Source organism: Bactrocera oleae, chromosome 5, assembly GCF_042242935.1.
Source record: "Bactrocera oleae isolate idBacOlea1 chromosome 5, idBacOlea1, whole genome shotgun sequence".
In the NCBI taxonomy this organism is placed as follows: domain Eukaryota; kingdom Metazoa; phylum Arthropoda; class Insecta; order Diptera; family Tephritidae; genus Bactrocera; species Bactrocera oleae.
The window spans coordinates 39,817,368-40,970,800 of NC_091539.1; the positions used below are offsets into that span (position 1 = coordinate 39,817,368).

The window sequence follows — 1,153,433 nt, forward strand, 5'->3', positions numbered from 1 at the left end:
GCCTCCAACTAAACCTGAATCACTGCTCAGCAGCTCAAGCACTACTGACAAAAACTGCATCAGATCTCAACACAGACGTACTACTACTCAGCGAACAGTACAAAACCCCAGGTAGTGACAGTAATTGGACCGAAGATAAAAGCTCAAAATCCGCGATATGGGTTTTTAGCAATATACCGTTTGAAGAAGCACCCAAAAGTCAAGATAATGGCTTTGTATATGCAAGGATAAAAGGCATACATTTTTATAGCTGCTACGCTGCTCCCAGCCTATCACTTACGCAATTTCAGGACATGCTCTTCAAGCTCACAACGCACGCGAGGGGTAAGGTACCGCTAGTGGTAGCCGGCGATTTTAATGCGTGGGCGGTCGAATGGGGAAGTAGCTTTACAAATGCGAGGGGTACAGCCCTACTATCATCATTCGCAAATCTCGACTTAGTACTTCTTAACAATGGACGCAAACCAACTTTTATTAAAGGCAGGGCGTCGTCTTACATTGACCTTACCTTTGTAAGTTCATCCATAGTTTCACAGATATCATGGCAAGTCTCCGAAGTATATACTCATAGTGACCACCAAGCCATAACGTTCGATATAAATCCGCGACATAGGCAAAGCCCCAGTAGTACGATGCCCAAAAATATGACAAAACGTTGGAAGATAAAAGCTTGCGATCTGGAAATGCTTGAATATGCCACTGGCCAAATCAATGAAGACACACGAGGTGATGCGCAGAGCCAAACGCAGAACATAACGAAATCCCTTACAATGGTCTGCAATGCCGCAATGCCACGAAAGAAAAACAGGGTAAACAAAGCACCCTCGTACTGGTGGTCCGAAGAAATCGCTAATCTGAGAACTGAATGCTTCAGGTTTAGACGTAGGCAACAACGGGCGAGAGGAAGACATGACTTTGGAGAACTCCTTATCAACTTCCGAAAAAAGCGGAAAGAACTACATAAAGCAATAGTGAAGAATAAGAAAAACGCTTTCAATCTGCTCCTGTCACAAGTAGAAAATGACCCCTGGGGAAAAGCTTACCAGATAGTGATGAGGAAACTGGGAAGATCAAGAAGACCCCCTATATCGCCCATCATCCTGCGCGAGATAGTTAGTGCCCTGTTTCCAAGATGTGAACCCATGCGAGTGCCAGTTTTTCGTATAAACACGGATGAAATCCCGGAAGTGTCCCATGAGGAATTGAAACATGCTGTGACAAGAATAAAGGTAGGAAAAGCACCTGGCCTGGACGGAATACCCAATTTCGTTATCAAGTACGTCTCAAAAAGAAAACCCGAACTGTTTCGTCAAGCGTATACAAGTTGTTTGAGGGAAGGGATTTTTCCCCAAGACTGGAAGCGGCAACGGCTAGTTCTTCTCCCAAAGGGTGACAAACCTCCGGGAGAACCCTCATCATATCGCCCTCTCTGCATGCTCAATACGGCAGGAAAGGTTCTGGAAACCATAATACGTAAACGGCTTGAAAAATACACCGAAGGAGACTGTGGATTGAACCCAATGCAGTTTGGCTTCCGGAAAGGACGAAGCACCGTGGATGCCATAGACACTGTGACAAAACTAGCAAAAAAAGCACTGGAAGGGAGTAGATGGCGGTGGGGTGATAAGCAATACTGCGTTGTCATTACCCTCGACATAAAGAACGCCTTCAACTCGGCCAAATGGACGCTAATTATAAGGGCCCTGAAAGAGCTAAAGGTACCGGATTACCTTTGTCGAATTGTTACGAGCTATTTCGAAAATAGAGTTCTGGTTTACGATACCGAACACGGTCCCGAAGCATACAAAGTTACTGGCGGTGTCCCACAGGGGTCAGTTCTTGGTCCTATCTTGTGGAACATAATGTATGACGGAGTTCTAAGAGTAGCGGTGCCGAACACAGTAAAAATAGTAGGATACGCGGACGATATTGCGGTCGTAGTCGTAGCGAAAACTCTAAATGAGGCGAAGAATAACTGTAGTGAAGCCATAAGCCATATTAAAAACTGGCTGGAGAACGCCGGTTTAGAACTAGCAACACACAAAACTGAGGTGGTGCTAATGAGTAGTCGAAAGAAAGTTGAAACCATTGAGATCAGCATTGATGGGCATACCATAAAATCGAGCCCTTACCTCAAATATTTGGGAGTGATCCTGGACCACAGACTCTCATTCAAACAGCACCTAATCGCCACCCATAACAAAGCGGCGCGGTCTGTATCGGCAATCGCTAGGATAATGCCCAATACGCGGGGCCCCAGACAGCAGGTGAGAAAGCTACTGACATGTGTCAGTAACTCAATAATTCTGTATGCGGCACCAATTTGGCTACCAGCAACCAAATATAGTTCCTATATGAGAGGATTGGTCTCAACACACAGACTAGCATCACTAAGAACGTGCTGTGCGTTTAGAACGGTATCAGATGATGCAATAAGTGTTATATCAGGTAGACTACCCATAGACATTGCAGCTTTGCGTTGCTCATTAGTGCGTGATATTCGACACGTTAAAACATCCAACCAGTATGCTCAAGAACTTGGAAAAATCGAAGAGAAGTGCCTCACTCAATGGCAGAAAAGGTGGAATACGTCAAGTAAGGGAAGGTGGACCCACTCCTTGATACCCAATATCCAAGAGTGGACTATGCGCGAACATGGCGAGGTGAACTATTACCTCACACAGTTTTTATCTGGCCACGGCTGCTTCAGAGCATATCTATATAAATTCAAGCACGTTGAAACACCATACTGTACATACTGCGAAAACTACACTGAAACGGCAGATCACCTCGTGGTAAAATGTGTCCGTTTCCAAAATGAAAGACGAATACTATCCGATAAATTAGGGAAATCCCTACCAATATGTTCCACTGATGTGGTGCGTCATATGCTATCCTCCCAAAATGGCTGGGATACAGTAAGCGGTATAATATCGTATATCATGCAAAAGGCCCGCGAAGACGAAGTAGCTGAAAGACCGAGGGTGCAGTCCCGAGATGCATTACAAAACTAAGACGACCCCATAAGGAAATAGAAATAAAGAAGCATTACTGTGTATAATACCTGCCCTGCGAAGGAAAGCCTAACGGTAGTTCCGCAGGGAAGTACAGGTCTGAGAGCAAGGGGGTGATTTAGCACGTATGCGCTGTACACTTTATATTGTACAGTGAATCGGGCATAATTGATGGTACGGGCCATCAATATCTTTCGAAGATTTACACCCACCTTTGGCGTATCCATAAAAAAAAAAAAAAAAAAAAAAAAAAAAAAAACATTCGCAGAATATTGCTTTGCTCAGCTTACAGCTGTAAACATGTATGTGTGTTCTGCATGTATGAATATATATATCTTTGTGCAAGTGTGCCTTGCATGACTAGCATCTTCATGCGTTAGGGCTTAGCTTTCTCTGCACCTTTTGCAATCTAGCTTTTTCTCTATGCTCCATCCTCCCGCACTTTGCCATCCCTCCCCTCTCTGTTTCGCTTGGCTGTGTCTGTTTGACATCTGTCTGCAGCTTTCCTTCATTTCTGCTGCGTACATTATATTTTTAGGATTTCCTTGCATTTCATTTGCAACAAGCTTTACAAGCTTCTAGCTCCCTTTTGCCTTACTTTTTGAACTGCTTTCTTTACCAGCTGCCTTTGGCGTTTGTATAAAGTCCTGTGCCCCTTTCTTAACTTCACCTCTTTTCCGCAGCGCTGGCAACATTTTGGCACCCGCATCAATGCTTCTCGCAATTGCAATTTTTGCAAAAACAGAAACAAAAGCACAAATAAAATTTTGCACCAAATTTAAAATCCTCAAATATTATTCTGGTTTTTCACGTACTTTTTGTCATTTTTGCTGGAATAAAATACACAATTTTATCGCTGCTCATGTCTTTAACTCGTTTGCCATTCGCATTGTACATTCCATTTATTTAATAATCCCACTGCTTGAAAGTGTATTTGGTGCTAAGCGGATGAAATCTTCAAATTTGCTGTTGCATTTTCCATCAATATAAGGAAAATACAGCACTTAACATTGCAAATGATATCAAAACCGCAAGCTTTTCTCATATGTACATAGGTATGTACGAGTATGTATTTGTCGGTGATTCAATATACATAAATAAAATAATCTATTAATATGCTAGTTCCTTAGTTAAGAAAATGTAAAGTAATATTAAATTTATTTCATATGAAAATTATTCAAACATTAGATACACTACGGTACATACTAAGCAGATAGATACAATCGATACTTAAGAACAGAATTATTATAGCATCACACGTCTCAGCGACACGAACAAATTATGTAACCAGAGGAATTTTTCACGGAGGTGCTTCTGTGAGTGTTGCAAATACGAAATACTACTTCAACTCAACGGAGGAGGACGGAAAGCAGTAGCATACGCAGACGATATAATGTTATTGGTATTAGGGCTGTTTCCTTCCACAATCACTGAGATTATGGAAAGAGCCATACGAAGGTTATATCTATGAGCCGCGAATCACGGGCTAGGCGTTAACGGTAGTAAGACAGGCCTGCATCTGATTGAATTTTCGTCTTTTCGAACATATGCAAAACCAAGATTCGCATCAGCTGTTTACTATTGAGACAAAACTTGCAAATAAATAAATTTGGAAACGATTGATAGGTTTGAAGTATCGAAAAAAGGCTGCTAAAGTTTACAATGAGTTCTGCAATTTAGCGTTTATTTTATTGGAAGAAAAAAGCTACGATGAAATTAAAAAGAATATATTAAAAGATCACAGTAATCCACTTGATGTACCAGGGGAATCACATGTGAAACTTGGGTTGCATTTACTTGTATGCTTGTATACATGCTTACTTTACAGATTTATATCACATTATCGACTGAATAAAGACGCATTTGGGTTTTAAATTACGATTATAACGTTTGTAAATCCTCTTAACACATTTGTTTTTTCCATAAACTCAATACTTATGACATTTTGTGTTTTATTCTTATGTTTTCCCCTATAAAAATAAAGATATATTAAATCGCAACAATAATATAAATTAATTTCTTAGCTGACATTTAAAATCCATCAGCGACTATCCTCTTGCTTTGTTTCTGATAACAAAACCGACAAAATTGATTTCCGTGACCCTCAAAACCGATACAATTTCTGTTTCAAACGTCAAATCAATAATATCTGAATTCATGACACCTACTACATTTTCAATTCTGATTCCGACAACTATCAGATTCTACAACACCCCTGATTATGGTTGCGTTCAGAAATTTAATTTGTGACGAAACTTAAGATTTCTCAATCTACATAAAAGTAAGCTGAATGATAGTTAACAACTTTCATATTTATTCACGTTCGTCTTCCTCAACAAAAATAAAATTCGTTTTTTGTTTATCCTCCTTATTATTTTTAAATAGTAGACCCGATTCTACCGCATCGAAAGACGAATGTCAAATGTTAAACAGGAAAACAGTTTATATAGAGAAATTAAAGTGTTTTTTTTATTACTTTCCTGGCAATTTTTTTATATTTTCTCACCGTTTAAACCTTCCCTGGACTTTCATAAATAATTTAAAACCAAAATTAGTCAAATCAGCCCAACCGTTCTTGAGTTTCAGCAAGACTAATAAACAGCAATTGATTTTTATTTATAGAGATATACAAGTATATGGGAACTAAAGGAATTATTGACGTGATTCACCACATTTTTTACAAAAAGGCATACTATTATTAGGAAAGGATTCTCTTCTAATAATATATCTGACAGGTTAGCCGATATTTTCGAAAAAACTGTCAGACATATGCACGGGGGTCCACATATTCGGAATGAGGTGGCTTGAACAATTTTGTTACAATTTTTGGACATAAGGCACTATTTGTACAAAGTTTTATCCGGATACATTTATTGCCTCATGATTTGTGTACTAGAAAGTGAAAGAATCAGATTGAATTTAAAGTTGTGTTATATGGGAAACAGGCGTGGTTGTAGTCCGATTTCTAACATTATCGCACTGTAGCATAGGAAAGTAAGGATAGAGTTACCAACTAAATATGTTTGAAGTTGGTCAAGTGGGTAAGGAGATATGTGATTTAACCTAAATGTGGGCGGGGTCACCTGCTTCTATAAAATCCATTGTACCATCCATCATTAATGCCTTTGACGCATTTAATTATTGATTTATCAAACTTTTAGTAGTTTTTAACAAAATCGTTATATGGGGAGTGGGCGGGTTTATCATCCGATTTCACTTTCGAGGTGTCAAAAACAAATTTGGGTAATATATACATTAAATACACCATATATATAAACTAGAGTCTACAGCCAGCGTAGTATTATTATTATAGGATTAGAGAACACATACTCGTATTTATCTGTACATATATTAGCGACATTTTAGTGATCCCACAACTCTTTCGTCAAGATCAAAATAGATTATGAGGACCTGAAATGTAAAGTGATGAGGGTACATATGCTGACTATTTTTCAGCTACACATTCATAAAAACCACCACACGAGAAGAATTAATGTCCAATTACCAGTATGAGCCTTTTATTATTCACAGCCATTCTTCTGCTTTTTGTTTTGTTATTATATCCTTTCGAAACATTTTTGTTCTTAAACGTTCCAGTTTGTCGACAAAATAAACTTGTCTAAACGCACAAAGTAGGGCATAAGGTTTCACTGTTGTTCTTCTTGTTGTTTTGCATGTCAATGGCACATTTGCTCGTTAAAGCCACTCGGGCGTATGAGTGATTTGCAATGGAGCAGATAGTAGTGCAATCTATTGTGGAGCAAAGCAAAGATAGACAGAAAGACAAACGCGCAAACACATATATATCAACTATAAATATACACACATACTTACATTTAAATAAAAACAAACACACCGACAGACAGACAGAAAGAGCGGCAACCGCAGACAACTTTTGCACAGCGTTTGACGCACAAGGTTAGTGGAGCAGCATGCAATCTTTCGGAATGCAATGCGTGCAACATCAGCAGAATCCTCGTCGCTGAAATAATAACAAAAACCGTGCAGCAAATAAGCGTAATCGTGCTCGCAAGCGCCACTATCATAAATATACATCCATATATATAAGTGTATATACATATATATTTGTGTACAACGTATGCTTGCTTATGGGTAAGCAAACATTTTTAAAATACATCATAAATATATACATATTGCATGTGTGTATATATGCATTTTCCTTGCAGGATATCCACCTTTGTGCTGAATGCTTTACAGCTCCCCTTTACAGCTCGACTGCAGCTTATCACTTAGCAATAGCTGCTTCTATCTTGCTGTCTCGCTATTTTGCTCCCGCATTTATGCTTCTCGTGCATTATTTTCATTTTGTTCAACTGTGCAGTAAATGGTAGAATATTCAGCAAATACATGCGCTTAAATATATATATAAGTAGATGTGCATTTATGTATGTGTGTATAAGTAATCACTTTTATTTCCTGTAGTCGTTTAAATGTTGAAGGTCACAGATGTCATTGTTAATTGTAATTATTCTAATAAAATGATACAGCTATGAAATGGTTAAGTTTCCATACAAAAATTTGTAATTTTATTTATTTCTTGTAAAATTTAAGATAATTCAGAATTTATATATCTTAAATAAGTAATTAAATATTTGCTTAATTATTTATGGAAACCACAAGTAAAACCGAAGCACCGAAGCTATCATACCATTAACAAGCACAGGGTTTGTATTCAACGGAAAACTTTTCGCTTGTTTTTTCAACAACACATTGTTTGATATAAATAATATTCAAGTCGAATTCAGTCTACTTACTAAGAAAACAAAATCTTTATCTCGAATTTGAATGGCAGTTATTACTAAAGTGGTGCGATCTTAAAAATTCGCTAGGAGATTATGGCGTAGCTTTGAAAATAATATACAAATCTAGAAGAGTTTCCTATTAAAAAATAAATTTAATTTTTAATTCTGATTGTTTAAATGTCTACCCATTTGGGAGCACACCAAATTTTCTTTTCATAACTCGAACTCAAAAACGGTATAAAGGAAAACGCCCGTGTACTTGGTTGTAGGAGTTATTATTACTTTTTATTTCAGGTGGGTCTCAGGTTACCGAATGGTTGCGCAAAATATACGGCCGATCGATGTACGTAAAGTGATGTCCAGGTTTCTTGTCTGATCGAGTAAACGTTTTTTTTCCACTGTTTTAATCGAAGGTCGTCCTTTTTGTTAGTGAGGTGGTTTTGTGTTGAAAATATTACTTTTTGATTTAAATGAATTCGAAAAAATGTTAATTCTAAAATAACATCTTTCTTTAATTCTTAATTATATGCTTAAGATTTTATTTTTATTTTTCAATCCAGCCAAAGTTAATTAAATTAGCCCATCTCTTTCTCTGTCCTCAATATAGCCTGTATAATAATTTGCGTCTTTCCACCTGATAAACCGTGTGATACCTTAATAAGTTTAAATAAACAAGTTTTCTTAAAAATTGTGTCGGAATATGATTAAAATTGGTCTGAAGCTTGGTCCAAAACTTATATCCCTATTATAGTGAATCGTAATCCTCTGGTTGACGTTTTCACATCAACTCATTATATTAAATTTAGCTTCTTCAGTTGAGTTTATATTCCATATATCTCATTTGAAGATAATTTTATCTGACGCGTAGTAAAATATAGTAATAAAACTAGGTGAGTATATGTCATAATAATATAACTGACAAAAATACAAATTTGATTGTAATCCATTGACGATTTCGTCGAATAATGAATGTTGAATTGTTTCTCAACTTTATTTAGTATTATTTAGTCTAAAACCTGAGGGTATTCTCTTTGCTTTGATCCTTACAAGTTACAAGAGTATAAAATGTTCGGTTACACCCGAACTTAGCTCTTCCTTACTTGTTTTTTATTAAAGTTTGCTTTTGTAGAAATTTTTTAAAACAAAAGAAAATTGTAAGAGCTAAAAATAAAAATTCCAGTGGTTTTCAACGTCTTGAATCAAAATTTGAGCACGAAAACGGAAACCAAAAACAAGAACATTTTCTATACCGGTGTTATAATAGCGGTTGATTTTAAAGCATGGTCTCGGGCGGCTTATTCTATAATTTCAGAACCAAACGAATCTCACAATAATGAAACACTCACTTAAAGAATATAAAGGGTCTATAACATAATGTTCGAAAATGACTCGCTTAGCTGGTACATTAAGTGGACAGTGTCAGGCATGCACACAAATAATGATGATAGAACTATTGGCCATAGCAAAGAAAGTCAAAAACAACAAAACGCCTGGAGTGGATGGCATACCTAACAGAGCTCTGAAGGAAGCTATAATCTTAAAACCTTACCTATTTGCTAAAATCTATAACGCTTGTATCAAAGAAGAGATATTCCCCGACCCGTGGAAAGTATAGAATTTGGTTCTCCTCCCAAAACTAAAGAAACTACCAGATGAATCCTCATCGTACCGACCTCTGTGTATGCTCGACACAATAGATAAAGTGTATGAAAATATAATACGAAACCGCTTGGAATTAGTGATACTGCGCGCTGATTACCCTAGATGACCTCATAATAATTCATAAATTTTATTAGAAGCTATTTTTAAAACAGAAAGTTGATTTTCGATACTGACGAAGGCACCCAGAACCACTGTATGTCGAATAGAGTACCACAAGGCTCAGTCTTAGGCACCCTCTTTTGGCTGGCTGCTAACACAAGAAGACAGCAACCAACAGATGTGAAACTGATAGCATATGAGAACAACTTTATAGTGGCAGCAGTCGCTAAAAAACAAGATGACCTAAGAAACAAATGCAATGAGTGTATATATGGTATACGCCAATGGTCCTCTTCCATGAGTTTGGAACTGGCTGAGCACAAAACAGAACTTTTGCCAGAGAACTTGCACCAGAAAGCTAGAAGTATGAATAGTGTTCACCATAAGGGCGTGCGATGTTACTTCATAGCCACCACTGAAATATTTGGGCGTAATATTAGAAGTATGACAAACACAGGCAGTATGCTACCCATTGACATCCAGGACGCTGGACCTACAGACTGAAACCGGACATCCAATCGTGGATAGACCGAAGACATGGGGACCTGGATTTCCAACTGACCCAAATACAATACTTATCGAACATGGATGCTTTAGAAGCTACCTTTATAGATTCCACAATGACATTAGTCTGAACTGTCCGACGCATAATGAGTGTATAGAGGACGCAAAACATATCATATCTTTCATTGCACTCGCTTTTTAGTAGGTAGTTTAGGTAGTTTTACTGTGAAAAATGTGGCGACACTCATGTGTCAGTCCACTGAGAAATAGAAAGTTGTCAGCGAAGCATCAAATACCATAATGGCAAAAGTGAGGCTTTTAGAACAAATTTGGCACCCGTCAGTCCACACATTTATTTATATATGTACATATACAGCGGGATGTATAATTTCACTTTAAAAATTGCAAAATTTTTGGTTCAATTATTCGATACTCGTTTAATTAAAAAATACTGCTTAATTAGGCAACTATTCAATTACAAAACAAAATACATATTGTACATATGTGAATTTAAATATTTATTTAGTTTTTAGTTATAATATTTAAATAATATTTTTTACTTTTAACTTAAAAAATATGATGAACAAAAACAGGAAAATGCACTTATGTATATATATCATGGTTATAAAAAAATATTTAAAAATATACTAAGAACAAACAAATTCATTATATTGTATATATACAGCCCTTGCATTGAAATATAATATTAAGAGATTCTTTCTTACATTGTTAAAATGTTAATTGACGAAGCAAGTAATTTTTGTATATTGTTTAATCTACGTGAGATAACATGCGATCCCAAATTCCCTAATTCACACAAAAACTGATTTTCTTAATAAAATATATTTGAAGTTCTTGTATGTATTTTAAAACTTCGAGAAATGACGGAGGCCTTATATGCGGCATACTAGATTATTTTTTTAACCAAGACAATTAACCGGCGGAATTAGAGATATATTTTTTTCAATAATACATATTTTTAACCAATTATGTGGAGAAACGAATTAACCGGATTCAATTTTGCGGTACTATATACTGTATATATACTGTACACTTTTTTTCTTAAAAAATACTGCAAAATTATAATATTCCTTAACTTACCTGAACTTTTTTATATTTCCTTTAGTCGACAGCGGTTTACTCGGTGATCTTTTTCATGCATTAATTCACAACATATTGATTAACACGTACCACACTTTCTTCACTGCACAACTATATATTTAATTTTAACAAATTAAAATATAGTATATTTTTTACTAATTTAGTCGACAGTTTTTTCAGTACTGAATTTGTATTTATCAGCAATATTCATTCATGCAATTGAGTTTTTACTGTTCGACATCTTTAAATACCTATGCAAATGTGTTATTTCAATATTTTCCACTAATTTCACAGCAAACTTTTACAAGATTTTATACTATTTATATACAATGAAATTATTTTCCACAATTTTAGTAAATTTTTCAATTTATTCTAATGCTGATGCATATTTTTCTTTAATATGGAACTGGTTTATGCGTGCACAACATAAGTAACGGCGTGCACTCAATGCATTTGTATGCATTGTCATTCATTATGAATGAGCGGTATTCTCCTTCTCTTGTGTGTTTGCTCACGTTTTATTTGTTGCAGTTCTAACTTCTCTGTTTTTTGTGCCTTTGGATAATAAGAAAGCTGCTTAATTTAGCACTGGTTTTCAGTATCATTTAAGCAAAGAGTGCAATTCTATGCAAAGAGTGTAAACAATAAATACATACTACATATGTATTTACATACAAGTATATATGGTATATGTTAATTGCATTGAATTCGTCTTTTAAGGCTTGACTTAACCAGAGCAATTTGAGAGAGCATGTTGTAAACGATGATGTAAATGTGTAAATTTTGTGCATTTATATATGTATGAACAATTCCAGCACATTTAAAAGCTAATTCTATACATACTTGTATATTAAAAAAAATTTAAAAAATATTAATTCAAATTATAAATTTGGTACAATTATTTTTGCCAATACCAATTACATACATACATATATAAATCATAAGCACCAACCTGTATTATATAAAATGTTTTTAATTACTACTTGTTTATTATATATTATAACTAAAAAACAAGGTACAACCAGCTAAGAGTATCGATTTTATTGTATCGCACATTTTATACATACATATGTACAATTATTGGTATAAGTTATTAATTTAAAAAATGCAACAATAAAATACAACGTCTCCCAATAGAGATTTCGTGATTGTGACACCTCGTGGCGGTCATGTTTGTTTACAGACTTGTGTCAACAAATAAAACTATCGCTATTGGGGGAGTCAAATCCTCGTATGGTTCTGGAAACGCAATAGCGTCAACAGATATGTGCCATCATCGGCGCTTATTTCTTTTGAAATGAAGCAATAAACCAGTGGAGATATGCAAACGGAGCCACGGCCGTTATTTGGCCGACATTTTGCTCAAATCAGATATGGCATAATATTATCTGCGGAGCAAAATAAAAACAAAATCAATTTTCCAAAATTGAGTATTTTATTTCATTTCACCATCACGTCGTTCTTGTTGGTAGACCCTGTATGTACTTTATAGAGTATCCGCTGTTTTCTACTGGGCGTTAAAAACGCATTCTGTGTTTGGAAGTAGAAATACATGGCACTTACTTATGCCTATGTGATACATCAGCTATGGTTTAGGAGTGATGTCTTCATATGTTTCCTGAAAAAAATATCTAATATTAGTGAAGCAACATTATACGAGTATACATTCATTGCAAGGCTTCTGCCCTCATTAAGAAATATCACTACTAGCTCGAAATTTGTTTTTCTCAAGTTTCTACAGCTGTCGTAAGAACACACGCAAAAGTACAAGTCATTCTGTCAATTAATTCTTTGTTTACAAGCCATTTGAAGTTGACGTGAAGGACAACCAAAAATCGCAACCACACCAGACATCATTGAGCAAGTTCATAACATTATTAGTGAAGATCCAAGTTTGAAATTGTTAACAATTCAACTAAAACTGGATCGAAAACAAATTTTTTTAAAAATAAATTAAAACCTATTTCTTGCGTCGTTTTATAACTATGGATGAGACTTGGATCTACCACCATGGTCCTTAATTGAAACGAGAACGTTTACAGTGGACTGAAGCTGGTTGTTCAGCTCCAAAGCAGGTGAAGTAACAACGATTAGCAAAGAAGGTTATGACAACAGGTTTTTAGGATGCAGGAGGAATTTTGTTGATTGATTATCTGCAGAAAGGTAAAAAAATCAACTCTGAATATTATTGCAGATTTTTCAATCAGTTGGATGAAAAAAAATCGTGAGAAAAGACCTGGTTTGCAGCACAATAAAATCATTTTTCATCGAAACAATGTACCTGCTTACAAAGGTGTTTTAACAATGATAAAATTCAACGAGTTAAAGTATTCACCACATTTGGCTTCCAGCGACTACTACTTCTTCAGAAACCTGAAACAATTCCTACGTGGGAAGCGTTTTTCGTCGAATAAAGATGCTACAACAGCCGTAGACGGGTATTTTGCAGAGCTTTCGGAAAGTCATTATAGTGACGGCATAAAATTATTGGAGAAACCTTGGAATAAGTGTGTTAAAATTTAGGAAGATTATATTGAATAAAAAAATATATTTCGTACCATAAACAGTATTTTTTCATTTCGAGCGCAGACAGTTTTCAACCAAGCTGTATTTGTATCCTTTTAAGTATACAAAAACTTAAATTTTTGTTATGAAATTCGTAAAGTGACACAAACTGATTTAAAGCTTTAAAATCCTACTGTGGGAATTTGGTTATTGCATCTAAAATGGGTTAAGAGATATGTACATTAAACTTATACGAGGCTGGGCCACTCTCATTTTTTCAACTGATTCAAGTAATTTAGTGCTTAGTTCTAGCCTTTTATAGGTTTTCGTTTAATGGTGTTTTGTGAGCGTGACATATATAACGCTTTATCTACCTGGATGGATTTTATGTGATACAAACAACCGTTAAGTCAACAAAACTGTTATACTCTGTAGCAACATGTTGTAAGAGTATAAAAACGAGTTTATAGAGGTTTTATATTAATCCACCGTTATACAATCAGCCCTACATTATTATTAATATAATTCCAGAAAGGAAACATTTTATATTTTATAAGCCAATATATTTTTTCTTCTATTTTGTATGAATCTCTAAGTGATTCAAAATTTTACTAACTTCATACTAGGTGCAAACAAGAAGATGAGTGGTGAAAAGAGCAGAAAGTCTTTATAGCCTGAGTTTTCCTCACCTGTTCTTCATAGGTACTCAATATTCTCGCATTTATGCCAAGTCGTCTATCTTTAAACCTACACAAAAATGTACAACCCAAAAATTTTTAGAAAATCTGTAAAATATAACCGAATTTATTGCAGTTACATCAGTACTATTGGTATGCTAAACATTCCACTTGCTTCAATCACCAGAACTATTATTTACATTTGTATGCCACCCACTTAACAGCAAATTGTGATGCTACTTAGGTGTTGATCCGAAACTTACAATAATACCATAAAACACGCCTATAGTTTGGCAAATAAAGCGACTAACTACGCGCAACATAGAATTACTTGCGAGTCTTCAATTGATTTCCACTCAACAAACTGCACTGCTGGCTGCTGCCACACGCCCAACATTGAAAGTCAACCAACCGGCAATTATCGACAGCCAAGTACCGACCACTTTGCGCACGTCTCAAACCGCCGCAGCCGTCCTACCACACTGTCATACTGCCTTCAACCAAATTACCAGTTAAACACACATACACACACAGGCGCAGAGCATAGACAGGAATACATTGCGCACCATTTCACACCGGTGCAGCGGCGGTGAATCCCAATTGCGAATTTCAATAGAGCTTCAAATTTCAATTGCGCTGGTACGCACGCGATATTGCGCCTACTAAATCAGTTGGGCATACCGAATTTGCTGCAACAATTCACAAACACACATGCATATTTGCATGAAGGCGTAGCTGTAAAGATATTACGCATACACTGGCATACAAGTTAAATGCTTACATGTATTTACATGCACATTACTGCAACTGCGCCCGTAATTATGCTGTACGTCACAGTGGCAGTCGCAGTCACACCTCAGTAACCAACATTAGCAATTCTCAACGCTTATGCCATTGCTCTCATTTAATTGCATTCGTTACTGCATTCAATTCAGGTGGCATTGTGTAGCTGCTGCTAATCATGACGGTTAATCCTGTTGGGTATCGATTGTGGGTATAGGGTTTTAAATTACGAACTTGAGATGAAGTAAAGTTGTTATATATACCAATTTATAATGTAAACGTATATATGTACATATGTATGTATAAAAGCAGTATACTAATTAAATGAAACTCGCAAAATAAATTTAAAAAATGTCATACTTCGTTAAAAAGCCGAAGAAGCATATTGCTTCTTTTCACACACATTTGGCAAGTCAAGTACTTCCCCAATTTTCAATACGCTTATCATTCCATTACCAGTTAGTTATTCCCATAATTAATTAACTGGACTATAGACTTCAGTGACTTCAGCGAATTTTGTTTTTTTCTGTTTCGGCACATTTTTCGAGCGTCTTTTGCTGAATTGTTGGACGGTTTCGACGTCATATTCATAATCCCAGGTCTCGTCACCAGTATATATACGTATAGATGTGTGTGATGAATGCAGGATCCTCAACTACATTCTTAAGCATCTCTTTTGCGATCTCTTCTCGACATCGTTTTTGTAAAAGATTCAGATCTTTTGATACGAGTCTGGCATTGACACGCCTCATACTCAAAAGCAAAATGTGTCGAGTTGATCCATACGATTTGATGAGATCCTCTATATTTCTCTGATGCTAACACGAGAATTTTGAAAGAATTTTTTTTCACTTTTTGGATGGAACAATGACTCGCATGAGGCAAGTTTTCGAATACTTCACGACCTTCATTAAATGATTTGTACCACTCAAATACTCATATTCGAGAGGGAGTAGACTCACTAAAACACTTCTGAAACATTTTAAATGATTCCCTAAACGGTATTCCATTCGAAACACAAAATTTTAGGCAAATTCGTTGTTCAATTTTTTTTCATGGTAAAAATCGCCAGACTAAACTTTCGTATCGTAAACAAACATCTGCTATACATACTCTTAATAACATATGAAGACCAAACTAAGAAAAAATTATCAACTCGGTTTGCAAGCGCAGTTTAAATAGACCAGTCCGTTTCAAATTTGATCAGATGGTAAATTAGTAAGAGAGAAAATTGCTTCTCAACTTACTGCTTGGCTGAGCGATTCATGCAAACGGCTCTACTTTATCTCTCTCAAATATCATCCAAGGCCCCATAATGATACTCAATCGATTGTTTTTATATTTCGCCCGAAGTTATAGATATTCAACAAACTACTTGTAGAACAAATCGGTATTAAATACAGTCACATAAAATAAGAAACAAATAAATTTAGATTTCACCTAAAAACTAGTTTGTGAAAAAGAATCAGAAAACATGACGCTTTGAAAATCCCACTGTACACATTTCATAGGCGCTTAGGCACAACTTTTGCAAATATGTTTATCGATGGAGTGACGGTGTTGAAGTGCAATACGTCCCCGTTGCTAACCCAACACAGAAAATAGAAAATTCTTTACACTAATAAAAGCAACAACATTTGCCGATAAACGCATTTGCATACATTTATTACATTTCAATTTGCATTTGTAAGTTCGAACCTCGGCACTTAAAATGCCGAATGCAGCGCCGAAAGGAAAATTACTATACTTTTGCTACCTGAACAATTTGGGCATGGCGAGGGTGACGTTGGAACGAATGCCAAAACCTAACTAATGGCACACTATTAAAGCTGAATAACTGTAAGAGTGCTCAGCTAACGGTGTCTGGCTTGAATTTAACCCGAATGTCGGTGGAAGTCTTGTAAGTCCTTGTTATTCGCACGCAAATTTTTCATTTACACCTCAAAAAATTTCGACTGATTAATTCTAAACGTCTATCGTTTCCGAAACGTATAAAACAAACTAACACGTTGAGAATTTATTACTGTGATTTCGGTAGCTTCTTTCTTCATCACGAAGATGTCAGGTACCAAAGGGGAGTCGAAATTTAGTTTTAAATTTATTGAGCTGCGCCAATACAACTTTAATAAAAACAAGTAAGGAGGGGCTAAGTTCGGGGGTAACTAAACCTTTTATACTCTCGCAATTCTCCCAGATCAAAGTCGGGACATATTTTCTGATAATCAACCGGAAGTGTGAAAATTTTTACATTAGGTATAAGAGGTATAGTTTCCGACCCGGTTTTACTCATCTTTGACACAAAGGCACCCAAGAAGCGGTGTTTTTTTCGAGATATAGAACTTTAAGTTGGCATTACTGTTCAAGATGGCGACCGATTTAACACCTGTCAAGTGATTTATTCTCAGTTTGGTTGGCCAATTCAAATTCCCACGCCCATTGTATAAGCCTACAAGTAGCCAAAGAATCAGCTGTTTTCCTATGTGTGTGAAACAGCCGTGATCACCTGAACGAACATGCCTTTTTTTGACACAGAGTTTTAAATAAAAAGATGTAGTTTAACAATTTGCACTTAAAATGCAAATATCTCGAAAACTATAAGTTTCCGGCGGCATTAATTATATATATTCGTGATCTAGAGAATCTCCTCTATCCAACCATACCGCTCTTAACCCTGAAATCGTGGGATGCTAAACTAAATTTTTCCCATAGCTTTTCCTCACCACCTCTGAGGTTGCAATATAGGCGCGTTACCGATCTTCTTTGGGTGTTTGGTTCCCCAGGACTGAATGAAGAATTTAAATATTCAACAGACAAAGAATTTTCACTCACAAAAACATAAAGATGTAAGTTAAAAAAGATAAAATTGGAAACATATAATAATATTTCAATACAATAAATAATAATTTAAATAATACTATGTAAATTTAATCTTTAGGAACTAAACAACCGAAAAATATTTGAATATGGAATAAACACATTCTTAAAGTTATAAATTTTAAAACATAACACGGCAACACACTATAGCAGATTTCTGTCATTTGGACGTTTTAGTAGTAGAATATTGGTTGGCAACCCGTACAAAGTGTGACTTTAGTAGCAGAATATCAAGTGTGATTTTAGTAGTAGAATTTTCGAGGCAACCCGTACCAAGTGGGATATTTTTGCGTGTGTATTAGTCAAAATCTTAGGATTGGTTACTTGTAGATTTATACAATGCTCACGCCTGAACAATGCTTACAAATAGTGCAATTTTATTTCGAAAATAATGGTTCTGTGCGGAAAACGTATTTATCGTATGATGCGATGAAGCGCACTTCTGGTTGAATGGCTACGTCAACAAACAAAACTGCCGCATTTGGAGTGTATGTGGAAACACCGTTACATCCAGAAAAACTGACTGTTTGGTGCGCTTTATGGGCTGGTGGAATCATTGGTCCGTACTTCTTCAAAAACGATGATGGCCAAAACGTTGCAGTCAATGGTGATTGATATAGAGTCAAAATTACTAACTTTTTCATTCCTGAATTGAACAATCATGATGTCCAGGAGCTGTGGTTCCAACAAGACGGCGCAACAAGTCACACAGCTCGCGCCACCATCGATTTATTGAAAGAGACGTTTGGCGACCGCCTAATTTAACGTTTTGGACCTGTGAATTGGCCTCCAAGATCTTGTGATTTAACACCGCTAGACTACTTTCTGTGGGGTTATGTCTAGTCATTGGTCTATGCGCATAAGCCACAAACGCTTAAGCATTTGGAAGACAACATTCGCCGTGTTATTGCCGATATTCGGCCACAAATGTTGGAAAAAGTCATCGAAAATTGGACGTCCAGATTGGACTACATCCGAGCCAGCCGTGGCGGTCATATACCAGAAATCATATTTAAATATAATGCCACAAGATTATTTTTCGGATAAATAAAATTCATGTCAATCGACTAATCCATCGTTGTTTTATTGCAATTTAAAGTTCTATACCTCTAAAAAAAACACCCAATGTAGCTGAAGTCAACGTTTTCTCTTGTTTAATATAACCCAGTTTCATGAACACTAAGGTCAACGTGCCAATACAGAAAGAAGATACTTTATATTATTCCAAAAATATACTTTTTAATAGTATAATAGTTTTGTTCACCTAACGGATGTTTGTATCAGCTAAAAATAATCGAGTTAGATATAGGTACGGTTATGGGTATATAGATGATCAAGATGACGAGATGTGCTGAAATCAGAGTGACTCTCCGTGCAAGCGATCACTTCAGTAAAAATTGAGATGTCTTGATGAAACTTGGTACACGTATTTCTTGGCGCAAAAGTGAGGACGAGTTCGTAGGTGGGCGTTATCGGATATGGTCAGAATTGGAAAATGGGCGTGGCACCGCCTATATTAGCTGAAATCACATATCTCCAAACCTACTATACGAATTTCAACCAAATTTGGTACATAAGATTATTTTGACATTCCCATGTAACAGGGTTAAAATGGGCAAAACCGGATAGTAACCTCTTCTACTTCCAATATAACAGAACTTTAAATTCCATCCGATTTTTCCAGTATACAATAGATATATAATATATATATTAAGCACTAATTAATATATTAGGATACAAATTTACACGAATATGTCCTTTAAGATATTCCATCTCAGGTCTAAACATTGTCAAAATCAGACTATAACATTCAAGCTACCAGATACCGAAAATGTGGACTCCAGAGCCTAGGGCTGCCCTTTTGCCAAAAATATCAGTCCATCTGTTAGATCTAGTATTGAAATTCGAGGAAAATATTTTTTGATATTAATATAGCCTTGATAAAAACCTTTTGCCAAAAATATCAGTCAATCTGTTAGATCTAGTATTGAAATTCGAGGAAAATATTTTTTGATATTAATATAGCCTTGGTAAAAGTAGATGGAATCTGATCAATACTTACCTTAGCCCCCATATTCCTAATAGATATAAAGATTTTCGAACTTCAAATTGACTTTATACCAATGGGTAAAATCGGGCGGAAACTTACCTTAGTCCCCATATAACTGATATGCACTATTTTGAAACATCCGGCTAACTTACTCCACATACATATACAAGTATACCTGAACAATGTCAATAATTCCATTTCTATGCCCCCAATGATTTTAGTATAATTTTCGATGACGATGACTCAAACTTAACCATTCCTCACTTATTTGCGGTACTTTCATGGACCAAGTGCAGAATCTTCTAATTAATAGAAAGGCTTAGATCAAAATAGAAAACTTCGGAAAATAACCGCAATCAATAGACGCCAAAGTAAATAGAAAGATTTTTTGAAAACTCTTTATATACCGCATATTCCTGCTATAAAGTAAGAACTATCCAAAGTAGACGATATCGAGCTATATCTTCCAATTCCACGGTACTATAACAAATACAAAGATGTAAATTTTGAGACTGACTTAGCAAATTCAAATAACAAAGAATATATTTTAATGAAACTAGTTGCCGACAAAGCTACAGGCTACCTCTCCTTCACAACAACAATCATATTTTTGTTGACACTTCTCAAATGTTTTAAACTCTTAACAAATTTCCCTTTATTGAAAACATATTTACAAATTACGGTCCTATCAATACCTCATCAACTTCATGAAAAGCATATCTATCGCAGATCACTTCGTCGGAAGTTATTGCACAAGTCAATAGGTCACTCAACGACAGTTTTCTATGTAAAAGGAATTCAATACTGGTCTCAAGCTGCAATTTCATCACTTGAGGTGTGCTTAGAGACATATTTGTAAAACAATCATAATGTTTATTATTTAATTAAATGACAGCTTGAACATGCATTTTCAATTTGTAGCACTAAACTCGAAGCAATATCAATGAGTACTTCTATACATATGTTTATATGTAAAAGCATAGGTATTAATGCACACATACAAGTATGCAAATATTTTATTAATTACAACGTAATACATTTATGCTACAGTAAACAATTCATACTCGTATGTAGGAGTTAGTAGAACGCTGAGATAATATTCATATATACATATATTATTCATACATGTATAACGAATATGAAAGCATTTAAGCTATTCACATTAATAACAAACTTTCGCATTGCCGGAAGCAGAAATTTATTTCAGAGGTAAGGAATAAAGAAAGAAGGGTAGTAACGATCGGTGATGCAATTTCTTAAATGGTGACCGCCATAAATTGGTCAAAGTGGTCACCGTCGGATTTCGACGAACCATGCTCATATACTTCGAAGATCTTTCTTCGAAAATCTACCGACGATCGAAGGTAGAGACCGAAAAACTTCTTGGTCGTACGAGTATCCTTACTCGTATTTCCTTAAATAGGTAAGCATGAGAAAACCCCATGTGCGCTGGATGCCATGTTCGTTCGCTCCCCGAAACCCCTGCATAACGAAACAGTTTCTGTGTATTTTTGTGACCGTCGGCGAGACATAAATTTAATACACATAATACCAAGGAACAGGCCGGAAAGAACTTGAACTCTTTGGTTGACAAGGTGTGGCCTACATAGACTAACTGGAGAGGAGCGAAATAGTCATAGAACTCTCCTAAGCTTAATTATTGGGCCAATTCGACGTCGAATTGCAGAAAGAATGGACTCATTGGCGAAGAAAAAATATCTCTTCGACCATTTAATGTACCGGCTCAGACGTTTGGCCTCGCCTAGTCCAAATTGATCAAACTGATCTACGAACTGCAACCTCACCCATCCTACCCTCCAGATTTAGTTCCATTTTTGGTTTCCAAACGTAAAAAAGTCAATCGCCAACCAGAAAGACTCACTCACCACCACAGAAACCTTCTTTGCAGACCTCCAGAAAACGAGAGACGAGCTAAGGAAGTTGGAGCAACACCGGTAATGTAAATGCCTACCGGTCAATCAAGTATTAATAATTTTTGCCTGTTGGTGCCTCCTATATCTACCCGGAGATCCCTGATTTTTCTACACAATTTATGGAATTTCTTTAACTAGTCATCGATGCTAAGCCTACTAGGGTCACATTATAGCTAAACATAGGAAACCGCCAATATTTTTTAGTTCAATTATTAAGCGCAAGATCGTGAGAAAACAGTAGTTATTAACTATTTACTTTCCTAATTTTTCGGATTTGGGTGATGTCATTCTCATGAAACTTTCGCCTTCACTTATGTTGATCAATAAAACATCTTTCAGGCAGAAATAAAAGTTCATTTAGAAAGATTTGGATCAAATAATCGAATAAGTTACTTCTTAAGTTAAATAAATTAATATATAATATGACATCTAAGTCGGAATGAGATTTTGACATCATTAAACCAAATACCAATACATGAAATAGTCACCCCTAATAACTACGTATCTGCCTTCGGTCATATAAATATATGAAAAGTGAGCAGATAAATATATTATAAGTTCGACATATTTACATAGACCTATATATATTTGTGTGGTAGATCAACTTAATTATTGATTAAAACCAAAATGGCCCTAAGTGATGCCAAAAACGAGACTGTAAACAACAACAGCAACAGTTAGTTGAGAGAGCGTTATACGCAAGCGCACATGCATCCACAGGTTTTCGATATTTGTTTATGCACTTAACCGTGTGTGTGCTTGTTTTCTGGTGTAGCTGGTGAATGTAAATTTAATCAAATCATTACAAATGAAAATACACGCGTCCAATACAAATCAGCATCGAACTCACGCTTGAGGTTATATTATTCGCACATAATATCCATTTAAACCGAATTACATCTAGATGCATGTGTCTGTATGCATATATGTATGTGCATACAGATTATTTTGAGCTGCTTGTAAATATTCAAATGCTCTGCAGCAAACAGCTGCTGAAGCCCAGTGCAGCTTATGGCTTAGCTGAGATTTAGCTCCTGCACTGGTAAGCACATTTAGTTATTTATGAAGAGGCTGACATATGCTTCACTTATCACTCGCTGGTTAAATGGTTAAATAGCACAAACTAAATTTTTGACGGAAAAAATACAAGTTTTGAATTTTAGACTGCCTGGAACTAAGTGTAACGTTAGCGCTTTCATCGAAGCTATCTAGATAGCTACCAAATTCTCAAACGCTTTTTCATACAATAAGCAAAGTCAAGCTGCATTTTTCGATTTTCATGCGGTCAAAAATATCTCAATATTCTACTTTTAATACTGCTGATAGTAATTATATAATAATTAATAATAAGAAGAAGAATTACTTCTGTTGGTTACAGTGAACTCCTTTCGATCCCAACAGCAGAACTCTTCATAAGTTGCTAGTCAAAACTTAATTTCATCATCATTTATCACAAAATATCAAATCACACTCTTTATGAATTGAAGAGATTTCAGTATACATTCAAAAAACGCGTCATGAGTCCATTGACTCAATATATAAAATTTGCCAGACTAACCTTTCTAATTTTCCTTTTTGACATATGGAGATCAAACTTTACAGGAGCTTAAAAAAAGGTTGTACCAAACTGTGAAAAAGTTTTTAACGACTCGGCTTGAGCGCATAGTTTATATGGACCCATCCGAGTTAAGTTTGATATTTAGTGTAAGTGAAAAGACTGGAGAAGTGATTAAAACGAAACAAAATTAAGAAAGACAACTTGACCATAAATGTTTTACCATGTATTACGCTGCCGGAAGACTACGACAAGAGAGAATTTATTGTTCTTTATACGCATTCTTTCTGTGTCGTCATAACTGAGTGATTTTGTGTGTGTATAATACACAAGCATTATTTTTCCGAACTTTTTTTTTAATCTCTGTCGATAGAACCCTGCTAAGACATTTTAAGATACTACAAACTGATATTGGTAAAAATAACTCTTCAAAACAGTCAGTACTTTTTATCTCATGATAGAATTTGAGAACTGAATTCCTGCTCAAAAGCATTTTGAGCTATTTACTCTCTTGTTTTCCATAGTAATTTCTTAGCAATCACAGTTCTTAGATGAGATAGAGGCTCATCGGCTTATATACCTTTTGATTGTATTTTAAGATAAGTAGGTGATTGGCTTTCTGCATTCGAACCGTCCCGGGGCTGCCGGTATTGCCTGGCATGGCGTAAGAGTTTCCTCCCCGCTGATAATAAGGTTATAGCGGTTTTGTGTGGTCGTCAGATCCTCGTTCGCAGTGAACAGAGCGTAAAGTTGATGTTTGCAAGAGAGAAGCTGTGTTTTCGCATCACCAACCACATTTGTCAATTTTAGATGTTTGCTAATGGGCCCGCCCCAAAAAAAACACTCTCTGTCTTTGACAATCTCTAATTTTCTCTTTCTCTAATTCACCTTATTCGTATTTCATAACGTTTTTCTCTGAGATTAAAAAGTTTTCTTCAGTATCTAAAGTTCTATACCACTGACTAGGTTAAATTATTATAAAATATCAGTTAAGGCATAAATCGCACTCGTTTTCTCTCACTCCATCTGTATTTCAGAATATTTATATCCTGATTATGGTGTATTAAGTTTGCCACGATTGTTGTAACACCCAGAAGGAAACATCGAAGGCTCTATAATATATATATAAATGATCAGCTTGACGTCTGAGTCAATTTTGCCATGTCCGTCTGTATATACGCGGGCTGTATATAAGCTGAGGATCTAGAGCTTTTGAGTTATCAATCTGAAATTTTACGCATGTCCTTTTCTCTTCCAGAATCAGCTCGGAACCGTCGATACCAGACCACTGTAGCCAAAGCTTTGGCTGTCATACAAACTGATCAACCAATTTTTTTATTTGACAAAATATCTTCACGAAATTTTGACAGATTATTGCCCAAGAAAACACTGCAATCAGCGAACTTATTTTTCAGATCGAGCCACCACAGCATTAACTGCTATGCAAACTGACCGATCAGTACCAAGTTAGAGATCTTTTTATATCCTTTTATGCTATAAGAAATGCAACTGTGAAGAGTATTAGCTTCTCTGCAACCGAAGTTAACATTTTTTCTTTTTTTTCTGAGGTTTGAAAGAAAACCCAACGCTTTGCAAATTTAGTAACTAGAATTCTAGATTCAGATTACTTTGTTATGAAATATCGATTAAGTTATAAATCGCACTCTTTTTCTCTCACTCTCTCTATATTTCATACTCTTGTTGATATAATTCACTACTTTTCGAACCACCCTCATACCATGTTGTAGTAAAACTTTTACTCATGATGTGGTCATTTGTCACATTTGTAATGAATTCCAAATGCATGAAACTAGGAAATTCATGTTTAACTTTTGCGCAGGCATATTGAGGAAATCCACATGCTGTCATACACACATATGTGTATGTATAAATGTGCATAGCTGGCAGCGCTACAAATTTGTACTTTTGTGTTTGGCAAATATAAATATTTTATTTAAATATGTATATGTGTAATTATAATATTGATTGCTGCTAACTATTGAGATGAATTAGTAAATTTTCAATAAAATAGAAACCGTTGCAGAAGCAACAAGAATGTTTTTGATTTAAATGAGCAACACTGGATAGAAATATGTGCGATACACTATATGGGATTATTTACTTACAGAAACACGTAACTAATTTCCTTTATGTGCATAAAAAGTTAGCTTAGTTGAGCATTAAAATTGCATTCAAAGTTTGAATTAAATTTTGCATATTTTATGTGAATAGCAAAAATTAACGCCAACACTAATACATTAACACCTTGCTGCCTCTAAGCACACACATAAATACCAATTTATAAACATAAATAATTCAGAATTTTGCTAAGAAGCCACAACGTGTTGAAGCTGCGCCACAAACTATGCTACAAATCATTGCAGCAAATTAATAATATTATATAAAAGAGCCCACAGCTGACTTGAAAGTCATTATTCGCTTGCTATTTAATCTTCGAGCACTTTAATTGGCCTTAATAGCTTAATTGCAGCAAAATATGTGTATTTTGATTGTTGCTAAATACCAACGGATTTTACTAAAGATTTAATATGATTTTACAGACAGCTAATGAAAGATTGTTGCCGAGCTTAACGCGCACTGCTGCGGATTTTTGCTAAAAGTTTTGTTATTGCAAAATGTTGATGTTTGTTAACTCAACTCAACAGCGGCAGATATTTATTCAAGCATATTTTAGCATATCTTTTCAAGGAGAAGATGAAACTGTGTCTTCTGAATTTTTATTTTTCAATTTTAGCCTACTTTTAGGTGTTAGATTTTGACACAACCTCAGTGACACCTCCCAGCCTTCATCGAGTTTGCGTATTCTAGTTTGAAAACACCAAACACGAATTGAGTTTCATCCCTTACTACTTTAGAAAGTGGATTTTCTAAAAGTAAGTAGCAAACACTTTATACGAGATCTTAAATATATTTTGAGTGTTTAGTTTATATCAAATGATTTAATTGATGACAATTCACTAACTTTTGTTATCTTTATGCAGTTTTCTTCCGGTAAAAAATGCTCGATTTAACTCAAGCCGAATTTATCATTTGTATTATTAATATTTTTCTTGGAGATCATGCAAATTCTTATTGATTCTACTCAAACTAAAAATTTTAGTCTCACGGTGAGACTCTTAAAATACCGGCTGCCTACTGAAAAAGTGTCCTAAACCAAATGTCCAGCCTCGCCTTAGATACATATATTTTTCTGGAAACCCAAATTGAGTTTTTTGGACATATTTTTCTAACCCCGCCAGGCAATTTCGTTAGCTGTTAAATGTTACGAAGCTTAGCCTCGAGAAAATAACTATCACCGCAATTTTTTTAATTCTAGTAGATCTTTTATACTTTTCATCATCATAAAGGAGTCGTTCTGATTCTGTGCTTTTGTAAAGAACCGTGAAGTAGTATAAGCTGGAATTTAAAGATAAAAAATTCCATATTTTAATAGGTCCATAACCAACTCAGGTATTTCCGCTCATCCATGTAAGGACTCACAAGACGTGGCATTGGCATTGCGGCGTGGTTACTAATATTTTTTTCTCTCCATGCTTTCAAAAAGAGAGATTTAATTCAAAACAAGTTAAAAATTCCTTCTAAAAAAATTTACAATTTGAAAGATCCTTCCGTTGAAGCCCCACAACAATCTAAAATTAATGTATACAATACTCATAAGCGGGATCACAAGAACTCAAACCTACAGTTGCAAAATACTCGTGTGCTTAACACATCGGCGACAGCGCCACGCCAGTGCACGGATACAATATCTTTAATCTGGTCTGCGGTCTTTTGGCTCATTTGCGCCATCTCCGATATCATCAACAACTCCAGCTTGATCTAGGCAGCCAAGAGTCGCGCGTAGTCACGTCTACAACGCATGCCAGCAGGTTCATCAACGAGAGAGCACAGTAACCAGAGCACGAGGCGTTGAATGAAAAAAAACGCAAATTCCATATGAGTAGCCATGTGTCGCAAAACGGCCCAGCGCTTGTGTGGGTAAACTGGAAGTAAGGTCAGCTAAGCGGATAAATGTGGTGCAGATATGCAACATGTAACGTCCAAAACGCTACGCACAACATGTTCAAACTCGATGTGATGGAAAATTGAAATACCTCGTGGTGCTTAATTACGTCGGCGGAGCCACTAACGATATCCAGCAGCATAAGCGAATACGAGTGAGTATGTAGCAAGTAGGAGGTCAATAAGGATTTGCAAACGCTGGACGATAAATGGAATGTATATATAGCTGCCGAAAATTTCCGCTGAAATAACAAATGACTTTTGCATGCAAAAACTTTCATTAACCCGTTCAGAAGCGTCCACTTATGGGTGCGTTTGTATTCACAGAGTTTTCACAAAATTCTCTATTAGATTTTTTAATGTCATGGATGGTTTTACAATTCTTACTATGAGCTCAGCACAAGCTTAATATCTCCTTGTTCAGATTAGGTTAGATTAGGTAAATAATCTGATTTCTTGTAAGGCCACGATTAATCCCACTTGGACAGCGAAAGACGTCTGTCCGTTGTGATACCCAGAACTTCTAAGTATGAATCAAAAATAACGTTGCATATCGACAAAACGCTTTAAGTCTACCACAAACTTATTTAGGCTGCTAACATTAATTCCAGCCGATTCGCCGGGTTCGGTTGATGCCACTGTTAGTGAGGTTTTGCACTCCTTGAATAGCTTTGAGCACACTGTCAGCTGTCAGAAGATTTCCCTCCAACTTTCCCTTTGAGCTGCGATCTATCCGTGAAAATCAGTGGTATGTGCGGAGAACATGTTCAAAATTTCAGATCAATATCTCAAAAACTGATAGACCATTTCATCTATATACAGACTGACAGACAGAAATGGCTAAATGAACTCAGCTCCTCACGCTGATCATTTATACTTGTATATATACTTTATATGATCTCCGACGTTTCCTTCTGAGTTTTACGAACTTTGTTGTGAACCTAATACACCCTGTTCAGTCTACAAATACTGTATTTTTATAACTAAATATTTGGGCTCTAGGTTCAAAGTTTTCAGAAAAAGACTTACATGCGGCCAAAATATCGAAAAACACGAAAACATGTTTTCTTAAATAGCTGTTCCTTATTTATTTTCGGTTTCTACTACAACTGAGTTTAAAGCTGATATCAGCCTTCGACAATATTTTGCTCCATACTGACCTCAATTACTCTTCATGATTTTTTTTTTAACTCAATGGCTCACTAGAGCTCGAACTAGTCTTACTAAATTATTTCAGAAAGTGCAACGAAACAAGTTCAAGTCTTAAATAGTGCACTGAAGAAAGTTTTGGGAATAAGTTATACTCAGAATAAATAAGTAGTTTAATAGAAATTAAATGGTAAATAACCCATGCTAGCCTCACAAGTCAACTGATTGTCTTTCTATAGAATCTGCATTAGTCTCAAAATTCAGAATGTTCATTTGTCCCATAAGTGAAAAAACATAGTCTAAAACGTCTCCTTTTATAAAAATCTGAGTGGTCATTTGGTTTAACAACTTCATGATTTCCAAAAATATATAGTATTAAGTTAAAGGTTACCAGACATCATATTCGAATATTACGCAAATCTCATACCGACAATAAAAATAAAAAAAATACCCTTTATATGGAAGGTATGTGCCTATGTAACACCTGTAGCAGTACCAAATTTATGGTTGTTGACAATGTCAGCGCGGTCTCTCAAGGCAAACGCTGACAATTTGCCATGCGCTAAACAACGCCTATATGTATTGTATGTATGTATATGTAGTAGCAACAAAAACATTTTCGGCTTACATTAGCAAAACATCATTGTTTAGTCGAACGGTCAACGCAACCGTCGGTATAGTAGCACCAATAATGGCAACAGCAACATCACTGGTTATAATGACAACAACAACAGCCTCCAACGCAGCGCAAAAGTAATAGTGAGAATACATCGCATATTCGCTTGGTACAGCAACTGCAACAACGCACACGCGCCACACCCATACGCACATGCACACCCACACATAGCCAGCTTCACTAACTACAACTCGATTGACTGATTTTATTGGTTTATGCAAATTTCTGCGATCGCCAGCAAGTCGCTGCCAAATGAACGAAATGATGGCAGTAGATGCAATAACATGATTGTGTCCAGGTCCATATCCATCTCGTCCACCACACTAACAAATTGACTGTCATATTGTCGAACGGCGAATTCAATACCATCTAGCTTGTGTATGGCTGTGTGTTTGTGTATATGTCTATATGGTTACCAAATTCAAGGTGATGGCGAACGTGAGACTATGAATTTGTACGACAAACCTGGTCGAAGGTAAAATAGTATTGCATAATATTGCACGAACAGTGGGCCTTTGAGAGTCCATATTCATAAATAGTTTAGATAATAACAACGTGCCACCGTACTCATCACCTGTACTTGAAGTGTGAAGTTATTTACACTGCAACACGTGTACCTCTATGTTGATCGATTCATTGCAACTTTTTTGATTAACCAGCCTTTTACTCTGTATTGGCACAATTCGTTTAAATCATACTCATAATATTATGAATATGAAATTAAGACAAGATCTAGATGACGAGCTTCAATTTCAGGCAACAAATAGTCGGTTGTCATGGCGCCATAACGGTCGCCATTGACGGTTACGTTCTCACCGGCATAGTTTTCCCGACCCATAAACCACAGCAGGCCGTTGTTTTTTCTGGATGAAATGGCAGCTCTTGAACCTCTCCGTCCCAAATGCGACAATTTTACTTGTTTACATACCCATTGAGCCAGAAATGGGCCTCATCGCTAAACCAAATTTTTCTCGAAAACGTCGTATCTTCTTGGAACTTTTTAAGAGCGAAGCAATGTCGCTTGGGAAGGTCGAGCGGCTTCAGTTCTTGCACAAGCTGTATTTTGTTCGCTTTCAATTTCAGATTTCGACGTAAAATGCGCCAAGTCGTTCCATAGGTCAGTAGGAGTTGCTGCGATCGGCGCCGGATCGACTCTCCACGGTCTTCGTGTACACTCTCAGCTACGGATGCTTCGAAACATATAATCTCTGGGTTTCATTAAGGTACCTCACATACCATCAGCAATATATAAGGAGTAAAGTCAAACGAACGTTTAAAAATCCTGATATTAGTTATATGGGGACTCGGGCAAGTTTTCAACCGATTTCATCCATTTTAGGCACAAAGATGCATCGTTAAAAGAAAAACACGCTCTTTTAATTTATTAAGATAACTGAGATATTGGCCGATATACCCCATATGTGTAAAGTCAGCTGGAAGTTCGGAAATCTTTCTATTAGTTATATGGGGGCTAAGGAAATATTGACCCAATTCCACACATTTTTAACATACTTTTATCAGGAATGGAGTCACTACTAATTTCAATTCTATGTCTCACACATTGACCGATTTTTTGGGTAAAAAGTCAGACATATGCTCTCAGGTCCACATATCCGGTATCTGAGGGCTTGAATAATTATGGTCCGATTTTAACAATTTTTAGACCTGAGATGACATATTATACTTCAACGGCACTATTCGCGCACAATTTTATCTCAATATATTAATTCGTGCTTGATTTGACTACTGGAAATTGCCAAAATCTGATGGAATTTAAAGTTGTGTTTTATGGAAATATCAAAATAATCCCATGCATCAAATTTCATTGAAGTTGCTGGAATAGTTCGGAGTTATGTAATTTCTCCTAGATGTGGGCGGTACCACGCCCATTGTCCAAACTTGACACTGGCTTCTACAAAGCCTTCTTGTTCCATCCTGAATGTAAACTTCAAGGTCTCTGACGCATTTGGTTATTGATTTATCGAACTTTTAGTAGTTTTTAACAAAACCGTTATATGAAGAGTGGACGTGGTTATCATCCGATTTCACCTATTTGCACGCTGTGGCAAGAGATGTCGAAATGATATAGCTTGAATGGCTTGGAAGATATATACATTAAACTTATTAGGAGAGAGGTTATGCCTGCTTTTAAAAAAAAATTTTGGACCACAGGATTTATAGGTTTTCGATTAACGGTGTTTTGTGGGCGTGGCAGTGGCCCGATCACGTCCATCTACGAACTTGTCCTTCCGACTCGACCCAGAAATACGTGTGCAAAGTTTGATGACAATTTTTCAACTTTTACTCAAGTTACAGCTGGCACTGGCAGAAGGACAAATGGATTTCAAGTCATCTCTTCATCCTGATCATTTTGTATATACATAAACCTATATTTATCTCGATTAGTTTTAAGTAATACCAAGAACCGTTAGGTGAACATAACTATTATAATATGTAGCAACATGTTCTTCTAAAAGTAAAATAATAAGGAAACAAAATTAATGTTCTCACCTTCGTGAACTACGAGCCGTAACGGGTAGATGACGAACTTACTAGACAAAATGAAACTATGTCCTCAACAACTGTGTATACCTCTGTGTAAAGTTCTCTCTACTAGAAGGACATGGCATTGGTTCCAGCGTACCGTTCTACAATAAAATTCCGACAGATGTGCCTCAACTGATGGAAAAGAAATCAAGGAAATTTGTTACGTCAGGCCAGAACTTATTGGTGGAGCTTGAGTTTCATAAATAACCCAAACGTCCGAGGATTTAAAATAACCAAAACTTCGAGTATACTTATACATTTAAGGACTAAGCAAATAGGTATAAGCAAAAACACATTTCTCCAAATATACTACAATGGTGATATTTAAGTAGTCACTAAAAATATTCAACAAAATAGAAAAAATAAAACAGTTTTTTCTACTCTCTTGAACACTGTTCATTACAGTACACAACGTTTCTCCTACATCAATCACCTGTACAGGTTAAGTAAACATATGCAAGAATAACGAAAAGGTCATTTGTGATTTTACACAACCGCGAATAAGAAATTTGCATTCACTATCTGTATTCCTGACTTTTTTGTTGAATTTTTAATTGGAACAGAATTATCAAACGAACTGCTTGATTAGACTTTAACTTCAAAAAAAAAACATGCAACAATAATAATAAAAAAACAGAGGAAACCTTTACCTCGGTGGAAATGCATAAAATTACCGAGTAGAATAGAGTATGTAAATTTTGTACAAATATTACCACCATAATTCCGTACATATGTTTTCACCTGGTAGTTTCTCAGAGCACACAGTTCAACTCGATTTGACGCATTTACTGGGTAATACGAAGCATTCACGTAACTAACTTTACTTACCGCTCATTTGCTTTGGTAGTGTTTGAAAAGAACAGGATTGCCAACTACATTTAAGAAAAATTCTCCTAAAATTTTGGCAAGCTTAACAATAATGTAAAAAGTACTTACTCTGTTTAAAGGGCAAGCGTATAATAAATCTCTCAACTTTATGTACAAATTTATGGTCTCATCTACTACAATTCTCTGAATGAAAACAAAAATACTTTAACATTGTTTAATGAACATTCAAGGGAAGAAAACTTTCTAACTAAATGTAGTTTCCCGTTTTATATACCCTCCGTCAACTCAGCAGTTAGGCTCTGGCTAGAGCTAATGAATAAGCCGCAGGTTTTAAAATATAAGAGGGTGAATTTAATAGCCTTATGCTGCCGACTGAAAGGAGGGTGTGGCGCATCATTCAACTACAACCGATGTTATTTGCTATATATTTTTTTGACTTCTAAGCTTTCAAACAGCCGTTGTAAGGATGGCTGTGATAAAGATTTACTCAGCCAATAAATAATTAAAACGGTTAAAACTTATGTGCCAAGCTAAATAGCGGGCACATTGAGCTATAGAGTGAAGTGGAAGTAATTAAATTATTTTTTAGCTATTTATTCTTTATGGGGACTTCAAAGATATAAGTATAAAATTTATAATTTCTATTAAATTTTAAAATGTTTTTAGTGTTATACATCCCAATTTGCCGGTTCAAATATTTTCTCGGAACAAAATATTTAAAGAGTAATCTCAACAAAAGGAAATAGTTAAGAACCATAATGTGGCAACCCTCTTTAAGTTACAAATGTTTCTTGCTTGTATTTGCGCAGAATTTCCTTTCGGTCGCATGTTTGCATGTTCACAAGCAACTTGCTTTAATCAATGTAAGCGCAGTCACCATCTTGGCTACTGCATAGTACAAAAATCGCATACATAATTGCCAATTAAGTACAGTTAAAAGGTCGAAAAGGTGAAGAAGCAAAATTTGCCACAACAGCAAAAATGCAGGGTTAGCTGTCCGCAATAGTGCAACAATATATACAAAATTACATACGAGTATATACGTTAAGTTTAACTATGGTCCAATGGCGCAAATGCATCGTCCTTGCTTGCACCATCATCACTAATGCAGTGAATTCATTATAGAGTTTCTTTGATTATCTAGAAATAAGCTAATAAGCTAAGCTCCTCTCTACTCTTTATGTTTTCAAACTAGAGAAGATCCATGTATAAACATCTTCAAATAGAAACACGCTTTTGAATGACTGTCTAATATTCTGTTTAAAGCAAAACTTGACATTACCATCTTATGTAACATATGAAAGCACGCAAAATTAAAAACAAGTTCGGAGTGCAAACAGTGCTTCGACAAGAATCCGTGAAGTTAACGATATATTTCTATACTGACTATTTAATGCCTAGGAGCTATGCGGAACAGATATATGGGACAATATATAAACATAAGGAGATTTTCCTGAAGCAATTCATTGAGCGTTTCCAACCTTTATCAGGGCAAAATATAACTATATTTCATATATATCAGTAGGACTAAATATCTCAACTTAGCTGCTACAGCGAGAGCAATTAAATCGTTAATATTGTGTTAGAAGGAAAATCATCCTGTGGATTTCCAATATATATTTTAATGTCCTATAGACATATGTAGATACCATCGCAAAAATTTACTCGCATTTCTACTGTCTTAAATAAATATGTATACAGAAGGCGAAACAGAGAAATTAACAGGTTTAAAAAATCTAACCAACGCTTTCAGTCTGCAGGTTTCAACATATATTTCTATAAAGCTCGTCACAAGAAATCAATTAGTTTTTATTTTTCATCTCCTGCTTGTTGTAAAGCCTTATATAATCCTCTGCATAGATTTTTTAGATCTCTTCTGTGTCAATCAAGACTACATCTTCGACTTGAAAGCGGAATTTCCAATTGTGATAACAACAACAGCAAAAATAACAACTGAAATAGTCCGCCCAGCTTTCTAAGTCAGAGCTTGAGTTGATGGGTTCGTGTACACTTCAATGCATATGTATGTGCGAGTGTGTGTCTGGTATTCATTCCAATTTCGAAATGCAATGAAGTCATTTACAATTTACATGCCAAATTGAAAGTGAATGGCTACATAATGGAAAAGAGCAGCATTTCATTGACATTTAACATACCAATGCATTGTGGCCATTCAGCAGCGAGCCGTAGGGAATAATAGAGAGAGAGGTAAACGTAAGCAAATACTAACAGCTGGTTTGAGTTAAAAGCAGTCGGGAAATCTACGCCAGGACGAATTCACGTTGCACAAGATAATTGCCTTGCAGGCAAACAAATAAACGCACATAACATACACACATTCACCCACGCCAAGGTCAGCTACGGTTAGCGCTCGACTCGTTAGCGCCAATTAATTGCTGCCGGCGACGAGCACGCTAGCAGAGCACCACAGCAATAGTCACATTTAGCGCTCACAATAATTTAATAACATTTTTTGCTTTTGCTTGACCACAACTTTACACACTGACATGTCTATGTATGTAAATTTAGCCACAAACTTTCAATTTAATTATATATTACTAGGAGAAAATGTCACTGTTTACATTAAATAAATTCGAATAATTTATATAAATAAATTGTTATACCCACGTGTTGTTTACTGTACAACTATCATATATTATTAGCCGTCTTCGATTCGCCATTTCTGTGCTCATTTTTTAAAGGCTGTTTTACAATGAATTGAAAGTGTTATAACCGCTTCTTTCAATGCTACGAAGTTATAGATCTTAGACTAGTTATACTAGTCTGTAACTCTCGATATATGACTAAGGAGTAATACGAGTATATATAATATATAATATATATGGTCACAATGACGAGACGAATTGAAATCCGGTTGACTGTCCATCCGTTCGTCTGTGCAAGCGATACTTGAGTAAAAACTAAGATATCTTGATAAAAAGATTTTTGGCACCTTGAGAAAGTTGGTATTTTAGATGGGAGGAATCGGACTTCAAACTGCAATTACTTCATTCCATATAACAGATCATAACCACACCTACTTCCGAATTTGTAATATCCAACTAATTCTTAAACTTCACAGGTCACAAATCAAGCACCAATGAATATCACGAAATACAACTTTGGCATAAAGAGTGCCCTGAAGGCATAGCTTTTAACCTCAAAAAATTGTCAAACCGGCTGGTAACTTTTCAAACCTCGGGTCAATACTACCCTAGCCCTCATATACCTAATATAAGAATTTCAAACTTTCGGCTGGTTTTATACAGTCCATGTATATCGATAAATATGTAAAATATCTTAGCAAATTAAATGAACGTGTAATATTGGTCACACCATAGTTTAATACCGAAAATGTGTGAAATGGGTCAAAAAATTACCCCAAACTTCCATATACATACCTCATATACTTATTGCGAGAGTATGAAATGTACGGTATCACACGAGCCTAGTCTTCTTTACGTGTTAATTCATTGGTTTGAAATGAGATACAAAAAATTTTATCAAGACTTTAAAAACTGAACACTTGAAATAAAATATATTATTTTATAGAAACCTGGACTCTCTAAAAAATCAAAAGGGTTACTAAAATTTTGTTTGGGTCTAAAAAAAATATGGTTTTCTAAACAGAGAAACGTACTTAGACATTTCCTTGCAATTTCTCTCAGTCTAGTTGAACAACTCGTATACAAAAGCCCTTTCAAGAGTTCTTGTTATATAACAACTATTTATGTATCCATCTAATGGGGGAATGTAACGGTAGCTAACAGACAATACTTTTTCTTATGGTGACCAAGCTTCTACAAAAAGTAAATTTATCCGTCCTGTCTACAATGGTTTCTAATCAAAGATGCTTTTGGAGCTTCGTGTAAAAATGCTGGCATGTGAAAAAGACCCAGGTTAAAGGTTCCTTTAAATAGGTGCCCAACAAGTTATCGAGTCATCCTCAAACACTTCCATCCTTCCACCCACACGCTAATAACTACTGGAACTATTGTGATCCACAGAGTATTACGAGGCGTACTGTTTAACTATTTTCATAATATGAGAAATTTGAAAAAATACCACTCGGCTTTATTTTGAATGCACTTTATGGAAAAATTATTAATTTTGAGCTTACAAAATCTCTCAAAGTTTTTAAGCGTAATAAGATTTTATATTCGTTTTCAGAATAATACTGACTTAAAAAGAAAATTTCTAGAAAAAAGTAGCTCAATCTTTGAAAACATAAACACTAACAAAATCTATTTTTATTTCGATTTCTTTGAAAAACATCCTTGACAATGCAATTTAATTTTGCTCGAGCTTAGACTACCTTATATATTTGTACATTCTTTCTTTTGAAGCAATTAAATATGCTTGTGTTACTTTTGTTTTTTTTTCGGAAAATTTATCAAATATTTTCAGTATTTATTAGATAAGCTACAAACATATTTTTTTTCACAGCCACCTTTGCAAATCAGAAACCAAATAAGAGTAATTAAATAAATAATAGTTGACCTCTGGCAAATTTAATATTAATTAACATACAATATGTAAACAAATTAATTAGCCTACATTAGTGAGTAATTAAAATTGCTAACGACTTGTTGACAAAAACTAATAAGCATAGCTTTTACATAACTGTATTTGTTTGTACCTAGAGTCATAGAGGTTACTATAAATATATTTGTAACCGCAAAACGTATTTCCTGCAGTGACATTAATGCAATTTTTGTTTGTAATTACAAATATTATTAATTAAGTATTACAATAATAGAGATTGCGTACACATTTTTTGGAAAACATTGTTTGCTATTCCAATTAGATATTGGTATAATTGATATTAGTTTGAGATATTGAGCTTTCATGTTCTACTTGTTTCCAACATCAGATTTTTCTTCAAATTATAAACCCCTTAATTTAGCAAATCGTCATTCAGCTCTTTCTCTCTTTTATTTATAGGTATTTTACACACAAATAAATATCATAAGTAAGATTTAATAACTTTTAATCTTCTAAGAGCACTAGGAGTCATAAACATTTTAGTTTTCATTAAGTAATTAACTTTTATGAATATTGTTTGGCTACTTCCGCATAGATAAACATAAAAGACATGCGGAATATTACGAAAAGCTTTGAGTGGAATTTATACCACTGCATTCAAATAACTAAATATGCATTAATACATATCTGAATATATATATATATATATACAATGTGTGTACAATAAAGCCGTGTTTATGGAGCAAGCAATGCCGATAAGATCAACAATTTTCTATCAAAACTAGATAAAGATTACGCACATGCTCAAGTAAATACCCTGCAGAAAATCTAAATCCACTAGTATACCACTCTGGAGGCGACTTCGCTTCTAAAGTACGTAAGAAATGTGCATACTTCTATGGAATTTAACACTGAGTTGTAAATATTAAAGAGTGTAATAGTACACAGTTCTATCCAGATTGGCAGACTATAATTGGTTTACATACAATCTTTCCTCGTTTAGTTTGACAATGCATACTTTGCCTACGAAGCGAAGAAAGCAAAGGGTATGTCAGAATGAACATTTTTCTTTCCATGTTTGTCTCAAATAAAAATGAAGCCTGTTGCTTGGCAAAACACATTTTGCTTCGCCTTGCTTTGCTTCATCTCAACGTGAACAAACTTATACAAAAGCATGCATCGAACATATCTGTCAAAGCAAATGTCTGACGCAAAGAGAAGAAACATTTTTATATGAATCAACCATAAAAAGAAGTAACAGTGTGGCTAAAACTGCCAAATAGCTGCGCGCAAATTACTCAATATGTGTTTTGTGTTCCTTGATTTTGATGAACCCTCTAAACTCAACTTATCGGTGAATATATGTGTGTATGTGCGAAACTTCTTTCTGTCAGGGGAAAATTTGACTTGCTCAGATTTGGTCGAGGAGCTACTATCATTGCAAAATATTTTCAGAATATTCGAAAAAAAATTTTCCAGTCAGAAAATCCCGTTTTTCGTAACCTTTTTGAAGAAGTATTTTACCTATTAAATAAATAAAAATAATTTGAATTCACATAATTTAATGTATTTTATTAATAGGCGGTTTATTTTAAAAAAACTTCGATTCCCTTCACCCCGTAGCTGATCTACAAGAGGACCTCCGAAAAAAGATGAATACAGATGAATGATTATTTTCAACAAAATTGCGGATTCCCAAAAAAAAGTAATTTTTTATGAAAAAATGTACACTTTAGAGTGGCTAAAAAAATCGATATTAGTGTCACGATTCTTATTATTTCTGCCATTAACTGAAAAAAAATATCTAAGAAAGTCGTGAGAAAATTTCAACTCGATCGGTCTAGCCGTTTTGGATTTCCTCAACAAATCTGTTTCGAGAAGAACGAGTTTAAAGTTTTGGGAGTCGATTACACAATGTTAAAAATACGCTCATATCTCCGAAACAATACGCCGCATCAACTTCAAACTTTCGAAGAATACTCTTAAATATACGTGCATTCGATATATTTGGAAAAACTGGAGCATTTTTTGATCCAATATTCTATATTCGGGGACATTTTTGGAGAAAAGAATAGAGATTAATGAAAAGAGAGTAGAAAAGAGTTCAATATTATCAGAAGCATACTACTAAAATACTAAAACAATGATGATACCTCTTTAGACGAAATCAAGAGTCGTTGATTTTCCATTATTAGTAATACTCAATTGAGAAAAGAATACAAAATGAATAATTGATCAGTTTTTAATCGAAATTTTTTTCACAAAATTTTTAAATTGAAAGCTTGACTCATACAAAAAACTGCGAATTATGAAAATAAACGAGGCGTTCAGGTACACAAAAACATAAGAAATATAAATCTTTCTAATTCAAACCTAAACATCTTCATAACCTAAACAGGGTATATTAAGTTTACCACAAGGTTTGTAACAACCAGAAAAAAACGTCGGAGACCCTATAAAACGTATATACAAGTATAAATGATTAGAACGATGAGCTTAGTCGATTTATCCCGCATTCTTGAGGTATAAATCTGAAATTTTGAACACGTCCTTTACTCCCAAAGTGGCTGCTTATTTTTCGGACCTACTGATATGGCACCACAATAGGATCTAGCTGACAAACAAACTGAGCAATCTCAATCAAGTGTATGGAAAAGTTTTTCATTTGACAAGATATCTTTACGAAATTTGGCACGGATCATTGCCTAAGGCAATAATGCAATATCTTCACAAAGCTCGGAATGAATCATTACCTAAGGCAATAATGCAATATCCGAAGAAATTGTTCAGATCCACTACAGCATATAGCTGCCATACAAAGTGATCGATCGTAATCAAGTTCTTGTAAAGAATATTTTGTATTTGTGCTTCGGTGCAACCGAGTTAAAAGTATTTTTTCGTTTTTGCTAATTTCCGTGTTTCCTAATGGGCATGCATAAACATAGGAATCCGATATGCTGTATAGAGCCTATATTTGTGCTTACTTTTATTTTTCTACATTACTCCACATTGCTTAACAAGAACATAACTTTACCTTATCTGTTGTATTTCTCACTACGATTCTTTTGATTTGTTTTCCATGTACCTATGTAGGTGTATTTATTTTTGTATTATGCGGAAATTTTCATTGCAGTGAACATTAATATATCCATTCAAGAATCTACATAAGATTTACATTGGAAGATGCGCAAAGGCAAGCATGTTGCAAGCAACAGCCTCAAGTAAGGCAAGATAAAATAATGTAAAAAACAGGACTCGCAGTAACCTAGACGTCGATCGACTTAATGTATGCGTATAAATATGAAAGTATGTAGTGTGTATTTGTGTGTTTCAGGAGTATGCGTGTAAATATTCGCTTCACCTGCCTGTCAGGATATTAACTATGCAAAAAGTGAAATGGAAATGTCTTCTTTCGTTGATGCATTCGGTTTGCAACAACAAATCACCACTGCATTGCTGTCGAAAGTGAAATGCGAAAGACATTTGTGAAAGGAAATACAAAAACAACAAACTGAGTGAGTTTGCGAAAAACCAAAATTTATTCTTTTTAAAGTTAAGTGGCAGCATGGCAGCGCACAAGGTCGACCTGCAACCCAATGCGTTTGGTGTGAATTGCAAAAAACTGCGCATAAATCAAAGTCTTTAACTAAGATGGCTGCAACAAGGTGTTGACACAGTATATATTCACATACACCTATGTATATTTATATCTCGCATGCTTAACTTAACTAGGCTTGGCTTATGCAAAAGCAGCAACCATGTATTTGTGCTGTTGTAAGTGCATAGTTTCAAATATTTGGCAACACTGCGTACCTGCCAGTAATTGACAAACACATTAGCATTGGATTTTTCGAAGAAAATTTACTTAGCTGAATTCACGCCCGCTTTCCGAAGTGTCAAGTGTGCTTAGTCGTCAATGATTGATGACGGTGTCGAACTGTTGTTGAAGGCTTCGCTACAATTATGTAATTGGGAGAACGAAATCAGCTGGAATCCGGAATAAGTTTATTAAAATTTAATCGAAACACTTCAACAGTACATATGCGAAGCTTACGGTATATGAAACAAAATTTTTGGTCGAGAGTAAAGTCGGTTTAATAAAAAATACGATCAAATTATATGTTTTACACGTTTGAGGTTCTCCAAATATATATATAGAGAGATGTTAGCATGGTTAGTTATAATACATAAACGTAATGAATAAATTATATGCTGTTTTCGACTGATGTGGATTTTTTTAAAACTGGCACGCCCAATCCGACTAAAAACTGGTAAAAAAAATATTATTGTTAATTGTACCAATTAATTAAGGCTTTATGTTTAAAGGAGCTCGATATATGGTTTAGATTATTGGCTTCTTATGAGATCACCGCGCGAATAAATCTGTTTGGTGTCGAACTGGAAAACGGTTATGGTTTAACCACAGCGGGGAAGGGAAAAATAATGCGAAAATTCATTAACAAGGTCATACATACAAACATTTTCCAGAATGGCGCTTGAAATCACGAATCGGTAACCACCCGCGTTAATAAGACGTTGTCAAATAAGATGGACTTAAAAGCAACGGTACTGGCTGAAATGATTTGATGTGTACAGATCCTTTCGAAATGTAAATAGAATAGTTTTGTCTCTGAGTCAGCGCAGGAGTCAATGAAATATTGAGTAGCTGAAACCATTGAATGCACAATTTGCATACAATAAAGCAGAAAATCTTTGTGGAAGATGTTTCCATTGAGATACCTCTTATAGGCGTTGACAATTCCTAGCATAGCTACGTAAATTGACAGTTTAAAAAAATCTCGAAAGCATTCAATAAAAGAATTGACAGGAATAAAAATGTTAACCTAACAGTTTCAGGTCACTAATGAAGGGAAAGAACTACGCTGCTTCGTTAACAATCGTTTCCCAACAAAAAGTCACTGAGTTATCAAATTCCTCTCATATTAATACATATCACATTCGCTCCTATAATGTGCGGACAAATATTTACTTATTTGCTGATGCCTTTGTTTTCGCAGACATAAACTACCAGCGGCAAAAGTGGCACATGTGACAAATAATAGAATTGTCAGGCTATTATTGAGTGTCTGCGTATTTTTGCAAGGGATTGTATTTGTCGCTATGTCAGTCTACATAACAGCAAGCAAATTTTGCGGTTATTTATATTATGAGTAGAAGTATGTTGGCAATTTTAGAGCATATTGACAAAGTCAAATTCATATTAAATGCTCGCTCTTAGTCAAATATATTAATATATATGTGCACTAGGGTAGTTCCTAAATGTATGAAAAGATTTTCTACGTTAAAATTTCTAATCTTCAACTTCTAGGTTGATGGCAAACATAAAATTATGGTATATTACACCAGCATGATTCTTTAATGTAGAAAGAAAATTTGGAATTAGGTTTATAAGGTGAGGTGTTTACCTCTCAGCAGGCTTCAGTTAATGCAATGCGGAACAAACTGGGATATTTTGGACAGTTTAAAAAAAAAGGATTTTTATTTGACCCCTGAAACGAACCGTCAACCAAAAATTAAATTAAATTTCATATGGAATACCTGCTACGTTATTAATATGAATTTTATAATTAAAATGAAAAATAAGTTTTATTTAATTTTTTAAGAATCTCCCTAATGTATTTGTAATATACTTCTTACACTGAGTTTATTGACACCTGTTAACAAGCACACGCACTTTTCCACACATGCAGACACAAAACTGCATCAATATCACTCATACGCCCTGGCTTCACTTTAAATACTCTGAGGCCATTAATTTTCCATTTTCGGCAAATCACATTAGTAATTCCAAAAACTAAACGCAACTTCTTAATGATCACATACATATGAATTAGACGCAGTGAAGTTGAAGTTGATTGTGTTAAAGTTAATGAATTTTCGGTTATTAGTTAGCATGAAGTTGAACTACATCATAAAAACTTACATCGTAAGTTAGCTATCAGGGTCCTGCCTTGGTTGGACTGCACAATTATTTAGCTCGAAGCTGGAATTCAAACTCCTATTTCAGCTCAATGATAGTTAGAATTATGTGCGTATGCAAAAACTAGTCAAATGGCATAGATGTTAATTTGTGTGTGTGTGTGGGTGTTGGCGTCCAGTTGTCATTGATAAGAGATGAGAGCTATGAACCAAATTAAGTGCCAACTATGTATTTTTACTCACATGCAAATCCACTTAGTTTAGGCCAACGAGTCTAACGAGTTGTGGTCATTTGAAAGATGAGGTACTCTAAAAAATAAATGCTTACGCTGCACAGTGTCTCATTAATGATGAAAAAATAATAAAAATGAAAAAAATAGGAATGAAGAGCAGTTTCTTTCGGTTAAATCGTTTAAATAAAGGTTTGGAGTGTATTTCATGCATTGACGATATTGAGAGCATTATCTGGGCGTGTGCCTAGTATTCAGCTAATTGAGGAAGAATATGTTCGCAAACACTCTTATAATGAAAAAATACTGCTTGTTAAGAGTAACAGATGAAACAATGATAAAGATGAAAATGATTGGCCGTAAGGTAGTTGCTTAAGAATTTATATGAAATCCAATAACCATATCAACTTACTCATACAATTTTGATTTTGTAGCCATGTCAACATATCCTCTTTCACAGCACAATTTCTATATTACCGGAGTTGACAGGGACTTTATCTGGCCAAGAGCTGCTGTTTCGAAGATGTAACCCTTTTTGGATCAGTAATTAATAAATCAACTTTTTTATCACCAAAGCAGATCTGTAAAGACACAAACAAAATCTTCCATAAATATAGCATTTCTGTATACATTCGTATTAAAAAGTTTTGTTTAGTGATAATCATTAATAATTTGACGAAAGCGAACTGATTTTGTACAAATAATCTATTGAGTCCCAGACTAACCTCGCCCGGACTAATTCAATAAATTTTTTGGAACAATCAAAATGTTTCTTTTTTTATACCGATATATTTCAAGATCGTCAATTTGTTCTTAAATAGCTAATGGAACTGTTCATAAAAATGGCCTGGACCGAAAACAGTCCATATATTGGCTATCTTTTTCTATTGGATTCGATTGTCCTCGACCCAACTCGACCTTTGTCTTGTTTAAACCACAAGTCACTCTGTATAGAAGATATAGCAATACACTATTCATTACACTAGCCTAGTTATATTAACACTTTCTTCATTTCAAATAATCTTAGATGGGATAGATTGAAGTCATGCCGAGAAACACTTGATAGAAGCACATCACAAATAAGATGGGTATAGATAAGATAGGTTTTCCCGATAAAGTTGAAAATGAAAAATGTCAAAGTAAAGAAATGAAAGCAGACAGACAAAATACATACTTCTGCAATCCGCACCTCACTGCACGCACTCATCTCTGACACGAACATAAGTGAAGCAACAACATCCAAACCACATGGCCAGTACTTGAATTTCCACTTAGAGACCAAACAAATAATAGCAACGAGAGCAACACTGCCCTCAATTTTCAACAGCAAGCGATTTGTTAGTATCCATCACCACCCAAGGCCGCAGAAATCGTTTCAAATTCCAAATCCACCGCACACAGCAACCGTCAACACCTACCGAATGCTCCATAGCCAAGACAAAAGGACAATCGAATCCAATAGAATATATATGTAATATCTTAGTATGCGTGTGTGTGTTGGTATAAATTTTTTCGCACAATTATCTTATCAGCAGCCGACAAAATTGCTCAACACCGACAACTTGCATAGAAATATTTACATTTCACCCAAATGGAATGAATTCAATTTAGATCGACTCAAATTACAAGGATACCGTGCAGTGTTGAACGGCGACGACGAAATAATATAAAGACAACTGCACATCTGTCACAAGAAGGTCATCGCAGCAAGTTTCTTGAGAAATATTCCTAAGTAATGTGGAGAACGAGTCTGTGTAAATCAGTGTTGGTATTATGTTTAAATGTCACCAAAATGTCCAAATATTATCATTTGTAGATGTGTATATTAATATAATATTAATTGTCATTTTCTGTACATTGGTAAATTCATCATCTTTTCGAAGATTTATCAACGCAACTTTTGTTACCAGTGAAAGATTATAATTACCAAAATGAACGACGTCCGGTATGGTAATGTGTAATTTTTTGTTATATTAGCGACCCAATCTCATAAATCATGTCTGATGTCAGGAACCTTCATTAATGGCCTCACTCGCCTCCAGCAACTGATAACCCCAGTTTAACAAAAATATCTGCCTATCTTAGAAAATGTCCATTTCAAGTGTCCAAATCACGAATTTATTGATGAAAGTATTGAACGTGTTCTAGTTTTTTTGATATTTGTATTGCTTATATTTTGATTAATTAACGGCTTATTAGTGATAACATTTGTTGATCCAGTCATATTTATGGTTCTGCGCCTCTTTTTCACGCATACAAACCTCACATCATAGTCGTCACTCTAAGGCTCTTTACCGAAAATATGCGAAAAACTATGAGTTTTTAAGGTTTAATAAAAATCAATCCAGTTTAACTCAATAAAAATCTCCTTTTGCGTTTCAGAAGTAATTCGCTTGCGCTCAAAAACAATGATGACAATAAAAATAAACGAGAGCAAATCTTACAAAAGGGTGGACAGTGTCATGAATATATATACAAATATATCTAAAACCGATTTTATATCCAGTGCAAAAAAAAACATTGTAGACCAGTGTAATCTCCACATAATATTAAGATGAACTTCATAAAGCATTATAATAATAATTATTGTTTCAAAATGTATACACCCAAAGTATTAAATATATTGTTATACCCTTCACGTATGAAATGAAACATAGTAGATATTTAGCCTAAAAGGATTATTGTTGTTTCAGCAACAACAAATATTTCTCAATAGTTTTAAGCTTACATGCCGCTATGAACTCTGAGTTATTTTCGGTTCTCTGAATATGACTGTTTTGGAACAGACCCTATATAACACCTATAAATTAAATCTAATTAGAGTCACCACGGCAAGCAACTCTCGTCCGACTAATATTGATTCCGTATAATTGTGAGTTTATAACTATATTTGTGTGATTTTTCAAGATATGGCGTAGCTTGATTATTCTTTCATTGTTCTAATATACCGAACATTCGTTGGGAAGCGACTGTTCTTGAAATTCATCGTATTCAAGATATAAACGTGGTATTTTCGCTAACGAAGAACCTGCAGAGCGGCCAAAAAAGTTTGTAGATGAGCTCGATGAAGATTGTGGCCAAATACAATAAAAGCTCGCCAAATCTTTGGAAGTCACTCAAGCAACCATTTTAAAACGTTTAAAAGCAACCGGACACATTCAAAGCATTGAAATTGGGTGTCCTATAAATAGAGGTGAACACTGCCACCCATGGTCTACTGTGCTCTCCCCTCACTCACATCACCTCTAAATGCGTTAAGGAAGCTTAAAAACGCGCTTATGGTAATGGAAGCTTTGCTCTTACTGTTTGCAATCGCTGGGCTTTCCCGTGTTTCCAAAGTTACAGAAGTAACAATTTTCTGCCGACCTAAATTATATTTTTTGCAGTGACAATGGCCCTGAATGAAAATACAAAATGAACATGATTCCTCGTTCGCATACTGTAAAAATGTTCTATGACCTATAGTACTACTGCTGATCTGATTTACTGTGATGAAATTGCCTAAAGTGTTGTTTCAAAACTGTGTCATCCCAAGTTATTTTCCTTATACAAATCTATGGTATTTTTCCCCTCTAAAACTTGTCTCCTTCCAAATATAATTTCTTTTTTACTAAACTCCTCAGTCCCTTGAATTATTGAACTTAAAGCGAAAACGAAATCAGCACAACCATTGAAAACCACGCAGAAACAGATAAGGATGAACAAGCAAATGCAACATGAAAAGCGAATAAATTTCCGCATAAACGCTTCGCGCTCGAAAATCAAATATTTTGTTGCTGCTGCAAATTTCAAACGTGAGACTTTGTGTGAGAAAATAATGCAAGTACATGTATGCACAATGTGTGAACAAATATAAGCTGAATACAGTTCGTGCTCAATTATTGGAAGAACCTATATTTTATTTAAAATTGTTTTAAAATTGTTCAGAGGCGACTTATAAGTTGTATCAGTAATGAGCGAGTCGCAATGAGTGGGTATATGGAAAATAAAATCAATCAGTATCAACCCTGATTATTTCCTATCAAATGTGTACTACCTAACCGCAAGTATACAAAAAGTTCTTGATCTTGGGTTGGCTTAGGGAACTGATTCCTACAAAAAATTCAAGAAGAATTTTACTTTAACCGCTTAAAAGTTCGGTCCTTTGTGATGCCATTTCCAAATATAAATCATAAAAGTCCTTCGAGTTATCGATAAAGCGCTTTGAGCTTGTCCCAAATTTGTTGAAGGCTAAGCTTTTAAGTCCAATCAATTCACCTGATTCGCCGAAAGTAGGACTACCGAGATGTTTTACCGCATGTATGTTAGATATATTTGACAATCTATAGTAAGAACTCATTCAATTGCAGAAAGATTACTTTACTTTACATTACTTAGTAGCTCAATGAACATCCTACATTCCACTCTGAACCAAACATCGCACAGTCACACTGGTGCTGGTTATTGACCACTGGTTATTGACCAAATTTTACTGAGCTCACGCGAGATCCATAGATCTAAGAGCGCAACGTACCAAGCTTTGAGCTTACAGTCAGCGAGCTCGAGGCCAGTATTACAAGTCCACTATACTCATCTCCCTGAAAAAGATTGCTCTTCGGAGCTGTGTATCTACTGCTACCTTAATGGCGTAAAACCTCTGATTGTAAAACACTGCTGTGGTCTGGTAGCTTAAAACTATATTTGACGGAGTGTTCCTTCCAGAAAACTTATTATCCAACTTTCCCACTGATGATTATATTCATCTATTTTCTAGCAAAATATTTCTTGCAGGTATGTATGTAAATATTAAAGGCTTTCACTTTTATTAAAGGAATATCATAACATACAAAAATAGTATATTGTGTTGCGGAAAAAACATGCTATTTTGTTGTGAATCAAATTAAGAAATAGTTACACGATGATATCTTTCTCCCACACATTCCTTAATTGTACTTGTATATTCGAGTAAATAGTGTAATAAATATTATAAGATGTTAACGAAAAAATTAAATCTTTTTTATTTTATAAATTGAAGTCGTTTCTTTTAGAACATAGACCCAATTGACTTGGATTATACCTCAAGGGAGACTTCAGATCTCAAAAGAGGTATCCACACGCATCCAAAAAAGTTATGAATTTCTATTTATAAAATGCATGTCTGATTACATGTACGTAGCTGTACCCACTCTCTCATACAAATGTGTGTTTGGTTATTTGTGTCAGTGTTGAAAATGCTGATTGTCGGTTTGCGATAGTTGTTAGCATTGATTTGAGCATAGCTGCTAGTTTAGTATTAACTTTATTCTCCTATACAAAGCGCATTAGATTCCGAATTGAGTTTAACTCGAACTCGAATAATCCGAAATTATCTGCGTTTGCGATATGGCGCGTTTGCAGCAGCAGCTGAGCTGTAGGATTTGCCAAATTGAAACGTTAAGTACGCCGAAATTTAAGCGCGCAGCAAGGGCTCGCGTCTATGATAAAATCCTAAACCTAAGTATGTGTAACTACGTATACATGTGTGTGTATTGAATTTTCATTAGCATTTTTCAGGCGTGTTTTTGTAGCAAATGACGAAATTTATTGCTTCCTTATTTAATGCGATTCTCATGTTCAGCTGTGAAACTGAATACCGAATACACGCATACATAGATAAATATTTTCGTATATATGGTATTTTTGGATGCATATATACATGTATGTGGATACATGTATGTATGTATATATATGCATGCTCAACATCTAGTTGTAATCATATTTTGCTGGCTGCTTTAAATTGAAATGCATAAATTCGCACCTAATTTAGCTTTGCAATTCGCAGCGCATTTTCTTTCGCTTTCCTGCTTTGGATTCTGACTCAAATGCAAATGTTTTGTTATTATTCCAGCTATAGTTTGTTTTCTCTTTTGCCAGTTTCAGAAATTGCCTTTTGGCATTCGTTAATGAAGTGCGCTTTATTGAGCTTTCAATAGCTTTTTTTCTTTCTACTTTCTCATTGTTTAATTATTATTCTCTCTAAGTAAGATTTTTTTGCTGCTGGACGTTATATGTTTAAAATTACTTTTAAAAAAATGTTACATTTTTATACCCTGAACAGAGTATATCAGGTTTGTCGTTCAGTTTGTTACACACCGAAAGAAACTTCGGAGACCCTACAAAATAAATGATTAGCTCATCAGCTGAGTCCAGTTAACCAGCATGTCCGTCTCTCTGTCCGTCTGTCTGTTTGTATATAAACAAACTAGTCTCTCAGTTTTTGAGATATCTGAAGTTTCGGTCTCATCTCTTTCTCGTTAAGAAGTTGCTCATTTGTCGGAACCGCCGATATCAAACCACTATAGCACATAGCTGCCATACATTATTGATCAAAGTAACGGTAAAATCTCCGAAGAAATTGTTCAGATCGAAACACGATAGTATATAGCTGAGATACTAACTAATCGGGAAACCCAGTCTTTGTAGCATGTAGAAAGCATCAGGAAAGTCACTCTGTAGTTTCCAACAGTAGTCTGCCATCATTAACACACTCCATCTTCGATAGAATCTCTTTCCCATTTCTTTAATATCTTAGTGAAACCATCCACCTTGCTTTTCACTTACATCTCCTAAATTTTCTAGAAAGTTATCGAAGTGGGAATGGACAAAATGTAGTTTTAGACTCCTAAGGCTTGAAATGCTTTTAACATTCCACGATTTGTTTGTAGTTAGGGTCTTTGTTATTGCCTAAAAATTTCTATATCACCTCTTTAAAGGCCATCCACTTTCTCTCTTTGAAGTTCCGTCATGGTTGTGATGAACTGTGGATCAGCCGTCGACTATCAGGTCCAACTAAACCATCTTCCTTTGCCTCCAAGAGACCGAGAAACTTTGACACTCAGTATTTGAAGCAATTTCCATCTCTTAGACATGACTTTACAACTTTTTTCAACAATCCCAGCATTATGTCAAGGTGGTAGAAGAACTTTATGAGGAGACACCAAAGTTTCATGTACGACGTTCTTTTCGCCAACTTTAAGCTCCCTTTGAGTCCAACACTCTTTTGCCCAGTGATTTGCTTGGTCTCTACTATCATATAAACACAAATACCTAAAAAATTTGGTAAGCCCAGATTGTTATCCGAGCAACTTACTTAATCCTTTTAAATCAGCGCACATTGACAATTTCAAGTTATTATAGATTTCGTTGAGGTGTACGGAATGACCAACAGGAATGGATGCATAGAAGCCGCCATTGTAAAGCAGAACAGTTTAAAGACTTCTTTTTGAATAATGTCTGGAAATCCGCCACTGTGCTAGGTCGTATAAGATTTTAAATGTATCCATCCTCTTGAACAAAGTAGAAAGTGAACTGCTTGTCACTATATCTAAACCAGGAGGAAGACACTCCCGACAAAAGTAAGTTCCTTGATCTAAGAAACTTAGCTGCGTTTTTGGAATAATTCAAACCTCTCCTCTATAATCTTCAAATTCAAAAACTTACTTGTCATCGGGTTCATGTACAGCACATCTTCGTCAGAGCTTGGAATATTTTCCTAAGTAACAGGGGCTTTTGGCACTAATATTTCGGTTCCATGAGGAATGGAATGAATAGCTAGATAATAGATAGCAGATTGGAGTATGAAATTGGCTGCTTGCGTAAATTATATCCTTACACTAACAAAAGTAACAATCATCATTATGGTTCGTTTGATCTCGCCATACCATAGGAATCGCATAGTGGAAAGCTAATAATAAACAAATATAAAAGAAACTGTCAGACGAATTCACACACTTCCGCACAGCCGGCATTGTACTAAATTGATCCAAGATCTATAAAACTGTGACGAGTTTACAAGTAATTGTACCACTCCACCTTCAACACTACCGTAGAAGGCCTGCGCCTACTTCAGTCGACTGGGATAACATTTTCAATTGAATATGCTTTTTCTGCGGCAAGCACTTTAAAATAAAATTAGCTTACATTGTATTTTCCAAAATTATTAAGTACCGTTAACCTCAGTGCAAGAACACCCATAAATTTTCGACAAAGAATTATATGATATAGCATCCTTACTTTTTTTCAATTTCTGCCAGTTTTTGTGCTCCTACACCACATACAATTCAGAGCCAATAGAAATTCTCACCGCATTTGCAATTCGGCAAATATTTTTGCCATTTCACACACACATTTAGTTTTTGTTTTCTGGTATTTCCTAGAAAAACTCTTTACTCTTTATTTTTAGTTTTCATATAATGTTATTTAAATTTTTTCCGCAAATAACATAGTAACCGGGTTTTCTCAGCTTTATCACACCGACCGGCACGGTTTTTATTTCATTTGAAACTTTTAATTAGAAAGATTTTTTCGCATGAATTTAATTAGCTCCAAATATTTGTTGCTGCTGGCATGCATAAACCCAAAATGCAAAACACAACACTTTGTGGCATTGCCGCAGTGTTAGTGATGCAAACTGTGCTAACTGTATCTGAGCAAATTAAAAGTGATATAGTAAAAAAAGGTTCAGATGTTTATTATTGTTATAACCGTACACTGTAGATTAAGTCTGGTAAAGTCTTAAATAATTGAGCATTTCAGAAATTTAAGTCTTCATTTCAGAAACTGTGATTTGTATGAAACTTCGGTAATACAATTGAAAAGGTTGCAATCTCTCCGAAGAATAATGTTTTCAATAGCCTTTCACCTATTTTTTTAGATCACTTTCGTATTTCGTGGTTAGGTAAACTATTATTTTTAATACAAATACAGTTTCTTCATAGTTTACTTGGTCATACCTAAGGATAAGAAAAAGTCGATGTTTTCATACTACATTCCGATAACAATTTTCTGCCGTCGATTGGATCCCAAAATCAAATTTGCTGAATCCCGAAGACCAAAAATTGTATTGAGTTATATAAAAATATGGAAAATAATTCAATAGGAAATGAATATCTAAATATTTCAGGTAAATTTAATAAAAATGAGAGATATACATGCTATAGATGAAAACCCCAACTGTACTGTCACCCCAGCGAACAATGGTGGACATGTATATGTATCGAACTCGTTTTTCCAGGCTATAGGACTTTAGAATAAAACAAATTAAAGATAAATGCAAGTTATATCGCAAGTAATTTGGATTTTTAATAATTCAGTTTGATATTGGAGCATAGGGAGCAGGCTGAAACAAATCGACTGACTTTACATTGACTCGCACACCACTCAAAATTTTACCAGACTTAGAAATAGTAAGAATAATACCCAAAATAAAAAGTTCGATCCAGTTGATCCACTGCTCCGGAGCGCAGCCTACTTTAGGAAGTAACTAACCGCTTCGATAGCAGAGCGGCAATACTAGTATTGAGCTTAATTTGTGTGCACTCGAAGCTGGTTAAGGAGTACCTAACCTCACTATCGGCATCGAGTTACTTCTGAATAAAACTAGTTTGGGTACCAGGCCATACCTGGGAAGTTGGCAAGGAAGGGCCGCTCAGCATTGCTGTTGATGGAGTGGTAACGGGTCAGTACTCCGGTGTCCGCTTTGCGGAAGCTTGGTGAGCGCAGAGCAAATATCAGTACTCTTGCGGTCGCAAGATCTTTCTGCCACAAGGTCAATCGCAAAAGAATTAGCGTTCTTTTCGCTCTCAGCAAATTTAAGCTTTCCCTAATTGTAGGATTATAACTGGACATTGTCATATTGGTGTTAGGTAAGGTCAAAATTTTGATCAATACCATTTTAGGAAACTGCGTAGCGGAAGACGAGATAGTAGAAACGTCTCAAAAATTTCTTCTTAATTTCCCCGCATTTTCGAGATGAAGGCCAAAACATCTTGGATTCCACAGGCCTAGACATCCAGCTGAGCTGGCGGGAATACAAATTAGACCCTAATAATTTTTGTAATGGGTAACCGGCGTTTTGTCGATACTTATATTATATCTACTGAATCTATCTCTTTTTCTTTCTTCACAAAGAACTGGCCATAATTAATCCAAGTGTGTTCTCTTTCTGGGAGCCTTTTTGGAGCCATATAACTTAATCTAACCTAGACTACCAAGCTATTATACCAGGTTAATTAGGTATAATTTATATATATATAAATTAAATTTAGTAACTCTGTGGCTATTTTCAATTCTAAATTAATTGAACAAGTGAGCAGAGTATAGACATAGCTAGCGGAGCTCTGGTGAATTGAATAGGAATAATATTCTTTTCTAACATCAGTTGATGTATAATACATTATATTATATTATAGTAGATTTACATATATCAAGAATATAAACTTTCATGCTAAGGATAAATTGCACTTATAGCCAATTACAAGCAAAAATTTTTGTATTTATAGATCTATAGTCTAGAGTTACTATTTTAATAGCTTAAAGACTGCAAAAATCAAGCTAGCAGCCACCAGTAAAACCATATAATTAATATCAATTATTGCCAATTCGTGCAACCAATTCCAATTAGACTTGCAATTACGCCTCATTATGTTGCAGAAAACAATTAACAAAGCACATGTAAACAAATCGTAAGTCACCAAGCAAGTCTTTACTCTTAATTTCATCATTATCGATGAAAAGAACTGTAGACAAAGCTACCTCTCGATATACTTACTTGGTCTCATAGGTACGATTATATGCTGGTGTAGTTAAATATAGAAGCATTACCTGTGCAAGCGTTCATTGGTAATCAATAAAGAATTATGATTAGTTTGATAGCTGACAAACTACGTTATTGAAACGCAAACTGTTTTAAAAAATTAATAAAAAAAAAACTAAAATAAAGGTTCGAAGTTTTATAGAAAATTAAAACAAAAAAACTTAAATTAAATAATAAGCTGTGTCAGGTTTAACATTATGTCTGATTACTGAATACTTAATTGTTTAGCGATTAATCACTTGCATGCAAATAGCTACATAGCCGCAACGCCTTTAATTCGACGCTGACTCGTATTCGTGTGAGCATGAATACGCTGAATCGCAGGCTGACCGACTAACAAACTACCGGTTTGGTTTTTTCACACGATTATTGTTGATTGCAGAAACCCTGTTTATAATAAAATAATGCCGAAATGCTTCTGTTATTGGTTTTAATTTTTAATATTTAAATCATGTTAACTAGAGGAAGTTTTTGAAGTCGAGATGAAAACTTTTTACTAATTTCAATTATATACCTACATGTACAGATTGGATTTTACCAATTACTCAAGAAATACTAAATTACTGCTGAAAACTTTACTTTTAGAATATCCCAAAAGAAAAGCTATAAGCTACGAAATTTTCTGTCATCTCTTTTGAATATAATTTTTTCTCAAAAAGGCTACAGATTGAAATGTTAGTTTAGTCGATCCGAAAATATGGTGAAACTAACCAAAATTCCTGAGTCCTGGGTGAACCGTATACTTATAATAAAACGACAGAAATCAATAAACAGTCAATGGATAAGTTAGCTCTGATTAAATGTGTGACTTTACTATCTTCCATTATCGTAACAAAAATAAAATCAACAAGAGCTAGCAATAATCCAAACCTCTGAATAGATTAGCGGTGTACACAAATGCTTATCCATATCAAGTTCCTTTATGACCCGGTTTGTAAACAATGCGCTGAAAATATAATTGAATTAACATTTAAATTAATTTTTTTGCATGTTTTATCAATTAATAATTCCGTTTTTCTAAGCTTTAATCCAAATGTTTTTACTAATAAAATTCCCAACACCGTTTGTGAATAAGTTAATCCAAAGAATGAGTGACCTCACCATTTTTAGAAGCCGAAAACAGCACTTGGTGCAAAAAAGTTAACAACACAAAAACGAATTAAAACTGGCACCTGCCAAACACCTGCGTACATATTCATAGGTAAATATACATATCTACGTATGTATGTCTACTTGTTAATAACTTTTGCTGTATCTCATCGTCATCGTTGACAAAATAAATATTCATTTCATCGCTCGATCAAAGCACAAAAATCGACAAACACTAAATCTCTATTCAAATTTATTAACAGACATACATACTTGTATATAATATATAGATACACTCTATGTATATTTATACTCTAACAACACGTTGCTACAGGGTATAATAGTTTTGTTCACCTAACGGTTGTTTATATTACCTAAAACTAATCGAAATAGATATGGTTATATATATATATAAATACTATATATATATACAATATATATATATACTTGTATATGATCAGGATGACGAGTTGAATTCCGAGTGACTGTCTGTCTGTCCGTCCGTCCGTGCAAGCTGTAACTTGAGTAAAATTGAGATATCATAATGAAACTTGGTATTCTGCAAAAAAGTGAGAATACTTTCGTAAATTTAATTTAATACGTAAGCATAGACTGTAAATTTAACATCCGAGATGGTACGAGGCGGCCGAGGTCAATCAGTACGATGGGCGTGACTCCGCCCACATTTAGGTGAAAACTCATATCTCAGGAGCTACTTGGCCGAAATCAACCAAATTTGACACTCTTATGTTTTAGTGTGGATATAAGCGAAATCGGACTACACCCACGCCTACTTTTTTTTAAATTCCATCTGATTCTTTCACTTTCTAGTATGCAAATCAAGCAAAAGAGATTGTATGTTTAAAGTAGCCCACCTTATGACCAATAATTTCTTAATCTTGTTTACAAAAGTTCATACCATCAGATACTGAATATGTGGACAGCAGTTCTTACAACGAACATTTTATCGAAAATATCGGTCAATATGTGAGATATGTTATTGACATTCGGAGCAAATCCTTTTCTGATAACAGTATGCCTTTATGTCAAAAACGCTTTGAATCGGATGAGGGCTTATCTTAGCCGCTATATACCTAGAACAAAAATTTTCGAACTTCCGGTTTTTTTTATACCTCATATATCGCCCAATATATGAGTAATCTTAGTGAAAACGAGAGAATGTATTTAACTAATAACAATGTATCTTTGTGCTTAAAGTAGATAAAATCGGGGGAAAACTTAGGGGTAGGGCCATATAATTAATGTCACGATTTTCGAATATCCGGTTGGCTTTAATCTATAAACATATCATATATTGATGATGGTAAGTGTACCTTATTGAAACTCAGGGATCATAATATTAGTATTAGGCATGTTAATAGTATGTGGTATTGCCAAAAGTAGTTAATATGGGTCAATACATCCCTTATAATACATACAATGATTTTCGTTTTTCTAACAAACCTAATGCCGAACATGTCCTTCAATGGGTCAGTTATATATTTATAACATTACTGAAAATATAATATTTCTCAAGCATACTACCTGAGCAATATGCAAATTAATGTAATCAGCCCGTCTCTTTCTCTGCCCCCATTATAACATATATTATATTATGATTTCTGACTTTGAAACTGACTTTGAACCGCACAGATTCATCAAAATGTGTGATATTTTAATGAAATAAAAGGTTCAAATATCCGTGAAAATTATATGGTTTACGACTGAATATGAATGGAATTGGTCTAGACCTTGGTCTAAGCCTCATATCCCTAATATAAAGAATTTTGATCCTCTGGTTGACGTCTTCCATATCAATTCAATGTATTAAATTCAGCCTCTTGGGTTGAATTTATAACATATATTTCTCATTTAACGAGGATTTTAAAATAACTTTCGTTGACGCGATTAAAATATATTTATAAAACTAAGTTAGTATATGATCTTCAATATAAGTTAATAAGATATCAAATTTGATTGTTATCCAATCACGATTTCATCGAACAATGAATGCTGAATTCTTTCGCATCATTTTTATACTCTCGCAACTTGTTGCTACAGAGTATAATAGTTTTGTTCACCTAACGGTTGTTTGTATCACCTAAAACTAATCGAGTTAGATATAGGGTTATGTATATATAAATGATCAGGATGAAGAGACGAGTTGAAATCCGGGTGACTGTCTGTCTGTCCGCCCGTGCAAGCTCTAACTTGAGTAAAAATTGAGATATCTTTATGAAACTTAGTAGACATGTTTCCTAGTACTGTGAGACGGTTGGTATTGCAGATGGGCGTAATCGGACCACTGCCACTCCCACAAAAAGCCATTAATCAAAAACAAATAAATTGCCATAACTAAGCTCCGCAATAAGATACAAGACTGTTATTTGGTACACAGGATCACATTAGGGAGCGGCATCTGCAGTTAAAATTATTTTTTAAAAGTGGGCGTGGTCCCACGCCTAATAGGCTTAATGTGCATATCTCCTAAACCGCTAAAGCTATAATAACCAAATTCACTGGGAGCAAATGTTTTTAGAACCTCTACCTACAGTGTAAAAATAGTTGAAATCAGGTGGCAACTCCGCCCACTCCCCATATAACGGTACTGTTAAAAACTACTAAAGCGCGATAAATCAAGCACGACATTAGACATTAAATTTTATCTCTGGGATGGTATGAGATGACTTTATAGGAACCGCGTTCATAATTATACAGTGGGCGTGGCACCGCCCACTTTTAGGTGAAAACCCATATCTTGGGATCTACTGAACCGATTTCAACCATATTCGGTGCATAACGTTATTTTCATATTTCTATGTTATAGTGCGAAAATGGGCGAAATCGGACTACAACCACGCCTATTTCTCATATAACACCATTTTCAATTCAATCTGTTTCTTTCACTTTCCACTATGCATATCAAGCAATAATGATTGTATCGGGGTAAAACTTTGCGTGAATAATACATTTAAAGTATTCCACCTTGTGACTAAAAATTGTCTAAATCGAACCAAATCTGTTCAAGCCCCTAAGTACTAAATATGTGGACCCAGTGCCTATAGTTGACCTTCTACCGAAAATATCAGTCAATCCACAAAGAAATCTCAAACGAGTATACCACTTGACTTTGCGAGAGTATAAAATGGTCGGTTACATCCGAACTTAGCCCTTGCTTACTTGTTTAATATAAAGTTTTGCCAACACTGAAGGCATTTCTCCGGATTTGATCCTTGCAAGTTGTAAGAGTATAAAATATTCGGTTGCTCCCGAAATTAGCCCTTCCTTACTTGTTTTATTTTATGTTGTCCATTTGCAATCAAAATTACTGTTAGTTTATTTAACATGACAAGTGTGGGCATACATATCATCCGCAAAAGACAGCATTTGATATATTGTGGGCAACCGACCACATTTTTGAATTACATACTTGTATTATATTATATGTTGTTGAAACAGTTAACTTATGGAGAAATGAAGTAACACTTTTTACCCACGGTTACGAAATTCTGAGTTTTGTAAGATTTCGTCTTAATCTAGTCAAAGGCAAGAATAGTGAACAATATTATGGCTTAAAAGTTTCTATAAATTATTCTGTTAAAATAACATAAAGGACCTTCAACCCAATTTCCATGCCCCTCCATATCCCACAGTTTACATGATTCCCATTACGAAATACGGGAAATTCAATGAATTTCCTATCTTTCCATTTATTATTTTTATATTGTTTGGAGTGTAATGAGTGCGAAAAATGGTTCGTTTATAACTATTATGAAAATTTGATAGTTCGTTTAATTTATGGCGTTGCTAGTCTCATCTTTTCCACTATTATACTTGAGAGAAACTACACGGGTAACGATGATACATTCGTATCATTAAAATTGTCAAGTATATTTTATCATAATCGTACGATACGTAAAATGCACGTGTGTGGCACACATAGAATCGAAGGGATGGTCCAAGGGTGGAACTAGTTTGCGTATATACAGTCAGACAGACGGAGATGGACATGGGTAAATTAACTCACCTTGGTAGGCTGATTATTTACATATACAATTTATTAGTGTGTCTGACGTTTCCTTCTGGTTATTACAAACTTCTTGGCAAACTTAATATACCCTGTTCAGGGTATGAAAAGAAAATATCTCGGATTGTCATTCCAATCGATGTTGATATTGACTTAAAGTTTTGACGATTGTCAGTACCCTAATTAAGATTACAACATCAGCTTATAAATTTACTTCAGTTTGAACATACCACTTAATAAATTAGTGATCTTTACGATACCAGTTATATGTGATCTTGCTGTAAGATTCTTTAAGTATGTAACTTCATTTAATAAAACTTTCCATACTAATTGTAACGTCGCCCAGTGTAATTAAAGCAAAAATTCTTTTTTGCGCTTTTTTGCAGTGTTTTGACATTTTATGTCTCACTTAATTTTTACATTCATATAGTAGAAACAAACTTAAGTGTTATGTTAATTTGTGCACATTATTTCTTATTACATCACGTTTACGACTGATAATTTAAAAAAATATGTTTATTTATATTATGTGGCAAGCCCTTAATGCTTGTAACTAATGAAATAGGAGTAAATTGCATGCGAAACAAAGAAAATGTGTAAATACGTTGCCTTTTAATTAAAATATATTATATATATATATATTGTATAAGTATTTTTACAAAAATGCAGTGACTGTCAACTTCTGGTTGTAACTTAATAAATCTTCTTCACTTATAAATATTCATACACGATTGTGCAACTTTACGAACAACATGTGCAGTTAGCTACAAATTGCTGTGCTTGGCATATATATATTTATGCTAATACTATTTGAAGACATTTAAAAAGCATAAACAAAGCATATTTCTTGAGCAAATTAACCACTATTTACTATTTTGAATTAATGAATGCGAATGAGACACCACACCAAGCAGTTTATAATTGCATAATCATTAAGTTTTTTAGAAAGAAAGATTACGTAGAATAGTAACCATAAGCTTGGGTTTCACTCATAGGAATGCCTTATTATGAACTTTCTTTTATAGAATAATTCGCGGACACAATTGTAGACCTTAATCAGCTTTCACAAATTTACGGTTCTTAAGCTTCTTTTTCACCTCGTTTAGTCATTGTACTGACGTCACGAAATTCGTTGCTGCGGTTTGAAATATTATTCTTTCCTCCTCTTTGAAAACCTACATACTTGTATAATATTATATATAAACATATAACCGCTCAGTCTATAAATTCACAAGCTAAATCTAGGTTAATGTTCGCTTAAGTGTCTGTTTAGTGCCAGAAAGGTAGATCAAATAAATTTGAGCTGTTTTGTGTTGTTCCCAAAACGTGTTCTGTTTAATAAAAATCAGCTTATGCTTATAAAATTCGGGAATTGAAAATGTCTCTCGTGAATCTCAAAAATTCAACTCATGCCAGTTTATTAAAGTATATTGGAATTACAAGGCGAACCTTTTAAAGGTGAGAGCTATGTTTTAAAAATAATCAATAATATATGCGTTAAGCATTACTACCTCCACTGGGTCAAGCCAAATAATTGCAATATATAGAGAACTTTTGCAATTCTTAGAGTAATATAAAAAGCTTTTGATTGCGAGGACGTGTAAGGATTTGTCGTATCCGAGTGAACACTACCAATCATTTAATGGAGGATTAAAATCACGGTTGTCATCAAAATTTAATATTGTAGAAAATCATGTTTAGGTATTTATCGTCTCTCAACAGACATAGAGGATCACCAAGAAAAAATGAGCACAAAATCAATCAGTGAAATAGACTTAAAAGTTGCAGAACTAAAAAAATACACAAAAGCATAAGTAAATTTGGAATGTCATGAAGAGACTATCTATTTTGAGCCATCACCAAATGAGTAATATTGATTATATTATCTGTTGTAAGTAGCTATTGTTAGTATCTGATGAAGTCGAAGTTATCAACTGAACAACTCTAAATTTTTTCCTTTTTTCATTCAAGTCAGCCGAAAAATCTCGTCTCATTGAATAAAATAGTCAGAACCCTCGCCGACTATCGCTAACATACAAGTATATGCTACAGTGGTTCGATATTGGCGGTTCCGACAAAGAAATAGCTTCATAGGGAGAAACGGACGTGTGCAAAATTTCAGATCAATAGTTCAAAAACTTAGGCACTAGTTTACGTATATACAGACAAACGGACACGGCTAAATCAACTCAGTTCGTCACGATGATCAATTTTATTTATATATGTATATACTTTCTAAGGTCTTCGATGTTTCTTTCTAAGTGTTACAAACTACGTGGCAATATTCAGAGTATAAAAAGGTAGACGTTAAAGTATTTTATGTTATAAAGGCACAGCAATCAGAGTTAAATATGTGAAATATGTGTTGAAAATTTATTGATCAGCGCACACCATTCGCTCTAAGCGAAACTAATTTAACTATTTTCACGCAATGAATTACTTCCTTATTTTTTCACATTTTTATCAAAACTTGGCATTTTGAATCAGAACTACAATTTATTTTTTAAGAGGATTCAATAATTTTGCAGCTCGATCGATTCAACAAATAATTAGGTATTTATTACTAAGAGTATATTTAATAAAGCTGAACGCAAAACCATGCAGAGCCAGAAAATTTAGAAAAATCAACGTTATTATTGTTAGGTATATACTTATAGAAGTTCTGGGATGTATTTTTTTTTATTAAAAGCAATCATACCGATATACACATGGTAATTAAGTGTTGATGTGTGTGTCATACTTGTATAAACATAACATATACTTAGCGCCATAGTTGCAAACAAAATAACTTTAATGAGCTATATGATACGCGTCCGCTGCCAATCGCAGCCGCAATCAAACGTCTGTTGAATAACGATGATTAGACCGTTGCGAACTAAACAATAACAACAACAAATGGTTAATAGTATTAACCGCATCTTTGCTTTATTCAAATGATGCTGACCACAGTCACCCACCGCTGCCAGCCGTCAGCTGTTGGCGAATTAATCTTACTAAAAATACTATAAAATCAATGAATCTCCATCAGTCGCGTTTTATTTGCGGCTTAGAACGGTACGAAATTTAGAATTGTGAATGTATTGAAAATAATTTTAAGAAAAGTTTAAAACATTTTTTACGAAAATGTTTCATAAACTTTTGTTACGCGCGTACTTAACGCTACTAATTGCAGAGTTGTCGCTGGTAAAATTAGCAGTGGCGGACACAGCACTGACAACCACAGAGGAAACAGCAGCAACAACAAAAGCAATAACCATACCAGCGACAACAATTGCTAGTGTAGAGTTACATAGTCGACTTACAACCGAATCACCTACAAATCCCAATACTGCCACAAGCCAATCCAGCGCTGACAGTAATACCACAAACACCAGCGGCACTTACACAACCAACAACAATATTCCAAATGCGCCTACAAACGTCACAGCAGGATCTGATGACATATCCAGCAACATCTATTGCATGCCATCACTTTGTGAGCTCTACAATGGCAGTCATGTGTTGCAAGTGCCTCATATAGGCTGCAATAACGGTGGCGCTTTTGCGCCCGCTTGTGGCGCCGAACCGCATTTGTTGTATATGAGCCAACGGCGGCGCCAGTTTATTTTGGATATGCATAATCTCGCCCGTGAGCGAATTGCCTCCGGCCAGCTGGAGGGTTATCGCTCCGCCGCGCATATGCCAATGCTCAAGTGGGACGATGAACTTGAATATATGGCTTCGTTGCATGTGAAGCGCTGTCAATTTGCGCACGATCAGTGTCGCAATACGCCGCGTTATCAGTTCAGCGGTCAGAATATTGGTTACTTTTGGATTGGTCGTGAATTTAAATCGCATGCGAAGCGTTTTAAATCATTTATTTTGGATTGGTTTCGGGAGTATCGACTTGCTAATCAATCATTCGTTGATCAATACAGACCCCATCCGGAAGGGTGAGTATCATTGTGCGATGAGTTACCGATAAGAGTTAAGATGTTTGAAAATTGGACTAAGTAAAAAAGAACTTTATTACCATACTCGGAAGTATTTTTGAAAAGGTTCTTTAAACTGCTAATTTACAGTCAAATATTAGTGTCATGTTAAGCTTGAGCTGCGTTTCTGTATCTTTCATAATATGTATAACCTAAATCATTTTGATCACCTAACGCCTTACTTTGAGATCGACACCCAATTGATCGAACGCACATTCCTATTGTTTCACCATGTTCAAGGTAACCGATAAAAATAATTGCATGTGCATCCCCGAAAAAAGAACTGCTAAAATCTTGTCATCCGAGTGTTGCTTTTTTTCAAACGCTTTGGACGCCTTTTATCGAGCAACAACAGACTGCCGGTCAGACGTGTAATGCTGTATCCATGTTTGATCCATTATCACATATCGACGCAGCAACTCGTTCTCATTGCGTTTGATGAGTGACAGATTGTCAAAAACTCGGCAAACATGGTGCGCAGTACTTTTTTATTTGTAAAAAAAATCGTTTCTTATTAACAGACTGGACATGAAATCTACTATTTTTCCTTTGTAACAAAAAAACAGAGATAGTGGCACCTTGAAATGTCATAACACTATATTATATTACTACAATATTCTAGTCAGGGTTTCTGCTAAAAAGATAGAAGTAAGTGGACATATACAATAGACAATAATAGACAATTTTCCCATATAGTGTATCAGAAAGACAATGCATTTTGACTATTCGAAGTATTATGGAAGTCTTGTCTGTTGTAATTTTTTTGGGCAGCCTCATACCAAATAAGTAAGCCATCAGTGATTCGATGCAAGAATCCAAATTTATCTCTTTGGATTATTTTATCTCTTTTCCAATACTCTGTCGATTTTTACTGTCTATACTTCTAGAATACTGTACCTATATAATATAGCAATTAATTTCTAATAACTTATTTATCAGCAAAAAAATTGGTCACTTCACCATGCTGGTAGCTGATCGTGCGCATCGTGTTGGCTGTGCCGCTATACGTTATCGCGATCCCAGTGATATTAACTATATGAAATTGCTGATGACATGCAATTATGATTATACAAATATACTAGGAGAACCCGTCTATCAGAGTGGTCTTGCGGCGAGCAAATGTATATATAAGATAAGCGAGAAATATCCCTCGTTGTGTGACTGGAAGGATGCTGTTTACGATTATAGCAGCGAGGAGAGTATAGAGGAAGACAATGGCAATGAGCTGGATAGCAACTTTATAAACTAAATTTAACTGTTTTTACTTTTTGCTTATTTTTGTACATACAATCATGTTTAAGTTGAAATTAAATTATACGAATTTATAGTTTTAGATATAATGTTACAGTGAATCAGTATCAATTTATTGTGCTTCTTTTTTGTAAAAATTCGCGATTCCATTTTGCTTTGTCGTTGTAATGGTTGTCCAAATTCTGTTTTAAAATGAGGATGAGTGTTGTTATTGGTAGTCCAGAAAACCAATACTGAGTTTTTCCCCAAGGAATAGGATGTGAGATAAATAAGTTTTAACGTGTCTTTATAAAGTCTTCTTACGTGCTGGACCAATACTTTTTATGTCAGTAGTTAGTCTGGATTAGTAGCAATTCAACTGATGTCTTAAGCTCACTTATGCAACACGCGAACAAGCACTTTTCCACCATCTCATACAGTGAAGATTAGCTTTGGGTATAATTAACTTATATTTCGTCTTAGGAATAGTGAATAAGTCTTCTTTGTTTTACTCAACATTTTTTGTCATATTAAGGTTTAGTAAGCAAAACTTTATTGCTCTAATTGGGAAAAGTATCATAAACTTAGAGTTATTAATGAAGCCCAATAATACTCGTATAATGTTGCTTCACTAATACATTTTTTACAGGAAATATACGAAGACATGATTCTTATACCAAAGCAGTATAAGCATAAGCAAGTACCATGTAAAGCTTACAGCATAAAGTAAAATTAATTCTTTTGCATTATTTTGTTTTAGAATACCATAATAGAGACCTATCAAATGTTGTCCATCAATCAGATTTCTGAACTTTACTCTACTAAAATTATGACAGATATATGCAGACTGTTCTACATAGTGTTTTTACATATGTTTTAGACATGTGCTTTTTAAAAATAAGAGCTTGTCATTATATTTCAAAAATGATTTTAGGCAAATGTCCGCCGCGTCTGGCGTGTATAAATTCTAGCTGTGACGATATTGTCTTATCCGAAGAGCTAGAAGATTCTTCGACTGTTGTGCTTTCTTCGGTTGTTGATGACGATATTGTACCAGCTAAAGAGCTAGAAGATTCATCGCCTATTTCGTTTTCTTCAGTTGTTGAAAAAGATATTTTACCAGCCGCGTCTGGCTCGTATAAATTCTAGCCGTGAGGCCCAATTTTCGACCACTTTTTGCAGCAATTGCGGCCGTATGTCAACAATAACTCTCCGAAAATTCTCTTCCAAAGCGCCAATGGGTTCGGGCTCATCTGTGTAGACAAGAGACAATCCCTTAATCCCACAAAAAATAGTCAAGCGGTGTTAAATCGCACGATCTTGGAGACCAAGTCACAGACCCACGACGTGAAATAATGCGCTCACCAGAGGTTCCCTAAAGAAATTTATGGTTTCGTTGGCTGTATTGCATGCAACACCGTCTTGTTGGAAGCAAAGATCGTCCACATCAACATCATCCAATTCATTCCCCATTCACTGTAACATAATAGCCGGCTTCATTTTTGAAGAAATATGGACCAATGATTCTCTGTCCATAGAGCACACCAAACAGCTTTCTTGAAGATGTAGCGGCGTCTCAACAATGTCTCTTGGATCATCACTCCAATTGCCACAATTTGGTTTTTTAAGCTACACATTCATGCGAAAGTGAGCTGAACAAAATTTTCTTATTAAAATTAGCTGTGCGATGACCATCTCGTTTTGTATCCTTTCACCGAACGTGCAACGAGTTTGATTGGATTTTTGGATTGGAAATTTTCCATAAAGGGGATGGGTACAGCTCCAATTGTTGCGCGCGATGGAGGATGGACTCATTCAGGTGTTCTTCGATACTCTGCTCTACAGCAGCAAAGTCGTCTTTGAGGATGCGCATTATCCGCAAGAGTAAACGTTCATTATTTTGGTAATAAATTTGCATGATTTGCAAACGATGTTCCGGAGTATTCTATTTATTTTGAAATGGTAAACCAAACTAAGTATGTCAAAAAGACCCAATCCGAAAAAAGTATTGCCACATTAAAAATATGCTATGTTACGACTACAGACTGTACAGGACATTTCAAACTTAGTTGTTCCGTTATAAAAAGTCCCTAACCTTGCACAAACACCCATCGTATTTCTCAAGTTAGTTAGACAAGTTTCTAAAAAGATAAAACTACTGTAGCTAAGTTATAAATGTACCTCAAACAGCCCGTTTTTTTACTAGGAATAATATTTATATTGATTAAATAGAACTTGACTGATAAAACCAAGTACAGTCAGACTAATTTATCTATGAAATGTGTCATAATCCAATCAACCAGACCAACTGAACTTCTGCTCATTGCAATCCAATTGAATGTGATAAGCTTCAAAGCACTCAATAAGCAAGTCTCTTTATTGAAGATGTTTAATTAAACGTACAAGCTAAGACCCAAAACAACATTTATTTGTACCATTTATCCAAAAATATGAAATTGTTTAACTTTGCACACTTTCGCTTTTTACACACCTTTAATGAAGACCCACAAAATTTACTTATACTATGTATAAAATGTGCAATAGTCACAAACCTTATTTATATCTCGTAAAAGCTATGAAGCAATAAATTAGTATTTTGTAATTTTATTCTGATAATAAATGTTTATAATTATGCATCAAGATAATTAAACTTTATTAATTTAATTATATATTGTTCAAACCTTTTGTAACGACCGATAAAAGTTGATCAGTGAAGCAAAAGATAGCTGTGACGATCCAAAAATTCTAGGAAAAACGAAAATAAAAACTTATAACAACAAACGAATACTGAAATAATTGCTACAGATAAAATGTGAAGATGTGTCAATTTGAACCTGAAAGTTTGTATATTCATTTAAAGAGGGGGCCTGCGCTATGTATATATACCATATATACAGTCAACCCTCCTATAACGCGGTGAGTGCATACCGCGTTATATGGAAACCGCGCTATAAGAAACTCGGATTTATCCGTATAAACCAGGAAAATTCGTAGCTCGTTCTATGGAAACCGTCTACCGCTTTGTAAATGATCAGTTTCAATGAAATGGAGTTCAAATTCTTTAGCCAAATTTAGACCTTTTTTCACATCTTGTAAATCGACATTTGTCACCCATTCGTATTTCTTATTTACGTTTACTAATAGATTTGAGGTGGGTGCATCAATTAAATCCATAGGTTCATCCTCATCTAAAGTTTCTTCCCCGAGTACGAGTTCTATTACATCCTAATGGCTTGTTGTAAATTCTTCATCGCTTAAACGAGAAGCAATGATTACTATTTCTGTAACTGGGAGTGAAATTGTAGAATCATCTTGTATTGCTTGAACCATTCCAGGTAAAAGGGGTTTCCAACACACATTAAACGTTGATGGTTTAATTTCCGCGCAAGCCGATGACACGGTTCTAATACAATCTAAAATAGAAAATGTCATCCAAACTTGAGTAAGGGTTTTATTTTCACTACATTTTAATCTGTCGAAAATGGTTTGGAAAACTTGGCGTGTGTAATACATTTTTAAAGTTTGAATGACTCCTTGGTCCAAAGGTTATATTAATGACGTGCAGTTAGGAGGAAGGTAGACAATTTTTACATGTGGATGATCCAGTTGTTTGCTGTGGCAACCAGGGTTATAAAGAACCAATAAAACTTTGAAATACAATTTTTTTTCCATCGTATATAAAACCAATCCTTTATAAATTAAACAAGCACAAATTAAACAGCAAATGCTGAACGAACAGACGGTGCAGAAAAAATTTTAGAAAGACTTGGTCACCAACAAAACGTGTGCACTGTGAAAGGGCTCTAAAAAGACTAAACTGATGTCGCTATGAGATAAGCTGGAGATAATGTTTATGTAAAAATATCTAGTTACTATGTCGCGATCCCACTGCCTGGACCTACATGGCGGCATCTGTTCCCTTATAATTCAAAACATTCATAATTTAAACATTCTTAGCCTACGCGGAAGGAACTTATGGGATGCTGTTGACGGAAACCTTGTTCTGAGAGTCCCGCGTTATAGAATGGCTGTCGCATTTTCAGCTCCGCGTTATATGGAAACCACGTTCTGGGAGTACCGCGTTATAGGAGGGTTGACTGTATTCGAAAGCCCGAAGCGGTTTTGTAAATTTCAGTGCGTGTTTCGCAAACAAAGTGAAATATTGAATTGTTTTAAGATAACTGCTAATAAAAATAAAGGGAAAATACCGCTGTTATCTATTTGCTAGTAGGGTTACGAATACTAATTGTATATAAAGCACTCACTACATTTGGCACCAACCAAATCAATTCGCGTGTAAAATAAGGAGTTTGTGTAGACGGGAAAGTAAAATGCTATTAAAATACTTGGGAGTTTTGGCGCTACTCTGCGCGGCAGCTGTTGTCGACGCTGGCCTCAGTGATGTAGACTACTGTAGTCCGGCCTATATGTGCAGTGGACGTAGTCAAAAACATGTTTTGGCTTGCAATCATACCGGAGTAAGTATGGAAATTGAAAAAACCTAAAATTTCAGAATATTTATTGAAGATACATATTAATACCAAATCTCCACAGGCTTTCGATGCGCGCTGTCCACCGAATGCCGAAATGCTGCCAATGACTGAAGAGTTTAAAAAACTCTTCTTAGGTGAGCACAATAAATATCGTAACGAGATAGCGAAGGGTTTGACATTCGAGCCGGCTGCAGCCATGGCCACTTTGGAATGGGACGACGAGCTTGCCTATTTTGCCGAATTCAATGTAAAGCAATGTGGTATCATTTATGAGGATCAGAAATGTTTCACCACTGCTCGCTACAATACGCTCGATCAAAATATCGGTTGGCTCTTCAATATCAAATCGAAATTCAATCGTTCCAATATTTTCAATGAAATTAAAGAACATATAAGGGTTTATTGGTATGAGCAATATCACGATTGTACACAGACCGAAATCGATTCGTATCATCCACCACAATTGTAAGTAAATTAAAGAAATATATTTTGTAATAATATTTATTCTTATTTTTGACTATTTCTTTCCTATTCTCTTCAGAAAATTAATTTTACATTTTGGCAAAATGGTTATGGATCGCAATAATCGCGTTGGCTGTGCTGCTTCACTTTACGAAACTGAATATGGCATTAATGTGCTCTTCACTTGTAATTATGCCCGTCGCTTATTCTGCTATAAGCCCATATACCGTTCTGGCGCTTATCCAGGCTCCCACTGTAGAACTGGTATGAATCCACGTTATCCATTTTTGTGCTCGACGAAAGAGAATTTCAATCCAAATGATTATAAGGTGTAATTACTGAGGAAATGGAGCAAACTTAATTCTAGAATCGAACTAAACTAAAATAAAAAGTATTGCCAAGAATAAAAAAATATAGTATTTAAATCTAATTAAACTAACCAGGAACATAAATAATTTAGTACTTTATTTCTGGAGACACCATTATACTGGATAAAAAATAATTGTTCCGGAAAATATACTCCGAATTTAGTAATATTCAGTTCATCAGTAAGATTCATTCATTAGTATACTCATTTCCCATAGACACCACAACTTAGAGACCATCGACTATGGTATAATCTGACGGAATCGATGTTTGTGTATATTTAGGTCGGTTAGGGTTTTTTTTAGTATTTTAATGCCGATAAATCGCTTAACCTTCAAAACAGGTATGTTTTTGACGGCGATGTGGTCCACTCTATGAAGACGTCAATTAAGCCGATAACCGAAGAATTTTATATTTAGATACTTAACTTTAATAATCAAACAAAATAATTTAAATTTCAAATAATAACTAAAAAAATAAAAATGAACTACTGTTCACAAATATTAATATTGCGGCACATCAAAAAACCGAAAAATCTAAGATTGTAGTGGAAATAAGCCCGCTTATATGGTTCATCTGTATACTACTATTTTAGCACTGTCAAATGAACAAATATATCGCAATCTGTGCCATGCAACACTGACTTATAAGTAGCGCTAGACGAAAGAGTCGCAGTTGAAGTTCCTATAGAACTAGTAACCTCGGTTGTCCTTTCTATCCTTGATAATGCAGTAAAGCTCTCTTCCGTGTTAAAAACCACTCCCAGTGTAGCGTCGCTTTCATTTGTTTCTCTAGTAGTGCTGGTAATGTCATCTGCTAAGAGGCTGGCAGATTCATCCACAACTGTGCTCATCCAAGCTCTTGATGAAGAAATTGTGCCTTCTACAAATCTATCAGAAATTTCAAAAATTGAGCTTTCTTCAGTTTTAGCTCGACTCGTTGTTAAAAAATCGGCGGTTAAGCTAGTACTGTTATCTGCTAAAATAGTCGTCTTTTCAGCAGACATGGAAGAATCTTCAGCTACTCCACTACCATCCGAAGGGATAGAAGATTCGTCTGCAAATGTGATATCTTCAGCAGTTGATGAAGATGTTGTAATATCTGAAGAAGATTTGTCGACTAATGTGCTATCTTTGGTTGTTGATGACGATGTTGCGCCATCAGAAGTACTGGAAGATTCGTCGACTATTGTGTTTTCTTCGGTTGTTGACGACGATCTTGTAATATCTGAAGTGATAGAAAATTTATCGACTGTTGTGTTTTCTTCGGCTGCTGATGACGATATTATACCAGCTGAAGACCTAGAAGATTCTTCGACTATTTTGTCTTCTTCAGTTGTTGATGAAGATGTTGCACTATCTGAAGTACTGAAAGATTCGTCAAATATTGTGCTTTCTTCGGTTGTTGATGACGATATTATACCAGCTGAAGAGCTAAAAGATTTTTCGGCTATTTGGTTTTCTTCAGTTGTTGATGAAGATGTTGCACCATCTGAAGTGCTGAAAGATTTGTCGAAAATTGTGCTTTCTTCGGTTGTTGATGACGGTATTGTACCATCCGATAAGCTAAAAGATTCTTCTACTTTTGTGCTTTCTTTTTTTGTTGATGACGATATTGTACCAGCTGAAGAGCTAGAAGATATTTCGGCTATTTCGTTTTCTTCAGTTGTTGATATAGATGTTGCACCGTCTAAAGTGCTGAAAGATTCGTCAAATATTGTGCTTTCTTCGGTTGTTGATGACGATATTGTCTTATCCGAAGAGCTAGAAGATTCTTCGACTGTTGTGCTTTCTTCGGTTGTTGATGACGATATTGTACCAGCTGAAGAACCAAAAGATTCTTCAGCTATTTGGTTTTCTTCAGTTGTCGATGAAGATGTTGCACCAACTGAAGAGCCAGAAGATTCGTCTACAATTGTGCTCTCTTCAGTTGTTGATGAAGATGTTGCACCATCTGAAGTGCTGAAAGATTCGTCGAATATTGTGCTTTCTTCGGTTGTTGATGACGATATTGTACCAGCTGAAGAGCTAAAAGATTCTTCAGCTATTTGGTTTTCTTCAGTTGTTGATGAAGTTGTTGCACCATCTGAAGTGCTGAAAGTTTCGTCGAATATTGTGCTTTCTTCGGTTGTTGATGACGATATTGTACCAGCTGAAGAGCTAGAAGCTTCGTCGACTGTTGTGCTTTCTTCGGTTGTTGATGACGATATTGTATCAGCTGAAGAGCTAGAAGATTCTTCGGCTATTTTGTTTTCTACAGTTGTTGATGAAGATGTTGCACCATCTGAAGTGCTGAAAGATTCGTCAAATATTGTGCTTTCTTCGGTTGTTGATGACGATATTGTACCAGCTGAAGAGCTAGAAGATTTTTCGGTTATTTCGTTTTCTTCAGGTGTTGATGAAGAAGTTGCACCATCTGAAGTGCTGAAAGATTCGTCAAATATTGTGCTTTCTTCGGTTGTTGATGACGATATTGTACCAGCTGAAGAGCTAGAAAATAGGTCGTCTGTGGTGCTCTCTCCAGTAGTTGATGAAAATATTGTAACATCTGAAGGGCTAGAAGATTCTTCGGCTATTTTGTTTTCTTCAGTTTTTGATGAAGATGTTGCACCATCTGAAGTGCTGAAAGATTCGTCAAATATTGTGCTTTCTTCGGTTGTTGATGACGATATTATACCAGCTGAAGAGCTAAAAGATTCTTCGGCTATTTGGTTTTCTTCCGATGTTGATGAAGATGTTGCACCATCTGAAGTGCTGAAAGATTCGTCAAATATTGTGCTTTCTTCGGTTGTTGATGACGATAGTGTCTCATTCGAAGAGCTAGAAGATAGGTCGTCTGTGGTGCTCTCTCCAATAGTTGATGAAAATATTGTAACATCTGAAGGGCTAGAAGATTCTTCGGCTATTTTGTTTTCTTCAGTTTTTGATGAAGATGTTGCACCATCTGAAGTGCTGAAAGATTCGTCAAATATTGTGCTTTCTTCGGTTGTTAATGACGATATTGTACCAGCTGAAGAACTAGAAGCTTCACCGACTGTTTTGCTTTCTTCGGTTGTTGATGACGATATTGTACCAGCTGAAGAGCTAGAAGATTCGTCTACAATTGTGCTCTCTTCAGTTGTTGATGAAGATGTTGCACCATCTGAAGTGCTGAAAGATTCGTCAAATATTGAGCTTTCTTCGGTTGTTGATGACGATATTGTACCAGCAGAAGAGCTAGAAGATTCTTCGGCTATTTGGTTTTCTTCAGTTTTTGATGAAGATGTTGCACCATCTGAAGTGCTGAAAGATTCGTCAAATATTGTGCTTTCTTCGGTTGTTGATGACGATATTGTACCAGCTGAAGAGCTAGAAGATATTTCGGCTATTTCGTTTTCTTCAGTTGTTGATATAGATGTTGCACCGTCTAAAGTGCTGAAAGATTCGTCAAATATTGTGCTCTCTTCAGTTGTTGATGACGATATAGTCTTATCCAAAGAGCTAGAAGATTCTTCGACTGTTGTGGTTTCTTCGGTTGTTGATGACGATATTGTACCAGCTGAAGAACTAGAAGCTTCGTCGACTGTTGTGCTTTCTTCAGTTGTTGATGAAGATGTTGCACCATCTGAAGTACTGAAAGATTTATCGACTTTTTTGCTTTCTCCAAGCGCTGTTGTGCTTTCTTTAGTTGTTAATGGCGATTTTGCACCATCTGAAATGATGGTTGCTTCGTCAACTGTTGTACTGTCTGCTGTTGTTGATGAAGATGATGTGCCCTTTGAATAACTGGCAAAATCTCTTCTGTTTTCAGTTGTAGTATCCCTCATTTTTGAAGACACAGTGCTTTTAGTGTCATTTTCTGAGGTTTTCGTAATTTCTGAAGAGCTGGAAGGATCATCGTGTACTGTGATATCTTCAGTTATTGACGAAGAGGTTATTCCTTGCGAAAAGCTTGACTGAGATGTTGAAACATTCGCTAATGTTGAATAAGTGGTAGCTCTATGAAAGCCAGTGTAATGTGCGGATGTTGTTTCTGCTGAGATTGTCTCATTGCCACTTGAACTAAGTATATCGTTAAATTGTTGACTTTCTGTGGGTGTTGGTTTGAGTGTTACGGGTAACCCTGCAGTAGAACTTTGTGCGTAATTTGATAATGCACTGACATTTTTGGTGATTGGACCAGATGTTGTCGAATCTATAGAACGATCAGTTAGTTTTATGTTTTTAACTGCAATTGGCTTTTGTTTATTAGATGACTTTGATGTTCATTTCATACTTACATAGAAGACCTTGTGGGGACTTATTATCTATAATCAATGAGAAAGTGGCTGTTGATTTTCCATAAATATCGAATGGTTCAGTTAAGGTTGTTAACTGGTCAGCGGTACTCGCCTCGGTTAACTCGTTGAGTTTTTTTTTACAAATAGTGCGAAACTCTACAATAAAATTAAGGTTTCCAAATCCACTATGTAAGACGACGGTTTTGTTTATGGGCATATCGTTTCCAAGAACGATCAGGAGACAAAGCATAAATATATGTTTTTGCATTTTTGCTTTTATAAATCTTCGGTTTTTTGACTGACATCTATATATTGCATCCAACTGTTGTGATGTTCTGGGACTGTTGCCAGACCCTTGTTTAACCGAAGTGTGGTACACGTTACTGAAAATAAAGGAGGTTTTTCTACAATAAGTTGCACAGCATATAGTTGTTTGGTTCACCTAACGGTTGTTTGTGACACCAGAAATTTTGGAAATACTAAATATGGACTCATATATGTATATCGAAATGATCAAGATCGTCAGTCCGTGTAATAATCTAAGTTTAATAAGAGATATATTGATAACATTAGATGTCTACATGTATTTTTTGGTGCTCTGAGAAGATTGGTAGTGCACAGTATGATCTTGACGTCCGTACATAACAGCTTGAAAAGAAAGGAAATCGGGCTACAACCACGCTTGCTTCCCATATGTCACTGTCTTAAATTCCATCCCAACTTTTTAAGATTCCAAATAGTGTCTTTAATGTGATACCTCTTATCAAAAAATAATCGAAAGGAGGTTAAAGTCTTTCAGGCCACTAGATAGTGAATATTAGGATTTCAGCGCCTGTGGTTGACATTATGGCATACTGAAAATATCTGCAAGATATGTAGGTTATATTAAATGGACAGTCATTTTTGAACTCAGTAGATAATTTGGAACGCACAAAATATATGCCGAATAAATCTGTTAATATATGTATTATTTTATGGACCGATTATCTTAATTATACAGAATAACCATATACAAAAACTTCTGGTTGATTGTAATCGGTACATAATTTCTTCTAAAAACGATTGTTGAATTCATTCATCATAAAGTTTTGCTGACTCCTGGAAATGTGTCCACTCTTATAGTAGTTATGTACATATATAATATAATATTTGGATGTACCATTGTTAAGTTATCTGCCCTCAGGTAATATTAGTAAAATACGTTATTTGGCATTATCTAGACCAGAGAAACCAAAAAATTTAACTCCGGAGTCAAATGACCACAACAGCAATAAAAATTATAACATGATTCTCAGAATGACAAAAAAATGCTTGGACTCAAAACTATGGAACATGGTACATATTTTTTCTGAACTAACAATAAAGCTATAGCTAAGAGACAGCCAGCCAACGTCAGTCAGCAGTGAATGACTGCTTTCGAGCGAGCTACCGCGAGCCAGACAACTTTAGCGAAAGTCTTGTAATCATTTTGCATATTGTTCTTAAGAAATATGGTGTTTGCTGTTGATTGATGTTGTAGGAGTATAGTGAACTATAGAGCTTGAACTAGATGACATGTGTAAAATTTAGTGGTTTAGGAAATAGGAAATTTCATGTGAAAGTAGAATGTACCAAACTTTAAGTGTGGGCTGTTGTCAAGCTTTATAATATATTCCATATATATATATATATATTTCATGTATATCATTTATTTCACTTGGATCATTTGGCTTATGAGAGATGTACATTTTTTTAAATTTTTTGAAACAAATCCCTCACTTAATTGATTAAAAAATTATGTCACTAGCTCGTTGGCACATAAACGCTTGAGGATCTAAGATCTATAAAGGACACACTTGATAAAACTGATTTATTACGTTACGTTATTTAAATATTTTTACTTGTAATATAAATAAAAACATTTTATACTCTTGCAACCTGCAAGGATTAAAGCAGGGGAAATACCTTCAGACATATTTCCAGGTGGAAAGTCGGAAATAATTGTACAGACACTCACACATTGAACGACATGTTCGTCATAGGGTTTGTTTTAATATCGAATATCAATATGTAATATATGGGAGTTGGGGTAATTTGTAGACTTAATTCGCATATTTTCTGTATTAAACTTAAGTATATCCAATAGTATTCGTTAAACTATAGTATAACCTATATTAAACGTTCAGTTAATTTTGGTAAGATATCTAACATATTTACCGATATAATCGATATAAGACCAACTGGAAGTTTGAAAATCTTGTGTTAGGTATATGCTTTCTAAGTTTCATACTATCATATAAGGAATTGAATCAACCCGATATTTGGAAATCCTGATATTAGTTATATGGGTGCTAGAGCAGATTTTCACCCGATTTTATCCATTTTAGGCACACGGATGCACTGTTACGAGAAAAACACGCTCACTGAATTTAATTAAGACATGTAACTTACATACAAGTATTGGCCGATATATGGCGTATAAATTCAGCCGAAAGTTCGAAAATGTGTCTATTAGGTATATGGGGACTAAGGGAATTATTGATTCCATCCAATTTGGATACACGGACATACTATTATCGGAAAAGGGTTCTCCCCGAATTTCTATTTTATATTTCACAGATTGAGCGATATTTTTGGTAAAACGTTTGTATGGAATTTAAAATTGTGTTAAATGGGAAGTAGGCATGGTTGTAGTTCGATTTCGCCCATAGATCTTAGTCCAAACCTAATATTCTTAATGTAATGAGTTCCGATCCTAGTTAACGTAGCAACGTAGCCTCTGCAATTGAGTTTATGTCAGATGTGTCTTATTTGCGTATGATTTTAATATAATTTTCGCTGACAGAACGTGAAATAGAGTTAAAAAACTACTTTATAACCACTAATATAAGTTAAAAAGCTACCAATTCGATTGTAATCCATTCGCGATTTCGACGAACAATGAATGTTGAATTCGTTTTAAAACTTTTTTAAAATAAAATTGTTCCAACACCTGAAGATATTTTCCAGGCTTTGATCTTGGCAAGTTGCTAGAGTATGAAATGTTTAGTTACGCTCAAACTTAGCTCTTCCTTACTAGTTTATGGATATTTCAATAATGTACTTAATTATATTCTTGTTCCTATTTAACGGAACATTTTAAAACTCACTTAAAATTTGCGCTAAAAAAATTTAATAATACGCACAATTCTCCGATTATTGAAATAAATTAAAACACTAAATATCCTTTTTAATATTTAATACATTCAATTATTGGAGCTCTGTAGTTATTAAGTATTTATTGCACTTTTAGTCACTTCCATATAAACTATATAAGATAATATTATATATTAAAAAATATAATTAAAAAACTTTTTGGGCATCTTATATTTCCATTTTTTTTTAATTCTTCTATTAATTTAACTGTATTATACACACACAATGTTCAAAATGCGAAATGTTCTTTACTATTCACTGAAAAATAGCAAAGTTGTCTCCTCACTATATACTTTTGTGTAGTATTTTTATCCCACACATATTCAGGAAGCTTGGTTGACTTTATTTAAAACTAATGCATTTTATAACATCGTTTTTGTGTTTTTGGAAACTCCAATATCTACTTTGTTTTTTTTTCCTTTCTAAGTTAATTAAGAAAAATAGCTCACACACTTTTCTATTAAATGGACAATATTATATTATTATCCTTTTTTTCCAAACACTGGAAAATATTTTAATTTCATTAATATTATTTTTACTTAACAGTTATAAAATATTTATGAATATTACACTGGACAGTTAAAACAAAAACAGTATTTTCAATACCAACAACTTGTAACTACATATTTTAATTAAAATTTTATTTATCTATTTTTTTCTTTATATTTTTATTTCAAATAGCTTGAAATCCATAAGGATTTTTGGAACACTGACACAATCATTAGATTTTTATTTTTTGTTAAGTGAAATTTGAAATTTTTATAAACCTTCTTTAAAACAAATTTAAATATTTATTTGAATTGTATTTTTCTTACACTTCTTACACACTGAACACTTTTTCCATAACTTGCAGGTTCGTTGATACTGTTTTTTTGAATAAATCCTGTTTAATTATTTTTTTATTTTTTTACAAGGACACAAAGCAGAATGCACACCTTATATACTTTATTATTAATTTCTTACTATCTACTAATAGTCCACGTTTTAGCATCGACTCGTTTCGTACAACTGCAATGGAATTCTAATGTTTCACTAATTTATTGAGTTTTATGTTGCGCAATAATCATATAAAAATAATTTGGCACATATAGTTTTGCTCGCATTTAATCAAATCACGTGACGTATTTCGAGACATTTTCAATAGTTTGTTTCGGAACGTGATTGGGCGTCGTTCTTACTTCCACTCTGTCTAGACAGTCAGATTTGAAATACGCTAAACTAGGTTAGCTTTTTGTACATCAAGTGGTGACTACCAATATGTTGCTACAAAACTGAAGTCTAAGTTTTCAATTTCATTGTTAATTCTCTCAACGGAAATAAATTGTAAAATAATTTCACTTCAATCGGAAACAGACAGTATTTCCTGTTGAGTTAACCAATATATATTTCATAGGCTTGAAAAGCGGTAGGCATTTTGAAACGAGACTGAGGTTAGCAGTGCCCGAAAACGAGTTAAGCGCTTTGAAGGCCTCGCCTGAAACTCGGTAAGAGGAGTTCCATTAAAACCAAAGGAAAGCATGCCTTCAATGATTCCTTACCTTCTTAAACCTCATTGATGCTTGGCCATTGTAGAATTGCAGGAAAGTGCACGGCTGATGAGCTTGCTAGGTCAGATACTTCTGGTTGCAGAATGGGAAAACTGGCTTCTTGCGGTGCCTCATTCGAGCTCGGCAAGTGTTGGTCAGATACCAGCAACTTTGTGACCACACGGTTCTTCTGGCCCAGGAGTAATCGTAAGAGGTCTAATGATTTCCTCGCCTTCAGCAAAGTTCACCTTTCAACAGTTATAGAAGCTCTAACTGGACACTGCCCGCTCGGGATTTATGCGGTAAGATTGACAATTTTACCGGATGCCAACTGCTTGAATGAGCATGAGATTGAATCATCTCAACACTTTCTTTTCGAATGTCCCTTAACAGGTCAAGCCTAAAATACTTGGATCACACACCTTTAAACATCCAAGTGAAGTAGCGAAAATCGAAAAACTTACCGACCTTAAGATAACCAAAGACCGAAAAAATACCATTGCCACGCCCATGAAACGGTGATATTGATAATTACAAACTATTAAGATAGCTAATTAATAAATATTCACGTACTATGCAAAACTGAGGCAAATGTGAAATTTAAAAAATAAAAACGCTTTTTTCGAATTTGCTTACGTAATTAGTCTGAATGATCTGTAGATAGTTCTCCATACAATGACCTACCAGTTTTTTGATCTGATCAAAGATCGAATTTGGCAGGCCAAAAACCGACCAAAATTTTGGTTACATTCAACTTTTTTTAGCGCCACCATTTTGTCAATTTTAGATTTTTTTAGCCGATGAGAATTTTTAGGTTTCATCCATAGAGAAATCTGCTACAGTAGAGCTTCTTGTTTTTAACGCCGTCGGAGATCACGTTAACTCGAAAAATACCTAATTCGCTTCTTCAAAAATTTTACTGTGTATTCTTAAAATATATATAAATATCCCCTTAAAATTGTAAAACTATTGCTTTGGAACTTTTTTTGGGATTCGCCGAGCAAGTAACGGCCTATTTTCAATATTTTTTTTATATAAAAAATTAAATATTTTATTTAGAGCTTTTATTTTTCCAAAGATACATACTTTACAAAGATTTTGTGAAATTTTGAAAGGAAAAAAATTCAAAAATCGGCCATTACGACATCATTTATAATAGTCCCTCGGAAAAAAAGGTGCCTCCTCGTTGACAGCAAAACTTCTCACAGGATCATCTGAAGTAAAAAGAAAACAATTCCTTTTTTAATTAAGACCATAAACTAGGTATTGAACGAAGGAATGCAAAATACCGGTCTACGGCTGTAAATGCTTCTTCATTCGACGGGTGAATACGGTGAATGCTCAAGCAATTCGTACTTTAATTCGTTGAATTTTGTCATTGTTAAAACAACTTTGTAAGCAGGTGCATTGTCTTAATGAAATACGATTTTTTTGTGCTGCAAACCAGGTCTTTTCTCACGATTTCTTTCATCCAGCTGATCCAACAATCTGTAATAATATTCAGAGTTGATTTTTTTACCTTTCTGCAAATAATCAATCAACAAAACTCCATTTGCATCCCAAAAAACTGATGCCATAACCTTCTTTGCTGATTGTTGTGATTTCACCTGTTTGGAGCTAAATAACCAGGTCCAGTTCACTGTAAACGTTCTCGTTTCAATAAAGGACCATGGTGGTAGATCCAAGTCTCATCCATAGTTATAAAACGACGCAAGAAGTCGGGTTTATTCTGCTTAAAACGCTCCAAATTATGCTGAGAAGTTTGTTTTCGATCCAGTTTTTGTTGAATTATTAACTTGTGCGGCACTAACTTTCCAAACAGCTTTATCATATATAATTCTCCATGTAAAATATGAAGTACTCGTTCGTCTAAGATGCCTATGACATAAGCAATTTCACGTTTAGTTAAACTTGGATCTTCACTAACAATATTAAGAACTTGCTCAATGATTTCTGGTGTGGTTGTGGTTTTTGGTCGTCCTTCGCGTGAAACGGCTTCAAGCCGAGTACGACCACGTTTAAATTCACCAGCTCCAACTGCAAATGTTCGTTTTGGAGCTAGTAGTGCTATTTCTTGGTAAGCACTACTCACTTTTCAAGCAACCTGTACAACTAACTAAAAAGCTGTGAAACCCATGTAACCTAATAGATTTAAAATTTTGTTCACTCACATTCATATATATATATTTTGATTTTACTTTCATACACAGTATATGAACGAGTATATGCACAACTGTGTTCATAATGGTGTCTACAGGCATTTTTTTTTTTTTGTTTTATAGTAAGGGGAAGCTTCGAAAGCTGAAGTGTGGAACTTTAATCCGCTAAACCTAACCTGCTCCCATCTCATATCTTTCCCATGGAACCACCGGACTAAGTATTACTTCATGGTGTCTACAGACATATGTATTTACATACAAGTATGTAGCTTTGTTTATACATTGCTCAAGCAGATAATTTCTTAGCAGCGTTTAAATTAGCTTAGAATTGTTTAATGAACGACTTGAGCACGTTTTGCTGCTGTTTATATTACGGTTGTTAACCCCAAAAGTAGAGAAGCGATTTTTTTAAGGTCTAGACATGAGAAATTCGGCTTAAGTAAATACATATGTATGTATAATATATATATTCTTTGTGCACGCGGTAAATCTTTCATTCACTTATAAATTCTTATTACTTACAGTGCAATCAAACCAAATCATAATTAACTCAAATGTCAATTTTAACATATATTTTATTAAATTCATTTATTACAGACACATACGTCATAAGGGTTTTGAGATTACCACACTAGCTTATTGTATTCTAATAAATTGTTACGGCTATATTGAACGTACAGACTAACATACATACATACAAATGGATTTTATTTAATTTGTATTTCGTTACTTTCATGTACTCTCAATTCATTTCAATGTACTTTGAATTATTTGTAATATTGTTGATTTTGTACTAATTTAAGAATATGATTAGGTATATAATTTTAATTGGGTGATGAAAATAAATGTCACTTTTCAAGTCTAAAAATACAAAGATATACAGGGTCAAATATAGGGGTACATAGGTATTTGTATATATAAAGATTCTTATGTATATCGAGCCTTGACCGACAAAATAACAAGTCAATCTTACAGATGTCACTTTTGATTTTCATAAGGTGAGTCGCAGCGCACAAATCTGGGTTGCAAAATATTTGTTCATACCAATGCCAAAATTCTGAGCGTATTTCTACCAAAAACACATCGGCCTAAAACTTATAGGTCACTCAATTTGGAGGTTACTAACAAAGTTCAGACTCCAAATAAGTTGAAGTGTATAGGAAGCGAAGCTTAGTGACGTTAATGCTTTGAATACAAAGATGACTGCATGACAGCGAAATTTTCTCTTCGGCAAATGTCGTCTTGAAGCCAGCTTCTTGAACATTTTAAAGACGGCAGCGACCTTTCACTTCAATGAAATTTATTGAGTAAATAGGTCGACGTGTTTTAAATTATCAATATGACTAAATCGACGCAGCTCATCCCGCTGATCATTTAGATATATATTTTATAGATTCTCCGACGTTTCCTTCTGGGTGTTACAAACATAGTGGCAAACTTAATATACCCTGCTCAGGATATAAAATATATTTACATTTAAATCATGACTGGTTGTCGTCTACACTTGCTTCTAAACCTATAATACCCTTATTATTATTAGGCAAATTTGCTTACAAACATAACCTCAAAATTTCGCAAAAGTTATGTTTATCGTTGCCAAACTGTAAATGCATCGTAAAGTGAGTGATAATATTTTGTTGTGCACGTTATTTTGGCGGTTAAAGCTCGATAAATAAAAAATAAAATAAAAAAACCATAATAATGTTTATAGTGTTAACTTAATACCACTCAATGCCAAAAAAAAGTCAGTCACCAGGATCCACGCTTAAAATCCAGCAGCAGTATCAGTTTCGCAGTTGTTGTAAAGAATTAAATCCATTACGCTGCCGTGTATAGAATGTGCACCATCCCAAGTACAATTACCACAGTTCTGAAAATGCTTTTACTATGGAAAGAATGTCCAATTATTTAATATATTTAGCAATACTCACATCACATATATAAAAGTGTTCTTTAGAACGCAATATATGGGAGTTAATGCGGTTTAGCTTGATCGGCTTGCCACGATAGGTCGTTTTTGATTTCAAAATATCTGGGTTCACATTTACTAAAATTCGGTATGAAAATGTGTTTTAAGAAAATATAAACAGTAACACTATACTCGTATGTATATGTATACGTACATAAGTTAAATGTTCGCTCATATGGCGATACATTTCCGGCACTCAATTCCTTGACGTCATCTAAAGCCTGACCATAGCGCATAACCTGCAATTCATGCCTCAATGCCAAAATAAATTCATTGCTATTGCAATGTAGGCAGCGCGTAAATAGATTGTTCTCGTAGATTTTGATATCCAATAGGCGTAGTATATTCAACACTTGCTCTACGCTGGTATCATCCGGTATTAGGAGGCATTGTGTTTGTGGCAATATTTTGAGGAATAAATCATAACGCGTGTCCCGCGTGAGTACATAACGATTCTCTCTTTTGGCTATATTCACATAGTGACTCAAATTATCTTTAATTATTTCCATACAGTCAATGCCTAATTTGCGTAGTTCCTTCGAGAGGCCATATAACATTCTATCGCAGATGAATTTTGTGTTAATTGTGCTAAATCGTTAAATTAAATATAAAGAATTTAATATTAACAGGCTTATAAACATAAATATATACAATATGTATTAGTTTACCCAAGAACGTTTGCGCTGACAGCAGGAACTTTGGCTATATTGACTTTGGCTGGCACAGATGTGCTGCATTCATTGTTGTGTTCCGTGAAAGCGCGTTTCATGCGGAATAAGTAACCGGTTTTGCCAGTTGTGACCTCATTGACGACCTCGTCAAAATCCAGGCCTATACCTAAAAGAATCTCCACAATTACTTGGTACACTTGCAGCAAACAATGCGCATCCAAAGCTGCAATGGAGTAATCATACATTAAAAGTATACCAATACACTTGATTAAGCATGTGTTTTGAACATTTTGCAAGCAAATATTTCATTTATTTACCCGCATAAACAATTTGATCGTGACGCAGCGGTCGATTGGCCCAATTCGAGCACTGATTTGATTTGTCCAATTTTTTACCCAAACACAATTCAGTTAATGCACATAAACTGCCGCCGGAATTTGAGCCACAACCAAATGGAAATTTTACAATTTGTAGGTACTTGAGTCGTCGCCATAATTCACGCAAATCCAAGTAGCAGGTTTTCGCATTCAAATTTAATTGCAACGGCAATGATTTGTGTAGCATACGCAAATCTTGATGTAGAGAGAAACCTACTTTCAAAATCTCCAAATTGTTGAACACTCGTTGCCCGAGCTGTTGCCATAACTCCTCGCCAAGTTGTGGAGAAAGGCAATCTAATAGGTAAACGCGATGCGGTGTAGCTATTTGTAAGAGAGATATAACGTTTTCATTACAGACAGATGGCTTCCACTCAGAGTCAAATGCGATAAGTAATTGTCCTTCCAAGTATTCTAACATTTCATAAAATTTCGCACGATCATCAATTAATACAACACATTCAATGGGTAGTGCTAAAGTTAAATAATTATTAGGTATAGTTGCATTTGAACGTTTTGATTTGTTAGTAGCACCACCGATATTTACGGAACTTGTAGTTTCATTGCTGCTGATATTTAGCATCTGAATTTCATCGGTATTTTCTAAAGGCTGTTGCCGTTTCAAATTCTCGCGTATATCGTCTGCGATTTCCTCCAGTGGTATGTTAAAATAATTTATCCAATATTTCACTTCTTCATAATCACCATATGAGGCGACATTTGTTATCAAGTCCATTTGTAATGGCCTGGTGCTGGCGGCATCACGTGCCAATTCACGATATGCATCACAACTCATGCCGCCATCTCGATATTTGTGCCACAAAAAATGCATATATGAACAAGCCTTTGTGAAATTGAGGTTGGGTGTAAAATGGTTGTCAATTTTGTATGTCTTCGCCAACCGTGTGACTAGCTTGGACATTGGGCGATACGTTAAAACATTATGTTTGACATCTTTGTACTCATATTTTCTATTAAATAAAACAATTACTCGGTAATTTTTGTGAATAAAGCAATACTACACATATAAGCTTGAAACTTACGTTAATATTTCAACACAATGTTCAAATACAGTCTTTTGTTTATCCAGTAAGGAATCAAGGAATTGCACAGTGGGCAAAGCCAAATCCTTAGCATCATTAAGATACATCTCTGCCAGTGGCACTTTATCTTGTAAAATTAATGGGAATATTATGTCGAAAATGCCAAAAAGGTGAGTAATTTGCAAGTTCATCGTCCAATATGCAGCCTGTAAAAAGTTGCAATTAACTGTTTGTGTAAATACTTCAATTATATCTAAGAATATACATCTTTAAAATGCCCTTGTGTTATTAATTCCTTTATTTTAGGCACCAACAGTTCACATATCTTATTCAGTTCGTACGTGATCATCACAGATTTATATAGCGATACTATACCGCAAGTCTTCACAAAATTGAAAGCAACCATGCGCGTGTTGTCAGAACAATTAGCTGTTATTTCTGGATATTGTGTATGGAGGTCACAAATGGTTTCCAGTACTACATACATTTATAAGAATTTTATTAAGACATAGCGTAAATGTGATAAAGACAAGTCTTACTAAATAACGCCAAGTTTTTGTTTTTTAAATTATTACATCCTGGACAATTCGCAAACAATTTTAAGGCAAGCAACAGAGGATCCTGATGTCTCTTGAGCATCACTTTGAGATTGTGCTGAGCAGAAGGGGTACGTTTGTCTAGACAAATGATATATGTAGTTACGTAGTTTTTGTTATTGTAAATGTATATCTAATGCGTTATTACAATTATATTATTCTGAACACTTTAGTTTTTTTTTAAATATACTAACATGAATTCCATTGCTCTTTGTAGTTCTGAAACCAGTTGTCGACGTCGGCGCTGAGGGTGCGATCGAAGTTTTCGTTATTCAGCCCAGCAGCAATAGCAATGTCTGGTACGACGGTTATTTTCTGCACCATTTCAGAGAGACAACCAAAATCCGGGTCGTCTTCATATCCAGCTGGAATACCACGATAACTCATCCTTAACAATGTTTTGCAACGTAATTTTGTGTTATTTTTTTAATGATAAAATAAGTAATTCCAAATGTCGCTAATGTTGAGGTGCATCTCATAGCGCTGCCATCCTTTGCAATAAAGCACATTATCGAACTACCGCGCGATAAACGAAATGTTTTTTTCATTTTTTACCAATAATACAAAAATTATCATATCCATTTTTAAAGTTAAAGATTTAGCATAAACATATATAATTAAAATATTTAATCTACGTAAGTAAATATTTGTATTGAAGGCAAAAAGGTGCGTGAACACACTATGTATGTTAACAACGTATTTGAAATTAATTGGAATTTTTATCGATTATTTAAATGTCACCTCTATCATTCCTAATAACATTTTATAATTGTTTGTCAGAAAGCGTCAATTTTCATCTCGCGATATAAACCAAGGATAACGTGAATTTGCTGGAAACGTGATAAAAATATAGGCTTGAACCGTTTTATTCGGTGTAGCCAGTAAATAGATTATTAGAACAATGGAAACCACTGAAAACGGTAAGTGAATCGAATAGACGTATAGAGACGTGTAAGCTGTAAGTGAGGTTAAGTTCCTTTTCACAAAAGTTTTACGCATTTTCAATATTTTTTATAGAAGTTTCTAATGGAACTGTTGAACCCATTGTTAATGGCACTACCGCATTAACGCTTCCTGATAAGGTAATAGAATCCGATAATTGTATACCGAATCCGGATAATGGTGCAGATGACTCGGCCATAAAAACAACAAATGAAGAAAATCAAGAAAATAACCATAGCCCCAGTGTTATTGATAAGACTGCAGAGAACTCAACAAAATCACGCTCACCAAGCCCTCAGACACCAGCGTCTCCAACTAGACCAGATGCTATTAACGAAAAAGGAGATACTGAAAGTATAAATAAAAATAGCCCAAGAACAAAAAGTCGTAGTCGAAGCCCAAACGAAAATAATGTGCCAGCTGAAGTTATCACAGAAAGCAATAGAGTTGGCCGTAGCCGTAGTCGAAGTTTGAGTGCTGCATCTAAAGATGGTTCTGTAAAAGATACAGGAAGCAAATCAAAAAATAAGGACGGAAATGAAAGTTCTATAGATCGTTCCAGATCGCGGAGTGGATCGATTCGCTCTCGAAGTGGTTCAAGAAATAGAAGCCGAAGTGGATCAAGACATTCTCGTAGTGGATCTCGCCGTTCGCATAGTGGATCGATTCGTTCTCGCAGCCGCTCCAGAAAGTCAAGAAGTGGATCGCGTCCTTCGCCGACGGGTTCTCAGCGTTCTCGCAGTGGATCTGTGCGCTCTCGCAGTAATTCACGCCGTTCTCATAGCGGATCCGGCCGATCTCGGAGTGGATCTAGACGTTCCCGTAGTGGATCCGCCCGATCGCGCAGTGGTTCCAGACGTTCTCGAAGTGGTTCAATCCGATCACGTAGTGGTTCCAGACGTTCACGCAGCGGTTCGAGAAGATCACGAAGTGGTTCATATCGCTCACACAGTGGTTCAAGACGATCACGCAGTGGTTCTAGAAGGTCGCGAAGTGGCTCTCGCCGATCTCGTAGTGGATCCAGACGCTCGCGCAGTGGTTCACGTCGGTCTAGGAGTGGTACCCGTTCACGTAGTGGATCACGTCGTTCACGTAGTGGCTCAGTAAGATCCCGCAGCAGATCTGGTAGTCGTAGTAGCCGAAGTAAGAGTCGCAGCCATTCTAAGTCTAAATCTAGATCACGATCTGGCTCTGTTGCACGCTCCAAATCGAGATCACACAGTCGCTCCAGATCAGTATCTAGATCGCGCTCGAGGAGTAATTCACGTTCGCCATCCGTTGTGAAGAAGGGTAAAAAAAGAAATATTCTAAGTGATTCTGAAGGTAGGTCTAATTCGAGGTACTAGTATTATACGCTTTTGATTTCAATTCTTTTTTATATTGAAGATGAAAGTCCGTCGACTACAAAAAAGCGCGCAAAAATAACAGATACAGACAATGAGGACGAAGAGGAGGAGAAAGATAAAGTGGTTGCCGAAGGTAATGAAGGCGAGTCCGCGCAGAAAAAAGCGAATGAAAGTTCTGATGATGAAAATATACCAATCGACGATAGCCGAGAGTATATATCGAAATTACGATTTCCCTGTAAATTATGCATAATTACACATTTTAAAATTATTTTTAGGAATGATAACTTCGTCTCGGACTTTGATGCCATGTTACTACGTAAAAAGGAGGAAAAGCGGGTACGTCGTCGGAAGCGTGATATTAGTTTGATAAATGATAACGACGACCTAATCGATCAGTTGATTGTCGGCATGAAAAATGCAGCAGATGAAGACCGTCAATTGAACATGGAGGGCAGACCCGCAACGAAAAAAATTTCAATGCTTAAGATGGTTATGTCCCAGCTTATTAAGAAAGACTTACAATTGGCCTTTCTGGAACACAACATATTGAACGTGTTGACGGATTGGTTAGCACCACTACCGAACAGAAGTTTACCTTGTGTCCAAATACGTGACAACATTTTAAGATTACTAGCAGATGTAAGCTAGAATTGAGTAATATGTATTATAAAGCTAAAGTATTGTTTTATTTTTAGTTTCCCACTATTGATAGAACTTATTTAAAACAATCGGGAGTTGGAAAAGCTGTAATGTATTTATATAAGCATCCACAAGAGACAAAGCCAAATCGCGAACGTGCTGGCCGTCTAATATCGGAATGGGCACGACCGATTTTTAATTTGAGTTGCGATTTTAAGGCGATGTCAAAGGAAGAACGACAAGAGCGCGATTTAGCACAAATGCCACGTCGACAGAAGTCGCCAGAACCGCAACCAACAACATCCTCAAACAAGAAAAAGGGTTTAAACTCCGCCTTTGCAAATACTGACGAAAAGCCATTACGTCCAGGCGATCCTGGTTGGGTAGCTCGTGCACGTGTACCCCTGCCGTCAAATAAGGACTACGTTGTAAGGCCGAAATCAACTGTCGAAGGAGAAATTTCATCGGTATGTCAAAAATATAAATACTAGTGTAATAAATGATAATATTATATTAATTATTATTTTGCTTTATAGTCGACGAAGCGTAAACCAAATCGTTTCGAAAAGCATATGAAAAAATTTTTGGACGCCAAACGGTTGAAATCGTCAAGACGTGCTGTTGAGATCTCCATTGAAGGCAGGAAAATGGCACTATAAGCTATGTACGGCGTAGTGGTCGTAATTAATATTTCTAAAGTGATAGAAAATCTACTACAATAAATTGAATGTATTGTCTGTCCCATGTATATTCTAATGTAATTGTTCTACCACTCTTTATATGCCTAATGCTAACTGCTAGATATTGCTTACTGAAGAACCCATCAATAGGTATTACAACAAATATATATGTATGTGGAAATACATATGTATATCACACCGTTTGGGAGTATTTATGAATGAAATTTAAATAAATATAAATCTATTAAAATTATCTCAACATCTTTTCAATGACTAAATTTTATATGTTAAGGTTAACAGGTTAAATAAAAACCGAAAATGCTGTTGCAAATTTAATTAGCAAAAAATAATCGCTAGTAAGAGATTACAATGCATCTCCTGATGCTGAATACATAAATAGTAGATCTCAAAGGATCCGTTATTCTCTTGAAAATACTGCAAGAAAGCAAAGATATTTGCAAAGCATCATCAAATGACAGATTAATCGCACAACTTGCGATATTCATTTTTGTTGCGTAATAATTAGCTCTAAAAACATAAATATTTCAAAATTAACTTATTCGCCCAATATTTGTCCAGCATCGATAAACACGCGTGCACTCAACGTATGAGAAGTTGGTGTGTTGGTCACCGTATTTACATATGTATACTCCATTGTGAAACCCACTTTCACCAAATCACCAGCTTTCAACGATTCATCGGTTGTAAACGGCAGACGTATTGAGACCTTATTCGATTTACGCCAGATAATAAAGCTATAATAAATAAATTAAAAAAATGAGCATATGTTTTTGTCATTCGTTTGTACAAATGAATTACTCTGGTTCCTCACGCGGCGTTTGCACATCTTCGTCGAATTCGGTAGAATCGTCGCGTTGATTAAGCACAAAGTTTAACTCACTGTTTTTTAATTTGACATTTTCTTTTTGCTTAACAATGCGTGGATCTTCTATAAGTGATGTTTGTCTTGAAAGTGTGGTGCTCGTCAACGAAGGCGAGCTTGTTATTGATTTTAGCGATTCGGCAGCTGCGTTTGTTGCTGTGTTTTCCTTAATTTTACAAGCGAGTTTAAACTCTTCAATCATTCCCAATTCTTCAGCAAGCGTTGGTAATTCCTTTATTTTTATAGACATGTCATGCATTGTTGGGTTAGTGAATTTAAGTATAATCGAACCCGATTTGCCAGCATTCAAAACTTCTTCACTACGCACGAGTAAAACGTCAGGAACATGATAATTTGCGAACAGCTGTATGCGATACTTCACCGAAGTGGGATGGTACTCCGGTTTAATCACATTATGCTCACACTGACGGCAGCGCAAGGAGCGCTTAATCCATAAAATTCTGCGTTGAGGATACAACTTATTCACAGTAAATGGCTGATCGGATGGTTGACCATGGCGTTGCTGAATATTGCTTACTGTGAAAATGCACGAGTTTCTAAACTATATTACATGTGTGCTTTGAATTATAGTTATTTACCGTTACGCAAATTTATTGGCTGCGTGAAAACATCTGCGGGTAGATCTTCAAGCTCATCTGTGGCAACAGACGGCGTGATATTCACAGGCTTAGCCTTTTGAGTATTTTTATCAGGCCAACCGATTTGGCGACGTATCATCGAAACGGTTAAACCAGTGCGATCCTAAAATGAAAGCGTTGAGCATTGCAATTAAATTAAATATAATTATTAAATTGTTTACATACGGTCAAAGATGGAAATTTGTGTGCTTTTGGCGTTTTACGTCTTAAATATTCCTGCTTCTCTTGTTTGTCTTGCAAAACGACTGCCTGATAATATTCTAGCAATGCATTAAAACGCGTCTGATATGAGCATTCGTTTTCTGGCCATGCACCAGTTGCTATAAAGTAAATATTTATAAGCATAAAGTAATGTCAACCCATGTATGTATTTCTACTTACCAACATTCTGATCAGGTATGCCGACGTCGCGCGATGTCCAGCGGCAGCCCAAACAAGAAAGATAATACATTTTTTTTGTTACGGCCTTAACACTATCACCTTCTCCCTCCTTAGGTGAGTCGTCCGTTTTCCTGTTACAAACCCAACATATATAAGTTTTTGAACAATTAATGTTATATGGTACTCTAGCTTACTTCGGTACCACAACCATTGTGGCTCGCGCAGATAAAGTATGTTGACAACAGGGACAATTGAAACAATTGGTGCAGCAATTCTTTTTATGCTTTGCCTCCGATGAGGGTATGTTTTCCAAACAATTGGAACAGAAATGCGAGTCCACCTATTGAATACAATCATATATATATATATATATATATATATATGTATGGAGACAACAAGTCTGCCCATTTAGGCAACAAATTACTCACTTCATGGCAGACACAGAAACCACACCTCAGCTTCAAGCAGTGACGACAGAAAAATAATTTTGTTATTGGATTTACAAGGCCACAGGTGCAGGCATAATTCACTACACTATTTTGCATGAAATTCGCCATAGTTTTACGAAATGTTTACGATTTTCACTGTTCTAAAAAAGCAAATCCTCTTTAAGAGCCGATTATGTGGTGATGACTGCATTGAACAATTGTAGAGTTGCCAACCTGATTTTATTTACTAATGTTCAGCAGTCGTTGCCGAAAATATAGCGTATCTATTTCTAGGTACATGAAAAATTGGATTAAAAATATTAATAATATATGTATAATTAAAGAATACTATGCACCGCTTGATATTATTATCATATTTTGAACAGGTTATATTAAGTATGTACTACACAGAAGTAAACTATATATATAAATAATCAGCCTGACGAGTTGAGTCGATATAGTCATGTCCGTCTGTGTGTTTGTATATACGCACATATAACACAGCCTTTTCTCACCAACAAGCTGTTCATTTTTCCGAACCGCGAATATCGGACCAGCATAGCTCAAGGCTGCTATACAAACAGATCGATCCAAATTAAGTATGGTTGTATGGAAAACTTTTTAATTGGATAATATATCTCGAAATTAGGCATTTTGATACACCATCGTAAGGCCTTTATATCTTGACATCACGTTTCATTATTGTGTTCACACCATTTTGTGCCCTTAATGAAACTCCTTATCTCCCTTATGTTTTTTGCAGATAGACATTTAAGGTTTGGTATCTGATGGATTCCAAGAGTTCGAAATTTAGTTTGTAATAGAGCTGGGCACTTAGATAGGAAATGTAGAACCGTTAGAGACTTTATTAGGAATCTACCAACAAAAGCACAGAGTAAAGGATAGAGTACATTCAACGAGTTGGCGAAAATATTTATTCATATTTTCAGTTTAAAGGCATCTAAAATCTTCAAAATGAACTTTTAATATATAGACAAGCATGATGGCATGAAGATATACAAGGGGTACCGCTATGAAGTGAGCGTTACGATACAACTGTGTTGGTAAGGAACACTTGTTGTGAACGAGCATTAATTTTTTTTCTGTTGGGTTGGCATGATATCTGTCAAATATATTCAATAACCTTATATGGATGGAAACATTTTAAGAATCGATTATCGATTGCGATTTGAAGAATCGAATAGTCGAGCACAAGAATCGATTCTAATCTAAATGATCAACAATTTTTATAGTTAATAAATTTATTTATAGTATCGCAATGCCATGATCGGGTATTTCAAATTTATTAAATAATAAAGCACAAAAATAATTTATAACACCATCTTTCTCACTCGCGCGATGTAGTGAGATTATAATTAGCAACATTTAAATCTATTTTGTGTGTTTTATTTAGTAGGTCAATCTAACTTTTATTATAATTCAGCTGCTTCGTACATTTATTACACTAACATTAGATCCATTATTTACTTTTTTAAAATAAATCCGTCCGTGGTTTTAATAAAAATATTGAAAAATAATAATATTTAGTCGTAAATATATAAATAATAAGTAAATAAATAAATATATATTTGTATGACTTTCTATCACACGGTTTGTTATGATATTTAATGGTATGTAGAACTTGAAACTAACTATTTATAAGATAAGATAGGTTAATCTAACTTTTATTATAATTCAGCTGCTTCGTACATTTATTACACTAACATTAGATCCATTATTTACTTTTTTAAAATAAATCCGTCCGTGGTTTTAATAAAAATATTGAAAAATAATAATATTTAGTCGTAAATATATAAATAATAAGTAAATAAATAAATATATATTTGTATGACTTTCTATCACACGGTTTGTTATGATATTTAATGGTATGTAGAACTTGAAACTAACTATTTATAAGATAAGATAGGTTAATCTAACTTTTATTATAATTCAGCTGCTTCGTACATTTATTACACTAACATTAGATCCATTATTTACTTTTTTAAAATAAATCCGTCCGTGGTTTTAATAAAAATATTGAAAAATAATAATATTTAGTCGTAAATATATAAATAATAAGTAAATAAATAAACATATATTTGTATGACTTTCTATCACACGGTTTGTTATGATATTTAATGGTATGTAGAACTTGAAACTAACTATTTATAAGATAAGATAGGTTAATCTAACTTTTATTATAATTCAGCTGCTTCGTACATTTATTACACTAACATTAGATCCATTATTTACTTTCCTTAAATAAATCCGTCCGTGGTTTTAATAAAAATATTGAAAAATAATAATATTTAGTCGTAAATATATAAATAATAAGTAAATAAATAAATATATATTTGTATGACTTTCTATCACACGGTTTGTTATGATATTTAATGGTATGTAGAACTTGAAACTAACTATTTACCTAACCGTAAAATCGAATGTCAAGATTCTTGATCGATTTTGGAAGGTAAAGGTCGACTCCGAAAAATCGATTATTTTGTGGGAAAATTCGCTTCTCGAGTAGAATTGAAAACGAGTCTTTCACCCCTATAGCCTTACAGTCATTGAACAAGCGACATTGCATTTTTTCATTGTGTTAAAAATGTCAAATTTTGTACCGGAAAATGATGATTTGCGAAAAGCATTAATTTTTTGCTTTCATTTGAATAAAAGTGCTGCAGAGTCGCATCGAATGCTTATCGAGGCATATGGTGATCATGCTCTATCAGAAGCAACATGCAAAAGATGGTTTCAACGGTTCAGAGTTAATGATTTTGATGTGAGAAATGAAGAACGTGGAAGACCACCAAAAAAGTTTGAAGACGCCGAACTGAAAGCAATGCTGGATGAAGATGATACTTTGAGTCAAAAGCAAATGGCAGCCAAATTAAATGTTTCACAACAAACAATTTCAGACCGTTTGAAAGCTATGGGAAAGATCCACATGGGTGGAAAATGGGTAGATAAGTGAAATTTGGAAGGAGATCTTTATGAGGAATCTACCAACAAAAGGACATAGTAAAGGATAGAACTACATTCAACGAATTGGGATTTGTGAAAATATTTATTAATTTTTTTATTTGTAAGGCAATGTAATTCTGCTAAGTGAACTTTTAACAAATATACAAGAATTATTGCATGTGGTTATATAGTATACTTAGTTTCGAATTATAATAAATTTTTTAATAAAGCTAATTTTATTTAAAAATGCATATATTGGCAATGTACAAAATGTTATTCGAAAATGTCAACTCTGATCACAAAGTGTGGACTTCCAAAAGGCCAATCATCTTTAGCTATGAAACCAGTAATATTGCTTTTAAGCCACTGTTGGATGGTTTTTGTATGTGTGTGTTGGAGAAGAATATTGCTGGAACATTTATCAGTTGGAGGGTGACAATACGAGCCTAATTCGCTTTAGGCGCATAGTGACCAGTTGACCGACGGTAGGCTTTCAAGTGGAGATCATCTCGAATAAGTCTTGACATTGATCGGGTCGATATATCCATTTCTCTTGACATAGGTGATTTTCTAAGAGGATTTCACCGAATAAGTTCGCGAACAGTTTTCATGCAAAAATTTTAATTGCTTCGAGGACGACCACTTCTCATTCTGTCATGTTTAGAAAAAACGTTCAATAGTGCAGAAAAAAACATTCTCGAAATATTAGGTTTTTTAAGAATCTCATAAATTTTACTTGCTCATTCCACATTTGAGTAAAGCAACCACCACAATATCATTTTCATTCTACTGAATTGTTAATACGCGAAATCAACCACTGAACTAATTATTATATACGAGTAGATATACAAATTATAATTAAAAACAAGTAAGGAATGCCTGAGTTTGGATGCAACCGAACATTTCATAATCTCGCAACATGCAAGGCTCAAAGCTGGCTAAATATCTTCAGGTTTTGGTAATAATAACAAATGTAGGGAAAGCGGTCATTGTTGACGGAATCATGAATGGATAACAATAAAATTTGGTATCATATTAACTTAATTTAAAGGTCATAGGTAGCCTTAAGTTTATTACTATATTTTACTTCCCGTTAGCGAAAATTATACTAAAATTATCGTCAAATGAGATATACTATGTGCTGGAGTCCACATATGTAGCGTCTGAGTTCTTGAAAAGTTATTGTCCGATTTCGACAATTTTTGGGCGTAAGATGAAATACATTAAGAGAACTACTTTCACAAAGTTTTGTCCGAATACATTTATTGCCTCATGATTTGCTTAGTGGAAAGTAAAAGAATCAGATCGAATTTAAAATTGTGTTAGATGGGAAGTAGGCGTGGTTTTTGTATGATTTCGCTTATTTTCACACTGTAATGTAGGAATGCCAGAATAATATTACATACCGAATTTGGTTCAAATCGGTCGAGTAGACCCCAGAGATATGGATTTTCACCTAAATGTGAGCGATGCCATACCCATCGTCTAAATTTGACACTGGCTCCTATAAAGCCATCTCGTACCATATCGGGTGTAAAATTTTATGTCTTTGAGGCATTTAGTTATAAATTTATCGCACAGCTACAGCATGCACGAACAGACAGACGGACGGACAGACACTCACCTCGTCACGTCATCCTGATTTTGATTTCAACTAAATTCGGTACATAACATTCTTCTCGTATTTCTATGTTATAGTGCGAAAGTGGGCGAAATCGGATTACAACCAGGCCTATTTCTCATACAACACCATTTCAATTCCATCTGATTCTTTCACTTTCCACTATGCAAATCAAGCACCAATGATTGTACCGGAGTAAAACTTTGCGTGAATAATGCGTTTAAAGTGTGCCACCTTGTGACCGTCTCTAAATCCAAACAAAACTGTTCAAGCCCCTAGGTACTGAATATGTGAACCCCAGTGCCTATAGTTGACTTATTACCGAAAATATTGGTCAATGTGTAAAATATATAATTAAAATTCATATAATAAAATAATTAAATGAAACTCTCGATAATGGTATGTTTTGTGTCAAAAATGGATTGAATCGGACCAATAGTTTCTTTAATAACCTTCCTCCTTGCTAACACCTGAAGTAATTTCCCGGCATTGAACCTTATAGAATTTCCTTACTTGTTACTATCATACTCTGTAGCAACATATTGCAAAAGTATAATAACTGCACTTTTTTCTGCGTATTTGTCTTCGCTGTATGCATTGTAAGCTTTGTAACAGAATTTATGGAAAGACTGGGGATGTTCCGAGTTTCAATCACTGCGGCAGTATAGCAAGGCATCATATTCGACGCAAAAATGTTCCGTTCTCACGACAGTCGGGTCTATGTAACCGGATTTTTTTCCGGCCAAGGACTATCAACTTGGCAGAATTCTGCCGTTACAACAACAGCAACAACGCAAAAATGTTATAAGTATGAGCTGAGTATCTGGTGCAGTTATTTGCTTGCTCGACCATCCCCACTAATAAGGCTCCTATTACGGTTTTCAAGTCGACTGCATTTTGGTTGAAGTTTTGAAATTCGGCATTATGGTTTTCAAGTCAACTCGTAAAAAAATAAATTTCAGTTGAACTTCAACTTTTTTATGGTATTACGGTCTTCAACTTTGTGCCAGAGTATCAAAAAATTTCAACTGCTAACAAGCATATTGTTAAACATAAATTAATTTATATATGAAAAGTAAATTTCGAACATCAAGAGTCGATACAATCGACTACCCCCAAGAATATACTTTTTGAGTAAAACTAAAATTTTGAAGTGTTTTGCTCCTCTTCAGTCAATTGTGTTTTATCCACTGCGCACAAATATGTTTTATAATATTTAAAAGCAGGTTTTGTAACAACCATAGATATCATAAGTTGCTTCAGCGCAAAGTTAAAATCGCCTAAAATGCATTCAAGAAATATAACGTTACAAGTTCTTGAGCGATGTAAATAAAACTAATGTTTTTTTTTATAATATTTTAGCATTGTTTCTATCTTTAATTTATATCCGTTTATTACATTACATAATATGCAAATTAGTTCCTTTTTACTTTTTTATTTGTTATATTTCTCGTGTTGCGTGTATGTATCTTACTCATTCACTTTCCTCTTAATTTTTAGTTTATTTTGGATTTTTTATAAATAATGTAAAGCTACTTAAGTTTAATAATTTTGTAATTATAAATTTAATATATAATTTGTTGCTTTATACCATCATTATACAAATAATACAAATGCTCTAAATATTTATGTGTATATATACTTTGTTTTAGGTGCAGTTATGGACATACATTAGGTAGATGGTGAAAATTTTTGGATTAGCGGATGTGGAAAGGATACACGGGGGTTCTGTGCTCACGATTTACGTACTAATTAAATTTTATTATGCATTTTATTATATATGAATGTATATAAACCTACGTATGTACTACCAATTTTAATACAATTACAAACTAACTGGTCTCCCGTTTTTGTTTTCTGAAAGTTTTCCTTGCACATGTTAAGTGTCCGTACGTACAAATGTAAATATGTATGTGTATGTGTTTGTGTATGTTTATATATATATAAAGTCGGTCTAATTGTAATCGCCGCAATTCGACAGGTCGCCTATAATATCTTACATGCTGTCTGTATGTCCGCCAACTTGTCAATTTGGATTTTTACTTTAAGTTTTATTTACCACTAAGATATATCGAGTATGCATAAGTTCGAGTCTGCGATTTGTTATTATTTATGTATGTATGTTGACAAATTTAATGTATGCTTTTTCATAATTTTCCTCTCATATACATATCACCTGCTAATATTATATTTGTTTTTAAATATTTTATACAATAAAATTAAATTTTATACAGTTGCAAACGTCTACGAATTGCTTCGTAGAATATCGCTATTTTTTAAGAAAGATATTCAAAAGTCTTTATAATAGTTACATCCCTCTGCTGCATATACGTCACTTGCGTCATATTAACTTTACATCTTTAATACATATACATATATATTACTTTTGAATAAATATTGCGTATATATGGTATATACATACATATATACCAGGTTCGGCTTTATACAAGCTGCTACACATTAAATTATATCCAAGAATTAAAAGTAACTGTAGCTAAAGCAATCAAGTTTTGCACAAAATAAAAACACATTTACAAAAATATTAGCAAAATTTTGCAACTTTCAACCACCGTTTGTCAACTTTACATTTTATGTATAAGTTGTTATTTATCATCGACCCGATGCTGATGGCGACGGCGCTGTTTGCATACCACTAACACCTACATTCGGACCACCGTCTTCCTTCTTTGTGGGGTGATGGCCATCGACGGCAATCGGATGTGGCATGCCGCCAAGCGTCGAAGGCTTGCCGATGATCGTCGGTGGCGGTGGCACACTACCCGTTTGTTGATGATGTGGAGACTGTTGAATACGATGATGTGGTGGTGGCGGCGGTGGCCCTAAAGGACCGCCCACTGTCGGCGGCGGTATGGGGCTGGGCTCTTTACCGCGTAGATGTGCAGCTGACTGCGCCGCATACATACTTAAGGCGACTTTGTGTCGCTCCTCTTCGTGACGTAACGCCTCCATTATATTATAACGTAGCATTGGTGCATATGGATCACGGTAGGGATCCATTGGCCAACCGGGTGGACCGGGTGGGCCGAAATGTGTCATTGGTGGTCCGCCTAATGCTTGTGGCATCATTGAACGCGCGAGATGTGGCGGTGGTGGTGGTCCTACGGCATGTGGTCCATGTCGTCCGGCCATGAATGATGCATGATGAGCGGCAGCCGCCGCACTAGCTTGCGCCACCGCTATGGATTGATGATAACGTGCGTCGCCCGCCGCGGCTGCAGCTGCTGAAGCACGCATGAGTATTGCGTCTTGTTCTTCTTTGGTGCGCGGGTGTTCCTCTTTGATACGTATCTCGCCAACGCTGGGCCCGCCCAGCTGATCGTTGATGTTGCGATGTGGAGAACGATCACGTTGCGTTGTGTTCATAGCAGCAGCAGCAGCTGCGGCTTGCGATAGTTTGTTGCTCTCGTTTATGCGTTGTTGCTGCAACATGCGTTCACGTTCCAACTCTCGTCGTTCCAATTCACGGCGTTCACGTTCTTTACGCTCCCGTTCACGCTCTCGTTCGCGCTCACGTTCTTGCTGTTCACGTTTCATTTTCTCTTCCTTTTCTTTACGTTCGCGCTCTTCACGTTCACGACGTTGTCGTTCTCGTTCACGTTGTTCCCGGTCACGCATTTCGCGCTCACGTTCACGTTCCTCCGCCTCACGCCGTGCATTGTCCAGTGCCGGATCAGGTTTGAGTGGCCACATGGGAGAACTGGTAGCGCCAGGATGATAAGAGACAGTACGTTGCAGCCTATAATAGAAGTAAATATAATAATTTTCTTTTTTGGAAGCCTTACAATTACACAATTGTTTAAAAGTTTACTTACGGTCGCCACGTTTCACAGCCGAAATGCGATAAACCGAAACCAAAAGGTGCAGCATAACGTCCGTATGGTGAAACTGCAGTGCCTATCAAGCAAGAAGTAATAATATATAATATAAGTAATAGGTTGCTAATAAAATATGTTATGTTTGTTTAAACAAATTACCAATATGACTGGGTGGTGCTCCTATGAAACTCGTCGATAATGGCGATGTTTCAAATGGCGAACGTCCAGGCAAAGCGCCCGCATAGGCCGCCATAGCTCCGGGTGGCAAGTCACCAGGACGATGCAGCAAATGTGGTGAAGCGGAACTCAACGACAGCGCTGGCGATGTTTTAAGGCCGCTTAGCGTTACTGCTGATGAAGGCGATGGTCCAACAGTGCTGGCCGCACTTAAAGAAGAAGTAGCACCACCTTGTGCTACGCCCACTGGATTTCCCCCACCGAGCTGCGTATTGGCCAACTTATCAGGATTTTGCTTGTTTTGATTATAGTAAATTTCCCACGCGATACGCACATGCATGGCATTCCAACGACCAGTTTTCTGTTTAACAATATTAAGTGAGGTAATGAGTGAACTATGTAATTGCAATTATTTTCAAAGAATTTTTTTTGGTTTGTGTTTTCTCTATGTAATTGCATGTGAAGAAATGAAAATTGTAACATGGAAATTATTGGGAATACAAATTAGTGGCAGTTAAATGCGGCGATATGACGAATCTTCGATAGTCAGGATAATTAGGTACTGTAGCGATTTCATACCACTCTCTTAATATGAAATACTGTTTGGGAGAGAGTATAAATGCATGAACACCATAAAATTTTATCACACTGAAATCTCTTAAATAGGCCTCAAGGTTAAAATATAAATATTGCAAATATTAATTATCTTGACAACTAAATGTATTTGATGAAGTATCGAAACCTCAAACATAAAGAACCGTCAAGCATAGTACATATGTATTTCTGTTGAAAAAAAAAACTGATAAACCCTTTTTATCACACTTATTAGTATTAGCAAGTAGTCTATATTTAATTTATAATTCAATAAAGATAAAAATAATAAAAAAATAAGATTTAAAATTTTTTTAAATCATTTAACTAGCAGTAGTATTAAATAATATAATCTCTATGGCTTTATAAAAAATTTAGCGACTTTATTAAAAATTTATCAATTCGGTATTGCGAAGAAAATAGAAAAATTTGAGGATGCTCTCAAAAATTTTGTTTGAAGTTAATTTATTTTTATTATAGACTGAAGAGTACTTATTAAAAATATTAATGTTAGTTAAAATGGTTTTCTATATAATATATGGGCCGACTTAAAAAAAAATATTAATGACTGTAAGGGATTCAAAGATGGCAACAACTATGGCCATAATTTTGCAATAATTACAGCCTTAGTGAGGGTATGAAGAAGTTAACACAAATGATCTTAAATGCATACGGTATAATTTTGAAAATTGCTACAATGAAGGCTAAACTATATCATTACAAAAAACTTTTGTGATAAAAAAAATAGTTGCAGCTAGATAGAGCCATCCCAATATCAATTCCAATACGACACCGTTTAATTCAAAAATTTTACAAAATTATAGCATCTTGCAACATTAGTTAGGCTATTTAAGTCAATGTTAAGGTTTAAGTTTTGCTTTGCGATGTGCGGTTATAAATTTTTGGTTCGACATTTTTAATGCGAAACTCTCACACAGAAAATACGTTTATCTTAGGTAGTGATACGTAAGCTAATAGATTTTTACGAACCCCTTTTCGCTCCAAGTTTTTCTACATTACTTCAGGTTATTTTACTTCGTAGAATAAGCAGCTGTTTAGCCTTTCCTGTTTTAACCTTACTCTAATTAGTTATTATTGACGATCGTTTTTCTACGCTACACAAATACTTTTTACGCAATATTTTCTACAATTTCAAACTACTACGTAAGGTCTTCAGAAGAAAAAAAAAACATACCGTAAACCTCGCAGATTTAGAGGAATCAAGATTCGTTGGTGGATTGTTTGAGTTCGTGGCATTGGTGTTAGCGGAGGGCGACGATGGCGGTGGCGGCTAAATTTTTGGATTGTTTGGTTGGTGGGATACGAAACGTAACATGATGATGATTGTTAACATGAAAACGAGAAATAGTGTTAGAGGAATGCATGTTGATTGGTGGATAGTTGATTAGAGGGCAATTGATAGCTTGTGTATAATTGTATATGTGTAATTGCACGTTATATGCATACGACAAACTTGCAGTATAAATATTAGCTATTTATGCAATTCTGTACATACTTTGAATAATATGTAGAGTTTTACCTTTGGAGCGAATGAAGTTAAGTGACCAGGCGGCATAAAAGGCGTTGCTCCGCCTAGCCCTGGATGTAACAATCCTGAATTATATCCCGGATAGCCAGGTAAACCAATACCGGTGCGATAAAACGGCGTATCCACTGCCGCAATTTTTGGAATGTCTTTGAATAATTGCGGGAAGATAGGTGCCGGTGCTGGGGGCGGTGCAGCTGGTAGTGCGGCCGGCAAAGCGGCTGGGATAAGCTGTTGATGCTGATGTAGGTGTGTATGTTGGTGCTGATGATGGTGCAGCTCCTGACGCAAATACGTGGAAGGTGGTGGTTGTGCCGGCGGTTGTACAGCCAAACCAGAACGATCGAGAAACCTGCTGTCCAATTCACGCCTCAACAGATCGGCTTGATCATCTAGCGTAGGTTTCACAAGTGCGTGTTATATGATTCCAATGTTTTGGGATAGTAGGGGAATAAAAATTGAATAAAATGTGTATGTGTAGTAATATTTATAAAATATTAATTCTAAATTGTGAGTGTTTAATTACTTTTGCTAGTTTGAAATAGAGATTCAGCTGAGAAGGGATGCGGTGCCGATGTTGTTACTGGCGTACTGGTTGCTGTTGTCACAGTCGTTTGCGAAGCGGATACTGAAGATGATGATATTACAGCACCAATAGACGCTGCGCCAGGTGCAACTATCGTGCCAGCTCCCGAAGAGGCCGCCATCGTTGCAGATGGTGTTGTTGCGCTACTGCTCATCGCTGACGCAGACACTGTGGGTGGAGGAGGTGGCAATGGAGTAATGAAAAATGATGGCTGAAAGGTAGAAACGGCTCCAGAGGCAGAGTGCGATGTTTGGGGAGAAGCTGAATTTGCAGGCATAGAAGCAGCAGCAGCTGCCGCAGCATTTGAAGCCGCCGTCGCACTAACTACGTTCAGTGACGATTGCGGTTGCGCCGGCGGCGGTGTTGGCCGTGTTGCCAAACTTGATGTTGATGACGTGCTGATCGTCGCCGACGTTGATGGTGTTAATTGCAGCGATGAACTGAAGTTTTATTGTTATTAAAATCAAAAAGCGACTAACAATAATACACAAATCCTTTAGTGTTCACTTACCTGGGCCATAATGTGTTTTTTGGTGGATAGGGCAGACTAGGCGGTGTGGAAATATGTTGATGTGGCGATGCCATGGTGGTTGTTGGATGCGAATGCATTGTATGCAAAGCGGAAACCGTGTTACTACTATAGGGTACCGGCATGGCTGACCCTACACTACTGCTGCTAACTGCAGTTGTCATGTATGGTGGAGCACCTGTTGGTGTACTGTTGCTGGCGCTGCTGTGAGTATTGATAGATGACGCTGAGCGCGGTATACTGCAAATATCATTAAGATATTGTATACAAATGCGTTAAAAAATGTGTAAGAAATAGGTAGTAAAGAAATCTTGTTGTACCTGTACGCAATATCACGCTCTCTGCTGGGATTTTCACTTTTCGGGGAGATAACTCTCTGAATCACAGATGAAGAACTAGGACCACCAATTAACGGTAGAGCAGAATTATTACTGCTGTTCGTGTTGGCAGTACTGGGAGAAATGCCGCGCAACATTCCATGTTGTGGATGCATTAGCATATGTGGTATGGGGGGCATGTGCGGACCTCCCGCCACATGGCTGGGCGGCGGCGGTAGGTTGGGATGAGAAAGCATATGTGGCGGTGGAGGTGGTAGTAAATGGGAACTATCACCCCGTTGTAATTGCATTGTTGTATTTCCGCCGCCTATAGACACACCACTAGCACTAGAGTGACCACCGTTACTACTGTTGCCACTGTTATTACTGTTACTGCTTAAAGCCGTTGCATTTGCTACTGAAGCAGTTGTTGTAGTATTCGTGTTATTGCCGCTACTATGGGCACCACTACTGTAAATATGACTGTTATTTGGCGCTCCAATATTCATTGGGAATCCTGCACTACTTGGCACTGATTGTGGCGGTCCATGTGGATTTGCTCCATAAGGTATATGATGCAGTAGATGCGTAGTCTGCTGACCTGGTGGTAGACCAGGACCTGGAACTGAACCTGGTGGTAAACCCGACATTGGCATCTGAACCGACGATAAAGTAGCCGGCGGTGGCGGTGCGGCAATCGTTGTGCCGCCACTACAACTAACTGGCGCCGCCGAGGCCGCAGTTGAGCTGCTCACTGGAGTCACCGGACGCATGCCGGTTGAAATCACTTTAGGCGAAGGAGCTACCGATTGTATTTCTCTGCCCGTACGTGTATCAATTGTACGAGGAGATGCATTGGGTGATGGCACGGCCGGTGGCAGATAGGGACTGTGAGGCAGACCGCTGTATGGCGCATATAATGGATAACCCGGGTACGGCGTACGATACGGTGAATGTATCAGCATTGGTGCAATACCGTTAGGCACACCGCCCAACATTGGTGGTGCACCGGATAAAGCAATTGCTGGATTGGCTTGCACAAACATGCCATGATTGGGAGCTGCCGCACTACTTGACATTGTGCTTGCCGGTGCTGCGCTAACCACGTAAGGACCCTTTGGCATACTGGACATGGTTACAGGTGTCATTGATGCTGACGAGGATGCCACTGTAACTGGCAAAGACATTGTCACATTCGAATTCGTAACAGATCCTGGAATACCCGTTATAGGTGCAGTCGAAGTCGATGTTATGGGCACAACAGAGATAGGCGGCATACCGCTAGTTACTGGTGCCATATGACCCATGTGTGGTGAAATACGAACATTATTTTGCGTTGATGCATTACCTGGCATGAAAGCGGGTAGGAAGCCATTCATCACAGGTGGTGGTGCGGCAATACTTTTTGGTATTGGCACATCCGTTGTACCTGTCACGTCTATCGGTTTTACACCCACACTAGAACTAGTAGCTTGTACGGAAGAAAATCCACTTTGTAAATGGTGCATAGGTGGTGCAGGTCCTAGTCTGCTGTTAACTCCGAAGCCACCGATTGCCGACGCCGATGTCACCGTAGTAGTAATTGGTGCCGGCATCATTGAAATCGGTGCTACCGAAGATTGTACACCGTTACCTTGTGTGGGTGGTAAATTCTTTCCGTGAATTGAGGCATTGATTGGCGACGTAACCAGATGTGCGCCAACTGGATTTGTTGCTAGCTTTGAAGCAAATGGGCTGTCAATATGTTGGGCTGCAGGCGAGGATGGGACCAAATTTCTGGTTTCCGCAGATATCTATAATATAAATAGAAAACAAATTCATTGAGTAAAGCTTTTCATAAGCAGAATTAAAGATATTTTTTGTATTTTTACAGTTGAGTAAATAATAGCGATACTCATGTTAGCATACAAACAGCTGAGAAAACCACGCGAATTTAGGCTGATGTAAATTTAACTAATGAGAATTCATTAAATTTTTTTTGAAATAATTATATTATATAATCCTACTTGATACACTTTACTGTGAATTAACTCTATTCTAACCTACATTCATAAAGGGATATCACTAGTCCGATAGTGTTGAATTCAATCAAATAAATTAAATTTTTGAAAGACTCTTTCTAGCCCATTTGCGTCGAGCTGATGGAAAATTTGTGAATTTTTATAAATTTTGATCTGAATTTTAATTGGAATTCCGTAATTTTCCTTGGGGTTTTACAGCATATTTTAATTAAGTAAAATCTAAACAACAAAGCTACCAATTTCACGTATATGCTGTTTATTAACATTCCCTTACCTGGTGCGATGGAGTGGAGAAAGAAGGTGGCGGATTTGGCTGAAGTTGACCGCCTGCCACCGTTGGTTGCTGTTGTGGTGAATGCAATTGTTGATGTTGCTGCTGCTGTTGTTGCATTTGTTGTTGCGCACTTGAACCAGACGGTGTCTTTTCATTAGTAATTGTAACCGTATGTACAGGTGTTGGAGGCCCACTTGAACTTGCTGTCTGAACCATCGGTGAATGAACACCCGATCCAGGTGGCATTCCATCGACTGAATGAACAGTAGTTTGACTACTATTCTTTCCCAATGGAACACTTTCTTTATTCTGTTGCGCCATCGCAACTGGGGACATTCCTGGAACTCCGCTCCCGACTCCACCACCCACACCACCAATTGTCGGGCCCACCCCAGCCACCGCAGAGACCATTGGCGCTGGAAAACTCTCATTGTTTTCACCTTTGATGCTGACACCTGTCGCTTGCTGTGGATAATCTGATGATTTACGTGGAGTGGTTGGACTCGGTGTCGCATTTGCGATGTGCTGAGTAGGAGTTGATGGAAAAACTATAGGTCCCAACCTTTCAGAGCCCTGTAAAAGAAAAGGATGACAAAAATTACAAAATTACTGTATAATATTTAGAGTTTTAGAAAGTAATTTATGTATTACATATTGTATTATACATTATATATATGTATATAACGGTTTATTGCTAGGCGTAATCCCTGATCCCTAACCCTAAATCCGGATATATTGTAAGCTTCAATGGGATCGCGATTTTTTGCCACCTATGTGCGAACTCACCTTCGGTGAAATATTTTGTTCCAATGGTGAAAAATTTTGTTCTGTAGAACATATCGATGCACATGGCTGTATTTGTCTGGTTGTGGTATTAGCATTAGGTGGCGTTGGTATAGCTGTTGTTGTTGATGTGCTTGCGGTAACTGTTGTTGTTGTCGAAGTTTTTCCAGGGCTGGTCGGCTCCGCAGCAGTGCCATCCTGCGCGTTGCCTCCGGAAGACTCTACACGTACTATAATTGCTATTTTGTACGATGCGTATGATGTTCCGTGAGTTTTCGAATCGGTAGCGAAATCGAAAACACGGAATACAAACACGACAGCAACTACAATTACACCACCAAATGATCGATGTAATACAACGTAAATCGTATCGATTTACCTAAAATTGTTTGTTTATCGAACACATCACTTCATAGCACGAATTTTCACATTTCTTCTACGTAGATCATGAAACAATGTAGCGAATGGCTTATAACAACGTAAATAACCAAGCACATCCATTGTCATTTTTCTAATTAGACAAAATATTGCATCTTATTTAAGAATGATATCGTAGTTAATGCAGGTTCACAATCATTATTGCACATCTTTCGATAAACAAAAACAATCACTCGAGTCAGACGTTCGCGGTTTCATGTTTTTTATTTTATTTTTTTAAAAACATTTTTGGTATGTATAAATTTGTTTCTTTTTTGCTTTTTTAAAGTTTGTAATAACATTCTACATGTTTTATTTTAAGAAATTTTAGAAAACTAACAGAACGACATACGAAAATTACCGAAATCTCCAAGCCAAATGATCAGGGAGAAATACAATATAGGGAAAATAGAAATAAAATGCTAAAATTATGATGATTAACTGCAGATCTGTATAGCCTCAATAGCATTGAAGTTAGTGTATAACACTACGATCCGCTTTCATTTTGTTTGAAAAAGTATGGAATAGCTTATTTTATACATTCGAGTACAGTATCGAAATACGTTATAATAAAAATCTGATTTAAATAAACATCAAGTATAACCTCGAACATTCTCTAAAATATCGAATTTGGCAGAATTTGGACCGCTCTCTATATTCGTAATTTGAGCACACTGGTATTTCACAGTTAAACTCATATTTTCAGGCTCTCCCCAAAAATAAAAAGTAGTAAATCCTACAATGTAGCGCATATTGCAGCTAAGAGCGTCGCATATCGGTGCCACCAGCGACGTTGACGCAGTGAGCAGCTAGTTGATTTGATAGTGAGTAACCAATTTGTTGGGTGGCTGGGAGGAAGCCACAATGCGCTCGCTACGGTGAGCGCAAACCATAATGCAATGGCATGCACTGTTGTGAGCTGCGACACGACATGTTACTGCCGTTCACTCGTAGACTGCTCCTTTGCTTGCTCATACGAGTGCTAGAAAACTGGCTAGTTGGCTATTTGACGGGTTTGCTGCTGTTGTTTGCTGTTTACATTTTGTTGTTGTTGCTTTTTGAAGAACGAATATAAAACTATGCGAATCGGCAACGACAAAGGCAAAGGCAACGACTACAGAGACTACGATTGGGTGCGGCCACAAGTTATGGTTTGGTGTCGACGACCACCTTCACTTTAATACCTACAAATACACTATGCTTCGCCGCCAACCGTCAACACCGTAACCGTCAACCGCACACCGCACTAATTCACTATGTTCGCCACTACATCAATGTACACCACTTAACCACTTTGCTTTACTTCAACAATTTGCTTGGTTTGACGCCGAACGCCGACTGCTGTGCGTCTGTCTAGAAGCTTTGAAAATACTTAGTCAATTACGTTAGTTTGACGCAACCACAACCACGGTGTGCTTAATTAAAAGCAACTACACGAGTATACACGAGTAGTGTGCGATTTTTGCCCGGAGGACTAAAGCGACTGTTGGCCACCACCACAATCTTAGCTGACGTGCTACTTGACGTTTATGCTAATGACAACGACGAAGGGAGTTGCAGCTATTTTCTTTAGGTGCTTTTTTCAGTTGTTTAGTGTTAACGCTTCGTGAAGAACATTTTCGCACAAATTTTATTGAATTTATTAATAATTTTCGCTAACCAACACTCGGCGTAAAAATCGCAGTGGTGGTGTCTAGTGGGACCGACCGCAGGCGATTATGTTCTCGCTGCCACTGTAAACACATATTTACTGCTGCCAAAGAGTCAGCTCAGTCATTGCCGCTGTCGTCGGTATGTCGATAATTAACACCGTAATCCGCGCGATTATAAATTAAGTCTAATTGATTGAGTGCCGTAGCGGCATTTACATTTTGGCAGCAACCCGTCGAGATCCAACGACTCGGCCATTGAGTGCATGCAGTGCCTACAATGGCGATCCGAGTAAGCCAAGAAGACAGCGAGGGGATGGTTGGTGGGTCGCTTTGGCGTATGCTCTAGCCATAGTAACCGAAAGTACGAAAACACGTTGAAGCTATGTCAACGACGATAGCTAAGAGCAACAACTCGAAACAATTGTGTGAATGTGTTGACGGCAGCTTTTAAGACGGCCACTGACACCCCACCGACAAATGAACATCCTACAATAAACCCATGCAAACATATAATATTCGTAGAGCAAAAGAAAATGAAAATAAAATACGAAAAACTTGTAGAACAAAACAAAAGAAGGAATACAATTTATTCGCCAAACAAATTGTTTCATCACCATGCTTTGCCGCTGGGGTATTTTAGGCTACAATGTAAAGACCGTCTAATTCGAAAATGTTTCAAGTTGTAATGAACAAAAGTTGAAGAAAACGTCTACGTTGCGACAGGGTCTCTTTGAGGAACCACTTCAGTCGGGTTTATATAATAGGAATGGACAGATTATTGTAACGAGTTGCTAACTCGACGACTTTCCTCAAATAATTTTGTTTTTCAGTCGCTACAACAAAACATGCGGATTCTTTCATTTCAATGCCATCTGACTGTTACTGAAGAGTTTCAAACTAAGGACCGAAATATGTTTATGATATTCAATAAGAGATAAGATCCTTCTAGAGATTCTACTTTTAGACATAATTTGCACGCTCTGATATGAGTTCAGGAATGACCTATTTTAAAACGAGGATATGGATTAGGTCGTCTACCTTTAAAATTTATACACTTAGAACGTAAATTTAGGTACGCAACTCTACGTAAACTCCTGAACGGAGCTACTAGCTAGATCCGACTCTAATTTAGTCTTCAATCCTTAAATCTAAAATGTTATTAAACCAAAAAAAGTCCAAAACAATTATGTCAATCTTGAATCTATCCATAGGCACAACTTTCTCATACAATATTTATTTCATTAATGAAGATTTTTCGGTTAACCCCGCAATATGCGAGTGCATATAGCTACGCATATAAAAGAGAGGACGAAAACGAAATAGCAAAAACACCAGCGGCAATAAAAATAAATATACAAAACAAAAAAGTGCCAGCACCGCATTCAATGGCTAGATGTGCAGAATGAATGCGAATGGGGAGCAAAGAGATACAAAAACGACTGCAATAAAAACAGAAAAAATAACAAAAAACCAAAAATAAATAATAAAATTTCGCGAATACAATCGCTAACAAATAGATGTACATATATGTGTATATATCTGTAGTTATGACTACGGGCACGAAGACAACGAAAATGCCAACGATGCCACAAACTGAGAAACGGGTGGGACGGATAACCAGCCGCACAATTTCAGAGTTACTCACAAGAGACATAGTAAAACGCCATGTTAAAAGTCTGATACGCGTCCATGGGGGATGGGGCGAGACTATGATGTGGGAGCATTTGACAGTAACCAGATTTTTGTATACTTTTCAGGAGCATGCAGGAAACCGTAAACTCTTAGAGATTTCTGAAACACATCGCGCTTTTGCAACTAAATGTTTAGTTAAGCAGCATAGGATAAACTTTTTCTAACGGCTATTTTTTTAACTGACACATTCTGCTTGATTAGAAATAAAAGTTATTAGACACTTCCTACCAGGTTCGATACCCCACGGTTATTAGGACAAATTTAAGCTGCCTGCTTTTGATATAGTCAAATATTTCTCGAAACTTAACAAGTTTTGACATTTCGGTGGCGCGCTTTAAATTTTGATATGATTAATTTGCAAATAGTATCAAGATAGGCAGCATAGATCCGGGGAGAAATTAACTGTAGGTATTAAAAACTCATATATATATTTTTTTTAAGTTAAACTCAGACACCTTAGTATAGTCCAGCAAGACTGTCAAATTTTTAAGAGAAAACATTGAACCGACAATAATTGGCTCACTCAAATACGAAGTTGGGATTTTGAAACAAAATAGTTATTCCTTTTTGGGCGTTCGAATCAACGCCTTGGTCCACCGTTAGCCATATATTTTTAGTATTGAATTCCTGCTTCATTTCGCTGTTTCGGTATTCAAAACGTGTATTTATGCAAATTCGCAAAATGATTCCGTCGCCGATGAAAAGACAGACAGGCCGTTTCTGCTATCATTTAATTCACTTATGGTTGTTGTTAGCCGTTGCGAATACTGATGTAGTGTAGTGGCCGTAGTTTCCGCTATTTGTACCACTCGATTTGAATCCTTTTGTTGCTATTTTGCTATAGATATCCATATATGCAGCACATACTCGTATGCACATGCATAGGTACATATGTAATATCACTTTTACACATATATTGGTTGGTCAGATATTGCTGTAACACCAACAGTGCAGCCAATGATATTCACGAACCGATAACAAGGAAAATTGCAACGGCAGCAACATATCGAATACGGAATGCATTAACCAACCAGCCAGCCAGCGAGCAAGCAGCCACAGAGGCAGATTTGCAGCGAAACACATTAAAAGGCAAAGTAATAACAGCAACAATTATATAGGTATAAATGTATCCAAATGTATGTATGTGTGTGAGTTCTGCGGTAGCAGAAACTACAAAGAAGATGAAAGAAAGCATCGGCAAATAAAATAAAAAAGCGGATGAAAACACTTCACGGATGTGGGGAAAGCCTAGACACAAAGCAAAAACAACTAAATACACTGTTTCGACGGTATTACCGACTGTCCGACCGACGAAACGCGAGTTTGCTTAAGCGACACTACGTACGAACCGGAGTATGTAGCGGCAATGACGCGACGACGCCGCCACCAATGACGGCGCTGACGAAAGCTACGATGCCGATGCGTGGCAATGTGGTTGCAACGCTACGATTTGCAACGTCTTAAAGCGCTCCGACTCCGAGTTTGACTGACTGACCTATGCGCGACGAAGAGGCACTCGACACTCGACAACTTAACAAGGCAGTGCACAGTGCGCCAACATCAACGTTGTGCCACTCAAAGCATTTAAAACACACACACACCTATACACAAATGTATATAAACTCGCACACAGTGCCGCCGCGTCCAGTCTAGCACGCCAACAGAGTGCACTAAAGCGGAAGCGAAACTGAGAAGATACTGATTGAGGAGAGCAATCAATGAGCGAATATACATAGCGTAAGCAAAGCGCATAAAGCCGGTCGGACGCTTGGTTGTTCAGTTCAGTTCAGTTATTTCGCAGTTCCCCTTATGCTCACCAGAGTACCACTGCCTCTTTTACCTTTGTGTATCGACGTTGGAGTATGGCATGGTGTGGTTGAGCAATGTTGCTGCCGCTTTCTACCGAACACACAACGACCGATTACTACTACTACGGTCTGCGCCACTGGGCTGCTCTTGCACATTTGTTTACATGTAGACATGCCTTGCTACCAACTCTACCCATGGCGAGCTACCAACTTTTGTTGTGCTTTTCAACAACCAGCGCAATTGTAGTTGCATAGCATCGTTTGCCTCTTTACATGGCGTGTCGTCTCTTTGTGAGTACATACGAAACTCTGCTGTTCGTAGCGCTACTATCAATGGGGGGTTTCAAATCACAACCAAATCAGCAACAGCGCTACTAACCGTTTTATTGGATGTAAGGTTTGTGTATGTGCGTGTAAATTCTGTTATAAAAGTTTCCGGAATCGGCAGGAAAATCACTGCACTGGCAACGCGAGTAATATGCAAGCTTTTGATAGAGAATGCTTGCCACACTCTTGCTGAGGGTTTGAAAGAACTAAATTTTAATGCTTTTGAGAGTCTTGAGATATTCATAGGTATTTTTTGAACTTATTTCGTGCGAACCCCAAATGTTTCGGTTCCTAATTTCCTATTTAAAGTTAGGTTTCGTGTCCACACCACGCATATTGGAAATGCTGACACTCAACTCATTCTCATTAAGGCAAGTTAGACTCTAGTCACTGACTGATTTGAAAACAATGCAGTAAAACTTTTATTATGGTGAAAACGAGAAAGATTCCAAAAACATGACACAGCCTTAGATGTTTTGGGAATTGCAAAGATTGTTTGTATGAACCATTTTTACTTTCAAAAATATCAATATAATACCTATCAAATCACATATAAGAAATTTTGGGAACTTTTCAAACATATCGTGGGTTACTCATTACTGCAAACACAGCAGTTAATTCCCCACTTCCAAATCACGTTACTACTTTCTGTTTACTACCGTGGGCGAACTGAACCGTTTCCCCGACGATGGGTCTACGTAACCGGAAAGGTGAATTTAATGTAAAAAAGTCAGTTAACTAAGAGTTTATTTCAATTTTGAAAAATTTAACATAAATGAATACATGTACATTCATATGTATGTATGTACTCGGCTATAAGTAGAACTTTGAGAAATTCTTCGAAAAACCTGACGCAATTTACTTTTCCCTAAGCCCTTTCTAAAAGTCTGTGATTTGTCTTCCAAAATATTTGGCAGATATTCATATATTTAAGCTTGCTAACAATTATTAGTTCGTGTTTTTATAAGTTATCTACAGCCCTGATTGCAACCAAACTCATCTAAGGGCAGGTCCAGGAAACGCTATCTCGACGGGGTCGGACAGGGAATGGAGGTTATGTCAATTCCCGAGACAACCGTTTTTACTTTACCGGAATTGACGCGAATTTTATCCAGCCAAGAACTATCCATTCGGCGATCTAACTCTGTTTGGATCCGTAAGTAGTATTACTACCAAACGGATATATTTACAAAAAAAAAATATATATATACATATGTTTATGTTATTTTTTATTATTCGTGTTGGGATACTCATAAATTTGAATCCGTACTGATTACATTTACCCAACTTTCGTCGGAATATAAATACACAGCTCACATTATTCTACCACCTACTGCGCCTGAGTCACTTTTGGCTCAATATGCATCAGATATGCACCGATTCGGCCAAAGCCAACAAACTATAGTGTCGATTTTCACTACAGGTTATGCACACACTACGCTCCACACGTTCAGCACATGTATTCATTCAACCATACATAAATATGTACATGCATGTGCTATGTAACTATAGTCAACTCTCCGAAGGCATATCTGTGTTCTGTGTTGACAAACAGAGAGTACAAGGCAGAGATTTTTAATGGCCGTTTGTTGGTGAATGCAAAGCTATGAAATGGGCAGGCAGAGGACAGACAGACAAGCAGACTAAAATAGATTTGCAACTTGCAATTTGCAAATTGGCGTTCAATTGAATTGTTCGGTACCCATTCGAAGTGAATTATACTTGTACAAAGCACAAAGGCGAGTTAAGCGAGAAAGGAACAATAAGCGACCAGCAGCAAGCAAACATACATACATGCATACGTACATATCTATATTCAACCATACACGATAAGTAAGAAGCAACCACTTTGCTTTTATTACCTCGTTGAATGTCCCTTACTGCCGCTCGAAACATGGCTTTGCTATTCGTATGAACACCACCAACAACGTCAGGCTATAGCATATGCAATATGTACGTATGCCCGCCGGACAGGCCATACCTTCACAGAATTTATGATGCTCATAGCAACGCGTATCACGTTCACTGTATGTAAGCATTCGACACAAGTAGTTACGTGAGTTTATGTTCATCAACCACTTCGCATGCCACAGTCAAAACATCATTCTCGACTATGGCCGTACGACCCCCTCGACATGGGAATAAGACTAATCGTGTCTATCAAATCACTTACCAGTTGTACACACAAAGTTGTGAATTGACAAGTACTTACGAGAACACCCAGCCCCGATACCAACTTAACACGAGCATATGCACATACCTCTTTATACATAATCACATACTATAGTATGTAAGTATGTGACTATGCACATACATTTGTACTCATGGTGTGTACACTTGTAAATAGGTAAGTCGGTAGGTGAGTGTGTACTTGCTTTTTGTGGCAATTGAACTGAAATCCAGCTAAGCTTAACCAAGCCAACTCAATCTAAACATGCCCAACAACCAACTAGCAAACCATGCCATAGCACTACAAAACTTAAGGCAAATAAAAGTAGTGAAAAAAAAACTCGCAACCAAAACGTATTGAGCAAATTTGACATATTGGCATACGCACAGTGGGTCATTTATGTTAGAATTGGCAGTAAGTATTTTTATCAGATCTATTTTCAACTAAAAGATCAACGATCTGGAGTAGTTGTAAAACACATGCAGTGAAATACTATACAAAATTAAAGTCTTTCACTTCTAGATTTGTAATTTCAAAAATACTAGAAGCTGTAATACACATACAATATATTTTGGCTGTGAAAACAAAAACTAACTATAACTAAAAAGTAACGTAACTTTTTATAAAAAAAAGTACTCAAAACAAAGAAATTAATTTTGAAAATATTTCTCTTAAACAATTCTAAAACAATCACCAATAATTAACATGGTCAATATTCAAAGCTCAGGGAAAACATCATCACTTTTACTAAATACACTTCGAGACCGGCCAAAAACCAGAGAATATTTCACTGTCTCTATAAACGGAAATTGATCGATTGATTGCCTACCTACCGCAAGGACTCCGGGGTGCTTCTTTACATACGATTCACAAGTCCCCAAATCAAAAACGCCAATCGCCGTTTTTAAGTAATTTGAACGGACCCAGATATTTCTGACCAAGCTTTGCCAGCTCGATAAGTACTAGTCCAAAAGTATTTAGGAAACAACACCAGCGATTTATTCGTCAAAAGAATTAAAAACTGTCAGAAAACCGAACTATGGACTGTTGCTCGTTCACTATTCGGTTCCCACGACAGTCGCGTCTCGAAATTTTACCCGACCAAGGACTGTCAAATTAGCAGAATTCCTTAATTTTATGTGAGGAGTATTTTCTGCCATTACAACAACAACAACATTTGTATGATAATTGATGTGTTTGATTATCATCATATGGAAGTTTTCTTAAACTCTCGAAGTTCTGATAAAATTTTATTGATAAATAATTTTTAATTTAATTTATTTCTGGTTTTTTATACATATAAACACACTGTGCCACCGTTGATGGGGTCGAAGCAAAAACCTGAGTACTCAATTTGTAATCATTCGATTGAGTGCTCATAGCGGTTAGCAAAGCTGCTAATAGCTGCCGCTGTTGTAATAGTAATAATGCGCGTAATTCGATAAATCGTAAACGCTACTTGAATGAAACATGATTACGATTTATGATATGCCAATGGAATATTGGTATGTATTGTGCTATGGCTTGCTGTCGTTATTGTTGCCGATATTGTTGTTGGTTTTGCTGCTGGGGTTGGTATTATTGCGGCTAATGCTCGCACAGCAAGGAGGCAAATAACAACATTCATATACGAAGCTAAACGACGAGCGTCGGTATAATCAAATGGCGCGGCGACTAAGCGACCACCCGCCTGCCTGCATGCCTAACTGATATATAACAGTTAAACGGTACATAACAACCAACTCTGCCGACTAACAAACAGACCGACGATTTGCCGAAAGCTTAAATGAGCGAATATACGTATCCACCAAGAGCATTCTACAACGATGAGGATGGCCGACGACGACGATGCTGCTGCGGTTTTGTTCACAGGTACCAACAATATGTTGTAATTATTCTCAGTGTTGTCGTACTGGCTCCAATAAATTCGGAGTCAACAGTGGGATATGCGACGGCGAGAGCATTGAAACGGTGGTGGTTTAAATATTCAGGCGAATTTGTTAATATGTACAAGTATAAGTTTAATAGGGTAATCCTGACGAGAGAAAAAAGATGATGGATTTATTGACAAAATTTTCGCATTATAATTCAGAACATTTCAGTAAAGTTTATCAGAAAAAAGTGGTAGTAAGACATTCTTGACGGCTTCTTCACAAAAAAATTAACAAATAATAATAATATGATACGTCTTTATAGGATTATATGTATATACTCAAAAATTCAAAAACTGCGCGAAAGGGTCCTGGAAATGGTTCAAAAAATGCATTTTTCTCAAACTTTCTGAGAAGACACTCGCAGTTTCCAATCGATAGGGAACAGGTTATTCACCAAATCAAGAACTGTCAACTTGACAGTGTTTCTATAATTATGTGGAGAGCAACTACAACAGCAACAATATAACTAACAGTATTTACTAAATTGAATTTCAGATTTTCAAATGCTGTCTCCATATTGCTTTATTTTAGCTGTTAAAAATCTAAAATCTTGTTCTTGTTAGCAGAAGTTATTATTTTTAAGTTTTTAATTGTTTATACGATCAGTATGTTCGTTAATGAAGCTTTTTTCTTTTCAATTATCGCATGTATTTATTTAGTATGAAAGTTCGAAAAAAAATGTATTTATTTTGCACATTTCGATAGTCTTCACCTTAAAATATAATATAATATATTATACCTTAAATTTTAAATGGATGTTTCAAATTCTTTTTGAGTTACAGCTTTCCAAATTGTAGTCGCTCAAGCGCTAGAAAGTGAATTTTACTATTATTACGCTTTGGTTTTTTATGCTTATTTTGCTTATGTTTCTCCTTACAAGGACCTTCCAGTTTTTCGATTGTATGAAAATGTAGTTTTATTGGGAAAATTCTGTATTTTTTTTAGGTTTCAACAAACTTTAAATTTAAATTTTCCTTTAACAATCGTGGGTCACTGTATAGACAATACTTTACAGTTTAAAAAAAATTTTAATTTTTGTTTAGTATCTTGGAAAATAGCAATTAACTCGACATTTTTGACTTTTGATTTTTTGTGGGTATATTTTTTAACTCAATATAATAAATATCCTAAAAATTGTAAAACATTTAATGCAGTTTTCCCTGAAAAAAATATACCAGAAATACTCGTTTTCACGCGGTCTAATTAAAATCTGACTCAAATACTTCGTATTAGTAGTAGTATGTGAACCTTAAAATTAAAGCTTTAAAGCACAGTTAGATTACTTCTATACAGTGAATAAAACCCCGAGATATGAAGAGTTGAAGAAAAGTACATAAATGGATTGGATGAATTATGAATTAAAACTAATCATATCTTCAAATACAATAAAGTCAATCCATCACACCTGGGAATAGGGAGGACTTATATTTTGTTTTTACAAAATATAATTAAAAATACAGCTGTTTCAAAACAATAGCTTTGATACATGGAATTTTGACTCTACAAAAACTTTCTTCATTTCAATTTCTTCCTATATTAAGAGATATGAAATCATATTGCACATATTCTTACATATTTTAAAGGAAAATACGCAATGCAGATAATTGTATAGCGCGGACATGAAATATTAAAAAAAAAAAGACTAGTGTATATTCGGATGTTGTCTTTCGTTTCGGAGGATTTTAAGATTCTTTATTGAACGTAAAATGTAAGCAAACTAATCAATTTTTAACATCTAAATGTATCTAATGACCCCAGATGATTTAAAAACCACATATATCGAATAATCCAAGTATTTCATGTTAATTGATGTTGAGAATAGTTTCTGAATTTTACGTATGCAACGTAAATTACAAATGACATAAAAATAATACGGACAATTTGTTTTTTGCATTTTCGTTAAGGGTAATATACCAAAAATTTTTTCCCAATTGATTGATTTTAAATGAATCTCATAATGACTTATGATTCTCACCGCAAGGACCTTTTTTTTGGAACTGGGTCAACACAGAGAGTAAATTTTCGTAACTTCAAGTCAAAACATTGTATCATAATGCCATATTACTACTTTTGTAAAATAATATGATTTAATAGCAAAAATAAATTACCGAAAATTCTAATTTTTTCTGCCTCTGACTACCCCTAACCCCTTAAATCATTATACTCATATTTGCTTCAATGGATTATTAATTGATTGCTATTATATTTCATTCAGGAACGGATCCGGATTTTTATCCAGCCAAGAACTGTCAACTCAGCAGAATTCTGCCGCTTCAACAACAACAACAACATATTTGTGAGAAAATCTTCATGGCATTCTTCGTTTCCAAGCCTCATTCTAGTACCTTACTGATTTCTACTATAGGATAACTAAAGAAAATATTTAATTTTTCCTGACTTGTGCTTGAATTGAGCATTATGAACTATATTGATGCTAGCAGTTCGATTTACGTTTATTTCTGATATTAAAAATTGATATAATATAAAGATTAAACTTGTCAAAGAAATTTATGAATATTGTTGTTGTAGTAGTACGAAAATTTCAATTATAGTTCGAGAAAAATTGTTGAGGTGAAATCTTTGACCGGACATAATTCTGAACCGTTTCACTTATGTACACTTCACTGACGTAGGAACAATTATTGACAATTGTCGGCTTAGCTTGTATTTACAATTTTAAAAATAAATATTACGTAATAAAAGGTGTTAGGTTAATTTTATTTTCCTTGTAGGTAATAAAGCTCAGAAAACATTTCATTCATTTACAACCTGTTGTAAAACAATTAGCAGGAAATAAAATAATAAAAAAAAAAGATTGCTAGCAAAATTTTCGTGGTTTCGAGAGTTGAATAATATGTCAAACAGACTACACAATTACTCTAATTTTCCAAAGGATAGATAAAATGTACCTCGAAAATCTAGGCTTTGGAGTTAGCCATCTACCTCACGTATGTGAAAACAGTTTATAATATGTATGCGAATACAGATTATGGCACTTACCTTGTTTTCATCATTATCACACTGTAATAAAAAAAAAGTATGTTAGTACGTATGTTATTAACTGATTTAAGCAAATACTTACGATATTAAGCCCCATCCCAATACTTTTGCATGTGACGCCCGCCTGAAATAAGAGAAAATCGCACATGTTTATAATATGTTAATAAAAGCGTAAAATTTAACATTATATATATATATATATATATATAAAACTCGTTAAATAAAAAATTTTTCCATACGAGGACTTGGTTTTGATCGGCAGTTATATGCTATAGTGATCCGACAAAAGACCAGTCAGCTTCTTCGGGAGAAAAAGACAAATATTGCGCAAATTTTAACTTGTAATAATTAATAATACAACCCTTAATTTCGGTTGATTGTTCTTCCACAAAAACAAAATTTTTTCTTAAGGGGTATCGCTACTGAAGAATTTTCAAAAAAAAAACCGTGTTTTTTTTGCTTAAACTATGCTTTATAGTCATAAAGTTTCAAGTTGAGCTATAGTTGTATGTGAATCTTTAAACACGTTTTTCTCAAAACTACTTTTTTCCAATTGGCAAGATAAATAACTTTGACAATTTTTATCCGATCGCAATCAAATTTTGAGTTATCTTTAGAATTAGGTTTTTAAATTAATGACTAAAAATTTAAACTGTTTAAATAGTCAACAAAATTAACCGAAAAAAATTTTTCAGCAGCTTGATAAGTGTTTCATTAGTGTTGTGAATAAATGATTATATCACTAAAAAAAATTGATGAATATGCACATAATTTTACACCCGCTACAGTGGCCATAACCCTTAAACAAAATAAAAAGAAATTGATCATCATAAAAAATATTTAAAATTATTTAAGAATATCAAGGTTTGCTTCTGTAGTGCTAGTAGCTGCTAGCTATGAAGAAGAAGAATGCGAAAACGGCAGGTTAATCTCACAAAGAGCGAAATAAGGAGCAATTAAATAAACAGAAAACCCGCAGAAATTAGCATGGAAACATGGAAGTGTAAATAATGCCAACATATCAATCATAAAATTAATCTAGAAATTTTATTTTCACAGTTCAAAACTATTAAAATAAACATAATCAAAGCAAATACGTCAACTATCGCTTGTTTACACATGTGTTTCTTCATAAGGCAGTATATATTTTTTGCTTGCAGAATTTTCACTAGCAGAAACAAGCGGCTCTCTCTGCATCTTGCGCTCAAATTGTGCTGTCTTTTGCTAAATTTTTGGGTTAAGAAGCTCTTTTCTAGCATAAACTTGACTATCTAGTGATAGTTACTCGTTCAGAAACAAACCTAAGTGCTACTTTGGCACTGCCTGTTTCTGTAATGCGATTTGAAAACAATTCAATCACATACGGGTAAATGTATCGTAAGTTGTACACAGTGGTTATATAAACCCGAAGTGCATTTAAGTATTTAAACTTTTTAGAACCTTTTCTACACAACATTCAGCAGTACTTACGTCGCGTATGCGATCAAATACTTCATCTTTAGTTGGTGTTGGCTGAGCAATTTTCGGCACAGACTGCTGTGATGCTGCCGCAACCGTCGCAGATGCCGTCGCCGTTGAGCCTGATCCTCGCATATCTGTTGCCAAATCACCGCTACTGCTGTTGTTACTGTTCCCTAACTGTGTGGTGTTTGATACCTTTAAGTTTAAGAAATACTTAATTAAATGTGATAGGCCATATACATTAGCATTTATATCACTTACATTGGATGTCATACTTATAAAATGACTTGTAAGTTTTGAATTGGATCCACTGTTACTACCAAAAGCTACATCCATGGATGATTTATTCGCAGATGATGTGTTTGAACCAATCTTAACATTTTCTAAATGCATTGCATTGCGATAGCCATCACTTATTGGTGCTGGCGGTTCCGCTGGAATTACTTGTGTTGTACTGTTCGCCAACGCACTACTGCTGCTGCACTTCTCTAATAACGAAGTAGAAGCACTGGCTGTCACCAGAGATGCTGGTGGTGGCACTGAGAATGTAGAACTTGGCGACGATACTGATGTGACATTCGAGGCATCGGTAGTTACAGTACTTGTTCTGGAATTATTTGTATTGTTTTCTTTAGGTTTGGAAGCATTGTCGATTATAGGATTCACGGTCATTGTAGAGCTACCAGATGACGCTCCACTATCCATTGCAATCAAAACGCTTCGGCAATCATCTGTTGCATCAACTGATGTCATAACAGCATCCTCATCTGTATTGTTAATGTTGCTAGAGGTTGTTTCAGCAATACCACTACTACTACTACTACTACTACTTCCGGCGCCATCACTGTTATTATTGCTATTACTACTATTGTTGCCATTGTGGTTTAATATCATTGTTGTTGGTGGAGCAGTATTGATTTGTGTGTTGTTAATAATATTACCACTCACACTACTGCAATTGATAGTATTTTGATTTATATTAGTTATATGACTTCCAACGTTATTATTATTAGAATTTTGATATTGGCTTTTCCATGGTGGCGCAATAACATCTAACGGAGGATCTTGCACTGTCACAGCTGTGGATGATGTAACGGTTTGTGCTGGATGACAATTAGTGCTGTTCCCATTGCCGCTATGTAGACGAATATTATTACTTCCATCCTTTATATTATTCATTGGCAGGTTAAGGGCACCACTTCCGCGTATTGGATGAGGCTGACCTGTATCAATAATCTTTGGCATTTTGGTCTCCTCAATGCTATATGTGCAAGTTAGTTCCTCCAACGCTGATAATCGTTTCTCCTTTCGTTTTTGCCCCAACTTTATCGCGAACTAAAATTTCAATTTATTTATATTAGAATTACAATCAATAATAAAAATATGTTTACCTCTAGGTCTTCATAAGACTTGAATTCCAGTATTGCGAAACCATCAATTATTTCTTCTTCCAGGACAGGTGATCGAGGCAATTTTCGTCGAACCGGAGGTGGCGGCCTCGGTGGAGGCTTATCGCGGGGTAATAGTAAAGTGGAAGAAGATGAAGTTGAGAGTAAATCTTCGTCTAGTGATTCTCCTTCACTATCGCTTGGAGTAGCCATTAAACCAGAATTACATTCAGGCGAGTGCGGAGGATTGAGTAGTAACGACGCAATACTATCAGTTGGAGGCATTACGTTATTACTGCCGTTACTACTGCTCGTAAAGTTCCCGTTCGAGTTATTACTGTCCTCGCCCATGCTGCCTGCGCTACTGGCGTGGTACAATAGACCGCTATTTGGGATATTATTAACAGTATTGGCAAAACGATTTTCTCGTTCCGCCTGCAATCTTTGTGCTCTTTCGCGCCGTCGTTTTTGTTGTCTTTGTTGTTTGGCATTTACACTTAGGTTGTTAACTCCTGTGTTTGCCCCACTATTGTGCCCATTAGTTGCCGAGACATTGTGATTTTGTTCAGCTGCAGCTGCAGCCTTAGCTTTTGCCGACATGGTGGCTAAAGATTCTGTATCGGAATCACCATCAAGATTAGTATTATTTGGAGATGGCCGTTGTTGATGCGATGCAGCAACATTGCTATAGAAGATGTTAACATTGTTAGCACAACTACCAACAGATCCACTTGCAGAGGATACAGATGTTAATGATCCAATTGCACCATTAATTCCACTAGTTCCACTTGCTTGGGGTGATGGTGGAGGTAGATTTAGTTGCTCCCCACTTCCTCCTAATTGTTGCTGCTGACCGCTGGTCGCTGCATTAGTTGTGCTATTTGATAATAAACCCGGCCCTGGAGGCTTTAATTCATGCGGGTCCATATTGTGCTTTGAATGAAGGCTCAGCGCAGTACCCGCCTACGCCAACGCAAAGACTAATGCCTTGGATTGTGCTATGGTGCTTAAGACCCTTTATTGGATCCAAGACCATTTGCGAACACGCTCCAAATGCATTATTGGCGGCGGGTCCAACGCAAACTTTTATTGGACTATGTAATCGTATTGGAAAAATGAAAAAGCTGTTCAAAATCCTTTGATTGGCAAAATCGATGACACCAAAAACTCTTTCTTCTTTTTTACAACTTGTGTTGCTTGTAGCGCCCGTTGTAGAATCGATTATTCTTTAGATGCGCATGATAATTTTTTATATTCACAAATATTTTAACTGGACTTTCTGCTTCTTGTATTTTTATTGATTTTTTAAGAAATTTTATTGTGCAAATTTTTCACTTTTCACACTTTACTCCGTACTCTTATTCACATTTTGATGTGCCTTCATTTATTTGCTTTTCTCTGCCCTGTCCTGCTCTACACCACCGCGCACCTTGCTACACTTTCTACACACATTTGGGCCGAACACGACGAGTAACCTCCTCGAATCGCTTGTGACCAAATTGTCAAAATGTTCTGTTACTTCGTTTAGTTTATTGCCTTTAGCTTTAAATTTTCTCATATCTTCACATTTAATTAAACACAACGATCTTTTATCTTAAACACTTCCAATCATACCTAGTATATAAATAAATTTAACAAAATTATGTTATTTTAGCTTCAATATCACTACAAAAGACATTTGTTCAAATATATATGAAAATACATACAAAACTCAGAGGTTCATTCGTTTCATTGTCTCCTTTTATTTTATCTTTCTTGTTGGTTTTTTGGTTTCCTTTTCTTTGACTTGGTTCATCTTTGTTAATATTCTCTTAAATTTTCCTTCAACTCACACATACTTCTCGTCTCGTAGTTATCGGATCTCCCTTTCTTACTTGGCCCCTGTTTCGTTTACGCTCTTGGACAACTTCAATTCACACGTTTGCAAAATTATTCTTTAGTTGCACTATTTGTCCCTGTCGTATATTTCACTTCATAACATGCATTGGAGAAATAGTGCATAGACAAAAACAGCGAAGCCGGTGGAAAGTACAGATTTGGAAAATGCGACAACTGCAGACTTAAAAGGTTGCCATCCAGCGTACAACTAATATTTATGATTTATATATTATATCTGATTTGATCTCTACTTTAAAACTTTTACCAAAAATTACAAGTTTGTATTGGAAAGAAATGTTAAAATTCAATTTGCATTTTTTTCTTCAATGCCTGATTCGATCTATATTAATTTTTAAGCACTTAATACTTATATAATAGTTATTTTACCACCATTATCATGACACTAGTCAAAACAAAATTGGAGTGGGTTTTACTAATAATAATAGTTCTGATAGTTCAGCATTTAAGATATTTTTGTAGGCATCTTTTATTTTTGCAATTTTCTTTCCACACAATCCTACATTTTGCATTATCTACCGTCCGCTTGTATGTATTTAAGAATGAAACGACCAAGCAAACTACTTGATAAAACAAAGTTTAAGTAACTACGAGAAAAGGTGGCAGAGGACAAGCCTTTATATGTCACTGATATCAGTGACAACGAACTAAAATTTGTCATAAAATTAAATTAATTGTTTGCGATCGTAAGCATATTTGCAGTACTTTTTTCAATGGTTATTTTCTTAATTTTATTATTCATCCATTTTGTGTATTTCAATTCCACTTTGGCACCTTTTACGCACGCACGCACGCACATTTTTGCTATCCCGCTCACACCCACCACACGCACAGACGGAAATTTTATAGAACGACTGCACATAAAAGTAAACGCGAACTAGATGAAATTAAGAATTTTCAATATTCATTTACTCCTCAAAAACATACTTTTTTCACCGATCTTCAAATCGAAATCATGTAGAAACAATTATTTTGTATTTTAAATATCTTTTAATGTATTGAAAATAGTTTTAATTAAATATTTAACCAATTTTAACTTCTCCTATTGAATTTATTTCCACAGAGCAAACTCCCGATATACTTCTACAAAGCCTTGCCACACTATATTTTTACCCTTAAACTAGTCTCCAAAAATGGTCTCCACAAACCATATGTGAATATTATTATTTTTTAATTTGCAACTTTCGTTTTTGTTGTTAATAAAAAACGGAAAAAACTTTCAATTGGATATACTTTTAGGTTACAATTCAACACCAAGAGAATTACAATGATCATTTATAAATACCGCATAGAAAAGTACTACTATTCTAAAAAATTCGGGAATTACTGCTGCCGTTTTTAATAAATAAAAAAGAATATTTTTGAATAGAATCATTCAATAGCTTAGTAAACACAGTTTTATATATAATTTTGTCTACCTTCTAAATAAATGATTAATATTGGAATATGAAGAGTATGATTGTTTGAATTACTGCAATTGTTTTCAATAAATAAATAGAAAAAATAATATAATTCAATAGCTTAGAAAACAGAGCAGCTTTGATTCTTTTTTGTATACCTTCTAAATAAATTACTAATATTGTATATTAAAGAGATCGGAGAATGAATTAATCCTTTGAACCTATTACCTTCTGATTATTACGAATTAAAATTGATATATAAAACATATCGATATTCATTTGTTATATAAAGTTAAAATCGATATATGAGTGATGTAAAGTATCAGTTTGGATCTGTACCTTTCATCTCTGTAGCTTAAATTGCTTAAAAACATTCAAATTTACCATTTTGGGCAAATTCCGCGCTGAATAAAAATTCTAAATAGCGAATAGAAAATGTTTGGCAGCAATGAGGCCGGCTACACGTAAAGTAAATGGTGTTTTAATCTTTTAACTGAAATATTCATAAATTGTTTTAATATTATTATTTATAGCGTGCTTGGAATAATTCAGCATTTTCTTATCAATCAAAATTTGACTCAGTGCAAACCGAAAATGTTACTCAGAAGAAGGAAAGTAACATTGCTGATGATAAAAAAATAGTTGAAAACAAAACATCAAATAAAAGTCCGCAAACATCAAAAACTGTTTCTCCATCGTCAAGAAATAATTCCAATTGGATTGATAAATTTAAACCGAAAACATGTGAAGAGGTTGCTGTGCATCCGAAAAAATTGGCAGAATTGAAAGACTGGTTATTGCATTGCGAAGTCGTGCACAAACAACATCCTGCACAAATTTGTCTCCTTACCGGGCCATCAGGTTCGGGGAAAACCGCAGCTGTACGCGCATTGGCGCGTGCGCAAAAATTTGAACTACAAGAATGGATTAACCCGGTAGACTGTGACATGATTAACACGTTAGGTGATCAGACGAGTAGCTATACTGGTTCACAAATTGATTTTTTTAAATCGTTCCTATTTCGTTCGTCTCGCTATAAATCGTTACTAGGCAGCCAAAAGCGACTGGTGCTAGTGGAGGATTTTCCAAACATGATACTTTCTAGTGTCGACACATTTGAAGATATTTTAGAGTAAGTTGTTAGTTATTCATAATACAAACAAATATTTAAACATACAACTTGAATATTGTAGAGAATTTTCTAAGTATGGAAAGGCGCCACTTTTATTCATCGTAGCTGATTCAAAAAGTCGTTCCTTAAATATAAGTTATAATCTCTTTACCGAAGATTTAAAAAATAAGTACCATATTAATCATATTAGTTTCAATCCGATTGCGGTCACTTTGCTCCAAAAGGCGATGAAGCGATTTTGTGCGTTAATGAGAGAACAACAGTTCTCTGATACCTATAAAGTGCCTTCGGAGACCATAATAGACTCAATTGTATTTGCAGCCCAAGGCGATATACGCAACGCACTCATAAATCTACACTTTGCTTCCTTGAAAGGTAAACCAGTAAAAAAAAAACATAAAAATTTATGAAATAACCAATAACTCCATGATTTTTTATTTTTTTATTTAGGAGCAGGAGCTTTGCCTACCGAGCGTGTAGAATCTTGTGAAATTAAAGGAAAATCTAAAAAGAAATTATGCACATTAAAAACAATTTACCGCGATGAGTCTGTTACAATGCTGCACGCCTTAGGAAGAGTGTTTAATCCTAAACGTAATATAAGACTTCATATGTAGATTTTAAACAATTCTTACACTTGTATTTATTTTATAGGCTTGTCCAACGGCAATTTCACCCACAAACCAGAAGATATAAGCGACAGCTTTGCCTCCGAACCAAAACGATTTATTGATCTTATACACGCTAATTATTTGCCACATTTTAAGGAAATCGAACATGTAGTTGAGGCAGCCAATGCCTTGAGCATCGCCGACAACATTATCACCGAATATCGTGAAGAAGCCCTAGCACCAACTGCACTCAATTTAGCTGTGCGCAGCATTATGCAAGCAAATGAGAGTCCAGTTACTGCTTGGATGCCCATACGGGCAGCAAGACGTAGCCACCAAGATCTGTGTAAACCCCAAAAAATCTCCGGCATATCTAATAACTTATATGCAACAGACTATGGTAGCTATGTGCAAATTATTAAAGGCTCCAAAAAAATGTAAAAGTGAACTCCACCATCATTAAAGCAATAGAAATTTTAGTTTATTTAATTTGGTAAGAATCTTATTTATTTAAATCGTGGGGCATTAAGTTTCTTCTTAATAATGTATCAATGTATACTGTATGCTTTACTATTTGGTATTGGTTTGTGTTATGATTGAGCATTATTACATTTCCTTAATATATACACACATATATGTATGTACATATGTAGGGATAGCCTAGTGAAACAACATTAAATATAATACATTTCTATTTTTATTATGTATAAAACGCATATATTTATATGAACGCCAAAAATTAAATTCGAAAATGCTTTAAATACTTACATAGAGATAATGTAATCCTATAGTAGTTGAACAACAAATGCTTCGTTTGATGAAGATATATTTTAAATTAAATGTAACTAATTAAGCGAAATTCACAGTCGGTAAATGCATTTTTTATAATTTTCAAATTTCTTAATTGCTAGAAAATATAAGCGCTCACAACTTTAAATATCAAATAATTGTATCTATCAATATCCGTATTCAATTCTAGCACAAGCCATAATAAGATCGACTAGTCAAAATGGCACTTGAAATTATTGAGCAGAGAATATGTTTTGCATAACACTTAGATAATAATTATATAAAAAAATATAAAATGCCGAATCTGTGGTGGTGAAGGTAACTTATATACATAAATAAATACATATATTTAGCAGAGATCCCAAATTGTATACAATGGAATAGCATTTTGTACCATTACATCGAATAGATTAACATTTAATGCCACAGACAGCTGAAGATAACTGTCATATTTTTTTTTTTGTGTTTGCATTTCCAACGCTTCTACACTAGTGGATAATAAACTTAAACTAAGAAAGACAATTAGAAACTATAACCTTCACATCAATGGTATCAAAATAAGTATGTACCCACCAAATCAGTACCACAACTTAGCGTCGCTGGGGACCGCGGTCATAAAATAGTAAATAGGCTGGTACACTAAGCACTTCCTCTATTGAGACTTCACGCACAACAGTATCTGAGGTGTAGAACCAACTGAAAGATTGTAAATCAATGCATTAAACAAGGTAGTACTATTTAATCCGCACATAGTACTTACCGATGAGCATTCCTTAAAGCACCACGCCGATAAGTTACGAAATGACCACTACTTGCCTCACCCGAGTGAACCACCACAGCTAAAAGTCGGTAAAGGTTTTTGGGAAACATTGTACCAAATGCAGTTCCATATGAGTCATTAGCACTGCCGCCCAAACTATTCATGGGTAGACTTGAGGAGAAGAGGGACATGGTGGAACCCCATGGTGTGCCTGCCTATAATATTCATAATAGAAAAATATTATTTTTTCTAAAATTAACGTATGTCACACGCACTTGACTGTTCAAATGAGGCTGTACGAAACTATATGGTGCCATTGACAAACTCTCAGGAAAATGCACATAGTCTTGACGCTTACAAATTTGTCCAGTTGGTAGCCATACCGTTCGCGCAACATGAATGCAAAGACAACCGGGCAATTTGGCGAATGTCAAAGATTTTGTATGGTTGGATGTTTCGTTGCATGATTCACATTTTACATCGTTCAGTTCCTCAGATGTTATATATTCACTCAGCAAATGTCCCAAACTAAGACCAGAACGACGTTGAGATGGTAAATTTAACGTGATGCTATCGAATTTGTCGTATCGAACAGTGGACTAGAGACAAAAACAAAAAAGAAAAAACTCAAGTATAAATGTTACCGTTATATTTATATATTTGTAAATACTTTGAAGCCGCAACCGTTACAAACGATTTGTGTACCCATAGCGCCTTGAAAGGGTATTGCAACTTGAGCTGGCATTTGATCGGACCAAATCTAGGAGAGAATATTTTAAAAGGAATTTATTATTTTGTAAAGTGTACTTTCTATGTTTAGTGTTTACAGATACTCTCCCGGGACCACGACTAAGACGCTCCAATGATCGACAAGATGTAGAAACTCGTTTGTTTAGACCTTCTGGCCACCCATGTTTCGTTAATTGGATTTTACGTGATCGACTGGATCGTTCGCCACCCAATATTGGCGATGCTAATGGATCAAAGTCCATTATTTCTGTTGGCGATGTACCAGCTGCACCTCCTTCACCAGGACACATTTCACGTTCGCACACTGATGATGGCGAATCTGGTGTATGAGCCTCAGAACGCACCATGCGCATTAAATTAGTTGATTCATCGTAATCAGTATTTAAAAAGTCAGTTAACATAGCACTGGATGGTCTATCTGGTTGATCTCCTTCACCACCCGAAACTGTAAGTGGTAACGCATCTGAGAGACAACCAACTTTTTTTGGTCGCAAAGCCTCTTCTTCGAGAGATGCCAATAGTACGTGAAACAGCTCGTGTGCATCATGTTCCTCCTGTGGTATTACCCAACCTAAAGCATGAAGTGCCCGCATAACCGCACCTGGAGAGTATGGGTCACCCCGCAAAGTTGAATGTGTGCCATTTATAACTTCAAGTGTGCTCAAAAGTGATGATATCAGGCTCTTTCGATCGGAGTTAGCATTATTATATAGTTGAAGCCAGGCTATAAATTGAGGGCAGGCAGCCAATGCCTGCAGCAATGTATTTAAGAAGCATGTTTGACCAAAGTTATGTAGTCCAGCAATTTGTCCTCGCCGTTGTCGTAAACGTGACGAACCTATATTTAGTTTTGCGTCAAGGGAGAGGGTACGATAATATATATCAGCATTTTCGACGCTATATAAATTAAAGTTTACCTGAAGGACCCCAGAAAACAAATGCACCGACAACTGCTGCAACTGTTACACCTGCGGCCATCAAAATTTTCTCGCCTTCCATGGTAAATTTTGAATAAATTTTCTGGTTTATTTATATTTTCGACTTTTCACATTTTTCTTCTCGATATCTGACTGTGTCTCGATTAACACAGGCTTGCCCAATAACGAAAACAATTGGATATTTAATAGAAAAAAATCTGGCATCTCCTAAAATCAGCTGATCAACGAATTTTAAAAGAGATAAAATTTTTGAAGTAATATCATTATACTTAGTTGAATAAAATATATAATAATGAGCTTTTATTTAACAGTTAAACTCATAGGTCGTTAGATTAATTCACGTAGTTGGACCAATTACCCCAAACACCCCAGCTTTAATAAGTCAAGTTTGCACAAACCTTAAAGTATTTGGCATGCGCATATGCCTAACGTCTATCCATACTTAAAATAGATAAATAAACGTCAAATTGCCCTTGCCGCAGTATTCGTATTTTATGATTTCGTCGATTTCGTTGTTTCAATGTTTTTCGGAAAACGGCAAATATTTTTTACAGAGAAGTAACAACGGAAAACTGTTATGGACACTTTGAATTAAAAGACTGTTTTATTATAAGAATCAGAAGAAATTTGCACAACTTGATAACGTCTTAATACTGTGATTGACTGCCACCGCGACATACCAGAAAATGGTGAGTAACAAGCGTTATCAGCAGCATAGTTCTGTAGTAAAAGGGATCACTGTTCGTACAAATTCCGTCCAGCTATGTACAAATTATATCTCAAACGCATTAAATATTACCTATAAAATTGGTTCCTTGCAGTCTTCCTCTTTGGCTGTGGTAGAGACACTACTTCAAGAATTCCACCAACCAGCCACGCCTAATATACGTAAACGCGAAATTGAAACTGAACTAATCGCCTTCAGGGGACAAGCAAGTGCTTGGCAAATAAGCTTGCAGGTGGCTGCTTCTATTGAGACAAATCAGTATCTCTGGTTCTTTAGTACATCAACGCTAGAACACTGGATTTCACGTCGTTGGACACATTTAACTGCAAACGAAAGAACTTTATTGCGAGAAACATTATGGAATACCTACGCAAATTTATCTGTCGCGAGTGTGCCGCGACGACAACGTGATACCTTCGCACAATTGATTGCGCTCATTGGAAAGCGTGAATTCCCCGACGACCATCCCAGCTATATAATACACTGTTTAGAATTGATGCGTTCGGAAAAATTTGTACTTGGTGTTACTCTGCTGCGCATCACATCGGAAGAAGTCTTGAACAATCGTGACTGCGTAACAACTGAGCGTCAAAACTATTTTAATTCTTGGTAAGATAAATGTGGGTCAGGTACACTTCTGTTCTGCATTAGTTTAAAATATTTAAAAAGGATCATGTATGTATCTGTTTTATCTAGAATATAATATCTCAAACCTAAATTATGTTTTATGTTTGATATCTTAAAAAACGCAAATTTGGTTCATTATATGTTCTTGATTCATTTCTGTTCTGTGTTTAGCATATCCATGTGTATACCCGAAATACTGGACTTATTGACTAAGTATCTAATTATAACGGTATACCATATCAACGATAAAGACATCCATTCCTTACCTAATAACTTAGTGGACTATGCCCTAACCACGTCGCTGCCAAATGACAATCAACTCAGGTAACAAACTCCCAAATTAAATATATTCCTATTGTATCAATTTAAATTATTTGTTATCTGTGTAGTTCCTCTGTATTGGAGCTTCTAACATGTGTGCAACACCTCGTTTCATGGACACGAACTGAATTGATCTCAGAATATTTTCTTATGAGCATTTTAGACTTGGCACAATGGCGTGCCTCCCAGCCTGACATCTCCTTGGCGGCACTATCCGTGCTGAACGAGCTATTGTATCTACAGAAGCCACTGCCCCACGCCTTAACCATTATGTCGGGGGTAAATGGTCTTTTGGAGCAGCATAACACCACAAAACATCAAAGCGAAATGTACGCTGATAAATTTAGGGAACTACTGCGGTTATATACCGATCGATACTGGTCGAAAATGGTACAACAAAATGATTTATTAGAGTCATTCCTTAAATCGCTTTATTGTTGTACAATTTCAAGTAAGAAATATCATATGATTTTGAGTACCAGCTCTATTAAATTATATAAGATTTTATACAAATATTTTTTTCTAGAAAATGGTGCATTGGATTTTATGGAGAAGCTAGAAATATGGACTCCAATTATAAAGGGACTTATGTTGAGCTCAAAACAAAACCGCTACAATGATGTACTTTATCAACTAGTCGTGGAAATTATGCGTCGTATATTGTTTGAGTTCAATAAATCGGAGTTGGAGCTTTTAGACAATGAGTTGATTGAAGAAAGCGTACGTATCAAAATCTTTGAATTTCATAAAATATCAGTTAAATGTATAGTAGACATTACTTTGTTAGTCGACTGTTTTTTTTTTTTTTTATAAGAAAAAGTAATTTTCACGATTGATTTGTATTATTTTATTGAATATGTAATAGGTTACGTACGAAATTCCAGACTGCAAAGATTTTTCTCGGTAATTACTACAGAGGAAGAATAAATATTTTTGAGAGTGGTCGAAAAAATAGCCGAATTTTTATGTCAGTTTTGAACTGTTCCTGATACAAGTAATTTAGCTTAGCTTGAGCTAAAGGTTTTTAAAACCTTTTGAACTGGTCTAAAGCAATTGTAAAGCAATTTATTTAGTTAGAAATATAATGCAGCGTTAGCGGTTTTGTTAGAAAATTATGATCTTACTCTTTTGATATACGAAACTAGCTTTTCTATATACATACATATAAACTCAAGCTCTAATATAAAAACTTAACCATAATTTATAATCTCTACTCATGCTTGTGATTTGATTATATTTCATTTATCCCAGACGCAAACCGAGTGGCAGCAATTCTTGTCGCAGTGCATTGAATGTATAGCTCTGGTAGGCGAGTCTCGGCCGAATGCTGTTTTTGCACAAGTTTCAGCGCATTGGTCGCGACCTCACGTCTACCTACTGTCTCTAGAAAGCGATCTCGATAGTGGCAAACTATATGAACTAAGCAGAAAACTAAAATCACAAAGTTTTAACGAGCATCTGCGTGATTTATCAACCGTATGCCAGGCGGTGGTACGTTTGTCACCGCTGTTGGATATCAATTCGCCCGAAGTTGGTGCAGAAGTAACCAGTCAATTAAAATTGCTTACCGAAAATCTATTGACATTGCTCAAATTCTTCACTGGCAACAAAATAGCAACACTAAATCTAGACAAATCGACGTTTCAGACTGATTTTGATTACTTGTGAGTACTTACCAATGTATAACCAATGGATGATTTGCTTGATAAACTTTTTACTATTACCGTTTTTTGCAGATATGCTCAAATACTAATGGCGATACGAAGCATATTACCGATGTCGATTAACCTAAAATACGATGAAGTTATACAAAGTCTCTTTGATGCACTTGGCGCTATTTTACTGCCGAATAATGTGACGGTAGCGCCCATTGTTGCAATATCCGCAAGTATGTCTTATATTGCAGTCAATTTTTTAATAACAAAAAAATTAAAATCAATTTTACAATTTTTTTGTTTACATTTTTAGGCCAACTGCTGCTATGTATTTCGACTGTGATAAGACCGAAACGTTTACTGGAGACATTATTCGTTATGCAGCTGATGCAAGCTGGTCCAAAATTGACGCATTTACCGCGTCAAGCCATTATCAATATTTATATTAGCCTTATAGGCTATTTAGTATTGCCGTGGAAAAGTATGGAAGAGCAGCAGCAGGATTACACAAGCCGCTGTAATCATGTAAGTGATAGTGCGTCGTCAGACATCCACCCTAACTACCTACCTAAATCATTAGGCTGAAATTTGTCAAATTTATTCTAAATTTTCATTCATTTATATTATAGCTCTGCGAATATGCGAAATGCCAAGCACAAAATTTCCTAGAACTGGATTCACAAGCGTCCGTTTCGAAAATTTCCTCAGTGATGCCGAATATTTTGGGTATTTTTAGTGAAGTCATTGAATACTTCAAGGACTCCTGCAACACGACAAAAGACATGTTGGCTCTGGCATTCAGGGTAAGAGAAGTTAAAAAAAAAGCTTAAAAACTTATGTGTGTGTATATTTGCGCCCTTGGCCTACTTATTCCTTCTGTTTGCTACAACAACAACGTTAATGGAACGAAAAGAAATTTTTATTCATTCAACAATTATCCACGTTAGTCATTACAGCAACATCAAATAAACACGTTTTTAAAGACAACGTTAAAAACAACTAATTTTAATTTTCGAAACAATATTATTTCGAATATGACTACGACCCTTAGAATTTTTACTAATTTTCTTTTTAAACAAAGCTCCCATATAAGTAGTAAAAATAGCAAATCTTTTATATATTTTTTTACCCCGAAGAGGGTATATTAAGTTTGCCACGGATTTTGTAACACACAGAAGGAAAATTCAAAGACCCTAAAAATATAATATATAGTTGATTTAATCATGTCCGTCTGTCTGTCGCTTAGTTTTTGTGATATCGCTCTGAAATTTTGCACACGTCCTTTTCTACCCTGCTCATTTTTTGGAACCACCGATATCGGACCATTATAGCTTATACATACAAACTGAATCGAAATTAAGTACTTGTATGAAAACCTTTTTTATTTCACAAGATTTGTTCACGATATATGGCACAGATTATTTTCTCAAGCAACGCTAAAAGATCTGAAGAAATTTTCTAAATCGGTGCACTATTGCATTCTTGTATGAAACACTTTTTTATTTGACGAGATATCTTCACGATAGGCTAGCTTCGATGCAACCGAAGTTAACGTTCTTTTTTGTTATATTATTGTAAATAAATATAATATATAAAAAATTTGCTACTAAAGATATGAATATGAAACTGTTTCCTACAAACTTGTTTCAAAACTAAAACCAAAAACAAAAATTTTAAATTTGAAATTGATTTTTTTTATACCTTAAATTTTTTTAATTTAAAAATACTTAAAAATTCGAGAATAATTTTGTTTTCGAAACTGTATTTATGTATATTAGCTTGTTTTTTTTATATATTATTATTTTTTTTTTAATTTAACAATTTTTAATTGTACTTTTAAATTTTTATTTATTAAATATTATTAAAATTAAAATTTTGAAAAACTTTTCAAAACCCAAAATGTTTTGAAAGTTTCCTTTATTAAATTAAAAAAATTTGAATTTCACTTTTATTTTTTGAATACATATGTATATTTTTCAAAACACAAGAAAAAACTTTGAAGATTAAATATTTATATTTAAAGTTGCTGTTTTTAATTTTTTTTCAATTTAAAAATTGTTTCTCTACATTTACTATAAGATTTATTTAATTATTTTATGCCATATTTTTCAAATTAAACAACTTTTTCTTTAATATTCTCAAAATTATTTATTTTCAACTATATAAACTGATTCCGCAAAAATAAAATGAGCTATTTCAACTGTTCTTCATATTTAGCCTATCATTACAAAAGCTTTAATGCTTTTCAACGATTTCGGTATAAGCAATAATGCGATTTCGATTTCCGCAGCAGAATTAAGCCTTAGCGTATTGCGTAGCTTATTGAATCAATTCGGTGCGCAATTCATCAAAGACATGATTACACTCTACATAACGGTCAGCAGCAGGTTGGTGCTTATTTTTCTCGTATTTTATAAGAATAACGGTTATATTTTACCATACTTTTATTCTCGTTTGCAGAGAACAGTTGAGTCTCAATCAGCTGACAGTTTTGGAGAAAATATTGCAAATGTTTCAGTTAGTTGTGCAACAGCCGGGTAACACTTGGACCACTATGCTGCCTTCCATTCTAAATTTCACAATCGAGCAAGTGCTGCCGCTACTACAACAACACGACTCTAGTTTGGTTGACGGCACCGATTTGAGTAGCATGGTATATGCGCTTTTTGATAGGTGTGTAAGCAATATATACTTATATTCTGCAATTTTTATGATTCTCGGCATAAATTATACCATTTGTTGTTGTTGCAGCATTTTGCTACATAAATGGCAGTATTTCTATAAACCGCATGTGCAGTACAATGGCTCACTCTTGCACACGAGCAGTGATAATTTGCATCCCGAGCACTTCATGGCCATATTAAATGCTTACGGACAGGTGCTAGTGTCCGGCAATGATCCGAACCTCGTTCGCAAGGTATTGCTATCGATGCAAGCCGTGAACGAGCGTTGGCGTTTGTTTCAGCGTGCACTGTTTCAGGACAGTTTGCTCACCTCATTTCAGCGTGCGCTCATCAATCGGCTGTTGTCGGGTGAGGGTTCGCTGCATTTCGACCAATTGGCGAACGTGCTGTACGCCATGGGTCAAGTCGATAATTTGAAGTTGCGTGAGAGTTTCGTGACGGCTGGATTTCCAGTCAATCCGAAATATTTGGATGTGATCTGCTTATCAACTGTGAGTAAATAATCAAAACAAACAAAAACGCTGCTATTGTGTTTTTGAACATATGTATTAATTTTTCATCTTTATTTTCAACAGGACATTCCAACATTTTCACAAAAGTTATCCCAACTGATACAGGATGCGCATAGTGTACATTTAACGCAGACATAAAAAACGTACTATTTGTTAGGTATTTGTTCGTGACATTTTCATATTACAACACTCAGCGTGTATAGAACAAAAATAATATTTATGTATAAGTATATATGTAATAAATTTATGTATATGTATGCATTTCATGTAAGACAAGAAATTCACAGTTGATAAATGACTGCTTTATAATAATTTGTATTTGTAACGTATTTAAGAGTATTTAACGAAATCAATCACACATACATACATAATTAGTGTATATTATTACAATTACGTTTAACTATTCTCATTTATTATTATAATTTGCACAGCTGACATTAAGGTACATCGTACGTTATATTTTTTGCCTTCACATCTAAGTTTAGTTGTGTGTCTCTTTGTAAATTATTCATTTTTTGTGTTTACACTTTATACTACAAATTTATTACCATATGCTATTTACCATGTCATACATACATATATTATGTTATACCTTTTTGTGTGCTTTTTATATTTGGTTCCATTTGTTTTTCTTGCAAAGTTCTGCATACCACGAGTAAGGTATGTAGACTCGTGGTACTTTGTCAACGCAGTTAATTTTTTTTCGTATTTTAGTACATCCCTCTACATTAAGACAAAAAACTTGATTATGATAGTTTATATAATGTAATAAAATTAAATTTCAAAAATAAATCAATTTGTATTTTTTAAATAACGCAGGTCTAACTACATAGGTGTGTCAAATATAAAAAGGGTTGTAAAAATATGTATTTGTGTGTAAAATAACGCGAAAACTGCAAAATGCGCTTTGGAACGGGATATAAATACTGAGTAGCGAGATGCGAATAAACGAAAAAGTTAGTATTTTGTTGTTGGCAAATTCGCAATCATTTTCCCATTTTATATAAACGGTCTAAACGTTCCATTTATTTATTCTTTGATTCATTCTAATTTCCAAAATCTTTTAACAATTTTTTTTATCATTTACCAAAGTAAAGATTTTGTAAGTAAATGATTTTTATATTCAAAAATTATATCCAAACTGATGATCAAAAATTACATCGCAAAGATATATAATATATTCTTCTTTTGTAATTGGTTTTGTTAAAACTCGTAATACTTAAATATCTCGTAATTTTGAATTAATTATGAAAGTTAATGCTAAAACACTTTTAGATTTTTAAATGAGAACGCAGGACCTTCAAACCCCCATTATAGCAGCTTAAAGTAAACCTTTAACCGTTAACTTATTATTTCTTGCTATGAAATATAAAATGTTAAAACAATTAGTTAATATACTTCAAGGAATGCGGAAATGAGGTGTTTTGATTTTAAGAAGTATTTCAACTATAATTTTTATCTTTTTCATAACAGCTTAAATGTCGAATCTGTTTCAAGCTTCGCTTAGCTTATCAAACATGGACTTTCTGTTAAAAATATGCTCTTGTAGTGTAGGTGATCTAAGAAAGATGCATCAGGTTACATTTTGACTAGCAGTCTTTCATAAATTCATGTATTTTTTTTATCCTTTGATGCGCATGACTTGTAGGGACAAATTTTTATATTTATGGTTTTTTGGCGACCACCGATTGGAAAAGACTAACAAACATGGCGTTTAAAAGTCAATATAAAATTGGTTACCAACTCCAGTAACTTAGAAACTCTCCATTGTTCCGCTAGGTTTAAGATAAGAAAAAACGCGGTCTTAGTTTCGGGCAAGTCGTTTTATTATTTCTGCCATTTGCATTCCGACTCATATGTCTCATAATTTCGCAAAAGCGTCTATTTATATCTGTGGTGTAATGATAGAGTAGCTTAGGTCGATGAGCAATTTTTTCAATTCTTAGAGTTTAAATTCTACAAAATTTCTTTCTAACGGAACAAATTAAATTACAACATTAGACAGTCATATTCGAAATGAGCTAACTTTCTACTTTTACAATGGTTTTCATGTGAATTGGGTAATTTGTGATTATTCTTTTTATTTTTTAGGACATTTAATTAAGAGAGTTTGTTTGAAATATTGTTAATTTCTGTGAACACAATCACTTTTCCTGTGTTGATTTCTATAATGGCTATGTGGATATTCCTATATAGCCAAACGTATACAAAAATTATCTTTTAAAGATAATAGCTAATGTCAAATTCGAATGTCAGATTATACCTATTTTTTAACATATTTCTAAAATCGTGTTTGCGGTTGCATCATAGTTGACAAAAGGAAAATATGTCAGGATATCGGTAAGTTCTTATTATTGCTGCAACGTTTTTGACGCCAACTGTTGGCGAAAGTTATCATCTGTGGCGCTGTATACAAAACATAGCATACCATAAATCTGGCTATAGTCAACTTAAAAATGTTGCAGATCTACTAAAAGGTTTGTACTCTTTTTATGAACCTTTACAATCTTGTTGGATAACACTTTACAATTCTTAAATTCCTTTTTCTTTTTCTAAAATCCTCTTTACTTTATAAATATTTTCAATAAAACTTTTCCTTTCCCATTGTATTTTGTACTGTTTAAATAAGTATTAATTTTGTATAATTTTGTTAGAAGACTGTCGCAGATTCATAACTGTAAATCGTACTTCAACGCTTTTTATATTTTAATTGAAAAGTACTTTCAAACAACTTTTTTATGTTAAATTTTTTCAACTCATGGGTTGTGGTAATGGTTAGTATAAAATCATCAGTTATTAGCCCTCTTTGATTCGTCACTGTTTTGATCGCTTTTTGTGTTTTACGCTCTTGTCAAAAAAAATTTGCATGCGAAAGCAGCAAAAAGTTTTCCAATTAAATTCAATACATGAGGGTGTGTAGGTACCTCAATAAAGTCTTATCAATTTCTTCTAAACTGTTTCTCTTTTATTATACCAGTCTATGTGACTTATGCCAGTTACGTGTTCGATTCGCTATTTTCCAAGATTTGGCAATTTATCTCTTAGGGTAAAAAAAACATTTTCTATCACATTGAGAAAATCTTTTGGTCAAATTTTAGGTATAGACTACACGTATGTTTCAACACTTTTCACAAAGAGTGTTTATCAATTACAATATTTTTTTTTTAATCATCACTTACTTAAAAGTGACGTTTATTTTTTCAAATGTTGAGTTGCCAGACAGTGCAAGAGCATTTAAATTTTCACTTTAATACCAAAGTAAAACATTGCAAAACAAACACAAGTACATGCATACAAATTTACTTCTTACTCGTTGTTTTGTGCTACATTGAGTGCCTTAAATCACACTCTTTGTTGTAATAATACCAATCAAACTTAAGTTTGTTTATATCCATTTCTTTCTTTATTTTCCATTACTTATACATTTAATATGTTAACATTAAATCTGGCCAGGACTTTTTCATTTGTTTACTTTTTTCTAATTGATTTCAATTTGAACGCTCCATTAAAAACACATTTAAATTTTATTTTACTATTTTCAGTTTGCTTTCATAACAAGTGACATGTCACGTTTATTTTCTTTTCTTCTGGTTTACTGTATTTATTCACTGCTAGTTGCAGCAGAAATTTTGTACATTTGTTGCTTGTTTTGTTTTTGCATTTTCATTTTATATAGATTATTACTATTTGAAGCGTATACAAAGTATGCACCAAGTCAACAAGAAAACGTCGCACACCACATTCAATATTACTAACATTTACCATTGTGTGTGTGTATATGCACATAAAATTTAGAGAGAAAAATGTCTGTTCATTACAAATGAAAATTTAGACGCAAAAGATTCATAGTTTGTATAGACTATAGTGAAATGAGAAAATACAAATATTCAAGTGTCCATTTTTCGAAAACAGAATGAATGATTTCCACTCCAGTCTGGTTAAGATTTACAAATCATGTTTGAAAAATAATAAAATCGCTATTTATAGTTACGTTAACATTGAAAAATTAATTTGTCAATAAAAAACCATTTTAAAAAATGTCTACATGCTAGAAATTTATAAAAAAAATATAAAAATAAATATATGTATATAAAAAAAAATATTAAAAAATATAAAAGAAAAAATATAAAAGAAATAATATAAAAAAATATAGAAGAAAAAATATAAAACAAGCTATAAAAAGGATTATAAAAAATTGTTATACAAAACAATGATATATTTTTGGTAATTTTTTTTTTAATTCCTCGTTTTACATTTGTATTTTTAATCCAGTCTGGTCCTACAATATTTGAGTCATTTATATCAAATTATTTTGAATAATTTTATTACCAAGTATGTCAAGCCTCGCTTAAAAACATAATTAATTTCCGTTTACATTTTCTTGTTTACTGGTTTGTAATTATTATGTTGCATCAATTTACTGCTATCTCCAAAACTATTACAGCTTTAATTTACGTCTCTTTTTAGTCTCATCTAAACTTTCATTGGTCATAAATGACATTTTTCTTTCCTTTAAACTAATTTATGTGCGTACATGAAGTTGCAGTTGTTTTTCTCCTTAGAAGCGTGAAAAATAGCATGGGTTGCAATAAAACAATGCTCAATTATGTATATACATATATATATATGTATATGCATACAATATTCCATATTGTATACATACACGCATAAGCGCACGTATATGTATGTGTATATTAAAAATTCTCTCTTACGACTAATTACATTTAAATACATATACATATAATAATATTAATTATAATAATAATAATAATAATAACATACAATTAGCGCATGCGAACACATCCAATTGCATTGAATGTGCAACAACATATTTAACATTAATATATATTTATTTATATATGGTATATAGTGTTTTGTTATTTTTTTCAGTTTTGGTTGTAATAATTAAGATGTATAAAATAAAAATAAAAAAAATAGTTTTATTTCACATTTGAAATGTTTTAAACTAAAAGTGAGTTTTTAGATAAATCTGTGGGTTTGACCAATTGCAGTGATTTATGTATTGTAAATGCGCGTTATTTTATCGTCTGCTTTGAGAGGCGGTGGTTAGTCAATGACATTTGCGCTTGGACTCATATTTTAATTTATTAGATTCATTAAGAATTTGGCTCTCGTTTCATTCGTTCTTTTTTTATATCACATAGATGTTTTCTTTAAAAAAATATATTGTATATTATTTTTTTCTTTGTTGGTGCCCTTAAAGTGTGATAAAAAAGAATTAAAAATTGTTGCTAAATGAAAATGAACTACTATAATTTACCTTACATACATTTACATTAAAAATTCTTTTTCTAACTTTAGCTTATAACACTAAATCAACATTTAAGAAATTCTTCTCTGAGCTTACATCATATTAGTATTGAATATCAAAAAGCATACATATGTCATATATGCACTTTCACACATAAATTAATTTAATATAAATATATGTATATATACAAATACTTTGTAAAGTGTTACATGTTGTACATATGCAGTTACATACATATATATGTGTTTATATTTAAAATATATTTAAACGTATATCTAATATACATATACGCGTTTACAATTTTACTACTACATACATACATATATGCCTAGAAAAGCTTTTGTTTTTAGTTTTTTCCCCTTTCATAGGCTTAGCAATGAATGAATTACGTGGTCGGGAGTGGTTGACTCCACTTAATATCAAACGCCCAACAAATACAACTGCTACACATAAATGCTGTGACGGGCTTCCCTTCAGCGCGTTGGTTTGTGTTTTTTGTTTCAACATAACCGCAGCTCATGAGTCAAGTGGGAATAGATAATAAAATCATGAAACCGAAACAGCATCTTACACTTTCCGTAGACAATAAACGAGTCTCTACAGACGTCTGTGTAACCAAATCCGTTGTCCGCTTGGTTGATAAATATGTATATCGATTAACGGCGGATTATATAATAAAAAATTGCAACATTAGCAACATTAAGTGCATATGTGCAAGTCAATCAAGTCAAAAGTCGTTCGAGCTCCACGGCTGAAATTTATTTGGCTTCATCTTGATCCATTGGTTCCTCTGAGTCATCACGTGATAAAGTTCTAAAAAAAATTAATAAACGTTTAGACAGGCACATTTTGGAAAATCTTTGTATTGATAAAGCATACCTGTTCATCGATTGCATCGAAAGTCCCGCCATAGCCGTAATGGTTTCCGATTCGTCATGTTCAATTTTCAATGCTTCAAGGGCAGATAAACCGACGGTATGGGCCAAACGGCGTACACATGGCCAATGTTGTGACTGCAATAACGGTTTATAGATATTAAATTATGATATAAGATATCAGCATATAATAGGTGGTGTTTTCCAAACCATTTTGCATTATAAAAATTAGTATACCCTGAACACGCAATTTAGTCATGTCCGTCGGTATATACGCGAAATTTTGCACACGCTCTTTTCCCACAAAAAATCACCTCATTTGGAATTCAATTTCGGTATCACCAATATCGGACCACTATAGAATAAAGCTGTCGTACAAACTCACAAAGCTATGAAAACTTTTTATTTTGACAAAATATCTTCACGAAATTTGGATACCAACCGTTTGCCGGTTAAGTTTTCATATTTAGTAATACATATAGCAATACATCTGTAGAGGATGCAGCCGAATGGAACGTTTTTTTTTGTCATCGTTCTGCCTCTCACCTGTATGGCAATCGTCTTCTGCAGCGTATCTATCGCATTCTGACAAGGCGGCCTATTCAACTCACTCTCCGCGATCGCAGATAACGGATCGCCAAGCAACGCGCGTACGCACTCCTGCGCAGAATCACAAATGGCGGGTAGATCGTAGCCACCCTCTAGAGCCAACACCACTTTGCCATCAGCCAATTGCATTAGTTCACGCGTCATGAAACCAAAACAAGCCGGTGATACTAAGTAACCGCCTAAAGGTGGGGGATGACCAACAGCTGCGTCGAAACCAGCCGACACCAAAATAATATCTGGATTAAAACATTTTGCGATGGGCATCACAATTGTACGGAATGCAGCAATATATTCGGCATCGCCCAGTGGTGGATCCAAAGAACCCGACCAGGAGATGTTTACATTAAAACCAGCGCCGGCGCTAATACCGCACTACAGAAGCAAAGGAAAAGAAGGTAAGAACAAATTTAACAAATAGTATAAGGTCCTTACCTCAGTGGAGCCACCAGTGCCGGGGAAAAAGTTACCATCGTCGTGCCTGTGTATGGACAAATACAGCACATCGGGACTATCGTAGAATGCCTGTTGTGTACCATTGCCATGATGCACGTCCTAAATAATAGAAAAATTCTTTTAAATTATGAGTAAAAGTAGGTCTTGACGTCAACTTACCCAATCTACGATCAGCACACGCTTCATTTCGGGCACACGCTGACGCAGTAATTTGGCGGCAATCGCAACAGAATTGAAGAAGCAAAAACCCATAGCCAAATTGGCTTCGGCATGGTGGCCAGGTGGACGCACAACCGCAAAACCATTCTTAATGTCACCTTTGGCTGTTTTAAAAGCCAAATCAATGACACATCCCGCAGCCATGCGTGCAGCGGCGGCAGTGTGATCCTTATTCCAAGTGGTATCCAAGTCCACACCGTAACCACCACAGGAGAGGCGCACAAAGCCCAAAGCCGGCGGACTATCCAACTTTTGCCGATTCAATTGACACGAACTCGAAGCGAAGAGCATTGTATGGGCTTCTGTGTGTACCGTTTGTAACTCTTCTAACGTGGCTTTACGTGAACGCAGACGATCGCAGCGTTTGGCCAGATCAGTTTCAATAAGGCGCGCCCATATACTCTGCAAACGACCACTGTGCTCCGGATGTACGGAATTATCACCACAAGTGCAGGCATGCTTCTGCATCAGATTATCATAAGCGAGACCAGTGGTTGTTTTGTGCGTAGGAAACTCATTTATCAGTTTGCCACTGGTTGCACCAGCAACAGCGATGGCCGGCTGTATGGCAGGTAAGGATGAGAATGCACTTGATGCGGCCATCCCAGTTGGCGAATGCTCGAGCACTCGACGCCGATGAGGGACTGTGAGATTAACTGGCGGTATATGATCTGCTGATGAGGAAGTTATTATAGGTGGAGCATATTGCCCAGTATCTGGCAGCTGACTAATACCATTCGGACCCATATGCACCAATGGACTAGATAACGTACGCGACAGTGGGCGTATTAAGCCTCGTGCGATTGAGTCATCCATCTAAGGAAAGGAAGAGCTTCAGTATACATACGTATAGACTTTATGCTGATTTGTTGCCTAAAGCAAAAAATTACCTGCAACGCTTGTCTATATAACAGCTCCCTTTGTTGTTGCAGGTACTCCTGATCGCGCAATTTACTAGGTGTATTGGGCATGCAGGCGCCCATTGGTACATTGGTGGTCTCTGGCAGATTTTGTGAAGAACTCGTGGGTACAATACTTGTAATGACGGTCTTTGGCGGCTTCTTTTTGTCCGTCAAATCGATCACTTCAGCCGCATCTTCTTCCTCCTTGAGTTGGGGTTCACGATTGACACTGCTGCGATTGATCAGTGTTTGCCGTATCTTTTGTGTTACCAACATATGCGCCTGCTGTTCCGCCTGGAAGGGAAGAAAAGAATTTGGGAACGTGTCAATGTGTCTTTACTTGTTTATATCTATATGCTTAAGTGGTAACAGAAAAAAAATTTCATCGCCGCCCTCTAGAAATTCTTCTACAACGTTAAATTGAAAAGAGCTTGCACAGGGAGTTTTGTAGCTGTCAGTTCTACATGTTTCCCAGGTTTATAGTAAACAAACCATAAGAGTTGACGCCTAAGTATTTTGGAACATAAAAGATATTGGATTTTTGTCGAAATTTAAACTTTTCAAAAACTAAATTTTGAAATTTATTAAATTTAACGCACTGCCATCTCAATTTTAACCACTAGGTGTGTTGTCTTACTAGGTTAAATTGGAAAAAAAAATCGCACTAAAAAGTTTTGGAGCTCTCTGATTTACATTTTTCCCAGATGTGTGGCGTTTATAGTAAACAAACTAAAGGGGTTGACGCCTCAGTATTTTAATCCATAAATTAAAAAACGGCTAAAATTGCTAAAATTAATTTAGTCGAAGAATCACATTACTGTTCTCATACAATTTTATTTAAAGCTGTATATTTGAAATAAATTTTTTTCGAAATCGAATTTGGAAATGATATTTGCTAAAAATAAATTTTAAACTGATTTTCTTATTTGAAATTGAGTTTTAACGAAATTGTAACCACTGTTAGCAATTTAAATTAAGCACTCACATCACTGTTCTCATAATGCGTCTGTCCTACGCCAATCTGACCGGTGCCGGTTAGCATTGGATGACCCAATGGTAGCGGAGCTGACTGAGTACGTCCCAGCGGACGGTGTCCTTGCTTATTGAGGTGGGCATGAGCCACTTGGGCATCGGTTATGGGCTGACCATACATCGAAGGCGAAACACCAACCATGGGTGTGACGGGATGCAAAGTACCAGAGCCCAACACGTTGTGATTGTGTGCGCCAGCGCTACCGGCTGGTAAAAGTGTTGAAGCAGCATGCGCAATAGGTGGTAAAACATCACTGGCCAAGGAGGCTTGCGACGATGAGGTGGACGTTGCCGATGCCGAGCGTACAACTGGCGATGGCGTAGGTGGCAGAACACCAGCTGCAGCGACCGCTATCGATGCGGCATGCGAAGGCGGCTGTGGCGGCGGGTGTGGTTGATGGCGTGCGAATGGTATCGCCAACGGACTGTAGTATGTGGGTGCCGCCAAAGTTGGTACATGTTGCCGCAGTGCTGCAAGCATATTATAATTACTGACATTAGCTTGAGCATGTGCATGACTGGCCAAGTGTGGACCGCCAAGCGGTATATTCGGCATGGATGGTGAACTAAAGAGTGAGAGATCATTTATGCTGCTACGCTGGCCCGACTGATATGGTCCGCTCTCTTCGTTCTCCTCTTGGATAGGTGCACTAGTCGGTGAACCACGACTGCCCACCACACTGGTGGAGAGGGTGGATGAGGGCGGTGAGTTGGGCCCCGAATCCGGTGTGCTGCTGCAATCTGTTGATTACAAAATAATTAATTTATCTGCTCGAAATTTGCATGTACGATAATACTATGTAATGATATAGAAGCAGTACTTATATTTATATTTACTTGTAATTTCAATTATTTGTATATAATATGTTCTTTAATGGGTTATTAATTCAATTAGTAATACGAAAATCAAACAGTAATCTTAATTGAAGCATTAAAGACATTCAAAGCATTACAAAACAAATTAGCAAGCATTCGTGTTATGTTTTAAGGACGAAACGTGTAAGCCTTTCCGGCAAATCGTATGCACGTATGTACATCGTATGCACATACATATTTACATTGTTAAAGTCACAAACCAGAATCCACTGCGTCGTAATAACCGTAATTTATTTGCCGTGTACAATTACAGTTGAAATTTTATAACTGTACAGTTATTTATAAACATTGGAGAAAAGTAGTTTTAAATTACTACTTGCTAACATCGTAATAATTCTTTGTACTTACTTTTCCACATAACTTATTATTTTTATTGAAAAGCAATTTATGTGTAATTTCTTGATTTACATTACAATTATTCTTTGTATCCGCTTGTTTTGTTCTGTTTTGCTTTTCGTCTTTAAATACATACACACATACACACTTACATTACATAACATAACAAATACTTGTAGTATTAAAGCTTGGCGTAATACGTACTTGTTAAAGCGGAATTTTGCTTCTGCTGTCTTCGCTGCAGTATGCGCTCATGCCGACGTAGCACAGCTGGACCGCTGATTCTCTGCTTGCGCTCAATGACGCTTTGCTTTAGACGTAGCTTCAGCAAATTTGGTTCGGATGCTGTATGTGAATATTATTTGCCAATGGTTATTTTTAGTTTCGAAACTTGTGTATAATTTACTGTTTACTTTTTATGCTATACAAATTTTCATATAATTATATTCAAAAAATAACAGGTGCTGCATGTAAAGTGGCTAGTGCTACTAAACCTAACATTATTTTATGTAATTAACAAAAAAAATATGGTCGCATATATACGCAAAATACAATATTTTTAGATTTATTTATGTTTTTCCGCAGTCTGAGTTGAAGAGCTTTCTATCATTATCATAATCTCCCATACTATCATACCGGGAGTTTTTAAAAACTTTTAAAATTGCATCTACAAATTAAATTACAAGTATATTATATCTTTTTCAATAGCATAACAACTCTGATTTTGTAGCGTATGCTATCTTACATGACTCATATTTCATCTAACGTAGAAAATAGTGAACTTTCAATTATTTTTTTTTTTTTTGACGACCCGATCATTTGTCATCCTTCAAACATACTTTTCTTGTGCAAATTTATAAATAATTTTTAACATGTATGCAAGTTACTCATACGCCATGCTGCACCAATATCTGCTATTGCCATTTTCTATTAATCCAAATTATTTCTAATAACACCTGACTTATGAAGAGTTGTCTCTGAATAATTCTATTTACATATTTATTTATATTTTTGCTTATTTAATGCCAAAAACTACCAGACGGAACGAAAAATCTTTAGCTTAATAAGTTGTCCCAAGTTTGATCTCGACGTCCAAACGATGCACAACAATTTTGTTTATTGATTATTGTAACATGTTTGAGGGAGTCGATGAAAATACTTCCATGTGGAATCCAAAAAATAAAAGCTAAAATCTTGTCGACCGACTGTTAGGTTTTCGAGCGCTTTTGTCATATTTTGTCTTTTTGAACGATGTTCTATAAATAAAACGCAGCAGTCATCGCACTCAAAGCTTTTTCATTCTTAAGAATTCCTGAATGAAAGAACCTACTCAATTGCATTTTACGGTCACCCAACACAATTTAATGAATTTTCGTGATGTTTTCTGACGTTACTGCCGCTTGGGACTTTAATGAATGATGAGCCTTATTTGTTTTGTGACGGCTACGAATCCACCTTGAATATGCTGGTTAGGATTTGTTTTAACACTTATCAAGCCATTGCTTTGAACAACCTTGTTTTTTCGCTCTAGGAAATAATTATTTAACAATTCACTAAATTAACTTCCTTTCATTGTAAACGAAAATAACGTCGCTTTGAGAGCAACAACTTGAGAACGATATCATGAAACTTTTACAGTAATCTACTTATTGTTGGTACTCTATATAAAGTCAAAGATTTTTCAGTCCAAGTAGTAGTTGATTCTCAATTAAGCTTTATAATTATTATTGTAAGAATTAAGAAGCAATATAGTAGTTGTAGTAATAGTAACTACGAACACCATCTTTTGAAAACACCATTTTATAGCTCCGTTTATACTCTATATATTGACCTGAGATCAAATCAAAAATGATGGACGTCTTAATGATTTTAATAATCTTACAAAGATTAGATGATTACTTATAACTATGTACCCTTTCAAATCCCTTTCTTTAGACTAAAATTAATTAATATTAATAGTATATAACAAAACAACAACAACGCATAATTTAGTTTTATTAGGTACCATCGATGCACCTGTATTTTTATACATAAACATACATATACATACAGCCTCACATGAAAAGTATAGATCTAGTCTATCCGCAAGGAATATACTTTCCAAACATACCAAAGCTTGATTTCAATACAAAATATGAAAAAAAAAATTAAATTTTTTTAATGAGCCACTAACGGGTATGTATGCAATCTTTTCGACAAGTAGAAAAAATATTCTACATTAAAAATTTTAAATTGCTTTCTCAAGAAGTTCGAAGTATTTCTTCAAGCTGCTTTGGGAATATTTCCAGCTATAACCAAATTGATAGACGCATACAATTTGTTTCTATGTATTTACCAACATGATTACGGAAACATAATCCAATATATCCTAATATTTTTTGGTGGAAAAATTAGATAATATGTAATTTGCACTTTCAGATTTTCTTTTCAACACAAATTTTACAATAAAAGATTCAAAATTGAGGAATATAAGGCAAATTTGACAAAAAATTACACTGCGTGTGTGAAAAGGCATGATTCATGACAGGGTTTTGGTCATATTCGGTTTTTAATAACACTTTGTTATATTAGAACTTAATATAAAAGACAACTTTCAGATATACAAATAACTATGCGTTGAATACCGTTTCGATCAAATTATATAAAATTTGATTTGTTCTGGATTTTAATAAAGGAAAATGGTTATTGGTTTCGAAACTCTTAATTCAGTGCTTAAAGTATTAGACATTGTATTTATTTACTTTTAAATCGAATTTAATTTAGAACTGGCTTAGAGCGGATATAATTTACGGCAATTATTCTACATTGATCACATATGAATTACACTTTCATAATTTTTTTATTTTAATGAATAAAGCTCCTGGCATTATCTGTGGGTATGTATGCATATTAATATATATGTATATAAACACTGTGCTTGTTTTCGTTATTTTAGCATTATTTATGTTATTATAATATTTAAAAACAACAGAAAAATAGTAACTCATTTAAAAACAAAAATAAAATATAAGGCGGGTACTTAGTTCCAACAAAAAACATTCGAAATTCCATGCGTGGTAGTACCTGTTTTAATCGTTTTGTTAAATTTTAACATTGTTCTTGAAAAAACTGTTCAATAACTAAAAAAAAATACATACATATCGTAGTATTTTGTATAAGCGAGCTGTTGTGAAATTGAAAATTAACAATGACTTGCCTGTTTTTCGAAGTGGAAAGTCAGATTCATATTTCAGAAACGATGATGGCGGTTGTGGTATTTTATATGGATGTGAACTTGTTAAGGAACCGGCTGGCAAAGATTCGCCGGACGAGCTTTTCACTACTCCTCTACTGGCGCCGAGAAAGTAAATACAGAAAAAAGGAAGAAAAAAAGTTTTCATTAGAACATAGGTGTATTAGTGACATATTCGGCTTAATTATGTATTGTTTGTTTATAAACAATGTACCTATTTCTGTAAGGTGACGTCGTCGTTATGCCATTGGAGGAGGCAGCCTGTTTGCGGTTAATTAGAAAGTTCTGCAAAGCGAAAATAAACACACAAAAAAAAAATATAGTCATTGAATCATTTTTGTCACCGCTATTTATACATGTGCACACACACACACACAAAAGCACTGCATGTAAGTATGTGTGTTTAGTACATAAAATGCAAATGATCGAATAGTTTGGCTTACTTACATTTAATATTTGCTTGACTTCGGGGCTGGCATTGGCACTGCAGTTTTCCTTTCGTTTAATTACCTCACGCTCACGTCGCTCGCGCTGCTGCTGCTCCTCTGCGGCGGCGGCGGAAAGTCTTTGTTCTCGTAGTTCCTGGAAAGCGCCATGTGAATGCACCGCATACTAAATGATTACAATAAGTTCGAAACAGTTTTGGTTTTCGTTTTGATTTTGCAGTTTTTGAATTTCAATCATGCGTTTACATTGTATGGAAAATTCAATTAAATTTCTTAATATCAAATATTTTGTATTTTATGTTGTCTAGCAACTAAGTTAGTACAAATTGTTCATAATTCTATTCACATAATACATTTTCATACATTTACATACATTCCTACACACATTTCGAAATACATATCGAACGGAGATAGGGCACGTTTGTACTAAAGAATGGTGTTGTAATATATACAATATATAATATAGTCTTACATATTAGGTGCGCAATTAAGTTCTCGCTGTTTTTTTTAATGAAAATGCAATTTTATTTTAAGGAAATGGTTACAAATGAATTATTTGAAGTATTGCCTATCACTAGACACAACTTTTTTCTATCTTTCTACTAAAACTGTTCATCTTGTGATGCTAGCTAAGAATCAAGCCATTTTCCGATGTTGTCTTGTGAGTGGAACTGCTTCTGAGCCAGACCATGTGCCATCGAACGGAACAAATAATAATCGGACGGTGCAATATCTGGAGAATATGTCGGGTGGAGTAGGACTTCCCATTTTAGCGTTTCTAGGTAGGTTTAACGGATTTGACAAGTTGAAGCCGAACGTTGTCATGCAGCAAAATTACTTTTTTTTTTCCAGCGCAACTACAGCTTTAGAAATGGCTTGGCGGGTGACTTCCAATGCTGACGCAAGCTCTTCTTGCGTTTGATATGAATTCTCATCGATAAATGTCTCCAATTCAGCGTCTTCGAAAGTTTTTGGCTTTCCATCACGCGAACGAGCATTAATATCGAAATCGCCGTCTTTGAAGCGACGAAACAAAGCACATTGTTACTCTCGGGGTAGCACCTCCACATTTTTGGAGTTCCCGATGTGCTTCAGCGGCCGATTTCTTTTACTGAAAGAAGAAAATCAACACTTCCCGCAAATGATGATTATTTGGCAAAAAATCGGACATACAAGTATTCGCACAACCAAAGAATACGACACATAAACAAAGTCACTAATGTGGAAACGCAGTTTCTTTTTCAAATGTCCAGGTTAAGTTTATCACGTTTTGGATATATCAAAATCGATCACCACTAACTGCTGGAGCTCCTATCCTGCACAGTGACTTATATAACAGCAGTTATTGATTAAGTAGTATGGTAAGTAGACCAAGTAGTTTCCAGAAATTGGTTGTATGGAGGAAAAGTTATGACGGAAGACAAAAAGCTTTCCCGAACAAATATTTGTAACTGAACAAAAATAAAAATTATTACTATAGGCTGATTAAAAATCTTTGTTTTTAATCAAAAACTCTAACAATTAATGTATTTAAGCACTTTATAGCTCCTTTGCTCGATAACTACAGTACATAATTTAAAATTTATTTATTGACCTTTTTAAAAATCAATAGTACACTGTAATTGGAAACAAAGTTTTATCAATAACGTTAATTAAAAGTCTTCAAGAGATAGCATTGATTATAAGAGGTGCTTGTAGCAACAATTACAAACAGTTATAAGCGATCAGTAAATTTTATTGACGCCAACCAAGCCTAATTTTAGGTGCTACGCATAGGAGCGCTTTTTTAAGGGCGTAGTAGAAACGGTTCACTATTGAATTTTAATAAAAAAAGTTTAAAAAAAGCGGCTTCTATTTATACGCATGTGTATATGTGTGTATGAAAAGATTCATGCTAATTTATTAATTACAATTAGAAGAATAAAATTAAGTTCGTCTAGCAACTCACCTGGTACTTTTGCTCCAGTTGCATTTGGTGTCGCAATTCTAGCTCCTTTGTCTGTTCATGAAATGTATGGAGAAGCATCTGTTTTTGTAATTCCTGCTTCTTTTTCAGCTAACATGCAAATAAATTAATTATGGAAAGTAAAGAATTTTAAAATATTGTCTATATTTCTTGTCTTAATTGTATACAAATAAATACAAGTATTTTTAGAAAATAAATATATACAAATACATAAATAAATATATGTACATATGTATGTATGTATATTACCTTACCACTATTAATAAAATATTATATATTTTTACAAAAAATGTATTATACCTAAAATATTTTACTCACACATGTATACTTAGATTTCTTCATCTCTTTGTACGTAAGATTTAATCATTTCATTTTATCAAAATCTAAAAATAAGTTGGCAACAAATTCTTTCATCGCACTACTATGTTTCCATGACCTTAAATCTATACTCATAGAAAAACTACACACATGCACACAGAGATGTGTGGCTGTTCCACGGGTAGCGCGTGGCAAAGCCGCAAAAATATTTTCGGATTGTCGGGTATTTTTTTTATAGCCGCACAGTGTAAGTATGAGTGAAGAGCGAAACACCCCTATTTCGGAAGGATAGTGGATTATAGTTGTCGTTCTGCTTGTTGGATACTGAAACAGGATTGCTATTTGCGGAAGGCTACAGAGGCCAGTCTCCTTGAAAACGCAGATAACAACTCTGAGTTAAATTTTTTGGGAAGCATTTAGAAAGTACACCTGTTGACACGCACAACTTGCCATTCAAAAATTTCAAGTGTTACTCATATTTGGTAACACTTTAAAGCGGTACTTTTTGCGATATCGAGTTCTTTTATTTAAGTGACATTGTTATGGATCAAAACAAAACACATTCAGTTGTAGATTAAACTCAAAGTTAGTGAGGCTTATAAAATGAGCTCGCGTGTCAGTGGCGATGGAAAATTGATAATATTTTTTTTTTTTAATTTAATTTAACTTATACTATAAATAAAATTAATGTTTTCTTTAATTTTTTTAAATTGAAGTACAAAGTTTAGTCACGTTATTAATAAAAAAAAAAACAATAATAAATTTTGAGTAAGCAAAGAAAAGCCGTTTTGTGTTTTATTCATTAAACGAAATAAATTAAAAACTACAACTATAATAAGGTAATATAATATAATTTATTTAAAACCCTATAAAAAAATTTAAGAAAATACGGAAAGAACGAAATAATCCAAAAAAAAATTAAGTGTTAATAGTGATAAGTTCCGCGTGGTCGCAGTCGAAAAATGACACATAAAGCAATGGAAAACAATGACGTTCATTGAAATTTAAAATAGTTTTTTTTTTATATCTATACAATAATTAAAAAATTGTAAAAATATTTCTGAAATTTACATCAAATATATTTATTATTGGAATAAACGAAAACCAACCAATAATCTGCTTTTAGAGTCATCTGTTAGGATAAAATATTTATCTCTTTTCTGAATTTACGGAATCTCTGGAAGTCGTCTCGTATTCGATATGACCCTATATGATCATTATATCCTAAAAAGTTCTGCATTTCTTTAGTTTAGCTTGACTCCATTACTAATTTTTGAAAACTAGTTGCGTATAGTATGGTATGTTTATGTCTGATCAAATACTTTTGAAATTATTTCATTTAGTCAACTTGCGGAAAAATCGAACTAGTTACAGAATGTTTTAATTTTATCTACACATATTTTTCACTTAAAAAAAGAGGTCAAACCTGAGAACATCACTAAATGTGAAGAATTATGACTAATTTTTTATGTAGGTTTATTTCAAAAATCTTGCTATGTGTTATTATGACTTTGGATAGAGACATCTCGAAATACATCGCTAAGTACAAGAATATACGTTGGCTAATTTAATTAGAGATGTGCAATATCGTTGTTTTGAAACTATATTTGAAAGAGTTTCTCATGAAATCCCTCAGCTGTTTGATGGTCACAATTCAACTGTGTGACCCTTTATTTGTCCTATCAAGGTACACATCACACACACATCAGAAGATCGGCGAAAGAATACAGCAGAGTCGCATGAGTCTATTATATGTATGTACATATATTTCTATAGAAGAAAACAGTCTGCCGACTAATTGGACTAGCAGTGTATACTAGTTGTAAACTAGTTAATAACTAGTTCAATTCAGCACTTTATCTCTTATGTATTATGTACGAGTTGTACGAATTTTAACTGTGATTCGAGTTGTCCGAATGAGTCTTTCAGAATATTTGGATATGCTTACTCATGTAAGTGAATACATACATACATATATATGTATATCAGTTATGCTGTTAGTCGTGTTTGCAATAACTCTTCATGTGGTTTTTGACTGAGCATGATTGTCTTCTTAGAACCACAGACCGCTTCAGCGGCTTCGGCTGATTAAACAAAATGAAAGAAACAAATAAAAAACTCCCGAGATAGTAATGTTTACACGCATGCACTAGTTGTTCAATTGTTGTTCACATAATGGGGGAATCACCCGATGACTTTCTGTGGGGCTACATAAATACATATACAAGTATGTATGTTATATGAGTGCGCACGTATGTGGAAGATTCGGTTGACTTTCCATTTGACTTTCCGAAACTAATTATTTTAAGCTATTAGTTGAAGTTTTTAATTAGAGAAGCATTTTTTTGGTAAATTTACTTTGTTGGTACTCCCACTATCGGGTGTGTAGCGGCATATTTTGGTTTTTAGAGATTTCAACAATTATTTGAGTGGGTGGAAAAGGAAATCCATTAATACATACAAATGTATGTGCATAAGTAAGCATGAACGCGAAAATACTAAATATACTTGTATGATATATATAATATCTACAAATGTAAGATGTTGAAGTATTACTTTGTATATTGAAATTTGTATGTATGCGTGAAGATTTTGCTTTTAGCGTTATCACATTTGGCACAAGAAATTCTTTATGATTTCACTCATCAGCAGCTACTTCTTCAAATTAATAATATCTATATACATATATAAGTAAAATATATATTCAAATTTATGTAAAGGGTGCTTTTTGCATTCACCGAAATTTTATTTTAAATGAAGCATGGAACAATTGATGATATTGCCAATGGCGTTGAGTATTGCTTTAAAACGAGTCAGTCGAAGCTGATAACTCAACATTAGATCAGACTTAAGTGGTTACATCCACTTTTGAACTACAAAAACTGATACTTTTGCTAATATATGTATATTGTACATTCGATGTAGAATTTTTGGGAAGAAGAGCGTATTTGCAAAAATTTTTAAATTTAATAATCGGCTCCCAAAACTTTAAGCTCGTTTTTCTTGAAATGCTCTGCTTAGTGTCGGTGAGGAAACACTCCGAGACACCTAATACGATCGACTTGATATTTTTATGATCGAAGGAATACAATTTTTGATAATAATTTCGAGTTTTAGGTGAGACTTTTGTGTAATTACAAAAAAACAAAACTTTTTTTGGAAAGCCGCAATTTTGTAAAAAATTTCATCTACACATACTTGTAATAATAATACATTTATTTCGTTTTTGGATTACAGGTAATTTTATACAGAAAAATCTTTCTCACCACGAGAGAAATCTCCTCCTGGAGATCGTCAACGGGATCGAGAGAATCCAAAATTTTTCAAAAGTCAACCAATCAAATGAATGAATAAAGTATATTAAGTTCTACAAAACATACATTTATTTATTTTTTTATTAAATAACAAATAAGGAAGGGCTAAGTTCGAGTGTAACCAAACATTTTATACTCTTGCAACTTGCAAGAATCAAAACACGGGAAATTCCTTCAGGTGCTAGCGAAACTTTATATTAAAACATGTGTCGAAAGAATTTAACATTTATTATTCGATTAAATCGTGAATAAATTACAATCAATTTGGTATCTTCTTGACTTATATTGAAGGCCATAAATTTAGACTTAGTTTTAGTTCGCCTCAGCTAAAATTATACTAAAAACAACTTCAAGTGTGATATATATGTATGCGATATCAACTCTACCAAAAAGGCTAAATTTAATATATTGAGTTGACGTGGAAAACGTCAACCAGAGAATTGGAATTCATTATATTTAGGATATGAGGTTTAGACCAAGTTATAGACCGATTCCATTCTAGTTCAGCGCTAAACCATATAATATTTAAGAAAACTTGTCCATTGAATTAAAACTTGTCATTAAAATATCACACATTTCGACCAACCTGGCTTAAATGCAGGCGGACAGACGGAAGTCATTTTATGGGGTATATTGAGGATAGAGAAAGGGCATTCATTTTGACATTGCTCAGGTATACTCGAGAACATATTTAATTCTATAAATATGTAACTGATACACTGATCGACATATTCGCCGTCAAATTTGTTAGAAAAACGAAAATCATTATATGTAGTATATGGGAGTTGAGGGTAGTACATACTATTGCTAAGTACTAATAGAATGCTCCCTGGGTTTCATTAAGGTACCTCACATACCATCACCAATCATATGGAGTAAAGTTAGACGAATGTTCGAAAATTCTGATATTAGTTATATAGGGTTAGGCAAATTTCCATCCAATTTTATCAATTACTGTTATTAGAAAAATACGCTTTCTTATTTTTATTAAGACAACTGACATATTGGCCGATATATGCGATATAAAGTCCGTCCGTCCGGGCAAGCTCTAACTTGAGTAAAAATTGAGATATCTTTATGAAACTTGGTAGACATGTTTCTTGGTACCGTGAGACGGTTGGTATTGCAGATGGGCATAACCGGACCACTGCCACGCCCACAAAAATCAAAAACAAATAAATTGGCATAACTAAGCTCCGCAATAAGATACAAGACTGTTATTTGGTACACAGGATCACATTAGGGAGGGGCATCTGCAGTTAAATTTTTTTTTTTAAGTGGGCGTGGTCCCGCCTCTAATAGGTTTAATGTGCATATCTCCTAAACCGCTAATGCTATAATAACAAAATTCACTGGAAGCAAATGTTTTTAGCACCTCTATTGACGGTGTGAATGGGTGAGTGGGGGGGTGGTTTGAAATCGGGTGACAAGCCCGCCCACTCCCCATATAACGGTACTGTTAAAAAATACTAAAAGCGCGATAAACCAAGCACTACACACGCCAGAGACATTAAATTTTATCTCTGGGATGGTATGAGATGACTTTATAGGAACCGCGTTCAAAATTAGTCAGTGGGCGGTGCACCGATTTCAACCAAATTCGGTACATAACGTTCTTTTCATATTTCTATGGTATAGTGCGAAAATGGGCGAAATCGGAGTACAACCACGCCTATTTCCCATTTTCAATTCAGTCTGTTTCTTTCACTTTCCACTATGCATATCAAGCAACAATGATTATATCGGGGTAAAACTTTGCGTGAATAATACGTTTAAAGTATGCCACCTTGTGACCAAAAATTGTCTAAATCGAATCAAAACTATTCAAGCCCTAAGTACTAAATATGTGGACACCAGGGCCTATAGTTGACCTTCTGCCAAAAATATCGGTCAATCCACAAAGAAATCTCAAACGAGTTTCCATTTGACTTTGCGAGAGTATAAAATGTTCGGTTACAGCCAAACTTAGCCCTTCCTTACTTGTTTAACTTTGTTTCGGTGCACCATAAGCATTTACCTAGCAAATTACCAAAGTATAATGACTATAAATGTCAAACAGATATGTTTTTTTGGTAGCTTCTTTGATAGCTAACCCGCTCGGAAATTCTATGCCTCTTAATAAATACCCTATACTACCTTACTTATGCGCCGCTAGATTGGTTTGAATGACAAAAGCATATATTATATACAAACTCTTATTCATTATGTACATACGTCTGTACATAGTCGAGTACATACAGTATATACTTATTTGTTTACCATATTTCGGTTCATAGTTTTGTTCGACTATTAGTCCAGTGTTTTCCCATAAGAAAGAGAAATTGATTGATACACATATATATAAGTCTGTACTCTCATATATATATATATGTTTATATGCACAAATGTATTATTGAAGTGGTCGAATTACTTTATGTAAACATATTTATTTCTGTTTTTCGAAATTTCCTATATGTACATATATACATATGTGCCACAAACGTAGGATAAATCTGTTGTGTAGAATTTATTAAATAATTACATATAACAATAAAAAGTATTAATAAGAAATGTTCTTATTGAGTGAATTTAATTTTCTCAATATATCTCAATTACTGATATGCGATTAAATGGATATTATTTTTTATGTAAAATATTAGATATTATTATATCCTACCTTTTTGTGGTTTTAAATATTTAGTTCCACGTATTGAGGAAAATGTATACGTATACTTATACTGAGGCATGTTTGTGCGTATGTATACGGTCCAAATGTCAATCGTGTAGGTCTTTTATGATATAAACATAAACATATGAACAAATATGAGTCAGTCAAATAATGCACAGCTTTTACTAATGAATCATGTATTACTGTCGTTTCCAAAAATGTTTTTGGAATTAAACGCTGATGCGTTATGAACGCTCATATTTACATATACTCATCATTCACATACATCCATTTAATACCTATACGAGGCAGATCCAATAAGTACTTAACCTATGAAAGGCGAAAATTTTGAGAAATTGGGACTTATTTTTCAACATAGTATCAATTTAAATCGATAAATTATAAATTTAAGCCAGCGATGCTCAATCTGCCTCAGCACTTCTAAAAATACATTTTAGGAGATCGAAAAAGTAAGCTTCTTTAGCAACGATAACATTCTCAGCCAAAGTATACGGCATTCGCATTCGCAATCAGTCAAAACAAAAATATCCGATTTCGATTCGGCGGAAATTTGACAGCGATGAGGTTAAATACTTAACGGGCCGCTCTCAAATAGGATCGCACGTATATATTTATATAAATAAATAAATATATATATATACATAAATTAAAACAGCAAAATGTGTTGAATAAATCATATTCGAATGTTTTTTGATTAGATTAATCAAATTTGCAATAAGCCAAAGTTCATAGAGGTTCTGAGCTATTTACACAGTTTAAAAAACAATTATGACATTGTCTTCTTACTTTAATAGACCGCTAATCGCTCTTATCTCATTCAAATGTTAAAAAAATTAAGGTGTAAAGTGTTTATCGGCAGAGCTTCACAACCGCTGATGGAACAACTTATCAAAGTGGTTTTGTATGGGAAAGACTCTATTTACCTTGGAAAGAAAATATTGGGATCTTTTCGACAGCTTTCGACAAGTCTAAATACTTGTTAAACAAAAAACTAAATACAGTACAAACTGTTTAAGAATTGGGAAGAACATTTTCAAATAAATCTATCAACCGTTCGGAATCTTGGAACCCTCGGTTAATGTCGAGACACACACCGAAAGCAATGGAAAATGTTCATCTGAGCACCTTAAAAGGTGTGACCGTTTGTCACTGTTGTAGCCAAATTTGATAGTGTGAATAACGCCCTTATTGCGGTAAACTTGCTTTGGATACTATAACAACACTGTAATTTGTGGATGGCTACTGAATTCAGTATACTAGAAAACAACCCAGAGTTTACAATTTTGGGAGGCAAACGTATTGGGCAGAATTGCTCAAATTTGTTTTGATTTAAAGAAATTTAATGTGTTTGAACTTCAAAATTCGTAAAATAGTGTAGGCAATTGCCCAAAAATCAGTTTGCATATCTCCATACTATAGCAAGGGTGGATAGTAATCAATAATATATATGTACGAAATGGCGACTGCCGACTCAGTTGCCTTCGATAGGTGGTCAATATCTTTCCGTAATGTAATGTTCAACAGAAGTCGTCTTCAGGGTGGCAATGGCTATTCATCTGTCTGATAACAGAAAGATTCACACTTGAGAACATCAGCAGAAGGAGTTCGTCTAAACACATAGCAATGGTCAATCATAGGCCTGTTTCTTATTATGTCTTATTAAAAGACTGTTTAGTATTACATTTTCACAAAAAACCGCCCATTTTATATCGGTACACCTGGCAAGTAAATAAGTATATTTTCAGAGCAAATCCATTCGGCTAATAGGTAATGAGCTCGCTCATTAAGTCCATGCTATTTTGAGATTGAAGTCGGGCTAATCACTGCACTAACCGAAGGACGTCAACAGGTACATGCAATCTAATGTGATAATAATGAAGCAAAACGTGCAGTGCAGAAGCCACAAATTCAATTTATAGCGTTCACACTGGCTCACTGATGATGTGTGTATTCTTGGAAGTACATCAACGTTGTAAAACATGTGCAATATTACACAAACACAAAAAAACATATACATATACATATATATATTTATGGTACATCTATAGGTATATATAGATGGTGTATAAATACAAATCAGTCCCGTATCCGTGCCGAGCCCTAACTTACTATATTCGCCTGTTCGTTCGCCAGGCGGCAGGCAGCAGCATGTTCTGACCGTGCACCGATACTGGCGCGCATATATAGCATCCGACCGAACTTTATTTTTAGCTCTTTCGCCGTTTTATTTAGAAATGCGCAAAATACACATTTTCGTAGAGACAATAAATAGACTCATTAAGTTGTACATATTTATATTTAGATTCTCTGCGAGAGAGATAGGTTGGTGGAGAGCTGATTTCTGAGCCAAAAATAATACGACCGTTGTCGACGAAGCCTTTGCTTTGCTTTTAACATCGCTATTGCCTGTGCCTGTGACCCTACTGCTGGTGATGGCTTTGTCGATGTTGATGCTATTTATTGTTGGTACTAGTGGTGCTGGTGCTGATGCAATTGCCTTGGAGGCAGTGGCTCCGGCTAATGTAAATGGCTCAGCTATAGCTCAACACCAACGCATTTGCCATACACATTGTATTTTGCACGCTGTTTCACATGCAATGGAATTGAATTAATGATGAAGTTTGCACCTCTATCAGTCGGTGTGTGAACTATTTTTATCAAAATTTATTTTTAGCGATCATGAAAATATTTGTTGGATTTAGAAAGGTTTTTCTTTAAATATTAATTTTGATTTAGTCGCCTAATGGATATTGCATTTCTTAAGAAGGTATTAGTATTGGATTAGATTAGATCAACCACACCGACAACATATACATATTTTTAAACAGCGATTTAAATATCTATGCTAACAAGTATTTCTAATATTCGAGGATAAGGTTAACGATGAATGCCTTCTGAAGCTGCCAGTTGAGCTCGAGGGATCGACCATATAAGCATTATATGTTTTAGAGAAAAAGTTAGAATGTAGTGCCGGTTAGAGGTAGTATCAAAACTCAGTGCATATTTCAGATTTCGCTCAGAAGAGTCTACTGAACCCTTTCGGTAGGACAGTTTGAATATTGAGCCACAAATTGGAGGAGATAAAAGTATCCGGTTCAAAAGTTTTCTATAGTACATGTTTTAGTTTTGATAACATTTGATGAAATTTATTTAAGAATATTTACTCTTACTTACTTTTTAGGGATTTTTTCGAAGACAAATTATCAAAATGGCCCGTACCGTACCCGTAGAAGGTTCCGGAAAAATTCATTATAGGTTCATGAAGACAAAATCCAGCAATAAACCAGTTTCCTAATAAATATTTATACTCTCGTAACATGTTGCACATACAATAACAGATTTTGTTCACATAACGGTTCTATTAAACACAGTAATATAATCGAGAAGATACTGAGTTGTGTAATATTATATATCGAAATTAATTGAGTTAACCTTAATGGGACCTTCTAGAAATCCAACTTGCTTAGGTTTTTATTGCAAATTTCTGAGGTGTCTAAGAACCTATTTTTCATGTTCCTATGTTTCTTTTTTCGTAGCGGTACTTTTCGTGGACTTTTTATTCTGTGACAATCGCCTACAAAGAGTTTCAGTATTAACTGATAAATTTAGTTCATCGCTGACGCTTCTGACCGACGCAAAGGGATGAATTTTGCCGTAGTGTCATATAAGGTATTGGGATCGTCAACAATGGATGTTTGGCACTTTTGCCCATCTGTTTCATTTATATTCCTATAAATTATGGCATTTGCTACCAGCTGGACAAAATATCGTTCTATTTATTGAAGAATGTTCTTCTTTGGTACGTTCGGATTACGTCGTGCAATTCGCCCATTGAGGGAGTTTTTCTGCAATCTACGGCGGACTATCTATGCTGATACACGTACACCTTGTTTATGCTCCATTTGGGCTCTAATTTCACGTGAGGTCAAAAAAGGATTCCCCTGGCTCATCCGTACTATTTGCCTATCGTCATTAAATGTTGTATTTCTCGTTTTTTTATGGGTAAAATTTTCAATGATCTGATTTTTCCTAAAATATTGCATATTTCTCTTAACCTTTCCCATATGATTTTTTTTCACACGGAGCTGAGCTCTTATTTTCGACTATTATTTATAAAACTTTCAAAAAACGTATTTAAATTAGTGAAGACAATACACTTTTCACTTTCTTAATATTTTTTTTTTCGTAGATCGTTGCAATAACGGCTTTTGTTACAATGACTTAATTATGTGAGCACACGCGACTAGACCAACTGAGAAACAATTTAAATTTTTTCGCCAACCACATTACTAATTTCTCTGAATTTTTTCTTAGCAATTTCAAAACAGATAACTGAAACTTTTTCCATACCATTATACAAATGCAAAGCTACTTCGAGGACTTTATATTGTGAAACGTTAGTTTGCCATGCAGTGACATTTTGTATATATAATATATAAAAAAGAATAAAAACAAGTAAGGAAGGGCTAAGTTCGGATGTAACCGAACATTTTATACTCTCGCAAAGTCAAATGGTATACTCGTTTGAGATTTCTTTGTGGATTGGCTGATATTTTCGGTAGAAGGTCAACTATAGGCACTGGGGTCCACATATTTAGTACTTAGGGGCTTAAACAGTTTTGGTTCGATTTAGACAATTTTAGGTCACAAGGTGGCATACATTAAACGTATTATTCACGCAAAGTTTTACCCCGATGTAATCATTGTTGCTTGATATGCATAGTGGAAAGTGAAAGAATCAGATGGAATTGAAAATGGTGTTATATGGGAAATAGGCGTGGTTGTAGTCCGATTTAGCCCATTTTCGCACTATAACATAGAAATATGAAAAGAACGTTATACACCGAATTTGGTTGAAATCGGTTAAGCAGATCTCAAGATATGGGTTTTCACCTAAAAGTGGACTGTGCCACGCCCACTGTCTAATTTTGAACGCGGTTCCTATAAAGTCATCTTATACCATCTCAGAGATAAAATTTAATGTCTCTGGCGTGTTTAGTGCTTGATTTATCGCGTTTTTAGTAGTTGTTAACAGTACCGTTATATGGGGAGTGGGCGGAGTTGCCACCCGATTTCAGCTATTTTCACACTGTAGGTAGAAGGTTCTAAAAACATTTGCTTTCAGTGAGTTTTGTTATTATATCATTAGCGGTTTAGGAGATATGCACATTAAACCTATTAGAGGCGGGACCACGCCCACTTTTAAAAAAAAGTTTTAACTGCAGATGTTCTTCCCTAATGTGATCCTGTGTACCAAATAACAGTCTTGTATCTTATTGCGCAGCTTAGTAACCGTCTCACGGTACCAAGAAACATGTCTACCAAGTTTCATAAAGATATCTCAATTTTTACTCAAGTTAGAGCTTGCACGGACGGACGGACGGACGGACGGACGGACGGACAGACAGTCACCCGGATTTCAACTCGTCTCTTCATCCTGATCATTTATATATATATAACCCTATATCTAAATCGATTAGTTTCAGGTGATACAAACAACCGTTAGATGAACAATACTATTATACTCTGTAGCAACAGGTTGCGAGAGTATAAAAATCGAGTTATTTTTCCTTATTCCCAAAATAAATTGTTAAAGTTAGGCCATTTTTAAGGTCAATCTAGAGACCCAACCCCTTAATATAATATAATTTGTTATAAAATGGGTACGTGCCAATTCGGACCAGACTTTCCACTCCTTAAATTCTTAAAAAATACAACTCGCGAACTTAGAACTCTTTCAATAGGTTATGTCTTGTTTTCCAACTTAAAACCGTTGAAAAATTAATTATATCTTTCAAAACTGGGCGTATTATCAAATGATATTATTTGAGATTAGTTTCAATCAGCACCGAACAATTTCTTTACATAGTGTTTTGTGTTTTGTTTTAGCGTTTGAAACGTACATAAATAACTGTTAAATACACACCTCCAATATCTGTTGATCTAAATCGGTTGCGTTTGGTTGCATTTGCTTGTATTCAAGTGAAATTGTTCCCGACGTTATATGCAAATGTTCATCATTTCCGGCTTCACGCGCAATATCTGCAATGAAAAAGGCAAAAATATGTACATACAATAAAACCACCGAATTCAGAGAGCTAAATGTGAATCATATTATTGCCAACAACAACAATAGTAGTGAAATAAATGTTTATGATTTACAGTATAAACAGACGAATGGATGAATGAGTTGAACGTAGCGAATTAATAATTTCTGCACATATACATACATGTGTACACATGTATATACAAGTATGTATGTTTGTATGCGTATGCACATACCTATGCAATATTATATTGCCTTTGGTGGTGTTTGTGTTTTAAAAGCTAAAAACTAAAATACGAATATATACGAGTATATTTAGCTAATTAGACTTATATAAAGAACAAATTCAAAGGAATATATTTTTTTTATTTATTTCCCAAATAATATTTAGTTATATTCGGATTTTTTATTACGAAATCATTGAACTTCGTACAGACACATACACACATACATACATATAAACGTACATATTTATGTATATTCTCAGAGTGGAATTGGATTTGGAATTGGGTGAAATAAAATAATTCTGGAAGTGTGCTCTCCGGTTTTGTGTGAGCGTTATCGAATTATAATTTTTAAATTCAGTAAGCATAATTTATACTAAAATATAATTTATGTATGTATGTATGTATATATGTATCTAGAATAACTTTGACTTCCAATAAAAGTAAAGATTTCCTGAAAAAAAGCCCATTATAATTGAATAATTAATTTATTTACATAGACTTATACATATATTGATATATATATACATAAGATTATTACACAGATGTATAAATATATTTGTTTATTGAAATAAAATAATTTTTTCTTAGAATTGGAAACAATAAATTGCGTAGCCGCCATCTACGACTTAAAATTTTTTGAGAGGTGTTGTGGGGTGTGACTAAAAATAGTAGACATACGCAATTTTAGTTTTGTTTTTTGAGTTAAAATTTTAATTTTTAGCTAAAAATTAGCATTTTATTCACTATCATTTTTTAGAAAAAAAGATTTACGATTTGTTTGTTTTCACGACATTCTCTTGTAAGTACTCCCACTTAAGATGAGGTTATTTACAGTAAATATTGAAAAATTAGCCGTCTACTGAGTCTCTAACAATTCATTATACAAATGAAATATAGAAATTTTAAAATATATACTTATATATGTAGCCTTGGACTAGAAAATTAAAAAAAAAATTTCATCAATAGACTTAAAGTATCTCGTTGCAAAAGCTAAAATTTCATGAGCAATTAAAATTTTGGTATTGCCTTTGAATAAAATATATTTCCCGGGTATAGAAATATCTTCACCTTGATTTTGATCGGTCGTTTGTATGGCAGTTATATCCTTTCGTAGTCCAATCTGAATTATATTCTCGGAGATTATAAAGTTGCAGTAATATATGTCAAATTTCTTTTGATTTTGAGTGATCAGTTTATATGGCAGCTATATTTTGCAGTGGTCAGATATCGGCTGTTCCGTCAAATGAGCAGCTCTCAAACTGAGGGACTAGTGCGGACATGGAGATTTATATAAATATGTATGTATGTATGTGCACGAGGTGTAGAAAATGAAATATTGCAATAATATAGTGATTAAAGCAACATATTGTCCCATGCTTGTATATTATCACAGTAATTGTATTGGAGAAATGGAAGAAACCCATAGTTTTTGTCACTTCCAGTGAATTTTTTACTAGTGATTACTTGGAACTTCGTGGGGAAAAATATACAATCCCAAGTTTAAGGGCCGATGCTTGTTGGTAATGCGGTGCATTATCAATCTATTCGTCTTATGTACTTGACAAAAAGATTTACTTTTGGCTTGCCCACTTGCATAGTCTAATACACCTAGATTAAAAAAAAAATTCAGAACGTCAAAATAATAAATGGGCGATATTTAAAACATTTGGTGGAAATTTTGCGACGGCCGCGAATTAAATAATTCTTAAAAAAAAAATAATATGTTTTAATTAAATAAAATGTTTCCTATTTACTCAAGCAGTTCGTACAAAAACAAACACTATACAATATCACTTTTTGTATATATAATTATTTAAGTGAATTACTATAAATATCTTTTATGTATGCTGGGCATATAACGTTCCGTTATTTTATGAAATTTTTCAAAATTTATGGAGCACGCATTTCACATAGACTCTTATAAATATAAATTTATATGTTTTAATTAAATATTTTTTATAAATTAGAACATAATCTATGCGTGTGTGTATATATAGCTATAAAGCTATTATCCACCGGAATGTGAGGAAAAATTTATAAATAACTCAAATATAGGTATGTATTTTGCTTAAAGCCCGCAAGAAGTCTATGGCAAAATAAAAACACACAAATACTTTATCATTTATACTCGAAGATGGTATGTGTATGTACACACATACATACAACATTTATAAATTATAGATAAAACCAACAACTAATAATTTTCTGATTGACTTATCAATAGGTTTAAGAAAATGAAGCAATAATGAATTTAAAACTAGATTACTTGTCAATTGATATCTCTAAAATAACTCTGGAATAAATATGTATGTATGTGTGTTATAAACATGTATGTGTGCATATGCGTAACAAATTCTATTTTTGAAATGCGAGCAAAGCATCGACACGTGTCTAGTTTGATTTATTAGTAAAATTGAATGAAGGGTAGACAAATACAACAAAAAAAAAACACATAACAATAACATAAAACTAGAAAAAAAATGTAAAAACATCGATAAGGTAGTGTCGACGACGACCACAATAGCAATGAAATCCAAACTGACGGAGAGTATTTAAAAGTTTCAAAAAACTGATGTACATATAAGTACATATCCACTAACATGTATGTACATATTTATGTATGTGTGTAATTAGTTAGCTTTATTAATAAACTACCTAACTGAAAAGCTTATAAAAATAATTCAGCGACTAGACTTCTCTGTCAATAATAACAACAAACATATTTTTTTAAGTTTCTTTTATTTACTATGTGAAACGCAAAATATTGATATTTGAGCAAAAGCTTACAACAAGCGGTATTTGTTTTTATAGTTATTTAAATTGAATTTACAATTTGGTGGCGTAATTATCTTCGTGAAACGTGTCACGAAAATAGAAATTAAAATTTTTTTTAGTATGAATTGTTTTAAATAATTGGCTTAAAGGACTGTTCAAAGGACAATCATTAAATTTGTACATATAATTTATTCGGAAAGTATAGCGTTCCCTTTTACAATAACACCTGCCAAATTTCGTGAGGATAATTTGTTTAATTGTCTTCTTTTAAAGTTTTCCATACAAAGACTTGATTTTGATTGATTTCTTATATACGCTATATGCTGTAGTGGTCCGATCTGAACTACATATATGTATTTTCAGAGATTATAAAGTTTTCCGTACAAGGACCTAATTTTGAGCGATCAGTTTATATGACAACTATATTCAACAGTGATCAAATACCGGCGGTTCCGACAAATGAGTAGCTTATTGGAAAGTAAAAGACAGATCGATATCTCAAACTGAGAAACTAGTTCGCGAATATACCGACAGACAGACATACGGACATGGAGATTTACTTAGCCCCGCCTTACATGTTTTTTTTTTATATTAAGCACAGAGCTGGTGGCCAAATATTCTTTATCTGAGGAGTCCATGTTTTCTATTTTCACTTGCGTAAGTGCAAATAAAATTACCATATTTAAAAAGAAAAGTAAACATGTACGAGTATAATGCCAAAGTACGCGTGGAAATCAACCCACAATCTCGCATCCACTCTGCGGTGCCGAATATTGATCAGCACTGATCAAAATCAGCTTTACGCTCGCCTTCGCTTCGAGCGTCCACTCTGCAGGCACCCTATATGCCTAGATGCGTCGTCCTACCTAAGTGGGCAACGTAATATAATAATGCAAAATTTACTTAGATATCTGTTTCTAAACAAGACTCTTAATCCATAATCTGAATATAATATATTGGGTCGTTCACCAAGTAATTTCTCTTAATAACGACAGCTGATCTTAATAATATTTTAGTAGCTGATATAGTAAGGCTTGTTTGTACAAAAATATCTGAAATATTTTTGGGATAGTTTATGTTTGGTGACCTATCGAAGATGGAAGATCGAAAACAGCATTTTCAGCATATTTCATTTTTTTACTATCAAAAATATAAACATGCAGTTCAATCAAGGCGAAATTACGTGATGCGTACGGAAAAGATGTGTTGACCGAACAGCAATGCCAAAATTGGTCCGCGTCCTGGAAGGCATCTTGAAGCCGATGTGGATAAAATAAAGTCTTTGGTCGATGCAAATCGTCGAAGAAATTGCTAAAAGATTAAATTTGTGTAACACGTAATTCTGAAGTGTATTCTGATCAGCTGGACAAATTGTGTGATGCCCTCAAACAGAAAAGGCCATAATATAATATACAAGTATGGTCAATAGAAAAAGTGTACTGTTCTACCAGGATAATGCAAGGCCTCAATGACTCGCCAGAAGCTTTTGCAGCTTCCATGGGATGTACTACCACAAAAAAATTGTGTTTAAATTGCACTAAAAAACGAAATTACGATTATAATACTAACAGTAAATTCCAAGTAATAGGTTTACCTTATTAAAATATATGGTATGTCTTATGCATGCTTCTATGCACTTGATATACCATGTATATACATATGTACATACATATATAAGTATGTATATAATTAGTTATTAATATAAATTCAATTGTTTACATACGCACACACACTCTTATAATTATATTTTCTTGTTTGTTTATACTGTCACTTTTGTGTTTGATATCTATTATTATGTATATACGTATGTACAAAAGTATATATACAAGTTTATGCATTAAATAAATAAAATCACATTACAATTTCTATTTTTTCTCTAATTAACTTTGAAAAGCTTATACACGGTAATTGTTTTCTAAAAATAGAATAGATTGTACACACGCATACACACATACATGTGTGTAAACATACTTAATATTTATTGTATTTTCGAGGTTTTCTTACGTATTTATACATACATACATTCACGCATATATAATCAGAATAATCGTCATGTCATACTTACGCCGAATAGTTATGCACAATAAGGGTCTTTTCAATCAAAATCAACGTAAGTCAATATATGTTTGTGTGTAGGTATGTACCTGTATAACATGGTAATGCCGCCATTAGCACCTCAACAAGATTTTAATTAAATGCAAACATTGTTTAGACACGTTCTCAAGGGGAATCTATGTATGTATCAACAATGTCGTAGTCTTCAGTATAACTTCACCGTTACGTAGGTATGTAAATATGGAGGTGCTTGAAAGCCCAATTTGATAACAAATTACGAATATTTGCACTGAATTATGACACTTTTATGTTTTTGTTTTTGGTTTTTATGTAAGTTTTAAGGGTTTTGCTCAGACGATTTTTCACTATTCTCAAGGAAAGAACAAAATTGAACATGTGCTGATAATCACAAAGGCAAACGAGCACATAAAAATAGAATAGTAGAAGCCTCGCTTTTCTGGCACGAGTATTTTTTATTTGAGATTTTATGTTATGGAATTTTTTTTTTGAATTCTTCACTAAGCTTGATTACTGATAATATTGTACGTATTTTGAGCTCGGCTAACACCCGTTTTTGGTATATTATATGAATTTACATAACATAAACATAGGCATGCATGTATGATTTTAGCTTTTATAATTTTATTAAAATTGTGTTTGTTTATTTATTTCACACCACTTTTCAAAATGTATGCTTTATTATTGTTATGTTTTTATATTTTCCATTTACCGTATATAAATTCCGAATAACCGACAAACGACAAGCTTGCCCGCCAACTAAATATGATTGACTGTTCTGAGCGCGAGCTAAAAGACGAATAAAACCAATGTGCTTTATCAATCTCATTGGACAGCGAGAATACCCAGTTCGCCCGACGCTCGTATATACATTCGTATACATACATACATACATACATGTACACTTATTAATGTACGCACAGTCGACGAAATAAGTATAGTGTACAAACTAAGAAAGGGAATTTATGGAAGTAGACATGCGATTTTTGAGAATTAATACATATAAGCAATTGCGACGTACTTGTTCGTTTTTGGTAATGACCTTTTAGTAGTCTTCCAAGCGAAGCGGTAAATAAAGTTTTTGGCAGTCAATAAAAACAAAAATTAGGCTGCAACTAAATGTGCCTGTGCGTCGAGCTCAGCAGATTTTAAAAGAGAATAGTAACGTCCAGGATGTCAAACGAGCGTCTCAACCTAAGTTGCTACCTCGACACACAACTGCAAGGATGCAATATGATCAAAGACACTTGTTGTGGGATGGACGAGAGAAAAAAAGCTGCGTCGGCAATGACAAATCTTGGAAAGATATTCGACGACCACTTGAAATAAGTCATTCGAGAAATTGCCAGGGAGGATCTCTCATGGTATGGGGAGTTTTCCTGTATAATGATGCAACCCCGATTTGTTTTATAACGCATAAAATCAAACCGATGAATTATGTTAAACTATTAGACAGCGTCTTAATAGACTTTCCGGAAGGGTTTTGTGAGGAGCCATGGATTTTCTGAGGATCTCTGAGGAATACTTTCACATCAAGTTTATTCCGCTGTTTAACAATTTAATTATGTTAGAGAGCTAAGGAAGTGTATTGAAGCTGAATGGAAAAAATACTGCTTTCCACCTTTCGCTCTCTTATTGAATCCATGCTGAGACGTATAAATTCCATTATTTTAGCTAACGGTAACCTTATAAATTCCTAATATTTTAAGTATGTTTGATTTTATATAAAATATTTGTTTTTTTTTCTCTTTAAGTAATAATTTTTGTTTTTAAACATTGTGGTAATAAACATCTGAGTTAATTCTATTAATAAAGAACATAAAAAAGATTTTTATGAAATATAACGGTTAATAGAAGAGATTTTTAGCTTGTATGCTATACTTATTTCGTGGACTGTGTATGCTATGTAAATACTAAGATTCAGATGTATAGTAAAACAAAATATTCGCGTAAATGCTTCGGTTGTTGTGGTTGTTATTGGCCACACGCGTTCACATTTGGCTCTCACCAACTATCTGGCGCATGTGCGTGTTTATGTGCGCGAATTGGAAGGAGTCGCTCGTGAGTACCCGCATTCATACATACTTCTATAGACTTATGGTATGTACATATGTACGTATACAAACTTTGGCCTGACATTCATTTTCAATCGCACTTTTTCTGACCATTCTGCATTTCACCTTTTTGTCGGTACCGTTTCTTCTATTACAAATATATGCACATATATATGTATGTATGTTTGCATTCCATTGCCAAATCAAATTTTCCAACCTGCGCCACTAACTTCGACTTGACTAACAGTATGTATAGTACAAATTGAAAATCCTACTTGTCAATACTTGTATAGTATTTACATACTTACATATGTATGCATAACATATAAACATTTGGTCAAATTAGGGTAATCCGGTATACGAGTCTTTAAGTAAAATCAAAAATTGTTTTTTTTTTGTTACATATTTTAACTTAAAAACAAAAAATTATAAAATTAAAAAAATATATATATATAAAAAATATTATTTTATAATTTTAACATCCAATGCAGTGTATGAATATTTGTTTATAGTAATGTTTAAATGATTTTCGCAATTTTTTCCCAATAAATTGTCATTGTTCTTATATGAAGCAGGAATGTACATATACATGTACATACATATGTACATATATACATATAATGTGAATGTATATTAATTTAAATTTAGATTCCGATTCAGAAATAAACTTCTGTGTCATAAAAACTTCGGCGAAATAGATGTCTGTCTATTTGAATTGTGGCTATTAAACCGGTATTGAAATCGGGTTTTTAGTCAATAGAGATCATGTTTATTTCGTTGTTTCTCCATTTTTATGGTTGTAACGAATTGTCATTTGAACAAACTAACAGTTCGGAAAGATTTTGGACAATTTTAGTTAGTTGGTAACGCGGCGATCAGCTGTGTCAAATTGTTTTTATTTTTAAGTTAATTGTTTCGAGAAAAGCGTAAGTAAAACGCGTTAATTGTTGGTTTTTGTTTCAACAATCTTATTTTCAGCGGATTCTCGAAAGAAGATGCTCTGGAAATGGTTGGGTAGGAGAAACAACTTAATTCTAATGAAGCAGAACTTGACACAGTATTTGACCTTAGTAAATAGTGTTTTCAAAATAGTTTTTCGTTTTGACTTGTAAGTTTAATGAAATAGCGACTACAAAAAACTACCAAACTAGCAACTGGAGTTGATTTGTTTTCACTCCGACAGCAACCCCTCCAGTAAATTTTATATAAGACGAAAACCCCCGAAACAAACAAATAATTGATGCTTATGTACGTACAATATTTATTCGCGTCAAGCTTCTTTTCAATATTGTCGTAAGATTGTTCCTTGGAGGAACCTATAACTTTCAGCCGACTCAGAACGTTGAAAGATTCTCATGAGAAGCTTTAAACATACACTCGAAAGTTCCCTACCTACCTATGTACATCGTTAACTTCGGCTGCACCGAAGCTAATACTCTTCACAGGTGCATTTCTTATTGCAAAAAGGATATATGAAAATCTTTATCTTGATTTTGAACAGTCAGTTTGTATGCCGGCTATATGCTATGACCCGCTCTGAACAATATATTCGGGGATTGTAGCGTTATCTTAAATAATAGTCCATGCAATATTTCATGAAGGTACTCGTATGTATCTTGTCAAATAAAAGAAGTTTTCCATATAGTTGATTTTGATCGGTCAGGTATGACAGATAAGTGCTATAGTAGTCCGATATCGGCAATTTCGACAAATGAGCAGTCACTTGACAAGTTCGTGTTTATACAGACATTCGGCCATGGCTAAATCAGCACAGCTCCTCACCCTGATCATTTATATTATATATGTATGTACATGTATATATTTCCTTTCCGGAGTTACAAACTTCTTTGTTATTGATTGTTGCCATGGTTCCAAAACTGAGATCAAACCCTGATCTTGCATGTTAGTAACCACTGTAAATACTACAAAACGGTTTTGTTTTTAGTAAGAACACAAGTAGGTTCCATTAATTTTAGTATGTTTCTGAATGTAATTTGCTAAGTGTCGATCAGAAAATTAAGTTTTTTGAAGTTCGTGAAAAACGGTAATTTTTAACGATTTTTCTAAGTTGCCGCTAAGTGTATATGGTATACACTTTTTTATATCTTTTAAAAATGACAAAGTGAAAAAACACTTTGGTGTTTTAAACAGTGGATATCTTTATATGTATATATTATACATGTGTTCAAATCATACATATGTATGTACCTATGTACATAGATGGAGTGTATATACGATATATAAGTATCTATGGTATAGATATCAGTTTGTAGTGATTTGTGTAGTTATTTCACATTAATTGAGAGATTCTTGGAATATTGGCTCATTAATGATGCATACTTCATACATATTTATATTTATATATTTTACATATACATACATATATGCACATAGTTTGTAAAAATGAAAATACCTTTGAGGGCTCTGAACTTATTTATTTCCTTATGCCATTGGTTGACTCTACAAGAAAACATCTGCGATTTATGTGAACAATTTTAGCTCTCACATTATAAATATTTATTTCTATTTTACTTATCAGCTTTACAGTCTCTGGCTGTGCAAAATGAAATTGAATTAAGTCGAAGAGCAAATAAATGTAAAAAAAGCAGTATTCGATATACTATGTAAGTATATTTGTATTTATCTGCGTACTTATGTATGTATGTATGTGCAAGTACATACATAGCTCGTTGGGTGTTTGAATAGGCCGTGACCTGCCGTTCTATTTTTAGATTCGTTTATAAATCGTGCATAGCTGCGGATTGTATATTTAGAAACAGAAACAAGTAATTAAAACAACAAAAAGCAAAACACTACCGCTGCCGTCTATACACATGCATTCATACATACATATGTATATACAAAGTGTTATACGCGATTGCTTATGTAGAGATATAGTAAGTATTTACTTAGTTATAACCATATATACAAAGTATTTTATATTACAGCATTTACTCGGAGCGCATTTGAAGAGAGCAAAAATATGGAGAATTTCCGAGAGGCACACACATTTTTATTGCAAAACAAACTGGGTGAAAGAGAGCGGATAAAGAGTGGGTGGCGTGCCAACTTAACGTCAAGCCGATATATCAACAAACGAACAGAATGACAAAAGGCATATGTATATATATATATATATATATATTTGTATGTATGTGTGGTATATACATAGTATGTACATATGTAATGTATAAACAAGTGAGATATATGGCATTATCAGCGTATTTGTGGGGGTTAATATTTCAGTGGAGATGCACTCACTCCTCAGCTCAGCTCCTCAGGGTATCTAAGCTATTTGCAAAATAAAAACAAAATACGACAGACGAAAATAGAAACAAAAACAAAATACGAAGAAACGCTAAGGAAAGAAGAACGCTCAAATCACATTCAAAATACACTTGATTAACATATACATATATACATATGTGCTCATGAGTACATGCATATATATGTACACCTGTGTGTATTTTATGGATCGTTTACTTTAATTGGAAAAAACAACGATTATTATTGTTACAAATTTTGGCACTAACACATTACATTAAATAATTATTTATTAAAATGCTGCATATTAAAAAAAATATTAAGTGTGGTTTTTCAATTGATTGATTATGCCCGAGCACAACTTGTTGCTTAAGAGTATTATGTTATCATAGTCAGGGAGTCAGGCAAATATTGCATTATAAAGATAATTAAATAAACTTTTCAAATAAATAGTTTATACCCGCAACAGTGTATATTAAGTTTGCCACGATGTTTGTAACACCCAAAAGGCGAACTGACGAACTGAGTCGATTTAGACATGCCCGTCTGTGTATGTATGGTATATGTGAGCTAGTCCCTCAGTTTTTAAGATATCGATCTGAAATTTTACATCCGACGATTCCTCACCAAGAAGCTGCTCATTTGTCGGAACGGCCGATATCGAACCACTATGGCATATATTGTAGCTGCTATACGAGCGATCGGAATCAAGTGCTTGTATAGGAAACTTTTTTATTTGGCGAGATATCTGGAGATTTAGTTGGAATAGATGTTAGCTGTAAGGGTTATATTCATTTGTTGATTTCAAAAAATCTAATTGTTTTTGCATATAGTAATGTACATAAATCGAATGTATGTACACATATTTGATCCGGCAAATAGATATGAGCGTATTTGTAAAATTGGTCAACTTAGTATAATCGGCTCCCAAAACTTTAAACGCGGTTTTTCTCGAAATGCTGTTTTTAGAGTCGTTGTAATTTTCTTCACAAAAACGCTTTGTGTTTGAGAAGCTGCCACTTTGTCAAAAATCAAAATGACTAGTCCCACGATCATTATCTGTATTCATTTATAGTTCAGTTTTTGGATTTGAAATACTGTTAAGCAGAAAAATGTTCCTCACTGCCAGACACCTTTTTTCAGATGTCTACCTGGAGATCGAATATGGGTACAAGGGAATCCAAAATTTGTAAAATGAATTAATATAATATAAAAATTTACCCTTTTGCATTTTTTCTAACTTTCAAGTGGATATACATACATACATATGTATATTAATGTAACGTCAAGATAGCGTTCAAAAACATCAATAAAAATGCAAAAGAAGCATGTAATTCAAAGACATTTTGGGAAACGTATTTTTTGTGTTTTTTCGGCATTATTTTGTGAGAGTCGTTAAATTCACTACAGGAATAAGTTTTCATTTTCACTATACCATAATTTGTTCAAAAGCAGTAAACATCCAAAGAAAATAAGAAAATATTCCTGTGTTATTTATATAGGAAATCAAGAATCACAAAACACCACCTGTTAATATTAATCTTAACAGCTCAAACTTTAACAGAATTTTTTTCGACATTTCAGACGTTGTCTTCACGGCATACCATGTATGTATTCGTATATGGGGTGTTTTTAAGTGGTATTGAATGGGATAACCATCAAAACGGTTTGAAAACAAAAAATTATTTTGAAATTTATGATCAGTATAGTTTGCAAATTTCGGTACAAAGAGTTGCCACACAGTAATGTCTAAAAATTCCAATATCATGTCAAAACTTACAGAGTGCTTCGCACATTTCAACTTCATCATTTCAACAGGTCTCCTTTATTAGGAAGAGTTTTGGTGACCTAATTATTTCAAGTAATGGTCCTGGCAACCGAAATAGTTAGAAATCAATACTCGCCGCGTTATTGGCGATATACAGATTAGAAAAATTGATGCAGCATTATTTACAACCTAGCCACATTCACCTATAGTTTAAAATTCCTCACATTATTCCGTTTGAACTTTGACTTTCCTTACATGTAATATATGTATTTGTGTGTGTGTATGCATATAGATACATATATGTTTGTACATACACATTACCTTGTCCTGCCTTAATTCATTTAACCTTGCCGTGCTGTATTGGTGCCTTTCTCCAGTTTGCTTGTTATAATATCCTAATATTTTACCTAATGTCGAGGCTTTTCCACTTGTGTATGCACATTCTACGTATTTACTCCTCCTTTTCATATATCAAACTCGAAGCTATTTTAACCAGTGGAGCCTTCAATATGAAGGTAAAAGCAGTGGCACCGCACCTATACAGGTGTGCAAGTGTGCAGCAACGAGCCGTGAGCCTACGAGACGGTGGTAGGAGCTATTAGCTTTGTCACACATATTTATTTACATACAAATTTTATATATATACATTAAAAAATATATATACTTGTACATATGTATATAGAAGCTATTGGAGTTAGCCGGCGCGTGGAAAAGGACTTGTTTTTTATTTTTCATTTCTTGTTTCGTAAAGTTGCAGAATATTTATTTCGTGATTAACTGCTGTGAAGGCAAGTAATTTCTAAAAATAACTAAAATCAATAAACGTGGGTTTTCTTCGGTATTTCTCTGATTCCTTTTCAGCTTTATATTCAATAAAAATTATTTTTCTCCTTTTGTGCGCGAATTAACATATATATATTTATTGTGTACATACAAACATACATATATATATATACTATATATTATATATGTCGTTACCTACATAGGGAATTATCGATGAGCATAAAAAGAATTGTGAGCGCAGCTTATCAATAAAAGAATAAAAGAATAAACCGTTCCCACGACGGTCGGGTCTACGTAACCGGAACGGACCCGGATTTATTCCGGCCAAGGTCTGTCAACTTGGCAAAATTCTGCGGCTACAACAACAACAACAACAATTAGAGAATAAAAGTCAACAGTGGTTGAACCCGATATTTTGCTGTTTTAGCGACATAAAACATTCCCCAACAAATTTGTTGCCGAGTTGACAGTCTTGGCCACATACACATATGTACATATATCAAAGTCCGTTCTGGTTACTTAATCTCTGGGTCTCTCATACCCACTCTAAACCCCCCTTTTATTGCAAAATGCTAAACCATCGGGTACAAATTCAAATATATATAAATGTTTATAAGGTATTATTTTCATAAAACATCTTAATAGTTATACATTAACTTACCATGGTTTGTTAATCTATTTTCTGGACTAGTCATCGTGATGAGTCTGTGGAAGAAAAGATTTTGGTTTAACGCGATATGCATATTATGTGTACAAGTATGTTTATGTATAAAATATGAGTTTGTTTTATTTTGGACAATAACTATGTACGTATATTTTATATATCCCAAATTAATTTGTTGTACTTTAAAATATACGCTTTTTTTCTAATATAAAATATGTATATACAAACGTACATATGTACATAGTAATTATTAAATATCTACATTCTAAAAGTATACATTGATGTACACACCTATGCATATGCACATACATACCTTAATAATTTCCAAGTTTTGGTATTACATTATCGTTTTCAGAAACGAGTTGTTTATTATGTTTTCTTATAAAAATAATTTTTTTTTAAGGTAAACTTGCGAGTTTTCGTTTGTATTTTTAATAGAGGATATGGATATGCGCGTTTTTGTAAGGATTTATCAGCACTTTTATAAACTCTTATTTAGAAAACTCAAATTGTTACGGCAATTTTCAATATTCAGATGCGCAAAACACTTGCCAATTGGTTATTTTGACTAATTTCATCCATTTGCATTTATACAAATCATTATTTTATATCAAAATTCATTAGATTTGTTTGGGTTTAACGTCTTTTTATATTTTTTAATGTAAACTTTATTCGTATTTATTGTTGTTTTACGATGTCTCGGCATATGTATGCATTCAATTTTAATTATTTAACTATATACATGTGTAAAACAGAATATTTAATGCACAATGCAATAACAATATAACACAACAACACACTTGTTACATAAACCGACAAACGACCGAACAACAATCAATTGCGCAAAATAATGGAGTTGAACAGCAGACCACAAAGAGATGTATCCCAGATGGGTGCAGAACTCGTAAAGAGCGCAAGATTGATGTATCATTAGCAACTACGGCAGCCGAATGTTGATACAGCGTTATTATAGTAGAAAAACGCGAGAGGCGGAAGTGGCATGAAGGGTTTTATATAGTTAGTTAGAACTGGAGCGAAGTAGCACTGAGCGCATAATTTGTATTACATACATGATGTATAGAGTAAATAGTTTAGTATAAATTTTTAAGGACACTTGTTTGAGGGTGTCACTCTCTACAAATAATATTTCCATTACCAGTATGGTTTGTTACAAAAACATCACATAGTATGAATGCACATACATAAATGAAGAACGTAAATACCAAAATCGGACTGGCATAGAGAAACAAAAACTTTTAGAAAATTAATAAAATAAGCTTTTGATGCTAAAGCCACAATTAATTTTTACATAAATACGTGTACATGGTTATTAGAGTTATGTTTTCATATTAACTCCTTTGTGATAACCTCTGAAACACTGGCAATGCTAAATACATATCGAATTATTTATGTATTTAAGTACACGTCTGACATGTCTATCCTCACCTACTCTATGTAACTTTGTGTTCGGTTGCTCACTAGTTCGTCACTTTTTTAATTGGAAACGAAGTCTCGGGAATCTCTCGAAACCTAATTAAGCACCAATTGTAACCTTAATTTTGTTGTTGCCACTTTGCATTTGCACACTTATTAATCACGACCTTTGATTTGTCAAGATATTTTCATATATTTGTTTTGGAACAATCCAAATGGTTTTATTTCACGGTCAATGTTTTCACTACCACATTTTAATCCAATCAGAACTTATTTACCAACTTTTGCTTTCGCCTTATGGAATTTTTTCACTTGGACTGATTTGATTTTCGATTTCAATCTCTTTTTTACACTTAATATCCTTCCACATTTATTTTTCTCTATGTGTCACACGTTCCATTGGTGTTACCAGATAAAATGTTTTATAACATATTTCGTCTTAAGATTTTAAGGTTGTACAATTACTCATATTATCCATACATTTAGAAAAATGCTTTCTCAACGTTTATAAAAAAATCGAAAGCAATATTTCGAATTATTTTTCTAAAACGTAAATATTCTAAATTGTTGCATATACAAATATGTATGTACAAGTTTGATTTTAAACAATATAAGTTCAACTAATAAGTTCTTTAATTTTTCTTAAAAAAAGAGTAAGTGTGAAACAATTTTCTAAAAACAAAATCCTAATGATTTAACACATTATTTTTATATTGGAATAGAAAATGCAACTCTGTATATGTGTGCATTTGGGGATTTGACATTGGAGTGATTCTTGTCTCCTCTTCTTTATGTTTACTTTGTTGTTGCACTAATTGCGTTTATCAGCATCTGTAGTAGAATTCCGAGATTTACTTTGAAAATTTTTTGTATTATTTAACAAAATTATCGGTGATAAACGAAAACTTACGTTGACAAAGTGAGTATTGGTCTTTTGAAAGTCTAATTAGAACATTGTTTTATGACCAGAATCCTAAAGTTCAGGAGGTAATAAACAACACTCAATATACGTATCAATATATACATTTAAGGTAGGTAATAGACAGACAAAGAGATGGACAGAGGACAAAGGTGTTATATGTAGGTTGATCAGTTGCTATATCGTTATGCTATTTCGTCAGTTACGAATCACAATAAACATACTTCAATATAAAATGTCATTAAGTAATTAGATAAGATTATTATTTAACCTTTTTACAGCTCGACAATAGAACGTCAACAAGATGGATATAAGCGACAGCTTTGATCATCAACAGCAACAACCGCAACAATCTGATAATCTACAACAGCAACATCAACATCAGTTGCAAATGCAATGTGAACCTACTTTTCAAGCACAAATGATCAATCCCGCAGCCACGCCCATGCCGGTGCCATTTGCTGCACCAGCTACAAATGGATTTGAATCCACAACGATAAATCCATCATCCTCGCCTCCTTTCTTGTCTTCTGGCCAAGCCATTCCTTTACCGCCACCACCGCAAATGAAATCACCTCTAATACCCCAACTGCAACAACAACCGCAAGGCTTAGAGCAACAACATTACTTATTACAGCAACAGCAACGTTTAGGTAATGAAGTCGATATTGACTCATTACTACTCCAACAATTTAGCTGTTTAGGTACAACTGATCATGAGGATTTGGTTAGACAATTCCAAAGCCTCATGAATAATCAAGTAGATCAAGATGCGGCAAAATTTTATTTGGAAATGAGTAATTGGTAAGAATTATAAAAGAAATAAATTCAAACAAAATCATTGGTCTCATATGTTTTGCTATTTTGAAGGAATTTACAAACAGCTGTCGGTTGCTATTTGGATATTCATACTTTTCAAACGCTGCCTTCGATGAAAATTCTTAACCAATCACGACCAAGTGAACATCAACAGGCGTTTAGACTACAAAACGATGGTACCATCGACTGGCCAAACGGATGCTACTTAACAGCACCTAGTCAAAAGCGGCGCATTGAAGTGCCTGCTTTAAAGCCAGGAGAAACTTGTGATATTTTAGCTGATATTCCTCCAACTCAACCGGCGATTATGTGGAGATTATGCACACCTAATGGTTGGAATGTAGGAGGTAATCAAAGTGACCTAATTTATGTATATAAGTGTACAACTACTTTATATTGTATAGATACAATATTTGTAAATTGTAATCTTTATGTTCTTATTTTATATATAGAACCCATTTGGATGGTTCCGCCAGGCATGGCAGATTCACAGGCTGAACTCAGTGACCGCATGTCACAGTTATTGATGTCGACAGATGCGTCCAATAGCGAAAGTTGTCCACAAGTGAATGTTGTGATATCAGTAAATATGGAATGAAAAAAAATATATTGAGCGAATGCAGCGTGCGGGAGAGTGTTTATTTAAATAATATCTATACAATTTGTTTGTTTTACATTTTTAAACGAAATTCTTTGTAATGATCGTTAATTTTTTCTTTTTTCCTAATTCGCATGCATATGCATACATATAAATGCGTATACTTACATTTCTTTTACTATTTGTGTTTCAAAAAATCTAAAAAAAAATGCATTGGTACTAATAAATTTAGAAATGGTTTAACAATTTTATTATACCATAGAAGAGTAAGAACAATATTGTACCCTTTAAACATACATATTAACAAATAGGTATATTTTATACATATATTGGCGTTCATCTATTTACGTCTGTATATATATGTAAAATATGTTTTTTTTTTTGCTTGTGTATATGCAATTGTACGAGTACCTACATAAGTAAATGCAAACAAATTATTTTACACGCTCAATAGGTATAAGTATGCTTATTTAGTTTGAAATATAATAAAAAGTGAAGTTCATGGAGCTAAGAAAAAGTATTTGATTTGAAACTAAAATTTGATATTGTTTTAGCGGCATAAACTATTCACGAAGAGATGTAAGAAATTGATGCCGAGTTCGCTAAGCTAGGCCTGGTCCATTGCGTTTACGTAGACGGATTTGTTGTAGGGATTATCGAAAACCCACCCTTCACGACTGTTAAAAGTGCAAGTACATTTTAAAATATAGATGCAATAAATAATTAGCGTTCTTATTATATTACACAATCAATCCTACGTAATTTAACGTTTTAAAATGAAAAATAAAAAATTGACACATACTAGACCTAGTTAAAAAATGTGTTTGTTGAATTCAACTCAAAAGTCATTTTAATTCCTAACGTTTGATTTGAAGCGTTGCGTTGTGACGGATAACTTGTCAATTGGTATGCAGTTATTTTGGGATTGCGGCTTTATTTACATTTTCTTTGACGTTTTGTCTAAAAAAGTAGTTTTCAAGTGTTTGTTGGAATCGGCATATTGTATTGTGCCATGAATAGCGACGAATATTCTTGTTTTTAGTTTTGTTTTATAACTTTTTTTTTTGCTTTCCTGACAGAGGTTAGTTAAAAATTGATAAGAATCGAAATTATTATCAAATTACTTAACCGTGCCCATAACACTGTGGAAAGGTATTCGAGTGTCAGCAATAAAGTGGGACTACTCAGTTAAAGTGTTTGATTGTGATTCGATTGCTATAGGGGATTCATTATGTAAAGTGGGATTGTGTTAAATTGTAAGTGAAAGTTGCTAAATGTAATTAGAAAAAGTGCATTATTAATTAGCATACTTGTCTGCCAGCAATGATAACGATAAAGATTTAGTCTTTACTTGGATACTAAAAACTAAAAAATACCATTTGTATGTTCACAGTTATTAATGGTATGTGCACACCATTAGACGTAATCGTAATCAAAATATTTGATCAGATCGGGTCACATGCAAAATATCACACAATCAATGCCAATTTATTATACCCTTTTTGTATATGATTTGCTATATTTAAACCGTGAAGCAGAACAAACAAACTATGATAAGAAGAAAACAATTTTAAATAGGATTAAAGGGGCCTGTTCAAATTGATTGTGAAAGGCATATTATTGCTGTGGAAAAGAAAATAGATAAATATCTATGACCTTAATATTTATATATGAAAAGCAGTGTACTTTGAACTTCTCAAATCATTTTTTTTTATCATTTTATTATAAGTACATTTAATATTTTTATTTAAAAATGCAGTGCACTATGAACTTCTCAAATAAATTATTTAAATTTTTTTGCTATGAAGTTAGACTTATGCTTCCACAACATATTACATCTTTGGTGACTATTTTATGAATTTCTGTTAGACAAATGCTTACATGAATGTACATATTAAAATAATTTATTTTTAAGAGATATTTGCATTATAAAATAATTCAAAATTGGGAATCGTCACCATCACAATTTTTCATCAAATTATTAGAAAAAAATGTGTAACGGCATATTGATCATATTATAAATGTTTTTAAATGTATTACTTTTTCCCTACAGAAATCAAGACTTAAAAAAGTAAAAGCAAAAGCCTTATAATGCAAAGTCAAACACAAAGTAATTCGGCAGGCGAACCGCCGTCGCCTCCACCGACGCCACCAACAGGGCCTGCAACAAGAAATCAGTTACGTCCCGTCAAGTATGATTATGCAGATTCATTTGCTTGTACTTATGTAGTGTCCGTTGTAGCTGCTTCCGTAGCAGAATTAACTACGTATCCACTGGATCTCACCAAAACTCGTTTACAAATACAAGGCGAAGCAGCTAGTAGCACCTTAAAAACCGACCTAGGCGTTAAACCAAAGGTGACTATAAAAATGTAACAAAATATTTTAGTTGTTTAACAACATGCATCCATACATGTCTTATTATCTCAAGTGTGAAGTATTTTTTTATTTTACAATTAATCTTGCACACATTTGCATAAGTACCCTCTTAAAGTCTCCTCAGTAAAGATTATTGTTTATACATACATACATACAATATGTTTTATAATTACATCAGTATAGAAATTTAAAGTTGCATATGTATATCTTCAGCGAAGTGTTCGTAATTTAGTTTCAATAAATCCTGCATCCTAATAATTCGGACACTGCATCATAACCATAACATCGTATACCCTTTTTCCATTATTCATCCAAGACCATAAGTAAGCAAATGTTTTATCCATTAGTCTGTTCGTTAACTCTAATTGTCGACTGGGGCGTAGTGCATTCATTCTACTCCTCTCACTTTCCTTCTCTCTCCCTGATTTTATGGTGATGTCATTGGGCGAATCAGTATCGTGGCATGTTAGCGACAGCTTTTGGCATTGTCCGGGAAGAGGGTACAATGAAGTTGTGGCAAGGTGTCACACCAGCACTTTATCGCCATGTCGTTTACAGGTAAATATAATGTAATTTTATTCGGTGAAATTTAAAAAACTAACCTCTTTTAACATTTTGTATTCTACAGCGGGGTGCGCATATGCAGCTATGACTTTCTGCGCCGTAAATTGGGTACCGATGAGAACGGTATAATTACATTGCCACTGTGGAAATCGGCGCTTTGTGGTGTTTCAGCAGGGGCAGTTGCACAATGGTTGGCTTCACCAGCCGACTTAGTTAAGGTACAAATTCAAATGGAAGGCAAACGTCGTTTAATGGGCGAAGCAGCACGTGTCCATGGCGCCGCACATGCTTTTAAAGAAATTGTTCGCCGTGGCGGTATAGCGGGTCTTTGGAAAGGCAGCGTTCCGAATGTACAGCGTGCTGCACTTGTCAATCTTGGCGATCTAACAACATACGACACCATCAAGCGTATGATTATGATAAAATTGAATATGCCCGACTGCCATACTGTGCATGTACTTTCCTCCATATGTGCTGGGTTTGTAGCTGCCATTATGGGAACGCCGGCAGACGTGGTGAAGACACGTATAATGAATCAGCCGACAAATGATAAGGGCAGGTAAGAGTCGTTTAAAATGGAAATCAAAATGAGCCTCAATTACTCTTACCACCATTTATATACATACGTATATGCGTAATTTTTAGGGGTCTTCTGTATAAAGGCTCCATCGATTGTCTGCGTCAGACAGTGAATAAGGAAGGTTTCGCTGCACTTTATAAAGGTTTCTTGCCTTGTTGGATACGTATGGCACCGTGGTCACTAACTTTCTGGCTGTCGTTTGAACAAATTCGTAGCATGATCGGTGCTTCTGGTTATTAGTTTCTTTTGTGGAACCTTAGTGTACTCATATTAAGTGTTTTATAGGCGTCGCCGGTGTTGTTGCAAGCATACTTGCGTTTCTCAAGTGATCGGAATAGTAAAACGTTCTTACAAAGTTCAATACGTTTGCAAAACATACAATACATAAGTACGAAAAAATATTTTTGATTTATTTCACATTGAATATTATGCATTATTCGACTGCTAACAATATTACATCTATTTTGTCTTATATGCATGCTATCAACTGGAAAATTATAATGTTTTTTAAAGAAAAAAACGAGAAAAATCATTACAAATGACGGTCAAGAGTAGCGAGTAGCAACTGATAAACCCGTTCAGGCAGCGTGATTAATTTAGCACTTATTTTTTACGGTTTATGCGGATGTATTAAAGTGCGAGTATCGGCAAAAATGCTCTTCAATATACATATGTATGTAATAATGCCGTAAGAAATTTCAATATTTATTATTTACTAAACATACATACATACATACTTAAATATATAAAGATTGTATTGTAATAAATTATTTGAAGCCTTATATGCTGCACTGCAGAATTATCTTTAAGTAATTAAGGTGACAATATAATATTGTACAATGTAAATAAAGAATAAATAAGTTTTTTACGTACATATTAATACTAAATGAAGTATATTTTACTTAATAATCCACTGAAGTATTTCCCTAAAAAAATTAATTTTTTTCTAGGCAGTTCAGTTTTTATACGTGTACCGTAGCGTTCCAGTCTAGTATATGACGATATGACCCTAACTGAACTACATGCTAATACTCCATTACTACAATACACTAACGAGTTTTTGTTGTGGTATTAATTAATTTATTTTGCTGTGATTTATTTTGACTAGGAGAATTTTATTCTAAGCCCAATGCCCAATTAATGCCTTGTACAATGAAGAAAATAAGTGGTTGCCAAGCCACCAGCCATCTAATCCAATCTAATAAACGTCCATAAAGTACATGCGGTCTTTCCCAACTGTAATTAAATTACAAATTAACATCAATAAACTATCTTTCTCCTCAATTTGACTTACGGATTGCAAAACATCTTTTTCAGATCAACCTTTTCCTTACAGTAAGGACACGTCTGTTTTTTACCCACAATGCACCAGCCACGAATACAGAATTCGTGAAATATGTGATTGCAGGACAACTTATATGTATTTTCAAATATACCCTCTTCCTTCACGCCAACCAACAGTTGGTTCCCGCAAATTGCGCAGACGTTGTTGTCCAGATGGCGAGTCGGTATGCCTTGCGGTGTGTAATACTAAAGATACAAATTATTGTTATTCTATACACATAAATTATTAATAATAATTAAAAATTCACGTGCTTACCCCTATGTGTACCGCCATTTTCTCAGAACAAATTTCCGATATGTCGCGACCTAATACACCAATATAGAGACCGTAAAATACAAGCATCAACCCGGCGTCCATCCAAACATTAGGACCTTGATTAAATATAAAATTGAAGCCTACAAATGTAGCCATCATCACAATATAGCCTCCAATACCCAAAAAATAACTAATCTGATAAATTAGTAAAAACCATTTGTACACTAATCTGCAAATATTGAAAATAATGTATTAAGTGTCAAACTTCCAAGGATCAAAATTCTGTTACCTTGGAGTTGTGCGCTGTATTGGTTTGCTAACTGCTTTCTTGATAACAAATGCTGTTAACAGTGAAAACAATGTCCAAATGATAACAAATCGTATGAAATTGTAACAGATCGATATCACTAACGGTATAATCCACATGGCAAGCAGTGTAATGGCCTATAATGAAATGACGGATATTTTTCATATGTTTACTTAAGTATATAGCAAATATATAAAATACCGAGTAGGATTTGTAATGACGTTTTTTCCATTCCACCAAAATAACCTGTGCCACAATTAGAGTAATGAAAAGAATAAGCACCATCTCTGAATGCATAGCCTCATGCCCTTTGTGCTTTTCATGCATCAATTGATGTTCGGCACGCATTCTCTCCTCCGGGGACATTTCCTCCAAAGACTACAAATAATTAAGTACAAATATTTAAGTAAAAAAGTTACCGCTTGCAACGATCTATTTACTTGCCTTATTAAAGTCCACAGGTGCATGCAATGCCGACACATCCATTTCAACTAAACTATTTTACTACTCTCAAATAACTTAGATATCCCCTAACTTTAATGTTAATTTCTATACATTTATAATACTTTTTATTATAAACTAATTTTTAGTGTGTCACAGAGTACAAAGTGGATAACATTCTAATGTTATTCACAACTTGCGAAAAATTTATAAGTTCACAATAGTGTCCATTATTTACTAAGCTTTTTATTGTATGTGTTCAACCACGTATTCAAAAAATTTTTTGGTAAATGTATAGTTTAGGTCCCTCAACTAAGGGGGCCTCAAAAATTAAATTTTTTTTTAATCGTCTTATTTTTACGCGTAGATTACAAATCCGTGGGCGGAAAGTGAATTTATTCAATATTTCTATTTTTTTTAAATTTTTTCAAAAAAAAAATTAACCAAAAAAGTCGTTTTTTTTTATTTTTTTTTTAAATATGCATTAAAAATAAAAAATTGTGATACATTTAAATTAATTGTTTTATTTTTTTTCTTTGAAAAATCACATATTGTTCAAGTTTTTTGGGGTATTTACTCCTCTTCTTCATAAACGTTTCTGAAACTTTATATTATAATATCAATGTTAGTGCACTTTTATTGTGATATTAATAATTACACATACTCTGCATCGTGATGAAAACACCCCGGTTTTGGACCGACCAGGGTTATTTTTTTGAAGTGCCGCCGAAGGCCGCCAGTTCGGAAAGAAGTTCGACGATCTCCGATATTCGTCCATAACATCAAATCGCGGCGCAAAAGAAATTGCGACTGTCACATTTCTTCAGTATATTTTTTTCATAAGAAAATGTTTAACACGCTGAACTGGTAATTACAGCTAATTTATCTGAATTCTACAGAATTTTTGCCGCTACAACAACAACCACTAAGTGACTTGAATATGTGATATGTGCAGTGTGTTAAATAAATTTTGAAAAATATACATAAATTATTGAAATAATTCACTTTCCGCTCACGGATTTGTAATCTACGCGTAAAAATAAGACGATTTAAAAACAAAATTTTAATTTTTGAGGCCTCCTTAGTTGGGGGACCTAAGTTATACATTTACCTTCTTTTTTTTTTTATATAAATGACTGTATTTATTATTTGAAAACCAATGATAAAAAAATTAACGGAGTGATGAAAATTATCAACACCAATATACACACAACAATTCCCAAAAATATGTACACATAAAAAAACATAAGTACGTGTTTGCTGTGTTATTAATTTCATTCTTAACATTTATTTCTTATTAAACTCTTATTTAATTTTTTTTTTAAATTAACAGGATTCATAATTCTTTACATTTTTACAAACTTTTAGCAAATAATTTAGTTTTAAGCATATATGTATATATACATGTACTGGTATGTACTGTATACATTACAAACTAAATTTTCTTCCTTACAATAATTTTTTAAATATTTAAGTAATTATTTTAAATTAGATTTCAAATATAAGCATTTATACATAGTGTATACAAACTGAAATTTCCTTCTTTAAATTTTTTTATTTACCACATTATCATTGTTTTTGTTAAAAACCTTATATATATTTTATAGATAGTAAATATTGATTGTTAAACTTTATAGTTTACAATAATAGTAACATTAATTTACTAATTGTTAATATTTGCACATTAGGTACATATGTACATACATGTACCCTAATTAAATAATATATAATTTAGTACTTAATACTAATAGGAAATAAATTTTGTAATATAAAAACTAAAATTGCAATATTGAAGATCAGCTTGAGAACTTTCCATCGCAATGTGTAGATATCTAAAATGAATATAAAAGAAATAACAATTATTTTCTTTTGTATTTGTTAAAATAAAGTATCTACATTATATTTTAAAAATAAATGCATGCAAGTTTGTACACAATTTATATAAAAAGTTGAGGGCTACAATATTTAACATGGTACTTAACATAGATACCATATGTTATCTACGGTGGTTACCTTGGCTACACGTTAAGAAACGTCAAAAATTTTACTAAATTTTTACATTGTTTAGTAACCAAACAAATGATTAAAAATTAAAGTAAGCCTATGTAAAGGTAACCAAACAAAAGATTTTAGATTAATATGAAAATACCTCCCACTTTCAATTTTATTCAACAAAGAAATTGGCCAGTTACAATTAAATTATTAATACTTATACATATATTATTATAATGCCGATATATGGCATCAATTATATACATACATATAACATCTAGATTAATTATACCATTTAATTACTTGTATTCAGTAAGCTGTCATTACCACACACAAGGCCAAAGCACGATAGTTTATGTACAAGCCGTAGAACTTCAGCACAGCATTCATTTCCTTCTCAACCGATAGAATAAAATATGAATATGAGGTTTGCACTGCGACCTAGGGTCTATTGTGCCCTCTCCTCCATCACATGCATTCCCAAAGTGCCAGCACCCTGAAAAACTCCAACAACTTGCTGGGTGCTATTAAGGCAATGTGATCCCTGTTCACATAAATGGAACCGAGGGCCTTGAGCCTGCGTCTATAATCAGATGTTCTGGTGTTTCCGGTCCTATGTCGCAGAATCGGCAGTTGCCCCAAGAAGCTAAGCTCATGTTTGACAGGTGTTTCTTGAGCCTACAGTGCCCAGTGTAGAGCGCGACAAGGAGTCGGAGTTTGTCTTTGGGGAGGTTTATCATTGTTCTGAGCCTGGCTAGGTTGAACCCTTCCAGTAGCAGTTTAGCATGACGCATCCCTGCTGCCTGTTGCCAGTGACTGTCTCTGCTCACTCTCTCCTTCGTACGGAGCAGCTCCTTTATTGTATGGGGCCCCGCCGCAATGCATGGTTCTGGCCCCATCATTCTGGAAGCAGCAGCAGAGCGGGCGAGTTCATCTGCCAGCTCGTTACCGGCTACCCCTTTATACCCCGGCACCCAGATCAGGTGTACCCGGTTGCAAGCTGATAGACAGTTAAGCCTTGTTATGCACTTCTCCACTAATAGCGATCGAATCTCGAAGGCCGATATCGCTTTTAGCGCCGCTTGGCTAGCGCTGAGTATTGCAATACTCTTATTAAGGTAGTTGCGTTGGAGATTTATTACTGCACACTGACTTATGGCAAATACTTCTGGCTGAAAAATGCTCGGTAAACAACCCATGGGAATGGAAAGCTTGGTATGCGGTCCCGCAATGCCAGCTCCTATTCCTTCGGAGTGTACCACTGAATAGTGCTGCCTCTCAGCAATTGGTCGAGTGTGCAATCGCTCCAGCCCGCCTTGCTGCCGAGAGTAACTTTAAACTTTTTCGTAAAGTTTACTCTCTTCGTTACGCCGTCTCTTGGAAGAAGGGCCAGTGGCGTGTTATCCTCTAAGGCCCTCATTTGTTGAGACGAGATTAACTTCCCTTTTCCATACCCCTCTGATGTCATAAGCAGCATGGTATGCTTCGCAGTCTTTCTCAACCGCAGTCTTTCTCAACCGATGTACGCATAGCCGCTATGTCCAGCACTTGGAATATTTTCATTCGAAACGCAGCAACCAATCGGGCATTTCATAATAGACATTTTCAAATACTTGATCCTCTGAGATAACAATCCTCTGCGTACAAATAGCAGTGTTGGCAATTCCCACAACAGCCGGTTCTGCGATACCGCAATTGACCCGGATTTTATCCGGCCAAGGGCTGTTATTTCGGCGATCTAACCCTGTTTGGAAAGGTAAGTTTTAGATTTAGTTTGTCGTCATTGGAGCAACGCCTAGCAGCAGGGTTGCTCCGTATCCTCCTGACCTGTGCTGGCATCGAGTCCAACCCGGGCCCCGAGGAATTCTACTGCTGCGTTTGCGCTAAAAGGCTCCATCCAAACTCCACCTCGGTTAGGTGCAATACATGCAATGGATGGAGCCATCTTAAGACCTGTTCAGGACTTAATACACATAGGGAGTGGACCACGAGTTAAGTGGCCCATGCTGTCAACGCAATAATGCGACATCTGCCTCAACGGCTGTGCAACCTGCACCATGTTCGCGCACTGCGCAGTCGCTCCAGTCGAGTAGCCAAGATAGGACCTCCACGGCCCTAAGGAGCTCACACAGACAGCATGACTCCCAGTCTGACCAACCTCCCCCCCCCCAACCTTCATCCAGCTCCAATCCTCGTGCGAGAACCACCCAGCAACTCCTGGTTCCTCGCACAGTCTGTTCCGTGTGTCAGACCGTAATACGCCGGAATGTCACATCAGTCAAGTGCAATTCTTGTACTGGCTGGTGTCACTTTCTGTCGTGTTCCGGTCTGCGCACCACACGAGAGTGGAGTGCGTCGTATGTTGCCCCATGCTGTAGGAGTCTGCCCCCGAAATCACATACAGTGGCGTCGCCAATCAACACCACAGTGCGACAACCGCCCATGCGGATAGTACAGCTGCAACAACCACCACCAACACGCACCCCACTCACCCCTAGGATCACGACTGGACACCCGCGACAAACGCGACTCCTACAATTCAACTGCAACGGACTCCAGAGTAAGATCGAGGAGATAATTGCATTCATGAGCGGGGAGCGCGTAACGATAGCTGCGGTCTAAGAAACCAAGCTAAACAGCCGCTCAGATCTTCTGAGTTGTGCAGGTTTCAACGTTTTACGTAAGGATCGCGAGCGAGATAATGGAGGTGGAGGCCTAGCCTTCATATTGCACAACACCGTGCAATATCGTCTAATCGATGTTGACATCGACCGCAGGGACACTACCCTAGAATGTCAGGGTATAGCTGTCCGGTCAGGCGATGTCGAGCTCGAAATATTTAGTATATACATCCCCCCAGTTACATGTTGCCCAACAGGATATCACCCGAACATAGATGCGCTACTTTGTGGTGAAAACCGTTTGGTGCTAGGCGACTTTAACGCGCATCACGATCTTTGGCATTCCTGCCTGTCAAATGATCGTAGAGGGATGGAGCTGGCGGAACAGATTGACGATTCGACATTCTGCACAATGAATGACGAAGCCCCCACCAGAATTATGGGCACCTGTAATAGCTCGCCCGATATTACCATCGCTAGCGGTGGTCTGATAAATAGCATAACCTGGCGACCTATGCTAACTCTCGCATCAGACCATCTGCCCATAATTATCTCGATCGAGAAACCTCCTGACTTTATTTCTGTGGACAACCACACTTATGTTAACTTTAACAAAGCTAACTGGGTCGGCTTCACAGAATTTACTGAGAGCACCTTCAACGCACTACCCATTCCTACGGACGTCATCGTTGGCGAGCGTCAATTCCGCAAGGTGATCGCTGCTGCTACCGCTCGCTTCATACCAGCTGATAGAATCGCGGGACTCCGCCCAAATTTCCCAGCCGAAGCAGCTGTACTAGCAAACGAGCGCGACACCTTACGCCATGCCGTTCTCTGTGATCCCCGAATAAGGGATCTCAATTTGGAGATTCGGCAAATGGTAAACCAACATAAGCGGACAAAATGGGTGGAGCACCTGAAGTCCTGAATCTCTCCACCGGTGTAGGTAAGCTTTGGAATACTGTCAAGGCCTTGTCTAATCCGAGGAGACATGACGACCGAGTTGAAATTCAATTCGATGGCCATGCCTCCTCGGACCCGAAGAAGTGCGCTATTTTAGCCGGCAGTTTACACTGCACCCTTCGAACGACAAGGCCAAACGATGTGTTACCCGACGGCTGCGCAAAATGCCAAAAGACTGCCAACAAAGGGGAGTCTTATCGCCCGATAACTCTCCTTTCCCCAGTAGTGAAGACACTTGAGACCTTGTTACTCCCGTCATTCACTCACCACCCCACCTGAGCCTAGCAGATCATCAGCATGGCTTCCGAAAAGTGCACAGTACCCCCACAGCACTTAGCGTCATAAACGCCCAGATAGTTCATGGACTGAACCAGAAGCCACCCTGCGAGAGGACGATCCTCGTAGCGTTGGACTTGTCAAACTTTTGATACAGTCAATCACACAACGCTACTTGAGGACCTAGAACAATCAACGCTCCCTCCAGGGCTGAAGCGGTGGACTATGAACTACCTGAGCGGTCGGCATCGTACTGTTCCGAGGTCAAAACTCCAAACTTTTCCTCTCCCCACTACTGTTTAATTTCTATATTTCGAAACTTCCCCAGCCACCAGGGGGAATTTCAGTGACCTCGTACGCTGATGACTGTACGATATTGACGTCGGGAAATGGAATCGATGGCATGTGTTCAAAAGTAAACAGCTACCTCACCGATCTTTCTCGCTTCTTCTCTGCAAGGAGCCTAACACTCTCCCCCTCTAAATCCAAGGCGACTATATTCACAAATTGGACGAAGGAGTACAGACTGGACCTGAACATATTCAAAAATTCATTCAAAATACCTTTCAAAAAGGAAACAAAGGCTCCATAATCGATCTCATGTTTGCAAACGATGCTCTAAGCAGGCACATTAAGTGGACGGTGTCGGATATATTCACAAATAGTGACCACATGGCTATTATTGCTGATGTTTCGTTTTCCGGAGAGACGGAACTCCGCAGCAAGGGCACCTGCCTAAAACGAAGCTGGGAACAAAAGGAGTTTGATGCCGATCTTTTTGAGATAGTCTGGAGCTCTGCAAATACACCAGGCGAGGACGCCACCGACTTGGTGTCTGCAGTGCGGAAAGAACTGGTCACAGCATGCGATGCAACTATGCGCAGAACAGTACACCACAACAAACGAAAGTCCGTCTATTGGTGGAATGAAGAAATAGCAACGCTCAGAAAGCTCTGTAATGCAGCAAGACGCCGTCTACAGCGTAATCAAGGCGGGGGAAATTCAAACGCCGTCAGGGAAATTTTTAAAAGGCAAAAGAAGCATCTAAAGTCGTCCATTGCCCGCAGCAAAAGGAACAGTTTTGAAAATATCTGTGAGGAAGCAAACGTCGACCCTTGGGGTACGGCGTACAAAATATGCATGTCAAAATTCAAGAATAAGACACAAAAACCCAAAAGCGCATCTTTTATGAAGAATATCGTGGAAACATTATTCCCTAAACATCATCCGATTACCTATGGTATACCACGAACCGAAGTTGTAGAGCCACCGCTACTAGTTAGTGAAGAAGAAGTATTGGCCATAGCGGGAAAAATTAAAATCAGCAAGGCGCCTGGTATAGACGGCATACCAAATAGAGCCTTAAAGGAAGCCATAAGTTTAAAACCAAATGTGTTCGTAAAAATGTACAATGCATGCTTAAAAGAAGAAATATTCCCCGACCCATGGAAAGTTCAGCGATTGTTTCTACTACCTAAACCAAATCAGCCTCCGGAGGAAGCCTCATCATATCGACCTCTGTGCATGCTTGACACGATTGGCAAAGTGTACGAAAGCATAGTAAGAAACCGCTTGGAGTTAGCAATCCAGAAAGCCGGCGGATTATCAGAAAGACAATACGGCTTTATAAAAAAGAGGTCCACTATTGACGCACTAAACAATGTCGTTGGCACCGCGAAATGCGCAGTAAGTGGAAAAAGATGGAAAGGCGGGACTAAAAAATACTGCGCCCTGATCACCCTGGATATGAAGAATGCCTTCAACTCAGCAAAATGGGCAAACATAATCAAAGCTCTGCATGAGATACGCGCTCCTCAATATCTGGTAAACATTATTACAAGTTATTTTGAAAACAGGCAACTAATATTTGGAAAAACTTAAAACTTCACTCGGTGGTAGTTTAATGGTGGAAAACTTGACGACACTTATGTGTCAGTCCAGTGAGAATTGGAAAGCTGTCAGCGAAGCGGCAGCCTCAATCATGACAAAACTAAGACATATGGAACAGATTAGGCGTTCGTCAGTCCGTACTATAGAGGAGACATAAATGTCTTATCACTCCCACGAAGTAATATTTAATCAGGTGGTTCCGTGGGAGAGTCTTGAGTTGGGAGTAGGTTAGGTTTAGCGGATTAAAGTTCCGCACTTCGGCTTTCGATGCTTCCCCCTACTTAAACAAAAAAAAAAAAAAAAAAACCTGAACATTTCAGTCGATGGCACAAAAATTCCGACAGTAAATATCCCTAAAATTTTAGGCGTCACATTGGTCTGTTCTCTTTCACCCTCACACGACCGCGATAACTGCCAAAGTACAGAGCCGCAACAAAATCCTCAAATCGCTTGCCGGCCGCTCTTGGGGAAAAGACAAAGAAACGTTGTTGGTAACATACAAGGCAATCGGCCGGCCGGTCCTAAATTATGCAGCCCCAATATGGTCGCCTGGATCCAGTGACACGCAAAAGAAGAAGCTTCAGACCTGTCAGAACACTGCACTCCGGACTATCACGGGATCTCTCTTGATGTCTTAAATCGAACACCTACATAGTGAGGCCCGTATGCTTCCGGTTAAGGAACACAACGAACTCCTCTCCAAGTAGTTTCTGCTGGGGTGTTTTCGTAGAAACCACCCCTGTAGTCACCTGCTTGTAGCGGAGCCGCCTCCTAGGAACATCAAGAGGTCTTTCCTTGATTACGTCGACGACATTAGGCAGTACGTCTACCGGACTTCGGACGCTACGAACTTCAGACAGGCACTGACCGCCATTCACAGTGGAGCCATCAACACCTTCACCGACTCCCTATCAGTGAATGGCGTAATACGAGTCAAACCACCACCCATAGCAGACGTAGAGCTCGAGTTGCCTCGCGAAACCAGAGTGACCGTCGCGCAACTTCGTTCTGGATACTGTAGCAGGTTAAACTCCTACTTATCCAGAATAGACCCCGACATACTAAACACATGTCCTGCGTGCAATAAGTCTCCGCATGACACTAACCACCTCTTTGCATGCCCAACAAACCCCACTCATCTAACACCCTTCGACCCCGTCGAAACAGCTCGTTTCCTGGGCCTCCCGTTAGATGACCTCGACGACAACGAATCTGGAATTTATCACCCAAATGGGGACTAGGTAACCGTTACAACAACAACAACAACAGCAGTGTTGGCCCTTACCTTTCGCAAGGTGGTCTGCTCCAAAGGACACAGCACATATTCATGATTTTCTTTAGATGCTGAATGTGATCTAAAAATATTTCAAAAATGCACAAGGTAAATTAATAAGTTCATTTAAGCATTGTGCAGCCATGCTTATCTGTGTAGTATGTTCACCCAAACTCTGCGCGACCAGAGCAACCACTAGTTTCGAACTCCTCCACTACATAATTCGCGCAAAGCGAGCCCCCCAAACACTGAAACAGTAGTGACGGTCGTTATTCTCAGAAACATCTCATACAACGCTTCACGATCGCCACACAATTTGTCCCATTCGAATTCGGGGCCCACTCAGTTCGGGCAACGCATTGCCGGTCTCGCTTAACTCTTTGATTACGCATCGAACGTTCATTGGACCAAGCGAATTTGAACCTCTTGTCAAATGCTTTATTAGATAATTTGACAATTGGTAAATTTTGAAACTCCACGGATTCACAAGCCAAACCGTCCTCCCCGTAACACAACTGAATCATCTGGCCCACCGATAGAGGTTGTGGTTCTGTGAATTTGTACTACCATCAATAACCCACACACTTTGCCAAGTTTCTCTTACACATATTCGTACATAGGCATTTACTTCTTTTGATTATATGCTAAAAGGCAATTAAACACTTTATTTAATGTAATAATTGCACATATTTCTTTGGCGTTGCGATTTGGTGGTATGGATACTGAAGTTTCTCCAGATTAAGAAATACAAATACATAACATACCAGTTTTACCTGGAATTTCTGTACGATTTCAAATAGTTCAATTGAACTCCAATTAAATCAACTTGGAATAAGTCCAAAAAACCTAAAGCAATTCATAAAATATAGGGTGGCGGACGAATCAACTACAAAAACAAACCATAACTTTTTTTTAATCTGTGCATAACATTTATTTTTTTATTGTATTGCAAATTTTATTTTATTTTATATAATTATTTTAAAAAATTATGGTCCGTAAATGACCTCCATGCTTAGCTACGCATATGCGACACATAATTAGAAAATTATTCATTGCAACCTGAAAGGTTGAAGTCGGGATTGCCTCAATTATCGATTTCCTTTGGACGGAAATGACGGACTGCAAAGCATGGTACCGCTGCACTATCCAAACACTCTCTTCGGTATCCCAAGCATTCATTTTTAAAAAATTTATATAACCTGTCAAATAAAAAAAAGCAAGTTGATTACACACACAAGAAGAAAGGTATTACGGGTTGTTTTTGTAGCACGATTCGTGCTCCACCCGGTATAGGTGGTTGAATATAATATGCAAGATATTATATTATAAAATTTTAATATAACCATAATTACCAATTGGTTTCTTACTATTAACTTTTCCTATATAATAAGTTCTTGTTGCTTAATATTGTATTGTGCTGCCAGAATGGTTTTCGTTTACTTGTTTCCTGTTTTGAAAATGGTTTAATTTAAAAAACATTTATGAAAATTAACAAATAACCAAAATTCACAACTTACCTGACGCTCTTAAAATTTTTCTTCAAATGGCAGATTCAATTGCGGCAATTTTCGACGGATTCATTGTCTATGCATCTTTCTTATACATTCAACGATGTGTATGATATGTAGTGGTGTAAGTGGGCTTTTACACACAGACTCTTTTGTAACCCAAACCGATTTATTGTGAGCAAGGGGACGACGAGGAAAGACGAAGAGACCGTGCCACTAGTGTTCGGGTGGCACGTTTTGTGTTCTTGTTCGTAACAGCTCGCTGCTACCCTTTTCAGCATTCCTTTTCACTTTCAAATTCTTTGAACGGTTGCAAGAGCGCCCGGTTTCAAATGAATCCGTTCACAAATTTGAATTCTGTTATCTATTTTTTGTATGTAGTATGCAAATATGTATGCATAGAATAATAGAAATAATTTGAAAAATTGTAAATAAGGAGAAAATTAAGATACTCAAAATTCAATTTACATTTTTATAACACATAGCGGTATTAAATGTAATAATGTACCAGTATACATAAAAGAATTCTAATCAAAATGGTAACTTTACTTTTTTATATTAACATAAAAAATTAAGATGCTTTCATATATATTTCTTTTAACCGCAAAGGTTGGTTCGAATATTATTTTATTTTAAATGAGAATTGTAATTAGTTCAAGGATGTTTTATAATAAATAGACAAAATATGGAGAAAAGAAATTATGAATTTTAAATACTTAAAGATTAGGAAATTCCTGTTATAAATTTGGTCTTGAAAATATTAGTAGCGGGTATTCAATACATTCTGGTGGATTAGGGAACTCCCGTCTAAGTATACATGCTAATTCATTGCAAGTAAAATGTGGGACCACCATCCCAACACACAAATTAACTATGTAACACACTCTAAGTGTCGCGTAGCCAAACCGCACAAACATTTTCGAAAATTTTATGAAAAGGAATGACAGAAAACTCGATTCGAGTTGCTGGACTCTTTTTGCTAGTGTGAATGCACAGAGTGACACCAAAAGAGAATTAGCCAAAAATGAGGGTCAAAAGAGTCCCAATGTAAAAGCCCACTAAGGGTGTTTGTTGTGTTATTAATTTTATTCTTAACATTCATTTTTACTTAAATATAAAACAAAAATATAATAATTCCCATAAAAACTGTACAAAACTGTTAAAAAATTATTAGGAGTAATGAACAAATTATTAAAAAAAACTATTGTGAACGACTTAATTACAAGAAGGGAAAGAACGTCATTTGTTTTGTTATTATTCTGTTGTTTAATAGTAGTTATATATTGAAGCGAGTGAAACAAATAAATTAAAAAGTTATTTAAACATGCCGCGACAACTTTGGGGTAAAATGAAAGAAACATCGGTAAGGGAAAATGAAACCGAAAAAATGGTGCCTGTAGCAGCAAAACGCACAAAACTCGAAGAAATGCAGGAGAAATTACCGTCCATCACAAACAAAAGGTACAACTCATTGTTTTTATTTATCATTATTGCAAAAATTCTTGTTTTTAGTGTGGAACTGCAGGTGAAAAATCCCTTAGTTACACAAACAATAGAAGTTATGAAGCAAACAGAAATGTTGCAATCGCTTATTGACACCTATTCCAACAAATCGGTAATATCATACATGTATACCTTGTATTATGGATTTTAACTTGAGTTTACAGGGCACATCGAATTATTTGCTAAATCCTTGTCAAATGATACCTGAGGTTGACTTCCCACCTGAAAATGCTGCAGATTTTATCAATGATGATAAATTTGCTAAGCCAATATGGTTTATACCGCCAATTGAAAGCAATTTTGCGCGCGGTGTGCCACAGGAATATCCTCAAATAAACCCCAAAATATGCCGTACTGCTTTACGAAAGGCAGTTTGTGGACAACTTCGTGTATGTGGTTTCACAGATATTTCTGAATCGGCCTTAGTGCTATTCGCTGATGCAGCGCAAGAATTTATGCGTAACTTTATGCAACGGATACGCGAAGTACACGCTAATAATCCACAAATTGAAATGGAGAATGAGGTTGAAGTGAAAAGCCTAGAAAAGGCTTACTATTCTTTGACAAATGCGTCGTTAACAAATGTGCATAATTATTTTAAACATCAATTGGTCGCACGAAATCGTAGTGAAATTGCAGAATTCAATGGTGTACTTCAAGAGTATGATAAACTAATGAAGGAGAGTCAAAGTATGCAAAAGGAAGAATTTCAAGAAGGCGATTTCCTAAATATACTTGAAATGCCGGCATCTAATGATCATAATGTCGGCGTTTTGAGTAGCGGCATGCAGGACATCTCCAATTCTGGAGGTGTTAGTGCACAAAGTGGTGTTGGAGTACTAAGCATGCTAGAGGGTCAGTCACACATGTCTGTACAGCACACAGGATATACCGGTAGCACAATGGATTTGTAAATAACTATTAAGTAAATACTTAGGCATTTAGTAATTAGTCTTTTAAAGTTTATTTCTCCTAATTAAAGAAGATAGATATAAATTATACTAATCTTAAATTTCTTTTTTGTTTTATCTTTGTTTCATTCCACTTATTTTTATTACGCAGCTTTGTAAATTCACTTCCAACTGGTTTGAAATGGAGAGTACCAACGGCATCACTTTTATAGTGAAAATATTTTTCCGTTCGTTCGGGCTTTGACGCCCAACCGGATATCAGTTTTCCACTGGTGATGTCTTCAGCAGTTACTGATGCCAAGTTAAAGAGTTCTTCTGAAGAGTATTCGTTTTCTTCACCGTCCACTTTTCGTCTCTTTATCGTAGGCCGCTGTGTTGGGCCTTGCGTTTCGAATTCAAATTCTTCATAGGGCTTGACATAACAATCTGTTCCTGCGAGTAGTGTAACACGGTTTCTGCTCGTTCTTTGAATTTTTGACGGAGTTTCAATATTAAAGAACTCAAAATTTTTCGCTATCAGTTCCGAAAGTTTCTTTCCGAGAAATTTCCGTGTTGATTCAGTTGCGATGAAGTCTACATTAGCTTCCAAGTTATCCTCTAGCAAATAGCGGTTCGTCTTAGGACCTACAAGTGCAAACGTCTGTAAAATATGCCCGTATATGTTGATTTACAGTAAGTAACCTTTTTGTTCTAAAACTAATTGATGCAGTTTTTCAGTATCCAAAATCATTGTATTTTGTTTTTCGGTTTGCTGAAACATAGTGTTCGTAAACAAAGTGCTGTCCGCTGCTTCCAAGAACTGACGCATTTGTTCATCATCTCCATCATCGGAATCGCTCGAAGCCGTGCCAATAGTTTTTGATATCATAATTTTATTTTTATTTAATTTATCAGCCACTTTTGCCTCAACTTTATGTTTATTACAATGATCACAACAAAGCACAAAAATTCACAATTGATTGTACCTAGTCAGCTGTTTTGCTAAAATTCATAACTTGTATAAATAAATATTTAAACAGAAAAATTCATTTATATATTTAGGAACTATGTGTCATTTCAAACACTAAAATTCTACTTTTAATTATTATGGATTTATTTTTAAATTACTAATTGAACAATACTTATAACTTATTCCACTGGTAAGCGGTGTACACTCTGAAAAAGCGGCTTTGCCGACTGCAAACGAATGTCAACGCAAAATAAAATAGCACAAAAACAAAATTTGTAAATTACATATATGAATTGCATTTCTTTGGCGAAAATATAATTTATGTACAGAAATAATAAATTATAAACTACAAAAACGAATAAATTGTATAAAGTATACATATTAAATTATAAGAATGATGGAGGTAAGTGGCTACGCATAGTTGGATCATATAGAACACTAATATCTTGTGTCTACAGGACGAATTGGTACCCCGCTTACCAGTTGACAGCGAAACAATTGACTTTCAGAATTGGCACATAAGCTACCTCAAATCACATATACTTAAAAGTATCTGCAAAAAGGGTCAAGATAGCAATTGCATACAACATGAAGATGACTGCTGTGAGTTATGTACTTATCGCTATGCACTTGAACTGCCACACCTGCCCGATATGGTGTTCCACAAAAATAAGTTGTCACTAAAACACAAAGATGGCGCTCTTTTAGAATTTCTGCCTATGGACTCATTACGCTTGGTTGAAAATGGAAAACAGCCACTGCAAGTTGCCTGCGCTCAAGAGTGGAAAGAGAGCAGACCTGATTGTCATATGGAAGAAAAGTTTAAACCGTTCGATTGGACTTTTACTACCGACTACCAAGGTACCTTGAATGAAAAATTTCGAGTAGAAAATTCCGATATGTCACTGAATAAATTCAAGCTGATGCAACGCGAGAAAATACTATTTTATCATGATCTCACCTTGTTTGAAGACGAACTGCATGACAATGGGATTTCATCATGTTCAGTGAAAATTGTAAGTGACCGATTGGGTTTGAAAGGCAACTATATTGAACTTGATTTGTTCTTTTTTCAGCGCGTTATGCCGTCGGGTTTCTTCATATTACTTAGACATTTCCTACGCGTCGATAACGTGCTCCTCAAAATTCACGATACGCGATTTCATTACGAGATCGAAAATAATTATATATTTAAGGAGTATACGAAGCGTGAAGCCACATACAGTGAGCTGAAAAATGTTAGTGCTCAAATCAATATATTTAAAATATGTACAAACACTAATTATATTGTTTTGCAGGTACCACCGCCATTTTTCACAGTACCCAATGAAATTGAGAACTACCTACCGATTAAGGAAAAGAAAGCTTATAAATTGTATTTCAAATAAAGAGTTTAAAATCTAAAAATACTATTATAAGCAATTTTAAAAATAAAGATACAAAACCACCCAGTTTAAAAGAAGATCCATAATTTATTCAATTAATAATTAAGCATCAAAAATATATAACTTTTAAAAAAAATTAAACAAATTTTCACTTTGATACATGTTCAAAACTACAGATCGATTTAGTAAAAACTGTTATTTTGATGGAAACGAAAAATGGGATGTTTTTTATTTTTTTAAATAAATTAAAACACATTACGTGATAGCAATCGCTGTTTAATGTTACGGACTTCTAAGCTCCACCAAGAAGTGCCGTCAAGGCCTTTTTGTAGTCGCCAGAGGTCTCCGACTGCAAATGATTTGATTTAATTAAAAAAGATTGATCATCCTTTGCATTTGTAAATTAAAATGAAAATTCAGTTTTTGAATATTTTTTCTAACATTTACTTACCACAACAGCACTGTACAATGTACGATTGTAAATACGTTCGAATTCATCTTTTATATTCGCCAAGTCGATTTCAGAACGACTTACAATTATTCGAATTAGAGTGTCATCATTTGTTCCCATGCCTTTCATGGCATTGTAAAGTCGATTGGCGAAAAAGGCAGCTTGTGACTGAACGCATTCAACTGCATAAACACAAGTATATACAAATGTATTTGGTTATAATTAGCAAATAACATAATTATATAAAAATAGGTACATATATGAATCATCATCTATGTAGATTATTTAGAAATTTCACACTTACCAATGGCCAACATGGCATCATGTAAAGCTCCACTCATCTCATGCTTGATTGCTTGCTCAATAGTCTGTCCGGATAATTCTTTGTATTCATCGAAGATCAGGCGCAATTGTGCGAAACTACTGTGCGACATAATACGGTTGAAGACAGCTTCATCTGTACCCAGTTTGGCTTCCCCAGCCGCATATAAAGCTTCGGCATCTTCGTGTGCTGCAATTGCGTCGACGGTGCCTGTGGGATCGCGTACTCCTGTGACAATGAGTGTCAACAAACGACGGAAAAAGCCAGAGGTTTCACTACACATTTGCTCCGCCAGCGGCCGATCATATTTCGCCTCATAAGCAGCAACAATTTCCTGCATTTCTTCATTCGTTTTTGTACATAGTATTTCGACGAGTGTTTCCTCATCGGTGCCCATGCCAGCCATGGCATTATGCAACTGTTTACACAAATATTCCACTGGCGGTGTCATTAAAGCTAAAATTACATCCTCAAATTTTCCACCCAATTCACTTTTCAAGTCTTTGATTAAGTCACGGCCAAACTCTGTCTCGAATTGTGCTTTGATTTGCTGTCTCTGGGCATTTGTACGAGCGGTAAGAATGTTAATGATTTCGTCCTCGTCCGTACCGAAACCTTTCATCGCGGCGCGTAATGCCTGTGCATCTGCTGAGGCGTCAAAAGGGGCTGCGGGAACAACTGTGGGCGTTGGCTAATTAGAGTAATAAGTACAAGTAATGTAAATGCGTTGTTAATCCATTCACTGTGCATTTTATGTTTATTTACTCACTATGTAAACCATTTTAATACTTTTAATGTCGTTGATTAGCTCAAATTATTGCAATTTTATAACGATTGAAATATTCTGACGATTCAGTAAAATGTGTATGTATGTAAAATGTTTCTTTCGTTTCTTGTTTTCTCTGAAAATTCATTAGCAAACTAAAAACCTGCTACTTTCACTTAACTGCTCGCACGGTGAATGGAAGCTCTCGCATATTAAAAAGGTATGTGTGACCACAATACATGTGTATGTAATTAAATGCATATGTATTGTTGTTTAAAGTGCATTGCAAATGAAATGATAATCGGCTGTTGGAGCTTTTTATATTTTCTCTTTTTGATGGGAATTAACAATTACACTAGTCAACAAAATTCATATTTCCTTTTATACTCATTGCACTAAATGGAAAATCTCAGTTTTGGTTCTTAGGCAAAACAAGAGTATTAAGGTATCCTTTTGGATGACAGGGCTTGACGCTAATTTCAAGAGGGGCCTCCAAATGTTTAAAACGTTGTCTTACCAATACGGGACAAGTGCACAAAAAATTCTCCAGTGTTTCTTTGGTGCCTTGCCTGAAGGATCTTCTTTCTCTTTAATAAAATTAAGAGAGAAATTTTTATTTTAGTATAATGTGGCTAAATATATTGAATATACAAATTTCAGTTATTTCGGTTGAGTTTAATGTAGTAATCTCAGGTATTTTAATTTAACATAGTTCGTATGTGACCAACAGCCCAAGTTAATTTTATACCCAAAACGATTACAATTGGTTTATAATTTCACCAAATAATGAATTCTGATTTTACGGTTTCCTTTTTTGCAAATGAAATATTTCTCAGGACTTTATTTTTTTTAGGAACTCTCTTAGTTTTTAATGTTCGTCTAAACTCGTACTGAGCGGTTAACTTACCTTACGTGCACTCGTATATGTATACATTCGTAATTACTATATCCTCATTATCTAAACCCCAAAACAAATTATTACCATTATTACGTTGGTTCGTTAAAAATTAACAATTTGTAAAAAAAACAATTTTTTAGAATTTTCTGTCAAAACTGTGTTCAACTCCAGCTGAGAATTCAACGAATTCCAATTTTATACTTTTCAACAATTTTGTAGGTTTTATGCCAAGCACTCGGTTAGGCACTAGCTGTTATTAATATAATCAGTTGAATGTTAAAGCTCTCAGCCCTTTATCTCGTTAATTGAGAAGTCTACATATATTTAATTGAAAATTGGTGTAAAACCTAACTACATACATACATAGATATACTATGCATGTATCTATATAGACCAGACTTTTTGAACCTTTTTTTTTCACCGGCACACTTTTAGTTTCAGTAAACTTTCACGGCACACCAATAAAAAATTCGGTAGGCGTAGGTATAAGGCCTCTAGCCTTGATTCATGTTATGCTACCGAATTAGGTTAAGCCTGTTAAGGTAATGTACTGAGATAAATAAATAAAATGTTTTCGAGAAAATAAAGTTTTAATAATATTATTATTAATTACATTAATAAGTTTTAAATAACATGATATAATCAATTAATGCGATATTTGAGCCTGGCGTGTGGAGCAAAGGCTTTTTATTCTTTAGCGAATTGTCGACAAACATACTCGAAGCTCTTCTTCAACAGATAGCAGACGTTCGCGATTTTTACTTTTTATATTTTTCCATGCTGAAAACCCTTGTTCGCATAGGTAAGATGTCGAAAACGGCAAAAGGGCAATGAGAGCTTTTTTACTTAATTCTGGATATTCTGCTGAAACGTGTAACCAGAACTTATTTACATTCAACTCCTGTAATTTTAATAGCAAAGTGCGGTCATTTTTTAACTCACAAAGCTGTTCTTTTTCTTCCAATTGAAAACCAACCAAACTACTGAGTGAAACAATGAACGGGTCTCTCACCCAATCAAAATTTTCAATCTCTATATTGGGAAAGTATTTGTTTATATTTTTTTCTAACAACTCTAATGAATCCCTTATCAATGATCTCATTCTAGAATCCACATTTCTTGACGCTGTATGCGGGAACATGGACAGAGTGCCCTGACAAATATGATTTTTCCATAGCGTTAATTTTTCTGCGAAACCTTTTATTTTATCAGATGACGTCAGAATATTCTCATTTCGTCCCTGCATACCCGCATTTAATTTGTTAAGATGTTCGAATAAATCTGCCAAGTACGCCAATTTTGTGCACCATGTATCGTCGCTGAATAAATTAACAAACTCTGATGACTCCAATGTGAGAAATATTAATAACTCCTCCTTAAGTTCATGCACGTGGGACAAAATACGTCCTCTTGAGAGCCATCTTACCTCGGTGTGAAGAAGCAACGTTTAGTGGGCTGCATCCATGTCTTGGCAGATTTGTTTAAATAATCTAGATTTCAACGGACGACTCTTAATGAAATTTATAACCCTTACTACATCTTCCAAAACAGTTTTGAAATCATTCGGTAGAGTTTTTGATACCAATGCTTCCCTATGAATAAAGCAGTGGGTCAGTACAATATTTGGATTTCTTTCTTGCACCAAAGTAACAAACCCTTTTACAGAACCAGTCATTGAAGGTGCTCCGTCGGTACATATTCCAATACAATCGGTCCATGATAAATCAGAGGATTTCAAATATGCATCCAAAACATTAAATATGTCTTCGCCTCTTGTTGTTTCGGGAAGTTCTTTGCAACAAAAAAAGTTTTCAATAAAGTCATCTTCAACGACCGTACGTATAAATGCCAGCAGCTGGGCCTTTCCACTTATGTCAGTTGATTCATCAACTTGTAAGGCGAATGTACGAACAATTCGTAGTTTTTCTATTACTTGTGCTTCAATATCTTCTAACAAGTGTTCTATGCGCCTGCTGATGGTGTTATCTGACAGAGGAATTTTCAACACCTCCTTTTCAGCTTCAACCCCAAATAAAGTCTTCACAATCTGACGACAAGCTGGCAAAACTAAATTTTCTGCTATGGTTTAATTTTTTTTGCTATAAGCTCCGCCACGTGATAGCTTGCCTCTTGACACTTGTCAGATATAGTCATTGTCTTGGTAAGACTTGTACATTGCTGGACTTGAGATTTCCGCAAACGTTGAAAGTACTGTAAGTCCTTGTCCAAGAGATGAGAATGTTTTGTAGAGAGGTGTATCTTTAATTTGCTAGGGACCATTGCTTCATTGGATAATTTTTGGCCGCAAACAAGACAAGAAGGGTTTGGTTCGTCTTTGTCTCCTGTCCAAGTAAACCCCAACTTTAAATAGTCTTCATGGTATTGCCGTTTAGTATTCATAACTTTTTGTTTTTTAACGACGGGTTGACTCGATGACGGTTGATCATCAGTTGACGTATGGGTTACGAATTTATCCATGTTGATGGTCTCGTTAGAACCCAAATATACACACACTAAACACAGCGAGTTTGATATAATGCAGCGAGACCAACAAAGAACAAGTGACACGAGTACAAGACTGCGCGAAAGCACGACAAGTGGACGAATGAATGAAACAAAACAAGGACAATCAGCGGCCGGCCGGCGGACGCCGCTTCACCCGCCCGGTAGGTAGCTAAATAATTAATACAAGTCATTTTGAATGAGTATTATATTGAAAAGTATCTTCCTGGAGTATTACCCCAGACCTTATATACACATATTTTGACTGATTTTGAAGAAGTCAGAACTAGTCAGATCTTATCAGACAAATTCTAACCAATGCTTTATATTATTTGATCAAATTTGGCTGATTTGTCTATAAAATTAAACTATAATATTAAAATTTCTTGAATTGAAAATAAATTTTTAATCCCAAATACTGGATTGAAAAACTCAAAAAAAAGTTTAATTAGAAGCTTGTAATTAAAAATTAAAAAATTTTTTTTTTGAATTTACATTTTTCTGCGTTGCCTAGTTCGTGTTCTACCATTTTGGTCATCCTTTGAAATAGAAAGGTTATCTTTTTAAAAATATCAACATAGTTCTTCTCTTTTTATCTTATTTACATTTAATTGCTTTTTTAGTGTTTCCGTTAGAAATATGTAAATATTCCTTTTTTTATCCATTTTTATTCCAGCTTTTAATTAAAAAAAAATTTCGTTCTACAATTTTTAATTTAAAATGTATTTTCTTCCTCCATGATGTTTGGGGATTTAAAATTTTTCAATTCATTTTGTTGAAAGCTGTTTCATTTCAATCACTAAAATATATTTATTTATTTTGCTAATGCCAACATATAGATATTATATTTTAGAATTCTTGGTGTTTACAATAACTACAATAACAATTGTTCTTTCAAATATATATTCAGGGTTTATTTATAAGAGTAGTTATTATTGCACCTTAAGCTCCACCCAGAAGCGCAGCCAAGGCATTTTTGTAGTCACCCGATGTTTCCGCCTAATAAAAAATTAAATTTTTAAATGTAAATGTTTTAAAATAGTATGTAATACATAAATATGTGCACAGTATAACAAAATTTCCCAAAAAAAAAAATATGGTTTAGAAAATTTACAAAAAGATATTCGCATAGAATGTTAGCAATATTTTATAAACTATATTTGATGCATTCAAGGGTTAAGCATTGCATTCAAACCTGTATTTTATTAATGCTTTAATTATTTTCGAAAATTTTATTTAGTTTAATAATTACTAAGTTAAACGAATATATGTGTGTATGTAGGCATTTTTGTTATTAAAAACAATTTTTTTGTATGAAAAGAAAATCAAATGAGGTTAGAATATATTGCTTTAGTTATAATCGTTTTTGTTAAGTCACATATATAGAAAATAAAGTCAATATTCAATTTATTAATAATTTGTGCAATTCGAATACTTACTTCCTACATGACGGTACATTCATCAAACAACACAACAACAAAAATATGAAAAACGAAAGGAAAGGAAACACATTTATGTATTTTTGTTATTAAAGCTAATTACATAAGGCACACCATTACATGTATCTAGTTCCAGAATAGTGCTAGTAGATTACAGGACCGCTAGGTAAATAGTTAGAAATGAAATACGCCGATTTGGGTGGTGTAGCGGTTACAAATGTATACCACTAATACCTAAATACAGCAACCTCTTTTTGGACTAACCTTAAAATATTTTTTTTCAATGACCAGAATAACAGCATATTTCGGTTATAAAAAAGTTAATATCATTTATATTCTTCTGAGTCCGACTAAAACTTTTAGGCCATGAGAGGCAAATTTTGGTGTAGAAAACGTGATAAGCCTGCGCAGGCGTATATTAATTATTGGGCAGAACTTAAGTAGAATTCCCCTTGAAATACATATCAATTCAGTATTTAATTAACTAATTTTCTTCAACAATATTGTTTTGATCGGACTATAGCATATAGCTGCCATACAAACTGAACGATCGGAATCCAGTGCTTGTATTTCCATACATACTCTTTCATTTGACGAGGTATCTTCACGAAGTTTGGCACAGAATATTATTTAAAGCAATAGTGCAAGCTCCGAAGAAATTTTACAGATCGGATGACTATAACATATAGCTGCCATAATAACTGAACGAGCGGAGTAAAGTGCTTGCATGGAAAACTTTTTCATTTGACGAGGTATCTTCACGAAATTTGGCATGAGTTATTTTCTAAAGCAAGAATATAATCTCCGAAAAAATTGTTTAGATCGGATCGCTATGTCATATAGCTATCATATAAACTGAACAATCGGAGTAAAGTGCCTGCATGGAAAAAAATTTAATTTTTTATTGCCGACTCACGAAATTAGATCTGAATCAAGTTATTGGAAGGAACCTTTGTATCTGTGAAGGGTATTATAGCTTCGGTTCAACCGAAGTTAACGTTTTTTCTTGTTTTCTTTACTTTTTTCTTATTTTTATAGGTATTTGCTTAATCTCAAAACTACGTCAAAGCAATTAAAAGTTTTTTCTTTAAAACACATAACTTCACTTTTTATCAAATAAGATTACAGTAAATTGTTCCAAATATTTGCATAATAAAGGGTTGACAAGACAATCAAACCAGAGAACGTAAATGGACGTTCTTCTAAGTTCTCTGATTAAATAACATTAATTGGTAGCCACATTTTAGTAACTTCAACAGTTTGAGTGTCACTGCTTATTTGCTAAGAAGTTTCTAGAGTGGAGTTTGTTAAGCCCAATAAAAAAGCATAGAACATGACCATTTTCACAAAAGCTTGAAAGATTTACCGTTCAAGTTGAGAAAGAAGCGCAGAAAGCTTAAAGCACAACAAACTAAAGTTTTTTTGCTCACATTTGGCAAAGGAGTCTCATATACATACATAATTCGAAATTCAGCAAATCAAATGTGTAATTTCTGATTGAGTAGCACTTACTGAATGCTATATTGAACTAGTTTGCTTTAGATGCGATTATCGCAACGGCAGTTCCGTTGCCGTTTCTGTGAAGTCAGTCAAACTTGCTTTTGAGCTTTCGTAGGAGGCTGGTAGCAGCCATATACTACACTTGAACACTTGGCAAATAAACCAAAGCTTAACACTGCATTCATATTTATATCACTTATTTGAACATAGGCCCACATATATTTTCTATATTCATATTAAAAACTATTATCTTTGCATACAATTAACAATTTCCTTCAATTGCAACACACGTGCCGCGAAAGCATATTCGGAACTGATTAAATGGAGCCGGAACTTTTTGTCACAGTGTTGCACCTTATTCGCGAAAGTGGATGCTGTGGCCTGCATTGTAATTACCTAATACATAGATAATTGTCATACCTAATTATTTATATAAGATATTCATATAACTTATCTTAACTTTAAATCTAATTATTCTTGCTAATTATAAAATAACTTATTGTTAAAATTTATCAAGCTGATAGAAAATTATTTAAGTTATATTTGTACTGGTTCAGTTTTTTGAATAAAAAGTATTATACTTTTAAATATTGTATACGAAATTTAAGTGTAAGTTTATTATTTATAACAAAAATTGTGAAATATTTAACAAAATAATATTTTCATCAACTGCTTTTGAATAAGATTTATGCGCAAAAAATGTAACCCTGCGTATTTTAAAAGTTCCGGCGCCAAAAGTTCTGCGCTGGTCAGTTCCGAACGTTTACTCGCTTCGCGTATATTGTGATTCGCTAAATGTGCGAATATTGTGTAAAATATATATTATATTTTGGGGCAAAATCTTCATTGGTGTTACTTCTAATATGCCGTTAAGTGAAATACAACTCGCAGCAAACAAAAACCGAATGCGTTTATGGTAAAGGAAAGTCAGCAATATGTCAAAAAAGGTACTTCATTTATAAGAAAAATATTATTATGTAGAAATCATATGAAGAAAATTATTTATGTGCTGCCATTTTATTGTTGTGGCTTATCTGCCAGGCTCCCAATTTAAGTTTTTGTTAAAAAGTTCCATAGTTTTAGCTTCTAAGCTTTATTTACGAATTGCAGCTATTATGTCCTATTGGAAAATACCATAATTGACTTCCACATTTTTTATGAAATAGCTGGCATATTTTAAGCCGAAACTTTTTGTTGTAATATTTGCAGTTTTATGTTGTTTGTTTATGTCGCTTGCACTGTGCGGAAGTGGTTGCAAATGATTGACATGCTTAAAGCAATAAGCAATAATAAAACAATAGCGAATATAATTAACACAATATCGAATATGCATAAAATAAGTTATGGAAATATATTTTTTAAAGAAATTCAATTTAGTTAGTGATTTACAATATATTAGGAACGCCCTCAGCACACATTTTTTATAATATGAGGCTAACTTTTTGTTTAAGTTTGCCACGAAGTTTGTAGCACCCAAAAGGAAACCTGTAGCCAGCATGAGGAGCTATGTCGATTTAGCCATATTCGTCTATTTGTCTGTCTGTATATACGTGAACTAGTGCTTTAGTTTTGAGAAATCGATCTGAAATTTTGCACACGTCATTTTCGCCCCAAGAAGCTGCTCCTTTGTCGTAACCGCCGATATCGGACCACTATAGCATATAGCTGCCATACAAATTGCACGATCGGAATCTATTGCTTGTATGGATAACTTTTGTATTTGACAAGATTTCTTCACGAAATTTTGCATTGGTTATTGTCTAAGGCAAAGGTGAAATCTCCAAAGATCGGATTACTATAGCATATGGTTGCCATACAAACTGACCGATCAAAATCAAGTTCTTGTAAGACGTTTTTTGTATTTGTTGTAAGGGTATTATAGCTTGCAACCGTAACCTTTTTTTTTATTCTATAGCGTCAATATTTGTATTTTTTGGGTAAAAAAATGGGTACAAGCAGGGATGTAAATAATACTTAAAAAAAAGAATTGTATTATCACTGGAATAACATTTTTTAAAATTTATTTTGTAGTCCCAAAAAAATTGAAAAATTAAACCAATATTTTAATCCCACATAACGTATTAAAGAAAATAAAATTTAATTTTAAACCGGGTTAAAAATGTATTTTTAAGTTGTAGCACCTATCTTAACATCGGAACTAAAAAATAAAAATTTAATTTTTAAACAAAAATTGTTTAATTAAAACACTAGTGTACCTAGTGGTTGAGCAGCAGGTTTTGAAATGATGTATTTAAAAGACAATTGAATTTACATTCAAAATTTTTTTTTTATTTTCTAAATTCAAAAATTTTTATCAAAAATAATTTTCAAATTTCTAATCTTAAATACCGCATTAAAAAATTAAAAGTAAATGTTCAAAAAATTGGACTAAAAATTAAAAAATATCATTTTAATCTTAAATACCGGATTGAAAAAAAATTTAATCCCATGTTCACAATAAAAAATAAAAATAAAATCGTGCTTTTGAAAACGTTCGCGTATGCGTACTTCGTGGTCTACCATTTTGGCTATCTTTTGACTTTTCGTCTAATTTATATTTCATTACTTTTAATTATATTTCTTTACAAAGAAATGTGTAAATCTTTCCGTTTAATTCTTTTTCATTCCAGCTTTTGATATAAAAAATTATGTTTTTATTTGTTACACCAACTCTTGAATCAAAACATATTTTATCAATCTTTAATACGGACTTTGGGATTAAAAATAAAATTTCTAGTTTTTAGTTCTGATATTTTATCCAAATTTTTCAATTAAAAAATTCGCAAGTCAAGTACCAAATTTTAATCTGTGTGTGATTATTTCTACCTGCCAAAATTTACATTTCCTCACCCACTTTGTGGTCTAAAGCTATATCTTCTGAAACTAGACAAGTATAATGGTGTCGAATTCGTTTCGTCGAGTTTACTTACCACAATTGCACTAAACAAGGTACGATCGTAGATGCGTTCGAATTCATCTTTAATAGTACCCAAATCGATTTCCGAACGACTGACAATTAAACGTATGAGCGCAGCATCATTTGTTCCGGCTCCATTCATTGCTTTGTAGAGGCGATTGGCAAAAAAGGCGGCCGGTGACTGAACGCACTCGACTGCATAAGCACATATGTATGAAAAAAGTTAAACCGGAAGTCAAGAAATTAATAGATACAACTATATATACATATATGTATGTAAATACATAACGGAAGTGCGTAAATATCTATTATTATTTGAACAATTTTCTGCCACAGTTTGTAATATCGCGATGAAAGTTTATGTTTTGAACTCGTTTCAGTTTTCATAGGATATTCCGAACACAAACACTTCTCTTAAATAATTAATCACTACGAATTGCGAACAAAACTCATATGCAATACCTTCGCTTTTCACATTATTAACACTTACTAGCTGTTAAGGACCACCCTTATATATTTACATACATACATACTGTATATAATTTGAAATAAAAATGTGAATCATTAATGAAAACTGCAAGCAAAATGCTTCCACTTACCAATAGCAATCATTGCATCGTGTAACGCGCCATCCATCTCATGCTTGATTGCCTGCTCAATAGTCTGTCCGGAAAGCTCTTTGTATTCATCGAAGATGAGCCGCAATTGCGCGAAACTGCTGTGCGACATAATGCGATTGAATACTTCTTCATCGGTGCCGAGCTTGGCTTCACCAGCCGCATATAGAGCTTCGGCATCTTCGTGCGCTTTTGTGGCATCAACAGTTCCAATGGGATCGCGTACGCCTGTTACAATCAAGGTCAACAGACGTCGAAAATGTCCCGAAGTTTCACTACACATTTGCTCCGCCAGCGGCCGATCATATTTCGCCTCATAAGCTCTGACAATTTCCTGCATTTCTTCATTCGTTTTAGTACACAGTATTTCGACAAGTGTCTCCTCGTCGGTGCCCATGCCGGCCATAGCTTCGTGCAATTGCTTGCATAAATACTCCACGGGCGGTGTCATTAAAGCCACAATCACATCTTCAAATTTACCACCCAATTCGCTCTTCAAGTCATCGACTAAGTCACGCCCGAATTCCGTTTCGAATTGCGCCTTAATTTGTTGCCGTTGTGCATTGGAGCGCGCAGTGAGCAGGTTGATGATTTCCTCCTCGTCCGTACCGAAACCTTTCATGGCGGCACGCAGTGCCTGTGCATCCGCAGCGGCGTCAAATGAGGCGGCGGGCACCACAGTGGGAGTTGGCTAATAAGAGCGTTGTAATTTTTGATGACGCATCGCGCGGAATGTACGAATAGATTTGGGTATAAAATCAATATGCCAAACGAACGGTGTCTACAAATATTTTCATATTACTTACTTTGTAATCCATTTTATTGCTGGAATGCCTTTTAATTGCTCTAATTTATATCAAATTTGAATAATATGAGGTTTCAACAGAATTATACTTTCTTTAAACTCTTGACACTTGTTTACTTCTCAAAAGCCATTAAACGACTGAATATCAGCTACACTCATTTAACTGGTCGTACGTTGAATGGAAGCTCGAGCTCAGTGACATGTATGCATGTAAGTATGTATGTACTCTAGTGTATATTGTTGTTAGGAATGCAATAATTACGCCTCACCTCTAAGATAGTCGACTCATCACGCTTGCTTTATTTGTGGCCCCCCGTATGGCATGTAAGTATGTACGAAAGTTTTTGTATTAATTTGGGTTGAGCGCTTATTTCATAAATATACTACGAGTATATTAACATTTTCTGTATTTAATCGCCGCTGGCACGCAACGAAGAATACCAATGACTTTAAGTTAGATAATATTTTACTTCCAATTCGAATAACTGCAACTGGATAAAGTTTTCTATGTCCAAAATACACTCGAGGCTGGACCTTAACTTCTTTTGCTTTATTATCTTATTAAAACATATGTATATTTGGCAAAGCTTTTCATTTTCATCAAACGAATTTACGGTTTACTATCTAGTCAGAGAACGATATTCTCACAGAATGTAAGAATCTCTATAGAAACCCATTTTTTTATAATTTGCTTTGAATCCAATGAACCAAAGGGTGTCACAAAATGGTCTGAACTTGGTATGGACTAGGGCAGCAACCGGTAAAGGGGAGCTGTTCCATACAAATTCGTAATTATGAGCTCGTTTCGGGTCCTCTATAACCTAGATATATGATAGTCTCACACATAATGATGGTAATACTAACTCTGATACTAACTGATTGTGGCCTGTACCAAGGACAGCATGGAATAATGTGAATCTCTTCTTAATCCGTTAGGGTTATATTTGGAATTACCTAACCTAAACAATATTGTTAAATACTAGTAAGGAGACAACAATATTTCTGTTTCTAAACTTAACCACTTTTTAAACTTGGTTTCCGAGATCCTTTAACATATGTTATAATGAAATCGCTCCTGAAATTAATATGCAACAAAAGTCCTAGAGCGAGATTATCGAATTTCCATGTAAGAGTAGACGCTGAATGTGACTTTTGTCTCTATTAAGTTTAAAATAGTTTAAAAATAACATTCTGATTTAATAATAATAACCCAACGATTACCTTCCTCCCGCCCAACCGACGCGAGGGGCGCAATCCGCATACGTGCGGAATTAGCCGAGTCAGAAAAGGCAAGAGAGTTTTTTAAGTGTTGAGATCTAAAACTGCTCAGCTACAGAAACAAAAATTTCAACAGCTAAGATCTAAAGTTACAATATAATAAATTGTTACATTTTCATTTATTAAGAGAAAACAATAAAGTCAAAATTTGATCTACAGGATTTTAGCAGTAAAGGTCTAAACTGCCTCGAAAGGCGAACCGGGATATTAAATTTAATTTCAGACAGGAGAAAAGAACTGCAAACAGTTCCATTCAAAAGTTTCACTAGGAATATTATGCCAAGCATTTCCCTACGACTAGAAAGTGTAGGTAGATTAATAAGTTTTAAACGACTAGTTTATGGAGGTAGACTTACCCTAGCATCCCATCGGAAATGCGCTAAGGCGAAAAGTAAAAATTGTTTTTGAACCGACTCTAACTTGTCAGAATGGATTTGGTAGCTAGGGTTCCATACCACAGAGCCATATTCCAATATAGGTCTAACCAAAGTTGTATAAAGTGTTTAGTAATATACGGATCTCTAAATTCTTTAGACCAACGTTTAACAAAACTGAGGACAGCTTTTGCTTTCTAGACCATGGTGTCGATATGAAGACAAAAATTAAGCTTAGGGTCCATACTAACTCCCAAATCAACATAGTTAAAAACTTGCTCCAGAATATGGTGTTTTATTACATTAGAAGAGCAGGGTGCACAGATCTACGGGAAATGCACATCGTCTTACATTTATTGAGATTCAATGGCAAATCATTTCTATCACACCATGCAACCAAATTGTTTAAGTCTGTTTGCAACAGACACCTTTCCTCAGTTGAAGTGTATGATTTAAAAAGCTTTACGTCGTCAGCGTATAATAAAATTTTTGATAATTCTATTACTGAAGAGATATCGTTAATAGACAACAAGAACAGAATCGGACCAAGATGACTACCTTGCGGAACACCTGAAGAAACATTAATTGTATCTGAAGGTGTATCCTCAAATATCACTCGTTGTGTTCTATTATAAAGATAGGAAGATACCCATTGAAGGAATCTTGGCTGAAAGCCCAGCAGATCAAGTTTATGTATGAGAATCGAGATATTTACTTTATCGAAAGCTTTGCTAAAGTCTGTGTATATAACATCCGTATGCTTATGTTCCCTAAAACCCAATGATACATGGTTTACAAATTCAAGTAAGTTTGTTATAGTCGAATTCCCTTTACGAAGACCATGCTGAGATGAGGAAATTAACGGAGAAATCGAAAAGGTTATATGGTCAGTGATGATAGCTTCAAAAAGTTTAGGTATAACTGATAGTTTGGCGATACCAATATAGTTTTCAATGTTAGATCTAAATTTACTTTTATGCAAAGGAATAATATGACTGTTTCCATATTGAAGGAAATATACCGTGTTTAAGAGAGGAATTAAATATCCTTGTCAAAGGCAAGTAAATATATTTGGCACTATTTTTTAGGAAGCATGAGGGTATCATGTCTGGGCCATAACTTAAAGATGGTTTTAACTTATTTAAATTAAATAGGACGTCTTCTTCAGAAATAATTGGAGCGTTAATTAAAGTATTCGAAGCACTTGCTGATAAGAAAAAGTTTTGGAAGAATTATTATAGTAGTTTGACTTGAAAAATTCTGCAAACATATTGGATATAATATCATTGTCACTTGAAATGATAGATTTGTATTTCATTGCGGACGGAAATTTGGAAATCCTGCGTTTGGAGTTGACGAAAATATAAAACGATTTTGGATTACTTACAATATTTTTTTTTACTTTATTTAAGTAATTATTATAACATTTTTTGCTTAGGTCAAAACATTGTCGACGCAATAGAGAATATTTAGAATAGTCGACAAGTGAACCGGTTTTTTTAAAATGTTTAAAGGCTCGAGTTTTTCTGTTTTTCAATTTATATAACTCTTTCGAAAACCACGGACTTATACTTTTGCTTTTATTAACAATTACTATTGGAACATACTTTTCAAATAATTTCATAATAATGTTATTAAAATGAGAGACACTCAATTCAATGTCACCATTATAATTAGGCCATATTATTGTAGAAAGTTCTGTATTTAATTTTTTTAAATTAACTTTTGCAAAGTTAAACCGAGTACAGAAGCACGAAGTTTGATGATTATTATCCCGGACAATGCCTGAGATTTCGACAGATATTTCCAAAGCAGGATGATATGAGTCCTCTGGTAGAACAAGAGGATTACTCTGAATAACGGAACACTTTGCAGAGGTATCGACGTATACTAAATCTAATCATTTACCAAATTTATTCGGAATCAAATTAATTTGGTTCAGACCCAACTCGGACATTTTTTCGAAAAACTCATTAAAACATGACCGATTGCAAATCGGCACGATATAGTCATCGAAAGGTTTCCACGAAGCACACGGTAAATTGAAATCACCTAATACAATTATTGAATCTGCATTATTTGCCATCGAGGTAGCACTATTTATTAAAGAAGCATGCTGCATGTATACAGATAAGTCCGAATGGGGTGGTATATAAGATAGGGTTAAATAAATAAAGCAACTATTAACGTATACTCTAATACATTTAAATTCAAATGAGTCGGTCCCTGGAACAAGAATATTTTCAGATGGGATAGAGGAATGCACGGCAAATAGAACACCTCCACCGATTCTGTTCAGTCGATCACATCTAAAAATTTGAAATTCGCTGTTTAAAATCTCATTATCAAAAATGTGAGGTTTTAACCAAGTTTCTGTAAATCCAATTATATGGAAATTAAAATTGGAACTGTTCGGTTAATTTTGTATTAAGACCTCTAACATTTTAATATTAAATGCTTAGCGAATTTCTACCAATCAGTTTTTTATATCGGTGCTTGCTTTTGGTAATTTAACAATGTTTTCCTCAGTTTGACTTCTAAGTTTAGGTTTAAATTCGCGTACAAAAGCCCCAGGTGGCCAGAATGAACTATCTAAGATCTTTTTGAATGTTTCAAGAGATACGTCTATTTTAAACGATGATATACTTCTATCATAATTGAAGTTAAATTTACGTATATTGATATCATCGATTTTTAAAAGTGACGAAATGTAAAATTTAATGTCCTCCACCAAGGTATCTTTGGCAAGTCTCGAAATAAATATAGACTTTTTAGGTGGAATAACTATCAAATTATTAACTGATGCTACTAAGTTAATAGGGGGAGCCTCTGGAATTGTGAGACACTTATTACTATTAGATAGAGCTTTTGGGGAATTGAACTCTTTGGAGGTTGACGGCTTATCACCTTGAGGGCAAGGAGAAGAGAGATTTATTAGGTCATTGGAAGGCGACGTTCTTTTCTGAACAGAAGAACTAAGTGTTACTTCATCGGAAGGACGTTTACGCTTAGGAGCAGGTTTAGAGGATTCGTGAGAATCATTCAGGCACTTAAAAGATTTGAACAATTTTCAAATCGATATCTCAAATAGTTTTTGAGTTACAGCCATTTAAAAGGTGGCCGCTCAGTTTAATCTGCGCAATCAGTTAGTCTTTAAACACGTTTTTCGAATTTGCTGCAGGGAAATCTCGAAGACAAATAATCCGATCATCATGTTTGCTTCTGTCTGTTCTGTATACAATATAATTCTATCGGTTTTTTGTTCTGACCAATTTTGGCAAGCCAAAAATTATCAAAATTTGGGGTAAAATAATTTTTCTTTTTTAAACGCCGCCAATTTGTCATTCCTGAGTAGCCCAAAAGCACTGCAGCAGTGGAGGGTCTTTTTATTCAGCGCCGTCGGAGATCTCGTATAATGTTTAATTGTTTGTTTTTTCGAAAATTTCACTGCATATTCTTGAAAAATGTATAAATATTCCCTGAACATTTAAAAACAATCACTAGAGTAGTTTTTAGGCTGTCACATTAGGTGTGCCCATAATTATTTTTCGAATATTGTCAAATACCAGTTTTAATTAAAGCGGAAAAAAAATCAAAACCGTGTATCAAGTCATAGGAAATCATGACGAGAGTGAAATTTAACCTCTATTTCATATTTAATTTAAAATTTAACCACCATTGCGTATCTATTGTAACACGTTATAGTTGCCATTCGACAAGCGTATACCAAAATATGCATTTCGAGTGCATATCAACTACTTACCGCATATTGAGTCGCCAGTCCCCATTTAGTACGCAGAAATGTCAAAAAAATGAAACTAATCTGGCACAATTGTCTACACTGTTTTATTTATTTAGAAACGTTCCTAACTGATGAATTTAATTAAATTGATCTTCAAGAAAAGGTTGCTTTTTAAACACCTTATGCATTTTTCAGGCATTACATTATCAGTTGATGCATTAATATAATAACCCAACGATTACCCTCCTCCCGCCCAACCGACGCCAGGGGCGCAATCCGCATACGTGCGGAATTAGCCGAGTCAGAAAAGGCAAGCGAGTTTTTTAAGTGTTGAGATCTAAAACTGCTCAGTCGAATTAATATTTGTATATTACAATAAATAATTATAATAATTGTTTTTCATTCCTATAAATTGGTTGTTAGTAAATAAATATTAAACTTTAAAAAATTCAATATTATTCAAAATGAAATCAGAGTCAACGCATAGTAATTTAGTAATTTCAGCGCCGACGTAGAAATTATTTCAAGTCTACTAAATCTAACTTTTTAAAATTTTAATGAATGTCAGTATTTTCCATTTCTTTATGTTTCATTATATGATTTCTGTCACAAATTTGAGCAATGCTGCCAAATACTGTAAACGGTGTTTCCCAAAAATCTAAACTCAGAAAACTATAAACTATCTGCGTTTTCAATAGCCATCCCTAAAGCAAAATTCTGTTATAATATTCAACGCAAATTTACCAGCAACTATATTCCAGTAGACCATCGCATGATTGCTTAATAAGCCGATTTCTATTCAGTGGACAGTGGTCTTAAGCTTAATCCGTAAGAACATCTTTAAAGCATAGTTGGATCGACACTTGATTGTTTGAGGTGTGGACTTGAGCATGAGATGTGAGAGAATATATTCTAAAAATATTTCTAAGCCGTAGAGGTATAGTGGTGTGTCATACATTAGATTTTCATATTAGGCTTAAGACTTGCCGGACCGCTCTCCTGCTAATGGGAGGAGACGCTCGAATGAGTATAAGTTTAGGTTCATTAAATAAATGAAGTTTAGCTTTAATTGGGTAATTCCCACAACCACAGTTTTGCCGCAATTCCCACAGCGGATCAGCTAGTTCTTCGCTTTGAAAATTAAAATCAATATCGAACAGACAGTTCTTTTTTGGAAGAAATTTTTTTTGCTTTCACCAGATGTTCCACCTTTGGCTCTATCTGCTGAGCTGTACTTAAAGCTTCATTTTTCAACTCAAAATAATCGGCTGAGACTTCTTTAGCCAAAAATGTGACTACTACAGACCACTATAACCACGGCTTATAACTACTATAACCACGGATAATATTTCTTAAATAATAGGCAAGGAAGTAAGGACTGGATAACAACCACTGGCATATGGAGAAAAACCCAAGACATCTAGGATATATAAGTAAAGTATGACTCTTGTAGATGAGTTAAAAAAGTGTCAAATCAGCCAGCGCACCAAACTACGTGGGCGGCATTCTCCTAATTCATATGTACAGATAATGATTTTGTAAGTAGTTGACCTCAGACAAGGCTACAAACAAATATTTGGCAAAAGTGATAGAGAACATAGCACAGCCATCAACTCTATTTTTGCGAATTGGACAGTGGATGTTTGAACACCGATGACCAGATATACTGTATAACATGAAGTACCCACTATGTATATTTTGAATTCGTAACTTGATTTGGTTGACAGACCAATCGGAATTAAGTCCGATGAATGAAAAATTTGTAATTTAACGAGATAAAATATGGCATGGATTATTCTCCGAAGTATTGGTATAATCTCCGTAGAAATTGTTCAGATCGGACCACTATATCGTATATCTGCTATACAAACTAATCGGCAACAATCAAGTTCTTGTATGGACTTTTTTTTTATTTGTGAAGGGTATTAGAACTTCGGTACAAGTTTTGAAAACCAAATAGTTAGGTTAAACTATTAAATAGGATTAGATGTAGTTTTTTTGCAACATCCTTAGGTCAATCAGTTTTACACTAAACAGATCGGACCACTATATCGTATATCTGCTATACAAACTAATCGGCAACAATCAAGTTCTTGTATGGACTTTTTTTTATTTGTGAAGGGTATTAGAACTTCGGTACAAGTTTTGAAAACCAAATAGTTAGGTTAAACTATTAAATAGGATTAGATGTAGTTTTTTTGCAACATCCTTAGGTCAATCAGTTTTACACTAAACGCTTATACTTTAGTTTTAAGGCATAAATCATATCATTTAGTAGCAATGTATCCTGACAATTCATTTATCGGTTGTGTCAGAACTGATTTCAAATTTGTTAGATATTTCTCTCTCATTGGAGAGCATTGAAGTGCATCCATGATCAATAGGCATAGGCATAGCTGATGGTGTAAACCCATTGACTGCCTTAGGATACAAACCACCTTTAAATGTAGCATAAAGCACTGATTCGTAGATGGGTAGGTCAGCATATGTCAAAATCCACGCACCATTCTAATCTTAATTTGGAATCATTTCCCATTGTTTTTTTTTTGGTTAAAAAAAATTGACATGTATAACTCGCGTTAGGTGATTTCAACGTCAAAACTTACTGAATATTCTGATTAGGAATAAGTACTCGCAACAACAAAAAATAGGAGTGGAGTAAATAAAATCATTAATTTTCGGCATAAATTTTCTTGATTTATATTTATATATAGTTTTTCAATAAATCTTTATACTTTGTATATACGTAAATATTCATATTAGTTTTACTTTAGTATTTATTTGCGCTCACTTTCTTAAGCTGCCTATAAAACATTCTCTCTTTCCTGCTTTTAGTTCAGTATTGTTTTGAAAACGAAGAATTTTTAATTAAATAAATACATATAAAACGCTGCATAAAATTTTGAAAAAATTTATAAGTGGATAATACTACTAAAGAACAATTTTATTGAAAAATAATAAGAAAATTTAAATTAATTAATACTTAATACTCAAGCACTTCTTACTTAAAAACAAGCGCGAGCATTTTACATTAAAAAAGCATTAAATGTTTTTAATTTTTTTTTGTTTGTAAAAATCTTTTAACTTAGTGTTGTATGTAGATACAGAGGAATAGATACAAATTATATGTGCACAATTCATTAAATGAATTTTTCAAGACCTTTCCTTTGACAACACAGATAATATTTCTGTTGTTTCACATACATATTAAGTCGCCATAATAGTAAGGTATCAATTAAGTCTTTTTTTAATCAATATATTTAGCATAATTCCACGCAATTGTGAATGCATTTTTTGTTTTGCTTTGTTTTGACTTAAACATCATCGCTTTGATTCATTTTGAGCTCATTGAGTGTCGCATTGAAACGCGACCATTCATCACGTGACGGCTGCGCCAAATGGTCAGTGACATCGTAAACATACAGTTTGCCTGTATCATCGCCGATGGTCACATGCAGCCCAGACGGTGTCCACGATACACGATTAAGTGCTGGCGCACCACCAACCATAACAGATGCTGTGGGTACTTCAGTATCTTGATTTAGATTCCATAAATCAAGACGACCGCTACCATCGACAGCAGCAAACAGTGCGGGATGAATGGGCGACCATGCGACATCCATGACATAGTCTGAATTATCCTCGAATGAGTATAAGGGTTTAGTGTCCTGAAAATTAAAAGGTGTTCATGCTATTATTTTTAGAAAGAAAGGGATAATATTGCATCAGACCTTCATAGACCAGAGTTTAATAGTCCAATCGATGGAGGAAGTTAGGAAGAGATGTCCAAAGTCAGGCGACGATTGGTTGTAGTGCGTGGAGATTCCTGTTACCGGCCCCAGGTGTTTTTCGAAGACTTCATTTACGCCAGTGCGCGAACCATGACGACAAGCTGGTGGGGAAGAAGAAAATTAGAAACATTTAAAGTAAAAAACAAATTATAAAAATACTAAAATATTTCTGTGCATACTGGATGACGACAGCATTATCAAAAACTAATTGGGGAACTGTTTCATGACATTGGGGTCTGCGTGACCAGAATGAAACCGGTTTTACCACCAGATTTAGCAACCAAAGACTGACACCATTAGCAGTATTCCAGAACACTTTCAGAAATATTTTGTGTTGTATCAAGGACAGCTATTTTGGTATTTTTTTATGCTACAACAACAAAAAAGTGAATTAGACTGGGTTTACACACGGATTCATTGCGTTCACACGTGCAACTCGAGTCGGACAATTTTCTACATTCCCTTTCATATCAATACTCAAATTCTCATAAACTTCATGTACGGTTTTCTCCAAATAAGTGCTCTGAAAATTATTATAACAAAAAATCTTATAGAATTTACTGACAAGAGCAAGCTTTCATAATTCAAATTTGTCAGCCATTTTCGGGAGACCTAGAACATGGGGAATTCTCCATATCTGAATAAAAGCAAAAATCTTAAATCCTTAAAATCTGTAAGATTAGATGCAATAATAAAAATATCATCTTTCTCACCTGAGTACACATAACCATCCTCACTGCCCATCACCAAATTGTTAATCTCATTCGCCGGAAATGCCATACAAGTGACTGCAATCGATTTCGACGGACGTTGCTGTTGCAACTCCAAAGTGTCCTGTGGATGCGATAACATATCCAAACTCCAAGAGCACAGCTTGCCATCCGAAGAGATAGAGATGACATTGTGAGCATTTTGTGTGCCAACAACCTGCAGACAATAGACTGGATGTGTATGTGCGGCGGCGCTTAGTGGTGTTCGTTGCATGGGTGTGCGTTTTTGCACACGATTATCCCAAAGCACTATCTGACCCGAGTATGTACCGCCTAATATTAAATTGGGATTGAATTTAGCAAAACATGTTGACATCACAGCGCTTTGACAGTGGAAAATATCTTCAGGTGTATGCTTCTTGTATTTTGTATTCCACACCATAACAACACCGTCGGGTTCGTTGGGGCTCTCCTCGTTGTTGTGATACGAGGCGGCTACCAATTCAGGGAAGTGTGTTGACCAATCCATGCAGGTGATGCAACGATTCTTCGACCAACGTTCGTCGTAGAAAACCCGATTCAATGACAATCGTGCGTGTGTTTTTTCGTCGTTCGTATCCTCATTGTCGCCGGCGCCAATGTAATCCGTGTAAATGTCAACACTTTCGGAGAGTGCGCGCTCAACGATGCGTCCGGCGCGTAGCATGAAATGTTGGAATTCATCGGTAAGTATGATCATCTGCTTTTGCTCCTCAGAAAGTTCCTTAACTGTAAAGCATATATAAATATGAAATAACTTTATAGTGCTTTTATAGGCATCTCTACTCACTCTCCTTTTTCTCCTCCTGCTCTTTCTTTTGCTCCAGCGGTGTTATGGCCGGTGCTACATCTTTCACCGTTGGCAGACCGTGCGTCAAATAGCCGGGTGGCAACTTCGAAGTGAAACCGTGCTCCAGATGTGGTAGAGAACTCTCTTCGTCATCTCCTTGGGCATCAAATGCAAGCACTGTTTAATGTACAAAACTAACACAGCTAGAGGAACATGACAATCGACAGAACAGGAACAATTCTACTTTCTTGCTTATTTGTAGCACAATTCTTTATTGGCTTTGTTTCGTTTTCATTTCTTTTAGACGCGCCTTATTTGTTATATGCAAAAAGATTTAGTGCGTTTAAGTTTTCTCACTTTCAAATTGATATATATGTATACAATTGGCTTTTCTGCACAGCATGAATTTTAGTGTTTTTTTTGGTTTTACAATTTTGCAAGTAATTTTGGCTGATTTTGCTTGACTGTGTGTAGAAAATAGCAATTTGGTGCGCATTGTGAGTTTGTGTTATAGACATACATATTATATTACATAAGTGGATTAGATTATTTACATTTATTCCTCAATTCTATTTTATTTGAAATACTGAAACGCTGTGTTATTTGAAGTAGTGGCATGACCTCAACATATTTCTTTCGAACTATTTAGAACTATAGTATCGCCTTGCAATAATGGTGAATGGAAAGTTAAAAAAAAAATTATATATTTTGAAAATATGGCAAGGAAAGTGCTTACTAAAAAAAAGGAAATCATAAAAAATTCAAAAATTTGTATTTGGAATGTTGAGACATTTTAAATGATGTTATACTTTTATACTTTCGCCGGTGTATAGAAGTATTTTTTAAAAATATATATGAGATTATTTTTCTAACCTCCAAAAGTGTGCATTGAATAGTCATTTCTGTATAATATTAAGACTTGTAATACGCTCTAAATTTTTTTTTGTTTTGTAGTTACACAAAATTATTTGACTTGATTTTATGTGAAACAAGAGTCATGTTATTGTTATTAAAAATTAAAATAATTTTATTACGAATCAAATTACAATGCAATTATTAGAAAAATATAGCGAATTAAAATATACATAATTGACTTTTTTGTTTTTAATTGGTCGATGAAGTAGCTGTCGAATTAGTCGAAGTACCAGAGTGAATTTGGATAACGAATATGAATTGAACTATGACATAGTAAAATTTTTAATTTATGGTGCTTCTGGTGGAAAAAACTAAAGTTCTAAGCGAAAGCTGATTTGCAGCTAAATTTATAAGTATATCCAAATTTGTCTAACTTTATTCAATATTTTTAAAAATGCTTAGAAAATGTCTTAACTGATGAAAGGAGTTGGGGAGCAATAAAAATGCATATTAGGTTCGGTGAAAATCATAAGTGTAATCATGCTAATGAGCAACGGAAGTTTTAAAATACATATATTCGAAGATTGCAAGTGATTGATACATGCAGAGACTAATAGAAACAAAAAATTTTCTATAATGAGTGGAACTTAATGCAAAGTAGTAGCTGAGTTGTTGACTGCAAGAAAAATAAAACGGAATTTACGTTTTTAAGTGGAAGGTGTCGGCAACCGGATTTCAATTTTAGAACTCTCAAAAATGTAAGTATTTAAAATTGGAAGAATGATATAAACTCCATATTCATTAAGAATATAAGTAATATTCGCTTCCTTTCTATAAAACGAATTCAAAAAGATTATTAAAAATTTCAATAAGTTATAACCTCAAAATCACTTGTCAAAACCTAAATACATTAAAAATATGCTTGAAAAACACACAAGAATGATGCATCATAGCGGTATTTTCGAAAAAGTGGTTTACAAATTTTCTGGAAACATAGAAAACTATTAAAGTACTTAACCATTCAGCGAAAATATATTACTTTCATTCGAAATACGATGGGCGTTGAGATTACTTTTGAATTATTTGATAGTTTTGTGATTTATACGAAATAATTTAAGTTCAGTAAATCATAACATAAAAAAACTGAACTAGAAAGAATATTTGGGACAAAATTATTTAATATAGAATTTAAGTACTTAACTCTGGTTACTATCGCTATTTGATTTTATATATTTGTTTTCGATTCGTCACTTTTTAAGTTTATATACATTTATATATATAAGTATGATTCATTATCATTAAAAATTAAAGAAAATTCTCATTAATTAATTTATATATTTTAAGTCAACTAGCAAAAATGATTAAATTTTCTTGAGTTTTAATATTTTTTCTAGAATATGCAGCAATATTTGCATTTATTGTAATCAGAATTCCTTTGTCGGCATAAAATGATGTTGATGGCGGGCAGACGGCTTAGCGTGCAAGGTGAGTGAAAAATATAAACAGAAAAAATATATAAAGCTTGTTAAAGGTAATATTGTACATATGTATGTATGTATGTATGTTATAAGTGAGGCCAATGAATGGTAAACGTCACAGAACAAAAAAAAAATATGTAAAACTTGGTGCATACACTTCCATATATGTACATACATATAACATATAAAAATTTTATAAGAAATATTTATTTTTTTTTCAATATTTTAAAAAAATATTTATTTCTTTTTCTTTTATTTTTTTAAAATAGTTTTGTTATTTTTTTCTTTTTTTTTTTATAAATATTTTTTGTTCAATTAAAAAAAACAAAGTTTTTTCACCTTAAAAAAAATGTTTTTTTCTTCAATTAAAAAAATTAAAATATTTTTTCTATAATTTTTTAATATTTATTTTTTCGTCAATTCTATATGAAGCTCGAATGTTACACCCTATAATAATAAAACACCCAATTTTTTAAATAATTAAATTTGGTAAAAACTCAATTAAATGCTGATAAAAACGGTATTTCTTCAAATTATTGTGTTATTTTGTAACAAGTGTTAGGTGTTACCACTGTGTGCTGAGGTGTAAGTTGTAGTAAGTCTGCGCAAAAATGCTTTGAGATTAGATACACTGTACATAATATTATTATGATTTTGCTGTTGTAAATATTACATAAACAATTTTACTTAATACATACAATATAAAAATATATTTAAAATTATCGGATGTTTACACTTCTAATTTTTGCTGTGAAAATGTAAAGAAAAAACTCTGCGCAGCAAAGCTTTGCTGTTTGTATGTGTTTGTTGTTAAATATAATATAATGTACACAAGAGCCAATTAGACATATGTAATTGTAATAGCGTGTATAAATTAAAGAAATATTTTTTCATATAATATTTAAAATATAATTATTTTTCTTATCATATTCACGTTTCTCCACCCAATTTATATTTCAAATATCTGTATACAACCTAAATAAAAGATTTTGAAATGCCATTTTTTGTTTTTAAATATATGTAGTATATAGTGATGTATATTCAAAAAATGCAGTGCATTACCTAAAACGGGATATTTAAAGTGGAAGAGAGACCAAATAAAGCGTCTGATGAAGGAAAATATTTGTATATTTGTTTTGGAATTCACTTTGCTTTACAACGTTTGAGGCATGTGGGTGTGAAAAGCACGATGAATGGCCAAAGATATAGATTGTGGTTATTTATTAAATTATGTCTGTTAAAAGCGTGAGCGTATTTGCGTTTGTATAGACAAATCACCAGATGAAAAAAGTTTTTTTTTTAAGTATTTAAAACAAAAAGTTGTTTTAGGTATTTTTTAGTGAAAAATTTTTTGTCATAAATATCTGCGCGAAACTGACTAAAATTGCATTGTTCTACAACACAACTACTTTTACAAACAGTTATAATTTTAATAATAAATATGAAATATAGGAAATATTTATTTCTTTATATTCTTGGATTTATGTATAAAAAATGTCTCATAAATATTTTTATAAATAGAAAAAATGTATTCCGGCAAAAAATATTGACCTCTTCACGTTAATTTTCATATATTTCGCGAAATTATTATGAAAAATATTGGAATTATACATTTTTGACATAAACTAAAAATGTAGAGAAATTGGAATTTGTTTTCATACTAAGACAGCAATTTGCTTAATAAAAATATGTTTTCACATATAACAATAAAGAACTATGCTTGTGTTATGCAAAAAAAAAAAAGACTTAAAAACCAAACCTGATCCATTTACTAAAAAAATTTGTTTATTAATAATTAAAAAATATAATTAATTTTTTTTTATTATTTGATTAAAAAGGTACAATGCTATTTTTTGTATTAATTAACTAAAAAAGTTTAAACTTTTTTTATTTGGTTAATTAAAAAAAATGTAATTAAAATTTTTTGTATATTAATTTTTATTTATTAATCTTTTTTTAAATTATATTATAAATAAAAAATTAAAATGAATAAGATAACAAACTTCTTCAATTTTGGACTGTTACATTTATTTATTTGAATAAAAAAATATTCGATATTTCTCAATTTGTGGAGTAAAAAATTACACTCTGAAAGTTTTCTCTATTCTAACAAGTTATCTCTATTTAAACAAAAAAAAAATGTTTTTTAAAAAATATATTTTATAAAAAAAAGTATACTTCTTTATTTAATATTTTTTTGGAGGAAAAATAGTTCTTTATGAAAAAACTTACTATATTTTCTTTAAAACAGTTTATTAACAATAATAGCCCAAAAAAAAACTATATACCATAGTATTAATATTAATTATGAACCTCATTCTATAAATTTTAAGATCGAATTAATTTTTTTCATTATAATAAATTTGTTTATACAAAACTATTCATGCATGCGCGTTACATAACTATTTAGTGTGCTCTCAAATCCTAATAAATGTTTTAAAATTTTTGTATTGAAAAATTTTTATTTTTCAATACAAAAATTTTATACCTATTTTTCCTCTAAGGTTTTAGATTAAAATTTCAATTTCTTTGTTAAGTATATTCGTAAGTATTAATGTTAAAATGCGAGTGTGTAGTGACTGCATGAAGAATATACATATTAATGACAAAGAGTATTTTCGGCGTTAATGATTCATATACAGGATGCATTTGGTGGTTTGGGGACAAAACGAGGGGAGAGCGAGGCGTAAAAGGAATTTTAGTTTGCACATTTATACATAATTGTTTCTCAGAAGCAGTTAAGATGTGTTAAGGCGACTAAATAGTTTCTTTAGTTTTTTAATTGCGTTTTAAATTATATAATCTTTCTTCAACTCGCAATTCAGCAGCTGCCTAAAGCCAATACTTAAATCTTATAAAACAAAACTTATTACTTATTTTAATAACGGACTTAATAAATTTTTGCCATTTAAATGCTTAGTTTGCATTATGCTAAAACTTTAATTTGCTTCATTCGGTTTTTTTTAGTTTCTCAAATTGAATTTTAGTTTTTTGTAGAAAATTTGTCACGTTCCTATTTTGCTTCATGTCGATCCGCTACTGTTATAAAATATTGGAGCAGATGTTACCTACCTGTGAATTCATCCTCCCACTCTAAACCCGGATTTAGATTGTATTCGTCTTGAAAAATATACAGAATAAAGATGATTGAAGTAAATTTTTGATATTTTTCGCAAGATTTTTTGTTTAAAGTTTTTGTTTTTTTTTTAGGTAACAAAAAAAAAAATCATTATGTCGGGATGCAAATTAAGTAAACTATGAAATCCCCAAATTCTTAGGAGACATAACTCATACCATATTTTAGTTGTGAAAAATATTTATTTAAATATATTTATATTGCATATAAAGGCATAATACACTGAATTAGATTGTTTGAAGCAAACAGAACGTGTTGATCGTCCGCTAACTAAAAAAATCATAACTAACTTTTACAGTTTAAGAGCGTAGTAATTATTTAACTCATACTCTATATATATATATATTTACGATATTAGCATGCAAGAGATTTTTTTTAAATTTATTATTATGTACACTTGTGATTTAATGCACACAAAAACAATGAGTAATCAACGCCCTTCCAGCAAATGTTAACAATTTTGTTTATAATGAACATATTTGTATGACTGGGTATTCGTGGGGAGCATCGAATTATATAATGAACTAAAAACTAGGCTTGAGGCACAATTGTATGCCAAAATAATATTACAATTTCTATTCCAATATTATTATTGTATATGTAAAAATTACTTTTAAAACTTAATGCATTCTTTTTCCGTTTACTAACTGAAAAGTTACTTACAAAATTCAATTCAATATTTACTAAGCTACTTTTTTTCAACTTATAAACAACGAATATTTTGTCGATTTACCAAATCGAAATCATAAAATGGGTGGAGAAAAAAAAGTATAATGTGAATCGATTATACAGGCGAAAACTTAAAAATACGTACGTTTTAATGGGTTAAGATGACCCACGTGAACTATCAATTTTTGCACAAAAAAGAGTAAAAAAAAACGAAACAAAAAATATTTAGCTACAACTACTGCTTAGTTATTCACTTGAGAGGGAAAAATCGTTTATTTGAAAGAAAGTATATAACTGCATAAAATTGTATAATTATAGATAGATATGTACTGAGTAAAATACAAAATTATAATCATGACTATACACGCGCAGAGACACATTCAGAGTTCGTGCACACTTGTAGATATATACATGATATATGTTATAAATATTTCTTTATAAAAGTTATTTAGATTACAAAGTAAGTAAACAAAACTCACCGTAATAATCCGTAGCATGAGCTAGAATCGAAATGAATAAAAAATAAGATACGACACATTATTAGATAAGTGTTTTTAAAATGCCGCAGATTATATTAAATTAAAAAAAAAAACAGTTATAAATAAAGAATATAAAGCAGTTGAAATTATGTTGTAGATTGGCAAAGAATATTGACATAACAACTAAACAAGAATGGTAAAGAAAAACTTGTAAATACAAAAAAGTGCTAAATGGCTGCGCAAGTGCACATAATTTGAAGTGAATAGCCAAATGCGTGTGACAAATAAAATTACAAAGCAATCTCGAAAATGTATTTTTTTAATAAAATAATTTGGTTTTTTGGTTATTTTTTTCCTTTCAATTTGGAGTTTGCTGAAATAATAAATACCAGTACCTTTGCGTGGTCTCCACCAATCCTCCATGTATCCTGATAGAGGTGAGGAGTGGCAAGAAAGAACTGTATTTGTTATTTTATTTCATTATGATTTTCTGTTTAAGTTCTGCATACAAGTTATTTGTAGGGGTAACTCAATGTTTACGGGTTATATAGCCGAATGAAAATGCATGTGTTTACATATTGATTATATAGCACTGCAATGCGTGATAGTTGAAGCGCATATTGTGTTCTCTATATGTGCTTATTAAATGAGTTTCATAAAAAATTACATGCGTAGAATATATATGTATATTATTACTTAAGTAGGCAAAACATGCACCGATATACATTTACAATTTGTTTATATATGTAATATAATTGTGTATATTATGTAAGCGAATTTCAATATATATTTTTGATAGTGCATGTTGTTCGAAATTCGTGAGAAAATTATGATATGGTTCATAAATAACAAGAGAACATATAACTATATAGAAGTGATATATTTAAGGTGAAGACAATATTTTAGAGGCTGATATGGCAAAATAATAATTTTTTAAATATTATGAAATTTGTAGGATTATGAAAATTCTTATATTTTCGCTTCTACCAAAATATGTGTTATTCCACCATAACATGCCTTATTCAGAGAACTTTAAGCTATTCAACATATTTGAGTAGTAACGAACAAATACTACTGAGTTATGGCTTTCATAATGTGTTTGGGAATACTAATTTTTATAAAAATTTGCATACTTTATGCTAAAAGTTTAAGCAATATATAAAATATATCAACTTTTTCGCTTAAATAGTAACATTTAACAACAAAAAGAAACAATAGCAATTACATATTTGTAGTACCCACCATCACGTTCATGTCCACCGGTGCTAGTAGTTTGTGTTTGCTTCGAGTAGACCAGTGTTTCTTTTGGTGGAATGTTGGTGGCTTGTACGTTGTAAACACTCAAATTCAAAGGCTGCTTTTTGCCACCGCTGCATTACAAAAATTATATTATAAACAATATTTATGTTAATTTTTGTCAATTACTTATTATGGATAAGTACTAACCCGACACCATTCATATTTGCTTGTAGACTTGCGTCCGGCGTTTGGGTGTTAGAGTTGTCCGATGTTAGAGAGTTAACGGATGACAAAGAAGATAATACTTCCGAAACGGGCGCAACTCCCAAAGAGGACAGCATTTCATCCAAATCTCTTAACAAAATAAATAACATCACGGTTTTTTTTTTTTGTTACAAAAAATCAATTTTAAGCGTTTAACTTACTTCCTCTGATCCTTGTCAATGCCGACACCACCACCTATGCGGCCAGCCGCTTCTTCCATATCCTTCATCTCTTTTTCACGCCTACGGCGATCTTTCTCCTCTCGTAGGGCGGCCAATTTGGCCTTTTTACGTTCTAGTTCAGCTTTGCGATCCATGCTGCAAGTGGTTGCTTTTGTTGTTTGAGTATAACTGCAATTGTGTATGTTTTTTCGATTTTAACTATATAAATTTAGACATAAAATCGGCAGCAAGGAATATATAAGTGTAATATGTGGTTGTAGAGAATGCCAATAAGTTACTGGTTTGATGATGTCATTTGAAATGCAAATATTTTCTCCATATTAGACTATACAAAATGTATTCATTCTACCCAAACTTTAGTTAGCCGAACGGTATTTATAAATTTCTTTACACGTAAGCAAATGGAATGATTTTTGGATTAAAATATTTGATTTTAATAAGTATTTTCACTTCGGGCAAGGTTAGATAAATCACCGAATTTCTACGAGTCGTAGAAAATCAATAATACTTTTAATTGCAATTTGCCATTTCTGATTTCTAGATTCATCACACGTAAACATGTCAAATATGCCAACAACTAAATACCTTATTTCGACAGTTGTTATAAATTTATATATATATTTTAGTAATTTAAGTACTTAAATTAACATTTTTCACTAAAATCTTTTCCCGATTTTCTCCATCTGAAAATTACTCACATAAGTGGTGTTACCAGCGTTGAAATAAAATGTTGGAAGTAGGAAGAGGCAAACAAGTCAGTGTTAAGAAACGTCCAACAAAAACTGTCTTCGTCCATCTGCTATGTTCACTTTTAAAAATGTATATGCTAATATATATAAAAATTCTATAATTTTCTGAAAACAATTGTAAAATTGTAGTTGATACGGTGATTATTACCTTAAAAATATAAACAGTCGGCAGTGTTGTATTGTCAGGTTACCGTAGTTACAATAAATGTTAACACACAGCTATCAGATTATATGGTATTTATGTACCGTGAAAATTATTCGATAATAACAACTTCTAACTTTCCATTTAAATATAATAGAATAAAAGCATATAATATATAATGTATTAAAATAAAATTAAAAACTTTATTTGTCTGTTTTGCGTTGTTTTTATGATTAAAATTAAATTTTTTTACAAAAATTCCACTCAATATAAATGTGTTTTTTGAGTAGTTACTAAATTCATGATAAAAACCATAAAAAGTTCCTTTGTCATTATATAAATGAATACGGTAATAAAATTTGTTCGCACATTCGGTGAATACCCTCTATTTACAGCTGCGAATAAAGATAGACAACAAACAGGAACGTCAGTCCAAAGGAAACATGGGGAAAAACAAAAGAATATGAGGCATTTTCCAATTGGAGTGTTATTTGTCTTACTGCAATCAAAGCCAACTTCATGCTGATTGGAATGTGGAACGCCCAGTTATGTGGATAACGTTCATACCAAAAGTTGAACGGTTTTGGCCGTATTAGTTGTGTTGACGCCGTCGTGAAAAAACGTTTAGTTGACGCGGTGTTGTTGGAAGTTAAGAAAAAAGCAAAAAAGTGGTTAGAGAGCAAAATTAAATAAAAAAATAAGTGTATAAAGAACAAAAAGTACAATATAAACAACGGTTGCGGGCAAAGCTTACAACACATAAAATGTAATTCAGCACAAATCCAAATTAGTAAATTTAAAATATAACGTATATACATACATACTTCCAGAAATATTATATTAAACTTATTTTGAATGCATGGTGATGGTGTGAATTGCAAAACACAATAAGAACAAAATAAGAATTTTTAATTGAATAAAAACTGAGCTCTCGAATTCGTGTGTGTTACACCACGGTAACAACAGGAAAAGCAGTAGCAGTAGCAGTAGCAACCACCGTCGCCATCGTCGACGTCGTACCTTGACGTGCAGCGTTGCGTCGCTGCTGCTAATGTACGGCTGTTTTTACTATATTTGTATATAATGCGGGGGGTAGGATCCATAACTTCCAGCGAGAAGATAGTGAACACGTTTATTGAAGTTTAGAAAAGTACAAAACAATATATTAAACAAGGTTTAAACTTATTGATAACTCATTTGTTAAAAATAAATATTTTATTATTATTTGCCAACTTAACAGCTAGATATAAAATATATCGTGAAAATTAAAAGAAGCCTTAAGTCATAACTGAACTTGCTTGCTTTTGATGATTTTTCTATTTTTAATGTGCTCAACTACCGACATTTCTACTGCTTTTGCTTGCGCAGTCGTCGCCTCTGTTGCAGTGACTGCCACTTATGTTAGCAGATTATTGTTGTTGTTGTCATTCATTGATTTTTCAACGTTCTTTGCCGTGTGAAGGCACACTTTAGCAACACGCTACGCATTAAAAACAATTTAATATTTAAAAATATTATGAATGCACTATGTAATCTTGATGTTTAAAACGGCAAAGGGATAAATCTAATTGTACAAATGCAATGGAAGAAATGAGCTGTTGAGAATCCCCTGTTATTCCAATGACATAAACTGTGCCTTTGCTAATATGCAGGTGTGTGCGACTACGTAACGTTGGTGTGTTTATGTGCCGGAAAATTGTGCTTTTTTTATTCGAAAATTTCATTCATATTAAATTTGAGTTTTGATTCTGTGAATGGTTTCGCACACATTTTGTGGAAAATTGCAGAAATTTATGAATTCGTGTCGGGAAATTAAACACCCTTCAAAAATCCGTACTTGATTGCCGCAAAATTGTAATTTATAATTCTAATCAAAAAACTATATCACATCGCAAATAAGTAATTTTAATGCTTTTAACTTGCAATAAACGTGTGCACTTCTCCTCGCCTACAGTTTTTGCCTTTGTGTCGCGTTGGTACACATGTTCAAAAGTACGAACATACGTATTTATCTGTGTACTCACGTCCATATATTTAACAACTGATATTAAATATGTATATACTAGCACTTGTACATACCTGTGTTTATATGTGTGTAAATTTAGTTAATTTATTTGTACGGGTAAAAAGTAGATAATACAAGTCAGAGAATAACTCTTGTCAGCAGTTCGCCTTCTTATTGCACTTAAATATATGTATACATATGTATATCTACATATGAATATTTCATATACATATGTATATGTATGCGTTCATAAGCTCAAAAGAGAAATATTATTTTTATAATAATATGTGATATTTTATCAAGTGTTGAGGTACAGAGGCTCTCACGGTTATAATAAAACTATAACAGTGTGGGATTGAAAAAAAGCAATAAACTGAGTTTTTTTTATAAATGTAGATAAAATGTTATTTTGTGTTAACCGGCATTTCATTAAATATGCTATGTATATATGTGTTAATTGATATATGTGCATAATAATTATATATGTACATATTAAATATTATGAATTTATATATACTTTTGAGTAAAGGTGTGTTATTATAAGCGGCACTTGTAAAGTTAAAATATATAATAATAAATATAAAAGATGAATACATGAAGTTTTTAGTTCCGCAGCTAAATAATATTACAAATAAACATTTTTTATCAAAAATATTTAAAAAGAACGTTGCATACAATACACCATGCATTTAAAATAATATATTACCTGAATTAAATCTATATACATATGTACATACATGTCTATAATAAATATAGCTATGTCTAATTTAAAATCTTAATGTTGTATTGTTTTATAAATGATTCATTCTAATGAAAATAAATTAAACAACTCGTGCTTAGAGTTATTAAAAAAATGTTTTATAAATAATTTATTATAGTTGAAAATAAATTAAACCAATCGTGCTTAAAGTTATGGCATTTAAATGAAATATTTTCAATTGCATACTACGTTTATAAATTAAATATAAATAGCTATATAAGCTAATTACTTTTATTTGAAAATTAGTAAAGGATCACAATTTAATAATTTAATAAAATTCAATCCTAAATTTAATATAGTATTAAGTTTGAAATCTGAAATAAAAGTTTTCCAAAGTTTTTTGAGAAGTTGTAATTTTTAGTTTAAAATATTGTTTTGGAAATTAAGTGGTTAGTTAGAAATTAAAAACTAGCTTAAGGCTAATTTTTTAGATGAACATTTTTTTGTATAAAATAACACATGCTTTCAAAGAATTATTTTTGACTAAACTTCCAATTAGGTCCGATTTTCTTCAATATTTATACAGAGGTTTCTCTTGTGTTTAAAACAATTTCGCATGTGTCTGTTTTGTGAGGAATTTAAAAAAGTGAGAATTTCAATACCCCACGAGCCGTTTTTTTTAATATTTTTCCAAAATATATTTCTCAAAAAAATTTTTCTTTTTCAAAAAAAAAATTGAAATATACATAATTTTATTATTTTTGTTAGCATGTCCTTAGTTATTTTACAAGCAATTCGTTTCTGCATTTGACCGGCGAAAAAAGATATCGTTTAAAAGTTTGTCCAGATTAAAGATCCTTTGCCTCGGTTTAATTATTATAGTTGTAGGATAAAAAAATATATTTCTTTAACAGAAAAGTTGTTTTTAAATGAAGAAAACTTTTTCCGACTTTTTTAATTTTCGCTAAAAAAGACATATGGGTTCTTGTCTTTAATAATAATAACAAATTAAATTATAAAAATATAAAAAAAAAACTTACGCATGTTTGTTTGTGTACTTACATATATTGATGTGCTTTACATTACTTTCTGTTTATTTACTGACATTTTGTAATACGCTTTAAATAAGCGAACATAAAACTTGAGATATTTGGCCTACATTTCACTGCCTACCTTTTTTGTTGTTTTGAAATTCTAGAACATATTGTAAATACCAATTAGTAATACATTTGTGCATAGACACTTTTATATACGTATGTATGTATTTGCATATAAATGCATTGGAGAAATATAGAAGCCATATGCTGTGGCGCTCATTTCGGAAGCAAATACATACATATTTATATAAATAATTAGTTTACAAAATAACTAAAAGAAAATAAATGGAGACAAAATTTTGAAACACAATAATTAATCCAAACTTTCATGCTATAGATAATAAAAATAAAAACAAAAAAATAAAAATTAAAAATAAATAATTTAATAATAGTTTTAAATGTTTATAAAAAAAAAATAAATAGATAAAAAATATTAATAAAAATTTATTAAAAAAGAAAAATAATTAATTAAAAATACTATTAAAAAAATTTGCACAAATAAATACAAAAGTATTTGTTGCATATAACTTGCATTTTGTTAAAATACAATAACTTGTCTGTTTATATAACTTCTATGTGTCCCGAAATAATTTTATATATTTGTTTATATTTCTTTTCAGCACCCTGTGTGATAATGTCTTTGACCGGCTGTCCTTATAATCACTTAATTTGTGTGCATCAAAAAATCCTTTGAATGAAAACATAACAACATACATAATTAGTGTTTAAAATATTGTGCTAATATTAAGTAAAACCCAAACTAACCTAACAATTTCGAAACGTGTTTAAAAACGCAACAACAAAAATTTAAAGCATCCATATATTAAAAAATCTTGTATATATATCTTTAAAATATTTTAAATTCTTTACATATACATACATACCTACTTAAATAAAAGGTACTTAACGTTAATCCCTCCCATTACATAAGCAACTAACCAGTAACTAACTAGCTTGCTGCTTGAAACAGATTCAATGTGCTTGTATTTAAAAATTCAAGTATTACATAAAATCACTAAATTTTAATATAATAAAAATAAATAAAAGGTTCAAAATTGTAAAAATATATGCAAATCGATATATCTTTGCACAACGACCTACATAATAAATACTAAATATATTTATAATAATAAACGCAATTACTTAATCGCAACATTTAAATGTGCTATTAGTGCTTGCAAATAAATTAGTCCAACATATGCGTACTAAAAACGCTCCCACCACTTAATATCAAATCACTTAATCAATCAATCAACGCTTAATTAACTAACGCTGACAGCTTAAGCGTGTTACATACATACATATTACATAATTTCTGTAAAGTTCTGTAAAAAAAAAGAAATCACGAAAAAAACAGCTCAAATCTAATTTTCGTTTAAAGTGTCTATCGAAATCAAATCTCTGTTGTACGTCCTTGCATCCATCCAGCTATCAAACCCCTTGCATTTCAAATGTATTTATGTAATAATATGTAACATATGTTGTGCATTATGTGTGACCCAAATAAATTCAAATTGAAAAGTGTAACCTAATTCCAATTTTATTATTTAGTGTGTCACAAAAAAATTAAAAATTAAAATAAAAAAAAAAATTATTTAATTCAAATATTCGATATATTTGGATTTGTGCAATATCGGTATTTCTGTGCTTAAAATACTCAAACAAAAATTTTGTGTGTGTGTCGTGTAAACTAAATCAAACTGTTCTAAATACTAAATTAATAATAAAACTGACAAAATGGCGGACATAATACGTCCGCCGTTTAGTGATATTAAGCGGCCAGACGAGATCGTCAGGATGACCACCGCCGACAATTTGAAGTTCGCCGTACTCATCGGCCTGATCGAGGTTGGTCAGGTGACCAATCGGGAGGTCGTCAACACTGTTCTACATTTGGTAAGTGTATGCTGTATTTTTTGGTTAATTAGAATTAAGAGATTTTCTGAAAAATTTAAATTATTAATGTTGGAAAATTTAGAAAAGAACAAATAATAATTATCTCAGTCAGGCTTCTGTGATATTTTATAAATTAGCTTGATTTTTTAAAGTTTATGTGTAATATATGTCTTTCAAAAATATCATTACGAGTATATTACAAGTTGATTTGAAGATATTTTGTGTTCAAAAAAAGGCCGTAGACAACAATAGACTTAAGCAACGAACTAGATTTTATTTTTAATTAAAAACAAGCAAAAACGTCCACTTCAACTGCAACGAAACTATACTACCCTTCACAGGTGTATTTCTTATAGTATGAAGGAGTATATAAAGATCTTTAGATTATACGAAGGCTTGATTTGTATGGTAGCTATATGCTACAGTGTTCTGATCTGAACAAGTTGTTCGGATACTATAGCGCTGCCTTGGATTATAATCTGTGCCAGATTTCGTACAGATATCTAGTCCAATAGAAAAGTTTTCTTTTGAAAGACTAGATTATTGGCGATTGATGGACTTGTACGCATATATACAGACAGACCGGACGATATACAGACAAACCGACTCAACTCGTCACGCTGATCGTCTAATCTAAAACCTATGAAAAAGCTTTACACAAAAGTAAATTTTTATTTCATTTAAGTAATATTTTCTAATCGGATATTAGGTTTAGGTGCTATTGAAGCGTTTACTGTAAGTGTTTTGTTGAAATTTTAAAATATATATATACTTACTTCTAATTTTATTAGATTGCTTATTTTTTGAAATCAAAATACAGTCTCTCAGAATAGCACTAAGACCTTTCACCCATAATTTCTTGGCTCAAAATAAAATTATCTACGTACTCGATAAGATTCTTTGAACATTGCCACTGTATTTGATCTGCTCCTTGGTAAAAAGTTTAAGCCTAAAAAAATAATTTCGTTTCGGGTCGAGTTCAAGAATGTGTATGTTCTGAAGTAATCTCTCATACGTTCAGAGGTGGTTTAAAACTGTATAACAGTGCTGCCAGAAATGAAGATTTTCTGTTAAAATTAATATATATATATTCAAAAGTATTGATAAAAGTAATTTGGGAAGCTGAAGACAGCTCCCGTAGATTTTCTAAAATACAACATGGTGTCTGTTTGAAAATCTTCTGCTGTTTTTCTACTATCTTGTCGAATGAATTCTTCCCTATTATGTCTCTATTTGACTTAAGAGGGTTTTCTAGTCTAGTAATAAAATAAATCAATTTTTTTTATATTTTGGAAGTTTAAATATTCAGGAATATATCTAAAAGAGGATATAGGTAATTTGGTGACCCCGCATTTAAACTGTTTCGGCCGGAATTGAAACCTCAAACGCGTTTTTCTTGAAACTTTTTTTTCAAAACGATACCCACGATTTCTCAGGTTGTACTTGATATATTGAACTGACATTTTAGGAGAGTCTTTTTAAAGATCTATCTATGTCTGGAATTTTCCAAATCGCCAAGTTTTTAATATTCTTAAAAAATTTTAAAAATTCAAAAAAAGAGAAGGAAGAAAAATTCAAACATTTTTTTTTGTTCAGGCAGCCGCTGTTTCGTGAAAAAAACTTTTTTCCAAATTTTCCGTAGTTCCAGACATTGCAAGGAGTGTTGAAATCGTGCATATGGCCAGCCAATTTTTTGAGACCCTCCACTTCATTAGCTGCTAATTTTGAAACTTTTTTATTTTGTGATTTTTTCCTGTAGTCTTGTAATTTCAATAAATAACTGTTAAAAAATGGATAGTTAAAGGCAAATAATAGCCTTTTTTACGACACTTCCAAAATTACCCGAAATTCATGGCTCTAGACTAGAATACACCCTTAAGAGGTTATATCCACTTGCAAGTCGGCAAAACGCGTGTTTTGTGCATTTTTTGAAGAGATTTTTTTATCTAATATATAAATATAAAAATGTACATTTGCGGAATTTAATAGACTTTATTGATTAAAATTTTATTTTTCAAAAATTTTGGGATTTCGTTGTTCCCGTAGGAGAACTCCAGTAGAACATACGATGAAAGGTGTCTGGCGTTGAAGAAAATTTTTCTGCTTAAAAATATCTCAAGTCCGAAATATATATATATATTATCACTATAATGACTACATGTAATGATCGTAGGACTAGTCATAATTTTGACTTTTGACAAAATGGTGGCTTTAAAAATAGTAATTTTTTTTGACAAAATTTACATTTCAGAGTGGCTTGAAAATCGAAAATATTCTTATAAATACGCTCATGTCTCCGAAACTATTTGCGGGATCACATCAAATTTTCGGAGAATATTCTCAAATAATAAATCAATTTTAACAAATAAGGCATCATAAGGAAATTAAAAATGTAAAATATGTATTTTATAACCTTCTACTATTTGAAGCCACATTTAGTTAAGCAGAAATGCCAATTATATGTTATTGTGACTGAAACTAAAATCTACATTAAATGTCCGCGACGAATCCTGCTGCTAAACTAGTTTTGTGGACAAGTGTATTTTTGCCATTCCGTCGAGCCAAAAACTCATTATTTGTTTTATCGTAAGTATGGATGTATGTATTTACATTTGCGTGGATATTTACGCAGCCAAAAGGGATGTACTTGTGCAAATGCCAGTTTCACTTTCAATTAAATTGAAAAACTCGATCGGCAAACAAGTTTAACAACGAAATTCCAGAGTCAGCCAGACAAACAAGTACGTGCACAACCTGAGGGAACCAGTTACATACACGCGTATGTATCACATGTACTAAGCACGAATAGGAATTGTGGTTGAAATACACTTGCATATTTAATGTTTTTAAGTACCATATATAAATATGTACATACATACTCAAATAAAAAAAATATAAATTAATATATTATACCAATATGAACGGCGTTGAAAAGTATTTACTTTTTTACTTTCAAGTAAATTTTTGCCCGTATGCCTGTTTTGGATTTGCCAAACTTTAAATAGTGGCGGAAAGAACAAACTGCTATAAATGAAATAGACTTGCATAATCAAAATGAGTTCAAATAGCAAGCGGTTATAGCATTTTTATGAGGTATCCATCTCTATTCCATTGATTGTAACTGGATAATTTTGTTGCTGCTTTAAAATAGAACTTCTTTAATAGAGAAAGGAGCTCAAAAAAGTTTAACAGTTATATTTTTTCAGTTTCATTTTGGTATAAACCCTTATTTATAAATATGAAAAAATCTGGACTCATTCGAACAGTTTTGCCTTCTTGCATGTATATACTGCATAGTTTTGTAAACCTAGATCAGCTGTCAAAAAATCAAAAAACTCAGTCATATTTCTTTACTAATTTGTACTGTTATAATTATTAAAGAAAAAAAAATTACAATGTTCAATAAAAAGTCACTTTTCGCAGAGTAAGTAAAAAAAAATAATAAAGTGTCTAAATATTTCCCTCATTACCATAAAACTACCGCATTTGCATATATGGTTTTATACCATATGCACGTGATCATTTCATATTGTGTATATACTATAATCGATACGCATATATTTATATTCAGCAGTGCACTGGATTTTTCGACATTTATAGAAAATCTATTTTTATAACATTTTGCACATTAGCCTATAAATAAGCGCATAAATTTGCACTATAAGTTCTTCCAAATAAAAATGAGAAACATTACTATGAAATAAATATGAAATAAATATGCTGCAATTTATAGTTTAAAAATAGTATTGGCAAGTAAACACAAGAAAAAAACGGTTACTTCGGTAGCACCTAAGCTAGAACACCCTTCATAAATAAAAAAAATGTTCATACAAGAACTGGACTCCGATTGATCAGTTTGTATGACAGCTATATACCTACAATAGTGTTCCGCTCAGAACAATTTTTCGAAGATTGTATTGTTGCCTTAGACAATAGTCCATGCCAAATTTCGTGTAGATATCTAGTGCAATGAAAAAGTTTTTCATACAAATACTTGATTCCGATCGTTCCGTTTGTATGACAGCTGTATGCTATAGTGGTCAGATATCGGCGGTTCTGACAAATAAGCAGCTTTTTAGGGAGAAAAGGACGTGTGAAAAACTACAGTTTGATATCTTAAAAATTGCGGGACTAGTTCGCGTATATACAGACAGATAGACTTTTTTTCTGGTTGTTATAAACTTCGTGACAAACTTAATATATCCTGTTCAGGGTATAAAGAGCTAAGTTGTACGGGAAGTTGAACATATGTTTTTTAGCCCGTACACAATCAGAGGGAATATGTAGTACTATTATATAATTAATATATAGAATTATTCAAGTTAACCGGCAAAAGTGTCGCTTCAAATATTAGATGTCACTTAAAGCTTACATTGAAAATGACTTCAAAGTAAAAATTAAACAATTGTTAAGTGACACCTCTCAAAGGCAGCTAAGTATGCCTAATTGAGATTAGATGTCTCTGATAGTCAAATTAGAGCCTACAATGTTAATACTAAATAATGTTTCAAAATCATAGACAGTTTTCGTGTCAAAATTTTTTTCTAAAGTTGAGTATTTCTGGTCGAGCAGCAAACGTTAAAATAAAATAGTTTTAAAACATTATTTCTGTATTGATTTCAAAACATCACCCAAGAAGTTGTAGTCACGAACTCAATTTTCAATTTCCACGACAACAGATAGGAAAATATTTTTTCAATTATTAATTTTTTATTAGTGTTTAACAGAAGTTGCGTTTCTTTGTAAGCGAGTGCGGAAAGAAGGTTGAACTTGATTGAATTTTTTCTGGAGGTATTTAACAACACTGAAAATGTTTTATCTATCAATTTCATTTGTAGTATTTTTGTTGAAGCTTTTGTATAAATTATTGAACGATTTTTTTATAAAAACCCAATTAAGCAAATTGTTAAGGAATAAATAAGTTGTTAGTTGTGTGAAATATCTATATATATTTCAGGGGTGATGTCCATACAGATTACGGATAACCGAAGTATTTTAAGGAGTTATATCCGCTTCTGAATTTTATTTGTCTATGTATCGAATACGCATATTGTATTTAAGAATATTATTGACAAAATTGAGAATTTTTTATCTTCTCTCGAAACTCTGTTTTCAGAGTCGGTGAAGGAAAATTCTCCGAAACAGTTTGACCGATCAGCTTGAAAATTTCACATGGTCGAAATAAGATTTGTGATAATAAATTCTAGTTTTAAGTCATTCTGAAATGTACATTTTTTCACAAACAAACACTTTTTTTAGAAAGCCGCCATTTTGTTAAAGGTTTCAATTTTGACTACTCTGTCGATCATTATCTGTATTAATCTATTGTAAAAATATATTTTTTTTGGATTCGAGATAATTTTAAGCAGAAAAATCTTGCTTGCTCCTATTTTCGAAGGTCGTTCTGAACATCGGCTACGGGTTTCAGCAGATTCAAGAGAATCCTCAAATTCAAAATGAATTGTCGTTTATTAAAATACATTAATTTCTGTAAATTTACAGTATTTGTTTTTATTTAAACGAAAACGAAGTATATACGATATATTCCAAGTACTTTTTTAAACCTGTAAAACTGTAAGAATGTTTTGCTTTGTTGTTTTTATTTTATTAATCTTGACCGCTATTCTTTAAGTTAGAGTTAGGTGCGATTTTGTGTTCTTTTTTAAAAGTACACTTTAGGATCTTAAAAATATTATCCAATTTGAAAATTAGTGAAATGCCCTTTATAGTTCTCTATGGTGTCGAAGCGTTTGAGTCAGTCAGCTTCAGCACGTAAAACTGAAATGCGATTTCAACAACACGTCATTGGAAAATTTAATTGTGGCTTCAGTAGCATTCTCTAGAAAATAATTTTAATAAAAAAAAAAACAATTATAGTTTTTTATTTATAAATAATTCACTTCCTGTTCTTTACAAGTTCGTCATTGTGCAAAAAATGTATGGAAGCCTAAAACGCACTTTTTTATTTGAAAGTTTAATGGAGATTACGTTCTCATCTTTTATTATGTCTCAGATAGCACGAGTGGCTAGGGTCACAATCGCCCATGCGGAGCTTTTTGAAAAATCCGACACCGAAGATTACCCCAGTAACCGTCACTTTGTATACACATGTCAATTAAAAAAAAAATTTTAAGAGCCCGAATATATGTATATTTAATAAAGCCTGAAAGAAAGGAATTGTGGGCATTTTTCCTACGCCCGAAATAAATTTAAAAAGTTAGGTCTTAGGGCTCGATACAAATGCCTTAAGGGGTTACATGGGTTTCGTCAAGCAAAAAACGCCCTATTTTGAATAATTTTTTTTCATATTTTATTCAAACCTTTTATTATTCTTTTTTATTATTTGATAAAGATTTTGTGAAATTTTCAAAGGAAAATATTCAAAACTCGGTCATTACATCATTTACGGCAGTCTCTCGGAAGAAAGGTGCTTCCGTGTTGACAGCAGAACTTCTGACAGGATCATCAAAAGTAAAAAAAAAACAAATCGTGTTTGAACTAAGACCATTAAGTAGGTATTGGACGGAGAAAAAACAAATAAAATGACAATTGTATTTTTGGCAGACGTTTTTACAAAACAATGAAAATTTTGGTGAAAACTTCTCGATGTTTTTTGTTTTTTAAATAGTTGTAATTGAACAAAAAAAATCCTTCGTTCAAGATCTTGTAAATAACAGCTCAAAGACCTGTGTAAAATTTCATTAATATCGGTTTAGTAGTTCGCAAGAAATCTTGACAACCGACTTTGAAATCTTGAGATTATTTTGCTTAAAAATTTGATATCGTATGCAAAAAGCTGTAAGAACTTGAACTTGGAAGATACTCGAATGCCAGCGACTCTAAAAGTTCTCACTTACTTTATAAATATTTATTGTTTATACATTTTTTCCTTCTATCAATTTTGTGTTTTATCTCTGGCTACACTCTTTCTATATTTACATACATCCGACGTCTTCTTTATGGCTATCTGTGTTTTGTGCATAAACTGCAAGGTAATCATATTTTTTAAATCCACATGCTTGCACTTGCCTCTGTAAATATATGTATGTATGTACGAGTATATTCAATTTGACATACATGAAAACAAAATATGGTGAAAAAATCACTTTGCTGTGTTTGCCTATCCAAGTGAAATACGACGTCAAATTCTTTGTTGGCCGCTTCCATCATCAGCACTCGTTTATGTTATCATTCTTTGACATTACGCTTTGATTTGGATATTCTCCCCACATGTTTGTTATCAGCATTCCACACATACTATATATGCATGTAGCTATATAGACCGGCCGGTTTTTATATATCTTTCTGTCTTCATGTGGTTTTGGTATTTCCCTTACCTTCTCCCTTCTTTTGCCCCTTTGCTGCATCAGCTTTTTGCCGCAGCGCCTTGCGTGTTTATTGTAGCGTGATCGGTCACCACCGCGTTTTTTCTTGTTTTTGTGTGTTTTTCATATACTCGTATTCGCCGATATTTCTCTGCATATTCATTTTGGCGGCATATCCATATTCGTATGCGTAATCGCTTACGTTGCTTTATCGCGCATTATTTGCTTAACCATTTCTATGGAAAAAAGAGCGTTTATGTGTATTCTGTAGTGTTGTCAGGTGCTAATGAAGTCATAGCAGTTTACATATAATATGTAGGCATTAAGATAGTTTTGTGACGAATACTATTCTTCGTGTGGCCTATCTAACCTTTTGATATGCTCATTGTAGATCAAAAAACGTGTAACAGTAGATATCCTAATTCACAATCTTGTTTAAAATTTCAATAAAACCAAAACTCTCTAAGGGTTTAAAGAGCCGTAAGTAACGCGTTTGAGATATATAGTTCCATTCAGGAGTCAAAACTTATAAATACCATATTTTCACTACTTGAGTACATTGTATTAAATATATTACCGGATAATCCTCAAATTTTATAGTCCACCAAAGCCTGCTTTCTCAAACAAGAGTAATTCTACTTTGTACCAAGTGGGTTAATTGGTCTCGGTTTTAGGCTGTTTTAGTTAACAGTGTTTTAACAGGCAACACATAATCCTTGGTTTTCGTCAGACCTATTAACTTCTTTTTTTTGAACAAAGCACAACAAAAACATTAACTTCGGTTGCACCGAAGCTAGAATATATGCACCCTTCACAAATTCACAGTTTCCGTACAAGGACTTGATTATGATCGGTTAGTATGAGTAATATCGGCGGTTGTGACAAATGAGAAGCTTCTTGGGAAGATAAGTACATGTGCACTATTTCAGATCAATATCTCAAAAACTGAGGGACTAGTTCATGAATAGAGACAGACAGATGGAGATTGGCTCAGCTCACGCTGCTCATTTATATAAATATTTTATAGGGTCTCGAAGTTTTCTTCTGGGTGTTACAAACTTCGAGGCAAACTTAATATATCCTTTTCATGGTATAAAAATTAACAGCTTGGAGCTTAAATACAAGCTAAGCTGGTAAGAAGGTTCATATCCCGAATTTATCAATTCTACCAGCTTAGCTTCATTTAAAGAGTTCATATACTTAGTTTCTGAATCTAAGTTTTTGTCAAGTGGAGCTCATTTACCAGCTTAGCTTGATTAAAAAGTCCATGTACTGAATTTGATTTTTTGTTAAGTGAAGTTCAGATACCAGCTTAGTACGGTTTGGAGATTCATAACCTGAAATTTTGCCTACAATATGAACTAGTACAACTGCATACAACACTCTACTAATAAATCTTAACCAATAATGATTTTTAATCCGTATTTAGCCAAAGATTTACTTTTCTCTAAAGTTTTTCCCCTCTTGAAATGTTTTCAAATCACCTATATGTGGAACACCCCATTTAAAAGAATTGACTTTAAAAGAATATAATAATATACTCGTTCATACATGCACACATATGTATCTACATTGATACATTTTTACATTCGTTTATACTGTATTTGCACATTTCCAACCCTCCGTTCTCCGTTCTCGGTTCTCGAGGGGCGTGTGTCGGCTGTTTCGTTGCTTTTAGCTGCGGTTGACGTGAAACACAAAAGTACAATTTTCAATTAAGCTTACTCTTCACCATCATAAGTAAATATGACGCTGAAGTGGTGAAGTAAAGGTAGAAAATTATCTGAACAGCAACAGATAAGAGGAAAAGAGATTCGCTGTAAGAGCAGCAATGTATGGATGTCAGTTACTTCAAATGAACGGAAGTGATGTTAAGACTTTATATAAACATGATAAATTGTTCCGACAGAATATTACTCGATTTTTTTATTTCGAATAAAAACACAGTGATTGTAGGTTAGGTTTGTTGGTTTTAAGGGGTATAGGTTGGGAATAAACGCTACAAATATATTTAATTATGCCCCAACCTATATTCGAGTAAAATCAAAAGTTGTAGAAATTATGTTTTTATTTTACTTTATCATCCTTTAAACAATCGCAATAATTAATATTTTAATTTTTGTTTTTAAAGACATGAACATGGACAGGTTACATGGGTTACCTCGAGTAAAAAACGGCCTATTTTCAATTTTTTTTTTCATAAAATATGGCAAACGTTTTTAGGACGTCCGAAAAAAAATGACTGTCAATGAGGAAGATTTTTCCAAAAAAAATTATGATACTATAAATGAATCTAGGTAAAGATCGAAGACAAAAAAATTTGATTTTTGATAAAATGGGAACTTCCTAAAAAAGTTTACAATTTAGAGCGTCTTAAAAGTCAAAAACATTACAAATCTTATAATTTTGATTGTTACCTGACAACTGTATCTAAGAAGGTCGTGTGCAAATTTCAAGTTGATCGGTTCAGTTATTTAGGAGAAATCTTCTTCCCGAATCTGAAAACTGCGATTCGACAAAAACGCGTTTAAAATTTAGACAGCCTATTTCACTAAGTTAAAACATTCTGACAAGTATGCCATATCTCCGAAACTATTTTTCCAGATCAACTTCAAATTTTCAGCGAATATTCTCAATTATAGTATGTACTCGCATATTCGATATAAACATGCAAAACAAAACATCAAAACATGGATATATAAGTTCAGTAGTTTTGTAACAGCTATTTTGCCGAAGGTTTCAGAGGTATTAATGATCCTGTACGGTTTTTTCAGTATGTCATTAATCATCAATCTTATTAGAACAACTCGTTAATGCCTCAACCTTCTAAAATATGTATGGCGGAAAACATTTAAGAGGTGATGACACGATCCGTCTAAAAATGCATTATAATACGGAAGAAATCAACAAAATGCGTCCTCATACCAAAGGCCTATCTCTTAACTACCCTAAATATGAGCATACATATGTATACCTCTCTCACTATCAACCACGTGGTTACGGTCACCACTTGAAACTAAAATTTATTTTTCGCTCTCAACATGATACTTGGCACGTGTCTGTTCCATACATTGATGACATTTTAAATCACTTCTCGGCGAACAAAAAAAAAAGCACGAATTCGATACGAACAGAAATAGTAACAGAAAAAGGCAAGGTTGAAAGAATGGATGAATAAAGTATGAGATCAAAATAGAACACGAACAAAATATTTTTCATTTATGCTTGTGTGAACGTACAAATGTACTCGTATGTATGTGTGTATGTATATTTGTGTGAACGCGTACGCTTGCGATAAAATAATGCAATAGCAAAGGAAAATCGAAACGGGGAAAATGTGGCGGAAAAACGGAAGCGGAAAAAGTGGCATGTTACGGTGGGCCGTCTGTATGTGTGTGTGCATGTGCAACGCAGGAATCGAGTACCCAGCAACTGAACTCCAGGCATAAAGAAATCAATAAAATATACTATGTAAAAGGAAAATGCCAATGGCTGGGTTATGATATGCCAGCGACGATGTTGTGGGGATGAGGAGAATTTCCATTATTATTACTATATTACAAATATTCGACGCGTATACACGTACATGTGTATGTATGTGCGGTTGTGTGTATGTGCGTTAGCTTGATGATAATGACGTTGGAAATACAAATCTGCGAAAAATTAGAACACGAAGGATAACGCACATAAATACAAAAGTGAAATGAGAACAAAGACGCCGAAGCACAGAAATACGCACACATACATACATACCTACATATATATACGTTTGTAAGTGGCACTTATTAGGGGTAGGTGGGCCTGGTGTAGTGGGGTAGCTAGAGTAGCGGGGTGGTTTACATAGCTAGGTTTCTGGCAGCGAATTGCTAAATGTCATTAATAGAAACCAGAGAAACGTGTTTTAACTAAACAAAAAGAAAAAAAGCAACAAAAACAAAATAAGTTCTGTAGTTTAACATCTGGTGAATGGATTGCAGGCTAGCATAGATAGTGAAAAAAATGCGCTCAACTTGAGCAAGGGATGAGTGAGGAGGCGTTGTACTCGTGCGCCGCCGAAGGTTGCAGCGGTGTTCTGCAACGGCAAACGTGTTAACATGCACACGGGAAATTTGATGTGTAATTTAGCTAAAATGCTTATTACTTAATAATAATGGGTTTCCCACTAACTGCTGCCACTTTGAAATATAGAACGCTGCACTTTTACAGTTTTTGTGTTTTTTAGTTTTAAAACTTTTTAATGCAATTTACGAAATCCGATTATTTGATATGAATACTTTGTAGTGCAGAACCGATTATAATAATATCTTGATAAACAACTTATGGTAGTTTTCAAAGTTAATTCTTTCTTACCGGAAGTCGGAAGCACAGGCTGTTTGGAGTAAAAAGGCAGCCATAGGCACTGGGGTCTTGAAAAGTTATGGTCCGGTTTCGACAATTTACCTTTCACGGATGGCCGGTTGGACAAACAGTCAACCGGCATTCAACTTGTCTCGTTATTCTGATCATGTATATGGTATATGTATGTATATATGTGTATAACTTAATTTCTATCTCGATTAATTGTAGATGTTACAAACAACCGTTAGGTGAACAAAACTATAATAATGGTAGCAACATGTCGCGAAGATATAATTATTAATAAAGATTTGTCCTCTACATGCGCCTCCAGTTGTATTGCCTAAATTCCTGCCTTATCTACAGACGATTTTTCGGATTTAGCTTATATCATAAATCATCGTCTAATCCACTAATTTTTTATAAGTCACATTAACATGTTTTGTATTAAACATTATTGTATACACATTATAAAACAGCAATCGCAGTTTGTTAATATCCATAATTTTGCCTCGCGTCCACATGAAAAACGCAGTAAATTCAATCTAACCACAAAAATATATAAGCAAAAAGAGACAGAAAAGGAAAGTCGACTGCATGGTGTAACGAAATGTATGACGTAGTTCCTCTAAAAGCGCCAGAAGTGAAAACCCACTCACGCTACTTAAGGCCTCATATTGTAAGCTTTATTCGATGCAATCAACGGACGCACAAAGTTACGCACGGGGCATGGCATTAGGCTAGACAGATTAAGAAGTGTGGCAAGGGTCGAAGGCATGTCATGGAGACAGCAAGAACAAAAATCACTAAATTTATGTATGCACACACATACCGTTACATATTCATATATTAATGTATGTACTACAATTACAACAAAAAGTAGGTGAGCGCTTGCACTGCATGGGAGTGAAATTTAGTTGCATGTGGGGGAAGGGTAGCTTTAGTCCTTTGTACTTGTACGTGTATGTATGTATATATGTATGTCAATCTCTGCACTTGAATTGTTTTTGCTGCGGCGTTGCGCCTCTGATTGGGACTAACGCACAAAGAAAGCTCATTGCGAGGTGCCTTAGTTTTGTTCGTTCTTTCGCCTCAGCGTTCATAACTGTATAAGTACATATGTATGTATATATATTCTTGGAAATATGTAGGTTATTCAAAGGTCAAACATACGTACATACAAAATAAATTCATAGCTTTTTCAATTTTCCATTTCATTTCTTTTACTTGAAGATATTTTTCAGCTTTTCGCATTTCCCTTCGATCCGTCTGTGTTCTACATTTCTGTTTTCAATTATTGAATTCCTATTCGAACACATATCTATAAATGCAAATGTGTTTTTTTTTGCTGCATATTTGTGTGTATGTATGCATGTATGTATTTTGTGCGTTTTGTTTTGACCTTTTGCAGTGCAAAATTTTCTTTTATTTCTGTGTTCTTGCTGTTATGGAATGAGATTCTATTGTCTGCGCAACAATGATGTCACTAGCCTTTTAAGACTAGGTCATTTTCGAATTTACTTTCGTTTGAAATTGCCCTTTTCGAAAATTCTGCCAATAAATGAAATTCGTATGTCAGAATATTATGTAACATTTGCATACGAATACTATTGTAGTTTTTTATTTTATTTAGAAATGACAGTTGTACTAAAATGATTAATGCTTTTGTACACAGGAATTTAAACAATTTTTTATACTTTATTAATTTGTATGTTTTAAATTTTTTTTAACTCTGAGGTTAAGAAAATTTTTACAATAAAATATTCACCAAGGCATAGATTAAAATATACCGTTTGGTATCAAATGCACATCTATTATAATTTTGTGAACTTTTCATGATGTATTTAATTATTTAAATCACTATAATAAAGGGTCTATCAACAAGAGCGACGTGTATTAAAATGAAAAAAAACATTCAAATTTGGTAAAAATGGGTTGTGTTTTTTGGTTATTCAAAAAAATGTCGGCCAAATTGCCACCACGACTTCTTTTGCATATCTCCACTCGCTTACGCCAGTTTTCGATGACCCGGATGGAATTTCGGCTATAGTGCGCTGAATATTGTTATGAGCTCCTCGAGCGTTGTTGGTTGATTGTCCTAAATCCTTGATTTAACATACCCCTAGAGAAAATAAGTTAGAGGCGTTAAATCACATGACTTTGGTGGCCATTTGACTGGGCCATTTCTTGAAATTAACGAGTAGCCAAACTTTCCATGTAATGTGTCCATGTTTAGACGTGAAAGATGAGAAGGCGCACCATCTTTTTGGTAATAGTGACCAGAAATGTGCCTTATCTGATAATTATAAATGGTGGATTTTTCAGAGAACGTAAATTTGCGTAATAATCAATGATGAAATGACATACCTTACTGAACACACATGGCCGCCATGAGCTGTCAAAATCACGTTATCCTTATTTGTAGATGCTATAAAAAACAACTACTTTACATTAAAAAAGCTCTTAAAAACTAAATTATCGAAGAATTATCGTTTTCTCCTTGGAATTTTAACAAACGACACTTCAAGTTATAGGCATAAACACGCCCACATTGCTCATTATAAAAATACTACACTTAGGCTGACTTCCCTGGTCGACCAGAAAGAGTGAAAATACTATTCTTGAAAACGGAACTTTATTTATTTTTAGAAATATATTTGGGGAACTTTGAACTTTCCAAAGTAAAGTAAAAGCTTTCGAATTATGGTTCCATTAATATCTCTTTTTAAATAAAGCTGCAGTGCTTCACAATTACTGGCGTTGTTACAGTAGTTAATAAGCCTTGCTATTTTAGGGAAATTCGATGTTTTACCACTTTGTAAGGAACTGAAGTTCTGAAGAAACTATTTATTTAATAGAGTTGCCTCAAGCCTGGACTCTCTTATTAGTTCAGGTTCAGTTTATTTCGGGTTATACTGGGGACATAATAGCTCTGAGTATAGGTTCGTTCTACTATTAGCTTTCGTTATTTTAATTAGGTGGAGGTTCCATAAAAATTTTATTAGTAAAAAACATTTTTTTTGTAAATGTAAAAAGAAGAATTATAGCTATAGTAAATCATGCGCGACTTAAGAACAAGTGGAACTAATGTTTTAGGCACACACCTAGTGTGAAATTAAGGAAGGAACATTCTTTTTAATATTTTGATAAATTATAACTTTAAAAATAACATGCTTAAATTTCAAATCGATATCTGAAATAGTTTTGAAGTTACAGCCTTTTAAAGTGTAGCCGCTTAGTTCAATCAGTTCTCCCACTATATCTTTAAACGCGTTTTTCTCGAAACAGCATTTTTTGAATTTGCTTGCATTATCACTTGGATATCAAATTGTTTCTGTATATTCTGTACATTGTTCTCCATACCATGATTTACAAGTTTTTTGGTATGATTCGATTAAAATTTTAGGTTAGATTACAGTTATTTCAAAATGCCGCCATTTTGTCAGTTTTTGATTTTTTCGACCGTATTTCATTGTACGAACAATATCTTCTAACAGAGAAGTTTTTTTTAGATTTCATCTACCTTGTTTTTTAGCATCGTCGGAGATCGAAAAATACTTAAACTATTTCTTTAAAAATTTTACTGTATATTCTTAAAATGTGTCTAAATATACCCATATACCCTCTTCTTTTTAATTCTAAAAAGTTGCCTTTTAAAGGTTGACACAGTAAGAATTCCCATAAATTTTCCTAGTTGCAGACTAAAAAATTTTTTGCTATAAATAGCAAATGTGTGAATTGTTCTGAAGTGTTTCTCAAGTTAATTAACGCCTGCAAAGGGTAAGAGAGAGAGACTGAGATAGGAATGAGAGGTGTAAGACCGAATAGTGGTAGACACGCGCATCAAGAGGTAAGAGAAAACTATTTTTGTGAGTGTTCCGCCTTTTAAATAAATTAGATGATTGCATAGTTGAATGGTTTGATTGGTTAGTTAGTTGGATGGCTCCTTTGTTTGCTGATTTTCTGGATAATTTGACATTTGTTCACATCTGTAAAGAATTGTTCGACTTTTCAGTATTTATCATATGGCCTTGGAATACGCAAATCGTTGTTAATTATTTTGTATCTAACTCTGCTGGTAATAAAAATTAAAATTCTCAGTATCTAAGCTGTAAATTTGGTAAGAACAAAAATAGTTTTAATAAACCATATAAAGATAACATTTTTTTGTGATTTTTCGCATGGAGACTTTCTAAATTCAAGTAAAAACGAGCTTTCTTTTTGCGATATTATTTGATGATTCTTATAACAACTACTGCTAGTTGGAAAAATTATCTAATCTCTCACTGAGATCTAGAGCTCTCCTATAATTTCAAATCTAAACTGTTGATCAACAATACAGGAAATACCTGTTATCTGAAAAAGAATGTTCTTAAAAAAATACAGGGTAATTAAGTGTTTTAATCTTTAGTTCCTTTAAGTGAACCCAAACCATTTCTAACTGTCTTGCATAATTTGTGTTTTCCTGTCAAAAAGCGCGGCATCTGGCCAAATCAATTGAATTGGAATTGTCGTATTTTTGTGCCGTTTGTATGTCGTTTTTCTGTTTTGCTTTATAGCACTCTTGATAAGCCGAGCAACATTTCGTTAAGTGATAAGTGTTAATTGAGTCGTTTTGTATACCTGTATAATGATACGAAAATTATTGACATAGTCAAACGTTAACATGTACAAATCTTTGCTTAGACATAAATATATTTAAGACATACATACAAAGGTTTTTGTAATCGCACGTTTATCTATTGTTACTACAATAAAATGTTTGAAACTAGCAGCGCGCAAACTCCAAAGTTTTCCCGTAGAAAAGGCGCGAAAGCATTGAAACCACAGCACTTGAAAAATTAATCGATGTGCTAGACCTACTTACTTGTTTAGTATCAATAACGAAAGTACAACTGCATATATGAATGTGTATGAGATGAATGAAGTGTGATTGACAGAGTCAAATTAATCTTTGCGAGGGTAATAAACTCAAAGCCAGTAGGATAACGGAATAAAATGTGGTAAAACTTTGTAGACTGCACTATAACACATGCATATTCCACACACATTTGTAGAGAAGCTCGATGAAATATTCTCCGTTTTCCGTTGGTGTAGATAATAGAGATTCTAGCAGAAGGTCTCTTTTATACAATCTATAAATGAAACTTAAACGATATTTAATGATATTCGCTTTATGATTTTTTGATCTTTATGATTGTTTGCAAAAATTAAAATTATTAAAATTACGTCTTACTGCTACAGGTAATCTTGATCTACTCGTATGTAATGAGTGTTTTAGACATGTGGTTTTCATTGAGGCAATACTGTTTTCGAAGTTGGTACATAACTTAATTTGGTTTATAAAGAATAGACAAAACGACCATCAAATGCGTCTCACGTTTCGTAAATGGGCCCAAATTGAAATGCCCATGAATTCCGATTTTTACAATAAATTTTGTTCAGAGATAAAGTTCACTTTTGGTTAAATGGGTACGTTAATAAACACAATTGCCGCATTTGGAGTGACGATAATCTAAAAGCTATTCTTTAAACGCCGTTACATCCTTAAAAAATTACTGCTTGGTGTGTTCTATAGGCAGACGGAATCATTGGTGCTTATTTCTTAAAAAATGAAGATGGCCATAATGGCATAGCCAATGGGAGACGCTATAGAGCTTATTTAATCACAGAATTGAAGGATGTAGATGTGGACCCACTTTAGTTCCAACAAGATGGCGTTACATGCCATACAGCCAACGAAACAATAAATTCATTGAAGGAAACCTTTGGTGAGCGCATTATCTCGTGTTGTGGGCCTGTGGCATGGCCTTCAAAATCGGGCGATTTAACACCGCTGGACTAGTTGGATGTGACACCTTGGAAGATAATATTCGGCGCGTTATTGCTGATATACGGACCCGATTGAGAGACAGAAAAGGGGTAATAACATAAAAATACCACTGAGATGAACGACTATGGCAATTAAATGCCAGTAAATTTATTAATTTTGCATAAACAATATTCTTCCACACTACATCAACTTCCTAATGGTTCATTTAAATTTGGGTTTGAAAATGTTTCCTATTCTTACAATATTTTTAAATTTGACAATTGTGCCACGAACATTGTGAAAATTCACCTGAAGCACCATCAAAAGGCACAATATTTATTTAAAAACAACTTGACATTGTGAATTTTTGTCTTGTTGCTTTTGTTGTTGTAGTCGCACTAATAGCTTAGAGCGTAACGTGTTGAAAATTTGCCCTTTCCCTCGTATACACACACTCACACAAACAGTTAAATTGCGAATAAATATTTGCATAGCGCTTAGGTGTATTTGCAAGTATATGTAGTTGTAGCAGGCCTATGTACACGTAAATTGGCCAAAATATACTTACACACATACATTAAAATTTAAGCTTATGAAAATTGCGTCTGTGTGTGCGTCTTTATCGGCCCGTGAGGGGAGTCCAGGGGCGGCTGAGAGTAAAGTGTTGCGTGGCGCAGCGAATTGGGTATAAACACGCGAGAAAAACAAACAAACACACACCAGCGTACTTACTACAAGTAAATATGTAATAATAAAAATCGATAAGGCAAGTTTAAACATCAGATATGGCAGCGCTGTGTCGTGTGTGTAAGTGTCCATTATATACTTAAAACTATTTGTATACATATACATACATATATATGTATATATATATATAAGCATGTGTATCTGCACTTAACTCACTTTAAGCTTCGCTGTTTGTCTACACTGCTAACTGGTCTATTACCACCTGTCTGCTAAATTTAACATATATAGAGCGAGCACGTCTGTGTACTCTCGTATAAAAGTCATGCAAATAAATACGTTAATCTGTTTATGTGATCACATTTAATGTCTGTTGAGAACAACACGTTTTACACACCGATATAATATTATAATAGTTACATCTGTATGTATGTCCGGTTGAGCAGTGTTTCCCAAACTACTTTTTGCGGTTAATATGTGTGCTTAGCTTTACCATTTATTACTTGGATTATTATGGTTTTAAATAGAATGGAAGGAAAGCTGGAAAATAGACCTAAGCTAGTAGGAATATCATATATTAAAACTTTATGATGGATGGAGGTCCATATATTTGCTATGTAGGACGTTGACTTGACTTTGACCCTCTCTCTGCAATAAATATACCAACCTCTCTTCATATGGATCCAAATTTTTCAGGTTTATTTGAAATGGATGGAAATAAATTAATATGTTTGTTAAGTGGAATAGATCCATTATCTTGCATGGTTTATAACATAAGTCTGTGCTAATACTGGTAATATACAATTACCAAGCTTCACCAAGGAATTCAATATTTTGTTAAAAATTAGAAGGGCAGGTCAACTTTTAAATGACAGTTATATAGTTCATCGGCCTAGTTTTATTAGGATTATTTTTGATTAGATAGAAAATAAAATTATCATCCGGTACTGTTTTATGAACAAAAGCTCTTTCGAGGTCGCATTCGAAGCTTAAGTAGGTAATATTTGTATACTCTGCCTCCATTCATTCCAAAAGCAACTATGCCTTGGATTATAGCCGGAGGGTATAATTATTTGAATCATATAGTCCTATATGGTAGTTACTTCGGTATATCTGGGGGAACTTTGAACCGCTTGCAGAATAGTTTTTGAAACGAGTGTCTTATCAGAAAACATTTCCATATTCTTCTAAATTTATTATTATTAACTTTCTCCGCAAAGCATGCATTTGTGAAACGCTGCACTAGACAGTAGTTGGATGTTCTCACTAAAATTTGTACTCATTTGCTACTGATGCAAAAACACACACGTTGGCTATAAACAATCGCGCACAGAAATACGACTGCAATAAAAGTAAAAAGCTATCAGTTTAAATGGATTAGCAACAAATGCTTTTAATTATTTTAACGCTGCAGTGCAAAAAACTCAATGAAAATAAAAACAGTAAATGCAAAAACAAAAAATACAAAATGCCATTCGATGATAGTTGAATTGAACGTTTACGTTGCCATTTGCTTAAACGCCGCGCAGCTGGCTGTTTCGACCACGTCACTGATAGGTTTCTCTCGCACGCCGGCTGCAAGCTCTCAGCTGTCTGCTATGGACTGCTATCAGTCGCAGTGTTGTGGTTTATTTACAGTTGTTTGCCACATTTGCTTTGCCGTTTGGTTTATTTTCCTTCCTTTTTTGCTGTCGGTAATTGAGTTTTGAAATACTAAACCGAGCCAACGGTAGCTCGTAACTCGCATTCATTCATCAGTTTAGTCGCTGTAATGCACACATATGTTTCTACGTTTCTACGTATGTTTGTATGTCGACTTTAACGCGTATTTGGTCAGCTGTGGTGTTCATTGAGGCTGTTAGAAAATACTAAAAAGTATTACCATATGCTATGGTAAATGAAAATGTCACAAAGCTAATGAACCGATTCAATGTACATATGTTATATGGTGCTCAGGTGTGTTTAATCGATAATGGTATATACGTATGTATTAGAAGGGCTAAAATAAATATATTTACAGAAAAAGTTTAATTTTTCTCTTAATCAATTTTTAATTAAGTAATTAAAATCATATTGGGATATTTTTGTTTTTCTTCTTGATTGGCTCGGTTACCATCTTACTTCAATTTTGGTAGAACTCTTCATAGTGAGCGATCTATTACTCATTTGCCGTCAATTTCAAGTTTAAGTTCTAAATCGAAGATCCCATTAACTTCCTGTCTCATTTGTAACGAGGTACTGGAGAGTTTTGCATCCACTCATAAGACCAATTCTGTTCAACGTAGTCACTGTTTTTTATTTCTCTGAACCATGCGAATGTTGTTAGAAAGTTGGTACAGATTATCATTCTATCTTATGCGATACATAGCGTTTCAAAGCATAAAAATCGATAAATTTGTCACAGAATTGTTTTCTGAAATATTATATTACTCCGTGGAAAATTGTTTTCACGTCCTGTACATTTATAAGCACAGTCACAATGAGAGACCTACAAAATCGAGAAAGATTCTTACATTTAAATTATACACTTACTCTCAAGTATTACTTTTTGACAATGATTCTACGCATTTAAGGCTGACATTGGTTCGAAGATAAACGCCCACATTTTCGATATTGATGGAACGAGAGTCGAAAACTCCAACGACAGCGGCTTTCTAATTGAAACTAGGAAACTGTACAACAAAAATTCTTGTACAAACGTCAATTAACCTCTATAAATTTTGTTCTTAAATATACAATTCTTCAAACTTTTCTCGCACTATTAATATCTCCGCATTATAAAACTCTGCTGGACCCAGTGAAATAGCACTATGTCTCTGAAAGTTTATTGCTTCAAAGCATATCTAAGCCTTTTTGGAAAGCTATGTAACCGGTAAACTATATTTTGTCTTAACTGAGATTGAACTTAAGCTATTTTTACTAAATTACAAGCTACATCAAGAGCTCTTTACTGACACTGACGGTGTGGCTCATAAATCGACAAAACGGCTGACGCGTGTTTTAAAGAATTTTACAGTAGCGACGGTCAGTTCAATTTACCCGTCAATTATGACACAATCGCGATGATTGCCTATTTTTCTCCAAGACAGTCCTTGCCTCGTTGTAATCGCTATATTCTTTAAGAAATATGTAATTCAAGATAATGTATTTAACCATAATCAAAGTCTTGAGGTCAGATCATTTTGAGGATCCGTCGGAAGTTGTTGTAGAACAACATCTGAAAGCTTCACTTGTAGGTTCATTAGATCTTTCATCTCATAACAACATAGCTCACTCTTTAATGAACGGCTCACGACAATCCTGGGATTTATCAAAATGTTGAATAATATCACAACAGAGCTATACAGTACAATTATACTTGACGAAAAAAGAGTGGCAGAACGATAAAAGAATGCCAAAACATAGCATGTTATTATAAAATCTTAAAGCAAGGCAGGGCAGAACTAATTAAGCAAAACGTAACATGACAAAAAAAATAATAATAATAGTAATGTTATTGGCGATATCGTTTATTGTAGTGAGACTTTTTATGAATCACCTCAAATTTTACACCTAATCTGAGGTTTAAAACAAATTCGATTTAAAATAACGTACTAAATTCTTAAATCGATATCTCAAATAGTTTTTGAGATACACCCTTTTGAAGTGTTTATATTTGAACGAATTTTTTTTAAAACTACATTTTTCGAATTTGCTTGAGTCAGATCAAAAATCGAATTAAATACATAGCATAGAAAAACATGGCCCTACATAATATTATGAGGTTTTTTTAAAAAATGCGTTAAGTTACCGATCTTAACTCAGAGAGAATAATAAAATGATTTGAAATTACGACTTAACATAACAAAGCAAAACATAACGTAGCATTACATAATATTATTTATCTGATGTCTGAACAATAATTATATCTCTCTATTAAATATATATAGAATTACATTACATAACATAACAGAACTTAACAAACCAAACGTCTTGCTCATGTCTGTGGCATTAATTCAGATCTATTCCGTTATTAAATATAAAAAAGAAAAATTTCGTTTGAAATATCCTAGAAGTGAATTGAAATCGCTCATACCATTCCACTATTTGATGGCTTCAGACTAATTGAAGTTCTTCAATTGCCAATGATAAAGGAGGAAAAGAACTTATGTATAATATTACAACCTTTTACAAATCGTAAACACTTTATTTGTGAAATCTTATGACGTGAAAAGGGCGGCGCCAATGAGCATTACTGCTTCTATGTAATCCCATAAAAATTATATGGTTTTCCCTGCTGGTAAGGCGTTGACCTAAGAAGGATAAAGAAAATAATTTGTATACATATGTATATATATAATAAAAATGTTTTCTATATATGTTTTTTTGCTACCAACACCTTCTACCTTCTAAATAGATAAGCATATGTGTGACATTTCGCTATGAAACGCTTGCAGCTAAATTATATAAGAGTGTATCCACTAATGTGACACGAAAGTGGATATAAAGAAGACTAACTAAAGGGTACGATCACGCCCCTTAAACGCCCACAACATGTTTTTGGCGTAATAACTGTAAGAAAAACGCAAACCAAAATCATTAAAAGGAAAATATTAGTTGGTGCGCCTAAAAGCGGGCTATAATGTATATATGCATATGTATGTGTTTGTAGGGTCAGTCACTATATCCTAACAGTTATATATTTTCGTACATATCTCCTAATCAACGCTATTAATTTACCACCACAGCAAACGATTTACGTACGGGTGTTTTTGTGCTGAAGTCTGCCCGTCGCCTACGCGATTGCCTTTTTTCTACAATTACCCTTGGCACCAAAAACGCACACACTTTCATAAATATAGCCATAAGTGTGTTTGTGCTTTCATGCACATTAGCATATCCATGCTTGTGAGTATATAATACATACATAAAAACACAATTGTCGGCCACTCATTGCGCGACGAGCCTTATTTTGTTCTACTCTCTATTTGTGTCGTCCTCAAGAGTTGCCAGTTTGCGGATGTGTCAGACGGATATGTTAAATGCCGCTTTGAGCAAATGTTTTCCCTTTCGGTCCTCGTTTTTCCTTTTTCGTGCAACCCCTTTTTGTATCGTCTCGCTTTTATTGTGTAGAATTATTATTTTCCTAAATCGACGCATATGCGCGTTTGTTGTTGTTGCGTGTGTCAGCTGTATATATACTCGTGCATACAAGTTTGGGTTCATTATTGTTATCGCATCTGTGCTTGTAGTGGTTGGAGCGAAACATTTTTGCGGCAGATATTTTTTAGTTTTTTCCCCCGAAACGTTTTCTTTTTATTCTATGATTTTTTTCTGATTAAAAATATAAATATCTTTTTCTGACATGCCCTCTACTTCGCATATGTCAAAAGTAAGCTTATTTAATTAAAATATAATAAATGTTGCTAACAGCCCATCATCAACAGCAATGCTAAAATAGAGTCCTTCTCAATATAGACAATTCAATGGCAAAGAACTCATTATTTTAGTTTTAATTTTGATAGTTGAAGTCATGCGGAAACTTTGAAGTGTGGTGCTCAGTTGGTTGGATTTGTGAAGGATGTGCTTTCACTACAATCTAGTACCATAAATTTATATACATAACCTAATGAGTTTTTTGCGTTTTAATAGTTCATTCTTTTTTCAGCGATGACCCCTATTACTGGCTGACCTCTGTTGAACTTTTAGTCCTTCCCTACATACATACAAACTCTATTTTGTGCTGGGGACATTCACTTTCATTAAGAATTATGAGTCACTTTTTATCAACCAAGAGAAACCTGAACTATTGTAAATTACGTGTTTGTCATGACCGAATCTGTTGTTTTTGTTGATTTCCGGCAGAAATTCTACACTTTTATAGGGATAGTAACTTTTCCTATAAGTTTGAAATATTTTCTCTGATACTTAAAAAAAAAATTTGACAGCTTTTGATTGACCTGGTAAAATATCTTATCTATTAAAGACAACTTTTATATTAGTGCCTTAAGGGGGTATTCTAGTCTAGAGACATGAATTTTACGTAATTTTTAAGGTGTCGTAAAAAAAAGCAATCAACATTTTTACTATCGATTTTTGGCAAAAAACTCGGAGAGCCAATTTTCACAGGCCTCTCTTGAGGCCAATTTCTCACCATTAAGCGCGTTCGCCATGGACAGGAAAAGATGGTCATCACTTGGTGCCAGGTCCGGACTATAAGGTGGGCGCATTAGGACCTCCCATCCGAGCTCCCGGAGCTTCTGTCGCGTCACCAAAGACGTGTGTGGCCTGGCGTTGTCCTGATGGAACGCAATTCGTCCTCTATTGATCAAAGATGGCCTGATCTTCTGGATGAGTGCTGCCTTCAAGCGGTCCAGTTGTTGGCAGTAGAGGGCCGAATTGAGCGTTTGGCCATAGGGGAGCAGCTCGTAGTAGATGATTACTTGCCAATCCCATCAAACGCACAGCAAAACCTTCCTGGCCGTCATCTTTAACTTCGTTTACAGTATCGGGCCCATAAACTAAATTAATCTTTTCAGCCGCTTTGGCTGCTTTTTCGCTTTGATCGAAGAAAAATTTTAAAATATAGCGAATTTTCTCTTTGCTGGTGTCCATCTTTGACGAGCGCTCACAACGTACTGAGTCAATCAATCGAAAAACTGTCAAAGACAAACTATGACATGATGCGACACGCAATACTAGTACTATGGACAATAACGCCATCTCTTAGATAGAAACCGAACGAAATTTAGTTTCGAAAATATGAGCGTATTTGTGATAATTTTTTATCATAGTGTAGTGTGCTCCCAAATATCAAACTCGTTGAGGAAAATTTCTCTGAAACGGCTAAGTTGAAATTTTTATACGACCTTCATATATAATGATGGATTTAAGATAATATTCTGTTTTTAAGCCGCTTTGAGGTGTAAATTTTTTCACAAAAACGACCTCTTTTTGGGGAGCCCTCATTTGGTCAAAAATAAAAATTTTGATCAGTCCTGCGATGATTACTCGTATTCGTCAATAGTAAATAATAACAAATTTTTTGGGTTTTTGGATTTTATATAATTTAAGCAGGAAAATCTTCCTTACTCCCATCACCTTTTTCATAAGTTCTCCTGGAAATCAGCTACGGGATCAGGGGAATCCAAAGAGTTTTAAAATGAATCCCCTATCATTAAACTATTGTACATTAAAGTTTGTAAATGTTTATTTTTTTTTAGTGTATCAGAACCAACCCTCAAGCAACTTTGAACCCATGAAGATTTTATAGTATGTGTTTTCGCTTTTCCTTAGGATATATTTCAAAAGTTAGCGCTTGATTTTATATTTTGTCGCCAAGTTTTTAAGGATTCTTTGTTTGGATGCTCTGATATTGGTCAGCATTTGGTTGATCCGGATTATACCTGGTCAGAATTTGGTCTTGTCAGGATAATATCTTTAGATATAATGTCCGACAGTGGTTTAGCTGCTGCGGTTGAAAAGTCTTCGCGAATAGAGAGCCGATAGGAAATTGGATTATATCATTCAATATAATTTTGTAATTCGCCATAGGAACTCTCTTTATGTTATGTTTCTACATATTTAGATACTATATTCTTTTGGACGAAGCAACAGTATGAAAACTTTTTAGCCCATTGGCTCAACTTTACTTTGACTCCTGAAGCCTTGAGCTTTAGCACGCTACATACCTGCTGACTCATTACATAATTTGCCTCGCCTACTTGCTTCTTCACTTTTTTACTTTATTTGCAGTTTAATTCAACAAAAGCCACCAAGTTACAATAATAGAGACAACAACTATTACAAAAATAGCTACCAGAGTAAAAGTTTCTGCCGCTTGTTGTCGCAATTTTGTTTCACCGATTTTATTTATTGCCTTTTTCCCATTTCCGTTTGCATTCTCCTATACCCATTGTGTTGTGTTGACAGTTGCGGTCCAAGTTGTCGAACTTACTCCCTCAAGTGCTCGTACTTTGCGCTGCAAGTACTTACCAACTACGATGCTCTCCATTCTTCACGACTCTCCGCGCACTTAAAACCTACTACTTCTCTTATGGTTTTATTTGCTTAGCAATTGTTCTTGTAGTTTTTGCCAATTTTCTTTTTCTACTCCCATCCATCCATTCAGCGAGTGGCAAGTTCTTGCCAATTGTTACACTCATTTATATTTGCTTAAATAGTTGACAGTGATGAATTAAACTCGACTTGACTTGAAAATCAATTAAGAGCGCACAAGAGCCCACAGAGACGACATTACTTCCATTTGCGCATTGTTTGCTGTACTCCTCGTACACTTTCTTTGTTCTTTCTCATTTTTGAGGTTATGTGACGAGTGTTGGCGGTGTGTGTCTTGGCTGGCTGACTGGTTACATTGCGGTAACGGTTAACACAACAACCGCGCGCAGAAGTTTTCCAAAGTTGCGATTGTTAAGTTGTTTTCGTAATGCCGTGGCGAGCTTATCGAAAAGATAATGATGTGTTCGGTGAAATGGCGACGAGAATAGGTTAAGTTTTTCGAAGTTGCTGCAAAATGTTCTGGTGAACATTACTTTAATTTGTTGAGCACTTTTTCGTTAAAAACGTTAGCATAGAAATTAGTTGGCTTTTTACGACCATTTTCAGATAAGGAAAGCTTTAAGGGGTCAGTCAGAAGAAAACGCTTTTTTTGCTAAGTTTCTTTTTTTGAAAATTGAATGAGCTTCAATAATATGTGATTCATTAAAAAAAAAACTTTTAATCCTTTGAATCCGGAACCGATCTCCAGGATCCAGGAGGACGGGAAAAAGATGTCTGATGTTGAGGAAGATTTTGCTGCTTAAATTTTCCTTAAATTAAAAAAATCACCGAAGCTATAATAACTTTTACAAATACAAAGGGTTCTTACAAGAACTTGATTCCGATGATTCAATTTTTATGGCAGCTATATGATATGTATAGTGATTTGATTTGAACAATTTCTTCGGAGAATACTTGGTTGCTTATACAATAATTCGGACCTAATTTCATGAAGATATCTCGTTAATGAAAAAAATTTTCCATCAAAACACTTTACTCCGATCGTTCAGTTAATATAGCAGATATATGCTATAATCATCCGATCTATACAATTTGTTCGGTGATTTCAATATTGCCTTAAATAATAATCCATGCCAAATTTCGTGAAGATACCTCGCCAAATATCCGAGTTTTCCATACAAGCAAGGTGTTACAAACTTCATGGCAAACTTAATATTCTCTGTTTCGGGTATAAAAATGATCGAAGAACTGGTCAAATAGTTGATCGGTCAAGCTTTTTCGAAGAAAATTTCTTCATCGATCCTGAAAACAGTGTTTTGAGAAAAACGTGTGTTAAGTTTTGGTAGCTGATTACACTGAGTTGCAGAATTCTTGCGCCAATGTCTCCGAAATTATTCGCCGGATCAGCTTCAAAATTGCGGAGATTCTTTAGAAATATGTGTGCATTCGAATATAGCAAAAAATTTGATTTTTGGAAATTCATAATAACTCCTTATTTCGGGGAACGTTTTTACAATGTTTTTGGGTACGATAATTATTATAATTTTTCTTTCCCAAAACAAAGTCTAGCGATTACCCCAAGTGTATATATGACATGAAAAGCTTCAGAAAATCTGAAGGACTCCGCATTTGTCGGGTAACATCAAGTCGGGCATCGCAATTAATAGAAGAACATTTGTCAAACCCTCTTGAGCTTTCTCTAGAGCTCAAGAAGTCGAACCAAATATGGCAGTTGAGGAAACTAAAAGTAAATGCGAAAATATAGGCCCAAGGTATACGAAGTTCCTCTGGCTCCTCTATGGGCCAAAAAATGTATACATTATATAATGCCTCACCGGTCATAAATCCGCAAACTTGAAATTAAATTGAGATTCAAGATATACCAAACTTTTAATACATTTTCTATTGTACAATAAATGTTTCAAAACACTTTCCTTCTTTAGATTTAAGGTTTTGGAGGTAAATCTTGATGAAAAAAAAAATAATAAGAGCACAGATGACCTTACATAATTCTTAAGAATATACTAAGTAGGATAAAACTTTCGTTCAGTAAATCTTTTACAACTCGCTGGCTTTATGAATAAAAGTGGAAACTTTTTCCGTCTTAACTTACCGCAAACCATGTGCTACCACTCGGATAAATTAACAAAGTAATATTTATCTTGAAATATATGCATTTCGCTCTGTCTACGTGAGTACGCCACGAAATGACTCTGAACACTTAATGCACTAATTACGAATTCATAGGCCACATCTGTCCACGCAAATTTCTTAGCTGGAGCTTATGTGATAGAGAGTGAGCGAGCGATAGAATGAGAGAGAGAAAGAGAGTAGACTTATTGCAGTTGTCACCCAAAAAAAAATGTAGGTAATTTGCATAAAATTTAAGGTTAAGCGATTTTGGAAACACAACGCTGAAATTTATGCTTAATGGTAAATAATTTGCGGCAGCAAAAGCCGGAGAGCAAGCATTGGGTGATGCGATAGGCATTCACAAAGCTTTTACATATAATTATTATTTAATTTCAAAAGCAAATAACGGTGAATCAAAAACAAAAGCAACAAAAATAAAGCTGTTATTAATACGTGACTTAGATACACACAGTTACACACACATACTTTATGTATTGTAGTCCTGGAATATATTTATATATACATATAGATATATATATATCCAAACACGACTACCGGAGCTAGAGAGTTTGCGACAGCAAACTTTCACCAAACAAAGTAATAAAAATTGTGCGAAGCTTCCGCAGGAAGCCTCTCGACCTGCCGGCGGCTCAGCAGTAAATAAATCAATGCCGATGCTGGGCGAGCTGACTGACGGGGTTTGGTCGGGTTGGCTGACTGCCTGCCTGGTGGCGTCCCACTGACCTGGCTAACGGCGAAAAGCAATTCTAAGGATGTTGGAAATCTAAGAAAATAAATGTGTACACATACGGATGCCGAAGGAACTTGCGGGCATCTGTTACTACATACATACAAATTCATTCAAATATTGATTTGAAGTTTACAGAAAATAAATTCAATGAGAATGAAATTGAGTTTTATTCTCGTCAACTTTTGCGCTGCTCTTCAATGCTTCCGCTCCACTCATCCACTTATTCAAGTATATTTGTGAATATGTGAATAAATATATATTGTATTTATGAGATTTACTTGTTCAAATTTGATATTTTTGTTGATAACATTAGTATGTAAGTTTTAAGTGCACGGGGAGAGGTAGTTAAGAAATTTAAATATTCACTTAAAGAATTTGTAAAGTCCCTACTACAGCACATGATTTGACTAAAATTTATTATTTCTATTCGAGCATAACAGTATACTTTTCAAGAACTGTACAGCTGTTAGTTCAATAAAATAATCTTCTACTTTTAAGTTTTCTTATAAATTAAATATACTTAAAAGGTGAAATTATTTACTTTTATGTCACATTTGATGAGTTAGTCAATATAAGTTCAATTAAGAGAATTTCGCAGTGTCTGTAATTAAGAAACCATTATCTACCACTGGGCGATTAGCTTTTCTTAGTTGACTAGTATGTTACGTTTGCTTCCCTGCAAAATATTCTTCGATTAGTCTTTAAATAGAGTATATCTGAAGTAGTCCCTATATGATATAATTGGGATTGTATATATTTCGAATTCATACATTTAGGAAGCAATTAGTGATTAATTAGTATCACGAATAGCTCTAGGATAAAATTGAACTATTTTGATATGTAAAAACCAATGTTGATATCCATGGCCCTGAAGTACGATACAATTTTCAGCTGTACTCCTTGTCTTCTTTGTTTGTATTGAATTTCTTGAATTTCGCTTTATATTATAATATTTTATTTTAAAAAACGAATATTTCCGTTATTGTTTGAACGCACATCGTATGCTGTAGTGGTCCGATCTGAACAATTTGTTTGGATATTGTAGCATTGTCTTGTATAATGGTCGGGATCAAATTTCGTCAAATAAAAAAGATTTCCACACACGGAATAGATTCTAATCGCTCATTTTGTATGTCAGCTCTAGGCTATAGCGATCCGATAGTGGCGGACTCGACAAATGAGCAGCTTCTTGGGGAGAAATGGAAGAACAGACAGACAGGCATGGCTAAATCGACTCTGCTCGTCATGCTGTTCATATCTGTATATAAATTAAGGGTTTTCGACATTTTCGTTTGGGGGCTACAAATTTGGCGCCAAACTTAGGATATATTATGTTAGGTTGAGGCTGTAATGATAGGGGTATAAAAGCTGACTAGTAAATAAAAGCTAGAAAGAATTCTCCTTTTGTAGCCTTCCCGGTATAATAGAGTATACCTAATTAGTGTCTGCATAGACCTGCTCGACTAAAATAGATTTTGAACTCATATAAAAAGATGAAAATTGCAATTAGTAACATGTTTCTTCGCCTTTAATTATACATCCAATTTGGTCACTTAGATTACGCCCATAAAACATTATACCTCTTTAATATTTACCTGACACGCAATTCAATTCCAAAGTTGCTCTAAAATTAAAATCGTTAACGAAACTACGAAATGGGCCTTGCAATGGATTAGGGATATGTGTTTGGGTAGTTATAAAAAAAACACCAAGGGTCAAACGCCTTCGATTGTCCAAACTATTATTCCCTCGAAATTTAGTATATACATTTTTTTATTGAAAAGTAACCTTAAGTAAATTGGCCCACCCTAATGCAGTATGATGAAATGATTTTTTGAATACGCCGACTTTCACTCATCACATATCACCCGCAGACGTTTTTAACATATCAACAACAGGAATAGTATTGCTATGCATAGGTTATACATATTTAAGTACATCAGAATATATGAAAATTTTTATGTACTTATGTGTAAGATTTTGAAGTAACTATATATTCGTCTATAGAGTTTTGATTAATGTTGAAATATTTTGATAGATGTACATGGTGACAGTTCTCAGTTTGTATGTACAAGTATGAACTTCAAGGAAAATAATTGCAGCGCCACTTGCAAACAAGCTGCAAGCATTGCTTCCCTGTAGGAAAATAACTAGCAGATATTTCATTAGGTAACTTAATTTAATACAAATTATAGAAGCATAGTGTTGGTATAGAGAAAAATTCTTTATTAATGTAAATAATATGTGGTATAGGGTTGCCATATCTTCGGAATTTTTTTTTTTGTTAATTGAATACGATATCATTAAAATGTAAATACTTTTAAACTTATTATAACTACTCGAAAATTAATACCAACGGTGTTGCCATATAGTATTTATAAACAGTTTATAATGTAATTGATTGGAAGCTACAATTCATGTAGAAGTAGTTTATGCAAGTTTTATAAAATGTTAAATGAAATAATTTTATTTTAATAAATTTTTATCGTATAGTTGCCACAAAATTTTTTCAAATTTTTTTGTGAATGCTAAAATGCGCATAAAACTATATGTTTGTGAAAAACAACAATGCAGTCTAATATTTTTGTAACAAATATAGAATTTTACTTGCTTATATTATATATAAGGGCCATTTTTTGTAAAATTAAAATCTTGAATATAGAAACATAATCGCGGATTAAAAATTGCCAGATAAGTAACTTTCGTTTGGTCTTTAAACATTATAAAATGTAATGGGTTTGGTAACGCTATGATTCCCCACCTTGATAGGAATATATGTATATAAAGTGTTTTAAAAATATTTTGTAATATATTTTTTTCAATCAGTGTTAAGAAACTATTAAGATTATGTATAATTTTATCTAACTATTTTTCTAAAAAATATCACCTTGCTTTATGTTTGCCTTATAATTTAATGTGATTCCTAAATTTAATTTATTAATTTTTAATTTCATTTAGTATTTGACATTTTTAGAAAGCGCAATATAATTTGTGTGTTTGGTATTTTAGTCGATAATGTAATTAGGGTTGCCAACAAAAAATATTTCTTTGATTATTTTGTTACTTTCCCTACTGCTATTGTCTTAACTTAAGAAGAAGATTATGCATTGGAACTTAATCGGAACAGGGTTACCAACTATTTTAAAAATATTCCTTACACTTTTTTTTAAAATTAATGTCTTTAAATCATAACGATTAGGTGTAGTTTTGAGTATTCTTCTTAAAAATATCAAGTATAGCTTGCTTAAGGGTTGCCATATAAGTTAATTATCATAAATATTAATGATTAAATTTTTTAATATTTTTATAAAAAACAATATGTATTGTGTGTTTGCGATTTATTCGATAATGTGATTAGGGTTGCCACCATTAAAGTGGAATTTATTTCTGTGTTTTTTCCTACAACTATATATATTTATAACAATTTTTTATGCATTTGTACATAATTATCTTAATTGCAACCAGTGTTGCCAAGTTACATTTTGCTTTGTACAAATTTAATAATGTACCTGTTAAATAAATGTGGATTTAAGCTAGATAAATCTACACGAGATTTATAATAGTTGTGCATCGTTGAAAGGAGCATGCTTGACATGTTGCATGCCACAATCAAAGCATAACACATACTCAGCATACAAGCACACACAATTTCATGCCACATATGCGCTCCATAAAATAACTCCAAGTCATATAATAAACTCCTCTAGCTCTCAAGTCAGCCTATGTGCACCTGCACCTGCACAGTTGTAAGTCTTCCCATTTTTACATATATACTTATCAGCTTGTATGTGTGTAAATGAAGTCTCTCCGACTTGCAACTTCACTTGCTCTTAATTAGATGCTACTTTAGTAATTTTTCATCGTTCTTCCTTCCCATAATTTTCTTACACAAAAGTTGTCCTTAACGTTTTTTGTTTACCTTGTCTTTATTGCTTTTCGCTGCCATCATCGCTTAAGTTGATTTGCTGCTCCTGCTGTGAAGTGTGAATGATAAATTGTATTACTTACCATTTGACACGCTTCAAATTTTCATTCATTTTATTTTCCATTTTAAGCAAATTTGGTCGCTCACTTCACCTTCACTTTGCCCGCCATTCCCTTGCTACTTGTACTTTTCAGTTTAAAGAATTATAGCGTTAAGTAAATTTATACGCTTTTTTGCAATCGTTGTTGTCCATTAAATCAACGCTCATTTTATCGCCTTTTCGCTATACTAAATGTTTACTGAACGCCACTTGATTAACGGCGTATGAAGTGTGGAAAGGCGATTTTTCATAAATTAAAAAAAAATCTTGCCACATATTTAAAATTATGAAACTGAATTAATATTAATACTTTAAATTCACGACGAGAGGGTTTTATGTAAGTAAGTACACTAGCATAAATCAAATTGTATATATTAGATAAACAATGAGAGGGATTAAGGTAAAGTTTCATAAAATTTAAATTTCGGTATAAGCTAAAACAGTGTTGCCACCTGCACAACATTTCTAGAAATTTGCCAATTTTAAAAATTTATGCAAAGTGCCATAGATGTTTGAAATTACACTAAATATTGTATAAGAATAGTTTGAAAAATATTGCTTTAATGCGTTGCCATCTGATTTTAAATATAACAAGTAAGGAAGGGCTAAGTTCGGATGTAACCGAACATTTTATACTCTCGCAAAGTCAAATGGTATACTCGTTTGAGATTTCTTTGTGGATTGACTGATATTTTCGGTAGAAGGTCAACTATAGGCACTGGGGTCCACATATTTAGTACTTAGGGGTTTGAACAGTTTTGGTTCGATTTAGACAATTTTTGGCCGCAAGGTGGCATACTTTAATTGCATTATTTACACAAAGTTTTACCCCGATATAATCATTGTTACCCGATTTGCATAGTGGAAAGTGAAAGAATCAGATGGAATTGAAAATGGTGTTACAAGGGAAGTAAGCGTGGTTGTAGTCCGATTTCGCCCATTTGCGCTATGACATAGAAACATGAAAAGAACGTTATGCACCGAATTTGGTTGAAATCGGTTGAGCAGATCTCAAGATATGGGTTTTCACCTAAAAGTGGGCTGTGCCACGCCCACTGTCTAATTTGGAACGCGGTTCCTATATAGCCAATTTAGACCATCTCAGAGATAAAATTTAATGTCTCTGGCGTGTTTAGTGCTTGATTTATCGCGCTTTTAGTAGTTTTTAACAGTACCGTTATATGGGGAGTGGGCGGAGTTGCCACCCGATTTCAACTATTTTCACACCGTCAATAGAAGTGCTAAAAACATTTGCTTCTAGTGAATTTTGTTGTTATAGCATTAGCGGTTTAGGAGATATGCACATTAAAACTATTAGAGGCGGGACCACGCCCACTTTTTAAAAAAAAGTTCTAACTGCAGATGCCCCTCCCTAATGTGATCCTGTGTACCAAATAACAGTCTTGTATCTTATTGCGGAGCTTAGTTATGGCAAGTTATTTGTTTTTGATTAATGGCGTTTTGTGGGCGTGGCAGTGGTCCGATTACGCCCATCTGCAATACCAACCGTCTCACGGTACCAAGAAACATGTCTACCAAGTTTCATAAAGATATCTCAATTTTTACTCAAGTTAGAGCTTGCACGGACGGACGGACAGACAGTCACCCGGATTTCAACTCGTCTCTTCATCCTGATCATTTATATATATATAACCCTATATCTAACTCGATTAGTTTTAGGTGATACAAACAACCGTTAGGTGAACAAAACTATTATACTCTGTAGCAACAGGTTGCGATAGTATAAAAATAAAACTAATATAATATATGTCATATTTTTGAAAAAATTATTCACGAATAATGCTTTCATAAATGTGAAATGACTGTAATTTCGATATTCGTCAGCTCCTAATTGTAATATTAAAAGGAAAATTCCATTTTAACATAGAATACTGCTGTTTGTAGATTTCTTTGCACATATTCCAACCGTCTATCTAATCAGTAGTGTACCGAATATTGTCTCGAAAATCTAATGTGCTTTTGAAGTCCTCCTGACCTTTCTGTCATGATCAATAAACGGTGACTATTTTCAGTGCGTCGACGCAAAGTATAATCTATAGTCTTACAATGCAGACTAGGGTAGATTACTTTAGAAAACAAAACAAAAATTATAGTAGTAATAAAAAGATCCACAACTTTTGTTTTGGCACATTTTTCACATAACCTTAAAATTTATGTGAAAAATTGAAATATCCAAGTTTTTGATTTTTTTCTTATGACCCACAAAATTTTTGGGTTTATTTAAAATATTAAGGAGAAAACCTTATTTCGACTTATAATTGAAAAAACCCCAATTTTCAACAAAAATTCTCACATCAAAATATTGGATTTGTTTAAAAAGTTAGGTAAAGTAGGCTTTATGTTCGTTGACATATGTTTTTTCTGATGGTATAAAAAATATATACGTTACCGTAAATTTTCTCAGAAAATGCAAAAAAGAACCCCACTATACCATTTTAATTTTAGACAATTCCAAGTTCCCGCTTTCAGTGTTACTCCATTTTCCTTTCATTCACAAGCATTTAGAAATAGCGATGATTACATTGTTTTTATTTTATTAATTACACATATTGTTTAAGTGACAAAAACAAAAAGATGAGGATGAAATCATGATATTTACATAAACGGGTCCAAGACGAATTTGGAACTTGAGACGTGTGTATTCTCTGAACAGCTGAAATTTTCTACTCTTTCGCTCTACTTATATTGCTACATTGTATCTCTCAAACTGAAGTACTAAGTATTCCAGTGGTCTGAACATATTATTCTTAAAAAAATATTCAAGTTAATCAATATTTTGACCAAATGTGACATTAGAAGAACAGTTAAGCTGCAATGGCACTGTTTTGACAAAGAGAGAGAAACATAGAGATAAAGAGATAGATCGACATTAGTAGAGAGCCCAAAAGAGATAGCTGTAGAAAGCGATAAAGGAAAAAATAATAATGAGAGTGTGAAGGATAGATATATTCATTGCTTACATGAGTACCCAGATGGCGCCACTACACACTGGTGGAATGTAGTCTGAATATGGTAATAATTAAACTTATAAAAAATAACAGTTTATTAACGGTTTTATTCAACCGTTATTCACTACTACGCATGTAGGTTAAAAACTAGCAATTTGAACCCCAAAATGCAATAGGACTGATAAAATATGCCAAATGCGAAACAAAGAAATATGAAGTAGACATTATAGGAACCTAATACATATATACGGCATATATAAATATATACATAACTAACCAGTCAACCATTTTAAAAGCGCACATTAATTTTCGTTTAAAGAATAAGCAATTTTGTCGCGCAATTTTCCGGCTTCTCTGTCATTATGTCAAATTAGACGCAAATGGCAGTCAAAGAAAGCAACAAAAGTCAACAATATGCGTAGAATAAAAAAATCGCACACATAAATACTTGTATATAATGTGCTAATTTCCATTTCATATGCGCCATTTTGCACTAATCTGGCATAGAATGAAGCGGAAAAGATACAGATAAAGCGAAATGAAAACTAAACAATTTTCCATGAGCGGAATTCTGCGAAAAATAACGGCAAATTACCAGCGGAAAACTACTGAACCACAACCGAAAATGTGAAAATAGCTAAGCAACAACAACAAAATTAGAAAAAATGCGCACAATAAGGATGACATGAAAATAGAAGGCTGGCGGAATGGGGGAATGTGAAAAAATCACGGCAAAATGCAGTGGCGGCAAAAGTGTAATTGCGTGTGCTGCCACTGGTGGCACAACCGAATCGGCCCGAGCAACAACCAAGCAGGCAAGTAAGCCAGCAGACTCGCAAGCCTTCGCGACGACACGACGACATATATGTATGTATGTATATGTGTAGCAGCGCACGCGGGAAGTGAAAAGGATACACGTATGTGTGTGTGTTTGCGAAATAGCGCGCAAGGCAACATATAAATTCGCCCGAAACACAAATATACTGAAATGTTTGAGTAGTTGTCGTACAACAATAATAACAACAACACAAAGAATTGAAAGCTGAAAAATAAAAATGGAAAGGAAAACAGCAATTGAATGCGTTGTGGCAGCAGAAATGTTATGCCGCATCATAATGATGGCACTGCTGCAGACGCAATGGCGCGACAAAAAGTCGCTAAAGCGACGCGCTATGAAGCTGTGGTAGGGACGCGCGCACCGCGGGGCGTATGAGTGACAAAACGGTAACTAAAGTGGGAATAACGCACAATGCGCTATATTGCCATGTCACCAAGCGCCTGGCAACACACATACATGTGCGCTCCGCACTTTACCCACATATGTGTATGTGTGTGTGTGCGCCTGTGGGAAATGTTTCAATGGCGCCGCTTGCCGTATAAAAACGTTGGCGCGCGCTGGCGGAGGCCGGTGCTAACGCGAAGGGAGTCTTCAAAATAAATGCTAATTGTGCTTTGCGTTAAGTGTTTGGCAGTGATTAAATATGGCATGAGCTTGGCGCACCATTGACAGACACAACACACTCACCCACACTCACCCACACTCACACATATGCAACGAGAAGTGTTGCGCACAAACGGCTATGTAATTGAGGTGTAGTGATGCAGAAGTAGAAGTAGTGAACTGAGAACATATTAACAAGCGCGTCACGGGAATCAAAACTAACGGCATATATTATATATACATTTATGCATATGTTATGTAATATGATGACACGTATGGTATGTGCAGCGTATTTGAAAATCAGCAATGAGCGCTGACGAAGGTGTGTGCGCCGATTTTTGTGCTCGATTGAAGGCAAATTTTTAATATTCCATACATACAGATGTCTAGAGGTTAATTTCAAGACTAGCTTTTCGTATAATTGAAATATTTTTGCAGAATTTTTAAACTAAGTAATTTATTTTTGTTTCGAAATAATAGGTTAGGAAAATTAACTTAGGGCGAGTAGTTGTCAGACAAAATATGACATCACAATTCCACTCAATGTAAGCGATAATTAATCTAGAAGTGAATTGTTATTTTAAATTTTCGGAAGAACGTTCCAAAAGTGAGAACGTATAGCAATTTTCTTAATTTTTTTTGATAGTTTAAGAGGTGGTTTTCGAAAAATCTTTCCTCGTTCAGTTCTGAAAACACTGAAAAAACCTTAGCAGTTAACCTATGTGAATTAGATTGTGTTTGTAGGGCGAATTTACGGTTGCTAGATTTCGAACTCAACTCAGACGGAGCTTAATTTTACGGAACCCTAGGAAACATGTTTTTATACTCTGAGTAGGGTATATTAAGTTTGCCACAAAGATTGTAATACCCAAAAGAAAACGTCGGATACCTTCAAAAATATTTATAAAAATGGCCAGCATAACGAGTTGAGTCGATTTAGCTTTGTTCGTCTGTCCAACCGTCTATCTGTATATACGCGAACTAGTCCCTAAATTTTTGAAATATCGATCTGAAACTTTCTACACGTGCTTTTCTCCCAAAGAAGCTGTTCATTTGTCGGTACCGCCGATATCGGTTCATTATAGCATATAGCTGCCATACAAATTGAACGATGGAATCAGGTACTAGTATGGTAAGCTTCTGCACTTCACGAGATATCTTCAGGAATTTTTGGCATCGTCTATTCATCAATCTCTCCAAACATTTTTCAGATCGGATCACTAGAGCATATAGCTACCATACAAAAAGACCGGTCGAAATCAAGTTATTTAAGGAACCTATTGTATTTGTGAAGGGTGCAATCGAAGTTAACGTTTTTTCTTGTTTTTTTCTCCTTGTTACTCCTCTTTGGAGTATAGTGTTTCTACTAGGTTGTTAAGTCTCACATGATTGAGAGCTGTGGCTTTTGCACCGTGCTGGGTGATTTCGGCATCGACTAATTCGCGCAGTACCGATCTTTTCCATGTTAATTATGACAGGGCTTTGCTTTCTTGCAGATACCAGTCAAGCCCATTCAACGCCATTTTCTGGACTTTATTTGCTTCAAACTCCATAGCGTTTGATGGTTTATAGTTTTGGATCACTCGTAGGCTGTTGTTAAATAATGCTTGGAGTTTCGAAGCGATGGAGTTTGAGACCAGCTATTTTTCATTTCCTTGCAAAAGCGTCGACCTCATGCATGCTGCCTACATCCCGACCTTTGTACTTCTGGAGGGTTGCGAGCTCGCCAATATCGATTGCAGCCGTCCAAATTCCGCTTTTGATTTGTTTGGGTCTTTACGTACATATATACAAAATTACTAATTATATTCTACGGAGCTGGCTATCCGATTTCATATGAAGAGTTTTAAGTTTGAGACAAAATTCTTAGGGGAATCCCTCAAAAAACAGTTTACATAAAATTGTGCTATTAATATGCAAAACTTTGCACGCAGGTATCAGATAATCACTAAAATTGTCTCATACTTTCAGACCGATATCAATTTATTTATATACATATATTCGAACAAATTCCATTCACAATCAATTCTGAAAGAAAAAATAACCACCAATTGAGATCAACAGTAAAAAGTGCGTTAGTGTTTTCAGCAATAATAAATGTATACAGGAGTATATACAAAAATTATTTATGCTGGTGAAGCATTTGTTAATAAACGTTGTCTACTTTTTGGGGCGCTTGCGAAATTGAAGGCTTAATTAATTACTATTATTTTTTATTATTGCAGAAATTTATTATGATATGAAACAGTATTGCCACTCTTTTAAATATCTTTATAGATATTTTATTGAATAAAAAAATATTAAAACGTGTCTGCTTATATATACAGAGCTATTTAAGAATTGTGTTTTCCAAAATGTTAACTGACGCTGCCACTTGATTTAAACAAAAAGTTTTTAAAAGAATTATTAGTTTGAGGCTTGAACTTATATTTAATTTGTTATGGGCTTATAAAAATAATTATGCATCTAAAATTTTATATTTCGAAAGTAGAATATTCTCTGTTATTACCAAAATTTTATTTATGATAACAGAACCTGAGGATAACACAACCAACTTAGGTTTGTTTGTGAGAATTTCGTTATATGCCCTTCTATCAATGTGTTAGAGCACAAAATTTAATGAATATTTTTGAAATATTTCACCGTTACGGATTTATGAAACTCGAAACACAGCAAATTATTTATGTTTTAGTTTATAGCAAACGCAATAAGTTGCTTTATGCGACATAAAATAATGATGGGTGGCAATAAATTATTAAAACTGCCTGGAAAAATGCAAAAAAAAAAACTGCTAAGAGTAAGTAGAAAAAATATCAAATATCAATAACTGTCGCAAGTTTAAAATTAAATGACATCAGCGTGTGCTGGAAAGTCGAGATTTCCTTAAAATGCAAAAAAATTAATATATTTTGTTTTTGTGCACTTTCGCGCTGCCAACAAAATCTGTGACACTGCTGTGGTTTGTTGTCAGAAAATTTATTTTCATTTGCTTTTTTCGAGACACACATTTTTCACAACTTATTTGCGTGGCTTTTGAATGCGTACACTACATTCCCCGCACGCCGCACGAGTGCTGCCAACACAGCGAAACTTCATGTGACCTGATCGCCTTACGTAAGGTTCTGTGGCGCCTCATTTGTGCTACATTGGTGTTTGCGGCTTTAGTTTTGTCTTTTCTCCATGCTTTTCTGTATGTGTGTGTTTATTAATATGCGCGTCGCTGTATGTAATGTGCGTAATTCGCTGTTGTGTTTGCATTCGGGGTTTGTTCGTGTGCTCACGCTTTCACTGTCATTGCAATTTGTATGAATTATTCATGGGTATTATGCTGCATGATAAATGGGCCAAGCTGAGTGGTCAGATATGAGTGTACAAGCGCGGCGAAATGGACAAAAGTGCATGCAACATGCGCGGTAAAAACGCATATACAAACATACATAAATGCTTACAAACCATACACACACATACATCTGTATATACAGGGCTTACAATGCTTGCATTCATAAACTGCCCTGCAAAAGTTTCCATTCTTCGCTGGCATTAATGAAAAGTGCAACAGCCAACCAACAACCAACAACCACAAAAACAATAACAGTTGCAAGCCGCGCGATAACAACGAACCACGAGACAGCAGTGCAAACAAACACCGAGTAACCAACCGCTGGCTGTGTCCACCAGCAGCAACAACCAACCAAAACTCGAAAAAAAAGAAGAAAAATTACACAATTGTAACAACAACAAACAAAATAAATAGTAATATTTGCTTATTTGCATTTTGGCCATAGTCCATTGCTGATATCTTCGTTGGTGCAATTCGCCCTCCCCTCGCGCCATTTTCGGTACATCGTGCTGTTATGCGCCGAAAAGTATGCTTGCAAGCGCCCAACATTGTCCGCATTGCTGTCAGAAGGGCAACATTTTCACCGCTATCGCTGTTGCGTTTTAAGCCTGACACACGCATGCACACACACACTTACTTGTGGGATTTCGCGCCCCCTCCTCTAACACTTCGCCCATAGTTGTCGCCGAATTCCGCTCCGCGTCGCCAGTTTTGTTTTGTGGCATTGCAAAAAAAATTTGCGCAACGAAATGCAATAAATATTTGCTCGTGCTCGCGCGTGGAACTGAAATTTTTATTAAAAATATTTAAATGGAATACGCAAATATTCGTTTACTTATTGGTATTGTTGCTCTACTGAGTTTTCGGTTCACTTTCTTGTGGTTCAATTTAGTGCTAAATTGTATACTAACATAATGCCTTGCAACTTTTTCGATTGAAACTAATATTATTGTATCTTCTCTCACTCTCTTTGCAGGTAAGTTAACTGATGAACTCAATAAATACATTTGTGTAGAGTAAAGGCAATAACGGAAAATGGTAAAGATTAGTTTAATTTGTTTTAAAAAAAATTGTTAATTAATATTTTTTTGTTATTATTATTATTTTTTTTTAACTGAAAACTTGATTCTTATCGTTCAGTTTGTAAGGCAGTTATATGCTATAGTAATCCATGTCACAAAATTTTCTAATTTTGTTTGTTATAAAAATAGTTTTATTAACTATTATATCTTTTTTTAATCAGAAAAATATGTTGCCAAAAAATTTGATAAGAAAGATAAGGAAAAAAAAAATAAAAACTAATACAATAAATTAAAAATATGTGGGTCAAAAACTTTTAACTTGAATATTGATTAAAATATTTTTTTTCCGAAAATAATTTTGTTTTTACGTTTAGCTTTAAAATTGTTTTACATTTTTTATACTGACACTTTGCTTTAATGTAACTAATAAAGTAATAATTTTCCTCAATGTGATGCGTACATATAAACATAAATATTATATTATATATATCTTATTTAATTCTATAATATCTCTAGAGTATTGTCCGAAATTCTAAAGTTGATACCAGTAATATTTTTGGAGATACGGCTTTGAAAAGTTGCGTGCTCGAGGTCAGCTATATAGTCACTTTAAAGTTTGATCGCGTTTTTTCGAAACGGTGTTTTTAAAGTCGGTTGTCAAGATTTCGCACGAACTACTCAACCAATCTTAATGCAATTTTAAACAGGTCTTTAAGATATTATTAACAAGATCCGCGGAGGATTTTTGTTTTTGTTCAATTACAACTATTTAAATACAAAAAACTTCGAGAAATTTTAACCAAATTGTGCATGGTTTTGTAAAAAGTCTGCCAAAAATACAATTTTCACTTTATTTGTTTTTTCTCATCCCAATACCTAGTTAATGGTCTTAGTTCAAACAAGAAATTCTGCTGTCAACGTTGAAGCACCTTTTTTTCGAGGGACTAACTTGACATAACATGCGTGGCTGAACTTAACGTAGTGACAGTTCGACTTCGATTGTGCCATGTAAATGAGGATTGTATAACAAATTTGAATTAACTTTAGTTTATTTAAATTTACTTGACTTAACTTAACTTAATTTAGCTTACCTTGACTTAATTTAACTTAACTTAAAACAGCGTAACTTAAGTAATGTGAGCATAACTTAACTTCATAAAAATTACTTACATAGTGTGAAATAATTTAATATACTTGTAACTTAACATTCGTATTATTTACATATACCCACAAGTTGTCACTTAATGAAAAAAGCCCCCAATATTTGTTTAATACTGCTGAAGCAATGGCTCACAACAGGATATAATTTTCGTTGAAAATTCATCGAAAAATTTAACGTTATCAACATGAAATTGTCAAATAAATTGTTGGGAAATCTTAGCATAAATCCGTCAACGTCCCAGAATAAATTTTCTCACAAAAAATATATAATTTACATAAGCCTCTACAAAATCCGCCCCACCCACTTGAACGCAGTAATACTTGCCACATTGTGAAAGCACAAGCCTTGATACAATTCTACCCACTTTGCTACCTTGCAGATTCATTGATTAATGGCTGAGATAAAAATGCTAGTGCTGTGAGTACGTTCCGACCTTCAAACAGCTCTTTGGATATTTTAAGGCACATAATCGTATAAAAAATTCATGCATACATATTTATTTGTGCCAGCTTGTTTAAGCTGATTTTTTCGCTGCGTTTAATATGCTGACTTTGGAAGAACTTCTGCACTTTTGAAAAATAACACTGCTTCCTCTCACTGTTATTTTATGTTGGCTGCTTTAAGAGCTTCTACGAAAAGTTTGCTTTGCGCTTTGACTGGCGTTGCCTGCTTCCTGCTGGTCGGACAGTTTGGCGTGTAGGCTAGTTTACTCGCAGTTTTGGTTGATTTTGTTAGTTTTGCTTGTCCGGATTTTGCTCAACTTTGCTCGAGTGTTAAGGAAATCGCAGAGCATCGCAGATTATGAATACTAAAAAGAAGGTTAATGCGATAGTGTCAAAATTAGCGCAAAATATAGAAGTATGGCTTGGCAATGCAGAGAAATGAAGTTGTTAGTAATTTTTGTTTCTTAATTGAAGTGGAGAAATAGTTAGCAGAAAACTTAAACCTAACATAACTTAAAGAATTATTTTCGTCAGTGTTGGCATTACCGATATCTGCAAATTTAAATTTGTAAGTAACTATTCTTCTCTGAAAATTACCAGCGGACATATTTGACTTTCGGTTGAGAAAATCTTCCATTTCTAAGCTCCATGTAATCACTAAAAATTATAGCGGTCATTCTGGAATCCCACTTCCCCACTTTGAGTCTCAGTAGCAAAAAAAATCGAACCACTTACCTAATTGATTAAAATTAGAAAGAACCGTTCGCTAATAAATTTTTGCGTCATCTGTAACGGTGTTTGGGCCTAACGATCGTTGCAATACAATTGTATTAATCTCTTTTTTTGATGTAACTTTTTTCTGCTAAGAGATATCATAACTTATTAACGCAGAATGTTTGTTGGCCCAGTAAACAGACCTCCATTATTTTTCTTTTTTTTATCTTTATGGTTTTATAGTCGCTTTGTATGCATGCGATCGGTTAACACTATATGGTTTTAGAAAGATAATATCTCAAATCTCACATATCTCTCAGTATTTGGTTTTATCGATTCCATTAGGCAATTTTGTTGCAAAAGATGAAAGGCTATTTGTCGAAAATGTCGATCAAAAAATTGAAAGTTGAGTCCAACCTTCTGTTAGCACTGTTTCAAATGAAGCTAAACATTGCTCATAAAATCACTTAAATAAGATTGGATACAAAAAGAAGCTCGATGTATGGGTCCAATAGGAGTTAATGCAAAAAAAACTCATGAACTTGCTGAATCGCAACAAAATCGATCCATTTCTGAAGGAGATGGTTAATGGTGGTACAAAGTGGGTCACTTACGACAACGTGAAGCGAAAATGTTTTGGTCGAATCGCGGTGAGCCGGCGCAAACGGTGGCTAAGCCAAGATTGACAATCAGAAAAGCTTTGCTATGTGATTGGGTACTGTCGGGTAAGCACTGTTACGATTGTTCAGAAGCTAAACATGGCGCAAAAAACCATTTAAATAAGACTGGATATAAAAAGAAGCCTGATGGATCTATTTCTAAAGCGGATGATTATTGGTGCTGAAAAGTGGATGACTTACGACAAAGTCAAGCGAAAACGGTCGTAGTCGAATCGAGGTGAGCCAGTTTTGCTATGTGTTTGGTGGGATTGGCAGGTCCAAACTCTTAATTCGGACCTGTTCTGTCAACAATTAAACCATCCTAAGGAAGCAATCGCCCAGAAGCGGCCATAGTTAGATAATAGGAGAGTAGATGTGTTCCACCCTGACAACGCAAGACACACGCGTCGATAACGAGTCGTCAAAAGTTCTGGAAGTTTGGTTGTGAGGTTTATACGCATTCAATTTATAGTTCGGATTTGATAAAGTGATTACTGCCAATTCCTGTCCACACTGAATAATTTTAGTGGTAAAAAAATTCGCTTCAAGCGAAGCTTGGGAAAATTGACTATTCCAGTTTTTTTCCAATGGAGACGAACGTTTCCTTGAGAGTGGTATTATGGATTCAGTTTCAAAATGACAACAAGTTATCGAACAAAACGGTGTCCTTAAGCGGATTATTCTACCTACGCAAAAGTAATGGATTAATATTATTAATAATTAATTAAATTTCTATACTTTGTCTATATCTCATACCTAACCCAATTAGTAGTGCTAAGCCTTAGCTTCCCCTTATTAAACCTAAATAATTACTTGATGACCTGAAATACTAGGTTGGGCGAGCCTTATATAGATGAAAAGAACACTGTGTATTTCTTCCGATAAAAGAAAAACTTAAATTCACCTTTGTTTGCTTGTTTTTGATAATTTATGAATTGCAAATGTTAAATAAATATTAAAACTGAGTTGTAATTAAATTAAGTGATTTAAATCTTATCATTCGAATAAATTAAATACATGCATAACACCACAGTATATACGTATGCATTAATATTTAAATATGTATATAATGATGTTTACATTATAATTTTAATCGCAAGCATGTACAATCCGCACTGAACACCCCCACTGGTAGTGAGCACTTCATAAAGCGCAGAAATATAAAAAATAAAATTTATATATGTGTATGTGTGTGTGTATTGGAAAAAATAAAGCAAACAATCGACATCATTAGTACCGCATTTAAACTGCAATGTGTTTGCGGTAAATACTTCGAACGCAGGAAAAATGCCTCAGGCCAGCATATTGTGGTGAAGTTGAGAGGTGGCAAATCGAAGTACAAATAATTTAATCCCATAAAAATATGTATGCGTTTGTAATTGGTTAATTCAAAATGATGGTTTCAGGATATACCATACGTTTGCAGTTCAATAAATATGCGCAGGGTATATGGCTATGGCTCTCTTTCACTCATATTACATAAAGCCCCCAGCCAACTTAAACTTTTAATAGGACGTCTTTCTTCTTTCTACCACTCTGCAACACGGTTTGGGAAAGAACGATTACAATCCTTCGGTTTTTTAGTTTTCGCTGCTTTGTTAAGACTATTTGACGTTTTGAAGAATTTATGACATATGGGCTTGGATCTACATAGCCGCCGTTTAATTTTTGTTAAATTATATAAATAAATTTAATTATAAATTCTTTTTTTTATGTGGGAATTTTTAACTCTAGCTTTTAAATTATTCGAAGTCTTAACCCTAATAAACAAGGATTAAAAATATATATTATAAACACATATTCGTCGAAAACTTTCACTATATGTCTTCGCAGACCGAATCTTATGGAAAATTCTAATATCTACGAATCATTTTAACCCTTAGCTTCAATGAGTGGTCATTTTGATTTCACTAGCATTAAAATGAGTTAAAGGTGTAGTTGATTCAAGGATATATCAGACTTTTTTTGGAAAAAGCAGATATTTTGATTGAAAAATTGGGGTTTCTTCTTAGTGCTTAGTGCGTTTGGGACAGAAGAAGGCTAGTTTACCCTAAATCTCTGGAAAAAAACTTTTGTAAAAGATAAAAATAAAAAAACAAAAACTTGATTTTTTGAATTTTTCACAAAAAATTTTGAGGTTATGCGAATAAGTATTGACACAAATATTATAAATCTTTTCACTACTTACAACTTTGCATATAACTTTTATAATGGAACTTGCAGTTTTTACATAAATCACGATAACCGTTTTTAACCCTTAAAAAATCTACCACACTCCTCCGCTTTCTTTTGCTGAACTTAGATCACACTTAAATTAACTTTCGGCCAATTTTTGTTATTTTCTATTTCTTTCTATGATGTTTTTTGCTACTAAGAAGTATATATCCTGGTCTATTAATAATAAAAAAGATATACAATTCATTACTCTTTTTCCTAACTAACTCTAAGTCCGTATCAACAATTTATGTGCCCTAAATTTTCTATTTATATATTATTTCTTGCTAGCATCAAGTTCGCTACAATGCTGTTCACCATACGATAATTCTCTCCAACTTTTACATCGAATGCATAGATTTGAAAAGAAAGTCATAACATCTATCCTTAAGCTCTAAGTCCATCTCTACATTTTGTGTTTATTAAATTTCATAGTTTTTTTATTATTTCTTGCTAATCTAAAAAACTTGAAAATTCAAATGAAATTCATAAATTTCCTCCGCTTCATTGAAATCTATAAGTTTCTTCTTCCATTGTAGTTATTTTGCTCTTTTTAGTAGTTGAGCTACATTCGCTTTTCATATTGTGCTACATATCTACAGGCGCGCGGGTAGAAGTGTGTTGCTGCTCATTTGCATGCAACACAATTTATGACTTTTAAAGCTGCTGTTGCAATATGCATACTCGTATTTTTACGCTACTTCTCTTCTCATTTTCTTCATATCATTTACCTTGTCCATTTTATAGCAGCGATGATGAGTAGTGCCATAAAATTTGGAACTGTTGTAGAGAGAACAAATTTGCTGCATGGAACATTTAGTTTCAACAATATATGAAGTTAAATTCGAGAAGAAAAGGGAGGCCATTTGGTCCCACGCTCCTGTCGTTCAAAACTTGCACTGATCACGATGCATTAAGCACGCTAGTATAAAGCACTTATTGTTCCTGCAACAGCTTTCTTGCATTTGTTCCGCTCATTCAATATTCCATTAAAATGTACGGATACAAAACTCGGGCTACCGTATCAAGCTTCAGATTTTCGAAATTTAATTTTCCCATCTCTTTTTATTATTCTCCAAAACGTAACTAATACCAAGGAAGTGACATTTTTTAATTACATTATAAAAAAGCACAGCTCGAAAAGCACAAAGCCGTGGGAACTAGCCGCTGTCAACGCCAACTTTAATAAACCAAAAAAGGTTCCTATAATAAAATTAACCTAAATGAGAAATAACAAAAGCTTTGGCTATACTCTGGCAAATACTAATGGCAAACAAAGTCAACAACACAATAAACATTAATTAAGTCGCTCAGCCGTCACGTCAACGTAGACGACCAAACAGCCAAGATCCAAATAGAGGGATGACAAGCAACTTATTGTCAACGGCGCCTAAATATAGGCAAGAATAGCGGCAGTTAAGCGACGTGCGCCAAGTTGTTACGACAGCGGGCGAATGGGAGGTCAGCTGTATGGAGACACAAAAGTTGTTGATGAACTAAAAACCCATAGATATATATTCAACGAAAAATTGTTAATACAGTGCGCCTAATAGTATGCTAGGTCGGTATGTACTTGTCAGAAAACTGATGCTACAATATGAGAACTAATTGTAGATTCTGAAGAGTCTACAATATAGGTTTAGTTGTTATACAACCGCAATTATTTGGAGCGCTCACTGAAAACAAAAACCTCGAAGACCACAGACCACACCAAAATAAATGAACAGGTGTTCGTTATGTGGCTACTCTGTAGTTTCGTCACTGCCCCATTTTTCCCACGGACGTTATAACTGTGGATATGCACTCTATTAGTTTGCTGGATTTTTATTAAGTTAAAGTTTTCGAATGATATTTAGTCAAGATAATATCGTGTAATTACTCGTATCGGCAGTCAATTTAATGAAAATGGCAAACAGTGTTAGTGTTATTGATTTATTGTTGTGAAAATTTGTTGTATGCTATTTACATGCTTCAAACTGCATAACCTCCGTTCTAATTGAATTTGTTTTGTCGCCAAAATCTGGACAGTTTACATTGTGCACGATTGGTTATACTATATCTTCGTCTATGAGGATACAGTGGTGGGCACATAATTGGCATACAGATGATTGAAGGTACAGTAAATTTTATTTTACTTTACCCGACTAATTAAGGACTCACGATGTTTTAAAGCTTTTTAAAGAAAAGATTTCAGCTTTTGTATTTGGGAAGGGTATTATAGCTTCGTTGTAACCGGAGTTAAGTCTTTTTCTTGTTTTTAGTTATTTTTAATTTTTGTGAGGAGTTTTCTGATCTAAAATGAATTTTGAGATCTTGTATACTAAAGGGCAAAGGTTTAAAAAACTTCCAAAAATAAAGTTTTCTAAAAGCATTAACGTTGCACAAGTTTAAGCAAATTTCATTAAAAAAAATTAAATATTTAAAACTTCTTAAGTTTTGAGAATTTAATTGCGCAAGTATGCAATTTATATGCTCACCACTGTATCAGCTTTTGCATATGCCTAAGGCGTAAATAGCTGGGAAAGCAAGTTATAATGAAATTAATATGCTCACAAGTAACAGACACAACAATACAACCAACAATATATGCAGGTAGCAGTTATTTACTAAAATTATGTCCAATTAGTGTTCAATTTCATGACTTTGAACGTATATAGCATATACAAGCAGAGTGGCTGATATAACATGTAATTAATTTTATTTCTTGTTCATACGGTTATTTACACTTAAATGTTCAAATATTTTCTACTCTACTAACTTTAACTCACAAAAGTGTGTTGTAAATAATTCCTGTCGACCTGGCAGGTCCTTTAAATATCCTGTCTCTTGAAACATAAGTTGTTTGTTTAAAAAATGTTTTTTTTTTGTTTTTTTTACAAAGTTTATATATGTATATTTCTCATCGCATGCATTCTCCTGCTGGCATGCAGTGACCAGCTTGTCAGCTAATATTCTCATCGGCTACACTTAAAGCTATAAATATATTTTGCAGACACGTGTCAGCGGCAAAGCTTCACATGTGAAAATATTTATTTAGTTTACTCGTGCGAGTACTTTTTATGTCTATATATATTTTTGTAAACATCAGGAGACATTTACATTAAAGTATAAACATATGCATATAGTATACATATATATGTAGGTATTTACAAATAAGCCACGACACTAGCAATAACTGTCATGCCTAAACGAACACATACGCTCGCGTGCGATTTGATAAAATCTGTAATTTCACCGAATATTTCATATATTCATTTTATTTCATTCTCCACCTTCTCTAAGTTTGACCATTCTCTTTGGTTGCCCCGATTGTGCTGAGCTTAAGCTTATGAGCATATTTGAATTGTGTTTTTGTTGGTCGGTAGTTATTTTCTACCAGATATATTTCTTTATGGTTACATTTGAATTGCATATTTGCTTTTTCATGCTTCTTCGGAAGGCTATTGTGTAACAAAATGAATTGAAATTTAAATTTCACAAGTTATTGAGAAGAGATTTGGGTTTTTATTGGTTATAAAAGATTAAAATTTAAGTAGAATTGTATTCGTATTAACTTGATTGGCAAAACGGTACAATATACGACATTGGGTTTTGATTTTTTTTTAATTTTCTTTTATTTGGGCTAATAGATAATAATATTTTTAACCATATAGAAGGCAAACATGATGAATCGATAATTTATTAAATATTACAAAAAATATATTATAGTTATTCAATAAATTTTTGATCACATTTTCGTTGAAAAGTATCTACATCGATATACCGATAAATATTGAAAAATTGAAAATATAAAAAAACTAGCTCTACTAGAGACATCGAAAAAATAAATTGGAATCTCAATAAAAATACTCCTATATCGATAAATTTTATACGTTTGCGCTTTCTTAAACGATTTATGAAAAAGCAAGAGTTATTGTTGTGTTATCGCCACAGGCTCTCCCTCAAAAAACATTGATGTATTGATAAATATCAATATAAAAAAAAAATTTTGGATATATTATACTTATCCCACGAAGTTTTGCTTACAATTTAAATAAAGCAACTTCTACATATATAGATATATTGTTTAATATCGATATTTTAAAGTAATTGCTGGAAAACACAAGGACGGTGCGAAAACGAGCTAAAGCCAGGAGTTATTGTTGTATTACTTACAAGCTCGCCGATCGTCCGTATTTAAAATTGATTGATTAACCATTTTACTGGTGTGCCTATTAATTTTTTGGACAACCATAACCAATGCTTTTTTACAATGTTTTTTCTGATTTTCATTCTACATTTGACAAGCTTAGGTGTGATTATTATTTTGCAAAAATACCTATTCGATGAGGGTACACGGTTTAAAAATGATCTAAGAAGTATTAATCATCTGTTTTCAAACCTGTTTTCTTTAGGAATCTTATGCGGAATAGGAGCAATAAATTTGTAGTAGTAATTTTTGAACCCAATATGCATTTAAATTATGTTATTTTCTTTTCACTAGACTTCTCCAAATGTACAGCAACTGACGTAAAAAAGAGGAAATCTGGCATTATGTTTTATAAACTATACCAAATTTAATGTACCTGATGCGTCTTAATAGAGGTTGAAAGTAGAATGGGAGTATAAGACCTTTAAAAACCCATACAATATATGTATCTTTCCAATTTTTCGGAGACAGGGACTTATAAAACAAGCTCCCTCAAAATACTCTAAGAATTTCTATGACAAATAAGACAATGGAAACGTGAATGTATCTATATCTTCGTAGCTAATTGGTTGGTACTCCAACAGTCAGTGTCGAATCCCGAGCGAATTTTTCATATAAAAGAGGTTCTTAGGAAAATCTATAAGTCCTTGCAACCATGAAAGTTTTAAACCTTATCATTTTGGGGAGAATAACATATTGCTAGAAAGAGCGCTTACAGTAGAAGTTGTTATTTGCACGATTTATCAATCTATTGAAATCAAGGATATCTAACTAGCTTTGTGTTACAAAATATGAGCAGGTTATTTGCAAACGGCAGTGTAGCCACAAATTTTCACACCTGTAACAAGTGTGCAAGTTGTAAAAATCATCATCTGGAGTCATAAATAACTTTGGCATTGTCATTTCAGCGCTTTTCGATATTTTACTTCCACATTTGTTGACTTACGAATACACATACACACCTTTAATATATACTATAATATATACTATGAGTGTGTTAGTACATAACACTTGCTAGCTGCCTGTTTTCCCATAGCTTTACGGTTATTTCACTCATATCTGTTGATTTCCCTCTCAATTCATGCGAAATCTACATCCTTCCTTCGAAGGACATCCGATTCAACTAGCAGTTGCTGTCTTATTTCCGTTTTCTTTGTCATTTATATGCAAATCGCTTTTTCGGTTATTTTACTCCAATAATTTTTGAAATCTTATTTATATCACCGAAGCACATACATACACAAACACCACATGCATTCATACCCACATATATACATATATGCATGCTCTTGCTCTAGTAAACGCCCTTGGAGCTTTGGAGTGTGTAAACTGCCACCTCTTTTTCTGCTGATTCACGCATATTTGTGTGTTTGTTCATTCGTAGATTCGTCTATCATTCCACTGTTTTACAATTATTCTCATTTTTATGTTTGCTTTGTTGTTTTATTTTTGTTGTTTTAAGTCCTTTCCTTACTTCGTCCTATCATTTATTTACGAGCTGCCAGGCAGCCGTAGCTTTGTCATTTGTTGGCTGTCGCTTTTACTATGACCGTTCGTTTGTTTGCCTTTCAACGTATGTGTTTGCGTGTGTGTGTGTGTTTGCTCGTTTGTCTCGCTTTTAGTTTACTCAAATATTTGCAAATATCTTAACACCCATCTAAATTTGCATGCGTGTGAGCGCAATTTTTGACACTCTCGCTGCAGCTAACTTACAAGTATGAATGCGCGCGTATGCGTGTGTATGTGTGTGCGCTTTGTAGCTTTATGGCTCAACGGCGTTTGTTTGCATAAATATTTGCTTCGAAAGTCAATAGATCATATTGATTTTAAATGAGATTTTTCTGTATTATCTGCATTCAAATGTTGATTTTTACTCGGCCAAACTTTATTTCTCGCACGCGAGTTTTATTCGTTCTCTTAAACGTTGTTGCTTTTGTTTTTATGTGGTAATTACGCACAGAATTTAATTTGAAGTTAAATATATTAGTCTTTTATAGATAAATAACAAGCTTATGTCTTTAAAAAGGGTGAAAAAGGGGCCATAAAATCACTTGAGGAAGAAGACTGACATTTAGTTGCTTAAAAAAAATATATTATAGGTATACGCAACCATAATATTGCTATTTTCGGGTATGTCATTATGGTTATGGTTTTCTTTGTTATTTTTGTTGCAATGTGCAAACAGTGCTCAAATACTTTCAGGAATGGAATTCTATCTGTAAGAGCCTAAGCTAGTCCTGCCTTCGCAGACACAGACAAGTGAAATTTAATTGCAGTTTAAATTAAATCCATTCTTTTTCAGGACTTGTATCTGCTACGCTTGCATTAAGCTCAGTATTCCCTCAAAAAAGTGTTCGATTCTTTTGAAATAACTATCTGCCTTTTAATTGATAAAAGTTGTGAGATTAATATTTTTCAGTTCCAGTTGGTAGCCTGTAGGTCAACATTCAGCATGAAATAACTTCGTCCACTCCTCAGTAGCATATCTGAAAGACCCAAGACAAAATGCTGACAGAAATTTCAACACTTTAGAATGGATGCCTGAATTCTTCTTCTTGCTAAAACTGTACTGGAAATTTTAGATGCCGTGGAGTGGTTATTCACCTCGCAGCCCTTCACATTGTTAACAAAACTCGTCCTAGTCTGAAAATCTTCGTTAACTGTCAGAATTCAATTCCTTTAGTTCCTATGTTGCCTTTTGTCATGGAACTCGGTTGGCTCAAAATGACTAATGGAATCGTAATAATAATCGACTGTATTTTTTTATTGTCCATTAAACATAGGCTTGCTTTTTAGAAACACTTATTTCCTCAGCAAAATACCATTTAGGTTGGATACACCCTCACCTTTATTTCAAGACTTGTCTCCCATATTTTTGGATTTCTGAATTGTGAATACTTACTCACAAAAATGGTAGTCTCTGAAACTTTCGCCAACTCATTAGGTAAGGTTAGGTTAGTCTGGTAGGCTAATAAGCCATGCATAGACTAGTTTTGGTCCTTTGCGATACCACTGGCGTGCTGTTACGAACTTCACGACGAGTAATCATCCTTTATGATGCCTGCGCTTTACGCGAACTTAAACAGACACTGTGGCTTCACTAACGATAGCTCTTCCAGTGACTCATTCCGTGGGGCGTCCAAATGATTCAAGCGTTGCCTTGCCAAAGCGGGACAAGTACACAAGAGATGCTCAACTGTTTCCCTGATGCCTTGCTCTTAACATTTCCTGTAGTCTACTCGATCTGTCAGCTCCATTCTGCAGGCATGTGCCGCCATCAGACTGTGACCTGATGTCAGTTTTTCATACAATATATTATTTATCCCTTCTAATTCTCATCCGGTTTATAATTATTTTATTTAAGCATAAAGTTTGCTAAAGGTCTACTACCGAGCTAAAAGTAAAAGGTCTCTTTTTTCTGTCGATAGTGTGATCGAAATTTTCTAAATACCAGATAAAAGGTAATTAAAAAGGTTGTACTTTTCGTATCAGTACTCAATTACCAACGATAGTCTAGAACCACGCTAATGAAATGCCACCAAGACCGTTGATATTGCCACATATGTATTGTTTGTTACAACTACTTTTTGCAGCAAATCTTTCTCATACTATGAAATTTGCTAAGACTTTTATCAGGCTTATGGAAATATATGAAGGTATGACTCAAAGTCAAAATCACATATTAAAAGTCGATACCCGATCGATAATTACAATTCGATAAAAGTTATGCACACAATTATACGAAATATTTTCGAGAATGATGTGAAAATTACATACCTTCTGCTAATAGAAACGGACTCTATAAGTTTATACGTAAAATACGAAGGCTTTGATTCTGAGTGTAAATACCCAATAATTACTCGGTAACGCTTAATACATTATCATTTACCGTAATCACTAGAAAGAAAAACTGTAAATGAGAAAGGTTGCACGAAAGTAGCTGCTACGCACACTAACGGTGCGGCGAACGATGGCAAAAAAGCAAAAGTCGAAGCTGTTACAAGCTCATTTATCACCTGGACAAGCGGTGCTCGGCTATGCTGTTACACGACTTCGCGGACATTTCTACAGCACAAGTGCGGCGATGCTATGTAATCAAGAATTTGCACTCTCTTTTTATTTATTTTTTGTTTTCTTTTTATTTTCAGTAAATTATAATAAATTACGTTAATGAGGCTTTAAGTGAAAAGCACTCGCATAGAAAGGGAGAGAGTCGTAAAAGAGAGATAATGTGTAAGAAAAAGTAACAGCGAATGGCTGAGACGCAAGGAGAGAGAAAGAGAGAGAGGGAAAATATGTATGCAGTGACATCTAGAACAGATTGCGTCAATGGTAGCGTCCGGAATATAGCCAAGCTTAATCCTTGTCAGACTGGATGCTATGGCGTCTACATAATTTCGCTTCTAGTTCGAAGTGATTCTTCGCACGAAATGTTCGCGGCAATTGCAGCGTTAAATGTGAAAGATGAACTGGTCTGTTGGGAGATAGATTTTTTCGCTTGCCGACGTGGGTCGCACGAGGTGGTATTAAGTTTTATTGAGTAGCGCTTGTGTTGTGTTCATCTGTTATGCGTAGCAAACATTTAGGCGCAAACCATCTGGTGGCGTTGTTTCTAGTGAAATTGCTTCTTAATTGGATTATTAGTATAATTTTTTCACTTTGATTGATATTGAGGTTGAGGTATTGAATAATTAAAGATTGGAGTCCGCGAAATGCTCAGTAGATATCATTAAGAAAAAAAATATATTTTTCAAAACAAAAAAATAGTAAACATTTATTCATATATAAATGGCTTAGTGCTTGATTTCTAGTCAAAACGGATAGCATTCCTTATTTGTATAAGCTTTCTCATTTGCTCCAAATATATTATAATACTAATATAATATAAATGTCACATGTAAAATATTTTCGAATTCTTCTGCCATATTTATGCAAATTTTTGAGTAGAGTTGCCAACTATTGACAAAAGAAAAAATGTTTAATAATACGGAGTTCGTGCTAAAACTCCGTTTAAGAAGCATTTGAATTAGTTTGCCAAAAATTTAAATTTGGATATATGTAGGTTGCAATGGAGTTGCCACCTGTTTAAATAGCAAAAGTGGAAATTTTATAGAAGTGCAGCAAATGCAGCAACATTTTAAAGCTTACATGCGTATCCTGTTAGAGAAATATTTTTTAATAATTTTCAAAAAATTGAAATTTGGAAAAATTTTGAAACTGATCAAAATATTAAAATATATATACCAAAAACAAGGACTTAAGGGCTAAGTTCGAGTGTACCGGAACATTTTTATATTTTTGCAACTTGCAAATACCTTCAGGGTTCTTGATTTGTATACTTAAAAGTGAAAGACTCAGATGGAATTTAAAATTGTGTTATACGGGAAGCTTTTTACCTGATTTCGACATTCTTGCACTGTAGTGTAAGAATGTCAGGAAATAGTACTTACCGTATTTGGTTGAAATTGATGAAGTAGGTCCGGAGATTTTGTTCGTTAAAAATACTTGATATAAGCGAATTTGGTTTATTATAGCTTTACTGGTTTAGGAGATATGTGCAATAAACCTATTAGAAAACCGATTCCGTCCATCTGCAATAAAAATCCTCCTTGGGTACCAAGAAACATTTGTACCAAGTTGCATCAAGATATCTCAATTTTTACTCAAGTTATCGCTTGCACGGACGGACAGACCTTCAAAATTCAACTCCTCTTTTCATCCTGTTCATTTATATATTTATAACCCTATATCTAACTCGATTAGTTTTAGGTGATACACACATCGGTTAGGTGAACAAAACTATGTAACAACATATTGCAAGATTATAACAAGATTAAGAAAACCTTTCTAAAAATTTTCAACCGAACTTGAAATTAAAAGCATTTTGTTATAGAGCTGCGACTTATTGAGTAGAGAAAACCTTAGAAATTTATTGATAAACATGTGTTAAAGGTAGAGTAATCAAAAAAACCAAAATTTCCAAGAAGTACACTATCATTCTACGGGTTACTACTTTTAAGCAAAAATAAAAATTGAATAGTATTTTCGAATAAAAACAATACTTTGCTTTCAACCAAATATATTCATATATTCATTTAAGGTGTAATTGCGAGATAAAATCGAATTACAGGTATTTAACTTCGACTGCGAAAGAGGGTATAAGAAGCTTCTCCAGCCTTCTTCCGTACTTTTTAACACTCAGCTCCATTTTGTTCTTTTTTTAGAGCTTCTGCTGACGCAATATTGCGTTTTAATACATGTAAATATTTTCATATCTTTGTATTACGTTTCATGCTAGGTGGCTACTCTTTCATAGATAACTTGATCCTTTTCCACTGGCGCTCAGACCTCAATTATTATATTTCTTCACTAAACTTTAAATTATGAGTAACTCACTCTGTAAGCATCTCATATCACACTAAAATATTTTTTTTTTTCATAGAAGCAAAAGCACAAAAAAATAGTTTACAGTGTTATTCTCATTGCATTACAAAGTGGCCACTTTGCTCAACTTTGCACAATTTGTGCGCTCGCGGAGAGTTTGATTGATGATGATGCATCACGTGTTGTACTGTGTGGGAGGAAATAGAAATTAAAATATTGTGTGTCAACAAAGTTTGCTCTCACGTTCTGTAATATTGCCACTTGTTCTACATTTTTTGTTATTGTATTTTTTGACGTTTCGAAAATTGCCAAATGCTGTGCGTCCTTGAATGTGAAAGCGAAATCTGTGATTGCTATCAAATAACTATGTTTCATATTGATTAAATGTTTTCACTTACACCAAACACATAAACCAGCATAGATTTATACACACATGTACATACATATGTATGTGTCTAAATTTTAACTTCCGTTACACATATTTCACTATTCCCAGCGATAGATTACACATTGTCATATCGATAATGGATGAGATTGACCCGCTTCCTACGGCTGAGCTCTACAGTGTTTGCTCAATAAATTGGTTACACTTCACTTTCCCTAACTTTACACTGACTTTGTTGGTAAGAACACCCAAATGCTTAGGTATATATGTATATGTATGCATTGCATCCATTCTTTTTCTTAGCAAATCACTTGACTCACTGGTTCAGTGGTTTGATTGATTATGCGAAAATAAATTGATTTACATTTTTATTATCGCTGTGTTTGACATAATTTAGAGCTATTGCTCACAGTTTTTGTTTCACCTAATTTTTTCGTAAATAGACTTTGATTGACGTTCCAATTTAATATTTCAGTATTGGATTACTATTGTTTAATAATCGATTAAAGAAACTAGTTTATGTTTTTTCAAACAGTTATTTTTTTAGATATAGCCTTTCACTCACAGCTAATGACCCAATTTTTTACACGACTTCGTAACGCGCAGTTTAAAGGATGTCGTGAAAAGAGTGCAACTCGCAATATAAGATTATTGTTTAAGGGGTTGCCAGTCAGATAAAATTAATCTAATTAATTTAATTAATAAAATGTAAATTTTTTGTGAAAATGATATACTAATTTTGAAACCGATTCAGTAAAAAAATGTATTCAAAGTGTTGCTTTTTATACATTTTGATCACCTTTCTGGCAATTTGTGGATACCATGCCAATAGAAATGTTCGTCTTTTGAAGCAAACCAATCCCAATTTTCGACTTCTGCGTAGGAATCAAAGTGCTGCTCAGCCAATGCTTGTCCCATCAATGAAAACAAATGGTAAGCGGAAAAGGCCAATTCTGGTGATTACGGCAGATGGGGTAGCAGCTCGCAGCCAATTACTTTGGTTGTATCCTGAACCGATTTTGCTTTGTGTGCAGGTGCCTTGTCGTGTGAAATTACTTTGCGTATCTTCTGGCCCATTCTGGTCGTTTGAACCTTTGTTGTTTGTAGCGATTAGTATAACAGTTTCACCAGGTTTTAGAAGCTCATGATATACCACCCCCTTCGGATCCCACCTAGCACAGAGTATTGCCTTCCTACCAAATCGATCTGTTTTTTGCCGCATTAACCTATGATTTTCCTCGTTTAGGATTCTTAAAATAAATCCATTTTTCACCGCCAGTGACAGTTCGATGCAAAACTGATTTTCTTGAAGCGAAATTTCACAAATGTTTTTACGGTTTTCCATTTGACTTTCATTGATTTGTGGCACCCATTTTTTACAATTTTGGATCTTTCCCATAGCTTTCAAACGGTCTGAAATTCACTGATTCACAACATTTAATTTGGCTGTAAATTGCTTTTGACTATAAGTATCATCTTCATACATTTTTGCTTACAATTCGGCGTCTTCAAACTTTTTAGGTGATCTTTTACGTTCTTCATTTCTCACATCAAAATCATTCTTTCTGAGCCAACGCTGACATCATACCGGTACACCTGGTATTTTATTTAATAAATTAAATTCATTTATTAATGTACTTTAATAATCGGCGATTCATTTTGAAAATTTTTTGATTATCTTGATCCCGTATCCGACCTCCCGGAGGATCTCCTTAAGAAGGTGTATGGCGATGAGGAAAATTTTTCTGCTTAAAATTAACTTGAATCTAAAAACCAAAAAATTTAGAATCACTATAGATGAATACAGAAGTATTAGTAAAAATTTTGAATTTTGAAAAAATGGCGGATTCCCAAAAAAAAAGGTTGTGTGCTGTAAAAAAAGTTACCCTTCAGAGCTGTTTAAAAAATCGAAATTATTATCAAAAATCTTATTATTTCGATCATTACCTGACAAATATATCTAAGAAGGTCGTATGAAAATTTTTAGTTGGTCGAAAAATTTTTCCTCAGCGACTCTGAAAACAGTGTTTCGAAAAAAACTCGTTTAAAGTTTTTGGGGCCGATTAACAAATTAAGTACAAAAACTTTTTATAAAAATAAATAATTTTTTTTGGATTTTACTAGTGGTTATAATCACAACCCCTTAACATCAGGAATCGAATGTCTGTTGTGAAAGATTACCTATTTTTTAGGGGTTAATATACTTTAAAAAAATTCTCTTCTTCAGGTACTGTTGTATTTTCAATTATGTTACGACCCCAGTGCCATCTAATCCAATATTCCGTTTCAATCCAATAAATTAGAGTATGAAGGAAAATTAATAAAAAGTTGATTGTGGCCAAAAATACATATTATGCTTATCGAAACTACGCAGTATCCAACTTATTGTAAGTTTACAAAATATTAATACTTGCATACATCTTGTAGAGATAACCTAAAATGGTATCAAAAACTTTGCAGACCTATTTTAATTGATTTTTTTTTGCGTAATTGGAATTTTAGAATCCTATACTATGTAGAACTGTGTTGAAACTTAAGAGTATTTACTTTTTACTAACCATTATTGCAAAAGTCAACACAACTTAGCAAAGACACGTATCAAAGGTCATTATCGCACTTTAAAGCCAAGCCATTAGGCTGTTGTTTTAGAGTGTCGTCCTAAAGTTGGTTCTGAAATTTCCAAGTGTTAAAGCAAGTTAAAAACCCGTAGCCAACATCATCCAAATTTGGGTTGTAAGTAACTGAGGCATATTTATAACCTGCTTCGTATATATGGTAAGATTTTTCAATTGTAAAAAAGATGAATAACTGACTTAAAGTAGAACTTTATTTAAATCACAATTTCGGATATATGATTAAAAGCTCTTAACTCAGGGTTGTGAATTTCTACTCAGTAGCCTTGACTTAATACGCCTTATTTCCTCGATTCGTTTCTTCTTAGGATGTCAGGTAGCTGACCTTCTTTGCCTCTCTTTTTCGGTTTGGTGAATTGGTGCCAATTTCGAACTCGATGTGAAGTAAAACCTTAGCAACATTTTTGAAATAACACTTTAACTTCTTGACAGCGCTTGGTCGGATATAAATTCGGATTCTTTTCATTTACATATATCCGATTGTGGTGAAAAGAAGGTAGATTATTCTGCAAATAACTTATGAAGCTTCCAAAAGTTGAAATGGGGTTTCATTTGTAGACAATAATGTTGGGCCACTATCTCCTTGTGTTAAAATATTCTCTTTGCTAATACTGAACGAATTTTTAAACTATCTCATTATTTCACCCCCCAGAAATTTAATATTGCACTAGATTCATATTTGCCTTCACTCATATGTGTTATATGAGCTTCTTCATGTATGTGGTTGCCAATTAATTAGTAAATCACAAAATTTATTAATTAAACCGAACAAAGTAAGCAATATTGCCAAGCATAAAGATTGCCTCGTTCACTTGAAAACTGAGATATTGCAGCTCAGCGTGGGCTAGCAAGCCCACAAGCCATCTTAAACAATCAAACATACACACACAAAGGGTATGGGTACTCCCTCACACACATTCAACTAGCCAGCGCTAACAAACCCAGCCAATCACTCACTGATTCGCTCACTTCCTGGCGGCAGCTATAACATCTTATGTTGTTGTATTAAAATGTTGTTGTTCTGTTGTAGTTATTGTTTTGTGTCTTGTTTACTTCTAACATTTGGCTCGGCTATCATGTTGCATGTTGCCGATAGTGTTGCTTGATTTTGTTACTTGTTGTTGTTGCTCTTCTTCGGTTTTACTTTTGCTTTTGCTCATTCCCCACTCGTTGCTCGCTTGTGCAACAACTACAGCGACAACAACAAAAACTAAAAACACTGAGGTATAGCAATAATAATAACAACATATAACCCAAGCAATTTAGACAAAGTAGACTCAAGAGAGTATCCTTCGCTTTAACTCTCACTCACTACTCACCGACTCGCACCGCCTGCCCGGATGCAACGCACGAGCTGCTCCATGGTGTTATGTTACTTTGGCAACAGACAACACCAAACATGGGCGTGTGGGCTGTGTACCACCTACAACAACAGTGAATGACAAAATCTCTGGCTGTCTGGTCCGTAGGTGTTGAAAAATAAAGTCATATTTACTTGTGTTACACACGTATTTTGGTGGATATAAAATAAGAATGGAAACTGAAGAGATTTAATGGCTCTGTCCATATGGAGTCCTTGGAGGATAGTTATGCTACACACGTGGGTTTGTATGTGTGTGTTTGTGGTTTGGAAGAAAGCGTAATTGAAGCTTCTTGTTAAATATTTTGCTTGAACTTATTTAGAAAAACAATCGCACGGCTGTGTGTGTGCGTGTGTGAGTGTATAGTGCGGTCTCTTATGTGGAATGAGTTAGAAATTTATACTGTATCGGCGCTTGTGTTTCAATTCTCCAGGCGTTTATACATGCATGCATTGCAGCGTAAAGAAACGTGAATGAAGTATCCGTGACGCCAGGTTGAGTGAGCCTTAGAGTTTGCTGAAGACTATTAAGATATTTACAGACACATTTGCAAATGGAAGGCAATTAAACTCTATTGTTTTAATGATAGTTGTTAGAGGTAGGTAGAAAATTTCATAATAAGCTTTAAAAATTCAATGGATTTATCGAAAATTTCGATATTTAACTATAAGAAAATTTTATAACCACGACAAAGCTTAATGAGTAGAAATCGTCTTGATCATCATACATCGATTAATTTTTTAAATTCGATAAAAAAATTTCTACTTTATTTTGCAAAATTTTTGAGTTGTAAAATAAATCGATTATGTAATCGTTTCTGCCGTTTGTTAATCTGTGCATGTCACAACTCGTTAAAGAATAAACCGAACCGAGGAATAAACGATAAGAACTCATTAAAAGCGGTTACGACTATTCAACTGATTCTTCAAAAGTTTTAGCATTGTCGTTAAATTGAATCGATTATAACCATAAGGGGCTTCTTAAGGTGGCATTGTCATCAAATCTTTTGCTACCAGCAGGGGAACGATAGGAGATTGGCATTAACCTCCTCTAATATTATTCAAGGTACTGTAACAGCGATTCCGATCTGGTAATTAGCTGGGCCACTCTCTGCCAAGAAAGCCAATTGTCAAAGGCATATAACTGTTTTGATTGCCAATGGGATAGGCATATCACAAAAATCAGCCTTTATTTATATGAGGATGGATGCAAAAACCAGTTCGTGCCACAAGAGTTAACGCAAATTAACCTCATGAAACAAATTTCCATTTGCGAACTGCATCAAAATCGATCCATTTTTGAAGCGGTTGCTTACTGGTGATAAAAAGTAAGTTACTTACAACAACGATGCGAAAACGTTGTAGTCGAATCTCGGTACGCCGATGCAAATGATTTGACGGTCAGGAAGGGTTTGCTATGTGTTTGGTGAGACTGACTGGAAATTATATACTATAAGCTGCTCTTCTACGGCAAACACTTAATTCGGATTCGCACTGTCAACAATTGGTACGTCTGAAGTTAACAATCGTTCGAAAGCGGCTAGTTTTTGCCAATAGGAAAGAAATTGTGTTCCATTATACTGACTCGCTAGAAGCTCAGGGAGCTCCAAGTTATTACTATCTATTCCACTTTCTACAAAACTGTATGCCACCATATGCGCCGAACTTACTTAATGTAGTCTGGTTCAAACAGGAAAACATGCTTAGGCATCTTCAGAGATGCACTTTTCTATAGGCGAATTTTTGTTGAGTTCTATTTATATTTGTATTTTTACATTGGCGTTGCTTCGACCGCAAATCACAATATATAGAGTTATAACAAAGAAAGGGTTAATTAGATAATTTACATATCTAGTCTCAATAACGAATCTATTGCTTTTCGTCTGCCTATCTGGAACGTTAAGCGAGATAAAAACACTTCATTACACCTTTAACTTCATAAAAATTCTTTACTTTATTAAAATCCTTATCTTCAGCGTATTGACTTTGCTTAGCGCTGGCAAATATGCTCTACACTTATATCCAGCAAATTGGCTTATGTTCGCACCTACTCAATAATAAATTGGAAGATGTAATTCTTTAATACAGCAAAACTTGACAGACATCAAAATGCCAATTCATAAGCTCCCAACAGGCGTTTGATTGAAAACCTTGTTGCACCAACCCATCGAAGTTCTTATATTCAAATCATTCCTGCACTTTTGAGTACTCCAGGGAAATTTGCTCGCATGTACGAAACTCTTGTTGCCCATAGTAAGATAGACAAATAGACCGGAATACATTCACTCACAAGAGACAACATTACAAACGTGCAGCAACCCTGGAATAGCTGTATCCACACAATGAGCCATAAGTTAAGTAGAAAGACACTAGCTCTAATGTACTCGTGTGCATATATAATGGAACAACAACTACAGCTGTGGATATGTTGTTGCAGGCACATAGACGACAAAGTGAGACGTGTTGCGAGGAAACTAATAAACCGTAAAATAGCATTGAATAGCAACAGCCGGAGCACAATACGAGCAGATAGTGCCATAATCCATAGAAATGTCGTACTCCAAGCAGGGCAAATATAGCATGACTCCACCTTGTGGCGCTGGAAGCATTTACAGCGCCTGGGGGGGAGGGGGGATTCGTACTGGCAGACAGGCAGCAAGTTGCAGCTACCATTGCCACCAGCGCCATGAATGGAGACAAAGGGTATAAAATATCCATTGAATTTCAATTTGATAGTAACTGTAAAGGATATACCTGTAGAAAGATCGATGTGTGTGTAGAGGTATATATGAAATAAAGGCGACTCCTGTTGATTCCCAGCGCTGGCCAAATGCTTTGCCGAAGACTTTATTTAAAGCCAATTGAGGATACCGTACAGGCCAAATGTAGACAATAAGACCGAAATCGAAATGAGATGACTCCGGCTATAGCAAAATGAAATGTCTGAGTGCCACATAATGGTACAAAGCGAACATATACACATGTATGCATGTATCTGTTTCCAAGTGCTTGCAAGTTGCACGAAATTGGCTCAAAATATATGACGCTTTCAAAGCAAGAGTTCTTAAGGCGATATAACGGAAGCCAAGATATGAATTTCTTTGGAACACAATGTAACTTGTTTTCAGCGGAAGACATTTGTGATTACGAGGCCCAGCAGTATGGTTCATAAATATTTGTACAATGGAAGAAAGGATATCACGAGTTGCATGCGCTTCTCAGCCGTGCTACGTTTAGTTGCAATAAATCTGTGGACATGGGCTGAAATTTTCGAGGTTAGAGTTGAAATTGTTAACCATATATTTGGCCGAGTTTCTTCTCCAATTTGTCGTATGCAATTTGATTTTATTCAGCAAAAGGTAAGACTTAAAACTTTTTGGCTGCCTCCGAACAGCTGTTGAAATTTATTCCAAGCTTACTTTTATCACTAAAACACGCTCGAAGATTTTAACTACTTCCAGAGGGGCAACTACGTTTATATATATTTTTTCATTTTAGGAATCAAATGGAATATAATCCAATAAGCTTGTCACTGTTTGGATCTTGATAATTTATGTGCTATTTTCCAATTTGTTTGTCTTCTCCAAATATTCACTGTATCTTCGAGTTAGACGGACGATCTTTTCAATCCAAGCTGAGACAAATATTTCAAAAACAAACTGTCAAAACAAGTGCCAAAAATTAGTCTCGAAAAAATCCATTGTAGGTTGACGAAGAGGCCTTAGATCTCAGAGAAGATCTCTAGTATTTAATTAAAGGTGATATCGGTATCAGGTCAAGGCGAAATAGCGGCATTACTCCGCTTTCGGTTGGATTCTATCCGATCTTATTTTTTACACCAAGGAAAATCATCTCTTAACTTGACTTCGGCTTTGAGGATTTTTCTTTTTCGAGAAGTAACCGACGTTGAAAGAATAAATAATTTTTAAAACAGAATATTTCGTGAATTTGTTGGAACCCAAGTTTTAAACCTGGATAAGATCTTTGTTTTTTCCAATACTACAATAGGATTGTTAAAGTATAAAGAGGCTCGATAAAAAGCGACCTTAGTACTGAGCTCCGTCGATGAAGGGCTGATTAATCGAAAGCTTATTTTCTTATTTATTAGGTTTCATCTGGCTCATGTGAAGGAGTAGGGATAAACGGTGAAGGTAAATCTTCTCTCTGGACTATTTAAGGGTTCGCTAGAAATATTCTGGGATATTTTTCTGCATAATTGAATGTTCCTAAATGAAATGTAGCTATTGACGGTCTTTGGTTATATTGTTCAAATGGTCTCAAGCTCAAGTTTCGACCACTTGGAGCTGTCAATGTCAATTTTTATAAATGATTAAAGATAAAATGGACCCCTGATTTAACAAGCTGTCCTCGTATTACTAGTTTACGAAAAGTGAACAACAAACAAGTTAATAATATTGCGAGGAAAATACACAATTGTGTGAGGATCGAGTGAATTTATTTCACCAAAATTTTTTTTGTGTATTTGCTTGCAATAGGTTATTTTATTTTATGTTGCCGAAAAATATTCTAACGTCATAATAAACCTATTATATAAGCATGTTTGAAAATGTGCAGTCGGAATAAAAGAGAATGGAACAGTGAGGGGCGAATAAAAATATGAAATTATTCAATACTTTTTTTTGCAAGGCTGTTAAAAGACCTGCCAAAGAAGTCGGTCTTACTCTGCTTTTAGTGTACTCGAACATACAAATATACGATTATCGTTAAATATGTATCTACATACACCTTATGTATATTACAAGATACACAAATCAGACATCAAAAGCGGCAAAATGCTTGCGCAAGTTTCCTATTTGAGAAGAACTTCAATTTCTTTACTACACAACATAACTATGCAAGTACACACGTTTCTACGATAGACCGTTATGCGAAAATATATGTGGTAGTTACATAAAATATTTAAATAGCAATCGCGTAACACAAACACCAACTTACATAAGTGTGGCAAAGTGGTAAGTAAACGTTGCTGTTTCGCAACCAACTCACATGTGGTGAATTTGAGAGCTAGCAGGGGGTTAAGAAATTCAGGCACGTCAACTCTAAAACATAAAAGGGCAAGCAAATTTTGTTTCAAATAAAATATTACGTCAGAGCAACGCAATTCGCAAAAGTTAATGGTTTCGCCTAGCGGTAGGCTTTTGCAAAAGGCAACATAAAGTTTTTTGTTGGTACCGTGCCTAGTCGGTAAAGTGCTTCTTTTCGCTATGAAATCAAGCTTTAATAGCCTAAAAACTGTATTTTTTTTTATAAAATATTGAGATAGCATCTTTTCAGTTCTTTATGTTGGTTGTTTTCAGTGCTCCCAAATGTAGGCAACAGTTTTTAGTTGTGGTGATACTAAACCATTTTTATTTCCTAAGCCTTTTTTAAATTTAAATTTTTTTATCTATAATGAGTAGGGGGTGTGTACGTGCACCAAAAATTCGAGTGTATTTCCTTAATGACAAAACTTTTTATAAAATCAATCATTTGTCCTGAGGGAACTTAGAACTTATTCTAGTATCTGTTAAAGTGCCGATTATTTGATATGCAAATAGAAACATACAAATATTGCCGAGATATGCCTTTCGACCAACTGATTATGATCTGGTAATGATTGTTAAACGGGGGTTCTATCTGGTGAATGATGCTTTGAAACAGAGATAGATTGTTTGATAGAACAATCATAAGAACTTTTTCAATTGTCAAGTGGTGTTGTATTAAGGCTTCCTTGGACTTCTTTTTCAAAATACATACTAATAGTCTCTTTTTAAGTTCAACACCTTAGCAGCAGTTACGCTTACTTAACCAAAGTAAAGCCCATAGACTATCCTTCGATTGATACGAAAATACTTGGCGTTGCACAGAAAGACTTGGTGTGATATAATAAGGTTTTCTAGCGGAAATGCGGAATAATATGTCAGTTGATTTTCCCTAGAGTTGTTGTGGTGATCAAATGAAACCCGGTTTCGTTTCATTTACGTAGACCGAACAGTCATGGATTTTTGAAACATTTCCTCAGAAGTAAATTGAGAATCCATTCAGAATACATTGATAATGACTTTAATATATATCGGTTCTATAAACTCAATGAGGATAATTCTAAGAGTAAGTCAACTTTTAACTTGTTCTACCATCCTAAGAGATTAGAAAACGGTCACGAAAGCAACGCCACCATAAACTCTGAAGAAGGAGAGTATTTTCTAACACAGCCTTCAACCTGATGATATTTGTGCATATCTTATCATCATCGTTCATGAAAATATAAATAAATTAAAATCTTTAATCATTTTAAAGCGGTGGTCATATTTCAATAGTGTTACCAACGCTACAAGGTATAATCTTAACCTCAAAGGAAAACCGAAGCTATCTTGCTATCTCCTATGTGTGTAAAAAATACACAAGCATATTAAAAAATGTATACCGTTTGAATAAAATATGAACACAAAGGAATTTTATTAAAACCACCCGCAATCTTTCGCGCTACATCCACAACACAGCTTAACCGCAAGACTTTGCAAAGTGCAAAAAAAAAGAAGAAATAACAGTAAACTACAAAAGTAAAAGGAAAATAGCGGAGAAATTTAGATGATGTTTATGTGTGTGTGTGAACCCAACAAGCTAGGCAACAAAGCAAACGTGCAATAACGTAAACACAACTAATCGCCACAGTTGCCGTATAATCCACCCTCGCAAATGGCGAACTTAACCGCAACAGCAACTCAATAAACATACATATATGTATATAAATACAGTATACCTATAATATGTTTAAGCATATATAGAAATGACGGGTGGGGTAGTTAAAGTTCGTAGTTTAGGCTGCTGTTAGGTCAGAAAGTCATATTCTTTAAAGAAAAAAAATTGTGTTACAAGCGACCAACATCACTTGTGTATGATGGATACCAGTACAATAGTCGAAAAAATTCCATAAGGAAGAGGTCATAACGAATTACTTATAAGCTATGGTCCGCAGCTCGAGGAATACACAGCAGCCTCTTAAATAGTTTCGAAACAATGAACTTCTCATCATTGGTTTCCGAGTCTCAAGTCTGATCCACTCGGTTCCCATGAATCTACATAACCGGAACGGGTCCAGATTTATTGATAGTCAGGACTATCCTCATCTGTCTCAATCATCTACAAATTCCAACATGAATCATATAAAGATAGGTTATGTGACTCGACCAATTCACCATTTGGCTTGATGTTTGTTTCACAGTGACGGTGGAACTTGTTGTCTTCCAGATTAATTAACTATTTCTCTATTACACCAGTTACCAGCCTTAGTATAGTCGGACAGCTTTACGTCTAGGATGATGATGATATTTAGTTACCAAAACCCGTACGTCTAAATATTGGCGAAGTTCCAAGGTTCATCTTCAATGATATTTTTGTTTCCGTCGCTTTCAGAACTATTCTTTAAACTTAAAACTCGGAGGTGTGTTGACAGATGCCGCTTCAGTGATCTAGGACCAACTTATCTAGCGAATTATAGTTCGTATTCGCAATATGTCTATATGAAAGGAAGTATTTATTACAAGGACTGAATGGAATACAAAGATTTTTTTATCTGAGTTCCCTATGTGAGCCAAATTTGATGGTATTGTAGCTGGGTAGGTATTTCAAGCCAGAGGGATATAATAATCGTTAGAGTTCGGTGTTTCAGTTTGCTACAATTCCATTAAGGGCTTATTAATTTTTCTTAGTTTTATCATTTCTCAGCATCTCGTTATTAACAGCCAGTATAAGTAACGAGTCGGTTAACTTATAAGTATCTATAGTTTATACCATTAATGTAAATGTGGTTGGTTTAGTATATGTGAATATGTTATATCACGTTTATCAATCCCTTGAGCTCTTATCGCCATAGGTTTATAACTTATTTATATTTCACAAAATGATATAATTACATACCTATCTGCCTTCCCCAGGGTACGTTAAGCGAACAAAGATTGGAAATTGTTGTGCCATAGTTAACTAACCACGAAAATAAATATTGGCAAGGTTACGTGAACAGTTCATATACAGTTATGTCTGTATAAAAAAATGTGCTTTTTACGCAATTTCACAGTTATCAGCTACATTTGTCTCCCTTATTTATTTGTATTATTTCTTTTCATACAATATAATTCTTTTTTACTATTCTTGTGACAGTTTTGTGCCGTCAGCGTTACGGTCGCTTTAAAAAAGCCTAGATGTAACGTTTTTCTCTTTACACCAATATGTAATTTTTTATACGCCTTTGAGACTACTTATCGCTTAAAAATAGCCCAATACTGGTCAACCAGCCGCTCAAATGTGTAATAAAGCTTTTGCTCTCAATTTGGTGAGAGTGTGGGGAAGAGAGATTTAGAAAGTAAAATCTATAAAAATGGGCAAGATATTTGCTCTGTTCTACTGTGTGGTCAGCATAAAATAACTCCCACGCAGAGTGTTTGGCAATTTTATTACTTTTTTATTTACGCTTCAAGTGTTTTGAGAAACTTTTCTCATTGCTTTATTTTCTTTCTAATTTATTTTATTTTACTTTTTTATTGTTGGTGTCTTTATTGCCTGTGATCGCCGTAGGCTGCGAATTTTCGGGAGCTTAAACTTGAATGTCCCTCACGTCGTAGTTTCAAGTATTCATTAAGGATGTTGGAAAATGGAAAAATATGGCGCACATACAATGCGGAAATGGAAAAAATTATACAGATACCTCGTAGACTTGTAAAACATAGAGACATTTCAAAATAGCACGATATATTCGCAAAATACCTTTTGGATTTTCTACAGTTTATCTTTACTGATATCAGACCGACCAAAAATTCATAAATAAAACTCATATTAGTATACAGAGTGTGATATTCAAATTGTTTTTCCAATATTTTTATAATATCTGCCATACAAATTTAGGTAAGTGATACTCCACAACCTCATGTGTACTCATTTACCACTCACAATCTGTTTGAGAGTAGGCAGTAAGAGGTACACCAAATTGTTCTTTGCTTGCAGCGACTATTACGGGCAACAAACTCAACAAAGTTTCAACTCTTTAACTGAAGGAAATGTATTGAAAACGCTTTGAAGTTATATTCGCTGACAATTTACTATAACTAAATACTAGAACCCAAAAGAAACAGTCAAATGTTTTACTTGTAGCGACAAAAATGTTTCTAAAATAATTCCTTTGCCTCTTGCACTGAGACTCTTTCAAGTCGTTTACAGATATGTTTTACGAGAAAAATCCCAGTAGTTGTCATACAATGTCTGAATAATTTTTATGCGGTTGTCAGTATATGATATCCTGAAAAAACACTTATCAAGATTTAGGCCGACTATGTCATCTTTTTCCTTGATAAGTTTTGGTGTTCAAGGGTGTAAAAGATATTCATTCGATAATCTTATTGAAAACATAAACTCGAATAGAATAGAAAATAATATAATAGGATCTGGGCGACATTGAGGCAAAGTGATCTCTATTCGAATATATGGATCCAAAGCCTTATTTCCGAGTCTTTAGATCGCTACGTAATTTAGGCTTAGGTGCTCCGGAATTTCCGACTCTTACTAGCAGAACTGGCAGTTTGCAATAGGAGCTATACTCATCTTAAACCTTGGGCAGCTAAAGCCTTGTAGTAACAGCTTATGCCTGTAGATAGTTGCTAGTATCTATACCTATCTTTTCTCTCCCCTTTACGTAATAAATCCTTTATGGTATGGTAACCGCGGTGAAAGATTCCTGCCCCAGCATCGTAGAAGCAGCTGCGAAGCAAGCAAGTTTGTCAGCCAGTCGACAGATATCGTTGGAACAGTTTCCGCAGCAGTTGTAATACTTGAAATATTTTCTTGATATATGGATTTATTTATTATTACATCACCCAAATAAATTTTGCGAAGCTTTTCAACTTTTCGGTTTCTTCTATATCCTTCGGCTTTGTGTTTTCTGGTATTGTTGAAAGTTTCATAATATATTTTCTTCGAATAAGTTTGCTATTCCATTTGTCAGTTAGTTAACCACAATAGCACCGTCTGTTGTTGATATTTTCAAAGCAGAAATATTTAAATTTTTTTATTATTCGCATATCACGTGATATCGGCAACCGGAAACACCAATTTACAGTTGTTTTTAGTTATTCAATAACACAACTAGCAATTGGTCCCCTTCAGCAAACTTTCGTGCTTTTAACAAATTTTTGCTTTTATTGTTGTAATTGACTTTTACTATTTGCCAAGTGGCCCACTTGTTTTTTTATAGTTGTTTTATTTGCTTATGGATTTATACTCGCATTTCAATTACCTGCATTTTCATTATTTTACTGCTCCTTTTGCACGAACATGCCTAGAAACATATATACAAGTATGTATATAAAACCGAGTATTTGTAAAAATGTTTGCTGTTTTCGCTTTTCAATTTACAGAATTTCTATTTCAAACCAAAATATGATTTTGCCTTTTCACAAGAGTTTCTATGTTCTTTTTTTATTGTTGGCTTTTCGAAGTTGCATTCGATACATTGTAGTGCAAGGATATGTTACACGTGCTACTCTTACCATATATGGATATATATGTATTAGTGTTCCTATTTTTAGCGCAATTGTGTGTAAAATTGTGTTAGCAAGTATCGATGCACTTCTGGGAATATTTTTGGTTTCCTGTTCATTGTGGCAAGATAAATTACACTTGTGAGCTTAATTAACTGCTTTTCAAAGGTAGATTTTTCTTGAATTCCAAACAAAACTTGAACTATTAAAAAACAAAAACTTGAAATTTATTATAAAAGTTTGAAAAACAATTTTTTTTCTGCATTATTAATCTGTAAACACTAGACATATGAAAAACAGTGTTGCTTCTGCATAGAAAATGTTCAGGGTATAAAACAGCTTAACTGAATTATAGAATCTCAGAATACATTAGTAAATTCCCAAATTTATAAAGCTGTAGGAAGATACTATGAAATAGTATAAAATAAGTAGTAAAATTGCTGAGGCAAATTTAATTTAAATTGCATTTAACATTTGCACTTTTAACATTGTTATTATGGATAAGCTCAATTTAACATATTTCGCTATGTCTTGTCAGGACAGGGTTATATTTTTAAATATGAATTTTCGATAGACAGATCTATTTTTCAAACAGATTACTTGCTATGCCAGATTCTATGTAAATATTTATATGAAATTTTCAGATTTTGTTAAGTGGCATCCCTTTCCTTCCTTTAAAGTTAGTAAGGTAACAGCTCGATAAAATTTGCTCCCAATTTTATTTATATTAGGTAAAGTAAAAGGTTCGTTCGGTTTTTTATTGATTTTTCAAAAGATGATAACTTTGTGTGCATTTGTCCGATTTAAGTCAAATATATGCCGTTTTGTTCATAAACTTGTTGCCAACGAGATGCCAACTTCATTATACCCCTCTCGTAGAAGGCTGCGTCTCTATTGGCAAAAACCTCGGAGAGCCAATTTTCACAGGCCTCTCTTGAGGCCAACTTCTCACCATTAAGCGCGTTCACCATGGACAGGAAAATATGGTAATCACTTGGTGCCACAGGTCCGGACTATAAGGAGGGTGCATTAGGACCTCCCATCCGAGCTCCCGGAGCTTATGGCGCGTCACCAAAGACGTGTGTGACCTGGCGTTGTCCTGATGGAACACAATTCGGCCTCTATTGATCAAAGATGGCCTCTTCTGGATGACTGCTGCCTTCAAGCGGTCCAGTTGTTGGCAGTAGAGGGCCGAATTGAGCGTTTGGCCATAGGGGAGCAGCTCGTAGTAGATGATTCCTTGCCTATCCCACCAAACACACAGTAAAACCTTCCTGGCCGTCAATCCGGCCTTGGCCACCATCTGGGCCGCTTCCCCGAGCTTTGACCACGACCGTTTGCGCTCGATGTTGTCGTAAGTGACCCATTTTTCATCGCCAGTCACAATCCGCTTCAGAAACGGGTCGATTTTGTTGCGATTCAGCAGCGATTCGCAGATGGAAACTCGGTCCATCATGTTTTTTGCGTTAGTTCGTGTGACACCCAAACATCGAGCTCCTTTTTGAATCCAAGGTTATGCAAATGGTTCCAAACGGTTTTCTGGCTTATCTTTAGTTTCTCAGCAATTAAATAAGTGCTCACGTGACGGTCTGTTTTCACTATTTCCATGATATTATCGCAATTTTCGACGACAGGCCTCCCGACGTGTCGTGCATCTGTGACATCGAAATTACCGGAACGGGCCCATAAACTAAATTAATTTTTTCAGTCGCTTTGGCTGCTTTTTCGCCTTGATCGCAGAAAAATTGTAAAATATAGCGAATTTTCTCGCGCTCACAACGTACTGAGTCAATCAATCGAAAAACTGTCAAAGACAAACTTTTAGCGCGAATAAACAGGTTTTCAGCGCCGTATAGTATGACATGATGCGATACGTAACACTACTTACCTTTTACTAATATTACAGAATGTTGGAAGTAATAATTTTGCAAATTTTTATTTTATGAAAAATTATCTGTAATAAATAATATCAGACATCATTGGAACGATTCATATTTTTCGGTCTTAGTTCGTTATAGAAATCTAATAAAATTAAATTTTCCGTAGTTGGTAACTCTGTAGTAGTTGCGCTCGGATGGTTAGTACCACAGTTTTTTTGCTGCGTAAATTATGCCATTTTCTGCTTCATATATGTATGTATATAAGTTTATAAATTTCAATATGATATAAGTTAGGGAAGAGTTCTTGAGACTACTATCGGATATTCACTTCCCGGTCAGCTTAGAGAACCATGCTGCTGAGTACACACAAGACACGAGAGTAGATATAGATCCCATTCCTTTGCATATAGTTCAGACAGTAAAGGGCACCGGAAAATAGGCAATTTCACGACCTTCAAATCGCCAGGACCTGCCAGTATTTTCCATTCCATAACCATTCTCAAATAGGCGGTGCAGTTAAATTATATTCCCTCGCTATGGTGGAAAGTCAAGGTAATATATATGTATATGAAAGGCTGGTACAAACCATATAAGACCAAAAGATTGGTCCACACCAATCATGGTTTGTATCTTTTTAGCAAAATTAGATACCAAAATCACCTCTCATCTACCTGCACTGCAGTGCCTATTAAGCGGAGATCACAGCAATTAAAGAAAGCCTTTATGTTCTGACAAGGAGTGTGCTCACAACTAGGAATATATTTATATACATATACAGGCTTTAAAATCATTAAATGTACTAGCCAGAGCAGGCACCACCCTACAATTAAACTCCGAGAAAGAGAGAATTTATATGCCTCTGGCTACTTGTAGATATTGAAACGACAAACATGTTGTAGATGAGCGAGTTTTGGTGGAGACAAAATCTGGTTTGCTTAACAAGTAGACAAGTTTGGCATAAATGGAATATAGGCCGCACATGCCGGCTATAGAAATTCAAAAGGAATAACATAAGAACTATGGTAGGGGTGCTAACAGGTTACTGTTTAATTGGCAGACATGCCAGCAGGCTGGAAATACCATAAAACGATTATTGTAGAAGGTGCTATGTGGTAGAAGGTATCTTCTTCTTCCAGAACATATTCTACGTGAATACAAGACTTTGTATAGGAAATTAATCGCAACTATTGGTCGAGGGTTTCTTGCCGATATCCCGGAAGTTGCACATACAAAACTTTTAGCAATGTTGAACTTCATCAGGAGCATAGGGTGGTTCAGGAAGGATATAATAGAGTGCCCCCACTGACTCATCGTCAGACATCCACTCTACATACCTACCTATACTATCTAGGTGGCGGCTCTGTTGCAAAAGTAATTTAATATAACGAGTTCAATACATTTAAATACGAGTATATTTATATATAGTTAAACTAGGTATAAGTTAATACTATTTATACCATAGTTATACCCTGAACACTGAACAAAGTATATTAAGGTTGCCTCGAAGTTTATAACACCCAGAGGGAAATTTGGTGACCCTATAAATTAAAGATATAAATGATAAATGTAACATGCTGAGTCGACTTATCTATGTTCGTCTGTCTGTATATCAGACGATCGGAATCAAGTGCTTGCATGAAAAACTGTTCCATTTGCAGAGATATCTTCCCGAAATTTGGCAAGGTTTATTGTCTAAAGCAATACTGCAATCTCCGAAGAAACTGTATTGATCGCATCACTATAGCATATAGCTGTCATACAAACTCAACAATCAGAATCAAGTTTTATAAGGAATCTATTGTATTTATGAACGGTATTATAGGCTCGGTGCAACCGAAGTTAACGTTTTTTTTGTTTATTATATTTTTGAACAAGTACAATTATTGTTCGGTTGTATGGCAACACTATTTATACTATTTCACCTTAATCATTCACGGTAGTTCGAACAAACTGTCGAATGCGTTGCGAATATGCAGACTCGAAGGAACACGATGTCAATTTTATATTTCAAATATATACACCGATATTTATGCTTTGCGTACTCAATCGAAATCATTTATTTACCTTATGGATACTTTTATACTTATAGTTTTAATATGTTAAGTGCTTTGCGCGGAAAGTATAAGTTTCTAAAATTTTGCATAGTGAGTGACAATACAACTGCATATTCATTGTTTCGGTTGCTTATATATAAATGCATATAGATATATATATTATATAAAATGTTTATTTATCTATGTACATATATGTATATAACAAAAGACGGAAAGCTCAAAAAATGGATTCAAATGCAATTAAATTCGACGGAATTGCAGCGCTTCCTAAGGCCGACAGCGATCTGAGCAAGCAACTGTAAACACTTGGCACAATGCTGCCACACTTACGTATAAAAATAATATAGAAATTTTATGTGTGTGTGTAAGTACTCGTATAACAATATAGCTATCATTCACGCTACAACAAAGCAATCTGCAGCGATGAAAAAGACATTCAGTAAAGGGACACAGTGCCGTTGAGGGCTAAGTGCAAGGAGCGGTGGCATGGATAATGTTGCCAAAAGCAGGAACACTCAATTCATTTAGCTTGCTAAGCTGTAAACCAACAACAGAAGTGAAAGAAAAAGCAAAAGACCACCATCGTTTCCGCTTTGCCGCCACTTCGCGAGCTTGCCAAAGCTGCTGTGAATATTTATGCAAGCGCTCGTGTGTAACTGCCAAATGATGTGTGTGTGAGTGTGTCTGTGAAAGCGTGAGTGTGTGCATCAGCCATTACTTATCCTTTTCACGATTTACAATTGTAAAGAAAATGTCATTAAGGATTTTCTATTATGTAACAAAGCAAAGGAAAGCTGAAAAAACAACAACAAACACAGTGTCAAGAAGTCGGTGAAGCCAGGCGCACAGTGCCACCAGCAGCATCAGCAACAATATGAACGCCTACAACAACAATAACAAGAGCCAAACAGACTTTAACCGCTTGACATACAGCAACAACAATCATTCAAGGCAGTTGGGTGATGATTGCAAAGTACATATAACATTTGTATTTTATTTGTGTGTGTGTGTGTCCGTTGAGCGCTGCGCTTCCTGCCACAAGAACCTTGCAGTTATCGCTGCGCTAAAGGGAAGCATAACAAGGGAAACTTTGAGACGCTTGTAGCGTAAAATCAAAGTCGAGAGCTGAAAACGTTAAAAAAGCAACACTAATAACAACAATAGTAATAGTTAAAGCTGTGCCGCTTGTAGCATTAAAGGCAATACTAAGCGTCGTGAGAAGCCTATACATTTATACCTTGAACGGGGTATATTAAGTTTGCTAAAAAGTTTGTAACACCTAGAAGAGTCGGAGACTATAAAAAAAAATTATATATTATATATATATATGTATATATAAATGAAAAGGCGCTTTAAGTCGATTTAGTCATGTTCGTCTCTTTGTCGAACTAGTCCCTCAGTTTTGTAATATCTGCGTACAAATTGTTCAGATCGTACTAATATAGCATATAGCTACCATATAAACTGAATGCTCAAAATCAAGTTTTGTATGGAAATTTTTCTTAGTGTGAATGGTGTCATAGCTTCGGTGAAGCCGAAGTCAACATTTCTTGTTAAACTAAAACACACACACTTATACATTTGCATTAACAGTTATAACTCCGCATATGAGTAAATATACTCGAGTTTCTATGCAGGCAGACAAGAAAAACGTCACATCAAGTGTTGAAATGTGCTTAAAAAATAAAGTCACACACACATATATACAAATATATAAACACACATACACAGACGAAACTTATGCTCACGTACATGCAAACGTGCACATGCTGCAAGCAGCGCAGGCTTTGCCGCACAACTGACGTGCCCTTTTGGCATCAAGTCTGCCCAAAGACAGGATATGAATGGCGAATTGCATTTTAGACTTTAAAGGAAATGCTAAATACAAACAACAAGAAAGAAAAAAAGGAAAAATGAGCAGAACAAGAATGAAAACTTCCACAGTCAATATGAATTGCGCTTTTGTCCTTTGCCATGTCATTTGTACATTTTGACATGTATGTTTACAAATATATTTACAGTTACATGCTCACCGACACATAAGAGCACAAACAAGGTGGTGCATATGGAATTTTTCTTTTTTAGAAATACACTTAGAAAAAAAAGCTGGCCTAACTCTCGGATGATTTGCTAAATGTTGGCCTTAAGGCTGTGTATCAATAAAGGATTTTTCGCATAAGGTTGTTGTCTTTCAGTGCAGAGTGGGATGCCCTCCAGAAAGTTCTAATTGCTTGAAAAACTCAACTCTGTGACGTGACGTTCAACTAACATCTTCGAGGAAACATTACCGAAAGGATTATCGATCGATTGTATTAACAGTTGGGAAGTTAGTTTTTCTTTTCCGGTCACCACGAACAGTTACTATACTTCTATATCGCCCCTTGCTGTCCGCAAAGAAATTTGCCGCAGCGTTTTCAGAGAAAACTGAGTGCCAGTTGAAACTACTACCAAAGAGTAGTTTTCTGAGAGTATTTTTGTACTTCTCGGCCATCTCAAGCGGTCAGGTTTCCAAGTCAGCCAGATTTAGCCAATCAAATCGTTGTCCAGTTGAAAACGCTGCATGGTTAAAACTGAGCACCAAACTCTCAGTTTGTTAGGAGGTTTTAGATAGAGATATGTAAACAGTAATTCTCCGAGAAGATTCTAGTTTCCTGGAGATCACGTGAGTTCGGGTACTCCCGATACTCATAAGTTAACCATTTTGAGTTATTGTTAATTTTGAACCGTTTGAGTGCACAGACCGAAGACCATTAATGAAGAGGATGGTTTCGAATCTTCAATTGCCGTTTCAATTGGCTCCTGTAAGTACTTATTATGAGGTCTACTCTTTAAGCCTATTAATGACATATAGATTTTTTGATCTCGACGTCGATTCCAATATTGATGAACCTTCGGCTTTGACATTTATAAGCTCGTTGAAACCTACCAAACGACTGTCGCACTGTGAGTTTTATTCACCAGCATGTCAATCCCAGGACTTTTTAGTGATGAATTTCGTTTCGTTGTTGACCTCCTCCTCAGATCTCTAGCGAAAAAGAACTTTTACTACAAAAATAATAAAATATTTAGAAAGAAATACCATATAAACTACCCTTTAAGAGTCAGCTCCGTTTATGTGAGTGTCGCTGAAGATGCGCTTTTCCAGATTTTGTTTGGAAATCTTTTCTCCACTACTCCCATCAGACCCTTCATTGCTTTATTTACTTTCTCTTGCTTTCGCTGCTTCCTTACATGACGTTTTTTTATAGCTGATAGCTGCGGCTTAACTCACACATACTGAGATATACATATGTACGTATGATTCTCCTCGCTCGAATTCTGACTTTCGCTGCAATATTTGTGTTGAAGTCGCAATACTTGCACAAACAACTTTTTTTCCGCATGACACAAAAGAAGCGCTTGACATGCTGTGTGTAGCATAGGGCTTGGAGGCATAAATACTTGCAAATCGAATTTCAATCAGCTGCGCCAATTTACAAAAATGTGCTATTCACTTTTGGTGAAATCGCGTCAAAAGCGACAGAGCAAGTGTGCTTGCTGAGGAAGATTGATGAATTCAGCTATTCAATGAAGATTATAAATATATGTATGAGCAAAGTAAGAATTTATACGAGATAATAGATGATATGTATTTAAGCAGAGCAAAGCGATTTAGAATTTATAATCTCATAGAGATGAAAGAAATAAGTAATGCTTTGAAGTCTTGAGCAAATCAATGATTTAAGAAAGTTTTCAATATTTTTCAGTGCGATAAATATGGGAGTTTAATTCTTAACACCGTCTTGGTACTATTTTTTCTTTAATTCGTTATGTACGTTGGGTGAAGTGAAAAACCCGACAGTACTAGGCCATATTTCAATAAATCGACGTTCCAATCAGGTCTGTTGGGTTTGAGTGTTGTCAGAAGGTCGTGTCTTGTATTCAAACAGAACTATACTGGCATTTCAGTGTCCTAGAGCCAGCCATGCTATTTATATCGGAATATGCTCCCATAGGTATATACATACAATGGGTGATGACAATTTCATATCTTAATTAAATTTTCATTGTAAATTCTCAATCCTTCTATTTTGATTTTGTACTTAAATTATCAGTGGAATTCTCTAACACTCGCTTATGGCCAGCAGAGAAAAATAACGAGTGGTTCGGTCATCCTACTTAGCTGCATCTAATCATATTTGGGTATTTGTGCTCGCTCCACACATTCAGCGCTGGTCAGTTATGACCTACTGATACTTTCAATTCCCAATTGCTGAATGCATGCACATATGGTTTTTGTACATAGTAAAGCCCTAATGGTCTCTGGTTAATTTTGGTAACTGGCGAGAAAGAGCAATGTAGAGCTTGGAGAACTGCCTCCTACGTCATAGTTAATTTTCGTATAGATTTCAGTAATAATCTTGATGTGTTCAGTACCTCTTGCCGAATTGCCTCTAACGAGAAGCATCATCCGAAAAAATTTATAGAAGTTCGAGTCTTCGAACTGTACTATTTCCTATATAATTTGACTTCGTGTTTAGCAGTGAGAACTTATCCGGTAGTCTGCTGTAACGGACGTTGTTTGAAGATTTTCGTATAACAAAAAATGTGTATGACATTAGGTTGCCCCGCTCCACAGAATTAAGGAGATTATTGCCCAACATTTATCGTCGAGATTTTATGATAAACATATAAACATTTTTGGACGTATGATTTTCAATGAAGCAGTTCTTTTTACGGAGTTGGATTATTAGCCAGCAGAGTCGGTAATGTGAGCAACCATCGGTTTCGCGTTTCTTATAGTGGATAATGCGCTCATAGATTGCGTACAGTGCGCACCAAACACGCTATTGCTTCTGTTAAACAGAGTATTGAAGAATACACGAATAAGTCCATCCGCCAACGTGCGTAATATTTGGAGCTATGCCTAACCCCTTTTTATGGAAAATTTTCCAGGAAGAATCCTCAAAATGTCTCTTTTTAGTATGGTCAATGGGCAAAGGGAATCATTGGTCCATATTGCTTCATAATGTTACACGCAATGGGGAATAGAGCCATGATTAATGAATTTTTCATGCCTGAAATGGAAGATGTTGATATGGATGTCATACAAGCAACGAAACAATCGATTTGTTAAAGAAAACTTTCGGTGAGCGCATTATCCCGCGTTGTGGTCTCGTGCGATTTAACACCACTGGACTATTTTTTTTTTGTGTGGGGTTATATGAAGACGATTGTCTACGCAGATAACCCCGAGACTCGAGACAGCAGCGGCGGTAACTTGCCCGAAATAATTTTAAAAACCTAATAGCCAACTCCTATCTTTATAAGGAAATGAGAGTCGTAGCCATAGCATAAAAATATGAAGTGGGCGAAAACTTTAGCTGGGCAAGCTTTAAAATTTTGAAAAACGCAATAATTTACAAAAGTTTGAGCGAACGTGCCACATTTTTCACCCCATTTGGCCTACAAACATAAATGAGCTCAATTTGTTAGCAATCAATATACATTGCTGCCCTTTGACACCTGCACACATACACACACATGCTCATACTAAAGCATTTAAATAAAGGATGCAACAGTGGCAAATACGCAGCGCACTTCGTAGACAAATTTAAGCACATATTTATGTACATGTGTGTATGTATGTCTTTGAACACCGAAGTACATATGCATGTATTTGCATAATCACGCATACACATCCGTAGCTCTGCCAATATAAATGAGGTCAATAACAGGTGAATTACATAGAGTATTGAAGCTCTCTCTCAGTCATTTCATGCATAATAGCTGTTGTAGTAGTCATTTAATAGACACACATACATATATACATTCACAAATTAGTGTGCATGTATGCCTTTATGTGCAACATTTATAAATACTTGTTTCTGCCACATGAGCATAATATAATTTCTACGCAACTTAGCACACAGCTATACACACGCACACAGTCGCAGTCGTCAGCAGCATAATCACGCTCAGCGCCTGCATCATTATCATCAATATCAAATAACTTGCTGATCTCACGTGTGTGGCACCGATGTGTGTCAGTGCAACACCAATCGCTGCCCACAAGCGCCTGCCACATTCATTGCCAAAAGCCGTGCCCCGTGAAACTGCTCTGCCAACGAACGTGTTTCTTTAGAAAGCGAGGAATTTTTTTAGCAAGCAGCCACACACATTCTTTCCTTATACAATTATATGTACATATGTGTATTTGTTGTGGTACAGGTGTATTTTTTTTTTTTTGCTTCATATTGCAATTGCGCCGGAAACGCTCGAACACTTGTCGTCGGTGTTCATCGTTTGTCGTCCCACGTCCGCCCGTTTACTCATTTGCTCGTTTGTTCACTCAACCGCTCATTGTAGTGCTGGCTGGCTGGCTGGTTGACAGAGGCATTGAAATGGAAATAATTACGTGTAGTTTAATTCAATTAGTCACTGCGCTCATTAGTTGCTTCGTTGTGTGTTTATGTGCATGTGTGTGTGTGTGCCTGTGTGGGTTTGCGCTTGTTCGGCATATGTGCTGCCATTCCCCATTAGTCAACATTTAATTGCCGATCCGTGCTGAAGAGAAATGTCCTTGAGTCCATTTTTACTACACTTCGGTTCCCACACATACACACAAATTAATTATCGTTTAATTAGTGATGTTGAATGTTTTTTTTGTTGATCGATCTTGGAATTGTGTTGCAGAAATAATGTTCGACATGGCTCATTTCTGCTTTTTGGAAGTGCTTGGGCATATAAATAATTCTATGAATGCCTCTCATCCGTTTAGAGATGGGATGTTCCCACAGTACCTAGTTGACCCAAGTATGTTAGATCACTGGCGAAAAAATAGTTACTTTAAGAATGATGAGCTGTTAAATAAAATACTTAAATTAACTTATAAGAACCTATTCATTTCTGCGGGTCATTTAATTAAAATTTGTAATGGCTGAAAACTTGACACAAATTTTATTTTGAACTGATTTGATGCAGAATTAAAAATCTTTCAAATCAACTGTTATGAAAATTTGCAGACGATGCGCAACACCCAGATTTAATAGTTGAGGTCGCCTGATGAGGTGAGATTGTGCATATATCCTTAAAGAAAGAACAGCAAGAGTTGCAGTTTCCATTTCAATTTTGAATTTATCACTAAAGTAAGAATTTTCTTTAATTTTTTTATATAAAAAAATAAATTTAAGAACTCTTTTATTGTATTAGAGTGAAGAAATGCTCTAAAATGTAAAAACTTTAATTTTGTAAAAGAGCTCAAAGCGACACAAAATCAATTTGTGCCGTTATATGAACCTCTCAGTGCCTTTGAAGTACAGCGTTTACTAATAGACATGACGTGATTTTGACAGTTCGTGGCGGTCATATTTGTTTACGGAGTTGCGTCAAATTTTGTCAGTGTGTTCAGTAGGGCTTGCCATTTCATTATGTCATGTTTCAGCTTGGTATAATGCTTGGAAATTGTCCAAAATTATACGCAAGTTCACGTTCTCCGTAAAATTCACAAATTCACGTTCATCGAAATTTCAAACTTATTGGCTTCGTCAACAAACGAAATTGTCGCTATTAGAGTGAGCCAAATCCTCATGTGGTTCAGGAAATGCAATTGCATAAATAAAATTGACCGTTTGGTTAATATTGTTGTCATCGGGCTTTATTTCTTTCCAAATGAGGCAGGAAATGTCGCTACCATCAGTATAGAGCGTTATAACACGATGATGACCGACTTTTTTCCCCCGGAATTTTATGAAATCAACACCGACGATCTCGATTTACAACAGGATGGTGCGCCGCTCGATGTTTCATTTCTAAACATCGACACATTGCGCGCAAAAATTGTCGACTCGCTAATTTCGAGAAATTTCCTAGTTAAATGGCTTACGCCAATCGCCCAGCAATGCGGGAGGAGTTCGAAAGCAACATTCTGCGCACTAAAGGCGAAATGCTGCACCGGGTCATCGAAAATTGACGTAAACGAGTGGTCATCTGGCCGACATTTTGTTCAAATCATAAATAACACAAAAATAGAACCCACTTTGACCAATTGTTGGTAGGTCCTTTTTATTGTTGCATCAAAAACGCGCCGACGTTGCATATCATCTAATGAGAGGGGTTAGTAGCTAGCTACCATAAGAGTCTTAGCGTTGTAATTTATACCTTCACAGAGTTGAGTCAGTCTCATCTGGAAAAAAATTTAATCAAAGAGATCGGCATGGTTCTTCCATTACATTTCCAAAATGTCAAAGCAATTCCTCGACAATTATTTTGTTTTAATTCGAAATGTCTAGATCTTCAAAACAATAGCAATCTATTTAAAAGACATTTAAGCTGACTTTTGAAATACCATAAAGGTACCATAAGGTAAATTAGGTATGAGCCTTTGATAATATACGCCTATATGTAGGCAATAATTTACTTATTTTTGTGAATGAATACGACGAATTTTGAATAAATAGAAAAATATAATAATTTGAGAAATAATAAAAGACATTACATATGGTACTTCACGATACTACTTTTTATTAAATGGGCATAAGTCATTCTACTTCATTTGGAATATTTCTAGGTAACATCTGGATTATTAACAAATTACTTTTATGTTTTGTTTTTTTAAAACAATCGCACCTACATATATAATTTACTAACTCCTATTTTTCTTTCTCCTTTCAGGTAAGTGTAAACGCATCAGAAGAGTTACTGAGAATGTGAATCTCAGCAAATTGAGTAGACACCGTAATAAATCTTGTAGCTTTGGAGTGCACAATGCGGAAGAGCTTTGCAGTACCGAGCAGAAATCACAAAGAAAGATTTTGTCTTATCAGTTACATTCTTTCTCCTTAACTCTCTATACAACAGTTAGAGTTGTTTGCTTTTGTTTTTATACCTTTTTCTGTTTGTCGGAAAAAGTTTCACTGCAATTGTATTCATCCCTGTAAATCGGTTATCTCTTATCTTGTTATAATTGTACGGTCAGCGTGTTTTGAGGATCGTTGCAAGCGTTTATTCTGGATTTTCTTTTGCCTTTCACGCGTTTTCTATCCTTTTTTCCTCGACATCAGTTGTTTTTCTGGTTAATCTCAAGCCATGTGTAAGCCTAAACACAGCGACAATTTGACAGCTTAGCTTTCATTTTTATTTGCCGCTTTTGGGACAATCTACAGTGCAACAACAATAAAAGAAAATCCTGCCCAAATCATTAACAAATCTTTGAAGTTCTACAAACATAGGCTCACGTAGCTGTACATACATCTGTATGTGTGTGTATGTATATGTTTATATGTACTTTTATATACACTTATACAGAATCACATTTTATTTGTATCCTTTTTTGCGTTACAAGCAGCAAAGCTCGCAATGTCTCTGCCATCGCGTGTCACGTGGGCGTGGGTCTACTTGCCTTTACGTGTGTTTACGGCGGGCATTAGCAACAGGATTGTGTAAGGATTTAGCATTTTTCGCTTCGCATGAAGGGTAAATGAATGTTAGTCAGCCGTTGTGGCATTGTGACACGGTTAAGCCACGGCGGTGGGATCTTAAGGCTACACACTCAATCATGATAAATTTGTTGTTGCTGTGATTTTCTTATTCTTTAACGTGTAAGCACATATCGGCATAAGAATAAATAAATACATAGATGTAAATACATATGCATGTACATACAGTGACTTCATATATAAATGTTGCCGTTTATCGATTTGCCGTTTACAGCTGGTCATTGCCGTTATTCATATTTATTATTGGCGTTGACATTTTTATTACTGTTATTATTGCATTTTCTTACATTTAATTTCCGTACCGAATAATCTCGATAAGCATGCCTACACAGCGATATTTCTTACACATTTGATTTGGATAACGGTAGAAAAATAGGGAAGAAGTTTGCCACGAAGTTTGTAGCACCCAGATCTGTAAATACATGAACTAGTTCCTCAGTTTATGAGATTACGAGTTAAAATTTTGCTCTCATCCCTCTCTCTACAAGAAGTTGTGCATTTGTTGAAATCGCTGATATCGAATCACTATAGCATATAGTTGCCATGGAAATTGACCGACCAAAATCCAAAATCGTACGACGCCGAAATGCAAGAAAATCTCAGATCCAAAGACTTTTCGACTTCGTTGAGATGAAGTATTAATTATAAGACTACGTGATCCATAAGATCTCGCAACTGCAGCAAGTTGAGGCTGGATTAGGAAGTAGGTCTCGGACTAAGATATTTTCGAATAAAGAAAATTAATTTATTATCATTAAACTCATGGTATCTAGATCAAGGAAATCGTTGCATCAGAGAAGGATCCAGAAAGTGTTATGCATGAAAGTGACTCCAACAAATATAATATTTATCTCGGCTCGCTCTTTGAAGAACAACTTTCATATGCTCTTGGAAGATACGCTTCATATGAGAAGCTCACATGCAGATATTAGTAGGTACTTTTTCTCTTTGTAACAGTGCATCTCCTTTCGAAATCACTAATGCATTTTTCATACATAGTTAATCACCGCTTAGTTTTTACAGTGCCGTTGATTACCTTCCGTTAGTTATAAAGCCTAACATTCGGAATAATATACTCTTTCTGTGTATTCGGTATTGACGAAAGAGTTGTTAAGACACGCAGTATCATCCCCTTAAGAATAGTGTTTCCGCTTGTGACATATTCTACCAACAAACCAATTGGAAAGTGTGCATCTTTTGCAGCTTTCTCTAAAAGTTTTGTAATTCCCAGCTAACTATCTTACATAGATAAGAAATCAACTTTATTACCAAACCTATCCCCGAAATTGACTTCCAGGGACGCAAATAACACTCAATGTACAATAGATTAAGAGCCGAGCATAGTTCCTTTGAATATTCTATACCTGTTTTCCTAACCGTTTCCTGGATCCATTATTGATAACTAATTCTAGCTTCTTACCTTAAAAGAAGAAGTTGTAGCGGCTACAACAGTGAACCCGATTCCGAAAATTATTAAGAGTAATAAATAATAATAGCTTTAAGTTGTATTCGGGTCCGGGTTATATTGTAATTAGGATTTGGAAATATCTGAAAGATATCCAGCTTCTCAAGAACTCTAACAGTTGAGCCAGATAGAAGGCTGGGACAAATATTAAAACAAGGGTTGCTTAAAGTTTTCCCTGACTGCAGTCAATGTAGGTGGTATGTCTGAGACTTGCAGCGATAACTAAGCACTAAGCAGAAATCTACGGCATTCATTATTTACATAACCAGTTACCGTTATTTGCAAAATAACCTAAAAATAAATCAATTCATTTGACCGCGCTTAATGATGTTGCAAGTGAACCAAAGCACATGGGTCAGCTGACAGACGGTTGACAGGTCGTAGGACGTTAAGGATTCGGTTTGCCTCAGACACACACACACACAAACACCCTTAAATATATATTTTTGTATTTGTAAGCTAACAGTTGCGCAAACATGCCGGCGGTCATAGGCGTGAGGCGAAAGTCGGCAGAAAGGGTGCCACCTACTATTTTCTGCTACATTAACAAAAATTATCGACTAAACGCAGCGGAGAAGAGAGGCGCATTCTTCGTAACCACTTGACAGTGCCACTTTAATATACTCCTCATTGGTCATTGTTGTTGTTACCTTTGTTTTGCACAATACGCACACTTTGTATGCCAGCGAGCTATTCAACCACTCGAATAATCATTTCCTATATATATGTATGTGTATAATATAGGGGGAGCTAATAGGAATTCTAAACACAAATGACCGCTACTTACATCAGCAGTTTGCAAGTATTTCCAAGTATTTACTTATATACACACTTATGTAAGCACTTCGAGTTGAGTGTTCACTTTTTATTGCCAAATTATTGGTGGTAACTTCGGTTGTGTGCGTTAGAGAATAAGGTGGAGTTCACAAAAGAAAAAAACGTGACAAGGAAAAATAAATGATCTTGGTGTGGCCAGTGGTCACGAAAGTGAGTAAAATAAAATTAATCAATTGGAAACCTTTAGACCAGCTATAAGTGTATGCACCAGTAGCAAGAAGTGAGACATTGCGGCTTGAAATTTGTTTCTGCTATTTCTTAAAGTAAGAAAGTAGTAGGTTTTCTACCATGAGCTAGAAACTGTATTTTTTAAAAGCTTGCCACCCTAAAAGGTGAATTTATAGCTACCTCATCGTACTATCATTTCCAACGCTAAGTTGAGGAACAATTTATATAAGAATCTCTAAAAGAAGGAGCTTAAACAGTTCTACTATAGGTTTCTACAGCTCTTTCTCCAATGTTTATTATCCTAATAGGTAAACATGCTTTTCCGGAAAGAGTCTGAGGTGGTATTGTCTAAGCTTTCTGTATTAAACAGTTCTACTTTAGGTATTGGCTAGATTACAGCTTTGCTAGATGTTTAGCTGAGGTATCGCTTGTTTCCGCTTTGATTTCTAATGTTGATAACAAATAAAAAGGTCAAAACCCAGATGATAAAATTTTCAATCAGAGAGATGTATATTTGGAAGCTTGAGGCCACTACAAAGAGATTTTTGGATTCCATTAGATCTTGTCTAAGCACTAATTGGATTTTTTTACTTCTTATAATGACGGTCATATACTCAGCGTATTTTTTTTAATATGACTGACGAAAAACCTTAGAAAATACGTTACTGTTAAAACCATAGTCCTAAAATAAACCATTACCGCTTTTCGTTCTCATAAAGCATCAGTCCATTAAGAACATTGAAAAATGTGTAGGATATCATCAGCTGACTTCGCTTCGCAAAGCGTTAGAGAGTAGCGATTTGAACAAACGGCTAGTATTTACTGTCCAACATTTCGCTAACATGTACTTTGACATTAATTTGTCATTTCCGCGATTCACAAGATTTGTATGAAATCTGAAAAACGAATTTGGTAACATTAGAGAAAGCGCTTATACCACTCTAATGAGGTATTCGTATTCTCCCTTTAATTGTCTGCAATACACTAATTTTGCTCTTACGTGTCAAGTTCTTAACTAGAGGGTAGCGTGGCAAAGATTGTGAACAGAAAATTTACGGAAAAATATTAAATTTATTTAAGAATAAAATGATAAATATTAAATAAGAGTTAGAATATTATAATAATTAACTACAACAACAGGCAATCTAAAAAAATCGCATCGTTTCTTTTACACAGTCGAAAACAGTTGGAACCACTTTATTGTTAAAATAATGAGTGCCCTTCCTTCGTAACCGACTCCTCAACGGTAATTATATCCCCTCTTTGTAATAGTTCATTAAACTTCTGTTATCCCACTATCTGCAGTTTTGTCGTATCGCATTCGCCCATTTCGGAGTTAAGAGGCAAAAATTTTGTGCGTAGCAAGAATATCAAAGGTTTCGTACTTCAATTTGTCGTTCAAAGTTGAAGATGTAGCCATAGCAACTTTAGAAGTATGCAGCGACTCTCATTGGGTTGTTGTAATCATTCCCATCTAGAATTTTCACAATGACAAAATAAAAATTACCAAAAGCGAAATATAAAGTAAATTATAGCTGTAAACTAATTAAATGTGAAAGTCAAAAACAAATTAGAGAAAGATTTAAAATCAAAATTAATTTCTATAAAATATTATATAATATATTATTCTTTATTATATTGCGTATGTATATATATAAAAAACATAGTACTTACCTATGTAGTATGTAAACTATTTTCCATAAACACACACGCACACCTAAATACAGTTTAATTAGCCTCGACTCATGACCCAGAGTTAAGTGTGGTAAATTATTGCGCGTTGTCTCAAAGGTAAATCGATATAATTAATTTTCTACGTTCACGCAATTTGAAACCTCTTCCCTCCGCGCCTACAATGCAGTTGCTACGCGATTTCGCCGAGGAAATTTTAATTGAAATAAATGCAAACCTTACACTCTTTGGAGACATATCAAAGAAATTTAAAGGGCATCTAGGGTTATAATAGTTAGTACTTGAATATTGAATAGAACGCTTATTCAGAATAAATTGAATATGCTGTAATAAGTAACTCGATATATCACTTTGCTTGAGCGCGTGGTAGGCTTAGTGTAATGTGACAGTTTACCTGGCGTGTGACAAATGAGATGACAGTGCTTTCAATAGAGAATGTCTTCTTGTCAAATATAATATTATTTAATTTTATTGGTTACTCTGTTTAGTAATACTCCAAGTTTCTGCTAATCGAACTGTTGACTGATATTGGTGCACTCAAACGAGTAGGTGGCTCCAATGCATTTTCTTAATCTACGATTGTTTTTTTTAATCATAATACAAAGTATTGTGTGTCAAAGGCGACTTGTATTAAAATATTTTAGAAAGGGTGTTATTTGAGGCTACAAGTATTTTGTAAATACATAGGATTACGCCTGACATATTATAGTTAGTATGTTCTTCAAGAGAAGTACTTCTGAGATAGTTCCTTAAATTAAGTCCTGTTTAAGGGGAAAGTTAAATAAAGAGAACAGATGAAGTTGAATTCAAGTTTACAATAAAAATAACATATCATCTAAATATGCTGACTACCGATTTACTGCTACCTATGGCGAATAAGCATTACGACTCTGCTGCTTTTTCGCTTATTAAGAACTGTAATTCTTTAATAAGTTATTCTCAAGTAAATGTCAAGGATGTCCGGTAGAAGTCGATTAGGAAAACCGATTATATTGGTGATAAATAATAAGGAAACAAGAGAAACCGTTAACTTCGGTTGCACATAGGTTTATTATAGCTCACAAATACAAAAGATTTCATACAAGACCTTGATTTTGATTGATCAGTTTGTACGCTAGCTATATGCTATAGTGATTCAATATCAGCAGTTCGGACAAGTACCCAGGTTCTTGAGCAAAAAAGGACTTGTTCAAAATTTCAGATGGATATCTCAAAAACTAAGGACTAGTTTGCGTATATACATACCAGTTATCAGTTATATACACATTTTTTAGGGTCTCTGACGTTTACTTCTGACCAAACTTAATATACCCAGTTTAGGATCAGAATATAAATATCAGTACAAGATCTTATAGCACTCACTTCAATAGAGAATAACATCTAAACTTTAAATTATAAATAAATATTTAGGAAAATACAAGTATGTTGCAATAAGTAGAGGAATTTGAAAATTGACGATCTCTTCTTCGCTCGACCAATCCACCTCTCATGAAATTTCACTATTTCACTTCACTTCACAATTTTTTTTAAATTTTTGGTGTGCTCATTCGAAGAATTTCTCTCAAATTTTTTAATTGAGTGAATTCAAGACCTCAGTTATTATGGTCATTTCTGTTGTTTAGTTCATCAGGGGTTCATCTTTCATTTAGGTAGTTGTAGGCAAGACCTTATAGTGTCGGTAAAGTATCATACAAATCAAACTCCATCTACTTAACAAAAAGTTATTCTTAAGTTGCCTTTCTTTACTTCCTAGAAGAAGCAACATTTTATACAACCTCGTTAAATATTTAATCGCTACACTATGGTAACGAATGACTCTGGTACTCGCATAATAAACACAAACAACAACTGCGCTCTTCTTTGCACATACACCTCACTTTTAAGTTTTCTATTAACAGAAGTTGCCAGCAATTTCCTTTGACCTTCTGCCAGACGCACCCACGTACCAGTTTTTGCTTCTTAACTGAGCGAATTAGCGCACAGCTTATGTAAGAGAGCCAGAAAGAGAGATAGAGAGCGCAGCAACACGAAGGGCATGAAAATTACTGTCTTACGCGTGTGTGCTTATTTCATTTACTTAGAACATTTTGCCAACACCAAGCTGCCTCATCTTAGTGTGTTTCTTTGGCTTTGCAAAGAAGGAAATTAATTAAAACTCCATAAAACTTCCTGCATTCATTCATTAATTTGCCGCTCATTCATGTACCGTTATAGAGCGTTTGAGACAGAGAGAGAGAGAGAGTGAGTGTGGAGGATTTGAGTTTAAGCAAGTGATGAATAACATTAAAATTAAAGAAAAAAGGGTAGGCACGAAAAGTTGGTCACAGATAAAGTTGGTGAGAATTCCAGACTGTAGCATCGAAATAAAAAACTAAACAGTATGGTACATGGGCAGGTATATAGATATGTATATTTTAAGGTAGAAAAGATATAGCGGCAGCTGGAATTACTCGTATGTAGCGGGTGTTTTTTTTAGAGGTATAGAACTTTAAATTGCAGTAAAACAACGACGGATTATTCGATTGACATAAATTTTATTTATCCGAAAGATTATCTTCCAAATGGTGAAGCATTTGTGGTTTATGCGCATAGACCAATGACTTGTTTCGACATACACTTGAGGATTAGCTTCACTCCAAATGCGGCAGTTTTGTTTGTTGACGTGGCCATTCAACCAGAAGTGCGCTTCATCGCTAGAAAACATTGTCGACAATAAAATGAACGTAGTGCGCGATACGTATTCCGCAACAAAAGCATTATTTTCGAAATAAAATTGAACTATTTGCAAGCGTTGTTCAGGCGTGAGTCTATTCATGATTATTGCCAAACCAAACTGAGAATAAATCACCAATAAATAAATGACAGCTGTTAAATCTGTCGCCATCTTGAAAAGTAATGCCAGCTTAAAGTTCTATACCTCGAAAAAAACACCCGATATATTTGGAACCACTTAAAGTAAGCAAAATCAGGAGAGGCGTGTCTTTATCGTGATTTACCGTCTATCGTCTTGTGAGTGTAATAGTCTTTTCTTCTTAGTTAAGCTATGTGCTCACTATCTCTTATTATATCTTGCTCTCCTTCCCATAATTTGACTGCACAAGTTGTCTTAGCATCTGCTACTCGCAATTTCGTCAACGCTCGCTAAATTCGACCTGCTTGTTTGCGTGGCTAGAAAAGTTCATTGGGCATTCAGTTTGCTGCGGGTGCTATACAAATGCGTTTGCGGTGCCTAAACCCAAAACAATTTAACGGTTTCAACGACTTCCCGCCTTTAATTGAAAGCTTTTGTTGCAGCTATTAGTGGACGCCACATCTCGCCGACACCGCCTGCTGCAAGTGCCATCAACAAATCGCATGCCATTGTGCGTGGCTGCTTGTTGTACAGCTATTAAAATATTTGAAACCTGGGCAATTGCAAAAGCAACCATTAGTGCCACAGCTCTCCGCTGCACATTAAAGTCTTTTATTCTTCTAGTTTGTTGGCGCGCTTCTTCGTAATTTCTGCAATCAATGCTTGCATGCTTGTTGCGGATTTGTGGGGAGCTGGCGCTCTGTTTTGGCGGGATTTTACGATGCCACATTTTTCGTTTGCTCTACCTTATTATTTAAGAAATATCTCTTGGTGTATTTGTAAAGGGCATGGCCAGAGAAGACAATTCACGACTCTATTTGTTTTTGTAATTAAATTTTTACAATTTTTATTTTTAATTTTTCCCTCGAACCAAGTTTTTTTATTGTGAATGATTACCACTTTCCAACCTACTGTTAAAAATGGCTTCAAATATCCAAGATCTGTTTATATATTCTTTCTTAATTAGAAGATTTTACGTTCTTGTTGAATGTTTTCGAGGCTCCGGATTATCGCTCAAGTTCCGCTATTATGTCAATGCTTAATTGTCGGATCATAATCTCCAAAAAACTTTCCTGCAAATATTTTTCTATGCATAAGGCGCACTATCGGTCTAAGCGCGAAGCTTATGTCTACAGGCAACGCATTGTTTAGACCCTAAAATATTTTCTTTCTGATCTGATACTAATTTATAACTAACTGTAATGTACATATGCGGAAAACAGTCCCAACTTACATCCTAAAAAACACATTCATGATCCTTACGAAGTTTTATCGGCTAAAAAGAAGTTTTCTTCCTTCACTTCTTTTTGGTGCGGTGTCCGGTAGGAATTCTCGATAATCGGATATATAAGTAGAGAAGTAAAAAATTTGTTGCTTACCAAAAACGCTTCTTCAAAAAAAGGTATTCTTTTATATTGACGTCAGGTTACTGAAATGGTTATAATCGCACTATTGATTCAGAATAGGTCTTCTATCGTGTCATCCTTTTAGGGTTTCCTAGTTCCAGTAGACATTTTCGATAGTCGAATATGCACTACATTCTTATATTTTGATATCTGGTTACAAAGATAATCCAAATAATATAGTGAAGTATTCTTATAATATTTCATAACTTGCTTCTTCTTCAAAAGTGGATGAAACGCTATTTAAAATCTTAAAAGCCGTTCTATCCGTTCATCTCTCTAATGGCGAAGTGAAACTAATCTCAATTATATTCGAAAATATCCCATTCAGATCCGCCGATTTCTCATTTTGAAAGCCATATGATAAGATTTTGGATTAAAGTTGTCCAAAGGGGGCTGACGGGTTACGTAAAGGCTAATAGCGGTCTCTCAATTACTCCACTACCGGCCTTATTCCTAAAAAATAAATTGATCTAATCTTTATAATCGACTATGTTTTCCGTTGAGGAGGTTATGTTAGAGGTCTATATGAGCCTCAGTGAACTCAATACTGTGTTTTGCCTGTTAATATATCTTATCAGTAATATCTTCTTAATTAAAAAAAAAAATAATTATTATTCCTCAGGCCAAAGGTATAATTATATTCTCATTATCCAGCTGAAAATGTGCGACCTCTCAGACTAAACAAAACAAAAATGTAAATCAAAGAGGCGTCACGAAAATATGCCGACAGTCACGACAATGAGAAATCCAATAAAGCAGGGAAACTCATTTAGTTAACCCATTTCAAAGTAGTCAAAAGCTAAGAAAACGCTAAACCACTCAAAGTGATGGAGTCGAACGGTACACAACTAAAGCAATCACCTGTCGTTTTGTTTGCACAAATCAGCCCGACGCATAGCGCACACCTGACAACCGAGATAATATTGCCTTTTTTGCTTATCAAAGACATTGGCATTCCACTGCGCAATCCTTTAACCGACGCTGTGGTCGCCTTCTATACATACGTATGTACAACTATCGAGAAGCGACTTGTAAAAAAAAGCCACGGCAAGCGACGTACGAAGCAACTAACGGTGGAATGCTTGTATGTATGAGCTTACAACAAAAAAGGGGAAAAATCAAAGCGCCACCGACCACAAATATTCCAACCACTTGAATGCGTCTTTGTCAGTGTCTCAAAGCGGCTGCACGTCACCCGCACTCCGAAGTACATGCTCAGAGACCTACCCATCTATCCTTCCATTCAAAGCGTTGTCATTTTGACATGCCGTCTGTCAGTGTTTTGGCTTTTCAAAAGAGCGCGAAATATTCAAATTATGCCATCACCAATCTGCTGGTTTGGGGAAATTAACGAAAACCTGCCATTGCTTTGGCTGTCAATAGCAGTTTGGGTGTTGTTACATTCTTTTAGGAGGACGGACGCGCCTTTGTGCCGGCGCAACAGTTGTATGCGCGAGTGCTAACGACAGCAGACCGAGCGAGTGGAGCACGAATTGTACGCTGAAATTGTTGTAAATGGAATTTTCGTTTGGAATTTCTTCTGACAGTGTGTTTTGGGCTGCAGGTATTCTCAGGCCTCATAAAAGAAGACATCTAATGACAGAGTAAGCATGTTTACTTTAAACGAAATTTTAAGTCATAACTCTTGTTCGTGTGCTTTTTATGTACTCTCAAGTTGTTAAGGTTACTAGTTTCTTTTTCAGGGTCACAGCAAGTCAAATGCTTGCTCACCGTATGTATCAAGCGCTGAGTGATGGTTAAAAGGCAACGAATTGTACTACACAATTGGAGTTTTAATTAAGGCAGCTATTAAATTGGCATTGGAGTCTGTGTAACTTTAAGTAGCTTTCGCTGAATTTCTTACATAAGTATAAACATGAAAGTATATGACAAATACTCATTAAAGAGTTTGATTGGGGTCGAATTTGAGTAAAAGTTAGTTTTAAGACTTATTTAGCAATTGTAAATTAATATGTAAGGAACCGTCATGTTCACGCAGAATATAAAAATCATTAGCTCTTGGAGATTTCGGCACAGATAAAAGTAGTAGCGATATAATAAGAGTACCGGAAATAGTATTCTTCTGTTCCGTAGATGTACTTAAGACAATAGTGAACATAATCTCTGAAACCTCTGTAGAAATTCATTGTATTTTAAAGGGTGATTTGGCTTGGAAGAAAAATAACGTCCTGGACGGACAAAAGACTTTGATCGAGTATTGTTGTTGAACACAAGAAGAGCTCGCAAAATCTTTGTGAGTCACTCAAGCAGCCATTTCAAAATTATTAAAACTGCTGGATACAAGGAAATCGGGTGTCGGATGAATTGAAGCCAAGAGACGTTGGAATACGATTTTGGTGATCGAATGCCACAAAAAGAAGTCGGTTTACAGTGGACCGTGACTAGTAGTGAAAAATGAATCCATTACGATAGCCCTAAATGGTGGTGAGATCAAAAGAACACGATGTGTTATGAGTTTCTAAGCCCGGATGAAACCATTAATAAGGAACGCCGACAACAACTAATCAAATTAAAGCGAGGGATTACCGAAAAATGCCCGGAATTTGTGGCTCGACACGAGGCAATATTTTCAATCATGACATAGCTCAATCGCATGTTGCAAGAGCGGTTAAAAACTATTTGGAAAATAGCGGAGGCGAAGTTTTGCCTCAGTCGTATTATAGGCCAGACCTTGGCCCTTTTTGACTTCCATTTGTTTCGGTGGAAACAGAACGCCTCCAAGCCGGTGCAGTTCTTTCTGAATGGAATCCACAAATTACCAGAAAGAATGGAAAATATGAGTACTACTTTGAATAGTACTATTGTACAGGGTTTTCTTAAATAAACGTTAAAATGTTTAAAAGGAGTACATCGCACGAATAAAGTTAAAGATCGAAGTACTAATCTGACAAATTCTAAGAGTCACCTGATTTGGTTGAGATGCTTAACTAATTATAAGAAGGAAATGGAAAGGCAGACGAGCTGGCCCGCTCGGGGCCCTCAAGTAATGTTTGAAACAATGAACCCTAGAGGAACATCTCAAGTTTTGGAACACGAGCAACACAGGGCATAGCTATTTTGAAGGTTCTTTTAATTCAGCATCAACCTTTTACTTCACGTTACAGTTATGTGTTTCTTTCTCTCTCTCTCTCTGTATGTATGGTATTATCTAATTTTTAATGGGGTTCTAATCTAGTTTTGCTCTCAGGGAAGTTTTGAAATAAGAAAATGAATTTTGAAAAAAAAAATATGTTTCCTACATCCGAAATATTACAACAAAAAAAAATTATTAAAAGCGAAATATTAGAAAAAATACTAACCAAACTGAAAACTAAATATTGACATTTATTGACTTTTATGCTCTCAGTATGACTTAAAAGTTAACCCTTCAACTTTAAAATACTTTTTAACCTTTTGGAGCTCTAATAAACAACAAAGCTTTAGACCTTGTTTATGACTTTTATATATTTATATAAGAACTAATTTTTTTATTTGTATATATTTATATAAGAATATTTGCGCATATGATGAAACTAATTATTTACAATGCTCTTTGTGAGCATATTTTTGATATTTCAAGTGTTGGTACTTTTGCACAAACAACAAACAAAAATTGTGTATTGCACCATGTCGCTTTCAAGCCATTCTACACAAGTTTTTCGGGACTGCCATAAATTCATTTATTATTTACTTTATAAATTGCAAACAAACGCCAAGAGTGCTTGACTAGACATAAGAGATAAGCAATAAATTTAATAAGTTTGTTGAAGTCAGACAGAAGAAATGTTAGAAAGTTGCCACCTGCTTAAAGTTTGAATAAAGTTAAAATGGTAAAATACAAAAATAAAAGCGACTACATGCCAAGTTGAAAGCGACTAAAAAATCTTGCAGTGAATAATAGTTTTTGAAGACAGTTGCCATATGCATAAAAAAATTAATTTATTGTTTTTGATTTTATTAAATTTGGCAAGTTAAACGAGTAATTACAATATGAGCTGCGCGGCCTATAGCTGAAATTATTATTATAAGGCCATCCGTTTAAATGTTTTTCCGCATTAAATTGACAATATACAAAATAAATTATTAAATTACAATAGGTAAGTTTAAGAAGCATTGCCACTTGAATTCAAATTTTTTTAAAATAAAATCATTAATACTTAATATTTTGAGATAAATGTTAAAGTGGTTGCCAGCTTCTTCATAATTTTAAGCGAATTGTTTTTTTCGGTAAGTGAATTGTTATAGATTATGCCAACTGCTTAAAAAAACTAATTGAAAAAAAAAATTTGTGTAAATTTTTTATTTAGTGCGGTTGTCAACTGATAGGGTTACTGAAAACAAATATTTTTCTTACGGTTTTTTTGAGAAGGTTCCGAATTGTTTCAAAAATTGATAGAAAACAATTTATTTTAGAATTATTTTTGAGAGAGGTAGAAAACTGCTTAAAAAATTTAACTTAAACATGTATTTCGGTTAGAGTTATAATTGCATGGGGTTGCCAGCAGTTTGAAGAGATTTATGCAAAGAAATGTATAATAAAATTTGTTAATGCACTCCTGTTATCAAAGGAAAATAGCTTTTATTGAATATTAAAATATATTCAATTGAGCGCGGTTCATTAGTGTCTTCGAGCAATTTTTAAACACAAAACTAAAATTTTCGTAAAGCCCTGCTTTTATTTCTGCTGAATAAGCGTTGTTGCACTTTTTGATAACTCCGATTACTATGGTTGCCTTCGGTCACTAAAAAATAATTGAATAATTGAATGAGATATAACTAGAGTTAGGGTGGTAGAACTGGAGGGGTGAATTTCTATGGAAAGCTTGTCAAATTCCAAACTGAACCAAACAAATTGGTGTTAAAGCTTAAAGTTCATTAATTTATGTAATGAATTAGGAAAGTTAATTTGCAGTTTAATATTTTTTTACCTAAAATAATGTTATTTCCACCTGTTTTACGCAATTTGAACAGTGAAGTTCAGAAAATTAAATTTCCAGATGTCATATATTTTTCCCCAAAAAAATGCAGTAATCCAATACTAGTTGCAACAAGGTAGACAGAATACAATAAAAATGATTATGTAACTCAAGTAAACAGTGTTGCAAAATATATTTTTTCGTTCATATCCACAAAGCAGTTCATTAGCATTTATAATTGCCGGTCATTAAGAATAAATTGAAAAATAATAATAATGAGCGACATATGCTACCAAGCAAAGTGATATAAAAATATTTAATTTTTTAGTTGTTGTTAACGGTTTTTTTTATGATTTGTCACAAAAAAAGTGAATAAACCGTAATTAATTTCATTTAATGATTACTGCCGCTGTTGCCAATCGCCATAGCTGTGGGTTCCGAGCGTGTGCAAATATTAATTTTACCGACAACTTACACATACACACACACATCACATTTCATGTACAAATTTTTGTGTATGAGTTTGTTGGCCGCGCAATCAGCGCTTGTTGATTTTTCCACATTTTGATAATGAAATGTTTTTTGTACGCTCTTGTTTGCCTACAGCAGCGCATGTATATTAAATTAACGGCAAATGCAAATAAATTGTTGCAAGTCAATATTAAAATATTTTCAATAAATTATTAAGAAATTCGCCAAACATGGTGTTAAAGCGAAATGCAAAAGTGTAGCATACTTTAAGGCGCTGCAGAGGAGTAAAGTTTTGAAAGTAAACATTTTTTGCTACTCATACTATCTCGGTTATTTTTTATTGGTTTATTTTTCTAATTTATATTTTATCATTTTTCTTGTATCAGATGATGGGCTGCCTTTAGATATGTTTTTGGATAAACATATTGTATGTACCCCAGATATCTGAATTTGGTTTTAGAGGAACTTAGAAGTAAATCTCTCTACAAAGCGTAGACAAAATAGTACAATATGAAATATATGAATGTTGCCACCTAATAAAAAAAAAGAAGTTATGAAATATACACCAATAAGGCTATAAGTAGTTTAATAAAGCCTTGCGTAAAGTATCCGGTATGTCTTAAACTTAGTTTTAGAATAAAGTTGCCAGCTATCTAAAAATCAAAACTAAAAGCTGACTTAACAAAATTATTGCCAAGCGGTTTGAGAACGCTTTACGCATTGTTTTGATTTATACATAGTTGGCTATAGGGTTGCCCACAGTTTTCAATAAATTTGCCACTTTGACTTAAAATTAATTTTTTTTTCTTTTATAAAATGTTAACCGAGAATAGTAGGTCTACCGTAAGGTTATTGAAAATTCTTTTATTTGGATATGTTTTTGAATAGAGTTGCCATTTGACAAGAACTAATTTAGCTGAATATAACCAACTCAAGGTATTAAAAGAATTCTTTCGGAAGTTTTTGGTGCAAATGTAATTTAAGCGTATTTTAGAAAAGAGTTGCCACATAACGAAAAAATTATTAATAAATCAGAAAAGGTATGTTCAAAGTTATGATTTTCAAGGAACCGTTGCAAAAAGTATGTGGAAAGTATTTAATTGGGTTGCTGATTAAATATTATGCTTGAAAATTCTTTGATGAAGACCTCCTCCAACTAAATAAAAGATTCGGTGGTCTAGCCCACAATTACCTTCTTTTCACAATTCCATCAAAGAACTGGTATGCGACAAGGTTACATTTACGTGAGAATCTGATCCCAATACTGAGTGAAAAACAGTGGCACTTATAAAGCAAAAGACCTTCTCTAATTAAGAAAACATTTCTTCCTTTACAACAGCGGTTTAATTAAAACTTTTTTCTCAGTGATGTCCGCTTGACCACACAAGTTTAAGATTAACTTTTCCACCGACAGGATTTATTCTCCCAAAACGAAAATCTTGCTGATATTGTTTCTCTTTCTTTGTCCACACGAAAGTCACGACCCATCAAGCTCTTTATTTCCGCATTTATATATTAAGGCTATAAAATGAAATCTGTACGAGCACAATGCTAATAGTACTTTTATCGCTGTTGTTATTGCATTTTGTTATCCTGTTCGGAATTTTCCGGCATTTACCCTTCGGAAAAGCGGGTGAAAAATATAAACTCATAATATTATACTACATTCACCTGAATGCTCGTAAATGCATTGAAAGTGCATATGTCAATACATTATTAACTATGAAGGTATATATTGGAGTAAGCTTTTCAGAAGCTGAGTGCTTTCCTTCTTGCTGCCGCCGTTATATGGTCCAGCTTTTACGATCGTTCAGTGTGTCGTGCTCTTCTGAAAGCTTTAAAGCATAAGAGCAAAAATAAATGTGCAAATATGCGCCTTTAATGTAGTTTCCATTAAATTTGAAGAGGAAGGGATGTAAGAGAGAGAGAGAGAATAAGGACAGAATAAAAGCATATATCAACAAGGTAGTCCAAATTTGTTTAAAACTTTAGGTTTAAAATTTTGTACTTTATTCAACATTTTTGAACCAGAGTAGCACATCAATTACTAGATTTATTAACTCTTAACTTTTCTAGTGTTATTTGAGAGCTTTTAAGCAATAAAGGGTCCATAAATAGAGTAACTTTTGTATTGATTAAAGAAGCTATTTACATGTTGCAATATGGGTGTCCATGTAGAGGTATTTTGTAAAGCTTTACTTTAAACTATTTTTAAGGGAGTTGCCACCTGTTTTGGAATTTTGCTAAAAAGTATTAAAATACTATAAGATTGTTATTTAAGAATGTATTAGAACTACACAAAACTGCATGACGTTGCCACCTGAGTGAAGTTATATAAACAAAATATTTCCTTGAAATTTTGGGTTAAAATTTGGCAACAAAAAGCTATTTGATTGCATTTGAAATCTGTGAATTTGAAAAATAGTATTGCCACCTGATATAAAATTAATATTCTTATAAAGTTAATTGAAATCAGTTTTCAAAGCCAAAAGTTTTGTGTTGGATTATATATTGCTTCGAAGCACTGACAATTTACTCTAATTTACTACAGTTACTTATTTCTCCTTGTAAACAAAATTTTAAGGACACCCCTAATGTTAGCTGCCTCATCCTTGAATGCATTTGTACATGCATTTGCCACCGTCTACTGCTTTACGACTTTGTAATGACGTACACCTTTTGTAGTTTACGTATTTATTATGCACCTCTGCTGTCACTTAGTATATATGTACGAACACACATACATACCTACTTACATATTATATGTGCACGCCTTCTTTTATGATTTCGCCTTCTGCTGATGATCTTTATTTTACACTTATTGTTGTTGAATTTGCCACACGGTTCAATTCCCTTGACTATATAAGTTGATGAATTGCTTTCCCCACTCACTCCCTCTGCGTCCTTATTCACACACATGTATGTTGTTGTTTGTTTTATGGCGCTACCTTTATTGTTGTTGAACAACATGTTGGCTTAAGTCATAAAAACCGGAAACCAATAGCCGGATAAAAACACATGCCGCGTCAGGAGATTACGCCACTTTCTACGCATGTGCACATGTGTGTGTGTGTGGCCGGTCTTTGGGGTCTTCTGTGTCGCTCAAATACCAAATTAAATACAACACTTTAATTGCAATTACGTTCACAATGTGTTGCTGCGCGCTGAAGGAAAGTTAGTAGTAGCTGCTGATGATTCTGACCGGTAGCCGGCTTTGGGAGCGAATGTCTATCTTATATTTGGTTTTATACACTGTATTGAAAGAGGAAGCTCTGGCTACTGTTAACATACATGTTAGGGTTATCATTGTTGTAATAAGTAATGGATCCTTTTTCGGGTTTCGCGGTATTTGACTGATTACGCTGAATATTCAAAATAGGTTTTGAACATATCATTTGTTACATATTGAAAGAGTTCTTCAAAGTGATCGCTGATAAAAAAGTCAGTGAGTAAAAATTGTTTATATTTTCTTACATCTTTTTGTTCTGATCTAGTTTCTTGGGCCGCAACTTGTCTCTTCTCTTTCATTCAACTCATAGAAAAACCATTCACTGATTTATAACTTGAATCAATAATTTAGCAAAAATGAGGCGAAGCCGAAAAAAAAAAAATTCGCTGAAGGTGATAGTAAATATTTGTATTACAATACGTGAAAATGTGTTAAGTTATTTGTAGCCCGGGTCAAATTTGATCAGTTAACTTACGGTACACTTTTTAGAGTCGTCGGCTTGTTTTCATTTTTTTCAATCGACTTGAGGTGATATTCCCTCTAAAGAAATTGTAGAGAGAACAGAGAAAGTCAGGGAATAAGCTGACTAGCTACGACGTTTGCTTGTGTTTGGTTGAGAAATATTTATTTGTAATCTCTATTAGATCTTACGTTGCCAAAGATTTTGATCTTTTTATATTAGTCTGGTATCGACACATTTCATACCTAAATTAAAAAAGAGCATATGTTAAGTGGGAGCATAAGAAATACTGTGAGCTCTCTTTAAATGTGACCCGTATAACTCGATGATTAATAGACAACTCAAATACTTGTATTCTCGGGAAATGGAAAATCGCATATACCGTTTATACCGGTCAGTTCGGGTCAAACTCAATCAGGTGAAACATTTTAATTGTTCCTCTTCAAAGATTTTAACTAACGATATTTGGCTCGAAGTAGTCGCAATTCTATTTTCATTAGGTACACAGCCTAATGTCGATAAGTACTTATTTATACTTACATATAGTGCTACCTTAAAAATTTCATCGAACATTTAGCGATTTTTCTTACAATTTTTATCGCTTTTCTCTTTTTCACCTATATTTTCTCCAGCTTGTTTTAGGGGATAACGTACGTGTTAACGCATACCAAATACTTTTGCTTCCGGCTTTATTTTATTGCCCATAGAACACTACTTATTTGCTTTGCTCACCTTTTCGCATCCTCCATTAATCCCTCCCCTCTATAGAGGTATACACTTCGTTCGTCTTTTATTCTTTCCACATTCTTTAAAATTTTTCATTAAAACTTCTTATTTTCATTTGGTGTGATTTATTTTCAAGTTTGTTGGAAAATTCGACCAATTTGTTACACATGCGTGTTGTTCGGAACATATTTCGGCGGTATGTCCCGCCATGTGCTTTTAAAAGCCAGTTAACGAATGGCAAATATATAGTGTGTTTAAATGTATGTACATATCTACTCACTTTTATGTACCAACGCACGCTTTAATTGCTATTACGTAAGTGCTTTTGCTCGGACCTTACATCCTCGTACCTCCCACTTCTTCGCGGAAGTGGCAATTAATAGTTGGTATTGAATTAAATTGTTTCGCTTTTCTCCGCACTCTCACATAACGGTGTTTGTTTACGGCAATTTTTTTTAATGAAAGCAATTAGACTTCTTAAATCGATGCTGCCGCAAAATTAATGGAATTTACTTTTTTAAGCACAAAAAAAAAAAAAAATAAATAAATAAATATTGGAATATGTTTCAATTTGGTTTTATATAAAAAATTTATAAAAGTTAATAGGTAAATATCATTTGCTAAATGCTTTTAATTTGCGGTTTTCGTAGTTCCGCATTTTTATTTGTGGTTGCATTCGCGATGAAATGAAAATCATATTGTTTTTTTACCTTTATTTCTTGCCACGAGACGATGGTATGCAGTTTTGAGTACAACAAAATTCTTCTTTAAAAAAATAAGCGGAAAAGATCAGTTTAAAAGAAAAAGTAAGTTGATAAACTTCAGGGAAAATGGTAAGTTCAAAACACTTCGCCGACCTACAAGTATGAGGACCTGGTGATCCACTTTTACAAGTTTATGGATAACATAAAGGACAAATATCTGTCCAACTGAGTTCCATCGGTTTTGGATCAACCCTATGACCTAACCCAACCTCCACACATTTATTCTATCGGATGACTATTTTTCGTATACTCTACAAAATAATGCTCTCAACTGTGAAAGATTGTGGATCTTGTACAACGTCATGTGTGCTTTAGTTGAATTTTGCTCTCTCCTCTATCTCTTCTCTCGCTCTTTCTTCTCTATATTTTATTTCCTTCTTTGCTCTCGCTCTTAATAAAAACAACAACATACAGGATACAACGATTGGCCATCACCAAAAGACGTGAAGTTTATGTAGACACCATAAATAAAGGGGGGAAGATAATTCTATTATCTCAAGAAACGTTTAATTTCAGGAGATACAAATTTTGAAAGTCCTCGACTGTTTAGAATCTGATGGGATTTATACCTAGAAAAAGACACTCTCATGAAAAAAGTTATTGGCTTTTGAAAGTAGGTAATAAAATGATTAAAAAATATCTGTTATGCAAGTACTCTCTGAATGAAATATGAAATAAAACAGCGTAATTTAATGCTCTCTGCTTCTTAAATTATAAATTGTAAAATTTTGCAAATGCTTATAAAGGGTGTTTTTTAGAGGTATAGAATTTTAAATTGCAATAAAACAACGATGGATTATTCGATTGCATTTTAAATATGATTTCTAGCATATGATCGCCACGGCTGGCTCGGATGTAGTCCAATCTGGACGTCCAATTTTCGATGACTTTTTCCAACATTTGTGGCCGTATATCGGCATGAACACGGCAAATGTTGTCTTCTAAATGGTTAAGCGTTTGTGTCTTATACGCATAGACCAATGACTTTACATAACCCCACAGAAAGTAGTCTAGCGGTGTTAAATCACAAGATCTTGGAGGCCAATTCACAGGTGACATGAGGCGGTCACCAAACGTGTCTTTCAATAAATCGAGCATGTGTGACATGTTGCGCCGTCTTGTTGGAACCACAGCTCCTGGACATCATGGTTGTTCAATTCAGGAATGAAAAAGTTAGTAATCATGGCTCTATACCGATCTTCATTGATTGTAACGTTCTGGCCATCATCGTTTTTGAAAGAGTCGGACCAATGATTCCACCAGCCCATAAAGCGCACCAAACAGTCAGTTTTTCTGGATATAACGGTGTTTCGACATACACTTGATGATTAGCTTCACTCCAAATGCGGCAGTTTTGTTTGTTGACGTAGCCATTCAACCAGAAGTGCGCTTTATCGTTAAAAAAAATTGTCGACGGTAAAATGAACGTAGTGCGCGATACGTATTCCGCACAGAACCGTTATATTCAAAATAAAATTGCACTATTTGCAAGCTTTGTTCAGGCGTGAGTCTATAAAATATGAATTGCCAAACCAAACTGAGGAAAAATCACTCGACAGCTGTTAAATCGGTCGCCATCTTGAAAAGTAATGCCAACTTAAAGTTCTGTACCTCGAAAAAAAAACCCAATATAACCGTAAATCCTGTATTCTGCACTAATTGCGCTGTGGCGTTGCTTCATTATTAGAATTATTGCGAGTAAAATGCAAATGCGGAAATGTAAATGAGCTAATGATATAATCCGAAATTATCAGAGAGAATTGTTGCGAAGAATTATAGCTGAAAGTGCATACCGAATGCATGCAGCTAAATATGTAAATTAATATGTGTGGTTATGTGTTTGTATCAAAGGGATAATGAATGCAACGTTGCTCGGTAGGAACAATTTAACCATTTCATGGAACTATCTTTCGAGTCTCAATTAGAGAAATTGGTAGAAAAGTAGTAAAACAGAACCCTCTATTAATAAACCAAATAATCATAGCTAGAAACTATTTGTGATAATAAAACCAAAAAAAAAAAAAAAAGTTAACTTCGGTTGCATTCTTTCAAGAACTTTGACTGTTCAGTTCGTATGGTAGCTATATGCTATAGTTACTCGATCTTAATAATTTTTTCGGAGATTACACTATTGCCAAATTACTTGAAGATAGGTCGTCAAATGAAAAATCTTTCCACACAAGCACTTGCTTTGTGTTACAATTGTTCCATATTGGCGGTTTGGACAAATGAGCAGCTACTTGGGGAGAAAAGGACGTGTACAAAATCTCAGATCGACACTTCAAGGATTGTGGGACTAGTTCGCGTCGCAAACGTGCAGACAGAAATACGAAGATGGCTCAATCTACTCAGCTCGTCTCGATAATTATTTATATATATATTCACAAGAGAGCGTCTCCGACGTCTCTTTTTGGGTACTTCACACTTCGTGGCAAACTTAATAAAAAGTGTACATTCAGGGTAAAAATATCAATTGCGTGACTAATTGGTCTTAAATGAGGTGTAAAGTAATGTATAATTAGCTAATTTCCCTACAGGGTACATACCATTTCATATCTTTGTGTGCTTAAAATTATGTTTTCACAGATAATGAACGCTTGTCGCAGGCAAATGTAAATGCATGCCGTTATACAAGTAATGGTCGGTAAAGAGCATAACTGCATATATTATGTGTGCTCTAAATAACTGGACTTAACTGTCATGTGGTCGGATTGTAGGCGTGGCACACTCAAGTGTTATTTGTAATATTATTTCAATCATATCATGGCGAAGCAGGTCATTTTGCCTTCAGATGTACTCTGATAATTACCGTTATTCATCTTTAAAGTAGAAGTACGAGTATGTGAGCTAGAAGACACTGCGACAATAGAGCTTCACTTTTGAGAACACATGCCACATTTAGTTGTAACAAGCTATTAGAAATTTATAATGCCGTTACAGTAGCACACTACATTTGACAAATTCCCACACCTTTATGTGTGCGCTTGCTTTAATTCTAATTCTCTTCAGCAGTAGTCATATATTTTCTACACTGCTCTCCAATTTATTATTTATGAAGTTCATTTGTAGTTCGTCAGATGTTCGTATGCTCTGTGTTGCATAACAAATGTGAAACAATGATAAATGAATAGGGACACTTTGGATGAATGTTTGCGAAGCAGTAGAATAGAGAGAGAAAAAGTGAGAGAGAGAGGGGTAGTGAGTAGGCGAACACAAACATTTAAGGTGTGCAAACCGCTGCTAAAGAGTTGTGCAAATATTTAGTTATTTGTATGGATTACAGGCCAACACAGACAAATGCGCACACCTACAAATACACACACACTCAAAAAGCTATATGCACCCTCATAAACATATGTGCTTGTATTTATTGGAAGGCATCTGTTTGTTTTCCATGTCGTCAGCGCAGCGTAGGTCAAGTAGACCACGAATACTGTGCTGGTTTCTACGTCGTGTATGAGTAACTAAACACATTTTAAGTGACGATTTCACTAGTGAAGATATAGAAAATTGCAGTTTATGCGATATAAAACAATACTACTTGAGTTATCTAATTTAGATCTAAGCTGTTAAATGGCTTAAAAGCTTGCCACTATGAAGTTAAAGAGATGTTTAAATTGCCACTTCGATTTCCCTTATACAGATAAAAATTTTGAAATCTAAAATGAAAATAAGAGCGCGAGTTCTCATCATTTCAAGGCTTTTTTAAATTCTATATTCCTCGTCAGCGCTGATAGAGTCACTTAATTGGGTACGTTATGCTTTGGATCTTCAGGGGTTTTCTAGTCTAGAGGCATGCATTTTCAGGCAACCGTCTTCCCACAGCACACACATTACATCTACTGCCTCCCTGCTTCTACGGATATTCTTCGCCGACATGCGATGTGAAATTATTGCTTTAATTGTCGTTTGGCCATTGACGTATATATTGATGTTCTTTATTCACTGCAACGGTTTTCTGCATGAGATTTTGCTGGCAGCGGTCCAGCATATCAAATCACCGTAAGGCAAGATTGGCTTGACTAACGCTGTGTAACACCAATGCAAGGTCATGTGGTAAACTACATGTAGACCCTAGCATAATCTTATATGTGTTAAGGGTATTACTTGCCTTTTTCACTGGCATCTTTCTACAATAATGCCTATTTTGTATATTCACAGTTTTCTTTGCTTTTACACGCGCATTTTCGTAATTGTATTGACATTTAAAAGTCACACTTAAGTTGCACCCTAATGCACATTTTTACCCATTACGATGTTACACACAATTTGCAGAATTATACATATGTGTGTTATTCAGTCAATGTGGTCAATTTAATATGTTATTATAAATAAAACGCCGAACAACAATTATCGAAGCATTGTGGGCTCACCCTAATATCTTTTCAACATACATCTGCTCATATAACACAAATTCAAATTTATATGTCATCATACACTTTTGTATTTGACTGACAATTACAAGTGTCACAACAGTGTCATGTCAGTAATTTGCATTAGTGTCGGCGGACAGCTTGATTTGCTCATCGCAGAAGCTTAAATAACGCTTTGATAGCTACTTAGCCGCAGTGAGTGAGACGCGGCTTACGCCTGATGCTCTACATATCTGCTGTAGCCATATACACACACTTGCATTTAGAAATTAACTGTCTGTGCACCGTCGGCGCCGCCACTTCCTCTTGTCTTTGAGGGCAAAGTAAACAGCAACTTCCTGCTGTTGATGCGATTGATGCGCAGTCAATCGGTACAGTTCCAGATTAGCATTTGGCGATTTGCAACAATTTATGTATGATCCAATTAAATTTGTGTGCTTGTGCATGTGTCTGTGGTTATTTGAGCTGCTAATACAATATTTACAGTTAATTAGCTGCAATTACCTGACCTCAAGACAAGTCAAAGTGACGAGTGAGATTTCCACGTCTACAGATGCATATCAAATGTAAGAAAGTAAGACTGAAATTTCGAATATTTACTTCGATACTTGCTTATGAATTTGGAATAAGTTTTCATATATCAAGTTGACATCCATTTGACAGCTGTCATCTGACGTACATCTATCATTCATTTGACATCTGCGATTTGATATGCATCTTTCATATATCTTGCAATATTCACCTTGCCCTAGACCGACTATTAGTCATTCAGGGCTACAATGACATAGACGTCGTGTGAGGCTCTCAGGAACTTATATTAGATTGCAGGAGTACAAGATTACTCCCACTGCGGCCCTAGCAAAAGGAAGGTGTCATTTTTTGCACGTTCAACGATGAGCAATACTTTGTGAAGGACATGATCTAGTATGGAACAATTATAATTATAACAATAAAAGTGAGATAATTGACGGAAAACCAATATTCCTTGACGAAATTACGAACTAGCAGGAAGAAGCGAAGATAAAATCCGTCCATATTACTTTTAAAGAGTGAAGAAGATGAAAATATGATGAAATAAGAGTGAACTGACTGAAAATAAATCCCAGGACAGTAGTTCCTTAGGCTAGGTTAGGTCGTACGACTACTCCTCGCACCAAAGGTGTGGCAAAGTCTCACGTGGACAGCTATGAACGCTAGTCCTTTCTCCACAAACTTGTTAAGGCGGTCGATATCAATCCTATCCTCAAGTCAGGTTGGCCGACATGATGTGTTGCCTCATTGCGTGTGAGACAGTTGTACAGTGTGCAGTCAGAACTCCTGTCATGGCGAGATAAACCTTGCTAAAACTATTAGTAGGGTAAAGGACCTCTTGCGCTCCACTTTGAGACAGGAGGTTCCTGCAGCGACACAAGTTTTAGTTGTTGACTAATGCTTGCCCAGCTCACTGGAGATCTATAGATCCAACGCTAAAGCGCAAGAGGATAGCGGAGTACCGACCTGTTGCAAATCTCATGATGATGCTACATCGGCTTTGTAGTTTCCAGTGATTCCGCTGTGAATTCAACATTACATATACTGCTGCCTTGACAGCAGCCAGCTCCGCTTGAAAGACACTATATTAGTCTGGTAGCATGAATCTGGAGTTGATACAAAGCTCCCGACAGAAGACTCTTCCATCTTTTTCTAAGCTTCGATTCATTCGTGAACAATTTCACTGCACCTCTTCTTTAGGGGCTTTTTGTCCCGTTGGTGGGACAGGTTTCAGAGAGTATTAATCTGCTTACTCTTATAAAAAAGTTACCGATTTTTAGTCCTTTCCTCATGATAGTTTAAAGTTGAACCGCTTTAAGGCCGAGAAGTAAGGCGGCAAGATATTAAAAACAAGTATGCAAGTTAAAAATTTAATTGAATTTAGATTACAGTCCGATTTACACCAAGGTTGTTATTCCTGGATACCACAAATAAATACCATATTTTAATATCTGCCAGGAACACTTCCCCTTTACTTTTTTTTTGACAGTTATTTATACAAGCAGGCGCAGGGAAAAGATAGGGCAATGGAGAAAGGAATTTTAAATATACGTTTGTATTTTCCTAAAGTTATGGCAAATAAACCAAAATTTTTAAAAAATATCATTTGAAAAATTGAAAAAGTGGCAACTCCTTAGTAATAGTTTCTAATAAAAACAGAATTGAATGATGGAACATTCTCTGCAGTTTGTATTTATTTTCGATTATTATTTCGCACATAGGTGACAACCTTATTTTGAAAGTTCTGCTTATAGAATAAAGGTAATATAAAGCGATTGTCTGAGAAATTATCATGCATTATGCATACTTGATTTTATGAGAAAACTACAGCCACATATATATTATATTATATATGTACGCAGGTTGTTTATTTTGTACTCAAACAATAACGATTTTGGAAGTTTTCAGTTATTTATTGATGCATATTTCTACTCAACTTGAATATATTCCGTTTACTTATAAAAAGTAAAACTTTTATTGCATACTTTTTGGCTATTTGTCTTTTTTTCGAAATTTGTCTGGAACACTTGGCAACGGGTGACCAATTGCGTTTTCATTTAATAAATTTCACTTCGCAAAAATGTGCTCCATACATTTCTTTGTCTGTGTGCAGTCGTGCTGCAGCTGCACACAGTTGAAATCAGAGATTCTATATTGACACTGCTCTAGAAAGTATGCAACGCAAAGACATTTGCCTGGTTTTTACGAGTGCGCATGTATTTTTTTTTTAGGAAATTTATTAAGCTTTTACAACGCTTTGTGCGCTCAATCTTGCAATCTTGCTCTAGTGAGTTTTACAATTTTGTCGCAGCTGCTTAGATGTCATCATTTATCTTCTGCTGCTTTAGTTGACGTCGAGAGGGGCGCTCAGAGCATGTCTGAGACAAAATAAACTTTTTTTTTTTAATTTTTTCATCGTTTTTTGTGTGTTAAGCTCGTTATCGCACAACGAATTCGTCAACGTCGTATAACTTCGAGTTTTCTGCGGAGCTTTGTCTTTTTCTCTCCTGAGCTCAAGTGGTAGGTGTCCCGCCGGGCTGGTTTTGCTTTGAAATACAAGTTTTTTTAACGTTTCCGATATTATTTTTCTGTTTTATAACTCGCTTTGTTTTTGTATTTGTATTTTTAAGTTTAGTTTTCCTCGCAATTTGTTTCTAACTTCTATTGGATTTCTTCGCATTTGTCTTCTTGTCTTTCTTTGTCATTTTGCTAAGCTCCTCTAGACACGCACTGCTGCTCTATTATTTGTGTGCATGTATGTTTTTTGTGTTATTCTAGATTTCAAATGTCTTTCTCTATGCAGTGACATGGTTGTAGCGCCTTGAAGTATGCTTTGTATTGGCGTCAAAGTGAGTTTTGTTAATTCCATTTTGTAGCTTTTCTCGGTTATCGTTTGTCATTTGAGCACAGCTGGAGTTTTTCTACTCATTTCGTTTTTATACAACATTGATTGTTGTTGTTGTTGTCTGTTGGTGTGCGTTTTTTGTATACTTTTCTATTGCAAAAAATGTCGTAAAGATTTTGTTCGGTGATTTCAAAATGATTTTCCACTTGATTTCACTCAGCTGGACCTATCAGCAGTTGGTATTCTGCCTTCGCTATTGTCGTACGCACACACAGACACTTATACACAAACACCGCGGGGGTTATTTGAAGAGCAAACGGTGACATATTAGGGGCATGTGAAGGAGTGTGAGATTTAAATGAAAAATGGAGACCATCAAAATTTCTCGAAATTAATTGTGAAATGCTAATGTTTAGAGGTTTCTTTCAAATCTTGTATATGTGGAGAAATGCCCGTAATTTATGTGTCATAAAAGTTTAAACAAAAGGGGTTAGCTCCCCTTTCCTGGCAGTTATGTATATATAAAGATCTTCTATTGAAACATGAAAGAATATGGAAAAAGCAATGGTAAACTTTTTTATTTGGGAAGATGTCCACGCGAAATTTAGCACAGATTATTATCCAATCAACAATTAACAATCTCCGAAGAAATTGTTTAGGTAGAACCGCTATAGCATATATCTCCTATACAAACGAACCAATCAAAATCAAGTTTTTATATGGAAATTTTTTTTATCCGCGAAGGATATTATAGCTTCGACGACCTCAAGGTTAACGTTTTTTTGTTATACTTATTTTTGGAGGTTGCCAACTTTTCGGGAAAACTTCTTTGGAAAACACTTCTTACAAGAACAATTTATATTGTGTATTTTATTTTATTTTTTTAATCTTTGAAGTAAAATCTTTGAGTTTTTTATATTTATTGAAGGGCAATGGCAACTTCCTTCAACTTCCTGTACATACACTTATTCATATAATATATGGTTTCGAAGAGAGTTACCATATGACTAACATATAAGAAATTAAAACTTTGTGTAAATTAAAGAAAAAGTTTATAAAATACGTATTAAAATTATGTTTTGTACTTTCATTAGATATACTATCAGTTTCTTCAGATATGTTTACCAAGTAGGGTTGCCACCTACCCATCACATAAACATTAATTCAATTTTAAAATGTTTGATCATTCATTAATCATGTAGTAAGGTCCACACAAGCCCAAATCCAATTAATTTTTCAAACATTGTTGCATATACCTTAAAAATTTCAGGTAATGGGGTAAATTAGTTCCGCAAAGCAGATAATTTTACCACAAAATTTAATATGTCCAGAATTTAATAAGAACTTTACCATATCTAGTAGCGAATATTTTGTAAGATTGCTGGAAACTGTTCTTTTCGTATATGTTTCTGGTAGGGTTGCCATTCGCTTCAAAAGTATGTACATAAGATTTATATATATTTTAAATAAGGTTGCCACCAAATGAAATGATCAGGAAGGTTTCGTAGAGCTGCAATCTTACGGAATATTTCGTGGTTCGTTAAATAAATCAAAGTTGCCTTTGAGCGCATTTTGAAGAAGTATTTGTATTTTAATTCGGAAATGTTGTGGAATAGAGTTACTTCTGCAATATGTTAATATGAACTTAAATTATCGAAATACGAAAAAGATACAATATCTAAATATCATTCTTCCCAAATCTTATAAAAGTTTTACTACACCAAATCTCAATGTTTCCTGTTATATTAAATTCACAGGTCTTTGACCTCGCGCGAATATTTTGAAGTGAATCTACTTTTCTGCTTCTATTCTTTAGAGCAACTTTGTTTTTCAAATTTTCACACCATTGTAGTGCTGCAACTGTGTACTTTGCCAATTTCACCAGTATTGTCACTCTCTTTTTGCTAACTCCCAGCTGAGAAAATGTATCCAATCGACATTAATAGTTTTTGTGCTGTGTTATGTCAAAAAGCAGGCGATCAAAAAAATATCCCTTCGACAATGCCAGTTGATTGTCTCGCCTTCCGTGCAATTTCACATTCTCGCAGCATGTTACATTGTTAGTCCCGCTCGTTGTGTGCGTGTAAAAAGTGCGATTTATAGCTAATTGCGAATGTTAAAATAGATGAATGACTATCACCCTGACTCTGCTCTCTGGCTTTCAACTGCCAGCTGTATCCGTTGTCGCTTGCTGCTGGTGCATAGATGAAATATTGCGTGCCGCTTGTAGTGAGCTTTCGAAGGGATCGACTTGTACTTCTTAAGTACTCTCTTTCCCAAGTTTTTTTTACACGGACTTCTTGCTGTCTCTTGCTTGGTACATACTAAGCAATAAGGCATCCAGTCCTACAAAATAATGCTGGAACTGATGCACTGAGACTTTTGAAACCACAGCTAGAGTGGACCGTGGGTATACTCCGCATCGGCTATGGTCTAATGGGAAAGTTGTACCAGTCTCTCCTCTGGTTTTCGTGAGTCAACGATTTTGTAAAAAATGTTATATTTCAGTTTTATTCCCGAGTTTGTAGTGGTTTAGTTAACCTAGCAAATCAGTGGTGACACGATGTAGAGAAACTGAAAGACCCACAAGCAAAAAACGAGAGCTCATTTTACACATTCATCTCCTTTGCGGAATAAAGACTTTACTAATAGGACTACATATTTCGTCTTTTGAGATGTCAGTTATAACTTCAACGGGAATAATACTACTTGTCTTTATAAAAAATGCTTGACCTTCCATGGCTCCTTTATGTCATCTCGAAAAGCGATATAATTCTCGTTATTTATGAAAGTATCCGATCTTCCATCCTGTAGAAATTTACGAAACCTGCTGTTGCATTTTACTTTATGATACCATAAAAATGAGTATCAACCGTTGCAGCAGCAACAATTCTTATCTTTAATTTGGTTTGCTCATGTTGCAGCGCTTTTTACAAGCTTTTCATTCTCCACATGTTTATCTCCCAGCTTATTGAGCGTAAAGTGCCAACTTGACTGTGGTTGTAATGTCGCTGCTGTGGGTCAATTATTGCCTCCATACATTGGTGCCTCTTATATACGAGAAAAAGGCGGATAACTTTTCTTTACCGCCTTGTGTTTTTCTGGAACTTGTTGTGCAGTAATAAACATTTTTGCTGCTCGATTTTTTCGGTACCATTGGATTGGTGGATTTACTGGTACTTTGGTTCCAAGTGTAATTTGCTTAATTGATTTTTTTTATCTGTTTTCTCTCTTAAATTTTTCGGAACGGAAAGTAAAACGCATGCAATTTTCCGGTTTTAATTCAGAAAGTCGTATATAATATTGTCACTAATTTCGTAAACGCAGATACAGTACCGCGAAATGACGGTGGATTGATAATGAAATAAAAAAAAATTGTGGTTCTAGGCTGATTTTATACAGACTAATTTGTGGGATTGTGTTCCAAGACTCTATCTTATTTTTCTTTACAGTTTGTTTCAAAGGCACCATCGCCCTTATCATGGAGACCAGAGTGCTGTGAGAAATAGAGCTTTTTAACTTGTTTGATAGTAGACTTAGAGGAAAATCCATTTAATTGACTTAGATATACTTATTGATTGAATGTTGTCTTATACTTGTAGTATTCAATCTATATAAAGATATTTTTGGTATATGATCTATAACTAACAAAAGTGTTCGTTCTTAGCTTTTTTACGGACTAAGTTTAGTCGAAATTTGGCTGATTAAATTTTTTGGTTAGCAAATACGAGGCGACTTTATAATATATAGGTATATACATAAAAGAAATAATTAAACCAATTGGAGTTATTTTTCGGTACATAATGAATTTTCACATGACGTTCTTTAAATCTCAATTTCTTAGATTAAGATTTGCTTGCGTACTTTTGACTTCTCCTCCTCTTTTGGTGTTATATGCGAGGCCTTTCTTTCAAAACTTTCATTTGAAGACAATCGACGAACTGTTATTTTTTTTAAATTTCAGGCACATTCGTGCAACAGTTGCAGCAAATTGTGCGAAGCATGCATCACATCTGGGTTCATACAAAACTTCCATAAACGAACTGAGCAAATTTGTGCTTCTTAAGGCGAGTCACGTTCTGTCTAGTGAACAACATAAAGCTCCCTGCATCACTGTCACTTCTTCCACCCACACATTGAGAACATGGCACACAACTGAGCGGCACGCACTTTTATGCCACAAACGAAAATACTAAACAATAAATTTAATGCCTTTCAATACCTTTCATTTTCTTACGAAGCTAGCGGAAGCTGAAGCCATCGTTAATAAATTTAATTCGTTTTCCACACCTTTGATTCATACAAGTAACTGTAATTCTTTTGTATCCCATAGCTTGCGACGACCTCCCAACGTTTCGCTAGGCCGCACGAGCCGCAGGTGAAGCGTAAATGATCTACGACTGTTAAGGGTAGGCACGAAAATGAATAAGTACAGTTACGCAAATAAGTATAAAACATATTTCTTTGTGGCACCAACGGAAATCGAAGTGGTGGTCCTGTGACTTTTGATTGCGTCTGATTTTCACGCATGAAAAAAAGGCACTGGCGGTGCTTTGCACCAAAAGGGATCGTCAAAGTGGAAGAAGTAGAAAGAGCCGGGTAAAAATGCAAAAAATTCATAGTGAAATAAGTGGAGGAGCGCGAAAAATGGAACAGATAAATGTTGCGGACTATGGTTAAGTCAAATGTACTCGCTGAACGGCAGGTAGACAGTTGAGTTATTGTAAATATGTTTAATGCGACGGTGTTGAGCAGACGAATGCAAAAATGACAGCGACAAAAAGCTGTCTGCAAGCTACTGGCAGCTCATATTTGTCCAATGGAGTTTATATTGTTGCAAGGAAATATGTATAAAAAGTAAATGTTGTGATAAGAGGCGCTTTTGAACCAAAAAGTTTTGAATGTATAGGAGTGTGTGTTGGTAATTTAAGTGTTATCAATTAAGAGTGCGAAGAATTTGCATTTCAAGGTGATACAAGCGATTTAATTTATATTTAAAAGTGTCACATAGCAAAGAATTTTATTGCGATGAACTTTAGTCATTCAAAAGTCAGATCTTGTATCAGATAGGATACAAGTTGGGACTCCTTCCTCTTAATATCACTCCTCTGTCTTTACTTATTTGATGGTATCTTTCCTTACCGACGTTTCACTGGTAGATTTTCAACTATACTTTGATTCTCTGATTTTCTATTTTCACGAAACTATTTAGAAATATTCGAACAAGCTAATTATATAAAGTCATTTAAACTTGACAGCTGGCAAGTTTCCTTCAACAATAAATATCTTTAGAGTTCTATCTTTTCATATGCTGGAGATCAACTCTAAATTGTGAAACTTGGTAAATACGTAGGTTTATTACTTCATACTGAGATTTTCTGAGAGATTTTACTTTTTTTTTATATATATTTTTTGTTGTTATAAATTACATGTAACGAGAGGCTTTTTAGCAATCGGTTTTATGATCTTACGTAGGGTATATAATCTTAACGGGAAGATCATTATGGCATTGTCAGTCTGTTGAAACTGCAGTCAGTGTGAGTAGAAGTTTCAAATTTAGAAAGTTTTTCAGATCACAAACAGAGATTAGTGGTTCGACTTTATCTAACGAGGTACTTTACGATCGTATATTGAATTAAAACTTTTGACTTTATAGTCGCGGGCACTGAAACCCATAATGTTATTCCGGCTGCTAGTCAAATACTCCAACAATTCGTTCTGATGGTTCATTAAGGACACAACATCTAAATTGTTCATTGATTAATTGAAGATTTTAAGATTTCGCAAAATGCTTCACATCGACATTGAGCTCCTTCATCAGAATAATCAACATTTTACGATTAGAGTACCTTCCAATACTCCAATATAGTTTTCTGAAGGGGTTACATGGGTTTCTTTGAGCAAAAAACGGCCTATTTTATTGCTGTTGCATATAAAAAATGACAAATTTTATTCAATCTTATTACTATTGCAAAGATACATATTTTACAAAGATTTAATGAAATTTTCAAAGGAAAATATTCAAATTCGGGCATTACTATGTCATTTCTGGCAGTCCTTTGGAAAAAAGTTGCCTCCGCGTTGACAGCAGAACCTCTGACAGGATTATCTGAAGTAAAAAGAAAACAAATTTATTGGAAAAAAGGAAAAAAAACTGAAAGTTCTTTTTTTGGCAGACGTTTCTAGAAAAAAAATGCAAATTTTGGTTTTTTTGTTTAAATAGTTGTAATTGAAAAAAATTTCATTAAAGATCTTGTAAATTATATCTCGAAACCTGTGAACAATTTTATTAAGATCGGTTAAGTAAATCTTGACAGCCGATGTTTGAAAACACGGTTTCCAGAAAAATGCGTTTAAAATTTTTGGTGACTATATAGCGGACCTCGAGCGCGCAAGTTTTCAAGGCTGTATCTCAAAAACTATTACTCAGATCGACGTATGTATTAAAGATAATATTTTAGAGAAGTTATATATATGAATAAGTCAGTAAAAAATTGATTTTTCGAAGCCATGAAACCCATGTAACTCCTCAATTACATATTAATGGTTCTTTGAAAGATGATTTGAGAGTACCAAATCAGTTCTCGGCAAGACTTGGATAGTGACTCAGATCAGTTAAGAGTTTTAGAAACAGACTTTGAGTGCGCCTCAGTGAAATCTCAGTAGAGATTTATATAGGTGAAAATTTCAGTAGTGGGTTGGCACGATTTTGGGTACTGATGAAACATTTTAAAACTAAATTCTTTTGGTAAATGTGGCCATGACTTTAAGAATAATTCTCAAGTGTTATCGAAGAAAAAGTCAGTGGTCTGAATTGATGCTAGATTTCAATATCTAATAATTGTCATAAATTCTAAAATGAAAACTCTAAAAGTGATGTAGTGTTAATATTTTCAAGCCTGAATGCGAGCAGTGGTGGCTTAATTTTGGGAAAGATATGAATTTGGGTTTGAACTTTCTTTACTGGTGTATGTATAGGGTTGCCATAGCATTTAGGAGAACATAGAATCGTGAATATGGTTATACTGTGATATTTGGATAGATTTGCCGTATTAATGTATATGAACAGGGTTGCCATATGCTTTTTTTGTTTATGTGTGAAATGCTTGTTCAATCAAAAAGCGCTTCGAGAATATGAAAAGACATAAAAAAGAAGCAAATTCATGCAACTAAATATATGTAGTTAGTTAAAAAAAATTAAGTACCGGCCTTCATCAACTCCCTTGGTGCATTACTTGAACTTTTTATAATATCTCTCGCATACCTCGCTTTCCATTTACCTTTATCCGCTTACCCGCTTACATTTATGGGCTGCTATATGCATTTGCAAAACTTTTGCAGCGACCGACTGGCTGTTGCGCAATTTTCACTCATTAAAATTCAAATCACACCATAGTGTTGCAAAAAGAAGCATTTGAAAATTCGCCAAAATTGGGGCGAAAACGTAAAAGTAAAAATGCAGCGACGATAGTTTAAGCACCTTTACAACATTGCTAAGCTGCGTCATGCTGAGGTGACTCGCTACCTCGATGGCTGCCTGGCTAGCTGTCTGTTTGTCTGTCAGATTGGCTTCGCTGTCGTGCTTTTACGTAACTGCTGACTACAGCTTGGCTGTCGCGCCCATTGGCAGGCAGGTTTCCCGAGTCAACCAAACGCGTCATTGAGGTGTAATCGAACTAAAATTGATGTCTCACGCTCACAAGCACATACATACACTTATGTATGAATACTAGTATTATGCGCGTCAGTGTGTGTGTGTTGATAAAATGTCAAGCTTGCGCTAAGCTGAAGCGAATCTTCTTAAACGTCAGTCAAGTTAGATAGCATGGTCTATGAGCGAATATAAAACGTGTTGAGTGGGGAAGAGGTGAGTGTGGTAAAAGCAAACACTGAAATGTGAAAGCAAAGTGATGATTTTGTGGTTCAAAGGAATTTAGTCTCATTCTTGAAAGCTTAAAGCAACATATACATTTGCAAATAAAAGTGTGTGTGTGCTTGTGTCGTACATAGCTGCGTGTAGCGCTGCCATATTGAGTGAAATTCGATTAAAAAACGCAAATGTGCAAAATCTGACATTCCATGACTGGCGAAAGCTAGATAGAATCTTCCATGTGAACGACTATGCATAAAGATGAAATCAGCATGAGAGGGTATGAGTAAGTGAGAGCGAAAGTGAGGGGTGGATGCCGCAAGAAAGTTGTGATTGAGCAGTGAACGTAATATAAATTGCATCCGACGCAGCGGTGATGAGTCGAATAGTTTAAGTGGAATTTGATTTTGATAAATGTGGATAATTTAGAGTGTGTCATAGGAGATGCTGATATTGCCGTGATTACTGATTTACGGTGAAATTGGTGGTTGTTTGATGGAAACGCAGCAATTTGCTGACATAAAAGGGATCTTTGTTTCAAAGAAAAATCAGAAAACGGGCCAAATATTTAAGAGCTCGCTCGAAAATGTTAAAAACGGTAAGAATAAAATATTTTAAGTTTAATGTCATGAAGAGCAAGCCCTCTGCCTCGCTGTTACAAACTTCGAGGCAAACTTAATATACTCTGTTTAGGGACGGGTAAAATAACAAAAATGAAAAGAAAAATATTTTACGGCGATTTGAAGTCGGTAAGAGGTAGACAAGGATCGTGGTTGAATTTATAAAGGTTAAAAATGGTTTATCTCGATTTTCGGAAAAAGTACGACTCTTATAGAGAAAAGTTATATGGTAAAGTTCTAGGCAATAAAAAGTAGTAGAAGGAAAATAAATTTGTTGTAAACTTAATTTTTTGTGTCCCAAGCACACTGTTTGATTTTTATTTTTTTAAATATTTATCTTTTAATCATTTTGACTTAATTTCTTAATTTTCAATCGAAAATTCTCACGTCAAAATATCTGTTTTTTTAAGTCGGTAAAGTCCGTAAAATCCTTACATTCTGATGGTACAAAAATATATAAATTGCTATGGTAAGCTTTCTTAGGATTATATTTGTGTTTATAAAAAATTAGTGGTTAACCATATGGAGCACATTTTTGGTATAGCTTAAAATATTGCTTTACATTTTTTTTAATGCATATCCAAGTTGTTTATAATGTTTGTGGTCGGTTGTGTACGCATGAATGAATTGAACACGTGGCAACTCCATCATTTTGTTTTAATAAATAAGGCTTTTTAAGTTTACACCTTATTCATATGGTGATAATAGTAGTTAATATTCTCAAATACATAGTATTTTAATACATTTAAACCTCTGGTGGCAACCCTATTAAAGATATAGTACATTTCGTTCTTGACACTGTTCATTTTACGCTTGTTAGGTTTTAACTACATAATTTGTTTTACTTTTTCCAAAGATCAGTTGCCAATTCTGTCTCAAACGACTTTTATTTTGCCCTAGAGAACTTTGTTTATTTCTGAGTAACTTTAGAAAAAAAAATTATATATATTATTAAAAGCGTGACAACTCTTTCCATACAAAATACATGCGTACTTTTAATTTTGTGCGACCATTTAATGGTTCCCTCTTCCTCCCCCGCACATATTCCTCGCTTAAGCGAATCAGCATATTGCTCACCGCAATTATTTGCAGCATGTTGCAACACGCTTTGCGGCCGAAAGTAATAATTTCATTTGCAATTCGCCAACGTATTGCCGCACTTCATTTAATTTAACATTGTTTGGACAACAACAGCAACCACAACTATTTTCTAAATATTAACATTTGTGGCCGAAATTCGCTGTTATCCCGAATTATTCAGGAGAACCGTGTAATATTTATGCACCAGCAAGTCAATTTGGGAAATACCAATATACACGACAAAAAACTAAAACAACAAATACAAGAAATTATAAGTTAGAAGCTAAACAACGACAACAATAGTAACAAGTAAGGAAGGGCTAAGTTCGGATGTAACCGAACATTTTATACTCTCGCAAAGTCAAATAGTATACTCGTTTGAGATTTCTTTGTGGATTGGCTGATATTTTCGGTAGAAGGTCAACTATAGGCACTGGGGTCCACATATTTAGTACTTAGGGGCTTAAACAGTTTTGGTTCGATTTAGACAATTTTTGGCCACAAGGTGGCATACTTTAATCGCATTATTCACGCAAAGTTTTATCCCGATACAGTCATTGTTGCCTGATTTGCATAGTGGAAAGTGAAATAATCAGATGGAATTTAAAATGGTGTTATATGGAAAGTAGGCGTGGTTGTAGTCCGATTTCGCCCATTTTTGCACTGTGACATAGAAACATGAGAAGAACGTTATGCACCGAATTTGGTTGAAATCGGTTAAGCAGATCTCAAGATATGGGTTTTCACCTAAAAGTGGGCTGTGCCACGCCCACTGTCTAATTTTGAACGCGGTTCCTATAAAGTCATCTCATACCATCCCAGAGATAAAATTTAATGACTCTGGCGTGTTTAGTGCTTGATTTATCGCGCTTTTAGTAGTTTTTAACAGTACCGTTATATGGGGAGTGGGCGGAGTTGCCACCCGATTTCAACTATTTTCACACCGTCAATAGAAGTGCTAAAAATATTTGCTTCCAGTGAATTTTGTTGTTATAGTATTAGCGGTTTAGGAGATATGCACATTAAACCTATTAGAGGCGGGACCACGCCCACTTTTTTAAAAAAAATTTTAACTGCAGATGCCCCTCCCTAATGTGATCCTGTGTACCAAATAACAGTCTTGTATCTTATTGCGGAGCTTAGTTATGGCAAGTTATTTGTTTTTGATTAATGGCGTTTTGTGGGCGTGGCAGTGGTCCGATTACGCCCATCTGCAATACCAACCGTCTCACGGTACCATGAAACATGTCTACCAAGTTTCATAAAGATATCTCAATTTTTACTCAAGTTAGAGCTTGCACGGACGGACGGACAGACGGACAGACGGACGGACAGACGGACGGACGGACAGACAGTCACCCGGATTTCAACTCGTCTCTTCATCCTGATCATTTATATATATATAACCCTATATCTAACTCGATTAGTTTTAGGTGATACAAACAACCGTTAGGTGAACAAAACTATTATACTCTGTAGCAACAGGTTGCGAGAGTATAAAAATATTTTATAAAAGTCAGCGCGCGGTAGCGCATCTGCATGTTCCCAGTAGTTTGTGGAGTTGTCGCTGATGTGCGCCTGTGCATATGCAATGAAATTTACGAAATTAATTTTAAATCCCCCACAACTACATTGAAGTGGTGGCTAATGTTATTTTTTATAGTTGTGTAATCGTATGTATTTAAATGTATGTATCAAATGTATAATATATATATAATATTGAGCTTAGTTTAGTGCAAGAATTTGACTTATGCAACTCAGCAGGACATTTGTACTATTATAGAAGCCAATACGAATGTGAATGTAGGTATAAGTATATGGTTGGAGGTTTTCTTCTCAAATTAATTTCTCGAGCTTACTTATCTAAAAAGTTTTTATACCAATAACAGTTTCTGAACAGAAATCCAAAGTTTTGCAAAATTTTGCTCTCTGCCGATCTTCCATCCATTCCTGTAACCATTTATGGGAATCAGCAAAGTATTGTATTTTTTTGTCTTACGACAAAAATACGTTGAAAATAGAAAAAGATTTGAGCCTTGTTTTATTCTTTTTAGATCAGAAGCGTTTACGTCAAAATCACCTCGCGGCATTATTGATCATCAAATTATTCGCATTTTATCTGCCAACGTGGCTTACTTGCCACCGATGTTGAACTTCTCATATATTGGTGCTCCTAGCAATGCTGTAGTCACCCAATATTGCTCGGATAAAGTGTTGTAAAGAAACCTTATACGATTGGCAATTAGCGATTCGGCGTTCAGATTGCATATTGTTTTTCTGCCGCGTCCAGTCAGAGGTTTGGAGAGGGAAGTTTGATAAGCTAAGGTTGATATGAAGGTCAGTCACGAAGGTTATCACGATGTTATCTCAGTTTGGAAATTTGCGTTAAATGCTGCTAGCCACACCACACCTACCTTGGAATAGCATTGAGAGGATATTGAAGCACAACTTTGGTTGTCTATGTATATTAAATTTTACAATCGGGCCAAAGACGGTCAGGGAACTCTTCTGCGCTGACACATATTTAATATGCATATGTATAGATTTTAGTATCAAGTTTCCTGCTAGGGTTGCATAAAATACATGCGTATACATAGTAGTGCATGTTGCATGCCACCAACCGTGTTTGCTGTGCCATACAACTTTCGCTTATGCAACTAATTGTTAAATTTATAAAGGTTATATGGTGCAATGGTAGCAACTGATGCGCATATGTGGGCGCGCATGTCGAAATGTTGCTGTCACAATTTGCAATTAAGCTACTTTTGTTGCTATTTTATGTTGCGGCTTAATGCCGCGTGAAATGAAAAAGTATGTGCGCATTAAAAGTGTTGGCGCATAGTTTGCGCCATTTTCTGGCTCCCAACCGACGCAGCATGCCTAACGCCGAAAAGTATACCTCGAAATCTGCTTATTTTTCGTTATATATATATATTTTTTTTTTTTTACCGAGAGCGCTTTAGAAAACCAATAAATATGCAGCGTTCACGTGCGACAGTACTCAGTCCCGCAGCAGCGCTGTTTGGCGAACATTTCGAAAAGAATTCCGCCGAAAAGTATGCAACCACGTTTGTCACGCGCTTGTCAAAACTCGTGTTATTGTTTGTTATGCTCCGCCTGCGAGCGTTTGCATAACTGTGTTTACTCTCGCTCTCCATTTTCTTGCGCATATTTGCATTTTTAGTTTTCACCACTGCGTTTACTTCTGGCCTGGCGCCAATGCAATATGTGCCGTTCGGGCATGCGACAGTGAAATATGCGAACGCATGAGCGAAAAATTAAAAAAAGAAGTTTGCCTGTGTGTGTGTATTTTTCACGTTTTATCTTTGAAATAGTAGCATAGTTATAGGCGCTAGTGGAATTGGCGCAAAATATGCGTGTTGAATATGTGCTATTGCAAATGGAGGCCATAAAAGCCTGCACTCCAGCCAAAAATTTCGATAATATTTTCTTTTCAGCGAAAAGAATTTCGAAATTGGTCCACACTCTTTAAACCTTGCTCCAGCTTTAGACCATTCAAAATACTTTTAGCATAGAAATTCAAAATATTTCGCTTTGCTTTCACTTATGCACCATTGCTGTAAGCAATCAGCGTTCAAGGTACCTTCGTTCTACATACATAACTATCCCCTCATTTAGTGTCCTTATTTCTATTTCTATAATTATTAATCCCTCCATTGTGTCTAAAATTCGTGTCTTCTGTTAGCGAAAATTGTTTATTCCAATTCATTGCACGCAACGCTTCGTTACATGCTTCGCTGGCAGCTGTTCCTTTGGGATTTTTTTTGGGAAGTAAAAAGGATTTTTTGACGCATATGGTGCTTCGTAGAGCGTTAATTATTTTGTTAAAGAAAATGAAGAAAATCATTCGTTTTGGTATGGAGAACACGAATGTGTTCTTACGTTGCCAGACTAACGGCTAACCAAATTGGGCTTAGAAAAAATTGTTTCCGAACTGAGGGGTAAGCTCTTGTCTTCGTGAAGTAAAAAATTTAATGCTCAGTGTAAAAAACGTTTCGAAGCAGCCTTTCTAATGAAGAATCCTAAAGGTCCCAAATGGAATATTAAAAAAACTTCAAAGTTTTTAAATATGAGTTGTACATTTATGTAGAGGTGGTCTGACCATTATGGAGAAACTGGAAACGTAGACGACAAGCAGGAAGAGGGTGGAATCACATAACAGCTAAAAGTGACGACAAAGCTATTGTTGTCCATTTTGAGAAGAAACCACTGCTTAGCCTCAGAGAAGCTAAACAATTTTGTTTAAACAGATATATCTATAAATATAATACGGAACAGACTATAATGCATTGGAAGCAGCGAAAACATCAGCCATAATTGGAGCAATGTAATATTTACAGATGAGACAACTTTTAATTTTGTTCAACCCTTTAAGGCATGTTAGGCCAAGAAAAAGACAAATATTTATTCTAAGGAGTGATATACACCCCCTAAACGTGCATGTTTATGGATGCTTCTCTGCTCATGGATTTGAGGTTTTGAGGTGCTTCACAGAAACCCTGAACGCCGTTAGAATAAAAAATATTATAAAAAGGTCAGCTGAAATGCTTTACACCATAAATAACTATGATTGGATACTGCAAGGAGACAATGATCCGAAACATAAGAGCATACTCTTTACTCAATAGAAACAAGAAAATCACACTGTCACTTAAGACCGGCCATCTCGGTCACCAGCAGCCAATCCAATAGAAAATGTCTGAGCTTTAATGAAAGCCAAAATATCAAGAAAATATTTAACGCTAACAATATATTTCATTTGGCTACTCCAACATATCTGGAGGTCGCTTTCTGTGGAATATGCGCGAAATTTAATTACTAATTGCTATCAAAGGTGCCAGGCTGTAATAGATAAACCAAGAGATTGGTGCAAGTATTGAATAAACGTCAGTTATAAGAAAACAATGTATTTTCCATAATAAAAAAACTTTTTCCAATAAACGCTACACTACTACTACTTTATATTTACTACTTTATATTTTGAACGCACTGTTTCTCAAATTATTTCCTCTTTTTTATGCTTAATTTTTTATATTTTAAATCTGTCACTATTTTGTTATTTTTTTATATATTTTTTATTTGTTATTTTGAATTTTTTTGTTTTGTTTGGTATATTTTTATTACGTATTTTATGTCTATATGTTTGATGATTAATGATCTATAATGTATACGTTGTGTTTTATGCTTTATATTTTGTGTTTAATGCATAGTATTTTAGGTATCATATTTCGTTTTTTTGTGCTATATATTATGATTAATGTTTTATATTTTATATCCTTTGTTCTAAATTTGTCGATCAGTATATTTATTTTGAAGGTTTTATATTCTATTTTTATATTTTATGTTCCATGATCTATGTTTTATGCCTAAATCTTTATAATTTTTTATATATTAATTTCAATCAAAATAATATAAGAAGAATAGAAAAAAACATAGAAGAAGAATTTTATGGAAGCAATTTCTAGACCGCTATATTATTATAAGTTCAACTCTCTAGGCTATATCTCGGATTAAGTTCAACATTCCGAATTGCTCCTTTTCCTATTTGCCTTGCTGATATCTCTGCCATGTTCCAAATCATCATACTAAATAATCACAAGTTTTCCCCCGTTAATATTTGAGAGGTTTCATTAAATATAATGGACTAACAAAAACAGCAGATTACTAGCGGTAATGAGAGGAATGACAGTGCAAAAAGTTGAGGTAGAAGGTATTTAAATGAAAATGTGTGAGACAACGTCGGCGCCAAGTGAGAAAAACATAGTTCAGGCAAAAGGAAAGCATACAAACTCGAGTGTTTGTAATGAAAGTCTTGTATACGATTACATAGCAGTAATGTTAAGCCGCACTATGTATGAACATGATTATATACACGCATGCACTCTTACTTTGCCTCGCTTGTGAGCGGCTAAATACTTTCCGTGCCAACTGGGTTAATGGCATAGATGAAATATGGGGGTACACATAGATCTACGAATTTACGTGCACATTTATGCGCATCAGCCAGCACTTTCGCATCGGCGATAAACAAGCGTGAGCGCCAAAATGCTCGAAGGCATAAGAACATAGCAGCACTAACCGGGTAATGGCGAAACCAATATCCAAGACGAGAAAGGGAAGAAAGTAAAGACACCACGCAGTAGACAAACGAAACTAATATGAAACGAAATATTTTGGCAAAGCTGTGTATTTGCGTAACGCACTGTGCGACGAGCGATGGAAATGCCAAGTGGAAACTTTATGACGACATGAAGTGCGCGCTAAAATTGCTGTTGCTATTCCGAATAATACGGTACAATTTTGGGAAAAGGAAAACTTGGCAGCAATGCTATGGAGTACACAAATTTTAGTTTTACTATGCCAAGCATGTACACTTCGTAATGAAGCGGCATGCGCACATGCAAATGCACAAATAAATGAAAGTCGAAAGAGCTCAAATGACGTTCGCGTGGTCCAATCAGACAGCTTGTGATTTTTGTAGATCTAACTTTAAGTTTGAAGCTGAACGACATGATGCTAAAAACATGATAACTCGAAATTGATGGGTTATGCTTTATGAATGGCGAGTTCTCGTTAATAATTTTTGTTTTAAGATTAATGGTTTGTAATTCGTGATTTACAGTTTAGGAATTATGATCTGTTGTTTGTGTTTTCTGGTTTATGATTACGGGTTAAAATTTATATACCATGATTTATGAGTTACGATTTAGTATTTGTAAGATGTTATTTGCGAATGGTGATTTGGTGATCTATGGCATATGTGATGTGATTTGCTTTTTTTGAGTTATAGCTTATTAGTTTTGATTTCGAATATATTATTTGGGAGTTATGGCTTTTAATTCAAATTTTGGGATTTATAATTTAAGATTTATATATGATTTATGATTTACGATTTACGATTTATGATTTGTGATTTAAGATTAATGATTGATGATTTATGATTTATATTTTATGATTAAGATTACTTAAGCATAAAATACATGATTTAACATGAATTTTAGTTCATAAGTAATTTTCAAACATTGGATGGATCAATGTTTTATAAAATAAAATTTTGTGGTTATAATTAATAATTTACGTCATGTCAATCCCTAGAAAAATTTTTAAAATTCGTTACTGAATATTTGTGATTTATGATTTATGCATAACGATTTATTTCATTATTTTGGTTCGGCTGATTCGACTTAGTAATCAACCATACAATTTTCCAAAAATTGTTTGAGACTTTAGTCGCTTTCCTGCATTCGAGAAATTCCATGTGCACATTTTTTTGCAATTATTCGCTTTTCCAGCGTTTGAGCGCCTGTTAGTATGCTACATTTACTAGCAGAAACTTTTGCACGGCAGCGCTCGTATGTTTCTGTTTAAACAGGTGGATAAGTGCAGTGCTGCTAATATATAAGTATGTGCGTCGGTGTGTGTGTGTGAAATGTTAATTCAAATGTAGCTGCCAGCGCCATTTCAACACATCCGCCGCTGCAAACATGGCTGTACATATTTAAGTAGTTTTGTTTGAGTTCACATAAAGTAGTGTGTTTACTTATATGTACAATAAATGTGTGTTTGTATGTGTGCTGCCACTTGGTGTTGAAGTAATTAGTGCATACTTCCGTTGCGCACGTCGCTGCTAACATTTGCTGTTGGCATTTCGCAAGCAACTCAAAGCAGTCAAAGAGCAAAATCGAACAAATTTTTAATTGCACGACGAACATGCGCTTGTGTGTGTGTGTGTAGTTCACCATGCTTATCATGCACCAGGCACTAATTGTTGATGCCAGCATTGTTGTGCATTTGAAAAGTTGCTTTGCTGCATTAAATTACAAACCCTTTTCAATTAAATGCTTTTAACAACTGATTTTACCTCGAAAAACTTTCTGTTTTTTCAAAATTATATTTTGGTTTTTGCATACAATCCGTACTGTGTGTTATTACGAAAGTTGTAAGGGAATTCGGTTAGAGCATTTTGCAACAAACTACTTGATTTTTTTAACGACTTCACCTATGCTAACTTTTATAAAATTTTCTACGCTGTAACTGTAATAACTCGCACAACACACAGCAACGCAGGCGACGAAGCGTCAAGCGCAAGTTGTTGCCAGTTTCGAATTTTCGTTGAAACAACAGTTACTCGTACGAAACTTTAAACAAACACATATATAATATATTTTGTCCACTTTGGTGAAATAGAGGCCCTGTAGGAAAGTATTCTGGTAATTACATTTAAAATGGTTTTCAGTATATATAGTATGTTTCGTTTCGGACTATAAGGTGGATGTATAAGAATTTCCCAACTAAGCTCCTCCCGAAGTTTCTTGCGAGTCACTATCAATTTGTGTGTCCTGATGGAACCAACTTCCACTCCTATTGGCCGAAACAGCCTGCCAGCCTCAAACCTGATAGTACAAGTCCGTAATAAGAGTGTAATCGTAGAAGAGTAGCTAAACATATATTATTCGCTGCCTTGGCCTGCGCTTGGGCCGGCTCATCGGACATATAACCTAACCCGTGCGCACTTATGCAACACGAGATATATTTAGATTAATAAAGCCACCTATTGGAAAAATAATTGATTTCTTTTTATTAGACTATATATCCGGAATTTATTTGTACACCACATTTTTGGTACATTCTCTCAGGCTTCTGTGAAATTACTTCATTTCTACAATTCTGCATATTCTAAAATTATATCTAAATATGCATTATACCCTGCAGCGATGACCTTAACATTTATTTTTTAAGTTTATTTTTAAATTCTAACTTTCAAAGGAAAAACTCTACAAAATTTAGAACATTTCAGTATTGATCTTAACAAGATGTGCGTCTTCGCTAACTTTAGGTATACAGTTAGGCAACATTTTAATAAAAATGGTGAAAAACTAACTTTTATATATTTCATGTCAGCGGTTAGAAGCTTTAAGATATATATAAATGTATTTGAAACTTTCCCATATTTACTAACTCTTTTTCTCTTCTCGTTACAGGTAAGTGTGAAGGCTGTATTAATTCTGATCTTGCGAATAATAGTTTTCTCGAATGCTTAGTAGTAGTAGTAACTTCTCATCTCGGTTCGTGATCGTCCATGTTTCTGCGCACTATAATGGGAAGGGTATATGTTAATATGATACTTATAGAGCTTAATTTTTGTATGTCGACAGAGGGATCTGCTTCTCAATCGCTTACCGATTGCAAAGTAGCACCTCTTGGCTATCTATATTCTGCGCTCGATCACCAGGCTTAGAATATTGGTGGAATTAATGCTGATTTCGATATAAACAAAGTCCTTAACTTTTTTAAATATAAAGCTGCCAACAGTGAACAACTTTATTCGCTTCTTTTTCTAGACTGGAACAGGCTGCGTTGACGGCTCTGTTGTTAGGGCCTACATTGTAAATACCTTTTGCTTATCACACCTACTGGTACTACTTATGGATTTAATATATCACGTCAAAACTACATACTCCCTCGCTTATATATAATCTCACTTGTACTGTTCTTCCATTCTGAATCTTTAATTTACTAAGAACTGTGTATTTTTATTCCGTTAAATGTTTTGATTGCTGGTTTAAAGATCATCTTGCCTCAAGTTCCAAGTTTCCCTTCTCTTCCTTATTTATGGTATATACCCTCCAAGCTTGTTTTCTTTACCTTAGCCTTCCTAATTAAGATGATCTTCATCATTGCACTCACCCCATTCCGTCTCAAATTTCTTTCTCCGGTTTTACTAATTAAAATCACTTCAGCTCAACTCTTCGCCTGCACGCCTTCGTTTCTGCTCGAAAAGTATGAAAACAATGGCGTGGAAATGAAAATAAGCATCGCACATTTACACAAATATTCCGGTTTTATTATTGCAATCATTCCATTCATGCAGCATTTTTTATGACATTGGCACAATACGATTACCACCTCAGCTGCCAAGCGCCACACCTCCCACTCTCACTACTCTCTCTCACCTCGGAATACGACAACTTGCCATCTTTCGCTTTTACCCAGTCGTCGAGTTGATAAACACCCGTTTTTTTCTTAAATTCTTGCCTCGGCGGAAGTTGCCTGTTGCACGGCTGCACTTAAATACTGCGTGGCAATAAAATGTAAGGCTTCCTTAGATGGCAGCAAGGCATCCAACAAAGCATTGTGCTTCGTGGTGTCAAGGAACCGTAGCGGCCGAGAGCAAGTGTTTGGCGCGCAGTAATGTCTTGTAATTGGGTATGCATGACTGCTGTTGAAATGCTGTTCGACTTCATTGCATTGTATTGTGTCATATTGTGGACGCAATAAGACCAACTTGAACCGTGAGAAGAGACGGGAACGCTCAGCCTGTTGCTTGGTTGCCTTTAAAGTGGTTATGTGGGCGTTAGTTTTGCTCGACAAAATCTGCTTTGCTCTGCTCTGTAGCGTTAGCTATTAGGGTTTTTGTTTTTGTTTTATTATTTGCATTTTTGATAGCTCCATTGTTATTGTTCCGCCTTTGCAGGAAGTAGCAATGCGTTTTAATGATTTTTACCTTTTGTGTTCATAAGCAGGCACTTGTTGCCGCAGCTGCATCGTGTTTTATTCTCGATTTCTACTATTTGTGGTTTTCAATGGAAGCCAAGCCTTTTAATTCTTCAGTTTTCTTACTATTTATTTTGCTTCTTCTGGCTTTGCAGTACTGCTGACGCGAAAAGGAAGTTCAGTTCATGATATAAATAAAACAAAAATAAACCTTTTTAACTCAAATGAAATTTTTGTTCAAAACGTTATAGAAAAAGGTTTAAGACCTTATATTCAACTTTAAATATAATAAAGTAGTTAGCTGTCTCTGCGATTCTGCTGTGACCAGACATAAAATCTATTTATTATCGTGTAAGGGATCTATCCAAGTTCTCATTTACTGCCCAACATTTTACACACATTTATTTAAGAAAACCATGTACAATAGTATTACACAATGTATTGCTCATACGAAGCTATGACATTTTCCACTCTTTCTGGCAAGTTGTGTGTTCCATCGCAAAAGCATTGCGCCGGCTTAGCGGCGAATAATGAATGAAGCTAATTTTTTATACCCTGTTGTAATGTGAACCACCCAACTATGAAGGGGTTCCGCATCAAGAGGAACAAATGTTAGTCAGAAACTGTGTTCTAAATAATTTTTAATCACTCTTGCAACGAGGCCTCGTGTTGTCATGAAGAAGTTATTGGTATCATGTACAAGTATATCCGGATTTGCCTTTAATTTGACTGGTCTGTCAGATTTCATGATGATGTTTTCCGAAACAAAACAAATCTCGTTTTGTAGTGTTCAACCAACATTCTTGACATGCAAAATCGTCTTTCAACGTCTCTCGGCTTCAATTCATAAGGACCCAATTTCCTTGTTTTTGAGTGATCTTAAAGATTCTGCGAGCTCTTCTTGTGTTTTGCAACAGTCTTCATGGAGTTATGGTTCCAGAGCATGTTCATGTTCAGAAGACAGCAGATTATCAACGCATGTTTGGATTATTAGAATAATGGGATAATAATCAAGTTACGCAAACAGCACGAGTATAGTTATATTGTTTAAAAGCTTAAGTATACAGAATTATACTTGGCTCAGAGACGAAGTAAAATACTTGAGGAGGTACAGAAACATAAGTTAAGTTGGGTTAGCTTAGATAAATCGGTTTCCTGAGATCACGAATTATCCAACTTGCACAGCTAGAGACGCCTGTCATTGACAAACATACTTAGAAAATACTTTTTAATTCGTCGGCCAAAACCAATTTATACGGTCCTGAAGTTATAACTGCTCTTGTAGAGGACTCTTTCATTTTATACGGTGTGTAATGGTATTTTCTATAGAAAATTTATAGATTAGCAGAATAAACTTGAAAGTGTTCAATGTAGCTTGACTATAAGGCCAAAGTACTACTTTTTTTTGTCTTTTATAGATTAGCTAAAGCGTGGTTTTGGTAGTATTGTAAAAAAGGAAGTCAAGAAGAGAAAAAAATCTAACTGCTTATCTACCATATCAAGCTGAAGGCTGAATCAAAACTAAATTGAACCCAAATATTACTTAGTATGTACTCTTTTTTTTTGAAGATTGCGAGAATGTGAAATCTAAGTAACGGAAACTTAGATAGTTGGTTACAAGATGTTAAAGTTAGGAAAAGTTATAAAATATGAAATAATTCCAATACTTTGAATTTCGAAATATAGTTAAAAAATATATGTAACCGGTAGGTGGCCCGATTTTTAAATACCCTGAACAAGTACAACAACAACCTAAGTTTGCTAATAAGCTTGTAACACCCAAAAGAAAAATTTGGAGACTCCATAAAGTAACATAAGAGTATAATTGATCAGCGTGACGCGAATTTGTCCCTTATTTTTGATGATATTGATCTGAAATTTTGCACACTTCCCTTTCTCACCAAGAAGCTGCTTATTTCTCGGCTCTGCCGATATCGGACGACTAAACCATCTAGCTCTCATAAAAACTACCCGTTCGAAATCAAGTTCTTGTATGGAAAACATTTTTATTTGACCAGATATCATCACGAAATTTGACAGGAGTTATTGTCCAAGGCATGCCCTATAATCTGCGAACATACAGTTCAGATCGGACCACTATAGCATATAGTTGCCATACAAACCGCTCAATCAAAATAAAATCCTTGTATGAAAAACATTCTTATTTGACAAGATCTATTCACGATATTTGGTCTGAATTATTATCCAAGGCAACGTTATAATCTCCGAAAAAAATGTGCCGATCGGACCATTATAGCTTATAGCTATTGAAACTGACCGATCAAAATCAAGTTAAATATATTCTGATACTCTTTTATGCTATTAAAACTGACCGCCAACTGCTCAACGAAACTAAATATTTTGTTTTTATTTCAAAAAGAAATTTCTTTTAGTAAAGTTTAAAAATTTTCCAGAAAGTTGCCAGCAAATAAAGAGAGTTATGTGTAAATTGAAACACCCGTTACAAACCAATTCATCGGCCTCCACATTGCTCTCACGTATTCTTCACACAATCTTCGTGTTCTTTAGAATACTTGAACTGCCACCGGAGTATATGCAATTAATTTTCATATTTCAATGTAATACCATTGAAGAAGCACCACAGCATTTTATACACACACATACAGGGGCATAAAGATGTATTAACACACATACATGCATAGAAACACGCACGCACACACTTTAAAGTACTTGTGTGGTTAATGAACTTCTGTGCTTTGGCTAACGTTTGCTTATGTTATTGCTGCAACCACAACAACAACAAAAACACAATTGCTTAATCATTGTCCACCTGTCATAGCCTGTCTCCGGTATTCCTCATTGCATTTCTGCTTTTTGCACTCAGCATGTGTTGCTTATTATTGCATACACCTAGGCGCATAAGCGTTGCGCAACGCTTTTGTGGTCACTTTTACACTTGTCGACTGCGGTGCCCAGTCCGATGTGCGTGACTAAGTGTTTTTGAGCGCACCTACACACACACAAGCGTATGGTACATACATAAGTGCCTACATCACGATCATTCAAAATTCAACACCTTTCAATTATTATTGACTGACATTTGCCATGTACAGCTTTCAGCTTGCGGTTGCTGTACTTAACAGTTCTGAATGTGCGTAAGTACATATATACATATGTGGTTATGTATGTTTTGTTGCTTTTGTTTGTGTTGGCGATTCTTTCAAACGCTGCAGCTGCTTTTTGAATTGACTTGCGGATTGCCTTGTTGATGTTGGCGTTCTCGGGTCATTGCAATTTGTCGTTGCTGTTGTAGTTTATCGTTTCATGCAAGCATTCTGCATTCATCCCTGCAGTCCATTAGTTTTAAGGCTTTATCTTTGTTGAAGCAAACAAAAATGCAAAAAGCAGGAAGCAGATTTTTAATGTCGGATAATACAGGACACTTCCTGTGGTAGTTTGAGTGGCGACTGAAGTTCTTAGTAGTATCTTAGTATATCGCTTATATATTCTTCAAGTATAGTGGCTTTGCTAGGATTAATCCAATATTTTCCTTGAATTTTATATTCAAAATGCAAAGATTCTATTAAAACTTCGTTATATGAAGTTCTTGTGGAAAAACTTTGTTGCATACTACTAGGGTACTAGTAGTGACTTTTGTCTGCTTTATTCGAATATTTAGTGCTAGAAGACTACATGTAAAATTGTAGCACGACTTTCGACACTCTCAGAACTGCTAATTCAGTTTTAAGTCTTTATTTAAAGCTTTTGAGTAAAAATTTGTGGCCTACATTTAGGATACATTATTTTCATTGTTTTTTTGTGGGTGTCTGGACTTGTGAGTTTTTTGTATGAATACTACTAAGAAATTTTGCGACTTTATGTCTTATAAACTTTATATGAAATTAGCAAAATAAATTTATGTAGAGCTGGAGGAACCATATTGAATATAAAATTCTGGTTTGTTTTAATATCTATCTATTTACCATTCTAGGGACTCTGTCTTATCAAGCCAGTCTCGTATCCACTAATATGCATGTGTGCCGGCCTGCCTAATTGCTGCCACTATCTCCATCTCTTTATGCATTCGAAATTTGGTATGCATAAAAGCCTGAATTTCTAAGAGCCACTTCAGTTAGTGGCTTTTGCTTTATGAATGGTCTGTGTGTTTGAAAGGCCAGCGCCCAAACATGAACGAATATAACCCTTTTTATGTATTTCCGCCTTTGAAAGCTTAAAGCTTAATAAAGCGGAAGTAAAAGGCTACTATATGGCTCTACAAAACTATATCTATATATATATTAATACTTGAAAATATTTGGATGGCTGGCGCAGGATATTAACAACTTTTTTATGCAATTTTTTCGTTTTTGACCCAGTTTTTAATACCTCTAGCCAAAATGTAGAAAAAATGTTTGGTAAGAGACTAGCTACAAAAATATAAGCAGTATCCATCAATTATTATTTTAAAATGTGCGACAATATGCCTTTGGGATCGCCAAAAGTTTTGTTACTTTTGTCTTTCTCCATATTCTAATTTTAGAAAAAATAAATATCGAAATTTTTCTTTTAGGAAAATTGTTTATAAATATTTGCGATTTTTAAGGTAATATTGTTATAACTAACGAAAACATACCGAAGAGATTGCTACGTTTATAAAAAGAAGCATGCATTTGGGGAGAATGTATTGACTGGTGCTTTAAGGGTACGCTTTCTTTATTATGGACCATTTTTTTTATAATATGTACTAGGTATATATTTTACAGAATATGTGATGTGTGTGAAAAACATCACACATTCCGACAATACAATTCACTATTTAAGAACTCTAAATTTGTTTCGATTCTATTGTAATTCAGATATCTGAGTTTAAAATCATATAAAAACGAAATTTCACTTGTTTTAGAGTTCGGTGTGGTAAAGAATTCGCTTCGAGCTTCTTACAATGCACCAAACCGTTCCTTAACCCTCAGCTCTCTCGATATCGTTTTTTTTTAAATTTCTGTTATTCTATTTATAAGAGAGAAAAATAAACTTCAGATAACGGGTGTTCTTTGTTATTGAAAAATCGTAATACTCAGTTACTCAGCTGTTCGATTTGGTTTGGAAGTCGTTCTTGAAATTATGTTCTCATCTGATTTTGTTTGTGTCTTTATGTTTATGTTCTTAACGATCAACTTCCGATTAATCTCTAAAATAGAATCTATCTCATTGTGCAACCCTGTCGTGTATTTGTAAACGAAAACTATTTCGAAAATTTTGAACGAAACCAACTAGCTCTCAGGAAACAAACTGTTCATATATAGAATTTACCATTCTAACGGCTCCTGGAGCAAAACTAAGTTTTCAATAATATTTTTCGTGCTTTCTTGGTTTTGTAATCAATGGTTTACCCTACCACCTCTGTCTATTCTTATCACTGCTGAGCTTGCGGCTAATTAGGAAAAGAATGTGCTATTTTTGACACCTTCTTTTCAGCTTTCAAAGCATTTGCATTTCAAATTCCAAACCATGCACAACAAAAAGTATAGCACAATTTTAGGTTGAGAGAGAATTTTAAGCTCATCTGAATTTCTATACATTAGCATGTATATGTACGCTCCACAACACAGCTACACACAAAACGCCGTGGCAGAAAGCAGTGAGCAGTAGCGTAGAAGGACCTAACTGCTTGCAAGTGCTATTGAAAATGCATACAATTTATGTATATATCTATGGAAGAGTATTTTACAGCACTATAGTGTCTAAGTTGCACACAGCAACACATACATTCACAAGCGCAGGTGGTTATTATTGTCTCTAAGGTTGTAATATTTGAGCATTGTGGTATTTTGTAGCCTTAGCTTGCATACTTTTAGGCGCAAATGCAAGAAAAATTCACATTTGCTCGCATATATGTACCGTCATGCTATTTTAACCCATTAGTTAGTTAGTTAGTAACACAAAAAGTAGCCCAGCGGCAGCAATTTGGCTCGGCTGTCCGTCCTTTTTACATTTACACTGCAGGTCAATAGTTGAATTTTCGTGTAACGGTACTCAGTTGGAGTATGAAATTGCCATTTTATTACGAGCACAAGTAAGTAGTAGCAAATAAAATGTCCTGCATATATATATGTGTCCATACAAGCGCACGACAGTTGGCGTATATTGTAATACCGTTATCGCTTATGTAATTGTGTCCGTATAGGTGAATGAAAGTTCACAATTGGGGTGCACTGCACTTGAACTAATGAAAATCCTTGGTGAGTCCTTTGACCACAAAAGCCAAGTGATATGTGTTGCAGAGTTCTCGTTTTGTACGAAAATATGCTACAAAAAAAAAAAAAATTCTTGCGTTTCTCGGCTTAGGTATTCGTTTGCAAAATTTCGTAATTTGGTTATGGCTAAATTTTTCGGCTTTTTCTGTCGCAGTGTTGTTGGTAAATGTGAATTTATTAAAATTTATTGTTAAGGCAAGAATGTCACCAGGCTAAAATACATTGCCTTCATTGGAGTGCGGTATTTAAAGAGACTGTAAGAGAGCTAGTTTGTAGAAAGAGAACATTGTTATTGGAAAGTCATGCACAAGGTCGAGCGAAACGCTCATGAGGAAATTAAGGAGAGTGTTTTTATTTCAAATCTTGAAAACATTTTTTTTTGTAAGAGGAATTAATCTTCTTATTGATAACAATTTTGAGGGTAAAAAGTATATACATATGCATTTGAATCTGGTATATACATACATACATATGTATATATGTAGATGTGATGGGAAAAAGGATACATCTATACCCTTTCTGTGCATGCCGCATCTAAAAGCTTGTCATTGAAATTTTGCTAAGCATGGCTGTAAAACTGATCAACTGCAACAAAATTGTGTTGCGCAACAAAATTTTATCACGATCCAAGTTAACAAAGCGCTGCGATTGTGAAGGTTGAACACATTTCAATAATTTTTTTTTGGGTTTCTCGAGGAAATAATTGCATATTTTATAGTAAAAATACTTTAGAAAGTTGCCACTTATGCAAATTTTGTTAAGAAAATAATTGAAAACATAATGAAACATTAATATATGGTTGCTACATTGAATAAGTTGAGATGAGCTTAGAAATAGGAATATTTTTTTTGAGGGTTGCCACTTGGGAAAAACTTAATTTATTCAAAGTTTTCTTTTTCTCATTTTCATATAAAAAAATTTTGATAACAAAACTAAATTATTACAAAATGTGTAAGAACAAATTTTTTAAGCATTAGTGCGTTAACCTTAAATTGAGTTGCCACTTATGTAAAAATTTCATCATATTATTTTTATTGATAGAAGTCAGTACTTATTACCATGTGAGCGTCGCTTAAAAAGTTTAAGAAAGTTAGGAGTTGAAAATATTTCATAAGATTGCCACCTTTTTTTTAATTTTGTATTTAATGAAATTGAAAGAAACAATGTGCATACATACATACATATTACAAGTTGGTTTATCAATAAACACCTCTTTATAAATGATTTGTTCGATTGATAAATTAAATTTATAATAGGAGTATTAGCAGTACAATATTGTATGGGAAAAGGCTGAAAAGTTTGAAAAAATATTTATGTGCGAATTGACTTCGGGAAGGGTTGTCAGCTATACATTTTGCTTAAAGTAGTCTATCTATCGTATATACTTATAATTTTCTTCAATTATATATACATATAAATAAATATATATACAATTATATGATGTACTTTAATGTACTGTTACTTGCAACCGTTTTTGTTTTGGACTTTTCTGTTAATCGCCAATTAATTGTCTTGCCTGCTGCTGCTGACATATAATTCGGCTGCGAAGATTACTGTTTCTCTTTGCCAATTTGCTAATGTCTTGCCATCACTCAGGGTGTGTTTGCAATTTATTTTCTTAATGTAGAATCATTTTTCATGTAGCTATAAATGAAGGCCTATTAATATGTTCAAATGTCTTGTGCAGGTCTATATGTTCAATTAAAGATTTGCTCATGAATAAGTTCGATAAAGCAATTTCATATCATTGGTCTTAATATAATAATGCTAAAAGAAAAAAAATTAATTGAAATGTAATTACAGCAACTAAATTTTTAACTTCATAGATTTGAAAAAGTAAAATTAAAAAAAAAAAGTCAAATAAAATCTAATTGTTCATGATTGTTCGATTTTGAAATACAGATATATTAATTAATACATTGGGGCCTAGAGGTAGTCAAGTGAAAATTTATTAATTTTTGCATTTATCGCAAATTAATAAATAATATCTATTGCTGCAAAGCGATTTAAAATTAGTTGTCTAAAAGTTATTATTAACAAGTAAGGAAGGGCTACGTTCGGATGTAACCGAACATTTTATACTCTCGCAAAGTCAAATGGTATACTCGTTTGAGATTTCTTTGTGGATTGGCTGATATTTTCGGTAGAAGGTCAACTATAGGCCCTGGGGTCCACATATTTAGTACTTAGGGGCTTAAACAGTTTTGGTTCGATTTAGACAATTTTTGGCCACAAGGTGGCATACTTTAATCGCATTATTCACGCAAAGTTTTATCCCGATACAGTCATTGTTGCCTGATTTGCATAGTGGAAAGTGAAATAATCAGATGGAATTTAAAATCGTGTTATATGGAAAGTAGGCGTGGTTGTAGTCCGATTTCGCCCATTTTTGCACTGTGACATAGAAACATGAAAAGAACCGGAATTTGGTTGAAATCGGTTAAGCAGATCTCAAGATATGGGTTTTCACCTAAAAGTGGGCTGTGCCACGCCCACTGTCTAATTTTGAACGCGGTTCCTATAAAGTCATCTCATACCATCCCAGATATAAAATTTAATGACTCTGGCGTGTTTAGTGCTTGATTTATCGCGCTTTTAGTAGTTTTTAACAGTACCGTTATATGGGGAGTGGGCGGAGTTGCCACCCGATTTCAACTATTTTCACACCGTCAATAGAAGTGCTAAAAATATTTGCTTCCAGTGAATTTTGTTATTATAGCATTAGCGGTTTAGGAGATATGCACATTAAACCTATTAGAGGCGGGACCACGCCCACTTTTTTAAAAAAAATTTTAACTGCAGATGCCCCTCCCTAATGTGATCCTGTGTAGCAAATAACAGTCTTGTATCTTATTGCGGAGCTTAGTTATGGGAAGTTATTTGTTTTTGATTAATGGCGTTTTGTGGGCGTGGCAGTGGTCCGATTACGCCCATCTGCAATACCAACCGTCTCACGGTACCATGAAACATGTCTACCAAGTTTCATAAAGATATCTCAATTTTTACTCAAGTTAGAGCTTGCACGGACGGACGGACAGACGGACAGACGGACGGACAGACGGACGGACGGACAGACAGTCACCCGGATTTCAACTCGTCTCTTCATCCTGATCATTTATATATATATAACCCTATATCTAACTCGATTAGTTTTAGGTGATACAAACAACAGTTAGGTGAACAAAACTATTATACTCTGTAGCAACAGGTTGCGAGAGTATAATAAAAGTGGTTAATAAATGGATAGAATTTATCGTAAAGACGAGGTTATAAGAGGTTCAGAAGAAGATAATGATCGATTTCATTATTTTTGTTATTAAATCACATCATGTTCACCGTAGCACCATAGTTTCCCAGTTAACCATATATATATCTAACCATATTCGGATATGAAGGCTAGAAATCAGTTAATTTCTTAGCTGTGCAATCTTTTGTCAATCTCTTAATGCATCAGTTAGGTTGTATAAAATCAAATAAGCTGATGGAGCTCGGAACGGCGTTATATGGAAGTAAGCGTCATTAGGTAAGATTAATTTGGTTTAAAATGGGTCGTCAAACTTTCCAAAAATAATTTTGTTTTTGATATATCACCTCTGATAACGCTCACTATACGCTAGAGTAAGTTTAGTGTGAAATAGATCCATGATTGCTTGATTTACTGACTATGCTGGGTAATTATGTTGACCGAATATTGGACGCAGCGCGCATTGCATCATGGGAACCGAGCCATTATTTTGGTAATAAATTTGCACGATTTGTAAATGTTGTTCCGGAGTAAGTCTATTCATTATGAAATGGCCAACTAAACACTTAATCAAGTAACTGCTGACAAGAAGACCATCTCCGAAAAAAGTATTGCCTCATTGAAAACCACACGTTTAAAATAATCACAGATTAGTGCGATTTGAATTTTGTTTTAAATGATCCTCAGCAGAACGGATTTCCTTCTTTCTAGCGACATTGTTTGAGATCTGAGTATAGAAGAAAACACTAAGCGCCAGATTCGCAGAAAAGGGTGGACGCGTCAGCAATTCGTAGGCTATTTCATGGGCTATTTCGTTAACTTTAATTGCTTTATAATACGTTGAATCGGATCTCACGAACCAATTGAAGCTGTTGAATTTACTACTCGTCTTTCGAGGTTAGTTCAAACATATGCATTCAGTTCTAGTAGCGCCGCAAATCAGAAATTAAATAAACTTTATGCGCTGCAAGTGGGTTAAGCACATCTTTCGTCGGCGTGGCATTGATCTGATTTCACCTATTAGCAGTACCAAACTCTTTAGGTATTGCGTCATGAAATATGACTACAAGGTTTCTTCAGGTTAATAATTATTTTTGCCAATTAATTTTAGCGATTTTTGGCTAAAATAGAGTAAACAATTTTCTATAAAATATTTCATTAATGCTTTCTGTTGTTGTAAATTCACTTTGTGTATACATAAAGTTCAGTTAGTGACAACCACTTGACAACAGCTGTGTTTAATGCACATGCCTTTTGATATTTGATATCCATTTACCGCTTATTATCTCACTGACAGTATGTTGAGCAACAAATGAACATTCACATACATACATAAATATATACACTTAGACGTAGGTGTTTGTGCAGTTGTAGGTATTTTTTAATTTACCAGCACAAAATTTGAGTGCCCGACCCGACAAATGTGCCAAGGGTTGTGCTGCGGTTAGCAAAGTGATAGTTACAACCACACACACACATATATATAGAGACATTTCGAGCAACTGTTGAAATCGGTTAGGTAACGGTATTAAAACGAGTTTATCGGACGCTCACACAAGGGATGCGGACCAACCCGACTCGGTGACGGCGCGTGAGCGTTAATCAGCTGTGAGTGGGACTTATTTTTGAGAAGCGCAAATTGTGTAAGTGCAGCCTCGAATGTGTATGGATGTGTGTGTGCACATGTGATTTTCATTTCACGTGTCGCAAAAGGTTACCAGTACAAACGCAAAGAGTGCGGCGGCATATTGAGTGAGCATGAATAGGTTTATTTAGTTTAAACGCGGCAAGGGCGGCTCTTGCGGTCGAAACTATGCACACACATACACGTATATGTGTACAAGTATATACATATGTATATGTCTGCTTCTGCTTATAGCACTACAGCAGCTGGAGAGTGTATTATTAAAAACGGACGGTCGGTCGGTACAGCACTGAAAGCCCGGAAAAGATTTAATTTTCGTGTGTCGTCTGTTGGAGCAGCGGATGTCAACACATGTCGATGTGGTTTTACGGTCTAAACACAGGCTCCCATTTAGCACTACTTAAACTGTGAATTCTCGTAGCATGGCAGGTTTTTTGGGCGTTTTTTGTTTGGTTAATTTTGGCGTGCGGTTCTTACGTAAGGGAGCAGTTTGCTTATTGGTCGGCTGTAGGTCGTTTCGGTGCGACAGAAGCACTATGCGATAATTAAAAATCATGGAAAGTGCTTTTTTGTTGTATATCTGAAAGTTTTTTGTTAGTGCAAGTATTAAAGATATACAAGGTGCGTTCCAAAATAAACAGGACTTTAAAAAAAAGACAGAACAAATGGTTTTATCGGCAAAATCAATTAATTTTATTCAAGTCAGTCAATTTGTGCGGAACAAACCGTGCACACACCTTTTGCCCAAATGTTCGGTCAAAATGCAATAAATCGATGTTTTAGAGATGTCCAATTCTATTTCCATGAATTTTAATGATGATTTCGGCTGATTTTTTATGAATTCACGCACAGTCGATGGAATATTCGGAGATCATGAATTTTGGTTGGCCCACATGTTCATCGTCATTTATGTCCTCACGACCACTTTGAAAACGTTGAAACCACGCGTGCACTCTGCTAGAAGATAGGCAATCATCGCCATAAACTTGTTTCATCAATTGAAACGTTTCGGTAAAAGTTTTACCAATTTTAAAACAAAATTTAGTGTTGGCTCTTTGTTCGAAGCTCATTTTCGCACCGATGACAAAAACATACTGACACTAAAAACACAATAACTTCACTTCCAATAGATGAAATGTCATGAAATTTTTACTGGAAGTCAATAAAGGATAGCAAATTCTAACGCACTAGTCGACATATAGATGGCGCCACTAGAGTTTACTTTGTTACTTTTTTACTGTTTACTTTGGAACGCACCTTGTATACGTTATAATAATATGATGATTAATCTTTAGTTGTTTCGTTGATTAGACTTTTCTTCCTAATGCAACAAACGTCTCGCTACTACTGTACAACTACCCTTTTCTTACCAGTTAATTTTTGACTATGTTGTGGTAATAGCGATAATTTGTACTGTCATTTTTTGTAAAACGTGCTGGCCTCAAATTTTGTGTTTCCACTGGAATTAGAATATTTTGGGTAGTCTACTTTATCACGAACGCAAGTATTTGAGTGGAACAAAGCATTCGGTGAAGATCGTAAAGTCATCGAAAATTTGCAACAAACGAGTCGTCCATCCTTCTCTCTCAATGACACTAACAAGAAAAGAAACAGTGCTTAAGAATATCTCCACATCTCTTATGCATCGACTTAACACATTTTGGTTAATGTTTTGGATGCGAAGCTTGTCAATGCGAGCCTCATACCAAAAGACCTGAATCTTTAGCAAAAACGACGTCGCGGAGAGGTCGCAAAAGATATGCTTGACAACGTAGCTAAGCACCCAACATTCATCTCGAGACAACGAGACGTGGATTTATAAATATAACTTCGAAATTGCCCAACAATCTAGCGAATGGGGCTCCAAAAATGAAGCGAAACCAAAAAACCTATCTTCGCTGAAGGCACTGAAGGCCATTCCCAGCTTATAATAGTGATTCGTAATTGGATCTCAAGTTTCGACAAAAAGCGTTTAACGTGTCACAAATCTATTAAGGCATTTTGCTTCTTTCTATACCCGCTAGTTATCTTGGATGTCTGAAGGTATTGCAGCCAAAGTGTTTTGGCCTGTTTCGTCCATAAGCGAGACAGTCAAAACGAATTATTGAGATGATTATACGACGTCTCCTTTAATCTTACTGCGTGAACCTCCATTGACTGCCAATCGTGAATTTTTCAAAATATAGTGTGTCGATATCCATCGTTTTGATTGATTTAAAATAAATTAATGATAATCCTGAATTTCCGAAATAAGAAAATTACCATACTGCTATGCTATGTGATATCAGCAGCCAATATCCGTTTTTAGAAAGTGACAATTACAAATTTCCGAGAGTGACAATCCCGAACAATCTAAGTTATGTAAGAAGGAATAACTAGAACTACAATAGAATAACTTTCAGTCTGAAACTTGGTCATAATAATCTGGGTACCCAGTCATATTTAAAGAATTAATACTTTACTTTAGAGGAACATCTCAGGTCTTAAGTCATCAGCAACATAGGGCATAGCACAAAAGGACTTTGGAAAATTGTGGATGTTGAACAGAGCAAACAGGGGATTAATTAACATCACAGGGTATCTTACTTTGAGATGCCACATTCAGAAGAAGAAGAACAGAGAGTATGCGCACCAGTTGACGATAGACTAGAACATTTCATTTAAAAATGCCCAGCCTTCCGCCTGTTTAGGCGGGATATTTACCACGGCTCCCAATGTTTTAACTTAAAAGGTATTCGTTAGCTAAAGTGGAAAAAATTCAAGTAATTTATTAATCCACTAAATTGTGGCTTAATTCGTTCTCACTTGATTGCCAATGTACCTAATGCGGTCGCTTGTGGTGAGCTTTTCCTGCGCCTCTCCTTTTTAACAATCCCAATCCGCCCAAAACAGATTTTAAGGTTACATAAAGTAAGAACAACCTGAGAGTTACTAAGTATGTTCAAAACATAATTAAAATTAACATACAAAAACTCCTCATCATTCGGAAAACGTTCAAAAATGGATGGTCTTAGGAAAAAGGTATTGATACACTGATAGATAATTTTATGATCTATAATTTTCGTCTAAAGTAATTTTATGATACAAATTCACGTTTCGTTGGAAACCGTAGATACATTTTTGTTTAGTATCTATGGCCTCGAGCAATCGAGTATCGGAACGACAAGCAGTTTTAATATGTTATTATACCCTGTTTATTAAGTTTGCCATGATATATGTAAAAACCTAAAGGAAATGTCGGAGAGGCTGTTAGATATACTTTACATTGCGTGAAATCTGTCTGAAAGTTTCTTCTATCGATAACTCATGTTAACTTGTTTTGTTATAAGTATGTCATAACTCTTACGTTGCCACCATGAGTAATAAAAAGTTTACGAAAATAGGGTTATCATAATATAAGCAGGTGCACACACCCGTGCAAGCAATTAGCGGAGTATTTTCAAACTAACTTGCCAGTGCTGGAATTTTATCTGCGGCGTTCACAAACTACGCACACTGTGCCAAAATTTTGCACATTATTGTACTTTTCGAATTTGCTGAAACTTAAAATTGCCACATTTGCCGTCGACTAGCTGCAATGTTATGCTGTAAATTGTCGCCAAAAGTTGCATTGTAAATTAACTACTTACCCAACCAAAAAATATATAAAAATGTACAGCAACAACTACAATAACAATAGTAGGAACTTGGAAAGCGAGTAAAAGTACTGTAAAATATCTATGATATAACGGCTGTTAGCACATTTTATGCCACTGCTTTCTGCCACCACTCTCGCCCTCCCCCTCCGTCTGTGTGTGTCCTGCTGAGTGTCCTTGTCGCCGCAGGCGCACATAAATCACAGTTTCGAATGTGCCGAACAAACCGCAAGCGCTTCCTGTGTGTGCAACATATATATATATATAGCAACAGCATTGCAACACCAAACGACGGGGCCTTTGAATATTTAAATACTTTCCGGTGTATTAGGACTGCCAAGATGAAGTGGCAGGCGGTTTGGCCATCGAGCGTACGGAAAATGAGAAAGCGTACCGAAATTGTTTGCTGTAAAAAAACATCGAGTGGCAAATGCCGAAAATATTGTTGCACTTTTGGCGTCGCCGTTAAGCTGCCTCGCTCCAACGCTCTCCGTTTACGCTCATTTCGCATGCTTCGGCTGTGCTGTGGACGTAGTAGCAACGTTGACACTGCTGCCAGGTCACGTAAAAGTTCGACTTTGCGCTCGTGTGGTCGGCGCCAATCGGTGTGAACTGTTTGTTCAGGTTATGAAATATGCATAAATTTCATTATGTTGGCATTTCACCGGTGGCCCAGCATATTGTTTCAGTGTAGGCGGTCGATAGGCGCAGGTGTGAATCGACCCATATACCTATACACACACATACATTCATATATATGAGCATAACTTACATTTATTTCTGCTATAAATTGCTGACTGTGATTTTTGTTTGTTTTTTTATCGTAAAAATTGCGCAATAAAATTGAAATTCTTTCATTTGTAGTAGTTTGCAGTCGGAAAAATTTAATTAAGCTCTAAACTTGTGCATTTTCTTTGTTTAATAAATCATTTATAATTGTATATATATTTCAGTACAGTAGTGATCTCTGCATCCAGCAATTCTAGAAAAATGTGAACTTTAATACATAAATGTTTTTTGAAATAGTTTCTTTTGGATGCTAATATTGTAATATTAAGTTTGTTTTATAAATTTCTTGTAAGAAAATAGTTCAAAGAGTTGCCAACTTTGTTCAAAAATCAGGATGAAAAAAATATTACTGTTCTTTATCTGCCCAAACTTATAAAATCAGCTTTTTTTGTCATAATAAATAAAAAATATCAATAGTTGGCAACACTTGCAAATAGTATTTTTAACTTTAAGCTCTCTTGCAGCTCTCTAATTTGGTATCCATATTTCAATTATAATATTTAGTTTATTATTATTAACTTATTCGATTTAAAAGTGTTAAGCATGCGGCAACTCTGCTAAGAAAAAAATCCGACAGTTAAATAACATTCTTATATTAAATAACATCTGGTAACACTTCTTAACAATATTTGTAGCTGTGAGCCATCTTATCTTAAACCTCTTTAGTTTGATACCCGTATTGTAATATTCTATTTATTTTATAAATAAAAAAATAAACAGTTGGCAACTATCCTCCAGAATTAATTAAAAACTCATAGCAGTCGCTGAAACCATATGACTTTTACACCGAAAAATTGAAAGAGATCGCATAAATTTTAATTTTTGTGTGCCTGTATCTTGTGAGAGTGTTGGAATTTGCTTCTTCACATAGATATTATTCGGCCTTACCAGACCATAGTATAGAATAGTCAACTTTGTACTAGAATAAAAAAAATAGACTAGTTTTTGGCATCTAAGTACAATAAATCCAAGATTATACGTTTCCTTACTTGTTTTAAGATGTTTTACATATTGACCAATATAAGCGTTATAAAGTCAGTTGGAGGTATTGAACTGGCTTTATTCAATTTTTACAGGCACTGAAATTTGTCGATCGAAAAGGATTCGAAGGAAAAAACCAGTCTCGTTAATCCAAATAAAAGAAATTTTGTAATAAAAACGGCTGAAAATATTGGTGAATGAATTTAAATTTTAAATAATAAAAAAATAATCCTTCGAGTAATAATGATTCTGGAAAAAATTGTGTGCTGTTACTGTCCACCTTTGTTCGCTATCGCATTCATCCATATCGAGCTTAAGTTGTTTTGCTAAATTTTCTAATCTTGAAATCGGCTGGGTTATATTTTTGAATATATAGCGGAAGATTTAAAAATATGTAGCTGTTTTCTTTGGGTTGTTGAAACCGTTCTTACTTTAAAATTTCACGATGACACTCGGCTGACTACATAACGAGGATAATAGAACTCCTGAAGAAATATTTAAAGTTTCAGAAACTTTGTCTCCATAGTTGCGAACTCTAAAACGAACTGATGCCGAAAATCGAACTTACGCCACTACTTTTCTAAATATAAAATATAAATGTATACTCTATTTTGATTGCTGTGTTAGTGCCTCAGAAATCGAAGCTTCTTGAAACTTTTATTTTCTAAATGAATTTGCAGAGTTTAAATATTTTTTTAAAATTGTATATAATTTAAAATTCCTCTTACCACCATCATTGTTTTAACATTAAATTAGAAATACTCTGTTATCTGTTTTATTTATTCGTGTGGAATTTATTTCTCCTCTCACATATGAAACACAATTAGTCAATTGTTACTCAATAAATACACACAATGGGACTTCATGCTGACACAGATAAATGGCGTACCAGTTTCCTGTTTCCTATTTCCGTTAGCTATCATTGCAATATTTATTACAGTGCTTAGCTTAATTTTTTACATTTAATACATAGGTATACATAGAAAAAATGCTCTATCGTTCGAAACAGTTGCAATTTTATGTAGAAAAAATATGCTGCAACAAAAAAGAAAAACAATAAAAAAGAAATAAATAAAATGCGCTAGGAAGGGCAATAAATCTATTGTAGGCAATAAATTAAGCGATTAGTGCCTACAAAAATAATTTCGTTCGCGTTTTTTTTACTATTTTTTAATTGTGCTATTTTTTATTTGATGCAATTAGGATTATTTACTTCTATACGTATTTATAAATCTTGTATTTCATAGATAGTTTTATATTTAGTAGTTACTTTTTTAGTCTATGCTAATATACACGGTAGGTTGCCTTTTATATTTCGGATTTAGAAAATAAAAAAACTACTAATTACCGAAAATCGCTTTTTTGTTTTTCAAAATATTCTCCATTAAGATCTCCACACTTTTACAAGCGTTTGAACCAATTGTCAGAGCATTTTTGCCTCTCCGATTGAGGTATCTCCCAAACATATGTATATCTGTTATTTGTTACGTACGGGAATAAAAGGAAGTCACTCGGTGACATGACAGGACTATACGGTGAGTGGCTCATCAAATAAATGTTTTGAATGCTCCAACATACAGTCAGTTCAGTCGATGTGTGAGAGCTCCTATTGTGTATATATCGTGTAAACAACAAAAATAGCGCTCATATGTCAAAATGTTCTGAGTATGTATGTATAACATCAAATATGTCTAAGTTTAGGCACGTAAGTTTTGTGAGTTGCCAGATTGCAACTCTAGGATTGCCAAATACCGAAATATAACAGGCAGCCTACGAAAGGCCAATTGGAAGTTCGAAAATCTTATATTAGTTATATGGGAGATGAGATAGGGGTAATATTGAACCGATTTTATCCATTTTTTGTATTACCACATATTATTAATAAAAAAATATGCTCTGTGAGTTTCATTAAGGTACTTCAGATACCATCACCAATATACTTATGTGGAGTAAAGTCAACCAGTTGTTTGGAAATACTGATATTAGTAATATAGTTACTAGTTCCCACTCCGTTTTATCCATTTCAGGCACAAATATACGCTGTTATTAGAAAAACATATATTGGTCGATATATGCGGTATCGAGTTAATCGGAAGTTTGAAAATCTTTGTCTCAGGTATATGGATGCTAAGGAAACTATTGACCTGATTTTACAAAAATTTGACAACGGGGCTTACTGTTATATATCTCACAGATTGACGTGTTTTTTTTGATAAAAAGTTAGCAACATGCACCATACGCATTATCTGGGGTCATAAGACGGCACACGGTAAAAATTGGTCAGTTGTTGTGTTGAGAGCAATATAAAGAACAAGCAGATAAAATTTGTCTCCGTGAATTCATTCAAGTGACGGCGATGACTGGACTAAGCGGCTACACTTTGGAAGGCCTAAACTCAAAAAATTTATAATTTATCGAATTATGAGAAAAACGGGAATTTATTTTAGTCTCAAACTAACATAGATGTGACTTGGAAAAAATTAAAATAAAATTTTTTTTGAAGAATTAGAAAGGAATTATTTTTTATCGATACTTCTAAATTCGAGAACTAAAATTGATTAAAAACTACTGCGGCAATATAAAATTTGTTATAACAATTTTTTTGCCGACGCTTATCATATCTATATTCTTTCAATATTTTATGAGTAATAAATAATATTATATTTTTTTTACAATTAGGCTTCGGAAGCCTTTATTTTAAATTTGGAGCAAACTTATTACCGAAAGCAGTTTTTTCGTAACTTAATTTTCTTAAGTTGAACTACTTTTTTAATAAAAAGTTATTAAATATTTTAATTTTAAACATTTTAAAGCCAACTCAAGCACTCTGTATAATTAATGATTTCAAACTATATACTTCCCTACTTTAATTTCTGACAGAAGGCACTAACTTTTACAATTTAATAATAAACACTCTCAGTATCGTTTCGAAAATTTAATTACTGCACCCTCTAGCAGCACAATAATGCAACTAAATAGCTAGAACAGAAAGAACAACGCCATATTGGACAAGAAAAGGGTCCCTCCATGTACTTCTGTTACTCATACGCCATGTGTGCTGCCTTCAACAGTTGCCAATAGCACTTTGTAAACGGCAAATATGCTATGCTAAAAGTACCATAGGGACTATTGGCCCACTTACCTACAAATTGAAACGTAGCAATTGCCAATACTCCAATCATCGGTGTAGTACAAGGCGAGCGATTGGTGTTTAGCACAGCGATAGGTGAACTTCATAGGTGCACTGCAGCATTTGTGCTTTTACGAATTTATCGACTCATCAGCAATCAATGGGCGCGCACGAGCCAGCAGTTGCAATATATCGACCAATTGACCTATAAATATGCAGGCAATATTAAGTAACACATGTATGTGCATAGCAGCGAGTGGCGAGTGGCGCAACGCGAACGGTGAGCGGCTAACTGACTAGTTGACTTGGCACATGGGGGCGTATGGGTAATTTATTTGCAGAGGTTTGTGTGCATGTAGCGCACACTAGCATGGCATTTATTGCTATTTTATGGCACACACGCATACACACTCACACTCGGAAGTAAACACACATACAGTTATATATTTATATATATGCTTTCAAGTAGGTCTGCAGTGGTCAACGCGTCATTTGCTACTGTTGCAGTTGCAATCAGCCGCCATTGTGTTGCTTTCGTTGCACAAAAATAAAATTAAATAAAAATCGCATGGAAGAAAATGCCAAGTGCCATTGTCATTGTTAAGCGAAAGTGCAAGTACATGCATTATTGCGCAGTTGTAGGTGTACAACATATGTGCCTCTTCGTTGCCACGCCAGCCAGTGCAACAAGCATTTTAAATGTCATTTGGCTCAGCGCGCTTGATTTTCTTGTGTTTATCCGCCTCCATGCCAGCAACAACCATGCCCTGCAATACATACACACATACCCATATATGCAGCCATGTTTTGTATACGTACTAGTATATGCCACTCTAGCCTCTAGCCGCTCTAAACGCTTTGCTCATGCTCTTGTTCGGGCGTATAAAAATTGATTGCTCACTCAAGTGCATTTTGTGCACATTTGTTGTTGTACTAAATGCATACAAAATGCCCGTGCGTCATCAGCAGTCACACTTGGGCTTACACACACACAGCAACACATGGATATGGTTGTGTGTGTTTATATTATGATATATTTTATTTCTCGATCATTCTCTTTTATTATGCCGTTATATTTTATTCTCAAGCGCTTCGGTTGCTTGGCTTGAGCGTGAAATGCACAATGGATTGGTTAGCTGCTATTTATTATTGCTTATAAACAATACAAAGCGTTAGCAGCTGCCAGCAGCAGTGGTGCGGTTTCAAGAGCATAAGCCACTAGCGGCCAATTATGTTGTTTTGTGTTTGTGTGCTTGTATGTATGTGCCTTTTTCATGAAAATTTGCTATCGTTATATACAAATTTAAATTACAGTAATTCGTGCAACATTTTCCTGGTGGCGGGGCGGGCCTTTGACAAATGAATCAATTTTTTTTTGATGAACATTGCGATATAAAATAAAAAAAAAAATAATAAAAAAAACAATATTTTAAAGATTTTTATTCACAAAAGCAAATTTAAAAAAATGTTAACTCCAAACAAAAAAAAAAAAATGTTTAAAAAAAAATTAAAAAAATAATAAATAAATTATTCTAACGAGTTGAGTCCTTCCGTTTGTCCGTTCAAACGATAGCTTGAGTAAAACTTGTGATATATATTTGGTGAAAATATAGAACCCAAGAGAGGTCAGTATTGCAGATGAGCGGAATCGGACAAATGTCACGATCGCAAATGCTGTTAAGCAAAAATCTATAAAATGCTATAATTAAGTTTAAAAATGAAGACAGAAAACGGTGGCAAAAAAGGGCGATTACATTTTTATGTTATGATTTTTGATTTTAAAATGAACGGAATCAGATTTAAACACGCCCACTTCTGATATATAACATTTTCGAATTTTATTTATATGGGTCTCAGTACCTATGGCTGACTTTTTACCTAAGACATCGGTCAATCCGTGTGTTGTATTGAAATTTGTTGAGAACTTTTTTTTGATAATAATGTGCCCTTGTGGCCAAAGTAAGTAAAATCAGGTGAAAACTTTCCCTTGCCCCCATATACCTAATATAGAGAATTTAAAACTTCCGATTGACTTTACATATGAGCTATTTTTAAGAAATTAAAATAGCGTCTCTAAATAATAGCAATCCATATGCCTAAAATAAAATCAGACCAATACTACCCCTTGCCCCCAAATACAAAAATTTCGAATTTCTGTTTGCCTTTATGCCATATATATCCGTAAATTTGTAAGATATCTTAGCAAAATTCAATGAACGTATAAAATTGTCTCCCAATTCATATATACCAGTTAAATTGATTAATGCCATTTATTTGTTCGATTCGCCACTGTCGATGCCGTTAAGTTTTGTGCACCTTCCTGCGTATCATTTATTGTATTCAGAGAAAATATTTAAATTTAAGTTGGCATCTTTATTAATTTTACATATTTTTTTTTATCTATAGACCGATTTTTTCAATAACTATAATTCACTGAACTCATTACAGATTTTTTTAACTTTATTATACAGTTTTTTGGTTACAATTATTATTCGTAGTCAAAAAAAAACAACGTTGTGGTTATTTTGCATATAATAGCCCTTATTTCCTTAATCTATTTTGCCACACACTCTGCTATATACCCCAAATTTTCTCTGTGAATAAAAATGAGAATATAATTAAACTTTTTACAAACTGCCATATGGCATCCATATATATTGTGTAATCAAAAATTTTTTCATCAAATTTTACACACATTTTTATACATGGTATATATAAAGCGTAACTGCCAATTTGCATGCCTGCTTTTGTCATTACTTTAAATTCGTATCGCAAAATTTTTAAAAAAAAATAGCACGATAGAAAAATATACACCGAAATAGTGCAATAGTGTGCCGCAGCGTTACATGTGTCTGCACACTCATGTGTGTAATGGCAATTGGCCACAAAGTTTTTTTGCCTGCAATTGTACCAGCAATTTACACAAAATGCGTTGGCTTAAAAATCATTAAAAACACTCGCTCGTTTTCAATTTAAATGCAAATTCTACGCTGCAATTGCTGCGCTTTTGTGCTCATAATTGCTTCAATTGCAACAACACTTTCTATTCTTTCTGTTGCATAATAATTTCCCCACATTTTTTGCTTCCGTTTTGTTTTTGCAAATTTTTCCACAAATTTAATTTTCCGTTACAAATACTAATACAAACAATAACAACAATGTAATAATATGCTCTTTTTGTTTCGCTTTCATTGCAGGTATGTTACAACAAAACAAATAACAGTAAATGCTACAACAACAACAATGCATACCCGTGCTTATATGGGGATTAACGGCAATTTGGCGCTGCGGGTGCGCGCTTTCGTGGGAATCGCTCGTGTCATTTGGCGTTAAGCTGCGCCAGCGTTTGGTATCACTGTATTTGCATTTCACTCTTTCTTTTGTTATTCTTTAATTGGCTTGGTTGGGTACAAATTGAATATTTAGCGTAAAGCCATATTAATGCAAAAATTTGTTTTTTTTTTTACAAAAAATATTTCTTTTGATGCAAAGCTATCATTAGCTAACTTTACCAGCTGTTAAAGCGTTTAAAAATTGCTAAAAAGTTTGAGTAAAAGTTTCTATAAAGGTTTCACTAAATCATATGTCCTTCTCTAAGCCTGGCTATTGGTTTTTTTCAAAAGAATGTGACAAAAACAGATGTCAGGTCTTGATTCGTTGTTTTTAGTCCCAATTACTAGCATTTTCGTAATATTTTGTTCGGAGTAATTAAAGGATAATAAGAAGAAACGTTAACTTCGGTTGCTGAACTAACTTCCGAAGCTAATAATTCACAAATATAAGAAAAGATTTCTTACGTGAACTGGATTTTGATTGGTCAGTTTGTATAGCAGCTATAGTAACTCGATCTAAACAATTTCTTCGGATTTTTTTTCTATTTTTACATAACGCTTGCTTTAACTTTTTGAGTTAAAAATTTTTATGAGTTTTAGTTACATGTGTGTACACAATTTAGAACAGTTGGTAACCCTTAATAAATATATTTTCAATATCACATTGTAATAATAGTATGTTGATATTTACTTTTTAATAAACAGGTGGCAATACTATTCAGGAGATATTTCAAGCTGTAAATAACCTTATATCTCTCCAGTCCGACATCCATATTGTAATGTTTCTCTATGTCATACTATATTATACAATTATATAAGTATATTATTTAAACGCAATAGTTCCAAACAATTGCTAACTCTCCATATAAGGAATATAAGTTTATTTTTTCGGTATAAAAAAACATCACAAACTATTAGCTTAGACACAGCTCTGAAGTTCGAAATTAAATGTGTTAGTTTGATAGCCTTGTGGTCGTGTTTGACTATTTAATACAATATATTTGTAGGAATGAAATTTTTCTAACCAAACTCTTTTCTATTTTTGTTAGTTGCGTGCTTTTTTATACCGCTTGAGTTCAATACCCACATTATAAAAATGCAATTATCTTCTCAATAAAAATAAATGAAAATTGTTACAAATCTGGCAACTCTCTTAAGTGTACATTTTAAACTGCAATCTTAGCAATTTTCTTTACCGAATCATATTTTTTTATTAATAATTTTCAGCAGGTGGCAACCTTAAAAATTAATTGTTTAATTGAAATTGATTCAGTTTTCACTATAAACCGTTAAATATACCATACTTTGATTGTAACGGCATTTTACGTAACGCAATTTCGTTGCGTTTGCTCAATTTTTTATGACTTCAAAAGTAACAAGAGTTAAAAATTCTGAACTTACTCTCTTATTACTACCAAGTAGTCTAAAATATTTTAATTTCTCATTACCAGCTTCATTCAAATGAGAAACTTAAAATGCATTCACTTTACTTGTTCCATTACAATTATTTAGAATTCCTCACGGACATGTACTTACATTAAAAATGCGCTCAGCTAACTGGAGGGGCAATTTTATACGCACACACGTACACATACACATATACTTATATGCGTAAATGCTTGAGTGATTTTGCATTTGCTTTTGCTATTTTCCATTTTATTTTATTTTTCCCGTTTGTTTTACTTCACACCAGTTAAGTTGGCACTTATGACAATTGCTGTTGTCTCGCACATTTTTCCTCATTGCTGCATGAAATCACACACACACATATATACTTACGTATACAACTACATGACTGCATCTAATGTGCAGCCATTTGCAATCTCATAATTCAACATTAATACTTTTCGCATATGAAAAACTTTCATGCGAGTTAGCATGTGTGTATGTAATTATGCCTGTGTACCTATGCATGAGTGTGTTTGTTCATGTGTTCGCGCACATAAATGTAGTATGCAACTAGGCGCACATTCCATTTACTTTTATTGCATTTTTTGTGCTTCTCGTTTAAGTAGAACGCGTTGAGTAAAAAAGTCTTTGCCTATTTTCCTGCTGCGCTTGAAAGCATTGTCGCGAATTGGGATGGAAACGTTACAATTTTCTAGCAGATGCTTACGTGTTTTGCATTATAATTGACATGGAAAATTTTTGAAAGAAGTTTATATTATTTTGGGGATTCTCTTTTCTAAAGCATATATGAAAAAAAGGTATACTACTTTCACTTATTTTCTGTATGAGGCTAAATTCTTTAAAAACATTATTTTTAATCCAAAATTTATAAAATTTTACTTGTGCGTTTTATTTTTTGCTCTTCATTGCATTTGAGTTTTCCTACTGGGATTCTGCTCAGTAGATTAGAAATTAAGTTTCGTGCATATACAAAAAAGTTCTCTTGCAATTTAATTTACTATAGCAGATCGCGATTTTGAAGGTTGCCACATTTATGTGTACTTTTGGCTACCACAAAGAATTCTTAATGCATTTCTGCATAGTAGACTGCTCTTAATTAAGTGATGAATTCTCACTTATAGCTATTAAATGCTTCAGTTACATATGAGGCAAATGCATTAGATGGAGTGTGAAAAGACAATATCTGTTTGAAGACACACAAGCATTCAAGCAGCAATTCTTTGAGATAGTACACAGTGGCATAGCAAGAAAACCTCTTTCGAAATACACGTATGTCCTTAACAAAGCCTTTGGATTTACAAGTTTTCATTGCATCTCTTTTTGTAATGTTATTTTAAGAGCAAAATTCAGCAATCGTCGTACCATTACTGAGCTCAAAGCAAATAAAGATGCCGAAGTCGTCATGATATCGACCGGGACGCTATAAAATTCCCAAATTAATATATATGCCAAAAGTTATTGAATAAAAATCATTAACCAAATCAAACTTCCCACTAGATTCACTCGAATACTATACCTTGTTTGAATATTGAAGAAAGCCTTTGCGAGAAAGTTCACAGTATCTTTTGCTCAGAGAGTTAGCGTTATAGTACTCCAATTTTCCAATATAAACTTAACACATTGAAAGAGCACTAACTAAACCCGATATTTTGAATAATTGCTGAATATACATTGGCTCAATCTAGCATAATCAAAGAGCAAGATCGTACGTCCAATTAAGTTACAAAGGTCCCTCAGAAAGTCTATCAGCTCTTTAGTTGTTGTAAGTAGACACCTAAGAAACAACACATGAAACCCGGTGCGAAAAAAATACAAAATATTAATCATCAAAATTTTATCTTCGTGGTGGACGAAAAACGGCCACTGCGTAACTGAGACAAGTCGAGTTGAAGTAAACTTTGAATAACAAATTTATGAAATAAATTATGAAATATTACCATTTAATTTCGTTGTAACTTTTAACAGGGTTAACGTAAATAAATCAAGATGGCGGATCACTCTGGCGGTATGGAGAGATTTCTAGCTACAGACCTGTCGTGCTTATTAGTCTAATGAAACCTGTAATGTAACCTGTAACCGCAGCTTTCTTCCATGCCAATATATCATAGTTACTAAACTCTCTATAAGTCCAAGAACTTCTTGTGCTCTCTAGGCCATATCGCAAAGAATTTGGCATAAATGGTTAGAGTCGACTGACCTCTTGTTCGTAAATGTACGAGAAATTAGCGTAAACAGTAAGTTTCACTTAAATTAAGTGTTCGGCCACGTGTACATATTTTGAGCAGCTGTAGCTAAATGTACTAAGATTTCGGCCGACTTCCTGCTGCCCTTAACACTCTCACCATTTTTGACCAATTCTGACGTTCTAACTGTTTAGAATTTCTGTCAGCTAGAACGCAGCTGACAGCATGCTTATTAGATATCCAAAAACGAAAACCCTTGAGGAAATGAAAGAGTTGTTTGGAAACTTTGGACAGTTATTATACGCGTTTAATATTAATAAAGCGGTTTTTTTTTGTTTATGAGAAATATGTGCAAGCTGTCGAGAAAGTATGAAGTATGCACGAGGTTTCCAGCGGTAAGATCCTTCGTTGCAATTTTAGATGAACATAAAAGATATTTCTGATAACCGTTATATGAGCGTAAGCCCCATATCCTGTTTGTGACAATTCGTTTCTCGATATTCAGTCAGATTCGTACTGTAAATATTGTATATAGTCTCTTGATCCACACTAAGAGGTTCCTATCTAATTTCCTACTGGGTATCCTTCTGAGTCGCTTGGTATTCCTCCTGCATGAGGCAGCAGAGCGTGCAATAGAAATTGACTGGTAACATGTTTATAGCAGCTGGTAAATTTCGTTAGATGAATATAACAATAAACAACAACAACAAATTGCCACATAAAATAATAGACCAAATATTTGTTGTTTCGGTAAATTGGAGAGTGGCTGAAATGCCGAGGCCTGCGAGAGACTGACACATCTACATATGTATATGCATTTGCTGATTTTATTGTGTGGAGTGCAACAGAAGGGGTTGTGGGTCAATGCTGGAATTGGACGCCTGCACAGTTTTCCGTGCCACGCTCAACAATTATACATATGTACTAACATATATATGTATGTCGATATATAGATGTTTACACATTTGATTTTGCCAGCACGAGCGACTGTCCGCCTGGTCTGACTTTTATGAGGCGTTGAGAGCTCCGCAGCAATATTTGCTTCTATATTTGTTTATTTAACTTTTTTTTGCTTTTACATATGTGTGGGTGTCTTTACAGGCTCATTTGTTTATTCCCCCATAGACAAATATGCTGACATACAAGCACATATGTAAATATGTGTGTATTTGCGGAGTTAATAGAATCATAAAAACTTGTTTACATAAAATTCTTTTACGAGAACTTTCCACAGACGAAAGAAAGATGGAAAATGACAGCACAAATATTAAGGCAGAGTGTCTGCGACAACGCAATACTTTTTGCAATGCTGTGAAAAGTGTAGATATTATATATTAATTTATTATTCCAATCAATAAGTTGATATTCAAAATGAAAATTCGGTGTTTTGAAGTGTGAAAATTTAATGAAATTAATATGGAAACTCGAAAAGAACGTATAAAGAATATATATGTCAAAGTGGGGTGTTCTTTCCTCAGAATGTTACCTTCTAACTTGAAAAAACTGCAATATTTTCTACCCTTTTCAAAACGTAAGGGTGAGAGTTGCCCTGGCGATGTTTAGTTTTCGTTTTTGTAAAATTTTTTTTTTTATTAAATTTTTCTACTAATTTTAATGAATTGGCCAATTGGTTGTCCGAACCTTATGACTTATATAACTGATCTATCCTAGTGATCTCATTTTATCTATAAATATGTACTACCTGTTCTGGTTTTCCTGTTAGCCCTTTATGTAATTCAAATATTGTAGAAATAATTATAAATATCGTATATCATATATCACGAATAGTAGATCGTTTATTAATAAGCTTAAAATGTATTAATATTATTGGTTTCTTATTTCATCTGTCAGGGCTGTCTACCATCAGTGCTTTCAAGTCTTCTGTTCTGTAATTTTTTTCTCTGCAAATTAACACGTGTTCGTGACTGAATGATTTAAAGATAATTGTGGTTAGGAAACTAACGTTAACTATATTTGGTTATAAAAACGGAAATTTGAGCAATTTTTTCCTCAATCGTACTTGTATAGCATGTTTAATTAACCAAGATGCGAGAACCAGTTGCGCGGCAACGATGCATAGCTCAACAGTTATGGCTTTCAATCGTTCTGATCTCGGCTCGCTGTACAACTTCTCTGATTGATGGCTTCTGTATGCTTTTTCCACTCAAAATTTTGTTGACTGCTGAAGTGATTTAGAAGCTATCACATATCAAAATATGTAATAATTGAACGATGATAGTGTAGCTTCAAGTGATCTTTCATACACCAATATATCAGCTCCTTGGACTATAATCCGATCAAAAACCTAAACAAAATTTCTTATAAACACAAAATAGAGATTTTTCAAAAAAGAAACATTGAAGTGAAGATTATATATCAAACACAATTAGGTTCTTAGAGATTTCAATCGAAATATACTATCTTTGAATTTAAGCGCCTTAGCTCAAAATGTTCGCTCTTTTCCATTTTGTAAGTTACATATCTACAAACAAAACGTATCAATACATACACACATAACTTCTTTTACTTCATTGTTGTTATTGTTTTCGTTTGATAGGTGCAACAATTGACACCTGCACGTATGCAAGTGCTAAACATTTGAATGTGTTTACACATGCACACACATACATTCACACATACTTAGGTGCATAATGTCTGCGCTTGAAATATTTCGCATGCCATAAATTGACAGGCAATATGTCTGCGTATGCACGCACACGCTTTCATAAACTCACGCGCACACACAAACGCACCCGCAACGTAATAAATTCGCTTCTTCCTGTAGTTAGCCGTAACGTACATGGCGTATACGCAACATAGTGATGGTATTTGCAGGTGAATTTTATTACAGCAATTCTTGCATACCAACAAGCAAACACACATATTATACAAATATACAAATACACATATATATACTGGTGCATACATACTCACATATATTTACTGTTATGCAGTTGTTTGTATGTAAATTTATGCGCTTGTTTTTCGCTGCTACCAAGCTAAAAGGAAGTTCTATGCAAATTGCATAATACGATTGTTGTTGCTTTTGTTGCTGCAGCATCTTAACTAGCCGTAGTCGTGTGCTATTTCTGCGACCACCTTATACACTGGTGGTTTGTTAATAATTTCTTGCATATCGACAACGCTGGCAACATTACTGGCAGACAGCAACATGTCATTTCAGTTAGCAATAGTAATCAGCCAGTGTTGCATTTGTAGTTACAGCTAGTTCGTATATATGTATGTATGAATGGATGTGCGTGCATGCAGGTTGTAAGGAAATTAGATTTCTCCTCCGTCACATTTCATCTTGCTGCAGATTACGTTAATAACCACGTAGTTGAATGATGAAAACTGACTTGTGGCTGCTTATTTTTGAATTCTGAGCACTATTCGATAGTGCCGTTAGTTTGTGTACAGAAAAAGCTTTCACATATAATTTAAATATAAAAAGAAGATTTGGAATAGTTAGTAAATTGTTATATACATAGCTGCTCTGCATCCTTATAAGTGCCTTGCATTCTCTACTGGCTTAAATATTCCCGGAAAACAACTCAAGTTTAATTTTCAAAGGCATAAAAAACCAAAAGTAAAGAGAGTCGGAACCTTAATATTCTATTCAAGGACACCAAGCACTTTCGAAGTGACGATTTTTAAGCATTCTTTAAAGATCTCTCAGAGAATATTTCTAGCAAAATGTTAAGGTTGATCTCGACGGAATAGAATCTCGACTACATAATAACTTATATATTGTACATTAGTTAAATTAACTTCTACCTTGGGAGTTAGATAAGGTCGACTATCTATATTTCTGTCGTTATCAAATTCATCTTCTGCTAATAATCAGTCCATTTTGTTACGCGTTTCTTCCTTATAGTAGCGAATTTTTACTCCCAGTGGTACAGGTAGCAGCGCTAGCAGAGCTGCTTACATTTAAACTTAAAATTAAGTTAATCTACTTAATGAAAAATCAATCACAATTAAGTTGGAAACTACCAACATTTTAGTTTCTTAAATAAAAGCTTTGCTTCCATTGGTCACCCTCTTGATCTTCAGGTGTCTACCAGTCTCAGAGTTTGATGTTTGATGACATTCTTCGCATTTTTTTTTTTCAAATATTTTTAGCGATCGTTGGGTAGGATCGATCATTAGACAGGTATGTCTAAATCGACCCAGCTCGTCTCGTCTATATTTGCAGTGATTGTGGGTTTGTTCATTCGGGTTTGTTTGCCTAAACATTTTAGGTGTTTTCTCTTTGAAAATATTTCTTTGGAGTACCGACGTTTTTTCGAAGCACCAAGTTTTAAGTAGCTACTCGTAAAACTCATTATCCTGCAAAGCTTTGTTTAATGGTTTTCGACTCATCTATATAAACTGTAAATATACTTTTCACTCTGGTCAGTTTTTTCCGTTAACCTAATTGAAGAAATTATGCTTCATTGAACATAATTAATTGCATAGTGACATATTTTCAGAACTTAATTGTCTTAGTTATCCATTGCGCTTTACAAGCAATCAATTAATTTAAAACGCTGGATTTAATTCATTAAGTGTGTCACATAGCTTTAACACACATTTTAGAAAAGATCCGTGTTACCGCAAAAGCTATATAAAGCCAAGAATGATCTGCAAATCCATCAGATGCATGTGAATTTCATAAAATCCATCATTATGGACGTTCACCAAACGATTTAAAAGCACACATGCGCATAAAACGGCACATGGAAGCAATTATTTACTCATAATTGTATACTTATATATACACATATATATGAGTACTATATACAAGTATGTTGTTGTTGTTCGTTTGTTCGCGATTTCACGCGCTTGATGAACAGATAATTCGCAAAAGCATAATGCGGCCGACGCAACCACTCACTCATTCATAGGGAGCATGACCTCAGCTGCGAAAATGTATTGGGAATTAGTGAAGCTTAAAAGTGATAAGCTTAATATGCTCTTTAAGTGCATGTCTATATGTTATATCCATGTCGGAGTTTGAGAGTGCTTAGTCTTTACCAGTGTCTTTTGTACTTGTTGGTATGAAAACTCATTATCTTCAGACGATTGATAAGTTTCGACATATGAATATTACTGTGCAACTTTTGGGCCTAGCAATTATAGGTTTGGCTACTTTAATAAAACAAAATAACAATGTGAAGTTATATAATATTATTAGCAGTAAATTAATAGCGAATGTCATTTTCTTCTTGACTTACCTGACATCGCTGCACTAACTTTTTCAACTTCGGAAACTGTTGGCTCTAAACTAAACCTCTTTGTTTGGAAGGTAAACGTCATCTGCAGTTGCCACTCTATAATGCAATTTTAAATAACCATACTATATACATACTTGTATATGGTACATCTGTTCCTGGACGGAATTACACTTAAGCTTTTGAGACAATAATCTCAAGTATTGGGTCTAGAAATATATTTGCTCGGTTTGTTTTTTGAAAATTTGGATATTTATTTAAGAAGAGTAAGTGCATGTAGTATAATTCAAAGCATTGCCCGTCTGAAGCTATAACATTTTCAATCTTTCTGGCAATGTGTGGAGTCCATCCCAAAGGAACTGCGCCAACTTAGCTGCAAAGAATGCACTGAGTCAATTTTTGATACCCTGTTCTAATGTGAACCGCCTTCCAGTGAGGGTGTTTTGCATTATCCAGAACAAATAGTAGTCAGAAGGGGCAATATCTGGGCTATAAGGCGGGTAAAACTAAACTCCTCAGCCGCTGTTTTTTAAATAGCTTTTTACTGCTATCGCAATATGAAGTCGAGCGTTGTCATAATGGAAAATGATTGTCTTGTGGCTAGTCGCAAATTTCGAGCCTTTTTCGGCAATTACTCACTTTAATTTTATGAACTATTATCTGTAGCGTTCCTCATTAATTTTTTCACCCGGTTTTAGGGGCTTGTAGTATACCACGCTCTGCTAATCCGACCAAATACAGAGCATTAGCTTGGCGTTATGGTTATTAATCTTTGCTGTTAATTTGATGGTTTGTCAGGTTTCACATATAATTTTTGCATTTAGTGTCCATCCATCCACTTGTCATCACCAGTTAATCCAATGCAAAAATGACTTATGGACTTAGGAATTATAATCAAGTTACACCATCCAATTGCACGAATATTGTTGTAAACCCAATATGTTTATGTAGAGTAGGTATGAATGTATCTCAGAAAATTAAGTACAACTTAATCAGGGGTGTTGTAGAGTCTGATAGTTGGGATCAAAATTGAAACCGATAAAAAATGTATTAGGTGTCATGAATTCAGATATTATTGGTTTTATGTTCGAAACAGAAATTGTGTCGGTTTTGGGTGTTTAAAAAAAGTCTTAGATATTTAGTGTACATATAGAAGAAGAAAGATTGAATCAAGTTTTTTTTGTCGTTTTTTCTTCTAATTTTTTTGGTGCTACTAGAAAGTGGCGAGTGGCAAATGGGCGATTCCATCTCTCTCGTTCTGTTACTGCCAATTTTATAAAGTCTATAATATGAATATTCTGAGTTAGACTGTGGAAAATTAATAATTACTTAGTAAGCTAAAATATAAGTTTTAAAAAAGCGAATGTCCAATTTTGGTTTCTAACCATTCTATTTTTTGCTAAAAACCTCATTTATATAATAATTTGCTAATTATTTTGCTAACATTCTCTTCCGAGCCAACGGTAAATCCTTTTAAATCACCCGAACACATTTAACCCTTATGAATTTGTAATGCAAATTTGTAAAAAGTTCTGATTACTCCAGACACATAAATACTTAATCATTACAATGCCAAAGTTACAAAGCCATGCAACAAAAGTGAATTAAAATTGTTTTTCAAAAAACACGAAAAAAAGTGTCGCTTAATTGCCTACCTAAAACTTTTTGCTTTATTTTTGTACTTATTTCAACTTATATTCACTTAATTGCACACACAATCACACAAATCTAACGGATAAACATTTGTCAGTGCGTACACCAAGAAAAGCGCCCTAACGCTCCCTGCCTCGGAGCTTTTGGCGGTCGTTTATCGTACAACTTGTAAAAGTCAACAGTGAACACGCTCGAGTACAAAAACTTGTTTGCGATAGAAACAAAAAATAAAATGTGGAAAGTCGAAACAAAAATCTATATACACATACATACACTCCCATATATTATATGTATATACCCATCATACTGACACTTACATATATACATATATACATAGCCATGCACTTGTTCGTTGCGTCAAGTTTACAAAGCAATCCGCGCCATTTGTCATTGTAATCTCAAATATGTGGCAACAACAACAACAAAGTAAAAGGAAAAAATAAAACAGACTTGAAAGAAAAGTAAGAAAAACTGCAAAGCGCAGACATTAATTAACATGACGTCCTGCAGGTCCTTTTCACACTCGCATCACTTCTATGGTTCTCACACCGCAGCGTTGTCACGCTTCACCTTCACGCCTTTGAATCCGGCATTTTTCTTCGCATTCGCATCGCCTTTCGCTACATTGTCTTAAATAATTTGTGTACTCTCGCCTCGTCCTATTAGTCCTTTAGCCAACAATTAGGTTTGTATGTAAAGTTGTTGCTATTGTTGTTGTTATTACCGTACATAGTTGCTTTAGCGCGAATTCTTTTCGCCTGCCGAGATTATTTGTGAACTTTTCTTATCGTTACCGACATTATGCCTTATGCTTAATTGAGTTCAAGCAAGTCTTTGCTGTTGTTTTCTTTTTAATTTTTCTTTACTTCTCCTATTGTCAATATCTTGACTCGGAATCTCTTGGGAAATGAAGCGTAGGTTTGCCATTTTATGTACGTGTTGAAAAGGAAAATTCTTAACTCAAACTGAGTGAAGATTTTATATACATACATACATACATACATGACCGCCTTGGTAGTATTAATCTAGGCTGTATTTGAAAGGTTATACGCATGTAGAGAAATATTTGCAGAAAGCTTTGCTCTTCGTCAAAATAAAAGATTTTTTATTTCGATTATTCTAAAAGGATAAAACATTAAACCGCAAATCGATATGAAAACTCCTATAGTTGGATATTAACTGTCACTAATCTGCTTACGTACATTATTTCTATTATCGATATTTCACAAGGATGTGTTAAAGTGTGAGATCCGAAATATTTAAACTTTGATCAGGTAAAGTCGGGAGATTTGAGATGTAAGTGTTAAGATGATTCTATCTCATCCTCTTCCAAGCAGCTTATGCAACTGGCATCCGGTAAATCTTACCCAACAGTGTCCAATAGTAGGCAGTGTTCAGTTGGATAACTATTCAGTCCTATAAATATTAAAAGGTGAAATTTGCTGAGGGCGATAAGCTCATTAGACTGTTTACAGTTTACTCTGAAGGACCTTGCGATTGCACAGTTGCTAGTATCTCACCAGCACTTGCCGAGCTCGCCTGTGGTCCAACCATTCGCACTGTAAAGCGCAGAAAGCCAGTGGAGCTCCTACATGCTTCTATTCTATAGGTGAGATTGAAGTTCCTGGGCTACAAAGCTCAACAGCCTTACAGTTTCTAGCAATATTGCTGTGCCACCCAAACCGTAACCAAGCGTAATCATGTAGTAACCTGATGCCAAAGGCAAGGAGTCAAGACATCACTTCATCTCGAGCATAAGGTTAACATCGCCGCCTTACTATCAGAGTATATAATCATCACTCAGAGGCATGCTGCGCTCCGGAGCAGTAGATCTATTGCTACCTGCTTAATGGCAGCCATTTCCGCTTGGAAGACGTTCCAATGGTCTGAAAGCCTGAACATGGAGTTGATAAATAATAATCTATCTAAACACTATACTTTTTCAACAACCCTCTCCGCAAAACGATCAATTCGTAAAAAAATTGCCGTTGTCCAGCGACGTGGTAATCCAGATATTGTAGAATGAAATCAAATAGTGCGAGCATTTCAAAGTGCATATGCTCACATCCCTCTATATACCCAGCTTCTCTGAGTCTAAGGGCAACTATTGCGGTCCTACACCTTCCGGCTAAGTCCACAGGTGCTACATGCACCAAAGCGTTTACCGCTATAGTTAGTATCGTACAATTATATAAAAACGGGCGATAGGAGCACACATGTGAGAATGGAATAATTTAACGATAGGAGGAATCTGAACATAGTCAACATAAACTATCCCAGAGCCACCTTAAGAAACTATTTACCTACTGGCTAGCTTCCACTTTTTGTGGCCAAGTTTTATTCTTGGTTAATATCATAACCCTTTTGATCCTTTTATCATTGGTTGAAACTGAAGCTTTATGTTGCTGTATTTATTTTTTAAGACACTTTAGGCTACCTGACTACTGAACCAGGGAGAGTTTTAGGAATCAGCTAATGTTCCGCGTAATTGGAAGGCTAAAGAACTTGCCAGACGAGATTCTAATGAAGTCGTCACCCCTTAAATTTTTTTGGTTACTTTTTGAACTCACCGAAGATTTTAAAATAATAGAATATATACAAAGTACTTTGCGCTGCCACCTTATTTTAGAAACCCAGGTTCTCTCTTCTTCTGTATAGATTTTGATGTATAGATTTGTAAACGAAAGGTGAGAGTTTCCACATATGATTTATACCACACTCCTTAGTTTTGACGATGGATTCATCATGCGAGACAAATATTTTATAAATACATATTTATATATTTTTTCGGACTCTTCAGCTTATGTCATCTATGTGAATACTTTTTTTAAAGACGAAATTTTTTCAATGATCTATGAGTAATGCTTGTGATATTTAGACAAATACACGAATGTTTATATGACTTTAAGTTTCAGTAGCTGAGATTCTTCGAGACAGTAGTAGTATTAAAGATCTTTAGGAGTCTTTTAGCTCATAATATGCTCTTAAAAGTAGACTTTGAACTAGAAATTACAGCGTAGATATTGATATATCCCCTTAACAGTTTACGAGTATGAATGCATTTTATTCTCTGCAACTAGTGAGAGTAATCAAAGGTCCGAGAGGGTTTCCAACGGCATTTGCACACAACTTCAAAAGTAACGGAATATTTCTCTCATTGATCACTGTGAACTTTCAGTTGGGTGGGAGTAACTGTGTCGCTGAGCATTAAATTAAAGCAACTCAGTGAGAAATCTCTGCAGAAGATTTTTTTCGTCAGACCATGACATTTTAAAAACGCATATACTTGTATTAAGGTCTCGATGATCTGTGTTAAGAGTTCTTTACGAATAACGAAAGTGGTGTAAATTGCAATGAGCTTGAGTAGTCTCAATTTCTCATATCGATAACTGAATATATATATATGTATATATATGTATAATGGAATATATGTTTGATTTTTGAATGTTATAGCTGAATGATCTGCTTGACCGCGCAAACTAATCCACCAGCTTTTAAGATATAGATCTTAAATGTTGCACACGTTCTGTTCTCCCCGATAATCTACTAATTTGTCGGAACTGTCGATATGGGGGCCGCACTGCGGGCTCAGAAAAAATTGTTCAGCCAAACAGTCCGATCAAAATCAAGAAAAATATATATTTTATACACTTTTATGCTCTTAAATATGCGCCTGAGAAGGGTATCAGACCTTCGATTTACCCAAAGTTAAAGTTTTTTTCTTGTACGCTTAGTTGGTTTTTCGCTCTCCAATTACATACATCTCTATTAAATTTTTCTACTTCTATTTTGTTATTGTTTTAGCATTAATTTTTTACCATAAAAACTAAGGAAAAAATGTCACTGAGCGCATTCAATGTCCATTTCGCTATTTCGTATTCCAATTTATTTTCGTTTTTGACAAAATCAAATTTATTATTTATGTCTTTTATTCATTTAGTTTTCTTTTTGCTGTTTTTTGCCGCAAATGCAAATTGAATTTCAGGCGCAGTGTTTGTTGCAATGCGTGTTAGGGCAAGTTTTTCTGCTTTGCTTTCGGACAAATGCCGAAACGATATATGAATATTAAATTTCCCACAAATTGATTAATGCACAAGCAAATTGTAATTATGTGGCCTATAGTGTTAGCCACTTAAAAAACGAGTCACTCGAATTTTTGTTGACAACGCGAAAAAAGTCAATGCACCAATTGAAAATCCATTTTAATCAAAATGCTGGCAGCAAACGCTTTGTTGGACAATATAAATATACAACAATAATCCAGCTTAAAATGATGCCATTGTTAAACGCAGATATTCAGCGACACTAACTGCCACTGTCATGTGTGAGTGAAAAGGATAGAAATTATAGAAATAAGAGAGTAAAAAATAGAAAAAATTAAAAAATAAAAACCAAGAGAAAATTTTAACTTCGGTTGCACCGAAGCTATAATACCCTTCACAGGTTCAACTTTTCATTTAGAGAACTTGAATTTGATCGGTAAGTTTGTATGGCTACACTGACATATAGAGTGTATTTGATTTGAAAATTTTTTTTTGAAGATTGTACCGTTACCTTGCTGAATATACCTTGTCAAATAAAAAAGTTTTTCATACAGCGATTTATACATATATTTTACAGGGTCTCCGACGTTTTATGTGGGTGTTACAAACACAGTAAACTTAATATGTACTGTTCAGAAAAATAACAATTTAGCTCTTTCTTAAAAAATTTCATATACATTTTACATAGTTGGCAATGTCACCAACAGACTGTGAATATCGCCTTAGTGTTTGTGTGCTTCCTTATCTGGTACCAAGTTCTAAGTTCTATTTGGGCTCGTAAGCACTTCATCATTCGCTCTACTCTTACTCTTAATCGCTCCCTCTCTCCCTTCCACTGCCTACCTAAACCTCCCTTCTTCTCTTTCACTCTCTCTATTCGCTTCACATGTCGCCAAAGTTAAGCTCTGCCTAGCGCCATCTTTGGCTTGTTTTGTTTTGCAAGAATGTCCAAATACCCGCTGCATGTGTGACTGACTTCACTGTCGACTGTCACATGCGAGCGCCAGCAAGGTCCCGGTCCCGGTTTCTATATATGAGCATGTCTGCGCCGTTTTGTTGCTTGGCAGCAATAAATTGCAAGCTGCATTTCGCCTTTGTCGCTACGCTCACGTCGCTGCATTACTTATACACGTTTGCTCTTGGACAATGTGCAAGCAATGGAACTGTAAGACCTTTACTTGGGCACGTTATGCATGAGATGATATTTTGAGTTGATAAATGCGTGCAGTTTGCCAGTAAGTGGAGTAAATATGTGTGGAATTAAAAGCGTTAGACGGAAATAAATTTTAAAGACACACTTCCATACAAACACACATTGATAAATGAAAGTGTTTTTTATATTGTTAGCAGTTTGCTGAAATTAAAGTGTTGAGCGAGAAGCTGTCTAAGTATTGCATGTTAATGCAAGCAAACACTTTATAAAAGTGTATTCATAAATTGCTTATAGTGTTTTTATGAGACAGAGTGTTGACTACGTGTCGGATAGATCTTTTGATGTCAAACAAAAACGAGGAACTTTCCTAGTGTTACTAAGTTTGTGTTATTAGTCAAGATCTTCTCACATAGTGGTATCCGCTTTCAGGGTAGCCAAATTCAAACATATTTAAAAACGTACTACTGTGATCAAAAAGCAAGGTGAGGGGATTGCTGTGGTGTGGTGTACTATGAATTCCTTATATTCCCTCTTACTGGCCTCCGCCGGGTCAAACTGTCGACAAAGAATATTGTTTGCCTTGATTCTTCGCGACCTTCTTTGCCAAAAACTCGACTCACATCGTTCCTCAACAATCTTAAAAGGCCAATGCGTGGAAATCGTTTTGATTATAAAAATTTAATAGGAGAAGGTCTTCAAAGCTATGCCGGAAAAATACTATTTCGATTTGGAAGAATAAATAAATAATTAATATTTTATAAACAAATTCAGCTTACTTTTTGATCTCAGTAGTATTTGGTTTACAAAAAAGTTTTGTGGGATATTTTCTTATACACACCCGATGTAGGTAGGATCACTATCATATCATACAATATAATTGAAATTATCCGGTCTAAAACTACTTTGATCAGGTAGATGGAATTTGTTTTTATCGACGGCGATTTTCAAGCCGTCGCCTAGCCTTATCGATCAAGCTTTATGAAGAGAGCTGATTCCTCATTGTTGGTACAGTTTGCGAGATCGCCTTTTCTGTGCACGTCTTCTGGCACGAGCTTTCTAAATATTTGCCACCGCATTAAAATAGCCGTGCTTGCAGTGCACATATATCAACTTTATTTAGACTATAAATTCTTTTAATTTTAGGACTTCGTTCCTGTAATCGTTTCTAGTATATCCAGTTTTTGTGCATTCTTTACGTTTGTCTCCATTGAGTAAATTGGAGAAGCGTTTCCATACATCAGTTAAGTAAACTTTTGATGTCCCTTGTGTTAGTCTTAGCTAACGAAAAGTTTTTTCTGTCTTCAAACCTTCTGTAAATCGTGTCCGTGCTTGGTAAAAAGCTCATGTATTCTTTCCATCTTTTGACGTTTCATATTCTTAGCATTAAAGTATTTAAACTCGAAAAATTTATCTCGATTATCCACACCTGCTTTTTATAAGTTTGTAGCACCCAGAAGAAAATTTCGGGAACCCTGTAGAATATATACATAAATAGTCACCGTGAGCTGAGTCGACTTAGCCAAGTAGTCTGCCAAACCGCCCTGTTTTTACAAAGTTGTACTTTTCTCCCCATGAAGCTACCAATTCGTCGGAACCGCCGATACCGTACCATTGCCATACCAACTGACTGACCAAAATCAAGTTCTTATATAAAAAAACCTTTTTGTTTGAAATGATATCTTCATTTAGTATAGATTATTTGCCCAGACAATGCTACAATGTACGAATATACTGTTCAAATCAGACCACTACAGCATACGCACTTGTGCAAGGTATTATTGTCTCGTTTCAGCCGATGTTATAGCAGTTTCTTGTTATATTAAAGTTCTATGTTCATGAAATTCTCCGCGTTCTTCACCACTGTCTCCACTCATTCAGCAAATTAGAGAAGCAGTTCCTCCATCATTAAATTCTACTTTAAACGTTTTGTTCAGGAAATGTCTACATAATAAGAGCGTCTTCTTACTATAAGTATATTCAGCATTCAATGCTAACTTCATTAAAGTAGTTTGCTCTCGGGTTTGTTGGAAACAAATCCTCATTTTTCTTTTACCTTTAAAAATCATTTCTTATTAGTTTGCGTCTAACCCAATAGTATAACGGCCGTTACATCAATCGGGTAAAACTCTTTTGAATCTCTGCTCTTATGGTAGCTTTTTAATGTCGAGTTGTCTTTATGTTGCTTGTTCTTTTATTCTAATTGAGTTTAGATTAATCTATTACAACCTACTCGGTTTAGATTCTCTCCCTCTTTCAAAGGTTGAGGAATTGAATCAAATTAAAGCCTAGTGCTACATTCCATTATGATTTGAATGCTCGCCAAATCGATCCAGCTCAAACCGTAACTGAAGACTTAATTAGTTATTAAATTATTTGAACGTAGTATTTAAGACTCGTTCTTGGTTTTCTTTGAAATCTCCTAGTACGGTTTGTCACTAGACAGCGAGTTAGTAGCTAAGTCGCGATATTAAAAAATCATGTTTTTTTCACGGATTTTTACGAGTCGTAATGTAATACTGAGTGATGGAATCTCTCTTTGGCCATCATCTTTTGTAGACGTTGGAAATTCAAATACCATAGTTTTTCACAGTCCTTTCTATCTAACACTTGTCATTGTTGTCAGTCTAAGATTGTTGGGCTTAAAAGTAAACAAAGTCAGTGGAGATACATATGTATGTTTGATATACATAGATTAGTGGTGAATTTAGCCAAGCACTGTAAATTAAGGTCTTCATTGGAATTAAGGTCTTCATTGGACTCTTAATATGTGGGTTTACTTACAATACTTTTTCAATCGGTTCGACCTTGCATCGATCTCGCCTTGCCGATTGTAAACATAGATACAAGAAAAAAGTATTTTTCACAGTTTCTGCATTGCAGCTGAAACAGGGCTGAAGTTGTGTCGATCTATTGATCTCTGGTTCTCGGGAACATTTTCGATTATTTATGTAACTTTCTTCATTTGGCTGTGATTTTTAAAAGAAAAGCTAATAAATCAATATATGTAACAAAATATTATATCATTGCAGATGCCTATGAGATCTCATTGCCTTCTGGAAGGTTCCTCTAGGAAAATATTTCTTTTGTGTCTTTTAAGCATATCTGCCTTAAAAAAGCTTAAATACTTAACATACTTAAATATCCACACCTTATGTATCGCATATGTACTTATTTATGTGTGATGTTGCTGCAGCTATAAACACATATATAAATAAAAATATATACATAACGAGTATTTGCATTGCATCCTTTATTTCCTCTTTCCTTAACTTCTATACAAGATAATTGGCTCGCTTGTATATATACGAGTAACACATATAAATGTGTCTATATAATTTGTTTTTAATAAAATATATTCATTCATACATACATACCAACATTACATATACTTATATAAAATGTTGATATTCTCGGTTTTCTTGCTGTTAATATTTTCATATGATTTTGTTGCCGCTTCAGCGCTTTATTGTGCGTTGAACAAAAGCATAGCCGCTGGTGATAGCGACGACTGCTAGAGTCTTTTCCGCTTTCCGCAAACATGTAAGTACGTCTGCATGTGTGCCTGCGTGGCAAGTATGCTCATATGCTGCATGAAATTTTCCGACAATACGGCGTATGAGGATGATGAATTGCCTTGTATTATTTACAAATTGGCTGGTGTTGCCAGCGAAACGTACGTGAAAATGTAAATGTGTAAGGAAAAAATTTGCGTTTTTTCTTTTTTACTTTTCAATAACGGTGTGCAAGGATTTTCTCATTAAAGATAGAGATTGATGGATTGTGAAGTTTCTTTATTAACATAGAATAGCGAGAAAGTTAAGTTTACACTTTTGAGGGGAAAATATTCAATGCGGTTTGAGAAGATGTTGAAGACATAATTAAAAAAAGTTATTTATTAAATTTGAGATTTGTATGAAAGCGTTATATTTTTAGAGTTTTAACTATGATTTGTGCATTTATTTAATTTAGGAATTTAGTTAAAATATTTAAAATTTTCATTTCTGATAGCGAGGTTCATTTGTATTTATCATATAATGTAATTCGAAAGATAAAATTTATATTTTCAGAAAATACCACTCTACAGCACCGTATATTAAGTTTAGTAAAGCAATATTTGATTAATTTTATAATTTTATTTTCACTCTGGCAATCTTTTTCAAAAAACTCTCTATTTGCTGTTTATATTTTTCACCGATTTACATTTTCAGTGAATTTCCATAGCATGTTATTTTCATTATTTTATTACTTTAATGCATATATAAATATTGGAGAAAATAAAAAAATAGCTATTCGCTGGTCACCCTTCTCAAAAATTTAATATTTTAAAAGCTATCTCAGCAATATATTAGGCTATGTTACACATACTACTATATAGTTTAATAAAACAATTGCATTTTCAACTGTTTCATATATCTCAATAATACATTTACTTTTAAATTGTTTAAAATTACATTTCAAATACATTTTTTAACAGGTGGCAACTCTTTCCATTTTGAGCTGTGAGCTTTTTTGAAATCTCTAAACAGTATTTTGATTAAGAGCACTGTATGGTCTTAGTTTTGACTTAAACATTTCCAACTGTTGGCAAGCCTCCAACTTTTCTGTTTTAAAAGAATCAAAAGATTAGAGTATTACACTGAAAATCGCTTCAGCTTTCACTTTCAACTTTTTCTTTGCACTTTTTAAAGAAGTAAGTTAACTGGGGCAAATAAGTTAAGAAAAAAAATATTTTCTGCTTCCTATTGAGTCATAAAATATTTTTACAGCTCTACATGTACATGCTCAACATTTTTATACTCAACGGAAGAGTGACTTGATTATTTTGACTCATACACTCTCATGAATTGCTGCACTTTTAGCAGCGCCTAATAAAGGCATTATTACGTAATTGTCGTAAAATCGAAACAGGAACAGAATTTCGGCAGCTTTTAGGGCATTAAATGAGCAACCGGTGAATGTTCACCAATTTACGCACATTTTACGGATTAATATTTCCGTTAATATAGCATGACATGCACGGCGAAATGAGCAGTCACACACACACTTACTCACGCATACATAACCTCTATATATGTAGGTATATAATGACATAGATATTCCCCCTTTTGTTGTTGGTTTATCACCGTCATTATCAGCGTTGTGTCATTACGCGATTTCATTTTGTATGTTTATATATCTATAAATTCTTAAAAATATATTAGAGCGTATGTATATGCATACAGTTATATTTGTGCTCTGCTCTCTCCCTTTCAAAATTTTTTCTTCCTTATTGTGTTTAGCGGAAATTTGTATTATCTGCGGAACATTGCTTCCGGCTTGCGAAGCGTCAACAAATGTGTTTGTTTGTATTCTATTATTGCTTGCTAATTTATTAAAAGATCTGCAAGTTTTACGATATTATTTACAGATGAAATTTAATTAGGTATTGACCCAGTTTAATATCGGTATATCTCAATAATTTTATGTCGCCCAATTTGAGAAGAAATTTTTATTGAATCTAAGGATGAAGAATTTTAGAAATTTATTTAAAGTATAGTTGTCATTATTAAAATCATTTAAAATTTGAATTTTTATTAGAGTTATCTTCTATCTAATTCCTTTTACTAAAATGTGGATGATACAAATGGAATAAAGGTGTTCCTACATATAAGAGAATTTTGGAGGAAAGGAAATGTTATGTTAAGGTATCTGCTTTCTCAGTGCAAAGCTTTGACTCCGGCACTTTAAAATACGTCTATAAGCAAGGAAACTCATATATTGAAAGCTTATATATATATTTCTTTAGGTTTCTGCTTGGTCTCGAATGCACCATCTTTTTTCATTACGCTTTTGTCAACATAAATATATGAACATCCATCTCTCGCTGTTATTATACAGACAATAGCAATTTTTTGGCTTAACCCTAGTATTAAAAATATCTTTTCGAAATTTGAACAAATCCTAAATTTTACTTTATCCAAACTTTAAGGGTTTTTATAAATAAAGATAAAATGATAGAATTATTAGATTGCGAGATTTATCGCTCCAATAGCACCCATGTAGAAAAAAGGTACACAAACGGCGTCCACGATTCCCGCAGCCTGGCTAACCTAAAACAAAAAATAAAAATTTGCATGTTAATCTGTAGATAGATGGCTATCGCTGGAACTAGGGTTCTTTACAAATCATAAAAATTTTATTTGTTAAAAATCTTTGAAACGTTAAAACACAAAATTTCATCCATTTTTGCGACTACTTTTTTATGAAAAAAAAAACGGTCCAATAATTTTCAATAATCCTAGTTTGGGCGATAGCCACATGTGTGATAAATCTACCAATAAATTTAAAAACAATCGATGGAACCGTTTTTGAGAAATCTTGGATGCCAGTTTAAAAAATTTATTTTCGAGAAAAACTGCCAGGCGCTCTAAAGGCCTTACTTTCTCAACATTTTACCTGCACATATGTGCTATGTATGCCCTTAATTGGATTTATGCAAAAAAAACAAAGTCGATTTTTTAAAACCGTTACATGGGATGATCCCTTAAGCAAACACCAATTTCCCTATTTAAACGCAATAAGAACTTCGTATTTTTCTCTGTAGAATATTCTAAGATGACTCCCTTAGCTAAAAAAATTGGAAGAAGACGTAAAATTTATTTAAATTTTTTAGTAAATAAAAAAGAGCGCGAGAGTTAATAAGAGAGAAAAAGTCAAGGTGAAGATAGAGTGAGCGCGTTAAATGGGATGGCCAATCTGTAGAGTCGGGTGCTTTCTGAATATTTTTCAAAATTGGAAATTTATTTGAAGGGTTATTATAGTATTATATCATATTATATTATGGCATTACAAAGGACCAGTAGACCTATGTATGGCGCGACAGCCGACCAGTGTAACCTAACCTGACCTATTATATGTATTTTATATAATTTGGTCTCAGTGAAGGGGTAGGCGTTGATAAACGACTCAAATACAAAAGCTTTTGCAACAGACACGTTTTTTTGAGATTTTTTTTTAACAAATAAAGATTAGAGCATCAAGTTGCGACTTTCATAAGTTCCCGAACATTTTTTTTATCAAGAAAAGTAATCAAATAATTTTCTCTTCAATTTTCATTTGTTCTTATTATAATTTTTCGACTAGAAATAATTTTATTATCGCTTGTAATATCCTTCGGCAAGCTTCTGGGTTTACGCAGCGGTTAATAGCCTTCCGCTTGAATGTATGCTTCTCTTTCATACCATATTTTTATTAGCCTACTGAGAATTACAGGCACATGAGTGAATATGAAATTATACGAAAGAAGTTATTATTCGCGGGAATATAGACTATTTCTGGATAAGGCCGTGTTGTGATTACGAAATCATTACTTGCCAGGTGCTATGGTTCCTCTCTACCTTTCAAAATCCGGACAGACACGTGTCTTCTTGTTTACAAGAAACAGTAACATTTTTATATATATTTTATATGTGTACAATTTTTTTTGTTTAAACATATAATTTTTTGTACATTCTCGCTTAAAATGTCATTTATCTGCACGGAACATATCAACTTATATACTATGCATGTGGATGCGCCATATTTAACGGCACTTATGTGCTCTCTCGTGACGGTAATATGCTCGTACGAATTTCGAATGTGTCAGCGTTGTAATGGTATTCAAATGTAGCGTCGCATCCACGCAGATTTTCGCACTGAGGCGAATAAAATTTCACATACTTAATAATAAATGCGTTACAGCGCCTAAATGTATGCAATGCAAGTGTGCTTTAAATTTTAGGATGTATGTGTGCGTGGCCGCCGAAGTGTATGTGCGTGTCTAATTTTGCGTATTTATTATGCGAAAGTGTCTCGCAAGCGCAGCCGGTGAGGGGTGACTGACTACCTGTCTAACTGTCGCGCTAGCGGTTAGAATCGCTGTGCTGAGACTGCGGCTTTCTCCGTTGGTAAAGCCCAGCGAAAAACCATTACCGCGAAAATAATTTATTCCAAAATCCATGGCGCAAATTGCCGAAAATAAAAATTGTAAGCCGCATCCACGTCCATGCGCTGAATGTCGTGACTTTTTTTGTTGCTCATGTCGCCAGAGTAATCTCTAAGCACAGCCTCACCAATTTACACAAACACGCTTGTGTGCTCTAACTTATGCCTGTAGCCTTGTGCTTCTAATGGCAACACCTTTTCAAGAGCTTGTTGGGGATGGCGTTACCACCAGTTCGCCGCGTTGACAATTTATTTTATTGTTGGCTATAATTTAAATTTTGTTGCACTCACTTTCTCATGCTTTGCGCTCATGTTTTGCCATTTATTTAGATGCTGTCATTATTGTGAGTGTTCTTGTTGTTGTCGTCTTAGATTTAATGCCTGCCGAAAAGTGTGTAATAATAATTTCCATTAACTGTGCTTTCTTCGTTTTTTCATTTTTCGCTTTCGGTGGTGTCTCATGAATTTATCATGATATTGTTTGCATTAAGAATTATTTGCTTATACGCATATTAATGGACAAATGTTATTACATAAAGATTTGTAGCACAGACTTGCGGGTGCCTTCTGAATGCCAAATATGATTTCCAAAATGATTTAGTTCATAATGCGTATAAAAAGGGAGATTTTGGTATTTAATGATTATAAATCTTTGGCGATGAAAATGTTGAGCTTCACTCTAGTAAAGAAACAAGGGAGTAGTGTGGAATTTCAAATGACAGTTCAATTGAATTGAATTGTTTCTAGAAAATAATATGCTTTCTTCAACACAGTGTTCAGTCGATATTTTCAGACTATCAAATACTTCTATTCACTTCAAGTAATTGGATCTGAAAAGAATAATAGAGTAATATTAAAAAATTTCAGTCAAAATGCCAAAAATATAAATATTATATTTTTCTACATTTCTTTTTTCCATCAAAAAACGTAGCTTTAACCCTTTAATTTGGTTTTCTATAAGATGTGTATTTACAATTTATTTTAAGTTTTATATTTTAATAATACAAAAAAAAGAAGATATTTATATTTTCAATTCTATTTGAACCAATCACAACAGTACAAGTGATCTAAATATGCAAAACAAAACTTGGTAGCATTGAAGGCAATGACTATATCACTTTAATAAGGTATCCGCATACTCCCTTGTATGACTTCAACTCCATAACTTTATTGTTGCTTTTACATATAATTTTTTTGACAAGAGAGCAGAAGCGAGCATAAAAATGGTGAATTGAAGACACGCGAACTAGTTCTTCAGCAACTATGGCATATAGCTGTCATACAAACTGAACGATCATTTTCTTGTATGGAAAACGTTTTTATTTGAAGAGATATCTATATAAAATTTGGAACAGATTATTGTTTAAAGCAACCATATAATTTCTGAAATAATGGTTTAGATTGAACAACTATAGCGTATAGCTGCTATACCAACCAACCGAATAAAATAAAGCTTTTATATGGAATCTTCTGTATATGTGAAGGGTATAAAGTATATTCCACTATATGTTTGAGTTTTAAAAAATTGTTCGTGCCCTTCTAATAAAAATGTTCCTAAAGTCTTCTTTTTATCTAAAGGAAGCACCTCATAGTGCACATTGTAGGAAAACCGAGTTTAGTTGATCCAAAAAGTTTTGCCATGTATTTAACCAGTATTGAACATACCTATTCGAGGAAAAGTATATTTTCCTTTTCGGAAGATATATTAATTCGATGCATATGTAATCAAAAGCAACTAAGGGATTAAGATAGTTGATGAACAATCTTAATACCATTTTCTTTCGAAAGATTTATGCCTTAAGTTGATTTGAAATCTGATAAGTTTCGCTCGGCTTTCACCTACCTCTGCATTTGCTGTTTCTGCAACTCACTAAGAATTAATTCGTAAGCGATTTCAATGCTTCGAAAATGAGCCATCGCCTGATGCCTAATTTACTGATGACATTATTAGATATTTACTTGTATATAAAAACTGAGGATTTCATACTCTTTCTGAAAACCAACTTAGTTAGGATGAAGTCTGCACAATGCTATGCTGAAGCAGCTTCTAATAAGTATCATTTAAGGGTCATTTGCGAAGCTTGAGTTTTACGTTGAGTTTTTAGATTATCGAGTTTAATAAGCGATGATCATAAGAGTTAGGATATGCCTTATACACAAAATCTTTCGCTGATGTGATTCATAAATTTCGTCGTTAAGGAGATCGCCGTCCTTTGACTCCTTGCCGAGCTAAGGGATTCCAATCTAAATCTAAAAAGATTTTCTATAAAAGGATTTTTAATAAAGAGGTCTGTGTAGATCGCTTCAAAATAGCTCCATTAAGATTTATTAGTAAAATCTATACATACATATTGCTTATTATTTTTGCTTACCAATTATTATATGAAATTGATTTCGGATTCGTGGTAATCTACGCCTAAATCCAACTCGAGATACGTTTCACTCGATTATGTTTCGCTTTCTCTAAAATTATCCAAATAAAAAATCATATTCCACGAAAGAAATTATACAATTTCATAAGACGTGCCTTAAGCTTTCTATAACGCCCCTCAATACACTCATTATACTAAAATTTAAAATATTCACCTCAAAGCTTCAATTATAGAAAATTTCCTTTGGCTAAAATTCTCTACTCCTCATGGGCATTCTATGCTGTGAGTTTATGCAGCTTCCAGCAGCATTGCATATTAAATATTTAACCACTTAACGTTGACTAAATCCAGATTGCATTCAATCCGATGTATTCCCCGCGCCTGCGTTGTTGTTGCTGTTGCGTTTGCTTGTTTATTTTACAAAGCTCGACTGTTTCCACTTTTGCAATTGCAAACCCAATATTTTCGCACTCAATATTGAAGTGTGCTTGACGCTGAGCAATCCCCCCTCTCCACACACACACACACACCACTGCATGCATACACATACACACATACAGTCGCTGGCTTACCCATACAACTACATTTTGCTAAAGCCACAGCATCACAAGTGGAAATGCATTTTCATAATTCCTGCGGCCCCTTAGAAGAGGAAAGTAAACAAATCCACCACTGAATTGCTGTATAAATGTGTATAAAAAACCGATCCTTACTTACCATATTTGCAAGTTAGTTGGCTTTACCGCCACTGTATTAGTGGGTGGCTGGTTGACTGTGTCGGTTTGTTAGGGGAAAAATACATTTTCTCTTCACTTTTCGCCTTCTGCTCGTATAAATAACATTTTTTTTGCTTCATTGTTGTTGTCTGAATTGTTGTTGTATGCGCGCACCTGAAAAATCAACAAATATAACTCATTTTTAAAGTGCACCGCTGTTTGCTTGCGAAATCCAAATATGCCGGGTTACTTTTCTGCTGTAATTATTATGACCAAAGAATACCGGCGGACTCAGAGGAATAGTGTGGTATGGGAAGACTGTGTATGAAATGCTGAAATGCAGCGTAGCTTTATAATTGAATGAAATTGCGGTTGGTTTCTGATTTTATTCGATTTGATGTTTACAGTTGAAGAGATGCCCCTTAGAGGCGTGAGTAAGCGCTAGTATTTGGGCAATTTGTTGATTATTACACACTTAAGACATATCTCTTGAATATATGCTATAGTAAATTAAATAATAAAAGCCTGACTAAGGATTATGCCGAATATTTTATTCGACTTATGGTATTTTAAATGGGTTATGCTTGAAATCCTTGATATCAAAATCTCTACTTTTTCCATACATATGGGATATATGTTATATATTATGTATTAAATATAGTCACGTCGAACTTTTTGCTGCACTGGCGTCGGTCCAAAACCGGCTAGTCCATAGTTTTATTTTTGGGGTTTTTTTATATTGGAGATTCTGTGTTTGAAGATTGAATTTTTGGGTGGTTATGGTGACGGTTCCGAGAAAAAGGATGTGTGCGAAATTTCAAATCGATATCTCAAAAACTGAGAAGCTAGTTATACAGACAGGCGGACAGAAAGACATGGCTTAATCAACTCAGCTCGTCATGCTGATCATTCATTCTATAAAAATGGCGACTGCTGATTCAATTGCTTTCGATAGCAATCGATCTCCATTTGTAATGTAAATTTCTGTATACTGTTGTCGAATGACAATTATACTCGCATTAATGTTAAAACATAATAAGGGTGTTAAGTCATCTTTGAAAGCCTATATTACCAAAATTGTTGTGAAGACAGTCCTTGACCTGATAAAACCCGACTACCCAGTAGAGCCACCTACAATGCGAACTACTTGTAGGCGCAGACGCCAACTGCACTCGAAGTCACTTAATAGTCAAGGCGTTCATATAAATTTCAATAAAATTTATAATGTAAACTGACAAGGCATATTGTTGCTAATTTCACGTCTATAACGTAATCCAATGGTTATGGAGTACCGAATATACAGAATGCTATGAATATTGAGACCATGTCAAAACTCTTTCACTTCCAAAGTCCTGTTAAAAAACTGAAATCTCAACATTCATTTAACACATTGAAAGCAAGACTTTTCATGCTTCCTTTTTTGCGTATACCCCCATGTATCCACTATTCTCTTTCGGACCCTATCAATTGTTTAACCAGCCACCCACTCACTCTGTTTTTGTTTGACACATCCATTGAACTCTGAAACCGCAACAAACGTGCGTCGGCCGAGTATGCTTCAGCGTTGGTTTTTTGTTCTTGTTTTTGTTTAGCTATTTTCCTAGCATAACGGTCTGCTCGTTTCTTGCCCTGCCGTGATTCGTATTTGCATTGACGTAGTATCATGCAACTGAATGTTTTGCTCGCATTGTTCGTTGTTTTCATTTTGAAACTGATTTTACTGTTTTTGTACTTACTGTTATATAATTTACTCAATACGTTGCCGATGCTTTCGCATTCATCCATCGCCGGTCGGTTGCATAGCATTGCCTGTTGGCCGCTGCGGTCGCCATTGAGAACATTCTATGCGGTCAGTTGTGAGCTGGATTTGAAGAGATGCTCTGCTTTGTCGGCCGTTGTTGTTGTTTTTGTGTTCTTTTCCCTATTGTTTTCAGTAATTTTGTATGCAATGCAGCGCTAAAAAGCAAGCAGTCAATAGATACCGTCCAGCTGCCTGGCAACCTGCTGCAGCGGCTCGTTCGCGTCACTCATACCACCTTGTGGCTTCGTTTGTTCCACTGGCTTTCTATTGCAGTCATAAATATTGCGTACGTTTGCGCTGCGGCGGTTGCTACACTTCGTTTAGTCTACGTGGTCTAAACTGTGCATTTTGTCCTTTTGTTTTTTGAGCGTAATGGTAGTTATTACCGGCGTCCATCTGCTTGGCGCCAATTAGTCTCACCAATGAGGTGGTCATTGAGGACTCACTGGTCGCCTTTAATAGTTCCTAAATCGAACGATAGTGATACTACATTAACACTGTGAACAATGGTAGATATTTTGTTCTCTCCAAGTTCGACACTCAAATAGTTGGTAGCCAAGGAAGTAAACAATTTTATAATGATACATATATAAGTTTCTACATTAATAGTAGAGTGTTTGTTATTGTTTACAAGAACAGTTGCGTTAATAATAGTGCTCCGCTATATTTATATTCAGGGTCTAACGCATGTTACTTCGGTGGGTGTCCTATGGGATCTTTGAAAGAGCAGAAGTGGCTGAAATAAAATTGTTATAGTATGCTATTATTGCTAAAGAGCTGAAGGCCAGAATATACAACGGCAAAGTAAAATTATTATTATAATCTTTCAACTTGTTGCTTCAGAGTGAAATGAAAATGTTTGCAGAGTTACCATCTTTACTGTACTATACTATTTACTATATTATTCGCACAAAATTCAATTCGTTATTAATAAAATAAGAAATAATATAAAATATGTTTATTATTATCAGCGTGACGACTTGAGTCTATTTGGCCATGTATGTTTGTCTGTATATACGCGAAGTAGTCCCTCAGTTTTTGAGCTATCGATAAAAAATTCTGCACACGTACCTTTCTCTCCAAGAAGCTGCTCGTCTGTCGGAATCACCGATATCGCACAACTAGAGTTTATAGCTGCCATACTAACTGACCGATCAAATTTAATTTCTTGTATGGAAAACTTTTTTGTTTAACGAGATATCATTACGAAATCAATTTCCTGTACAAACTTTTGTATGTGGGAAGTGTGCTCTAAATTCGCTGCAACTGAATTTAACGCTTTTTCTTGTTTTTTTTTTTCTTACTTTAACATATTTGTGTAAGTATCTATGTATGTGTTCAATGAAAACGGGGTTTCAGTGCGAACGCTAAATGAGTCTGCTGCTCCTATAATATTGTAAAATATGAAATTGTGATCGTAAATAAAAAACAAAAATAGGATAAAAAATGTTTAAATTTCTTTAATAATTGTTTAATAATAATCTATGTTATCCGCCAATCGTTGAAATATTTATTCGCTACAAAGCATAATTTAAATATCGCCTTAGCAATTTTCCACACTTTGACTTTCTAGCGCGCATACTCTTCGCTTTGCTCTGTATCCTTAATTAAGGAAAAAATGTACAAGAGGCGATATGTATATGTACATATATGTGTATGTGTGAATGTATGTGAAATAAAAAGCTTCTTAACCTTCAGCCGTGTCAACTTGGCATGCGAGCAATTCACCAGCTGTCTACTCGTCTGTCTTCAAAGTATGTGTATACTTGTATATGTGTGTTTGTGTATTTTTTTTTACTTTATGCAGCTTGTTCTCGTTTCATTTCTCTTTCACCTGTGCGTCCATTTGACTGCAAATCTGAAAAACACTGCCACTTTCGAGGAGGTGCTCGAGTTCCACTCGTCGCCGCTTTATATGAAAGTGTGTGTGCTGAAGTGCCGCCGCACAGCATGACATATAATTACTTATATACAAATACATGTAATTACACATATATACGTATGTACGTAAGTGAGTGTGTGTGTTGAATGAAACTTGTTATAAGAATAACTAAATGTACAATGACAGTGTGAGCTCGTGCCTGCGCATATTTGCCAAATTCACATGAGCTCGCATGTATATGTGTATTAGTGCTGCTATAAACTTAAATGTTTATTGTGTATGTGCAACAACGTTGTTCAAGTGTGTGTGCGATGATGGTGTTTATGTTTGCGTTTTGGCATATGAAATGTAATTAAAAGCGAAATTATTATGACGATACATTGTGTTCGGGTTGGAAAGGGCGTAGCCGCTGTTGTGTTTGTGCGTGGCTTTCGGACTGTACGGTTGGATTCGAAATTCGCTTTATTATGGAAATCATTAAACAACTTTTTTCTGTACAAAATTATTAAAAATTGTTTAAACTAATTTTATATTATATTTTTTAAAATTGCTTAAAAAGTTTTTGAATTTATTTTTTTGCTTACAAAGAAACTGAAATTATTATTTTTTCTGCAAAATTTTCTTTTTTTTCATAAAAACAGTTTAAAATATTTTTTTCTGGAAACTTTTAAAAAATTGTTAAAAAAGTTTTTTAATTTTTTTTTTAATAAAATGGAAATCATACCGCTTTATTAAGAAAAATGTAAGAATAATACTTTTTTGTGCAAATTTTTAAAAACTTTTTAAAAAGTTTTTGAATTTTTTTATTTATTTAAACTTTTGCTATAATAAACTATTTAAAATACTTTTATTCTGCAAAACTTTAAAAAATTGCATAAAAAATTAAAAAAAAGTAAATGAAAATAATACCGGTTTAATAAAAAAAAAAATTTTTTTGCAGATATTTTAAAAATTGCTTAACAATTTTTGAATTTCCCTTTTTTCCTAAAAAAAATTTAATTGGAAATGATACCAAAAATATTTTTTTTCCTTCGAACTGTATGCACCCCGGCCGAAATGCCCGTCATACGGTTACTACTGTTGTACAATGCCTTGCTCACAATGCTCTCTGGTTTCCTCTTTTCATCCTCCCTAGCCGTTATTCGCGTATGTAGAGCTGTGGTTTTTGTTTTGCACCGAGATTTCCGCCAATGGAGACTGCTGCCTGCCCACGGCCGACTTTCGTTGACTTTCATGTTTTCATGGACATGCGAAGTGGTTTTCGACTACACACTTAAATATGCATAAATGTGATTGCAAATGTGCCGACCTTTATGACTCCCGGGTTAATTTAAAGTCAACGCAATCTATTTGCCACTAGTGTACTTCGGATTTTCACATAAGCACATATACACATTTAATTACATATATATATATATATATATATGTGTGCGTTTGCGGGAATTTATTTTTGCAATTAATATTTATTAGCCATTAAAATGCCATCTTTAATATGTAAATTACAATTGCGCTTTCGAAAACACACACACCGTTAAACAGTAACCCTACGTTAAGTATCTATAGCGTTACAATATATCAAAGTAAGGTTAATATCATTGCGTGAAAATGCAAAAATGTGATACAGTTCGCATGCAGTTACATGAAATTACTTTTTGTTTTAATTGACGTTAATTTTGTATGTCCTTTTTTAATTTCGTTGTAAAGTGAAATAATATTGAATTATTGTAAACACTTCAACGTATTCAAGTATAACCGTAAGTTTAATATCTTAAATAATTTCACACATTTGATGTTAAAAGTGGTGATTTTGGCTTGGAAGGCGAAGAACACAAGTTTGAAGATGAGAAGCTAGGAGCATTACTCGATAAAATTGTTGCCAAGCACAGGAAGAGTTCGCAAAATATTTGGGAGACCCTCAAGCAGCCATTTTAACTAGGTGTCGTATGAATGGAAACAAAGAGACGTTGAAAGGCGATTTCGCATGTCAGAAATGCTGTATGAACGCTACAAAATCAAATCGTTTTTTTATTGGGTTGTAATTGGTTATGAAAAATAAATACATTACGACAACCCTAAACGCATGTTTATCATTTTCGAAACCTTGCCAACCAGCCAAATTAACGAAAAAGTCGAATAGCCATAACGCTAAGCTAATGTTCTGTATTCCAGTCTAAAATAAGGGCAGTTTGTTGGTTGACAGATGGAAATCAACCTCGAATATCTAGAGAGTTTGTGATTTCTGCTGTTTCTAACATCGGCTATGCAGATTACAGATTGATCATAATGTTTAAAATTTTAAAATATATTTGTAAATATATCTAAGTATAGATTACAGAAGAAATTAAATTATTTTACCGATATTTACGATTATTTTTCAAACAAATAATTAATATATTCAAGTAAAAACTGTTATAATAGTTATAGCATTTTAGAATTAATTCAATAATTTAGTAGACATATTGAATTAAAATAAATTTGATAATTTTATCGGTTTTATCTTATTCACATTTTGTGTTGTATATTGAAGTATAACTTCTTATAGCATTTAAAATAACTAATATAGTCAATATATTTATAATTTTACTTCAATTTATAATAATACTAAAAATAATTAATATTTTTATCGATATTATCCCATGAACATTTTTCTTAAATAAATATTTACTATATACTTGTATATATATAAAATAAACAATATTTTTGTTGATATTTTTGGATTAATATCTATCGATCAATGATTACAGTAGGACTAAAATATTTTGAAAACGTTTTTTGTTTAAGTTATTTGTCTTCGATAGTTTTTAGAATTTATCGTTTATCTATTTTATATTTATCTGTCGATTATAACTCCAACTTTTTAACTTCCCGCTAAGAAAATGGAAAATTTTCTAAAAATCGGGAAGATATTGGTTTCACCCCATTTTGCAAAAATCGAGTTCTCAACAGATCTCGACGTTTTGAGGGTCGAGGAAGCTTCCCCGAACATTTCTACGATGATGTCCGTATGTCTGTATGTATGTGTGGATGTATGTGTGTGTGTGGATGTATGTGACCCCCTTATAACTATTAAACTGCTCAACCGATTTGAATAAACTAAACGGCATTCCAAAGGGTTTCATTGCACTTGAATTTCGTGTAAGTTTGGACCCAATCGGACCAGTAGATTTCGAGAAATCTCAAAAACGAAAATTTTCAAAATTTTCGAATTTTTTCCAAACGACTTGACCGATCGACACCAAAAACTAATCAGTTCTAAACCTTGAAGAAACACATCGTTTGCCGCAAACCGGGTCGAAATCGGTTGATTTACTTGCTAGATATCGAAAACGAAAAATTTCGAAGAGCTCAAAAGCAGTGAAAAAAGCGAAATTTGAACTTTAGCGTATGAAATTAGAGGGAAGTTGCAGGGATGGCCCTTGAGGCCAACCGTTTTCCAAATTTTTATACTAGTAACTAAATGCTTATGCAGCGAAACACTGCGGATAATCTTTCTGGATTGGCGAAGTTAATTATTCGTTTCTCTTATTATCTGTTCTTTACTGGTGTTTTTGAGGACGCCTATTATTCTGTAAGAAATTATGGATTTCGAAAGCTATCTCGGAGGATGCTCAAAATCTCATCGATCAATGATTTCTCCGGTAAGGTTCTGTTTCATTTAGTGTGCGCTTAAACAATATTTTTGACCTTACTGTCACTACCGGTTGGAGCATAAGATTCAAATTCAGTTAGCGTGTTTTTCAACCCAACTGAAACAGTATTCCGGTGAGCACCTTTGGGACTAAGCCAGGTATCAGCTGTGTAACCTTGTCCATTTTTAGGAAACATCAAAAAGGAGACCCGACCTTTTTTCCCCACTGTGGATATTCTTGTATTCTTTCGCATGGCATTAATAATAGAAACTTAAAATGCATTGCGAGCACTACTTGAGACACTCTATATTAAAGCGTTGCTCTCCAACTTCCCCCAATTTTCATTTACGGCGAATCTGAAGTTCCTTTACTTCAAAAAATTTGTGTTGCATCCTTTTTGTTTCTTCGTATTGTTTATGAATTATATTTTTCTGGTTCCATTTTCCATTCTCTTCCTTATTTTAGCTTTTTAAGCTCAGCAATGCTGCTTCGTTTGCATACTTTTCGGATGAACAAAAGAAACGTTAATATAATTATCACGACAGCGTTATCTACATACATCCACTTTTTTCGGCATATAACCAAGTAGGTGTATGCACTCACCTCCTACCGTTATCCCAGAGTTTCTGCCTAAAAAGCACCAACCAACAAGTGCTAGGGCTCTGTTTGCATAGCAAAAGCCAATGCTTAATAAATAGGAGCAGGTAGTGCACTTTGAAGCTCCTGCTTTTATTTCCTCTCTCGTCATCATTATTGCTGTTGTTGTTTTACATGCCAAATGGCGCTGCGCCTGGCCTGCTGCTGATCCTGGTCACTTCAAAGCAATGTTTTGCTTTATGCACTCTTGAATTTTTTGTTTTTGCCTTTTGTGCATACCGTTACTCCAGCACTCTGTAATTCTCTCAATGCTTGCACTCTTTCTGTTGCTACTTTTCATTTTCAGTTTTTCTTATTGTAGATTTTTTTCTTTGTTTCATTACTCTTTTGCAATCCCGTTTATGGGCAAAGCATGTCCGAAGTGACCATAAACCCTTGTAAGTCTAAAGCCAACTGAAGTGCTTGAGTTTATGAAATAAAGTTTTGCATTTTCATTGCTTTTATTTGTTATTATTTTACTGTTTCTCTAAGCATTTCTTCTCTGTTTTAATTTGCTTTATGCATTTAAAGGCGCATTGTTGAGGTCACCAAACCAGCCGAACCCGATTTAATTATATAACTCCCTGATGAGATTTTAAGAAATGAGATCAATTTAGATTTTTATTAAAAAACAGGTGCTACATATATATTATGATCTAGGTGTTTCTTCTAGTCTCGATTTTCGATTATTTTTCGTCTAAAATTCTCAATAAGCTTTAAAAAGCTTTTGGCTGATAAATAAATTAACACATATTCTGGAATGAGTAGCTCAAGTATTCGATCGAAAGCTCACTTGAAATTATTAAAAATACCTTCGATTTACTCAGTCCGAATTTAAGCGTAATGCAGGCAGCTTCCACGACTGTGATAACAAAAGTTTTCACAATATGGTGTAAAACCAGCTGACTATTTAAGTAATCTCAGATTGAATCTTAGCTTTGTTGAAAAAAATATTATAATTTTTTTCTACTGAAGAGATCTCTATAAAAATGGCAAGCTCTCAAATTTGTGTTTAAACTTTATTCGCACAGGGTTGTTTAAACAGGTTTAGTCTCACCAATTTTCTCTATCCTTCAAAGTGCCCACCTACAATTGACTGCTTACACTTGTTTGTACTCTTTTTTTGTAGCTTTTAACAATACGAAAGCTTTGCTTTACTTTCATTGCATTCTGCATTCATTATATTGTATTTGCTTTAGAGATTTTTATTCGTTCTGCGTTAATAGAATGTGTAGAGCACAGGATTTGTGTTTTGCCAGATTCATTTTTAATTGCTTGCGAATTAGGAATAATTAAATATATGAATATAATAGTGCTTTCATGGAACTTTCATTCAGTTTCGAGAAAAGAATTCTGCAGCGGAATGAAAATATTTATGTATTGTAAAGGATTTTCTATAAACTAAGTAAGAAACTGAGCTAGTAAAGTTTGTTGAAGAAAAATTAGTAGATTACTACTTAGAATGAAATTACTATGAAAATTAGTTGTGATCAGTCAAGTACTAGTAAAATAAAAACTTTTAGAGCTTATTATATTTTATATTTTAGCTCAGTTATGACAGTATGCCTCAATAATATCCTACGCAAGCTATTGATTACCCACTCGATTACTTTCAATTTAGTTAACTCGATGTTCGATTTTAGTTGTAGTTAATTCCTTCAGTGAATTCCGAAATATAAATATGAAACAAATTATCAATATGTATACCGAAGAGAATTGCCGGCATATTCTTCTAAGTATTGAGAACTTAATCCCCAACTCCTTCTATTCACCGTTGTTTTACTTTACGACTAAAATAAAGCCTTAAATATATAAAAAGTGAGTCAATTGTACGAACAACTGACAGTTGTAAGGGATTAAAACGGAAATAAAGTGCACAGAAAAATATAAGGCTGCCAGAGTAATTGCTGCCTGTCGACCGTTATTGCAACGGAAAGGAAAATGAAAGAAACTTTTACTAATTACCAATGCTATGCGCCAATTCGAAGCCCTTCGGCAGTGGCTAGAAAGTTTAATACAATGAAAATTCTAGTGTGTGGAGTGAAAGTAAGAGGCAGAGTGGCATAAGTGTAGACATATCACATACTTATACATACATATACTTTTATGAACATATACAAGTATGTATGTACATATAATACACATGGGTCGGTTAATAAAGTAAAAAAAAAATATCATTGATGTGTCGAAAAATGCAAAAACTTTCCATAAAATATATTACATTTTAATGAATGTTTAAAATAATACTCAAACTTCATACTTCTAATTCTAGTAATATTTATACTCTCACTTATATTTACACTTTCATTTATACTTGTGCTTATACCCACTTAGACTTGGACTTTTACTTAGATTTAGACTTATACTTCTACTAATACTTATATTTATACTTATACTTATACTCATACTCATACTTAACTTTCACTTTGACTTCTACTTAGACTTAAATTTAGAATTAGACTTACACTCTAACTTGTATTTGTATCTACGTATATGTATGTATATAAGGATTCTTACTCTTACTTTAAACATATGCATAGCCAAAGACTTATACGTGCACCTTGAGTAAGAATTGGACTTATATATAGATTAGGCTTATACATATTTACAATTAAACATAAACTTAGACTTATACCAAAACTTAAATTAAAAGTTACACTTACACTTAAACTTATATTTAAACATGGACCTAACTTTGTATTTGAACTTATATTCGCTCTTAAATGTATGCTTCTAAGGAGTATTTTATGTTTATTTTTAACACTTAGTTCGCAACGCTACTAAGCAATATTACTGTAATATTGGGTCTGGCATTAAAATTGTATATATGTATATACATACATAATATATAAATATATATATATAAAGTACCCATGTTCTTGTTATTGCATACCACACTGCTTCCCTTGCAATTGTTAAATATTTGTTTTTTTAGTTTTTATTACATTAGTTCTATATAGCTGATGTAACGGTTGCGGTTGTGGTAACAGGCGGACTATTTCTATTTCTGCAAAACCACCCTCGTGCTCGCGTCTCTGCCGAACGCAAGTGTTGCTCAGCAATTTTTAGGAGCAATAAGTTGAGAATGACTGATTGTACGCCCGGGAATTGTGGTAGCAGACAGCTGCAAGACAAGCTACGTTAAACAGCCTTAACATTGGCCATAAGTGTTTAGATATGCATAAACAGAGAAAAGCGCATATGTAAATATACAGGGTTTAGTTATTAGAGTGGCAGGTGCCTGCCTTGATGCGCTGCGTTGTTCACGAGGTTTTTGCATATTTCCTTGTATGCGAATACACTTGCAGATACATATTCCATATTATATAATACTCTATTTCAGTTTGAAATAAATTTTTTTTTACTAAAATTGAAGTAAGAGTTGCACCAAATAGCTTCGCAGAGTATGCAAGCTCAATTAAACTGGTCTACGAACACTCACGAAGACTAGAACAGAGTGGGGTGAATATATATAAAACGTACCAGTTAGGAAATTGACCCCATAAAAGTTAGTTAGCATACATCACTACCAAAAAAAAATTTTTATTTGCATTTACAATATATATATATGTATATATAGAATGTACATATGTATAACTAGGAATATTCTGCTAAATATGAAACTGATCCGGTAAATATTTCCGGAGATATGAGCCTATTTGTAACTAATTAATTACATTTTTACCTGCCCCCAAAAATTTAAACGAATTTTGCTCGAAATGTTGTTTTTGAAGTCGGTGAGGGAAATTTCTTCGCAGCGGCTGGACCGATTGACTTGAAATTTTTACTCGATCTCCTTAGATATGAGAGATTTTGTCAGATAGCGTATATCCAATTTTGAATAGTAATTTTGATTTTTCAAGCCACTCTGAAGTGTAAAACACTGACTTGGCAGAAATGGCTTCTGAAGTTTTTCTCTTGGTATTTTTGATTTATTAGCACAGTGAGAGCTTCATTAAATGGAATATGAGAGCTCTTTTGTATTAAAGTATACTTTATAATTATTTTGCGAAAACCGGAAGTCGTTTTCTCATCTATTTCTCTCTGCTCCTGAGTTCAACACAAACAGTGCCTTTAATTTTGAATCAATCCATTTTCCTATAGGGTACTTTAACAGCGAACTCAAATGCCAGGGGCGTTTGATGGCAATGAATATTGTTTAACTTCAACTTCACTTTGAAAGCGAGCTCCATGTATACACACATAGAACTTACCACACTTCAAATAAAAAATTGCACAGAACAAAAGTTTGTATGTGTATGTGCATATAAGTAAATACAGCGCCGGAACACAAACAGCATTGAAAGCTTAGTTGTAACTATAAATAGCAGCAACTAGGCCCGCAACGACAAAAGGCGGCAACAATAGTAAACCCACACTTACATGTTTAGAAATCTACACATATATAATCGTACATATACATTTTTATTATAACCCAGTAATGAAAAGTGTCAAAATTGTGTACCACAAGAAAATGTACCTCGCGGATCTCGTTTTTTTAAAGCCAACGAAACTATGTGATCAGTGCTTCGGGATATAATCTACCGATGATTGAATATTACTAGAAAATGTTAACCTCTAAGTTTCAAGTTCCTTTTTATACCCCAAACATATTTTTCACATAAAAAACTTGCTTTAGTCTCGTGAGGTAAAATAAAAAAATCATAGAAAATAACGTATTATTTAATTTTAATGCTTAACATTCCCATAGCACATTATTTTGCCAATAATTTGTTCCAATTTATCATTAATTGCAAAACACTTGTGAAAAAGCAAACTATCCATACAGTCTGTGATGCTCTGAAACTCACGTCTCTTGCTCCCCTCTAGCGCCACATTACAAAATTCGATATTTTAGTCGACTTATTTAGAGGCTTTTGTCTGCCATACCTAAACTTTGGGTGCCATAACTTGCGGAATATGTATTTTTGAATTATGGTGTGATCAGTTCATCCATCAAAAGTTCTGTTCAAAGTTCTCGGCTCGATCACTGGTACCAAGACAACCGGATGTCTGCAGAAACGACCAACATGTGATTTTCATCTTTATTTCATCGAACCTTAATTAGACCATTTTCAAATTATGATAACCCCCCACGCTTACTGGGTGATAACTTCTACACTTTGTATTGTTGTTTTTTTCCTGTTTTTTAATTTTGCTTTTTATTTCGCTGCGTATGTTGTTGCAAGTTCAATGGCATTTTGTTGCTGCCTCGGCTGACCGCCAGCATTATGCTGTATTGCCCTCTATGTTATTTGTTCAACTATCCGCAAAGTTTGGCGAGAAAAAAGGTAGCATACGAAAGCAAACATTGCTAGTTAAAAGAAGCAAACAACAACATTACATAAAAGGCAAACATGCCAACAAAACATACTGTAAACAACCATCAGCAAAAATTGCAGCACTGCAGCAGCGTCATCTACTGGCTGTCGTCGCGCATTGCTCGAGTACTCACAAATTCAGTGCAGATTTTTTTGGCTGACTAAGCAGGCGACGTGTGCATTAGACAACACGTTCCGCCTCGTAACGCTCGCCGGTTCTTGGTAGCGCTTGGCGCAACTGCCGTTGGAAGTACACACTGTGGAAAGTTAGTTTTGTACGCTGCACATTTGTTTTGTAGTTAGTGAATGACGTGTTTTGTGATTTCGTTGCTGTGTTGATTTTTTTAGTCAGCTGGTCAGTTAGCGCAAAGTTTTCGGTTCCCTTGATTTTGGTGTTTACACAATGCATAGCATGCTTTGTTGCTGGCAAAATTTCAAAGTTCAAAGGTTGTTTGGCGAAGGTAAAGTTTTGAGAAACAGTTTTCGAAAATAGTTACCTGTCCTCGGGATTTTGAAGTATTTTGTATAACTTACAATTTTGCATGACGTGGAAATGATTAGTAAATATTTGGCATTTACTTAGACGGAAACATTCAAAAAATCTAGTTAGCAAGTTTTTGTTATGACACATAATTATAATGATTTTAACATTAACAAGGTATAATATATAGATAGATAGCAAAATACAATACATAGCAAATCATTTAATGATAGAATTTTATTATATAACCTATTTTTCTCAAAATTATCTCCAACATATATTTTTGATAACTTTTCTTTTCATTACTTCCCCTCCAACTTTTCTACAATAAATATTTTATTAATATCTTAAACCTATGCCTTCTGATACCTCCTTTTTTTTTTTGGCAATTTTGAGCAGCAATTTTATATTGCAATGTTTTGTCTTTTTCAAAAAAATTAAAAGATAAAAATATGGTTAGGGTTAAAATAGTAGACCTTAATCTTACTTACAACTTTTTAGCTTAGTATCGATATCCGAAAAATGCGAAATAATCTTATATAAATGGTTTTGATTTAATTTTTTTTAACATATGGCAACTTTCTTCAAGAGCATTTCGAGCATATACAGATCTTCCTTAAAAGTGCTTAATTTTATATTGCGATATTTGGAATATGTCAAGTTTAACAAAATTAATTAATTCAAAAAGATAGCAATCATCACGAAAACAATTCTTTAGACTAAATCTTCGGATATCTAACAAGTAAAGATGGGCTTAGTTCGAGTGTAACCGAACATTTTGCAACTTGCAAGGATCAAAGCAGGAGAAATACCTTCAGATGTAGAGACACTATATAAAAATATTTAACTAGAAAAAACGTTAAACTCAGCTGCACTAAAATCCTAATGCATATAAAAAGATATTTATCTTGATATTGATCGATCAGTTTGTATGACAGCTATATGCTATCGTGGTCCGATCTAAACAGGAGAAAGACTTGATTTTAACCGATCTCTTTGTTTGGCAGCTATATCTTATAGAGGTCCGATGTGGGCCCGAGCAATAAGCAGTTTCTTAAAAAAAAACGTGTACAACTTTGTTTACACTATAAGGAGCAATTACCTTTATGTTTTCATTTTATGGGGTCAATGACCCCTTTCTCTAATTTTTTGTTGTTTACTTTTTGCAAAGTCAACAACCTTTGTTTACCAACGGGACCAAAGTCCCAACATAGGCTCACTTGTTTTATATTAGGGATTTGAGGGTTGGACCAAGGTCTAGGCACACTGCATTCATATTCAGGACTTTACGACACAATTTTCAAGAAAGCTTGTCTACTTAATTTCATAAAAATATTACACATTGTGACCAATCTAACCGTTTTAAAGTCTGCTGGAAAGTTGGAAATCACTATATATGGTATATTGGCATTGCTCAGGTATATTCTAGAACATATTTTGAAGAAATTACTCTCACGCCGACCGACATATGACATATTCGGTATATCATAAAACTATAGCATATCTTATATTATACCCTCATTTAGTTTTGCTATATTCCCGGTATAAATCCAAATTGATATTTGAAAATCTTATATTCGATATACATATAGAAGATTAGTGTATTTTTGGCATTACTACATAAGGAATCGAAAAATATTAAAATGGCATAGTAGTGAAACTCTGAAAAAGAAATCATCCAAATTATAATTGGACAAAATAACTTAAATTGTCGCCATTAACTTAAGTTGATTTAAGCTACTTTAACATAATCGCACAGTTAGATGCATACATGCACCTTTGTTTATGTAGTATTTCAGAATTCTCAGAATTGATACCTCCCTCCACAAATTAGTTCGGCTAAAGTGAGAACTATTTTTCTAAATTTAAAAAAGGAAATTAAAAATCTACTGAAATGTAAGGAACTCTAAGCCAAGTCCAAGTTTTGCGGTTTGCCAAAAAACGAGCACTAAACAAACATTTATTAAGTGGCGCTTACAGATGGCCACAGCAGGGCAGTGAAGCCGAAAGATGCACTCACCTTGGCAATTGCTGTCGCATTCGTCGCCACTGCCGCTCTCTCTGTTGCGGCAATTGCTGTAACTGCTGCTTACATTTACGGTTATGGCCGAACGGTCCTTTGTCATGTTAAACATGCAAATAAGCCGGCCATTTATGCAAGCAAATAGTTGTAGTTGTTAGCTATCTCATCAGTTGTTGTTGTTGCTTTTCTATTTATTACATGGTTCTTGGTTCTTCTTGGTAGTGCTGCTTGGCAATCGGTTTTTGTTGCTGCTTTTTCGTTTTTTTTTTGTGCGGTTTCTGCACGTTGCCAGGCAGCCATATTGCCCAGCACAAGAGTGAGACAAAACAAGAAGTACATGCAAGGAGGTAAAAATAAATAAAGTAAAAATAAAATAGATAAAGAAATACTCGTCTAAGTTAAGCAAAAATGTGGTTGCGGCAAAAAGTTTGGGAAAAACGAAGCAAATCAACTGTGGAATTTATTTTTAGTTATTTGTGTCTCTGTTTGTGTCTATGCTTCGGCGTTTAGAAAATCCAGTGAGGAAAAGCTTTTGAAGTGCTCGAGCATAAAAAATAAAAATAAAATTTGTTTAAAGCATTTCGGAACTTTTGGTATGCATTTCCAGAAGTCGTATTAATTAGAGGATTATATAGAAATATTTATATAAAGAGGCTATACTTGCACAAAAATATTCTTTAAAGCTCTGTAAAGAGGTTATGAGAATGGACGCACTATAAGCCATTGTATACTGATTCTTAGTTCATGCTTTAAAGTTTTTCGACTTCCATATAGTTTCTATACAGTTAGAAATATATAATCTATACATTTTTCAGTCTTTCTCGCAAGATATCTGCTTTATAGAAAAGTCGAATGCTATATTTAAACCAAAGATGTAACACAGTATGAAATTGTACTATGATAAGCGATTCCTGAAAGTAGTTTGAAAAGTTGTTACCAAAAAGCTTAGCTTAGGCTCAGATGTTTCCTATACCCTCGCCTGTCATTTAGTGCAATTTTATATGATATTCTGCCTACCGACGACTATCTATTCCAAAGTATACCCTGATACTTATAATGCTTAGATAGCTTCTTTCCATTTAGCCGATGAAAATTTAATATTCTTAGTAGAAAATGCATTACTCAAGGAGTTGACTGTCGATTGTCTGGATAAAGCAGCTTCTGTCTCCGCATAACGTATTTGTTTTATTATCATCTAATTAAACACATCATTAGAAAGCGGTTCTCCGTCAACATCGAGGTTTTCGTTCAGATCACTTTCTTCCAAATCTTCGAAACCCAGCAATTTTGCTGAGTTCTATATGGGTTTTCGCTGTTCAAAAAAGAAATCCCTAAGAAGTCCAAAACTGTAAGCCAGCGGCTCATATTTTTTACCCGACATAGTTCGTTAAGTTGTGGTATTTTCTTTCTGATAGTTCTCATAGAAGTATTTTGTTGAAAACTCACGATCACCAACTCTTATATTAATGGGAGCGCAATGACATACTTGAATTTTAGGTGAGGCTGTATTTTTGAAGAGGTTTTTAAGCTCTACTTCTTCTTATAAATGAGTCGGTGTTTACCTGCTTTTGAACTCTAATGGGAAACACTCTGCGGTTTATAAAGTAGGCATAATTATTTCTTATTTTAAGAAAGTATGTTGGTACATTTTATCAAATATGAAGAACAAGAAAAAACTTAGATCCAACTATATTATTCTTGTTGTTATTTAAAAAAATATATATATTTTTTAAACGATTAGCAATACCCTTACTATTTGTCTGAATAAAGAAATCATGAATGCAATTAACGCTTGTAAAAGCTTTTTCGAGTGTAAACCAGACCAGAAAACATGCTTGTATGCACAAAAAGGGAATTCCTCAATATTTGTGGTATGAACATATTACGCAAAAATTACTATAAATCTGACAAATAAAATTTAAGCCCACACATTTTTGAATCGTGCTAAATAGAATAAAATCGCAAACCAAAAAACGAAATTATTTTTAAACCGTGTGAAATTAGAATTAGGTGTATGGGATTAAGTATTGGCTGGAATTATACAGGGAAGTACCATTGAGAAATGGAAAAGAGTGCGACGAGAAAATAGAGAACGTTATTTTATCTTAAAATATTTGTTAAAAAATAAAGAAAAGTAAAATAACATTAAGCAAAATCAATAGTTACAATATTCGTGCCATTTGAACCCTAAAACTATGCCTTAGTTTCAAAATATAATAATAGTTTCGCTACTGTGTAAAGATTAAAAGAGATTAAAAAAATAGACATTTCATTCATTTAATTTTTTATAATTTTTTATAAGTATAGTTTAATTTTGGTATGGTGTAACTAATTTATATTTTTTATTGATAAATGTAAATTTCTTGTAGAAAATTTTAGTAATTTTTCTTTCATTGATAAGTATAAAAAATATAATAATTTTTTAGTGATACATATAAAAAAATTAAAACAACTAAATTTTGTTCCCTTTTTATAATTTGTTTAAATATTTACATATTTATCTCACAATCTCTTTTTCTTTGTGCCCTTTTCTACGCTTTAAATTTGCATTTTTCAAAATCACCTTTATTCAGCTCTTAATTTATGCAATCTCCTTTACCATTTTCGATTAAAGCAATTACAAATTCACACACACACATAAACAAATACATGTATGTAAATTTTATAAAATATCGCAGACTCATACAGACACTGCAAACGGCATTTGCTAAAAATATAATAAAAGTACTTGGTAAATAAAAAAAGCCGCAACTAAATCAAATATATCCACCCACTTGCGGTGGCAATCATTGTCCTTCAAAGGACCACAGACAACATGAGCACCGCAAATGCAGATAGGCAGTCAGTGGCACTGTGTGCTGTTGCACGCAAAAACACAACCGCAAAAAGTGGCATATAATTAATTTCAAAGTGATCACACAGACACACACCCCACCCCCTCCCGGAGCCGTCAAACCGGACGCTTTAGCCATTAGAGGCGGAAAAGCGGCGGCGCAAACAGTTATAGCGGCACACCCACTGCCATGGCAGACCCTTTTTATGCAATTTTGCTAAAGCACACAAACTCTCACACACATATGGTGTATACTATATATTCACACATGCATACATACATTGAACGTGTGCGGCACGTCAGAGACAAGCCTCGCATATGTTTCAATATTCAGAAACATTCAATCAAATCAATAATGTCCAAATGACCATCGCACATTTGTGCCGACATCCACTGATAGTCACACACACGCACACACATTTCTGTGTTGGTATTTAAGTATGTGCCGTCGCAATTTGATTTGGCATTGCACTGGCGGCATGCTTGGAGAGGCCAATAAAAATGTTGGCAATAGACGGACATGAAAAAGCCGGAGTGCTGCGCAGCGTCAACATGACAAGGGCATGTCGCAGTTGTCGAAAATGTGGCATATTTATTTTTACTTTTTTTTTTGCTTTGCATTTGTTGCTGTTATCGCAGTTGATTGTCGCATTTGACATTTTGTGTTTTTTTCGTTTGAGTTCTGTAACATTTCTCTCTCTCTGTTTTGTTTTTCTACTGCAGCATTGGCTGTAGTATTGAGCCAAATGTTGAAAATAACGTTTCAGAGTGCTCTATTCGCTTTAAGATTACCAAAAATAGGTGAAATTAAATGTTTATCATCATAAAATCATTAAAAATATTTTCCAGCTGGAGCTTAAGTGTAGGTGGATATCTCTAATTAATTCTAATTAGAATTTTAAAAAATTAAAGGTTTCTATAATTTCTTTGGAGAGAAAGACAACGATCTGTTTCACTGGCTTTCTGGATTTGTAAAAATTTTTAATTACCTTCACACTGTGCTTATTAAGTTATACAGTCGAAATTATCAGCTCTTTTTTTAAACACGGCCAGTTTTATCTCGAAATGGGCTTTCCTAAGGGTAATATTTTCAAAGTAAATGACTCTAATGATGTGTGGCTTTGTGTCCACCCTCCTGGATGTATTTAGAACTTAGATGATTGATATTGTTGTACGAACCAATAATCCTTTTGGTGGGACATTCCATTTTTATCGGGATAGTTCGCAATTTTTTGTATTTGTTTCCCCTTCTATGTCGAATGTGTATCTGAACACTCTGTGAGCAAAATTTTCCGTAAGTTTGCTGCAGAGATTGCTAGCAACGTAAATGTCAAAGGCGTCTGCGTGTTTTATTAAAGAGTTGGCTTGACGGTTTGTCAAGAAAATTTTACAATTCTGAAACCCACATCCATTTGGAAGTCTCTTTGACTCATAAATTATGAGAGATTCCAAAAACTTCTATAGCTCTGAGTTATCTATTTTCTTTATCATTAATAAGTGATTCGGAAATTTATTCATTATTACTTCGGGTGTCACTTAGTTAATACTATGACTAACCTTAATTACTGATGTGTCGCAATACTTGCTATGAATGAATACTTTCGTATAATGCGTAATTTTGATAGATTTTTGTAGATGGCAATCCTAATTTATTATTTCATTTTTGAAATAGATGGGAGCCCTGTTCCAATTTTCTTGATTTAAAGTTCAAAACCTCATTTTACTGCATTAAAATTTTTTAATGGGTGGCAAACTCTGCTCCAATTGTTTTTGTTTTAGTAGTTATTTCTTTTTTCCACGAAATTTGAATTTTTGCAGTGATGGCAACTCTGTTAAATATCTACCAGCATCACAAAAGCACACAGCCAATGTCGATATAGCTACCCTAAAATTTCACCTAAATCATTGAAATACATTTTCAGAGTATAGGAATAGTAAGCACACATACATAAATATATGTTAATTTAGTATTAATAATAAAGACCGCACAGCTGTGTAACTGCGCTTTTGCATAAATGTGTGACTTTAATAACCCACGAAATTGTACGAAATAAAAAGGCCGTTAAGCAGCAGAGTTGAAAAGTAATTGCAACAACCACAGCGTAGTTGGCAAATGCGGCAAATAAAACAATGGCTTTTTAAAGTACACACGCTCGAGCTTTTGAGCGTTTAATGCGCATTTGATGATGCACTTGACGCGTACTTCATTTTTAATTATACTCATAGTGTTTTTGGTCGCTTTTCGTTTGTGCGCGTGTAAGTGTGTTTATGCGCGCCGCGTCTGTCTAGACAGCTCGCGTACTCGGGCGTCAAGCTTACACTTGATGATTTATTTATTTATTTATTAGCGAAAGTGAAAAGTGTACGTGAGACGGCGTAGCGTTTGTTTATTCAACCGAAAAATTACTTAAACTGACCGCTCAATGGCGCGAAAGCGGCTGAAAAAATGCGCCCCTCAAAGCTATGTGTGTCGTTTAGCTTTCGGCGCCATTTACAGTAAACAAAGAAAGTGTCTAAATAGCAGAGAGAAATTTTGCACAAAAGCGTGCGTGATGCCGTTTAAAATTGAAATGCCAAGTTTTTTACGCTGAAATGCAGAGCAGGAATCAAAAGTTAATCATACGCATTGACGAACGCATAATGAAAAGGAATTGGTGCGTTTAAGTGGCGTGAAGCGCAAACGCTGGAGTCAGTATGCGTATTGTAGATCTATTCAAAGATTTCTAATGAAGTTTCGGGATTTTTGATTTTTAAAATTTCGGTATTACTATAGTCTCGATAGCTGTATCACATTCATATCGTTCTTCTTAATACTATTGCCTTAAATATCTTTCCAAATCATTAGAAATGCTTCGTATTGAAATCCCGACCGTCCCGAAAACTTTCGGGATCCCGTTTTAAGCAAAGCTCTGTAAGCAAATCTCTGTAAGTTTGTAATGTCGCTTCGGGATTTTCAACCCTTGAAGTTTCGGGATTATTATAATCCCGATAGCCATATTACATTAATATATCCTTATTTAAAGACAATAGCCTTAAATCTCTTACCACATGTTTTGATAGAACATTGCAATAAAATCGCGATAAATCCTGAAAATTATCGGGACCCCGTTTTAGCAAAGTATTCTCGGTATGTAGTCTATTAGTGCGTATTACACATGTCTGTGCTGGATTGCAAAGTTTTAATGCGTTTGCTTGTAGTGCCAAAGTTTAAACGAGTAGGTTAAACGCCAACAAATGTATTCATAAGCAAAGTAAACGCATTTGAGTGGAGAAAGGCGCTTGCGGAGGTGTTATAGAATACAGTCGCAGCGAGAAAAGTTAAAATTTTATGTGTGATACACTTGTTACATTACAAATAGTTGCATACACACACACTTATTTATATCTAGTAGTGTACATATACATATGCAAGTTCTGAGAGCCATTTATAAAAATATGCCAGAATATGACGCTACATTGTTTACAATTATAATTCCATGTGGTTTAAAATTCAAGCAAAATGTAATTACTTAATTAAAAATATATAACCTTCAACAAAAAAAATATCCACATATATACCATACATTAAGGTAAGTCAAAAAAAAACTAATGTTTTTTTCGCTAGGTACTCAGAAAAATGGGTTGCCAAACACCTCTAAGGAAGGCTCTCCAAGTATCAGCTCTTAATTGTAACGGAAAGGTCCTCCGCTTTACCATTACCTAATTTTTAATTATAATTTAATTTAATTACAATTTGAAATGATGTTTTTACAATGAGTTATAAAATTCAAAAGAAAATAAGTAAGGAAGGGCTAAGTTCGGATATAACCGAACATTTTATACTCTCGCAAAGTCAAATGGTATACTCGTTTGAAATTTCTTTGTGGATTGCCTGATATTTTCGGTAGAAGGTCAACTATAGGCACTGGGGTCCACATATTTAGTACTTAGGGGCTTGAACAGTTTTGGTTCGATTTAGACAATATTTGGTCACAAGGTGGCATACTTTAAACGTATTATTCAAGCAAAGTAGTACCCCGATATAATTATTGTTGCTTGATATGCATAGTGGAAAGTGAAATAATCAGGTAGAATTGAAAATGGTGTTATGTGGGAAATAGGCGTGGTTGTATTCCGATTTCGTCCATTTTCGCAACATAGAAATATGAAAGGAATATTATGTACCAAATTTGGTTGAAATTGGTTAAGCAGATCTCAAGTTACGGGTTTTCACCTCAAAGTGGACGGTGCCACACCCACTGTCTAATTTTGAACGCGGTTCCTCTAAAGTCATCTCATACCATCCCACAGATAAAATTTAATGTCTCTGGCGTGTTTAGTGCTTGATTTATCACGATTTTAGTAGTTTTTAACAGTACCGTTATATGGGGAGTGGGCGGAGTTGCCACCCGCTTTCAACTATTTTCACACTGTGGGTAGAGGTTCTAATAAAATTTGCTTCCAGTGAATTTTGTTGTTATAGTATTAGCGGTTTAGGAGATATGCACATTAAACCTATTAGGGGCGGGACCACGCCCACTTAAAAACAAAATTTAACTGCAGATGTCCCTCCCTAATGTGATCCTGTGTACCAAATAACAGTCTTGTATCTTATTGCGGAGCTTAATTATGGCAATTTATTTGTTTTTGATTAATGGCGTTTATTGGGCGTGGCAGTGGTCCGATTACGCCCATCTGCAATACCAACCGTCTCACGGTACCAAGAAACATGTCTACCAAGTTTCATAAAGATATCTCAATTTTTACTCAAGTTAGAGCCTGCACGGACGGTCAGACGGACGGACGGACGGACAGACAGTCACCCGGATTTCAACTCGTCTCTTCATCCTGATCATTTATATATATTATATATAACCTTATATCTAATTCGATTAGGTTTAGGTGATACAAACAACCGTTAGGTGAAGAAAACTATTATACTCTGCTGCAACAGGTTGCGAGAGTATAAAAACAAATTTGCCTTAAAATAGCGACACTTCAACCGTTAATATATTTTAAACGGTTAGGTTTACGAAAGAACCCACAAGATCCATAAGACGAAATATATTTTCAAGTAGTTCGAAACGAAATATCTCTCTTTGATACTTGGAGAGCTTTTCCTAGAGGTGTCCAGCAATGAATTTTTCGAAGTACTAAGCGAAGAAAAATATTAGTTTTTTTGATCCACCTTAATATACACATATATAATATATACGTATTTAGATAGCTAATGAACTGATTTTAAACTCAAACAGCAAGTAGTGACTGAACAAATAATTTTATCACTTCCTCAAACCGCAATAAACTGTATATTTAATTTATTAATTGCAATAAAATGTTTATACAATGTTTTTTATATACAGTGGTGGTTATAATAGTAAGAACGCTAAAAATTGATTGCACATTAAATTAAATCTTAATATTATATTTTATCCTTCGCCTTCGTAGTAGGCCTAACCGGATCAAAGGGGCAGATAGGAAGTTTAAATTGTTATTTGCTGGCTAGAGAGGTCGTTTTGAGAAATAATAAAGTGGTGTTTTCTATAACACTTTTATTTAGTAACAGAGTTGCAAATTTTTAAATTAAAAAATGTTCGATAAAAAAGTTCAATAATTGTTTTTTTTTTAAATTTTTTATTCTATATATGTGATTGACATTTTTTATACATTTTTCAATGCGTTGTTTGGGATTAGAAAATTGAAAATAATTTTTATCAGGAATTTCGGGATCACAAAATAAAAAATAAAAATGTCAATTCAATAATTTTTTAATGCCTTATTTGCAAGCTTCTTTTTTTACTACCCAAACTAATGGTTCCTGGAACTATTTATATTATATTGAGTATTATAGGCTGAAATTTTTGACTTTTGAAAATCTTAAAACCGCATGCTCTTTGAACGAACTATAAAAATTATAGCTTATAGTATGGTATATATTTTTTTAACAAAAAATTGTTTATAAAAAAAAATATTGTACCTATTTAACTAAGCAAAAAAGTATTTAAAAAATGTTAATATTTATTTGGAACAATATGCCAATTACTGTATATACTGGCAAAAGAACGCAAAATCAGTACATATAATCAAATAGCGATGCTGCATCCGTAAAGTTAATGTAAACTACAAAAATAAAATTTCCTAATTGCATTGAAGCGGTGGCAGCGACAGTAGCCGGCCTAGCATGACCAATTAATTAAGGCAACGATAAAATAAATTGGCAGCAAACTGGGAAATAAAGGACTCTACAGAATAGGCCAACAATAAAACCGCAAGTAAAATGTATAAAAAAATTATACAAAAACAATAACGGTAAAGAGTGCAACGCACAATGAAATCATTCCGACAATATAATTGCCGTGGACCGGTCGGTGGAAAATGCAAATGGCTGGCATAAATATGTACATATATACAAATATAAGAAGAGTTGTTATATATAACTATATAACCACACTATGTATTACATGAATTTACATACACAATTAGGTCTGCTCGCCCAGTTAAAAAAAAAAAAAACGCTTGTGCCAATGAGCATTGGCTTTCTTTTATTAAAATATAAAAATGAGCTTTAATTAAAGAGTCCAAAGGATGGTGCGCAATGAAGAGTCAAACGCTTCCATATAGAGGTATATAAGTGTATATACCATATATACTTCTATATACAGCTGCGAAACGGTCCGAAAGTCGGAGTAAAATAGCGCAAAAACCAAGAACGTCTAACGAGTTTCCTTCAGTTTCAGCGCTTTCTTCATTGCTGTCACTAATTGCGAAAATTTACAAATAAATTTAAAATACAAATAGCTGCTGCAGCTGACACCGTTAAGCCTGGTGTGATGAAATCATTTTTCAAATTAAAGCGCAAAACTGTCTAAATGGCGAATTGCAGAAGAATAAATTAGCTTTTTTAGAGTTTTAAGTCAACATTTTTATATTATTTCTAATAGTATTTTAATCCAACTGTTCTTACAGTCTCAAAGTTGGCTACAGTGTGAAGAAATGCTCCAGGCCCAATTTTTTAGGAGTTCATGTGATCTACTTACTAGTTAATTCTAGAATTTAGTCGCAGCCACACAAAGTTTCAAAATGCATTTCAGACAGAAAACTAACATTTGTAGCATTAAAAGACGATTTTGGCAATTTAAAATAAAATTTAAACGATAAAATGATAATATAGTACTCAAACATATATTTCAATTGAATAACTTTCGTTTTAAATTAAACCGCCAGGTTTAGTATTCAAATATGCCAAGTTTACTTAATTGAATAATTGGTTCTAACCCTTACTATTATTTTTCATCCATCTTACTTAATCAAAATCACATTCATTCTCGAATTTTCGGAAAGCCGTAACATGCTTTCACGCAATCTTGTGAAGATAATTCACACACTGGCCGACATATATGGGCGGTGCAGTTAGCTTGACTCACGAAAATCAGTATATTTAGTGTATGGGTAATTTATGGATCGTTATTGCAGATTTTCGGCAATAAATTTTAGTATATCCAGTGTTATAATTTCACGTAATTTTGCTAAGGTATCTCATATACTGATCGATATACAATATACGGTATAAAACCAACCGGAAGTTTGAAATTCTTATATAACTATTAGCAGTTTTCTTATTTATGGTAAGTGGGGTCTTTGGCATATTTTGACTCGATTTTATGCAAATTTGGTATTACGACATACATACATATCTCTAAATTTCGATAAGATTCCTCTCAGATTGACCAATATATAAGGTATAAGGGCAAGCGGTTGTTCGAAAATTCGTATAAAGTCAATCGAGAGTTTGCAAATATTTATTTTAGAAAACTAGGGGTAGTATTGACCCGATTTTACCCATTTTTTGCACAAGGGCATAAATACTCTTGCCGAATTTCTATATTATATCTCACAGATTGCCCAATATGTTCTTTAAAAAATCAATAAAAAATTGGTATCTGGGGCCTTGAATAGTTATAGTCCGGTTTCGACTATTTTTAGACGTGATGGATTACCTTATATTATTATTTATGCATTTTCGATAGCTTCAGTTGTGTTTGATTTTTATACTGTTACGTGAAAGAATTAGATGGAATTTGCAATTTTGTAATATGGGTAGTATTGTAAGAGTGGTAGTTCGACTTCACAGTGTTTTAAGAGAATGCGTGGGTAACCTCACACACCAAATTTGGTTAAAATCGGTCAAGAAGTTACTGACGCGCATTGTCCATTTATTACACCTGTTCCTATAAAGCTCTTCCCCACCATTTTGGTTGTAAAATTGTATCTGATTTTACCCATTTGCACAGCACATAAAGAATTGCTAAATCGACTTCTTTTAAGCAAGTTTGATTGATTTATCTTTAGTGGTTTGGAAGATATGTACATTAAACCAACTGGGGGACGGGGTCACGCCCACTTAAAAAAATTCTTATAATTCAATTATGTAAAAACGAAAAGTGGATGTATTCGCAAACAAATACCAATCGTTCAGTGGGGTAAATATTCATCCTTTTATACTCAAAAATTATTATAAAAGTCTTGAAAGTGAATTAACATTTCTGTAAACAAAAATTTTAATATCCTTTCATATACCATATATACTCATGTATACCTTGAAGCAAAAAACTAATTATAGTATTTATTTCTTTTTATTACAGGTGAGTGCTAATTCCAAAGATGGTCCAATAACAATCTAAGCTGAAAGTGAATAAGAACTTGTGATTCACTGAATTATAAATAAAACTCGTAAATATAAAGAGTAGATATAAACAAGAAAGCTACATTATACAATTATACAATGTATAGCTATATAACTTCTATGTTAAAAAAATAATGTCACGGCCTTCAATATTCAAGTATTGATACACCCAGGCAATTGTAGGTAATTTGTTTGGTGAGTGGTATTTAAGAAAAAAAACCAAAAAATTACCCCAAAAAAGAAGAACAATTCTATAAAGGCATGTTAAACTGGTCAGTCAAAAAGGCATGAAGAGTGCTGTAACCAAGCCAAATGTTTCTAAATTACATTGCCAATATATTTTTGGTAGAATATCCATATATTTCTCCAGGAAAAAAATGTTTTGCAATAGGTTTTGATTTTATCAATATGATATCACTGACCAGACTAGCAACGTATACATAAACTATAATAATGAATTTATGAAAAAATTAGCGCAAAAGGTAAAAGCCGAAAAATACTAAAAGCCATTTAAGGACATTTAAAACAAGTTAATAATCAATATCTCTTAAAAACAAGCTTGAAGGTGCTGCTTTTTTTGTTCTAGTGAGTCTTGCAGTACCCTAGCTAAAAATATAATATTTTCTGCTTAAGAGCTTCTATGTGCACCCCATCATTAGGGGTTTTTTTTTTATAGACATCTGGCTAAGAATTTAGCTTTATTATACAGATAAGGAGATATCTAAAATTGCCATAATGTTTTAAAAATTATTTCGGGCAAGTGACCACAGCAGCTGGCTTAAATAAACCACACCGAGAGGCTCAATTTTCTACCACTTTTTGCAGCAATTATGGCCGTAACACTGACGCGCCGAATATTCTTTTCCAAGACGTTAATTGTGTCGGGATTATCTGTGTAGACAAGCGATTTTATAACCCTACAAAAAATCAGTCCAGTGGTGTTAAATCCCACGAGCATGGAGGCCCGATTTATAAACATTGTTCCAGAGTAAGTCTGTTCACCATGAAATAGCAAACCAAACTGCATGTAAATGAAGTAACCGCTCTCAAAAAACAAACTCTGAAAAATGTATTGTCTTTATGAAAACCGGAAGTCTAGAAAACACATCCGATATATATATATATATTTAAATATTTGAATATTAATCCACTCATCTGTATCATTATTTCCTTCGTAAATGTCCCACTTTTGCAAGTTGGCTACTCTTAAATCGATGTTGCTATGAGCTTTTGAAATTATTTATGTTATGATTAGTTTGAACAATTTTAAATATATATTTTTAGTTTTAGAACTGAGCTAAGTGAAAAAATTATTGCAATATATAATATTTTCATAAGGAAAATTCCACTTTTGAATCTCACTTAAACGTATTTAAAATTCTTAACATATTAAGACTAATACCCCTCTCTGAAATCTTGTTTCTACCCACCATAGTGCTTTTGAATTAATAACAGCGGTAAATTGTTGCAACTGTGGCAATTAATGGCTGCTAACTTGCGTTTATTAATAAATTGAAATAAATTCAAAAGTTTTCTTTATGATTTCGAAAATGAGGCAACGCATAATTTATGCATTCTTACAGAAGTAAGAAAACATTATATTTTTGTCTCTTCTCTCCCTCTCGCGCTCACTCTCCCTCATACTGTCTTTTGCTCTCCAACTGCTTGCATTCTGTCAATTTATGAGCTGAGCTGCGCGCGCTAATAAGACTTTAAAAACTTTACTTTCGCCTTGCAATATAAATTAGCGGGAATTTTCATATTTAACTGGAGTAACTGTGCCCGGCGGCGCTCGAGCTACCCTTCACATATTTCTGACTCAGTTTATCCTCCTCGCTGTACCGTCTCGCCGCCTTTGTGGTGGCTGAAACGCTTGTTACTCCCGTCGGTTCGCTGCAGTGGCGTTGCCAACAAGAAAATTGCTATTTATCTCTCGAGTTTAAGCCATTTTACATGCACCAAACCGGCAAAACATAACTGTGATGGGCTTTGCCGTGCAACTCTGGGTATGTGTGCACTATGCTATGCTATGGCATTACGCCCGCAGTTAGCTGGTGCAGCTCGTGGCTGCCGCACTGACTTTCGTCGCTCCAACTCGACACTTCACTTCATTTTACGCGTCGCTTCGCCTTTGCTGCCGCAGGCGTTCATCGGCGTAGCGAAGCGTATGCAGGCATATTTGCCCGCGACGAGTATGCAGACTCTCACGTCGGCAAGTTGGCGTAACTTCTTTAACTTAGTTAGCTCTGCACCGTTAATGGATTTTGAATTGGTATGTCGCGGTAGTGGCGCTTCTTCTTAAGACAGCTAAGCTGTTTGTCTATGTTTCTTGTGCGTTTACTCGTGCAATTCTTTGGCTCCCTCTGTTTTGCAGTATTTTCACAACGGAATTGTCTTTCAAAATATGCTGGAAATTTGTAACAATTTTTGCTTTAGGCAAATGAGCGCTATGGCGCTGAGTAATTAACTTAATATTCTCCTGTTGTTACAGTCGTGTTGTTTTTCCATACGGTGGTTACCATCATATTTAGTCAGTTATATAAATTACTGTTATGATTGCTTATTGTATTCTGTACCAAATAGGGTAGAGTGTTTGGAGTTTCGGCAGTCTAATAAGTCTGGTAATTAATATACAATATATTTTCGATTATTTGAGTATATATTTTCGATTATTTGAGTAGAGTTGGCGCCATTGGCAAGAGTAATTATACCAAGACTTCCAAGAACATTGTGTTGATTGTTTCATCGTTTTGCTTAGTTTGGGTACTTAATAACAAAATAAAAATAAATTTTTCCAAATTCAAGATTTAATCGATTTAAAAAAGATTTTTAAATATTTTTCGTATGAAATTATACAAACAGATGGCAACTCACCAAAAAAAATTCGTCTAGACTTTTTAAAATATTCTCAAATAAGTAAAAATTGTGTACTGAAAATTTATTTTAAAATTTTGTTGAATTACGTTTCTCAATCAGGTGGCAACTTGCCATAAAAAATTAAATACTTTCCACCGTTTGAGTTCATGTCAGCAACTGAAAAAATAAAACATGTTTTCTCATTATTGTGTCAGATGAACCAGACCTTCCTTTCTCAACCACCTTTTTAGGTTTCTAGTCCAGCGTTTGCCATTCAAAGCTTAATTTACATACTGTGTCAAAACTTTTTCTCCCACAACTCGCCCATTGAAAATTCAAAAGGCTTTCGCTGTCGCTGGGACTGTCTTTGAATAATCAATTTGAATATCACCAGGAGATTTAAAGTCTACGCTCATCCACATTCATATACTCTGCAGTACAAATGAGCATGTGTTGCATAAGTACTTGTATATGTCACTGCATAATTTCAGGTGTCAAAACAGCGAACACGAAAACTAAATAAATTTGAGCGAAAGTAAAAGCCGCGAAATTATACCACGACACTTCAGTTGTTCCAGTGAACACTTCTACAAAACCAAAGTCATCACAAGGGACATGAGTACACTACCATGCCATATATTCCGTATGGAAAAATATAAGTTATGAAAATGTATGCGAAAAAGTTATATTTTTGCGCCGAAAATTCAAAAGTGCTACGAAATGGCAACATTGTTTCTATGTAGTAGGAGGGGAGTATTGACAAGTTTTGCAACATTTTTTGTTTCAGTCATTTTTTTGCTACCTCGTGTGTAGTAGTGTTCTTGTCATTATAAATTATTTATGTTGGCCGAGAAAGCCAAACATTATTAATGGCATGAAATTTCGTAGACTCGGATCATATTTGGTTAAATACTCATTTATGAATGATTTACTGTGTTTTCAACCGATTTTTTTAATCTTACAAGGTTTTTTTTTGGTTGTGAGATGCATTTTTTTATAAACTCTCTCTAAAATAATATTTTGAAATTAATACATTCGAACTCGTTCGGAATTTCAAGAGAAAGCAGAGCTCAAACATATAGCTTTAAGGACTGAACTGAGGAGTGAACTGAACGAAAAAAAATCGGCTTCGTAGCGGTTACGTGGACCCGACTGTCGTGTTGACGGGCTAACAGACATTGATGTCTCTAACAGTTTGGACACAGTTAGCGATTTGTAAATGGTTTGAAGTCTTTTTTTAGTAATACTAGTGCTTGTAGCATTGCTCGACTATCTGACCAAATTGAATTGATAACTAGATATTACGTCGACGTAATTGCCCATCAGACTTGTTAATTCGAGCAAACATGGATTGGTTTCGCACCACGTGTTCTATATTGGATAATACGCATCCCCAGAGAGACCGAGCAGTGCGCACCAAAGACGCTATTGCAGCTGTAGAGCAGAGTATCGAAGAAGACTCGAATGAATCCATCTGTCATCGCGCTAAAAATTTAAACTGTGCTCAATCACTGTATGGATGATTTTGCGGAAGGATCTTGGTTTGCGGGCTTACAAAATCTAACTCGTAAGCAGAAGCCGAACGACGAGCAAGCGCGTTTCCGATTTCACAAGAAAATTTTGTTCAGCAATGAAGCTCACTTTTGGTTGAAAGGACTCACAAGTCGTTGTTGAGACGCCACTACATCCTCAAAAATCACTTTTGGGTATGCTCTATAGGCAGAGGAAATCGTTGGTCCACTTTTCGTCAAAAATGAAACCGGCCGAAATATTATAGTCAAGGGGGAACGCTATAGAGCTTTAATTATTGACTTGCGTGCCTGAATTGGGGAATGGTTCCGATTGAGGAGACATTCAAATAGAGCAAAACAGAAAAACTTTATACATTACTTTCTGTATTACCAAACACTACCTGAGTCTCTCTAGTATATAACCAGTTATGATGTTACTTAACTGTTAATAATTTTTATTTAACTGAGAAGTGTTATACGAAAAAAATCGGATAATGGAAACTGCACAGAGAAGCACAAAAACTGGAAATACAGAAAGGATAACAGACCGCTGACAAAAGTTTGTTTGCGGCCAACGATGTAGCAGTGTGTGTGTATGCGTGTGCGTGATTTGTTAATAAATTTCGTTGCTCTAATCCATTCAGCACGCACAAAGCTAACGCAAGCCAATAAATCTTCTTCGATTTATTGTTGTTTGCATATCAAACCAAAGCACACGCGCGCACACAAAGAGCAAACACACAGACCACAGTAGTAGCAGGCAGCAGCATGCACGTGTGTATGTATAGCTATGTAGTATGTGTGGACTTTACAGACGACCAGACGCACGCTAGGGAACACGTTCACTGAAAACATGAGGCCTACATAGCTTCCTAGCTCACCAACTCATCACGTCCTTGCCCTCGCTACGTCAAAATGCCACACTTTGCAGCTTTTCGCCGCTCTCTTGCGTTTTTCTCCACTGCCGGTCTCCAGCACCGCCGCTTGTCGGGCACAATATGAGACCACTATTCATGTGGCTTTTTGTGGAGTTGTCAGTTTATGTTGCTTGCTTGCCAGCGCTAACAACACGCTGTTGTTGTTGCTGATTCGAAGGATGCATTTGATTGTTTGTATGAATGTTTGTGTGCTTGTCAGCTTGTTTGCCTTGTCTCTTTACTCTATTGTTGCACACTGTCATCTTTTGTTAGTATTGTAGTTGCCACTTTGTTTACATTTGCTTTGTTGCCGTTGTTGTTGTTGGAATTATCGAAGCTAACGATTTTTTTTGCTTTCGCCGTTGCTGTTTAGAACGTGGCTTAGAAAATTGATGGAAACCCAAAGAAAGACGGATCTCGTGTGCGAACGATGCAAGAGTGTGTGAGCGGGTGAACGGAGTCTTACTGAGAGCCAACGAAGCCATTTGCAGTACAATACCAGGCATGCAATGCTGGTTTGGTTACCGTTGCGTCACGCAATTGAAGCTCTTCTACGCAGTAGATTTTCGCATTTCCGTTTCCGTTTTGTAGACAACTTAAAACGAGCAAACAAGTGAGTCGCAAGCGCGTGGCAGGCACATCACGGAGCAGGTGAAATCCAACTGACAGCCTGTTAGCCCGTTGGAGTTGCTTAAAACTGCTTTGAACTATGTGTGGCATTGTGTCACTGGGAAAGCTATAAACTACATTTATTTTGAAATTCTACATTGTTAGGAAAATACATATGATAGCTTTGATATGGATTTACCTTTCTTTATTCTCATATTTGATGTATTTTGGCGAGAGCACTGGCCTACAAATATATTTCTATTTGGTGTTTCTGACTTAAAGAAGATAATGCTTGCGCTCTTCTTTCCATTTGGGCGTTATTAGCTAGTTATCTTAAGACAGCATTGCCTCCCCTGCGGCGGGGGTGACGAGGATTCCGCTTGGATAGATGAAACACATGTCCTTTGTGTAGTCCTAAATCCATAAGTGTGGATTAGAATACCCTTATGTATTGACAAAGCTGCCGACTTCCTTCAGTCTCAGTTTCGCACGACAACACGACAGTCCACGATAAAGTGGAAAAACTAGCAAATAACCGTTTCGATATCTGGAAGCCGAAGCTAAGAGTGAAGTTACTCTATCGAGCAGGTGCCTGACCGGTTTGTTTCCTCTTAGTCTAACTAACTAAGCTTTCGCCGTCGAAACCGCAGTGTGCATATGCTTTAAAAGAAATTATTATAGATCTTATAATAATCTACCGCAATTAGATCCTAAGTTATGAGGGTATCCTTTTACTTCACGGATTCTACTTGACTTGATTCTGTCATAATCTGAGTTTCTGCTTCTTATATTCTTCTCTATTAAGACAGGTTTAGTGAAGAACCTATAAACTGTATTTTTGTGCATAGAGAGAAGACTACATATTATTATATATGCTAAGATTAAATAGTGTATCGTCGACGGTCTTGTTTTTACTTACTCATCATTTTGAGGAGCTTTCGGAAATAGTCGTAAACCCTTGCAAATTGCTTCAACGACATTTGTGAATCCCAAACCTTCTGCATCATATATTCGAAAACAAATTGATTTTAAATATAGTTTTTATAAATCGGAAGAGGATTTTGGTGTAGATTTTCAGAGTTTATTGATTTCGGCCATGTTGCGGTAGAATAACTCACCTACCATTTTAACAAATACCTTGCCTTTACCTTTAAGATATCGGAGTTAAAAGCCTTATGATGATCTCTATAAAAAACTCTTTTGCCCAGAGTTAGTAATTTTTTATCTTTCCTCCCTCCAAACTGATACCAAGTCACATTTATTTGTCATTTTTAGAGTCAGGCATAGAGTTTCCGGGTTATTCTGTCTTCTAGTGTCCAACAATCAGTACTTTTAATCTTGCCTCTCTGAAATGCTTACTTTTAATCAGGCTGCACTTGGAAGTTGATGTGTCTATGAAACTTTCCATAAATTATTCGCACTTAACCTAACTTATATGATATACAATTGAGTTTACACCACTTTTTCTTTCGTTAAAAATAATATATCTTTTTATGCAAATTATATTGGCTTATGAAAAGTGAGGTACAAGCTCTTGATAGATTTTGAGATTTTGACATTATTACCCCTTTAATTGAAGATTTAATATTTAAATATTTACGCATATTAGCAATTCCCACATCTTACTGTGAGCTTTAATCGAGTTCGATTAGAGGTGAAATGCCATTAACATAAGTCATCTGCATTAATTAATTAAAATTGTATACCGCATGCGCCCATTTATTTAATTACTGGCTAAGTAGGCATTTCCTGTAGTTCACATGACCAAAGCAATAACCGCTTTCTGCAACATTTAATCGTTGTCAGTTAAATTTAAATGAAGACAAGAAGCTCAAATAAATATGTTCAAAGCCACAAAGCTACAAAAGCATCACGTCTTTTCAAGAACAACGAAGGAAGTTGACTTCCAACTGCGCTTAATTGCTATGCATTTATGCAATCGCACCTCGGCAGGTCTGGCTTCTATAACAAAACAACAATAACAACAACAAGGGCACGTGTCATAGATACGCTGTCGGTAAGCAGTAACCCTTTATACTTGTATATACCATATATTTGTATATATAGATATAGTCACTATAATGGGTGGGAGAATATATGTATGAGTGTGTTTGTGTGTGTGTCTTCAGCTTACAAAAACAAAGTTCCGTTCGTGATAACAATGCAACAATACCACCGTAAATACTGTAAATGACAACAATTATTTGTCTCTGCTTGTCTTCTTCTATGCGAATGAGCCCAATTGGCAGGCGACGTGTGAGCCGTAGATTTCTTCTTTAAATTGCCAGTTGACATTGACTTGCAAAATAGAGACACAATCAGATGGGCAGACGAATGGCATTGCAAACGACTGATAGTAAAAAAGAAATTACAGATACTGTGTCTGATAAAAGGATGCAAAAACAGCAACAGCAACAACAACAACACAATAGTTAAGCGCACAGCGTAGCCAGCAAGTAGACAAAAGTGGCAAGTGTTTTATTGTTTCAAGGATAATGGCTGTGGCTCAGCTATTCGGTAATGTGCCCATGCATATGTGTGTGCGCGTGTGTGTATGCGTCGGGTGTGGCAAATGAAATATGCTTGGCCCTTGCATATAAATATACCTACATGTGTGCTTATACCAGATTAGCCCGCTTGTTTAATTTCTCAAGGGTGAAGGTTAGGCGAAGAACAAGCTCAGACTCTAAGTTAATACTGCAAATATTTTATATTCTTCCTTCATACACTTCTTCCTCCATAGTCTCTGTGACAAGAAAATCGATTGTTTCCGATAAACGATTTCAAATACTCGGTGCTTATAATAATTTTCTTTTCACGATTGTATCCAACTCATAATAATTTAAAACTAAACTAATGGTCTGACTCTTTCAGCAATTTAGACCACTGTATCCTTACGCGGAATCCACACGCCGTCAGACGTCTTAATCAGGATGTTGACCTCGTGTTTATTGTTGATCTGGGGACCTCAAACCTTTCAAATCACGTTTCTGTCCGTTTTCACAATAAGCAGTTATAAGTGGTAAGGTAGAGTCCGTGGAGTAGTGAACTCTCAGTTTCGCCTTCCAAAAACTGGAGTTGAATCAGTAGAACTTGGGGTAAACTCGAAAGTTGATGAAACGTTAGAACTCTTCTCTACAAATGCCCACCTTTCAGCCAACTGCAACTATATATATCTTTCTCGGTGTCGAATGCTGCAATATAAAAAAGGGTGAAGGAATCTCGATAGGTAGATTAAATACATCAAGTTCTGAAATTGTGTTTAGTTGAAACTTACTAGGGAGCAAAATGAGCGCAATGATAGATAAAGTGACGTCTCTCGCAAGAAAATGTCTTTTCCAACCAACCAACCGAATCATTTTTTTACCAACAATTTTTGGTTCTTCCAAGGCTACATGCCATTTCGAGGCCGAAAGGAAGTAATTGGTTAAACGATTATCGACTCCGACGACTGTATTTTTTTAACTTGCGATACCTATCTTCACTTCAAGCTTCTGTCTGACCATTAGTTGTACGAGCTTGATCACTAAATTTTGTTGGTGTTTCTTTTACTAGGCCAACTTCGAATTTTAAAATTCATCATTTCATTATCAAAGTTTTATGATATACCAGTATACTTATATAAAACTGATACATTAGAATGAAAATGAGGTTTGCGCTACGATCTGTGGTCTAATGTGCCCTTCGCCTTTAGACGGAGCCCAGCACTCTGATGAATTCCAAGATCTTGATAAGCGCCATTGAGGAAATGTGCTTCCTATTCGGATATATGGGTCTAAGGGTCTTATTCTTGTGCCTACAGATCGCTACGCAATCTAGAAGCAGGTTTCGATTTGTGTACTAATTACTTATTTTTAATTAGTGTACAAATTAGTTATTGTATTGTGTCAGCTCTGCGATGGATTTGTGGATTATAATTTTGCTTATTTGTGAATGTTATTTCGTGTCTCGGACTCGTTATTCAGCCCTTACAAATTTTAGTAGAAGTAAAAAAAAAAAAACTTTGGATGCATTTTTTTGGAAATGCGCTTAGGCTTATTCATTAAGATATCCTTTTAACTTACAGCATAAGTAAGTACAAGTATCATTGGATCAGTGAGGTCGATCTATTGGAACAATGACTCCGAAACACAGCGTTGTATTTTCTTGGTTTCACGCAGGTAATTAAATAACCACATAATTGCTTAAAACTACCCATGCTGGCTTTCATATGGTTAACTTACGTAACTAATTGGGCTCGCACATTAACACAACTAACCTTAGTTCCATGAACTCTGCGCATATGTGACAAAACAAATGGCAACACGAATTCCTTTTGGGAAAAATGTAACTGAACTTAGACTTAATTTAGTAATGATGGGTTAACTGCTTAATAAATGGACACCATAAAATAGTTTTTCGTGACAACTGACACTCTAGGACCCTCACGTGGGTATACTTGGCGGCTTGTGTCCAAATATAAATACATATGTATGTACTTATACATGTGTGTATGAATATGTGTTGTTTCTATATATAACCCTCTGTTTGGCTAATCATCCAGCAGTTTGCCTAAAATTCCTCGAGCCACTTCACTATGAACTTTATTTATAGGCCTGCGGTCATATTAGCCAGTTAAAGGCATCAACAATGTTTCGGCTGTTTCCACGACACTTTTTTGTTTCGCTGCGCTTGAACACCTGTATTTATGCATAAATTACCTAACTTCAATGACAACGGCAAAAATAAAAACAAAAAAAATAGAAACTTGTGTAACCTTTTATGGCGACGAGCTTCAATGTTACTTCTAACTGCTCCTGTGGCAAATTGCTTATATATGTACATACCTTCATGTACATACATGTATGTTGATTTCTGAGTTTTCGGTTATGTGATATGCTTTTATGCATGTTTTTCTATGTGAGGGGTAAACTTGAAAACTACGCTGATGAGAAAACACAGTTTGATGTCGTCGTGTGTGTGACTGTAGTATAAGTATGTACATATATTGTATGTAAGTATGCTTGTATGTGACCATAGAAACATGTGGTTCTTATATAAATATATTCTTGTGCGTGTGTACTTTCAGTCACACATACCTACAAACTTACATATATACATTTATGTATCCTCGTATTGACAGCTGTTGTCAGCGCATTGTCTCAGCAATTGAAATTTTAAGATCATCTTATATAAGCACATACATACATAACTACATATGCAGAAGTTCAAATTAAATTACCCTTCGTATACGCCTTTCATGTGTTCCTGCATTCTTGTATTTGAAGGCAATATATGGATATTTAGTTTTCTAACCAACATTCACCGATTGTTTTGGTATGCTTACAGCAAAGATATTTTCAAAATGCTCAAAAATTCCAAAAATTAAAAACAAGCTAACTCTGATTTTCTGCATACATTTTGTTTCAAACTCGTTTTTTATTATTTTTGGAATTACTGAGGGTTTACTGTTCTCTTTGTATGAATATGGACACATTGCCAGTATTTGTTCGATTTTAAAAAATTTGTACATACGATGTATTGGGTGGTCCGATATTTTCCAAGTTGATTTTATTTTTGCCAACTCTCTCGCTAGTTCCAGCTCTTTAGTTTCAATTTAAACCTTGCCTATATTATTTTACTTGTATTTTACTTACCAATGTAAAACGTGTTTTTAGACGAGTGGTTGTCAATGGCGCAATGCTGTTTTTGATTTTGGTTTTTCGGAGAGCATTTACTTAATTTTTACTCAGTTTTGTTTGCCATTTCGCAGTGAACAGACTTACTACGGAACAAGGTTTGTAAATCGTGCAAAATTATTACCTAAATAATAGAGCTAGATTCTTGGATATAATATTGAATTATACTCGTTTTATTTCTTCTGTAAAACCAGTTGTCTAAAAAAACACCCGATATAAAAATTGGTATCGTGATATTTTGCATTACACAAATAAACCAACAACTTGAAAGAAAATACGGATTTTTTTTAATTTAGCGCTCTACACAAAATGCGTTCTTGATTTTTTCCATAAAAACTTTTCTTTAAATGTTACACACTGTTAAAGTTAAGCACTGTTATGTCAGAAAATATAATTAAATATTATGAACATTCTGTGGTATGTATTGTAAGTGCACCTTTATTGTTTGTACTTTATAAATTCTGTGTTGCACATACGAAATGGCATACTACATTTGAATTAGAATATAATTTATTTTTTAAAAGGTGCAAAACATAGTGTAAGATATTCCTCACTTCTACCAAAGCCGAAACTATAAATAACATAAATGATATCAGTGTGAACGTTAACCTGATACACAGGAAAAATTTCTAGTCTTTCAGCATTTGGTATTTACAATTAGCGATTTAAATTCGTAACATATTTCCAACCGAATATAATTTAACTAAGGATACCCTAAACGGTGTTATTTTTAGACAATTCTGTCAACAAAAATTCGCGCCAACACTCATCCATATTTAATTATATCATACAAGTAGGTAGATAGGTAGGTAGAGTGGATGTCTGATGACGCACCTAGTTGTTTAGGAGGCCAATTGTAAAACCAACAGGATTAAAATCCCCATCAGCAAAATTTCCGTTATTTCGTTGGTACATCTATTGTGAATAGTAAAAATGGTCAAAGCTTTTGCTTGCTACCGCATTTTTTAAGCAAAAGCTCAAAGTCTCCTAAAGAAGGACTCCCAACACGGCTATGGCAAGTAGTAAGCAAATGTTCGAAAAAGCTTTATGGAAAAATTGCTCTTCATATTAAAGCTTTCATAAGCTACAGAGCCTGCTTTATAGCATTATATAATATAAAGTGTGGATTCAAAAGCAAAATATATAACTATAAATCTTTCTGGCATGCTATGCAACAAAAGGCTTTTACGATAAAATGGAAAAGCTTCTACCGGATATTTGCTATAAAAAGCTCAGTAAGTTATCGCATATGGTAAAAGACGAATCTGCTATAAGTGGTAAAGCTTACATATGGAGTAAAGATATTGTCACTAACCATTTTATGGAGTGTCATTTATGGGACATTTACGACTGTTTGTAGAGTAAAGAATTACCTCCCTATAAAATAATTTGCTATAACTTTCCTTTAAGCATAACTTTGAAGAGCGTTACCTGATTTACATTATTAGTTTTAATAAAGCACTTTTAATTAATTAAAAGGGAAATTTAAAATATGAATATATGTAAATGCTTTACTAAACTAAAATATTAACACTTTTTTGAAAAGCTCAGTAAAATTAAAGATATAACATCAGACTTTACTTAGCTTAACTGCGAAATTGCAAATTACGTAAAAATAAAGTAAAATATTATAATATTACAATACTTGCGAATATTAAAAAATACTATGAAAATGCCACCTTACTCTAAATAAAAATTGCTTAAAAAATAATTAGTCCACCTTTTGCACAAAAGTGAGAATAACAGACCTTACATGTTTTCAAAATTTGAACTTTAGTTAAATATGAAATATGGTTGCCATATTTACAAAATTTGTAAAAGCTTTTTGCTTAATATATAAAGTTTTTAATATAGAATAATGTTATTTAAGAAGTGTTACAAATTTATAAAATAAAATTTTTGACGTTGCCACCTGAATTTAATTTAAAACACTGAGAACTTGTATTAAAAAAGCTGGATTTTAAGTATACTCGCATGTAAATATTTCTTCATAACTTTTAGAATTAAAAACAACTTTCAAATAATTAAATACTATGGACTTTTAATTTATTTTGAAAGAAACAAATTAAATGTTGCCTACATCCAGGCGATATACAAAGCTTATATAAAGCTTTTTCTACTTAATTAGTATCTTGTCGAAGAAAACTGATTTAAAGAAATCAATTCAACGATTCTTGCATTTACTTCGCTTTTTCTTTACACATCCCTCAAGGCTTGCGATTGTCCTTAGTAATGCTGAGTGACAAGGAGAAATGACAATTACCACTTGTAGTATTTACACTGTGTTTGAGACGGCTGCAAGTATTTATTGTATATGTATGTATGTATATGTGTATATGTCTCCATAATTGTTTGTGAAATTGAGTGCACATTGCACTCAGCACCCTTTGTAAGTTTAGAAAAACTTGAATGCAAGGTAAAGCAAAGTAACTGAAGTAGAAACGCGCTGAGTATGATAGCGACTAGAAGCGAGATCCTTGCTGCAGCACCTTAGCGACAACAAAGCGACCTTTTTCGCAGAAGTAAAGTGTAAAGACACATCACCTTGGCATCACTGTCAATTTAATTAATTTTTACTATTTTATTTATTCTCTTCTACCACTATTTTTCGTTTTGTTCTCTTGCTTTGTTTGTGTCTCTTCTTGCTTGCTGCCTCGCCATTTTATCTACAGTGGTTGCAAGTTTTTAAATTAAAAGCGTACGTAAAGTAAATAATTGGGGTCATTTATACGGTAGAGAGTAAGTTTTGAGGAATAAACGTTAAAAGGATGATGAAGCAGCCAACTAACGAGTGCTGAACTAGTAAACTCCGCGAGTAGGGGCTGCTAGTCTTTCGGCGTTGCGGGCGTTTTAATTAATTTTGTGATTTATCTGCTTCGTCACATTGTGCGATGCAGGCGGTTAATGCCGAACGCAATTTGTGACAGTGAAATTGTGCGCTTTATATGGCAGCTGGACGCACTAAAAATAGAATTGCAACAAGCAGCGCTTATACACACATACACGTATACATGTGTGTGTGGCTGCTTTTCTGCGTAACTTGCCGCCTTCGCTGCTCATTGGCTACCTGCTGTTGTTGATGTGTTCTCCTGATCATTAGTTGCGTTGCTATGACTTCATATAGCAGCTTGCCACATCAGCATTGCTTCCTATTGCCACAAGACTGTTATTTATGTTGTTTACTTCAGCGGCTATGCAGTGGGTTTAGTACTTTGTTTTTATGTTCTTGCGTATATTGCGCCTGTTGCGTTGGCGTGGCTGCTTGTGTTCATTTCTGTTTTCAGCGTTTACCGTTAATTTCTTGCATGTTGCCACAATAAAAATATTGTTGTGGGTTTCAGTATTAAGTATGTTGGCGTTCTACTCTAATCTTTATAGAACTTATATGTTTTTGTTAGTAGTTTCCATAATAAAATTAAAAACAGTAAATACTTTGTTGACAATATTCGGATTTATTGCAAGTAAAATCAAAAACTAAATTACTTTAAGTAAACTAAGTAAAATTCTCCTATAAAGTGGATAATTGTCGCTTTTTAAAAGTATGTGAGAGTGCCTCGTAAGGCAAAAAGCTAACTGAAGTTATATTTCTGGCATTGTCAGTTTTCCTTTAATTAACTTTTGTTTTAGTGTTGAGTTAATTATTAGGTATTAGCTCTAGTAAAAATACATCCATTATTTTTGCATTGAATCGAAGGTTTTATTTAGCATGGTTAGAATTGTGCAATTTACGTGAAATATGAAAATTTTGTTGATAACCCGTTGGCATTTTGAAGGTAATTTTATAATTCCACTCTCATAAAAACCTTACTGTTGTAGTTTTTGTTTTTGTAGCGGATATCTAGTCCCCGCTTGGATGGTAAGGTTCGGGTTAGTTGTCATCGAAGTCCTAGGCCTAGGAAAGATGCTGTTTCGACAAGGTTGAACTAAAGGAGGGATGTGTTAGATAAGTGGTGCACAGAGGTTAGAGATTGCATGCTGGATATATATTTGGTATATTGGGGTTGATTCGGCTCCTCTTCGAGCAGATTTCTGAGAAAAAATCCCAGCAAAAACTACATGGAGAGTAGTTTATTATGTTCCTTGATCGGTTGCATGCGGGCCACACTATGGAAATGTTCAACAGGGGCAATCAAGAGGCAGATACGTAATCGAACGGAGTCACTATTTTGACACGTCTGAAGCTTCATTGTCTGCGTAACACTACATCCAGGTGACCGGCCGGTCAATTGCCATGTCTGTTGCCAACAACGTTTCTCTCTCTTTAGCTCTTTGCAGAGAAGAAGCGAGAAAGATCGACCAGATAGCTGTTTACTTTCGAAAACATGCCATCGATTCCATTGCCTGACGTCAATTTTGTACAATCATCGGCATATGAGGTGATGGAAATTCCCTCTGTCAGTGTAGGGAGTTTTGAAATATAGAAGTTGAACAGTAGCGGGGAGAGGAATCCCTTTCTTCATTCCTAATTCTTCATTCCTTTTAGTTTTGTCCTCAAAACAGTCTGCATGGTTTCCGACCGCTCAGATAATTCATCGTTCACGGTGGTTTTAGGTTAAGTTTGTCGTAGAAACCCTCGTCGCTATTGGCAAAAGACTGCGACAGTCGATCTTCATAAGCTTCTATTGAGGCAAATTTTTCATCAGCAAAATTATTCGCCATAGATAGAAACAGTTAGTATTCCCTTAATGTCAGGTTCAGACTATAAGGTAGAAGAAGAACCCAACCGAGCTCACGGAGCTTCTGGCGAGTCACTATCGATGGGTGTGGCCTAGCGGAACACTGTTGGAAAACAATCCTCCTCTATTAGCCAAAGCTGGTCACTTCCAGATGATTGCCTACTTAACACAGTACAGGTGCGAATTAGGAGTTTGGCCGTAAGGGAGCAGCTCATAGCGGAGGGTTATCTGCGAATCCCATTAAACACGTAGCAAAATCTTCCAGACCGTTAATCCTGGCTTAGTCACTGTTTGCACCGTTGTACTCCAGAGTAATGTAAGCAACACTTGCGTGATGGTCGGACCTGACGCCTTCCATTACTTTATCGTTACTTTCAACAATTGGTTTTTCAAAGCGTGCTGCTTCTTCAAAATTACTAAAACGAAATCGACGAAACCAAAATTGCGCATGATTGACTCTTACAGTATCAGGACCATAATCACTATTCACTGTTTTATCCACTTGGCTTGCGTTTTCGTCTTAATCGAAGAAAATCCGTAAAATATTATATGCTGGCTATATCTATATCTATATCTTTCACTCTATTCCTCTCTTTCTGTCTAACATATTCTCCATTCCTTTTTTGCTCCCACATATTTTCTCCCACTCTTTCACTATAACTTTTTCTTTCTCATTCCCCTTACCACTCTACTCTCTCCTTTTCTTCTACTTCTTAGTCGATTTACTTCTACCATGCTTGGTCACTTCAGAGATCATTCGTACTGAGTAACAAAATAATCCAGAACAATCTTATTTTAGAACTGAAAGTTCACAGAACAGAAATAAGGACTATGAAAATACTAAATTTGATGGGTACGAGAGGAATTCAACACAGAGCCTCTTCAAGATCATAGCTACTTTAAGAAGCGGGTTAGGGTTTGAAAATAGTAAAAATCGTACTGATAAATCACACCATGGAATTATCAAATACCGTTAAATTCTCTTCTTCTTATTTACAAAAACTTAAGTAATTGCAAATATCTCCTTTATGTTAGCCCTATTTGTCATCAATGCTACATAGAATGTACCAAATTCGCTATCAAGCAGTTCGATATTCACCACTAAGCGCTACTTAAAGCAATAATCATTTATTTTTTAATCGAACATATTTTCATTCTTTAACTTACCAAAGAGTTATTACTCTACAATACCCTTCACATATTAAGGAATGTCTGCCCACATCCCTTTGCCACACTAATTTCTTTTCAACATACTTTTTTCTGTCAACTGCAAATTGAGGTAAGAAATTATCAAGAGGGTTTTCCCCGTAAATCGCACCACTAATAGCTGCTGGCCGCAGAGCAACAAAAAGGAAAATTGTGCACAATGAAAGTAAAAACTGTCAATCCATCAGCTGAGCCATACAGGTCCCTTGCGCCATTTTCCACATGTTCGGAATTGAATGCGGTCGGTGGAAGCTGATTTTTGTGCACACAAGTTAATATCAAGAATACGAACAAAAAAATGTACAAAAAATCCGTAAATGAGCTAACGGTTCGTCCCAACTCGCTGGCAACATCAAGTAGGTTGGACGCCAGAGCGGATATTTTACAACCTTAATTGCAAAAGCAAACACACATACACATACGCACATGCGCATATATATTTCACGTGCTTGATTGCACTCTTTCTCTCCAACAGCACACAAACGTATACAAAAGCCGCAAATTTGCAGCAATGAAGCACATGTCAACACACACATACATAAATATTCTGTTACATGACAATACAATTTTGTGGTTGCTTATATGTATATACATATATATTTATATCTTTCAAGCTTTTTCGAATATATATATGTGTGTATGTATTAATAAGTAGCATACGTATGTATTTTATAGCCTAAGTGCAGGCGTCGCAGACTGATTACCTCCTTGCTTGGCTGATTGTTCGTTGGCGTTTTCCTTTCATTGGCAAACAATGCGCTCCCTTCAAGTCCTTTGTTGTTGTAAAGGACTATCTGTTCAATGCTGTCATATTTCTTTATTCGTACTCTTCTTTTCGTACACCTTCGGACACATTCTTTTACTCTTTAGCAGCCAATTTTATGTGTCTCATTGACTTTTCCATATTTCAATTTTCAATTTTCCTTCGAAATTATCCCTTTCGCATAAAGTCTGACTGCAAACTTGACAGCTTATAAATTATAATGTGAAATGCTTTGAACAGCTTTTTTTGACGTCAGCTGAGCGAAAAAAAGTATGAACATAATTTTATTTAATGAAAAAAAGTTCAGAAAACTGTTTTTTATATGAAAGCTTGTTTGAAACGCTCGTCCAAAATTTGTAAAATTACATATATATTATATTTAAATAATTTAAAATTCAACGCTCAGAGTACAAATTTCGAAATTGAAAATTTAAAACTATAAATTCTAGATTCCAAATGAAAATTCGAACTTTTTAAAGGAAAAATTAGAAACTGAAACTTAACAGTCAGTACTAAAAATTTAATATTTAGTATTAAAAATTACAAAAGAAAAGTGGAAATTCGTAACTCAAAGCTTGAAAATCGAAAATTCGCAATTCAAATTTTAAAATTCAATATTCAAAATTTAGAGTTCAAATTAAAATCTTTAAATCAAAACTCGAAGTCCAAAATTTTTAATGTAATAACAATTTCAATTTTTAAATTTAAAATTCCAAAGTTTACAATGGAAAATTCTAAAATGAAAATAGGAAATCGTAAATTCTATATAAAAAAACAAAAAATCAAGATCAAAATTCAAAAAATTAACATTATCGATTGAAAAAATAAATTCAGTATTAAAAATTTAAATCAAATTTCAGAATGCAAAACTCAACATCAAATCTAAAACTCAAAATTCAAAATACAATATTTGAAAATTTTAAATTAAAAAACTCCCAATCGAAATTGAGAAATTTAAATCGAAAAGTGGAATTTCAAAGAACGAAACAAATTCATTCTTATTCAAAATATTCAAATCCAAATAATAAAGTTTGAAATTTAAATTCAGAATATACATTGTTTCAAATTAAATCCTAAATCTCAAAATCTAAATGCAATTTTCGAAGATTTCAAATTAAAAAATTCATAACTGTAAATTCAAAATTAAAAGTCCCAAATTCGAATCCATTTCCTTTTAATTCAAAATCCAGATTCCGAAAATTTACCGTTACAAATCGAAAATATAATTTTAAAATTTAGAATTTTAATTTAAAACTCAAAATCAAAACATGAATCTCAAAGTTTAAAATTCAATATTCGAAAATTCAAAAGTTCATAATTGAAAATTCAAAATCCCAAATTCAAAACCAAAAATTTCAAAATAAAGCATTCAAAAATCGATATCCGAAATTTAAAAATTCCCAAATTCATAAACAAAAGTATGAAATTTACAATTTAAAATTCAAAAATCTGAAAAATAACTATTATCTTATTTTTAAATAGATTGAAATACAAAACTTAATTCATTCAACGTTTCTTTCTTTTTGAAACATCATCCAATCCTCAGTTTGTTAAATTTTTTCGCCCACGTTTGTTTGACACTCCCTCTTCCCGCCTTTTGTACACATGATATTCAATCCTGTCTCTCAATTACATCCTGTCGAGTTGGCACACACTCGGGTAATTGCCGGCCAATAAGCACACACTTGCGTAAATTCTGAACTTTGCGAGTGAGCTACAGCAGCAGCAACAGTTGCCACTTCTATCTGTTCGCTTGCTGGCTTCGCTGATACATTTTCGCACACACTAATTGTCTTGCTCATAGTGCGCCGCTTTCATGTGTTTCTTTTTTCATTTCTCATTCTCGTCTGTCCATTTCAGCCACCAGTTCAATTTGGCATAATTGATTTTTAATTATCCTTTGAAAAATTCTTAAATTCGATTTGGCCCAAACGCGTGACGTAAGAACGCGATGTGTGAGAGAGCGAGCAGGGTATGGGCGTCGCTGTTGGATCGCATGATTACACAAATGATATGTGGAGTGCATATACTGACATATGCATGTGGAAGTTGGTATGTCAATTGCTTTTAATTGTCAGTAGTGAGCGACTGCTTTTCTCCAAGTGTAATGAAATGAAGACGAAAAGCGAACGAGTCGGCAAAAATAGACGCCAACGTACTTGATTATCGTGCCTTCAAAAATAAATACATCGGTTGCATATTAAACAATGAAAAGTTCTCGCAAACTGTGTGAAAAAGCATTTTTTCTGGATAGGGGCGGCGCTTGACGGTGTGTCTACACTTTTGTTGCAATGCAACCGATTATATTATAAATTGAGTAAAGTACTCTGGTAATTAATTCGTTATTTTGACGTAATTTGTCCGAATTATCATCGTCATTTCTCTCACTCTCACTCAATTGAGTGATAATAACCGCCTTTGATTCGCTACTTCTCCGATCAATTTACGAGTGAAAACAAAAAGTTATCCAGCTGAATTAAATATTAGGGAGATTACTTCGTTAACAATGTTATTTTGAAAGACTTTTTTAGTTAAACCACTTCTTTGTTTGATTTAGCTCTCTTCAATGACTATTGATTTCTTATTTTGATCATACTGTTATTGAATGTTAGTATCTCGCGTATCATAAATTGACGCATTGCATTAGAAATAATTATTTCAGGAACTGCGAGCAACTACAACACTTATCTAGTCTTCATAGATTTAGTTAAAATATCGATCAATCATGGTCTTTCATAAGAATAGTTTTCTGTAAGATAAGTTTTAGAAAAAAGTCGTACTGCCAAGTTCGATAAAACAATTAGCGAAGACAATTAAGCTGATAATTGACCTAGTGTATTTGGTTTTCATATTCTTCTAATAGTAAGTATTGAATATCTGCCTCAAAAATATTTTAATTAAATTAAATGATTAAATTATATATATATATATATATATATATATATAATGTAGTAAATTGGCAATGGAGACTATTACGCTAATTTTTTGTCAACTAAGTACTAATTGGGTAATTAGTTAATAAAGTCAAAATATGGTAAATTGTGAAAAAATAATAATTAAAAGATTGAAATTGCTCACTGGAGGCTGTTCGAATATCGTTTAGATAGTATCATGACTAATCTCTGCTCTAAAAAGTTTACCAATTCTTATATATATATGTATATGTATATATAATTACAGTACTTATAGTATGTGCTTTCTTGTACCATCAAAAATCGGCCTAAATTTCCAATGGCGATAGTTTGTGGTTTCAAGTCGAAGTAAAGTTTAGATCTTGGAAAAGATAATAATCGGAGTCCACATCAGATAATTGACCTAACTTGTGGCAAAATTTTTTCTAAATAATAACTTACTGTGTGCACTTTGACTTATCAGGCTTACATTAAAAACAAACCAAGGCTCAACAACAAGATTCGCGAGTCTTCGAAGTCATCGGCCTTAGGTGCTTAGTTTCCAAGTGTATCAACAGGTGGATGGCGACTTAAATTCTACACATGCAAAATAAGGTAGAGACATTTAGAATGTGAGAGGCATCGTTAAATCTGCTATTGTATTTTTGATGTTAAAATAAGAAATCAAAAACCTAATTACGGCTACACCGAAGTGAAGTTTGTTATAAACAATATTTAAAAGATTTTTTATAAAGATCTTAATCTTCAGTTTGATCAGTTCAAATGGCGATATGAGTTCCATCTGAACAATATGTAGTATTGTCTTCGTTAATGATTTATAAAGGATATCAAGATATCTTGTCAAATAAAAAGTTTTAATACAAGTACTTGATTTTAATCTAGCAGTTTGTATTGCAGCTATATTCTATAGGGGTCCAATATTGGCGAATCCGACAGATAAGCAGCTTATTATTCTTTTTCGTGTGCAAATTTTAGAACTATATCTCAGAACTTGAGAGACTAGTCGACTACAATTAGTTGGACATGGCTAACTCGACGCAGCTCATCACGCTGATCATTCATATATGTATATCATATATACTTATGGATGTTACAAACTTCGTGGCAAATTTAATGTACCATGTTCAGGGTATTAGTATTTTACTGACACCTGTCAGCTTATGACGAGTAAGTTGCTTTAAAAAATTTCATTTCAAAACTTCGTTTAATAGCAATAAGACAACGAGGTATAAAAATGTTGAATGTTCTTCTGAGCCCAATTACAACTTTCATGGAAACTAAGGAAATTGACAATTGCAGTACATTTTACAGCCATTAATTTAGGGTGGTCCATAAAGCGTAATAAATATAATTTTTACCCCAGGTTGTTTGAGTCTCAATGCCTACGCTGACACTACTATAGTTGGAGTAATCACATGTGGATCATTTTTGTCGCCGATTGGAGACGGTAGTGCTTGTCTTCGAAATTGAGATTGGCTTGCGCTAAATTAACTGTAATCAATACTGAAAGACGATAATATTATACGACAAGATTGTTTGATTTTTTTCTCCGTATTTCGGCAAAAGAAACAAACGCTAATTATTTTCGAGTACCACCCTAATGTACATATATATATATATATATATATATATAAGTATAACATTCATATAATGACTATAAGACAGCGGTTTATAGAAATTTACAAACTAACTTAGGATTGATTAAAGAAACACGCAAAGCGGCAATGGTAGTAAAATTTATATACTGGTAAATTAGGGTGTGCCATAAAAGTGATATGAAACTTTTTATGACAGATTTCCTAAACTATACCTATATAATATAAAATATAAAATATATTAGCGGAACTAAATTTTCAGGTGGAAAGTCAAACCACACAGGGTTCTCTTTGAAACAAAACGTGTCTCCTTTAAGGATCATCCTAACGCATATATTATATTTAACATCTACATCAGTAAACGTATTTCTAGCGTACGAAAAGGCTGATTGAAATAAGATTTCTAGCTGTTGGCTATAAATTCTTGCTAAATGCTAAAAAGGCGTTGCCAAGCATCTGCCAGAAGTCAAAAGTTGCGAAGTGCAGACAGCTTCAGGTTCAGTGGCTCATACCTACAGAGAGAGACAGAGAGACGCTTGTAATGGAGCGACCAAATGGACATAAGTAAGTTTGCAAAGACAACGACCGCAGCTGTCCGCAGCGGATGCATAGTTACTTGTACTATGGCTTAAAAATGTTGTAAATTGTTTTGCAAAATTCGCTGCCGGCAATTGACTGAAGAATTATTTTCTCTTCTATTTTTATGTGCTTTGAAGAAAGTTATGCTCAGCCTTGTTGACTTGCCAGTGACCGCTAGCTGATTTGGCGTAAAACAAAATGGCCACTTTTTATTCTCCTTTACTTTAAGTTTTTTTTGTTGTTCTCGTTTATGCTCGTTTTATTAACACAGAATGTACCGTTGGAAAACTATTTATTTCATCTACTGGTTGCTAAGTTTTTGCCTTGCAATAAAAATGCTGAATTCTTTGGAGATTGTAAAAGTTTATGGCGTTTTCTCTGAAGAAATTTCCAATATCTGCTTTATGAAAGAATTTTCCCGTTACTCCTCGAATCTGTGGTTAACGGCATTGGCGAACGCAGCTGTTGCTGAGCGTTGTGTGTCGAGCATGAAATTCGTGCAGACCTCATTGAGCTTAACAAAGTGAAATGATAATCAGCAAACTTGAAGGGGTATAATTGCGAGTGGTGGTTAGCAATTTCTACCCAACGTTTGTTATCCCAGAAAATTGTTTTTTATTGTTATTTTTTACTTAAAATAACAGGAATCAGTAGATTGTAATTTCCCAAAAATTGTGTATAAACAAATCTTATTATTACCAGATTGTCTAGAAATAATTTATATAATGTAAAAAAAAAATTAGAACCAAGCTAGAAGAGAAAAAAAGACTTGATTGGCAAAACTGTTTATAACCAATAATTCATGGATCGAAAATAAAATAGTCCACTTTCGGAGTTTAAATTGTTCAGTGAGATTAAGTAACTGTTTTATCCCAGTGATCCGTGAACTCCGGAGATAAAAAATGTAATTTAAGCGAGCAGACTCGACCGCCGTCTCTTTATCGATCTCTAATCCTCTTATAACGATTTGTATAACATAATGTTAGTTTTTTTCTAAAGGCTTCTTCTAATTATTACTCGAGTTCCGCTCATTTTTGTATTTCTAGAGCTGTATTAATTCGGAGAATAACAGCGGTTTTTGGTAAAAGCTGGATGGTTCGGTCCGCTAATTCAGATTTCTTATAATTTCAGATTGTAGCGCCATCTACCAGTTCAATATGTGAACCTCAGATATAAATTAACAAGGAGTCTCCTTATAGGCCTATTGCGTCCTATAACCAAGGTAAAGGACCCAATTTGAAGGCTGGAAAATTTATCAGTTTCTTTTCTCGGGCTACTATTTCTATGCATAACTGCATGGTCGGGCCTCTTAAGAACAATATATACGCAGAGGTTGTGTTCATCAATCTAATTTTTACGTTTAGACTCCTTGTTAAGTACTACATTAAATAAAACTGCTTTGCAATGGACATTGTGAAACCTTTGAGTATATTTCTGATTCAAAGAGGATCTCCGTAGCACTTCGGAGGAGACCTAAAACCCATAGACATATATATTATCTGAGTACGTTCTTAAGCTTTCGGGATCATAAGATCCTGAAGTGTACTAAAACATATTTCTGTAGAACTATCGCCTACTACCCAAGTGGCTTAGTAATGTGCTGGGTAATATAAAGCAACATTAAGAAATGAAAAGTTTCGAATCAGTTAATTACCCACGAAAGAGTCTAGAAAGAAGCCAGAAATTAAAACTTACACACAAACATTATACCACAATGCAAATGCAAGATTATTCTCTCCCTACTCACCTCATTATACCGTTTCCTCACTTCATTACTCTCCTCTCTCCTTAAAATTTCCATTTATCCCTGCACATTTTTACATGTAATATTTCTGTGGCTTGGTTCATCGCAATGATGGTAATGATGAAGCAACCATCTATTTCATCAAATGCTTACCAAAACGAGCGCGAGTACTTAGGGATAATAGGAAAAAGTTAAAATTAAAACAAAATGTTGCAATTTTCACGAAACTAAGTGCGCACTAAAATGAAAAAAACCAACATAGATGAAGCGAATGCAAAACGAAGGCAAAGCCAAAAAACTGCATAAATAAAATGATCGCTTAGCTTTTAAGTTAAATAGCGGTTGAAGTGGTTTCGTGCGGTTGTGCAAGGCACAGCCAGCGAAGGGACGGGACGGTGTGGCTGAAGTGCGGATGCACTTAATTAAAGATTCACCAAAGTATTTTTCTGCATCAATAACTTGCTAATTTGTTAATTTTTGTATTTCACGGCATTAAAGGCGCACTCCTCATGCTCTAATGCCTCGATGATAGGATCACTGGGACTGTGGTTTCCATCTTGGCGGCGGCGGCGTTGTTGGTGCTGAAAGTGCAGGGAAATTAATTTTGCAAGTGTACGAAAACTTATTTAGAATGCAGGTGCATGTTGACTTAGTTTGGAGAAGCTAATATTTAATTTCAAAATAATCAAGTAGATAGAAAGTTGGTAAACTCTTGACTCTAATTAAATTCTGTGTTATTTACACAAGCTTTTTAGTAAAGATAAAGAGAATTCTTAGATAATACTCGTATATGCAGTTGGTAATGCAATTTTCAGTTTCGATAAGAATAATTATTTCGATATGCGTTTGAATAACTTCCCCTTCCACATTTATCTTTCGTTTACCCTAATACCAGGTTTCAACCAAAAAGTTTGAAGTGATTATATTACATTTAATTAATTTACTAATCTAGACTGTAGACAACCATAGAGATATTGGAGATTTATAAAACGGCTGTTTTTGGCTAGCCGATCGAAGCTGTAGCATTTTTTCTCCGTTTTTGATACTATTTTCTGCAATTTTCATTTGATTACTCGATATTGCCTTACTTTTTAATATTTTACTTTATTTGTTTGTTTAATTTTTTTCACTTTGACAGTTTGTAGTGTCTAAATCAGCTGTGAAAATGTGACTGTACTGACAAACAGATGGCGCTAAATCAGAGTCGCACAAGGAGATTTTACGTAGATTAGTTTCAAATCTCCTCGATGGCGAAATAAACAGGTATAATTTTGTATGTCGAAATCTTGCTAAATCTCGTGATTAAGTGTCGGTGGGAACCTGGCATAATGATCTTTCATGAGAAGCTCTAAATATTACATAAAAAGTATGTTCAGACGAGAACTTTTTTGTCGCTCAAACCGGTTTTTGAAGACGATGGGACGGCAATGGAGGACAAAGGGACCATGCTCCTCATAGTCGTGGTAGGAATATACATTAGCTAATTAAAAATATTCTTATACAACGCTGACATGAAGCGTACATGAATTTGAAATTGTGATACAAAAGAAAATGCAGAAAATTGTCAGACTCAAGTTGTCGCACTAGTGTCGCTGTTGTGAATGCAATGAACGACACCAAAAGAAAATTTTCAAATAAGGAGTGTCAAAAAGAATCTTCGTCTGAATGCAGTCTTACTAGTAGGCACCACATCGTCAGCTGACAGGCCCAAAACATGGGGTGGTATTTTCTTATAATCCCACAACCGTAAAATATGCATAATAATAATTAAAAAAATTATTATGTATTTTTCTATGATTCGATTTCTAAAAAATGTTTACTTAGGTCCCTTCTTCTTTTTTAAAAGTAGACGATTTAAAACTCGAAAAATTTAATATATGTATCAGTATAACTTTTAGTTTATGTATCTTCGGTTATGTGAATGGAAAAAGTCTGTTTCTGCACGCATATACCATATAAAAGGTCTTCTCTTTCATCCGAGTCCAGTGACGTTGTCTTATGCTGTTTTTTTGGCGGTAATAAGCTCAAAATAAGGCTTACCGAGAAACGATTAGCCCTATAATGAATTTTTTTTTCAAGGGAAGAGATGTGGTGTAAAGGGAGAGACATAAATATAGAGATATCGATTAAAAGAAAGTGAGAGAAGGAAAAAGACAAAATTTTAAGGAGATCAGTTGAGAGGCAGGGATTCAGACAGAGCGATTGAAGGAAAGAGAGGAATATAAGGAGAACGATTGAAAGAAAGAGAAATAAAATTATTTTATATGTATGCCGAATATATGTATGTAAAAAATAATTCAGCAACCAATGAAAAATGGTAAGTTATTGTGTGGAGAACTAGTGTGGTCAAAAGTCCCCACGGACTTGTGGTAATTTTCATCTCTGCAGGGTTACCTAAGAGCCCTCTACGTATATCTTTTCTTTACTAGAATGAGTTCGAGGTATATTTTACAGCTAACTCACTTTTTTAGCACAGCAGAATAAAACATTTTTCGGTATATAGAAATGAAGTGATGATTTTACGTGTATTAAAAAGCTGTAAATTCCATATTTGTGGATTTTCTCAACAACTTGCTTTTTTTCTTGAGAATGAAACTAATTTGGTCAGAATTGTTCGCTGAGCAATTAGACTCAAGCTAAAAGCCCCGAACAAACGTTTTTCATTTTCTTGCAAATATTTAATAATGAATATTATTATTAATAAAATTTTTTAAAATCGTAACCACCTCGGATGACATCGGGGATGACACATAAGTGCCTGAGACCACTTTGATGACGTCACCGTCAATAGCGACCTACCAGCAAGCCACTTCAGTCACTTTGCAAGACATAGAAAAAGCAACACTTTCAATTCATTACAACAGCGCAAAAGTTAACTGTCATTTTTTTTAAGGATCTGCTGTCAAGTCTTGTTGAGTGCGCCATGTTGACTCTTTAGTTGGCCGGCAGCTCGTTGATTGCATGGCTGACGCTGAAATGTGTAACTGTGCCATGTCGCTTTAAATAACCAAGGAATGGAGAATATTTTCGAGATGCCTTAAAAATGAGTCTGTTGCACTAGCGAGCTGGCGCTGTGTGCTGGTTTAGTTTTCTTGGCGGTTCCTTCACAAAATATGTATCTCTATTTTAACTGTTCCTTCTCCATTTGCACATAGTTGCCACAAAAACGTACTGGTGTCTGTTGCAATGTGGCAAATAAATACTTTTACATTTCAGTTTCGTGGTGGCAGTCACTTTCACACACTCATTCACTCGCTGCTGCTATTATTATTGTTCCACTTATTTTCCAGCAATTGCTTGCCACACAACGCTACAACATATACGGAGCAATATTTGCTTTTGACACGGGCTCAATGTGGTCGCAATGCAACGAATTTTCTATTTCTGCTTGCCATTATATCTTTTGTTCCCCGAAAAAGTCTTGCTTGCATTTTTTATTATTGCCCCGCTATTGTTGCATCATTCTTAGTTGGCTATTTGCACATCTGTTTATGGCATTGTACGCTTCTGTTCCGCCAGCAATTATCAGGCACCGCTGGGTAGCAGGCGAGTGAGAGCAGTGAGAAAGAGTCACTTTGCAGCAATGAGCAAAAAGATGAGGTAAAAAAACGCTACCAAACGCCAAATACCGAGCAACAAAGTAAGCATAGTTTGCATGACAATTAAATTTAATTAATTACTTTTGCGTGACAAATTTGTTTTGAACTTTACAGTTTTTCCGCATCACTGCTCTTGTTGGTTATGGCAAAGTAATTTGTTGCGCTCACTATTGCGGGGGCGTATGAGCAACATTTTTCTCGTTCATCATGCAACTGCTGTAAATATATATGTGTGCGTTTGTTGGTGGTTTGTGAAGAAAAGTTTGCAAATTAGGTATAAAATGCCAATTAATAATAATTTGTGGAAAACTCGCGCGTTTTTCTGTGTTTAGTTTGGCTTTTGATGGTTAAAACTGTCAGCGGGCTGCTTTCGAAGTGCAACATTTTATCTGTGTATGACAAATTTGTAGCTAATTTTCACGCAAATAAGGAAATACAAGCCATTGTAAAATTCAATTCAAACTAATTTTTATTCAAGTAAGGAAGGGCTAATTTCGGATGTAACCGACCTTTTATACTCTCGCAACTTAGAAGAATCAAAGCCGGGGTAATACCTTCAAATTTTGGCAAAACTTTATATTAACCTGTGGGAAGTATTGCCCTGATTTCATCCATTTTATGCAAAAAGATACACCGTTACTTGAAAAAGTTTCCTTCTGACTTTCATTACGATTTCTTATATATTGACCGATTAATGCGGTATAAAGTCTACTGAAAGTTCGAGAATATACATACATAAAATAAATATTAGGTATATGGGTTAAGTGCAGTATTGACCCGATTTAACACATTTTTCACATAAGCACCAGATACTGTTTTCACAAAAATTCTCCCCGAATGTCAATACTACACCTCACAGATTGACTGATACGTTCGGTAAAAAATCAGCCATATGCACTATCCACATATAATATTTGGTATCTAGGTGCTTGAAAATTTATGATCCGAAAATGTTTGAGCGTAAGATTAAATGACTTATGCGCTCTATTTGTGGAGTTTTATTTTGATAACTTCAGCGATGTTTGATATGTTTGCTGTAAAGTGAGGGAATCAGATGGAAAGAGCGTGGTTGCCCTATATACTATATTGTTTGTGAAATTTGATGCTTCTGGCACATTTGTTCAATGATTAATCGCACTTTTAGTATTTTTCAACAAAACTGTTATATGTTGAGTGGGCGTGATTATTATCTGGTTTTAACTATTTTTATAGAGTTTGAAAATATGGTAAAATAGCATATTCGCAGCTTGTTTCGTTGATATAGCTTTAGCGGTTGGAAGATGTATCAATTAAACATTTTAGGGGGCGGGGCCATTTTCACTTATAAAAAATGTTTAGCCTATAATTGTCCCTAGCCATTGCAATCTCCTGTACCAAATTACAATTTTCTACCTTAATTAAACGTTTAGCTATAAGTTTTGCGGGCGTGGCACCGGTCCGATTACACCCCTCTACAACACCGACATCCCTTGGATGGAAGGAACAACCGTTAAGTGAACAAAAATATTATACTCTGTTAACATGTTGCGAGAGTATAAAAATATTAATATAATATAAATTCTTTATAAATTCCATATATATTTTATTTTTAAATAATTACTTTTTTTTTGTTTAAAACCTGGTGGCAACCTCGTTAATGTTTTTATTACCTTAATTTTTGAATAAGGCTTTATTTAATGTTGCCAAATATTTTAATTTTGATATATAATATATTTAAGTAATTAATTAAGGTGGCAACCCCATTCTTACTTATATTCAAATTTAAGATAAATCAAATATAAAAATCGAAGTATAATAGGTGTCCGTATTTTAAATTATCATCTGTTTAAAAATAGTTATTAATAAGGGGCAACTCTGTAAAGTGATGTATTTGAAATAAAATTTTCTAAAATTATGTTTTTGTTAGCGCCATTTAAAATTAATAATTTAAAATTATTAATTATTTTTCATTAAAAAATATTACACATAGTATGGCAACATTTCTCAATTTGAAAACTTTTAAAAATTTGTATTTAAAAATTTTACACAATGTATATTTTTTTGGAATATTAAGCACAGTTTTTGGCTGATACCAAGGAGGTTTTCTTCCAACATTTTTTTTTTTTAATATTGACGATACTTCGTAAATTCTTCTGAATTTTAATAAAAATTTTATAATTTTTATAAAATTTAATACTCATATAAGCTAGGTTAAATTGGGACCCTGAACTTTTTGGTGTGTTAAAGCTGCTCCAAGGCAATGCCAGAAATCAAGAAATTTTCGGTTCGGAGGTCATTAAAAACAAGACAAGGAGTATGAGGTCGAATATTTCAGTTAGTTATGGATATACATAAATCGATCGAATTACATTGAGCTTTAGTTAAAGGCACCTTGCTACCAGAAATGTCATTGGCTATTGCGTTTCCTCTCTTTAATAGTATTAATGTATTAGCCTATGTATGTATTACTAATTATATACAACGAACCCTGCGCTCTTCAATTAAACCGCATTTAAAATCAGCTTATTTCCGAGCAACTTAACTTTTTGTCAGCTCAATGCCAACTAATTGTTCAGCTAGGATATAATTTGAGGGCACATCTGTGTAGCACAGTCGATGGCCACATGGCAACAACAGACGACGAAGGAAAAGAGTTACATGTGTTCACCTACATACACATATGCATAGACATTACACATATGTATGTGTATTTGTACATATAATTGTAACTGTATCATTAACCGCATTTTTACGGTCCAAATACTAAGAATGCCAAAGTGAAAAACAAATCACGGAGCAACGGGTTGGCAGTGCGGAGTAAAGAGGACGAGAGTGTCTGATTTTTTCTTCCTTTTGACATTTAGAAATGTTTGGCATTTGCTGTGGTAACTAGTATTTAAAAATAAATAAGGATAATTAGACCATAGCGAGCGTATCAAGGGCGAAGAGAGTGAGCAGTGCTGAAATTGAGGAAAGTTGGTAAAGCAAACATAAACGTACAAATTAACCAAACTAACAAAAGAAAGGATTCATCCAACTGTTTGGGTTCGAAATGCGAACTGAATATGTGTTGTTGTTGTAGTGAACTTTACCGTTATGTTTCGACTGAAAGCTCCAACTAAATTATTTGCTAGTTAGCTTAAGGAGGGTTACAAATAGTAAATTCATACGTAAGCTCACTCGCTTTGCGGGTCCGAAGCGACACGGCGGCAGCTTATTGGGCGACAGTTATTTGTTGAGGTTAAGTAGGGAGTAAGGCGCAGAGATTTCTAACACAAGGGTCCGCATATTACTCGATAATGGGTTGGACAGCTGTTGCAAGAATTTCAAAATCATTTAAGGCTTACATATGTTACCTTGCCCCAGGTGCTGGCACACCGTTGCAAACCAAAACCACCAATTAACTTTTGTCTGCTTAAAAATTCGGAAAAATACCGGAATTTGTCGAGAAATGTCGCTGCGATGCTGCTTTCAGCTGCCAAACCAAAATTTGAATACAAATTGGAAGAGATGGAGAGAAAGAGAGTAAAAAAAGAGAGTGCTAATCCCCTTGCCTGCCTGTCAGCGCTGAACAATTGCACCAAATATAAGGAAAGCTACCAAAAAACAACAAAAAAGGGAAAAAAAAATCGAAAAAAAAAGTTCTATTTGTTGTGGGTGCGAGTTGGAAATGTGAAAAATCGTGAGAAAATATGCAAAAGCAAGCAAAACTGCAAACAAACAGACATTGCCACTCATTTGAATAACAATTTCGTTCTTATTTGTAGCGAATGTTGCATGTTGCACGTAGCACACACACATGTGTGTGTGTATGCTTGCGAAAGTTGCCGTCGTTATGCTGGCGCGTCCTTTTTGCTAGCTAAAGCACGAGTTGTTGGCAAAAGCTCCGGATGCTGGCGCATAAATGCTCTACGAAATCACTAGTTCCGTTTCCGTTACTCTTTTCAACACATTTTTGTTGCACATACCTAATGCTTTTGTCAAGCAAGACAGTGATACACACACACACTTACCCCACCAGCCATGTATTCAAACACACCCACACAGGTATGCCTGCAACACACACGCCCTCGCTCTGCGGCATTTGCCACAAATTCGATTGTCGCATTTACCTGTGTGGCAAATAGAGTAAAAAACTTAAATGCGTTCATTGTCAATGCGGTTGGCAAAGAGGATACTTGAACTAAAAAAGACAGAAATGTAGAATTTAGAAGTTCTAATGTGGCAAAAAGGAAAAATGCCGTGCATCCAACGGTATAAAAATAAGCTTTTGTGGATATCCTGACACATGAAGACATCACAATGTACCATTCAAAAATTGTTATCCTCTTTACATTTTGCATATGAATGGTGTGTGCTTATATACATACATACATATATGACCATATAAAGTTATAGATCGGCTTGATATGCGGTGAAATGGATGATTGCTAGATGGGCTAATAGATAAAAGGGTGAAACAGAAATGCTGCAAGTTAAATTTACTGCATATATACACATATATACCATATTCTTGCTTCATCTGATAGCTGTAATTTTTTCCATTTCTTTTACTTATTTATTCAATTTGTCTGCCGTCTGGAAAATAATTAAATTGAAATTGATAATTTTTAAAGAACAAATGTGAGAAATATTTAATTTTGTTCATAGAATTTATTTTATTTCATTTGATTTTCATCAACCTAAGCTAATTTAGCACCTTTTAATCAGGTTTACGGGCGGTTGCAGCCAAAAGTTGCGCTCAACGTGAGCAAAACGCAAGTGAGTTGAGCTTTTTCTTCCAAGCTCAACGAAAACACTTGATGCTGTCACTATAGTTTACAATTAGGATTCTGAAATGCTTGGTTCGCTTATATATATAACTCTTTAACTTAAAATGCCTTAAATAGTAATAGCTGTCTTCGATTCGTCATTTTCTGCTCGTTAACTGCGCTGCTCTTTTGTCAATGACGTCAAAAATGACATGTAAAAGCAACTAATCGGTCTTTTTATGTGTAATAAGCGTATTTAAATAAGGCTATAATATTGTAATGAATATATTCTGGACTGGTACAAAAATAAAGGAAAAGGGTCAAGTCTTCACTAAGTTCTCTTTTACCGAATAAACGCACATCCATCCTTCCGTTTGGAAAACTTATCTTAGTATTAGTTAGTTCTAGTATATCGATAAGCATACCCTGACCTACTATATCTTCCATAAGTCCTCATATACCAAATTTAAATACTAATAGCCGTCACTGCCTCGCTCTCTCAATCTCTCAATATGTGAGATATTTTAATTAAATTGGGGACCACATTACACTTATCGTAAAGACTGTTCATAACAAAACTTGGATGACATTGGTCCACATTTCTCCCTAGGTGCTATATAACGAGTGCACTGAATTTGATATGAAAGGTATTGTACTTAAGCTAAATATAAGATATAGTAAAATTCTTTTTCGCGTATGGAATTTCGATCTATGAGGTTTTTGCTGTAACCACACCAATACATCGAGCTTCTTTTTGTATCAAGCTTTGTTTGAACGGTTCCACAGTTTCTGTGTATAGCAATGAACACATGACGGCCGAACTCGACGATTTCCATTATTTTATCAATCATTTCGAAACTTGGCTTTCCAGAACGTGTTGCATACTTGAAATCAAAATAGCCGAACAGAATCAATGAACCCAAAATTGGGGGTGATTGGCTGTTACAGAGAAGAATTTGAGAAGAGCAAAGTTCGATCGCATTTGTACAGCACGATAAATATAATACAAAACCAACAATAGGAAAAAGTATGGACCTAAATATGTTATTGATTTTATTAGAAAGTAAATTCGTGATAAAAACGTGAGAAGTCAGTTTATAGCTTTTACCGACAACAAAGAACGTTTTCTGGGGAAATATTTTTTAAATACGATTTTTACAGACTGTACTTATAATCCAAACTGTATCAGCTAGTTGAGCAGCTCTACAGAGATGCAGACACTCGCTAAATTTCTACTATTATTACCCACATTTGTTGCCGAATGCTCCTGGCAACTCTCTTCACCACATACATTTATGAAAGCAGCAAATGCACCACGGCTCAGCGGCAATTGATCCCTTTCGGCATTATCCCTAAGCTGATTTGTGCGCAGCCAAGTACTGGTGATACCTTAGAGTCTGAAAACGAATGCACTAAACGCAAATCCAAATACCGTTATATGCGAGTATGTGGCAAGTAAGGCATCCCATGTATATGCAGAAAGTTAAGCGACTCCGAAGCGATAGTAGATGACTGCCTTTTTCTGCTCAACCTATGTATCTCTGCAAAGAAAAATGAAACATTTAGGAAGTGAAAAAAAGAAACATTTTGGAAATTTAGACTCAGCAATTGAGTTCGAGTTCGACTCGGCAGGCGCAAATCGTTTGCATTTCGTGCAGCTTAAAAGATTTCACTTTATTTCACTGAGCAATGCCATAAAAACGCGTGAATTGCTGAAGCAGCAGCAAATAGTGAATAAACACTGGAAAAAAGTAAAAATATACAAAAACTAACCTCGTTATTGTGGAGGTGAAGTCGGAAAATGCCAAAAGTTACCCGAAGTATGTAAGACTTTTATTGAACCAATAATTTACCCACGTGCACAAGTACACAGTACACCCCTTTGTTGTTGTTGTATTTTATTGTAAAGTTTCTTTATCTATTATTGCTAATGTTATTGCTTTTATTGTGTGCTTGCGGTTTGATGAGCATGTGTTGGTTAACCATCATGGTTGCCTCACGCCGCCACCGAAGCTCATACATAGTTGCATGTGTGTGTGCGTGCGTGTCTAAATGCATTTGGTGCGTGCTTACAAAAGATAACATTTTCGGTTATTTACTTCCATCATGATCCTTGTTAACCGGTTTATAACAGTTTTTAAACACTCACATACGTATATATAAAGGGTGTACAAAAAATATTTGTAATATTGCTTCCTTTATAAAAAATTTATTTCAGCCTCTTTAAATATCGAACAATATAAATATGTATGTGTTACACATCTTTTATTATGCCATAACAAAGAATATTTCTTATTAATCTGCTCTTCAATTTCGTTTCATTACAGGTGAGTGACTTGTTGCCTTTATTTAGCTCCAGATAAGCGAAGTCGGTAAGCAAAAGGTGTCATTGAATGCGCGTCCATTAAACTGTTATTTGGTATGTCACACACATGTGTGTGCGAGATAATTATTTACCCTGTTGGAAATTACTATTAATTCTATTTAGTTGATTCCCATCCACGGTAACAGAAAGATAATTTTTTTGGAAGAGAATCCTTTTCTCACAATTGCATTTCTCATAGAATAAAATTGTATAAAAAGATCTTGTATCTTGATTTTGTTTGGTTCTATATGGTACAGTGGTCCCATTCTGCAGTTGTGTGTCGCCACCAAACAGTACTGAGTTATATCTTATACAAAATTTTCTGAAGATAATTTTTCAACTAAAAAAGTTTCCCAAACGAGAACTTGATTTTGATCGATCAATTTGTATGGAAGCTTTGTTCTATGGTGAGCCGATTTCAAAAATTTCGTCAAATGAGCAGCTTCAATAGGGGAGAAAACGACTTTCGGAGTGATTTCTCAAAAACTGAGAGACTAGCTCGTGTATATACAGACGAAAATGGCTAACTCGAAGTATCCGTCGTTTCATTTTGTGTATTACAAACTCCGAGATAAACTTTATGTGTTCTGTTCAGGGTTTACAGTGCAACTATAAGTCTTGTTTATTTCGGAATCTGCTTAACAACTATTTTGTAGAGTAGATTTACGTTTCTCTTTAGATTTTCATTCATGTGTATTCTTGGAAAATGAGCAAATCGAGAAAGCAACTGGCATAAATGATTGTTCTGCGTAATATACATTTTTAAAAATGTATAGGCATATTCTCTTGTACTTAGGTCAATTATTGCTCTCACATTTACTTTTTTCGAATAAGAGAGCAAGAGAGATAAACCGCAGAATCTGCCACTAAAAATGTCAAAATATATTTCTATGGTTCAGTACTTCTTTCACCTGCTTTACGTTGCGTTCAAACAGAACTTCCAAATCGAAGTACTTCTCAAAACTATTGATTGACTTCCCGAGAATTCGAAATTTTTTTCATGGTTTCGGTTCATGTTTTTCATGAAATTTTTTTAACATTGTTAATTTCTTTGTTGTATTTGTTCTTGAGATTTCATGAGTGTCTCGGATATCTTCTCATCACGAATACAATTATTTAGCATTCACTACATTATCATTTAATATCATTTTGGTATACGTAACCGTAAAATAGGTCATATATTCGTAAATGACCGAGCACTGTCGTTAAGGTTTCGTTTGCGTTTTAGCTTACTAAGGGCAATCTGAAAATTATGTGAGTATTTACGGAACAAATGCTCTTACATATTTATCTATCAAAACAGAGAGAATCCTAGATTGAAAACACTAAACTAGTAGTTAAAGAAAGTAAAAGTCTTACACTAGACGGAGTGCATTTTCAGTTCAAGACAGATTTATTTTCTACGAAATTTTGACATCGTGAAGCCTCTGATATTAAGAAAAAATGAAGATTTACTTGAAAGAATATTTCACATTACTCATCCCTAGTTATTGTTGATGATCTCTCCACCCAAACAAACTTTTTACTTATTATTGTATTTTTTGAAAAAATTGTCGGTTTTCAGAAACTTATGGGGCTAAAAGCTCTAACATAACCTAAAAAAATTCAAAAGTTAATAGTCTTTAAGTTAGAGGGTGATCCATTTGAAGCGAAAGAGCGAAATTCTTTCAGGATTCTCTAACTGGTAACTCGTTAGTTGAAATTTATCAAATTCAAGTTTGGATGAATCTATGCTAGCATTTTCTACAGGGTCGCATAGTTCGCCCTTCATCATCAATTTCTTGCCCTAATCAAAATACAGTCAATTATATAGTTTGTGCTGCAGCATTTGCCAATACTTTGTCAGTTCCTAGTTTTAGCCAACACCTCTCCATATACCTACATATGTACATACATATTAACAACCCTAATGGACGCCGTTTATCCAAAACGCAACTCGAATACAATTCAGTTGCTGCTTTTCTAATTAAAATTCATTGCATTATATAAGTGTAATTAAAACAAATGATTGTTGTTGTTTTTGTTGTTTTTATTATTATATTTCTTATTGTTGTTGCTCTGCTACGTCGCGCCTGTTCTTTAAAATAATTGAGTGCAAAAGGTGTGCGCAATATCGTCACACTCTGTGCTAATGACGTGTAAATGTCCAACAACAGTCCCGACCACAGCAACAACAACAATAACAATAAATACAAATATATGTAACGGTTAGCAGTTATCCTTGTAGGCCTCTTTTTGTTAGACACTCTGTTTTACAGCCTGTTGGAAAGTGCCGCTTCGGCCGAGTGAGGCAAATTGGAAAGTGTGTTACACTTTGAAGAAATCGCATTTAGAATTCTAAGTAGGGTTTAATGGCTGCGCCCGCTGCCAGCTCTGTTTGCGCAAGTGTCTGTAAAGTTTTTTTGATTTGAATAACTGCGCGCAGTAAACAGGTGTGATGGGCCGTCAAAAAGTTGCCTCGATTCCTAAGTTGTATTTAATTGAAATTGCTGTCATAAACAGAGCAAATGAAATTCAGCTTTAAATAAAATTTTCATTAAGCTTTTGAGAGCATTTGAATATTTGAATATGTAAAATAATAAATTTTCCCCTAATGTTGTTTATGTTAATAACTTTTACTGTGGGTGTTTTTAGGGTATATTATTTCCACAATATATCTTTGTTAGTGTGGGCAAATTAAATTAAAGCTTTTTAGGTTGTTCTATTTTTGCTAAAATTTTAATTAATCAAATTGCTTATTTTATATTTGAGTCGTAACAAGAAATCTCAATTAGAAAATGTTCAATTTGTTTGTATTCATTAATGAAGATTTAAACATAAAAAAGGTGAATAGTGCTCTTGCATTCTCCCGCTCTAAAAATGTTTGATCAACGGTAAACGCAAAAAGTATAAAATACTGAATATATAAATATATTAATTATAAAAATCAAGCTTTATTTACAAGTCAGTAGTTTTTCTAAAAGGTTTTAGACCCATTTTACGTCACTAGCCAAAGTCCGAAACGTTTGTTTTTATATTAAAAACTTAGTGGCCACACCAATCATATAGTTTTAATAATATTTTCTTGAAAAACCTCTTAGTTTAGTATACCTGCATAAAGATTTTTGTTTTTTAAAACGGTGGCAACCTTGTTTCAACTCTGCTTCAATTTAAGTTAGCGGACACATTAGCGTTAAAATCTACCGAGTATTGTAAAATTTGAGTTTACTAAATATTTTCAAGCTTATATTTATGAAGTTAGTTGGCAGCCTTGTGTAATGTTTTTATAATAAAGCTTGTTAGGATATTTTGCTTTCTGTTTATAATTTTTATACTGTTTCAACATGTGGCTACACCTAAAACTAATCAAAATAAATTTGGAGTTTTATATGTATATAAATGATGAGTTGAAATTCGGCTGCCTGTCTGACTTCGTCCGTCGGTTTGTCCGTGTGTCCGTGCTAGCGATAACTTAAGTAAAAATTAAGACATCTTGATGAAAGTTGATGCTATATATGTTGCTACGCCTACCTATAATAAACTTTGAAATTTCATCAGATTCTTTTACTTTACAGTCTGGTAATTCGTTAGTTGATACTTCATTAAAACACTTAACTATGAACATACTTTTTGCTCTATCTCAATAGTGAGGTACATTTTGTTCCAAAACAGCTGATTAAATTTTATTAAATATCTAAATTCGTCTAAAATGGTTTTGTAGCGAGCAGAAGGTGTATTTTTTCGCAATGAATCAAATGAACGTTTTGGGCAACGCCGCAAAACAAACAGCTGATTTGATGTTACCTTCGTTACTCGGTAAAACGATAGGCCGATAATTTTACAAAAACAAACTGCACGTAAAAAAACCTCGAATAACGACTAATGAATTGGCAATGCTGGTCTGAATACCCCTAGTATACAAATCAAGCGTTATTGAATTGATCAGAATAACACTTTGCACAAATAAGGCCTTCAAGGTATTTCATCTAACGCTCAAAAATTGTCGAAATTAAATTGCAAATTTTTCAAGGGCCCAAATGGCTTATTTTTACCGAATATATCAGTCTGAACTCTAGTATTCAAATTTGGGGAGAATATTTTTATGATGATAGCATGCCCTAGTGCCAAAAATGGGTTATATCAGCTTAATAGTTTCCTTAGCCCTCATATACCTAATATAAATATTTTCGAACTTCCGGTGGACTTTATACCGCATCTATCAGCCAAGATGTAAGAAATTTTTATTAAATTCAGAAAGAATCTCTTTCTAATAACCGTGTATCCTCCTTACTTAAAACGAATGAAATCAGCGCAATAATTCCTCTTGTCCCCACATATCTAAGATTCGGATTTTTAAACATCCGCTTGACTTTATACCTTGGTAAATATGTGAGGCTTTTAAATTTGCAAATTGCGAGAGCATAAAATGTTCGGTTACTAGGTAGAAACTACTTGTTAGCACTATAGAAGTGTTCATGCTTTTCATTTTTATAAATGCCGTTAGATTATTAATCTCTCAGTTAATTTTGGAATATCCACTCAACTGATAAAATACCGTACATTTGTTGCGTTACGTCGATGCCTTATTCACTTCGGTACTGACATTATGGCAAGTTAAGATCTATGTACTACCTATATTCCTTAAAAAAGTCGGTTAAGTAAGATACGCGTATGTTTTTTGTTTTTTGAAGATTTTGGACTGAGTATATGGCATTTGCCAACTTTTGTAGATTCATGCTTTAAAATTATTATTATTGTTATCGAAAAACTGAAAATCTAAAAATTTGAAACCACAAAACCTTTTCTTTATCTCCATAGAGTTCTGCAATTGGCTTTAAATAATTTCTTATTATTTTTAAATAGTCACCATGTCATTAATTATTAAATATAGTATTACTATAGATATACCCACATCTAGCGCTTACTATGCGGCCTTTGCCGCTGTGTTAGTCAGGCGTAAAATCCAATTATTATAATCGCCTACTTTGGTAAGTGTTTAAGTATTCACATATGCATGTACGAATACATGTGTGCAGTCGTTTGTATACCGAACAGTATCGAGAGTCAAATTAATTAATTCAATAACATCCTTGTGGCCTTAGCTCAGGCCTGCAACAAATTACACAGATTAACAAAATGTGTGTGCGCGCAAAATGTTTAATCCGGCTATTACTTGGCACTGCAACTGTAATTAATTTGGGCTTAGCTATATATAAGAGTTGCCGGATTGTTAAAAAGTTAACATACAGTAAAATTAGTGCAAATTTTGTTAGACGATTGTATGGAAAAGACATAAATTAAAGTGTTATTTAGTTATGGTATACCCTTCCGTCTCACCTTGAATGTTAACGCTTTTGGAGAGACTTTGAAGTCATAAAATTGTATACTATTTTTTCAATACTAAGAGTTAAGCGTTTTGGCAAAGCCTTTCCAACAAACAAATTTCAATGGTTGAAGTTCTGATATAAATATAATATAAAATATATTCCGTTTCTTAAGTCTAATGCATCTAACATATTGAGGAGCATGTTGCCGAGATCTTTGTTTCGGGGCGCTTTCGTGACCGCTTCGGGTCAAACTTAATCAGAGGAAACTTTATAATTTCAATTTTCAGAGTTTTGATGTTATAAATGTTGTTTTGAATTATGAAAATCTGAATTTTATATGTTAGACAAGACAATCCAAAAGATTAATGTTTTGAGCAAATTCAGACTTTTAATAAAAGTTCTCTCCAAAGTTAGTAAATCAGACTCAGCTCTAATGTATTTCTGTTTTGGAGGTTCAGATTTTAATACAAAAAAAAAAAACAGTTCAATTACTAAACAGCTTTTTCCGAAGCCACTTAGTGTTTTCTGAAACCCGATTTCGCATCCCAATTGTCGTACCTCAAAAAAGACGCCATCAGTTGTATAAAAAAACCGCGCCCCAATCTTCATTTTAAACCTGTTTGCATACTTGACGGTTTTTTGTAAAAGACTCATTCGAAAATTTTTGACTGATGCAGAGAAGACTTAAATGTTTGAATTCGAGGTAGAGTATTCGAGATCAACCCGCGTTTAGAGCTCGCCAAAACTATCGATTTTCGTTTTTTGATTCCCAGAATATTTCAATTGAGCGCTTGTTAACAATTAACTGAACCCAACGACCCTAAAATAGTATTCAATTTTATTTCAGCCATTCTTACATTATATTCGACTTATCTTTTAGATAGCAGAAACTTAGAATCCTTGTTATGTCACTTACTATAAAGTAGTACTTAAGTTGACTTAGATATAGTCGTTTTTTTATGGTTCATTTTAAAAAGGGGATTGTACTTAGGCTCGACTTGTTCTTCTACGGACTACTGCGCTTACTGTCGGTGGAACTGTCGGTATTATTTGACTCATTTCGTACTTTAAGCCCATCGAGATAAGCTCGACGCGTACCCCACCCCTTGGAAGATACACCAAGATTTCGTCTTCCACATATTTGCCCCGGTCTTGATTCATGTTAATCTGATCTGTCTTGCTCAAGAAATAAAGTAGACACCGTCTTTCATAAAATACGCTTCTTCCGAACACATGTTCGAGCTTTATTTAATAGGCGGAGTATGACTGAGGATCGACAATGGTTTCAAATTTGAAACCATTTTTTCGGGGTTGCTACTGTTCAAAGCTACTGTGTAACTTCGAAAATACGTAGAAAATTCAAATGAACGTAGAATACTGAAATGACTCTGATGTTATTTATCCTTGGAATAACTGATATGTGAGGTTATGTTAACGCAACATTTTCCTTCTGTACAATTTTATTATTACTATTTATTTGAAGTGCGCAGCACTCTGCACTAAAATGTGAATGAAACATCATCATTGCGTGTAAAGTTTTTCAATTAAATAACATTTGCAGGTAAGCAGAGCAACGGAACTTTGCTTGTTTGTAAATATTTGCTTTGTCAGTCCGAGCTATGCCATATTTTCTACACCAGTTTGCCTTGTAATGCAATGCGAGCGAAGTTGCTTGCACTTTTCGCTTGGAACAATTTAAAAAATCCTACTTTTTAAACTTCCATACTACTTTTGGCGCTCCACTCCGTTCGCCCCGTGTGTGTGTGTGAGCTGTTGCACGCAATTGGAGCATAAAAATAATTGCTCGCTGCACTTTATTTGATACTTGCTTGCCGACTGCCAAATAGACAGCTCGATTGAGGAGCCAACAGACAGATAACCAACGGCGTGGCGCCCGACTCGTTGGTGTAACTCGGCAATAGGTGCGGGCCACTCGCTTACCCATCGCTTTCTCGCTTGAGTGTCGGATCGTAGTAGCAATTAAAAGTTTGTTGTAAGCAAACTTTTCGTATTCCGTATTGAGCGAGTGCAAGTGACACGAGCGTGCACTTAAATGCAAAACTACTTCAACTCACATATGCCTTTATATTTCTATATACATACATGGATGTATGACGTTTAGCTTACCAGTTTATGACAGTTAGACTACTGCATGTGAAGTTAAACTCTCTTTGCGTTCTGGTATGGTAATTAGCAGTTTGATTGAAAGGCAATGAATGTCAAGGTTGTGCGACACTTCATTGCACTTGAGAAAGAGTTGCAGCGAATGTATGTGGGTACTCATATATACTGTATACATATATGTACTACATATAAGCTATAAATGGATTCAGAAAATTGCTGAAGTGTACTTTTATTGTTTAACTTTTAATACTCTAGCGTCCGAAACGATAAGAGAAGTGTTATAGCATAAGAAGTAGATTCGTTCAAAGCATCTATCTGTTGAGCTCCTTGTTTCTCCTTAAAAATGAACTTATAGTAAATGTATTTAGGTGATGTTTTGGGTTAGTGTAGCCTAAAGTTGATATTACTTTGAAATCCAGTTATAATTTCTTCTCTTCAGAGTCGAAAAGTTCGTCTACTATATTATAAATACTTAAGTCTTAAATAAAAAATATATGAGTAGAGTTCTTATGGGTTGGCTTTCCAACGACTAATGAGTTAAAATTTTTATAAACATTTAACGCCAATATCTAAACTTTATGAATATATATTTTCGAACAGCTTCTCTGGTTGCTTGCCGAGCTTCTCCTCTCATGGTATAGTAAATCCATTGAATATAGGTATTCCTGAAGTATGTGAAAAGTAGTCTCTCTATATACGGGACGAGCTGGAGCCTATCCTTAGTCGATTTTTTTCTGCTCCATATCAAATTTTAAAAATTCCAACTAACAATATTTCAGAAGATTTTATATGAAAGCCTTCTCATGCCTGAAAGACCTCGGGCTTACCAGGTCTCCAAAGTTAAATTTTTCATATTGAACCCCTGAATATCTTCTCATTTGGAAGAGAAGAAATGCTGCCTTTGAAATAAGGATCAATACGTGACCAAATTTAGATAACACTGCGATTTTCTGAGTTTGGTTTTGGACTTAAAGCGAAAGGGCCCAGAATAATAATAAATCTAGTTAAAATAAATTATTTTATCTTTGCATTATATTGAATTAAATAATACATACAATGCATGGTTAGAATGATCCGATATATTATTTACGATTTCAAATATGCTCTGTTTGGTTCGATAAATTGTTGCTATTTTGAAGATAGTTTCGTAATGCCACTCTCATAGTATCCCTCGTCCCTATAAGGAAAACTGGGATAGTAGATTTTCACAAACTTCTCCTGAGTCAAATTTTTCACCAGCAAAAGCAGTCACTCTACACAGGAACAGGTAGCAATCACTTGATGTCAGGTCCGGACTTGAAGATGGACACCTCCCAAACATGCACCTGGATCTCCTGGCAAGGTACTATCGATGTATGCGGCCTGGCGTTGTCCTAATGGAATAAAATCCTTCTCCTTGTCGATCTCCTTTTTGCTTGCTGCCTTATTAAAATGGATCCAAATGGTTTTTTGTGCAATGTTTAACTTCTGCGCAATGATCACAGTGGTCACATGGTGGTCAGACTCAACGATTTTCATTACTTTATCGATATTATCGGCAGCTGGCCTTCCAGAGAGTGATGGAATGATTTTTGTGATCATTGTAGTATCAAAGCGTGCTTTGTTTTATTATGAATTTACTCCAGCCACAAGTATCCAAGCGTATCAATATTTCTTCCTAAATTGACGCAAATTCTTCGAATGCCCTGTGCATTTGATAAATTTCAATAATTCTATAAACACATAAATTAATTAACTAATTATTTGCAGCCAAACTCATTATGTCGCCATTTAAATCATATACATTTATCGCATAAATTTGTAGGGTTTGACCCGATGTACTATATAAATATGTATATATATACAGGTAGAATGTGGCACAAAGCAGCATAATTATGCCACTGCTGCTAATTAACAACGGTGTGCCTGATTGTTTTACGTTGAAAATCTCATTAACTGATTTTATCATTGGTGGCCCGATTGGTTTGACCATATTGTCTTTGCAGCCAAAGCTAACAAATTGCAACAAATTCATAAGCAAAGCCATCAAGTAATGGCCGGGAGGGCATGGAAGTAGTGCTTTTAGCGTGTTGTTGGCATTTGTGAGCGGTGTGCGTGTGATTTCCAAGAATTCGCATTCCAAACACCCAGCAAACATTTTTTTAAAGCAAATATTATAGATGAATATGCCTAATTGACATGTGATACTTTGGGCGTAGCGCCACATAACGTTTTTTTTGGTCGGCTCGGCCATTCTGAAATATTTTAAAATCCTCCGTTTAGTAATTTATGAAAAAAATTGTAAAAAGTTAACTTAAATAAATACTAAAACATGTTTATATAGAAAAATATATAGGTTTAGGGATTATATTGTTCAAATTTTATCTGAGCATTGTGGTGACTTATTGGGAAAAATTAATTTACTGAAATTCATAACATAAAAAAATAATATACGAGTAGTATGTTTTATTGAAAAAAAAATCAAAAAAGGGTTGCCACCTGTTCGAAATTTTTTACTTTAATACATGTAAAGCTTGAAGACTTGTTTTAAGTAAATAATTTGGTAATAAAATATCATTAAAAGGGAGAGCTGCCTTTATTTGGAGAGGTATGTTTTTCTTCAAGAGTACATTTCATTTTATTCGTATCTGTTCAGATATCAGCATTAAAACAAAAAAATTTATTAAACTGGCTTACTGGGTTGCTTAAAGTATTGTTTGTATTTTCGATTTTGACACTTAAGCCCCTTGTGGCGGCTTCCTTGCCTATACACTAGTTGCGTCTTGTGCCCTCTTTGCATAAACATACCTACATACTTGTAACATTCCGCCCACTGGCGACATCTTTTGTTTGTCACTAATATCTACTTAGCTAATATTGCTAAAGTTCAGCTATGTAACTGATATTCACGATTCGACGGTTGTGGCTATTAGGCGTTAATTGATTAGGTCAATAAAAAGCCAAATTTACCTAGGATCATATGCGTTTATTAAATTAGTCAGCCTGTTTAAGCGTGATAAATATAGCACGTAAATAAGTAAAACAAAAGTTGAATTTAGTCGATATGTCGATGGAGGTACGATATCAAGTAAAATTGAACATATATGGTTCGAATTGACAGTAGGCTATAAAACGTTCGGGGAACCTTATATGAATATATAATGATAAATCATTGGGGATACCACTTAACTTTAAAGTCTACCTATGTACGATGTTATAGGATAAAAATTAAGCTTGGATGTCTTCTTCGATTAGTAAAGGGTCATCAGAGTTCATGATACCACTGATGCCGAATAGCACTTATTTCTTGAATTTCTTGAGAACACTTTGCGAACTCACATCTTTGTTCAATATCTTCCATGTGCTTAATATTGTATATAAATTATATGAGTATTAGGGGTTCTTTGAAGGGGTTCGATCGTCGGAAGTGAGTACTATTTTCTGTACACATTTGAGCCCAGGATAGCAATTGCTTATTACATTGAACTTCTATTTGGTATTGTGTTTAAAGTAAATTGTAAGCCGTATTGATGGTCCCGCAAGAAGCAATCAGTAAATCGTGTCGAATAAGCACTCTCTAAACAGAGCGCTCTTATTCCTTCGTATTAGTAAGCCCTCGCCTTTATTTAACTCTTATACACATGTATATTTTGTAGTATGAGCTTAAGATATCATTTATTTTTGATTTGATTTGTAATCTTCTGTTAGTATTCCGTAAAGTAAGGAATTAATGTTTAAAGTATCTCTATTCTGCTCAGCTATTTAGACTGGATCTGTTGGCCAACAATCAAACAATTGCAACTAAGGATCAGCTCGTTCTCAAACCAGGTTTAAACTGTTCTCTTACTAATCCTTGACTGGTCTTTGGGAACTGAAAAAAAATATATTTTAGAACTTCTGAGAAAACATGTTATTCCCCAGAGTTTCCTCGCCATTTAAGATTAATATTTTTTAAAGGTTTTTTCTGCTTTTTATCTATCTACTCTACATCTAGTTTTGTATAAAATCTTATTAGAAGTGTTATCAAGAGAACATACATTTGTACTCATGCATGCATACATCTGCCAAAAACATATCTTACTAGAAATATAATACAAAGCTTTTATTTTGTGATAAGAGAGCTTTCGAATTAGCCGACAGAGGGCGTCTCAATTATGCTCTCTAAAGAGAGAATAATGTTAAATGGATAACAAATTCCTGGATACAAACTCTTATACCCCTGATTTTCAAAGAGACAGAGAATTGTTGATATAATAAAGAGAGTACATACTCCACACAATGTGAAAACGTAAATGGAGAATCTAAACAATATGGTTGGATAAAAACAAGGATTGTTTACTTTTCGCACACGATAACTAATAGCGCACGGAAATCAACATTTTTTACTACCAGCACATTCTCTTGATTTAGTTCCGGCAATATTGCGCTCTTATTAGCATTTGTGCTCCTATTGTCAGACATTTTCACCACAGCTGAGTTGAGTAAATTTTTTTGTTGCCAATAGTAACATCCTTTATGCCGGATGCTGGCGCTCATTTCCCGCAAACTCGTTGTTCGTGAGTTGTATTGCGAGAAAGTGTCCAGCGTAGTAACTCGTGCGTACGCTGCAACTCTCACATCACGCTTAAAGGCTATCTGCTGCGCCTGGCATCGTTCGCCAATTGCTCATTGCTCTGGTGCTAGAGAGCAAAGCATCCGTCCGTATTGGGCCAGACGAATTGGTAAAATTGCCGACTGGCAATGACAACGTCTTCTATTTAACATCAAGGGATAAATCCCGAAATTGCTCAGTCTGTTTTTGTATACGGGCGTTAAATGTTCGTTGAGCGGCGGAAGTGCGTCGGCTGGTTTCTTTCTACTTTATTTTTGTTGGCAATTTACAAGTGAATTTGTTTTGCAAGCAAATCCAAAGTGCTATGGTCGGTAATTACTATGAATTTCTACAAAATAAATATATATAAAAATGAAAAAAAGAAAATATAAATTCTATTTGTATGTATGTACACAGTGTGAAAATGGTGTGAAGACAAACCGTTGCAAAGAAAACACATTTCAGAAAGTCTAAATTAAAAGTGCACACTCCCCTTGGGCCTCAGTTAGCAAAAAAAGGTTGCTAATAAAATAGATAAAGACAACATACTTTAGCAGAACTTGTGCCCCACCCCCCACGCTACTAAATATCTAGCAACTAGCTGGCTTTGCTCGAGCAACTGCCTGTAGCTGTTGACTTGCGTCACGGTGCCTTGGTTAGGTTGTTCCGCTATAAAGATAAAAATCTCATATCCTTTGAAGTTTTATTGCGCGGCGCAGCAAAGTGAAAATAAAATAGACGCCAGCGCGGCAACATTAAATAGCCGAACAACTTGATTAGGCGCAAGAAAATGCGTGCGAAAATACAATAATAAAAAGCGAAAATAAACCTAAAAGTAAATGAGTTAAATAATATTTAAAGGAAATTGAAAGTGAGCATTAAGAGACCAAAGAAAAGGAAATCGCAAAGAATGTGATTGCGAAAGTGAAGCATTGTGTGCGTGCGAATGTATGCGAAGCTTCAGATTTTTATACTTGTAGTAACAACAACTAAGTAAGCACAAGCAAGTATGTGTGTGGGTGTGTTGGCTCTGTGAAACTAAAGAAATTGCAAGCGACAACAACAATGCTTTTGGGAAATCAAAGGCGCAGCTGTTGTTTTCTTAAGTGCACTAAAACACAACAGAGAGGAATTATAATAAATATAACATAACAGTAAAGAAAAAAGATAAACAGAAAGGGTGCAACAAAACGAATGTCGCGAAAAGTATAAAATTACAATAAAAAGAAAAATAATATCTAAATATAATCTGAATTCAAGTGGTGGAAAAGCGAAAGCAAAAATATTTCATTAAATATTAAAATTTCATTGTATTTCAATTTTTAATTCCAAATTTTGCAAATTATAACGACTTTAGCAAAAAAATTATATTTGTAATACATTAAATTATTATATTTTTTTTTTTGTGATCAAACTCTGGTCAAGAACGTAGAAGACTAAAAAGTTGCCACTCATCAGACCTTCAATTTATATTCTATTATTCTCAAACTTTGAATGTTACTTCTAAATTCTATTGTCATTTAAATAAGAAACATCAGAAAAAACAAAAATTATAATAAGAAACATAAGAAGGAACATTATAAAATAAATTAATTATTATAAGCAATAATAAGCTAAAATAAAAAAATATGTATAAAAAAGTTAAATAAAATAAAAAAATTATAAAAAAATAAAATAAGATATAAAATAAATTAAGAAAACAAAATTAATGAAATAAAAAAGGTTGTTATTAACACTTTATTTAAAAAAAAGTAATCGTTACAAACAAAAAAAAATAAATAAATAAAAGGAAGTATAATTATTAATTATGAAAAGCAAAAGTAACGGGTAACAAAAGTTATTGACACAACTAAAAAATATATAAAACTGATTTCTAGTTGCAATAAAAATATAAAAAAAAACAGTCAAAATTAATAAAAAAAATGTATATCTCTGATAACTCTCACGAAACTATATAGTTCATAAATAATAAATTGAATTTCTTTGAAAAAATTCTAAACTAAATGCACACATTGACTTGTGTTTGTAGTGTTGTGGCTACTATGTTTTTACATGCCATGAATAAACAAATAATAATAGATAAACTTATATAGACATAAGTGCACATTCTTGTTTGAAATATATGTAGTCTATTAACGGTTTGTACGTTCTAAAAGTGTGCATATGTGTGCGCAAAAAAGAGGCACTCAAATAAATAATTTTGAAAATATGCTGTGTTTTTAAGTGAAAGTGCAAAAAACCAACCAAAAACGAAATATGAAAACCAATATTTTGTATATTTGAATATTTGTGAAAATTTGTGAAATTTTGCCGATGATTTGTTTCTTTTTTTCGTTTTTATTTATTTTCCATAGAAACTTGCATACCAGATATGTTTATGTATGATATCATGTGTGTGCTTTTTTCTAAATATATTTTAACTTTTTTTACTTAAATTGTTTTAAGCAATTATTATAAGTTATTTGGGCCAAACAAAAATGTCTAATGTGTTAAACAAGTGGAATTATGCTCAGTGTGAAGCAGTCGGCGCAGTAGGTTTGGACGTCGTGCATGTTGTGTCACTAACAGAATTATATCTGCGAAGATTATTTAAATTTTGATAAATCCTCTTAGGGTCATATTTTTGAAAGGTTAAGCTTCGAAAATATGACAAAACAAATTATTTACCATTATAATATATTTTTTTTGTTTTTTGCAAATGTGTGCCCAATTTATCACATGAGCTTCTTTTGTAAATAATTTTCATATGAGAAAATATAAACAATTTTGTACCTTTATTTCGTGGCATAGCAGTCATTTGAATTCTTTGAAATCGAAATTTAATATTAGGTAGAGTGGTTATCGTACTACGCACTTAGAACTAACAATTTGATATTAAATCTTTGTATATTTTCGCCGAGATAAAAAATCGTATTTTTTTGGGGGAATTATGAACTCCTTAAACGATCCGCCATTTCACTTAGAATCCCGTTGCATTTCAATTTGTGCATTATACGTTTCGTAAACAGTGAAACAAAAATTTTTAATATTTTTTCAACAAGAGCACGATATCCATTATTCTAATTTATTATTATTGCCAGGCTTACATACATTTTTGATTGGGTTAGCATATATACATACATATGGTATATCCTCTTAATTTGATTTTAAATTTTGTTTGCAATTTTTTTCCGGAATATACAATACATATAATATGAGTTTTCCTGCGTTGTTTTTACTATGTTTTCAATCCCAGATTTGAATACAAATTCAGTCCTTAAGTTTTGGATATATTGATCTAGAAGTTTGCAGATGTACTTTTCTCCGCAAGAAGTTGCTCATTTTTCGGTATCGCCGATATTGCATCACTATAACATATAGCTGGCATATAAACTGAACTTTCAAAATCGAGGAATTGTATGAAAAACTGTTTTATTTGACGAGATATCTTCTTAAAATTTGGCGCAGATTTTTTTCCAAGGCAACGCTACATTCTCCGAACAAATTATTTAGAGCAGACCACTGTAGAATATAGCTGGCATATAAACTGAACCATTAAAATCTAGCCTTGTATAGAAAACTTATCTATTTTACAGGGTATCTTCACAAAATTCGGTAACTATTATTGTTCTAGAGAACGTAATAATCTAATAATGATTTGTTCAGATCGCACTAATATAGCATATATCTGTCATACAAACTGACCGAATCGAGTTCTTAAATGTATATTTTCTTTTTGTGAAGGGTATTATAGCTTTGGTACAATCGAAATTAATGTTTTTGCTTATTGAGTTTTTATTCTGCGCCTCCTTCTCTGTAAAGATAGGGTTTTCATATATTTCTGAAACACTATAAAAATAGAAGCTTTCTTCATGATGAGACAGAGTATTTTTAAGATAATATTGATGCTGATTATTGTCTGAAATGTAACAAACATTTATAGTTAAAGCTTCAATCTGTTTTTACAAACCGTAAATATTTATCGATTTGATGATATAATATTATATAGGGGGCTATCAGAGTTTATGGCTTCCAGCATACAGTCTTCACCGGCATACCTGTTTTATGACTTCTTTCCCTATCCAATGTTCTACTTAACTTAAGATTATTTTTGTGTTAAATTTTATTGGAGAAATTTAGGTTTCATTAGCACGAGAAATAACACGAATTTGGAACTCCCAAAAAAATTAGACCCGAAAATAATTTATGTCGAAGACTTCAGGTGAAGCAAGTATTTATTTTGGATAATCTTTTGAACTCACTAGGAGTTCTAAAAGTTTTAATAGTTAGTTATTGTAGTTGGTAAATATTTAAGGGCAAACTTTTTTATCAAAACTTGTATAAAAGGGGGATATTGTTTTTTGCAGTTTAGTTACCATTAGGATTGGTAAAAACGTATAAGTTTCAACTTCTCATTTATTTATAAAAAATTGCTAAAAATAGCAAAATAAAAATCTATCAAATATCTACTTTTCTCTACAGTAAATTATCCCTATATGCAGCATACCCGCTTCCATCATAGACTCTACTCATCCTTCGAACTCTAACAACCACAATGCAAATATCTCTAGCTCGAGGGTGTAGAATGAAAAATGAAAAACGCAAATCACATACAAAATCAAATAAAATAGAAAATCAATGTTAAAATTGGCGTGAAAAAATGTTAAATACAAATAAGTGACCAGCAATTCTACCGTGAAGCGAAAAATGAATTACACAGCATTGCCACGTTCGCAACCAAGCGACACTAAATCGCATAATGCACACAGATATAAATCACATGAAAAGCAACAGCAAAAAGCAAAGTAGTAGAATACAAAATGGCACAAAAAGATTGTCCTTGAAAAATTGTGTGGAGTAGTAATAAAGCGAAAAGTAAGGGTTGCGCGTGGCAATGAAAAGTGCGACTGACAAAAATCACTGACGTGCTGTGGCATTTTAATTTTGTTTATCGTGGAAAAAGGCGATAAAAAAAACGTAAAGACATAACAGCCAGTCAGTCGAGCAAACTCAAATGAATCATTTGAGTCGACGATTGAGCCATTGAAGAAGCACCCGTTCAAACCGTGACGATTGCGTGGAGACAAAACAAAGCAAAAAAAAATTGAATTATACAATATGAAAAAAAAAAGTAACGAAGCAGAGTAAGCGAAAAATTATCACGCTTAGTAGCGACCAAAAACTAATAGCTGAGACTTGAGCTGTAAAAAAAAAGTGAGCGCCAAAAAACGAATCTTTATTAAAAGGAAAATGAAAGAAATGTGTATATTTATTGTCGTCGAGTGCAGGCATTTGCGCCTTGAGTACCACTCCGCTGTGTTATTAACAACGAAAGGACGATGAAGACAGCCATTGACAGCGCAGCGGCGAAGTGACGCAACGAAGAGTCTCGCACTCAACAGTGTTTAGTATTGCCATAATAATTATGACCGAAATAATCATTACATTATTGATGATCATTTTTGTGCGACAAAAAATAAACTGAAAAAATCAGAGACGCCTCTTCGCAAACACTACTGACAGCGGCTCCACTTCAGCGCTGACAAGCATTGATTTGGCGAAAATATTCAAAATGTCAAGCACGTGAAAGGCAACAACAACAGCAAAATCAAGCTTCAATGGTATTTGTGGGTGACAGAGTTGAGAAGTAGCGCTCAAGTGCAAGCAATGTGAGCGCGGGGGCTGAAGACGCGCATGACGCTGCTGACGACTTTCAAGCGGCAACTGATGTGCGTGATGGACCACACTTGGCTCATGCTTGGTTGTTGCTGTTGTTGTTATTATAGTCGGCGTTTGGTATTGATGACTCGACTGACTGCTAGCTGCCGTGTTCCGCTGTCTGACTGACGTGTGCATGTCAAATTACTTTTTAGTCCCTTCTACTGTATTTCTTCAATTTTCTCCATCCCCTGCATGCCTCGCACACGCTGCTGAAGTGGTTGTCCGTTGGCGCGGGTGGGCAGTGGGCGTACACATAATTCCGATTTTCGACATTCGCTTTTTTCATTCCTACACATCCCACTCTATCCATTATAATTTATGATTATTACTTGTGTATTATTTGCTCATCAGCATAATTTGCACGACCAGCGCACGAGCGAGTCCTCTCTTGCCCCAGAGCAGCTTCTCTAGCTCCTGTTATGCGATCAACCTTAGTACATGCATATTAACACAGCTCTATTATGCAAACTCATGCGTCTGTTTGTGTGTATGTATGTGTGTTTATAGATATCTGCTCTCCTAGGCGCCCCTTTCCATTTACTATTTGCTACATCGCTTTGCTCGGCATTCTGAATTGATGTCAGGCAATAAAATGTTATTTCTCCATTTCGATTTTCGTTGTCACGCTTTTGTGTGTCGTTAATTTTTATTTTTAGTGAAATGAATTATATGCCAGCCCAGTCGCTTGGATATTTGTCTATCATCACATTTCCGGTCACGCAAGTGAATTCGTCAAGATTAGTTTTCGTCGTAGGCAAATATACATATTTACAAATGAATAGATGTAGAGTGCTCTTAAAGCGTGCTGATAGTAATTTTACGAGATATTTAACGGTTTCATCACCGCTTTTCTCAGTACTTTTTTTTTGCTGTTTGTTATATTTTATTATTCCTTTAAGCAATCGATTATTCGCTAAAATAAACTGACACTTAAGTTGGGTTTTAGGTATGACAATTGACCGGCTGAATTGGTCATTGTAGAGATAACTCACATGGGTAGACATTTGCTTTTAAAAAATACTTAGTTTAGTTGGTAAATTTAATCGTCTGAAATGTTTTGTAGAATTTTAAGATATTTTAAGTAATATGATTTAGAAAACTATTAAAAAAAAGTATTACTCGCCAAATGAGATTACCTTGAATGTCTCAAAATTAATTCTTTTCACTTTACTTGACAGTTTTTTGCTAAGAAATTATTTAAATCATATAATATTATATACAGAACAGCGATTGTTTTGTACGATTCCACTAATTATTCCCAATATTTACTATGTCTTTTCAAGCAAGAGTATCGTCATTGAAGTTAGTTAATAATTGAAAATCAGTGTTTGTCGATTTATTGCCAACTCTGTCCGCATTCTTATAGACTGCATTTAAATACTTTTTCGTTGCCCAACCCTTAATGACCGTTTAATAAAATAACTTTAGTATTTTCGATGGCGCTGGACATTTTATATATGTTAAAGGCGTAGTTACCTATCAAACCAGTTCATATGTAATCAATAAGTGGAGCTGGTTCAAAATAGTTCTAAAAACAGTGGGAAAGAACTTATTTTGACCTCAAATCTACCTAATAGATGGCGGTATTCTATTTACGTGTTACCATCATTTTTCCAAATCATATCAAAAACAAGTAAAAACCTTAACTTCGTTAACACTTTATTTCAATCGATCAATTGGTATGGTAGATATATCCATTAGTAATCTGATATCGGCGGTTCCCATTAATGAGCAGCTTCTAGGGTAGAAAAGGGCGTGTGCGAAATTTCAAAGTGATATCTCAAAAACTAAGGGACTAGTTCGCGTATATACATACATACAGACGAATAGATAAATAAACTCAGTTCGTCACGACAAACATTTATATACAATACATATACCATATATAATATAATATTTTATGGAGTCTCCGATTTTTTGTTATTTCTGATACTTTTCTTGAAGGAGTGTTTGTTGCGGTCAAACATTTTTAAGTGTTTCTTCTGGGTTGTATGTAATAAGTTCACTTGTTAATTTGCAATGTTCGTATTGTGTTATCAGTACAAAGTCCTATGTAGGACTCCGTCGTAAGTTTAAATGTATTTGATGCTCTGTTGTAGCTCTGTTGTAGCTTTGCTGTAGCATTGTTTTAGTGATTCATAGCTCTATCATTGATATTTTTGTCTATTTTGTAGGCCTTTCTCACAGTCCTTGGCTAATCAACACAATCTAAAGCAACTGTTATTCAAGCATATCAAAATAGAGTAAAGTTTAGATACCAAAGTATTCAGCATTGTTCCTCATTTGGCTTAATTTTTGTGTACCTGTGTAACAAACCTTTTTAAATTTACAATTGTATATCCGATCCAAAGGAGAACAGAGTCAATAAGTAGTGAGCGTTTTCTGTTACGCTCCCGCTTTTGTATTTCATATTGATTTCGCATATGTCATATGCCCGCTAATTAAAACTGTCTGCCATCTAAACTATTTATGATACAGCTTAGAAAAGTACTTCGAGTGTCTTCTCATGTTCTGAAGAACAAATATCTCTCACGTAATGATAGTAAAAATTTCCTAACACGTAGGATTTTTTGTGTTGTAGTCAGGGTGTGTAGGGTTCAAACCACCACCGTTTACTAATATGACCAAAATAGCTGTACGTGATGGAACATGTTTGAACTTAAATTCGTAATCAGAACACCTCAAATACCTCCACAGACCTCTTAGCCCATCAGTTGCAAATTTTCTTCTTCACATTTGTTGCGTAGTGTTATCAAAGAAGATGTTGCGTAATATATCTTAGATCGTAGAATGCATCGGTATGTTTAGATTTGAATCCTATTTATTAATCTTCTGCGTCAATGATTCTCAAATTTATGTTATGTGGTCTGTAATATAACTTTTATTATTCAAATAACCTGATAACTTGTGAAGTACTCGCTGAAATATGCAGCGGTTTCAGCAGAAGGGTGAGTCTGGTCCTTTGGTCAATATCTTTATTAATCTAAGATTAATTTAAAATGTTTCTTCCAATATTGGGTTAATAAATGTAATATGAATAAAGCTTGCAGAGCATTTGTTTAAATTAAGTAAGCTAAAACGTAATGCCATTTTTTAAGTCACGTTTTAATTACTGTGTTATATTAAACTATCCCACACTTTAATTCACAAATGTCTAAATTATCGCTTTGTATAGAACTTTCACTTGAAACAGATATTTAATACATATTTACATATTTCTCGCAATTTTCTGTAAAGCTCTGTAAAATCCAATTTTCTACCTTTTTCCAACAATTAAGCCCTCTTACTTCCTTGCTTAGTACTTGTGGCATACAACTTGCGAGTAGCTTGCTGCAAGTCAGCGCTGTTAATTCGCCTTTTCGATGAAAAGCTTATTTATTTCTTCAGTCCTCGTTTCTCTTAAGCTTTTGCTATTGATTTCTCTATGGTCTGCCGCAAGGTAGCTATGCACACACAAAGTGATATATCGGCGTTTTGTATGTGTCAGCGTCCCTCATGCCACGGTGCTGCTGCTGCCACGTACCGCTCTCTGCAGTTGAAATAAACTTACGATGAGTTTGATTACTTTATTTCGCTTGCAATTGTGAGCAGTTTGTTTTTTTTGTGCTGTTGCGCCACAAAGTAGCTTGCCAAATGAAAAGGCACGTACTATATGAAGTTTTGCGAAATGTTTGTTGATGCTTCTGCGGCTCAGCTGCCAAGTATTGCGGCAATATAAATCTGTTATCATTATTTTGTTGTTGGTAGCTTTTTTCATATGTTGACTCTTGATATGGAAGTACAGTTAATTCATACCGGCACAATATAGAAGTGGGTGTTGAAAGAGTTGTGGCAGCAGTGAGTTTGGCGAATGCTGTCTGCACGTGTGTGGCTGTGTGTATAGTGTGTATAGTTTGTGTGAATAAAGGGCGTGTCAGCCGTATATGGTATCAGTGCTTCGTTGTTGTTGAAACCTATGCTGCTGTTCTACAATAAATGCAATTAGTTTGTCTCTTTGAAATGTTGCAATTTGCTGACTCGACTTTGGACAGCTTCAAATATTGCGTACCGATTGGCATTTTGTTATTTGTGCGAATAAATTGGGAATTAAGAGAAATATTTTCAAACATATTTTTGGAAAATATGACCAAATTTTTCTTTCATTACATATCAAAAGCTTGCATATGTTTGTCTAAAATGACTCTTTTTTTCAAAATATCGCCCTGAGATCTTATTAGTTCATCATTTTATTTTATGGTTAAGTGGAAAGAAAGTACCTTTACGCTATGTAGATTTCAGTACAAAAACCAAACAAACATTTTTTTTATGAATCGAAAAAAATTAAATATGAGATACTCGAGACTTGGAACCCTTCTCAGATAAAAAAGTTTCCATACAAGAACTTGATTTTGTTCGGTTAGTCTGTATGGTAGCTATTTGCTATACTGGTTCGGCAAATGAGCAGCTCCTTAAGTAGAAAAATACGTGTACAAAATTTCAAACCGATATCTCAAACAGTGAGGAATCCATTGTTTATTGTGTTCATTTCTCAATAAAAAATACGGAATAAAAATAGTGCTAAACTGAGAAGAAAAAAAGGGTAACTTTTGTTTATAAAAAAAAGTTGAAGTTCAACGTATATCTCATTAGGAAGCTGAGAAAAAATAGTTAACATTATGGTTTACCTTTTTAAATCGTTTTTTGTCCAAAATTTTCTCAAAGAACAAAAACAAATAAAAAAAACGTTTCTCACGAAAAAAGTATTGAATCAAAATTTTGGATGGAATGACCCATATATATACTGCATAAGATCTCCGACGTTTTCTTCTGCGCTTCTATACTTCGTGGCTCCTAATATTCTATTCTACCATCAGTATTTCTTTTAATATTGAAGGTTAATACCTAAGTTCATATTGTTAATCATAATCTTATGATTTCATGATTCTCCTAATAAGAATTCCCTACTAATGTATGATAACTGGACGTGGTGCCTCACAGGACTGGTATATAGAAAAACAAAAATAGTTGCTACACAGTAGATTATTCAAAGAATTACAACTGGTCTATCGTCGTAATATTCTGATGTTTGGTTTTAAAATTGGCACTTAAGTCACTTATAAAAATTTGTAACTAATTTATTTAATTTAATTGAAATATATCGAACAGCGCTGCATATTGATTGAGGGTAGATGGTAGCATGCATTTTTTTGCGTTTCTCATATTTTCTTTGCCTCTTCTTTGTCAAATTCGTTATTTTATTTCACGTCATTCACCTTTATTTCCCAGTTTTGTTACCCTTTTGTTTTTGTTCCCAATTTTTGTATTTGTCATTGTCCTTTTTGCTTGTTGCTATGGTTGTTGTACTTTCAGCTTGTTGTTGTTTTTTTATTGTTGCACATATGCAGCTCTTTCAATTCCATGCAATATTTAGCCTTCACACACAAACGGACTTGCTTTGCACCGTGCACCGTGGCGTATACGTAACATTTTAATCCAATTCGGATACAAGGCTTTTCAATATCATTCGAACTTATAGCCGCGTGGATTTTTGCAAGTCCAATTCGTAAGCAGCGAAGCAGCAAGGGCAATATACCGAAAAGTGCTACACAGAAAGGGAGATAGTGTGTGAGTGTGTTTGTGTTTGTGTGAGCAGTATACAAAGTAGAATCAAAGGATGCCCCATGCCTGCATAGCATGAAAATGTATTGGAGGCTGCATGTACAAAAGATATTGGAATATTTGTGCGTATATTTGCTTATACGCTTGTTGTTACAACACACTTTGTTTGTTGTTATTTCTTGTTTACCATTTGTTGGTTTTGTTTTCCATAGGCGTTGCTTTGATGTGCCGATGTTGCCAGCTTTGATGGATGATAAATCGATTTGATGTATTCAATATGTCATGTGTGACAGCTTTTTGGTGAAATATAAGATTGTGCTGGAATTAAAGGAAAAAAGAGAAAGCAAATTAAAAAACATAATCAAAAAAATTGTTTTTTTTTGGCTGCAAAATTTGGCTTTGGTGTTGCGTAATAGATTTAAATACAGTGCTTCATAAAAATATTTAGACTGGGACGTTATATGTTTGAAGTGTTATCTTTTTCGAGTTATGTAATAAAAAATATAATTTTTTTTAGACTATAACGTTAATCCATTGAACGTGCGAATTTTTGAGTTACGAGGTTTTAGGGCGCGTTGGCTAGCTGCGGTGTAAAAAATTAAATTTCTGCCTCCAAAATCCAGCTTTCATTAAATACGACAGCATTGCAAAGTATTTGTTGTATTTGAGTTCAAATTCTATATGTAAATATATTTGATTTATATATCGTGTGTTGTGTGTGCAAATTATTTATTCTTGCGGCAACAGAGTCATGTGAGTGACGTAAGCAGTGTTAAGCTGGTTTTTGTGGTCACAAGGGTAGACAGCGGATTTGTGTAAATACATAAATGTATGAATGGGCTTTAGAAAAAGCAAGTCAATAAGATTTGTTTTCAGTCTTTTTAGTCAATAAGCCAAAGAAAAACTAAAATGTTAATACGTTTTGAAAGGCATAATATGTTCAAAAATATATAAATATAAAAAATTGGTAAATAATATTTGCAACTATTTAATTATGCCAAGTATTGGATTTATATAGCATTTTCTATGAGATCAACCAAGTTCCACAAAAGTGTTCAGGTTCTATTGAGAATCATCTAAATTTAATCAGAAAGACATTGCTAAGATTTATGCTCTAGTTAGACTCAAAAGTGTTACAAAAATCTATACATCCATGGATATGGTATTTAAATTTTTCGTTGGAATCACCTTACTGTCTTCTGCTACTATTTCGTATGAGTTCAGTTAAATATGATATGTTGTTAGCCACAATTTTCTGAAGAGAAATAGAATAGCCCAAGCTTAGATCTTCGACTTAAGAATATCTAGTTCAGAGGTTGAATGACTTGATTACACCATGATAATAATGAGGTATATTCAAACAAATTACAATTTATTTCAATAACATATTGATCCAAAAATTGTTTCACTAGATTTTATAGGAAAAATCTTTCGAAAACAGTTTTAACAGCCTAAACTGGTTTTAGCATATCCACAAACCAATTTCAATATTATTGAACAATATTATATTCGCTCTGCACTAACATTTGTTAAGGAAACCATTGAACCAAGAATCTAAAGTTATTTGCTTCTGTTTATTATTATAACCTGCTAAGTATAAGGCTATTTTTTCAGGCAATTTTAATAGCGTGTTAAATCTGAAGTTATTTAGATAAAACGATTTGATTAACAAGCTTTGATTTTAGATGATGGTTGTGAGCCAATTTCAATACTGCCAGATGGCGCTGTCATGTTAAAATTAACTAAACCGTTTTAGCTGTGTAAATGTTCGTTAAAAAAAAGCAGTTTTAAAATTCTGCAATATTATGGAGAGTAACATCCCCACCAAATATGATGTGAGCATCGCATATTTTGTTTGGAATATTCGTGTATATAATTAGGGACAGCTTTCATCTTCAACTGAAGCATCCTGAGTTGGATCTAAGGAGGTTTTAACTAGCTGTGTTAAGTTATTTAAAGTTATCTTTAGTTATATAAATTTGGTCTTCATTCTGCTTTATGGCCATCTCGCAATTGATAATAATAAAAATTTGGTCCTTCTGCTGTTCTATTTTTGATACTGGCGCTCCAACATTTTAAAAAAATATTAAAACATCAATTTCTTAGAGGTGCTAAATATAACGACCTTCTTTCACATTTCAAATGCCAGTTAATTCCCATAGAATAATTCATTTGGTGAAAAGCTTTGTGTTCTCAGATTCTCTTCGAATTCTGAAAATTGATGTTATGATACAACTTATTAGTATTCCTATTTCGGAGAAAGTTGTAAATGGACAAATTTCTGAGAAAGTCGAAGTATGTTAACTACACATATATATGTATATACACATATTTATTTCTTTTACAAAATGTTATTTATCAAATTTACAGAATCCAAATCCGAAGGTATCTTTGTAAGTAATTTTTATACCCTAAACAAGGTATATCGGATACCCTTTAAAGTATATAAGATGTTTAAATGATCAGTGTGACGAGCTGAGTCGATTTAGCTATGTCCGTTTGCGGTCTGTCTGTATATACGCGAACAAGTTCCTCACATTTTGAGATATCGTTCTGAAATTTTGCACACGTTCTTTTATCCCCAAGAGCTGTGGGAGCCGCCAATATCGGACAATTTTTTGTTCATGACTGCCTTGCAAATGCCAAGATATCGCTACAATTTCCGAAGAAATTGTTCAGATCGGAAAACTATAGCATATAGCTGTCATACAAACTGACCGCCCAAAATCAAAAAAAATATATTTTTTTACCCTGTTATGCTATAATAAATGCCTTAGTGTTATCAAATGCTATTTTAGCTGTTCTACCATTCTACCATTAAAGAAAATTTCGGGGAATTCAATTTTACAGAATTAATAAAATTTTATTTTGAACTATAGTGGAAGAACCCTATGTTCTAGTAGGACAAATTTATAAGATGATTTAGATTTTTATAAGCTCACTTGCATACAATTTTTTGTTGTTGTAGCACACAAGCAAACATATATAGTGTAATGATTCATTATATAGTTTAAATATTTTGCAATTTTGCTATTAAACTCCGCTTTTTATTCTTATGAAATAATTTCCAAACATTTTTTATATACAATAAATTTCCGATTGCCTCTGAGGTTAGTATTTTTGCCGTACGTTCAAGTTGACACGTACACTAAAATACAGTTATTTCTCCATTCACAACATCAATTAAAATAAAAATATTCAGCAAATTTCACTTGAAAAGGCTTTTATTTGGTTTTACATGAATTTACAATTTATTGTTGTTTATTTCTATTGACCACTCCGTTCCGTGAGCAGACATTTGACTGTCGGCTATTTATTAATTAGTGCTGAAATAAGTGAAATCCGAAGCAGTGCTTTATGCTTTCGACTTTTGTTCTGAATTTTGCTGACGGTGTATGAGTTTGCGTGTAGTTGTGTGCGTGTGTGTGCAAATAAATTTTTGTTATTTGGCTTTGATTTTAAGAGTATTTGGCTTATTTGCTTTGCAGTGCCTGTGGGCACACAATGATTGTATTAGTCGAAAAATATTTCCCCACATTCGTTTGATTATTGTTGGAAGTAAAAAATACCAAAAAGGGCATGAAACCAGAGGCAGAAAAATATAGAAATATTTTTTACAAGATCACAAGCGTATTTCTGTAAATACTTTTACAACTGCTACATGAAGAAGCCCTATTTCTATATAATATTTTGTGCTCTTCTTTCAGTATTGATATACAATTTTATTTTTTAGATTTTATGCGCAAACTTAGAATAAATAGTAGTTACCACAATAGCACAAAAATATGATAAAATCACCAACAATAGGCATCGTTTTTAAAGTAAAAAATTATTTTGTAGTTTTATTTCATTTATTATCATCATATGATATTATTTTGTAGTTTCGTTTGGTTTTTTTTTGTTTATACTATATATATATTCTAATAATAATCGGCGCTTAATTTTGAAATATTTTAACATCATATAGTTTTGGAGGTGAGAAAAAATTATTGTTTAAACTTATCTAAATTTCAAAATAAAAAAATTATTTATATAACTGGGAATGGTCGAAGGACCAGTCAAAATTTTGATATTCTAAAAAATAGCGGCTTCCCAAAAAAGTCACTTTTTGTGAAAAAATTTTCAATTCAAATACATTAAAAATCGAAATTATTATCGAAAATCGTATTACTTCATTTATTAGCTGACAAAAATATCTAGGAAGGTTATATTTACCCGAGCGGTACACCCGTTTTCAAGAGCCGATTACGCTAAGTTAAAAGTTCTTAAAAATACGCTCATATCTTCAAAACTATTTGCCGCATCAACTTCAAATTTACGGAGATTATCTACAAAAATATATGCAGTCAATTTGTAAATTAAAATAGTGATTTTTTGAAATTCACGGTATAACCCTTTAAATCTTAATATTATAGTAATTTACTTGATTGGATATTTCAAAACATGAGAGACAATTTTCGTTCTAAGCGAATAGGTGAAATTGGTATATTGTATTGGCTAGATATTTATCAAATTGCACTGATAACTAACAAAATCAAATCGTTGTTATGTGCAAGAAAATTATAAAGAATCTATCCAACTTGCCTCTTTGCACACCTATACTCACTTATGTGTAAACACATGTTCGCTCAGTTGCCGTGACCCTGTTCTTATTTCAACTTAGTGATAAAATATTATGTCTTTACGATTTACCCACAATGGTGCAGTAAATACTTTACACAGCCAACTAGCGGTGATAGTCGAAAGCAGCGAGAGAAGTTTATTTACAAACACATAAAAGATTATAGTAAATCGATTGGCGTTTATGAAACGAAATTTCGCAGTGAGGTCAGGTCATGCTAATGACAAAAAAAAAAATGATGGGTACAAACTCGCTGCTGTGCTGCAGCGTCCTTAATAGAAAACTGGCCGATTCACTTGAAGAGCGCCTAAAATGCTGCTAAATTTTTTACACTCCGCTACTTTACAGCTTCAACATTCTCTTTTTTTTTAATTTGTGTTGAAGGTTATGCATAAGTTCATCTGACAAGCGTGTGTATATGACTTGCATAACTAAACTGCGTCAAAACGTGCTGCCTAACAATAGACGGCAAGCAAAAACGATGAAATTATGACAGCAACAAGCGTGGCAACCACTAAGGGCGACCACGAGATCATAATAAAAAGTTAACAAACAAAAACAACAATAATAACGTGCGCTAGAATAATAAAAAAGTTGAAGTAGTTAAAAATTATGCAGACAAATGTCCACAACACAATGCGGCTGCTGCTTGGCATGTTGACTGAGTTCGCTAAATACATACATCTGTGTATGCCATATATATTTTTGTAGCATAAACTTTTAGAGACAAGTTGAGGTCAGCGCGTAGTCACCAGCTGCTGTGGACAAAAGCTAGTTATTTTTTATTTGTTTTTGATAAAAAAGAAGTACCAACGATGCGATGTAGCCTTAAGCCAACCTTAAGCTGAGCTAAAAAATTTGCGAAAGCCAAATAAATAAAAAAAAGAACTTAAACAAATAGACACGCTCGCAAAGATATGAAAATCTGGTATTTAAATTTGTAAATATTTGCTCTGCTTCTTTCTTCGCATCCTTTGACTAACCTTACAACTTTTGTGGCGGACTTTATAAATATACACACAATGCGCCCGAACTCACCCGACAGCGGCTAATAAATACAATTTTTATTTAAATTTATACAAAACCAGACAAAACTTTAACTTCGGTGGCACAAAGCTTTAATATCCTTCACATATATAAAGGGTTGCTTACAAGCTTTTGATTCCGATCGTTCAGATTGTATGATAACTGTATGCTATAGTTGCCTGATATCGGGTTCCTACAAATGAGAAGTTTCTTGACATAGATCGATATCTCGAAAATTGAGGAACTAGTTCGATTCAGCTCGCAACGCTGATCATTTATATATATACTTTATAGGGTCTCTCAACGTGGCAAACTCAATATACAGTGTTCAGGGTATAAAGAGCATAAGCATGTTTTTGACAATGTAGGTTCAAATTATGTACGTATTTGTCAAGGTTTGCGTTTGACCGCCTAAAAGTTTGATACATTTCTGTATACATATAATTAGTAAATACATATAACTGTAGCGTGTATATTTCTGCTCCCATACAATAATTTCGAGTTGTTGTATTTCAGTCCACAACAGCTTCGGCGAACCACATGCGCTTCACTTTAACCGAGTTCGCTTTGCGAACACTTTTGCAGACAAATACTACAAAGTACATACACACATGCCTCACACGCTTGCTGGCTGCTGTCCATCAGTCGTCGCTCATATTTCGTCTACAAAAATGTATTGTATGTACTGCTTTGGTATTGCCAAGAGCCAACAACTAACTACCAAAAAGTTGTTTATTCAGTCGCTCATTGGCAGTAAATATTCGTTTAACATAGATAAGTGAATGGTTGGCCTTTGAGGCTGCGACCCTAAATGTAGGCAATGATATTTTTATGCTGACTCAAATTTCAAACGAACGAAAAGTGTAAAGAAGGAAAAATTTCGGCAAAGCGAAAGTGAAACGGCAGGAACATATATATATCTTTCTATTTTCATATGTATTTTCTCTCTTACACTTCCATATTTGTACGTGAGCTCATGTGTAGTGCAGCCGAGATTGCGGCCTTTGCTGATTGCTGCCATTTCCGCAGCATCTAATGGAATTAAGCAAAGCATAGAATTACATAGAAAAAGTTGTGCGCAAATTTGTCGAGCATCTTTTAATATATATACACAAGTGCGGAAATTTGCTATGGAAAGAGTTGCCAGTTTGATTATATAGTTTGGTTGTCACTGTATTCGTTCTTTTCATTAAACTTTTGCCCAGCCTTAGGCCCAACAGTGTAAAATTAAATATCCGCTTTTGCATAATACTGGCTGCCGTTTGTAATCCAAGCACTTTCTAAAATATACTTTAGTACTTTTGTGTTGTTAGCTGGGCTGCGTAGTTTATTTTTGCGAATTCTGTTATGTTTGTCAAAGTGAAAGTAAAAGCACACAAATTATCTGGCTTACAGCAATCAGCTGAAACTTTGTTATAATCAGACGCCATTTTGTGTTGAAAATTCAGACGTGTCCTAATTCAGGTCAGAGCAGATTAAAAGTGTTAAAGTCTTTGCAAAAGTGGTGGCGTCTCTCACAGAGCTATCGCAAACTTAATAGAATTATATTTTTTGGGAGTTTTAGTAAATGAGCACAGTAATTCGCTAGACTTTATAGTTTTAAAAGTTTTTTGTGAACCGCTGCGATCCCTAGATTGATAAGCTCTCGATATATCGTTCATTACCTCAGAGAGAAACTTCTTCACTTTTCGCTCCTAAATGCATGCTTCTCAAAATTAATAAATTCATGCAAACTTAAAAAATATTTAATTAAATTTTCAATACTTGTTTTTTGTAATTTTAAATTAATTTAAATTAATGCAACATTTTCATGAGGCAAGTAGTCTCGAAGGTATGAGCGTTTTTGAGTGAGCTTAGTTTGTAATTAAAAGGCGTTTTTCTCGAAATGCTGAGTCGGTGAGGAAATATTCTCCGAAACGACTGCATCGACTGACTACAACATTTTGCACAATTTTTTAAATTTATTTTTGTCAGGTAATAATCGAAGAATACGATTTTTAATAATACAGATTTTTTTGCGCCCTTTGAAGTGTACATTAAAAAAAAAATGTTTTTTTTGGGAAGCCGCCATTTTGTATAGTTTCAAGTTTTTACTAGATTATTACATGTATGCATCTAAAGTAACACTTTTTTGTGTTGTTTTTGGATTTGAGTTAATTTGAAGCAGAAAAATCTTCCCAGGGCCAGATTTTTTGGAGGTTCTTCTGTAGATCAGCTGCAGGAGTAATGGATTCTAAAAATTTTTAAATTGAATTGTATGCTATGTATGCTATTAGGATAGATTAAAATCTGTAAATTAATATTATTATCTTTTTAGTTTATCAAGAAAATACAATACGACTTAAAACCAAATACCCAAAATAGACGGTATCTTTATGACTTGCAAGTTGATATAACCACCCTTCCAGTGCAAGGTAAGGTTGCTGCCGCTAAATATTTAACGCTTGAAGTACATGAGAAATGCAATAGGTCTACTTCTACTCTTATGTAGCTTGCATTTACATATATTTCTGAAGCTTTCAAAATTCATTAAAATATTGGATTTTAAATTTTATTTAAAGTAAACCGAATGACTTGCATTTACCTAAATCTAATGGTCGCAAGTCAATTTGAAGATTCTTTGACGGCAATCATACCTAAATCTAACGGTCGCAAGTCACTTTGAAGATTCTTTGACGGCAATCATTGTACTAACATGTACAATGTTGTGGTTCAATTTTCTGCGAAATCACGACAGTAATGGTATTTATCTAACCTTTTAAAACTAATCTTCTTTAAAAGGGGTTTTTGGTGCAGACAAGACACAAATATATACACACATAATAAGTTAAAATATGTTGCCTTTAAAATATTTGTAAACTGCCAACTCGCTTTGCTGAGAAATATCAGGTGGTTGGTTTGAAGATTAACTTGTTTTTAGTGCCTAAATATATGAACAAGCTACATAGCTTAAAGTCGGTTCTGTCGGCTGTAGCAAAAACTAGAAAAAGAATAATTGCACTCAAGGCTAGCAACACTGTTGATTTATTGAATTGCATTTATGCTGAAAAACTTAAACCGGGATGCTTAAAAAATTACTTAAGTTCATAAAATTTGAAAATGAATGACAAACAAAACAAGACATAATATAAATTTTGGCGTAAAAAGACTTAAATCTACGCTATCTGTATATCTTTCATTATGCTCTACTTTTTGATGGCAAAAATTCAATATAACGCAAGTGGTGCTTACTCTGTGGCATATTTTTAGGCACTTATATGTATTTTTAACTCTATATGAGGAAAACGGTAAACATTAGTATTGGAAACCACAATATACAGTAGACTACAAGCACATAAATTAAAGCGAACTTTGCAGTTTGCTTAACTAGAAATTGCAACAATTTTAATAGCATGCTTTTTGGCGTAATGTGTTTATTTTATGAACTACTGTGTAAACAAAGAATATTGTTGCGCTTTCTAGCGGGTTGAAACACTTTGTGAGTATATTCTTGCGAATTTAACCATAAAACTTTACCACTTTTCGCATTTGCCAGAATTGGCAAGCAGCAAAAGTTTCTTATTGAATTTGATTGAAGTTGTGGTAAGTTGCTGTAGCCGCATTTGCACCTCAATATATTATGCACTACATACGAGCATGGCCATTTGAAAGCATTGCTAAACACAGTAGTTACGCGATAAACAAGACCAGAATTTAGTAGCAGAAGCATGTGTGCTAAATAGTATGCTAGCAAGCTTCATGTCTTCGTACACTTTATTCAATACCTACTGTAAAAATATATTTAAATATTGTATATTCTCTATACCTCACCGCAAGTGCTAAAAATTTTGTATGAAACTTGCACGTTAACTGATAAATTTTTGACAGCCTGCCATTTTTTTCGTCTATCGTCAAAATTCAATTTGGTGAATCACCAGAAATTGGTTTTACACTTGTGGTGAGTCTTTAATTGAAAGTGAATTAAGTTTTCGACTGTGCGCTTCTTGTGTGACAAGTAAGTTTCTGAGAAGCCGCCACTTTCTGTATTTTTTGATGTATCCGGTTTTTTTTGAACGCTTTGAATAATGTTTCAAAGATAATAATTTTTATAATTATTCAAGTTTGCAAGAAATTATCTCTTTTCGCTAATCAAATTGTAAATGCGATGTTAGACGCCCAAAAGCAGCCTACGTAATTTTCTATGAATTAACGCTGGCTGAGCAATTCCCGGTTTTAAACTTATTTGAGGTTGTGTATAACGCTTTTCAGTTGTGTCGCTGCAATCTTTGCTGTAGACTCCCCACAAAGACTCGCGAATGCCTTCTGCTCTCGCTGAATTTCAAATTTCCTTTAATTAGTGCTTGATTGCAACTTTCCATTTCAGCAGTTCGTCGAAATTATGTCTAACAAAAATTCAATTTCCTTCGGTTACGGTGGATGGAGCTCATGTAGAACATTTGAGAAAATATTATATGAACTTGCGAAACGTTTGCTGATTGGCTGAGACTTGCAGGTACATATTCCTTAAAATAGAATGGCAGTCGAAGTAGAAGTTTACTTAAGGAAAGTCCATTAATACCTATCTTCTTGAATTTACCGAACATTGCATTGTTTCCTCTGTGGTTTGATGGTAAACATACCTGCGGAAAAGTGAACTTAGTTCAGAACAGGCTTTAGTTTTTTAATTGAGTTTCATTGGTGGGTGGTTGTATAAGAATATTTCTCAAATTACTCTTTATATAAACTTAGTAACGTAAAAATTCATCAGATGCGGCAGCAGATTTAAATCTTAACATTATTCGAAACTAAATTCATGTAGTATTTTGATAGATGTTCTTCTTAAGATATGTAATTTTACATTATTTGATCTTTTCTAGGTGGAACCAAAGTCCACAGCGACGTTTATTTTTCGCTGATTCAATGGCATGCTAACGTAGGAATATTTTCATGATGAAACCACGTATGATATTGGAAAAGAGTTCTAAGTTTATGCCGTTTAATCTGCGTAGTTTCTTAATATTTTTTTACTCAGTTAGTATTCAAGTTTAAGCGCAGCCTAACAGCAATTTTTGAAGCCTTTACAAACAAAAAAAAACTCCTTGACCAATCAAGCCTGCCTCCAGATAGCTTTTAGGGTTAGTAGTATTTACTAGACTTTTTCAGCGTAGTCAGGACAAAGTTTTTGGTTTCGGTCTGAGTCTAAAAATAGCTTTGCATCCTCACTGTATATTTGAAATCCGCTGAGCTAAATGGCAATATATTCGGCTGCTGGGATTCAAACAAGTTTTTTAGATGTAATAAATTTGCAGAGGACTTTCATTGTGATCTGTCGCATATTCAGTTGAGTATAGAAACTTCTTTTATTAGCCGTTTCTCCACTTTGTTCTACACTTTCTCTCTCCTTTTACTTGATATCATAAATATTTCAGTTTAGTACACATAATATGTTCAAAATATTTAGTAGTTTTAACATTGATCAATAACCTCCTTGTCGTAATGTAAATATTATTTTGATTTAAAATACAGTGATTATTTACATTATGTACTCACTTATTCCCCTCGTATTTACAGTCATGGCTCAATTTGCACAATTTGCACAATTTTTCATCTAAACCATATAATTAAGCTTTGCACAAGTATTTGCAATTTTAATATACATAATTAAGCAGAGAAATGCATTGCATTGTATAAAAGTTAGGCGTTACCAGTTTTTTATGTTAAAATTGTAATATAAATAGTATTTTTAGGTTTTTACAAGCTTAATTGCTTTGCTTTGCCCAAATATTTACAAAACTACTTACATAATAATGCACAGTTATTTCAAAACAACTGCAAAAACAATATTTCAATCAGCACAGATTCGCAAATAAAATATTCACCAATTTAATTTAGCCGATTTGGTTGGGAACTCTCTGAAAATATGCGCCTGGGTTTCAACTTTCTACCTCTCTGCCTTTCGCTGCCTCGCGCTGCTTTTAACTTTGTTGTTTTTACTGACAAATTCGAGCTATTTTAAAATAAAGAATTGGAATCAATGCTGACAGCAAAGCTACTGAATAAATATTACTAAATTCCAGTTGTTTTACAAATGCGCCTAAAATTATACATCACTAATAAGGAAATGTTTGTTATAGAGAATTATAAAATCTAGTATAGTATATATTGAAACTGTACTTTATTTAATAAAAGTTTGCGAATGTATAATGCAATTATATTAAAGCTTTAAAGCGAAATTCTGTAAGACTCCCAAATGTAGGCCCCAACTTTCAACAAATGTAAGTATGCTCATATTTCTTAAATTTTCTCGCAATTACCACTTTTTATTTCACTTTAGTTTAAATTTTTTAAATGATTACTGCTTCTGTAGTATTATTTTCGCAAATTCTTGGCAAATTTTCACAGATTTTTGCAAAGCATTGCACGAGCACACAGTGCAATAACCGTAAATGCTATTTGTTGTATAACTTTAGGCTTGAATTTTCAGCAGCAGTATTACAAAAAGCATATTAGAAGGAAACCCGCATTAAAAGCTTTAATTTGAAGTGAATCCCAAATGATTTTTAATAAATTAACAAATAATTGACAGCACATGCAACAATTATAAAACAACAACAAGAAACTGTAAAGTAAATTTTAGTGTTCGGAAAACGATTACGTCTCGTTTTCGTTTACAGCCTGTGCTCATATATTGGTGTCTCTGTGTGTGTGTGCGTGTCGCTTAGTTGTGGCTTGTGGCGTAAAATGCCGCTGTGGGCCACCACTTTTTTATGATGGAGACATTCCTTGTCCTTGGGTTATGTTTCATAATATATGAAGCACTGGATTTCTTTCAAGGATGCCTGCATAGTACGTCACCGAATTCGACCGATCAAATCGAGGCCTATCGCCGCCAATTGGACGAGCAGCGACAACAGCTGCAGCAAGAGCAATTCATAGCGAATTTAACGCCGCTCTTGGGCGCCCAGCTGTTGGCTGCCACCTCCAGCGTTTCGCTGACGCCCAGCGATTCCACCGCCAGCATTATAAGTGAACAGTTACGTGCACAACAACAACGCGAACAACTCGAACAACAGCTAGAGGGCAGTATACGCGGCAGTAGCAGCGGCGCACCCAGCAACGCCGGCGACAATTCGTTGAGTACGCCAGCTTTGCATAGCAGCGGTTTGGGCAGCACTTTCGGCTCGGCCGCTGGTAGCGGGAGCTTGAGTGTGGCCAGTGGTAATAGCAGCGGCGCCGCATTTCGTCCCGCCTATCGTAGCGCTTACGAATCGCAAGAATTGTACGCGACTTCATCACTACCGCGCGACTACTACTTCCTGCAACAACAACAGCAAAAGAATAAGCATTCAGCGCGCTCGCTCTTCTCGAAGTTCGGCGCTTCCAACTCGGATAATCGAATTTTTCCCGAGACCACAGCGGTGCTGGGCGTACCTGCGGGCGTGATTACACAACAGCCAGCGGCGAGTGTGAATCATTTTGAGTGCTTGCCGCCAGCGACTGTGCCTGCCTCGCCATTGGCTGTGGACTTGAAGCGCGCCATATTGAGTAACAATAACAAAAATAGAAACAGTAATAACAACAAAACGTACAACGAACGTAGACGCGCAGCGTGTGCGGTAGAAAGTGTGCTGGTGCATGGTGTAGCGGTGATTGCCAGTCCGTCGCGTGATCCGCCAAATCCTACAGGAATAGCTACAACAACCACTTCGGTTAAACGTGCAAATCAACGAAATCGTAACGCCAACGCGACCGCTACACATACGACTGCGCACGACAGTGACGGCAGTACATCGGATTGTGAATCGGATACGAGCGGTGATTCGTCTGACTCGTCGGCATCCGCCTCGGCCGGTTCGGCGTCGCTCGCCTCGTGCGGTGAGGACAGTGATCCCGGTTTGGGTGAGGAACGCGAGTTCGGTTTGTCCAATTCGTGTTCGTCGTCGCATGCGGACTTTCGGGAAATCGAATGTGAGCGGCTAAGACGCAAGTGTGTGAGTGTAAAACGCATCTATAGTATATCGGAGAAGTTTTGAATACCTAAAAGCAACTGAAATTCGAAGTGCAAAAACAAGTTGGTAACTGTAAAGTGTTGAAAAAAAAATTTTGGAAAAAGGTTTGAATTGCTTTTGCTTTAGTAGTCACATCAAAAGTAGCAATTGTCAGTTTTAACAAAAAATTTATAAGAAGTATAATGTATATTTGCGCTTTAAAGATATACTTTCATTTCACATTCTATATCGCTTCAGCTCACCTCACTAAGCAGAGTTCTGGTTGTTCACTCATTTTCTCACTCTCTTCTATCAATAAGTATTACTTTGTTTTATATTCTGTGCTTTCACTTATCTTCACTTGTTTCTTTTCCACATTTAATTATATAGTAGAATAGTTGAAATTTATGTAAGTATAGTTTTAAGAAAAATTAGAACCTGAAATATTGGAAAATATTGATGACAAATTCTTAAAGGCTTCGAAAGTTTACTTAGAATTTTCAAGAGCTTTAAGCTAGGGCATAAGTTTTATTAGTCTTGGAAGAAAATTGAATTTTTTCCCAAATCTATGCATAGCTGTTTTTCTTTATTTTTTTCTTAAGGTCGAGTTCTTAAACTCGAGTTTATGCTCATTTTGGCAAGTGCCATTAGAACTACTCTTAACAACATTGTTTATCATACAAAAAACATCCTTTAACTTGAATTTAACAAAACTTTTGGTGTTTATAAAAAATACAACGGTTTATTAGTTAGTAAAATTTAGTCTCGCTATTGTAAATTAAACTTAGAATTTTTTTGAACTCTACTATGAGAATCTTTGTTTTATTTTTACTAAAAAAAAATGGAGTTTATCATACGCAAATATATCATTAACAGGCACTAAGCATTATTTTTGGTGTTTCTGAAAATTCAATCCAGCGTTAAAAAAATTGTTTGGCCTCTCTACGGAAAATTTAATGTCATAAAAAGAATTAATAGTTAAACTCAGAGATTCTTAAAAAGTTCCATATTTATATCGACCATTTTGGAATTTACTCATTACACCTATCATTTTGTGCTTTTATAGAGTAAAATCTCGTTTTATAACAAAATCCTATTTTTCTTAATAAATAAGCTAAGGCACAACCGGGAATGAAAACTTGATTGTTATACCTAAATATCGTTATTTTCACTTCATCATATCATTTATATTGAATAAGTCATAGAATTTCATGGAATATTTATATTTCTAAAATAATAAAAGGCTATAGTGATTGATATACCTGTCCCCTTAATTGGTCACGCCATGTCCTAGTAATTGATCAATTTGCAAACTAGTAATAAATAGTTGCTCCATCATTTTTGCAATTAGTTGCAACAAATTTCGAGGAATTCTGGGTATTCAGTAATGTAGTTTAAATTTTGATGAACTATGTATATTTATACTCTTTTCTGGTTTTATTATTTTCGTAGATATCGTCTTGTAATCAGACTAATATTATAAAATTATAATGTGAATGGGGAAAAAATTTAAATATAATATTGGTAAAAATAATTAGAAATATATTCGAAATATATTGCGATTCGGGAGCTTTTCATTTGGATATGTCCGTGTAGCGTCCATACGAGCGTTACAATATATTCAAAATGACCTTTATTGCACTGGCTTTCAATCAGATAAACGCTGCCTGTAGCTCAATGTTTCGAAGTCTGTGAAAAGATGGGAGAAAACTTCAATAAAAAAGTGATATTTGTGGGCATAAATTGTCATTATTTAAACTTGCTGATCAACACTGACACAAGTTGTCGCTTGAACTGTCCGAGTGAATACTATATGAGACAATTATTTATTAAAAGACAACAGCTATAATTCATTAGGCATTCCCGTCTGACTGTTTGTTAGAGTTCGAAACACCATTATGTAACTCGCTGGAGCACACGCGAGTCGCTGTTGGTATTTTAGCGGCCTGCTGAGATATTTACCATATTCTTTATATATTAAATATTGCCAAACTAACTTTACTACAAAGACGAAAGCAGATTTAACTACAAAAAATTACATCCTGAACTCGCCTTTAAGATAATCTTTGTTTTTTTGTGGGAGTAAACCCTGATATTAAACTTAGAAGTATATTAAACTCCTTGATAGAGAACTCTCTAAAGCTGTTTGAGACACAAATCAAGGTACTATGTTATTAGAAAAATGCTTAGAGAAATGATTTAAACTACTGAGAGCCTTAATAAGAAAAAGAAGCCGCTAAAGAGATATTCTAATTGAAGGCACCTACGAAACGTTAAAAAAGGGATGAGAAAATAATAGAAATAAAATGTATATAATTATAGAAGTTATAAAATCACTTTAATCACTCAAAATATGAATTTTCAAAAACAAAAAAAATTAAAAAAGGGCGTAGTTGTTAGATTTCAAGTACAAATTTTAGTAAAACAAACGAATTCAATGAACATTTAAAGGGCACACCTTGTAGGACAGCCTAAAGAAGGCGATTTTTATGAATTTATAATAAAATCTATGTACATGTTTTAAAATATAAATTTGTAAAGAAAACCGTTTAATATTTTTCGAGTTACATGCGTGATTTTTGATTTCGGCCTTCTCCGTGGATAAACCCTAAAATAAAAATTTGCACTGGAAGATATTTTCCGTACAGTGACCTTCGTTCAAAAACAAATTCAAAATTTACAAAATGATGACGTTTAAAAAAATTCCAAATTTCAGTTTACAAAACTGGTAGGTCATAATACTTACATCTCGTATATGGAAAAATATATACAGACAAGCAGTAAAGATGAACTGATTCAACTGCGCGCTTATATTTTGTAGGCTGTAACTCAAAAACTATTTGAGGCAACGATTTAAAATTTTAGTATGTCAATTTTTAAGGTATAACCTATCGAAATATGAAAAAATTTTACTTATGTGTGCCCCTTAATATGAAAATAAGGTAACATTTTTCTAACATATATTATTTTAATAACATTAACAACAGCAAGAACTTTACATAAACTATGTTAATAACAGTGAATTTTAAGTAATTTTTTAACTTTTGTAAAATTATATTAACATTTGCAGTTCCTCATTCGTTGTTAACAGCATTAGGGTAATAACAGTAGTAGACTAATAGTTAATATTTCTGTTGACATAAGGAATCGTATTTCCATTAATACTGTTCACTGCTTTCAAAATGGCTGCATCTCCAGTGTTACAGTGGGCTGTTAATTAACAGTGAATTAATTCAAATTATCTGTTATCAGTGTTTAGCAGGAAAATGTAATGCTTTGTATAGAATGTGTGGGTATTTATGTGTACAAATATAACAATTTTGAAGTTTTGTAATTTTGCGCCAAAAAATAAGATAAAAATGTAACTGTAAGTCCTAAAAGCCATAGACATGTAAGCCTTATATCCATACTTTCATAAACCAATTGAATGGCAACAAAGCTTTAGCTGCGTCGTTACAATTTTGTATCTGTTTGTTAAGCTGGGTATTTTGCGAGGCTTTCGTTTTACTACATCCATAAACACACACACCAATGTTTACAACAGCTACAATATTGTGTTACATAGGTTCTTGCTAGCGTTGCTGCTCCTGTGGTGTTACAGCTTTTGTCTGGGGTCATTATGGCGCCAGCATGCGGTGTCAAATGGTGACAGTAACAAACAGTGGCAACAACAACAATGTCGAAACAACAAAATCACCGCATATACCGAGGCTAAAGCTGAATGTCGGTGAAATGAACAAACGACGCCGACGCCATTTTTTCCACGCGCATTGCCACAACAAACACAACAACAGCAATCGATGTTACTTATTTTTCGCCACACTTTCATTTTATTTTTATTGCCAACCAGCATAATAGTTAGTTGCTGTCGCACTATTCGGTAGTCGTTGCTAACGTTGCCAGTCACGCTGCCTGCGACTGCTTTTGTGTTTAGCGAGCGAACTGGTGGGTAAGCGGGGGCTTTTGCTGGCTGCTGGAAAAAATGCAATTTTCTAGTTTGATGCGCAAACAGTGACGGCAGCAAAAATACATAGAACGATGAATGGAATGGTGGCGCTGCCTTGATTGGGAAAATGGTGGGCTATATTTTTATTTGTGGATGTATGTGTGGGGCGCGCGTAAACAATAGCAGCGCTGATTACGTGGAAAACCGCGGCAAAACTAACGGCAGTACGGTAAAAAAATGTAAAAAAATGCTGATGGCTGTCACAGCGTGCAACCAGAACGATGGAGAATTAAGAATAATGCTGGAGGAAAATAGTGAAAAAGTGGGTGTGGGGTTAGTGCAAATCAAGAGAAAAGTTGAAAGGCGAACATGCCAAAGAGAAAACAAAAATGTAAAAGAAAATATTTTTCATTATTACTTACATAAGTTATTAAAGCTCTATTAAATATTTGATATAAATGCCAGCTAAAATAGAAAAATGCCATAAAAGGTTGAAGAAAATTACCTTACGAAAAAGCAACCCTGCATGGAAAACAGCTACACGTGCCACATTTCTGTAAGATATAAATTTAGTCCATTTTTTATATGCGGCTACTATTTTGCATTCGCTGTTTCAACATTTGCTCCAATCACATTTTCATAAAAGCGTGAAAAATTAGTAATCTTTTGTATATATGTTATTGTTGTTGTGCGCTCTCTGTGCCATAAGCTGCCGACTGATAAGACAGTCTCTTCATTGCAATTCAAATAAAATGAACTGACGAACGGCTAAGCTGTCGAGGCGCAGCAATCCGATTTATGTGAAAGAAAGAAGAGTAAAACAAAAGAAAAGAAAAGAAAAGCAAAAACTCTAAAATAAAAACGAAAAATCAGAAAAAAAGAACAAATATTTATACAAGAGAAATCTCAGCCGATTCAGAAGAAAAATATGTAAAAGCCAAATATAATAAAAACTCACAAAAATGTATTAAATCTCTTTTTTGTTTCTACCGTTCGTTATCTTTCCGACGAGCAGCAGCGCGCCTTTTTCTCCTATTACTGGCTATATTTTGTAACGAAGTGATTGAAAATGTAAAAGCTACTCAATGTCTCTTCAGTTTCTTTCCCTTTCCTCTTCTAGCTTTAGGCACAAAAAAAAATTTTAAAAATAAAGAAATAAAAAAAATTAACGATAATAGTTTGGCAATGTTTTACATGCATCCAGCAGCGAACTCATCGCCCGCTTCTCTCATGTAATCTCTTCAAATGCTCTCTTCGTTTTCTGCATTTCAGCTAACTTCTCATTATGTCTTGATTCAAACCCGATAGCAATCAATATGGTAATTGCGTAGAAAAACAAAAAGCAGAAACTAGCAAAAGGGACTAATGCTGAAAGGCACGAAAACGAGAAAAAACTTGCTCATCAACTGCCATTGTCCGCCTATGTGCTTTGCCTGCACGGCCAGTGGTCTCGGCGGCCACATCTCTTTTGTGTGTATACCCTTGCTTTGTAAGCCCGGGCGGCATAACCTACATTCAAACAGTAAGGGCAGAGTATGTGTAATTTATTTTAATTTTTGTTTTTCACATCCAACTATCCTTAGTGGTAATCGCCGTTAGTGCTAATCTTTCAATCCTTTGCACTTTCATACTTGTCTGCATTAACATACACTCGTATTCTATATTCATATATACCATATAAACCAAATATATACATAGGTATATGTTTGTATACACGCGTGTTTTGTTACTAATTATGCTCTTTTATAACTTACTTTGCCTACTATCCTCAGCATACTTATTCCGTTTTTACCCCTCCTTCACTATTGATATCTGTTGTGTAAGAGCTTTACTTAATTGACAGCATCCACTGCGTATACGTAACCAAGCAGCTTAGTCTTATAGGCTTATTTATTTACGTATGTGGTATATACATACATAGGCATATTATGTTTCCATACCCATAACGTTTGAATTGTAGTTTCTCTAAGTCTTCTTGATACATGCGCTTAATTTTCGAAATTGCAATGCGTATTTATGCCAATCTTGTCAACCAAATTAATACTCAAGTCTTACACGTGACAGAATAAGGCGAGAAAACAGAATTCTCAAAAAAAAAATATAAAAAAAATCAAACGTTATATTTGGCTGCACCGAAGCTATAATAACCTTCACAGATTCAATTCTTCCTTACAACAACATGACTTTGACGATCAGTTTGTATGGCAGCTATATGCCATAGTTGTCCGATCTTAACAATTTCTTCACAGATTATATCGTTACTTAGGGTAATAATCCATGCAAAGTTTCGTGAACTTTGTCAAAAGCAAACATTTTTTTCCATACGGAGACTTGAGTTTGATCATTCAGTTTGTATGACAGCTATATGTCATATTGCTCCTATCTGGATAATTTTTTCGGAGATTATACCGAGTTATTATTGGATAATAATACGTGCTGAATTTCTTGCAGATATCTCCTCAAATAAAAAACTTTTTCATATGTTACTTGATTCCAATCGTTCAGTTTGTATCACAGCTATATGCTATAGAAGTTTGATATCGACGGTCTCGGCAAATGAACAGTTTCTTGAGGAAAAAAGAACAAAGTGCACAGTTTCAGATCGATATCTCAAAAACTGAGGGACTAGTTCGCTTATATATAGACGGACTAGGGTGTTACAAGTTTCGTAGCAAACTGAATATACGCTGTTCAAGGTACACATATTTCTTTCTTGATGAAATCTGTCTATGAAAGCACAAACATGAAGAGTGTCTAAAAGATTAAACAAATATATAGTAAATATCTTGTATGGGTGAATATATGTTAATACCATTCTCATAGACTGCCACAATTAGAAATTATTTAAATTTATTTGATTCATTTAGGAAATTTTTCCCCGATGGATACCATATTGACATTTCAAAATTAAAATCAAGCCGTAATCTGAATATTGGCTTGGAACATTGAAGGACGCCTATATATTTTACAATTTCTAAAGTTTCTCTATATTTGGAATATTTTTTCCTAGACTGTTTGTATGCTTAAATTTTTTATTAATAGTTTCAGTATAGCTCTATCTACCTATTCACTTCTTCTTTCATTTAGAAGAAATTTTGTGATGAAAGTCAACATAAAGGATGCGTAAGCAAAACTCATGTAGGTAGGTAGAGTGGATGTCTAACGACGCACCTAAGCCTTTAGGAGTTCCATTATGAAGTCACTGGAACTAAAATCCATCATTCGATTTTGTTCTCTGTATATATAAATATATTCCTTGATGTGAGCATACTCCTTTTCAGAACAAGAGGGCTTTCTTTAATTGTTGTGATCTCCGCTGTGGTTAGGTGACACTGCAGTGGTTAGGTATCTAATCTGAAAAGACACCAACTCCCATCCGATTATCTAGTTTAGGTCCATCCGTATAGATGCTTATTCCTGCGTACCTGTCCACCTTGCCCCTTTCCCACTCTTCTCTAGAAAGGAAGGCAATATCAGGAAAAATTCATTTAAAAACTCATGATTCCAGATTTATTCTTTCGGATACAGAATTAACTTGACTCTTCTTATATCGCTCTGATATTCTTGGTTTCTTGCTATAGAGATAATCAGAAATTATTAATATTCAGTAAACTTTATCGCCAAATTTTCTAACTGCATTTGCACCAAGTTTTATGAATTCATTATATTTAGTTAAACATGAAGTCAAGTGATACGTCACTCAATGCATGGCAAAACCATACTACGAACCACTTCAGATTTTTATTACTCTTACCTATTTCTCTCTCACAGCATCTCTGATTTTTTTTATAATATTATTACCTTAAATCATTAATTTGAAATTTTTGCATTCATTTTGAAAAATCCAGGGCTTCACAAATATATTCATAAAGCAATGTCAAAATATTATTCTTAGTTTATCAACTTATTGAGCATAAGAACTTAACAGAAATTAGTAATTTATCTTTTTCTTAAGAGATAAAAAACCTTTTTTTCTGCATACATACCACATTTTCAGCCAACTCAACCACCTAGTTAGGCATCAACAGTTTTTTTCTTTTCAGTTATTTCCTCACCTCATTTTATACTCAATTGTTTACTTTTCAAAGAGCATATAACTCGCCCCATATGTTCCTGAAAAAGTTATTACCAAAGTGCCTGCGGTCCAGTGTGTTGTTTGCGTCTGTGTAAATTAAATTTTTTATCTGAAATTACTTGGGGAAACTTTCACTTTCCGTCGTTTGTAGTCACTGACTCGTATTGACCGCAAATATTGGCGATAACAAATGTGAGATCACATTAACGTCACACAGCATCAACCTCAATTGCCAATAATATTTGATTTAACGGTATTTACGAACACATTTGTGAGATGTTTGCTACCGCCGGAGATTTCAGGTTTTGCGTTAAAGAATTCTTATTTTTTATTTTTTAAGCAATCAGTGTGTAGTATACACTAAGGAATACGCACAATTCACATTAATAAATTGCATGGCCGCAAAATATACATACATACATATGTACCTATGTACATAAATGGAACGTTGCGGAATGTTGGAGGCACCTTTTTGAAAACTGAAAAATTCAGACTAGTTTGTTTTTTAAAAAGGAAATGTAGTTAATGTTAATGTTAAAATTAAGGTTAAAGTTAAAGTTAAAGTTGAAGTTGAAGTTGAAGTTAAAGTTAAAGTAAAAGTGAATAGATGATAGAAATAGAGATAAAGATAAAGACAGAGATAGAGATAGGATAGAGACAGACATAGTGATATAAAGCTTGATTGAAAATTTATTTTTACTAATAAATAACTTACAAAAAGTGATAATAAAAGTTTAACCACAAATATTTTTAATTATTTTACGAAACTCTTGCTTTCTTAGCCAATCAAATACTTTCTACACCAGTTGTAAATTGTAAATTACTCAATTTTTAGAGCGTACATTTATTTTCAAAGTAAGTAACTAAGTACAATATGAAAGGTAATTTAGTGACCTCGATGGCAGGAGATAGCCGAAAAGCACTTAATCACCAATATGCAACGGGATAGGATAGTACATATTTTACGTATCATGGCGGCGTATTACTTTGCAAAATTTTTAAATAAATCTTTTGTTTGATTAAATGACACGGGAAGGAAGAACCTTGGCTTGAAAGCAGTAAAAGGAATGAAAAGCGAGTTTGTATCGCAGATAAAGGTGTTACAGAGCTAAATTGGGGCTAAAGTTAAGTTGTATAGTGAAACGCAAATAAAGCATACATTTATGTATCTGTGTGTGTGTGTGTGTGTGTGTGTGCTGCGAGAACTGTGTGTTTGCTAAAGTTCGCAGTTTGCACTGCGTGGCACAAAGGTAATTCTTTCTTATTTTTGCCAACTCACACACAACGGCGTAAGCAATCATGACAAAGCGTTGGCTATTTCCCCCATCCACAAATCGCTTAAAGTACCGCTACCTTGCGTATTTATTGTTGTTCTTATTTACTACATACTTTATTTCATTTATTTTCCTTGGCACTCTGGCCTTTTGATATCTTTCCACATTCTTCAAATCGTATTTCCTTATCAACTCGGCTGATCGTTAAGTCTGGCGTAAAAGTTGTCCTTGCTGTTTGTTGTAGTTATTTCTATGCTCGTCGATGCTTGCTGTCGTTGTGCGCGGGCGACGGTGTTTTTGGCGTAGAAGATAAATTACTTTTGTGTTTGTCTTTTCTGGCGCATTTTTGTCATTGTTATATCGCACGTCGTTCGTCGTTTGGCCCGGTGTGTTTGCAACAATATGAAAGTCTTTATGCCACACAGCATTTGCTGCCTCTACACTTTGTTTAGAGATATGAATGTATGTCTTTACTAAAAGCGGAGAGGCTCGTGATGCTGTTTTTGTATGCGCAATCGTTTAAGCGGAAGTTGCCATTGTCGTGAATGTTTAACATCCGTTTAACATCAATTTCGTTCTGATACAGTCGCAAAGAGGCTGAGTTCACTGCAAATACTAGCATGTGTGTTAGAGAGTGTATAGGTTATGCAACTGACTGTTTGTATCTCGGCATTTAGAGTCTCATGGCTAACATAACTTTTTTAATGTGGTGAAACTAGGTCCTGTGAAATGTGTGAGTATTATGTGTTATTAATATTTTATATCAAAATGCAAATGTTACACAATTTTCCAGATTTTTGGTAAATTTTAAAAATATATTTCGGGATTTGTCAAGAAAGTCGAAGAATATGTTATAGTGCACTGCAGCGCTGCTCGAGTTTACACTTAAAATCGATCGGGCGCCGCTCGAGTGCAAAGGGTTAGTATTGGTTTTATTTTTCGGGATCCCGAACTTTCGGTAGTGATTGTTTTAACTTTCTCTAAGCTCAGCAACTGTTGCTATTCATAAATTAATCTTTCATTTTAAGATTTACGAAAAGGAAATTCGGGATCCCGAAATTGCGTTCATATTACGGTAGTAACATCAAACCTTGAGCATTTAAGAAATGCGCTGCTATTTCATTGCCTTAATGTACACGCTAATATATATTTATGTCATGCTATTTCCGTAGATTTAACGGTAGTTTATTGAAAAGAAGCGGCTCATCCAAGCCCTTAGCCATACATATAAGTAGATACATATACACTTATATTATTTTTTTCATGGCATTAGCACACCACATAACCTATTGCATATGCACATTAAGCCACATGCATATGTGCGTGTGTTTGTAATGTTATCGCCACTTTGAAACATTGCCTTTTGGCTTTGCCTTGAGCCCTCTTAAGACCTCACACATACATATATAGGATCATATTTTGTATGCAACACTGCGTGTGCGTGTGTGCGTTAGAAAAATTTACGGTCTTTTCTATCATATACTCATAAATATACACCGTTATTGCCAACCGCCAACACTAACTCATACCTGCAATAACAAATACGAAGCAGCCGCCGCGCCATCATCATCCGCTCGCACATCCTTTTCATATGCGTGATAATCATTTTAAATTAAATCATAATTTTAAATACATATCCGCTGACGTGAAAAATTTACTTAACAGGAAATAAAAAATTCCCAAATACTATGTGTCCCTGCTGTGCAATAAGTAAGCGCAGGAGTATTTTTTTTTATGCAGTCATTCCGGCGGCTGAATTGAGCGCTAGCGCTTACCGCACATTATTTACGCCTTTTAGAATTTTAGTGATATTACAGGAAATTTGCGGTATATTAGTGTGTGTGCATGGGCGGCTGGACGGATGTCATAATTATTAGCAATATTTCGTGCCGTTAGTCATGTCGACGTGCGAAATATAAATAATTTGAAAATATGCTGCAAATTTTAAAACGCATACTCGGGGAAATTTGTCATAAGTTTGAGGGAAAAGTACTTTTTTTTAATTTAGCAATTTATGGAAAAAGTTTATGCCGTGCATACAAAGTTAGTTCGAAAATTTTTTTTCTGCATTTCGCAGAATTTTAAGCACTAAATTATTTGTTTTTAATAACGAAATATCACTTATAATTGAAATTTGAAAATTTTCGTACCTTCTACATATTCAAACTTGAAAACTCATTTATTTATTATTTTTTATTTCAATATTTAATTGTATTTCCGTGAATAGGTCTGATCTCTTCCATAAACTGAACAATTTGCATTAAATTTGTAATTATTGGTTGCTTTTAGGGAGTAAAAGCGCAAATATACTTATAATTATTCAAAGCAAATATATTTTATAGCATAAGAGAAAAAAAAATCTGTCATAACAATTTTTGAGTCACTGATCAGTGATGTTTGCAAAAAAATTTAATATTCAAAGAAGTTTTAATATTGTGCTACAATTTCTACTTTTATAATATAAAAAGTGTCTAAAAAAAATTTTAATTAAAAAATCGCATGCGATATTTCTCAACTGATTCAAATATTACAATTTAATATCTATAATACTTTTTCTTAATATCTAGTGATTCTTCATTAATTTTTTTCAGAATGACGCTATTAGTGCGTCTTATATACAATATAGCTGTATTATAATTATTATTTTGGCGATGTGACAACAATACGAAATAGCTAGATAGAAAAACTTTATATTTGTAAAAGAAATTCGTTTAGACTTCAAATCGTTTTAGTTCGTCAATTTTAGAGGCAGATTCTTTAACAATAAGCTTGCCACCTGTATGGAATTTTTAACCAAACAAAATTCGTAATAAAGCAAGACTAAATAAAGAATTTTGTATACTTGTTGTTACAATTTTTTTTAGCAACGTTGCACCCTGTTTTAAATTTTAAACTTCATGAAGTTAAAATTATTAAAACATGGGTAACAAGCTAATTAACTCAAATGAGATAAATACTGGTAAGATATAAACTCAAATAGCCCAATTCCATTCACATTTGGCGCTAAACATAATCATTTTTAATAAAAATTGTTTACTTAATTTCTAATGAAACTCTTCTGTACCATACAGGATGTGAAATGTATTGCGTCTGACGTGTTTTCTTAGTGAGTTATCGTTCTTTTAGCAATTTTCAACATAACCATTATTTAATGTGATTATTTCTTTTTTCCATTATACGAGTTTATATATAATATATTTTTGAGAATCAGTTGAGAAACCGCGTTTATTCCGTTTTCTATTAGACACTGTAAAATTATGCGCGTTGTATAACATCTTCTTCACTTCATTATAGAAAAGGATTATAACTTCAAAATTTGTCGGAAATTTATGAAAAATAAAACATTAGTGAAAAAAGACAACAATGAAATCAAAATAAATACTTATGTACAAAAGGAAGAAATATTAATATTAATAAGAAAGTCTTGTAGAGGAATTATATGCTAAAAAAATTAAAAAAAAAACACAAACTGTATACAGAAATACTTATTTATAAGAGTGAAAGAAAAACTTATAAAGCGTAACGAAAACGTTTTCCAGTAATCGAGTACTTGGCGTTGATAAAAAGATTATATTTTAGGCGACAATTTGAACCTAAAATAAGAAACTTTTATTAAAACACATAAATACTTTTGAAAAGAATATGCAAAGGTTTATAGACAAGTAAACTGCCTGCTAAGTAGGCCAAATTCTTACCAACAACAACGAACAACAAAAAGTATGGAAAATAAATTATCATGAATATATAGAGAGTAAAATACAAATCAAATGCTACAACAAAAATAAAAACAATAAAAAATCACCTAACTAATTGCCAATGTAATTGTGCAGCAATTTGTAGCAACAACAATCACAAGTAATGTCAAACCGCGATACAATAATTACAGTAGTGAGATAACTTAGAGAACAACATAAACACCATGGTGCACTTACAAAAAAAATCACAACAAATAACTAAGAATTAAACGTAAAAATCCTAGAATTGAAAAATCCAAATTATATTTAGACAAATTGAAGCATTAGAAAAATAAATCAAATAAGCGCAAACCCTTTAGTGGTGTAGTATAATAAAATGGATTCTTTGGAGCGTCTGTTGCGCGCTGCACCGCTGCCGCGCACGCTAACCAGCGTTAATGGCGCCGTCGCTAAGGGGCAACAACGCGCCTTGGTGCACGCCTCTTTAGCGGCAGCCACCGTCGGTCGTAAGGGACGCCACTTGACGGGCACATTTTGTCTTACTGGCGACACCATGGAGGGTATTATACAGTGTTTGGTCTTCTTGAAAGCGTTTTCGGTGAGTAACAGGTGGTTTGAACGGTAAAAGAAGCTTCAATGGTTAATATGCTTGTTTTCAAACTTTTTATAAATTATGTTGAGGTATGCTAATTTGACATTTGATCGATGTCGCTATCCATATTTTTATGGATTTTATTTTGAACGTCGTAATAATTAGGGTGGACCGAAAAAAAATTTTTTTTTCAGTTTTAAAGTAAATTTTTGAGTTAAAATTTTTATTTCGTAAAAATTTTGTGATAAGTGAGATGTTAGAAAAATACTTTTTTTTTGTCACTTTTCGTTTTGTCCAAAAATTATTTTTCTTATAATCTACAGATTTTACCCTCAGGCTAAGCAAAAAAAAATTTTTTTTTTCGCTCCACCCTACTATATATTGATCAATAACTTCTGTAAGATTTTAAAATACTTTATATATATATATATTCTTGCCATGTTTTGTAGTAGTGTAGGTGAATAATTTGAAAACGGCTAATTTTTCCCAACTATCGCATATAATTTATCAGTTATATCAGTAGGACCATAAGTTTGCAATGCTTTCTAATTTTTTTAAGATCATAAGTTTTTAATGCTTTCTATAAACTTCCATCTCGTCGAATAGTTATGAAAGCAATAGAACTATTGTACGCCTGAAATGAGTATTTGTAAATACTTTTCTTCCTGGTATTCACTTCGCTAAACCTAGAATCCCCTGTAATGTAGCGGTTGGGCATCAGTGATACATACGCATGCCGGCATCTGCATTTTCGCCAACTGTTAAAAGTTGTGAATGACACTCTTGACGTCCATGATGCCGCTTCATATATAAGTAGATGGCCGTTTTTGATGAATTAATTTTAAACTTAACGTTTTCGCCTCATCTTTTTGCTATGGTGTTTCCTTCTTGAATTATAACACACAAAGTGCTCTTAAACTTTTCTCTTGCAACAATGACTATGTCATCCGTGCTAATCCACTACAAAGGCGACAGCACTCTCCCCCAAAGTCATCCCTGGCTCTTTTCTAGTTGGATGCTACATTAGCCTATATTGGTATCGATTATAAATGGTCATAGTTCTGAGAACTGCAATTATCCACCTTATAATGGGTGGATTATCTTGCCTCCATGCCAGTGCTCGAGTAACACAGTTAAACAACGTTGACAACTGTGTCCAGCTAAATAGTAATTTCCAAGGTTACAAAACCAGGCACGCGTTAAATTTGTGGAAGAGCCTTATTCTTTTTCACTATTTTTTCTCTAATTAGTGTTTTGTTAAATTAACATATAACTTTGTTAGTTAATAAATTAATTTTTATTTTGTATGAATTTCTATTGAAGCAATTTTTTTTTTTTAAATATATTATTAAATTTCATTTAAGTTTAATTTCTTTTATTTGTAACCCTGTTTGCTTGTATACTATTTTTAAACTCTACAAACCAATCGACTGTGACGGCCGTTTACTGACATTTTTGTTGATTGGATTAGGGCAAAATTTTAATTTACTGTTTGTGAAACCAATTCAAGCATACCTTTAGGGTCAGACAGCAGTTTTGAGAGCAAATATTGAAAATAATAATATAAACCTAAACTTGAATGACTAGAAGTATAAATATATATTTATGTGTGCCCAAGATCGAAACCTTTTTATTTGTTATATAACAAGGGGTTCAAAAGCAAAATTATTCATGATAAAGGTGCGCACGATTAAACGTTTAAACGACTAAGTGTTTACATGAAATTTTATTGCTCTTCGGAGACTAATCAACAATGTTTTAAACCTTTTTTAGGCATTATATAAAATAAATATAATATATGTACCATAATTTTGAATGTGTGTGTAATTATATTTTTTGCATTTCTCTTTACAGGTGAGTTTGTTAATGGCACTACTACAGCACTCCTAAAGTTATGCTATGATTTTTGTTACACTCATTCAGTTTAGAACTACTTGTGGGCACACAGTGAGTGTTTATGATATTCGAATTTTGACAAATAACTTTCGAAGTATGCTATTTACTTTTGTATTTAAATTTTATTTCATAAATTTTAACAAAATTCTTGGAAAATAGTAAGATACACATATAAATAATACGCGACTGTAATCGTCTACAAGAGAAACGTGGGCCAAAGGCTTAGCAGGGCCATTTCTCTTGTTGTCCAAATGCCGGTCACACCAGTACGGCCCTCCACGCCAACGGATGTCATCGAGTTCGCAGGCATGCGTTTTCTCATCACCGATACACCGCACAATATCACCCTCCGACGGTACATACGTAACTTACAGAATCACGATGTGTCGTTGCTGGTCGGCGTTTGCGATGTCAATTACGATCTAACGCCGTTTGCCGATGCCGGTATTGAGCTGAAGATTTTGCATTTCCCGAATGGCACTTTCCCTAATGAGCGCTTGAAGAAGCAGTGGTTCCGCCTGCTGCACGAAAACATAACGGAACATCCCGACACGTGCGTAGCTGTGCACTGCCAAAGCGGTTTGGGGCGAGCAGCGCTGCTGGTGGCCATCGCTTTAATTGAATTGGGCATGAGTTTTGATATTGCAGTCGCGGCCATACGGAGCAGGCGTAGAGGGGCCTTCAGCGAGGCGCAATACGAGTACCTCAGTCACTATCAGCCGGAATTGTTTATTGGACAACGCAAATCGGGTAACTGTACACTGCAGTAGTGTTGGTGATGTTGCAGGAAGTCTGAAAACAGAAACAGAAAATAAATACAGTTACCACTTAGATTAGTATGCGTGTGTTTGTGTGTGTCAGCGGCTCCTAAATATATACCACAATACATGTATATGTATCTAATGAGATTAAATTATACCGTTATTTGCATGCGCGCAATTTTGCCAAATTAAGCAACTGCTTATGCTCTATTTTTCGCTTGACTCACCTATATACAAGGTGCGTTCCAAAGTAAACAGTAAAAAAGTAACAAAGTAAACTCTAGTGGCGCCTTCTATATGTCGACTAGTGCGTTAGAATCTGCTTCCTTTATCGGCTTCCAGTAAAAATTTCATGACATTTCATCTATTGAAAGTGAAGTTATTGAGTTTTAAGTGTCAGTATGTTTTTGTCATCGGTGCGAAAATGAGCTTCGAACATAGAGCCAACATTAAATTTTATTTTAAAATTGGTAAAATTTTTACCGACACGTTTCAATTGATGAAACAAGTTTATGCCACGAGTGGTTTCAACGTTTTCAAAGTGGTCGTGAGGACATAAATGACGATGAGAGATTTGAAAAATCGCGCCTGGAGAAATGAAAAGTGAAGAAAATGCTGATTTGTTTTTATGATTTCAATGGAAGATGGAAGTTGGTGTTTGTTGCACGATAATGCGCCGTCTTATCGATCGACGCTTGTGGCCGATTATTTTACCAAAAATCACATTTTACCAATCAACCACTCCCCGTATTCACCTGATATGGCACCGTGCGACTTCTACCTTTTCGGAAAAATGCATTTGCCGATGAAAGGAAAGCGTTATGCAGACGTGGAGGCCAATCAAAAGGCTTGCACCGGCATACCGGGCAACGAGCTAAAACACTCGTTCGACATGCTTTTGGACCGTGCAAAAAGCTGTATTAAAGCAGAAGGAGACTATTTTGAATAAAATTAATTGATTTTGCCGATAAAACCATTTGTTTTGTCTTGTTTTTAAAGTCCGGTTTACTTTGGAACGCGCCTTGTACATTCATACTTCCATACATTATTTGTTATTGTACTTACAACAATTGCAAACTTTCGCTTTCGCAAATGTTTCTGGTTTCTAAGTAATGCTTCTTTTGAATTCAGCATTTGTCGCGTACTTCTTTTGCGCTGCAAACTTTTAAGTTATGCTGCTGCAACAACAATACAAAAAAAATATATTGTTGAAGTTTTTAAAAGCGAAATTTTAAACGCTTTTACAGTCGCACTCAGACTGAATTCTTTTCAACAAGCTGTTGCCCTACTCCCGTTAAGCGAAAGTGAATAACGAAAATAAAAAATGCAAATTTCCTGTAGGTGGCAACAACAGGCTCTAACATTTGTATTAAGTTGTGTTTGCTGACTACCTATATATATACGTATATGTATATACACTTACTCGTATATATAAACAGCGAGCGAAAATAAATGCGTATATGTAATATTTAATTCTTCCTTTGAAACCTTTGCTTACGTTTAGACTCTTATTTATTGTACATACTAACTCACATATATATGTACTAAAATGTTACAGCCGCGTATTAAAAGCCAGATGTTTGCATACATTAGCAGCAGCTTGCTTGAATGATGGCTAAAAGTTGTGGCCAACTGGTGTATTATGTACTGTGAGGTTATATCCACTTGCATTTTAGAAAAGCCGTTTTTTTTTTCAATTTTGTTTTTAGGGGCATTTTATTTAATAAATGAATAAAAATAATGTACAATTACAATTTTTAATATAGTTTAATAATCGGTAATTCATTTTGAAGCATTTTGGATCCCCTCGATCCCGGTGCTGATCTCCAGCAGGAACTCCTAAAGAGGGTGCCTAACGGTGAAGAAAATTTCGCCGCTTAAAATTGAGATTACAAAAACAAAAAAATATTATAAACAATTATTTTAAAAAAAAATTATTATAAAAAAAATTATTAAAAAAAATTATTATTAGAAAAAAATTATTAAAAAAACTTATTATTAAAAAAATGTATTATTAAAATTAAATTATTATAAAAAAAAGAACAAAAAATTACACTTCAGAGTAGTTTTAAAAATCGGAACTATTAACAGAAATATATTTTCTTTAATCTTATCCTGACAACGAAATTGGAATTTTAAAACTCCGAAACTGTTCTAAATTAGGGTTTTTTCGATTTTAAGTCGAAATAAGGTTTTCTCCTAAATATATTATGAATATAAAAAATTAAGTGTGTTTGAGACATAAGAAGGTAAGCTTACACCAATGCACAAAAAAAAAAATGTTTTTTGACCAAGATAAAAATAAAAAACCTGAAAAACTTAGATATTGAAGTTTTAAATAAATTTGGAGGTTATGTGAAAAAGTTGCTAGCATCAAAGTTCTAGACCTTTGCATTACCTAAAACTTTGCTATTAAACTATTTTCTATTGAACTCGTAGTTTTGACGAAAATGGAAATAAACAATTTTTAACTCTTAAAAATTCCACCACGCCCCTCCTCTTTCCTTTTTCCACAAAAGATCGCCCGTCAATTATTTTTTCATTTTTGTTATTATTATTATTATATATTATTATTTTTTTGTAATGATTTTCAACCTACTTTACATTTCTTTCACTTATTACCATTTTTAAAGGCTTCTGCACTGATCTTTATGGCCAAATTATAAAGATTTCTTTATACCACATTGAAGATCTTTCAGGCTGCCTGCCTTATTTATTGTAAGCTTAGGAATTTTTACCACTTACAGTCTTTTCTTTTCTAAAAAAAAACCATCTCTAACTGCAAGATAACGTAGAAAAAAGAGGCGAAAAAATTATCATTCGCGTTGTTGTAAAGTTACAAAAAATAATCCATGGTTTGAAAACCTACAAGTTTCCAATTAAAAAAAAAAAAAACAAATTAGTTTATGTCTGTACAGCAACTGACAACTTTTTCCATTTAATTTTTCTAGAAAACTTTTTCCTACCAAAACCTTGTTAGAATACAAATCTTGCCAAAACATTATTTTTGAATAGAATTTAACATTTAAACTACTTCAGAGAGTGTTTTCGACTGTTGTAAACCTCACATCATTTCTGCTGACAGCTGATTAAATAAATAATATAATGGAATATAAACTGATTGTTGTTTAACTACAGTCAATACGTAGCTATCTACCACTTTTTGGGTGTGGAAGCCGTCTACTAATAAGATCATATAAAATTGATAATTTCATAAAGCACACATCACTCCGTAAATAATGTCAGCCCACCGAAAGCATTTCCGATATTATAAAACTTAATAGTAGGCTGTATATCAAAACTGTTTTCAAGTTTAAAAAACATCAATTCAGATCAGATGTTCTGAAGGGTTTATAGGCAAGTTACTAGCTTGATCTTCTGCTACTCTAAATAAATTGTACATAATTTGTTGCTCAGGCCTAACTAGTTCGCTTAGTTTGATTATTTTAAGATTGCTGGAGTTCCGTGTTTACCCGTCCGTCCAACTAAAGAACATTTCTTTCTGCTTCCTCTCGCTCAAACATATTTTTGGTGGGTTGCGCTTTTTCCTCTATGTCTCTAAAACGCACTCAGTAAAATGAAAAGTTTTCCGATAATTCAGTGTCATACAATATCTATGTACAAGTATATTATATTACCTGATATTCGAAATAATTTGAATCTTATGTGAAGCACCGATATTATTATTTTTATAATTTTGAATTGAGTACGTGGATTTAAATTATTGAAAGCAAATGAAATATATCAATCAAAAATCGTGTGGTAATTGGTACGATATGTGTCTTTTTCGGATTAGTTCGCATTTAGCCTGAAAGTTTTGGTTTAAAGGATGTATTTTTCTAACTAGTTCGTTACCAGTTTGTAATTAACAAGTATTTGAGTATTTTTTATTACTAGTTTGTTGTCTTAATGCAAACTTTCCTATATATTTTTAGGCTACTAAATGTTTTTGCTACTAGTTCGCTGTTCTCTGCAGGGTATATGCATAAGTAAGTCTAATTTACAAATGTGTACAACTTAATTATGAGCGAAGCCTGTCTATTTCCCAACAGAAAGCGTGTTAAATGAGCTTTGAAGGATTTTATGCATTACACCGCTTTAGATTTAATATTTTCTGAAACACATCCGAAATATACAAACACATTTAATAGTGTGTTTATGTATGGTTTTGCTAAAGGTCTTCATTTAATATGCACAGAAATTTTCTACAAAAGAAGCAAACAACAAGCAAGTGACAGTTCTCATTTCATTTCCACTTCATTACATCACAAAAAATGATAACAAATGCCAACCTGCAATTTTCACACAGCATTATTGAGGATAGTCACACACATACACACGTAAAAAATATTTATATGTTTGTCTATCCTTTGCTTACTTATTGCTATCTATTGTACATCACTAAGGAGTCGCTGTCAAGCGAAGGAATATTCCTGCTTTCTTACCAAAAGTGGCAGCAGCAAATTATTTCAATCCATTTACTCCACACGCAAACACATACATACAAACTCACGAACTTGCAACTCTATTTGACGAGCTAAAACTCTTCGAGTGTATCAATGTATGTATGCATGTGAGTGCTGCTTAAGACAAAGCTCGAGCTTGTCGTAAGCTAGCCGTAAAAACCTGCCAACATACATACATACATGTCAAATAAATTATTTATGCTCAAACGGATATGAGCGCGCACACAATTGCGCTTATATGTGTGAGCTTGTGCTGTTGCTGTTATGCTTCATACATGTATATGCATCCTTCCTTAGTTACCAATCTCTTCGCATATTTGCTTACTTCTCCGAACTACCTAACATATGATACCCATGCTAGCAGTTCATGCTTTCTCATATTTTTCACCTTAGAAGCGTCGCCTCCCTACCCCTTCGCTACCACCCGCCTGCTGCTTCATCCACTTATGTTGTTCAAAATCAGTGCATTTTTAATGATTCATACAACAACAATAATAGCACGCTAGGCTTGAGCCGACAAAAAAATAGCAAAGCAAACAGCGCGTTAGTGTGACTTTGTATGTGTGTGTGTGTGCGGCAGCAGCTTAAGCTTGAGTTCACAATAACAGCAATTGCGAAAGTGTATAACAATAAAATAGACAAGAGTGAGTTTGCAACGCCAAACAAAGTGCAAACAACAAGCACATACTCACAGCCACCTACACCTGCGTTCATATTCAAACACACACACAGACACTTACATGTACTTGTGTTAACTAAAAGCGAGTTCAAGGATAAGCCGCTGAAGGCTAACACGGCGAGGTTGGTGCTCAGCAGCAAATGAAAATAGCTGGCGGTAAATAGAGCAGCATAAAAGTTGCGCTAAGAACGGAAGCTACCGAAAACAGGAAGTTGGTATTATGTGCATGTATGTGTTTACAAAGAATGTTACATACATATATGTCTAGATTATGTGTTCTATATTTGGTCTATGCGTACCCAGTGAGCTAAATTTCAACGTTGTCAATTTTGTAACTTTAAAAAATTTACAATTTTTTTCAATAAAAATTATATTGAAAGATTTAAAAGTATAAACGAGGCACACATTGTGTGAAATAAAAAAAAAAAAACGTTTTTTTATAATAATAAAATGTTCAAAAAAATCAAGTCGATATCTCAGTTTGTTAGTAGTGTTTGAATTACAGCTTTCTAAATTGTAGTCGCTCAGTTCAATCAGCTACATCAGCTTATCTTTAAGCACATTGTTCTCAAAACTACAAACTTCAAATTGGCTCGAGTTTTGCGTAAAATTCAACTTAAAAAAAACGCCGTCATTTTTAAAATTTACGATTTTTTTTCGACAGTATGTCATTGTACAGACAATATCTTCAAGCACAGAAGTTGTTATTTTTTTTAGGTTGCATCCACTAAGAAGTTTGGAATCACTGCAGCGATGGTGGATTTTGTTTTCTATAATTTTTTGTTATACAAAAATTTTTAAACAAAATGATTGAAACGATTTATAGAGTAGTTTTTTTTTAATTGGCAAAAATTCGCCATTTTTTAGGCTTTCACACTAGGAATACTCTTTAAGAACGAGAAGCTCGAAACATGCACTATAACTTTTGGGCTACTCCAACTTCGGTCTTGTTCTGGCGGTGAAACCTTAAACTGAGCGAAACAACTACAAATTATTGTCTGAAAAAACGTTGAAAAGATGCTAGTTTACAACTATAAATTCCACATTGAAGGTGGACTAGTTCAAATTGTATCAATAACGACATAATTATTAACCGATTCATTAGTGAGTAATTTTCTTTGATCATATCTCCCGGCTTTTTGGAATAGAGCACAAAAAGGAAAATCTGTCGTTGAAGTTCACCTATTTTGATTTCATTTTTCTTTATTTATTTTTTGTTTAAACAAAAACGATGTAGTTCTTATTCAGTTAAAAAATGAATGCTCTCTCAGATACTCACTTTTATATAACTTCTCGTTTAGATAGCAAAAAGGTGAAACCAGAAGCATATTAAAGTTCTATAACCAACCAGAAAGCTTTAGGAAAACTCTGTTCTCTCTCTCTCACCATTGCCACCTGTCTGCATCTCCTGAAGACTGATTGGTCTCAGATCATTAGAAAAAGAGCTCAAGGCATGTTAAAAATATTCTAATTTTTCAAAAATCATGTCTCAGGATCTCACTCTTTACATACTGCAGTATATTTTTAATTATTTTCTCTTTCTTACAAATCCAAAAAATTCCGTTCAATATCATCTGGAACTTTTCAATATTCAGAAATTATTTCGTCATCTGAGCTTACTTGTCGATATAGGTAGTCAAAATATAGTTAAAGTTATCAAAGTTTTTTGATCAAGTATCGCTAGCACCTGAAGGGGCAGGCTCTTGTGGGCTAGTTATCAAGCTACCTATATTTGAGGCATTTTTAAAGAGAAAAATGTCATCAAATATCACTTTCTTTATAATTTGCTTAATACTTGAAAAGCAAATGGAAGTTTCGTGGATCAAAGCTGTTTTACCTTGAGCTATAGTTCTTTCAAGTTCGACTACAAATAATTATCATCTCGGAATGAATAAATTTGGCGTTTTGCTCAATTGATTTCAGTCATTTTGTTGTGGATTCGTCTTATTTCATTCAAACTTGCATAATTTCAGGCGAGTTTTTTTATTTCTTCGAACAAATGAGGTAAATGTGTACAAATGTGTTTATGCATTATCATTTAGCATCTATTTCTATGCCATATAGATATTTTTATTTTTACCATTAGAGTAAATATCGTTGGCCGAATTAGAATATAGTAGATTAATCCAAAAGCCTATATGTGGACTATATACAAATAGAGTTATCACTAAAAATCGTACTTCGCTAAAAATAATTAAACAAATAATCAATATTTTCTATTTTTATATGCCTCGAGTTTAAAATAATTTTTTGTTTTTTTGGCGCCGAAATGTAGGCCAGAATTCGCAACCACAACTTTTTATGTTTATCCCGTTTTAGCCACACATTAATGTCTTGTTAAAAATATGGCAACGTTAATAAAAAATTCCGCATAAAAATAAAACTTCTCAAATATTGTAGATAATATTAGAAGCATTGCCGTGTAGTTGAATTTCTTTTCTCCAATTTTCTGGCAATTCCTCCATCATTATGTCTCTATTTGCTTGAAAGTAGAAGAACTCATTTGCACAGTATATTTTTTTGACTCCCTCTCACCTTAAATACGCTCGAATTAGTGACAAACGAGTGGGCGTGTTTGTCCCCACCACTAGCGTGGTTACAAATCAATTGCGGCATATCGTCAATTACTAAGAAAATCAATCACCGAAGTCAACGTGCGTAGGCAGCATGTGGAGTAGGCGTGCAAACGAGTCAGTATTTTTGTATACGATTTAACGCGAACACACTCAAGCATATCATTAGCTGGAGCGGAATAGGAAAGCTTTCAACTAAGCATAGCGCTGACGCCGTAAAATAGGCAAGGCGAAATCTCCAACTCAGCAAACAGAGCAATTTGTCATTATTGCACAGGATGTTGAACTCGCCGATGTTGCAGCAATGTCAAGCAGTGATGTGGCAAGCACGCAGGAGGGTTGCTTGTGGCAAGTCGAAGTGACTAGTGACAAAGTAGGGAGCTTTGCGGCGCCCCAAAAGGCAACGTCAGCAATTCAATTGAGACCACAGCTAAGCACACACTACAACAACAACTACTGAGTGAGGCAAAGCCACAGTCATAGACTTCACAGAGACACTCGAAGTCATCAAATATATTAATATGTTGGCAAATTGTCGTTGTATTTGTATGTATAACTAACACATATGGATGTGCCTGCGTGTAGTTACATTTCCGCTTTATAGCGACGCGTGTGTGCGAGTATGCGACTAGCCGTTAATAGTAGCCGCGTTGCGGATTTGTTGTTGCAGCTCATTTTGACGCCAAGCAACGCGGGTATTTATGCAAATTGCGCTTTGCTGCTTGCGCGCCTTAGCACTTTCACCCCGCTATCTGGCGGCTATTGAATGCTTTGTGGCGTGCCTTCACACAAACACACGCACACAGTCAAGCTTGGCGTTGTTTGTGCGTTGCATTAGGGTGTGGGGGGTGCAAGTAGGGAGCTGTGTGCAGCTGCTTTACAAAAACATCTGTGCTATGAAAGGCGTTATGCATGAATTTCGCTATGAGCACAAACAAACGAAACCTTGCACACACACACACGCATATATATATATTTATTTTAATTTTTGTAAGCAGACTGGTTTGAGTAAGGCTCTACAATGTATGCGCTTCATAACTGACGCGCAGCTGTATGTTTGTACTTGTACGCGTGTGTGTTTCAACATTTGTATATATGCGTGTTGACATTTGCATACGTATGTATGTATATTTGCTGTTCTGTGCCTCCATTGCTACACTTGCTACTTTGCTTGCTCAGAACACGCGCGAAAATATGAAGAAAGGCAAAGAAAAAAGAAAAAAGCAAAAAGTAAACACAAAAACCCAACAACAACAACAAAATAGTGACAAAAAACACATCATTATCACATTTTGTATGCTGTAATGTCTCGAATGCGCCAGCACTGAGCGTATTTGCTACAAGCGAAATGCGAATTCAAACATTGAGCAAACACTAATGCCAACAACAACAACCAAAAACAACAACGAACACGTCAAAATCAATGCACTGTCTAAAATGCGAGGCGGCCAAGGCGCAGCGGCGTGTAATGTGTGTAGCAGCTTTCTAGGCGCAGCGCCGAAGGTTATACACCAGTATAGCAGACACACAGCCATCATTAGAACTCTTGCATATACACACAGGCAAGCGTGTCTTACAGCGCACCAAGCAGCTAGCAGCCACATTTTCTGTTGTGCCGCTGTGTCGCGTGGTTAACGAGTCGTGAAAAGCCCTTTAGCGCTTTGCGTTTGTGCAACGTTCAATTGTACGTGTGTGTGCATTTACTTACTTCTGCACACATACACACCTATTTTTATGTAGCTGTTGTTGTCGCGCCGCTGGCAAGCGCTCGCGTCGGCATTATAACAAATTCACATGAAATGTTGAAATTATTCAGCGTCGAATTTGTAGTCGCACTTCCAGGCGCGCTTTGCGTATTTCTTGCAATTATGTTTTATGTAGGTAGACAGTGGCTTGCCTCTGGCGCCTGTGCGACAGTTGTACGTCTATGCTTCGTTAGCATAAAGCTTATACATATGTATGTAAGAAGAAACTAAGCTGAGTTCTTGGTATAATTATTAAAGTTAATTTCATTTAAAGCACTCAATTTTTAATGAAAATTTATAAAATTTTTGTGAAATATTTAAGCTTAACTCTCGTTTTTACGCCCTCAAGCTGTTTTTAATTGCTAGGGTGTTATTGAAAAGGTATATTCTTGTTGCTATTAATAACATCCCGAATTACTTTTTAATTTACTGCTTTTTTGTTAATTACATGTTATATAACGAGTTTCAATACTTATTTCTTAAGCTTAGCCTCGAGAAAAATTACGAATTCATTTTTCTTTAGTCTTTTAATTTTTTTGTGGGCTTATTTAAGAAACTTTGCTACCAATCGGTGATTCGAGATTCTAGCCTCTCACTAAATCGCAGAAAAAATGTTATTTAATACCTACTTTCTTAATCAGTGAATATAATATTTTCCCCAGTACTAAATATATCAATATATGGAAGAAGTGCAAATTAAGCTAAAGCCTCTATTATGTAACAAGCGTTGTCATCAGTGTGATGTAATAATACGAGGTTTGTTCATAGGAAAAGCTGCATTTAGGTTTTTCGCGGGCTGTGTACATTCGATTATCGATACTTTGTTTTTGTTATAATCAGGCACATATGTTCATCATGTGCTTGCATTAGGAGCCAATTTTAAATTTTGCTTTAAAAATGGAACTAAGTGCTCCAAGGCACTGGAATTAAACGTGTGGCAGCGAAGTATGTTCCAAAATTACTAAATTTTAAGCAAAAGCAATGTCGCATAGCATACGTGTTTTATATCCGAAGCGATTACTTTGAAGGGGACAAAAGTACTTTTCAAAAATATTCAAAATTCACCTTTTCTTTTGAACACGCATCGTTTTGCATAAACCTGATGTTTTTTTTAAGTCAAAAGAAGTATTTTAAAAGTACTGCTGAAAAATACTGTTTGTCCCATGTGAAATCGAATTTCAATATTTTTCTAAAGGTGTTCTTTCTAACTAAGATATATTTTTAAAAGATTTTTAATGAAATCGAACCTATATATACTCTGTCTAGTCGTTAATATTACTTAATTTTTCATAAGAGAGTTTCCTGTTTTACCTATATTATTATCGGCGCCATTCTTCGGATCAATTTTTCGAAAAAGCATTTACCGTTACATCATAATGATACTTTCTACTGTCCCTGAAATGATACTCTCTTATTTTTCCTGCTCTTAAGGATTCTTTAAAATGCTTCGGTTTTTTAGCCAATTTGTCAAAGTCTGTAATTGAAAGAGTTCTTTGCAGAAGCATGAGCCATTTTCTTGATGCGTGATAACTGTTGAATTTAGTATAATATTAATTTTTACCCTTAGTTCTACGAAACTTTTTAAATATTGCTGTCCAGATAAGCAAAGCCTAACTCGATTTTTTAAAAAATTGTCAGTAAATTTTATAACTTTGGTTATTTAATTTTTCTCATCTTAGATATTATTTTTGAATTGGAGAAGTGTTATTTTGTCCATGGCTTAGTAGTATGCAATTTCACTTAATGAGTTATTTATTTCCGTCGAGTTTAGTACTATTTTCAAGTTTTCAAAACTGTTAGGATTTGGTTAGTTTTCGTTTGTATATATATCGCTTTATTCATATTTTATTGGGTCAATATCAAAAAACTGCATAGACCTAACCTCAATAACACTAAGAGCAGTGCTTGGCGAAACTCACTGTAGTAAATAACTCTACTTGTGTATCCACTTTATATTACTCTATTCAATCCAGCTTCATGAAATTTTATCATCAATTTCTATCAATAGTTATACATGGTATATATAAAAAATATTTTGTTTTTGTCTTTTCTTCGTTCTTTTTTACTAGAATAACAAAAAAGTATTTAAGATATTATTTGTCTAAAAACCAATCAGTGGTAAACTTTTGATAAAAATTACTGACAAAATTTGATGAAGTTGGGTTGGAGAGAATATCTTACTAAAATAATTTATAATATGTACATATCTATACATATATATAAATATAAATAATATAAAAAATAATCCTGAGGAATTTAAAGTTATACTTTGATATCTGCCAGTGTCTGAGAAACATAAACCCAAATTGATTTAGTTACATAGAACACTCAGTAAATGTTCAAATCGCTGTTTTTGATAACCAGGTTTGCCCAGAGATTTGTGAATTTTTTAAGAACTTTTGCCAGCCAGTTGAAATTCAATGTGTCTTCAATTACAAGCGGCCACACAAAGACAATGAAAACAATACAAAGCAAATAAGCAAACAAAAACAAAAGTAAAAAACAAAAAATAAATTAAAAATAAAAAAGTGCGGTGCCGAAAACTTTGGAAAAACTTGCAGCTAATGAACTTTAAATAGACCTATGATGCCAGAAGGCACAGAAAGCTCTCGCAAAAATGTCATCAAAAGATGTTAAAACTTTGCTATGAACCTAGCAACCAACAAAACCAAACGCCACGTTCTCGAGTTAAAAGAAACGCGAAAGGTGTAGCAAGAAGTTCGAATGGACATCCTCTTGGAAATGGTCCAAGCGTGAGCAGGCGGCGTTTTCGAGCCTAATATTGCCTGTGTGTTCATTTTTCATTTATGTTCTCCTTTTTTGCTTTTTTCTCGCATGTCGCTGTGAAAAATATGCGCCATACGTTTTCGTCGAATATTTTGCGACAAGCAAGAAAAGACAAATTCTTTTGCTCAAGGCAACAAAAAAGCAATCAAAAACATGCGTATCTACACCCTTTTTGTGGCATAAGTTTTCCAACTCACTCGCATTTCTCAACTTTTACACGTGTCTCTGCCTTTTTTGGTGCCCGCTGGTGGTCCACAGCACATCTCCAAGTTATGACTGCAAAGCACCTAGAACTCTACTACGCATAGGCTTAAGTATTTGATCATTATCGAAATAGTCAAAGAGATGACAAAGAGCTTCGTTAGTTTTTATTGTTGTGCTATGTAAGTTGTTATTTTTATTGCTGTTATGACTTGTCTTATGACCGTTATATAGATTTTTTTCGGGACTAGTAAAAGTATTCACAGCATGTGTGTAGACTTTGTAACAGTTATGAGTGGATGGAAAATTTCAAATACTTTGAAACGAGTGACAAAACTTTTTCTTTCGCTTAGTAAGAAACGTATTATAAGAACAGAAGAAAGAGCGAATAACGTACTAAAGTTTACGTAAAAAACGGAAATAAATAAAATGGAGAATAAAACAATTTCTGTCTAGAAAATAAAAAAAAACTCAAATGCCAGGCACGTTTTCTGATTATAAATGACTCAAGCATGTGAGCCACATATCAGCGACTTGATATCTGCAGGCGGTTATAGTTCACATGAGGTAAGGTAGTTCAAAAGCAGTCACACTTTCTTCATATATACAAGTATAAGTGCAAAAAATCTATAAGAAATGTATATCTGCGATGGTAGTAATGTTTCTAATTTTTCGACAAAAACATTTCTTTTATAATCAAAAAAAAAATATTTTTATGTTAAAAATAGGATAAACGTATTAAATATTATGGTTATTTATTGTAGTATTTTAAACAGGTGGCAACCCTGTTGATTTCATTTTACATTAATGTTATGTAACCCTATTAAGATTTATATATTTATATCATATTTACATAATCATTTTAATTTTAAATTTAAAAAAAGTGGCAACCCTGTCCTTTTAAATAATGTTTTTTTGAATATTTATTTTGTTTAAAACTCAACTACTGCAAAATTGCTTACCTGATCAAATATAATTAAGATATATTTTCGCTTTTCATTTATCAGTTCAATAGTGACTTAGCTATTTCTGAAAATGTCACAATCCTCTTAAAAAATATTTGCGATATCAAGCTGTATTTAACGACTCTTTTGACGTCCAACAAATTATTTTCCTAAAATAAATTTTATAAACACGTGGCAACCTTTTCGGTTTTCCTGGAAAATATTTTTTAAGCTTGGTTAAAAGTTGTACTGAGTTTAACTCATAACTTCGGCAACACTATTTTGAGTTTTTTTCCATAAAAGACGTACTTGGAATTTTATTTGAAGAAACCATATTTATAACTTTTTCTCAAAAGAACAGAGCACAAGTTTCATTTTATTCATACTGTTTTAATTACTTTCGCCAAAAATAAAATACTTTTCTTAATTGCTATTTGACAGGTGGCAACTCTCCTTATTTTTTTCTTTTAATTGAAGCCCGTATCATAATAAGTTTGTCCTTCAAAACTGTGTATCTTTGTATATTTTACCTCTCTCTGCCTTGCCAAACTCAACCAGGCCTCTATGACAGATCTAGTTTCCGAAAATTGTAATCTGTATAGTGGAGGAAACAGCGCAGTATAAAACGAAAACGTTATTTAATTTTTTTTTCGAGATTTACAATTATAAAAAAATATGCGTTTTTTAGCTCATGACGAACTTGAAATCGTTTATAATTTTTGTTTTTTTGTCAATTGCGCGGATGCAACATCGCTAACAAAATATACAACAAACAAAACACCTTTTGACTTATTATAGCAATCTTTTTGAAAAAACACGAAAAATGCTTAAAGTTGACAGGAAAATCATGATTGATCACTTCTGAATGACAACATCGATACACAATGCCGTGTTTGTCACCTACTTAGTGTGCGAAGTGAATACATTTGTCCATCAATCAAAAATAACAAAAGAAATGTGGAAATTAAGCGCTAATTTTCAGCTAAAACAAATGCGCCAAGCATAAGCTTTAAATATATAGCGACGAGTATTTAAGTGCCACTGAGTGAACTGTCAAAATTAGAGCTTGCCGAGTGTAAAATGCAAATGAGACAATTCATTAATTAAATACCTAAATTGCGTTAACCAAATGGGATGCCATATTAAAAGAAGGAAAAATGAAAAAAAAATATAGAAATTCCAAAAAAAAATTTAAAAAACAATCACTTTTATTTTTCACTAGTCCTCAGACCTAATTGGCGTTGCGTAAAGCTCATTAAATTCATTTGTCAACAGTTTTACTGCGTATCGACTGCGAATTTCAATAAAAAAATAAATACAAAGTAATCGAAAGCTAAAAGTATACAAAAAAGCAACAACTTTACAGCTGAAACAAGTATAACAAAAGCATGGAAAAATTGGTTGGCCGTCAGCACGCTGAGATAAATGTATTTGTGTACATATACACCGCCACGACGGAGAGAGTTAATTGAGTGTGCGGATTATTTGTGAGCCGTAAATGCGTCTTTGATAGTCGGCACCTGCGAGAAAGTGAGGAGAGGATGGTGGAATGGATGCAAACAGTCGAAGTTATAAGAAATAAGACGCAAGGTATATACTTAGAAAAAGTTGTATTAGGTATTCTAGCCGATACATACATACACATATTTTTTTACTTTCATTAACGAGCATTGAGCGCCATGGCGTATGAGTGACTTCACTTTGGTATTGGCACATGTGGCAAGCTGATTACGCTGCGTAGTAATTTGCAACTTACTTAAGTGCGTGCTTCGCTTTATTATTCTCACAGTCGAGCTTACTCACTAATTATCACTCTCATTCTCTCTTTCTCTTAATGATAAAGCAACAATTCGCAAAAGTTCCAGTTGATTAATTTGCTATGGATAAGTGGGTTCTACCAACTTTTTCTTAATTAAAATTAATTTTTCGATATTTCCATAAAGTGGCTGAGTAATTTCTATGGGCTATAAGTATCTAGTTAAATGTGTGGCGAGGTTGATTTAAGAAACGAACGTTTGAGGTTAGGGATGCAATTTCATTTAGTACTGGGAGTTTAAATTAACAAGTAAACTAATTCATTGTTTCCAGATGGTTTTATGCTAATCTTTGATTTACATATATGAATATAAATTTGTTTACAATATGCATTATATATATTTATTTTATATTTATACTTTTAAAGAGCGTGCAAGTTTAAGTTAAAGTAAAGGTTTAAACAGGGTTGCCACATTTATTAAAAATTTAGTCATAAATATTCATTTTTACTTATGACACATTTATTATCGACATATAGACATAGTATATTTACATTGTAGTAGGTGATTCATTTTAAATACTATTGTTGCTGTCCACTGAAACGCTTAGCATCACATTTCTCTACAAACAAATTTTAATAGATTTGTCAGGCTAGTTCGAAACTAAAAACTCAAATATATAAGCAATATCAAAAAATTCAATTTCAAAGCGTTTACGAGTTTATTTACAGTAAAAGTTGGAACAGGGTTGCCAACTTTATTGCATTTTTTTAAATAAAAATATAATATATTTTAAAATTTTGAGTAAATATATGTAAAGCAAAGGCATTATACAGTTATACGGCTGTAGGACGTTGCCACCTGCATTGTGATATAAAAAAGTAAAAGAAAAGTGCTTACAAGCAGTAAAACTCCACCTCAAGAAACTTGTCTTAGCTAAAGCTTTATAAAATAAAAAGTAATTCTAAAGAACTACATAGTGTTTGTATGCATGTCTTCCACTTCGCAATCTATAAACCAACTGCCACTTACAGCTGCAGCCACACAATTTAATTGCAAATATGCCAGTGCAACTCAATTTACTGCGCTTGTCGCGGAGATTGACAGGGAAATAACAATTTGAGTTTTATCTTCGCCGCACTCAATCACTTCCGCTCCATTTTCAATATTAAATAGCTGCCGCTTTACTTAGCTGCACGTATAAATATATATATATATTATGTATATATAGATACATATATACTACAGCAAGTACTGGCGCGAAATAATGCTATTTTCCTTATTCACTTTCCTCATGCTGCAATATGCCACCGCATCTTCGTTGCCATATCTATGATCTGCATTTAAGTAGCTCCGCTGCTCGTTCAGCACAGATTTTAAACGCTGATTGGTTTTTGTTCGAAATTTGGAGTGACGTTCTGCCACTCACTTTATTTTTATAATGGCACATAGCTTTGGTGCAGCTTCTTATTTACTTATTCGAGAAGTAGATGTTGCATTTTTTAGTTTCGCTTTTTTCAGCATTTTTGGTTTTGAGGAAAGTATGCCATTTTGAAGTGCTGAATTTGAAGTGATCTTCCACAAAGCTGCCAACTTTTATGCGTCATTATATTTTGAGTAGTTACTTTCCAAACAAAGCGATATTTTAGCACTTATGAACTATCTTTTGAGTCGAACTTAACGAAAGTATACCATATTTAGGAGTGGGATGACTTCATTTTTAAAGTGGGTGGGTACCAAACGGTTTCGAGTATGAGTAGTTGACATTTCACTTCTTTCATCAGTGATGTAGCAATTTGACATTAAAAGTTATTAGTTTTTACGTTGTGTTGCGCTCATTTTCGAAATTGTATCTTTTTGTTATATAAAAAAGAAAGTTTGAAGTATATGGGATGGGATTGGCATTTCGAAGGAACTTGACAGAGTATCGCAAAAGATGCTTATAAGTAAGTTAGCTTATTTATTGTTCTATTCATCATTATTAAAACGGCTTCAGCCACATTTGTCCAATAAATTTTGTGTAGTTTTTCAAATAAAAAAAAAAAAATGATCTACAAACAAATTGGCTGCTTTATAGCTTAAGCACTACACTAATTGCCACAGTTTCTTGTTGTCCATAACTTCTACAATTTTTATTATAAAGGAATCGGTATTTAAATTTATCTGCAAATTTAAATAAGCAAATCGCCGCTTTATAGTAATTTTTACTATGTTCTTTTCCTCTCACAAAAATATTAGAAGTATGGCTCATAATCTTACATACTTGCACTAAACCATAAAACCGCTTTAGAAAGCACAGACAAAAACTTAAATATACGCATAATAACGATGATACTTATGCACTGTAAACGCGGCGACAAACAAGCTATAGCGCAAACAAGCACAAAACCTAACGGAAATATGTGTTCTGTAGAAAACTTTAACGAAGCATTCAGTGCTGTACTGATATAAAATAATATTATTTTTTTGCGATTCTAGACTACAGGTTGTGAGGCCAGTGATAGTAGTAACTGATGATATTAGCAGCAGCTTGTTTAGACAAAAGAATAAGGTATTCGTTTTCAAAATTGTTGAAATATTGTTTACTAAAAATAATTTTTTATATATGAAAATTTTTTTAGACGAACACAACCACAACTTTAGAATCTTTCATACTTTTAGTTTTCTCCAACAACTAAATTTTTTCTCGCAGGGGTATGTAAGGACTGATTGGTACATAAATATGCAAACTACTTTTAATGTAGTTTTTCAACGAATATGTCTAGAGGCTCATGAAAGTGCACACATGGCACTTAAGCATATGGGTTTTCTAAATCTACAATTTTACATAGAAATATAAATAAAGTTATATATGTATATAGATATAGATTAGGGTGTTCGTTATTTCCAGAGTTGATTTTCTTTTTTTTTTGCAAACGCTCCCTGTATTTTTTACCCTAAAAAAATAAAGTGAAACTCGGGAAATAACGGACACTAACGGACATACATATATATACAAAACTGAGCATAAAAAAACGGTCAGAAGGAAAATTTGAATTGTGACCTAAAACATTCATTCATGCAAAACAGTTTGTTTGTAGTTCTTATAAGCGATAAAATGAATCATTAGAAACAAATTACTTTATAAATATACCTTCTTTATTAGGAAATATCGCAATAAACACTTGTCGCGTCTCCTTTTGCCTAAATCGCCAACTTGAAAAAATAAACAAAAATCAAGATAGGTAATCAAGATTAGTTATGAATGAGATTGATAACAGGTTGTAGAACTGAAAACAAAAATTTGCGTGAGATGTTGATCCTGTGACATGGCCCAGATTGGTGCTGAAATATTATGTAGTTTTGGTATAAGCCTTACCGCTTTACTCTGCCTTCAATTCAATCAATCAATCCCTTTTATGGTATTGTAAGAAAAACGGCTCCAGACAATCCTGTTGGCTGGCATTCTTTTCAAAGCAAAATAAAATTTAAAGCATGTGACAACTATGTTGAGTAATAATTTTTGATTAAACTTGTTCCTTTTGTTCTGGCGATATGAAAATAGTTTTTAGTAAATATAAAATTTTCAAAAAAGTGGCAACCCTATAAAAAAATAAAAAAAAGTCTGTTTACACTGAATTGCATACTAAAATATAATACGACCAATTTATTTATTTTCATTTGAATAAAATCATGACCTGTGCTGTGGAATTGTCAAATTAAAATCTGTTTAATACGCAACTAGAAACACTGTGCAAATATGATTTTCGAAACACAATTTACTAGCCTTTTTTCTGCATTTGATGTCGATTTTTTTATATAACTCTCTGTTAAAAAATTGAAATATCAAGTGTTTAATATTAAAAATAATGGCAACCCTGCTAAATTATTTTTTAATATTATGCTCTTTTAGTTACTTAACCATATCGCTTAATTGAATTTTCTTCCATATTTGAAAATTTTTTAATAAAACAAATTTAAACAAAAATTTGCAAACTTTCTCTCCCATCATTAATAATTTATGTAACGATATGGCAATTCAATTTTAAATATACTGCTGTTGCTGTTTATTCGGCGAATAAAATTATTGAAAAACATTTTATACTCCCGCAAAGTCAAATGGTATACTCGTTTTAGATTTCTTTGTGGATCTTGCCGCCTTGTTCTATGTTGACCGATATTTTCGGTAAAAAGTCAACTATAGGCACTGTGGTCCATATATTCACTACCTATGGGCTTGGACAGTTTTGGTTCAATTTAGACAATTTTTGGTCACAAGGTGGCATACTTTAAAAATATTATTCACTCAAAGTTTTACGCCGATCTTCGCCGATAATCTTTGTTGCTTGATTTGCATAGTGGAAAGTGAAAGAATCAAATGTGATCTTGTGTACCAAATGATAGTCTTGTATCTTATTGCGGAGCTTAGTTATGGCAGTTTATTGGTTTTTTAATAATGGCGTTTTGTGGGCGTGGCAGTGGTCCAATTACGCCCATCTGCAATACCAACCGTCTTACGGTACCAAGAAACATGTGTACCAAGTTTCATAAAGATATCTCAACTTTTGCTCAAGTTAAAGCTTGCACGGACGGACGGACAGACAGTAATCCGGATTTCAACTCGTCTCTTCATCCTGATCATTTATATGTACATAACTCTATATCTAACTCGATTAGTTTTAGGTGGTACAAACAACCGTTAGGAGAACAAAACTATTCTACTCTGTAGCAACAAGTTGCGAGAGTATAAAAATATTGATAATAAATATTTTACCTAGTCCCATAACGCCACATTTTTTTTTTTTAAATTTATAAATTTTTTTATTGTTTAAATATTCAAATGTTGTAATAATTGACATTTTGACACATAAAATCTGCCATAAATCATAAATTCATATTCGCATAAAATTCGCGCGCTCATCCACCAGCACATACCACTTCCGGAGATTTACAATGATAAACGCTGCAAGCTTTCCACTTCATTGTTGCTGTCAAGGCTTTCGCGGAAAGTACGCAGAAAAAATTGTAAGCAAAATGAAACATAAATTTTACCAACCCTGACATTTTTATGGCCGCGAGCGCACACTAATTTACTCGTATGCTGACGGCGAAATGCGCAAAATATAAGTAAACAACAATTGATAACGAGCAAGCAAAGGAAAAAAAGTAAGCAGAAATCACCCAAGTGACATTGCATACTTTTATGCGCCCATATTTGCGCTGACACTTGCGAGCGTACGTGCGTGTTTTAGCGATAATTGAAAAATTTACGAGCATCCGTAGCACAGACTGCCCTATTTTTATAAGTGCGCATTTGTATTCATATATATATATTTTATATATAAAAACTTGTATGTGTAGTAGTTTGCGCCTAAATGTATGCATAAAACATTGTAATTGCAGTGCCTCTGTGATTTTTCACGCTAAAAATATCAAGTGTCACATTTTTATGGCATTACTTTGCAAAAGGTGAATGGCTTGTGGGCACATATTCCCTAAAAATAGGCTACCTTTTACACTTTGTGCTTATTATTGGCATTTGATTTGCGTAGTATATGATTTGTTATTGCCATTTGTTTTTCCATTGCTGTACAATTTTCTGCCTCGACTGTTTTCACTATGAAGCAATATATCTTCATATACTTAAGCGTTTATTGCCAAAGCGATTTGTTATGAAAAATGCCAAGGCGACACTCACCTTGGTTTTCGGTGGGCGTCCATAATGTACCTTTTCCATCGAAACGCTTATGCTTACTATTCCCCTGCTTCGCATTGCCTACATTTATGGGTAAAATTTTTATATAACGAATAAATATAGCATACTTTTCGGCTGTCACAAATTTTTCATTTTGCCAATTCCCATATGTTTCACATTCAATTAGGCTGCTATACATTTTTGCAGCCCAATAAATATAAAAAAATATACAAATGTATACCGCAGCCTGACAATTATTCTCTGCGACAATATATTTATTGATTGATTACCATTCGCAATTGAATTGTATAGCATTGCCAACAATGACCTAATCAACGCACAATAAGTTCCATAACACATCAAAAGAGAACTGTGAATTCAAGAGTCATCAAAAATATCTTCAAATTCTGCATTAGCGACAAAGCAACAACAGCACATTGGAAGGCTTAAAAATAATTCACTTTTGACATGCCTCTTAAAGGTCTGCAAAAAGTGGATGTGTGACGAATAGCCTTAATTTGTAATATATTTCACAGCTTCACTTCTTACTATTTCCATGTAGCCTAATAAATTGTATGTCAGTATATTAAAGGCAGAGTCATTAAGTGTTTGCAAATGGCAGCTGTGACATTAATCAATGCTTGCTAACACAACATTTTCTGTTGCGTTATTTTAGGCGCGCTAAAGTGTCGTAGAGGCATGAGCATATATTTATGAGAGATGAAATAATGCAATGCAGAAATATGACAGCGTAATTTGTCTTCGTCTTGATGTGAGTGGAACACTAGCAGGGGTTTTAATCGGCAGAATAAATGATACCGCTATTCATACACTTTAATGGGGTTTGCAAACTTTGCACCGGGTCTTCCGTTTATTTTATGCAGCAAAAACTTTTTGAAAACCAAGACTCCGTACTATTTCTTCATTACGTCTGCTGTCATAATAAGCTTGAAACCATATAATAGAATTTCATAAAAGTACTGTCGTGATTATCAGTTTTTCCAACTCGGAATACTTACCGAATTTAAAGTAAAAAGTTTGAATATTTAATCAGGTGGCAATCCTATCCTACATATGTAAACATTTTGAATATTTGATTATTTAATTAGGTGGCAACTCTATACAAATTTTTTAAGCACTGTTATGGTTTATTCATATAATTTTAAACATAATTCATTTATAACTTAAAATTTTGGAATATATTATTATTTAATTAAGTGGCAACTCTATCTAAAGATTTTGTGGTAAACACTATAGTAATCACGATTTTTCACAAATTAGAATTCCATATAATTTCCGACATATCTGCTTTGTTCAGTAAGCTTAATACATTTAATTGATTGCCATCTTAGTATTTAAAATGTTATGTTAGTAGAAAACTGTCGTACGATTACAACTATTCCAAACATGTTTAATTTTTTAAGTAAGTTTGATACTTTTACTCAGTGGCAACCCTCTTGAGAATATTTTATTAAAATATGTCGTCGCAAGAAACAAAACATTATGTGAGTTTATGTGTTTTTATACCCAAAACAGGGATATTAATCTTGCCAAGAAGTTTGTAAAACCCAGAAGGGAACTTCGGAGACCCTATCAAATATAACATATACTTATATATTTTTTTTATTTGACAAGGTATCGTAACAAAATTTGGCATAGATTATTATCTCAGGCATCGCTACAATCTCCGTACATATTGTTTAGATCAGATGACTATAGCGCATAGCTGCCATATAAACTGACCAATCAAAACCAAGATATAGATCTTTTTATACAATTTTATGCTATAAAAATGCACCTGTGAAAGGTATCCTAGCTTTAGCACAACCTTTGTTAACGTTTCCGTTTTTTCTTCTGTTATTTCGTTAATGTGCACAATCTGGCTGCCAAATGTGCCTCACTGTCAATTGTCTGTATTTATTTGCATTGCACAACTGTGCTGTAATTGCTACCACAACTGCAGCTCACTTGCCTTTCATGCTGCTGCTCCATTTGCATGAATGCTTATATCTGTATGTATGCTTATAGTACTGATATGGCAACCCCCCACCTACCAAATGGCGTTCACTGATTGCTTGACCTCATGCTCGCTACCCGTGGCCTCACTGCTCTCTTTTGGTATGCTTTCAGTCGATTTTGTTTGTGCTGATATGTACAAGTATGTGTGTATGTGTGTGTGCGTGTAGTGGAAGTGGCACGTGATTGCTCAGAGTGTATTTGACTATCTCTGTTTGTTTGTTTGCTCTTTCGTATGTGTACTTTTGTGCAGTGATTTATTTATTCATTGAATTTTTGCTTTGGTTTTTATTTTATTTTAGTTCAATTTATTTTTTCATTGTTATTCTCAGTTGACCAGAGTTCGCTTTTATTTACTTATTTATATTTGTTTTGCTTTCATTTTTTTTTTCTGTATTTGACTTATCCGCTATGTAATTTATTTGCCAATAGCCCTTGAGCACTTGTTTATCGACTGTCGAGGAAATGTTTCAAATCTTGCTTTTTCAAATAAACAAACGCATATTCGGAAATACATGAAAATCCAGGGGTGAAATGTAAATAGAGGGTAACGCATTAGCGACAGCTCTAGAATTCTAAAACAGGACTACGATTTTAGGAAATCTCTTTTTATACACTTGCAACATGTTGCTACATAGTATAATAGTTTTGTTCACCTAACGGTTGTTCGTACCACCTAAAACTAATCGAGAAAGATATGGAGTTATATATATGGTATATAAATAATCAGGATGACGAGACGAGTTGAATTCCGAATGAATGTCTGTATGTTTGTCTGTCCGTCTGCGATAACTTGAGTAAAAATTGAGACGTTAGTGAAACTTAGTGCACGTGTTTATTGGCGAAAAAGTGAGCACGAGTTCGTAGATGAGCATAAGCGGTCCACTCTCACGCATATACCTATAACACCATTAAACGAAAAAATATATATAAAGTGCCATAACTAAGCTCCACAATAAGATACAAGACTGTTATTTCGTACAACGAATTGCATTAGCAAAGGACATCTATGGTTGAAAAAACTTGGGTGTGGCACAGCCCACATTTAGGTGAAAACCCATATCTCAGGCCCTACTCGACCGATACCGACCAATTTTGGTACATGAAATTGTCTTGACTTCTTCACTTATAGGTATACAAATCAGAAACCAATAAATTTATCGGGATAAACTTTGCGCGGATAGTGCTTTTGAGGTGTGCCACTTTATGACCAAAAATTGTACAAATCGGAACAAAACTATTCAAGACCCCAGTATTCGGTATGAATATGTGACCTCAGTTCTTATTGCGAACTTTTTACCGAAAATATTGGTCAATCTGTCAGATATGTTATTGAAATTTGAAAAGAATTCTTGCTTTGATTCTTGCAAGTTGCGAGAGTATAAAATGTTCGGTCACACACGAACTTGGCGCTTCCTCACTTGTTTAACATATCAGCTTTACGATAATTTTGAGTTTTTCTTAGTAATTTTTTCTTAAATTTTATTAGATGTTAATAATTTCGTTCTTCGAGGTTATGATTACAAAACAACAAGAAAAAATGGTAACTTTGGCTGCAGCAAAGCTATAATACCATTCACAGGTGTGTAAAAGCGTATGAAAAGATCTCTATTTTGATTTTGATCAGTCAGTTTGTATGGCAGCTAAACGTAAAAGTGGTCCGATCTGAACAATTTGTTCGGAGATTGTAGCGATGCCTGAAGTAAACATCTACGCCAAGTTTCGTGAAGATGCTTAGTTAAAAAGGACTTGCATCGTAACTGTTAGGTTATAGGGCAGCTACATGCTGCAGTTGTCCGATGAGCAGCTTCTTCGCGAGAAAAAGACGTGTGCAAAATTTCGGTCAATATTTCGACATAACAGACAGACGGATGAGATTCACGCATTGCCCTCATTATTTATATACGTATATATACCATATACTTTGTAGGGTCTTCCACGTTTCTTTTTGGATGTCACAACATCGACGCAAACTTAATATATCCTATTCAGAGTATAATAAACAAATTGGTATAAATTAAGGCTCAAATAAGCAGAAGCCTACAGTCTCGTTACAAATACTATTTTATACTACTTTTTTAGATTGAGTAGTAAACTATTTCAAGAGATTCTTTTAGTTTCATTTATATACAATACTACAAAACTTGCATAGCAGTGTACTTTATAAAATAATATATATGAATATGTTTTTTAAGCTTATGAAAATTTATTAGCTTCTTCTTTACAGTGATTATTTCCATCCGTCATGCGAGGCTGTAAATTCTCTGTATTCTTTGTATACAAAGGCCAAAAAAATATTGTATGTTAACACAATCTTCTTTCATCCGTCCCTCTGCGCTTATTATTGCATTCGTAATAAACTATACGAAAATACAACTCTGCATTTCACCACAACTCAGCATTTTATCAATACATTGAATAATTTATTTGCCTCGAAAGGGTAATAAAAGGGCAGTTAAGGGCCATAAATTTCAGCGAAATGCAAAACATAAAGTGGTTAAGCTGTTTGGCGTTGCCACACATGAAGAAAATAATAATTTGTTCAATTTTCATGAGTTAAAATTCCAGAGGTTATTCCGGAGTACAAAGACGAGATAATTTGGCTTTTACTATTGCAATAACAATTCTAAAAGTCTATCTTCAACTTTGTTTCGAAAATTTCCGAACAGAAATTGCACATTTCCTCCCACAATTACTTAACGCTAAATATCGATAACAGTTTATAATTTCATTAAATATTATTCTCTTGCCATTTGCTTTGAGCGCTTCTTACGTAAATTTCTACAAATGTGACATATACAACTAAGTTCGTGGCGCCACATATGTGTTAGTATGTGTGTATGTGTGCGTCTTTACGTATGCGGGGGAGTGTCCAAAGCGCAAGTGATGATGCGACACGTGTCTGAATTCGTGACAGCATAGCGAAAGTTTCACTCAAATTCGTTTATAAACTTGCAACACACTGAAATAAGAGTTTTGTTGTAAGGCAAGCTCAATTTCGTGCCGCTGTGTGTGTTTGCGTCGAAGAAGTGGTGCCAAAAATATAAGTGTGTAGAAATGTGGCACATGCTGACGGTGTGGCAACACTCATCTCCAGTAAGCGGCTGCCAAGTGAAGCGCTCAAGCCAAATGAGGTGCAAGGACATGTGTACCGTTAGCTGAGGTGTTGAAACTTTCTATGTGTGTGTGTGTGTGTGTCGATTGGGAAGCTTAAGTTGTATATATTCGACAATCACAATAAAAGCACCAACACTAACTATAGTATATCACAATAAATTGAGCCGCTTCTTACAACTTGGCGCACACTCGCCTAATATCATTGCCATAAGTTGCATAAGTATGCAGTTTACTTGAAGCACTTTTGCACAACTCTCTAATACAATTCTTCGCATAAATTTTTCGCTCTACACGTTTTGGCTTAGCTGCCTTTTGGCGTTCAAGCGTTCGAAGAGTTGGTTGGCTACCTCACCACTTTTCATCTGCAGCCATCAAGTTAAGACTACTGCCACTTTGAAACAATAACAGTACTTACACTATTTTATTCTTGCTACAATATTTTTTTTTCACTGAATCTCTCCCCAGCAAACTTGCCTACTACTTTTTCTCAGCTACTTACCTTGCACTTGTTAAAAAGTTTGTTACGCAATCGCACCTTGCAACGTCGCTTGGTTGCTTGGTTGAATGACTGCCCGTTGGCGCTGTGTTTGAACTATGTTGCAACTAAGTTTAGTTGCCGCTAAATTCATTTAATGAGGGTATCTTAGCGCCTTTGCAGGCTTAGCGCCAACTTTTACTTTAAATATGAATAGAAAGTCGATGCTGCAGGTCTTTTATAATGTCTTAAATATTCTTTGAAGTTTGAAAAGCAGCTGGAGATTAGCTCGGAGATGGAAACAGCACTTTTAATTGAATTTACTGAGCACATATCGGCTGAAGAGATGGAGTTTACTTGCTAGAGCAAAAATGTTTTGGGAAATAATATTGAAGCCCTTAAGACAAAGCTCAATCTGAGGACACAAGTTCACTAACTTTTAACGTATGAATATTTTCCGAACTTGGAGAAATGTTCTATTGTTTATTGCACATTTTGAGCCTATTTTTGGGACCAATTAGAAATTAAGTTCAAGCTTAGAACTGTTATTTTCAACAAAAAGAAAATAATTTTTTAACATAACCTCAAACTCAACTTTTTATAATATTTACAATTAAGTGGGCTCACCAGCATAGTTAACTGAAATAAGGAAAAATTAGAGAAACGTAATAAATATCTGAAATGCAATCTTTCATATTTCATATCTAATTTTATACCAGTATATAAACTTAGCATTGAGTCCTCGGAGTTTAGTTATGAATATGTAGTTTTGGCCTAATTATAAACCTGGGATTTAGATATAGATAAAACTTATTTTTCTTTAACAGCTAACTAAAAATAGACAAGATCTAAGTTCCAAGTTCCTCAAAAATGCATCCCTGACTCTCTATTTCTAGCATGCTATTCGATTTTTTTTCAAGAGTGAATGATATATGGTAGTTAAACAGCAAAAATACTATTATATAAGATAATTTTTTTTTTTTAGAACAGACAATATTTTATGTATATAAAAACGGTTAAAAATTCAGTATTTAAATTTTTGACAATTTTTAAAAATCTACAAAGTTAAAACATATATTAATTGACACATGGAGATCAAACTTCACATAAACATAAAAAAGTTGTACCAATCGAGGAAAAAAGTATCGATAAGGTTTGCGCGGGCAGCTTAAATGGAACAGTCCGGACCAAATTTGATCTTGAGTGTATAAATACTGAATAAGAAAATAGTTATAAATACTATTAACAGCAGTTCAGTTGATCAACTGGCCCTTGCATTGCACTCAATCCTCAATAGTTTCTTCATAAGCTTCTGATAATTATTCTGTATAATATTTCAAACAACAGTTGGTTGTAGTGGAGAAACTAATACTAGTAGCTCTTCATATTTATGCTCACCCTAGTATGAGCATTAGATATCTTTTACTTCTTGTTTTTTTTTAATCCAAAATTTATGTTGTGAATCGGCATCAGGGTCCGCTTTTTCTATCTGTTTCGGGTGGGTTTCTTAGACACCAGTTCAAAGTTTGTGTAATTCAGTGGTTTTTCTGGCAGTGTTACTCCTGCTGTTTAGGGGATGTTATAAATGACAAAATATATATTTTTCTTAACATTGATCTATAAAGAACAAAAGATCAGAAAGACCTGGAGATGGTATGAAGTCAGCATTTGGCCTAAGGAAGGAAGATATTTTCACGATAGTATATTTAATCATAATATTGTTATTCAGTTTAACTGCATAAACTTAATCTTAATATGATCGTTTAATATATACAGACATATATATATATATAATGCTATATAAGTGTATATTTATGTTTCACATATACCTTACTACTACTACAGAAAAAGTGTAATGCAAAATATTTGCGACACAGCCGTGGTCATTTGTCATACCAGTATCATATTCTCTGAACTAAAATGACTGATTCTCTACGCAAACGCTCCAAAATGAATGTATTTTATTATAAGTTATTCTTTAAATTGACACTTTATTTGTCCATACAATGTAATTTTAGTAACTTACAGCATCTTCTGCTCCATAAAAGTGTATTAACAGCTACCAAATCTAGCCGCCAGTGAATAAAATATAAACTATCTCCTTTAAGCTGATTTATTTTCTACATATTTAAATGGTACAAGCACATTTACATACAATTCAATCGGCTGCTTGCTTACTACAGAAAATTTATCATACACATAACTTGCTATTGCTTTATTGCTTGCTATTTTCTTAGCTCATATATCAACTAAAAAGTTTCGGTCGCTTCTGCTATTGACAGACAACAACCAGACACTCTTTGCTTTTGTTACTATTTTCCTGTTTACTTGCGTTATTATTAATATCTTAGGTTACCATCTAATCATATCGTCAATCATTTTTTTGGCAACGCCCACCCACATTCACCCAATATATTATATTTGGCAGCAAGCAAGTTGAATGTGACTGCTTGCTTGCTTTTTCACAGCAGCTGGCATACTTGTAAATATGCAGTTGTATGTGTATTTTTTGTAACTCTTTTGTAAACAAGCAAACAGGCGCTTCTTCATGAACGGCAGTTAACCACATGCTTAACATTGCTGGTGCTACATGTCGTATGAGTAATATTTGCTAATGTGCAATATGGGCGCGTCACACACATACACAAACACATGCATGCATGTATATTTCTTTGTATGCGCACACCCTCTGGTTTAATGACTGTCATTTTTAGCTGCTCACATTTCAATGCTTGTTTTGCATGCCATTTATGTTATGCCATGAGTGATGACTTTCGTATACCTTTCGGTGTCAGCTGCTCAATTTCTGTGCTTAATGAGCCTTTTATGCACTCAAGTGTTGTATTTGAGGCTGGCAAGTGCTTGTTTATCTTTAGAGCTCGGTCAAGTGGCTTATGTGGTGTGGTTGGATAAAGCAAATAATGTTGATATTTGACCATGATAATGAGCAATTAAAAAGGTTATGTCGCCCGAAAACTGAGAAATTATTTAAAAATTATAAGAAGCAAGTAAGGAAGGGCTACGTTCGGGTGTAATCGAACAATTTATACTTACGTAACTTGCAAAGATCAACGGCGGAGAAAATTCTTTGAGAATTTCAATAATATATCTGAGAGGGGGTATATTTCCGGCCGATATTTTCCGTTCGTTCGCAAGTTCGCAATAGGAACTGGCGTCCACATATTCGGTATGTGAAAGCTTCAATAGTTTTATTCAGATTTAAACATTTTTTGATAATAAGGTTTATCTGCTTACATATATGTAGATTAAACTTATTAGAAGGCGTTGCCACGTCCACTTAAAATATATGTCAGCTATAAAAGCCCCTCCCTAATGAAACTCGTTATGATAAGTATTATATTAGCGTGTATCTTATTGTAGAGCTTAGTTATGCTTACTTTATATGTTTTCGATTAATGGCATTTTATGGGCGTGGCAATGCTCCGATTCCGCCGGCAATACCCACTCTCCTTGGGTGTTAGAAAACATGTGCACTAAGTTTCATCGGTATATCTCAAATTTTACTCTAGTTATAGCTTACACGGACGAATGGACAGACGGACAGATAAACAGTGACTCGGAAATTAATTCGTCTTCTTTATCATTTATAAGTACATATATATAACTTCATATCTATCTCGATTAGTTTTAGGTGATGCAAACTGTTATACTCTGGGGTAACATTTTGAAAAAGAAAAGTCAAAAATTTCATCAAAATACTACAGAGAAAACTTTATATGCTTCCAGTAATACAAATTTATATCACGTACAATTGAATTTCTCTTAGATTTCATTTTACATTTTGAACAAAATCCATTCAGCTTCATTCTATCGCTTGAAAATTCAATAATAAAGCGATTAAGCGCGCGCATAAATCAATTGTTTGCAGATCAGTGATTATGTTTTCACTTAACTAAATTATGTTTGCATAAACAAAGCGTTTGCTGGCTGCAAAGCCTCAAATTTATTCGTTGCGGCCAAAGGAAAACAACTAACAACAACAGCGAAAAATTAAGGCAACAAAAAAATAGTCTGCAACATCACTTACATATTACGCATTAACGGCAACATTTCGCAAGCCAACAACGGCAATAACAAATGCATAGCGTGCAATAAACACAAATCATAGCATTTTCGGTGAATTTATGTTATGGCCATGTAGCCAGCAGGCAGTCCTAGGCTTGCGTCTAGGCCACCATTGAACCGAAGCAGCGGCTGAACCGAACGGTTATCCACATTTAGCTGGTTTAGCAAACTAATAAAATACATTGGCGGATGGCAGCCTTGGCCTTTATGTAAAATACGTGTACCTTGGGTATGAAATGGAAAGCGAAGAAGGAAATGAGTAGTTGTTCGGAGACTTTGTTAAGTAGATGTTTTGTGGTTTGTACATATGTCATTAAAATGGAGTATTTTGTAAGCCAAAAATGGCTTGATGAGTATTACTCGGGTGCTGTGTTAAACTGCATACCGTATGATCAGCGTAGACAAAGAAACTAGAGGAGGAGTCTGTGCTTGTGCCGGACGAAAACATCTATTTTGTTGAATACCTTTTTCATCAAGATTTGGGTTTTCGACAGCGCGCTGTCGCTCGAGCTCACAAGTGTTTCATTAACTGCATCAGAAATTCATAAAACTGATTGCAACATTCCATTAGTTATGCCTCGAAAGTTTTTTCCGGATCTGGCACCCGGAGAATTCTATCCGCAAACCTCAAGACGAATGGTCACGTGAAAGAAATAAAGCCGAAAGCATCTTTCAAATCACATGGCACGGCAGTAATGCTATCGAAAAGGTGGTAGATTGCTATAACGGATGTTTCGCCCTCGCCGAAAAATATTATATAAGTTTTTTCAGATGCTCTAATATTCAGATTGGAACAGAAAAATATTATGTAAGTACAATATATTAAGAGTATCATCTAGAACTAGACAAAGAGCTGTTTTTTATTTTTGCCCACTTTGTTCAATAAATATCAGAAATTGAAAGAAATTTCAGCACTTTTTAGATCCTTAGCCATCAACTATTGTCCTCATATCAAATAACTGAAGAGTATTCTTCAAATTGAAAGCGTTCAATCATCCAAATAAAAAAAAAGTTCTCAGAAATATACAAATTTCAACTAACTGTACTCAAATTATTTAAAATATAGATCTTCCGATGCTGACTCATTATTATATTAAGCAATTATTTATGAGGATCTGAATCACTACTCGCCTGCGTACAAAACTATGAAAAAGCTTGCTTTCAGAAAAGGTGCGCTAAAGTGACGTCATTAATTTTTCCTAATCTTTTCAACATCGCTTATTTATGCCTAGTAGAAGCGAAATTCAGGCAACCCAGCCTTAACCAGTTGGTCTCTTAAACAATATTGCACCCGTGTTGTCTCACATGCCAAGTTGTTTATCATGCTCAACCTTTTTCTTGAACGCTCCCGTGTATCAGCGAAGCACTTAATATTCAGCCGCTCAAATTTGCGTACGCTCTTTACATGGCGTCTGGTGTCCTGCTGCGTTTATTGCATGTTCTTACTGATATGCGTCTGGTCGCAGTTAATCATATTTCAAAATACCAATATTTTGCTGTCTATTTATTGCCAGCGACTTCCTAACGGTAATTCAAATATCGGTGACGCTATGTAAATATGAATAAGTGCGGGATTTTCACAGACACATATACACCCTTACAACTCGTGTGCTCTTTAACCTCTTGCAAAGCACATAAATTATCTCGAGCCGCCTGTCTGGCTGGTCTGCTTCTATTTTTCATATGTATGAATAATATATGTACATGATATTTTTATACCCTAAATAGGGCAACCAAAATTTGATACAAAGTTTGTAACACCCAGAAAAAAACGTCGGCGAACTTGTAAAATATAATATATAAATGATCAGCACGACGAGTTGTGTTGATTTAGCCATGGCCGTCTGTCTCTCCGTCCGTATGTCTGTATATATGCGAAATAGTCCCTCAGTTTTTGAGATATCGAACTGAAATTATGTATTAATACGTTTTTTTCACTCCAAGTGCTGTTTAACACCCTTATCGAATCAGTATGGCATATAGCTGTCACACAAACTGAACGATCTGAATTAAATTGTATAGAAAACTTTTTTTTTGACAATATTTCGATATGAAATTTAGCCCAGATTATTATCCAAGGCATTGCTATAGTCTCCAAAGAAATTGTTCAGATCGGACTGTTATAGCATATAGCTGTCATACAAACAAAACGATTTAATGAAGTACTTGTATGGAAAACTTTTTCACTTGACGAGATATAGGTATTCACGAAATTTGACAGGTATTATTGCCCAAAGCACACAAAAGCAGACTTGTACTACAGCATCTGGCTGTCATACAAACTGAACGATCAAACTCAAGTTCTTGTAAGAAAATTTGGACCTGTGAAGGGTATTCTAGCTTCTGTGCTGAAGTTAACATTTTTTCTGGTTTTTATTTGCACTCGCTTCACGTATCACGTCCGCTGGATGTGTCGCCTAGCGTTGATTTACGTCACTTCAATTTGGCTGCCTCAAACCTGAGTTGGCTGCCTAGGCGCTTCGAGTACGGACTTTTATGCGCTTTGCTTGCTTTAAGAATGTTAAAACTAATTGGTTACCGTACTCATATAATATTATAACATACAATATATGTTAGTACATATACACCCACACATACACTAGCGGTTTTAGTGAAGCTAAGTGCTTTTCCGTGCATTTTGCAATATTTGCTTTGTTTGCCATCTTAACCTTTAGTTATGTACACAAGTGTATAAACATACATATATATTATAAATATATAGACTTATGTAAGCATGTATGTATGTGTATTAGTGTGCGGCTCTCTCTGTCCATGCATGCCTCGACCACAAACGTGCATTTGCAAAGATATTACTTCATTATTGTGTATTCATGATTGCGCTTAATGTCCTCTGCATGTGTTTGCTTTGGTTGAAGTGAGGTTCACTTGCAGTATGTGATGTCTATATTGATTTTATCGACTCCAAATACAAATATCCACATAGATATTGCAAATGGCAACTCATATATAGCATATGCAATAGCTTTCATTTGAGTATTTCACAAAGAGATAATTTTCCATGTGGAGTATGTCTTTCTTAGAGATATAAACAGGTATTTGTTTGTTATTGTTGTTGTAATTTATAAAATGCTGCTGAAATAGTAGTTAGCCAACACAATGTTTACTGCATTAAGGCTATCGATAAAGTTGTAACAGACACTTACATATATTGAGCGGCAAATTCGAGAGAAAAGCGAAAAAAGTGAAGAAAGCAAGTAAACAGTATTCATAGAGTAACAAAATATATCTATGAGTAAATAAAAAGGTATCTCCGAATTCAAACTACCTTAGCCATATTCGGAGCTCTCTTCTAAAGTTCAAATTTTAGAATTATAAAATATTTTAAACAATTTTAAACCAGAAAATATTTGGAAAATATCGCTTACTTGGCTCTCTTATCGACAATCTTCGGAAACTCGGAAAGTTATTGGTTTCACCCCATTTTGCAAAAATCGAGTTCTCAACAGATGTCGACGTTCTGAGGGTCGAGGAAGCTTCCCCGAACATTTCTCCGATGATGTCCGTATGTCTGTATGTATGTGTGGATGTATGTAAACCTCTTATAACTTTTAAACGGCTTAACCGATTTGAATAAACTAAACGGCATTCCAAAGAGTTTCATTGCACTTGAATTTCGTGTAAGTTTAGACCCAATCGGACAAGTAGATTTTAGTAGTAGAAATCTCAAAAATAAATCGTTCGAATTTCTTCCAAACGACTTGACCGATCGACACCAAAAGCTAATCAGTTCTAAACCATGAAGAAACACACCGGGTCGAAATCGGTTGATTTACTTGCGAGATATCAAAAACGAAAGAAATCACCAAAATTGATTAGTCTTTGAGAAAGTTGAGTTAAGCTAAACTCGGCTAAACTGAACTAAAATAAAGGGGATAAAGCAGAGTAATAATTAATTAGGAATATAGAAATTGGAAATAAAAATTATTTTGCCGAAATTAATTTTGGAATCAAATAAAATCCCAAACAAACTTTTATTTAAACAATTTTTTTTTTGTTTCATATTTACGGTGATGACCCTGTAAGCGCAAAAGTTTAGTGATTTGGTCAAATAAGTAACTCATTCTGGAAGGTTATATTTTACTACTGTTCCTTGAATCGAGAAATTCAAGTTCGATGCTTATTTTTACTTAAAGCATCCGCTAGATAACGCTGTGTGAATTTTTATCAGTATATTAACCTTTCTAAATTTCACTGAATTTATTGCTGTACAAACACTGGCGTTGGCAGATATATATTTACCGATAGAAAAATTATCGATTGACTTTCTATTTACCCCAACAAGTGTAATTTTAAACTAAGAGATAATATAAAGAGGGTGAATAAAAAATCAAAAACACAGATTCAACACAGCGCGGTCAAGCGTTACAGCGGGCAATAAACGCTCAAGAAGTGTGAAAATGTTGGTTTTTGTCTAAAAAAAAGCATGAAGACATTTAACTGACTGCAAGGATGCTTAACAGTCACAATCAACCAGCTTTCGATGGCATTGAGTGAAAAATGCTACGCTTATGCTTCAAGCTAAAGCTTCCGCTTATAAATACTCCCTTAGACTACTCTGGTTTTTTCTCGGGTTGCTAAATTCCCTTCCCTTTTTGTATAAAATATGCATTCAGTCAACGTTTGTCAACCACTTAAAAGTTACGAAAGTGGAAAAACTCCCTAATGACAAGTGTAAATAATTGTGAAATAACAAATAAGGCGAGGAAATTTTAGAAAAGTGTTTGCTATAACCCAAAAAAAAAAAATAAAAATAAAAGTAATAATAAAGAGACTGTATTCATTTGCGCGTATTTACACAAGTGTAGGAAGCTAAGTGGAAAAATTAATAAAGGAAGAGCAAGCAGCAAAAGCAAAGAAAACAACAAGAGTCGAAAAAGTTTTATGTTAAATTGTGCATGAGACGTTTTTTTAAATTGTAAGCTGTAAAGTTTGATTCTCCCATAGCAACATTCATGCAAGCACAAAATTATATAACGGGTGTACCAATAAGAATGACCACCTGCTTACGCCAATTTTCGATGACCCAGTGCAGCATTTCGGCTGGAATTTCGGCTATAGTGCGCTGAATGATATTGTTTTTAAGCCCTTCGAGCGTTGCTGGTTGATTGGCGTAAACTTTGATTTAACATACCCCCAAAGAAATTTTAGGTGAGTTTCTCGAAATTAACGAGTAGCCAAACTTTGCACGTAATGTGTTCCTCTTTAGACGTAAAACATGACGCACCACCTTGTTGGAAATAGAAGTTGTCCAAGTCGATTTTATCAATTGCCGTTAAAAAAGTCAGCCATCATCGTGTTATAACGGTCGCTTTTGATGGTAACGGCATTTAATGCCTCATTTCGTAAGAAATAAGGCCCGCTGATGTCGTCATATCAAGTGGTCAATTTTTGGGGATGCAAGTTTTCTGTTTTCTGATAGCGGTTATTTTTTTTGTTGACGAAGCCATTAAGCCATATATGGGCCTCATCTGAGAAGATGCTTTTTCGATGAATGTGAATTTGTGAATTTTTCAAAAAACGTGAATTCGCGTAATAATCTTATAGACAATTTCCAAGCGTTATACCAAGGTGAAACATGACATGATGAAATGGCAAACCTTACTGAATATACGTACAAAATTTGACACAAATCCGTAAACAAACTTGACCGTTATAAGCTGTCAAAATCACGTCATTCCTATTGGCGGACGCTGTATATGCGTACAAATAAATTCACATCCACATTCATACGAAAAATGTTTATAGAAATTAAATTGAACTGTTTATTGCTCTGTGAATATTTAAAAAATAAACACCTTTAAAGGCAAACTTTATAAATAAAACAATTTAAAGCTATATTTTTGAGAGTGGCGAATCGAACAATCAGTAATTAAATCTTATTTCGCTTTTGTGAGCTATTCACATATTTATGTATATCTGTCGATAGTTTTATAGCAAAGTGAAATAATGGATATTTGACTGACCTTGGAGATTCACTAATGATTCTGGTTTCAGATCTCAAAGCTTTACAAATGAAATTATTTATCTTATTAAGGTTCACAAACGGCGACTGTTGGGAATTAACAAAAAATGTGTAGTGTGCAATTTTATGTCGATTTTATACAAACTTATTTTAAGAAAACATACTAAATGTTTTGAATGAAAAAATTTAATATTTTTCGAGTTACGCGCGTTCTCCAATGGCACTAAAAAATGGTCCTCCATTGTTCCAGTGATTCTGGCCTTCTCAGTGGATGAAAAAAAAAATCTTCGATTACAAGATATTGCTCATAAAATGAACTACAGTCGAAAAAATCAAGAATTAACAAAATAGCAGTTTTTCAAAACGAAACATGTTGAATATTACCCAAAATTTTTACAGTTTTTGCCAGCCAAAATTCAACATTTGAACAGGTTAAAAAAACTTGAAAACAATTTATGTATGTTATAGACTATTGATATATTATATGTAAAAATATATAATTTGATTTGTTAAAAATTTCATATTAGGTGTGGCTCTTCAATTATTTATTATTAAAGAAATCCTTAACTGCGTAAAGTTTTGAGGCTTAAACATTGTTTAGATAATTAAAACTATTTCTGTAAAAATATTACAAAGTTTATCATTTAGATCTTACAAAGAGCATGTCGTAAATACCTTATTAAACTGGCTTAGCTCCGATATATGGTCAGTCACTAACTTCAACAAGCGTTCTTGTTTTTGAGATAATCTAGGGGTTTGAAAGAATGTATTGTCCATAGAAGTGAAATTTTTATTGAAAAATGTTTCTTGACTAAATTTCGGTTACTGTTTATGATATCCCTATACAATTTGCCTAAACTTCTCTCTCTTATTTTTTAAAGGCTAATATCTTCTGTATGTCTTAGTGGAAATAATTTGATATATATTTTTAGAATTTGTATAAGCCAGGTTTGGGTTCTACGGCTATGAGTGTGGGAGTCTTCCGAAATTTCTGGGTCTACAGACACATTGTCATACCATTTTAAGGGTTGTCTTAAAACCTCATAGTTCAGTTGAATTTGAAAAGTATAAAGCTAAATGAAGAATAATAGGCTCACTGTAGTCTCAACATTGAAATATTCCCTCTGGCAAGACACCACTCACATAAAGACGTTAAACAAGGACAGATCTGAAAGTAGTGCTTTAGAGATTGATTATACAAGTAAATTAAATATTATTTCTAATTGCATACAAGTTTTATTTTCCACAAAACAAGTTGTCCAGAAATCTGTCTTAAACATATTTAGCGCAGAAGTTTGTCTGCAAAATAAAATCGAGGAAAATTTTAATAAAAGCGCGACTATAAAAGCTAAGCTAAAACAAAAGCAGCGTAGAATATTAATTTGATTTTCCATTGATATGCAAAAGAAATTTATTTCCTACAGCAGTCATAAACTTGGAAGCAGAGTTTTCTTCAAGGACAGCTATACAATTATACTGAGCAGAAAATTATTATCAAACTTGTTAGGCGAAAATAAAAAGAACTTGACGATTTACGCTTTTGGAACGGTTCTTAAGTTTCGAAAGTTTTAATTACAATTTTCTAATCAAACTTTTTTAGTTCTGCAAGTGATAGCATTCACTATAACTGCCAAAAATTTAAGAGGACGAGGAGCGCATACTAAATTACCGTTTCAGTTTTAATGTTGGTTTATTTGAAAGTTTTCCAGCTTTTTATGAAATAAAAATTAAATTAAAAGGAGTTGCCATATACATATAAAATATCAAATAGTCAAATTGTAGATAAAGGAAACTTATCAACGACAAAAAGTTAACTTTATGAAGTTGCCATCTTAATTCAAAAATACTTTTTTAACATAAAATATTAGAACTGAAATTATCAAACTAAATTTAATCTAAACTTAAACTTTCTAAAGGCGTGTTAAATAATAATTTCAATAGAGTTGCCACTATATAAAATAATAAAATTTTATTAATTTAAAGTATAAAAAATATCGGTTTGTTAATGATATATGCGTTGATAGCATTAGTAAAATTATGCGATTTTATGACGTTGCCACTTGATTTGACCAAACTGCTTAGTACAATTTTATTTCTATAAATATTTAAAAATTTATATGAGCTTGAAACAAGGGCGTTGTAACAGTATTAATTTATAAAATTCCCATCTGAATTTAAATTTATGAGACAGAGCCACACTTAATATAGTGTTATTTCTCTAAAAGTGCAATACAAGCTGTATATGTTTGAAAGATAATTTATAAACTTGCCAATTGAATGGAAATATGGGAATCGGTGTTGCCATACGTAGTAAAATTGGTATACTCTCGAACTAGGAAAATCAGAACGGATGTGAAATGAGTTTGTTTAAAAAAAAAAATCATAAATTTCGATTATTGCCAATCCCTTCGCAGCTGAAACTCGGGAGCCAGTTGACGTCAACTTGCCAAGTGTACTAATCGAGCTGTGCAGAGTACATACATATATCATAAAACAGATAAAGTTGTATTTGTATAAAGAAGAGAGAAACAATGTATTCACAGACTATAAGTAACATAACGACGTAAAGCAGAGTAAAGAATAAATTAAGTAAACACATATACTTATCGAGAACAAATAAACGAAATCACACAAAGTGAATTGAAAATGCATCAAACAAAAAAATTTACAAACAAAACCGATAAGAAAGCCAGACAGTGAGCGAGCGATAAGAAATACTGGCTAACTTTTATCTGATGCGACAAATTATAAAGATATGCGACAGAGCTTTGCGTGGCTGATTGAGTCGCAGAAATTACTAGACATTCGAACTTATCGATATAATGCGTATAAAAGAATTAGTAGCTACATTATTTATATAAGTACATATACAATTTTGTTTGTATAAACGTAATTTACCGTCTTTAATTGATAAAAGACGAAAAAATAGAGGCATAAAAAAGTTGTAAGTTTTTAAGATTTATCGATTTAGGTCCTATTACAATAGAAAATTATTTTATGAATCTTAATTTACTATATAGAAACACTCATACACCAAATTCCACATCGATTATCACTTTAGAGGTGTTCTCTGGTGGATTGAAGAGTACAGAAGTATATTTTTCTATAAATCAGGTATAATTATTCACCAATTTAAGTTTCTTCTTCCAAAAAAACAACATTATTTCGACGAAAATTTCCACTTGTCAGTTAATATCTTTATCTAAAATAATTTTGTGAATTTTACTCGTATTTATCATGAACGAATAACAAACGCGTTTGGACACCCATTGAGGCCATAATATTAAGTTTAAATAAATTACTAATGATAGACTTATCCCGTTGGTTACTTCCAAATAACCAAATACCAATAAATGTATAACAATGTTTTCAGCGCTGGTATGAAACTTGACTAATTATATTTACTTAAGTCGCACACCTATTAAGTATTTTGAGGTATTCTTGATTTCCCTCTTGCATTATGACTGATTAAGTGTAGTATTTAATAATTCTTCAATATCTATACTCATATACAAGCATATATACGTTCTAAAAATAAATCAGTTATCTTTGCATTAGATCGAGAGTTTTATTTTAATAGTGAGAGTGATCCGATTTTAGTAAACTATGCACTGTTTTGTTCGATAACTTTGAGGGTAATTTCAATGTGCCACTCCCGTAGAAACCCTCTTTAACATTGCAAAAAAGCTAGGACCGTTGAGAAGAGTTTTTCACTAGCAAAACCCTTGGCAATAGACAGAAAGAGGTTTACAACCGAAGAAGAACTACGAGGTATTTTCTCTTTGCTGGTGGGTTTTCTTTCAAATAATCTTGCATCAAATTGATTATAATAATTACTAGTGTAAGCTCTAGTTTGAGAGTAGACATGATTCCAGTCAAAACACTACTTACGAGCAACTAATCCTCTATCTTTGCATATCTTTAAAAAAAATTTTCAAGCATTAGTGTTTGCAATTCTCGAAACACAACCTAACGGTAAAGGGCCACTTTAAATTTTTTTACTCTCATCCACATACAAATAAGTCATCCCAACCAAGGATATTTGAAAAGAACACAAACTATGCCCGTTTATCCCTACATATTAATATACTTTCGGCAAAGAGCTGCGCCACATACCCGTATTATACGCGTAAAGCAGATTAAATAACCAATAATACTAAGCGTGTTGTGCCCAGACCTCTCAGCTGTCCTTTTCAACTAGTCGGCCGCAACTGACATTTTCGCATTAGTCTGGTTGAACAAATTTTAATTTAATTCGTTAAGGCACGCACAAAAACAACTAAATGCAGCGACCCTTGCTACGCACAACTACAAGCAAACAGCCATGTAACGCTTCAGACGACTTGCATATAAATAAAGAAGACAAGGCTTTTTACGAAAAGTGACAGCAGAAAATTGTACAAAAATCCCAAATTGTACCGGCAGCAAAATTTAAGCTTTCATGGCAGTAATATGAGTAGCATGGAATACCTTAAAGCGGCAGCAAACAGATAAATAGCAAAAATGTGAGCATAAAAAAGTCAAGGCTTTCGTGAAGTAAGTAGCATAAAATTTTATTGAGTCGTTGTAAGGCATAAGGCTGATAACGAAGAAGGGTGAAACAAATCAAAACAGGCGGAAATAAATGGCAAACATATATTAAGTATGTCTGTAGATATATACTAATATATGTATATTGGTATAAATATGTATGCAAAGCTGAAATTATTCACCAGCTTATGGTTGGTCATTTGGAAGTAATACGGATGAGGATTCTTTATACAAGTAGGGTTATGTTCACGCGAAGGGGTCCTAAAAAAAGTAAAAATAAAGTATTTTGGCGTGATTTCTTGTTGTGTATACCTGCTAAAGTAACTTTCTATAAAAATACAAAATAGTCAATTTAAGGCACATTAGATATTAGTATGCTTCAAATAAATATCATTATCTTATATACTGTCAGGGTTGCAAATATCATAATCCCTTAAAAAAATAATTGAATTAACATATGAATAATTTTTTTTTCTTGTAATCGAAAATACGGGAATAAAAAGTAAAAATAATTTGTTAATACCACTTACCGGATTAGAAAATAACAAAAAAACCAAAAAATAAATAAAATTCCCCATACCCCATCCCAACCTCGGGATTAAAAAAAAAAAAATTTAGTTTTTTATATATGTATATTTTAATAAATTAATTATAAAAAAAAGCTATTTTTATTACAAACTTTATTACTTAAATGAATTTTTAATCAACTAAACTTGCTTACAAATTGTTTACCTAATTAAAATTAAAAATAATGCTTTTCTAGTGCTCCCATTAAGGCACTGCAAAATAGTAGCCACTTCCATATTTCTCTTACACCCACAATAAAGGTGATTTAGATTCTTTCACTAACGCAGTGATTCTAGGTTTCTCCGCTTATGAAACCGTACGGTATCAAGAAAGAGAGGGATATACAGATAGCGAGACAGAGGAAGACTGCGCTAGAAAAAAATTGATATAGGATAAAAAAAGAGCGAAAAAGAGAGAACTCAAATTTACAATGGCACCCAAAGCAACTTTAGCTAAAAAAAAATTTTTTCAACAACGACAACTTATTTATAAAAATTGTCACCGTCAACGGTCCCGAAAATTAATTATTAAACCTCGGTTTCTTAACATAAGTGAAGAAATAAAAGCTATTCAGAAGGAAAACTATCTGAAGTAAAATCGGAAAAAGATTTTCAGAAGCGGTGTTATACTTCAAAACCAACTTTATGAATAATTTCATTGTAAAATTTGAAGCTCAGGTCGGTAACTAGCACTTGAGTTTATATTTTAATCTTTTATTTTTACTTCATTGGCCTCTGTGAATATTTTTTTGTTCCAAAAAAAAAAGTGATAACCTAGTCTAAATTTAAAATTGTTTTATTTATTATTTGTTATTCATTTATTTGGAAAGTTTTGTGTCGTGCGTTTAAATAAAATATTTGGGTTTAACTTCAAAAAACTTTTTATTTGCAGTCGAAAATAAAGTTATTAGGTTTGAGTTACTTTACAAACTTTACCAGATGCTCAAACAAACGATCAGCACTTGTAATGCAACCCTGCGCGAACATGTCTTCTGACGCATGCGCAATAGCGTTATGATTATTTCTTAGTGGAGAAATTATTTTTCCGTGTTAAAAAACGTTGCTATAATCCTTTAATTTAGTTCTTTATAAATTATTATACTTGATTTTAAGTCTTATGTTTTAAAATTACAAGAAAAAAAACGTAATTTTTATTTTTATTTGAACCTATCACAATAGTAAGAGTGAGCTAAAATATGCAAAAGAAAACTTGGTAGCATTGAAAATAGCGGTTATACCACTTTAATGAGGTATCCGCATACTCTCTTGTACGAATTCAACTTGATTACTTTGTGGTTGCTTTTACATGTAATTTCTTTTAGCAAAAACGAGCAGAGAATTAGCGAATCGAAGACAACTATAATAAACATCAAGCCTTCACAAACTTTTCAGCCTTGATTCATATATTTAAAAATAATCAACTGCTGTAGTATTACCGATGTAACGATAAAATATTTTGAGGTTATGCAGTTTTCAGATCAGCGGATGCTCATAATTTGCTTTCTTTTCCGTCTTCTTTTTAAGATATGAAAAGTGATCAATCCTATACTTAATCGTCCTTAACTCTCTCTGAGTAGATTTGATAAATCAGCTTTATTCTAAAGAAAAATTCACTTAATTAATATTTTTCTAATACAAAAAAATTTAATGTTTAATATAATTTTTTCTACGTTTCTTGAAATTCCAGTCCTCTTGATTATACCGAGTCCCTTGAACATCATTATAGGGTTTTGTTTTCCGAAGTTGGTTACACGTAACCGCTAGAAATCAAATTTAAAAGTTTGATAAAGGTTATCTCAACAGAACAGCAGCATCATGTACAACAGAGAAAAAAATTTTAGGAGCAGTCCTCAGAAAAATAATTTTATCATAGACCTTTTTAATATTATATGTTTATTTCAAGCTGAGAAATGGAAGAATTTCCAATATTTTGCAACAGAGAACTGAAAAGCATTGGTGCAAAAGTAAATTTTTTATCTGCGATATCTCTTTTTGATATCATAATCCCTTAAAATTAAGGAATAACTAATTAGTTGTTCCTAAAGAAGAAGTTCTTCTGCTAAACTAAATTTAATAGAGAAATGATTACAACAACCAAATTTTCATTTACAATGCTACATTGTTTTATATACTTCCTCAAAGTATTGCCATTATATTACACTCGCATATAATATGAATTTAATATCCCCGTTCCATAAAGTAAATCCATTTACATAGTGTCTGCTGCGAAGTAACGAATTTTCATGCAAATAAAACCGCGGCGAAGAAGCCTGAAAAGTTTATGCGCTGTAAAATGGAAGACAAAAAATAATAATAACAAAATGCGAGCAGCCGACGCGACTGGGCGACACAACACTTCTAGTTGTAAAAGCGCTGAAAGGATACACACTTCAAAACACCGCCGCCGCCAGTCAGACGGACGCCAACAAAGTACGACGCACCACGAAGAAGGGCAACCACGCCGTGGCAGCCACTCAACGGCAGCAGCGGAGAAGTAGCAAAGTAAAAAGTGGCGCTACAAAACTAAAAACGCAGCGTCTAAAGCGCTACCTAGCAAATGTGCGGGCATCGAACGCCTTGGCGACTTGCCACATACACAGCGCCATGCCACAACACACACATACACACCGTCAGGTTATTGCCTGCCTGACAGCGCTCAGCGCTAGTTGATGATGTATAGCCGAAAAATAAGCGCAATAAAAGTAGTTTGAAAAACGCGTGGACACACCCACAAACCAGCCATTGCCAGCAGACAGTAGAGCCTTTTAAACCTCACCATTAAATTAGAATATGTTTTCGTAAATTTTTCTATATTTGCTTATGCCACATTAGTGGCGTGTTATTTGTCTTTCGTCGCGAGCTTTTTGTTGCCGCTTAGTTGTGATGTCATTTTGATTAACGCAAACAAAGTTTTTGCGGCACTTGCGGCGGTCAGCGGACAAAGCAGTTGCAATCTGTCGTGCGAGAATTTTTTTTTTGTAATAACTGGAAAACATTGTAAAAAGCCAGCGTTAAAATGTGAAAAGTGCGCTTTAAATTACTAAAGAAAAATTAAACATTTTTGAAAGTATTTTTATTGTAACTGAAGTGCGATGTCGAAGGTTACCTGCTGGCTGCTGTCGGTGCTGCAGCTACAGCCCGTAATAAAGGTTGCGTATACGCCACGTACACTGTCATTTAAACGCTTGCTATGACTTATTATTTGCGCGTGAAGCTGCAGTAATAGCATTTTTTGTGCTTGCGTGTGTGTGTGTGTGGTTGTTAACACTCTCAATAGTCATGGCTTAAAGCATTACATGCTTGTCACATATGTATCAGCGTTATTTGCCTTGCATAAACTCGTACACAACAAATGGCGTACAATTTTAATGAGCGATGTTGTAATAACTATCTATATGTAAAGCATTTATAAGCGCTTTAATGCGTATATGTTAATGATATATACATAGTAAATATACATATGTATGTATATATGTGTGTGTTAATTATGTATACCATATATGCATAAATGCGCTTAATAGCAGCGCCCACTACTTAACAGGCATACAGAAAATAATCATATTAAATCCGCAAGTATTTAATATTTGTTGAAATACCGTTGTAATCAGTGAAAATTATACATATACACCAATAATAATTCAACTGTCATTGACGTGCGCAGCATAATTACAATATTTAATATAAATATTACAGAAATTCTTTATTCCACCGTATTGACTGTCGATATCTCTCTATTTATGCGCATTTAATATACATTATTACTGCAAATATCAGGAGTTTAACCTATCAATATATTAACACGATGATATATCATGTATTGTATATATATTCATTTAATCATTTTGTAATTAAACCATACGGATTAACCCTTCTGTTTTCAATTACTGTATTACATAATATTTGATATTTGTTTGAAATACGCAAATAATTATGAACTTATGAACCAATTTAATTAAATGACGCACAAAAAGTAATTCGAAATTTTAATATCATTTTTGTTTGAGAATGAAAAGAGAGCACAATTTTAAAATCAGCAAGTGAGTTAATAGTACAGCGGATGGAGCACCAATTCGCTCCAATTTACAATTCTGAATTTACGTAAGAGTGAATAAATTACAGTGATTAAAAGAACTATTTCAGACTAATTGAGATATTTTTAATTATTTAATAACTTTTATTTACATAGCATGAACGAAATGATATCTGATTTTTGAATCATAAAATTAACTTAAACTATTAAGTCGCAGCACTTAGTTGCTTGAATTCAAGACTTTTCGATTCGTTAACTATCATAGGAAGAGAGCCAAGAATATAACGCAATAAGTTAAAGAAATAATTCGTTTCGTCTGAGTATACTTGTATATATAATAGGAAGATTATAGGATCGAGACGGTAGAGGGCGCTACTCTCGAAATATAGTTTACCAACACATTCATCACACATTTTATACTACATATTTGAATTCAATATTTTTACATCAGGTAAAATATTCCCAATATAAATGTGTCCGACAGATGGCGCTATATTTGAAATTGGCGATTCCAATCAATGTGCAGCTTCTCGATTAGAAAAGAACATGTGAAAGGATTTCAGATCAATAAATTAATAATATAACTTGCTCGGGGTATAAAACTAAATTTTTATAGTGCTCTATTGCTCATGAAGCTCGAATTTTTTTAATGTGTCTCTTTCATTGGTTTGACTGTGAATATCATTAAATTTGACAAGTGAGAAACGCGCGTGATAAAAAGAACGCAGCAATTGGCAAACAGCTTTAAAAACCGCTGAAATGTTTGTCAAATTTGTGATGCTAAAATTGACCACAAGTGAGTTCGATAGAAGGCGCTGCGGTTGAAGTAGCTCTAAAATACTTTTAGCTACGCGTATACATACATATATGTTTGGGTTTTACAGATTCTAAATATATGCAAGTATGTATTTTTGGTATAGCGTTATTGATTAATATTGAAATTGAGAAGGATGGTACTATGGAATGGTATTACAATTCGAATGCCGGAATTTTATAAGCATATTGATTCAAATGGTAATATTTCAACCATGTTGGTTAAACGAAAACAATTTGGTTCGTCTTGAATTGCTTTAAAAATAAAATGACACACGTTTAAGTCAGTTTCACTACAAGTGTACTTAAATTTGACGCAGGGAGAGTAATAAAAGAATTTTAAAAAAGGACAAACTTTTTTAATAATTAGGAGCCCTGTACTGTCAGAATGTACAGAAATCGTCTCACATATAATATAAAAAATTTAAAACAATATGATGTTAAAATTTTCAAAATTTTTTTGATTTCAGTTTTCAATAAGTTTTTCCTTTAAAAATAACGTACTAAAAAATAAATTGATATCTAAAATAGTTGTGGAATAACAGCCTTTTAAAGTGTAGCCGTAGTCAATTACTATTTTTCAATACGTTTTTCTCGAAACTATATTTTTTCAAATTTGCTTGAGTAATTACTCTGCGTATAGCTCACAATACAATGGCCTACCAGTTTCTTGATGCGACCACAAATCGAATTTTGGCAGGTCAAAAGGGAAGAATTTAACTTTTTTTTTATAAAATTTGCAATTTTTATTATTATTTCGACCGAAAGTCGTTGTATGGTTAATATCTTATAGTGGAGATTGGTTTTTAGGTTTCATCCACGGAGAATGCCGGAATCACTCCAGCAATGGAAAACCTTGTTTAGCGCCGACAAAGATCGCGTTTAATTGGAAAAATATTTTATTTTTTCTTCAAAAATTAAATTGTACATTTTGAAATATGTATATATATACCCGAAAAATTTTAAAACAAAGAAATTTTTTTTTGGCTGTCACACTAGGTGTGCAGTTATGACAAAATTATTCTCCGACTGCTTCAAACTCTTTTCACATAAAATATATACGAGTTAATATTTCATATGCTTCCCACAATTGAAACTACTGGTTTAAATTATTTAATTTTTTGCTTGGTGTGGCGAAGTTAACTGCGAAATCTCTATATAATTTATTCATTCATTGATCTCTGTCAAACAGCTTAATTTTATTTTGAAGCTGTTTTAGCAGATATTTCAATTTTTTATATTAGATTTGAAATAGATTTTTTGTACTGTACGGCTTGTATTGAGAGTGGTCTAAAGTAAGAACGTTATCAAAGAGTTTGCAGACAATCATACATTCTAATATCATAATTCTTAATATTACTAAATAAAATTGTTTGCTAGAAATGCAGCACTACTTTATTGTAGTTAATAAAAATTTACAAAATAAACTAATACAATAAAATATTAATTTTTTTTCTTATGTCTATATGAAATCGGTTCAAAAATATTTTCGTTACATCAAAAAACCGCGCTAAACAAGCGCAAACCACCATAACTGTTATTAAATATTTATACGCAAATTAAGCTGCTAGAAACCAACATTTCTGTAATTTTCTATTGCTCTTTTCTGTGTATTCACGTTGACTGAATGTTGGTTGATCAACAGTGCGTATACGTAACACAAGAATGATAATGTGAGCTTTTTGTATACAACTCCAAGCAGGCGCCACTGCTCCGTATTTCACCTATACATATGCATAAATATACGCTTGCTTGTGTTTGCTGCGACCACATGTGGTTTCCCATCATGCATACATAATAAATGTATGTACAAATTGTTTGCGATTATTTTTTTCGTGCTCACTGCGCATTATTATATATAGCAACGGCCGAGCAGCTAGTGAGAGGTATAGTGTTTTCCTGTACTAAATCAGGGAATAAATAAAATACGAAATCCACTGAGCGCCAAGCAAATTTTAATCCAATTCAATTTGTGGTTATTTATAAAGTTCTATATAATACACATAAGTGCATATATGTATAATCTATAATCAACAACTTCCGCACGCACACATACACAGCTTACAGATATGCTAGTATAGTAGTGTTTACACGAAATATTGTGGTCTTTGTTCGCGTTTGGCCGTGTTTTTCTGTGCGCTTCATTAAGTCGCCAAAGTTTTTCTGAGCGTGTGCGCGCACAATCACGCCCACCACTCATCGCATCCCAGAGCCTATAGGTTATATGAGGAAGCCACCCACCTTGTAGGCTCTTGGGCACTTGGCTTGAAGCATTTAATTTCATTTGCTGCTTCATCAGCAGTTGTGTGCGTGTATACATGTGTGAGGTGTGTTTTTGTAGGTGCGCTTGTAAATAAATTTGCTTATATGCATTCTCGACTTGTTTAAATTTACATGCAGTAAAATATTAATTTACAGCCACTTAAATATTAAAAATTTAAACTGTTGCATAGTTCAAGGCGCATATTTTTAGTTTTTCACACCTCAATGGTTTTTACACTTCATATTTGCAATTTTTCATAAATTTATTAAATTTTGGCGAATTTTGTTATTAATTTTTACTTTTTTGGTGTATTTTGCAGCTCGTCGGTGGCGAATTTGATATGGAATTAAATTTTGTGATACAAGATGCACAAAATATTAAACACATGCTAGAACTGCTGGATCATTGTCCGCCAAATCTACAGGTAAGTGTTTCACACACAGGCCCTGATCTTTCAAAGTTCTTAATTAATTGCAAAATTTATAGAATACTCTTCAAAGAGTGTTCAAAAAATGTTAAAATTTATTTTATTTAGTATTGCATATATAGAAATATTGGTTTACATATCTAAATAATAAAAAACTTACAATACCTCTTCCAAATTGCCTGTTATTTTCAAATAATATTTATATTTTTCAGAAATTTTATTTTTTTAAATTTTTTATATACCACATTATTTAAAAACCCCATATTACATATCCTTAAATGTAATTTATTGTGACATAAATATTTTGTAATTATAAGTTTTAGTTATTTTCTTTAAATTTAAATGGCAACGCTGTAAAAAATATATTTGTCATTCAGAAAACTGCCTAAATAAAATGCTCGAGTGAATTATTACAAATTCGCAGGAATTATATTAATATATTTCCTACTTTTAATTAAATACACGTGGCAACTCTCTTTCCTTTTTATCTAGTTCATGCAAGTTTAAAACCTGTAGTTAAAAAATGTAGGGAGCTTACTGATACCTCGTGCTTAAAACAAATTCAAGGAGCTAAAATTAGTTGTCAACACATTTACATATTTTTTACTACATATATGTATGTATGCAAATGGATTAATATATACGTGAATATATATGTAACTTCATAATTGAAGTCAAAGGGAAACAAATTTATGAAAAAGCAGTTTTTTCGTCGGTAAATTTGTCAAAATCAGGACAAAAATATAAAAATTACTGCACCGGCAGTACAATACGCAGGCACACCTCTCCCTCACACACATACATACAAAAAATATACTACATTGAAAGTAGTCAAAATTACATGAGCACATCACCAGCGGCGTCATTGTAAAAAGGTGTAAAGCTCACCGTAAATGCCCGTGTTTTACTTCTTCTCAAGCGGAAGCGGCAAAGTGGTGAGCTCGCAGCATAACTGTATTTCCTGCGGTAAAGCGCGCACGCACAATTACGCGCCTCAAAAAACTTAAATCCCTTTTATGCAATATAAAAGTACAAGTTATTTATTTTCCACAGACAGTTTTGTTTTCATTGTTCTGTTGTTGTAGTTTTTGTTGTTTTTGTTCACCTGTGACGCTAATTTGTTATGCCAAACACGACACATTGACGCAAACGTGAGCGGCAAGCGCAAGTGTGTCAAAGCGCTGGTGCAGCAAGCACAGTATGTACCTACATAAATACGAGTATTTATGTAAGTGTGTATATATATGTATATATGTGCTTATCGGTGTATTAGTTTGGTCAAGGGGCAGCTAAGTTGCGCCATCGGTGGTATGAGCAAATATAATTTACTACTTTCTTGTGCATTCGTTGGTCGTAAAAAGGATTTATTGTCACCGACGCTGCTGCTTGTTGCCCACTCTTTATCCCTTGCCACACCTGCTGCTGCAGGATTTGTTAGCACTCTCGATTTGTAAGCGTTGCAAGCATTGTTTTAACACACTTGCCACACTTGCCATTCGTGCCACGTTCACTTTGGTTATTGTTGTTGTTGTTGCTGATCATGTTTTATTGTTTTTGCCGTTATTACTTTTAACAAGCATGGCCGTTGTTGCTGCACCTTGACTTACCGTTAGTTAGGCCTCATGTTGCCTATCGCCTTGAACAAAATGTTCAAAAGTCACAAATTGCCTGTCTACAACAGCGCTCCCCCACCCTGCTGTCGCACCACCCCACCCCCATCGCTTAATAATTTTACACTTTTTGCTTTTGCTGCTTCCTTTTATGCTTTCATTTGTTTGCGCTACACTTGCTCACCTGCCAACAACAGTTATGGAGGCCGTAACACTAACGGTTACAGTTAAAGTGGTAATACAACCTTTTTGCTGTTGTCCTTGTCCCATTTCCACTTCGAAAACTTGCTACCTTTGAAAATTCTTTGTTATTTTTTGTTGTTTTTATTGCTTGTTATCTTGTGCCGTGGTGTGGGTGTGGTCTGTCTGAACTTGAAGTTTAACAAACGTACGAGAGCAAATGCCCAGCGGAGGCTGTGTGTGTGTTGTTTTTGTTGCTGTAAGTTGTAGCAAACATTGTGGCCAACAACAATTTACATGCCTATAAATTGGCAAACACTTTTACAGCCATAGTTTATGATTTGGTAATACTTTATTGTAACAAATAACCATTGTGCAGGCATTCGGTTAGCTCGTGTTTTCAATAGTTAAGCCAATTAAGTTGTTCAACCGAAGGCAACTGAATTCCATAGAAATTTTTGAGAAGCCAAAATTATGTGTATATGCATATATATGTACCTATATAGGTATTATAATATGGTAGTCCTTGAAAATAAAATATTGTATTTTCTTTATCTCACCACTCTTATTGGTTTTACCACAATCAAAGTTATCCGGTTTTTTAGGATGCTTTAGATTAGGTTAAGTCGTAAAATTGATCCAAAATCGTAGCATACTTTCAATCCCAGTCACTTTCTTAAGTCCTCCAAACATTCTCCTACAGAGATATTTCAATCTCAGTCTTTCAGAAGAAAGTGACAAGCTCTGAAGATATATCAATAAAAAAGTTTTGCAAAGAAGGAGAGTTTTTATGACAGTATATGCTATAGTTGTCCGATAGAAACCATTTCTTTGAATATTATAGCGATGCCTTGGATAAAAATTTGTGCCAAATTTCGTTTTCAATACAAGGATTTGAGTTGGATGGGTCAGTTTGTAAGACAGCTAAATGCTACAGTTGTCCAATATCAGTGGTACCGAAAAATTAGTAACTCCTTAGTAACATCGATGCCTTAAAAACTGAGGGACTAGTGATACCGAAGCGAATGAACAATTTCCGAGTTCAGTTGAGAAACAAAAATCCTGCGCTAGAACCAGTTCCCAGTCTGATGAAATTTAGTCAAGGATTTTCTTCATCAGCTTGCTTATCAGCTTGCTCCTTAAAGAGGGAGCAACATCTGATTTAGAGAAACAATATACCGAATAAATATAATGAAAGGAAACTCTACAGTACGCTCTTCTATATACATTCCATTTTTTTATTCTTTATTTTGTGCGTCAGATAAATAAACTATGATTCTTATGTTTTCTTGTTTTCAATTCCATATATATTGCACTGCCAGTATTTTGCCGGAAGAGAGTTTTCTCAAAACGCAAATGTGTGTAGCTCTAAATCAATTAGGTAAAACGCATACGCACATACATGCCAGCGCTTACATAATTAAGTCGTTAATCCATTAGTCATGAGTGTGTTTACGTGTATAATCAACCTACCAACAGATCCATACCTAATCAGCTACTTAACTAAAGCACTGACTTACTGACTCCCTGAAGCTGAATCAGAGCGCACTGTGAGTTGCGTGTGTGTTGTAGCGTGTTGAATTCAGCGAGTGCTTTTAATATAATTTCACACAAACCGAAACAAGTAGCATAACCAAGCGACTAAATATTTTGGCGAGTGACGAGCGGTCCTCACCTTTGTGGCGTGTTTGCTTGGTCGCACACCCGCTTGCCTCTCGGCCGCAGTTGATTGTGTATGTATGCTTTTAGGCAGCTTAGTTTTGTGGTTGTCAACTACTGTCAACAACAGGCGCTATGGCCAGCAGGCAGGCTGCTTGTATGCAAGTGCAACTACTGACAGCGCCGCGGGAACAAGAGTAGACATAGAGAACTGAAAACCACTGAGTTCTTATTGTTATTCTTTTAATTTTCATAAGTTCATTTAATTTTTTAATTTTTTTGCGGCACAAACGACGAAAAATAAAACCCTTTTGCCACGCGCCGCCAATTACCGGAAACTTCTGTGGCGTAAATTTTAAATAATCGCTCTTAATCGCTTAGGTGCCAAAAGCGAGCTGGAGATTTAATTTTTGAAACCTTTTGTAATATTTAAATGTTTTAATGACTAAGTAAAAAAAAAAAACCTGTGCGCTTGTGATTTGAACTTAATTATTATCTTATTTAACGTTGTATTTAAATGAGTTTAAAAATTAAGTTTTATTGCGTATTAAACTAACAATTTGGATATAGTGAAATTTATGATTTTCTCCCGCTAGCTTCAAATTAGGTGTATTGAGAATTTCGTGTTCCAGCAAAGCCAGCTTTCGGAAGTCTCTAGCTGTTCCAAAATACATTATTAGACCTGAAACTTATTCTAAACGTTAAGTAAAAACCTTTTAACGCTACATTGCTTATTCGATTCTATTGGGATCGGACGATTTTCCTTTAGAAATTTCCAGAGCTCAAAGCACCAACCGTTATTAAGATTTACACATATAAATTCTGGAACCACAATATTATAAAAAATATATTTGTTTGGGATTTATAATATTAAAATGCATGCGGCCGCAATAAGAAGCTTGTGCTCCTTATCTGTAACTCAGTGGATGTGATTTTCAACCCCAACTGACCAATGTCTTTTAAGTTGGAACATTGAGAGCCGTGTAGGGTACATATCTAATTTCAACTGGCTGAAGGTTGGACATTCACAAAAGTAATATTCCAGGGTGTCATCATATTTCATTAATAAAGTTGTGAAATCATTTTTCTTCGGAATCAAGTTTTTTCCGATTTTAAGTTAACGAGAAATTGGAATAAAGGCAGATTGACATTCCTCACCAGGAAGTTGCTCCTTTGTCGGAACCGCCAATATCGGACAACTAGGGTATACCATATAGCTATACAAACTGAACGATCGGAATAAAGTGCTTGCATGGAAAACTTTTTTATTTGACAAAATATCTTCAGGAAATTTAGCGCATATTATTATCCAAGGCACCGCTATAATCTTCGAAGAAATTGATCAGATCGGATGACTATAGTATATAGCTGCCACATCAATTGACCGATCCAAATCAAATACAGCTCCAATATCCATCAAACATTTTTTTCTTTCCAATTTATTGGGAAAATAGTTATAATCGTTTTGTTTGTTTTTCCATATCTATATAACTCGCTGTTTCCTGTTATAAATCGTTGCAGTCATTACTCAGATTTTCGTCTGCCGAGCGGTGTTAATGCGCGCATTCCGTTTATCGCATTGACGAAGCGCTGATGCAGAATAATCGCTGCTCTGCGATGAAACACTCAGCTGCCTTGCCCGCCGTTACCGTTTTGAATTTCTCATCATAACGCGCATTTTACTGCGTGTCGGTTTTTATCTTTTTATGTCGGAATCGTGCACCGCTGCCATTTGTTAAGGCTGCATTTATGCACTCGCATATTTTTTATATAATTTGTCTTATTTTTATCTAATTTTCCTCATTCTTTTCATTTTTAATATCTCGCATTGCTGTTGCATAAAAAATTCCACATATTGTTACAGTTATTATTGTTTTCTGCATTCAACTGGTACCACAACATGTTTTCATCCACTCATTTTTCCTCTTTATGCTTTTCCCAACTCTGCTCGGCCATGCCACTCGCCACACGCCACCGGTGAAGGTCACAACATTATCCATGTAATAACAATTTCTGCTTTCATACTTTGTCCAGCTGTTTTATTTATGCCATTTTGTTGCATTTTTCATTAAGCAACCGGACGGCTGCCTTTGGCTTCGTTTTTTATAAGTTTCTGTTTTTATTTTGTTCTGTACTTTGCTTGCAGAAATTGTATGCCGACAGCTGCTTCAGTTGACCGCCTTGGCGTATGATTAACTTTTATGTAGAAAAATGTTTCCTACTCTTTTTGGTCAGGGTCAGGTTTTTGTGCATTATTCAATGTGTTGCACTATGGTAGGGCAAGGTGTTAAAGTGAATTAGAATTTTATTAAATGTAACGGCATATTGCAGCTGAGCGGGAAGATTTTATAAGTTAGACAGGTTTTTTTTTTATTTTCCACTTGGGTGCGTAAAGCGACAAATTTCTTATGCAGCACAAGTTTAGAAGAGCTTTTCTTTCTTTTTAAGGTCAACTAGTGTGGATGACAGTATGAGATTACATTTTCTCCAAGTAGCTAGTTAGTCAACATATTACTTAAAAATTTAACTAAATATATACAGTGAAAATTAGTACCGACGCGGAGGCAATACATTAAGCTTATTATCTTTCTCGGTTTGTTTTGGAAATAAAACTGCATAGTTATTTCACTTGATAATTGCTGATTTCTTTAGACTTCAAGATTAACTTCAAATCTCAAACACTATGATCCTGTCAAGCGAAGTTTATTTACATTTCGCTTTTAGAAACTTAAATTTACGTTTCAGCTGTATTTTAGATACCATCCATGTCATTTTGCCAACTAATCAGTAGAAAAGCTCGACCTAATCAATAAAAAAAATGTATGGACTACCGAATATATGTTTTATATTATAATTTGTTAAAAGCTTGTCGATCAATTAGGTTATGAAAACAACTATAGGTGTAAAGGCAATTCTATGGAAATGTTGGATATGACTTTCCGTACCATGTGGATTTCTTTGAACCAAAAAAAGATCTATCATTCTGGTATCAATTGAGCGAAATTAGAGCATTCATACAAACATTTCTTCTATACTATGAACATTCCGTATGGTATGTGACGGTATGCTTTCTTTAGAAATATTGTACGCTGTAAATATAGGTCCCTTAACTAGATCCTAAGAATTATACAAAGAGTTAGAAATTAGGAAATTACTGTTTAGAAAAAGCCGATATCAAAATTATTTTTTTCAGTTTTTCGGTTTTTTGGATGGAATCCACAAATCGCCAGAAAGATGGAAAAATATTATAGGATCAGACTGGCAATACTTTAATTAATACTAGCTCTCTTCAATTGGTCGTTTCTCTGCTCTCTTGCCAAAAAAAGTATATGTAAAAGCAACAACAAAGTTACTGAGATAAATTCGAACAAAAGAGTATGCGGATACCTCATTAAAGTGGCATAACAGCAATCTTCAATGCTGTCAAGTTTTGGTCTGCATATTATAGCTCACATTTACTATTGTGAATGAATCTAATGACAAAGGAAAATACAAATTTCTTTCTTTTCTTGTATTTTTAAAAGATAAGATTTAAAATCAACTATAATAATTTATAGAAAACCAAATTAAAGGGTTACAGCAACGTTTTTTAACGCGAAAGAAAGAATTTATCCAGTAAGAAAGAATCATAACACTATGGCTTGCAGCACAAGTGTTTGTTCGATTCGCTGGAGAGTAACGCTTGGCGAATCGATGGCAGCTACTATTATGTATAATTAAAATATAATTTTAAATTGCAAATAATTTTTTCCGTTACTCAGTTAAAGTAGACTAACGACATATGTATTTTATATTTAGCTCTCCTTTTGTACTTTTTCGCAAAATTATAAGAAAATTCGCAATAAAAATTTAATAGTCAAGGATAACAATATATTGACCACAGACTATAGTTTTTTATCTTTTGCTTTAAAAGCTTCACTTATTCGAAGAGCGATTAAATTATATAAAATTTTACGCTACAAAGCAGGATTCGGGATTCTACGCTTCGGTAGAAGATATTTTCAAACGACTCTATTCGTAAAATGTTTGTATGTATCGTTCTCTTTCTTTCTTTATACTCTCTTTGCCCAATAAGCGAATTGTTTATGATGCTTGTTACTTATATCTCGAAATTTGGCGAGCTTAAACGCATTTGCGCTTAAGCTCATGCAAAACTTTCGCGTTTATTAAGTTTCTTATTTACACACACAAAGAGGAACACTTCAAACTGCCAGCGTAAATATTGTTTAAATATCCACTACAACTTATCGTTACATAGTAACGCCGTTCATAGCGCTCGTCGCACTCAAAGCGTTTGTTTGGCAATGCAAACTATCAAAACTGCTTAATGCAAAGTTCCCTTTCAAAATACACTGCACTCTTGAGTAAACTTGCCAAGTGCACGAGCACTTAGTTTGCTTGCAAGTAAGTATATGTATGTGTATGTACATGTAGTAGTGGTAGTAGTTGTGCTGTTGGTATCAGTAGTTGTGGCAGCCAGCTACTTGAAAGTCGCTAAATTGTGCAAATATTGACACATACCGAAGTTGATCTTACACTTTGTGTCCGCAACGCTGAATTCGTGCATAAATAAGTGTGAGTCTGTATGTGTGTATGTGTGTCTGGATATTTTACTATTTTGCATTTGAGCTGCAGCATAACAAGAAAATTGTCACAGTTGCTTTGCGGCGCAAGTAGCGCTTAAAGTCAACAATACTACTGCTTATAACTGTATAAATATATGGTATACATATCTTTGTATGTTTATGTATGTGTGTGTATATGTGAATTTATGTGTGCTACTCCACCGAGCATGCTCCACTCAAGCAAGTCGCCTTAATATCGTAGACATGGCAATAGATTTCGCTAACGAACTGTAAGCAAACAAACCGCACACATACACACATACATATATATATAAAGTCGTCGACATGCATTTGTTCTTAGTACAACAAAGTAGTGTTTTGCTGTTTTTAGGTTTTCATTAGCCACAGCTTTGCAGCCGAAGTTTCCTTGGAGCGCTTAATTATTGAAGCAGAGCAAAGCCAGCAGGCACTCAGCCATGTATCCATGTGGATTTATATTTAGTTCGGGAATTCAACCGTTAGACATTTCAGCTATACTATACATTTGCCAGTGATTTTATTGCACTCACTGCAAGTTATTACAACTTCAAACTTGCTGCAAAAAAGGCTCAAAACAAGAAAGCGCAAATGCGAATTTAAGGGAGGGGCACATTTGTTTTGCTAAGTACTTGATTATCGAGAGACATTCAGATTTCGAAATGTTAAAGTAAATACTTTGGAAACATAAAAATGTTTTATAATCTTAGTTTCACTTGTAAAGGGTGTTCCTATTTTCGGCTCTCCATGTATTGTACGTAATTAAAAGCATTAGGTATTTCAAGTGCAAAATTGTCAAAACTCTTTAGCTTCCCTGCATCTATAAAGGTTTACTACCTGCAATAATTTTCATAACATTAATAATTCCCACTTGTATAAAACAGAAGATAAGATAGAAATAGAGCTTATCATTAATCGGTTGCGCTACAGACAAAAGCTTACGGTTTCCCACCTCAAAATCACACTTTAAACTGCTATGTGGTTCCAGCGGATGGTTGCAACTAACAAGACAGAGCGTGAAACCTTCACTTTATTGGTGCGAATATCAACAATAAGCTATTCAATCACCCATATGGTTTGATTTCACATGACTGCATCTGTTAATGTAATTGCCTGTATAATAAACGAGGATTATTAAGAGTGATAAGTTTTGAACAACATTCGATGATTAGACCGGCTATCCTGAAAGTTGAAAATGGACTTCAAAACAGATAGTCAAGATGGACATATGCGGGGAAATGTTAAAAGGTCTTCTAGGCAACAAACCTTAAATATTTCATTTTTATTATATTATTAATTTTATTATACATATATATAACTTAAATCAACAGTTCTCTAACACCAAAACAACTCCCTTTACTTATTTGTGTACAATAAAAATATATATGTTAGTATACAAATTATTATCCGCTATTGGGAACGTCTAAGCTTTTTCATAACAAAAATACCTCACAAAGAACTTTACAATATTTCCATTATTCACCATATTTGATTGTTTGCTACACACAAAAATGTTTGAAATTTGAGCATAAATTTTAGAAATACACTAATAACCGATGTTGAGAACGTCAAATAAGGCTAAGACTAATATTTTATAATATCATAATGATTTTGGCCTAGTACCAAAAATGGATAAAATGGGTTCTGTACTCATCCTAGGCTGGCAAATGCATAACTACTTGCTTTGAAAAATATTTCGGAAGTTCTTTTAATTAAAAGACAAAGCATGTGATCGCTTATAATTTGACAAAAAATTCACTATATTTATTATTGCTTGTGTTTGCCAAAAAATGACTACAAATATTATGATTTTTCAATCAAAAATGTTGCCAACAGTTAAGAAATGTCACCAGAAAATGTGAGAAAACAATTATCACCTATCACTATTCTTGGAGGCCATTCAATGTCACAATTTCTTGAAATTATCTAACCTCTAAACTTTTCTCACAATAATTTGGTTATTGCACGTGCTGTGTGGAACGTGGTTCATCTTTTAGGAAGGAGATGTTGCCAAGATCAATTTCGTCCAATTGCGGCCATTAAAAGTTGGTTATCATCGATCTATACTGCGCTCCATTGGCAGCAACGGTGTCACCAACTTCATTTCGAAAGAAGTACGGACCGATGATTCCACCAGACCAAAAACCATACCAAACTGTCAATTTAGGTGAATGTAGTGGTTGTTCATGAATAATTTGTGGATTTTCTTCGGAAATGATTTTCCGCAAAAAATCATTATCGTTTTTAAGTTACTCTAAGGCAAAATCAGGAAATTCACGACGCTTACGGTGGTCCAAAGGCTTCAGTTCTTGAGTGAGACAATTTATTACGGTTGCAAGCCCAAATCCTTTCTCAAAATCAGCCAGGTTGTGGTTTGAGACAGTCCCAATTCTTGACAACGTCTTGCCTGAACGGCAGTAAAATTTTCGTTACTTCAAGCTGTTTTTTGTCTTATTGGCACTTGAATATTATGTAAAGATACGTAATGTACGCTCGAAATTTTGAATAGAGACTTACCAACTAACCATCAGTCCTTTGAGTGCGCCGATTCGAAAAAAAACAACTATCGGAAATAAAGTAAATTAGCTTAACTAAATAAAGTCTCTTTTTAAATGCCTTGTTATGAGTTGTCAGCACTCCCTCGCATTGAATACATCAGGATAACTGTAGATATTGTTGCTTCCACAAAAGTTATCAGCGGATAAGTGCCGGAGCAGCTTAGTTTTTTTATAATACTTTAATAATTATAACTCTAGAGATTTGTAAGCTGTGATTCCTTAACAGATTTTTCAAGCGCGTTGGAATTCAGCCTTTATTCAGCTTAAGAGAATGACGGCTGTATAAGCGTTGAATGCAAAAAAGCGAATAAAAAGCTTCTCATGAAGTTGCACGCTTAGTGAAAATACTTCACAAGTCTAATATTCTAGGACTCAACTCCATATACGATTTTTTGCTTACAGCGCTTTATTCAGGTATCAATTCATGAAGCCGAATAACCGCTCAAAGCTAAAGGACTGAAGAGCCTGGACTGAAGAGTTTTAAATAGATTAGAAAATGAAAAAAAAAAATTAAATTTACTAGTGGCACTTGCCAAATATGCCTAGAATGTATATCGCTTTTTTATAACGGCACTAAGCGAGGTAGTACCACATTATTTCTTCGTAAAAATACATACTTTCTGCCTCTATGCATATAAATCGACACAAAATTTAAACAAAACACAGGATGGGCACATAAAAAAATGCTGTTAGTTCTAGTGATTTTAGAAGCCACTAAACTTTTTATGAAAGTAAATGGACAATTTCAGTATTTTTAAGACTTTGTTTCCAGCTATCGAGCATTCTTAAACGCCAAAAGTAGTTGCGAAACCAAGCTAACATTTGAGGTTATGGAGAAATATCACTACCGTAAATATATAACATACTCGGGTGGTCCAATAAGTACTTAGCCTACAAAATAAGATGATTTGTTTCTCAACATAGTCTTCTTTTCACTCGATACACTTGACCCAGCCACGCGCCAACTTATTTAATCCGTCTGAAAAATACGTTTTCTGGAAATCTGTAAAGTAGGTTTCCGTGGTGGCAATAAACTCGTCATTCGATGAAAAAATGTTTGTCCTAGAAATGATTTTTTGAAGTTTGAGAACAAAACGAAGTCGCACGTGACCAAATCGGGAGAATACGGTTGATTGGGATTCGTCGATTTGGTCTAGACGTTGGCGCAGTTGTGAGCCGGTGCGTTGCTTTAGTGTAATTCAACTATTTCTTTGCCAAATGGACTACTTTTCCGATAATTGGGCGACAATTCGGCCCGATAATTCATTGTAGAAGGAAGTTCGAAGACCGTTTCTCCAAACAGCCGATGAAGATAATATCTTGTCAAACGTTTCGGGCCTATAGGAGAGTCTTTGTTTTATTCGGTACAGTTTCCTCTGTGTCAAGTGTTTCTTAGTTTACGGTGTTTACCAGAGGAAGAACTCAATAAAACTATGAGCCCGAATCAAGAATATACTAGACAAGAGTAAATTGTTTAAGCGATATTGGCGCCATCGGCTGTTGAAGCTAAATACTTACTGGGCCACCCTTGTATTTATGTATACATGCACTGTATATTTAAAAATTTGGTTATAACGGACGGCATCATTGCCAACACGTCCTTTTTCTACGATATTCTAATAATAACAAGCGATATTTTCATTATGAAAAGATGTGGGCGTTGGCTTTCTCAGCAGCAACAATAGCAACAACAATTTAGCATGTATATGATACAAGCTGCTTGCAATAAAAAACTACCATATGAGAGAAGGGAGCGAGTGGTGAGTAGCAGCATGTGAAAGCAGCTGTTATAGTGTGCGTGCTGATTTTATGGAAATGCGAAAATTTATTCATATTGAATTTTTTGAATTGCGTGCCACAATTTTGTAATAAGTTGCATGTATATGTTGGTGGGTGTGTTTGTGTGTGTGGAAGCTGTAACTGGCACTTCAGCTGGCAATCACTTGCGTCAAAGGGCAGCAATAACAAGAAATTCACTTTCGAACATTTGCCAATAACAGCAAGTGAGGTCTTGTAAGCCAGAGTGACACACACATATACTTATATATGTACATACATACATACATATATACATAAACACTCACATATGCATAGGTAAATGCGTGTAGAAAGAATATGCAAAGCAGCAGCAGCGTGTAAAGCCCCATCAGCACTAACCGTGTGGCTTTCTTGCCAGTCAGCCGTGTTGACATTTTTGCAGCCAAGGCTGACTTATTTGCTTATGTTTCCAATTTTTACTTCAATTTCTTTTTCCCGCTCTTCCGCACTACCTCTGAGTGCTCAATTTTTGCTTAGCGCAAACTTCCGCACCACTATCCGGTTTGATGGCGCTTTATCGCCTGCGGTGGTTTGTATGTGCGTGTGTTTGTTAATTTCGCACACATTCCCATATGTGTTTGCATGTATGCAGCGTTCGCGTACTCATTCGCAGCGACAGCACATGTCACGCATTTCAATTGCCATAGCAAAAATAAAAGTTGAAAAAAAGCACGCACCCATACACATATGGTACACACCCCAAAAAAAACCCAGGGGTTGTGTGAAGCTCCCTCATGGATGTACGGCAAAGTGGCCGGACGTATCCTTCAACTCTATGCAAATTGCAAGCAAAGTAGCTAAACCTTTTGCGCTCAAACACAATGTTGCCATTCGCCGTGCGTTGCCAGCGTGTTGTTATCGCTGTTGTTGTTGCTGGTTATTGATGCGAAGGGGGATATTGAAAGAATCATTGAATGTGTGAGGGTTTTTTGCATGGCTGAGTTTTGGTTTCGGCAAGTAAGTGAACCGTATGCGCAATATATTTGGGAATTTGGTATGATTAAGTATTTCACTTTTGGTATGATGTTTTCTCTGCAGCACTGGTAGAGTATATGAGAATTATTTTGCTTGAAAAAAAAATACGAAATGAAACTTGATAATGCCTTATGGCTATAGAGTAAACTTAAGGTTGCCACATATTTGAAAATGTTAATTTTAAAAAAATAATAAAATAAATGCAAAAAAAAGTATTACATGAGCAAAAAATTATCCAATTTTTTAATATATTTATAAAAAGGTTGCCACCTGTTAATAAATTCTATAGCCTACAAAACTCTAAGAGATATATATTTTTATATAGGTTTGAAGCGCGTTATTCTTCACATGTAGGAGATACATTTCTTTACAACAATTTTTTCGTTATTTTAAGAAAACGTAGAGGTACGCAAAGATACCATAAATAAGTCGTGTATAAAAATATCCATTATCTTCCAATACCTAGTTGGCTTTAATAACCTGTATTTCGCAATTTATACAATTACCATTTGCGAATCGCTGCTGAATTGCAATAATAATATCGATCCATTCCATAAGCGGATGGCTATTGGTGATGAAAAGTTGATTACTGGCAAAGTTAGGACTAACTGCCAGAGAGGTTTTGCTTTGTGTTTAGTGGAAGTGGCAGGGAATCATGTTCTACAAGTTTCATTTCTATGGCTCGGCTTTTAATTCTAACGTGTGCCAATAGCATAAAAATTGCCCGAAGCTGCCGGAACTGGACTGGGGGATGAAAAAGTGACTCTACATAGATTTTTCTCCCTAACCCTGAGCATTTTCATAAACTACGGTAAATAATTTCTAAGTTCTAAATCGCCTAAAACTCTGCTTTGCTTAAAACCATTTACTTACAAGATTACTAGGAGAACGATTACTTAACGATTTATAGTAGGCAAAAAAAAAAAACAATTAGTTACTTAAGCACTTTCTGGTAAAGCTTAAAGTTAAACATGTTTTTTAATTTCTATATAGTATCCAATAAGTCTTTCCCAAGTTTTAACTCCTTAAAATTTACAATATAACAAATATCTGCCTAGTTTCATGTTCTTTTTATACCCCAAAGCGGGATTAATAAATTTGCCAAGAAGTTTGTAACATCTAGAAGGAAGCGTCGGAGACCCTATACAATATACAATACAATACAATACTATATGTATGCGAGCTAGTCTCACAGTTTTTGAGTTATCGATCTAAAATTTTGTACACGTCCTTTCCTTCCCAAGAAACTATTCATTTGATGTAAATCATATTTTTACGGTGTACCGGTATGAAGTGAGCGTTAATATTTGTTGTGAACGAGCTTTAATTTTTTTCTGTTTGGTTGGCATGACGTCTGTCAAACATATTCAATAACCTTACAGTCATTGAACAAATATCATGTTTTTTAATTGTGTTGAATATTTCAAATTTCGTACATGGAAGTAGTATTTGCGGAACCCATTAGTTTTTTGTTTCTATTTGAAAAAAGGTGCTGCAGAGTCGCATCGAATGCTTGTCATCTCAGAAATAATGATTTTGTTGTGAGAATTGAAGAACGTGGAAGATCACCTTAAAAGTTTGAAGACGCCGAACTGTAAGCAAAATTGTATGAAGATGCTACTTAGAGTCAAAAGCAATTTGCAACCACTTGTGAAATTTTGCTTCAAGAAATCAGTTTTGCATCGAATTGTCACTGGCAAATTGATTTATTTTAAGAATATTAGATGGAGAAAATCATGGGTTAATCCGGGAAAAAACAGATCGATTCGGTAAGAGGGCAATGCTCCGGATCTGGTGTGATCAGAAGGGTGTGGTATATAATGACCTTCTAAAACCTGGTGAAACTTTTATACTAATCGCAACAGACAACAAAAGTTCAAACGACCAGAATGGGCCAGAAGATACCCAAAGTAATTTCACACGACAATGCACCTGTACACAAAGCAAAATCGGTTCAGGATACAGTCAAAGGTTTTGTCTGGGAGCTTCTACCCCATCCGCCGTATTTATCAGATTCCGCCTCTTCCGATCACCATTTGTTTTCATCGATAGGATACGAATTGGCTGAGCAGGACTTTGATTCCTAGACAGAAGTCGAAAATTGGGTGTCTGATTGGTTTGCTTCACAAGACGAATAATTCTATTGACATGGTATGCGCAAATTGCCAGAAAGGTAATTAGAATGTGTAAAAAGCAATGGTCAATACTTTGATAAACATTTTTTTTTACTTTCCCATTCAAAATTAGTATTTCATTTTCATAAAAAACTCATTCCATAGCAGTACACCGGTATATGCACAACTTTTTTATTTGTGAAGTGTAATATAACTTCGGTGCAACCAAAGTTAATGCTTTATTTTGTTCACAATTAAAGCAGAGTTTAAACAGTTCCCGTACTTGGTTATCAACTCAGCCAAAAAAACTCACTACAAAGCACAAAAGTTCATGGAAGTACTGTCTTTCAGCGACAACTTAATTTTTCCAAGCGTAAGACACAATTCAGCTAAATCCTTAATACTTGCACATAGGGATAATAAACAAATAACCATTTATTACTTTTGTCCACCCCATTTGATGTGTCTATTCGGGTGTGAGTGGAGAGTGCGAATATTGCAGAAGACTTTAAATCACTTCCATTTCATAATCCTTTTATTAAATCAAGCTCTGAAAGCTGCGGGCTTGCTTTTGCTCAATAAATTTGTCAGAGAAGTGTCACGATGCAAGCAACTTGCTTGTTTACTCGCTTTAGCGCCATTTTTTATCGTTGTTGATTTCTTTTTTGCTTTTGTTTTTGTTATTTGTTTTCTCTGTTAATGCATGAATGACAATTTAAAGCTGCTGTGATGTACCAGATAATTTATGGCACACTTTCGCCAGCGCCACTGCCAGCTCCAGAGCTCAGAACAGCTGCCTAAGCTCTATGTATGGCTAAGGGTTCGTGTGATGCGCGCTCGTTGCGCTCATTTCCAACAAATTAGGGTTAAATGCTTGCCACTCAAACAAATTGTCGCACAAAAAAGTGCGACGCCTCAAAAAGAAGGAGCGGCAAACGACAGACACACACACACAACAACCAACAACAAATGCGACAAAATTGCGGCAGCATGTTGCAACAACAATGGGCAAATTGATGGAACACTCATTCGGCGCAACACAGAATGCGGGCGTGAGAGCGTAATTGTTTTCGCCGACAATTAAGTGTGGCAGTGGTACGCGCAGTATTCGGTTACACTGTAATGTGGCGTGTGGCAGGCGGAAAATTTAATTTAATTTTTTTTCAAACGTTGTTATTTTAAATCGATTCAATATTACATAAATCTACAGCCTTTCTTTCAGTTTTTTCTACAATTTTTTAATACCACTATTTGTATTCCTCCTACAATTGCCTATACACGTTGCTTGCAATTCCACAGTTATGTTGCAAAAGAGGCAAATCGTCGAAATTCGTTTTAAATGTTAATTTTCTTGTCACTTTGGTGCACCCTTTTTCAAATTGTTTGTTTTTTTTTGGCGAATGTCCTTTGCCTTTTTTCGTCATTTGTCTGCGTACTTTTCTTGCAAACGGTTGCCCATACACACAAATTGCATTGTGCCTGTGTGCTTTGCCCAAAATTTACATACAAATTGAATATAAAATAGTTAGTGGTGTAGTTGCTTAAAAAGCAGCCGTCGCATGCGAGTAGTTAATCGAGAGAAGAACAGCGTCACATTGGCACCAAAGTATAACGCAAATAATGAGAATAATAATATAAATGACCACAAAACAAGTGAACCCTTTCTATCAACAGCATTTGTGTTACATTTTATAAAAGAAGCGGTCATTGAAGCCAGCCTATTAAATTTTATCGATAAATAAGTAAAATATTTTATTTAAATTTTTTTCGTAAATTAAATTCAAAAAACTGCAATTTATTAGTGCATTTGAAATTTAGCTCTACATCGTAGCTTCTTCTTATTCTTATTCTTCCAGTTAAAATCGGCTTATTTGTATTACTACGCCCATTGGAGTAGATACATTTGAGTTGTTTGCAAATTATTATTAATATAATCAGACTTCATATATTAATATAAATTGTGTAATGTAATATCTAAGAATTTTTAAGCCAAGTGCGTGACTATTATGCGGTGCATCTTGGGTTCAATTTCCAGCAAAGCATTACTTTCAAATTATTTATTTATTCAGCAGTAGTCCACTCCAGGTGTTAAAACTTCATGGCAAACTTAATATACCCTGTCCAGGGTATAAAAATATTATCGAAAATTTATTTTCGCGAATTTTGTTGTAGCGGCGGCGTTATTTTATAGTTCAGATATTCTCTAACCCCAAAAGTAACGATGAAGCGGGTTCTCAGATAGTTTAGAAAGTGTTAAACTCCGATAGTTTTACTAGATTTTAGAGTGAAGGTGAAGATGAAATTAATAATTACCTGCATCAACACAGCGATTCTTATGCATAAAAGGAAAGATACATACGAAATTTGTTTTCAGATAATGCCAGATTTGGAATTATTTTATTTGAGAAAATATTTTTCCAGTCATAAAACAAGAAAGCCTGTTCCAAAATAAATATTATATATTCAGAGTATTGTGAAAAGCTATTTTTGTTCATCAAAAGCATATTTTACTCTTCAAGTGACCATACATTCCAATGTAGATCTATTAAGAATATTGATTCTTCCACGTATTTCTAAGTCTAAACATCTCTCTGTAATAAAAGACAAATTGATGCAATTTATTTCCAGTCCCAAATACAAAATGTATCACTATATTTAACACCTGACAAGGAAATGGAAACTTATACAGATATTGATGTATCCTGTACATCTTAAAAAAACAGAAAGCGAACAATATATCTATACAAAAAGAGTTGGATTAAAATTATTTCCATAGAGAATGCGATTTCGATGCGGAATGAATGATTAAACCCAATATTAGAAACTTATATATGACTTCTATTTATGCTAATTGATTGTTCGTTTCGCCGCTCGCTAAGAATAATAATATAGCCTGCGTCTATGTAAATATTATTTTCATAAAATCACACAGCTTTAAATGAAACATCTGGCAGCATGACAAACTAAAAAGAAAACAAAAGCTTTAACAGCATCAGGGCGTCTCCAACTCGCGCTATCGTCATGGTAATAAAAACAAAAATTACGCTTTCTTCACAGATAAAGGAAGTGAATTTCGTGTAAATTTCATTTTCAGAATTAAAATATCGTTTTCTCTAAAAATTTTCTAACAGCAATTAAAAGAACAAAAAAAAAACAAAAAAACGCATGCAAATAAGCGCTTCCAACCTTTTTTTCTTGTTTTTCTTGTTTTCATGCTTCACATGTACAACAGGATTTGAAATGAAGACAGCCACTCAGTCCTCTCTTTCGATTGTCAAAAACAGCAAAAATTGAATTATGAAAACAAAGACGAAAAACTTTCGGCGTGACATGAATTGCCAACACTGGAGGTCACCACAATGGCACACACAACATTATCCTTGACTTTAGCTACCTGCTCATCGACACGCCACAGCCCCTGTCCGCCTGTCATTGGCCAGCGCACCGGAACTCGTACTCACACACTTAGCCGTTGAATATTCAAATTAGTTTCTGCTGAATTTTCATAAAACTTATTATTCTTTTATTATGCAAAAGCATGGTGTGCTGAATGCCTAGAATTTCTTATCTCATTCCGCACGATTCTCTGTAGCGCCATTGTGGAAGCCATTGTATGATTGGCTGTATGATTTCGATGGACACAAAGCGTGATTATTAAGAAGCAATTAATTTCTACAAAGTGAAAGCCAAAATATTTGTGAAAATGTTAATTGGACAGTGCTGAGGAATTATCAAACGTAACATTAATGGAACTTTAAAAGCTTTGATATGGAATTAATATGAGAAATGATGATTTTCTTGATAACTTATTGCGGAGTAAATTATTCCCTGAAATGTGAAGCCATTTTTTATTCATCTTACTTAAATTTTGAATGTATTTTACTTTTATATCCTTCCGTTAATAACGGAGTTTCATAAGCCCATAGTTTTCTGTCAACATAAAAAATAAATTAGAAAAAGGGACTACTGTTTATAACAAGTTGGCAGAGTAAACCAAATTGCTTGAATATTCTCGACCAGAGAAGTGTCCAATATACACGTATTTTATTACACAATTTCAATCAGTTTCCAGAAATATATTTTTTTTCATTACACCTTTAAAAAATTCCAAGCGAAACATATCATACAAAATCTAACTTGCGAAACTTCAATGAATAAAGCGTGATTTCAAAACCGGACTCTTCACTTCTCCTTAATTATAACTACAGACTACAGATTTTCTACATTCTTAATGTGATCTAATTAAGTCATAAAATTAACGATCTGAATGCTTTCTCGGACCAATATCAAATTAGGATCCAACTATGGAAGCCAGTATCGCAAATCAACGAAATCCTTTGGCATGGAAAAAATTGCTCAGACCATAAATCAGCCATCAGCAAATCAACGAAATCCTTTGGCACGGAAAAAATTGCTCAGACCATAAATCAGCCATTTATAGGCATCTTAAAACATTTAGAAAACAAAAGTGAAGTTTTCAAACACGTAACTCACTTTATAGCACACCGTTTTCGAAAGAGATAAATTAATACGCATTTTTTATGGGAAGTACATTTTTATTTCGCACAATTTTTTACAAAAACCAATCTCTTATGTTTCCAAGAACATATGCCTGGTGTCTAGGTACTCAATAACGCAACCACCATTTCTCTCTACTTCATTTGATGAATATTGGATACTGTTTGTTATTTTCTTTCATTTCCTTAATCAATGATTTTGGGATTTGAAAAAAAAAAAATGTTATGGCTACATATATCACACTTCGATATTGTTTAAGTCTGTTTTTAAAGCAAGATATTGTGATATTTGTGGATGGTTCTCTCTTACCTATCACTGAAGTCTAGTTACTTGGAAATAACGAAGTCATACTAAATATATTTCTCTTTTGGTTAGAAAAGAAAATTTCAAGTACGCGAATTGCAAAACCACTAATTTAGATCCAATAGACTCGCAATCTTCAATAAGGATCAAACGTCATAGTTTGTTAGATGTTAATATCCATGTTATTTAATTAAGGCACTCTGCTGATATGCTGAAGCACTACAAGTACTGTGAATATATTGCATTGGTTTAAATTTAAGATTCAGATATGTGTGTACATATATTTTATTTATTATATATATAGTATTTTCACCATTATTTTGTGTACCACTTGTGTCATTTAATTTTTAATGCCTTTTTTCACCATTTGACAATATCGAACATCAATTTAATATTTTACGTGAATAAAATGTTGCAACTACTATTTCGTACAAAAGTTGCATAACACCAAACAACTTTCGTTCAAATTCTATCCGCATTGAAAATAACGAAATTTGAAAATTGTATCTATTGTAATTATAACCACAGCATTTTGCGAAAATGCACAACAATTTTGTGCAAAATTTGTCAAGCAGGAATTGCAAAGTTTGACGCATTCACAAATTTCAAAGATTTCCATATTTTAATGTATGTTATATGTGCTTTCAATAAAATTTTGCTGGTTTTACTTTTGTGATGCTGTCATGTGAAAAAATCAAAAAAAAAAAAAGGTTGCTGAAAGCTATTGTACAATTTTGTGAAAATTGCAGTTCATGAATTTTAATGAATACATGTATTGTCAATATTTTTTATTTATTTAAAATTAGAGTGATGATTAACTAGAAAGAAAATTTAAATAATAAAAATTTTAATTTTAAAACTTATTCAATGTGTAAAATTTGCAATCAGGCGTGAACAATAAAGCTACAGCAAATATAATTGATGTTGAGAGAAAAAATGGACCCTGATGTTTTTTTAAACGCTTTTATTGAGGTTTTGATGGTTCAGATGGTTTTCAATTGATTAAAATTATGGGATTTATCTGATTTTCCAAACTTTTAAGAGTTGCGATAAGATGTGTTTCGAACAAGCAACTGCTATAAGTAACTACACTTTTATAAATGAGCAGGTTAGTTGAGGAGTGCTATAAATATTTTATATCAGTTTAACGATTACTCCTCGGTCCTCGAAGACTTGGCAAGTCAAAGACAGCTTTCGGAAGTAAATATTGGTCTCAAAAGCATCCTTTAACTGTTTATGGAAAAACTCTATAAGAACATAAACCACAGATGTTTAAATTTAAAGGTCTTAGTAACACATTTGATGTCCTAGATTCAAACATTGAAATATGTTATTAGCAACAATCTTCGATTTTCTAAGTTGAAAAATTTGGTATAAATTGGTATAAAAAGTTAGAACATCTATCGATGTAGTACAAACTATAAAAAATAACATGTAAAGTCATATTTTAACAAAACATTTTGATGTAAAATTGTATTAAAAGAGACTGGTGGACTCAAATGAATATAAAAAGTGTGAATTTGGTATAAACTGGTGTAAATATAATCGCTTTCTATTTGAAGAGATATCTTCACACAATTTGGCACGGATTATTGCCCAAAGCAACGGTGTAATCTCTTGCTCAGATTGTCGTACTGTAGCATATAGCTGACATACAAACTGACCGACCAAAATCAAGTTCTTCTATGGAATCTTTTGTGTTTGTTATTATTTTTAGTACGTTAAATCAAATTTATTTTTAATTTGTTTGTTAAGTGAATTCAATTATTATTGCAAAAATTATTTTCATCCTACTATTCGGATATAAAAGTAATTTCAATTATTTTTGAGAAAAAATACTTTTCTTCTGATCTTTCCTCATAAAGTAAAATAATTGAATTGAGTGTAGTAAATTTTAAACCGTCTCTTCTTGCCTGTCTACATTAATTCACACCTTGAAATTGTTTACATGCATCTATTCATTTATTCAGTTATTCGCTTTCTTTTCTCCTGCATTTTGCATAGCTTAAGTAAAGTGTTTTCTCAAATTACTTCTGTTATTTCGACTAAGCTTATTAATGTCAGCAATGCCATTCAGTAGTTTGTAAGCCGGATGTACTCACACATTCATATGTATGAATGTGTATGTGTGTGCACTGCTGACTTGTCGCCTGGTAATATGCAACGTTATCTTGGATTGGCTGTCAGCACAACACCCGCCTGTGTAAAATGTTCGTATAAAAGCGTCGGTGTACAGTTGTTGTTGTAGTTGTTCGAGATTATGCCAGCGAAGGCGCGCGTGGGATTATTGCTTATGTACATTATACTCGGCAAGCAATTACTAAAGAAAAATCTAAATAAAAAAAATTACCAAATATATATAAATAGAATCAAAAGAAATGCTTACAAAGCAATTTTTCTTTGTATGCATTATTGAGAGCTGTGAAACAGGAATAAAATAGGCTTTAATATTCACTGAAATAAATATAAAATTTTTTAGGGAATATTTATAAGGAAACCCTGAATTGTACTCAATTTTGAAAAACTGTTAAAATTCTGAAAAACTTTTACCCGCCTCAAATATACTCTCAAATTTAGTATAACAGTGATTTGAAATAATGACCTGTGTATTTGTAGTCATTAACTTAACGTGCTTGTCGTCTATACTCTTGATCTCTTTCTTCTCTTTGAGATTTCTCTATCTAGGAAGTTGCACACTTTCATTGAATATTTTGAAAAAAGTCAAAATAATGCTCATCGATATCGGTCTTTATCGAGTTGATACGCCAAATAAAAGCTTAATTTACCTTGATTATTACAGCCTTAACAAATTTGTAGTCTTCAACTTATTATTTAAGCAGGCTTATATGTATATATATTAGAGACGAAAATTAAAGAAGAATTTCTGACTTTAGAAGCATCTGTAATCTGAAACTAATAAAATGTTACGGATTTTATCCTGGATAAAATTGCCAATCCATTTTTCGAAAAGCTTTCGAGAATAATTTCTTTTGGAGAGACATCTTAGACTGAACTTAGGAGTCTTGTAAAAGGTAGATAAGAAATCCCTATGCTTTAAAAATGATAAACACATCAACCTTAAGGACGTATAGGCCAACGTACTATATACTTTAGATCCTGATTTTAAAAGACCGCCAACTCTTATGACCCCTAATCTAGTTGAGAATCCCAAATCATATCTATGCTTCAAAGAGGGGTCATAAACTGATATTAGCTTTGCAGTGAGAAACTCCTAGTCATATGAGTTCAAAACTATTATTTACGTGGTAAGTAATTATCAAGGTTACGTAAAACAAACGATTATATACAACGAATTCTAATTTCATAACTAACTCTTTGACTTATATCTATTGGATATATATTCTCCCTAGTAATATCTAAGTAAAAAATCCATATGTCAGTTTCCACTCACATAGCCCGCTATTATCTCACGTTATTATCTTCTAATGCTCAAAGTACTACACTCCAGCTGCTCGTCATCCACTTGATCTAATTGTGCATTTAAATGTTTATGAAATGAAAGCGGAGAGCACTCAAAATATGGATAGTTTTTTCAATGCACTCTCACAATATTACCAGCTAACCGCAATACACACAACAGCCCCATTTCATTTTGCTGCCTACGAAAGTCACAACAAACCTGGCCTGGATGATTGGGGGAAATCGCAGTTTGGCCCGCATATGACGCTTGGCAAATGTGGAACAGGAAGCCGTTGCAGTAAAGCGAAATGGTCGCCGGATGTTATGCCCTGCAACGCTAAGTAGGCACTCAGCTCTGCACAAAGGTATATAGAGCAGACATAATAGATGCTGCGCTCCCTACGACCTACCCACCGGCCGGCACCGGTTTGTGGTGTCACCTGCTAGCTTTAGTGTGGCTTATGAAGTACAAATTTGGTTTGCGTGTGTTGGACAAAAAATAGAATATTCACATTTCTCTGTGCATTTCCAACCTACCTTTAAGTATTTAAATGCGCTCACTTGTCTGTAGTGTGTTACAGTGCCGGCAAAAAGTTGTGGATTCTTAGAAATTACAGTCAAGTATGCGGAAAATTACAGCAATGCGTTGGAGAAACATTTTTATTTTTCAATTAAATTGAAAATTATTCACCAAATCCGCTTTAGATTTGTCAGAAGGATGAAACATTTCAATTTCAATTATCATTGCCATTCTGCGCACAGAAAGCAAATACTTGCCAGATTTCGCTGATTTTAGCAAGTCTTCGTTCAACTGCAGGTGCTCGCTAACTGCTGGATGCGCGGGAAGCGACGTTTACTGCCCGTCTATACTTCTCTTTACTTTTATACGCTGCATTCAACTGTCAGCGTACAATCCATGATTTCAGATAGTAAATTTCCTGTTCAATCAAAGCAAATTTCCTACCCCGTAGTTTGGTACGTTGCAGTGTGGCTTTGCTTGCTTTTCGTGTTTTTAACAGAAACTATTTGCTGCGTCTTTTAACCTGCCCAAAGTATTGGCAGCGCAGCAGAGCAAACTCTAAAATGGAAGTTGAAATAACACAACCGGAAGGAAGTGGAGTAAATGCTATTTGAATAGAGTGTCCGTGAGTAGCAAAACGTCAACGTCAGTAGACAAAAAACACCCGGTGAAAGAGTGCAGAGAAAAGTGCAAAAAATCGTTAGCTTATAACCTTCACGAAGTAAAGCGAAGTTGATGTGGAAAATTTTTTCATTTTCTTTATATAAGTATAACAATCGAAAGCAAATTGGGAAATTTGACTTAGTAATCTTTGTTGAAGGGGTGTTGAAACTCAGTGTTATTTCTGAACAATCGGTGGTGGTGGTATGTGAGCTATGTATTAAGGGCATATGATATTTCTAACCAAAACCAAGACTACGAAATTTAGTGATCATAGCGCCATAATTATTGAAGTAATGACGCAAAATTACATTTTCGAAAAACCAATTATATGAGAACTATATGTATTCGTAAACCGATATTTATGATTTATGACACATTACTTTTTATTCCATTTTTTGAAAAATCTGTTCTATGCAAACTATGTTGTATCGTCATCTGTTTTTGATTTTTTTTTACTACACAGTTTTTGTTCTTGAAACGAAATATATAATACAAATTTTCCATTTCATAACTCTACGAAGTTTGATGTAATAATACGTAATTTTACTTTTGAAAAAAACAACGTTATACAGAAATATTGTTAAAGCTCTCCGAAACCACATATATATGAATATCAAAAATGCGACTACTTAGTAAACTTCAGTTAAATATCTAAAGCTGAGGACGAAATTGTGTTCAAATTGATATATGAACTTGGCTGCTTCCACTTAATTAATTTTTCTATGTTTGTCGTTTTTTGAACCAAATTGAACATCGTACTAAAATTTTCTTACACGAAGGGTATAAAATCATAGGTCCACTCAACTGCATGAACACAAGCAACCTTACAATTTTTGACCTTTTCCATTGTAAACTCTTCTGTCTACTTCAAAATGTTGCCGTTGCGGACAGCATAAAATGATAATGCAAGTGCTATTGTAAGAAAAATAGAAAAAACAAAAACGTAAACTCTAAGCAGCAAAGAATGTGCAATAAAATTGCAAATCGGATTCAGAAAATCGCAAGCATACCTTCAGAATCAAAAAGAGGACAAAAGTAAGAAATAAAATTAAAATTCGATAAATACCTGAATGCAAACGAAGGGAGAAACAAAAAGTAGGAAAACATAAAAACATAAAAACACCGCCCGCTACAGCAGACAAATGCTAAAATCACTCGATCTTCAGCAACATCAATATGTTTCAGTTTACTACCGTTATCCCTGCTTTTGCTGGGGTTTGTTGCATTGTGTAATAAAGCGAAAAGAAATACAACAAAGGAGGATTACCAAATACAAAAGTTGCATAAATTGGAAGACGAAAAAGAAAATGATAAAAACGGAAAAGATTTGGCAAATATCACTCTCGTAAGTGGAGTCAAAGACAACTTAAACCTTTTATAGCCATTCAGCAGTATTTGGAGTATAAAAAGATGTCAACACATTTGTCTGACGAGATGACGGCATTACTGATAGCAATATTGCGAAGTGTTTCTCTTAAGATGCACTAGTAGTAATTCTACTTTGAAGAAGAATTTGGGTGCAAAAGATCGTAATTGCTTTAACGACTGGTTTACTCATCAATTGGTGTGAAGTTTAGTGACCAGATTGCTAATATTTTTTGCCAGTAGCGGTGCGAAAGTTACAATAGTACTAACGGTATTTTAAATATATATTTTACTAAATAAAAGGTAGACAAAATTCGATTCCCAATACATATTATATGCGTTTACTATGTATGGATGCGTAGCCCGGTTTCTAAAAGTCAACTGATGTAGTTCCAATATGTATGTATCAAAATATTATATTTACTAAAGAAGATCCAAGATCTTTGTAAACATTTTAAAATAAAAGTCTTAAATTGTTCCTATCAGCGTCATTATCGACTTAGCTATAGCATAACTACAAGGCGAAGTCGGCAGCCACTTCAACTTAACCTAACAAATGACAGCAAAATATAGTTATTAAAACCAATATGTCTTTAACACTTTAAACCAATGCTTCTGGATCTTCCAATATTTCTGCTTGTGTTGCTCTCAAAGAACTCAAACACTTCAAAAAGGACACCACCGTTGCCGCTACTTCATTTAAACAATTTATTTCACCGCACGACGACTACGCAGTCACCTGCTTGACAGCTACTTTGGACTTCATTTAATTAATTTAAACACAACATAACACGCGATTCTCTATGCCGAACTAAAGCAAAGCAAAATGCAGGAATTTACAAAGCAACAAAAAAGTGCTGATATTATTTATTGAGGCGCTTTAAGGATTGCGGCGCGAAAAGCTCCTAAATTTTTTTTATGTGTGTGTGTAGATATATATTTGTTTATGTATGTATGTGTATAGAGTATATATGTATGTTTGTATGTACGTATTTATATAATAATATATGTTTATATGTATTTATGCTCACTTTTGTCGCCACTCCGTAAGACTTCAACGCTGTCACACACGCACGCCTGCCGCTGTCGCCGTGGCACAGGACCGCTCTGACGCTTGTTAAAAAGTAATGCCTTGAAAACAAAAAGCAAATGGCCAAAATTAAGTTAATTTTTACATAAAAATTCAACGCGCAAAAGTTGAAAAGTACGAAAAAGAAACATAAAATCCAAAAAAAAAAATATACGAAACAAGAGCAGACGCGCTGGCAACAATGCCCCCGGCAAAGCGTACTTCGGTACAAAACCCCCAAAAAACAACAAAAGACCGAAAGTAGAAAAATATATGCTCGTTGGCTGGAGCTGAGGTAAAGTGTGTGTGTACCGCCCGCTGGCTATACCGGAAAAGTCAAAAATGTCCCCCGGCTGCTGATAAAGTGTTTTTGCTCGTTGCTACTACATACCATATTGTTGTTGTACTTTTTTCCTTGCTCTGATTTCTCTATTTGGCAGAGAAATGCCTATTTGTAGCAAGCATATCCACGTATCAGCGCCGTGAGCGCGGAAGGGGGGAAATAAAGTTTACACTTGTTATTTTGAAATTATGCTGGCAGTGGCGTGGGCGTAGGAGGAGCGCGCTCTGCAGTGAAAAGTAAAATAAAATACATAAATAAAACCTTTATGCGCCATTCTACCTCCCCATTTGGTAGCAGTTATGAGCTGACAAATTAAATTATATGCACTGCATTACAACTTAAAAGTGTATTCACTTCAACTTTGAAAACGCCTCGTCGAGCAGGGCAGCGCTTGCTGGTGGAACGGGATGAATATTCTTTGAGTGTCATATCGTGGGGAAAACGATTTGTTCTGTGGATTTCAGCTATAATTTTTAAGTAAATTTTTTAAATATACATGTTTATGGAGTTACTCCGTGGTGGTGCTACATCCTGTTTATAAAAACTGTTGTGAAAGTGAATGCTACAGGTATACCGATGATTTGAGAAATATATCAGCTATTTTAAAGGTGTGTGAATGAACGGTCTTCACTATTCAATGAACAGAACTGGAATTATAAACCTGAATTTGACCACGAAGAGTAGGTACACCCATGTTGGAATTAAATTACGACCCAAAATAACGAGATCGGTTTACTTACTTAAGTGCTGGTATAGCTTAGTATTTGGATCCGGTAGATGGCGCTGAGCTTCATAGGTATGTTAAAGTTGTATTTGCCATTCGAACCAGTTCATAGTTAGAATGCATATTTATTAGACTGACAGCTATATGAACTTAAATCGTAAAAGTGACACTAAACTGAAGTATAATTTTTAGATGAATTATAGGTGGTTTAAAATAAGTGAAATTATTCTTGAATTAAGTGAAACACTTTTGAAACCAAAAAAAAACAAAAAGGATAATGTGAAAGCGAGCAAAAGCTTTTGATTGTTCAAACATAAAGCAAACTACTTAAGCTGGATTGCCACATCAGGCATTTCAAGCCTTTCAGCACTTATTCAGCTTAATAAAGCGCTGAATACCTAGTAGTATTTGTTAATATGGAGTTGGACTATTAGATTGTATGAAATCTGAGCTGAAGATTAGATCATATATGCAAAAATGATGTTTGATGCCTTACGTCTCGTGCTGAATTTCGTGCACTTGTTAAGACAATTATTATTTTTATACCCTAAACTGGATATATTAAGTTAGCCACGATGTTTTTAACACAAGGCAACGTCAAAAACCCTCTAAAGTATATATAGAAATGAGCAACACGACGAGCTTTGTCGATTTAGCCATGTCCGTCTGTCCATTCGTCTGTCCGTCTGTATATAAACGAACTAGTCCCTAATTTTTTGAGATATCGATCTGCAATTTTGCACCCGTATTTTGTCACCAAGTATCTCATATAGCTGCCATACGAACTCAACGATCAAAATTATGTGCTTGTTTGGAAAACCTCTTTATTTTATGAGATATTTTGACGAAATTTTGCATGAGTTATGTCCAAGGCAATCGGAAAATCTTCGAAGAAATTGTTCAGATCGAGTCACTGTAGCATATAGCTGCCATACCAATTGACCGATCAAAGTTCTTGTAAGGAATCATTTGTATATGTGAAGTGTACTGTAGCCCAATCATTAGTAACGCAAATCATCTTAATGGCAGCCTTAGTCGCATAACGTAATTGTAAATTCACTTTCAACATTTTTTGTCAACCGGAACCGCACTACAAAGCGTTAAACAAAACAACAACAAAATAAGTTGTTTAATATGCTGCTAATACAGTGATTCGGAGAAATCGATAATTACAACACAGACAACTATTCAATAACCCTTGGTATTTGAGGAACTAAGCTCAGTGCACTAACTCATACATATGCATGTACAATAGGGTGTCCATTATTTTCAAGTTGATTTTTGAAAATGTCCCTCACACAAAACTTCCCGCTCTACAAAAAAGGCATTCATAATTTATTTTTCATAAAACATTCCTTTAAGTTATACGCAGTTAAAGTTATGCATCAAATGTACCATACTGTATTTACACCGTGCACCATGTCGTATGAGCAATACATAATTATATTGTTTAAATCACTTGTATGAATTCTCAGTACATTTGAAGCAGAACTTTTAAAAGAATGTCTTTTTGACAAAAATTAATAAAGACCTATTTTGTAACAAATTTCGTATTAAAATATCACTTTGTGAAAGTTTACTTTCTTAACGCAAAACATCAACAAATTTCGCGTTATATACAAGGGATCCTTGTTTTTAAGGAAAAAACTGAAACTTTTTGCGACGGTTGCAAAAAGACAATCATTTCTGGAAATAGCGAACACCCTAATGTATAACTACACATACATACAAAAAGAGAGAGAGCAAATATTCATATTCATAGCGAAGGCAATAAGCAGCTGTGTGCTGTTGTGCGAAACGCGACTTTTAATTAAATTCCTTCTCGGAATAATATGCGAAAGGATTAGCGGGCAGGATTGTAGGAAATATCAAAAGCTCCACCTTTTCAATGAAATATTGCCTTTGTTATTATATGAACAGCAACCAATATGGTTTCAAAGTGCTTTAAGATAATTCTGAGAACGCATAATTTGTCGAATTAAATTTGTTGACATTCTCTGGCTTGATGCTTTAGCGTTAATGATTTAAGGACAATTTAAAAATATTTTACTGCTTGCTTTGGAAATTTTAAATCAAATATATATTTTTCTGCAGAAAATGGTTGATGTTTTCTCTAAAGAGTTTCTTATTGCTCATTTCGCACATTTGGTCACGTTCAAATCTTATTCTTATTACTCATTATTATCGTCAATTGTACTTGCAATTAAATGAATGTCTAGGATGCAAATAATTATAGTTACTAAAAGACTTCATCATTCGTCGCAAGTTCTTAGGAGAGTGATATTTCTATAGAATATATTCACTATAAAATAAAAATTTTGTGTCCTAATCCACATATTTTTGTAACCCAAATACCGTTGTATTTGTACTTTTTCTCCATCATGATTATTTTCAAATACTATTTGCCGGTGATCTTTTAACCTGCTAAAAGTAAATACTTTTTCGACAATGATTATAAAAGTAGTAAATGTTTATTGTTGAGAATATCTCAAAAAAAAAGCAGCTTGATCTGGTCTTTGTAATTTCCCCACATTTTTATATTATTTTAGTTGATCATGGGAAACTCTTTTAGAAAGTGGTCAGATGGCTGAATTTATAGTCCATAATGATCAATTCAAACCAGCATATGTATATAAAATAGACAACTTTTATCAAGGTTCAACCCCTTAATTACCACACTGCCCTTGAAAAATGATAGTCGTCTTCGATTGGCCACTTTTCCTATCGCTTGACCACTGCTCTCTTGTCAAAAAGCTTATATATGAATGTACTAACAAATTTGAGAACATAAAAGTGGTATATTCACTAGATTTATGGCTGCTGTTTGGTCGATTTGCCACCTACTCAGGTCTTGGAGAAAAACTTACTTTTTCAAAGGCCTCTAAGTGAAAGTTAACGGTCAACATATAACTATAGCTCTGGGCTACGACTTCGGTTAATCCGATTATTGTAGCTACTGGCTTTTTGTGCTTTCTACATAATCATTTGTAGAAAACTCATTTAATCGTTGTTTTTACCCACAGAACTGTGATAAATAATGAGTTGGAGTTTACATAAATAGATGACTGTCTTGTTTGCCCTGTTTTACACATATAAGTAGGAAAGGATAGTCGTCCAAACTTTTATGATATTATAGTTGAAACAAGAAAAGGAGGAGACCATTAAACATCTTCTATGCGATTATATGGCTCTCTATAGGAAAAGAATCGCAATCAGCAGTCGAGGGTTTCTTGACGACGTCTCGGAGGTTGCACGGATAAAACTTTTCCTACTGATGAAGTTAATCAGAAGTACGGGGTGGTTCAGGGAGGAGACAATAGAGTGTGGGAACTTTGGTCCCGGTGGTATCACAATGGGCCCCCTCAAGGCCTAGATGTGTCGAAAGACAGGTACTCTACCTACGTACCTACCTAGTTGAAGCAACTACCAAATTCAATAATTTACATTTCTCGAGAATATCTATGAATATATTGTATATTGCTGATAATTTAAAAAATTCTCTACACTACTATTTTATATGGTGTAATTTTACTGAACATAGGACAATTATTAAAAAATATGGTAAAAGAGCTTTGTTTTTTTTTTTGATTTACGGATAATTGGCAATACTCAACGTTTTCTTTAACCTCGAAACTGAAATTGATACTTTCAGAAATTAGTGATGTATGATGTTATTGAGTGTACATGCATGAAATTATTTTGTGAAAATATGATGACAGCGCCACCTATTACAGCAAATATGAATTTGGGCAACTATGAAATTGTTTTAACCATGCAAATCTCCGCTTTTTGGTAAATTTAAATTAAGACTTAAACCATTTCTAAATCAAATTGTCAACGTTCTATGAATGTCAAGTGCCTAGAATCGATAAATATGCACATTCAAAGCGCAATTTAATTACAGCACACCCTTAACTGGCTCTAGAATTTGAAAATACTGTTATACCAGAAGAACGTACCAGCATCCATTTGGTTAATTTCTACGATATTTTTGTATTTCTTTCCATTCCCCTACTTGCTTATTCAATGCTTGATTGCTGCGCTATGTTTACTTAACCATTCTCACTTTTTTCTTATTATTCTTCGATTTCTTACAGGCCGAGATCTGGAGTGTGTTCATTGCTATTCTACGCAAAAGTGTGCGCAATTTGCAGGCATGCACGGACGTCGGTCTAATCGAGCACGTATTGGTGCGACTGCAGCGCTCCGAAACGGTTGTGGCAGGTATGTATACAACAACAACAATAAGTAAATTTAAGGCGAGCAGTTCTTTGCTGCCAGAGTAGTACGAAAGTACGAGTATGTTAATGCTTTTATGCCAATATGGTTTTAAATCTTTAGCATGTGTAAAAATAATTTTAATTAATATAAGTAAGGAGATTTAAATCCGTGCGGAATTGAATATTCGTATAAAAATTGATGATTCGGAAACAAATGTAAAAACTGAAATATTTTTGTTGAGGAAATCGTTTCTCTATCGCTTTTCCCTCAAATTGTAAAATTACCGTTATACGAAAAGTGGGCGTAATTTTTGTTAGTATTTCTATTTGTTAATTGCATTTATATTTTAAGCTGTATGGTATATAAGAGTCTGGCGGATATTTTGCAAAGTTTTGTTTTGTCAGACATTCCCACGGGACACCTTGCCTCTCTTTAGTTGATTTCAGTTAAGAGAGACCTTTAAATAAGTCGTTTGACTCACTCTCAGCCTACTCTGGATCGCAGTCACAAAGATACCTTTATTTATATACCAACCACGATAAAACTTCCACGAGGCCTTGGCTTACTTTTACTATGCCTTAAGAAACTACTCCACCACTGGTTTGGTTTCACTCAGCTTTATCAATGTGGTATTAGTATTCACACATATGGCATGTACAGAGCTCCTGGGCTCCCCGAAAATCGAATAAAACCGAAAGGCAACAGCAACTAGGCAACACTTCTTTGCTTTCAATCATTTCAAACGATTCCGATTCAATTCACGTCTTTACTTTTTCATTTGCGTGCGTGTATGTGCTCTGCCACAGACTCTCCTCGTGTTTTTTGTAAGTGTTTTACCCACTCACGGCTGAATTTGTCCAATGCCTACGGCAGCTTTAATGCAGTTTTTGCCTTGTCACATCAGTTTTGTCAACGACGCTTGGTTCGTCGTCGTCGCGTCCGTCTACTCAGTGCTGGTTGCCTTGGCGTCGTCAGTATGCGTCAGTTGTCGTGGCTTTGTTTGCTCTTTGGACTTTGGTACGTGTGCTTTCACTAGGCGCTCCTGCTTACAACTTGTTTGTTTTGGTGTTACATGTGCCAGCACACACTCATACGTGATATGAATGGTATGTATGTATGGGTGTGCTGAAGTTGAATACCATTCTGCAGATCGATTTGTGTGCCGCTGGTGGCCTGGGTGTGACCATATCCTTCAGCTAGCATTTGTTTGTTTGCACAGTGATTGAAATAGGAGAATAAGATTATTGAATTAGAAGTAAGAGATTCACATTTTGAAAGAGAGTAAGTGCTGGCAAGTAGGGCGTAGTAACAAATACTTGTTGTATTAAAGCAAATATGATTGCAAAATAGCGGAGGTGATGGTAGATCTATTCATGGACATGAAAATGAATAACTTTTGTGCCAACTCAGTGGATATTCCATTCAATGCTTGTCTACTTCAATATGTTTTATCAGCTGTTTTGCTGCTATGTGGCTCCACATTTACAATATTCAAGCCCATAACCACATCACTAGTGTATGCAGGATGGCCCTTACAATGGATTATCCTTATTACGTAAACAACAGATTTAAAAAATATTTATAATTTTTTAACTATACGAAAAAATTAAATACTAGTTCACCCACAACAGAAAAGAAAACAGTTTCTTAAAACTTCAATGACAATTTACGGCTTCATCTCACAAACAACTTTCTCAATATCCGCTTTAAGCGGTTATGTACAATTGCTAGTCAGAAAAACGGAATTTTTGTGGAAAACACGTTTAAAGTTTTGGGATTCCGTTACACTAACTTAAAAATATCTTACGCTCATATCTCCGACACTATTTGCCAGATTATCAAAATCAAATTTTCGGAGAATATTCTTAAGTTTATGTACATAGGATGTAGGTATATGCAAAAAAAATTGATTTTTTGAAATTTACAAGTCAACATAACTCCTTAAGGAATTGTTCACAAAACATGGGTACCGCATATCAATCCAACAAAAAAATTATGTACCGTATGTGGTTACGTTTACTAAGCTTAGCGGGACAAACCATTTCTCACTTCGAATGCATTGGCTTCGATTGATGATTCCGATGATTAAGGTTTTCCACCGAAATCAAAACGATTTCCCTAAGAAAGATTATATGCATTAAATCCACACTGAGAAACAATAATGAAGTGCGTAGTCATGATGGTAAATATTTCAACAGAACCAGATTCAAAATAGTTACTGAATACTGTGGTGAAGTTGTTTTTATTTTTTCATTTTACAACAACAATACTGTTTAATATTAATCAATAATTAATCTTTAACATATAATAATTTCTGTCTTTCAAGTATTCGAATTCTTCAAATTATTTATCGATCCTGCCAAATTGATATATTTTAAAATAAAGAATATTTCCAAGATACTACTTTAGAGTATGGTATTTATAGTCAGCTCCACCTGCTCACACAACAGTAACCACAAGCAACATCGATATACATAGGTATAACTACTCACATTTCATATATTTATATTATAAATAAAAATCTGAGCAAATGGAAGAGTTCCTCGCACACACAAATTCCTGTGTCGCACCACCAATGCTAACGAAGACATTTTTAGTGCGCTCATTTTCGTTGCTGCGAACACGTTAGCAATTAATTCAATGCTTAAATCTGAGACTAAAGGTGTGGATGGCTGTCGGAGCGAGTGGGCGAGATACAAAGAAAGGCGCAAGCGAGAAGCTGATTTCAAGCAAAAAGAAAACATATATATTTCTATATATATATATCTAATTAGATATATCTACATAAAGGAGTCTCCGAATGTGTGCGCGTGTGTAACTAAAGCTGTCGCAGCGCATTAAAGCGCATATGTTAAGTTACAAGCGAGAATGCGTGTCGCATTCCTTGCTCGTGACGTATATTAGATTAGACACTCCCACACAAGAAACCAAAGATATTCTTGTATTTAATATACATATGTATATGTATAAATTCTTACTTAAATACTACCACACGAAACCAACAAATCTGCGATAATTTTGTAATTGATTAAAGTGGTCGTTAGTTAGTGTGTAGTAAGGTGCGGGTGGCTGAAGCCAATATTGCGGAGAAATCTCAGTATCTATACACACTATATCCAAGATTGTATGTGGCTAATGAACTCCCTAAAATATGCTACGCCTCTTTCGTATGCTGTCACATAAGGTGTTAACCGAAAGTTGCCTATTATGGGGCATGCCAAGGTATGCGAAGCCGATAAAATCACATGCTGTTGGTATTCCTGTTTGGAGTGGTAATTAATTTAGTATTTTTAGTGCATACTTTGTGGCGTTAAAGCTAGCTTTATTGCATTATTGTAAGACATTTGAATGTGATTCATTATTGCTAATACGAAAAACATTTGTTTGGGTGCTAATAGCTTGTTGGTAACTCTAATTTGCTAGAAAAAAAAAAACAAAAAAAAACATATGTATTGTCAAAATGACAAGATATAAAATGATAGGCGCTTCTTTGCATTGAATTCAAGCTCTACTTGATTCGCTGAGTGTGAGATCTTTTGCCAACCGAAAATTGGTTAAGTGTTGCTGTGGACTAATTACTATTTCTTTTCTGTATTTTTGGTCAGAATCTGTCGTTTTCAGAATATAAGCAATTGCTCAGATTCCGTCCGTCTAGAATAGATCAATTCATTTAAAAGGCACACCTAGTGTGAGAACGTAAAGCAGACAATTTAGTAAGTTAAAAAAAAAAAAATTATAAAAAAAATACTGCATCACTTGCTTTAAAAATTTAAGGGAATTTTTTTACATATTTTAAGAATACACACAGAAATGAAAAGAAAAGAAAAAAATTGAATAATTTTCGAGTTATACGCGATGAAACCTTGAAAATTATCTACTAGATGATATTGTTTGTACAAAAACCTACAGTGGGTAAACAATAGCAATTAACGAAATGGCTGCGTTTTAAAAAATAGTTTACATTACCCAAAATGTTGGTCGGTTGTGAACTGCCAAAATTTAGTTTTGTGATCCAATCAAAAAACTGAGGTCATTGCACGGAGAACAACTTTATACAGAACATGCAGAATGAAATTGATAGCATTGAAGCAAATTCGAAAAAATGTAGTTTTGAGAAAAACTCGTTTAAAAGTAAACTGATGAAGCGCGGTAACTCCAAAACTATTCGAGATATCGATTTAAAACTGTAGTATGCTATTTTTAAATGTATAACCTATCGAAATATAAAAGATCGACTTTTTTGTAAATTTTAATATAGCTGTGCTTGTTAAATAATTAATTATGTCGACATAAGTCTATATAGCTTATTTTTGTTCCACTTGTATATATTATATATTTCATATATTAAGTTGAATTACTTCAGATAATTTACTATCTTTCTGTAACCTGGAAGTATGTTCTACTACGACAGAACTTACCATATTTCACAAAATGAAAAATATTGTTTATAACGTCATGCTTATTTTATAGCAAAAGTTAACTTCTGCCTTTAATTTTTACTTCTAACAAAGTTTGTGGCCAGATATAACCTCAAGATTTTTGGCATCGGAACTTATAGCTAAAGTAAATATGTATATATCATTTTTCGATTAGCTTCCGTAATTTACTTGAGTATTCTCACATTTTTACATAAAAATACAAATTTTTGAATTATTTGTTTACTTCTTTGTTGTTCATAGATTTTTTGCCGACAGTAGACAGAAGCAGTTATAATTAATGTGTCTCTAAATTGTAGACATTTTTTGTAGTTACTTTTAAAGTTTCAATGCTCAATTTGCCTATCTATATCAATTTATGTATGCTTCTAATTATATATAATATTTATCAATTCTACAGGCTCAAATTAAAAATTATATGCTCGTGCTTGCGACAATAGGCATTCAGGCGTGCTAATTGCGTAAATTAATGACATCCATACTTGCCTCAAGGGTGACACAGTCACCAAACTGCCACGGAATTGACAAACTGTAACAAATTAGCATAATCTTGTATAGCAAGCAAGCATTGTTGCTACACGTACCCCGTACAACGGTGAATATGAGCTACAAACACCTCATTTACATTTATATGTGTGGATAACAGTGTTTCTATGTAAAGAAATATATATGTATTTGAAACACACATGTCACCAGTCGAGGAAATCATGTGTCTAGAATGTCTAAATTTCCGCATATCAATTTTTTTTTTGCTTTCCATGCACATCCTTTGTGTCTAACATCCTAAGAGTCTCTGAGTATACATAATTTTTCACGCCTTTATGGCTGGGAGCCACCTCAGCAGTTAATTACACTTCTGTTCTTTGGCGCTGATTTTGTGTACAAATGATGCGGATGCGGTGACACACGACACCACTCCGCTGCACCCTTGATGTCGCTGTCAAAGTTCAACTGTTCGAGTGGTAAGCGTCACAAAACGCTTGTGTGACTCCTTTATCTCTATCTTTGGCATTGCTTTGATTTTGCTTTTGCACTCACTCAACCTTTGGTTGCGTCAAATTGGTTGATTTCACACGTTTGATGTGCGACAAACTTGGCTTTGCAGTTCATGTCACGTATACGCCCCGGTCGCTCGGGTTGCCCACTGCGGGCGCACGTGTGTCTGCAGCGTCTGTCGTGCCCGGCACATTTGCCGATTGCGACAGTTGCAACGCTATAAACTGACTTGATGCTCTCACTTGACATTGTCTCCTTTGCCTTCCTCCCCTTAGGTAGCAGGCAGCAGGCAGTTGGCGCCAACACATTTTGCTATTAAATTAAGTTGTCGGAGTTGGTGTCATGCACAAACGGTTTGGCTTTATGAAAGCTTACATGTCATTGACTTGACAATAACCTCAACCCATAATGGAGCGTTTAACCGGAAGTCTTGCTTTGGTTTGGATGCGGCAATTAAATAAAACTACTTCTAATGTATTGATGCCACTTTGTATAGCGTATAGTGCTCCATTACTTTGTTAAAGAATGTTTTGAAGGCAATTGAAGAGAAGCGGTTCTTTAAAGTATAATTCTACCCACCTTTTTGTGAATTGAAGCCAGTCAGGGTATAAATTTCTTATTTCTTGACCAATATTTTCGAATTGTTTCATTTGAAATCTTTTGAGTTTTCAACGAATAATCTAAATGACCGAGAGCCTCTTATTACTTTTCAACAAGTAATTCGAACTGTCTCAAAAATTTAAGATCAGGATGCTAAATTTGTTGTATATTGTGATTTAGAGTAGTGTTCCTTAGTACTAGATAATTGCTTAGCAGCTTTTGCTGGATACTATTATTGAATGTTCCTTGAATTATTTTCTTTGTATGGTCGATATAAATTGATATTTTATAAAGGTCATGCACCGATATACCTCAGCATATCAACTTAGAATGTCGATAAAGGCTATTCACTTCCACGAGACATATTAATTCCCAATCTCTATAATATAAGGACTTATATCGATTCAGTAGCTTTGTAACAAATCGATTTATATCGTAAATAGTTTCGATTTTTCTTCAGTGCCAGCTCTACAATGAATATTTGTGTTTACCTTCTTTCATCACTCAAAGAGTTGAATTGTGATGGCAAAAAATTTTACTCACACTAAATCGTCTGAATGTGTACAATTAACGAGGGAAGCTGGATTAGAATAGGTTGTTAGGGGAGTCTAGTATTCAAAGCGCTCAATAAATTTAAGTTTCTCTTTTGCAAAGGACTGGACTGTTTTTTAAGCAGAACAAATTGTTGTTAGTGCTATGCTAGATCTATTGCTTCAAGTAAAGGTTATTTTAGAGAAGTAGCGTGCATTTCCACAGCAGGGTGACAATACTGATTCTGAGGGCATTAACTATACACTTCAGACTAATAGAGATCACTCAATCTTACTAGATTTTATAGCAACTATTCAATACAAGACTAATATGGAAGCTTAGTTATAGTGGAATCTATGAAATAGTTTGAGGTCTCAAGGTCTTTTGGAAAAACTCAAGAAAATTCTAGAATGCCTCTTTTAGTTGCAGAAATTTTGGTGTGTTTTTCATAGCTGAATATTTCCTGTGGTAGATGGCTACGTAGAAATATGTCAGTATTATCTTCTTGAATGTACTACTTTGTCGAAACTAAGTTTGAAGCCCCTTTGACTCCTTTAATCATCCATTAGTACTATAAGTATCAAAGTTACTTGTTCTTATCATAAAAAAGTATAATATCCTAATCTGAAATTAAGCTCAAGAACCTAATCTAACCTAATTTTAGTTTTTTAGTCAACTAGAAAATCACACTACTTTTCAGTAATTTTTAATTTCCGAGTACAATCAAAGATGTCTACCAATCCTTGGTTGTGTATATGGAGAATAAAAGTTTCCTTCGAATGCAAACAAAAACTATTGTACATACATGGACTTTGACCAAAGAATGTTTATTAATAAATTTTTATAACAATAATCATTAAATAGAGCATGCATATGTATATGTTTAATATCTATGGTTAGCGATAGCATATTTTTTTAACTGCTCATATTCATTTATCTTTAGTATTATTGTCCAACTTCTTACTACCAACTGGCCTCACCGCTCCTCCTTCACCTGGCACCTTCACTTCATTAAGAGCAAAATAATCTCCTTGACTCCCATTTTCCACTTGCACTTGATTGTAGCAACGAAGTTTAGCTTGTAACAGCTGCTATCATGGTCATAGCAGCAAGTTGCCAAAACACTTTGCGTTATTGCCACAAACAACCACTGGCCATGACAATTGTCACTCAGCGCATTCGAGGAATTAAAATGATTATTTTTTCGCTGCTAACACTTAGCTGATAACAGTCTCATGCACATACTCATACATAACATGGACATGTACATATGTGTGTATGTTTCTTCGTATGCCTAAATGCGCAGTTAAGAAGTTGTTATGCAAGACGTTGGCCATTAAAACTTTCAAGTTTAGCTGCTCATTCTAGCGGACACTTGGGACGACGAGCAAATCGAGTGGATTGAAAATAGAAGTACTTCTCTCTTTCTTCAAGTACACGCCATTATAATAAAAAAGTTTTTCCAGGACTTACCCAACTACGGCTAGTTTTGTATATTTGTTGTGAGTATATTGTGTTATTTTTAACTTCGCAGAAAGTAGCCACAGTCGTGGCGAAATTAAAATTGTATTTTTTACAATTTTCCTCTCCCGGCTGTGTCAAGTTTGTCTTTATAGAAACCTTCATTATTCTTAAATGTTATCACTAAAAGCAAAAGCAAGAAAAAGCGTTTACTTCGGCTACAGCGAAACTATAATACCCTTCACAAAATCTATAATACCCTTGACAAATAAAAAAGTTTACATACCAGAACTTGGTTTTCATCATTCAGTTTGTATGGCGGCTATATGTTATACTTATCCGTTCGGAACAATTTTTTCGAAGAGCATACCGTTATTTCGGGTAATAATGCATGTCAAATTTCATGGGAATATTAAAAGAAAAAAGTTTTCCACACAAGCTCTTGGTTCCCATCGTTTAGTTTGTATGGCAGCTTCTTCTTCTTAAATCTACTCAGCTCCTCATGCTGATCGTTTATGTATATATTTTATAGGGTTTCCGACTTTTCATTCTGGGTGTTATATATATCGTGGCAACTATATGTAGATATAACTAAATCTGACCGTAATCGGTAAACGGTTCATCCAACAGAAAACGTTTTGCTGAGTTTTCCTAGCCACTTTGTTTGATATAAGTAAACAACAACAAGATCTTTATTTTAATGTTGATCTGTCAATCCGTATGTCAACTACATACATATATACCATAGTAATCCGATCTGAAATATACACACCTATACGAAAATATCAGCATGGTCTTGGACAAATTTCTTGAGGATAACATATCTTGTCATATAGTACTGTTTCCTATACAAAAATTTTACTTCGATCAGTTAGTTTGTATGACATCTAAGTATATGCTTTAATGATGAGATCTGGACAACATGTTCTGAGGTACATAGTCTTGGACAATAATCTAGTCAAACTTCATGAATACATTTTCTGAATTAAAAAAGTGTTAAACATCTTTTTGAAGTTGAGTAGTTTGCTTTAGTTATTTCTAAAAAAATATTAAAATGATATTCTGAGTATTAATATACTCCACAGATCCATACTCTTACTTTTCTTTAAAAAAATTTAAAATATTTGATATTTGGTCAGTAGTTTCCGGTGAAGTTAAGCATCCTTTAAAAACTCCGAAATTCTCAGCTCAAACTCCTAAGCTGGGGAAGATTTACCCTATCACATTAAGATTTATTAACTGTTCTTCAAAACTGTCCTTAGGTAGGGCACCAAATTCCTAATGAGTACTTTGTACTTTGCTCCCGACGATCTATAACTTTCAACATAACATAACACACAATGAACTTTACTTCTAAGACTAAGGCAAGCATAATTGTTTCTTGAAATGCAAAAGAACCAACTTGGTTTTTAAAAAGAGAGTGAGATAGAACCTACATATTTATTGCTATCAAGTAATATAAATGTATTAAAAAAAGAAAAAATATTCTTCATTTACTCTGATAATATTCATGCCCTCATTCTAGTGCTGAGAATCTCTTAGAAAAAAAGTGTAATCCATTAACATATTTTTGTTGTTAATTGTTCAGTAGTTAAAGTTCTTGTTAGTTCTGTATACTTAAGTGCGAATATATGTGGATAATTTGTTACGCACTCTGAGAGACTCTAGCTTTTTGGAAGTAATGAAAATATATCTAACTCTAACAATACTCTAACTTCTCTGTGAGGAGTGTAGTTTTAAGTGCGCTACTACTATATTCTCTCTTCTCGATCTTTCTAGTTATAAAAATTAATTATGAAAACGAAGTTATAGTAGTTAAGTAAAAGTTTATTTCAAAAATTTATAATGTAGTAAACTGCAACTCTTATCCATTATTATTATATTTTGCTAAATTTTTGTAATTTGTTCGCAATTTCTTATCTTTACAGATTTGCTCATCGAAATGCTGGGCGTGTTGGCCAGCTACAGCATCACAGTGAAAGAGCTCAAACTGCTCTTCGGCACCATGAAAGCGGTGAATGCCAAATGGCCACGTCACTCCGCCAAATTGTTGAACGTGTTGCGTCAAATGCCACATCGCAATGGACCGGATGTGTTTTTCAGTTTTCCAGGTCGCAAAGGATCGGTGAGTTAATCCAAAGAAAATGAGCACAAAACCTCCTTAATCATATTTAAATCGTATAAATGTTATTTAAAAAAAAAACTAAGAATTTCCGCATAATATTTTAAATCCTTGGAAGTGCCGTGTAATCCTTAGTAATGCCAGAGGACAAAACGAAGGTCAATCACTGACTACTTCAAATAAAATGCCATTGTCAATTATTTTACCTCCAACTACATCATTGCCGCTGAGCACGTAGCAGCCGCAGCGGCATGCTGGTCCAACCCCGGCCCCTCGTACAGCAGCCTAATCTTTTATTTACTAGCGAATAATTCACAGACGTGTTTACGTTTCTATAATTCACTGCGTTTCACTTTGAAGAAGCTCAAGATTTCGCCGCTTTATGCTGCTGTTGCGCAATTTCCCGTTATGCCACGTAATGCCATGTTGCATTATTAATGTGAATGTGTGGCAGTGTGGCAGTGTGCTACCTTTAATGTACATTTCTAACGACTGCAGGTGGTTGTGCCCCCGTTAGAAGGCGCCTAAGCAACACTGCGCTTTACTCTCACTAAATTAGAATGTTGTAGCAATTTTTTCGCAGATTTATTTTTCTATTGCCAACAATAAAATAACGAAAAGAAAAATTGTGCTTTTGTTTTTGCCCCAAGTCCATTTACTGCGTCGCCGTTTTATTACATCATCATGTGGCGAAATGTTTACTTTTCCATTGCCATTTCATTTTTATTCGCCATTTTATGGGCGAAGATTCGCACAGAAATCGAATTCCAAATGCGCCGCGAGTGTTATGTGCCTGGATTTTTGTATTTTTCGTATTTTTATACTCTCGCAACCTGTTGCTACAGAGTATAACAGATTTGTTCACCTAACGGTTGTTTGTATCACCTGAAATTAATCGAGTTAGATTATTATTAGGGTTATATATATATATAAATGATCAGGATGAAGAGACGAGTTGAAATCCGGGTGACTGTCTGTCCGTCCGTCCGTCTGTCCGTCTTTCCGTCCGTGCAAGCTCTAACTTGAGTAAAAATTGAAATATCTTTATGAAACTGGGTAGACATGTTTCTTGATACCGTGAGACGGTTGGTATTGCAGATGGGCGTAATCGGACCACTGTCACGCCCACAAAACGCAACTCCGCCCACTCCCCATATAACGGTACTGTTAAAAACTACTAAAAGCGCGATAAATCAAGCACTAAACACGCCAGAGACATTAAAGTTTATCTCTGGGATGGTATGAGATGACCTTATAGGAACCGCGTTCAAAATTAGACAGTGGGCGTGGCACCGCCCTCTTTTAGGTGAAAACCCATATCTTGGGATCTGCTTAACCGATTTCAACTAAATTCGGTGCATAACGTTCTTTTCATATTTCTATATTATAATACGAAAATGGGCAAAATCGGAGTACAACCACGCCTATTTCTAATATAACACCATTTTCAATTCCATCTGATTCTTTCACTTTCCAGTATGCATATCAAGCAACAATGACTGTATCACTTTGCGTGAATAATGCGATTAAAGTATGCCACCTTGTGACCAAAAATTGTCTAAATCGAGTCAAAACTGTTTAAGCCCCTAAGTACTAAATATGTGGACCCCAGTGCCTATAGTTGACCTTCTACCGAAAATATCAGCCAATCCACAAAGAAATCTCAAACGAGTATACCATTTGACTTTGCGAGAGTATAAAATGTTCGGTTACATCCGAACTTAGCCCTTCCTTACTTGTTATATATGAATTAGACGACTGTTTGTTATGTAGATATATGTGTGCGTATGTGTTGATTGCTCGAGTCAATAAAGGGTAACCATAAAACGTGTGCAACGGGCCGTGTAGGCGTTGGAACTTTGTTTTTGTTAAATTGCATGCATAAAAATGGACGCGCCAAGCTAAACAAATGTTTGAAAAAATATTCACTAACGGTATTTTCTTTGTAATTTAATACATACTGAAATGGAATTGTAGGCAGAGTGTTTAGTTGTGCGCGGCTTATAGTAAAATTTTATGTCTACCATCAGTATTTGTGAAGGACTCAATTTGATTACTTTGTTTTATTTTTTTTCAATTTCAATAAATCTCGCAAGAGTTATATACAATTTATGTATATATTCAGGTTTATTATAGTCTAATGTTCTACTGAATCGCAAAAATTAATTACATGAAAATATTTCAAGCATTTTTGCGTCCCTTTGGCTAAGACTATTTTTTCACTAGAGCGTTAATGTGCAGACAACTAAATCGCCGTGTAACTAAATCTTTCGTAGCTCTCACACAGCGATCATTCAAGAAATCACTTGTCATACTTGTATATTCGTTATTAGACTTATTATTGGTAAGAACTTTAAAGTGTATACCTAAAGTATCCCTGGAACACCTAAAAATCAATCAAATAAATATATCAAAAGTAATGCAAATTTTTTCAAATTATTTCATTTGACATAATTATAAGAATTCTGAAAAAGTTTTTAATTTTTTAAGCCCATGTAAAGTTGCTGACCCACTATACTACTAAAATATGCAAAATTCTATGAAGTATTAAAGTTAAACTGAAGGTTCATATTATTTCAGGTTAAGCAATTATATTGTGTTAAATAAAGCTTACCACAGATGGCGCTGTGATGCAATTTTGAAATTGTTAAGCTTGTTTAGAAAACTACTTAAAAATATTTTTTTCATAGAATTTAAACATGCTGAACTCAAATACCTACACCACCTGCTATCTTATTCATAAAAAATTTATTTTTCTCATATGAAATTCCTTATTAAAGACAGTTAGGCGGGACTTGATCAAAGTCGAGCTACAGTGAAGGCCAAAACGAGCCGAAGAACACGAAAAATTAAAAACATATCATAACTTAAAAAAAGTAAACACCATGCAGAAAATAATTGAAAGGAATTATGTAAGTAGTTGTCTTGTACAGCAATGAAATTTGTTATAACTAAAAATTAGGGTCACTGCTCCTTAAAATTCAAAAATGTAGGAGCTTAAGTTTTCACAACGCTTGTGCTCCTGGCGACCAACATAGTTTCTTACAGTACCTGAGTTGATGTCTATTCCGCTTAAAAATATTCTAATACGGGTCCCTCAGAATATAAAGCAAACTTTCCTGTCATAGAAAAATCTCTTATTAAAACGAATATACATTCAGAGGCGGCTTCCATTTGAAATCTTTTAGTCTCCACATACTTCACAGAAAGCATAGCGTAAATACTTGCCGAGAAGGACTCAAGTTAATGACTTTCATGATACATTTAATGAATATGAAATGCTATAATACCCACTTGGCTTTCAGTCTACAAGGAGCAGTCGGTGGAGAAGAGATGGATACACCAGCTATTAAACCAGAATGATGACGAATTGGTTTCCAAAAATTGCGCGTGACATTAAACGAAGGCAAGAGACAGAGCGAGAGGGAAAAAAGTTGTTAAACAACTTCGACGCTGCTGTGGAAAAAATGCAAATAACTTTCGAACTTTCGTATGTAACATCAAACTGGCGAAACTTTATAAATTTGAGCACAAATTTTTTCACTTCTAATACTTTCATGTTGTTTTTTGTTTTTGTTTTTAATTTTATTTTGCGTTTTTTAATTTTCCAATTTCGCTTAGTGATTGCGACATCAAAAGGCGGCGGCAACCCTTATCAAATGCCTTTGTAGTCACAACTTTTTTACTCGACGACAACAACAACGCGTCTGGACAACGAATAGAATAACTGCGTTGCCAATTTCAAATTTCATTGCTTCATATTTCAATTTGGCTGGCGCATGCAGCGGTGTTACAACTTTCTTCTTCCCTTTTTGGTTTTTAGTACTGTTTGGACGCCTCTGCATTTCAGCAACTTTTAAGTGTGTGTGTGTTTGTGTGTGTAGCTCAGCATTTCAGTGTAGATTTATCAACAATATATTTCTGGTAGGTGTGTGTGTGTGTGCGATTTTTGCATAACTTTTCCATTGAAATATCCAAAATATTGGCAAAGTTTTGCTAGCAAAGCACCGGCGCTCCTGTAACTCCCCTGCGGCGAAAGGGAATGGATGACAAAATTGCGAATGCCCGGCAACAATGATGACAGCAGTGAGCGCAAAAGCGAAAAAATAAAATAAAACAATGCCGAAAAACAGAAATTGTTTTAGCAACAACAAAAGCAGTAGCCGCAAAAAGGGCTGGGCTTGCGGTTTTTTGCCGAAATGAGTTGGAAAGCTTGACGAAATTCCCTGGTAACGCATTTCACTAATAAATTGGTCAAAATTATTCCCAACTCTATTATGGACGACAGCAACAACAACAACAGCAAAATGGTAGCAGCAACGCCAACGTCAGCACGTTGCCTCAGTAACGACAATGAGCGCAACAATAGCCAACAACAACAGCAAATATTCGGAAACATAGTTGCCAACAACTCATGAAACCAAGCAGCCCACCACACAAACAACGACAATTCGATCATTTCATTCACCACTTTCTGTTCGCTGCGGCAGTTCGCTTTGTGCTGCTTTCTTTTTATTGTTCGCTCTCCAACATTTGTTTTGAATTTTTGCATTTTCAGCGCGCAAAATTCCTCTTGCGCCCGTTATGCGAACCTTCGGGGCATACTTAGTGTCACAAACGCGCCAAAAATAGTTTACGAAACGAGAATTGATTCTGAATTGCTGCGAGCTGTGTATGCATGTTGACAGTTGTTGGTTGTTGAAAAGTACGAAATGTGGAAATGTCTTGTCGTATTTTTGTAGTTGGTTTAGAAATAATGTTCTCAATTTTTGAGTTGTGCGATATTAAGATATTACTTAGGTGCTCAGGGGAGCCCAAAGCAATAGAAGTAATAAAAACACTCAAAGCTTTGAATATGTATCATTTGTTTAATGCAGCTTTTGTTATATGTGTGGATTATCTTAATATATAATGATAACTGCTTACAAGTAAAATATAACAAGTAAGGAAGAGAAAATTGTATTGGAACCGAAGTCTCGACAACTGTTTTTTGTTATAAAAATATTCAAAGTTGTAAATAATTGAAATAAACTTCGTCATTTTAATACACAATATCTGACACTTATATTCTATTTTTCTGTGAATCCATTTCATATTTATGTTTCAGTCCTTTAGGCCAGTTCTTAATCGACAATTTTTGTTTAATAATAACTTCATTATGGCCCGGTTTTTCTCCTTTACACTAAAACTTTACGTGTAAAATAGCAATAGTTCGATGACATCATCAGTAAAATTGGTAGAGAGATTAGAGTTCTAATCTAAAGGATCATTTTTCATTTATCTTGAAAATGGAGCTATGCCTACAGATTCTAACCGCATATACAGAAACTGCTATTAGCTTTAGATATGGTATATGAAAATCAGACATAGCAAATTACTTCTAAAGTTATTATTTAGTTATACTGACTCAACACTGAAGTCCCTAAGTGTAAAAATCTCTGCTTTTTGGATACATAAGTTCCAACATTTGTAATACAAAACTCAACCCGTTTGTTCACGCTTGTCAAAAACAATTTGAGTAAATGCGTTGAGAGTTGAGAGAAGACGTGAACTTTGAGCTTTGAGTAACTAAATAGTCATTTGAAAACGTACTCCACACCCATATCCTCAGTGACTTTTAAAGATTTTGAATGAATACTTCCAAAACTTTAGACGCGTTTTTCTCGAAACACTGTTTTCAGAGGCAGTAACAAAAATTTCTACGAAACGGCTGAATTATAAATTGGCCCGAAGCTTCCTTGGTACTGGGTGTTTTATCACAGTAATAAAATATCTATCGATTAATATCGTAATATTCAATAAATTCGTACAGTTTTCATCTCTTGTTAGTTAGCTCGCTATTGATCTGTATAAAAAAATTTCAATTTTTATTTGATCGAACTTCGTTAAAAAAGTAAAAATCATGCAAACACTTTGAATTTTCAACCGTTTTCAATTTGAAACAAAACAAGTATAATTGTTGCAAACATTATCGGCATAAATCATCCGAAGGGTCAGATGACACTACAGTCCCAGTGCAATTTCGGTCACATGCAACTAAGCACACAAGAATTGGCAATCTAAAGCCACACTGAGGTTTCAAAAGTAACTAAGTGACTACAGCAGTGCATCTGCAACAACAATCGCTAACAACTACCAATCCCGTTACTCGCACACAGATTGCGTCATAAATCATAAACTTCATTTCCTCTCGATTTTTCTGCAGCAAGTAAGAAGTAGATATTGATTTATGATCTGCAACCAACACATGGGCAAAGAAGAACAAAGAAGAGTCGCATATACCTATACACACACACACTTATATATATAAATAAACCTCTTCTAGTATGAAGAAATAGTATCTTTTATGCAGCACATGCTTTCTGCTTTTTACATTAGTTAGCAAGCATTGGCCTTTATAACTGGTCACCACTTTCAGCACTTGCACCGCTTGTTTAGTTCATTCACATTGCGAATATTGCAAGTTGTAATGCCATATGCCACACACTTTCGCATGAAAGGCTTGCAAATAAGCAAACTAACAATTTGGTTGTTGCATACCTACAGGCGTAAAGACAAAAACGCAGTCAAACGCCAGCAGTGAACTTTGAGCATTGTTATGCCTGGCATACTAGGTTGCACTGAGGCCTTCCGACTATTTTATTTGCCTCCGAAAGCAGCTGCCGTTGCTTACGTCGCCACAGTGGAAATGACTTTCTAGTTTTGAGCTGCTATTTGTCCGGAAAGGTGTGGTGAACTCGTTTGTGTTGGTGGTAATCGGTGTTTATTAAGTTATAAGTCGTACAAAATTTGTTTAATATTTCTTGGTGCTAGTGATTTGCGGTTTTAGTTAAAACATGCTCATATTTTCCTTCCATTACACAAAATCTTTAGAATATTAAATGAACACCACATTTATTATTAAGTTTATGATACTATATAGTCAGAAACGATGGGGTCCTAAGACCTCTTTATATACTCCCTGCACTTAGAGACGTTTAAAAAACTTTTTAGTTTCACAAAACTCGAATATAGTAACAATTTTGCTGTGTAACATGAACTGGCATTTACAAACACGAAGTTTACCACACAATTTTTTTCTCAATCTCGCACTAAACACTACTTTTTCATCTTTAAAGTGGTACGACTTTTTTTCGCAACAAAATTTGGCCACATAATTCAAAAATATTGCGGCACTTTTGTCTCTTTTGAGAGTGTAACAAACATCGTTTTGTTTACTTTTCTCTAGATAGTTTTCATAAACACCAAACCTTAAACTCAAGTTTTTAGCAAATTTGAACGTTTCATAATTTTTTCAATTGTCAGGATCATAGCCACATAGACGTAGCTTTAGCATCTTTGAAGATCATGTTAAACTTGAAATCTTAAGCAAATCTTAAACCAAAACGTTTCCTACAAATTATCTGTCTACTCAGAGCCGCCTTCAAATCTAGCAGAAACACAAATTAGTTAAGTGCAGTGGTACATTCAGCAAACATACTGCTACTTCTAAGTCCCAACTTTACCACCTGATAACAATAGTTTTGAGCAATACGAGTACTATTATAACTGATATTATAGTATTAGAGCCATATCTTTAATTTTAAGTTCAAAACTGATTTTTGATTGCCCAAATATCTGTTTCCGAAAATTGTAAAATTTTTAATCTGTATCAATATTTATCTTGTCACCTTGAAAATATGCTCCTTTTACAGCGATACACATATGCCACCTCTTTTTCCAATCATCGAATCATGCCTTGTAGGTCCGCGTCCTGGATCACCTTCAGTTCGCTCTGCGAATTTTCTTGTACGGCCTCAATCGAGCTGAAACTGGTTCCATGGAGTGGTAACTTGAGTTTTGGAAACAAAAAATAGCGCATGGGGCCAAATCCGGTGAATACGATGGTTGATCGATGATATTGAACAAGTTTTTGGTCTTAAAGTAGAAAGTTTCCGGAAATTGTTTTTTTTTTATCTTCGCGGTTTGGTTCATCATGAATTCATTCCGACGGAACAGACGGTCAATAAAGAGTATTATTTGAGCGTTTTTAGGCATTTGCGCAAAAACATCTGTCGTAAAAAAAATAAAGAATTCTGGGCCAATAATTTCCGGAAACTTTCTGGTCAATTCACTCAGATTCAAGTCATTCAAGTCATTCAAGTCAAAACTGACACTCATACTTAAAAAGCTGAATCGTAAAGTTTTCCTACAAAATTCTAAATATGGCAGTCTTTAAGTATTTTCTTAAGAAAGAAAGAGAGTATTTTGACAGGTGTTCAGCCAATATTTTCTCAAATATTTTTATATGATCTTATTTCCTCAATTATCGAATTAGAAGTCAAGGTATGATAATAGTAATATAAACTAATTTTTGTAATGACAAAAAAAATATAATAAAATAATTCCAACACACTTTGGTTTAACATAAATTCACAACCTTGCGAAAAAATCCTTACAAATGTCTTTGATACACTAATGACCCACTCAGAAGCAATTGACCACTTCCTAAACATACTCGTTCTCTTCTAGGCTTAAAAAATTGCAAATGAAGCTAATTAAAATAGTCATAAATTCCGTAGGCACTCTAAATCCCAAACATTCATTGATTTGTTTTTCTTCTCTTTTTCATTGTGCTTCTTACAGGCTATGGTGCTGCCGCCTCTGGCAAAATGGCCATACGAAAATGGCTTTACATTTACAACGTGGTTTCGTTTGGATCCTATTAATTCCGTGAATATCGAGCGCGAGAAGCCCTACCTCTATTGGTGAGTACAACAACATACATACGTACATACTCAATTTGTAATAAATGTTCAAACACGATAATAACTGTAAACGTTCTTGGGAAAATTTTTACTTAGTGCAGCGGCAACTCTTACAGCTATATACATTTTTCTCAATGTCATCTTTATTACTTTCATGTTCTTTTATGCATTCGCTTTAGCCACCGCTGTCATCTTCGTTTCATTTCATGCTTTTGTTCTCTGTTCCGTTATTTCATCTTAATGGTATACCATTTGATTTAATTAATTTGAAATATTGCTGCAATTTGCAATTCATTAATTCCTCCCCGGTCAGCTGGGCAGCGATACTCATTGTTACGGTACTCATACCCTTCATTTCATTTATGAGAGTGCCAAAGTCCTGCCGCTTCGGCTTCGACTGGTACTTTCAAGCATTCGCAACTAATTTGCCTCATTTTCTTCTTTGCTTTATTCATTTTGCTCAAATTTTTGCCTTGGCTTCATTGCTATCGCCTTCATTTGCTAGCAGCACACACACACACAAATATATATATATATATGTACATTTCTCTATCACTTTCGAATTTGTGAAAATATTTGTTTCAATTCTGCTCTCATTCTCATTCCAGTTTTAAAACATCGAAAGGCGTCGGCTATACAGCTCATTTTGTGGGCAATTGTCTGGTGCTTACATCGATGAAAGTCAAAGGGAAAGGTTTCCAGCATTGTGTGAAATATGAATTTCAACCGAGAAAGGTGAGTCGGTGCTAGTTAAAAGCACTGGGAGGGCAATTTTGAGAGTTTTAATTCTTTTTAACTTAAGTGGTTACAATATTTCGCCTTTTATGAATGGCTTAGCTGTAATGGTAGGTAGCAGCGATGAGTTTTGTCATAAAGTCACGCTCACTCGGTATTATTGATGCAATTACGGGTAGTGCTTTGATTCTCGAAATTTTCATGATGGGAAATTACAGCTTTTTAGTTCACCTACCAACATTTCTGAGATTGTAATAGCTGTTTTGTGAAAAAATCATTATGAATTAATCCTTTATATTCTCTGGTTTGACAACATTAAACAAACTCCACTAATTTTGTTAAATGGTTGGTTGAAACATTTTCATAAAGCAATAAATTATCAGAATTTCAGCTATATAACGAAAATTATTTACATAAATAGCAAAATTAATTAATTAAAAATAAATTCTAGGGTCAATAGGACGCCGCATTATCGTCACATGGTTAATTTTGGTTTTTTGGTAAAAACTGATAGAAAAAAGTATTAGTCATTTTTATTGTTATGCAAATATTTTTTTAACCCCCTTCCTTCCACTTAAGAAAAGTTTTAGAAATAATTGCATTGGCTATGAAAAAATCAAATATAAGATATATTTTCAAATATTTTTCATAATTCTATTGTGGACTTCAGCCAGTCAAATAACTGAACCCAAATGCAATTGTAATCAATTTTCTCTGATCCCCTGTTTTTATACGCAAAAGTTTCGGGCATTTTAGCTCAACCTCATTTCAGGGTATTTTGTTCTCTAAACTGAGACCCTTTACGATATATCGCTAACTTTCGATTAACCTGTTCAAAATATTATCACAAAAAATACTGAAAATGTTAAATCCTGTTAATTTCGAGGTTATGTCCTACAATTTATGATATAAAGTGAATATGCTTAATCCAAAGGATTCACAGAAAGGTCAACTGGTTGCTTTGTAAATAAAGTATGTTGAAAATATACTTTACGGTATTAATCACCCTATTTATCAGATTAGGGCCACTTAACCCTTACCAGTCTAAAGTTGGTCGTGGAGTCCGAGACTCACCGCAACATTTTTCAGTCGCGGCTTTTCTAGATATTTCCAAATAACACTTTTCGATTAAAGAAGAAGAAGGGTAGGAAAATTTCGGAAGTCCATTGAAATAAAGTTGAAAATAAAGCAAAGTAGAGTTCTCCAAAGATTCCATTAAGGACTGTAGGTACTTCAAAGCTTAAGTAAATCAGAATTGAGTTAACCGAACTTTCCTTAATCAAAGTATTACTAATGATTAATTTTTACTGGGTTTAAAGCTATTTATTGAACCTTTATAATTTAAATTCGCCCTAACTTCATTGAGCTTAATTTATAATAATTTTATATAATACGTATTTACCACCCTGTTTAATTTTTTTTTTTTTATTGCAGTGGTACATGATTGCCATAGTGTACATATATAATCGTTGGACGAAAAGCGAAATAAAGTGCCTCGTTAATGGACAATTGGCGTCCAGTACCGAAATGGCGTGGTTCGTTTCCACAAACGATGTGAGTACCAGCAGGCGTTTTCATTAATAAAATTTTATTACTCTGAGCAAATGTGCCTCAATGCGCTTTACTTGCAGCCATTCGACAAGTGTTACATCGGCGCAACGCCCGAACTGGATGAGGAGCGTGTCTTTTGCGGACAAATGTCAGCGATTTATCTATTCAGCGAAGCGCTGACAACGCAACAGATTTGCGCGATGCATCGTCTGGGGCCCGGTTACAAGGTGAGTGAAATAAAAAATATAGAAAAAGAAAAATATATAAAAAAAATTTAACAAAACATAAAAAAATAAAAAAACATGGCAATATATATTTTAAATAAAAAAATATATATATAAATAAAAATATAAATATAAATATAAATATAAATTAAAAATAAAATATAAATATAAATATAAATATAAATATAATTTTAATAAATGAAACAAAATTTGTAAAATTAAAACAATAAAAACAAAAACATTTAAGAGTACATAAAAAATTAAATATATAATTTTTATGCAAAACAAAAATTTAATATAAGAACAAATAAATAATGTATTTTAGAATAAATTTATTAAGCATATGAATTATATTTTTTGATTCAAATAAAAATTTAAAAATAAGACTATAAATACAAAAAAAATTTTAAAAAAACAAAAAAAAGGTTTGGAAAAACTTGTTAGTTAAAAAACAAGATATACTTAAAAATAAAAAACATAAATAAAATAATATTATAACATTAAACCAAAACAAAAAAAAAAATTTTAAGTATAAAAATTAAGTATAAAAAATAAAATATATACATAAAAAAAACCAAACAACAACAATTACACTGGTCAACAGCATTTTTGCGCACGGATTATTCATAACTTATTTTTGTTGCTTTTATACCTCTTTGCTTTTGTGTATAAAGCATGGAGAAATTCAACTCAATAAAAATAAACAAAAATTTTACATATAAAGAAATTATTAAGAGATATCGATCATTTCTTTAGGGTTCATTCTTACATTAAACATTTTAAAATATACTCCGAATGTTTAAACGTGAACAGTTTTACATTCCCTGTCATGTTTTGTAGAAGTTTATCTAATTAATCGCCAAATATGCTTTCAGTACCCTGCCTTGGTAACGTCTTTCCTGGATGGAGAAACTTGTAGTCATGTCTGTGCTCAGCTCATCATAATTGTCAGGCCTATGTTTTCCAAGGAAACCATGCACTAATGCCTTAAACCTATTTCTGGCGTTTTTCTAAGTAACTTCACAAAAACATCACAATCTATAATTTTTTTTATTTGAGTTCCCACAAAGATACCAATTTTTTGCGCCTCTGAAAGCGTTGGATAAAAATTCTTCACATATCTGAAAGATGTTCACCTAATCACCTTCAAATTAATAAATTCGCCGCAAATATTTCAAAACGCGTCAGCGTCTAGTTACAACTTCGCGAAGACATTTTACACAGGTTTTTACAGGAAACAAAATTATGATACCCAATATTCCTCTGAAATTTACATATACTGTCATACAAAACGAGCGATGCAAGCGGCACTATCTCTCGTACTCTTTCTTCTCTTTTGACTGCAACAGCCGAAGGCCGACATATTAACCAAAAATATTTAGTAAAACCCATATGCAAAACATTTTTTTTTTTGGTGACCCGTCTTATTAATTCGAAATTAATTAAGAAATAAATTGAATAAGAATAAGAATTACATTTTTTTTTAAAAGTTAACTAAATAATAAATACAAAAAAATCATTTTAAAATTGCTATATACAAAAAAATAGAAAATAAAAAAGATTTTTTTTTTAATATGTATATAAACTAAAAAAGTTTTAATTAACAAAAAAATGTAAAAAATATTATTAATATATAAAATAAAAAATTTAAATTAATAAAAAAAGTAATCAAAAATTTTTCTTTATGCCTATAAAAACTGAAAAAGTAAAGAAAAAAGTCGTAAATAAAATAAAAAACTAAAAAAAAATATATTATATAAAGAAAATTATTTAAATAAAAAATTTGGATTAAAAAAATAAAAAATTAGAAATAATTTTTTTTCATTACACTGGCTTTTTACGTTTAATATTTACGCAGAAACCTTATTAAACTTTATTATCGTTAGTTGAATTGTAAAGTTATAGAAATTACAGCTACTACGATGCGAAATAAACTCACCATTGTCATTTTGTTCTTTTTCTTATTCTATTTACGCGCTTACTACAACTCGCTCAACATGCTTTTTCTGTGCACTTGAACACATGCCAACAAAAAAATGCTAATATTACCACTACAATGAAATGTGTGCTGTGTAAAATATTCGAAAAAAATTATAAAATTAATTTTTCAAACAAAAATTTTTTGATTTTGAAATTTTACTAATTTTAAACTACCGAAAAAAATTTACTAATTGCTGACCTAATTCTAATTAAATTTCAAAATTTCTCATCTACGCAATTTCTATTTTACAATTTGAAATTCCATCAACAACGCAACGCACACAGTCACAATTCCGCTTCGACAACGAGTGCTATTTGAACCTGCCGGACAATCATAAACGGGTGAGTCAGAACAACAACAGCAACAACACTGTATCGACGACGGTGCTGCTCGCTGAGCAAGAGGCGCAAGCCATCGACTGGGCCGATGAGAAGCTCGATTTGAGTGCGGCCTTTGCGAAAGTACGTGCTGTGCTCTCAGCAAGAAATGCCTCGGCAAATGCGATGCTCAATGCGCTTGGCGGTGTGGTGGTCGTCGATCAGACGTCCGGTGGCGCTGCGGCGACGGGCAGTACAGGCGCCGCACAGCCGACAGCAGCGGCAAACGCCAACAGCGCTGGCGGAAATAATACAGCTGCGAATGCAAACAATAATCAATTTGGCGGCGCTGCGGGCGCTAGTGACAACAACAAAATCATCACAGATCCTTTGTGTCATTTGCCAACCGGAAATACATCATTTGGTATTTATTTGTTTCAATTTATTTGTTTATATTTTTATTTTTGCTTTAATTCCCATTCTTTGTTTGTGCCAAGTGATTTTTACTTAATTTTAAGATATTTTTTTCTTTATCATCTTGTTTTATCTTACTTTCCTTTTTTTGCTTTTCTTTATTGCATGTGATCATTTTCTTTTTTTAGAGCAATTGCGTCGCATTTCGTCGACTTCCGCTGCCGGTTTAGAGCTTTTGAGAGGATACACCAGTCAGACCGAAGAAATGACTCAGCTTAAAGCTGTAAGCATTTTATATTTTTACATTCTTCTTTTATTACATATTCATTTATTATGTTCTCTGTATATGTGATTTTTACTTTGCTAAAAAGGTCACCTTTTTATTTTTCGCAAACGCTTATTAGCAAACTTTCGATTTGTAAAGCACAGTCTGGTGTGTGTTAATGTGGCTTTGAAATAAAAATTTTTGAGTTTTCGCTTAAATGTTTCGTTTGTTGCCTGTAAAAAGGCTTTAAACAATAGTTGTAAAATTTAATAATTAATAATTGTTTTTTTCCTTCAGTTTGTAAATAAAAATATTAATTTTTTTAATTCGCATTTAATACACTGCTTTCGCTTAAAGTACAAAAGAATCAAAATAATAATAATAATAAGTGTATTGATTTGTACATTTCATATATTATATTTGTATTCATTAACATTCTGCTATGCTTTGCTTTGCAAAAAAAAAAAATAGTATTCTATTTCTGATCAGCTCAAACTTCACTGACTTGTATAAAGTGCAAGCTGCTGTGGTAGAAAGCTATTAACTAGCAAACCGACCTTTTAGGGACCTAAAATATGTACTTATTTTCAAATTACAAGTATATTTGAAATTATAATTTTTTTTTCAATGTTTTGAAGTTTCTCAGAATTTTGTATTAAGTTAAACATTTAACATTTTGTGATTATAACAAAATTTAATAATTAATTAGCAGTTAACTGAATTCAATTCGCTGGACGAGTTTGAACTCGTCTTCTTTCATCTTACAACACATATTTTAAATATGCCTATACGTGGTGATTAAAACTGTCCATCAATTTAACCAAGAATAGATCTGATACCACTGTTCAAAACTTATTACATCTATGGGATTATAATAAGCTGTCATTACCGTAATTGACCCGAATTTTGCCCGACCGAGCATTATAAAATAAGGATGATGAGTATATAGAGTACTTTAAAAAATTCAATCAACTGACGCCGGGTGTTTTTTAGATAAGTTCTTAAGCATTTAATTTAATGTTATGGCCAAGAATTAAGCTTTATACATTGAAACGGGTTTGCCATTATGTTTAAAAATTGCTTCGTAATTAAGTAACTGTCGCGGCTGGCTCGAATAAATACCAGCCGAAAGGCCCTAGTTTCGACCACTTTGTACAGCAGTCGGGCAACAATAACGCGGCGGGTATTCTGGTTTAAGGCATTAATAGTCTTGCACGATCTTGGCGGCCTCGCCACAGGCTGACTACGCAAAATAATGCGATCACCAAAAGATTACCTCAATAAATTGATTATGTCGTCGGCTGTATGGCATGTAGGATCGTCTTGTTGGAACCAAAGGTCGTATACATGAAAATCTTCTCTTATGGAGATATAACATTGCTCATTGACTGTAACCTTATGGTCAGTTTAATTTTTGAGAAAATATGGACCAATGATTCCCTCTGCCCATAGAGCACACAAAACAGTGACTTTATGAGGATGTAATGGCATCTGAGCAATGGTTAGTGGACTATCATCACTCCAAATTGTGACAATTTTCTTTATTACAGCAGCAAAAGTGCCTTTGGTGCGCACTGTACGGCGTTTCCGTGAATGCACATTACCCCCTAGCGATTTGAAACCGAGTCATGGTTTTTCGAATGCTTGACTCGGGTGATTATGTCGACCGGATATTCGACGCAACGCGCAATGCGTCGCGCGAATCAAAATGTTATTTTAGTAATAAGCTTACACCATTTGCGAACGTTATTCGAGATTAGGTCTGTTCGTAATGAAATTACAAATCAAGCTAAGTGTAAATCAAACAACAGCTGTCAACAAAACCGCAGAAAAAAGTATGGCCTCATTGCAAACCACATGTCTAAAAAAACCCGTTACATAAAAGAGATATTCAAACTGATTTCAGAACATATATAAATCTTTATATGAAAATGTATGTACGAGTATATCGTAGTTAATACGGTAAAACAGTTAAGAATTAGTTTCGTTTTGCTAATTTCAATGTTTTTGATGCATGTTTTTACGCGCCAACCTATTTCAAAAAGGACAAATTAAAAATATATCGGACACAAAAAGTTAAGCTATAAAAAGTTAAGGATATCATTTTGGAAATTCTTCAAGTTGAGCTCTTGTACGAAACAGTTTTTCATAAGGTCCGTCAATCGTTCGGAAAAACCGCTTAGACGTCGTAAGATATTAAGTAATATCGCTTTATTAATGGCAAGGTTGTATTTATTATTGTACATTTTTGGTATTTTCAAGAGCATTTAAAACTTATTTAGTAAGAAAAGTAGAAAGGAGATAAAACAAAACCAAACAAAGAATTTTAACATAAGATTAGTATAGTATTCAAAAATATTTTGTCACTTAAAATATCTAAAGTTCAAAATTACGCTTTACATTCAAACAAAATATTAAATAATATATTTTACGGCTCAAAAACGAAAAGGTAAAGTTAAAATCATTTTTAAAATAATTAAAATTAAAATTATAATTTTTGAATTTAAACCTAAAAAGTGAGAACTATAGATCTAAACTAAGAGTTCTGAAATGCAAACCACTCCACTGAATTTCGTTTTCGCAGAAAATTTATTTACACCCACCACATTGTTGCTGCAGCTTCGAGGCGAACGAAAAACTTTACAAAAATCATGCATGCACCTCAAGAGGCGAAGCAATTAAAAGTTTAACACAACCGTATCCCTGAAGCAACATGAATGAACAGATAGAAAGAAGGCGAGCGGAATAGAAAATGTGTAAAAGCAAGCGTGTGCAAAACTCTGAGCAAACGCTTATTGCAACAAATAACTTTCAATGCGAAAAATCGACTTTTTCAATGCTTCGCAGCAGCTCAAGTGCAAATGGGTGCCCACAAACGCACACATGTGCCTGCAAGTGCAAATACAAGCACAAGGATGCGATCCACTCGCTTTTTTTTCAATTATCGAAATTATTAGAGCATGAAATTCGCGCGCTCGCAATTAATTGAGTTGCAAGGCGACGCAGCGCAGCGTGCTGCCGCTTTTCCACATCATCATGTCGCTCAATCGCAAATACACACACACACATATGTATATATATATATATATAGCAAACATGTTGAGTAATTCACTTGAGTGTTGTAAAGTTATAGAAAGCGCTTGTATTTGTATTACACTGACACAAGCGCTGCGGCCTTAACTCTCGAGTGTGTTGCGCTGCCAGTTGAATGAGCCCCGCGAAGCTAGCTTAGCATGCAACAACAATAAAAAGTTTCGTCCTTCACTTGGCCTTTGAGACCTACACCTACCTAGGGCGTCTTGTAGGCGTTCCACTGTGTCTGCACAGCTGCATTCAGTTGCATTGCAGCGGAAATTGTTAGCATACTTCAGGGCGCATAGGCATACTCTGCGCTGTGAGTGCCAAACTTTAGTGATTGGAGAAGATTTTGCTAACTTTCAGGGTATAATTCATTTAATTCAGAGGTATTGTAGAACATACTGCATTTTTATTTTCGTTTGAGATACGTTTTTTTTTTGTTGTTTTTATGCATTTTTATTGTAATTGCATTTTTTTGTAATTCTCTATATATTTTCTCTTCTGAATTCCAAGCATTTTTTAACTCAACAATCCACATTAAGCAGCGAAGCTGTGGCAATTATTAATGCGTATTTTGTATTTGTAATATACACATATACATACACACACACTCATGTATATGTGTTCACGCCACACTTTAGAGATTTGCGTATAAATATGAATACAATTAACATGCTCCTGCATCGATTATGCACTCGAAAGCAATTAAGCACTTGAGTACTTTGCAGCTTTTCTACTTTCATCAAATTTCCCCACTCTTCCTGCCGCCTACAACCCGCTGTATCGTTGTTTTGCCTTATAATTTGCTGTTCTTTGTTCTGGCTGCAGCTATTCCAAGTCTAATAATAGTAGCTGGGTCTTACGGGAAGCATTATACTTAGTCAAGCGTGAAATGATGAGGAGCGGCAAATAGCAGCAGCAGAATTTGAAGAAAGCGGCTTATCGATTACCCATGTACACATCGTATATGTATACTTGTGATCTTTATTGTATGTGGTGCAAGTGAGTGCTGCCTGCATTTTCGAGTGTTTCAAAACAAAATGGAAAGCACAGCAAGCAATAAGCTTTATTGGCAGCTTATGACATGCATAGAAGCAACTAGTTGAAGTATTATTTTACTATACATAAGTACGTATTTCTTATTCGTGTAAAATCGCTTACTGGTCAACTACAGCTAGATAACTAATAAGAAACGCTACAAACTTAGATAATATTAAACACATTTTTTCCGTAAATTTATATTAAGAAGTCATTCTCTTTTATTTAATGTTATATCAGAAAACCTATTTTATAATCACAAAAATTAAAATTTTTTCCTTTAGGTTTGAAAATTCGATTCCGACTTTATCCCTCTGATCTCTACCCACAACCTAAGTTCGATCTCTGCCCCGACCAACACTAAAAAAGATACAAAATTCTATAACTGATCACTACTCGACAGATAGTAGCAAGCACACGAGCATATTTCTGCATCAAGAAAGTCTTATAAAATCCATCAGCCGTTTGCAATGATTTTGAAACTTGTTAGACTCTCCTTTTTTTGTTTTGCGTCAAAATGCTCACAATATATGTTAATTAAAATGCATCCTAGTGTCTGCCAAAGCCGTAAACACCTATTGTATTCGAGTAAATCTATTTTTGGAGCCTTCCATTTAAAATTTGAAATACTGCTTCCCATATAATACAAGTTTGAGTTCTATCTGATTCTTTCACTTCGGGTATACAAACCAAAGACTAAAGAATATATCGTGATAAAATTTTGCATAAATAATGCCCTTAAGGTATTAGTGTTAAAGTATGCCCAAAAATTGAAAAAATGGGGCTTTAACTTTTCAAGAACCCAGACATGAAATATCTGGACTGCAGTGTATTTGGCTGATTTTTTTCGAACATAGCGGTCAATTTGTGAGTTCTAGTATTAAACTTTCGGGAGAATACCATATACCTGACATACATATTTTCGAACTTCCGGTTGACTTTATACCGCATCTATCGGTCTTAATAAAATTCAGATAGAATATGTTTCTAATATGAGTGCCGAGGGCATAATAGACCATAGGTCGCGGTGCATACCTATAGCCTTATCTATCTATTATCAGTGCCTGTAATTGTAAATAATAAATGCAACAATTCCTACTTTTAATTAAAATATATACGTAAATCACATAAATCTAAAAAAAAATATCTACTAACTGGAAGATATTGTCCGTACAAAGACCTACAAAATTTGACAAAATGGCGGCGGCTTTTAAAAAAGTTAAATTTTTACCAAAATTTTGGTCGTTTCCGTTCGTTTGTTCGATTTTTGATCTTTATGTCAAAAACACGCAGAAAAACTTTGATAGTGATCGGATGATTTGTCCACGAATATTCACTCAAGTCAATTTTAAAAATGTAGTTTTGAGAAAAGCTTTTGAAAAGCTTTAACACAAAAACTATTTGAGATATCGATTTTAAATTGTAGTATGTTTTTTTTAAAGTATTCCATCTTATAAAAGGGCTAAACAAAATCAGTTTATTTTTTTAATTTTACACTAGGTGTGTCCTGTGTGTCCCTTAATATGCTGTGTTGTGTTAAGTTTCTGTTATTTATATAATATTATGTGATTCTTTTTAGCAGAAAAAACTAAACCTCTTTAATTTGCACTATCACTACTATATTATTTTATAAAGTTCAGGAAAAAATTTAAAATTTATATATGAAAGTGCGGAATTTATTTTTCAGTTGACAAATAATTGCCTTCAATTGAACACTCGCTGTTCACAACTCGTTGTAACAAAAGCGTAAAAAATTTATAAATAAATGTTTATATATATGCCAGCGCCGGCTGACATTAATGACAAATTTACTGGCAAGTTTTGTCATGCAAAATATAGTCATAAAAGCCACTCGCTCTCTGTAGGTGGCGTGAATGTGTAAAATTTTATTATTATTGTTATTGTACGGCCAGCGCATAAGCCAATCAAATTTTTTGTTGACTTTTTTGTAGCATATTTTATTATAACTGGGTATATATAGTTATATTTTTAACACTATAGTCATAGGTGAAAGTTATGACAGCACATTTAATAGTTTGACATTTAATTTTTTTATGTAGTATAAATTTGAATTATTTATCGTTACCTACGCGCTTGCAATGCTTTTTGCCACACCAGCAGCTTTAATTTAATATGTGTATGCCGTTATTTCATTCAATTCTTTTATACCGCTCCTTTGTTTTTTTGTTTTGTTTTTGTTTTTAATTATCAAACGATATCAGGTGTTTTTTCCTCAGCAAAGTAAATGTTAAGTGACAACACTCATAATCAATGCAAATGTACAGCAGTGTCAAAACAACAAAAACAAAAACAAATAATAATAACAATAAAGCAAGAAAAACAAAAAACAAATTTGAGCAGCAAATCGAGCTGAGCCGCACCAATTCGCAAGCGCACCGTCATTTTACCGCCTAAACGTCCAACGATTTATGTCCTTCAACTGCATAAACGCATACTTACTTACACACATATGTACATGTGTACGAACATATCTGTATATACAAACATGCAACATAAACATACATATTCCTATCACATTTTATTTACTAATTTTTTCTATCAATTTATCTTCAATTCTTTTTGCAACGATGTGGCAACCCTCTTATGCGCTTATGTTAACAACGTAAATATACACACACACACATCTACATGCATATATTGGCGCTGCAGGTACTCTATGATGGCAAATTGTCAAATGCCATCGTCTTCATGTACAATCCAGTGGCAACCGATGGCCAGCTATGTCTACAATCTGCACCCAAAGGAAATGTTTCATACTTTGTACATACACCGCATGCACTTATGTTACAGGTGAGTCGAGCGAAATGCCAAAAGTAATGGTATTAATATATAATATATTTATTTATTATATATATGGATATAGTATTCAGCTGCCCGAAACTATAATACCCTTCACAAAAAATAGGTATCCACACAAGAACTTAATTTTGATCGGTTTGTATGGCAGCTCAATGCTATAGTAGGTCGTTCTAGAAAATTACTTCAGATATCATAGCGCTTCCCTAGAAAATAATCCATGCCAAATTTTTTTTCCATGGAAGCTACATGCTATAGTGGTTCGATATTGCCGGTTCCAACAAATGACCAGCTTCTTGAAAAAAAAAGGAAAAGGAAAAACTAAGGGACTAGTTTGCGTATCTACAGAAGACCATAGCTAATTCGACGCAGAATTTAATAGACAAATTTACTATGTAAAACATAAAAGAGAAACAAGAAAAAACGTTAACTTCGGTTGCACCGAAGCTATAATACCCTTCACAGATACAAAGGTTCCTTACAATAACTTGATTCAGATATAAAAGCGTGAATCGGCAATAAAAAATTAAATTTTTTTCCATGCAGGCACTTTACTCCGATCGTTCAGTTTATATGATAGCTGTATGACATAGCGATCCGATCTACTTAAGGCAACAATGTAATCTCCGAAGAAATTGCTTATATCATATCACTATATCATACAGCTGCAATACACATTGAACGATCGGCATTGAGTTCTTGTAAAGACCTTTGTATTTTTTCTGTTCACAAGCAAACCCTAAATTTTATACGCTCAAAAACTCACTTTGGCGAGTTCCTTCAGAAATATTTTTGAATGGTTTTCTTGCCGCTTAAACAGGAGCAATCAGCGATGCTTACTAATTCTCAATTAATCTAGTGTTTGCGACATTCATACGTAGCCTTTCAGTCCTTTTGAATATCGTCGCTAATTGAGTTTAAACAAACTACAGTTAAATAATGTGCTAAATGAAAGCGGCTGGTAAAAAATACCGGGCTCTAGGAACTTCTCCAGCTTAAGAAAATGTTAGCTGAATAAAGAGCTGAACGCCGAATCAGATAGAAAGCAACACTAGCCTTCTTATGCATTTTTTCAGTACATTTTCAGCTTAAGAAAAGTTTTAACTACTAGCTGAATAAGCCGTTAAATGCCAAAGAGATTTTAAAGCTTGGTAAGCAGTTGCTTATTATGCAATTTATTTCTGCGGTTGTTTTATGGCAATGTGTATAAGAAAAAAACATGTGTAAAAAAATAAATAAATAATAAAATATCAGTCGCTCTAACAATTTTCTCAAAGCTTCGATTTCAATTTTGATATTTTATACTTTATAAAAGCCAAGGGGGTTTCTGGCATAATTTTGCTGCTATTCTTATATAGCCAAGTATGTACATATGTATATAAATACGTGTGTTTAAATACTTTTGATATTGGAAGAACTTGTCTACATGCACATATATATGTATAATATCCCCAGCAGTTTCTCAAAACGAAATTTGTATTCGATTACTAAATTTTAATGAGAAAGAAATCGAAATTTATATAAATATCAAAAACTTACTTTCAACAGATCATTTATATATATTTATGCAAATATATACGTCTGTATATGACTAGGCATACCCATTCCCCCAAAAAAACAGACACCCGCTCATACTCGTGTATCCGTGATAAGCTACGCATATGTGCTACAGGTTGAAGTTGGATGAATGAGATTCATATTTCTGCATGTAAAAAGAAAATAAAACTGATTTCTGAAATAGCAATGCGCTTCTAAAAGCTATATCTTCTAGTTCGTTTTCTTCCTTTATATAATATTTAATATATGTATCTACCATAAACGTTGCACATACCGAATTTTTTATTTTCCTTTCTTCTATAATTCCACTTCTGCAGGACGTTAAGGCCGTCGTTACACACTCAATACACTGTACATTAAACTCCATTGGTGGCATTCAAGTGCTGTTTCCGTTATTCTCGCAACTGGATATGGCACATGAGGGCATAAGCGATATAAAACGCGATCCGACGCTATGGTGAGTAAGCTAAAAATCTAAAATTAAATAATATAAGAAAAAATATAACACTAATTTCAAATAAACAGCAAAAGTCTGAACCTAAATTGTATCTGCATTTATTGATGCTTTAAATCATTTTGTAAAAAATCTTTTTAAAATTCTAAAATTAATATCCTTAGAACCTGTCTAAGGGTTTATCTCAAGAATGATAAAATGAAGCGAGCTACGTTAAAGTACTCCCTACTGATCTAGTGTTAATCTCGCGATGTGAAATCTAAACAGAAATTGTTTGAAATATATTATATCTAAGTTGAATTCTTTAACTCTCTAAAATGTGCTCTTAGTTGAGTTAGGTTGACTATTTATTCCAGAAAAGGAGCAGAAATATTTAGACATTTGGAAGAAAAAGTTAGATTTATTTAAAAAATCATCCCAAATATATATCACAGAGTTGATAAACTTTTGTTTTAAACATTTTTGGACAAATTCCCCGTTTAACAAATGCGTCAGAAAGTGATATATGTTTATGAAACTATTATAAAATAAGTACTAGGACCATCTCATTGTCCCAAAACATTTAATTGTGAGGTGCTTCGAAGCTTCCTTATGCATGAAGCTCTTTAAGTTAGACTAAGTTAAACCAAGTTTATTCACCTTAAACACCTCTTAAATAGATTATATACGTGTATATGATATTGAAAGATTGTTGATCATATCTAAAAGTTTAAGTTGAGTTTCAGCTGAGGCTAGGCTTGTAATAAGAATGAAACTGAAACTATTGTTCAAGCAATTTCGTTGAAAAATTAAAAAAATGGTTGACTTCGAAAAAAGTGACATTCATCTAAGTAGAAATCGGGCTATAAAATGGAAAGTTAACGATAAAAAAAGATTGTAAATAGTTGTCGTGAGAGCTATTGGTGAGTAGAATAACACACAAATTCAGCCCAATCGATTGGATGGGAAATGTTTTATCATCCGGGCCGACAATAAGAACGTTGTTTCGAGAAAAACGTTTTTATATTTTCAACAACAGATTAAATATATATCATGAAATTATATTTATTATTATATGTAGACAAATCATACTATTGTACATATCAATCGTCTATGCCTGATGCGTATAATAAACCTTAAACTTCTTCATAGGCCTCATTGTTAGTCACTTTTTCTGAACTGACACTCATTCTGGCAATTTTAGAAAGACAAGCTGCGTGCTTCTTCGCTTTCGAGATACTACGAGACGCTCAGCTAAAGATGCTATAAATTCGTTAATATTTCTATTGGTGATTCTATTTTATTCTTATTACAATATCATAATACTTTCGACAAAAAAGAGTCGACTTTCTTAATCCAAGTTACCAGACTACTATCTCAAACCTAAAAAAAATATATATAATAATTTACTTCGAAATTTAATTGCGCTAGAAATTGTATGACCTCATAAATATATTTGTGCCTGTCCAAAAAATATACGAAAAAGTTCATATGACAGTATCAATGCAAAAATTTTACCCTTTTTTGTCTTTAATTAAAATTGACCTTGTTATAAACCCAAATCAGAACTTTTCTAATACACTGACTGCCAATGCTTCCACCTTCTACTTGCAGTTCCAAACTTTTGGGTTTCATTTGTGAATTAGTCGAAACATCACAAACCGTACAACAACATATGATACAAAATCGTGGATTCCTAGTCATCTCGTTTATGTTGCAACGTTCATCGCGCGAGCATTTAACTTTAGAAGTTTTGGGCTCATTTCTGAATTTAACCAAATATTTGGTGACATGTCTGTCGGCGAATAGTGATTTATTGCTGAAGCAGGTGAGTTTTGCGATTTCTCCAATCATATGCAAATAAGACGACAATCTACCGTTATTTATGGCCATTTATTAACAGTACCAGTATGTATATACTTGTATGTATTTAATGATTATATATATGTATGTACATTTGTGCTGCAATTTGTGGGCACAAAAGTGTTAAAAGCTTAGACATGTTGAAATATCTGATTTTTTATTTTGAAAATATTGTAAATTTTTTACATATGTACATGCATATATATGTATGTATGTATTTGTAAGTATATACTTAAGTGCTCTAAGTACGATTTTATGTATTTGCTAAGGCATAACGGTCTTGCGCATAGCTGGCATGTATGTATGTATGTATTTGATTTATATTTTATATATATAAATTGCCATGTTCAAGTGTTGATAAATTTAACGTAAAAATTATATAATTGGCTGTAAAATTTTGCTGTAATTCTAAGTATGAAAAAATTATTATAATTTATAGCTTTAAGTAGGTCTCAAAATTGCGTACTTTTACAAATGCATGAAGTGTTTATTTTATGAATTCTTAAATTGTAAATCTTTGCTATACACTCGAGAGCAGAAAAATATTTCTTTCATAATTCTTCTTTCTTTCTTTTATTTAAATTCTTTTTTTATAAATGTCTACAGTTAAGCGTGGCCTTGCGATTTCCATATAAAAAAGTAAACATAATTTAGCTTATTTAATTAATTTAATTTAAATGCATTTCCAGATTACAATTTAGTGGCAACACTTACATACATAATAATTTTATATATAGATTTTGGTTTTTGCATAAATTATGCTTGATAAAATTTATTTAAGACATTTGAATTGCATTACCCTGTCATGAAATTTTCTAAATTCCAGCTAAAGCCTCCGCTAGTGCCACCAATAAGTGTCTATTATTTTTACAAGATATTTGTTTACTTATTTGCATGGCCTCTTTACCAGTTGAGAAGTGTGGTTTTCATACTTGTTGAAAAAATTTTCAAAATATTTGCAAAAATATTTCAAACAAATAATGAAAATGTTTCAGAAATGTTACGAATATTATCCGAAAAATATTTGGAAAATTTTTAAAAAGCATTCCAAAAATATTTCGAAAACTTTTCAAAAATGTTCCAAAAAAAATTAAGAAAAAAATTTCAAAACAATTAGTAAAATATTTTTACAATTATACGAAAATGTTTCTAAATTATTTCTAATATATTTCGAAAGTTTTTTAAATTATACAAAAATATCACGTATAAAAATGTTTCAATATTTTTCCAAAAATATTTGGAAATTTTTAGAAATATCAAAAAAAAAAATCACGAAAATGTTTCTAATATTTTCCACAAATATTTTGAAAACTTTTTCTTATATATGTATTTTACAATACTTCCTCTAAAACTGTATTACAACAACCATTTAAATATTTTTCTATATAGCAATGCCCGTACCGAAAACTAATCAAACTTTTTCCTTTTTCGAATGTCTCTTTCTTTATCCATTAAAATTTTTTTTTCTTCGAAACTCGCTTACGTCAAAATGCCTATCACTTTCACTATTCATCAACATCTTTTATTTGTATAAAAAATTGGTTATACTTGAAAAAAAATAAAATTGCATTGAAACACATCTCTTTCGCTGCTCTTCAACACGCAAACTATGAAATGTATGACTTAAATTTAAAATCTATGCTTAAAAAATGTTAAAACTCTCGTATGTGTATTAAATAAAAACAACAACTAATAAACGCCAAACACCGCAAACATAACAACTTCAGTTCTATCAGGTGAAGAAAGTCAACAATTTTCTACGAGTTCTTTGTTCCAAAACTTATATGTGAGAGCGAGCTTTCAAACTGCAGGGGTTTAAAAAAGAAATTAAGGAAATAGCATTTTCATTTTTGCACACCTCAAGTGAAAGAATTTTAGTTTTATTTTTCATTTAATTAATTTTAGAAATATAATTCATTTATAAAAATTATAGTAGTTATATAGCATTATCAATAAAAGAATTAAGCAAAAATATTCTTTTTTTTATTACAAATTAAATTATTGTTGAAATATAGTTTGTTTTTAATAAATTTTAGTAAAATTATTATTTTTGGCTGGAAATATGGTGTAAAATGTGTAAAAGTTTAAAATTATGATAATTTAATATATATTTTTTTTTTTTCTTCCTTTAACTAAATTTAGTTTTTATTTAAAATATTACTTTGAAAATATATAATTATTTTTTGACAATATAATAAAAATTTAATATTTGATAATTAAACATTTTTTTTTTGTTCCAAACTTCATGATTTCAAAAAATCAATTTTTTTACAACTGTTAATAGTATAAATTAAAGAACTTTTAAATAATTTCATATTTTTGTTACCAGCAAATAATTGTTATGTAATTAATAGTAATTTTTTAATATTTACTTTTTAATATTAATAATAAAAGTATTAATTAAAAATTATAATTAGTTATTTTATCGTCAAATAAATATTTAAAATATACGATTTTTTTAATTTTAATGATTTGATAATAAAAATTTACTCGCACTTAATAATAAAAATTTAAAGTATTTCAAACGAATTTAAATGTTTTGTTAAAAAATATATTTTACTATCTATATTAAATTTAAAAAAAATATAATTGAAAAAAAACTTTTAAAAATTCTCATTTAAAAATTTTCACCTAACAATTTTTTTCATTAAAATATAAGTAAGTATTATTTCCAAAAAAAAAAAATTTCTGTCAAATATTTGTTTACTTTTTTATCGAAAAATATAAATTTAATTTAGTTGTATAACTTTTTATAAATATATATATATATTTGTTTATATATATACAATTGTTTTGTAATTTCATTTACTTATTGATTGAAATTTAACAGCATTTTTTTTAAAGAAAAATTAAATAACTTTAAGATTGAAATAAACGATTGTAGGTATATTGCCCAACACGTAAATTAGACCCCCTAAACAGTTTGTGAGCTCGCTCTAACAAAAAAAAATTAAGTATATAAAGTTGTTCGTTCTTCCAAATTATGCGTTTTATAAGTAAAACTAGTGTTCAAGTCGTAATTAATCGTAGTTCGTGTAAAATTTGGTTTAAATAAGTATTTAGCAAGTAGTTTTGAAATTTTTGCAGTTTTTTTGTCGCAAATCTCGTTAGATTTTACGCAAATGTAGCGCTTTGAAGTTCAGCAGTAGCTCATTGGAAATTTTCATAATTATAAGCAAATCATTTTTAATGAAAAAATTAACCAGTAATTTGTTAATATCATAAATTTATATAACTTGTAAATTATTTATAATATATAATAATATGTAAAATTTTTGCTCCGGAGAGCGCTTAATTTTTTCATATTTTTTAATACAAGGGAAGATCCCTTAATCATATTTTCGTTGCGTCAATATTTGCCAGCAAAAGTGCCTGGCGAGCAATGATGTGTTTACACTTTAAGCTACCCTCTCACACACTTACAATTGTATGTGCGTGCATTCGCATATTTGCTCATCAGCACGTGAATCCGCCGAATCTCGCTCGCGACTCTGCGTTTGGCACGTGTGCGTTTCCTGCATTGTCCTTTGCTGCTGGGCAACGTTAATGCCGCCGCTAATGGCTGAGTACATAATGCGAGTACATAAATGCAAGTACGAGCTTACACGTGAAAGCTTTTTAAACCAAAAAATCTGTTACTCTCGTCGATGTGCATTGCTTTTAAAACTTATATTTATATATAAGTCGTTAAGAGTTGGACGGGATATTTGTGTTGCAAGGAAAAAGATTTTCAGTTTTTATTTGAGGTAACGGATTTTGAGTGAAATATGATTTTTATGGTTTTTCGGCAGTTTTCTCACAAAAATGTTACGTTATTGCCATACTGACACAGTTTGAGAGTTTTTACATAATTGAGTGAAATAATATCCGAATTTGCAATCTACGATGCACACAATTATACTAGTCATCAAGACAAATGTCTAGTTTAACCCTTTCTAATATACATACAAGTATCTCTAATGAAAAAAAGTAACTCGAGGACAATATAGAAATCAAAGAAATCTTCTTATAAAAACTCTCAGCTGTTTCATGTACCATAAGCGAAATAAATTAAGTACCTAACAGTGACCCCGCAGAGATTAGGGAAGGCTCCTTGTGCACAATTCCAACAACTTTCCCATTCAGCTTCGAATCATCTCCAAAATAAGTTGGAATTTACGATGGCGTAGAGTACAGCAGTGTCGGATACCTAAACTTTCGAATAAAATAAAAACAATCCCTCAAAACAAACGACTGCAGTTATGAACAATATAATTCAAGGTGCTCATATTTAACTATCCACGGAATTCTATAACACTTTAAATGTTCTTTATTCAGGGTTTTTGGTTATAACTAAAATTTACTTACAGAATGTAAAAAAATTTAAAATTTTTAAAAACGCTTAAAATCCTCAAAATTTTAAGTTATTTGCTTTACGTTGTTGCAATAAGAAGTATATGCTTTTCATCCTATTTTCGTCCCTTCGTTAATCGAGAAATCCTCTCCAATAAACCGTGCAACAAATTATGCAAACCAATAATTATTTTCACCGCAAATTTATCCCTCATTTATGCGCGCGTAATCACGAAGTTCTTGCCAGGGCCATCAGTAATAAGCGCGACCAATGTCCGCTGTAATTATAGTGATAATTTTTCAATGCAACTGCTTATTTTTCGTTACCCCTCACTACCGCTGCCACAACCCTTCAATTTGGCACGGCGACTGTCGGTCGTTTAATGAGTTATCTGCTTACTTTGACGTTAATATTGACAATGTTGCAAGAGACGACACTGTCATGCCACATCACTGACAACCGGCGGCACATACAATGCCACCCAACTGTTGTTGTAGAAGTGATCGTGGTTGTTGCTTTATCAATTCCCATTTCGACATTAAGTTTACCGTTTTTCGGCGCTCTTCATTTTCTGCTTCTTCTTCTTGTTCTTTAGTATTATCTCGGTTAGTAATTATTGAAACACAGCGTAATATGCGGTGTAACTCGCTCGCTTGCGCGCTCCGACGCCTTGCTGCATGAATGCAACACGCCAGCACGAACACTCTTGCGCTACCACACAGACCTGCCACGCTTCGTTGGCGCATTTTGCTCGCTGCCGAAGTTTCATAAATTTCATTTGTGTCAACACAACTCAGCTTTTGGGGGCGCTGGACGGGAAAGTGGCGCGTAAAGTGCTGAATTATCGTAACTGTGGTAGCAATCTGTTGTTGTTGCTATTCTTACTTCTGTTTTTTTTTTGTTGGTGTTCGCTTGCAGATTTGCCCATATTAATATTTTTTGCACTTGTTTTCTTTTTATTCTCATTTCAGTGTTTCATTATTACTTGCCTTTAGATGTTTTGGTGTATATGTATTTGTGTGTGTGTTTATATAAATATATTTCGCTTGTGCAACGCTTAACGCGATTTTAATTGCGAAACTTTTCGCGCTTCGTGCGCTCGTGCAATCCATTGACCGCTGCAGCTCATTCGAATTTTATCTGCTGCCGCCATTATCCGCACTCACACAAGCGCAAATTTACATATAAACAGCTATATTTGCAATTTCATCTTTCTGCGCACACACACACAGTTGTACTTGAAATTCGCGTGCTCTGCATTCGGCTCATGCATTTTTCGGATTTATGCATTTTCTGCCCAAAATTTATGCTTCTTTTTCGAGAAGGAAACAAATAAACATAACTCGCACACACACACGCAAACACACCCAGAAATATTTAATGACTGTCGACAGCGATCGCTGCCAGTAGACACAATTAAGCATACAATGGTACTCGCAAAAAATACACTTTTCCACAATATTCTCATGACTGGCAGCAAAACCGTTCGTATATTAGCAGATTGTGAAGGACTTCTGCATGTCCTGCAGCCATGCGACTCACGATTGTGGTTGCATCTGCAACACGTAATATGCATTTTGATGTTTAAAAAATTGCGAGAAATTCAAAATCCGCAGATTTTAAATAAACTTACACATATACATATACATTAGGGTGCGCAAACAAAAAAAGCATGAAAACTATGGTTTAAATTTAACATTTATACCGAGAAATAAATATCCCTGCAAGATAGGACTTTAAATTTGATTTTAAAAGATGTTGGTGAGCACTTTATATAACAACCGTTTAGGATAAAACTTTTTCATCGAAGATTCTTGTAGTGCATAAAATTTCTTAAACATTTTTTAAGGGTTTTTTAGTTTTAGAGCTATTGCGTCAACATAAAGTCGATACTAGTTTTTTTTTTGGCTCACCCTAATACACAATTAAACATTATTTGGGTGGTTGTGAGAGAGTTCCACTCAAATATAAATATGGCATTAGAAATTTTATCTGTATATATTTTTTTAAATATTTAGAGAATTTGACCTATTTCTAAAAGGTTTACCCCAGCCCAATTGATTGTTTATTTCCCAATGGAACAATCTTCAATAATCTTTTTTGACTGCGCATCTACTAAATTTCACCTAACCACCTCTACTTCAATCTTTTTATGATAAATTTGTTTTCTTTCACACAGTTTTCGTCTTCGCGTCCAGATAGCTGCGAATCTAAGGAAATCTTGATTTTATTAAAGTCAACCCTGCTTAAATGCTTTTTAATGTCGATACTTTGACTCAGATAGTTACTTAAATATTATATTGCTCACTCAGAAAACTCTGTCACTAATATTGTATTTTTAATTATCGATTTCAAGTTTTGTAGTTCTCAACTGACATAACCTTACTTAAAAAAACTGTCATCTTTGGCACATTCAGTAAACAGCCACCGTAGACTTGACGTACGAAATCGTAACACTCATGCATTCAGTGTATTTGATTTGTTGCGTAGAAAACAAGAAAATACGTTAACACCTAACTAACCCAAGCTATAATACCCTTTTTTCATACAAGAACTTGATTTTGGTCTTGCAGTTTGTATAACAGCTACATGCTATAGTTCGATCTGGAAAATATATGCTATAGTTCTGCAGAAACTGTTGAATATAACTTGTAAAAAAATAAATAAAAAGTTTTCCACACAAGAACTTGATTTTCATCGATCAATTTGGCGATTCCGACAAATCAATAGCGAAAAACGTGTGAAAAATGGATATTTCAAAAACTGAGGGACTAGTTCGCGTTTATACAGAGAGTCGGACAGATGGACATGGCTATATCGAATCATTGAAAAAACGGGTCATTCCATGCAAAATTCACCTTCAAAATTTATTTTCATGCAACAAATTTTGGCATTTTTTGTTTTCTTTGAGGCATAATAAAGTAAAAACTATAATTTGAATGAAAGGGATTAAGAGAAGTGCTTAAATGCATACATGTGATTAGGCTGTGTATTAAGAGGTAATTAATTACCTATAATTGAATGAAATACTCGGCAAATGAAGTGTCAATTACTTTATGACGCCTAATAAAAGTAAAATAATATGCGATTTTTAGAACTGCAAATAAATATGAAATACTGTAGTTGTATTATTTGCCTTACTGCTGCGAAAATTATACCAAATACTTGTATATATCGGTCTAGTCCGCCTACACTTAGAACTTATATATATATATATATATACATGTATATGTAAATAATTATAGATTATTTAATTATTTGATTGTAGATGCTAAGCATTACGAAAAGTTAGCAAAAAAACTTGGAAATTTATTATTTTCAATATATATCATTATATTATCAAAATACATTTATATAGCATATAATTAATTTAAAAAAACTCATAATTATGCTCAATATGACTTCATTGTATACCATTTCAACTCAATAAGTCAAATTTTAGTGAACATTGTAACAATAATCATACATCAAACGATATATTTACATAAATATTTTTTTATATTTTTCTTTTTCATAACTTAAAATGAATTTTCATTTTTGAATGCTGTTTGCTGCATGCGTTGAAAACGATTTATATTTAAATTGAAAATATAAAAAAAAATTCTGGAATGCCGTTTGCGTTACGTTACCCTGCCTTGTGATTTTTCGTTTCCCAACCAATATGTACAAAAACAAAATATAATAACAAAAACAAAAATGTTAAATATACTATCTACTCGTAATGTCGTTGCGTTCGTTCGTTGTTTTGTGCATCAAACAAATAATATAAACAACAACCAAACCAATAACAAAACATCCTTTACATGTATGTATAACTCAATTTTGTAATAACTTTTGTATAAATTAATTATATTCATACAACTATTATATATTGAAAATGTATTTGTATTGTTTGGAGCATACACCGTTTGAGTGTTTTCATTATTGAGCTTCAGTTTGGTAGTTGTATTTGTTACTAACGGTATTGCAATTTGCCCTCTCTCGATGTGTTGCAGTTGTTCTGTTTCTCGTTTCTGACGTGGCAGCTGCTCGATCATGTGCTCTTCAATCCGGCGCTGTGGATCTACACGCCAGCCAATGTGCAGGCGCGCTTGTACTCCTACTTGGCAACGGAATTCCTCAGCGATACGCAAATCTACAGCAATGTGCGACGTGTTAGCACCGTACTGCAGACAGTGCACACACTTAAATACTACTATTGGGTTGTGAATCCGCGTACGAAGAGTGGCATCATACCAAAGGGATTGGGTGAGTGTGAAGTGTGGTGGAGAAGAGGAGTAGAAATATGAGTTGTGTGAAGAATTTGTGAAAAATTTAATTCTGCATACAAAGACGAAGAAGAAGCTCCTATAATTCCTTTGTTATATATTTGTCATTAGTCACCAGTCACAAATCAATGCTTCATATTCAGCTGTTTGAAATGTTATGGTTAAATAAACTACAACAACCTAAACCAATTTCGTGTGGAGAATAGAGAATCCTCCTCAACCTTAAGTTAGCAACTTATCATTTGTCAGTAGTCAGCGTAATATTCATGATTTATGTCAAAAATTGGTCAATTGTCATGCGTCAGCAGTCACTTTTAATATCTAATATTTACTTTAATTCTCATTAGGTGCAGATATTTTGAGGACAAAAAAAATATTAATAGTGTATTAAATTAAGAAAGAAGATATCAAGGTGAACCTTGAAATATTCTAGTTATAAGCCATCCCACTACACAGTCATACCCTTTACGCTCAAAAATCGACTTGTGTGACATCAAAAGATTGAGCGTCCTTCTTCTGCTTTTTTTCATATCATTGTTGTTATAGCGCCAAAAAAATTTATCCGAATTTATTTGAGCCGGATATAAATCTAAATAAAAATCTGGATCTTTTGGCGGTTATAAATCTACATACATTATTTACTTAGTCTCGACTTTTGTGCAAACGATTCTTATATTATTTATGTTTAATAACTCAGCCTAACGAGATCCATTTATTGATCTGAAATTTTATCAGTATAAAAAAGTTCATTGAAGACCTTACCCAATATTTTAGAAAATTCCTATTGTCAATTTAAATCTGAGTACTTAGTCTTATTTTATCACAGCCCAGTTATTGGTTGAAGATGTTTTCAGATTCCAAAAATTCTTCGAGAGTATTTCGAGATTTTATCAACGTCCAAGGTAGTTCTCACAATATATCTTTGTGAGATTGTCACCACGGGTTTTTGCCTTAAGTTTTTGAGCATAGATTCCGTTCTTCGATAACATATCACATTTCTCAAATGACGAATTGACGCTAACAGAATAATATATATAGAGTATATATAGAGTAATCCAAGTCTAAGCATTCCTTATGTTTTGTGCTTAAATCAATTTAAACTGAGCAACCTTAATAGTTTAGATCTATGAACTATATATAAATTTGGGTCACTAGAAAGAACGTCATGAAATTTATATACATATTTGAACGCAAAATTCTTGTACAGTCGCCAAACTATTTCCTCAATTTTAATGCAAATATCAAAAAAAAAACGTTTATATTTTGTATTTTTCACCAGATGGTCCACGTCCAGCACAAAAGGATATACTAGCGATACGCGCTTATATTTTATTGTTTTTAAAACAATTGATTATGATCGGCAATGGCGTCAAAGAGGATGAATTGCAAAGCATTTTGAACTATTTGACGACCATGCATGAGGTAGGTCGAATTCGGAGCACCCCAAACCCCACATTTACAACAAAAACTTCAATATCATTAATAAACTATCTATTTTGCTTTCTTCTTCTCCATTCGCAGGATGAGAATCTTCATGACGTTCTGCAAATGTTAATTTCGCTTATGTCCGAGCATCCCAGCTCCATGGTACCTGCTTTCGATGTGAAACATGGCGTTCGTAGCATTTTCAAATTATTGGCTGCTGAAAGTCAATTGATACGCTTACAAGCATTGAAATTGCTTGGATTCTTTTTATCGCGCAGCACACACAAGTAAGTAAATGCGCGAATCGACCCTCACATAGTACATTAAGGGTGTTCTAAATTATGCATTTTGTATTTTTGTAAAAAATACTTTGTAAATATAAAATATTAAACATTTGTATTACATTTAATAAAGAAATTATATGTAATAAATTAGGGGAAAAAATTATTTATATTATCATTAAAAAATAAAAATGTTAAACAAAAAAAAAACTGCCTTCAAACTTCGTTTACCGCATCACTATTAGCTTCTGAGAGGAAAAATAATTTAAAAGTAATTTTGTTTGGAAAAAACTGCAATAGAACACCCCTAATATACGCAGAATCCACTTTCTTCTCACATATACACTGTGTTTCGCTTTCCCAACCTGCCATCTGGCTGAGGGCACATAAAATATTACTTTGCAGTGCAATTTATTAAATGACTTATTTACCTTCTCCAACATAACTTTTCTTTCTTTCTACGTTTCTATTTCGCATCTCGGTGTGGCAACAAACTTTGTCTTCATTTCATCGACTGCTGTCACTAACGTACGCCATCTGCTGTTGCTGCCAATAATAGACGAAAATATGACGTTATGTCGCCGCACAACTTATACACACTATTAGCGGAACGTTTATTACTCTACGAGGAGTCGCTTTCCCTGCCAACTTATAATGTCCTCTACGAAATTATGACCGAACATATTTCACAACAAATTCTATATACCAGACATCCAGAGCCGGAAAGTCACTATCGTTTGGAGAATCCAAGTACGTATATAAAATATTATTATTATATGGAAATGCACATACTTATATATAAAAATTCGTATATAATGGAGAATTGAAAGAGTAGAAAGCCATGTAGGAAAATTTACTTGTAGCTCCGATTCTCTGATAGCCAGCCAGCACAAGACTGGTTCTAATCTTATTGATACGAACTCTTAAATTTAATTTACCTTGAATATATTTTTAGGTAGTAAGAATAGGCTTGTCTTAAACATAGTTAATATGGTATATGCACCTAAAACTGTTCCGTCATGTTCTTCAATATGCAAGCTAACTTTTTAGAAATCTGAAATCATTTCTATAAGTGCTTTTCTTTCTATACTTCGTCTTGACTCGAATTTTGATCTGCGCTCCTGTCACTTCTCAAGAAAAGTTCATAACATTTTTAAAAATTTTTAGTAAAGCAAAACGATACATTTTGGACTATTTTGAACTATACATTTTTTTATATTTATTTTTGTTTTTCATAAATAGGTAGCTAGAAGAGCATTATCCCGATTATAATGCAAGTTCTTCGACATAAATAAAATGGTTTAATAAAAAAACCAAATAGTATACAATTTATAGATAATGATTTCAATATTCGAAATACAACATATAGGTGGCGCTATTATTTGCTGAAACGTCGCATAATAATTAGAAATAATTTCTCTTCTGAAAATATAAATATAAACTTTGACCTGCCCCTCAGTGAAGCAAAACTAACGAGAGTAATCTAAAGCTTCAAGTTATCTTAGTGATAATGCTGTCGTCTCGTTTTAGTTCGAAAATTCTGGTGGGTCCTACAGGGAATATTATACGTATATACTTGTACAAAATTACAAGTCCCACATATGTAGCAAACTGAATAAAACTTTCATAAGTAAAAAATAGTGCACTAAAACCTTTATTTAGGATTAGCGAAATGAATGTCTCATGCAGGACATAAAGGACTATGCAACGAACGACGGCAAAACAGAATTATGCTCATATAAGTATATATGCGCATTGTTCATGCGACTTCTAATCCCGCGACAACTAAGCTCACAACCCACCGTACAACATCATACAACACAACATAACACAATGCAACATCATACACCACCTACAACACACCATATCACCCACCAACACAACCATATACTTGTACAACTAACCAACCACACTATACACCGACACTTCAATCATCATCTTTTCACCACCCAAATAAACAAAAAGGATTGTTCAGACCAGAATTCTCATCTTTCGTTTCTCGACACCAGTTCGAAAAGGAAAAACCGTAGCAGCGAAGTTTGTTCGGAAGTGCCCCAAAGTGTATTGAACCTAAAAGAATTTAAAATTTTGTAATATTATATATAAAAGTGAAATTTTATATCAAACCAAAATAAAGTGTATTGAAATTAAAGAATTTAAAATTTTTGAAATTTTATATCAAATCAAAGTCAAGTGCATTTAACATTAAATACTTTAAAATATTATATTATATTTAAGTGAAATTGTATTGCGGAAAAAATAAAGCAAAGTGAGTAACTAAATGGTCCTTCGAGCCTCCTTGAAAGGCACCTATCAAAAAAAAAAATAAAATAAAAAAGTGAAATCTTTTCAAAACATAAGTACTAATATACATACTATACTAAGTGGTTAAATTAAATTACAACAAACGGGCGCGAAACCAACTAAAATATATAAAAAAAAAAAAAAGACCAAAAAATTAAAAACGGGCGCGATTTAACACAAACTAAGAAACAAAATCAACATAAAGCACGGGAACTAAATCCACCAAGCAAGCAGAGAGAAGGACAGTAACGCACAGGAAAAACGCCGGAGACAACAACAAAAAACCCATAATAAAAATAAAAAAAAGAAGAGAAAGGAAGTATTGCCACCCATAAACCCTTGGCGGAAAAAAAAGTGAGTCCATTCCGATTTGATTTTATGCGCATATGTACATATGTATATATGTTAGATACAGTTTTATCGATTTTCGGTGGAAATAAATAACCGAACGATATAACTGAAAAAGAACAAAAAAAAATATATATATATATATATATTATACGGTACCTGCCTCAGCTTATTTCGTGCCTCCAAACACACCGTTATATTCTTTAAAAAAAAAAAAATAAAAATAAAAATAAAAAATAAAAAAAAAAAAAATTTTCAAAGTCAAGTATTCCTACTTGCGATATTTTCAGCGGTACCCCTTGGGCTAATAAAGCAACAAGCAGGATCGCTTAAAACGCATAAGCAAAGGCTAACAAAAACTCACATATATTACAGAAATACATACATACATATGTGCAAATACCTATAATTAAATACAAAATTTTGGGCTTTAAAACTTTGCCGCGAAATATTATATATTAACCGCAAGTAACATCTTTTCTAATTTGCCTACATAATCATATGGTACATACATAAATTAGCTAATTCTAAAAGTTTCAAAAATAAAAATTACTGTTCAAATACCTGCCTGCTTAATTCGTGTCTCCAAACACATCACAAGACAAAATACAAAAACAATTTTATAAGTCAAGTTCATCGACTTGCAAACTTTCCAGCGATACCCCTTGGGCCCATAAAGCAACAAGCAGGATCGCTCAGAACATATAAGCAAAGGCAGAAAGAAAAAAAAAAAAACAACAACAATACAATTATCGGCATTTATGTATGTACACATATTTTCTTAAGCATTGGCACATTTCCCGCGCTAAATATATACCGCAACCTAACCCTTTTGCTCTTCATTTCTCTTATATATTCTCTTAAAAAATATACATAAAAAGTAATATATTTACAATTATATATATATAAATATATATAGGCGCTCTCAGCAAAACTTTACAAAAACGCGTTACATGTATGCATGTACATATATGTATATGTACACATGTCAATATAACTAAAAGGTATACGGTCAAAACGGATTAGCATATGCAAACATATGAAAATTAAAATTAACATACATAGGTATGCAGATATATATACATTTGTTGTTAAGAACAATTTTATTTTCGCGTTCCTTTTAAACAAATGTATATAGATACATATAATAAAAACGAATATACATACATACAAAATATACAAATTATTCGCGAGTGAAACGAATACCCAGTAAGCAATTTCGGCAATTTTTAAGATAATAATAATACGGACATAAATTTTAATAAAATAAATTGACTTGTCCGATAAAAAAAAAAAAAAAAATTACAACAGACTAATTTTACAATTATTTTCAACAAAAAAAAAAAAATTTTTTTTTTAACTACAGCTTTGGGTAGCAAACTAAAATTTTTTTTGCTACAACCGTATTATAGCAAATATTTAATACAAAACTATTTTAATAGCTAGCTAATAGCTTTTAATTTAATTCAAAGATTTATAAATGCAATCTGATAAAGCAAAAGAGGTTAAACAACGAACACCTCTATCATTAGAAATTCCAAAAATGGCTGATGATGATAAAGCACAAGGCACACCCGCAGAAGCTACACGCTCAAAGCAGGGTGCAAAACAAAAAAGAACCAAAGACAATTCACTGTCAAGGTTCATAACTGAAAGTGACAGTTTTATTAGATACTGCACACGGTTTTCGGCTTCGCCTATTAACGACAATACAGAATCAGTCCTAAATTTAAAAATTCAAAGCATAGATAATATATGGGCACGCGTTCTGACAGCGTACGATACAATATTAGATACTGACGACGCTGAACTTCCAGAAAACATTAAAGCTTCGGCGTCAGCCAAATATGAAAACTGCCTCGATCAATACGAAACTACGAAGGCAATGATATTAGACCAAATAAATTTATTAAGGCCATGTAGAGCCACTACTCCTCCTCCGAGAGAAGTTACAAATTCAAAAGAAAACCTAGATACAGGTATATTTTTAAAAGTACCAGCTTGTGATACTGAAGTTTTTCATGGAGGTTATGATCAATGGCCGTCCTTCCGGGACATGTTCACTGCCGTGTATATCAACCATCCTAAACTTTCACGAGCACAAAAGCTGTACCATCTCAGGTACAAAACAAAAGGGGAAGCAGGCAGTATTGTCAAGCGTTTCGCTTTGAATGACGAAAATTTTAATCTGGCTTGGGATGCACTGGTCGAAAGATACGAAAACGAAAGAGTATTGGTAGATAACCAAATAACTATTTTAATGAATTTACCAAAAATTCAACAAGAAACCAGCCAAGAATTTCAAAAACTATACTCGACAGTGACTAATTGCTTATCTGTGTTAGAAACACAAAATGTATCCACAGAATCGTGGGACCCTATCCTAGTAAATATTTGCGCAGCGACACTACCTGATGCTGCTTTGCTACGATGGGAGCAATCACTAGTGGCAAGAAAGAAATCGCCAAAATGGCATCAAATGAAAGAATTTTTAACAACTCAGTACGAAATAGCTGAGCGAGTAGATAAAAAGGTAGTTAAGCCAAAAGGTCATCAAAATGACTCAAATAAAAACTTTTTTAAACCCCAAGTCAGTAATAACACACAATATAATAGACACGTTAATAGAAGCCAAACATTCGTGTCAAACCAAACAAACCATTGGCAATCATTATGTGAAATCTGTAAAGGAGGACATAATATAAGATCTTGCGAGAAATTTAAAAAAATGTCCGTTTCAGATAGAAACAATCTTGTCCGACAACATAAACTTTGCATCAACTGTCTGTCCAACTCTCACGGGACAAAAGACTGTGAAAGCAAATTCAGTTGTGTGTACTGTCAACGACGACATCACTCATTGCTTCACATAACCAATTTTACAAATATGAAGCAAAATCATATACATAAAACCACGGGCCTAGTCGCGACAACCAAATCAGGTAATCCCGAAATCCCGAATCCCGAAAATAAAGAGGAACACCCATGTTGCTCAAAAGCAGCAAAAGTTCAAGCGCTTCATTCTGAGAATGAAAGCAAAATTCTTTTACCCACAGCGGTCATTGCTATAAAACATAAAGGAGATTTATTCAAATTAAGAGCATTAATAGATCAAGGCTCTCAAAGATCCTTTATATCATCAAAAGCTCAAAATCGGCTAAAATTGCCAGTCAAAACTTCTAGTTTCCAAATTTCGGGAATGGGCGGAAGAATTATACAAAATTCAAATAAAGTTTGCCCAATCACCATAGTTTCTCCAAACGCGGATATACGAATAGATGCACAAGCCATTGTTCTACCGCAGCTCACTAATTTGCTTCCAAGCTATGAAGTAAATAAAAAACAGTGGGAAAAATGCTCATATCTCAAATTAGCAGATCCCAACTGCCATACCCCATCACAAATCGACATATTATTGGGCAGCGACTTAATACCTCAAATAATTCTTGAAGGTATAGAGAAAATCTCTAATAAATTGTTAGCCCAAAACACAATCTTTGGATGGATATTAAGTGGCCAAGTCACAGAAAAAATTAACTCCTTCACAACTCAAGTTGAAAATATTTCAAACGAATATTTAAATAATCAACTCAAAAAATTCTGGGAAGTAGAAGAACTACCCCAAATCACAAAACCTTCAGAAGAAGACCTGGCATGCGAAGCCTATTACCAGTCCACAACAACAAGAAACGAACATGGTCGTTATGTTGTGCGACTCCCATTCAAGCCCACCTTTCCAGAAACGATAGCTCTAGGCCACTCGAGAATATCAGCAGTCCAGCAATTCCTAAGCTTGGAAAAAAGCTTGATAAAGAAAAGCGAGCTTAAATCAGCATATGATGACGTGATGGATGAATATCTTGACCTCAATCATATGGAAGAAGCTGTACCATATGAAAAAATATCTAAAGGTAGATATCTATCTTTTTATCTTCCACATCACGGGGTAATAAGACCAGATAAAATCACAACAAAAGTACGAGTTGTTTTTAATGCCTCAAAGTGTACGAGCTCAGGCAAATCACTCAATGATGTACTATACACAGGGCCAACATTACAACCTAATCTCATGCTGCTAATACTAAATTGGCGCATGTTTAAATATGTTTTCAATGGAGATGTAGAGAAAATGTATAGACAAATTTTAGTACATAAAGATGACCAAGATTTCCAGCGGATAGTCTTCCGAAAATCAAGTAATAATCCAATCAGCGACTACAAACTTAAAACAGTTACCTTTGGCATCAATTGTGCACCCTATTTAGCCATTAGGACATTACATGAAGTGGCAAAAACCTGTCAAACAAATTTGCCTTTAGCAACTTCTGTGCTACAAAAACAAACATACGTTGATGATATTCTATCAGGTAGTCACAGCCTCTCATTAGCTTGCGAATCACTATCTCAAGTGATCAAAGCACTAAATTCAGCCGGGTTCCCCCTAAAGAAAATTACATCAAATCATCCTGAGATAATAAAAAACATAAAAGGGGAAGACTTATTAGATACTAACTTCCTTAAATTTGAAAAGGCCAGTACTACAAAAACTCTCGGGATTCAATGGAATGCGATAACAGATCAATTCTCATATACAATTGAGTCAATATCTGCAATATCCGCCATAACCAAACGTCAAATACTTTCCTCGGTGGCAAAACTTTTCGACCCCGCAGGATGGCTTTCGCCAATAATGATTCAAGCAAAAATCCTCATTCAAGAACTGTGGCAAGACGGCACTGAATGGGATGAGCAAGTAAAACCCATACGTTTAACAAAGTGGGTTCAATTTGCAAACAATCTACATACCATCTCGGAAATTCGAATTCCTCGATGGGTAAATTTCGCACCTGACTATAATGTAGAATTACATGGCTTCTGTGATGCCTCTGAAAAGGCCTATTGTGCAACAGTTTACGTACGCACTGAATATGATAACAAAATATCTTCACGTCTTTTAGTAGCCAAAGCCAAAGTTGCTCCGCTGAAGACACTCAGCCTGCCACGGCTCGAACTGAATGGTGCACTTCTGTTAGCAAAATTAGTCTCAATTGTCCAAACCCATCTGAAATTAACCAATCATAAAATGTACCTTTGGTCAGATTCAGAAATAGTTTTAGCATGGTTAGAAAAACCACCATATACCTGGAAGACTTATGTATCTAACCGTATATCTCAAATATTAGACTTAGTTGGCCCAGCACAATGGCAACATGTTGCAAGTGCAGATAATCCAGCGGATCTTGGGACAAGAGGCTGCAAACCACTTCATCTCACCAGCACTACACTCTGGTGGAACGGTCCTACGTGGTTAACAGAATCACAAGAAGTCTGGCCAAAGTCTCCCGCTCGCAATATAATAGCTCCTGAAATTCGGAGAATTGAAAACTTTCATATCACTCCTGATGAAGATGATATATTACATCGATTTTCATCATTCCCAAAAGCACTAAGAGTAGTCGCTTACATGTTTAAATTTATCCAAAGACTCAAACAAAAGGTTAAAGGAATAACAAATGATCCTTCCGTACAACTAACGCATTCCGACATGCAACATGCCAAGGTCCTCCTTATTACATATACACAAACTCGCTATTTCATGCGGGAGAAATCAAAGTTAGTCGAAAGACGACCCCTCGATAAGGGAAGCTCACTTCTCGTTTTAAATCCTTTTTTGGACACTAAAGGATTAATCCGGGCACATGGAAGACTAGTGAATTCCAGCCTTAGTTATAACGAACGACATCCCATTATAATTCCCGAGAAATCCCGTTTTACTTATTTATTTTTAATATATCTTCACCAACTTACATTACATGGTGAGCATCGCTTGATGCAACAAATGGTCCGACTAGAATTTTATATACCGCGCCTAAAGCCACAAATTAAAAGAACGATTTTTATGTGTAAACAATGCACATTGTACAAGCACAAAATACGCACGCAGATCATGGCAGCTTTGCCACCTGAACGCTGCAATTTTGCTCTTCCCTTTACCATTACTGGGGTCGATTTTGCTGGACCTTTCCAGATAAAGGCCTCTATGTTAAGGTCTTCCTCATTCAGAAAAGGGTATGTGGCTGTCTTTGTATGTTTCACGACAAAGGCAGTACACCTCGAGCTATGTTCAGATCTGTCTACTGCGGCTTTTCTCGCAGCATTTGCACGCTTTGTCGGACGACGCGGATTTCCATCAAAAATTATGAGCGACAATGGGAAAAACTTTATCGGAGCTCAAAGAGCCACAGAGAAAGAGTTTGTAAAATTTACTAAAGAAGTCTCCCCAGAAATTGTTAAAAAATATGCACCACAAGGAATCGATTGGCAGTTTATACCCCCCTGTTCTCCCCACATGGGCGGACTCTGGGAATCAGCTGTAAAAAGCTTTAAGTCCCATTTAAAGAAAACGGCAGGTAATCATAAATTCAATTATGAGGAATTTACCACACTACTCGCTCGTATAGAAGCCGTACTAAATTCAAGACCCATCTCACCACTCTCGCAAGATCCCTCCGATTTCACAGCTCTTACACCTGGACATTTCCTCAGAGGAGCTCCACTTCTCGCCATACCTGAGGCAGAAGGAGACTCACTCAATTTAATAGACCGATGGGAAAAAATTAAGATACTTCATCATGAATTCAGCCTTAGATGGAAGGAAGATTACCTTAAAGATCTCCATAAGAGACATCGGTGGAAAACGATCCAGAAGGAACCAAATACGGGCGAATGCGTCATCATACATGATGAATGTCTTCCTCCAACAGAATGGCGACTAGGCCGCATTGAAAAGGTCCATCGGGGACGAGATGGTCACATAAGAATAGTAGACGTACGAACGCAAACTGGTATACTAACTCGACCATTAGTAAAATTGTGTTTTCTTCCGAACACCGAAGAAGCGATTACACAAACCCCGCCAAGACAAGCGCATAAATAAAATCAAAACCGACAATTAATTCGTTTAACTCGAAATACTACCGTTTTATAATCCGTACATGCAAATCTAACACTAACAAGCGCGATTAAAAATTAACGACAACATATGTAGTCACATATACATATATATATATATATATATATATATTTTTAAGCCAAGTAACAAATATCATAATTCAAAATTATGAGCCAAACCATATTTTAATATATTCCTATTCCAATAGAAATGGACGTAGAAGATATACACAGCGCTCCCAAGACTGTGAGGTCCGTAATTGCTGCGCCTAGAGCATCTGGTCCACCCATCGCAGCACCAAGGATGCAAAGCGCCACGGCACCACACAGCCAATCATCTGCAGCAGCAGTCAGGGATGCAAACGAGGAGCAGTTTGATGAGCATCTGCCTCCACGATGCAGTCTATGCCATCGACCTCACGTCCTGAAGAGGTGCACCATCTTCAAAAGCATGAAGCCCGCTCAACGCCAACAGATCGCCAGAGCCCACGGACACTGTATGACTTGCTTGGCAGATAGTCACTCCACCTTTGAGTGTATAACCGACGGATCGTGCCAATATTGCCAACGACCGCATCATACTCTGTTCCATCGATTCCCTCGACGTGCAAATCCGTCCACCACGCAGACCAGTCACCGGCACAGACAACAAGGGAATCCCGTCCAGCGCCAAAGAATACATCGCCCGAAGCCATCCAGAGGGGCACGCTCGCGGCCACCTCCACCACCCTATGGTCATCGCAACCAGCGGCAAAGGGCAACCGGATTGAACGCCGTAGTGAGCACTCTGCAACAGTTGCAGAGACTTCTAGGCAATGCAATATAGCAAAGGATGTTCATGCGACTTCTAATCCCGCGACAACTAAGCTCACAACCCACCGTACAACATCATACAACACAACATAACACAATGCAACATCATACACCACCTACAACACACCATATCACCCACCAACACAACCATATACTTGTACAACTAACCAACCACACTATACACCGACACTTCAATCATCATCTTTTCACCACCCAAATAAACAAAAAGGATTGTTCAGACCAGAATTCTCATCTTTCGTTTCTCGACACCAGTTCGAAAAGGAAAAACCGTAGCAGCGAAGTTTGTTCGGAAGTGCCCCAAAGTGTATTGAACCTAAAAGAATTTAAAATTTTGTAATATTATATATAAAAGTGAAATTTTATATCAAACCAAAATAAAGTGTATTGAAATTAAAGAATTTAAAATTTTTGAAATTTTATATCAAATCAAAGTCAAGTGCATTTAACATTAAATACTTTAAAATATTATATTATATTTAAGTGAAATTGTATTGCGGAAAAAATAAAGCAAAGTGAGTAACTACGCATAAATGAAAAAAAAGAGGGATATTATTACAGTTAAGCTGCAATAAATCGGTGAACATTTTAGCGAGATTAAATATGGGTTGACTGAAGAAAGTTGGAAGAGGACAAGCGGGCTACAGTGCGACAGATCCCTAAAGGGAGAAATGTTGATGTGAACATATTAGCATTAGTTCCGACCATTGATGACTTTGCTATGCTATTGATTGAGGATTGCCCAAATATCAGCTGTAACCTGACAAATAAAACTCCATGGAAAATAAAGTGTCGGATAGTTAAGAATAGTTTCGAAATGAACATATATAAAGGAGACATCATACTATGGGACATGATATTATGGTATATTACAGTATGTTTTTTGTTTCTTTTTTTTTGTGTAGGGTTTGTAAATCAGCGAAAACACCACTGAAAATACAATAGGTTATATGATTACATGTTTCTATTCGGAAATTACGGATTTGCTAGTTTTTTCAACGAAGAAAAAAATTTCAATGAAAACAAGAAGACTGTTTGCTTCTAAGTGAATTCCAAGAGCAACTCAAAAATCACTTTAGTAGACTAAACTAAGCTGATCGTGTTACTTTTAAGCAAGATGGCACAAGGTGCAACAAATTGGCTCATAAGTAATATTAAAAAGAGAAACTCTTCAGAAAAAAGTATTTTGTTAAGAAACAAAGAAGTACCATACCTGATTCAAGCTCCCTTATATTATACTATGCGATCGGGTACCATCTCCATCATAGTCAATATGTTTTTTTTAAATTGTTTGAGACCAAAAAAAATGTTGATACATAAAGAATCCACCTTACGGCTTCCAGATTATCCGAAGAATTTATCTAAGCCTACCTTCTAAGGTTCAAAATGGTTATCATTTGCTACTCGGTGGCTCAACAGATAAAACCCTGATCGATTGCTTGCTTTATAATTTGGAACAGATTTTTTTAGGATCCGCTAAATTCGCAAATAAAATGTATTTACTAAAAGCTTTGAGAATGTTATTTTTATAACTTTTCCTCAAGCGACTAAATCCATGAATTTCTATCAATATGACTATAACTAATTTTTTCTCTATCACTCTGTCTTTCAGTGATCCTTAAGGTCGTCGCTACGCTTGTACGTCAATCCAAACAAACCGAATCGTTAATCGAAGTAAAGAAGCTCTTCCTCTCCGACATGACACTGCTGTGCAATAGCAATCGCGAAAACCGACGCACTGTACTTCAGATGTCCGTGTGGCAGGAATGGCTCATAGCTATGGCCTACATACATCCGAAGAATACCGAAGAGCAGAAAATCTCCGATATGGTATACTCACTTTTCCGTATGTTGTTGCATCATGCGATCAAGCATGAGTACGGCGGCTGGCGTGTGTGGGTCGATACACTGGCTATTGTACACTCGAAGGTCTCATACGAAGAATTCAAACTGCAGTTCGCGCAAATGTACGAACACTATGAACGACAACGCACAGACAACATAACCGATCCGGCATTGCGACAAGCGCGTCCTATCAGCACGATCAGTGGTTGGGAACGTGAAGAGCAACAGCAGCAGCAACATCATCAGCATCACCAACACCAACAGCAACAGCAGCTGGAGCATACTCATATGCATCATCAGCAGCAACGACACGCAGCGCTGCCAGCGGCTACAATACAAGAGGTGTCAGTTAAAGATGAAGAATCGGTGGGTTCACTCGAAGATGTGCCACCCGTAGAGGAGGAAGTAGAAGAGAGCGAAGATATTGAGTCCACCGTACAGGAGTTGAACGCAACAGCCGATGTCAATGAGCCCGCGAACTGTGGCTGCGCGTCAGACGAAAAAGCGGCCGACGAAGAATTGGCGAAAGAGACGATGCCAAGCGAAGACTTGACTAAATCAAAAATTTCCAACATATCCGATGTTTACAATGAACACATTAAATCGGAAGTGATAGTCACCAGTATAGTTGAGTCACCGGCAGTCGCAGTGACCTGCAACGGTAGCGCCTCCTGCTCATCGACGGGCGCAAGCGCAAGTAGTACACCCGCGAAGTCAACCACTAGCGGCGGTCCAGAAGCATTGTCCCAAACACTTAACCTCAAGGCAGAGGATCTCGAAGAAATCGAGCTGACCACCGCCAAGATAGCGGCCGGTGCAACTGCCGATGACGAACTCGTACAACAAGTGCTACAAAACTCTGAAAAGGCGCTACAAAACTGCAAAATCGTAGCCGATGAAATGCAAGAAGCATCCTCCGTTTTGAAGGATGAAGAAATTGAATTAGCAGTCAATGAGGTAGTGCAAGGTGTGCTCAAAAATGAGAAGAAGCAAGCGACAAAAGAACCGTCCACAGAGCAAAGTCATACAGTAACACAGCAGACCGATGCGGAAAATGTGTCTTTGTTGAACACAAAGAACTTGCTGAACAACAATGCTGACGAGCTCAAAACTACAACAAATAGCAACAATAACAATACGGCCGATATCAATGAAACAAATGCGAACAATGAGACCAACGAAAATGCAAACAATGCCGTAACGGATTTACTCACCCAAGCGTCTGACGTTATTGAGACGCAACAAAAGACTGAAGACAACAAAACCGATGAAAATACCATAAATAACAACAACACAAATACTGCCGAGCCCAGCAACGTCGAGCACAAAACCTCGAAGTTGGCAATCGTTGTTGCCAAAGAGCATGAACACGAACTAATGGATGTAAGTTCTTCGCTTTCGACCACAGTAGAGACAACAGAGGAGATCTCATCACTTAGTCCCGAAACAACGGTGTCCAGCGCATCCATGACCGAAGAAAATTTACTCGGGCTAACCGAGTCATCTGTGGTGGACAATGAAAACATCATTGTCGAGACAATAGTAAAGGACATAGTCGATAAATTGATAGACAAAGTGGTTGATGCGAGTGTTGCCGAAGATGAGGCGCGCAAAGAGACCAACAACAATGAGATTGGAGAAGAAGTGAAGAATGATGTTAGTGAAGCAGCTGTCTCGGAGGCTGCCAAAGAAATTGTGGAAGATGTGCTCACAACCGCATTAGACAAAGCTGATACGGTGATAACGGCGGCGCAGTTAGACACACATAGTGAAGAAGCTAGTGAACCACAAAAAGAAGCGACAAAAGAAAATGTCAGAGACATTGTGCAAACAGTGGTGAATGATTTGTTGGAGCAGACAGTAAAGGCAGTAGAGGAAACAGTTGAGCCCGTAGTGGTAGCTTTAGTGTCCACAGATGAGTTGAAAGCGGAAACGGCAGATCCACTTGTATTACCGGCAGCAGTGGAAGTGCCAGCGGACAAACCATTAGCGGCCATACCACTTCCAGTAGTAAAAGAAGTCGACTCCACTACACAAACCACACCAAAGAACGAGCCCAACGATGGTGCCGTTGACCATTTTGATGTCCAAACAGTGGAAGAGCTGCCCGAACAGACCGAAGAAGAGTTACATACCACACATGAAGAATTGCAAGACGATATGGCACAAGTGGATGACCGGCAAACAAAACACACGACTGCCAGCACACAAGTAGAGAATAATCATTTCGGTAAGTGCCAACCACCCACACCCCCAGTCATTTTTGAGGTTTGTCTTCTCTTATAAGAGCAAAATAAAGTGAAGAAAATGGTCCGGTATGCACAAAAAAATATGTATAAAAGAAATGTATTTAAGTCTAAGCGATAATCAAAAGGCACAGTGAGGGAGTTGGGGTGAATGCCACTAAATCTTTCGCAACTTGCTTAGAAATTAGATAAATCCGAGCTGTCAATTTGACGCTCGCCCTAATTGCAATGTAATAAAATCTGAGTCACTAGCACGCGCTCCACTCATGCCTGAAGCGCACGAACGGACATTCAGGGCGGTAAATGATTTCCACAAAATTAAATGGCACGCACATAAACTTATCTGGAATTTAACGGCACTCATGCAGACAAATAAGTGTCAGGGGTTGCATGACAGCAGCAGCTGTTCATGTTACTTTTTTTATACTGCGTTGTTATTTCTTCCTCTCAAACATTTCGTATCTCTCATGACTTGGTCTGCATCTCCGTCTGCCTTGATTACAACTGTCATTGAGTTTAGCAATTGGGCGACTTGAGCGCGTATGTATTGGAGAGACGAGGGAGATTAAACAAAAGCTTGGTTTGCCATATTAATATTAAGAAATGATTTGCAACAGAAAGTGTGGAAGTCTTATGACTTGAGCTAGCAATTGCTGAATGAATTAAGCTGTAGCGTAGATAGGTAACTTGACTTTAATGGGATTTACTCTCTTTCGCTGGTCCCTCATTTTCGAATAACTCCGACAAAGGAAATGTTCGAGTCTTCTTATTAAAACGATTGAAATCTCATTGCCACTTCTTTATTAACAAAAACGCAAAATTTTTAATATAATTTGAGAAAGTTTATTGAATGTAAATTTTTTTAGTGTTTATGAAACCAAATTGGTCTAGTCCTTAGTGAATTATCATCTAATTTAGATAAGTTTCCTCTCCGCTGTCGAAATTTTGACACACTATTCTGTGGTTAAAGCTTACATGAGAGGCTCTTGAAGTGTAAATGAGAAAGACATTTCCAAATATTGGTCGACAAAGTTTCCGCGTTTTTTTTTTATTGAATTTTTTTAGTATCTAAAAATCTGAAGAACTGAATTTCACTCTTCTTTGCTTAGAAAGTCGGCTCTACTCTAAATAGAAATGTTGAATTTAGGACTTTTACAGCCTAAATTTACTCGGCAATAGCATTAACAAGCTTTCAGAGAGTAATACTAACCAATTTTTTCCAGATTTTCTTAAACAATCACTTAATTCAACGCCATAAAACTTGTTCTAAGCATTTTCTAGAGTCAGAGTATTCTCTATATGAACTACTCTTTTATTCATCCCACAGACAACAAACATCCACACCAGCAACAACAAGCGCAGCAGCAGCAGCAACAACGTACAAAATCTGGCTCAACACGTCCAATGTTCAGTCCTGGACCAACACGTCCACCATTTCGCATACCGGAATTCAAATGGTCCTACATACACCAGCGCCTGCTCTCCGATGTGCTCTTCTCCCTCGAGACGGACATACAAGTGTGGCGCAGCCACTCGACTAAAAGTGTTTTGGATTTTGTAAATTCAAGCGAAAATGCTATATTCGTGGTGAATACGGTGCATTTGATATCGCAGTTAGCGGATAATTTGATCATTGCTTGTGGCGGTCTGTTGCCACTCCTGGCAAGTGCCACATCGCCCAATGTGAGTGTGGAGGTCGAGAACATAACATTAAAGCACGACGAAACAAATATTTGAGTTGCTTGCTTTTATAGTTGATTTCGTGCAAACTTTCTTTTGAAATTTAAATTTAATAGTAACCTTAAATTTCTTTCCAGTCCGAATTGGATGTGCTGGAGCCCACACAGGGCATGCCGCTCGAGGTGGCCGTCTCCTTTCTGCAGCGTCTCGTCAACATGGCGGACGTGCTAATCTTCGCCACTTCATTGAACTTCGGCGAATTGGAGGCGGAGAAGAACATGTCCAGCGGCGGCATATTGCGTCAATGTTTGCGTCTGGTGTGCACATGTGCCGTGCGCAATTGCTTGGAGTGTAAGGAGCGTACGCGCTACAATATGGGCGCAATGGCGCGCGATGTACCCGGTGCAGCGCATCTGCAGGCGCTCATACGTGGCGCACAAGCGTCGCCCAAGGTGAGTGAAAGAATTTCGCTTAGCTCTCAAACGTAAATGAATATTCCATAAATAACTGTAAAATGACAAATACCACCATACACCACTACATATGCGTCATAAAAGGAAGAAGCAGCGTAGAAGCGACATAACCTACACTATTGGCGGCAGCTGGAGTCGTCACTACATGATATGTATGTTTGGTATATATGAGTGTGTGTTCACAACGTCAGCCATCGGTCTCACAGCAATCCTTGTCTTGGCTTTATGGCCTTCAAGTGGCGCACTTATGATGCACTACGCTGTGGTTTACTCACTATCACAGTCGTTTATATGCGCACTACGCTATTACAAATTCATATACATATATAGATATCTACATACATATATGTATACATATCTAAGCCTGCACATAACCGCGTGTACATATAACTACTGTATACATATATGTGCTGTACCAGCCCAATGTCTTAGTCCTTGTTCGCTGCAACGAGCCTGTCAATGACTGCTGTCAAATGCTATTGCAGCTGCCTCTGCGGCTACCATCTCTGCCGCTACCGCTACTGCTGCTGCAGTTAAGCTCTTCACAGATCCTTCCTTTTCTCAATGACTTGCCGTTTGGCATTTTGCCCCTGCATTGTTCGCTTGTGTCATTCTCGCTTTATTTGATGGCTTTGTTTTTATTTTCAGAATATTGTTGAGTCAATAACAGGTCAATTATCCCCAGTCAAGGATCCTGAGAAGCTGCTGCAGGATATGGATGTTAATCGCTTGCGTGCCGTTATCTATCGTGATGTGGTAAGCAAGAGATGATTTTGAATTTTTTTTATTTTATTAAAAATGTACTGGATTTTTTGATGATTTAAACTAAGTAAATTAGAAAACTGTGACAAATGACAAAAAATATTCAGTTTGCTATTGAAAATATAATATCATATCATTAAATATTATATAATAACAATTAGATTGGGTTGGAAGGTCTAGATCTTACTTGGAAAGCTTACATCGCCGATTCATTGTTATACCTTAGGTTAGGTTACTTTCGGTAAATATATTGATTTTTCGTGAGGCCACGAATAAAGCCACTTAGATAGCTAGAGACAGCTAGTGGTAGGCAGCCTGCTCACTTCTCAATTGTGGCGAGTTATATCTTTCTGAGAGTAAGTAATGCAGTAAATCTCCTGTGTTCTACTATAGACCAGAAACCTCACAGTAACACAGGAACTAGTCATCAAACAAGGCTTACTATGCTCACGTGAGGACTGTTTCGACTGGAGATTGAAGACCCCGCTTTGCCATTCTTTTTGATTTGTTTTTGAAAACACAGTAGCTGGAAACCTTTTGAAATTTTAGAAAAATGTATTTCGGTGCAAACATGTCACCTGTTTAAAATTTTAGCTAAACCAAAGTTATTAGAGAAAATACTTGCTACAATATGGATATTAATCTAAGGAGCTTTAAGAAAGCTTAAAAATATATTTTGATAAAGGTTGCCACCAATTTGATTTTGTTTAATTAAATTCTAGACTATATGAGTATCAAACTGTTAGAAGTATATGAACTTAAGAAGGGTTGCCACCTATTAAATTTTTTTAGCTTAAAGTAATAATATAACCGATTTATTACACTTTGCGTATAAAATATTAGATCTTTAAGAAATCCTTCAAGTGAAACTAATTTAAGAAGTTGCCACTTGTTTTAAGTATTTTGTGCAATTATCATACACTATTTTCGATAATACTATGTTGGGACCAAACAAAAACGATTTTAAAATATTTGGATCGGTAGCATATTTGGTGTAAAGTTGCCGCCTCTTAGAAGTTTGAAATTCAAACTTTTGATAAAACGAATTTATTATTGCAATGTCGCAATAAACTCAAAACAAACGTTATTTTATCCGCTCTTATTGGTATAAACAATTTAATTTTTAACAAAAAACTTTTTCCAGGAGGAAACGAAGCAAGCTCAGTTCCTCTCACTCGCCATCGTCTATTTCATTTCCGTGCTAATGGTATCCAAGTATCGTGATATACTCGAACCGCCAGCGGAACCGCAAATACAACGGCAATCGCCAGTGATGCAACGTACCACAGCCGGTAAGTGTTGCCAACTAATTTGTTTATGACTGCTTTGTACTACTTTAATTTTTACAGTTATTTCATTACTTTCGTTCACTTTCACTTTGCGGTTTGTTCGTTTCGTTTGAGTTTGTTTTGTTCGTTTACTTTCTTATACGAATGCACCAAAATTTCAATCACATTTTATGAACATAGTTTATTTTAATTACCTTAAATGAATTATTTATTGTGCTGAATTGAAAGTTTTCGTAACTCGATTGTTCCAACTAACAAACAAAACAAAAACAAAAGAGAGAAAAGTAAAAATTGTTGGTAGTGATTTTTTTCTACTAATCAAAAGCAACAGCTACACACACGATTTCGAAACCTTATTTACGATTTTATTTCGAGGGGGTAGCTATAGAACGTATTTTAAGTTGTGAGTTAGTTCATTTCATTTAATGTACATAAATTAGTTAACATCGTTATTTAAAACATATATTTAAACATAGTATTTATTTATTATATTTTTAGTATATTTTTAGGTTAGATTTTTTAAAATTATTTATTTTTAGTTCTATTTAATTTACCATAATTTTTATCGTAAGCATTTTAATCAGTTTCTAAAAAGTGTTACCCTCTTCAATGTATTGGTCGTCAATTTTAGTTTCTACTTGTATTGACCGAAACCTTTTGTTAACCACTCAAGCTGATCGATGTTTCCATTATACAAAGCTCGTGCCAGAAATTGTATAATTTTATACTCAATTAGTTTCAATTTAATATAATTTTTTTTTAGTTCCTTGTTAATTTTGTTAAAATTTCTTTGTATAATTTTATAAAATTTTGTTTGAACTTTTTTCATTCAAGCGTTCCATATTGATTTCAATATTTGACAGCCAGTATTGCTAATCGTTATATCCCAAATGTTTTTTCTCTATTTCTCTTTTTCTTTGTACTTTATTTCACGCTGCTTTGTTCGGATTTTTGTAATTTTAAAACAAACGATGCATTCAAATAATAACAATGCAATATTTGGTGCAATTATTTTCGAAATTAATTTGAATAATGTGCCACCGCATCTCAAATAATACCAAAAATAAATAAAAATAATTTAACATGTGATGTCCATTTAATCGATTTTATGGAATTTTATTCGTAAAATCCACTTTTTTTAATAAATGTGTATGTAACATTATATGCATATAAACTTAAAAAAAAAATTGTATTGTACTGTGGTCGTTATTATTTTCATTATGTATCACATTTGTCTGTCCATTTCACAAATATTGTAAATTGTGTCCGTTTGTTATTGTATTCACGCCAATTTATGTGTATTTAATCTAATTAAATTATTTCCACACCCAAACATTACTAAAAATACGCATTTTGTACAAACTGACTACAACTTGTGTTCAATTTCTGTCAAATACTGCAATTTGATCTTATAACTTCACCATTACTGTGTAATTTTTAAAATAATATCGCTATTATTATATCATTACCATATTCATTACTGTTATCATTGCCATATTATCAAATTTCACTTACCTCAACAATTGCCATACGCATTATTAAAACCATTACCATTACTTTGATTACAACCAATTACACTCCCAATTATATACAATTTACCAAAAAAATATTAATATTTTTTCATACCATTATAAACACATTTTGTTTTAAAAACTTATTGTCATTATTATTACGATACATTACAACAACTAAAATTATAACTGTAATCATTACTCTGGACAATATCAATACATTTTTCTCAAATATTGAAATTATTACCACTAACATAACTTTGACAAAACGTCACTTCCATTAAAATAACATAATTACATTTATCATTACAAATATCAACATTACCATTACCATTACCATTACAACTATCATTACTGATTACTTCGTTCAACGCTCGTCAAAATCTAACTAAATTGTTCACCGCCGTGTATGTCGACTACCGTTAACCAAAAATCTCCAATATTTTCTTTTAATTACTATTTTCTAAAATTAAAAAAATATATATTTGTTTGACATTGCGGCATATGTTTTTGTTTGCGCATATAAATTACGCACCCTCGTCGTTCCCTTGCCGTCCCCACCTTACTACCATGGTAATTAGAACCCTCAGGTCGCCCGCTCTTTCCCCAGTGGTCGCACCATGTCTATCCACAATTCCTGCCCAACAATTCTCATCAAAATCATATGCCCACGGCGACATCGACGACATCGAATATGCAACAGCAGCAACAACAAGCACAAACATCGCATCAGCATTACTATCAGCAACAACAAATGACATCACCGCCTAACCAGCCGCAACAACAGCAACAGCTGTCACAACAGCACAATTACAGCCATCATTATGCTTCATTGCAACAGCAACAACAACAACATCAGCAGCAACAACACCAACACACAGCATACTACGGCGAACAACAACAACAACAGCAGCAGCAACAACAGCTGCACAATCACGCAATGAGCGGCGGCAGCAGCAACAGCAGCAGCAATTACGCTGGCAATATATCACCGCCGTTGGCCACACAGTCAACAAGTTCCTCGGCCTCATCATCGGCTACCTCACAGCCGGCTTCCTCGTCGTCGTTGTCGAGCTTGGCCTCGCAGCCTGGTGCAGCGGTAACACGTCATCACCAGCAACAACAACATCAGCATGCCGCACATCATACGCACACTGTCGCACACCAGCACCAGCGGCATGCACCGAAACACCACTACCACCACCAGCAGCAACAGCAGCAACAACAACAAATGCCACAGCAACAATTTCAGCAACATTATGGCATGATGAATGGCATTGGTAATCAAATGGTAAACGGTGTTGGTGGTGGTGGCGTTGGTGGCAGCAAGACTGCGCAACAAAATGCCACAATGCCGGCAAACAGCCATCAGCAACATTACGTTGGCAATGCTGGCGATATGAACGGCAGTGCCTACCACCAATATATGCGTCCAAGTGGCGCCATGATGAATGGCGGTGGCAGTGGTGTGCCGCATCCGAACGGCATCACCGTCGATTATCACACACATGCACATGCCACCGGTGTTGGTGGGCCAGTGAATGGCGCCGTTAATAACAATAGCCTTCTACTAAGCAATAACAACAATTGCAACAACAACAGCATGCGCGGCAATACGTTGCGCGATGCGAGTACAGGCAGCGGTGGTCACATGTTGGGCGGTGCTGGTGTTGGTATTGGTGTTAGTGTTGGCGTTGGTGGTGTGGGTGTTTCAACTAGCACAGGTAGCGGTGCTGTTAGCGGCGCTGCAACGTTGCCATACAAGAATAATGGTTTGAATAACAATTACCGTTACAATGGACGCGCCAATATCGGAACAGGTACTACCTATCAACCACACAATTGAATAGCCAAGAGCCAGTGTCTACATTACTTGCATTTCGTTCTCACAAAGTTGTTTTGAAACATTAGTTTTTTCTTTAATCTCTTTGGTAACTAAGCGCTGCGAGAGGCTCAGTATCGGTTTTTCATATGCATAGGAACCCGTAGCTAATGTTTGTATATAAATTAGGCCTGCCATAAGTTCTGTTACAAGTTCAGGAAGTAATAAAAATTAACTATAATTCATTTATTAATAAAGTTAATTATATTTAATAATCCATAGATTAAACGAGCAATGTACAAAATTTTATTTGAAATGTTCACCTTTTGCCTTCAAACTATTCAGCCATCGATCAATAAAGGCGCGCACAGTTTCCATAGATATTGGCGTGGCTGCTCGAACCAAATATTCTTTGGAGACTCCCCAAATTTCTGTGTGGTATTGGCCAGGCCCTGTTTTGCAACTATAACTACAAACTGTAAGCTAATGGATTTAAATCTGAACTTTAGACGGAAAATCATCTGCAGCTATGAAACCATTCATAATACTTTTAAGCAACTGCTGGGTAGTTTTTACCGTGCCTTCTTGAACATCCTACTGCTACACGTTTGCTCTAATTTTAACCACTTTTTAACAGAAGTGAACAGGTGTAACGCCTTTACAGGAAACTCCCCACCAAATCATTAGAACAGCCACGTCACAATGTTGAACCCTTGGAATAATATTTGTTGTGACTTTGGGAGTATTTGCGCAGATTTTGTCGTTTTGCTTCTTAAAAACTTTTTCAACAGCTACGGGCGTGCTGTCAAAAAGTAACCAGTTAAGCGACTTTGCTTTCCCTTGACGATATTTTCTGTTTTCTAAGGGGATTTCTGCGATGATGTGTAACAGAATTTATGGTCAAACTAAGTAATATATTTAATAACTAACACTGAAGCATATGAATTTGAGGTTTTTAAAATCTATTTAGGTAGCAATAAAGTGTTCATCATAACACAGTATCCAAAAATATATCAATTTTATTCTTCATAAACAAAAAACTAACAAATAATATTCGGCTTAGGTTGCATTTTTATATTCTCCTGGTAGTGCTTATCTACCATTAGATTTCCTCATACTATTTCAAAGATTTCACACTAAAGTTTTATTTTTTCCTCAGACATTGAAATCGACATTTCAAAAAGCTTATACCGCCAAATTTTTAACAACAGAATGCCACCCTGGTCTGCCTTAACTGGCCATCTCATTAAATTCTAATTTTATACCGTGAACTCATTTTGTTGTTCAGCCTAAACGGATCTTAAACTACATACCATCAGATATCCACGTAAACTAGCGGGTATAGAGTGTAATGGGTTCACGCCGGTCTTGTCGAAAGATGAGATCCAACTAAAGTAGTTGTCTGGCTTCACTAAGGCCTGTGTTTAGAAGTTCAAGTACCTTAGAATCATAAATTAGGCATAGCACCTAACCTAACCTACATAACTTTGTTTATTCGAGAATTATTATCGCTTTCCGTATTTCTTCGGGTTTTATTCGCAAATATTTACCCTAGGAAGCTTAAAATAAGTATATGGTATATAGTCGAGAGATGGTGTCAGTACATGTCAAGTCAAACTAGTTACTCATCCAACATCTCATTTCGTATTGATGCATCCAACCTTTTACGAAATCTCATTTATTGAAATTTCCTTTAGATACTAGCGCTGATATATACCTATAGCTATATAAATAGCATACTTAAGGACCCTTGACTTTAAAAGCAACTGAAGAAGTCCTGAATTTATGAATTATATATTTAAGTTATTAAATGAATCTTACCATGTAAAACTGCGGATTGTTTCGAAATGTCCACTTTATCAATTTAAGTTATCAATTTTAAAATTTCACTAACCCAAAAAGAAATATTTTTCCAGATCAAAAATTCTTTTTCGAAAATATACGACTTATAAATAAGTTTTAAAACCAAAAGTTTTATTATTAATAGCAAGGGGCTCAAAATTAATAAAACATAAAACCGATGCTGAGCATATATTCAAGCGCTTTTAGAATTTATATATGTACCAACATATTTATGTGTGTAACTTGTTGAATCGCATAGCTGTAACGTCATCTACTCATGAATGACAGTATTTTCTAGCCGTTTAATCCTTCTACATAATAATACTACAAAAAACTTTATAAACACATATACATGTACATGTGTGTGTATTAGTGTATGTAAGTGTATGTTACTCATGATTTCGTTTTGTGCGCTGTTGAAAATAGTTTTTTTTCTTGTTTTGTTTTTCAAATTCGCTATTTTTTCGAATTTGTTTTACTTTAGTGTCTTTTTGTTGTTTTTCGTTCTCTTCGTTTGCGTGATAGCGTTGTTAAGCGTTGTACTTGCCACTCAATCAAATGTTGTTTCGTGTTGTCGATTGCGGCTTGTGTGGTGGCATTTTAATCAATTTATTTCAACGCCAACTTAAAATGCCCGAAGTCTCTAAATTAATTTGTTTTCACTTGCTATTTTTCTATTTGTTTTTGGTTCTTTTTTATGTAAGTTCTAACTAAATGAGCTAAATGTTTTCCGTTAGCATTGGTGGTTGAAACCCATTAATTTTCCACCCAGTCAGTTTCTAGTTTGTTTCATTTCATTTTCCTGTGCGTTTTCTTTACTTTTTGCATCTAATTCATTTATTGTATCTATACGCCTTCGTTCCTCAATTCGTTTTTCGAATTTTTTGCATTTAATTTCGATTTCTCTTTTGCGTTACGAAAAAGCTACCTTCTTGCCTCCATTGTCATCGGCACCGTCACGTCACAGCCAATTGCATTTTTCTATTTTCCGCACAAACCACAAGCTCGAGCACAACAACGCTGCATTTTTGGGCAATAAAAGCAAAAAATAAAAAATAAATGAAAAGAAAAACTAATTGCATTGCATGTCAATTTACTTTCATGCACGACTGTTCATTAAATTTCGTTACGAATTATATTTCACTTGAGTTTTACTTATTTTTCGTTGCAATATCGAGAATGATGATTAGTTTTATTTAGAAAAGTTTCTAACAAAGCATTAAGCTATTTTAGTGGGTCATCGCCTGCTTTTATTATTAAGTAATAATAATTTGGAAAAATGTTATCAAGCAACTACCAAGTTATAACCCTCTAAAATATTAATATTTACATATAAAATTTAATTGAAAGCCACAAATTTCTGAAATAATTACAGTGTGTTAACTCCGCACCCAATTATGTCCATAATTTTATAACAATATTTACTCAACCAATAAGCTGGCTTTCAAAGGGACCTGCTGGGTGGGGAAACGTTTAAGATTTGCTCACAGTCCCTCGCTGGAATGCGTGCCACACGAGTGCGTACGAGTATAGTATTATTATGTAAACCATGAAATTTCTAATATGCAGCGACATTACTTACAAATGCATGTGTGTGTGTGTGTGCTTTCACATTTAAGTGTCAGATGCAACACTGCACGCAATTTGCTGAGTGTTAGAATTTAGTTGAGTACATAAACGCATTGACTTGAAAGTGCTGATGACAGCAGCGCTTTACAAGAGTTTGTGGTGCACCTCGAGTGTGTATGTGCATGCAACATGTGCAAGCATTTTGACAATATTTGTTGGTGCAAGTATTAAAGATGCAAATTCTAATTTACTATCCGAAAGCTCCACACGTACTTATGCATATTTGAGTGTATGTACATATATACTATATATTAAATATATATGGTATGTATATGTTTTGGTAACACAACATAGGGACGGCGTGTGGCAGACCTTTTTTTGCAACTGAAGGTGTGCAGCGGACAAGAGAAACTTTCAGGGTACATTCATGCATGACAGTATATGGTGTCTACTAATGGGTGAAATATATGATACACAGTTTTAGATGCAAAAAAGGTCACAGAAATTTTCGCAGATAAATGGACTACCCTAATAAACGTACGAAAGAATATACGAAGTTGTTACTTGTTAATAAACTACTAAAACTAATTGAAAATGCAGTATTTAAGTTTTATTAAAATACCTTTAAAAAAAGTATCGATATTGTTATTATCGTTATTATATGTTAATAACAACAAAAATAAGTAATAATAATATAAAATATTTATATCGATAACTCAACCCTAAACCCGAAAATGGTGGTGTGTTATGAAAAGTGGCTGCCTAATTAACGTAATAAAAATTGTTTTTAATGATATCAATATTTTCGATAACATGAACTGAGCATCTAAACACGAAATGGGAGATGCTTATGAATTTCAAAAGCGGCAGCCTAATTTACGTAATAAAAAATATTTTTGTCGATATCAATAGTATCGATATCACGAACCCGAGAGCATCTAAACACAAAAATGGGAAGATCTTATGAAATCGCAATCCGACAGCCTAAAAGCGGCAGCCTAATTTATGCTAGAACATGTTTTTTTTAACGATATTTGTACAATATTATTATCAATTATTATTGATAACAATTACGGAATATCTGAACCCAAAGTGCATGGTTCTAATGTAATCGAAAAAGTGCTGGCTTAATTTAAGTAACAAAATATATGCATACGTACACGTATTCGAACCCCAATATAAGATTTTTGAGAAAGCGACGTAGTGATAGCTTAGTTTACATAACAAGATTCCTAATTATCGCTTTCGATATTATCGATAGTACATATAAGTGATGGTAGGAACAATGTTGGTAGCAATTTTCAAAATAAGTTGAAAAAAATGTAGTAAATTGATAAGCATTGAGCTAAATTCCTTCTAATTAACTTTAGAATAATACTTTATAGCAACACGGATTCCAATTAGGAAACAAATCAAGCAGAGTGATTTTTTTTATAATTCAACCTCTTCATCGCATATTACAAATATAAGAAATGTCAGCGGCAAACTTCATTAATTAGTTTGGCAACCCTGTGTTGTAACAACAACAATTACGGATTCGTTCTAAAACATGTTCAACAACTTTAATTTAGTGCCTAGCTTAGTGTTATGGTCCTTAATACATATGTTTATGACATTTTTGGATAGAGTAAATAATATAATGGCAACCAAACTTTCACGGCGCCAACCCAAATCTGCCTAAAGTTTCAGCCCTCCAACTTTGATTGCTTTTATTGCTTGTTTTGTTCACCAGAAAAAACCTATCATAATGTAATTTATGAAAATTATTGCCACTTGGTTACATTCCTATATACATATATACTCATACACCCGCAAGCGTAACCGCCTAACTGCTAGGCAACCAAATAAAAATGCTCGCTAACAACAAGCGCAATAATACAATAAGTCCTCATTTTCATAAATCACAAAAGTACAAAAATAATAAAAAAAAAAACTAAAAAACTCCCTTTTATTGCGCTTGTTAAATAAATTTCGCAGACAAATTTGCACAACCACAATAATTTCTATGGTAATATACTCATATCCACTTGTGGTCGTTGCGCTGGTGCGACCGTATTTGGTGGCAGCGGCTAGAGAAAAGTCGTTAAAAGTAGCATTTTTGAAGATTTTTTGTGGTCATTAGCAAACCATAAAATAGTGCTTTGGTCATAAAGGAAGGCTTTGCATAAATTACATATACTCAAAAAAATTAAACAAAAATATAAAAAATAGGTATATCATAGATATGTATGTATATGCCAAACAAACTTCTTATAAGCAGAATAATACTCATAATTATTTTTTTTGGTTGTTGTGCTACAAATTAAAAATAATGATTTGTATTTTGTTACACACCATCAAAAAAAGAGTGGAAATTTCCCAAAAGTATGTACGTACATACATATGTATATGGTGGATGTACATACATCCAGTCATTGAAAATTTGGTGGTTATTAATTTTCCTCTTAAAGCTTCATAAGCAACAATGGAAAAGTTGTTATTGCGCTACGAATACCTAACGTAAGTCGAATAGATGTAAAAGATGGTAGAAAATGACATTTATTTGAATTTAAATAGATGCTTGTAATATAATATTTTGACTATCATTTAAAACCACCAAGCACCACCAAAAAGTTTGACAAATTCATTGCATTTCTTCTGATACTTCACTATCTCCAGAATAATTTCTTTTATTGTGCTCTTATACTTTCCTGTTCGTCTGACAGTCTGTTTTTTCTCTATTTATCTGGAATTAATTTTAAAGAATTTCTAACTACTTCGCATTAGGACACGCTTACAATTAGAGTACAGGGCTAATGAATATTACTTGCACAACAAGATATGAATATCACTTAGCCTACTGAATTAGTTTACATAGCAGCTATCTTCGAAATAATCCCTGCATATGCCGTAGTATACTAACAACATTCGGTGTGGTATCTATCATTACCCGACTTGAAACAAGTATTTTATGCAACTTTGGCAAAAATTTCATTGAAACATACAGCAAATGTTTTTCCCCAGAATGGTGTAGTTTTTGGTACAGTCCTGTTGAAAAGCTGAACCTGTTACCAACGCTTTACTACTTTATCGCATCTCCACAGATCATTAATACACTGATGATTAGCATTTCTTTAACCACAAATCTGATACATAAGTTAGTTATTAGTAGGTAAAACGTGGTTCTTATAATGACTGCAGTAAGTTTTTTTTAGTGGAGTAGTTCCTCTTCCAAACGGAAAATTGCGTAGCCAGAATTGTGAACGGCATTCTCTAGAATAAAATATTTGTGAATCTCTTAACCAAATGTATCTCAACAATTATACTACTCTCAAATGGGCGTTCCGGTTATTACGAGAGAGAGTAATTCCTGATGACCGTACTCAAACAGTTCAACCAGCCCCCTTGTAGTATAACTCGCTCACTAATGATAAAGTAAGGGAAAAGGGTAAAAATCAGAATCTTCAATTATTTATTCGACGAATTAATCTATCAAGGGCTCGTAATATTAAGAGATTCCCCCATTTGCACTATCATTACTTACTTAGATTATTAAACAAAACTAGTTTCCAGAAAATTACTTTTTAATGTTTGGTTTTTGAAAACTAAAAACCAATTTTAGTTACTGACTAAAGATGCTTGTTATAAAATTATATGAAATAAATATCGCTTTTAAAGCACTTCAAAGAAATAAGTAAAAAATAATTCTTAATATAAACGACAGTAATGTTGAACGAAAAATTCGTGTATTATTGTGCGAAAAGTTTGATATGCTCGCAATACGAAACATATGACACAAAATCTCCCACGCTTTTCTCAAAAATGATCAAAGTTTCGAATAAAAAATTATCAGCAGAAACGATAATTTTTTAATAAAACATAAATAAAGAATTTTTTTAAATTAGGCTAATAGTATTATTAATATTATTATAAGGTTGCTAGATGACTTTTTGACAAAATTTTTTTAAAAAAACTGTTCATATGTCGAAATGGCTGATATTTGACCAATATATTGTATAGCTGCCATACAAACTAAACGATTAGAGTCAAGTTCTGGTATGGAACAATTTTTCATCTGAAGAAATATCTTCAAGAAATTTGACATGGGTTACTGTCTAATGCAACGGTGTAATCTCCGAATTTTCGTAATGAATCGTATGTACTTTTGAAGGGTGCAACCGAAGTTATCGTTTTATCTTGTTTTCTCCACACACTGTAACACTCCAACTTTACCCGCGGTGATGGAAAACTATTATATATGCCTATCGTCGTATTTGTTATCGCCTTTTTAAACGCGGTATCATGCAACCGATAAAGTTGCCACATTAAAAAGAAAATCATATATGGCAATTGAGTAAATTGCACGGCTTATTTTTAATGAGCCGAAAAAAAGCTCTACTCAAGCATTTATCGACTCGAATTTATACGCTTTCACATATGTACATCCATATATTTTACAAGTGTGTGTGAGTGAGCTGAAAAATGATGAGCGAAAAAATCGCTCATAAGTCTCTTGCTGCCAGGCGCGACACGTTTCGTTGACAACTGTCAAGTGAAAATAATTACTCCAACGACTGAGATAATGTTTTCCCTTCTTCGACTTAATTAATGCCAAAAATTATTTCCTTTTGCTCGACAGCACAAACATATAAATTAATTTCGGCCGTTTTATTACATTTACGCGCTGCTGCAAATATATTATGCATACAGCTGGATCTGTGTGTGTGTGTGTGGGACTTGAATAAGCGTTTGTAGGCGACTCAGTGGCAAATGTGTTTGTTAAGCGCTCATACGAGCTTTTAATATGAGTTCGTGTGTAGGTATTTATGTATATGTGTGTGTATATGCATCTGTAAGCTACACCCCTCATAAATATATTGTACAAACAATTTGCGCAAACAAAAAGGATATGCCGGGCGAACATGGAAACGATCACACGCACACACCTATATATGCATGGGATATGAGTGCGCTTGTGTGCAATGAGCATATTCTCCATTTATGAATATGCATGGACCTGAAATTGACACGAAATTGTCAACTGCAATTTCATTGTCTGCTGTTGTCTTTAGTTATTGTTGTACATACATATATGCCGTTGTAGGCGTTGCGGTTGCCACGAGCATGAGCTACTCCCACACCACCTCCCCCCCAAAAACTGTAAGTTCAACACAAAACAATTTATCTTTGCAGTTGCTATAATTCGCTTACTCATTCGCAATCATCGCTGACATCAAGCCTGGCAAGTGTAAGTTCTGCAGCGCCATATTGTAAGCAATCATTTATATACATTTATACATATACAAGCATATGTATGTGTGTGTTGTTGTTGTATGCAATTTGTTCGAGTGTCAGCGGCAAGCACATACACTTGTCCTGCAAGTGTCACTTTGCTATTGTTTTTGCCGTCATCAGCATCGTTGGTGCCCTCGTCAGCGCTGTCATGTTGTTGGCACCGCTACACATTGTTGCTGCTACGGTTGGTCGCCTCGCTTGCGGTGTAAAAATATTAAACATAAATTCCAACTAGACACATACACCAATACAAATGTATTTTGTTGGTGTGCAAATGTGCCTGAATTACCATAATTTGAGCATTGTCAACGAAATTGTTAGCGAAGCTCGACAGAGTTGCATTTTTTATGCAGCAATTTGAATTAATAAGAGTGAGGGGTTTACGTTTATAATTCACACTTGGTTCATTTGTTGGTAGAAGGTAGATTTTAGATTTCTGACTAAGATATTTAGTGCTCTGGAAACGGTTGTTTAAAAGGCTAATTTTAGAACATGAACACCCGTTTTGTCAACATATTTAAAAATTAAGGACATTCTCTCTTCCACCGCTACCCCTGTAACGGATATGATCCTTATTGATCTTTTTGTTCAAAATAGAATACAACCAATCTTCAGAAATACTCTGTGAAAATATATCTCAACTAACTTGGAAATTCAATTAGTTCTTCGATTAAAATAACACAATTTTTCCAACAACATCTTAAAAGCTGTTTTGTGTCCTTCATTTAATTACTTTTGAAAGCCTTATAAAAGTTGTTGAAATTATGCTAAATAGACGTATTCAGAGTTAACTTTAGGACCTATAACCCTTTCAAAGTGCACTTTCTACTCGTAGGTGCAGTGAATAGGTAAAGGTCTTTTACATTATAGTGCCGAGTTTCGAGGTTAGAATAATTCCCGATGTTTCCAGAACTGACTCTGGGTAGAGAGCGAGCTAGGTTGAAAATATGCGGTAACACTTTATCCTCAATTGGTCCCCAATATCTACCCTAAATATGTTTAAAAATGTTTTCTAAAAAATCTGAAATAATAATTTTTGTCGAACAAAACGAAGAAAAAACTGAATAATGTAGATATGAAATGGCATGTGTTTTGAAAACCATTTATTTAAAGATATTTTGAAATAGAGTTGTCACTTATTGAAAAAGGAAAACTGAAATTTTTAATAAAGCATTAAGAATATTTTATAAATGCTTACGGAGAAGTCTTGTAAAAAAAATCAATTCTAAACATATTTTAGAATAGAGCTACCACCTATCAAATAAGTTAAATTGAAAAAACTTTTACGAAAGCACTCCGAAAGTAATCCATGCAGGCATATTTATGGAAAGAATTGTCACTTATCAAAGAAAATAAAACTATCAACAGGTTTACACATTTCTTAAGAGAGTTGCCACCTGTCACAAAAAAGTTTATATTAAAACAGCGTTAAAGCGGTGCTGCTGGAAGTTTTCAAGAGAGTTTTCAAAGAGTTTACAATTCAGACATATTTTGGTATAAAGCTGCCACCGCCAAAAAAGTAAAACTGTAAATTAACCAAAGTCGTTTAAGAAAGCTTTGCGGAATTCCTCAAATTAGTCTTCATTTATAAAAGAGTTAAAAATCAAAAAGAAGTTCAGAGAACTGTCGAAGTTTTCGAAAAAAATATACGTAAATTTATTAAGTTAGTAAGCTAATAATCTTATAGTTATATCAGGTTTATTCGAAAATTGAAAAAAGAAGAAGGGTAACATGAATGTTAGGAAGCCATTTAATACAATATATTGGCTTTTACATTAAATTGTACTGATAAATTATAAATTATAAGATAATAAATGTAATTATTAATATATTTGCTAGAAACTACTTAGTAACTAAAATATTATTATTAATTATGATTTGCCAAACGCTTCAGTGCACAAATTATTATTATTATTTTTATTTTCCTTTTTTTAAATATTTTTCATTTCATTTATAAATATTTAATTTTTACTTCTTTAAAAATGTTATTTGCCAGCATCTTACGATATTAGCTTATTTATTTTACATATAACATTTTACAAAATATACTTGCAGCCAAAAAATTGGAAACAGCTAAATTTTTTGAAAATATGTAAAAAAAAAATAATGAGCAAAAGAATGTTAACCTTTATGCAAAAAAAAATTTTTATAATTTTTTTTTTGCAATAGCATTTATTTGTTTCTAATTTTTTGGCGTTGCTGTTGGTTACTCATTAAAATACATATATTTTGATGTGTTTATAAAACTATTTCGAATCAATGTTTTTGATAGTATATATATATCTACATACCTAAAAATAAAAATTTTAAATTAAAATGAAATATTTTTGAACATAATATTTTATTAAGAAGTCAGCTTAAAAATACTTTTTTATAAATTTATATGTGGGTGCTCAATTATTCAGTGACTAACTAGAGTAGAAAGAATAATAAAACTAAATTAATTATCAATGAATATTAGTGTCAAACAACCACATTGCAAATATTACTTTTATAAAAGTATAGCAAAGTTTTTGATGTTTCAATTTGTTTATACATGTATATATATGGCACTGAAACTTAAATACATGAATTCAAAAACTTAAAGTGCAAACGCAATTTAGCTGCAAGAATGCAAATAAACCAAAAAATATTAATAGGTAAAACTAATAAATTTCAACAAAAAAACTAACGGAAAAGGCTTTATTAAAAAAGCTTTTTATTAAAAAAATAAAGGTAATTAAATAATTAAAAATATATAAAAATAATTTAATTACAAGAAAAAAAAAATTTTTTTAATTAAAAAAAAAATGTAACACAAAAATTTCATTAAAGAAAAGAAATATTAAAAAAAAATTAAACAAAAACATATAATTAAAAAACAATTAAATAAAAATATGTCATAACTTAAAACTAGCAAAATTAAATACAACTTTTATAAATTAAAAACAAAATTGATTTAAAGAAAAAAATAGAATATAAAAATTAAATTAATTAATTTATAAATTAAAAGCAAAAATAATTAAAAATTGAAAGATATATACATATGTATACATAATCATATACATATCTATATATACATATATATATATATATATATAGAAATATTAAAGTAGTGAATATTTTTATTAATATTTTGCCTCTCATATTCTTTATAAACCAATTGTAAACTTGACTACTAGTGCCTCTTAGTAATTTGTTGATCTCTTCTACTATTTAAAATATGTACGGAAAAAAATATAAAACTATTTTAGTCAGCTCAGAATTTCTCATTTTAATGTGCTCCAATCACCGTGCAATTACATAAATATATATAGTATTCGATTACTCAAAATAAATACTAATTAATTTTAAGCTGCTTTATATGCGTTTCCTTGTCTACATATACCATACATATCTATAATCTATCTATCCAACTATCAATTTACTATCTAACTCTAACTCTGTTCTGTTCTATTTTATTGTTGAAGTTTTTCCTTGTTGTTGTTGTATTTTAAATAACTACCGTAATAAGTAGTAAGACATATATAACTCAAAGCAAACTCATATATACATTTCTACAAATTCTTCTTCTTCCCTGCGCAATAACACACGCATTACGTTATTTATAATTCTCAACGTCAACGACAATGCAATTTTCTACATTTGCTCTAATGCGCAACAACAAAAATAATTTCGGATGACTACGCTGAACCGCAGGCCCTCGCACAATACAAGATGGCGACTATGAGATAATTGTCGTGGATGAAAATAATCCATCGGTGTTGGCGGATAACGACTCACATTCCAGTGGACCGCCTTCGATTAAGGTGAGTGGCTCAAATCATGAGATAATACATATTTATTTTTATATATAATATATGCGATACATATGTACTCATATTCCATCCATATCATACCGGCATAGCTGTACTATGTAAGCAAGCAGAAATGTGCTGTTTCCCTTAGTTAATGCAACTAAACGACACAAACCTACATACTTATATGTAAACATACTTACACTCGTTATAGTTATGAAATATAGCATGTACATTACACGTTTCCATGGCGAATAAGTCCACATTTGAATATTATATATACATAATCTAAACTCATATATGGTAAATATATATAATATATATATGTTGAATGTTGAATATTATATATATACTCGTATAAATATATACTCGTATAAATATATATATATATATATTTATACAATAATTTAACATAATTTAATACAAAATTACGTACAAAAAATTTTATATGTAGATGTAAACAGAAATAATATTATTTTGGGGCTCAGGTCGTTCTTAAAACCTACCGTTAAAAGCAACACTTATACAATTTTTTCCACTGAATGCCAATATAATAATACAAATCCTTGAAATATTTTAGTTTTTTTACCTAGTACCGAAAATCGAATAGGACTGCTGTAGATATAGTCAAGTATATCATCCGTACTGGAAAAGGATATAGTAGTTTGAACTGCGAACCCCATGTGACAGAACTTAAAAATCAACAATATAGATCAAAGTTATATTTAATGTCACTAGCTATATCATAGATAAAAAGTTTAAAAAAGTCGAACGTAAATATATTTTTACCACATTTAAGAACATTCCTAATGTATATATGCAGTTTTTATCATTTATGAAATCTTTATGTACATACATTTATTCCTACCACGCTTAGAGGCCCTTCCCAGCTTAATATTCAATATTATAACTTTTTCTTTCCGAAAAAATTCTTTCGAATATAGCGGGGCACCTTATTTTAATAAGCGTGGAAATTATGACTTCAAGAGATCATATTTTTCCTCGGTAATCTAAATGTGGCTCGCAGAGCAATTAAAAAGTTCTATATTAAATAATCGATCCACAAGCCAATAAGGCATTCTATACAGGTTATGTTTATCCCCAATCACTAGATCTACGAGTTTAATACCATTTCTGTACTACAATAGATAAATTTCATGCATATACATATTACCTATACATAATATGTATATATATAAACTTATTTAAAATTTTTGCATTTGATCAACTGCAATCCCTACAATGCCTTGAATACTTTTGAAGCTTCGGAAAATTTCATTGAAAGGCTTTGATACTAGTAATAATAAATTCCTTTTTCTTTCTTTTCACGTGTTTGTATGCATTGGATTAAATACATACATATTTTTCAGTTACCTTTCTGAAAGCATTCCTTTTTGCAACTGAATATAGTATAGTAGAGAGTATAATATAATACTGTAAGATTTATTGTCCAGAAGCACAAAGGCAGCAAGAAGATATGGCAATGTATAAAATAAAGAAAATATAGAAGAATATAAGCAAAATTCTTCCAGCGTTTGTGTCAAACAGCTTCTACAAAGGAAATATATATTTAAGCTTAAGTAAATTAAAAAAAAAAATTACTTTAACTTTTTCTACATTCATATGTATGCATGTATGAGTACTTGTTAATTTTAAAAAATATATACTTAGTAGTCGCCAAGTAGGCAAAATCCAAATTAATATAAAATTAGGAACTAAAACTTAATATCTCTATTGTTTTGGTTAGGAAGGGATAGGAAAGGAAAGAAAAAGAAAGGATAGAAAAGGAAAGCAAAGAAAAGAAAACAAAGGAAAGGAAAAGGAAATCAAAAAGTTCCCCCGGCAAGTGTCATAGGTTATTCTTCCTTTCGAATACACTAATTCCATACACAATTAAAAGAGAAAGTTACTAACAGAGGGCTGGACTTACTTGAGGTTTTATATCCACTTGTGAATTTTCAAAGATTATTTGCTGAGATTGTATATTATATATAAATAACCCTATATTGGCTCCGATATAGATATTATATATAGCTAACAGGTGTCATGGAACTTTAATACAAAATTGAAATAAAATCTAGAAAACTATCGGATAACTATAGTATTTTATAAATATTATATGTAGTTTTGTACATAACTTTATATATATATGTAAATACTTATATATACAATGACTACGCTAACTATGTACGCTTATGTATTCATATGTATAATAAATCAATTACTAATTTGCATGATTAGAGCAATAAGGCTACCACTACCAATACCAATACTACTACAACAACAACAACAACAAATATGTCCAACACTAAAACGGAACAGAGGGTAAATACAAAAACTGTGTCAAATCTAGCAACAACCATAACAACGACACTAGGTTTAACATCGAACAATGCAAAAGTGTTGAAACATACAAGCAAATTGCAACAACAACCATTATCACCACCGAAACCAGTGTTGCCTAAAAAATTACCAAAGGTAACAAAATTGCGCATTTTTTGTTAGAAAAGAAAAATTGCTTCAAATACTAATCAAAGATAGCAGTAAAATATGGAAAGTCATATTGAGTAGTCACGTATAGCAAAATTGTTGTTGTTGTCCACACATTATGCGAACACACACAAGTATTTGTAATTTGTCACTTTTTGTGTATAGTCTTCGTGAAGTATTCATTTTTTGTTATCTATCTAAGAATTAGATACTCACATATTTACATTTCTATGTATTTAGTCAAAGTATCTATACTCACACATATGTATGTATGTAAATTAGTACGTGTAACAGTCCTAATATAAATGTATTAAATTACTGTTTATTGCATATAAATATGTAATTGAAAATTTTCTGCTCAAATGCAAACTCACAAGCACACACTTGGTACAATACACAAAGTTCACATTTATGAGTACATTAGGGTGAGCCAAATAAGAAAAACAACATCGAATTCTTTAACTAATTAAAAGATGATAAAACATAAAAAAAACCTGCAATGCTTTTATATAAATTACACTTTTTATTGAAAAAATCCTACTGAGGTAGATATTTTGGAAAATTTTATGCTCAATATGAAGAAAAGTTATGGTATTTTTTATTGAAAAAAGATTTTAATACGATTTAATAATATGAAAAGCTTTGAATGTTTAACGACAGCTTATGAAATTAAGCTAAAAATTCTATCTTGCAGGGATATTTTTTTCTCGTATAGAGGTTCAATTTAACCCATAAATTCGATATAATTTTTTTTTTTTTGGCTCACCCTATTATACATACACACATGTATATGAAACTACATAATAATTATAAGTATTATCTAATGCGTGAAATTTCTTCAACGATATTTTAGTACATGAGCTTAAAGCTTGTGCTCTTTGTCAAAATGAGTTTTAGCGTACTCAATATAATTAGGGTCCATACAGTTGACAGTTAGAGGGTTAAATATCCAAATGAACAAATTTTCATCAGAAGTTTAAATTTACAATTTTAAGGACAAATAGAGACCAAACAAGAGTTCTAAACAACATTTTCCAATTTTTCTCATTTATGACCAAAAAATGAAAATTTTAAACCATTCCATGTCAAAAAGAATAAACTCGTAATAGATGAAAAAGTGTTTCAGACTTTCGCTAAATACAAATATTATTGTATAGTATAAATCAAAAAAACTAGCAAATTGAAATAGAGTTAGAATAGCAAACTGTTTAAATACTTCAATTAGATATACTCGCTTTTTTTAGGTCTACAAGATAATTTCTTTTTTCGCTTTCAAAATCAAATTGTTTGACAAATAAGCATAACCGTAATATTGCGAAGACAGCAGCGAGAAGCGGCGAATCGATGGCGATCAGTATCTGCAATACTATTATATAATAAATGTATTTAAGCCAGCTTAGGCTAATGAGCTATTCGCGAGGTCGCTCTGCAAGTGGAGTTTAGTACCAGCTGTCACAATATATGAATATTTTGATTTTTTTATTAATATCAAGTCATTTCAAGTGCACGAGTGGATTTCTGACTTGAAAATGGTGCTCATAAAATCTACCCGTAGCCACTTTGTGATAATTAGGCCTTACAGCACTAATCAAATCAATAATCAAAAAGCCATATTTCCTTCTAATTGCCGCACAAATTTCAAAGGATTTCTTTATTATATATGTTCATGGAAAGTGAGTAATGGGCAATGGATAATGCTCTATTTATGCTTAAAACTATGAAATTTTCAGTAGAATTCTTTGAATAGTTAGTACCAAACAAACTTTTCCGTGTATTCTCATTACATTAACATAATCTTCAGTAACACATGTGAATTTATTTTATCAATTTTGATGCCCTGAACAATGTATATTACGTTTACTACGAAGCTTGTAGCACCCAGAAAGAAACGTTGGAGACTCTGTAAAAAGTATATATATATAAATAATCAGTGTAACGAGCTGAGTCTATTTAGTATGAAGGATATTCACCGAAGCTAATACTTTTTCTTGTTTAATTGGTATATTTAAAAAATACTAATAATTATTGCAACTGCTCATAATTTTGTTATTGATTGTAAATTCACTTATACGAAAGCCTAAATTCGGCAAAAATAACCACTATATTGAAGAATTTTTTTATATCTACCAAGCGTCTCTGTTTTCCATATTATTTGAGAATTTTACTGAAAAAATTTGATACATCTTATGCTCATTGCATATATACTTAGAAAGAGATGTGATATTAAAACGAGCGCAATAAAGCATTAAAATTCGCATGTATATTCACCAATGTTGTTAATTTCAACTCAAATAAAAACCTGAGTCAAATTAAGCCTTATCGGTATGGCTTACATTTGGTTTTAAAGATTTAACTCTGATATATACTCTAAATTTTATCACTCAACTTTTCATCCGAATTCAAAAAAGTGCAAATGAAATACCTCAGCAAATGGAAAGCGATTCTTAACACTCAGGGAAATATTAGAAAATTAAACTGTAGGTTTAAAAATATAAATAAGCACTATCTATAAAAATGACCAAGCACTGAGAACATTCGAGGATGCAATGCTCATTCTATTTTGCCAAAAATAGAACACAAACATTTGAAAAATAAATAAAATTTTATTTTGATGTCGACAAGAAGTCTGAGTACCTTTTCAAGTTGCTAATATTAGTTTCCTTTGGCAATATTTTACAAACTTTGAAATAAGCACGATTGTGCTTCTCTGTTATAAAATTTACTAGATATACATATATACATACGCTTTATCTGCATATGAATAAGAACATTTGAATGAATATAAAAAGTATGTTCAAAGCGGACTCAACCAAAAATAAAATATCTAAATACCTCTGCCTACATGCAAATCTGTATGTAATTATGTATATTTTTGGTTTCCATTCTGTTGCCCACTTCATTTGCTTCCGCTTAAAGCACGACCGACTACAATAAGCTAAAAATACTTGGTTCCACGAAAAATCCAGCGTCAAGCCACACACATCACATTCTGAAAAGCCTGCTAACTTCGGTTACATAAGTACATACATACATACGAGTATGCGCTGTGCGTGCGTTGTACTGTGCCACGTGCATCATTGGTTGTTGTCAATACAAAGGCATTACTTTGAACGCATAACTCATACGCACTGTTGACCACTTGGGTTTGTTTATTTAACTGGGTTTTTGTGTGCATATGTAAGGTTTCTTACACACTTATAGCTAAAATATTTGTATGTAGGTGTAATTGTACATCATACATATGTATGCATTTAGTTAGGTTTAAGTAAATATGTATAAGCATTTAGTGTAACTGACAATAGCAAAGCAACACAATCGCTTTGATTAAATCTAATAATCACCGAGTTTTTATATAGAAATACAAGCACAACACCTTTTCACCACACTTCACCTGATTTTGATATATCAATTCACCGTAGTTATATATCCACAGTCCATGCCTAAACATATACACACACACACATACAATGCATACGAGTATGTAGTTGTCTTTATATATTACTTTTCTTTACATATATTTACATGCACATCAACCATTCTTGCTGTTGAGATTGCTGCTTCAACCAAATACATTTACACATACATATACAACTATTACACATACAGATATAACATATACACATGCATTTATAGGTATTGACACATGTATTTTATAGGCCAAGTGCTGGCCATCTGACATGCGTATGACAGTTCACATTTGTCAAATTCGTACTGGCTGGCTTATGTTAAATGCAGCGCGTGACAGTCACTAACCATTATGTGTATATATGGTATATTTGTCTAACGCTGTAATATATGTGCATAATTGTAAATGTCAACATGTGTCTGTGTTAGTCCATAGGTTTATCAATCTTCATTATTGTTTTATCTGAGTTGCGGTCGGCTAATACGCACTGTCTTTGCCAAAGTCAACAACAACAATAATGTCGTCGGAAATCCAGCTTTAAGTAAATTCAAATTGCCACCATTGATTTGCGATTTGGTTTCTGTTTTTTATTGCTAAATAATTAATGACTTCTGGAGCAGTTGTCATCAGCGCTACAACAATAAAGCATTATTGGCTAAAAAGAAAAACAAACACTGGAAAGAGAAATGCGCCTTACTGAGCAAAAAGTACGCTTTTGAGGAAAGCTCAGAGATATTCGATTATTTATCACATTTCTTATTTTAGCTAAAGATAAGCTACTTTGTCTTAATTCAGAAATATAAGTACATATTGTATGTATGCGTATATTGGGGTGGAGCGAAAAAAAATGTTTATTTCGTCGTTCTCTTTCTTGCCAACTAAAAGTTATCAACTTAAAAAAAAAGTTGGTGGTCATTATTGGAGTTTTAATAAAAAGTCTTAAACGACAACAAGCTTTCCTAAAGTGCTAAAATAAATGTTCAGTCAAAAACCTTCAAATTTGGTCGTTTTTATATAAATGTAAAGAGCTTAAGCCAAAAAAAAATTTGTTTTTGTCCAAAAAAAATGTTAACTTGAAATTTACTTTAAAAGAGAGTGGCTCGCCTTAGATGTAAAAAAAAAAAATTTGTTTTCCAAACATTTTCTTTTTTTATAATCTACAAATTTTACCCTCAGGCTAAGCAAAAAAAAATTTTTATTCGCTCCACCCTAATGTATATATACAAAAAAAATGGGGTAAGTCAGGATATAGTTTTCCGAATATCTACCCATTTTGCTACATAAAAAAATTTCAAATACATAACAAAAATTTGGAGCAAGAAAAACACATCGCTAGTTAGTGCTCGGGTTGGGATAATGAAGTCTCCTTTATACGCAAAATAGAGCCGATAGATGGCGCTGGCGGTGTAGATCAATGCTATATAAATTGAAAACTTTTAGACTATATAATACAAAGAAATTTTATCAGTGTCCACACATCACCAGAAATATTTATGTGTTTTGATATTAATGATTCTGTATGTCAATATCTATAGGTCGGCAGAGTTTGTCTCATACACCAGCATTTGTTATTACTACTTCTCGCGCAGTTTATTGAACGGCTTTTTTCATGTACATCACTTTTTATGAAATATTCTTGTTTTTATACTATACAGCATATAACCTAAATAAAATACGAACCTAATTTACGATCTCAGGCGTTCAAAGATAGGCAACTTCAAGTGTAATGGCTTCTTAATCATGCTGAAACAGTTAGAAAACATTTTGCCTCCTGGTGAAGTCATTTTGATTTGAGAAACACAATCCTTTGATAATATCTATAATTAATTAATTCAATTAAAATTAAAATAATATAATTTATCTCTTATGCATATATTAATACATACAATATATTTTTTTGCTAAATGTATGTAACATTTGATATGCTTTTAAAAGTTTGATTTTGAAAACGTTTTTAGTTATCTCAACAAATTATTCTATATCACGAAGTGTTAATTTGAGTTGTGAGAGTGAACAGCCCACCCAAAAATATGTGTTCGAATGAGTTCGAGATTTGCGGTTTTTATGAAATGTGTTTCGAGCCAGCTTTGGATCATGCTAAAACCTTTGCCTTTGATGTATGGCAAAGCTTCTCTCTACTCTGCTCCTGACATCTTAACTTTATCCGCCAAATGAAGAACTTTATAAGTTTCACGTTGTCTGCGTATAAATATTTCCTTATGTAGTTAACATATGTACCTACATATAACGTTTTTAGAAATTGTGACAATTTTTGTCAATTCTTTTCGAGGGTGTTTTTATAAAACGTAAAAATTTTGTTTCAATAAAATAATTTTGTATAATTTTCCATATGCAAATTTTCTCGAATTTTCAATGTCATTTTCATTCATTCATTCTAATAAAATTGTCCACCGGCGTACACACCTGATCTCAATAGCATAAAAGGGCACATATTTGCAAAAATATCGAAGTTGAAATTGTTGGTCCTATTTGGTCTAAATATAATATATCACATGTAGGTATTTATGTCATTTCAATCTAAGCTTTGAACTCATACATGTGTCCTCTTTGCTATGCACCCAATCTCATGTGACCTCATTGTTCATTTGTCATTCTCGTGTCACTAAGTTCACCGCGCAATTGCCAATCTCATCAGCAAGTAATCAATCATAAACACACACACACATACACACATAACTAGCAGTTGATATGATGAAATTAATTTATACTTTAATTTCTCTCTCATTCTTCCTCCATCCACTATTGTATTTTAACTTCACGCACGCTGATTTATTTTCGCTTATTTTCGCTTGCTACACAAAATGCCTACGCAATGCACGGAAATGACAAATTTCGTGCAAAACCAACAACAACGACGGCTTTTAATGGCCTACAACGTAACATTTTAATTCCCCCATACCACCACATAACCGACAACAACAACAACAACCGCATGAATCATTAAAACTCACGTCCGGCCAACGCAGAGTGTCGACTCGGATGTCGGTTCGTTGAACATGAATTCAACGGAGAACGAAGTTCCTGAAGTGGAATCGTCGAGTGAAATTCTGGCCGATGACAACAAACCGACCAACTCGAACGACGAAAGCTGGACAGATGTCAATTTGAATGAGGATGCTGGTGTACAGGCCACCGCAAGTGGTTTATTGTCGGGCGGCATGTCGGCAGTGGATGGGAAAATGCGTGACATCGACGGCCTGCAACATCATGCACACCAACAACAACAACAGCAGCAGCAGCAGCAACAGCAGTCAACAACGACAGGACATGGCCAACCGCAGGGTGCTCAACAAATGCAAGTACACCACGGACATCAGTTGGTGGGTGCTGGCAGCGAACGCGGCGACAAACCCGATTCGGAAATATCGGTGGTACGCGTACCGGACAGTTATGCAACAGCATCCGGCGCGTCAGGCGCGGGCGTTGGCACGGCTGCCGGCAATGTGGGTCAGCGTGGCACACGCTCCGATGAGCTACAAATGAAACCACCACTCGTTGGCCAGCTGCCGATGACAACGCCCTCGCGTGAGGCGAGCCTTACGCAGAAGCTGGAAGTAGCGCTGGGTCCGGTGTGTCCGCTGTTACGTGAAATAATGGTCGACTTTGCGCCATTCCTGTCGAAAACGCTCGTCGGCTCGCACGGACAAGAGCTGCTGATGGAGGGTAAAGGTCTAACGACATTCAAAAACTCACACTCCGTGGTCGAGTTGGTGATGTTGCTATGTTCGCAAGAGTGGCAGAACAGTCTGCAAAAGCATGCCGGTCTGGCGTTTATTGAATTGATTAATGAGGGTCGCCTGTTATCGCATGCCATGAAAGATCACATAGTACGCGTCGCTAATGAAGCTGAATTCATATTGAATCGTATGCGTGCAGATGATGTGCTCAAGCATGCCGATTTCGAGTCACAATGCTCACAAACGCTGTTGGAGCGGCGCGAGGAAGAGCGCATGTGTGACCATCTCATCACCGCGGCGCGGCGACGTGACAATGTGATTGCTAGTCGCCTATTAGAAAAGGTGCGTAATATTATGTGCAATAGGCATGGTGCTTGGGGCGATGCCAGCGGTACTGTGCAAAAGCAAACATTCTGGAAATTGGATGCCTGGGAGGATGACGCGCGTCGCCGCAAGCGTATGGTACAAAATCCACGCGGCTCTTCACATCCACAGGCCACACTCAAGGCGGCTATTGAAAATGGCGCACCTGAAGATGCCATCTTACAGACACGTGATGAATTCCATACACAGATTGCTGTGTCACGCGGTCATCAGTCATCCCAGCATACAGCCGATCTGTTGGATGATGCCGAGCTGTTGATTGAAGACCGTGAATTGGATTTGGATTTAACAGGACCAGTCAATATAAGCACTAAAGCGAAACTAATTGCGCCCGGTGTTGTGGCACCCGGTACAGTGTCTATCACCAGCACTGAAATGTTCTTTGAAGTGGACGAAGATCATCCAGAGTTCCAAAAGATCGATCCCGAAGTGCTGAAGTATTGCGATCATTTGCATGGCAAGTGGTACTTCTCAGAAGTGCGCGCAATTTTCTCGCGTCGTTATTTGTTGCAAAATGTCGCACTGGAGATTTTCCTAGCCAGTCGCACCTCAATACTTTTCGCTTTCCCCGACCAACATACTGTGAAGAAGGTCATCAAAGCTTTGCCGCGTGTTGGCGTCGGCATAAAATATGGCATACCACAAACACGACGCGCTTCGATGATGTCGCCACGTCAGCTAATGCGCAACTCTAATATGACACAGAAGTGGCAACGACGCGAAATCTCGAATTTCGAGTACTTAATGTTCCTCAATACGATAGCAGGACGCACTTACAATGACCTCAATCAGTACCCAGTCTTTCCATGGGTTCTTACCAATTACGACACAAAAGAACTGGACCTCAGTCTGCCTTCGAACTATCGCGATCTCTCGAAACCGATTGGCGCATTGAATCCGTCACGCCGCGCCTACTTTGAGGAACGCTACGAGAGTTGGGAAAGTGATACAATACCACCATTCCACTATGGGACCCATTATTCTACATCAAGTTTCACACTAAATTGGCTGGTACGTGTTGAGCCCTTCACCACCATGTTCTTAGCGTTGCAAGGCGGCAAATTCGATTATCCCGACCGCTTATTCTCCTCCATATCGCTTTCGTGGAAAAACTGCCAACGGGACACATCCGACGTTAAAGAACTCATACCCGAATGGTATTTCCTGCCAGAAATGTTCTACAACTCGTCTAGTTATCGTCTGGGTCATCGCGAAGATGGCACACTCGTTAACGATGTTGAGCTACCACCTTGGTCTAAGAGCCCCGAAGAATTCGTGCGCATCAACCGTATGGCTTTGGAATCAGAATTCGTTTCATGCCAACTACATCAATGGATCGATCTGATTTTTGGCTACAAACAACGTGGACCCGAAGCTATTCGCGCTACCAATGTCTTTTACTACTTAACCTATGAGGGTAGCGTAGACTTAGATGCTATTAGCGATCCAGTTATGCGTGAGGCAGTGGAAAATCAAATTCGCAATTTCGGCCAGACACCCAGCCAACTGCTTATGGAACCGCATCCACCACGCAGTTCGGCAATGCATTTGTCGCCGATGATGTTCAGCGCCATGCCTGACGATCTCTGCATGTCGCTTAAATTCTATCAGAACTCACCAATTATACACATCTCAGCCAATACCTACCCGCAGTTGTCGTTGCCATCGGTAGTGACTGTGACTGCGGGCCATCAGTTCGCCGTGAATCGCTGGAATTGCAACTATACTGCATCCGTCCAGAGCCCCAGCTATGCTGAGTCGCCGCAATCGCCTGGCTCAAACCTGCCGCTGACCATCGATCCTGTCTTGTGTAAGTAGCGTTTGCAAGAATCATTTACGTTTCATATAACTTCCCCACTTAAATATCTCTTTACGCTAATATTTTTGTGTTTCACTTTTAATCCCTTTGATATCTTCAGCTGCACAAAATACAGGTCATAATAACCCCATGAATCGCCGCCATTTGGGCGATAACTTCAGCCAGATGTTGAAGATCCGTTCCAACTGTTTTGTCACAACTGTGGACAGTCGTTTTCTCATTGCTTGCGGCTTCTGGGATAACAGTTTCCGTGTGTTCGCCACAGAAACTGGTAAGTACCCTAACTCAATATCACTGCAGCCATTCTCCGCAGCTCTCAAATAGGCTCTGCATATTTACTTATGAGTCCTTTTTATTTCTTCGCTCTTTCTAGCTAAAATTGTGCAAATTGTATTCGGTCATTTCGGTGTGGTCACCTGTTTGGCACGTTCAGAGTGCAATATAACATCGGACTGTTACATCGCTTCGGGTTCAGCGGACTGCACGGTCCTGCTGTGGCACTGGAATGCGCGTACGCAAAGTATTGTCGGTGAGGGTGATGTACCAACGCCGCGTGCCACTCTAACGGGACATGAACAAGCTGTAACTTCGGTTGTGATTAGTGCTGAGCTGGGCTTAGTCGTCTCAGGATCCACAAGTGAGTATTCCCTTATTTTATTTGACAGGAAAAGCAACAAAATTTGTACAAAAAATTTTAATCTTGTAGAATATATCGAATCATGATTTTAATTATTTATTTTCCATATTTTACTGCAACACGTTAATATTTGTTCCACCTTTACCTGTCTTTCTTTGTAGACGGTCCTGTGCTGATACATACCACATTTGGTGATCTCTTGCGTTCGCTTGATCCGCCTATGGATTTCTATTCGCCCGAATTGATTGCCATGTCTCGTGAGGGTTTCATTGTTGTCAATTATGATAAGGGTAATGTGGCCGCATACACCATCAATGGGAAAAAGTTGCGCCACGAGACGCACAATGACAACTTGCAAGTGAGTTATTGAACTAGTTTGGTGTTTCGATACAATTGCTTCAGATATCTCTGTTTTTAATTCCATACGTATATAAATTTATCTAACGCTTCTTTTTAATTCTATCTTGTTCTATTCTAAACTATGTTATCAGTGCATGTTGCTATCACGTGATGGTGAATATCTGATGACTGCCGGTGATCGCGGCATCGTGGAGGTCTGGCGAACCTTCAACTTGGCGCCCTTATATGCTTTCCCGGCTTGTAATGCTGCAATACGTTCGTTGGCGTTGACGCACGATCAAAAGTAAGTATTGACAATTATTAATTATTTTTATATATTCCAACATTTTATTGTAAAAAATCATATATAAGCATGATAGGGTTAAAGTATTCTCAATTTTCTAATGCTTTAGAAATATATGTTGAACTCTTATCCGCAGTAATTGCCATGTACTTATTTGTGCTGTTGGTGAAAAGTAGAGAAATCCTCTTATCTAGGTTAATGTGTAAATTTCTCTTGGGACTTTACAGTTTGATGCTTCAGTTATTCGTTTAGTCTCCTAGTACTAATTTTCGAATAATCTTTAGGAGTGTCTTTATTTCGCCCTTATAAAATTTCACTTTTAGTTTTATCATTGATATAATAAAAAAATGCCCCAAATTATTATTGTCATCTATATACACATATTCACGAAAGGAGTACTTCTTCAGAAAAAGAGATTTCTGTCATGAAAAAGATTATCATAAAGGCGGCTGTATGAAGCGTTGTGGGAAGTACCTTATACCAATATATTAAATGTAATCTAATCACTTCAAATTGTTGGTGGTAATATGATATTAGGATCATTACTAAAGCGCTAGGGTAGTGCGCTGAGGTCATAGAAATTGAGTGGTTTTATTTTAATTTTTTTACTTATCTTTTCGGGTGTTCTTTTTCGGCAAACTAAACTTTTTGGTGCAAAGTTCTTTCACTTATTTATAGCTCACTCAGCATTTCGGCTCATCTCACAAATAAAACTCTTCAAGTGCAGCACTACTTAACAGCCCTGTAATTTTGCGCGAATTTTGAGAAGTGAAAGTAATTCGTAGGAAATATTTTCCCCCAACATACTACAAAGGGCGTAAACTTTGTTTTTGGAGGTTGTTATAAAAAGTGACAGCTTAAAAGAATACATATCTTCTGTCTGTTCAGCGATTAAAGAAGTTCCTTGCAACAAATTAGATGATTTGGAGACCCTCAAAAGGAAGTGATAAAGAGATTTTAAAAATGAAGTTACAATTTTATGAAAAGTTTAAGAGCATATTTTAAAAACATAAGACCGCTCGGGTTATACAAGTATTCCTCATAAGACGAACTTCTTTGTAGAAAGTAATTATTTAATTCGTTAATCAAGATAGTGGAATTGCAGAGTACTTTGAGATGGTAAATGCAAATCGTGTCGCAATAGCTCTATTTCTTAAGTGCTTTCTAAACGGTAAATTTTTAAATATCTTGCTTATTGTAGAAATATAAAAATCAGTGCAGGTCGACCGCTGAAAGTCACAGAAACTGAGGTATAAGAATCTTCTACCTTATTTTGGTTTGAAATTTAGCAATACTCTCAAGAAAACATTCTCCCCTACGCAAGCTACCTTAACTTAACCCCTGACTAACAGCTGAACATTATGAAACTTTATTTTTTACTTTATAAATAATTAAGCTTAGGATTTGATAATGAATTCATTGAAAGAAATTTTCCTTTGTAAATTCGGATTAAAGAGGTCAACATATTAAATTCGCATATAAATATCTACATCTATAATGGATATACCTATATACCGTTGATATTAATTCCACACTTTATCTCTCTCTCACTTTCTCTCTCGTTACAGATACCTCCTTGCTGGTCTCTCTACCGGCTCGATTATTGTCTTTCACATAGACTTCAATCGTTGGCATCACGAGTATCAACAACGGTACTAGGCGCCAAGAAAAGGTAAAAATACAGTAAAACCCGGCTATTACGTACATAAAAATACAAAAGTGACATTATAAAAAAGGCAGCGGAGCATCAAGATGCCGCTGCTACTAAAGACAACATGATGACGTTAAGACAACAACAACAATTGTGGATAAAATAAGGCCAAATTGCAAATAAGCAGGACTTCAAATGTTAAACAATTAGTTAAAACAAAATTTAAATTAAAAAAAAAAATTGTAGTGGCAAAATGCAAGTAAAAAAATAAAAAATTAATTTAACAAATGTAGCAATTGCTTTGCGTTTTCAAACGTACCGTGTACACGGGTGCGCCAAAGAGCGCATCAAACTTTCAGTTCTTAGTAGATTTTTCATAGGCTAGGAGAAAATTATGAGTTTTTGTTGTGCAAATTTTTTACATAGGATTACACAGCCGATACATATAGAGTAATAATGGGTTAGACCAATACATTGCTACGAATAGTTTAAAGGAAAATTCATTAAAAAAAATTTAAATTAAAGTTGCGCTGAAATTTCTTAACTTAACTTAGTAATTAATAGGGTTAAAGTGGATCTTTTTAAATTAAAGTCGATAAAAAAAATTATGAAAAATTAATAAAAATTAAAAGACAAAGTTAAGTAGTTTTAGTGACACAGAAAATATAGAAATAGCAGTACTTACTTAAATCCAAACAAAGACGTAACCAAGCGGCCAAAAAGAAAGTGAAACGTACTTAACTTAGTAATTTTTTCTTAAAGCAAAAGCATTGTACTTAACAAACAAAAACGAAGGTATTTCCAAAACTTAACAGTACGACTAGCAAAGTTGAAAATAAAAAGCAGGCATAGCATCGCATAGAAGCATTAGTAGCGCGTTACAAAAATTAAAAAAAAAAATTTCTGAAGAAACACAATTTTACTTAAAGAAAACTTAGCAAATATTTGTAGGTAAGACCGCTAAAGCACAAGCAACATGCAAGCCATTAATTTTTAAATCAAAATTTGTATTGGTTTAAATTAAAAGAGAAACACAATTGAAGCTTAACCAAAAAAAGAGAGTTGTACATGCTAGCGCATAGACTAAAAAGAGCGAAATAAAATGAAAATCACTAAAAAGAGAGCAAAAGTGGAAACGTGCGTAAAGCAGCGCTTTAAGCACAACAAAGCATTAAATTCACTAACATGATATGGCATAACATAGCTTAGCATAACATAACAGAACCACTTACATATGTATGTAAAGTATATATGTGAGCATAAGTCGCACCATTCATAAGTTAATCGGCACTTAAGTTGACGTACTTACGCATATTATGATTATATTTGTGTATATGTATGTGTGTGTGAAAAGAAAATGTGTAAATTATGATTATTTATTCGCAGCAGCTAAGTGTATGTATATGTAAAGCCAACTCATTGTGTACAGTTGTATTATGTGTATGTTGTTTCTGTATAGATTTATGTATGGTATATGTATGTGTAAAGAAGAAATTAAACAAAAGGTGGTTTAAAAAATTTTATTGCGTCCAATTAAAAAAAATATATATTAAAATAAAACAAGAACAAAAACGTATGAATAAAAATGTTTGTATTTGCATAAATTATATACACACACAACAACAACGGCAAGAATGTTTGCATTAAATATCAACAGCAAAAATAATTTCGTCCAAAACTCTTAGCTCATTTGAATACACTTTGCAACAAGGCGTATTTTACTGGTTGCAAATGGTTGTTATAGTAAAAAATTTGATTTTAGCAAATCAGTTCGTCAAACGGACGTAAAAGTGTATTTTTTTATTATTATTTTTTTTTTTTTTGAATTGACATTGGCTGTTTGCTAGGTTTCCTGAATATAATAAACTAGTTTTTAGAGTGTGCTAAAGAAAGTTTGTGCTAAAAGAAAAAAATTTTGAAAACAATTTTTTTTGTCATAATTTTTATAAATTAAACAAATTGAGCTGAAATATTAGCATAAAAGCTGAATCACTGTTAAACTAACAGCATATAACCGGAATAGAGAGAAAATATTTGTAATCACTGCTAATAACAGAAACAGAAAACAACGGTTACTAACAATCAAACGAGAACTATAAGCATTGAAACTGTCTAGTAATTAAAACAGAAACGTAAATATCGTTTTACAGCAGAAAGTGATTATAACAGATAAAAAGGCGTTACTCTGTTCTTACAATAAATTGTTTCCGTTTCTGTTACAATATGTGGTTGGATAACAGCATATAACTGCAGTAGAGCAAATATATTTATAAGGCCTGCTAACAGAAACAGAAAACCAACTTGCAAAAATAATCAAGACAGAAACTGAAGTTTTTTTTCACAACAGAAAATGTATAACGGAATGTTTAACAGATTCGTTCGTCTTTTCAGGAATAAACTTTGTTTTCATTTAATAAAACACAAAGTACTCAAAATATATATGTAAGTGAAACGATGCTTTTGTAGCAGAATTATGCATGACAATTGTTTATAACAGAAATTTCCACAGAATGTTATGACTTTACTCTTCTAATACAATTGCAATATTTCGGTGTATCTTACAATATATGCTGGTTTCTGTTAAAAAAAAAGATTATTTCAGCATATTGTTAACGCTATAGTAACTGTTTCTGTTAAAATACACATGCGTTTCTGCTTTCAGCAGGTTACTATGGAAATATTTAATATGAATGTGTGTATGTGGGTGGAAAAATATATGCAAGTGGTAAAAAAGTATATCAAAAAAGAGTGTTCTTTTAACACTACACCAGCTGTTTCTGTTACGGCATCTGCTATTGTCTACAGAAGTGGTTAAATGCTGTAAATGTTAAGAGAAAAATTAAGTGTATTTTCAAGATAATTTATTTTTTCAAATTAATTAATTTTGTGTAAAATAATTAAAGTTTTTGTCCCACGCAAAATACATTTTTTCAAGTCATTGACTTAATAATTATTTAATTTTTTTATTTAATTAAAAATATATTAATAAATAGTTGTATGTTTTATGCACATACACATTTAGCTTAAGGCTCAACAACAATTTGCAAAAGCACACAAACGTACTGTGGCATTTCTTTTTGTAAATAAAACTACTTCAAAGCTTTCACAAAAAAAGATATAATAGTAATAAAATAAAATAAATTAAAAATTAAAAAAATAATGATAATGATAAAAAATTATATAAAATTCAAAACAAAAAATTAATTACAAATAAAAGAAATTATACACAAAAATATACACAAAAATTATTGAAACAAAAATAGTGCTAAACAAAAACATGGAGCGTTTCTTTTTAATATTAAAGCCAAAGTGCTTAAAATTAATGTTAAATAAACGACAATTACAGTAAATTAATATTAAGCTTAAGTGCTATGTGGTGGCGGGATTGGTTTTAATCTTAACACAACAAACACACAAATTCAAATATGGTTACATAAGTATTCAGTGGAGCGACAAACAGATGAATATTTGCTAAGCATTTTGTTGATGGCGATTTGTAAATAAAGCTTAAAATTTTAAAAGCCAAAACAAATATACATAAATTATGAACTACTTGCAAAGCGTAACAGAATATTAAATGAGTAAACTAATCACAAAAACAAATAAATATAAAAATTGAACAAAAAAAAAACTAATAATTATATATATATATATATATATATACAGCAGTAGATATACAAATATTTGCATAATTAAAACTTATAGTTGCTTATGCAAAAAATAATAATAATAACAAATAAAAATAAAATTAATGCATATGAAAAATCACTTAAACTTAAACTCAACAAAAACTATTAAAATATATTTAAAAAGTAAATTTTATTAGTTTTTTGACATTCCTCCCTCCATTTGCCCAAAAACAACGCAAATATTAATAATGCGTAAAATTAAGCATTACATAATTGTTTAATTTTAGTGAAATGCATCTCAAAATTTATTTCGAAAATAAATATAGGCGCATAATTAAGGAAACTGGTAAGTAAGTTGTAAAAAATTTACGAAATTTACTATTTAAATTGACTTAATAAGTTCAATTGATATTTTGAAAATAACTGCTTTAAAAATGCAGCTGAATATAACAGTATATATGTACTGATATACAATAATAAAAATGTATATTTTTTTCAGAAATATATTTACTTTTCGTCATAAATCAGAAGCACCTTCATTTTTCCTAAACTATGTTAATTACATTTTTTCTAATTTTTATTAATTAATATTTTTTAACAAAAATTGTTGGTTTGTCAAAAACTCGTTTAGGACTGGAAGAAAAATGTCTCGCATGCAACCCTGTTGTGTATACAAAGTGACTATCCAAACTATCCCATTAAATATGTTACAAGCATAAGATAAATGACAGATGCACGAAAGGACTTAACCGCAGAAACACAATTTGAGATTCATATTCTCAATTCTCTATTAAGTCCATTCAAAGTTCTACTTAAAGTTAATGTAAAATCAACTAGAAACTTCTAACAAAGCAATTCTCTTAATTAGAAATAAAATGTATGTCAACCTTTGAGCATTAATTTCATATCAAGCACCTAACCACATGATCTAAAGAAACAACTCATCTAATTATATCTGATATGATCCTACTGCCTCGAAACTACAACCTCTTTAGATGTTCCATGATAGAGATTTTACCTCCCAAAAGATTCACCAATATAAATAAACTGAACTTAGGAGCTAATGAGACAATTTAGGCATATATTCGGAATATCTCGCTGACTCAGGTTTCTAACCTTAAAAAGTGCGTGTGGAGAAGTATCAGAAGATTTCAATAACTTCATTTAGTTCAAGTCAAAACAAAAGCGGTTGAAGAATATTTACACAATTTTTTGAAATATTATACTTATATGAAAATGAGGTCCCAGAAAATCGATTCTTAAAAAATTTTCTCCGTGAGTATTTCAATACGGAAATAGTGTATATTCGATGTGAAAGTCTTGAGTAACTGGCTGACAGTTGGAAATGTAATTTGTATACTCTTACAATATGTTTTATAATGCATTTACTTCCATTTGAATAAATTTTATTTCGTTATTCTTTGGGTAAATTATAAATTAATTCTATTTTCGCAAACTTAATCTTTAAATTGAACTTTTATAAATTTTTTGAAAATTTTGTATTTTGAAATAGCTTTTTTCTTTGTCAGAAATTCAATAAAATATGAAAATAATTTTACTGACTTATCAAAAATTGTGCTGCCAATCATCAAAATCAAATTTTGTTTTGCTGCTTGTTAATATCGTATTACATAGAGTTATATATTATATAGATATATATTATATTAATAAATCACAATAAATGACGTTGTATGAATACAATATCGAATTTTTTTAACTAATTTTTTTAAATAAAATCATCAGCAAATTTCAAATACTACGCTTACCAGCATGCAATGAAACAGATAAAGCGCTCGAAATTATCGAAAGAATCGCTTATGTAATATAAACCAGTTTCTTAATTAAATTAATTAGAGTAAAATATTTTGCAAATTTTACAAATGCACATACACACACACACACATACACACAACCACACACATGACATGCCTAAAAGCTATTTTTAACACAACGGTACATACACAAAAGCAGAGCGACACCGATCAGCCTAATTGCAAAACGCTAATTTGCAAATTAATTAATGCAAAGCAGTAGAAATAGCAAAAGTTATTGATAAAAAAACTGAAAATATAATACATATGAATACTGTAAGCTACAGTAATTCAATAGCTGAAAGCGAATGCATGAAAACGCGCTGCATGTCAAATATGCAAAGAGCAGCAACAACAAATATGAGATTTCAGCAAATATTATATAGAGAAAAACCTCAGCAAATAAAATAATAAATAAAATAAAAATAAAGCCATACATTAGTATATAATTAATGAAAAACATTAAAATTTGCAAAAAAAATATTTATAAAAAATTAAAATTATACAAATTCATATTTCTGCTAATATAATATTTATTGTTTAAGCAAACACACATGAAGCCCGAGATTTTCACAAACAAAACAATATATGAAAAATAAAAAATGAAAAATAAGATGAAACACAAAAACTATATACATATATAAATATACATGCATACATGAAAGCTGAAAAAAACTAAGCATATATTAAATTTATTGCGTAAAGTTAATGAGAAAAAGTTTAGCATATAAACGAGTACGTCAACGTCAGCTTCATTAGGCTTAAACAGACAGCACACACACAGAACCAAACACACACTTATAACCAAGCACACATATACACACGCATACACACGCGCAAGCAAACAGAACGTAAAATACAACAAAAAATACGCAGCAAATTGCAAAAACACAATTAATAAGGAGAAATGTGAGTAATTGCAATTGAACATGAAACATGCGTCAAACAAAAGTGAAAAATGAAAATAATTAATTAGCATTAATTATATCATTAAACTTCAATTTAAAAGAAAGAAGAAAAAAAAAATTAAATACATTATTATTAACATTATTGTGACGATGATCATTATTATTGCTATTATGTTCAATAAAAAGAAAAACAGAAATAAATTGATTTAAAAAATATTAACGAAGCGTTTTCTTTTACCGAGGAATAATGCACATAAAATTTATTTTTCTTAAATATTGATCGTTTCACAAATAGTCAGTAGAAACAAGAGAACGCGTTAACTTCGGTTTCACTGAAGCCATAATACCCTTCAGATACAAAATATTCCTTAAAAGAACTTGATTTTGAACAGCTAGTTTGTTTGGCAGCGATATGAAAAATTTGTTCGGAGACACCACCATTGCCTTTAGACAATAACCGATGCCAAAATATCTCGTCAAAGGAAAAAGTTTTCCATCCAAGCATCTGATCGTTCAGTTTGTATGGCAGCTATGTGCTATAGTGGTCCGATCTGACATTTTTCTTCGGAGATTGCACCATTGCCTTAAGCAACAAACTGTGTCCAATTTTGTGAAGATTTCTTTTCAAATGAAAGACCTTCCATTCAAGAATTTGATTCCGATCGTTCAATTTGTATGACAGCTTATAGTCAAATATGCAGCCAGTTGGGGAGAAAAGGACTCAAAAACTGAGGTACTAGTTGGCGTATATGCAGACGGGCAGACTAGTTTAATCGACTCAGCTCGTCAAGCTGATCATTTATGTGTAATTTTTTTGGATCTTCAACGTTTCCTTATGTTTATTACAAACTTCGTGCAAACTTGTTATACACTGTTCAAGGTTATAAAAGAGCTATCGGTCAAATTTGACCCAGACTGTACCATTTAAATCCAGAACCCGAGTTACTCAGTGACATAAAAAGTTCAGATCTCAGATGGTGAGATCATAAAACCTCTTTAAAAACTCATCTCAAGCGAAAGAATGCCTCTCAAAATAAGACGCATTAGCCTTAGAGAGCACTAGAAGCGACTCTCAACACCACTTATGTCTAATATTTTTAGAGATTTTACTTAATATGTTAGTCCAACACTCCTCTAATAATGGAGATCCTGAGGGTAATGCTATCAATAACCTATGCTAATTGTCTATTTAGAACTGACCTCGTGAAGCATTTCAGCGCAATTTTTATGTAGCAACAAAAATTCACCGACATATCTCACATATTGTATTAATTGCCACATTTGGAACCTTGTAAAATTTTTCCTGCTCCCAAAACTTATATATCGTATTCTAAGTCACTAAAGTCCATCATAGCCAAACCCTATATGTTAGGTTAAGTTCTGATGACAGATCCTCAAGATGGGGATCACACTTAAACTACTAGTACTAGTGTTTTGTTAAGCCATAAAATAGAACCCCAATGTGCTTTGTTAAGCCATAAAATAGAACCCCAATGTCCGATCTGATAAGTCGCCAATACAGATCTGCTTAGGCACCTAATTTATATTCCCAACAGGGCAGTGGGATATCTGTAAGTGTGAGCTTCCAAGTATTAAGTATTTAAGCCTTAATCTTGCATAGGCAGGACAATAAAGAAGGTTTAAATGTGTCTGCCTCGTCTTCTATCATACAGCTTCTACAGCTGACATCCGGAAAGATTCTCAACCAAACAGCGTGGACGCCGAGAGAGCAATGAGCAATTAGAACCCCCACAACTAGGGAGGAGCTCACTGGAACTCTTGCGATCGACCTTGGATCAAAGGGATGTTGCGACAGTTCAGGAACTGAAGGGATGTTGCGACAGTTCAGGAACTGAAGGTTGTTTCAACGTCTATGTCTTTATACTGTCACCGTGAAAAACCACGTCCTTAGAAATGTGAACATATGAAGGGCATAAATTAGTAGTAATTTCGATGGAATCTAGTAATTAATTATATTATGGCCCTTTCAGATAGATCCCTCATTTAGTTAAAAATTGTCAGTAAGTAAACTAATTGACTAATTAACTAATCCTGCATTAAAAGACTGTTAAAGATACCTATTACTTCAGACGCATATAAAAATGTGAATGGAAACTTTGTAACCAAACATTAGTAATAGATCATAGAATACTGATACCGAGTTCTGTACAGTTATTCAAGATAATATTCCGTCCGAATAGTAATAGAAGTAACACTTTACCAGTTGTATATTTAAAAACAGTGTGACGAGCATACTTAAATAGATATGTATATGGTGTACAAATAGAGGAGCGAGGTGGAGCTAAACAGCATCTTTATATGTTGGTAATCACCGAAGTTATGAATATACTGTTATATTAATGCACAATGCAAATACTAAGCTACATATACACACACATAAACACATACACACAAAACCAAGCAAACAAGAGCAGAAATTGTGCGGGTGATGCCACTAAATCTGCTGGCATTGTGACAGATTCGTGGCACTGGAGGCTAGGGACATTTCGTTGCTGTTGTTGTTATTGTTGTTGCTTAGCGAAGTGCACAATATTGGCAGCCAGTTGTGTCCTTCCGTTCGTCCTTCCGCTGGCTTGTCACCGTGCGAGTGGCGCGCAGGCAGCAAGAGCCTTGAAGCGAGCGAAAATCTTCTTTGTATTCTCGTTGCAGTTGTTGTTTGATGGCTTACAAATGTAGTCACTGAGCCATACGCGCAAAGGCACCCGCATGCATTTTCATGTAAGTATGTATGTGTGCCATACGTTACATGTGTGTGTGTTGAAAAGCGCAGATTTGCGTTTCTTTTTCTGCTGCGAAGTTCACTGTCGTGACAGCGCTCGCTCGATTACTGTCATTGTTATGCTGATGCTGCGACAACAATGCAATAAGCCAGCAACAATAACAATAAGCAACAACAAAAGTGGTGCGCATGCAACGAATGCGCTAAGAGAGATTCAATGAAGCCCATTTGATTTGCCACATCTGCGTGATAAAAATTGAAATTTACATTTTCAACATCATGTTGGATGCAACTTTTTGCCATATTACCAAACTTTTGCTTTTCCATGCACCGAATAAGAATTTCAAGGTTGCATCAAGAAAATAAAAAACGATTTTTTTTTTTGGGTGGGTGGGAAATCCAAATATGTCCGCATATATTTGAACATGTATGAATGCTTTAGTATTTGACGTTTGCTTAATGAAATGCCTTATTACGTACTCACCAATTTAGAAAGTATCCCCGTGCTTTATCAGCATCCGGCAATTATTACTTTTATTGTCTGAAAAGAAAAATAAATTGTATATCAACAAGAAAAAACGTTAACTTCGGTTGCGCCGAAGCTATAATACCCTTCACAAAACCAAAGGCCCCTTACAAGAACTTGATTCCGAACGTTCAATTTGTATGGCAGCTATATGATATAGTGATCTGATCTGACCAATTTCTGTGGAGAATAATTTGTTGTCTTAAGCAATAACTCGTGCCTAATTTCGTGAAGATACCTCGTCAAATAAAAAATTGTTCCATGCAAGCACTTTACTCCGATCGTTCAGTTAATATGGCAGCTATATGCTATAGTCATCCGATCTGAATAATTTCTTCGGAGATTACATTGCTTCCTTAACTAATAATCCGTGCCAAATTGCGTGAAGATACCTCGTCAAATGAAAGAGTTTCCCATACAAACACTTGATTCCGATTGTTCAGTTTGTATGGCAGCTATATGCTATAGTGGTCCGATATCGGCCGTTCCGACAAATGAGCAGCTTCTTGGGGAGAAAAAGAAGTGTGCAAAATTTCAGATCGATATCTCAAAAACTGAGTGACTAGTTCGCGTATATACAGACGGACAGACGGACGGACGGACAGACAGACGGACATGGCTAAATCAACTGAGCTCTTTACGGTGATCATTTATATATATACTTTATATGGTCTCCGACGTTTCCTTCTGGGTGTTACAAACTTCTAGGCAAAATTAATATACCCTGTTTCAAATTAATATACCCTGTATACAATTTAGCATTGAGCTCTACAATTCGCAAAAAGTTCATACATTTCATGATCAATAAGAATATTGCCTAAAAGTAGGCAAAAAAAAAACATTTGCACACTGACGGCGAGAGAAATGGTTTCTTTTTAATTTAATATTTTGTTTTATATTTGTAGTGCCTAATTGTATATTTTTTTTTGATAGTTCCTCGCGACAATTATTTTAATTTATTCTGCAACTTTGTAACACCTTTTTCACGACCATATTTTTGACACTATTTTCTAAGCATGCGCTATTTTTTAAGCATTTCATATTGCGGGGCAAGAAGAAGCAAGCATCAGCGTACGTGTATTTAAGAATGTATGTGTGATTATCACATTTTTGTAAATACGCATAATAAGGAAATATTCAATAAACCTAAACATATGAACATATTTTCCTGAAATATTTTAATTATCTCTGAAAGTAAAATATGCTAAATAAGTTATTGAATTGATATAATTAATTCCAATTAATAAAATAAAAAAATTAAATAAAATTTCAATTTTACGTATATTACGATTCTAACTTATATGCTCGTATTCGGATTGAGCTTAACTCCTTCACGCCTACGACCTAAGCCACTATATAAATGGAAACGCGACCGCTTAGCCACTATTTTATTGTTATCTTTTGTTCAATAAGCAATTGCTCACATAACGCACATACATAAGTTGGAAAAATTGCCTATTAAATGTTTATTTTATTATGAATTCTGGGGTTTTTACCGGTAATACAGATTTTTAATTTAGAAGGCTTTTCATAATTATAAATTTGTCATATCATAGAAATTGAAAACATAAATCTAAATAGGTATGCGCAACGATTTTTCATTTAGGAATATTCGTTGTGTCTATTTATAGCATTTCGCACATTGCGTGGTGTATTTTTATTTTTCGAAGTTATATTTTTTGATGTTCCCTCATGTGGAATTACAAAATAGTACTCAAAAAGTTTTCAGTTAACATTTGCTCCTTCTCTATTCATTTACGTTCTCTGGTTAGAGTGTGCTATCTTCAACATGCATAATTAATTATCGATTTATCGTTTGGAATATGGTATCCTAAATACCAGATTTGAATATTTATTTATTTTGTTCTGAGTTATCGGTACGCAGACAGACGTCTCATTATTTTCGATGATGTGTATATTTATGTATCTACACCTATTTTATTTGCTTTGTAACAGTATGAAAGAACTAAGAAAATGAGTGGGTAAATGAATGTGAAAAAACAGCTCCCACAAACTTAAATAAATTAAAATAAATTTTGTCAAACATGAATTGCAAACAATTGTATGTCGTGCACGGGTAACTAATTTTATTTTTATGTCCAATTACTAAAATTTTGCGAATTCATTATTTCATTTATTTTAATTTGACATGAAACATTACTAATTATAATATGCATACGATAAATTAATGAATATTTAAAATATTCATTTATGTGCACTTCCAGCATTACTGTAAACTTAAAAATGTGCGTACATTCCCTGCAGTGATATAAACTAGTTATGAACCCCTTGATAACTAATTTACATAAAAACAAGAAAAAACGTTAACATCGGTTGCACCGAAGCTTTAATACCCTTCACAAATACAAAGGTTCTTTACAAGAACTTGAACCCGATCTAATTTCGTGAAGATACTTCGTCTGATAAAAAAGTTTTCCATGCAAGTACTTTATTCCGATACTTCAGTTAATACGACAACTATATGCTATAATCATCCGATCCATACAATTTCTTCGAATATAATCCATGCCAAATTTAATGAAGGCACCTTGTCAAATGTAAGAGTTTTCCATACGAGCCCTTGATTCCGATCGTTCCGTTTGTATAGCAGCTATATGCTATAGTGGTACGATATCGGCCAGACCGAAAAATAAGCAGTTTCTTATTGAAAAAAAGACAGTTTGCATATATACAGACAGCTGGACATGACTAAATCAACTCAGCTCATCATGCTGATCATTTATGTACATATATCTTTTATAGGGTCTCCGACGTTTCCTTCTGGGTGTTACAAACTTCGTGGCAAACTTAATATACCCAGTTCAGGGTAAAAAAATTATAGCAAACATAAATATAATACAATAGTAGATCACTCTATTTGCCCTCACCCTTAGGGCACAGGACCTCATATATATTTATATTCAATTCCGCTCACGGCAGCTTCGTAGGTAGCAAACTGAGCGAGTTTCATTTCATGACATTGACTACTCTCCCGTGAACCAATGACGCCTACATCGCGTATTATGTACATATACTTGCATTTTTAAATTCGTGATATCTTTCGAATGTAACGTCCGAATCGAATAATTCAAAACGTTATATAAAGGTATTGAATCAATCTTGAATATGAAGTAATTAATTTTTGATAAGGATTAATACTAATGTACAAATAAAGAGCTTTTACTTAGTCGACACTTTAGTGATTTTATTGCTTAATAAAATAATACTTATTGTGACGTAGCTATAACAGTTAGACATTTGCTGTCGTGACATTTTTTGTAAAAAATTATATATTCTCCAAAGTTGTAGTACATTATTTTTTTCTGTAATCAATAGTATAATCAGCGCACGCTAGGCATGAAGCTTTTCAGGTAATTTTTTTACACTTTGGGTTACATTATTGGCGTTTTAGTAAAGATTCCTAACTTTTTTGAAAATACATTACGGTCTATGTTCACCGCAGAGCGTGTAGCTTCCTAAAGGTGAAAGAATTTTTCAAATCCGCCAAGTAGTTTCGGAGCCTATTCAATTCATAGAAACAAGCATCAAATATATCTTCTTTGTAATATTAGTATAATTAGATGTATACAAAAAAATTATACAATACAAAAAACTTTTACAAAAAAATGTTTACTTGGATACCACGAGTTTAATAAAAAAACGCATACTGAATCATACAAGTGGTAAGCATTTTATTATTTTCTGTCTTATTGCAATTTCGTTCGGATTTTCTAGTTATAAATGCTACACTCCAGTGTACATAGTAATTAAATTAGATATTGCAAATAATTCTAAAAGCAATTTATGCGAAGCATAATAAATCTACTTTATAAATATCTAACAAAATTCGTAAATAAATAAAAAGTCAATAAAAACACAATAAATTGATGATATCAAATTAATTACTTTGCACAATTCACGCGTCATTGTTTTTAATTCGTTGCAATTTGCAGGTATTGCAGCAAAATATTATTCGAATTATGCAAACAATGCACATTTTTGCAAGAGCACAATATTTGTGAGCTATTTATTATGCATGTGTTGCCATGGCACGCACACACCTATACACCAATACACCTGTACAAATATATTTGCTTCATTTTCCTACAATATTTGTGGCTGACAATTAAGTGTGTTGTTGGTAAATTATGAATAAAATATCTGATGAATATAATGCCAGGACACAATGCAAACACTCACATGCACACATACATACATGCATCTGTGTGGGTGAGCATAGCAAATATTTGCCAATTTATTTATTTATAGTCAGCAATTTCAAGTGCAACTGTTCCAAAGGATATATGGCGGCATGCCGGCAGCTGTGATTCACTACAAATAGACATATACAAACAAACACATACACATACATACTTGTATATGTGTTGTTTTACTATATTAACAATAGAAAATACTTGTATATATACATACATATATATATTTCATACAATGCCACATTTGCGCAGTTAAATTTACCGTTCCCACACACATTATGAACAACTCATTAATATTGATGCTCCCATGCAAATAACTAAGCACACACATTCAAACATGTCGACATATTTGTAATGTGATCGCAGTCATCCCTTTCGATTTTCATGTCAATTTCATCCGTTTTGGGGTTTTGTCTCTACAATCATTTCGAACATTTCCTCTCGTTGGCCGCAATTTCCGTGACCACTTCGCCAACAAGTTAATTGCATAATTCAAATGCTATCACTTTTGAGTTTGTGGTTTTAATAATTCAGGCAATAGCAGCACTCACATATGTTTTTGTAGCCTGTATGAATTTTGAGTATTTATTTGCAGTCATTCATAGTGCTTTTGATATAGACAGTGCATAATTAACATACAATATAACTGTAAAATAATACTTGGAAGGTGCATTAGAATAAACAAGAAGAAAAAGCGTTAACTTCGGCTGCACCGAAGCAATGATAGATACCCTTCACAAGTGCAGGGTATGACTGATCGTACAGGTGATGACTTGAATAATAATTGAGATATATTGTAAATGTGCGGAGTCAGACTATTGCCACGCCTACAAGTTGTCGTTAAACAAAAACCTATGAAATGCTTTTCTAAAATTCAAAATTTTAATTAGGTCAAGGAATCATAATATTGAGAAGAATCTGTGGTACAAATAGAATAAATGCATATATCTCACAAACCCCAAAAGCACAATATTGCACAAAATGTTTGAAACGAGATGATAACCACGCACACTAATCATATAACGATTATATTGAAAGCTAGTGAAAGTGCGATAATTAAAAGTGACGCTATCAAAATTGAACAATGCACTCCTACATATGGAATCCTATGCCTCAGAAACTTCTTGACCAATTTCAACTAAATTAGGGTCACAAAATTATTTTATCATTCTAATTATCCGCTATAAAAGTGGGTGTTGAATCGGATGACAAAAATATATAATATAAATATATATATATAAAAATAATAGTCTATATATAACTTTTTTCTATAGAATTCGTAGTTTTGTTGGAATTCAAGATCAGTCTGTGACCTATAATATACATTAGTTAATTAGATGTCTAATTTGGTTGTTATTAGTATGAAGATTCCTTACTTGTTTATATAAAATTTTGATTATACATTCTTAAGCTAGAATACCTTAGAATAAGTGAACCACTTGTTATACATATATCGCATGCTGCGAGCTGAAATATATTTTTTATATTTATTAATAGAGATCTGAATGTAACGAAGCTATAATCATATTTTTGAGAAGTTCTAAGTCATTTAATACCCTACATTTGTTGCTACCTAAACAAGCACCTGCCACTAATTAAATCAGTATCTTTGAACAGCAATCCAGCTGTAGGTGTCATATATTAAATTATCAATATAATTATACCTCTTTTTAAAATCCTAGAATTATAAACTACATGAATCCTTCACTCAAAAACTTAAATAGCATGCACTCATATTCACTTAACAACACTAAGTACCAACTAAGTGCAAGTACCGCTATGTACTCATACCCCTCAACAGTACGTCCAGACTTTGTGCTTTCTTCGCCCATTCATTCAATTTGAAGAGGCAAAAAAAAAACTGCTCAAAGAGAACCGCGAACTTTGTTTTCACATCTTTACCACTTCAAAGTGCATCTGCTCGACCTCTTGCTTGCCCGTTCGTAGGTCGTCAGTGGCGCGTGAGGAAGTGTCATCTCGAATGGGCGTGTGGGCGCCTTTGAAAAGTTCTGTGTTTGCCCTTCTTAAACGCTATGTGTGCACACTTTTTGCGCCTTCTTTTTGCGCTCATGTTCTCAATTTAGCATTTCTCACTTTCGTGTTTACACAGCTTCTGCATACACACATATTTTCCAGCGCTTTGTAGTCTAAAATAAATACTACATTCAAATTTGTAAGTAAATACAAGTAGATAGGTACATACATACATATGTACAAGTATAATCAGTGAGAATTCTCGCTCACTTTTATCTCTTTGCTTGCACTTCTTGTCAGTTTTTTGAAGTTACATATTTATTTAGCCCTCTTACATCATTCTTCCAAATGTAATTGCATAGAAAATATTTGCAAAATATTTAAAAATCATATTTGGTTTTGGGGTGAGGGGAATGTACTTCTTAAATGTATGTGTCTATGTGTTAGTTTAAGTAGGTGTTGGTGGTGCTACATTTATTCTTCTAAGCGATAAGCGAATTTAAAATGAAAAGAATCTGCATAAAAAATACTAAAATAAAAGCATATCTTATCAGAATGAGAACAAAGGTGTTAATTTATAATACTGATCTGTACATATGCTCGTATATATATCTATATGTTTTTATAAATATATTCGTAAAATATAGACCCATACCTCCAACTCATATTTGGCTTAACTCCATTTTTTTGCTCATCTATTTCTATCTATTTACAATTGTAAACACTGAGATCACTAAATTAAGTGATATATTTCAAACTATTCCAACAACTACAGTGAAACCTCAATATCGACTGTTGGTGAAATTACTCTAGAATACATGAATGGTCAAAAGTTGTTACGGATTATCGCTGATGACCTTAAAATATCAAGGTTTTTCCTCTCTGAGTACTACAACAGTAATTTTCATTAGTAATTTGACTATATAAAATCGACAAATCGATTTTCAGTAGAAAATTTTCTTAGGGTGTACGGTTAATTCGTGTAAAAATAGGCATGGTTTTGTAAATTGTGTTACATTAAAGTATGACATTCGAAGAGTGTAATGTAGAATTTTTAAAATGAAATATTAAACAAGAAAAAACGTTAGCTTCAGCTGTACCGAAGCTAAAATAGCCTTCACAGTTGCACTTTTTATAGCATTAAAGAGTATAAAAAGATCATTACCTTGATTTCGATCGGTCAATTTAAATGGCAGCTAAATGCTATAGTGGTCCGATCTAAGCACTACGTTCGGACATTGTAGCTATACCAAATTTCGTGAAGATGGCTTGTCAGATAAAACAGTTTTACATATGTACAAAAACTTGAGTTTGAGGGTTTTTCGAGATCAATCCTCAATTTTTTTGAAAGACTTTAAAAATTGTAAAATAAAAATTATTAAAATGTTTGAAAATAACTTCACGGCGTTAAATTGCAATATGTTCAGAAATTGTGTTCAAAATGTTAAAAGAACTGGTGAAGTTGTTTTGAAGTTATGAGAGGCACCGACTGTGAAAACGTGCGTTTTGCAGTAAAACAGTTTTTTATTCTTAATTGACTGCAATTGAATTATATTAGTTCCATTACAGCTTGGAAACTCAAAACCGCTCCGCCGAGTTAAGTTGTTTTATCAGATTTTCACAGTTTTTGATTTAGAATATTTTTAATTTTATTTCTAGGAAAAGAGTTTCTGAAACAACAGCTTTTCATTGTTAGTTGCACAAAAATAATTCCAATTACAGCTTGAGAGAACAAAAATATTAAATCGAGGTATGCTGTTTTATCAAATACCCATATTTGTGTAATAATATTTGTTACCGTCGGGTTGTCGCTACCGAGTCAGTTGTCTTCATTATTGTCCTTCTCAAATTTTCAAGCATTTTTAAAATTACGATAAACACTATTTTCAAAAAACCTAATAAAATGCAGCCTCATACTTTTCAACCGAAGGAAATTTGTTGAAGAAAAAGATAAAGAATATTTAATCACTTATTCCGGCCAAATTTCCACAAAATTCAAATATCTGAAGGCAAAAGCTTTTATTCGGTTTTACTACCAAAGCCAAAATAAATTAAAAATTTAAAATGCATCGATTTTCTAGTAAAATTCGTATGGCAAAAAATATCTTCCGAGAAAACTTCTGCTAATAATTCGCTCCCAGCTATGTATTTTATTGTGAGGAGCATATGTGAAACCATCACCGACATACATACTTAACTACGTGTGTAAGTTGACTTTTATATTCATCTAACCTCGAAAAGTTGTTGGATCAACATTGATTTGAAATTAAATGTGATTTTACGCACAGTGGTGTGCCAGTAGCAAAATGGTGAATAAAATATAAAATTGCCGTAGATATTCCTACATACCGTATACTTTCAATTTTATTTTTAATTTACTAAAAAAAAAAGTTTACTTCTTACCTAGGAAGTAACTCTATACCTTAATATTATATAAAATAACAGCCTCATCCTATCCTATGTAACAGGATAACATTTGTGTTGTTTCCACAATAGTTTTTTTTTGTCTAGAGAGTAAAGTTTAAAAAAGGGTAAAAAGAGTCGAATCAATGATCGCAAAATTTTTACGACAATAACTAATTCTATCACAGTAAATAGGTAAGAACAACTAAAAGCCATAGCTTAGATTGCTTTCTTTTATCTGTGCGCTAAAATGTAGGCTACATTTCGTAATTATAAATTTAAATAATGTGAAAGGGATTCCTTTTAAATGTTTTATTTTCCCAGAAGCGAGGCTTCAACTCTGTGAGTCTCTGTTACCAAAGCTTAAATATTCGCTTACGAAATATGATATGTGTTGATTGTGCCTATAAGGAAATATCTGTTGCACGAAATTGCAATAAACGCAATATATTTTAATAATATTTATATTTTTATTAAAGGGGTTGTCTAGAATTCGGATAAAAATCTAATATTTTTCTATATTTTGTCTCCTTAAACAAAATATTTATAGCGCATACATCTGTTTACATTTTCATCATCACTTGCCCACTGTGCGCTGCTGTGATTACGAAAAGTTTGTCAAATACATCTTTCATTATATTTTATAGGCATTTCCATTTCATTTCAGAAAATATGCGGAAATTTCCATTGAAGTTAATTTCAATCTGGACGCATACGAATTGCCAAACTCGGATATGTGTGCTTTGCAAGTCGATGAATGCAGCCGTAGGCAATGATATAGAAATCGTTGCCAAGAAAGACGTAACAATACACATTCATATGTATTTATGCATGTTTATGCCACACATTTTTTGTGTTCTATCGTACACACATTTACATATATTTTATTTGATATGTATGTACATATATGTATACATGCCACCGCCTCTTATGCCACACACTCTCAAATTGCATGTTACCTATTTGAATAATATTTAACATGCAGTATGTATGTACATGTGTATATATGTACACTTCATTTTTGCTTGTACGAATATTTGTCCGCTAGTAAGTCATATTCGCCTTGCAAAAAATGCAATTCATCTAGCTCTACATCCAATCTTTGCAACATCTAGCTGCCGCTTGCAATTTAATATGTTTCCACTGTACTTTTTCTCGTCTCTTTTTCTTACTTAGCAACGACACGCATCCAGCTGCGAATTCTTTGCAATATAAAATATTTTCCACTCGACTTATTTCGACTCCTTCGCGCCGTGCTCTCGCTTCAATGAAAATTCGCCGCCGAATTGCCAAGTCGCGATTTGGCTGCTTGCTGCGGCAGACAAAGTGAGCATATCGCAAAAACGCTGACGCTGCAAATTTTTCTTACCTTATGCATCAATGCAGACTTATGACAAAAAGCAACAACAACAACATGAAGTAGACAATTTCTTCCTTGTCATATGCCTTCCTACATAATATTTTATCATATTTTGAGATATTCATGACATAATAAAAATTGCTGCGCTATTTTTTTTTTGTGCTGACGAAATAGTTAAATGGTTTGCATATTACTTGTACATACCATATATATTTTTCATCACGGATGCTCATCATGAATACTTCATTTGGGACAAGATGCAGTTAACTGATAAGGAGACGAATCTTTAAGCTTTTGTTTGCATATATTGAGTTTGCCGCAAAGTCTGAAACACCTAGAAGGAAATATTGAGGACCTCATAAAGTGTATATATAAATGATCAACGGGACGAACTGAGCCGATTTAGCCATGTCCGTCTGTCTGACTATATGTACGCGTTTGAGATATCAATTTGAATTTTTGCACAAGTCCTTTTCTCCTTAAAAAGCTGCTCATTTGTCGGAATGGTCGTTATCTGATTACTAAAAGATATAGTTGGCATGGCGGTCATAGAACTTAAACTTACTTAAAACAACTCAACACGACTTGATAATAATATTTTTAGAAGATTTTGCATTATCGAAAATTTCTGATTCTTATGATAATTTCTTTCATCACTGGTATGTAAGTATGTAAAGGTTTACACTCATTTCGATAGTATGTACGGATAATTAATATATAATTCAGAATAATTACTCTCTAATTTCAACCTTCAATATAAATGAAGATAATCTTCTACTGTTACCCACTAACAGGAACCGCCTAGAATTTTTTCAGACTGTCAGACCAATTCCTTCGACATTACACAGTTCGGTGAATTTATTGATTGCGCTATAAAGCTTGTAAAATTCCGCATTCAGCAAGGTTAAAAGCACATTTCTAATACCATGTTCCGACCGGCACTTAATCACGAGATTTAGGCTGTTCCGTAGATTCTCTCACTTATCTACTAGATTTAGCAATATTTCGCTTATTAATCTCATCACAGAGGAGATTTGAAGCTTATCTGTTCAGAATCTTCCTGTGCGAGCTCTAATTTAGCGCCTTCTGTTTGTCAGTAGGAAATTTATTACATTATCAAAGCTGATTTAGACACTACAAGCTGTCAAAGTGAACAAAAAAAAAAACAAATAAAATAAAAAGTAAAAAATGAAAGCAATATTAAGTAAAGAAGTGAAAATGGCAGAAAATAGAAGCAAAAAAGGAGAGTAATATGGAGTGAGGCTGTCGAAGCCGACCTAATAGAGCTGTGTGCCATAGCTTCGATCAAAAGAGCTGTTTTATAAATTTCCAAGGCTACGAGGACAGCTTAGATTAGTGAATAGACTATAAGTAATCTAATCACTCAAAATTTTTGGTGGGAACTGCCATGTTCATAAGATCCCCATCAGATCCAAAATGTGCACCAAAATGTCAATACCTTTATTTATTTAATTAAAACAAAATTTAGAATAATAAATTGAGTAGTCTAGTACCAATAGTAGAACACGCAGTACGCAAGCAAGAAAAAATTTCAATTCAAAAATAATTTTTTTCCAATTTTTAAACATCAACTTAGAATTAGCTGTTTTTGAACCGATATTTGGGCTCCAGTTTTTTGTTTTATTCTTATCCTGTATTTGGCGTTAGACATTTTAAAGTTATTTTTAATCAAGATTTTGGAGATCACCCACAAAAAATTACATTGAATGTAATAAATTTTTTTTAATGAAAAATATGCAACTCTGCTGACATCTATAAAATAATTTGAGATGGCTCTAGTAGGTCACATTTTTCTTGAGAACTCGATTTTTTTTTATCGATATGCACCCAACTTTTAACTTTTTGATATCAATTTTGTAGCACGGATCCACAAATTCGATGGAAGTAATTCGAAATTATGCAATGTTTTAATCTTCACTGCATTCAGTCTTCGGAGATCAAGAAACTACTCTGTGAATCATTGGCAAAAGGTTCTTCTCCCAACTCACACAGAATATTCTACAGATTTGGATGTAAACATATTGGAAAACTACATAATCAATGATATTAAGTTCAATATTTTCTACGCTGAAATAAATTTTTTTGTCGATCGACGAAGTTCTAAGTACTTAGATTTTTAAAGTTAAAGTTTCTATACTATAATTTAATTATATATAATATATAATAAAATTTTTAAAATCTTTTGACTTTGACTCATAAATACATATTCACATCTAATATATTTATGTACAAATGTACAATTTTTAAGCCATTATTGCAAATTTTGTGCTATCATTTCAGCACTCTAAGCCACGTGATCACCTCAATATGGACTCAACAAAAATTGCAGCTGTTGTTTTAAGCGCCGCAAAGTAGTTTTACGTTATTTGAATTGCAAGGCAAATAAAAACCTTTGTGAATATTTGAAATGTTGCATTTTTACGACCAATCCCCCGCAAGCGCGCAGATTAACAGTAACTGACAAAATAAAAAATAACCAAATTCGAATGCAGTTTTTGAAACCTTGACACACTGCGGTTGCATCTGCTATTTTTACCGCTTGCACATATGTATATACATGTGTACCGTTAGTATGTTATAATACCATATATGCTCGTGCATGAGTCAAATAGAGCGAATAATTAAAATTAAATAATTTATAGAACGCCGTCCACAAATTGATGTGGTCAGGAGGAATTGACTCTCAACGTTTTTGAAGCAATAAACACACAAAAAAATTAACCGCATGCGATATAACTAAATAGAAAATGATATTTACAAAATATTAATTATGCAAATGGCGATAATCGATGTGGCTTAGAATTAATTTTGATAAACATAATTAAATCAAATTGCTTTTAGTATATACGACTAGGTTGGGGAACGCTGCATAATTTTGCCTTGATCAGTTTAAAAATATAATCAATTTTTAAACAAAAAATGTAATAGAGTAAGTAGTGTAATAGAAAATAGAGAAAAAGTACCGAAAAAGCAAATATTTTGGCTTCATTAGTTCACAAATTTTTCGGATTGCAGTGTTTGTCACCGAGACTCTTATACAGGTCTTCTCGTTGGTACAAATTGTATTGTACCACTTCTTATTATTTTTTTTCAGCAAACCTTTTCACTCGATGCAACCCTATTTCCCTCAAAACGTAAGCTATATAGTCAAAGAATATGTCGTTGGCTTGTATTACAGGTGCATTTCTCATAGCAACTATATGTAAAACTAAATCTGAAATCATAAGCTGCCAACGATTTGCATCCAACGAAAAACGTCTTGCTAGTTCTTTTTCGCCACTTTTTTTGATATAAACTACCTTTAAGTCGAATTAAGGTCACTGAGTAAGGAAAACATATGTTTTATGACTCTTTTCCGATCTGAAAAATATGTTCTGAGAATAATATTCTGTGCCGAATTTCGTGAAAGAATCGATATCTCAAAAACTGAAGTACAGTTCGCGTATATACAGACGGACAGGCGATTTGGCGTTTGTACCCCGACCTAAGGTCAATTGTGGAGAGGGTACAATCTATCACATATATTCACAAAGCCCCAGCTATTAATGAGTTCCAGGAACTTGCCAATCGCTATTGAGGTTATGTGATCTCTATTCAGACATATGGCACTGCGGCTACAGATTGCTGTGTAATTTAGAATCAGGTGGTCAGGAGTCACTTTCTTAGAGGTGTTCAACAAATTTTTTAGAGAATGAAGAAAACAAAACATTAGTTTTTTGACCCACCCTAATCTACATCCTCAAAGACGGCGTACAGTGTGCACCGAAGACGCTATTGCTGCTGTGGAGCAGAGTATCGGAAAAGACCCGAATGAGTCAATGCGCCACTGTGCGCAACAATTGGAGCTGTGCCCTCGTACTTTGTGGAAGATTTTGCAGAAAGAACTTGGTTTGCAGGTTTACAAAATCGAACTCGTGCAAAAATTGAAGCCAAACGACCATCAAACGCGGCGAACGTTCGGTGAATGGGCTCAAAACAAATGGCCTCCGTTGTTGAGACGCCGTTACATCTTCAAATGGTCAATGTTTGCGGCGCTCTATGGGCAAAAAAAATCATTGGTTCATATTTCTATAAAAGTTTAGCCCGACATAATGTTACAGTCAATGCTAATAGAGCCATGATTACTGACTTTTGACTGAATTAGAGCATTTTGGTGAGGACGAGCTGTACGTAGCCTCCAAGATCGTGCGATTTAACACCGCCGGACTATTTTCTGCGTGATTATGTGAAGTCGCTTGTCTACGAAATTATTTTCAAAACATAATGGCAAACATTTACCTTAATAATAAAGCTAAATTCTTGGCCATAACATTAAATTTTATACTTTTTATTTGTTCTTGAAAACCACATGGCTAAAACACGCTCTATATTGGCTCAATCGACTTATGACGCGTTCCTCAAAACGGATTTTTCAATTTCAAAAACAAAAAAAGCATCGGCTTGTTTCATACAACAGCTGGATTGTTCATGCAGCTCATACATTTCACCCAATAGTGAACAAAGGGGACATTCTAGAACCTTCTGTGACACATAAGGACTTTCTATTTTAATAATTTACAGGTTTTATATAAGTAAGAGTAAGTGTAAAATCCGAAAACTTTTATCATTCAATATTTTGCTTAGTGAAAAACATTCAAATAATTTCTCAGTGAGGTATTAACCATTTCCCTACCGATTTGTTTGAGGTTATGTAATTACCTACTATTATTAATTTACAGTTTACGTAAGCGTATGTTTATAGGTAGATATGTTATTCCCTTAGCAAATTCTGCGCTGAAAAATTTAACTTTTCTGCGTTTTTGCAGCAATTTTTTTATTTTTATGTTTTGTTTTTATAGTCACTATACAAGCCTTTGTTTTTTTGTTTTTTACTTTGTTTGATAAAGTTGTACACATGTTTTCGCACTTAGTTACAAACATACAACATATTGTACAAATAAAAAGTTTGGTTGAAAAAATGGCTGATTGCATTAAGTAGATTATATGAATTCCGATTGGTTGGGTAAAAAATTCTTTTAAGCGTGTATTTTATATATCAACACTTTTTTAATTAGTGCAACAGTGTATTTTAGCACTTAACTGATTAAATTAAAGCTCTGATAACTGTAAGTCAACCATATCAACTCACTTAGTTTATTGTTGAAAATAATAAAAAAAAGAAGTAAACAAGAACATAAGCGGCAGAAAAAGGTATAAAATATTATTTATTTATTTATTCAATTTATATATATTATAAAAATATAATATCTTAACCAAAGGAGGCATTAGCTGCCAGGGCCTACAGCTTATTAAAAATTTATATTTTAATATTTAGAGATGCCGCCAGGACACAATATATATATGTATATATATATTAATATAATATTAACTTCTAAAGTAACAGTTATATTCCAAAACATATTAGATTGAAAACTTAGCAGACGACTTTCCAAGTGTCTTATATTCAGCACAAAATTATTATATTTTTTATGCAAAAAATTAATGAGTTAAGGAGTATCAGAACACAATTTCTCAATTCCTTTTATTCTAAAGTGTAAGGACATATTTTTATTGCAAATCTCGCGTCATATATTTTTATTTAAATACTTAAGTCTATGGGCATTAGTACAATAATTACAGACTAACAGAAAATTATGGCATAATAGAACAGGGGCATCAACTAGTCCGCAGCTTTGTTTTCCCCTCTCTTTGGAATAATCTTAAAAGGGCGCAGCTTGATACCAGAAGGCCATACTGAAGTGGGAAAAGAGGCATAAAAAAAATTTACCCACTTCAGATCATTAATATTAGCATCTTTTTAAGAACTTTATAACATGAAAAATGTTGCCTATCAACATTATCATGTTTAACAACGAAAGCTATAATCTCTTCCTCAGTAACAGTGTACTTAAAGGCAGAAAAATGAATTGAAGCAGACGGAGATTTTTTGTTCCTAGTGCTCACTGTTGATTTCAAAGTATCATTAGCATTAATAGAATTCGAAGAGTTCGGATTAACAGAATCACGGCAGGCTTAGCAGCAACAATTAGATTGTTTTTGGCACTGGAATGCATGTGAGCGTTGACCTTCCTAATAACAGCCTCGGCGTATGTATTGGCAATTTTAACAGCGTTTGTAACGGCTGCAGACAAAGCAGTGGAAGCGAGATAATCCATGTTCATTTTCCATCATTCCACAGAAACACCAACATTGGACGGCGAAGTATTTGTACTAACAACAGCGGTAGTGGCGAGAGTGAAGTTGGAAGTAGATGGAGTAGAAGAGAATGCATTCGATACTGACGTAGACGATTTGCCGTTTTCGGAATGCACCTTCGACTTCAGCTCACTAACTGTTGGAACTATATGGAAGGGTTTTTCTTATAAGATTAACGTTTGTCGAGCATTTTCCAGATTTACTTTTGGCAACTCAATTTAAAATAGTTCAAACAGGAACAGATAGTAATCAGTTGATGCCAGGTCCAAATTATAAGATGGGTGCATAAAAACATCCCAACCAAGCTTCCGGAGCTTCTGGCGATTCACTATCAGCTTGGCGCTATCCTGATGGAACACAATTCCTCTACTAGTGGCCAAAGCTGGCCACATATATGCTGACGATTCAATTCTTGACAGTACAGACAGTATAGATCCGAATTAAGAGTTTGATCACCCTGCAAGCACATAGCAAACCCTTGCTGACAGTCAATCCAGGCTTCGACACCGCTTGCCCCGGCTCACCGCAATTCGGCCATGCCCGTTTTCGCATGACGTTGTGGCCCATTTTTTATCACCAGTAACCATCCCATTCAGAAATAAATCGATTATGTCGCGATTCAGCAGCGATTTACAGATGGAAATTCTGTCCATGAGGGTTTTTTGTGTTAACTCATGTGGTACCCACACATCCTCTAGTTTCTCTTTGTAGTAAGCCTTATTTAAACGGTTCCAAATAGTTTTGTATGCCATGCTTAACTCCTGAAAATCGAACCAGTGTTTACATAACGGACAGACTCAACGATTTCCATTACTTTATCGATATTTTCGACAATTGAACTTTCAGAGATACAGAATATTGACTTCTACAGTATCAGGACCATAAACACTATTTACATTTTTAGCTCCTGGGCTTGTGTTTTCTCTTTTACCGACGAAACATTTTTATATATCGGGTATTTTCTCTTCGGTGGTGTTCTTTTCTGACGCACATTCAAAAAATACTGAGTCAAGCAATCAAAAAATTGACTGCAAATGTTCTTTATTAAGAAATTTTATCTTTCTAACGCTATATTGCGTAACCCAACCGCGGCGCTAAAGTTAAATATATATATTGCAAAATAATTAATTTCTTTTTACTTAATTTAATATATTGTTCTTTCTTGCAAGACGTTGATGTAGAATTAACTAATATTTAAGGTTAACGTCGACGTAGAGCATTCTCTCTCCATCTTACTATTTTTGCCTTGATGTAGTCGCAATAACAAACTTTTAAGCTTATTTCTTCTTCTCGTAAAATCCGTCAGCCGTTCGGAGTTGGCTCTAGACGTGTAGATCCTTTAATTTCTCTTAAATGAGGCGAGTATCTTCTCCCGTGTTATACGTCAAATTAAGAACATAAAACAACTCGACTTCGAACGGCTGTTTAATTCAATGACAAGATTTCACTCATGGAATTCTTCTTTGTTTATGCAATTTCTTTTTATCTCAAGAGAATAGCTATCTTCAATTCGCCAAGCATTACTCTCCAGTGAAATCAAACAAACTATACCAAAGGCTAAAACAAACGGGCAACACTTGAGGTGCAACCCGGCGCTAACATGTCTTCTGAAGCATGCGCAATAGTGCTACGATTTTTTCTTAGTGAAGAAATTCTTTTTTCGCGTTATAAAAAATTTCTGGAATCCTTTAATTTGGCTTTCTATAAACTATTATAATTTATTTTAAGTCTTATTTTCTAAAAATACAAGAAAAACACTAAGAAGCGATTAGGTTAGGTTAGGTTTTACTGGCTGGCTGTCATGCTATACATAGTACTATGTAATGTAATTAAAAAGAGGTTCAGTTTAATTCAACTTAATTCCTATCTATAACTCATTTTAAAACTACATCTAGTCCATTGAACTGTGAAACTCCAAACAATCTAAGGGGAGTTCTAGATAAGACATATGCAGAGAAGGTGTTCCAGCGTCTCTCATGCCTACTTCCCTGCACTTTCTACATGTGTCATCACTAATAATACCCATACGGCTCGCATGTGATGTCAGCAGGTTATTGGCAATCTTAACGGCATTTTTGGCAATCTTAACGGTTATTTAAAAGTGATTAAGAAAATCATAAAAATTCTGAGATCTATGTTGATCGCGTAATTTAGAGGCTAATGTTAGTTAGACTGTTAGTGTGTTGTAAATTTACAGCAAGTGAATTTGACAAATCTATTTAAACGGTTAACAAGAAAACATTGAATCATAAATATTATATGACCGTCGATACCTTTAGCTGTCAATCTCAGCCAAAGCCACGTGAAAATTGAGGATTAAACTTTTTATTCAACTGCGAGTATTCCTTGGAGGCACAGCAAGAAACAAAAAATTTGGCCGACAACCGACGACAATTTGAACTTCGCGTTCTTTTGTCGCGTGCTTGTAATCTGATGAGATACCTTGATTACAAAATTCATTATTCAACATTCATCAACGACGAGTACTCTGCGTCGTTCCACATGTTCATAATAAATACATAGCCTGATGAAATTGCTCTTCACTGCGTTGACGGATTGACGGACTACAAGACTGCAACATAATTTACTACACAAATTGTCGGTTTCAACTTTTCCAAAATGTTGCTGATTTTAATAATAGTGTTGCCAGTTCTACCGCTCTGAGGTAGACCAACTTCAGCGATGTACAGTGGTGAACTTTTTAGCTTTCGTCTGAGTCGGTCCTTCGTGCTGGGGGAGTGGGCGGGACTGGTTGAACTTTTGGCAGCGAATTCGTTAGCTTAACGTTTATATTTGAAGCTAATAAGTCAAAACGCGTCATACCGAAAACCACACGCAGACTATAGTCTAAAGTTGTTCAACCGCAATTTAACCCAACTTACACAAATGAGTTATAACGATTTTGCCCGCTATAATTTACTCCAATCTACATATGTGCATATGTATATCTGTATTTGTTCGCAGTTAGCTCAATTCGTAAAAGTTTCGCGATTTGAAATTTAGTGGACAATTGTAATACATACCTAAGTTGGTCTGTATGTGGCAGGGGTCTGTGCGCAAATATATAAATATATAAGTGCATGCTTAATGGTAGAAAAGTTTCTTTTTAAATATTCCTCATTGACATTATTCAAGCTCTGACATCAATTCCTAACTAAAACTAGTATCAGTTCCTCTCTCTGCTTTTTTTGTAATCCCTGGTAGTCGCTTAAGGTATAAACATATAGACTAATGCGAAGCGACAAGTGGTTGCTGTATACCTTAAAATAGATTTCGTAGGAACAGGGCAATAAAGATATAATGCACTGTATACTCGGTGATTCATATAGCAATTTCTTATTACAATTTGAAGAAAAACAGCAGAAACATTTTTTTGAGCACAGTATAAATCTTTTTTCGAAAAAACAAACTTTATACTATCTTCGAAACAGCATTGCAGAAGATAGCCTTAGTTAGCTTAACTGTAGCACATGCCTCCAATACTTTTCGACACTGACGGTGTTTGACACCTATGTTCTCTATACACTATTCTCAATTTTTAACCTTATGCTGGCCATATGACATCTCTAAAAATATTAATGAGTTCAATAATGTGTATTAAAATTTCTCTCAATCGTCGTTCTCCTACGTAGTTAAAAGAACACCGACTTCCAGTTTCTCATTAAAATGTATTGAGTCACAAGTCATTATTTTTATTATCACTCGTATTGTAAAATGTGCCGACCATTATAATTTATCTTTTATAGCAGATCCTACACATACACTATCCGTATAAGTATTTTTCAAAACCAGCTGTGACTACATTTAAATTTTAGCTGGCTTCATTGAAAAAACATTATATAATATACTATGGGGAATTGAAAAACTTTCCCATTTGCCGCAAACCGATTACTACATTTGAAATAAATATGAGAAATTAGAAACTTTGTTGCCCACCACACTCATTCACCGCGTTGCATTACTAGATTTCCACAAAGGTAATCGCTCAGCAAAAATAAACTCACCGCCTGGTATTCGTATGTATCTCCAGGGGGTGTTCATTACAACTTTTGAATGATTTCACTAGTTATAACAAGGAGAAGTAAGAGAAAATGTAAAAGGGCGAAAGTGACTGCAGTTGAGATCAAGCTAAATGAATTCGGTCGGTAGATTTTAGAGTTGAATATTAGCGAGGCGAAAATTTGAATTTTGAGCACAGGAAATTGGAAGCAATAAATGAAGAGTTACGAGTTATCAAAATAAATTTTCACGACTTTTAAATGTTATATTGTCAGAGTATATTGGAAGAAAAAACTATACAATTGAGTTTACTTTGACAGCTGATTTGACAGCTATTCCTTCAGTGTAGCAGTTTGAAAAGTCAAAATTCTTCCAGTAATTTATTCTACCAACAATAATTTTCGAAGTAAGCTATACTGAAATGAAAGTGGTGGTTTTTGAAAAGGTGCTTAAGGGGGTTTTCTAGTTAAGAAGTTTCGAACGTATCTTCGAGCGAAAAAAGGCACAATGAAGGATTCTTAATTAGTACAAACGTCTTTATAAAATGCTACCCAAAATTAATTGTCTATTTTTCAATAACTTATTTACTTTTTTACAAATAAAAACTTTTACAATTTTTTGTTCATACGATAGAAAGTGTTTAAAGATCCGTCGTCCACCACAACAATAAAACGGCTATAGATACTTTGAAAATAACTTCTTTTTGAAAAATTATTTAATATATTATAATAAATTTTTCTTTTAGATTTTTTCAAAATTCTAGATTGTTATATCCCCTCAAAAAACATATACACCTCACACCATGGATTTAGCAATTTTAGTCGTAAAAATTAATTTTTAAGGATTTAGTATGTATGTGATTTTATATAATATATAACCCTTTTCCGTTTTTAATATGAAACCAAAATCTATAATTGATATTGTATTAACACCGTATACATACCGAAGCTATGATACCCTTCACATATAAAAAAAATATCATACAAGAACTTAATTTTGATCGGTTCGTTTGTAAGGCAGCTCAATGCTATAGTCGTCTTATTCAACCATTTTTTTGGAAATGTACCTTTGAATTAGACAATAATCCATCTCGAATTTGTGAACGAAAAATAGCGCTTTTTGGTGAGAATGGAACGTGTTCAAAATTTCAGATAGATGTCTCAAAAACTGAGGGACTAGTTTCAGTGTATACAGACAGACAGACAGACGTGGCTAAATCGACTCCACTCATCATGCTGATCATTTATTTTACAGGGTCTCCGACGTTTCCTTTTGGGTTTTACAAACTGCTAGGCAAATTCAATATATCCTGTTCAGAGTATAAATATATAAGTGAATAAGCAAACCGCTGTGAAGGCACAATTTTTGAGACTAGAGAAAGTAAGACATAAAACAATTGACCGCAAGAAGTTTACTTCAGTAACCTTAGACCGAAAAAATCACCGACATTAATTTACAGGAAGTTTGAAGTTTGTACTAAGGCGAAAATGTACTGGATGAGCTTGGAATATACACCACTAGTCCAGTATTAAACCGAATGGAGTTCCGAAACTGACATGATGCTGCAAACCGTGATAAAAGTGATATTGTTCCGTAGTTGGAAAGCTTTGTTTACTGATTCTGATTCGTCAATATGTTCTTTACTTTTAACACCATAAACTACCGGTTACATTCTGAGCTCCAGCTTGAGCTTACATTCCAACAAAAATTTTGGAGAAGTACACAGAAGTGTAATTAGCGGCTTGGGAATTTGATTGTAGTGAAAGTTTTAGATATAACAGTACAACTTTAGATACGCACACAAAGATACATAGAGAAGAGTAGCATGGATAAACTACTCCAACACTATTTCCACCTCTACTATATAATCTCGCTGCTGCAGGCGGGTGTTAACGAAAAAGTTTTTTTTTGCGGTTTCAATTGCAACATGCTTGACTTGATGAATAGTTGATTTGAACAGGATTACCATAGCTTATGTTTTTAACAGCGAAAACGTGTGTCAGTAACAGCTACATTTCTGACCTGCAGTTATAATTAGGGCTAACTTGCCGCACACAATCAACTATGCAGCCGACCGGGTCAGTAGTCAACCAACGAGTGGTAGCGGTCGAGCTAATATTTGCGCAGCGCAAACGCCGCACCATACTAGGTAGCATACATATATACATATATATAGTAAAGGGTTACTTTTACATATGTATATATCGTATATGCGACAGTTGATACAGTGAGGCTCGCCCAGCTAAACGCAGAAGAACAAACAAAACTGAGCATATATATGCATACATACATTCAATTGCATTTATATGCACCTGCGCCTCCACAAGTGCAAATTTCGTTGACATGTGAGCCTGTGCAAGTGGCACATTTACGCCTGAATATGTTGCAAATATCTCAGCGTTGCATACATACTTAATGATGCCACTGATGTCGCCATTGCAGCACTTGTCGTTGCCATTATGCAGCGCCTGCAGCTGCTCTTCTCAATTCGAGTAATGAGTTATATATGGCTATAAATATACACACCTACAAACGTAAACACTCACATACGTATGCATGAATGTTAATGTAGAGGGCACCATGCTGGTGTCCTGTTGACAAGTCCATTAATTATTCCCATCTAATTTGGTTAGTTTTTCATTAAAGCAACTAGCTTTAATGACATAGGCGTAAGCGTAACGGAACTGTGGGTGAACATAAGGCTGGTAATGTGGAGAAGCGCCGCCACAGCAGTCTGCTCTATGTGTTTGATACTTATTAGAGCACCCCGGTAGGGTAAATTAAATTTGAGAAAATTATTAGTCAGTACAAATTCAGTTAAATATGAGTTAATTTAATAAAGTGAATTAAAATCTAGTTCAAAATTTATACGGTCTCAAAATAACTAGTTTGAAGCTAATTATGTCGGAACTAGATTTTTAGGGACTAGTTAACCTCTATATTAATTAAATTAATGAAGAAATGATAGCACAAGAGAATTTTATAAAACATGAAAGTTAGTTTATGTTAATCCTAAAACGACAACTATGCCTCTTATTATAATAAATTTAGTAGATCTTAACCTCAGACTAGACTATAAGTAATCGACTAAGAAATACAAAACTGTAAATCAATATAAGCCGCTTTGTATATGTTTATATATTTCTCGACACCAACCACACCTTCTTCTGACTATTTATAACAAATGAAGGTCAATACTCCACACCCTTTATACCAGTATCATATTGATTGCGTTTTTATGCCTTGAGCAGGGTATATTAAGTTAGCTACGAAGTTTGTAACACCTAGAAGGAAACGGCGGAGATTTTATAAAAATATATATATTAATGATCCATGTCCATCTGTCCTTCTCTATATACGTAAACTAGTTTTTCAGATTTTGAGATATCGATCTAAAATTTTGCACACATCCTTTTTTTCTCAAGAAGCTGCACATTTGACGGAACTATCGAGATCGCACTATATCATATAGCTGTCATACAAACTGACCGATCGAAATCAAGATAACGATTTTTTTCACTCTTTTCATATCAGAAATGCACCTGTAAAAGGTACTATAGCTTTGGTGCAGCCGAAGTTAACGTGTTTTCTCTTCTTTATTCTAATGCACCTTCCAAGTAGCTGCTATGGCTGCCATACAAACAGAACGATCAATATTCAGTTCTTGCATGAGCAAATTTTTTTTTGCCAAAATATCTCCACGAAATTTAGCATGAATAATTATCAAAGGCAACATTACAATATCCGAAGAAATTTTCCAGATCGGATGACTATAGCATATAGCTGATATACAAACTAAACGATCAATATTACACTCTTATATGGAAACTTTTTTATTTGTGAAGGGTATACGAGCTTCGGTGCAACCAAAGTTACGTTTTTTTCTTATTTTTATATATTATATTCCTATAGGGTATTTAAAAAGTCTACTTTTAAGTTCTAAAGTAATGCACATTATTTAAGTGCTTAGTGGGCTCTTGTGGGCTTAGAAATTATGAAATTTTAAATAATCTACTATTGAATACATTGCTTTTATTTTATTAACTGTATAGTATAAAGCGTGTGTGATATGGATCCTTCTCAATAAAAAGTAACTTAGTGAAAAATAATGTTGTATATCGAGGGCAAACTATTGTGGGGAGATAGTTTTGAAAAGTGAAGCTGGTGTCTAGATATACTTAAAGGCATTTTTTGTAGAATTTCTTTAAATTCCAAAAGTTTCTTGTAATATATATATACTTTACAGACCCTCCGAATTTGTTAATACCTTTCAATGGAATTTGTGAGGATCAATGGTACCGGAATTGCACCCCCTTAATCATACTCATAAGTTATATTCTAATTAAGTTCACCATATGATTAACAGCACTGTTATTACTTCAAAAACTATGACATTAATTGACCATCACACTTATCTCAGTCTGTACATTTTATTCGTTGGGATTCCTTCAAAGTAAAGTTTCCTATATCAACTGTGTATATCTTGAGAAGGGTAAAAATGTTATCGCGATGAAATGTAGAAAATTTTATAAAACATTTAAAATCTCTAAACAATTTGCAGCAGGGAAATAATCAAGAATCACACGTTAAGAACGAAACTTTTACGAAAAATCCCGACTTTCGTATTTTTATATTGAATTTAAAAAAATTTCAATTATAAGAAGTTTTCTAGTTTTAGTTTTAAATCAATCCTTTCTTAAAGTATTATCTTCTTTTTTCCAACTCATTACCATTAAGGTTTAAGATATATATAAAAGTATTATTTCTACCTTACCGAGATAATTTTTTTTCCTTCCACACACATTTAAGCAGTGTTTGCACATAGATGCGGGAAATCTAAAAAATATTATATTATAATATTAAAAAGCTTAGCACTTAAAACAATAAATAATAACAATGCTTGCTGCATTAAATCTGAATGAATAATGCCAACGTTTGACCCTCTTGATCACTGGCTATGAAAAAATCATGTACAGAATAAACTCATAGCTGTCGCAATAAAAAGTATGCCTGAAATTGTGCTATTAAGTACACAGGTGTTAGAACCTATGTTGCATTAGTAAGTGAATATAAACAATGCAAAACATAAACACAACAAAGTCGAAAAGATAAAAATCGGTTGGAATTGCTAAAAGTAGAAGTGTTATCTTAAGAAGCAAAGAATTAAAATACTAAAAAATAAACATAAAGAATGCAGTTAAAACATAAATGATATTGTATTTATGATGATAAATGTGAGTGTATTATTTCAAAACAAAAAGAATATTACGTTAAGTAAACAGTGACAGTTAGACATCTTCCATAAACACAAATCTAGTGCACTTAGGAGGAATGGTAAGCACTTAAGAATATTACTATAACGGAAGGTCAATTTATTGTGTTTCAAATATATGCAGCAATTTAGACCATATGTCAGCAATTACTCGCCGAATATTCTTCTCAAAGGTGTCAATAGTTTCGAGCTTATTTACGTAGACAAGCGACTTCGCATAACCTCACACAAAATAGTCCAACGGTGTTAAATGGCACGATTTTGGAGCTCACTCCACAGGCCCTTGACGTGAGATAATGCGCTCACCAAAAGTTGTCTTCAGTAAAACTGATTGTATATTAACGCACCCATTTAAACAAAAGTGAGCTTCATCGCTAAATATTCTTGTGAAAATCGGGATTGCCGCTCATCTCGTTTTGGATAGACACAGCTCCAATTGTTGCCAACGATGGCGGATGGTCTCATTGGGGTCATCTTCGATATTCTGCTCCACAGCAGCAATAGCGTCTTCAGTGCGCACTCTACAGCATCTATGGAGTGCGCATTATCCACTAGAGTAAATGTGGTGCGAAACGGTTCCATGGTTGCTCTAATTACCGACTCTGCTGTGCGATTATATCGACCGAATATTGCCTGCAGCGCGTGATGCATCATGCGAACCGAACAAATATTCTGGAAACAAATATACATGATTTGCAAACATTGTTCCGAAGTAGATCTGTTCATTATGAAATAGCAAAACAAACTGAGTATAAATCAAGTAAGTGGTACCACTTCTGAAAAAAAAGTGTTACCTCTTTGAAAACCACACATTTAAAGAACAACCTTTATTGGACAGAAGTGAGGAAGAGTTAAGTTGGGGTGCAGTCGATCATCATGTGCTCTGACATAGTAATTTACTGTTACTGTATCATCAATTTAGTTTAATTTTATATGTACGACCATTTTCGTTCAATTTCCGCTCTTTTCGAAATTTTGAATATAGCCGTGGGCGTGGTTACCACTCGATCGGTCTCATTTTTAACTAATTTATGACGGAGCTATAGCACCTTTTATTTTTTGTACTAATGCGGGTTTGCCGATTTCAAATCAAGCTTTATCGATACATCTGAATTTATACTCAGCTTATCGCTTGTATTGATTAACACTGGAAAATCGACTGGTCTTGTGATCCTTATCCTTCAGTTACATAATATTTACAATTTGTTCGAAAATTTGTTATCATTTCAATGGTAATTTCGTAATGTTACTCTTGTAGAAACCCTCGTCAATATTGGCAAAAGTTGACACAGTCCACTCTCACAAACCTCTCTTGAGGTGAAGCAAAATCATTCGCCACTGACAGAAATTGTCAAGTCCGACTTATAAGATGAATGCATAAAATCCTTTCAACCTTGCTGCCGTAGCTTGTGGCGAGTCGCTATGGATGTGTGTGGCGTTGCCTGATGGAACATACTTCCGGTCCTTGTAGTCAAGACTGGTACGCTTCTGAGCTTCGACCTCAAGTGAAAACGGTTGTCATCAGCTTCAGAAACGGATCGATGTTGTTCCGATTTAGTAGTGATTCGCTGATAGAAATTCGGTCCATGAAGTTTTTTTGCGTTAACTTTTCTCTTGTATCTAGCCAAATTTTTTCCAAAATTTTTTTTGTGCGATTTTTAGTTTCTGGGCACTTAAAACATAATTATCGGACTCAACAATTTCTATTATTTTATCGATATTTTCAACAATTGGCCTTTTAGAGCGTGGTGGTGGTGCATATCTATATTACCGGAATGGAGCCGACGAAACAAAAATGCGAGTGATTGTCTATTACAGCCAATAATATATGGATTCTTTTATTTCTTTTTAATAAAACTTATATAATATATCCCCATTAGTTTTAGGTATTAGCAACAACCCTCAGGTGGTCTTTCGGTGGTATTTAGTTAGAGTAGTTAAATCAAATCCAAACCAAGATGTGAGCGTAACTAAAGATTAAGACGTAAACAGATGAGATATGAAACCCCAACATAATCAGCGTAACCTCTAAAATTGTAAATTATGATAATTATTTATACCCATGTTTGGTATAACTTGATGTATATTGTAAAAACGGCATACTTGCAGCTATATGTACAATGAACCGCCCTAATGTGCCCCTGTCGCACGCTAAACTGTTATCATTCATAAGCAATGCATTCCCCTGGACTGTTGCACCATCTAGGAACGCATTACGAGTGGAACAATTCTAAAATCCATTAAATGAATCTCAGCAACAAAGGCAAACATGTCGACTGTGACTATTGTTAAAGAAATCCCAGCCATTAGCATGACACACTAAACCCCACCCTTACGCCGCGTGACTTGAGCGCCGACTTAAAACAGTAAACCGAGCGAGATGCTTTAGAGTTGAAACCTGCCTCAAAGAGTACAAATGGTTGGATGTATTAGGTGAGTAGGATAGCGGGGAAGCAAGGAGTTAAGTCGTATGTGTGAGTGCGCATTTCCTAAAATTAATTTCTTTCATTGTCCTTCGTTCTATGTAGTATAAAGGACAAAGCGAAAGAAGCGTAAAATGAGCATTATGAATGTGTGTGTGGGGGGTTTGGTGTGTCTTATGTGACCGTAGATACTATCATAAAGGTATATTGAAGTAGAAACCATATACATATGTGAAAGTGTATGTATATTTATGTATTGTCGCTGGGTCCAGCATAATAAAAACTCTGCTTAGCTATATCTAGGTAAATAAAATTGTTGCATACTGCTCCTTACCACACAAATACGCACATTTGTGTAAATGTCCAGTTTTTATCCCTCTCGACAATGATATTATGTTGCAAATGAGCATCAACTGGAGTTTAGCAGAAAGCATTTAGAACATAACAAAGAACAAAGGAATTAGTAGTGTACATAAAAAAGGCTAAATGGAGAAAGAAACAACTGATAATGTGAGTTTAACTGTAGTAGTAGAATATACAAGAAGAGAAGTTATGGAGAAAGCAAGAAAAAACGTTAACTTCGATTGCACTGAAGCTAAAAGCCCTTCATAAAAAAGTTTCCATATAAGTATTTGCTTTTGTTCAGCCAGTTTGTATGGCAGCTATATGGTATAGTGATCCGATCTGAACAATTTTTTCTGCGGAGATTACACCCCTGACGAATTTGAAGATATCTCGTCAAACGAAACAATTTTCCATAAAAGTACTCCATTCCGAGGGCTCAGTTTGTATAGTAGCTATATGCTATAATAGTTCTATTCATAGTTATAAATAGACGCATATGAAACCAAAAATTCGGGGAATCAGTTCACAATCGTAATCGTTGAGAGCTGACTCTAACGCATTCTTACAGAATCTAGTTAATATTCGAAATATATTTTAATATTCGATTATTTAGACTCAAATATGTCTCTCAAAACTGCGTACCATAGAAAAGTACATGCTAGCTTTATATCCAGAGCGATATTTATACCCTGAGCAGCTTTGGTGCAACCGAAGTTAACGTATTTGCTTGTTTTCATTCATGGAGAATCTCCAGATCGCTTGGTTTTTATTTCCAACTGAAAATTGACTTTAAAGCAAACGTTCTTTAAGAAAAGTATAAAAACATTAATACATATATTTTCTTCTCAGTTTTCCAAGAACTGTGAAATGGACTTGAATGATTCTTCTCGTTAACGCTGCTCATTCCTCATACGCTCTTCAATTCATTGCAAGCAAATGCGCAGAAAAAGCATTAAAAGCTGATATAATGCGAATGTTCGGACCCATTACCTATTTGCATGACTCACTTTAAATGCTTTGTGCGAAATGGCTGACTTGACTGACTTCACTGCCCATCAAACTGTGAATGCACACAACTCATACGCCATGGCGCAACGCTGCACTGATTGTCACTGGTTCAACTGCCAGCAGTTGGCATAATGCGCTTGTATGTGTGTGTTTTTGACTTTTTTCTTTGCGAATAACGGAAGAATAAGAGTAAATGTATTTTATTATGCGCTTTGTTTGCGCACTTTTCTTGCACAATTCTTATTCCCATGCACTTTAATGCAGTTGTGTGCCATTTTCCCGTTTTCCTTTCAGCGCGCAGACAATAAAGAGTAATTGTGAAAATGTAGAAGTAATACAAATGAAAAATAACAATTACATTTTCATTATAAGCCGTGGGGTGGAGAGAGATAGAGAGCGTTTGCAGCAGGGAGCTGTGCCACGGCTATTGACTCCACGTAGCCAGCTGTGAAGTATTTCGAACGATAACAAGCATATCCAAGGGACAAAACGCCTGCAGATATGCAACACAAATCAAATTCGCTCAAATCTTACAATCTAGAAGGCTTCGATAGCGTATGCAGGCCAAGCGGGTCGAGTCATCGATTATTAGGGCAAGCAAATAAGTCACTGCAATAAATTTGTGGGTGTGCGTATGTGTGTGTGCATGCATAAATTATATAAAAGCAACAACAATAGCAGCTATAATTTGCATTTGCATTGCAGCTGTCGACAACTGTAACTGATTGCTCTTGTTTGCATTGTGAGAAAATTGCAAATTAATTGCTTAGCTGCTGCTGCTCCATCAATGGACAAGGCGCTGCTGCGCTCCTCTCGTAATACTTCACCGTCGATTTCGACCTTTCGAATTTTGATTTGGTCCGTTGCCAAGGCAAACAAATACGCCAGCAGCTGCAGTTAGTAAATGAAGTAAGTAAGCCAATGTTGGCAAAACGAATTGCTATTTCGCTTCCATGTGTATGTCGGTGTGTGTGTTCATTTGCAAATACAAATGTGTGTGCGTGTGCGTGTCACCACAGCACGTGGGCGGGTGCGGAGCGTACAAATTAAATGCTGATCTGCATACAAATGCAACTTGTTAAATAAACCGCAAAACCACAAAGCTGCGTTGCCAACCACAATCAGCACAAAAGCGCCTGGTAAATGGAAATGCTAAGGCGGAGGAGATACTCGAGCTGGTTAATGCAGCAAAACAAATTAAGAAATGGAAATTTATTGAATTGATTTTAAAAGTCCACACATGCTGCATGCATAAGGGTTCTCCTCTCCTTATGATTTTGACTTCCAAATAATAGGTTCATAGTTCAAAATGTCCGAATATTATGAAATTTGACATTATGGAACAAAAGGTGATCGTTAGTTAGAAAACTCCTATTTTTTTCAATTTGGTAAACAATTTTCTAAACAATTATCTCTAGGAATTGAATATCGCACACTAGCGAAGTCGAAAAACTCTGTTCGCTCACTGAATTTTGTTTCCTCTTCTATTAAAAGTGATATATCTACCTGTGAAATATAAAAACCGATATTCTGGCAAATAGTTTCGGTAATAAAAGCGTATTTGTAAGAATTTTTCAACTAACTCTAATTGGTTCCCAAAACTTTTTGCCACGAACGAATGTTTTCAAATTTGGTGAACAACATTTGTGCGAAACGGCTGGACCGCTCAGCATGAAATCTTCGCACGACCTTCTTAGCTACATTTGTCAGGTAAAGATCGAAGTAAAAGATTTTGAAATTAACTTCGATTTTAAAGCCATGATGAAGTGTAAAATTTTTCATAAAGAACGACTTTTTGACTCACCCTTCGATCATTACTTGTACTCATCATTAATTATAAAAAGTTCTCTTATTCTTGGATATCAGATAATTTTAAGCAGAAAAACCTTACTCATTGGCAGACACATTTTTTTGAAGGTCCGCCTGGACTTCAGCTACGGTAACAAGGGAAGGGACCACCAATTATTAAAATATCTGAAATTTTGTAAATGCACATTTTTTTTTTATTTATTAAATAAAATGTCTTTATAAAACAATGCCAATATCGCCCCATGAGCCTACAAATTCTATCACCTCTCTGTTCAGCTTTCACGCCCACAAAACAATGGATTTCTAGAGAAAAAATGTAAGGACGAGGTTGATATATTTCTAAGCAGGACATTCACAGTTTACTCTAAGTAAGATTGCTTTTCTATGCTTGTATTCTAATTTAATTTCCTTCAAAGATGGCTGAAGAACTATAGAATAAACTTTTTTCAGGAAAAATCAAGGGATACACTCGATTCGTATACCAATGGTTCAACATCATCATATAGGATCTTAGCATTACTCTTGCGTAAACGCCAAGCTAAAAAACCGAATAAGATCTTTTCTAATCAGCTTGATATGTATGATTAAAAGTAGGGCGAATCCTAAGTGCGTTTAAATATATGAAAAGCAGTTATATCTACTATTGGTAAAACTCAAGCTGCAAGGATATAAAATCACACGGACCAAACTATCAGATTTGACTTTTCAGGAAGGATTAACGTTGAACAAGTCAAAAGCATAGAGATTTAGAATCACAACCACCATCACTATTTAGTATACACACCATTATTTAATACAGCTATATACCATACATTTTTTAAAATTCAACCAATATTTCTCATATGGGATACATGTGCTATATCGCAATCAATTAAATTCAAAAAAAAAACGATGAATATATAGGTTAGGTTAGTTAAGTAAGCTGATTTCTCGTGAAGCCACGAATAATCCCACTTGAACTGCTTTTCATTGTGATGTGCAGAACTCATAGATATTGAACAAAACACCTAGAGCCAGCCACAAATGTATTGCGGCAGGTAATATCAATTCCAGCCTATTCGCCGGGGTTCAACCTTGGTCTGGCGAAAGCTGAACATGAAAAAGAAAGTGCCTACATGTTTTTGACAAGTTGTGTGGTGCAAAATCTTTAACCTCACTGTGTGAGTGGCAATGGGACAGTATCCAGTTAAGACGCCTATCATTGAGCCTTGTTAAGAGCTAGCACTTTTTACGTTCCACTCTCGGCCAGACGGCTTTCACGACCTCACATGTGCTGGTTACTGCCCAACACTTTCTGAGCTCGCGCGAAGCCCACAGATCCAACGACCGAGTGCCCAAAGGCAGGGGAACCCCGACTCGTTCCAATCCTGCCGGAATTTGGGTAAGAGTGCCTTTTCTTGCAAGCTTACTGGCTTTACAATTTCCGTCGATTCCGGTGTGACCAGGCAGCCAGAGAAGTTTAATATGAAAGTAACTTGATGCTTCTGAGCATCGAGTGATGTGCTCCTTGACTAACTTTGAGCTCACCGTCAGCAAGCTCAAGGCTTGTCTAGCAGCTCTGCTATCGGAGTAGATGCATACTTTCCTATAAGAAGCCGCACTTCGGAGAGTATATAGAGAGAGCAGCAGTGCTACCTTGATGGCTGCCACTTCTGCTTCAAAAATACTGCAGTAGTCTGGACAGAAGACTCTACCTCTAACCTTCTTCTTGAGCTTCGATCCAGCCGGGAAAAGCTCACTGCGCCTCTTCTCCAGCGACTCCGCCCTACTCACATATCTTCCGGTCACATATCTCTAAGTGCGCAGAGAAGATGCCTTTAGGAGTAGGTTCCACCGCGCAGTGGTCCAAGTTATCAGGGGTCAAAGATATACAATACTTGTAGATTGCATAGTGCATCCAAAGTTCTATTTATAGTAAATAATTCGATTCAGTGCGTGTAAAGTAATTTTTATAATGTAAAATATGTGTAATGGTACACAATTACAAATATTTAATACACAATTTTTTGTGAAAGTAGTATTAATTCCATAGGTAGTAGTCAGATAAAGTTCACATCAATAGCTTTGACTCACTTTCTGACATCATATGTTGGAAGACATTTTTTTTTATTAATTTAATACTTTCTTAATTCTTAGTTTTTGAAATATAAATTTTGAGAAAAACACTGTGGTCCCTCTTTTTGAAACCTGTGACCGTAAATACTTTTTTTAACGCTAACTCATGCTATACATTTCATAAATCTAGAACACACTTTTTTCCCCCTAAATATGGCAACTTTATTTATTATTGCAGTTACACAGCAATACAGGATCTCTCCACTATTTCGACATTTTATTTTAATTTAAAGCTTCCAATATTTATAATATAATTTTAATATACTAGAAGTTGGAACACCCTATATGCAATGAATTCGTAAAGAGTTGAAATATTGTCACGTAAATTTGGCCGAAAATGTAATATTATAAGGTATGATTTCAAATCTAATTAAAGCTTTCTCTTATAGTGGCGGGTTGCCTTTCATTTTTGGAATTTTATTTCAGTTTTATAAAAAACTTTAAAAAAATACTTACAGTTTTGAAATGCTAAAAATTAAGATTGAAATTACTTAACCAAATTTCAAAATTATACAATAATTAAATTATAAGGAACCAATACTAATAAGCTTACAAATAGTTTTGATACTTTTCATTTCATTATATTTTTTGACAAACCTTTTGTAAAGTATTTTATAAACTTTAAGTTCCTTATTTATACCCGTTGTATGATATATTTAATGTATCTGAAATTTTTACAACAAAAACATTAACATTAAATATCACCTATTCGCTCTAAGGTTGCTCTTTTCAATTTATCATTATTTTTACCGTTCTTCGATAGTACTTTTTCAACTATTTCAAATCTAATATACAGTTACATCGCGTAAACCACAAATGCTTTTTTTGGGAAATAAGCATAAGATATACTCGTATAATGTATTGTAGATTACATAGAAACGAATTTATATCAGTAAGAATTATCATTTCAAGCTATTGGTATTCCACAAGGCTACGTGCGTATTTGTTTGTAAGTAAATATCCCCCATACATACATGATACTTTCGTGGTTTTAACGCTTGCTTTCGGTTTTAACTGCTCACTTGCAGACTTACTTCTCAGCTTCATCGACATTTTGTATTTTAAGCATTTAACTTTTCAAGTTCCAACACACCTTAAAATCATTTCAAATGATTGATATATCTAAATACATATAAATATACTAAGGTGTAAGCAAATATATCGGAAATATATATATATATTTAAAAAAAATATATAGATAGGTATGTAACACGATGTTCGGGAATATACAGGGATTTCCAATAAGAGTGATATGATTTTAAAAAAAACACACTAATTGTTAAGGAAATTCAAATGTTTTTTATTTAGTGTAAAGCACAATCGATACAATAAAGTTTTGAATATAACATCATTCAAATGGCCTCCACGACTTCTTTTGTAGGAACGAATTCGATTAACCCAATTTTCTAGTAGTTTTTCCACAAAATCAAGTCGTATGTCATGAATAGCTTGTTCAATATTGACTTCCAAAGCTTAAAAAAAGTCTGGTTTATTGCTAAAGTTCAAATAACTCCGTAAAAAGTAGTTTAATGGTGTTAAATCACAATTTCTTGGAGGCCATTCAATGTCACAATTTCTTGAAATTATCGAATCCCCAAACTTTTCCCGCAATAATTCGGTTGTTGCACGTGCTTTGTGGCACGTAGCCCAGTCTTATTGAAACCAGATGATGTCAAAATCAACTTCTTCCAATTGCGGCTATAAAAAGTTTGTTATCATCGATAACGGTGTTACCAGCTTCATTTCGAAAGAGTACGGACCGATGATTCACCAGACTAAAAACAACACCAAACTGTCAATTTAGGTGAATGTAATAGTTACATCAAAAATTGCCGAAACGACACTTAGAAATCATATCATCCATATTGGAAAACCTGATATGTATTCTACTTATAAACGCACAAAACACCGAACTGATTTTGTTCAAAATTTAAAAATCAAGGAGAGTTTGATCAAGTAAGACAAGTATTGCTGTGAAGATTGGATTTTTTATAGAGTTAGTACCTTTCTATAGAATAAAGATTAGCAAACTAAAACTACTAAAGAAATGACACCAAAGTGAAGGTTTTTGAGAAATATATTGAAGAACAATTAGTTAAAAAAAAAAACATTTTAACTGTAAAATAATCAAAAAGAAGAAAATTAGGGTTCCGATTTACCTAAGTCTGTCTGGTACCATGTATAGGTTGGTATTGCAAATGGGCCGAAGGGGCCTATTGCGAAAACATATAAAGTGCTATAACTTATCTTAATATGCTATGAAAATTGGTCCCGCCCACACTTAGGTTAAAGTTGTATGACATTATTTTGACATTCGTAAGTAAGGAATCTTTCTCTTTACAGAATATAGATTTAGAAACAATTAAGTTATGGGAATAGAACCATATACCTGATATAAGAATTGTCGAACTTGACGTTGACTTTATACCGTATAAAGAGGTTAACATTTGTTGTGTTAACGTTGTATTCTTGTGCCTAGAATAATTAAAATCGGGTCAATACTAACCCTCGCTCCCATATATCTAATATACGAATTTTCAAACTTCCGCTTGACTTTATGCCTTATATATTGGTTAATCTGCTAGATTTTGTAATACAATTCATTGAGCCTCTATTTCTGGTAATGATATGTTCCAATACCAAAACTAGGAAATTTCTAGCCCTCATATATGTTACTTTATATAAGAAAATTTGATAAGAATTATATGCGAATTTCAAACTTCCGGTGGACTTTATAACATAGATATCGGCCAATATGTAAAATAACTTAATAAAATTAAATGAAAGTATAATGTTGGATAAACTATAGTTTAATAATGAAAATAGTCGGTATTCAGAGCCTTCTTTAGTGCTGAAGAAAACTCAAGATCAAGGAATGCAATACACGTTTCTATAAATATTTCTCTAAGAAATATTTTTGGCTTTTGGAAGCAAACTTTTAACTAGACTATCATATTGAAGGCAAGCTACTGGAAATAGGTAAAATTATTTTTTTTTTATACCTCGAAATAATGCCTTCCGTTCTTCTCATGCTAGTAAATAAAAAACAAAGTCTACCTAATATTCCACTGTAGGGCGAATTAAATTGCATTGCATTATCTGTCGCCTTTCAGCAAAACGTAGCGATCACGATCGCACTCCACAATGAACCAGCCATTTAAATTCTTCTAACACCGAAGCGTCAAACCTGCAGGGTTCGTAACAGGTGACCTATTTTTTGGAGAATTGTTGCTTCAACCCATCCATGTGGTGGACACATGAAATTCTCTCTTTACAAATTTTATTTTCGAAATATATGCTGGTATTAATTCGGCGCACCTTTTCGGAGCTACCGTTAATTACGCAGACTTTAAACATTTAATATTATTTACTTTATTATATTATATAATAAATTGACTGCAATTAAGGGATGTTGCAGGCAACCCTTTCAACTTGGAGTGCTGGGATCGCCAATTAATTTAACTTTATAGCTTAATATTTATATTATTTATGCCGGTAAAATGCTACGGTGAATTGCTGAGCAGGAAATTTCAGGAATGAAAAACAATAAAAGTTTGAATTTGAATATATATTCTGCACTAAAAATGTTGCTAGGTTTAAACATAGCAAGCGTAGAGTAGGTACGAACATATCGCAGATTGAGCGAAATTGTGCGAAACATATTTTGTTTGAAAACTGTCCGTAAATTTTTTTTTTAAATTAATTTATTATTTATCTAGCATAAAAAAGGAAACTGTACTCAGAGATAATCAGCTAATCGCACATACATTTGGGTAAGTAAAATATTTAGGTAAAAGATTGTTTCCAATAATGATTAGTTTTTTATGTCAACTAGCTGTTAATTAGTGCGGTCGTGTATAAATTTGCTCCATTATCAGAGAATGTTAATAAATAGAGAAGGTGCAAAGGAGCACAGAAAAGAGAGCGCAGTGCAGAGTTATAAACGATCACACCAGAGAACGTATATGAATAGAGAAGGAGCAAATGTTAGCAGTACTAAAATGTTAATTGCTAAGAAGGAACATCGAAAACGCGCAAATTGGAAAATAAAATTTCACCACAACTATCAGGGTACGAAACGAACAACACCACTCTATAAGCAAAATGTATATACATACATATGCACAGATGTTCATTGGTATGCGCATAAACAAAAATTGAAATAATAAAAACGAAAGTAATTGACCTCCGACAAGAAAATATAAATAATGAGGGGAAATAATACTAAAATAGAATTCAAATATCATTTAATAAAAAAGAGTTATAAAAATAAAAAATAGTATAATATATAAAAATATGATAGGATTTGAACTTAGGCAAAACATTTCATTGCAATAAGGAAGTGTGCTATACAAGCAGCATCACAGATGATATTAGAACATATTTGTCTAATCTGTGAACTCAAACAGCTATTGTAGTTTGTTCAAATCTTATTGGTCGATGATGGTGCGTCTGCGTTTTTTTTGTCGCTTGCGCCAATGTTTGATTTTTTTTCAAAAGGCATATTGAGGGACATACGTACATATATGCATACATATGTGTACATTTATGCAAATATATTTGCACATGCGAATGAAGGAAAGGCAATTTCAATAATATTCCCATAAAAATTGATCATTTGAAAATAGTAAATCTGCTTGAGTCATTGTATAAATCTACAAGTAACCAATCCTAAGATTTTCACTAATACAAAAGCAATAAATATATAATAATCTTTTGTTTCGAAAATATTCTTGAAAGTTTTCATTATTATTCTCCATTACAAATACATGTTCATAAACAAGCCTTTCATTTACATCTCTGTGTCAAAAAAAGGCATATTCGATCAGGTGATCACGGCTGTTTCACACACATAGAAAAACAGCTGATTCTTTGTTACTTGTAGGCTATACAATGCATTCTCTGCTGTTGCCTTCACAGGCGCATCACAGCTGTTGCCATCTCTGCGCGATAATTTTATGTGAGTGAATTTGTAAATTTTTATATATTGAATATTGGTGGCAACACTTCAAGCTTTTTTTTTTTGCTGTGAACTTTTGTGTTTAATTTTGCAAAATTTTTAAACTTTGATTGATTTTTTTGTGATTTAATACAATATTTAGTGATTTAACTCTGAGTTGCAAGCTAAGTTTTAAATGTTCTTAAGTTTTGTGCATTATTAAAAAATTATTTGTACATTCGAATTTTTGGTGCCGAGTCAGCTTATTGTTTCATTTTGTTTATTTGATTCTATTTTCTCTCTTTATTTATCTCATTTACTTCTTTATTGACAGCTGTGTTGCGTTTAGCTTTTTATTTGTTACAGTGCATCTAAAACTGCTCGCTATATTGCTTTTTCAAAATGTCTTGGTTTTGAACTTTGATAAAAAAAGAATTGCTTATATTTTTGCGTTTGTTCTTAATTGAATTTATTATTATTAAAATTTTATTTACACACTAATTTATTCTACATCCATTAAATTTTGTTTTACTTACTCTTTTATTTGATCTTCATTCTTGTTGTTTATTATGTCTTGTAACTTCCCCAATTGTAACATTAAAGGCGAGTCAGATCGCTATGTTTCATGCTGGCTTTGTGATGGGCTTGCCCATATTAAATGTGCTGGACTGACAGGTAGAATCTTAGATTCTATTCTCGACTGTAAGGGATTACGTTGGTCCTGTTTAAATTGTAGATCTATTGAAATCGATCTATTTAAAGTTTATAGGAAGACACGCAATGGCTTTAACGAAATCGGTCGAGATCTTGTAAGCCTCCCTGAAAAATTAGGCACTACGAAAAATTGTTCAAATCTTTTAAGTGCCTGAATGATTCTCATGAATCCTCCAAACCTGCTCCTAAGCGTAAACGTCCTTCCGATGAAGTAACACTTAGTTCTTCTGTACGGAAAAGAACGTCTCCGCCCAATGACCTAATAAATCTCTCTTCTCCTTGCCATATTAAAAATTTGGTAGTTATTCCACCTAAAAAGTCTAAATTTATTTCGAGACTTGCCAAAGATACCTTGCTGGACATTAAATCTTACATTTCGTCACGTTTAAAAATCGATGATATCAATATCCGTAAATTTAACTTCAATTATAATAGAAGTATATCATCGTTTAAAATAAACGTATCTCTTGAAACATTCAGAAAGATCTTAGATAGTTCATTCTGGCCACCTGGGGCTTTTGTACGCGAATTTAAACCTAAACTTAGAAGTCAAACTGAGGAAAACATTGTTAAATTACCAAAAGCAACCACCGATTAAAAAAACTGATTGGTAGAAATTTGCTTAGCATTTATTATTAAAATGTTAGAGGTCATAATACGAAATTAACCGACTTGTATTTGAACAGTTCCACTTTTAATTTCCATATAATTGGATTTACAGAAACTTGGTTAAAACCTCACATCTTTTGATAATAAGATTTTAAACAGCGAACTTCAAATATTTAGATGTGATCGACTGAACAGAATCGGTGGAGATGTTCTAATTGCCGTACATTCCTCTATCCCATCTGAAAATATTCTTGTTCCAGGGGCCGACTCATTTGAATTTAAATGTATTAGAGTCTATGTTAATAGTTGCTTTATTTATTTAACCCTGTCATATATACCACCCCATTCGGACTTATCTGTATACATGCAGCATGCTTCTTTAATAACTAGTGCTACTTCGATGGCAAATAATGCAGATTCAATAATCGTATTAGGAGATTTCAATTTACCGTGTGCTTCGTGGAAAGCTTTCGATGACTATATCGTGCCAATTTGTAATTGGTCATGTTTTCATGAGTTTTTCGAAAAAATGTACGAGTTGGTAAATGCTTAGATTTAGTATACGTTGATATCTCTGCAAAGTGTTCCGTTATTCAGAGTAATCCTCTTGTTCTCCCAGAGCATTCCTATCATCCTGCTTTGGAAATATCTGTCGAAATCATGAGCAATGTACGCGATAATAATTATTAAACTTCGTGCTTCCGTACTCGGTTCAACTTTGCAAAAGCTAATTTTAAAAAGTTAAATACAGAACTTTCTACAATATCTTGGCCTAATTATAATGGTGATATTGAATTGAGTGTCTCTCATTTTAATAACATTATTACGAAATTATTTGAAAAGTATGTAATAGTAATTGTTAATAAAAGTAAAAGTAGAAGTCCGTGGTTTTCGAAACAGTTTCATAAATATATAAACAGAAAAACTCGAGCCTTTATACTTTTTAAAAAACCGGTTCACTTGTCGACTATTCTAAATATTCTGTATTGCGTCGACAATATTTTGACCTAAACAAAAAATGTTATAATAATTACTTAAATAAAGTAAAAAAGAATGTTGTAAGTAATCCAAAATCGTTTTATGATTTCGTCAACTCCAAACGCAGGATTTCCAAATTTCCGTCCGCAATGAAATACAAATCTATCATTTCAAGTGACAATGATATTATATCCAATATGTTTGCAGAATTTTTCAAGTCAAACTACTGTAATAATTCTTCAAAAACTTTTTCTTATCAGCACGTGCTGTGTTCGAATACTTTCATTAACGCTCCAATTATTTCTGAAGAAGACGTTCTACTTAATTTAAATAAGTTAAAACCATCTTTTAGTTACGGTCCAGACATGATAACCTCATGCTTCCTAAAAATAGTGCCAAAAATATTTACTTGCCCTTGACAAGGATATTTAATTTCTCTCTTAAGCACGGTATATTTCCTTCAATATGGAAACAGTCATTTATAATTCCTTTGCATAAAAGTGGATTTAGATCCAACATTGGAAACTATAGAGGTATCGCAAAACTATCAGTTATACCGAAACTTTTTGAAGCTATCATCACTGACCATATAACCTTTTCGATTTCTCCGTTAATTTCCTCATCTCAGCATGGATTTCGTAATGAGAAGTCGACTCTAACAAACTTGCTTGAATTTGTAAACCATGTATCATTGGGTTTTAGGGAACATAAGCATACGGATGTTATATACAATATATATATAAATATCTCGATTCTCATACATAAACTTGATCTGCTGGGCTTTCAGCCAAGATTCCTTCAATGGGTAGTTTCCTATCTTTATAATAGAACACAACGAGTGATATTTGAGGATACACCTTCAGATACAATTAATGTTTCTTCAGGTGTTCCGCACGGTAGTCATATTGCCCCGATTCTGTTCTTGTTGTTTATTAACGATATCTCTTCAGTAATTGAATTCTCAAAAGTTTTATTATACGCTGATCACTTAAAGCTTTTTAAATCATACACTTCAACTGAGGAAAGGTGTCTGTTGCAAACAGACTTAAACAATATTGTTGCATGGTGTGATATAAATGATTTGATCTGAATAAATGTAAGACGATGTGCTTTTCCCGTAGATCTGTGTACCCATCTTCTTATGTAATAAAACACCATATTCTAGAGCAAGTTTTAAACTATGTTGATTTGGAAGTTAATATGGACCCTAAGCTTAATTTCAGTCTTTATATTGATACCATGGTCTTGAAAGCAAAAGCTGTCCTCAGTTTTGTTAAACGTTGGTCTAAAGAATTTAGAGATCCGTATATTACTAAAACACTTTATACAACTTTGGTTAGACCTATATTGGAATATGGCTCTGTGGTATGGAACCCTAGCTACCAAATCCATTCTGACAAGTTAGAGTCGGTTCAAAAACAATTTTTACTTTTCGCCTTAGCGCATTTCCGATGGGATGCTAGGGTAAGTCTACCTCCATACACTAGTCGTTTAAAACTTATTAATCTACCTACACTTTCTAGTCGTAGGGAAATGCTTGGCATAATATTCTTAGTGAAACTTTTGAATGGAACTGTTTGCAGTTCTTTTCTCCTGTCTGAAATTAAACTTAATATCCCGGTTCGCCTCTCGAGGCAGTTTAGACCTTTACTGCTAAAATCCTGTAGATCAAATTTTGAACTAAACGAGCCATTCCGCCGTATATGTCATGATTTTAATTCTCATTCCAACACATTTGACTTATCTGACTCACTTTTCAAAATTAAAAAGACTTTATTGTTTTCTCTTAATGAATGAAAATGAAACAATTTATTATATTGTAACTATAAATCTTAGCTGTTGACATTTTTGTTTCTGTAGCTGAGCAGTTTTAGATCTCAGCACTGTTACGCGGTTTTGTTCATGGTCAGCGTAATTTGTTGCCAATGGCAAGGTGTTGCAAGTGCAGTTGCAATCAGAAACATGTAAAAAATCAAAATACATATGCTGTGCAACAACAATAAACTAAGCAACCAGTTACTCTTCACAACAACGACAACAACCAGTAAAAGCCAATTTAATTACCAAATATGTTCACCAATTGCATTGCCATGCGCTTGCCCCACACAAATCCACTAAACGCCGCGAAAAAATGTATAATTGGCTTTGTTGCAACAGAATTTTGAAATTTGCAATTCTCAAATTTAGCATTTGCTTTTATTTTGCCGGGAAGTTTTTGCATTTGGCTGGTATTAAAACAAACACAATTTCGCAACAATTCACTTTTCATTGTTGTTGGCGGCACGGTGCCGATCTGCTCGGAGCGACGAGGGGATTAGCGCGAATTGGCAGTCAGACAAACTGCTGCACCGAGGATTAGCGTAATATTCAAACGAAATGTTTGCGCTGAAAATCGATGAAATTCTAAATTGATGAAAAATTGTCAATGAAAGAATTGAGAATCGAAAATGAAATTACGGGGATCTGCTGTCACAGGTGAAAGTAGAAGAATTGCAATGCCAGCGTCAGTAACCGCAATGTCATTTGTTGTCATGTCAATGTGATGTGATTGGTGTGGTGTTGCATGCAAGAGACGGTGGTAAATTAATATTATGTACCTCTGTTGCAATTCGATATAAAAATGTATTTATGTATGTATGTATTATATATATATAATGCATTTATATGCTCATACGGTTACAGATGCCATATGTTGATAGCAGAGACAGACGCAGTAAATGCATTTTAATTGACCACAAAAAGTATAAGAGCTGGAAATTAAAATAAAATCGATCAAAAGTAAAAGCGTGGACCGTCCGTTCGATTGGTAGTTTGAAGAGAATGAAAATAATTGATTTGCTTTTATGTTTTCAGTGATTACAAATTCATATAACATGAAAAAACGTTAACTTCTCCTACACCAATGCTATAATACCCTTTAGAGGTAATATTCTTATACCATTACAATGGATAAAAAGATCTTTATGCTGATTTTGATCTGTCAATTTGTATGGCAGGTATATGATATAGTCTTTCGAACTGAATAATTTGTTTGGATATTATAACTTGGTCTTCGAAAATAATGCATGCCAATTTTCTTGAAAATATCTCTTCAAATAAAAAGTCACAAAAAATCTACATTTACTACTTACTCTTATCGACATTAGAAACGAATCTTTTAATTCGCGAAATGAAATTTGTTTGTGATGAATTCGGATTCGAACAGGTTGACTCGGACGTGTGGATCTGCAATATAATTTCGAGCGGACGCAGAATATAGAAGCTGTAAGGTTTATGGTTATGGGGTTTCTGAGACTGCTCTACGTATTTTTTGGGTATTATCTTGGGCACATTTAAATCATTTGCATTTGATCGATTCCTCTGACCACAGCAAAAAGTTTCGTGTCGGTCATTTCACATTAATTCAAACGTAAATACTATTACAACAATTACCCCTAAAGTTTTTTTTTGCCCACATTTTGTCTACAAATAAATATTATTATTATTCAGAAACAACGTTTCGAGACATATCCAAGATTCTCTCTGTCCAATTGTGTGGCTATTTGTTTTGATACTTCTGTACGGAAAAATAAGATTTACCAATTTTGTTTGCCCCCAGCGGGCATAGGGCAGAATTTACCCGCTGTAAGGTATGGCTGTCGCAAGAGTGGACTAAAATCCATCTCACTATGCACTATGTCTGTTATTAAGCTTTGCCACGATATATCAGCATAGTTATGTCAGAAATAGTAATATAATACTCAGATTGAACTGACTTTATTATAGACTCTGAATGAGAGTCCTTTTAATGAAAATACATTTGAAGTTCAAGCGACAAATGTCATCAGTCATTGAGTTTAAAGGGTTAGGGGTAGTCAGAATTCTCAAAAATTCAATTTTTTTTTGTGCATTTTCGTTAAGTGTAATATCTCTGAAAATTTCAAGTTTATCCGATAACTACTTTTTGAGTTATTCGACAAATAACAAAGAGCGCTCGGGCACTTCAAAGCGCTCGGGAGAAGATACCTAGCGGCATCTGCAAGAAACTTTAATTTATACATCTTTTAGAATACATAATAAACTCGGGCCGGTTGTTCTACTACTTTTTGAAGAAACAAAGTAGTATCGTGTGCATTATTCACGTATGCATTCTCTTTAGTTTTTTTTTTCTTTTTTTTATTAAGATATTTACAATAATATATTCAAATCTTAAGACTAGTTTTAAGAATTCAAGTTAGCACCAGCATGCCAACTTTTATGTATTCAAATCTTACAATATATCTTTAGTTTCTACGTATCTTTAGTTAATCACGGTTAGTGGGGGTATCGAGCGAAGCTTAATGTGTCACTTGGCTTTAACCTCTTCGAATAGAAGCAGCTAGGGTGTTGGAATAAGTCGTTAGCTTATCGACGTATTTGATGGATATTTTTTAATTTCTTCATAAATTGTAAGAATGGTAAGATCTCTATGGATATTTTCGTTACTCATATACTATGGAGCACAGATAATTTGTCGTAAAAGCCTAGAATCACAAGCACTGCCCCAAAGCTGAATGCCGTAGGTCCATATTGTCTTCATAATGCACTAGAAGAACCTTGTGTTCAAGATCTAGTGTCGAATTTGGACCAATAATCCAGTGCATTTAAGTGGATTTCAGCTTAATGCCCGCTAATTTGGCCTCGATATGACGAGAGCATGTTAGACGCCGGTCTAGATGGACTCCTAGATATCTGAAGTGAGTTTCGACAGGTACAGCAATGTTATTTATTTTTATTTGTGGGCAATCTTGTCTTCTGAGTGTAAAGTTTACATGAGCACACTTAGATGGATTAATTTTTATTCTCCACTCTTCTAACCATTTTTCTAAATCGTATATGTGCGACTGCAGTTGTGTTGAAACATTGCGTGTAAAAGCGGTGTCGTCTGCATAAGTTGATGTGTATGTCTTTGGATGTAAAGATTAAATATAGGAGAGGGCCTAGTATGCTTACTTGGGGGACACCTGCAGAGATTTTTCTTGTTGAGGATAGTTCGTTCTTCAATCTGACCTTAGAAGTTTTATCAGTTAAATAGCTTTTGAGAAGTTTGTTGTGTGTTCTCGAGTAGCAGTCGAATTATTTTGCTGATCAGCCCGTCGTGCCTAGTAGGTCTATATGATGTAATTTGACTAGCGTCTTTTCTCGGCTTAGGAATCATATTAATTGTAGATATCTTCCAAGATGGTGGGAAGTAACCAATTTTTAACATTGCGCTTAAAATGAATAGTAAAATTCTTATAGCACAATTGGGTAAATTGATTATCACTAATTCTGTAATGCCATCTGGCCCTGCCGACTTTTACGCGTCAAGGCTTTTAAAAGCGGCCTAGGTGCGTTAACAATATTACTTACGTTTTGGGCTGATATGAGCATTTGTGTCGTGTGGAGTGAAGACCTTCTCCAGACTGTTTGTAAAAGTGTAAACTTTTTCACTGGGGGTTTTGGCCCAAGTGTGGTTTTCCAATCTCAAAGGTGATTCGTGAGTGATAGGACATTTCTTGTGCCCATCTATTCAGCTGCGCCTTCAGGAGAGGAGAGCGATCTTCTAAGAATTATTTTTGTTCTTACAAGAGCCTGAATATCTGCAAAGGATTGCTAAGAATTTTTCCTTAGACCAAGCTTCACCGGCGTTGCCACTCTCGCCGCCAAAGTCATGGTTTCAGTAAGGAGCTCGATAGCTGACTGAATATTTACTGTTTTTCTCAGAGTATAGTTCTGTGAGAGGTGGGAACTTAGTTACATTTTGTATTTTAACCAGTAATAAGTCGTATGATGAAGTAACTGTGTACTCTTTGTGTTTAGTGCGTTTAACAACGGCAAAATCAATCAAATCTGGCGACTTGTTAAAGTCCGTTGGAGAGTAAGTTGGTGTTCCGCAAAAGGCCACGTCGAACTTATTTGCTATTATTGTATCATACAAGTACAACTGCCTACCTCTAGGGCTAATGAGTCTGGACCCCCAAAAGGTATATTTAGTTCAATTTTGTGTTTGGGAGGGCAGTAAGCAGATAAAATTGCGATATTTGAATCTAACCACCGTATGCCCTTCCACTTGGATGCTTAGTATCATAGGTGTAATAGCCTTTGATTCTAAAGCAGTTTTTCTAGGTAAAGTATGTTTCCGAGACCAGAATTATGCCTTCTGTGGAGTAAGAAAATTTTGTGCGTTTAAATTATTTTACTCGCCACTAAAATGTGGCATTTGTATATCTGTCCTTAATGCTTCAGCAAAGGAAACGTTTGGCAAATTTAATGCTTTTACTTTTGGTTTCATAATGTGCGTGTACACCTTACAGCCCCTGTAATTTACGGTATGGTTTTCCCCGCAATTACTGCATTTTCTTATTTTGGTGTCATTTTTGGCGTGCAAGTATTCTGAAGAGCTATGAGCATCGCCGCAAATTACGCAGCTTTGCGTTTGGTAATAGTAATATATCTATCTATACCTGTTTGCGCTTGATGTTGAGCTACTGCTGATGGTGTTGGTGCGTTGGATTTTTGTTCAGTTTTTCTGTCTTTTACTTCACTATTCGATTTTAATTTTTCTACACTTATACATGCGAATAATGAGTTGATACTTGTATGTTCTGGCCGAGCTGTCAATTAAGCACGGTCATCAAGTTTTTAATTTTATTTATGAATATTTTTTCACTTTCCACTTCTGTAATAGCGTTGTACGCATTTTTGCCGGTTACTTTAGCATTTTGTTCATTTATAAGTGAGTTTGTTTTTTCTAGTTCGTCCACTTGTATTTGCTGTTTTTCTGTTGTTGTTGCTGCTGTGTGCGGCCAACCCCTTTGCTTGGGGAGTAGTCTACATGCATTTTTGAAACTTAGTTTTCGGTTTATTTTTATACTCTCGCAACCTGTTGCTACAGAGTATAATAGTTTTGTTCACCTAACGGTTGTTTGTATCACCTAAAACTAATCGAGTTAGATATAGGGTTATATATATATAAATGATCGGGATGAAGAGACGAGTTGAAATCCGGGTGACTGTCTGTCCGTCCGTCCGTCCGTGCAAGCTCTAACTTGAGTAAAAATTGAGATATCTTTATGAAACTTGGTAGACATATTTCTTTGTACTGTGAGACGGTTGGTATTGCAGATGGGCGTAATCGGACCACTGCCACGCCCACAAAACGCCATTAATCAAAAACAAATAACTTGCCATAACTAAGCTCCGCAATAAGATACAAGACTGTTATTTGGTACACAGGATCACATTAGGGAGGGGCATCTGCAATTAAATTTTTTTTAAGTGGGCGTGGACCCGCCGCTAATAGGTTTAATGTGCATAACTCCTAAACCGCTAAAGCTATAATAACAAAATTTACTGGAAGCAAATGTTTTTAGAACCTACCTACCTACTGTGTGAAAATAGTTGAAATCGGGTGGCAACTCCGCCCACTCCCCATATAACGGTACTGTTAAAAACTACTAAAAGCGCGATAAATCAAGCACGAAACACGCCAGAGACGTTAAATTTTATCTCTGGGATGGTATGAGATAACTTTATAGGAACCGCGTTCAAAATTAGGCACTGGGCGTGGCACCGCCTACTTTTAGGTGAAACCCCATATCTTGGGATCTGCTTAACTAATTTCAATCAAATTCGGTGCATAACGTTCTTTTCATATTTCAATGCCATAGTGCGAAATCGGACTACAACCACGCCTATTTCTCATATAACACCATTTTCAATTCCATCTGATTCTTTCACTTTCCACTATGCAAATCAAGCAACAGTGATTATATCGGGGTAAAACTTTGCGCGAATAATACGTTTGAAGTATGCCAGCTTGTGATCAAAAATTATCTAAATCGAACCAAAACTGTTCAAGCCCCTAAGTACTAAATATGTGGATAGCAGTGCCTATAGTTGACCTTCTACCGAAAATATCAGGCAATCAACAAAGAAATTTCAAACGAGTATACCATTTGATTTTGCGAGAAACTTGTTATTTTTAATGTTTTATTTGGCAGCACCATTCTTCCCCAACAAGAAGGAAAAAATTGCTGCATTCTTGTAGGCTGACACGTTTTTGATGTGATCAGGAAGCAAAGCTAAATCCTTACTAGAGTCTCTATCTCTTAAGCCTTCTTTCTGTATGTACATACTTTTCTGACAACTGAATTCGATCAGAAAAACGCGCAAAATAATGGAGCAAATTTATACACGACCGCACTAATTAACAGCTAGTTGACATAAAAAACTAATCATTATTGGAAACAATATTTTATCTAAATATTTTACTTACCCAAATGTATTTGCGATTAGATAAATAATAAATTAATTAAAACAAAATTTACGGACAGTTTTCAAACACAATATGTTTCGCACAATTTCGTTTATTTTGTTTAAACCTAGCAACATTTTTAGTGCAGAATATATATTCAAATTCAAACTTTTATTGTTTTTCATTCCTGAAATTTCCTGCTCAGCAATTCACCGTAGCATTTTACCGGCATAAGTAATATAAATATTAAGCTATAAAGTTAAATTAATTGGCGATCCCAGCACTCCAAGTTGAAAGGGTTGCCTGCAACATCCCTTAATTGCAGTCAATTTATTATATAATATAATAAAGTAAATAATATTAAATGTTTAAAGTCTGCGTAATTAACGGTAGCTCCGAAAAGGTGCGCCGAATTAATACCAGCATATATTTCGAAAATAAAATTTGTAAAGAGAGAATTTTATGTGTCCACCACATGGATGGGTTGAAAATGGACACGCTTTTCTATTTCATTAAGAATTGTTGCGTATGCGCGTTGAGACAGCACACAACAATTCTCCAAAAAATAGGTCACTTGTCCCGAACCCGACAGGTTTGACGCTTCGGTGTTAGAAGAATTTAAATGGCTGGTTCATTGTGGAGTGCGATCGTGATCGCCACATTTTGCTGAAAGGCGACAGATAATGCAATTTATTTCGCCCTACAGTGGAATATTAGGTAGACTTTGTTTTTTATTTACTAGCATGAGAAGAACGGAAGGCATTATTTCGAGGTATAAAAAAAATAAATTTTACCTATTTCCAGTAGCTTCCCTTTACTATGCTGGTCTAGTTGAAAGTTTGCTTCCAAAAGCCAAAAATATCTCTTAGAGAAATATTTATAGAAACGTGTATGCCTTCCTTGATCTTGACTTTTCTTCAGCACTAAAGAAGGCTCTGAATACCGCCAAAATGTAATTTATATCAGAGAACGTAAATGAATAGAGAAGAAGCAAATGTTAAATGAAATCTTTTTGAGTACTAATTTGTAATTCCAGATGAGGGAACATCGAAAAATATAACTTCGAAGAAGAAAAATACACCACGCAATGTGCGAAATGCTATAAATAGACACAACGAATATTCCTATATGAAAAATCGTTGCGCATACCTATTTAGATTTATGTTTTCAATTTCTATGATATGACAAATTTATAATTATGAAAAGCCTTCTGAATTAAAAAGCTGTATTGCCCTTAAAAACCTCAGAATTCATAATAAAATAAACATTTAATAGGCAATTTTTCCAACTTATGTACTTATGTGCGTTGCGTGAGCAATTGCTTTTTGAACAAAGGATAACAATAAAACAGTAGCTAAGCGGCCGCGTATTCACTTCTGCGGTGGCTCAGGTCGTAAGCGAATACGAGCCTATACGTTCGAGTCCTAAAACTCATAAAACTTAAATGTTATTTAAATTTGTTTATTTATTAATTGGAGTCTAAGCATATCATAATTCAATTACATTAATAGCATATTTTACTTCCTGAGATAATTAAAATATTTCAGGAAAATATGTTCATATGTTTAGGTTTATTGCATATTCCCTTATATATGCGTATTTACACAAATGTGACAATCACACATACATTCTTAAATACACGTACGCTGATGCTTGCTTCTTTTTGCCCCGCACAAGCAATGACTTTTGTCCACACTTTTTGCTTTTTGCGAGAAGCAAGTTGAACGATCGCAAGCAAGAAGGGGTCAGGGGCGCACTGCCACATTATTATATCAAATATATAGTTTATTTATCGAATTTATTTTAAAAACGATTATAGGTATGAATTTCTGTGTATTTATATTTTTACGTATATATTAATTATATAACGTCAATAAGTCATTAATGCATTAGTATTGTTCAATACAAATTAAGCAACATATCAATATATTATGAGCCCTTACTTGACACGCCTCTGTGCATGGTGGCAAGCCAACGAAATAACGGCGCTTTCGCGGAGACATTGTTGCCAATAGGTCATGTTGCCAATTCTCCTTTCTGAAGGGAACATCAGACAAATTCTTCAATTTCTGCTTTTCAGCAAATGTTGTGAGGAAGCAGCTTGTGGGCAACATGTAAACGCGAGGGGGATGGTAGGATTTTCAGTGGTGGCTGTCAAATTTTAAATTGAATTTTTCTCGTTTTACTGAAACCATTCAAATTCAATTTCATTCATTCATTAATTTTATTAACTTAATTTCGCATTTGCGTAGGAATTCCATATGAAAACCAAATTTGGTTGACCAGGCGCACTGAAAAGAGAGCGTAGTGCAGAGCATTAATATATAATAATATAATATATTTGAATATGCGAATGAAGGAAGGCAATTTCAAGAATATTCACATATAGACATATGAAAATTTGAAGTAAGTAAACAACAATAGTTGTTTGAGTTCACAGATTAGACAAAATTACTCGAATATCGTCTTTGGTGCTGCTTGTATTAATTATTGAAATATTTTGCCTAAGTTCAAATCCTATCAGATATTTTTTATACTCTTTTTTTATTTTTATAACTCTTTTTTAAAAAAGAACGAGCAAAATTTCAATTGCACAATTTGTATCACTGAAAATCCTGCCATCCCCCTCGCATTTACATGTGGCCCACAACATTTGCTAAAAATCAGAAATTGAAGAATTTGTCTGATGTTCACTTCAGAAAGGAGAATTGGCAACATGACCTATTAGCGAGTTTAAATAATATTCATATTTTTGCATATTATGCACTATATATGGCATTAAATTATCAAATTAATATAAAATTGACATTCATATGAAATCATTAGCTACTTCTATATATTCTAAGCACACTGCATATAGTACTTTTATATGTTTACTTATTATCATTGTTTCATAGTTTTTCGATTTAGCTCATTTTATCTTAATACGACGCTATGAAAATGCAGCCCAATCGGTAATCGCAATATTTCAAAAGAGCATAAGTCAACTTTCAATAGCAAACCACTGCAAAAAGGACAAACGAGACAACATAGCCGACCGTCATTGTGGCAAAATTGTCGATTCAAACAAATTTTGTCAACTCCGCGACGATTCACACAATTTGGTGTCAATATGTATGCGAGCTCATATATGTATGTATGTATGTATGTACGTTTGACAAAGTCGTCATTTGGTTTTTTTCAACAACACAATGTCCGCGCGAAAGCGCCGTTATTTCGTTGGCTTGCCACCATGCACAGAGGCGTTTCAATTGAGGGCTCATAATATATTAATATGTTGCTTAATTTGTATTGAAAAATACTAATGCATTAATGACTTATTGACGTAATATAATTAATAAATACGTAAAAATATAAATACACATAAATTCATACCTATAATCGGTTTTAAAATAAATTCGATAAATAAACTATATATCTGATATAATTATGTTGCAGTGCGCCCCTGACCCCTTCTTGCTTGCGATCGTTCAACTTGCTTCTCGCAAAAAGCAAAAAGTGTGGACAAAAGTCATTGCTTGTGCGGGGCAAAAAGAAGCAAGCATCAGCGTACGTGTATTTAAGAATGTATGTGTGATTGTCACATTTGTGTAAATACGCATATATAAGGGAATATGCAATAAACCTAAACATATGAACATATTTTCCTGAAATATTTTAATTATCTCAGGAAGTAAAATATGCTATTAATGTAATTGAATTATGATATGCTTAGACTCCAATTAATAAATAAACAAATTTAAATAACATTTAAGTTTTATGAGTTTTAGGACTCGAACGTATAGGCTCGTATTCGCTTACGACCTGAGCCACCGCAGAAGTGAATACGCGGCCGCTTAGCTACTGTTTTATTGTTATCCTTTGTTCAAAAAGCAATTGCTCACGCAACGCACATAAGTACATAAGTTGGAAAAATTGCCTATTAAATGTTTATTTTATTATGAATTCTGAGGTTTTTAAGGGCAATACAGCTTTTTAATTCAGAAGGCTTTTCATAATTATAAATTTGTCATATCATAGAAATTGAAAACATAAATCTAAATAGGTATGCGCAACGATTTTTCATTTAGGAATATTCGTCGTGTCTATTTATAGCATTTCGCACATTGCGTGGTGTATTTTTCTTTTTCGAAGTTATATTTTTTGATGTTCCCTCATCTGGAATTACAAATTAGTACTCAAAAAGATTTCATTTAACATTTGCTCCTTCTCTATTCATTTACGTTCTCTGATTAAACCACATCCTGGGCTGCAATTAATGGATTTAAAAAAAATTGAATTAATATTTATGCATTTTATGAGATTTTCATATTCCATAATGGAAAGTTGTGAAATCGATTCTAATATTTTTTAGTGGTCCACATGTTTCTCCCTTTTAAAGTTCTGTCGAGGATATATCAAATATTTAGTTTAGTATTAAAATGTTAGTTGACAAGTTAACGTTGATTTATTTTATTATGAAATAAAAAATATTTTTCATGGGACTAATTTGATCAGATTGTAATCTTTAATATTATATACTTATAGCTATATCATTCAAATTCCAATCTTTCATACATATGTATATATAATGAGTTCTTGCGACAGCTGCATTGAGAAAATTTAGTGCCATTTGCTTTATATGTCTGTACTTTAAGGGTGTACTTAAAATTGTAAGGCTTTAATCTCATAAAAACAGACGAAGACAGCTGGATTTTTTGGTTTAAGGTTTAATTACGTAATTAATAGAAACTATTGAAACGGAATCGGAATATTATGAAGCGTAATGTAAGGAAACAACTGTAAGCAAAGTGTTTTCAGATTGGGATCCAGATGATTCATATATCAGATATTGGAAAATATATAATTTTAAACGTAATGTACGAAATTCCCAAAAGTTCGATAGAGGAATTTTTTACTAACAGCGTTACGTGAACATAAATTGTGGTGAAACCTTGCCCCCTGGTTCAGTTTTGCACTATAAATTGATTTTAATTCTTATGAGTTCCATTATGACCCGTTAATAACCAATCAATTATTGCACTTATGAGATACTGAGTAAGTTTGGTAGTCGAAATGTGATAACGGTAACCAGCATATTAAAAGACACCTAAATCTCTTTCCTAGACCTCATTTTTAACAAGTTGTGGAAGGCATTGCAGCAACTTTTTTTTTTAACACGATCCGTCGATCAGTGCATCTAGAATGATAGCCGCTAGAAAGCTCCGGCAGAAAAGGAAGTTGAGTTAGATGGTTGATTGACTTATTGAAATGATAGACCGAGAGAATTCTCGACCGCAAACGGATGCACTTAAGTGAGATTCTTTAGATCATTGTAAATATTTTAACTACCGCTACTATTGCCACTGATGGAATTCCGTACAGCGCAAGCTTTATGATTATTAGATTTGTTATTTTAAGGTCAAGCCTTTCGGATGATTAAAAGTTCGATAAATTAGTGTAATTTTCTTGTATGAACGGCACACCCTATTATTCTTGAAGCCTTCATATGACCGAGTACATGCCGAAAATATATGTATGCCTACTTTTGTCTGCCTGTTTGTTAGTTTGCCCATGACAAGTCGCAACGTTTGACAATATTATCTGGCTGAGTCTTAGTTAATTTTTTTTTTTGACAAATTCGTGCTGCACTTGAGCCGGCGGGCGCAGCTTTGTAGCATCCTTTTTGCCGCTATGGCGTTGGCGGTTGCACAGGACAGTGTTGTTGCACAGAACAAAGAATAGGAAAATGACAAAAAGAATCCACCATCTGACTGCCTCATCAAATGTTCGAGCGATTATGCACTCGGACGGCTGTCGCATGTGGCAAGGCAACTTGACCTGGTTTCTTACGAGTTCGGCTTCTTTAACAAGTCTGTGCACCCTCTCTTTCTAGCTCGGGGGCAATGATGCGGCAGTGCTGACAAACAATTAACCCACAAAATACGATATTTGGCATTCAAGAGCAACGCAGTGGCATTCAGCCACACATACATACACATGGATGTATATGTGTATATGTGTATTTGCTGCAAGTTGCTGCATAAACATGCACGGGCATACAATGAAATATGCATCATGGCTGCATGCCTTGCTTGCAATGTTTACTGCATTTGTTGCCGCACTTGCAATTGGCAGTCACTGCCACTGTCATGCTACTAGTGCCTTGCTGGCGTGCCACAGCAAGCTCCATCTTGCAACAAATGAGAGGATAGCGGCAGTAATGAATTATATTGCATGTGACTGCAATTGTATTTGCCACAGTTGCAGTTGCCACAATGGAAACAACAACAACAAGCAGCGGTACCGCTTTACGCTCAAGCACACTTGCATGTTTAAGGAAAATTACAACAAAAATAGGGGAAGTTATAGCAGCGCATCGACCGCGTTGTATATGATGGGAATAACGCCGGAATTTAGAGAGCGTTGGTGACTTTAATGGCATGCAAGGATGATCTCTTATGTAGCTATTTAGAGGCGAGGGTAATCCCGTTATTAAATATTGGATTATGTAATCATGCAATTGGCTTTAGGTGTTACTTGATAATTGTGGACCTTAAATCCAAAACTATGAACCCAACAACCTCCAAGTGGTGATGGTAGCCGGGACTTTTCCGATACTCTGGTCCACAACAGAAGTAGGGTCTTCGGTGCGCACTGTACGGGGTCTCTGAGGATGCGCATTATCCACTAGAGTAAACGTGGTGCAAAACCGATGATTGCTCGAATTACCGACTCTGGTGCGATTCTGTGGACCGAATATTGGATGCAGCGTGAAGTGGTTCGAGCCACCGAACCATTCTTTGGGAAAAAATTTACACCATTTGCAAACGTTGTTCCGGAATAAGTTCAAACTGAGTATAAATCAAGTAACAGCTGTCAAAATGATCAATCCGAAAAAATTATTGCGTCATCGATAACCACCCGTTTAAAAAAACTATTATATTAATTTTTTCGACAGGATTCTTACTCATTAACCTACTACTAATGAGAGTTATAACTACACTCACTCTGCAAGCCTTTGCCGACGTTTTTGAACAATATTGATGTGTCCAGAACTTATCCCATCACTTTGTCTAGAATTTTTATAATGAGAGAGTTTCAAGCTAGTTCTATGAACTGTATGAAACTTCAAAATATAGCCGGTTCCGGCTATTTTAAAGAAGTCCATTCCAATACCAAGGATTTCCTAAAACGTTATACTTCACGGAAAGAAAAAATGATGCGCCAAAAAAAAAAAACGAAACGGATTTCAGCATTAGGACGCGTTAAATGTTAAAGCAAATTCCAACCTAAGTTCTGCCAGTATGTTTTTTCAGCAGAAATAGTTTGTGTGCGAATACTTTTACATTTTGGGCAAATCAAAGACAAAGATTTATCAGAGTATATTGTTAACTTAAGAAATCATTAAGGACTACACATAACGTCATAACAAGGAACTCGGCATTAAACTATTGAATATAACAAAATTCACTACCTTTTAGTTATTAGATAGAAATTGTAATCGTTTTGTTTTCAGTCTGATATTTTTCACACTGGCTGATTCTTTACAAATCAGATTTACTCAGGAAATGTGAGTGAAGTTTGTAGACGTCTAAACTTCGCATTGCAAGCACTTCCCTACTAATTCGGTCCTCTATGTTAATTTTTAAAGTAATTGTCGGCTATATCTATTGGGTTTTAACTAAGATTTCCAACCACTTCAATGTAAATGCTGTACTTAACATATTGATTCTTAGTATTATTATCTTCATGAGCTCATATCCATGCTTCGCGAGAAAACTTCGCAACTTTTTTAGCTACAGATGGCGCAACTGCCTGGTCTTCTATCCATGATGCCCTGAACACAAAGACGACGGCACGACACGACAGCGAAATTTTCTGGTTGGCAAATGCCATCTTGAAGACACCTTCTTGAACATGTTGAAGACGGCAGCGATATATCAAACAGCTGATGTCCAAAATTTCGTTGTTGCTTTACTAAAACTTTTCATTTCAATGAAATTTAAATGTTTTGTTCAAAGTGAAATTTTTTGTCGAAAAAAATAAGTAAAAATTCATTGTTTAAAATTATCAATTGATCTGTCAAATAATATTCTATCAGTACTTCTGTGGGTAAAATAACATTCGATCTCTAAAACAAATCTCAAAGCTCTAATAACTTTGAATAATTTTACATTTCACATATAAGTGACAACAGCTGCCCATTGTCGACCGCAAAATTAGAAATGGTTTTAATTTAGCGACAGCGACAACTGTAAGCGTGCAGCCGTAAAGTCGTGCTGCTACCTAATTAAATGTGCCCATAAGAACGTGTGTATTGACAATTAATAAGCTTTCTCATGCTTAAACTAACTTTCATATGAGCACCTCATCATTTCTGATTTAAAGAAATAAAAAAAAAACGTTAACTTCAGTTTCACTGAAGCTATAATACCCTTCACATATATAAAGGCTCCTTAAATGAACTTGATTCCGATTGTTCAGTTTGTATGGTAGCTATATGCTATAGTGGTCGGATATTGGCCGTTCCGACAGATGCTTCTTATTGAAAAAAGGACAGCTGCAAATTTTCAGATCGATAGCTTAAGAACTGAGGGGCTAGTTTGTATATATACAGGCAGACGGACAAACAGACGGACATGGCTAAATCAACTCAGCTCATCATGCTGATCATTAATGTATATCTTTTATTTTGTATAGGGTCTCCGACGTCTCTCTGAAATACCCAGAGGTTGAGCATCAGAGGAGAATCCTGTCTTCTTATGTTCCTACAACTATGAGGGCCTTCAACTATGAAACAATGGTAAATGGTTGCTTAAATGCTAGATATCAACAACCTCATTTAAAATTACTCAAAAGCAAGACATACACTTGAAGTATTAACGGTATTACCCCCAACGAAACTTAAATTATACTGCAATGTCAAAGAGTTACTCAAACGAATACTTCCCAACTTTCACACTGCAACAACACACACTTAACAAGAATTATTTTCGAACAAGCACACAGAACCTCAACACAGCATTCACCGTCGCTCATTGCCATGCAACACGACATAATCCCTCAGCCCAGGCCGCATAACAAAATAATCAAATCGAAAAAAGGAAACAATGCAACAGTGCAAACGTGAAGTGTGGTGAATTAACACAAATACATACATATATTTGTATATTATATACACATATATATATATATAATATGTATTGTATATGTATATGTAGCAAAGAATCGCTGCGTAAAACTTCCACTTTGATTGCAACTTCTGCGCGCCACTCGTTGATGTTTAGTGGAGTTTACAGTACTTCCGCAAAGGCTACATGAAATTGCAATCGCTGGAAAGCGACTGACAGCATAAAATGCTGTCAACACTTAACAGTTCAACCGCAAAGAGGAGGAAGCGCTGGTTTGATTGAAACGGTGTGGTGAAGTTGCAAAACGGGGTTAAATGTTGTTGGCTGTATCTTACGGCAGTCGAAAGTGCGGTTGCGGATAGAGTTGATGTTGTTATGAAGAGCTGGTGATGTGTCAAGGGATTCGACGAAAGCGAGTGATATGAAACTATGAAATATAGACATATACTATGTGTATACATATATAAGAGAAGGTAATTGTCAAAGGAAAAATTTATGTTCAATAAATTGACGACAAAAGTGCTAAATAAACATTTTTTGTTGCTTTTTTGTAGTTTATTCTTTACAGTGTTGCCAAAACTATGAGAATTCGAGGTAAAGCTTACAATTCAATATACGAAAATAATGAATTTTTCAACAACTAATTTACAACATTGGTTTTTAAATAAAACTGAACTAAAACCTCATCAAATGAGTAAAACGTTTTTTGAAAAAAAGGTGTACCTTCTGTGTGAAATGGGTGCTACGCGAGTTCGCAATCAACCGATTCCCCAAATCTTGAGTTAATAGAAAAGTTGAACAAATTGTATAAAACATCTGGCCCTAGTACCTTCCCTGCTTTTTTAACACAAGGTAATTGTCGCTTAAAAGAAATCACCGCGACTGAGGCAAATTATTAATTACGCTTATAACTGGTATCGGATCTTTATCGGATGTTACACAGACATACATACCATATATGTGTATTGGAAGGTATAGTGGGCAAAAGTTCAAGTAGTCTTCAATAATGAAGAGACCAACCAGGAACTTCAAGGCAACCGATAAACAATAAAAAGCGTGCAACAGGTACAAAATAATGAAGCTGCACTGTTTTTAAGCTTCATGATCATGTTCACAGACTACATCTTGTCAACGCTTGAGATGTTCTAGCCTTAACAAATTTACGAAGACAAAGTCAAAATGTCAAGTAAAGATATACGCCTGAAAACCTCTGCAATAACCCATATATGGGGAAAAGGGTTTTTAGCGCTCCCTTTTGTAAAGTTGAAAGTAAAAATGTTGAGTGAGCGAATACGAAATATGATATGAATACAGAACTTTTCTGCTCTAGAACTAGATTCCGCAAGGTGTGCAATCATTTCATGCTTCCAACAAATTTTGTGATTTAAAAAAAACCCAACACATTTTCAATGTTTTTTTTTGAGGAGCCTGAGTTGTGGCTTCAAAGAGAGAAAGAAGTGAAAAGAGGGTGTCACTCCTGCGCGAGAGAGAGCAATCTGTACTTGGGTTCGAAGAGCGAAAAACGTTGGTTTCCACCCAACAAACACTACATAGTGTAGGCGATTCAGAAAATCTTCTAAGCAATTTTATTATTCAAAAAGTTAAACTGTTATTCAAATTGGACATATTTCGGCGTTGCCATTTCAGTGAAACTATCAATAAGCATAAAATAAATCATATTGTGACTGTTTTCGTTTAATTACAATCAACGATTTACGTCGCTATTTATGCGCTATTATTTGGTGTAATTATCGAAGTATCGAAGTACCCTTTTATTATTATTAGCTTTACTAAGAATCTCCGTTATGTATGGTAGTTGTCAAACATGACATCACTCCTGTAACTTAACATCATAACTAGGTAAGTATGTAACCCTAATGGGTGCCATAAAGTTGAAGTGCCAAGAGTAGGTAATAAAATCTGTTGCAGTAAAGCTTCAAAAATGTCGTAAAAGTCTTGACTGTGATTAGGCGAATTTTCTGTTGTAGCGACGACAGGTGTGACAAGTCATAAAGTGAATTTGCATAAACGATGAACGATGAAGGCAACCAATTTTATTGATGACCACTTAAGCAGCGCCAAGGCTGATGTTGGCATTTTAAATGAGCTTCTAGGCTGGAAAGCATGCAAAATATACAGAATGTAAGCCAAGGCTAAAAGAAAGCACACCTGTTATGTATAAAAACCACACTTGCCTAAGAGGAGCGTAATATTAACCTTTTCACGCTACTTACAAGTATAAGCTTTCTTTTGCTATATATCTCTATAAGATTTTCATAGAAGAAGATTCCAAGTTTAGTTATAAGTGTACTAAAGATGATTTCTTAATGTCTGACCTTTTCTTCAAGGCTTTGTAAATTTCGGAGTAGTTCTTTTACCGCTTAACCCTTGGCAGTACCTCGCCTCTGTTGCAGTTGAGAGGTATCTAGCTAAGGTCTGACTTTATATTTGGGTGTTCGTTGATCCTCAATAGTACATCATTTACATTGAAAGACTTACCATGGTTTGTGGAACAAAACAAAAAACCAAAGCCTGGCCGCGGCTCTTAAGTAGCCCAGTATCGAACGGAGCTTATTGATACCTGGCGCCCGTCACAGAGTCTAGAACCAGCAGCTGTAGAGAAAGGATGTACTAAAAGTAAGCTGCTATTGTATATATATATTATCCGCCAGAAAATGGCGTCGATTAAGGTCGATGACCTACTACAACTAAAGAGACTAAAAGACAGAGGCCAGTTGTAGAAAAGCTGATGCCAATCCTGCTGCTACTAACATAAGAATTCACCGAACGTTTGGTGAAAAGTGACGGGGAGACCATTTATGAATTCACGACGGACCAAATCTTGCCCTTCAAGTCTGATGCCGACGTCGTAGACCACCTAACATCAGATAACGAGATAGTTAAAGTTGATGAAGTCAAAGTGATATAAGTTTTAGAGCTCAATCTTCTTCAAGGCGATCCAACAATCAATCCCATAAGAAAAATTTTCGATGGGTTTTAAAATTCCACAAGCAACAAGATGTCTCATTTGCTTTTCGGTTAAGTATACCTAACTGTTGGGGGACGGTGCTCTTTTTCTCTTGTGTCCTTTAAATCTTGAGCCTCACCGCGTTAGTGCCAATGGGACAGTGTCCCATTTGCCTATCATTGCGGCAAAATTTATTTTTATTTATTTACAAAATTAAAAAGAAAAACCTTTTTAGCATACTAAGGGTTAAGGAACTAATTTTGTTATTTTTATTAATTCATGCAACTTTATGATTTACCCTGTGCTTTGCTTATCTGTAGAAATAATCCACAAACATTCCTACTTTGTCCTCAAACACACACACATGAATTCTTGTAGGCTTAACCACACGTCATGTACAGCATTTTAATTGGAGATTAAAATTTACTTTAACATACTTCCATTCTTACATTTTCTTTTCGCTTCCTTTGTGTGATTCCGAGCTTGGTTGTTAACACAAAAGCATAAACTATCTGCATGTGACTAACTATGTCAAAGTTGTGGTCTATTCTGTGTCCAGGCCTCACACCTGTTTTGGAAAACATTGCCAGCATACACACAGACATACTTTCCAACTGTCTCACACCAACCTCCTCAAGGCTTCAGAAGCTTTCAGTTTCACAATTTGCATCATAACAAGCTTCACCATATAGCTTTATACACATATACATATGTACATATATGCTGGATAGTGAACTCCTGCTGTAGGCGCAAGTCTCTATGTTGCACTTTGTCTTCATTCTAACCGCAAAATGTTGCTTAATAAATTTCAAAAATGCTTGTTCTACATCTTGTCACATATTGGACGGAGTGTTCGCTGCATATTTTATTTGCGGATTTGTTGCAAATTTGGTTGGTCCATCGAATGTCACAGCAAAATATTCATTACGATACTGAATGCAGCAGGGTTTATATATAAGTATATTTATGCATGCATGAGAGGCTAAGCATTGCCAGATGTTTCCCATTTGAATAAATTATTGTACTGCACTTTGTTATGTCATAGAAATGTTTGTATGTAGCTACTCCTAAAACATGTCTTATTTCAATAAAATATCTCTTTAAAGAACCCAAATTCGGCTAACGAGTAAAACGAGAGAAAAAAGTCATATAAGTATACCCTTAGCGCGTGAGTCGTTACTAAATTTGTGCAAAACACTGAAATCTGCTGTAATACGGTTTAAATAAAAATCTAGCAAATGATGTCTACGATGGTTCGGTCAGGAAATAAGATTACTACTACTCGGCATCCAATTCTAGGCGGACCATGTTCTATGGAAAAGAGACAACTCTAATTAAATAGCGAACATATCGTCGTTTCTGGACTGCTCTACTGTAGTGCATTGAATGCCAAGGATTATACGGGTACAAGTGTTTTTATTTAATATTAGTGGTTATAACTTACCGGTTACTCCTATGGAACTGACATAGTTCAAATGAAGCACTTATCTCGGCTCACCAATATACCATGCAGGCTAAATGTTAAATACCAATTGCCTTCACCGTCCGTATGAGCACCGAAGTTGTTGGAGCTAGTGGACGTCCAAAGGACGCGGAATGAAGCAGACACAGCGCAGATATTAAATGAAAGAGCACACCTTTCGTTCGAAAAAAGTTATTTATTTCTTCCATATTTCAAACCTTTGAAAATAACCTCCCAAAATGTTTAAAGAATATTTTAAATATTTTTTTTAGTTTCAGCTTTCTTAAAAGTACCCTGTAAACGGTTTTTTTTCAAAACCTCATTTTTAAAATTTTCTGAAGTTGTAACTCGAAAACAAATCATATGATCGCTTTGATTTTTTACGCTTATTTTTTATAAATTTTTCAATCCAGTAGCAAAATTCGACATTTCCTTCGGTTTGCAGTCTGTTATAATTTTATAATTATGTATTTTGTTTTCAACCACGGTGAAGGCCGCAATCACTGCAGCTATTTAGGAATTAGTTTTCTTTCAAATAATTCCTAAAATCTCGTTTTTTAAGCGATCAAACTAGGTCTGCCTCTTAAAGTAATCTGTTTTTAGGAAAAATATTGGGTATATAAAACCTCTGTGCAAAGTGGTAGCTGAGAGTGCTCAAATTCGTCGATCATGCATAAATGAACAGAAATTTAGCGACAATGGATATACACACGGATATCGAGGACTCTTTTAAAGAAAACGTATTTTTAATTAACAATTTTATGAATACTTTCATACATACTACAAGATATACATAGGTATGATTATAACTGTTCATCCACCCGATTACATACACAACTTTTTAATATGAACTCGTGCTTCCAACAACTGTCTATACACTCAACCGCCCGCCCGTTCAACTTTAAATATTCGAAAATAAAGCACAATGGTTAACAGTAATTTTGGCTATGGCAACATGTCCGGTCAGTTGGTCATACTAATTGTAATGAAAATTGGGCTTTTAACCTCTTTTAATCTCTGATTTGATGGTTGGAAATGCCAGAAAATTCCAGGGGATACGATAAAAGCGCTCCTCTACACACATACACACATTTGTATTTATATACACACATACAGTCACATGCAAACTCGTGCATTATGCAAGTAGCAGCAGGCAAAGGACTCGGCTGGTTGCAGCACCGCTATCTCATTTCCACGTGGCAGCGCCATAACGGATGTGCAACGTGAAATTGGCAACCGGCACATCCGACAGAAATTGCAAAGTGCACTGCACTATTAACACATGCATGTATGTATTATATGAGTATATGTATGTTCACAGAGTCAACAATTTTATTGCACAATAAAATGTTCATTTCGTTTTAGTTTCATTTGCCAAACTTATGAATTTCATTATACATTTATATTATAAACGCGAGCGGAGCACAAAAGAAAATAGCGCACGGAAACGGAACACAAAAGAGCGCGATATAGCATTTAATATTAATGACCGTTAATGGCTTTTTGTGTACTCACTGCACATATGTGTACAAGGAAATGCATACCTATATTAAATTTATTTGAAAAATGTCATAACTCAAAAATTCAAAAATTTGGAAACTAGTATATTTGCGTGATTAATTCTATATAAAAGCACCCTAACGGTATATTTTGTGCACTTTTTTCTGAGCAATCCATTTATTTTATCACTGCTGTAACAATTTCAATAAAAAATCATGTGCGCTTTTCTTCACTTATATATTTTTCAGTTATGCCGTTTTACCAGTAAACGAACGATACAAGTATGCAAATGGCCTGGACAATGTTTATCCAGACAAATATACTTGGAAGTTGAGCATATGTTATATAATTAGACTGTCTAAGTATAATTACGATAATACAGTCGGTTTAATGAATTAAATAATTTAGAATCTCATACCAAGTATTAAATACATTACTTTCAAATTTTTTCAAAGATATATATTTATATAGATTAATTGAGAAGACAATGAACTCGAAATATATTTAGTAAATCTTGTAGTAAGAATGATTTACATAATATGCCTTCATGTTGAGGGAAATTTTTGATCAAAACTTCTGCGCTCTAGTCACTCTAACCAATTTGAGTTTGAATTTAATTTGTTCTAAGAGAAAAGGTGGATGATAATGTTTTTTTTAATTCAAATATATTTCTACTCTAGAGAGTTTAAAGTAAGTTGAAAATAAAATCAGATCTAGTTATGAACTAGTGAGAGATCATTCAGACCTCTTCTCTGGTGCAGGATCATTGCAGTACTATTTAGACAAAAAATTGTAGTTAGTTAGGCGTTATTTCTTATACAATTAGGAACCAGTTGGGAGTTTTTTGACGCTTATTTTAGTGCAGAGCTTTTGACATTACGCCCTGCTCTCTAACAAACTCGAACCCTAAATTCGAACATAATAGAACTCTATACCATCTGACCATTTAACTTAGAGTCTTCCATTTCAACTGCGCGAGTAAATCGTGTGAATAATTTTTTTGTTTTTCTAAATAAGTATAACCTTTTTTAGGTACGTGTGAAGTTTGATCTCCATATGTTAATTAGTTAGATATTTGTTTACGACGCGAACAGTTTGTCTGACGATATAGAATATAGAAAAAAATTAACGAACTTGCTTAAGATTTTGTATTTTCAGTATTTGAATTGAACAAAAGTGAACATTCAGTGAATTAAACGTTTACATGCTTGTATTGGCTGCAGATTAGTTTTCTCGTGCAAGAAACGTTCCATTTTCAGAAATTAAGAAATTAAATATTTTATTCGAACTTTTTATTATACCAAAGATACCTATTTTATAAATGTTTTCTGAAATATACAAAACCCGGCCATAATGACGTCATTTCCAGCATCGGAAAAAAATGTGCGTCGGAAAAAATGTGGTTCCGCGTTGACAGCAGAACTGCTTCAGGATCATCAAAAATAAAAAAAATAAAACAACGTGCTTTTACTTAGACCATACACTAGGTATCGGAGGAAGAAAAAACAAAAAAACCGAAAATTGTATTTTGAGAGACGTTTTTACAAAAAAAAAATACGGAAGTCTTGGTAAAAATTTCTCCACGTTTTTGTGTTTTTAAATAGTTGTAATTGAACAAAAAAAAAATCCTTCGTTCAAGGCCTTGTAAGTTATAACTCGAAGGCCAGTGTAAAATTTCATTAAGAACGGTTGAGCCGTTTGAGAGAAATCTTGACAGCCGACTTTGAAAACACAGTTTCGAGAAAAGTGCGTTTAAAGTTTTAAGTTATTAAAACTAAATAATTTTAAATGCCTATCTAGCTGATACGAGGGAAGTCGTTTATATTTCGGTATTAGCGAACAAAAACAAATATTAATCATCGAAAACATTTTTTGTCAATAACTGAGGCTTCTGTCGAATATAGTTTTGAGTCATTTTTGGAAAATGTAATCTTCATCGATCTTGTTCAAGTGACGGCATATAATTCATATATACATATACACAGATCAAATAAAATATAAAAAGATGCACAAAAAAATTTGGTTTTGTTTTTGTTTCTATTTACAACCTATATTTAAAATATATGGTGTGTATAAAGAGTAGGATCTTATGTCACTAAAATAAAAAAATATTAATAAAAATACAATACATACGTAAGGTTAAAACCTAAAAACTAAACAATTTAGTAAACCAAGAGCTAAATTACGCTGTGCACGAAATAATTTTGTCCGGTTTAAAAAATCATTCTTATGTTTTCACGCCAGCCTTATTCAAGTTTATTCAAAACAACCCGTCTCAACTTTATCAATAAAAATAATGGCCATAGCAGATTCCGTGGGAGCAAGCAATGAATCCGCACTTTTGCGGCACCGGCGTGTCCACACCATTAGTACCATGATCAAACATATTAATTATTTCAGTTGATGCGCGCTCAGAGCACCATCTACTTATAGGTTCTAAGGCTAAATTTGTGAATTAAAGAGCAAACAAAATCATATTCCGTTACCCTTGCGACCTTGTCGACTTTTCATTTTTCCGCATTTTTGCATTACAGCTGCCAGCAGGGATATTTTTCTAAAATGTGGCGATTATTACGATTCCTCGAGGGAATGTTGCCAATGCTTATAACGGTGCCGCTTTTGAATCCTCCTCGCTTTTAAAAGTATAAAAGTTAGTATAGAACACCAGGATACATTTTTGCAGTCCATATTTATAGTTTGAGATTATTCAACTCACTGAAGTTCGAAGCATTCTCGTGCCAACTTTTTATCACAAACAGGCAGGTAGATAAGGCAAACATAGCTTGTGGAATCCTTAAATATTCTATATTATTAAAAGTGTTTACAAAGTAGGTTCTGGGAAAAGGTGATATTTATTCAATAGAGCTGATCTTCAGCCTTTAGGTAAATAAAAATAATTGAGCCTTTGAGTAATTAAAAAAAATGTACCCGCACTAAAATAACAAGAACGCGTGAGCAAGGTCGGTTCGCGTGTTTATACCTGAGATTACTAAAGGATTAAAGCAACTATTAGTATGTTAACATGAATTTATCGAGGGTTATATACATGGGAAATCGTTACTATTAACATTAAGGATATGCTGGGAAAATACACTAATTCGTCTCACGGTCGCGAGTTATTCTAAGGATGCAAAAATACTTAAAAATTACTAACTCAATTTCAACATTGTTAGGCAATACAGAAATATTTTCCATTATATTACTTGCAACTTTTTTATGTTTCAAAATATTAAAAAAAAATAAAATTTTGCCATTTTATCGAAATTAGCAGCAGATTTTTTCCTCAACCTCTTATTCAAAAGCACCTACCGGTATGAATCATAGTTGCTCAACTTAAGAAGACGAATCTCACCATAAAAACATATTCTGAATGTAGGTCTGGGCGGAAAAAATATCTAAGTCCTTGCAGTTTCCAAAAAATAAAGATGACAGAAAAGTTAATGAAATCCTTTCAAGGTGTTATATACTTCGAGAGAATGCCCAGCTAGTAAAGCCAAAATTCGCATAGTTGCAACATTAGCAATGGTTAGGTTGCAAAATCAATTTGCAACTGAAATTATTTAGTATATGAGGACTAAGCTCTGTGGGGCACAATTATTTAATGAAAATATATGATATAATGAATAACCATAGAGTAAAACTTACTCAGGAAATAGAAGAGACTAAGTAATGAACTTGATGATGAAGTTTTGAAAAAAAACCAATACACTAGAAAATCAATGAATTGGATCTATTTTGGAGTTTTGGCTCGTTTAAATTCTTCGCTCAAAAGAAATCTTAGCTCCGGAGAATAAAACAAGTAAAAAAGAATAATTTTAATTCATACGACTGTGGCCAAAAATTATATTGTAAAATAATGGCTTTCGAGAAATCTGACAGTGAAGAATTTATGATCTACTCAAATACTTCTTCGATTTAGGAGTGTCTTTATAATCAATTTTATAGGCGTTCTAGGTACCACAATAGACCGGCTATAAGCCGTCCAAGTGGGATTTCTGTTAAAAATAATATTTTAATTTAACCGAACCTAATCTAGTGGTGAATTGTTACAGTTTCGTGAGTTGTGCGAGTTTAGCGATTTCGTCACAATCTTCCTAATGGCACCCTTAACATTTGCTTTGGACCCCGTACCCTCCGTGAAGTTAGCAGAGGTTCCTCTACTAGTACTGGCGATTCCGCCTCTCACTTTAGCCCTACATTTATTTTCTGTAAGAAGATTCCTATCGACTTCCATTAACTTACCACCCTCAGTGATGGTAAGGCATGTCCAGCCGGTTTTGCCATCATCCTGTTCGGGGGACGTCTGGGTGATAGTGTTCCTTCCGAGAGACTGTCCATTGAGGCCGGTTTCGACCTTCCTACTCCCTCGTCCTTTTTTAATTCTTTGTTTTCACTATTATTAAACTGGAATGGTAGATGCCTTATTTGGGTCCAAGTTTATTCCAGTTACGGTGCCAAGGCAGGGCACGTCTCTATGAGGCATTTAATTCAAAGCTAACCGGCACAAAGAAGGTAGATGACTCCTTAAACTTAAACCTACCACACCAACTGAATGACGGGAGGGAAGCATACGCCGTGCCCTGCCAGAGTTTTAACGAGGACGGAGGAAGCCATGGTATTAACCCATCAGCCATTTCTGCAAAGTGTCACCCCGGCAGACTCAGGTGACAGAATACCTGGACCATCGGCCCAGGGTTCAAGCCAATTCAACTTATAGTCCTAAGCAAGGTCCGTGTCAAGCAATGAGTCAAAAATCCATAGGAGTCTAAAGGCCGTGTAGGTCACAGGTCATTTAGCGTTATCCGGACACCGCGTGGAGGCGAACCTGCTCTACAACCCAGTCATATATGATGTCTAATTCTACTTAAATATGGAGGCATAATAATTATAATCATTAACGCAACTTATGGGTTTCCCAATATTTCATCATCACCTAATTTTTGGTAGCATTATATATGGTGAAATACCGGTAATTAGGTAGTAATGTTTTTGTCACAACAACAACAACACCGTGTTGTTTATCTAATTATCGCTTCATCAAATTGTAGAATTAATTTTTCACAAAGTTTGGTTTATCTTAAACTTTTGAATATATATGTACGGATGATAAAGGCTTAAAGGAAATATTAGTTACATAATATGTACATATGTATATATGTATGTATGTGTGTATCTCTCACAAGCGCCTTATCAAAGTCTACTGTGTTCGCTGCGTAATCTATGGCAACACGTCTGCAATACTTTACTAGTCAGATAATAAGCGGCTTCGCATTTAGAAACAATAATAACAATAGCAAAAACAACTAACTACACTAACAACAATTATAAATTGCGCAAAACAATAAAACTCGGCTTTGAGCAGACACAGTGAAATATACGCGATCAACTTTTCCACTCGCTATCTTTAGCTTATGTACTATAAGTTGGAAAAGTCTTACCAAAGTTTGTGCATGTGAGTGCATACATACTTACGTGTAAGCATGTTGGAGCGGGCGGGTGGAGTTTTGCAAGGAATAAGAGCAACTTGCAACGCTGGCGAGTTTCATATATCGACACACGGTGAGGAAACAGGATATAGCTATACAAGTAGATATAGGCAAGCGTATATGTGTATATGCGCATGTATACTTTGGGCGAACTGCAAGCTCATCAGATTGCCTATAGACGACTTACCTTAAGAATGTGATGTGTTATGTCTGAGTGTGAGTGTGAGTGTGTCTGTGCGACAGCAGCCGTCTTTAGAGGCAGCGTGGCGTATGAGTGAAATTGCACTAAGGACTAGGAGGAGGCGGCTGCAGCTTACTGCTCAGCGTAAGTTTACCTGTGAGTGCTTGACGCGCTGATTGCATTTTATACCACCACACAAACACCCATACATACATATGTGAACAACCTCCCTTTGGCCAAATTTTCGCAAATTCCACTGAGGTATTTCAACTACGCTGCACTGCATCTTCCGGTTTAAAATTATTTCGCGGGTAGCGTCGAGTGAGCCACAGCTTCTTACCTCAGTGAGCTTGATTAAACTTTCTCAGAAGCAATTGTACAGATGTAGTAAATATATGTATGTATATATGTTTATGCATCTCTATCTTGCTTATACATAACTATAGTTCAGTATGTAGTTAAGTGCACAAGTAGGCTTAAGATTTCAACTACACAAATACATACATATCTACATGTGATTGCATGCACTACTAGGAGAAATCGGCTGGAAGCAAAAGTTCTGCAAAAGGATCAAAGATTGTTAAATTGCAATTTCCATTATAGCTTATCAAAAGCAAAGCTGTACCTATTGTACGTATATTCTTGAATGCCTGGGATATTAAAAATTGATTCGAAGAATTTGTTTTATAATTTAATTTAATTAATTATCTATTTTATTCCATAAACGTATTGAATTCATACAAAAAGGAGTAACCCAAACCAATAATAATGGCTGAACGACAATTTTCCATATGGTATAATCCATATTATTTTGGAAATCTGCTAAAAAGGCAACATCATGTTTCTGAAAAATTGTATTAATCCAAATTTACAATTTTTCAAAAGATCGAGTCATAATCTCTTTTTTTAAGGCTCATTTTTGTATCAGCAGTTATGTTAACAAGTATTCTATCACCGAAAGCCCGATGCCCAACTGATAGTTTGGTGCAAAGTTTGAAATTCTGGTATCTTTTGAAATTTCGGTTTGCGGGAAACCTTACCTTCTTGGGGAGAAAAGACGTGTGCAAAATTTCAGATCGGTATCTCATAAACCAAGGGACTAGTTCGCATATATACATATGGACGGACAAACAGGCGGACATGGCTAAATCGACTCAGCTCGTCGAGCTGATCATTTATATAAATATTTTATAGGATCTGCCTACCCTTTCCAGAGGATAAAAACTTTACCGAAGAACGAAACCACCTGGATTTGGATGATTTGGATTCTTAAGCTATAAACATGAGACCTTATTCTTGGGTGCGCTGCAAATTCTCAAGGAACTAAATGTTCAACTCACTCAAAATCCAACTCATGCAAGAATTGAAGCCGAACAACCATCAAGGTGAATGGGCACAAAATGAGATGACCACCGATCACTATTTTCAAAAGAAGATTTTGTTCAGCGATGCGGACCTTGGATTGGATGGGTGCGTTAATAAATAAAATTTTCGCATTTGAAGTGACGATAATTCGCAAGACATCGTTACATCCTCAAAAATTCCCTATTTTATTTGCTCTGTCTGTAGAGAGAACCATTTCTTTAAAAGTAAAGCCGGCCATAAGCTTACAGTCAATGGGGAACGCTATAGAGCTACAATTAAGGACTATATCGTGCCTTGATTGGAGGCTGTTTATGTGTTGATGTGAGCGAACTTTGGTTCTAACAAGACGGCGCTACCTTCCATACAGCAAACGAAACAATCAATTTATTTAAGGCAACTTTTGGTGTGCGCATTACCTCGCTTCATGGGTCTGTGGCGAGGCCGCCAATATGTTGCGATTGAACACCGCTAGACTAATTTTGCGGGGTTATGTGAAGTCGCTTGTTTCCGCAGATAAACCCGAGACGATTGCTGTTTTGGAAGAGAATCTTCGGCGCATTTTTGCTGACATACGGCCCCAATTGCTGAAAAAGTGGTCGAAAATTGTGTCCCTCGGCTGGAATTTATTAGTCACAAACTCGATATTATTTTTAAAACATCATGGCAATCACTTATTTCTATAATAAAGCTATATTCTTGGCCATAATATTAAATTATATGAATTTTTTTTCTTCTTGAAAACCACATGTCTAAAAAACACCACCCTCAAAGACTCTGCGTCAAATCCAAGTAAAACTACGTTTCAAAATATCGTGTATCGAGTATTATATTTCAATTGTACAGAAATATAAAATTTCCACAAACCGGCATTTCTCAATTCTCAACGCCTTCAAGAGTTTTGCCATTTTCCATACACGTTCACTTGCACCAAAGTTGTCATTTAATTTCGTACACCTAAATTTAATTAAATTCACATGAACATAAATTATAATTTGAAATTTTCACTGAATCAGCCAATACGTTGGTTCAATTAAACGCCTCAATGGCAAATTGAATTTGTAATGCAATTTCATTGCTGCAGGTGCTGGGCGCACACAACTACTCAGATAATCGAATCTACCCGGTGACATGTAGACGCAAGGGAAAGGGCCGGCGCGCACACACCGACACACACACGCAACAGTAAGTGCGAAGTTTTGCCATTCGTGCTTTTGGCCTCCACAATTTCTAGGCAATAAATGTGCCACAATCGAATCGCTTCAATTACGCGCTACGTGCGCCAATCAAACGGCAATGAAATTAATTTCATCAATAAACGCAGCGCCCAAAGACAACAACAACGCAACACAAATATAGGGATATTGTGACGCTAATATCAATAATAAATCAAAAGACAGTAAGAGATAAGAGCAAACACCGTTACATTGTGGCATGTGGATAAGTCAAAGTGAAGGCAAAGTAAAATCAACAAATATAGGAGGCTTACAGGAAGGTTGCCTGGCAAATTGACGCAATAAGTAAAAAAGCGCAGTTGTTGTTTTTATTTTTTCGTTCACTTAAGAAGCCAAAATGACAAAGCGACAATCGAAGAATTGAATTATAGCATAATGTGACACCAGTCAAAGACAAAGCAGTGCGGAGAGCGAGAGCACACACAAAAAACAGATGGTCCAGTTGCTAGCAGTGTCAAGGGCAACGAGAGAAGTGCGGGGGGGACAACATTAAAACATTGTAGGAAAGGCTTGCGGCAGTAAAGTGAATATACACAATCATAACACATACATACAGTCGCTTGAATAGGACACTTTGTAAGATTTTACGACAAAAACATGAACAAGAACACGATGACCACGACTTATAACATTATACGCCTAAAAGCACACCACAACGAACAGATTGGCGAGTCCACAGAGCGAAGAGAATTTATAAATTACTGCGAAATCAATTTCCCAGGCTTTTACGTGCCATAAAAAATATATAAAGACTGTGCAGAAAGTTGGTGTAAATAGATGAAACAACAACAACAAAGTGTAGAGAAGAGCTTCAGCATACATGCCATGAGTATATTGAATTGAGGAACAACTAAAATCAATTGAAATTTGAGGAACTGCGAAAGCCAACAAAGCAGTAGAAAAATGTGGAGGGATAGAAATGTTAAAGAATAAAAACATAAAACAAGAAAAAACGTCAACTACGGTTGCACCGCAGCTAGAATAACCTACACAAATATTAAAAAATTTCATACAAAACTGGATTTTAACTGGTCGTTTGTACGGCAACTATATGCTATAACGGTCCGATCTAAGCAATTTGTGCGGCGATAGTATCGTTTCCTTGGCCAATAATACCTGCTAAATTTCGTGAAGATATCTTGTCAAATTATAAAGTGTTCCATTACCACTTATTTCAGATCCTTCAGTTTCTATGGCAGCTATAGTGCTATGTTATGTGGTCCAATATCGGCGGTTCCAACAAATCTGCAGCTTCTTGGAGAGAAAAGGACGTCTGGAAAACTGAGAGACTACTTCGCTTATATACAGACAGATGGATATGATTAATCGATGTAATGGGCCCTCCGATGTTTCTTCTGAGTATTTAAAATAAAACTTCGTGTTAAATTTAATATACGCTGTTCAGGGTATAATAAGCGATAATAGTAAAATTATAACCAAAGCCGGAGGATACCAAAGCAAAGCCAAAGGTTGCTTGTTTTGATGAAGTTGCCACATAAGCATGTATATGAATATATTAATATACATATATATATATATAAATGTAGCCGGTGTTAGTAAATCTGTGCACTACGTACATACATATATACGTGTTATTGGCGAATACCAGCATCAAGCTATCGCCACAACGCCTTGCGCAATGAAATATCCGCTTTTAACAGCTCCCAACGGAACTGCGTCAGTTGGCAAGCAACCGGCGTTGCGGAGGGATGGGGAGATGAGACGATGGAGAGAGATATACTTCATGCAGTAAGCTGAAGACTTGCCATTCATTCGCATACTTGCCATATAAAGAGCAATTTGAGGTTAATGTGAAGAAGTTAGAAATTTAAGCTTAAATATTTCCGGCAATTACAAGCGTTCCGAGAACGCCAAGAAACGGAATAAGTGTATGTGATTGAGGGATACTAGGGTAAAAATAGACATTTCTAGCAAGTGATTGTTTGCTATGTAGTAGTAAATATTAATGAGTGGGTAGTAATATTTACATGTATATGTACAATAAAAATGTTAGAGAACTACCGTTAAAAATGCAAACAACAAATATCCTGCAAACTTAACGTTAAATATTTATTTAAAACTCTCCAAAGCACTAAGAGACTATTTTATTGTCAGCTATTTTTCCACAAGTGGCAATTCTTTTTCAAAATATTTTTAAATTAAAGCACCAACAATTTCCAAAAGGCTTACTAAACTTACGTTTGCCACACATAGTGTAATATAATATTTTCCTCCGATTTACTATTCCAAATTAAAGAATTCCAAAACATTATTTGGAATGTTTTTTTAAACATCTTTTGTTGCAGTTTAGTTTTCTCGATAGGTGGCAACACTATGGAAAAGTCTTTGCATATATCTTCTGACAGGATTTTCTTTTTCTCTTTTAAAATATTCGGCACTTTTATTCCCAAATATGTCTTAAAAGGCACGAATAGTTCTTGATAGATTTATTTACGCTTCATACATATTTTTATATAATTTCATCTCAATTTAAGTTTCTTCGATAGATGGCAATTTTATACAAAATAATGTCTAAATTAAAGAGGTTTATAAATAATTTATATCTAAACAATAATTCCTCATATTTTCAGGTTTTTTTTATTAATAGTGTGCAACGCTATTAAAACATTTACAGATTGGCTGAAATTAAAAAATACTGTTTTTGATACGAAACATATTTTTTTGTACGACATAATCTCCCATAACTTCAATACACTTATTCCAATGATTCTCCAATGAGTTTATGCCATCTCCATAATGACTTTCCAGAAGCTCTGCAAAATTCCCGTCTACGGCTGTAATAGCTTCATTCATTTAAGGTTTCTGAAGACGTAGTAGTCGCTGGGAGCCAAATCTGGTGAATACGGTGGATACTCAAGCAATTCGTAATTTAATTTGTTGAATTTTGTCAATGTTACAACATGTCACCTGCCTGCGATATTCAACTTCTTCCATATTTAAAAGTATTCTGACACGTCAACTTCAAATGGCTTGCAAACAAAGAATTAATTTACAGAATGATTTGTGTGTTCAGACGGCAGATGTACCAAATTGAGAAAAAAACATTGAAGCTAGTAGTGCTATTTCTTGGTGAGCACTACTCACTTTTCAACCAACCTGTATGTGTATAGTTGAAGACTGTATTCTTTTATAATTGCTAGTAACAAATTATTTACAATTAAAGGGTCCTAAACACTTTCCGAAAGATTTTCCTAAACTTCTTGCATTTAAGTTTTTACAGTAGGTGGCAACTCTCTATGAAATAATTTCTGTATCTAGGAAATCGCGAATACTTTTTATTCGTCTCATACCTAACACATAAATGTATTATTTTCATTTTAATTTTTATCTAAGGCTGGCAACTCTAATGGAAAAATATATTCAACTTTAATATTTTTAACACACTTTTTGTCTGCAAATAGTGGTCGAAAATTGGACCTTACGGTTGGCTTTTATACAAGCCAGCCGCGGTGGTCGCTAACCCGAAATCATTTTTAAAACATAATGACATACCCTCAATATGTATTTACAACAAAGCTAAATTCTTGGCCATAACATAAAATTATAAGCGTTTAATTTATTCTTGAAAACCACATGTCTAAAAAACAAACCTCTTTAATCAAGAATCAATATTGCCTTCCCCTCCAGAGAGGAGTGGAAAAGGGGCGTAGTGGTATTCTCGGCTAAACTAGATACGAAAATCGCCTTCCGGTTACCAGACCACTGCAGTGTCTTCCAAGCGGAGGTCACTGCAATTAAAGAAAGCCTTCTTGTACTAACAAGAAGTGTGATCACAACAAGAAATAAATTTATATATACAGACAGCCAGGCGGCTTTGAAATCTCTGATGGTTCATAGGATTTCGTCGAAGACAGTGAAAGAGTGCCATGATCTTCTAGCAGATCTGTCATCTAATTTCACGGTAAATCTGCAGTGGGTCCCGGGACACAGTGACATCCCTGGGAACTGCATAGCAGATGAACTAGCCAGAACAGGCACCACCCTACAACTAGATCTTGGTAAGGAGAACATAAATATGCCTCTGTATATGAGCCGCACATGCGGACTTTTAAAATTCAAGAGGAATGATATAAGAACTCTAGTAAGAGTACTAACAGGCCACTGTCTAATAGGCAGACATACAAGTAGATTTGGCACGCCATATAACGACTATTGTAGAAGCTGTCAGGAAGTAGAGGAGGAGGAGACCATTAAACATATTCTATGCGTTTGCGTAGCACTATATAGGAAAAGAATCGCAACCATCGGTCGTGGGTTTCTTGACGACGTCTCGGAGGTTGCACGGATAAAACTTGTCTCACTGATGAAGTTCATCAGAAGTACGGGGTGGTTCAGAGAGGAGCCGATAGAGTGGTGCCCTCACAGTGGTATCACAATAGGCCTCCTAAAGGCCTAGGTGTGTCGAATGACAGCCACTTTACCTACCTACCACCCTAATCAAGAATTATGTTTTTGGGTTAATTTAAGCTTTCGCCATGCTAGCTTTTTAAAGAAATATGATTCCCATTGTCCCTAAGACACTCCAAACAGTGACATTTGTAAAGTAGGGTGGAGCGAAAAAAAAATTGGCTAGCATCCGTTAATACGTTTAATCTTACTGCGTGAATCCCGATGGTACAGTGTCCATTTAGAACACCTATTACTATTGAAAGGTGAACTTTGCTAAGAGCGGAAAGTTCCCTAGACCTAGGCCAGAAGGACCTTGAGACCTACACAGCAGGTGGTGGTTGACTAACATTTGTCGAGCTGGTCTAAGGCCCAGCGGTCCAGTCGCAAACTACAGAAAGAAACTACGGAGCTCCTATCCGTTCCCATTCTGTAGTTATTGAGACTGAAAGTCCTGTCCTAGCAAGGTCATCAACCTTACAGTTTCCTGCAATATCGCTGTGGCCAGGTACCAAATACAGTCTAATCATAAAGTAACTTGATACTAGATATAAGGAATCTAAACACCCTTTACTAGTGCCCAGGCTCGCAGTCGTTTAAGAACCCAGATTCCCTGAATCTGAAAGGTGGTTTTAGCGGCCAATTTTTTCGCGAGCGTAGCTTTTTCCAGCACCTTCCACCATACAAAAATTCCATAGAACATTATAAGCTTAATTATTGTTTCAAAGAACTATTTTTGTTGAGAGTCCACACCTTTTGCTTTCCTTGCTCTTCCCTCTATGTTGGGTTTCCACGAAAGCTTTTTGTTTAGAATCTGCCCTAGATACTTGACACTGTCAGTAGGCCGAAGACGCGTTCTCCCATTAGTGGTAGATGCTCCCCCGGGATTTCTAGTGAATAAAACCAGTTTGGTCTTACTAGGATTTAAAAAAAAGCCGTTTCTAGCGGCCCAGTTGCTTACGATACTAAGGTATTCCTAAGTTAGTTCTTACACGGTATTTAGAAATTTTCCCTCAACGATGAGAACTACATCGTCCGCGTAGGCAATCTCCCGGCATCCTCGTCCTAAAGCTGTTCCAGAAGATCATTAACAACCATAAGCCAGAGAAATGGCGAGAGAACTACACCTGCTTACATTTCGTTGTGCCCGCGTACTGCCCCACTCAGTGAGGATAGGACCCAGTTTGTTTTTCTGAAATTTCTATAGATTTTCCTGAACGGGCGCGGCATGTCCAGACTGAACGCGATGTCTCTGTGTTCAGAGCATAAGTGGTCCTCTAGAACCCTCTAGTCTGAGAGCAGAGGTGCCATCGCATTTGAGGCTAGAGCGAGGTCTGTACCTCCAATCTGATTGCCGTGACAAATGTGGGTGAATTATAAAAAGATGTTGCAAATAAAAAGACGTTTATCTATAATGAATTTAAAAAGTGACTAACCTCTGTGGCCTGCACTACATCCCGGGAGTAAATGTAAGAAAAATTTCTTTAGCTTTTAAATGATATAAGTAAGCCTATAAATTCGTTCGCATGCATATCCTTGTCATGTCTGCGTCTACCATACAGTATACAGACAAACCTATGTGACTTCTCACAAAAGTTGCCTGAAAAGTTAAAAGTTCTTTTGCATCTTTCAATGACAGTTCAAGTGGCGCAATCGATTGCTTTGGACGGCAACACACCTTCACACACACTCACACGCAGCCAAAAAGTGTATAAAATGACTGACATGCGAGGCAATTGCGAGCACTTTCATCTCCACATATACATTTGCATATCCCGCTCCCTACCCTTTGCCTGCCCAAACTCCTTCTGCCGTGAGTGCGGTTCGCTTAAATGCTGCTAAAAGCTTTCCATCTTTCTGCAAAGTATTCACCATTTTGCTCATCATTTCTGCCAGCTTTAGCTTAATTGAAATGGGCTGCGTCTGGTGCCTCAGGGAGCGGTATGAATATTGATAGGTAGCTTTTAAGTAATCAGACTTTAAAAGTTGGTAAATGGTGGCAATTGGTTAAGGTAAGACATGTGCACCCACAGTCTGTCACGTACATTTTTAGAGGCATAACTAATTCCTTTAAGGTCAACACATTTTAAGGACGACATGGTATGCTTTATAGTTTTATCATACCACATAAATTGAAAAATAAGCGCGTCATCTCGACCCTTCTTCTTGGAGTGAATACTCACAATTATCAAATGATATTTAAATTATCTCATGACATAACAGTTTTTAGAAATTGCAAGCTCTTTTATGAAAAATCACCAAAAAGTAAATTCGAATATTCGGAACTACCTCCGAGTATCCTTCAAAAAGGATAATAATCTGCTTTTGTTCTACTTACTTTAGGCTAGACTTACTCAAAGTCTAGCTAAAATCTAACCAACCAGGGTAGAACAAGAACAATGTTGAGATGGTAAATGATAAAAGTTGAGAAGGTAGTTTTTTAATTCCATACCCTAACAGTAATATAAAAAAGGGGAAAAAAGATAAAATCTTGCAAAAATCTTTTCGAGACCTATGTAGTGACTTTTGAAATGTCTAAGCTTTATTGATTATCAGTAAAACATCTATAACTTTTAATCTGAAAAATTCTTAGATGGATATGTAGTCCATTTTGCTCCATTAAAACAATACAGTTCCCATATACAGCGCAATGAGTGCAGTTATTTCGATACAATAACTATAAGCGACGACTTCAGTACACCGCTCTTTAGTTTGGCGCTGAACCTATAAGGGAAAACATCAAGCCTCGTTACACAGAGTAACCCAGAGAAGCAAAACAATATAAGAACTATGGATAAAGAATTAGCGCCAATATTCAGAAGAAGTCATTAACGTGGTGGCTTCCAATACGAGCACCAGCACCTTATAACAGCATAATACATACATTATTTTCAGGTTAGTTACAGTGGGCTCCAGAGTACAAAAGCTCGTTAATTATTGTTTCGTTCATATCAGCAATTTGGTAAATACACTGAGAGATTAAAATCTTAATTAAGATTTTTGCACATTTCTTTATACCTTTGCAACATTTTGAGCGGGACACCGTCCACCATTAGGTTAAATCCCATATCTGTGTAACTATTCTAGCAACTGCAACCAAATTTGGTGCGTAGTATTATCTTGACATTCATATGTTATACTATGAAAATGGGCGAAATTGGAATAGAACCACGCCTGCTTCTCATATATCATAATAGAAATTTATATATATAACAATAATATAATATAATTTACAGTAAATAAATCTAGTACCAATATCGGATCAAATCCTTGCACAGCCACTCTTTGGGGACGTATGCCTTCTCAGATACCGAGTATGTGGACCCCAGTACCTATGGCTCACTTTTTATCAAAGAAATCAGTATTGTAATGAAACTTATAGAGCATCTTTTCCCGGTAATAATTTGTCGTGATGTTAAAAATTAATCAAACTACTCCTGGCCTCGATATACTAAATCGGCGTTATCTATACGTAATAAATGCAAGATTAAGTGAGTGTATACATATTATTGGATATACATATTGTAGTATAATACCGAAAATTTGTGAAATCGGTCCACGAATTACCTCAGTTCCTATATATTATCTAATAGCTATTTTCGATTTGCCATTTCTCTGCTTGCTTCTGCTCTCTTGTCAAAAGAATTACATGTGAAAGCAACAACAAAGTTATCGATTTGAATTTGAGCAAGACAGTATGGGGATAACTCATTAAAGCGGATCATGTCAGCGCAGGGTTGCACCACAACTGCTGCCCATTTGTTCAAGCAGGTATAGTTTCTTTGATTCGCCAGAGATTAACGTTTGACGAATCGAAGCCAGCTAATATTTTGTTCGATTTATATCGGTCAATATTTGACTTTTTTATTTAATTGATTGGAAACATGTTCTCAGTATATTTTAGTAATGTCAAAATTTAATGCAATCAGTAGAGACTTTCCCTAGCCCCAATATACGCGATATAGTTATTTCTATCTATTTTGACGTATCCATTCACGGTTTCTTCGAATAATTAATGCTGAATTTTTACGCAACAATTTTAATACAAAGTTTTGTCAATACTTTTAAATATTTCTTCGGTTTCGATCGTTGAAAGTTGCGAGAGGATAAAATGATTACCCTGAACATGATATATTACGTAGTTCGCAACACCCTTTTTTGTTTTTGCAAATAAAAAATATATTTCAAACATAAGCATATCATAACTATATAGACCCGCTCAATGAAAAAAATATAACTACAAATTTGTTGGCGTTTTCCACTTAACTAAGCAGCAAAACTGTGCACCGCCAGCAGGTTAACCGATGCTGCAAAATAGACTGTTATAAAATAATTATTTATTCACTCGTTGGTATGTATGTAAAAGCTCATTAGGCGCTATGAGGCGTAAGCCAAAAATCGAAAGGGATCATTGAAATTGAATTTTTATTTATTGGCCCAGAAGCGTTGCGAAAATTACGCATCCAAACAGGCACCAATATAAATGCAAACACACACACAAACGCAAAATCAACCGAATGATATACGGGTATTTAGCTGATATTAACGGCCACAACCTGACGAAATTGAATTCTAACTACGTGTATCTAGGAATATTGAAAACAATATTACTTTGACATCTCACCGCAGTTACAAACATACACACACTATGCAAGCAAGCAACAATTTAATTTCGTTAGTGCCAACGGGCGGCTTTGACGCAAACCCATGCGAAAAGCGAACATGCTAGCAGAGACATATACCCACACGAATATATATATATATATACGTGCGAATGCACAGATCGGTGGTATATGTCATTATAATTCATGTACATGTAAGTACATATGCAGCAGTATATAATTTGCTTTACTTCTGTTTTAGTTTTCAGCTATGCGTGCGGACGTACTGAGTTTTAACCCAGTAGAAAGCAAAAAGTGACTGGATATACTTTAGGTAAAGAGAATAGATGTGATAAAAACTTAAATCATTCGAATATACAGCTTACTGAATATAAAGGCATATAAATTATTGAAGTCCTAATCGTGAATCGGATTTTGAAATCAATATTCGAAGCGCATTTAACTAACCGACCAATTTAAATACCTATTTAAAAAGCTAGGTAAGTTATTCCAAACCAAACTGATTACTAATACGAAGTGTCTCTCAATCCCATACAACGCATCAACTAAGAAACGGTTACAGCAAATTACTGAGTTCTTCTGATATTCGTTGCTAGTTCTTATTTGTTTCTAGATAAGCTATTCTTCAAGTAAAAAAATTGTGAAGACTTCATGACGATTCGGTAACATCAAAAATGCATCAAGCAGAGTCTATACTTTTTAAATTTCAGGCGGAATTTAGACATAGTCTGTTAATATTTTGAAATATTACAATTTAAGTATCTTAAAACCATTTCGATATCAAAACTATTATCAAATACAAGAATAATTTCGGTTCACGAATGGAAATAAAAAAACAAAAACCTTAGCTGAAATACTGACAAAGCAGAATTTTTTATCGGTTGGGGTTTGTACTCCGGTCCGTTCATGGTCAGGAAGATTTTGCTATGTGTGTAGTAGGATTGGCTTGGAATCACGGCCAGCTTTGGCTAATAGAAGACGAATTGTGTTCCATCAGGAAAACGCCAGAAAACACACATCGATAGTGACTCGCCAGAAGCTCCGGGAGCTAGGATGGAAGGAAGTTCTTATGTATCCATCTTATAGTTCGGAACTGGTGCCAAATGAATATTACTCATTCCAATCTATGGCGTATGTTTTCGCCATTAAAAAATTTGCGCCAAAAGAAGCTTGTGAACATCGACTGTCCAGACTTTTTGCAATAGATACGGGAGTTTCGATGGAAAAGGCATTATGAAATTACATCTAGAATGTCAACAAGAGCTGGAATTAAACGGATGCAAAAATAATTTAATATATTTTTACTTGACCTAAAATTTTAGAGTAATTTGCCATATGAACTTTTAACAATGGTAAAACTGGTCGAAAATGTGTGAAACAAAACTTGGTAGCATTGAACATACGGGTACATACTCTCTTGTAAGAATTTAAGACTTTAACTTTGTTGCTGCTTTTACATGTACATTTTTCGACAAGAGATCATCTATCTATCGTCTGAAAGAAGTGAACTTTTAATTTTAAAATAAGGCGCATCAAAGTATAAATTCCACAAAGGTTCCGAAAAATTTCATTGGTTAACACTCGCATGGATGAAACCACACGCAATGGTTGAAGTGCGATTAGGTGGTCCGACCTATTTATTCCTTTCGAGTTCGACGTTTGAGCACAGAGAAATTCGTAATACCAGATTTTAAAGAGAAAAAACCTAAAGAGCTCCAAAAACGCTAAAGTTAACAATAAATTTGTATAAAACTCAAATCAGGTGAGAGGCGAAATGAACCAAAAATTTCCCCTTAAGAAAATTGAAAACTTTTACTACAAAGTTATGCAAAAGCCAAAGTGTAGTACTCGCTCTCTTATCCAACGTGTCCGACGTGTGTTACCCTTTGTGCTCTCTTGTTGCAATTGCTGTTAGCTGCTTCCTGTTCACTGAAAACTGCATAAAATCACATGATCTCCTATAAAATTTATTAAAGCGGAAATTATTCATTGCACAGTTCAATGCGCTTTACAGCCACTGCCTCATGCAATCCCATTGGATTAATGGCTGAGCAACACTGCATGGCCAGAGGTATACTCCGAGCGTTTCGAAATGTGAACGTGTGGCTTTGGCTAAATTTGGTCCATAGTATAGATAAACACACACACATACTGGTGCACTTTCACGTGTTGTTTGTGTATATTGCGCTGAGTCAAATACACTGCGCGGTCTTATACCGCACCGGAGCGTGTGGCAAATGAAAATAGCCAGTTTTGAACAACTCAGCTCAGTTCGGATTAGCTCGTATTTACCAACATCAGTATTTTCGAATATTTTATGCGTTAAATAAGAACTTTCTTTCACTTTTGAACAGTTTTTTCAATAGTTGATAGGAAAATATTGCACAGACTTTTTTTTCGATAAGTTAGGATAGGTCGCTAGGTTAGGTAAGGTAAAGTGAGGTTATGTGAGCTTATGTTAAATAAGATGCCCTTAGTTGAAGTTGGACAAAGTTAAAAGAAATAGAAAGAGAGAGAGGAAAAATACAGTAAAATTTAAGGGTTGACATCCAACAATTCAGAATATTGCTTGTTTAGTAGTCTGGGAAGTAAAGATTATCTCTTCAAATTTTTACACCAATCATATCGTTATAGTCTCTCAAATTATCCTTACTGTGTTGAATTGAAACGAATCTCACAAAATCAAATAATAGAGGACCATTGAAAAGAAGAATAAGATTGGGCAAACTCTTAGAAAATTTAAAATATGTTATACATAATATGTTAACATAAGCTCTCCATCAAGAAAATCGCTAAAACAAATGTAATGGAATGAGACGTCAGATACTTTCGAGACATCCTTAAAAGAACAGTAATGAGTTAATGAGTTCGTGTGAGCATTCTGCATCGACCTGAGCAAATACTAAGTGAGAGGGTCTGGACTGATAGGCGGGTGAAGCAAAGTACCCACCCAGTTTTTCGCCAGTCCTGAGGTCATGATGGAATTAGTACCTCGTGTCTAGTTGTTGTTGGTAGCGTTCTCTATTAATGGTTTCACTCGATTTTAAAAGCTCATAATGCAGCACGCTGATTTCTGATCACACCAAATGCTGGGCATTACACTGGCAATAAATCCATTTTTCATAACCAGTCGCAATTCGATACAAAATCGTCTGTCAACGTCCCTTGGCTGCAATTCATATGGCTTCCAATTTCCTTCCTTTTGAACGCCTGCTTTTAGACGTTTTGAAATCGCTGATTGAGTGAGTGCCAAAGATTCTGCAAGCTCTAATTTCCTTTGGCAACAATCTTTATCGAGTAATGCTTCCAGTTCTTCATTTTACAAGCCAAAATTACCAACAGTACCTATGCTAACGTAAGTAAGATTTCTATTTATATACAGTTTAGATGATGAAGAAACTCTCAATCAAATACTTTAATTAATTGACAACTATAAACTTAAGAATGTCCGGTGTTTCCAGAATCAAATACATAAGGGTTCGGATGTCATAAGGGCTGTAATATTTGATGATAAGACTTCTAAAACAAGCAAAGACTAGCAGATGTTATTATATTTATTTTATTCGTAACTGATCTAGATTTATATGCTATATTGAAAGCTATAAGACCAAGATACGCCTGCAAATCTTTTCAGGAACATAACTTCTAGTTATTCTGTCCTACTGAAAACTTTCGGGAGCAAAGAACAGAAAACAACTTATTTATTCTTGTAATATGGCAACCCTTAATTGTAATTGAATGAACAAAACAACTTATATATTCTAGGGTTGCCATACCCTTCATCGTAATTGCGCTTAACATTTTTGTGCGACGGCTGTTTTTTAATTTCCTTGAAATAGATTTCTTCGAATTCGAGGTCTCCATGTCAGTTATAGCTTTCTAGGCCACCCATTGCAGTGAAAGTCACTGGTTTTTGTAAACATGTACTTGTCTACCCACATATGGCTGTAGCCTTCTTCACTTACAACTACAAACACGCACAGCAGAGTGGCGCTGCTGCTGCTTCTGTCGCCAATGGCTGAAGGCGTTGATAATGATGAAAATGACATTACAAGGGATCCGGATCCATTTGCCATTACCGCCACGAATGGTGTGCTTGATGACGACGTTGATGATGTTATAGCATTGCTATCGCCCCCACCACACACACCGACATAACAAATTCTGTTGCAACAACAACAACACCACATACACACAAACTACCTAGAGGAGAGTTGAAGCGATTCCGCTGCTGGTACAGTTGTTGTTTGTATTTAGCTGTGCATTGCTGACGGCTTGACTCGCTGACTCAACGTTGCATTCGTGCGGCTGGGGTTCGTGTTGTCATTGCCAACACGTAAGGATATGACGATGTAATTGCATTTAACTCAATCGTTCCGTTGCCATCAGCGCTTACAAACTAAACGATTGCAGTCATTTTTCATTTCTTCTCTCAACCCCTTCGCAGGCGCCGCACTAACGCTATGCAGTGTACTTAACAATATTTTCCACTTTCAGCTGCTAGTCATTTGTTGCCGCTTCGGTATGTTGCACAGCAATTGAATTGTGTGTGGTTGCTGATCGAATAATTTTCGGTCAACGATTGTCGATTACATTTTCAACTCTAACTACCGCAATTTTTTGTATATTTGTATGTATATTTGTGTGTAAGAGTGTTTATCTTAGCGGAAAGGACTATTAGATGAGGAAATAGCTTGTTGCCATTTGCTGTTTCAATATTGAAAAGTCACTTTGAATGGACAATTAGAAGTAGCAACAACAACTATTGCCAAGCAAAACAAGCGCTGATTGGATATAAAGCAGTTACCGTTTGATTTAGCATTTAATACTCATGCAACATGTTGCGTAAGTTTACATTTACCCAAATATATACAAAAAGCAGAGGAGGAGGATTAATAACTACTTGTTGCCATTTTGAAGGAAATTTCATAATGCCACTTCCAAGGACACACTTCTCCCTATTTGCAAAAAAATGGAACAGTCGATTTTCGAAAGCTTCTCTTGAGATGGATTTTTCATCAGCACAATCGTTCGCCATAGACAGGAACAGGTACTAATCACTAGGATCAAGCTCACAGAGGAGTCACTATTGATGTTTGTAGTCTGGTACAAAATTTCTCTCCTTTGGGCCGGAGCTGGCCGCTTCCAATTGTTGACAGCAATGATCAGACTTAAGAATAGAGGAAAATCTCATGGTGGATAATTCCCTGCCAATCCCATCAAACACATATCAAAATAACATATCAAAATATCCTGACCATTTATCCTAGTTTGGCCACCGTTTGCACCGGCTAAGCGTGATTCGGCCACGTCCCCGTTTGCTTTACGTTGTTGTAAGTAACCCACTTTTCAGCACCACTAACTATCCGCTTCAAAGATAGATCGGTGTTATTGGGATTCAGTGGTTTACAGACGGAAATTTTATCCATCGACGTTTTTTTTTGCCTTTCTATTGTGGCACCCATACTTCGAGCTTCTTTTTGGATCCAACCTTATTTTAATTGTTCCTACGTTTTGGTTTTACAATTTTTAGTTCTGAGCAATGGAACGGTGCTTACATGAAGCAAATAAATGATCAGTATGACGAGACAATTTAAAATTTGGATGTCTGTCTGTCCGTTTGTCCGTGCAAGCTGTAACTTGAGTAAAAATTAAAGTATCGTAATAAACTGTTATACACATGTTCTCTGCCAAAAAAGTAAGAACGAGTTTATAGATGGGCGTGATCGGGTCACTGCCACGTCTACAAAACGCCATTAATCGGAGCTATATAGAAATGACATAACTAAGCACTTGATTAAGTTATAAAACTGTAATATGGTACAGGGGATTGGCAAAGGGCTCCTGAGGCCTAAACATTTTTTTAAGTGGCCGTGGTCCCGCCCTATAATAGGCTTAATATACATAACTCCTAAACCACTAAAGATACATAATAAAATTCACTGAATACAAATCCTATAAGAACCCCTACCGACAGTGTGAAATAGGATGAAATCGGGTGATAACCCCTCCTTCTCCGCATATAACAGTTTTTTTTAAACACGATAAATCAGTAAATAAATGCGCCAGAGACATTAAATTCTACACCTAGGATAATACAAGAAGCCCTTATAGGAGCCGCTGTCAAAATTGGACGATGGGCATGGCACCGCCCACATTTAAGTAAGATCACATATCTCCAGAGCTACTCTATCGATTTCAATCAAATTCGGTACATAACATTAGCCTGGCGGTCTTATGTTAGAATAGGCGCAACGGTAAGTATATAACTAAGTTAATATGTTATCAAATTTGATTGTAATCCATACACCATTTCGTCGAACAATGAAGTTGAACCTTTTCGCCACTCTCTTTAATATAAAATATAAATATAATATAGCCAACACCTGAAAATATTCTCCCGGCTTTGATCCTTGCAAGTTGCAAGAGTATAAAATGTTCGGTTGCACCCAAACTTAGCCCTTCCTTACTTGTTTAGTATGAAATCTGTTTTTTTTTTAACGTCATATAGCGTAACTCGTTCGGACTTATAAAGCGTGAGACACGGATTACTAAAGCTATCTTCTTTTTCCAAAAATTTTGCTAGGCCTTAGATAAGAATCACACAAATTACTTCAGTTGTCTTAAGATATGTTATGAGCTAAACTTTACTTCAATGTTCCTTAGAAGCAAATTTTGTTACGATGTGAAGGAAAATAAAATCGGCCATTTACCGCGACTTTCTCCTACATAACGATTTTTCCTTTAACTACTGGGAAAAGCTTAGCCCAGTTCCAATATTGCAAGAAATAGCAATTTAACTGACAAGGATAGCGTATTAGTAGGTAAGTTCGTAAAGTGTTAACAAAAAGTTTTTATTCTTATTGTTGGAATAAAGTTCAGATCTTAAAAACTATTCAACAAATTCTGATCAAAATTTATAACTTTACTTTGCATGATACCCTCTTAACATACTTTCAAAATAGCTAAAATCGGATCCAAGTCACGCCTACCTTCCATTTGACGCCATGCAGATCATTTGACATTGCCAAGAATAGGTTAAGCATTTTTAAAGACACCTAGGAAGATGTACAGAGAGCTCAAGTTCACTGGAATGCTCGTCAAATCAACACCTTTTTCTCTAGAAATAGTTACCATACAAATAAAAAAAAATCGTATCTAGGAAATCTCTGCAAGTCGTTAAGGTCGTTAAATGTCGTTTTATGACTAAATTTAATTATAATTGAACAAGCTTTAAATGGGTAACCAATTTGTAGGAGAGTCTGTAAGATAATTAGTGCGAATAACTACAGCTGCACTGAATTATACCCGGTTACAACAAAAACCATGTACCGTTTTGTAGACGTGGTTTGCTGTTCACTTCACAATTAAACTCAATAGCTCGATTCTCACGAAAACTAATGGTCTTAAAAAACAATTTTAAAACCAACTTCTCTGAGAGGAATCAAGCTTATGTAGATCAACTATTGATTAGTGTGTGATTTAGTAATTTTAGAAAAAATGCTTGTTATTTTGGATGTTAAATATGTTGAAGATATTAAAAATGTGTGGAACTTGAACCATTGAATTCGTGCTGTTTGAAGCTTTCTGTTGTTGTAATAGCACCAAACGTTGGCTAAGTTAAAACTCTCAGCTCATCCCACTTAAGTGGACCCCACTGCCTTAGAAACATCCTTAAGATTCTTAAGAAGAGTTCTTCGACAAACTTTTCTAAAAATATTTATCACGAAAAATAACAGTATACATAGAGATACCAGAAAACAGAATTTCCTTCAGCAGGCAAGCTAAGTAAGACATGGACTGACTTCGACAGTATCAAACATAAAACATTCTATGAAAATTTAAGAGGTTAAACTTTAAAATATTTTGATACCACAAATTTACTATTGATTAGTAGCGTCCACAATGGGGTCCCCCATGGCGCTAAAAACAGGTCCTCCACTGCTACAGTGATTCCGTGGATGAAATCTAAAACACAAAGCTTCACTAAAAATATTCTCCATACAATGAGCTACAAAAGTTGAATTTAACCCAAAATGTTTGGTCGTTTCGGCCTGAGTATATGAAGAACATTTCTCTTCGCGTAATCACTCAAGCAACTTCTAAAAATGCTTTCTCAAGCAAAACGCGTTGAAAGATAAACTGGTGGAGCTTATTGAATTGCGTGGCTGTAACTCAAGAACTATTTGAGATATGGATTTAGTATTTTAGTATGTTATTTTAAATACTTATCGATATATTATAATATAAAACTTAAATTTAAAGAATTTGTAAAATTCAAGCTCTTTCCTATCCATCCACCTACATTTTAGCGCTCAACCACACGTTTTACGCGCAACCTCCAGTTCGCCACAATCAGGACATCGGTGGTTACTGTGGTAACCCGTCACTTCGTTACGTCATGTCACGCACGTCACGCTTACATCCATACTTCCGAATTAAGTGGGGTAAAAGAACGCAAAAAACCGCTGCCACAATTCGGTCGCAAGCGATCACTATACACACATTTACATAAGCACATAAACGCCACATATACATACTCACACTCGTACGTGCATATGTCGCGTTTATGTGTGTGCTTATGAGTATGACAATGCCTGCGGTTGAGTTGGTTTATATAAACGCATACACTCACATATGTGTATTCAGCATAGTTGCAAGCCTCTCAAACGCTCGGTCCTTCTTATTCACTAGCAATGATGCCACATGCAAAAGGCGTTTTCAAGTGGACCCTTTCTGTGTGCATCTGCAGATGCGTGCAACATCCGACACAAGTGCCCATTTACGCGCCGGCACACGTCAAATACGCTTGCAACTGTCCGGCAGAGAAATTTCGTGTGAAAAAACTGCGTTTCTAGTTAAATGTTGGCAGACGTGTGATTCAGGCTGAGTCTTTAAAAAAGTGCTAGTTCTTGAAAAATGAACGAACCTTCTCTTCAAAGTGCAAAAGCCGTATATACTTGTATGTATGTACATATACCATATATTGATATAGTACCTACGAATAATATGAGGGCTTTCCTATCGTATGTTGACCTCAACATTATTTTTGATCAGGCCTAAAAAGTTAATCGGAAAAGTAGGAATCTAAGTTTCCAACACCTATTTTCGCACCACTAATTTGGGAACATTTCTTGAAATAGAATGCTTGAATCACTCGGATCACTGTAATAAATGTAGTTATGGGTCAACTCTAGACTGTTGAGACTCAGAGCAGCTCAGTAAACGTTGGTCAACAAGCAGCAGCTATGTTGCGCAAGGTCCTTCTGGCACAGAGAAAATCGTAAGAGCTTTAGAGAACTCTTCGCTCTCAGTAAGGTCCTCCTTACAATTGTTGTAGGAGGTGATTATGGAAAAGTTATTAATTCAGAGACTATAGTTTTCTCAGCTTCAGAAGTTTGACCGATTTCTTATTGTGATTTATACCATTACTTTTATTTGACCGATTATTGAACTGCTTTGTCGCTCATTTGTTCAGAAAGAGACAGAATATAGTTTAAGATTGTTAAAAGTATCCTTCGACACGAGAAGATAGTTTTGAATGTGACTAACCATAAAAGAACAAAGAAAACCTTAACGAACTAACTTTGAACTCTTACATCCCAGAGTAGATTTGATTGTTTATTTCCTTTCTGGAGGTTGCTTTGGCAGGCAATAAGTTTACCACTTACTTACTAGTTGCCGTCTTAGTATTATCGAATCCTAGTACTTCTTTCGATTTTTACAAGTTTTGAAAAAATGTCGTCGATAATAAGCAAAGCGTTGGACTTATCTTTGGGAAATCTGACATGAACTTGGGAGCTGCCTCGATTATATCAATTGAAGAATGCTGTAAGATATAAAATTACTTTTTAATTTACAATAAAAAGGTTATATAATTCTCTATATGTAGAATATATATCTTATAGGAAGTAAACTTGAGTCACATTGTTCAGATGGGTGGGATGGGTTCTTTAAGATAGATTCAGGGAACAAAAATACAGTCCTAATTGAAAAGAGGCTTAATTAAAGAAAAGAGACATGGCAATGATACAACCTTTAACCCTGTTGTCATTCCTACTAGGCAATTATCGCTAGACCGAAATATATACCAATGCACAGCAAAATGCGTGTGTACTATACTTGTACACAACTGTATGTTTGTGGCAGTGAGTGCGCGTTTAAGTGCTTCTGCCAACACATTATTTAATATGCACATTTTTTACGAATAATTTAACTCTACAGCATAAATTATAAAAATTAATCGTAAGTAAAATATACTACAAATCATTATGTGTGCGCTCTTTCAACTCTACTCTTTGCGTATAATAAAATAAGTGTGTGGACATAAATGCATGAACTCTGCCATTATCAGCGTGGATGTATGGCCCGGCCATATAAAAGCAGTTTACGCTTTTTCAATAACAATAAAATCGGGCGAATTAAATTTTTATATTAAATATTTCACATAAATTCACGTCATAAACACGTAACTATAACGTGTAAGTTAAAAAATAATAGAAGAACAAAGGAAAAATCGAATAATTCTAAGAGTTTTATTAAGAGCAATTTATAACATACTTTTATTGTTACTGTTAGCAGTGCTGATTGGTTGAAATAGCTCTTGAGCTATCACAAACAAAATGCCTGTAATTGGCTGCGAGGCCAATTTCATTTTAGTGAATCAAAATTATGTAAAAATTAATTTTTTTTATAATTAAAAATAGACGACAACGCCATAAGCTTAAATTTTTCAATAAAAGAGTTATCCAACATAAAAAAGCTCTTTATTTTCAATTTGAACCGCTCCTAAAATATTTTACTTGTCCCATGTATTTAATACAGTATTTTATGATTTTTATACTTTTGCAACATGTTGCTACAGAGTATAATAGTTTTCTACGCCTAACAGTTGCCTGTATCACCAAAACAAGAAAAAACGTTAACAAAGCTATAATACCCTTCACATATACAAAGGTTCCTTACAAGAACTTGATACCAATCGTTCAATTTGTATGGCAGCTATATGATATAGTGATCTGATCTCAACAATTTAATCGGAGAATACATTGCTGCCTTAAATAATAATTCATGCCAAATCTTGTGAAAATACCTCGTCAAATGAAGGAGTTGTCCTTACAAACACTTTATTCCGATTGTTCAGTTTGTATGGCAGTTATATGCTTTGGTGGTCCCATATCGGCCGTTCCGACAAACGAGCGGCTTCTTTGTCAGGAAAAGGCATCATCATTTATGTATATATTTTATAGGGTCTCCGACGTTCCCTCCTGGGTGTTACAAACTTCGTGGCAAACTTAATATATCCTGTTCAGGTATCGAGTTAGATATAGGTCTATACGTGACTAACCTTTTCTGATGTCAAAAACAAACAACTACTCGTAATTGGCTTTTTATGCAAGCACATGCGTCCGATTATAACAAAAACAAAATATCGATAATCGAATGTACACAGCCCGTGAAAAATCAAAGTTCACCTTTTCCTTTGAACTCAACTCGTATATATATAAATGAATAGGATGACGAGACGAGTTGAATTCCGAGTGACTGTTTGTCTGTCTGTCCGTCCTTCCGTCGGTCCATGTGTGAGTAAAAATTTTTAAACCTTGATGAAACTTAGAACACGTATTCCTTGGCATCCAAGGAGGATTAGTATGTTATTGTAGATGGGCGAAATCGTTCCATTGTTACGCCCATAAAACACCATTAAGCGAAAACCTATAAAGCGTCATAACAAAGCTCCACAATAAGGTCCCCTCCCGGCCGTTATTTAGTACATGGAATTGCATTAGCGAGGGTCATCTATGGTTAAAAAGGTTTGAAAAAGTGGGCTTGGCCCCGCCCCCTACCTCCCAAACCACTAAAGCTACCAAATCAGAACAAATATTTTTGGCACTCCTATCGACGATGTGAAAATTGTTGAAATCGGATGATAACCCCTTCGACTCACCATATAACTGTTTTATTAAAAACAACTAAAAGATCAATAAATCAATAACTTAATGCGTCCGAGAGATTAAATTTTACAGCTAGGAAGATTCAAGAGGGCTTTGTAAAAACCGGTGTCGAAATTGGACGATGGGCGTGGTCCACCTTTAGGTGAAATCACATATCTCTGGAACTACTCTACCAATTTCGACCAAACTGAGTACATGACATTATTATAATGCTTATATTACAGAGTGAGAATGGGCTAAATTGGACCACGCCTATTTCCCATATGGTACAATTTTAAATACCATCTGATCCTTTCACTTTTCAGAATACTAATCAAGCACCAATGAATATATCGGGATAAAACTTTGCACAAATAGTACCTTTAAGGGGTATTCTGGTTTAAAAGCCTGAATTTTAAGCTATTTTTCGAAACCGATATTTTTTTCCTATAAATTTTTATATGTTTTTTATTGATATTTAAAGAGTACACATCATTTATAATATTAAAAAAAAAATTCCAGGCCGGAAAAGTGGGGACTGATGAAAATATGGCGCGTCCTGGTATACAGGATATCAGGGCTCCCAGTAACTTGAAATATAAATTATTAAGTGATTCTTAAATTTTGGAAAAAAAACTTTACATAAAATGGCGGCTGTTTAAAAAACATGTTTCATTATTTCCCTGTTTTTTGCCGTTCAGGAGTTTTTAAAAATATAAAAAAGATTTTTTTTCAAAAATGCTCCCGTAGTGCGATAGTATAATCTATAAAGAAGTTCTGTATAAAATTTCATGGCAAGCTGTTGAGTAGAACTTGAGATATCATGCACACCGTTTCTAAAAAAGAAGTTCAGGGACAACGAATTTAAAGCTGCCAGTCGATTTTGTCGGCGCATCATAAAATGAGCTGTAATTGAAATTTAGGCATATATTCTTAAAGAGTTATACTACAAAAATATGCAAAAAAAAATCGTGTTTTTTTTTATTTCTAAACCTTTAATGTATGCATTCGGATGACCAAAAATTGTTAAATTGAAAATGTGGGCAATATTTCAGATATACTATTATTGAAATTCGGAAGAAAACCTTTCCCGATAATAGTATGCTTGCATATCAAAAATAGACTGAATGTACTAATACTTCCCTTAGCCCCCATATAGTACTTTATATAAAAATTTTGGGACTTCCGGTTGACTTTATACAAAAAGCATATATGTGTTTTTTTTTATCAAATTGAGAGAAAGTGTTTATTTAATAAGAGTATATCTTTTTGCATAGAATGTATAAAATCGAACGAAAACTTTCCCTATCCAGCATATGACGTATACGAAGATTTTTAAACATCCGGTTGATTTGACTCCAAAGGTATTGCCGATGATATGATATGTCAGGTATCTTAATACAATTCAGATAGCATATTTTTCTTTTAATAGTTTGGATATACAAGTATAATTGAATGCCGAAAATATGTGAAATTGATCTACGAATAACCCCAACTTCCATATACTACGTATAATGATTTTATGACTTTAAACCATTTAGGTTGGTCAAAATGTGTGATATTATTAAGAAATTTAGTTGACAAATTTTCCAAAAATTATAGAATAACACAATGGTTTAGCACTGAAAATGAATTGAGTTTGTGCAGACCTTGACCTTACACTCATATCCCTAAAATAATAAATTCCGATCCTCTGGTTGACGTTTTGCACATCGACTCAAAAAACTTTTTAAAATTTAATAGCCAAAGGTTCACACTCATATCTTGGTTAGAATTTCTGAGTAACCTAAGTGCCGTTTGTTTGTTAAGTTTAAGTACAGGCTATGTATCGATACTAGGGGTTTGCTTTTGTTCCAAGTTTAAATTATGTTGAGATGACTTCTATCAAAAATATATAATTCAGTTCAATTTTGGTCTAAAATTTCTGGTTACAAAAACTGGTTATCCCAACTTAGACTTTTAATAAATATTTGCCAGGGCGATAAACAACTAACTGTCAAAATTATCACTTTGTGGACCACCATTTGAATTTTTTGTGTATCCACCCTAATCTCTTAACTGCAGAAAACTTCTGAGTAATTTCAAATGACAGATCAAAGACAGTTGAAAATTAAAATTAAAATACATATGTAACAATAAATTTTATCCTCACACATTACCGTTACAGTTCTGACTAAAAGCTTCTGTGCTCAAAATTAGAAAGTTCACCTTTTTTCCTCCTTCACGTGACAACAAACGAGGCGACTACTCATGATTGCGTATATTCTTTCTTTTTTTATATATTTTATTACACACGCGTATACCTTTCCCCTTTTTTTCTACCTCTACTTATACCCTTCGCTTGCACGCTTTCACCATTTTGACATTTTAAAAATTCACACGTACATTCGCTTTCATTTACCTATTTGTATTCGCAATGTACAGTTATATTTCGCAATTGGACATGTCCCGCATTTATCTTTTGACAATGAGATACTCGACACATTGACACACTGAGTTAAATTCACGCGCGCGAAATGCGTGTATGTGACATATGTCAGTGTATGTGTATGTATGTGTTGATGTTTGAATATGTGTGTATATGAGTGTTTGAGAACAAACACACTTTGGTTAATAAAAAGTGTAATTTTTTATTACTCCGCATTGTATTTTGGGGCGACACACTTTTAACTATACCTATATGTGCAAACATATGTTCGTGCGAGTACGCAGCTTGAATTCGGCGAAGCGAAGGTGAAACAGCGACGATCTCTGACCTCTTAAAAAGTTGTCGGCTCAGGCGTTTTGTTGTATGTGTACCAATGCTTGAATGTACTCAAACAAATGTTAAATTACTACTACTGACATGCTCGTCAGGAAAAATAAATGTTATACTATTTTTATATGTATATACAGTGACGGATGTATAAGTAGGTATCTTTGTATCCGGAGTAATACTGATACCAATAACTTTTTTTTTATATGTTTTGCCACGAATTTTGTAACACCCAGAAGGAAACATCGGAAAAATATGGAGATAAATGATCACCATGACGAACTGGGTCGATTTCGCCATGTCCGTCTGTTTGTATCGGCATGTCTGCCAATTAGACATTAGCCTGTTAACACTCCTACTAGAGTTCTCATGTCATTTCTTATGAATTTTTATAGACGGCATATGCGGCCCATGTTCCCTTCATTCCACGTTTGCTTGTTGCAAGTCAGAAATTGACTCCACCGAGACTCAGCTAGATTTATAACATGTAAGTCGATTAAATATTTACAAGAGGCATACAAATTTCCTCTTTTTCGAAGCCTAACTGTAAGGTGCCTGTTTCGGCTAGTTTATCTGCTTCACAGATACCAGCTATATCTATATGCCCTGGAACACATTGCAGGTTCATCGTGAAATAGGATATTAGATCCACTAAGAGATCAAGACATTATTTCACTACCTTTGATGAAACCCTTGGAGACCTAGATCTAACAACAATTTATTCATTGTTAGGATCCAAAGGTGGGATAACACGCCTCCTTGGGGTGTACCTTTTTGGACAGATCTGTCCATCGTTGAAGTTCCCAGCGTTGACATTATTGACCTGCTGGTGAGCATATGTTCAATTAATTTTAAGCTGTTTTCCAAAGCTACCTGGGAAGAGGAAATTTATCTGGGTTCTGGGGATTTTTCCTTCGGGATCTCTCTCATCTAGCACACCAATGATAATGCGGTTCCGGGCCACATCAGCAAACGATTTTGCGGGCGTTATTCCCTTTGTCATATTGCTGCCATACAAACTAAATGACTGCGATCAAGCGCATTAAACGAGATATCTTCAAGAAATTTGGCATGGATTATTGTCTAAAACTACGGTGCAATTTTCGGAGAAATTGTTCTAATCGCACTACTATAGCATATAGCTGCCATACAAGCTCAACGATAGGAATTCACTGCTAGTATAAAAAACCTTTTCATTGGAGGAGATATCTTCATTTTTTGCCCTGACGAAGTTGTTTATATCGAATCACGATAGTATACGATTATAACTACCATACAATTAGTTTACGAACGAAACGTATTTTAAGACAATAATATATCTATACCTAACTCGTTTCTATGTCCTTGCCCACCTACTGTAGAATATATTTGTTGTAACAGAGGTGTAACACAATCGCAAATTGCTGTAAGGACACATGTTATTTACACATACCTAACATACTTTCAGTTGAATTTTTGATGTGGAATGTCAGATGACAAAGCAATAGACCTGCTTTTATTTTTAGCAAGCACCTACTAACAAATGGAAAAAAAGTTTGAACGCTAATAATATAAAGGTAGAAATGCAAAGGGGTTTCAAGTTCAGTAGAAGCACATAAATACATACAGACATACATATGTATGTGCCTACATACAGATATGAATGGCTTAATACTCTGACATAAAGATTTTATTCAGAACAATTTGTAATTTTTGGAATTTATTTTATTTAAGTATTTTATTAATATTTTAAGCTATTACTTTCCTCTGATGTGATTGAATGGGGGAAAAACTGCCAAAAAAGTAATACTCGGTTAAATTTCTGCAAGACTCGTGTATAGAAATATATAGGAAAATGTCGAGTAAGATTCGTTGAACTGAAACAAACTCAAAAAAAAAAAAGAAAAAAAGTTAATTTCGAAGTTATAATACGCTTCGCAAATACAAAAGATCTCTCAAATAATAATACAAGCCAAATTTCGTGAAGATATCGCGTCAAAAACAGTTTCTACACAAGGACTGCATTTCGTACATTCAGTTTGTATAACAACTATATGCTATAGGGGCCCGATATCAGCTGTTTCGACAAATGAGCAGCCTCTTGGCCGATATTTTAAAAACTGAGGGACTTGTTTGCGTATATACAGACAGAAAGACGGACATGGTTAAATCGACTCAGCTCATCATTCTAATCACTTATGTACACCATATATATATTTTAAAGAATCTCCGAATTTTCTTTCGGGATGTTACAAACTTCGTGGCAAATTTTATTCAGGGTTTGATTATGTAAAATTAAAATTTTTCAATTACGTTTAAGCGAAGACGAAACACATTCTATCTGTACTAAGATGAGCAAAAATGATCGAAATCGAAACTAAATGCGTAAGTGCTGATGGGATCGTTAAACTCAAAAAGATATATTCTCTAATCTTTATGGATTTTTCATATTCAAATTTGACTTGATTTGTGTTTTCGATATATTCCATCAGTTCAATTTCATGTTTAGAAGCTCTAAGGTACTTCGGGAAGCCCAATCTACTGATAGAATAACAATGTGGTATTTCCACTTTATATTTATCCTACAAACTGCATTTTTTTAAAGTTTAATATCTAAAAAATATTCTCTGAAAATTTTAAGTAAATACAACATATATGATTATTTTTTGAATTATTTAGTTATAAGCAAAGGGTTCTCAAGCGCTCTTGAACGTTCGTTTCAAACATCAAAAGCGGTTTTCTCAAAACTATTTTGAATTGGTGACCACCGTAACACGAAAACCGATCGGTATCAGTTTATACAACTTCTTGATTTCATTTCGTTGTTTTATAAACAAGTATTTTTTTGTTTTTTGAAAACCTGCTAAAAATTTCCTGAGCCTATTTGGTTATTATACATTTATGCATTACTAGGTTACTTTGCACTTAAAAAAGTTTTGTCAGTAAAAGAAAACATCGATCCTTAATTTTATGAAGATAAAAAAGAAATGTTCTTATAGCCGGCAGCTGTAATCAACATTCGAAGTGTCCGACAGATGGCTTAATACGTTACCATTATAACGGGTAATTGGGTGCAGTTCATGAAAATGTTAAGTAAAGAGTAATATTAAACCATTAACATTATTTTATCTTGATAGATGGCGCAGTTGTAGAAGAAATTAATTATGGCTTTCTTGTATTTGTATTTAAAACCAAATGCAGTGTAAAGTTTGAAACACGAGGTGAGGACGTAATCAAATAAAACTTTTTGGAAGAAAGTTCTGTCAATTCAATTCCATATAATATCGGAGTACGGATACAGTCTGTTATCGAATACTGTTACTTACATATCAAATAGCTATATCATATAGGACAATTAAGAATTATAACCAAGTATGCGACCTATTTAATTAAATAATTGCTATTTAAATACTCATTTGCCATTTTTTACCAGAAAAATGAAACAAGAACAACAGGAATGGAATGACACAACATTTATTCGCCTGCATTACAATGCAATGTAATGCAAAAATAATGAATAAAACAGTTATGTAATCTCAGCATAATTGCTACCACATGCCGACTTTAATTACAAATGCGTAAGAAATGTACACACAGTACAAACATGCATATATAGATATACTACTTGTATATATGTAGTATATGCTGCCATGAACGAGACGAATGTGTCAACATATGGCTGCGTAATTATGGTCACATGACACGCATACATACATGCCTACGCCATGTAAACAAATTTGTTATTTTGTTTTTGTACCAATGCATATACGAAATACACGACGGAAGAGGCCCGAGAAGAACTAGTTTCCGCAACACATTTAGAGATTAATCTCAAAACTCAAAGATTGAAGTGATTTTTATACCCTGAACAGGGTTGAATTTATCAGTAATTTTTTACGAACTTCTTAATTTTTATAATCATACTAGCGGTTTTCCAATTTTTGTTTCCTTAAAATTCTTAAATGTATCGATAGTTTTTAAAACTGAGTAGACTTAAGCCCCTACGTTGGCCATTTTAACGGTGCAACTAAGAAAAGAGGTGCACTGAGCTTAAGAGTCTATTACCTTTGGAGTACTAGAAAAATCTATCCATTCGAGCTCTGATCTGATCTTTGAACAAAAAACTCAATATGAATGGAACTTGTTTCCATAATCTTTTTTTATTAGTCGGTTGTCCTGCTTTCAAACATATTTTTGATTTACATATGAAACTCAGGTTTCAGAACTTCGGTCAAGGAAAATACCGGAAAGAATTGTATCTTTTAGACGAGTTGTCAGTTCGTTTCACGACTTTCTAGATAGTACAAAATTTAACGAAAATTTACTAACGTAAATTTTACAGCAGTTACAGTCCAAACAAAAAGAAAGTAAAACCACGCCACGAGCTACAAACTAAACGGTTGTGGATCATCTAGAACTATAAATGGAACATTCTGCGAAGCTTTTGAGGAAAAATAACTAGCCGTACTATTCAAAATGTCATAAATAATCTTAATATACGAGCACGAAGACTAGCAAAACATTGCATTACCCAAATGAAGAAACAGCGAACAATGGGAGCAAAATTAAACAAAATTTCTACTTTATGTCACAAGGTGTCTTGGAAGAGGAGATCCTTTTGTAGAAAGCTGTGTTTTGCGAACCTCAGCAAAGCGGTCGCCCTATTTAATGATGTTATTTGATTAATTCGAAAACTCATTGACTTATCAAACGAGTCTTATAAATTCAAAACCCTGTAGTAACATACACACACATACACATAACAGTTATATTAAATAGCATTTGTTGTTGGTGCTTGCCGTTGAATCGTTACACAGCTGCAACATTAAATCGAAAACCAAATAAACAAGCGAGAATGTAATCAGCCTCAACAACTAGCGCACACACCTACATATATACATGCACATATTCATATATACACCCTCACACATGTATATAGAAGTGCACGCTTTTGTATTTATACGCACAAATGCATTAGCTATAAAATGTTCCCATCTAATGAAGCCAACAATTACACACACACATAGACACAAACATATGCACATATGTAAAGCTCGTAACGTTGGCAACCCACAGCCAAATTACATCGCTTTTCACTACATTCTCACTTCAGTGCATACTTCACTATAGTTGTTGGAAAATGCTTCCTCTTCGCTGCATTGTGTCCACCGCTTATAATGACATTTGCATTTGCCTTTGTGTTGTGTTCGAAATTATTTTCTGAATTTATATAATTTCACATTTTGAAATTCATTTGAAATATTTCTGTTTGAAATAAAAGTTATGTGGGTTTAGGAATGGGCTAAAAATATTATATTAATTGCACTAGCACTTAAGTTTAATTGGGTAAATGATTAGACAAATGATTTTTTTTGCAGAAAATGCTTTAGGTGGCTTTAATCTTTGGCAGTCCATATAACGAAGATAATCAAATACGGTATATGGGGATCATGGGATTAGATGTGCTGATTTCTACCTAAGGCCTAAGGTCAACTCGAGCTAGAAGATGCAAAATTTTTTTACAGAGATACCTATCTGGAGAACTAGTAACACTGGTTACGGTTTCAGATTTAGTTCTATATATAGTTGCTATAAGAAATACTCCTGTGAAGAGCATTATGGCTTCTATGCAGCCGAAGTTAACGATTTTTCTGGTTTTAAATATTAATTGATATTTATTGAAATATTAAATGCGACTTTGGGCTTCAATAATATACCATATATCGCTCTTCTACGGCGATAAATCTTTTGAAAAAAATGTAATGCAAATTCCCATACAACTTTGCAAAATGCGGTAGCCAAGAAAAGCTACACCTAAGTGATAAAACAAAAGTTAAAACAAGTAGGGATGGGCTAAGTTCGTAACATTTTATACTCTCGCAACTTGCAAAGATCAGAGCTGGTGAAAATTCTTTCCAGTGGGTCTGAAGAAATGTGATTCCACTTAAATATGGGCGGTGTCTCGCCCACCCTCCAACCAGCTCCTATGAAACCTTCTCTTACCATCTCGGGTGTAAAACTTAATGTCTCTGACACATTTATTATTAAATTATCACATTTTTAGTAGTTTTTGAGAAAACCGTTATATGGGGAGTGGGCGGGAATATTTTCCGATTTCATCCATTTTCATCGTATACTAAGTTTCATCAAGACATCTCAAGTTTTACTCAGAGACGGACAGACAGTCACCTGGATTTCAACTCGTCTCATCATCCTGATCATTTATACATATACCTACATACTTGTATTACTCGATTAGTTTTAGGTGATACAAACAATAGTTATATGAACAAAGCTTTTAAACTCTATAGCATCATGCTGCTGGAGTATTAAAATCCCAGAAAAAAACGTTTACTGCGGCTGCACCGAAGCTATAATAGCTCTTATAGTTGCATTTTTATAGCACAATGGGTATAATTACCCATCCTTATCTTGATGGTCCGATCTAAATAATAGATAATAAAAATGTTGAATGATTGTAGCGAATTATTTATCCAAATTTCGGAAAGATACCCAAATAGAAATATTTTCAATAGAATTGCTTGAGTTTGATCGGTCAATTTATATGGCAACTATATGCAATTGTTGTCCATTTCAGACAAAACTAAGGAGCTAAAAATCTTAAAAAAACAACGTTTAATGCTGCTTAATTTCTCTTTTTCCTGTACAAACTCAATTATATTGACCACAAAGATTAAAATTTCTATAATGAACTAATGAAATTTTTTTCAAAGTTATTATATAATATTATCAAATTTTTCATATGATAGTTACAGTGCCATATTTTGAGAACATTGTCAAATACTTTACAATTGTTTATGATTAATTGTATGTGTTAGAACACTAAAATCGTTTTGTCAGTTTTCATTTTAATTGTGTCCGTTAATTGATCAGTTTGAACATGGAATAATGACGAACCCTTTTTTTTATTGATTGGTTCGATTTTTACTTACCTTAAGTAAATTTTTATCCAAAATAAAGATCTGTATGCTAAGCTTCCAGAATATCATTACTCTTTATCAATTACCTTGAACTAAAAGCTATTGGGACATTTTATTGAGTACAGGTATAATTTACTATTATTTCTTCAAGCAATTTCAGTTGTTACAATTTACTGCACTTAAAATGGATGGCGGCGGATTTAGTATTTTTGAAACTTCCCTGAACAAACGTTTTTTCGAAGATCTTAAAATATAAAATTTTTCCTAGTGATCATTCAATCGAGCTAGATACTTATATGCATTGACTATTTGGTCTATGTAAGTAGCTTTGCAAAGAATAGGTAGATATGTACAGCTTGATGAACTTCGAGGTAGATGTTTTTGAATAAGAAGTCCGTTTTTACCGATACACCGAGAGTTAACTCGACGAAATGAGAGTCCTTGGCCGAATAAAATCAGAATTCCAATATTAAATTTTATGGACGAATTCGGGAGTTTAGACTACTTAAAGCCTGGTTGAACAGCTGGAACATTGATAATTGTACTACCGCAATGCACTTCTATTCTGTGGACATTTTGAAAACTCGTAGTATAACTTTTTTGATATATATTGTGAACTTTGTCGAGCCGATGTGAGTAAGTTTAAATATTTTAAATAAAATTCGATTTGAATGAATAATTGTTATGTTAACAGAAATCGAGCGATGATTTTTATGAACTTTCGAAACAACTGCTAAAAGTGTTACTTGAGTTTAAACTGTCAAAATTGATTAAATAAAATAGTCAAATCTAACTTTCCACAATATATCGCAGCAATTTTATTAGTGTTATATCTGCTCTCATTTCTCAAATTAAATACTGCTATTTGAAGCAAATATTTATATACATTTGCCCACACACAAATGCAGTTCGTTTAAATATTTGTTTTGCTCGGAATGCCTCGGTTATTGGTTGTGGTCGATCGCTTTGTTTCGAATTTAAATTTAATTTTCAATAAATGCCGACCAGTCGAGCTTAGTAAATCATGTAGTCAGATTAAATTTGCAAAGGATTACATTTAATTGAATATTTTAAATATGTGGCATGTTAGATATATGCTGCAACAACTGTACAAAATGAAAAATTCCATTATTCAACAGCGAGATAAGCCGCTTAATGTGCGCCGCAAATATTTTAAGCAACTATATTTGCAGAACAACAAAAAGCATTTCTGTTTTGTGGGAATCAAATAAATTTGCAAGTAATTACATAGCAGTTTTGCAATTTTTGCATAATCCAAGTTAAGTTTTTACAGTGAAAGTTCACTTTAATTGGAATGTTACATAAAAGCAGATAGTTGAAGATTTCATTTATATATTAATTTTTATATATTTTTTTGTTAGGTAAATAATATTAAAATACACGTTTTGGAGATAGTTTAACTCATTTAGGGTAGTGATTTTAGAATGGGGCTCTTAATAGAGTTAAATAAACAACTTAATAAAATTCTCTGTGATTTAGTACTTCAATGGAGTACCGTAAACTACGTAAACATCTAACCTTTACATATATACCATATTTTGCGACCCTGAAGGAAAGATAATAATATCTTTAAACAACAACATTTATAATGTGAATGAGCCACAAATCCTCAGGAAAACACTTTCAAAAAATTTAAAGATATTTTTTTTAATACTAATATAAACTTAACATACAATAGTTGTCCTTGATTCGCCAAGCGTTACATGCTCAAATAAACGGACAACACTAGTGGTGCAACCCTACCTTAACATGTCTACTGACGCATGCGCAATAGTGTTATGACTCTTTCTTAGTGAAGAAATTCTTTTTTCGCATTAAAAAACTATTTTCTATAAATTATTATAAATGATTTTAAGTCTTCAGTTTTAAAAATACAAGAAAAAAGCAAATTGAATTTTTATTAGTCAATTGAACCATTCAAAACAGTTAAAATCATCTCAAATATGCAAAACAAAACTTGGAAGCATTGAAGTTAGAGGCTATACTACCATACTTTAGTAAAGTAACCGCACACTCTCTTGTACCCGCACAACTCTCTAAATTTGTTGTTGCTTTTACATGTAATTTTTTTGACAAGAGAGCAGAAGCGAGCAAAGAATCAAAGAAATCTAATTAGAGTCTCCAATTAACGAGATTTAAGACAGTTTAGTTTACAAAATATTTTTCTAGAGTGTTGCCACCTTTTTTTTGTGAAAATTAATGCTCTCATAATATACTTGAGCAGTAAAAATATTGATGCTGAAATGAGTGTCCGGCCCTCAAAGAGAACCTGTCAATACGTGTATAGCTGACCAAGTCATTGATCAAAATAAGTATAATGAAAAGATCGAGCTCAAACAAAATTGAATAATGGTAACTCACACATAAATACCCTTTATTCATATTATTTTCTAGACTGTTCATAAAATTTCAGTTTAGTAAAAGTTTAGTAAACTTCTACCTTAACCACACCAGTAGACTTAGAGTAATCCCTTTATGCAACAACGAACAGAAATTAAGGAACATATATAAAAGCCGCAAAAGTCAAACAAAAAGAAAGAAGAAGAAAAACAGAAAAAATATTTAACAATATTTGCCCAACATGACAACACAAAAGCAACAGTTAAAAATCAACAAAAACCACTTCTAGACACAACATATCCTCTTAGCATTAATATATGTACGTACCATATTCTAGCACAGTGGAGACATAAAAAACATAAAATTAAATAAATATTCATGCTTCGTACAGTTATGCAGATGCATATCCAGTAGACCCGCAAACACTCAGTTTAGTGCTCTCTCGTCCTTAGAGATTCGTGACATCAGCAGCACTGTAATCTAGCTTTTGCACGTCAAGTTTGTCATTTTTTAAGCCTAACCACCTTGAAACATTAATTTCGCTGCGGATTTTTGTGATGTGTACACACACATGTGTGTTTGTGAATATGAAGATTTAAATGTGGATGATTTCGAGGACACTAAATCCCTACGGAAGAGAGCAAACATTACCAACCAACATTTTTACCAACTTAATGCCACATTTGTACACCAGAGGGGGACTGCCGAGTCCAGAGCTGTGTTAAAGTAAATGATTATTCGCCTGTAAACCTTACGGAGAAACTTTCTAGTAGTGAGAGAAATATAGAGTTTAACACTGAAAGAATTTCTATAATGGATGATTGTTAAACATGTAAATCCGCGAATTTTAAAAATTCATTATCTCAATGTCTCAAGGATCGATGAATATCAATATATAACAACTTTTTTCTTATGCCAAATAACCGGTGCAACAAGTTTGTAGGTTTGCACAGAACAAAAACTACAATTTTCAATTATTTATAACTATAAACTATAACTTGTTTATAACAAAAACTAAATTCATATTTATATTTTTAAGAAAAGTCTTGCTATGTAGAAGAAATGGAATTTAGATGTCCTTTGCTGAATAAAATTTTTAATTATAATCAAACGATGTTTATTTGATTATCGCATAATAGGTCAGGGAACAGCAATGTATAATATAATCAGGAATTGAATATGTATATACTGTCTAAGAGATATATAATCTATCGTATAAATAACCGACAGAAATTAAAATTTTCGCATATGTAGTGTAAGCGAAAGTCACTCATAACATCGAAAGTTTATGAATTTTCTTCACCTCTAGCTTGGACTAATATGGCTTACTATAATATAACTTCAGACGTGCTGTATGGATGTATTAACCCAGAGAAGGTCTCGTTCGTCAAGAGGATTACACGATTTTCGGTAACCACAATAGGTCGACAGTTGATTAGCAAAGGTTCAACCAGTAACCCACGCTTAAACTTCTAAGCTTTCAACTTTCATTCATACTCTGATTAATCTACAAATAATATATTTGACCCGCGTGGATTTAAAATCTAACTCCAATAGCACATAGCTAATAGTCATATAAAAAATGTTTATTTTGCTTGGTAGGTACTTGGGTTTCGATCGTTTTCCATCCTGCTCTTCCGGAAATCTGGATTAAGAATTTTAAGAATTCAGTATGAGTTCAAAGTGCTTTTGGCCTTCATAACCTTATAAGCTACAAGCTATAGCGCGGTAGATAATGATTATATGGAAAAACTCCCTATTTTGCTTGTCAGTTACTTAGATTTCGATCGCCTTTTATCGTACTCCTAATTTCGGAATTCCGGAAAGGGTTTTGATTTAATTCCACAACCATTTGAGGATCATCGGTACGACTTCTAAGTGTTTTTGGTAGTATTTGCGAGAATGTCACTATAGGTTTCTAGTTGACCAAACCACAAATGGCAGAGCCGAAACCTCGAAAAAATTAAGAATGATCGTTGAACATAATAGCTAAGATGACGCAGATCAGTAGATATAACTGTATAAGGGCTATCAACCCAATCCTTAAAGCAATTTGGGGGAATTTTTATTATATTTGTCTCACAATACCTTTAATTAGTTATATACAGTACTGTTGTATACTTATGCCGACATAAAACAGGTGGTTAAAAAAACCTAGGAATTATAAAAAGCATATAATATCCACAATGGATGTCCTAGAGGGTACTGGGTATGTGTATACACAGTTTGTTCAGTCTTTCAGCAACATTCACACAAGCCATTAAAATTTTATTTGTGGATTTTAAAGTCTGCTTCTTTGTTCTAATTTGTAATTTGTAGATTGTAGAGAGTTAAAAGTGAAGCAAATTTGCAATTTCACAAGTACAATTAATACACATACAAATGCAAACGAGTAAGCATAACAAAGACTGCGACTAAGAACTATGCTTAATTTTACATTTTTATTACCGACACGGCAGCAGTTGTCAGACTCAGTACATTCTTGCAAGCACATACTAATATATATATTTAACTTCACGCATATGAGCATCAGTTTATAGGGCGTATATGTGCGTGTAGATAAAAACATGGTTTTGTTAAAACATTTCGTGTAATGGAGATGATGTAAGATGTTTATTGCATGCAAAAGCGCCATTTGAGTTCTGCACAGGAGTTGATAAGGAGACAGTTTGCGCTCCCAGAACAACATATGCTACCTTGAATGAGTGTTGTGTGTGTGTGTGTGGATGTGCGTATAAATTTTGCTTCAAAGTATGCGCTCCTTTCATTTAGTGTTGCTTCTGCTTGGTAATTGCATATGTAGTGTTCATTATAATGGCTAATTAGAAGAGACAACAGTGCGTATACGTAACGTAAGCATGTTTAGTATGCATGTCATATATGCATATGTTTGTATGTCGATAGCTGCTACAACACGAGTCTGCAATCTATGTTCAGAGTTGTTTTTCATTCAAATCTTGGAATTAATTGGAAAGTAGCTGTTTATCATTTTCGAATAATTTCTAAAATATATCAATTATGAAAATAAACTGATTATGAAACAACTTAACAAACATTTTTGTGAGAAGGGGTTTGGGCAATATTAGCATGAAACTAAGCGAGTGAGTGGCTGTAAGGAAATTTAAGATAAATAATGAAATTAAAAAAAGTTATTCTTACAAAAAATTATTTTAACCAATTTTTTACAATTTTAATTACGTATTTAAATAACTTTTCTATGAAATAATATTATAATAAAAATAATTTAATTGCAACAAATAATTTTTTACTCGCAAATAAGTTCAAAGGGTCAAATATGGCATCCATTCTTAAAAATTATATATTAACTTTTGATTTTTACATTTCAATTAAAAAAATCCTAAAAAAGTTGCTTACTCTTTTTTTGGTTTCAATTGATCCTAAATTTTGATTTAATCACTTGGAGACGGTTCCAGCTGCTCTGTAGCAACAAATTCAAAATTGTAGTCTTATGCAATACTATAATATCTAAACATATGTACATATATTTAACTTTACTCTAATTCAACAGCGATTATTTGAAGACATGGAAATTATAGTTAATTAACTATATGAAATAACATTCGAAGAGAGCATGTAATACTGGTAAGAGATTTTTAAAAGAAATTTTCACCTATAAAAAAGGGTTTACTAGTTAAGAGAACCAACTTAGAGCACAAAAATTTAATACCAAAATTTAAACCGCAATTCAAAATTTCATTCGAGGAGCCCATTGCGGAACGCTCCAGTCATTAAAGGTAGAGTTTAGAACCTACGCACAGACTGCAGAAGAAATTATACAGTACTATACAGTACATTTCAGTACATTAAAGAAACTTTGTAGCACCAAGAAGGAAATGTCGCAGACCTTGTAAAAAATATAACTATAAATAATCAACATGACGAGCTGGGTTAATTTAGCCATGTCCATCTGTCTGTATATACGCATACTTCTCCCTCAGTTTTTGAGATATCGATCTGAAATTTTGCACACATTTATTATAGGTCTCTAACTGTTGCTCATTTCCAATACTGATATGAACTCTTTTACATACCATATATTGTAATAGCAACAGTGGGGGCAACATAAATAAGATAATAAAAGACAATTAATGTACAGGCGAAATAGTCTGCCTAAAATTATGCAGCAAATTTTTTATGTGTGTGGGCAGTAACTAATTTCCGGTAGGATCAAAATGCTACTGTGGATTACAAGGGAAGCTTTACTCAAAAGCACGTAGTCAAAAGTTTTATAATTTTTACAATACATACAACAATAAAACGACCTGCCGGAGCCTCACAAATAGGCAACCACAAGTAAAACACTAACTGAAAAGCAAATGGCGCTGATCTAATCGGCATTTATCGACAGCACTTTGTTAAATTTTATATTTATTGCCATTTTGTTTATGAAGCACTTACCTTACTTAGATTTAGTGAAACATCTCGTCTGACGGCTGCATCAACATACACATACACTTAATATGTATTCGTACATGTGTACTTTTCACTAATTAAACAGTCGCGCACACTTTTCTATGGCGCTGCACCGAACAAACGCACTTCCCTTATTCACTCACCGAAAAACCATTTTAAAAACGCTGCTGCCACAAAAATATCACAACACCACGTTTTCGAACTAACACTACTTCACGATTTTTCACAAAACTGTAATTATTTACCAATATTTTACGCGATGTTCACGGATTAAGAAATGCAACACACGCAACAAGCGAACTGTTCGGAACTGATTCGCGCAGACAAATGTCAACGGAACTTTTGCAATGCGCAGTATTAAGTGTAGTGCACACGTGCGGTTGGCAAAATTTTGATTATAAAAAAATTTTATTTACTAAATGTAACAATTTATTTTAAATTCTTGCAACAATTGATTTAAAAAAAAAAAAATTTTAAAAGTTTGGCAAAGTGAAATATTTTACAAACGAACAAAAATAAATACAGACAAGAAAAATCGTTAACTTCGGCTGCACCGAAGCTATATCTAATACCCTTGCAAGCTTTTCTTATAAGATTAATACACCGTTTAATCTTATAAGAAATAAGATCTAAGATTGTATGCTAAATAATCTAATTAATAATATCAATCTAAAAAATTAAAATATTATAATTCAAGATGTTTGGGATTAAAGATTTAAAAATATTATATTTTAATTTAGTAGTAAAAATAGTAAGATAAATTTTTAGAAACAAAATCTGAACTAAAAAACAAGTAAGGAAGGGCTAAGTTCGCATGTAACCGAACATTTTATACTCTCGCAAAGTCAAATGGTATACTCGTTTGAGATTTCTTTGTGGATCTTGCCGTCTTGTTCTATGTTGACCGATATTTTCGGTAAAAAGTAAACTATAGGCACTGGGGTCCACATATTCAGTACCTAGGGGCTTGAGCAGTTTTGGTTCAATTTAGATAGTTTTTGGTCACAAGGTGGCATACTTTAAACGTATTATTCACGCAAAGTTTTACGCCGATATAATCATTGTTGCTTGATTTACATATTGGAAAGTGAAAAAATCAGATGGAATTTAAAATGATGTTATATGGGAAATAGGCGTGGTTTTAATTTGATTTCGCCCATTTTCGTACTATAACATAGAAATATGAGAAGAATAATATGTATCGAATTTGGTTGAAATCGGTTAAGTAGATCTCAAGATATAGGCTTTCACCTAACAGTGGGCGGTGCCACGTCCACTATCTAATTTTGATCGTGGTTCCTATAAAATCATCTTATACCATCCCAGAGATAAAATTTAATGTCTTTGGCTTGTTTAGTGCTTGGTTTATCGCGCTTTTAGTAGTCCGTCAATAGAGGTGCTAAAAACATTTGCTCCCAGTGAATTTGGTTATTATAGCTTTAGTGGTATAGGAGGTATGCACCTTAAACTTATTAGGGGCGGGACCACTGCAGATGGCCTTCCCTAATGTGGTCCTGTATACCAAATAGGAGTCTTGTTTCTTGTTGTGGAGCTTAGTTATGGCAATTTATTTGTTTTTGATTAATGGCGTTTAGTGAGCGTGGCAGTGGTCCGATTACGCCCATCTGCAATACCAATCGTTTTACGGTACTAAGAAACATGTGTACCAAGTTTCATAAAGATATCTCAAAAAAACTATTATACTCTGTAGCAACAAGTTGCGAGAGTATAATGATAAAATATAAATCGTTTGAGTGTGTAAGTTTGTCGACCAGTGCCCGATAGTATTGAAGGTGAAGACTCTGTGTAAAGTCTAGTTCAAAATGGTAGAACACGAATTACCTAAACACGAAAAAAGCGGTTTTCGTGATAACATTTTTTCAATACGGTATTTGCAATAAAATATTTTTTTTTCAAAACGGTATTTGAGATAAAAAATTTAAAATTTATAACTAATTAAGATTTTCGGGATTACAAGAAAAATTTATTCAAATTTTAGTTCAATTATTTCTTAGATCCATTATTTGCAAATAATGATACTTAAATTAAATTTCCCATTTCAAATTTTTTAACTTTTTTAGATAATAAGCGTATTATATAGTTTCAAAGGGTTCGACAAATGGATTCTCGTCTTAATTTGCCATAATCTTTCCCCAAATATATTCCATTAACATGTCAACGAAGTTTTGCAGATTGTTGTAATTTTCTTTTATAAAAAAACGTTTTATGAGCCGCCAGTAGGACTCAATTCCTCGGGTATGAGTACCGTCCTCTGCTAAAAAGGAGTTGTATGGTTCGCTGTGTTTTACTCGATGGTGCTCATACCCGTCCCTAGATAACAATCGTAAGCCTCGTTTGCCGTGTTTTTTAACTTAAAGAACCGAAGTAGTATGATTATCATCACTAAGTACGAGTAGTTCATAACATTGTATATAGAATTTAAAAAATAAATAATTATTTCTATTATTAGCGCTGAGAACTTTATGTAAACCAAGATAAGTATATATTCTTTCAGTTATCAAATCAGGTATGTGTAATTTAACTTTAGCATTCTTTATTTAACTATTAACACTTTGAAAACTTATTAACTATTATAACGTTTATCAGTGAAGATGATTACTATTATTATTATTTTTTTACTCTTAATTACATTTTTTATTCTTTGCAAATTATTTTTTAGAAATTTTTGACTTTTTATAGCACAATATTAATTTTGAAAGTAAATTGATAATTTTTGTGTTTATTTTACAAGCACTGCATCATTTTACATTTCAGCTGAGTTCTGCTATAGACATTTAATTATACCCTGAACAGGGTACACTAAGTTTGCCACGAAGTTTGTAACACCCCGAAAGAAACATCTTAGGATGTTATAATGTCTAAGTGCCGTTTCGTTCATTCTTAATATGATCTATATTTTTGAATTCAGTAATATTTTCAATTTCACCATGGAAAGATAGACAAGAACAACGTTTACAAATTATTCAATTTACTATCAAAATAATCGTTCCCCATTTGCAACTTTGCGTGGACTTTTGCCATTTTATGACCGTAATAATCGTCCACCTGTGCTCGCTATTCGTCGAATAAATTCTGAGCATAAATTTTCTTTACATAATGTTCAACTGCTAATAAGACAAAGAACCGCTCAAAGTAATGAAAACATTGCTACCGTATAGGCAAGTGTTGCTGAAGACCGCAATTTGTCGATTCCAAGCCGTTCTTAAGAATTGGAACTGCCTCAAACCACAACCTGGCGGATTTTGTGAAATAATTTGGGCTTGCATTCGTATAAACTTGTTCTAACTCAAGAACTAAAATCATTGGACTACCATAATCTTCGTGAATTTGCTGATTTTGCCATGGAACTACTTGAAAATGACAACAATTATTTATGAAAGTCATGTTCTTCGATGAGGCTCACTTTCATCTAAATGGTGCGGTAAATAAACCAAACTGTTGGTTCTGGTGCGAAGTAAGTCTACAAATTTTTCATGAACAACCATTATATTCACCTAAATTGACAGTTTGGTGAGGTTTTTGGTCTGGTGGAATCATCGGTTCGTATTTCTTTCGAAACGGAGCTGGTAACGCAAGATGGTTCCTATATGCAGCTCTGTTTGTGGAAAGTCTTATCCCGATAAATTCATTGGTGTTTGATTTGTATACTGCAAAATGAAAGAATCAGATTGAACTCCAGAGTAAAACCCATCGATTAAAGTAAAAATATTTTAAAGTTTTTGCGTTGAATATCCCTTTTAATTAAATAGAATTGAATGTAGATACCTCTGCCAACTCACTGAAGGAGAAACTGAATGATGAATTTTGTTTAGGCGACACCTTAGGATTATTTTCCGATTATAGTACGTTGTGTTGTATATATAATTATAGGTAAGGTTCTCTTACATTCTAGTATTCATAATTATTTAAACCCAAACACATTTAACACTATTCAATTATTAACCATGTCAGCTATTATAATCGTCCAAGTTTAAAAGTTTCCTGTAATGAGTTTTTTATTCACTGAAACAAATGTCTAACCTTAACTCAAATTAAGCATGAATAACCCAGCATACCTAAATGTGTTAACCACAAAAACTCTTATCAACTTGTCAACCAAAAATGTTAATAACTTCCCCACTTTATTATCCAACTTCTTACGTACTCACTTGTAAAGTTATTATCACCCTCAATTTAAGCAAATTCGGAAGATTTCCTTTAAATTACTTCTAAATTTTAAAACAATTGGAAGATATCCCAAGCAAGGAGAAAGGTATTTTGGTACCCGCCAGCTAAAATCAATAAGTGCAACAACAAAGACCAAGCATAACCACAACAAGCATAAGTCAGCTGTGAAATCAGGTTCACTTAAACTCCAGAGTTTCAAGTTCCGCACCTTGCCACAAATCATTAGCAGCTGCTTACAATCAAGCGAAGCAGCCAAACTACCTTTCTAAAAAAAACAAAAAATTAAAATCACCCTTGAAAATTTTAAATACGTAAACAAAGCAAATCTAAGGTAGAATGTAATGACGTAGCATAGAAACCAAGTCGAAACTTTATGAAGTCTGCACTTATTAATTTATGCTGCATAAAATATGAGGCGCAAATGAACAAGCCTTCGCTTCAACGCCACAATATTAAAGTGAAAAAAGCTATCGTACCGTTAAAAACACGATTGCTAGCTGGAACAAATTGAAGAGAAAACGAGATACGGTTCTCCGCTTCTTTACTTAGTGCATAAAGTAGCCGAAGAGACTTGCCCGAAGTACAACAATAATAAATATAAACATACTTCTGTGTGCACATTGTAAACAACAACAAAATGCTGTGAAAGTCAAAAACAAAAAGTCTCTAGCGCCCATTTCAACGAGCTCCGAAAGTAATATCCTTAGACGTTTGTAGGCAAAAGGCGAGCTAACCGCGCAGTCAACAGTCAAGCGTTCTTTTAATTTTGCTTTTTCTGCTATTTCATCTCTCTTTCACCAGTAATTAAAATAATTCGTTAAATACTTTAATTTTCCCGTCGGAGCCGTAGTTCGTAATTTAAATTTACTCACCTGCAGAATACGGTAGGGAGAGTAAAGGAGACAAGTAAGGCAAAGTTTAATAAGGTTGGACACGAATTTGCTTACCCAGCAGCAACTAAAATAGATCTTAATCGTTGGTACTTAATATTAATATTTTGAGATTACTTTGAATTACAGTAATGTGGACGGCGAAAAAGATCCAATTAGATTAAAAATCGCCCACGTACTTTTGGCATTAGTTGGCACATTTCATTTCGCAAAGGCTTTTTTGTTCATTTGCTTTTTTTAAACAATTTAACCCAATACTAAAGGATAAATCTCCAACTTTACGCAACCAATATTTAATATTTCCTATTCTTTGTTACCACAAACTCCTCTTTATGTAGCACTGAGTTCACTCTCAAAGAAGGAAATGTATTTGGCGTTTGGGCGAATTCCTTCTGCTACTTGAGGTTATTGTAAAAGCTTAACATTTGTTAGTACAAGGAAGGAGGGACGTTCCATCGAATCGTGCGTGGAAAACAATAAGGTAACGTTGACGATGATAGCTTCTATAATATCAATGTCTGTAATTATTAAAAATTGTGTATATTTTTCTAAAATTTCGCCATTGAATACACACCTATCTGGCTATTTCTGTGAAATATTTTCCTAAATTTTTATTCTTTGGTCAGTAATTGGTTGTTATCCGGGTAACAAGTTTCAAGTAGACTCTGAAAGTGTAAAGGGTTTATGAAAAACATTTTTTAGTAGAACTATTAACTATTTGGAGGTTTTCCTTTGCCTACCGGGGTTTAGATGCTCCTTGAAAATCTTACCTATCGGTTTACAAGACATGTGTTACCGCACAGTTTCCACTTCCAGAAGAGGTATCAACATTTAAAAAACTTTCTTTCCGTAAATAAAATAAATAGTTTTCTCGGAAACGTGTTTGTACCGAAAACTCGATTATTTTTAATATAATATCAGCACCGAAAAGTGTCGATACTCAAAATAAGCATTAATATATGGAATATCTATCTATACCTATTTATATCTGACTGTTTAGGTGGTTGAGTAAATAATTGTGAACGACTTTTCTATATCAGCGCAGACAAGAATGCATATTCCTTCAAATTTCGATAAATGTAGGATGTAACTTAAAATGTTTTTATTGAAGTTTAAAAAAAAACGTTTGATTTATGTTCTTACAATATTCAAGTTTTTAGTTCTGAGTAATTCCAAGAGAAAGATAGAGAAGATTATCATACTCAGTTAGAATTGACGAAAATACATTTCTGCATTCGCCACCTTTATAGATACTTAAATGAGCCAAATGGCGAAAAATATTCATAAATTAGCTTGCTTATTTTGCTTTGCTTATTCTAAGGCTCTCTATTCACTTTCACTAGATTCACTGAAATAATGAGATAATATAAAAAATTGAAAAAAAATTACCTTTAAAATAATAAATAAAATCCAAATTGTAAAAATATAAGACAAAGCTATGTTTTAATAATATTCTGATTTAATGGAGAAATACTCTATTTTTCTTTTGTTATCGATATTACTTGTTTTTTGATCGACATTTATATAAAATATTTATCGATGTTTCTAAAACCTCGACACTTTCCTTAGTTTAAATTGATATCAAGTAATATTCTAAAAACAAATATATACTATTTTATATAAATAAATTTCGATTGTTGAAAGGTATGATGTACCACTGAATATACATATATTTTACACCAAAAAGAACTCTGTCAGCTGACCAAGGCGGCTTAGAACACGAAGCTAGTGATTTCACGCTCTTATTTTCTCCAGTGCATTTCCAACACTTCAATTTGGTGCACCAAACCACGTACGCATACTTTTACAATGTGCTGCAGACATATACCGTAATTCTCAATTTGTATTTAGCTGCATGTGTTGTAGCTGCTTGCCATTACGGCCATTACCAATACAAAAGTCGATGCCACAATAACAGTCATAACCGCAAATGGACAACAAAAACCCGCAAAAAATACACAAAAAAACACAAAAACTGGTCTAACGGTAATGGCAGAAATAGAAGTGTACCAGCTGCGTACATCATGCCGCACATGCATGCAACAACAAAATAGTCTCTATTTAGCTAGTGGTCGTTGTTGCTGTTGCCATTAGTTGGTTATTGTGGCCGATGTAAACAGAAAAATTATACCTCTTTGGCTTTTATATGCGCTGAGCGCTGAGCCTTCATACCGAGCAGCACTCCTTTGGCGCACTCGACCACATGGCTTTTCCTTGTGACTCGGTATTTGACTTGTTTTGGTTCCTCTGTTATTATCACACACACTTTTCTTTTTGTTAAGCCATCAGCGTTTCAGCGCCTTTACCTCACACAATACACTTTCATTAACACTGGACACGAAGGCTACGCCATTTGGCCCCTTCTAAGCCTTTATTTGTAGCCTTCGCGGCCACTGTCTTGTTACTCTCTCTATATTATTTAAGCTTAGCTAAGCCGTTTCCACATCACCACCCCTTAATACCGTCGCTTTTTGTTTGTTTTCTAACCGCCCTTCTTTCTCTCTCTCTGTTCCACGTTTCTTAATTTAATCGCGTTTTGTTATTGTTGTTAAGGCTGCCGCCGGATCGGTGGCAAATAAGAGCCGACATGTTTATGCAATTATAAGTAGCAAAGAAATGCGGCACATTATGCTTTACATACTTTTGTTGGGTGAAATTACCGGCGGCAATGGCAAATCGCGCTTACACTCACACTTTCGCAACAAGCTTTCGCGTGGCGGTCGTGCAGAGCTTACGGCCAAAGCTGTGTGCGAAATAAAGCGCAAGGCATTTGCAAGAAATTGTGTGAATTTTTCATTGTAATGTCTGCTGACTATACACTAGAGTAAAGTTATTGTGATATATTTCAAAATGTGTTATAAGCATGCTTGTTGGGTAGCGGCAGGCAGTGGCTTTTAATTTCTCATCATTATTTACAACAAGCGTTATGAATTCACGAGCATCTGCGCTCCGTTATTGCTGGTTGGCTTAATTACAACGTAAAGAAGTAAACATGTCCGTTAGAGCAATATAATCTTACATTTGAAAAAGCAGGGAGAATTGCGTAATAAACGGTCGTAACCTACTGTGAGTGTCAAAAATAAGTAAACAACAATTCTACCAACGTAAGTATATTCGTGACTCAGAAGAACAAGTCAAGAAGAGTCCCTATGAAATATAAGTAGCTGGAAATTTTTGAACGCTTTTAAAAAAAACCAAATTTTTGTCGCGGTGTTATCATATCCGTTGAATCTTCAGCAACTCTCGAATAAAATATCAACGAGAAATGGAGTATATGAAAAATGTTGCAGTCTTTGCTACTAAATCGCGTAGTTTGCTAATAAATAGGTAATGTAGGAAAATGTATGGTCAAGCAATCAATACAAGATCGCGCGATTTTACTGGCTACAATTTTCCCTATAATAGCGGAAATTGTCGTCTTCTCCTGTATCTTTTTCCTAAGTGAATACAAATTGCAGTAAAAAAGAAATTGAATTAAAAAGAAACACTTTCTACGTCATACTTGACAGCACTACTATCTGTGGAATGAAGAGCAGATTCGCTGCAGTGTGTGACATAAACGAAACGTTCTCATTTCTATGGCAATTCAATGATATGAAAGAAGATGAACTCAACACAACTGCAAAAAAATGTTCGTTGGCGTATCTGATAAGTTGTGCAATGAAGCCACGTTTACGAAGCAAATCTTGAAACCCGTCATGCCATCAATGCTCGAAAATTAAGAAAACTTTTCCCAAATATTTGCATCGCTTTCTGTCAAGTCTTGCTATCCCTATATTCATATATTCCGGTATAATGAAAAAAGAATATTTTTGACTGAATGTCTATGTATGAACTGATTTATACATTGTTGACTTTCAAAATTGTACAAAACAAATTTGTTCCTCCAAACTGTAACAAGAAAGTAAATTTAATACAGTTGTGATGAGAGCATAAAACACTACGTCATATTTGACTTATTCTTCAAAAGCATTGAAGTAGTAAGTGGCTAGATAGTCAATAAAATTAAGAAAGTTTTAGAAACATTCCCGTAGGGAAGAGGCCTCCACCTTTTTACCCCTTTGCCTGGTCTTTCTCTCGGCGGCCCTACATGTTGATCAAAAAGTGTATTATTTCAATAATTCTCTGGTCGACGTTTTCCATCAATCCAATTAATTAAATTTAACATCTGTGGTTGAGTTTATATCATGTATGGTAATTCTCATTGGAGTTAATTAGGTTGATTCTAATATAAATATCTCGGATAAGAAGCAAATTATAGCATTGAAACTTATCGAGTCTCTAACTTATAATATAACTTAATAAAATATCAAATTTGATTGTAAGCCATTCACAGTTTCGTCGAATAAGGAATGCTAAATTCTTTCACAGCATATATTATTATGAAGTCTAGCGCAAGCGGGAAGTATTTCCTTTGTTCTTGCTGAGATCACTATTTTTGTGTTATTTCTTTCTATTGCAGCAAAAGCTTTCCCTTCTATTTCGATATATTTGAGCTAATAGCTTGTCTCTAGCGTGTTGCCTCTAGTTTATTTCTAAATAAAACTAATTTTTGAACTTGTTTACATGTTTTATTTTTATTTTTGACGTCTTTTTTCTTCAATATATATAAAATATAATGATTTGGCGTAGTCTTGGAGCGCCCCATTGTGTGTTAACTGTGTTTCGTTAAGACTCGAGCTAATTTCAAGTGCCATCTTTCTTATGCTCCCTTACATTTGCTCTTTTGTTTGTTTGCATTTATTCGAAGAGGTTCAATTAGTGAGCAAGTTATACTTATAAACAAATATTTTTCATAAATTGTCAATACTGTGAAGTAAAATTTTTGTCCGATGGTATATGCATACTTATCTCTGAACTTATATTAGTACCAATATATTAAAATAGTTTAAATCGACTTGAGTTAATTGGAGGCATTCAAGTGATTCTGAATAACGTATTCAAGACTACGCATTGAATTTTATATTAAACGATATCTTTGAAACAGAAGCATCAAATTGAGATTAAATGGAAATACTTGTAATTAATACGGGCAGATTTTTACTAGAAACAAAAGGCACACCTTACCTTAACTCAACTTAAGCGCTTTTAATCATCAAAGAAATTAAACATCTATACGTATAAAGTTGCAGAAATTTATTAGCAAATGTTTACATCCGTAGGAATTCATATCAGCAACTAAGCCAATCACAAATAAATAAAGAGTAGAATAGAACAACGCTATGGCCACAGGTGCTACAACAATCAATAGCTCTTCACACAGAATGAACTGAAGGCCACCTGAGTGCAAAAATGTGAAATTGAAATTTGAAAGAAAATTTCGGAAAATCAGAATACAAGAATTTAATTGATTTTGTGGCGCAATTGATGGCGTGTTATTATACACACATACATACATATATACATATGTGCTGAGACATATATTGGGAAATTGCAACAAGGCTATCTCGAATCAGTTGCATTCTTGGTACGTTAGATGGAATGGAAGTCTTATCATGACTACCAAAGTCGAAGAATAATGCCCAGGGTTGCTACTATAGAAGCTGGAGACATTGTTGTTGTTAAATTTTTGCAAGGTGGTCGAAGTTCTAATATGGACATTGTTCCACCATGGAGAGAGTCTAATGCAAATTAAATGCAGCTGTGATTAGTAGTAACGAGATAATTTGTGCTGGTTGGAAATGTGTGCTACCTCTTTCAATTTCTCCCTCCCACCCTTTGTGTCCAAAGTCTAAAATTTCGATTTCACTAAAATGCCTTTCAATGATAAATTTCAATGTGTGCACTGTGTGGGAATTGAAGTCTACTAATTAATCAGAATGTCTTTGATTGGGAGAATTTGTGGCTAATACTGCTTGATATAGTACTGCTTGAGTATATTTGTATGAATATTGATAGCTTGTAGTGAAGAAAGAAGGAAAATAAGTGGGTCAGTACAGTTAAGGGGTTATATTTCTTTGTGAGTTTCAAAAAATCGAATTTTTGTTTTGCATATACATATGTATATATATTGAAAGTACATATATTTGAAAATATTCTCCGAAAATTTCTAGTTGATCCGGTATATGGTTTCGGAAATAGATGTGTATTTGTAAGACTTCTTCAACGTAATGCTATTTTCAGAGTCGGTGAGAAAACTTTCTATCCGATTCTATTTCCGATCGGCTTTGAATTTTCAAGGAACACCTGATCGTTCCCATACTGATGGGATTTGGGTAAGAGTGCCTTTCCTGAGAGCTCGTCGGCTCTACAATTTCTGACGATTCCGCTGTGGCCAGGCACCCAGACAAGTTTAATATTGTCAGACTATATTATCCGAAGAGAATTACGACCTATGGCTTCACTGCAATAATACCACACCATGTTATTTCGGTTACTGAGTATAGCGATCAAAAATTGTAAAGAACCTAACTTAACACTCCCAGCATTTCAAAATGAGAGTCCTGATTTCAATATCAACTACGTCTTATTTTTGAGACCTTGCTAAAGAATGTACTACATATTTTCTATAATTCACCAAACACTTGCTTTATTATTCAGATCTATTAGCGAAAATATCGCAGGTATTTCGTCTAAAATTAATTCACGTTTATTTAGCTTCAACGGTTGAGAAAGTTGAACACACACACTAAGCGATAAAACGGTCTAAAGGTGCCACAAGTATATATAGTCATACAAATATAAATAATCAACAAACTACCTACCATCTAAATATATGCATGCCACATGATGGGGTATGGTTGCCACCAAGCACTTAAGTGTTGCTGCGCTTGCTTCAACGCCACGCTTGAGCTGCCACATCAGCATGCTACAAAACATATGTGCTAAGCTGCAGTACTTTACAGTGCGAGTACTTAAAGAGCTCTACAAACAAAATAAAAAACGAAGAAACACAGAAAACCACGCGTTAGCAAACATGGTCATAAAAACACATACGTACACACGCCGATACAAGTGGTAATAAATATATATGTATGTGTGTAGATAAGTCTGGTTACATGTCTAAATATATATATTATATAAACAAAGTACACCTGCGAAATTGCGACGTTTATTAGTCTACCGTAGCTTGACGGTGGCAAAGAAGAAAGTGAAAAGTTATATAAAATGTTGGCGAGCACTAAGTGCTGAGATAAAATGTGCGCAGCAAAGCCATACTAATACATAGACACTTGTGAAAAATCACTGCACTCATTCGCTTACTTTGCGTGCATACATATTTAAAGCACACTTACAGGCGTAAAAACAACCAACTGCACTTACATGCCTCCATTATTTTGCGGATTGCTTGTAATTGCTTATACAAATGTAAAAATGTGCGCGATGTCTCCAATTCGGGCTGCCGTCTCTTTGTTTTGTGTGCTTGTCTACTTTTAGGCGTTTGTTACATATGCAGCGCCATTTAATATATGCTACTTCTTGTTTCTATTTATGTGTGGTATATATTTATTTTATTTTGTAGTACCAGCAGCTTCATTCACTTTCTAACTGTGAAGTCTGTGTATGGAATGCCTAATTGCCTCTTACATATGGAGAATCACAGTTACTCTTCTAGTGTCGCACTTTAACACAGCAACTCAATCATTACTTCTGACATTACTAGGCATATTGCTTTAATTAGAAATCTTTATAGCACAGATTAAGGCGCAGATGGGGGCAGCAATATAAGAATGTGTAAACCTACATAAAAAGTACAGATCTATCGATTTGCATTTATTTGTTTCTACGATAGTTCATTGAACGTAACGAAAACGGATTAATAAGCTACTTTGAATTCTCTACTCAACAGTATTACTTCATGTTGCAACTGTGCTGCATATGCTTGTATATTTTTTAGACACTGAACAGGATATGTTAAGTTTGCCACGAATTTTGTAACATACATATGGAAACAACGGAGACTTTAAAATACTCGTATATATATTTATGGCCAGCGTGACGAATTGAGTCGTTTTAGCCATATTATTCTGTCTGTCTATATATACGCGAGATAATTCCTCAGTTTCTGAGATATCGATCTGAAATTTCGCCCATGCCAATTTCTTCTCAAGAAGCTGTTCATTTGCTGGAATCACCGATATCGGATCACTGTAGCCTATAGCTGCCATAAAATCTGAACGATAAAAATAAAGTTTACCATCCATAGAAACTGCCATAATACCAAATAATCAACGAAATAACAAAGAAAACTTTATAGTTATGCAGATTTCATCATAGAAAGCTTTAAGATTCAAATCATCTGACACCAAAATTAAACGTGTCGCTTTAAAGTTTTGCAGCAAGATGCGTAGATTAGAAGTAACTGAACCCTATGGAACACTCTAACTTATAATTGGTATTGCTGGGATAAGCGTGGTTGGTCGAGTCGCCAAGAAATTTATAGGAGACGGATATTTCTGAGAAAGTTTTCACACGCTAAAATTTTGAAAACTATTGAGTTTCGCGACTTTATATTGTACAATAAAACAGAAAAGAATGCAAAATCTTTCAGTAGCAAAACTATTCTATAATATAGATCGCTTGAACTTTAAATTAATAAGAAATTGTCAAAAAATGTTATTTCAAAACACTAATCGGTGCTATACTAGCTGTTTTGAGGATGACATGATGAAGGCATTATATTATATAATCTCGATCTAGCTTCGTAAAGTTATATTTTCTGCTCGGCACGCCTCCTGCTTTTAGACTAATGTAGTGTAGATCTGGCGAAGAATAAGAAAAAAAGAAAAAAATGTTAACTTAGGTTGCATTAAAGCCCTTATACCCCTCACATATAAAAGTTTCCATACAAGAACTTGATTTTGAATGGTCAATTTGTATGGCAGCTATATGCAATAGTTGTTCGATCTAAACAATTTGTTCATTGCAAACTTATTGTACCCTGTACAGGGTATAAAAATGTCCATACAACTAAAATAATATCACATGTATCAATATAGTGAGCTAAAAATATACTTAAATCAGCTTCATCGTTCACGCCAATATGTTGCATGTGCTCTTGCACCACCTTCTTTAACATTTTATGTATTCCATGTGCCGTAGTCAGCACTTACTTGCAAGCTATTTGTAGTTTGTCACTTTTAATGACCAAATAAAATAAAATTGTACCATACTTCGGGGCACTGCATGGCCTACTCACCTTGTACCCAAATACTTTGTAAGAGTGTGTGTGCGCCATACATTTGTTACATGCATACGAGACGGCTCTTGGTGAGAAATCATTCATTTATATTGCCAGCACTCGGTTGCAACAATTCAAAACAGCAACCGCAAGCACAACAACAAGCACAAAGCTGTTGGTACAACAATTGCCCTGCAACAAAATTAAAAACGTGTCGCATAGTAATTGGCAAATCAACATGTTGGCATGTGTGCGACTTTTAATTTATTCTTGTTGTAATTAATGCCTCTCTATAAAGTATATAACGCAGTGGAAAATTTATTTTCTCCCCTCAGTGTGTGTGTCTGTGTGTGTGAGTAACCACTCATTTGTGCGGCACACTGTAATGGCTGCCGTCTTTGCGGTTAGGTTATAAAATTTCGCCACAAGCACCCCATAAAACTATAGTGTAGCACCTTGCGAAATGGAGGCATACACACACAAACACATACATATATAGCTATATGTATTATATGTACATATATAGAAGTTAGTGTTTGGGCTTGTAAGTACGCTTGTAAGTGCGCACCATCTGCATCGTGTTTTGCACGTTCAGCGAGTGCCAAGTGGAACATGTTCTGGCAATTAACCAACAGATGGAATTATTTATGTTGTGTTGCACCGATTCTCATCTAAGATTTCATAAATTATGTACACACACGTACATCATTCGAATGTTAGCAACTCATCGGAAAAATAAACGACTCATTACGCTAATGTGCAAGAAATTTAGAAAAGAGGCTTTAGACTTGGAGAAGTATTTTCATATACGCATGAGGTTCTCTCATTTTGAATCCAGAATCCACTTCCGTAACTAGAATTGCTTATACATATTTCCCTGTCTATCGGGCGAAGAGGATAAGTACTTATCACTCTATCTAGGAAAGGTTTACTAGCTAAAGTATAGTACTATTGAGTTTTTCTTTAATGCTAAGTATCCGTAAAGGCCTAGGTTGAGCTTCCACTACATCAAAAGAAGATTTCAATGAAGAAGTTCGTCAAATTTCTTAACATTTACCGATATAGAAGGTCAACATGCTTTCGTTTGTGAAGAATTGATCCGAAGTATACGCATAAAACACAAAAATAATGTATGACTGTTGGAGACAGTTCCATGTTCTCATTAAAAATGAAATAGGCAACGGCGATATTAGCGGTGAGGTGTGTCTGTCTTCAACAGAAATAGCGTCCAGCTACTTCATCATCAGACTCGTCTCGGCGAATGGTCATAGCGGAATAGCGGAAAACTGCAAAGCAATGAGCTTGTAAGACGGACTCTCACCAGAGCCTGATCGAGTTGTCAACTTTCGTTCTTGCTCGGTACTTATGAACCTCGCGTTCGCTTAGCAAGCGTTGGTCGACGTTCAGCTGCTGTGCGACTGCGAAATCCTTCTAGCCTAGAGTAGAACGAAGATGATCTACTGAACTGCCATCCCTTAGCAAAGTTCATCTCGCCACATTCATAAGAGTTCTTACCTGACATTGTCCAACAGACATTCATGCTTCCAGTCATAGCTTCGTAGAGCCAGGAGACATAGCCGAAACTGACATTAGCCGCCTCAACAAATTTGTGAAAGCGCTTTGTCCATTTAGGATGGTCTTTATGATCAATTTTATAGGTATTTTAGATATCACAACAGACCAGCGTTGTATGTTGTCCAAGTAAGGTCCTTAATAGGTTCGTTCTTTTAACCTAACCTAACACAATCTAGCTAGAAAAGAGATCACTGGTTTAAAGTTGAAGAATGATGTAACTTTCAACATCGGGCAGAAACTTATCGGAGTCTCCCGGCTCGATAATTCCATAATGATTTAATATAGAAAACTGTGTTAGTGTAGATATAACAGTTGCGAGGACTTTTCAAGCCAATTTTTTATACACTGAACATGGTATAGTTTCCCACGATGTCAGTAACACCCAGAAGGAAAAGTCGGCGTCTCAATAAGGTCTATGTGTTGTATGAATGATCAGATGAACTGAGGCGATTAAACCATGCCCGTCAGTCTATTTGTCTATATTATACGCAAACTAATCCCTCAGTTTTTGAGATAAGTGCTTGTCGGAACCACTGATATCGGACAACTATAGCATATAGTTATTATACAAACTGACCGATCGTAAGTAAGTTATCGTATGGAAATTTTTTTATTTAAAAGTTAATAATTATTTTTTGGAATAAAATTATCGGAATTTCTATGAATTACTTGAGGCTAGAATTGTACTTTCTTATAAGTGAAGAATCTTTAATAGGGATCTCACTAAGCAACCTCAGCATAGATTGAGAACGAGAATCAATAAAGGGAGTATAACTAGTGAAAATGAAAAAATACAGGATGTACCTCTAACATTTTATTCAATCAGCCTTGTTTTGACCTTGAATTGTTGTGCCGTGAACTTACTTTGTCGTGATTAAACACGTTCCCAATTAAGCTTAAAGATTCTTTGGCGGTCAAGAAAATGTTCCACTTTTGAATTAATGAAAATAAAATTAGTGTTGCACTATATCAATATCAGATCAAATTTTTGTTGAATCATTTTAAAACGCCTAGAATATAATAATATTGAATTATTTTAAAATTAATGTTCAGATATCGCTGAAAAAGATAGTTTTTGTATGAAGCCTGTCGTAAAGTCGTACACAATTATGGTAAGGAAATATTTTTGAATTATGTCTACTTTTTTACTACATTGGTTTTAAAAGTTTTATCTGTTGTCATCTAACGGATTTCTGTAAATTTGGTAACAGCTAAATCTTTTAATATTTTCACTTTTAGAATATAAGTTATAATAAGTAATAATATAAGTAATAAAATTTATTTTGGAGTTTTGAGGTTAATTGGTTGAAAAGTCTAGACTCTTTCAAATAACACATAGATTAAATTTATGAAATGTAAATAACACTTTTAACTCAAAGTTAACCAATATATTTACAGACATAGGTATATGATTGAAGCCAAGATAGGCATGTAACCGCATAACAAAGTGTACCCTAATTAGCAATTACCGATTCATTAACACTGATTACTTTTATTAATGAGTTAATCAGCATAGTGAGCAACCGTTCAGTGCTCTTATTCCACTCCCTTCCTCTTTGCCCGTATAACTTCACAAGTGCTTGCTAGTTATCTGTGACAAAGGTTAAATAATTTACCATTACAGAGATCAAAGATAACTTAGTGACAAACCAAGGTTAATAGGTATACTAAGATGGTATTTAAAGTGAAATCAAGATACTGAAACCCTGGTTGAGTTTAGTTTGATTCGCTATAGGGAAGTCTTAGAAAATTCTTGTGGTGGTAAAAACTTCTGAAGATTTAATAAGTTTGTATCGTCACAACGCGTCCGAGAGAAGATGTGAGGGCCAATGTATTTGGACTCGCCAAAAATTAAAGGAACAAGAAGAACGCACATACATAAGTCTTACAGTGCTCAGCGATTCCGTTTCGACCAACATAAGATTTAGATAGATTAATGCAATTTACTGTTAGAGAAGATTGAGAGTTCAAGAGTATCTTTGCCAATTTTTGCCCTTAGAACCGTACCGTCGGTACAACTTTAACCCTTAGAAAATACATTTTGGAAACTTACTTTTGGTGTTCTTACTGTGCTCAGAGAATTAATAAGAGGTGAGGCGGTACACTTTGACGGTTTGAAAGACTTGGGCCATTTAAATAAGATCTGAATGTAGTGATTCGGTTCATATATCAAACATGCATATGTTAATCCTACGAAAATATATATTCCGACGAATAGTTTACTCGGTGTGTAGGTTTTTCTTTCGATTAGTTTAATATTTGAAAGCTGCTCTCATATTATACAATTAAATAAAATGTTTGTACTAAGATTTGAATTTATCGTACTTGAACTCACCTTTACTCTTGATCTGAACATACCGGAGTTCGGGAATTGACCGGAGCTTGGCATTTATTAAGTGGTTTACTTTTCTTACCACCAACATGCCACATCTTAATTTTAATTCTTCTTAACACTCTCTTTTTACATCCAAAAGCATTATTTTAATTCAATCATGCTCACATAACCTGAACTTAAAAAATACAGTTCACCCCATCAAACTCACCATTTTTGAACTTACCACACTCCATTTGAATTCACTTTTCCTTTTATTTAAAATACTGGAGTTCCGGAGTTGGTGGGAGCTTTGCATTTTCAATTCACCTCAATACTCTCTTTTTACAGTCAAAACCATTATTTTACTTCAACTTCAACTAATAAAATTAAAAAATATGATTCCACTACACGAAACTCACCATCATTGAGCTCATCTTTACTCTTGATCCAAAAGTTACTGGACTTCGGGAGTTGAAGGGATTCATAATATTGTAGATTGAAGTGTTGAGGCTGCAAATATATCTTCTATTCTTTAAATATCACCTTAGTGTATACCATCCCTATATACTGATAAGTATAAAGAGACTCATAAACATCATACACTTTAATTGCAACGAAAGCAAAGTTATATCCATTGCTTATTATTAACTTTATTTACACTTAATAGTGAAATTAATACCATCGAGAACTCATTTTGCTACGCAATAAATTGCGGTTAAGTGGCACATAAGCGAGCAGCGACGGCCATCCGGCTTCTGAGGCACATTTGACTGATGACATTGACCAGTAACGGTGTTTGTTGCACTACAATTTATCGCTAGTCTTTTTCACTTGTTATAGTGAGTAATCATATTGTGCTGACATGACGAAACTCTGCTAAGCGAACAACACTTCCGAAGCTGAGAAAGCGCACACCACTCGCACACACCACCATCGGGTATCATTCACTTTCGCACTCTCGCGTTGCAGAGGCTGTGGTCGACACCGCATACACCTCACATCGTGCCAGCGTTGTCAACTCAAGCACAGTGCCACAAAATTTGTACCGCAAATTATGCTGCGCACAATGCCACATAATAGTTGTACTTAAGACGGCATCTCAGCGGCAGTCGCTTGATCCATTATCTAGGTATGCCGCTGTTGCTGATGGTGTGGCTCAAACTTTTACCTACCATCCACACACAAGTTCTACGATGCCTCTCGGGGGTTGGGGGGTTAAAAGGCGCGACAATAAATTGTTTTCTGCCATCATTAATTTTCATCCCATTCATAGCCGCAAGATGTCGCCACCAACTACGCTTGCCACAACAAAAACCGCAGCGCCTGCAGCATGCCCTGTGCCAACCCTATCGCCATGGCAACTTTTAGCGATTTTTCGACTTCCTTCGCATGCAAAATGCAGCCCAGCCTCTTCACGGTTATCAGCCTTCATTTCCCTTTTTAATCTTGCGTTGCCGCACGACCACATTGCAGCGGCTTTGTTCGAAATTGCTGCGAGCATTTTTCAAACAAGGCGCCCGCTTCGTCTCAACGCGTTGCGCGCCGGTGCATTCGCTTCCGCATTGCAACCTTGGAGCGGCCACAAGTAGACGGTTGCACTGACGTCTATTCTCAAATGAAGATGAAGTGTCGCTGGTAGCTAGAAGAATAGCTTGCCTGATTTATACTTTGTTTATGGTGGCACACAAAGCGACATGAGTGGGTAATTACGGTTAATTTCTAGCATAAAGCTCGAGAAAAATGTTCGATTATAATTTAAATGGTATTTTAGACAAGTAGTTTTGTGAATGTTTGCAATTTTGAATTGTCACTGTCGCTTTGTTCCTAAAATTACCTTTGGAATATTGCCTTGGTTTATTTTGTACTATTTTTCTATCACACTTTTCGAACAAAACAAAATTGGATGAAAACAGAGCCATCGAAAATAAACCTCAACTATAATTTTATACACAGACTTTTGCAGATATAACATTGGATTAACTACATATGTATATACAAAAATTCTTTAAAAAAAAACGTTTTTTAATACTTCTGATAAATATTTTAGGTTTTCAAGTCTTAAAAATTAATATAGGGCGAAATCGGTGGTTTTTCTCATAATCTCGACCTCGTCAGTGTTATAAAGCTGTCATAATACGGTAAAAGATCACAAAAAAATGACAACGCCATGATTGCTGCGTTTTTTTAGGAACTCAAGATCACCTTCTATATTTTTTCTCTCAAACTCAGCAAGAGTTTCCCAAACGGAGATGTCAAACTTTGAAAAGGTCTGGTATGACATATCGGTATCTCTACAACGTGTCATCTGTATATTTATGGTAATGAAAGAGCTGATTAGTTGGCCAATACCAGAGTCTCGTTTAAAGATTTCGTTTAATTATCAATTTGATAGCTTTGATTGCTAGCTCTAACTTATTACTGACACTTCGAGGTTATACATAATCAATTAGCTTATAATTCTCATCATTGATACCAAACAAATTTTCTTAAGATTTCAAGTCTTATGAAACTTATTTCTACACAAATGTTTGAGCTCGTGAGTAATATGAAGCTTGCTCTCTTATGACAAAGCCTCCAAAATGGTGATTACTAGGAACACAAGATCACCTTCTCCATTTTTTTTCTCAAACTCGGCATCTCTACTGCGTGGATTTCAGGCCATATGGACATTTATAGTTATGAAAGAGCTGATTAGTGGGAGAAGACAAGAGCATTGTTAGAAGATTACGATTATTAATGAATTTAATAGCTAGCTCTAAAAAAATGGTCCTTTATTATATCTAACTAAATATTAACCAAGTCCAAATATAAGATAAAGTCAAACGTTTTATTGAACAGGTTAAGGCAAAGCAAAACCTATTGCTAGCTCTTTAAGACCATGACATATCAAATAGCCCTTCATTCTCACTGCGAGTGTACCAAAATTGAGCGGGAACCCACATCTACCCTGAAATATCATGTGAGCACTGAACAACTCTTTATCCACTAAGGCTTTGAAAAGTGTCTTCTTGATGTAGCGTGGGATGTGGGGCTGAATTTTTCTGTTACATAGATAAAAATAATTAAAGCAGGTGTGGAAGATTCCGAGCTTAAATGTAACTATACTCCGTCCGGATTTTATATTGAACATGTGAGGAGCCTTGGATAATGGCGATGCATTAATTGTAATTGAAAACTATATTGAAATAAATTTCTTTACACTTTGTTAATATTTTGTTTAAATAAAAATGCTTTAAACATGTGGCAACTCTGGAAAAAAAGTATTATCAAACCTCAGCTTTGTAAAACTTATTTTCCTATTTTAATACCTGCGTTTAGTTGCAGTTTGTTTTTATCGTCATTTTGTTTGAACTATAATCTTTTGAACATATGGCAACCCCACTTCAACAAATTTCCAACTCCAAGATTTCTTAAACTCCGTCAGTTTGATACCTACAATGTATACTAGTGCATACTACAATAAGTTAAAACAAAATTAATCATATACCATAAATAGAATCTTAGAGACGCATTACCTCAACGGTACTACAGTGGTGAGCTACACTATTTTCACTAGCGACCGAAATACGATTTCCCCGTTGATTTATTTTGTGCACTTCTACTACTAACTGGCTCCATTCAACAACAAAAGGGTTGGCAACTGCGAGCAACTTCAATCACCTGCCACAAGACATGACTACAAACCTATCTGGGTATGTAGATGTGTGTGTGTGTGCAAAAAGCTAGCTGTCAGTTAGTCAATATTGCAATCTTTGAGCTTACCACTGAAGCATTCACAGAAGTCATTGAATTGCAGTAACACGTACACAATTGGCAAAGCAAAGGCTGACTGACTTGCTGGCTGGTTGGTTGCCCTGATGAATGGCTGCCTGGCTTTGGGACTCAAGAAACAAAGCACAGTGAACTTGAGTCTCCATTGTGTGTACAGAAATTTTTTGTCCTAACGTTATGGTGCCGAAGTGTTCTGTACCATATTATGTAGAGCAGAGGGAAGAGAAAATGGAAAATAAGACAATGTCAAAGGTTGCCTACACCGAAGAAAATGAACGAAGGGCAACTAACTCTCCGAAGACTGCGATAAAAAAGAAAAATGTGGCAAAGCTGTTTGACATCGGAAGTGCTGAATGAATGAATGCAGACTATAGAGCATAACCAACCAAATTATGGTCACCCTCTCGCACTCAACCCAACCCAACCGCCGACCCGAAATTAGCCCTTACCTCCAACGAGCGAACCCATCTTCGACGAAGTTAGTGTGAAATTTGTTTTGTGATTTCTTCAACGGTGCGGTTGATGTGCCGACTATGTTGTGTTCATGACAGCGCCGGCTTTTGTGTGCTGTGGCATGAGTGGTGATTGCGCGGTGGTGGTGGTGCCACAAACACTATTGATGACACGATGGCTTATGTCGCATAACAATGACTCCGATACTAGGCGACGCTCCCCCGCACATCCAGCCCGTGAATCATTGTTATTCCGGTAGCTACTTTATGTTGCGCTGTAAAACTGGTGTTCGCCTGTACGTGGATGTGTGTAGGTGTAGGTATGTGTGAGGGTTGTCTGATGTTGACATTGCAATGCGTAGGTAACCAGCGAGTATATGCGTATACTTTGTACTATTTTTCTTGCGTAGCCTTTGCTATTGTTATTGCCATTATGAACATATTTTCATTGTCGGGCCTTTGAGTGAAATGTCGTCAAATGGAGGAAGGACAGTACTATTTTGTTGATATTCTGCATTGGCACGGAATGACAAATGGCTTTGTGGCACGAAAAAACTGCATACTTTTATGTTCCCTGCAAAGGCTTAGATATCAGTAATATTGATAGGCCACGTGTTTTATTAAAATTTATGTAAAGAATTATTTAAAAGCCAAATGTTTTGATAATAAAAAACTGGGTTACAAGTAAGAGCTGATAGATCCAATAGTCAGCTACAATTTTTTTTTTGCATTCAGCGTTTAGTAAGAAGTAAATTCTACAGTTTTCTAATCTCAATGCGAATTACAAAAATCAGCAGACTTTCAAAACCGCTACAGCTCCTCCTAGTTGGGTGCACTTAGCCCTCGTGGAGATTTAATCATCAGTTCAGCATTGGAAATCCAACTCCGTAAACATATGATTGGTTGTTATAAATAAATGGGGCCTTCTCATTATGAAACAATGACACTGGCTCTATTTCACAATTTTCCAGATCTCTCAAAATTCAAAATAAGACTCGCCTAGCAAACTCGAAGAGAAAATATGGTTAATATTTTTGGCTACTTAATTGAAAAATTACTAAGTATACTATATCTTAGAGTACTCATGGAAACCCTTTTACATCGTCTCATCTGCCTGAAATTTCACTGGATCTATAACACATTATATTTTTACAACATGTCTTATAGTTATTGAGTTATATGAGTATCATATTCCTTAGTACAGCTTTCAATAGATCACAGCCAAACCATACCGTATATCTTTTCCAGGTTTTATACAAATAACCGTGGTTAAAATTATGGATAATCGGCAAGCTTACAAATACTATAAGTATTTCTTCGGGTTTCGATATGATATGAATTTTCAACTCGTCAAATAAATATTACTGCCGAGCTGATACTCCTTGGTCTGATAAAAATCCAGCTCCGTTCCGAAAATGTCATGGCAACTCTTTGATCGGATGCATACCTACATAATTCTTGATAAAATGAAATAACGAGAAAAAAGGAGGGCATACTGAGGGATCAATTTTTGCAAGTGAATATTGAACTGGCGGGAAAAGCGAGGTTGGAATCTCTAATCGTCGAACAAACATTAGGGATATTTATATTAGGGATATTTATATTATAATAGAGCTTCCATATATACTTAGTTCCTTTATCACGCATCCATTTACGGGAAGTAAAGGGCGTTTAACGTACTTTTATCAGCGTCTGCGTCAACTGCTCTGAATAGTAAAGGTTGAGAACTAACATACATATTAAGCCAGAGAAATACAAAGCGTTCGCTAAGCGTATGTCACTTACCATAAAACTCTGCTCAATTCTCTTTTCACTGCGTCTTCTATTCATTCATCTGTTATTGTCGTCTTTGTGAACTGACTTTATACTGTTACAGTTACGCAGCGGCATTTCATTTCGGCCTGACTTTGCACTTTTCCTACTTTACTTGTCATTCACCATTTGCATTGACTTTGGTATTATGGGCCTGCTTCACCTGCTGCTTTTGAAAGGGGGCTATAAAAGTGAAGTGTAACATTAACCGCCCAAAACTGATAAAGTTACTTACAACCGATCTCCCGTGAACAAATTGCCCATTAGGCGGCTATTGCTTTGTATTGTAATACTTGTATGCTGAAACTGATTTCTGTTGATATCCTAAAAGCTTTATCTACCAAACTTTTGCGGACCCCTTGTGGCATGTATTGGCCGATACAACTATCGACGAAGGAATAATAAAATATAGTGTCCCAAGGATGTTAAAATGTGATTAAAATTTATTTATAGGAACTTCCGAATTTCTGTGAACCGAGTTAAGACACAAAGACATTCGGTTGGTTCTTCAAACCAATTCTGATTGATCGAAATAAAAATGAATAAAATATTTCTTATAGGGAAAGGTTTGATTAAGGATGATAGTTGGATAGTTGCCACATATTTTATATTGTTATGCAATTAAGTGAAAAATTAAAATAAGAGTATTAAATAATGAGTTTGAAAAATATGTCTATAAGCGTAGATTAAAGAGAGTTGCCACTTTTTTGTAAATTTTAAGAAAAGGTTAGCTTGAAATTTAAACTATTTTTGCTTGAGGGTTGCCACCTGCTTAAAACATTTAATTCAATAAACTTGATCAAATCTAAATATTTAGTACAAAATATGTATTAATTGAAATGTATTTGAGTATTTAATGTAAACTTATCTGTTTATTTTCTGGGTTCAGGGTTCTGCGATGTCTTCGGTAATATTTATAGAGAAGCCACTTTGACTATGCGCATTGAAGAATAACGAAAATGTATGAAACTTAGCGTGGAGAATGTTTGAATTGATTTCATATTATAGTTTTATATTATAGATAGATATAGAAATTATTTTAGCTCGATTTTTTTTGTAAGTGTGTTTTCACAGTGTTACCACCTATTTATAAATACAATTTTTTTTAAATGTAATTGTATACTTGCGATATTCTACAAAACTTCAAATGTTTTGAAGGCTTGAATTAAAATTTAGTTTTATAACATCGCCAATTTAGTAGAAATATGACAGGCCTATATATATTTAATCAAAGAATTATAAAAATATTTAAAGAAAACTATTTTAGGGATATTAGTAATGAAAATATTATTTTATTTTGTTATAGCCTGTCTTTAAATAATTTGTTTTTAAATTGTATACTTGCGATATATAATACTACAACGCCTCAAATCCTTTCAAAAAATCTCTTTTAATAATTCGCTTTGGTAAGGTTGCCACTCTTATTTAAATTTGTATTACGTGAATGTTAACTCGTTACTACTAAACGTATTGTAATATGACTATGAAATGCGTATAATTTAAGAAGTTGTGATTTTTGCAGTTGCCACCTGATTTTATATAAGAAAAATTTGCGTTTAACTATATAAATTTTTAAAGATTTCAATTCAAGTGAGAGTTGCAAACCTTTTGGAAATTTTAACAGTGTTGTATCCCTATTAAGTACTGTAAAATGTAATATGTGAATGAAATTTGTGCAATATAAAAGCTTTGGTTTTCTGATGCTGCCACCTGATTACGAAATTTTATTTTTATTTTTAATTATTTAATAATTATCGCAAATTTATTGTAACCATTATTAAGCGCTGTGAAATTTAATGTGGGAGTGATATGTATGTAATTTAAGAAAATATGGTTTTCTGTCGTTGCCACCTAATTGCAAAAATAAAAAATTTATTTGTTTTTAAATTACCAAAATGTATTGCTCATATTAAGCACTGGGAAATTTAATGTGGGAATGAAATATGTGCAATATAAGAAAATATTGTTTTGTAACGTTGCCACTTGACTAGAAAAATTAAAAACTTATATATTTTTTAAAAATTCCAAAAATTTATTGTAGCAATACTACGAAGTGTGTTCAAACGAAAAGGTGAATTTAGGTTTTTCGCGGGCTGTGTACATTCGATTAATGATATTTTGTTTTTGTTATAATCGGACACATATGTTTATCATATGCTTGCATTCCAAGCCAATTTCGATTGATAGTTTGTTTTAGACAACAGAAAAGGTTAGTCGTTTTTTGGTGCTCTTCGATTTCTGACTTTTGAAAGTCAAAGTGTATGAAAGAATATGTATTAAATTTTGCGTTAAAAATCGAATAAAGTGCTCCAAAGCCCTTGAAATGTTGACTGTGGCATTCGGTGAGTCCGTATATTCTAAAAAAAAGTGTTTATAAGTGGTACAAGTGCTTTACAGAAGGCCAAGAAGATGTTGATGACGATAAGCGTCCTGGAGGTGCGACCACGTCAAATCACTATTAGGGAAGTGCAGAGGATGTTGGCATATCAATCTGCTCATGCCATTCAATTTTCTCGAAAGTTTGGGACATAAAAATTTGTTGTACTCATATTAAGAACTTTGAAATTTAATATAGGATTGAGGTCTATGTAATTTTTTGTGACCTTAAAGATTAAAAATTGCCAAAACTGTTAAAGTAACACTTGGTACAGTTTAAATTTTTCTACTACGCACTTAAATAAAATCTTTCAAATTTCTACGTCAGCATGGTGTTTGTTGTTGTATTAGTCCAAAATGTTAAATAAGCGTGAGCTACAGTTTTATTTAAACTAAAGAAATCACCTGCCTTGACCGCTAAACTCAGAGATAAATAAGCTTAGACACCTACCTGAAAATGAAAACCGTTTCTTTTCCGCCTCCACCAGCCGACTAGTAGATATTTTTGGCAATTCCAGCGAAGTGTGTTAATCTGGCTCAGTTGGTAATTAAAAGTAAACTGAAAACTCATTTTAAAGTCTGCCAGACACAGCTACACAAAACCACTTCCTAGCGCTACATCTCAGGCTGAGATATGTTTGTTAGTATGTATGTGTGTAGTAGTTTGCTGCACGTCAGTTAAATGCTACGCAGACAACTCATTAATTACTTAAGCTTTTAAGTGGGTATTTTGAAATTTTAATAAACGACACACGAATGCATGCATTCCGATGACCTTTTAATCCGTTAGTTTGTTTTTGGCGTTGCTTAAGTTTTGGTTTGGTTGTTGGGCAAATTGTTGACCCGCTTAGCCATTTTGGGTTGTTTCCTTTTCGTTCTTTGTGTTTATCCGTTCCAACTACAGACACACTATCCGACGGTGAGAACACATAGCTGTCACTTTAACGGTGCATGACACTCAATATATTATATGATAGGTATAAACAGTATATGGATAAAAGCATGTGTGTGTGTATTTGTAAGTAAGTATGAATATGTGTGTGAGTCTTGTGGCAATAAAACAAATTTGCGAATTGGCAACGAAGGTGTGTATTTGACTGGCCACCGCTCATGGTAAACCGACTGCCAATACATGCAAGGTGGAGGGGTGAGAAGAGAAGGAGGAGTGCGTAGTGTGTACTTGCGGCTGCCGCCATCACTAATTAAGTTATACTATTAATTGTGCAAAATTGTTGGGCTGTCTAACAATTTGCCGACCACTTTGCAACAAAGCCAACAATGTGCGTGTGTTTGTCCACGGTTCGTTGAGAATAGTATACTCCGTTGCATATGAAAGTAGGTGCGTGTGTATGCGTGCATTAGAGTGTATTTACTTAACGTCTAATAGGCTGTTGTGGAGTGTGGATCATATTGTGTGTGCGCCACAACTGGCGATTTACTGCTTACAAGCATTCTATATAGGTAGTTTAGATAAACCTGTATACCTTATCGGCAAATCGCAGCTTATAGCATAATTACAACAACATTGGCGCAAGCAACTATTATAACAAAGCCACACATGCATATATTCAAGCATACATACATATATACATATTAAGGTAGGCCAAAAAAACTTAGATATCGTGAAAATATTGTCCGAAATAACGAAAAATAAACTAAGCAAAAGCGTTAACTACGCTTACACCGAAGCTATTTCACCCTTCACAAATTAAAAAAGTTTTCCATACAGGCACTTGATTCTGATCGTTCAGTATGCCAGCTGTATGGTGTAGCAATCCGATCTAAGCAATTTCTCTGGATATTGCACTATTTTTCAAGAAAATAAGCAATGCCAAATTTTGTGAGATATAATGAAAATGAAATTTAACGGTCTACAAACAAAGTCCTATGTATTTTTTTTGCTAAGTCGCTTCGTTCAAAAGAATTTGAGGAGAGTCCAATCGTAAAAGATAATTTTTACAATTTTTTACATTATTACCCAAAATAATGATATTTGTATGTATATCGTACATTAATAATAATATTAATATGAGCTGATACTTTATCAAAATTTAGGGAAATTTACTTTAAACTGTTTCTTTTTTGCACCCTAATATACACTATATTTTATATTTATATAGCATAGTTGTGTCAAGTACGTTAGCGAGTGCGGCTGTCACCGCCGAAACCAATGCGGACATATTAAAGGTTCTATGACAATTATGTTTGCCTTTGTTGTTGTTTGTTTGTTTGCTGGTGATGCGATAAATTAGTATCGCGTTGAACACATGACAAGTGTTGACTTCGGTTCGATAGCGTCACCACTTCGTTGTTTGACTTAGCTAGGGTATGGTTTGCGATGTGAAACTTAAGCGGTTTCGGTTTGCCTTGACAACGCCAACGGCAAATTGACAATTACGGTAACAATGTAAAGCTTACGCGTACATAATACAGCAGTGATCTACAGTTATGCATAAGTAAGTACTACAATTAGATTAAGCAAATGCCAACAAATAATTAAAGTTAAAAAAGCTGTGGGTCGGAGTGTAGTGGCTCCTTTAGTTTATATATAAGTGGAGAATAAGCTTTTTTAAAACCCCTCATAAAACGGCTCTGTGAATTCCGACGAAGCAGTGTAATATCAACTTCGCGTCGAGTTGTCTAAAGCAGCTTTAAAATCGGCAAGAAGATAATGAATTTCGATCTAATTTGTCCTTTAATGTGATATGGAAATTTAGTGTCTATTTATTAGCTGCATTTTTTATTATGTATTGATGAGACACTTTAATCTTGCGGGTGGAGATCAATAAATATTATTTTAGATCATTATTTCTATTAACCTACATAATTTTAACCTTAGTATTAGGGGGCTTTACTTCTTTTTTCTTTATCCCATCCAAGGGATATCGACCTGAGCTGACAAAAAAATTTATCATTATCATGTATATAAATAGAAATATTTATTATCGCCTTCAAAATAGGCTGCTGAGCCAATACAAACATCTCAACTTCAATTTTGCATACTCTTGTTTTAAGACTCGTCAGAGATGACCATGGGCAAACTTATTTTCTGTTTCGGCTTATTTTTGTGTTCACGATAAAGTAGAATCGCCCTTCTTCAACATATTCAACGATTCCATAAGCACGATTTCATTGAAAACACAAAATTTCAAGCAAACTCGTTGTTCAATTTTTTATTTTCTTTAGGAAATGACATGTTAACTTTTTGCGCCGTAAACAAACAGCTGCCAAACACAAAATTCCAAGAAACCTAAAAACATGTGGTACGACTATAAGAAAATTTTGCCAGTCCGAATCAAATTTGATCTGATGATAGTCTTTCTGCAACGTTTGGTGAAATGTGAATTCAAGGGTCAGTCATCAGTATCTTTGCTATTTTTTTCTGCAATTTACACTGGACCATTTTAACGTTCTGTAAATACTTGTAATTTATAATTCATATTTATTCAATTGTTATTTTATTTATTTACGTTACATCGGAATCAAAGTGTAAGCTTTTGATAATATTTTTAGAACGCAGGTGCAAGAGAAGAGCTTCGAAACTTTGGTATGTTTGTTTTGGCTATATTATCATAAAAATCTCCGTTATAAAGCATAACATCGAAGAGTTTTTTGTCGAAGATAAAAAAATTATTTTTGTAGAAATTAGGTCTTTCAGGTGTATATCTGATTAATATGTGAAATTTTCACTTAAGTCGGAGCAAAACTTTTGTGTGATTGAACGAATTACTACATGCTTCCCTCAGTAGTGGCCTCTAACGTTTATTGAATTTTTATTACTTTGGTTGAATAACAGTACTTGTCCACAAACAGTTGGCGACATAGTTTTGTTTTTCTACTTATAGTAGGCAATAAATATCGCGAGGCATACAAATATATATTATGGTGGATCAAAAAAAAAAAACGAATGTTTTTTCAAGTAGTTGGAAGCCAAAGTAAAAATATTTCTATCCGATAATAAGAAAAAAATAGAAAACCGTTAGGTTGATGACCTTCCGCTACAATTAACAGCTCATATAATACTTGGAGAGTTTTCCTTAGAGGTGTCTATCTATCAATTTTTCAGAGTATCAAGCGAAAACAGAAGAATTCGGTTTGTTGACCCACCCTAAGAAATATATAATATATATATTTTTTTTTGTTTCTTTTGCTAGACGCTTAGTCAGATTTGAAATTGGAGTTGGCGCCTTGATGAATTCCGACAAATACAGAAGCCTTACAGTTGTAGACGCCTCTAACTCTAAAGTGTTCATAGACGACATTGATTTTAATTGTACTTCTATTGGTATGGTTCAAGCTATTTTATAGGTTTAATGTAAATCTCTACTAGAGGATTTGAGCCATCTAAACCATTTTATGTGAGAACACTGAACTGTAAACGGTACAAATATGGCAAAAACATGCCCACCTGCTACTTGTAGGTTAAAGAATTATGCTTAGGTAGTGATCGTACTCATAGATATGTTATAGAATTTTCTTTTGGAATTATAGAATTTACTTTCAGATGAAGTTTTTATATTTTAAGCAACTTGACTTATCACAATCCCCACAAAAGATCCGAAATGTAATCTCACCATACTCTTACCGAAAATGATATAGATGTCCTATAATCAAAGTAGTGGAACTTGTCTGTCTTCCGGTTAATTTCCTATCGAATATGTCGTCAATTTTACAAGATATCTTAATATAATCAGTGTGTAATACTTAGCATGTGTTTTGGTATTAAAAACACCGAATTAGGCTGTTATTTTTACCCAACTAATATTATTACATATTATAGCAATATTACGACTTTATTTCTTGCGTTTTACTTTATGTAGTAGAAACCGAGTAAATATGTGGATTTTTTTTAAAAATTAGTTGTTCATGTTTTGCTTAGCTTACTGTCAGTGGATCTCGCACCCGATGTATGTCAGTGTTAACCTTTCTCTAGCCCCATATACAATGTATCAAATTTAATTATTCCATTCTTTCCGGTTAACTTTACTTTGCATATATCGGTAATTATGTGAAATGAAATTAGACCGTTTAACTTTCAAGTGGATATCAGGGTTATAAGTAAGTACATCTAATAAATTCAGTTAGACAAGTTTCCCTTAACTTAATCAGCATAAAACTTCGGTCCATAATGGTTACTGGCTCTCGGCGTACAATTGTTTACAAAATTTTTGTAGATATTTAGACAATTTCCACATGATTCCAACATACAAATTAAGAGACATAAATATATCGACCTCGTCCGAAACCCTTTCTTACTTTCTCCCATTATCCAATTATACATATGTCAACGCTATAAAAATAAATTTTTATGATAATATATTCATGCATAGAGCTAACTTAATTTTTTAATGTTCTCTTCTAAATTAAAACCATACATTTTTTACTTATTCTTAAGAATTATGTCCATACCGATATTTATGTTACACTAAAACTTATTTGCTTTAGGAAAAATCACGACATTTTTAACAAAAGCAACAACGCTGAGAGACAACAAATTTTTCAAAATTAGGGTGCCTTATTGAAATGCAATATAAATATTTAGACAGCTGGGCGTAGTCGGCGCATTGAAACACAAATCCAACGAAATTGAGCGCTTAATAAGCGATACAAATATTTGCCAAAGTCAATTTCCAGCGATGCGGCAAAATGTCGCGCGTCATTGCAGCTCAAAGACTACACCTCGACTTTGACTCCCCGCGTTGCCACATTTTTGTTAGCACATTATTCCGCTCAAAGGGTTAGCAGTCGTTGATGTTGTTGTTGTTGACTTCAGATTTAGCTTAAATTTTATTGAAATACAATACAGACAGTCGCACCCACTCACCCCCATCAACGTCAAATCAACACCCACATCCAGAAAAGCAGAGAGAATGCACAAACCCACACAATAATTGAAGTGGCAAATGTGGCGCTGCTGTATAAATATTTATAAGTATGTGTGTCTGCCCGTGTGTTTGTGTGTGTGTCTGTGTCGGCCTGTAAATGAAGACGAAAGCATCGTAATGGAAATGGAAAGGAGTGGTGAGAGTGAGCAAATTGCGTGAAAGGGGACGTTGCTTGTGTCTTTGTTGCACCATTTGTTTAAACGAAATGAAATTAATATGTGCAAATATTTAACCAAATATCATTTTTGCTATTATTGTAAGTGCTTTGTAATCAGAAAGCTATATTATCTGCTCACTAGAGGAGTTGACAGCAGAAGGTGAAATGTCATTTTACGTAATTAGTTCATAGAAACTTCTTTTTCTCACTGCAACTATTTGGATACCCTGAACAGGGTATATTAAGCTTGCCCACAAAGTTTGTAAGACACAAAAGAAAACATCGGAGACCTTATAAAATGTATATACCATACATATAAATGATCATCATGATGAGCTGATTCGATTTAACCATGTCCGTCTGTCTGTATATATACGATATAGTTCCTCAGTTTTTGTGATAGCGATCTGAACTTTTGCACCTGTCTTTTACTCATCAAGAATCTGCTCATTTGTCGGAACAGCTGATATCGGACCACCATAGCATATAGCTGCCATATAAATTGAACAATCGCAATCAAGTGCTGGAACGAAAAAACGTTTTCCTTTGACGAAATATCTAATAATAATGCAATCCCCGAAGAAATTGTTCAGGTCGTATCACTATATCGATCGGAATAAAGTTCTTCTAAGGAACTTTTTGTATTTGTGCAAGGTATTATAATCGAATTGAAGTTAACGTTTTTTCTTTTTTTTTTTCTTTTTATTGTCGCTTCCATTCCTAGTGTGGAATTATAACAATTTAACTACAATATATTTAAGTTTTCAAATATTCTTAACTAGCTTATAAATCGATTTCAATAAAGTGATTAGGCTTATCCTCCGAATATTTATCGTCACCGATGGACTTTGCTTTGTGCTTGATAAGAATCGGGTCAGTTGTGCTGATATATTCATAATTGTATCAGGATTATTGTCGATTCTTCAAATCTTAATCCTTTTAAATCTGCATACTGACTGTATTTATGTTCAGTTGATATCAGAAATCTTATTACCAAATAACCAAGTCAATACAATGATTTTTTCAAAAAATACCTAATTATTTATATTACGACCCAATCTATTTCTGTGAGGAACCACTACCAATTTCAGACCTGGACCTGGACTGGAGAAGATCGCAAGATCACTTCTGACTTAACTTTGACTAAATACGCGCACTATAAACTTTTGGATCGATTTAGTTTAACATCGAGATGTCGGAAACTCTCTTATTCGGCCATTAAAGAATTGGGGTAATTAACTAGCATGAAATTAATAGCATCAAATTCAAACTGGCTTTGAAATAAAAACTCTAAACTTAGTCTTGACAATGAAGTTCGGCGACAAAAAATCCGATAGCCGATGGTATTCAACTGAGGGGCCATCAACATTGATAGCGATAACGAGTTCACCATTACACATTCGAAATGATAATATTCACAAAGATTCTTGGTATTCCTATGATGAAGAAAGAAGTAGAGAACAGCAGAAAAAATACGAAATCCATTAGCCGATGCCTTGACACAATCCTGTTATCAAAACCGCTTGAAAAGCGACGTATTTTCAAAAAGGCTCAACCACAACTTTGAGCTTGTTTAGTTTTAAATAAATTTAAGATTTATTACTTATGAACGAATTTAGCTTAGCCTTACTGTCTCATATTTTACACATTTATGGACCAGACACATAGATATATGAATAACTTGATTGACATATATAAACAGCTGTAAAATGAGTCACGGCTTCTAACTTTCTAACTAAATATGTCCTTACTCATTTGCCTCTTTGTCCTGGAATACTCCGGCGGCTTGTAGTTTCTGATTATCATTTTTCGGGGTCTTAGTTTGTGCAAATCTCTGATTTTTCCTCTACCATCAACACCTTATTGGAATAAATAACAGTATTTGTCACACTTTACTTTGAAAAATCATACCGGGCCCAACTTTATATATAATGGCGAAGTTCCTAAAATCATCTTGCTAGATTTTATCTAATATATTGAATGATCTGCGTAAAATAACAGAACATAATGTGGAACTTCTTTAATTATCCTACATACTTTACTCGTATATCTCTATATATATATTATATATATATATATCTATATAAAATCTCCGAAGAAATCGTTCAGATCGGATCGCTTTAGCATAAAGCTGCCACACAAACTGACCGATCAAAATCAAGTTCATGTAAGGAATATTTTGTATTTGCGAAGGGTATTGTAACTTCGGTTTGACCGAAGTAAACGTTTTTCTGTTTTTCTATAATAAAATAGATATTTGGAGAAAAAATGTATGTTTATTTATCTACATACATTATTTAAACAAAGAAATGCTATCTTTTAGTACTTAATTAATTACTTGAGTCAAATATATCCAAATCTATAAGTACAAATATTTAAGGAACGTAAAGGAAATGCCTAAAGCGACATCTGCTGGCTAAAAAGCTAAAATCGTGGTGAATAAAATTTAATTTTTTGCACTCTCTCTCTTTCTCATTCAGTTTTCTCTTATACTTAAACGATTGATTACTGCCCAATTATATATAACTCTCTCTCTCGTTATGCGCTCTCAACGCATTACATTTCCACACTTTGCTTGGCACAGCCTCCTAAATGTATGCCGCTACTCGCGTTACCATAGAGCGTAGAATTGCACGCTGTGTTGAAAACGTATAGCAGCTCTGGCTGCTCAGATAATTTGCGCTCTTCTCTTGCAATGGTTAGTGTATTACTCATACTGTACTTGTTTTGTAGAAAATCAAAAGATTTATTTTTAGCTACATACGTGTGTTTACGTATGTATTTGTATAACTGTAATCGCATAAAACCACTTATGAAATAGTTTAATTTCATATTCAATCGCTTTGTATGTGTATTATGCTCCCACTTTATATCTATTTCCATGCTGCGCGTTCTTCTATTAAAATAGAATGTTCCATATATTTACTCTTCAAACGTTTTGAGCAAAAACAAAAACATGTCAACACAATAAAAACGTTTTATATTTTTAAAAGCGGCAGTTGAGTTGCATATGGATAGCTTAACGTAAATAAAAACATAACGGAGGATGGAAAAAGGACGACAGGACGACATGGGAAAATAGGTCAGTGGCACATAATAATAATCGTCTATAGTAATGTTGCATATGCACGCACACACACACAGGCAGACACACATGCATAAACATTGTAGAGCAGTTGTGTTATTTAACTGTTGTTGACACTGTCGACTGGAGCAGGCGAACCGGCAGTCCCGACACAAGTGGCAGCAGTACTACTCCGTTGCTTGTCATGCTGCATACTTTCAGGCGTTCCAACCACTACTACTCACATACATAGCTTGTATCTCACTAAAGCGACCTTTTCATGCTTCACATGCCTGCTTTCATTATATCACACATACACATACATATTGGAGCAGATCTGCATACCGAGAGTTTAATTGTGTTAGAAAATGTTGTAATATTTTCCTTTGATTTTTTTTTTATCTTCTCTATCTACACATTTGCGTATACAGTTAGTTGAATAAACACATGCAAATTTATTCTGAAAAATATTCCAAATTTTATTTTCATATAAATTTCATAGAACTTGTTTGCTCTTTATTCTGTAAATGCACGCATTCACTCTTTTTGCACACCAAACTCCAAAAAAATGTATTTATTAACAGTTTCTACTCTTTAAAATTATGCATATTTTTAGATGGGTACTGAACTTCGTGAAACTATTAAATAGTAGCTTCGAAATACATTTAAATCGTTATACCTTAACCTTAAAGTCGGAAAACAGCTAGAAAACGAAAAACATCTGAAAAGAAACGATAATGTAATGGAAAAAGTGGCGATTAGCATTCACTACCCACACTTAAGTAAATTTTGCGCCATTTCTTGCAGATATATCGTTCCATTGTCTCCACTTTATAGAACCGCTCCTCATTTAAAGTTTAATAACTTGTTTGAAACGATTCGGTTTATGCACTTCTTGAAAAAATAATTTTCTTATCGAAGGTTAGATGTTCGATTTCATAAAAGGATTTTCAAGCTCTTCCTTCAAGCTGTTCAAAAAATGGCTGTGCTATCGAGTCGCCGCCTGCTAACCAGTTAGTCTGCCATCTCATTTTACTAAATGTTTTTAAACAAGATTCTTTACTACCTTCCACTTCTGTTGACGTTTTTATTCAGTACGATGATATTGCTTAAAGTGCTGCTACACTGTCACTTAAAAAGACAATACGTTCCTTGTGATAGCGGGGCTGAAATACAATTTCCGCATACCTACCAATGGCTAAGTACTCGGCTTGCAACATATTCGGAAAATTACCTATATGCAATGAGAATCTGGTTCTTTTACCCAATAACTGCTGTTTTCAATCTTAAACAATACTAATTTAAATTTCAGTACCCCAGTTTGTTTTGCAGATCACAGTTGCTACGAAACTATTGGCGAAGTTCATCATTTTGGTAGTATCATGCTTAGGCAGAAACTACTGCGGCATCTCTTCCTTAATAACTTTTTATTTACAAGATATTTTTATTTGACGTATACTTCCAATATCATCGATGGTGTGTTTTGCAGTTTGTACTTTAAGGGGCATATATAGTCTGACAGAAAATTTTTGATAGCGATCGGATCATTTGTCTCTGAGCATTAATACAAGCAAATATGAGATATGTATTTTGAAAAAGTGTGTTTAAGGATAAAATGATGAAGCTGATTAATGTGAGCGACAGTTTAATACAGTTTAGAAGACTGTTACTCAAAAACTAGTTGAGATATCGATTTAAATTTTTCATTTTTATTCTCTTACCTTCTTAATTCGTATTTGTCGTATTATTGAATCGCTTTTTTTTAATTTTTACTCGAGAAATGCCGCTTAAGAACATATGTTAATGGCTCCAGCAAACAACACACACACATGTTAAAATTCGCAATTTGGGTTGTCCGAGCGTTGTTAGGAAGACTTCGTGGTTCAACTGACTGTACTGTGTGTAAATATCGGTCTGGAGGTCGTGGTGCACATTCATCTTAATGTACCTATTGTGCAGCCCAAGACGCTTTCGACAGTTTTGGACATAGTAGCATCCAATTTTTTTTCCATCGAGGTAAAGGAAAACCCTATAACACTGAAATGAAGCTTACTTTGAGTTATGTTATACTTAGTGCTATATACAAAAATATATACAATATTAAATTTCTGCATATATCTCTGAATATATGTATGAACACATATATTAATATTCGCTCCAATTGTTTCCATCCACACCAAATGTGCATAGGTGAAGCAATTCACATGTCAGTAGTTGCGTATACGCAGTGGCGTCTGCGGCTGATCGCACACAACGGACACGCCGACCACACTCATGATGAATTTCAGCGCGCCCATATGCGGCTGAGCAAGCGAAACGCCTGCAGTGAAGGAATAAAACATTATACACTATGAATGCGCTTAGCAAAATAGAAAGTTCTGTTTGTGGTTTTGGTAAATGAGAGCACGAATGCCTCACTCGTTCTGCAGCTGCTCTGACCAGTTGGAGGGACAAGCTGTGTTGCTGGTTAATTTGTTGCTTTAGCTACGCAAAAAACATGTGTACTTTGTAGTTTTTTTCACGCCGTTCAACTCCAACATTTTCTGTTGGCATTGTTGTTTTTGTGGGCGCTTTGTTGTTTTAGCCACTGTTGATTTAACAACACAAATGAACCACAAACACAAAATAAGCGGCGGCAACCAACAGTCGCGTGGAGATAAAAAAAAACGCAAAAACACACAAACACAGATACAGAGACAGACAAACAACAACAACAACAGCAACAAAATGTAAATAAAATAGCAGCAGCAGTAAAAGCGCGTGTGGAAAACATTCAACGCCAGTGGCAAACAATAACAATTTCGGTCAAACAGCGAGGAAAACAATGTGGAAAATAATAAAATATACAAGCAGCAGCGCAGACACAACAACACATTTGGCATGCTGCAACAAAAGTAACAACAAAGCGCGCTTGAAAAAAAAACGGCTGCAGCGCGTTTTCCACTTATTTCAGCCATTTCATTCGTTATTATTTTAGGCGTTTGCTGTTGCCTTGCCAGTTCCACACAATTTTGTTGCTGCTATTGTTTAGTGATGTATCTGTGTTGTAAATGTTGGTCCATGTTGCTGTTTTGCGCTGCCGTTTTGCGCTTTGCTCTCATATGTTAAACATTTTCTGCTCCGTTTGGATTTTATACAACTATTATGTTGTTGAGGTGTTGTTGTAAAACGTTTTGTCCTGTTTTTCAGCATTTTTTTCATAATGCAGTTACTTCCGCTTTTAGCTGCAACATTTTGCTGGTCGAATCGCTAGCGTAATTATTTTAGCTCGAAAATGTAAATTTGCACAAAAATGTTTGTTTTTAAAGATACAAATTAACATGCAAACATATATATATGCACACGCACAGGTTTTCAAATATACACATTTTAAACGAGTCAAATGGCGCGCTAAAATTGTTTTTTGTTGAAGTTTTTATTTACTTCTAGTGATACTTTAGCAAATACGAATCAATCTGCTGGAGATAGAAAAATATTGTGGAAATATCAAATGAATTTTTCAATTTGTGCATTATTTTTTTGTATTCACTACATAAAATTTATATGAAAAGTTTAAACATATTTTAGAAATTTAAAATTTATAAAAATTCATAAAAGTTGCACAAGTTGTTGGCGTACTCATAATTTAAGACTGTATTCGACACCTCAAATATCTAAATTCAGTAAAGTGGTACATATAATAAAATGGTTGGTAGTTGGTTGGTGGAAAAGAAGAGGCGCAAAAGGCAAGGCTCAGACCTCAGGCGGCCGCACTCATTCCATTATTGATCCCACTGTGCTCCCGAGTGTTAACCAAATTAAGCCTTATACAGCTACTCTAGCTCTACATTCCGCCGATTTCATAAACTTTTTGATCTTTCCATCAGTAACACTACGCCAATGCCATCCACCATTGCTTTAAACAACCCTTGAAAGAGCTTAAAGGTCTAAGACAGCTTAAGGGAATTGCATTCCTGGCTACCCCAGAGCGGACCAACTCGTCTGCCTTTAATTTACTTCTATTCCTATATGGTTGGGTACACAGATGTTATTAACCAAGTTACGCACTTAGAGTCTAGTTATTAACCTGTAGAACCTGGGGTTTAATACAGTACTTTTTCAATAATGCTATCCACCAAATCACCGCAAGTGTTCTTATCGGACGGATGGCTCTGTAAAGCCAATATACTAGATGTGGGACGAGATGTGGGATCATACACTCCACTTTGAGGCAATGGCTCTTCTTCAGAAGCTTCAGATTCGAAGAGCTTTAGAAGCTATAATCTCAATTTGTTCTCTCCAATTTAGTTTACTACCGAGATATTTAACAGAACTCGAGAGTGCATGATACCTATTATATCTATTTTCTAACTCAAACAAGTGTTACCAGTATTGGAGTGGAAACTTTCTTCGCATTAATTTTACATAAAACCTAAGGTAGTGGATTAATAGTATATCTGTTCGTCTTTCATAAATTCTTTATTCACTTTATCCCTAGCCTTATAGTTCCTTTCGCAGTAATTATATTGGTGACTAAATAAACTGTGACGAACCAAAATTAAAATATTATTAATGCTAAGTTTTCCGTGCTTGCAGAGCTACTCACGGTTAGTTTGATTCAAAAATTTTACTCTAATTCCTGAACATAAATCTCGAATCTCGATACCTTCATGTAAGGTGGAAACTTTGTAATATTTTTTATTCATGGACCATAATTAGTACAATAATTAGTACCTGTCTTCGCTTCGCTAGATCGCTAGAGCAGGCAGAGTAGCGAATCGTATAAGTAACTGGTATAAACTATATACTACATAGACTGTCATAATGGAATACGGATAGATTTGCAAGCGCCAGTCTAATATGTTATACCTATATGTAGTCTCTTGTACATAATTACGGTATATAAATTATTGTTACAATACATTATATGTATTGCTTTCATACGAACCCACAGAGCAAAGGTCCGACATAGCACACACTCAAAAGGAAGGCGAAAGGGCACGGCGTTTATTACAATATATAATATATGTATAACGAATAAAATATAGTGAAGTTAAAGCATTCATTATAAGTAAAGAGCGTCTTATTTCGGATGTGATATGTGACGAGTTAGCTGAAGTATATTTTGATACTAATTGCATGCGGGATAATTAATAATTTGTAACAAATTATCCGAATTTTTAACATTGTACTGTTAAGAATTTATAGGGCACATTTCGTTTGTTAGCGTATTCAACATTTAAAGAATATTATGTGAAAATATAATATTATAGCAAAATGGGAAATTTATGCAGCCTAAATTAAAAGCTTTATGTGTTATAGTGGCACACAAAAGTGGTCGGTGATACACTCTTGAACCAGTATATGAAATAGGTCGTTTAAAAAAGATTTTGTAAATTAAAATATAGTATCCAAATTTTTTCTGATTTTGAGAAGATGCTGAAATTGACTAGCCATATCACGAAGGAATATTTATTCTACCCAAACTTGCAATTTTCAAGCTCCCCATCATCACTCACCTTTTAGTTAATTTTATGCTTTTTATTTTATAACAAATATGCATACATAAGCTTTCTTCTTCTTAATGATGTTTTCTCCGACAAAATTTATATATACCGTAACACATAAGCGTGATTTTTTACACTTTAGTACAAATAAAAAAAGAACGCAAGTGTGCATATGCAGCCAATATTACTCAGACGCCGGCAACATAAATTTAAAAATTACACTTGCATAGTTTGAGGCGCAGACGCCGATATAACAAATTGTGACAGACATCATTGAAACTGGAATGGTGTGCGTAAATTGTCTGCGTTCCCGAATTCATTGTAACGGTTTCTTCGTTGCCATTTACATATTTCTTTGGTGGTTTCTCACCGCTATATTGTTGCCTTTTGTGGGTAGTGAAACTCGCCTTCTAATACGCCAAACTCATTTCGCCATACTGCTTAATTATAATTATTAAACGTGCAACATCGCCCAATAATTATGAGGCATGTTTTTGGCTTGAGCCTCGAGGCATTTAAAGACTTCCCTAGCGCTTTATTACACATACATACTTATGTATATATTTGAGTATGGCTTTCGTTTTTCTTGCGTCTAGCGTGGTTAAGTACAACAATGCGATTTCGAGTGGCAAAGTGTAAGAGGTTGCATGTTGGAAATGCGAGACACGGCAGCTGATGTCTGCGCTGCACCTGGCAAATTATGCATTTCCTCAAAGCAAGCATCAGCATTGTAAACATGTTCCAAGCTTGAATGCTTCCCGGCTATAGACTTACATGTGTGTGTGTGTGTGTATGCCTGTGTGCGGTTATACATGGCTATACATGAATATGTAAGCACGTAAGTAGGTGGGGTATTGTATGTAAAATGAAGATTTTTATTTTAAATATTTAGCCATGCTTGGAACTTTCAAGTTGGATTTTGCAATAATAAAATTATAAAATAAAATTAAATTAAAAACAAGAAAAAAATGTTAACTTCGGTTGTACCGAAGCTAGAATACTCTTCACGAATAAAAAAGTTTCCATACTAGAATTCGATTTTGATCGTTCAGTTTGTATGACAGCTATATGTTATAGTCGTCCGATCTCAATAATTTGTTCGGTCATTGTAGCACTGCCTTGGACAATTATTCATATCAAATATCTTAACGATACCTCGTTAAAATTCTCCACCGTCGTTTATACAAAAATTTTATTTTGATCGTTCGAAAGGACTAGTTTGCGTATATACAGACAGACGGACGTTCGAAAGGACTAGTTTGCGTATATACAGACAGACGGACCGACGGACATGGCTAAATCTACTCAGCTCGTCACGCTAATCATTTATGTATATATATTTTTAATAGAGTCTCTGAGATTGACTTCTCGCTGTTACAGTCTTCTAAAGTTTAGCCGCTCAGTTCCATCAGCTGCATCAGTCTATCTTTAAACGTATTTTGCTCGTATTAGCTGCAATGATTACTCGGTGGTAAATGATATGATCAATAACCAAATTTTTTTATTTCTGCATTTTCTGTATATCATTTTCTATGTAATTACCTATCCGTGTTATGGCAGGCAAGGTTAGGCTAGGTTAGAAGATCGATCCTAACAGGGATCTCATTTGGACCCGCCGTGATACCTCAAACTAGTAAAAAATTAATAATACGGACCCTCATAAATCGACGAAGCGCTTTGAGCCTATCACCAATATGTTGAGGCGTCTAATGTCAGTTTCAGCTATGCCTCCTCAGACAGTCGTGCAGTTGCTGGTCATTAAGCACATGCGAGGTCCTTAAGTCCAGTGCTTGAACGCCAAATGAAAACGGGTTATCCAACATGTTTCCATTCCGATGTAAGCGGGGTAAGAATGCCGCCTCTAGCTAGCTCATCAGCTATGCAGTTTCCAGCGATTCCCAAACGAGTCTGATAATAAATGTAGTGTGAGTGCGAGTTGAGAGTTCAACAGGCAAAAACCGACCAAAATTTTAAGTAAAATTCAACTTTTTTAGAAACGGCGCTATTTTGTGAATCTTTAATATTTTTCGACCGTAGGACATTGTACGGACAATTTCTTCTGGTAGACAAGCTGTCACACTATGCGTACCCCTTAAGTGAGCTCAGAGCTTCGTTCGTTCTGCAACTGCTGGGCAACAAAAAACTTTCTATCCAGTAACGGCGGACTCGACTTAGAGATCGCAGTCTTTGAAGTGTGATTGATCTATTAGCGGAGATTATATCAAAAAAAATAGACACATACCGAAGAATTATGTATTCCTACATTTTCTTGAATTTAAGCATATCGACTTGATATACTGTTGTCTCTTGGTTTATTTTTATAAAATGGCCCGGTAATAAAGCAGTCATCACACATAAACATATGTACGTTTGAAGTGTGTGTGTGTGTGTGTTGTGTAAATACTAATTTCAATAAGTATGTTTGTGTATTTGAAAACTTTGTGGATTAAATAGGGAACGGGTAGATGGCATTAGCACGAGTAAATTCGCTCGGTGTTGTTGATATTCCTCAAAGTGTTGTTGCTGTTGTGACGCTCCTCTTCTTGTGGCGCGTAGAATGTTTGCTTTCTTGTTGGATATGTTGTGCACATTGCTTGCTTGCAACTTTGCCACACGCGCGTTGCAAACGTGCCACACACTCGCCAACCGCCAAGTGCCACTGAAACGTTCAAAGACCGGTAGCTGCAACAATAAAAACAACTACAACAACAACAACGATGCATTTAAGTTATATTGAAATGGCGCGCGCTGGAAGCAGAAACCGGCGAAACTTACAACTACAAACATAAACGCAACACACACACAGACAAACTTATGCTAATGCACTAAATAACTTATACGCACACACACATACGCAACATATGATTAACATAAACAAAACACATGTGGATACGAAAGTACACTACAAACTCACTGTATGTGTGTACGTATGTATATGAAGGGTTTTGCTCCACACCTGTCGCAGGTAACCTGGCATTCCTAGTGGCAAAGATTTCGCAGTGCGCGCATATTTGTTGTTATTGTTGCAACTTCATATTTTTATACCATGGACAGGGTATATTATGTTCACCACGAAGTTCGCAACACCCAGAAGGGAACTTCGGATACACTATAAAATATATACATGCATAAATAAATGATCAACGTGACGAGCTGAGTCGATTTTGCCATGTCCGTCAGTATATACGCAAACCAGTCCATCAGTTTTTGAGATATTAATCTGAAATTTTGTACACATATTTTTCTCCGCTGCTGCTTATTTGCCGAAACTGCCGAAATCGAACCACTATAGTAAACATATACTTATGTAGCTGTCATACAAACTGAACGATCAGTATCAAATTCTTGTATGGAAAACTTTTTTATTTTGACAAGATGACTTCACGAACTTAGGCATAAATCATTACCTAAGGCAGTGCTTTAATCACCGAACAAATTGTTCAGATCGGACGACTAGAGCATATAGCTGCCACACAAGCTAAACGATCAAAATCAAGTTATTGTATGGAATTTTCTTATTTCTGTTGGGTATTATAGCTTCGGTGCAGCCGAAGTTAACGTTTTGTTTTTGGTTTAAAGTGCATGAACAACAAAAATATATATACCATACACGCTGATGTGCATGCATTTTGCCTAGTCACGTTTTCGCTTGCCGTACTCGTAATGCCAATAGAATGGAAGAGCGCTTGCCACAGCATCGCCTTTTCACTCCACTTCACTGCAGTTGAGTTGTTGTTATTGTTGTTGTTGTGGTGGCAAAGCAGATTATTTTGAAGTGCTCACACGTACGCTGCACCGTCGCCAGCTGACTTGCATGCCACATATCAGTTCTCAACTCCCTTTTCGACGACACGCACACTCACAATTGCGAATACACGTGAGAGGACTCATTAAAAATATTCCATAGAAAATTATAATATTTACACTTTTTTCCACTTAGCTGCCGGAGAAGAAGAGCAGACAAAGGGATAAACACAGTCACACACACCCACATACATACACAGGTGCTCATAAGTAGGTGCTCGCGGAAGTTGCAAATAAAATCGAGGTGCCGATGTCAGTCTCCGTGGCGCCATTGTGTTGCCAGCTCGACGTTGCTCCAATACAGTTACACACATTCTCTCATGTTTATGTTTAATCATACACGTTTTGAGTGTGAAATAAATTACAGATTAATTTAAATGCAATTAGTAGATCACTTTTTGCTCTATGAACAAGTTCGCTCTTTTCTTTATGTGTTGGTAATAGAGCGCAGCGCATGTATTTTTGCAGCGTCACTGGCAAAGTAGTAATTAAGAGGTTGGTTTTATATTCTTATGCCGTTATGTCAACTAGAAAGAGTATGGTTTTAAACAATTCATTACAAAAGCCGTAACGGTAATATATAATATAGAGTGGCTTATAATAGCAAAGATCCTTGACTCAAATTTTCTTCTTGATTCAACAAATGTCCGAGAAAAAAGGCGGTTTTCGAGAAACTGATGATTTTCGCATAGAGATTTTGCATGTTAAGTTAGACATTATTGTTTTCAAATTAAAACATGTGACCCACGAAGTGATAGTCACGTACTCGGCTAGGCCCCCATAAGTTAGATATACGTACTGACTACAGATTCACGTCTTCGCCCCGGAAATAATTGGAAAATAATTCAAAATCAAGTGAAGTTTTTATGTAGTTTCCATAGAACTATTTGAATTTAAAGCCATATACTATTATATCATATATTATTGGTCGAATACTCGTATAAGTTTAGTAAAAAGAAATCCATTAATTTTTCATTAGCTGGCTTTAATAATATGTATCACGCGTTGTATGAAATTGATACTAAAAAATATTTTTCAGACCGATTTTTGATTTCTGGACTCAGTATTATTTGATCACGTGTCAAATTAGGACATTAGCAAAAAGAAGAGAGGTAAGTACATAAGGTGAATATCTGACGAAAGCCCCTCTGAACTACCATGTGCTTCTGATGTAGTTCATCAATACATAAAGTTTTATATATGCAACTTCCGAGACATCGCCATGAATATCTCGATCGTAAGTCATGACTCATTTCCTATACATAATCTTGCATTCGGATAGAAAATGTTCTATAATCTCATCATCTTGGCAACTTCTACAATAACTGTTGTATGGTATCCCTTGTCTGCTGGCATGTCTGGCAATAAGACAAGAGTTCTTATGTCATTCCTTTTGAATTTTAATAGTCGACATGTGCTTCTCATATTCCGTTCATGCCACGTTTGCCTGCTGGTTGAGCAAGCCAGATATTGTCTTCACCGAGGCTCTGCTATATCTATAACTTTATCTACAATATAGCATGTTTCGTTTAAGTATCTACAAGTAGCCAGAGATATATATATTTCCAATTTATCGGTTTCTAATTGTGGGATGATGCCTGGTTCGTCTAGTTCATCTGCTTCTCAGTTGCCAGGAATATTATTGTGTTCCAGGACCCTTTGCAGGTTTATCGTGAAATAGGATGTTTGATCCACTAAACGGTCAAGGCATTCTTTCTTGTGATTTCAAAGCCGTTTGGCTATCTGTATATATGTATATGTAAATATAGTTCTTGCTGTAAGGACCTATCTAATTTTACTGAAAGGCAACGCTTCCCACTCGATCATCCAGTTTGGAGCCGTCCGTATAGATAATTATGCATAAACCAAAATGCCAAGAGAAAATATGCCATATTGTACAATTTATTTTTGAATCTAAACATGTGAATAGAATGTATGGTCCTAATACTGTAATAGTCAATCAGGGTTCGTCGATTCTTTCCCGGTTATTTTGTTGTCAAACATGCACCACGTTCTGGTAGGCAAATTCTAGAAAACATCAATACAATAATGGAAATCATCGAACTTGACTGTCATGTAAGCAGTTTCGATTGTCCAGGAGCATGGCGCTAAAAAACCGTTTGGTATCATTTAAGGGAGTATTCTGGTTTAGAAATGTATAAAAATCGAATACTTTTTTTTTGCATATTTTTGTAGTATAACCCTTTGAGAATAAGTCAATAAAAATATTTTTAACTTCCCGCTAAGAAAATGGAAAATTTTCTGAAAATCGGGAAGATATTGGTTTCACCCCATTTTGCAAAAATCGAGTTCTCAACAGATCTCGACGTTCTGAGGGTCGAGGAAGCTTCCCTGAACATTTCTACGATGATGTCCGTATGTCTGTATGTATGTGTGGATGTATGTGACCCTCTTATAACTATTAAACTGCTCAACCGATTTGAATAAACTAAACGGCATTCCAAAGGGTTTCATTGCACTTGAATTTCGTTTAAGTTTGGACCCAATCGGACCAGTAGATTTCGAGAAATCTCAAAAATAAAAATTTTGAGAAATCGTTTTTTTTCGAATTTTTTCCAAACGACTTGACCGATCGACACCAAAAACTAATCAGTTCTAAACCTTGAAGAAACACATCGTTTGCCGCAAACCGGGTCGAAATCGGTTGATTTATTTGCTAGATATCGAAAACGAAAAACGTTTTCCACATTTTTTTTTATTTCAATTATTTTCGGAGTTACAGCTCATTTTGTGATGTGCCGACAAAATCGACTTTCAGTCTCTTGTAATGGATCTATATTTCTTAAAAGTGACGATCTGAGACTCGGGTAATAGTTTTAACTCAGTTTAGTTTCCGTTTTGTTTCAAATACCACATCGTACAAACGTAAGTACTTTATAAATAGGGAAGTGAAAAATAAATGTATAGTGTAAAATTAAATTGGTTAGTGCAAAATGGACAAAAAACATAGTCAACTTACAAGCTTTCGAGCATATAGAACAAAAAGAAAGAAAACCTCCTCCTAGGTAGGGTCCTAGGAAGTCGGAAGATAGTTTTACGAGTGCCTCAGCAGCTAAATTGTTCAAGACACAAGACACCAATAGATCTTACTATTAATAATGCTTATGGGTAATTGTGTGTGCTATGTGTAAACAAAGTATAAATATTTCGCGGACTGCACCGCGTGGATTAGGATTCCAGATTACTTGGAAATGTAGCTGTCCATATGTACATTATATCAACTCCTAGCCATTCATCAATAAAGCGTATTAGAATAGACCGTCGAATCGTTAGTGCAATGAGACTTTGATGGATATTTGTCAAGGGCTGACAATAAGTATGTATTACCTTTGTATAGAAAAATTGCATAAGGCTGCATTCTCAGTATACGGGTCTATAATTTAAAAAGCTGTTACAAATACAGTTGTATTATGAAACTTTTACTGTGTGGTGTTGCCATCTGGCTTGAAAATCTGAAAATTTTAATTATGATATGAAAATTTGTAGAAATAAATATGTTGAACAAAATTTGTAATCAACAAGTGTATTCCAAAATCGTTTGAAAGAAATTTAAATCGTACACGATGATAAATATTTAGAAGTATTTAACCTGTATTTAAACATATCTACATACAGGCACAGTACTAGAGTCAACAGTTTTCCTTCGATACACTACAATCTTACACACATAGATCTTCAACTACATTTCCAAAGTATTCTAACACCCCGGCGAATTCGACTTGAATCCGCACTTGGCAATATTGCAATAATACAGTGATAAATGGCGAACATCAATTGAATTCACACCAAATTATTATGTAATTAACAAAGCGCATCGATCAAATTGGCGCCGAAAGCGTTGCCTCCCACCACAGCCTTGGAAGTGAAAGCAAATACAAATACAAAAACAAATAAACATGCGCATTCCAGTGAGATATATATTCTTTTCCTTTTATCGCAAGCAAACATTTGTTCCGAGCGACAACCGAAATTTGGCGAAAAACAAAAGGCAGATTTGTATCAATTTGTTAGGGGCGAGAATTATTTGTGTACGCGCCATTTTGCCATGAAACCCGTCGAAAGCTAAGGGAGAAAAAAGTCCGTATTTATTTAAACGCTTTAGGCTGGCAGTGGAGCGTGATTATTTATGATTAAAAATTAATCAGCAATTCATGATTTTAATACTTTGCCAAGGCAATGCCGACGAGAGCTCGTCTATTTGCTTATTGTGCTTCCCAGGAATGCTGCGAAGCCCTCAACTCGGCGCCCGAAGCAAACAACATTTTATTAATAGCTCAAATATTTAAGTGCACCGTTATCCTGCATATCCTTTCGCGCTACACTTGAAAAGGTACGAATGCGAGCATCTATCTACTAAGTCGCTTTAACGGAATTGCTATATTATATGCACGACCTACATTTCACACTCGGTCCGAAGGTGGGAATCGGTATTTGTTGTGAAGGGTGCAGCAAGGCCGGTGCGCAGGCAGCCATTCAATTGTATTCGTAAATTAAAATTGAAATAAATAACAAAGCGTTATAAAGTACTGACATATCCAACTTAAAGCAAAAAGTAGAAGTACTTATATACGAGGGTACCATATTAAGTTCGTAAGATGGCCAAATAAAATTACTTTAAATGTTATCGACACCATAATCTATACACCGTTATAAAAGTCAAGAATTAACTCATGTCTAGAAAGTTCCTTAAACTAAAAAACTTGGTTCAGTTCAACCTTGAGGAGATAAAAACTGCTTCAAAGGTTCAAGTAATATATCAATAGTAATAGTAATATCAATAGTATTATTTTACAGCCTCAAGGCTATACTGTATCCCGAGCCTGTGACCCGTGTCTAAGTGCCGTTCTCAATATGAGCAACTCTTTCATGAAATGATATACATAATTTATCAATGTTTTAGATTATGGACTAAAACCAGGAAGTTTAAATGATGCCATTACAAGATATTTGATGGAAATGTTCGCTGAAAGTATGTAGCTCGCTTTAGAAATATTTTCTAAATAACTTGATATTTTCTAAAAAACCTGATACTTGACAGATAATACCTGGTTGGAACCTTGTTCCCTTCGAATTAAAATGCTGATCTGGTAACTGACTTTCAAAGTATGCCTTAATTTTTGGAGAAATATCTTCCACACCTTGGATAATATGTAATAGTGAAAGGTGTGGAGAAGACAGTCCCGTTTCCTAATCGATTGATCCATCAACTATTAGTTGGTATAAATAAAACCCACCTAAGAAACATTAAAGCTTAAGAATCTACTGTGTTAATGAGTTATGAAAATTTATCAAATCATGCCGAAACTCACATACAGAGTAATATCGGCTGTGCCTTGTTGGTTTATTCTAATTAATACGCTTAATTAAAATTGGATATTCCTTCAAAAGTATTATTCAGCAACTCTTTTAACTCAGTTTGAATTGAAGAAAACCTCTATGCGTTATTTGTTACAAAACGAAACTTGAATCAGGGCAACGCAACTATAAATATACGGTGCACCTTTTGAATCCAAAAATCTATAAGCGAAAGAAGGCTCCGTCACAACTCCGCTAAGGCGACTAAGTTCAATATCATATTATTAATCCAGATGACTGAAACAATGGGAACTTCGCCTTGCGAGTTAAGATAGTCCAGATAGTTCAGACAAAGTTGTTGGAAGGGATCAGTCAACTTTATCAATAAGTTCTAATTAATTTTATGTTTTTTAAAGTTTCTGCTAATCTAGACAATCGATCTGTTAGTTGCACTTTCTTTAAATTGAATGAAGAAGCGAGGCGAATCGGTTTAGCGGTAAACAATGACAAGAATTAATCACGTCTAGATTTTAAAATCATTGATGAAGTTTTGATACCTTTAAACGTTACAAGTTTTTATAATACCTAAGATAGAACGCAGATAAGATAGATGATAACATCCGATGACGGTGTGAGAAAGATCCATGATTGTTGCAGAAACATATGGAATAATGGAGAGTTGCAACATTTTTTAAACGACTTCTACGAAGTATACTGAATTTTAAGATCAGATTTCTCGACTAAATAGATACGAGTACTGATCCTTCAGTATTTTCTGTGTACCGGCCCTGTGTTGGTGGTAGTAGAAGGGATGAAGTAAGTTTCATTTAATTTGCCTTGTCCATTAGGTATCAAAAAATAACAGCTCGTTGTAATAATTGAGATCTCTGATTCACGAGCCTCTTAACTTAAAAACCCTCCCTTGTATTTGTATAAATAGTTTTTGTGTACATATAGAACAACTGTCCTACCAGGCTTTAATTCTTTTCTTCTTTGTGCATTTTATTAAATCATCTTGACAATCGCTAATGCCAACACTCTTCCTGTAAAGTACCACCACTCTCCGCCCATCATTCACAGCGTGTCTACACTCTTAACCAACTAACACTCTCATCCTTACCCTAACCCTTTTTCGCGCTTCTGTTGCCGCGTCAATCGCATCATCATTTATTGCCATTCATTACTATTTGCCCAACGCCAACTCTGCAGGCTAACGAATTCCAGTACACATTGCCCTTTACGAGTGCGAGTGCGAGTACACCTAGCTGTACTCATCGAATTGTTTGAGCTTCGCACAATCGCCGGGGGTGTGTTGAAAAGAAATTGTTGAAGGTGTTGAGCCGTACATTCGATAAATAGTGGTCGTCCATTTCAAATTCAAAATAACTCAATACACATTGAAAGTGAAAAGGGTACATTGCGCTCTTCTTTGTATGGATGTGTGAGGAGGTTGAAGTCAGGCTAAGAAAGGTCGCGTGTGAGTTGCGGTGTTGGCTATATGTTTATGAGGCAATATTTAAAGCTTTATTATTAGGGTCTAAATGCTGATAATTTTGGAGCGAAAATTAATGCTTTGAAAGAAAAAGGAAAAAACGACATTTGGAATATATAATAATTGTACGAAAAATTTAACAAAAATAAGATTTACTGATGGAGAATTGTTACTTTGAAAGAGGAATATTAAGAATTTAGTTTTTATTCAAATTAAGGAATTTTTGACATTATCATTCATTACCAACATCCTATTAAAGCTTGTCTAGGAATATTATTTATGTCTAAGTCATAAAACATCGTCAAACGATGGAGGAGCATTAAGAAATTGAGCATTTCGACGTAGATTCATTTTGCCTTCAGATTGGATGAACTAAGACAATGCATTGCAATCTCTATATCACAGTGTTTCTGGGCTAAACATATATGAAACCTACTAAGGAATGTCTCTTGAGGGATGTTCTCTCATCCTTATTCTGATTTTTGGTAACAAAGATATGTGTTTATTTTTACAAAAAACGAGATAAAACGTTAACTTCAGTTTCACTATACCTAGAATACCTTTCACAAATAAAATAGTTTCCATACATAAACTTTTTAAAAACAGCTATTTGATACAATGGTCCGATCCAGAAAGTTGCTTCAGATATTATTGCGTTGTGTTGGACAACAATCCATGCCAAATTTCGTGAAGATATCTCGTCAGGTAAAATGTTTTTCTTTGAAGAACACGATTTATTCGTTTAGTGGCAGCTATATGCTATAGGGTCCGATATCAGCGATTCCGACAAACGTGCCACATCTGGGAAAGAAATGGATGGGTTCAAATTTTCAAATTCATATTTCGAAAACAGAGGGACTAGTTCGTGTACATTCAGACAGACGGATAGACAAACGAGCATGTCTAAATCGACTCAATTCGTGATGCTGATCATTTATATATATATTATTTAGGGTCCTTCCGTCGTTTCCTTTTGGGTGTTACAAACTTCGCGGTTAACATAAAAAAACCCCACAAGGCAATCTCGGAAGTAAAGAGATACAGACCTGAACTTTTGGCATATTGATGTAGTGGGAGAATGTAGTAGGTTTATTTTTTAAGAGATATGCGTTTAAACTTATCTTTAATAGAATAATCGATTGTAGTGGTGAAAAGTGTTTCTGAAATTGTATGACATATATGATTTTAACAAAATGTCGACCAAATGCGTCTCCTGAATAGCACGAGAATTTGACTCACACCAATAGCGACAATTTTGTTTGTTGACAAAGCTATTAAGCCAGAAATGGGCCTGATCTGAGAAGATGAAAAAATGTGCGAAGAGCTCTAACAGTAGACACAGAAGGACGTTAATTTGCATAATCTTGGACAATTTCTATGTACAATGCAAAGTTGACATGATGAAATGACAAACCTTACGTAATACACTGACAAAATTTGACACAAATCCGTCAACAAACATGGCCGTCAAAGGCTGTCAAAATAACGTCATCGGAGTTCGTCTGAGGTTAGACACCATTTCCTACCTTTTTTTAGCATAGGCAGCTGATAATTAATTATATTGAAACTTCTCTGAGAGAAGACCAATTCTTTGTTGTAAGCGCAGGAAGGGGTTATAGCTGAATCTTATCTTATCTTATAGCATAAGCTCTAGAAAGGAAGAGAAGGCAGGTTTGGGTATAGAGTATAACATTTTCGACATGTACCACAATTATTAGAGATGGGGACTTCATTCTTACTCCATGCGATACTAATGTAAATAAACCTCAGATGCTCGTGTGAAATGGGTCTCAATTCAGTGCTTCGCTTGTATTTTATTATATTCAAAGCTTTTCAGCGGCTCTGAATGTTATTCATTAGGTAATTTTTGGTAATGTTTGCAACCAATTAGTGTGTCATGCAATAATACTAAACCTCACCACAGACACATTTGAATGAAAGCGAATATACCTGCAAGCTATAAAAATGTGCAAAAGGCAACCAATTATAAAACCAAAAGCCCAAGGTGACCAAGCGTAACATGAAAAAAGTGGAAACCGAAAAAAATCACACGTTTTTTGCAAGCTTTTGACACAGGAAAGCTTTTAAGCGAACAAAACACATACGAAAATACAATGGTAATCCCTTTAGCTAATGCAAAGCAGCATGCATGCGCCTAAAAGCGTGCCACAAAAACGCTGACCATACGCCAATGCCTCCAATGAAAACTCACCAGCTTTTTATGTGTACACACACGGGTATATGTGTGTATGCAAGTTTGTGTGTGACTATCATTTTTTTTCCTACTTCACTATTTCCCCAATCCACTAACAGACCCTTGCGAGCGAAAATTTGTTTTGAAAACCGCACCCATACTATGGTCTATTGAATGTGGCAGCAGCGCCAACTGCCAACACAGGCATATGCACATGCAATGAAACGCGGTGGCAGGTGAGGAGTCTGCCCCTAAACCACACTCATTCACTCACTCAATCTGGCGTGTGTATTTCAACACATCCTGTATGCATATCCTACATTTCCGGCCACCAGTGGATACACCGGCGTTGCCGCTGTCCTCAGCAGTGGCTGTTATTTCATTTAGTGGCACCGCTATTGCCCTACACCTTCTACATACCACCGCCTATGACCCCGGCAATGCTCTGCTTTATTGCTTTGTATCACGTCAATAGAAACAGGAAACAAGACGTGTCGATTGCCAGCGCACCATTCGGCGTCGAAAAAAAATCTTAACGCTCCCTTACTTATATTGCACAAATAATGCTTACTGATTTGTAAGTGTGTGTATGTGCTCTATTGAGCTCAATCCTTTTCCATTCTTGGCCTTCGTAATTAGTCATGGCCGGGGCACAAGTTGTATATTTTCTCATGGATTTATTGATTTAAATGACGAAAAAGCAGTAAAGCAGCGCGTTGTTGCTCTCAAATGGGCTGCTGCGCCTTTAAATGTGCTATGTTAAATATATTATTGTAGCAATGGCATAGCATCATGGGTGGGTGGTCAATGCAAAAAAGTGTCACATAAATGTAACGATATTGAATGCAAACGGTTTGGAATAAGTATTGAGATATATCTCAATTCTCCTGATTTACAAATAATATAAGAGCTTTTGTGTAACTTTCATTCATTCGATACTTGTATTGTACTCTGCGATTATAAGTGCTCCACGATATTAAGTTCTGATCACTTTCAATAAAATGTGTTTATGGTAGAAGCAGATTATTTTTTGCAATGAATAGATCCTCATGCAACTAAACGAAAATCGCCCTGAAATTATTTTACCATTGGCCACTATCAAGGAATCTCTATGTGGATTCCTAATATATTAAAATTATGTATGTGAGTACAAAGTTTCAAAAATAGTCTTACATGAACTTCAGTTATACAAAATTGTAATTTCACAAAACATATCTGGAAAAAGGCCAACAAAATGTTCATGGAGAGAAATGTAGATGATTGTAGCATGTTCGCTTGTCCTTCGGAGACACATGCGAGTTATTGAAGAAATTAGCGCATATTTCTAAAAGTATCGCACACTTAAGCATTAAAACTGTAGGTTATTCAAAAACATCGGCTCAACATGTCATTAGTCCCAGTAGTAAATAACTATAACTTCTGATTATGGATAAAACTGTTGCTGTTCTCTCGGCTCAATTGAATTTACAAAATAATTGTAAGCTTAAACACAATTTACTAATTATGGTCGAATGTCACAAGTTAAAATTATTATTAATGGCGCAGATAAGGTACACCAAACGATTATTCGATTATTCCACAAATACGATTGATGCTTTAAGATTTTTACAACAAAGTTTAATGTCGTATAAACTTATTTGAAACCGACATGGGATCTTCTCTTTCTCCGATCTAATATTTTTAGCATATAACTATTTCTGTAGGGAAACATTTTTTAATTGGCAAGGTATCTTCACGAAACTTGACTAAATTATTGTCTTCCAAGACAACGCTACAATTTATTACAATGAATTATTCAAATCGGATCACTATCACTACAGCATATAGCTGCCATATTAAACCGATCAAGATATAGTTCTTGTATGGAAAACTTTTTTATTTGTGAAGGGTATTATAGCTTCAGTTCAACCGATGTTAATGTGTTTTCTTGTTGATCAAGATCTCAATCATCTACAGCTCGCTTTGAAATCTTCTTTGCTTTTTTTAACATACGAAGTATTCTTACGTATGAATTTTTGAGGTATAAAGCTTTTCACTTTCACTTCACTTTCATATAAAACTTATAACAATTAATGAGCCTAGTTGGTGTGAGGCACAGTTTTAGCACACTTTTTCCAGCATATTCATTTCTATCTGGTCAATGATACGCTGAATCTTTAGTTAAAGCTGTTACCTTACAAATAGCACCCCAGCGGAATCCGACCGTTTAATCGACAGTCTTATATCTGGATATGAATCAGTCACCAATAGAGTTATGGGTCGCCCTCTTATACGTCAATTTCTCTTCTTATATTATCTTGAGTTAAAGATTTTTGACAGTAGAAATATAAGCACAGAATATATTTTTGAGAATAAATTTCATTATTTTTGAAGCGCTGCTTCGGTGTAAACATTACCGGTGTCTATTTTAATAGCTAGTGTGAGTGCTATCCCTCTAGGAAATCCTTAAGGTCCAAAAATTTCAATATATTTATGTTTTCTCCCACGGAAATTGAAACAAAATTTTTTGGCGTCTTTTGGACATTTTTATTGATAATAAGATATAAGTATCTCATTTAAAAAATATCAAACTTTAAATAAATATAAATTTTATAAATGCTTATAATCTATTTAATGCTTCTAAATGTTAATGCTTGCCAATTCAGGGGTTTCAAGTGTATGTAAAATTATAAATATCTTGAAAACTGAATTAAATAAAGGAATCATCTATAAATTAAAAATAATTATAATTATGCATTTATAATAATATAAAAATTAAAACTAAGAACTCAAAAATTCTAGGGGTAGTCGGCCAAAATACAGTCAGAAGTGGTAGTTCTACTGTTAATGAATACACTCGCTGTGGCACCAATGTGGCTTACAACAATGCGATACAAATCTCTTGGTAGGGTTTGAAGCGCGCTCAAAGCCCCATCAATGTACAAAACCCTAATGTAAACAATTAAATCTAATGATATAAACTAAGAGTAAACACAATTAGATTCTGCAACTCTAGTGTCGTAGCCCCCTCGGGCATATGAGAACGAGTTTACCGTTACTCTTGCCATTGGTGAAGAAACCAGACTTAATATACTGCAATGGAAAATGGTGTATCAACTCATAGCACCGAATGCTTAGAGAGCTTGTTCACACCTATCTACTAACTACAATAACTCAATCTAAGCACTAACATAACTTACAAATTTTAGGAGTGTAATACCACACCGGCTAAATCCAAGCTTTAACAATCGAGAAACCATTTTCCAACAGTCTGCAAAAAATAGTTTTCCAAGCATTGCATCGCATAGGCGAAATCTGCCACTCTTTTGCTAGAACAATGAATCTGTGCTGCGCTGTGACACCGATGTGGTTTACTAAAAGAGCGGTTCAGACTTTTTTGGTTTGGTTTGATGCGCGCGCAAAGCGTCATCTACTTGTATGTACAAAACCTTACAGTCAGCAACTAAATCTGGTGCGCTATAAACTAAGATTATATTCTGCAACTCTGGGGTCGTGGCCTCCTAGTACATTTGAGAGCGCGTTAACCGTTGATCTTGCCAATAGTAAAAAGCCAGACTTCAAACGCTTTCCAACAAAGTTTTTCTAATCACTACGAAGTAAAAGTAAATCGCATGCTGCTAAGCCTGCAGAATTGGCGGCTCAAAAGTCGCAAATAAATATTGTTCACTTCCGTTGTCACGAATTAGTTGATTCGGCACCACCTTCTTCCGCAACCACTTCGTGCAAGAACTATGACACCAACTGAGCATACGGATTAACATTCGAAGTTGCCTAAAATAAGTAAGACCTAGATGAGTTAGCATCATCTTTACAGTTTTGACTTCACAAACAAACTAATAATTGCTGCTACTTTACTCTCTCTTATATCGACCGGTAAACAGGTAAAACGGCATCACTAACAATTCAAAAATGATTCGCGCAGGTCAAAAAGAAATTAAGCAGATTACGGAAATTTAGCGAAAAAGGTAGCATGAAAGGCCGGCCACTCTTCTAAGCTTTGTGCAGAAGTACTAAATATTCGTGTTTTCAAGGACGTTAAGGCGCTAAACTCACATGGGAGGTAATAACTGTAGTTCTTTGTTTTGTCGAATCGCCCTAACAAAAGATATTTTCCACTTTTCTCAGCGGTTAATACCACCATTACGCAATGCTGCACATTATTGAAATTTTGGTCGTTTGTAGAAAAGTAAGTATTATACCTCCAAAACATGTCATATCACTTGAAGGAAACGTGCAGAATTTTTTGTAAATATTTGTGAAATACTCATAACAACTATTTTATTATGAAAATTATAAGATAACTGCTACTAAAAGTAACAAATCGGTCCGCAAATTCAAGTAACGTTAAACAGTATATCTAAAGTGCCATTTTATATTAAAAAGCTTTCACAGATCTGAATATGTTATATATAATATTTTATATTATTAATACCCGAATATGTAATGTAATTGCTTTTAACAATTCCGAATACCAAGCTCTCATTTACCCTAAATTTCTAACGATTAAAACTTTAATTTGTATAATCTGATTGTGGTCCCTAAGTCTAATGTCAATTAAGTCTAATTATATTTAATCATTTTCAAAATTAGCATTATAACCTTATTTATCTGATATTTTAAATTTTTCATCAAAAATATGCTTCCTTGTTTGCATATTTTCGGTTATGAAGGTCCACTATAACTGGATATTTTCTGAGTACCCTTAGTAATTTTACAGAATTATCTTGAATATCTATTGAGTAGTGTTCTTACCACTTCAATCAGTTTTGGAAATTGATGTCGATATTTTTCTTCATCTCTTAAATAATAAATGACTCCTATCATACCCAGAAATCGATTCTCCTTGCTATCTTGAGATTCGTCTGCAACAGAAATATACTATGACGAATTATTAAGCCGAATTGAAAAAACAGATATGATAACGCACCGGTTCAAGCCGTCGCCATAATCAAGTTGATTAATTAAACCTCTAACTGATGACAAATCCGACGTATTCTCTAGATTTACCCCAAGCGGAAACTATGTTTTAGAAATAGTTTGAAAGTTTTCCAAATTTTCGATTTTCATTTGTAGACTATGCACTTATCGGTCCACCCTGGTATTGAAGGTTAAGGAAAAAAATTTTGTGGCTAAAGCTAAAGCATTCAGCACTGCAGCATTTTTACCTTTTTCCTTTTTAGACATTTTCAGTTTTTGGATGATGCATGAAAGCGGAAATCTAATCTCTGTGATATAAAATACAACTAAATAGTTGAACAAATAATTACTCATTAAAGATTATTCTGTCCTCGAACTTCTGTACTCCACGAACTAAGATTCTTCGGTTCGGCTACTAAAAAGTATAGTTCTATATAATATATATGATAATAATAGTAATACAATGTTCTAATGATAAATAAATAACTAATAAGCCGCAATCAAAAGAACTCAACCCCCATTAAGAAAATCGGAGATAAAATTAAAGGAACCCTCTTAGTACATTCGTATTTTCTAAGTGAATTCTAAATAATTTCTTTTTCAACAAATATTGTTCAACATATTTTCAACAGAGAGCAGGAGACCGATTTAACTTTTTATTGTCGCTAAATTTCTTTCCAGAGACCATTCTCTTAAAAGAGTGGATAGGAAAGTGTCGCGATTCGAAGGCCAATTCATGCGATTTCGCCGTCGGTTTGATTGAGTTGTGACACGTTGGTTTAGACGATAGTGACCATTCGCTTTCTTTGACATATTTAGATTATCAATCATGTCGCTAAACTTATTTATACCAAAAGCATTCCATAATTTTTTTTGAAATTTTCAACCGTAACACACTTTATTAGACGTTAAGTGATAAGCATTTTTAGTCTGTTTGATAATTTACGTCTGGTAGCTTGCTTAAAGGTCTTCTTAACGTTTTATGCACAAAAGTTTCGTAAGCAGAAATTTGTCTGTATATAATATATTATTAATTTGTAAATTTCCTCAAATCTCATACACATACACGTAGAGACATTTCATTGTTAAATACTAATTCTAAGTTGTAATTAGTAAATTAAGTGTGTATAAACCAATATTAAACTGGTTGGTTGGTGGTTTAGAACTTAATTATCTCAGCTACTACTGACTGCAAGATATCAAATTTCATAAATTATGCTATCAAAATTTTCAACCATAATTTCCCACTTTTTCATCTCAATGCTCACCCATTTTATAATACCCGTTACCAACCATAATCGAAGTAAATTGAGTATTTCTCGACACTAAAATCAGTGACTCAATTTACGATTTAATTTCCTCCTTTTTCTCTGCTTCCACCAAAAATAAAGCTAAATTGACAAATCAATCCAAACAAACAAGATTTTTGAGCGCTTCGCGCTATCTAACGTTTTTCTTTTATTATGGTAGGTAGGCTTTAGTGATATACATATGGAAATTAAGCTTTAAGTTTACAAGAAATAAGAAAAATAGAATTAATATTAGAATGTTAAATAAATTTAATTAAAAGTTAACTAGTTAATTTATTTATATTAAAATAACTTATATTAGAATATAATATACGGCTTTCTACACCGGCTAACTTTAATGTCTTAGCAAAAAATAAACTGTATCCAAACTGTGGGGTAATGTTCGCTGGCGATATTTAAAATATCTTTTTATAGACGAATACAGCTGGAACAGCCTCATTGTTCAGACGATGAGTCTACTCTGTGGTACCGGTGCTTCAATATGACCCTACTTTGGAGAATTTACTTCTTTGTGATATTGATGCGTGCTCAAAGCACCATCTACATATGTACAGTGTCCTTATACTAAAATTACCAACTAATGAGTAAACAGAGCATCGTATGCTGCCACTCTTTGTTGCTGTGTTGTGTCGTGTCACATCCATCCATTTCGAGGTGAGGTTTTTTTGCCAAAGATTTCGTAGTTAAAGGCGGGTGAGTTGAGAAAATAGCTTTAGGAATATGAAATGCTCTCATTGGGTTGTTGTACTCGTTCTTATTTGTAAACTTCTCAATGCAATTCGGGTTGTAGTCGATACATTTGATGTATATACGAACTACTTTACGAAGATGATAAAACTCTAAGAGGAATATTTTCATATAGAGGAACAGATTCTCCATAGTTGTGATTTCTCAAAAGACTGACGCCGAACGCCGCATTTGTGCAGCTATTTATGCAAAGGGAACAGGTAAATGTGAAATAGTTGCGTGCGAAAATATATAGCCACAAACAGTTATTTGAAAGGCAGGCTTAAACAAAGGTATTCCAAGAAACGCGATATAAGTAGAAACGGCCGAAATAGTTTTTAAAGAAAACAAGGAGCTATTATTTGCCACGGCATATTCATGTATGTAAATATCAAGGCCACTCGTACTTTTCCGCTAATTGCCCTAAGATATACTTGTAGTTTTTGTCGGGATATATTATAATCCGCTATTTATATTTTCTTGGATGTACTTTAAATGAGAATGCAAACTAAGGCTTTTCTAATGCGCTCCATATGTCCATAATCAAAATAGGTTAACGCGAAACAGTTTTTTTTTTTTGCTTAGCCTGAGGGTAAAAATTTTGTAACATCTAGAGGCGGCCCACTCACTTTTAAAGTAAGTTTCGAGTTTAAAATTTTATTTCGCAAAAAAATGTTTGATAAGTGTTCCAGAAGCAGTGGAGAGTCCTCTTTCTGGCCAATTAAAAGAAATCAACTTAACAAAAATTGTGTGGTCATTATTGGAGTTTAAAAAAAGTCTTAAACGACAACATGCTTTCCTTGAGCGTTAAAATAAATGTTCAAGAATATATCAGGTGTAATTATGTGAAATTTTCCTTAACAAAATGACTTATAAAATTAAAAATAAAAAAATTAATTTGCTTTGAAATAGTCAAACTTCAACCGTTAATATCTCTTAAACGATTAAGTGTAGGGAACCATTTTCTAGAACATTCAATTTACTACAAAATCTATGAAACGAAATATGTTTTCAAGTAGTGATAATAGAAAATAATAGAAAACCGTTGGTCGAAGGACCATTAACCAATTGCCAGAGTGCCAAGTGAAAAAATATTCCTTTTTCCCAACCTTATGTACATATATCTCGTTTTTAAAAAAAAATTTTTTTTTTTTAAATGTGTCCTCGCAGCTGAGTAGTCGTTATTAAGCCGTGTATTAAATTAATTATACCAATTTTCGGTACCAGATTATTTATTCAATTTAATGCTAACCGAACAGATCTGATATCATATTGGAAATGCAAAAAGACTTTCATTTATCTCAATCATTTTCATTAGTTTATGTAATTTCATTGTACTTTTCATTTATAACACTGGACGGAATTGCAACTTAGAAATTGTTTAGTTGTATATGCGGTTCTTTTTTTTAATGAAAACCGTCTTTATTATCATATGACATATGTACTTATATACAGTTCAATTTGAAATTGAATATTGAACTGATTTCTCTGAATATAATATATATTATGCATTTAATAAATTTAATTATTTAAAATTATTTCTCTCTGCTTCCTAGACAGACGGACATTTCGTTGTCAAATAATAATTGTGTACTGTAAATTGCCTAAATATTATAAAATGATCTAATTAAGTACATTGAACATGATGTAAAATTTGTTCCTAGGCAACCATACAGCAATATTTAATTCTTTTTGTGGCCCGTTATCAATTACTAATTGTGCAAGTATTCATGCTGTTTGGTCCAACTAACAATTCGAACATTTAATTTGAGCAAATAATTATTAATGAATAATTTCTAGGATTTGTGCTGCAACCCTGGCAGTTTCCAAGTAAGAGCGCATATATATTTGAGGCTTTTTTGGTTTTGTAATAACATATATATATGTACGGAACTTAAGCTTTAAACTGATAACTAATAAATTAACGAAATAAATAAATTTAGAATTAGTGTATAATGCATGGATTTCCACACCGACCAATTTCAAGGCTTCCCTAACAGTAAAGCTCGCTTGAGATATTTAAAATATCCTTTCTAAGGGCGAAAACAGGCGGAACAGCTTTGTTCTTCAAACCATGAGTCCACTTCTAAGTCGTGGTACCGGTGCTTCAATATGAGCCTACTTCGGAGAATTTACTTCTCTGTGATATTGATGCGCGCTCATTTCACCATCTATGTACAGGGTCCTTATACTAAATTTACCTACTTTACCATTGGATTGTGTCGTACCACATCCGTCTATTTCGAGGTTAAATTTTTCTTACCAAAGACTTCGTAGTTCAAGATGATAAAACTTTACTTTACGAAGATGATAAAACTCTAAGAGGAATATTTTAATATAGAGGTTCTCCATGGTTGTGATTTCTCTAAAGACTGAAGCCGAACGCCCCAGGTAAATTTGATGCGGTTACAAATAGGAGCAACAGTTATTTGAAGGGTAGGTTTAAACATTAAAACAAAAGAATTTAAAGAAACACAAAATAAGCAGAGACAACCCAAATTGTTTTTCAAGAAAACAAAGGAATATTATTTGCAACGTCACTATCCACTTATGTAAATATGAAATATGAATTTCAAGGTCACTCGTGCTTATCCGCTAATTCCAGTAAGGGATTTTTTGTGTTTTTTTCTGGATTTAGTTAGTTCAAATGTACCTTGAAAAGTGCAGATAGATTAAGTACCTTTTACTACCTACATGGTACACATATTTACTCAGGATGTTCTAATTCTAAGATTCAATATTTCTAAATGATATTATAATTAAATATAAATTATTCAATTACTACATAATGCCACTTTTAAAATTTGTTTAGGAAAATCTATGATTTAATGTTTGGTTGTAAGAGAGATCAGTGATTACTTGACCACAATTATTATCTTTAAAAGCCTTTTATTCTGCTTATCACTATTACGGGTGACTTAAATGATGTGTATAGCTATGAATAATCTTAAGCCGAGTGGCTTCTTATTCGGATCAGCTTAATTGCCTTGGCTGTCCACTAGAAAAATGGATGGGAATATATTTATCGACCTATCGAGGGAGTTCTAAATTTTTTAGGTGTTTGCAATATTTAAGCATATATAATATCTGATCGATACTCCTTCATTGTTGCTTTTAATCCACTAAGTATAACTATCTGATCTCTTCATTTTTGGATAGTGGCTCTTCCACAGAAATATTAAATAAATTTGGAAATCCGGTTTAGAATATAATGAGAAGTAAATTACACCCTGAACAGGGTATATTAAGTTTGACAAGAAGCTTGCAATACCCAGAAGGAAAGTCAGCGACTCTATAAAACATATACATATGTATATAAATAATTAGCGTGGAGAGCTGAGTCAATTTAGCCATGTATGTCTGTCTGTATATACGCTAGTCTCTCAGTTTTTGAAAAATAGATCTGAAATTTTCCACACATCCTTCTCTATCAAAGAATCTATCTATAACCCTTCTTGGTATCATTAAGTAATTTAACCAAGAGCAATCCACTTTAAAGCTAACCGAACAAAGACAAACCAAAGGATTCACCAAATTTTATATTCTCAATTTTTCTAAAGTTACGTCATTTAGTGGACGATATTTACAGGTTAAATTTAATTAAAAGAACGGAAATCTTTATATTCAGTTTGGTGGTTATAAGGGAAGATTTAAGCCAATTTTATCCATCTTTGGTCTTATATTAAAGTCAATACTTGTTCAATAAACATTATTAAAATATCCTTATATCGTCTGATATATGCGGTAAATGTTCAAAGGAAGGACGAAAATCAATATATTCGATATAAAAATATATATTCGTTATAAAAAATGTAAACGATGTGATTCAATTTTCCTACGTTTAGAAGTCATTACAATAGTTTGCATCTAATACTGATACTGTTGCTAGAGTGGAAAAAAGTCTTACGTTTATCTGTCATCTGTCAATGTCATCCTTCTCTCAACGTGTATCGTAGTTAGTATAATTTGGCGAGAGTTATCGCTGAATTAGTTATTTTGAAAATTACCCATATATAAGAGGAGGGTATAGTTATGTCGAAATTTGTATTTTTTAGGGTCCTGGCGCCACCGGATTTGGTTCTACCAATGTGACAAAAGCATTATTGCAATCCGCATTTTCGTAAGTTGAACTTCTTCGACATTGCTGAGTTACTGATATCAGTATACTGAGTACATAAATAAAATATAAATGTTAAGGTAATTTAGCTCATTTGTTCAAACTTAAGATACGAATATCTAGTCATTTTAAGCATAAGTCTATATGAAATTTTATGTTGTATTTAAATATAAGGATAAATTAAATTCATTTAAAATAAACAGGATCTATCATAACTCAATTTAAATTTTTTTTCTTCTGAATTGAGAGCCTAATTTAAAACTTATTTGCCTTAGCTAAAAATTTCGAAAACAAATTAAAAGTGGTTGTAAAGATTTTCAATTATGCAATTGCATCCACTTTTGTTTTCGGTTATCAACTGTACTTGATACTAATTGTTCGAAATTTATGAATATAGGATTCATCGAAATTTGTTGGAAGTTCTAAAGCAAATATACGCACTACATTTTTGCTATCATATCAATCAAAATAAAATATTTTCTTTTTGTGCGCTTTGCGCGTATTTTTCTTTTATTTCCAAGAAAATATTTTTTATAAAAATATATAAATAACAAATAGAAATAAAATACTCCAATATAACTTAAAAATAATGTATAATAGGCTTTCCACACCGGACGGCTTCATTGTCTTGTTATATAAAGTTCGCTTGAGATATTTATAATACCTTTTCTGTAGGCGAAAACAGCCGAAATAGCCTTATTGTTCAGACAATGAGTCCACAGGATCCATATATTGCATTTAGAAACTAATGAGTAAACAGAACATCGTATTCTATGTCATTGTGTTGTTCCTTATCGCAACCGCCCATATCGAGGTCCTTGTCAAGGATTTGCTAGTTGAAATCGAGTCGGTTGTGCCAAAGAGGTTTAGAAATATGTAAACACTTGAGTTGTTGTAGTCATTCTAATTTTTAAACTTCTCTATCCATCCCGGATTGAAGTCAACACATATGACAATGTATGTATGTATATGAACTACTTTACGAAGATGATAAAGCTCCACAAGGAATGTTTTTATTTTTAGGAACAGATTCTCCATAGTTGCAACTTCTCAAAAGAACTGACACCGTGAGACGCCTTTACACAAAATTTTGTGCAAAGGCAATAGGCAGTTGCAAAGTTTATTTGCGATGGGCTTTAAAATTAAGATAAAAAACTTCCAGCCCACGCGACTTAAGTAAATACGGCCGAAATTGTTTGTTAGGAAAACAAAGAACTGATATTTATAGCGGCATTATCCATATATGGTACATATATGTTTATATATATCCAATAAAGAGTTATTTTAGGGCACTCCTCCTAATGCGCAGAGTCTATTAAAGGATTCTTGGTGTTTGAGAATTAAGTTTTTTTTTTTAATATCTTGTGTATCGGCTGATACATACAAAATCAATTGAAGGACGAAAATTCGATCATTTTTAGTGGAAAGTTGCTGTATATACTAAAATTTGTCTCAATATTTTTTGCGATGCTTCAATTATATCCATGCAAGATTAAATACGCTGATGGGATTAAATATGCGTGGTAATGAAAGGTTGATAATACAGCTTAGTGGTAAGGCATTGTTCAACGTTTTTTGTGTACCTACTTATATCCTCAACATCATACTCATCTCAAATTTTGTTGTTTCTAGTGTAGTTTTGAGGGCGATATCGCAAACATTGAAAATTACTTTCGCATCCGCATGCTCTGATATCACCTATTTCGATTCAGTAAGATAATCTAGCTATGTGACAAAGGTAGTCCCAGTTTTCGAAACTTTTCAATTTGATCTAATCTTTCTTTAACGTTATGATTTATCATACTTAGTTTTAAGGAGTATTAGTGAAAAATTTTTAAACTAGAAATACTTTTTTTTTTTTTTTTATTTAAAATTCAAACCTCAACAAATTGTTTAAAAATTCCCCTGACACTTATGAAAGGCTTAAACTTATTATTAATTTAAAAATAATGATTATTAAAATTTTATGCTGCTGACATTATTTATATTAATGACCACGTATGATAACCTTATAATAAATTTATATATACTGCATCGTCCAGTTAGAGTTTTTAATTAACTGTAAGGTTTTAAAGAGCTACATCCATATACTTGTTTAATTAAAATTTAAATTTAGCCTTTTAAAATATTTATTTTTTTCTAAGAATATAATTTTTGAAATTAATTAAATTGTTTTATTCTTAAATTTAATATAAATTTAAAATTAAATATAATATATCATATACGTTCTTCGGTAAAAGCATTTTATTTATGGTAATTATAAATTTGAATTAGATATAATACGTTCTCTGGTTCGGCTTCGCAAACTTAACTATAAAAGTTTCACACATACACACATATCTTATTTTTCGAAGTCTCCAATCGAATTAAAAGCTCTCAAGCTGCAATAAAGCTTTATATATTTGAGTAAGTGGGGGCTAAGCTTTCAGAGAAAAGCTTACGCAGAAAACAAGCTGTTCACAATAGAAGTTGCTGAAGTAGGTCTTAAAATACGAATTCAAATTTGAATGTATTATGCGCAAGTAATTGATGGCTTGTATGAATGAAATTGATATTTGTCATTGGTTTCGCTAGCTAACGATTTTTTAAGATGACTTAAAAATATATTCGAATGTTAAGGTGTTTTAAAACCATATTTTGGATAAAATACTTCTTTGATTAATTGGTGTATACGCAGTGTATCACGTGAGATTTTATAATGAACAGACTTACAACGTCCGTTTGCTAAATCATTTTATTCAGCAATGAAGCTCACTTTTGGTTAAATGGGTACGTTAATAAATAATATTCTCACATTTGGAGTGATTATAATACACAAACTATTTTTGAGACGCCGTTATATCCTCAAAAAGTCACTGTTTGGTATGCTCTATGAGCATAGGGAATCATTGGTTAAAATTTCTTCAAAAATGAAGCCGGCCGTAATGTTACAGTCAATGGGGAACGCTAGAGAACAATGATTAACGACATATTCGTGCCTGAATTGGAGGATGTTGATGTGGAGGACCAACCAGACGGTGCCACATGCCATACAACCAATGAAACAATCAATTTTTTAAAGGAGAGGCGAGCGCGTTATCTCGGGTCTTAGACCTGGGCTATGGCCTACAAGATCGTCCGATTTAACTACGCTGCACTTTTTTTTGTGGCGTTATGTGAAGTCGCTTGACTACACAGATAAGCCAGAGATGATGTACAAGAATATTCGGCGCATTACTGCAAAAAGTAGTCGAAAATTAGGCCTCCTCTGAAATTTGATCGAGCCACACTAAATTATCACTCAATTCCGCTCGGCCGATCTGTCAATTCTGTGAATAACAATGAATGAAAGATTGATACTTCCAGTGCTTAAAATTTAAACCACATGTAAAATGAACCACATGGCAAAAAAGATATTTAGAACAGACTTTAAATTTCAGTTAAAAATTCACTTAACGATTTGGAGATATAATTTAATTTGATCGCCTATTAGCAACTAAATCTTCCTTAAATGTAAATTGAATGCAATTTACAGTGCTTCAATTTTTTATTATACATAGCTTTTTAGGTTATATGTATGCATGTACAAGTATACTTTTTTATGCAGGCACATATTATATTATCACGAGTGCCAACATGGCGAGCAACTTTCTTGTTCTTTCAAAGGAATATATGCAAAATTATTACAGAAAACTCTGCTTACTTGCAACAAAGTTGCTGGTACTTTCCGTTTCCTTCACAGCAAACTTTCTACGAAGGTTCGGTGCTTCTTTTACTTCCCAAGCACTATGACTGATATGGTCACCAAATGTACTAAAGGATGTGAAGCAAAAGGAAAACTTTGCACGTGCAGAAAATTTGGGTGTGTAAATATATGTGAGTATCATACTTTCATATTACTTTCAGCGGATTATTGTAATGCCCATATGAACTTATATGTAAATTAAGTGATATTTTATATATAAACCCTGCTCCATACCTACATACATCCCTATTTAGGTAGTTTAAAAGTAAAATTGGCTACATAAAGCGAAGCCAGTGGACTCGTACAAACTTGTTCAGTATTTTCTCGTAAAAAAATATACAATGCTTTTTTAATGCCAATATTTAGAGAATCAGAAAGAATATCTTGTCAGAGTGGCGCGACAATTTTTTCCCAGGTTGATAAAACCTGCTTTGCAACTCCTTTGAACTTGGAGTGAAGTCACGACTTTGAACTAGACTTGTTGGATATCGTAACTTTCGCATTAGAGAGTTAGTAGCGGATTTTCACATATTTACATATAAACGAGAGCAATGCATTTCGGTTGATTGTTTGTCATGTTTTTGGTCAGGATTTAGTCTTTTTCAGTTCCCGAAATACAAATATTTGCCTCAATAATTGTATAAACTACGAAAGTTAAACTTTTTTAGGTGCGATAGTAAAATTAATCCACTGCAACCAGGTTAAGTTTTAAACTATACATAGTGAAGACTAAACTAATATGTATAATTTTTCTTAATGAATTGTACAATTTGGCCAAGAGCTGTCCTTTCGACGATTTAACCATGTTTTGATCGGTAAGTACTATTAGTAGTAGTAAAGTTTAATATAGCAAAAAAAAAAAGATTTATGAATTCAAAAAAAAAAGAGACTGGATCAAGGTTGACATTTATTTACAAAGTTGTACTCAGTAAAATTGGTAAAATAAGCTAGAGAAACCAAACCAAATATGTTTACTTCATAAAGATTTAGTTTTAAAAATATTTTTGGTTAGAGTTGCCACCTGCTTTGAAATTCTTGTTTAATTTTATTTCACAACTAAATAAAATAGTAAAGTATTAGTACCGAATTAAATAAATATAAAGGTTTTTATCGGTAGTATTTTTGTAAAAGGTTGCCACCTGTATACGATATTCAATTAAAGGGCTAAAATAAATGAGATATTACAGTAAGAATTTCGAACTTTTTATAAGGAAATTTTCTATCGAAGGTATTATTTTAAAGAGATTGCCACTTGGTTGAAATTTTCAATTTTAGGAACATGATCCAAAGAATTGAATATTGCAACATTGATATCAAAACACATATATTTGAGAAATGTTTAACAGGTAATCTATCACGCTGCAGCAATAAAAAATATTTATACCCTGAACAGGATATATTAAGTTTGCTATGAAGTTTGTAACACCCAGAAAGAAAGGTCGAAGACCCTATAAAATATATATGTACATAAATGATCAGCATGAAGAGCTGAGTCGATTAAGGCATGTCCGTGTGTATGCATATACGCTAACTAGTCCTTCAGTTTTCGAGATATCCACCAGAGACCATAGACCACTATAGCATATAGCTGCCATACAAACTGAAGGATCGGTATGATGATCGGTATTTTTGTATGGAAAACTCTTTCTTTTGACGAGGTATCTTCACAACGGATCATTATTTAAAGCAATAATGCAATCTCCGAAGAAATTGTTTAGATCAGATCACTAAAGCGTATAGCCGCCATACAAACTGAACAATCGGAATCAAGTGCTTGTATGGACAACTCTTTCATTTGACGAGATATCTTAATGAAATTTGGCATGGTTTATTGTCTTAGCCAATGGTGTAATCTCTAAATAAATAACTTGTTCAGATCAGATGAATGTAGCATATATTATATATAAGGAGTCATTTGTATTTGTGTAGGGTATTAGGGTAGGCTTTGGTGCAATCGAAGTTAACGTTTAGTCTGGTTTTTATTTAAAGATGGTTAAGATATTTTAAATATCTCAAATAATTTCCCATCACTTTATTCAATGTTAATGAGTTGTTTTTTGGACACAAAGAAGAATAGTGCCGCTGACACTTACATTTTCTTTACATTGTTTATTGTTTTCTTAACTTTTCTTAACTGCCTTCATTAATCAAAATTGAATCGTATGTAAATCAGAAAGAAATGTATGAATTCCTGGCAGCCGGTTCACGCAATTATCGCTTAACAATTAAATGTGATGGCAATAATTTTATTGATATCGTATAACTCAGAAATATTTGAAAAATGAAGCAGTTAGCTTTTATGATTGTTATTAATTCCTTTGTTGAGGCGACAATTGCGAGTTTGAAGCGGCTACTAACAGCAGCCTTAATGCGCTTATAACAATGCAATGAAAGATTAATGATTGTCTTCATTAAATGCAGTATATTAACGATAAAAAAATTTATTTGTTTATCTCACTACAGGCTATTGAAAAATATTTGTATATATATTTTTTTTCCCTTTCGATTTTTTTGAAGATTTTTTTTAAATATATAACATACATACATTCATATAAGTATATACTTGTGTACTGTATATAAAAAAAGTTATTTAATTTAGCTTCAGTAGAAGAGGATAATTTGCTGTGCACGCTTTTGCGCACCCTCTTTTGAACTCGTTCACTTATTGGCTTATTTTGTCATTCAGCCACGATATTCACGCTAAGCTAAGTCACAGTTGTAAACAACGCAGAAGCCAATCAAATTTAATAGTCAACAAGTTCACTCACATTTGTTATTCATTTTTTTTATAACTAATTTATGAAAAGAAATACAATAACAAAGAAAGCAACAACAATGCTGTGTGAATTTCTTACCGAAAGCTTGGAATATATAATATTATTTGTTAGTGAAGTTAAATAATGTATTTCAATTCGATTGTTCGATTCAAGAAATGATATGTGTGATTTGTGATATCTGTACTCTTATACCATGATCATAACTATTCATAAACGCTTTGTTTGATCCCAATAAAGCGAACAGTCGACAAAAGTTACCAAAATTATCTCATGGGGAAAACATTATTATATGGAAAAAAGTTTGAGCTCCATTTTATGATATTTCATTTTTTTCTTACAATTGAAAATTAAAATTTTTATACTTTTGAGAATTCTTCTCAACTATTTTCGGCTCCACCTAGTAATCAATCAAACAGCTAAATATAAAATGCTTCAAATGACAGTAGGGTACGGCGGAGGGAAGATAAACTCGTTCCAGCAAATGAAGACCTTATGTGATGAAACTCAACGGGATCTTCTCCCGCGGGACAGCACTACAATAAGGGTAAACTTGCTACTGCTAAGGTGCTGCCATTTAGTGATACACTGCTGGCACGAAAACGTCGAAAGGCATTGGTGCAGGTGTCGCAGGACCGTGTGCCAAACTTTCCATACATATGGGATGTTTTCCGAGAATTTTCCAAGCAGAAGTCTTTGCTCAACGCAACTATCGCACTGAAAGTATCGTCATACTCAGCGGTATTTCGACATCGATCCCGAGCACCTGATATCTATACTAAAAGACAGTCTGTAGATGCAGGATAAAGACCCATTTATCTATGTTTTCGAATAGGAATCACATTGCCTCCATAGCGCCCAACAGGATGCTGAAATTTATCAGTGTGCTAGTCCTAAGTAATTCGTTGTGACAGAGGAGAGGGCACAATAGACCTTAGGTCACAGTGCAAGTCTCAATTTATTTTTATCTAATTATTTCTTAATTATTCTTGTCATATGCTTCGGATCATTATTCTGTTGAAAGATCGACGATTGATTTAAGCGCAATTTCTCAACGTTAGGAAGGAATTTTTTTTTAATGTTTAGATAGTCTGTTTTGTTTATGATGTTACCAGCCTTCCTACTCCATTTACCAAACCTCCACCATGCTTTACAATGGTTGTAATGTTTTCCTGTTCAAAGTCTGGATTTTCTCCAAACTTTAGTTCTTTATTCTTCCCGACAACTTTGAACTTGCTTTTACCTAAAAAAATTACATTGTCCAAAAATTAATATTTTACCTCAAACTCCAATTGTCGCTTATAGTCTGGTGTAGAGTTGTCTGCTTTTTTCCCCGATACTTGATTATACAGACCATTAGCATCTAATGCTCACCCGATCATGCTGGCACTAACGGTCAGTCTGGATGTTTTAGACACTGGCGCAGACATATTGATGGCACTGATAGTTGGATCTTTCTTCGCAGCTCTCACAATTGACTTTCTAATTCACCCAAATTTTCAATACTCAAAAAGTCATTGTCTCTTATACTCGAGTTTGTTAGTCATTTTGTTATTTAGTATTATATGCTTCTCCCAAGTTTAACGTACTACAAATTCAAGTCAAGCTCAATTAGATATTTTGATATTTTCAATAATATATATTAATAATGTTTATGCTCTGAACAGGGTATGCTAAGTTTACCACGAAGCTCGGATACCCTATAAAATATATGTAAAAATAGTATATGTGACAAGCTGAGTTGATTTAGACCTGTCCGTCTTTCCGTCTGTCAATCACTCTGGTCAAACATAAGTCCCTGTATAGAAAACTTTTTTTTGACGAGATACCTTCACAACAACAACATTTGGCATAGATTATTGTCGAAAGTAATGGTCTAATCTCCGAATACATTTTTCATATCGAATCTACTGAACGATCGGAATCAAGTTCTTCTATGGTAAGTTTTTATTTATAAAAGGTAAATATTTTAACTTCGGTGCAACCGAATTTTACGTTTATTTTGTTTTTATTAAAAGTAAATTCAGAGTTTCTTAAACACCCCACAGAACAATTTTCATTAACACGCAACCTTAAACTCGAGTTTATGACGAAAAATAATTATATTTCACTAGTCCATATGCAATTACATACATGCTGATACACATAATGATGAATATGTAACACATACACATACATCTATGCATATATATAAAAGTTACCGCATAATAGCTTGCAACCAAGAGACAACGCAGAGCTTACCAGTGACACAGTGCCACAATAGAAAACAAATGCAGTGGCACATCCGCTAAGCGAATTTTATTTATGTGCTGATGAGTTGGCTATTCACATGTGTGCGTGTGTGTGTTGGCACCACCGCACATTTAACCTAAAATTATTATTTAAATTATTATTCATAAGTAGGCCATGGCCGCTAACACTTGCTTGCCACACCCGCGCCACTCAAGCAGATCCTTCTGAGCGCGCGGCAAGTGTGTAAGCTAAGCTCATTTGTATATGGCCACGGTGGTTTTGTGGCGCTAGTTGAGTTGCCAAAGCAGGAAGCACAAATAACGGAGGGCAGCACTACAAATAAAAACAGCAACAACTACACTACAGTTGCAGCTTCAGCGTCGTTACAAAGCGATAGCGACATGAATAGTGGCAATTTGGAGGCGGAAGGATTACAAAAAGAATAACAGAGATAGCAGCAATAACAGCAACAGCACCAACAATACTTACATATATACATATACATATGCGATAGTGTGTGTAACAGCATGACTGTGCAGTGACGCGCAACAAAATTCGTTAAATGTCCATTGCATTGTGCCGCCCGGCGTGCTGAATGCGCTGCAGCCAAACGGTATATTATTGCCACAATGGCAACTGTGTGCAATTTGGTATTTTCGTTGCCCGCGCTCTCCGAACAATCGCAGCCGCTGCTGTGGTTGTCATCGTCATACCCGCCGCAGTGATTTCGACTATTTTTTATTGTTGTTGTTGTTGCTGCAGAAAATTGCTGCCACTTGCAAGTTGCACATGATCGCCCACAAAAATTGCTCTGCTGCCACATCGCCTAAAATTATGCAACTTGGCGCATTCATTCGACCATAACGCTGCCAATGCGGCACTGCAGTTGGCGAAAATTTACATTAGTATGAGTGCGAGTGTGTGCGTGTGTGAATGGTGTGACAGGCAAAGCTGATTACCATTCGGAGAGCTTGTAGCAACAGCAATAATTTCGAATGCTTTATTACAGTCGCACTCGCAGAGACACACACTCCCAAAGGCACTCAGATATACACTCAGCCACCCTCTTGCACACACATACCATACATGCATACGTACATACTCACTATCACATCTACATACTCCCAACGAATATACTCGCTTGCTACAACAAAATCAGGTTAACCACAAACCGAGCGATTTGCTCTGCTTGATGAGATTGCGCTCGTTGGTTTTCTTCTTGTTGTTTTTTTATGTCCTCCGCTTCCTTTCGCCATTTGTCATCCTTTATGTGATTTCTGTTGCAATTTTTCATGCGTTGTTGTCATTCATTTCAGCAGCGCACACAAAGTTGACGTTGATGATTCTTGCCGATGCATGTTGGCATGCACTCTGAAGCACCCACACATTGGCACACATACAAGTACACTTTACACTCACATTTGCACTTTTCGCCTTTTCAACTCTGCTACATTTGCAATTAAATCGCTGGGAAAGGCGTAAATTCGTGCTGCTATGTCTTTTTTCGCGGCTTGCAAACTACAAATGTCGGTTATGAAATTCTACAGAAACAAAGGTGGAAATTAAATGTCAACTGCTCGTAATTAAACCATTTAATATGCACTTAAATAGTTAAATGATGTCATAACTTTCGTTAGCAATTAAATTGTTTGTGTGAATATAATAACGGTTTAAGGGAATAAGTATGTGCGTGTTAAGGTTCGAAATATATGTATGGTGATTAAACATTGTATTCATTAATAAGTAAGAGAGCACTAAAAATGTACGAAACTGAAAGTTAGAAGTTCTTGAAAATATTTTTAACATACAGACTTTAAAATATGTTTAGATTTCTGCCAATATTGAAAATAAACTTACAGTTCCCATTTGCTTTGGTGACACCAAACCGAAAACTTACTATTATAGATCATCAAAATACAAAGCATGTAAGGAAGAGTTAATTTTGCGTCTAACTGAACATTTTATACTCTCTCAAATTTCAAAGATCAAAGCCACGGACATATTATCAAGTGACACAAGAAAAGATTATCTCAGAATTTCAATAATATAACACAGCGATTGACCGATATTTTCGGTAAAAAGTGAGTCATAGGCATTAAGTATCTGAGGTCTTGAAAAGTTATGGTCAGATTTCGCCAATTTTTAAATGCGAGATGGTATACAAAGTTTTATTCCGATAACTTTATTGACGCTCACTTATTGAGTGCCTTCAAAAATAACGTCTTTTTTTTGTGCAATTAATGCGCGGAAAACGTATTTTTTTTTAGCTAATTAACACATGTTCAATTGCGATCACTGCCAATCTCCAAACACCAGATACCAGACCATCCAATATAAAATGATTGGACTTTAATGAAAGCCAAAAGATCAATCAAACATTTAACGTCAACAAAAGATTCCATTCGGCTATTATAACATACCTAGAGGTCGCTCTCTGTGGAATATGCGGAAAATTTAGTTGCAAGTTGCCATCAAAGATGTCAAACTATAATAGACAACGCGAGAAAGTGGAGCGAGTTTTGAATATTTTTTATTCGTATTTCTATAACTACAATATGTTTCTCCAATAAACGCTACCTTCACTTTGGAAAACGGAAAAGTTATTTTTTGAACGCACTGTATATTTTTTAAAATGAACAATAAAAAACGTTAACTTTGTTGCACCGAAGCTATAATACCCTTCACAAATACCAAGATCCCTTACAAGAACTTGATTCCGATCGTTCAATTTGTATGGCAGCTATATGATATAGTGGTCCGATATCTGCGTTGCCGACAAATGAGAAGCTTCTTAGTGAGAAAAGAACAGGTGCAAAATTTTAGAACGATAGCTTGAAAACTGTATGTATACAGACGGACAGACAGACGGATATGGCTAAATTCAGCTCATCATGCTGTTCATTTATGTATATATTTTATAGGGTCTCCGACGTTTCCTGATGGGTTTTCCAAACTTATAGGAAGAAGACAACGTTGTAGTTAACACTCGCTCATTCCCACATTGTTAGATAAAAATGTCGGGATAATATTATACACCAAATTTAAATTGATTGAGCTGCTCTTGAGACATAGGATGTCAACAAAGGGTGGGCCTTGCCACACCCGAGTGAATTTAGAAGTCTGTTCTCTACTCCTTATTTCAATGCTTAGTTACAGCCTTTTGTAGCTTTTCAATTAACTGTCTTTTGTGGGCAAGACAAGTCCGATTCTTCCCATCTGCAATACCAAACTTCTGTGGCTCTCGAAGCTTTAAGAGTTTGAGACATTAGTCCGTCGATCTCAGCGTTTAAGAGTTATATTACCAAACTGAGGTATGTGGCCATAACTTATAAGAGAAGATGATCTCAAATAGCACACAAAGGGCACAATAGACCCTAGATTGCGGTGCAAACCTCATACTAGGTAATTACTAAGTATATCTCAATTGACAATCTCATCGGCATAATAATCATAATAATTATAATTGTAACCTTTCTCAGGAATCAAGATGTGGCACCGAGCAAATTTAGAAGTCTACTACATATTCTTACATATTCGCCTTCAATAAAACCTAGACCAAATTGGCCAAATATTTACTTTAACTTGTAGAACTCCTCAGTGCAGTTGGTTTGAAATTGTATGGCCAAATTAAGTTTTGAAGATATGATAACATCTTCTTAAATTTTAATTTTTAAACCGCACGTAGGATTGAGATGTCAGCTGCGTAACATTTTTTAGATCGCTTGGTGGTACTGGCAGCTTCTTATTTTTTTTATGTTTTTCTCTTAACACTTCCAATCAATGTTTATAAGTTATATTAGTGGCATATTGTGAAAACTGCTTTGCCTCAATCGAATGAAAATCTTACTTTTACGGAGATCATTTGATCTGCCGTTTCATCATGCTCAACATGGCCTACGACTCTGTCCATTCTTTCCTACATATAGACTTGTCTTACGAGGCGGTTCTGTTATGGTAGTTATTTCTCTTTGCACAGTGTTATAACTTTTTAGATTTTTTAAGGGGCACATCTGTGTGAAATCCCAAAAAAATACGATTTTCGAAAAAAATACTACATTATTAGTTATTCTATAAATTTGAGGGTACATTTATACATATTTTAAGAATACACAGACAATTTTTTGAAGAAAAAAATTAAATTTTTTGATAGTGATCGGAATATTTGTCTCCGAGTAATCACTCAAGCAAATTTGAAAAATGCGGTTTCAATAATCTCAATAACAATTAAAGCAATTTGTGGCTTCTTTCAAAAATAATTTGTGATTTACCTCCAATATATGTAAACATATATTAGTTCAACGACCCTAATTGACGCAAAACATTTTATAAGCACGCACATAAGTATACATACACATGGGTTTATGCCTACGGAATATTTCTAAATCGAAGAACCACTTCTATTTCCTATCTATTTAATCAGCTTTTAGCTAATCCTCAAGTCACGACATTATATAATTATTATTATTTGCAAACTCTATACGAGCACTTCCAGTCACACGCACACGCACATGCGCACCCTAATCCACTTATGCAATAAAAGCAAAAGCATAAACAAATGCAAACTAAGTATATTAGTGTCCACCAGCTGCTCGCTCGCGTCCGTCTGTTACAAATAAATAAAATTCTTATCTTCCAAGCACAAACAAATCACCAATAGAGCACGATTGTCAAGCGAAACAAGTCGGGGCAACCAAGTTTCGCCGGTTTCGGCGGTAAGCAGCGGCACGACTGTAATTTTCGGAAATTACTCCACACACACGCGTATGTGTGTATGTTGGTGATCCAATCGCTGTTTAATGGGCCTATTAGAAATGGCTTGAACGTCACAGCTAACATTTGTCACTTCGCAGCGAGCTGTCACTTCGATTTACCACTTCGTCGTACGCATACTACCAATAACGGAAAAATAAGCGTAGCTGACAAAATTGTTTAACCCCAGCAAAGAGCAAACGCCCTCATTAGAAGTCTTTCAACGCGTGTTTGTTTCTTTTTTTTTACTTTCTCACACGCATTGTCTTCATAGAACAAAGTAAGCGCGCAAATTCGATTGTGTTTGCATTCGGGGGGTACTTAAATTTTCCAAAAATTGTATAGGGAATCGTTCTAACCTCAAATATTATGGACACATTGGAATACAAGTAAGACATTGCTTATGGCGTAGAATTCGTTCCATCAAAGTAAAGAATGGGGTTAGGGGAAGATGGATAGAAAATTGGTTAGATATTAAATAAAATATTTATGTTTAAAAAAATAAAACCAAGCATCAATTTAATACAAAAATAAAAACAATATAAACGAATATACAAAAACAATTATAAGTCCGTCAGATCAGTCAGTCTATTTTATGTTTCCAATTTTCGGCCTTTTCGTCAAGAAGCCGTGTAATGTAGTTTGCATTGATATGTGGATAAAGCATCTATAGCAACTTTTCGTCATTTATCTCATCTAAAGTGGCTTGTTTTGCTAATTCCACTATTTCATCCATATCGACAGAGTATCCAAAGTCTTCGCTTTTACTTAAATCTGACCAAATGTTCTTTCGTAATCCTTTCAAAGGTCTTCTGTTATTTCATTCCAAGAAAGGTTTATGTTTTTTACAGCATTCATGATTTTGTAGTTTTTTCAAACTTCTCTTATTAATTACTTCTCTTCTGTGTCTATTTTTTCAAGTATCTGCTATAATGTTAACCGCTAGTAATAAGCCTTGGTCCAATTTCGGATATATTCGGATGCAGAATTTCAGGTGATCCCCGGGTTAAAAAACAAGAGCGCTAAACGGAACCGCGTTAAGCGGAGTCTTACTGTACGAGTATATTGATTAAATTTTTTGGAAAGCCATTGGAATTAGTAACGGTTTTGTGTTTATTACAATATGTAAAATATTAAGAAATATAAAAATTTTTTAAATTCACATAATATATCTTAAAATTCCTTCATTATATATTACACAGTAAAAAACTCTGTTGGATGTTAAATCAATCCGACCGAAGTACAATCGACATATTTGCTTTCAAAATCAAAATATTTGTCTAAGAATTTCAAATCGAGCCTACTAAAAATATTATTTATAAATGTATAAGTACTATGTGAGTTTCTAAAAAATTAAAAACCTAGAAAGCATCCACATTTACTCTTATTTCAATGCTGTATAAAAATTGTTGGTCAAACTAATAAAACATATTCTATGAGTACTCAAAATCGAGAAACTATTTTTGTATATATGTTCCTTCTTGAAGATCCGACTTTGATTCAATATTGCATCAGCCATATAAGCGAAAAATGTTATACACCATTGAAATGAGAAGAAAACGTGGATAATACCCATATTTTTACTTTTTTACGGAGTTTACACTTGATTGGTTCGCAAGGATTCGTAATGTTCATTTCCAAATAGCTGTATGTAAAATATCATTTAATTGAGGTAGCTCCATAAAAAGTAGTTTCACGAAGTCACGAGGTCTGATTGCCAATTGATTAGCCAACTTCTCGAAATGATCCAATGATGACCAAACTTTGGTTTTAATAAAGTTGAATGCATTATATGGCTTGTTAGCCCACATTAACTTAGTCTTCCGTATCAAATATTATGTACTGATAGTGCTTTTGGCATATTAACTTCAAACTATACCTTTTACTAAGTGTAGAAATTATGTTTCTGTTTCAGAGCTATCCCTTTAGGAAGTTCTATACCTCTAAAGAAACAGTCATCTATAGCTTAAGTAAATTAGATTGTGAGGCTGAAAAAATAGTACGCTTACTTTTTAAGAACCAGCCTAATATATAATTATATACAAGTAAATATATTCACACCCATTCGTTACACATCCCAATTAGCTTAAATATGTGTGCATGGCTGTTGCCAACTGTTGAATGTGTGGACATTTTGACATTGTCTGCTTTGACTTTTGAAATGTCATATCAGCTGTGACTTGACAGCTGACATGCGTTGGCTCAAGGCGTGATGCACACTTGAATAGTGACATATTTATGTCTATTGATATTACAATGACATTGAAAATAAACTTATATTATAACTTAATTATATTATGAAGGAAAAATTGGCAAACGGATATAAATTTTGACGTCCATCTTCTTTATAATATTACTTACGAATTTGTTCGTATAACATATAAATATTCTATTACTATAAGACTTAATAAACTTCAGTTGATATGTACAGAGAATGTAACTAATATTACATACTGTCCATTTTGTAGTACTCTTATTTGTATTTCATTGGGATTTATTTATAAGCGCTTGGTCAGACTTCACTTTAATAAGTGGACGGCTCTTTACCAGGAACATCTTTACGTTGTGAGCTCATAGTATAGTAAACCCATGAGCGCTGGCCACTGAAAGTATATCTCTGGAACTAGTGCAATTGCTATCTGCGGCTTACAGAATTTCTATTCAAATACTAGTGTGATTAAATTGTCAGGTAACCAAATATGTCAAGAAAGCAGAGCGATTTAGCCAGAGAATGTCAATGAATATCTCAAATCATTAACATTCTCTGCTTGAGTTTATTTAAAGCGTAAAGTGTTTTTCTCAGTTAACAATCAAGTGGTGAGTGCCGTTAAGTTCTCAAGTTCCATTACAGAAAATGTAATGTTTTGTATTTTCAGGGACTAAAAGTCAGCGATGCCCATTGCAGATTTCTTCTTGTAATTTTAAGACCCTCGCCGTTGGTGCCATAGCTTCAATGGTAGATTTTAAGGGGTTACATGAGTTTCACGGCTTTAAAAAGGAAAAAAAATGTTTAGTGTCTCTGAGATCTCTAGAATATTGTCTCAAATTCTCAAGTTGATCCGAGTAATCGTTTTGAAGATACAGCCTTAAAAAATAGAGCGCTCGAGGTCAAACTTTAAACGAAACTGTTTTAAAGTCGGTTGTCAACTGATCGAACTACTCAACCGATCTTAATAAAATTTTACACAGGTCTTCGAGTTATAATTTACAAGATCTTCCGGCCTTCTCCGTAAATTAAATGTAAAAAAAATGCTTAGCAACGGTAAAACAAAATAAAACTTGACAAAACGGTGGAGTTTTACATAAAAAAAAGTTAAATTTGTCCCAAAGTTTTGAAAAGAAATGATAATGATTGATGTTTGTAATATTTTTACAGTTATAATCTATCGAAATATGAAAAAAAGTTTATTTCTCATTAGGTACGCCCCTCAATCAATAGATTATTGGATATCTTTCATTGACAATCGGGAACAACTACTGTTAGAAAAACTCTATAAATATTTTACAATTAACCACATGAATTTGAACTTTCAACTAGAGGGGTAGTCACGTGCTCAACAAAGCTTGCTATCCTGTTCGAAAAAGAGTAACATCAAAGAGCTTGTCGTTTAATAATATTGCGGGTCTGTCAAGATTAGCCTTTCAATTCCTTTTTACTACTTTTTTCAGTCTTCTTCGGAGCTTCGTTGAACTACAAAATCCACCTAGTAAGATACAAATTGTTGCAACAATTAATAACAACAAAAACATTGCTACAACAAGCCAACTGCGAAGCGCTTATAACTTGACCGCCTTTACGACATGTAACAACAACATCTTTTCAACTTAGAAACTCCCTTTCAGACCCATTCGCCACATAGTAAATTGATTTTACACGTAACGCGTTAACTGGCCACACGTACCGCGCATGCGTAATGGCACATCAACCACCGTCCGACCTACGCGCAAGCAGCGTATAGTCTGTCCAGTTTACGATGCGCCGACGCTGACGATGTTAGCGCCAATTTCAAAAGAAATGTAGACGCAACAAAAACAAACACAAGTCAAATGAGAGCGTTGATTCCTTAACATGCGAAGAACAACAATAAGAAGGGAAACAAAAACAACAACAATAATAATATGCAAACAATCAAAATGACAAACAACAAAGGAGCGCACCAACAAAAAAGTGGGAGCGCATTGGCGGCGACTATGACAACACATGAGACTCCTCAAAAGCGTCGTTTGGCAAGCGCGCTTCACACTGTATGCAACTCCTCCCGATCAGTTAGGCGAAAACACTCGAGCGTTGTGCATGCAACGGTCGCAAATTGTACACCGGAACGACAGGCTGACAAGCGTAGCCAAACCACGCACGGAAGAACAAGAAGAAGAGAAAGATTAAGCAATATAGTACAACTGTATGTACATTTGTAAGCAGTTGTGTGGGTTAAGGCGCGGATAAAGCAAATCAAAGTGTGAACTTGAAATCGAAACTCTCGCAGCGTCGCCCTCTGTGACAGAAAGCCGTGGTGTAAGCTCGTGGGCTGGCGGTTTGTCGTTCACTCGTATTGTTGTGGTTGTCTTTTCTTTGTTTCTTATGTGTTTTATTATTTGTATCTCTGGTGCCTCTTGTGTCTCAGACGTGCTGATTAGAATGCGAACGCATTGCCGCCGTTAAAGTCAACGACAAGGCGACGATTTTGCCAAGCTGCGCGCAGAACTCGGCGATTGCGCAAGCGTGAAGCACGGTTTGCGCGGAAATTAATGTTCTTAAAATATTGTCGAACGCATTTGTTGTACACTCGCTAAAAATAAAGTAAAGTAAAGTGGGTGTGTTACTTTGTTGGAGTGGTGTTAATACCTGTATTTGATAGAATTTAAGTGCGCCTAAAGGATTTTGAAACTTTTAATCGAAAATTATAATAAAATTAAATAATTGTTGGTTTATTAGAACTTTATGACTATAACATAAAGTATAGTGATACAAATATTCTCAGTGCAACCTCTCAAATCAAAATAAAAATATATATTGTATATATTTAAAAAAAGAACAACACAAAAGCTATAAAAAATAACAAGAAAACAACTTTTACTAAAATTTTTTTATTTTAAAAATATTTCAATGTATGAAAACATTAAGCTAGTTCACTTAGCTGGCTTAAAAAATGCTCTAAACTATACTTTGTTAACTAAGTTCATAAACTTTTATGAAACTCATTATATCGCACTGGGAAATTCGCGTCAAGCTTTGGCATCCTGAGAGTGGTGTCGCTAAGGACCAAAACTGGTCTATGCGTGGTTTATGGGCCTACCAGATTAACCTAATTTAGTCTATATCACACTGTTTTTATAAGTGACCTTGACTTATAAAGCCAAACTAATATACGTATCCGCCGTGGTCAAAGAAGTACACTATTACTACGGAGCACCTATACCCGAACCCAATAACAAATCTCTGAACGTTCCTCGGTAAAATGTGTAACAGTAGAGATGCACCGCTAGTTATTCTTATATAAGAACATATTCTGAAGATATCCTTCTATCCCAAATTATGAGTTCTATTAGACTTGCAACGCTTCCCTCGCTCAGATTGATGAAATAAAGTTAGAATATTGCTGACAAAGCTTCCTTACCGAAATACGCTGAATTTATTAAACTGCCAGCTTTTTTCAAGCTTTATGTAAGAAACTATACCAGAAATCAATAAAATATTGAGAAAACATAACAAGGACAACACATTTTTAATGCTAAATTTATCAAAATTATATACATATGTAAAGCAAAATTTTAAAACTTAAGCTTTGCTTGCAAGCGTGCGAAATATACTTTCTGTAAGACGCCAGACTTTATATGGGTCTACTGGAAAAATTAATGAACAAAGAATTTTCGAGCAGTAGACTTCAAAATTTTTTGATTTTTCGTTAGGGCTGGTTTTTTATGTGGGGGTAACAAACCCCCGCGCCACAACCTCAGGGAGTGCGTCTTATCACATTAGCTCGCTTTTAAATGGAAGAATATCCTGATACTTTGAGGATACTTGGTCTAAGACTAAAAGTGGTGAACTGTGCCTACGCCAATGTAGTAGTAGTAATATACTTCAAAATACTATTAACAATTGAGAGACTGCATATCATCTCTAAAGCTGTCTTCAATTTCTAGTATAGTTTGTTGGGAAACTCATCTTAGTAAGAAAGAGGACCTCAGCTTTTTAGATGATTCCTTCTTATATATCTTTTAAACAGGCTTTCGAAACTGCGACCCTCAAGCAACTCGTCTACGACAACAGCTGACGATTATATGTACTCTACACATGAATATATTTATAATATTATATACAATTTATTTCTTAAAAATATAATGCGAATTTGTTTGACAGATCATTATAGCTAGAGAAAGTAGTTCAGATACCTTAAAAGTTGTTGTTAATACGCAAAACATTGGGTATTGTGGAATCGAACAGACAACTGGCATAAGTCAAATAACTGGCATAATTAAACAGAGATAATATAGAGATATAGTACGAGGAAGGCGTTCAGTGAGATATCCGCAATATATATTGTATTCCACTTTATGAATTTCTGTTTACTTTCACGTGGAAAGTTTTAGATGATCTGAATCGAAAACGACTAAACTAAAAACCTAAAAACGTTTAGCTTAAAATGCTCGCACTCGTTTAATTGAAACGTCGAATATTTAAAAAACTATTAAAATGTTTATGAGTTTAAAGCAATCAAAATTGTAAAGCGTCTTAGATTTGTCGTTTTGATACGCATTAATTCAACAATTATTTGCTTACAACGAGTCAAAAACCTTATAAACGATAAAAAAAAACCGTATAAACACATACATGAATGTGAAACACATTTCGCTGGGCGCCTTTGCAACCACCCAACCGCCTCGCGCTCTAACAAGTACACACATATTTGCGCTCATAAGCATGAGTGTTTTCAAAGTCAAACGCATGCGCAGTGCAACGGCGATTTCAGTGGGACGCGTTGACGCGGTTTTTCCTGCGCGGAATACCAAACAACTTCGCCGTTTTGCATTGGCAGCGTTTCGTTTCTATGAAGTTTTTTTGAGAAAAGCATGTTTGTATGCACGCGCACACGCTGGAAGTTTGAGCATGCGTGTGTATGTCCTAATAGCGTTTTGATTTTTTGGAGAGTTAAAAAAATTTTTGATAGTATTCTAAATAATTTATCAACTATGGACCTTTGGGCCCTCTTACTCTCTCTCTCTCTGTCTTTATTTTTCATGTGAATGTTTTCAGCTGAACTTTTGTACAAATACAACAAAGGAAGTGTTATAAAAATATATAAAAACTTATATACATATATACACCATACATAAAAAATTTGTCGAAATATAATATAAATATATACATTATTATACAAATATACGAAAGTATTGGCGAAAAGTAAATAATAAATAATATAGTCTGGAGAAGTGACGAATTGAAGGTTAAGGTGAGTAATAATTTTTATATGAAAAACAATTTGTTTTTTTAATATATGATTTACATATATGCTAAGAAATCACAATTGTGTCTGGAAAAAAAAAAAAATAACAAAAATTTAAATTTTCTTAAACAATATTCTCTACATTTTATTTTACTTATTTATTTTTTTGTTTTAATCAATTACATTTTATATATGTACTTACGTTTATATAATTTGAACATTATTGCATCTATCCGATTTTTCCATTTACTAAGTGGCAACACTCTTTCTTACCTTACTTAACTAATTTGTATTCTTTCGTCACTTCATTTACTTGCCTCGTTGTGGGCTATTTTCGTCAATCGTTTCTACACTTATTCAACGAAAATGCATTTTCTATTCCGATTTTCTTATAAGGAATGCGCACGTATCGAAGAAAGTGTTATTTTTTTTTGAACCAACTAGGTAAAAGTTTCTGTCAGCAGCTTGGTATTTATGGTCTCTATTCATACTGGAAATATTACTCAACAAATTACAAGTGTCTTTTATAATTTATAACCGAAAGAAAGCGAAAGTTGTTACGAACATTTGTTTAATCACACCAGATATGGAAATTCCAAATTAATTTCAAAAATAAAGACACTTGTAGTCGGGCAAAAGAAAACCATCACTTAAATTCACAAAAACAAAAGACTGGGTCACTGTGACCCGAGTAAATTTATGGTTAGTTCTAAACAAGAAAGAGCAGGCTGCACCGAAGTTATAATACTATTCACAGGTGTGTTTTCCATATCATAAAAGGGTATAAAAAGATCTGAATCTTGATTTTGATCGGTCAGTTTGTATCGCTTTAGTCTTTCGCTCTGAACAATTCGGAGATCGTAGCGATGTCTCTGACAAAAGTCCATGCCAAATCTCGTGAAGAAATCTTGTCAAGTTAAAAAGTTGTCCATACCAGCACTTGAGTTTGAGTAGTCCGTTTTTATGGCAGCTATATGCTATAGTTGTTCGATTCCGACAATTGAGCAGCTTCTTGGTGAAAAAAAGACGGGTGGAAAATTTCAGATCGACATATCATAAACTGAGGAAGTAGTTCACATATATACAAACGGACAGATGGGCATGAATAAATCAACTTAGCTCATCGCGCATATCATTTATGTATTATACTACTCAGGGGTTTAGACATTTCTTTTGTTACAAACATCGTGGCAAACTTAATACACCCTGTTCAGGATATAATAAGTTAATATAAACTTTTAAAACTCTCTTTGGACTTGCGCTATATACCATAATGAACTTTTCATTTATTCGGTTCCTCTAAAAATGCTCAACAAGCGGAGATCTGCTCGTTTTGTATAGATTTACTGTTCTCCATCCTTATATGAATATTCCCGTTCAATGATGACCTATTTATTTAGTATACCTAGGTTTTTGCAGGTATACCATGACTTGCTTATAGAAAGAATGAAATGTGAGATCTAGTTCTAAATAAACTATTCAAAAAATATAAGGAAATGTCTTTAATGTATTTTTTTAAATAAATGGAATGTCTGCGATTACTCTTTATCTTCTCGAGTAAGTTAAACAACAGAACTAAGGAATAGAAGCCCTATATTAAAGAAACAAACGGTATTCAAGGAACTGCTTATGTGTTCTAATTCTAAGGAAAATTATACTCTATTAACATTTCGTACAAGAACACAGCGAAATGATTTTGTACCACCCAGTATGATCTTAAAAGCTAATGGAAACCTTTCCTGCTACTCATTCACAATAAAAATCATTGTTTGTCAATATTTACCTCTTGATTTTTATGTCGATATACTTCTTTTATGAAAATAAGTTAAGAAGCAATTAATAACAACAACAAAATGACAATAAAAAGAGACGTCTTCACGTGAATCGTAATGATTTTAAAAATAAATGTCAGCGAAGATAAGCAAATACGCAAAAGTAAAATACGCAAAGCGGCGTTAAAGTAAAAGTCCTTGCAGTGCAACGACCTTGAATGAAGGGAAATAATATATTTGATAAGACCCGCAAGCAATATTGACAATGTGCATGAATATTTTTCAAGAGAAAAAATGTATTTCATATTTTTTTGAATTTTAAATTTTATTTATATTCTTTTTAATATATTTTTTTTAATTGTTTTTTGTAATATTTTTTTTCTTTTATTTCAATTTTATTTTCTGGTAGTACTAGTATTTTATTTTATTCTTTTCATTTTCATTCAAAAAATCACCTATTATAACGGCTTTGTTCTAAAGCTTTCGCCAAAAGTATTTACCGGTTCAGCAGCTTTTCGTTCCCACGGGCACATATCATTCTGATTGCGCTTTTATGCACATTATAAGCAAATAATTATCTTGAACACTAATTCTTATTTCAATATACTTTGCCTATGTGGCAATTAATGAAATTTATTAGCGGATTTCAATTGCGATTCAAGCAATAACATAACATGTTTGCTACGCCATTTTAAGTGTGTAACGGTAGTTAATTTTGCAACCAATCACTTTTAATATATATAGGTTTGTAAGTATTTTTAAAGAAATTAGCGGCAAATGAGATCATTTGACTAGAAAACCGTTAGATTCTAAATAATTTGAAATGCACTGTGTCATGCTTACTAAGTACGCGAGGTACTTCTATGCAAATTATAGAAAAAAACTTATTTGTTCCAAATCTAGTTTTATGAGTTCGCTACGGGGTATATGTTCAAACCCCAGCACATACATAGATGTCACCAAAGTCGTTAATCACGCCATACAATGGTTTTGTTAAAATTACAATTTCGCTTGATCGGAGCACTTCGGCAGCAGACAGCCATGCAGATTGACACATTTTTCGTGATTTCAACTTAGTGTTAGCGGTTTTTGTTTTTATTGTGCTCGCTCTTTTATAAAATAAAAAAAAAACTAATTTTCGTGAATTTCGGCTGATACGTGCAGAAACCTATTCGATTTATGTTTTTCGGAAATCGATTCTTATCGCCTGTCATTGGCAACGTTGCATCGGCCAATTACCCAACTATTTGGGTGCGTGCGGAATATTTAATTTAATTTGAGTCGAAAACTTTGTTGTTTTAATGTTTAATTGTTTTTTATAAACTTTTTTGTTGCAAATTTATCGATTTCGGTCACCTCATTTGCTAAAAAAAATATTTCTAAAAATCCCCCAAAAAGTCTTACATAATATTTACTTAGCCGAAGTGCTGCATAGTCCAACAATTTTTTGTCTGTTTCATTCAATATCTTTCTGTAAATTAATATAAAAATGTTTGAGCTCACACATGACTGATTTTTAACACTCACCTCGCATGTGCTAGTTAAAGCAAGTAAATTTTTCAAATTCTCCATATAATTATTGATATTTAGCACATACAGTGTTCCTAGCTACTTAGGTCAACGAACTGATTAGACAAATTTGGACATCTGGTTATTTACATATCGTGTATTCACCCTCTTATATTATTGTAGTGTACATTTTCTATTAAAACGATATAACTTCATAAATATAAATATTGAGAAAATCGTCAAAATATATTTGATGCCTAGTGAATATGTACAGCTTAAAAACATAAGCTTACGTAATAGTCCCCGACTTTATTATTAAACCCCATACTCTCTGGTCACGTATTTTAAAAAATTATTGATTTGAGATAACTCGGAATAACTTCTCGAACATCAAATCTAGATTTAAGAACTCACATTGTTATAATTTTGTTCCACAGAGAATCACATAGAATATCTGAAAACCCTCCTTGGAAACATAGAACATATTTCTTTCTAATTAGAAACTTATTAAAATCCACCTTCGAAATCGTATCAACTCACATCTCCAATCTACCACATTTCAGGCCACAATCATCGATTATGATTTTTTGGTCTACCAAATTCCTCCTGAGGGGACCTCATATAAGAAACATCTAAGTGGCAGATTCTCTAGTCTATATATATCTACAATACTTAGTCTTTTAAAAAATTGTTTTACAAAGATTACAACGCATACAGTTTTCACTCTTGGAGAATTTTTTAATAAGCAAAACGACAAAATCTACGCGCAAACCCTCTAAAGACGAAAAAATATTATTCTAAGAGATAAACGTGGTCCATGTAAAGTAATGGTTTAGTGAGAAATCTCCTGTAAAGGCTTACACCTCCTCACTTCTGTGAAAAAGTATTAAAATTGGGACAAAAAAGAACCAGCAGGGTATTTAAGAAGGCGTGGTAAAAAGTTAAGCACTACTCGCTTCGATGGAGAGCATTTGATCTTCCACCAAGATTCTGCTTCAGCAAACAAGGCACAAAAGATTCAGAAGTGGCTTAAAAATAATATTCCTGGTCCTTGTCAAACGAAAATTATATATTTTTATTATTATACATTATACGTACATAAGTCTCTTATTATTTGTATATGACAAAAATCTAAAAAAAAAAATTTGTCTTAGAGAAATCAAGAGAAAGATTACAATGAAATTTGTTGGTACTTACTATTTGTCAAAGTCAAATATGTAAGAGAAACGAGCTGAATGAAATTTAAAAGTCAAAGAATACACTCTCTAGTTGCACCAAATCCTCAACTTTGAAAGCTCTTAAAGATATCATATAGTGGTTACAGAAGGAGATCAAAAGGGCAGTTGTGGGAACCAAATTTGAACACTTGAAAATAACTTTATCGAAATTGGATCCTCCAACAATACGCTCTTTAAAACCGAATATACAATATTAGGAAGACAAATTTCTCGGCAGTTGATGTGAGCTATGGAATTATTCTCATAGGGTTATGATCCATCCATATATGGATATCAAAAAATCCAGAGTTACGAATTAATTTCATTTCTTTTCAATTTAATTTCCGCTAAGGAAATTATTTATGTCTTAGAAAGGGCCGCACTATCACTTAGCAGAACCAGGGATCGATTTCAGTTTACGACCAACCGCTGTAACAGAAAAATATGAAATTCAGAACAAACTTACTTTCCCATATGAACTCAGAATTCTAATGAACGCTAATTAGGCACAAGTATTCGATTGTTTTCTCTTCGCAAAGCCGTTCTGTTTCACATCTCTTACTGCTCTCAATTTTACAAGTACTTTTTTCTACCAACAACAATATCAGGTAAATTAACGTCAGAGGTTCATTCATTAGAAACAAAGCTTGTTTTCCTGCTTCATTTAACACCGTTATCGAATTTTAATTAGAAGAAAGCTATGAGCAAAAGCGAGTACCTCGAAACGGTACGTCACAGTCCCCGAGGTAATAGAAAGTTCATCTTTCGTCTTCTCCTTCATAAATCTCAATTACAATGGATATCCTGACACACCTACATACATACACATGTACAATACAACTATGTGAAACGGTAAACCACAAATCCCGCAAGAATGGCTGACGGGGGCTTTGGCATCGATGGATGTTGGTAGATATTTCAATTACGTGTAAATTCATTGTTTACCAGAACTTTGCGAAATGCTTGCATAACAAAACAATGCACAAGAGGCGTCTAGTGTATAGATTGAAGCGTAGTCAATTAAGAGTGTATACTGATTGGCATCCTAGAACATTAAGGCTGTTGAGCAAATCATGAAAATTACTTTATGGCAACGCTAATTTTAATTGAGATCAAAATGAGTGCAAGTATATATATGTATAAATACATTTCAAAATAAATATTTAGTGCATATTCAGTATACACATAAGGGTGGCCCTAAAATATCTATATCGTTAAAAAGCGCAACATTTTTTTTTTTTAAATATGTACCTTTAAAGTCTAAACCTTTTCAAACCAGTTTTTGCAACTTTTATTCCACCACGAAGTAGGTGTCTCTGATTCAATTATTCGGAATAGCTTACCGACTTCATTGGATGTCTCAAACCGCACAACATACACTGTATTTTTAGCATCAATGAATAAAAAACTTAAAAATCTAAATTAATTTTCCTGAAGAATATTTATAAGAGTTATTATTTCGATTATTTTTGAAAAAAAGCTCGAAAAAGGTGACCTAAATAATTCGTGCATTAAAGGGTTAATATGTTTTGAGAAATTAGTCATTGGAAGACGGATGATGAAGTAATCAACTATACATTTGATATACTTGTAGTGAAGGACCTTGCCAACATACGAGTAAATACCATTAATAATGTAAGCCTGGAGATCAAGGGCATCTAGGAGAAGCGCAATTCAGAAAGAGTACTCTCTCTCTCGAGCAACAAAAATTACTCTCTATAAGTATTTTATCATGCTTGTCGTATTATATTCCGCAGAAATATGAACGATGACGAAGAGAGATGAGAAAGTACTTGGAGCTTTAAAAAAGCTTATTCGATCCGAGACCTTTAGGTGGATAACGGAAGCAAGGACGCCCACGAAACCAATGTAAGGACCAAGTGGATGTCGGCTCAGGTCAACCCACAGTTGTAGTAACAAAGAAAAAGAAGAAGAATCATTGGAAAATATGGAATAGTAGCTGTATAATCATTTAGAACCAACTGTTCTTCATTTGACAAAATCAGTGGTGGCAAATTGATTTCGATCGTTCAGTTTTTATGACTGCTATAGCTATCCGATATCAGTGGTTCCGACAAAGCTTTTTGGGGAGAGAAGGAAAGAAGAAAGCTATATTTCCACTTTTAGGAGAAAGAACCACTTACGAGTACTCAAGATGTTCCTTGACGGCTCTTGCAATATTTATCATAATTTTGATAATATTTGATAACTTTTCCTTGCACTAATCCAGATGGTTGTGTTAAATTATGTTAACTGCAACTTAGTAAATGTTTCTAAGCCACTATTTTGGGCAAAGTCATAAGATCTTCGCTCTGTCTTTGGATAACACATAGTCATTTATGCTTAATTTATTTGCTTGCGTTGCTTTCTTTCACAAAAGCATTTAGGATTACCCTAGTACCAAATGATACTTATTTACTAGCACCAGCAAGGGATTTCGCAATTAATTTCGTTGTAATGGCCGAAATGCGTCGAAAATATTTTATTAAATCGCGATGCAGCGCCAAAACTAGCAAAGACTACTAGCTACATAATAACATTAAACGCCGTCAAGGGTCAGTCGAAAGCCGACAGCCAACAACCAATTGCTGCAATGCTGTAAATTAAAGTTTAATCAAGCACGCAAAATCACAAAAAATTTTCAAGAAGTGTAAGAAATGCAAAATGTTCAATGCTACGACATGCAAGCGTACATAATTTAGGCCTCGGACTTCCTTTTTGTTGCTTTTGTCAATTTTTTTTCTTACGCAACTCGCAACTGTATGGTGGCGAATAATTTTCAGCTCATAAACAAGAGGGCGGCCAGCAGGCATTTCTACCAGCCTCTATATGGCTAAAAAAAAAGATATAAGCGTTGTTGTTATTGTTGTTTTTAATATTATTGCCACTATTTTCGTTGTTGACTTAACGCCCCGAATGTCCTTGTGATTATAAATGCTCAGCCGTCGGCAGAACTGCTACCACTGCAGGCCTCAACTAGCCCGCAAAAAGAACAACAACCAAGACAAGAAGCCACAAAACATCGCCGCAGCCACGGAAGAAGGCGAAACCCGATAAACTTCGTATGAGAATTATTGCAAATCTTCAATATTATGAAGCTGACAATAAAATCAGACAGGCCCTCTGCCAAACCTGCAAGCGCACAACAATAAAGAAGTGAGCAGTGAAGTAGCTAGCAAGTAAGAGTCTTCAAAACGGGTCTACAGGCCGTCCAGTGGAAGCAATAAGGAAGAATCCATAATGTTGAAGTAATAAAAGGGGCTGGTGTTGCGTAGCAAGACATTCAATTTGATGCGACGTCGAGCCCCGCAGAGCATGGCATATAGATTGCAAGCCATTGGGTCTCTTCACCTTTGCGCATCACAACGGACTTGACATTCACGCCGCATACGCTGCATCTGGCGACAACTTGCAACAACTGGAGCAATAAATTGCAAATTCTTGTAAGAATCAAGATTTCTTTTTGTTGTTGTTTTATTCAGCTACGCATGTGAATAACATGATTAGTTGTCTGATCGGTTTGTTGCATGATTTTTGTTGACTGCCTTGCGTCTTGAAGAATGCGGCATTAAGAAGATACGCATATATCGTACATAACTCGTGCATTTTGCGCATCGTCGCGTGCATTGAGCCAAGTAATTAATCAACTTTAAATATCTATGTAATGGCAGAACATTGCATTACTCACAGGTGCAATGGAATTTTTTAGTTCATTTAAAACATTGTGGCACGGAAGAAGTGCACATGTACGCACTTATGTTGGACTTAATCAGGCTGGGCGATAGCTTCCTTATAATTGTAGCTTGTTTTAAGCATCAAATAGTTTTTATTGAGAGAAATTTACTACAAATAATCCAACACATGTTGTTTCTTTAATGACTTCCCTAAATTAATTTTGGTAGACTAAACTAAACGAGGTTCCAAAAGAAACTATGCAACCTTATATACTTGACTACACAAATTTCATGGCTGTGTCCAGTAATTCGTTAATAAATGCAATTGGTAAAATAAATTTTACCTCGAAACAATAATTCTTCAAAACATTCAACATTTCGCCATCTGCATAATACTTATCAAATATGAAATCAAACTTATTGTAAAGCATACCATAAGTAAAACCGTGCCCTAAACAATCAATCAGTTGTACTTTTAGTCAATATTCATGATTTTAGAAAAGGAGGCGAAGAAGTGAAAATATTGACAAATACCGTATTTACAATCCGATACTCTTCATATCTTAGCTTTGATGCGTATACCATCCAATAGTGTTTATTTTTTACCAGAGGTGGATTAACGTCTCGCCTGAGTACTTTGTGTCACACTTCTGCAATATTTTTATTGATTCCGTAGCCGTTATTTCATTGGAAACACAAAATTTCAAACAAGGTTATGTTAATGCTAATGTTAATTAATTTGTGTTACACATAAACTCCTAAAAGTGGATCAACAGATCCTCATAGATCGACGAAGCGTTTTGAGCTTACCACAAATTTGTTAAGGCGGTTAATATCTATCCCAGTAACTTCGCTGGTTGTGTCTATCAAAATATTTATTTCAACCTCAGTCTGGCAAAAGTTGGACAATAGGCAGTAACACCGTTTAAACCATAATAACCAAATTAACTCAGCACAAATATTTCTAACATCCCTATCAACGGTGTGTAAATGGTGGAATCGGGTAATAGCCCCGCGCACTTCCCATATAACGGTTTCGATTTAAAATGCGATAACTCATTAAATAAATAAGGCAGAGGCTTTGAATTTTACACATAGAATCATAAAATTAAGCTTTATCATAGCCGATGTAAAAATTGGACAACGGGCACCGCCCACCTTCAGGCGAAAACCCATATCTCGGGATCTACCCGACCAATTTCAACCATATTTGGTAAGTAACTTTATCCCGGCATGCCTATGGTACAGTAAAATTGGGCGAAATCGGATTAAAACCACGCTTACTTCATATATAACACAAGCTTAGTTTCCTTCAGATTTCTTTACCTTCCAGTATACAAATCAAACACTAATGAAAATATTGATATAAAACTTTGCAAAAAGAGTGCCCTTAAGATATGCTATCTTAAGTAAAATATTTGTCCCAATCGAGCCATAACTGTTCAAACCTCCATATACCGAAAATGTGGACCCCTGTGTCCATAGTTGACCTTTTACCGAACTTATCGCTCGATGTATGAGATATATAATTGAAATTCGAAGAGAATCGTTTTCTGATCATTTTATGTCTTTATGTCAAAAATGGATTGAATTGGGTCTATACTTCTCTTAGCCCCCATATATCTAACAGAAAGATGTGAAAACTTGCCCCAGCTTCATGTAGCTAATATCAGGATTTTCAAACCTCAGGTTGACTTTACTCCATAAATATAAGTAAGGTACCTTAATGAAACTCAGCATATTATTAGTATATGGCAAGTTAGTAGAATGTGGTATTGCCAAAAATATATAAAAACAGTTGAGTACATCCCTTAGACCCCATACACCTAATGAAAAAATTTCAAACTTCCGGATGGCCTTATACCATATATACGAATTACCTCCACTCCCATATTGTATATATAATGGTTTTCATGTGTTTAACAAAACTTATGACGAATACGTCTTTCAGAGTGTGAGTTCCATATGTATAAAATTCCTTGAAAATATGTTCTCAAGTATACCCGAGCAATGTCCAAATTAATGCAATCCCTTTCTCTGCCCGACTTTCCATTTTATTGTACTTTAAACCGTGCAGGTTTGTCAAAATGTGTGATATTTTAATGAAACTAAATACACAAGTTTTCTTGAAACTTATGTGGTTTACCACTGAATGTGAATGTAATTGGTCTAGACCTTGATTTAAACCTCATATCGCTAATATAAAGAATTTCGATCTTCTGGTTGACGTTTTCCATATCCACTCAATATATTTATTAAATTAGGCGCTTCGGTTGAGCTTATATCCCATATATCTCAATTGAAAGTGATTTTAATATAATTTTGTCTGATGAGAAGTAAAATATAGTAATAAAATTAAGTGAGTCTATGACCTTCAATATAAGTTAATAAGATGCCAAATTTGATAATTATGCATTCACGATTTCGTCGAACAATGAATGCTGAATTCTTTCGCAACATTTTTAAACCTAAACGTATTTGCCGGCTTTGATCCTTACAAGTTGCAAGAATACATAATGTTCGGTTACACCCGAACCTAGCCCTTCCTGACTTGTTTTAAGTATATTTTAGAAATAGGTGTCCACTATTTTAATTAGTACCACAGACATAAATCTTTAAAGTCAAATAATAACTTTTTTAAAATTACTTGCAACTGCACACCCTTCGACGTCAATTTAATTTTTTACGCTTATTGTAACACGGAAATTAGCTTAGATATAGCATTGAAAGGTTCCTTCTCGAGAAACGTCTCGTCATCAGAGGTATACAGTTGAAATAGTAATTATATTGTCTAATACAAATAATCATTTTACTAATCCTGGTACTGATGTTATAGCTCCAATCGCTCCTGTTAGAGGTCAGGGACTATATAATATACTAAGTGGAATGGGTGATTTGAGTGTGTTGATACTAATGTACTTCATTAGAGTGGCAGCTACGTTTAAAATAGTACCACCTTTTAAGCCTTTTGAAACTAATATGAGACCTTTTATACTACATTATTTTTAAACCCCGTTTCTTGTCTATTCCATTATCTCAACATCTTTATTAAATTAATATTTATAAATAGGTGGAAACATGTCTCAAAAAATGTATTCAACTATAGGGCTTTACATTTTTACACAGGTGGCAATCTTCTTTTTTGTTGCAAACTTACCAAGTATTTCATCTAATAATTACAAAAAAAAAAATATTAAATATGTTATGTAATTTAAATTAACTAATATATCGAAAATTTTTCTCACAAATATGAAATTAGTTTTGGACACCAGCTTTCAAAGAAGCAACTTTAGAAAAACCTTGGTCAAAATCAATAAATGTTCGAACTACAAGTTTTCACTACTATTAACACATTCTAATGCTAAGATCACGTTTCTTCCAAAAAGTTAGAAAATGTTACCATAAGTGGGTTGACAAATTAATATAAGCATTTTAAATGAGTTTTTTGCTAGTATTCCTTGTTCTACGTATGCGCAACGCATACATGATTCAAACCGAATACAATGATATGCTGCGAAGTAAAAAATTAAAGTCATGTTTATCATACAAAAAAGTTGGCTCAATGACTTGTGCTGAAAAAATAAATAGACCCGATTGTTAATGGCACGAGCTTATAAAGGCTGAGCTTATTAACTAGAAAAAAACACGAAATAGGTGAAGCACAAGTTATTATTAAATGTCTTTTATGCTGATCGAGTATTATAAAGTGTCGTGTCAACATTTCAAAATATGTAACAACATTGTCTACGCTAGTTAAATACTCGTCTGTATCTACATACGAGTGATGAAGATAAAATACCGCTTCTATTCGCCACTTCTCAACTCACTTTCTTTGTGTTCTGCTCTCTTGTCAACGTGTTTACATTGATACCCAATACTAAAGTGGCATTGTTTCTTTCCATTCTAACTCTATTTGTTCCTTCTATATACCTCCCTCATTCTCTAAAATATCTCTGGAAATATTATTAGGACACACTACCATATATACAAGAGCAGCAACTAAAAAACGATAAAGGCACTTGTCAACACCAATTTAATTATATTAGGAGTATTATTCTCTCCTACCTTGAACAAAATAGTACAATTATTATCCGGAAATACGGAAGTTTATTGGTTGTTCTTATCTTTTTTATATACCACATATGTATATGTAGTATAATCTTTGTCTTCGTCATATGTAAGTTAGGTTAATTTAGGTTTAATGATTGACCCTTAAGATGGGGATAACATTTGGACTACTAAATATACGGTCTGAAGCTAGAAAATAAAAATCATGTATAAGTCAGCTTAGGGGTTTTATTATATTCCCACCGGCTCACTGTCATGTCTGAAGGTGTGAGCTTCCAAATGTTAAAGCCTTAAAGCCCAGCTTCTTACCGCCTGACCATCGATTGGGTAACGACCAGTTAGAATTCCTAAGACTAAATAAAGGCTAACCTTACTGAGGATAAACCTCTTGGCAAGAACTTTGGAATGATTTTGCGACAGCGCCAGATCGGAGCGGAGCTTCGACCAGTTCCCATTATGTTGACAACAGGGCCATACTAGTCTTATCAAGAAGTGACTCAATGCCGTTGATAGCGAGGTTGGGCATTCTTTAACAACTCATGATTAGTGAACTCAAGGCTAGAATCGCCGACCTACAATCATAATGCATAATAACAATTTCTCTAGGCCTTCACTTCGGACCAGTAGATCTACGAATACTTCTATGGCAGAAAAATTAGCTTGAAAAACGCTACAATAGTTAGGAAGCCTGAATGATCTTGAGTAGACTGCGCCACCAACCTTCTAATAAGTATAGATACCTTTTTCAATAGCCTTTTTTTGACAGATTACGCGTGAGTCGTGTCAAGCTGTCATGTTATTTTTGTTCAATATTGTTTGGTAAAGAATGAGTTTCGCGCGCTTCGTTCAATTTATGGTCAACATAATCGGCCTACTGAGCGTACTATTCGCAACACCATAACCCATCTTGAGATCCAGCATTCATTATTGGATAATATTCGACCGAATAGATCACGTCCAGCACGCAGTAAAGAAAATGTAGCGGCCGTAGCTGAGGGTATTTAAGAAGACCGTGGAGAGTCGTATGGAACGACTTGGTGCATTTTTCGTTAAGATCTAAAATTGAAAGCATATAAAATACAGTTTTAAATTTTCTGTGTTTTTTTCTTTAAAAAGGAAGGGAACATGCAAATGGAGCACTCCTTAGAATCATACTGCCCCAATACCGCCGCAAAAGTGAGCTGCACCACGGCTATAGTAAGATTTGTTTGGACAAAACTTCTGAGATACGATAGTAGAATCGATCAATTGGATTGATAAAAGAAAATTTCCGTTTGATCTCGGCCATAATTAAGCTGAACGAATTTTAATATTTAATTATTACAATATGCGTTAAGTGTGTTACCCAGGCAGATTTAAAAAGATTTCTATCGGAAAAGGTCCGCCTTTATCGGCAGAAAGTTTATCGCCAATTAAAAAAATGTGATTGAAAAATATAAATTAAATGAAGTCTTAAAATTGAATTTATATGAAAATATGAAATCTTCGTACATCATATTAACAACTCAAACTAAACAAAAAGATTTTTGAATAAAGGTTTCCACCTATTTAAAAATATAAACTAATTTTTATCTGAGTTATTTTTCAAGAGTGATTCCATATTCCTGTAAATTAAATTTGGAAAAATTTATTAAATGAATAATATTTATATCAAATGGATTTTGGTTGAGAAATCTTTGTCACCCTAAAGATTTGTTATAAATATATAATAACTAATAGTAGAATTATGTCATCGAGCGTTTATAGAGCCTATCACATTCTTAATTACACACCCTCTTAAATTAGTTATGGCAATAAAACGAGTTTTAAATTGAAAATACCATATATTATGCAAATTTTTATATATATTAATATAAAACATTTCTTTTATCGGGGCTTACTCGCTGTGAAACATAAACTAACTTGATTAATAATAATAAACTATTTTGAAATATTTACGCTCGTAGTACGAGTCCGTTGAACTTGCGCCGCATAAATTAGTTATTCGAAAAAGCAAAAAAATGTCAGCGCGAAAACTCATTTACATATGTACGACCTATTTTCGACCCAAACGGGTAATGCGCCTATTTACAGGTTGGTTGAAAAGTTGCTGCGCTGTAAATGAATAAAATACTGTTTTTGCTACGAAATATATATATTTTTTTTGAATATAATCTCCCTTAACACTTATTCCAATGATCGTCGAATAAGTTTATGCCATCCCTATAATGACTTTCCGGAAGCTCTGCAAAAAATCCGTCTACGTCTGCAATAGTTTCTTCATTCGACGAAAAACACTTTCCACGAAGGAATTGTTTCAGGTTTCTGAAGAGGCAGTAGTAGCTGGGAGCCAAATCTGGATGCTCAAGCAATTCGTACTTTAATTCGTTGAATTTTATTATTGTTGAAACACCTTTGTGCGCAGATGCATTGTCTTGATGAAAAATGATTTTTTGTACTGCAAACCAGTTGATCCAAAAGGCTGCAATAATATTCAGAGTTGATTGTTTAACCTTTCTGCAGATAATCAATCGACAAAATTCCTTTTACATCCCAAAAACTTGATGTCATAACCTTCATTACTGATCGTTGTATTTAACTTCACCTGCTTTAGAGCTGAACAACCAGCTTCATTCCACTGTAAACGTTCTTGTTTCAATTTAGGATAATGGTGGTAGATACAAGCCTCAACCATAGTTATAAAACGACGCAAGATATCGGTTTTATTCTGCTTAAAACGCTCCAATTTATGCAGAGAAACTTGTTTTCGATCCAGTTTTTGTTGAAGTGTTGCCGCACACGCAATAACTTTCCAAACAGCTTTTTCATACGTAATTCTCCATGTAAAATATGAAGTACTCGTTCGTCTGAGATGTCGTTCATATTAGGAATTTCACGCTTAGTCAAACTTGGATCTTCACTAACAATATTATGAACTTGCTTAATTATTTCTGTTGTAGTTGCGGTCCTTCGAGTGGATCACATTTAAACCTAGCACTATCACGTTTAAATTCACCAGTTGAAAATTCAACCTTGCGTTTTTTAGATGAGGTTGCCTTACACATATCTAGCAATTGTTCATAAATTTCCTTAGCTTTTAAACCTTTCAAAACAAAGAGTCTAATCAACGCGCGATATTCAATTTTTTCCGTAAAAAAAATACTCTGACACGTCAACTTCAAATGGCTACTTTGCATGTGTTCTCACGACAGATGTACCAACTTGAGAAAAAAAAACGGAGCTAGTAGTGCTATTTCTTGGTGACACCAACCAACTTTTCAACCAACCTGTATTTACTATCTATAGTATAAAATGTGGCAAAATAATAAAAATTTGTTTAATTTAAACATAATTTTGGTTTTAGTGAGAATATTTTCTAACATATCTATATGATTATGAAATATTGATCGATAAAGGTTATTAGTCGCAATTTGCATAATAAATAATATGGAAAACTAATATTTCTGATTTTAAAAAAATGTTATAGGGAAATTTTGTAAAAAAAAATTCCATCATGTAAGTTCAATTTGTTTTTGAAGAATAAGTGAAAAATTAAGAAATGAAGCGGATAAACGTATAATATAAGCATAATTAAGGGCGTGATGTTATATAAAATCATACTGAGCATTTTAATTAATATAATAAAATTATTTTTAATCTCTACGTAATATCCTAAAATATTAATGTAAAAGACATGTCGGCTCTATTAAGTATAAACCGGTTTACCTTTCTTTTCAAGCCAAATTAGTAATCCATTAAATACAAAAAACAATTAAACTTAATGCTCATTCTAGCGGTATGCTTTTTCTTAGATTGTTTACCTTTCAAATATAAAAACTAGCTAAATAACTATTTGACTAAGGAATACCAAATGTCAATAACTTTGGATTCGTATTTCCGAGGAAAGAATAAACAGAGCTTTTTATTTAAAAATAAAATAGGGGACCATTTTTTTATCGTTTTAGTTTTATTTTACCTAAAGAAGTTGGAAGAACAATTTTAGTTCACAGAAAAAATATATTTGCGGACCTTTTCCGTTTTTAGATTACATATAACACAGTAATTTACCAGTTAATTAACCATAAATAATAACCAAACATTATAAGCTATTTACATGATCACGGCAATTTACTTATTAGCATAAGATAATCTTTTGAGCAAATTCATAAATATGTAGTACATACATATCACATACGCTGGATTAATATGTATCTTTACAAACTTGTCGTCCTTGCAATTTATTGAGACATAATTGTTGGCACTTCTGGTCTTACCTCAATACTCGCTTTATCACTGCTGGTGCTTTAGTATTTAACTACTGTGTAGAGTTAATAATGAAAAGGGCAATGTCTGGTTTACTCAGCTGTCTTCAATTCGCTAAACCTTCGAAAGTTGCGAATCGAATGAACAACTGGTATAAATCAAATGTACCAGCTTCATTCATACAGAGAAAGATAGTATAGACAAATGTCAGATTACTATAATTAAGGACGATATGAAGAAGCAACAAGTATAAATGACATATACTGGTAAAGGCAAACAGGGATAGAATAGGAAGCAGCTAGAACATTCCAATGAGGCATCCATATACACAATTGTATTGCATTTATTTCAATAAGTTAATTATTGCTTTATATGCCAGCCTTTTGACAACTGATCAAAGCTCAAACATTGCGAGCAAAGAAATAACGAATCGACGTTTAACTATTAATTTAATTTAAACGAAAAAACAAGAAGACTTTAAAGAAAAAAATTATATAATTTTTTTTTTAAATAAATACTAATTTTCTAAGTCTAATTATTATTTTTTAATCAATCATTTACTTATATGTATATATTTTTTCTCTTTCGTTCTAGTTTTTACGCTTAAAAACCTTTACACCTAAGTACACATAATGAAGTCACTATTAATCGCACTGGTAAGTTTTACAAATTTTATTTAGCACGCTGTAAAAATATGTTCAAACAGAGTATAATCTTTTCAAATCAAAGTTATGGGTTAGTTTTTAGATTACCGACCAACTGCTAAATCCGAATGCCACAGATAGATTTCGTTTAGATCTTATTTTAATCTGCACGATTTAAATCAAGTGGAGTCCTGGTCAAGTCTTAAAGAAATATTTAATCATAATTAATCACGTTTTAGCACAGGATATCCTTCAACTAGTATTCCTCGAAATATCTCTGTGACTGTGACTTTATAAAAAAATAGTTAAATTTAGTAATGTACCAAGTGCTCAACCCTCCTTTAAATAGATATTTGTATGTTTTCAAAGCTTTTGTTTTTGGGTAGTCAAGCGACAGTTAGGGCCCTTAGAACAATTAGTTCCAATCTCAACAAAGCATTCTACAAAACTCATCAGTCCCTTCTTGATGAACGACTCTGAATTTGGCAGCTGTAGAACACAATCTAATCCGGAAAGAAAAAATAAACAGAACTCGTGATTTATTTATTCACTAGAAAAGTCATCAGGTTTCTAACCAGAGGAACCGGTCTTATTAGACCACGATCTCATAACATCGATACCTGTTGTATCCTTAGTAATGTTAACTTTGTCTTAAAGAATCGATTCTCCATTCCAAGTTTTGAGCCTTTAGTCGCAATTCCCGTCTTATAACGTTCTTTCATGCTGTTTTAATATATTTTAAATAAATCTATTTATATTATATGTATTTGTTAAAGCACTTATCTCACTTCCTTAGGCTGCGATTTGCAGTTGGTGCATAAATTCCGTGCAAGGTCATGGACGTCTCATGGATCCGCCTGCTCGCAATGCAATGTGGCGATTTGGCTTTCCGAATGCCGTAAATTATAATGATAACGAATTGTTTTGCGGTGGATACGCAGTGCAATGGGAGCAGAATTTGGGCAAATGTGGAGTCTGCGGAGATGCGTATCACGTGAAAACGCCACGCCCGCATGAGGCGGGTGGTGAATACGCGAAAGGCATCATATCGCGGTACTATGCAGCCGGACAGGTAAGCGAACAATTCAAGATTTGAATAAGAAGACAAATTTTGCAAGATAATTTAAACAACAATAAATTTAAATGATATGATGGTTTGATCCACCGTATTTCTAGGAAATCGATGTAGAGGTTGAACTCACTGCCAATCACTATGGTCGTTTCGAAATGTTCCTCTGTCCCAACAATAATCCACGACGTGAGGCTTCACAAGCTTGCTTCGACCGTTATCCACTGTATATCTCCGGTAGTCGGGAACATCGCTTCTTGATACCACGTGATACACCCAAAAAGGAGATCTTCCGCTATCGTGTCCGTCTGCCACCGTACGTTACGTGTACGCAATGTGTACTCCAATGGACTTACTACACAGCCAATATGTGGGGTACTTGCTCTAATGGCACTGAGGCAGTGGGCTGTGGCAAGGCGGGTATGTAATAAATAAATCAATATATTATCAAAACTGTATTTCAGATCGCAATAGGATTGTAAATGAATGAAGAAATGGCACAAACTGTACATTATAACCGATTTGAGTGAAATCTTAAAAAATATTCGACAAAATTAAAAAGATTGAAATCCGTCGCAAACCAAAATCGGACTGAATTGGTCAGGAAACAAAAGTGCTAATTTATATAATCAGCAAACATAAACAAAAATATAACCGAGTTGTTGCGTTCTTTTGCAAATCGGTTACAGTGATTGCGACAGTTTAAATCAAATTCCATGCATTTTTTTTTCTTTACAGAAACTTTCCGCAACTGCGCCGATATTGCGATTGTCTCCAACACCGGTGGCGGTGTTCCACCAATCTTTGTAAATAACAAATCTCCATATCTGCTCTACTACAGAGATTATCGTGCGCCGGATGATAACAATGTGTTCCCGCTTATTGTGCGGTAAGTCTTATTGTGGGTGTATGCGAGTTCGTATGAGTGTGTGTGTGTGTAGTGTGGTGTGTACCATAAAATCGATTTTAAATCATTTTGCTCTAATTTGTATATCTGCTTTGCTTTTCTAGCAACACCACACGGGCTTAAACTGTGAGCGAAATGAGCCTGCATTTATCATTTGCTTTATTTAGTTGCTTTGTTTGATTTTTGCTGCTTATTTTTTATTTTAATATTTTTTTAAGACTTCTTGAAAAGTTTTTTTGTTTATTTTCCGCCCTTATCGCTTTCTTTATTCAATGAATTTTATTTTTTAAATAAAATATATTTTTGGTTTTGGCATTATTTTTGCAAATACAAATTAAATATAATTGCGAAAACATTAAATAATTAAGCTTATTCATAAATACTACTAAATATTAAAATTTTTAATAAACACAATTGTATAAACACATAAAAACAAATTCAATAGCGTTGTTTTATTTTAGTATTAAAAACCTTTGGTGTTGGCATCTAAAAAAAATTAATTATTAATTTATTCAAAAATATTTTGTCATACGAGTATTACATACCAAAATACATATAACACTGTGAATATGTAAATTTATAAACCATAATATTATAAATAGAATATAACCTCGCTTTTTGCTTTATTAACATAGAGTAACACTAGGGTTGGTTAACAACAAAGAAAACATAGAGAAAATAGTGGTCCGAGAGCGGCAGCTTCTAGGGGAGAAAAGGACGTGTGCAAAATTTTAAATTATTATCTCAAAAACTGTGGGACTAGTTCGCGTATATACAGACAGACAGACGGATATGGCTAAATCGACTCAGCTTGTTACGCTCATCAAATTCTTGGCAAACTTAATATGTATATCCTGTTCAGGGTATAATGAGGGATGTGGCACGGCCACTTATTAAGATTATTATAGGTAGCTCCTAAACTGTGTTGGTTATTCACACTAAATAAGAATATCGAATTTTACCATCCGAAACCGAATAATTATAACCACAACCATCTTCCATATAACGGTTATATTGAAAACTAGTAAACGAATATATATACGAAATAACGATAGGAACTTACAACTCGGAAAAAATTATATATAGCGGATTTTTACTTATCTTATGAATCAGTTTGAAAAATGTACTATGAGATTTGAGCGGATTCGTATTTCGCTAACCACTGTTTATTATAACCTTTATACTAGCTTGAAACCCATTTTCAAACAGGGGACATAACCACATTTTCAACTTCCTATCTTACTTTACTACACTATAGTAGGTAATATCATGATTTGTTGTAAATATATTCCAAACATATTTATATACGTACATAATTCTTAATAAAATTAGTTGCGGTTTTCATATAAGATTATGTATAACGAAGATACTTGTATTAAATGTCTTTTCGCGCCTTCAAAGTCCGAAAAATGCTTAGAGTTATCTAGCTTTTCTTAACTAGAATTTAAATCTTACATGCAGCATACAAATTTAACACAACTATGTTAAATTCTCCATGCGAGCTAACAGTCTGCTAACTAGCAGCTAAAAACTGTTCATTCTTTCTTAAGACATTTGGTATTTTTCTTAAACACAAAATAATTTTTTTCTTCGACTAATCTTCATCTAGAGTAATGTAATTATAATAACGATTCTCCAACAGTTGGATACAGGTACGATAGTATGAAAAAGAAAGAGGAAGTGTCGCTTGAGTCACATGCACAGGTTGGTTGAAAAGTTTCTGCGCTCGAAATGAAAAAATACTGTTTTTCGTACAAAATATATTTTTTATTCAATACAATATCCCTTAACTTCAATACACATATTCCAATGATCCTCCAATGAGTTTATGCCATCCCTATAATGACTTTCCGGAAGCTCTGAAAATACCGTTCTACGTCTGCAATAGCTTCTTCATTCGACGAAAAACACTTTCCACGAAGGAATTGTTTCAGGTTTCTAAAGAGGCAGTAGTAGCTGGGAGCCAAATCTGAATGCTCAAGCAATTCGTACTTCAATTCGTTGGATTTTATTATTGTTGAAACATCTTTGTGAGCAGGTGCATTGCCTTGATGAAAAATGATTTTTGTACTGCAAACCAGTTGATCCAAAAGGCTGCAAAAATATTCTGAGTTGATTGTCTTACCTTTCTGCAGATAATCAATCAACAAAATTCCTTTTGCATCCCAAAAACTTGATGTCATAACCTTCACCTGCTTTGGAGCTGAACAACCAGCTTCAGTCCACTGTAAACTTGCTTGTTTCAATTTAGGATCATGGTGGTAGATACAAGCCTCAACCATAGTTATAAAACGACGCAAGATATCGGTTTTATTCTGCTTAAAACGCTCCAATTTATGCAGAGAAACTTAATTTCGATCCAGTTTTTGTTGAATTGTTAACGTGTGCGGCAATAACTTTCCAAACAGCTTTTTCATACGTAATTCTCCATGTAAAATATGAAGTACTCGTTCGTCTGAGATGTCGTTGGTATTAGAAATTTCACGCTTAGTCAAACTTGGATCTTCACTAACAATATTATGAACTTGTTCAATGATTTCTGTTGTAGTTGCAGTTATTGGTCGTCCTTCGAGTGGATCGTCTTTAAGCCTAATACTAATTTCTTGGCGAGAGCTAAAACTGTTCAACCAACCTGTGGTAAATACAATGGGTGGAGGCCTGGTTCATATCGTAATTGCTTCCGTTATCGGTCTCGACTGAATATTTCCTACAATGCCTTATTGCATTTCATTGTAAATCTTTTCATTTTCTAACATGAAGCAAACATATTATTAATGTTTATAAATCTTTATTGTATTTCCAGATATTATACATTTAACATTAAAAAATTTAAGAAGTATACTAACAGTAATCATAGGTATATGATATTTTTATACTCTTGCAACATGTTACTACAGCTGAATTCCTAGTGACTGTCTGTACGTCCGTCCGTCCGTGCAAGCTATAACTTAAGTAGAAATTTAGATATCTTGATGAAACTTGGTGTCTCGTTGTTTCTTGGTATCGAAAAGTGGGTTAGTAATTCAGATGTGTGGCCACAAATCGCCATTAATCGAAAATCTATAAAGTGTCATTACTAAGCTCCACAATAAGATACAAACAAGGCTGTTATTTAGTACAACGAATTGCATTAGTAAGGTGCATCTATAGTTGAACAAAAATTTTAAAAGTGGGCATGGCCCCGTCCTCTAATTATGTTAATTTACATATCTTCTAAACCAATCAAGCTGCATTAACTGAATTTTCTCAGGGCAAATCTTTTTAGCATCCCTAACTATCCTGTGAAAATGGGGGAATTCAGATTATAACCCCACCCATTCCCCATATAACAGTTTTGTTAAAAACTACAGGAATAGCGATAAGTCAATAAGTAAATGCACCAGAGACATAAAACTTTACCCCCGAGATGACATAAAAGCACCGCCCACATTTAGGTGAAATCACATACTGATTTATTATCTCGGGACCTACTCGACCGGTAATATTATCCTGACATTCTGACAGTACAGTGCGCGCCACGCCTGCTTCCCTCATAACACAATTTTTTATTGTTATTACCAGTTAATCTTACGAACTTTTTATCAAAAATATCGGTCAATTTTTTAGATATATAGTAGAAATTCGGAGAGAATCCTTTTCTGATAACAGTGTTTTCTGATAAGTGTGTCAAAAATGGGTTGAATCAGCTTAATAATTCTCTTAAAAATATTTTCCAACTTCCGTCTGACTTTATACCGCATATATCGACAAATATGTGAGTTATCTTAATAAAATTAAGAGAGCATGTTTTTCAAACAACGGTGCATCTTTCTATCTAAAATGGATAAAATCGGTTGAAAACTTACTCTAAAAGTAGATTTAATTTTCTAACATCTAATTGACTTTACTCCTCATACATATATTGCTGATAGTATGTTAGGTACCTTAATGATACCGAAAGAGCATCTTTTTCTGTTAAAAATAAGCAGTAATCCAAAGAATGCATAAAGTCTGGTCAATACTACCCCTATTTCCCATATACCTAATATAAGATTTTCAAATTTCCGATTGCCTTTATACCGTATATATTGGTAAATATGTAAGATATCATAGCAAGATTAACTTAACGTATAATACTCGTATTGGATATATGTACTATAGTTAAATTCCGAAAATATGTGAAATTAGTCCACAAATTACCCAAACTTAAACTAATGCCTAAAATATGTGGATTACCCAAACTCTCATATACTATATATAATAATTTTTGTTGTTTCAAAAGGCCTTACGCCGGTATGTCAGTAAGTTGATTAGTTTAAGATTCAGATTCTCCCCGTTGAAAAGGTTGGCAACATACCTTAATTTCAGCAAATGTATACTTTGAATAAGCAAACATAAATTAGTAACGGCAATCAGCCCAGACCTTTTCGACCCCCAATATACCCTATATAATGGTTTCCGACTTCTCATATGTCTTTAAACCATTTTGGTTGGACATAATGTGTGATATGTTAGTGAAATTAAGTGGAAAAGCTTTTTTAAAAATGATGTGGTTTACCACTGAATACGAATGGAAATGGTTTAGACCTTGGTCAAAACCTCATATCCGCAATGTAATGAATTCCGATCTATTGGTTGACCTTTTTCACATCAACTCAATATATTAAATTTAGGCGTAAAGTAAAATATGGCAATAAAACTCAGCGAGTCTATGGCCTATAATATAACTTAGTAAGACACAAATTTGATTGTAATCCATTCACGATTTCGTAACATTTTTAAAATTAAAGTTTTGCCAATACCTGAAGATATTTCTCCAGCTTTGATCCTGGCAAGTTGCAAGAGTATCAAATGTTTAGTTACACTCGAACTCAGCTCTTCCTTACTTGTTAAGTCATGATTTCAAATCTCCAGTAGCTAACATATAACTATTCCGAAAATAATATGTTTCGCACTTGTTTGTGTTGTTCATATTATATAATATTATTTATTGTTTATTGAATTCATTTATGGGTAATAGTTTACAGAAGCCTAAATTTATGCAATGACCAGTTGCTTTTATGGCGACATCTGTCCGTTAAGTTGGCTAATGAATGAGATGTGTTGAGGACTTGGCTAAAAGTGTTGACAGGAAATGCTTATAATATTAATGCATATAGACACGATAGGCCAATAATCTAAAATTAGGGTGGTTAAAAATACGTTAGTTAGAAGAGTTCTTGAAACTTTATGCAATATTTTTTATTATTTTACATGACCTAACAAAACCAAGATTCTCTACTCCAAATATAAGTCCACACGTTCCAGTGATCGCTTAAGCATTTCATATTCTGCTCAATTCCCAGTCAAATATGAGAGCAAACTTATAACAAATATTTAAACCACAAACACAATTCGCTCCTTGAATAAAACACCATTATTGTTTTTTTTTGTATTAAAAGAACTCATTACATTTTACTGCGCAAATTTCGAAAATTCATTAAAATATTTAGACAAATGGTGTAATACACCCGAAAATCTTTGTAAAAGAAATTACAGAAATTAAAATCTTTCTCCAAAGCAGACTACAAAGAATTTTCCACTTCTGCAATTTCCTCTCCAATCAGAATTTTGAACTACATACATCTTTGCCGAGCAAAATTATTTCGAAATACATATAAAAATACGAACGAACGAGCGAAAAAATTACTAAGCAATACAATCAAAGAATTCACTGGTACTACGAGAAGGAGAAAAACAGAGAAAGCGGATAAGTGCGCTTAATTATTAGAGCCAATTGACCCCCAGCAATTCAACATCTGACATCCGGATATGTAATGGCCATGATTAGTAGGAGAAATACAGATATTTGTACGCTGCCCACGAGTATGGTTTTGAAGATGTTACTCTTCGGATCCCGGTTGTTCTCCGGCAACAGTGGAGTATGATGACGACGTATGCGTCGACGTTTACGTCCTCGTACCGGCGCTTCACACACACATATGCGTATGCGTGAGGTGTTCACCGCTCTTTCCTCTAAATTCGTGGAAATTTCTGCCTCCACCAGTGACCTTGCCGGTTGTTGTTGCCCATTGTAGAGCGCATCATTTAACGTACACTGTATCTCTTCGATCTTCAATGGCTCCTTCTCATACTTGTAAGGTACACGCGCACTACGTGCGCTGTCGCCAGCATCCTTGGATGGTGTCTTCTGCACTGTCTCTGCAGTGCGCAAATCTTTTTGTAGTGACATAGAGCTTTCCAAACTTCCTATGACACAAGGAGAATAGAGAAAACTATTGAAAAAGCAGGGGTCCTGTTCCAGCACATTGAACGGCACCAGTGTACTTTTCGGTTTTAAGTAACGCATCAGCAAATCGGGGTTCTCTTTAAGACGCTTAAACGAAGTGCGCTTCAGTTCGGTGTTGTCTTTGTTGGAGGGTAGATAAAAATGATGACTAGCTTGCTCTTTCAGTTCCACAATAGTCTTGTGCTCCATGCGAAACTCCTGCACAATGCCGATGCAACGGCGCACACCCATGGAGAGGAACTCATTGCAGGCATATTGGAAATTATCGTGGTGACTGATATGCCACTTCGTCTCGAGCGTTGTGGCAAGTTTATTCAGTTCCTTTAGCTTAATATCACTATGAGAGACGGTGCGTTTCAGTGTTGCTTCTAACTTCTCGCCTAATGCCTTCAAGATGATGATCTCTTTCTCAAGTGTGGGCACATTCTTGAAGATCACATCCACCTGTTGCTTTTTGGGTTCCACACCCAGCGGTATAACTGGCTTGTGAATGGCTACAGTCGTTGGTGAATTCACCAAAGGGTGTTCGTTTAGATTATGCAACGCCGACTTCACAACCGTCTCCTGACGTATGATCTCTTTCAACTGTGTTTTGAGTATCTCTTTGAAAAGTATAGAGTCGTTTGGCTGCAGTTGACGATGCCGCTCATCCGTTTTCACCACATTCTTTATCATGGCTATCTCATCGGGTGCCATATTCTTCTTTCTACTGTCCAGTAGGCAACGGAAATTCGACGAAATTGTCGCGCTCATATTCAATGACTCTGTTGTGGGCACTGCCATCAGGGGTGCAATAACAAAATCATCCAAAGAATCCTGAGACTCTATTTGCTTCTCCATCTCAGAGTCTTCGAACTCATAATCGGTGTTGAGCTGATCATTCAGTAAACAACTAACCTTCTCCGTTCGCGCAGACACCTGCTTCAGTGAGCATTCCTCCGAAGAAGTCTTCGAATTGCAAATACTGCGAGCTGTTAGTATCTCTTTGACACGCTTGCAATTGAAAGCATTCTCATCCAAGTCTAATTCATGTAAATACGTTGCTTTGCTCTTGATTCTTCTGACAGATTTCTTCTCCGTTACGCGCTTGTTGAGGTTTGTATTCGGCGTTAAGGGTTTTTTGTTCGTACGTTGCGACGCCGTGCGTTGGTGTTGTTGTAGACGTTGTGTACTCTTCGCTGTCGGTATTAGCGTTCGGCTTTTGGATCCCAACAAGAAATTTCCCTCATTACTAGCGCTCTTCTTGACGCGACTCAAACGATCCCAGACGGTTTCCTTGTTGGTCAGTCCTGGTGACCGCTCTGAGAGCGAATGAAAGGTTACTGCAGTCACTTGAAATCAGTACTAAGTTCGGGTGGTGGAAATCGTTGGTAACAAACTTGCTTACTCACCTTTATTAAGACTCTTTAACTTTCGCCGCAAATCCTTGTTCTCATTTTCCTTTTCCATTTTGATCAATTGGCTAGGCTTGGCTTTATTTACCACGTTCGGCATTGTCCATTCGTTTTGATACTCCGTCGTCTGTTTTTTTTTTTAACAAAAAAAAAAGGTTACTATTATTTTGTTTAAACGAGCTGAATTGTTTTTATATTTTTTCAATTAAATGATTTAATATTTTTAAAAATTTTTCTCTCTTATTTTTTGATTTCACATTCACAATTTTTTCAATCATGAGCACTTTTCTGATGTCTACTTTCTGAAAACACATTTTTTTAAATTTTTGAACAAATTTTGGTTTTGATAATGGAAAATGTTAAAAATTCATCAAATCCCTAGGCATATGACGGAAATAACGGAACAAAAGTGGTTGCGTATTACCGGTTTTGAATATAACTTGTTGTTTTCTGCGCGTGCAAACATCGTTTAATTGGACTCAGAATTTTAGAGCGGTCAATTTGGAACAATTGAAAAAACTATTAACAAAAACAATAAATATATATAATAATAAATTTGAAAAAAATTAATGCCGTAGACATTCCCAAAAAGAAAAGAAAGGAAAATATTTTTGTTTTGAATCGTTGTAATTAGAGTTGCCACTTACAAGAATTCATTAATTTAGAAGCTTCGTGTAAAATAATGGCTTCTTCTCATAGAGCATATGTGCTGTGCTACTCGGGTATACCGAGGCAACTTAACTTAACTTCATACTTGTACATATAAATAATTCTAGGGAAAAAAAATATAGAAATCAGTTGGTTGACTGCTATTATTTTTGGATGGTTTTCTTTCTGGAAACCACGTACTTCAACATTTTGACTCAGAACTCTTGTCATAAAAAAATTTAAATTATGTAAATATTTTTTTTTTCAACTATTATTCTAGAGCTAAGTTGTATTTTTATGAAATAAAATGATGGAGGAGCAATCTGACTAAAATTTTGTCTATAAAAGCAGCCGCTAGATTCAGAAGCAGTCCGACGGTATTTCGATCTCTTCCGGTAAGGATCATCAACATTTATTTTGGTGATAATATGCCTAGTCGGGAATAATATTTTTTAAAAGTCTTATGGTAATAATAGAGTAGAGGTCGTAGAAACTTCCCTTTTATTATAACACTGACGCATAACTTGACCTTCTAAGTCTAAAAGGCGCGATAAATCTTATTCGCATAACACCTAACTTTTCTACTGGCTCGTTATCGACACACCCCTCTTGATAGTTCCTCTTTACACTATCGATAAATTATTAGTTTTTCCATTAATTTTACACCAAGTTAAACACTATTTAGAATCCGCATATTATAACGCCAAAAGCCGCTGACACTTGGAGGGTGACGTAACGAATAAACAACTGGTATAATTCAAATAAGCTAACAAAATTAAATGGAGTTAAAATGAGAGAGCTAAATGCTTCCATTAAATAACTTTCATTCTGCTTGTTCATGTACTTATATATCACATCTCATTTGTTGTTAGCTTTTAATAAATTCCTGTGAGATATTACTTATACAATATTTTTTCTACTTTTTCTCTTTGCAGTGATCAGAAATGTATTGCCGCGCCAGCATTCCGCACCATTCCCGGTATGGATAATTGGTGTGAGACGAACTGTTTGCGTTATCCACCGAACTGTCCGGAATCGGCATGTCATTGTCCGTAAGTGGAAAAAAGATTTACTACATTATTTAATTAATTTTAACTAACATATTTCAAACTTTATACTGAACTTAGTTTCTGTAATTTAGTAATCTACATTTATTTAATAAGATATGAGATTTATATTTTTAAAATTTTTTATTTTTTTTTATTTGATTGATTCTTATTTTATTTATTTTTTAAAGTTTTATTCCAATACGGTTTATTTAATTTTTTTTTTCTTTTTTTGCTTTACCTGCTTTATAAAAATCTATTTAAATTACTTTTTAACTCTTAATTTAACTCTAATCTTATACTATTTTTTGTTAACTACTCTACTCTCCACAGTGTTTTTTATTTTGACGTCGCAACATTTTCCACCGCATATTCCATTTTTAACTTTTCAAATAAATGTTCAAATTAGGATCGGGATATTTCTCCTTTTCTTTACCAGCATTAGCTTCAGCAAAATTTGGAAATCATAACCAAATTTGTAGCAGCCAATATAGGATTTTGCAAATGGGCGGAGTCGAAGGATGGTTATCTCAATCAATAATTAAGTATTAAATTTCTGTATCAAATTTGATATGGAGGGTTTTGACCACGCCTATCACTCATAATTTTGATACAACTTTCTACAGGATAATACCAGAAATCGAAAAATGAACTGTAAGGATCAAATTTTTATGAGAAACAAAATATTTATAAAAGGCGTAGCATGTTCCATTTTTAAGATAAATTTCATAGCCCATAAATTTCATAGTCCCTGAACTCTTTAAACCTAATGTGAGGTTCACCATCTTAATGATGTTAGGTGTAAATAATTCGCATAATATGCATTTATTTGGTTCCAAATATGGAAGAAATCGGTACATACCTCCATAACCGACTATGAAAATTTCCATCCTATATTCTCGTTCACTATCTTAGCTTACTCAATAAAATCACATGAGAATTTCGCACTTAGAGTAACGTCATTTGGCAAGGAAAAGGATGAATTCAATCTATATCTTGCCCAAGTCTCCACATAACAAGTTCCCTGAATTCTGCGAGATAACTTAATAAATTAAAGTCTGCACATGTTGCCCTGAACATAAGCTATGGTTGAACCGTTTTGTGGGAACTTTATATAGTACTTTACTAACTATTTATATATTATGATTTTTTCAATATAAATAAAATAAAAAATTTGTAATCCATTATAATTACAGTAAGGATTGCGTGGCGATTGGTGAACTAGAGGGACGCGAGGGTGCGGACACGTATTGTATGGATGAATGTCTGAATCACGGTTCCGTGTGTCCAGTGGATAGATGCCGTTGCTTCTAAAACGACATAAAGTTTTTCGAACACTGTCTGCAAGAGTATCGCTTGGACTTTTGGTGTGCTCTTCAACGAACAAAGATCATAAGCGCTCAAACTTGTGAAGAATGGATTAAAGCTGTGCTACAAATTCTGTGCCTTTTTAAAAATATCTATGTATGTACGAAGTAATAAAATGTTTTTGGTAAAAACTGCGAAACTTTTTATTCCATTAAAGATCTTTGAATATATATAAGTAAATTTTCTTAAGAATTTTTGAATTTACCGTGAATTTTAGAGAAGAATGTAGTTCCATCAGTGGCTAAAATTTACTACTTTTTCTTATACCCGATTCTTCGAGGGTTTTTCGCAATACTTTTATATTTTATACATACTTTTCCGAACACGAGTTTCCTAAATAGTCGTTAATTATCACAAAGCTGAATCAAAGGGTCGGTAATCTTAAGTATAAGTCTGTAAAATCGTCTATACTCTCCCAAAACTTACTCCATTTAATTTGGTTTTTACTTACATTTCCAGTAGCCTCGATAAAATAAATACCTATATATAATTTTTTAATTGTTTTTGTTATATCTTTTATTACGACCTAAAATTTTTAATGAACTGTGTGCTGCGGTACAATGGAAGCCAATTGGACTGAGTCTATTTGGAATGAACGACGACGGCATGTCTAGCTGAACACTTGTTGAGAAAATAGCACTAAATTCAAATGCACTAACATTGTAACTTAGCATGATAAACCAGGAATGAGGACATGTGCCAAACTGCGAAAGACCAGAAGTTTCATTTAGAAAGGAAAAAATTAAGTTTTACGCCATCGAAACATAGTGAACGCACGCTTTTTTCCAGGCGTAACAATACTTGTATATATGTATATATGTATGTATGTGCACGAAAATATGTGGAACGCGACGTTCGAAGTTCAACTACTCTGCGCTGCGATGTTCGAAAATGCTACGGAGCTCCTCAACACTAAGCTCTACAGCCTTCTTGCCGGCGTCGCGTAAAAACGGTTCCAATATTTTCACATATGTCTGCACTTTGCGACGTTCGTCTGCTGCATTGCTAGCCTCGTCACATAAGGAATTACCTGCCGTAAGTGTACTGGGGTCCGTCAGCGGTTGCGACTCCAATGGATCGAGCGATTCAACGCTTAATAGTACTTCACCGGGTTGAAGCTCGGCTTCGGAATTCGGTGGCGAAGCTTTGTTACGCAACTGGCTAAGCGGTAAATCAGTGTCATTCGATATTGCGCGCAACGAATATTCCTCCGAACCGGTTTCGCTGTTATCACGTAATGGCGGTGGCGCATTACGTCTTAAGAAAGTATCGAAACGATGACGCACTAGTAGCGCTAGTTTGTGCCAACGTTGTCTCGCACGTATACGTCGATTCTCATCATTTTTGGGCGACAAGTCCGACATTTTGGAATTATCAAGCGCACGAATTGTATGCATATCTTCAAAGGTCTTAGTATGGCGCGATGTGTCGTTAAATGCCATCGATGGCATTTCTAGGCCGCCAGCATCACGTGTGTACTTGCATTGCAATGTCTCATGTTCCGTAAGTTTGCCAAATTCGATCAAGGATTTACCTTCAGTGGCCTTACGGTGGCCATCTTTTTTAAGTTTTCTAGATAGATTGCGACTGGAACACGAATTACCGAATTGAAGGCGATTCTTGAGTTTATCTTTCAACTCCTTGAGTTCTTGCTCCGCGCTGATCAAGGTCTTAGTATTTGATTTACGTTGAGTTGTTGAGATTTTTTGTATATTCATACGTGAACGATCGTTACCGTAACTGATGCGTTTATCCGAACGCGCTTTACGTTCCAATTCTAAGCGCGATGATATACTGCCGACGGCGGCACCCGATGCCACAGCATCGAGACGCGACGAACAACGATCAACCAATGCATTCATTTTCGAATACTCTTTGCCAAGCTCTTTGGCCTTCACCAAGTTCTCGACGCGTATCTCCTCGTTCGTACGCAGGCGATCTATGGGAGCCACACGTCGTCGTTTCCATTGCGACGATGACTCTTTGATCTCTTCGATTTCGCGAAACAGACGCTTCAGGCGCACTTGTCGCATTTTCATTTCAATCGTGCGGTCGTTGAAATCTTTGATGCGCTCGTATTCCTCCTTTAAGCGCTGCAATTGGCCATTCTTTTTACTTGTACTAACCATCCGTCGAAAAAATGGTGTCGATTTTATTTGATACGACATTTTAGCGTTGCCTAACTGTTAATGTTAATCGTGTAAGTGTTTACGCCTTTCTTTATCGCAACTTTCTTCGTTCTCTTTTAACAGCTTGCTCGTTTTTTTCGTAAATAAAAAATTTCTTAATTCCGATTTGCAAAATTTTACATACACAATAAATTTAGTTGACACTCATGAATTTTGGGCCGCTTCGGTTAGATTCGGTCGCTTCGTGTGGTAAAGTCTCGGTTTACGCTAAATTTGTACACCAGGCACTTTTTATTGTTCTTTTCTGATTTGAAAAATATTCGTCTTCTTTTCAAAATGATAATAAAAAATATTAAAATTGAAATACCACCATAATGTCAAGGAAACAATATACAATGTGGGATAAAGTTGAAGACTAACAACAAGTATTCTTCCCTTAAATGAGTGCTACGAAAGTGACAACATTGAGCCTTTGAGTGATACTTGAGAAGAAGGAGAGCTTACACTTATCCACTACCCCTTATATAACAAAGTCCACGTAAGATTATTTTGGCATAGGAATATAATAAGAACCATAGTAGAGGTGCTAACAGATCTGTCATTGTCTTATTGGAAAATACGCCAGCAAACAGGGTGTATCATCAGTACTTCGGTCGCGCTTCCTTGATGATGTCTCGTAAATTGCACATATTAAACTTTTCGAATTGATGAACTTCATCAAGATTACAGGGTGTTTCAGAAAAGACACGGTAGTGTGAGGGAATTTTAATGCCGGTGGTTTCACAATGGGCCTCCTAAAGCCTTAGGTGCGTTGTTAGATATCCAGGTAGTGTGGACCTACTACCTACCACCCTGATCTAATCAAAAGATATTGATGACTTCTACTTCGTTGGTGTCACCTTACCGGTTATCTAAGATCATCCATGAATTTATTAAATTTGCCTATTCGGTAAATGTATTATACAACTACCTCTGTCACATATTTTATATTTACTTCAGATAGTAGTTTTTTAATGGTTGTTCAAACGAATTTTAAACTCGGTTAACATTTTCTCCAAAGATATTTTAGAACATTGATAACATGGCATCTGTAAAGTATCGTTCCAGCTTCTTTTTGTTAATGTTGGAAGCAATTTTGACTGTGGTTTTATGTAAATCCCTCAGAATTTATTTTCTCCAGTTGCAATACCCAAATTCAAGTCGAATAATCTCGCAAAAATTAACCCAGTTTGTGTGGCTTGAAATTATTGTAAGTATTATTTTACTTTTTCGCGTGCATTAAGCTCTCTATACCAATGCTGATTCACCGCGAATGCGAAAGATATTGCATAAAGACATGGAAGCACATAGAGTTCACTAGGTCATCCGAAGAGTTAGAGCTACATAAAGGACGTATTCCGCGAGCCTCCCTTGATGCTAGGCGGGTGATTGCTGCTGATAATGGAAGTATATCCGATCCTCTAGACCAAACGAAGCGTTTGAATTTGGGGATGCACTTTTCTTTTTCCAAACTCCGGGTAAGAACTAGCGATTGTCCAACAATCAGATGAGCTCGCTAGGGCAAGAGACTCTCATTCGTTTCCAATTCGGCAATAATGAGACTGTAATTTGGAGTGCACAGCTACTGAGCTCACTGCCGTAACATCGGGATAAATGGTAAACTCTCCGAAAAATATTGCACTTAAAAAATGTAGATCTGAGGCTTATTAAGTGGCAGCTATTTTGACCCTATATTAAAGATCATGAATTAATCGCGCTATTTTTGATTGTTTTCATGGTGGACACAGTTCTTACTTATGTATGTGACCGTCCTTGTAAACCTCATCATAAAAATGCTAGACTGGTATAATTAAATAGCGAAATGAACAATTCACATCTATATTCCGATTTGCCTAAAGAAAAGATTTGCCAGTTTATGTTTTGATTTTACAGGACAATTAAGTATGTATATCATTGTAAAGGTTCATAGTCGTGGAAAGTTTTATAACTTAAATATTGCTTTGCAAAAACAAAAAAATGCCAATAATGTAATATTCCCTTAATTCTTGCTGCAACTTGACCTTCATCACCTCCATCTTCTATATAACGGTATTATTTTATTCCTATGAAGGGTATATAAAGCTTGTCACGAATTTTGTAACACCCAGCAGGAAACTTCGGATACCTTATAAAGTAAATACCAAATACATATATTATATATATATTGTATATATTATATATATGAAGCAGATATATATTTATTTTGAGATAAATAAGCTGCTCATTTGTCGGAATCGCCGCTATCGGATCTCGATAGGGCGTAGCTGCCCTACAAACTCACAGAACAAAGTCAAGTTCTTGTATGGATAACAGCCTTCTCTGTTTTATAATTAATAATTTAAGTAATAGGTAATAGCGCAACTTTTTCTCGAAAATTGGCGAAATCGGTCTAGATCGGTTCTTTAATTTTATACCGTATTAATAAGTATATCAGTCACTTAGCATAATACAATTTGATATTCCATATTCACTAATTCTATCCACCATACACCGAATAAACTAATTTCATACTGTACCGTGGACTTCAAAAGATTCTAACAGGGATCTCACTTGGACAGCTTATAACACCGGTCCGTTGTGGTACCTAGAAGTCCTACGATTGCAGAGAGATAAATTTTGGTAAGTGCAAGTAGTTCAGCAAATCTACTATATTCTACTCTAGGTCAGAAGGCTGCCCTTGCCGCGAGGCCCATAGGGCCACTGCTAGAACGCAAGATGACAAAAAAAATCATACTCGTTTCCATTGCGATTTTGCTAGGTCATCGGCTTTGCAGTTTCCAGCGATTCCGCTATGACCAGGGGAACCAAACGAACCTGATAATGAAGTAGCTTAATGCAATAGTGCTAGTGAGGATTTACTAACTTTGAGTACAGTTTGCTAACTCAGAGAAAGTATTACCGCTCTGATGTCGGAGTTAATGCTCACCTCCCGGAAAAAAGCTGTACTTCGGAGCAATAAGTCTACTGTTATCTTATTAGCAGACACTCCTGCCTGAAAAACACTACAGTAGATCGCAAGCTTAAAGCTAAGCATGACGAAGAGCTCCTTACATAATCGCAGCAATGCACCTGCCGGCAATATCCACGGATGCTATGTATAAAATTGCATATTAAGTGGTATTGTTGGTGTAGTCTGTAGGGCACCGCACATGTCGATGAGGGCCTGTCTTTAGAGAGTGTGGTACTGTGTGCAGTTTTTACATTATCTTTTTTTTTTTTAATTTTTAGGTGTTGTTTCCAAGCAAGCGATTGTATGAGAGAATCTTGATAACAAACGAATAAAGGGTACCATTAAGGTGAAAACTAAGGTGAAAGTGTTAATGGAGTTAATAAAAATTAGCCGCTCTTAAATCTACAACTTCTTAAATTGTAAATTCGAACCAAATATATTCAAACTCACTACTCCTAAACTCAACACAATTGAAATTTTTATACTTAAATTCACCACCTAATAAATTAATTACCCTAACTGTTCACACTTGAACTTAACTTAGCTACATTAAAGACGCTCCACCTCACCACTCCTATATTCACCACATCTAACCTACTAAATAAGAAATAAGATACGGCTATACAAATCAACATAATATTCCAAGATGGCATATTTTATCCGATCCGATTGTTATAAGTATACAATAAAAACGAAATATATTTATTTTGGTTACATAAAATATATTCTTTATAAATTGATTGGCGTATGCTCATTTGGGTGTACGAGTATGTAGATATACATACATAAAATGTATATGAATGTATGTATATTTGTTGGTAGGTGCTTTATGTAATGTAACATTGCATGATAAATCCATAAACGAGCTGCACACATGCGCATTGAGGTTAACTGTAATTGACACTTCTTTCCATAAATGTTTATAAGTATGTGTACATGTGCACATATATGTGCTTACATACATATACAGAGAGGCTACAAAACTTGTTGATGCTCCAACTATTTGCCAACTCCTTAAATTTTATGATTTATTTTACATTTTAGTGATGTAACCTTTTGAAAATGTAAAACAACAACAATAAAACTAATAAATAAGTGTAAAAAAGAAAATGCAAGTAAGTGTGTGTTTGTTGTTTTTATGTTTAGTTTAATTTAACAGTATAATACATGCAAAATATTTGTTTAATATATATGTATATGTATAGGTAAGCTTAGATTTAATTAACATTACGCAAGTAACACTGTGTGTGTATATGTATGTGTGTAAGTTTTAAAAATAGTTTTGCTTAGTAATTTATATTTCATTTCTTTGTAACAAAAAAAAAAAACAAATAATAATAATATGAAGGCAGGCCTTTTAAAGTGAAAATGCTGAGATTTCAGGTTAGGAATGAATACAAAAACAAAATTTGAAAATAATTCATCATCTCATTTATAATTTAATTAAAGCCAATGAAGGTTTGAAAAAAAAATTAAAAGTTAAATAAATATTACGAGCATGGAACTCTTTTCTTGGCTGCACGAGCATATAGACATTTCTCTATCGAGGGGTTCATTGTAATTTTTAGACTCGCTGCTTGTTCAGAGCTTTGAATTTGTTTGAAACTAGCGTTTTAGCGCAAGGAAAACAGTTTTTTTCAAAATAATTTTGTCATAGTATTATCACAAGGCGGCTGTAAGTCGTACGCTTAATTGAACGGCTGGAAACTCGTCTCAGTCTGGGTTTAAAAAAGAAATTTCTTCTTCTTTTTCTTCAATTTCTGTTTATCCATATTTAGTTCGGATTCATCAGCATCCTGTAAGTAAAAATTTTTTTTTATTCAACTGGTGTGAAGCTATAGAGTATTTTATTTAACAAACCTTGTCCGCATCAATTTTCTTGCTTTTGCTAAGCTTTTTCGACTCCTTCTGCTTCTTCTTTTCTTTTTTGGAAAGTTTGGCTGTGATTTTCCGTGAATCTGTGTCTTCTTCACGCTGCGCGGTATGCAGTTCTAAGCGTTGTTTTATGCTCTATAAGAGAGATTATAAAATTCGTAAATTAATATCTTTACGTATAAATACATTATAGTAGCTCTGTACATTAGGGTAGTAAAAAACGCTGAAGAAATTATTAAATAAGAATTTAAAAATTTTGCAATTGTAAACACTGTTTTAAATTTTTTAACTGGAGACAAGGTTTATAAACGATAATAAATTATAATTAAAGAGGTTGCCATATTTATTAAATTAAACATTTTTATATCAACATATATATTTATTTTAAAGCTAAGTAAGGATATTATTTGAAACACAACACAAAAAAAATATTTGCAGAGTTGCCACCTATTTCAAAACAGTTGGAGAAAAAATTAGAATGTCATGGTGAGTACTAAACTTTCAATATTAAAGAAAAATGAGTTCAAATACAATATAAATTTTAACTAATTGCCACCCTTATTTCTTTTTTTTCCTCTTCTTGTTAAATTTTTGTGAGAATTAAATGAGAAAAAAGGAAACGGCACAACATCGAAGTAATATAAAATTGATAGTTTAGAATAATGCAAATTACGTTAAATTCACTGAATATAAAATCGCTGAACGCAATTAGTTACAAAACTTACCAAATCTTCCTCGGCTTCGCGCAGTCGATCCATTTCCAGACATTCCACGACCTCATTACGCAGCTGCACCACCTCGACCAAGCGTGCTATGAGCGTTTCTTCACGCGCTTTATCCGAGTCGGTTTTATTGCGTTCCGGTTGCGCCATCAGCACGCGTATTTCATACTCCAAATCGGCTTGCTCCTGTTCCAAGCGATGTTGGCGGCGTCTGTGTAGAGGAAAAGATAAAAAAGAGGCTTAGTTAAAACTTTCCTCAAGTATATGTAATTCACAAATAGTGTTCTATGCGGTTTATTGATTTCTATGTAATTTTCTATTTAAAGGAAAAAGTGCTTAAGTTGACTAAAGCAAAAATGAGGTTATGAATTTTTTTTATTAAAATGCAGAGTACTATTCGTGGTTTTAGGGTGCCGGAGGATATAATAAATTGTACGCCAATCATAATTGCATAATTACCTTTAAATTAAGGGTTAGGGGATACCAAAATATATAGTTAGGTATTTCAGAAGTCAGTTTCAGAATCAAATTAGCCGAGTGCTCGTTTTCGCGATCCCTTAAGTCATGTATAAAAATAATTTAAAATCACGCTTTTATATAATTTAAGGGTGTTCTTGGTCCAGATGTAAAACTTTGTCATCATCGCGTTCAAAAAAATTTGGTAACCATCATCATCTTCGTATAAAGATATGAGATTTAGTTATTTTTTCTTTTCAGTATCGAAAATTAAATTGTACCGAAATGTTATCATTCTAGTTAAACTCCGTTAATATGACTGGAAGAAAATTGCAGTAATTGTCGATTTACTGATTTATTTCCTAAACAGGTAGATCTCAGATATTAGCACAAAGACCTCTTTGAACTTAATTTTTTTATAGAAGTCGCTCTGAATTGAAAAACGTAACTAATGTTTTGGATAAACTGAAATTTATGAAATTTCTGTAGTACCGATAATTAAACTGTACCGAATATGTTTATCGATTACGCTTTGAAATATAGCACTTTTGAGAAAATGTTCTATAAATCAGACTTAAACACTTTTTCCTTACCACGACCGTTAACCAAATTGTACCGAAAACGTTTAACGAAATTTTACCAGCATTCCGATTGGTTTGCATATTTAACTTTTTTGATTGCTTGAGCGTTTGCATGACTTTTTGAACAAGTGAACTATTGTACTATTAATAAAAATTAATTAAGCGATTAATTGGCATGCGATATAATAATTAAATTTTACTTAATACTTACAGGTACATGAGTTCGGCTTGTCGACGAAACAGTTCGTTCTTCTCGTTGACCAGCTCAAACAACTGCAGTATAAGATCTTCGACCTCCTTTGAGTTCTGCACACTCTCCGCGCCACTTGTGCTTGGCTTCTTGCCGTCGGGTGCATCCACCACTGTGGCGTTTGCGCCCAAGAGTTCACCATTCTGACCCTCACAGCGATCGCGTATCATTTTCTCCAAAATAACACCCTGCTTCTCGAGCCCCTGTTGCTGTACTTCAATGATGTCCAATTCGTGACGTATCTCTTGCAGCGGCAACATTTGCAGCACCTTACGCGGCGGTATGGGCAACGCAGGCGCTGGACCTTTGCGACGTTTCCATTTGCCATGCGCCGATTTGTTGTATGGCGTCGCGGTGATGTCACAGTCCTCCGCGCCTGATGAAGCCGAAATTTGTGATTGGCGATTGCGATTTTGTGCCTCTTTGTTATCCTTCATTTTCTCCAATTGGCGATCGTGTAGGCCGTTATCGAGCAGTGGATTTGTCTCGCGTGTCGGTGTCTCCAGGCTGGGCGGCACAATGACACGCCGATACACGACATTGTTCTCCTCTTGCTCGCTATAACGCAATAGTTGTTGCTTCTGTTTCGCATCATCACACTTGCCGCTGCCGTCGCCTTCCGCGTTGGCGTCCGCATTCAAGTGTTCATCCTCATCCAGCAATAGGCTCGCGTCGAGCGGTATGAGACGACGTGAACTGCGCCGACTCTCGTGGCTGCTCAACTCATCGTCGACACCTGCCGTCGACTTCATGCTGTCCATGGACAACTGTTTGTTACCCTCCAACAAAGCTTTCTCTTCGTCGGATAGCTTCGAGTCGGATGTTTCACTTTGCAGAGGGTAATTAAGCGAGTTTTTTGGCGCCGTACCATTTGTATGTTGTGCTGCTGGCGTATCTGGTGGTAGCAAACTGGGATCGAGGCGCGCGGGCTTCGGTGGCGCCGGCGCTGGGCGTTTCTTACGGCCCAACTTCGGTGTGCCGACAGTGCTGGAACTGGGTGTGGATGCTTTGGAGCTGTCGGTCTGGCGATCGCTGGTAATGTTGGCGGTGACGCTTGTCGCCGATGGTGGTGGTGGTGTGGCTGTTGGGAATAATTCCTTGGCGAGCGGTGTGGGCGGCGCGGGCGCTTTGCGTGATTTGCGCGAACGTATTGTGCCACCCGCGGACGAAGTCAAGGAGTTATTCGAGCCGCGCGCATCCGTGTTGCGATGCAGGCTCTGCGGTGTGCTGCCGAGCGAATTAACGCTGCCATAGCAATCGCTGGAATTTTGCAGAATATACGGTGAGATGGATTGTGCGGATTTGTTGCTGAGGCGTGGCGTGGGTTCCGGTGTGGGATTTTGTGATTGTGATCTAAGTTTGTGCGGTGGTATATATTTGTATTTAAGCATCTTTTAATTGCAAATAATTTTGTTTGTCAACTTCAAATGTTTTTATAAGTGCGTACAGACAGTGCTGTGTTATAAATTGCTGTCGACATTTTAAGTAGATTTTTTGTAAGAAATCGCTTGAGCAGTCACTTGCAGTGGCTACTTAAATTTATTTCTTGTTTTTAATTAATTTTAGCTTCGTTTTTTTTCAGTTCAAGCTCTACTCTTACTCCCGCCAATAGCTGGCCCCTACTGACTTCTGTCTAATGCCGTCAACCGCTAAGTCTGACTTTCATTCGATTGGTTTGTCGCCAAAAACTTCAGTGCCAACTTAATCAGACGTCAGCTGAATACCAATTGTTCTCAAACAATGGCGAAAATTATGGAGGAAAACTAAGCGAAAACACGGCTCACTCTTAGACTAGCCTCGGTGTGAACAGGGTGAGTACTATTTTGCGAAATTCTTGAAATGAAAACAACTTGCGAAAAGTAGACAATTCATTGCAATAATAAGCCGCACAAAAACCCAATAACATGCATTCAAACAACAAAAAGTGTAACTGATTAAATGTAAACAGCTTTATAACCCACAAAGGTACAACAACAAAGCCCAAAAAGAGTGCCTACAAGTGCCTTTTCTTGGTAACTTCAGTTCGTTGACCAAAATGTGGGCAAAAAAGCAAACAATAACACGCTTACATGACCCGCTGGACACTCAAACACACTTATTAATATAGAAAAACGCACATTTGTAGGTTACACACAGGGTGGTTCATAAGTGATTTCTTTTATAGAAGAAAAAAAATATATATACATATATCATTATTTTAAGAAATTTCTTATTTATACGAGCGGCTTTATAGTTATCTTTTTTTACAGTTTTTATAGATCTTTCTGGACATAACATACTAAGGGCTGTGAATGTATGGATCACATAAAATCAATAACTTTTATAACGATTTCTAATGAAAAAGAGTTCCCAGTGCAAAAAAAGTAAATAAGTTTTATAAAAAAAAAAATCATATGTGCCACCCTGTACTTCTTATTTTAAACCATTGAATTCAACCTTTTCAAAGCAGCCAACTCACTTAAGCACTCACAAACTCATAATTTCCCGAGCAACTCACTCATTCAACTCATTCATTTGCATAACAAATATGAGTAGTGAATAAAAAAACGTCGACATTCACAGCAACAAGCCGCCAGTCAGGAAGCAATAAATGCAGTCAAAGGTGCGCAACACGTCCGTTTAAAATGGGGCCTCAGTGTTACATAAATGGCAAAACGTGAATAATAGCGGCACATTTCTACAGTTAGGTTATGACATACATAAAGGCATTTTGGACAAATAATATGGGAAAGCATTTGCGCATGCGCATTTAAATTTTGCTAATTTAATGAGCACAAGAAGAAGGTAATGTTCTAGAATAAAATTGCAGAGGAAATAGAGATAACTACAAGCCTTTGGTTCACTATATCTTTAGATCACAATGGCTGTTAAATATTATGAACGGTTTCTGCCTTACATTTAACGTCGCCATGACCTCACAACCTTCACCAGATACTTATACCTGTCTAAAATACGCCTGGGTCTTATTAATCCGAATAGACTTATCAATCCAACCTATGCAAATTAAAGGTCTTCAGTAAGATTTTAAGAAATACTGTCTAGATCTGTGTTCGTAACCTCTTCACAAACTATTTACATAAGCTGAATAGACTAAAAATTTTAAAATAATCAAGTCCCGGGTGGACCTGAACTATTGTAGTTATAAGCGTCTAGTACCAGCCGACGAAAAGCAATAGAATATAAAAAAATATCTGGAAAAAATATCGTTCAACTCTAAACACAAGGTTGAACCTTAATTCCGAATACCACATGTAAATATTTTGAGTTTAAACCTCAATTAATTCCTTTACAGTTTGGAACATAGACCACAATAAAGCTCGTTAACTGAGCTCGCTGATTTAAGGATTTAAGGATGCCATTCTTCAATACTATAAATCTGGATAGAAGACGGTTCGTTCTTGAAATTCAATCCAAAGTCGAGTTTTGCTACCAAAACTGCAAACAATTTGAAACGACAGCAAAAAAGTATTTCCCTGTGGTCTGTATTGCAGACCCTAATAATAAGACTGGTCGGATTCTTTTTGAAGCTTGTTGTGCTATAGAATTGTTTCAGGTTAATTTTCATTCAACTATATTTATAGAATCATTCATCATCAATACAAGTATAAAATATTTGGTCAATAAAACACAATGTTGTTTTGAAATCAATCAATATTCGAAGTATTTCCCATTTCTTAAAAAATTAAATACTTAATTTTTAGAAGCCAATAATTATAGTAGTTATTGCAATTATCATTACTGTCAAAATACGACAAATTTAAAAAATTAAAAATGTCACAACAACAACAAAAACAATAGCAGAATCATGTGTTATTCGAAGTCATGTTGCGCGCCCACAACAACAACAAGCAAATAAGCTTTAAGGCGCACAAACAAATTACAAATACACCGTTGTGTGGGTGTTCATTTTAAATTGAGTGTGCGAAGCGGGTTGTTGTTATATAATATGCACGCCCGCACTGATTGTTTACAATTACATGGCGTATCAGCGCGGCGACAGCTTAATGATTTCGCTTTCAATATATTAGAAAAAAAGAGTACAAAAAATATAATAAAAAAATAAGTGAAAAAATAACAACAAATATTAAAAAAAAAATATTTATTAAAAAAAATCAAAAAAAATTATAAAAAATTCATGCATAAAAAAATCATACAATTAAAAATAAAAAAATTATAAAAAATTCATGCATAAAAAAATCATACAATTAAAAATAAAAACAATTAAGCAGCAAATGCGATTTAAATATAAGAACGCGGCACGGAAGCCAAGCCAATGCTTAGAAACTCGAGTTAAGAACCGCACATTGTCAGCCGCATTTGACAACTGAAATGGGAGACCAGCTAGCATGACATGCATATTGAACACACCCAGACACATACATAAACGCTAAGGCGCATACAAAGGTGTGCAAATGTTCACATGTACATATGCATTTATGTATGTGGACATCAAGCTTGCGCAAACGCCGCGATAGAATGAAAAAGTCTAGTAGGTTTATGTTTTTCATAAAAGGAGTGACAAAAACTGAAAATTAAGTACAAACGCCTAAGCAGCTTTTTTGCTGCTGTTGCCAGCTTAATGTGTCTTACACACTCGTAAGCAATAGTAAGCAGAAAACGTATATGTAGCTTCTACACACGTCACACCGTTGACTATGCGCCACTCTGATAACAATAAACACAAATCGCGGCAATAAAACACACGATAAGCGTTGAGTTGCTGTGCGTCGCTGGCGCGCATGCGCTAAACAAATTGACACCGTTGTGGAGTTTGACTCATGTACCAGTTTCACTGGCGTGATTTTAGACGCACTAATTCGGTTGAAAATATCATAAAAAAGGAAATATGTTAAAAATCATGAAAATGCATTTATGTACTTTTTAGTGTAAATGGGGCAGTCGTAAAACTGGGCAAGTTGCGCAATTTCGTTGCAAGTTTTTTTTGTGGCTGGTTGCAAAGTCGAAAAATTCAGTTAGAACATTAAGGTGTTGCATCAGCAAAGTTTTTATTTGTAGTATTTTTTAATTTCACAACTTTGAATATTATTATTTTAATATACAAGTATGTAGATACTTTTGTTTAATTCAAAATTATTTATTTCTAAATTAATCCAACTCCATAACAGCGTCTATCTGTCTTTTTGACATTCAGCGCGTTCTTCAGCTATTTCTTGCGCACAAACGTAAAGGTATTATAGATTATATGAATAATAAAACCAAGATCGGTCTAAAGAATAAATTATAAAAACATACATGTGAGTACTTATTTCACCTATTGTAAGAAACAGGTATTTTTTCTCTTCTTTTCATTGATTTTAATCTAATTTTTTCGCTAAAATGAATTTCGCTCTACAAAATAATATGTGCCACCCTAATGAGCATCTTATAAGTATGTACAGAATATTTGTTTGTACTCACATTACAAAAAAGGTTCTAGAACAGCATTGGTTACGCCGTTAAACATTCGCAAAGTCACGCAAAAAAGGAAAATATGTACATTAAAACGTGAGGTTTTTTGTACTTAGAAGTATATAAGCAAAAAAAGTATACGTTCAGGGTTGCCATTTTGATATACTTGTAAATACACAAAAAATGCTAACTTTTTCAAATCATGGGTTTTTGTACTGGGTTGACTACGCAATTTGAATAATTATTTAATTAATTTAAATTTGCGTTTCAAGAAGCTCCATTTCTTTTTGCTATTAAAATTTTATTTTAGCTTTAAACAAATTTTTTTGCTAAAATGGTTCTAAAAGCTTAGCTTTGTAGGATGAACGACTTGAAATATTTTAGTAGCATAAAAATATTTTTGTAGACTTTTGTTAAGAGTATCAAAAGGAAAAAATTTAAAAGTGGCAACACTGGTACTTTCCAAGTAAAGGGTGTTTAGTTCTCGCCTATTGGACAGTTTTTGACGACACAAGATTTCTAATTTGTAACCCACAAAGAAACGTCGGAGACACCATAAAGTATATATAGGCATAAATGATCAGAAAGACGAGATTTGGCGATTTAGTTTTTGAGATATCGATCAGAGATTTTACACACGTCTTTTTCTTCCTAAGAAGCTGCTCATTTGTCGGAAACGCTAATATCGGACAATTGTAGCATATAGCTGCCATACAAACTGACGATTTAAAATCAAGAAAAAAATCATTTTATGAGCTTTTATTGTATGTATTTTCTAACGAAGATATTTCCATATTAGACATTCAAAACTAGAATATACCTAGGTAGAGTAGATGGGTAGGTAGAGTGGCTGTCTTTCGACACACCTAGGCCTTTAGGTGCCCCATTGTAATGAAAGTAAATACGACTAATTGGTAAGCACGATACCTTATCAACAAAGCCCGAAGATATCGGGTAGGAATGACCGAATTGGAAGTAATAATAATTTTTTGTAATTTATCAATTTGGAAAATCAAAATCACTCACGAAACACCCTTTAAATTGTAACTCATTTTACCTGGTCATGCAACTGTGCATACGTACAGGTATTTAAGGTAATTGTGCCACTGCCAACAATAGCAGCAGCTCCAAAAGCAAACACAACGTCGAATAATGCTAACACGTACATATCTACATATACCATATATAATATATATATGTTAGAGTATGTATGTATGTACATTTATAGTGAAAGAGATGCCTCCTATTGTCGGCGGCAACCATAAGTGGACAATGGCAATAAAAATGCATGACCATTTAGCGCTAACAATAACAGCAATAATATGTTGTAAGCCACATAAAAGTAACGAGGCACCTTAACTCAAACAACAACAAAAATAAGAAGAAAGAACACCACATGACATTGTAAAATACTCTGATTGTAGGCTTGCCACACGCAACAATAAAACCGTAAGAGTTTGATTTTATTTTTTATTTTTGAAAATTAAATGGCTTACGAGTATCTTGCATGAAAGAAAGGAAGTAAATACTCAAATTCAGGTAACAAAAAGGAAGAGGCATCAAGCTGCAGAGATGAGTTGGACCAATACGTTCTTGTAGGGGAGGCTTATTATGTTTGAATAAAAATGTTAAACGAATTAAAATCATTTAAATTAGAATACCGATTGGTTGGTATCAGCTGTTAATGAGTATAAGACCTCATTCGACGGACTGAGGGTACTCTCCCTTTTTGTTAAAGTAGTTACAGATAAAATAATTTTGGATTTGAATGCCTTTTTTACATTTAATGATGCCTATCAAGTATTAATTGAAGAGTAAGAGAAGAAAGCGAGAAAACCATAGAAACCAATTGGTTTCCATAACAATGGATTTTACCGTACATAATCAGAACAGATTCGGATTTTGATTAGGGCAAGGACTGGCATATTGTACATTCCCATCATAGAAATTCGAAAATTAGAAAATTAGCGCCGAGAGTTTCGCTATTAATCTCTGCTATTACCATGAATCTGGATTTCTATTCAGAACGATCTGTCATTTCATAAGATTGCAGAAAACTATTGTTGGAGAATGTTTTATAGTGTTACAGGAACAACAATGCAATACGACAACAACGGATCTTATACAAACTCAATTTACATAACCTCAAAACTATTGCGCGGTATAGTTAATAAAAAGGAATAATTGTAGTAAGGAACTAAGGACCTCTTTAATGTAACAGCAGACCCAGAAAGTTTGCACCAAACAGAACTTCGTTCGACTAAAAAAAATTTAAAAGTTCCCGCTAGATCTTGCAAAACTGGAGGCACATAAAGAAATTAGGTCCCGTAAATAAACCAAGTTTTTGATCTTTCGAAGAAACCAATTAAAAATAGAAATATTTTGACATTTGGCTACTTTACTTTTAAGAACACCGTATTCGTACCGCCCTATACTTACAACACATTTAATAAATATACATATTTTAGACTCAAAGCCTTCTAATTAGCGACATATGGTAAGCAGAACGTCAAAATAATAGGCTGACGTGCTCTATTTAATTCTGCCAGAACCATCATCATACAACATACTTTCGAGCTACTGAAGAAGAAAGACAAGAGTGACAGTTGATAGCCGACCACACACCAGCAGTTGCAGAGAAAATAAGCGCTTTGACCAGCTGATTTACACTTGGCTGCCGTGGCGGCAAGAAGAAAGAATGAGGAAATCGGTGTGCGCTCCATAAAACAGACATTAATCAACTCTCTACTGACACTTTTAACCAACAACAAGTTGTTGTTGTAGTTCTTAAGCAATAACACACAAATTTGATGCTACCAATTGCTTATTGCTCTGCTCTGCTCCAGTCACCACACTTGAACTGGAGTTGACCACAATGTATACACTTGTTGCTTTTGTTGTTGGCACTGTAAACACTTTAAACTTGTAGTGAATTTATTTTTCGAAATGCGCGCTTGTTTATGATTCACTATGCCACTGCTTCGACAGGTAAGCGGAAGAAAATTATTTACAAATTTTTTATTGCGTTGGCTCAAAACACTTGTACCGACCCGACCCGCATGTGCTGACTAGAATGACTGACGTAGTCGTGTCTGTGCATGGGAGCTGCAGCCAGTCAGACTTCTTGCTGTTATGTCAATTACGAATTTGTTTACATTGAGTTGAGTGAGTCTGCGGCATGGCGATTGAGTGGAGTTGTGAGTTGAAAATTGAAATTGTTTTTGAGTTGAGTTATTTTTTGAAAGACTATTTCGTAAGACTGAAATTTTGTAATTGCAATTATTTTGCAGTGAGAAAAAAAAGGAAGAAAAAAATTAAGAAAAAAAATTTTTTTTTTAAGAAATTTTATTATTTTTGAGCCAGTTAGATTACACTAATTTACCAAAACCGCAAATGAGTAAAAATTTTCTAACACGTAGGATTTTTTGTGTTGTCGGCAAGGGGTGTAGGGATTAAACCACCACTATTTACTAAAATGACAAAAATAGCTGTAACTGATGGAAAATTTTTTAACTCAAATTCGAAATCTGAACACTTCAAATACTACCACAGACCTCTAATCATATCAGTAGCAAATTTTTCTTTCAGATTTGTTGAGTAGTGTTTTTTTCCTAAACATTTTGTGGATTTCAGTAAAAATAAGCAAAATTTACAGCGATTATTACAATGACAGTCGGGTCTACATAAGAAGAAAGGTCCCAGATCGAATCAAGACAGAAGCACTGTGGTCACAGCAGAATTGTCCCTTAACTATTAGTAAAATTCTCAAACTGCAATAATCACAAAAACTAACGAATTTTGACTATTAAATAGGTGATTCTTACTGAATGTAGGTTGGGTTAGGTTAGATCGTAAGAATGATTCCCGTTACGGGAACACATTTGGTGAGTTAAAGAGAAATTCTTTCTGATACCGAAGAACTCCTGAAGTTGAATCTAAACACTCGTGTGAAGACAAAATGCCTTAAACTCATCACAAATCCGTTAATGCGATTGCTTTATATACCAGTTAAGGGGTTATATGCAGTTGCGAATTTCAAAAAATCGATTATTATTTTTGAATATACTTACATACATACTTAATGTAAATTTTAAGTTGTCCTGACAAATAGTTCCCGAAATATGAACGTTTTTGTAAGAATTTATTAAGTTAGTACAATTTGCTCCCAAAAATGGGTTTTTCTTAAAATGCTGGTTTCAGAGTCTGTGAGGAAAAATTCTCCGAAACGGCTGGACCGATGGACTTGAAGTTTTCACACGACCTTCATATCAATTTTTAAGCCACTCTGTAAATGTAAATTTTTTCACAAAAAACGACCTATTTTTGGGAGGGCACCATGTTGTCACAAATCTAAATTTTGACTAGACTTCGATCTTTACTTGTATTCATCTATTGTAAAATAATTTTTTTTTTGTTTGGAGATTAGAGCTAGTTTTAAGCAGAAAAATCTTCCTCACCACCAGACACCTTTTTTCAAAGCTCTTCTTGTAGAAGACGGCTACGGAATCAAGAGAATACAAAATTTTCCTATATGAATCGGCGATTATTACAGTACATTAAATTCTTTAAATGAACATTTTATTTATTTGTTTATTAGAATACATAAAATATTTCTTCAAAAAAATTAACAAAAAAGATACTGACTTGAAATTGGATATAGCCCCTTAATTTACCTTGATGATAGAAGCTATAAAATTGCAGATGTTTTAACCGTAGATTGTTAGAGAAGGTAGAGAAGAAAGAATTGAGGTGCTTAGACCATATCTTCTTCCAAATAACTTCCGACAACTTTCATAACTCGGATCCGGTAAATTTAGCCGCAGCAGTGAAAGCAACTTTATAAATATTTCATTTGAATATATAAATAAAATTTTGCCACCAAAACTTCGTTGAAAGGATCGTAAGCCAGTAAAGCGAACGAGAGTAAGCTACAGCGATTAAAAAACTATAAGCTATTTCACGTACATTTGTTGTTCATTTCTGGGTGCGACTGGATAGTCTTGGAAGCAATATAAAATTTTCGTATGCAAATTGACTTGAAAGGAATGCCTTGGCTTAAAAAAGTTTTGCTATAAGTTTCCCTGGAGTGTTTTCGGCAATACAAGCAAAACTGTTTGATTTGCCTATACCTCGAAAACTGATATTTTGGAAAAATTAATGAACATATTTGTCTGATTCTCTAGTTGAGGATGCGTTTGCGCGAAAGCTCACTAAAAGTGTTGTAGGTTATAAAAATTATTACTAGAAATGATTGATTAATGAAGGTATAGATTTTTGAGTAGCAAAAAGGGCACTGAATCAGTTGGTATGCATATTAACTTAACCTGTTCCCACGACAGTCTGCTAATTCCTGGATTTAACCTGGATTTTCATAAGATAACGACTGCTAACTATGTAGCATTCTTCTAATTTTTTGAGGAATGATTTCTGTCGGTTCAAACAATAACATAATACCAAGCAATTTAAGGAATTTTATTTAATTATTAAAACGAGTTCTAGAATGATCTCCATATTACTAATTTACTTATTTATGGACTAAGAACCTGAAAGCTGCTGCAATGAAGTAAGCTGTACCTACTTATGTATGTAAATTAAGGTTCAACCCACGAGCACAGTGCAATCTGGGGCGTTCTGCAACCCACAACACTTTTGATGTATAATTGTTAAGCTACTTGCTACTCATCACTGAATTGCTTAAGATCTTCTTTCGACAAAATGGAAATAACAGAAAAGGCAACAGCCAGTGGAAATAAATAATATTTTCACAGGCAAGTAGTCGGTTGACAGCAAAAATAATAGTAATTTGCATATGCATACAGCGACACACATACACATATACACAATTTAGCATTTAATTATCGGCTTGACAGTGCAACAAATTGTGGCATGTGTAGGCAGTAGGCGACAATATCTGCCCAGAAGACTGAATAAGCAATTGTCTTACGGAAACGTGCAATAAAGAAGACGCAGCAACAACACTGCAATGCATGTATGTGTGTGTGTGTGTGCGCTCATGCATATGCAAATATTTTCTGGAAGCGGAGAAAGCGGTGCTTAGCTGCTAAATCACTTAAAATGTCGACAGCGCAAAAACAACTGTGGAAAATGGAAAATTTTCTTATGAATTCGCTAGAAAAATAAACAAATCACAGTTACTCACATATTGGTGCGCGGTGTGGGTACTGGCGTCTTCTTCGTCAGCGATGACGTTAAGCTGGAACGACGCGAAAATTGCGCCGCGGCCTCCTCATCGGCCTCTTCGCCGAACGGATTGCGCGATATGCGCGGTGGTGGTGGACGTGGTGGCGGCACTTTGCCGCCTGTGGGTGTAGAGGCGGCCGTTGAGTTGCGTGATGATGACTTCTCCAGCTCAATCTCATCATCGGAGCTATCGAAAGGATTGAGATTTTGCGACTTCTCCGCTGATTTGGCGACTGTGCTGGCACCACGGGGTTGTGATGTTCTCAATGTAACTGGTTCTTTTTGTAGATTTTCCTTGTTTGTAACGAATTCGTCGTCGTCTTCGTCTTCTGATTTGAAGGGATTCAAGTCTTCGGGATATGCTTCGGTGCTAACTTTGCGGGGCGTTGTTGCCAGCTGCTTTTCTGGTGTTGTAGTGTCGGCGACTTTGCTGGACGCATCCAACTGTGCTTTGGGCGCGTCAACAGCGCTTGACATATCCAGTTTTGATTCTGTTTCTGTCATTATTGCATCTTCACTGTGCTCCACTACGCTTATTTCTATACGCGGTGCTGCCACTAGTGGTTTTTGTTCCGGCTCCTCTGCGTCTAATACTAAATTATTGTCTTTTACTGCTTCCGCTTCTAAAGGCACTTCATTCGTAAGCGATTCCTTGATTTCCTTTGCTTTAGTTTCGATTTTGTCAGCCTTCTCCGTTTCCATTGCTCGTAATTTCGCTTCGTCTTCGAGATTTACTTTAGTCAAACTTTCAGTTGCACTTGCTGCATTGCTTGTGGGCGTGGCTGGTGGCGTGGTGACCTTCGCAACCACTTCAGGCCTCGCATTCATTAGTTTCTTATCGCTATCAGTGTTAGTGCTATCGGTTTCAGGTTCACTTAGCTTATACTCAGTGTTTAGTGTTGTATTATTATCATTACGCGTATCATTATCGGCTTGCTTCTCCTCATTAGCGTTATTATTACGTTTGTTTGCAATTACTTCGAATTGTTGCAGACGCGCACGCACCACACTGAGCCGTTCGGTGGTTGCCACATCCTCCGCCGACTCCAGTGACTTTATGCGCATTTCAACAGGCTTCTCCACGGACGTGTCCATATTCTCCGTGCCGCTCTCCGTGTCCAATTCTCGGAGGTTGGCACGCAGTGTCTCGAGCTTCTCAGCATTTGACGTCGTGGTTGTTGCTGTTGTTGCTGCCGCAATTACGTGTGTATCTGCATTTTGGTCTTTGGTAACATCTTCATTAGAATTAGGTTCACTTAAATCTAAGTTATTTGTTGTTGTTAGGCTTGTTTGCGCTTTTTGTTCTGGCGTTTCTGTAGGGATGCGCTTTAAAACGTCCTTGTGATGGTCATTGTTGTTGGCATTATCCGCTTGTTGCTCGGCGTGTGCTTGCGGTGGAGCTGGCGTTGTATCTGCCGCTGTTTTTGCTGTTGTCAAATTCAGCTCCACATGTGTTCTCTTCTTCGCAATTGGTGTTCCAGTGCCGCTGTCACTTGTTCTTGTTGTCTTTTTAGCCGGCTCAGCGTTTTCTGTGTTCTGCGCATCCTTGCTTGTTGTTGCCAGTTGTAGTTCTGCAGTAGCTGTGAATCTTCTATTATCTGTAGTGGTGTGCTGCGCTTTCTCTCTCTCAGTATCACTCCCATCCGGTGTGACCTTTGGCGGCTGCGTCTTGGGCAATGCTGGAGCTGCGTCATCTAAACTTGTCTCAGCGTCGGTATCATTTTCGGTATCTGAGGTCTCCATTTGTGTCTCAGTGCCCGATTTACTTTCCACCGTGTGAGTTAGACTTTCGACGTCATCGCCCTCACCATCAATGGTGTCATTGAGAAAGCTACTAAGCGCGCTGTTCATTTTGTACGTTGATGTTGTTGGCGCTTCCATGCGTTGCAGACTCTTGCTTTTCTCTTCGTCCGACACGCTTTTCTGTAACAAAACTTTACTGCTAGTTGCTGCTTCACTGCTACCACTGGCACCAGCGGAAGCATCTTTTTTCGTCTGCTCGAAGAATGCCAAACGGTCGGCTATGGAGCTGCGCACGTTCTTCGGCAGCGCTGCGTTGAGACTGCTGCTTGTTGGTGTTTGCTCTGCACTTGACTGCCGCAATTGCACACCACCGACGGCTAAGTCCTCACCGCTAGCACCAGTGGTATTCAATTGCACCTCCTCGTCGGGGCATGTCTCACAGCAGTATTCACCATCCACCTCGGTCTCATAGAAACTGCCTGGTGTCAGTTGTGAGCCGCAACGCGCACATTTCAGACACGTGCGATGATAGACTTTCTTGCCGACCAATAGGCGTTCGGCGAGGAACACAGGCAATTGACATTTTTGGCACGGATCTCGCTTGGGAACGCCGACAACGTGGGCCATCTGTAAGAATAAAGAGTGATATTTTAGTATCGAGAGATTCAAATGAAATTATTATATTGATGTGCTCATTAGTTAGTTAGTACTTGAAAAAAAAAGTAAAAATTGAGGTTATGGCGCCTAAAAGTATGCAACGCACAGGGCAGTTGGGTGCAACTTGATAGGAAAGTGGACTATCGTATACCGGTATTTAAGTAACTTCTTTGACTGTGTTTTTGTGCAGCATTTGTGTAACTATAATAAAAAATATACTTTTCTGAGCAACTCTGTATAGATAAGCCTAGAAAATTTAGTGAATGAAACCTTGTAACAGTAAAATCGTTACACAAACTTTACTCATTATCCCTAAATGGATTATCAACATAAAATGTAATAGTAAAATTGTCCACGAAGTCTAGGAATTATTGAAAGGAGGAGAGATAAACTGTGAAAAACTAGAACAAGCCAAAATTTAAGAAGAGTACGTTACTGAAGACATGGCAAATATAATAACCGCCGTTTAACCTAAAATATCACCATTCAAGAAATATATTTTGACTGATAAAAAGTACGCATTTTCTTTCTTAGGATTCATCAGTGTTCAGCTAGGGTTTCATATTCAGGAAGAATTTCGACTTTACCTTCCTCCAACCTTCCGTATATGGTGTTTCTCACATATTATCTACTTTTTTTTTTTACAAATTTAAGGAAAAGGAAACCGTACGCACGTTACGAACAGTATAACTATAAATTTAGTAACCTTCTTCACATGTTCATATTTAAGCTAGTCGAGCAAAGAATACCTCAGGAGCAATAAGATCCATGTATTTTTCACTTATATGGTATTTAGAAAGACTTTATTGTTTACCTTGAAAGAGAGAACGCTAAGTTTTCTAAATTATTCTAGTTCAATGGACAATAAATCTAAGCTGCCTAAAGTTCGTCTGATCAAAAGTAAATTTATCCAGCTATCGGAATTATTATTTTATTACTTTTAATGACCATATATGGAATTTATTAAATTTTTTAAATCAAAATTCGATTATAGGATATGTAGAGACAACGTTTTGAACTCTTATAATTGGAATTCGATTTTAACGGATTAAAGAGACAAATATTTCAACTTTTTGTAAAGAGAAGTCTATCTTTAGAACTGTGCACACCACGTTTTACAACAATCTAAATCAGTTTTTGCACTTTTTATAAAATAAAATACTTTGTTTGCTACTTGCGAAATCAATTGTCGATTTTTAAGGGCTTAACCCTATTTCTATGACTTAACAACGCAAATTTTTTTGCCAGTACTAAAAGCAAAAGTCTAATTTGAAGGTTCAAATTTTGGTTTGAATAGCCTGGCAAAGCATGAAGCATGGAAAATCATACTTTAGTATGGCAAGGCACGAAAAGCGAAAATCGTGTTTCTTCTTCACAACGCGCCACCGCTTCAGCCAATTTCAAATTTCATATTTTAATTCCATATTCATAACGGCCTTTGTTATTGCAATCACTCCATCACTTTATTGCTCTTTGTTGATTTCTCTTATCAGAAAGCGTAGATATGTATGTAAAACATGTGAAGCTATATATTTGCATATTTTTGTAGCACAAAACAAGTTATATTTAGATAGTCTAATCAGCATGAAAGTAAGTTATGTAAATATTTACTACAATTTAATAGAATGTATGTGTTTCAGAGATTATATTTTGAAAGCATCTACCGTTAATGTATCTAAGTAGAGGCAGGAGCAGCGACAGCAGCGGCAGAGGAGGCGAAAGCATTTTTAATATTATATTACATATGTATATTATATTGTTTAAAGCTATATGTAAATGACAGCAGTTAGACAATAATAACAACAATACTTATACACTACTATAGATTATAGCGCGACTTTTGAGGTTAGTGCTTGGTTAGTAGCCAGTTAGTGCACCTATGATATATGTGAGTATGTATGAGTTACAACGAAAGGCACACAGATCATAGTTTAGACTTAGAAAATACAGTTAGCTGCACACGTTGGGTGAAAGGCTTACCTGTAGAACGCAATTGTGGCGCTAAAGCGCGTGCGTGCGTCTTTCTTTAAGCGATTCTATTGTTTGTGATTGTGTGCGCTTTGATCATCCACTGTATGCCTTGCGGAATTGTTGCGCATGCGCTCGCGTGCCTAACAGGTGCGTGTGTTGGTGTTCGTGTTGATATATTTACTTGTTGCTGTTGTTATTGCTACTGTGTGTTGTGTGTGTGTGTGTAAGCTTACGAATTTAATATTTTTTTGCTGCTTAAATGTATGTGAGTATGTTCTATAGAAAATTATAGTACCAACTCGAGCACGAAATGTTGCACACTTAATTGCTAATTTAGTTTTAATTAATTTAATTTAATATATGTGTGTGTGTATGCGTAGCTTAAAAAAGAAGGCATAGCAATGCGACGTACAGACACAAAAACAACAAAGAGTCTTCAACGATTTGAATATTTGCAAAAAACACAAATTACAAAAACAAAATATTCAAGTAAATTTACGCTTAGTTGCTACTTAATTAACGCTTCATTTATATATATAATATTTATATTTGTTTTGTTTTTGTTGCTTTTCTATGCTTAAAATCTGGTTTGCTCAATTGCGTGATGTACAATTTATGCTTTTAAGCTGCTACGTGTGTGTGTGTGGGTGTGTATGAGATACTTTCATTTGAGTGCAAAGAATTTCGCCGCTTAATTGCTTGATCTTCCTTTAACAATATTTTTTTCTTGCAAATTGTTACTTTTACTTTTGTTTTTGTTCGTTTTCTTTGTGTTTGTTGTACATTTGATTTGATTTGTTAATTTTTTTGTTCGTGTTGTGGGAAGTTTTGAGTTTTTTTTTTATGTTTTTTAATTTTTTGTTAATTAGTGCTTCCTTCTTATTTTACGTTTTTGTGTTAACGGTATTATTTTTGTTCGTTAATGTGTGCACTTTTGCAATGTGTGTGTTGAAACTCAAAATAAACAACTGAGCGCTTTTTTTGTTTGTTTGTTTGGTCCTATTTGTATTTAGCAGAATATCTCAGGTTTATATTGTCCAATAATGTCCAGAGTTTTCTCGTCCTGTTTAGAAAGAAATAAGTAAAAAAGAAAAAGTCGAATATATATAGAGATAACGTTGTAAATGATTAATGAAACATGAGAAGAAAAAAAATTAAGAAATTTGAAAATAACCAGCAAACCATGCAATAGAAAGAAGAGAAGGAAAATTGGGAAAGGAAGATTTGCTTATTCTAAATTTAATTGTTTTATAAAACATGATCAATGCATTCAATTAATTAATTTAAGGACCTTCTATGATTAGATAATGCAAATAAATTGTTTTCCAGACAGGCAGCCAAATTGAGTTAATTATATAAAGCATTCATTTAATTCTTAAATTTTTTTTCTAATTACTATTTAATTATTATTTTTTCAACAAATTGAAAAATTGACTTAGAATTGCATAATTAATTAGAACTACCAATTGAGTCAATTATATATTTATTATTCAATTACTTCATTATTTTATTTAATTACTATTATATTTTATTTTTTCAACGATTTGAACAATTGAATTAAATTTGCATAATTTATTATAATTACTAATTGACTAAATTAAAGGGCTCTGTGAAAAAAATTTTCACACCACGAATCATTATAATACATTTTAATAGTTTTTACGATTTCATTATTTTTTAATGTCAATTTTGTTTTTACTTATATAATCTTAAAATTTTTTGATTTTATTGGAAAAATTTGTATGGTTTTTTATTTTATTTTTGTTATAAATTGAATGTCAATTTAAATCACATTAGACAATTTGTTAATTGACTAAATTAATGCGCAGTCTGAAATGCTTTTCTAGCCGTGTAGCATATAATGTTTTAGAAAATTATTCAGGACTTAATTTAGTTGAATTCTATTTTTAAATTGAATGGCAATTAGAATTTAATAGTCAAGTTCAATTGCAATTAAGGCGTGGTATTGTGGCATTAAATTGTACTATTATTTTAGAAAAATTTTGATGATGCTATTACAACAACAATTTTTTCAAATCCGAGACCGTTAATTGAATCGGTTCATTTCAACTAACATTTTTATGATTGATAAAAATCTGCTCAGACGTGCATATTTTTTTAAGTATACTGTTTAAAATGGTCAGATAATTTCTAACCACATGTAAGAAATATAATTTTTTATTAAAGAAGTGCAATTTTTGTAGGTTCGATTTTAATGGATTTGTTCGAGATATTCCAAAAAAATGTATAAGAGAACAGTTCTAATAAAACTTTACTACGGAGGTAATTTTATGAAATATTTAAATGATTGTGTCATATTTTGACTTCTGATCTCAAAGCTATTAAAGGTGTTTATAGCATATGTACTTCGATACATGTTAGGTCTTTCAACACTAGTAGATGCGATTTCCCAGCAAAAGTGAAGCTGTGAAAATTTAGTTCAGTGTAATCATCTTATTATAGTACTAGTAATAAATAACTTTCTTAATAGTTATAAAATATAATAAAACAAACTTTAAAAATCTCATAACTTCAATAAGTATGTGCTTTCCAGAATGCTATCAAACTCGTTCGAACACGCGTTTTTTATAGAAAAATCTAAAATAATAAACAGTAATTTGAATAAATTTTCCTATACAAACCTCTCTCTTTTCCGCAACAAAATACATTCAACTTAATTTACTTGTTTATTTTTATACGGTCTACTGGATTTAATGAAGTCAAAACTATATGACATAATAAAGCAACAAACATAATTTTTAAAATTACAGTAATGTTTAAACATATATATATTTATTCAGAATTACTCGTAAGAAATAGGAGCATATACATACATATCTACAAGTAGAAAACCGAAATTTTTATACATGAACACTTAGAAGCGATTACTAGGAAAGTTTAAACATAAATCTCTTGGAAGTACTACGAAGAGTTATAATTTTAAGTTAACAGTTCGAAAATTTATAAAACAAAATATGTAAAGAACTTGGCAAAAACCAAAATTTTTAAATAGCACTAAAAATGGATCCCGTGGTTTAATACCAGTTCCCTGTTTCTGTCAACTAAAATGTCATTTGAGAGCAGACAACTTTTTGGCTGTCAGAACTTAAGGGTTAAGAAGTGTTCTATATATATTATATATTTTATAAGATGCAGTTTCGTGAACTAATCCATCATAAAATTAATATGAATCGAATATACAAGTATTATATTTTCTGAGTTATGGTAACAAATATAATTTTCCGAAGCCAGTAGAGCGGAAAGTTGATAAACAAACTCGTGTGCGTCATTGATTTGACAGTTTTGGTGACTGATATAGGAAAAAGTTGGTATACAAATATATACAGCGCATACATACGAACACTAGAATGGATTAGAATAACATTATTCGCACTCTACAGTGAAACACAAAAATTAATCAAGAAAAATCTAGAAGTTTCGGGCTGAAATGGTAATAGTCGGAAAAATATTAGTTTCCGACTAAGGAATTTTAATCGTTTGCAAAATATCGAACTTTTGGACAAAATTATACTTTACGACGGAGTTTTCGGGTTGAAAGTGAACTACTCAGAAATAAATTAGACTCAAATCAATTATAAAATTATTTATTTATGAGCTATTTTATTTTTATATATAGAAAAAAGCATTTAAAACCATAATAGAAAAATATTATTTTATGTGTTGTTTAAAAAGAGACTGCCTCATTTCCGACCGAAATCTAACAGTTTACGTAATATAAAAAGGTTTCTTGTGTGGCAAAGAAATTAAATCGTCTGCATAGTTATAAGCTAGCTTCATTATTAAAATAAATATGTAAATTCAATCATGTTTCATATTTTTCCATAACATTTCTCTGAAAAATTACAACCTAATCTAAGCTCAAATTCACTCTGCTATCACAATACATGTCTGTAGTATATTGAAACACAACAATTGGATGAAGCAATCTCTGGTTTTAGCTGAGTCATAGCAATTACTTTTTTTTTTATTCTTTTTTTTCAAAACCCTTATCATGCTTTGATTTCGAATTGAACTGAAGTGAATCGCGAAAAACAAGCAACAATTTTATAGGTGTGGGTGCGCACTTTATAAAAGCCTCTTCTTTTTTGCTCCAAAACAATTCCAATTAAGTATTCAATACAATAATATTGCACAATGATTGCGACGCGTTGTGATGGTGCGAATCTGTGGCGCATGAAAGGTCACATTGAACAGATTACAAATTAAAGTCGTGATTGCTTAGTTGACTGGCATTTTTCTAGGTTATGCAAATACTTGATGTTATTTTAAACACTTTATGATATCAAGGACATAATTTGAAAGTAGTTTTGATTAATGGGAAATGTATAATAAATAATTTGGTATAAATATACCATATTATAAAAAAGCTAGCACAATGCGCTAAAAGTTATGACTTGTACATATCTCTACAAAATTTCTCATGTGTTCATCGCTCACTTTTTACATGGAAAATATTATATGATAAATAATAAACTGGTCGAAAATAATAAACTATTGTATAATGAGTGGAATCTTGTATTGAGAACAAAGAAATTAATATTTGCAAAAAAATCGTGTCCATTCGCTTAACATAAACAAAACAATTCGCAAAATTAATATAAATTAGTTATTTGTTTATATTTATCTGCGGTGCGCAAAATCATCAATATCAACATATTTTGATAACTTTTTAAGATTCAGCAGAATTTTCATACTCATAACGAAATTTATGTACATATGTATATATTTATGTGCGTTAAAAAAATATTGTAAGTAATAAGTAGATGATTGAGTCTCAATTTCCTTAACCAATTTATTCATATTGACTTTTATTTCAGAAGAAAATTTTGCCAAAATACAAAGAAACACTATCAACTATAAGGAAACAGATTTATTTTCAGAAACATGTGGTACTCTTCAAAATTTTTCAAAAAAGTTAGTTCTTTGAATTTTCCCAGACAAATCCAAGGAAAAAGGCAGAGTCATTGAAGTACAGTAAACATTTGTATATAGCGCAATAATTAATGGAATATACGAAATAACCAAAATATGGTATAAAATATTCGGTACAGTTCCAGTGGAAAAACAACTCAGATTTTTTAAGTTTAGAATTACATATTTGTATACTCAGCATCTAGTGGACTAGGACTATATCATAGATATTTTAAGTATATGTTCGTGCCTCATTAATCTATCTTTATTAGTAGATGAATCAAAGGCTTCAATTAAGCATTCACAATAGACTCACCGCTTTTTTTTGGTTCACAAATTTTTTTAAATTTTATTTTGATGGAATTATCAAACCACTTTTTCAGCTTTGAAAAATTTGTTATTTTACTTTAGTCATTTGTCAGCAACCATTTTCCGTGATTAAAAAAAGCTCAGAGTTATTTTTTTTCTAGAGCACGCGACCTTATTGAATTATTTTAAAATTACACTTTCGTTTCCCCAGTAATTGCGTATGAGCACACTATTTACAAAGATATATATATGTACACATTTTTTGAGCAATTTGATTCGCAAAAATACTATATTTAACCACAGGGTGAGCTGAGCTGAACTAAATTAAAGTAGCGAAAAAATGTGCGTGAATAAAACACTTAGTGAATGTAATTATTTAGAAAATGCGTAATGTCAAGCAAACAATTGCTTATATGCATAAATATATTTATATAAAATATACTATATACATACATATACACAAGTATGATGGACAATGTTGAAATGATTGCACTCAGCTGACCGCAGCGATGACAATCTGAAAGGCTTTACTAGTATCGCAATTATACAGACAATGAACTATTGAGCAAATTTACAAATATATACTTGTATGTATGTATATAAGTTGATATTATATAGTATGTATTTATGTATGTATGTATATATGACAACAATGTTTATTACTCGCTCACAACAAGTAAAGTCCAAAAGGACGTCTACTAGAACCGTTTTTATTACTTTCCGATTTTATATTATGAACAAAAACGTTGAAGTATGAATATACGCAGTACATTAGTGCATACATCTTTCAAATATGTATATACAGTGTGTGTCACTAAAAATAATACCAGCACAATTTTTAGGTTTTTATTACTTTTTTTATACTTTTCTAATTCTAATAAAAAGTATATTTCTAAGCGCTTAATATAAGAACATCGAACCATTTCGTCACAAATTATAAAAAAATTAGCTGAAATAACTGTTAAATCAAAAGTCTTTTTTAGAAAGCTTCATTTTAATTCTCGGCATAACATATTTATCACCCAATCTCGTTAATTAGTGGTTCTTTAGATGCAATCTTCAAGGGGTTAATGGGTTTCACGGCTTCAAAAAACAAAAAAGTTGATGAATCTGTGAGAAATTCTGCTGTCAACGCGGAAGCTCCTTTTTTCCGAAAGACTGCCGAAAATGACATCGTAATGACCGGGTTTTGAATATTTTCCTTTGAAAATCAACGTTATCGAATATGTGTCTTTGGAATAATAAAAAGTTTGAATAAAATATTTCATTTTTTATATGAAAAAAAAAAAAAATTTTTTTGCTCGACAAACCCTATGTAACCCCTTAACTCTGTTGAGTGTGTTTAGAAGCACTCACCTTTATTAAGTGTCTTTTAGAGCATGTGTTAATTTTATATATGAACATATGTATTTTTGGTTTCCTTAACTTCACCTATTAAATTCATTCATCCGCTGGCTGAATCGTTGCTGTTTTTGTAACCCGAGTTTCCTTTTTCTATTCTATAGTGATATATCGGATATTAATAATTAATTTGAGACATTTTTGTTCTTTACCAATTGATCAAATTTTAGTGGTCAATTAAAAAAAATAAAAAACATAAAAAAATGTTCTGGATTGGTATAACGTTTTTTATGTTCATGTGAAGTTTGAGCAGAATCTTTGTTCGGCAGCGGTTTCTTAACCACGCAAAAAGTTTATATAAAAACAAGAAAAAACGTTAACTTCGGTTGCACCGAAGCTATAATACCCTTTACAAATACAAAGGCTATAGCGGTCCAATATCGGCCGTTCCGACAAATGAGCAGCTTCTTTGTGAGAAAAGGACAGGTGCAAAATTTCAGATCGATAGCTGAAAAACTGAGGGACTAGTAGTTTGTATGTATACATACAGACGGACACACAGACGGACATGGCTAAGTCAACTCAACTCATCATGCTGATCATTTATGTACATATATCTTTATAGGGTCTCCGACGTTTCCTTCTGGGTGTTACAAACTTCGTGACAAACTTTATATACCCTGTTTAGGGTATAATAACAACTAGTTTGCTTGAAATTTTGTATTTCCAATAGAATCACTGCTGCGGAAATGTTGAAAATGTTGTAAGTGATACAGTGTATTTAAGTGACACAAATTATTTATTGAAGATCGTGAAGTTATCGGAAGCTTGCCACATGCGAGTCGTTCATCCTCCTCTGTTAATGACGATAACATCGAAAAAGTTCGTGCATGAAAAAGTGTCGCGTTGGCAGCAGAGGATTTGAAGATTTCTTATGAACCAACTCAACAGATTTTGGGGAATGTTTTGGGTATGAAGCTGATCAATGTTATGGTAGACTCGCACCAAAAGACATGAAACTTTTGCAAAAACGACGTCGAGTAGAGGTCGCAAAGGAATGCTTTACAACGTAGCTGAGGACCCCACATTCATCAATGGCATCATTACTAATGACGAGAAATGGATTTATGAATATGATGTCGGAGCTGTCCAACAATCTAGCGAATGGCGGTCTAAAATAAGCTAAGACCGAAAAAACCAAAATTCGTATAGAGAATTGGATTAATCGTTGGCATGCTTGTACTCGTAATGGTAAAAAGGAGCTTCTTTTGAAGGCCATAAAAAAATGTATTAAAATACATGAACATTTTGATTTGTTTGTCAATCCGGGTCAAATTTGATCCGATGCTAAAATCTGCTATATTTGTTGTTTTGTCTATTATTTTATCAATACAGCATAAAAACAGAATTCAAAAAATGTTTTTATGGGAAGGAAATGCCTGAATCGCCCAAGCCATTAATCAGTTGTACGTTTTTCAATGACATCAACTGTATGTACTTATAAATACATATATAATTTTGTAAACTTCTTGATATATTGACTCACATGTGGCCTCTGCCAGCGCATCGCCTCCATGTAATTTCAATAATTGTTTTTGCAATGCACTTCATTTGCCCAGACGCCAACGGCGGATGCGACACTTGCCAATAATGCGGCAAGCGATCTGCATATTGCAAATTTATTTATATATACTTATATAAAAATATCTTTACATGTGTGTATGTGTGTAGCTACTTATATAAATAAATTTACATTAATATTGCTGCTTGTTTTGCACCGACTGGTTTCCAGTTGTATTTTATTGCATTTTTTTGTCATTTTGTTAAGTCAATTTGATTTGCAATCGATGCGCATATGTAAATATATCCATATATGTATGCGTGTATGGTTGTAAGCTGGTGCTGGACTTGCGTCATTTCGGTGCTGCTGCGCCGCTCAAGTACTTTTATGCTTACAATGGAGAGAGAAGAATATTCTCGGCAATGCAGTAATAAATTGAATTTTGCAAAATTACACGGGCATATATACATACATACATACACACATATGTTGGATATTGCGGCAAAGTGTATAATAGCAAATGGCTATTTGTAGCAAATGCGGTAGCCATGAGAAATTGCATTAGCAGAAGTGCAAAGCTTTTAGTGGCATTTGCAAGACAGCAGCATTGAGTATGTGGATCTTAGAAGAAATATTTAAAACTATGAAAAATACCAATAACTAAGATTTAGTGCGATTGTAACTAGTTACCATATAAATAACAGCTAGTGCGATTGTAACTAGTTACCAACTAATTACAAACAAATGCGAATGTAGACGGATATCAACTTGTTGTACTAGTTGCCAACCGCAACCAACCTTCGCTACTCAGCCAATTGTGGAGAACAGAAGGAAGGTAATGTGTCAAAAAGAAGAAATCCAAGTTAATTTCATTTGGAATGTCCTTAGTGTCACCTGAGTGGAGAACCACAACCGTGACTTTGTATTTCTCGACACCATAACCCGAGAAGAAGACATGTAAAACATTAGTTAAATTTACCTTGTAACTCTCTGAATTGGAATCAGATAAACTGTTTTTCAACTTTGATAGGTAACAGATCGTAGTCAGTTGATCTAAGCTTAATAGAAAAAATTATGATTGTGGACAATACAGACAGTTGCGTTTCGAACTAGCATTCTCAAAACACGAATCTTTAACAACAAAAGATCAGTCGAAATTCTCTTGTTTGTTTCCTGATTTTTATTATGACAAGGCTAAAAATAATTTAAATGAGTTTTTTAAAAGCAATGCGCCGTTGCAAAACTCTCATCAAACTGCTCACGGAGATTGAGAATCTTAAAGCTGGATTTTTTGGATGAAATGTCATGTATTTATTGATATGCAGCCACAAGGCTTTTGTAGAGGGACTAGAGAGGAAGACATTTTCCTATGTGTCGAAATTTCCCTTCAGATTTGGAAAATTAATAGCAAGATCTTCAAAATTTAGGCTAAGATCTAACTCGACAGAAAATGATCTTAATCTTGATTTTGATCGATTAGTTTGAATGGCAGCTATGTATATGCTAAAGTGGACCATATAGATATGAGATTGTAGTATTGTCTTGGAAAATAATCTATGCCAAATTTCGTGAAAATAATTTTTTGAATAAAAAAATTTTCCATACAAGAACTTGATTTTTATCGGTTAGCTTGTATGACAGCCTTATGCTATAATGGTCTAATATCGGGAGTTCTGACAAATGAGCAGCTTTATTTGGAGAAAATGATCTGTACAAAATCGATCGATATCTCAAAAGCTGAGCGACCAGCGTATATACAAACAGACGGACTCATAAATCGACTCAGCTCGTCATTTTATAGTGCCTCCGACGTTTCCTTCTGAGTGTTACAAACTTAATATACCCTGTTCAGGGTATAATGACTTATTTTCACTTTCTCATTTCAATGGTTAATTACATGAACCATTGTCGAACTTGCTAAAATTTAGAAATGCTTAGTCTTTTTGCCGAGATAAGATGTGAGGGAAGCATAAGTAATAAGCATAATTTTTTAAAGGTTTCAAATAAGTGGCAACTCTATTTCGCGAGATCGCAGTATATAGTTTTTCGGTGCACGGCCCTTTTACCCTTAACTACATTTACTTCAAAGTACCGAAAAGCTTCGAACAATTGAAGACTTGCGCATACGATGTTCTTCGTACATCACAAATCACATAAATTTGTCTCAATAAAAACACAGAACTATAATCCATTACAATATTTCGTCTAAGTACTAGGGAACTTACAATTTATGTGAAACTAGAAAAACAATAAAAAGAAGCTTTTAAAACCGCCGACACTTCAAAGGAGGTCACTGCAACAAATCGCCGATCAATAGACACTACCGCAGCGCAAAAATCGAACACAACAACGGAACAACCGAAGAACATAAACAACAAATTGCCACTGTTTCGCTGGTGGTTTCAGTCGGGACAAATGCGCCGAGAATGTTTTAATGACACACACACACCTCATTGAGCGCTGGAAAACAGCATTTTTTTCTCAAGCCGTTAACTTACTTGTAGTATGAATATTTGATTAAATAAACAAAATTGTATATGGAACTAAACAACTTTCTTGAGAAGAATCGAATCGCACAGCGTTTGAGGCAGACGAGAAGACACTAAACTTGAGGGAAATCAAACGAAAATCAACACTTAAAACTGGTTTTCGATGAAGCGCAGAGGAATAACTAATGCAATTTGTGTATTTTTAACAAAGATTTCGGGGGAAAACAAAAGATCGGTCCGACAACATCCGCTGTAAGAAGGCTTACATGTTATTGCGTAGCATTCGAAGTTAACCTTTGGCAGCAGAGCTACATATACATATATTTCTACTTGTAAAGGCATCTATGAGAAAGTTTCTGATAAGCGTCTAAATAAAATGTTTAACAAGCGCGCTGGCGCTTGCTAACCTCCAAGGCAGGCAGTCAACTAGACAGGCAGCCAGCGCATCAGCCGGCAAAGCAGTTAACCTCAAAACTTAAGTATTTGTTTACATAGCCGCAAGCATATACTTACTTATGTATATGAGTGCAACTAATGCCGAGAAACATGCTGAAAGAGCTCATGCATGTTGTTGATGCCCACACCGAACGGCGGCTGACCTACCTGTTTGCACATGCCCACACTGACCACTCGCACAACGAGCGACCGGACATTGAACTTAGGGTAACCAATGGTGGTACTGTTGGTCGTGTCTACACCATTCACCATTTCGATTTTACTTCGTTTGCGCAGCGAGTTAGCGGTCTCCTGTGACGCTGCAAACTGTTATGTGCCTGTGCGGGGGGTAACACAAATGAAAATACGTGCTTTGCGGCATTTCGAATTTGTTTTGATAAACATTTTCATGCTGATTAGAAGTGCATAGATATGTACATATATGATTTTCATGAACTCCACATTAGTTGCTGGTAAATCATAATTTAATGTAAACATTCCCAGTTTCTCATATGTATATACAAGTGGTGGGGAAACTATTTCATTGTCTTCGTGGTAATAAAAATGTTTAAAAACATATTAAATTTAAACCGCCAACCATGGCGACTGCATAATTACACATTTCTACCACTAAAATGTGCCGAAATCGGTGGCATTCACTGTGGCCAAAGTAAAAGCTTTGTTGACATTTGCTTTTTTCCACGTTTTTTTTTTTAATATCTGACAATGCGATGTGTGTTTTCTTTTGCGAAAAGTAAAAGTCTGAAATATGCTTTGCTGTCGGTGGTAAAAGTTGTCATTTATCACTTTGTGCCACAAAAACGCTTTGTACATACATATGTACATTCTCTCACTTTATATATAGATAATTGTGTATATTTTTTCTCAGAAAACGCTCATTAAGTGACATTTTAGTGGTTTTCAAAAGGCATTTGATATAAAATACATTTCAGATGAATTTATTGAAGATTTTTTGTAAAGTGGTGTGGCCTTGAATTTCGATTTTGACTAAGAAACACTCTCATCTTCATAAAAATTAAGTAAAACACCCTTCACACATACAAAAGATTCCTTACAAGAACTTGATTGCGAGCGGTCAGTTTGTATGACAACTATATGTTATAGTGATTCGATATCGGCGTTTTCCGACGTTTCCTTCTGGTTGTTACAAACTTCGTGACAAACTTAATATGCCCTGTTCAGTGTATAATTGTAATTTTATATAATCCACTACTTTAAGAATTCTGTACGTTTCAACCTAAAAGTTAGACGGAAAAGTCTTGAACGGTAATAGAATGAAAGTCATACCTAAGATTCACCACAAAAAGTGTATATGATTCGAAACGGAGAAACAATTTCCATTTACAGAAGTAATGCATCTATAATTATATATGTATGTATGTTAGAAATAGTTTCAATTACTTAGTTGTTGTTATTGAAAATATTATTTATTTTGAGAAATGGCCGTAGGTTTGGCAATGCTTGGTCGAATAAAAATCCGCGTCTTTACTGGTTACTTAGACCCGACTTTTGTGGGACCGGTTATTGTTATTGTTGTTGTGGGTGCTTTTAAAAGATATTTTATAATGTTTTGACAAATTTAAATTTTCCGTTATTTACCGGATATATGTAATTCTTTGATTTCGTAGACCCGACTATCTTTTGTGCTGTAGAATAAAAATTCAGAGCAGCCTTTTGACGTGACAAATAAACAAGAATCTGACTTTCTATTTGGAAATTAGAACTTATTATTGACTTTATGACATGAAAACTAAAACAAAAAATATTTTTGCATTTTTTAACATTTTTCAGCTCTTTTGATGATTTATCCTTGTTTGTTTCCATTATTCTCTAAAATGAACATCAAGACAAATAATATGGAAATTAAGATTACTTTTTGTTTTATATTGTTATTTAAAATATATTATTTCCCGTTACTAGACTCAAAGATTTAATTATGTGAACACATTTTATTTGCAAAAAAGATGAGGCATAAGAACAGAAATAACGTTTTTCTTACAATGCTTGGAACAAAGAGCAAAAAAAAAGTTTTAGTTTAACATAAAAAACTGCCTTGTGTAAGTAAGACTTAATAAAACAGCCAATGAACTGCCAAGCTGATTTTTGACAAAAGTTTTGTTGAAGAACTTTTAAGATTTCGCGATTTCTCCACATATTTATGTAAATCGTTAGTAATTAAATGCACTATTTGTTAAAAAAAAAAGATTATGAGCAAATGAAAAACAGAAAAACACTCAAAAAACCTTCTAGAAGAATTGGGGCTGCCAAATAAAGCGCTGTTTGACTAGCACAACTCATAAAGAAAATATTTATGGGTCGTGCAAATCTTTTCTTCTTAATGCGTTTCTACTGAGAGCGACGTAAAACAATGTGTATGAAAATATAAGTTATGTATAGCCATAACAGTTACTTATTTTCCTAACAAAAAGTGCGAACTAAAAATGTATAAAATAATTAATTTTAACTGTAGGTGGTTGCTGTGAATGTTTTGAGATTTTATTTTAAATATTTTTACAATTTTAGAGTATCATAAAAATTGTAGCTTGGCATATTTCGCGAAAATCATTAATAATTTATGGGGTGATTGTAAGGCGTTGCCAGAAATCTATAAATTTTAAGCGTTCAAATTGGAATTTTACTTCACATGAAGTTTATTTAATGAGATTCCACTCTCTAACACATTACACACGTTCATTTAAAGTGATCGCTAAATCATACATTCACAGTTTTTGCGGTTTTTGGGGAAAAAAATATTCATACATACATATTTACAAATAATTTAACAAATCAACGGGAAATTTGTAAAATATTGTTATCGATATATTTTTAATTTACCAACTTTTTTAAACTTTTGTTTTTTCTACATTTCTGTTATGTTTGTGTTCAAATTGAAGAAAAGTGTGCTTTTGTTGTCGTGAGAAAAAAAAAAGAGTATCAAGGAATAAAAATATCTATTATAGCCGTTATTTAGTAAATAATTATATTGTAAATTTATAATCTGAAGGATTTTTGTTAAAACTTGACATTTTGTCATTATTATGTACATATTATTTGTATAAGTGAGCCGAAGAAAGCATTGCACAGCGGCAGTGCGTAAGCTCGTAAAAAATTTGCAAAATAACGGTTATACCCTAAGAGAAATTGGAAAAATTATAAAAAGATTCCAAAAATTTGTGTTTACTGCTTTGAAACCTACAAAAGAATGTGAATTGAGGAGACGGTCACGAAAAGCGACGTATCAGGATGACTATTACATAAAAAATTTTATCAAAACGCATCGGTAGTTGCGCATCGTCTTGTAGAAAATAATATCTTCGGAACGTTGTGCCGGAAAGTTGCAATGTTGACAAAAAAAAAGACATCGGAACAATCGGATTGCATTTGCTTCAGTGACCCGAAGCATACCTCGGGTGTAGTCAAGACTTGGTTACAGTATCAAGGAAACGATGTTATGGTTTGCCCGCGCAATCTTCTAATTTAAACTCTATAGAAAACCAGTGATCGATTGCAAAGGAAAAGTTGGAACCCATTAAATCACGAAATAAGAAGGAACTATGGGAAAAAGTCCAAGAGGCGTGGCATTCAATACCGAATTCAGTCTGTAAAGCTCTATGTCGAAAAGGTGAACTACCGTACTCACAAATAAAGGTTTTACAACAAAACTTTAATTTATATGCATTTTTAGTTAGTCTACTATTTACGAGTTTTAGTGACATGATTATATTTTAATATCGACTGAAGTTCCGAACAGTTCCTTTAAAAGTTGTCTGCCGATAATACTTAAATTTATGTAAAGCTATTTGTGCTTTTGAAATGTTTAAATAAATTATATTAACTAAAAAAAATTGTTTCCTCATAAGAACCGTGGTAACTTTTTTTTGCAAATAGTTGTGAATAACATTTTGATTCTATTTTATTGTCAGTAACTGTATGTATACATATGTATTTAAATCCACTAAGCCCGTACCAAATAATTTGTTTATTCTTCAAAGTATTCTTCAGTTTTTAACACATTTTTCACTACCAAATATTCTTTATTTGAACAACTGTTTAACAAGCAAATACTTAAAATGTATTTAGGTCATACAAACATACTTGTATTACCTATACACATATAAGGCATGGTGGTCATTAAATATTAATTCCCTCATTTCGAAGACATTATACCAGCTTCAGAAATATTCCGATTTTTTACAAACAAAATATTTTTTTGTTATTTACTATTTAAAACCTACTCATATATGCCGTTGGAAAGTTTGTTTATATTTTTCATCTAGTTACATATGTATGTACATATATAAGTATCCTATAAGTTAAATGATAGTTTCTCACGCAACCCCAAGTCGGCAGTTGACAAATGATTTTAGTAGCGCCTTAAATTTCATTAAAACCAAACCACAGCGGTTTTTTATTTGCCCTTCTTCTTCTATTTCTCCTTCATTAGCCTTGAAACATGCAGCAAAGGCAACATTCAAATTTACCACTTCACATTGGCAAAGAGTGTATGTAGCTGCGTACCAATGTACAATTTTTCGTAATTGAGGTGTAAAAATTGCGTGCCGCACAGAGGCAAAACAACAACACAAAAGAAACGTGTTACTTGGTAACCTAGTGACTTATTTGAATGCAAAACAAAACAAAAACCAAAAGTAAAAACTGTGTGCAATAGCAACCAAACCAAAATATATAAAAAAATACAATTGTAAAAAAAAGCAAAAACAAAAAATAAACCAAATTTGAAATAGTAACCAATAGTATGTATAACCAATGGATAAGGAGTTGCCTATGTTTACACAAAAGGAAAGGTATTCGCGTTGAGTGTGTCTTAAAAGCGAGAAGCTGTAACACAATTACAGGCATACAAATAAACAAAAAGTAAAAGTTTAAAAATAAATTTCTGTATCTTAAGAACAAGAAAGAAATATGTCTATAAATGTATGATTTCCAGCAGTGCAAAGCATGCAAATAACAAGAATCTCCAAGTTTATATATCTTTAATAACAAACAAGCAAAAAGCGCACTGAGGAGGTATAGAAAAAAACAATACAACAAACTCTATATAATACTATGAGTCATGCGGCGAGCGTGTCCGCCGTTGCGGATCACAATCAATTCTTTCGACGTTAGCGCCATGAGCTTGGAGTTGAAAAGCTAAATACTGCATCGATTGGCGCAAGAGCAGACCAAACTGAGCAATAAACTAGCAGGCAAAAAAAACTGCTTACAAACGAGGTCGACCAAAAGATTGGTATGACATGTTGGAGCCACATTAAGTAAATGAAAGGCTACGCCTCACTGAAGTGTTTAAGGAGTACACTGCGGAGCAACTGAAGCAGATACCTACCTCTCAAGATGTTTATACAAATGTACTTAGAGTAGAATGTATACATACTTTTATAACTCCCACATGCTGGGCACACGCATTGTTTCCATTACAATACTTACACGCCACAATTATTCATAATTTAATTCCAATCAAACATTTCGCATGTACATACATATATTAGGCATTCATATCCATAAGTAGCGCCACAAGCCACTCCCAAAATGTGGCCTAGGCACGCCAATCGCGGCGTCCATGCATGTCGGTTTGGCTAACAGCTAATGAACAAGCCAATGAATCCATATAAGTAGTTATGGTACACAATACTTTGGTTATTTTTCATTTAATTCCTTTTTTAATTTTTTGCAAACGCTCAGCCACAATGGAAAATGACACGAATTAAACGTTAAACTTCACTGAGCAGCAAGTTTGCGGAAATTTTTAGAGCGATAAAATGTGAAAAGTCTCAAGTTGTGGTTGCTAATGGGAAATATGATGCAGAAATTGGGTATTTCAAAGAATTTTTATAATTCAGGGGAGCTTTATCTCATAAACATTTCGGCAGTCTTACTGTCGACGAACTAGGTGGCATACCCGAAACTGACATTAGCTGCTAGATTAATAATTTAGGTGTTTTAGGTACCACAAGGGACCGGAGTTCCAAGCTGTCCAAGTGAGATCCCTGTTAGTACGATCACTTAACTTAACTAAACTGTAAATATGCACATATCGAAAACCAGATTGGTAAAAACTAAATTTTTTTCAAGAATAGACCTGTGAACCATTAAGAGGAAAGCCACGTTTGTTTACAAAAAATATTTTATGTAAGATTACAAAGCAAACAATAACAAGCAAACTATTCTTCCCTTTTGCTTTAAATATTTTCTAAAACTAAAAAACTAAAAACGAATACAAAGCAGAATACACAAATAATTGTCAACTAGCAGTTAGCTGTATGACTAACTGCATATTTTCGTTGCCATACAAATAGCTAATTGACGCTCCAACTTACAACAATAAAAACTAAGGATTTCAGTTGGCAAAAGTAAATGAATATTTCTCATTAGCGTAGGCATTTTTATAAGATTTAATGCCTACTTACATACATACACACATATTTACGAATATTATATTGCGGTTGACCAAGACCGAGTAAATACTAATCTTCCAGCAAATAATAAGTTGACTGCGATTTTATGGCACCCCTTCAAGTGCATACAATTTGCATTAGTCACCAAGAAACAAAATATTCCAAAAAAAAAAGACCTACATACTTAAATCAAAGAGTGAAACGGCCTTGTAATTTATTGCTTTTTTCAGTCACGAAGCAAAGTGGCGTAATTTCTTATCAGTAACAAAGAACCATGATTGACTGAGCTGCTATTTATAACATACATATGTACATATCCACATCGACGTACATAGAAATGTATCGCTTGAGTTTATGTTCACAGAAACAGCTTAAACAATTCATAAAAAAAAATGCACTCAACATATTTTAAACAACTCTTGCATTTATTTTTAAAATCTAAGTAGCTATTGAAATGCAGTAGGCATTTATCTGCCAGCACAGAATTTATGTCGATAAATGTCATGCCAATGAGTCACTTGCCCAGCAAGCAGTCAAAATCGCCGCTAACCTCTGCGTTGCAAAAACAAAAAAGCAAGGTATTTTTACAATAACTTAGACAATTTTATTTTGAGTAGATGTGCACATCAAGCATAAAGCAAAATTATGTTTTACCTTCTCAGAATGTCGTTGCCATGCAAAGCCGGTTAACCAAACAAGACCAGCTGAGCCGCTGCAAACGCCACGTAAGAGTTAAACAGCAAAGAGAATCAGGCACAGTTAAATGCACCGATAAACAGTTTTATAAAAATTGATTGCCACTTCTTGCAAAATAGTTTAAAATTTGTTTATATATTGTCCAAACTGCAAACCGACGCAGACCTTCAGACAACAATTACTGCAGATTTCCACCGTTTTGCCTGCACTTCACAACACTCGCTTTGCTTGTTTTTCACTAGCGTTTGTAAAAGCCGGAGTCACTAAAATTTTTTTTTTTCATTTACAATAAATTCATTAAACATTGATCACTGGAATTTGGTTTTTTTAAATATTTTTATATTCATTTCCGTATCAGAAATTAAAATTGTTTTGTATGAAATCAAAATAATGTCAATGCGAAGAAGGTGGGCAAACGCACCCAACTAGCAAATTATTTTAAAATGGACTGATTGGAAAAGAGATACAAAGCTGTGAGAGTGCCGTTAACCAATTTGACAGCCACTATTTGCAGTTTATTTAACTGCAGATGGCGCGATTGGCTAACTGTCATTTAAAGATGACAGCTGCGGCATCTATGCTTAAACTGAAGTAGTCGATCTAGAATTGTGATGTGAAACTTGGGCTACTGTTGTTACAACTAATGCACGCTAGGTGTCGCTTGAAATAATTTAACTGTTATACTTCAAATCATCCAACTAACGGCATAGCCGAAATAGGTAGCAAATTTCGTTTAAAGTTTTGTAAAATTGAGCTTGGGCTGTGAACAAATTAAAACTTATAAAAAAAACAGATTTTTATTTCCATATCGTAAAATTGTTTGAGACTTGGCAGTGAAAGCCACACTTTTCTGTGCTTTTTTGATAAGTAGGGGTTGGAAGACTGAACAAACTGTACAATTTCGAGTGTATTATGTACGGCGGAGCCCTAAATGCAATCTTGTATTGTATAACTATAGTATATGTTTGTGCTCAATTAGTATTTTACCTTGAAAGGTCCGAAGTTATGAAAAGATCGGGTATATAAGAAAATTTGCGGTCTTGAATTAAATAAATCCATACTAGTTGAGATTCTCGAGTTTCCGAGCCGCTTTAACGGTTGTTTGAACTCATATATACAATTAGACAGATAAACATAGTAAATGCAGAGAGAATACAGCAACTCTTCTCTTTCTGGTATATACTCGTACATATGTATTAAAATGGCTCAAATGAAATGCAAAAACAACAAAAATGACGGAAATCAGCGATTGACCTTGTTCGAATGCCTTAAAAGGTCTTAAGCCGCAAAAACACAAAACGCTAAATAACTAGCACTGCAACTACATAATAGCCTTATACAGTCACAACAGCAACAATAACAATAACAACAACAAAAGTTACCAACACGCATGCGTCAATGCAACAGAGATGGCTGCGTCGATTGATGGCCAATACTGCCATCTAAAATATATATGAGTTACATACAGGCAATTGCTTTTTAATGTGTGTACAATCATTCACAACAACAATAACAACAACAACTTTTTTCAGCCAGCAATGCACATGTTCTACCGATATGTCGCCGCAGCAGAGAATTTGCGCCGTCGGCTAGAATTCTCCGCATTCAATGGAGTTTATTTGGCCAGCAGTTGCAGCACTATTTTGTTGCAACTAAACTGCCGCGCGAGTTGTTGTTGTGTTGTGCAGCTCCGTAATTGCACATAGTATCTGTTTGTATTGGCGAATTTCCTTTCTCTTCGCTATGCAGTCAGTGGCTTCTTTAGAACGCTTTGCCTGCATTCTCTATTGGCATCTTTAGAGTTCTGCTTGCCACTTTGGCTTTTGGCTGCGTTCTCACAAAAACTCTTTAGTACGCTTTGTTACTTTTTTCACCGATTTCAAAGTAGGGAATTGTGCCAATGTGTTAGCAGGAATTGACTGCGGAACACACAAGTCAAGGTAAGTCTAGATAAGGTATGGATCGTTGTAAAGCACATATGCACATATGTATGTGTGTATGGTGCAATGTGCGTCAGTTAATGCCTTACATATTTACGTGCTAACGGCAAACAATTAAGTTTGGGAGAGTATAATAAAGACACAGATTTTGGAAAAATTAATATCAGACTGTTTTAAATGTTCCCAGTGTAAAAATTCAGCATATTCGATACTTTTTAAAAATAATAGTGAATATTTGGAGGTTAGGTCTCCTAGAATATACATAATGACTTGCATATGAACCTTTTTTTGCGATTTTGTGACACGAAACGAATTTGAAGATAAGTTTACTACTTAAGATTACACTTATAGGGAAGAAGTTAGTGAAAAACGCGCCCACTACTTTTAAATTCCATACCACACCTTCAGGTAATACAAATTTTTATACTTATAACGGTAGAAATCGGTACAATAAGTTAAGTAAGCACCACAAAATTACAAAAAAAAATATTAGAAAATTGGAAAAATGAAAAGAAAACAATTAATGCTAAGTAAGATAGATAGACAAATTTAGCAAAACATATTAAAAAAACTAGAATATAATTTATAAAAATAAATGCAGAAATAAAAACTAGAAATATGAAATATTTACAATGAATAATGAACAATGAATGAAAGTATCAACAGGCAGATATGTAAATTTAAAAATCCCAATATACAGTTACGCTATATTAAACACTAAAACATTTAATAAGAGCGTCTTAATGACACTGAGACAGGCCAATTCGCTTCAGTCGAAATTTCTTATTTTGTTTCGAAAGCAAATACATTTTTTTAACAACAAATTTCACATTAACCAATTGTTTTTAAAGTATAAAAATAGATCGATAGGGATATAAAGAGTTCGAAAGAAAAGGCATTATATAACGGTTTCTTACTTTTGGCGGTGGTCCGGCGGCCTTCGTGATTTGCGTCTTTTCCGCAGATGCTGCTGGTGAAGGACGTTTCAGTCTGTTGGGGGAATCTGCAATGAAAAAGAATGTATAACAGTTAAAAATATTGTTAATAGATTACTGCAAGAACCAAACTTGCTAAAAAATAAAATTAATAAAAACACTTCTTAACTACTTTCGGAATCAATATTATGTTCAATTAAAATTGAAAGATATAACTTATTTATTTTTTTAATTTTCTTCAACTGCAAACTACCGAAAAATATTTTTTATTCATTCTATGGGTAGAGCAATAGAAACATGTTAAAAATTTCGAACGAGTTCTTCATTACAACAGTTTAAATGGCAGTGTAAGGTATTATGTGCATAATAATTACACATATAAACTTATAAAGCCTTATCTATTTTGCCAACATCAGAAAAAGCTCAGCAAAGGAAGCCAAAAGCTCCGAGCTGACACAGCCAAAAGGAGTTTCTTATAAACTGTGATGCAATTTACCAAATATTCAGAATTTTTGAAATGCCGCTTTCTTCGCATTTAGTTGACGTATTTACATATACATTTGAGAACACATATTTACTCTATATTAATCCTAAAGCTTTTTAATTTACGATATTTGTTTATTTTCGACAATATTCACAATTTTCTGCAATATCACACACGACGGAAATATATTCGTCACCCCTTTGAATGACGAAGGAACTTAGAGGAAGCTCAGGGTTGCACTTACCATGAGTAATTGGCAATTGTGGTATTCAAAATTGAATAGTAAATTACCCTTCAAGCCACCTATCGGTTAAGTCACTGGTTAATTACCCAACAGCGCTATCAGAGGTTTATGTTCAAGTTTTTATGAATTTCATAAGGCTTAATTGGCAATTCTAATCGAAACTCTTGTGTATGTGTGATTGTTCATCCCCCTTTTACGCAAATGCCATATGAGTTGCACGGTGTTTTTAATAATATGATAATAACTCTATAGAAGGTTTGTATATGTTTGCTATTATAAACTTAATATATCACAATATATCAAAATATTATGTGTTTATAAGTTAAATTTATTTTTAATTGACATACTTTTTTTTACAAACTAAACAATAATATATTTTTTTATTTTTATACTTATTTATATTGCTGGCAACTCTGTTGAGAACATCAATGACAAATTACAATATATTTGGAATATATAAAATTTTGTATCAAAATTTTTATTGCTTTTTTGTTTAAAAAAAAAAAGAAATTAACTTTATACTTTTCTTTATTTTTATACATAAGTACAAACATAACTCGCAATTCAGGTGACGATTTGTCACATAGCATAACATACATTTTTGAATAATGTTTGTTCGTTTAATACTTTTTCAAGGGTTTAATTTTTAATGTTCATTTATTAAGTTGTTATGTGTATTTTTTATTATTTTAATTAATTATTTTTGTTTTTTTACATATTAATAACAATATTATAATAAAACATTAAACACTTTAAAAATATAAAACTATAAGGTATTTAAAAAATTTATAATTCTATTGTGAATACCCCACTAAATACTTTTTCAGAATAAAAATGTAATTATGCGCTTTGCCGAAGTTCCGCGCCATATTTCATTTGCAAACAGTTCCTTTTGTGAATATCGTGCAAAATAACTGTAATAATCTAAATATTTGTGCACAATTCTCAAGTAGTGTTAATTCTAAATTGTGGTGACGTGAAATAAAAGTCGCGGCGGTGTTTTTCAATCGGCTTTTCGGAAAGTGAATAAGTGTCTCGCCAGAGAATGTTTATAAATTACGCATTCGTGCGTAGAAAACAAGGTGTGTGTAAGTGTTTAGTTTGTATAAAATTACAAATAAAGTGTGTGTTAATCTTACGAGAGCAAATTGCAAACGAGAATCATCAAGAAATCAAAGAAAGGTGAATGTTTTATAAAAGAAAGAATTTTGAAAAATGAGACTGGCGCCAGCACGTTTGCCTTTGGAGCTTTGTTTTTTGAGACTCCTTACGATCGCATTGTTGTTGGTGCGGATGACATAGCTTTCATGCGAAGCTTTCAATTACAGAGTTGACGAAGCTTTCATAACCTACAGGTGTATTTTGTGTCACAATGCAAATAAAAGTCTTTTCATACTCTTAGGCGACTATTTTTTTATATCTACATAGTAATCATATTAACCTCTCTTTGAATAGTTGGCAAATAATGTTTGTAAGGAACAGTTTGAGAGCTCTTGTAATACAACTTCAAAACAGTTAAGGCAAAGCATTTGTCATTACGCTGGAAATAAAATCTTCGTCACAATTTCGATAATTATTCAAAAACAGTTATTGTAAAATACAATCTATTTTTTAATACCGGATAAAAGGTAATTAAAGTGTACTTCAATAATGAAAACCAAAGTAAGTTGATTGTTGAAGCAAATTGATTTAATCCAGTCTGGCAGCGCATTTGTATATACATAAATATATATGGGTGTATGTATGTATTTTTCAACGAGTCCTATTTTCCTTTTTTTATACACAATAACTATTTTTGAGTAAGAACTGCTTATGGCTAGTTTTTTTGAAACCTCAATTAGTGTTTAGGTATAATTGTAAAATTTTAGACGTAAAAAATCGGGAATTTTTGGAAAAGTCGAATAACATATTATTATATAACATGAGTAGCAAACTGAAAGTATTTTGAAAATCTTTACTATGGGCATGCTTTGAAATAGATTTGCCAGCATGTTTAGTGAAAATAAAACTGAAATATGAAAAAAATTATTTAAAAACATCGTTGACACCTGTAGAAAAAAGTAAAGCAACACAAAACGGAGAGCAGATAAGTTGTTCACTGGAGTTATATTTAAGATTATTTAATGGATTCTAGAAAATTAAATCGATAGCTTGAAAAACCAGTTAAACATTTTTTTATCTACGGTAACGGTATTTTAATTAATAATGCAAGTGAAAATCAGAGAATTGAAGCACCTCGGTGGTATATACAATAATTTTACATAAATTGTGTATGTATAAAATATACCACGAAAAAATGTATTATATCTAGGTCTTATGCAATTTTGTTTTAATAACTAAATTCAGAGTACTATTCTTTTTGGATAAATATGTGTATCGAGCAAACTAAAAGCACACTAATCGTTAAGGAAATTCAAACGTTTTTCCTCTAATATGAAGTACAATCGATACATTTAAGTTTAGAATATAACATTATTTCAAATGACCTCCACGGCTTCTTTTGCAGTAACGAATTTGATAAACCCAAGTTTTGAGTAATTTTCCACTAAATCAAGTCGTATGTCATGAATAGTGCGTTCAATATGGACGTCTGGTTTATTGCTAAAGACTAATTGCTAATGACTTCAAATAAACCCACAAAAGTAGTTTAATGGTGTTAAATTACAAGGTCAAGGAGGTCATTCAATGCCACAATTTCTTGAATTTGCAACAATTTTGTTGTTGCACGTACTGTGAGGCACGTAGCCCTGACTTGTTGGAACTAGATGTTGTCAAGATCAACTTCTTCCAATTGCGGCCGTAAAAAGTTGGTTATAATCAATCTATACCGCTCTCCATTGATTGTAACGGTATCACCAGCTTCATTTCAAAAGAAGGATGGACCGATGATTCCAACAGACCAAAAACCACATCAAACTGTCAATTTAAGTGAATGTAATAGTTGTTCATGAATAATTTGTGGATTTTCTTCGCACCAGAATCGACAGTTTTGTTTTAATTGTAAAATTGAACCACTTGAAAACGTTGTTCTTGCGTATATCTTTCCATGATGAAATTGTAAACATTACTGATAAAAATTAAAAAAATTACAGAGAATGACATATTTAAAATGACCGAAGCGACACTTAGAGATCATATCACTCCTATTGGAAAGCCCGATATTTGAAATTGGTAAGATTGTTTTTTTATATTATTCAAATTAATGTTACATGATTTTTAAAAATTTCTTTATTCTATTCATCCAATAAGCTGGCTGATGAGTACAAAGAAAGTTATTTCGATAATTAAAATTTTTATTTTTTAATTTATTATTTCTTTTTTAATTCAAGTTAAATTAATAGATGTATATGTAAGAAGGGAAGGCATATTTTTAAGATCGTCTGTACGAATATTGCCTATACGTACCTGTCAATTGCAACACGACACATGTACGTAGGTGCTCTGAGGCATTTCAGTAATCATTAATTTTATCAATCAGCTTTCGAGCTTGCAGCGGAGAGAAAACGCATCTCACGCGCTTTGTGTAAAATCGACGTTGATTTAATAAAATATAATTTGTTTCATTTAACAAAATGTGTTTTTTTTCAGTCGGTGAAAATTATATACAAATACACATTATAGCGAATACTTTACGCATTTTTGACTTACTATACATATGTTAGCGTTACTAAAATGTACATATCTCTCTACATATATACATAATCTATCGACAGCTGTTCCATTTAATAGGTGCGTGCGATCGTCAGCCAATTTGTATTACCATAAAACAGAAATTGACTGGGAAGTGTCAATTGGTTTTTCTCTTCCTCTGCAGCGTCGCTGTGAAGCCGCAATTTTATTTCTTTACACGCATTTCTGTATTATTAAAAACAAATTAATAACCAAATTACATCCGCAGACGCCGGACAGACATGACTTCCTTACACTTTGTACACATATCTCAACATAATATACATATCTACATATATGAACATATATTTGTGCTTGATTAAATGGCGATATACACTGTTATTTGGATTTATGAACCATGCAAGCATGTTTGAGAGCATAGCTTCCTATTATTGTAAGCTTTACGAAAAGAACAGTAGCTAAGTAACAAAATGTAAGTTACTAATCAAGACCACAAATATTCTTATTGCCCCGGAAAAAGGTACATACAGTTTACCAGAGAGTTTAGCAATGTCCCTCTGTCTGTTTGTATATACGGGAAGAAGTCCCTCAGTTTTAGAGATATAAATCTGAAATTTTGCACACATCATTTTCTTCTTAAGAAGCTGCTCATTTGTGGGAACAGCCGATATTGGACCACTATAGCATATAGCTGTCATACAAACTGAATAATCGGAATCAAGTGCATGTATAGGAAGCTTTTGCATTTGACGCAATAACTTCAAGAAATTTGGCATGGATTATTTTCTAAAGCAATAATATAATATTCGAAGAAATTGTTCAGATCGGATCACTATAGCATATAGCTGCCATACACACTGATCGATCAAAATCTTGTTTTGAAGGATATTATATTATAAAAAGTTCTTACAAACTTTTAAAAATAACAACCTAAATTTGAAAGCAGAGGTGTTAGCAGTGTTGTTAAATATCTTCAGTGAAATTTTAACCGAGTTATGCGTTCTTTTGGCACTCGCTTATAAATATATAGTCCTTTAGGTAAATATTTTTATATATTTAAGCCATGGCATTCATTGCACTTTATGGTTATGTGCGCACATTTAAATTAATTTGTTTCGCTTCATAAACAAATTTATGTATTTTAATGTATGCACAAACATATTCCTTCAACAGCTCAGAAACTGTAACATACATAAATCTACATATATGTATGTAAATATTTCTACAATCAAAAGCTCTCCACTACACTCTATTTCAGTATAACCTTCCAAATCGCATTATCGGCACCAATTCGCTATACTTTGTAAGTACATATGTATGTGGAAATGCATTTTTAATTTGTATACCCTAAACAGTTTGTCACGAAGTTTGTAACACCCAAAAGGAAACGTCGGAGTCCCTATACAATTTTTATATACTTAAATGATCAGCAAGACGGGTTAGGTTTAAGGATTTAGCCGTCTGTCCGTCCGTCTGTATGTACATATGTATATACGCGAACTACTCTCTCAGTTTTTGAGATATCGATCTGAAATTTCGCACACGTTCTTTTCTTCGAACGAAGAACGGCCTATTTGTCGGCACCGTCGATATCGGATCACTATAGCATAGAGCTACCATACAAACTGAACGTTTGGAATAAAGTGCTTCTATGGTAAAATCTTCTTATTTGATGAGATATCTTCACGATCATCTGTAGTATGGGCTATTGTCCAAAGCAATGGTGCAATGGTACAATCTCCGAAGAAAATTGTTCATATCGGACCATTATAGCCTATAGCTGCCATATAAACTGATCGATCAAAATCAAGTTCTTATGAGCAATATTTTGTATTTGTGAAGGGTATTATAGCTTCCGACCGCGCAACCGAAGTTAACGCGTTTTGTTGTTTTATATTTAATTCTTCAATCGGTCTTACTTTTGGCGATCGTTTTACATTTTTTCTATAATCTTTTTCAGTTTTTTTTTTTGTAATTCTATTGTATGTACTTTGAGTTCCTTCGTTCATTACTTCTCGTCTGTCTTTCATACATGCAAACTTACAGTTTTTTTTTGTTGTTTTTATGCCGGTTTTTGCTGCTATGTCTGTTGTGTACGATTTATAGGCGTTTATTAGCGATTTGATTATAGCCCATTCATTACGCGCTGTAGGTCCACTATTATTATTTTGTTGTTGTTGTTCTTGTTGTTGCTGTTATTCATATCGTGCTTTTTTCTTTACGTAATTTTTTTTATTATTAGAAATTAAATTGCATTCGTTATATCAATCAGTAAATTAATCAAATTCATAAGACCCACGGACAAATATTTATTTATGTGTGTGTATGCATGTCTATACAGTAAGTTGTTGTCATAACACTAACAAACGGGGCAGCCGTAGCCAAGTTGGTTTCTTCGATTTTAACTTTTTTTGGACAAATTATTTGTTACTTGGAAAATGAAAGTATAATTTGGTGTTGAGGCATTGCATGGGTTTTCGAATGTTTTGATAATTTTCATTTTTTGTTTTGGTTTTTTTGCTTATTTATATTAATTATTTATCAAAATTTTTTTATTATTTTTCTAATTTCCTGCGCTTTTAATTGGTTTGCAACACGATAGCTGTATATTAAGACACCAATCAAAAATCACAAAATTGTTTTAATTTTTGTTGTTGTTTATTGAAATTATTTGGAATGGTTTATTAATAATTTTTAAACTTAATGATAAGCAAGTTTTTTTTTTTAAAATAATTTGTATTAAAAATAGACCAGGCAAATTTTCTTCAATTTTTACTTAAAGTTTCTGTTTATAAATTATTTTTGCGGTTCATATCGTATCCAACTCGATTAAAACTTTCCTGAAAATTTTTAACAACACTAATAATACCCCAGTTCTCAAAATAGTAATTACCTGTAGGCATCTATAGTAATAATAAATATTTTTGGTTTTGGTTTTGTAATAATACCGGATACCTTTTTCGGAAGCCCTCCAGAAGATCGGCCAAAGGATCAAGGGAATCCAAAATTTAACAAAGTGAATCGCCGATTATTAAAGTACATTACATTCTGCATTTGTATATTTTTTAAATTTATTTATTAAATAAAATCCGTCTTCAAGAAGAATTCACAGAAAAAGTGTTTTTTCTGACTTGTCACTTACAAGTAAAAGAACAGTGCAGTATTCCTTACTTATACAAGTAGTGGTATTTCGCGAAACGTTACGATCACCGCTAAGCATTTGAAAGAAGATATTAATTAATGTCTTTAAATTGACATATTTCACTTCAATCGAATTGAAATTACTATTATAAATAATTTTATATAATTACATTTTTAATCCACTACTAGAATAATCTCTAAAAAAGCTACAAATTTAACCACTTTTTACGGGCAATATTCCATATATAGGGCATTCTTTTGATAATTGATAGGTATCTACCGATCTTCGGTTAATGTAATATTAGTAATAATAGAGATGGTCGATTTTTATCTTTTTAAAACTTAAATAATATTATATATAAATATTAAATAATATAATAATATAAATATTAAATAAATAAAATATTTTAAATGATCGAAATCATAAGCTAGATCAAATGTTCTAAGATTCAAAAACCGAAACACAATGAACTCTCAGTTGAGTTTGGTGGGGAAATCGAAAGAATTCAGCATTACATTTGCAGTTAATTGAAAATTAATTTTTATTATGTAAAAACGATCAAACTATGGCTATATGCATAAACGGAATATATATATTTACGACATCAGCGCCATCTAGCGAACTTCGTAAAGACTACTTGCCAAAGAATACCAATGATTTTGAAGCCGAGTTCTGTAATCGGAAGTCTTTTTCACTCTTTATTTATACAATTATTACATATAAATTATTTAAAAGTTATTTTGGTGAGCTCTTTTTATAAATACCGTCTGGACTTTACTGTTATCAAATAATTTTTATCGACATTATCTTTCAATATTTTTTCACATGCCACTTAATATAATATAATAGAAATAAATTGACACTGATATGTGTTCACAGAAGAAATTTAGATGTCTGGGAACCTATCAAATGCATACATATGTACATATATTATATATGTCACTAGGAGAGGAAAGTCACAAAAGTACTTTCTTTGAAAATCTAAAAATGCGAGCGTCGTCTAAAATTTCAAAACTACTACATAGACAGGCGCAGAAACTGGGACAAAATGCATGTAGATATATGAATAAGTGCATATGTATTAGTATAACTGAAAATGTGTGTGTGTATGTATGTACCAATATACGCACCCATTGATCAATATGCCAATCGATCACTTTATTTGTGGCTCAACGCTGATGAAAGCTGATTGCAGGAAAATGCAACAAAAATGCATACATCTATATTCATATGTACATTCAAGTATGTAGGTATATAGTTTTATATGCTTCAAAGAAAACTTACAACGGCGTGGCCACTGATTGATTGGCAAAAACAACAACTACAAAAGTGCAATTCATTATAAATCTATTGAAACTGTTCGAGAGACATAGAAGTGGTGGTCATAGCTAAAAATCAAAAGTGGCAACATTTTTATAGAGAATGACACACACACACACGCATAGTCTAATGAAAGTTGCAGCATCAGCACGATGATCACTTTGAAGTTACAAAAAACAAACAAGACAAGAAAAAACGTTAACTTCGGTTGCACCGAAACTATGATACCCTTCACAAATAAATAAGTTTCAATAAAAAAATTTGATGTTGATCGTCCAGTTTGTATGGTAGCTATGTACTATGGTGGTCTGATCTGACCAATATATACGGAGATTGTAGCGTTGTCTTATACAATAGTCCATGCCAAATTTCGTAAAGATATTTGCCTCATTAAAAGAGTTTTCCATAAAAGGACTTTATTTTGATCGTTCAGTTTGTATGGCAGCTATACGCTATATTGGTCCGACAAATGAGCAGTTTCCGACAAATGAACAGCTTTTTGAAGAAAAATAGATGTATGCAAAGCTTCAAATCGATATCTCGAAAACTGCGAGATTTGTTCAAGTATATACAGACGGACAGACAGAGCTAAATTGACTCAGCTCATCATGCTGATCAATTATATATATATACCCTCTTGGTGTTACAACTTCAACGTAATGTACCTTGTGCAGGGTATCAAGAGGAAAAAGATCACTTAACAATAATCGCAGCAACAATAAACACATATGATCAGTGAGTTGCCGCAGTGCAACATTAGAAAAATTACACATAAAAGATCACTTAAGTGGATCGTCAACCAGATGCCTTGTTGCATATGGTTAACAATACATACATACATACTTATATATGGTGCTGCACTTTAAGTGAGCAGATCAATTTCACTTTTGAGGTTATATTGAAACCATTTGAAAGAAGAAGAAGAAGAGGGAGACGGAGAAAATATTTCATTCACAAGAAATTGTGTTGATTGAATTGTGGGTACTTAAAAGCTGAGCCACTGCTACAACAACAACATAACACTTGAAGAAAGCTTCATTGTGGCGGCAAGGTGGCCGGTGCGATCGATCGCGTCATTGATGCCACTATTGATAGGCCATATCAAGTGCGCAGCGTTCGCCCATTAAGGCGCAGATGTCGATTATTTTTGGTTTTATTTACATTTGGTGTCTTTTTATTGTTAATGTTTTTTTGTTTCTCATTTCATGTTTATTGTAAGCATTAAGCTGCAATTAGCTGACGATAAGTGGTGCGAAGGGGAATTGATTGGACATGTGTGCAGTTACACTGACATTTTCAATATATTTTCTCGTCACTACTGACCAAGTTCCAGTTGTTGGAGCAGTAAGGGAATTAAAAAGTGAAGTTTCTAAGCGTTTAATGCGATCAGTTTTCAATTTTCGAAAACCATAAAACAACAAACGATAATATAGAAAGTGTAGAGAAAATATTACAGAAAGTGCAAGCGTAAAAAAATAAATAATAAAATTATTTGTGGACCAATTAAAAGAGAAACTTTTAAAGAAATGTGGTATTATTTAAACAAAAAAATCGATTTTTAGAACTCTCTTTAAACGATAACTATACTGAGGAGGTTAGTGAAGTTTCAAAACAGTGTGTTCTTTGGGAAACTTAAAAAATTTAGTTCATAAAAAACCGAATGTGGCAGAGAAGAAAACTATAGCAAGTAACGACTGCACACTACTGTTATCGCTGAATTTGCTTAGATGGAACTAAAGCTATTGCAATGAACGTGCAGAATTTAATTAAACCAAAGACCACGTTCAAAAAAACCAAAACTAGAAAAAACTTTCGCTTCGGTTACACAGAATTTACAATACCTTTCGCAAGTAAAAAAGTTTTCCATACAAACACTTGATTCCGATTGTTCAGTTTGTATGGCAGTTATACGCTATAAAGATCCGATCTAAATAATTTGTTCGGAGATTGTGGCGTCGGCTTAGAAAATTATCTACGCCAAATTTTGTGAAGATATCTTGTCAAATAAAAAAGTTTTCCTTACAAAAGCTTTTATTTTGATCGTTCAGTTTGTATGCAGCCATATGCTATATTAGTCCGATCTAAACAATTTTTTTGGAGATTGTGTCGTTGCCTAACACAATAATTAATTTAAAATTTCGTGAAGATATCTTGTCAAATAAAAAAGTTTTTGTTACAAGGGTCGTTCAGTTTGTATGGCTTCTTAATGCTATAGTGGTTCGATATCAGTGGTTCTGGCAAATGAGTGGCTTTTTGGAAAAAAGTGGACGTGTGCAAAATTTCAGATCGATATCTCAAAAACTGAGGGACTGATTCGCGTATATACAAACAGACGGACGAACAAACAGAGGGACATGGCTCGACTCAGCTCGCCAAGCTGATCATTTATGCATATATATATTTTATGGGGTTTCCGACGTTTTCTTGTGGGTGTTACAAACTTCGTGGCAAACTTAATATACTCTTTTCTGGGTATAAAATCTTGCCTAAATCAGATATTCCAAGAGAAAGAGATAGTGGTAGTTTAAAGAACCTGTATCCATCTTATTTATTATTATTATTTACAGATCCCTCACCACAGATTATTTATTATATTATTTACAGATCACCACAGAGCAGAGAGCTAAGATTACTGTGAAGGGTCCAATATACCATGAGTTGACATGGAACAGTAACAATTATAATGCAAAAACATTGAAAAAGATTTTAGACAGAGATTTTTATGACCAATTGCTAAGGTAAAGTACACACACTTGAAGTTCATCACTATGCGTACTTTGTCCAGTCAAAAATTTTCCACTTTGTTCTCTACACCACTATGTACCAAGCCTAAGGAAGCTCCTCAAATTAGCGAATAAGTATTACAAATTTAACGAATCCGGTGCAAAAAACCGTAGCTGTAGTTATATTAACATAATGTAGACTCTTTTCCTTTAATGTCGCTTTTCGCCAGCGTTGTCACCTAACCATAATTGTTGGAAAATATCACACTTTCTTTGTCGCATGTAAGCGATACAGCAGCAGAACCAGCTGCCGACGAAGTAAAGCTTCCACTTGCGAGCCAAAATGACTGTTAATTTTCAACAATAAATTATTTTCTAAACTCAACTTCTTAAGTAGTCGCTGATATGTATACGTGTACATTTAGACAACAACCATAACAACAACAACTTGCATATGTGTCTCGTATAATTTTATAAGCGACTAGCGACTAGAAAACTTGCCGTCAACCGTTAGTGGACAAGCACCTACACATACACATATGTATATGTATATGTATATAGGCATATGTACTTAAGCTATAACAACAACGCAACACCAACAACATAATAAAAATGCATGAAAAATGACAGTGCAATTACATTAGTGGACAAACTTCCTATTACTTACAAATCTGCGCGCATGCGTGTCTATATTTCTATAAGTGTATATATGTATGTATGCCTGTGTAAGCGCATTTTCGCTGAGTGGTGGCTTATGACAGTATAAAAGTACATGCTTGTGTTTGCTTACACTTGCATACACTGTCTGGTTGTTGTTGTTGTTATTGTCTAATAATGGTAAAAGCCACGCGACTTTATATGCCATTAAAGTCGCATAACAGCAACAGCAATGACCTACAATTTATGAAATGAACATTTAAGTAATTGTTGAAGTTTTGCTTTAATTAGACACGAATTGCCACATGCACAGATACAAATAAACACCAACAAATACACATGAGTTGCATGTTTTGTTAACAGTATGCTGTTCATTTATATGCGCGTAGTCCATGAAGAAGTCACGAGTACATCGGGGGAGTATATACAAACATAGATGTAATGGAATTAGTTGTCGGCGGAACAAGTGCTTTACCAGACGGCAAAAAATATTATAAATTATATGAAATCTCATATTTCAGTTTTTAATTGGAGATTTTTGAGTGTTAGAAAGCGCTAACGTCTGTGAACTCGCTTAATCGAGCCGGGGAGTCACTAAATATTCCGTGATCTCAAGACTCTTACTTGCAAACGATAGCTTTGGTTGTTGTTGTGAAATAAAGAGCTCTCTGAGTTTCTCATACTTCTTTTTACAACAACAGCTTTACGTAGGAATTTTGTATTGTAAAATCCAGACTAGCAGGGCAGATGATAGTTGTTGTTATGAAAGCCCTTAACAAGGTAGGAATTAGGGTCCATTCGGTTAACGTGAACCCCCCTATCACTATTTTAGATTATGTGGGGAATTGTAGACTTTGTATTTCTCAACTCCACTACTATAGTATCAGTATTCATGCTTCTAAGCTTGAAGATTTCGAATCTTCTTTTACGTCTTTTAACAAACCTTTCGTTCATCAGTTTTCTTGCGGTCACTGCAGTCGAAAGAGGAAGGGCCATAAAAATATGAGGTTAGATTAAGATCTCATTTTTAGCAAATATATACTGCATAGTTTAACACTAGAACTACGAAGATTTACCATATACCTATTTCAAAAAGATCTTTCTCTCTCTCTCTCTCTCTCTGGAAATTAGAAGCGTAAGAACAAAATAATCTATAATATTATTCTCTACGCAAATTTAATAAAAATCATGAAATTATTGTAAAATATTCAATAGGAATGAAGAGGAAATGTTATAAATAAATGATGCAACCGGTTATTTTGAGCGGTCCGTAGTTCTAGTGTTAATAGTTTCGGTTGGTTTGTCAGACTAGTTTAGAGATAGTAGAAGTTTAACCAGTATTTTTATGGTAACAAAGCTAAGACTAAACCTTCCCATCTATTTGCCAGTAAATAGCGAAAGAAATCGCGATGGTGAAGTGAATCTTCAACTCGTTATTTTCAATGAAGTTTTTAGTTGCTTACCTTATCGGTTTTGGAAAATATACAATACAACTTTTGCGAAATATACAACTTTTAGGAAGAGTAAAAGTTAACCATTAGAACTTATGAATTGTAGTTTCTTTCTTAGTCATTAACGCGTTTAGAAATCCAAGAAACGATATTTAATGAGTAGTTTATCGCTAGATGAGATTTTGGATGCGGCAAGTGACAGATCAAAAGACTTAAGATAAGGGTTTAAATTTAAAGTAAATTTAAGTAAATAATTTAAAGTAAATAAATTGAAACCCTTATCTTAAACCCTCATTCAGTTCTGAAAATTTCTGAGTTTCAACCCTCTTTTTAAGTTGAAAGTCTCGTATTTTGCCGACGCCACTTCTTTATTAATAAAATTTTCATGCGAGTAATAATAAATCTTGCCAACTAAAAACTTTTATACTTTATATTCTACAATATATAAATTTAAAATGACGATGACAGAAAGTACGGCTTCTAGGAAGCAAAATAGGTAACAAGCCGTAAATACAATGAGTTGTTAAGAATATCGTATCACGACTCAAAGTTGGGTTGAGGTTTTCAAACCAAATACACCACCATTTGTCAATAAAGAGTTCGAGTTCTCCATGCTATTATTAATGGCATCTTCCATTCACCTTGAAAACTATTCCTCCAGGTTCGAGTCAGTCATAAACAGTCGAGCTAAAACAATAAACCTAACCTTTAAAGTTGACATACCAATTACTGTATATTGTATGAGTCATTCGAAGCATTTAAGATCACTTATAAATTACAGTTGTGACCAGTGTCAGCAACAAATTAATATCAAAATTGACAAGACAATGTTGAGTTCAAATCCACACTAACAGTGCGTAAAAATTCGAGACTTTGAACATCTTTTTTGAGCTTTTACTAGTAACCAGTTGAGCAACGGTAAAGTACTTGAATTTGGAGTAATGTTTATAACAAAACAATTAAGCGACTTTGGATTTGAAATGTCGCTAGTAAAAGACATAAAAATAGCGCATTTTTTGGGAGAACTGCAGAGCGTGACATTGTGTTGATTAGGCGTGTCTTTGCGGCAACGCTAGTCGAATTATTGAAGCCACAGATAATCAAACAAAAAAACAGTATATTATGTGGTTATGTCATGCGTTGGGTTTTAATAATTTATACATTTATCCACACATGCTACATTTTTGTGTTGTTTTTGGTTGCTGCCATTCGCTCTCATGCGTGAATTAATGCGAAAAATTCGGTACAATACAGCACGCATGAAGAAAATTCGATAAAATATTACGTGAAGTCAGAAAAAAAAGAAGAAACAAGCTCCAGCTGCGCGCGGCAATGTCAGCAACTAAGTGCGTTTGTATGTGTGTGTATGTTTGTGTGTATTTACATAAATGCCGCAGACAGGTAAGTGAACAGCTTTAACGCCAAGTCACATGTGGATATGCGCGGCAGATAAAATGTTCTGAGCTTGCGAGCAGCAGACAGCAGCAACAATAATAACTTTTAAGCGACAACAACAACACTAACAACAGCAGCAATGCTCATAACATAAATACGATGAAATATTGCTCACCAAATGGGCGACTAATGCGATATGAAAAGGGTGTGTGTGCCCAAAACCAGAACCGAAAAATGAAAATTAAAAGCAGCAAAGATAAGTAAATTTCAACCAAAAAAAAAAAAACAAATTTAATGGAATACAAAATTTGAAAGCGTAAAAAAATCACAAATTTTCGAAGCAACTTACGCACACCTCTTTTTTTGACTGTAACTTGCTGGTAGTTTGCAGCCGCTTTGACTCGAAAGGTCAATCACATTGGTGGCGGCCGGACTGAGCGACAAGCCAGACGAACCAGATTGAATCTTCGTAATGGCTAGCGCGCAAAAGATCAAAAACCCTAAATTTATGCGCAAACTGAAAATCGAAGTTCGGTAAAAGCCACAAAAGTACAAAAGCAACATGTGTGCGTTCGAGTCGAATTTGTGGCAAAAAAAGTGCCGAAAAAGCACAAACGCTCAACAAAGTGAAGGCAACGTTTTTTTGTTGGTGGAGATGCAACATTATGCAGCAGCGATGATTGCATCAATTTTCTGCTCAAATTACGCAATAAATACAATGAAAACATAAGAAAAAGTAAACAAGCAAAAAGAACATGAAATTTGTAAAGGAAACGCCGACGCCGTCGCCGACTTTGTTGCTGCCACAGCGCAATCGATACATTTGAGTAGGGTTCTTAACTGATTTAAAGAGTGGCTTTTTTTCATTGGTTTTTTTGATTTTGTCAGCAGCGAAACAAGCTTAAATGGCCCACAATGTCTGCAACGCAAACAGGCTTGCGCGCAATGAAAGGAGGTCCCAAGCGAGTAAATTGCCTTGTTGTTGTTTCATCTTCCGAAAAAAGGAAGCATGCAATACGCGCCGCAATTCCTGGAAGTCTACCCACCAGGCAGTGATTTTTAATTTGCCAAAAATCGGCGAAAAAATGCTTAACAACTTTTTTGCTTGCAATAATTACCTGCAATTTCCCTTCAAACACGTTTTATTACGCGCTCGGCGGCTAACTAAGTGATCATTTATGCCGTTTTATTGCTTATTTGTACAACGAAATATTGGGTTTTATGTTTGGATGCTGCGCTGCAACCGCGTGACACCTTTGTAAAGATCATACTGTATATGCGGTGCTACTTTCGGATGACCAAAATATACAATACTGGTTGGTAAGAGGTTTTGCTTGAAACTTCACGGGAGAGATCTTGTGCAAATATATATGTCCAGCAACAGTGTTGCATTTTCATTGTAGTACGATTAAATCCAAGCTCCTCACTCCGCTAGTTGTCATAAAATTCGTTGGAAAACTTTGCTTCCGACCCTTGTTTATCTGTATATCCTAGTCTTTAGTCGAGGGAGATATTATGATGACCCAAATGACCATCAAGAACTGTCTTCCGAACTACAATTTTTACAGTCAAATATTTTTTATCCAATATAAGCTCTTCGGATATACTTTTGAATACATTAAACTGGAGACTAGGAACCATTTTAAGAAGCTAAAGACGCACCCTCTAACCCTCTAGCCTTGATATTACACAATTTTTTACAAGTAAAGAGGCCTCATCAGAATACTATAGAGTTTATAACGATGTCTGCATACAATATTTGTGATTGAAGACCCTAAGCTAAACGTCTAAAGAGTTCAATTTTGAGCTTTGTACTTTACAAAAGAAAATATTTCTATAAAAATGTGCAAACTATTTAAGATGCCAGAATTTAAGATGGAGAAAAATTGTTGTTCTTTCAAAAGCCGAATCGTTACGTTAAAAATATCGAGAATAACTGAATAATTTATAGCCCAGAGCAGAGAGTAGAGATCCGGATGAAGCTGACTTGCTCTGAAGGTGGCGTGTATATACATAGAAGTTAAAGTGGGAACTATAATTGTAATATACATTACGGTGGAGCGAAAAAAAATTAATTTTTTTGCTTAGCCTGAGGGTAAAATTTGTGGATTATAAAATAAGAAAATTTTTGGAAAAAAACAGTTTTTTTAAGATCTTGAGGCGGCTCACTCACTTTTAAAGTAAATTTCGAGTTAAAATTTTTCTTGGACAAACATTTTTTTTCCAAACAATTTTTTCTTAACATTTTTTTTTTCAAAAATTTTTTTTTTATAAACTACAAGTTTTACCCTCCACCGTAATGTACATATATATTACATCTGTCTATCTTAGTTTCTACGTCAAGAATAAGAGAACTTTTTTCAGATAAAATTTCGAATTATTTACAGCATTTCACTTTTTACGACGATACAACTTCCACTAGTCAGCAAAACTTCGTCATTTGTTTTTGAATTCTCTACCTATGAATGCATTCTTTCATTAAATTGAAAACTCTGGAAGACAAAACAAACATCGTATTATTTCATGACAAATCTCGGATGTTCTTTGAGTAGTAATTTTAATATAATTACAATAGGTTCTCAATATACTACTTTTAGCCTCTCAAATCATGTTATCATGTTAGGAATTCCACAAGGCAATAAATATATATTGCCGAAATCTATCCAGTTTTATTTCCTTAGACTCTAGGTTCTGAAGACTTTAGGTTCATTGGAAAATATAGCATTTGTATGTACAAAATCTAAAAAATTATCAACCTATTATTGCGTGCTGAAATGAAACTTTGCTTATAGAGTACCATATATACCAATGTAAAGAAAACTTCGAAAATTATTAAAATCGGATAATTTGAAAATAATTGGATATCCGTAGATCTTTGATTTGTTAACTTTTAGATATCTGAAGTTTTCAATTACATCCACCATAAATTATTGTTAGGATCCAGGGGATACAGATCTGTAAAGTTTTGGATATCTGAAGCTTTAAATCTAAAACCATTTTTCTTCACTTTTAATGAGTCAAGGTTAAAGTTTATTTATTTAATTATTATCATTTATATCCAAAATTATATATGAAATGCTTTCATTTTCTAACACATATTCAAATATGAAGGGGAACATAAATATTTATCTTTTATTTTTACCGGTCTCTTTAGATTTCAGCGGTTTCGATTTTGCTTCATATTGCTGCTACAATTGTGTTGCAAGTTTGTTATCGCCTTTTCAGCAATAAATCGACGTGTCAATTTCTAAATTTATGAATACAGGATTTGATTTATTGGCACGCTTTATTTTGCAATTTTTCACCGTTAGCTTAAACATATTTGCATGCAAATATATACTTATGAAAATATGCTGCACGTTCAGAGCACGTTTATCTTCTGGGCGATAAATTGAAAAATATTAAAATTAACAAAAACTGAGTTAAGTATTTTTTTAAGTTATTAATTACACACATTAAGTGGTTTCAAGAAAAATTAACAAAAATTGCAAACTTAGTAACTGAGATTATTTTAAAGTACACTCTAAAATAGTTAAAACTCCTCATAATTGCACAATCTTGTTCAGTTTTTATGAACTTAAAGTGTTTTTCTGATATAATTATATGACAGTTTCAAATACATTAGTAAATCTATAATCATAGTAAGTAAGTACAAGTTTTCATAAAAAGATGTCTTAGGACAATAACTCGAATTTTTACTTAAAAATAAATTCAAGTAAAGAGCTGAAGAGCCAGCCCTAGGTAGGTAGATAAAGTGGCTGTTTTTCGACCCACCTAGGGTTTTAGGAGGCCCAATTCTAAGTATAAAACTAGAATCAGTATAAAATTTACAAAATCCACAGAATGGACTCTTAATCGTCGAAAGCGTGGCTCTGGAGAGACTCCGTAACGTAAATGTATGTTTAGTAAAACAGCGATTCGAAAGCTTGCTTTGGGTTTAGATCCAAGCAACGCGAAACATTTGTTGAAAACGAAGAAGAATTGAAAATCAAAGTCCGCGCTTAACTAAACTGACTAGGTGAGTCTGTATACTAGTCTCATTGATACATAATCGTGGTTCATGTCTCCGGTAATTAATACATGAATAAAGTACAATTTATTTCTCCAAATGGACATTTTCTAAGAATTTTGAGAACTATAAAAAACGAATACTTTAAGAAGTAATTTTTAAAATTTCCTGTGCACAGTTAATTTTGATCGGATTTTTATTTATTTATTTTTTTACTTGTATTTTTACTTCGTTTTGTTTTTTTTTGGTAAAGAAATTATTTTTTCATTTTATCAGTAACTTACGATAAGTGGCGCTGTGGTACAAGTGCTTCCATTTTTCGTGGTCTTAATGGAAAAAAGTAATTTCGAAATTATTTAGGCTGAGTAAACCATTTTTTTTGCAAGTTTTCGATGTAAGCATATAAACAGTTTAACCGCTTGTGTATCGTCTTGATCACTTTCTGAAGTGAACTTCCATAACAAGCATATCTGAACTATATTCATAAGCGTGTGATTCACTAATATAGTATATCCAATTATGTTCGTGAAATTGTTTTCTTTATCCGCTTATTCATCAGCAGAAGCTCGGTCATTACAATAATCGAAGAAAATATTTTCAGACAAACTCTCACAACCTTATCGCATTGTGTTATATTTTCTCTCACGTAATTTACTTGCACAAAATCAATAAATCTTGCATTCCACACAAAATTTAAAGGAAATCGAAATCGATTAAATATTCACTCTTATAATCTACAAACTTCCACTCACGTTTTTCTACTATCGCTATCGCTTATTACAAAATTATATATGACCAATTGTTAGCTCCTTCCATAACCTAAGTACGACTTCGACTACTACTACAGCGACAGAGAAAGCGCGCGCGCGAGAGCGAGATAGCGAGAGTTCATTGGCTTCGCGTTACCTTTATGAATAGCCTTGCCAAAAGCTGCCAATAATCGTGCCGATCTTACACAATCGACAAGAATTTCAGTTGTAATTTATCTGCTTGCAACAATCTACAAAAACGGCGCGCAAAAAAGAATAAGAGGTAAGCAAGCAAAGCAAAAAGCAAACTACGAAATCTCGCAACAATTGCAAATCAGTTACTACGAGTACTATTATTATAGGCGAGCGAGAAGTGAAAGTAAAATTGTAACTTCTGTCATCCAGTCGCGTCGCCTTGCCACGCTTTTGTAATACAGCACGACACACAACTGTAGCGTTCGGAGGATTGTGCCTAACGCTCACTTTTTAAATATTTATGTGGATTTTTTGGCGTTGTTGTTTTATTAAAATTTTTCTATTGTTGTGTGGCAGACATTTCTGACTGCGGTCGACGACCGTTCGATGAAAGTGCCATTTTTTATGGCAATAAAAATAAAATATCGCACACCATGGAACAAAAATGATAGAGGAATTCCTAGGAGTATTAAATATTTGGGATGATTGAGACTCATCAGTAAATTTGACGTTAAATTGTCTATTTTTATTTTTTCTCGACTCCCATTTTCCTACTTATTACAATCGAGATCATATTTCATCAGTTGAAAACTAGATATGTGAGAGCAACAAACACTTTCATCATGTTAAATTTTACAAAAAAGATCATTACAGCGATATAACCATTTACCATTGTATCTCTATTTTTATCATGCTACGCGTCTGTTCGATTCGCCACTTTCAAAGGTAAAGACAACTATGATCTAATCGGAATTTCAATATTTTATTCTTGGTAGTGGTAACACATACACTATTTTTATTATCGAATGATGGCTCAGTAGTCTATGCCCTCCCATTTCCAAGTAAAAATATTCAATAATGAAATTAGAAAAGGCCGAGCATCATGATTTAACATGAGATAAAGAAAAAGAAGAATGGATAACATGTAGAAAACCTCTTTATTGTCATAAACTCTGATCTTGGTTTGAAGGGTCCTTTTTGTAATGTATTCTCCAAGTTTTCAATACTTTCGCTTATATTGAAAGCAACTTAAACACCAACAACAACACTAACTTTGAAATCTAACGTGAAAACACCCTAGGTATCAGGTTATGCTCTTAATTCAGCTCAAAATTCAGAGACTCTTTATAAGAGGTGTAAGCGTGAAGAATGAAAATCGAGTGATCGTAGAAGAGATTGTGAAAAGTATTTAATAAAGCTGAGGCTAGATCATGTTCGAACTTGCCTTGAAGGTTATCGTGAGAGGGGCAGAGATATACCCAAATGGTGATGGACTATACTTGATTTGGAGTTTCGTATCGACATGGACTTGCAGGATCAATAAATGTGAACTGTTAACCGCTTAAAAAGTTGTACAGCAAACAAACGAAAGGAAAAAGAGGCTAATGCTGTGGAATATTGAAATAACGCTTCAAAAAATGAGTGACCTAACGAGTTGACCTCGTACCATCTGCCATCTTCGTTCTTCGCGTAAGTAGGCAATCATATTGCATAATCATAAATGAACAAAAAGAACAACAAAATATCGATTACAAATAGCTCAGAAACGCTCACACCAAGCCAGGGTGCAAATGTTGCAACATCTTATATGTCGCAAGTGTGCCACAAACTACGCTACGTGTAGTCAGAAGTCAAACGAAATCGTGATATATCAAAAGGCGCGTTTAATCAATTGTTAAATGCCAAAATCAGTTGTTGTTGTTGCTGCGAGTGAAGCGCCGCAAAACGATTGTAGAACGCGAGGTAATAAAAAAGAAATAAATAAAAAATAAAAATACTTTTACAAACGAGCAACATTTCAATGCTTCGCGTTGTATTTGCATGTTTGTGTGTCAAACGAATCAAAAGTGTGTCATCTTCAGCCGCGCGGCGAACAAAGCACAGAGCGCGTCCCCATTAGCACGACGTGGTTGTTGTTATTATTCTTTTTACTTTTTATTAACACTTATTGCAACAGCAACAGCAGCAGCGGTAGTAGCGGTAGCGAAAACAACAACAACAATCATTGCATGTTATTGTAAACTGTTGGGAGCCAGAAAGGCACTGCCGTGTTGGCGCAACTGGAAAATCTCGTTGCAAGTTGCAACTGTCAAAAGTGCAAACCTTTTAGTTTTCCACTGTATTTGGGTGCCTCCGTGTGTGTGTGGGATTGTGCTGCATGCTCTTTCAACTGCCGTTGATCATCTTCTGCGCTTACTTTTTCTATACTCTACTGCATTGTGTGATTTTTCGACTCTTTGATGTTGTTGTTGTTGGATATTGTGATTGCATAATCAAGGTAATAACGTTGTTCCCACAGAGGCTGCCTGCTTAGCGGCTATTTTCGCTACTGTAACGCCGACTGTGACTGTGACAACAATCGCAGTATTTGCCACATACACAAATTCACTTTTTGTTGTTGCGCTCGTTTGATGGTATTATGTGGCATGAAGGGCCGCTGTGGCGCTAATAAGTTTTCCTTGACGCTAAGTTGTCACTCACATATATGGTGCAAATTTTGTTTTATGTATGTATTAATACATACGTATACATATGTATAAGATTTATGTGTGTGCTTCTTTCATGCAATAAAAATTGGTGCATCTACAAAATTTTCTGTCAGCTGTCGCTTTCATTACATAACTCTCTTTGAAGTTTTATTGTTGTTAGTCTGCCTCCCGTCGCGGTGGCGTGGAAAATTCACTTATTGACGCTAATTGTGAAATATTGCGCAATAATTTTGGTAAAAGTTTACTTTTTTATTTTTTTTGCAGGAAATTGTATCGTTAACTCCTTTTTTTTAATATCTTGGATGTTGGGTTCCGCACTTAAAAATTTTTTTTTGGACAAAATGCAGTTGTATATAGTTTTTTTGAGTTATAGGGTTAGAGAAGGTAATCAATTACAATTAATTTTTACAAGTTTATGTTTCTAAACGTTTCAATAAGTCATGTGTTTTAGAGTTACCACTTTTAACAATCAGTGTTGCCAGATTATTTGTTTTGTTTTATAAATTATATTTTTATTTCGTTTTATTATTTTGGTTTATATAACAATTTTGCCAGATTTTTTCCGTTTTTATTATTTATTTTTGAATTAAGATTTTAGACTCATTTTTATCGCTTATCGTAACAGGTTTTTTGCCGAAACCGATTTCATAAAAGAGTTTTCAACGGGGGAATACCTGTGTGAAGTCTTTAGAGAAGGTTTTTGATGGTGTGGTGGTCTGTTATATACTATTGATGGGTTTTTGAGTCTTAAATTATGTTCCAAAAACACATATTACAAACTTAGTTCAAAAAGTAAGATATACGGGCACAAAATAATCCATCAGACGTTTGTTAGGCCCCCATTTATCGCTTAATATTCAGTATCACACCACAAGAAGAGGCAGCAGCTGCGTCAAGTACTTCACTATAGAGATCAAAGAACGATCCAAGCACTTAATCGGTGCATTTAAAAACTGCGGACGACCATCGTCGTATATTTTTAGGCGATATGACTTTTTAGCAAACTTGTCAATTCGGTGAAGAAAAATACTTTTTTTTAATAAAGTAAATGCGAAATTAAGTCCACAGATTTGTTTTTCTTCGAATTTTTTTCTAAACCAGAAAAAGTTGACTAACGCTGAAAAGATTTAGAGGTCATAATTAAATCAAATTTATAAATTAAAGGTGCTTTTTGAGAGATAAAATGCTTGCCTAGTTATGAGATTTTAATTTAAAAAAATTTTAGTAACTACTAGAGACTACTAACTAAAGATTTTTTTTCCCAAAAAAAGATGTTAATCAACCTAACATTGCTCATATGTGTGTATGTGAATGCACTGAGTGCAACGTGAGCGTGCTTCTGGCCATTAAAATTCTCCACAAACACACATACATATGTACATACTAATACAGCGTAGCCCCTTCACTGTTCAATTAAAAATAACGCCTCATATTACCCCACTAACCGTGCAATGCCCTCAATTGTCAGCGTAACGCTTTCCGTTTGCCGCTTAGCCAAACTACCATTGGAGCAATACTCCACAGAGTAACTGAATAGTTGCTTGTATGCAGTTTGTTACGACAAAAAACAAATATTAAAAAAAATCAACTTCATAGGAATAAAATTAATCAAACGCTTCAGCGCATGCGCAGGCAGCGTAACTGACTGCAACTGTAAATTGTTAATTGCTTGCACCCGGAGAAACAACGCCGCCAACGATTACCGTGCCAATATAAACAACAACAATGAAAATAACAAAAACAATGATAACAACAACAATAACAACAATCCAAAAGCACACCGAAACCACAAAAACAACAAAGACAGCAATAGAGAAGCTAACAAACTCTTTGCCTCGCCATAAAAGTAGATTAGCACAAAATCATAATAAAAATTGCCCGCACTTTCCCTCACCGTCAGCGCTTCGGCCCCACACCAAAATGCATTTTTCACTCGGCGCGCGCACAAGCGGTGTTGCAATTGTTGTTGTTGTTGATTTTTCTGCACTCATTCGTTGTACTACAAATTGAGCGCGTGTTTTGGTGGAAAGCGCTGATAAATATACGCGGTGAGGTACTCAAGCGTTACCCTTTTAGCCAACCGACAATTTCAATTTAGCTTAAAAACAAAAAATAATCCAAAAAATTACTTAAATAAAAAAATTAAAAATAAATGCTTAACTGAAAATAGGGCGTTTTTGCTGCTTTGTGCCATCGCCAATGTATTATTTGTGCATAACGGTACTTTAGCATAAAGCGGAAATAATACATTGTATTTAAAGATAATGCGCAGCTTTTCGAAGTCAACTAAGGTTGAACTAACGAAAGTGGATTTAGCGCTAAATATTGCTATACACCGATGTACATACACATGCATGTATGTATATGTGTAAATATTATTGTACAATTTTTCTGACTTTTATATTTAAGCGCTACGTAATTGTATAAAGAGCATTAATGCCTCAATTGCCTGTTGCTTGCCTCGTTAAATTATGTATCGGAGGCACCACAACTTAGAAAAGAGTTTGACTATATAATTACGACACACTTAGTTTTATACTTATTTAAAATTGAAAATTGAAAATTATAAGTTTTTGTTACAAATTATAGTAGCGCATCACTAATTTAAGCAAAAACTTTGCTCTAAATCTGTCAAGGTGCTCCACCGCTTTGTTGTTATAGTTGCTTTAAGATAATTATGTGGGCATAACCTCAAATTTTACACTTTTCAGTGCATTTTACGCTAATTTCAATTATTTGTTTGTGGCGAAAAACATTACATCAAAGTTTATTTTTTTATATACTAAAATAGGTGGCAACACCGCAGTCATACTTTTTATAATAATACGAAAATATAATAATGTCAATTATAAACTGTTTTTTTTTTTAATTTCAGTTATATATCTGTTTAGCTTAGTAAAAGGTGGCAACCACGTTCTAATGTAGACAGGTTTCAACGCTCAAGGTTTCCAAAGTATATGCAACCTTGAAGCTGCACATTCTAACAAATAGTAAAGTTTTTATATATTGGTTATTCTAAATGATTTTTACTTGGAAACAAGTGGCAACATTATAAAGTCATTTAATTTTATTAACTACTGATTTCAAATCTTTGGGCGTATTTATTTTACGTTTTTAATTAAATTGTCTTTTTCCATTTTTTACTATTATAGTTGATTAAATACCACACATTTTATAACATTATCTCTTCAATGATATTAGTGATATTTAATGAAAGTGGTAACCCCGCTCTATACTTAATTATTTTTTGAGAAATTAACAGTTTTGCCTCTACACACTAATATAAATATTCAACTTATTTACATTTTCTAACTTTTTCTATTCGAAAGTCAGGTGGTAATTCCACAAAATAGCATTCTTGTAGTATTTTATATTTTTTATGCATTTAATTCACGAATTTTTAAGTTATAATTTAGTGTCAAACGGTTTTTATTTAAAGTTAGGTGGCAACCATTTGTAGTTTTTGCGGTCAAGCTTGTAAAAAGCTTATTTGGATATCAGCAAATAATTAGTTAACTATTTTGTTTATATAATAGCGTGACTGAAATCATATGGCAACATTATTTGAAATAATTTCTATTTTGAAAACTCTATCAATGTTAAATTCTTTTAAATATAAAATTCTTATCAGATATGTACTTATACCAATTTGTAGGTATGTTCCAGTTTTCCACTTACCTTGTGCGGCAAAAACTTGATAAAATTGTGACAGATAAGTGAGTATTGATAATCTGTCTGGCACTTCATAGGTAGCCATATCGACAGCATCCAATAAGGCAGGGATTCCCAAATATTTCTCCGCAGTAGTAAAGGCCAATTCATTATTGTAATACACATCGGCTTTGTTTAGTTTGTCAAATTCACTGGCGATTAGAAAAAGAAAAAGAGATAATATATTATTTATCGTACATGTATATATATATACGATTTTAATATTATCAAACTGATACAAATAATACGAAATATATTTTATTTTTATAAAAATTTTAAGTTAAATACTACACTACCAAAGTAATATACATATCTTATAGCTCCCAAATTTCCTGAGCTTTAAAACTCAGCAATATATTGATGTGATACTAATTCTAATTAGAAATGAATATTTTTCTGACTAATTTGTTATTTTGGATATATTGGATATTTTTTTTACATTTACTTGTAAATCTTGTTTGTAGTTCAGTGACAGCTTTAAACATATTTTACTCTCAAAAAACTCTTTTAAAATTTCTTTAGATAATCGGTTATGGCATAATCTGGTTCTTGGGTTTTAGCTATAAACTAGTATAATCATCTGAAAATGGTCAAAGTTTCACTTAAGCCATAAAAGGGAGATAGAGGTTTCCATTCGTACGATTTACTCTATAAGTGATATCTCCGACAGTGATAAAGAGGTCTTAATGAGAAGAGTAAATGAATTATCCATAGTACAAGCAAGCTTGGTATCAAGCATGTCTGTGATCTGCTATGGAAAGCAATCATTTGATACAGGAAATAATATCCTCCATGTTGGGATATTGGTTGTCAGATTCATTTCAATTTATATAAATATTTGGGATAATAGAGAGAAGCTTAATATATGCCTCGTACAAACAAATTTTGAAAACGTTTAATATTACCTAGATTTATATTAGATAATCGTACTATAAATGGAGCATAATTGAGGATCTTCGAAACTTTGAAACATTTTAAGCTGCATATAATCGTCTACTATGTGAGACTGCCCGATGTTCTGTTCCACCTGCTATAATTTCCTGTTTACCTTCTAAAAACTTTTTCATATATTTCAATTTAAGAGTAAAATTATTTTTTTCGGCAGATTATTATTAATTCTGCATAATAGCAAATTCGGTATTTTTGGTGACATCATTTCTTTCAAGCATGTTGTCATACAATATACTAATTTATATTGTCACCCAACAAATTATGCATAATTTAATACAAAAATGTCATTAAAAGCTACTTTGGCAAAACCGCAAAAAAATTCTATTTCAAAATAATTTTCGAATTATAAAATAAGTGGCTTGAACGTTGAAAATAAATTTATTCGACCGCTTAGAAGTGGGTGTCACAGTTCGCAGTTAATTATGAGAGAAATATTTATAATTGCTTCAAGCAATTTCGCATAAATTATTCAAACAGACATATGACTTGCACATATTATAGATATGTATGCACGATATGTACATATATAAGTCAGTGTGCCAGCGGTAAAAAATAGGAACAGCCAGGCAAAGCACCACAGATTTAATGACTGTCTCTGAACTCGTGCATAAAGGATGTAGATGGGGTGAGTCGATGCTTAACTCAGCAGCGATGCTTTTTTCTTACTTTTACAGGGTGCACCATCGTTTGTAGAGTGCATATTGAATAAATTAAAAAAAAAAACAATATTCCTGAGACATTTTTATAATCATATTATTAACAATTTATTTTCATTGGTTACTGCAATAAGAGCTTTATTGCTTTACCATTACTTTTTCGAGGAGCTCGCTCGGGTTGACAATGATTTCGGTAGGAATGTTTGCCTTGATTTTATCAATAGTCCGAAGATAGATGCCGAATACTATACTTTTGAAATAATAACTACAAAAAGAAGTCAGAGGAAATCGTATGATCAGAAGCTAATCGATGTAATTTTTTTTATATTTATATATAGGGACATTTTTTATATCATAGGGAATTTTTGTCGCAGAAATAAAAAATGTTTTGATTCGCATTATGTAATGGCCTCTCGTTTTCTTTAAACCAGTAGCCGTTAAGATCTTTTTTTACCTATTTGCAGACTGTGCCAACATACACCGATAACGACCTTTAACGACTGTTTTGTAAATACATATATGGATCAATGCTACAAGTGGCGCAAAAATTGGTTCAAATTGTTGGTAAAACACTGCGTTCAATGGATCTCGAATTGGTTTTCTGTTTCCTCAATACAGTAGTTTTATTTAATAGCGCTGAAAAATAGTTAAAATAGGATCTCCTCACTCATCAAAATTATTTTCAATGTAAAGTGTCACTATTGCGTCTCCTTGTTTCGATGCAAAGCGATTCTTGCTTGAAATTGTAATGAAATGAGGTTTGGTTGATAAGTGAAAAAATTATTCAATATTTTCGTAGGGACAAAAAAATATGCACCCAGTAATGCTCATAACAGCGGGTTCCTTGTTGCCAGAATTGACTCGAATTTTATCTGACCAAGCGGCGATCGGCGATTGAACTTGTTTGAAACAGGCTACTTTAGAGGGAATAACTAACTGTCTTTTCGTAGGCGATCGATATGTCAAAATATAGCTTTGATAGCATGTGTTGAGATCAAACAAGCAACAGTGCTGCCCACCAATTTGTTAATATTGTACTAGTTAGAAAACCGATAGCTCTATTTACTGGGAGCTTTAAAGGTACACAAACTTACATACGGACTCTTGTATAAAATTTTAAATTCCAAAAATTTGTTTGTAAATTTTATATATTTTTCATAATTTTTTTTTTCAAAATTTGCAATTAATTTCAATTGACATCATGAAAGTGCAAAAAATTAAATTTGTCGGTTAAAAAATAGATCGACACCTGCGGCGGCACGCATTACGTTAAAGTAACGAAATTTTTGCAGCTGCCAGCTGAGCGCCTAAACGGCTGACCACAAATAGACAGAACGAAAAGTTATCGAAAAAACGCCGCTGCAGCTGGTCGAGCAACTTTTAATAAATCAAATGAAAAATGCGAGTTCAATAACAAAATATTGGCGAGAGCTAGAATTACCGCAGCTAAATCAAAAATGTCAGAGATCAGCGGGGCAGACGGAGATATATATTTATACAAATAAATATACATAAACTGAAGTGCATACCACTCTAGCCAAGCTTAGAGACCTTGACAAGGCTGTTTCGTTTTATTTTTTTTTTTGTTTTTTTTTATTTCTAAATCTTGATTTCTTGAATAAATTCAGCTGTCTAACCATTAGTGGCCCGCGCAGCCAGTCATCAATTGGAGTGGTTGTTGTCGCAAATGGATATTCATCTAATACATATTTTTTGGTTTTGATTCTGTGTGTTGTTGCAGTGCATTAACTGTTCAAGACAAAGCAACGCAACAACAACAAACGACATATTTTAAGCTATTTGACGGGTTCGTTAAAGTCTACGCAGCCTCTCGTCACTTTGGTCCTCTCTGCCGCGCGCTCGTCTCTCCAGCAACGCTTGAAATGATTAATTTCCCCCTCAATTTTTAGTTACGCCTTTATTTTTTTGTATTATCTCTCCAATTTATTTCGTTGTTGTTGTGCTGTTTGTGCATTATAATTACAGGAAACCGGAAATCATAAGTGAAATACAATAATAGCGCTCGGTAAGGCATGGGAGTGAGCCGCCCGAAATAGTAACGCCGCTTTTATTGCACGCAGCAACAACAAACAACTATGCATTACAAGGTGTTCGGACATACTTATACGTACATATGTATGTGTGTGAAAACGTTATGTCAGATAATTGCGTCTAATGCGAACAAAGACAAATTATTTTTAATGACAGTATAAAACGGTGAAGTAGAACAATTCAACATGCGATTTCTTAGTCAGATGAGTCTATATATATTATTTAATATAATATAAGGTATGCTAAAAGATCTTTGAAAATATCGCTTTATTCTTGGGAAATTTTTGGATATAAAAAAAAGCAATGGAAAGACAGAAAAACATTTCGATACCAGTTCGATAGTGTTAATCTTAGAATCCTTCAAAAAAAAGAGACCTTTGTTATACCCCGAACAGTGTATATTAATTTCGCCACGAAGTTTGTTACACCCAGAAGCAAACAGGGAAGACCCCATAAAATATATATATATATATATATCGCTCTGAAATTTGTGCATCTTCTTTTCTCTCCAAGAAGCTGTTCACATCACGGAATCGACGATATCGGACAACTATTGCATATACTCGTACATAGCTGCTATACTACTGATCGATCAAAATCAAGTCCTTGTATCGAAAACTCTTTTATTACGGGATTGAAAAAAAAGTATAAATCTCAAGCATATAATTAAGAATAAAAAAAGAATTTGTTCTAGAATTAACAGTTTTCGCGTTCATTCAAACCAAATAATAATATTTTAAATTTTTAAACCCAAATAAACTGAATTAAAAAATGAAATTATAATTTTTAATCCAAAATTTTTGAATCAAAAAAATCGCAACACTGCTTTTATGTTGTCTTGTTTTCAATGAAAAAATTACTTTATTCTTCGACAATGTCTATATTAAGTACGACAGTTCTCCAACATGTCGACACCAGTTCTATAGTCTTATGCGGCAACGTATAATAAATATAATATAAAGTATGGGGTATGGTATCTTAAACTTGTCTTTATCTACTCAGAGTATAGAAATTAGGATGGATCAATAAAATACTATTTTTATTTTGCGCTTGGTACTCTGAAAGAGAGGTTCTTAGACACCTCCCGGCACGGTCCTCCGCCTTACAGTTTTTGATTTTTTTCTCATTATCAGATAGAAAAATTTATATTGCGCTTCCAACTACTTGAAAAAATATCTAGATTTTGTAGGAAATTTATTTTTATTTTTTTTTGGCTTATACATAGTATGTCAACTCTTATTTGTTTTTAAAATTATTATTTGCATGAAAAAAATGTTCTTTTTAATTTGGCAATAGCAAAGAGTGGCACGGAGTTTAGGAGATTTGCTTAATTTTTTATAAAATTTTAGAATGTGACCTAGAGAAAAACCTGCTTCGACAGTGTTGTTACCTCGGGCTTTTAATTTTTTTTACTTACATATATACACACATTTATAATTATATATGTGTTTGTGTTCAGCTTCATGTCGCATCTACAAATCTAAACAAAACTGTTTTATTTGGCTTTGTGCTTTTTTGTTATTCTTTTATGTCAAACGGAAAATGCCGCTATAAAGCGGCGATGTAAGCCAAATTTTTCATAAAAACCGGTAACAGTGTTGTTATTATAATTATTATTGTTTGGTGTAGCTGCCGGCAACTCGTCTACTGACTTTTTGTTGTCAAATGACATAGGAAACATATATACCATATATACATATGTATTTAAGTATATGTGTTTGTATGTATGTATGTATGTATATGCATAAATAGTGGTATTAAATGACTGAAACTTCTTTTAATATCAGGATAGTAGTGATATTAAAAGCTGTCATACAGTTAAACGCAGCGTTACAAATGAAAACAACAATACTACTTGTTAGAAAAAAACATCTGTATACTTGTATATAAACGTTTTTATTACAATGGCCTTTCTAAATACTAATTTCGTATGCATTGCGTGCTTGTCAGCTCAATTGTTGCGTGATTACATATTTACATGTAGACATGAACACATACATACATATACATATGTATGTATATATTGTTTACTTGTAGGTTCTTTGACCTTTGTCGTTCAAAATTTTGTGCCAACTGGCAGTAGGCTTATGCGCTTCGAATTTTCATTTATGTTAAAAGCAGAAAAATGTTCCTTGCAGAGATATGTTATTAGATCGACTAAGTTAAGAGCGGAAATGCCATTTTGAAAATTGTGTACTTTTTTTAATGTTTAAAAGTTTCTAATTTGACATCTAAGCAGCTATAGTTGCCAAAAATATATAAAATGGAACCTTCAGAATATATTTGTTGTTTAAACATATTTTTGTAATTAATTTTAAAATAAAATAACAAAAAAAGTGCCTAACCTTTTTAGTAACTATAGCGTCTTAAAAGCAAAAAATAATTTTAATTCTTTTTTTTAGTTATTATTCATCTACTGCCCTCTTCAAACTTTATGACTTGCATTACTAGTGAAGAGTACGATTTGCTGGTAATTATAGTGGATAGAATGAAAGTCTGAGTTTCAGATTCCATCAATGCTTTCACACATATAATTTCTTACATGAAATTGTCACTTTAGTTTTATTTAGCTGTTTTTCCCTGCAAAATTCCTATATAAAATCGCATTTTGAAACTTTCAATGTTAAGTATAAATCAATTAACAGCTGTCAGTAAAACCAACTCCGAAAACAACCTAGACTCTTTATATTACAAGCTTACTCTGACATTTAATAGCTCACATCGAATTTTCCTGCAGGGTGGTTATTTTTTAGAGATTAACATTTTGCTTTTCTATTGGAGTGTAATCCAATTTCCATTCACTCCTTAGCCAATTCTAACATAATTGCCGACTTAGTCTGCCTGCTAGCGTTATGTTTATGGTTTATTGTTATTATAATTTGTAAAAAGTTTTTATTATCAAAATATATTAACGAAAGCCATTAATCTGATATATGTGCATATGTATTTTTATATAATACTAGAAAGAAAGTAAAAAGATTTGGAATTAATCTTATATAAAGTTATTTTAATTTAATTTAAATGCCTATTACTACAATTATATTTTGTTTCAAGAATAACGCTTTCAATTTTATGGTTTTATAGTTCAAACTGGCACTAATAAAAAATTTTTATATATTTTTTTAAATAAATATCAATCGAAAATCAAGTCTTCAATCAAATGTTTCTTTCTCTTTACTGGACATAAAATTATAATATTTTAGAGCCACTTACATTAAATCTGGGCGGAAGTGATGTATCATAGCGCAAAATGCCAAACCATCTCGCCATGATGTGGTCATATTATCGATTTTGACACCTGGATAGCCCTCGGTCATACGCCTGCACCATAATTCCAAAGCTTTTGTACCACGTCGTTCGCCCATTTTGTTTATTTTTGTGTTGTTTTAAATTTTTTCAAGTTTATATTAAATTAAAATTTGTCGCAATTTTTTGATGCTGTAATAAACTGTAAAGAAAAAAATAAATATAAAAGATTGATTAGTTAGAAAATTAAATTAATTATTTAATGAGACTATTATAAATTAATATATATTTTGATGTATGAAGTTCTCACAACCTGAAGACAACTCTAATACAAGCTTTTAAATTTAGTTTAAAAGTGGTAATCCAACGGTTCACTTTAGTTCCGTAGATGTAATGATTAATTCAATTCATTTTCGAATTGTGAGCAATAAACTGTATTAACATACAAATAAAAAGGCGAAAACATAATATTGATTAGTTATAAAAATGAAAAATATTAAGAAAGAAACAAGTGATTGAATTATTCTTTGATTACTTTTAACTGATATTTAATTTACTTCCTTCTTTTATTGTAAAAAAAGATGCTTTCTTCTTAGCTTAGCCAAAAATCGGTAATGAATAATCATTAATATCAATAATCAAAACTAGTAAAAAATATTTGTTAACCAAAAATTCTATTACTTTTGCTTTTTAGATTACCTCACATTTAATTATTACAATATATGGTACACCATATAACAAAATATTTCATAATAAATAATAATTTTTTTTTTTAATATTTGAATACCTAAAATAAAATTAAATTTTAATTATATCATTATTTGTAATTAAATATTAATAACAATTGTAATTAGTAATAACTGTAATTAATTATTATTTGTATTAAAGATTTTTTTTAGAATCGAAGACAGCTTTTATGGTCTCAATTTTTTCATGAATATTATTTATAATTAAAAATACTTTCAATTGAAGGAACAATAGCAAATTATAAAGCTAAATTAGCAGCATATTTCATTTGCACAGTGGGGTAATTATAAGAAAAAAAAGTAATTCAATACCTCTGTGATAAAAATAGTTGCGTGGCAAAAGTTCACCAAAGAAAATTCTGATTTAACAAGAACAAGATGAAGTGCATTGACTCATTCGACCGCATAGACATTTATATGATTTCTTCGGTGAATGCAACCAAACAACAACAACAATAATTGCAGACATCTTCAATTGTAGAGGGTTTCAATATTTTAATATACTCATAAATATTATACTGCAGTTAAGTACATATGTACATATGTATTTTATTAACAAATATGCAACACTGCCAGCACCTCTTTATAGCTATTTATTGTAGTTATGTGGCAACAACAGTTGACTTTCGCATGCATCAGTATTCCATATAAATACACATACATATATTTAAGAACATATGTAACGTACCACAGTATATAAAAGCTGAAGTTGTAAAAATGCTCATCTGCGGTAATCGCTTTGCTGCTTTGATTGCCATGTAGCCTGCCGGCTGCCACAGCTCTTCGTCATTGACGATCATTTACTGACACCTTCGCTGCATTTACGACTGTGATTACGTGTGTGCATTAATACGTTTTACACCCCATAAATTTTAAATAATTTTTTTTTTCGAAAGCATTTAAAAGGGCTGCTGATGCCAAGTTGAGATAAAAGTATAAGATATGCAGAATTTATAAAAAGATATGTGATTCTTTAAGTTGGAATAAATTATTGCTTGATTACTTTGGTGTAGGATAATTGAAGGTACTCATAAATGCAGTATTAATATTTAAATAATACAACAATAACCAAAAACAACGAATAAGCCAACCTGATGTCCTTGAATGGATGAAATAAAATTATTGCCAACCGTATTTCAAGTATTTTAAATAATTATTAATAACGGTACTAATAATCTTGTACTTTCGAATCTTTAAATGCGCTAAATACTTAAATAGCCATCAATCCCAATTATTTTATAATAATTAAATGTAATGATTACAATTACATACTTATACAAACAATTCAAACGGATGTTTTCTGTGGCTGAAAAAATGGGTTTTTAATGGTTGTAAAAATGTTCAGTATTTTAAATAAAGATTACTAAATAATAATGTAAGTAATGTATGTAATTGTGGATGGGAAGAAGCCGTTGGAGAAGAGGCGCGGTGAGCTTTTTCACGGATGGATCGAGGCTAGGAGGGAAGGTTGGAGGTTGGGTTTTCTGCAAGGAGCTCTCCGTCAGTCTTAGCTTCAGGCTACCGGATCACTGTAGTGTTTTTCTGGCGGAAGTGGCTGCTATCAAGGCGGCGGTAGAAGTACTGCTGCGTAGTGCAGCCTCGTTTGTAGAAGTGAGCATTCACTCTGATAGTAGGGCAGCAATACTAGCTTTGAGCGCGCGTACCGTGCAATCAATGCTAGTCAAGGAGTGTCTGTCCTCTTTAGAGATAGCGTCTGGCTATTTCAACATCAGGCTCGTTTGGGTGCCTGGTCACAGCGGAATCGCTGGAAACTGCAAAGCCGATGAGCTAGCCAGGGGGGGCACCTTTGCCCCGCTCACATCGGAATGGGATCGGGTTGGATCTCCGTTAGCGTCTTGCGCTCTAACGTTGGATCAATGGACCTCGCGTGCACTCAGCAGACGCTGGTCGACAACTAGGTCCTGTGCGACCGCGAGATCCTTCTGGCCAAGAGTGGATCGCAGGAGGTCGGCGGAACTTCTCGCCCTGAGCAAAGTGCATCTCGTCGCTATTGTAGGAGTTCTCACTGGACACTGTTCAATGGGCACTCATGCGGTACGGCTTGGTGTACTTCCCGATGCCAGTTGCCAAAGTTGTATGGAGGAGCACAAGACGTCTTGTCGACTTGTAAGGGTCTTTTGATCCGGATTATAGGAGTTTGTAGGTATCACAACGGACTGGCGTCTTAAGCTGTTCAAGTGGGATCCCTTCTGGGATCGACCTCCTAACCTAACCTAACCTAATGTATGTAATTCAATAAGTTTCGGCTTAATTACTTTACCGTAAGAGAACTGAACACGCGCAAAAATGCAGTATTAATATTTAAATATTATAAGAGAAACAACAACACATAACATAAGCCGGATGTCCTTGAATAAAAGAAAAAAAATATTTTCCAACTATTAGAGAACTTTTTAACATTACGATATAATGATTATAAAATAAAATTTCTACATAATTGATCATTTTGATTTCTCAATGTTCGATTATCAATCCGAAATCATATTAAAATATTTAATGATTGTAACGATTACGAATATTATATTAATGGTATAACAATCACAACGTTATAGAAATTTTGAATATTTTTTTAACTGTAATTACTGAAAAATAAATTAAGTAATTACTTCAATAAACTACTGCTTGATTACTTTAGAGCAAGAGAATTGAAATAATCATAATGGCATAAACAGCTGATACAACTAAGAGTGAGTTCGATTGGTAATGTCGTTGCCAAACCATAAACATAGAGCTTGGTTTTGGTTTCAACCATAACCGTAAACAGTTGTTTGCTGATTACTAATATGATTATTATTGAGGTTATGTCGAAAAAAATTTTAAATAAATTTTTTTTAATTTCACATAAGGTGTGCCCCTTAAAGTGAGGCCTAAAATAGCACAAAATTTCACTGACTTCGAATTCGGAGGAGCTTTCTTAGTTCAATGTTTAGAAAGCAAGAAAAACCGTTAACGAATGGCAGCTACATATATGCTATAGTTGACCGATCTGAACTATACAAGTATGCTCGGCTATGCCAAATTTTGTGAAAATTTCATCAATTTATTCTTCAGTTTGATCGATCAGTTTGTATGACAGCTATATGCTGTAGTTGTCTGATCTCAACAATTTCTGCGGAGATTGTACTGCTGTCTTAGATAATAATCTGTGCATGAAGATACCAGTCCAAATAATAAAGTTTTCTATACAAGGACTTGAGTTGGATCGGTCAGTTTGTACGGCTTGCTTGTCGTATGGGTCCCGACAACTGAGCAGCTTCTTGAGCAGAAAATAACTAAACTATCTAAAAACAGAGGGGCTTGTTTGCGTATATACAGACAGATGGACATGGTGAAAACGACTCAGCTTGTCACCTTGTCCCCAGGTTTTCTTTTTGGGTTTTACATACTTCGTTGTATACTTATGGTAATATACCCTATTCAGGGTATAAAAATAATAATTCTATAAATTTGCATACATTTTCTAAAGCGATCACAGCAGCGTATGTTTAAGAAACCCCTAACCTCAAACATTAATAACTACTAAAAACAAAAGTAGTATGCTATTAAAAGATTAATAATATTCAATACATATGTTAATCTATTAAATCCTCAATATAAACAAAAGCACATGAGCTATGCATGACTTCATTGTGAGGATTAATACACGTGAGCGCTCGACTATTTGAGGTTGGAGATAATGAGATGAGCAAAGCTAAACAAACAACAAATAAAATCTGTCTGAGAAGATGAGCGCCGTTTGAGGTCAAAATGAAATGTAAACCGTTTGCACTTACGAATATGATGATTATGGGAATTTGCTGCTTTTAAATGCCATGTTATTTATGCATGCAATTTATAATTATTATTTTGCAATATTCTCCCCATACTTTGTTGCAATACGAGCGCTGTTATTTCTGTTTCTTTATTGTTTTTTAAACATAAATTTGCGGTAACGACTTTTCCATACGCACAGTGGCCTGCCCAGCCATAACCTTGGCCAAAGGCGTTATGTTTCACAGTCAGACTGTATGTTTGGTATGTATATATGTTGTAATTGTTATTGTTATTGTTGTGTTGCCGCAAATATGCCATGGCGAACATGAAGTGCCAACTACAGTCAAGTGCAGACTCAAAAACGCACACAAGCACACATTTATACGCCCAAATGCAAGCCTGCCGCCGTTTGTCAGCCACAAATAATTTAACATTGATTGCAATAATGACATTCAAATATTGTAATAACATAACTACATTTGTATATATGTGTGCGGTAAATACAATTACTGATTACCAACAAAAGGATTGCACTTTTGTTCACTCAATGTCAATGCCAATGGAGATGAAACGTGACTGAAAGCAGCTTTGCTCAAATCTCGCTGGCAGCACTTTCTTTTTTGTTTTTAGAAACTATTTTGAAATGGTATTGACAAAGCAGCTTCGTATTTTTGGAGCGTTTTAGACACTCTAAGGCAAAGTGAATTAGTGAAAGTAGTTTTGAGTACTGTTATTAAATCTTTTGTCAAAATTTTAGATTTGTTTTCATGCAACTAGTGCCTAACTAGTTTTAAAGTAGCCAAATTGCAGCTTTGTGCTTCAAATCTATATATAATTTTTAATTATTATTATTTTTGTACAAATTTACAAAATAGAGACACTCACTGAACTACGAACCGGTCAAAATAACCGGTTGCATCATTTATTTATTCCATTTCCTCTTTATTTGTATTTAATATTTGACGATAATGTCATGATTTTTATAAAATTTGTGTATAGAGTAATATTATAGATTATTTTGTTCTTACGCTTCTAATTCTCAGAGAGAGGGAGACGTATTTGAAATAGCTATATGGTAAATTTTCGTAGTTCTAGTGTTAAATTTTAGTTATGTTTCTTTATTCCCTTCAGATTCACATTTACAGTACTGACTTTGAGGAGACCCATTTCTGAAGTAGTCCCTGCTCAATGGACAAGGTACTATAAGTTTTATATATTACTGACATGTTTAACAGGATTTCACTATGGAGGTTTATCAGATCAAAGCTAATTACTGAAATTACAGGAAAAGTTATCTTCCAACTGGCTTCGCATGGTCTCCGTTTCGCATGCGTCAAGAAAAGCTGGGCTCGACCAACTTTTCAGCGTTTTCATTATAATGAAAGTATAAGCGACCGTAAACCCAGATATTAGAGCATACAAGTTTTCTGAACAGAGAGCATACACTAGCTTGTTTTTATTAAGGATGCTGGAAATAATTATGGTGATAATAAAGACAATAATGCTGCCTGACGGTCCCAAGTGAATCGCTGCTTTCTGTACCCTAATTTAATATTTTCTCTGCCTACCAATTCAGCTGGAATGGCATTTGTAGTTTTTTTTAGATGAAAAGAGAGACTGTTGTCGTCATACTGCCAATACTGAGATGGTATAGCTTTCTCAAATTAACCTGTTCTCAATCTCATTATTTTGATGAGATATACATGATTGTGAGAAATTAAACTGATGTGCGGGAGTTTAAACTGTGGAACTTCGTGTCCGTCCGTAAGCTTAGGTTTCATAGAGGGCAGATTTTGTACTTTTTTTTTTTTTTTAGTACAAACAGCACAACTCCGGTAAGAAAACCAATTCACCACGTTTTAGACATTTTATATGTTGCTTTGTATTTTTTTTCTATTTTTTTTAAGACAGCTAAAAATTTAAAGAAAATACACTTATTTTATATTTTTCCAGACAAATGACATTATCTAAAATTATTAAGTCGAAACTACCTACATATGTACATACATATTTATATTCTTAAAACTACCATATTGAAAGCGGTACAGCTATGTGTTCGAATTTAGAAACTATGAAAGGAAGAGCTTACGATTAGAGAAAGCTTCTTTAAGATAGTAAATACAACAAAACGGCTTAAAATTAAAGTAAAAGAAGATCTAGTGATAGGTTCCACTTTATACCCCATACACCGAGTTCGCCACTTTTACTTGTTCATTATTTTTACAAACATATTTATTTGTTTGATTATATAAGTTTAAAAAGTCTAGTAACAAAATGTTAGAATTAGTTAGACTAATATTTGTGCTAATGGAAACCTGTCCACAACAACAACAACAGCAAAAAACATACGCAAGTGATATTGTGCAAATGTTGAAGTATGCTGAAGGCAATAGTTTTGTTATGCGGAAAAATAAACGAATTACTTGGCTGAAGACGAAATGAAAATCACGCAGCTTTTTAGCATCACACACCTTTCAGCCGCTATATTATATATTTGGAGACTATTTTTTACACAGTTTAAGGTATAAAGACTGGCTTGACACACATAGGCGCACCAAGTAGCCAACTTGATAGAAAATGACTGATTGCCTGAACTCGACTGGTAGTCAGACTATTTGCCTTTTAAGTAAGCTGTGTATACTCATACATACATACTTACAGACAAACGTAGCATATGCCTACATAATATTTTTGCAGCTTAGGCGCGTATATGGCTGGCGTACTCGCGGTTGCACTTACAAATATGGGTATGAGTATTAGTGTTTTTTTGTTTATTTAAAACTTAAGATATAATAAACTCTTTTGTTAGACAGAATTTCCGGGTTGGTGCGGAAAACAACAATTTTTAATATTTTGTTTCTACTTTAAATTAGGTGGCAACGTCGTTAAGTTATATTTTTGTAGAATTTTTTAGAACACCTCATTTCATACTTACATATAAGGACATATCTTATTTTTATTGGCAAGAATATTCTAAAGATAAGTTTAGAAAACAGCTGTCAAAATCACATTCACAATGTTTTTTGGTATTTAAATTTAGTTGGCAATGTTACGATGTCTTTTGTCGATAACTAATTCTACTACAAATCTCATTTCATATACAATTGTATTTTTGTTTGAAATTTACGAATTTACACCTTTAAAATTTAACAGCATTGGCAACCCTAAATAAAATTAAACTCAAGTTTTTAAGAAAAAGTTAGAGTTTTGCATCCATATATACTCAAGTGCATATTTTCAACTTTTTTTTTCTATATCAACGATTTTTGGGTCGTGTGGCAACTCTAATAAATAATATGTATTTGCGTAAAAAAGTTTGTCAAAATACTTCTTTTAATTTGTATATATTTTTATGATTTACTTCGTACTTAAATTTTTTTTGCATAAACATCTTATACGAAACTAAATAAAAGTGGCAACACTATTTTTGGTTATAATCAAACTCAAATTTTAAATACATTCTAGTTTACAACCATATATCAACATTTATTTTCTATTCAATATGTAATTTTTGCTTTTAATTTTTTTGTCATGTGGCAACTACAACATATAAAAAAAATCTCACATTTTTATGCATATTTGTAGAACTCATACTGCAAAATAATATTTAATTTTTACATTATCACGGGTTTTTAACATGTGGCAACCTTCGTCCATTTTTAAAACCACTCTTCAACTTAAAAGCATTCAAATTAACTAACAATGTAAAAATACAGCAATTATTTTACACAGCTATAAACACATTATCTCTGTGTAGTAACTAATTAGCACAGTTAAAATTCACCGCTATGCCAATAAATCACTCCGGCATCTAGTAAATTATTAATATTAATCGACTTAGTTTGTTGAAAAAACCTAAATTTGCTAATAATATGCTTGCATGCGTTGAATAATCTCAACAAAACTGGTAAAACTCTCAATTATAGCAAAATAATTAATTAAAAAATCCTTCAAGCACATGAGTGTGCAGAAAATTGCGGCCACTTGGTCAACTGGTTTTGAAAGTTGCATGCAGAAAAGTGTGCAATCCAAATACAAAAACAAAAATAACTAAAAAGTTGGCAACACGCAATTCTACGCACAATTTAGCACAGCGCAGATGGAATGAGTCTTACACGCTTCACTTCGATTTTAATAAACGCCATAATTGGTGGCTTCAGAAACAAAGTGTAATGAAAAACTAACGGCAAAAAATTTGTTCAATACTTCAGTATTAAATATTATTTTGTGTTAATATAAAATCGGAAAAAAATATATATGTATATACATATATATATTTAAATATATTTTTCTTTAATTTAAGGTAATAGAGTTGCCACCTATTGAAAAAAGTTAAGCTGCAAATTTTCCAAAATGTTTAAGAAAACCATTTCCAGCCTTACATGCTTCATTTCAAATCTAATAAACAGCAGTTTTTGGCTTAAGGGAGGAAAACTAGAAAAATCTAATTTTGATATTTTAGAAATTAATCAGTGGTAATATTTAAACGAAAATTGTGTACCATATATATCTCTATTTGGCTTTATTTAATTTTAAATAATTTTGAATAAAGTTGCCATCTATCATCAAAAATAAAACTGAAAATATTAAAAAGTGTATAAGATTAAAATGTATAAAAGGTATTCAAAAATGTTCAGTGTCTTATATGTTTCACTCCATAACTAATAAGCTAAAATTCGTGAATTTATAAATCGCAAAGAAATTAACGGTTAATAAATTTTTTCAATATTTTGACATTTTTAAATTACTTACTGATAACATAAAAACGAAAATGATATGCATGTATACTATATCGTATATGTATGTATGTCTACTCAGTCTAAAATGTTCTTACATTTAAAGTAGTTTTAGAATAGAGTTGCCAAAATAAAAATAAAACTTAAAATATTATAAAATCTTTAACAAAGCCATCTGAAAGTTATAAATAATTTTTTTTTCAGACGATGTTGCCAATTGACGAAAAAAATAAAATATCCTATTTTCTATAACTATACAAATATGATAACTTTATCTCCATGTAAAAAATTCAACTGCACACTAAACCTTCCAAAATCACTTACACATCCATAGATGTACATAAGTACCTACATATGTATGTATAATATTAGTATGTATATTTAACAACAAGATTACAGCGAAGGCCTTCAATTGAAGAAAACTTGAATCACTGCAGCATGCAGACACACATACATGCATACAAATGAGTACACGTATGCGTCATGACTCACCAGACAACAAAGAGCTCCACAACCAGGCATACTTGCAACATTTAGGCTTAATAAGCAAATATGTATGTGTGGTTATCGAACATTATTCTATGCTACCTCTATTTTGTGGTTTTTCCAACCCACCTACATACATACACACAAAAACACATACATCACAACACACTCGCAGTCTAACTGCAAGTTTGTAGAGCAACCAGTTAGCTGAAACAGACTTCTTGAAACGCTTTAGTGGGATGTCAATAAAACTTTACGCAGCCTCACAAAGAAAGTCCGGCCATTCAGTTGTGCCTGTGGTGGTGGTGGCTGAAAATCAGCAGACCAGAGAGTTGCAAGCCAAGTTCAAATTCATCAATTGCAATCAATTGTTGTTCAAAGTGAAGGCACACAATATGCCACAGTGTAGACACAATGCCGCGTCGAGTTGAAAATGGGTTGCCAAACACACACACACACGCACACAAATGTGCATTGTTGTAGGTATTTGCTATACCTTCAGACAGACTTATTAGTACTCATGTTTATACAAAAGTTGCGAAGCAAAAGCAAAGCAATGGCATTGTGCGTCGCAGCTGTCTGGGTCTGGCTGTTTGTGGCATTAACAAACCAATTCTTTTGTGTGGCGTTTAATATGCTGTGCAATACTTTTAGCAAATCTGAACAATATAACTTTCTTTGCAAGTTACTTGAGTGTTTTTTTCTTTATAAGAAATTACTTGGCTCTTTTGTGAACTAATTTGAGATAAGTTGCAATGGAAATTTCTACATATTGATTATTGAATGTGCTATTTCACAAGATGTGAGTCATTCCGTAGAAGATAAGTTACAATTAAATCATCTATAAATCCAGCAAACGCCCTTAAAAGTACACCTTAGAAAGCAATTATTTTTTCAACAAAAAATATTGTTGTTGTAAGCTTTACAGTAAAATTTCACTATTTACTACATACATAATTGCGAAAGTCTCTAATAGTTGGTTCAAAATCAGTGTTGTTCAGAGAAGTTTTCTATACCATAGATTAAGCAGGTTATAAAATTTGACTAATTTGAATAGATTAGTGAGATAATCCCAAAAATTGTGATGATCACGAAATTAAGTTTTGATTTGAACTGAACATAGTTCTCTCTTTCTGATGATGATGAATTGTGCTAAATTGGATATGATCGATATTTGTGATTTTAATATCGATTAATTTTTATGATTTCGAATTATCTTGTATGAAACGAAAATGTATTAAATGGAACCTTAGATTAGATTCGATCAGCTGCCTTGAAATCGAAATGTATCTATATTTAAAATTTTGATATCGATTACTTATTTAGTTTATCGATTATTAAATTTAATTTACTCAAATGAGTTTATTTCGATATGTATCTATGTTTCTGATTTTAATATCGAATATTTTTGCTTCTATTTTAATTTTTGTAATTTAAAGAAAGTTTTCTTATACCATTGAGAATTGGATGAAGTTGCTTACAATATAAATTTAGGTACTTACAATGGATTGGTGAGCAGTAGAGAAACAGACTCCATACGGAATCTGAGCTCTTTTCATTTTCAATGAATTGAATGGAATGGATTGAAAACTGCTGAGATCGTTATCAAAAACAAGAGTCAAACTTCAACCGTTAATATCTTTTAAACGGTTAGGTTGACGAAAAAACTTTTTTTAGAGCTTTCAATTCCCTACAAAATCCACAAAACGATATGTTTTCAAGTAGTTGGAAGTGAGATATGAATTTTTCTATCTAATAATAAGAAAAAAATATAAAACTGCTAGGCGGAGAAGCTTTCCGTTACAACTAAGAGCTCATACTTGGAGAGCCATTTTTAGAGGTCATCATATATCAATAAATTTTTTACAGTACAAAGCGAAAAAACACTCGTTTTTTAACCGACCCTAATTAATATATAATATAAATATGTTTGCACTATACAACAATTTGTGTGTGATTTTCTGGCCATGAAATCATTATTGATTCATGAAAAACTTTGACCTACTATATTATAATATTATTTGCACGCTTATATATTAACTTAAATTATAATACCCAAATTGTTTTCCTTTTCAAGCCATTAAATGTGTTACTGAGAAGTCATATTTATTTTCTTATTGCCAACTTTTTTTTTCAGTAATTACAATTTCTGCAGATATTTACAAATGACATTTTTCTTCAAACTTTCAACGAACACAGTATATAAATATATTTTGAAACTGCTCTTAAAAGTTTACTCTAGGGACTAAAATTAATGAATATGTTAGAAAATTCTCGTTAATTTAATGAGTCCATTAGCACAATACGAGTAAATTTTCACTATATAACATAGGCGAAAACTTTCACATTCAATGTGGGATTATTTAAATGTTATTGATTTGGCTGAGCCACTATATATTTATTCCTTTTAATAGCTAATTAAGGGGTTATATTCAGTTGTGAATTTCAAAACATCGATTTGCATTTATATATTTAAAGAAGATTATCTGAAAAATTTAAGTTGATCCGGCAAACTGTTAGGGAAATATGAATATATTTGTAAGAATTAGAATATAGTATAATGTCTTCCATATTATACTTTTTTCTTTTTAGACTTATTTGAATTGGTTGAAAAAAAAAAAATTTTGGATAAGAACTTTGATAACTACTCTGAAGTGTTAGTTCTTTCACGCAAAACGAATTTTATTTTGGGAGCCCCCATTTTGTCATAAATCAAAATTTTTCCTAATTTTTACAAATAACATTTTTTTTAGATTCATGAGTTCCTCTGCTTCCTCACTGCCATACGTTGTTTTTCGGAGTCCTCCTCGAGCTCAGCTTCGAGATCAAGGGAACCCAAAATTTTTTCAAATGGATCAACGACTATGAAAGTACATTAAATTCAGTAAATGTGTATATATAAATAGTCTACGTTGAAACTTGGAGAGTGGAGAATCGAACAAATAACGGGCTTAAAACAAATATTGTCTGTATATACCTGCCTCAGTTTTTGAGATATCCATCTGAATCTTTGTAGACGTCCTTATCTCATCAAGAAGTTGCACATTTGTCGATACTGCCGATATCGAACTACTAAAGTATATAGCTGCCATACAAACAGACCGATCCAGCTCAAATCCTTGCATGGAAAACTTTTTTATTTGACAATATATCTTCACAAAATTTGGTATAGATTATTATCACATACAGTGCTACAATCTTCGAACAAATTGATCAGATCGGACCACTATAGCATGTAGCTGTCATGCAAATTGACCGATAGAGATAAAGGTATTTTTTACCCTTTTATGGTAAAAAAAATGCACTGGTGAAGATAATTAACTCTTCGGTGCAGCCAAAGTTAACGCTTTTTCTTGTTTCACGAGATATTATTCAAAAGCCATAATTATGTATGTCCACAGCGATAGTGAAATCTTAAATTAAACAACATAAATCGTAAAATCGTATTTAAAACTTTCTTGGATATTTTCCGTAATTGGAGCAATTGAGTTCGAGCATATGTACAATTAGTCAACAGATGATATTTTTTTGTTTTTAATATATATTCATTCATATGTAGGTATATATTGTATAATATACATACATACTTGTATATGCATATATTCACCTAAAAACAATGAATTTCCATATGTACGTGCGCCTCATTTTATGGTGTGCTCTAAAAACCCAATAAAACTCCACTAACTTCTCGTATTCCCAATGGCCATTTCAGTATTCGTCGATTTAGCAAAAGAACCGCACGAATATTTGCTCAGTTGTGTCTCTAAATCTAAGATTTCAAAATGAAGCGGATGATAAGAAAATGGCAGTAAAGACACACTGAATATATGTGTGCATATATCTAAGATTGGCTGTATGTGTGTGCGGATGTGTTCTTTTTTGGTGGCAACCGGTAGCAATTAGACCTGTATGAATGCATATGTATGTATGTATATAAACGTGGGCAAGTGCTTATGTATGCCGATCATATCGATCGAAGCTTGGCCTGCCTGCTGCACGCATACATACATACACAAACACACATACATATGTGCTCAGCTGAGTAAGCGCGTTTGTTCAGGAGAAAGTGTACATAATTAGACTTGACCAAGATATTGTAACAAGCGAAAAATAAAAACAACAAAAACAAAAAAATAATAAAGCAAATCAGCAACAACTTAGGAGCAATAAAATTATTGTATATACATATGTGCTTAAATATACGCCTTGAACTCGAATTCACTATCTATGTATATATATGTCTGTCTCCATGTTCAAATAGAAGTGCGCATATATGGATGCTCGTAATTTGTTGTTGCTCTCCATGTGGACTGCAAGAGGGCGGCATCTGACGTTGTTTGAGATCAATGATCGTTGTTGGATAAATGAGCGCGTGCTTGTAAATTAGAGACGCCGCCGCCACAAGCTGCTTTTGCCACACACTTGTTTGCACTATTCGCGGCGCAATGGCATACCAGCATCCCGCCCCTCGCCAGCACCAACACCTGTGCGCCGGTGTTCGCTGAATTTGTAACTACAGTTCGGTCGGTTCACGGCGGAAATGATTATAGTTGTTAGGTTGGAAAAATAGCTGCACAACAACAACAAGTGAACAACAACATGGCAAACTCTCGCTGACTGCCAAACAAATAGTGTAGAGACTACATGCAAACTTATAAGTAAACAAAAATAAAAGTTAAAACATAAAAAAAATTAATAAAAAATTAGAAAATTTAATAGAAAGACGCCCGTTTGGGGGCTACAACGGAGTAACACATAAAGTGGCAAGTTGGAAATTGATTTCAGCGCGGAAAGTCAAGAGGATGCATGTCTGTATATATAACGGGTGGTAAATACAGTCTTTTAAGACTTTATAACTTTAACAATAACAACTATACATCACAACAACAACAACATATGATGAAACGATGCCACCTTTGACCGATTTCGCTAAAAAAACAAGATTTCGAATAACGGTAAGGCAAAATAAACGATTGTTTAACGACGGAATTCGTTGTGAACTTAGGCAAGTTGACACGCTATGCCCCACAGCCCATGCTGTAATCGATTTTTCGTAACATAATCGACCTATACTATGCGAACAAGCCAATAAAGAGCCAGTCTCTGAAACATTTGGAGCCAGAAAGCCATCAACTAGAGCCAGAAAAAGTTTGTCAGAATTGTAAAAATAGGGCTAAAAGCATGCGAGCCACAAAATATACTATAATCCACAATTTTTACGAATTTTTGTCGCTTCGAAGAATTTAAAAATTAAAGGAGAAACTTTTTTTTTTATATAAGCACTTTATGAACCACCCTATATACATAGATATATATTTCTGCACGTAAAAGTATATGTATACGTACATATATGTGGAGCGGCCTAAGCGTGGTGGTTTTGTCCTCGTGGATGGATGGGTTATTTTGTAAGTTTAACGCCATTGAAAAATACTTGCAACAAATTGCAAAAGCAAAATAAAAGACCAGCGTTTAAAATGAGAAGGAAACTCTTTGGCGGCGAAATGCGCAAATATTCACACTTGACCAAATGCAGCGTGATAGCATCTCGTTGGCCGTAAAACTTGCGTCTGGCCATTTGTGTTGTTGCAAATTTGCCGCTAACGTTCGATAAGTGAGTATTTTTCTTTGTATGTACTTTAGGGTGGGTCAATTTTCAAAGAGTAAAACTTAAAACATATAAAGAGTAAAGAAGTAAGAAATGCCAAACATTTTCCGATAGGTGGCACTAGTGGTGGTGGAATCAAACTTGTTTAACGGTAAGAAAACTCTGCGGAAAATTCTAACATTAGGGAGTGGCTGGCAAATTACTACCAAAAGTCTTATTTTTGGGTCGATTAAGTTCAGAGAGCAAATGGATACAAAAGTTATAGTTTTAAGGTGAAATGACCAAATGACTTGGGGAACATTTGGATACAATTCTTACTAACTAAGGTTTTTCTGTGAGTTTTTGGGTGTAAGAAGTTCGTGTGAAAATTTTATTCTAACCGTTCGTGGATAGTAGGAACGCTTTGTGCACGGGACTTGAAAATCACACGAGATTTTGTCTGGCCCAGTACACTAAAAAATTTGTAGAATCCACTTTTGTACTCCGAGATTTACCTTCAAAAGAATTAAGGCAAGGATATATATTGATATAGAAAAAAACTTTTTGATATAAAAGAAAATAAAAAATAAATAAAAACAATAAATAAAGTAATGCAAATAAAAAAAATAAAATTAAATTAAAATAAAATAAATAGCTGAAAAAAAATTATATTTTTCCAGTAAAACTAACTTTTAATTTAATTTTAATTATTATTTAAATGTTTGATATCGCAAAAATATTAACTAATTAAAATTTTAGTGAAGATTAAATAAAATAAAATTAAATTAAATAACTAAATAAAAAATAATATTTTTCCTATTTGACCAATTTTAAGACATTATTATTTAAATGTTTGATACTGCAAAGTCATTTCCTCTTATACATACTATAAGCAAAAATATCGAAAAATGATAATTCCGAAAAAAAATTATCCACTCTAATGTAAGCACACCACAACTGCTCATGAAATAGCATTCACCGAATGCAGGCGATAAATTTCGTGATTAATTAAGTGAGAAATTAATTAAAGTTGAGATTTTTATAGACACTAATTTTTATGTTGTCTTCAGCAAAACAACGAGAGATAAAGCCACGTATTTTATGAAGTTGACCTTCAAAAACAGCACGCGCACTAAAAACGCTGTAGAAAATATACAAATCGAAATTTGCAACACGAAGTGGGGAATTAAAAAAAGCGAGCGCGTTGAAAAGATCGTTTCGCCAAAAATGACTCACAACAGACTTGATCTCAACAATCAACTCTTTTATACTTCATGCTCTTTTATTTGGCGCTGACTTGACTGCCAATTGCTAGGCTCCGCCAGAATAGCTCAAGTCAAAAAAGAAACAAAAACAACAACAAAGACTGCACTAACTCTCAACTCTCTACCGACTTGTCAGCCGTAATGATACCTTTCAACTGGCTGGCGCAGGCGCAGACGCTGACACCGACGCTGGCAGTGAGGAAAAGCGCGAAAAAAACTGAATTTCGTATGCAAGTCAATGTCAGTCATTTGTCTCTCGCACTTCAGCGACAAGCAAAATTAGCATAAATACGTGCATAGCTTCTGCAAACATGGCTAACATGCAGTGCATATGTATGTACATACATATATGCACACTATATCTACATATGAACACCACACATACACATACATACTTAAGTAAATGTGTATAATCCAAAGGCTAATGCGGAAAGTTCAACACAAAAATGTACACATTCACACTTACACACATATGTAAAAACCTATATGCTTACGCCGAAATCCATGTTTATCTCTTATGGTACATATCCGCAGTGCTGCTAAGTGGAGAAAGTAAAGAAATGCAAAAAGTAATAAAAAAGAAATGACAATGGCTGCATTCAGGAAATGCAAATTTCACATAACTAAATTTCATGCTGCACTTAAGCTAATCAAATTTATTTAAAACCAAAATACAGATTATACCATTTGCCTCTTCCGATATGTATAAGCGTGTGTGTATCAATGTATGTGTGTAAATTTATGTGCTGCCAAACTGAGATTTATGCTTTTCCCTGCTTTTTTCTTCAATTCAACAATGGTCACAAAGGCGGTTGTTGGCGTGACGTGGATTGAGTTCGTGACCAACACCCAATGTGATGTGGGTTCAAATCTAAAATTACAAAAATACGGTTTTAAGGAGCTAAGATTTTAATTTTATGATTATGCCTATGGCTGAATTTCGTAAAATATCTTGTCAAACAAAAAAAATTTCCATACGAGAACTTGGTTTTGATCAGTTGATTTGTATGGCAGCTAGTTATATGCTATATGTGTCCAATCGGAACAATATATTCGAAGATTGTAGCGTTGTCTTAAACAATAACCTGTACTAAATTTGATGATATCTTTTCAAACAAAAAAGTTTGCCATACAAGAACTATTGTTTGATCGATCATAGTGGCAAGGGAATAGCTTTTTGGAGATAAAAGGACGTGTGCAAAATTACAGAGCAATATCTTAAGAACTGAAGAAATAGTTTGTGCATATACAATCGGACGCATAGTCGGACACAGCTAAATTGAATTAGCCCGTCACACTGTTCATTTACATATAAATACTTTATAGTGTCGCCAACGTTTCCTTTTGGGAAACCCTATTCAAGGTAAAATTATTGTAGTAGGCAAAAAATTTTACTATATGCAAGTGTTAAAATAAAGCAAACTCCAAAGAACGCCATGAGTATAAACTGTTATCTTTCTGGAAACCAAGATCATGAGCTCGAACCCCTCTTGTCAAAGTCAATATTTCAATGAACTTTACAAACTCAAAAAAAAGTCTCATAAAAGCTAGATTTCTTTCAAAACACATTAAAAAATTTAGCTCCTTCTATCGGTAGAAATCAAAAGGCAGATATTAGGAGATCCATCGAAAATATTAAACAATACTTGAGCGAAGAGGGACACTGCTGTTGGTGTGGCAAAAAATACTTGTATTCGAAAAATAATGTGGCTACATTGAATGACAAGTGGAAGTGTATATTTTACATAAAACACATATCAGATTTTATGAAGACAAATTTCGCAGAAAAAAATTTTGCGGTTATAAATACTAATTTGATTAATAAATAGCATATTGACTCAACAAACAACTAAAAACAGATTGACTCCACTTGTTTGTTATCTTAAACACATACATAGTTACATATGTTTCACTTCCAACAGCGATTTTTTTAAGTTAGGATCCCTTTTTCTGATCTATTATGCAACTAAAATCAATAAATGAGGTATCATTTTAAAGATGATGATCAGCTCTATACGACAATTATAATATAAATGGGCGTAGTGATGCCATTCAGTTTCATTTTAAATAAAAAGATAGGATGAAAAACTATTGGGCTCTCACAAAGAGAGCAGTTTGAACTATGCCAATATTCTAAATGCTAATAATCTCTAAAAGTAACGGAATGTGCTTTTCTTTCTTATCTAAATTTATAGCAATCAATTTTCGCACAACCAAGAACGAAAGCATATTGCAAACTTGTAAAGTTTAATACTTAACTCTTGTACTTGTAATCAAACCAGCACTTGGAAGATAACTTATTGTAATGCACTATCCCGGTGGTTTATTTTCATTGTAAATTCGTTGTGATTTCAAATTAGCAGTCTTCGGCAGTTCATTACAATTCATTGAATTCGACTTGCAACAATGTTGCAATATAGCCTACCTACAGTTGAGTTGGGCAACCAGAGTTGGGGACTTGCTGAAGAACAAAAGCGAAATACAGCAAACACAAAGCAGACAACTCTCCTTTACAATATTTTCTTAGCATCCAGAGGCCGTGCTACAAACAGATATTTACAGGCAACAATGTTGCAAGACATTGCCCTTTGAATGTATACTAGACACCTGATGCACCAACATAAGCAAAGATTGTTTATATCAATTGATATGTGTTGTCCGCGCACTGAGCTGGGTAAAAAAGGCGAAAATAAGTGAGAGCGATTGGAGATGGTTGATTGGCGGCTACAATTAATTGAAGGGCCCACCAATCGCGAAGATTGCTGTGGGAAATTAAAGGCATAACCTTCAAAGTGCCAGACTGAGAGCGAGTTGCTAACAAAGCGAATTGCAATTATGTGATTACTTATGTAAATCGTTAATGAGCTGATAAAACTTACAAGCTGTATGTCTTAGTTTCTTTTCGAGGTTATATAAGCTCTATATTTTTCACTAACTCATATAGGAGGTATGAAGTTCAAAATTTCGTGGTCGATTGCTTTAAATTTGAGCAAAGTAAAAACTTTGAAGAGAGCAATACTTATGTTTATACTTAATTCTGCAGCCTCAACAGTTCCCGGTATGATAAACTGGTATATAACTAAATACATAGGTTAGTCTACATATGTTTCTTGAGATATTAAAGTGGTAAATATTGGAACAAAGTTAGAAAAAAAATTATACAATATGAGTATCAAAATAAATATATTCTCAAAATCTTTAATTTGTACAGTTTATAATAGAGTTGCCACCTATCGGGAAATGTCAAAAAAATATAATAATAAATGCAGCGAAAGTAATGTAAAAGAGTTTTTCAGTAAATATTCGAAAAACATTAAATTAAAGCTTACCATATATTCAAATGGTGTTGCCACTTGTCGAAAATATAAAATTGTTTATATTACAGCATATTTGCTGAAGATAAGGCTTTTATGAAATCAAAGTTATTTAAAACATTGAAATGGAGTTGCCACATATTGAAAATTTAAAATAAAAATAGATAATATTAAACAAGTAAGGAAGAATCAGACGGAATTTAAAATTTTTGTTATATGAAAAGTAAGCGTGGTTTTGTCTGCATTCGCACATTTTCGCTTAATGTAGAAATATCAGATTATTATTACCCACCAAATTTGGTTGAAATCGGTCGAGCAAGTCGCGAGATATGTGATTTCACCTAAAAGTGGGTGGTGACATGCCCATCGTCCATATTTGACACCGGCTCCTATAAAGCCGTCTAATGCCATCTTGGGTGTGAAATTTTATGTCACTGATATTTAGTTACATATTTATTGCACTTTTAGTAGTTTTTAACAAAACCGATATAGTGGGAGTGGGCGGGGTTAGCATTCGATTTCACCCACATACACACTGTCATAATAACGGTTGAAAAAGTTGTCCTGTGCAAATTTGGATGATATAGCTTTATTGGTTAGGCAGTTATATATATTAAACTTATTAGGGGGCGGGGCCACACCCACTTTTTAAAGATTTTCTAACCACAGGGGTTTCTTTTTAATGGAATTTGTTGTGCCAAATTGCCTGAATTGTTGTATACTCTTCTGTTTATGCGATTTTAGCTCTTTTTTTTGCGTCGCCTAATTTTCTGTACAATACTTTCAAGGACATGATGATGATCGGAGCCTATATCAAAATTAACACCGTTCGTCTCAACTAACATTGGTTTTACATCTGCGCACTTGATTGCTCACATGTATACAAAAGTATGTATGTATCGTAACACGCGTACTTTCAAATCGTTTCGGAGCTCATGAATACCTAATGGCGTTATAAAATTAATCTTTATGGCAAATAATACTTGTAATATAAAAAACAAAGTTGACATGGGAACCACTGACTTAAAATAAAGTTATAGAAATATTACGCCACACAGCAGCTGCTAAGCTGAATTTGGTTAATTAGCTACAGCGAATTCACATTTTTTATGCAGAATGATAACAAAACACACACACACTATATATTTACATAATTTTTGAAAACCTTAATATTTCATGATTATATAATATATGCAGACAATCAGAGCAAGTATAAATGTTATAACGCGACTTTGTGCGAAGAAGAGCTGACATAGCAGAGTAATGCTTATGAAATACGGTGCGAATTTTACAACATTAAAAAATAAATAATTGTCAAAAGCAAAAAAATATTAATTAGGGCAGCTTTTTAATTTTTTTTATAAATTTTTTTTTTTGCTTCGGATTAAATAACTTTTAAATACTATGATGTTATAAATAAAGTTACTGTTAGTTTGAGATTTTATGGCATAATAAATTAGTCGTATAATTGAAAACCTAACAATAATCGACTCGTATAAGTGTAATGTATAATGTTCGGAGGAACTTACTTACTTCTAATGAAATTAGTGTGGTAATGTATTACTTCAATATGCGACAAAATGTATTTGAAAACTGTTGAACCATCATAAAGAAGGTTAAATAATGTGAAAAAAACTTTCTAAATAGAGTCTTAGCCAGCGTAGGCTTTGTATTTAGCTACCTGTGATGCTTAAAACTAACAATCGAGTGGTTAGCGAATCGAACAAACATCAAACTTAAATCAAATAAATTGGTATACAACAAAGGAGCAAGAATAGCACGCTGGTAATGAGGCGTCCAAGCACTCTCTCGTTTTGAAATTAACTGCATAAGTTTGTTGTTGATTGCACATAGATATGTTTTTCGCAAAATAGTAGTTACCAGTAAACAAGAAAGAAATCGAAAACATTTATAAAAAAAAAAATTTTCTAAAGAACTAAAGAACTCAAAGCAAACTCAACTTGGCTAAAATATTTCAGTGATAACTTCTTAGCTCTAAATACCATAATTTGCACCTTTTTTTATTGTTGGTATTTTGAGAGATTTTGCTGGCATTGTTAGAAAATTTCTCAGTGTTTTGTCTCTTTTTTTTGGCACTTTCTGATACTATACTTCCATCGCTTATTTTTCAAGAACTTCACCGGAAAACTGTTTAAAAAAACCCGTGAGTTGGTGCTGTTGCATTACATGTGGTTTCCGTTTTTAGCAAGTCTTCTTTTGCCGCTTATTTATTAGCGAACTCAGCTCTTTATACCCTGAACAGGGTATATTAAGTTTGTAATGTAAACGTGGCAATCTCCGAACAAATTGTTTAGATCGTACCACTATAGCATATAGCTGCCATACAAACTGGCCGATCAAAACAGGAAGAAAAATATTTGTGTACCCTTTTATGCTATACAAATGCACCTGTGAAGGGTATTATAGCTGCATGCAACCGAAGTTAAGTTTTTTCTTGTTTTATTGCTGTTATTTAGTGACAAAAATGTTTTTGTTGCCATAGTATGATGTTTATAATCGTTGACCACTTAACGAATTTTGCATCAGTGTTAGAAATTACCGCCACCAGTTCTTGAAAGTTAAGTGTAAAATCTCAAGATACACTGCAAGGTGTAAGCAATATCAGTCGCATTTCATACAAATAAACATGCAGGCCGGTGTTTTTTAAGTAAATTTATAAATAAATGTATACACTCATACACAGGTGTACATATGTACACATACACACATATTTAAACAGTAATTTAATTTCTATTTTAATAAAAAGATAATTGTACAGATTATTTTTATATGACACTTAACACGTTGAGTGCGTTTTAATTGAAATTTCTAACGAAATATGACAAAACCTGAGATAACAACAACGCACATGTTTACTAAACATATACAAGTAAGATATACATACGTATATATATATGCATGCGTGTGTGTGTATGAGAAAGTGTGACACACAAAACGCTGGCAATAACAACAGTCGCCACAATTATGAACATGACAATGGCGGAATCATATGCATATATACATATATGCATGTGTATGTGTTATGAGCGGCTTGGCTTACAAACGTGCGCTTGCCATTTGCAGCAGACAAATAATCAGCTGACTGTGCATAGTTGTGTTGGTAAAGTTATTGTTGTTGCTTTAAATTTGTTTGTTTATGCTACTTTCACTCGTGCTGTTGTTGTTTATTGTTCGTTTCCTATATCCGATTTTCTTTTTTGATGGACTCAACTTTTTATATCCGATTATGGCTTTTGTTTTGATTTCCAATTTTATTTATGTATAATGTAATATTGCTGACAAGCTTTTATAATTCGGGCACGACAACAATAATGTGTTATAAAAAGCTTACATATGCTGATTACATACACATGTACACTTATATGTACGAATTGATGAATGTACATTTAAATCAACAGCCGCGCCTGCGTAGTGCTATATATTCGTATATATTTAGATTATAATCGTAAGCGATATACATATGTACGTATGCATCAGTATAATTTTTGTTTTATTGAAAGTGAAATTTGTGAGCAAATGTGTGTTTCATGCAATTATTTGGATAGAAGTTTGAATCAACTATAAAATATAAAATAAAAGTTAAGTCAAATTAAAACATTTAAATAAGAGATAATTGGCAGCCATATTAAAATCGCTAAATTACAATCACAGAATTGATGGAAAATGAAAAATAAATTTTGAGCTTTTGCGATTTCATCTATAGATTTCTCTCATTTTGTTCAGATCAAGCGAAAAATTGTTTACCAATACTTCCAGAACTGTCCAAAAATTATGCCCGAACGGATTTCTAATTAAGCAATTAAGAGAATTTCAGAAATCTAAGCGCCAATTAACTAAATACCTAATTGGAGCTTTTACGAATTAATATTTAATTGACAGTAACTTAATGAAAAGCGCTCCATGGAACCCTGTGAAATGTCAGAGGCAAAATTGTCAGCTGGACTTAACGTAAACCATTTGAAAGCAATTATGCTTCAAGAATAGTTTTCATAATAGGATCGAAACCTATCATAGGACAACATGAGCACGTATCATACGAAAATACGTTTTAAAGATTTATATCCACTTGTGAATTTTAAAAATCGGTTCGAATATAGAATATATTTGAGATTATTCTCTAAAAATGTGAAGTTAATGCGCCAAATAATTACCGAAATATGATCGTATTTATAAGATTTTTTTAACTTTGTGTAATCGGCTTCCAAAACTTTAAACGTCTTTTTCTCGAAACGCTGTTTTCAGAGTCGGAGAGGAAAATTTCTACGCCTTTATCGATTGAGTTGAAATTTGCATACGATTTTCTTAGATATATTTTTCAGGTAACGATCAAAGGAATAAGATTTTGATAATAATTTCGATTTCTTAAGCCACTGTGAAATGTAATATTTTCACAAAAAACGAATGTTCATTGGGATGCCGCCAAAGTCAAAATTTTGATTACTCCTTCGATTTTTCCTTGTTTTTATCTATTGTAATAATAAGTTCCTATGGCTTTTGAGATAACGTTAAGCAAACAAATGTTCCTCACCGTCTGACAATTTTTTTCGATGGTCTTGGAGATCGGCTGCGGGAGCAAGGGAATGCCTCTCAAAAAAATGTGTTTTTCTGACTAACAAATAGATTTCCCCTCAGCAACTTGAATAAGGCTTCACTTAATATTTAAAAAAAAGGTTAAATACTAATTTTTTAAGTTAAATTGAGTAGGTGGAAACTATGACTCAATTAACGTCTAATTAATTAACTAATTGAATCGTTCGATGATGGTTTTGATGAAGTTTTAAAGAAAGTTGTCTGCACGTACAAATACAAGAAAATTTGTCTAAATTACGGTGCTGTGGCAAAGGCCTTTTAGTCTTCAGTTACTTAGAGTTACATGAAATTGAGTAGTTTGCGATAATCACTGGTAGCTGTCTGCAAGTTTCCGTTACAACATACTACAAATCTTCAGATCACTAATAAGAAATGATCAATATTCCAAAAATTGTAAAAAACAACATATGGTCGTATATTTATGTTATATGATCTGATACCGAAATTTTATAATATAGTTGAGGGATATAATAGTCATTTTGGATATACATAAATTTCGCGACTGAAATTTATTATTTTTTTTTGAAGTTACTGGTATAATATATACTGGCCCGAAATAATTATTTAAATTTAAAGGAGTATATGCTTATAAAGAATATATATATGCGAATATTTCATCTATAGAAAATTTAGGTCAGCCGCGATTTGTAGCGTCATAAAAATATTTCACACCACTGTACTCATATAAAAATGTGCGAGTTTGTAAAAGGCACTGTATAAAAATAAAAACAGCAATGCAAAGCGAAACAAAGTGAACTGAAGCGAGGGAAATAAGAAAAACTAAAACGAAATATTGCATTGCCACAAAAGCGCATAAAAAGTCAAACTAAACGAACTGTAAAAAAATGACAATTTAACCGTTGACAGCTACAAACATACAAACACACAGAGTATGTAAATATAACAGTATATGCAGCAAACCACCTTCCCATCTACCGATTTTCACATAACGTTATTTTGTAGCTTTGCTTTAAAGCTTTATTTTAGTTTTTTATTTTGTTGCTGCGCTCCTAAAGTTTTAAACATTTTAATGCATGCCTTAAATTTACTTGTCAATTTAGAAAGTGCCCAGCTGACAGTTGGGGGTTTGTCGGTTACGCGGCACTTCAACGACGCTCCACTCAGCTGTTTCACCGTATCGCCGGACTGTAACGCCAGCGTCAAGCTTGTGCCTCGCTTGTTCGTCCTACCTACCTACCTGAGCTGTCAACATGAGGCTTGACTCAGTTTATTTGATGGCTTGTCACTTTAATGTGGAAAAAAAGTGCTTAAGTCTAGCAGCCAATTGCCTTTGTCAAGCTGTCGTTACTCTCAAGTGGAGAGGGGGAAATGTACTAAAATATTGTGTGCGAGTCTTTTACATCTCTATTAAAATATGTCCGCGTTTTTTACTAAACTCTAAAAAAACGCTTCGCTTTCTCGCATTAAAGCGTTGTAAATGCAGATACATATGCAAATGACACTAAACCGTTTTACCAACTCGTCGTTTTAAAATTTAAGCCGCGCTTAGCAGAGCATAGCACTTAATATAGATATGCTTGTGGAAAAACATGTAGTATTCGAAAAGTTTTTATGCCCGAATACAAAAAACGTATGGCAATAGCTAAGCAATAAATTATCCGAACAAAGTTATTACAATCTATATTTATTACTTAGAGGAATACACATACCGTTATCTTGTATACGTGAGTAATTTTAAATCTCTTTTAAAAACTAAAATATTTGTTGAGCTCTGTTTAACTCTAAAATGTTAGTAAACAAACTTCCTTATGGACTGGATTCGTACATTTCCACAACATCAACTTTCTAGTCTTTCGAAAACCGAGAAACACCGATAGGCACAGATATTCTAAATCTTTCATTTAGGAATGCTTTAAAATTGTGTAGATCTTATATACTACTTCAAGTCAGCCTTTTAGATTATATTAATGACAATAGACCCCAAAAAGGGCTGGGCAACCGTGGCGGCAACTAAATATATTATTACTATTGAAGTAACTCAGACGAAAAATATGGATAAATATGGATCAAGTGTTTTTCAGTCAAAGCCCACAGGTCTTTCTCTGACATATATTTATATTTTTTGACTCTCAAGCGTCTCTCGTAGAATTTTTACACATGAAGTAATATTTTAACAACCCGTCTGGTATCCGAGTTATTTTATGGTTTAGTTGGTATGATTTATTCGGTTATATTGTTCTTTCCACGATTAATTCCTGAATTAATAAATACCAAATATGTCAAAATGATTCTCATATGTATCTTAAGCGATTATATCTACTTGCAAGTCAGAAAAAACCTGTTTTTTAAGAACCATTATATTTAATAAATAATTAAAATAAAAGTATAATTAGAGAATTTTGTGTACTTTATTATTCAAGGATCAATTTTGAAAAATTTGGAATCTCAAATTCAAAAACTATAAAATAAGTATTATTAGTATTGATGCATGAGACAATGATCGACAAATTAAACAAGAATAGTGTTTTGTGAAAAAGTCTGTGAGTAAATCAGAGTGGCTTAAAAAATTGAAATTATTATCAAAAATTGTATGTGTATAAGTGACTAATATATCTAAGAAAATCGTGTGAAAATTTCAAGTCAATCTGTGTAGCCGTTTCAGAGAAATTTTCCTCATCGACTTTGAAAACAGCGTTTCAAGAAAAACGCGTTTAAAGCTTTTGGAGCCGATTACAGTAAGTTAAACATTTCTTACAAAAACGACCAAATCTCCGAAACTATTGTATTTGCCGTATCAAATTTTCGGAGAATACTCCCAAATATGTGTATGGTATTGTGAATTTTGAATTTCACAAGTAGGTATAACCCCTTAATTACGAAAATGATACAGGGTAAATAATTTTATCGTGTAAAGATAAAGAAGATTCCTATTCAGTAATATTGTCAGAAGAAATATATATGATTTGCATTAAATTTGTTATGATGCTTACTACATTCAGTCCACTTTGTTTGTTATTTACTATTATATCATCCACATTGGTTCATTCATCGGAGAAAATGGACATCGGAGGTCTTGATCAATAACTCGATAGAGTATTTGCATGTATCAACGTTTAAATTAGTAATTTAAAGAACATACAGGGAAAGCTTACTGAGGAATTATGAAATCAAATTCGATTTTTAAATTTAGTACGCGGCAATGAAAGGTTTAGGTGGTAATGCCTTTTAAAGACTCCAAGCTTACCGTAGTGCGAGCCTTATTTGTGTTCTTCGAAGAAACGATCTACTTTATTGTAGCTGAAAGATTATTTATTTACTAGTTATTGATGTTTTCAAATATCTTCACAATCAATAAATTATTCACACATAGGGATTTACTCTGAATCACTTGAGGGCGTTCTAGAGTTCGATAATTAGTTAGTTATTAGTAATGATTAATAAAAAATGTGAACACTTAGTTTCGAATAAGCTAATAAAATTGTCGACCTCAACTGCTTTTCAGTCTCTTTATTTTAAGTCATTTCATAATCACATTTCAAGGTCATGACTCACTACTTAATAATATCTTTTTTATCTTATATAATTATGTTTATTCACAAAGGTAATAATAATCGGAACACTCATATAAGATAAAATTTGTATCATATCTCGCTATAAACAAAAGCGAATGGCCAAAAATATGAAAACTTCCTTCTGTATTAAGCATTTTGCTAAAAAAAAACCTAAGCCTCATACAAAATAAACACAATATAGCACAGTCAACTAATATCGCTTATCATTTAGAAGCATTTGTGTCGCCGAGATGTAAACATTCTCAATTTTGTTGTTGCACAGATGATTAACACATAATTTATTTGTATTTATACAATTTTGTAACTTTATGATAGGCCTAGAAATTTCAGCTCTGCTTTTATTTGTTCGTTGATAAATGGGACAACACTGCATTATCAATTATTAATAAGATTTTTACGACTCTACTTCCTATACAATGTAGATAACAGCACCTACGTGGTGTCTAAAAACTATATTATTGCAAAAATAAAATGAAAAGGCCATAAACTGTGTCACTACTCACCCAGATAGATAGCGCAGGATTTGTTTACAGGTGTCTTAAGATATCGCCAAATGCTGCAAAGAAAGGAAAAAAAATTTCAGTGTTGGTTGGATTTTTTGAATTGTTTATATATAACTGTTTAAAGTTTTTTATTTTTTTAATTTCTTAACATTTTGCTGGGTGAAATAAGACAGTCAAAAATTAAAAAAAAACTTTTTTTATCTCAATAAATGACAAACTTTTCCAAACACTTAATTCCGATCGTTCAATTTGCAAGGCAACTGTATGCTATAGTGATCAGATCTGAACAATTTTTTCAGAGATTGTACCATTGGACAATAACCCATATCAAATTTCGTGAAGATATCGCGTCAAATGAAAAAAGTTGATATCGACGGTTCCGACAAATGAGCAGTTCGCTCGCTTGAGGACGTGGGCAAAATTGCAGATCGGTATCTCAAAAAATGACGGATTAGTTCGCGTATATACAGACAGACGGATATCGCTAAATCGACTCAGCTCATCACGCAGATCGTTAATATAACGTCTCCGACGTTTCTTTTGAATGTTACAAACTTTATGGCAAATGTAGTATATTCTGACGCTTGTGCAATGTTGTTTTCATCCTTTTTTAGTGAAGAAATTTTTTTTTCGCTTTAAAAAAATTTGCAGCAATCCTGTAGTATAGTTTTCTATAAATTACTATAATAAATTTTAAGTCTTATGGTTTAAAAATACAAGAAAAAAAAAAGAAATTTGTATTTTCATTTGTCAACTTAACCATTCACAATAGTAAAACTGATCTGAAATATGCAAATTAAACTTATTAGCATTGAATAAGGTATCAGCAAACTCTCTTGTACGCATTCAATTCGAAAGCAAAAGCGAGCAGAGAAATGTCGAATCGAAGACAGCTTATTTAAAATTATTTGTCCAATACAATACAATAAACGCGAACTTGAATCGAACTTTTAGCAACATTAGTTCACATTATCGAATTACTACTGTATCAATAAACCTTACAATGTATAAATAAATTTGTATTAAAATTTAAAGCTTGCTATTTCACAACTATTCGTAAACACAGAATTTAAAATACAAATACTGTCAATGGTCATGCTGATTCCAAGAAAGATCTATTGCTTTGCAATCCACAATAAAAATGTATTCACATAATTACTTGTAAGTATACTTGTACACAAAGTATGTACTTGTAATTGTATGTACATATATTAGTAGCTGCTTTGACTGCTTATATATCTATAAGAAATAGTTATTTTTATAAATACAATTATATATGTATATACAACATATAAACGTAATTATGTATATAACCACACGGTGATGTGTTAAGTTATTTGCTTAAGCTGCAAATGCTAGTAATTATTGAGCGGATATCGCCTCGAAACACAAGAGAATTAATTAGAATGCTTAGGAGCAACTACCGCGGTAGCAATGGCACATACCTTTCAACATACATATACACATACGATATATATGAAAGTCTATATGAAAATCTGTTTATATGTAAATTTTCCTAAATACTTGCACATGTCGCCCGCCGCATTCTCTTCAGTTGTACGTGTTTACCATAACTTTTAGGAACAGTCCCTCGGGCTCACTCATTCTCGGCCATTCGCAGACAGGCCAACCATCAACTGTCACTTGGCTTGGCATATTCCAACAGCGTTGATTGATAGCGTTTAAGTCCAAGTGAAGTCGCATAGAAAGAGCATGAAGACACGCAATAACTTTTCTACAAAATACGCGACTTTGGTGAAAGAGAACAACAAAAAGTTAGCAATATGTCTGCAACTTTGTCCTGCGACGAGTCTTTCTGCTCTTCAAGTTAGAATTATTTTGTATTCAAAACAGATCCCAAAATATGAACAGTGATGCCATGTTAATGCAGTCAAGTAAAAATTACTTTCTTGAAGAAAAGCAAAAATATTCAAGACGAATATTAGAATATTCTAATAAGCACTTACTCGAACGTTTATATTGTTTTTGAATATTCCGGACGTTATTTTTGCCACGAGAGAATACTTCTCTTCTATAATAATTTAGATTAATGTTCTCTACTTAGATCTCACTGAACCAACTTAGCCTTTAACCAGATCTAGACCAACTAGAAGTTGTTTCGAAACAAGAAAATAAAGAAAAAGAAGAAGAAGAAGAGAACAACATGGACACACTTGCGGTACGCCGGTCATAATTTCTTAACGAAATTGTTTATTGTCACTGCTCTAGATCAATTGAGAGCTTAAGCTGCTTCCGATGTCCACATAATTGTACTTGTGAAAAAATATTCGAAAATGTATAGCAGAGTTTTAGGCGCCAAGGACGAACACTCAATGTGCCTTTCGCCATTTTTCATTGAATCGAACTTAGTAGTAAGACTTCTTCGCCACAGAGATTTACTTAAAATATTACAATAATTTATTTTAGCGCTTTCACACATTGTATTTTTGTATGTGCTCAACAGCTTAAAATTTTGAAGATTTGCTTCGCTAAATAATGTGTGTCTAATTAATACAAAATAGCGCATAATTGTGATTTATGATTAATTTTTTTTACCTAGCTGCTCGTTTTTGAGCTTCTTGTAATTTGTTTCCTAATTTATTTTCAGTTTCTTCTTCTGTTTTGTTTCGAAGATTTCGCATAAAATATATGGTAAACGTTAATAATTGGCAAAATGATGTAATTTTTTAGAGTTTAAAGAAGCTGTGCTAGAGAAGAATCATAATAGAAAATACATCGGGCAGGTATAACGAATTATGAATGAATTATTGGTTGTTTGTATTTTAATATTTTTTTGTAGTATATTTATGACAGCAATTAGGCGTCGAAGGCAGTTCAGAAAAAAACCTTACGTACAAGAAGCGAAAGATTAATCATCAAAAAATTAATTAGGAATGATGGATGCCTTGCACAAGTAAATCTGGTTTAACCTCTAAATAGTAGAGTCGGCAGATTTAGATGGTTTCCGCTAATGAAGGGTCACCAATTAGATTCTGATAAATTTATAAAATGGGTAAGTTTATATTTATTATGGAAATATTACACAATAAAACAGGCAAATCATCCAACTAGATTTGTTGACAGTTTTCGAAGAGTTAAGATTAAATCTAAACTTAGGAAGAGTTTACTCTATAAGTAGACCAATTTAATTGGAATAACAATTACTTTATAACTGTAGTCTAAAAAATTTTACTTTCGAACTCTTATAAATTGGGAACCTTTAAAAACCTAATTTTTTGTTCCGAAATCGAAATTAATTAAAATGAGTGAATTCCATACATATAATCGACTATGATTTATTATAAACAGATAACGCAAAAACACAAATATATAACGGTGCAGCCGAATTCCGTGCCGAATCGAAGTTAGACTTTTCAAATCTCAAAAACTGTATTGACGTGAAAATCTAGGTCAGTATTTAAAAAAGTCTTTTTAAGCATAAAATCGAGAGAGCAGAGATCGTGATACATTTAATTTATATTATAAAGTTAATGCTACTATATTTTTTAGAACTGCAGCCCATTTCGAAGTTTGGGCTACACTATTTTCCCTATGTAAGCTCTTATGCTCCCTCCAGATGGCACCATAATCGATTTATTACTAAAATAGTTATTAATGATTTGATCTTTTTTGTAGAGAAATATTGACCAAAAGGAGAAGGCGAAAAGTATTTGAAAAAATTGTGCTGCTAGATGGCGGCAGAGCTAAATGATCAACAAAAATAATACTTTAATTATTTTTAAATGCCTCTATTATTTTTGTTGATCATTTAGTATAGATGAAAAGAGAAAGTATATAGAATTTTTCCAAACATAATAATAATTTTTAATAGAAAATAATAAAAAATTGCTGATAAATAATTATTATTTTTTAGTTTTTTCAATGGCACGTGGCTATTGTGAACAATACGCCCACAATATATTGTAGAAATATTTTTGCGAACACATGTTCATGTTTAGATAAGTAATTAAATAGAAATATAATATATATATATACAGTTATATGCACATATATGAGTATATACATAAATAAATTTAGTATTTCACGCAATTCGAGGCGACTAGAAATGTCTTTCATCCAATTTTCTTAAATTGACATACCCCAATTAATGTCAATTGACATTTTTTAACGACATAGTTTCGCATTCAATTGGATAATTTATATGACGCCCGTTTTTAGTTTAAAATCAAACGGAAAAAATTCGTATGAATTTCTGAACCGTCGACAAGTTAGGGCTTTATGCAATTAAAAGCAGACTTTTTGTAAAAAAAATTGAAACACAAAAAGCCATTAATAAGCATATACTTGTATTATTGTTGGAATGCAATTAATTTGAGCTTTTTTTCTTAAAAGTAATTTTTAATATGAATGGGGGCAACACAATGAAGACATATCAGTCTAAGTAAGTTTCATCGGTTTTGGATCAACCCAACGACCTAACCTAATATGAATGGATATACAGTTTATATCAGAAGTAGATGGTTAGTACTGCGTTGAGAGGCTGGAGATGATTGTATCTGCTTTTATGTAGTACTCTTTTAGCTGCAATATCAATTATCTTACTATGCTCTCGATATTACTATTTGTTGATAATAGTCTAGATTCATGACAATCATGTCAGTGAGGTTAAAAATAGTTTATTTGAGTTGGTTATGATTCTTTGACAAGGGCTGAAATTAAGTGCTACGTTTACTTATAAAGGTAATGGACTCGTTACTGACAATCTTCAAATTATCTTCACAGTTCCTGAATAACTATCCACGTAGTGCTATTTAAGTCCTATGTTATGTATGCTCCCAGGTCTATATCAGTGTCATATCAGAACTAAAGGTTTTATAAATTATTGAAACCCAGTGAGTCATTGGTATTCAGTGTTTCCCCCCACTTGAAATATATTTATTGATATAATTTACACAAGACATTAATTATTTCTAATATTTTATATTAGGTATTGACAGTTATTGATTAAATTATTTATCATCGTAAATTTAAATTTGATGTTCAAGTGTTCAATTTTAATAGTTAATGTCACCCATATGTGCACATGTATTAACTCTAATCAGGCTTGCAAATAATGTATTAAAAAATAATAATATTAAGATTTAAATACTTTTTTTGTAGTTTCGAAAATCTTGATTAAAATAATTTTTAAATTTCTCCCAAATACCAGATTGAGAAAAATGTTAATCGCAAATTAAAAGTAAGGGTTTAAGTCCAAATAAGGGATTGCCAAAAAAAGTGCCATTCTCAAGTTTATAATTACTATATAACAAAAAATTGCAAAAATATTGCAACAATTTTGAACTAGAGCACACACGGAGCCATTAAATTCAATACTCTAGTGCAGTGTTCTTCAAACTTACACATTCGAATTATATATATTTATAATTCCGATGAAGATTCTAAAAGTAAGGTTTGCGATTTTTAATTCCGATTTTGTAATTAAAAATTTAATTTTCAATTTCAGTTAAATTTTAAATTCCAACATTTTGGATCGGAATGAAAAATTCAAAATCTTAAAAATTCGCTACCCTGAACTAATCAATATCGAATAAAAAGTGTTTATCTTTACCACTTTAATCAGGTATTTGCAGACTCTCGTTTATTATTCAATTAAATTTGTTGTTGCTTTTGCAAGTAAATTTGTGACTAGTCTTTTATCAAACCTATTTAGAAAAAGTGCTGAATCGAACATTAGTAGCGGGATTTAGTTTCCTTTAGTTGCTATCTTGTAAAAAAACTTAAGTGGTAAATATTTCTAGTTTATGAAGAAATTGTTTTCTTCCTTTGTATTTATTTCGCTTAAATTTGTATACCCTGCACAAGGTATATTAAGCTTGCCACGACGTTTATAACAACCAAAAGGAAATGTCGGAGACCTTATAAAGTACACATATAAATTCTCAGCATGACAACCTGAGTCGATTTAGCCATATCCGTCTGTAAATATTGGAACTAGTCTCTCAGTTGGAACGGGCGATATCGGACAACTATAGCATATATATATGGTATAATTTCTGAAGAAATTGTTCAGATCGGACCACTATAGCATGTAGCTGCCATACAAACTGAACGACCGGGATCAAGTGTTTGTATGGAAAACTTTTTCACGAGCTATCTTCAAGATTAGACATGAATTATTGTTGAAGACAACGGTACAACCTCTGAAAAAATTGTTTATATATAGTTGTTTATAGGGACAATTGGGTATTTGTGAAAGGCTGTGGTGCAACCGAAGTCAACGTTTTTTTTTGCTTTTTATTTACTACCCTTAATTTCATTTTATATTTCTAGCTTTTTAAAGACTTAACTATTTTTTAACAAAAAATATAAGACAAAATTGGCAAGCAGACCTCCAATCAGCAGATTTTTCGGAAAGGCTACGATTGAATATTTGTTACCGTAATTTACTATGATACAGGAATAAAAAATTAAATTGTTGCACACTAATTAAAAGCAAAAAGTACGAAAGATCATCAGATAAGTTAAAAAAACTCCCAAAGCCGGCACTCCGTCTTGGGAACGGAAAGGCGCTGTGGCAACAATTGAAAGCAAATAAAATAAGTTTGTAGCGCTTTATACAAACATGTGTGGTTTTGAATAGCAAAAGTATATACATATGTAGAAAAATATATGCTTTTTGTATATATTTAGCGCCGTTGCTTCAAGTGGCTTTGCCGCCTCACCCCAACCCCAAGCGAGCGCATTGCAATAATTCGTTCCAGACATTCGCAGCGCATTGTCAGCAAGTGTGTATCTTTTGCTTTTGCCTTTGCATTGCTTCGACGCGAGCGGCTTTTTATTTCGTTATTTTTCGCTTTACTTGCGTTTTCTTTTGTTACAATTTCAATTGTTCAGCGACGTTTTTCCTTTCACTAAATGAAAACAAAGTGTAGAAAAAGGCGAAAAGCAGACAAAAGTGTGGAACAGGGGGCTGTGGGGTAGAGTGTCTCAAATGAAATCGAAATCAAGTTGATGTAAAAACAAAATAAAAGTAAAATTAAACATACACATCACATATTTACTCATACATACAAGTGATTTAACGAAGACTACAGATGGAAGAGATTAGTAGAACACAGTGGGGCACAAAGCCCGAAAGCAAATACAACAAAACAATACGCGACTTAACGGCTAAATGCCCCAGTGACTAGCTGTCAGCAGTGCGCTTTTTGTAGTGTATGCCTTTGTATGCGTGTTAGTGTGTGTGTGTGAGCAGCGACAAATGTTGCAAGAGCCATCTGGGGAGCAGATCTGTTCGCAAAAGAGGGCTTGCAACTGGCGGCCAGGGCACTTGCACAATGACCGCAGCGCTAAATTGAAAATAGATTAGTAAACACGAAAAGTCAACGTCCGCTTACAGTACCAGACATAAGTATAGTGCAAAACATTATCTACACACAAATGCATATATATAAATATATCATTTTAAATCTGATGCATATATATACCATATATATTATTCATTGGCTGTACGTTGCGAACGGAAATTGTGTTTTTTTGTAACAGATATGACCAACAAGTGCGACGGCTACCCGGTCGTTGGGTTTATTTTTGAAAATGTGCAACTGCTCATTGGTGGCCGCATGACCGCCCGCGTGAATGTAGGCCGAATTGGTTGCCACATATCTAAGAGGAAGCGTAGAATTAGTTTCAGGCACAAAAACTAACAATTCGCTGCAATAACTAATCAGAGTATTATTAAAATACAAGTAGTAAACAGTAGTAGTAAAAATTATCCCATGCGAGTTTTTTAAGAAATTTCTTTTTGTAGTTCAAGATTTGCAAATATAACAAAGGCGTGGAAGTAACACAAAATTTAAACACCAAAAAATATATCGCATGCGATTTTCTATAATTTAATATATATTTGTAGCGGTTACTCAATGAAGGAAAATCAACAATCTATAAGGGAATATCAACGAAATTATTATTTTTTCACATTTAAATTCATTGATTCACTTCCATGCATTTTAGCTTTGATCCTCACTCATACTCATACTCATAAAACTTTATTATATACTCATACTACATATTCATTCTGTTCACAATTTTAATATTCATATACTCTTATACTTATCTTAAGTTATATGTATTGCTACTTATTATTTTCTTTAAACTCATATATTATATTATTCATAAATCATCTTAATCACTAATTTTCATTATCTTTACTTATAATCCCTATAAATATTAAATTGATTTTAAAATAACTGGTATTTATAACTACTTGATACTCATTCACTCATACTTATACTCAGAGTACATATTCATACATACGCATATTTAAACATTATGGCTATTATTATTTATAACTTTTTTTTAATATTCACCCTCTCACTAGCCACACTCATACTCACTCTATATACTCAATTATACTCATATCCATTAATAATCTTAAGGAATGACATGTTCCCACATAAGTACACTGCTTCATAAAAAATATTTGCTCATAATTGATTGATACTCATTCCTACCCATACTAATATTGGGTCATATTCATATTGAGTTGTTAATATTCGTACTCATCTCTTGTTCGATTATGGCGTGAGTTTTGAATTTTAATAACAACATCTTGATACTCACTGCATCATTGTGTGCATTAGGCATCTACCTGCAAGGTCTTATCATAATATGGATCACGATTGATCAAATGCTGCATTTTTATGATTAATTGCATTCACACTATTATTGGTGTTGTTGTTTATGGTTTGTGTTGTCTATATCTTACACAATATATGTTTAAGTATAGGTGTTACTACACATAAATCTTATTGGCTGCAAGGTCAGACGCTCGGCAGTTGCATAACGAAGTTAATAAGATCGCTGCAAGTGCAATTCGTTGTATAATTAAATGCACTGCAGGTGACTCAAAGTTTCGGAATTCAAAATGTTAAGATGACTTGACTATATTCGATTTGAAAATAGTTAGGAGAGAAGTATACGAAGAGGAAAGTAGTGACTCTATTATAAAATATAGAGTACTACATATAATAAAGAGTGACGGCAGCAAACACAGAGGGTACCTACCAAAGTACCCAAATCCTAAATATGGAACCATCCACTTCCAAGGCAGCCATGAGTATCAACCAGAGTACACTGGTTTTTTTTTCGGTAATTCCGATATCCTGCCCGAAATTTTTTAGAAGTATAGTTCATTTTCCCTTAGCAATATATACTCGTATTTTGAACATGACCTAAATCGGACTTTAATTATGATTTTAGAAAAAAATTAACTCTTACGCCATCTAGCGGAATTTTTTGTTGATGCGGTTTCAAGGAGAAATCTATGCGGCTTAAGATATCGTACTGTAAAAATAAAAACCATTTCTAATAAAAATTTCTCATCAAATTTAACGGCATCTTTTATGCTTTCAATCCAAAGAAATGCGCCAAAAACAACAGCAACAAAAAAAGAAATCTCGGGTAACACTTGAGCTGAGCCAGCTCTTCGAATGCCGCTTGACAACAGCTTACAAAGCAAATAATCAAATTAAAATATGAAGAAATAGAATTTGTCACCTTTTTAGCTCTCGTCCGGGTTTCATATTTATTTGTGCAATGAAAGGCGAGCCGCAAATGGCTTGTCTTATGTACACACACATACATACATGCATGCATACAATCATACAATGAAATGAAATTTTAGTAGACCGCAGAATATTGCAGTCAGCAAATATGCAATCGATTCGCCTTAAGCGTTTGCAAACTGTGAAAAACAGCAACAATAACAAATAATGAAATATACATACATACGATTGCTTATTATTGTATAAACATACATACTCGTTTATATATTTACTTAAACCCCTTCAAGCTTAAGGGCTCAATGGCGTGGCGAGATAAGTGTAAAATTTTTCATGGTCAATCGACTGAAAGAAGTGATTTCGAAATATACACCGTATAAGGAGTGCTATAAGTAAAGTTCAGTACTCGAAAGTGTTGTTTTCAATGCGTAGAGTGTTTAAATAAGGCGTATACGGAGGGTTTATTGATGATCTGAGTGTACGTATATTTATCCAACTTTTTTTTCAAATGATATTTATCAGATCCTTATATGTCTACGTTGAAATAGTATTTACGAGTTTACAGAGCTATGGGATGAACTGCGCGATTTAGTAGAATATCTTTAAGAATCCGATGAGAGGATCTGGCAAAGACAAGTGACTGCGAGAACTAATAAAAAAGAACTATTACTGCAAATCTGTCGAATTTGTAAGCAGATATGGTGTACCCACGCGAATCTGGTCCAAATTTAACAAAGCAATATTATTGGAGTTTCTAAAAAATATCAAGAAGTAGTCAACATCACGGAACATCGACCATTCTTCAGACATTACTCAAGTTCCTAGTTGGTAAATTTAAATAAACACTACGTGATTTTTCTCCTATCCTCATTCACGATTGAATTTTGCTATCGCCTTGCTCTTTATATACATAAACTTGACAAAAAGTATTATTATAATTGGTGTTTCCATAATTTTTTAATATTTTTTTATAATATGTTACAATAGTAGATTTTTGACAAAGACTCTTTAAGAAAGAACCCACGCTTAGTCTCGTCATCGAAAATTTTTACCTTTCTGATCTGTTCTGATCACCATTAATTGGATGAAGATTCCAATGGAGTTTAGAAGATCCCAAATAAAGTTGGGTAAATTACATTATTATTTAAAATATATCTTAAGAACGACTGCATCGTTTCCAATGATCTCTTAATAAGCAACAATAAAAAGATGACAATTGTTAAATCGATTGGTCTCAACCATTCTTTTGTTAGACGGCAAAAGCTCACTGTAAATTATAGTTTAGAAAATATTACAATCAACAGGTGAGTAGCAATCAACAAAAAAATATAGTTGCCGTTTATCTGAGGTAGTGCTCTTCTTCTTATTCTAATTTCGCGAACTTACTCCATTATCGAAATATCCTTTCATACGCTTCCTGATGTTTTCTCTCTCATCACCTTCACTAAGCATTGTCTCATGAAAGTTGTCACTCCAAATTTATTTAATTCTATACTTCATATTTGTATTATACCTTAACTTTTGTATACTTAATTATTTATTTATATAACAATTTATTGCATATTATTTTTATGACTAATTTTTCAGGTCCACTACAAACTGGTTTCGGAACACAAAATTTGCATTGCTTTTCTTCCAAACCAGTCACATTTGCTTATTAAATAGATAAAATATAATGTTATAAGATCTTAAAAATAGCACAGATGTGTTAAACATTAGCTAAATAATAAAATAGCAAATTTGGTTTTAGGAAGTGATATTTTTAATAATATATGGTTAATACGCATTACTAAAATAACATAACTCGAGTGGGTGTAACAACATCAAAAGTGTTTTAGGCACTCAATATTCGAGTTCACGATTTAAAGTCGTAAAATGTGTGATGCTATTTGTTGTAATTTTGATGATATCAAATCTTCGCTCTGCTCTCTTGGAAAATAATATATAATTCATATGGGAAGGCTGCAAACAAAGTTAATTGTTGAAGCAAGCACAAGCGAACAGATAAATGAGAAAGGCATGCACATATCTCATTAAAGTGATATAAGTGTTTACAGATCCATTTCTAATTTATTATGCTAGTATATGTGATTTATACCAGTTCTTTGTTCGATCTGCCGGGTTTTGATAAATGGTGCAAAGCTTATATTTACAATCAATCTGCTTAACTTTTTATATCTAAGCTCTGAAAATAGTTAACCGCGTCCTTACATAACCCAACTACTTGCAGATCTAGATATTTTAATCTATTTGTAAAATAGCTCCGTGATAACGAGATAAACAAATTGTTATCTGTTGTATTATGTATTTTGCGTTTATTTAGAAACAAATATTTATCCCATTAAAATATAATTAGTAGTTGTGAGAGCATTGGAAGAACATGGCTTCTAACCATGTTTGCGTTACTCTATTTTTAGATTTATTTAGAAATATTTAACATATTATTTTTTTCGCGAATATTATCGAGGGGCAATAAGTTTCGACTTTCTAAATCAAGAAGTTGTAATATCGGACATCATGAAAAAAGTAGTATTTCTCAATCCAAATTTTTGAAAATTATTTTTGATTATTATTTTTTGTAAACATTGGTTTAACTATTTTTTAAGGTTCAGTGAATTAAAAATTTTTGTGGCTTATTTTGAATGTCAGATAAAAACGAATTTAGTTTTGAGGCCGTTTGTTTTGCAAAAGTTTTGAAATTATACTGTGTTCGAAATGTGTTTGGAAAATTATTTTATATATGTATATATTTCACAAATCTGATGGATTAAGAAATGAATAAATTTCAATGCCAAGTTCTTCCGAGTTTTTAGTATACTATTTTTTAGGCCTTCTGAATAAAACATTGGTTCATAATTTCCATAAAATGCTTCTTTTTTTTTTGTAAAATTGTCTGAATATTTTCTATTATGTGATATCTAATATACTCGTATGCGAGTCTTAGGATAGTGATGGTTTAAGACTTTTAAAATAAGATAAACTCTATTTTATTGGTATAAATAAAAGTAGATACTAAAAGTTCTTTCAAGTGCACCACATCTTACCAGCTGAAGATGAGGCCTTACGGTTACCCGCCAAAACAGGGTGCCTAAGAACTCAAATCGGAGTAACCGAGAGAGGCTCAAAGCTTGAATTGACAGATGATATTAAGAACCTTTAAAGCAACAAAGTGGTTCCTGAAGACTGGCAGAGAATTTAATTCTCTTAGAATTTCTGAAATCGAAATATTGTTTTTAAAATATTTTTAAGTTAGAATTCAAAGTCACATGTATCTGCACAAGCATCTCTGAAGATTTGACTACGAAAAAAAATTTATTCAATATAATGAATTGATAATATTATAAAATATGTAAAATTTCAAAAACTTTCTTTTACTAAACTGGTATAGATACCACACATGGTAAGTAGATTTCTCGGGAAGTCCAGCCATTGTTCTCAAATTAAATAAAAAGACAAAAAAGAAAAAAATTCAACAAAAATTATTTGAAGATTTGATTTGAAATCGGAGGCACTATAAATCCCGTAAGACGAGTGCATTCTCAAGTGTTTCTGCAGAATAGTAGCATTGATAAGCCCCACAATAGCAACTATTTATGGCAAACGATAAGTGCGGAATAATGCAGAAAACTCAGCTAAAACAAAAAAGAATACCAACAACAAGAACAAAATTAAGTCACAAACGGCAAAAAGAAACGTGCGCATAAAACCCGAAAAAAGAAGAAGAAGAAAAGAGGCGCATGCTTATCAAAAGGCAACACGGCTGAACTTTTTATAAATGAATGTAGCTGGTCTATGTATGTATGTATGTATATATGTGTGCACACGTAAGAAACGTAAACACGACAAAAATACTTCGCGAAGCGCAGAGACAATAAAAGCAAAGACGCTGCTGTAAACAAGCTGTTATAGATATGAGTGTAGCGGGAAGGTTATTACGGTTAATCATATGGCGCTTATCAGCAGCATTTGCGGCAAACGACGAGCAGGTTAGCCGACAGTCGAGTGTCATTTCTTGTTCTTGTCATTTGAGGTGTTTTAGCGTAATTGAATGTACATTGCTGTGTGTTATATACATAAATATGTCTGTGTGTGTGTTTGTTTGTGAAATGCGTGGCAAAGTGCGACTGCAGCGATTTGGTATGTTTGTTGTACGTGCAACAATGACTGAAGAATTCTAACAGCGCCAATGTCCAACAAGACGCTTACAACTGCAGACTGAGTCACTCTTGGGAGTTTTGTGGAGCAATTACATACATGTCTATACATGTATTGTACATACATACAAAGAGCGGGTTAACAGCCAGCAAATGTTCAGCGTCACAGTCACAGTCAGCGTCGGAGTCGGAGTCAGAGAACGCAGTTAACACGCATGCGGCGAACAAATGTCAATCATTGTTGACATGCCACATGACACTTAAGTGGTATGCATGCACATATGTACATATGTATGTATACACACATATATAAAATATATACATATGTTTATATATGTATACATATGCACATTAAAAGTCTATAAAATAGTTGAGAATAGACGCAAGCGGAGCGCAAAAGAATTGCACAAGCGAAATTTCGAAAGAGTAAGCAAAAAGTTAAGGCCACAGACATGACAGAAAATGTGCCAAAGGCAGAAAAAAACAATAACAACAAAAATGTTGCAGTTATACCATACATGAAGAAAAGCGCACTTGCTGAAAATATATAAAAATTTGAACCATAGCTTGTACAAGAGCTATGTATATGCTATAGTATGCCGTATCAGGGCGACTTGATCTCAGTGATATTCGCTACTTACTTCTCTTTCGATACAAATCTTGATAAATTACTCAGTCTTCGCGTTTATGTCGTGAGCTATAATTAAAATTCTCACAACTGAATGATCGGTTGCACGACAGTTTTATGCTATAGTTGTCCAATTTTGATAATTACCACTGTGGATTTTTTAGTCTATGTAAGCAAACGTTTTTATGTATGTATAACAGTTTAATTGAAGAAGATATAGCACAAAAACCAATTTTTGAACGATCATTAGTATGGCAACTATATGCTATAGTCATCGGATCTTGTTGAGTTTTTCTGAGTACATTTTTATTTAAAAATAATAATAATCCTACAAAATTTTGATTGTATAGCAGCTTAATTAGATGAGTTATAGCAGAAATACTAATTTTTGAACAATCGGTTGTATGGCAACTACACCCTATACTGGTCGCAAATTTAAAAAAATTTTGTTATATACTTTTTACATCCTATAAGTAGCTTTACCACAAAGTTGTATATCATTCGCTGCTTAATTGGAAGAGTTATATCATAAAAATTTATTTTTGAATAATCGTTTGTATGACAGCTATATGTTATAGTAATCCATTTTGATCGGTAACAACATAAATTCAATATATAATGCACTGATATACCAAATTTGAGTACTAATACCATTTCGATACATACCATACATACATATGTAAGTGGTATAAGTACACATATATTTGGCAATGAGAATGTTTAGAAAATAAATAAACATGCATTCGCACACATACTCACACACAGATATATAAATATATATGCATATGTGTAATTATTGGCGAAAGAACTATAAAAGCTGGAAAACAACATTCTTAGTGGAACAACGAACGGCACTTGTTGCATGTTGCCGCTGTGCCGCCACAATGCCATCATTGGCGGTACTACAACATATACCTATACACACACATACATATATGGTATACACATAGCTACAACCGACAGCGCATGCGCGTTGAGCAGCGTAAGCTGACGGGGTCGAACTGGTGCGAAGCGCTGTGTGGCAAGAGTTGACGAGCCGACGCATACATGATGTGGCTATAATTTGTGGCACAAAAAGTACAACAAAAATAGAAAAAAAAATTGCTACACACATGCGCCCGGTGCATTTATATGTATTTGTACGATTATGTGGCATGCAACCAACGCATAATACAGCAACTGCAACAACAGCAAACGGCAAACGGCAACACAATGCCATTATTGAAGCCACAATTGCAATAACAATAAAATGCTTGCGTCTATTTCGTACTTAAGTGCATGCAACCTGACGATGTGCAACGCTTGTGATTTCCCATTGCAACTGTAGCATAGCCACACATATATTCTGCTATACACACCGACGCACATGTACAAATGCTGTTTAGGCATAGGTGTGTACGTGTGTTCGTGCGTTTTATTGCCACTCACATCATTTGGCCTGGCATCTTCGTGCCACACTGCTCACCAAACAGTTCGTAGCTGCAACAATTTCGCGTTGTCTGTGTAAATAATAAAATTACAAAGTTGGAAATTATACTGCTTCATATTCTGGCAATAATTATATGAATATTAGCAGACATAGCAAACACACACACGTGCACATACAGTACCCACTAAGAAAATAATTGTTGCTAATACCGAAAATGATAGTAAAAATGTCCTTACACGTAGGATTTTTTGTGTTGTAGTCAAGGAGTGTAGGGGTCAAGCAACCACCATTTACTAAAATGACAAAAATAGCTGTAAGTAATGGAACATTTTTGAACTGAAATTCGTAATGAGGACACCTTTAATACCACCACAGACCTCTTAGCACATCAGTCACAAATTTTTCTCTCATATTTGTTGAGTAGTGAAATCAGCTGTGCTCTCATTTGTTGTTGTTACTTAATGTTCATGCTTTGAGAAAGTGTAAGAATCATATCTGGTGTTGCAGCTGGGAGAAAGCTTTATCAAGGTGACCTTTCTCACCGAGAGGTGTATTATTTAAGGGGACAATTTTAAAATACTAGATCTTACAATAGTTGGAATGCTGCCTTATCAATCCATCGACAATCAGTCTAAACAACTTTATAATGTTGTTGCCTGTATTGTTAGAACAGTAATGATAACAACAACAACCGTTACATTTATAATTGCTGCTTAGAATCTTGGAAAGAGAAAGATTTAGAAAAGTATCTAGAATATCCAGTTAAGAATCTGAGAGTAATGTAATGTTAAGTAATGTAATGTGTTGGGTTAGTTCTTGCATTGTTTCATCTAGAAAATTCATGTAACTGCAACACTGCAACCTTTAACTTTGATCTATTATTTGATTTCTAGCAAACTTTGATTACGCTGTGCTATTTATTACGATCTTGTTTGATACTAAGTCCGACAGATCAACAAAATATCGATGACAACTCGGAAAAATAGAAATTCTGAGCTAATTAATAATGTTTTTTTTTGTTTTGCAGAAAGTCAAGAACCAGTTATTTAACCTAACTATACATTACCAAAATCTGTATAATTTATTTCTAATTTATTGAATTCGCAGCAATATTCGAGGGAGATAACTGTATCTAGCGAGTTTAAAGGCACAGGCAATCCTGCCCGAGTAATGAACGCCACCTATGGTCTACTTTAATATATTTTATATCCACATTATGGCTTGTTTTGATTTCCTAACCGAATTTTAGAATGATTTAAGTTGTCGTTTCGTAGGCTTGGTCCATATTTGAGCCTGTGCATATCACCGCAATTAAAAGGAACCGAGGGAAAAGTAATTCTGTTATATTCTGTTCTGTTTTTTGAAGAGGGTTACCAGCTGATTAAAAAATGTGTTTTCAACAAAACTGAGTAAACTATAATTAGTTCCTTGAATAAAGTTGCCATCGGTTTAATTTTTTCAATTAAATAAATAAAGATGATGAATTCCAATAAGAACGATATCAACGAGGATTAAGAAAGCTTGTGGTTGGAAGTTTTTTTTATTGAGTGTTGCCAACTGTTTAAATGTTAGTATAAAATAATATGTACAGGTAAGATAAATGATTTACACAAATTGAGTATAAGACTAAAACGGTTTAAAAAAGTTTGTCGATCGGAAAAATAAGCTGGGCAGGTTTGCCATTTCAAAAAATATATTATTCAATAAATAAAGTGATTAAATTGTTAAAATAAATGATATTTAACAATATGGATATCTAACTAAAACGTTCAAGCAGGCTTGCAGTTTTAAATGTTTTTATTTCAATCATTTTTACTTTTTTGTTCAATTAAATGGTTTAAATTCATGAAATTTCTTGAATTCAAGATAAATGAGTTCAAGCAGGGTTGCAGATTGAGATCTTTTCATACCAGAGTTGTCCACTATTTAAACTTTTTTATTCAATTAAATATATTAAATAAAAGAAATTTAACAACATGGATATCAAACTATAGAGGTTCTAGCAGGCTTACAGTTCTAAATGTTTTCGTACAAGGGTTGCCAACTTTTTTTTCTATTATTAATTCATACACCCAATAATTAAATTGATAAAATAATAAATTTTTAACAAACCGAAATTTAACAATATGAGTATCAAGCTGAATAGCTTCAAGCAAGCCATCACTTTGAGATGTTTTTGTGCGCAGAGTTGCCAACTGTCTTAACTCGTTGGCAAAATAAATATATGTAAATATAAATATAAATTCACTATTATATTTTTAGATTCAAAAGAAAGAAGTTTGAGGAGTTTGAGTATATTTGAAATATTTTTAACTTGATGATGTAACATGCCTAATCGCAGCTATTAAAAAAACAAAGTTATATATGTATATTTCTATAGAATTTTATAAATCATTGTTTCGCAGGTCTTCTGCCTTTCCAACAGCTACTAACTTATGAGAACATCATTCAGATTTCCCTTACCAATTAATTTATTTGGATTTATACCCGTAGTTCACATTGCATATTATAACATCAAATGAGCAGGCAAACATTGAGAAGATCATATAGTGGAACTGAATACTAAATACGTAAAAATATGAGACACTGTAGTCAAGTCAGCGAGAAAAATTATAAAACAAACTCGTAATACCGGAACGCTGAATACAAATTGACTATGCGAACGATAACAGAATCAAAACGACATACAACAACTAAAACAACAAGTGTATGCAGATATATGAATAATATGTTTGTATGTGTGTATCTATGTCGATACGAGTAGTCAAACAAAATTGAGTGCCTTTGAGCACACTTCTGGACAGCGACAAGTCGAAGTATGTAAATATGTATTGGTAAATAAAAGTTTTAATTTTGTATAAATTAGGGTGGACCCTAAATAAAAAAAAAACATACAAAAGTTATTATTTTTGGAATTTTTGATTAATGCATTTTAACAAATTATTATTCTTGTAGGGAATTTAACGATCCATAAAAAAAAAGCGACTCGTTCAAAAGTTATTCGAGGTCAAAACAACTCGATCTTAACAATTTCTTCGGACATTACATCATTTTCTTAGACAATAAACCATGCCAAATTACATGGAGATATGTTATATTGGTCCGATATTGGCCGTTCCGACAAATAAGCAGCTTCTTGGTGAGAACAGATTTCAGATTGATATCTCAAAAACTGAGAGACTAGTTATCATATATACAGACAGACGGACATGACTAAATCGACTCAACTCATTACGCTGATCATTTATATATACACTCACTTTATAGGGTCTTTGACGTTTTCTTTTGGGCATTACAAACATCGTGGAAAACTTAATAAAAATTGTTCAGCGTTTAATAGTAGTTTTGTTTTGTCCCACCCTAGTATTAAAGTATGTATATAAGTATATATGCGGATATGTAAGACACTGATTGCTTGCTTCTAGATGAATATATACATATATATCTGTAGGCCTCAAACGCTTCATGCTTCCTGAATGATTTTGCTCTTCTCACGTGTATTTTGTTGTATTATTGTTGTATACTTGTATGTTGTTGCAATTTGAATGATGATGAATGGAATGTGAAGTCAGTACGACCTATTGCCAGCAATTAGCGAGAGCAGCGATTTTTATGCCAAAACGGCTGAGATGGACAAGAACTGGGCGCACACAAAAGCACAGAGAAAGCATGTGTTTGTGTGTGTGTATGCGTGTGGGACTGAAAAGTCATTTGCAACAAAAGTGGTAGGTGAAAGAAATCGGGCACGTTGTTGCAGATTTTCTAAATACTCTTTGATTATATACACGCGCTCAGATTGATATCTGCAACACTTCCATATATGTTTGTAAATATATATCGACCAAATTGCACTTGCACACACTTGACATTTGTGTGTGTGTATGCAGCGCTATTGAACAAATTGAAAATCGCTGCAAAACACTAACAAGACTGGAAATTTGTTGCAACTATAATAACAACAGCAATAACAAACGCAACAACAGCAATAACAAAAGCAACAACAACAATAAGAAAAAAACAACAACAACGCTACGCGAAATCAAAGGTAGCGCGTTCGCGGCTACAGCTGTTTGCTGTAGCATTGCATTAAATTGATGTTGTTGTTGTTGTTGTTGTTGCCTGCACAGAACTGGTAGCAAAATGTCTAGCAAAGTTTGCAGTCTAACTGGCTGACTTGGCTATGGACGGCCAGTAGTCGTCGCACAGTGAACAGTGGGTTGAATGGGCGGTCAGGCGTTAGGCAAGCTGATTCGCTTGTTAGTAGGCTGAATGTGGCAAATGGGGGCAAAGCTTGCTTGGCTTGTTCATTTGGCAAAATATACACCAGCATACATTTTGAAGATGTCGTGGTAGGGGAAAACCGGAAAACTTAATGTGCATAAAAAAATTAATAAATCAAATATCGTCTATGTTTTTTTAATACTCTTCTTGTAAATTTGTTTTTGATGAAGCAGGTTTTTGAGTAATTAAAAAAATGTAGAAAATATTTATTTTTCTTCAAAGTATTTTTTTCCACAAGTAATATTAGTTTTTTTACTGATGTTTTGAAAAATATGTGGCGATAGTAATTTTTAATTTTGTTATAATAAAATACTGCTGTCTTTATTATCTTTGCTTAAGGGTGAAAGGAAATAAAATTGTTTTTTTTATATTTTTGGTATATCTTATAATTCAAAAAATATGTCATACCATCCACGGGTGGTTATGGTTTCTTATAGCATAAAAGTATATGAAAAGATCTATTTTTTCATTTGGATCGCACAGTTTGAATAGTGGCTATATGCTAAAGTAGTCCGATCTAAACAATTTTTTCGGAGATTTTGTCGTTGCCTATGACAATAAGCCATGCCAAATTTTGTGAATTGTATCTTGTCAAACAAGAGAGTTGAGGAACAGCACGTTCTAATTAGCATTATATTATATAATCTTACACAAACTGAAATTTATCTATGGTAACATGTTAAAACAAAGTTACAGAGCTTAAGTCAGCCTAAGAAAATGAGATGCCTTTATGTCTAACAAAAATCTTTGCCTAATCCTCAACTATATTTGATCGTATTGAGAACCTTCCCATTTAAAAGTAGTGTTCCAAACGAAATTCAACGTTGAGTAGCGTGTAAAATAGGCAGAATAATTAAACTGATTATCATCTACCTTAGGCGATTTAAGATTTTATATCCACTTGCAAGTCAGGAAAATTTTTAAATTTTAAATTTTTTATTATTTTATTTTTTTTCAAACATTCTTTTATTTAATATATATAGATAAAAATTGTTTACATTTACAGAATCTTAGGAACTTTAATAATCGTTGATTAATTTTGAAATATTTTGGATTCCCTTCATACCGTAGCCGATATCAACCTAGGAAGACCTTTGAAAAAAGTTATATGGCGGCAAGAAAGGGTTTTCTGCTTAAATTACATAAAATCTAAAATCCATAAAAGTTTATTATTACTATAGATGAAAACCGTATCGTTTGAAGGACTAGTAAAAATTTAGATTTTTGAAAAAATGGCGGCTTCCCAAATAAAAGTATTAAAAATATTATTTCTTCGATCAGCACCTGACAAATATATTAGAAAAGTTCGTATGAAACCACCAAGGCAATCGAACCCATAGATTCAACACCTAAAGCTACTTTAAGACTTTGGCGAAAATTTTTTTATTTTTTATTAATAAACCAAAACTATTTTGGAGCATTTAAATTCTTACTTTTCAAAACCAAAAACAATATTTATTCATTTTTAATACTTTTGCCCATAAAATATTAGTCACGTTACAAATCTAGCTTGGAAAATAAAACACTTGTGGTCTCGTTTAGAAGAGCAATTAAGTTTCTATTAAACACTTGTATATAAAAACACATACACATATATGCATATTTGCTTGCAAAATACTATACAAAATAGAGCATATAATAAATAATTAAAACAGCAATACACATACTTGTATACATATATACAATATTTACGAGCACATAAGTAGTATATGTTAGCGTGTAAAAACTAGTAAGCTGCGCTCCACCCGCTAAAGCGCTCAACTACTCGTATAAAATTAACTAATTTGCTCATATTACAAAACATTGCTTCTATTTATATTTATCTGACTGGTTTTATGTTTGTTTGCTTTTGTTTTTGTAGTAACAAAGCGTCTTTAGTGCAGCTTGGCATGAAAAAAGCGTGCGTGCTCTCAAGATTCTTGACACTATTTAGCTTTGCTTGCTTTATGTATTTCATAATGAGTATATATGTGTTAATGTATACAGTTATATGGATGTACATGCATACATATGTATATATATAGTTATATATACCACATATGTATGCAAATGCGCTGGCTATTAAATCATGGCTTAAATAAAATTAAGAATGGCGGTAATATTTAACGCTTTTAATCTGTTTTGTTTGCGAATCCGAGGTAAAGCGTAAATAAGTAAAAGAAACAACAAAACCAGATATGCACGAAATTTATTTATTTTTAGAGTCTATTTGGAGCATATTTTCATATTTTTTTTTGTGAATTTTGTTATAAATAACTTTTTACATTTATTATTTTTGTTTTTACTAAAGTAATTCAGAAAATATATTTTTAAACTGTTAATGAAATATATATTTTTTTAATTTTTTACTGTTTATTGATATTTTTTCAGCATTATTAATATATTTTTGTGAGATTCTTTTTAATATTAAAAGAAATAATGTTAAGATTTTCGATCTGCTTTGACTATGAATTTGAGATAAAGTAAGGACCATGCTTTTTCTCCGTTTTTAGTCTTTATCTGAAACTTATTTAAAAAAGTTGTATGTAAAATTTTTTGTACAATAATAAATTTTTTTGTTCCATTTTAAATTTTTCTTTAAGGTAATTAAAAAAAATATTTTTTTTTATTATTATATTTATCTTATTTATTATCTAAGGCAAAATAGATTAAAAAAATTGTTTCTTCTTAAATATTAAAATTGTATTTAAAAGTTTTTGTTAAAATTTTTTTCGTTCTAATTCCTTTAAGGTATTTAAAACAAATATTTTATTAAGAAAAAAACATATTTTTTATCTACATAATATAAATTTCTTTAAAATTGTATATATTTTTTATCTTAAGAAAAAATATATTTTCTTATAAAATATTAAAAATTTTTTTTTAAATATATATTTTTTCTATTCTAAAAGTAAAATGTTTTTTAGGTAAAACTATTATATATTAAAAATATTAAGAAAATATTTTTGATGCTTGTTTTGAGTCCATTTATTTATTTTCTTATTGAACGAATCTTATTTTTTAATATTTTTTCAATAATATGTACAAAGGATAAAATGACGACAAAAAACTTTATTTCAAGAAATTTGGTTTTCAGACTTAATTAAATATATAAAATTTTTATATATTTTTATGTATGATTTTTATTTTGATGTTTTATTGTTTTTGGTTTTCATCTTCACTAAAAAAATTATATATTGTAGAATTATAAAAATTTAATTAAATATATTTGTTTTAAATTATTTAATTCGGTTTCATTCTTTTTTCGTTTATAAAAATCTTTTTTTTTATTCAATAATTTTGTTAATTATAAATAATTAAATATTTTTTCTATATATAATTTTTATTTATTGTTTTTTTTTTTGCTTTTTTCATATATTAAAAATATTTTTTTGTTTAATTATTTTGTTAATTTATATATTAGGGATTTTTTATTATTTTGTTTTGTCATTTAACTACTTTATATTTATTTAATATTTATCACCAACCCACTTCACAATTTACTTACCAATTTGTCTTTCTTCAAGTTCTGCGTCGCCTGAAATCTTTTTCTTTATCACCAAAAGTTTGCTTTTTGATAACACGGCAGATTTTCAGTAAAATTTATTATCAAATATATTTTATTTTTAATTTACTAAATTTGTTTTTCTCTGTTTTTATAATGATTTAAATTTGCACTAACAACATGTAAACAAAAAATTGATTTGTTGATTTTTCACCGTTTTGTTTGCAACTACAAATTTCCTTAGATTCGCATTTAGGTGATTTGGGGATTAACTTGCTGATTTATTTGTTTGCAAACACAATTTGTTAAACACGCTCCACGAAAATCGCACAAACAATGCTTATCTATTGAGCTACTCGCACACGTACACGGTCGCCTTGCGATAAAAAAGATTTTTTTGCGAAAAATTCAACTTCAATTTATTGACGTAAACACAAGCGTCTAAGTACCGTTAAAAGCCAGTTTGGACGTAAATTTTAATTACTAATAATATAGTAATAATTTTAAAGAAAATTTGATAAATTTACTTTTGTGGTTAACACTTTAAAATTCGCTAAAATTTTTCGCTTTTACGCCACGAATTCACTACGCGTTGCACGTTTACACTAGTAAAATAACACTCGCTGGATGATGTCACGTCTTCGACCGGCTTAAAGCGTTTGACTGCAAACTGTTTGCGCCCGCTGGAGTTAACCAAAATGCAGCGCGCTCTGACAACTCAACAAATGTGTAAACATGAGGGGAAAATAACATAAAATTCACGAAAAAGAAACCGCAACAACCAAAGTCACTCGTTTTTGCTCCATACAGTTCATCAGCTGGTTGTTTGTCTACTTGGAATTGTCGCTCACAGCTGTTTTGGTGCGCTCAAATGCTCACGCAGCGCGTGCCGTTAAACTCTCACGAAATTATCTGAGCGATATTTTCAGTATCTATGTGTCTTTAGTTTGGTTGCATGCTGTCGTTGTAGTAGTGTTAAGTTCGCTCTCTGAGGCAGAGTGTGTTAATTGTTTGAGCTCTTCGTTGCAATTTAACTCATTATATGCTCCTGCTAATACTCAACGATGCCCAACAGGTGTTCATGCAACGGCTCTAGTGGAGTATTTGAGTACTGGTACTTAAGTCATAGTAAAAGAGCACGCGTTGTTTTGACGTTATTTGCAAAAGTAAACAAATGGTTCTTTTTTTGACGAAGATATTTGTTAAAACAAATTTGTTGGGATGGTATAATAATATATATTAAATTGTGATTTCAATATGTTATTATATTTCAAGCTCCTATTGACTTGTAACGGTAACAAACGATTACCACTCTCATTTATAGTTTTCCAGCTCTTGGCCTTCCATGCTACGTTGTTTATACCACTTGTTCTTGTAGTGTGGCGAATCGATCAAATAATAAATAAATACGATTAATTGGCATAATGCAATATAGATCGAATAGCAAGTGATTATACCACTTTACATAGTTACAAACACTCTTGTTTTGAATTCAATCGGATAACTTTCACGTTCCTTTAATTATACCCTGAACAGGATGTATTAATTTTGCTATGAAGTTTGTAATACCCAAAGGAATACGTCGGAGATCCTTTAAAATATATACTTGTATAATAGTCATCAGCGTGATGAGCTGAGTCGATTTAGCCATGTTCGTCTGTATGTCGGCATATACGGAAAGTAATTCTTCAGTTTTTGAAATGTCGGTCTAAAAACTTCCACGCGAAGCTGCTCATTTGTCGGAACCGCCGATATCGGTCCACAATAAGATATAGCTGTTATACAAATAGATCGAACAAACTCAAGCACCTGTATGGGAAACTTTTGTTACTTGATAATAATAGATTCATAAAATTTAGCACAGAATTTGGTCGAAGTCAGCGCGAAGGTGGTATTTCTCACAGCAACTTTTTGTGAAATAAATAAATGGCTCCGCGGTGCCTTGGGTCTTGCAGAACTCACTCTTTTGAATATTTTTTTCTAAAACACATAACAAATGGGACGCTAATCGGTTGGTTAACAAAGATCCTAGCGATACTGATATGTTGTATTATACAATATATGCTGGGTTGGGTTAAGTATCTTTTGTAATCGATTACATCTTTCAAAGTATCTTCAATATATTGTTTGAAGTACATATATAGAAAGTTTTGTGAAACTAATACTTAGACAATATAGAAAAATAGATGTTTTTTAAAATACAACTACTCTACTTACGTATTTTAAAACTCGAATTAGCCTGAGTGCAGTTTAGGATACTTATAGTTCATATATAAGTGAAATTTCTATAATTTTATCGAATTTTAATCGAAAAGAGATGAAATACGATTAAGTTCTATCAATTAAATAAAGTACTTAGCACATAATCTCTGGATAATAGACAATACAAATTTAGTCGTATAGTGGCGAAGGTTCCAATAATTATGTAAACTGGGAAATTATTAAAGTTCGAATCATTGAAAGTATCAGGAAAGTTAAAATACTAAATTTTCTTGCTGCCAGGAGTGAAGATCAACAAGAACTTTTTTTTCTGGGTGAATGTGACTTGAAGATGAAGCAGTAAAAAGGACTAACCCTAAAACAGGCCGAACTAGTGCCAGATATGCCTTTCTTTAAGTTATCCATGATCGGTCATTTGGGTTGAATGCGCGGAAGCAGTGGTAATTGCAGTCCTCTTCAGAGTCTACGAAAATAGCGCACTTATAGTCCAAGGGACTTTTATAGCCACTTAAAAATGCCTTTCTGTGGACAACTAAGTCGTAACAAAGCGCTCAACGCTTCGCAGATAATGCACTGATAAGACGAGGGAGGTGAGCTAATTTAAAATAAAATTAAATTAGCGTGTAAACAATAAAACTGGGCAAGTAATTATCAAGTGACTACTTGAGGCTAGCTGACAGCTAAAGTAAATATGTGAGTATGTGTGTATGTTTAATTGTATATAAATTTTTATAAAGTGCTGGCAAAGCGAAGGCGAGAAAAAGCCCCACTAGGCGTTCATTAAAAACGCATAAGTGAGTTAAAAGAGAACATAATATATGTGTGTGTGTGTAATAGAATATGATTAAGTAATAATCGGTGCTACAGAGTTGTTTTCATGTACATATGTACATACTGATGAGCTGATTGTAGGATGTAAACAGAACGAGCTATAATATAAGCAATTGACGGCATGAAGTCAGTTTTGCATACACACATATATACACACAAATACAAATAGGCGTTGCGTCGGCGCACAAGCATATCACACGCATTGCTTGTCTTGCTTTTGTCATTGCTTTTGACGCGGTAGGAGTGCTGCACTCAAATATTGGCTGGGGTCGTTTATCTCGCGCCTATTCGATTGTTTACCTTAAAGCTGATCTCATAAATATGCCTGAGGTATGCCTGTATAGGTCTGAGTGTACCTATTATATACATACATATGTATACAAATAAATATTCGAACAATCAAAATGATATTAACATTTTATGTGTATTTAAATGGCAGCGTCAAACCGCCGCGTCACCAGTCACCAGTCTTCAGCCACTACTCAGCGACGTTGCCGCAAATAATAGCGTTAATCCCCTGCGTCGACTACAAATCTCCTGGTTGAGCGTTATTTTTCATGACCCAAGCGGCGCTGTCGCCACTGTCCGTTGTCGTCGGCAAGCGCAAATCCATAAATTTCACTGCAGGTGACAATACCTGTACCGGGAGCCCGGTGTAATCTCGGGTTTGGGCAGCCAACGGAAAGAATAACCAATAACGCTGTCGGACATATGACCAACCGGGCACTAAATAATAGCTAATAGACAAAGGCAAGAGTATTATATGTATATACATATACAAATTAGCCACATATTTGTATGTTTACATGCACTAATCTAAATGTATATGTGTATCTTTGAAGGGTCATAAAAAGGCAATAGTCACCGTTATTGACACCTGAACTGCCGCTGAAACGCACGCCTGCTGTTCCTTAATTAGCAGGTCGGCTAAGAGGCAATTCGCCGGTAGTCAAGGACCAAAGTCAAGCAGCTTCGATTGGCTGGAAACATTAGCTGCATGAAATGACAGTATGAGTCACTTATTGCAGTGCAGAATTTGCGAATTTGCTTATATTAAATTGATAACAATAAAGATAAGAGTGAAATAAGAAAGAAGTAACATATACATATAATGAACAATACACAAAAAAATCTGCCCTAATGATAGTGCAAACATTGAACGCAATAAAGGGCGAAATTATTATGATAGATATTTAACAACTACAGTTTTTAGACATAACAAATATCTTATGTTCTTTATTTTCATTGTTACATTCTAGGAATGAAATAATTCTTTTCTGCTAAATAAAAGTCGATATATGTATAAAGTGTGCTCCTTTGGAAAACAACTCCACATTCATCAAAAATTTTTCAAATAACTTTAATTTGACACCCATAATTATATTAAATTAGTTTTACTTAGAAATTTCAATTAGGTGGCAACTCCCCTCAAAATTATTTTAAATTCTGATTGATTTATACTCAATTTTACGGAGTTATACCTTATAGTAGAATATTCGTAACGTTATTGCTGACATACGTCCCATACTGCTGCAAAAAGTGTTAGAAGCAGGAATTTAATCGAGCCAGCCGCGGCAGTCACTTGCCCGATGTCATTTTTAAAACATAATGGCAAACCGTTATTTTTATAATAGAGCTAAATTCTTGGCCATAACATTAAATTATATGTGTTTTATTTCTTCTAAAAAAACACCCTTTACGATGATATTAACAATTTTATGAGATTTAACATTTTCAAACTAGTGGCAATCCTTCTAAAAAATATCCTCGACTGAAAACTACCTTAAAGCACATATTATATTATAATTCATTGTTATACTTAATTTATTTTGCCCATTTTATTGAAGGAAATTAATAATCATAAAACAATGTTTGCAATTGTTAGCTTACTTAAATCTATTTAGTTTAGTACGGAAACTATACTTATAACTATACTATACTAATTAAATTATTTTATTTTATTAAATTGAAAAAAGGTGGCAATTTTCCTCAATAAATATTTTACAATTTATATAAATATGAGCATTCTTAAACCTCGTTACGCATTTTAAGCATTTATTTATTTATTCAGCAGCAAATCTTATGATTATTTTTTTAAAATTTGGTAATTGTAATTATTCGTTTATATTTATTGTTTTATTTATTTTAATTTCGCAAACATGTGGTAAGTCTGCTTATAACTATTTTTTACTTTCTTAAAATTCTTCAGTTGAGTATCACTGTGCTGGTGCTTTAGTCTATAAATTTTCTTTACTTAATAATTTCAAAAAATGGGAAATTTTTAAAACCTTTTATATCATATAATCAACGTATTAAACCAAATAATTCTCACAAAAATATTAAATCGGTTTAGCCATCATTAGATTGGTATCTCGTTAGTGTGAATATGACTTTGATTTTACTACGTAGCCTTGAAAATAATTAGTTAAAAATAATTATAATTAAAGCAAAAAATCAATTTTTATTAAAATTAATTAACATTTGAATTCCTTTTATATTTTAAATTTCTGTTCACCAAAATAATAAAACAATTTCATTGTCTTAAATAATATTTTCCATTCCACCGTCGCTTCTAGTTAAACCCTTCCTGCCAAATGACAAAAAAAAATCACAGTTAATATACTGTAAATAAATTTACCAGTCGCAACTGCCTGCTTATGGTCTTCGTGCGCTTCATCACACACGTAACTACCAAATGTATTACCTGTCCCCGCAGGCTGATTTATTTATTGTTCTTCCTTCATTAATATAATAAGGATTGCCTACGCTAGGCTACGTCGAGAAAAAAATTCTGAGAACTAAAAAACATGCAGTTCTTATGCCATTCAATATTTTACAAAAAAATTTTATGACTTTCAAAATTTTTGTGCAGTGCAAAGGTTTGCTAATCAGTTCCTACCGCCTGGCTCCCATAACTTCTGTTGTGTCAAACGAATATTTTATGAGCTAAAACCTTTTATTATATTGGAATATTAATATCTATGGAAACTATCAATAATATCTGCATGAGGTCACTTTCTTTTAAATTTCGTCGGGTTTGGTCGGGTACTTATAGAGAATTTTAACGCTTTTATCAACAGTCAACATACCAAACTCTTATACTGACGTCTTGTGGTAACTGTCTTCCACCCTCGACGCTTTATTATTCAGATTTAGATTTCAGGTATTAACATTTTCAGTTGATTGGCCACACTCCACGGTACACAATTAAACTATTACAGTTATACTATAAGCCCTAGAGGTTGTATTCTTATCTTCAGTAGAAGGATTAACGGGAGTCATTCCCCTTAGCTCTTGTCAGCTTCATATCTTTTGACTGCGTCACCATTGTAGTTTTTCGATATCGATTTTCTGTTTTACCACTTTTTATTATGCAGAGACGCTGGCACTGTGGTTGCGTCTGAATCATTCCGATGCAATTTGTTTTCTTGTATACAGTGTGAACCGTTTTAGTTCAAAGTCTTTCGACTTTCTCATATTGGAATCAAATGCTTCTCACAACAAATATGTCATCAAATTTGGATATATTCTTATACGATGTCTTGATAGAGCAACGTCTTCTTTTTCGAACTTGTCATACATTTATAAGTTAATTTATTCGGTCAAGGCCAAGTTCCTTCTGGTAGTTGCACCTCTCGCAGGGAAAATGCTGCCGATTTTAGGCCAATAATTCCATTTTGCAGGTGTGGCATCACTACACGAAGTTTACAGGCTAAAAATGAGTATGGACTGAGAAATCTGAGGTATTTATTTCACTTCAGGATATATATATATATATATACAAATATGAGTAAAACTGCCAAACGAGGTGTTTATGTTCGAAAACTGGCTGCTGATCATACTGAAATCGTTAAAAACGACTTAGCAAAATCGTTCCGGTACTTCTAAAGAAATCAGTGGCTATGTGGTATGAAACACTGTTATCTCACTTCAAATTGCAAAATTTGTCTCAAAGTCTCTGGAACAAATTTTGTGATTAAGTATGGCGTTCCCAAATATTCTTCGAAAATGTGAAGATTAATAATTTTTGCGAAAGCTGAGGGAGTCCTAAGAATTTACTTGTATGCATCCTGTAAATGTATCAAAGCCATATACTCGTAATTTTTAGTTAAGTCTGGCGATTTTAGGTATCTGTGGCACCGAATAGAGTAACCTGACCTAAAATCAAACTAAACTAGATAGAATGTTCTATTGACTTGAGAAGTCTTCTAGTAAATGTATGATATATGTTTGTATATTTATTTATAAATATAATGCGTATATATACATGTATATAAAGTATATACATATATACATATAGGTATATATATACATATATATATATATATGGTATAATATATGTATATAAGTGCATAGTTAAGCCCTCTTCACCTGTACAGTTCGGTTCTCATGGCTTTATCTGCCACAAATCATACATATCTACAAACAGTACGTAATATGCGTGCATACAAAACATTTTCCAAGAAGCACAACCTCCTTTGTTGCAACAAGATCACAAATGTTTTCAGTTTTTTATTTCTCATTTTTGTATTAAAAACAACTCTTGGCTTCCTAACTGTATGTATGTATGTACTTCAGTTGTTTTTATGCTCTAAAGAACGACGTAAAATTGTGTATGAATTATTGGGAAGCGTTTAGAATTAGAGCTACTATAAATTGTTGTTGTTTTTCATGTTTAATATTTTTGTTTGTTTTTTATTTTTTTATTCCCATTGGCGGCGCGCTTGATTTCACTTGTCCATTGTAGTGGCTGCCTACTGTTAAACGAAATCTTACCACCGTTTGCTCGCATATGAAAGAACAAATAATAACAACAACAACAACAAAAGACTTAATCTTAATAATTTTCATCCCACGCAAACACTTCTAAACTGATCTCGTGCAGATAGGGAGAGCGTGTGGGTACAACCTTTTTCTAATCTTTTTAGAATGAGTAGCAAAAATAAAAAACAACAAACACCGTTGTAAGAGGTTTGAAAATATATACGCAACCTTTTTTATTGCTTTTCTAAACTTTTTCAACAGTTAAATAAAATGAAATAAAGAATAATGGACAACATTAGTGCCCGAGTTTCACACGATTTGTCAGTCGCTCTGTTGGTTGGTTCTTTGGAGCTTCCAGCAAATCGCTCATTGCATCAAATGGACGGACGGTGTGACTGACAGCCAGTCAACCTACGCGGAAATTAATACTTCAGTTGATTGGAAAGTTTATGCGTTGGATTAAATTACGCGCTGAACCGATTGAAGTACTGGCCTAGCCGAGAAGAAGACATGCGTAAGCTACAAATTAGACGCTTTTCCAAAATTGTAAATCAGAAGTAGATCAAAAGCCCTGATACAGTGCACTTCGCAAGCACTTTTAGTTTGAATGAAAAAAATAATAATAAAACTGAGTAACGAAACAGAAGAACACTTCCTGAAGCACCAAATAAATAATAACTTTTGACCAACTGCAACTGCCACCGCGTGTCATCTAATTCATTTAATTGCAAGCGCTGCATTCAAATCTTTTGTTTTCTTAATTATTTGAAAAAGGTTATGTGAGAATTTTATGACTTACTTCTGAGTCCCGAAGCGCTGTCCAGCACCGGTGCTTCTTGTTTTCATACGAATTTACATACATTTTGCTCAAGCTCCAAGCCACAAAATTAAATGTTTCTTTTTATTACCTTTTTTACAAAACACAATTGTATATGCCGTTCACCTCTTGACTTTTCTAATGTTTTCTACAGAAATTGTTATAAATTTAGTTGTTAGTTTTTGTTTATTTTTGATTTCTCTGTCGTATTTATGCTTGTAAAGATTTCAGATTAAACTCATTAAAAGTTGTATGCTAACTAATTATGTTTCTTTGGTTGTGGAGAGGCGAGTTCTTGTACTCTTATATAGTACTACATACCCAGTAGTGAAATGAACAAGTATGAAACGCAAGGTAAACTGGTTGAACGACTGTCTTTCAGGGGGTTATATCCACCCCGTGTTTTGTTTTTTTTTTTGGTACAGGCATACTATTGATAAATAAATTTAAAAAAATGTACATTTACAAAATTTCTTGAACTTTAATAAGCATTGATGAATTCTGAAAACGTTTGGATTCGGCTGATCACGTAGGCGATCTACAGGAGACCTTCGAAAAAAAGCTGCCTGGCGGTGGAGAAAATATTTATGCTTACAATTTTCTAAAATCCAAAAACCACATAATTTATGATTCCTAAAGAACTAGTAAGAATTTTTATTTTGGCAACATTAAGGCTTCCCAAAAAAAGTAGTTTTCTGAGAAAAATTTGTGTCTTCAGAATAGGTCAAAATAAAATACAATAGTATTGTCAAAATCTTATTCCTTTAAACATTACCTGACTGACTAATATATCTAAATAAGAAGATCGTGAAAATTTCAATTCGATCGATCCAACCGTTTCGGAAAAATTTTTCTCACCGACTCTGAAAACAGTGTTTCGAGAAAAACGGTTTGGGATCCTATTACACCAAGTAAAAAACTCTTACAAATACGCTAATATCTTCGAATGTATTCTCTGAACCAACCTAAAATTTTCGGAGAATATATTCAAATATACGTAGGTTTGATATATATATATTCGATTTTTCGAAATTCACAAGTGGAGATAACCTCTTAAACAAATTTATCTAGAGGAAGCAATGCGTTTTCGCATAATACTACAAATTGTTGAGTGATTAATTATGTAATTGGTACAAATATAATCCCCTTCCTATTAGTTCGATTTCTTTTTCTCTGGGTAATGTTCTAAAAAATGTCACTTGACTCTTTTTCTTGCAGATATATATATATATATATAAGAATATTAACCCTGAAGAAAGCTAATTTAGGAATTAAGCCAAAACTAATTTATATTAAAAATATTTCGGCGGAAACTAGTATAGCCGCTGTTTATGGTTAAATGGTTAAGAGCTTTATTAAGGAATCTTACTTATAATTTGGTATTTCCAGTATAGAGTCTTTTGAAGAAACGGTAATCAGTAAGTCCATAATATGAAAGTTTGAAGAAATTGTCAGCAGTTTTGTTGCGAAAAATTGTGTCCAAGTGAAACATGTCCCACATAATATTATTAAGCTAACTGACATATTGGCCAATATATAAGGAATCAAATTAATCGGCGAGCGGAACTCATTATAATTTGTATATGAGAGCTAGAGCCTATTTAATAATTATTTTTCAATAAATCAATTATTTACAAAAGATAAATAACCAAACAAGATTATAAATAGCTTAATTTAAGTAAACGACGTTCAGAAAGCATCAAAAAAAGGATAAATCAGATTTTTGACTAAATTTTCGTATAATAAAGTTGAACACAACCGTCTCAAACATATCTATAACACTGATGCCACTTGGATTATGATTTTGAGCCTTGAGATTTCGAATTTAATTTTCGAGAGTTATCACTTTTATGTAAGATACCACGCCCTTTTCTCTAATCTCTAATTTTTACACAGTTTAAGAGTTATGTATTTCTGCTTTGATCTTTTTCGAATAAATACCTATTATATAATATAACTGGTACATATTCGGCGCAGTTCATGTCCAGTTGTAAACTTGTATATTTCGGTGAGGGGTGTAGTGCCACTACATGTTATGTACATACTTGTATATACTCGTATATGTTTATAAATATATGTGGCAATGTTTAGTTGTCATGTGAATTTTCTGATAGTGTGTACATACTTGTAAATAAATAAAGGTGTTGCATGTTGAAATGAGCGGTTTGGAATCATAATAAAGGTGGAGTGATATTTATTTACTAAAAAGGTAGCACAAGTAATTTTACCCTATAGTGGGTTATAAAAGTTCGAGGCAATTAAAAATATTATTTATCATTAAACTTGTTTTTGTTTTTTTGTAAAAATAAATGTTCACAAAAAATTAAAATTCACAACGGATGTCGAAAAAACACCATCACATAAGATCCTTCGAATAGTGTTACAAATATATATATATATACGAAATTTTTGATAAGCTCTAATATTATCCCAATGGCTGCACGCATCTCAGGTTAAGTTTTCAAATCGACATACAAAAGCTTAGGAGTGAGATTGTAATTGTTGGAGCCTTAAACTTCTGGAATTGGCAATTTTTGTGCGTTTGAGAATGACAAAGAATAGGTTGACTCAGAAATACAATATATGAACTAAAAATAAAAAAATCCCAAATGGTGTAGGTATAACACAAGTGAGGAAGAGACTACGATGAGAACGGATTAGAAGCTCTAAATCATTAAAGTAATGAAGACTTAAACATTCTTTAAAAGTAATATCAATCCGATATCTTTAGGAGACATTAAGTCGTATTATGAGAATTGTAGTTTAGTTGATCACATACTTAGTATAAAGGGTGTTTGAAATTTATGTTCAGTATAGTATGGAAAACTATTATGAAAATTCTTATTTATTTCAAAAACTATTGATATGCCTTTGTAATTTATATATGTACTCCAGTCAAGTTATTTTCGGCAACTCTCACATTTCGATTATAGTAAATAAACAAAATTGCACTATTTAAGTATGAATTATGCAGAAGTGACTCTTTGGTTATTTTGCATTCGGCAAGTGATCTGGTTAACGATTTTTATATCGTATATAGCTGTAATAGTGCTTAGCATATGACTTAACCAGTCCAGCAGATAGCCAGACTGGGACGTAGATCTGCACCGTTTTATAGTAGAGGGGAAATATACCATCCGCACCGGTTGCTTTTATAGTTTCGAAACTATCAAACGCTTTGGTAGCCATTTCTTAGGTGGACACGAGACTGTAATCCTGGCTGTGTAGAATGACAGGTTAGAAATATCTCGGATCGAACAGTGGGAAAAGAGTATCTAGTAATATGTTTATTGAATCATCCATCTTGAATGCCCATATTCTTAAGAGTTTAAGATTATGTTAACTGCTAGCTACAAATGATCAGTTAGAAATCACTATTTGGTTAGAAAATGTGCTGGAAAAAAGGTCCGCATCGGAATGATTGTTTAAAGGCACAGTAGTGATAATCATAATCTACAAATTCTGTTCAAGCACTAAATGTCATGATATTTTCGTACTAATAAAGCCAACATTTTAGCCACTGCATTTACCTAGCTATCTATATGGCGTTTCAAATAAAAATTTTATAACTCTAAAAAGACTTTTAAGCTTTCCTTTTTCTCAGTATAAGTTAGGACTGCTTGCAAAGTTCAAAGAGCATGTAGGAGACATAAAGTGCAAACGATGGAAATAAGAAAAGTCATCCGAATATTGAAAATCAAATCGGAATGGCTTTTCCAACGGCGCACCAAGCTTACTCGCCAACGTCCCGAAAGAACGCATCATTAACGAGTTGATGGAACCGTAGAAGCTACAAAGAAATCAAATTTAGAAAAGCTGGCGCCAACAGCTAATCTTGCCAACCCAACCCTCAACTTCACTAATACATATAACCAAACACAAGTAAATTAAGAACAAAGGCAGTTCATTAACATTTTTCGGATGTACGAAGTGGAACTAGAAGTGTCTGTATGGTTCGGTCAGTGCATGTGTGTGCATACATATATACAAACATTGGTAGTTAACATAAGTTTTATATACACCCAAGTTTTATATATCTATTCATTAGGGTTTAACACAAATTTTTGTTACAATATTAAATTTGTTCCTTTAACTTCCGTGAAAATACCGTAAACATTGTTTTTTGTAACGTTTGAGCTCTTAATATTAATGGATGGCGTATTGTGACTTTTGATTTCCCATATAATTAACAAAGAAATATTTTCTTATTCTGCTTGAATATTTAATGTATTTGTGCAAATTATTGTATAGTAAAAATTAAAAGCTCCAAAGTGATTGTTTGCTAAGTCAACACGTTCAAAAGCTATTCGAACTCAAAGTCGAACCTTATATAATAAATTTTTACAATGTTAAATTTTTTTTTATAAAATAGTGTTTCTAGATCATAAAAAATATTATTTTTTTATTATTTTCGTTCTATAAATTATAGAAAAGCTATCCAGCATGGTTGGAAAAAATTATCATTAAACGCTTATCAGATTTTTCGTCATTTTGGACGATATTTTTAGGGTATAGATATATATAGGGCCACCCTAATATTTATACATCTACATATTTATGTATATCTATGATTTGCATGAATGTTGAATAACTTCACAAAGTACAAAAACAAAAGTATTTTCCACTCTATAGTGGCTTATCCACTTCGTTCTTCTTCTTCACACAATTTATAACCTCTTCAGCGTACCCACATCTTTGTTCATTAATCACAACTTCCGCCCCGAAAGTTGGTTTAAATGATATTCTTAGCTTTAAGTGCAAGCCACATATATCTGTAAAAATATACATATATATATCCATATATATATATTATATGCCTGCTTGCTTTGAGCCAAAACTACCAAAGTCGCGTTTAAATTTAAGCCTCTTTAATAGCTTCACTTAGTTTTCGAAAAAGCAAAACCAAAAACCTATAATAATGAAAAAAAATATTATATCACTTCTATTCAAGTTATTTTTTTTTCTCACAAAAAACGCATGCTTCTTTAACACATTAATCGCTTTAATGTGGATCCACATAACTATTATACACCTTTATGAGTATGAAGTTGGCTGGAAGCAGTCATAAGGTAGGTCCGAAACTGCTTGTAATTTGGTATGAAAGCGAAAGCCATAAAGCAAAGAAATGTGTGAAATTGTAATGAGATAAGCCGCAATGATTTGTATTAAAATTGTACATTACCGAAAATAACAAAATTAAATAAACGAGACGAACATAAAATTATGTAACTACGCAGGGTTAGAGTTTAAAAGCATTATTGTGTTTGGACTCTTTCGCTATTAATATGACTTGCGTAAGGTCTGCAAGATATTCATAGAAGAAAAGTGTCTCAAATGACAATTTAAGGTAGGCTTTAGTGGAAGTATGTAGAAATACAGCACACGATTTTCTTTTATTTTGTTATTTTATTTCTTGAAATGGTTCTTACTTCATTGCTTCCTTTTTGTCACTTACGTTGCCTAGGGACTTGAAGACAGTGCACGACTAACTTTCAAAGTCTGAGTTTTACCCTCAAACAGAGTGTAGTGTATCCCTAATGCCTTTCGCAAATAATTTCAGATACCGATTTAGTATTAGTGCAGAATCCTACAAGTATATTTCCAGCCTCTTGGAGAGTTTTCACTATTTATTCTGTGATCTAAAAAAGATAATCGCCAATCAAACCAAACACAGAGTAAAACTTTCTTAAACATCAATCCTAACTTGGCAACCGTTTGGCGTTATCATAAGTGACTCACATTTCGTTACCAGTAACCATACTCCTTAGAATTTGATTGATTTTGTTTGAGAGTGTGGTACATCTTTGATATTGAAATAACCGAAATCAAATCGACGAAACACAGTATCAAGTTTTTGCGTTATCGAAGAAAATTTTAAAATATGGCGTATTTTTTTTCAGCTGCTGTCCATCTTCAGAAGAATTTTGAATGACTCAAGTTGCTAGGTAAATGCGATCGGTTAGGATCTAAATGTATTATTGGGATTGGTCTTCAGCAACTTTTACCTACATATATTAACTATCTTGTTTATTAGAAATATGAAAAATTCTTAGTTTCCACAAACGGATAACCTCAATCTCAAATAAAACTCTCCTTGGTTCTTGAACAATTTCCATGTCGTAGAACTGTGATTCACACTTTTCTTTACAAACAAATAATAGGAATTAAATATATATTTAAATGTATATCCACAGCATGATTTCCCAAAATAAACAAGCTCCCTTATTGTGCTTCTTCTCTTCGATAATGAAGTTCGCGACTCTCGGAGTGTTAAAAAACATACATTTTTATTATTTAGAGCAATATTTGAGATATTTTAGGAAAATGTATTATATAATATAATTAACTACAAAACAGGAGACAGATCTTCGTCAATACTGTCACAATTAAAGTGTCTGAGAGATAAAGTTTTCTATAGCCATTATGCGCTTAGCAAATCAAAAGCGCTTTTTAGATCGCTTATAAATAAAACTAAATAAAGTAATACAAATGTCAAAATTATCTAATTATCTTCGACTTCTTAGTATAACAATTCTTATCGGCCAATGTGTGTCGTTTTTGTGATTAATGTAGACAGAGCCCATAAAACATCGCTGCGATAAAAAACGACAGCTTATGATACATCAATTGTACAAATAGAAGTACAAGGAAGGCGTTGATCGAAAGAGACTTGACACCTGTTCAATATTAATAAGAAGACAAATTTTTATTTCTTTTGATACCGACATTTATTTAATTTTGAATCATGCAAACACTTATATTACAAGAATACTCTAATTTTTCCCTCCACTACATTTAGAAGAAGCTGCTTTAGTTTTACCTCATTACTAAGCGAGAAAAGTGAGAGTACACTTACTTTCATATAAAATTTCATACAGGAAAGAAAAAGTTCTCTTCGGCCACATACGTGTGATATGTTCAAAAAATAGCGGGAATTTTAAAATTAAAATTTTGGAGTCTAATTGTTAAACTTTTTTTTATTATGTTGATATAGTTTGTCTGTTGCAGTCGATAAGTTTAGACGCGTTTGTAATGAGCTTAGCAACTTTCTTTTGTTAAAAATATGGGATCAAAGAATTTTTTCGTAAGTTCTTGGCCAAAAATAATACTTTAACAATGCCGCTGCCCCTTATTCGCCAGACATGGTTTCTTGTGATCTTTTCCCAATTCCAAAAAGAAAAAAGGAACCTTAAAAGGCCATCGTTTTATAAGATAGATGAAAATCGATAAAAGAGCTAAAGCTCAGCTCAAAAATCGAGTTTGAAAAGTGTTTCGACGATTGGAAGAAGCCCGGGCATAACTAGGTGCAGAATATCGAATAGGGACTATTTGAAAGCGACAACATTAATGTAGACAAATTAATAAATATTTGTTTCAAAAAACGAAATTTCCCGTTATTTTTGGAAGACAGTTCTCCCTCTACCAAAGAGATGTTGCCGCTCCATAGGTTAAAAAATATATATACGTATATTCTATACTTATTCACCTTACTGTATATTTAACTCTTTGAAATTTTTCGTTCAGATAAGTCAAAAACATATAGAGTTATGAACGGTAGTTCATGCTGAGATACCGAAAATTCGATATGCTATTATATTGCTTATGACTCAAAGTACATGCATTTTTAAGGTTTGTATATTACTCGTATATGTTTTATTGAATACAAGAACGATGGTTACGAGAGCTGCTTGTGACGTCTCGCAATTTTAATAAAGAATATTCTTGTCGGTTTATTAACCCGAAACAAATACTCGATAGCTCCATTCTACATTCTTGGTTAGGCAAAAAAATGATTACGAATTTCCAGCTAATATCATCAAACTTTCCCAGGAGGAGTTAAGCAATCTTGACGTTCAATGTACATAACTGCATGGTGGTCGCTCTGCGTTCATATACCTCCAGGTCGATCTATTTCATAAGTTTCGTCCGTTCTCAGTCTACCGAAGATATCATTCATTGGAAGTTCATTCCAATAAAGCTAATCGTCAAGCTCTTCAAGGAGTTATTGCAAAAGAGAAATCTTGACATTCAGTGAACGTTCATGTAAACGGGATAGTGGCCTCGCTGGGTCCTTATCTAATCCGAACTACTTAACAAATTTTCAATCAATATTCGTCCAAACAAAGTTGAATGTTCACGATTACTCAGCAGCTTTCTTACAACTTCCCATTAATTACCGTTGAACGTGCAAGAACCACAGACTACTTGTACTATATGGAAAAGAGGCGGCGTTGGAGGTTTTGTATCCATGTTCTCCTAACCTCTAGATGATTATTCGCTGCGCCATGATAAACTCGTATTTTCAAATTCGATGCTACAACTAACCATGTTCCGACTTACGACATAGTTTTACAGCTTCAGTTCTTTAACCTGGTTATTATACTTCAAATTTAAAACCTCACTGACTTATCAAGTGACCCTAGTACCACAAGAAAGTCAGTTAACTAATAATACAAAGGCGCTCGCACGCGAGCTGGTTTTTGCTGTGAGTATTTACGTGCAAAAATTGCTCTATTTATATTCTTTCACTTTTTTCGAATATAAACTCTTTATCTTCGACGTACATACATATGTACAATATGATAATAACAATATTGTTACTGATAAAGCCAACTATTGCGGCCGTTCGATCTATTTCTATTTACTACTTATGCGAGTGAATTCAGTGCCAAATCGCCAATGTGCGGCGGAGAACGTTTTGTAATTTCGGTTGAAGCCAGGTGCCCTATTACATATAGATTTCTACAATCCGGTGAAATTTGAGGGATTTAAAAATGACGTTTTGGGAAGATCGACCACAAACGATTGCCGTTATACCGGGTGAGTTATGTACTAAGAGACTATGCTGATGTCCTCTACCGATACCGCATTACCGACGCCTGTGGATTTACCAAAATGTTCGGGTTTTGAGTATTCCATTGAACTTTTAATATTCATACGCGTATGTATTACATCGCAGTTTGAGGCCGAGATAAATATTGTAGATATTTTCTTTCCTATAAATTAAGCTGATAATAATAGCACTCGAACATGGTAGATCTTAGAGGAGAGTAGTGGGATATTGAGTTCTGTATTACACAGTCTTTTCTACTTTTTTGAAGGAGATCGGAATAAAGTCAGTTTATTTACAAAAAATATGAGTTGAAGCGGCCTAAACGGAATTGTTAAATTATAGGAGAAGAAGTTTCTTTCATACCATTCTGAGATACATATTTCGATTGAAAACAAACAAAATTGTTTTTCTCTCACAAATTTGCTGTTTAAACCTAAAGCTTGCTGACTTAAAATTTATTTCTAATTTTCCGAACGGACTTCATAAGTCACAAATGATTTGGAAAAGCGAAAAAAGAATTAGAACGGCCTCAATGTGCACCGATAAGGTGGTACAATCTACTGCTTTATTGAAATACATTATCACTTTGTATTGTCGATTTTCGCCGACTTCGCTATATTGGTCAAATCGATCATACAACTACAGTCGAAATTCCGTTTTACAATCTGATTTCACTTAAAGCCAACACATTTTTCAATAATTCGTCGTATCGAGACTATCCTCTTGCTGAACTACCACCCGCTTAGCAATCTTTAGTGTGAGGTCGATATTCAATTGTAATGCGTGAATGTGCTATCCAGTTGGAATTTTAAAGTGAACATTTTTTGGGCACGATAATAATAAAATTGGTGGACTACAAATAGCACAGAATACGCAGGTGTTTGATGGTATGTGAATGCCTTCAAACAAAGAAAGAATTAGAGTTTTAAAAAATGTATTAGAAAGGCACTATAATTTGGGTATCACTAAAAATCTGTTGAGAACTTTTGGAGTTGAAAATATAAATTATAAGGCTTACATTACAAATATGTTTCGAGAATTCTCTTGTTTCAAATATTTAATTCGAACAATTGATAAACTAAATTCAATGTTTTATTATGCTTATGAACACACCATGTCTAAGAAAGAGAAAAGTTGCCTCCCTGTTTGAAAGTTTTAGATTGATAAAATTCAAAATTACAATATCGTGGATACCAATGAAATTTAATTAAAAAATGTATTTCTAGTGTAAAGGGTCTACCAACATGAACGACGGGATGTTAAATTGAAATAAAATACACAAATTTGATCAAAATGTAGGCCACCACGGCTCCACACGAGAATTTGATTCACCCCAATAGCAACAATTTTGTTTGCTGACGAAACCACTAAGCCAGAAATGGGCCTCATCTGAAAATATGATTTTTCAACGTTTTTTTTTTTTCAAGAACGTGGATTTGCGAATTAATCTTGGACAGTACATGAGGAATTTTGACACAAGTCCTTAAACAAACATGGCCTCCACGAGCTGTCAAAATCATGTCATCCCTATTGGTAGACGCTGTATATTTTAAATATCGAATATTTTCGGAAAAACTTTTTCCGCTTCCAATTAAAAACCATTTAAAACTTCAGATTTGAACAAAATCAAACATCACATTGTACCACTATCTAAAATATGGAATATATGGATAGAAACAAAGTATTTATTGTCCGTGGCATTATTGGAAGTTTCTTTTTCACAGATTTTCTGAAAAATATCGATTTTACAATATCGTTTTATGCTTTCGCCTTCGTTTGAGGTCTGACTTAGCTCTACTTTGTGGAAGAAAATACGTATCTGCAAATAATGCGTCACCTTTTACCTTTTCAGATGCATTTATTTTTCTTACATCGGGCATGAACTTGGCTCTTAGCATGGGCTATTATTGTAATCCAGTTACGTCACACTTTCTATTCTCATGGCTCGTTGGCGTAATCATTGGTGCGCTCTTTTCTGCATACCTGGTAAAGGTCTTAATTAAGCGTTACTTTGTGGTGAGTAGAATATGTTCTATGTTTACGAACTATATATACAATATATATATTTTTTTTTCCAAACCTTTCTCAGCTACTCAGCAGCTTCTTAGTTGTAGTGGCTGGCATTTTGTATACCGCCTGCCCATATGATAACATGGCACTGCTCGCAGCGCGCTACATAAACGGCATCGCCACTGGACTAATCACTGTGCCTTTCATTGTGCACTGCAGCGAGATAAGCGCCACGCGGAAACGCGGCATCGAACTGGGACTCGAACAACTTTGCATTACTTTAGGCGTATTCATACAAGCCACTTACATATCACTGTGGAATGCAGGGAACACCTTCTCGCCGTTGCGTATACATGGCATCTTCTGTTTGGGTTTCGGTTTGGGCGCTCTTGGTTTGGCCTATCTCGTCATCGAATCGCCGATATTTTATATACGTCGGGCCAATGATGCTCAAGCAATGAACTCGTTGACATGCCTGCAATTGCCCACCGTTTTGTCGGATGAGAAGAAGTTGTTATTGGAGGAACATAAAAATTATGTGATGTTGAATGAGTATTTCGGTACTAGCAATAGTTTCTTGCGTGGCTTAGCACCTTTGCTAAGAATGACTTTTTATCGCGCCGCTCTGGCTTTCTCCTTTTCATTACCCTACAATAATCAACTGTATTTCGTCATGTATATGGGTGTGGGCGGTCAGTGGACAGGGCCCGTTTCTACTGCGCTACGTTTTTTAGGTGCCTGCACTGCCGTATCCATGCTGGACATGATCGGACGTAAAATTGTCGGTCTAATGGGACTGTTGGTAATGGGTGGTATCGGTATTGGTATTGCCGTAATATTTGCATATTTCTCTAATTGGCGGCAAGAGGACCAAATGCGACTGGCTTGCGTGCTCCTGCTAATATTTCAATATTTCGCTGGCTTATATGCGCCGACGACGTCCGTTTATCTTGGCGAAGCCTTCCCGATGCTCATGAAACCATTTCTCATCACATTCTGCATCTGCGTGGAATGCGTGGTGCACATCATCGTCATTTGTACATTTAAATTCGATGTGCATCCAATTTTTGTGTTCAATACTTTTACGTATGTCTTAATGTTCTTCTGCTTTCTTCTGTTCCTTATTACAATACCCGAGACGAAGTTAACGACTCTAAGTGAGGCGCAGGAAAGATTCCGCTTATGGATCAATTTAAAATCTTGGTAGAATTTATTATTCATATTACCGTTAGAATTGCTATTTAATTAATTGGTTTAAAAAATTCATTACATGTAAAAACTTATTTTAGATATAATAAAAAAATTATTTTTATATACGTAATACTTATAACTTGTTTTTTATTCTATTTATAAAGTCTTTTCATTTGCCTTCTCATTTGTCGGAGCCGCCGATATCGGATCACTATAGGATATAGCTGCTATACAAACTGATCGTCAAAAACCAAGTTTTTGTATGGAAAACTTTTTATTTGACAATGTATCTTCACTAAATTTGACACAGATTATAACATTTATAACATGTTTCAACCGACACTTAATCACAAGATTTAAGCTGATTATCTCACTAGTCTACTGGGTTTAACTACATTTAGTCATACAAAATGATACTTGTTAATCACGTCACCGAGGAGATTTAAAGCTAATCTACTCGATTTAAAGCTAATCTATCTCTCTAAAAGTGAAAGTGAAAAACATTAAACAAATAAATTAAGTAAAAAGTAAATCAGTACGGAAGGGCTAAGTTCGGGTGCAACCGAACATTTCAAACTTTTGCAACTTGCAAGGATCAAAGCCGGGGAAATACCTTCAAGTATTGGCAGTATTTAAAACACAATTTCATTTATAAAAAGCTCCAAATCATTAATATAAATTTACAACCTTTAAGAAAATGTGTTCACTTAATTCTATCAAAATACCACACATTTTGACCAAACTAAGCAGCTTAAAGTCAGGTGGAATGTCGGAAATAGTTTTTGACATTGTTCAGTTATACTTGAGAACTTATTTTCAAGCAATTTTATAAATATCAAAATCCTGAATATCAGTTATATGGGGGCTAAGGCAAGTTTTCACCCCGTTTTATCCATTTTAGGCACAAAGATACACTTTTATTAGAAAAATACACTCTCTCAATTTCATTAAAATAACTCCCACATTGGCTATGTACTTATTATATTGAGTTGATGTGCAAAACGTCAACCAGAAGATCACAATTGTTGGTCTAGACCAAATTCAATCATGTTCAGCGGTTTGTTAGAATAACGGAAATTATTAAATAAACATCACGGCTAATTATTTTTATAATTATTAATTAGTATTCCCTATAAACGGTTCAATTTTCAAATAATTATTCTGTCACATATTATCTTCCATTGTGAGATGCCTAACTATGGCGTAAAAATTCCATCCCTCAAATCGGCAGCGCTAGAAACGCCGAATATATTCTTCAATCGGATAACTATAGCGTATAGCTGCCATTCACACTGACTTATTAAAAGCAAGATAAATATCTTCGTAAAAGAAGATTCATAAAAGAAGATTAGGAAGTAACCCTACTACGACTGGAAGCTTGTTTATATAGAACAATGTTGCAAGAAAGAGCTTAAAAAATATTTTCCATTTTTGTGAAGACTCCGGTGTAGCCAAGTCTGGTGTTCTATAAACAAGTATGATTTAAATTATGCTAAACTCAAGGATATCCAGAATCTTTATGTATAGAGTACTGACGGTGTTTAAATTGTTGTTTCTACTTATTAAAAGCTTACTTCGAAAGAGAATAAGACACATTTTTCGATAGCTTAAAATATTCCGAAAATCGGACCGAAGTACCAAGAATTATATTTCCATTAGACCAGCCATTAGACTTTTGCTAGAACTCACTTCCTCAGAACTTCCACTTTAGAAATAAAAATATTTGACAGCGTGAGGTATCATACTAATTATATTCATTGAAACTGCTCAGACTTGTGTTTTGTATATTTTAAATTATTTTCTGTTGAACGGGCACTTTTTAGTTCTACTACACATTTAAGCTCCCATAACATACCTCATTAGACTAAAATTTAAAAATATGCCAGAAATGTTATTATATTCAAATTATCATCATAATTGAGTATTAAGTAGCATGTGTCAAAATTCTTTTATCTTATTAAAATAGTTCAATATATTTGCTGGTGAGGCCAGAAGTTTTACACGTTAAAAAAATTCTATAATGGGTAATCAGTTATACATATATTATATATTATCATTTGTACGCCGTGAAGTGGTACAATTAATCGTTATTGAGTTCGAAAATTATATAAAAATTTACTTAGAGTACTCGAGATACTTGTACTGCTGGATAATAAAGTTTGCTCACATAAATTGTTCTATGCCACTACACATAGTGAAAAGAATTTGGCTCACTATACCTACCACATCTATATCTCAAAATGATACTTTAAATAAAAGATATGGAAATTAAAGAATTTAAAAAAAAATTTGAGTTGCAATTATTTGTCACTTAGTTGGTAAAAAACTATAAGTCTCATCGAAAGTTTTAGGTAGTTGAAGGTCGACACTGGAGATCAAACCTTTGAGTAAATAAATCCAACAACAACATCCATAAGAAGCTGAAACTCGGTAAAATTGCTCAAAAAATAACTCTAAAATAAATCCCAAAGGTCCTCATCGTTCCGGTTTGTGTAAAAAATGGAACAAGGTCAAAGGTCAAAAAAAATTAGCTTCTCACGATTTTCAGCAAAACCTTGAGTTTTTTCGCAAAATTATCTGAGACAAAATTGTAGATCACAAAATTCTTTAAAAAAATGTATCGATAGTTTTTTCTTAAGAGCAACCATTTTGGAGATATAGCGCTTTAAAAAGTTGGATAATTTGTAATCCCCATATTTTCCACACATTTCCACGCTACTTATGAGGTAGTGTACTCAGCGCGTTTTTTTTAACGTCGTTTCCCCAGTAGGCCTATTCCACGAGTCTGCTGTGATTCTATGTGGTTTAAAACTATTGCAAAATAATATCATACATAAGGGTTGGTAAAAATGAAGGCGGTGTATTAAAAAAGAAAATTGCTAAAATTATTCGTCGGATTCATAGTTTTCAAATATTTATGCTTCCTTTTTTCTCGTTCTTCTTCTTCTATTTCACTTTGAGTGCAAGTAAACTACCCCAATAGCGATTCCTCATCGGTATTATAGGAGTCCTCAACAGTTGGCGGCTCAACATTAGAGCACGACCGGCTCTGTGCAACATTATAAAGGCCATTAATTATGTTTTAAGCAATTTTGCCGAGTTTCAGCTTCTTATGAATTTTTGTAACCTTCCTCCTTATTTTAGGCGTAAGTTGATCGGACTAAAATAGAGAGAATTTTCAAGTAAATTTTTATTAAACATAAAAACAGGAATTCAAAAAAATAATACTCTGCGGAGCTTTGTGCTGATCACTTTATTTGTCCACATTGTTTTAAAGTGTGTCTGCCGACATATCCAGAAACTTTTAAATGCTTTCCAAACATGCAAAAAATGCATTCTAGTAGATATTTTCTACTAGGCTATATTGGCTGATGGTGTTTGAATTAAGTTCGTTGGAGTAAAGCTTTAGAAAATTAGGCCTACACTGGATGAATACTAAGATCAAAACCCGGTTAAATTTAAGTAAAATCTCGATAAGCAGCAAAATGATTTATCGAGAAGATTCCTTTAGTGGTCACACAGACAGTTCCGCACATACATTTGCCTCAGTGTACATTCCGCACGTAAATTATGCCCGCAGTTAGTACTTATTATCAAATTGTCATTAGGCCTTATGCAAGGCAAGTCAGTGTTGTTTGCATATAAGCGTTTAGAACCTCTATCATAAAATCGCTAGGATTCAGTGCTAAATCGAAATGTAATCAACGATTTCAGGTATTCAAAATGGTATCACAACCACATTGACATAAAAGCAATTCGCCGCATTCTGCAGCCAGTGTTGTTTAGCGCCAATTTATCCAACTAGTATTTGTTTGTATGTAGGTAACGCAATGCGCTTTTCGTCACCGTGATAAACGTTAAAATTAAGCAAAAAGAAGACATGTATATAAGAAAACCACTAAATCGACAAGCAGTTCTTTTTGCGCGCTTACGGTGGAAGGAACCAGTCAAAACTACCCTTGCCAACCAGTTAACGGAAATAATATTGAAATAAATATAACGGTGTAAACTTGGTTGGTGCTTCTTCTGAACTGGAAGAATGGTTGCCGAAGTTGCGAACAGTTTCAGCCGCTATTGGGTGGATCGCCCGCAGACCTTGGCGGTGCTATCAGGTAGCTACCATTGCTTTGGAACCGTGAAATAACTGAACTCATTTTGTGTGTGTTTCTTGTTTCGTCTGCAGACTTCTTCATCTTTATAACAGGAGGCATGAATCTGGCTGTCAGCGTCGGTTGGTCGAAGAGTGAATATACGTTGCAGTTTCGTATTTGTTGGTATATTGGCGTGGCGATTGGTGCCTTCATAGCTCCACCACTGGTGCAATGGAAACGGAAGCGTCTATACATTGTAAGGATACTTTATACTTATTTATGTGGGTTGTATGCGCGGACTCTAATGGGTCAAGTCAATTGGTGGTTTTTTAAAGAAAATATATTTAGTTGAATTGAAGAAAGGTTTTGGTAGCGACTGCTGGTACAAGATGTTTCATAAAATAGACCCCAGCGTAATTTCCGGTTTTTTAACAGTACCAAATTGAGAGTTATACAATTAGTTTAATCGTGATCTAGAGCTTTAGCCTTTCACGTGAGTTTGTCAGACTTTGCAAAATTAAATAACAAATGATAAAGTGTGAGTGTTACGATGATATTCCGAAGTATTTCGAGTCATTCAGAATATAGGTGACTTCAGGATATAAAAAGATCATTTAAAACAATATTAAATATTAAATCATTCAATGGTGAAAAATTATATTCTCAGAAAAAGAAAATATTACAAATCGATCCCTACATTTTGCCGATTTAAAAAAAAAACAGTTTGCTTATTTGACAGTTATTTGCTTGAAATTTCGTGGCAAGTAGTCAAGTAGAGGATCTCCAACATCTATATATTTTGTATCAATTCGTATTTCATCTTTCCAAACCTGAAGTTTCTTTTACCTCTTTTAGGGAGTTTGTCGTTCAAACAAACACCCTTAAGGTTTTTCTATCCTTCGAAATTAGAAGACAACTAAGCGACCTAGCTCCTTCAGAACATAATTTTTACTCAGACCACAAACTGGTTAATAAGCGTTCTATTACAAAATAAAAAGCCGGCTTAAAATTTCTTCTGAACTTTTTTTTAGATTCTACCCAATCTGCTTGTTGCCGCTTCTGCCATTATCGCCGTCTCTGGCTACCAGTACTTGGGCGTACTCATCGCATCTCGCTATATTGACGGCATTTGCATTGGACTGACGACGGTCTCCTTCATAACGCATGTGAGTGAGATCTCTTCGGAACATCGGCGAGGCTTCTGCTTGGCTTTTGAACAAATTGGACTTGCCCTTGGTGCCTATGTACAAATGCTCTACACCGCACTCTGGATAACGGGCACAAATTTTAGCCCGAATTTGCTGATGGGTTTATGTAACCTGTTCTTCGGCTGCATGGCCGCCTTCTTGACATATACACAAAAGGACTCGCCTGTCTTTCATATGCGTAAAGGTGATGAGACCAGCGCTATAGCCTGCGTCAATGTGCTCTTTCAACCACCAATTTTAACGGAAAATAAAGAAATTGCCATAACGGATATCAAAATGTATGTGGCAATGAATGACTCGATGTCAGTGTGTAAAAGCTTCGCCAAAGGTTTAGTGCCACTCTTCAAAATGATCATCTACCGCAGCATGCTGTCGTTCATCATATCGTTGCCAATTATGCTGGCAGTGAATAATGGCGGTATTATTAGTGCGCCGAATGTTATAAATTGGCATCCGATACTTTATGGTTTTCTTGGCGTGCTTGGTCCCGTCGTGGCCTCAACAACGCTGGGTGGTATCGGTCACAAATGGTTAAGCTTGTTTGCCTTACTAGTGTCAGGCGGCATGTTTCTTGGCGTGGGGATTGTCTATCATGTGGATTCGAATCTTTCCGATGAAGTGAAGATGTCTATAGTTGTAGCTTTGCTTATGATTGCCGAATTTCTTGGCGGTATCTTCGCGCCCAGCACAACCGTATTTCTCGGCGAGGCATTCCCCCTAAAAGTGAAGCCGTACTTATTGCCTTTTGCATAATTGTACAAAATATAGTTGGCTTGGTTATAGTGTGCACCTTCAATTACACTTTGTATTATGAGTTTGTCTACTGCGTCACCGTTGGCGTGATAATGATGTTCTTCGCCATTGTTTTCTGCTTTATCTTGCCCGAAACGCGCAAGATGAAGCTGCGTGAGGCGCAAGAACAATTCACGTACTTTTTTAATTTCAAAGTTTACTAAAGCTGAGCTTTGAGGTATAATGAAAGCTATATAGCTCGTTTGATGAAAGCTCTACTTATGAGCTCGTGTGCTTTTAAAGAAAAAGCAACGCCGTTGTGTTCTATTGTTTTAATTTTACAGCGCGATTGAAAATGCTTAAATTTTTCTTATACGATAAGTTTTTTAAAATTATTACATAAATATATTTTATATGTGACGAAAAGTCTTATTATGTGTCTTACTTAAAAGAGGACGCATGAAAATGTGCAAAAATAGTCAATAAGTTTGATATATGTTAGACTTGTAAGTTATGAGTAGAAAAAAATAAAAATGTGTTTTTAATAAACTGAAAGAAAAGCATTTCTTAAAAAAAAAAAATTTATTGTACTTTTTTGATTTTTTTTTTCTTTTTGGCATCAGAGTAATCAAAATTTCTTTAAACTATATTAAAAGTGTATTTTATTTTGTTTTTCTGAATTGTTTTGAAAAAAATTAAATAAATCTTAATGAAAGAAAAAGGTAACGAAATTTGACAGACATAATTTTTAAAATTTTTTTTGCCTAAAAATATACATAAATACATATGTTTAAATATTTTGCCTACGTTGAGTCAGATATGAAATATTTTCTTATCAGAAAATGCCTATTTAATTTTTGACGTTGTCACTAAAAACCGATTATACCCAAATGGTTCGCTTTATACCTTAATCTTTTAACTTATCAGCACATATCTAATGCCATGCTTCATTTGTATTTGACCGTGAAAGCTTACCACGAATTTTTAGCCTTAAATTTCACACTGTCAGAAATGTAAGAAAATACACATAAACACATGTTGATTTACATATGCAACAAAGTATACAGTGGTTAATGCTGCGCCTTTTTTTGCACCGACAAAACGAATTACTTCTAAGTCTCCTGCTTTTACGTCTAGTATGACTAGCAAAATAACTAACTGCACATGCCTCGGCATACTGAAAAGCTCATATAATACTTAAAAATATCCTTTGCGTGTAAATTTATCTTTCAAATTTATTTACTTATTGGAGTCGCAACATTTTATCAAGAAATAGGTACGTTTGCAGATATGTAATCAGACATTGATATATATGCGCTAATATATGCGATTACTGCATCAATCATGTGCAATATTTTCTTTAAGAGTTTCATCCAGTGACCGATATATTACGCTTTCATAGACTCATTACTCATCGGAGATATCGAAGACATTTAAGCTATTTAATGATGCTGATAAAATTTTACATTGATGAATAGGCAATTAAGGTAAATACCTATAACAACAAGTATGATAGTTCTGGAGCATTAGATATATTTGCCCTTCATAAGAATAAAGCATATTAAACGTTTCGAGAGGTTAGGATATGATTGCCAGTAGCAGCTGTATGGCATGTAGTGTTCGTGTTGCTTGAACCAAAGGTCGTCTACATCAACATCCACAATTCAGGCATGAAAAAGTAAGTAATCATGGCTTTATAGCTTTCCGCTTCATTTTTAATGAAAAATATACCAATGATTTCCTCTGTCTCAACAATGGCTTGTAGATTATCAACAATTCAACTGTGACAGTTTGTTTATTAAGGTACCCATTCAACCAAAAGTTAGCTTCATCATTATAAACTGGCGAACCAAACTGAGTTTAAATCAAGTAACAGTTGTTAAAAAGACCAACTCCGAAAAAGTATTGCCTTATTGAAAACCACACGTCTAATATAACACTTATTAGCTTCAAACTCTGACAGACTAAGGAATGCCAATTTATTCATAAATAGGGGGTTAACAGAAGATCTGTACCTATTTTATCGACACCTATAAGTACCATACATATAAGGTAGTATGTAGAATAAATATAAATATGGAAAGATGGACAAAATTGTGATGCAATATGTAGAATAGTTTTCTCCACACAGTGTCAGTTCATATTACGAGAAGTTTATTCACTTAGTTTTTATGAGATATCAGTTGTACTAATAAATATAATAAAGGACTTATAATTCATTTTCAATGCATTTTAATTTTGTCTGCCTTCGCAGGAAAACCACTAACCTTTAATTTGGTGTCCCACGAATATTAAAACAATTATTATAGTAAAAAAATCAAAAAGTTTTAAAGTACTTTTTCATCCCTCCATGCAACTATCTCAAACGTCATCAGGTTTTCGTAACCGGAAGATACATCGATTGTAGCAGGCCAATGGCTCATTCTGCCTCTCTCAATTCCTTACTTTAGCAGAAAAATAAACCCAATAATAAAGCACCTATATTTTGTTTTACCGGCCAATTAACCTTTTTAATGAATTACTCTTCCTCTATACAAAAAATCTACGTTTCACAATTTTTTATTTCCTCCATTCAAAAGCACCACTGGGTCACAGAAAATGTGTCGCCGCTCATTCTATACTTTATTTTATTTTTTGCGTATAAAAGCTCAGAACTTAAAGCTTTCTTCTCACTCTTTGAAATAGTAGCATAAACCTTATGCCAAATGTTCCCACAACAATCGCTATCTTATCTGACAAATAGTTAAATATTAGCTATGAATTTCGCTCAACACATAGTCGGCTTGTTGTTTCCTTAAGTCCTTATCTACCATTAGAATGCCAATCTTTGCACGGTATTACAAGTATTGCCTGTAATCGTACTACCATTTTCGAAATTGGGTTGAAAAGAGGTAAATATTATTAATGATAGAGAGTTCCACACTTTTATATCACATTTTGTATCTGTCTAATAATAATTTCGGAGATTATATCCATATTGATAATGTTGGTTATTCCTAAATAGTGTTTTACGCGATCAAGTCCGAATGAACTCGGATCCGTTCTTGATAAGGTTTATGATGGAACTCAAACATTTGAACATGGACATTCGATCACTACTGAAGTCTAAAATAGGGAACGTAGAATATTAATATTGGAGCATTTAAACAAAACATAAAATATCTGTGGAGTGTGGAGACTTTGAACATTATGATATAAAATTTGTAGTGCTAATGTTCGGAAAATCATAAAATTGAAACTTGTTGTTATAGCTTTAGTTGTTTTCAATTTCATCAGTCCTAGATCCGATTCAGAAAATAGAGGGGAATAAAATTTCCTATAATGAAGAATCCTCTGCAGTAGTAGCTCGACTGCAAGCAATATGTATCGAAGCTCTAGGCATTCTAGATGGAGTATGAATGACAACTTTACTAAGTATACCATATGTGGCGCCCTGACTTTCATGAATAGTTACTCCCTCAGCTGGAACCACTGGAAATTGATTTTTGTTAATTGGAATTTTTTATTTCTTTTATATTGAAAAGATTTCAGAACTATTTCAATTGGTGTCCACGAATTTTCTAGAGGATGAGGCTTTTTTGAACGTGTTTATCAAACTAACGAAAGGTTCTAAGAATTTAATCGACAGAGTTGCTGGAAAAGAACAATGGAAATCAATTTGCATAAGTTGTCCAGTTGCCCCATTAACCCAGGCATCACACGTTTTTTACAGTAATCATATATTTAGCATAAATTTTTAGAAGTTTATAATAGTTTAACTCTTTCCAAAATATACTCATTTTCACTTATACCCATGCCATTATCTGAGTCTTTAGCATTTGAAAGCATATCCTCAATTAGAACTCGACTAAGCTAAAGGGCATTGAATTTATTCGTCTCTTCGTTGGACCAAAATAAATGTATAGCATCAATGGGAACTTCTTCGGAATTAACTACTCGAGTTACAATAAGTCATATATCATCACTTGTCATAGTACCAGGTGCCATATGGTTTAATGCAATTGCAAAGGCCTGATCCTTCCGTTCTCATCTCATTATTTTTGTTAATTCAAAGTATTTAAATAACTCCTACAAAGGGGAACCAACTAAAGTGCTGTATGCATCGTTAGGATTAGGAAAGAATGTCCATCTATCTCCAACAGTTGAGAGTTGCTTCAAATCACCAAACACTATGATCGGTATACCACCGAAGGGGCTTTGAAAATTTGAAATTTTAATCTCGCATCAACAGAGCTAAACATACGAGCACTTACCATCGAAATTTCATCATATATGATTATTTTCAAACCGAGAAGTCTGAAATACAATGAATTAACTATATCATTTCTAAGTGGCCTCAATTCACTATTCAACTGATTAACAGGTAAAGAGAATATTGACTGAAGTGTCAGTCCATCTAATCTGAATGCTGTTTACCTGAGGGGCGCAAAGAAAAACGTTCAAGATACTTGGATTGAATCCAGGTGTAGAATTGTAACGATAGTTAAGAGCTTGCAGATATCAAACGACTCTTTCCAACACCTGCACCGCCGCCAATGAAATCATAAAATGGACGACTTGTTTTTAGCTGGTGCATCAAATGTGTCACTTTGAACTCAAGAAAATAATTCCTCAACTTGAATTAAAGTGGGTGTTGAGTTTAATAAGTCTGACATTATCTGTTGAATCCTCACCATGCAAGTCCAGCCAATTTATATTTGGGTTGATTTCTAGAAGATTCTCAAGTTCGCTTTGCTAAAAAACATCATATTTTCTTTGATTTACCTCAATTAGAATACGATGTGTTATGCAAGTCTGCTCATTATCGTTTTCAATAGGATCTTGCTGTTAATTCCGTCATAAATAGTAAAGCATTACCATTTCGCGGAAATACTCAACTCTGGCCAAATCTGGGTTAAACCCTTCTAACCTTCTATACCAAATTATACAAGATTTGGCACGTTTTGTAATAAAACCGCTAGCGTTTGTAAGAGGCATTACAATCCCACGTTTTGGTAAATTGTCATCTTCCCTCTCTTCTTCCGCATGATCACTGTCTTATGCTTTCTACTGTATTTAAAATATTTTTACCAAGCTGCGAAATCAGCTGAACAAAGAGTTTCTAACTGATAGGTTATTTGAACATAACGGTCTAAAATAGCGGTTACGTAAGGAAGGAAGGTTCTGAAGTTCCGCTCTAGGTTTTACCATTCGAACACATTCCTCAGGTCGAGAGGTATTTATAAATATGTCTGCATTACTTTCTTCTGAAAGATGGAGACCAATGCATCAATGTACTGCTTCTATTGCTGATATTTCTGTGCCTGATATGAATTTGTGACCTATCTGTTTTAGTTTTAGCTTAATAGTATAATTTCCAGCATTTACTTCTGATATAACTTCATTTAAGAGCCTAGAAATTCCTCTGTTAGATTTTTTAATATTATAATTAATTATATAAGAACAGCAAGCATACTTGTATGCATCCAGTATATATTGGATGTCCATATTTGCTATATGGAGTTCCAAAATCAGAGGATTATAAGCGTTTATAAAACGATCCTGTAATTTTCTTTTTAGAAAGCTAACAAATAGTCATCAAAAGATAAATGAGTTATTCTACTATCAAACAGGAAATGTTCAAAATCATTTAAATTAGAAATATTTGAATTTGAAACGTTTTGAAATTTGGAAAAATTTCCCTTATGCCTTTTGGATTTTTGAATTGTTTCTGTGACAGGTAACAAAATTTGCGTTAAAGGCAGATGTGGATATGGTATACCAAAATGACAAAACTGTTGTTCTCTCATTTCTCTTGTACAAGATCGACTGTGGTTATGCTTTTGTCATTGAAACTAATGATATCAGGAAATTACTGAAGATCTTGACTGTTAATCCTGGAAGCATTATTAAGCCAATACATGCCATGTATATGCGGAGAACCTCCTGTTGAAACTTCACTCTCCAGTAAAAGTTTTCAACAAAATGCTCTTCAAAAATGCCACCATTTTCTTTAAAAAGCTTAAGGATTTGCATCTGACCGAATTAGACGATACCTTTTTGGGTTGTTAAGCTCTTGGCTTCCTCTTCCGAAATAACTTTAGAATGAACAGTAAAGCTGATAGAATGAAAAAAGCTCAATCCACTGTGATGAGTCATGAAGAAAGTTGGAAGCCCAAATTTGCGAATCGTGGATTTAACGCCTTTTAAAACCTTGTAACCAGCATCGTGTTGAATCAAATTTTAAACAAAGGTTTCGTTTTAAATATTTTGGGCCGTAACTCGGTTGCGACCTGAAAACTTTAGAAGGCAAAAGCTTTTACTATTCCTAATTTGCAGCAATTCTAATTTTTTATAATTGTAAAACAACTTTGGAATAGTACACGCTCTCCTGTGAAAGCGGCGAATTTCAGACAATATTATCTTACTATATGTTTCAGAGCATGTACGTTTCTGCCCAACTTATATTGTTCCAAATGGAAGTTCTTCTTAATTATTATCCTGAATTATGTCAATTGGTCTTTGCCTTTCACTTAGCACTATAACTAAATGGTTATAGTCCAAGTTTTCTACAGGAATATTTTCCAGAAGAGTCTCTTGACCGCCTGGGTTCAGTTCTGAAGATACAGGTGCTATGGGAATATTATTACTTCGGTTGTTATGGGAAATCTGTTCGGCATAAAGAGATTAAACCAATCTAGCTTCTATCTATTTTCGACAGATTTAAAAAAAGGAACTTATTGTTGGTTATTGAAAACTGATATCCAGTTCTGTCTAATTCGTATATTGTGCTCGCGATACAGAAGGGTGTTTACTAAGAATTGCAAAACTTTCATAACCTTTGAGGGGCGTATGGTATCAGTTAACTCTGCCCTCGACAACCCAATTCTAGGCATTATCAGCCGCTCTTTAGTTGGGGTAAGATCTTCAAAGCAATCTGGTATTTCTGGAAAGTTTAGACTATTAGCTAAACATATTTTTGGAGTATTATTTTTAGCAATCGCATTTTTGCACGTTGTACAAAACTTGTAACTTCCATCTTTAGTTAGAAATTTTTGCATTAACAAGGAGGCGGATGCTGCATTCGGGTGACCTTGAGCTATAGCGTCGAAATTTAACTTTCATAAATTTGACATATTTTTGACGCCTAGTCTGTGCTGAACAATATATAGAATCTGTTCAGCAGTGCGCACGTATTTTGGCACCTCGTTTGCGATTAGCGCGACTTTCATCATGTGTTTGCTCATTATTTCTATAAACAGCACTTGCCCGAGGAATTTGCATTCGTCTTCCATTTTCTAGACGACTTAGTACAATCAACCTTTTACATAATCTGGGCATACTTAATTAATACCATACTAATATGTAATAATAATACTCTTACCAAGCAGTTAAAATAATTGCTTAAACTTTTTATCCTTTAATGGATGTAATTCATCCTAGGGTTTTCTAGTTTCTGCACTGCTTTGATTTCTTGTTATGAGGTTCCGTAAGTCTTCTTTGCAGGTGTGTTTCATTTTTAGAGGACGAGGCCGCGCCCTTTTTTTCAAAATTTTTAGCCCACAGGTGCTCTTTGCTACAGTTCTATATCTAAATTCAGTGCTTAGTTATGGCTGTTTATATGTTTTCGTTTAATGGCTTTTTGTGGGCGTAGGAGCGGTGCGATTACGCCCATCTACGAACTCGTCCTCACATTTTTGCTAAGAGATACGTGTACCAAGTTTTATTACGATATCTCAATTTTTACTCAAGTTACAGTTTGCACGCACAGACGGATAGACGGACGGACAGACAGTCATCCGGATATCAACTTATCTCGTCATTCTGATCATTTATATATATGCATATAACCCTAAGTGAACAAAACTATTATACTCTGTAGCAACATGTTGCGAATGTATAAAAATTCATTAATCGAAGCGTGAAAGGATTACAGTCATATTCAGTATTTTGTTAATTGGTATTAGTATCTGGGAACTTGAAAAGTTATTACCCGATTTCGACTGTTTTTGGACCTGAGATCGCATACCTTAAATATACTTTGTATGTAAAATTGTATTTCGATAATGTGATTGGCATCGATTTATATAATGTTAAGTGTATATAATTAAAAATTGTGATATATGGGAGATAGGCGTGGTTGTAGCCCGATTTTGCTCATTTTCACATCATAACACAAGAAAGCCAAAATAATATCATGGGCATTTGAGGGAAATTGGTTAGGTAGTTTCCTATGTTTAACTTCAACACTTGCAATGATTATTAAATTCAGACCTTTATAAGAATTCGCATACTATAATCGTAAGCTATTCAGAAAAAGTGTGTCGCTGAGTACAGAAAAATTTGATTTTTAGAAAATGCTTTTTATATATTTGTACATATGTATTGTGTCGTCTCACCCACATGAAGATGCTTTTCATAAAATCCAGCAGACATTTATAAGCGAATAAAAACTTGTCGAGAGATCCATGTATGGCATAACATTAGTATGTATGACTAGATGTAGGAGAAGAAGAGGCGCAACAGCAAGGCCAATCCCACAATTAGAAAAATGTAAACAATTGTGTTAGAGACAATCATACGAGTATAAACTTACTTTTGCAGCTTTTAACTTAAAAAAATATTTTTAATTCAAGACAGGTAGCAATTCCCTTAGGCCCCAACAATATTTTTTAAATTACTTCCACGGGGAGAAGTCAATGGTAAAAAATTGTTTTCTTCTAAATATAAATAAATAAATTTAATGTTAGTGGCAACCTTATGTGGAGGAGGAGGCGCTTATATTTAAATTCAAGCCCGTGAATGGATATACTTTCACTAGTTTACCTATGTAATTTTTAATTTAAATTTATTTATATATTGACTAATTTCAAACTGTTTTGAAGTCAGGTGGCAATTTTGTTAAATAATGACTTTGTAATAAAAACTTAAAAAATTATAAGGAATTGATAATTTACTTTACATATTTTATTTTTAAGTACAGTGCAACCAAAAATTATTTATCTAAATAAACTTGTGTGGCTTCTCTTTTCGAGGGAATCCCCTTCTAGTGTGTGTGTGTGGATTATTTATAAATGCCTAACATAGATGTGTTTTATATGTATGTGTACTGTTCGTGTATGTGTTACGTCATATTTTAGAGGTTCATAATATTTTTCTGAAAATGCTTGACTATAATTAGTCATAGAGAAGCATAAAGGCATACAAATACGTCAATACTGATAAGAATCGTTATCATACGCATTTTATTATTATATTATCATAATTTAATTTATAATTTTTAGTTACTCGTATTTTCTCATTACTAATTACTGAGAAAAAAAATGTCATCATTGAACATACTCTCAAACAATATATATTATACTACAGTTGTCTAAAATCGGCAGTTCCGACAAATGAGCAGCCTCTTGGAGACGAAAATACGTGTGCAATACTTCAGGTCGATATCTTAAGAACTGAGAGACTAATTCGTGACGTACTCGTATATACAAACAGACGGATAGACGTACATGGCTCAATCGACTCAACATGTCATATTGTTCATTTATATATATATTATAGGGTTTCCGACGTTTCGTTCTAATAGGGAATATTCTCTGAGCGCACATGGTTATATGGTATACACGAGTATGAATGTAAGTTTGTTGTAAGTGGCCATAACGTTTGGTTTTATCAGTTTTGCCGTTATTTATCATTAAACTGAATGCTTTGCAGTTGATAAATGTAGAAACCTTTTCTGAGAAAAAATATAGACAGCTTAGTTTTTTAAAGAAAAAAATTAAATTAACTAAAACCGACCAAAATGCGAACCAAACCGATTTTTTTATACACATTCCCAATTTTTACTCTTCGAACACTTTAGAATTACTTTTTTCTTAATATCTATGTTCTAAATCAACTAGAAAAATCTCTTTCCCTACGGTTAAATTTTAAGTGCTTTGAAATCACTATATTTTATTTATTGGTTCAATTGAGAATAGCAAATAAAACCAACAATTAACATAATCGAAGAGAGTTATAATATAAAGAGAATTGCAAATATTCTCCATAATTGATTTATATTGAAACACAGTGTGTGGAATTTACTTTCTCCACCTACTTATGCCGTCGAGGTGACTGTCGCCGGCATATAATCTTTAAAGTTCCGGGGTTACTCTATTTCTATAAATCTCTCCATACAGTTATCTTAGTTCCCTACTTGTGGTGAGTGGGCTGAAATTATCTTCATAAAATTAAGGTTCCAACAGCCGAGGTGGGTGTAAGATATAATGATGATGTTGGAAAGCATTCCCGCTTCGTTTTCGAATTTCGTTAGGAGATCATAAGCGGTAAGCGAGGGCTTAGTAGATATTAAAACACGTTGGTATGCATAGATCCGACATGAACTGAGACAAAAGCAAATCTCGTGATTTAATACAGATCTGTAGAGTCTTATATATTATACAATATATACTTTTTTACATAAAGTTTCATTATGTCAACGAAGTTTTATTTAGCAAAATATCGGATGTATGGACACACTTCGCTGAATCAACTGAATTCCGTTCCGAGCTCTATTTACCTCCTTTCGCGCTGGGTCTAATATTATTAATCCATATGACAATGAGTGATATGATAATATTATCAAATTCGACTTGAATTGTGTATCTCCTCTTCGTTGTTAAACAGAAAAGTAGGTTATAAATGGCAGTAGACTGATAACGGCAATAAAAGTTTGCACATTTAGTACTTTCGAAGACCTCTTAGGATGCAGAACAACCAACAATAGTGATTTCAGTGTTTTTTGCACGTCACGTATTTACAATGGCCACAATAAATCCCACTTATATTAATAAAAGTCGCTTCTGGATAGATGGAATACAGACGATCGCATTGGTTTCAGGTCAGTTATTGCAATTACAATGCTGGATTCATTAACGAAGACATTTCAAACGATACTTACAGATGTTTTCATTTTCATAACTGGCGGTTTCCATTTAGCCGTCAGCGTTGGCTGGAGCTATATCGTCTACAGTTTGCATTTTTATTACTGCTGGTTTATTGGAGTGGCGATCGGTTGCATACTTGCGCCATTGCTTATCAACTGGAAGCGCCGAAGGTTATTTATAGTGAGTATGAGTGATGTACAGATGCGCTTGTGAGATAATGTTCACCTGTTTCTTAATACGCTCTCACACAGTTCTCGCCCATATTATTGGTGATTGTCTCGGCCATCGTTACAATATCCGCTTGTAATAATACGAATGCGCTCATCGCCGCACGCTATTTAAATGGCATCGCCATCGGTCTCACCACCGTTTCGTTCATCATGCATGCCAGTGAAATCGCATCGGAGCATTCTCGCGGTTACTGCTTGTGCCTGGAGCAAATTGGCTTAGCCTGTGGTGCGTATGTGCAAATGCTCTACACTGGCTACTGGAGTAGTGAAGTGGATTTTAATCCCTATTGTCTACAAGGCATATTTTGCATAGTTTTCGGTGTAATCGCGTTGATGTTTACATTCACTTCAATCGACTCGCCGGTTTTGCATTTGCGCCACGGCGATGAACCGGAAGCTCTCAATTGCATTGTACGGCTCTATCGTCCACCCGTTATGAGTAATGCGAAACAAGTGATATTTAACAAGCTCAAGGAGTATGTCACCATGAATGAGTCCATGTCGCTGGGGCAGTGTTTTATGCAGAGTTTGGGCCCACTACTGAGAATTTTACCTTATCGTTGTATGCTTTCGTTTATCGTCGCACTACCGATTGTGGAAACTTTCCAATGGTCCGAAGGTGTAAGCACCGCTGGCTCTGTAATCAATTGGCCACCTACTCTTTACGGTTTGCTAAGCGCCTTAGGTGTGTTGGTCACATTTTCGATAATCGAAGCTATTGGCCGCAAAGCGGTGAGCTTGTTTTCACTATTATGTGCGGCTGGTATGACGATCGGTGTTGGTATTATCTTCAATGATACTATAGCTCTTATAAATTCTACGAAAATGGCGACTGCATGCGCTTTACTGATGATTGCGCAACTTTTTGGTGGTATCTTTGCGCCTAGCACAACGGTTTATATGGGTGAGGCATTCCCGTTACGTCTGAAGCGTTATTTCATAGCATTTACCGTTCTTGTACAATATATGGTGGATCTGATCATTGTATGTACATTCACCTTCTCGCCGGACAATGTGTTCGTCTATTGCCTTGTCACGGGGGTGCTAATGTGTGTGGCTTGCCTAATATTTGCTTTTACTATGCCAGAAACCAGGAAGACTACTTTGCTGGAGACACAACAACTATTCTCGTATGGACTGCATTTGAGGTTCTATTAAATATTTTGTATAATAATGCAAACTATATGAATATTTGGATATATGCATGTATGTATTGTATAAACATACATTTATATTCTGCACAATATACAAATTTTGCCGTGATACAGCAAAAGCCATGACTAATTTAAATAAATAAGTGTTTTATTTTAAAAACACATTTTGTCTACAATAATTTTTCTCTCCTAGAAAAGCACAGCCAGACCCACATAACTTTGACTACAATGTTGCGAAATAATTCAATATTCATTATACGAAAAAATTGTAAATGAATTCATAATTTGTAACTTAAATTATTATATAGGTCCTAGACTCATTTAGCCTCTTTACTATATCTTGATTCATCCCTGATATGAATTGTTACTAAAATCAACCTAGCTAACTCAAAAGAGATATATGTGACATAAACTCAACCAAACTAAAAACTAAATTTAATATATTGAATATATGAGGACAAAACCGACTAGTGAAACGGAAGTCTTTATATATATTAGCACTTATCCCACGGTCTTCGATCTAGACCAGTTTCATTTAACTTTAGTGCTAAATCACATTATGTTTATGAAACTGTATAAAGATAACACACACCCTGACCGACATATGCGACACAAAGTCTGTTAAAATAACGAAAATATAATATTTATGGTAGCTGGCTAAAGTCAACTAGCAGTTTGAAGCCTTTATGTTAGGTATATGGCGGCTAGAGAATGTATTGGCCAAATTGTGTGCAATTATGACCCTAGGGTACATTGTCATTAGAAAATACATACGAATGTTAAGATAATGTCAAGTACCAAATTTGGTTGATACTGATTGAGGAGATCATGAGATATGGGATTTCACTTAAGGTGAACGGCGCCAAGCCCATTGTTCAATTTTGATACCGGCTCCTAACATATGAAGCCCTTTCATGCCATCTTAGATGTAACATTTAATGTTTCTTGCTCATCAGCAATATAGCTCCCGGAAACATTCAAAAGTCGAAAAATCAAGAACAAAAAGAAAAGCAAATCACCTTCCACCTAACTAACCGAAGTAATATATAAACTTGCTACTAAAGCCCACTTAAAATAATACCAAAATACCGATAATAGTTATTAGCTATATTCATTTTTCGTTAAACATAAAAGCTAAGCCTAGAGAAAGCTTGACTGCATTTGTATATCGCTCAATTAAAATGTTATGAATTGTCGACAGAAGGCGTTTCCTGTTGAACGACATATTTTATTTTCCATAACTATGTATGTATACATATTTATTTATGAAAAATTTTTAAAAGAAATTGATATACGTTATTCATTATACACTTCCGATATCGAAGACTTTTTCAAATTCAAATTTTCTGAGGGAACACACAGCAGGAATCGTCGGAGACCCTATTAAATATACATATATGTAAATGATCGAGCTGATTCGATTTAGCCATGTCTATCTATTCGTTCCTCTGTCTGGTTGTATATACGCGTACTATCGATCTGAAGATTTGCACACATCCTTTTCTCCCCAAGGAGCAGCTCATTTGTGGGAACCGCCGATATCAGACCACTATAGTACATTACTGTCGTACAAACTAAACGATCGCAATCAAGTCCTTGTATGGAAAGCTTTTTCATTTAAGGAGATGTCTTTACCAAATTCGGCATGGAACTAACCGATCGAAATCAAGTTTTTGTAAGGAACCTATTTTATTTGCGAAGGGTATTAAATTTACCGCATTTTCTTTGTCATTTACACCACTTGAGGTCAGTAGGTTTAACTTATTTATACTAAGTCAATATAGAACTTCACAATGTCATTAGTGTAAAATAATATATATATATATATATATATATATATATAAATATGGAATATTTGTTTGCTGACAACAGTTAGTATTGCAAAGTGAGAATTTTGTAGAAACTTAATGAAGATCCAGCTAAATATCAGTGTCTACCAAGGCAAACTTAATTCTATTGGGTTTTTCGAATATCCAAATGAATAGCCACCTTGTACGATATGGTGGCTCCACCATTGCAGCGCTAGCTAAAAAAAGGAGATCTACTGGGCGATTCCGTCCGTCTTTGCTTAACAGCTCTATAAGTTCAATGTAATTAAAGATTTTCTTGCGATAATAATTGATCATGCATAGCAAAAAAGTTGAAAGTATAAATGATGAGCTACGCGTGATAGAATCTCCATTTATTTTCAAGGTCTTAGGTGTTTTAATGGTTTTACTTTTCTTCATATTTAATTATACAATGATTAATATATGATTTATGATAATTAACTGAATGTAAACTTTATTTATGTAATCAAATTGCATTATCAATGAGCTGTGCAACTGAAGTTATATATATTGTATATGCAATGATCAATTATTATCGCAAGAAAATCTTTAATTATATTGAACTTATAGAGCTGTTAAGCAAAGACGGACGGAATCGCTCAGTAGATCTCCTTTTTTTAGCTAGCGCTGCAATGGTGGAGCCACCATATCGTACAAGGTGGCTATTCATTTGGATATTCGAAAAACCCAATAGAATTAAGTTTGCCTTGGTAGACACTGATATTTAGCTGGATCTTCATTAAGTTTCTACAAAATTCTCACTTTGCAATACTAACTGTTGTCAGCAAACAAATATTCCAGAATCTTCCGAAGTACCTTTCTTTCGAATATCTTAAAAGAAGTTATGTTGAATGTTCTCATTTTACGTGCTTATATTATATATGTGTGCGTATTATATATGTATATGGTAAGGTAGATATGTATATTGAGAGAGTCTAACATGTTATTTTTGTTCTACTAGAGAGGATACTTTAATTCTCTGTAAGCTTTGACCTTGGATGCGACAACAATTGAGATGAAAAGTTACAAATATGAAAACTTTTTACCTGAAATTAGATGCTTGAATTATTATAATCATGATGGCAGTAAACTAGATCACACGTCGGAGAATCGTTCTGTCGGAACTGTTTTCCAAAATTTGCATATGGCGGCATAACACTACTCATTTTTGGGTGATCGAGATCGCCTTTAAAGTCAGCAAGTCATATACATATATAAGTCTATAATTCTCGGGTAGCATGTACATTTTCCGTACATTCAATAATAGAGTTCTTTTCATCAATATATTTCAGTCGATAATTAATCGGGTTCGGAAGCTATATGTAATTGCTGTTAAGACACATTGCTAATCAGTTTTCGACTAACGTAAGACAATCCATCGCCTTTGGGATTTCGGTGTCAACGTTTAGTAGATTTAGGAGAAAACCTTCCCTAAATTAAACTTTTTTTATAAAAATTTACGTTAACTTCAAAACCTTCTAAACATCGCAGTGAATGGAGGTGTCATCGCACTGCCATCGTTGCTCAAATTGTGTAACAATATCCTCAGGTTAAAAGTGCGAAAGTCAATTAGTATCCTACAAGTATGTGATCGAGGTCGAGCAATAAAAGTTGCGTTTTTTGACACTTACTTCTTGTTCACACAGTCTTTCGCTGAGCCATGCAGCTAGATGTATATCTTCTTTAAAAACCTAGTTGTAGTTGCTGTTTAGATCATCAATGTTGATTTTCAGTTCGAGCTTATTCTTCGGTATTGAATTGTTCCCATGGTGTTAAATTGCCTTCGAATGGTCTTTATTGACAGTTTTTCTCATTAAAAATGTTCTGGGACTTTTAATTAAAGGTTGAAATGTTACTACTAACCACCAAAGAGTAGCAAAGTGCTATGTTAAGGTTTTCGGAAGCATCTCACGAGCTTTGTCACAAAAACTAGGTTTTTTCGAAAAGAATACTACAAAACAATAGGTACAAACCGACAAGTATGTGCGCATCTCGAGAGAATACTAAAAAAAGGGCTCTGAACCTAGCAGATGCAATATATTTTGAGGGGGTAATCTCACATTGCTATTTGCCACCTTTTTTCTAAAAGCAAAAAAAGAAACTTCACTCGTCTTTGCTTTTAAACCATCCCAGTGCTTAAAAGTTGTGTCATCTTTAGCGCTCAGCAGTTACGAACAATGGAGAAAAGGGAGACTTGTTGCCGCTGCAACACGCTTAGATAACTAACAATTTTTTGCAACTTGTCGCCTCATTTATTTGCGTTTAGTTGAGAGTGAGTAAAATTTTATTTTATGACTTGACAGTTTTTATTGCATAAGCATTGTGTAATCACGCCAATGCGAGTTGAATAAGAAAAAAAAATTGATGATCGTAATCTACGCTCAGATTGAGTACTTGTGAGACATCTTCGAGTTTTGTTGTGCCAAATGGAAATGAAGCTACAGTGTGGACTCTTTTGGGCAGACAAATCAAGTAGTTAGTTTTCCCTTACCGCGTCCGATTAGGCGATATTTAGAGCCGGGACTCTATTAGGTACACTGAACACTGGTTTTCTCGTCTGTTTCCCGCCTCCGGGAACTTCAGCTTTGTATTTTAATACACTACAAGATCGTTTAACATCTACCACCTCCACATGAAATATGTCGACGGAAGATTAGTTGAGAAGAAACAAAGCCTGAAGTTGAGTTCTTAAAATATTATAAAAACTACAGCTGGTATACTGCAGTTCGTTATGGAATCGTCAGCGTGAATAAGTTTATGTTGTAGGAGTTACTAACTTCATACAATCGTTTCCACAAGAAAATTTCCCAATACCGACAGTTGCTCTGAACTTCTATGTAAAGTGTGATCCACTTTCTTTGTTTGTTCTTTTCTAGGCTCATAGAAAGCTACAGCTTCCTGTAGAGGTCTATTCGGAATTTATCGATGATAACATTAAGTGTATCTATTGATGAGGTCAATTGCTCCTAGCTCTTGATCAATATGTATTCGCGTTTAAAACTCGACTCAATATGATATTAAGGTGGCGTTGAATTTATGTGACCTAACTCTAAGATAACATAATTTCTTGCTCCCGAAAGAAACATTGCAGTAGTTCGAATCGAGACCTTCAAAGTTAGCGTTTGCTTTCTACTTTACTCTCTCAATTGAGTGAAATCTTTTCTCAGCAAACCACGCTTTAAATATGGTTAGTGCATATAGTAATTATTTAAATAATGAGACCACATAGTACTTCTAGGCTTCTTCCTTGGAAGATGTTGATCACATTGTGTTTGTCACATTGCCAAAAACTTTAAAACCCTCGAAGAATACAGCATCATTGTAGTGAAAATTATATTATTTTTTTAGTCTACTCCGTACTTCATTACTACTGTGAAAGATTTAAAAGAAGTTACAGTCTGTCTCTTAAAGTTCCTTCCTTAAGGTAGTTCCTTCCAGAAGATATTTTAAGGCTAACTTCGGAATTTGAAATAATTTAGAATTTCGTTCATTTAGCTTAACTGGTAGGTTTGTAAATATTTTTTGTTGTGAATGCCTCGCCGAGTTTTTAATTCTTAATCGTAGCATGTCTCTCGACAAGTGAAGGACCCTTTAAATACTTCTTGAATTCTCGTTGAAATTATGCCCCGTAGTTGCTATAAAAAGATCTCACGTTCTTTGACTAGACTAGAGTATTTTTATGCTCTGAACAAGTTCGCCACCCTATAGGCGCGCCGAGTCGGTTTTACCAAGTCCGTCTGTCTGAGTGTCCGACCGTCTGTCTGTCTGTATATACACGAACTAGTCCTTTTTTCCCAAAACGGGTTCATTTGTCGGAACCGCTGATATCGGACTACTATAGCATAAAGCTGCCATAAAAACTGAACGATCGGAATCAAGTTCTTGTCAGGAATATTTTGCATGTGAAGGGTATTATAGTTTCGATGCAACCGAAATTAGATGCAACCATAATTGAAGGAACTGTTGGAGGTATGTTATTTATCGTCTCGGGAATTAACAGTTTTGTTGCCATTGTATTAAATTTCAGCGGCCCAGGTCCAGACATGAGATTGTTCGTTCAAATCGGACGTAAAAATCATTTTGTTAGAGGAGAATTCGTTGCCAGAATGAATGGCGCTCCAGCCATGCTATCCGTTAGTGAGTTTTTACTGTTAAATACTTACAATACATTTTCAGTAGTAATTTTTGAATTTATATATATACATATTTGTATATATTTGTATCAAAAGACTTGTCTGCGAGTATCTAAAGCCATTAGTCATTAGCTTTGGTTACTCTAGGCATTGCAGTAAGCTTGTGAGTACACAAAGTGCAAGCCAGCAGCTACTTCATGCGGACACACTTAATAGTGCACATACCTAGTATACATAGATAAATGCATATTTCTCATAAACCTTTGGCGAATTTAATAAATTTTCTCCAAACCACAATTTTATTGGAGTGCCAGAAAAGGTTAACTTAACTAACTGTGCATAACAGCGGACTCATGATTATTACGTGTAGATTGTTAAACGCCAATTGCCAATTGTTTATGCAACAACGAGATGCATGCAACATGTTGCAACATCGACAGCAACTGAACTACACCGTTACGTAAAGATAAATTATTAAACTCAATTTGATAGCGAGCGATCTCAGTTGTTGTTGTTGCTGTTAATATTAATTATTTTTTTCAGTTTTAGCTTTTTGTTTTTGCAATTTCTTAAATGCTCCACTCCAAAGCAATTATTGCATATTAAATATTGAACGAAATTTTATTCATTGCTTTGGCCTTTTAATTCACTGCCGAACTGGTTTGATAAATCAACGGCGTTATGTCAAGTTTATCTCGATGTATGTGTGTATAACAAGAAAAACGATATAAACAACTTTTAACAGTATTACACTTCCATTTTTAAACGAACCGCACACATTCGCTGCACCAGAAACGGCTTGGAAGTGTTTTTAAATGGGAAATGTGTGCAAAAAATACTCAAACAAATGTTTATAAATATTTTCCTTTCCTCAAGACCTTAAATGGAGCAACAACTAATCGGAATATGTTACGGCTTTCATTATTGATATATAAAAAATAATTGTTTATAATCTGAACATTTACTCGGTGGAGGTTGCAGGAAATTACCCGATATATGCTCTAATAGTTTTTGCACCAGCTGCACCATAGTCCAATAATATGGAATCTTATTAGGTATGGGACTATCTTGCGCGGTAACCTGTGTTCCAAATTTTGCGGAATTAAAGTCAAAAACTATAGTGCATCAAGAAAAGTGTTAACTTCAACTGCACTGAAGCTATAAATCAATTAAAGGTGCATTTCTTACAGCAACTATTTTTAGAATTACTACTAGTATTATTTCGCGTCGTGTTCATCTGTGGCTATATTCATTTCAAAGGTACTGTAATTTCGCGTCGTTTTCAGTAGATGTCATTTGTTTTAGCGTGAACAACAATTTGTTTCATTCATTTGAAAATGTCGAAATTTGTACCAGATAAAGTGTTTTTGCGGGGAGTTCTTCTTCATTAGTTTAACATGAAGAAAAGTGCTACCGAAAGCCACCGTATTTTACTGGACGTTTATGGAGACCATGCTTTAGAAGAACGAACGTGCCAAAAGTGGTTTGCATGGTTTAAAAGTAGCAATTTCGACTTAGACGACGGAGAACGACCTGGATAGCCAAAAAAATTTCAAGACGAAGAATTGGAGAAATGTCGGAAATGTTGCTTCACGCCACCAAAAGAAGTAATTTTTGCATCGAATTGTCACTGGCGATAAAATATGGATTCATTATGATAACTCAAAGCGCAAGATATCGTATGTGAAGTCCGGCCAACCATCGACTTCCACGGCAAAGCCGAATATCCATGGTGCCAAGGTTATGCTATGTATTTGGTGGGACCACAAGGATGTGCTCTATTATGAGCTATTGAAATCGGGTCAGACGATCAATAGGGACCTCTACCGAAAACAATTGATTCGGAGAGACGAATCAATAATTTTTCATCATGACAACGCTCGGCCACATGTTGCAAGGCCAGTTAAAAACTATTTGGAAAACTGTGGGTGGGAAGTTTTACCACCGCCTTATAGCCCAGACATAGCACCTTCCGATTACCACTTGTTCAGATCAGGCTTACATCCAACGGAAAGAGTTTTGCTCTAGCCACATTTTTTGATATAAACAACCATTTAGTCTTATTAAGATTACTTTCTTGGTCAGTTCGAATGGCAACTATATGCTTCAGTGATCCGACCTGAACCATTTTTTGTAGCATTGCCTTAGAAAATAATCTATGCCAAAATTCGTGAAGATATCTTGTCAAATGAAATAGAGCCATGCTATGGAGGAGGACGTGTGCAAAATTTCAAATCGATATCTCAAAAACTGGGGGACTAGCTAGCATGTATCAGACAGTTAGAGATGATTAAATCGACTCAGCTCGTCATGCAGTGACCAGCATGCACATCTTATCGGGTCTTCAACGTTTCCTTTTGTGTCACAAACTTCGTGGTAATCCTAATATACCTAGTTCAGAGTATAAATAAAGGGTCTTCCGACAAACCCGATGTGATGTTTAAATGAAATATAATACTCCATCATCCCTAATGAGAATGAAAATCGTTTAATAGACAGTCATTACATCAAAAAGAACTTATTTAACAGAATCCCTTCCGTAGAACACTAGAAGAAACTATTGCTACTGCCTACTATTTCCATTTTTCTATAATCAGTCAAAACTTCGATTTTGAATCAGCTGAAATTTGATAGTAGACGTTTACGAAAATGTACTATGCGATATAAATTTCTCCTTACATAGCTGCGACATCGGGCGGTGAGGCTAAATACTTATCAGACCACCCACGGTTGTGGTCTTTGAAAGGTCTAACTTAATTATTATCTATAAGTATTAACGTAATACTTATAAAGCCCATTGAGAACTGAATCCATAACCTTCCTGTTAATACCGTTGTTGAGTTCAGCCACTGGTTAACCTAGTGGGTATATCAAAACATTACTTATGCAGTTTCTTATTAGTACTTGATATCAGCAACAGTGAAGTAGAAAAAAGGAATATTAGTAAAGCCAGAAGTAATAATGCTTTGGATTCCAAAATGTTAAATAGTCTATAGAAAATAATTACTCAATGACTATTTCGATTTTTACTTAAATATTTTTTTACAGGTAAACTCCCCAACTTCACTTAGAAACGGTATTCTAGGCAAAAATCTTTCCACAATTTATATTATCTCTTAATTACCCAAAGAACCGTATTTTTTAATGTTACTCACACTTATATCGGAATTCAGTATTTGAAATAGTCACAAGTCTCTAAATCTGAGGCCTTAAATTAGAGACACAAAATGTCGATTATAAAATTTTCCATAACGCAGTCAAAAGCATAATTTACAATAAAAATAAAAATTAAATGATAACTTTGAATCACAATAGTTACGAAATTTATTTGAAATTTATTTTTATTATTTTTACGTGTTGCTTACAAAATATAAAAACCTAAAATCGATTAATATCTATGCTGATATCTATAAGTGAAGTGTCGGTATAATTAAAATGGAAAACAAGAATTCTTATTAATTTTGCTGTCGGCTTACTATCAGGTGACAAATTTGAGCCAGTATTTTGTGACTAAAAACTGGAAACTGTATCATGAATAGTAACTGGTCACAAATTGAGACTTTACTTCAAGATGCCTTAAATAGTGACTAGAGACTGCTTACTGAATTTCGCTATAAAACAAATATTACGGCTTTCTGCAATAGCAAGAGAGGTGGACCAGACATAATTTTGACCAAAAATCATTCTATAATTGCTTACTGTATACAAAAATCGATATGTTTCCGTTATAACAAACTACTTGAAGGCCTACAGTATAAGCGCTTGTTTGATAGTGTTGTAAGAGAATGCTATCTTCGTCCAACTGCTGTGTATTTACAGGAGAAAAATGGTTACATCACCCGAGACCTCTCTTCATAACCATATATGTCATAGACGGTTTCCTTTGAATAAATACAAGTATAAACATGAAGCCTGCAGCTATAAAGGCTACGACAACAAATCTAGAGTGTAGACATTTTCAGATATATGGCATCATGCAATACTTTCGCGAATATTTATCGAAGTGTGTGAATAAATTCGCACTACAGCATTCTGACAGCAACAACAAATATGAATATACATATGTATGTAAATGATCAAGTTTTCTTACTAGTAATCTCACATCTGGCGTGGCTCATGTTTTCTAATTGACTACATCAAAATCAAATAAAATTTTTTTTTCGTATCGTAGCAGCGGAAAGGCTTAAGTGCATTGACAAGGTCATTGCGGGATTTTAATGGCTTTCGAAGGTGTTGCAGCGTGTGACTAAATAATTTCATTTTGGCGTCTTTTAGTTCTAGAAAAATTAGATCAGTTAAAATGCTAATTAACAGTATGCACCTCTCGTAGAACTGGTTTAAAAGTGGGTCAGCTGCAATTTCGGAGAATGTAGTTTTTAGTGCGTATGTTGGCGACAAGATGACGTTTGTAACCGTCAGAAATTGCACAATCCGAAACGACAAAGTGACTTAATTGCTCAACGACAATTATGTATCAACTTATATAATTTATGGTATACCATTATATTTTATTACTTTTATTACTTAAATCGAAAGCAAATACAAAAGAGAAGGCGGTAAGCTCTTCTCTACAGCAAGTAGTAATCATATATCAATTACTACCTCTGTCTTATAGTAAGTTAGTATATCAATTATATTCCTAAAGCTTGTTAGACTTTTCTTGAGTGCAGTAAAAGACCATCAGGGGTTTGTGGAAATATGATAACTATTTGCCTGCCGATGCTTTCATAAAATAATACAGTCCCATCCAATAGTATGTCAATTATTCAGTCATTAATATTTGAGAATTAAAATAAAACATCAAATCGGACACCCTGTAATTATTTATAAATATTCGACATGAAATTATATATTCTCTGAATAAATATATATACCTAAAACGAAACTGCTTCTGATAAATCAAAGGAGTAAAAGAATTCTTACGAAATCTAAAGCTATGCGGCACCAGGAATTATGTAAACTCGCGAATTCAGTATTCACAGAATTTCCGATTGATGAAAGGTGTGTAGAATGAAATCAAAATCGTACAGAAAATATTATGCATAGATGGCGTCTTAGATCAGTTCCGTTTTGAATATGTTTCCTCTTTTACAATTTGTACCAAAGTACAAAAAGTAATGTTATAACGTCTCTATTAACATATTCCTCGGCAAGATCCTATATGTATGTATCTGCTATGGTTCAGTTTGGTACTGGATAAATGTTTATCAGATCGGTCTAACTTGCCATGGCATTGAAATCAGCCTCGAATATTTCAAAACATTTCATTCCTGTCGTTGTCAGTATGTCGATCTCTTTTGTTTATTGCCGAAATTATTATACAGAGGTAATGTCCTGAGTAAAAGGAAATAGGAAGCTAAGAACTTGGACTTAACGGGACACCTGGAGTGAAAATTCAAAACAATCTATTTTTTTGGTTATGTATATGTCGATAGTCTATACCTTGGAAAACACCATACAAAAATTTTATATGAAGATATATTTTTTAAGATATAATCTATAGTGCAGCCGCTCAGTTCAATCAACTATATCAGTTTATTATACTCTCGCAATCTGTTGGTACAGAGTATAATAGTTTTGTTCACCTAACGGATGTTTGTATCACCTAAAACTAATCGAGTTTGATATAGGGTTATATATATATAAATGATCAGGATGAAGAGACGAGTTGAAATCCGGTTGACTGTCTGTCCGTCCGTCCGTCCGTGCAAGCTCTAACTTGAGTAAAAATTTAGATATATTTATGAAATTTGGTAGACATGTTTCTTGGTACCGTGAGACGGTTGGTATTGTAGATGGGCGTAATCGGACCACTGCCACGCCCACAAAACGCCATTAATCAAAAACAAATAACTTGCCATAACTAAGCTGCGCAATAAGATACAAGACTGTTATTTGGTACAAAGGATCACATTAGGGAGGGGCATCTGCGATTAAAATTTTTTTTTTAAAAGTGGGCGTGGTCCCTCCTCTAATAAGTTTAATGTGCATATCTCCTAAACTGCTAAAGCTATAATAACCAAATTTACTAGGAGCAAATATTTTTAGAACCTCTATTTACGGTGTGAAATCGGGTGACAAGCCCGCCCCCTCCCCATATAACGGTACTGTTTAAAAATACTAAAAGCGCGATAAACCAAGCACTAAACACGCCAGAGACATTAAATTTTATCTCTGGGATGGTATGAGATGACTTTATAGGTATCGCGTTCAAAACTAGACAGTGGGTGTGGCACAGCCCACTTTTAGGTGAAAACCCATATATTGAGATCTGCTTAACTGATTTCAACTAAATTCGGTGCATAATATTCTTTTCATATTTCTATATTATAGTGCGGAAATGGGCGAAATCGGACTAAAACCACGCCTATTTCCAATATAACACCATTTTCAATTCAATCTGATTCTATCACTTTCTTCTATGCATATCAAGCAAATATGATTATATATATATAGTTGGCCTTCTACCGAATATATCAGTCAATCCACAAAGAAATCTCAAACGAGTATACCATTTGACTTTGCGAGAGTATAAAAGGTTTTTAAACTAGTTTTTTTCAAAACTATATTTTTAAAATAAATTTTTCAAAAAATATAATTTTGGCAGTCCCACTGCCTACTAAAAGTCTTTAAAATAATAAAAAACATTTATTTAGAGGAGGTCACACTTGCGCTTTAATGACAGGAATTTCATGAAATTTGGAGTTAAAGCAAAAATCTTAATTATCGCCTTTGTGAGAGTCTATTTTGAATCGATTAGCATTCAACTATCAATACAGTTTCCTATACATTACTTATACCATAGTTATCTAGTTTTTTCAAAGAATTTTTAGAGCCAGTATAACGTTCTCAGAAGCGGAGATTTGAGGCAATACTTTCACTGAACCACATTTGATTCATTAGGTTGTTAAACCTCTCTTCCTCGACCAGTGTCTCGACGTTTCTGTTACTAACTCAAAAATTTCACAAAAGTTGTTGAGTCAACCAAAAATATACAAGTAGTAAGTAGATTTGCTTCGATCTAGCTCGCTGACGTTAAGGCTATGATTTCCAGGGTAACTTTCATGCACAGCAATGTATGGACAACCCTTACATGACGAGTTTTCGAAGGCTTTACGGAATTTATGGAAACAATTGTGTTTTCGGAAATAGTTAATTAAAAATTAATTATTCCTTACCAATAATTCCAAAACAAAAACAGACTTTCAGTAAATGTTTATGGTTTTGTAGTAAAAATTGCAATTCCATTGTGGAATTTGCATTCCTGTAACTGTTTATTTGCCTTGGTAAAAACTTTTTTAAATGTTCTGAATTTCGTAAAATATTTACTCGCTCACAGGTTAAATGAGTTTTCAGCGGTTTTCGAAAAAACCTAAAATTTTCTATATAAAATAATATATGTACAGTGCCAAAATATGCTTGGTCATCTTTATTTCGTCATTATTTGTATTCTCTTTGATTGCCACACGTCAGCTGTTTTATTTGCGTTGACGTGAGTAACACAGGAAACACGTTTTTCGCTTTTCCATTCGTTTTATAAAATTTACATTTTGTTTACCTTATTACATCTTCATTTACATGCATATATATGAACACAGAAGTGCTTTAGCCCCTCAGCTGGTCACCATGCAGACCGGAGTCATTGCACTCGTCTTGTGCTCACCCGCATAATGCGCTGGTAGCTGTTCCGTGTTGAGACCCATCTGCTTGCGGTTTCACCGGTCACTGCTTCGTAAACCTTTGTGGAAATTACCAGTGTGCTTAGAACTTCTGTTTACTACAACTACACGCATACATATGTATGTGAGTGCATACAAATTTATTACGTAAAAAAATTAATGCACGTTCACTCGATTTCGATTTTGCCTCAGCTAGTTGTAGTCTTTGGCGGCAGCGGCATTGATGATGATTTGTTGTTGCATGTTCGCGGGTATCATGACGTGATTTTAATTTACAAGACACGCTCTCATTTTATGGCAGCTTTGTGTATGCCGCATACACGGCGTTGCCACGTTTACGAGGTCATCATTTTATACATAATTCTGGTTGTTTTATTCATTTTTGGGTTTTCCTGACGGAGGAGCATGCTCGCAGTTTGGAAGAGAGCAATGCTTCGACATCCAATAATCGTTTGATTACTTCAAGCATATATAGGGGACGAGGTCCCGAGAAAGTATTTGGAACAATTACTAGGTATAGATTAAGTCAATATGAGCACACAGACAGTCAATATAAATATCTCTACTCGCAGTAATGATAGCCTTATCTTTGGAAGTTTGAGGATAATAAACTGAGAAATATCTATGAACACGTAGACATTCACTAGGACAGATATCCTTTAAAGATAGATCTATAAATTATGATGAGTCATTAACCTCCTACCACCTAAGCGGTTTGGCTGAAAGTTCTTCATGAGAAATATGGAAGATGACAAGGTAAAATCATATCAGTTGTCGTTCTTGATTTCGCATAGTTCAAGTGAGATCGAACTCAATCGGCTCAGAAAATGTGTGATTTAAGAGAGTTGAATCTATTTAAAATAGCTTTTGAAACTGAAAGAACTTGTGCCGGGCTGAGTGTCACCTCTCAATAAGGAATCAGCCAAAATAACATACACCTATTATTATAAAAAGATATTTTCTAAAATGATAAAAACAATTGGAAGTAACTTGACCTATAAAAATAATAAATTATCCTTAAAAATTCGCAAAAAAATTAGTTACTCAAGTCTTGCTAACTAGAAAACTTTAACGAGAAGCTTAGAGCTTTCATGCAAAAACGAATGAAGTTAAAAGCTTTCATCAAACCATTCGCTTGGTGAATTCGTTCAAAAGCGTACATTTAAGCAGACATTTCGGTAAATAAATGCTAGCATCAATATTTACCTGCTTTGAGCGCAGTAAAGTTCATAATAATTATTTTTAATGGAAAATATACATAAATAAATTTAATGGTTTTTGCAAAATCGCTTGAAAATATGCATTTATATATGATTCATGTCATTCTGAGAGAGCAAAATAAATCAATTCTCTTTAAAACGCATAATTGAAATGTCACTTCCCTTCAAGTCTGTAGTGTTTCACTGCCAATATTATTAACAAGCGCTGTTGTGGATTGGTGTATACTCCCGTAAATCGGTATCCTTTTCAAGACATGCCGTGAGGAATAAGTGCTTGCGAATGGGAACACACACACAATGCAATTGTTGCTGTATTGGCAAATACTAATATTGCAGTTACAAATTGAAATGTCATTGTAAGAATTTATGGCAATACGTTTATTATTTACAATACGCTAACAACAACAACATAATGGTGTGAATGCGTCAAAACAAAAACATAAAACAAAGAATGCAGCGAACAAATAATATTTGCCTACAGTCCTTTACAACAACACAATATGACTTTAACTTTGAATACAATCTAATAAGTCATGGCGCTGCAACCGTGGAATAAAATATTTTTTTGTTCATTAGGCTGGTCCTTAAACAGTTGAATTAAAGATTTTTTTTCCCAATACAATTTTGTAATAGCAAGGTTGAACTTGCTTACATATATTTAATATAATATTATAGTATAAGCCTAGTTACATACGCATGTATAATGGTAGCCTCAATTGCTGATATTTAAGGCGCGTCGCAAGAGGTCTTTCTGCGAATTGCCTTGGTTCTAATAACTCAGTTTTAAAACCTAAAATCGATAGCTCTATAGCCGATGATATCTTATATAAATTATAGTTTCGCTCAGAGTGTCACGCAAATTAACGCAAAATATCCTCCCGGACCGAATTTTTGCGAATGGCTGCTGAATCGAAACAAATTCAATCCAATTCTGAATAGTATGGTTAATGGTGATGAAAATTGGATCACTTACAATAACGTAAAGTGAGAATGATCGAGGTCAAGTGGGGATCATCATGCATTCAATAACTGATTACTACATGATCTTGTCTATAGGGAATGATTTTGCCTCGAGAAAATTATCTTCAGGACAAACTTATAAAAATCGACCCTTCCATTTTTTTCCAATAGGGACGAAGATTTTTATGAAAATGCCATTATGAAATTACCTGCAGATTTATACTAAGTTAAACAAAAGAATGGTACATTTTTGATCTAAATCGCATCATGCTGCTTTTGCTAAATAGAAGCTTAAATTTAATGCAAAAACGAATGCGTTCTTTTTACAAAATCTTATACATTCCATATTTGCTTAGATCGTATCAGCGTTCTTTAAAGAAAATAAATTTACATTAGTATAAATATGTAAAATGCAAAAGCTTACATGTACCTGATACATGGCCACATATTCCCCAGCACTCACAAAATTGGAATTGTATACTCATATATTAAGCTATCTTTTAGAGAATTTTTCTTTTTTTAAGTACAACCTTAATGTATATAGATATTGATATAGTCCACACATACGCAATTGAATCGGTACATATTGTTTCTTACCTTTATAATAGAAGTAGTCTGGCATTGCATTATGACATTAAAAATTTCACTGCGATTTCTATTTGCCACAGAGCGAAATAATTAATTTCATTTTCATTAAAAACTCATCAGTTGCAATGCAATGACTTGGCGAAATGCGGTTCTAGCGAAAATGTCTTAGAAGCGTTATTAGCAAGCTGGCATGGCTCTACACTTACAGACACATGTAAAAATAAATGCAATTGTTTTTAATTTCCCTGTTGCTCTTCAAGGAAGCTGAATGCAAGTGTAATAAAATTGCAGAAATTAGAATACAGGAAAGCGCTGTGGACTACTGAAGTGTGTAAAACGCTAATTATACGCTTAATGATTCGTAAAAAGCGAATACCACTTAAAAAAAAACTATTAAGTGAAAGAGGTTGAGGCAATAAAACCCTTAAGAAGCAAACGAAAATGAAGAGAGAAAAGAATTAGCTAGTAAATGATAATTATGGCTTGCATAGTGGGTTTCCTTCACGGCAAATTATTCTATGACTAGGAATTATGCACTTAGATATTATAAGGTTTATAAAATTTTGACTCGTAGTCAATAAAATATTTCGTTTTGGTGGAAGCAATGCCTTTCACCCTCTTTTAAATGTGCCAGAACTCTTCACATTTAACGCTGCTCTACTAGATTTAGAAGGAGCCTGAGAGAATATTTCAGGATAAAGCTTACTAAATCATAACAACTAAGTAAGGAAGCCAGTAAACTTCACCAATCTCCTTATTCAATGCGTGGTCGAAATATTATTATTTTTATCTAATTTAGTCTTATATAGAAATCTTGTACAATTCGACAAGTTTTTGCCTAACTCTAATGATCAAGGAGCATACCGAAATATGTTTTTATGTATGAATTTATATTTTTCTTTTAAACACTCTCTCAAATTGTACAACAAAAAAATTCTTACAAATTTTATAATTAAAGCATAGCCATTTAATCTAAGGCAGTGACATAGATCGCTGGCAAGCACACCTCGTGATGGACAAGCACCCAAATGGAGTCTTAAATGCAATATGCCAAATAGCCTTACGTAAGCCTCCTTTCTTTAACTGCGACGAATTGACTACGGCTTTTAAATAAATTAATTATGAGTATTCTATAAAAATTGATCAGAAGACATTGCCTTTTCAAAACATTCCCCGATGGAATGTAAAGTATGCAAGGAAGAATAACGTTAGAAGTGGTCTCTGCAACTGTCTAGCTTTTAGACGATCAAGAATGAATTTACTTCTAGGCTGCTTATGAAATAACGTGAGAACAATTGAATGAAATATCACTAAACTTTGACAATATTCTAGTTACATTAGTCATTTTCTTTATACTGGAGAGCAACCTTTCTCAGTCAGATCAAATTTGTTTAGTTTATGTAAGATTATATATGTATTACATTCTCTGAATTGATGTAACCAAAAGCACATCTCTCCTCATCCAGATCCAGAATTGGGGAGTAACATGTAGTTGCATTAATATTATTCGTACAAACTCGATTCCTGGTAACACTGGTAAGAAGTCGTCTATTTCACTTTACATAGGATCGTTTTATGCATGGCTGCCGCAAATCGGTAAAAATTTTATCTGTGTTTTTGGAAACTACTTCATTAAAATCGGTCTTGAAGAGGTAATAAAGATAAACTCCTATTTATAGAGTTCATTATTTGCATAATCAAGAAGAATTACTCTCAGAATTAAAATGTGTTAGAGACCCGTTTCAAATTGACTGTGCAATAGAGTGTAAATTTCTACTTTACTCTTGAAGGCCTCTGGAACACGTCATGAATTTGGAGTCTAACTCGGTTCAACCGAACTTACCTTCAACTTCCATGGTTTGCCAATTTTGAAAAAAATATTTTCAGGCAAATATAAAGAACTAATTAGAAATATAAAAGTAGACCTCAAAGTAGCAATAAAATCGGAAATGCACCCGTAGTAATGTCATTACTGCGTCGACTGATGGTCTGAGCGCCTCTATCTGATTTTGTATGTGTGTGCGAACTTTACTATCGAGCAATAACCGTATTTAAAAATTCAAAGTGTCGTCTGGAAAATCAATAACCGATAATGTATGCAACCTCAGTATAATGGCACGCCCAAGTCTGCCTCTCCGCACTAGGCGGTTAGAGTCTACCCTGTGTCAATGAGATGGGTGAGGGCGTGGTACACAGCAGAGTCGGTGCATTGACTTTGCCACTATTTAATGTGTTTACCATTGTCCGATAGTCGACGTTACAGTTCAATGCATCTCATTTGCCTTGCTCGTCTGTCGATGCATGAGTGAATATATGTGTGTGCATGTAAGCATAGAGTAGGCTATGTTCGCTTTTATAGTTTACTAAAAACCGAATGAATACATAAAATATTTACTACCGACAAATGTGCAAAACAATAGAAAATTATCGCATTTTAAATGCCGGCAATTTGAAGCACTAAAGGTGGTCTGAATTCGAAATTAATTACTTTCGATGAAATTCCAAATTGGATCTCGAAGATAAAAGAATTAGTTATAAAATAAATCTAGATATTAGAGACCATAGGTCGCAATGCATATCTTGATCTAAGGTATTTTTTAAATCTTCTGCGATTAGCGAAAATATCTTAAAGGGAACATTTTTCGAATGAAACAATTTGCGTGAAGACTTTGTTTTAGTAAAAGAGCTTAAATAATTCCGGAAATCTCCGATGAGTAGATACATAATTGGAATATGAGAGAGTTCAGACCATATACTTGTATATGCATCACGAACACGAAGGGGTCGCCAAACTCTATTCACACGTAAAAATCGGTGGGATTGTTTTGATCTTGCGACCAATTGGAAAATAATACCTAGACCATAATACTCATATATCATTTGTGGGTGAAGAAAATGCTCAGGATAGAGTAAGCTTTTGTCTATCGTCGATATCCATATTAATAATCCTATATTAAGACGATTATCTCCAATTTGCGACCAGCTTGGATGACTGTATGATTCAACATGTGAGAAATAAGGAGTTCTTACGAAGAGACAAACTTTGCCGAGAACCAATAGTATACTTACTTTGCAACTTGGAACTAAATTTTGGCTAATCAATGACCATTTTTAGGGCATTATGGCAATTTATCGAAATTTTACCAGTTGTCTGTTCAAAGTTTTATTGAATCTACTATTGTCCAGCCTATCACTGGAGTTTTGTTTAATGTGCTCTTACAAGTTTCCGTAAATCAAAGGTACATTCTAATTATTATACAACACTATGATATTTATCAATTATGTAATTTTATACCAGTATTTTCGATTCGCATCTCTAGAAGGTTTGGCAAATCTAAGACATTTTATAAAATGTTATACCAGTATATTTATATCAGTTTATATCCCACTTTACCAGTATATCTTAATTTACCAATTATGTGAGTTATACCAGTGGTTTGTTCGAGTCGACTTCTCGAAGTTTTGGCAAACCCAATGTTCCATATGAATATATCTATCTTAGTATTTTATACCATTTTTTTCTTCATTCTGCGGCTGTTTAAGTTTTAAAGAAATAAAGAAAGCTTTTACCGCTTCTAATCGTTTATAAAATTTTATACCAGTTTTTATGATTCCAAGCTCTCAAAAAACTAAGTTATATCTGATTATACTAGTTTATGTGTGTTATACCAGTGGTTTGTTCAATTCAACTTTTCCAAGCAAATCTTGGCAAATCCAACCATCTATTTGGGTATGCCTATCTAAGTATTTTATACCAATTTTCTCTTCTATTCGCTGCTGTTTCAACGAAATAAAGAAAGCTTGCGTTTGCTTTAAAAACATGACAAACAAAGATAGAGCTCTCGTAAGCACAGTAACAGCTTAAGCAGAAACTAACTGTAGATATTGAGCAAATAAAAATCGAATAAAAGTGACGCTGAACGTTAAGCTTTTAAATAAGACATAAACTTAGACGTGTTCCACTGCTAAACAAAAAAATGCTGCTTCAACGAAATGCAGTAAATGTGGCACGTGCTGAACTTGCAAAGATTTTTACACACTCACATACAACCGAACAGTATATATGATATATACATACATTTGTATTTGTTATAGTTTTCATTTGTTTTTAAGTCAAATAATTAAAGACAACAAATAAATAGGTGTACACCTCTGCTTAAATAATTCATGCACACTGATTTCCTTTGGCTTGTTACTGCCATCGTAATTTGTTTTGCTTTGCAAGGCATTATGCATATATGTATACGTATGTTTGAGTGTGCACAAACGCGCCCTAAACATAATTGCAGTGTAATTTTTCGAAAAACTACTTGGCACACCTCCAACACTTAAGCAGAAACATAAACACCAGTTGGACTTACCTTCAAAAAAAAGATAAACAAAAACAAATGAAAATAACAACAACATATGCATATTGTTATTCTTGTAGTTTAATGCACTGTCGCGTTCGTCGCTTAAGTCTTTTGTTTATCTACTTCAATGTGGTGCTTAGTGCACTCACACACATACACAGTTACACAAGTTACTAAGCAACATTGTAGTCTGCAGATTTCTGAGTAAATACACTAACAATTTTTTTTTTCAATTAATTTTATTGCAGTACAGTTATTTTGTTTTAATTTCAACGAAGTTTCGTTTTGTTGCTTTATTTTTTTTGGTGTGTGTTTATTGTCTTTGGCTGTGCATCAAATTGTCGTATTATATGCAAGCACGTAATTATATATTTTTAAATTTAGAAAGCGTAACTGTTAATTTAAATAATATATATATTTATTATATTATACGTGGTTTCTGTCTTGACCATGATTAAATATTTATATTGAAGGAAATAATAATTAAAATTATAACCAACCAAGAAAAAGGGAAAAAGAAATTACTTTTCACAAACAAAAAAGTGTCTACACAAGTACTTGATAAAGATCGTTGAGTTTATAAGGCAGCTATATGCTATAGTGGTCCGATATCGGTTCCAACAAAATGGCAGCTTCTTACTTAATATATGCTGTTCAGTAACAATCAGAATAAAACGTCGCACAAATAATGTGCTCGATTAACAAAAATTATTGACCAATCTGTGAGGTGTCATAATAAATTCCGACAGCTTTATCAATCCTCCAAATTTGAAATCCCTAAATGCCAATGAGCAATTAAAGCGTTTTCCCTTCCAATGGCATCCCTACATAATTTTTTCAGGGTCGTTGGACTTCGGCCCTTTGGTGATTAATTTTTTCTATTTAATTGAAGTTATCATATATTTTATAACTACTATTCGTTCAACTGATTACTATATTTAAGCAATATGATCAATAAATAAGTTCAACAGACGAAATATTATCACAACACAATAAAATCAATCAACTTTTGTATTAAATCATTGAATTACTGTATCACATATGTATTTGTGTATCCATAATTGTTTACACCTTTACCATTCCCAATATTTGATTCACAATCATTTCATTCAAACTTGCATCAATTTAGATGTGCGATTTCGAATTGCAAATTGCGAACTACAGCCGATTACAAATGAATATAAGCTTTGCTCAGTGGGTGGACATTGAGGCGCGGCAAACCGACAAAATCAAACCCAGTCCGCATAATTACAGAAGATCGAATCAATTTTTATGAAGTTTTTGATTGACATACCAAAATACGTGGTATTAACGCTTGCATTAGGGGAGCTGAACGTACTATACTACTAACTTGACTTGAAGAGATAATACATATAAACAAAAAATATGATTAAGTGTCAAAGATTTCAAGTTCGGATATAAACAAACTCCATCTGCCATTTTCGCCAAGTGAAAGGAATATTTAAACAAAATTTTTAAATACATTTCAAATAGTAACAGCCAATTTTGAACTTTCGAAACCAAAAATTGTTTTTCGAAATCGAAATTTTTAATAAAACTGCTCGAAATATTGTTCATCATTTCTAAAGAAACATTGCACTATAACAGTATACCTGTTTTTACAGGAGTTTTGATTTCAGCGATTATTCAAAATAAAAACTTGAAAGCTGAAATCAAGCACCTAATAAAAATCTCATAGCTGAATAAAGCGCTGAATGACAAGTATATGATGTAGCAGCTTACTCCATTACCCTTTCTTTGAAAACAACCATTTTCGCCATTACTTTGTTGGTAATTATAAATTACAGAAAATAATTTATACCTCCTTAATAAAATTGGAAAGACCACAAGTGTAACTTTAAAGTTAAAAAATACTGCAGAAAATATGTTATAAGCATATTAAATTCTTGCTACTCTATACTACTGATTTGACTAGTTAATGTCCCCATAAAGGCAAAGACTATACAAGAACTGCGGTGGAAAGGGTAAGACATTTCAACCTCTCGAAATTCGAAAGTTACTATGTAAAGAACTCTAATTTCTTATAAATAGATACTTTGTATCCAATACCCTAGTAATAGTTGTATTACCCTAGCTAAAGCAACTGCAACTCAGAGTCCTTTAACATCTGGCTAATTTGCGAAGATAATGATGCGCCCAAAGATTGGATGACTTAAGGAGCACTTGAATAAATATCACGATGTACATACATTTTTAGAAAGTTTAACGTCAGAGTACACAAGAAAGGGATCCTTACTATTTTATCGGAAAATTCCACAAAGCTTCCAGTAACGGACTGAAGCTGATCCAAGTTGGTAGAAGCCCAAATATGATTATGATTGCCCAAAGATCACAGTATAAGAAGATAGTTGTAATTAATTGAATGATTCAGATTTTACACGGTCAAGCTTCGGTGATTGAAAGCTACCTTTGTCTCATAAATTTTTTAAAATAGTGTAACCTAACGTCGGCTTAGGTCAACATCTTGTCATGCTTATATTTAGGACTCACCAGGTATTTGTGGTTGCTCAGTAATCACAACAGATGATCACTTTACTAATAATTGTTCACTAAAGAACACTTTTCAATGTATGTAATGCAGGATGACGCCTCTCCCTATCCACCTACCATCACTAAGAATATTCGTATATTCTATACAAAATTATTAAACGTGACTACTGAGAGATTATTATCACACAAATGGTTTCAGAATCGAGTAAACTTTCTGTCAGAATTCAAGATAACTGACGTTCATAGTGGGTCTATAACTATATTCGTGTGATTTTTTCAAAATTTGAACGTTTAGTAAAAAAGTATTTCTCATCTGAAGCCATAACTGAATAAATCCAGCTATAAAAAGTATTCATTCAGGATTTCTGACATGCAAAGTCGTCGTTCAATGTCTGTTGGCTTCAACTCATATGTCACCTGATCGCCTTGATTTTAAACGTGTTGTAAACGCTGTTTGAGTGACTTTCAAAGATTTTGCGAGTCGTGCAAACCACTTTTGGGATGTTCGCTACTAATAATACCGTAAACAAGGTATATTAAGTGCCACGATGTTTGTAACACATCAGCGGGACGAGCTGAGTCGACTGAGCCATGCATGTCTGTCTGTATATACGCGAACTAGTCCCTCAGTTTTTGAGATATCAATCAGAAATTCGGAACACATGCTTTTCTCTCAAAGAAGGAACCGGTGATCTTGGACCACTATAGCATATAGCTGCCTTCACAAAATTTGGCATGAGTTATTGTTTGCAGCAATCGTAAAGTCTCCGAAGAAATTATATTATAGCTTCGGTGCAACCGAAAATACCGTTTTTTCTAGTTTTTTAAACGCGTTTGACTACTTCCCTGAAATAGTCACTATCTTTATCACTAACCTTGATGCGCCAGCTGAAACACTACGCGCAACATATTACAAGGCCGTTTAACTGTAACTGTACATCAAAGTCACTCTGCAGATGCCAATCCGCCGTTCCGCCAGAATCTAAAATCCAGAATCACAATCCACACAAGCATAGCCTTATCCATAAAAAAGAAACCTGTACCGCGCGGACTCAGCGCTTGGAATGCTGGCCACTTATGGACAATGCGACATAGTGAGATGAAATACAACAACAAAAATTGAAATAACACTAAAAATAGCAACAATGCAGCGCACACAACAATGCAACAACAAAAATAGTATTAAAGAACTTGACCAATGCAATAAAAAAAATCAAGGCTTCTAAACAGTAGTGTCCGTCCAGATATGGCGAAATACAACGGATAGCTGGGTAAAACGGCGGCAGCTGATATGCCACAAACTGGTCAAGAGGCGCGCAACATTAGGTGGCACTTATGGAAGCTGCTGCAGAGCATTTAAAGTTCCGCTGTTCAGCTTTCGCATGAAGTGTATACTTACGGCGATTGTTGTTGTTGTTCTTGGCTACTTGCTTGTCTGTGTGTCTGCTCTTTACTGCCTGTAGCCAGGAACCGCAACTGCAACGGCTGATGCTGATGCGCCCAGCTACTTGTTTACCTTGGTGTAGCGCACCAGACAACCAACCAGCAACACACCGCTATACACCACTCCTCGCGCATTCTCCTACTGCCCACAGCGCTTTCGCGAAGTAGCCATATGCGTCGGGAAATAATATGCACTCCATCAGCATGCCAAAAGCAACAAAGTATGGCCTTTTCCTTCTTTTAAGCGCTTTAACACGGCAACAACAACACCAACACCAACAATGGTAATGGCAACATGTCGTCACTAAATAACTGCTGCAACGTTGCTTTAGTGCTCTTAGCTGTTTTGAGCTGGTAAAAAAGGGAGTGTTGCGGATTAATGGCATCACCGTTGAAGGTGGCACTGCCATCTTCGCACAAACACACACACACACACACAAGTGTATTTACGAGTGTGTGTATGTCTGGATTTGTGATGCTCGTAGTAGGTTCCATGCCGCAGTGGCATGTTGCAGTATTTCTTTATAGCGCACGTAATGGCTTTGCGCTCGCGCCTCGATTGTCAACCGCGTACAAATTGCTGTTATTCGGCGTTTGTTTTTTTTTTATTGTTTTGCCCGCTAGCATCGATGTTTGTTGTTACTTTGTGGCGTATTTACTTTTAAATTGCAGTTATATTTATTGTTGTTTTTGTGTGTGTTGGGTCTTTCTTGCTGGCAACTGTTTTATATATAGGGAATTGTGTCAACGGGTTTCTGGGCAAGCAAATGTTGCAAATATTTAGAATGCATACAATTGTTGTTGGAGCCAGTCTGTTTTTGGCATTGCTCTATATCAAGAAGCGAGTGTGGTAGTCCTAAATCTGAATGCGTACATTCTTATACACACACATATGTAAACGTCTTTGATTGACCTTAAGCTTATCAGCATGGCTTATATATGTACAGACCGAATAGAAATCCCGTCTACAGTTGAATTGGTAATTACGAAGAGCAACCAAGTAGGAGTGACTCACAAGGGGCCATGAATGCAAGAACAAGCAATGGGGATTTCAGTGCTATGACGTCATTCATTATTCAGTGGAGTACAGCAACCATTCTACCGAGTACTTCGAAATCACAGGTATATTTCTTTTACAGCTGGAGTTATTCCCATGTAAAACATAAGTGTGAAGCTCAATCCTTTCAGAAAGTTAAAAGTTGTTTCAAAAATTCGAAAAAAGCGCTACGACAATGTTTTAACCGCGATTTAAGCGACTTGAAACTTAAAGGTATGCCAAAATAAAGACTTTAGAAATTCGTCTGTTCGTAAACGACACGAACTATCTGCTCGAAAACGGTCTAACATCTTGAAAGCATCCACAATGCCTATAAATACATTTTTCACAAAGATTTAAATTTAGTTTAGACTAGCAGTTAAATTACCTATTGTGTATTGTACTCTCTAATCTTTACAGTGAGATATTCAAGAGTAGTTAGAAAATCTCAAGAGTGTTTTGAACCATGTGCTATCTTCGCGTATGAAGCGAACGAAGGATTGTCCTTGCGATCGCATATCCTTTAACAAACAGTGGTTCAGTATCTCTGCCGCAAAGCAGAAGCGACAATTTTACTATGTTCAAAGTACGTCTGTTTAATGTAGTTATGAAAGTTAGGTTAGGTAGAAAGTCTGATGTTTCGTGAGGTCACAAATAATTCCACTTGGACAGCTAAAGACGCTTGTCCGTTGTGATGTCTAGAACTCCCATATAGACAAAACGCCTTGAGACTGCCACAAATTTATTGTGAAGGCTCATATCAATTCCAGCCAGTTCGTCGAGTTTGTAGAAAGTATGGCAACCGAGATGCTTAAAACTTAATCTGACAAAAGTTGGGCAGTGACACCTACCACTACGGGGATGTCAACATTGCTAAGAGCTAGCAAGATAAGCGCTAGCAAGATAGCGAAGATAGGGAAACAATTGTTCACCCTGTAATAGCCGCCCACTAAATGATCTTTTTTTACAGCACTCTTCTTCCCGTGGTCGTCAACGTGTATTTTCGTTTCTGAGGAAGTCTTTTATTGAATTTACATTTTACATGGGTGCTACCAAACTCTGCTACAATGCAAATTGAATGTCGAGGTAATTGAACAGCACAGCACTGTACGCATGACCCACTGACGACCTGGCGCATGCTGAAATATCTACCCTGGAGCATCAACGTGGGGGCTATGTGATAGCTTGGATTAAGCAGAGACAAAAACCATGCCTGTGCTCGCCAATCGATCACTATCATACATATTATGGAAAATATTTCACGATGTGTTAACATATGTCAATAAAAATTTTCTGCTACAGGTTGAAAAATATCAGACTAATCTACTATAATAACATATGAACCTCAAAGTTCCTTAACACCTCAATGAGAACACCTCCGGTATGTTCGTAAACATAAAACGTTTAACTTGAATCTGAATTTTATTATGGAATTTTCGATATACATATTGCAGTTATACTTCACAATATTAAGGAGCACCTAAATCAGTAACTTTTTGTTTCGATACAAAAAATTATAATAACTCAAAATTGTTTAAGAAATGTACTTAACTACTTCAATTTACCTTTCTAAGTAAGTTAGTTTGAATTCGTGTCTATAAATTCGTGTCACTATATCAAACCGTTATTCTCTACGTTTAATTTTGAATCGGGCTCCTTTCAAATATCTTTAGATCATACTTATCTATAACTTCGTCTACCATCTAAACTTTAGATTCTAAAGTGAAACATTTATTCCTCGGTATGAATCTAGAAACTTCAAGTACGAAGGAAACGCTTTGAGCCTGTCACAAATCATTTGATTTCGATTCCAAATATTTCGCCCGGACGTCTGCAGTTATGAAACACAAAATTTTTCTACCTCATCTAACAAAAGGAGGAGGGGTGAGGAGAAAGTTATGAAAAGCATCTACCACGTCTTGGTCGGATCTTGGATTATAATCATTACTACGCACCTGGTAGTTGTTCTCAAATATCTTACTAAGCAATTTTGTTAAGTGTTACCTGAAATGATAAATTCATTTCATATTCGAGACTTTTTCGTAATATTTTGACGTTTTGAAATAATTCTTCAGCGTCGAGTGATACCAGCGACCCTTCCATTAAGTTCCAGCATATCAAACAAATACTTAAATGGAGTTTGGATAATTATATGGCTTAAAAAGCTTTTCTTTTGGGCTAAGACTGATACCATGGAGAAAAAATTTGGCCAATTACTTATTATTAACACTTTTAGCGAACTCAAAATATTTTCCATAATAAATTCCTTGGAATGTGGCAGGGTCGCTTTCATATAATCATGCCGATGTGAATTTTAGTTGTCCAACAATTAATTAAGCAATTTACCTCATTTCACTCAATTAGGTTCGCATACTCAATTGATTGCCGTATCTTCGCGTTGCACTTGAAGAGCATGAAATTCCGAATTTCCAACCGCTACCCCGCCACAGTGCAGGGCTATCGCACGCCAAACATGACAATGCCGTTTTCACACATGCAACAACGTTGCAAATTGGCATTGACAGGCGAAGTTAGCTGCAGTTGCTAATGTACTTAAGTGCTGCTTAAGTATGAAGTACTCAGCTGGTGGCCAGCGCTTCCAAACGCGTGTGCTTACACACATATTTGCAAACCCATTTATTCAGAGGTGCTGTAGTTGAAGCAACTACTTTGTAATTGGAAAATTGCTTCCCACTGTAATTATGTAATATCATCCTAACTGCAACAACAATTAACTACCTAACCAAAGTGGCTTGAGAAAAACAACAAATTTCTCCAGTTTGCGTTGTAGACCAAGTCAACTGCTAATAACAACTAAAATGGGTGAAGTAGGAAGCACTTTGCAACTTGTTTATGCCACAAAACATGTAGGAAATCAGTTGAGTGTGTTACGATGATTTGTCAGTTGTAAGAGGTAGGAGGGAGGGGTGATGTGACAGCTGTGCAACAATTTCCACTTGCAGTCAGACAATCGGCTATGATATGCGGACGCCAGTGAGACGCTTGATGGCTCTCTTTACTGGGTGGGAGCGCATTTATGGTAAAATACGAAATTAAATTAATATCAAGAATTAACTCAAAGTACAAATACCGTTACGCCATATTCTTCTAATCACTTATAAAGGCAGTGGTCTTGTACACCAGAATATAATTGGAATACTTCTAGAGAAATTGAATGAATATAGGGATGTGAGTAAATTGTAAAGAGTTTCATTAGAAATTAGTTCAAGCCGTGATGTTCGACTCAAAGGTAATGAAATCTGGAAATCTTTCATGTTTTAGCTCTATTACAATCTTTTCAATTCTGTGAGATCTATTGCGAGATATTTAATTTCGCTACTCGCTAGAATTAAGCCGAAAAATCTTCCTTTGTGTTTCGTGATATTTCGAAACAGAAACCAATACTATTATTTGCTCTATTCTTCTTGATAGTAGACACATATGGTATTAATAACACTATTCTGTGCACTTGACAAATTAATAAAATATTGCTGATTTATCAAAAATTTTATCAAGTAAAAAGCTGTTTGCTACTCTGTGGCGTTAATGACAAATTATAAAGCTTCAGGTCTTTTGGTTATTACGTGAGGCCCGTTCGTCAATGAGACGTCGGCAAATTTCACGAGTCAAACAAAAATGTTGCATAAATATATATATTACCATTCCACGAAAATGGATCACTGACCTCTCGTAAACTTCCTAAGTAATGCGTTTGATACCGATTTTCGCAATTTAACTCTTCGTCTAACAAAGACAATAAGACGGTTTTACTAGCAATTTCTGTGATTCTCGTTTATAAACTAAATGACAGTCTCTATAATTATTGGTTTTTCCACTTGATAGTACGCTAATAAACAGTCTTTCAGAACCGTTTAACCACATGTATTTTTGATTCATTTCAACTTTATCACGATTTTGATCGAACTTAGAATATTTGAATGAGCGACTATAAAATTACTGACAGTCCTTTAATCGAGTAAATAAGCACATATTAATGAAGATAATTTGTAATTAACTAAACTAAGAACCTGTATGTAACTATTAATTAACTCATTTTAATGCCGCATTGTTAATGTTTTCAAAATATGCCTATTTTAAGTCAATATAAGATTTGGTAGGAAATCTGAGGTGGAGTTCTTCGAATATAAAGGTTTTTTTTCATCTCTATTGTGATCTCTTCTAGAACTAATTTTGCATCAAAATCACGATAGAGGTCGAAGCAACAAACTTAGATAGTTCAGTAACTTTTCGAAAAGCACTTGTTCGATCTCGAAGACCTGAACTCTAAGGCCATAAACAGAACAAAGTCTTTGTAGGACCATCATTGAGACCGGCATAGCTGGCCGAGTTCTTTTAGATTAGATAGAAGATAGCAGTTAGAGAATAGTACAGCTTTGGCAGTTATGAGAAACTTAACAGCGGTTTGCGAAATTGGGGCTCCTATACTTTCCGAAAATTTTAGTCAGTTTGTTATGTCGAAACAGCAATATTTTGCTTTCTTTTGCTCGAGTGTGATATTAATATATTATATTGTGTCAGGGTTCGTGAAGACTCATTTAAAAATTCTAAAGCCCTTTAAAAAATGCTAGATAGCCTGTCTTCTAACTCTTACAACTTAATAACGATATCCAATTTGTTATCGTGGTACGATTTATGCAACAGCAATAAGTATTGTTCCAGTCGACTTATTTCACACAAAAATTGATTAAAACGCACAATTAAAGATAAATCACAAAAGAAATCATCTCGAAAATATGCAACAGATGTTGTTTGTATTATGTACATACTTACAGTTATTTACATAACTGCTTGCTATCAAGCTGCATGCGCATAAAAAATGCCTCTATACAATATTTATAAGGTATTAAGTATTCGTTGGTTTCGTCGCTTGTGGCAAAGTGGCAGGATGAGATTTGCGCGCTTGACCCACTTTATGGATGCGCAGCAAGTTCGTTGCATGTCGGCATTACGTATTTACTTACCTACATATGCAATACATACTTGAGTACACAATCTGTGCTTGCATAGCTGAATTGTTCAAGCGAAATAACAATGTGCTGTAATAACATTTGAAAATGCCAACTCAGGTGGCATTTACAAGCAATTATTACAATAAAACTACAGAAATACAAGAAGTCGCCAGTTAGATGCATCTGTAAGCGGATGACAGCATATTTTTGTGACACATGCACCTTGTTGCTAGGGTAAACAACTTTCGAGGAGGTAAGTTCAACTTTTGTCAAAACATAAGCTTTATTGTTTTTGTAGAGAGAGAGCTGGAAATAGCACCAATATCGTTTTCAGAGTAAGACATGATTACTAGAGACAACAAGAAAGAAAAAAATAAATAGATTTAACAGAAATTTACCTAAAAGTGTTAACCTGGACAGGGTGTTACGAGTATAAACAGAGTAGAATAGATAAAAAAATGTTTAAGAATTTTTATCTCAAGATTTCAAGAATTCAAAATTGTATAAAAAAAAAGTAAGCAAAATGAG

General features: G+C 34.1%; 30 protein-coding genes, 8 long non-coding RNA genes and 1 other non-coding gene across 98 annotated transcripts; 22 read left to right on the forward strand and 17 right to left on the reverse strand.

Moving 5' to 3' along the window:
* Positions 1-62,146: 62,146 nt before the first annotated feature.
* On the forward strand, positions 62,147-64,456 carry LOC106619773 (antigen 5 like allergen Cul n 1). The gene is made up of 2 exons (XM_014238021.3): positions 62,147-63,059; positions 64,038-64,456. Exons 1-2 carry the CDS (start codon positions 62,251-62,253, stop codon positions 64,345-64,347), a joined length of 1,119 nt encoding a protein of 372 aa, XP_014093496.2. The 5' UTR covers positions 62,147-62,250; the 3' UTR covers positions 64,348-64,456.
* A 4,140-nt stretch (positions 64,457-68,596) lies between these two features.
* LOC106619774 (antigen 5 like allergen Cul n 1) lies at positions 68,597-69,695 on the forward strand. Its single transcript, XM_014238023.3, has 3 exons — positions 68,597-68,806; positions 68,883-69,286; positions 69,363-69,695. Exons 1-3 carry the CDS (start codon positions 68,660-68,662, stop codon positions 69,616-69,618), a joined length of 807 nt encoding a protein of 268 aa, XP_014093498.1. The 5' UTR covers positions 68,597-68,659; the 3' UTR covers positions 69,619-69,695.
* Positions 69,696-70,150: 455 nt separating this feature from the next.
* LOC118681492 (serine-rich adhesin for platelets-like) lies at positions 70,151-74,175 on the reverse strand. The gene is made up of 2 exons (XM_070110290.1): positions 73,908-74,175; positions 70,151-73,822 (listed from the first exon to the last, which is right to left on the reverse strand). The coding sequence occupies exons 1-2, from the start codon at positions 74,173-74,175 to the stop codon at positions 70,236-70,238; spliced, it is 3,855 nt and encodes a 1,284-aa protein (XP_069966391.1). The 3' UTR covers positions 70,151-70,235.
* A 7,148-nt stretch (positions 74,176-81,323) lies between these two features.
* Nbr (exonuclease mut-7 homolog) lies at positions 81,324-85,927 on the reverse strand. Its single transcript, XM_014238042.3, has 9 exons — positions 85,617-85,927; positions 85,366-85,503; positions 85,092-85,303; positions 84,827-85,032; positions 83,724-84,754; positions 83,404-83,629; positions 82,890-83,323; positions 82,698-82,813; positions 81,324-82,636 (listed from the first exon to the last, which is right to left on the reverse strand). The coding sequence occupies exons 1-9, from the start codon at positions 85,807-85,809 to the stop codon at positions 82,532-82,534; spliced, it is 2,661 nt and encodes an 886-aa protein (XP_014093517.3). The 5' UTR covers positions 85,810-85,927; the 3' UTR covers positions 81,324-82,531.
* On the forward strand, positions 84,877-85,587 carry LOC138857551 (uncharacterized). Its single transcript, XR_011396669.1, has 2 exons — positions 84,877-84,996; positions 85,133-85,587. It is a non-coding gene; the product is annotated as an uncharacterized lncRNA (long non-coding RNA).
* Positions 85,928-86,169: 242 nt separating the features above from the next.
* LOC106619777 (IWS1-like protein) lies at positions 86,170-89,285 on the forward strand. The gene is made up of 6 exons (XM_014238032.3): positions 86,170-86,342; positions 86,440-87,687; positions 87,751-87,922; positions 87,989-88,352; positions 88,409-88,819; positions 88,889-89,285. The coding sequence occupies exons 1-6, from the start codon at positions 86,324-86,326 to the stop codon at positions 89,009-89,011; spliced, it is 2,337 nt and encodes a 778-aa protein (XP_014093507.2). The 5' UTR covers positions 86,170-86,323; the 3' UTR covers positions 89,012-89,285.
* Positions 89,286-89,351: 66 nt separating this feature from the next.
* On the reverse strand, positions 89,352-91,614 carry DCTN4-p62 (dynactin subunit 4). Its single transcript, XM_014238033.3, has 7 exons — positions 91,384-91,614; positions 91,150-91,295; positions 90,956-91,086; positions 90,740-90,894; positions 90,515-90,677; positions 89,852-90,452; positions 89,352-89,787 (listed from the first exon to the last, which is right to left on the reverse strand). Exons 1-7 carry the CDS (start codon positions 91,510-91,512, stop codon positions 89,589-89,591), a joined length of 1,524 nt encoding a protein of 507 aa, XP_014093508.2. The 5' UTR covers positions 91,513-91,614; the 3' UTR covers positions 89,352-89,588.
* Positions 91,615-97,391: 5,777 nt separating this feature from the next.
* On the reverse strand, positions 97,392-125,436 carry tay (tay bridge). Of its 5 annotated transcripts, XM_070109600.1 has the most exons (16): positions 125,301-125,420; positions 124,184-124,383; positions 122,481-124,091; positions 121,351-122,424; positions 121,099-121,284; positions 119,711-119,752; positions 119,629-119,649; positions 105,846-106,418; positions 103,554-105,343; positions 103,216-103,473; positions 102,645-103,144; positions 102,113-102,510; positions 101,768-101,863; positions 99,964-100,342; positions 99,802-99,883; positions 97,392-99,725 (listed from the first exon to the last, which is right to left on the reverse strand). In XM_070109600.1, exons 3-16 carry the CDS (start codon positions 123,402-123,404, stop codon positions 98,579-98,581), a joined length of 7,470 nt encoding a protein of 2,489 aa, XP_069965701.1. In that variant the 5' UTR covers positions 123,405-124,091; positions 124,184-124,383; positions 125,301-125,420; the 3' UTR covers positions 97,392-98,578. The 5 variants fall into 5 exon arrangements, with proteins under 5 accessions (XP_069965701.1, XP_014093505.2, XP_014093504.2 ...); XM_014238030.3 differs by lacking the exon at positions 124,184-124,383 and having other exon boundaries at positions 125,301-125,436; XM_014238029.3 differs by lacking the exons at positions 124,184-124,383; positions 125,301-125,420 and adding an exon at positions 125,197-125,280.
* On the forward strand, positions 125,428-125,824 carry LOC138857287 (uncharacterized). Its single transcript, XR_011396376.1, has 2 exons — positions 125,428-125,526; positions 125,613-125,824. It is a non-coding gene; the product is annotated as an uncharacterized lncRNA (long non-coding RNA).
* A 262-nt stretch (positions 125,825-126,086) lies between these two features.
* Rad17 (Rad17 checkpoint clamp loader component) lies at positions 126,087-128,005 on the forward strand. Its single transcript, XM_014238017.3, has 5 exons — positions 126,087-126,242; positions 126,307-126,905; positions 126,967-127,280; positions 127,356-127,499; positions 127,560-128,005. Exons 1-5 carry the CDS (start codon positions 126,222-126,224, stop codon positions 127,955-127,957), a joined length of 1,476 nt encoding a protein of 491 aa, XP_014093492.2. The 5' UTR covers positions 126,087-126,221; the 3' UTR covers positions 127,958-128,005.
* A 320-nt stretch (positions 128,006-128,325) lies between these two features.
* Positions 128,326-130,908, reverse strand: Usp30 (ubiquitin specific protease 30). 2 transcript variants are annotated; one of them, XM_014238016.3, is made up of 7 exons: positions 130,733-130,908; positions 129,893-130,653; positions 129,736-129,825; positions 129,341-129,664; positions 129,066-129,280; positions 128,879-129,001; positions 128,326-128,814 (listed from the first exon to the last, which is right to left on the reverse strand). In XM_014238016.3, exons 1-6 carry the CDS (start codon positions 130,812-130,814, stop codon positions 128,896-128,898), a joined length of 1,578 nt encoding a protein of 525 aa, XP_014093491.1. In that variant the 5' UTR covers positions 130,815-130,908; the 3' UTR covers positions 128,326-128,814; positions 128,879-128,895. The 2 variants fall into 2 exon arrangements, with proteins under 2 accessions (XP_014093491.1, XP_069965709.1); XM_070109608.1 differs by having other exon boundaries at positions 128,326-129,001.
* Positions 130,909-131,224: 316 nt separating this feature from the next.
* Positions 131,225-138,071, forward strand: ebo (ellipsoid body open). Its single transcript, XM_070109607.1, has 13 exons — positions 131,225-131,442; positions 131,575-132,089; positions 132,279-132,431; positions 132,497-132,879; positions 132,955-133,148; positions 133,680-134,092; positions 134,165-134,316; positions 134,397-134,608; positions 134,713-134,886; positions 136,301-136,470; positions 136,544-136,756; positions 136,835-137,258; positions 137,343-138,071. The coding sequence occupies exons 1-13, from the start codon at positions 131,440-131,442 to the stop codon at positions 137,415-137,417; spliced, it is 3,081 nt and encodes a 1,026-aa protein (XP_069965708.1). The 5' UTR covers positions 131,225-131,439; the 3' UTR covers positions 137,418-138,071.
* Positions 138,072-140,654: 2,583 nt separating this feature from the next.
* HDAC4 (histone deacetylase 4) lies at positions 140,655-181,248 on the reverse strand. Of its 13 annotated transcripts, none has more exons than XM_036366247.2 (16): positions 181,168-181,248; positions 179,765-180,185; positions 179,449-179,492; positions 165,724-165,839; positions 153,480-153,587; positions 151,533-151,697; positions 151,300-151,370; positions 151,050-151,183; positions 148,058-148,198; positions 146,595-147,382; positions 145,598-145,903; positions 144,648-145,523; positions 144,468-144,587; positions 143,973-144,407; positions 143,431-143,564; positions 140,655-143,364 (listed from the first exon to the last, which is right to left on the reverse strand). In XM_036366247.2, the coding sequence occupies exons 3-16, from the start codon at positions 179,480-179,482 to the stop codon at positions 143,310-143,312; spliced, it is 3,483 nt and encodes a 1,160-aa protein (XP_036222140.2). In that variant the 5' UTR covers positions 179,483-179,492; positions 179,765-180,185; positions 181,168-181,248; the 3' UTR covers positions 140,655-143,309. The 13 variants fall into 13 exon arrangements, with proteins under 13 accessions (XP_036222140.2, XP_069965704.1, XP_036222139.2 ...); XM_070109603.1 differs by having other exon boundaries at positions 153,480-153,578; positions 180,898-181,247; XM_036366246.2 differs by having other exon boundaries at positions 181,004-181,246.
* A 405-nt stretch (positions 181,249-181,653) lies between these two features.
* LOC106619771 (uncharacterized) lies at positions 181,654-183,738 on the forward strand. 2 transcript variants are annotated; one of them, XM_014238018.3, is made up of 4 exons: positions 181,654-181,804; positions 182,086-182,608; positions 182,675-182,970; positions 183,076-183,738. In XM_014238018.3, the coding sequence occupies exons 2-4, from the start codon at positions 182,109-182,111 to the stop codon at positions 183,219-183,221; spliced, it is 942 nt and encodes a 313-aa protein (XP_014093493.2). In that variant the 5' UTR covers positions 181,654-181,804; positions 182,086-182,108; the 3' UTR covers positions 183,222-183,738. The 2 variants fall into 2 exon arrangements, with proteins under 2 accessions (XP_014093493.2, XP_069965466.1); XM_070109365.1 differs by lacking the exon at positions 181,654-181,804 and having other exon boundaries at positions 182,063-182,608.
* Positions 183,285-184,192, reverse strand: LOC138857237 (uncharacterized). The gene is made up of 2 exons (XR_011396306.1): positions 184,024-184,192; positions 183,285-183,898 (listed from the first exon to the last, which is right to left on the reverse strand). It is a non-coding gene; the product is annotated as an uncharacterized lncRNA (long non-coding RNA).
* Ucp4A (Uncoupling protein 4A) lies at positions 184,189-187,132 on the forward strand. Of its 3 annotated transcripts, none has more exons than XM_014238035.3 (6): positions 184,189-184,302; positions 185,275-185,579; positions 186,055-186,158; positions 186,229-186,723; positions 186,810-186,967; positions 187,030-187,132. In XM_014238035.3, the coding sequence occupies exons 2-6, from the start codon at positions 185,313-185,315 to the stop codon at positions 187,071-187,073; spliced, it is 1,068 nt and encodes a 355-aa protein (XP_014093510.3). In that variant the 5' UTR covers positions 184,189-184,302; positions 185,275-185,312; the 3' UTR covers positions 187,074-187,132. The 3 variants fall into 3 exon arrangements, with proteins under 3 accessions (XP_014093510.3, XP_014093509.3, XP_014093511.3); XM_014238034.3 differs by having other exon boundaries at positions 184,288-184,477; XM_014238036.3 differs by having other exon boundaries at positions 184,293-184,477; positions 186,810-187,132.
* Position 187,133: 1 nt separating this feature from the next.
* On the reverse strand, positions 187,134-189,283 carry LOC106619781 (E3 ubiquitin ligase Rnf121). The gene is made up of 6 exons (XM_014238038.3): positions 189,096-189,283; positions 188,853-189,029; positions 188,634-188,788; positions 188,345-188,573; positions 188,039-188,274; positions 187,134-187,980 (listed from the first exon to the last, which is right to left on the reverse strand). The coding sequence occupies exons 1-6, from the start codon at positions 189,135-189,137 to the stop codon at positions 187,860-187,862; spliced, it is 960 nt and encodes a 319-aa protein (XP_014093513.1). The 5' UTR covers positions 189,138-189,283; the 3' UTR covers positions 187,134-187,859.
* A 9,724-nt stretch (positions 189,284-199,007) lies between these two features.
* LOC106620961 (uncharacterized) lies at positions 199,008-199,923 on the reverse strand. Its single transcript, XR_001330875.3, has 3 exons — positions 199,625-199,923; positions 199,460-199,554; positions 199,008-199,306 (listed from the first exon to the last, which is right to left on the reverse strand). It is a non-coding gene; the product is annotated as an uncharacterized lncRNA (long non-coding RNA).
* An 830-nt stretch (positions 199,924-200,753) lies between these two features.
* Positions 200,754-202,130, forward strand: Spt7. Its single transcript, XM_014239634.3, has 3 exons — positions 200,754-201,076; positions 201,128-201,230; positions 201,283-202,130. The coding sequence occupies exons 1-3, from the start codon at positions 200,940-200,942 to the stop codon at positions 202,030-202,032; spliced, it is 990 nt and encodes a 329-aa protein (XP_014095109.2). The 5' UTR covers positions 200,754-200,939; the 3' UTR covers positions 202,033-202,130.
* On the reverse strand, positions 202,059-203,024 carry LOC106620958 (uncharacterized). Its single transcript, XM_014239635.3, has 2 exons — positions 202,711-203,024; positions 202,059-202,653 (listed from the first exon to the last, which is right to left on the reverse strand). Exons 1-2 carry the CDS (start codon positions 202,895-202,897, stop codon positions 202,115-202,117), a joined length of 726 nt encoding a protein of 241 aa, XP_014095110.2. The 5' UTR covers positions 202,898-203,024; the 3' UTR covers positions 202,059-202,114.
* Positions 203,025-203,096: 72 nt separating this feature from the next.
* LOC106620954 (TIP41-like protein) lies at positions 203,097-204,440 on the forward strand. 2 transcript variants are annotated; one of them, XM_014239630.3, is made up of 4 exons: positions 203,097-203,381; positions 203,437-203,994; positions 204,055-204,216; positions 204,277-204,440. In XM_014239630.3, the coding sequence occupies exons 1-4, from the start codon at positions 203,373-203,375 to the stop codon at positions 204,364-204,366; spliced, it is 819 nt and encodes a 272-aa protein (XP_014095105.2). In that variant the 5' UTR covers positions 203,097-203,372; the 3' UTR covers positions 204,367-204,440. The 2 variants fall into 2 exon arrangements, with proteins under 2 accessions (XP_014095105.2, XP_036222129.2); XM_036366236.2 differs by having other exon boundaries at positions 204,055-204,440.
* On the reverse strand, positions 204,431-206,095 carry LOC106620955 (annexin B10). Its single transcript, XM_014239631.3, has 4 exons — positions 205,906-206,095; positions 205,119-205,827; positions 204,815-204,996; positions 204,431-204,712 (listed from the first exon to the last, which is right to left on the reverse strand). The coding sequence occupies exons 1-4, from the start codon at positions 205,915-205,917 to the stop codon at positions 204,656-204,658; spliced, it is 960 nt and encodes a 319-aa protein (XP_014095106.2). The 5' UTR covers positions 205,918-206,095; the 3' UTR covers positions 204,431-204,655.
* A 4,016-nt stretch (positions 206,096-210,111) lies between these two features.
* On the reverse strand, positions 210,112-216,741 carry LOC106620956 (annexin B10). Its single transcript, XM_070110736.1, has 4 exons — positions 216,582-216,741; positions 215,758-216,466; positions 215,172-215,353; positions 210,112-210,301 (listed from the first exon to the last, which is right to left on the reverse strand). The coding sequence occupies exons 1-4, from the start codon at positions 216,591-216,593 to the stop codon at positions 210,245-210,247; spliced, it is 960 nt and encodes a 319-aa protein (XP_069966837.1). The 5' UTR covers positions 216,594-216,741; the 3' UTR covers positions 210,112-210,244.
* A 5,918-nt stretch (positions 216,742-222,659) lies between these two features.
* Positions 222,660-224,725, forward strand: LOC138857629 (uncharacterized). The gene is made up of 2 exons (XR_011396801.1): positions 222,660-222,871; positions 223,338-224,725. It is a non-coding gene; the product is annotated as an uncharacterized lncRNA (long non-coding RNA).
* Positions 224,650-236,343, reverse strand: LOC106620962 (cytoplasmic dynein 1 intermediate chain). 8 transcript variants are annotated; one of them, XM_070110836.1, is made up of 11 exons: positions 236,192-236,343; positions 235,586-235,804; positions 235,368-235,514; positions 235,164-235,291; positions 234,317-234,349; positions 233,922-233,942; positions 232,710-232,757; positions 227,305-227,457; positions 226,479-227,243; positions 225,706-225,866; positions 224,650-225,642 (listed from the first exon to the last, which is right to left on the reverse strand). In XM_070110836.1, exons 2-11 carry the CDS (start codon positions 235,738-235,740, stop codon positions 225,289-225,291), a joined length of 1,965 nt encoding a protein of 654 aa, XP_069966937.1. In that variant the 5' UTR covers positions 235,741-235,804; positions 236,192-236,343; the 3' UTR covers positions 224,650-225,288. The 8 variants fall into 8 exon arrangements, with proteins under 8 accessions (XP_069966937.1, XP_069966936.1, XP_069966934.1 ...); XM_070110835.1 differs by having other exon boundaries at positions 227,305-227,460; XM_070110833.1 differs by having other exon boundaries at positions 234,317-234,379.
* A 701-nt stretch (positions 236,344-237,044) lies between these two features.
* Positions 237,045-717,572, forward strand: rg (A kinase anchor protein rugose). 17 transcript variants are annotated; one of them, XM_036366220.2, is made up of 32 exons: positions 237,045-237,263; positions 240,920-242,195; positions 589,788-589,892; positions 622,433-622,559; positions 632,509-632,705; positions 641,328-641,449; positions 642,058-642,184; positions 643,619-643,738; positions 643,816-643,962; positions 646,225-646,681; positions 646,860-646,954; positions 653,723-653,863; positions 655,744-655,883; positions 657,474-657,687; positions 666,051-666,303; positions 667,603-667,745; positions 667,845-668,035; positions 668,589-668,779; positions 680,076-682,538; positions 683,882-684,237; positions 684,372-684,686; positions 685,356-685,463; positions 686,614-686,761; positions 688,851-690,089; positions 702,455-702,564; positions 704,794-705,030; positions 711,436-714,340; positions 714,450-714,620; positions 714,723-714,986; positions 715,148-715,344; positions 715,478-715,629; positions 717,198-717,572. In XM_036366220.2, the coding sequence occupies exons 2-32, from the start codon at positions 242,037-242,039 to the stop codon at positions 717,286-717,288; spliced, it is 11,685 nt and encodes a 3,894-aa protein (XP_036222113.2). In that variant the 5' UTR covers positions 237,045-237,263; positions 240,920-242,036; the 3' UTR covers positions 717,289-717,572. The 17 variants fall into 17 exon arrangements, with proteins under 17 accessions (XP_036222113.2, XP_069966355.1, XP_036222117.2 ...); XM_070110254.1 differs by having other exon boundaries at positions 241,851-242,195; XM_036366224.2 differs by having other exon boundaries at positions 237,046-237,263; positions 666,081-666,303.
* On the forward strand, positions 480,476-480,976 carry LOC118681473 (uncharacterized). The gene is made up of 2 exons (XR_004977222.2): positions 480,476-480,561; positions 480,635-480,976. It is a non-coding gene; the product is annotated as an uncharacterized lncRNA (long non-coding RNA).
* On the forward strand, positions 523,017-524,645 carry LOC118681472 (serine-rich adhesin for platelets). Its single transcript, XM_036366234.2, has one exon. It carries the CDS (start codon positions 523,307-523,309, stop codon positions 524,570-524,572), a length of 1,266 nt encoding a protein of 421 aa, XP_036222127.2. The 5' UTR covers positions 523,017-523,306; the 3' UTR covers positions 524,573-524,645.
* Positions 540,096-540,958, forward strand: LOC138857492 (PRL-1 phosphatase-like). Its single transcript, XM_070110258.1, has one exon. The coding sequence runs from the start codon at positions 540,257-540,259 to the stop codon at positions 540,773-540,775; it is 519 nt and encodes a 172-aa protein (XP_069966359.1). The 5' UTR covers positions 540,096-540,256; the 3' UTR covers positions 540,776-540,958.
* On the forward strand, positions 669,764-678,458 carry LOC138857302 (uncharacterized). Its single transcript, XM_070109639.1, has 2 exons — positions 669,764-670,298; positions 677,842-678,458. The coding sequence occupies exon 2, from the start codon at positions 677,844-677,846 to the stop codon at positions 678,456-678,458; it is 615 nt and encodes a 204-aa protein (XP_069965740.1). The 5' UTR covers positions 669,764-670,298; positions 677,842-677,843.
* Positions 717,573-792,590: 75,018 nt separating the features above from the next.
* LOC118681471 (uncharacterized) lies at positions 792,591-793,365 on the reverse strand. The gene is made up of 2 exons (XR_004977221.2): positions 793,059-793,365; positions 792,591-793,008 (listed from the first exon to the last, which is right to left on the reverse strand). It is a non-coding gene; the product is annotated as an uncharacterized lncRNA (long non-coding RNA).
* A 125,598-nt stretch (positions 793,366-918,963) lies between these two features.
* On the forward strand, positions 918,964-952,104 carry LOC106625494 (uncharacterized). Of its 10 annotated transcripts, none has more exons than XM_036366214.2 (8): positions 918,964-919,114; positions 921,967-922,162; positions 939,233-939,294; positions 940,079-940,354; positions 940,459-940,771; positions 941,090-941,240; positions 950,504-950,620; positions 951,811-952,104. In XM_036366214.2, exons 3-8 carry the CDS (start codon positions 939,271-939,273, stop codon positions 951,926-951,928), a joined length of 999 nt encoding a protein of 332 aa, XP_036222107.1. In that variant the 5' UTR covers positions 918,964-919,114; positions 921,967-922,162; positions 939,233-939,270; the 3' UTR covers positions 951,929-952,104. The 10 variants fall into 10 exon arrangements, with proteins under 10 accessions (XP_036222107.1, XP_036222105.1, XP_069966153.1 ...); XM_036366212.2 differs by having other exon boundaries at positions 918,969-919,272; XM_070110052.1 differs by having other exon boundaries at positions 918,969-919,269.
* LOC106625131 (uncharacterized) lies at positions 946,684-949,504 on the reverse strand. Of its 3 annotated transcripts, none has more exons than XM_014244945.3 (3): positions 949,345-949,504; positions 948,918-949,047; positions 946,684-948,827 (listed from the first exon to the last, which is right to left on the reverse strand). In XM_014244945.3, the coding sequence occupies exons 1-3, from the start codon at positions 949,384-949,386 to the stop codon at positions 947,029-947,031; spliced, it is 1,971 nt and encodes a 656-aa protein (XP_014100420.2). In that variant the 5' UTR covers positions 949,387-949,504; the 3' UTR covers positions 946,684-947,028. The 3 variants fall into 3 exon arrangements, with proteins under 3 accessions (XP_014100420.2, XP_014100418.2, XP_014100419.2); XM_014244943.3 differs by having other exon boundaries at positions 946,684-948,857; XM_014244944.3 differs by having other exon boundaries at positions 946,684-948,848; positions 949,345-949,503.
* A 365-nt stretch (positions 952,105-952,469) lies between the features above and the next one.
* LOC106626148 (uncharacterized) lies at positions 952,470-954,496 on the reverse strand. The gene has a single exon (XM_014245960.3). The coding sequence runs from the start codon at positions 954,148-954,150 to the stop codon at positions 952,849-952,851; it is 1,302 nt and encodes a 433-aa protein (XP_014101435.2). The 5' UTR covers positions 954,151-954,496; the 3' UTR covers positions 952,470-952,848.
* A 3,305-nt stretch (positions 954,497-957,801) lies between these two features.
* MICAL-like (protein) lies at positions 957,802-1,083,856 on the reverse strand. 5 transcript variants are annotated; one of them, XM_070110383.1, is made up of 10 exons: positions 1,083,200-1,083,852; positions 1,059,694-1,059,746; positions 1,031,109-1,031,343; positions 1,024,204-1,024,388; positions 998,020-998,105; positions 972,554-974,964; positions 960,946-962,244; positions 959,701-959,908; positions 958,961-959,110; positions 957,802-958,896 (listed from the first exon to the last, which is right to left on the reverse strand). In XM_070110383.1, the coding sequence occupies exons 3-10, from the start codon at positions 1,031,258-1,031,260 to the stop codon at positions 958,825-958,827; spliced, it is 4,563 nt and encodes a 1,520-aa protein (XP_069966484.1). In that variant the 5' UTR covers positions 1,031,261-1,031,343; positions 1,059,694-1,059,746; positions 1,083,200-1,083,852; the 3' UTR covers positions 957,802-958,824. The 5 variants fall into 5 exon arrangements, with proteins under 5 accessions (XP_069966484.1, XP_069966483.1, XP_069966486.1 ...); XM_070110382.1 differs by having other exon boundaries at positions 960,946-962,337; positions 1,083,200-1,083,851; XM_070110384.1 differs by lacking the exons at positions 957,802-958,896; positions 958,961-959,110 and adding an exon at positions 960,794-960,875 and having other exon boundaries at positions 959,806-959,908; positions 960,946-962,337; positions 1,083,200-1,083,856.
* A 16,621-nt stretch (positions 1,083,857-1,100,477) lies between these two features.
* Positions 1,100,478-1,104,017, forward strand: LOC106622442 (galactose-proton symporter). Its single transcript, XM_014241619.3, has 3 exons — positions 1,100,478-1,100,648; positions 1,102,514-1,102,677; positions 1,102,751-1,104,017. Exons 1-3 carry the CDS (start codon positions 1,100,603-1,100,605, stop codon positions 1,103,876-1,103,878), a joined length of 1,338 nt encoding a protein of 445 aa, XP_014097094.2. The 5' UTR covers positions 1,100,478-1,100,602; the 3' UTR covers positions 1,103,879-1,104,017.
* Positions 1,104,018-1,107,610: 3,593 nt separating this feature from the next.
* LOC106622446 (probable metabolite transport protein CsbC) lies at positions 1,107,611-1,110,465 on the forward strand. The gene is made up of 3 exons (XR_011396568.1): positions 1,107,611-1,107,974; positions 1,108,046-1,108,209; positions 1,108,985-1,110,465. It is a non-coding gene; the product is annotated as a probable metabolite transport protein CsbC (transcript).
* Positions 1,110,466-1,112,653: 2,188 nt separating this feature from the next.
* Positions 1,112,654-1,113,143, forward strand: LOC138857283 (uncharacterized). The gene is made up of 2 exons (XR_011396373.1): positions 1,112,654-1,112,784; positions 1,112,898-1,113,143. It is a non-coding gene; the product is annotated as an uncharacterized lncRNA (long non-coding RNA).
* Positions 1,113,144-1,120,566: 7,423 nt separating this feature from the next.
* Positions 1,120,567-1,122,346, forward strand: LOC106622443 (uncharacterized). The gene is made up of 3 exons (XM_014241620.3): positions 1,120,567-1,120,754; positions 1,120,817-1,120,980; positions 1,121,052-1,122,346. Exons 1-3 carry the CDS (start codon positions 1,120,676-1,120,678, stop codon positions 1,122,186-1,122,188), a joined length of 1,380 nt encoding a protein of 459 aa, XP_014097095.2. The 5' UTR covers positions 1,120,567-1,120,675; the 3' UTR covers positions 1,122,189-1,122,346.
* The last annotated feature ends 31,087 nt before the right edge of the window (positions 1,122,347-1,153,433 follow it).

Excerpts from the sequence above, each read along its gene's own strand:
- LOC106619773 (XM_014238021.3), top strand. The coding sequence starts at position 62,251 with ATGTTTCATAAACTTTTGTTACGCGCGTACTTAACGCTACTAATTGCA. Across the intron at positions 63,060-64,037 it reads TACAGACCCCATCCGGAAGG|CAAAAAAATTGGTCACTTCA; the intron begins GTGAGTATCATT and ends CTTATTTATCAG.
- LOC106619774 (XM_014238023.3), top strand. The coding sequence starts at position 68,660 with ATGCTATTAAAATACTTGGGAGTTTTGGCGCTACTCTGCGCGGCAGCT. Across the intron at positions 68,807-68,882 it reads TGGCTTGCAATCATACCGGA|GCTTTCGATGCGCGCTGTCC; the intron begins GTAAGTATGGAA and ends AAATCTCCACAG. Across the intron at positions 69,287-69,362 it reads TCGTATCATCCACCACAATT|AAAATTAATTTTACATTTTG; the intron begins GTAAGTAAATTA and ends TATTCTCTTCAG.
- LOC118681492 (XM_070110290.1), bottom strand. The coding sequence starts at position 74,175 with ATGCAAAAACATATATTTATGCTTTGTCTCCTGATCGTTCTTGGAAAC. Across the intron at positions 73,823-73,907 it reads GTCCCCACAAGGTCTTCTAT|ATTCGACAACATCTGGTCCA; the intron begins GTAAGTATGAAA and ends ATCGTTCTATAG.
- Nbr (XM_014238042.3), bottom strand. The coding sequence starts at position 85,809 with ATGAGTTATCGTGGTATTCCAGCTGGATATGAAGACGACCCGGATTTT. Across the intron at positions 83,324-83,403 it reads GTCAGCGCAAACGTTCTTGG|CACAATTAACACAAAATTCA; the intron begins GTAAACTAATAC and ends TTAACGATTTAG. Across the intron at positions 82,814-82,889 it reads TGAGCGAACATTTAACTTAT|TAAATGTGAACCCAGATATT; the intron begins GTACGTATACAT and ends ACCGAATTTTAG.
- LOC106619777 (XM_014238032.3), top strand. Across the intron at positions 87,923-87,988 it reads CCAATCGACGATAGCCGAGA|GAATGATAACTTCGTCTCGG; the intron begins GTATATATCGAA and ends AATTATTTTTAG. Across the intron at positions 88,353-88,408 it reads TTTTAAGATTACTAGCAGAT|TTTCCCACTATTGATAGAAC; the intron begins GTAAGCTAGAAT and ends TTTTATTTTTAG.
- DCTN4-p62 (XM_014238033.3), bottom strand. The coding sequence starts at position 91,512 with ATGGCGAATTTCATGCAAAATAGTGTAGTGAATTATGCCTGCACCTGT. Across the intron at positions 90,895-90,955 it reads CATACCTGATCAGAATGTTG|CAACTGGTGCATGGCCAGAA; the intron begins GTAAGTAGAAAT and ends TTTACTTTATAG. Across the intron at positions 90,453-90,514 it reads GCCAATAAATTTGCGTAACG|TAAGCAATATTCAGCAACGC; the intron begins GTAAATAACTAT and ends GCATTTTCACAG.
- tay (XM_014238030.3), bottom strand. The coding sequence starts at position 123,404 with ATGGACCCGCATGAATTAAAGCCTCCAGGGCCGGGTTTATTATCAAAT. Across the intron at positions 121,285-121,350 it reads TTATAAGTATGACATCCAAT|GTATCAAACACCACACAGTT; the intron begins GTAAGTGATATA and ends TTAAACTTAAAG. Across the intron at positions 105,344-105,845 it reads TCTCCACTCCATCGCACCAG|ATATCTGCGGAAACCAGAAA; the intron begins GTAAGGGAATGT and ends TTTATATTATAG.
- Rad17 (XM_014238017.3), top strand. The coding sequence starts at position 126,222 with ATGAGGCCGGCTACACGTAAA. Across the intron at positions 127,281-127,355 it reads ACACTTTGCTTCCTTGAAAG|GAGCAGGAGCTTTGCCTACC; the intron begins GTAAACCAGTAA and ends TTTTTTATTTAG. Across the intron at positions 127,500-127,559 it reads AAGAGTGTTTAATCCTAAAC|GCTTGTCCAACGGCAATTTC; the intron begins GTAATATAAGAC and ends TTTATTTTATAG.
- Usp30 (XM_014238016.3), bottom strand. The coding sequence starts at position 130,814 with ATGGAAGGCGAGAAAATTTTGATGGCCGCAGGTGTAACAGTTGCAGCA. Across the intron at positions 130,654-130,732 it reads TGTTTTCTGGGGTCCTTCAG|GTTCGTCACGTTTACGACAA; the intron begins GTAAACTTTAAT and ends AACTAAATATAG. Across the intron at positions 129,665-129,735 it reads GTAACGGTTGCGGCTTCAAA|TCCACTGTTCGATACGACAA; the intron begins GTATTTACAAAT and ends TTTTGTCTCTAG.
- ebo (XM_070109607.1), top strand. Across the intron at positions 132,880-132,954 it reads TTATTGTTGTACAATTTCAA|AAAATGGTGCATTGGATTTT; the intron begins GTAAGAAATATC and ends ATTTTTTTCTAG. Across the intron at positions 137,259-137,342 it reads ATGTGATCTGCTTATCAACT|GACATTCCAACATTTTCACA; the intron begins GTGAGTAAATAA and ends TATTTTCAACAG.
- HDAC4 (XM_036366247.2), bottom strand. The coding sequence starts at position 179,482 with ATGACTAGTCCAGAAAATAGATTAACAAACCATG. Across the intron at positions 151,371-151,532 it reads AAGTCAAGCAAATATTAAAT|AACTTTCTAATTAACCGCAA; the intron begins GTAAGTAAGCCA and ends TTCGCTTTGCAG. Across the intron at positions 143,365-143,430 it reads TCGATGCAATCGATGAACAG|AACTTTATCACGTGATGACT; the intron begins GTATGCTTTATC and ends AATTTTTTTTAG.
- LOC106619771 (XM_014238018.3), top strand. The coding sequence starts at position 182,109 with ATGGATATAAGCGACAGCTTTGATCATCAACAGCAACAACCGCAACAA. Across the intron at positions 182,609-182,674 it reads TATTTGGAAATGAGTAATTG|GAATTTACAAACAGCTGTCG; the intron begins GTAAGAATTATA and ends GCTATTTTGAAG. Across the intron at positions 182,971-183,075 it reads TAATGGTTGGAATGTAGGAG|AACCCATTTGGATGGTTCCG; the intron begins GTAATCAAAGTG and ends TTTTATATATAG.
- Ucp4A (XM_014238035.3), top strand. The coding sequence starts at position 185,313 with ATGCAAAGTCAAACACAAAGTAATTCGGCAGGCGAACCGCCGTCGCCT. Across the intron at positions 186,159-186,228 it reads TATCGCCATGTCGTTTACAG|CGGGGTGCGCATATGCAGCT; the intron begins GTAAATATAATG and ends TGTATTCTACAG. Across the intron at positions 186,968-187,029 it reads ACAAATTCGTAGCATGATCG|GCGTCGCCGGTGTTGTTGCA; the intron begins GTGCTTCTGGTT and ends AGTGTTTTATAG.
- LOC106619781 (XM_014238038.3), bottom strand. The coding sequence starts at position 189,137 with ATGGATGTGTCGGCATTGCATGCACCTGTGGACTTTAATAAG. Across the intron at positions 188,574-188,633 it reads ATACAGCGCACAACTCCAAG|ATTAGTGTACAAATGGTTTT; the intron begins GTAACAGAATTT and ends CAATATTTGCAG. Across the intron at positions 188,275-188,344 it reads AAATGGCGGTACACATAGGG|TATTACACACCGCAAGGCAT; the intron begins GTAAGCACGTGA and ends TTGTATCTTTAG.
- Spt7 (XM_014239634.3), top strand. The coding sequence starts at position 200,940 with ATGCCGCGACAACTTTGGGGTAAAATGAAAGAAACATCGGTAAGGGAA. Across the intron at positions 201,077-201,127 it reads CCGTCCATCACAAACAAAAG|TGTGGAACTGCAGGTGAAAA; the intron begins GTACAACTCATT and ends TCTTGTTTTTAG. Across the intron at positions 201,231-201,282 it reads ACACCTATTCCAACAAATCG|GGCACATCGAATTATTTGCT; the intron begins GTAATATCATAC and ends TTGAGTTTACAG.
- LOC106620958 (XM_014239635.3), bottom strand. The coding sequence starts at position 202,897 with ATGATATCAAAAACTATTGGCACGGCTTCGAGCGATTCCGATGATGGA. Across the intron at positions 202,654-202,710 it reads ATTAGTTTTAGAACAAAAAG|GTCCTAAGACGAACCGCTAT; the intron begins GTTACTTACTGT and ends TTGCACTTGTAG.
- LOC106620954 (XM_036366236.2), top strand. Across the intron at positions 203,995-204,054 it reads CATCATGTTCAGTGAAAATT|CGCGTTATGCCGTCGGGTTT; the intron begins GTAAGTGACCGA and ends TTCTTTTTTCAG.
- LOC106620955 (XM_014239631.3), bottom strand. Across the intron at positions 204,997-205,118 it reads TGATGCCATGTTGGCCATTG|TTGAATGCGTTCAGTCACAA; the intron begins GTAAGTGTGAAA and ends GTGTTTATGCAG. Across the intron at positions 204,713-204,814 it reads CATTGTACAGTGCTGTTGTG|TCGGAGACCTCTGGCGACTA; the intron begins GTAAGTAAATGT and ends AATCATTTGCAG.
- LOC106620956 (XM_070110736.1), bottom strand. Across the intron at positions 215,354-215,757 it reads CGATGCAATGATTGCTATTG|TCGAGTGCGTTCAGTCACCG; the intron begins GTAAGTGGAAGC and ends GTGCTTATGCAG. Across the intron at positions 210,302-215,171 it reads CCTTGTTTAGTGCAATTGTG|GCGGAAACATCGGGTGACTA; the intron begins GTAAGTAAACTC and ends ATTTTTTATTAG.
- LOC106620962 (XM_070110832.1), bottom strand. The coding sequence starts at position 235,740 with ATGGATCGCAAAGCTGAACTAGAACGTAAAAAGGCCAAATTGGCCGCC. Across the intron at positions 234,380-235,163 it reads CGGTGGACATGAACGTGATG|TTCTTTCTTGCCACTCCTCA; the intron begins GTGGGTACTACA and ends TAACAAATACAG. Across the intron at positions 225,867-226,478 it reads GGATGGTTATGTGTACTCAG|CTTGTCGTCATGGTTCGCGC; the intron begins GTGAGAAAGATG and ends CTTCCCCACCAG.
- LOC118681472 (XM_036366234.2), top strand. The coding sequence starts at position 523,307 with ATGATGGAGACATTCCTTGTCCTTGGGTTATGTTTCATAATATATGAA.
- rg (XM_036366218.2), top strand. The coding sequence starts at position 537,894 with ATGGATTCTTTGGAGCGTCTGTTGCGCGCTGCACCGCTGCCGCGCACG. Across the intron at positions 641,450-642,057 it reads GAGAAGCCCTACCTCTATTG|TTTTAAAACATCGAAAGGCG; the intron begins GTGAGTACAACA and ends TTCTCATTCCAG. Across the intron at positions 667,746-667,844 it reads ATTTGACGACCATGCATGAG|GATGAGAATCTTCATGACGT; the intron begins GTAGGTCGAATT and ends CTCCATTCGCAG.
- LOC138857492 (XM_070110258.1), top strand. The coding sequence starts at position 540,257 with ATGCCGGTCACACCAGTACGGCCCTCCACGCCAACGGATGTCATCGAG.
- LOC138857302 (XM_070109639.1), top strand. The coding sequence starts at position 677,844 with ATGGACGTAGAAGATATACACAGCGCTCCCAAGACTGTGAGGTCCGTA.
- LOC106625494 (XM_036366214.2), top strand. The coding sequence starts at position 939,271 with ATGAAGTCACTATTAATCGCACTG. Across the intron at positions 939,295-940,078 it reads AGTCACTATTAATCGCACTG|GCTGCGATTTGCAGTTGGTG; the intron begins GTAAGTTTTACA and ends TCACTTCCTTAG. Across the intron at positions 950,621-951,810 it reads GAATCGGCATGTCATTGTCC|TAAGGATTGCGTGGCGATTG; the intron begins GTAAGTGGAAAA and ends TTATAATTACAG.
- LOC106625131 (XM_014244943.3), bottom strand. The coding sequence starts at position 949,386 with ATGTTTGCACGCGCAGAAAACAACAAGTTATATTCAAAACCG. Across the intron at positions 949,048-949,344 it reads ACAAGTTATATTCAAAACCG|ACGACGGAGTATCAAAACGA; the intron begins GTAATACGCAAC and ends AAAAAAAAACAG. Across the intron at positions 948,858-948,917 it reads GTTAAAGAGTCTTAATAAAG|TGACTGCAGTAACCTTTCAT; the intron begins GTGAGTAAGCAA and ends ACTGATTTCAAG.
- LOC106626148 (XM_014245960.3), bottom strand. The coding sequence starts at position 954,150 with ATGTCGTATCAAATAAAATCGACACCATTTTTTCGACGGATGGTTAGT.
- MICAL-like (XM_070110382.1), bottom strand. The coding sequence starts at position 1,031,260 with ATGGGCGAACGACGTGGTACAAAAGCTTTGGAATTATGGTGCAGGCGT. Across the intron at positions 1,024,389-1,031,108 it reads CACTTCCGCCCAGATTTAAT|TGAATTTGACAAACTAAACA; the intron begins GTAAGTGGCTCT and ends TCTAATCGCCAG. Across the intron at positions 998,106-1,024,203 it reads TCAAGTTTTTGCCGCACAAG|ATTCCCCCAACAGACTGAAA; the intron begins GTAAGTGGAAAA and ends TTTTCATTGCAG.
- LOC106622442 (XM_014241619.3), top strand. The coding sequence starts at position 1,100,603 with ATGACGTTTTGGGAAGATCGACCACAAACGATTGCCGTTATACCGG. Across the intron at positions 1,100,649-1,102,513 it reads AACGATTGCCGTTATACCGG|ATGCATTTATTTTTCTTACA; the intron begins GTGAGTTATGTA and ends TTACCTTTTCAG. Across the intron at positions 1,102,678-1,102,750 it reads TAATTAAGCGTTACTTTGTG|CTACTCAGCAGCTTCTTAGT; the intron begins GTGAGTAGAATA and ends AACCTTTCTCAG.
- LOC106622443 (XM_014241620.3), top strand. The coding sequence starts at position 1,120,676 with ATGGCCACAATAAATCCCACTTATATTAATAAAAGTCGCTTCTGGATA. Across the intron at positions 1,120,755-1,120,816 it reads GACGATCGCATTGGTTTCAG|ATGTTTTCATTTTCATAACT; the intron begins GTCAGTTATTGC and ends CGATACTTACAG. Across the intron at positions 1,120,981-1,121,051 it reads AGCGCCGAAGGTTATTTATA|TTCTCGCCCATATTATTGGT; the intron begins GTGAGTATGAGT and ends GCTCTCACACAG.